Source organism: Camelus dromedarius, chromosome 1, assembly GCF_036321535.1.
Source record: "Camelus dromedarius isolate mCamDro1 chromosome 1, mCamDro1.pat, whole genome shotgun sequence".
Lineage (NCBI taxonomy): Eukaryota > Metazoa > Chordata > Mammalia > Artiodactyla > Camelidae > Camelus > Camelus dromedarius.
In genome coordinates, this window is record NC_087436.1 from 108,064,245 (window position 1) to 108,988,306 (window position 924,062).

Consider the following 924,062-nt stretch of genomic DNA (forward strand, 5'->3'; position numbering starts at 1 on the left):
AGGTAGGACCTTTAAAGAGATAATAAGGGAAAATGAGGTCATATGGATGGGCCTTAATTCAGTATGACTGGAGCCCTTATGCAAAGAGATTCAGACACAGACAACAGAAAGACCAAGAGAGAATCATGTGAGGACTTGGGAAGAAGGCGGCCTTCTGTAAGCAAAGGAGAGGGGTCGCAGGAGAAACCAAACCTGCTAGCACTTTGGTCTCAGGCTTCTGGCTTCCGGGACTGGGAGACAGTACATTTCTGCTCCTTAAGCCATCCAGTCTTCAGTGTTTTGTTATGGCACCTCTAGCAAGATAATACAATAAATTGGCAAAATATTGCCAATTTATTTATTAGGGTATTAGAACTTTTCTTAGTAATTTGTACAAGCTCTTTTTATGGTGAACATACTTGATGTTTCCTTTTTTGCATTTTTACACAGTGATTATTTACCTTTGTCACATTTTCTTTCTTTCTTTTTTTTTTTTTTTTTGCAACACAAGTATATTTACTGTTTTCCCACAATTATTCATCTTTTTCTTTGTGCTTTTCTTCCTTGTACTTCAAAGCTTAGAAAGTCCTTCTCCCTTAGGAGATTTGATGCTCTGTCAGTTCTATTTTTTGTGAGTCTTTCTGTTGACCTGTATAATAAAACTGTTCTCCATGTTTGAGAATGCAGACTCACAAAAGTAGGTGAATTTCAAATCTACAGAGCAAAGCTTTCTTTACGATTTTTATGCCCTGCCCAGTAGCCAGTCATTTTTATTTAAAATGACCCATTTAAGATAGCAGTTATTTTCAGTGGCTTTTACTTCATTTTGAAAACCTGCATTATCCAATGGAACAATAACCTCATTTTTTTTTAAATCTTCAATTTTGTGAAGATCAACAGTTATAAAGACAAAGAACCTCAGAGTGGAGAATGGCTACAGCTCCCTGAAATCTGCCCACTGTCCTTGAAATTCTACTGATATCTTATTTCAAGGGAAGAACTTGTCTCGTAAGATGAAAGAAACAATCCCTTCTATTTTTCCTTGTTTTTACTTGTGATTCTTGTGCTATGACAAAATTTAAAGTCTTCTTTTATGAATCATATTATTCAAAATTTCTGCTTTTTCTTTTCTTTTTTTTCCTCAGAAGATCCTTCTAGAACTTATTTAAAAATCTGTCTCTTTTCTGTAGCTCTATGTTTATTTCATTTAGTTTTGCTCTCGGGCCCATTAAAAAAGCCATCTCTTAAAGGCACTGTTTGTCTTCTCTTTGTTGGTGACGTTCCTTTCAAAATGTAAAACTGTTTTGACTTGTGAGATAGAATTTTCTGACCATTCTGGAATTTCTCCTAAGTTGAACTACCTTATGTTGATGCTAAATAGTAAAAAAAAATATAGTCTGCAAAATTACTTTAAATAAGGATTTGAATGGCCCTCTCTGAAGAGGGAAAAAATATATATTTCCTTTACTTGAAAAGAAATTCAGATATATTTGATATATAACATTGTGTAATTTAATGATCATAGTCATTATTAGATTTATCATCAACTTTAATGTGCATAGTTCTGCAAAATGTTTACTATTAAAGTCAGACCCTAACCTCACATGATTGGAGGTTTAGTGGTGTCTTATTAACAGCCTCTCTCTTGGGTTTGAAAACAACTTGAGAGGAGGAATTAAGCCTGGATGTATATTTGTGTGTCCCTCAGTGCTTTGAGGAATGATTTGTACACCATTATCTTGGCAAACCTACCAGTGTGTTTGTGTTTGGCCCTAAGTCTCACGTACCTTAGTTTCATCTTCTCAGCTGGACTTGGGGATTCTGATTCATATTCAGAAAACTCTCAGGAGACTAAGGAAGACAGGGTGGAATACCAATTTCTTACTTTACAGTGAGAAATATAGTTGTCAGATATCACAGTTTTCCATCAACCTGTCTCCTTTCTGCACGGTAGAACATACACATAGGGAGCCAACTCATACTCAAGAAATTTGCCCGGCAAACATGGAATCAGTCTGAGTGGAATTAACTGTTTGTTTTTCATGCTCAAGGGCCTGACCTAACTGTTTGGAACAACCATCTGCAACACAGGACGGTCCCAGTCAGGGGGTGCCCCCTCCTGTGTAGTGGTTGGTTGGACAACAAAGACACATTGAAACTATCATTTTTGTACGACTCTGCAAAATCATCTGCCTTTTCCTTAATATTTTTATTAGATACAATAATGGCATTTCAATATTCCACTTGAGCTCACAGCAAAAAGAAATGTGACAATGAATATATGTGTATTCATGTATAACCGAAAAATTGTGCTCTACACTGGAATTTGACACAACATTGTAAAATGACTATAACTCAATAAAAAATGTAAAAAAAAAAGTTTCTTATTTATGGAGAAAAAACATTAGTTTTCTCTAAGGTGCCTTTAAATTGGGGTTGATTTTACATTTTAACAACCAGAGTTTTCAAAGTGCTTTTCTTCTAACCAACAGATTGGTACCTATCCTTGTCCATTGCTTTTGTAAAATGGTCCATTTAAAACTAAGATAATAGGGTGACAGTCTGGATTGAGTTAGAGTTTCTAGAATTTTATAGCAAGCAGTGATGAGGCTTAAGAGGTAAAGAAGGCTGGATTCTGTTCTAGCTCACTGCTTTCAAATCTCACTTAGAATCATCCACTCCATCCCAGTGAGGAAGGATTTCTCAAGATGAGGGAGAAGCAGGGCATGCCGTGGATTTCTGGAATATTCAATGTGTCCCTGGGTAGTAATTTCCTGGTATGACAATCCATTCTGTTAATTGCTTCCATCATTCTACTGTAGCTGCAGACCTACTTCTGTCTCCAGCCCATCTACCTTTTCATGTATTAATTTATTTCATGGAAACAAAGAGTATTGCCCACCTTGGTTGGAGGCCTACTTGATATAGCTGCCTTCCCAGTGAATGAAAGCATCTCCTACATAAAAGTGGTGAAAATAAAATTGAGATTCAGAATGTTACAAAACTGTATTACAGAATGATCTTACTTGTGTGAACAAGAATGGATGTACTGGTCACCTTTTAAACTGTCACACTGATGCCCGCATGGGCTAATTTATTTTCTATGCTGCCTTTCTTTGTTGTTGCCACTCAAATCTCTCTCTCTCTTTGGTAATAGCCAACATAATTTTTCAGTCACTGTTCCTTATGTACCTCGTCTGATTAAAATGTTTATTTTAGAGCAATGTAAAACTCTGAGCATATTTTCTTTCCTTTTTTTTTTTTTTTTTGGCTATTTGCAAACCTGCAACAGTGAAGCTCGGATTTAATAGTAAATTACTGTTTAAATGTGTGTAAGGAAAACAGATATGTAACACTTGTTGAGTATCTGCTATATGTCAGATTCTCCACTCTATTCATTCCTTATTTTATTTAATCCACAAGATATATGATGAGTTTAACAGTGAACTTAAGTAATTTCCTGAAGGTGCATACGTGATATCATAATGATTTGAATGAAAGTCTATCTGGTTTCAAACCCTGTGATTTTTATCTTTAAACAAATGTACATCCAGTACAATGAAAGCTTCATGAAGGTAGGGTCCCTCTGTAATTATTCACCATTGGACCTCACATACGTACCAGTTCCCAGTGTATGTGATATGATTAATAATTTTTTGTGGAACGAAAGAAGGAAGAAATGGATAGAAAGTAGAGTGAAGGAAGATGGGAGAGAAGGAAGGAGTAAGGAAGGAAGAATGGTAGGTCTGTGAAAATACTTCTTTGCTTCAAGTAGCTCAAGCATCACTTCTATAGAATATAATGATTTTGTATAATTGCTTAGTGTATATATGTAAATATTTAATCATTTAAAAAGTATTACCATGTATGTGAAAACTTGTGTATATGAATGTGTATATATGTATGTGTGTATATGATGTATATATTATATATAACATGAGTGATATTATATACATATATAGCCTTGAGTATTTGAAAATTTGCTTAACTGTGGTTACTCAAGTGTATGCAATGTCATCTATAATTTTAGACACTCTTGGACTAAACCCATATGCAGAGATTAAAACTGTTTAATGACTGAATGACTATGAAAGCAAATTAAATCAGAAATCCCTGCTTCCTTGTAGATACCATTTTTGCTTTTGCTGTGAATCAACCATTGGATACTTTTGTTTGAGATTTTTGTCTGTTCTTTTTTTTTTTTTTTTTTCTCCTTTGTCATAATGCTAGTTAGATTTTAATGAGAGAAACAAAATTGGCTTTGACATAAAGGATCTACTTCAAAGGAGCCAGTCAAGACAAAAAGAAAAACATTTTTGGACACAACCGTATTTTAACAAGTATAGTTTTTTTCACAGGTCATAATGATGTGAGTAGCAGTGGGAGGTTTCCATGCAGATGTAATTCATTTATTTCATGGAAACGTTAGTTCTTTTATAATATAGAGATTCATTTGAAACAATTATAAGCTGTCATATATGTCTTTGGCAAGCAAATTTTTCCATATAAATTTTCCCTATACTTTCTTACAACTATTCTGTAAATAATTTTGTCTAAATTATTTTGAGAAAAATAGAGATGAAACAATCTGAAAGCTGTAAGTGTGAAAAATTGTCCTTTTTGAAACATTGATTCCATTTTCAAACCTTGAAGATAGCTTTTAAAGTTTATATTTTATATTAAAGGCAATTACAGAAAATTTTTATTGTAATATATATTTGACATAAATTTTAGGGCACTTTAAAATTTTGTGGAATCAAGAGGGGGTGAAAAAAAAATACATTGCAAACCCAAGCGTAAAGTAGTTTATTAAGAATGCCATTTTGATCCAGGCTAACATGGGTTCAAGTCCTTGCTCTGTCACTTCCTAACTAGGATTGTTTCCTTTGACAAGTTTGACTTAACTTCTTTCATTTCTTAATTCCATTCAGTCTCTAAAATACTATGAGAATGCACACTTTACATATACTGGATGTTAATCAGATTGTGATTATAAAAAGATCATTGTCAAAGAGCAATGATCACAAATTGGTGATAAAATTGACCCTCTTATAGTAAACACAACATATATCTTAAAATGAATTGATACAATTCTTTATACCAAACCTGAATTTTAGTTTGTTTTCCTATAACAAAGATTCATGGTCTTAGGGTTTATACATTAATAGTTCTTGGGAGACTATTTAAACAGACTTCTGAATATCACAGGAAAGCTCTTTTCTCAGTTTAGAAAACAGACTTAGACATTCGCTTTTCTATGATGAGCAAATTAAACTTAAGGTGTGTAACTTTGTGTATGTATTCTTACCCTGCCTTTCCTTTCTGAGCAAGGTGAGTCGTCTTGTGCTCTGTGTGTCTAAAGTACCTGGGTCAACAGTCTTCTACTGCCTCATCATTTCTTATTGAAATGCGTAGCCTAAGATTTCACTATGAGTTTAATCCAAGCTGAATCAAAGTTATTTGTACTTTTTAATTGTCTTATTCAATAACACCAAGGTAACATGATATTTCTATTCTCCAAGCCCCTTGACTCTTCCTTTTTTATTTAGTGATAGATCATCATATATGTCCACATTTCTAGAGCTGTTGACTACAAATTACTGTCCCAATTCAGCAACCTAGGTGATACATTCTTCTGGAAATTGAGGAGAAAGACAGGACGATGGGGAATCACCAGAGTACAGGGCTGATTTTGATATGTGGAAAACCATCATGACAGATAAATTGGATTTGACTAACCATGAAGAATGAGTGGGCGAGGGTTCCAGTTTCTGCACATCCTGACCAACATATTGTCTTTTGTTTTTTGATACTAGCCTTCCTAATAAATGTAAGGTGATATCTTATTGTGGTTTTGATTTAACTTCCTTGAGGATTACTGACATTGAGCATCTTTTCTTGTAACTATTAACCATTTGTGTGTCTTCCTTGGAGAAATGTCTGTTCAAGTCCTTAGCCCATATTTTACTTGGGTTATTTAAAACATAAGTTATAGGAGTTCCTTAGATATTTTTCAGATCAACCCCTTCCTTATTAGATATATGACTTGCAAATATTTTCTCCCACTCTGTATGTTGCCTTTTCACTCTGTTGCTGGTTTACTTTCTCAAAGAGGTAATAGCACTCATGTTCACTGCAGCACTATTCGCAATAGCCAAGACGCGGAAACAAACTAAATGTCCATTGACAGATAAGTGGATAAGGAAAATGTGATGTACACAAACAATGAAATATTACTGTCCTTTGAAAGAATGAAATATTGCAAGACATGACAGCATGGATGAACCTGGGAACTAAAAGAAGAAGCCAGTCACCTCATGATTCCTCTTACATGAGGCATCTAAAATACTCAGCCTTGTAGGGAGAGAGAGTAGAATGGTGGCTGTCAGTGGCTGGAGGGAGGGGAAATAGTCAGCAGGTATAAAGTTTCAATTATGCAAATGAGAAATTTCTAGAAATCTTCTTTACAACATTGTTATAATAATCTATAGTTAACAAGACTGTGCTGTACACTTAAAAATCTCACATTTAATGTTCTTACCACAATAAAAATAATTTTTAAAAGTATAAAAAGAAATAATAGAAGAGCATTTTTTGATCTAATAGAGTATCCACAGAAACAAATTTTTTAAAAAAATGGGTAGAGTTATTAGAGAAATAAAAATTAGAGACAACAGGGTCAAAGCTTGCATTAATTTGACCAGAACTACTTTGAAAAGCAGGGCATGTGTAAAGCTAAAATACATTCTTAATTGCTCAAACATCAGTGAAGCACAAATCCAGAGCAATGCTATTAAATCTGTACAGTGATGCCTCTTAGCAATTAAAAGATTTTGTTTGAAGGACTCCTTTTAGAAGTCTGAGAGCTGTTTTGTTTCGGTTAATTATTAAATCAGTAGTTTTCCATTTATTTCTAACATGTAGCTAACTAGAGACTTTTATTCTTACCTGTCGCCTAATTGCCTGGAGTGGATGGTCCATTTCATTTAGATAGCTTGAATTCCTCTGCCTCTCCTGTTTCATCTGAAGTGATCATGTTAATTGCATAAGGGTTTCTTTTAAAATCCTATGAGTGGGTTGTAGAAGGAAAAATAAAATCACAGATTTCAAATAACATAACATGTTTTTCTTCTCTCCTCTTTTTATATTCCTTAAATTATTTTTGTGAATATACTTACCTATGCCTTCTAAAATATTAATACAGTTGTTTGATTTAACTTTCAAACCCTTTTTAGCCTTTTATTAATTTTGATATTTAGATTTTATAGAGTAGTTTTCTTCATTTTCTTCCTTTTTATTTGTATTTACATAAGAAAACTTTATTTATGTCATTTGTATTATTTACTGTAAGCAACAGAAATGGGAACCTGAGCTGGAAGGTAACAATGATCACAAGTAACAGCAAAATAAAATCCTGCTTTTTATAGGAGGAAGAAACCTTGTCTTGGCGTTGAGAAATTTGAGCTTAATCTTGTGTTGGCTACTATGGCCTTAATTAAATGTTGGCTACGTGGCCTTAATTAAATCATATTGATTTTTCTGGTCTCTTCGGGTTCAGAAATTATAAAATTTACCTTAAATTGCTTTCCCTTTTCATTGGGTGACCACTTCAAGAAGTATTTTAGCTGAGATCAATGTATGGAAGCATGGATTATGAAAGCAAATTGAGAAATATTAGCAAAAGAATGACTATTTTTCTCAGGCGTGAAAGGTGAGAATGTGGACTTTCGATTTGTGCACATGAGGATAACCTCTTTACTATGACATGACACTCCAGGTAGGTAAATGCCAAGTCCTCAGCCTGAGAAACTCTTGGGATTTGTTACTGACTTGGCCACAGGTCACCAGACATCTGTGGACCTTGGTTTCTGTCCGTCAAGTGAAGGGATTGGAGTAAATGATTAAACTTTTTTTCCTACCTCTGGCAGGAGTCTGAGATACAATCTTAATTAAAATCAGCATCAAGAAAACCAAAAGGAAAGTTCTGCTCTAGTTCATGTTTAGTAAATCAAAGATTAGTTCCTCATACTTGTTTCTTGCAGGCTTTTAACAAGCGCTGTGCGTCAAGCCCTGGGGGTTCAAAACCCAGTCCCAGAAAGCAGAGTCTAGATAGAGAAATGTGCAGAATTGTTTAGAGTGTCATATCATTGCTATCATAGAAGTGTAAGCAAAGTGCCTTTGAAAAATACAGAAAACTCACCCAGTTTGCTTGAGGTTTCACACATGAAATGACATGATAACTAGTACTGGATGTATGAGCATCAGTTTGTCAAGAGGAGGAACTGAGACGAGCATGTCAAGGGCCAAGGTTTGAGTGTTCTGATGCCAGGAAGCTTGTCTGGGAATCTGATTAGCTTTGTGTGATCAGGACATGACTATCAGGATACAGATCATGAGGACTTTTTGAGTATACCATTTTCAACTGTTTAGGTTTCTCTTTTCTAAAATGAGACTATTTTAAAGATGTGTACATAGAACAGTGTTTGGGGCACCTAAGTCTCTGGGTCCAGGACAGACTGAAGGATGCTGAGACGGGCAGCAAGAAGGGAAGTTAGGTGGCTATTGTAGTGGTTCAGGTGAGAGATTAACCGCGGTGCGAACAGAGGCACAATCTGTGGAGGAACTATTTCAAAGAATCCATGATACTCGGCAGTGGTATGAGTCAGGATGATTTGAGTTATGCTGGAATGATGAATAACCTCCAAGTATTATCAGTGGTTTAAAGCAACAAAAGTTTATTTCTCATGCAATATATTCAATTATTTCAAGCGGGAATTTAGAGAGGGACATTCAGATATTCTTTGCTCCTCAAAGTCGTTCAGGGACTTAGAGTGACTGCTTCCATGTTTCCACATCAGTGTTAAACGAACAGGGCAGATCACACACTGTCTCTGAAAGCTTCGATCTGGAAAGCACCCATTTCACTTCTGTACACATCGTATTGGCAATGTCTAGTCGTTTGGCCGTGCCCAACTTCAAGGGGGCTGCAAAATGTAATCCTATAGGGGCTCTGGAAGTGAGAACTAGTGTTAGATGAACGACTCTTAATCACTATGGTAGCAAGTAATTAGGTTTGGGGAGATAGGAAGAGAGAAGCTAGGACAATTTCAAAGACGTTTCTAGCTTAGACCTTTATATGTGCGGGCTGGTCATCATTCTGTGTGTGATGAGTTTTACTTCACTTTCTCTTTCTCCAGGAATCTCCCCTTGACCATGACTAGGTAGGGGCCTATGTTAGATGTGCTCAGTGGTATCCATGTTTAATAACTGGCTATCTGTGGGCTGGAAAAAACAACAACAACAACAACTCTGGTACCATTTGTTGAATTCCCTGGTGTAAGTACTCCCACCATGGCCAACCTCACGCTACCAACCTGATGCCACTGCACAAAGTTGGTAATAGATGCCCAGGAGCACACCATCATATGGCGTCTCCATCACATGCGTGCTATGGAACTACGTGAGTTCAAGTGCCCAGATAATCATCAGATATAATAAAATAATTAGGAAGAGATTGAGTTTCAAGTATTTATAAACTTTGTTTTAAATATAATTTATTTAATTGAAAGTTTGTCTAATTTAATTTTTAATAATGGCTGGTTTTAGTGACTGGCTTACAAAATTCCTGAAAATCCTGTAGTTGGCTCTCACAAGCGCTCAGGGGCTGGTTCCAGCACACCCTTTGGTGCCTTCTTTTCCTCTGTACTCACACAACACTGTATACTTGTTCCCCTTACTGCTTTTATCAGCTTTATTTTAATTATTCATTTACCCATCTGTGTTCTCCGCTGGACAGTGAGCTCCTCAAGGCAAAGGGCCCTGTCTCACTCTGGAATGAATGCTCTGTGCTTGACATGGTGCTTGGAACACAGAAGAAAGTCTGTACATGCTAGTTGAGATAATGGATTCACCCAGACAGATTTTTCACGAAGTAAGCAGATCAGCGGTTTCTTTTCCACTGACCCTGATTTGCAGGGGCCAAGTCATTTCATTTTATTAAGAAAGAGCCACTCCACACAATTGCTCCGATGTTAAACTCTCCCTACCTGTACATCCTCAGCTGTTTAAAAGCAGTATCTTCAAGCCTGGCTTTGCTCCTTGGGTGAATGCCAGTTTCTCTAGAAAACATCTCAAGGTAAATGTGTGCTCAAGACCTAGACTGTAGCATTAGAAAATTCTGTTGTTCTTTTGGAGTTTTATTCTGACATTTTCTTATGTAAATAATCTGTATATAACCACTGTAAATTTTTGCATCTCCCCAATGAGGTGTTATTAAAAACAGCAATTGTGTCTTAAGCTTTATTCATATCCCTTTAACCTAACACATTACTGGTCATATCATAGTGACGAAAACATGTAAGTTTTGACTGTTTTACTTCTACCTCAAATACCAAGTAAAATGAACTCAAAATGACTTTCTGAAGCTCCGTACATATCTTCTACAGTTTCCATTTTAATGAGTTCGCTGTATCATTATTATAGGAAGGCCATTGTGTTCTATTTTGGAATTAGTAGGTGAAAACCTCATTGTCTTACTGCTTTTGTTTTTAACCTTGATTAACTCAGTACCTTTACGCTGGCTTCAAGTTGTCTTCCCAGTGTACATCCAGCTGGAATCATACTTCAAAGACACCAGGCTGTGACTCAGAGGGCACCGTGTGACAAATTGCAGATCCTTGGTATAGCTAGATTATTAGAATCTTTATCTAAATTGTTTACATGTCAAGCTTCTTTGGTAGCCCAGAATAATTTGGATAAATGAACCTCCCCGCTGATAATTACATTTCCTTAACAATATTTTGGCGTATATACATAAAAGGTAGTAATAGCTTCCACCAGCGCTCTGTCCTGCAGCATGTCAGAGCCCCGGATTCTGATAGCGTCTGACACATATTACGTAAGTCATACATTTCTAGAAGCAGAGCCCTCTGCCAGGTCTTCTCCCAAGTGATTCCGTCTCAAGCTGCAAGGAGTCAAAAATCTGATTATGTCTGCAACTTTCCATGGATGTCATACACATTTATGGGAAAGCCCAAACGTTCTGAATCAGGAATTATCAAATGGAGACTATGAAATAAAATCTCCCCCTTCTCTCCGTTCTCAAGATATTACTGCACCCCCGGAGAGGTTGTCCCGCCTCCACTCTCCTGACTGAGAATTCCTGCTCTCCTGGCTGTTGAGATACATGGATATTCATGAGCAGGTGTTGTCTCAGGTAGTCAAGGGCAGGAAAATGTGGAAAACAGTATTCTATAGCTCTTTGATAAAACTAATAAAAAGAAAAGTCGTTGACCTACCGGCATGTAAAAACTTATAAAAACTATACTTGCTGTTTGCCATGAACATGCGTTGGTTTCAGGTTCCTACCACTTAACATTCAGCTGTACTGTGGGTTCAAACCCACAGATGTGTTCCCAGAGATGCCCCACAGAATACTACCTTGTGTGTGTGTGTATGGTGGGGAGTGTCTGTACTAATAGAAGTTTGTGAAATTCTGTGCATAATTTATCATTTTAAAAATTTATAATGTATATTGATGTACTTTTAGAGTCTTTGGGAAATCCTCCAGTAAAAAACGTGTGTGTGTGTGTGTGTGTGTGTGTGTGTGTGTGTTTATTCGGACTACTGTTTCCCAAATTCAGTTTACTGTGTGTATCGATTAAGGTTCACTCAGGAAACAGAAACTACCCAGTAATTTGAACTGGGGAATTTATTTGTTATAACAAGATTGATGTAAAAATCAGGATTGGCTCATAAAAAAATAAAGAAAACTACAGAGAGTATGTGCATTGCAGTTATAAGGAGCGGCCGTTGTCCCTGGCAATAAGCGTACCCAAGGGAAGCTGCATCCTCCCTCTCAGGGCTGAGACCCCTGGATCACTGGAGAGGGCACAGCTGTTGGAAGTTAACCATTTTCTTTTGAAACATGTTATCGTTAATATCCATATAGTTTTTAGTATTTTTGGTTAAGTGAAATTGTGTAGAAATAGAATAGAAATAGAAGAGTGGTGTTTTGGGAGTATTTGGAGGTAGGTGTTTTAAAACTTTTTGTTTCAATTTGATTTCTCCCGTGTACTGTCATATGATTTGAACCCTGGTCATGCTCAGAGATTGGGCAGAATCCAGTGGATGAGCTATAACTTTTCAACACCGGTGTCCTCCTTGCCTTGACTTCACTTTGAGAGGTGACTACATTGAGGCAATAATCGCCAAGGCAGGAAGTCCCAGATCAATGCTGGAGTGAAACCAGGGAAACAGAGGAAGGAGCCTTCCTAGAGGTGAGCTCTGGGAGGTGCCACTGAGTGGGACCATGCTCCTGAGCTCTGGCTTTGGATGCAGTGCTGGCTTGACTCTAGCCTGCTGTTAAATAGCTAGGTTGACTTTGGGGAGGATTATATATTTTAGGGCTACTATGAGTATAAATTCAAAGATGCAGACCTTCAGAGTAGCCATAAAGAATACAATAGGTAACAATGAGTATTATTTCTCTTAATTCTCACTTCTCTGGAACTGAATTTAGTTACTAAGAAAAGATGAAACAATTACTTAGTATGTTTTGAAATGTATTTTAAAGTCTGAGGCTATTGTTTTAATACGTTTCGCATCATTTTCCCTGTAATACATCATTTCATCCTAGAATGTGGCATCGGAATGGTCTTCAGGCATAATCTAATTTATAAATAGAACTGAGTTAAAGTAGAAGAATTCTTTTTACTAGTAGATTTTCCAAGCAATCTCATATCCTACTTTATTATATTCATTGTGCATATGTTACAAAATAGTAAACCAAAGAAGAAAACCAACTTATGCTATAACTAAGAACTAAGCCAAGTTTATATAGCCAAACGTATTTAATTAAATTTATACATATAACATATATACATATGAGTATGGGTATATTAAATATATATAAAATTGGAATTATTGGAATACAATTATTGAGCAACACGGGTTTGAAAAACATATGCAGATTTCTTTTCAGTAGTAAATACTATAATCCTTGATGGTCCATAGTTGGTTGAATCTTCAGACATGGATTCGCAGATACAGAGGAACTACAGATATGGAGGGCTGACTATAAATTAAATATGGATTTTTGACTGCACAAGGCCTCAGGCGTTTAATCCCTACATTGTTCAAGGGTCAACTGTATATATAAGAAATAAAGAAAACTGGACAACTCCTGATTCTGGAGTTTCTTATTAAGTCTTAGGGTCTGCCTTGCCTCTGAAGTGTACTGGTTCAGGTCTGTCGGATCTATTCTTATGTCTGTGTTTATATTGTGACAGAATAAGATGATGATGTGGTGACAGTATTGAATCACATAATTAAGTTAATCATGACTTATGTCCTGGATATTCGAAGCATTGCTGGTTAGAGACTTGTTCCCATAAAGACCTAATAGTTCACATCTTTGGGTTCTGAATATCAGTTCATTTATACTTTTTAGCCTTTAGGATGTCAGGGATGAGGGACCAGTGTGGGGATCAAAAATGACTTGATTCAAGAATAACACAGAGATGAGAATGAGCGTGACATTGGTAGCACATTATTTTTGCCATATGTTCTTTGAACTTTCTAGTCCATCTGAAATGCCTGTGGTTGCAGTAACCTATTCTTCATATCCTTCCAACATTTTCCTTCCAACTCTTTTCATTCCCTTCCCTTTACCTCTTCCCTCATCTTCCACCATGTTGAAAGTATATTTTTGTGTCTACACATATGAACAGAGATCTGCTACATCTCTTGCAAATAGTAACTCTGTGTGTGTACCTTCTCTTAACGTGTGCAGAAGTTGGATTATACTAGAAGGAAGATTTATAACAAATAATATTGTCTAACAGTGGGACAGGCTCTCTCAGCAATAATGTGGGATTCAGGCATGAGTTTGACGTCCATCCTCGGGATGTATTTCTAAACTGAGTAGGAGAAAGGCCCAGCTGACATATGTTATTCCTTCCACTTACAAGTTTGTGATTCTGAACAGATGCTAATTTCAGAGCAAATCAGAATCAAAACAAGATTTCAGCCGAGCAGGTAACTAGACAATGTCTCCAGCTGTTCTGTGCCTCCCTTTTACCTCCTTGGCCCATACTGTCATCCCAATATCGTGTTTAATTTTTGATTGCCTATGATACTTATTTTCCTTGAGGTATCTTAATGTCTTCCCGTCTCACAGCCTTCATTGCAGAGACCTCAGGCACTGATAAATATGCTATCTTGCTGTCACTGGTGGGATGGAGGGCTCTACCTGAACCTATCTAAAAAGCTGCTTTTTCGCCTGTGTTCATTCATTACTAAACACACAGGAGTGTCAGCTGTGTCGCGACACTGTGCTATGTGGCCATGAAGTTACACACAACAAAGAATTCTTTTCTCCAAGGAATTTATAGTCCAGAGAAAAATATTTTAATTTGATAAATTGTGATACTAAACAGCAAATGTCAGCGGAGAGTTAAGAAGCAGCAGAGCACCCCAGTGTTTAAGAGCTCGGACCGACTCCCCCTTCCTCAGTGTGACAGCCCAGTGATCTTTAGGAGGGCACTTACTGTATTCATTCTGAAATAATCCTATGCCTGTATCTTTAGACTGGATGTTTTTGACATCTGCTCCCAGTAAAAAGGGAGTAACAGGGACTAGATTTACGTCCCAACTGAAACAAGAGAAAGACAAGTAAAACCATAAAATAACTGTTTTTGAGACGTGGGTGATCAGGCTATGAATGGCAGGGGTCCTGAGGGATGGGAAGCAAGCTAGCAGTATCAGCTTCATGGAAAGTTTTCTAAAATGGTTGTATCAATGAATCTTACACCATATATAATTTATGATTTATTAAACTTTATACATTAAATACTTCTCAAACAATACTTAACTTTTATAGCACACCACATATTATGCATATGTTTATATATTTTACAGTTTCATAAAATATTCAAATGAAAGAAGAAAATTACTAGTGTGTGAAATATGTATTTCATTTATAAATAAAACTACTGTCATTTAAAATAGTTTCTTGGTTAAGATCAAAGTTTGCAAAGCTTTCTGATTTCTCTGTATACTTCCAGCAGTTTTCAGTGGAAAGAGCCTTAGGTATACTTTTGCTTTAAAAATCTCTCCATTACTTATCTTTACTCACAGCAGTAAGTGTTTATTTAATTTATTAATTCATTAAAATAAATTAATTAATTTATATAAGGCTGTACTTGTGGCTTCATAGAACATAAAAATCTTTAATCTGCATTAATGTGAGGGGGCATGGTGAAATTCTTATCACAGAAGTCTTACACTTTGCCTGTAAGAATTGCTGGTGGAATAATTATATGCTTCCAACAAATTATATTCCCTAGATTAATAGTGGGATCAAAAAGTTTAAAGAAGCATCTCTTCTGAGGAGTCACTGGTGTGTTCCTTGTTCCTTTCTAATTTAGGTTAAGCCTGGCAAATTAAATGCAGAAGTGCCTCTAATAGTGAAATTAAAAGTTTGCGTAGCTATTAAGATGCTGCTGGTCGAAAGCGTGTGACTAATAAAAGGCAGCCAAGATCTCAGATAATTCCTATCCCAGATGCAGATCTACAATTGTTTATTTATTTAAAAAGTGTTTACTGAGGGCCTCACGTGGATTAGGCCCTGTACGAGGTGCTCAGCATATACCTCCAAGCACACAGATAAAAGTCTGTGGGCTCACAGAGCTTAGGTTCCAGAGGGGAGAGGCTGGCAACAAATAAATAAATGCAAGAACCAAGCATGTGTGTTTGTGTGTGTATGTGTGTGTGTGTGTGTGCACGCGTGCATGGTGTCATATTGCAATATACCATGGAATAAAAGAAAGCAACAAGGAGGATGAGAGTTTGCAGTGCAAGGATTCATTATTAATAGGATTGGGAAAGCCTTGTTGAAAAGTTGACTCCTAGTTGAGATCCGAGGGAGGCAAGACAATAAAACCTAGACATATCCTTAAGAAAGGATTCCAGGCAGAGGGAGCAGCAGAGGCAAGATCCCTGAAACAAGGATCTTGTTTGTTTGTTGTCGTTGTTGTTGTTGTTGTTTTTAAAGGGGCATCACCTCTGTGTGAACCAGAGTGAGCAGGGAGCCAGTAAGCAAGATGTAGTCAGAGAGGAATTGGAAGCAAATGGTTTGGGTGGTTTAAGGATTTTGCCTTTACTATGAATGTGATGGGTAGTCATGGGAGAGACTTGAGTAGAGATGTGGCTTGATCTGGATTTTGTTTTAAAAGAATCACTGTGGCTGGTGGTTTAAGAGTAGACTATAAGTGTTAAAGACAGATGCAGAGACACCAGTTAAGATGCTACTGTAATAAATTTGGAATAAAACATGGCAGTTAGGAGCAAGTGGTAGGAAGGTCTTTACTTTTGAATGTTGAATCAACATCATTTGCTGAAGGATTAGATATGGAATAAGACGAAAAAAGTTTTGTTTTGTTTTAACCTGAGCACCTAGAAAAATGATGTTGGCATGCACAGAGATAGGAAGGACTCTGTGAAACAGCTTTGAGGCAAGAGAAGATTGGGAGTTTGGTTTTAGTTACTTTTGAGATGCCCACTACATATATACTTAGCTATGCTGATGTGTAAGCCTAGAGTTCAGGGAGGAGACTCAGCCTTCAGATTTATATTTGGAATTTGTCAGCATTGTCTGGGATGAGCTGACCTGGGTGGTGAGTATAGACAGAGGAGAGAAGTTCCGAGACTACGACTTGAAAGACTGGAATCTAGGAGACTGAGAGGGTGTGGCCATCAAGTAGGAGCAAAACCAGGAGCAGAGAATCATAGACACCAAAGCATTGGGAAGGAAATGCCTTGGCTCTATTTTGGTTATGTTCAGGATGTGTAGGCTGCCATTTTGCAAAGCATGCTGAACCAAGGCAAATGACCACTAAAAAGAAAAACATTTTTTTAATTGAAGTATAGTCAGTTACAATGTGTCAATATCTGGTATACAGCATAATATCCCAGTTATGCATATATATGTATATATTCATTTTCATACTCTTTTTCAAAAAAGGGTATTACAAGATACTGAATATAGTTCCCTGTGCTATACAGAAGAAATTTGTTTTTTATCTACTTTTATATATAGTGGTTAACATTTGCAAATCTGACTCCCAAATTTATCCCTTCCCCTCCTTTCCTCCAGTAACCATAAGATTGTTTACTATGTCTGTGAGCCTGCATTTGTTTTGTAGATGAGTTCATTAATGTTCTCTTTTCTTTTCTTTTTTTAGATTCCACATATGAGTGATATATGATATTTTTCTTTCTCTTTCTGTCTTACTTCACTTAGAATGATGATCTCCAGGTCCATCCATGTTGCTGCAAATGGCGTTATTTTATTCTTTTTATTGCTAAGTAGTATTCCATTGTATAAATATACCACAATTTCTTTATCCAGTCATCTGTTGATGGACATTTAAATTGCTTCCATGTCTTGGCTATTGTATATAGTGCTGCTATGAGCATTTTTAATACAGCGTATGCCTCATTTTTTGTGTGTGCTACAGGAGTAGAGTGTTGACAAAAACAAATTTGAGAAATAACAGTTATCAGCTTATCATATTCTTGGCACCATGTAGCACCAAACCCAGTGTATAGATAGATCCTTCTTCCTTAGACATATTGAAAGTGTGGCTTGAGGGAATTAGATTTTACTTCTGGGTAATGAAGGAATGGACTTTCCCCAGCCTTGCCAAAGAGAACATAGAGTTTTATAGCAGTGTTTTAATATATGATTAACAAAATCAGGATTCTCTCATTGATTGATTATCAACGTTGTGTCCCGCAATGTGCTTGCCACCAAATGAACCATGGTGAATAGGATGATTTCTCAGTGTGCAGGCAATTGGGGAGGGAAAAAAACAACTGAACAAGCAATCGCAGTGTAGTGTGATAAGTGATTTATTTGTAAAAGCATAAGGAACAAAGGACGTTGATATCAGGGACGTTGAATCTAATCTTAGGGTCTGAGCAAAAACTTCCCTGAAATAGCACTCAAACACTGGCATTAAGTGTCAGTGTTCCCCGGGACCATTTGGATGTATATATTCCTGCTTTCTGAATTCCTGTCTCATGATTTTCCTAAATTTTGCTCTCGGCCATTCCATTGTTTGGCAAAAATATCATTCAGCCTCTTCTGCCTTCTCCGAAGAAAGTCATCTTTCTGCCTAGACACTTCCACATTTGATGTCTCATATGCTGATTTTTTTCAGCTCCTTAAAATGCAGTTTATTAGTAATCATAAGACGGGCTTCTTTGAGACAATGTGAAGGCTGTTTAGCCTGGCTATTGAGGGAACAACTGCTTCATTGCTTGCCCCAAAAGCAAGTCATTTCAGTAATACCATCATATTATTTATCCATGAGGAGTCTGAAAGGAGAAGTAAACATCTCCAGGCTAATGGTATAATGATGTCCTAGCTGCTTTGGATCTAAGCATCAAAATTAATGAAGTTATGGGACAATAATGTTGTTATCCATAGACTTCTTCTTGTATAGTTTGCAGATTTTATGCAAATGAACTTGATAGGAATCAGGCTATTTCCATTTGTGTGCTTTTAACCTGAGTATCGCTTTTGTTTGCTCTAAAGTAAGAGAACACATATTGCCAAAGCAGGACCAGTGTTAGACTTCCTTTTGTTTTATTATTCCTAAAAATGTTCAGACTAGAATTTATTTTCTTCCTTTTAAAGTATGATTCCCCCTTTAAGTACAGAAGATCCCTGAATTAATTAGTAATTTAATTTCATATATTTTATTATGCACTGACTGCATGTCAGATGCTTTGCTAATAAATGGAGATCAACAGGCTAGGAAAAACATAATGTCAGAATTTAATGATGAATATTTGACAGTTTTAAGGGGGAAAGATAATTATGAAGAAGGAAAATATTGCAAAAGAAAGTACTTTTTGGTGTCTTCTACTTTTACTTATAGAGAAGATAAGATAAAATATCAACATGGGAAGGTTGTTTGTTTTGGCTATACGTATAATCTGTTTACTTCTGATATGCAAAGATTACTGGGTCTTGTCCCAAAGTGGTAACCCTCCACATTTGTCAGTAGGTGGAAGGCTTGTGTCTCCCATTCTGCCAGAGGAAGACATGTCAGAGATGGCAATTCCATCTTTGAATGTCTCCTGTCTCTTCAAGTGGTCTACTGGTAATTGCTGATTCCATTTTGCCAGCTTTGTAGCTGGTGTTTTTCCTTGCCCTTTTTTACATTGGCTATTTTACGGACGAGTTCTAAGTGTGAATCTGAGATATCCAATTTTTCAGCCAGACTTTAAAACACCAGCTCCAGATTATTATTCATAAACAGTGTGAATATTATGACAAGAAGCCTAAGAAAAAAAGGGAGTTGGAGATTTTTTTCAGATATAGTTCTGAAATATTTACTAAGAAGTCTGATTTTCTGGATCTATGTTTTGATGGAAAATGACTGACTTAAAAGAAACCTACAGTTCCTTAACAATAATATTAGGAAGGAAGGCAGAGGTGTCAAACAAATGCCCAAGATTTAACAGGTTTGGATGCTGAATCAGGTTACATAAATACAGAGATGGAATATTTTGACACCTTGTAGGAACTTTTATGAAGCTAAAATGTGTACAAAGCAGATCCAAAAAGGAAGAAGTAATGACTGAGAAGAGGAAGCTCAAAAGATACTATAGGGAAAGAACACTAAGTCAGAAATACAAAGACCTTCCTCTGGCTTCTGGTTGTGATGTGGTTGATACCCCACCTGTATGTTGAGGTCTCTTGTAAAGCAGGCTGTGCCACACCCTCTTTGGATCTCTTTACTGAGGCTAAGGTGCTGTCTTATTCTTCACTGAGCAGCAGATATTTAATGTCTACCTTGAAGTCTCCATTGTCTCTTCATTCTGGAGTAAAAATACTGGGAAAATTTATGTGTAAGGTACATACATTTACTAACATAAACCTGAATGCTAAATCCAATAATTTAATAGCAGTTCTTAGACCAAGAGAAGAAAATACTGTATGTTTTCCTAGAACTTTCAAGGTTTGAAGATAACTGAAGACATAAAATGACCCTCACAGAGTTTACACAGGGGAGGCACTGTACAGTGATGAGTTGTTCCACTATATGCAGAAAGGCAGCACTACATTTTATAGTTAAGTTTACCTAAATTCTTTATGTAGTGATACTTCATACCCACTGAATGTCAAGCATGCACCAGAGATCTCACATGCATTATTTATAACTCTTCACAGCACTTTAGGGTTATCTGGGTGATCCTGAGACTGAGAAAGGCCAAGAACATGTTCATAAGGTAAATAATTAGTAAGTTGGAAAGCTGAATTCAAACTCTGACTTCCATGATTCCAAAACCCATTTTCGTATTCCTACATCTCATTGTCTCTCAGGAACCACTTGTAGGATGGAGGTCTGTTACTACCTGGGCTCTGTGATTGTTGGTTCAGGTGTGTCTGATCCAAGAGAAGAGATGCATGGATCCTGAATTCTCAAAGCCATTTACCATCATTTATGTAGGACCTCCTTTGAGTCTTCTCTCCAACGCGTAAGGCACTCACCCTAATGATCTGCCCTAGATCCTGTGTGAAGTTGCATCATTATTCTGGCCCTTCCAGTGTTAGACCTGCCTGTAAAACTTGTTGAACGATACCCTTGGCTCTTTTCCTAAAGATCATAATGCTGTCCCAGCACATTGAGGCCTTAACACTACCACAGAGAAAAGGTCTTAAAAAAGTAAACTCAGGGGAAACTGTGAGTTTTTCATAGTCCAGACTCATTTATATCAAAAGGACCACAGCCCAGTAATTTCCCTGGGGAGTCTGTTACATCAAAGTTGATAGAAAGGTTAGGAAGAAAACCCTGCACTTACCTTAGAGAGTAGATTGTGTGTGGCCAATAGTTGATATGTGTAAATTCTCTAACTATGTATGATTGAGATATAGGACACTAAACTTTCTGTATGTTGTGAGTTCTTTGTTTTTTTAAACCTTGTCTTCTCCATTTCCCAATACACTGCTTCTCCATTAGCTATACCAACCTCCACACTTCTCTACAGCATTTCAGGTGGGTTATGAATTACTCGAAAGAGATGATGCATAAATTTACCGGGTAAAAACCTCCCACCTGATTTAACGAGCCATGGACTTGAAACCTTGTTGGAAGTGAGATTACTACACAGAAAAGGAGAGGCAGCAGTGATCATTAGCATGACCTTCTCCAGCAACTCTTGTTCCCTAATTTGGGTCCTGTGGGCCCTGCCTGAGGAGTTTAGGAATTTGAGAAATGGATGAATTTCAGCAATGTGGAAAAAACATTTTCATTGTTGTTTGTTTTTTAGTAAGTGGATCCTGAAGAACTTACACCATCTATGTGAAGTCATGTCCCCTGGAAAATAAATGGGATTGAGGACTAAGGCAGCAAATGACTTGTTAGATCTTTCTATATTGTTTACCTTTGCTATATGAAATATATATAAAGTAAATAAGTAGGTAAATGGGTAGGTATGTGGGTAGGTAGATACTTATATGGATAGATACCTAGGTAGTAATGATCCTTATGGAGCTGCTTTTTGTCTGAAGACACCCCTTTTCTTACATATCACTAACACTGGGAATCCTTACATGGCCTTGTCTCTTGAACATTAAACATACTGACTGCAGATGTATGTGTGGTTCCAATCACTAAAATTATGTTTAATTATTAGTGGCACAAAAATATTACCATAGAATGTGGAAATATCAAAATGTAATACGCACAGTGAAATGGCAACGATATCACATTTTCAGGAGGCGTCACTGAGATACAACAGGCGACATGGGGAGCAAGCGGCGAGAGAGCCACAAACGTGGGGGGCAAGCGGTGGAAAAGCCAAAGTCCATCGTCCTCTCCAGAGTTGGGAAACAGCAGAGCAGCCGCCATGTGATCTTGCCAAATTTGCTTTTATAATTTGAGCTTTTGCTTTTTGTTGTTGGTGGGGATTAGGTATTTATTTATTTGTTTATTTACCTTTAATGGGGATTGAACCCAGGACCTTGTGCACACTAGGCAAGCGCTCTACCACTAAGCTATCCTGTTCCCTCAACTGTAATTTGAGCTGACTTGTGATTTCTCTATTCTCAATTGAAAATTCTGGTGGTTGCCCACATAAGTGTCTGGAATTAAATCTGCATAAATTAACTAAAAGCAAAAACACTTTTGGCATCGAAGGAGCACTTGTCATTCAGTCCCCTTCCCTTTGCAGGCACATTTGTGTCTCTTTGTTGAGGCGCTGCTTTTTCTCGCCTCAGAATGTGGGGTTTCCTTGTTTTCTAGCCACTTGCAAAATCCTCCTCATTTCCTGAACTTCAGTGCAAACTCCTTTTAGTAAAGCCTGACCTGAACTTATGTTCCCTCCTCCCCTCCCCCGACCTCCCATGCCCCAGACTTGGAGATAATCACCCTGTGATACACTGGGGTGGTTTTCACATCTCTTTTCTCAACTGGGCAATGAGAGCCAAAAATTCAGAGCTGGCTTAGATTCATTTTTACAGCTTTTCCAGCGCCTAGCTGTAGAAGGAATAAGTGAATGGTTTTTCATAAAATACCTCTTGTTTTTACTGGTGAAAAACTGAATAATGAGCTCAGTGGAATAGTAATTTGGATATGACATTTACGATCTTAAGAACTCTAAGGTTTTAAGTGCAGATCAGAAAATGGATACCTTTGGAATAAAATAATCTGCCTCTCTCCACACCTGTGTTGTACTCGCATAAATAAAACACACGGGCAGTGCCTGGAGCATCTGAAAAGATAAGGACTGTCTAAATGCAAAGTCGTGTCTTATGAATATGATTGTAATTCGGAGGAAATTAACTTTAATATGGTCATGTGTATGACTTTATGTTGGTTTATTATTATGGAAGAAGGAAAGAATCGTGTAGACCATGTAAATAATAGTGCTGAGTTTACAACCACGCTTTATCAGTCTAAGAGAAAAAGTGTTATTGGATGTATTCGAGTGATATATGAAGGCCAGAGCTCCACATCATAATGATGAAAACGAAAAGTGTTTGATAATGAGAGGGTGGGTGAATTTTTATGATATTTTTGTTAGTTGATGAAGAACTTCAACTCTGCTGTATACTTGCCCCATGACATTTCTTGTTTGCAAAATCTAAGTGGCTTGTTTATACTTTTTTTTTAACTGATTAAAATATGCAAACTGTTTTGTTGTTGTTGTTGTTGGGGGGGGTAATTAGGTTTGTTTATTTTTAGAGGAGGTACTGGGGATTGAACCCAGGACCTCATGCATGCTGAGCACAGTTTCTACCACTTGAGCTATACCCTCTCCCTGTAAACTGGTTTTTTTTTTTTAAATTACATTTCTTTTTTTTTTAATTGAGTTATAGTCAGTTTACAATGTTGTGTCAATTTCTGGTGTACAGCACAATTTTTCAGTCATACATGAATGTAGCTGACACTGAACTTTGTAAAGTCTGTCACTAAAGGCAATGCCTAATCTAAAGCTTCCTTTTTACTTGAGGCCTTGTCAATACTTAGTTTCTTTTTGAAAATGTGTTCATTGTTGGAATCTTAGAAAACATGGAAAAACACAAAAAAGAAAATATAAATTATCACAGATCCCCCAAATGCAGAAATAATAATACATAATCTGTTGATGCAGAGAAGGTAAGTAACTTGGCCAATGATACACAGCCAGTAAAAGCAGAGATAAGATGCGAACCCAGGCATCTATACTGTAAATCATTATACTATGCTACCTTCATTGAAAAATTATTTTGTACATAAACGTTGGCGTTAGCTCACTGAACAGTTTAACAAAACATTGAATTTAGGTTCTAAAGTTACATAACAGTTTGAATCATTCCCTTTTACTGTGAAGCATGGTCATTTAAATCTGTGAGAGCACTTTGATAATCGTGGAAAGATTCTGCAAGCTAAAATGAAAAACAAAAGAAAAAAAAAGAGAGAGGGAGAGAGAAAGAAGGAAGGAGAAGGAAGAAAAGAAAGAAAGAAGGAAGGAAGGAAGAAAGGAAAGAAGGAAGGAAGGAACATTCCAGTGTTTGGATATGAAAATCAAGACAGTGGAGTCTGGTTTAAATTTTCTTGACATCTTTTAGCTGTGAGGCTCTACTTGTCTTTGGAAGTTTGAATATTATCTTTTGTTCTCTTAATCATTTTATTCTACTTATATTCTACACGGAGACACTGGGGAAATATATACTGTACTTACTATGGAGAACATGAGCTATTTAAAGTAGCTGATCTAAGGCACGTTTCTTGAGCATAAAAGATGGAGCCCGATTTAAACAGAGCCCCGAAGATTAGAAGGGGACTCTCATCACAGGATCACCGGTTGGTGGATAAGTTGGTGAACAGATGCAGAAAAGGTATCAAGTAGCTGGTCCTCCCACTATTGTTTCTCCTTTTACCTGTCACGTAAGTTTCCTTTCTCCAGTGCACATAGGAGGTCACGGTCCAGTGCTATCTTCTATTGGAACATGGATCTCTAGATGGCTTAGGAAAAGTCACATTCATTGATTTATTCAACAAATGTTTGTTGAACTTTTGCTCTACTAGCTCCATTGAGCTGGTAACACAGAACTTGGCCCTGAGGAAGGACCATATTTTCCCATTTTTATACATCCATTCTCAGCACCATCGCTCCAGGTTCCTACAAGGAGAATGTATAGGTTCTCTATGGAGCATCTTTTAACAGCAGCTGAAGCAGCTGCAGGCAGATAATAAATTTAAATGGACTCCCTTATATTTCTTTACGTTCCTCTGAGATGAATGGAGTTCATTTCAGAGTTCCTGGGTATCCAGTATAATTAGGTTTCCCTCTGTCTCCTTTCCTTCTCCTCTCTGACTTCCCCTCTTACGTTCTAGCTCATGTATTGAAGATGTATATCTCTTATTGATTTCCAACATTAGGTATAATCAGTAATGATGGGGCTTTCACTACCAAAAAAATTACTTCTTTATTGATCCCTTTCAGGGTAGCAATTGCGAAACTTAATATGTGTCTTTGGCATGTTTTGCTTGTTCAGTTCTTGCCTCTGAGTGCTGTCATCTTGAAAATAACAAACGCAACGCTCAGCACTGATTATGCTCCAAGAGATGAGAGCCTGAAAAATGCAGATTCTGACATCTAAAATTAAAATTCACTCACCTTGGCGAAGCAGAAGATCCAGGAGGGGTTCCTTGCAAATAGGTTTGCTCATTAAAATAACCACATAATTTTATTTATCCCTTGGTTATATAGTCTTGCCTTTAGAGTGATTCCTCACACTGTTTCAGTTTATCATTCAGAGTTAATGCTCTTGGGTTCCTGTGATCATAAGGATATCTGTGTTTGAAGGAAAAACTTCAAATATTAGCCAAGTAGAAATAACTTTTTAAACGAAATTTTAAATGTGCTTGCTTTGGAAGGGGAGCCCTCCTGGTTTGTATTAAGTATTTTCTTGTGTAGGAACTTCTTAGTATTACCTGGGTTGAAAATGTAATTGTCAGTATTTGCCTTTAAAAACAGTAGTTTTATATGATTCAGTCTAATAGATATAAATATAAATAAATTAATAAATGCACTGTTTAGGGAAGATGATGTTTTAAGGAAGTGTATTTTCCAGATAACTGAAGCTCCCTTCAAGTGTTATAACTTCTCTGTTAGCCAGAGGAGATGGAACTCTTTCTTTCCACAGTACCTTACTCTTTCCACAGTACCTACTCTCCTCTCTTCTCAAGTAGAGCATCCCTGCTCCTTTCCTGAAGGCTCAAAGTCATTACTGCAAATACTCTGTTCATATTCTAGTGTGATGATGCGGCATTTTCAAAAGTTATGAAGTCTGCAGGGGTATTTCTGTGAATGTGTGCTTGACTTTTATAGATTTTTTTTTTTTCTTTTTGCGCCACTGGTAAACTGCTGTGTCTTACTTCTTTATGTTCCCTCTGTCATGTTGCAATATGGGCAGATTCAGGACAAAAAGGCAAGAAGATGCCAGGACTAGGAGACAACTTGAATTGATCCCAAGTAATGTTGGCGCTACATTACAAGACAAAGAAGCAAACTGATAATCATAGATTCAGAATATAAAACAGAACTTGAAGTGGGAACTGTATTACAGAAGGAATTTTAAGCAGAAATAGGGGACTGGTGTAAGTGAACAGTGATCAAGGGTCTCGAAGTCAAAAAACAAAGGAAGTAAAGATTTAGGTTAATGTGTTAATATGTACTTTCTAATCATCTCAACCCAGTCATAAAAATAAGCAAAGGTAAAATTAGGGACTATTGGCGGCTGCCTCTTTGTCCCAGTCTTAAGCTTCTGATAGAATGTAGGCGCCCCAAAACTTGCAAGATGGGTTTTCCATTGGGAAAAGAGTTCTGACATACCTTAATTCTTGCAAAGAAAAATACTCAGGTTTTCTAGAGGGCCACACAGGGCTCAGAATATTTAACTTACTACTTATAACCTATTAGAACTCAGGAGCTATTTAGTTAACGGGTAGTAAGTTATGATTATGTAATTAATTTTGTCAAAATTATACGTAAAATCTGAGTCACTAGGGGAATCCACAGAGATTTCATTTATCAAGTCATAGTCATAAAACACTGGTCCTCAATGCAGGACAGGGGGTGGGTAGTGATGTTTCTTCTAGGAGACATTAGGAAATATCTGGAGATACTTTTGCTTGTCACAGCTGGGGGAGTATTTCTGACATTTAGCAGGTAGAGATCAGAGATTCTGCTCAGTAGCCTACAGTGCACAGCGAAGTCCCCAACAAAAATTATCTGACCCAAAACAAGGTCAATGTTGAGAAACACTGGCTCAGGAAAACTGAGTATAAGAGAAGAACGTGGGATCAGCAGGCTTCCTTTGATGGCGTTAGAAATACAGGGTGATAGAAACTAAGTAACTCCTGCGTGGTAGTTTTACCTTTGGAGGGACAGTAGGCAAATTGGCCCAGCACAAAACCTTGCTTCACCACCGTTACTGGGGTTTGGAGAGAAGGGATTTCTTAGAAGATATTCGTACACTTACTTGTTCTGAGCTCTTAACAGTCAGTTACCCACGAAGGAGGAATGGCTGTAGTAACTGAGTGAAGGCGGTACCTGCTCACCGCCCTTTACTCCTATCAGCAAGTCATCTCAGGAGGCAGGGATGAGTCAGGACCAGCCTTGGAGGTCAGGAAAGTTGAATGGGCTAATCAGACTAGAAGATGGAGGATGTGATGCCAGCTGGCTCTCTTGATGGGATAAGCATGTCTAGCAGAACATCTTATAATTAAGTTCCTTAAATTTACCTAATAATGACTCCTTAGTATAGGATTTCAAGAAATCAGAAGTTTCTGCCTTTCATCAGAACCTCAAGACCATTCCATATTGCCCTCATATGTAGACTGAACTATCTGGCTAGTAGAGTTGGGGTACCCTAGACAGCTGTCTGAACCTCAGAGCTGACCAACAATGATGTGGTTTATTCTTAGCCTTAGCTGCTCCCCATAAAATTTGAGCTCATTATAAAAGAGGTTTCACATGGCTATATTAATAAATTTTGCACACTAAGTCCCTCCTTAGATACCTTAGATAGATCCAGACACCTTAGATAGATCCCAGGTGTCTCCACTTTAATGCTGATCTTAAAAAAATCAGAATTATATCAAAGTAACCTGATTTTACAGTTCCTTCCTTAATAAATGTTTGAATGAATAAGTGAATGAATAATGTAAGAGTCAAGGGAAATATTTTGCCATGATGGCACCAGAACACAAAGAAAATATTAAAAGCCATATTATGAAAACTGTAGATCTTTTTAAGAGGAAAGGAGATTAATTTTTATAAAATAACTTTTCCCAGTTAGTACTTTTTTGACTGATAGAGCTCACCCCCGACATTTGTAGTCCTATCCAGTTTCTAGAGCAGATACAATTCATCTCCTTTTTGGGCTTGATACACAGAAAGCCATAAGATCCAATTCACTTTTGTTAAACTGAATTGAAAATAATTTATCTTGTAGCAGAAATGGCAACAGTACACCATCTAAACAAGGCAAAGGAGCAAAAATGGAGTAGAAGGGATTTTGTTCCATTCACTGAGGAGAATGCTGTCCTCTCATTCATTCTGCAACAAATAAATAGTTTGGCAGTAGATGAAGAAGCATACATCGGTGTGTAGTAACCTGATACTATAAAATATAATACTTTGAAAAGGAAGATGACTAAAAGATGCTATATCAATCATAGGTAATTTTAAAATGTCACTCATAGGTAATTTAAAAAGCTATGGATCAGAAAGTCCTCAAATGCTGCTCCTTTATCTCAGAGAAAATGTGCTGAGTGGTTAATGAAGTTGAGGGGTTTGGGAGAGGTGTCTTAGAAACCTACGCAGTAACATGCCCGAAGCTACCAAGTCATAATCTCTCTTCCGTTTCTTTCTCTCGCCCTCTCCTTTCCTCCCCTCCCCCCTCCAACCCCCTTTTTTGCTTCCCTCCTACCTCTTTTTCTCCTTCTCTCCTCCCTCTTTCTTCTCCATCCTTGCATATGACCCTGTTATCTCTGTCCCATCTTCCTTCCTTCCTTTTCTTGTTCTCTCTTTCCTTCCCTATCCATGCCCAAGATTGCCAGTGGTAAAGAAGGCTCATTGTTATGTTCCTCTCACAAAGACGAGGGAGGTGGGGGGCAGATGAATGAATACCAGGGGAGATGGTAAAGTAGTCAGTATACCCAGAAAGGAAGAAGGGACCATTTTTAGCCTCTGTGAGTGAGAGATTTCCACTAGGAACCATTGAAGGTACAGTCATTTTGACTACAAAATGACTCAGTGACTCATTAATCTCAAGAGAAAGCTTATAATTTTCAGACAGTTATCAAAGGGGACAGTCATATCAAAAAGATGACTAAACATGGCACTAGAATATTTTTTTAGAGCATAATTTGTTATATTCCTCAGATTTCTAGAGGGAAGATTCTGATGAGATAAATTATTTACCCCAATATATCTAGTGTAGAATCACATCTTATTTCTAAACTGGTAGAAACTTTCTAGCATTCAGTGGAAGCTCTGAACTCTTTTGTCAAAAATGTATACATACTCATACCATTTTCCTTTTATAATCTTTTGAAGCCCATCCGTGGATCTGTCCATGCTCTTGGAGTGTGAGGTACAATTATTTTGGTAAGTTTTTCCCATGACTACACAGCCAATGTTTACATGATAAAAGAAAGGATGCAGATATATTCCCGTATTGCTTATAAAATGGTACTAACTCCTATTGTCCAAATAATCACAACAGTATTTAAGAAGATGCTCCTAAGGTATGTAGAGGGATTTCAGATGCTTCCCCCGACTCTGTTTGATATTTGCTTTAAAAGATTTCCTTCTCAATTCTGGATCTAGTAAGACCAGTAGCAGCAGCAACTTCCACTGATGAGCTACCTCCTGTCCACCAGATATTTTCCAGTGTGTTTTATATACATTATGTCATTTAATTCTCATGAGGATTTTATTGGGTAGGTCTACTAGGCATCATTATTTTCCTTACACATGATTAAAATGAAGCATAGACATTTTTTTAATGATCTGGCCAAAATCATGGACAGTAAGTCAGGAGCTGGTCAAAGAAGCTCAGATGGCCCAAGTCCTTGGTTCTCGTTCTTTCCAAGGTGTCCAGTGATAAAGTGAATGCCCAGGTGACCTTATCTTCTGAATAAGAATACTAAGAAATAAAAGAAGAGGAGAATGAAGACTAAGTTGGCTGATTGCTGCTATGGCCAGATTTTTTCAGGTCTTTAAATGGAAAAAAAAAAAAGCCCTTAAGTCTCACACAGCAGCAGCAGTCCATGGCACCGTCTACACTATGTGTGTGAGGGCAAACGCTTATGGAAATGAATCTATGTTTCAGCAGGAAAATAAAATGGAGATTCTAGGCTTATCTCTGAAGAAGGGTGTGGAGCGAGTTTATCTGGGGAGGAGGCTACACAAGAAAATTCTCAGCAATCAATATTGTATTAAAAAAATCCATCTGCACTCATAGACTGTGGGTAAATCTTCAAAATGTGCCCAGATGCTTATGAGAGAAACAGTTCTTTGCTAAAGGCAAAATTATGAAAACATTGAGAACATGCTTCTCAGACTGATGAAAGATTGGGAAGAATAGGTGTTTCCCCCAAACCTGTTCCGCTTACACACAGGAGTTATTATTCTATAAGCGTGATAATATTATTTTCACCTCAGTTGAAAATAAATCCTGCTCAGTTTGCTAAACTCTATATTATAAAATTCCTTAAGTTAAATATGGTATCTAGGTCCCTCTATGAAATTATTTTTCCATCAAAAATTTTCAGAATGGTAAAGATGGTATTGTTCAATAATATGTATTATTTTTATAAGCAATTATATTTCCTTTTGCTTTGAGTGCTTCTCAAACTTAGGGTTTATCTGTTATGGTTTTAATGGCTCCCATGGTAGAAAAGTGGGGTGGAATTCAATGCTCTGACCCAAAGGGGTGACTTACGTGGGTTTTCCGGAGTCCATGGGAAGCAGAGACGTGGGCTATGACGTTCCATAATGCTTCAGAGCATGGATTTGGGCATCAGGCAAATTGTGGAACATATTCAGGATATGATACTTAATATCACAGGAAATTTAGGAGAGTCAGTTATTCTTTCTTATCCTTCATTCACCCATCCTTTTGTGGGGGGAATAAGAAGACCTACCTCAAAATTTCTTGTGAAGATTGGATAACCCAACAAAATTGTTCACCATGGTGCCCTGCCCATAAAGAATGTTCAGTAAATACATATTATTGGTATTTTGCAAGTCTAGAATGTCTAAAGGGAGTTCATATCACAGACTCATTATCTTCCTTTTTGTCTATATGTTACTTTTCTGCAAAAATAATATAAAAACAGCAGAAGGGATTCACGTAAAAAAAACTGCCTACGTTTCCCATCACTTAATGAAATGAATGTTTTCTTCTAACCTATATGTCTTTCTCATAGATGTATATTAAAATATTTCATATTTTCATACATTTTATAGCTGTATATTCTAGATGTTAGCACTATATCACAAGAGCATTTATTTTGTGGCAGTCTCCTTTTTTCTTATGTTATCTGTGCCCTCCTTCCGATGAAATAGGTCACCATTCTTTGCAAATGAGACACACATACATAGAGAATGTAGTTTTATTTCACAAAAATAGGGTCATACCATATACATATGCATGTCTTTGTAACTTGTTTTCTCACATAACAATATGTCGTGGGCATGTGTCTAAGTAAATGACACAATCTTACAGCAATAAAAGCTCAATATCAGATCATAAGGATGTGTTTATAAGGTTATTTATTGTAGTACTATTTGTGGTAGCAGGACAACTGAAAAATCTTGAATATCTGCCAGTAGGAGTATGGGGAATAGACTGAATTACATCCGTGTTATGGAACATTGTGTGGCTATTTAAAAACATATTTAAAAAATAAATTAAAATAAAGTATAACCTCAAATATATATAGAGAGAGAGCTTCTTGTGTAGACATTTGTTAATTAATTAATTAATTAATTGGACTGGATTGGAAAAGAAGGCAAGGGTTACTTAATCCAGTGCCATCATTTTTCAGAAGAGGCAACTGAGACCTGAAGCAACTTGCTCAACTTTGGGCTTGGAGAGATGCAGAATGCCTGCTTGATTCTCGGTCCAGGGCTCACCTTGGTTCAGGGCTCACCTCACAGCCCCCCAACTCCTGCCACATTGGCTGTGAGGTTTTACATGGAGCAGAGGGTCAGCTATGGACAGCTCCGAATATGAATTTGCATCCTGCCTTTAAAAGGCTTTTAGTGTGACTACCGCAGTGAGAGTTTAATAGTGCATTTACTATGCTGGAGAGCGTGTAACATGAAAACTGCATTAGGTGGTTTTCGGTTACAGCACGTAGTTAGTGTCACCCATTGCCACGCATTTGTTCCCTGACTGATTTTCCTGGAGAAGGTCACAGCCCTGTGTTACTTTGCTCTGCACCACCGTGCCAGGATCCTGCATATGTAATCGTGCTGCTCTGATGAGAAGGGGGCGTGGCAGCAAGTTCCCGGGGAGTGTGTGCAGTGTGATCGTCCTCAGACTGCTGTTTGGAAATGAATCCTCAGAGCACACCCAAGGACACTGAAAAGGCACCGAGGATTCTGAGGCATTATTTTCCTTCCACTAGTCAGAACTGAATTTAGGATTGTGAAACAAAGTCCAAGACAAGGCTTTGTTTTCAGCCTAATTTAATATTTTGCTTTATGTGAGTCAAAGCAAGAATTTATAATTTTGGGAGAATGGCAGCAGTTGCGTGTTGTTGTTACATTGCTTCGTTTTCCGTAGTGACGCGCCAATGTGTGCTGTCCTGTCAGTTTCATCTGAAAGTCGCATGTGCTGGCGGCTCCGGTGGTTTCATAATATGTTGGAGGTAATTATTAGCTGCAGGACTAGAGTATGTGCTGATTTTTTGGCATTTGGCCTGTGGCATTAGTGTAGTTATAAAAGCATCAATGGAAACTTTAGTGGGAACTTTGCAAAAGAGAATCATAACCATGTTTATTATATTAATGAGGGAATATTTTTTGGTGATTATCTAAGGCCATTACATCTAATATTTCTGGCTATTTACCTAAGTGAGAAAGATCCTTTTTTTGCTGAACAAATCAAGAAAATTTCCATTTTAATATCACTGTTATTTCTCATAATCTTTAGTTCTTTGTTTTTGTTTTCAGCTCCGATTTTTTTTTTTAATTTGCATCTTCTCTTTAAAAAATGTTTTATGGTAAATAAATAGTGGAAGGCAGTTCAATTTTGAATGGAAAATAGGGCAAAGCCATTTATAACTGAGACAGTGTGACAGCAGCCTTGTAGATCACCTCTGTCTCCTCCAGGAGTTCCATCCATAGTCAGCCTTAACTGTCACTTCTATACGGATGGCTTCCACATGTGACCTTCAGCCTTGACCTTTCTTCTGACTGCTAGATTAACATTTCTAAATGCTCAGTATGTATCTTAACAGTATTGAGAGTTAATTACTGACCTCTGCCTGGTAAGTAGTAGAAACTCAATTAAAATTTTTCTGAATCAACTCTTTCTATGTGTTAGTTGGGATTTAGGGGGAGGCTGGTACATTCATTACTTCTTTCATTTTTTAAAATTATATACTGCCCTTCAATTAGTTACCTCAGACTCAAAATTGTCTTTCCAGGGGTCTCACCTCCCCAGAGGATGAAACAGAAAGTCCTGTGCCTCTTCCTTAAGAAACAAAAACAAGCAAACATTGGTTGAGTTCAGCTTACTCGTAATTATATTAACCAAATTGTACATAGTATGTGATAATTGAAAAAGAAAGACTAATCTTCAAAAACTATACTAGTGGAAGGGAAGAGTATTAGCATGCTGGATCCTAGTTCAGATCATCTGTGCGGCTTCATTGTTTTAAGTACATTGGCTATTCTAGTAAAATATTTTGTCAAGGCACTATCACCATGCCTGTGTGCGCTCATCAGATTTGAACAGACACCACATGGCTGCTTGTAACTGATGACTTCTGCTGGAGCCAAATGAGTAACCTGATTGTTTCAAACCAGCCTGTGGGTTGCCTTTGATATAAGTGAAAATGAAGCTTCCTTCTGCCACTTGTGATTTGTTTCGACATGGAAAGCAGGGGATACATCACCAAGACCACATCCCAGCCTCTCAGCCGCTGCCGGTCGCAGTAGGCTGAAGTACCTGGTGGGTTAGTGAAACATTCATGGACTCTTAACTGTATCATCTTCAAGCTGCAATTGATTTTTCATTACAAGATGGAGGTTGGCTTAGGTTGCTTTGATTATCAAAATTCTGTGTTTTTGAGAACTCAGGAAATACTAAATTTGTTAGATTTCTTGCCCTAAACCCAAGGATTCTGTGACTGTGTGTTGAAGGTAGGGCCCCCAAAATCTGTCTTTTAAACAGGCATTCCAGGTAGTTCTGTTGACAATTGACCAAAGACCATACTTTGAGAAAAACTGGGGAAGAGTTTGGATAAAATTGAAGTGAGTAAGTTCCAGGGATCTCAATTAAAGTTAAAAAAAAAAGTATATAAACACTTTAAAATTGCTAGATCCTTGTGCGATATTGTTTTTATGCTCCCAATAATCACACGTGTTTTTTCAGGCAGGGGATTGCAAGGCTGCTGAAGAGTAAAATGAGTTTGAGTAAAGACAAATAGCTTGGTGTTTAATTCCAGCGCTAGATTAGAACCCAGTTCCTTACTCTGTATAGCCCATCAGAAAGTGGAGGAAAATCTGTCACAAAGAAAATAAGCTAATATAAATTGTTTTCAGCCTAATTTGGTGGAAACATGGGCCCTGGGACACATCAGGCCCTCCTTTTAATAATCTGGGGGTAAGTCTGTGACTGGGAAGGGGGCAGCTTTCTTCCTGCTGGTACCTCTCAGTCTACCCTCTTCGCAAGTTCTTCATGCTGTCGTGGAAGGAAATCCATGTCCATGTCCGTGATCTGAGCCCTGTCTCTGCTTGTCAGACTCTTTAATGTGTTTTTATTTTCTTCTAAGTATAGCACATGCATCTGACTCTGACTTTCAGGGCTCTCCTTCAGCAAAACACATCTGTTTCCAGCTACCATAACAATAATGATTAGGCTTTTGGATGGGGCTCCCAGTGGGTGGGGCCCCATTATCGGGGTTCTCAGCTCTTGGTGACACGTGTTTTCAATGGACAGTTTCCCTGTGACATACACTGTATCGTAAACAAGTTCTACTTACCCCTGAATTCTTATATATGAGTAACTATGGCTCTCCCTGTTAAAAACAAAGCAAAAAATAGGTAGAACTTCATCTTTTAGGAAAATGTTCACTTTTTCTGCTCTCTAGTTTTCTTTTTCCTCATAATTTGTATTAAATACATACTTGTATGGATCTATTTGCTTGTGAGTGTATTATCTCACCTCCTTGATGCCAATAGGAATACAGAATTCTCATATCTATCAATAGTTTTGGTCTCATTGTTTGATATTAAATTATGGATGATTTAATGAATCATTGCATTATATAGGTGTTACTTAGAATACTAATTGTTTGTTTTTTTGGTTGATTTAGACATAGACACATGGAATGGGGACTTCTCGCACCTTGCTTTGTATCCCCAAGGGTGTTTCCAAAGTTGATGCAAAAGTTATTAATGTGTTGGTATGCTCTTTATTCATTGAAGTAGGCAAATGGTGGTGTTTCTGGAATAATAATGGACATGGCATTGGGACATTCCTCTCTAATGGACACCAGCTAGTCTGATATTTTATCAAGACCCACTTTCAAAACCTGTGACTTTGCCGCAAGGCTCTGCTCTGCTTCTCTCTGCAGCCCCATGGTGAGCTATTTTTAAGCTGCACATGTTTAATTTTGCAACTTGTGACAATTTGAAAAGCATAACAGTGTCTGTTTCCACTGAGACACACTGAATACAGGAAAATGTATTGAGAGGAGCAGCATTTGGGGGAAAGCTCCATTGTGGCAAGAGCCTTCTTGGGAAATCACTGGGTTCTTTCTTCCTTGAAGGAAAGCCAACATTCTTCCCTTAATTGATAAGTCATGTTTATTTTTCTATTCTAAGGAACAATGAGGGTGACTCAAGTGTGTTTAAGAACTGCTTTACCTGGACTTGGACTTCTCAAGAAGAGCTGATCAGAAAAAAAATAAAATAAAATTCCAAAAGAGAAATACACCTGGAAATGAGCCTGCACTTTTCACATTCCCCTGTAACTTACTTAACAAGACCAGTGGTTTCCTGTGGAGTCACCCCCATCATGGGACCTTTGGTTCTTACTGATGTGCAAGTTTGCCTTTAAATTAAATTTAGCTATCACTGTACTGCAGGAAACTTTAGTAGTTTCATGCACTAAAAGTGCTAACACTAGTCTGTGGATAAAGAAGAAGTGGTATATTTATACAATGGAATACTATTCAGCCACAAATACCGACAACATAACACTGTTTGCAGCAACATGGATGTTCCTGGAGAATGTCATTCTAAGTGAAGTAAGCCAGAAAGAGAAAGAAAAATACCATATGAGATCGCTCATATGTGGAATCTAAAAAAAACCCAAAAAACAAAACATAAATACAAAACAGAAACAGACTCATAGACATAGAATACAAACTTGTGTATTTTGCCCAAGGGGGCAGGGGTTGGGAAGGGACAGACCAGGATTTCAAAATGTAAAACAGATGAACAAGATTATACTATATAGCACAGGGAAGTGTATACAAGATTTTGTGGTAGCTCACAGCGAAAAAAAAGATGTGACAGTGAATATATGTATGTTCACGTATAACTGAAAAATTGTGCTCTACAATGGAATTTGACACAACATTGTAAAATGACTAAAACTCAATTGAAAAATTTTTAAAAATACAATATAAAATAAATCCTAGATCTAGGAGAGAATTTAAAAAAAACTGCTAACTAGTCTGTTCATCTAGAAAACCCTTGAGCTCTGGAGAGCTATTGTAAAGCTCACTCACATTTCTTTGTGAATGGCAGTAACTTTTACTCAAGCACTTCTGAAACGTTGAGGACATCTGTTATTTTTGAACACGCAACCTTGATTGTTGATATTATGGGAGTTAATGGTTATATTAATGCAAATTAGCTGATAATTAAGAGCTTTTTCCTTCTCTAATGCTCTGTGACATTTTATATTTATCTTCCTATTTATGTTTTGTATGTTCCTGAGGATAACATTAAGCAACAATATTTTCCCCTACACATCCCCCAGCAGTAAATAGATACAGGCAATGGGTTCACCAACACAACTGGTGATTTGTAGTTGCTTTTCCTAGAGAAAAGATTAGTCAGATTGATGCTCTGGGCTTCAGCATCAAAAATGAGCCTTTACAGAGGGCTGACTTCAAGAAAGTTCTCCAGTAGAATGATTTATAGTCTTGACCGACCATTCAGAGACTACAGAAAGATGCACGTACTGAGAATGTTCCCATGTGTGTACTCTAGGTCTCCTCGTGGCTCGCTCCTGCGTCCCCTTCAAATCTTTGCTTACATATCACCTCAGTGAGGACTTCTCTGATCACCCCATTTTACTTGCATCATCATCCCCTCCCATCCATTTAGCATATTCACTTCTCCTGGCCCCGTTCTATTGTCTTTGTCCTCCCTTTATATTATAAGCTCCATGAATCACTGGTTTTTGTCTGTTTGGTTCACTTGTGTATATTCAGAACCTAAAGTTATAATACATAGTAGGTGCTAAAAAGTACTTAATTTTTCTATTTCTTTAATTTTTAAGTAAACTTTTTATTTTGAGATAATTGTAGATTCACATGCAATTGTAAGAAATGATACAAAGAGATTCATGGTAAAGTATTTGGTTTTCCCCAGTGGTAACATCTTACAAAAATACTGCTGTATATAAAATAGATTAACAACAAGGTCTTACTGTATAGCATAGGGAACTATATTCAATACTCTGTAATGGCCTATAATGAAAAAGAATATGAAAAGGAATAGACACACACACACACACACACACACACACACACACACACACACACGTGAATCACTATGCTATACACCAAAAATTAACACAACACCATAAATCAACTATACTTCAATTGAAAGAAAAACTAGTAGTATCACAACTAGGGTATTGACACCAATATAGTCAATGTCAGTTGACAACCAAGGATCTAGCATGCTGCACTTTTGTAGCTACATTTACTTCCCTCTGGCCCCACCCTTTCCTTAATCTTAGGCATCCATTAATCTGTTGTCTATTTTTATAATTTTGTCATTTCAAGAATGTTATATAGGTGAAATCATGCAATATGTGACCTTTTTCAGTTGGCTTTTTTTCACTCCAAATAATCCCCTTGAGATTCATCCAGGTTGTGGATATCAATAGTCTGTTCCTTTTTTCTTGCTAGTATGGATGTCCCACTGTTTGCTTAACTATTCACTCCTTCAAGAATGTCTAGGTTGTTTCCAGTTTGGGGCTGTTACAGGCAAAAATACTATAAATGCTGGACATGTATTTTCATTTCTCTGGGATAACAGCTCAGGAGTACAACTGCTGGGTTAAATGGTTGATGTATGTTTAGAATTCGTTTAAAAAGTTCCCACGCTATTTTTTCAAAGTGGCTGTACCATTTTACACTTCCACCAGCAATATACGAATGGTCCAGTTTCTCTGCATCCTCACCAACCTTTGGTCTGAACACTAATTTTTCATTTTAGCCATTCTAATAGATGTATAGTGATACCTTATTGTAGTTTTATTTTGTACTTCAATAATGATTAATGGTATCAAGTATCTTTGATATGCTTTGTTGCCATTTGCATATCTTATTTTGTGAAATGTCTTCGTGTCTTTTGTTCATGTTCTAATTGGATTGTGTGCTTTTTACTATTTTTTGTAAGTTCTTTACATATTCTGGATACTAGTCTTTTGTCAGATATGTGGTTTGTAAATATTTCCTTCCACTCTATAGCTTGTTTTCATCCTCTTAACAGGGTCTTTGATGAGTGAGAGTTTTTAAATTTGATGACATCCAACTTAGCAATTTCTCTTTTGTAAGTAATGCTTTTGGTGTCAAGTCTGAAAAATCTTTACCTACCCTCAAATGGTAGAGATTTTCTCCTATTTTTTAAAGCTTTTATAATTTTACATTTAATTCTATGATCCATTGTGAACTAATAATATATGTATAAGGTATGAGATCTTGGTGAAGGTTGTTTTTGACTATAAATGTCCAATAGCCCAAGAACCACCTGCTGAAAGACTCTGTTTTCTCCATTGAATTTCTCTTGGCATCTTTTGTCAAAAATCAGTTGTGATAATTGTGTGGATCTCTTTTTAGGTTTTCTGTTCTGTCCCACTGAACTATGCACCCATCTTTCTACCAATGCCACAGTCTTGAAACCACGTAACTCTCGAAATCAGGTAGAATTATTTCAAGACTTAATCTTCTTTTCAAAATCGTTTCAGCTATTCTAGTTCCTTTGTCTCTCCCTATAATCCACATAATCTTTTCTATATTTAAAAAATAATCTTGGTCAGATTTAGATTGGAATTGTGTTAAACCTGTATATCAATTTAGGGACCATTGGCATCTTTACTATGCTGAGTATTCCGATATATGAACACAGAGTATCTCCATTGACTTAAATCTTCTTTTATTTCCTTCATCAGAGGTTTTTGTCATTTTCAGCATACAAATTTCATATATATTTTATTAGATTTAAACCTAGGTATTCAGTTTTTGAGCAATTGTGAATGATACTGTGTTTTAATTTTCAGTGTCCTGTTTATTGCTAGCACAGCGGACTCTTAGTAGTACAAGTGAAGTCAGTTTAGCTAGTATCATCGGTGACCTTGCTGAACTCACCATTAATTCTAGGAGGTTTTGTTTTTTGTTTTTTGTTTTAGTTTTTTTGAATTTTCTACATAGACAACCATGTCATCCTCAAATAGGATAATTTTATTTTCTTTTTTACAATCTGTATGTTGTTAACTTCCTTTCTTACCTATTGCACTGATAATACTTCCAACACTAGATTGAATAATACTGGTCAAAGCAGGCGTTCTTTCTTGCCTTGTTACTGATCTTTGGGTGAAACCATTCAGTTTCTCACCACTAAGTATAATATTACCAGTAGGTTTTTGTAGATATGCTTTATTGAGCTGAGAAAGTTGCCCTCTATTCCTATCTCACTGATTTTTTTTAATATGACTGCATGTTGAATTTGTCATATATTTTTTTCTGAATCAATAGATATTATTATGTGATTCTTTTTCTTCAGCTGTTAATATGGTAGATTACTTTGATTGGGTTTTCCATATCAAGTCAGTCTTACAGCCTTATGGCCTTCAACTGAACCCCACCTGGTTGTGGTACATAATCCTTTTTATATATTGCTGAATTTTTTGTTAATGTTTGTTAAGGATTTTTTGAGTCTCTATTATATAGTGAGAGATCTTTGTTCATAGTTTAGTTTTTTGGTGTTGTCTTTATTAGGGTAATACCGTGTTCACAAAAGGAGTGTGGAAGTGTTACCTCCCTTCTGTTTTCTTGAAGGTATTGTGAGGGATTGATATAAATTTGTCTTCATGTATTTGGTAGACTTCTCCAATGAAATCATATAGCCTGAAGATTTCTTCTTTTGAGAAGTTTTAAAATCGTAAATTCAATTTATTTAACAATTATAAAGATGTCCAAATTATCTATTTCATGTTTGGTAGAGTTTTTAAAGAATTGATCCATTTCATCTAAATTGTCAAATTTATGTCTATAGAGTTCTCTATCATATTGTCTTATTATCCTTTGATATCTGCAGCTTCTATAATGATATCATCCTTTTAAATAGGTATTTTTAAATGAATTACTTAAAATATATATATCTTGAATTTGAATACATTAAAATATCTTAATTCTAGTATGTCCAAAGTAGAATTTTTAATTTTCTTAACTCCCATAGTCTACCCATAGTGTTGCTATTTTACCAATTCATTCATCTAATTGTTCAAGCCCTAAACTAAGTTATTCTTAATTCTTCTCTTTCCCTCATTCCGAACTCTACAAATTCTGTTTCAAAATATATCCAGAAATCCAACCACATCTCCTTCCACTCCAAGCCATGCCACCATCATTTCTCTTCTGGATCACTGTGATGTTCCTCATATGTGTTCCTTCTTCCAGTCTTACTCCCCTCCACTTCATCCTTTATATAGCTGACAGATCATATAACTTTCTCGTTTCCTGGAGTAACTTTCCAGTACACATAGACTAAATCCAAATTCCTCACCCTGGCTATAAAGCCCTATATACTAGTAGATCCTGGCTCGTAGCCCCCATCTTCCTCTATGAAATCATCTCCTTAAGCTCTCCTGACTCAGTACACTTCTGCAGCCATACCTTTCTTTCTGTTTCTTGAGGATGCCAAGCTCTTTTCCATCTTGGAGTGTTGGCACAAGCTTTTCACTCTGCCCGACATGCTCTTTCTCAGACATCTCATAGTTGATGGTTGGCTCCTTCTTGTAATTTATATCCCAGATTAACTGTCTTTTTAAGAAATCTTTTCACTAGCTGTTCAACCTGTTCATTTTCTATTCTATCAACCTGGTTTTAGTAGTCTCCATAGCACTTATTCAAAGTGATATTTTCTTATTTACTCTGCTAATTTATTGTTTTCAAATCCGAGACGTAGGCTCCATGAACACAGGGGCTTTACCTTTCTTGGTTACTGCTGTATCTCCAGGGACCTGGAACCCTGAATGGAACACAACAAATGCTAAGTACATAATTTTTTGCATAAATGAATGGAATTGCTGTACTTAATGTCAGCTACATCATATCTTATTTTACTTTCCATCAAAGGAACAAAATGTCCTGTTACCTTTTTATAGATAAGAAAGTAGGGCTTTCAAATAATCAGTCCCAACTATTCTAGTGTATTTCTGCCTATTTTGAACTGAGTCAGAGTTGTCATCACTCACAGCAAATGCATGGGAGCAAGAACTTTAAAACATATATTGCTAACCTTTATGTATAAACCTTTTCTGTTTGTTTGTTTTAATCTCAGAGACTTTCAGCTAAAGCTCTGAAAAATTCCTGGAAAGCATGCTCCATTATCCCATTCAGATGATTATACCAGTGAGTCTGGTGAGAATCTGGGAGGGTTAGAGAGAAGAGTGAGTTGCTGCTAAATCTGTTTGTCCACGATTCCAGGAGTGCTTCTTTCTTTATTGTAAAAGAACATCATTCCACGCATAGTGTTGTTGAGAAATATTCGTTCCAACCAGAATTGTTATAATTGTCAGAAAAAAAAAAAAGATCTGTCTAGGTATTTAAAATATGGAGGACGTACATCAATATATACTAAATCTCTGGGAGGTAATGTTTATATATATATGCAAAACAGGCAAAAACAAATACATAAACAAACACTCTGAATATAAATTAGAGGGAGACAAATCCTTGAAACTGCCCAAGGCACTCAAGAATGGAAAAAAATAAATAAATAAAATAAACCTAAAAGTGCACCTTCCAAGAAGGCAAGCCTGTATTTTCCTAGCTTTTATAGCAACTGCCTACCTCTGTAACTCTGTCTTTAATAGAAAAGCACTTTGTGAGAATTGCAAACTCTCTCAGTTGTTCACTATTAACTTAAAATAAGTCAACTGGTAAGGAGCTACAGGTTGCACTTTGCCTTTTAGAAATACGAAGAAACTGAGGCAGCTCTTTCTCTTAGGATAATGCAGTTAAGTTAGTTTGGAGCTCTGTTGCCTGGAGGCAAATTATAGGGGCTTAAGAGTTGTGGTTTTTCAGGCTACTGTATTTTAAAGGAGACAGTAATTTTTCCCCCCTACTTTCCAAACACCTGCGCCTGGACAGTGCAGAAAAACACAGCCAAATTTGGAGAACAGCTTATTTTCCACTTCTGTGCCCATGAAGTGGAATATATTTATCTGTGACAAAAGAGCATTGCCTGTGTTTGGTGGTAAATCTCCAGCTCTGTTTGTCTACAAGCAGGGTCCGCTTCTCAAATGAGCCTTTTCACCATTTAGGCTTCCTGAGTCTGATTAACACCACCAGGGAGTTGTCTGGTGTCTGACCTTGAACAGCATGCTTTCCTACTTGCCTTTTTTGGCAGTGGAGTGGGGAAATCATTTTGTGCAGCCTTGGCTCCTGAGATTCCTCCCCAGCAGGCTTGATTGCATTAGCAGGCTCCTTTTATTGGTATCCAAAAGGTTCCAGCCCCAGTGACCTGTCATCTGTCCCCTCACCTGCTTACATGCTGATTCATTGATGAGCTGGCATTGCAGGCCCCGCCTCCCTCTGAATGGTCTGTGAGGTTGAGATCGCTCCTGGAGAGGGATGCTGAGCTGAACCACAGTGGGTTACTACAAGTGTGAAGCAGCAGCCTATCTGTTGCCACAGAAGAACTTGGTGACCGTACCGAGCCGCAGCCCTTTCTCGGCACCCTGTTACTATTCTGTCTGTATCCGGCTTGTCTAGCTTTTTAAAGGAATTTCTGATTCAGGCACTAACAGCTAATTCCACAGGAGTTGTAAGGCAGCCTGTGACACAAACTGAGAAAGAACTTTCCCCTCAGAGACTGTCTTTTTTTTTTTTTTTTTTACTGGCAAAGACTTCTGGCTCTCCTCAGAGGAATACCTTGTTGCTTAAGATGAGTGGCTGTAGAAAACGGTGTAAACGTGAAATATTGAAATTTGCCCAGTACCTTCTCAGACTATTAACAGGTTCTCTTCATACAGGTAATGAATTTTTTTTTTTAAATAGAGGCTGGTGGAGTATAGTACCGAAGTTGAAATGGAATAGGAAAGGCTCACTATTTCTGTGTCGTGTTTATTTTTAATGTTGTCAATAAAATACAGTAGTGTGTGCTGAGATCCACGTTTCTAAAAATGTGTGCAGTGCAGCTGTAATTTGGGGAGAGAACTGGATTCTGTGGATGTATCTTTTATGTCTTTTTGGCAGTGCCGTTGTTAAATGTGCCTCAATCGAAGGAGGCAGTGTCTGCAGAGTAGAAAGATTTTTTAAAAATGCATGATTGTGTGAGGGTTTTTTTTCCCCTCTCTCCCGCTTGCTGCAGTTTGCTGGAAAATCACAAAGCTGTTCTTCCTGCAGGTATTTAGAAATTCTCTAGAACTCTTTGATCATTATAATCCATAGATTATTTCCGGTATTTGATTCTAGAACTTAACAGTGAAAGAGTTAAGAACATTTCTTTTGGATTTCTGAATTCCTTGCAGAATGTGAGCAAAATATGAAAACAGCTGAAGAGTATAATGTCCATGAGAGCTTTGATATTTGTTTCATTGCAGTGGATTTTAATGTTTAACAATTTGCATGATTGAAATAGAAACTCTATTTAAATCTAAGTGTTGATAGAAAGAAAATATTTTTAAGACGTTCCAAAATTATGAGGCTGCCCTCATAATTATTATTTTGCTGCCCGTGAAATTCCTAGGCAATGCAGTCTTTAAGATAGTGACAGGTGGGACCAAAACTACTTTGACTCTGATAATAGGCATTTTTAATGGACTATCAAACTTCTGAGAGGCAAATCTTGGTTGATATAATACTACACTTTGATTCTGACCGACGAATTATTGATAGCTTTATTTTTTTCAACTTAAATTTGTCTTCTTCAATCTAAATTATGAGAAAGAAGAGTTAGAAGAGAAACCTCTACACTATGATGCAAGGTTGAGAGATGAATTTGAGGGACATTTTCTTTAGGAAGTAAACTCTTGATGGTGAAGAGCAGAACTGCATATATGATTATGTTGACAAGCAGATTAGGAAAAACAGCTTCAAGGGAATAACTGTAAAAATCAAATGATTTATTAGAGCATTATTAAGTATTAATAAAGACATTAATAGGACTGTTATCGGATGCTAATCTTTAAGCAGTGCAAATTGTGGTGGCTTTTGATGCTTTTAAGAATAATCATTGAGAATCCGTATCTGACTTTTGTTAACCTGGAGCTCCATTGTATTTTTCACCCAGTTTTTACACTTCTAAACTTAGTCCCAATATGACTTTGCTGTATCATGTCAATTGTGATCAATAATACCAGTATGATATTTGCATGAAACATTCAATTAAGGATGGTGTGTCATTTATAATATCATATTTTATTGGGCAACTCTCAGTAGATGATCTTTTATCTTGCTATGAAATTAGAGAAATATTTTTAAAAGAAAGCTTTCTATGAGGTTTCCATGGTAGTCTGTATTTTTCTCTTTAATAAGGCAATTTTAAGATTCTATCTATTTCTTACTGGATTTGGGTTCAGTGCTCTGCCCTTTTTTTTGCTCAGTCTATTTGTGTATAGGTTTCAGAAACTTCTGATTTCAAAGAATTTTATGGGGATGATAAACAGTTTCGAAGTCATAAACCATAAGCATTGACTCCAAAATGTGATGGTTTGCTAATAATGACTGCAAGATAATTTATAATATGAAATTTACGGAAAGCTAGGATAGCAGAAATATTTTAAGCCTTATTTAATGCATATTTAGAAATCAATATAGGTAGGATTCCTTCTTTTCATGTTGAACCACAGGAGAGAAAAATAAGGGCTTTGAGAAATAGGACAGAGTATTATAAAGTAGTAGATAGATTTATAACTTGGGAAATGTGATTACAGCAACTTGTTTCTTGTAAAAATTCTTTTCGGCTCAGTCTCTAATGCTAAATGTTGTAAAAATCCAGCCGGAATCTTTACAACTGCTCAAAATGCAACTTGGAAAAGCCAGCTTGTGCACTTACTAGGTGCTGTGATAGTATAGACTGTTCATATTGCAGAATCTAATGTAAAATTCATTAGAGCACTTTCAAGTCCCTTAGCTAGTAATTAATGAAGAAGTAGGAAGCAGAGTTGAATTAGTTTAAAAAATTTGCTTTAAGGTTGGATATATGCAAGCAGCTGCTAATTGAATCCTGAACAATCAGCGTATGTCTTTGTAGTTATCAAAAATTTAAAACAATATGAATATGCCTTGGATGATGTTTTTTGTTTTATCATTTTACCAACAAGCCCTTTATCTTCACTTTTTCAATGAAACATGTGATCTAAGGAAATAGTGATTTTGTTTTACACTTGAAAACAAGTTATTTCTGAAACACATAATCTGTATGGCTGGCAGTTCCCTTTCATTTGATACCAGAATGCCCATGGCTTTACACAAACAGAAGATTTGAAGTGCAAAGAAATTTTCATGGGCACAAACTCCCCTTTGATGTGTCTTATTAGTGTTATCACACATTAGAGGAAAGCAGTTTTCTTTCCTGGGAGCTTTTCATACAAGTTTTGGCAATGACTAGGATTGCTTATAAATAAATAATTTAAAATCAGTGATTTTTCTAAAATAATCTTTATGTTTGAGAGTGCAAATTCAGTGGTAAAGATTTGTCCAGATAAAACAAGATACCTTCATTTTACCAGGAACTTTTTATATATTTTTCTCATGGCAAATCATTTTTCAAAGAGTGGATTTTACGAACACATATATTGGCCTTATGTATCATGAAAATATATCAGCATTTTAAAAGATTCTTTGGTAATAATAAACCTCAGAAATCCATATGCAAACATAATAAGTCAGTGGCAACCACGTGCAATATGTGGTGTCATGCGACACAGGATCAGTTATCCTAATTCCTTCTCAATTTGAGACCTACATCTTCTTGTGCCACATTCTAGTCAAATCTAGATGGGGCTCATGGTAACCAATATATTCTTGTACATTTGAAACAATGGAGATGCTTTATGGGAATTGTAATATGACGTTAGTAGTATGAGACTTATTCTATTGATGGACAATTTGTGAACTATAGGAACTTACAGGACACGCTGTCGTATAAATCACTGACCCATTTAAAAGGCTCAAAGCTGTGACAGATACCAAATTTTAAACTGTTTCTTCTTTACGTGTGAAATTTAGTATTGGAATGTTTTGTGGTACTTTTTGAGAGGTTGTTTAGACATTTATCAATTCTCTGTTCATAGTTTTCTTGAAACATCAAGACCTGAACATTTTCCTGTTAGTCCCAAAACATATGTCTGAGGGGCTGTTGCCTGGAGCTCAGTTGCAGACTTCAAGACTGCAAGCCACAGGTGTGGCGAAGTTCAGCGCTCCACCTGGGAAACGGAAGCAATTCAAAGCAGAACATTCTGTTAAGCATTGAATTGGTGTTTAACTAGTGGGTTGGAGTACTTCAGATTTAATAAAATTGTATTATTAAAAGCATGACATTAGCATTCATCGTTTCATCGAGTAGAATTTTAGAGAGAGAGAGAGAGAGAGAGCATTTGTTTCCCAAATTTGCATTGAGTTAACTTCCAGTGTTATCAGTATTGAAGTGAGTGTAGATCAAGCCATTCACGAGCTGGTGATATAAAGATTTAGATATTTCTTTTTATGTTGCATTTTTAAAGTGTGAATAGAAAATAAAGGGGGATGCTTAGCAAAATAAGAGACTTAAGAAAGCTTGTTTCTCACGCCATGCAGTTCTTTTTTCTGCCTCTTCTTTCCCCCCTGATTACACATCCCACCACGTTTTCTATTCCCTCTGACATCCTCTTCTGTCCCTCATCTCTGCCACATCTAAATACAGGGCAGATACACCTCATGCAAAAGATGTGTTCCTGAAGACCTCACATCATTAAAAATCCACAAAACTCAGGTTTCATCCTAGCAAAAGATGACCAGAGTTTTTATTTCCCAGTTCACGTGGCCCTGCCATGTGAAATGGAATAAACAGTTTATCATCACTTGGCCTGCCAGCTCTGAAATGATGCTCTTCTTGATTACATTTTTATTTTTTAATTCATTCAGACTTGGCTGATAAAGGGAGATCGTATTTCTTACAGCACTGTGTAAAATGCGCATTATTGAAATGCGCATAAGATGCCACCAGGTTATGCTCAGTTTTCTTGTGCTTCTCCCGTTGAAACCTGCCCTCAGATAAGAGAGCAAAAGATGTTGTTTATTCTTGACTACCAAGGAATATGTAATTGCGTTGGTTTTCCCAGAAGAGTTTACATTTTAAACTTTCTCAGAAAAATGATTTTGGCCTCGATGAATGAACTTGACTTTGCATTCAGGAGTGAAGGGCTATTTTGAGAGATTCAGCATCTTGCCTAATCTCAGCTGCCAGTGCTGCCCAGTTTGGTTAGAGGGTCCCTAGGCTCACTGGGCAAAACACCCGTGTGTGTGGATTCCTGGTTGCCTCTTTCATTTCAGAAGAAAATCTGCACATTAATGTTTAATAGCCTTGTACTTTGTGTTCTTTACCACATAATTCATATATTAGGTGAACATGTAGGGCTTAAAGACTCTTCCAGAGAGGAGATTGTTTTGATCATTGTGAGAACTTCAAAGTAGTGGCAATCTGATTTCATGTCTTCGTCATGTTAAACTCTTAAAACTCATTTCTTGACTAATTGACAAAATTAATCATGTGGTCTCGAAGGAAGAGCTAATATTCATTGGAGAGGCTGTGTTTGCCCCATTTGGTTAAGGTAATCAGCGATTTCTTAGCAGAAACTTCAACAGTTACACATCAGTGCTTCATTTAAATATGCAAAGAAATATTAACATTTCACCATACAGCACAGAAGTAGCGGAGGATATTATACATTGATTGCGATATGTATCAGTTATGTTCCTGGCAGGAAGGAGATCTCAGGAAAATCATTTAATAAAGGGACTGTACATGGGAAAGGGTAAGGAAATCAAGAGGAGGTAAGGTAAGGTCTAGTAACAGGAGAGCGCCGAAGGAGCCAGGGGTGAGAACCATTTCTGAAGCCTGGAGAGGGAACCTGTATGCAGAAGGCTGCTTGACAGGCAAGGTGGCCTTTAGTCCAGGGACACAGCCAACCCATGGGGACCTGACAAGAAGGAAGCTCAGGCAAAAAAAAAAAAAAAAAAAAAGGAAATTGCTGGCCTCTCCTTCCCAACCTCAGATTTTTTGCTAGTGTTTCCACGCGCTGACCCTATCCTAGAAGCCAGTGGGAAAGCTACTCTAAGTAAGAGAAGGATGGTCATGACCCTATTTATTATTTTATATTCACCCCCTCCCACTCACAAGGCTTTCTTTGTTTAAAATTACTGGCGTTGGTCACGTTGCTTGCCCTCAAAAGATACTGAAAGCGGCACAAGCAGGCTACTCATAGCCCTGGGGTGACTCCTAGGGCGCCTGTCATTCTACCCCATCTTTCAACATCGTTGTTTATCTTTTACTTTGACCACATAGCTTCTGTTCAGAATTTCTCTGTGATTCTTAAACTTTATAAGGAAAAGAAACCTACACCTTCAAACAAATGGACTCTGTTTTTGAGGCGATGTCACTGTCACATTAAATGGCACGTGGAAACAAGGTGATGCTTGTTGTAGAGGTAGGTGGCATTGCCACCCAGGATGATCTGGTTGTGGCCTGTGCTTGCTGAGTCTGGTGATGGACTGCTTTTGAAAAATTACATTTTCTCTTCAAGCTACTTTTTCCAGCATTGGGATACAATGTGGTTTGGGGGGAAGGAGCCAGGATCGGAGGAGCTGCCCTTTACTTGTGGGAAAAAAGCAAAATCCATCTGGCCATGATTGAAATCAGCATTAATATATGTCTTTTGCAGTGTATGGCAAACAGTTTGACAAACAAACGAGTTTTGATCAAGTCTCTGCAAACCGTAGGTCTGTGCCTAACAGTCTCCATTTCTTCTGCCTGACAGAGGTGCTGCCGTGCCATCAGAACATCTCAGGATGTTCTTCCCAGGGGGCTCATGTTCACTCTTTTTTTTTTAAAAAGGTGAAAGGACTCTATAGCAGATCAACATATAATACTGGCTAAGGAGGGCTAACGAATTGTTATTTTCAGGGAGAATGAGTCGGAGAACTGAATGAGTGGCCGGGATGGGAGGAGGAGGACTGTGCCGAGTTTTGTGTGGAGGAGCAAACTTGTGAAAGGCGTTCCATCATTTGACATCCTTCTTTATGCGTCTCATGTCTGGCTCACTATCTAGCTCTGTTTTGCTTCCTGTAGTGTCCTTTCGTCACAGTCTTAATGCCCGTAATATAAATATATGACATTAAAAACAAAGGCAAACAATTCTGAGAATGTGTTCCAGGAGAGCTGCTCTTTCTGCTCAGCCTCCAGCTATGCTTCCAGAGAGCAACGCCTTGCACAGAAAAAGAGTTAGGAGCCTTGTGTTGGAATTCTAGCTCTGTCCTTAATTCTACAATTGTGAAAATCACCCAGGCGCTCTGAGCAAAATGGGGGTTTTCTTCCACATATTTCTGTGCCTGGCAAACATTCAACAAATGAGTAACTTCTGTCATTATGACTGAGCTAATATCTGTAGGATGTTCTGGTTTTTTTTTTTAAATACATTTTCCCTAAAGCTAATTGGATACCTAATCATTATATGCTTCCTGGTAATTAGGAATAGTTAGAAAGTAACATATATAAATGACTGCAATTTTCAAACTCTTTTGTCTTTTATTATGTTAGTTTTCAATAACAATAATTGCCATTTATTCATTGAACTAAAGTGTATTAAGTGGTTGTTAAAGGCTGAACTTGTGGTTTTGTAAGCTATTTCTTCATGATCCCTTCCTGCCCCACGTTCCTCTGCCTGGAGCAAATAAATGCAAAATAGTCAACTCAACAAGCCAACATGTGCTAAGTTTTCCAAAAGCAGAGGGTAGCTTTCTCTTGTGGTTTTAGCCAAAGAGAGGTGAGGACAATGGGCAACCCAGATGAGGCAATAAGCCTTTAAAATATGTGCCTCTGAAAAAAATTAGGGAGAGAGAATCTGGCAAGAGGGAAGGAAGGTGAGAACGTGGCTGGGAGACAGAGGATCAGTGGGATTATTTGTAGGAGAAGGAAATTTTGCTAAAACGCTGAATTGCTGCAGAAACTACCAGCAAAGCCCACCAGAAGGTCCTGTTCCTTGTCCAGAAAAGTGCTTCTGTGGCTTACTGAGCAGTCACATAGTGACTGTTACAGTTAAGCACCTGTCTTCACTTTCTGATGTGCTTTTATTTCATTCCTTTTTGAACTCTCACACTCCAAGTTGCCTGTCTCCTATTGTTCAGCATTCAATTACTCATCAACTCTGTATTATTTAACAGATTCAGGTTTTAAGACTTGTATCTCAGATAGATCGGAATCTTCTAAGCGCATAAAAGTATTTAATTCTCCAGTTTTACCTAGCACAGTGTTTACTGTGTATCTGTTCAAAAATATAGATTTGTGGGAGGATATTATAAGTAAGGATCAGTTTCTTTCTCCATATAATTTAGTGTGTTCCTTTCTGACTCACGTTACCAGTCTTAGATTATACCGCTTGAGCATCCCATGGGGAAGCCATCCTAAGGTGCCAAATCTCGGGTGTGGCGAGACTAAGATATAAAACTAGATTAGTCAGAATCCAAGCTGTGTGTTTGTTTCACGACACAGTTCTCCCTCCTCAAACTCAGACTAAGTCTGAAGAGCTTGTGATAACTTTAATTCTCAGCTCAAACATCATTTTATGAAGCTGCTTGCTGACCATCCAATCCAAAATAGCCCCTCTCATAATGACTTTCTTTTAATCAGCTTTCTGAAATGTCTTTTATAGATAAGGTGGCCAAAACTGGGGCACTTTTGAGACTACAAGGAGGTAATCTTAATAATCACAGCAGAAATACAGGCATAAACCAAGACTGTCCCAGACATACTAAGATATATGGTCACCTTATCCACAGAAATTACCACGATCTGAAATAATTTAGTGGGGAGGGTATATAGCTCAGTGGTAGAGCACATGCTTAGCATGTGCAAGGTCCTGGGTTCAATCCCCAGCACCTCCATTAAAAAATAAATAAATGAACCAAATTACCACCCCCGAATTTGGAAAAATAATTTAGATTATTTATAGGTGTCTATAAAACTGGGATGTGAACTTCTTTTTAAGGATCATGTTTGTTTTGTTCATTATTGTACTCCAGTGTTTAGACCATGCCTAGTGCACAGTAAATGTTTACTAAGTAGTTATTGGATGTTTGACTAAATTGCACAGCAGTGCTTTTTAAAGGACAGAGCTACATCTCCTGCCTCTGTTTCACTACATGTCTCCCCCAAAGTCGGTAGCCTTGTGACTGTTTGCCTGTATCATTCCTTCTGATCTTGGCCGCGTCAGCTACTCACTGGTTCTAATCTCTGCTGTGGTTCTGCTGCTGTCTTATCTCTGCCCAGTACTTCTTGCCATTATAGAAACTGTGTAGATAATCCGGAGCCCTGGAAGTCTGAATTCTCTCTAATTGTGCACAGAGGAATTGTAACTATCCATTTTAAAATAGAGGTAGGTGTGGTATATTTTCTCATTTGTTTCAAAAGGCACATATCCGGTGAATGATTTACATGTAAAGTTCTATGTGTTTGTATTTTCTCATTTTTCTACAATGAACATCATACATGTATAATGATTACATTTTCATGTTTTTAAGATGATAGTGTAGACAGGTATAGGTTCTTTCAGTCTTTAACTATGGTAAACCTGCTGGAAAAAGATACCACCTTGGCTGTACTGTAATTTTAAGTATGTATAATATATACAATCAGGATTTAAATTGATATATCCGCAGTTCTCTTCCCCAGCTTGCATACCCCTTTGAGAAAGTTTTAAGTTCCCCTAGCTCAGTATTATCACCTTTACACTGGGAAGATTTCCATTTTGCAAGGTAACCAGGTTAGGATGAGAAGTTTAAAGCCTGCCAAAGAGTCATGTTCCTCTTCTATGATGCACCCTTAAAATACTGGAGCCTGTTTTATTACTTATATGTGAGTTCTCTAACCATTTTATAATTCTCTGAGCCAAACAAAAGTCAAAAGTCTTCAAAGAGCCATGAAGCCAGTTCTATAAACGGCTTTTAGAACGTTAAAGATCAGTTTTATGCTGTGTCTGCTAAAGATCCCCAAGGGAAACCAGACAGCCAACTGCTGGGCATATACCCAGATACATGCAAATGTGTCTTTCAGTGATGCCCTCCTCGCTCATGTCCAAGGAAAGGCATAGTCTGTGGTCTTGGAAGGTTGAGAAGCTTGTTCATCATCAAAATAGTGAAAATACACAGCATAACGACAATAATGAAAGCAAGGCTACGTAGATTATGTTATTTATATAAATAGTTGTGTTGGGTATGCCATTGTATCATAGACATGCAAAATCTCAATGGATCATAGCAATTATTTGGTCTGACTTCTTTATTTTCAGAAGAGAATATTGAAGACTGAGTTACTCACGTGATTTTATCAAGATCATGAGAGGTGGTTAGTCCTATTACTAGTCCATTACGCTACCATTCCAGAAGACGTTGTTCTCACAACCTTACATTGTAGTAAGTGCCTGTGGTGGTGGCTTGGTCTGACAAAAATACCTGGTCTTGGCAACCAAGAAGACCTGAACTTAAATCTTAGCACCATTGTATTTTAGCCAGTGACCTTGGGCAAGTTTACATTCTTCCCATACCTGTTTCTTCATCAGAAAAATGAACTGATCCCAATTAAAAATTAAAAAATACTTTTTCAAGCCAGTATGTTTAATGATAGCAGTTGGGATCAGTACTCATTCGGGTAGTCCTAAGCCCTGTTTTGGGCACTGATAAATCAGTGCTAAGTGTAGCCAACACCATTCAGTTGTTTTGGAGTCCTCAGGAAAGGTCACAGTGTGTTCAATTCATATCAATTTAAAATTTTCAAACAGCAAATAGAATATGTAACTCAAAAATATCCTTCAAAAATGGTGAAATTTAAAATCTGTATACTTGAAGGATTGTACTTAATTATGCTTTAATGCTCTCTTATTAAAAAAAACCTTCTACCTAAAAATGTCATTTTACTTATATATTGCTCCAATACTTGGAGCAAGGATATTTTTGCTAAAAATTTATGAGTCTAAAGCCCTTACATTTTTAAAAATCAGTAGTTAAATAAAGGGTTTTTTTTCCCCCTCACCAAAGGATAAAGTTAATAACTGTTCTGTCTTACCTATTTCCTGGAGAACAAAGTATAATAGAATTAAACAACAACAATGCAAAGTAGAAATGATCTATTTCAGAAGTCAATATTAAGAACCTGCTAATTTCTTAAATTCTTTATGAAATATCATAGGAGATGAGAGGTATGCATAGATTAAAATCCTATCTTTAGGAAGGTCAGATTTATTTAATGTAATTCATTAATTTATGCTTTGAGACTTCAGTTATTACTGATAAAATATGCTCAACCTGGAGAAGTATTTTATTGTGAAATATGAATTTTAAAAATTTCAGTCATTATGTAAATTTGAAGAATACACAATGACTACATTCTCAAGAGTTTAGAATAAGAAAAGCATTCATTGGAAATATGAAGTCAGCCCATTCAAGCCTCTAAGAGTTTAGGTAAATTGTATGTCTTTCTCTTTGTTTCATTTAATGTGGTACTGAAGTTTTTATATCAAAGTAAGCTTTTTGTTTTCCTTTTTACTTGTGCAACTGTATGTTTCAGACCTTGACCTCTAGTAATAGACCCGTGTATGAAACCTGGCTTCATCACTGATTAGCAGTATGACCTTGGGCAAGTCTGTGCCTCTCTTAGGCAGTGGTGGTAGTTGAGCTGGGTTTTAGTAGCTGTAGGTTTAGAGATGCTGCACTGGCGATCGAACCATCCAGAAAGAACACAGACACAGAGGAGGAGATGTGTAGAGGTAATGCATTGTTAGGTTCCATCTGTTTAGCAGGTATTTGTGGAGTACCTACCCTCTTGATAGGCACTGTTCTGGAGACATGGAGCACATCAGTAAGCAAAAGGTCACTGCACACATGCAGTGGGGGATTGGATAATCGTCATGCTAAGTTGGTTAATTAAGTAGTATGTTAGTGGCTGATAAGTGCTCTGGGTCAAATAGAACAGGGTACGTGGGTTTGGGAGGGCTTTGGGAGTTGGGGTATGTGTCAGCTTACTGGAGCTTCTATAACAAAATACCACAGATCTGATGCCTTAAACAACAAATTTATTTTCTCACAGCTCTGGAGGTTGGAAGGCGATAAGATCAAGGTGTTGGCACATTTGGTTTCTTTTGAGGATGCTCTCCTTGGCTTATAGATAGCCACCTTCTCACTGTGTCCTCACATGGCTGTTTTTGCTCTGTGAAGACATGCCTCTGAGATCTTCCCATGTGTCCAAATTTCCTCTTTTTATAAAGATACTAGTCAGACTGTATTAGGCACCCCACCACCACCACTGTAATGGCCTTGTTTAACTGGATCACCTCTTTGAAGACCTTATCTACAAATGCAGTCACGTTCTGAAGTGCTGGGGGCTAGGGTTCCAGTGTATCAATTTTAGGAGAACATAGCCAGCCCCTAACAGGTGGTTAAAATTTAAATAAAGGGATCATGATAGACTTCTTGAGAGAATTATGTTAGATCAAAGTCTTGATGCAAGCAAGAGGGTGAGGAAACATATGGGTAAACAAGTTCCAGACAGAGAGACCAGCCAGTGCAAAGACACCACCCCGCTCCAGGCAGGCTTGTGTTCAGTGTGTTCAGGGAACAGAAAACAGGTTAGTTAGCTGGAGCAGAGCAAAACCAAAGGGAGTCATTGGAGTCATGGGAGATAAAGGCAGAGAACAAAAAAGACCAGAATGTATAAGGCTTTATTAGGCCATGGTGAAGGCCTGAACATTTGCTCTGAGTGAAACTGAGAGTCGTTGCAAGGGTCTACGCAGGAGTTAAATGCAATCATGCTAATCACTGGCTGCTCTTTTGGGATGTACGGTAGAGTAGGAGTCTGCAAACTATAGCCCATGGACCAAGTCCAGCCCCTTGCCTGTTCTTGTATGGTCCATTAACTAAGAATTGTTTCTACATTGTCAAGTGATTGAAAAAACATCACAAGAAGAATAGTATTTCATGACCCAGGAAAACTAAATGAAATTCAAATTTAGTGTCCAAAATCTTGCTTATTCATCATGTGACACCTACGGCTGTTTTTGCTTTTCAACGGCAGAGCTGAGTAGTTGTCGGGGAAACTTCTAGGCCTGCAAAACCTAAGATGTTTACCATCTGAGCCTTCTGCAATAAGTCTCTGACCCCTGCAAGAGAGGGTCAGAGGCAGAAACAGGAGGGAAGTGGTCAGGGATGGAAACAGGGTGGCGGCTCCACTTAGGATTGTGGCATTGGGGGCCACAGTGGGAGTTAGACAGCAGTGGAGCAGATTGTATGGGAGAAATGATTGGGAGTGTGGACTGGGGAGAATTTGTAGGGCTGGAGTGCACTGCAGTGAAACAGGGTATCCTGCAGGCCTCGGAACAGGGATGTGCCACCACTCCAGCAATGTTTTAGGAAGCCTGATTGGCAGGAGATGGTGACAGGGAACTGACTGCAATGCTAAAGTCAAGAGGGCCTGGTGGGTCTGGAAATGGAGAGACAAGGACAATAAAAAGGTAGATTCAAGTGCACACTGAACACATTGAGCAGCTTTTCCATTTTCTGTGCCAGAGAGGAACCTTCTGTGATAATATAGCAGTTTTCAAACAACTTTAAAAATATCCTGAAGTGCAAGAATACTAGTATTCTAATTATATGCACTTTGAGTTAAAATAGAGTTCTTCAACGGAATCAGGCCAGATGCCTTTTACAATTTAGGGCTTTGGGTGTGTGATATTGGAAATATGAAGACCATCAGTCATCCATGAGTGGCCCGAGGAACTCCCAATCTGGATTTCCAGCTGATTTGATTAGCATTTATTGGTCAAATGCAAAAATCTTTAACTTGGCATTTCTGTTCTGCTCTGTGAGCTACTTTTATAATCTATATCCTCAGCCTTAGTTTTAAAGTACTTCTATAGATATCCGTTATCTTTGCAAAGATACTTGAGTCATGTTTTTTCCAATATGTATTTTGGAAGACTGGTGGATGGAAAAGACATTTAACTCAATTTTATGATTTCCTTAAATCATCTCAATTGTTTACATTCACAGAGAATTTTGCTTTTTCCTTAAAAAATAACCCTTTATTGTTAAAAAGTGTGATTGCAGTATTAATTACATAATCATAGCTGGAATATTTAAAGAAATACTCAGTATCTCACATATCAGATCCCAAGTTATACAAGTTTGCTTGGTAACGTGTATTTTCCAACTTTAAAACAGTCCTGTCTTTCCAAATGCAAGTGAACATAAGTAAGGCTAAAACGCAAAACACTCCAAATATAGGAAGGACAGAGTGGACTAAAATCTTATAAATCTTTAAGAAAGAAAGAGTCACATAGCATAAAATAGACCTCAGACTCAGAGATGATTTATTTATGTATGAAGGAGTACAACGCTCCTTGAATGAATATATTTCTGTTGACAGAGTCTTTCAGATATAGCTGTGTTCTGAATTCGGACCAGTTAAAAGAAGCATGAAATATCTCTGCTGCAATGAGGAGGGGAAAGCAGGATCTCTTGCTTATCTAAAAATAATCATGCTTTACCAAGAACAGAGAGGAGATTGAGTGTCCTCACTAAGATTTCCAATAGAAAAGTCATTTCTGGACAAGGTTTAAGGATAACTTATGATGTGACTTTGGAAATGCCACTCCTACATTTACAGACAGATAATTGAGTTAGGGAGATGATAAAACTCATTTTATATTCTCTGGCTTATCTTTGTTAAAAGGAGGATTCTTACTATGTCTCAGAAGTTCCCTAACTATGAGAACTAAAAGCTGAAATTGTCACAAACGTTGATAATGAAAAGAGATGGTGAAGACAGTGAGCTCAGAGCCTAGAAATGAGAGGCAATGCCTTTTCAACCCACTCCTATCATTTTGCAAAGGAACCCAAGTCCTCAGGAGGCCAAGTTCATTGAGTGCCATGATGCTTGGCATGGTCATCTCAGTATATCTTTGTTCTTGGACTAGATTTACCTGACAATTTGGTGGCCATGCTCAGGCTAGAACCCAGTTCTCAGGCTAATAATGCCTTTCTCCTTCTGTGGAGTCCAGATTACAAGCCCTCCGGTGTGTGATGCTCACATTGGTAGAGGTAAGCTGACTTTATGTGACGCTCAAACTTGGCATTAAAGAGCAGTTGGATCCCATACTGAGGAAGTAGCCCTTTTATGTTTTCTTTTGGCCTTTTGATGGCATCAGTGGACGTCCTTCATTTACTGTAAATATATCTTTATCACCACACAATACCCTGTAACTGTCCAGTTTTGACACAAGAGCAAGACAAGAGGATAAATCTAAACTTTGAGAACATACCCTCATTTTGTTTAGAATGTATTTTTATGATTTTCTTCCATTTATGGCAAAATAATAAATGTTTATGAGAATCAAATTTGTATTTTAAAATACATTTATTTAACCAAAACTGATTTATTTTTAAAACTTCAATGCAGAGGCTACACAGATATAATAGAACTTGTGAAGGAGGTGGTAGGTGGGACACAGATGCTGCATAACCCTGAGTGGGGTCCACAGACGACCGAGTTTCAGAGACATTTCTCTAGACCTGACCAAGGCTATCGTATCTGGAGATGCAAGTGGTACCGTATAGGATGGAAGCCCCTGGAATAAGAGCCAGAAGACATGTTCTAGTTTTTGATTTATTAGGTGGGGGTACTCAATCCAAGCTTCATTTCTCAAAGGAACGATAAAGAAGATTACATTTGGAAACAGCTAAGTGTACTGCGGCTCTAGCTCTAAAATAATTTGCAAAAGTGATAATACTGCTGTCTTTAAGATGTAATATTCAAAACAATTAAGGAACATTACCCACTCATCATAACCATTAGGGACTAAATTGCCCCAATAATCACAGTGCACTATTACTACTTCAAAGTTGCCTTTACTCAGAAGTATACAGATCAGTTTAACCTTCCAGAAAGCTCATTTGAATTAGATACAGAGAAAGCCCACACCCATGACCCTGTAGAAGAGGGAGAGAAGTGCCTGGGTTTGCAAACACAGACCCACGCACACATACACTGGTTCTTGCCTGCTCCGTGAACTTCCATGTCCGCCAGCGCCACGTTTCTGGTTTTTACTCTAAGAAAAGATTTAACAAAAAGCTGTTAAGCATTACATTAACTTTGCTGACAAGTCGTTACTATCCTTCACTCTAAATCTGATTTTTTGGTAGAATTTTTAATGCTAGAGTGTTTAAAAGATTGAGTCTGCAGATAGGACACAATTTTATCTTCATTTCTGCTTTCAAACAATCCCTGCAAGACATAAGAATATGCTGGTGTCTTTGAGTCTGAAAATGAGTTGGGATTTTTAAAACCATGTATAAAAGCATGTGTACAGTAATTTGTCAGTTAACTTCCATGAAAACTTCAACTAGTTCTTCAGTAACATTGACTACAAGTCAGTCAAGCAGAAATGATGGGCTAAATAATGATTAGATGGTGTTTAATACTTATGCTGAAATCAGCTGTTTAAAAATAAAACTAAAATTGGCTATTTACTTGGAATAACATAGGGATGTAGTTCATTACCCATTATCATTAGCTTGTTCAGTATGTACAGTTCATCAGTATTATACTAATTGCTAACTCAAGATTAGAATGATGGTTTTAAAGATAGTAAATTGAATAACACTTCTCAAATAGGAAATGTTTACATGTTTTAAAATTTTTTCCCGGATGTATAAGCTAAATTTTTAGAATGTAGAGTTTGGAATAAAGTCCAATTATATTGTTATATTAAATAGAGAGTTTTCTCTCTCTCTCTTTTTTTTTTTTTTTTTGGATCTTCTGTTTTTAAAAAGATTCTTATTATTACAATCTATTTGAATTAACTTTATGTCATTATTAAGCACTGTATTTTATTTATATTTTTGTTATTAAAAATAAATTCTGTAACTATTACAATTTATTCAAGATTAAGCTAGTTGGTGTCAGAATGGAAGTTGGTGATCTTAATCAACTAAGGGAACCAAGAGGATTAAAGAAAATAAAGTGGAATAACATGCATTTCTGAGTCATATGAGTATATACTCAGTAATTGTGGCCATAGGCAGGCAGTTTAAACTCTGTTATTTCCTACTTCATAGACTGGTTTTATTTGTGAAAAGCATTTTACCACTTGAGAGGTGCTGTGTAAATGCTACTGGCCTCCAGTGATTCCCCACCTCAAGTCGTCCCCTCCCATCATGTACCAGGGTTGATCTGTGTGACCATTAAAATACAGAAGACATGATGGTATGTCACAAGATTAGGTTATAAAAGATACTGTGCCTTTCATTGACATCACTCTCAGGCTCTGTTGGATCACTCCGGGAAGCCAGTGGCCATGCAATGAGGCCAGTCTGTGGAAAAATACATGCGGTGAGGAGGTGAGGCCTCCTGTCGGTAACCATGTTATTGCACCGTCGTGGAAGCAGGGCCTTTGGCTTCGTCAGAACTTCAAATGCCTGCAGCCCTATGTCTTGACTGCAACCTTGTGAAAGACCCTAGGCCAGAACCACCCAATGACTCTACTTCCAAACTCCTGACCCACTAGAAATTGCGCAATAAATGTTTACTGTTTTAATCCACTAAATTTAAGGGCAGTTCGTCACATAGTGATAGATAGCTGGGACATTGTTGTTGTCCCAAAAGTCACCTACCCCTCCCTCTAACCTTTAAAGGATCCTTGCGGTATAAGAACAAGACAGAAATAAATTACAAAACAAATGTACTTACCAACAAATATATGCTAGGCACTTAAAAACAAAACATGTATTTAATATACACTGACCTTTTTTTTTCTCCTCAAGTGATAAGTAAAATGTGATCAGAAGCTTACGGACTTCTGGTTAAAGTCCCCAGCAGTTCTAGGAATGGGTGCTTTCAGTCTTCTTCTCAAGGGAGGAAACCACAATTGGCAGAGGTTAAGGAGGGATCACAGGGCAGATGTGCTACAGAGAAAGTGTCTTAAATCAGATCTCTCGTATCGTATCCCTGCTTTGCATGCCAAGTAAGTGTCAATCAAGCTCTTAGAGAAAGTCTGTGAAGTACAGGGCTGTACTGCAGGGTTCTTAGTACATCCAGGAGAATGTATTTTATTTACTTCAAATTCAGAACTGGGCTCCAAGGGAATGTGTTTGCTTGAAGTCTGATCTTAGTAAGAGGGGCATTACTAGGGCATCATTCAATTTCATAAGTATCTAACTTTTTCCCTGGGAATCATTAGACGTTTAAAATGAATGCTTACCCTTGTAAGCTATTTGGGTTTTTTCCTGCCCCTCCCACCCAAAATGTGCGTTGCAGCATAGGTACCAGGCTGGTACTTTGTGTAGAGCTCAAAGCATGGTAACACCCCTGCTCCTGAGCTATGTTAGCAGAAGGGGATCCATAAATCATATAAATCCATTGATAGCAAGAGAAAAATGATGAAGTATATAGCCAAGAGGAAAACTAGATTCTGCTGACAGTTGAAATGTGCTGAAGATTCTGTGAAGCTGAGAAAATATAGGAATATAGAAAATAACTCTAAATGAGCCAATGGTGGGAACTGTCTACAAAGCTACTTGGCCTCCATTGTAATTCTAAAGCAGGCCCAAATCACCTTGTGAAGGGAATTGTATCAGGCACCCATGCGAGAGGAACAGTCCTCCAAAAAACAGGCTATAGGTTTCTGAAAAATTGGCCTGGTATCGCTCATGGCAGTTCAGAGTCGGCTAGATTCTCCTCAGACGTGGCTGGCTGTACTTGAAAAATATTTGCTTGTCTTCACAGCCAGCCATTCTTTTTAGATTTGGGAAATTCAGTAAGCTCTGACTGTTCATATTTCTGTATCTTTGTGACACATTTTGTGGTTTCTAAATTAGTTTTATGAGGCATGTGACAAAAATAAAATCAAAGTCTGTTGAACACTTATGGTGCTCAGTCAACTCTGAATATGACCTGTAAGAAGCAGAGTAGAAACAAAATGGCACTGAGTAACCCATTTTTATTAAAAGAAAACAAATGATTAAAACAGTGGCAAACGTAACAAGCTACTAAATTAAAAAAAAAAAAAAACTTTTCATTCATAAGAATCTGTCTACTTATCATTTGATCAGATGGGGTTGAGGTGCAAAAATTTAAGTTAAGTGTGATTGATTTTATTCTTCAAGTTTAATGGAAGTTCTATTTCAGCATTAACTAATATATACGATGTGTTACAGTTTCATCATTTCAGATGTATGCCTTGTTCAGCTTGGTTGCAAATCCTAAGTGAAGATAATTTATTTTACTATCAATGAAAAAAATTGGAGTCTTTATCAGTCATGCATATTTTCTACAGAAAACTAACAAATATTTCAGCATAGACAGATCCTGTCATGGAAGATTAGAAGACATATTTGAAATAAAAATTATTTAAAGTAAGATTGTCATGAAAAGTTTAGTATCTTCTGAGTTATAATAAATTATCCCTAAAAAGAAACCCTGGATTACAGACAACACTGGCAGTGCACGCCCTGGACAAGAACAGGCAGAGGTGACTCTTCTGCTCATAGGTTTTACTTTGAAAATCTCCGTCTTTACCCAAATAGATCCTTTTTCCATAGTATAGAACAAAAAAGGGCAAGAGATTGCACCCTGAATGCTTTTCAACTTGGGGTTCATGTTTATGAAAAGGTCCATATTTAGCAAAAGAATAGTGGTGAGATTAGGGTAATGGAGTGAAAATAAGTCCCATAAAAATGTAACAATGTTAACCTCTCTTGGACTTGGTTTCTTCCTCAGTAAACAGCATAATGGGCAGGAATATGGACCCTGGGCCAGACTGCCTAAATTCAAAATCTGTTTTTGTAACCAGTTACAAAATTTAATGTCTCTGTGCCTCAGTTTCTTCATCTGTAAAATGGGAACAGTAATAGCCTTTATCTCATAATGCTATTATGAGAATTAAGTGGCTAATAATAGAAAATGCCTTAAACCATGCTTGCTTCATAGTAAGCATTACATGAGTGTTTGTTAAGGGATTCATGTGGGATGATGACATAAAAAGAAAAAAAAAACTCTTGACATAAAGCAGGTGCTTAAGCAAAATGGGTCTCTCTCTCCTTCCCTCCCCCCACCACTCTTTCCCTCTCTCTATCTCTCCGTGTGTGTGTGTGTGTGTGTGTGTGTGTGTGTGTGTGTGTGTTTGTGTGTGTGGGTGTGTGTGTGTGTTTGTGGGGGGGGGAGAGAAATATATATGTATGTGTGTGAAAAAAAAAAAGAGTTTATTAGTCTAGACTTGAAATTAGCTCCCAAATCAAACCAGATTAGCAGACTTTCTAAAGCTCCCCCTCTGCTATCGGCTCACTGTATTGGTCAGAAACACGTTCTTCTTCGGCTGTCAGAGGTTAGTAGGCCCAGACAGATTCCTCAGAAAAGGGTGTTATTTCAACCATGCTTTTGCTTAATATTTTAGAACCAGCACTGCGCACCTTGAAAGGTGATATCTTTAGTTACATTGTCCTTTGATTCATTTTAGGTGTGTTTTGACAAAAATGACCATGTAACCACCTGGCCTTTCAAAATAGGTTATTTATTATTATATTTTTCCAGGCTCATTCTTCTTTCACCATATGGAAACAGTGGGACGCCCACTGACTCATGTCTGAAGTGGTTCACTGTGGTCAACCATAGTGGTACTGTTGATTATCTGCCTTACAAGTTAACAAAAAAAGTGTAGAAATAGATACAAAACATACTCCTGAATTTGTGTGTTTGTTTATTATACATATAACTAATCTACTAAAACATTGTGTATATTATAAAACATATAAAAATTAAAATGTAAAATATTGAGATGATATTAAATATTTTAATATTTTAATTAACAAAACTCAACTTTCTTGCTCTTATTAAAATGTTAGAATAATATGTATATCATTATGGTATTTCTTCAGATATTATAATAGCAGGATATTTATAATAACTTTAGTGAGAATAATATAATTATACCTTCTTAATTATTTTTGAAAATCTTGATGTTGTTTTGTTGTTTTTCCTATATTTTAGTTACAAGCTTAGTTTTAAGTTCACTATATTGTATGCTTGCTTTTAACAATTAAAAAATTTCTCACATCAAAATGAAAGCACATCATAGCTTCCATTTACTGAATCATAATATGTATTTTCCCTTTCCCCCCGCCATCACACAGCAGTTATTCAAAGTCCACATAATGTATTTAAGGTGCAGTTCATTTTTAAGAAACAGAATGTAACTCTGATATCCACTGCATCTTGACAATTTCACATTACTAGGCACTCATGTCTGATCTGAGTATGTCATCTCCTTGACCTGCTATCTGATTGAAATCGAGGTCTCGCCAAGGAGCAGAAGAGTCACCTCTGCCATGTTCGTGTCTTGGATGTGCGTTATGAGTATTGTTTGCAACCCAAGCCTTCTTTTTACGAATCATTTATTTCTGTTATCTCTTTTGTGAGTGGGAATTGGAATGGAGTAACGCCCAGTAGTGTGCTATATAAAGCTACCTAACCAGACATAGACGAACTAGAAGACCTTGCAGTATGTTGAGTGTGAATTTCTGTGTGATGGTGCCTGACTGCCCATTCTGTGCCACTATCGAATTTTCTCTCCTGTCGGGTACTTCTGCATTTTAGTGACATGCAGTCAATGTGCCCACTAAGAGTTAGTGCAGCTTAATTCTCTCTTAAAAATAAATATAAGCTTTATTGATAATATTTAATAATGTTTTCTTCCCACACCCATCGTGGAGACTATCAATTTATGGAATAAGGAAGCAGTAATTGTCATCTCATCTTTTGGTGGAATAGCACTTACCTGTGCTGTGCACATAGGCAATCATCATGGATTTGAAATTTTAGTACAGAAACATAAAATCTACTCTTTTCATAGTGCTGTTGTGGTATTCTAGCTTGGCTCTTTCTCCAGGGTCCTCCCTCATGCACCTCAGCCCCAAGACCAGGACCAGAAGCCCAGCAAGGCTAGTGATTACAAACTATGTCTTTAGTCCTAGCAGAGCATACAGGAGATTTCCAATAGGTGGTTTCTGAGTTATGGAATATGTGCAATCAAGAGTAGAGATGGTTAAGGCTGCAGAGAAATGCGTAGTGTCCCCACGGACAAGTGTGAAAAGTGAGATGAGCAAGAATTTCATGAAGGGCTTGCTAAGGTCTGAATGTTTGTGTCTCTGCCTAATTTATGTTCAAACCCTAATGACCAATGTGATGGCATTAAGAGGTGGAGCCTTGGAAGATGTCTAGATCTTGAGGGTGTGAAATTAACACCCTCATAAAGGAGACCATGCAGAGCTCCTAACCCTTTCCATGTGAAGCACTGTCTGTGAACCAGGAAGTGAGCCCTTGCTGGTCGCCACACCGAATCTGCCAACACCAAATCTCGGATTTCCCAGCCTCCAGAACTGAGAAATAAAATGTTTATGGTTTATCAGCCACCCATTCTGTGGTATTTTGTTGTAGCATCTCAGATTGGCTAAGACAGGTCCATGAAACCATGCAAACTTTCTGCAGCTTTTCCTTTTCATGTCCTACCATCTCTTCATTCCATGGGACATTGGAAGGAAGGTCTCATTATTGTTTTTTTTATATAAAAGACAGCTTCAGCATTTTCAAGTAATGTCTGTAAAACTGCTCTGAGGAAGTGCCATGTGAAACACAGAGATTAGTATGGTTAATTTAATGCAGTAAGCTTAGAGTCTTTATAAGATACCATCTCCTTTTGAACTTTATGTTCAAATCAGTAGAGACCAGAGCAGTTTTTCTGAAGAATATTAACTTTGCTACTTCATATGTTAAGCAAATAGAAAAGCCAGAGAAAATACAAATACTTAGGCTCTAACATTGGCATAAATTACACTGATATATGGGAAAGTAGGCCTTCTTTTATTTGTTTTTCTCATAAACTGCTGGGGAAATTGGATGAACCTGCTCTACAGATAATGGATAGAATAATGTGGAGAGATGATCCGTTGCAGTGATGCATTTGCAAATGTTCTAATGAGGTAAAGATCCAGCTCAATTGATGACACAGAGAAGACAAAAGTTATCATGGACAAAGTACCATCTATCTCGTCATCAAGCTGTTCCTCTGAATCAGAGAAAGGCAGTGTTACCTCAGCACATTATGCTCTCATCTTAAAAAAAGTAACAAAGCTGAGACATTCCAATTTTATTTTTATGCATTCCCTTTGAAAAGTAATCTCTTATTTTGGCTCCAATAGAATATTTGAGAAGACTGTAGTATTCTTCTATTGACAGGAACAAAAGCAGCGCAGTTAGAGAAATGCTTGGAGCAAAATGGCGGTCAGAGAAAATAAAGAGGTTTTTGTCAATGATTTTTTTTGATAGTATTTAAGTCTTTTACTATGTAAATTTTAATAAACTTATCTTTTATCTGTGTTTTACTACAGCTAATATTAAAATTGGTTTTTACCCTCCTCGATCTACAACAATTGAAAATGACAAAAGACCAAAAGGAACTCCATGTATGGTCCAGGGATGGATGAGGACCTCGAGGGATATATATAGTTTGCTGCAGCTGAGCCTGCAAGCGGGAAATAAAGACCTGGGTAACTGAGGGTCTTCTGCATCCGTCATAGTTTGGCATCCTTGCACAGGTTTTGCTAAATGGCTGATATGCCTTTATGAGTTACCTCCTTGCCCACTGCAAACAACACCTCATATTGCTCTTAAAAGAATTTCCATTGTATGAAGGGCCATCTGGCCATGTGCCTGTTTTCCTAGTGGATGCTCCCTTTTAAATTTCCATATCTGCAATTCTTCTTTGAGCCACGACATGTTTTTGGCTTTCATGTCAATAAGCTTCTACAAAAAATGCATGTATGTTTGTTTAAAACATGGGGAGCAGGGGGTTGATGGAAAAAGGAGTAGTGACCATTCCTCAGCTTTTCCTTACTTCTTTCCAAGTTTGTAGTTTTATTTGAGAGTTAGGTTCATAACTACGTACCACTTACTACAATATTTTCACCTACACATTTGTCTTCTATGAATTCTCTGCCCACTATCCCTGACTTTTGAGTGAAAAGGAGGGTTAACGAGAGCAAATCTTCTATCTTACCCAGAGAGGTTCTGGACATGAGAGAGTACTACAGAAGTTCATAAAAATTTCACTTAAGATCTCTTACCTGAATTTTGACAGTACACTGGCTAATCAGAGAACCAGTAGTAAGTTTTTCAGAATGATTTTCCCTTTCTGAAAAATAACAATAATGGTAATTGACTGAGGGCTCACTGTGTGCCAGTCACTGTGCTGGTCCTTTATATATACTATTTTATTTCATCTTCACCAAAAATTACTATATGGGAGCCATTAATAGCCAGCTATAGAAGAAGGAATTTAGCATCAGTGTGTTTAAGTCAGGACCTTCCAAAGTCTGGAAGGCTAAGTCATGTTTACTTTTTTTTGGACTCTTGGAATATTAAAAATTAAAGTACCAAATAAGGTCACAAAAATTATTGTGATAATTTTGAAACCACATATGGAACGAAATAAAATTTTTAACACAAAAACGATGCAATAAAGTTGGTCTAATGCACAAAATCTTCACAGCCTGTATATTTTAAAAATTAATCCACAGTGTGTTATAGACGGCATAGCTAGATGAAGGAACACGACTTACATTTATGGTATGAATGCCATTCTTTAGTCTCTTGCGTGTATCTCTGGGAAGCAGCGGAGACACAGGGGATTACGCAACCTGCCCATCACCACACAGCTAGGAGATAACAAGGCCAAGAGATGAACTTAGGTGTCTGACCCCAGCATCTATGCTTTAAAAGGGCTATTTCCCTAGGTAAGCCTACACTTGAACTTTTTTACTCACCATAAGCCACTTCTAGCTTTGAAATAGCGGGAAGATGAGAAGAAATATTTATTTGGCTGAAATATATTATGAGAGCAAGTACATTCTCAGGTTCCTACTGTCCTCGTCCCTGTTTGAATGGTACCAGGTCACAGGGTGTGTTCCTTTTGGCGGGCTCTGCTTTCATGCACAGGTGCGCCTCCTGAGGGTGACCGGCGCACATAGTGGCAGTGGGGGCTAGGAGAACCAACAGTGGGCTTGGGTTCCAATCTCAGCACTGATGTTTTTACCTACAAAATAGTGGTGTTGTGGGAAGGACATTTCAGAAGCCGTATAAATGTTTCTAACACGGGGACTTCTGTGTATTAGACGTCAGACTTTTCTGGAATGGATTCAGTCCGAGGAGGTCCCAAAGTATGTGTAGAAGTACCTGAAGGGAGGTTAGTGGGTTCTAAAGGACCTTTTGGAAATAAGCAGTCTTGTAGTCAACTCTAAGGTATTAGGCCTTAGCACAGGCAAGGTCATGATCACAGGTTCAAGGTCCTTTTGAGTCAATTAGCAACACCTAGAAGCTACTTGCAGGGCTAGTCCTGTGCGGTCAAAGGCATGCAGAAAGGAGGTACAACAGCCGTTACTGAATCCTGGCTGGTCTCTGCGCCGAGAGTAGACATCTGCCATCACAGTGCCCCCAAACTCTTACACCTTCCCTTCCCCACCCACCACTGTGGGCCAGGGTCCGACTTTCGTAGTTGAGAGACTATCATAAAATTCCACCTTATGCTTTGGAAAAAGGGGTTTTAAAAAAAAAAGGAAGGTGGCAGTCACCTTGAAATGATATACGTTTTAATGTCATCCATGTATACTGCCTGTTCCTAAAAGGATCGAGAATGAAAGTAAGTTAGAAACGAGTATTGGCAAGGACTACATTAACAGTTTAAAAGCTCATTTAAAATCATTTTATAAGTCTTGTTGAGAAGAATTGCTTTTTTTTCCCCCTGATAGTTCTAAAATAGCCCTCACTTTGGGGTCTTGACCTTTTCCTACTTGCCTGCCCCAAATAAGATTGTTTTGAAACATCTTCTGAGTAAATAGCTGTTACAGCAACATTTTAAAAATAGTCAATATTTCTATTTTCCATAGAGTGTAAGTTATCAATGGAAAATATATCAATTTTGTGTTTGATTTCCTTTTTCAAGTAACCCTTGGACCAAATTATTAGAGCTGCTGTCGAAGTTTCCCTTTGGAAAATAGAAAATACTGGGGGATGTTGGAGTAACTTTCTTTCCTATTTCTCCTGCTATTTTTTTCAGATGTAACAAACACTTATTTTTAATAACAGCTTGAGTTTTTTCCTTGGTTAATATTTTAGTCCTTCTATTGGCTCCGTGTATGGGATCTGTGGTTTTTAAGAGTGAACACTTATAACTGCCAAGCTGTTACAATCTTTTTTATATAGAAACAATTACTTTAGACCACAAACCAAAATTATATGAAGATAATGTTACATGGGAGGCTCAAGTAGCAAGAAATAGGGTCCTAATTAATGCTGCTTTTGTGCTATTATTTTTCTGGGTAGATTACATAATGCTACATTTATAACAGGAGATGAGTTCCCAATGTGGTTTAGCAAGTCAGTTTATGGGCAGATGTTATGGTGTGCCATCTTTCAGGCCAGCGGGAGACATTTATTTTATTCCGTGGTGTTAGTGGTCAGGGAAGGATATCTGTTGTGGATTTTGACAAGAGAAACACTACATACTCAGATAGTAAACCGTATAACTTTGGAAAATTTTTATGATTAAAATAAAAAACAAAAAAATGACCATGTAGAAGAAATAAAGAGAAATTGTATTTTCCATTACTGGAAAAGGTTTTAACAAAAATATGAAGCCTGTGAAGCCAGAAATACCTCAGGGCACTCCCACCTCTGCTTTCTGTCCCTTAAAACTTCAGGATGAAGGTGACAGGGTGTTTAAGATACCAGAAATGGTCACACTCTGGCTCATATCCATCGGTCCAAGAGGTGAGAGGAAGGCCCATCACACTTCTGAAAAAAGAGCTTTGGACTCAGCCCTGTCTCTGAAGTGCCTGCAGACTACTTGGGTTGGACTGTACACCCCCTACCCGGGGCTGAGAGTTCTCCTTCACAGCTAGAACGTTCTCCTTACTCAGTTCAGATCTAAGACATTTTTTTTCCCTTGAGAAATAAAGGCTTTTAGTAATTTCTTACAGCAAAATTGTTTGATATTTTTTCCTTTGCCTTTTGGCACTGGTTTAAGGTCACTGCATGTCTGCTGTTTTATTTTTTATTTGTTACTTGCCTCAACATTTCATGGATATCAGTTGGAAAATAAGGAAAAAAGAATCTATTAGGTGAGGGTACTAGAAAAGGGTGGTGGTTGCAGTCAGAGAGTAACTTTTTTGTTTGGAATCTTCTATCTTGTGGATATATTAGTTATGATGTGTCAATTTGGTGAGTCACTCTGAGCCACAGGACTCCCATGGGAAAGACAGATTTGATAACAATTATCTCCCAGAATTGGGTTGCAACACAATTTAGAAAGTGAGAATGCTATGTAAATGAGAACTTAAGTATCATTGTTATGTTTTCATCACTACAACCACTACTGGAAAATTGAACGAGATTATAAGAATAGCCCGTATTTGGACCCCTGGTTAGGGATAGCTCTCACAAGTTAGGATAGTGGGTGGAAAGCCCCAAGCCCCCTGAGCCGATTCTGACCTCCATGTCGGAGCTGGCCATGCTAGCCTCTTTCCTTCTGCTGAGTTGTTTTGTTCTGTTTTTAACTGCAGAAGCAAGGCACACCAATTCACTATTGAAATTCCTCTGAGCTACACTTCCTCTAATCTTCTCCAGCTGTCCTCTGTGACCCACAATCCCACATCTTCAGGGAAAATTCGAAAAGATGTGTTGGTAAATCAGTAGAAAGTTAAATATGTTATGTATTCTGCTTGATGTGAAATGCTCCTTAATATAGAACTTACTTTTGATGGGAGGTGAGGAGTTATATAAAAGTCTAAAAGATGCAGAAAAATCATAACACAGTTCATTTAACCAAAGTTTATTGAATGTTTCTTATGTGCAGGGCATTTGAAGTAGGTAATTTAAGAGACATGCAGAAAATAACATGTCTGTCCCTGCCTTCCATAGCCTTGCGTCTAGATGAGGGAAGTAAGAGGTGTATATAAAGGTATGTACAAGTATTGTATTTAGTATGATGTAGAGGGGTAGTGAGGATATTTCTTAGTGAAAAAATTAGAGGACTTTTACTAAACGATCCATTTTAGATGAGCCTTATATGATGAGTAAAGTATTGAAAGGTAGAGCTACAGGAGTACTAGTTAAGGGACTGGCCCAAGAAAAAAATCTGCTGGCAGGAAAGGAGATACAGGAAATGGCTGTTAGCCTGAAGCTAGCATAGGGAGTACATATAGGGTGAAAGGGAATGAAAAATCTCTCCTTGGTTTTTTTTTTTTCTTAAACTAGATTACCCTCATTAATTTTGTAATTGAATACTACCTCTTATTAGTCAGTTATCTATTATCACTGGTTTACCAATATAGAAACCAGGGCCCAAGGAGATAATTAACTCTTTGGAAACAAAGAGCTAGCAAGTAACAGGACTTGAAACCAGGTTTTCTTCTGTTAAGGGTAATCATACTCTTTCTACCATAGAGTGTCAACAGTAACAATAATGAATTTTGTGATTTACTGAGTACCTACTGTGTGCCACAGTTTTCATTTTTCTTAATCCTAGGAAGTACCTAAACTGTAGCAATTATTATCTGAACAGTCATATGAGGAAATTAGTTTGGGAAATTTATTTGGTGTATAAAAATAATGGAAGTTAAGGTTGAGAAAGAGTAATAGAGATAGAAATGGGTTGAGTTGCGATACCAGGCAAAAGAGTCCATTTTACATAAAAACTAATAAGGTGACCGTTAAATATATTAGTCTAAAAATGCATGATTTGGATCATGCTTAAAGAAGATTCATCTGCCAGCTCTATCAGGACTAAATGAAGAAATGAGACATCCTGAGTAACATTTTTTAAATGGATTAATATTCAAAGTATGCAAATAGCTTTTTTTTAAAAAAAAAAAACACCTTTATTGTGGTATGGTTGCTGTACAGTAAACTACACATATTTCAGGTGTACAAGTTGATGAATTTTGATAGGTGTCTACACCAATGAAACCACTACCACAATCAAGATAGTTAACATTTCTATCACTCCCCAAAAGGTGCAATTTTCAAATTCCCAAAGAACTTTTAAAACTCAACAATAAGAAAACAAACAACCTGATTAAAAAATGGACCAAAGATCATAACAGATACCTCACCAAAGAAAATACATAGATGGCAAATAAGCATGTGAAAAAATACCCTGTATCTTATGTCGGGGAAATGCAAATTAACACTACAGGGTGATAGATACCACTACACACCTATTAGAATGGCCAAAATCTGGAACACTGACCGTATCAAGTGCTGATGAGAATGTAGAGCAACGCTGATTTGTCGCTGGTGGGAATGCAAAATGGTACAGCCACTGTGCAAGACAGTTTGGTAGTTTCTTACAAAACTAAACGTACTCTTACCACACTAGTCAGCAGTCGTGCTCCTTGGTATCTACCCAAAGGAATTAAAAACTTATGTCTATACAAAACGCTTAACTTGGACGTTTTTAGCTGCTGCTTTATAAATGCCAAAACTTGGAAGCAATCCAAGTATCCTCCAGTAGATGAATGGATACACAAACTGTGGCACACCCAGATAATGGAGCACTATTCAGAACTAAAAGTAAATGAGCTATCAAGTAATGAAAAGACATGGAGGAATTGAAAATGTGTATTACTAAGTGAAAGAAGCCAATCTAAAAAGGCTATATACTGTATGATTTTAACTATATGACCTTCTGGAAAAGGCAAAACTGTGGAATCAGTAGAAAGGTCAGTATTGCCAGGGTTTGGGGAATAAGGGAGGGATGAAGAGGCAAAGCACAGAGAATTTTTAGGGCAGTTGAAATGCTTTGTATGGCACCATAATGATAGATATGTGTGCATCTGTCCAAACACACAGAATGTACAACACCAGAAGTAAACTGTAATGTAAATTATGGACTTTGGGTGATTATGATGTATCATTATAGGTTCATCAAATGCACCACAACAAATGGACCACTCTGGTGAGGGCTGTTGATAATGAGGGAGGCCATGCATATGGGGGTGGGGAGTATATGGGAAATCTATGTATTTTCCCCTCAATTTTGCTGTAAACCAAAAATTGTTCTAAAATTTATTTTGATTTTAAAAAATTGGAATAAAAAAGTGATGATTGAATGTTGGATGGAGCCAAATTTCAGTCACTACTCAGGTTTTTAATATGTTTAAGAAAAACCATCATTTTTAACATGGTTAGACAATGAAATGCTCCAGTAAAGTAAATACATGCACTAAAATGCCGATCATACACAGATCACCAGATTGTAAAGAAAATATAGTGCCTAATTTCCTCTATAACCAGTTTTTGAGTGCAAATTACACGCAAATTACTCTGAGTTTAGAGTGTGATAAGATACCTGGCCTCCTGAGAATGTACGATCTTAGCATTCCCAAAAATTTGACTTGTTGTTTTTGTTTTTACTTTGTAGTTTTTTTAATTTTTGGTGAAGTATGGTCAGTTACAATGTGTCAATTTCTGGTTATAGCATAATATTTCCATAATACATATATATGTGTATATGTGTGTATATATATTCACATACACATATATTCATTTTCATATTCTTTTCCATTAGAGGTTACTATAAGATACTGAATATAGTTCCCTGTGCTATAGAAGAAATTTGGTTTTTTAATCTATTTTTTATATAGTAGTTAATATTTACAAATCTCGAACTCTCAATTTATCCCTTCCCACCCCTTTCCCCTTCCCTCGGGTAACCATAAGTTTGTTTACTATGTCTGCAAGTCTGTTTCTGTTTTGTAGATAAGTTCTTAGTTCATTAGTGTCTTCTTATTTATTTTCTTTCTTTTTTTTTAGATTCTACATATGAGTGATATCATATGGTATTTTTCTTTTTCTTTCTGGCTTACTTCAGTTAAAATGACAATCTCCAGATCCATCCATGTTGCTACAAATGGCATTATTTTATTCATTTATGGCTGAATAGTATTCCATTTATATATATACCAAAGCTTCTTTATCCCGTCATCTATTGATGGACATTTAGATTGCTTCCATGTTTTGACTATTGTAAATAGTGCTGCTGTGAACATTGGGGTACATGTATCTTTTTGAATTAGAGTTCCCTCCAGATATATGCCCAGGAGTTGGATTGCTGGATATAGTAAGTCTATTTTTAGTTTTCTGAGGAATCTCCAAACTGTTTTCCATAATGGTTGCACCAAACTACATTTCCACCAAGAGTGTGGGAGGTTCCCTTTTCTCTACCCCACCTCCAGCATTTATTGTTCGTGGAATTTTGAAAGATGGCCATTCTGACTGGTGTGAAAAGTTTGACTTGTGATATCCATTTCTTTATTTCAAGTATATGGTAGGCTCTCAATAAAAGTCATTGTTTGAATAAATCAATGAGTGAGTGTATCAGTCAATCACTGATTCTTATGATTATCATTTGCTGAATAGCCATGTTTTATTGTCAATGGTATTATCAGCTTATGATGATGAGGTATCACCATACCTTGGAACATAAATATATTATTATCATTCCAATTCATGACAATTATATTTTAGACAATTTTGTTTTATATTTCTTTAGTTATCAAACTAATTAAATGTATTCATAAAATATTCAATGGTGGATTTTTAAAAAATTATTTTTCACTATAAGAAATGTTATTATAATGAGTTTCTAGTGTATTATACCAATGAAATAAATGGTCAAGCTTCATAAAGTCTTAAATTTGACTTAACGTTAAGTCAGCAGTATTTTTAAACTATTTAAAAAAGTAAACCACCATATAGATCAGTAGTTCAGGCCAAAATGTCAAGCCGATTCCTTTTTTACTTATGTTCATATGAAAAATTAATATTAAACATTCATATTAAATGCAGCATCCAAAACATTTTTTATCATATCTTAGTTACTTTTCTCAGTGAAAAGTGAAGAGTTCACCTATATAGGTTTTATTCCATTTCTTAAACCCACTCTTTATTATATTAAACCACCCAATTGATTGCCGAGCAGCTAGAACTAAATTTTTCTCAAATAGATTTTCAGGTGAAATATGTGAGGCTAATCTAATAATCAATGGAGTACTTTGTGAACTGCATATAAATTATACATATTATTTCAAGAGGCTTTGAACTGGTTTGTGTACTAATTCAGCTTTGTCAGTAGGATACATTTGCAAACTGAGAGTTGCAATTCTGTTACATTACCAACCTCTTATTGGAGAACACTTACAGAATCATCAAAGTCCTACAACTGAAGGTTTAGACCGTTGTCATTTCCCAAGGGAGACAGAGGTCATGGTGCAAGACAGAAGGAACGTGGGACTTTTACCCTCAGTCTAGTGCTCATGACACTCTGCTGCTCACCCCTCCCGCTTCCCCGCCAAGACTAAAGTATGTCACATTAAGAATATACATTATGCGATACTCTGGAGCTCTGTTGTGTCTGCCTGTCTCTAATACAGCACTGGTCACATTATTTAAGACAAAATGGTGAATTCTTCAAGTTAAATATGCAGTCAAGTTACCTCCCATAAAAGTAAGTGCATTTAATGAGACCTTTAAACATTTGCTTCTGGAAAGCTTATATGGTAGTTAGAGGATTTTCCTTGTTTTCAATATTTATCTGTATGCTTGTGTATCTTAAGTAAGATGATATTTAAAGAATATGAAAAGGAATATATGTGTGTATATGGATGACTGAAACATCATGCCGTACATCAGAAATTGATGCAGTACTGTAAACTGACTGTACTTGAATTTAAAAAGATATTTGGTTCATTGATAATACTGAGTTGTGGATTTATCAAACTTCAGATTATAGGCAAATGCAAGCCAAGAGAGTTTCCAGTAGATCTCAGTAGATTTCACAGGCTTCTGCACCAAAGCTCACATATTGACTCATAGAAAGAGCCCCACTCAGAGTCCAGTTATCCTCTTGTTACAGATAGGTCTTAAAGATATATTTCTCTACTTCTGATCCTGTAGACCAGAAAAAAAATTACAGAGTAAAAGAACATTAATAATACTAATTTTACATAATAGGGATAATTCTAATTATAATAATTATCCAATAGTGAGTATCTGCATACCAGTCATAAGCCAAGCACTATCCCAGGTGTATTTCTAGTCCTCACATCAACTTTACAGCCTGAGAATTGTATCTTGATTTTAGAGATAAGGAGGCAAGGCTTAGATATCTTTTGCCTTGCTTGAGATTAATCACAAAGTGTGGAGTGTGGAAAGGGAGTTTATCTGGCACCAGACCTGTAGATCTGTTATTACAGCAAAGTAGGTACCAGAAAATACTAAACCAACAGAGGTAGCAACCTAGTGCTCAGGAGCTGCCTTGATTTTCTTTAATTAAAAAAATATTATTGTAAGAGAACTAAAAAGCAAATGGTCACAGAGCAGGACTGGGAAGACAGTATTGCTTTCTGCCACTGCTACATGTCTGCTCAGTGTGGTTCATATTTATCTGCTATTATTCATATTATTATTCATAATACGAGCTGACACTCGTTGAGCTAGATCAGGGAAGGCTTCCTGAAGGAACGGAAATAGTAGCAGTGACCTGAGTGATTAATCGGTCAATTGTAAAGGGCAGGGGAGACAGGAGACAGGGAAACAGTGATTGGGGCAGTGTTCTGAGTGCAGAGAACAGCTTGAGCAAGGGCACAGATACAAGAGACTGCCATGAGTTAAACTGTGTCTCCCTCAAATCCTACGTTGAAGTCCTAACTCTCAGTTCCTCAGAACGTGACCATATTTGGAAAGAGGTTTGTTACAGATATGATTTAGCTAAGCTGAGGTCATACCAGAGTAGGGAGGGCCACTTATCTAATATGACTGGTATCCTTATAAAAAGGAGCACTTTGGACAGAGACTTGAGAACGCCATGTGAAGGCAAGGATAAAGGCGATGCGTCTACACGCCAAGTAACGCGAAAGGTTGCCAGCCAACCACCAGAAGGTGGGGGGAAACATGGAACAGACTCTCACTCACAGCCCTCAGAAGGCATCAGATCTGCTGATGTCTTGATCTTGGACTTGTAGCTTCCAGAATTGTGAGACTACAAATTTCTGTTCTTTAAGCCACACTGTTGGTTATGGTAACTCCAGCAAACTCATAGAGAGGCTAAGGCATGACTCTCAGTCATTAGTAAAAGGCAAACTATCCTCTAAGCACATCATGGAGCTGCAAGTTTTTCACTATGAGCTGTTAAGTTCAGTTAATAACGAACGATTTCACTGTGTCATTTCGTTGTTCAATAAATAAGTGTTTAGTATCTATGATGTTTCAGTTTCTGTAGGCTAGTGGTCCAAAGCTTGGGGCTGTCCACAAAATTATGAGTTAAGACCCCATTTTAGGATGTAGATTTTGGAAAATATTCTGCCCTCTAGCATATCAGTGTCCTCATCAACTTCCCCAGGGAGAGGGGATTCAATAAGGTTACAGTATAACATGTTTAATGGATTGTATGTTTCATAGCAAGCACCCTGTAATAGAGCTGTATTATTGTTATTGCTGTTTTTGTTACTTTGTTATTGGTATTAGGGGAAATGCTCATTTTTCAACCCCTCCCTTTAGACTCCCGGCCTCTTCCTGCCTGTGAGATACGTTGGCAGTTTCTGGCTCTGTTCCCTGGCTCCTCATTTCTGGGTTTTGATGGGGCATGATGATCAGATGGCCATGATTAGTTCTTTGGCGTGCATTTCAGATTATCTATTAAGTAGCCATCTCCTCAGCCACTGAGGCATATGGTCAGCACTTCCAGGGCTTAAAATAAATCTGCATCTTAACATGTGGGATTTTATTATGCAAAAGAGAGCCCACATGGGGTCTAATCTTGTTATTTGTTATGCTGGGCACGTCCATGTGTGCATTCTGGAGAGAATCACGCATTAGGTCCTGGGCCTTCCATTTCACAACATTGCTTAGAAATTCTGGGTGAGAACCTCCTAGCAAGTAGCATCAGCCCTGAACCGTGCAAGGTGCAGGACAGGAGAGAAGGGTGAGGAGCAATTTTCCCTTCCTTCTTTTGCATACTAATCATTCAGCTTTTGTTTTTTCAATCAGGCATTTATTTGGCACCTACTATGCATTAGCTGTTTCCCTGGGTACATGGGTGGTGGTAAACAAGATGGCACAGCCCTGGATGCAAGGTGCTTGTTAGAAGAGATTACTCTTTAATTCTGATTAGAAAAAAAATACCCCCTTTCTCTGTCCCAGGATGCCCACCATTGCAAGTAGAGGGTGGAATGGATTTCAGATTGCATCCTCTTGACTAAGTGCCACTGGACGGGGCACATCATCAAGACAATTGACAATTACTAAAGAGCATCCTCAGCAGATAACAAACAAGGTGACTAACAATGTAATGCTCTGAGGCTGCTTGGTTTGGGGGGTGGGGTGGGGACACGTGTATGTGCTGGAGGAGTTTATTAAATTTCAGTCTGTACCCTCTAACTATAAATCGACTGTTTCTTTTGTGAATAGGTAGAAACTAGTGATTTATCCAGCATTTGGTTGAGCAGATATTCTAGGTTTTACATTTTAAAACTAGCTCTTCTTTATTCTAAGATCTTTTTCCAGCATTACTGTTCTAGAATATTAGTAGAAGAGATTAATGGCAAATAAGAGATTTGTTTGTAGAAATTAGCTCGAGTGTTTTCCTATATTAATAGAAACATATACGAGTCTCCAAAATGGAATTTGCATTTTTTTTTCAGGTGTGGCATGTCATCTAAGCTCATAAATAGTGCAAAAGGTAAAAAATAACAGCACCAAAAATTCAGACTCTGGAGACAGAGAATTGGATTTGGATTCTAATTGCAGTTCCTCCACCTACTTGTTTTGTTAACTTTGGGCAAGTTACTAATCCTTTAGAGGGCTTGTAATAATACTTCATTCTTCAGGCGTTGGGAGGATTAAAGGAGATAATGCAAGTGAAGTGTTAAGCACAGCCCACACACGTAGTAAATATTCAGTAAGTGGTAGCTGTTGTAGTTGATGCTCCTGGTACTTTTTAAAATTCAAAAGGATATGCAACGTGTAAACTAGCATTACGTCTATCAGGACAGTGGATTCTCCACTTATCTACATAGAAATAGATGTGTTTATAAACCCGTTATTTTGCACCTGCACAATTAAACACATGTTTATTTCTATGGCATTGTAAAAATAATTTTGGCTAACACACAGATGACTGCTCCACCCTATCCTGTGTGCTCCCTGTTAAGTAACTCACAGCATCCTCATAACAATCCTGTGGGTAGATTCTATTATAAACATTTGGCAGATGAGAAAACTGAGGGTTGAAGGTGAGAACACATAGCTAGTAAGCTGCAGAGGTGGAATTTCAACCCAGACAATCTACTCCAGCTCTGTTCTTAACAGCATTGGTATTCTGAATTTCAATGGTAAACAGGTTAATGTATATATACACAAACACACGCATTACAATATACAAATGCGTGTGTACTTCCTAAAGAAGTGAATGCATCATGATTTTGTAGACTGTATCTTCCTCTGTGATGCTCTTGAGGTCTATAGCCACACTCACACTTTTCTGTTTGTGGTTCCCTTTTCCCTCGCAGGCTGATTGAATTATACCGCACATCGTATGCAAAATAAGATGCTAAATCGAAACTCTCTGTGTTGCCCAGCAATGGATGATTACTCCACAGTGCTTGACATTGTGCTTAAGCATATCCTTAGGCGTTATTCTCCTTGTTTACTTCCTCTCACCCTGACTCAAGTCACTTGTACAGTGGTTCTATATCCAATTATGTGTCATCGAGTGGCAGAAGGAGGGCATTAATATGGATTAGCTATATTCTGCAAGCTCTTTGGTGATCTTTGCCCTTCAGTGCTGAGTAAACTGATGTGTCCATTAGAAACTTGTGCCTGGCTGCCTTCATCAGAAATCCCACTATTGTAGCTTAACCAAAGAGGCATCTCCTTTTCTCACAATTCAGGAAGAACAGGAGCACGCTGTCCAGTATTAGTGCAGCAGATTCTCAGGTTCTCAGTGTCCCAGGCTCCTTATGTCCTCCATACTGCCATCCTTAGTTTGTGTCTTTTCTCTTCTAGCTTATGCCTCAAAGTCACAAAGTAGCTGTTCCACCTCCTACCTCACATCCCCATGCCACACGGGGAAATCCCAGGTACTTACCTCTACATCTCTGGGACAGAACTATACCACACGGGATGGTGGATCTATGAAGATAGCACATTGTTCCCCCAGACAAAATCCACAGACAAAAGTTCTGTTGGTCAGCAGCATAAATTGGGCAGCTGGCGGTGTCTGCCGTACTGAAAATTCACACTGCAAAAATGATTCACTGCCAAGGCAGATGTGATATTTAAGGAATTCATATTTCCAAAGTGCCTACTGTGGCCTTAGAGGCATGGAGTAATGAGGAGCACAATTCTCTTTCTGTAAGAAAACTTAACACCCAGAAGATTAGACGGGTGTGCAAGCAAATAACTACAAAGTGCTGGAGCTTTGAGATATCAGTGGTAGGGCCAAGACGTACCAGCTGAAGTTCTAGATAGCATTAAGAGGAATCTGAACAATTAATGGTCGTAATAATGACCGATTTTTTTTTACATGTTAACGAAGCCAGGCATTTAAAATATTTGTGTATATATAATCTCACATACATATATAAATACATGCAAAACATAATAGATAGAAATTATGTATGTATATATACATTTGGATATCTCACATCAACCTGATATGTTCTTATCCTTCTATTTACAGTGAAAGTCATGTGTGGCAAATGAAGTTGAATAGCTTTCCCAAGGTCATATAGCTAGTAAGCTAGAGAGCTGGGATTCAAACCCAGGTAGTCTGCAACCGGAGTCCTTTTAATTTACAATCTATGGTGAGGGCACTGAGGATGCTCCATTTGCCTATTTGTTGTTGTTGTTGTTGTTGTTGTTGTTGTTGTTGTTGTTGTTATTGCTGTGCTTTGTTTTGGTTTTGCAAGAAAAAAGATCCAAAATTCCTTTAGATACTGCTGATGGTGTTGAACCTCGGACTCATTCAGCATTCATACGTTGGCCATACCCATGATTGTCAGGCTTTAGGTTGTTCACCCAGTTGCACAGATGGACACATACTGGAATCTTTTCATTTAGGGAATGTTAAATTACAAATATTAACATTTCTCTGTAATGAGATTGAACACTTTTTTTTAACCATGTCATTCCTTGGTCAAAATATCTTGTTTTAACCCTGACTTTTAGCTCAGATCCTGTCTTCAGTCATGTGAATATTCATATTTCCAGAGATTCTCTCTCCCTGCCTTTTCTGGACAGCCCTCCTGGAGATAACAGCTTACTTGCCTTGGCTCATGCCTTAGTTTCTTGATGCTCCCTTCAATGCCTTACGAAGTAGACATAATTCTAAGATGACCTCCCCAAAGACCCACACCCTCATATAATATCCTCCCCTTGATTGTGAGAGCAACCTGTGCTCAAGATATGGTATCACAATATCAGTCTCATAATTAGGTTTTGTTATTTGGCACAGTTACCTTTAAGAAAAATTAGGTTTGGTGGACTTGACCTAATTGAGCTAACCTTTAAAGATCAAAGCTCTTTCTGGCCACAGAGATTCAAATGTGAGAGCAAATCAACAGAAGGGAGATTCTTCATTGCTGGCTTTAAAGATGGACGGGGCACATGGCAAGGAACCATGGATGGCTTCACGTTGCTGAGAGTGGCCCCATGCTGACAGCCAGCAATGAAATAGAGACCTCAGTATGCAAGGAATCCAGTTCTGCTACAACTGCCTGAGCTTACATAAGGACCCCAGCCTACAGATGGGAAGACAGTCTGGCTGACACTATGATTTTGGCCCTGTGAGACGATCAGCAGAGAACTCAGTTATTCTGTGCCTGGACCCCTGACCCACGAAGATGGAGAGATAACAAATTCATGTTTTTTTAAGCTACTAAGGTTTACATAATTTGTTACGCAGCAAAAGGTAGCTAGTACACCCTGACCTTGGTTTCAGATGTTTAACTCTTCTGCCCTGACTGCAGCTGTGCACAAGTAGAGTAACTCGCCCAGGTCGTTCATACTAGACACATTACCATCAATGTGAGAAATAAGGGCCCAAATGGTAAATATTTTTATTTTTGTTATCCTACTGTGTACTAGAAAGATTTTATCAGTGTTTTCCCATATCACATACCTTTTAAAACCCCCTACTATGACTACCAAAAGATAAAAACTAAACACCATATGATACACTGATTAAAAGTCACAGTTCAGTGGAGCAATGACAAAGTCAAAGGTGAAGGAAAATTTTTTAAATGCAAAATTGGTTAGACCATGCGCTGAGGGTGTTCTACACAGTGAGCAACACAAACTGATGCTCTTTTTCTTGCTGGGTGAAGTACAGACCCGGGGAGTGGGTTAGGACAGAAAATGCTTTTTCTGTTGGTTTCTGCTGCAAGTCCAGTACTCTAGCAATCTATTTTAGTCTTCATTAACATACGAAGATTGAGTTCAGGGTTAAAACATGGTAGGCATCATTTGTCTGGAACACACAATGGTTCTGTATGGGGATGGAAAGGCTAAAGACTTGTGGTTGTGTGCATTTTTGGTAACTGTTTGCAAACTTGGAATAAGGCACCTGCCTGCAATAAAATATGACCCTCACTCACTCTTGTAAATTGCTTTTGCCCATTCACATTTAGAGGTCATTAATCTTGTTTCCCTGTATGGATGGACATTCAGCACATTTTCCACAATTGATTCAGCTCTATAGTTCAGAGTGGTATAAAAAATTCACAAAGTGCAGTTGGAGAAAAATGTCACAAGGGTACAAATAAGAAGGGCTATTCTTTATCTTACTTACAGAAAAACATAGGCATTTGCAAAAGGTGCTGTGAAAAGGATCAAAGGAACAAGACATAAATAGCCAATGGGTGATCAGAAATTCTTAGCCTTGAAGGGACTTGTTAAGGCCTACACAGCATAGGAACTCCTTTTTACCCTAAAATTAAGGAAACAGTCCTATAGAATATGCTTGAAAACATCCTGAATGTGGGGGAACTGATGAGCTTATAGGACATCCCATTCTTTCCATGGTTTCTTTATCACAGAGAGAGATGCTAACTTTGAACATACTTACATTGTAGTTGTCATACTTTGTTATATTTCTTTCTGATTTTTATCTCTTTCTTGAATCTTCACTAAATAGCATTATATGTTGAATGTTTGTAGGCACTTAGCGTATTTTTATTGAATGTCAGTTTCAATGAAGTCATGGCTCCGTTGATGAGAATTCTAGGTACGGACTCCTTATCACTCACATGACTGTGAGAATGATGATAAGAAGTTAGTTCTGTGTGCATGGCTCAGGTACTAATATTCTTTGCATGATCCTTCCTTTCTGATGCTTTTCCTCCAAGTCATTCCAATACAGTTTGACGATTATTTCTCCAATATACCTGACTGCCAATCAGAAATAAATGTGAGTTATGATATCTGATCACTTAGAAGCAAAAAGTGTTTCACCCTTAAATCTAAGCCATAAAGCCAGAGGGACTTAACCTCCTGCTCTTCTTTATTGTCCATCTACATTGATTGAGAATGTTAAGCCATTACTGAGTCAATATTGAACAAAAGCTAGAGTATATTAATTACAACTAAAGTAGCATTTCATAAAGTGTTTAATCAGGAGGAAGGAAATACATGTCATTGAGCAAACGCAAGGGAATCTGAAATCACATCATAATCAAATGAGTAAATATTTGACTTTCTGTGACATCCAGGGCCTGTCTTTGCTGACGTACATGGAAAATAAATGTGATAAATACGCAGAATCCCCTCCTCTAGGCGGCCTTAGTTTGCTGCTGCAGAGTTAGGACAGTTCATGATTACCATGATTTTCTCTTGAAATGGTCTATGTGTAAACTGAAATGTTGGCAAATGATTTTCAGCCAGTTTTTATTTTCTGTTGAATCTGTCTCTAATCGCTGAAATTGACATGAACGATAAGCTTGACACATTTGTATTTCAGAACCTGGAAATATGGAGGTGTGCCTGGTAGCCCCTTCCACTTCAGGTAGGGTGTAACCATGTCTGTAAACAGCATCTCCCCTATGATTTACAAAGTAGAAAACTTGCTAAACACTTTCTAAAGCACCTCACATAGCCTCAGAATCTGTAGCATGTTCAATACAAGTTCTAACCACCTCTCTACATGTTTACATTCTCATTTTGGATAATAAATTAGGACGTGAGGTGCATACAAAAACTGTGGCATTGCAGCCTAATGGAATGGCTTGAAGAATTAATCATTTGGAATATATTTTTATATAGTAGTCTTCAATTTTCAGGGATTTTTCAAGGATGGGGGATAAGGAGTTCAATGTATTCAGCTGTTGTTTGAAAGTAGTTATTGGTGTGGCAGGATATCAGCCGAGGGAGAGGCCTGAGGAACAGAGATGACACTTTTCTGTTAGCCCGGGTATGGCTGAGTGGGGTACACAACTGAGGGCCAGCGCGCAAATGCTGAGAACAATAGAGAGCTTTTTAGTCTATGTGCAGGGGAAGATGGGGACTAACAGGGAGACGAAGGACCAACAGGAAGATGGGGACACTGATCACTAGAACTGAGATCTTAAAGAGGAATTTGACTAATTGTTCTTTTCTGTGGTATGTAATGTCGAATTAATTTTCTTCATAAGTTTTTCAGTTAACTGTCCACTTCATGATAGTAATTTGTAAGACTAATCTTTTTGAGGAAATAGACTGAAATGAGGATTATGGTCTCAGGTAGGTACAGAGTAAAGGTCTATGGGAAGTGCCCACCCTTACTTACCCCACCACCCCACCCAAATCAGGCTCACGTGTGGGCCTCATATTTGGAGAAGGATAGGAAAAACATATGGAAATTTAAAAAAAAATAGTTATGAACATTTTATTCTTATGGGAAAAAATTATGGGAAGCTGTTTTCCTGGAGAATTCTGGAAACATTTGCATGTGTTAGTATTCTTCAAAGAGAAGTATGTGTGTATGTGTGTATTGTGCTTTCCAGGAGATTAGTAAATATGGTATGATCGTTAAAACTAGGATATGATTAAGGTATAAACTAATTCTAATAGCACCTTAGAAATAAATTGAAAGAGTTAATATTAGATGTATATTTTTAAAAAGCAAAATTTAATTTATGTTTTAGAATATACTGTACATTTCTGGAGCATCTGTAAATCACTCTTCTTTTCATTTTTTTTGTTTTATTTTCCTCAAAACTTGTTAGTACTTTTGACTCTAAACAAAGAAGAGTGGGAAGAAGAAGTTGGGGGGAAAATAAAATTGCAAATTTAACCTTGACCATCTCATGTGAGGTTGTGCCTTTTGAAGAATGTTTCCCAAATTTGCTGATTAGTGAGAGAATAAAATTGTTTACGTTTAATGAAATGGGTTATAGAATGATGATTGATTTATCACAATTATAATCAGTGGCTTGTGGTAGGTAACCTTGTGGTAGTGGTGGAGGGAGTACCATACAAAAAGAGAGCGAGTGGGGCCGCGTGTGGACATTGGAGATTATGTCCCATATCCTATCACCACGTCCTCTGCTCTTGCATTTACTGTGTTGCTAGGACAGGGCTGCATACCTGGGTTCTTCAACGGCTATTAAATTGAAAATGTTAGTACAAAAACATTTAAGAACTATTTTATTAAAGTAGTGTCAGAAGAAAAAAGAACATCTAATTGGAAATCTAAAGTTCTGTTTGTGGATTATTCCTGCAGTATTCAACGTAGGGATTCAATACCTCTACTGTAATAATGCTACAGATCTACTAAGTGTTTCTTCTTCCTTCTTACTTATGCCAAGCAGCGCAGCAACATCCACTCATTAATGAGATGGACAGGACTTTAGAAGAGATGGACTTAGCTGGAGTAGGAGGGCACGTTTAATAAGAGAGCAGGGAAGAAATGTGATTGGGTAGGATGCTATTCTGGGCAGTTGGAACTGGATTAGCAGCTCATCAGACTGGAGTTCAGTTCAGTATGGGTAGTATTTTAGAGTCTACTGTGTCTTTGGAGTCTATTATGCACAAGTCCCATTAGGGGATTACAACGTGGTCTTTACTCTGTAATAGATTACCACCTTGATGGAGAAATCAAGGAAAACAGTAGATTAGGGTGACAAAGCACATGAAATGCACACTGCTTACTAGAATTCAAACAAGGTTATTTTATAAGGCTACAAGAATGAGAAAAGGCTTCATGGAGTGAAGTGAGATATGGCAAATTCTTAGAGATTGAATGATGTTGCAACAGATAGTGATTAAGAAAGGGCATTTGAAGTAATGTGGACATGGACTGCAAAGCCACAGAAGAAGGGTTTTCATGCAAAATGTGTGACCAAATTATCTGAATTAATCCTCTAACCGTGGAGTCTTCTGTTCTTAGCACTCAGTGGCAAAGTAATTCGTAGCTGTGATCTTTACTACCCATGGCAGGAGGAGGCAGTCTCTGTTTTTGAAGAAGGCATGTTGGCGCACATAAGTCCCAACTGAACGGATCATCCCAGGCAGAAGTGAAATTGTAACGGACAGGCTTGGGCGTTTGTTCTGGAGTTGAGAACAGCATGGGGTAAAAGGGCAGATTTAAGTTCTCAGACTGGAATCTGTCTCACAGAAGAGCACAGCCAGAATAGGTCTGCTGATCCCAACCTGGGAGCTGTTGGGCTCTGTTTTGATTCCAGCTAGCCTTCCTGTGGACACAACAGCATTTCAGGGGTTTTGTAACAAGAACAAAGTGCACTAGTATCCTCAGAACTCCATTTTTTTTTTTTCAGGTGGTTGTTTGTTTTTTGCCTTTAGAATAGCAGGTAGTGTTGTATGCTGGTAAAAATCATAGGTTTTGGTACCAGGCTGTTCTGGGTATGAGTTTGGCCTCGACTTTTCAGAATCCATATGACTTTGGCAAGGTACTAAGTGAATTTGATGGCCAAAATTTCATGACTTAAATGAGGATAATATGGTGTATGCCTAATTAGGAAACTTTATTAACAAGCTAATACAATGGTTAAAGCCACAGGATTGAGAACTAGTCTCTGGTTTGAATTTCAGTTCTACTGCTTAATAAGTGTGTGTGACTTAGGCAGTTTATTTAACCTCTTTGTCTCTTTATCTCCAAGATGGGGGCAATAATGCTACAACCTCATACGGCTATCTTGAAGATTAAATTTATTGGTATTTTTAATATACTTAGAAAACTGCCTGGCTTATTGTAAATATCATATGCATGCTTATCATGCAAAAGATTATTTAATAATTATTAATTATTATGACTTTAAGGATTGTTTTTGGTGGTTAAATAAGGTAATATTAATATAATGTCTGGCATATAGTAACATTCAATGAAAATTACCTCTGATACTCCAGGAAAACTTTAATATTTAACTCAAATATTCTCTGAGTCCACGGCCTCAGGAAGCTATTAGTAAATAATTACAAATTGAGGTACTTAGCAAAATGAATTGTCTCAACCAATTTATATCTGGTCATTGTATTCTTATTCCTAGTAGAATCTTTAGATGTTTAAGGAAAATATAATGAATCGCAGAGAGTTCAGAAATCAAAAAAAAATTTCACAAACTGCAGATTATCATTCCATTTTAAAAACCAAAAAATAAAAACAAAACAAAACAAAACAAAACCAAAAGAACAACACCCTAACACCCAGATAGATTATTAAATCTACTAAAACAACCCTGGTGGGCTCTGCTTAAGCGTTCAGTCTCTATTAAGGCCCAGTAATAAGCCAAAGGCTGTTTATCCAAAGAAGAGGCATTATCTGTGGAGGAGAGCTGACTCTGCTCCAAAATCCTAAGGGCCTGTGCTACAGCTCACCTATAGGTCCTGCCAAAAGCTCCAGGCAGCATCCCTGTCTGCAGTGACACTTTATGCACCACTGAATCTGCTGGGTCATATAGCCCTAGTGGCAGAGCAGCTTATGCGTATGCCTGGACCTATTGTAAAACCTTCTCTTGCTCTGGGCCCCAGTCAGAACTAGCAGGTCGTTCAGTAAATGAGCCAGAGTAACACACACAAAGCAGGACTACGCTACCTCCATAATGCAAAAAGGCTCCCTAGGCAGAGATTCTAAATTTAGTGTTGCAGTTCAGGGAATTAGAAAGAGCTCTGTTTGGTTGGGTGATTAAAACATGGATCAAAAAGTGGCCACAATGAATTAACTTAAAATGCTGGGCCTGCTCTGATATATTATGGAGGAGGGGATTCAAAGGTTCAGGAAGGTAGAAATGTTAAAGTGGATTTATAAGCGAGGTCTGTGCACGCATCCCAGGAGGGTGCAGAGGACACAGCTTTCACCATGCCTGTGAGAATTAATTTGTGAGGGGAGCACCAACAGCCTTGTAGAGCTCTCTGACCACTTTTCTCTGTGGGATAGAAAACAACGGGAACTTCTGCCACTGAATTGGGAAACCACAATCCAGCGGGTGTAACTGGATCCCAGAGTGATAGAGGCAAATGGTAGCACTCAGTGGCCCAAGGCAGGGTATGGGTAGCGTAATGGCAATTGGAGTCAAAGCAGCAATCGGCATAGTCAGACTCACACAGATCCATACGGCATTGGCTAATTGATCTCGGTGTTCGTACAAGTTAGAAGGTGGGAAGCCTACTAAATTCTTACTTGATCTCTATACGTGGAAGAGTTCTAGGACAAGTGAACAAGAGTCTAACCTGAACCATAACAGAGTCATGGCCCCTCCATCAACTCCCAGACTTGAGCCAGTTTACAGACTCAGAACCCCTTGAATGAAGGGGAGACTGGGTCCTCTTGAGAAAGCACTCAGGGGTGCTACCCAAAATGTAAGCTGTTGATCTTTCTCCCATCCTTTCCCATAGTGGCCTGTGGCCTTTTACCAGGGTGACTATGCAGTGGGGAAAGGAAGCAATCTTTCAGGGATTACTGGCTGCTGGCTAAGAGCTGAAACTAGTTCTGGGAGACCCAAAATGTCTCTGTGGTCCACCAGTCAGAAGAGGGGCTTGTGATGAATGCAGTTCTCACTGAGGTCCATCTCACAGTGGGTCCAGTTGGCCCTGGAACCCATCTTGTGCTTATTTCCCCGGGTCCAGAATATATAATTGGCATAGGCATACTCAGCAACTGGCAAAATCCCCAGATTTGAATAAAATGCTCTGTTTAATCCTCAAAGAACCCACAAACTAAGAAATGAGACAGGCATCTTTCCATCTATATATAATAGGACACACAGTGTTTCAAAGTATATTGAATTCTCAAATTTCTTATAAAATTTCCTAAAATTTGGTTATGTTATCTTTGAAACAAGGAATTTTATTTGTGATTTATCGATATTCATGTCAGATTGATATTTCATTGTTTGAAGTTCTGCTAGTTTATGAAGGAGAGTTCTAGAGTTTTGAGATACAGTGTAAAAACATTTGATGGGAAGGTAATTAATTATCTTCAACATTATTTAATGACACAGATTGACTCTTTTCACTGACAATTACATATATTTGTTGATTCTCAATTTCTTAGGAGTTTCCTGTCCTATTGTTGTGCTTCAGTTTTATCATTGCTGTCTTGCAGCTCTGTAATTAGTTTTGCTGGTAGTTTTCTTCAATTGAACAGTTAAATGTGATTTGAAGTTAATGTGATTAAGTCTAATGGATTGCATTTCCTGCCGTCTTTGATTGGCAGTGTAGAGAAGTCGGAGCAAATGCAGTTGAAAGAATTCAATCATTTCATACCCTGGAGAATCTTGAACATCTAAGTCTTCTTATTTCCTCATTTCTTGGCAGTAGTTCCATCAAGCACTTTAAATTCATGTCCAGATTTATATCATTTTTAAACCAAATTAATCAGCAAAATAATTTATATTACTGGTCTAACAAGTCCCATATAATTATTTTTCCTTTTCTTAAAGATAATTCTTCACTCACAATTAACCAGTACATCAGTGAGTTTAGGTTCTTCTGTTTTTTTTTTTTTTTTAAGGTTATCAGAACACACCTGGAATACCCTATAAGCTCTTGCTTTGCTACATTATCAAGTGACTTATTTTTGTTGGGCCAAAAAGAGTTTCCCTGGAGGATCCTTCTTTCAAGACTAGTTAAACTGTCTCTCTGTCTCACGTGTTCACACAATCAGACATCCAGGCTAGAGCAGAGAAAATATGTGTAGATGTGTGTCTAGATGGAACGTTTTTATGAAATGTACATCATTCCTTGCAGCAGATTTGTTGGTCTGTCAAAACCTCAATTACAACAAACTAGAATGGAGTTTCCAAAAAAACAGAGTGCGAAAATTGAAATCTCTGGTGCCCAGGGAATGTCAGTTGTCTGGAACCATGCTTGTATTTGTAGACGAGGTTGCCAAGATCATGTTGCAGTTTGCCTTGTAGGTTGAGCTTTCACTAGTGTAGTAAGAATATGGAAACATTAGAAATGGCGGGATGTTACCACACTCGCTCTCTTTTTCATGGTTACATGATTTTTATTTCCAAAGGATGCCTAAAAAATAGAACAGCTTGCACCAGCTACAGCCAGAAAAAAAAAAAAAATCTTTGAACCTGGGCAGTGCATTGAATGCCATCTGAAGCTGACCCAAATCTAGAACACATGCAGAGTTGCTTTTAAATTGCCTTTAACTCCATGCTGACTGTCCCTTGGGTTGCTGATGAACATCCTTGGTCTTAATTTGATCCTGATTAGGAAATTTATTGTACAAGTATCCATCAAGACGAATGCAGTTCTGCTCTCTATAAAACGTTTATTCTTTAGACAGCAGTTCCTTTGGCAATTGAAATGGACCTCTTAGTTCAGCTAAATTATCATTAGCATCTTTTGAACCTTCACAGGCCTTGGTGTGTTATATTGTCTTACTGTTTGGGGAATTGAATCGGATGAAGAGAAGAAAATGAAAAATGTGAATTTCACTGTCTTGTTTTAACCCCTGATTGGTGGAGAGGAAAGAATATGGGCATTAAAATGAACAGACACTGTGGAATGGTAGTTAACAAGCTTGGAATTCTGGCATGAGAGTCACGGTTTGAATCACTGTTCAACCATTTACTATCTGTGTGATAAGGCAACTTCCTAAACAACTCTAAATTTGTGTTTTATCATTTTTTAAGTGAGTAAAATATCAAGACCTATTTTGTAGAGTTGCGGGGCATATTTAGTGACACAGTCCATGTAAGCTGCTTAGCACAGTGTTTGTCATGTCTCAAATCCATGTGAGCGATTATTTATGCTTTTTGAATCTCAGTTCTAGCAGTTACTAGCAGAGTTACCTTTCCCAAAGTATTTACTCTTTCACACCTTTTTCCTCAGTTTTAAAATGAAAATAAGGATGTCCAACCTAGAAAACTATGGAGGATTAAAACTAGTATAAACTGCCATGTGTTTGACATTTAGTTGCTGACTGATACATACAAGCTTGCCCCCCTCTTACTGCCACTCCCAGGGACAACAACAAAATACTAATGACAGCAACTCTTATTAGATGCTTCCCATGTGTCAGTCACTGTGTATCGTACACAAAGATAGTTACTGATTATTGTGTTTGTACTAAAGTGATGTCATAAATCAGTGACTGGCCTGGATTCACAACTTTATCAAATATCTTGATTGCTATTGCTTTGTGTTAAACAGTTTGTAGCTTTTGCTTTGGACCCATGTATAATGGTCCCCATTATATATTTTCTTATTGGCCCGCCATGAAGAAATTAGTTTTCTCTTTGCTATCCAGCTTCTGCTGGAAGAAAAAGTAAGATCTTTTCTAAAGACATGACTGAGGTTATGCACCTTTTGGGGTTCTTAGGTAAACTTTCTACCTGCACAGAGGGAGCTCTTAAGCAGACCCTGGAGAGTTTCAAAGAGAATGTTAGTGTTGCATCTCATTGTCTGCTGCTCAGCAGGAGAAAGTGTGGACCCCACACCAGGTGTCTAAGTAAAATCTACATGTTTCACTTTCTAGTGCTTTCTGGGTCCTTACAGCTTTTTAAGTAGGAAAAATACTCATATATTAAATCCTTATGGATAAGTCATTTTTTTGAAGATTTTCAAGTAATAGTTTTAGGAAAATATTACTTTCTCATTTCTTGACAATACTTCTTTCAAGGACTTGGAATTCAAGTCCAAATTTATATCAGATTATTTTAAAACCCAATTAACCAACAGCATAATGTGTTGAAAAGAAGCACAGTCCAGTGATTGATTTCCTTTCAGCCTTCATTCTTTTCCAGAACTCTGGGCTGTCTGTGTGGATGGAAAACAATGGATTGATTTAATGTATCTGGGCACTTAACACAGAACTTTAATAAGAATGTCGAGAATTGCCATTAGAGGAGATGCTGCCATTCATTTGCTCATTTCCTATGAGCGGAAAATCTATTACAGTGATTTGAGTAAGTTTTGATGAAGTATGAAGAGGCACTGGATTCTGTGACCTCCTTGTTGGGTCAAGGTACCCATTTGCCAGAACAATTTATTTTAAAATAACTTTATATGTGTGTCATGTTGCTTTGACAAAAGAAGGTGGAATTTTAGATTACTAATTTTCTCAGCCTTAGCTTTCTAAGGTTTTAGAGAAGCGGGATAAAAGTGAATAAAATCTGTAACCTGGACTATTGTATATTCTGAAGTTTTGCTTTTTATTTTTGGATATAGCACACTGGTTGCTGTTCTTACCAATGTGCTTCAAAATGGAAATCATTAATTTATTACAAGGTGTGCATTACTTTAAAGGTAGTATGATATAGTGGTAATGACACTTGATTCAGAGTTGGTAAACCACGTCTTTACCACTTTGTGAATTTAGAGAAGTAATTTTCTCCCTCTGAGATCCTATAGCTTTTTCTTACAAATGAGATAATTTAGGTAGATCACCTCTGTGTCTCCTGAAGTTCTAGAATTCTAAAAATCTATTTGTCTTTTTTTATCTTTTTGAAGGCATAGCTTTATATCACAAGGCTTTTAAATAACTCTCACCCGAATAAATGATGAGTGATAACTCTGAAGACTGTATCTTTATTTCTACGTTGTTTATGTATCAACGTTCATGGTGGCCTTAGGGGAGTCACTTACCTTTCCCAGGTTTGCACAATCTGAAGGTAAAAATGAGGAATTTGAATAATGTGGTATCCAAAGATCCTTCTAGTCTAACATTTTCTGTTTCTAGAGTATATTTATTGCAATCATATAATGTGTGTGGTTCTCAGTATTGTAGGAGATACAAAGTAGAAAAGATATGACATCTGCCCTGGAGAAAGTTTTAACTCCCGTTGAATGAGGCTTGTGATGTTTCAGTCTACTGGGTCGGCTGGGATAAAAATACCATAGACTGAGTGGCCTATAAACAACTGGAATTTATTTCTCACAGTCCTGGAGCCTGGAAATTCAAGATCGATGCACTCACAGGTTTCATGTCTGGCTGAGAGCCCTTCCAGGTTCATGGAACCTGTCTTCTCGCTGTATCCTCAAGTGGTGAAGGTGAAGCAATCTCTTGATGGTCTCTTTTTTGAGGGCACTAATCCCATTCATAAGGGCTTTACTCTCATGACCTAATCATCTCCCAAAGACTGAATCTCCAAATACAATCACTTTGGGGGAGTAGGTTTTGACATGAATGGGGGGCAGGGCACAAACATTCAGTCTATAGTCCATGGGGTTTGTGAAACCATTAAAATTATGTGTAAAGTGTTTGCTTGTGCTCACTTTTTTTGGAGAAAAGTGTCTGTAGCTTTCATAAAATTGTTGAGTAATACATAATGAATAAAATTGGAGATGCTAGTATCAGAAATCTAGTGCAGTGAATCTTAGAATGTGATCAGTGAGGGGCGTGCAGCCCCCTGAGATGCTTTCAGGTGGTTCAAGAAGTGAAACCTACTTTTAAAGTAACACTCAAGTGATATTTTCCCTTTTCATTTCCATTCATTAATGAGTGCACACATTTCTCTAGAAGCTCCATGATGTGTGGTATCATAACAGATTAAATGTAGAAGCGTACGAGAATCCAGTTATCTTCCATTAAGCCAGACACTAGTTGCAAAAATGTGAAACAATGTCATTCTTCTCACAATTTTTTTTAATTTTGAAAAATACAGTTACGTTTTCAAAAAGATACTTACATGAACACAGAATAAGCTTATTATTATTATTTTGAAATTAATATGTATCCTTTAAAATTCTCAGTTTAAATTTTAATACACTAAATGTCAACTGATAAAGCCCACATAAACAAAAGCTCTTTAAAGTCCTCAATAACTTCTAAGGCAGAGTCAGGGGCTCCTGTGACTAAAATGTGTGAGAAATGCTGACCTAGTGCCTCATTAAAGTAAATTAATCTTTAGTAGTAAACAGAGCCTTCCTTGTTGTTATGTTTACCCAAAGAGATTTATGTCTCCCTCTCCTAATTATCAAAGTAGGTGTTCATGTCAGCAGGGTAACACTCTAACACGTGGTTATTCTAGGACTCAAGCAAATAATGTGATTTTGCCATCTTCAATACTTGCCTCTCAAATTGGTCCAGGAAGAGTCTAATCTCCCAGTCATTCTGGAAAAGGGAATGGTTACAGAGGAATAGAAGTGGGAAATTGTTACCACAGAGAGACCCAACAGTGACACTTACTGTGTTCACTCGTATACCGTTGGCTAGAACTCAGTTTCGTAGCCAAAGCCAACTGCCTGAAGGCTGGGAAGTGTAGCCCAGCCATGTGTCCAGGAAGGAAAAAAAAAATCTTCAGGAAGAGTTAGAAATATCTTCCATACCTTAATTTTAATCTAGATCCTCCATGTACTCGCTGGGTAGACATGGGCCAATTACATGGCTACTCAGTCTTAGTTTTCTCATATGTCAAGTAGGTATAATAAACTTCCGACTTCAGAAGGTTTTCGTGAGGGAGCTTGTACGAAAGAGCTTTAAAAATGAGAGGTATAAAGTTATCAAATAACTATCTGTAAGATTTTTTTAAAAGGTCTGTAACCCCCAGAATGTTAAATCAGTCTGCTGGAGGAATGTAGTCTTTAGAAATTGACATAAAAGTTGTGCTAACAATAACCACAGTAAAGGATCATGTGTGCCATGAGGGCAGTTTTTAGGGCTTTCATGGAAGCTCTTGAGTTAGATGTTCTTTAAGGATGCTCGCAAAATATCTAACTGATATCTCTTTGCTCTGGAACTCTGGCGCCTTTTCTAGATAACCTTCTTATGGCACTTGCCTGACCTTCATGTACTGGAGAATCTTCTTATCTGCCTCTCTCCTTAGCTTTTAGCTCCCATTAGCTCCATGAAAACAGAATTTCTGTCTTACTCTACTTGTACGTCTTGGATTTCGCGTGATGCCTGGCCCATTTAAAGCCCTTGGGTGGATATTTATTGAATGGATAGCACTTTGTGTCAATAAGAGAAATTGCTTGAAAGGAAAAGAGAAGGTTATTATAAGAGGAGAGTTAAGAGTCTGTGATAAAAGAGCCTTTGTGAAGTTTGAAGTATAGGCTGGTAGGTAACTAAAGCGTAGCGATGGCATACAGGGAGTACATAACATAGGAACAGAGTTGAATTGATCTGGTCTGACCCGGATTGAGGAGACATTATGAGAGGAAGTAGCAAAGGGTTTTGCACACAGTGGAATTGTGAAAACTGTTTAAAGAAATACTAGCATTAGGAGAATAGAAAAAGTCAGTTTATGAGGAGTTTCTAGAACAAACTACGTCCAGTTTTCCATTTGGAGTACTTGTATGATGGTATAGACATGTCCAAGTTTGCATCTTAAATCTTCAGTTACTTTTGATTTACCTCTTGAATCTAAGAAAACAATTTCTTTGCAAAGTCTCTATTTGATAGGTCATCTTAGCTAATGTTTACATAACTACTCTATTTTTAATAAAATATTATTATTTAAATAAACAGAGAATAAATAGATAATGCTCTCCTAGGCATAATAAAAGTGAATCAGGGGATTCTAATATATAAAATTGAAAGGAAATGGCGTCATCAGACATGCTTGTGGGGTTTTTGTTGTTGTTAAAAATACCAGTAATCCAATGGCTTATATTTGAATTGTTAACTTGTCTCTTATTCAATCTATGCATACTTATTGAGTGTTTACTATAAGGCAGATTTTATACTGAATTATAGAGCTATGAAGATAAATACAATAAAGCTCGTACCTTTAGGAAGGTCATGTTTTGGTAGGAGAGACAGATATGTGACAGACGAACGCATACCTTGTATTGTAAGCAGTAAGGGAAGAATTCATGAGCCACAGAAATAGTACATTTACCTTCCTGAAGACAGCGAGGGTGACTTCACAGGGTAATATTACAGCACACTTTGAAGGCTGGGTAGAGAGTCACCAGGTGAACTAGGGACTGAAGACATTTCAGAATGAACAGGCTGCATGGAAAAAGACATGTGAGTGTGAAACAGCACACTGTGTTCAGGGCACCATAGGGATTTGTTATTTCTGAAAGGTAGAAGCCACGCCAAGAAATTTGGGCTCCTTCTTGCAGGTACATGAAGCCTAGTAAGGAAGCAGATGTTTACTGGATGAATGAAGAGGGTATAACTGAAGGATTTTAAATAGGAAAGGTTTACAGTCATATTTGTTTGTTTCTTAATCACTGAGTCTGCCATGAGGGATGTTTTTAAAAAAAATTTTTTTAATTGAAGTACAGTCAGTTATAATGTGTCAATTTTTGGTGTACAGCACAATGTCAAAGAGGGAGGTTTGAGGGACCTCAGTAAGGAAATGATCGCAATGATCCAGAAACTTGAAAATTTGAAACTAAACCAACAGAGTTAGGGGAAGGAGAAGTAAGTCCAGTGCTTGGCACAGGGTAAGCAATCAGTACAAGTTATAATGAAGATTCAGCAGTGGGAAGATGGATATGGTGATGTTAGAGAAGAAGATGGGAGCTTGAAAGGTATTTAAAATATGTATATTTTTCTGACATCACAACATTAGTAACCTTCGTGTAGTAACTGCCCACAAGTATAGTGTGTGCTCTGCCAGACAGGACTCAGAACAGAAATGTTTTTCTCTAAATTGTCTGTAAGTATCCAGTTGTTTCCAAATTTAAAGGAGTTTTTTTTTTAAGTTTCTCATGATACCACTACTCCCATTCAATTTTATTGTCTCCTAAAAGGACACCTTAGCATTTTCTGCTAATTATGATGTGGTTGCAAAACCCTATAGTGTCCCTGGTTTATTTAGACTAATATTACTGGCAATGAATTGGACTCTAGCAAGACATCAAATAAGACCAATTCACATTAAATTGCCTACAACTGACAGCCTCTTGTTGCTTTGAAGGTTGTTAGTATTATTGCTTCCTTAAAGAGCCATGAAACAAGACTAGTTAATTCCCCCAGATAATTTTCTTGTATATTACCCTTGGTGATGCAGTACAATCAGTTACATCTGATAGAGCTGATCATTGATTTATTATTCTGGGGTGCTTAAACTCAAAAGTCACATTGTGACAACTATTGATACAATATACCTTCCTTGAAAATAAATTCTCTATTTCTAGCCCAGGCTTCTCTTTTGCACCACTCCGGGGGCCGGCTCTCCTGATAAATCCCTCTAGCATCTTAGCTCTCCTGAGTCACTTAGTTTTCTGATCTGTAACCTGCTTAACATGTTGGGGAAGCATTGAGGAAGTGAAATTTTATTCCCTCAGGTCAAGTGGAACTCGAATCTTTTAATTTTTATAAGTCTGTACTTCAGGTTTTCTCAAAGAGCACATATTCCTGCAATGCTTGTATAACTAAAAACTGTGTACCCTTTTAAATAAGATAGTTTATATGAAAATGTACTGTGAGTTTGCAAGTGCTAGTCAAATGTAAGTGGGTAATAATGTAATTATTACAGCATCAAGTTCAGTGGTGATTTGGTATAGTAGAATTTTCTGTTTACTTAAAGATGTTACTCTTGTGTGACTCATTATGTTGGTAGGGAGACATTTGCTTCTGTTCTATTGTACTAGAAATTACCTTAAACACAGGAGCACAGTGAATATTAGTAAAAGGGATAAATATAACTATTGTTAGCCTACGAGGATATCAGCTGCCAGGCACTTACAAAATTTGCAAGATGATATTTCTTTACAGGGAATGGAATGTTTTTGATGGAAATTTAAAAACCTGTCTGCAGAGATTCTTTTGCTCTCAACCACTTTACTGCCTCTATTCTTGTGGGTGCCTGGGCTTCCATGCTTATTTTAAAGTTCCTACTCATTTCTTGGTTTGTATATTGGGCCGTGTATCATTCTGGGACTCAGACACATTGAGGAACACCAACCAGGCCATGTTTTTGAGACACTCGTGATTTTGCAGGGGATATAGCCAAGCAAAGTGATGATTGCAACTGAACAGGACAGCAGTATGCACAGGACATTGGATAATCACAGACCAGGAACACACCTACTCTCAGCTCATTGAATTGTGGTTGACAGTCAGAATTTAGAATTTTGGAGATGAAGAAGCAGGCTGAAAGGAAGTAAAGTGCATCCATTGGGGAACTATCTTTTTCTTAAAAAGCACGAAGAAGCCATGCATTTAATAATGAATTTGAAATGAAGTAAAGTGAGCAATACTTACAGAGGAAACCAGGCCCATGCAACTTATAATAAACCAATATATAGCATCCTTATGTAAAATATATCTATTTTGGGTGGAAAAGCTCAGCCCAAGTCAGTTAAACAAGCATTACTGCATACATATTCTTTCCCGTCGGATCTTTGAAAGTTGAGTAAATTTCATTCTTTGCATAATTCTGAAAGCTTTTCCTCCCAAGAACCATTTCCTCTCAACTTTTACTATATAAATGTACTTTTCCTAAGCCATTATCATGTTCTGAAAAGGTTTTATTAACGACCAACGTTTATTAGACTCAACAGTAATCCAGGCAAGCAAATTATCCTGTTCTTAAAGCTAAGGGCCGAAATGAAATAAGCTTTGGAGTGAAAAGATCAACATACAGGAGGCCTAAAGTAAATTCCATAAACCACAATTCTTTTTATATTATGTTTTTGCAAATATTTTATAGGAAATTCCTTGAGAGTAATTGCATTTTTTTCCAGGCAGACTCTTTCTCTTGTTTTCCTCTCAGATTAATAAGGGTAAAACTCAGAAATAATTTCACAAAATCAGAAATAACTGAGCATAACTCAGATTAATGTTGTCAGAAAACAATCAACAGCTGATACATTGAGTAACTGCTACATATTTAGCACTGACTTAATTATGCTTAAAGATAAATGAAAAGTAAGAGTCAGTGTGTGTGTGTGTGTGTGTGTGTGTGTGTGTGTGTGTGTGTGTGTATGTATGAGAGATGGGGGAAAAGAAGGGGGAAAGGAGGAACCGTGAGTTTGGGACTGAGGGAAAAAAGAGGTCAGGTATGGGAGGCAAAAATAAAAAACAAAAACAAGAACAACTTCAGTTTCTAAGCAAGAGCCAGACTGCCTAGTGATGATTGAAGCATAAAAATACTGAAAGGTCTAGGTGAATAGGTGTGGGCTAAAGCAACTGGAAAAGTTTATTTCACGAAGGTGGAGATTTTGGAGGTTGCACACAAAACTGGTTGAGAAATGTGAAAATCTAGGATGCGTTTTCCAACAGTTCTATAACAAACCTTTTCTGAAGTGGAAAATAAAATTGGAATTCAGCCTTCAGTCGCCAGCTTAGGGTAATAGCATTCAGTCCTGCCTGAATCCCTGAACCCATTGTGGGGTTAAAAATAACATTCGAGGGGCAATAGAGAAGGGAGCTGACGATGGGTAGGAAAGGGCTTTATATAGTTAATGCAGTATTGGTGGGACTTAAAAGTGAAGACCGTTTGTAAGACACTATACAATAGTGTCTAGAACCTGGAAGAGTGTGGTCTGGGGAAAAGGAAAAGAGAACCCAGTTTTGGAAAGGCACGGGAAAAATATGGAAGCTGTGGAAAGGCTTTGAATGAGGCAGGAAAATGGAGCATGCATGAATCCCCTTGTGCAGGTCCTAGTTCCTGTAAGGTCGTCAATTCTGAAGACCCAAGAAGTTTAGGCAGAGAAAGGTTATCTGCACAGCTTGGTACCACCATTGGTGAAGACTTTGACTGAGATGAGATTAGCTAGCTAGACCAAGTACTTAGTACTTCTCTTTTAGTCTGCTCAGTAGTTGTAACGAAATACCATAGACTGGGTGAATTAAACGCAGACATCTATTTCTCACAGTTTGGGAGGCTTGGAAGTTCAAAATCAAGGTGCTGGAGGAAAGTTTCTTCTCTTGAAGTGTCTTCTCTTGGCTTGCAGGAGGCCACCCTCCCGCTGTGTGCTCACATGGCCTCTTCTCTGTGTTTGCAGGAGGAAAGCTAGCTCTCTGCTGTCTCCTCTTATCAGGGCACTAATATCCTCATGAGGCTCTCACCCCTGACATCATCTAACCCTAATCATTTCCCAAAGGCTTCATCTCCTTACACCACAATATCAGGGTTTAGAGCCTCAGTATGTGACTTTTTATGGGGACACAAATATTCAGTCCATAACGATTTCCTTCCTTAGGTAATCGACCCTGGAAAGGACCTTTTGAAAGTGGGCCTTCCTGAGGTTGCCAGGTAAAATACAGAACACCTGGTTAAATTTGAATGTCACATCATTCGTAAATGATGTTTTAGTATAAATATGCCCCATGCAATCTTCGGAACACACTTGTGTTAAAAAAGCATTTGTTGTTTATCTGAAAATAGAATTTAACTAGGCAGCTTATTTTTTTTGTTTGCTATATCTGTCAACCTTAGCCCCTCATTTATGGGTCAAAGGCTTTTGCTGGCCTCATCAATCAATTATTCATTCCAGACAGACAGGGCTGAGTGAACAGACTGACAGCGATGATCTCTCGGCTTTCTACACTGATGTTTGGATATTGTGATGATTGGCTGTGTCACAGGGACAGTAATTTTTCAGTGTCGGGTATTGACTGTCAATGATACCCATTATTTCCTCTGTCAATTTAGACTTTGGAGTGCTTGAAGGTTTTGCTTTAAGGACATCTCACTGAAAGGCATGTCAAAGCTACTGATCTGTCTTACACTTAAACTGACCAAAGGAGAGTCCAAGCCTTTGTTTAGAGCCTCCTTTGTCAAGGTCACTGGTAGTTCATGCCCTGGGTGGATGGCTCAGGTAGCTTCTCACATTTCCCTGAGAGAAGGCTCTGAATTAGGGCAAGAGCACATGGGGTTTTAAGAGGACGGGGTTTTAAATCCAGGTTCCAGGATGGCTGTCTTTCTGCATGAACTTGGGAGCATTATTAACCTTACCAAGCTTCAGCTTCTACAATTCCCCAAATGGGATAAAATCCCTAGATTTTAGTAATGGGTTAACAGTAATAACTGACATCCTGGTAGCCCCTACTATGTGACAACCTTGGCAATTTATTAACTTACTTAACACCCCGTGGAGACTGGTACTATAATTATCCGAATTTTATGGGTGTGGAAGGTACAGAGCAGGTAAGTAGTAGTACAGTTTCATAGATATTGTTTAATGTATATTATTTTTATCTTTATCATCATCATGATTTTAAGTGCTTAGCAAAGGAGAACCAACAAAGCCACGATCATTAAAACTCATTTTGTCCCTGAAAACACTGTTGATTTGCTGCAATAATAATTTGGAGCCTCAAATCATTTTGGTTAAAAAAAAATATATTGAGCCCTGTCTAATGTGAGCATGACTTAATTGCCACATTCTGTCAGTTACTTTGTCACAAAGTTAGGAAACTTTGGAATAAGCGGGAGGGAAATTCTAGTCTCAGTCAGTTTCAGTACATTCAAGTTTTAATGAAGTAATTGGCATGTTAGTCATTTGAAGCCTGTAAGAGAACATATTAAGTGGGATGAATAAGAGGTGAAAAAGAAAGTTGACATTCAATTTACAACGTGAGAAGGCCTTCTACTTTAGCATTCCTCTTCAGTTATTGAAACACAATGCTTGTTTTCAGCGTTTACGCTTTTAGTTATAAACAGAGGAAAAAACCTATTCATTATTTTCTAAGAATCTAATGAAACATGATTTTATTTCCAAAGATTTGGGTACTGAAATTTTAAGATTAAATTTTATGGCTGTTAAAATATGAAATGTAACTATTTGGTCATGTCAGATGATGTATGTTCAACTGACAATTTTAGCAAAATCCTATAGCAAATTAAAGATAGGTGAATGTCTTAGACCATCAGGATACGATTTTTTAAAAACACCATAGATTGGGTGGCTTAAATGACAAACAGTTCCAGGGGCTGGGAAGTCCAAGATCAAGGTGCTGGTAGATTCAGTGTCTGGTGAGAATGTGCTTTCTGGTTCATAGAAGGCCATTTTCTCACCGACCACACATGATGGATAGGGCAGGAGAGCTCCCTGGGGTCTCTTTTACAAGGGCACTGATCCCATTTGTGAGGGCTCCACTCTCATGACCTAATCACTCCCCAAAGTCCTGCCACCTAACACCATCATGTTGTGGTTTAGGTTTTAACATTCGAATATTTGCGGGGAGGACACAAACATTCAGTCTGTAGCAGTAAATAAATCAACGTGAGTCATAGAATCATCCAATCCCAGATTAAGAATGAATGTTAAAGATCATCTGTTTGGCACCACTTATTTTTTGGAGGGGGGAGAGCAAGAAACGGAATTACAAAAGTCCACAAGTGATAAATGCTGGAGAGGATGAGGAGAAAAGGGAACCCTCATACACTGCTGGTGGGAATGTAGTTTGGTGTAGCCATTATGGAAAACAGTATGGAGATTTTTCAAAAACTAAAAATAGACTTACCATATGCTCCAGCAATCCCACTCCTGGATATATATCCAGAGGGAACTCTAATTCTAAAAGATACATGTACCCCAATGTTCATAGCAGCACTGTATACACTAGTCAAGGCATGAAACCAACCTAAATATCCATCAACAGATGATTGGATAAAGAAGTTGTAGTATATTTGTACAATGGAATACTACTCAGCCATAAAAAGAATAAAATAATGCCATTTGCAGCAACATGGATGGACCTAGAGATCGTCATTCTAAGTCAAGTAAACCAGAAAGAGAAAGAAAAATACCATATGATGTCACCCATATGTGGAATCTAAAAAAAAAAGAAAAAGAAAAAGACACTATGAACTCATCTATAAAACAGAAACAGACTTGCAGACATAGTAAACAATCTTATGGTTACTGGGGAAAGGGGGTGGGAAGAGATAAATTTGGGAGTTTGAGATTTACAAATGTTGGCTACTATGTATAAAAATAGATCTTTAAAAAAGTTTTGGCTGTATAGCACAGGGAACTATGTTCAATATCTTATAATAACCTTTAATAAAAAAATGAAAATGAACACATGCATGTATGTGCATGACTGGGACATTGTACTGTACATCAGAAATTGACACATTGTAACTGATAGTACTTCAATTAAAAAAACAAAAGGAAGTGAATTATATTAGAGTGGAAATTTAAAGTGCTATTCCATTTAATCTTTGTTGAGTATTTACTATTTGTAAAATATTGAACTTTATAGATCACAAATATGAAAGGTGAACAGGTCATTTTCTTTTCCCCCAAAGGTATATTCTCCTTTCATATAAAGCATGTCTTTCGTTTAATACCTTTTCTAACCCACTGAGTGATGCCATTCACTGTCTTACTTTTTCACTTGGTATATGTTGTAATTCATCATCTGTAAGCCACTCACAATTTCTGAATCCGTTTTCCTAATCTTTAAAACAAAGACCCATGCTGTCTAATTTAGAATGTTTATGATTTTGTGATTTCAAACAAATCACTAGAAATATCTAGCTGAAAATGTGCTGGGAACCGTAGTACTGCATACAACATAATGGAGCATTTACTGCTAGTATTATATTCGGCTAACCTCAAAGCTTCCTTAATCCATTTGAATTATTATAGACAACCTATCATATTGAATGTTAAATATTTGTATAAAAATGTGAAGGGTTCCATATTTTCAATTATTGTATTTGAAAATTTCCTAAATGAGGGCAACAGAAATATAAAATACAAGTCACATTCAGAAATTGATTTGAATTTTCTAAGTGGAACCTGTCCTGACAATTCAGGTGTTAACTCAGCAAGTCTCCAGTAGGGATATTCAGGTCACTCCTTCCTTGACACAGATTATTTTCAAGCTGCTTTTTGAACTTGATGCCTCCTAGCCAGGCTTTTACTGGTATCTTAAAAATTATAAAAAGGCAGAATTAGGTACTTTCATAAATAATGTCTCTTTTTTCCCACTATAAACCCTGTGTTCCTTTATATGCAGGAGTCATGCTCTGGTCATATAATAAACATAAAAATCAACAGACATTATGAAAACATTTTTTATTTCATAAGAAGCTCTGCACAGTGACTCAAAGGCATAGCTCTCCCTCACTAATGACTGGAAAATAAGGGATATGTTCCCTTTTTGTAATAATACTTTAGTGACTCAGAGATTTTACTAGGAAAAGAAAACTCATATATTTAATAAACTTGCTTTTTTTTTAAGGTGGAGTTGTGGGAAAGGGGGGCAAGATGTTGAGAAACACATGGAAGACCTGATTGAAAATATCGATCAATAATGGCCTCAATTAACTTATTTGTAAGGTGCTTTTTTTCTTACCCCAGAGATAAAAATGAGGAGCAGTTTTGCTCAAGTCATTAAGAGATGAATAGCAGGCAGTTTTTAATTATACACAATTTGTACATCTGCAAATAATTGCTTGGAAATTGCTACCTGGGTGATAGTAGTTGACAGAAAGCTACCAGGCAGGGAACACATCTTTAATACGAGTAATGGATACAAGACCTTCTTGACCTGCGTGAAGACAGCAAAACAGAGCAAGAAATGCAGCAACACTCACAGCAGAGGGGCATGATTTCCTGGCTTCCAAATCTTTGGGGTGCTGGTTGCCACCGACAGCCCGTAATTAAGATGAGAAACCCTTCAGGGTCTTCTTAGATGTGTGCCTTTTGCCGTTTTTATGGGGGTTTATATCCTTTTACTTCTTTCTAACTAATTTTTATGCCTGTTTCCCAGTAGAAGAAAAGTACTTGCATTAACCTCAGAACATTCCTTAGTATTGACAGTGGCTCAGGGCAAATCAAGCAGCAATTTCCTTGGCATGATGTGACCCTAGGGGGCCAGCTTTAGGCCTCTGTGCCCTGGAGGATTGGATCTTATGGAAAACTAGCTTAGGCCTTGTTGTCTGTTGTGAAAACCAGCTTAAGCCTTTTAGTCTGTTAGTAAAAGTTTTAGGATGGCAAAATTATGGCACATTCTCATATGAAAAGTTCCCTCCAGGGTTGGAAGCGGCTGCAGACTTACCTGGAGAGTCTGGACCGCATGAAGTGTTTCTGTAGCGGATGCAGACTGATCTCCCAGGCCTGCGGACATCTATTGTTTGTCTGGAATGGTGTTTTGCCTTTTTAAGTTGAATCTGAATGCTTTGGTTGGAACATGACTGCTGTCTGCCACAGCTCTGAAACGCCCCATGCACTGCTTTTCCCTGGGCCCATTTCACATCCCCTGTATTTCCAATTTTATACTGTGAGTCTTGGTCAGATTTTCTGTTTAGAGCCTGGAATATCTGCATAAATAGAGAAAATTAGAAGTTTCTTAGTTAAACCACTCGAGTTAGGCTCTCAGGGAAGCAGTGTTCAGCAGCCAGAGAGTTGGCAGATCATCAGAGGAGTTACGGAGAGCATTGATGGTATGGGTCATAAGCTGGCCCTGAAAGATAAGGGGTCAAGGTTTTATATCCAGGCCATTAAGGACTCCGAGCCCAAAACCTTGGCCGAGTGAGTGGACAATAAATATAGGGACTAGAGGAACTAGATCTAGGGACTAGTTGGAACACCTGATTAGGGCTAGTTAGCCAAGCAAATCTTTATAACTATTAGTCATTAACGCTAGTTTTCACTGTTTTTTTCTTCTGTTCAAATAAAAGCATTTGAGCGTAGCTTCAGAAAGAAGGTCAAAGGTTCTAAAAACCTTTTTTTCTATAGCCTACCTTGTTTTTCACTTACCTGTCCTTTATGTATGATTTCTTACTTACTTCTGCTTTTTACACTTTTAATCTTCACAGTATTTTTTTTTAAACCCACTTCTGATTCCTTCTACTGGTTTCTTCCCCTGATCTTTGGAAATGATTATTGATACGCCCAGCACGCTGCCCCTCCAGCCTAGAATGCATATTGCCTGCCTTTCGTTACTCAAAAAACCCCAAGCACTACACTCTTTATATCACTGCATTTCATTCCTGCCATAGTCTCAGGAAGTAGGTGCTGTCATACCCATTTTACAGATGACAAGAATGAATCTCACAGAACTGTAATTTTATAAATGTGCTGTAAACAAATTTTATAATTCATGGTAAAGGGCCCAAAGTGACACACCTGATTTGAACTCTCACCTTCCGGCCCCAAAGTTGTCATCTTTTTCGGGTGCTGCCTCCTGATTCTACTCAGCCTCTTCAAGACCAAATCAGTCATTCTGAACTCCTAAAGCGTGAATATGTCTGTCTATTATGGCACTTACTATTTCACGGTATCGTTGATGTATTGCAGGCTGCATCCTCCACCAGACTGTGAAACGCTTGAGACAGTGGCTGTGACTTACTCATTTTAGTATCCTCTGTACTGGGTGAAGTCCTCATTCCTGAGTCCAGGCTTAATTCTTGAATAGATATTGAATGATATGAATCTATGTATTTGATTAAAATAATCAACAGAAAGAGGACTTGGGACCCAGGCCTTATTTGGTTTATTTCAGGCATAAGTCACCTGGGGTGGTTACTTTCCTTCTCTGAGTGTTCATGATCTGAACAAATCCAGACAGAAGTAATCAGCAGAGCTGCCGTTAGAATTTGGACTGTCTGGTCACGTGTCTTGTGAAGTGTGCAATACAGGTTAACAACTCGGCTATGATCAAAGCATACGTAAATAATAAACACTGATTACTGTTTTTCCTACTCCGCTTGCTCTAAATCAATGGTACTGCCATATTTAATATCTGTTTAATCAAGCACTAATTTTTTGAAAAACTACTTTTACATTGAAATATTTAATTGGATGCTAATTTGCAATTTTTTTCTCCTTGTTTTTAAAATGTAGAGTGCATCAATATTACCTTTTTTAATTTCTGACTTAAGAAATGAATATCCAAGCATTAAACGTAGGATGCCTGGTGCAGTGGATCTAGTCCTAGACTAGGTGGATGGGGAACAGGAGACTTAGTGATGGAGAGTTGAGGCCTGAGGGCTTGGTCCCAACTCTGCTCTCTGGTCTGCTTACCTGCTAGATCAATGTTTCCTAAATGTCAGTAATTTTTGTACCATCTTCATATCCTGGATAGATCTAAGGACTGCTTTTATACTAGTTGTTTCCTTTAAACAGACATGAAATCAATCAACCTTTTTTTTTTTTTTTAAACGTACATTCTCTTAAACAACAGTATCTGTGAAATCACAGGCTGGAATTGCTATTTCTTCATGACACATCTGTATGGAATTTGGTGAAACTACCCACCCAGACTAGGAGTAGTAACTTTTTGAGTCTTTTGCTTACCTCCTGAATTACTTACAAACTGCTTTTGTAAGTAATTACAAATTACTTACTGCTTACAAACTGAATTAACACACATGTAAAACAAATACATTCCTATTAAAATCAACTTTTAACAGAGTACGTTACTCCCTGGAAACATCCAGTGGACCCCCAGTGTCACCCAGTCCATCATGATTTGGAAAATTCTGGACAAGTTGTCTCTTCTGAAGTCCCTTCTGTATTTTAACGTCTATAAAAGTTTTGTTGTTTAAAATATATATATATATCTTCTTACTGATCATCGGGTAATCCAAGCTCACAGAGGCCTGAAGGGCCAGATGACCTTTTGAGTTTGGATTAGTAAAACTTTGCTAATGACAAAAAGTTTGAAACAAATGATCAGAAGTCAAGGTGGGGGCTCCTCTTCTTGCCTGGAGAAGTTTGGAATAGTGCCCACCTAGGAAGAAGAGGATATCAGTTTCTGAACAAGTTTATTCAGACAAAGGAGGGTGAAATAAAATATTACCTAATCCTAACATCACAGAAGTTTGTTTTTTTTTTAATGGAAAACCTGTCATAAATACAAATACTCAATTAAAGAGGAATAAGAGACATTAAAGTGAAAAGCCGGAAAATCATAGTGAGCTTTGGAGAAGAATAATTATTCCACAATTTGCTTATTTATGATACAATGATAGTTTATTATTTAAGCTTCCAAAAAGAAATTATGGTGGCATGTGATTTAGAAATAAGGCTATAGCCCACTAGGGAAATTAAAGGAAAGTATATTTCTACCAAGGAAAAATGCAGCAATAATTGTCGTATTTATAATAGCATGTTGATTTTTCCCTCACTGACATAGAGTTTAAACTCATTTTTGTTGCCATCTTATTTTCTGAAACTAAGGCTCATTTCATTGCGATTTTCATAGCAGAGGGAATACAGAGTGATGTGTATTTAAGAACATATTCAATATTATAGTTGAAGATTATATTAAAGAATAACTATTCCTATTTTGTAATGTAAAGCCATATTAAAAAAAGAAATAATGCACATTTTTTTATGTTTATCATAAAAAAGGTACATGATATAAACGTATAAACTCGAAAGTAACTATGAATGCAGCTTCATTTGCCTTTCTAATGGGTCTGTTCATGCAGAGATAACATAAACCGTCGTTACGGGCATCCCACATCATCCTCAGCCCAAGAATATTTCTAAGAGCCTGTGTCACTTTCATACTTCAGTTGATTTATTTAAAAATATATCGGGACGCTGTTAGGGGATGAATTTTATCCCCCAGAAAGATATGTTGAAGTCCTGACTGCCAGGACCTCAGAATGTGATCTTATTTGAAATAGGGTCATTAATTACTTAGGCTAACTAATTCGATGTAACTAAGGTGTTAAGATGAGCTCATTTTGAAGTAGGATGGGCCCTTAATCCAATGTGACTGGTGTCCTTATAAGAAGAGAAGAGACACAGACAGAGACGCACAGGAAGGACATCACGTGATGATGGAGATGGAGACTGAAGGGCCGGAAAGCACGGAACAGCACAGGTTGTCAGAAACCCACCAGAATCTAGGAAGAGGCCAGGAAGGATTCTCCCCTACAGGTTTCAGAGGGAGCATGGCCCTGCTAACACCTTGATCTCAGACCTCTAGCCTCCAGAAAATACATTTCTGTTCTTTTAAGCCACCGTTTTGCCCTAATTTGTTAGTTCAGCCTGAGGAAACTGATACAGGCAGGGACAACATATCCAGGAACGACTGTAGACATTTGACGTACATCAGTAAACCATACAGACTAAGATTTCTGCCTTGATATGGTTTATATTCTCAAGAGGGAAGGAAAACAAGTAAATTGGACAGTATGTTCAATGGTAATGAGTATCAGTATTGCAAAAGGACAGGTGGATGGAAGGGGAAGGATAGAAGGTTACAGTGGAAAATGTGCCCAGATAAAAGTAACATTTGGGCAAAATTTGAAGATGGGGAAAGTGTAAAATACTTGGGAAAAACATTCCCAGGAGCAGGAAGCCCCAAGTGCAAAGCCTTAGGGCTGGAACCTGCCCGGTCTGTTGGAGGAACAGCCAGAAGTCACGATGGCCCTAGTGAGCCCCTAGTAAGCCAGAGGGAGAATAAAAGGAGCCGAGTTTAGGGGAGTAATAGAGGAACCAGTCTTCCAGGGCCTTGCATGGTTTTATTGTTAAATGAAATGAGGAGCCACTGAAGGTTAAAAAAGCAAGGACATGACATGTCTTGACCTACTTTGTTTTTTTTAATCGGCAAGGAAATAAGAAAGCTTTCTTTAGTTACAAGTAGAATGGTTGTCTGCATAAAAAATCCTAAGGCATGTTCAAAGTTACTACAGAAAAATCTATTTTATTTCTATTTACAAACCAGAAATATATGAAAAATTAAGTCTAAAATATGTTGCAATAACAACAAAACATAGTCTAAAAATACATTTCAAGATTCAAGATTACCATGTTTAATACTTATATAATATTGCAGAAAGAAATTAAATGAGACCAAAATAAATAGAGATATATCATGGGTTGAAAGCTGTCCATTATCCTTCATTTATAAGTTCAACACATTCTGAACAAAAATGTCACCCGGCATTTTTATAGAAATTGAAAAACTGATTAAAAAGAGAATTAAATTTGGAAGACTTTCACTATCTCATTTTAGGACTTAATATAAAGGTATATGAAGATATTACGGTACTGAAAAAAGTACAGGTAATTTATTCAGTGGCACAGAGTTCTGAAATAGACTTACACAAATACTGTTGATTTCTCTTTACAAAGATATGAAATCAATTCAAATGTGGAAAACTGCATTTTCAACAAATGGCATTAAAATTACTGGATACATTTAAAGACTAAAAAAGGAAAAATGTGGAGTTTTTTAAACTTTTTTATTGAAGTATTGTCAGTTGCAATGTGTCAATTTCTAGTGTACAGCATAATGTTTCAGTCGTACATATATATACACATATTTGTTTTCATATTCTTTTTCGTTATAGGTTACTACAAGATATTGAATATAGTTCCCTGTGCTATACAGAAGAAACTGGTTGTTTGTCTATTTTTAAAAGAATCACATTTGGCCTGTGTTCACAATTGACTGTAAAGGGTACGGGCAGGAGCCAGAAAACCAATTCCTAGGCTATTTCAACAGTTCAGACAAGAGACCGTGCTTAGACCAGGGTGATGGCATTGGAGGGGTAAACAGTGGTTGGGTTATAGAGAGAGCTAACAAGATTTCCTGGCACATGGGATATGGGGTAGGAACAAAAGAAGGGGGTTAAAGATAACGCCTAGATTTCTGTCCTCTAGAAGAATGGAATTGTTGTCATCTAAAATGTGCAGGCAGACTGGGGGGTCGGGGCCAGGGACACCTTGCCTTTTGGAGATGTACTTTATCTACTTCATTTCCTAATTCTTACTCCTCAGTTCCTTTTTGTGTTTAAAATATAGTCTGTTTCAATGTTTAGTATCTAGATTTGTTACTTTCATATGATGTCTGTTTTTTTAAATGAGACTTTATGTTTTTAGAGTAATTTTAAGTTTACAGAAAAATTGAGATGAAGGTACAGAGAATTCCCATGTATCCCCTATATCCACTCAAGCATAGCCTCCCTCCTCCATTTTCAACATCCCTCACCAGAGTGGTACACTTGTTATAAGTGATGAACATACACTGACATATCATAATCACCCAAAGCCCACAGTTTACATTATGGCTTCCTCTTGGTGTTGTATATTCTATAGGTTTAGACAAATGTGTAATAACATAAACCCATCATTATGGTATCATATAGTATATTTTCACTGCCCTAAAAATCCTCTGTGCTTTATGTATTCATTCCGCCACCTACTCCCTATCTGCAACCCTAGAAACCTCTGATTTTTTTTTACTGTCATCATCGTTTGCCTTTCCCAGAATGTCGTGTAGTTGGAATCATACAGTTTGTAGTCTTTTCAGATTGGCTTCTTTCACTTAGTCACATGCATTTAAGGTTCCTCCACGTCTTCATGATTTGATGGTAGCCCGTTTCTTTTCAGCACTGAATGACAGTCCATTGTCTGAATGTATCACAGTTTGCTTATCCTGTCACCTCCTGAAGTGCATCCTGGTTGCTTCCAAGTTTTGGCGATTATGAGTAAAGTTATAAGCATCTGCATTCAAGTTTTTGTGTGGACTTGTGTTTTTAACATAATTGCTGGATCTATGACAAGAAAATGTATTGGAAGAAACGTTTTTCTCATTTTATAAGAAACCACCAAACTGCCTTCCACACTGGCTGTGACATTTTGCATACTTACTCCCAATGAATGGGAGTTTCTGCTAGGACTGGGGGTTATCTGTGTTCCAGATTTTGGCCTTTTTAATTTGTGTGTGTGGTATCTCACTGTTTAAACTTACATTTCCCTGATGACATGTAATGTGTAGAATATTTTCAAATGCTTATTTGCCAGTTATAGATCTTCTTTGATGAGATGTGTGTTTAGGGTCTTTGTCCTGTTTTTTAATCAGGTTGCTTTCTTATTGTTGAGTTTAAGAAATTTTGTACATTTTGAACAGTTCTTTATCAGATGTGTCTTTGGCAAATGTCCTCTCACTGTGTGGTTTGTCTTTTAATTCTCTTGACATTGTCTTTCAAAGAGCCAAGTTTCTAGTTGAATGAATTCTAGCTTGTCAATTATTTTTTTCATGAATCTTGCTTTCGGTGTTGTACTAAAAATTCATCACCATACCAAGAGTCATCTAGGTTTTGTCCTGTGTTATCTTCTAGGAGCTCTGTAGTTTGCCATTTTACATTTAGGGTTTTTTTTTTTTTTTTATCCCTTTTGAGTGAAGAGTATAAGGTCTGTTTCTAGATTCATTTTTTGAATGTGGTTGTTAAGTTGTTCCATCACCATTTGTTGAAAAGACTGCTGCTCCATTGTGTTGATTTAGCTCCTTTGTCAAAGATCAATTGGCTTTATTTATGTGGGTCTATTTCTGGGCTCTCTACTCTGTTCCAATGATCCATTTGTCTGTCCGTTGACTAATACAACACTGTCTCAATGACTGTAGCTGTACATTAAGTCTTGAAGTTGATAGTGTCACTCCTCCAACTTTGTTCTTCTCCTTCAATGTTGCATTGGTTGTTTGGAGTCTTTCACACCTTCATATAAACTTTAGAATCAATTTGTTGATACACAGAAAATGACTTGCTGGGATTTTTATTGTGATTGCATTGAATCTATAGATTAAATAGGGAAGAACTGAAATCTTGATAATATTGAGTCTTCTTGTTCACATTGAATAACTCTTCATTTATTTAGTTCTTCTTTGATTTCAATCCTCAGAATTTTGTAGTTTTCTTCATATAGATCTTGTACACATTTTGTTGGAGTTATACTAAGTATTTCTTTGGTCGGGGTGCTGAATGTAGACAGTATTGTGCTTTTAATTTCAAATTCTACGTATTCACTGGTGGTGTATAGAAAAGTGATAGACTTTTGTATATTAATCTTGTATCCTGAAAGCTTTCTATAATTGTTTATTAGTTCCAGTAATTTTTTTTTGTTTTTTTTTGTTCTTAATTTATTAGGATTTTCTATATACATGATAATGCCAACTGTGAACAAAAGAAAGACTTACCTCTTCATTTGCAATCTGTATACCTTTTATTTCTTTTTATCATTTGATTGCACTAGCTACAATTTTCAGTATGATGTTGAAAGAACTGGTGCGAGGGGACATTCTTTTCTTGTACATAATCTTAGACGGAAAATTTCAAGTTTCTCATCATTAAGTATGATGTGAGCTATAGGTTTTTTGTAGATAATCTTTGTCAATTTGAGAAAGTCTCCGTCTATCCCTGGTTACTGGGAATATTGTCCTGGGTATTGGATTTTGTCATATGCTTTTTCTGCATTTATTGATATGATCCTGTGGGTTTCTTTTTAGGGTTTTGATGTGATGGGTTGTATTAATTGATGTTTAAGTATTGAAGTAGCCTTGCATGCCTCAGATAAATCCCACTTGGGCTTGGTGTATAATTCTTTTTATAAATTGATTTGATTTGCTGACATTTTGTTGAGGATTTTGTACCAATGTTCATGAGAGAGATTGGTCTGTAGTTTGCTTTTCTTGTAATACATTTGTCTGGTTTTGATCCTTAGGGTAATGTTGGCCTCATGGAATGAGTTAGGAAGTATTCCCTCTGTTTCTAAGATGGCTATCTTTAATGTCATTACTTTTACTTTATCTTACTCTGGTCATTCTTTTTTTTTCTTTTTCCTTTTCCTTCCTTTTTTTTTTCCATAATTTCAATTTTCAAATATTTTTCCTCCCTCCATCTTTTTCTCCTTCCTTTTTTCATTCCTTCTTTCTACCTACATTACTCTTAAGTTCCTAGTTTTAAAGTAACTAGTTGATAACAAGGGAACCCCGTCCCATGGAGGTGGCCACACTCAGGAGACAACAGCCTAATTCTCTCTATTTCTATGAACAATACAGGTGTGCTCCACTTCAGAGAGATGTAGGCTGGTTTTTCAGTCTGCCAGATGTATATTAAAATCAATAGTTATATCTCTTTAAGACCAATTGGCTCCATGGCATTTGCTTCTCAGTGATTTAGACTCCTTACCCTCAATATGCCCATAGCTATCCATCCTAAGAATGACTCTAACATGTGAGCTTTTTTGATGAGGTTTAGTAATACATATCTGTATGTATAATGGATTTAGATTTCACACAGTTAAGTGTTTTCGCCCCTTTATGTCTGTAGCTGGGAGGGTAAAAATAGTCACTAAAGAAGGTGGGAGTACATCCATTTTCTGTCAACAGTAGTAAGAGTTGCTTGTAAGCTGGTGAGCTTGTCTGACCAGAACACGTTCTGCCGGCGTGGTTTTATACCCTGGCAGGTTGTGTATCATATGCCTCAACAGTTGCATCCCTCATGTCAAGGAGAGTTCTGCCTGCATGGATACAAAGTCACACTCTAATAATCTTTTTAGTTTGTGTTTATTCTATTCAGCTCAAGGCTGAATTAATTTTCTCTGAACAGCAGGAGAAATGAAAGTGTCAATGGGGCCCTAGCTGGATCCACTGACAAATGGATGAATTGGTTTTCATAGAACGTTCCTCCAGAGACAGATGTAAATATGTCCATGAATGTTCCTCACTATGTACATTTATGAAAACACCCAGGTCATATTTAATGGTAGTACTTGGGCAACACTAAGGGATTTCAAGAGATTATTTCAGAGTTAGAGTATATTAGCTTATTAGTTATCTATTACTATGTAACAAATTACCTCAAAATTTAGGGTCTCAAAGCAGCATAAGCATTTATTATCTCATAGCTTCTGTGGATGAGGAATCCTGGAGCTTAGCTGTTTTCTGGCCTGGGATTCCTCAGGTTATGACCATTTCAAGGTTTGACAGAGTCTGGAACATCCTCCATCAATGTAGCTCATTCATATGGTAAGTGAGTGACGCTGGTTGTTGGCAGGGGGCCTCAGTTCCTCTCCTGTGTGACACTCTCCACAGAGCTGCTTGAGGGTCCTCAGGAATGGTTACTGGCTCCACCCACAGAGGATGATCCAAGATGAAAAGCAAGGCTGAAGCTGCAAGGTCTTGCATGGCCTTGCCTCTGAAGCGCACACTCATGTCTACAACATACTGTTGGTTAGCATACCTCAGCCCTATCCAAGACGGCAGACGCCTGTGAGTATTGGGAGGCTGACGCACTGGGTGCCCTGACTGCACCTGTCTACCTATACGGATATAGGATATACTCGATTGAGAAAGAAATCTTAATTAGTCCTCATTTTACAGCCTGGTGGAGTAGTCCCTGAGCCCATAGGCACTCAAGATGAAAGTGATGAAAACAAGGTCTGGGAACATTAAAATGAGCCTTATTCCCCCTAAAGATCCTTGAATAGGTAACTTAAGTGTTCTTTGCTGGCCATTTTTTTAAAACTGAGGACAATATTACCTCTGCTAGGAGGCTTTCGTGATACTGCCAAAGCAAGACACACTGCTTCTGTTTTTCTTAATATCCTTTACATGGTGCTCATTCTGATTTGCACTTACCATTTATTATGATTTGTATTGTGATTACTCTTTCCTCTATCAAGCTGTGGGGCTTGGAGCCATTGGCTTTGATAAAAAGTGATGGTAATACTGAATGCTTTGCTGAGTTAATCAGCTTTGATGTTGCATGTCCCTTTCTGCCCCGTCTGTACAATGAATAATTGATCTGTCAAACATAATACTCAGCTTTTCATTAAACAGCCATAGCGTACTAGATGTCTATTTAAAATATGCCGATATGGCTTAATTGTTTCCATCAGATACTTTTTATCTCTTTAGTTAAATTAAGTGTTCACCACAGACAATCCAAAAAGTCAGCCTCCAGCTTTGAAATTTTATGATTCAGTGACAACAGAGTTCAGTCCAAATCTGTGCATCATCAATATGCTAGTTTTCTGCACAAAAACTGTTTGTTGTGTTTTCACTTTTAGGGCATATTATGGAATACAATGCAGTTCCATTCATTTAGTGCACATAATATTTCAACCAGGCTCAATCCTGACAACCAATTTCAGCCTAAAACAAAACAAAACAGAGAAAAGTGTTAGTTTTAAAAAAATGAATCTTTTTTTTTTTTCTCTCACCAAATAAATAGAAGGCCAGTGGAATGTTTACTTCTAACTTTGAGTTGGCAGGCCTGTATCATACATTTGGAAGAGTTATTTTTTAAAAGTAATAATATCACCGCTCTCCTCAGTGAATGGCAGTTCCAAAGGCTCTCTAATGACTAAGCAAAGGTTAAAGCACTGAGCAAAGGCAAAGCATGCAGTTTCTCCAAGTTTCTTTTTCTAAGAAAGCAAACAGTGGTCCTGATCTTCATGTTACATGTAATGCTTGGAGGCATTAGATTCTTCAGTTCTTGTTCTTCCATCTCCCTAACAATATGCTGAGGCATGAAGCGGTCCACCCAAAGCCCAGTGACATTGAGGAATGTTATTTCCCAAGAAAAATATGTGGTGCATCTACATGGCTGTTCTTGAGATTACAGAAGGAAGAGTTAGAGCACCTCCTGATATGGAAAATAAAAAAAAGCTTAAACCAGGTAAAGATATAGAGAGTGATATTAGGGACTATATATTTATCTTGGTCAATAATGCTAAGAGGCCACAGCGGTACCCTGTTCATTCCTTCATTGTTCATTTACATAAATGACTTCATATTCCTATTGGTATTTCATGTATTCTTAATATACATATTTGATGTCACATGGATAAAATCCCTCATGTGATGATTTTCCCCTCTGTGTCGTAGACTGGATTGTGTTCTCCCCTCCAAACTTCATATGTTGAAGTTCCAATCCCGCTCCCCCATACTGCAGAGTAGAACCACATTTGGAGACAGGATCTTTACAGAAGTCATTAAAGGGTTGTTAGAGTATTGTCACTGGTGTCCTTATAAGAAAAGGAAATTTGGACACAGATATGTCCAGAGGGAAGATGATGGGAAGACTCAGGGAGAAGACAGACCTCTAGAGCCAGGGAGAAGTCTGGAACAGATCCTTCCTTCATGGTCCTCAGAAGGAACTAATTCTACTGTTCCCTTGATCCTGGAACTTCTAGCCTCGAGAACTGTGGGGAAATAAATTTCTGGTGGTGAAGCCACTCAATTTGTGGCACTTTGTTACGGCAGCCCTAACCAGCTACTAATACACTGTGCTTTTAAATCGCTACATTCTCTCAGACAAAATCTCCAATGGATGTAATACACTTTTCACATTCATTTCCCTCCTCATGCAGCCATCTTATACCAATCTTTGTCTCACATCCTTTTACTATCCTTGTATCTGCAGTGTTAAGACAGGAACCCCATTCTACAAAAACTTGCAGATTTCCCTAAGAGTATGACTCATCATAACTTGTAACAAAAAAGCAGTTTGCAGTCCAAGTGTTTTTATAATCTAGAGGAAATCCATAGTTTAGCCATGGTGGTATCTATTCATTATATTTTACGTGCAGGGTTTAACAGGTACTGCCTGGTTCCTGCACACCACGCACAATGCATGCCAACACTCTTGGCGTGATGTGAGGACTCGTAAGCATGGGATAATCTTTCAGGTTGGATAGTTTTGGATTTAAAGTCCACCTCCAGGAGCACCAAGATGTTTACCTAACTCCTATGAATCTCCGTCTCTTCATATTTACAATAAGCATGATAAAATCTATATTACAGAGATTTTTCAAGTATTAGGTATCATGACCGCAAGATTCCTTAGATGAGTGCAGTTTGGGCACATAGTAGGGCGCTCACTGCATGTCTTCCTCGTCCTTGCTTCAGTTTGTAGGCCAGCATAACTCACTGATTACTTTTCTACAGTTACCATCCCTAACTGGCCAGTGTCCATATTTTGATTAGATAATGTTCCCCCTTCCCTATTTTACCCTGAGGATATCTTGTTAAGAAATCTCCTTGTCCCTTTGAGTGTATATTGCTCTAGTTTTTCCAGATCACTTTAAAATCTAGTCCTGTTTCATTTACTATTAACATATTTTCCTATCTTCAGAGAACCCTGAATTAATAAGTCTGTCTTCTCCTTGTTATTCTAATCTTTGATTAAAAACAGATGTACAGATATTCTTTATTTTGTACAGAACCATGCTAACTGAGACTTGTGCAAAATTAGGAATTGGTCGAAATGAATGTTTCAATCAATACAGTGTTGATGCTGTGCAGAGAGACAGCTACCTGTAACTCTGTGGGGAAAATCAAAGAGCTACGCCTCTGTTTATTTCACCCTGTTGGGGCTGACCAATTGATAATATAGGTGTGCCTGATTTAAATGTAAACACCCATACATGTTTTTAAGTATATTTTTGTCCAAAATATATTTTCTCAACACTCGTAACCATATATTTCTCTTTTATTTAATTAAAATGATTTCCCTTACCCATTCCCCTTTATCCTGCTAAATTGCCTGCATATCTCAAAGCTCAAATTAAATGTAATCTTGTGGATGTCTTTTCTTTAATTCACCCAGGAAAGCCAGTTTATCTCTCATCACTTCTCCCCGTACTTTGTGTACTTCTTAATATGGATTAAACAGATGGCCTTTGGCTAGGTCAGTGATGAGGCCAGGCTTTGGCTGTCAGAAAGCACCACCAGTCCCAGTCTGTGTGCTCTGCAGTGAACTGACTTCAATTGCTACATTCTTGGGGTATAACTTAGCTGTCAAAGGCTATTCAGGGATGTGGAAAGAGATGCCAAGACATATGCTATGGTTTTCATTGAGAACTTGGGTCTCTGTGGGGAAGAATTAGAACCAAAAAGATGAGACATATGCAGACCTAATGCACTGGGTGGGGGAGTGGGGGCAATGCTTGACTGAATAATGGTCCCCAGCAATATCTATTCTTTAATCTCTAGATTTTGTGAATATGTTACATTACTGTTCAAAGGACTTTGCAATTGTGAGTAAGGTTATGGACCTTGATGTGTAAAGATTGTCCTGAATTATACTGGCAGGTCCAGTGCAATCACACAAATCCTTAGAAGTGGAAGAGGAAGGCAGAAGAGTCAGAGATGTGAGATGGACTCAACTTGCCACTTCTGCCTTTGAAGATGGAAGAAGTAGCCATATATCAAGGAATGAAGGCAGTTTCTAGACTCTGAGAATGGCCCTCAGCTTTCAGCCAGCAAGAAAACAGGACCTCAGTCCTACAACCATGAGGAACCACAAGGCAACAGCCTGAATGAGCAAGGAAAAGGATTTTTCTCTAGAGCCTCTAGAAAGTCATGCAGCCTCACTGACACCTTGATTTCAGCCTTGTGAGATTGTCAATAGACTCAGCTGAGCCTCCTGGACTTGTGACCTATGGAAAATGTGAGACAGTAAATTAGCGTCTCTTTAAGCTGCCAAGTTTGGGGTAATCTGTAATGGTGATGATAGAAAACTGATACAGGAGCAGAGCAGGGAAAGCACATAATGAAGACCACCGTGGGAAAAAACATAATTTCCTTATGAGAAGCGTACCTGCAATGTAAAAGCCTGGCAGAGTGGGCTACTTGGAGCATCCAAGCTTGAATTAGAACCTGGAAAGGGCTTTGGGCACCTTGCAAAACTGTGTACAGCGTCTCCACTTCCAAGTTCTCAGAAGCCTGTTTATCATGTGAGGAGGATGTCCGTAGGGCAGTGGAGATCATTGTTATCAGCTCTGCTGTGGGGATACTCTGAAAAATCCAGGACCAGCACAGGATTTCTTATGCCTTAGAGGACAGGCAGGCAGCTGCTTGGTTGAGAGGCTGGCAGCTGCTTGTGCAGTACCCTGGGGGCAGCTGGGTGCCAACTTCTCAATGGAGAAGAAGGACTAAGAAAACCAGCTGAGCTTGAGCTGCACAAGGCAATCTGCTTGTCTGTGTGAAGCCCTCTGTGCGCAGGAGTTCCCAGAGTGAATGGATGGCTCAGGGGGTCCTGGGAACAAATCAGGTCTTTGCTAATTATGTCCACAGATGCTTAGAATGTTGACGTGCGAGAAAGCACTATAAATGTCTCTTCTCTCCGCTTATGATCAAGTCCCCTTTCTAGGTCTGAAGACTTTAGACATTCACTATATGTAATGATTCTGCCCATTTTTTGGAGAAGTAAATGGACATAAGAGGTGTTAAGTTTAACAGAGCACTTATTTTGTAATGGTCTAAGCACATTTCATCGATGAGCTCATTTCATCCTTACAAGAACCGTCTTAGATAGACACTGTTAGTTGCATTTTATAAATGAAGAAACTGAGGCATGGAGAGGCTGTTCTTTAACTCACAGTTGCACACCTAGTTATGTGGTGGCATCAGGATTGAATCTAGACCAGACGACTCCAGACATCATGTTTCTCACAGCTGCTATGGCAGACTAAAGACATCTTCAAATGTCCGCATTCTAAGCCCTGGAACCTATGAATGTATTATGTTACATGGCAAAAAATAACTGAGGTTGTTGATCAGCTGACCTTAAAATAGGGAGATTTCCCTGGAATATCTATGTGGGCCCAATGTTATGATAAGAGTCCTAAAAAGTAGAAGAGGAAGACAGAGGAGAAGTTTGGAGTAAAGTGATGGGGGAAGAACTCACTCCGCCATTTCTGGCTTTAAAGGTCAAGGCAGAGAGCAAGTCAAAGAATATAGCTAGTGGCTAAAGAAAATCAAAGAAAGGGGTTCTCCTCTAGAAAAGAACGCAGCCCTGTTGACACTTCTACTTCAGTCCAGTGAAACCCACATTAGGCCTGATCTGTAGAATCCTAAGGTAATAAATTTGTGTTGGTTGAAGCCACTGAGTTTGTGGTAATTTGTTACAGCAGCAATGGAAAACTAATACACTTGCTAACTGCTGCTCTCAAGTCATTTGTTTCTGAAAAAGAAAACTCCCCTAACCTCCACCAATATCAAGGCTTGTTCAATGTGTCATGCTTGGTGCACGTATGGAGTCTCAAGATTTCTACTGCACCCCCCAATCAAATATCATGATTTAGAAATCAGTTATGAAGTTGCCACATCTCGGGTTATCCCCACTCCGAGTCCCCACATCTGGATGACCATGGCCAATCCACCATCCAGATAATATTTTCTTTGGCTATTCATGCATGATTTTAATTCCCCCATAAACTTGCCCAAAGTACTGGTTTTAATGTGTGAGGCATATCTCATTCTTTTCTATGTATTTTGTTGCCCAAAGAGGAGGTAATGGAAGATAAAGGAAACAGACTGGGCAGCATTTCTAGGACATCAGAGAGGTAGCTTCCTCTGGCTGGGAGAAGACTCACTCACCTTCCACCCACTCGTAGCCACCGCCTTCCCACCATTGTTACTTGGTGGTAATGGTGGCAGGGGTTAGGTAACTATCTTTGTTACATTTTTGATGGGGAAGTGAGCATCTTTGTTTTCAAGTGAAAACAAATTTGTACTGGTTTTTGTTTTGTTTTTTGTTTGTTTGAGGGGGGAGATAATTAGGTAATTAATTCATTAATTTTTTTAATGGAGGTACTGGGGCTTGAACCCAGGACCTTGTGCATGCTAAGCATGTGCTTTACCATTAAGCTATACTGGCTTTTAAAGTCAGTAAAGTAAGCATTTTAAAAGGTAGTATTATAAATAGAGTGTATTGATCATATCCTGGAAGCTTTTGTCCATGGCCCATGGCAGAGTAGGGCACGGGACTGAATCGCGTTAAGACCCTCCATGAGAACTCAGTTCTAAAATTCACTTGCCTCATTTACTGCCTTTGACTGACTTACTCTAGGGAAGAGCCTCTAGCATCCGAGGAAAGCTTACTGACCCTCTGAGCCTTATTGCTTGCCTCTCCCAGCCTGCCATTTTAAACACAGCACAGACCAACAGAGTAAATGAGGACCCGACAAATCCGTTATTTCTGACAAATGTGTCTGCAGTGAACCAGATGGCATCGTCCCTTGGAGGGGTTGGTGTTTCTGTTTATGATGTACCTGGTCTCTTGGTCTCAACTTCTGAGCCCTAGGCAGATAGTTTTTCCTCATTTCAATCAAAACTACATTTACCTTCCAGTGTTCAGCCCACCTAAAAGCCCACCAAGGGAGACTTAATATTCTGTCCCCAGAAACATTCTTGTGTCCTTTAAAATTCAGAGAATGCCACAGGCACAACACTTAGGCTAAGCTAACTGGATTACAGTATCTGTTTGCACTGGAAATGTTCTGACACAATTGGAGATCTGGAGTAAAGTAATTTGACCGCTTTGAGGCTTCTGAAATAATTGATCAAAGTGAAAGCTGTTTCCACTCAGCTTCTTTGCTTTTCTGAGTTTATCTTCCAATCTCTTTGTCCCACAGTGACTTTCAAAGGAGCTGCATGAATTTGTCTAAATTTAGGGCAGCAGAAGGAATATCAAAATGCATCTTAATTTCTTGAGACAAAAATAGCATCCAGTTTCTATTTTTCAAAGGTATTCCTTGTGAAAGTTAGGTTTGCTTTAAATCTAGCCAGTGTATGAAAATCTACATTGGAATAAGAGATAAAAGAGCGTCATTATTTACTGTTGAAAAAGGAGTCCAATAACAAATAGACCTTCAGTTTAATTTGGTTTGCTAAATTCCAGTTGTACCTGATATTTGAAGAGAAACATTTTTGTGATAAACAAGATAAAGTTGGTATTGCTGCTTATTGCTGGATTGCAAAGTTTTTGCATTTTACTCTGAAATCACACAACTCTTGAGTAAAAATTCTGGTTCCCAGAACGATTCGATGTGTAAACTTGAGCACGTTACTTGAACTCTTTTTTTTCCCCTCTTGTTTCTACATTTATAAGTAAAGGGAGTAAGAAAACTGTCTTATTAAATTATATATTTATATTTATATATACTATATTTTTATATTATGTATACACACACACACACACACACACACACACACACACACACACACAGCACTTGGCCCACTATCTAGCACAGAATGAGAACAATAAGTAACAGCTACAATCAACGTAGTTGTTATTTAAAATAACGGAGAGTAGAAAGGCACTTAGCGCTCTTAAGGTTCTGGGCAGGTTAACTGACTCGAGGCAAAGACTCCCCTTCTGTACCATAGCGATAGATAATATTATTTCATTAGCCTCAATTATGTGCAGTAATAGAAGCTATCTAATTTTAAAAGTGATATATTTTACTTCATTTTTTAGATAAGTGACTCAGCCTAACTTTTCTGTGCTCTAAATAATTATTGTGAAGCCAAAAAACTAAACCTTGGTAATCAGTGAACAACAACAACAACAAAAAATGCACTTAGGTTTCCGTCTATTGCAATAAGTCTACTAAAGTTTCAACCTAAAAGCACGTATTTTTGTAAATTACTTAATTTCACATTTTAAGTTTTAATACAAGACTATCACTTCAATAGACCAAATTCTTTTCACCATTTCAAGGAGATAAGTTTATCTAAATGTGCAAAATTATTAGACATAAAGATCAATTGTATAATTTTAAGTACTATAATCTTGATTTTAAATCCTTTTACTTTTGTATCTTCTTCGAGATTGAAAAATATATTCCTAGTCAGAGAGACAATTATCATTTCTCTTCTCTGGAGTTATTTTCTATCACTGCTATTTAATTCTAATTCTCTTAGGGTTGGACAATGAGTGTCTACTCAAGCAGTTGCCTTCCCAATTATACTGTGGTTGAATCCAGTGATTTTAGCTCAGCTGGCAGGGTACTGGAGCTGCAGACGTCATGGGCTTCAAAATGTTTAAAAAGAGGTTGACTTCTTAGTTCACATAATGTACTTCTCCACCTGCTCTCAGCCTCTAATTAGGTAAGTCATTTGATTGGATTTTATAGTTTCTTCTTTCTTTTCATTTTGGGTCTTGCATTTTACTTTCTTTCTCCCTCCCTCTCTCCCTTCCTCCCCACCACCTCCTTCCCTTCCCCTTTCCTCCTTCCTACCTTCCTTCCTTCCTTTCTTCCTTCCTTGTCTTTCCTATTTCTATCACACATTCTTATAGATATTGAAAATATCTGAATAAATTTCAGTTATCTCTATGGCTTTATCTAACTTGCAGATATAACTCCAAGGTCATTTTGCTGACACAGTGGCATGATTCAAACCACAGAATTTAGAAAACTAAAGAAACTGCAGAAGTTAGTAAATAAATGCCCAAATAAGCTTACCCATCCATTTAATGAGGGGTGATAAAGGATTTTTTAAAGCTCTTTGGCAGTACCAACAGAAGAGAGACTTGATCATGAGTCTCTTAAGAGTTGTTAAAGTTGTTTTTTCCTGAAAATAAATATATTAAATGCAGCTGCCAAAAAGAAAAGATAATTGAAAATGAATAGATATGTAGATGCAAGAGTACACTTAACATTTGTAGGAATGCACATAAACATAGACATTATGTCTCGCCCAGTAATGGGTTTCATGAAATTTTAGGTGGAAGAGTTGAAATCCAGTGTTTAGTCCCCCACTGAATCTTTTTCTTAATTTATTCAATTAAGAAGTATTGTAAAGTCCCTTCTATGGACTAAGTATTATATATCAATTGATTCTTACTTTTCCTTCTTCCTCCTAAACTTACCAATTTAGAAAAGTATATACATTTGTAAATCAGAAGGATGCGTAAGCTACAACCAATTGTAGAATCAGTAGCAAATGATCAAATATGTTTGAAAATATATTTTAAATAATATAATGAGGATCAGTTATATATAATTTCCTTAAGTGAGTGTACTTGAGGGTGAGCCATGCTTTACATGTCTGTGTATCTTTATAATAAAAGCAGACACACACCTCAACACACACACACACACACAGAGACATTAAATTCAGCTTATTTATTAATTTTAGGAGTGTACCGCTCTGATCATCACCGTTGTCACAACATCTGACCTGCCCTGTGGTATAGATCATGGCAGCAAATTTGTTGTGCTATGCAGAGGAGACTGCATGAGAGGATGAGAGATGAACAAGACACAATCTTTACTACAGGGTGTTCTAGTTCGGAAGAAGGGCATGCAAACAATTATGAAACAGTGTGATGCCATTACAAGGACAGGGACCACATACAGCAGAGCCAAAGTTGGGTGTGATCAACTGTTTGGGGTTAAGAGTGGATATCCCAGCAGAAGGGCTGTTGAAACCAAGAACCGAGGTGTGACCAAGAGCCAGTCAAGTCATCAGTGGCCAGGTTGGAGAACCATATTCCGAACAGAACATATACGAAGTCATTGAGACGTTCAACAAAAGCTTATAGAGCGAGTATTTGTGTGTGGTAAGCTTACAATCAAGTGCATAAATAAATTAGTAAACTAATTAATTAAGGGTGTTTTTCCATAGTGAGAAATGCCAAAAGAAAAATAAAATAATGTAATATAAAGTTACTTTGAGTACAGCTCACATTTGCTGGTGCGGCCAAGGAAAGCTTCTCTGATAAAGTGACAGCTGAAACCTGCTTAAGTGGAAACCAGCCATGCCTATGTGTGGAGGAAAAGCTACGGGAAGGTTCCAAGTGCAAAGTCCCTAAAGCAGAAATGAACTTGGCTTACTTGAGGATCAGAAAGAAGGTCGGTTCGGTTGGAGTGATTTGAATGAGTGGGAGAATGGGAAGAGGAGGGCAGAGAGTAGGCAGGAGTCAGGTCATTGAGGGCCTTATAGACCAAATGATGGAGTATGGATTTTTTTTAATCCAGGTGCAGCCACTGGTGAACCAAGCAAAGGACTGGCATAATCTAATTATGTTTTTAAAATTCACTTTGGGGGTTGAGTGGTAAATATATTTAGGCGGTGAGAAGGAAGAAAGTAAAGGGTCCTGTCGAGGGTCAAAGAAACATGATGGTGGTTTGAATTGGAATAGTAGAGGCCAGAAGCATTTGGGCCACTTCAAGTATTTTTTATGGCTGGATTTTTGTATATTTAATATATATATATAAGGAACAAAATGGATATTGGTTTGGAAAACAAGTTGGCAGGGTCTCAGTTATAAATTCATTTTTTAATGGTATGGATGTTGAAATGTGTTCTTTTGGCAATATGGAAACATTCAGGTGTCTTAAGGAGGAAAGGAGAGTCCAGCGTCATGAGACGTGGGTTTTATAACACCATTCAGGCTGCACTATGGAGAAGGAATTTGGAGGGGGAAGATGGGAGCCAGGAAGACCAGAGAGAACCCCATGGCACTGCTGCTTGAGAAATCCTGAGGGTTTAAATTAAGGAATGTGTGCAAGCATAAAGTAGAAGGGATGGATTTAAAACCGTACAGAATCAACGTCAGTTTGGTGAGTGAGTGGATGCTGGGCATAAGGAAAAGTAAGAACTCCACAACGGCACCTGGGTTTTGTTCTGTTTGTTTGGCATTAGTGATTGGATGCGCAATGGCACAATTAAATAAGATTTTAAAATCTCAGGAAGGGAGTCAGGTTTGAGGTGCTGATATGCTGAGTGTAGAAACTGAGTGGACGGCAGGAATTCCAAGGGGGGATGAGATGTCCACTAGCCAATAGACGTGCAAGGAGACACAATGCACACCTGGGAATACAGGACGTTGGTGGATCTGAGCAGGAACTTGGAAGCAAGGGCTGATGGTGGGAACGGAGTGGAGCATGTGCTAGTCCGGAGGGAGTCTATTCAGATACCACACTATGAAGAGTAGCTCACAACCTCGTAGAAATAAAAAAGTGTTATTTGGACGTGCAGGGCCTGAGTGTTTTTCCAGTACTTGGGCAAGAATCTACACAAGGCTGGAAAGCCAGACGAACCTTCAAAGTTAATAATTCAGAAGGTTTGGGAAGCACTGGTCAAAACTTACATTGTTCCGGTCGAGAATCCAAGTACAAAATGCATAAGGTTGCCGTAAGCTGGTTTTGAGTCAACACCTTTTCTCTGCCTGAATTCTTTTGTATTCTTTTCCTGCATCAGGGAGGAAGCATGACCAGGCCAAGCTCTCCCAGTGGACTGAATGGGAGAACAGGGTTAGCAGACAGAGCAAAGGAATGAATACATGTAGTTTCACCAGTTCTGTTTAGATCAATATCTTTTTGAATGTCATCTCAGGGCCACCTAAAACAGAATCACTAGGAATTTGGGTTAAAAAAAAAATTAGTAGACTCCTAAATCCTACTCAGATCTACTCAAAATCTCTAGGAATGGAGATATTTTTCTTTTCTAATCAAGTCATATATTTAGTAATCTCTAGACCCTCCTTTGAGTTTGCTCCCTTTTGTGTTGTTTAGCTCAAAATCCTGACTTCTTAAAGCCAGGTCTCCTGGCATCTGGAACAGTTCACCTTTGGTAGGTAAATGAGGTCAGTGAGCATAGCAATCAGCTTGGCCAGAGCAAGTCTGCTCAGAATACTGAACTCATATCTAAAAGCCAGAACCGCACTAATGAAATCTAAACCCTAGATCACATTTTTATAGAAGCAGCACCCGAGGGAGGTTGTGGAAATGTCTGCTGTTTCTGTTCTTCAGCTCTGCCACCCTAGCTGGTTGTTGTGATTGTGTTTTGTTCATGAGTTTTTCTCTGCTCTTGTTTGCATATTAAAAAAAATCAATATACTGTGGTACTAAGTTTAGTCTATGACACCTATTAAGTACTTAATACATGGTTGCCGCAATCATTTCTTCTTTCCTATTATTGTTATTATTTGCATTTTTTTTTCCTCAGGGGAAGTTGTAAAATTGGAAAGTAATTTTAAAAACTTCTGAAATTAAAGTACCATACAAATAATAAATCATAATTACAATAGAAACTTTATTTAAAAAGCCCTCTTGACTACTCTCCCTTTCTAAGAAAGGAAATTATAGATAAAAGATTGTACAGAACTGAAACATAATTTTAAAAAAAAGGTGTATTAATTTCTAATTGTATTATTTGTCTTAACATGTGAACAGGGAATGCATATCCAAAACAGGACCTAGGAGGTATCAGAACAATCCCTAAAGGGTCCCTATCCTCACGTAGAAGCTGATTGAAAAGAGGGGCAATTATATTACAAGGATGCTAAAATCAAGATTTGAAGAATGTTGACAGAGAAACAAAATTCCAGGCCTGGGGCTGCAGGGCTGGTGTAGTTAATCAAATACATCAGCCTCATAAATTCTGATGTGTTCTGAGATCGCTGTCCCCTGAAGAGAAGTCTAATAAACCCAATGTAATGTGTCTTCCAGGAGCCATAATGTGGCTCTGTTTGATAGAAAATCAGCTAGGAGGATGTTTGCACTTGGGTGGAGGAACTATGGGAAGTGACGAGAGGAAGTGAAAAATCCATAAACTGGATGACTTACGGGGTCCCACTGGTGTATGAATGAAGAAGAACAAGGGCACCGATGGGTAGATCTCGCAAATATTTAATGTGCTCAGTTAAACCTTTTTAACTAAAAATGTCTCCGATCTGCCTTTTGGGTGGTGGTGAGACAGTGTCTAAACAAAGGAGATAAAAGCAAAAACAGCACCTTTAGAATTAGAGAGGCTCCATACTAACTATTGTATGTAAAATAGATTAACAGCAGGCTCATACTATACAGCACAGGGAACTATATTCAGTGTCTTGTAGTCACCTACGGTGGAAAAGAATATGAAAGCAAATATGTGTATGTTCATGCATGACTGAAGCACTATGCTGTACACTAGAAATTGACACAACATTGTAAACTGACTATACTTATACACACACACACACACACACACACACACACACACATAGAGCATTAGAGAGGCTCCATGACATATTAGAGAGGTGATTTTCTCACCATCGTGTCCCCATCATTCCAGTACATTGATAAACCCCAGGTCAGATCTGGCCTGCCACCTGCCTTTGTAAATAAAGTTTTATTGGCACCAGTCACTCTTTCTTTGACATATTGGCTACAGAACCCTGACCCTACAACTGCAAAGTTGAGTCCTTGCAACAGAAACAGTATGGCTTGCTAAGGTGAACATACTTGTTATCTGGCACCTCACAGCAAAAGTTTCCAGCCCCTGATCTTGTAGACAGCCTGGCATGGAATAAGAGTTCAGTACGTCTTTAATGGACTTGGAATTTATACCATCTATATAACCTTGGGCAAGCTGGTTAATCTCCCCCAGACTCAGCTTTCCCCAGTGCTAAAATGGATACAATCATACCAATCTTGGAAAATTCCAGCATACTGTTTAGAATCTGGTTTACCGTTAAAAATAGTATTTCATTCTTCCTCCTCCTATCTCTTTCACTTAATGTTAGCAGGTGCTGCTTTAATCCAGAATAGTCAGTGCCATGCTAACTGGTAATTTTACAGCTTTCTACTTTTTTGGATGTACAGGCATAATTTACTCTCCCAACTGAATCAGTGGTTTATAATTATGACTGTCCTGAATCAAGCTACGTTTTTCTCCTTTTCTCTTTACTTGTCCTCTTTCTCTCCTCTTTTAGCTAAATGTTTGTTTTCACATACATCAAATAAGTCTTTTTTTTTTTAATTTTTATATTTACCACATGGAGTCTAATTCATTTCATTTCTTCTGAAAGACATAATATCATAAAAGCCTCTAATGTCTGGTTGCCTTGCTGTTGAAGCAACAGAAGTAATAAAGGGTATTTTTTTTTTAAGAAAAGTCCTTCAACTTTTTATTTTTGAGTAGTAACAGAGATTAATTTTTTTTTTTAAGAACATCTCCTCAGCCCCCTCTAATCTGCTGGGAGAAAGGAAACTCTAACTGGGTGAATACAGTAGACCCACGCCGAGCCCCAAGTGAGGTGTGGACACTGAAGGGACCAGTCAAATTTTTTACCCTTTGAGAAAGTCTGTGGACTAACGGGAAGTGCCCTCTGATGGCAGACGTGGCCCTCACTTCATCTCTCTGAGAGAAGCCCAGTGTTCCCCCGTGCCAATCGGAAGCAGGCCCTCTCCCTAGAGGGTTGCCCTGAGTCATTCATGAGCAATATTTTATCAACGGTGGTGTAGGTGGAATGGCTTTGCATTCACCCCCCCTCCCCAATCATGTTTCACTTGGCACAATGTTTCTTTAGACACTTCTTTTCTTCTTAGCTCCTCAGACCCAGTCCCACAGGCTCCCTGTTGCTAGTGAGCCTTCCCCCATCCACTGTCTCTCCACCTCTTCAGCTGCTGTTTTCTCCTCTCCAATCAGCCTGGAACTCCGTTGTTCATTGCTTTACAATATCTTGGTCCATCCTCAGCCTCCAGCTCCATACCTGGTACCTCCCGTTTCTTTTTGGTACTGTCTTAAATAAGGGTTTTACTGAGGGTGAAGATGCAGTTTTGCTAAGCAAACAAAAGACTGTCCCCTGATTAGGCTCCATCTCTCTAACACAGAGTAATTCAGGGTTATAAATAGCAGCGATACAAAAGCTTTGTTCTTCTTTCCTGGCTCAGAGCCAGGTCGAGGCAGCTTTGTTTGGCTTTTATTTATTTATTTTTTTCTTTTTCCTTCCCAGAGGGGTGGATGGGGCTGGAGGATTTCAAAACCATCACACATATTTGATATGGCTAAGACTTTAGCAACATTTCAAGTTAAATGAGACAGTCTTTATCCCAGGAAAGCAGGACAGCTCTTAAAAGCAATAGAATGTAATAATGTAATTTTGTAAAAATGTAATTTTAACAGGTGTCACCATTTATTGAGTCAATAGATTCCTGGTATTACACATAGGAAGTGTTAGTAAAATTGCTTTCAAAAGACACTTATGGTTTACTTAAATATTTGCCCATTAAGAATTCATCCAAACACTTGGAAGATTTTAGTGTAATATTGCAAAATGTAAATATTAATTGAACTACTATGATTATGATTTACAGTATAACAGAACCAGCCTGTTTTCATTTGAAACTCTGTGAGATATAAACCTTAAACAATGAGCAGAAAATGAGAGCTGGGCAATTAGGAAAGTTGGGCCAATGAAACATGTCGGCAGTACCAAAACCAATTAGCTATCTCCTAGTAACAGTTTTGTATTTGGGGCTTTGTTGAGCCAGCGGTCTGGGGTACCTCCTCAGTGCTTCAGCACAAGTTCTTCTGGAAAGCTGGAGATTTCAAGTGGACCCCGCAGCTGCCTCATTCCCTAGAGGCTCCTGAGGATTCTGTTATGGACCACCTGGGACAGGGTTGAGACCCATTGCTGAGTGCAGTGGCCAGCACGTAGTGGGTTCTCAATATTTTCTGGGAGAATAGATGATACAAATATTCCACATTGAAACCTTAAGGTCTTCTACTTCCATTGTGCAATTGTACACACCTTTAAATTTTAAAATTGCATAGTCATTAAAGTCATGAACCTTGAAGCCAGATGACCTGGGCTTAACTCCCAACTCCAACATTTTCAGTTATTTTTTTGTGGGAAAGTTGATTACCTACTCATGTCTCAGTTTATCCACCTATAAAATGGTAACAATAATAGTATCTACTTCATTGGATTGTTGTGAGGGTGCAGTGAAGTAATATGTGGTGAGTGCTTAGAAGAGTTCCAGGCCCACAGTAAGACCATAAATGCTGTCATTATGTTCTGTGTTCTCTAACCCACGTTATGAAGGTATTAATCAGAATAGGATAGACCGTACTATATCCCAAATTAGCCCTGAAGTTCTTCAAAGCAACAGAAGTTTAATTCTCACTCGTGGCCCATATTCTGTGGTGGTCAGTTGGGAGCTGAATCCCATACAATCATCTGTCAACCCGGGCTGATGACTCTTTGTCCACTTTGAAACAGCACAGTCTAGAACATGTGGCTTCTTCAGTCATCTGGACAAGAAAGAATTTGCTGGAAAGTCTCCCACCCGTAATTTAAATACATTTGCCTGGAAATTAGCAAGTCCTATTTCTGCTCATAGCTTGATGGGCACAGTTAGTTGCGTGCCCCCTCCTCCTTGTCCAGGGTACCTTATGAATACTCAGTGAGCCGACTGGTCGATATCATTGCTCCAGTGAATAAACTCCCTCCGTGAATTGTGTGTAGCTCTACTGCTGATCTCTTAAGAATTGTGGCTTATTCATCTTTACATCATCTACAAAGCCTAAATACTGTTCACAGTAGGTGCCCAATAAATGTTTGTGAAAGAAAGAAGGGAGGAGGAAAACGAGGGGGTTAAGTTGAATCTTTGAGAACTCAGCAGCTGGAGGAAGTTCTGTGCAAGCATCAGAACATTGAAAAACAAAACAAAATAGCAGCAACAAAACCCTGAGCCTTAGAAAACAGTTAACTGTGTTTAAAAGATGGACTGACCTTATCTGAACAGAAAACTCAGAGGGTGAGTATTGTCAGCCCACATTTGACGTACTTGACTCAGGAATGAATCTGTTGCGTAAACCAAAACGCATCTATGAGCAGATGAGAAGAGCAGTGATATTTTTTTCTGTAATTGAAGCTAAAGATCGTCCTCTGAACATTCATTACTTTCAGATTAATGTTGTGTTATTTTTCTTTCTGTTCTTGTTCAGTTTCACTTAAGACTCTTTTGTTCCATAAATGGATTATCCTTCAAAACCTAAAATTGTCTCATACCAAAAGCCTGAATTAGGCATTATTTTTACTCTTCCCTTCTTCTGTAAGAGAAGATGAGCAGAGACGTGGAGTTGGGAAGAATTAAGGAGGAACTGAAATAGTGGTTAATATCAATCTAAACTATGTTCACTGAGCTAGATATCGCCTTAGTCAAAACCCAAAATCTATTCAAAGTTAAAATCCAATGAAAATAAAACTATTTAGAATCTAGAATTCCTCATTCAGCCTTATTTTTCCTCCCTTATTTGTAAACTTAGAAAACTGCCATATAGTTAGTGGAACACCTATTATCCAATCGCAATTAGATACAAGGGAAAAAAAGGAAATTAAGAGGTGTAAGCTCTACTCCGTGAATATGGTACATGAAGGCTGTTTAGCATAGTGGTAAAAGCAAAGCTTCTAGATCTAAATTATCTGAGTTCACGTTGGAACTTTCGTGCTTATTAGCTATGTTACCTTTTGCGGCTTGCCTAACCTCTTTCTGCCTCAGTTTATTTATCTCTAAAACAGGGAAGCAGTAATGCTTACCTCAGTGTTACGTGATGGTTAAATGGGTTATTATATAAAGTGCTTATTCCAGTTTCTGGTACACAGTGATCAGTAAGTGTTTGCTATGATTACTGGATGCTTAACCATGTGGTTGACACAGATTATCACATTTTATCCCAGATTTTGGAGGGTAGGCATTTTACTCAAGGTCAAACAGATAGGAAAATGTGCCTGGCAAAATTAAAGCCCAGCATTGTCCATTCCAGAGCCTTGTGGTGAGCCAGGGACCTTGGTGCTAATGAGAAGGGCGAGAAAGAAGTCAGGAGTATTGACCTCTGGGACTATCTTTTTTTTTAAAATAAACTTGATTTTTAGAGCATCTTTAGGTTCACAGCAAAGTTGAGGGGACCTTACAGAGAGTTCCCATAGATCCTTTACCCCCCCCCCAACGTGCAACCTCTCCTCCTATCAACATCCCCCACCAGCGTAGTACAGTTGTTACAATTGGTGAACCTACATTGATGCATCCTTATCACTAAGTCCATCGTTTACATTAGGATTCACTCTTGGTGCTGTACATTGCCTGGGCTTGGACCAATATTATGACATGCATCCATCACTATGGTATCATACAGAGTATTTTCACTGCCCTAAAAATCCTCTGTGCTCTACCTATTCATCCACCACCCAAGCAGCCCCTGGCAACCACTCATCTTTTTACTGTCTCCATAATTTCACATTTTCCAGAATGTCATATAGTTGGAATCACATACAGTAGTAGCCTTTTCAGGTTGGCTTCTTTCACTTAGTAATATGCATTTTCATTTCTTTCATGGCTTTTTGTGGCATAATAACTCATTTTCTTTTAGCACTGAAAATATTCCATTGTCTAAATGTATCAGTCTATTTATCCATTCATCTACTGAAGGGCATCTTGATTGCTTCCAAGTTTCGGCAACCATGAATAAAGCTGCTCTAAACATCCATGTGCAGGTGGGCAAAAGTTTTCAATGTACTGGGTCATATGGTGAGAGTATGTTTAGTTTTGTAAGAAATCATCAGGAATGAATGTGAGTTCCTGTTGCTCCACATCCTTGCCGGTATTTGTTGTTGTCAGTGTTTTGGATTTTGACCATTCTAAGTGGTGTGTAGTAATATCTCATTTTTGTTTTAATTAATGACATATGATATTGAACATCCTTTTATATGGTCATTTGCCCTTCATTATCTTTAAATTCTATTTCCAAACCTATGTGGAGACTATCTTTTGTGGGACAACGCACGTTTGTTTTGTGGCTTCCTAGCATTTATGTGCTTTTTTTTGTGACAGTACGCTGAAAACATCCCTTCTCAATGTGCAGACCCTAGGTTTCAGGTGGAGGTGATTAGGTCCCTCCCCTTATCCTGGGAGCGGAGCAAAGAAGAGAAGCCTGGCCAGAGGATTGAATCCTCTGGTCACAGTAGTTGCTTCAGGAATGGACACTTGATTCTTGCGGCCAATGACATGAATGTTGTCAGGAGAACAGGTTCGCTTTCTTGCTGAACTTGAACTGGGAGAATATAAGTTTAGAGCTGCAACAGTCAACTTTCCCTTAAGAGATGAGAGGGAGGAAATACTTGGAGCTCATTTAGTCCAGCTGTGGCATCTGACAAGTTTATCGAGTGGTTTATGCTACTTCCACTCTCATTATTGCCTTGATTCTTACCTTTTGTTTACAAGCCGACCTTCCCATCAAACCAGGGTACTATACAAATTCCAATTTATTTTCTATTAGCTAGCCAGTCTGTTACTATGGTGGGCAACTAAAGACACCTGATAAAGTGCATGTGAAATATCACATTTCAACTGGTCTCTATTTTAGATGAGAACTAGTCTTTTAGAAGAGATCTGACAATTGCCACACTTGCTGAGTAGAAAAATATTCAATGCGGAGTTCTTGACCAAAAACAATGGATTTCAATTTTGCATGACTACAGATACTTTTCTGCATTCAGACTTTGATTGTATTGCAGTTGCCCCATTGGTGAGGTAGTTTTAAAAGTGATAAGCCCTGAAGGAGATAGCCAATGAGTGTTTCATTAGTAGAATACTAGGCAAAAATAAGCATCCTTACTAATGCTATAGTTCTTGAAACTGAAAAAAAAAATGTCCTTAGTTTAAAACTTTATTAACATGAACTTTTGCAGAAGACATTCTGTCTGGACAGTTTCCTCCAGGATATTCTCTTGGCTAAGAGGCAGCAAGCCTGGCTGGGGATGGAGGAGACAGACAGTTCTCATTTCATTAGGTATTTATGCAGTGGTTATCATGGTAGCAGCCAACTCATTACAAAACAGGGCACATCAAATTAGTCTGAGTCAATGAGGCTCCAGTGACAAGATACTCCAGGGGGGAAATCAGGCATCAGGGAAGAACTTTTAGATGACAGCTTTTATTGTTACTCCAAGGAAGAGGGAAGCGAAGAAACACCTTTTCATCATCCCCAAAACACAACCTGTACCCTATCTGAGTTCCCCAAAGATTCCATAATCTGCTGCCAGGTGAATTGAAGGGGTAAAATGAGCCTCTTCTTTCTTAGTAGTAAAATGTGCGCCAAGTGTATGGGATACTCATCAGAGAATGAAGTATTGACATAGAGATCGTGATCATGCTGTATAAGAGAATTTTGCCCACGTGTCCATTTGGACTCAGCATTTCAGTTTCCAAGGACACAAATTCACCATTTCCATTGCAACTTCCTTCCTTTCAGTCAAAGACAATCTCATGGCTTTTACCATGTTATTCTTGCCAAAGCCATTTGTGAGTAGTGGTGAAGTCAGAGTGGTAAGGATATGTCACATTTAGCTCCTCAAACTGGCCCTTTCCCTTTCATTTATCAGGTTAGTGGTTCTCAACACTAGCCACTGGTTAGAAGTGGTTTGCAACTGGGACGTTGGTATCATGATAAAAGCTCCCCAAAGGATGCTATTAGCATCCAACATTGAGCACCACTAATCTATAGTTACTCTACCTGTAGCACTAGTCCGTATTATTAAACATTTACTATTAATTTTACTAAGGGATTTTCAAAAGTTATCAGTGCAATCATTATATTATGGGCAACTTCCTACAACTATGATTTATGCTCCAAGTCAAGATTAAGATGATGTTTTACCACTCACTGGCTGATCTCAATGAGATGTGAAAACCACGTGGCAGGTTCATGATCATGCACATCCTTATTCTGAAACTGTACTTGTAATACATACACTGAAAGATGAGCTGTGTGGAAGCTTTATAGCTCACCGTCTGCAGCATGCTTGAGTCTGAATATTATTGCTAACAAAATTCTCTTAATTACACAAAGCATTGAGAGAGATATATTCTTAAAATAGTAAACCTGTCCAAATATGAGAGCTTGCTTCATAAGTCAGAGCTAGGGAACAAAAACAAATTTGGAATGGGAACGTAATGAAGACTTAGATATGAATATAATTCCAGTGAGGAATCACAAGACCGTAAATTGTTTACCATTTATGAGAACTTTCAGGTAGATCAGACTATAAATTTAGAAACTTAGTTTAAAAAGCACAAAGTGTTGTATAGGCAAAAATGCGTTGAAGAGTTTTTTAAAGTATATTCATGAAAGCAATCTACTTTATTACAAATATTGTCTTGCCCTAGAGACACTTAGAATTGTGCGTGTGTGTTCTAATACACTATAACCTCTGAATGTGAAAAGAAGAGATCAGGTGTAATTTTACGCCTGTGACCTTAGGCATTTTCAAGCCCAAATCTTCATAAAATATAGGTACGTCTTTTATAGCATTCAAAACGGGCCAATAAACCTCTGAATAGAAGAGAGGAGGAAGAAGAACTCCAAATATAAAACCTTACTGTGACCTTATAAAGCCCAGTCAGGTGGGACAAATAAGGAATTCTGTGCAATATATACATGGATCCGGAACCTACAAGGTTCCTCGCACTTAACTGGATGTCATAATGTACGTACTCAGCTCCAGCAAGCCACCCAGCATTGGTCCCATCTGGGTAGCTTGTTTCTTTACCAATAGTTGGTCAGACTTATATTCATAATTCATTCCCTCTAATATTTCCATATGTATGATGTTCTATAAATAGAAATTATTTTAAGTGAATGTAGTCCTAATTTCCAATTAAATGCTAAGCACCACAGGAGCAGAAATGGTACAGTCTCTTGTTCTAATTACTTTCCTCTTCTCCAAATAATTGGTGCCTATAATTGTGATTGACTTGCCTTTTGATTCTGTTTATGGTTAGTTCTTATAGGCAGAAATATTAAATTTTTACATAGACACTTCTATTATCTTTTTTAAAAAAAAACCTCTTGTGATTTCTTTCATTCCTTTTAAGCTTAGGGAGCATTTTTTTCCCTTCCTGAGATCAAATTAAATATTCACCCATATTTTTCTGTTTTGACTGGTTGGTTGATTGATTGATTGATTGCATTTTACTGTTCCTCTTTCTCTTTTTTTTTTTTTTTTTGATTGAAGTATAGTCAGTTTACAATGTGTCAATTTCTGGTGTACAGCATAATGTTTCAGTCATATATATACATATATATATATTCCTTTTCATATTCTTTTTCATTATAGGTTACTATAAGATATTGAATATAGTTCCCTGTGCTATACAGTATAAACTTGTTGTTTGTCTGTTTTATTTATAGTAGTTTTCTTTCCAGATCACATAAATCTTTCGCCTTTTACTCTTTCTCCTTTTTCATTCTCCTGCCCTCCCCATCATAATTTCCAGCCCTGGTTTGCATTGACTAAAGCCTCACTCTCTGCCAGATATGGCCCTAAGCATCTTGCATTCAGTCTAGTCTTCTCAGCAACCCTGAGGGTTGATACTAGTATTGTTCTAATAAAGGTTAAGCTTTGCCCAAGGTTATGGAGTAATTAATCATATGTTTTCCAACCCAAAGCTTTTGCTCAGAACCATTATGCATCTTTTCTTGTTGTTGTTGTTTTTTTTTTCCCCGTCTATTGAATTGAATCATCTTGCAACCTTGACTGATAGCTCATTTAAAAGGTATTGAATTGTTTTTTCTCATATCTCTAAAATAGTATCATAACATGGTGTAGCTCTGAGGATTCAGGGAGGCAGTGCAACCTACAGCCCAGAACACAGCTTCACTCACAGAACAAATAGAGCTGCCTCTGTTCCTTCACATTGTTCCTGTGGAGTTCCTCTGGGTCCCAAGAAACCTGACATCATGTTTTTCAAGTTACTGGTGTTATTTCCCTTTCAGCTGGTCCACAAGCCTCATTCCTTATCCTCCAACAGAGCACACACATATACTAAGTAAGCAAATTGTTGGCTAATAGATTTTTAAAGTGTTTTTGAACACAAATGCTTCCTGTTTTACGTTGATAACACTAGAAACAAGGATTCTTTAGCTAGAAAGAACAGTCTCAATCATGGCTTACTCAGTGATGGTTCCTTGCCTTATTTCTCTTTTGGTTGACATGGTTTTAGTACTGCTGTGGAACAACAATTTTCAAAACCTCCATGACTCAGAGAATTGGACAAAATGCCCTGTTTCAGGTCTTAGCATAGTTCCACTGAAGGGCATGTGTCTGTCTTGAGGTTTCAAAAAAATGTCCTCTTCAGTAAGACTTGGAAACTTTCCCCAGCTGGTTCGAGTGTGCTATGGAGCAGAGGGGAGGGTGGGAGAAACAACCTGGCGTGGAGACTGATGCAGATCTGCAGTGCTGAAGGGGACCAGCAGGGATGTGATGAATCACTTGATGAGGACGAGGTTAGCCATGTTTATGCCAGTTCTGGACACCAGAGTGGCAAGAGTGATACAGACAGCAAGCTCTGAATAGAGAATTCTAATTAAGGGTAAGAAAGGAACGGAACACTGACAGATTGTCAGCGCACAAGCCTGGTGCCCAGACTGCAAAACCACCAGAGGCTCCTACTCTGCCTTTGCCCTTTCCTGGATAACAAATGTGTCTCATTTTTAATTCCTGCAATTTTAGGGTAAGCAGCATCGGCATTCAGCCTAGTCGTGGCTGCTTAAGTAAAAGATTCCATTCTTGAATTTATAGTGCCAGTGTGTTTATACAAGCACTCGCTTTGTTCTTTGCCCCAGTAGCTGTGGAATAGAGGGACATTTTTTTTCCACTTTATAAAAACAGCAAAAATTATTTAAATTGCAAGCTGAATATATGCAACGTGGCATTTTAGAGAGGGGTAAAAAGGTGTTGGAAAGTGATGGGATATGATTGCTGAGACTCTTCGGAGGTTATAATATGGAGATTTCAATAAACTCATGTGTTTTTCCTTCCTACTCATCTCATTTCATTGGACGTCCCATGCAGCTGTGAGATCGTCTCTTTGAAGAGGAACTACGAAGCTTCCTAATCATGGATTGTTATTTTTTCCTTCCCCCGTCGAAACAGCAAAACAATTTTGTGAAGTCAACTCTTTCAATAATTTCTTTCTTGCCAGATCCTAAACAGAGTTGAAAATTATTAATTGTGCCTGCATGGTTGCATTTCTGGCAGAATTATAATTATACCTTTTTCAATGAGATAGAAGATTGAGGTGCAACTTTGTTATAAGCATGTGCATTATAATGAGGATGAACTCAAGGGTGTGGTTGGATTCAGGAATTCCTAGAATACAAACAACCATAAATGACATTATTGCGTGCTCCATTCCAAAGATGCCATAATATCTAAGTTCTTCTTTTTGCCTAATCATGATTATCAACCCTAACACAGCTATCTGGGCCTTTTCAAACTCCAGTCAGTCAATCAATCATTATCACCCTTTGTCTAAGGAAAACCAGGTGAAAAATTAAATGAAAAAGTCAACATCTTTTGCAGTAGAATACAGTACATGGCCACAGTGGTTCTGAGCTGAGCAATATCCAGTAGGATAGTGGGGTTACTTTCCTTAATTGAATTACTTTCCAGTATTGAATACTATTTTTCTTTATATAGCTTAAAATGTAATGATCTCACGTTGAGGTGAGGTTATTTCCTTTGTAAGTATAACCTTACTGATACAATAGTCTAAATGTTAGGTAGTTCCCTTCTCGACAAAATGATAAACTAATACCATCTAGTGTGCACTGAGGACAGCAATAATCCATTAGGCTTACATATTAGTGGAACTTAAGAGCTATGGCAGACCATGGAATTTAAGGTTGTTTTGAATTTGTGTGTTTCTGTGTGATACAACTTGAGTATATGGTCAAATACATTCTCTAAACCTTTTGTCTTCTACCCTTCTTTTTATTTCTTCTTTTCTTTTTTCTTTCTTTCCTTCCTTCCTTCCTTCCTTCATACAGAATATTTGCCAACAGAGCCAGCCTCATGGGTGTGCAGTCTGTCCACGCTCAGAAGGGCCTGGTATTTGTTTTAATGCACTGGTGTCACTGTCTTGGAATTATCAATGCTTTTTAAACAAGGTAGCCTGCCATTTCATTCTGCCGAGGGCCCAGCAAGTTCGGTAGCTATTTCTGCTTACCAAATCAAGTCCAAGTCCTCTTACTGACAAACAGTTGTTTGCTGATAGCCATGCCTTTCCTCCCTCTCCACCCATCTCTGAAATGCTTTAGAACAGGGCTTCATCCTTTTCCAGCTAGACTGAGGAGGGCCCCAGCTGTCTTGCTCTCCTACCTGACGGCCATCACCCCCTGCCCCTACCTTTAACTCATTTGGCACATGGGACCTGACCAAACCCTAAATACTTCTTTTTCTACCACATTACTTTCATACTCAAAAAATCTCAACAGCATTGGGTTTAAATTTTGCCTGATCTGCAAACAGTAATCTGTCCCTATGTTCTGATTAACCCTTTCTTAATTCCTCCTGCTCCCCAAAGCTTTATTTGTAATCTATGTAACATTAGCAATTCACTAGAACATACGTATTTTATAAAATGTCTTACTATTTTTAGCATCTTTGGGAAATCAATTTGTTAATTCAACCCTTCACCTATTTAACCACTGTTTATTAGACATGCCCTCTTTGACAACCACTGTGCTAGGAATGGCAGCAATAGAATGGAGACTAGACCATCCTTGGCCCCTGTCCTCATGTAACTCACAGTACAAAAGAAGATGGACTGGGGAGTCCAGTGACCCCCTCCTTGGGTTTAACTGATTTTCTAGAGCATCTCACAGAACCCAGAGAAACATTTTACTTACTGGACCACCAGTTTATTATAAATGGACATAACTCAGGAAGAGCCAGAGAAGAGATGTATAAGGAAAAGTATGTGAGAAAGAGTGTGGAACCCCTCTGCTCATCCAGAGAGCCACTCTGCCGTGTCTTCACCAGCCCAGAGGCTCTCTGAACCTCGTCCTTTGGGTTTTTATGAAAACTTCACTACATTGTCATGATAGATGGAATCGGTGGCCATTGGTGGTTAAGTCAGCTTCTATCTCCTCACCCCTCTTCAAGGTCAGAGGGATGAAACAGAAATTTCTAACTTTCTAGTTAGGAGGTTGGTTCTCCTGGCAACCAGCCCCCATCTTTAGGTGTAGTTTCCAAGTAACATCATTAATATAACAAAAAAACACCTTTACTGCTCTCACCATTTAAAGAGAATTCCAAGGGTTTTCAGAGCTCTGTGCCAGAAATGGGGACAAAGACCAAATATATATATTTCTTACTATAAGTCACAATATCATAGTAGGTAGTAATTTCAAGTTGAGAACAAGGATAATTTTGTTGATGAGTGAACATCGTTTGACTCCTGACTAGTATGAATAATACTACAGCTTTTGCTTTGCATTGTAAATAATGATGGAAAACATACCTCATGGGAACTACTACTTTAAAACAATAAGGCTGAGACCTGATGGCTTATACCAATTAAAAATAGCTTGAGTTCTGAATACCACATGCGTAAATGATGGTTACTTGTTTTCTTTTTCGATATTAAGGAATAATCCAAGGATTATTTTAACATCAGAAGAACCATATGTTTATAAATGTACTTGAAAGCTAAATATATTTTCTCTTCAGTTGTAAAGAAATGTTATCAAAGTGGCTAATGCTTTAGGCTCCATATTATTAGGGGTTTTTTTGAGCCTTCTCTCTGTTCTTTGTTAACAGTCTCCAATAAGTTGATCACTATCAAAGGGGAGAGCTCATGTCTTGAAGCTTTTCTTCTTAGAGGCCATTTAATTAGTTCCTGTCACACCTTCTTTCGACTTTTTTTTCTCCATCTCCCTATCAGTTTCATGATCTCAGTGCTGTTTCTAACTCTTATCACCTTCGTGCTCACATACTCACGCAAAGTGAGGCTCCTGGAGGGGCAACTGCATGGAATGGTTTATGCACTTACGTTTTGGAACTCCTGCTTCACCTCTTTTATTCATTTATTTATTCAACACTTATTTTCTGAGCACCTGTCAGGAGCCAGACACAGGGTATAGAGAGATAAATAAAATCCACCATTTCTCTTCTCATGGAACATGTGTTCTTACACGAATAAAAACAGGTCTTGGGGATTAACAACACATTACTATATATAAAAATCGATTAAAAAAACAAGGTCCCAATGTATAGCACAGGGAACTATATTCAATTTCTTGAGATAAATAATGGAAAAGAATCTGGAAAGAAAAAATTCATATTATGTATGCGTAACTGAATCACTTTGCTGTGCACATGAAACTAACATTGTAAATCAACTACACGTTAATAAAATTTTTGAAAAGAATATGGACTGTTTGAATTAAAATTATACAGATAAATATTAACAATTGGAAATGTGCTGCAAATGAAAACTACAAGATGCTGCTAGAACAGGTCAAGTTCTTAATTTCCCCACCTCAGTCCCATCGTTCATGCAAGGGAGACACTGATACTTACCTCATTGCAGACATAACTAAATGACACGATGTGGGTGAAGGTTTAGTACAGTTTCACAAATGTGCATTATCTTTAATCAATGTTATTGTTCTTCATAAAAGTGATTTCTTCATCAAAAAGCTGGAGACTCTCTTTTTAGGTAAATGTTAATTTAATCAATAATTATTCAATGGTAAACATTCAATTAAGTCATAATCATGATCCATTGCAGCCTTTCAAACTGACATTCATAAGCAATATTTCTTTCTTATGTGTCTGTGTTCCATTATCTCAAAGTTTTGCTTTCCCTCCAGCACCTTCATTTCATAAAAATAATAGTCAATAAATTAAGCTTCTTGGAAGTTCCTTTTATAATTTCTGGAATAATGGGCTTTATACACTAGTACTTTTATTACATGTTCAAGCACCATTGTTTTTATGAGAAAGGCTTCCTATAATATATGTGTACTGATGAGTTTTCAAGTATATTTTCCACTTTTCCTGACAACCTACCAGCGTGGTGTTTAAAGAGCAAAGAGGAAGCATCACACCTGCCAGAATCAACAGTTCTTCCTTATGATACAGTGAAATACAGTGCGGTTCCTTTCAGTTGTTTGTACTTCATTTCCGTTGTGTAAGTGCTGTTTGTTTTACTTTATGAAAGCAATTTATGACTTGATAATACACTTTTAAGGTAAAATTTTCTTTTATACGTAATTGGAATCAGCTAAGAAAGCCCTGATGATTCCATTCATTCAGTGAAGCCCAGTGGGTAAGATCTGCTCCACTGACTTGGAGGTGAGCATGTAGCGTGCCTTCTGTGAGTGTCGGCTTCCTCACCCCTCGTGGAGAATGGAGGTGAGACTAGCAACTGCCTTGCAGCGTTGTCATGAGAAATTTGCCAGTTGATACATGTGGAATACTTGAGCAGGGCCTGGCACGTGGTAGGCACTCAGTGCACATTTGCTATTATGTTGTGTACTCCAGGAATATTCATGAAGCACCTGGGTTTGCTGAGTCCTGTGCCAAGTGTAAGGATTCAGTATGTGAAGCTTCTGTGCAAGAGCTGTTTCGACCCTTGAGCCACTTGCCTTCTCCAGCCTGGTTTGTTTTCTTCTTAAAGATGAAATAAAATGAAACTCAGTCAATCATGGGAAACGGTCAGTCTTGCTTGGGGGAGGTGATGCAGCTTGCTTTCTACCGAAGTTCCAACGCATTCAATACATCATTTCATCTTTCCTTCAAATTCCTACCTCACTGTCTCATCACTAGCAGTCTTCCTCCCTTCCTCACTCCCTCCCTCCTTCTTTCCCTCTTCCTTTCCTTTCCTTTCTTTCTTTCCTTTTTCCCTTTTCTTTTCTTTTTTTCAGTTTTGTTCCTTCCAGTTTGTTATCCCTGCAGCAAAGTGTAGTGGAAAGAAACAAAACTTTGAAGGCTGACAGACCTTGGATGGAATCTAGGATCTGCCCCTACTAGCTGTGTGACCTGGAACAAGGTGGTCTCTGAACCTAAGCCTTGTTCTGTCTGAATTGGGCAGGAGGTCAGCTAATTGTTTATTTTTGAGGATCAGTAATAATTGTAGGTGCTCAATAAATGGTATTTATTGTTAATTCAGGCCATTTACTGTCTAAATTATGCAAATTGTCATTTAATCATGTTCTGCCTTGTTATTTGATTACATCTCTTATGTGGGTATATTGATTTGGATTTTAAGTTTCTTGAAAGCAGATTCTGTTATGGCATGTGAGTTCTTCATGACCACAGTAACTTGGAGCTAATGCACGGTATACTTCAAGTTGATGTGAGTAGCCCTCTATAAACTAAACAAACATTTACAAACCAATTACATGTTTGAAAACAGATTTTATTTTTTAAAGGTAAACACACTTTTTAGGTGTAACATCTAAATATCCTAAGAGGAGGAGTATACTCATTTAACCTTATTCTCACTAAAGTCTAAGTGGTAGTGGGGGAAAAGAAAATGAAAAGTGAGAGTAATGAATTATCCTCCAGCCGCCGGCTAACCAAGGGGTATGTAGCTTGCTCGGCAGTAAACCCCTGTTTAATTGTTTGTATAAATCGTATGTCAGTATCATTCATGATAAGTCCAGTGACTGGCCGGGTGTCTACCAGGCATCGTGGAGACCCCGGTGATATGAGGACGAGTGAAATATATTTTGGGTTTATAAATGGACAAATGCAGAAAAAGAATAGAAATTTAACTCCACAAAAATCATCTTACTGTGAAGAACTTAAGGAACTCTTCAGTGTCATGATAGCACAATCTCTGTCTTTCTTAAGTTCGTAAAATCAAATCATCCACTCATTCTATTTCTTCTTCATTTCTTCCCTGTTTGGAACTCAGAAGAAATGAGGGGGGAAAAAAAAGCATTTTTTATAATGGTCTTTGTTCATTATTTCAGCTGTGAACATTTGTCTTTTATGTATAAGTTCATGTTAAAATTGCATTAAAATAATACATCATAATTTTAATTGCTGATGTTAAAATGGTTTCTTTAATATAATTTATTTTACGGAAGGCTATGCATATATTCCTAGCGTTGTACCAAGTAGCTAGTCCCTAAGTTTATGACTGTTTTCACCCTTAACAGCTACTGGTTATTGGGTAGTTATTCTATGCCAGGTCCTGGCATAACTGTTTTATATGTGCTGCCTTATTTATGGCATCTCTTCTACCTGTTAAGTAGATATTGTTGTCCTTATTTTACGCATGAGGATCCTGACGCACAGAAAGCCTAATTTTCCAAAATCTCAAAGCTAGAAAATAATTGTGTTGGCATTTGAACTCAGACTTTCAAACTTCAGGTTTATCACATTCTAAAATCCGTGGCTCCTAATTCTGCAGTACTATCTTTAATGAATGTGCTTATAAATTGTTCACAGTGTTTGATTTGTAAACTCAGTTTTTAAAGATGATGGAGATGCCTTAGAATTCACTCTTGGTTATTCTGAGGGCAGCTTTTCTTCAAAGGGAAATATCTTCAAAGGAGAAAAGAAAACGCCACAGGTGTGTGCACGTGTCTGATTTTGTGGACGAATTCTCTCTCACTGGGTGGAATTAGGGAGTTACAGATTTCTAGTTAAGTGCCCGATTTAGGACAATTCCTAGTATTTTGTGAGTAATTCTCAAGGGTACCCTGGTTTCTCTGAAATGACAGAGAAGGAAGGACAATGAGGTTCTCTGAAACAAAGAACACCGTGATCTGGGGAGGGATATTTACATCCCTTTTAACGTAACTGATCCTCTTTCTTCTCCTCCTTCCCCAAAGACCACACTCATCATGGTTGAATGACTCTCTAAATGTAAAGTGGAAACTTCGCAGCTCCCTCAGGAGTGTTATATTTTTATACCAGGTGCCCTATTTGCATTCTTTGCATCTTGTATTCATAGATTATTTACAAAATGGAGACATGGATTTGTGTTGGAAATGTTTTCCTTTGAAAATGTATCTCTGTGGAGAAATATTTTCATCCAGCAAATGGAAAATCATTATCCTAATATTTATACAAAAATTCCTGGCAACAGAAATTTTCAAACTCGTATTTTTGTGCTGTTCTTGGTGCATAATATATTCAGCAATGATAAATGAAATTCCTCTTTCTGTGAGGATGGAGCACTCCTCATTTAAATGGATGTACTATGACCTTTTAAAGTCTAAATTATATACATTTCCACTAGTGAATTAGTAAATTTAGGTAACAAAATCACCAACTTATGCAGTCCTGAGTCTTATTACACTCCAGTTCCCACCATATTAAACTATTTACCTCATTTCAAAAGTGAAAATGAGGCAAAATACGTGGTTTTCTTTCTGGTCACTGAGTCCTAAACAGAGTCACCAAGTCTAGTGGCCACATGGGGCCTAGAGCTCTGAGGTTTGGGTGTCATCCTGTCCAGTGCTTCTCTAGACATTTTTGATTCTCACCTAGTAATAAATTTCACATTATAATCCAGTGTACAAATGCACACACAGACACGGGTAGACACACACAAGTACACACTAACTGTAATGAGAGGTTTCGAAAATAACCTTTATCTTTACTATATGTGATGTGCTCTGCTGTTATCTGGTCTGTTCCGTTCCCTTCCATTCTATTCTTTCTTCTTTTATTTTTAAGTCTCATCCTGACTCATCATTAAATTAATTTCATGACCCATTAGTGGATCAGGGCCTAAAGCTTGAAAAACACTCTGTGTAAATAGTGGGTAATCCTGAGATGTGAATAAACAGAATGACATGATCACAAAATTTTGATCTCAAGTGTTTAAGATGTTCAGATTGAAGGATGTTCAGATCCAAGAGAGATGAGGAGGGTCTGAACCAACCAAATAATGATGAAAGTCAACATTAATTGAATAATTTCTTGCTGAATGCCCTATGAAAAACTTAGCTTTAACTGCATTCTATCATTTAAGCCCCTAAACAGTTGTGTATGTAATAAGTGTTATTTCTTATCCCTGTTTTATAAGTGTAAGAGCTGAGGCTTTGGAAATACTTTTCTTAAGTTCATATAGTTTATATTTGGCAAAGCCAGAATTTGAACGTAAATTTACATGACTAGGCCCAAGTTCTCATACATTCTGTTCCTATATCCTTTCTCCTCAAAAATATTGTGTCTTTTATTGTGCATAGCTCAGTACATTTTGTCACGGATCAGTAACATACATCTGAAGAAATGTCTGTCATCTCTCCCAGATTTCTCAGGGAAAGGGACCATGGACTTTTTCTAACAAGAAAGATATTTTGAATCTAGAATTGTGAATGAGTCAAGTCGTCAGTTCCCTTGAAAAATCACAAAATAAACTTTCTTCAGGTCTTTTATTATGCCGTTCTTGTACCAAGGTGCTTGTTTTTATTTGTTAGGGAGATAATGATGTTTCATGTAAACATTTCAGAAACAGGTATCATTTTCTCTGCAGGTCTGTTCTTAATGTCATCATTCAGGATCACAAAGTGAAGCACAGAAAATAAAATAAATTGAACGTGCACTAGGGTTTCTAAATTGAGCTCCAGTTGAGTGTCAGTTCTCGTGGATAAACTCTTCGCACACTCATTGAACTTGGTCATTTGCCCTCAGAAGGGGTGACACATCCTTATAAAAGCACAGATGTTACCTGCTTGCCTTTTCTCTCTCTCTGTCTTCACTGTGATTCTCAGGAAAGGAAATCCAATTTCTGTACCATATCTTTAATGGCTCCTCCTGACAGTGTGTAAAGTACTTGCTGACACAATGGCCAAGTTGATTTTCTAGAGGAAAGAAAGGCAGGTTGGGAGCTCACCATCCTTTATGGAGTGATATTCTTTAAATGTGTTCTCGACAACTGCAAGAGGACAAGTGTGGGGAACTGCTGAAAATGAGCGCTTGTAAACATTTGTTTACTTTGCATGAGGCATTTTACATAATTCCATAGAGGAGTGTCTGTTCCACGCCACCCTAGGGTAAAGATAGTTTTTATTCAGTAATATGTATTAGCTTATCTTTTAAAAATAATTTCTAGCTAATATTAAACAATCCCATCAAGACATAATTCTTCATTTCATAGAGAACTACTTTAAAAAATATCTTAAACAGAACTTTCTGATACCAAAAAAGGCTGGTTTTAAAACAAGACTTCTAGAGTTAAATGTAGTTTTTGTTGCCTTTTAAGAGTATAACCTTGGATGTGGTGTTTAAATTTTCTGAGCTGAGGTGTCTTTCTGTGCAACATAGGGCAATAATACTTAAAGGCAGTACTGTGGGTGTTAAGTGAGATAAATAAGACCAAAAAGAGTTCCTGGCTCAAGGTCAAGGCTCAATAAAGATTTATTCTCTTTTGTTTCCAAACATTGTGAACTCATATATTGAAAACTCCTGCACTTTTTAAGTTACCTAGAAAAAATTCAGTGGTAAAAAAGATATTGCTACTCTATCACACCAATAAAAATATTTTATTACAGCATATATCTGGGTGCTTATTATTATAATTGGAAACGATATATTTAGTTGTATTTAGGGGTCAGTTGATAGTTCTTATTGTAAAACATAATGATTCTCAGCCTATCTAAGAGTTCCTGTATCAAAAACTACAAGGGTTATTGTATTGTGTCCAAGTTAACTAAAAAAATTATTTTTCAAAAGTAATTTTCCTGGGGCTATATATTCTGGTTCTGCTACATGAGTCAGGATAGATGGAAACATTTAGTCAAATTAAGTTTTTATCTCTAGGCTGAAAGGCAGTTTATGGAGAATAATAACCAGAATGGCATTGTATTCAACGTGTATTGAATTATCCATTGACTTTGAGAACATAGTAAGTACCAGTAGAGTTTGCCTGCGGTATAGTTTGAGGGCCTTCAGCAGTGAAAAGCAAGGTGGTTGAGTGTAGTTGATTCTAGTGGGTAACTGCATGCAAAATTCTGAGCTTGGAATTATGATAACAAATATTCCATGGGAATTCAGGATATGTAGATACTAACTACTATATATAGAATAGATAAACAACAAGGTCCTACTGTCTAGCACAGGGAACTATATTCAATACCTTGTAATGGCCTATAATAAAAAAGAATATGAAAAGGAATATATATATATATATGTAAATCACTATGCTGTACACCAGAAATTAATACAACATTGTAAATCGACTGTCCTTTAATTAAGAAATAGAAATCCATGGGAGGATAAACAAGTACATGAAGGAATATATGTAAGTCAATTAAAACAAATTAATAGGCTGCATAGCAAGTAAGATATGAATAAATAAGATGAAATCAATATTTAACATGGCACAAAGGACTCTGAATGGGAGCAAGGCACGCAGAAGAATGCAAATGATATTCTTCACATATTCTTCCGGGATGAAATCAATTTAATGTGTCAACTTTCCTCCCAAGTAGTCTTCTTCCTTTTGGACACACTCACAGGCTCATCTTGTACTTCTGCTGTGTTCAGACAGCACTGTGGCTTTTAGTCTGTTTTTCTGCATTCCCAGAAAATCTAAGCCCCTGTGTTCTGGCATAGTGCTGCTGTGACCATGGCTGATGGTGTGCCTAGGGAAGCTGTCATAAGCAGCGAAGCAGAGCGCTGGATTTCCATGCTTCTTGAGTTTCCACCTCATAAAAGATATTTTACATGAAACAGCCTTAAATCAGTTGATCCTTTAGAATCTCTGATGTAGAACATTTTAAGTTGGAGAAGGAAGAAACATAAAACCGTAGGCTTCTATATGCAGAAACAAACGTTCGTGAGTAGTAGCATTTATTTATTGACTCAGTAAGTCATTCTATGGATATTTATTGAGCACCTGCAATATGCAAAACAGTGATATCCTCAAGTCAATGTGCAAGGTAAACATACTTCAAGAAGGTGCAACATTACAGACAGAGAAATGCCTCTGAATTAGGCCAGTGTGGGATGTATCACCTCCGTGCTAGAAAAAGATCCCTGTTTCTTTGGTTGACTAAAAGGTGAAGTCATTGGCTTGTCCTTGGTTGCCAAGAGGTAGGAAAAATACACAACATTAAAGACTGGAATCATACTCTGGACTGGAAGATGCGCACATCTGTGAGGTCACAGAAGTTGAGATGACACGGGCAAACCACAGAGTCACCTCCCTCTCTCTCATTTATTTACTCGTGGTCATTCACTTAATGAGTAGAATGGTGTGTTGAAGAATTTGCCATATTTAAAGACTTTCATTTGCTCTCTTACTTTCTGTCTCTTCCTTTTTTCTTTTTCTTTCTTTCCTCTTTGACTCTCTCCCTCTGTCATATATACATATAAAATTGCATGACCCCAGATCATTAAAGCTCTTAAAATCTACGCATTCTTTATGAATTGACATTTGAAAGAGATTCCTGTGGCTCTCTTTCTTGGAGTCAGGGGTTTTCCAGACATGGTTAACTGCTTGGACTGAAGTCCCATGGTAGCATCCAGAGAAGCATATTCAAGGCACAAGGAAACACCTTTTAGCTAACGGGGTTGTGTTAGTTTGTAACGCAGGTTACGACTAGACGGATAAGTTGGCATGAGTTTTAGGGTGGAATTTATTAAACCAAAGAAAAAATAGGCAAAACCACAGTAGGTATGCAGCTGATTTTTTATTGAAGTTAGCCATAAAACTAATGTTTTAGAAAAAAAGTATGCTCGATAAATTCTAAATTCTATTGCTATTATCAAAATCATTAAATGATAATGGGGCAATCGTAAACTAAAAATAAAATACAATAGTATTTTAATTAACCTAATTAAATCTGCAGTGGTTAAGATTTTAAGTGTTTCAATTGAGTATAATCTCTGAAGAAATTAGCATATTAATGTAAGATAATTATAATCATAGCACTTCAAGTGTTATTAATTCAAAGGTTAGAGAAAAACGCATTATTAAAGAAAGTAGTAATTCGATAAAATGAATAATCAAAATTAAATAAAAACTTTGAAGTGTTCTAAAAATTTTTTAATTTTGATAAATTACTAGTCAGAGACTTATAATTCATCTCTGAGATATATTTCCAGAAACAACTTTGGGCAGAATTTCAAATAATTCTGAGTGCATTAAGCAATTTTAGGACTTTGATTTTTAGTCCGTGTCCATGCAGTTTCTACTTTGGTATTCAAAATTTTTCAAGGATTTTGGATTATTTTCAGTCAGGAGACATCCATAGCCTAAGAAAATTGGCCAGTCCCTGTGAACGATAAACGCAAAAATTTCAGTGATTTAACCAAGTAGAAGTTTATTCTCTTGCTTATCTATAGACCAAAGATATACCTAATTAAAATGCTCTCCTCCAAGCAGTGGCCGAGGGATCCCAGCTCCTTCTCTCTTGTGGCTTCATCATCTTCAAAAAATGATGGCCAAGGCCATTCTGGAGTTCACTTGCATTGGAAGATCACTTCTAGATTTTTATGAGCCTTTCTGAAAGTGGCATACGTCATATCCACTCACATTCCCTTGGCCAGAATTCAGTAATGTGGCCACTTCTAGAAGTCTGGTAAATGTACGCTAGCTCCATGCACAGAAGGAAGAAAAGACAGGCCTGGTGCAGAGCTTGCCAGGGTCATCTGCTCATTCTGAGGAAGGAAGGGAACTCAAGTACATGAAACCTACACATTCCAAGTAGGTGGGGCTCATCGACACGTTCACTCTCATTATGTCATTTAATCTTCACTACTAACATACAAAGTGGGCAACAGCCCAAGAAATTCTTTTGTGGCACTTATTTAAACATTTAAAAACAAGAATTTAGTTTGAGGTCTATCATATTTCCTCTTGAGGTCTAGGAGCCGCATGGGCTTTACAGCCCGACAGTCTCGATTTGCAACCCCAGTTCTGCTGTATACTACTTGTATGAATATATTAACTGAAAATACAATTAACCTATTTAAGTTTTAATATTTTCACTGACAAACTAACAATATTTACATTCATTTTCCATTTTTCCTGGTACAGACTAAGTGTTCAATAAATAGAAACTAGCATTTTTAAAAAATTATATAATTTGTGATATATTTCATACTATCAAAGCCACGTATACCTATTCTATGATTGATTAATGAAATAAATTTGGCTTGCTATAAACTATGACATGAAGATTGTAATATAAAATGTGCTTTAAATATTTGACAATAGGTATCAGTATAAGACAATGACTCTAGGGACTGTTTGAATGTAGTCCCTTTTGGAAATGGCAATTAAATTGTGTACATAATAGAAAACTTAATGTATGTTATGCCTGAATAACTGCTTAGAAGTTAAGCTGCAGGGAAAAAAGGAAAGAAAAAAGAAAGCAAGGCATTGGACATTATTGTCTTTCAATAACCAGATTGTTTTTTGGGTATAAGAAAGCATAGGGAGATATATTTTCCTTCTTAGGTTCTTGAAAATCTGACCTCTAATGTAGAAATTATTGAGTTTAGTTCAAAACACAGTAAGTGATTTTTGCCCTTAACTTTCCTATCTCAAGAATTCCAAGCGATCTCTGACTCTTAATTCAATAAACATTAAATCTGTAACCTCTCATCTACTTGTTCAGGTGACTCCTAATTCAAGCCCCATGGCTGGCAAACGATCACCTCCATGACTTACCTCCCTGCAGTTAGCTTGAGGGCAATGCCAGCTCTACCACAGGTGCCAGACTAAATGTAAAATACTTACTGATTATGCAGTGTTTATCAAAGTCTTTTGTACAAAGGATAAGGGAAATTATTCTAGAAGATTCAAAGACAAGCTTTCTTAACGATCGTATTTAATACAATACATGGATGGTATCATTCCATTAGTTCATGGATATTGTTACATAAGGCAATGCTATATAAAGAGTGAACTGATATAAAATAGATCTAAAGTTATTCAGTTAAAAATAGTAGAGCTAATTCACAGAATTCTCAGAATTGTCAAAAGTTTAAAGCAGTACTAAAAATGCTGAAGTAAGGTAAACACAAGAAGAAGAGAGTGGATAGACAGGGTGTTAAGGCTTCATTCTTCAAAGAAGAGACATTTCTTTCTGTTTCCATCTGCAAATCCAGTCTTATCTTCTGTTATTCTCCAGCTATTTTGTTCAGTTTCTCAAGTACGTATTCAGCCTTAGGCTCCTGGTTTGAGTGTTCACCTTCAATAACTAAAGATGATCACTCTCCTTCAAATCTTGTTGCTTCTTTCTCTAATTTTTTTAACTCCTACTAGGACTTCAGAATTTTATTTTATTTGTAGTCCCATTTAAATTAAATTCTACCGAGTATATAAGGGTTCTGTGTTCTCTAAAGAAAAGGAGAACCACCTTCTTTTCAAATGCCTGTGAAACATTTATAAGACTGACCATTTTGAGGCCTACAGAAAAAACCTAGGTAGATTATTAAACATATAAATAATGTAGACAACATTTTCTGGTCTTTATATAGTAAAGTTGAAAATTAAAGCAAAACTGAAAAGCAAAAGTCAGTATAACCTGGAGACTTCAAAATCCTTTCTTAAACTCACATTGATCAAAATGGAAATGAAAACAAAATTGTAAATTTCTAGTGAATCATAATTTGAAAGACACCAAATGAGATTTTTCCTAAAATCTAGGGTATCAGTTGTGGGTTGCAGGGTTACTTTATGTCCATTAAGTAGAAGGTTTCTGCCAATAAACTATGGTAACTCTTTTTTTTTTTTTTTAATTCCTTATTTCTTCCACTGTGCCGCCAAGTGCATCACTTAAGAGAGTGGTCCTCTGTTATCTCTGAAATTTTCTTCCAAGCCATTGACACTTATTTGAAAGTGTTGTTTTCTTAATCTTCTTAGAAGGTGTCTATAGAATATTTTCAGTTGGCAACATGAAGGTATTCAAAACGGGAACTAAACTCAGCTCTTCAGCACCAGTCATGCACGTAGCTCAGCTGGAGTGGTGCCAGTAGGAACAGCCTGTCCGAGGCTCTGCATCCTCTGAGACTGACGACTGTGTCAGGGCTGCAGCCTGGCTGATATCCCTGGAGTCTGATCCAAGTGGAGCTTAGTGTGCTAGGAGATGCGTATGTTCACCCTTTGATGAAGGCGTCTCTTGATTCTAAGAAGTGCTACTAGTTGAAGTGACCTTAAAAAGTGTGTCTCAGAATTGATGAGACATGGATTTAGATAGTAGGGGGCCCAACTAAGGCATTGCACTAGGGAAGTGTAAGCACAGGCTTAAATACTTGCATTCATAAAATGTGAATAATTAAATGAATCTATCCAGGATCCAAATGTTAAAAAAAAAAAAAAGAAATAAAATGAACCTAAGAAAAGAAAGATGGAATTTAATAGGAAAAAACTCAAAAATCAATGATTTAGAAATCAGAAAAATAGAAGACCTAACATAAATACAAAACATAGTTCTTTGGGAAAAATAAATGTAAATATATATCTAAGCTACTTAATAAGGGGAGAAAAGGGGGTGGCATGAAGACAGAAAATGAGAAATAATAAGGGAGAAGTAGCAACAGATAAAGAGAAATGAAGAGAAGTTGTTTCCCTCAGTCGTAAAGGGGGATAATTAATTCATGCTTATCCACGGGACTTCAGTGGATTAGAGTTAATACATTTAAAGGCTTCGATCCTGTCCCTGGCACGTAGGAGGCATGCAGATCATGGCAAACACTGCGGCTGCTGGTGTTGTTTGTATTCCTGTTATGCTGCTGCCAGCACCACCACTGGTACCAGGACTCCTGCTGACTTCCTACTATTATTGCCACAGCTAAACAGTGATGATGATGACAACTTGTCCAGGATGCTCCTGGGACATCTGAGATGGACACCTAACCCAATGGAGAGGTCAGGGAAGACTTGCTGAAGAGAAGAGGACCAAATTGAATCTTGAAGTACAGCTAAGAAATGGAGGAAAGGAAAGGAAAGGAGAGAAAAGAGTGCACAAAGGCACAGCAGGATGAGAAATCTCGGTGCACCCATCCATTTTTCAATACTGTTGTTATATAAATTATGTATGGGAGTTAAAGGGAAAGTTGTAAGAAATGAAGTGTATGTATGAATTCGGATGCATTTATTAAGTCGTTAAGACCCATTTTGGCAAAATTGTTTTATTGTGGTTTTCTTGGCTTAGCTACATGATATCCTATACTGAGTTTTAAAATAATTTGTCCTGAGTGCATGCTTTAAATATCTTTTTGCCCTAGAGTTTGAATACATTGCAGAGTAAATAAAAGAAACCATGGTGAATTTACTTTAAAGTCTTCATGCAGAACAAACCAAGGTTTGCTGATGTATCTAAAAATAGAAAAATACAGGCATCAAATTTTGCTAAAATAAGAGATTCATTCTGGATATAACACATCATACTTCCAGAACCCACATTTGCCAGAAAATTTGACAATTAGCAGGCTCCTTTAGCAATAGGTGAAGTTGTTTTAGAGTATGAGTGTGTGCTTAGAAATAATCTAGCTATTTCAAATAGAAGGATTTCCAGCAATCAAGATGGGAGTTACAGCAGTTTGTTATAGTAATTACTAATTTAGGCAGTTCTAGATTAAAATTCTCTTTCTACATCTTATTTATTACATCTATAATATCAATGTCTCTATACATCTAAAATACCTATATTTTAGGAAAGTTACTTTATATCTCTAAGATTCAGTTTCTGTATCAATAAAATAGTGCACCATACACATTCCATAAGTTTGAGGTGATAATGGGGTGTTAAGCAAAACCCTCAGCACAGTGCTAGATGGGTGTTATTAGGATTATTATGGTAGCTTCCCTTTTTCTAAATCATTTTGCATTTGTATGCAAACTCCCCATTGAGCCTTAAACATTCCAAAATTCACAAGCTCTGGATTTTCTCTTAGTCAGTGCAATTAGACCTCTTGAGTGCCCCTGGGCACCTTCCAACTCTGGGCAATAAGTGGCCCTTCTGTAAGCCAGATGAGTTTTAATTTACCCGCCTGCTCAGCGCTCCCTTCCTCCTCCCACATTCTGCAGTGAAACCAGTGGATGTGTGCCTCTGCTGATCGGCTTGGCTTAACACTTGCATAATATCTTGGCGAGAAAAGACGGTGCACCTGCTGCTTATTGATGTGGTGGTTTTGTCTACTGTGTTTGTATGTGTAAGATGAAGCGCCAAGCCATTAAGGCTTAGGAAATAGAGCAACTGTAGCCCATACGTTTGCATTTCTGAGTTTAATCATCCTTTCTTCAGAACAACTGTGATCGGGTCTATGTGGGTGTGCGGGCAGACCGGTAATCTGCACATATGTTAAAACAGCTGGGGCTCCCTCGCTCAGACGTGTCCTCTGGGAACCTCTTCTTGCCCTCTCCTGTTTATGGGCTTTATATTACCACATTCTCATCACCATCACTCAGCCTGTCATCTCAGAGGACTGCGACCAACCTTAAAAAGTGAGAGGGAGGGGAAGTACTACTCAGAGGGGACTGTAAATGAGCTGAGCAGAGAACTTGGAGAGATGGCTCAAGCTGCCAGTACTTACGTGGTACTTACGTCTTGAAATGACCTTGCTGACTAGAATATTTTGAAAGAATGTGTGAGTCCATATGACTTTTCTGAAATGTCATAGAGTGCAGTGGCTAAGAGAAAGGGATCTGGAGTCGGACTGGTTTTGAATCCGGGGTCAGCCACTTATAATCAACGTGACCTTGACCAAATAACTTATCATCTCTGATCTTCAGTTTCTTCCCATGTAAAGGAGGGGTCATTATACATACTCCATAGTGTTGTCTGGAGGATTTGATGTGATTTAAGGAAAGTGCTCAATTCTTGCAACATAGTTAAGTACTAAACAAACAGTGTAACAATGGTAATGGAAATGATGGTGACGATGATGTTAGTGACAATAAAATTGTAAGTATGACTATTAGGAAAAGTAAGTCTATCCTATGAAGTTTTCTAAATTAATTCTGCTAACCCACTGACAGATTTATATGCAGACCCATTTTCAAAAACGCTGAAGATTAACCACGTTTTGTTGGGTCATATGTACTTACCTCTTATCGGTGTCCCAGGCTGTCTAGAATACAGTTCTAGGCTTCTATCCTCCCTTTTTAGTCTGATTTCCGACTGTTCCCTCATGCACACTTGTTACTCAAATTAAATAGTCCACAAGTAACTATTATCTATTTTGCTCACTTTGCTATCTCCAGCACTGAGACCCATTCCTGACACACATCAGAGGATCAGAATTGACTGCCCCCTTCCTTAGCTTCTGATGGTTTACTTGCAGTTTTTGACATTTCTTGACTAATGGGAGCATCACCCAGTTCTCAGCCTTTCTCCTCTATGTTCTCCCCGCGTGTGCATTTCTGTCCACATTTCTCCTTTTTACAAGGATGCCAGTTGTATTGGATTAGGGGCTCACTTTACTCCAGTATAACCTCATCTTAACTAATTATGTCTGCAATGAGCCTATTTCCAAAGAAGATCATATTCTAAGAAGCTGAAGGTGAGGACTTCAACATATGAATTTGATGGGGGGGGGGGGACAACACAAATTCAACTCATAAAAAGTTACTTCTAAAAAATTGAAACCATGACTATTAAATTCACACAAGTCTACCATATTATGATACCACGTGAATTGTCTCTCCTCCCCAGGGAGCTAGGCTTTAAAGTATTGTAACATTATTTCTCACTCACGCCTGCCCTCTCAGGGCATCTCACCCTGGGAGAGCATTTGTTGAGTTGAAAGCTGCTTAGCAGTACTTGCTGTGGCTGTGATGTATGCCATTCATTGTCAAGAACTAGCCTGTGTCCCCTTCTAGTTTATAAACTGTTTGAAAATAAGGATCATATCTTTCTTCCCTACTGGTACCTAGAAAAATATAGGGTTTTAAGATACCCCATGACTGATCACTCGAGTTTATGTGATAGTGGCTCATTCCTCATGCTACTCAAGATTATCATGACCACAAATGTAACTTTTTCCCTCATCCATTCTTCAATGTATGTTAGACTGTTGAGGGCAGGGAATAAAAAAGTACTGATTTTACGGTTATATTCTCCTCCAGTCTTTTATACTACTTACGCATTTTATTTAGCTTTACTTTCCCAAGCTCTAAACATATGGCTATCTATACTATATATTAATTAGTTTTGGTTGCACACATCAGCAAATCCAAGTGACGTTAGCTGACTTAAATTAGTGTTATATTTTTATTGTGCACACTAAGGTCTGCAGTAGGCTGACTCAGGCTGATGTGGAAGAGGCAAGCCCATTCTTTTTGTCCTACAAGGATTAGTATGTCTTTCCCTTCTTGAGCTACGGTCCGTACAGATACAAGCCAAAAAAACAAGAAGGAATAGGGAGAGGGGAAAAGGGCTCAATTTCCACAAAGTCTAGCCTCCTTTAAAGTGTTTCCCCAGATGCCCCGCCCAGTTACTTCCGTTTATATCTCACTGACTACTCCTAGTTTCATTAGAGAATGGAAAAAAATCAGCTACCTTCCAGTCTTAATAAAATCAAGGTTCTCTTCTTAAAGTGGAAATAAGGATAGGTATTGTGTAGGTAATTAACTATTTATGTTGCAGCGATTATAGGAGATAATTAATAAATGTTTGTTGTTCACAATTGAATTTTTAAGTTTTGATTTTTAAAAACTATAACAGGAGATGCCAGTTTTCTATACTGATAGTCATCATGATATTAAGGGGGTAGTTGGTAAGTCTGGCAGTTCCTGATTGATTTGCACAAATCTGACATTACATAATTTGGAGGCATTTTTGATACATTATCTTTTGCAGTTTTTCTTCACATTTCTATGTCTGCGAGGCTACGTTTGTGGATTCCTTGATGTTGCAGTCATAAAATCTGACTCTACTCTAGCAACCAGTGTCTGCCTGTTTTCTCAGTAGGCTTAAGTCTCTTAATCCACCTAAAAAAGGAGGCTCTAGGTCTATTTATGCAGCTTACTGGGTTATTTGAAGGGTCAGCAAGAAAAAGGATTTGAGGGTTTTTTGAATAAGTTTTATTATACAAATCTTGCTAACCATGACTTAATACCACTATACGTGGATGACTGTATGAATCTAGAGTTGGGCTGTAAAAGTTATCACATATTTAATTGTAGAACATTAATTAAGTGCTAAAATAACTCATAATTCTTAAAAATGGTAGAAAAACAGTTTGAGTTAAACAGGCATATTTTACATTCAAGAAATGTATATAACAAACAGTCCAGCTTTTTGCTAATATGTATTGGGCTAGGGGTCAAGGAAGAGTGGGAAGAAGGCTAATAGAACTGCAGATAATCACACCTTCTCTGTATAATTCTTGGTTCCCCTCTATTTCATTACATGCATACTTTTTTGGGGGGGGGCAATTGGGTTTTTATTTATTTAGTTAGTTAGTTAATGAAGGAACTGGGGATCGAACCCAGGACCTTGTGCGTGCTAAGCACTCATTGTACCACTGAGCTATACCTCCCCCTAGACTTTTTTTTTTTTTTTTTTTTTTGGAGGTGGGTAGGTAATTAGGGTTTTTTTTTTTAAGTTTTTTTTTTTTTAATGGAGGTACTGGGGATTAAACCCAAGATCATGGACATGCCAAGAACACACTCTACTACTGAGTTATACCCTTCCCCCATGCCAACTTTTTAGGACTAGAAATCTTAACATTCTCTTCTTTCTCTTGCCTCATATCCAGTCACCAATCTGTGTTGATTCTTTCCCCAAATACCTCTCAGTGTTGCTTCTTCCTTTTTACCACTGTCTTGGATCAGTCCGTCCATCATCTTTCGTCTGGAGACTGTGACACTGGTGCCCTAACTGGGCTCTTTGCTGCCAGTCTCTCCCTAGACCAATCCATCCCTCATGCTGTTGCCAACATAACTTAAAAATACTTTTTGTTTTGTTTTTTTCCAGTCTATTTTTCTGGCACAGGAGTCCTCTCACAGTCTAAAGATCAATTATATCTATCATTTCATCTCTTTACCCTTCCCTCTATGTGACTGCTGCTCCAGTGATTCCTAATGTCTTTTAATCCTTAAAATCTTTTGCTTGCTCCCACATCAGATACTAACCTCTCTCCTAGAGCATCCTAGTCTCCTTCATGCTGTCCGATAGAGAATTCTACTTGGATACCCAGATTCACCTGAAATGTCACTCTTCTGTGAAGCTTTTATTAATTTGCTTGGACAGGATTAGTTACAAGTTTTCCCCATGTTCTTAGCCTATTTTATATTCTAGGAATCTCTTTAGAGTTCTGTCTACACCTCATTATCTTGTGGGCTTCTCAAGAGTAGGGACTTTACCTTACACACACTGTGTTTCCTTTTTTCTCCCCAGTACACAATACAGTGCCTGACACATGGAGCATGCTAAATGATTACTGAATAGCTATGAACCTGTAGCGAATGGTATTGATTGCAAATCAATGCCTTTAGTGTGTATTGTAGGAGATGATACTGATGTGGACATAAAACATGATAGTCTATACATCACAAAGTTTTTGGAGTGCTGATATTCCAGGTTCAAGGCTAGGCAGTTCACATGTTTATATTTATGAAAGCTTCAAACTATTCTATGATATTTTTATCTCCACTTTATGCTGCTTGCTTCAGGTCACATGACTAGCAAGTAGAGTTATGAGTTTCCCCTATGTTTGTCTGAATTAAAGCTCATGCTTTTAATAAATACACTCTGGTGCCTCCCTTATAAAACTGTGGGCAGGTGTGGGAATGGGCAGGAAGCTGAGGGTGAGAAGGGCAGATGGAGGACTCCCCAAATACCTATGATTCAAGGGGCATGTGGACAGGGAGCCATATGCTCATCCTCCTCCAAGACGTGTGTTTTTCCAACTAAATTAAATATGTAGTCTTTTGAGCAGTAGGTCACTGGAGAGCTGAGCAGGTGCAGATGAGTACTCATTTCTGAACCCTGATTTCTGATTAAATCCACTGAGTAGGGTCACTCTTGCAGCTTGCTACTTCTCATTTGGGAGCAAGCACCCTATCTCTGCACCCATCAATCGGCCATATGAAATAGGAGTGTAAAAATATTTTAAATTATGAAATAAAATGAACCACAGTCCTCTTCCCAGAGAGTATCATGGGGCAGGATGTAGTGGAAAGGCTGCCATGTTTTTGTTACTCAGTTGGTTCCTATTTCTTTTCTTTCTTTTTTTTAAGAAGAAATGAAACAGATCGAATTGCAAAAAAAAAAATGATCTTAGATCCAAGTAATTCTTGATTTCCTTTCAATTTTCCAAACTATCAGTGAACATAATTGCAATAATAGTCATATCACAACATTGAGATCCTGGATGGAAAAACAGTGTCTTAGATATATCAGCTGTTCAGTAAAGGGTATTTGATTGTTCTTATCCTCCTCCTTCCCCTCCTCCTCTTCTTTCAAAAGCTTTAGGTGATCCCCACTGTTGACTAAAGGGGTGCCATGTATGTTGTGTTATCAAAACAGGTGATAGATAATCCTGTTCTTTCAAACCATTGACCTCCTCCCCCACCTGCCTTGTGTCTTCTCATCTGAAATCCAGGTCCTAGTATTTCCCAAGACCCATTTCACATACTGTCACTTTATTTTCTCTTCTTATCCCTCATTTTAGTCAAAATCATCTTTCTCCCCATCTGAACTCCCATAGCATTTGAACTAAACTCTTCTTATAGCAGTTGGTATAATTTATATATTTCTCCCATTGTCCACTTTGGGGTTTTTTTCTTTTCCAAATCATCTCTATGTTTGGTAGTTTCTCATTAAATATTTGATTAGTCAGTGATGGACAGGTCCAGACATTAATTTGGCATTTTGTCATTTTCATTGCCTTTCTTATTTATTATCCCATTTGGGTCTCATATTGATTGAGGGGAGATCTGTAAAGCAGTTTGGATATAGTAAGGCACAGAGAGGTTAAGCAGTATGTCAGAAGTCACACAGCAAAGTAGTTACAGACCTTTAATAAAATTTGGTTTTTCAGATTCTCTTTCCAGTGCATATTCCATTATCCTGTCTGTCCTATCTGGAGAAATACTTCAAACACAAAGTACAAAGCATTAGGTTGGTGGAAGACATCTTGAGTTTGGATCAGTATTTAATATATTGATTTCTTCTACCAACATATACTAAAATGTTGGTGACAAAATAGATCTGCCTTTAAAAGAATCTGTTAATTATTAGCATTGCAAAATTATGGCCCTACAGAAACTGATCCTTTGAAGTGAAAACTGGTTATTTTAACATCTCTATTCATTGACTCAAATATATTTAAGATATCAGACTGACCAACAAAGAAGTAATATTTTTAAAATCCAGTAAAATCTAGCAGATATTAATAAGAAGTTACAATTTCAAATGCATTACCCTTGTAAGATAAATCAAAGGTAACAGTAATTAAGATAATTGCAAGAGATATTTTGGGTTCTGTGTATTTGCGCAAGGGTTGAGAGGTGGAATATAAATGTGAAAGTATTTTTGTTCACTTTGGTATCTTGAGTTTGGGATAATTTTTAGACTACAACATTTTTTCCTGCTGAGTTAAAATCTGAAATTCGGTGCAACCTTATCTCTGTACATGCACATAGTCTCAGATTTTAAAACAAAATACTGAAAACTGGATTTGTTATTGTTGTCAGCCTTGTATAAAATATGAAGTTCACAATATGATTTTGTGTATTTTTCTGTGTTGGTTAGGAAAAGTTGTCTCATTTCTATTCGATACACAATAAACGTGATTCATTATTTGGGTCTGATATTAAAAGTTATCAAGTCATCATTAAATCCTCAAATATTACATGTCATTTTCTTGGAGAAATTTAGGCACAAATGTTTACTAAAAGTAAACAATTAATATTCCTCTAGTTAGAAGTGATCCCAAGCCATCCCAAGAGGTGGAGGAACCATTTAAATGTAATGTGCACATACATTCATTCTTGGTAATGGCTCTCTAATATCAGTGGTGAAAGGCTTATCCACCTCTGTAAATTAAATCTTATGATAGCCACTTAAATTCTAATCATTCATTCTGACTCTCCTAAAATCGCTTATATGCTTCAGTAATACTTTGACAGTCTTACATATCCCAGGGTTCAGCAACTTTTCAACAAGAGTATATTAAAGATTCACTTTATTTCTTTTGCATACAAAAATGACTTTTCCACAGTAGTTTCCATGGTGAATGAACTGGCTAATTTTGTGTGGTTAGAAGAGCAGGAGAGGACATATAGGGAGAAAGAAAGAAAGGGAAAGACTTTACAGTAGGTGACCAGAGGGGTTTTCACAAAATTGGATAGTTTCAGGAAAAGTCCTTGGATTCCATCAGACTGGTCAGACACTAGTCAGCGTGTGTTCACTGCTAAACTAACCACCCCCTTGGAGTTCTCATCCACCAGTCATACGTTTGCCCCTCCAGCCAAGGGATGGGACCTTCCTTATACATGAGCCGTGTGGAAGGCAGCATGATACTCCTTTAAAAAGCAGGGATGGGCTCTGTTACCAAAAACGTGACGTGAGGCAGGCTGACATAAAAGATTAAATTATGTGCTGTGTGTGACACGCTTTATACCACTCCTAGTTAGTGGTGAGTGCTCAGTTATTGGCACCCATTAGAATCCTTTCCTTAGTGATGGTGGTAAATTATACAGTCGCCTTTATCTTTGTTTTGTTAACGGTTTTGGTGCTGATGTTTTGGCCGCGATACATAGCGTGCATCAAACTGGCACAGTCTGATGAGGAAACCCAGTGGAGTCACTGATGTTCACCAGAGTTTAAGTGATCAGGATTAGAAGGACACGTCCCATGAGTTGTTTCTGAGATCACTTTTGAGGGATAAGTTCTTTTTAGTCTTTGGTCTAAGGAATTGGTCAAGCAGACTTTCCCATCTCAGTGGTTCTAAGGAAGTTGTGGTTCTCTCCCTTCTCTGTTTAATCTTCAGTGGATTCTCCCTTTCACTCTCTTGTTTTTTCCTTCCTATCAGGAAAGGATGCAGAAACAGAAACCTTTTCCTAGTGCTTGTTGTTCGCTTTGGACAATGGGTGACAAACGGATACTTCACTCTTCTTTCTGTCCCCACGGATCATCCAGGAGGTCCTGAGGACACTGAAACTCCCCTAATGCGAAACTCCCCTAATCTGTATTTCCCCATTTGCTCCAGTGCACATAACTAGTAAGTGTGCAATCCAGACTCCAGCTGTGGCAAAGTAGAACACTCCATGTAATGAGTTCTATTATTTTTCCCCATGCAATTTAATAGACCAGTAACTTTAATAACAACAACAAAAAATGTTTCCAAGACAAATCAAAATGTGGTTCTAATTGTATTGCTTGTTTTTCTTTTTCCAGCATTGATTTTTTTTCCCTTTTAATTCTGTAGTATAATCTATTTATTATCAGTAAGAACAAGGCTTCATTGTTCATTTGTGGAGGCATCAACCTAAACATGCCACAGTAACACCCAGTTTTGTCCTTGTTGGCCGAACCTTCCTAGAGGGTTACAAATTTAATGCTTGGTATCGTCTGTGAATAATCATAAAAAGAAATAGCTAAAATTTATCAACCTCTTCAAAGGGCCAGAATCAAGTCAATCAGTGAAGTAAATAAGCCTAAAATGGTATCCTTGCCCATGCATTAAATAATATTAAATGATACCTTATCATTTTCTAGACATTAACATTGCTATAGTATCCCATGAATGAGAGCTGTATTTGCTGAGTTCCTCAAATAAAATAAAATGCCTTCTCAAGCTATAAAAGAAGTTGCTTTACATTAATGCAGTATACTTACTGCAGACTTAACTAAGGTTATTTGGTACTAAGTGGTACTGTTATTTGGCTTTCAGTAATTTTGAGTCTGTGGTTTTGTAAAATGAGCTGTATTTGTGCATATTTAATCTTTAGAACTTTGATCTATAATAGGCACTTATGTATTTATGGATATATTTTAAATTTTAATAATTCTCAATTGCAAAACAGCTACGGTCCATTTGCTGCAACAGCCTCTAATCAGAGTTACAGTAAACATGACAAGCCAGTGGTCAGAAAATCAAATGCAGAGTTCATTTTACAATTGGAATAGCCCAATGGGACATGGCCTTAAGGTCAGGACATTGTACATCAGGCCACACCAAGTGAAACAAAGTTCAGCTTAGGCCCTTGGGAAGTATCATTGGAAGCCTATTTGCATTTACATTATTTGCTTATGTTTAGAATATGCATAAATTAACTCCCAAAGGGGAGGAAACAAATTGCTATACACAAAGTGAGAATGAAATATTCTCAAAGGAGCAGCATCTGATTAAGAAGGAAAAAGTCAAAGTAAAGTGAAATAAAGCAAGTGATGGGATAAATCAAGTAAGAGAAAAAAAATTCCATGATACATGAAGAAATGAAATAAAAAGTTATCCCCCAATGGAACTAAACTGCTGAAATTATTTCCTTCTGCAAACTTAGGTATTACTAGTTTGGGAAAATAAGAGAAAGAGTGGATTATTAAGAGTGGACACTAATGAACTCATCTAGAAAACAGAAACAGACTCGCAGACATAATAAACAATCTTATGGTTACTGGGGGAAAAGGGGTGGGAAGGGATAAACTTGAGAGTTTGAGATTTGCAAAGGTTAACCACTATATATAAAAGTATTTTTAAAACACCAGATTTCTTCTGTATAGCACTGGGAACTATATTCTACATTTTGTAATAACCTTTAATGAAAAAGAATATGAAAACAAATGTATGTATGTATATGCATGACTGGGACATTATGCTGTACGCCAGAAATTGACAACTGACATTGTAACTGACTATACTTCAATACAAATAAACAAATAATTTTTTTTAAATGCAAGGCGTGGAAGAGATTTCCCAACCTATGTGTGCAAAAAGAAGAGTAGAAGTAAATATAGGTCATAGGATCTGAATTTCAGATCCATCTCTGCCCCTGATCTTTTATGTAACCATGGATGATTTAAGTGTTTTTCTTTTTCATGTTCTTGGTTTTTTCATTAGTAAGGTGGAGTTGATACTCCCTCTGTCTACCCTACAAGGATATGGTCCGCTCTGCTCCTTCTCTTCTTACAGGACCCAGTAAGTTACCACCTTCTCTGTGAAGTGACTTTCTTGGCAGAGTCATTGTTTCTTTTCTTTCATCAACACTGATGAGATTTCCATCACACCATGGGATCAGTCACGTGCCTCGTTCCCCTCTTGTGTGCTTTGAGCTCGAGGGGCAGCTGCCATCAGTTATTTCTTGAATAAATCTGGGTATGAGTAATTAGTATATACACATACACAGTGAATAAATATATACTTTGAATTTCCAGTGCCTACCAAAGACCTTGACAAATGGTGGGTCTACAATATATTGCCAAATACATTTTAAAAAGAGTGCTTGGAAATCATTTAGAACTAAACAATTCAGTGTCCTCATTCAAATAGTGAAAGATTTGGATTGAATGACCGACCTCTGAGTTCCCTTTTATCATTCTTCAAAAGTAGTTGCTAATTATTTTTATAATTATTTCTCACCATTAATTTGCTAATGATTAGGACTACATACTGTTCTAAGGCTTTATATTCATTCCATTTTGCCATAAATAGACCTATTTAGGTAGCTTTTATTACCCCACTTTTTACAGGTGAGAAAACAGAGGCTTAGAAAACTTGATTGTCTTACTCAAAGCAGATGGCAGGGCTTCTGTGTAAATTAAGGTCCCCCTGATTCCAAAGCCAGTTCTCTCATCCACTAGGTAAAAAGGGTCAGAGAAAGATCCTTACAGGTGTGGATTGAGAGTAATTTGATTGACTCAGTGAAATCCGTTGCACAGAGTGAGTAGGACTAGGAAGTCACATCAAAGAATAAATGGCCAAAGTAAGAACTACTCATGCCACTCGCAAGCTGTTTACTTCTTTTTAATCGCCACAGTCTTAACATTGTAACATCCAGTGAAGCATGATCTGTAAAGTCTTTACTCCGTGTTCTGATTAATTTATTATGATGGCCTGTCTCTAAATTTATTATGATCGCCACAGTCTTAACATTGTAACATCCAGTGAAGCATGATCTGTAAAGTCTTTACTCCGTGTTCTGATTAATTTATTATGATGGCCTGTCTCTAATTTATTATGATGGCCTGTCTATAAAAATAACAATGGAGATCATTGTTTTCCTTTAATCATCACTTTTGGTTTTGGTATCTAAATAAATGGTGTTGATGTCCCTAGTTTTTGCACCTGGGTATCTCTTTTTAATGTCACCTCGTAAGGCAGCGCTCCCTAATGAGGCTAGCAATGTTTGGTTTGTATTACTTTGGTAAATTGATGTCCTGAAAAACACAGACCGCATCTCATTTAAGGTAACAGGCTCAGTGCCTGTGAAAGCTGATCTGTAGCACAGCCCTTGGATGCAGTTATGCGAAGTTTCTGGCCACAGATACTTCTTTAGCTACATTTAAATTAAGAAAGCATCAGAGCCACCTCCCCCGCATAGTAGCTTCTATTCTGACTCTCAGCCAGGAACTTCAGCATTAGCGTTCACACCCTTTCCCCTGTCTTCTCACCCACGAGCCCCGTGTGCACTTCTTTATTGCTGGACCAGCACCTGACCGCTGTGGGGGAAGAATCCTCGTTCCTTCCTTGGTCCCTTGGTTTTTTCCATATGGTCCCTAGTTTTATTAATATGTAATTGGCATATAATACTGCATTAGTTTAAGGTGTACATCATAATGATCAGATGTATGTATATAATGCAAAATAATTACCAGATACGTTTAGGTTACATCCATCACTCACACCGTTAACAACGTTCTTTTTTTCTTGTGATGAGGATTCAAGATTTGCTCTCTTAGCAACGTTCAAGTATACAACACAGTACTATTAACTATAGCAGGCTGGGCATTACATCTTCAGAACTTATAATTACACCTTTGTATCTTTTGTCAACATTTATTCATATCCCCCCACTGCATTTTCTATAGTTACAAAACCAGGAAGGAAAGCAGACTCACTATGGCCTAAATTTGATCATTTATTTGGGAAACATTTGACTTTGGATTCAAAATTGGAAACTAGTATGTTCCACCACCTGAAGAATGTCCTCACAGCACAACCAAGTAGTACTATGGGCCAGTGGTGCTAATGGGACCTGACTGGTGGATTTGAACCCACTTGGAACCAGTTTTCTACTTTCCGTTCTAGGTCACCAGGACACATTGCTCTCTCTAGTTTTCTGACTTTCCAATGCAAAGCATTGATTATCAGGGAGCTTCAAAGTGGAGATTTTTCATAAAATCACCAGTGAAATATTATTGGAGTCATAAGTTTTATCTTTGTACAGGATATTTTTCTATAACCATATTAAAGACTAAGTATATGTAGTGGTGATTTTCTTTTTTCTTTTTTTTTTTTTTCTATTTTTTCCCAATATTGCATTTTAGTGTCCTGATCTTTCTTGACATCTTAATGGCTGTGAAATAATGCAATTCTGGTAATATCCGTGGTAAAGCTAGCCAAGGTAATTACATCAATGTTGTCACAGTATAATTTACACTGTGTGCCTTTTCTATGGTGTGTATTAAGTCTAGGAAGGTCTATTACTATAGAGCGCTAAAATTTCCATCAGCAGAGCATTCCCAAATATTTATCCAGGGGAAAAATAATAAAGCATTCGTGTGGTCAAACATATGCAGGAAGTGTTGTGTACTCCACTCGCTTCCAGAAGATATGTAATGCATATCTTTCTGTCTAGATGCTCAGGCTAACTGGATCTAGTCAATATTTATATAAAGGAAGGCATTTTTCAAACATGAAAGAGAAGTCCATCTGGAACGTGTCTTATTCTCACCAATAACTGAGAATGCATGTTGTCTGCAATGGTTCAGGTGTCTTTTTCCTTTGGGACAATACACCCATTTGGGTTCTGTGTTCATTTCCACAACCACCATGCTTTAACACAATTGCACATACTCAGCTTTAGAGTTTTCATGAGACAAAGTTTGATCAGGAGAATCTGAGAATTCATCAAAAAATAGAATGTTTCCAAAGACCCCATTTCCCTGGAAGTACCACTGAAGGCCACAGCTGGTGCGTCCATTCATACCAGGGTAACTGAAGGGAGCAGAGTCTGTTCACTGCTTTTGTATGTGTGGGTGGCGGGGGAGGTGTATGGTTCACAGATTTTACTGATTATTTGGAACTCATGTGCATGAAAATACAGCACAGCTCAGTGAGCTCAGTACAGGACAGGGATGGAAGACAGCAGCTCCCTGCGATGCAGATTCAGCTGCTCTGTTACAATGATTTGGTGGGTGTCCCCGGACAGGTTAATGCAGCTTACTTTGGCTTTGTTATCTCAAACTTAATGTAGGGAAAACACCTACCACTCGTCTGCTTTTTGAGGCATTTGCAATTTCAGAACAACAGGCTCATACCTCAGAGCAATTCTAGTGAATTATTGGAAAATGTTTAGATTGTATCCTGGTACCAACCTTCTACAAATTCACTAAACACCAGAAGAGAGTCTATGTTTAATTAAATAATGGGATGGAATAAATAAATACAGGCAAAATCAGATTAAATAAGACCAAGATTCACTCACACATTTACCAGACATTTATTCGGCACCCATTGTGCATTGTGCTAGTTTCTAGGACTCCATAGATGAGTAAGACACTGATGTGGGGAGGCAGGCTTGTAGACAGACGCTGATGGGGCAGTGAAGGAAGTGCTCAGGGGAATAGGTGCCCTGGAGCGTGGAGGGAGGGTGAGTGGCCTTTGACCAACCACCGCAGAGGGAGGAGACACACAGGGGAAGGGCATGCAGACAGAAGGAATCGTTTATGCAAACGCATGACATGTTCAGTGAAGCACAAGATGATGAAAAGACATTGTAGGAAATCCTGAATTTAGTTTTAATATTGGCAAAGAATTGCTCCTGGAGTGTTATCTTATTATTAGAGCTAATTATTTGAGAACGTAACTATTGAAATGTTTAGACCTATTTCTAGGGTTTGGTTTAAAATAGAATGTCTGCCTTAAAGATGAAGAGTCTCTGCTGCTCTCAGTCTTGTCTTGCTCCCCATCAAACTTGTGCAAAATCCTCCTCATGACCTGTATGGTTTTTAGCTTAGGCTGCTGTAACAAAAATATCACAGACTGGGTGGCTTATCAACAACAGAAACTTATTTCTCATAGCTCTGGAGGCTAGAAGTCGAAGATCAGGGTGCCAGCATGGCCAGGTTCTGGTGAGAGTCCTCTTCTGTGTTGCAGATGACTGTCTTCTCGTTGTGACCTCTTGTGGTGGGGGGCAGGGACAAGAAGGAAGCTCTCTCATGTCTCTTCTCATAAGGCCACTAATCCCACTCCTGAGGGCTCCACCCTGATGAACTAATTACCTCCCCAAAGCCCTACCTCCTAATAGCATCACATTGGGGATTAGGATTTTGACATACCAGTTTGGGGAGGACACAAACGTTCAATTCATAGTAACCCCCTCATCTGTTTCCCTACTGCCCTGCTCCCTCACTGTGCCTCCAGCCACCCCAACTCTGGGTTTTCCTGTCTGTTTGCATTTGCTGCTTGCTCTGCCTAGAACACATGTCCTCCATTTCTTTTCTTGTCTTATTCTCTCCTGGTGTCATTTAGCTCTTGACTCAGATGTCACCTTTGGAAGACCTTTACTCAAAAAGCATCCCCTATTCATCCTTAACTCTCATTCTTGTAGCCCTGTCACTACCTGGCATTACGTAATACATTCATTTCTATTCTTCACATCTGGGTTGTATTGTGATTCCCCCAAAGATGTGCCAATCTCCTAGCCCCGGGGAACCTATGAGTATAACCTTATTTGGAAAAGGGGTCTTTGCAGATGTAATTGAGGTTAGGATTTTGGGATGGAATCATCCTGGACTTAGGGTGGGCCCTAAATCCAATGACAAGTGTCTTTATACATAAAGAAGAAAGAGGGAGAAGGGAGAGTGAGTGGACTAGTATTAGTATAGTGGACTCTTGGGCCCTATACTAATGATGATGGTAATAATAATGAAGGCTCATATTAACACACAAAGACATTTCCTTTCATTCTCTGCTTTAACAACCACAGATAGTCAATTATTATGACCCCATTTTATAAGTGACTAAACTGAAGCTCAGAAACATCTCAACAACATGCCCTGAGATCAGATAACTCCTATGGTCCTTCCTCAGGCAGAATAGGGGTCTCAGGTGGAACCCCTGCATCTCTGAAGTCCCCACTCTGTCTCGGTGCTGTGCCCTCAGGCATCATTGACATCAGTCGGAGGAAAAATGAACTTCCAGGGGGACGTAAGATATGCAGATATTACAGTAGGTGTTTTCATACACACTATCTTAGTTCTCTCCATGTGTCTGCAAGGCTGCTGTTGTCGGCTTCAGTTTACAGATATGCAAGTGGAGGGGAACACAAAACCAGAGAGGGATGACAGCATTTCGAAGTTGCCGTGATTGACTCAAGTTCCCGATCTTTCCACATGAAACAACTGTCAGACTACACAGCTCTGCGCTCACAATAAGTTATTTCAACTCTTTTATGCCCCATCTTGAGCTTCCAAGGGTTATTTCCGACAGTTCTGCAACTACGCGGCACTGACTGGCCCTTTGCATCAGTGCTCTCTGCCCTGGTAAGAAAGGCTTTATTTTCCCCGCATCACCACCTAGTATTTATTCCCCAGGAGGCTGAGCCCCTTGCTGCTTTCTTTTCTCAGGACAGCGGAGGGGGATGTGAGCTGGGAAGCTGAAAAGCCACCTTTGGCATCTAGAGGCTCGTCCACATCCTACTCTAACTCGGCAGAAACTTTATTTTGATTGTGTGTTTTGCTCCCAGATCCCCTTTATTTTCTGACTCTGCTTCTTCATAGATTTGTGAACCCCAGGAGGCCTGGGAATGGTGTTCCACAGCCAGATAAGCTACTATAAGGAAAGGTCAGTCTGCCAAGAGAAGCCTGAAAAATGAGGTATTTAAAAAACAGGCTTCGCTGCGGCAAGTTCAGCCAGCACTCTGTCCTCTGCATCGTCCTCAGCCTCGCCTCACTTTGAACATAAAAGTGTTCACAGTCCTAGAGACATGCAAATTGTGTGGCTGTATCTGATCAGAGTGTGGGCAAGAGATATTCCACAGGCAGGGATTTCCTATGCTTTGTAATAACAGAAGAAAATAGCGCAGTGATCCCTGCCCACTATTTATTCAGTTTTGGAATGATCAATTTTTAGATGCTTAAAATAGTTCCTCTAATGCAAGATTGGTAAACGACCTCAATCCACTAAGTTAACTTTTAAAGAGAAAAGACTCATGTCGTTTATCATTATTACTTGGCAAATTCATTTTTTACCTGTATTTCTGTTGTATCCAGTCATGTCCTAACTGAATAAATTTAATCAGCACGTGCAGGGGAGGATCTTGTGTGTGTGTGTGTGTGTGTGTGTGTGTGTGTTGAAGAAATTGTCACTAAATGGTAAAATTGGAGGCTTATTCTTCTGAGTGGAATTTTGGAAACCAAATATTGAATTGACCTTTCCTGATCACACAATTCACTAACAATTTTACCAACATGAATTCCGTACCTACTAGCTGTAAAAATAAGAATACCTATTTTGTAATATATAGGCTTTTAAAAAAATCTCTCCCCTGTCTTTCTCAGTGTACACAATAACCCAGTGAACAGACAGAACTGGACAAGTTTAAGCCACTTGAACTAGCCTGGAGTACCTGAGTGCTTTGACTGCATCTGAAGTATCTCTTAACCGTCATCTTTTCTCAGAGCCCAGTATTTCTTCCATTCCTTCATTCTGATTGCTACCTCTGGTCTTTAAGGATGCAGTTGCCATTTAGGGAGGAAAGAAGACAAAAAATTCTCAGGCCAGTGAAAGGAACTAAGGTGTAAATATCCAGCGTGTGCCAGGCAAGGCTAGATATTTTGTATATGCTACTTAATCCTCATGAAAAATCCTACTGCTGTGCCCTCTCCGAGAGAGGAACTGAGAACTCTAAAAGCTCCACAATTAACAGCTTTTGGCAGAGTTGTATCCTTTCCATTGAATGAATAATAATTAATTTTTTATCAGGCTGTCAAGGGTGTTTAGTCTTTTGGTTACAGTTCACAGCACTAAGACACATTGGGCTGTCACATTTCTATGAGCTGTAGCCAACTCCTGAGATCATTTAATAATTCAGTGTGGAAAGTTCTTAGCATCATAACGGCAAGGCGATGTGAGCCTGGCTATGGATTTGGTACAGGTAGAAGTGATGATTATTCAGTGTGGGAAAATCTATCATTAAAAGCTGGAAGGACCAAAGAGTTCTAATTAGACATCTGTCAACTGTATCATTTGCCTCATTGCATTCCTCTTGAATAATCTAAGTATGTTTATATGTTTTCCTAATATAACCATGTCCTCGTAAAAAATTTTTAGGATTTGAAGAGAAGAAGTAAAAAATAATTTTTCAGTTTTGTATAGCAATTAAGGGAAACATTTCTATACATAGCAATTTATTTATAAATATCACACATTTATTCATATATGTCATGTATATGTAAAAACTATGGCTCACATTTGCCGTGGTTTTTCAGGATTTTTTGCTTCTGGTTTTTAATGTTTTCAGGAGTGTATTTGGGTTGTAACACTGGCTGAATATGCAGTGAGTGACCATAAGTGACCCTCTAAAGCACTTTAAAGTGTGGTAATGCATCTGCTTGTGGAAAGGGACAGGGGAGGGTGTCTTTGGGACTTGACATAGCACTGTGGGTTTCTGGCTCAGAAAGATTGAGAACTGTATTTTCTTTTTAATAATTTTGTTTCTGGTGTAACTTTGGAAATTTCTCTGTCAAAAATCATACTAATTAAATAAATACAGGACATAGTTCTCCTGGACTTCCCTGTTGTGCCCAAGGTAGTTTACCATGTAGGTAACCACATACAACTTTACTTTTCCATTGGAATTTGTAAGAATACATGTCTGAGATCAGGTCTGTGAGTAGGGGAATTAAGTGGTCAAGAGTGTTGACCCATTGGAAACAGATGTAATGACGGACTTTAAGGAATTGTGTGAAATAAGCAGTATCTGTAACAGAAAAGTGGTTTTCACAGCAGCTGAACAGGTTCATTGAAGGCAGAGTGAGGTTAGGGACAGATGAACTAGTGAAGACAAATTTTCAGTGAGGTCAGGAATGGAATTCAGCATATTCTCATGCACTCAAGTCTTATTTTTTGTGAGAATGGGATTTACAGTAGTCATCTCAGATGCGGAAACTGGCTCCTTCCCGTGTTCATTAGTAATTTAATTAACGTTAGGCTGATCACATTTTCTGGCACTTACTTCAAAGGGTAATTTTACAGTCATCTGGCCAGCAGTTAACTCCTTTCTCCTATCGGCTATGCAAGAAGGGAGAACGTATGTGTTCTCTCCAACCATGTCTATGATTGACCTCGAAGACCTTGTGAAGAAATCCACGGAGAAATTTGCAAGACTGTTTTGTGAGCAGCCTCTCTTCCCTGCAGAGTTTTCTCATAGCAGACGGGTTTAAGGAAACGTATGCTCTAAAACACTGTGAATTTCAATCAGTGAAGATGGATGGCTGCCATTAGGAACTGAGCTGCTGTTGCTGGACACTATCTAATGTGTGGTTAGCTTGCCTTTATTGAAATAAATACAGCCAAGTAGATCTGCCTCTAATGTAGGGACCTACAGATTGTCAGCAGTGGAAAGGTCCTCTGAAGTCATCTAGCTCAGCTTCCAGATACAACCGATGGGCAAAGATAGCTCCCTGGGGACGCTGCTCGTGTGTCCAAGGTCACTCTGGAATCCTGATGTCTTCAAGTCTATTTCATTTAGGACTTTCTTTCCAAAAAGGGAGAAATTCTAGTGTTCAAATCCAGGCTCATTTACTGCTGGAGCAAGTCCCTTAACTTCTTTATGTTTCAGTTTTTCATCAATAATAGAAGATACTAATAATATATAAGGCATTTCACTTTTGTAAGGAGTAAAATGAGTTACTATGTGTCTGGCAAAGAGTAAACATCATAAAATTATGACTGTTTTGGTGTTTGTGATTAGCATCTGGTGTTGGAAGAATGAATGTTATTGCATTACATTTTTCTAGATCATTGGTTTTCAACTGGGGGTGATTTTGTCCCTAGGGGATATTTGGCCAAGTATGGAGACATTTTGGGTTGTCATAGCTCCAGGTTAGAGGGTGCTTCTGACATCTAATATGTAGAAGTCAGGGATGCTGCTGAACATCTTACAATGAGCAGGTCAGCCCCCTACAACAAAGAATTACGCAGCCCAAAATGTACACAGTGCTGAGGGTGAGAAGCCCTTCTCTAGATTGAAAAGTAAACCATTTGAATCTAGAATATGAATTAAAATTGAGTTTAAAAAGAAAAACGATGGTGCCTAAATAATAATTTTATAAAATTATGGGAGAGGTTTTCTTAGTTTCAGTCACATGTCGTTGCCTGCATACTGTTGCTATTTGTGAAAGACTGTATGGGGGCTGTATTCACTCATTACACCACCCCCTCATTCTGCTCAGTAGTTGGTTGTTATGATTTCCACAGCTTGAAACCATCCAAGTTTTTATCACCCAAAAGTTTGTAAGAATGTATATCTTTTCAGCACTTTATGTATTGATTATTCATGTGGATTATATCATGTTGCCAGTCACTGTTTTTGATTTCATAGTGAGTAGGAGAAGAAATCTTATGGTCAGAAGTCTTTATAGACAGTGATGTGCTTTTACAACTGTGAAAGTAGAAGAAGGCTTTCCCATCCATTTAAATTTATTTTAGTAGTGTTTTTAAGTGTTCTTTCTGCCTTGGTATTTCTCTTTTTCTTTTGATGCTATTTTGATGCAAGGGGACCGATGTGACCTTGATGTAATCTGCAAGTATTTTTCTCTTATTTATAAAAATCAAACATCTCACAAAATCAGATGTAATATAGATCTAGAATATTTAGAAGGTTATAGCCTTCTCAAAAGGCAGTTTTCTACATATGCCTGTTTAGAGAGTTATAAGATCCTTTTAAAATTATGAATAAGCAGGCAACTACAGTGGCTGCTAGTCCAACAAGGAGAAATAACATTTCTGGCTGCACTGTTGTTACATTTTACTGTGAACAAAATTATCATGTAAGGACTTCTTTAAATATAAATTTTAGCATAAAATTATCTACCAAAGAGAGCAGTTTTTTAAGTGTGATACACTGTTGAAAAAACACTACATATACACACAGGCATGTGCTATACACACACACACACACACAGACATACATTATATATATATAGAGAGAATATAAATATGTATATATTTAACTGAATCTGATTTAAATCAAAATCTGTATCTCTAGATTTTTTCCTCCCTTTCTCATTTCTATTAGTCAACTATTGCTGGAACAATGCTGTGTAACAAAGCATCCTCTACTCAATAGGCTTGCAACAACACACAGGCGGGTCTGCAGTTAATTGGTTTGGCTGATTGAGACGAGGTTCAGTGGGGAGACTTAGCTGATCAGCAAGTCATGTCAGTTCTGCTCCATATTGATGTGTCCTAATTTGCAGTTTGAAGGGGCTTGGTCTTGTCATAGCAGGTCACCAGAGCATGAGAGGGAAGCCAAACCTCAAATCCATTTACACCCCATTGTCATACCATATTCGCTAGAGTCCTGTCGACCAAATGCAGACACATGACCAAGGAACTAAAAATGTATTTTTCCCATCTTGAGAAAGGAAGGAGGATTAGAGTAGATATTTGTTCAAAAATATTTCCAACTCTCACACTGTCGCCTTATTTTAAGGTAAGGGTAAATTATGTCTTTTTCCTGGAGTTATATTTTCAGTCTCCTCCCACCCCCAGAATTGAGGCAAGTTACCAGAAAAGCAAGCCCAGATCTGTGCAGCATCATTCAGCGAGATACTCTATAGCACACATCTCTGTTTTTCCACTCTTATAATGATATGTTAATATATGCACGGATATGGTTAATTTGTTTGAGACAATAATTTAATTATAGACTCAAACATTCCACAGCATAAACAACTTAACAGGGAAGGAAGACATAAGAATGGCTCAAAACTTCAGATTTGGTACCAGAGTGTAATTATGAAATGACATGCCAATTAGGAGATGCAAATAACTTTTAAGAAAAACAAACATTTTAGAAGTTTCATGTCTTCCGTAGAGAGCATACATTAGCAAACCAGAGGGGAGAAAGAATATGCAGAGTATGTGGGGTCATGACAGACTTGTTTTTCTTTTTCTCCCTCTCTTCTGCTCTATCAAATTATCTCTCTTCGTCTCTTGGTCTCTCTCTGATTTATTTCCTTAGCTTTATATGGACCAGGGTTCAAGCTCCCTGTGAAAGAGTCATCTTTGATTCCCCTTGACTTGGATTGCACGTGCAATATGAAGTCATGTTACTCCAATAGAAAGTGGTAGGCAGAATTCTAAGAATGGCCCTCAATGACCTTCACCCTTATATAATCCCCTCCTCTTTGAGCGTGGATAGAATCTTTGAATATGTTGAAATATCATTCCTGTGATTATATTCTGTTGCATATCAGAGTTGACGTTTTGGGAGATTATCTGTGTGTGCTTAATCTAATCACTTAATTCCTTAAAAGTGTAGAGCTGCCTCCAACTGGTGGCAGAAGAACAAGCCAGAGAGATTAGAAGCATGAAAAATATTGTGTACTGTTGACAATTTGAAAAAGGGAGGGGGTGTTATGTGAGAAGACAGTTTCTAGGAGAAGACCAGCCTGAGAAGAAACTGACAGCCAGGAAAAAGGTGGGGACCTCAGACCTGTAACCACAAGGAACTGGATTCTTTCAACAATTTGAATGAACTTGGATGTGGGTTAGTCCCTAGAACTTCTAGGAGTCCAGCCTACTGATACTTAGATTCTAGCCTTGTGAGATCCTCAGTAGAAAACCCAGCCAAGCCTGCTTAGACTTCTTACTTGCAGAACTGTGAAATAATAAATGGATAATGCTATCAGTTGCTAAGTTTTTGGTAATTGATTATGCAATGATATAAATTAAATACAGTGTCTCAAATTGTTTGTGTGTGTGTGTGTGTGTGTGCATTTCTCACAAGGCTGACTCTAAGTTAGTGGTACCCTCTTTATATGTCAAAGCTGACACATTAGCTCTGAGAATTCAAATTACATAAACTTTGATAGATCTCTGTTTTTGAAATGGCCTTGGAGTTTACTTAAGTCATTTAATCTTACTATCATGCAGAAGCAGATTTAGGTTTTGTGGGGTCTTGAGTTTATATAGTTTGGTGATACCCTTTAAGAGAAAGGTTATATGATTAAAATAAAAACTAAGTGTAAAGTGAATATTTATTTAGGAAGAGAAATTATACATTTCAAAATTATGAATTTTAGGAAGATGACAAATGACATAAATATGAAAAAATTAAAATAGTAACATACTTTAAAATATATTCAGTGCTTTATAAACCTGTGTAATACTTTTCCAAATTCTGGCTTTTATGCCATTTTTTGTATCATTTTATAGACAGGAAAGAAGGATAATTCAGGCTTATAGCAGAATTGACTGAAGTTAACTTTTTATTACAGGTAGGAAAGCTTGCTTTCACTTAACAACTCGTTATTTGCAATATTATATGTATTTTTATGGTTATTATCAGACAGAAAAATGTCTTTTGATTTTCTTTCATAAAATAAGTTTTAACATTTTGTGATTTTTCAAACTTTATTGTTCAGTAATCTTGAGTCACCATTGAATTGACAGTATTCATTACCAGTTTATCATTGATATCATTTTACTATTATATTAAAAGCTTGTTATTTTCATCAATATCGATGTTTTCTGATCATTTCACATTATTTCAACATGAAACTTAAATCTTTTTTCCAATGTATTTATTTGATCCATTACTCATTCCTTTTTACTACTTGGTTATCAATCCAAGAGCTTACTCATTATTTCACATCAAATCTCTTCTTCTAAAGATTAGTCCTTTTGATGTAATTTGAGTATTTTGGTTTTTTTTTCTTGGTGTTGTTACAATTTGCTTCTTCATGTCAAAGTAATTTCTAAGTTGATAGTTTCATTTTTCACTTCTGTCACTTTTGTTTTATATTGCATTTTTTTATCTAAATTTCCTCTCATTTTTAATGTCATTTTATAAATGACAATAAGGTAATTTCACATATATCTAAACAGAAGTCTATATTTCTGTTTTATTGAAATGTGCTATAACATGTTTTTAGTTGCAATTAAAATGGCATATTTTGACTTTCTCAAGCTTTTGAATATTTTACAAGCGTTTTTTTATTCAAGTTTTTCTTGCAACTCATTGGAAATATATTTTTGATGCCTAAAATATCTTTGACTTCAGGTTGCAAATTTCAGGGCCTGAACAGCTATGTAATGAGCAGTCCACCCACTGTCCTCAGACTGTCAGGGTTGGGGACTGCCAGAGATATTCACGGGTCGCTTCTGGGTCACCTTTGGGTCATGACATCCGGTGAGTTCATGTATTAGGTAGTATTCCCATCTGTGGAAGCCATTCCTACCCGAGGAAAGCCATCCGTAACTTGACTGTACATAAAAAGGTTCCTTAACTACATAAATAAAGCTAAACTTTCCCTTAGCTAGAGCCTAAAAATTCTAGTCTGAGAGTCATGAGAGAAAGTGGGCCATAGAAAAGTTGGAGTGGAGAGGGACAGAAGTGCTAACTAATTGCATTTAAACTATCCTACTTTTTAAATATTAGGAAAGAATGTGACTATGAACATGTTTGCAGACCTCTGGATGGAAGAAACGTCCAAAGATGGGGCCTAAGCCCTAAGCTTCCTTGGCCTCATTGTAAATCAGACTCTGCAGGTGGCTGTAACATTTGTTAAATGTTACCTTTGGATTTTTTTTTTTTTTTTTTTTTTTTTTTGCAGTGAACCCTTTACCACTCCCATGAACACCCTCTACATAGTCAGGTTACAGGTAGAGCCTGAGTAACAAGCTGAAGTGCAGGAAGAGAACAAATGTTCCTTCAGGGAAAAGAAAGACTAGGAAAGAAAGAAAGAAAGGGTTATCAGCCCAGGAATTCTAATAATTAGAATAAGACTAAAGCACAATTAATCAGATCACAGGGTGGGGACCCTAACAGACTGTGGCACCAAGTCAGGTTGGTATTGATGCCTCAAGTGGTTTTGAAATGTCTGAGTCTTGGACTGAAATCCTTTCATCTCTTTGTCTATGGTCATAAGTGATAATTAAAAAATTTCTGGTCTACCCAGGCAATAGAAATAAAAGCAAAAATAAACAAATGGGACCTAACTAAACTTATAAGCTCTTGCACAACAAAGGAAACCATAAGCAAAACAAAAAAACAACCTATCAAATGGGAGAAAATATTTGCAAATTATGTGACTGACAAAGGTTTAATTTCCAGAATATATAAACAGCTCATAAAACTTAGTAACAAAAAAACAAATAACCTGATCCAAAAATGGGCAGCGGACCTAAACAAGCAATTCTCTAATGAAGACATACAAATGGCCAGTGGGCACATGGAAAAATGCTCAATATCACTAATTATCAGAGAAATGAAAATCAAAACTACAATGAGATATCACCTCACACCAGTCAGAATGGCCATCGTTAAAAATTCACAAAAGATAAATGCTGGAAAGGCTGTGGAGAAGAGGGAACCCTCCTATACTGCTAGCAGGAATGTATTTGGGTGCAGCCACTATGGAAAACAGTATGGAGATTCCTCAAAAAACTAAAAATAGACTTAGCATATGATCCAGCAATCCTACTCCTGAGCATATATCTGGAGGGAACTCTAATTTGAAAAGACACCTGTACCCCAGTGTTCATAGCAGCACTATTTACAATAGCCAAGACATGGAAACAACCTAAATGTCCATCGATAGATGACTGGATTAAGAAGCTGTGGTATATTTATACAATGGAATACTACTCAGCCATAAAAAAGAATAAAATAATGTCATTTGCAGCAACATGGATGGACCTGGAGATTGTCATTCTAAGTGAAGTAAGCCAGAAAGAGAATGAAAAATAGCATATGATATCACTTATATGCAGAATCTATAAAAAGAAAAAAAGAGGACAGTAATGAACTCATCCACAAAACAAACAGACTTGCATTCATAGTAAACAATCTTATGGTTACTGAGGGAAACAGGATGGAGAGGGATAAATTTGGGAGTTTGAGATTTGCAAATATTAGCTACTATATATAAAAATAGATTTAAAAAAAGTTTTCTTCCGTAGCACAGGGAATTCAGTATCTTGTAATAACCTATAATGAAAAAGAACATGAAAACGAATATATGTATGTATATGTATGACTGAAACGTTATGCTGTACACCAGAGATTAACACAACATTGTAAACTGACTATATTTCAATAAAAAAGAATGCCAAAAAAGAAGAAAAAACTAGGCATCAAAAGATTTGTACCCATGCTCATATAGAATTTTTGTTTTCATTGTTTTAAAAAAATTATCAAAACGCAAAGTATGTTAAAACATTATGAGACTCCAAAAACAAAAACAAAAACAAAAACAAAAGCAAGAACAAAAACAAAAAACCCCTGAAACCTAGGCCAAGTGGCCTCTATAGAAAGATTGCAAAGACCTCTTAACACTTAACACGCACTGTAGAGCCATTCCACTGATTGAATGTGTCCTATGGGACGATAATACATATTGTATTCTTTAAACGTTAGATCTGTAGTCATAAACATTTGGTAAGCAATGGATTAAACAAGGTTAAACTAGTTTTTCTTCCTATAAGACTTAAACCTTTAATACGCTATTAAGATTTGTAGATGTCTGAGAGCAGTCAATTCTCATTATCTGTGGCAGTTGTGTTCTGTAGAATCATTGTGAATACTGAATTAACAAGTATTGGGCCATTGTTCCTAGAGAAAATCTGGGGTTAGGTTCCTGTGAGCCTCTGGTCATATTTTCACCAACTAATCCATCAGTATCTTAGTATTATGTGTACTTCTGTTTAAAGACCTCCTCTTTTTAATATACAGTTGACCTTTGAACAACACAGTGGTTAAGAATGCTGAACCCCACGTAGTCAAAAATCCTAGTACCTTATAGTTGACCCAATCAATATCAGTGATTTTTCTGTATCTGCAGTTCCATGTGTGTGATTCAACCAACCTTGGATCATGTAGCCCTCTAGTATTTACTATTGAAAAAAATTGCATATAAGTGGACCTGCACAGTTCAAACCTGTGTTGTTCAAGGGTTAACTGTATGTTGTTGGTTTTTTAACATTGAACTCACAGGCAACAACCCTATGCCTCATGTTTGAATGAAGCTTATCTAATGCTCCCTTTTTCTCCATAAGGCACAGTGTCTTGTGCTTAGGTCGCTAGACAGCACTTCAGTACTGTGTATGGGGCTGCTTTAAACAGCAAAATCACCAACATAAATGACAAAATATGGAAAACATGGCCCTAAAAACTGTGAAAAGGACACGTTTACAGTTTGAGAGCTGAATTGAAACAAGAAGGCAGAATGTCACCTTTCTCCAAGTCAGCTAGGAATGTGCACATCAGGTGACTCAGATTTTTTGGTGCTTACACATGTACAAATCTGTGAATGACCTCATAGCACCATAAGTATCAATATGGAGATTACAGCTAAATTTTAGCAAGTGGTTTCATTTACAAGTACAGAACCTGTGAATAATGAGAACCAACAGTATAACTTAATGACATTTATGTATTTACTTAATCATTCATTCAACATTCAATGAATATTTATCGGGAGCCTCCTGTGTGTTGGGAATTGTCCATTTCCTAAGAGTCAGGAGTTAGGGAAAAAACATCATCCTTGCCTCCATGAAATGGACAATTTAGTATGGATTAGAACCAGCATTAGATAAAATCCTCTCCTGTTCTCTTGTGCCGACTGAAATAAATGCGCAGCCTGAAAGCCAAGAGTTATGTTTTATTTGGCGGGAGGACTTGAGCCAGGATGACAGCCTCTCAGATCACTCTGAGGGACTGCTCTGAAGAGGTAGGGGAGGAGCTAGGATATATAGGAGCTTTACAACAAAGACCAGGTAGTTGGAACGTTAAAAGATTACTTGTTATCTAAAGAAAACCATGCATCTCAAGTTGAAGAATTTAGTGCTTTTGTATGTATAGGAGGAAGCAAACATTTGGGCTCACTGAATTCATTCCTTTGACAAGCACCTAGCTATCTAGGGCCAGTGTCCTGTCCTTTCTTATTCTGAGTCCCCTCAGAGGGCACCATTGTGAGTGGCTGCAGAGGCCGGGCTGCAGGCCTGTCCTCACTGAGGGGGTGGCGGCAGCCGCTGATGACTTGGTTTCAGCATTTTTTGTTTACTGATACGGTTGCAGTTATTTTCGTTCACACTTGACAAAGTACATTTTGAACCCACATGCAAATAATTTTGTACTTGGGAGCTTGGTGGATCTAGGATGCAAAAACATTTCCTTGATAACTTTGAGGACAATGGTCGCTCTAAGCTAAGCTTGCCACTATGGGCAAGAGCTATCTAATGTTCTGCAGTATGAGATGGTTTTGCCTTACATCAGGGTTACCCAAATCTGTCTCTTTCCATCAGAGATACTAATCAGTTTTAACTTTAAAAAATAAAACAGAATCTCTGACTCACTTACTTTTGGAAACTCTGATTTAAGTTTCCTTTAATGCAGGGCTTTTCAACGCTTTCATATGCTAAAGAACATCATGAATTTTCTGGTGGGTGATAGAGAATGCAGTTTCTGAAATTTATTTGACCACAATCTGTTTTGGGGGGAGGGTGGCAGTTGGATGTGCAAAAACCAGCTCCTCAAGACACTGACACCCAAAGTTTCCCTGGAGCACTCTCAGAGGCGGTCAGATCTGTGGCTGTCATCCAGGAGCTTCTCTTGTATCCTGTTCTGGAACATACTACCTTCAGGGTCTCCAAGTTTTCTTCTTCCTGTGCTCCAAGCTTCTCTTGATGGTTAATGCTTTGTTTACATCATGTTTATATCAGAAGGGCCTTGATTTCTGGAAGGCACCTCTGGTGGACGCCAAAACTTCTTTCCTTGAGTTTAGACTTCTGATTATCCCTAATAAGAGAGCAGCCTCTTTCTTGTTCATACTCACCTGATGTGAGCCTCGATGTCAGAGTGTCCGAAGCATCCACGTGCAGCAACTCTAGCTGTGGCTCAGTGTTGGAAAACTGCTGCTTGAACGCTGTGTACCTGTGATGTTGTCTATTTTTGTTATTAAAGGTCATCATGTGGCAGTGTGATTTTAACTACAAAATGTAAGACTTCTTCTTATCTTATTTGGCCATGTGTCTGTTCTATAAAAGCAAAAAAAAAAAAAAGAAAGAAAGAAAAAAGATTCCTCTCGTGATAACACATGCCCTTGGATTTGTGTGAAAATATATTTGGGAAGGCAAGGTGGTTTAGCAGAAGAAGCACTGAGATTTTCAAATCTGATGACCTAATTAAGTCAAAGGCCCAGCATTTCTATTTGTTATAATAGTGTATTATTATGTACACAAATTATTGAAACTCTGTGCACCTCGATTTTATCATATGTAAATTGGCAAAATTGCCAATAGGATTCTTAAAAAGCATGTAGAAAGGTGTCTGGTAGAACTTCTGAAAAAGAATAGGCGCTCAGTGCATGTTAGCTCAATTCAGACATTAAAATTTCAGTGAAACTCTTTCCATTTTCTGTAAGGTCTCATATAAATGTATAAACAAAGTCATGGAGCATTATGCACAAGTAAAATTTTTTCTTAATTTACAGCACCAAGGAAATCAATATTAAGAATATGAAGAACCCCTGAATCCATTCATTATTTTTGTCCTTCCTTCCTTCCTTCCTTCCTTCCTTCCTTCCTTCCTCCCTCCCTCCCTCCCTCTTTCTTTCTCTCTTTCCTCCCCTCTCCCTTCCTTTCTCTCAATGGAGCATTTTCTGCTGATTCTTGTAATTTAGGAAGAATGAAATTTTATAAAGACCACCTTATAAAATGGGATCCCCAAGTTTGACAAAAGACACTTCAGCTGCTGTGATGGAAGACGTGGAACTGTAAAGTGTGGGAGGCCCGCTGCATTAGCGGGAGTCCAGGTAGTTTTTCTATGCACTGGATGGATTTGGAAAGCTATTTGTTTAAAAGCTATTTGTTTTTATGCATTGGATGGATTTTAAAAGCTATAGTTTTACGATAATGGTTTTGTGGTTTTAGTCTTGCCACGTTCGCATAGGGCACACACACTGGCATTGTAGAAGCTTGAGTGAGACTGTGAGTAATGAGGAAGATGGAAAGAAAGAACAGCCTGTGGCTCTTTAGGAGAGAAGTAATAGGCTAGAGCTAAAAGGAAGTGGGCCTCGTTTGCCCTCCTGCTCCACACCTACCCGCGAGGATATGGGCCTCGAAAGCCAGGCTCATATTCCCACTGGTCCCTACTCTCAACACAGAGCGTGGTGCCTTGTATGCTGTAGGTGCATATTTATGGATGAAGTTATTAGTTTCCTAGGGCTGCTGTAACAAAGTACCATAAACTGTGTGACTTAAAACAACAGAAATGAATTATCTCACCATTCTGGAAGCTAGACATCCAAAATCAAGGTGTTGGCAGGGCCATACTGCCCCTGAAGGCTCTGAGGAAGATCCTTCCCTTGACTCTTCAAGCTTCAGGTGGTTGAGGACAATCCTTGGCATTCTTTGGTTTATAAACGCATCACTCCATTGTCTGTCTCCTCATGGCCTTCTTTTTTGTGTGTCTGTTTCTGTGTCCAAATTTCCCTCTTCCTCTAAGGACTCCAGTCTTACTGGATTTAGGATCCATTCTAACCCAGCATGACCTTGTCCTAACTTCATTATATCTATAAAGACCCTATTTACAAATAAGATCACGTTCACAGGTTCCAGGTGGACATGAATTTTTTAGGCAATACTATTAAACCCTGTACAGATAGTGATTTTTGTTTGTTTGGTTTTGGCTTCTGCAGTGTGCCAAGAGCTATACCAGACACACAAAAATTGATAAGCTTATGTGCTTTAGAATACAAATGTTTAAAAGTTTCCTACTGCTCTTTTGGTATCATGAACTTTAAAGCATAAGCGATATTCAGTGTGTTCTGTTCTATGGTGTAGCACATTTACCCACCATTACTGTCCAGAAGCTGCCGTTAGGCACCACATTAAAAGCAACCTTCAACAGTATACTGTCCAGTGAACGTTGACGTCTAAAATACAAGTTTGAAAATGACAGCAAAAGTTTTGAGTAGTTTTTACACTGGCAAGAACCTTGATCTACCACACAGTTTGGGAAATAAAAGAGTATCTGAAATATCTATGCCAATTTAATCCTCAGTGAGTAGTGCCCAGAGAGCAGACTCTGGTTTTTCACTAAATGGACAGGAAGTGTGATCATGAGGAAATGAAACTGTTGTGTGGATGTACAGAAATTCTCTCTCATTGCTATATCGCCTCAGTGTAATTTCACAGTTGTTTCTTTAAGTGGTACATATTTGAGGGGAAGAAATGGACATAAGATGGTGCAGTGGAAGAAAACATAGATTTTGCATTAGGGCTTCCTGTCCAGTGCTGAGACTTACTAACTTTGAATAAATTACTTATCTAGTTTTTGTTTCGTTTGCTTTATTTTTAATATAGAGAAGCAGTAGTCTCTTCTTGGACTGTTATACAGATTAAATGAGGTAATAACATAGCAGCTACATAGAGAGTCTTCTTTCTTTTACCTTTTGGTTATTTGTTATCATTTGTTGCAATCAAACTTAAAATACAAGGTAAAACAAAACAATACTGAGAACGTAGAATTAGCAGATGCAGCAATACATCAGAATTTGTACACCATGTGAACTTGTAACATTGCCTAGCTTGCAAAATCTCAAATATTCAGCTTCAGCAAGGCATCAGCAGCTGGGCCCATGGGTTTTAGCACTTATGCTCTTCTGGCCCAGTTTTCTCTTCTTGACTTCCTGGAATTAAATGAAGCATCTGGAAGCCAATGACATCTCCCCACCTGAGCCTCCTTTGCTCTCCCAGTGCCTAATTCGTGTGAGCTTGTTTGAGTGAGAGTGCCCAGGAATCGCTATCAGGCAGGTGAAGGAAAGCCCCTGGCACCATCATTGGGCATAATGACTAGTCCAGCAGCTTGAAAAAGACAGAGGCTAAGAGTCACTGAGGGAGAGTATTTGGAAACTGGTGTACCAGCTCCAAAGAGCCAGGGTTTTAGGGATGAGGTAGCATCCAGGAGCAGACATTTTAAAAATGATACAAATGAATTTATTTACAAGCCAGAGATAAACTCATAGACATAGAAAACAAACTATGATTACCAAAAGGGGAAAGAGTGAGGAGAAGGGGTAAATAGAAGTTTGAGATTAACATATACACACTACTATATATAAAATAGATAAACAACAAGGACCTACCTTATAGCACAGGGAACTCTATTCAATATCTTATAATAAGCTATAATGGAGAAGACTGCAAAACAATAGATGTATGTATATGTATAATTGAATCACGTTGCTGTACACCTGGAGCTAACACAATATTGTAAATCAACTATACTTAAATTAAAAAAAAAAACACACGAAGCAAAAATGGATGGAAACTTAAAAAAAACACCCCAGGGATTGTTAATTTAGATAATATATATGCTTATCTTTGAGAAACTCTAGAATAAAAGCAAAAATAATGTATAGTCAGAGAATGAGGAACCCAGAGACTGGAATATATTCCCCAAAGTAACAGCATGAAGTGTTGAGCACATTTTGTTTCTCCAATCAATTCATATGGAAATATAGATTTTAAATACAGAATTAATGAAAATAGAGTCTTTTCAAACTCTACAGAAATTAAGCAGGGTGTTTCAGAAAAGTAGAGTCTAGAATTCCTACAACTAAAATGATACTTGCATTCTGTTTTTCCTAGCTATCATGGTACTTTACAGAAAGGAGGGGTTGGCAAAAATGACAGAGAAACATGACTGGTATAAAATCTAACAGTGATGGCTTAGCACTTTCAGAGGAAAAGAGAGCTTTGATTTAAGACTGTAGACTCTGAGTCTTAATTTTATAGTTTATTGGAAATATATCTTGAAAAATGTCTTATTGTACCCTCACAAATGAAGTTCCCAAGAATGAAATCTTCTAAGTAGTCTTGTCTAGCAATAGGAAGACTCTTCTAGCCAAATCTTGTTTTAGAGCCAGGGGTATTCATGTTATTTTATGATGCATTCCAGTTCACAGATTGAGATATGTTGTAAACTACTTTGTTTTGTAAACAAAGATTAATTTATCTATTATCTATTGAATGAAGCTTGGTCAGCCTGAGAGCTCCTTGAGAGCAAAACCGAATCATTTTCATCTTTGTAGCAACAACTGCGTCTTTCTTAGAGACTAAATTGGGATAAGTAATCAATACATTTGAATGGAATACATTTGAATGGAATGGACTGGAATATAAAGGAATAGAGTGGAATGGAAAGGGATGAAATGGATGGAATGTGGAGTAGAAAAAGATGGAATGAAGTGAGTGGATGCACCAGAGTTTTGACTCAGATCAGTTCTGGATGAATTGATGGCATATGCCTCAGGGCCATAAAGATGAGGAGGACCAGACTATGCTCAAGGATACTTCACTCAACTTCTGCCCTCATTTTCAACTCTGCCTGCAGTACAGCACCATACTCTGCTGGTCCTGGTCTGCCTCTGAGGTCCCAGATAGGAAGTTGCTCAGTTGGCTCCATGGTTCTCTTGTCAGGAAATGTGCTCTGGGACAGTAATGTCCTGCAGGCAGGCATCTAGCAGTCACTTTAACAGTCAGGGTACATTATGAAGCACTGTAAGAGCTAAAAATGAAGAGGGAAGCTGTAGTTACCAATGTCACCATTCTGTCCCCATCTCACATTATTCCTTTAAAAAGCACCATTGTGCAGTTGTCAGGAGTATGTGCTTAACATCAGAATATCTCGTTTTTAATGTAGGCTCTACCACCATCACTGTGAACTCAGGTAAGTTATTCAAGTTCATCCAACCTTTATTTCCTCACCTGTAAAATGAGGATAACAGTACCTACAGCAAAACATTGTTAAAATTAAATGAAAATAAAATCCATATAAAGCCCTTTGCAAAATCCCTTTTCATGTTACATGTTATATTAATGTTAGTAATTATTTAAAGGTCAAGATGTTACTGATATGATATTTCAGTGCAGTTTAGTGTTTCTAAAGATAACATGGAACTCTTTATATTCCAAAACCACAAGGTATCTGTCTTCACAGAAATAATTCAAGGTAATATTCTGTACATGATTACTATAAACACTGCTTGCACAGTGACTCCTCTTCCTTTTTCCCCCTCAACCACTGGGGTTTAAAAGAAAATTTAACATCAATTTTTTAAAAAGGGTTTGGTTTCAATTTAAGCCAGAACTTTTGTGATTATGGAAAATCTAGGAAATGCTGTCCACAGGACTGTGCGAAGTGCTTATAAGCCTTCAGCCATTAATTTTCATAGACTATCCAGTAGGTACTATTCCTATTTTATAGATGAGGAGACTGAGTCACAGAGATGGTAAATAATTTACCTAGATTCACATATTTAGTTAGTGATAAAGCCGTAATTCAAACTCAGCAGTTTCGACTCAAAGATCATACTCGACTACTATTCTGTACCACTGTTGTCATCATTTAAGGAGCTTTAGGCTTTCTTTGGTTTTCATAAAGCTTTCTAAAGGAGTCATCTTCTTATGTCTGATGTGTCCACTTTCATGACTTTCCAAAGCTCAGTGGCTATCCAGAGCATCTGTTTCACTATGTCTTTTTCTTGTAACTTCTCAACACTTTGTGAAAATTGTTCCAGCTTTTATTTATTTTACATCACTTTTGTCTGTCCAACATCAATTTTTTAAATAAGTAAGTTTTCTAGGATTCACTGAGGAAGAATAAATGAAATACCTAGTTAACATTGTACCTATAATAAATGAGGCACTTATTAAAATATTTATCTGGTTTATCTTTATTGTCTATCCATACTAAACTCCAACTTAATTTCAGTACATTTGACAGATATGCACTACTATATACAAAATAGATTAAAAAAACAAGGACCTACTGTATAGCACAGAGAACTTTATTCAATATCTTATAATAATTTATAAAAGAAAAGAATCTGAAAAAGAACGTGTGTGTGTGTGTGTGTGTAACTGAATCCCTTTGTTATATACCTGAAACTAACACAATGTTGTAAATACTTCAAGTAAAAAAAATTTTTTAAAACATGGCTTTTCTCCAGAAAGTCGTTATTGATCATCTTATCTTCCCATTGGATATTAAATTTGGGCTTGAATATAACAGATGAAAATGGTCTAAAACAGGATAGGGCAATTAAGCCAGTTAGCAGTCAGGACAAGCTGGACCACATTTTGATGTCATCCTGTATTTGCCTGTTTCATCCTTTAAAAATCAGTTAATCCATAAAGCAAAACAAGCAATTTGCTTTTAGCCCTATTAACAATACATTCATAAAAGAGGAAGACTTTGGACAACAAACAAAGCTGGAATGAGTGGTGCAAACATTTGGTAGCCACCTGGTGAGTTGGAACAAGCATAATCTTTGGAGACAGACACACTTGAGTTGGGATCCTGGATCTCACCTATGTTGCTTTGAGACTTTGCACGTTATCTACCTTTGCTAGCTATAGTTTATCAGAAAGAGGAGAGGCTTGGATAGGGTGACAAATATTTTCTAATTTGCTTGAGTCTTTTCTGGTTTTACTACTGAAAGTCCTACATCCCAGGAAACCCCTCTGTACCAAATAGTGATGGTTGATCACCCTGCAAAAATGTGAGGATTTAGTCAGATGATAGTTGTGAAATGCCTGTAAACTGGGCTTTGAATGAATTGTAGGTATTATATTAATGATGTTGGTCTTGGAAACATTCTGTTTTAGGTTAGGTTCCACAGAATCAGACTCTTGTGCAGGTGGCTTATTGTTAGGGTGCTCAGGTAGACACAGGAGGGAGTGAGGAGGCAGAGTAGGATAAGGCTAGATTAAGGTGTCAGCCCAGCTGAAGTTTAGCCTCAGCCTGATTCTATGGAAAATTCTGGCTTGTATGTGGCATGGCAGATGGCACCACAGAGTTGCCTCACTTTGGGGGAAGGGGGCTGGCCATTTGTTTGTTGCATCATTTAGCCACTGGCCGTAGGCTACGACAGTTGGGCGTTTCCAAGCAAAGGCGGTTCTTGGGAGAGACTCACAGCTGTGCACTGCTAAGAGCAACACTGTGCACTAAGAATGGGCGCCCCAGACTGTGGAGGGGGTCTGAGCAGGTGCCACCAGCGTCTTCTACAACTGCTCAAGAGTTTCCTGAAAGATCATTCTAGCAGTCAGTTTAAATGAGGGAGCCTGCATTCATAATATGTCACTACTAAATGGCTTTTGTTTTGATACATAGCTGTCCAGCTATCTTCCTGATTTACAGAACTTTAACAGAACATTTATGGAACATTATTGATTAGTCATCTAGAGGGGATTTTAAACTCCTTCGGAAGATGGTACTATATAGTTATAAATATTGTTGGTTCTCTCTGGCAGGTGTAGAGGAGAATTCTTCTCTTTTCCCTTAATTTATTAGCTTTCAATAGGACATCTAACACTTGAGATACAAAATAGAAAAGCAATAAAGTTGATTTTTAAATCTTGGATGATATAATATGTTAAAGTCCTGTAATTTAAAACAAATGTCAAGGTTAAGTAGAATGCATCTTCTCCAGAGATCCATATAATTTAGAAAATGTTTTAATTAGTCAGCAGGCTTAACACTGCTGATTGCCCATCAGCAACTAGGAAAAAAAAGAAACAAAAACACTTACAGACAAAGTGCTAAATTACCTCTTTCACAAGTTGATACACAGGGACTGATTTTAACCTCCTCAGATTTAGAGATTTTTCCAAAAAGACAGTCATATTAATTATTGAAAATTTCAGTAGAGAACGTATCTACTGACTTGTAAGAACGGAGATATCCAGTTTATGTTTCTAATATTACCTTCCATCTTATGTGTTTCCTAATTTCATTTTTGACATGCACAAAAAAGGAGTGCATTCAACTCGAAATGATTTTATATTTTTATTAAAATAGTATTTCATTATAAGAGAAAGTCATGTGTTTTAAGTATGGGAAAAAAAATCACATAAGTATAAACGTTGTGAACCTCACCACAAAATGAGATGGTTGCATGGATTTGTTTTTAAAGTGCAGTTACAAAAAACCACCTGGTACTGCGGCACTCATGACAGAGAAATATTTTTGTTATTGGTCTTGTATAAAATAATTATCCTAAAAAATTCCTTTGCAGTAGGGGAAAAAATCTATTTTTTTCTTTTTTTTTTTAATAAATGCACATCTGTCTCTTTGTACCTACATATTTATATAAACATATTCCTATTTCAATATCACAGTGATTTCATATTGCAGTTGAATGTTCCAGAACTCAAAGTCTATCAACACGTTAGAAATACTCAAAGGATACTTATGCGCTAAACACCAAGAGGGTTGCTGAAAATAGAGGTGTACCCTTCATTTTTAACTTACCTCGTATAATAATTGTCTATATCAAGTTTTGAAAAAAAGTAAGAATTTCTCATACTATGACTTGTACGTTATATTATTGCTGACTATTAACTACTTGATATATTTCTATCTAAAATAGAATAAAATCATGTATTTAATAATATATTTTAATACAACATTTAGAAAATAAAGAGACAGAGAAAAATCCCACCTCACACCATACGTGTCTTTTAATTTTTTACCCCATTGCCATCATTATTTTTTCCATATGCAAGATTCTTGCCCTCTTCTGACTTTACAGTAATAGCAAGTTAAAAACAAAAAGCAAAAAACAGTGGTCTTCAAGACCACTTTCTAATTTCCCTTCTCTTTATCCTCTAATTCTAGATGAGGCAAGGCAAGCAGGTTGGTATTCACTTGGGAGCCTCGGATAACAAGCTAGAAGAGCAGGTTGTCTCCAGACTCTGTCAAAAACCATAAAACCAGCTTCTTTCTTCTGCCAGTGGTTATTGCAGCTCAGAGGGAACATGCTTTGACAGGAACCTTCAGAAATCACATTTTTAAGGATTTCAACCTCAACTTTTAGACTTTAGACCTGAACGCATACCTACCTTGTAGCCTCTGGGAAACCATCTCTGGGGTCTTTGCTTATACCCAGGGCACATGGCCCAGTTTCTTCTCAATGAGTGTAACTCATGACTTACCCTCTGGTGACCTGTCCTGCTGTCTTCAATCTGCAGAGACTTGGTTTCTGTCATGTTTAGCCTGGTCCTTAAAAATTATCCAAACGTATTTACTGAATGAATAAACAAATTGATGAATCTACTTATCTTATTGTGACATTTTAATTACCTTAGAATCTTTTGATAACCCTTTATTTCATGATCTAGAATTAGCCTACCCAATGAGTCCTATGTAGCTTTTAAGACATTTGTAAAGAAATGAGAGGTCCTGTGTTCCGTGTATCCCCCATGCATTAATTCATTATACCAACAATTACCGGGCCTCTCTAGTTCCTCCCTTTACTTCATGTCAGCACTATATAGTAGGTATGCCAAGTGGTTTTGAAATTTAGAGTTTCTTTTTCAGATGTTATTGGAAAAAACATGTAATTTATAACCATGTGTTAGGAGTATGCAATGTTCATGTTCCACTGCCAATTTTTCCTTTATAAAGTTAATAAAATTTTCATAAAACACTTTTAAAAAATCAACAATTATTTTACCAAATTGTCACCAAATTGTTGCTAATATCTGAAAATATTATTGTGCTAAGTTGTACTATATTCATTCAGACTAAAGTACCTGATCCTAGATATTGATATATCACAATATGTAAAGAAAAGGCAAAGGCAAATATTTAAAGAATGAAAACCTTAAAAATAGTTACTAACCAAAGGTGAATTATAAACAAAATACCATAATTAAATAATGCAATCATGTTTGTGACATTGCGGTCAGTTTCAGGTCTGTGTAGGACTCAGACCTGCACGTAGGATGTATGACCTCAGAGCCCAAGGTGCATTATGTATTTACCAGGAGATTTTTTTATACCAAAGATTACAATGAGAAAAATGATGGCTCCAGAATACTCTTTGAGGTATCTCAGTGCCTCATCCAAACTGAGTCTTAGAGAGGTCAAGGAACTTGGCCTTTGCCACATACGATTTATTCGTCTGAAAAATGAAGATGGTAATAACACCTCATCTTGGAGCTGGGAGAATTAAATGAGCTCAGCTGTAGACAGGGCATTGCACATTGTCTGATATCTAGTAAGTGATCGATATGTGCTGGTTATTAATTATTGCATAGTGGAATGATTAAATAAAAGCCTTTGGAGTTTCCTGACAATTGTGAATTGTGAATTCAGCGAAAGCTCAGTCGTCTCTGCTCACTGAACATGATCAAAGTGTAAGTTTCCAGGACATGCCATGATTCATTTAATGTCTAGAAAGACCAGACACCCTCAGATTCACAAAGCAATAACAGTCTTGTCTTTTATCTCGTAACACCTGGGATCATGCATCAGAGACCATAATGTTGATGATAATACCTCTCTTGGCAGTTGTTTCCAAATCTTTCCACTTAGAACCCTACAAAGGAATCTAAGGATTTACTACTTCCCAGGGTAACATTAAAAAGTGTAACAAGCCTGGAAGGAGATCTGAGAATATTTCATTATAACAAACCTCATTCAAGAGACTATAAGAAAATGAAAAGACCAGGAAGATTGATTCCTATGAAATTAAAGAGCTCATGCCATTAGTCCCAGCTTTCAGTCACCCCTCTCATCTCAAACTGAGTTCTCTCAGTTATGGTGTAGACTTTTTTAGTTCCTGAACTAATCTTAAAGACACGTGCTTTAACCACTGTCTCAAACTTGTATTCTTGATGCTCTATGTCCCATCTTCAGGTGACCTGTGGACACTGGAATTTTAAGGAGCTTTAGCGTATTTTGCACCGTTTCCCCCTCCACTGTGTTTGCAGTGATAGGTTTTATCACTTCTCTTCCCATCCCAAGACAGACTATGACCTAAACCTAGTCCATTTGTCTGCAGTAAGGGTCAGCAATCAATGATTGTGGACTTTTGATTCTTCCTTCTGTCCCAGCCTGTTTGGTTTTCATCAAAGCAATCTCCAAATAGTTACTGCAGTGTATCTTCCTTCCAATTCTAGGCAGGAGGAAAGAATAAAAGCCATATGAAGTAAAACCTATGAAAATACAGCCTAATTTTTGCAGAAATCCTAAGCAGAGTCTACTTCTCATTGGCCAGAGCAGTGCCACATGACCACTTGTGAGGGCAGCTGGAACAGACACCTAGTGTAGCTGGCATCTTTCCCACATTCCCAAAACTGAGCTCTGGTTTCTAGGGAGGAGAACCAAAAATGCATTCTGAGTTGCCAACAAAGACTATATAATCATTCAAAAAAATTTTTTTTATTTGAGCTACAGATGAGTTTCTAAGTGAAGACCAGGAGAAATGCAGAGTTGATGGTTTAATCTGAAGAACCACTGATCTGGGATCAGTGAGAGCAATGGCCTGTAATCACTGGGGACAGCAGAGAGTGCCGTTCAATTAAGCACTTCCATTAGTCATTTATAAAATTAATCCTTAGTACTTGATGATAATGTATTAAAATTAAGTGCTGATTAGGGCTGACCCCATAGCAGTTTCTTCAGAAAATTAAAAAGAAAAGTTATTTTTTGGGCAATGTTTTGGCTTCTATTGATGAGATTTGAACCTAGGAAGATACTTTCAGGGAACAGCAGACGTAAATAGGAGCAGGAAGTGGCTGGCCCCTGGGGGTACAGGAGTTAAAGGCAATGTAAACCTCACTAACTGTGACTAATTAGAAATGCAGATTGATTTCGAGAAGTCTGATTTTACAATATTTGATGTGATTGTCCTGCTTTCCCATTTTTTGAGTATACAGATTTGGTTTTAAAATCTGACAGAGCAGAAATTTTCAAGGCAGTATGAACGATTTCTATTTTATGCATTACAATTTTCCTCTAAAACTGATAAGATAACATGTTGAGCACCTACTATGTGCCAGCTACTGTGGTAGGTTCTTTCTATCCATCACATATTTCTCTTTCATAGTAGTCCTGTAGGATAGGTTTTATCTCAATTTCACCAGTTAAAAGCCTGAACATCATAGGGTCACCCTACTGGAACTATCAGGGCTAGGATTTTAACCAGTTCTCTGCTGCCCAAGCCCACACCTGCTCCATGACACTGCATCACCTTCTATGAGCTGCAGTGTAATATATGCCAAGAAGTCCATTACTCCATGTGGTAGGAAGCATTGATTCTTCTGTCTTTTTCTTATCTCTCTCTCTCTCTCTCTTTTTTTCTTTTTAATTAATACTACATAGAGTAAGGAGGTGAGGATAGAGGAATATCAGAATAAGTGAGGCACTATCTTAGAAAGTTCTTTTCTGTTTTGTGTTTATTTTTAGTATGCTCAGCATATTACCTTACACACGTTTATCATTACCTTGGGAAGTATATATTCATTTACTACCATTGACGGAAATTTTACTTAGAAGGAAACTGCAGCCTAGGCATTTTCTGAATGCCACAATCCTCTAAAGAATGGCATCTTAATGAGGTTCAAAATTCTGTAGACCAAATTCTGTCATCTAAGTTATACAAATGCATGTAGGAAAAGCATAAAGCAGCTTTGTCCTGTCCCCTGAAAATACATTAAAAAGAACCCCTTTGTGATTTGGTGTGGGTTATACACAATAAGAAAAAAGCATCTCTCAAAGGTGCTAGATCATTTTGCTTAAATGCATCTGATAATAGAAGAGTGAGTTGCTAACATTTTGTGGGCAGCTTGGGGTCCTCTGTGCATCCTTTGATAGCATTTCTTTGAAAAGTGTTGATGTTTGTAGAAAATCCATAGAGTTGAAAACCAGATTGTAAGTTTAGTCTCTGTAAATAGGACCTCCATCATACTAGAATATGATCTAGCCCTAGATCTCATAGAAATCTTATTCATATTTTTGTTCCATGTGGTATGATGCTTGGGATAATAAGCAATTAAGAATTGTTAAAATGAACTAAAGTTATATGTTCAAATCCCAGAAAGGCACATAACTTCAATTTTATTATATACAGATACTTATTTATATATTTGTCTATGTCTTCATCCTTCCACACTCACATTTATTGACCTATATATCCATCAATCCAAGAAATGTGCCATTAAAGAAAATTCTGGTTAATTTCTTGATTTTGTAATATAAGAAGGCCTTATTTTTCTTTGTAGCAATACCATTTATAAAATTAATATAATTTAATTTTCAAATCAAGAACAACCCCTTTCTGATTAGTTATGATTATAAAGATTAAACAGGAAATAATTACTGCTGATTTACTAAAATATGTCACAATGACTTGAAGATTGAATTGCTGTTAATTAATTCAATTGTATAGAGTTTCCTCACTCAAGAAGCAGAGAGTCATGTTTTCCGATTCTTTGCTACACTTCTAAATCCCTGATTTAGGGCAACCACAAGCATAGGAACATGCTTTTCACAACAATAATCATTATTCTAGTGATAATGTGAACATTTGTATTCTAAATTGTTTTAAGGAAAAAAGGACAACCTTCTAAGTCCTGGGAAATGAGGTGATTTTACATCAATGAGTAACTATCTAGGGTATTAGTTATTTTGTGAGGCATTTTTCATTTTTTAGAAAATGTTACAGAGATTTGGGAAGTGGTTGGATATTTTCCTTTAAGTTAAAAATGTAAGCCTCTCTGCTCTTCCTTCACATTTGAGTTCATGAGTAGTAGAACATACATATTTTATTTCTCCAGTATCTATGATAATATTGGACATAATATAATAACTCAAAAGTTAATTCAGCACTTATCTATGGAACACCTAAAAGGTGTCCAACTATTATTAGGCATTTTAAAGAATACAGAGCTAAAGTTAGGACTTTCGAATCCTAGAATCTTTCTGTATCATTGGAAAAACAAGATACACAAAACAAATTGATGTAATGGCATGAATATTTTTCCATATACTCTGTAAGATTTATATGTAGTTATACAATTAGGAAGAGAAGTTTCCTTCGAGATATTTTTGGGGGTTAAGTTACTCCTTCTTTTGATAAGTAGTTCTATGTTGATGTTCTCTTTGCTGGTGATGATTTGTCAGCTGGGGCATGGAAATCCACAAAGCTAGCAGAAGGGAAAGATGGATATTTGATGGTTTCTAGATGGATTGCTACTGCTTTTTTGGAAAACAGTCTTCCAGAGGGCAAGGACATATCGCTAACTTAGTAAAGTGCCTTTCTGCACACATATGATGAATTCATGGTTGTTTAGTTCAGTTAAGATAGAAGTCATTTATGGATTCAACAAGTATGTATTGACTTTGTTATGTGTTGGGCTTGTGCTTGGTACCAAGGAATCCATGGACAGGCAAACCAACATCTTTGTTTCCATGGAGCGTACAATCTGGTGATGGAGACAGACAGCAAGTAGTTCAAGAAATAAGTGATAGAAAAATATGGGATGCTATGAGACTGACGGGGGGCTTACTTAGAAGGTTTCTCTGAAAAGGTGATATTTAAAATGAAGCCCAGGAAATGTAAAAGTGTTAAGCATGTGAAGAATGGGAAGACAGAGGAATAACAGGTATAAAAGCCAAAAAATGGAAAAGAACTTGAGATGTTCACAGAATTGGAAGAAGGAGAAAAAAGTCACAGTGGCTATAGCATAAGTCAGAAAGTATCACACAAAGTTTGAGGAAAAGTCAGGTGCATGGTGCATTTTACAGTTGTGTGAAGATCTTGGGGTGTGTGTCCAAAAGGGCTATCAGTAAATAGCTCTTATCCCTTATCTGAACCTGAACAAAGAGATGACATGTTAGGGTGAACGGGGAAGCCAAACCATCTGCTCAGTGTGGGAGCAAAATGGTCCCAGCTCGGGAACACAAAAAGATGGACACTACCAATCCATTCACAAGAAGAACGGGACCAAGGCAGGCCTAGCTGAGGGGCAGGTGAGACGAGGACCAAGCACAGCACAGCCTGCCAACTAGGTCTTCCAAGCTCGCCATCAGATGTGTTTCACACCTTTTCAGTTAAGGAGCGGGGAAGGACCAGACTCACACCACACCTGAGTCTCTCACGGGAAGGAAACATTCTGATGGTAAAGAAACGTGGCAGGAATAATATAAAATTTGGATGTTGTCTAAATCCACCTTAAGGTTTTAAGGGAGATATACATGATCCAATGCATATCTGTTGTGAAAAGAGTACATTTGATCCTTGAGTAATGCAGGGGTTGGTGGCCCTGACACTCCCACTGTCAAAAATCTGAGTGTAACTTGTAGTTGGCCCTCTGTATCCGTGGTTCCTCCATATCATGACAGATTGTGTAGTATTGTATTCTTTACTATGGAAAAAAATCTGCATATAAGTGGACCCATGCAGTTCAAACTAGTGTTGTTCAAGGGTCAGCTGTACTTCAGGGGCTCAATATAATTATGCCGGAAAGAGGAAGATCCTAAATATTATTTAGAACTAAATCATATCAAATCACCATTATCAATGCAATTTTATATTTAATATAGCATATGACAGTGAAAAGAGTAAAAAAGAAAACTTATAGAATTAGAGAATTAATCACTTCTAGCAACAGAGGCACTGACATATTAAAAAAAAAAAGACCACAGAAGTAAAGATCAAAAGCAAAATACCTTGTACTATGTGCATTGCCTGATGTTCTGGGTGTTTAACAAATATTAATTCACTTAATGCACTTATAACCTACTGAGGTTAGAATTATGATTTTTCACCCCCACTTTAGAGATGAAGAGCTCAAACATTAGAAGATTTGAGAGTTTCGTCTGAGGTCAAACAGGTAGTAACGAGCAGAGGTAGGATATTTGGTTTTAACTGCTCTGCTACAGGTGAATAGGTTGGGGATGAGGATGTAAGGATGAGATTGCATTTTCTTTGTCTTAATTTTTGTTTTGCTGCTTTGGGTAGAAAGAACTAGTCATAACAAGAATATACTGTGATGGAGGAGCATGAATTTTGCTATATTCATAATTGCTTAATAACATTGTCTCATCATACTGTTCATTAGAAAAAAATTGTGAAGAGGTTTTAAAACAATGCCTACTGTGACTTTTTTCTGGAGTTTCTGAAGAGTTAAATGTAACTCCTTAGTCAGTTGGCTTGGGGGCATGACAATGTGTAGACTGAAGTAAAATATCCTAATGCCTATTATATTAAAATAGTCTTTTATTTTACAATCACCTGTCAACTCATTTGCCTCTGTTAATGTAGCTTTAACTATGACAGACACGGGTTGAAGTAATTAGTGTTTAAAATGTCTCTGGAAATTGTGCTATGTTTTCCCCATCACCCCCTAGAGAAGGTAGATGAGTTGATACACTGTCTTGAAAGACAGCAGGCTTCTAAGAGCTATTTGATGGCCCACTGTTTTTTATTGTAATGTTCTCTACAGGTGTGTGGGTTTTTTTTTTTGTTTTTTTGTTTTTTTTTTTGCAATTCACATGTGCTTTCCAGATTGTCTGGAACCTCTAAAAAAGACACATCATTGAGACAACTTCCGTCCACTTCATGGGTGGAAATTACGCTGGCTGCTAGGAAGAGAATGCTGGAAGGTGGTGAAGAGTGAAAGTGGTGGGAGCACTTGATAAACTATTTCAGTAGCCCAGACAAGAAATGATGGTGCCTCAAATAGTAGAATCAAGATATTTTTGATAAGCACGCTAAGACTTGTCTATAGATTGAGCAATGCAAGAAAGGACCAAATCCAGAATTTGGCCACTTAGAATTATTGGCTGGTCTGTTCTAACCACATGGACACCTTACAGGGGGTTCTATTGTGTAATTTCAGATACAAGCCTATTAGAACCTCATTTCTGATATAGACAAAAGACCAGTACACTTTCTGAAAAAAATCTTTGTAGCCCCTATAAGGATATTTAGAATCTCTTCTTGAAGGCAAATAAACACTGTCTTTAGCTGGTACTTTGCCAAGCTTAACTCCTAAGGACCAATGCTCCAGCAAAAGAAACAGTGTTTATCTCATCAGACATAGGACCACTCCCAAGCATTATTGGACCTGGTCAAGCACCCTGCTGGTGGAGCCATTGGAAATGCTGTCTACTAACAGGTTCCTTTCATAGCCTGTCTTTCCACCCTCTGCAGTGAGGGTACATTTTGTCAGGTCCTTTCTGCATCAGAGGCCTCAAGGAGTAGAGAGACTGAGAGCTGATCGTGAACTAAGGGCCATGGGGACTGATTCCTCTGCTCTTACCTCCTCTGCTCACCCTCGCCTGCTACCCCCACTGCTGTGTCCCTGCCACAGAGGTGCTGTTCAGTCTATTTGTGTTTTCTTGATGACTAGAGAGGGTTAAGTTCTCCTCGTGCTACACAGAAAACGCAGTGGTTCATCTTAATGTCTTAGAACTGATTGCAGAGAAAAAGAAAGAATAAATGGAGGAAAGCACTTTCCTTTAACTTACTCCTCGGAGCATTGTTGGGCTTGAATCCTAAGTGCTCACGCTTGTTTATGCATTTGCCCAAGCCACTTAACTGGTTCCGTGGAAAGTCAATGAATATTTGATGGAGTGAGTGGGTGTGCTGTATTTGATTGTAATGAAAATGCAGAGAAGAGGCACTGTGGAAACGTGTGGGAGAGTGGAATAGGCACAGGATTTGGAATAAAAAAAGACCTGATTTGGGAAGTCCCATTTTTATATCTTACGAGCTATATGACCTTGGGCCAGGCTCTAAACTTCCCAAAGCTTTAGTTGTCCTGTGTGTGAGATGGGACTAGTAATGCCTAGTCATTGAATCTTGAGTGGAATAAATAGAATATGTCTGTGTTGAGCGTATAGCAGACCCCACAATAAATGGTAGGAGTTGTAACAGAAGTCTCATATTTTGAATCTTCTCTAGTGGGTCACAGAAGCCTATGGAAGCAGAGTGTAACTATAAAGTGATGTATACTAGTGGTGACATTGCATTCACATCACTGGGTGTTTCTTCAACCTTTGTTGAGGGAAACTTGAACTTACCTACAGTGTTCTTCATTTCAGCGAATACTCACTGAATGTCCATCAGTATGGCAGCAACAGGGTTAAGTACTATAGGTGAAAAAATAGTAAGACAAGATTCTTGACCCTGAAGGAGGGTAGGAACAAAACCCATATCCTGTAAGATAAAAATCAGTGAAAAATAGAAACTTAACCAGTTTATTGAAAAGCCTCAATTCTTTGGAGCATAAATGTGAAATGACCTTTTTTTTTCAGCAACCACCTCATTTTAATATGCCCCACGTCTTGCCCCTTAATGACATCTTGGGAATCTTCTAGAACTTTTTTGATCAATTTCAGCTATTAAAGTTTAGTACTTTGAAACTTCTTTTCACATGTTTGGTTCAAAACTCTCTACCTCCCCTCCCCTTTCTTTTATGACCTAGCTCCTCCAGTATGTGAGGCAGCATGAGGGGGAGAGAAAAAGGCTTCACTCCTGTGGTTTATTTGGAGAGAAAGTCCCTAATTCCACTGGGATGTAGCTGTTTCTGAGTGTGTGGCGCTCATGGTCTTCCTCGGTGTTGATATTCAGCTTCCGTGGCCCTGTGTCCCGTGAGAACTCGTCACCTCTGGGAGACTAGTCCACTGGCCAGGCAGCCCTGGAACCTTCATTACGCTTCACGTGGAGTCATGGACATCCTGTGAGTGTCCCATGGACTTAGGATAAGCTGCACCCACTTTCCCCTAGACACACTGCACCACATTATTTGTACACGCAGGCTGCTCTACCGATTCTTCAGTTTTCGTCATTCTCCAGACTTCAACCAGGCATCAGTCTCTATCATCATGTCTCTTCCTAAACTCCAGCTCTTCCCAGGCACAGATCACCAGGCTCTTCTCTGATTTGCTGGCAGTACCAAGGTGGGCCTGGGGGTTCCGCACCCAAGCAGCCTGAAGCAGGAGAAACAGATGTAAGTCTTCCCTTCTTATGGCCACCCCAGATATTGCCTAGTGACTCATGGTGTCACCTACCAATTTAGTTTGAAGGGTTGTGGGAGATAAGAGGGAAGAAACCCTACCAATCTTGCCTCTTCTGTCTTTCCCCCCAGGTCCTCTCATCAGTTTTCAGTGGGTAGAAGTAGAGGAGGCATTGCTGTTGGTGGGACCTGTTCTGCTCTTTTGGAATGCACACGTGGTGCCATCTGACCCGTTGGAGTTGAGTTACTTAACACTCTGACTCAGCTTTGGGCTATAAGAAGAGACTCAACATCATAGAGCAGATACCAGTATCATTCTCTACGGCAATGAAGGGGGAAATGACTCATTTTTCAGAAGCTACTTAGGAAGGTTCCTCAGTTCCTCTCATACCTACTCCCTTGCTTCACATAGCACCTTGGCAAAAGTTAGAGCTCATCGTAGGTTTCTTTGATTGACACTTTTCATTTATAGCTGCTCTCTTGATTTGTTTCTTTACATCTCACACGACAGTCATGTGTTGAGCTGCTGCTCTGTGCAGCTGGTCTGCAAGAAGATGGCAGCACAGCACACTGGAGAGCAGGACTGATGCCACCCAGCAGAAGCACCTGCCACCCAGACCAAACCAAGTCAAGGAGTTTACAGGGATCTCCTTTAAGGCAGTGATGGTGAAGCGGGGACCCAGAGGACAAGCGAAAGCTAGTGAGACGCAGAAGGGAAATAACAGCTTCTAGACAAAAGAAGGGGCATGTTCAAGCCACTGAAAGAGATTTAGGATGGGTGGAATAGTCCAGAGAGTGAGTTATACTAGGTAATACTGGAAAAACAGGTACTGGATAAAGAAAATAAGACCTCATAAATCATGTTTAGAATGGAGGTAAGAATGAATGAATGAGTAAAAAAGGAATGAACAATCTTACTTCAGGCACAAAGCTCTCGCAAAAGGACAGACAGGTCAGGCTTGGATAGTGATGCTTCCAATGGGAAGGGGTAATCAGCCTACTTCCTCTACCTTCTCCATGTAGGATGTGAGGATGGACATTTGGGAATAAATAAATGAAAAGGGGCTGATGGGCAGATAGCCTTTCCTTTATTTATTGTTTTTAAACTTTTTAGCTATAATTTAATGGTCATTCCTATTATCTATCCCTCCTTTTACTTTAATATTTCTTCCTGTTTCTTTGTGTCTCACCCCTTCTTTACCCCTCCAGTGACCCTGTGCTAATTGGGTTTGCTTATCCACAAATGTAATTTTAATTCTTTTGAGGAAAGAAAAGCCATAGTCATTTAGTGACTATTTTTCCCATTAGGGCTGTCTTTGTAGGCTCCACATTCTCCATGGAAACACACACTTGGCTTGAAGTGCTGATGTTTTATTGTGTGGATATCAATAATCTGATGATGTCTTTTCTGAAATATCTGGCCTTTTCCTCTGTGTGCCATGGAGGAAAACATTAGGCTTGTAGCAATCCAACTGCCTTGAATTAGTGACAACGTGCTTTTCTCTGCTGAACTGAAAATGTTTATACCTTGGGAAATATAACTGAAGACATCATGTCACTGTCATTTTTGAAGACACGAATACAGCTTAGGGACAATATCAAATGGACCCATGCAAATCACTCACGTGGTTTGTTCTCAGGTTATGCCAGGGAAATGGCATTATACATAGGATGCGTCTTACAGTTGAGATTTTTCTGGCTTCACAGGTCGGACAGTCTCGCATTAGAAATATTGAGTGACAGCACATGGCTAATACCTTCACTTTTCTCAGGGACTTTATTATCCCCTGTGATTTATGAAGCTTCTTTGTTGAGAGGACCTATGTCTCTTTCCTGAAAGGAAACCAGACTTGGATCTGTTTGCAATTCTTAACCTTTTATTTTCTCAGTTATGGGGTGCCCCTTTTGCATCTTTACTAAACTTGTTAGTCAATCAAGCTTTCCTAAATCTTTCTCCTACCTTCATGTCTCACAGATAGATAGACCTGGCAGAATGGACTAAAGTTTTTCTGTACTATTGTTCAAGCCAAAGATTTGGCTTCATTTTATTCCTTTTCTGAATATCTCAGTGGGCCCTAACTAAAAACAGCCGAGTGGCAAAGTTGAGTAAGTCGTTAACAGAGTGAAATGATTAAGACGATCATAAAAATGTCCTGGGCACTTAGTGAATGCCATGTAAAAGCTAAATGGTTTGCCTATGTTATGCTCTTCAATTTGATGCAGGAAAATGGATGTGGGTTGTGAGCAGGGCTGTGTCCCAGATCCCTGGAACATGCCCCGCCAGGTGTGGGTCCTTGGCTTTCGCAGGAAAGAATTCAAGTGTGAGCCACAGTTGAGTAAAGGTAGATTTATTTAGAGAGATACACACCGCATAGAGTGTAAGGGAAGAGAAAGGCAAGGAAACAGGTGTGGGAATTGGGTGCTCAGGTTAAGGTAAAAGTAGGTGCAAACTCCACAGACAGAGTGAGGGCCGTCTCTGGAGAGGAGGGAGCAAAAAAGGGCACCAGGCGTGGTGTCGCCAGTTTTTATGGGCTCAGTAGCTTCATACACCTACAGGTGGGACCATTCCAACTGCCCTGGGGAAGGGGCTGGGATTCCCAGGAATTGGGCCACCTCCCATTCTTTGGCCTTTTGCGGTTATCCTTGGGGCTGTCATGGTGCCTGTGATCATGTTATCTATCACGCTGTTATAATGAGCATATAATGACACTCAAGGTCTACTAGAAGTCAAACCTCTTAATCCTCAAGGCCAACTGGGAGTTGAATCTTCCACCATTTTGGTGAATCTTCCACCATTTTGGTGTTAAATTGCTGTATCATTCCTTGAATGGCTGTCCCCTGCCCCCTTCCCTCCTGTCTCAAATTCTCACAACAACCATTGGGATAAATACTATTGGTGGATGAAGAAGTGGGCTCAAATTTGTTAAATAAATTGAACAAAATCCCGTAGATATTAAGAAACAGATCTAGGATTCAAACCTGTGTTTTTCTGATTCCATTATCCCAGTGATAAAGGATTCATCAGTGTATTATATAGGCCCCTCAATATTGTTTTCATTTAAAATAGGTCTGTAAGTTTGAAAAAATGCTTTATCCTATACTACTTTTTACAAAACAAGATTGTAGCCCTGATCTTTCTCCTATTCGCTGTGTGGTACTGGATGTAGCACCGAAACTCTCTGGATCTCACTTCCTTGGCAGAAAGCATCAAAGATTTGATGCCTCTTTTAAAAATAAATGACTCTTTAAATAATAACATTAGTAATTGATGATTATATTTATACACTTTATTTCATTAGTATGAGATTGATAGCTTTTGTAATTACAAAGTGCTGTCATTTATCTTATTACAGGATTTGAGTATGAGACAGACACATAATATTCTAATGAGAAAGACACAAAATATGAAAATGCCTCCATATATCTGAAAATATGGACATTCCAAGGAAAGTTAATTCCTCCTTATTTTATATTTATGCTGTTTTGTGGTACTTATTTATCCATCGCTGTCACCAAGGCAAACTCTTGATAAGGCAAAGATGAGTTTGTTGTGTCCCCTAGTGTGGGAGAAGTCCACTTTGGAATATCTGGGTCAGTGTCTCTGAAGACAGACAAGGTCAGATTTCATTGAGAATTTTAAGTTTGATGTAAGGTGGCTCTTTCAATGAGAGGCTTTGGTTACGGTTGAGTAAGGATCACTACACATCTGTCCAGGACTGATGGAAACAGCAAACCAAGATGTTGAGGTAAGGGTTTGTATGGTCTCAGGGTGCAAACTGTCAGTTAATGCCTCCTGGTGAAGAGCTGATGGGAACTTCAGGAAGTTCCTGTAATGAGCTATCAAGTTGTTTGCCTGAACAAGAGTCTCCTGGAAGAGTAAAGGGATGCTAATGAAGACAGAACAGTCATGTTAATGCAGGCAGTATTCATCCCCAGTGCTAAAGAATGAGCTCGCCCACTGCGGGGCTGCCTCCTGGCCATCTGTGTTTCTCCACCTGGAGCAGAGTAGTGCCACGGTAGTGGAGGTGGGGAGGTGATGGCGGCAGTGGGATAAATGGGAACACTAGAATGGCTTTTATCTACTCCCCACTTGCCAGATGCACTCCTGCACACTTCCTGGTGAATTATCTCATCTGCTGTTTGTAACAACCTTACTTTCCTTTCACTGATTTGTCATAAAGAGAGATTGTTTTCATTGTTTGAGAAAAAGTTTGTTACAATTAATTGGACTGTCTTTCAATCGATTTATATCATGTAAATCAGCCTACTGTGTTTACCTTTATTCATTCCAACACAAATATTAACATTTCCAACAGATTTTGCCAACTAAAAGCTAAGGGGAACTTCAGCCCTCAGTGAAGTTGGTGGGTGAGTTAGAGTAAACTCAAGAAGCTCGTTAACCAATATTTTCTTCTGTCAGAGTTTTAAGCACAGAAAAATCGATTGTGACTTGATCCCCATCCATATCCCTGCTGAGAGCAACTCTGTGACCTTGGGTCTCCCTGAATCAGACTCTTGAATGAATTTTCTCCCCAACACTGATGGCTTTTCCAACTTTTAAGTCTCTGCTGCCACACTGTGGGGAAACAGAATAATACATTAGCGTAGATGAGTTTTGACATCTTTTGTCATTCACAGCGCCTCAAATTCAATTTTAAAAATAGCATAAAAGTAAGAAAGCTTTCAGACGAAGGATGATGTTAAGTGACGTCATTACAGACTGAGGGAGCGATGGCACTATTATTAATAAGGTTGCTTTACTGACTACTTGGGTAATGAGCTCAGTTCAAAATGTAGTCACTTTAAGAGAGGCAGCCCTGTGTAGCGAAACAAATGTGAGCTTCCAGTTCCAACTGTACCAAGGGTACAGACTTTCTTCCTCATTCCCTTGCAATTTTTCTTCTTCCCATCCTTCTTTTTTTTTTTCTTTCCTCCTTGCACTAAAATTGATTGAGAATCTACTACCCCGTTTCAGATAGTATAATGAATGTTATTAATACAGAATCAAATTAGGTATTCTCTCAAAATTTCAATGGGGATGCTCTTTAGTGATAAAGAAAGGTATATGCAATGAAAATTAGAATATAAAGAAGGTTTGAGAGAGTTAAGCACAAGAAGTCATGAGACTATAAAAAAGCAGCTTTCAAAGCCAGGTTTTGAATTATTTGCAGCAAAATTCTGACACGTTATTTTCTGGGAGTCAGAAATCCCATATTCCCATGACTGTGGCGGCTACTGTCTGCAGATACTCTGAGCTCCCACTGTTCTCCTTATAGTGAGAGCGCTCTTCTGCCATCTTTGTTGGAAGGCAATTGGAACGGATAGAGAGTAAGTCAAGTTATGATCAAACAGAGCCTTCCTCTACAGCTTAGTCAATCCCATTTCAAAGGAGTTGAAAGAGCTTTAGACAGAAAGGTGGAGATCTTTTCAATCTTCTTTAGAAATACGCTTTTTTATATGCGTACATTTTATCATCTATATAATGCAATGTTGATATTCATCTAGTTTTAAGCATCTCTAGGAAACAACACCCAAGAATGGGGACATCCACCAACGTTTAAAAATAGAATGTAAATAAATAAAATATTACCTCAAGGAACATACAAAATGGCCTTAACATATTGAACCTCAGCTCTTCCTTTAGGTCATAAAAGTGGTAGCTATACCCTAAAAATGACTGTTACTTATTGTTTCTTTAATATACTGTTTCCTAGAAATACCCACATCGAATTTAAGGCTTAACAAACCTGGGAAGCAAGCGTTTAGTGTCCATATTAGTTGGGGAGATTGAAGGAAGAGTGTGAATTAATATTTGTTAAGTGGATATTATGTGCAGCCATGTGCCAGACAGTTTATATCCACTCGTTTACTTAAACACTCAAAAAAAAAGAAGGTTGATAATTAGCTCCATTTCAGAGATGAGGAAACTGAGGTTCAGGGAGTGTAAGCAAATTGTTTCAGGTCTCATGACTAGTAAATGGCAGGACCTGGATAAAACCAGACCCATGTTGTTCCATTCGACCATCAGAACCAAAAGGAAGCATTTAAAAATCTACATCCAAATGAGAATGTGTGTTATCTAAATCTACCTAAGTTTATTTTTTTAAGAGTAATATGGTGTCAGTAATAAGAGGAGGATAAGTATGAAGGCTTTGCTTTAAATCACATGAAAATGTATTTGCTTATCTTTGAAATGCACAATTTTTTATTAAGTACATTTTAAATTAAGCCTTCTTCTTGGAAGTGAAAGAAAACTGTTAGCTAATTTAAAAGTCAGGAATGCAAGGAGTTCTTTTGAAGTACAGGTTTTCAGAGCCAAAATTCATAAACATCAGTTCAACGGGAAAATCAAGTCAAGTCATTTAAATGCTGAGTCTTTTCATAATGTGAGCCAGACTGTTGCCATTTTTAAATACAAGTGAAATTTACAGTCCAGTGGAAATAGAAACAAACAAACAAAGAAAGAAAAAAAAACAGAAGGAGGGGAGAGTCTAACTTAGCAGCTTGATTTGGGCTTAAAGACAAAATCCAGCCTCCTTGGATAAAAAGGTAGGAATGTGCTACGCGGTTGTTAGGGCGAGGATGTGAGGTTGAGCTGGATGAGGATGAGGCTGGTGGATGGTCCCTGGACAGAACCTCACTTTCCTCATCTGTTCTTGGGATAGTAATAGTGCCAGGATGTAACACTACTGTGAGCATTCAGCAAAGTTATATATATGTAAAACTCTCAATCCACCGAATGCCCTTAGCACATAGAACCTACCTGGTAAAGGTTCATCTTTATTATCATCCCTACAGACAATAATGGTATTGAGTAGACATGGTGCAAGTTATGGTACTATCATACCAAGTCTCCAGGAGCAGGTTTATATCATAATAGGTGTGTGACCTTCGAGAGTAACTTAATCATTTAAGGTTCAGTTTCCATATCTGTAAAAGGGGAAATATTAATCATATCTAAGCACAAGCTGCTTTGGTTGTCATATGAAAGAATGTTTGTGAAAGGCCTTCTTGAAAGACTACTAAAATGCTGGTAATCATCATCATCTCTGTCTATTTCTTCTAGTTTTCATAGAAGTCTCATCTTAAATCCATTCATGAGTCAGATTAATGGTAATAATAATCTCAACAATATCACAGTAACATAAAATATACTTACTCGCTGACTATCTTTTCTAGCTCTCTTCCAGGAATACTGAGCTAAGAGGGGGAAAACTCTGATCAGATGATAACTCGGGCTCTGAGGGAAGGACATCCAGATTTATATTGACTGGAGAGAAGGAAGATGAGGGTTAGCTTCCCTGCTGTGTATATTAGGAACCTATTTAGCTGCAAGTAATAGCATTCAACTAACAGTGACTTAAGTTAACGAGCTAATATTTTCTTATATAACAGGTTTAGAGGGAGATAGTTTCTGACTCCTGAATCAGCTCACAGCAGTGAGACTGAGAATTTCTCTAGTCCTCTGCCCACAGTTCTCATGCCCATGATTGTTGCCTCGTGGTGGCAGACAGCTGCAGCAGCCCGTTATCCATGTTCAAGGATGGAAGAAGGGGAAATAAATGGTACCAGCCCATACCTGTCCCTTAGGAAGAGAGAGAAAGCTTTCCCAGAATCTCCCGGCAAACTTTCTATTATATCTCAAAGGCCAGAGTGTGTCAGATGGCTACTGCTGGCTGCAATCAACACTGGGAAAATGTATACTTAATTAGGTACAAGACTACTCCTAGTAACAGGGAATATGGAACAATGACTGGATGCAGCTAGCAGTACCTGTCACAGTGCCATTCTCAGAGCTGGCAGAGGAGGGACCATTCCCAATTAGAGGTGTAGGAACTCTGCGGCATAGTAAGCATGATGGTGTTTCCAATAACCTTATGTTATTTGTGAGTGTGTTTTTGGGATGAGATAGAAAGGACATAATAGAATAGATAGAGTTTGAAAGAATTTTGAATTAGTTAGAGGAATGGAGAGAGAAATTTGCTTTAAGTAAAAGTTACCTTGTAAACTATTTCTGTTGTAATAGGAAAAAATAATACATCTAATTTTCAAGTGCCTAGTGAAAATATCACATTATTCCTAATTCAAGTTTTTTGCTAGAGAAATAAACGCTATCTACTCTGCTCTCCTGGGCAGCTGTTATAATGTTCAGATACTGTGTTAAGTGTTCAAATTGTAAGTGAAAAAGAAATTTGGCTAAGAAACTATAGTTCTGAACAAGTGATTTAAACATCCTTAACTTTTAGGAAGAAAAGGAGATACAATTAGATGTAATCTATCAGGTGAAATGAAACACATTATAGAAAGTAGTTCCTCAGAAATTTTAAAACTTGATAGCCTTGTACATAAACTGGGCCTGATAAACTTCAAAATATCTGTTCGAAGAGAACTGGGATTTACCTGATTTTTAGTATCGCTGGTTTCTTATAAGAGGAGGCTTTTTATCCCATTAGCTCATCATAACTATCTTTGTAGAATTTGAAATCCTCATAACAATGGAACATTGTGCTGTAAGATTAAACTGCATCGTTTTAAGAACTTTTAGTTTATTCAAGAACAGTATTTGGCTCCAGCGCCACCCAGTGACAAATCTAAAAATTGCATGCTATTGAGTCGACCTCTTAGACTTAACATTTTTCTAATACACAGGCCATTGACCATGTGCTTAAAACATGGCTAGTTCTAATTGAGATTTGCTGTAAGTGTAAATACACATTGGATGACATTAATGCATGTTAAAATGTTCATATTTAGACATATTTGGTTAAAGAAAATATATCGTTCATTTGTATATTTTTTATTATTTTTCATGTGATTATTAGAAAATTTAAGATTTACTCATAGTTTGCATTATATTTCTGTGACACAGTGCTCACTTAGAGACTTAATTGGGTAGTTTTGCCCAGAGAGGTCATTTGGCAAAAGTATAGAGGTAAACCATCTAAATTTATTCAAAAGAACGTGTTGGATCATGAATAGAAGAGACGGTGATAAATATATCCAGGTTTCCTTCATATGTACAATTCTGGTCATGGTAAATGAATTATATTATTATGCTTAATTACTCTTAAGGTGCCTGTATTGAGAATTCACTGGGTTTGGACATTGTTTTAAGGACTCTGCATGCATTTACTCACGGAATCTGCACAAAAATTCTGTAATGCAATTACTGTTATTTTCCTGGCTTTACACACAACCGAGTGAAGTCCTGAGAGCTGAATGCCTTGGCCAAGGTCACATGGCGTGAGATCTGAAGACAGTCTGGCTCTGGAGTCTACATTTCCTGTCCTCCTCCTGAAGACAAAATGTGGATGAAAAAATAAAAACCACATTGGCCACAGGGAAACTGCTTTAAGCACATGTTCACCCCAATGATAGAAAGTAGTCCCAGATTGTTGCCAACTTTCTAGATATTGCCTGTTCTTATTAATAACATTCACATATGTTTATTAGCAATAGAGTCATTTTTAAATGCTATATTTCAGGTAATCCAGAGGTCATTTAGCATCCCCTGCAATCGGGAGATGCCATGAGGATCCTAAGATGAATAAGACCAACGATTTGCCTCTCAGGTGCTCAGAGTTGGGGCAAATTGGATCCATGAACACATAATATAGATAAAGCACACAGAAGGAAAGCCTCCAAAGGAGATAGAATTTAAGCAGAATTTGTAGGAAAACTAGGATTTGTCAGGCAGAAAAGAGAGGGAATCCAGAGGTCCCATGCAGAGGGGACAGCTTGGGCAAAGTTTCATAATCATGAAACAGCATGACCTGCAGAAAACTAGAAACAGATCAGTAGTGCATGAGTTTACAGTTGTGGGGAGAGGTCAGGGTGTCAGTCTCACGGGCCAGTCACGAAGATCTTTTTCATCCCCAGGCTCAACTCAGAAATGTGCCAGCTTGCCAACCTGAGTATGAGAAAATGATTTTGTAGGGGAGTTGATAAGTTCTAAGTTTGATTTGATCTAATTTTTTTTCACTTTAATATTGCAATTTTATGTGATAAGATGAGTGCCCTGGGTTAAAAAAATCTATGAAACTAAAGTCACAGAAGTAGTTTAAGAACACGTCTTTCTAAACTTGGAAAGCTCTCCAGGCCCTGTGAAGATCAAATGAACTCATATATATGACATTGCTTTGAAAACAGCCCAGTGCCATGTAGATGTGAGTTTTATGATTATTGTCACCTGGGAGTTGAATCAATCAGGCCATTTAAAGATCTAGGGTACCATTATTTTAAAGACAAACCTTTTGGATACCCTTTTGATTAGTTCTTTAGTGAATATTTTTTAAAAAATCTTATGGGCTGCATCACTACAAGGCTGATAGATTTTCTTTGAGGATTTTTGAGGTCATGACAAACTGGTACATTGATTTTGACTAAAATGCAAAGTCAATTGGTAAAACGGTCAAAATGCATATATGTGTGTGCAGACCGAGACTAATTAAAAAATAATTTCAGTTTGGTCTTGTTCATGTTATTTTTTAAAGATCTTAATAAGTATCAGGACTATGACATGACAGTATCCAATGTGAGCCTCCACAGTCATTTTAATTTCACCTTGAGGAACTAGGGAGACTCAGTATATACTTTCCTCAAACTGAGTGAGGGATAGATTGCCTCCCTAAATAGAGAAAGGCCCCTCATGTAGACCAGCAACATAGAGACAGGTCTCCAGTTCTGTCTGTCGTCCCAACGGCACTGGCCCAGTGCTGAGTACAAACACGTGCAAAATATGATGGTGGGTGAATTGAATCACCCCAGTGATGTTTAAAACGCAGATCTTTGAATCCTTAGAACCAGATAATGAGAATCTGTGGGGTTGGGGCATGGGACTTAGTATTTTAAACAAACGTCCTAGATGATTTTAACGTGTTCTAAATTTTGAGAGGCTTAGGACCTGGAGATTGTTATTCTAAGTGAAATAAGCCAGAAAGAGAAAGAAGAAAACCATATGATATCACTTATATGGGGAATCTAAAAAAAAGACAAACAAACTTATTTACAGAACAGAAACAGACTCACAGACATTGAAAACAAACTTATGGTTACCATGGGGGGAAAGGTGTAGGAAGGGATAAATTGGGAGTTCAAGATTTGCAGGTACTAATATATTTGAAATAGATAAACAAGTTCATACTGTATAGCACAGGGAACTATATTCAATATCTTACAGTAACTTATGGTAAGAAAGAATATGAAAATGAATGTATATATGTTCATGTGTGACTGAAGCATTATGCTGTACACCAGAAATTGACACAGCATAGTAAACTGACTCTCTCTCTCTCTATGTGTGTGTGTGTGTGTATATATATATATGTATAATGAAATATAGAAGCAGTATACTTTTTAAAATGTTGTCATAAACCCAAGGTAAGTCAGGAGGCTGGAATTTTATCATATTAAAGTCCCAGTTTTCCAGACCACATCAATTTCATGCCTGCATAATGAGACAACTGGTATATGTGACTGTAAAATCACTCTCAATAATAAAGAACAGGTGTTTATCCAGTAGAACTGGTAAATATAAGTTCCACAAACTGTGGATATACATTTCCTGTGAAAAATTAGGATGTGTTAGCAGCTCTGTGATTTTACATGGAGTCCTGATGTTCCTCTCAGGGTCAGCTAAGGGTTACAGTGAGCCCTTTGTTAAGTGCAAAATGTGGTCAGGTTTGTGCCTTCTAGTCTAAATTATGCCAACTTGCAAGGCTTTTTAATAAGAAAAATGAATTTTCTCATTAAAGATAAAGGTCTCATTTCTGATTTCATAATTTATTCCTGAAAGAGACAGTATTGGAGAAAAGAAGCAGTGAAATAAAGAGAGAAACTTTTGGCAGAAGGAAAGAGTATCTTGGACTCAGGGAACATTGAAGAGGAAATCATGTATAAATCAGAAGATCTGAGGTTTTTTTTTTTTTTTAAGTTGTAAAATTTGAAAAAAAAAATTTCTTCTCACTGAAAAACTGAGATCCTGGTATTTATATGTTTTGGGGGGAAAATACTGGCAATGGCAAAGAACTGCCTGATAATTTCTCATTTGTGATAATTGTTCAGCTTCAATTCATTTAGGGAAGATCTAACCTATTTTATGTCTGGCGATTAATTCTTTCATAAAAAGATAACTGCCCCCTCACTCCAATTTTCTCATTCTAGAGCAGGCTGTTAATTAGGGGGAAAATGCCAATTTCCATTTTCCTATTACCATTTTGAACATGTATCAGACCTTGAAATAGGGATGAATGTGCCCTGTTTTCAGCTTCATTTTGACAGTAAAGGGATCTGGGCTACTACAGTGTTATCATTTTCATAAAGAAAATGTCTCTTTTATGCTGCCTTCCTAATTTTGAACCTCAGTTTGGGAATCCAGGGAGAACTGGGTAGATACCATACTTAAGAGTTATAATCTTCAGCAAGTGATCTGCCTAAGACTATTGTGTGTGTGTGTGTGTGTGTGTGTGTGTTATACAGAATGCTCTCATTTATCTGTGTATCTATCTAGAGAGACAAAGTGACAGAGAGAGACAAAGACAGTTATTTTTAAAATTCAGCAAGGGAAAATCTGAACCTAATATAAAGAAAGGAGGAAGCTGCAAATACTGCGGCAGTGCTGATAGCAGTATTTAAGCTTATTTAATCTAGATGTTCACGGAAAATAGGTCTACATGGTAGGTAATTGTGTGTAGGCTGCCTCTCCCAGAGCAGCACATTTTTGCATTTCCAAAACATGAAATATGAAGATCAGAGCACTTAGTTGCAGCAGAGTTGAAGACCATTGCCATCTAGGACTAGGGGGACTGCTGAAGACCTCTGAGAGGTGCAAAACTTTTCAGTTCATTTCGCCAGACTGTTTTTCATTCCTTTTTTTAATTCCCAAACGGGAAATTGAGGAATGTTTAACATGTAAGGCTCACGGGAGAAATTGAGACGTCTGAATCATGAATGAGAACTTTGTGGATATGATGGTGACTGTCTTCTTTCAAATAAAACCAAGGAGACGAATTAAAGGTAAGGACATAGTACTATGTTCTTTTTCAACTGTGATTTCTGTAACTTTTTTTTTACATGTGTAAAGTCGTGAGAAGTTACTTGTTTAAAGATTCTTTAAATTGTGATTTGCTCAAGTTAGGGCAAGGGGCATGCATGTGGTGTGTGTGCTAGGGTGACAGGGATCTAATAATAAATTCTGTAGTCAGTATCCACGGATACTAATTTAAGGCAGTAAGGCAGTTGTCAAACTAAATATTTTTTCACACTTAAATATTGTCACTGACTCAGGCATAATTTCATGATTAACTATAAAGCCTTAACATCTTGGGAAGGCAAGAGAACATGAAGTTGTGTGGCAAGAATGTAAAGAATGCAAAATACCTTGACTTATAAGAAATTCAGAAGTTCGAGATTAGAGGTCTCACCTAAATGTTATGCTACTATCCTCGTTTGTGCCTTAAAGACTTTTCTTTACTTGGAACTATATCAACAAAGATTTGAACATGGAGTGTCTTCAAAGTGAAAAAGATGAAGCTAAGAAAAATGAGAATCACCTTACACATTGAGATGGGACAAAAGGTGTGACTAGTGTCATCGTCATTTGGGAGTCATGATATAATTTTCAACTCTGCATAGTCAATGGTTTTAACCTGAGTTCCATAAATTTAATCAGTTTTAATTTGACAAGGTCTCCAATAAAATTTTAAGCCTGAATAATGAGCTCAAATGAGACTTACAGGCATTTTCCATGGGATTCATTAGAGTAATTTTATGGTTGAGTTTGAACAAAAATAAACACAAATACATTCATTTCCTCAGTTCCTTTTTCATACATTAAAACAGGATTTAATACTGGGATAAACTTATACATTTCTAATAAGTCAATGCCCTTAAACTTCCATGCACTTTTCAGTAAAAAAAGAGTAATGATTTAATTCTATATTTATTCCATATCCTATGTCTAATTTAAGCCCTCTGGGGCAAAGATAATTTTTAATGTTTTTTGATTGGTTTGTTTTGGTTTTTGTTGACTGCATATTGAATGTTGAGTTTATTGCCTTTTTTATTTTAAAAATGCACATCACTGCAAATCTGTGAGGCTACAGGGGTTTGATAAAAGGCAACTCACATGTCAGTTGACAGCCCTTTTGCCCACTGAGCTGACATCCTCCTGACTCTGAATTCTGGCTGCTTCTCGAAAATGTGCAGGTCAGGTCAGATCAACAACAGGTCAATCTCTTGATGACCCATGGAGTTCCAGATGCTGCTCTGCCTTTGAGCTAAGTCAGGGGTATTGATCGTCATTGCTCCTCCAGTTAGGTGGTCCCTTTTGCTGGTTGAGTTGAGTGTCTTATTTAAGCCACTGAACTCTCAAAGCGCACCGAGGACTGTGAGACTGTGTGCAGGCTGCCCTGCAGAGGGCGATCTACAGTGGAGCCCCTTCTCTCTGCGAGGGATAAGGGATGTCTCTCTCTTTTTATTTTTATTTTTTTTTTAATAAATAAGTAAGCCTCCAGGAAGTAGTTTAAGTTGAAGTTGCTAAACATCAAATAAACCGATGAGTGGTAACTTCAGAAAATAGCACCAGGTCACTTGGCTCCTGACTCAGTTCTATCACCTGGGCACACCTCAAATTAAGGTGACAAGTCAAATTGTGCCCTGGTAGTTTCCATGATGGTCTCTGAGACACACGCATGTCCAAGATGAACACAAAGACATGAGCCCTTTAGAAATAGTGGGACTATAGAGATTGATGCTTAAGCGCCTCTTAGTCGGTTTTATTTGCTGTCGTTGGAGTTGTGGCAGCCCTTTTATTTTACTCCCTACATGCTGGGGTTTATAAAGGAATCCAGTATTATCAACTTTGTATATGAATTTGAATTTCTGAGTATGTCAAATACATTTTACCAAGTCATAAATTACTGTCTGTGTTCCTGGATACTTCATTTTCCAAAATTATAAGGATAAAACCTGCTTTGTGAATATTCATTTTGTGTGTGTGTGTGTGTGTGTGTGTGTGTGTATGTGTGTGTGTGAGAAAGAGAGAGAGACTGGAAGTCAAGAACCAGCCTAATATATTGTATAGTACTTGGAAGATAAATCAGCTTTTTAAAGTAATGGTTACATCCATCAACTCTGAAATCAAAGTGTCTATGCATAAATTATAATGTTCTATTTCAAAGTGACTGTTTAATCATCAGTTTTAATATGTTTTTTGAAAGTGAAATACTTTCATCACACTGTACATCTGCTGGTAGAATCCCTCTGTGTCCTCAAAGACACGAGATTCCTTATGCTATAGCCAAATTACTCCGCACTTTACATAAACTTACATGTCATGTATTTGTCAAATAGGTATACTCCTGAGAGATTTCTATGAAGGAAAAAAAGGAAACTACTTTATTCAACTTTTTTGCCAATAATTTCTTAGATCTTTTAAGTACATCCTTTATGCTATCATATAGTTCCATTAGTTTTGAGTTGTTATCAATGCTTATGTTGTATTTTTCACAACTTCTTAAATTAAAAGAGTTGATTCACAATATTCTACTTGTTTTAGGTGTACAATATAGTGATTCAATATTTTTATAGATTATACTCCAAAGTTATCATAAAATATTGGCTGTTTTCCCTGCACTGTACAATATATCCTTGACTTTAAATGATATATGTGGAAGATATTTTAATAAAGAACATTATAATATCGTTTAGCCTTGTAAGTAAGCCAGTTCATCATGGGAACAGTGATTGTATCGCTCAAGCAGCAAAGAAAATCAGTTGCCCTTTTCCTGGTTGTGAGTTTTCCAGCTGGGTTAGGTTTCTCATTTCCTTGTGAATCAGAGTCACTGTTCACTCTTCCATAATGTAATGTACTTTGTGCTTCGTTATGAGACAGAGGTGTGTGATCCACTTTACTAGCACACCCACCACTCATCTCTAGCACCTCTCATCAGCACAGTTCTTTTTCCTTGATTGATGTCAACAGTCTGTGTCCTCAAGTTGTTGTAACAAGAGACTAAGTGTGGAAAAAAAAAAAAAAAACAACTGTCCAATGAGAGGTATTTACATTTACCTCTTGTCCAACTGCCTGTCTCTTTACTATTCCCACCCCCACCAACCAGTTAAATTGGTTAAATGTATCAGTGTATCTCTCTGCTGATCATGATCTTGCTTAGTTATCCAACAATCCATTCATCCATTGATTTATTTGATGATTTATTTAATTAATGCAATTATTCATCTGGTTCAATAGAAATGTTAAATTATAAGAAAAACATAAATTAAAATAATAAAGCAAAACCTGAAAAAGGGACAAGAAAAATATTCAAAAGTGAAGTAACACTAACAGAAAAAGAGTGATAAGTAGCACAGAGTAAGGTCTTGAGCTGTTCTTAGGGCTGATGTCCATATTTGTCTCTGAAGTATCTTCTGGCCAAAGACAATTGCATAGTTGTTAGTATCCCAAAGGAAAAAGTAGTAGTTCTTTGGGGGCAACCAAAATTTCTCACAACAGTTAATTCAAGGAATTAAAAAAATTTTTTACCTGCATATAGACAGCCTGTACCTTCAGTTGCAGATTTGAAAATTCTGTTTCCATCAACGAATGATATTCAGGTGAATTTATTCCTGCAGTATCTCACTCTGCTAGTAAAGTTTTAAATTTGTAAAAATCTGTAGTCCCTACCCCCTCTTTTAAAGTCAAGATTTGAAGTGAGGGCTTTCTGAAAGATTGTGGCAATTCAAGAATCATTTGCTTAGATACTACTACTTAACCAACATTATAGTAGACACTGGGGACGTAAAGACAGAGCTTGCCACGTCCAGAGAATTTTTATATACTATGCAGAATTTTCCACCAGAGTGCTGTGATCAGATGGATTAGCTATAGATGTGTCATCCACTCTTTTGAGTCAGGCCCCAATAAGGGTCCTTCTGCTCGTGTCGCTTGTGCCAATAAAACGAGACTGAGTTCGGTTTAGAAGTAAAGGGAAACTTTGTTCTTGGATCACAGAATGGAGAGATGCCAGCTTGGGCTCCAGAGCACAGGCTCTCCTCTCCCCTTAGTCCCGGGGCGGGGCTGCTTGACAGGGATCTGTCTCCGGGGAGGGGGCGGGGCTTCTCCCGGGCTGGCGCAGGCGCAGCGCAGCGCTCCAGGTCACGGTGCCCCGCGCAGTCTCTGTGCACACTGTCCGCCGCCGCCATCTTGGATTGCGGCGTCTGGTACCCCGGGCGCTTTTGTCCCCGGCCCCGCGGAGCCGAGGTGTCCGTGAGGCCCCAGTGCACCAGGAACTCTGATCTGAAAGGCCAGGGGCAAGGCTTCCTCCCTCCGTACCCTACGAGCAAGTGACACGAGACTGAGCACAACGGAAAAGGGGGAAAAAAAGGTTAGACTTTATTCTACTACCCAGATTACATTTTTAATTCCTGTGAATTGTTAATGGACTTTGCTGTTGACAGATGGACGACAAGCTTTTGTTGTTGCAATTATTTATTTTAGAATAACTTGTGTCGTAACTTACCAATTCAGGATAGTTGTATAAAGTTTCCTTTGAAATGTATGTAAGCGAAATTGTGAGTTGATTTAGAGAAAGGTATCCAATACAGAAAAGGTTTAAGAGGCAGCGGCGTTGGTTTTGGAGGTGGTGTGACTAATGGCATCGTTTGGGGCATATTCTTGTAGAAGGCTGTGAAAGACTTATAACAGTGGAAAGGATTTACTGTAACAATGGAGGTGTGGACTTGATGTGGCTTTAATGAAAAGGTGAGAGTGAAAACTGGGTGGAGTGAGGGAAGTTCCCAGAAAGACACTCTAAGCCAGGGCTTGACAGGTGTGGGAGTTCATCCTTTGGACAGGGGGATGCATTTGAGCTGAAAGGTAGTGGTACTAAAGCCTGAGGTGTGAAGCTGCATGATTAACAATCTGTAAGTAATTTGATAAGGACAGAAAACAAGAGTCACGTGGAAATGTCAGAGGGATAATTACTGAGACAGCTCTTACTGAAGGCTGCCTATGAGCCTAGCACTATTCTGCAGACTTTCTGTTTACAGATCCTTTCATCTTACAGCAGTCATTCGAGGTGTGCATTTTCAGGCAATTTCATTGCCCTGCTCCAGGGGGTGCTGTTTGCATCATACTTCATGTGAGTGGCGCTCCATATAATTTTACATATGTTTTATAGATGAGAAAACTTCAGCACAAGGCAGTTAAATAACTTGTCCAATATCACAGAGTTGTGCATATGAAGGCTAGATTTTTAACTCGACTAGTTTACTTTAGCTAAAGGAGAGATGACCCCTTCTACATGCCCATGAGATGGAGACTGGACATTATCCTCCAGACACTGGGATCTGAAATATTATGATAGGGGTTGCAATGATCAGATTGGTACTTAGAAATCTATTGCTGGCTGCAGCATGTTGAGAAGATTGAATGAGGTTGAGCCTGGAAGCAGGGAGGCCAGTCATGTTGGATCAGTCAAGAGCTGATAAAGGTCAAACCAAGATCAAGATGGCGATACTGGTTTGGAGTGTGTCAGGTGCCTGTCCCCTTGCTAGAGTTGGGCTAGACACTTTTTTACTCTCAGGGCTTAAGAAGCCAAACTTTCTGAATCTATGTCCCCAGGCTGAGCTGTCCCACTGGACCCTGCAACAAAGGAAGAAAGTAGTTGACACACTCTTGTCACACGTCCCTGGTTTGGTCCCATGATTTTTCTTTGTTGATTCTCAGCAACATTGGTCAGCCTATCTCCAGTAACGAGACACCTCTTCCTTCCCTGTTTCTCTGATAAGCTGTGGTCTCACTCCCAATCTCCTGAGCTCCTTCTACAGAGGTAAACTTTCATTTGAAGTGGGATCCAAAGTTAATGGATGGTGTGATAGCATAAAAAACAAACAAAGCAACTTTTCTTGCTTGTTCATTTTTATTTTGGCTTGTAATATCTTTTTGTATTACCTTGTAACATATGAAAACATTAATTTATCTTAGAAGTATCTCTCAAAGAGTGGCCCTAGGACACCTGCATCAAAATCAGCCCCTGGGTTTAAACCATGCAGATTACTGGGCCCCACCCACAGACCTCTGGAATGAGAATCTGAGGATGTGAGCTAGAATTTGCTATTTAACTGGCGCCCCCAGTTATTTCTGATGTCGACAGTCAACAGACTCCACTTTGAGAAAGACTACTCTAGGACCTAGCAGTACTGAAACAATATTTTGACTGAATTAACTCCCTTTCTTTTAACTCTAATTTTGTGTAGCTCGTGCTATCTCTTGTGGAAGATATAGGAAATAAATTAGGTCAATTTGTTTAAGTGGCCTCAGTACTAATCATCAGAACTGGTGGAGAATGAGGTCTCTCTACAGGGGAAAATGCAAAGGGTGCGTTGAGTTCTGGATTGTTTAGGGATCCAGACTGTACCACCACCAGCAACAAAAAAACTCAGTGTTTAAAAATGTTGCCACTCTTATAAATTAGATGATGGATTTCTTGAATATGTGTAAGCACATTTGACTGTCCTTTATGATTGGATTACCACATTCTTTTGATTCTTGTTTTGTGGTTGGCTTTATTCCTTTGATAACTGTGTAAGTTTAAAAAGCAAAAGCTCTAATCTGTTCTTAGAAAAACAATGATCAGTACATGTAAACTAAAAAAAGTGCAGAATATTGTGTATATATATGTATTTACATGCAATATAATGTATATGTGCAAACTATAAAAAGTCTACCTAATAAAACTGAAAAAGGAAAAAAATTACAATTAAAAAAGCAAAGAAGAGAAAACATTTCCAAGTAAAATAAAAATAGTTCCTCATCTACCTTTAACCTCCCCCACTCACTGGTCTTAGCAACCAACTGTAAACATTGAAAATCACCCATCAAAATGCATGTTCAATTTGAAATCAGACAGCCTTACTAGTTGCCTATATGTGGAAGTCTGTCTGCCTTTGTAATGAAATTAATTCCTTATGAGAAAAAAAAATGTTACCACTCAAAATACTCACCACAAAATCCTAAACCTCCTCATCATTCAACTTCATCTGGAGTCTTAACCTAGTATTCTGGGGTTGTTTCCATATTCTTATTTAATCTAATCTCCTACTTTCCCCCAGCCTCACAGAGTCTTCCACAGCAACCACTGGACTGCAGTCTGTCCTTGGCAAAGTCCCTTAAGTCCACGCTTCTTAATGTTCCTTTGAGCTTCTCCCCCAGTCTTGTCAGATAGTGTTGTCCTTCACCCCTCTCCACTGATACCACAGAACCAGTAGAGGGAGTTAAGTGTCTTCTTTCACTTTGATTGCTGCTTTGGAATTCTGTCCCTTTCTCCTTCCAGAAAAACTCCAGTTGCAGTGAAACACTTATAAGTTGAGCCCCTCTTCTCCAAGTATGGGATCCTGACCTTGTTGGAGAGGGCACTGTGGTGATTCTAGGGAAAACCATAATGAGGAGGTGTCTAATATTAGAGGCACTCTACTATAAAACTGCCTGAGAGAGGCGCTCGAGGGAGCTGCTGGCTGCTGTGCCCAAAAGGAGATGGTTCTGGAGAAATCATGTGCACTGTGGAATTCTGCCGAGTACGCACACCACAACCAAGAAGGAAAACCCCTTCTTGTAATGCCTACTCAGTGCCCTCTGCTAACTGAGCTTAACATCCAGCCAGCTGGCAAAGAAATACTGTTTACAGGGATTAGCTTCATTTTCAAATATCACTAAAGAAGGATAAATAAAGAGTTGAAAGTCAATAAATCAGTAACCAGCATACACACACACACACACACACATTGCGGTTTTAAAAGCATATTGAAGATTTACAGCTTGCTCTAGTATCTTTTGCTAATGTCTCTCCTTGGCTACTTTTTAATTTTTTTTTTAACTCAACTTTTCTTCCAGAATACATTACTGTGTCAGGCTCAAAATTATATTCCTCTGGGAAATTTTAATTTTGAATTGTGTCGCACCTATAAGTTAATTTGGAAAAATTTGTTAACTTTGCCATATTCACTTTCCAAACAAGTACATAACATGCTGTTTTTTTAAATTAAAAAAAATGTTTTGTGTCTTACTAAACTTTTATTGAAATTTATTTCCTATAGAAGACTTTTGGATTTCTAGTTAGGCCTAGTCCTAAATGTTATTTTAAATGTTAATTAATTAACATTATTATTGACTAATTTTAAATGTTATGATTGATATTGGTGGTAATGCAGTTTTGCATTAGATGTTCCCCGCATTGTATTTTCTATCTTGTTGTCATTGGTGTTTAGAAGATTATTCATTTTTAAAGTCAGTCCCTTATGACTTCTAATAGATTTCCAGTTAATTCTCCTCAATTTTTAAGGCCAGCACTCAAATTAATTAAAAATAATTGCATCTCCTATTTGTCATCCCATGAATATTTAACACTGAGGTAGTTGAATTGGCATCACCCAGCTATGGGGCAGAGTCTCATCCCAGCTCGGTCACTTACAAGATGTTTGATGATCTGGACCAATTTATTGAGTTGCTATTTCATCATCTGTGACACTGGGGAGTAGTTCTCTCTACCTCATATAATCGTTATAAGGATTAAAGGAGATAACGATTGTAAAATCCTTCATACAAAGCATATGATAAATGTCCTCTTTAAATATTTAATAGAGAGTAGAATGAACCTTTTTCTGTTATCTTTATATCTGGGCTCTAGCTGTAGTGCCAGGCACCAGCTTGCTGAGAGGCTGCCTCCGTGGTCATTTGAACTCCCATATACCCTATTAAAAAAAAAAAGCCAAAAGTCTTTGGTAGATGGAATTTGTTACTGTGGTAGTGAGTCTTAGATCTACTCAGACAGGCCCTTGTCTTTTCTCCTACCCTTTATAAATGGAAAAGGTGTGCTCCATTCAAGTGAAAGAAGGAATTTTCAGGAGATCATTTCAGAGATAACTGTGTGGTGTGCTGGATGGGTGGACAGGGCACTTATTGCCCAGCCAGAAACTTGCTGAGTAGCAGAAACTTAAGGGCCGACCTAGTATGCTCGAATGGAGTGCAAGGATACAGTTCTTAGGAGACCTTAAACATTTCCTCAGTAGTTAGTGGTGTGCACACACCTGAGCATAGGCTGGCCCTTCTTTCTTCCTGGAAAATTCTGAAGGTAGATGATTTCTGGAGCTCCTGGAGGTGGGAGAACAGGATAGACAGGGGATGTCGTAGCTGAAGCTTCCACCAGGATGTAGTGATTTCCCATTGGCCTAGTGGATGTTTTAGGAGATAATCACAACCCATCTAGTGGGACCTTAACTAAGAGGGCTATCTACTAGACAAAGGGGCCCCGCGTTTAGAGTCTGTGGGGTAGACTGGAGTGAATAGGAGGCTCAGGAGCTGTGACTTCAGGTCAGCCAGTGAGTGGTCCCCCTGTGTCAGAGAAGAGTGCACCACAGATGGCCTAGCAGGGACTCCATTTATGTCCCAGTAGGAAGCCAGTATTTGGAATCCAAAGGTAAAATCCAAAGCCAAAGGAGAACTCTAACCAGCGCCATGTAACTAAAACACCTGTTGCCTATTCATTCTCCTCTCAACTCCTCTCACTCAGACTTTGGAGGGCTCTGAAGCAGCAGACTGAGTGGCATGAAGAGCTGAAAGGCAGAGAGGAGTAAAGGGAGCTGTTTACTCCACTATAGCTCCTCGAGGCTGGGCTGTAGCCTGGGTGGGGGCTGCAGGGGAGAGGTTTGCACTGGAGGATAAAGTGTTAATTAGACTGGATTGAATAGGTTCATACAGGAAGTTGAGTCTTAGATTTCAAAGTGGGAGTCTTCCTTAAAACATAAATGACGTAGAGCATGGGGTGATTCCCCAGATGTTATGCAGAGATGGGGAAGAGATAGCCTGAAGGCAGTGGTTGAAGACAGATCAATTTATTTCCTGATGTACCTCCTGAAGTTAAGACCGTTCAAGTAACCAGTCCACGTGTATCTGCTTAATGCCCTGAGCTCACAAAATGGGCTCTTGGCAGAAGAACCAGTGACATATAATCAATAATGTTTTTTTATGTCTGTTCATGGAAATCCTAGAGAAATGAATTAATAAAATGACTTATATCAATGGATATATTTACAGATCTTCCTCGACTTATGGAGTTGCCTCCTGGTAAATCCATTGTAAGTTGAAAATATTCTAAATTGGAAATGCATTTAATGCACCTGACCTACCAAAGATCATAGTTCAGTCTAGCCTGCATTAAGCATACTCAGAATACTTACATTAGCCTACAGTTGGGCAGAATCACCTGACACAAAGACTGTTCTACAATCAGGTATTGAATGTCTTATTTAATTTATTGGATACTGTACTGAAAGTGAAAAGCAGATTGGTTGTCTGGGTGCGGCGTGGTTGTAAGCATGTTGGTTGTTTACTCTCCTGATTGTGTGGCTGATTGGAAACTCTGTCTCGCTACCGCTGCCTATCAAAAGGGAGTGTTGCTAGCCCCACCAAAAAAATCAACATTCAGAACTCAAAGTATGATTCCTACTGAATACTTAAATGCTTTTGCACCATCGTGAAGTTAAAAAAGTTTAGTAGAACTATCATAAGTTGGAGACTGTACTGATATTTCCATTTCAGTCTTTTTTTTTTATGATCATCCACTTAAGTTGGAAATTATAGTAATTACATTTCAACTGTAAAGCAAACTATCACACTCTTGTTCAAAATCACAATTAACTGTCCTTAGTTATAGCAGGTAATCTGTCCTTGGAGGTAAAATGGCCACTTCTAAGATTGTGTGCCAGAGAGTTAGAAAAAAGTAACTTTTATCCAGTGATTCTGTGATTCTGTGATTTTTCCCAAGGTATATGATCTTTATTCTTTTCATCTAATCAATATTTCCTTGCATCTAATATTCCTCCCTGAGTTTTTGATTTCAGAGTTGCTGGTGGTTTAACTCTGAATATGTTATTTAAAATAGCACCCAAACTTATAGCAAATGAATCTTAGCATATTAATCAAGGTAACACTAACACATTAGCTGAAGCAACATTGTTTTAACAAGCAAATCCCAAAACAAATGAAGGTGGCTTGTCAGAACAAAAGTTTATTTCTAGCCCTTTATAAAGTCACAGTAGGTATTTCTGATAAGCATAGAGCTCTGTATTGAATGCCATTTCAGGGACACAGTTTTCTTTCATCCTGTGGCTCTGTAGTCTTTAACACATGGCTTCCAAAATTGTTGCCAAAGGAGGAAAAGCATGGAGGATCATGCTGGGAAGTTTTTATGGTCCAGACCTGGCTTCCATTACTTCCACCAGAGCCCACTGGTCACCATTTATTCACAAGGCCCGACCTGACCCCAGGAGTGCCTGAGATGCATTGTCTTGTCTTGACACGTGCCAAGAGGAAGAACAGGAGACCTTGGTCAATAGCTAGGCTGCCTCTGCCACACTTGGCTTATTCTATCTCCATTCAAGCCATCCTTCCTGTAATCATGCTTTTTATTTTATAAGCCTCACTTTACTTTAAATTGGAGAGTAATGGGGAGATTTTTTTTCCCCCATTTTAAGGCCTTTGCACCTGCTGTTCTTTTTGCTTTGAGTACGCTTTCTGTGGAACTCTAGGTCTTAATTCAGTTGTTACCATTTCAGAGTGGGCTTTTCTTAAAATTCCAAATTGAGCAAACTTCCCACTCACTCAGACATACACTAACACACACCCTACTTTCCCTTCATCGTTAATGTATATATAAAGCACCCAGGACATGAGAAGCCATGATAAATGCCAGGTCTTTCTGTTTGCCTCGGCCTGTAAGCTGGCACTTGTTTCTGGCCAAAACTAAAACCACTATGTTTTAGGTGAAGTAAAAACAAAGAATGTTTCAAATATTAAATGATAATGTGCACATTATTGACTTCCGTCGTTTTTCTAAATGGCTCTTCAAATGAATTAATCTGTTAGGAATTCTGTTTCCTAAATGAGATTTATGAGTATTGGCTAATTCGTGTTTCTAATATTCCCAACTACGTTCATAGCTGTTTTGTTTTTATTTTTGTTTTTTCCTTCGGCCTTACTGTGTTTAGTATTTTAAAGTCTCTTAAGAGAGAAAAGTCTTTATGTGTATGAATTTTGGAGGTGGGGATGGAGTAAGGTTGGGAGACTGTCAGCACAGAGATATTTGTACTCTAGGAAATTAAATGAATATTGCATTAGCTGATTTCTCTCCTACCAAATTCAAGTCCTCAAAGAGATCTCAGCTGCTATTCAAACCTTTCTTTCTTCAAATAAGGAATATAGTCAAGTTAATACTACCCACTTTTCACAGATGAGCTGGCAAAAGCCCAGGGAGCTAAATGACTTTCCATGTCACCACCCCAAAACCCTAAGTTTATGAGAATGGACGTACTTCAAAAGTTCTCTCTTAAGTACATTACCTACCGACACAAAATAAAAAATAACTATCAGAGCAAAAAGACCATTTTACATGTATTCTGTACCCTCAAATATATCATATAAGGTCACACAAGCTAGAATAACTGTTTGAAAAATAAACTAGTCAGCCAAGAAATGGCAGGTCTCACAAAACTTATCAAAGTTCACTTTTTCTCCCAATCAAAGAACTTTGGGATGTCATATTTTTCTTCATCCAGTCTGGGAGGATGTGTCAAAATCTTGTTGTTTATACAGTTTAGCTCATCCGATGGGAAGTTTGGGAATAAAAGCTCCCAGTGATGAAAGCTGCCTGTGTTCTGAGTGTAGAGAAAAGTAGTGACATCTTTTTAATTAGAGGACAAACTCAGAATATCTACCCTCCAGGCCTTTGCATCACCAAAGCAATTTCCAAAGTTGGAATTGTCTGCAGAAAAAGAATAATGCAATTAAATGTATTCTCAATGCATCAGGCAGAAATTAGAGTACAACTGAAATGCTTAATAGTATAATCCCCTAGCTACACCTCCCTGAGAAATGAAGATGTAAGATTCTAGTGAGCTACTCATTAAAGGGACTGCAGAATAATAGGATTAATGAAATGCACTAATATAATTTATTTTCATCATAAATTTTAGTCATTTCAGACGTTACTGAATTACCTACATTGCAATAATAAAGGTTTTTTTTTTTTAAGTCATTGGAAAAAAATCATCATGCCAGGGGCCCACCTTCTTAATCAGCTGGAAGGACATTGATTTAGTGCTGGAGGGAGTCTTTTTGAACTCATTGTTCATGAACCATCAGTGTCTGGGACTCTCATTTTCTCTTTGTTCTATTTATTCAGCGTGTACTGAGTTACTGCTTGTTGCCAAGCACAGTGCCAGGTGCTGCTGATCAAAGGGAACTAAGGCTTCGTCCTTGCCCTCACAGACTTCACTCTCTAGCTCACAAACATACAAACAAATAATGACAATATGTGATGAGAACTACAAGGGTATGAACATTCTGCTGTGAGATACAGATGAGAAACCTTATCCATGAGCCTCAGAAGGCTTCTTGGGAGACAGCTTTCTGTTGGGTCCTGAAGGACATTATTTAAGTTGAGCCAAGCAATGCTCTTCATATCTTTTCCTATAAACTTTAATTCATCCATACTTAGACTTTTCTTCACAGGACCCATGTAAAATCCCTGAAATAAAATAATGATGAGATCCTATGCCCAGATATCATCAGTTCTTCCTTTGCCATCGAAGTCTGGATTCTGAGATCCCAGCCCTCTAGCCCTGCTTCCTTACTTTCAATACATCTCCTAACCTCTGGCTGCTTAACTGATCATTAGGGTTTTACTTTTCTCTGTTCTCTGGAATCTGTCTTCTCCTCATATGAGTTCATTTGCCCACTGCCAACACACAGGCTCTTTGTGTACATCTTAATCTCTGCTTCCTATATGACTGTGATTTATTGGTTTTATTTACTATTAAAATTTACCTAGTTAAAAGTAATTCAGATACCTTCTTCCATATTTTTAGCATGTTTCCTGGATCTACAACTCCCTTAGTACAGAGCTTCTTTACCAGACTCAGATCCTTTATTTTTGCCTCATTTAACTTGTCTTGACATTTATCTCCCCTTTTTTCTTACACAATTTCTTCCAAGTTCAAGAAGAATCCAAAATTAGAAATGAAATGTAGATGGGCTGTTTTTCATAAGTGTATGGGTTAACAATAATAGGCTTTAACAATTGCATAAATAAGAGAGGCTAGAAAAATCCATGTGGCAAAGGATTACAGTCAGACATAACAGCATGAACTCATAATATAGGTATAGGTACAGGAAACTAAATATAGAAATATCTATAGATGTGGGTATATACATGCATTAATATTCAGATGTATATATATTCTGTCAGCTGAGTGGGCCTGGAAGCAACGACACCCCAGTAGCAATGAGCATACCTATTGCCCAGATTTTGATAATCAATAACCATTCTTCAGTAAAAGGAACCAGGGCTCCTTGGAGAAATGGTTGATGCTAGTACTGAACAGATATATACAAGATGAGCCTGGATTATCTTGTCTTGCCAAAAAGTAAGAAAATGCTAAATTAAAAAAAAAACTATGTTGATGTCAAAGAGACACAAGCCCACTGAATTATCTCTCAATGTCCAAAGCTGGAATAATTTGAGCAACAAAATTATGTGGTGTTTTATTACAGTTCAACATTAAAAATAAATGTCCATGCTGAAGTAAATAAATGATTAGGAAATAAATTAATGGAGGAGAATAGACAAATCTCCATGCAGAAAAATCCCAGATAAATTTTGTAGATACTGTGCCCTCCCAGTGATGGACTGTAACTCCCCATTCCTTAAGTGTCGGCTGTACATAATGACTTCCTTCTAAAGGGAACAGTATAGGAAAGGAATAAAAGCATCATTTTACAGTGAAGAAACCTGACAAATGGTACCTCAGCCAGGTAATCAGAGCTAACATCGATCGTGAAGAAGTCATGTTGACAGTATCCATCTTAGATATGATGTGATGAAAATTGCAGTCCTCCTTCAGAGGGAAATACATAGCCCCAGTCTATCTGATGAGAAAAATATATGATGAATTTTAATAGAGAGTCATTGTATAAATACCTGACCAGGACTCCTCAAAACAGACAATGTATCGAAAATAGAGAAAGTCTGAAAAACTGTCACAGCCAAGAGGAACCTAAGTAGACATGACAAGTAAATGTGATTTGGTATCCTGGATGGGATCCTGGAACAGAAAAAGACTTTAGAGAAGAACTAAGGAAATTTGAATAAAATATGGACTTTAGTTAATAAATATATATAAATATTGTAACAAGTATGCCAAAGAAATGTAAGATGTTAATAATAAGGTGAATTGAGTGTAATGTCTATGGGAACTCTCTGTACTACCTTCATAATTTTTACATAAATGTAAAACTGCTCTAAAAATTTAAAAGAAACTTTATTTAAAATTTTAAAAATGGTACAGTTGATGTAAAATGACATAATGGGAGGAAGGTAAAGTTTGGGGAGAATATTTAGAATGAGAGTTAGGCTGACACAAATGAGAAGTATTGTCCTAAGTGAAGTAGACTTTTAGAAAGGAAAGAAAAGGCTTTTACTATTTTCTATGAATAATTTTCCAGTCAATAAATTAGGAAGAGCTAGAATTGCACAAAATGCAAATCTAAGGAGAGCTTCCAGTTCCACTGGTGGTTCTTGAGATGAATCTTTCCATTTCCTTTGATCTTGGGGGATAGAGAGATAAAACATGAAAACCACCTAAAATACGTAAGTTATTTCTTATCTCCTGTGTTCAGAGCATCTTTCAATTTATAAATTCAGCTTTTATCTTGGAGGTTGCTTTTGAGTCATGGAATTATTAAGTCTGTGTCCTAATCCAAGCCCAAAGCATATTTCTAAGTCTCTGCACTGCCTGCAGCTCCCATCCACAGCAGTGAGAAAGCAACTGAATAAGTCACTGTGAGAAAGAGTAGGAGACACACATCGGGTCATTCCAGTGCTGTACTGCCCAAAAGATTCTTGTAATGATTAAAAAGCACCAGAGCTAGTAGAAAAGAAAGCAAATAAATGCAGCTTATTTCTGCTGCTCTGGTACCAGGAAGCTGTCCAGAGGTGGCCGGCTGTGTGAGGAACAGGCATGGAGAAAATAGAGAAAGGTTGATTTTCCTGCAACTCTTCCTGTGAGTTTCCCTCCTATGCCACAGGAGGAAAAATAAATAATGTGAAAACCAAATTCCAGGCTTGGTGCAGCTATGGAAGGCAGTAGTGAGCTTTTTCTAAGGTGAACTTTTCACAAAACTAGTGACTGGGGACAGACCTAAATCAGACTCTCCAGTTTGCTCCTTCATCACTTGCTTGTTAAGTTACTGTTATGGGACTGCCATCGCTATTTGTCTTGGCTACTAGGGATTCATGAATAAGCAAGACAGTTCTTGCTTTCAAAGAGGTGAAAGATAATGAGAAATATGACAAATAAACAACTACAAATACTGAGATAAACACCATGGAGTTTTATACCCTGGACCAGGACAGTTGCAGGGAAGGAGCCCATGATTCTGCTGGGGCTGGAGGATGAGGTTTCACAGAAAAGGTGATGTAGCTTTGAAGAAGAAACTATGTCAGGAATAACAGCTTGAAGTCCAACAAGAGTAGGAAGGATATTCTTGGCTGAGGTGACAGAATATGCCAAAGCATGAAGTTGAGGGATGATTTAAGGAACTGAGATTGGATCAGGGCAATTTCAAATTGCAGTTTCAAGTTGGGGAGTGTCTGACTATGTGGCTTATGTACGGTGTGGCGTACCTGAACGTGGGGAGTGGGAGGGGCTGGGGGAGGGAAAACTTGGAGAGATAGACTGAGGCCAGGTTACAAACAGCATTCTAGGCCACATTAAGAATTTTGGACTTTGGGCAAGGAGGAGTATTTGAATGGTTTAAATAGAGTAAGTGTTAGCACTTAATAATTCTAAAAAAACGCAGTGGTAATTATGTTACTAACACTTTTATTTGCACTGCCACAAAACTTAATATTGCAGTATTTGTCTATAATGTTTAATAGTAAATGCTGATAGGAGTGTTTTGCTAACTGTAAAGATTTTATAGCTGAAAACTGCCTCCTTGCTAATTAATGTGTGATAAGACGACTTCAAATGCTTTCAATTCTATGCCCTCAAGTAAATAATTGATAATATCACTGAACAGGAACAAAGAAGTGATACCTTGCAGATTGTTATCCAGTAGAATATCTCTGGATCTTGTTATTTATTCAACAAATATTTATTAAATACTCACCATGTACCAATCCTGGTGCCAGGAACCATTTATGCAAAGATACATAAGAATTCCTGAGCTCAAGCAGCTTGCAATCTGGTAGGGGAGCCAAATGTGCATATAAGTGAGCAGGATGTAAATTAACGTTGTGGTAAGAGTTGTGTGTGGAAGAACCATGGGAGGATGGAAAAGACAGAGGTCAGTTTTATCTTGTTGTAGGTGCCAGGATTGGGACAGGAAGGACCTTTTGGAGATAATGATCTTTGGATTGACTGTTGAATGCTAAGCACATGTTCATGAGATAGATGGGGGAGGGCAGTTCTGTAGGGACTGTAGCTTATTAGGTATGGAGGTAGGGAAGACCTTAATGAATATAGAAACTCTAGAAAACTGCCAAGTTCAGTTATGTGGCTTGTATGCAGTACCACCCTAGAGGGTACAATTCACATCAGAGTCTGTGAAGATGCCATCCCCTCCATCCCTAAAAAAACACACACACCAGTGAAGTTGTGCAGTATGCAATGTATATGACTTTACATGGCAGTCCTACATGTCAACTCAGTGTTCGTGTGTTATATAATTAGTTATTTAATTAACTGTAAAATAGGACTCATGCTGTAGCTAGCTCATAAATTGGAATGAAAATTAAATAAGTCAGTGTACATTAGCATTATTATAAATGCTATATAAACATTAGCTATTATTATTAATCTTCATATACAACTTTAAAGATTTTATGTGGTAAATTCAACCTCATTTAAAAAAATATGACTTCTAGGTTTAGGCTTTATTCACCCTAATATTATAAATTTATTCTCCTATATTTCTAATAATATTTTTTCATAGTTAATTGACTCTAAGATGTATGCCTAAATATATAATATGAAAAAAAGTGAGGTAGAGGTGGTTTCTGTATGTCGGCCCTAAGTTTTTTTTCACTTCAGAAGCAGGGTGGGATCCATTAGTTTAAAAGCTCACCAGCACCAAACTCCAATTTTTACACATCCAATTGTTTTAAATATAACCCTAATAAGCATATTTTTAGCCATTTAGAGACTGTCTGCTTTGCATTCCCCACAAAACTGTACCCACCTCTATAAGACATAAATAAGACAAACTCCAGTGCTATAAAAGACACTATTACCTGCTGCCCTTCAGAGTACTCAGACCCCCAGGGCTGCTGAGTGACCTCACTTAGGCAAACCCCTCTCCCATCTTCTCTCCCAGGGAGTTCCCTACCCTCCACAATGTTGTGTCAATTTCTGGTGTACAGCATCATGTTTCAGTCACACATATACATACATATATTCCTTTTCATGTTCTTTTTCATTATAGGTTACTACAAGATACTGAATATAGTTCCCTGTGCTATACGGTAGAAACTTCTTGTTGTTATCTATTTTATATTTAGTAGTTAGTATTTGCAAATCTCAAAATCCCAATTTATCCCTTCCCACCCCCTTTCCCCACTAGTAACCATATGTTTGTTTTTTATGTCTGTGAGTCTGTTTCTGTTTTGTAAATAAGTTCACTTGTGTCTTTTTTTAAATTTAAGATTCCACATGTAAGTGATATTATATGGAATTTTTTTCTTTCTCTTTCTGGCTCACTTTACATAAATGATGATTTCCAGGTTCATCCATATTGCTATTTATTATTTTAGTCTTTTTGTGATTGAGTAGTATTCCATTGTATAAAGACACTACAGCTTCTTAATCTAGTCATCTGTCAGTGGACATTTAGATTGTTTCCATCTCTTGATGATTGTAAATAGTGCTGCTGTGAACATTGGGGTACATGTATCTTTTTGAATTAGAGTTTCCTCTGGATATATGCCCAGGAGTGGAATTGCTGGATCATATGGTAAATATTTTTAGTTTTTTTAAAGATATCTCCATACTGTTTTCCACAATGGCTGCACCAAACTACATTCCCATCAACATTGTAGGAAGGTTCCCTTTTCTCCAAAGCCTCTCCAGCATTTATCATTTGTGGTTTTTTTAAATGACGGCCATTCTGACTGGTGTGAGGTGATACCTCATTGTAGTTTTGACTTGTGTTTCTCTGATAATTAGTGATATTGAGCATTTTTTCATGTGCCTGTTGGCCATTTGTATGTCTTCATTGGAGAATTGCTTGTTTAGGTCTTCTGCTCACTTTTGGATGGTTTTTTTGGTTGTTGATAGTAAGTTGTATGAGCTGTTTGTATATTCTGGAAATTAAGCCCTTGTCAGTCACATCATTTGCAAATATTTTCTCCCATTCCATAGGTTGTCTTTTTGTTTTGCTTATGGTTTCCCTTGCCTTGCAAAAGCTTATAGATTTAATTAGGTCCCATTTGTTTATTTTGCTTTTATTTCTGTTGCCTGAGTAGACTGCTCCAGGAGAACATTGCTAAGATATATGTCAGAAAATGTTTTGCCTATGTTTTCTTTTAGGGAGTTTATCATATCTTGTCTTATGTTTAAGTATTTAAGCCATTTTGAGTTTATTTTTGTGTATGGTTTGAGGGAGTGTTCTAACTTCATTGACTTACATGTCCAACTTTCCCAACACCACTTGCTGAAGAGACTATCTTTTCTCCATTGTATATTCTTGCCTCCCTTGTCAAATATTAATTGACTGTAAGTGTGTCGATTTATTTCTGGTCTCTCTCTTCTGTTGCATTGATCCATATTTCTGTTTTTGTGCCAATATCATGCTGTTTTGGTTATTGTAGCTCCATAGTATAGTCTGAAGTCTGACAGGGCTATTCCTCCAGTTTCATTCTTTTTCTTCAGTGTTGCTTTGGCAATTCTGTGTCTTTTGTGATTCCATATAAATTTTAGGATTATTTGTTCTAGTTCTGTGAAAAATGTCCTCGGTAATTTGATGAGGATCACATTAAATCTGTAGATTGCTTTGGGTAGTGTGACCATTTTAACAATATTAATCTTCCAATCCAAGAGCATGAGGTATCTTTCCATTTCCTTAAATTATCTTTAATTTCCTTAATCAATGTTTTGAAACTCTGCTTGGAAGTCTTCCACCTCCTTGGTCAAGTTTATTCCTAAGTTTTTTTTTTTTTTTGATGTAATTTTAAAAAGGATTGCTTCTTTCTGTTTCTGATGCTTCATTGTTAGTGTAAAGAAATGCAGCTGATTTCTGAGTGTAAATTTTGTATACTGCTACCTTTCCAAATACTTTTATCAGCTCTAGTAGTTTTTGTGTGGAACCTTTAGGGTTTTCTGTATATAGTATCACATCATCCACATATAGTGACAATTTTACCTCTTCTCTTCCAGTTTGGATCCCTTTTATTTCTTTTCTGATCTGATTGCTATGGTTAAGACTTCCAAAACTATGTTGAATAGAAGTGGTGAGAATGAGCATCCTTGTCTTGTTCCAGATTTTAGCAAGAAGGCTTTTGACTTTTCACCACTGAGTATTATGTTGTATCAGCCCATTTTTAAGAGGGGATGGCTTATGCAATAAAACAGATCCCTTGGGATTTTTTCAGGATTGTGAAAAATTTATGAATTACTAGGGAGGTAGGTAACTCACATCTCTACAACACTGAGTGTCCCCAGTAGGAATATTATATGTCTTTCCATTATTTAGGCCTTCTTTTATGTTCTCCATTTATGTTCTATAGATTTCTGCATGTGGGTCTTTAATTATTTTAATTAGGCTTATTCCTACATGTTTTATAGATTTTGTATTGCATTCTGGATATTTTTATATATTCTCTATTTGATTATTGCTGAGTTATACAAAATTAGAGCTTTTGGAATGATTATTTTTTACCTTACTACCTTATTCAACCTTATTAATTCTAAGTTTTTCATTGGCCTAGTTTGATGTGAACAACTATTCTTGCCACTTTAGTGAAACTGACTGCTTCTAGTGACTTATCATTGTTAAGTATGATGTTTTGATGAGGTTCTTTTAATTACTCTTTTATCAAGTTAAGGAAGATTCTTTGTTTTATAACCCTACTAAGATTTTTGTTTTCTATTTTACATAGAATTTTTTTAATCTACAGGTAAAAAATTTGGTTTTCTACTTTTTTGTTTTTGTTTTAGCTACCGCTGTCTGTTTTGTTTGGGTTTATTTTGTTTATTTATTTTTGGTATCAGAGTTAGACTTCGTTTGTGGGAGTAAATGAACTGGGAATTTGTCCATCTCTCCTATTTATTAACTTAGGAAATTGTTGATTTTTGAAAATTTGACTCCACTTTTCTCTTGAAAACATTTTACTCAAGTGTTTTTTAAAGATGCAGTAGGATATGACTATATGACTTTGAAAAGATTTCTTACATAATTCTTAGTCTATTGAGATTTTCTAAAGTTTTGGGTCATTTTGTTTCCAATAAAACCATTTATTTCACCTGTTTCAAAATTTGACCACTTAAGTTTATATATTGTTATAAAGTGTGAAAGTCTCTTTGTGTTCAAATTCTGTACTATTTCTTATTCCTAATATCGTTTATGTTTTTGTTTGTTATTGATAATTTCAAATAACTGACTCTTTACGTAATTCAGCTTTTCTAAGTTTATTTTATTTTCTGTTTTATGATTTTAAATAGTTTTCTTATTTTGTAAATATTTTCTCTGTCATTAATTCAATACTTATTTTCAATGTTTTTTTCTACAAATATATGTGAAACTGTATCTTCACTTTGAGTTAATTGTTTTACTCAATGCTCTATTTAATGCTTTTATTTTTATATGATTTTCACCTTATATGATAAACATATTGAGGTTACATAATTATATATGTAGATATATGCATGTGTGTTTATGTTTTAAAGACAAACCTTTATGCTTATAAACTGGCACAAGTGCTGTCTTCCTTCATGATGTCAGTCCTGGTTCATGTGGTCTTCTTTTAAATTCTGTAGCTTTAGAATCTTAGCCTCACTGTTCACACTCAATCATATGTCCCCTTTAGCATCCATTACTGATTCCATGTGAGTTTTTCTTTTTGAGAACAAGAACCATGTCAGACACATGTGCCCTTCCATAGACTTAAATATTCGACCAATGCTGAGCAAATTATTTTTAATTTATTGTCATGACTTACTACATTCCATCCTACAAGGCTTGCCTTTAGGTACTTTATATTTTGCTTCATCTTTTGTTATTTTTGGGTGGTGGCAGGATGAGATTGACTGGATAATACAAAGAACAGGAGTTGGTAAGAGTGAATGTCTTCTGGTTGACGCATGTCCTGTGGAAACTGGGCTTGTCCATGTTTCTGTTCCTTTTAAATCACAGAAGCTTATGTAAAGGTTCAGAGGTCTGGTTCGACAGTCTCTAAAGGGAAATGCCAAAAGGCCTTACAGGTCATCCGCTGCACCAAAATATCATCTGCACCTAAAAAAGTGACTGGCATATTGTAGTCATTATGTATTTTTGGAAGTACGGTAATAATTATTTTAAAATTAATTTTTAAATAATGTAATTAATTAACGAGTTTTATTTTAAAATTAGAAAACTGAGCAAGGTAGGTGGAAATGTTGAAACTTGAACTCAAAGTACCTAACTCTGAAGTCCAGTTATCTTTTCCCTGTAAGATATCACCATCTAGATAATCTAATTCTGCTGAACATACTAACAAAAGGCTCTCCTTCAGAAATGTATCAGGGATTCAGATTGAATTGAGAGACCCTATGATCAAGGTAGAAAGATCGGAAACCTGTATTGAAAGCCACATTGCTTATCATTATTACATTCACTGTCTTGCTTTCTCTTGGACATTCCTATCCTAAGAGGGAATGAGAGATGACAAAATTCAAGATTATTCTGTGTCAAAGTTTTAGGAGAAAGCAGCGTTTGTGTTTAGAATCTGAGTGGTAGCCACCTGGGGAGCCAGCTGATCTTTATGTCTTCACTCCTTCATTGCCTTGGAAAACATCCTTTTATTGCTAAACCTTTGATGTGTTTTTGTTTTGTTCTGCTTCGTTAGTTTCCCTTCCATTAAGGAGAATTGTACTCCTTTACAGATGATAGTTTTTCTACACAATATAGATTTTGTGATACTACACTGTAGACGACACCAAGGAAAATTGTACTTTCAGGCATTAGAGAGTTGGCTTTATCACCCTATTTTATCATGGAGCAGCAAGCAGGAAGTTGTTATTTAGGTCTTAGCTGGGATGGTGAAACAAAGGTAACATGTGCCAGACGTGGGGACGTCAAGCAGAACAGCCTTGAAAATTTCTGAAGGCTCAAGTCCTAGGTAGAAAAAGGACATGGACTTTCTTTTGAGACACAGACTACCTAAGAAATAACAGAGGACCCAATAAATAAACAAACACACAATGAAAATAACCAAAAACTCTGAGTCTTTTGATATTAATTTGAAATGTTTCATAAATGGAAAGTTAGTCAGATCATGGGGTTAAAAAAAGACATATCAAATAGAAACAGCAGAAAGAGAAAAAATAGAAAACTGAATGCCATTTACAAAAAGAAGAATAGCAAATGTTTTTCTAAGAAGTCATATTTTGATATATTTTGGATGTATTCAGCTCTACACAGTGCACTTAGAGGAAATTAATTATTACACACATTTACTAATATTTCTCAGATATCCTGGTAAGAACTAACATAATAATTTTTCAAATAGCACAGTGTCTTCCTGTCGTGAATGAACAGGATTGGAGCGTCAAGGAGAGCTACATAAACGCTCGCCTTCCTTCACAGCTAGGCTGCTGGTTTTGCCCCATGACATGCTTTGTTAAGCTGTGGAGGGATATATGTATTGGTTGATATGTTGTTGACTGGGATGTTCTACCTAGAGAGTGGCTGCTTTTAACTTCAGAATGTAAGAAAAGTCAGTGGCATTCAATGAGATTTGGTCTTCGTCCCTAGATTTAATATTTTTATCAACACCCAGAGGAGAGACTGTAATATGAGCTCATTACCTTTGCTTCAGACACTAAGCCAGGGGTGTCAGGCACAGTAGTGAGAAATAGCTTGGCAATGCGAAGTTGCCCTAGGGAGCTGGGGAAAGTTTAGCGAAGACAGTTGTTTGCAAAAGGAGAAGAAACCTGAACAGACAAACTAAAGAGTAATTGGCTCCAGGAATACAGTCAAGATAAATCACAGGACTCTAATTCATTATATCCCAGCCATGGATCAGAGCTGTAGCACTGATATTTTAAAAACACACATTGATTTTTAAAAATTTTATTCAACAAATATTATTCAAGTGAGAAACTCCTGGCGACAAGGACTCTGCTGGTACATCTCTTGGGGTCAGGGGCTATGTTCAGGCCGCTGTTGCACCCTGAGCCCCTAGAGCAATGCCTGGTGCAGAGTCCTGCCTGGCTTTGTTAGGGGAGGCAAGGAAAGCGGGGGCGTGACCACAAAGAAGAATAAGGCGGTGGGGGCAGTTTGTTTAGGGAGAGGGACACACACACTCACTTTGTCCTGGACTCTAATGGCAAACACAAGAGGCTGACAGCTAAAGTTTGACCTTCAAGTTTTCAGGTTCTAACATGCAGGCTATGAAAACTCATCTCTGTGCTTCAGTCTTATTATTTAAAACAAGGCTAATAAATTCTACTTTCAACAATGTTACAAAAACTCAGATAGATAGATGACAGGTAGGTAGGTAGGTAGACAGATAGATAGATATTAATTACTTTTTCTCTCATTTTACCTCTGTGAAATATAGAATGTAGTTGTCTCTCAAGTGAAGATGGAAACACCTGAAGTGAACCTTTCCTTTTGCTTTTGGGCTGGGATGTTTATTAAATACCAGGTTCGAACCAAACTCCATTAATCTAGAAGACAGGATCCTAGGTTTTCATATGAAAAGCAATAAGATTATATATATATATTTTTTTTCTCCTTTAGAGAACTAGTCTGTGAAAAGATGCTGTAGGAATAATAAAAATTTAATAGCATAGTATTGAAGAGAAATATGTTTTCCATGACAAAATGGTTTATGCATTTTAAATTGAGTTTATGGAAATTAAAAATTAAATAACATGGCTTATATCATCTAGGTTTTAATCTACAACTGGGTAAAAAATGTGAATGTAATTTTTACATGTCAAAATCAGAAATCACCAGTGAAGTGGAAGTTAATAATTCCTTAACTATAGTGTCAGAGTTTCACAAGGTTTTCACCTGTGCATCTGCAGTATAGCTCAATTTGCATTTCATGGAATGCACCTGAGTACAGTTTGCAAGCCCTGGAACTGAGAACTTGTTTTTCATCACCCAAAAATCCTCTTTGAAAAATATACCAGCAGTGGTCAGTATTAAATATATACTCTAAGTGTCTCTTGAGTTTTGGAACATTAGTTAAATCATGGTTTGTTTTTAAACCATTTTAACACATAACTTGCAGTTGTGAGGAAATGTTAGTTATCAACCCATCAAGCTCTCAGCACTGGTCCCACAGGTAGGTGATGACATTTCCCATGCGGTGTGGGCCGTGGGTGTGATAGCCCGAGTTCCATGTCACTTCTGTCACGTCTTCAAGCTCCTTTTCATCTGCAAGATGAGGATGAGCATCAGCCTGAGGCTTGATTAAGTGGATGCTTGATCAACACTGAATACAGCTCAGCGTTGACTTGGGGGAAAGTGCAATCTGATGTGTAAACGCTTGGCACGTTATAAAGCACGTTTAAATAAAAATAGAGAAGTATGTATTCTTCACAGTGTTCCTTTTAGCAATGTTTTGGAGAGAATAGATTGGCATGGCATCAGTTAAGCCTCTAACGAAAAATATGTTATGATTCGGCATGAAAGGAAAGCTGTGAAAAACATAAGAAAGGCAGCACAGGGCAGCTCTTTTTCAGAATGTGCTTGTCACCTCCTCTTTCCCTGTCCTGCCCCTTCCTTTAGCCCTGCCTGGCCCAGGCCAGCCTCTGCATGAAGATGTGATCTTTATAGATGATGTTATTTGGAAAAAGCATCCTTTTTAAGGAATAAGCAACTGTGGGAGAGAGAAGAGTGAGATGATCTCATTATAGTTTTGAATTAACTCTTTGGTTTTCTGAAGAATGTGCCATAAAGTAAGAACACGGCCTGTGCCTGCATTGCCCACAGGACTTCAGCGAATTTACCTTGTGTCTTACTATGAGGAGTAAAATCATCATTAAAACGTTGTTTTTTTTTCCATCTGCAGACTCTGAGTTAATAGGACGATGGAGTAGCAGATTTCTAGGTATATGGTGGTAGTTCCCTGCCCCCCCCCAAAAGAATAACAATGAAATTAATGAGAAAGTTACAGTTATTGACAAAATTCTCATTGACTCATTGCTTTAATCTTACCTACTGCTTAGAATTTCAGACAAATATTTCTCATCAATATAACTCATAATGGAAGATAATTAAAGGCAATATTTTTTACCCTGGGCCTCTGCCATTTGCCTGAGAAGTATAGAATTATTCTACAGAGATGTCAGTTTCTGTCAAGTTCTGTTATTTTGTAGCCTGATTAAGAATTCTGAGTCTTTTGCGTTATTTCTCAAGTACTGCCTTTGCCTCACTGTAAAGTATGGCGCTCTTATAAACCTTCCATTTGTACTCCCTAAAGTTATATAGTCTAATAAAATAATGTAAATTGAATTTCTGTAAAGCCCTAATTTCTGTTTATTAAATGTGAACTTCTAAAGGACGGCATGGAAATCAGATCACATCTTCATTTTTTTTAAAACGCCTTTCAACTACTGTCAGAAAATACTTCATTCTCCGTAAGTCTTACCACCTCTTTTGAAAGTGCGGCGGGACGGAGCCCACTACTTTTAATGTAAAGTGGTCATTCACAGGAGGCAAGGAAGGAGGGACAGGGAAAGTGCTAGATATCCTGGTTCTTGGTGGAGAGTTAGACAATTTAAAGAATTTTTTCCCCATATTCTCTGGTTGAGAAATATATATTTGATGCGTTTGTCATTAAAGCTGAGGTTTCTATAGTAACAAATGGCCCCCTCATCCCCATGTCTTACAACAATACAAGTTTGTCATTGGTCATTGTGGAGCAACTGTGGTTTTTCTCCATGTCATCTTTATTTCAGGATCCAGAGTCATGCAGCAATTTCTGATTAGAAGAGTGTCAGTCATCATGTCAGAAAGAAATGAGGTCAGGCTTCAACTTGCAAGTGACACATCTTTTCCACTTGTATTTCATTACCCAAAGCAAGTCACATAGTCAAACCCACTGATAACAGGGCAGTAAAGTACAGTTCTCCCCTGGGAAGTAGCAGCCCATATTTTTGAAAGTCTACCACCAACTGCTACTACTAGCTATGAACTAGACATTATACTAGGCATTTACAAATATTAGTTCTAATATTCCTAAGAATCCTATATAGCATAGGGATTTGTAATCCTTACTTTGCCAGAAGAGGAGAAAAGCTCGTAAGTTTGCCTGTGTTCACACATCTATCAATGGAAGAGCCTAGGATTAGATCCAGGTCTCTCTGAGCTGTATCTCAAATAGTGAAGTCTCCTTGAAGAGGAACAAAAAGGGGGAAAACACATCAGGCTCCTCAAAACCATTGGGCAAAGAATCCAGCTCATGAAAGTCTATAGAATTCATACTTTTCCAAACATGGAAATTATCCTCAATAAAATTATCATATAAAAGAGGAAATTAAATGCATTAAGATATTGATATTTACAGTATATACAAACCCCCGAATTTCAGCAGATTAACACAACAAAGTTGGTTTTCTTACTCATGTAACTCTTTGGTGTATATATTCCATTTTCCTTCTCCAGATGTAAACTATAATATTAAATAAACATGTTTTTGTCAAGAAATCTATTAAATGACCTTCCAGATCATTTAATCAGATGTTTTACTAGACATTGTTAGGGATGTAAAATCATGTATGATACATTTTCTGCCTTCAGAGGGACCTCATGGGCTTTTCCCATTTGAATGTCAAAAATCTAGGGACAGAAGAAATTCTCTTTGAATCTCATCCACAGCTGAGCCAGTAGCGGCAGGAGCCTGTGTCTTAACCTGTGAAATTGAAAAAGTAACATATCTGTCTGGCAAATATGATATGGGATTAAAATTAGATAGAGGTTATAAAGCTCTTGTGAAAAAGGAAATTAAGTGGACTGAATGTTTACTGTCTCACTCTCCCTTCCACAACCCATAGAGCTAATATATACAAATATTAGCAGAGCCTGGCCTCTGAGCACAGAATGCAAATATAAGAAAAGTCATCCAGCTCCATTTATATAATCATGGAAAGGTATAAAATGCTCACCTTTTAGAATTGAAGTGTAGAGATAAAGACCATCAGTAATTTTCTCATCATTCCTACCTAGTTCCCTAACTTTGTAACTCACCAGATTTCCTTCCTCTACCTCGAGTCAGGAAATCAAATCTAACAGGACTCTGAGAATTGGCAGTAATTTCAGTCACTTCACAGCTAAAATGAGGGAGGAGAATCTGAATTACTATACCCTTCTCGAGGAAAAAGGAGCACTTTTATTAGTCTGTGGGAAAAGTTCCCCCTCAATACCTACAGCAGGACCCCTCAAACTCACCTGACAGTGAAAGGAGTCCAGAGCACATGCTAAACAAAGTAAAGACTTCCCAAACCTAGTTGTCAAACTTGAGCATGCCTCTAAATCCCCTGCAGAGCCTACTAAAACATACATATGTGGTCCCTGCCTTACAGATTCTTGTTTACTGGGTCCTGGAGTCGGGGAGTGTTGAAAATTTATGACAATTCCCAGGTGATGCTGACACTGCTGGTCCAGGGACCACATTTTGAGAATCACAGAACTGGAAGCCTTGATGCCCAGCCCTGGCTGCTCATCCCAATCACCCACTGATGGACGGCTAGAGTTAAATCACCATCCTGATGATTATAGGCTTCCAGGGATGACAACTTATGTACTTATTTATTTTTAATGAATACCTGGGCCTTGAATCAGGAATTTGGCCAAGGATTCTCTTGTAAAGAACCGCCTCCCTGTAGCTTCTCAGTGTATCCCCAAAGGAAGGCTCGGAGATTGTAATTGCTCTTGCTGCCTCTTTCTGGTCTGTGACTGCTTGCTCCTCCTTCCCCCTTTTATGCTTTCATTTCTCCTGCTAGTTGCCTCTCTGGGACCCAGGAAGTTACTTGGTCAAAGCATTGAGAGATGCAAAACAAGCAACGTCTAATGCAGTTGCCTTTCCTTTCTGCAATTGGTTCTGCCAACTATCACCTGTATGACTAGATCAAATAAAGTTTTTTTTTTTTGAGATTCAATTTTCTTATCTGTTAAAATAGAGATAACACCTTACATGTTTATGTGAACAAATAAAATTATGGAGTGCAAAGTAGGGGCTCAATAATATTCTATATTGCTTTTTCGTTCCTGACTTCTTGCTTTCCCATTTTTCTTCTTCTATTCCTATCTTTTCTCCTTTACTCCCTGCCCCACCCTCATTAAAGAACAGACAAGAGATAACTTCTCCCCATTTGCTACCTCTGACAAATGGTTCCACAAGGCCTACTTTTTGCCCATGTCTTTCTCCCTTCTCTAAAACAGTGCTGTCTATCCTCAAATTCTAAGAATCTGACTGCATTTAAAGACCCCATATCTCACTGTGTTCTAATATATACTATTAAAATGAGCCCATGAAGCAACAGACAACACTTTCTGAAGCATAGTTGATTTTTTTTTTTAATTGAAGTACCATCAGTTACAGTGTGTCAATTTCTGGTATACAGCACAGTGTCTCAGTCATGCATACACAAACATATATTAGCGTTCATATTTTTTGAAACATAGTTTTTTTTTATGTACTGTTTCTTAGAAGGCATTCTCATTATTACCTATACTGTAATCCATTGTTTTCTTGTAATGTATCTCTGTCATAATTATGGCATAGGTAATATTAAAACATAAAACATAGTTTATGAACATCCCAAAAAGGTTGGATGTTTTAAAATTCAAATCTCTGGCTACTGGTGTGATCAGGTCATATATTAAAATGTGAGTAATAGGGACCCGCTTAACTCTGGCATCGGGGATAAAATCACCTACTTTCTGGGTTCTCTATTCTGTCTCAGGTCTTGTCTTAACTGTAGACCTTGCATTTAAGCAGATGTGCCTGGCCACACTGCATTGAGACCAGGACCTAATGAGTCTGATTCTCTTTGGGGTGTTAATAATTCTAGTACTTTAAGTGAATAAATTACTGTCTTCAAAGTGGAGTTGTTATGTTGCTCTTGAGCTTTAGAGGGCAGTAGAGGAGCTGTCTGAAAAATCCCTAACTGACCAGGAAAAACGTTTTTCTTTCCTGAGTTAATTTACTACAAAGTTTTATCATTGGAAGGAAAGCAAGGATTATATTTTTAAAGGTGCTTGTAATATTCTTTTTTTTTTAATGAAGAGAGTACCTTTTCGAATATGTCATATATAAAAGATATTTTTTCTTCTGCGAAAAAAATTTACTCTCTACTGATTATTAACTTGTGAAGAAGTCCAAAATAATTTTTAAAAAGGAATTATTGGCTATAACAAAATGATGTAGATTTTATTTTTAAAATGTTCTATTCTGTTTGTGTGTGTTTTACAATATAAGTTTAGAAGGACCAACATAGTTTTTGGAGAACTATGTCTTTCTGTGTGTAAAGAATTAATAGATGATATTGAGCAATTTGTATGAAAGTACAAATTTCAAAGGTAATAAGGAAGCTGTTTTGATTTAAGAATTTAAACACACACACACACACAAAAGGGTTAAACAGGATTTACTTTGTTTTAGTTAAGTGAAAGTGAGAGTTCACTTAAACTAAATCAAATTTTGTCCAACCTTTAAATTTAGCCATCATACAACTGAAGAGAAAATTACTCAGAAAGCACTTTCCAAGATCTTACTAAGACTGCAATGAGAAACGTTCATCCTGGATTTCCTTTTACTCTCTGGGTGACCCCAAAACCAGAGGCACACAGCCGCCGCTGTGATTCCAGCCCCCATAAAGTGGGATGCCGTTAGATTTGAAGAGGTACCTGCACAACATACACAGTTGTATGTATGGATTACTGTGAGCCTACAGTGCAGGAGAACAAGAGTGCACTGCATAGCATGTGTGATCAAAGCAGAACCCACCAAGCTTTTTCTTGGTCTGCAATGTTTCCCTTTGGGATTGGGTCTTCCTTGCCTGCTCTGCCATGGTGACAGGTGTTGCTCAGAGCTAGCATTCTTGCAGCGGAAGCCCAGAGCTTACACTTTGAGGAGATGCTCCCTTGCTTGCCTTGCCCGGCTTCTGCTCTGCCACGCAAGAGCATGAGCTCAGGACTTTCTCCAAACTTGGCCGCCTCTTCTTCCTTCCTAATGTGTATCGTCTCTGCTAGTGCATTTTTAGTTCTTCTAGTTATTATCTGATCGTCCTAGTCTCTCTTGTCACTTTTGACTCTGCATCTGGGAATATTATCTTCTCCACTCTTTAGAACCTGGTTTGTAAAAGAAGTCAGGCACGTGATTATGTAGCCCTATATTTTCTCCAGTAAACTTATTAGAGGGTGGTTAGTCTGTCCTGCTCATAACTCTCACAGGAGATTTCTCGGGACAGATCTTCCAGGTTTGTTACCATCAGTACCAGCTTTACATGTAACAGGATCTTTCAGGGTCTGCTGATGCTACCCAAGGTTCTCTGCCCACACAGATGAGATGTAAGGAGGTTTCCTAAAGTTTCATGTGTCTCCTTTGTCAGTATGGCCACATCCTCAGTGACCCTGAGTCATCTGGCATTAAGAATTTAACCTGACCAATATAGCATGCCCATTTGATGAAATAAAGTGGGGAAGGGCCTCAGAAACTCCAGAAATGGGTCACGATGACCTTCAGACTTTCAATAAATACCATGCTCCCTTTACTCGAAAGTTAGATTCAGTATGACAACAAGATTCTGGGAGTCTCAAAATCCCAATTCCGAAATTCTCATCATATGTTCATATATCCACTGGGCATATCTCATGTGAATTCTCTGAGCATGTGGCATCTGTTCATAGAAATGTACGTATTTTGTTGCTTCTTTTCATTTATTATTTCGGAGAGGGAGATTGCGTTGGTTTTGAGGCCAGTCCATTCTAATGTAGTAACTCTCAAGTGGTTCTACCATCACTGAGAAGGGGGCACCAGCTCCCAGGGGAAGCTGCACATATTGAGGTGTTGTGTCCATGAACAGATAAACTTCCATAGCAAATCCAAATACAGAGAAACTCTTCAAGTTGGAAAGACATTTCATTCAGGCATTTATCACATTTCCTCACTTATCCTTCTTAAACCAAAATGCCTTGAATGCCTACTGTGTACTCAACAGGACACCATTTCTGTTGTGGAATTAGTAATCCTTAAGCAATACAAATAATGTAAAACCCAGATGAAAAGTTACTGTATCAGCTTTGTTTTAATTTTTTTTTCCACTTAGGTTCTTGCCGTGCTATATGTCAGAAAAGATTTCTGACTATTATGAAAAGCCTTAGGGTCAGGGAAAGAGAGATTGTTTCTTTTTAAAGTGTAGGGTGGTAAATATAATAAAGGGCACTGATGTATTATTTCTTTCAGGATTAGATGAGTTTGCTCCACCTCTACTGACCAGTGCTCTGAAAGGGTCACATTATGGCTTTAGGGTGAGGGGAGTGGAATGCATTTTGGAAAAGATCCAGCCAACTCTAAAGTATGTTGATTTTCCTGATAGGAGCTCCATTAGGGGATGTTATGTGGGGTATTTTTGTAGGCTGGATGGAGTTTTGAGGACATCACAAAAATGATGTGTTGTATCTTTAATATTAAAACATGCTGAGCATTATTTGACCTGTCTATTTCATTGTCTCTAATTCTCTATTTTACTCTTACTTTCCCTCACTCTCTGTATTCTAAATGATTTCTGAATCTTTTAGTGCCACAGGTTATCACTATGAAAATTAATTATCATTGAACTGGCAGTGTAAATGTTAGTTAGTAGATGCTATTTGTTGATAAAATGTCAGATAACAGATAATTAATTATAATAGCTCATTTGGGGGAAAAACAAGTCCATCAGAGTGAAGTTAATGATCAGTTTGCCATCTGGCCTAGATTAAGGGATTGTCTGGGCCCATGTTGAGTAACTGTAAGTTCCCTGAAGTGTCGGCTGTATCTACTGTATAGTATGAACATTCTCAGTATGACCCTGGAATTCAGTGTTTACTGTCCATAATTTGGCTCAGCCAAGTCCTAAGGATTTTTGGATTTTAACCTGAATAAATAGAAAAATATGGAAGCAACAGAACTATGCAGGAAGGTGATTCTGGTCTCAGGTAGCAGTACCTGCAAAGGTGGTGCTTAGAATATAAAGAATCATGGTGAACTCGAGTGTTGTAGGAGAAGGATGCTAATTTCTAACAGCTCTGTGGGACCAGGTGGTCAGTTCATTCACAGAAGAATTCCAGCTGAAAGCTGGAGATACAGGATGAGAGGACACTTGATTCTTACCGTCCTTGCCCCCTAAAAGAAAATCATTTATTCGCAGGTACTGGACAGAATGTGAAAATAGGTCAGAAGTTTTGGCTTCAGATTGAGCTCAACTTCTAGCTGAGATTGTGAGGATAAGGCCAGAAAACAGGGTGGGAAGCTAAGAATGGTTATTTGTATGTTGAGGAGAGTGCTATTATGTGCTATGTGCTATAATGATTTTATCGTATTTTAACATTTATTACAATCCTGTAAAATAGATGTTTTTATGTCTAATATCCTGATTAGAAGACAGAGGAAGAGAAGTTGGGCAAATGCCTCTTTTATCTACTAAGTTCTAGAGTCATTTTATACTTAGATCCATCTGTATCCACAGATCTTTCTGCTTCAAGACAGCAAGCAAGCCAGTATAATGGGAATGAGGGGAAAGCTTGCAACTGGGGGTCCTCCAGGACACTGGACATTACCCTAGACAACTGATGAGAGTTAAGTAAACCCAGTTTTTACTCCCCCTGACTTATAAGCTGTCATATTAGGTAAAATAATCTTTTTGTTCAGATTTAGAATTGATTGAGACAAGGAAAAGGGTGTGTAGTGAATCCTGTGAGTAGAAAGCAGCCATAAGTCCAACTTTAATCTGGAAAAGGGAAGCTCATCCATCTGTTGATCATGCTAGATTATTATTCATTTTAATACTTTTATGAGACATGGGAGAACAAAATGAGCATTTTAAAATATATTTATTAAAATAAAAAATAAATTCTGAACTAGTCAGAATCTCAAGAAAATAGAAGACTTGAACAACACTATGAACAGTGGAAACTAATAAATATAAGAACACTCCAACGCCAAACAGGAGAATACATATTGTTTCAAGTGTACGTGGAACATTCTCTAAAACAAACCATATATTAGGACATAAAACAAGCCACAATAAATTTTAAAGGATTGACATTATACAAAGTTATGTTCTTAGACTACAATAGAACGAAATTAGAAATTTATAACAAAAAGATTTAGAAATTTACAATTATGGGAAAATTAAGCACCAAACTCCTAAGTAACCAATGGGTCAAAAAAATCACAAACAAAATTAGAAAATACTTTGAGGCAAATAAAAATGAAGACAGACATACCAAAACTTACTGGATGCAGCTAAACAGTGCTTAGAGAGAAATGTGTAACTATAAATATCTATATTATAAAAAGAAAAATGATCAAATCAATGACCTAACTTGCCAACTTAAGGAGAAAAACACTTTTAAAAAAGAGCAAGCTAAACCCCCCAAAGCTGAAGAAAGTAAATAATAAATTTAGAATAAATAAATCAGATTGACAATATAAAACAGTAAAAATCAGTGGAACATAACTGGTTCTTTGAAAAAAATCAACAGATTTGACAAATATTTATCTAAATTGATTAAGAAAAAAAGAAAAAGGCTCAAATTAATAAAATCAGGAGAGAGGAGACATCACTACTACCTTACAGAAATAAAAAGAATCACAAGGGAATGCTATAAACATCTGTATGAGGGTCAACAAATTAGGTAACTTAGATAACATAAATTTTTAGAGAAACAAACTACCAAAACTCACTTAAAGTGAAATAGAAAATCTAAGTAGGCCTGTAACAAGTAATGAGGTAGAACTAGAGATTTAATAATTTCCCACAAATTAAAGCTCAGGCCCAGATGACTTCCTTGGTGAATTCTTTGAAACATTTATAATTACTATTCTTTATAAACTATTCCAAAAAAAAAAAAAAAAAGAAGAAGAAGAAGATGAAGAAACAATCTCCAGCCCATTCTAGGAGGCAAGTATTATCCTTATACCAAAATCTGACATAGACATTACATGAAACCAAAATCTCTTATAAATATGAAAAAGGGTTATACACTATGAAAAAAATGGGATTTATCCTAGGAATACAGTTATTTTAACATACAAAAATTAATTAATATAATACCATATCCATAGAATAAAGGATAAAAACTAGAAAATCATCTCAATAAATTCAGAAAAAGCATTTGACAAAACCGAACATCCTTTTATTATAAAAGCCCTCAACCTGATAGACAGCATATACAAAAAACCTACAGTTAAAATCATATTTAATGGTGAATGACAGAATATTTTCCCTATAGGATCAGAAAAAACAAGGATGTCTACTGTTGCTATTTTAATGTGACATTTTAAAGAAGTTCTAGCAGGGGCAATTAGGTAAGGAAAAAATAAAAATAAATCAGACTGGACAGGAAGAAATAAAAGTATCTCTATTTGCAGATAACATCATCTTGTATTTTGAAACATGAGGACTCCACCTACTCACACTAAACAATTAGAGCAAGTAAGTCCAGAAAAATTACAGTATATGATGTCAGTATACAAATATCAATGGTATTTTTATGTGCTAGCAATGAATAATCTGAAAAATGAAATTAAGAAGACAGTTCCATTTATGACAGCATCAAAAAGAATATATTACTTAGGAATAAATTGAACAAAAGAAGGTTAAAAATTATACTCTGAAACTACAAAATATTGTGAAAAAATAAAGATATAAATAAATCAAATGACATTCCATGTTCTTGGATCAGAAGAGTTAATATTATTAAAAATGACATACTTCTCAAAGTAATCTGTAGATTTATCAGAATTCCTATCAAAATCTCAGCTGGAAGTTTTTGCAGAAATTGACAAGCTGGCCTTAAAAGTCATATGTGAATTAAAGAGACTCATAATAGCCAGAGCAATCTTGTAAGAAAAAAAAAGTTAGAGAGCTCACATTCCTCAGTTTCAAAGCTTACGAAAATGCTGTAGTAATCAAGAAAATATGTGATAAGAAAGTATGCAACTGAGATAAGGATAAACATAGATACATGGAAAGAACTAAAAGTCCAGTCATAGATCTTCAGATTTATGATTGATGATTTTTGACAAGGGGGCCAAAACAATTAAAAAAGAAGAAAAAATAGCCTTTTCAACCAATAATTCTAGACAACTGAAAAAGAATCCACATGAAAAAGAATAAAAAAGAATCCATGTGAAAAAGAATAAAATTGGATCCCTTCCTCATAATGCACATAAAAATGAAGTATATATCTTCAAGACCTTGGTTAGGTGAAAGGTTCTTAGATATGAGGCCAGAAGCTCAAGTGGCAAAAGAAAATAAAGATAAATTGCATTAAAATTAAAAGCTTTTTTGCTCCAAAAAACAACATCAAGAAAATGAAAACACAACCTATAGAATGGGAGAAAATATTTGCAAATCATATATAAAATCAGGAACATTTACCTAGATAACAAAGTAATCATAAATTAATAATAAAAACAAAAAATCCAATTTTAAAATGAGCAAAAATCTGAATAGACACATCTCCAAAGATACATAAATAGCCAATAAGCACATGAAAAAAATGGTAAACATGATTAACCATCAAGTGGATGCGAATCAAAACTAAATAAATAACAAGTGTTAGTGAGGATGTAGAGAAAAGGGACCCCTTGTGCACTGTTCATGGTATTGTAAATTGGTGTAGCCACTATGGAAACTAGTACGGAGTTCCTCAAAAAATTAAAAATAGAATTGCCATGTAATCCAGCAGTTTTACTTCCGGAAATTTATCTGAATAAAACATAAACACTAATTCAAAAAGATATATACACATCAATATTTATTATAGAATTATTTACCACAGCTAAAATATGGAAGCAACCTAAGTGTCCATTGATGATGAATAGATAAAGAAAGATGTGGTATTTATGTACAATGGAATATTACTGAGTCATAAAAAATGAAAATGAAATCTTGCCATTTACGACACCATGGATGGATCTAGAGGGTATTATGCTAAGTGAACTTAGTCAGAGGAATACAAATACTGTATGATCTCACTTATATGTGGAATCTAAAATACAAAACAAACAATCAAAGCAAAATGAAAGCAGACTCTTAGATACAGAGAACAGACAAATGGCTGCCAGAGAGGAAGGGGGGTCAAAATAGGTGAAGGAGCTTAAGAGGTACAACCTCCAGTTGTAAAATGAGCCATGGGGATATAATATACAGCATAAGGATTATAGTCAGTAATATTGTAATAAGTTTATATGGGGATAGATGGTTACTACACTTACCATAGTGATTACTTCATAATATATGCAAATGTAAAATCACAATGTACAACTTAAACTGACATAATATTATGTCACCTATATTTCAATTAAAAATAAAATACATTGAGGTACTACTTCACATTCGCTATTATAGTTTTGAACAAAAAAGATAATAACAAGTGTTGACAAGGATGTGGAGAAACTAGAACTCCATACATTGCTAGTAGGAATGTAAAATGGCACAAACTGCTTTGGAAACACAGTCTGGTAGTTCCTCAAAACATTAAACATAGCCTTACCATAAATAATAGTTTTATAGGGCTGTCATAATAAACGACTACAAACTTGGTAGCACAAAAGAAATCAGAAATGTATTCTTTCACAGTTCTGGAGGCCAGAAGTCTAAAATAAAAATGTGATCAGGATATACTCCCTCTTAAGTCTCTAGGTGAGGCTTCTTCCTTGCCTCCCTAATTTTGGTGGCTCCAAGTATCCCTTGGTTTGTGGCTGCGTAACTCCAATATCTGCTTTTATCTTCACATGGCCTTTTCCTCTTTTTTTTTTTTTTTTCCTGTTTTTTATAAAGACACTTGTCATTGGATTTAGGGCCCATTCAGGTAATACAAGATGATCTCAAGATCCTTAACTTAATTACATCTGCAGTAATTTCCTATTCAGTGATTCTAGGGGTTAAATGTGGATATATCTTTTTATCGGGGAGACCGTTTAACCTACTGTATCATTTGACCCAGAAATTCCCCAACTAGGTATATACTTAAGAGAAATGAGAATATATTTCCATGCAAAATCTTATGTATGAATGTTCATAGCAGTATTATTTCTAATAGCTAAAGGCTGGAAACAAATTAAGTATCCATCAACTGATGATGAATAAATAAAATATGGCATACCCATGTGTTGGAGTATTATTTGTTAATAAAAAGGACTAAAGTACTGATACATGCTACAATGTGGCTGAATCTTGAAAATACTCTTCTAAGTGAAAGAAGCCAGCACAAAAGACCATATATTGTATAATTCAGTTTATATAGGAAAGTCCAGAACAGGCAAATCTGTAGAGACAGAGACTAGATTAGTGGCTCCTCAGGGATAAGGGAAACAGAGGGAAAGGAATTGACTGAAAGTTGGTACAGGTTTGGGAGGATGATGAAAATGCTCTAAAATTGATTGTGGTGATGGTTATACAAGTCTGTGAATATAATAAAAACCATTGAATTATACAGGTGAATTGTATGGTATGTGACTTATATCTTAATAGAAATGTTAAACAATCAATTCTGAATAAGTACTTTACTGGGTGATGTTGTGTTTGCTAGAGAGAGAGCTCCCAAGGGCAAGAATTTGGACTTATTTATATCTTCCAGTGAGACCATAGATCCTTAAACACTGCAGGTGGTTAATATATATTTATGGTAAAGAAAATGATTCAGGAGAGGGGAATCAATTTTGGGATAAGGTTACCAGAGAGCTGTGGAAGCACAGAGAGGCCACCCACATCTGTGTAGAGGAATCTGAGGATTTGTCATAGAACCAGCCTTGGGAGCTGCACTTGGAAGGACAAAGAAAAGTGCACCAGGTAGGTAAGGATGCCAAAGGCTTATCAGGCAGATGAAGAGCGTAGATAAATTAAATGTTGACTGAGTAGGCATATAAGGTTCAACCGAAGAAATGGCCAAAAAAAAAAAAAAAAAAAAAAAAAAGAGTAGCCTAGAAACAAAAGTGGCAGCTGGATCTCAAAGTGCTTCTTTATACTTTTGTACTTACGCTTCCCAGCATGTGCTTTAAGGAACTGCTTCCCAAATTATCTACAGTAAGGGCCAGATATTTTATTATTATTTTTAATCTGTCATGAACTGATACTTTTAAAAAACATAATAATGATGAATTACTAGAAAAATGAGAAAAGATCAAAACACAAGCCCACTGATAATGCTCTTGGCAGAAATGTATTTTTCTCATTGCAGATAAGTAATAAATAATTTGTGAACCAGCACTGGTCCACAAACTACACTTTGAGTGGCACAGGTCTAAAGAACACATCTCAAAAGATACCTCGAGAGCCTCCCTCAGGAGATGGATAAACTGCATTATCAAATTTAAAAAGCCTTTAGAAATATTGCAGTAAATAAATTGGTTTAAATTTCCTTAAATTGGCATTCAGAAATTTTTCTTGTCTTCATTTATTCATGAATGTATTCATTTCATCTTTCATTAATCATATGTTTGTTGTGTACCTACTATTGGCCCAGCAGCATTCCAGGCACTGAGGATACAGACTTAAGTCCCTGCATTCATTTATCTTATGTTCCAGTGGAGGAGACCGGCAATAAACTAAGTAACTAAAGAATATTAGAGTGGATTTGGTACTGATAAGTGCTGGGGTGACAAGTGAAAGGGACAAGAGATGTTGTTAAATATTGTGGTTAAATATGTTCTTCCTGGAAAGATGACATCTGAATAAGAACCAAAGGTGAAAAAGCAAACAATGCAGATGTGGGTTGGGAAGGAAAATGATTAAGCTGAGACAGCATTATGTGCAAATGCCCTAATGCAGAAGAATGCCTGTAACTTTGAGTAAGAGAACAGGATGGATGAGTGGGAGGGGAGAGGTGAGAAAGAGACTCAGAGGGGTAAGAAGGGGCCAGGTCATGCAAGGCCTTATAGGCCTTTCTAAGAAACTGGCTACTCTAAGTAGGACTGGAAGCCATTGGAGGGTTGGATCAGAGACATGGTATCATCCAGCTTGTGTTTTCCCAGGACCACTTGGGCTCCTCTGTAGAGAAGGGATTAAAGGGAACAAAGCTTTAAGCAGGGAGACCAGCTGGTAAGTTACTGCAGTAATTCAAGCTTGAGATGGACAAGGTTTAAAGTGTAAGTAAAGGGGCCGTGAAAGTGGTTAGATTATGAATATACCTCTAAGGTGGTTCTGACAAAGTTAGTTCATAGATTGGATATGGAGTGTGAGAGAAGACAAGAAAATAATGCTGCCTAAGTATTTGTTTGACCCCAGCAATTAGATAAATTCACCTGTACTGAAGTGGGGAAAGACTGAACGAGGAGATTTGGGATTGGGAATATCAGGAGCTCAATTTTGAACTTGGTAAGTTTGAGACGTCTAGTAGACAGTCAAGCAGAGAGACCAAGTAGACAGACATATGAGTCAGGAGGACAAGGGAGAGGTCTCAGGTAGAGATGTACTCTTGGGAGTTGTCAGCATTTTACATGGTATTTAAAGCCATGAAACTGGATAAGACCAGCAAGGATGTGAGTATAGACAGAACAGAGAAGTACAGAGTCTACACTGCCTCGTTACGAGCTTATAGAGGTGAGGAGGAAGAGCAAGTCAGAAAGGAAGAGCAGCTGGGGAGGAAATAGGAAAACTAATATAGTTTGATGCCTTAGAAACCAAATAAAGAACATGCTTCTAGGACAAAGGAGTGTTCAACCCTGTCAAATACTGCTGATGGTCAGGTGAGCCTAAGACTGAGAAGCGGCCTTGGGTTTAGCACGGTGGACATCACTGATGACTTTAACAAGAGAAATTTTGGTGAGTTCAGAGGCGAAAGCCTGACTGAAGTATGTTCAAGAGGGATTTGGAGTAAAGGATTTGAAGAGACATCACAGAAACTCTCTTGAGGAATTTGGGGCAGTTGCTGGATGGGAAATGAGAATAAGGGGCATTTTAATGATGATAATGATGATGATGGTGGTGGTGGTTATAAAAAATAACATATTCATATGTTGATGAAAAAAGCGACAATGCAGGGGGAAGAGGAATAATGTCTTTGAGCAGGTGAGAGGAAACAGAGTCTTGCATATAAGTGGAGTGATTGGTCTTACCTGGGAGAAGTTTCGGAAAGGAAGGAGGTTTATGAACATAGATTAAGGTAGATGAGTAGCTATACTAGTGGAAGCTAGAGGAATTTCTTTTCTAATTGCTTCTATTTTCCTCAGTGGGTTTTAAGCTGAGAATGGGGATAGGGCAGGTACAAGAAACGTAAGAGACACCATGAACCAGTTGTCTTGGAGAGGGGGAAGTAATGGTCTACAGCAATGTAGTCTGATGGCCAGGCAGCATTGAGGGCTCTCAGTTTAGTGACCATGAACTTAACGTAAGACCTGTCAGCATGGCTGGGTACTTTGAGGACACTACCCTTTTTCTTGTGATGCTTCTTGACAATCAGCTGAAATTCTTTGTGAAATACTCACTGTTCTAGATCATAGGTGAACAGTTTTAAGCAGGGCATGAATTTAAATTTATCAAATTTACATAGTAAGAGGGTCACCATGCATCAGCAAGCAGGATAGATTCATATGGAATAAGATAATAGGGTAAGAATTTAGGTAATAAGCTACTGAGACAGTCAGGCAAAAATTGAGGATGAGTAGAGATTCTTTTATCTTTATGTGTGTGTACATGTGGTTCAGAGAATGTCATAGTTGAGAAGGTGTCTTTTTTTCCATAGAGCAATGAAGGAGTAACTCCCCAGTAGTCCTCTATATAAGATGGTTTTGGCATTTGCTTTTGATTAATCTAGTTCTGGGACTGCCATATGCCAACTCTGCATACCCCAGTGTCTTCCATCTGCTTTTACTCCCTGCAAGGAGCAGGTCTACAGGAAAAAGGGATGCTGGCCAGGTTGCGTGATTGTTGTTTGCGTGAATGAACCAGTCTTGCATTGCTTACATTCTACTAATTTCTAGCCCCATAACTCCTTAATACCAGGAGAACTTTCTTGTTAACATGAAGTCATTTCTGGTTGTTTTATGGGGTTCTTTTTATGGAGGGAGAAGCTCAGAAGATGGAGAATTGTGATAGTAAATGATGCTGAAGTATTATCTGAAAAAAATGCTCACTGATAATTGGGAGCTGGAGATTTTATTTTTTATCTCATTTTGGAAAAATTCTGAAAAACATAGCTGGCATGCTGAAAGGCATTAAACCTGGCAGGAAGGTAAAGAGAAAAGGCCAGCATGCCGCCAACAAGGAATTAAAAGAGATCATGGAAGACAGCCCAGAGCTCTGTCAGGCGGCTAGGGGCGGTCCAGGAGAAGCAGCGTCAGGTAGCAAATGATCATAAGCTGAGACCTGATTCATTCAGTGGGAAATGAAGATGGAAGCAAAGGAAGTAACCTCGACTCCACTAAATGAAAGATTTCTTTTATAAAGCAGCCTTACTTAGTAGCATGGAAGGAGAGTGAGAATGGAAAAGTTAGATACAATAGATATGATGGTTTTTTTCACACAGCTGAAGAGGAAATGTGCAAAGCCCACAAAAAAGATCACCAGATTTCAGAATTTTACTCATTTGAAATGTTCCATCAGAAGAGAAGAGGCATAAAAAGCTCAGGACAGCCAGGAACCCCTGGGTAAGCAAGGAGGGTCATATGAAGAAGTGTCCCTTGGAGTTCTTAAACAGCACGACTTAAGCTCTTTGGGAATCTGAAAACTCATGAATAGCATCATAGTCTATAACTCATCCTGTAAAATGAACTAAACATAACTTTGAAACAGGATAACTGCCCCAGCTATGTGGGCACAATGAGGGCTCCTCAAGAATAACCAAAGAGCAGCAAACCTACCTGGAGCTGGAGAGGATGGATCAGGCTAGCTAACCCCACAAACAAGCTTACTGAGCTTACCTGCTTCTCTTGGAAACTGATTCAGACATATCCTAAGAGTGACTTAAAAACAAAGGCGACAAATGTAAAGTTTCCCTAGACCAAGAGAAATCCCTTGTTTAAATTACTTGGATTAACAAAATGATACACCCGGCCCAAGCCTAGTCCAATTTGTAGAATGACAAAGAATAGGAACAACTGAATCAGATTCACATTAGTTGCTACATAGAAAGCCTAATGCAGGGTCGCCAGTAGGGTGACCAATTGTCACCCTGGAACTGAGGGAATTCCCCAGAACTTGGGCCTCTCAGTGCTAAAACTGGACCAGTCCTGGGTGAAATAGGGGGGTTGGTCACCCGATGAGCAGCCCTGGTCAGTACCCTACTCAGAGTACTTTGTTCAAATCTCCCTTGAATTTCTACCCCTGAATCATTTCTGTGAACTTCATTTTATGCTTAAACTATCCAGAATTGAACCAAACAAATCTTTAAAAAATGGTGCTATATGCAAAAAAAAAAAATTTATATATATATATATATAAACACAGACATATATATAGAAGGAACAGGAAAATGAAGGGAACATCAATATAAAATAAAAACTGTTAACTCAAAACTGTCGACCTTGAACAAAATTCTTTATTGCTCCTAATATTTGTGCTAGAAAACTGCTGCTTAGTTGAGCTTGCAAAAAGGATGCCTTTTCTAATGCTCCTTAATATTTGGGGAATTATGTTAGTAAATTGAGAAGGATTATCTACTTACTCTGTTTGGAAAATTGACTCATTACCTCTGTTACAGAAGGGGATGAGGATGTCTTAGAATCAGAAGCATTTTACCCTGAAGTCGTGATGATGAATCAGGAATTCGATCAGGCTGTGTCTCCAGTGAATTGCACTGTCAAAAAATGTTAATAGAACCAACCGAAGCCTTGTTCACGGCCTTCTCAAGCTTTAGTGTGCCTTAGAATCCCTGAGAGCAAGTTAAACACTTGTCTCTTGGGCTTCCTCCCCAGAGTCTGAGTCAGGGGCCCTGAACCTGCTGTTAATAACGAGCTCTAGTTCTCTGCTCCTCAAAAGTGTGACCTGATCCAACAGCACTGGCACCACCTGGGAGACTGTAGGATCTCAAATCCTACCCTAGACCTCAGTCCCCTCACCCATGGCCTATGGATGCCACTTCTTACCTCTTAGCACTGTTGAGAGGCTTAAATGAGCCGCCTGAAGCAAAGGGCAGGGCCAAGGGCAGGACTGAAATAGATGAGGGCTCTGAGAAGTTTCACAATGTGGAAAGAGTGAAGCTCTTTGTAGTTTGAGAAGCCTGGATGAGACTTGCTCATCATCAAATTGTGCCTCAGTTTCCTCACCTGTAAAATGAGGTTAATAAAACCCACCTTCTAAGGCTTGCTGGAGGAATTAAATGAGGTTATGTTCATTAGATATCAAACCTGCTGTTTTTCATATGAAGGATTTAATAAATGATATTGCTTTTATTTTCCTATCATAATCATTGTTACCCTGAATTTTAAGCCATTATTCTCCACCATAGTTACGAAGTCTCAACATGCGAAGGAATCTTAGAAGTTGTAAATCTTTCTCCTGCTTGCTTGTTCACTTCCAGCCGGCATGCTCTATCAAGACGGCTAACTCACACATTGCCAAGAAATGAGCCTCTGCTTCCTAAACAAGAGAACCTTCTCTCTGAGTCTAAAATGACTGCCACAAGGCAGTAGAAAAATAACTTATTGACGGTTAAAAGTGACCTGAAGTACAGGTAGCCCCAGGTGTCTCATCTATGAAAATAATTTTTCTTTTGAATAAGCACATATCAAGGATGAAACAGGCCTATTAGTATTAATTAAAATACGAACAAAAGTGTACATTCCCTTTGTTAGGGAATACAGCCTCTCTTCACACTGAACAGTCTTATGGTATTAACTATTTTTAAAAGGCTTTGCAGAAAGATCCCTTTTTCCCCCAGAGATAGTAGAAGTGTTGGCTTTCTTCCTATGCTGTGACTCCTCCAAAGAAACACAATTCCACGTGCAGGACAAATGATGGTACTAATGATGACAGTGATAATGGTCATCATAGTACCTGTTGTCATGGTAGTAGTCACAGTAATGGTGACTGATTTGATACCCTATGAGGGAGGTTTTACTACTGTTATCCCTGTTCGGGTTAAATAAGTCACCCAGTACCATGTAGTTGGTAAATGTGGAGTCCAGGGTCGGAGGCTAGACAGCGTGATGACAGAGCCCAAATACCCAATCGCAGAGCAATGCCAGCCCAGGTAAGAGAGGCTCATTACCTGTGCAGAAATGTCTCCCCTTTGCTTTCCAGGATTCTTCTCTCTCGGCAGATTCTGACTTCCTCCTTCCCCTTCCATGTAGACTGGATCTCGGATGTAAGGACTCCTAGCTGCATATTAGAGAATTTAAAATACGGGATTTCCAATGCAGTGGCATTAATTAATAGAATTCTGCTTTTTTATTTTCTTCTTATAAAATGCTAAATTTTGAAATTCTCTTGCTTATTTCCAACATGTGCAATGATCAGATTGGCTCAGTGCCTAATTCTCCAGTGGTTTAAATCAAGTAGTTAAGGAGGCAGATTCTCCCTGCTAGCTTCTAGAAAGTTAGAAAAAGGAGAATCATATTTTGTTTTGTTTTGTTTTGTTTTTTCTTTTTGTTTAGCTGTCAACGTCATAAAATAATTTTTAAGTTAGCTTAGTTTCTGTAAGGAATCATTATATTTTCTTTTAAGTGAATAACTGTCCTCAACCATCTTGAATATTTAGATGTTCAGGTGCCCTAAAGATTACTCTCTTACAGTTTCCTTTTCCTTCAATCTTCACTTGGCTTTGGGCCAGAGAATGGACTTGAAACTTTGGTACACTGTCACCAGCAAAGATATTTTCACATTTTCTCACATGTCTTTTAGTGAAAATTCCTGAGACCACCTTAAGATCATTTTGATTACTGTTAACCAAACCACTGATATATTCGGTAACCTTGTGACTGTGTGTGTGACTTCATTAAGGAATGTTTCATTTGTCATTGTAGGGGAAAAATAATCATTTTTGAATTATCTTCTCTGCAACAAAAACAGCAGTAACCATTAACTTCTGTATAGTATACTACAATTTAAAGGGCATTCACATGCTTTTGATTTTGAATAATCTTGCAAAATTGGGATTATTACTGTTTTTGTTTTACAAATAAGTAAAATCAGGAACCAAGAGGGTAAGGGATATGTCTGTAGTGGAACCAGGATTCAAAACCATTTTTCTGACTTTAATCTCTTTCTATCCCCATAGACTTGGATTCACTTGCATTAGAATATTTTCTGGGATTTTATGCCACCATTGATGTTTGGGTCTGTGGGCATATTTTACAAATGACATAAACCACTGTTTGTTACCACTGACATTTTACCTTATGCTACTGCTATTCTCAGCCACAAAATGCCAGATGGGAAAGTGATCTTGTTACTCATTACTCAGGAACAGCAATAACCATGAAGTGAAAACTAGCTTCAGATTACAAACAACCAGTAGCTCTTATTACAGGTCTAAGAAATTTATCCCACTGCCCATGAATAGGACATTGAACTTCCATTATCAAAAAAAAAAAAAAAAAAAAGAATATTCTTTTCAATGTATGAAATGCCTCTCATTCCATTTACATTCACTCTTAATGTGACTGTCATTTTTGCTGTTTAAACCTACCCATTTGTCCTCATGTCTGTAAGTAGGATATCTAAAGTTGAATGCCCTGAATTCTCACTTTTGCAAATTCCAGATTATTTTGTGACTTTGAATTACCATAAATAGTGATTGGCACATGGTAGAATTGCAATAAAATATCTTCATGACAAATAACTTACGTATGTAAAGCCATTAAAATTTTCAAAGTATCCTCACATGCTTTTATTTAATCCCTATAATAATCCTATGAATAGGCAAGGGAAATATTATTATTAAACTCATTTTATAGGTGCTGAACAGACAACCAGATATGGGAAGTGACTTATCCAAATCCATTCAGTCATCAGGTGTCAGATTGGGAAAATCAAATGTAAAGTTGATTTAGAGGAAAAATCAAGAATTTGGCAGTGGTCCTGTAAAGTTGTAGGTGCCTATTAGATATCTAAGAGGAGTCTGATATGAATCCTGAGATGTCCAGAGTACTGAGCTGAAATTGGGAGTTGTTAGCTATACACCTAAATCCATATTGATGGGTTTAAAGGATTTGAAGCTATGCGCCTGGAGGAGGTCATCCAGAGGATAAATAAAGATAGAAAAAGAATGAGATATGAACTGAACCCTGAGGCACTCCAGCATTCTGAGATGGGAAAATAACAAAGAAGCAGCAAAGAAGAATAAGAGGAGATATCAGTGAGAATGGAAGAAATTAGATGATTGTGTCCTGAAAGATTAGAAAACTTTTACAAGGAAAGAAAGGGGTCAACTGATAAAATAATGCTGAGTAAGATAAGGACTGAAAATTACCTCTTATATTTAGCAGTGGAGAGTTTCAGATTAGAATACATTAAGAGAGCCTGGGAGGAGAGGAATTGGACACAACAAATATGAACAACTCTATTGTGAAACAAAGGGTGGAGACTAAGGGTTTTCACTCTTTACATGAAGCATAGCTGATTTGTTAGTACTTAGTGGGTAAAATCAGTCAGGGCTTTTGGTATCACTGGTGACATTATGAACCACAAGTGCCAGGAAGGGAGAACTAGGCCTCACTCTTTTCCCTCCTGGGAATCTCTGCAAGCCTTGGAAAACAGGATGTCCATGGTTGCCTCTAACTTAATTTGTCAATTATAATCTCTCACTGGCAGGGCCTGGAGTTGAAGACAGTATTACTGACAGCAATTTCCTGATCTCAGTAATAATGGGGGGAAAAAAGTGGGGAGAGGGGGTCAAGTTGAAAAACTGAAAATAAAGTACAAAAGTAAAACATAAATCAGTAAGCAATGAAAAGTGGGCTGTCTTGAGTATCTTACTTTTTTTTTAGAAGTTACATGCAGGTACTTCTTTTTTTTTTTTTAACATTTTTTATTGATTTATAATCATTTTACAATGTGTCAAATTCCAGTGTTCAGCACAATTTTTCAGTTATTCATGGACATATACACACTCATTGTCACATTTTTTCTCTGTGAGTTATCATAACATTTTGTGTGTATTTCCCTGTGCTATACAGTGTAGTCTATTCTACAATTTTGAAATCCCAGTCTATCCCTTCCCACCCTCTACCCCCCTGGTAACCACAAGTCTGTATTCTCTGTCTGTGAGTCTATTTCTGTCCTTTATTTACGCTTTGTTTTTGTTTGTTTGTTTTTGTTTTTGTTTTTGTTTTTTAGATTCCACATATGAGCGATCTCATATGGTATTTTTCTTTCTCTTTCTGGCTTACTTCACTTAGAATGACATTCTCCAGGAGCATCCATGTTGCTGCAAATGGCATTATGTTGTTGGTTTTTATGGCTGAGTAGTATTCCATTGTATAAATATACCACTTCTTCTTTATCCAGTCACCTGTTGATGGACATTTAGGCTGTTTCCATGTTTTGGCTATTGTAAATAGTGCTGCTATGAACATTGGGGTGCAGGTGTCATCCTGAAGTAGGGTTCCTTCTGGATACAAGCCCAGGAATGGGATTCCTGGGTCATATGGTAAGTCTATTCCTAGTCTTTTGAGGAATCTCCACACTGTTTTCCATAGTGGCTGCACCAAACTGCATTCCCACCAGCAGTGTAGGAGGGTTCCCCTTTCTCCACAGCCTCTCCAGCATTTGTCATTTGTGGATTTTTGAATGACGGCCATTCTGACTGGTGTGAGGTGATACCTCATTGTAGTTTTGATTTGCATTTCTCTGATAATTAGTGATATTGAGCATTTTTTCATGTGCTTTTTGATCATTTGTATGTCTTCCTTGGAGAATTGCTTGTTTAGGTCTTCTGCCCATTTTTGGATTGGGTTGTTTATTTTTTTCTTATTGAGTCATATGAGCTGCTTATATATTCTGGAGATCAAGCCTTTGTCGGTTTCACTTGCAAAAATTTTCTCCCATTCCGTAGGTTTTCCTTCTTGTTTTATTTCTGGTTTCCTTTGCTGTGCAGAAGCTTGTAAGTTTCATTAGGTCCCATTTGTTTATTCTTGCTTTTATTTCTTCTAGGAGAAAGTTTTTTAAATGTATGTCAGATAATGTTTTGCCTATGTTTTCCTCTAGGAGGTTTATTGTATCTTGTCTTATGTTTAAGTCTTTGATCCATTTTGAGTTGATTTTTGTATATGGTGTAAGGGAGTGTTCTAGCTTCATTGCTTTACATGCTGCTGTCCAGTTTTCCCAACACCATTTGCTGAAGAGACTGTCTTTATTCCAATGTATATTCTTGCCTCCTTTGTCAAAGATGAGTTGACCAAAAGTTTGTGGGTTCATTTCTGGGCTCTCTATTCTGTTCCATTGGTCTATATGTCTGTTTTGGTACCAATACCATGCTGTCTTGATGACTGTAGCTCTATAGTATTGTCTGAAGTCTGGGAGAGTTATTCCTCCAGCCTCTTTCTTTCTCTTCAGTAATGCTTTGGCAATTCTAGGTCTTTGATGGTTCCATATGAATTTTATTATGATTTTTTCTAGTTCTGTGAAATATGTCCTGGGTAATTGGATAGGGATTGCATTAAATCTGTAGATTGCCTTGGGCAGTGTGACCATTTTAACACTATTGATTCTTCCAATCCAAGAGCATGGGATATCTTTCCATTTTTTAAAGTCTTCTTTAATTTCCTTCATCAATGGTTTATAGTTTTCTGTGTATAATTCTTTCACCTCCTTGGTTAGATTTATTCCCAGATATTTTATTACTTTGGGTGCTATTTTAAAGGGGATTGTTTCTTTACTTTCTTCTTCTGTTGATTTATCGTTAGTGTAAAGAAATGCAACTGATTTTTGAACTTTAATTTTGTGACCTGCTACCTTGCTGCAGGTACTTCTTAAATGAAGTAATGAAGTAAAATTGTCAGTAGCTTCGATGTTCAATAAATATGAAATATTTTTCCAGGTTCTCCAGACCTACCTTGCCATTCTCCCTCAGATTCTCTGTCCCCAGTATATCTGACGAAGTATTTGAAATGAAGAGGACTATGCAGTAGATTTGAAAGTAATCATAGAAGGATGAGTGATTATAACAGAAAGAAAGAGAAGGGAAAAAAAAATCTGTCAGTAGTCCTGGATTTTTTTTCCTGTTGGGGGAGAAAAACAGTTTCAGGGAGGTTATATAATTTATTTGCTCAAGTTCTGTGCTTTCTGACTCTTAGTGTGTCATTCTTTCAATCAGTTATACTGCAGTATGAGAAGTCCTGTGAATTAGGTTGACTCTAGTGAGTGGACAATGGGGAAGGAGAAACTGAGAAAGGCATGATAAATAAGGGCTAGTGGAAGCCCCTGAAGCACTGAGAATAATTTAAATTTGATAGAGAAGGTGACAGGCAGCCCTGGAGGTTTAAGAAAGGGAAACACACACTCAAAACTATGAGCAAGAAAGATTCTTTGACAGCCTGTGGTACTGATTGGACATTTCATAGTATAAAACTGGTAAAAACACTTTATGTCCCTTGATTAAAAAAATATTTACAATGTAAATTGCTGTGTATTCTAGGAATTAGGCTCTTTGTTTCGATTTGTTTTGCTTCGTTTCAGGAGGTCATGCAATTGAGTTATGTGACTGATACTTACTAGCTCAAACCCAATCATTTCATTTGGCTTAGCACGATTTTCACAACATAGAAATGATTCTGATATTTATTCAAGTTGAATAGAGATGTATGATTCCATCAAGTTAATTATTAGCAAAAAAGAAAAAAATGAAAGTGTGATATTGTTTAAATAGCAGATGTGTAATGCAGAGTAATTATGTTGACTGAAAATGAGCAGTTCCATCAGGCAGACGCCCAATTTTTTCCCCTACCAGTGTCAACAGTGAATGTCTTTTAATACACTGGAAAATTACTATGCAGATTTGAAATAACAAAGCAATCACTGCAGGCTTTGTTTAAAATTTCTGTAGAGAATAGGACAAATAAAATGATTACAGTGATTTGAGTAGGTGGAATTTTATAGCCATTCACTTAGGAAAACAGTCTCCCAATTAGCTGACAACTGATAGCTTCTGATATTTCCTGAAATGGTTTCAGCATTAAGAGTATTGATCTGCACTCCTTTTCAGTAGGTTACCTGAGAGAAGGTTATTCTCATTATAATGAACACATGCAAAGGCTGTACTTAAAAATATACATATTTTACTATTTCAAATTTATAGTCTAAATGTATTACCTGTATAGGAACTTACACTGATTATACTATTAACACTATTGCAACAATATTATGTTGAGTATTAGTGAGTTTGGAAGCTTTATTTTCTTCCACTCTAGTTGCCTTGACTGGGGTTCTGAATTTTATGCTTTCATTTTTCTTCATAATTTTGGTAGACAATAAGCAAGTTCACTGGATTTTCCAGCCTGAATATTTGACAAGTCTGAGTGTGGATTGCGATTTTCTAAGGTCAAACATGTTTAGAGTTAGAAGTATTCAAGATATTTGCTTATAAAGTAGACTGGATGGACTGTGAAATGAATGCCTTACCACCAAGTCTATTAGATATATGTTTCCTCTGTAACCCAAAAACCAAAAATCAAAACAAGACAACCCCCTCTCCCCAATTCTGCCTTAAACAAGTGCAGCTTAAATTCCTCACATACCAAGAAGTTTGGAAGTAATTACTTATTTTGGTTTTGTGGATCAACCATGTTGTGCTGTGATTTGATATCTCTTGTGACTTGTCTTTCATTCATGCTCACAAGGCAGCTGCCTCAGTTCCAGGCATAACATCCATGCTCAAGGCAAGAAGAAGGGAGAAGGGCAGTGTGAGCTCTGAGCATGGCAGTCCCATTTATCAGAAAGCACTAACTTTGCCAGCAGGCTGGCAGACTTGTCTTTACATCCCATTGGCTGGACTGTATCACATGACCATTCCAACATGCAAGGGACTCTGGGAAGATGTGGTTTTTACAGTCTTTCTAGTGGAGGCAGGTGAGGGAGAGAGATTGGGAATGAGCATCGCTTAATTAGCCAGCCAGCCTGGCCTGCAACAGTAAGGGAGTTATATGAAAGAGTTCCCATTCCCAGAGTTTCTAGATTAATTCTGTTCAAGATTCCACTGGAAGTTAGGAAGGGATTTCCTAATGCAGATATCCAGGAATATGCATGAACATGGCCTTCAAATAGTCACATACTCCCCGACATATGTGGAGCGAGCACCAGAAGGTCTAGGTCAGGTCAGGGTGCAGACTTCCTTCTTTTTGGTTCCTTTCTCCTCTTTTTGATTATTTCTAATATTTAACATAACTTGGCTGTATCTCTGGAATTCTCCTGAAGCCATATTTTTGTTCAGGTTTCAAAAAACAATGTTCTCTAAGTTATAACCTCAAATGCATATTTAAATTAGCAGAAACGTGAAATATCTATAATTGATAAAATTATTATGTAAATAAACTTCAATTTGAGTTTATTTACACGTCCACATTAGTTTAAATATCTACTTTATGATATTTCACTAATAGTTTATAATTCCCTTTCTATTTTTTCATATAACCATTGAAGTCCTTTATGAAAATCCCCTGATTTTTTAATATATGGTATTGGTAACTCATTTGTACATAGACCAGCTTACTCACATTTACTAGTCACTCTAGGGGGAAAAAAAAGGCCTACTAAAAGACATATTTGAATCATATTTTTGCACAGAAATAAATTATTACTATGTGTATTTCTTATGGTAAACATTTTATAGAAATGACAAAAATTCTACCTTGACTGAAGTTTAAAAAAAGACCAGATATCTCTATGCAACACACTGCATAAAGCTGTCTAGCTTTATATATATTTATTAAACAGCAGCAAATTGTATAAAATTACGTTCAGAATACTTAGAGAACTTTAGCTCTAGAAAAGAGGTGTTACCTTCGCCAATACCAAAACGGCCTATGTCTCCCTCCTGGGCCTCATTTAAGCTTTGAGGTGTGTGTAACCTGTAATTGGCAGGTCGTCTGCAATTGGAAGCCTAAACAGATGTGTAAGATTGAGAAGCTTTGCTTTTAGGTGAACACAGGCTTTGAAAATATCAGGTAGGGAGTACTGTCTAATAATTCCAAGAACAGAATGTTTCATCATCATAAAAAGACTCAAGAAATCTATTGCCAGAGAACAGCATTAACAAGTATGAACTAAAATAACAAGAGCATAAAAATTTAATTAGTGCTCTCCTTCAGACCACTAACCAACCACACACACACACACACACACACACAGCCATTTGTAAAATAAAAAGACATAAAAGCTTAAAGTCTATTGACTTCATGTTGACTAATCACGTTAGCCACAGCAGCTTTAATTTAAAGAAGATTGAAAGTAATGAAAGCTTTATCAGCCCTTTTTGTTACAGAGGAGTTAGGGTTTCTTTACTATCTCGCTTAGCAACCCTATCACTGAGTATTGTTAAGCCACTCTGGAAGATCCACAATACCTCATTTATATATTTCAATTTACCCTCTTTGCAAACTGGAAACAGTTCTGTAACACATGGAAGGAAGTTAGGTTAACAGGAGCTGGGGCATCCAGAATTTCTGGGCCCAAGGCAGCTGGTTTAGATGGTGTTCCCTCAAATCCTAAAGGTTCAGGAAAACTGCCTCTGGGGCTTAGGAGAAGAAAGGAGTGGGAAACTGGGAGGAGGAGCAGCTGCCTGGTTAAGTCCAAGGTTCCAGAATTCTTGCTTTTGAATTCCCTGGAGATACCCCAGAACTGTGTTTTACTTGTCTAATTTGGTTTCTGTAAAAAGATTTTGTTTGAAGAAAGTATGTTTTGTTTTAAATTTTTTTGTCTTTGTTCTTGAAAACAATTGTGCCAAAGGAATACAGATATATGAAGGGGGAAAAAAAAAAACAACAGAATGGCCTGAGAAACAGTGCTGTGAGTGAGACATGGTAAAACTGCCTGTTATCCTCTGCTTTATTTTCAAACACAAGAAAATAGAACCCAAAGAGAAAATTCCATCCAGCAGGTAATGAGTGAGCATCCCCATTGCCTAGCACTCTAATATGTGCAGGGGATGAGACAAAGTAAGTGACTTATGGGGGCACAGAGCTAAGTTAGGAAGATCATTGCACTTAAATTGGAAATTTGGTTTCCTGTCCTGACTCCACCAGAAGGATTGAAGGCCACCATTACTTGTCCTCTTAGAAGTAACTTGTCAGTTTGTAAAACGGTGGCACAGTTCTTTGTTAAGCACCTGCTATGCTCCAGGCGCTGTGCTGGGTACTGAGGATCCAAACACAAGTGTGATCTGCTGCCGAGCCCTAAAAGAACTCACAGAGTAGTAACAGTTATCTGGACAGTAAACCAGGCAACACTTTATCAGGTAATTGTTCTGGGCTGAGCAGTGTTCTAAGCACTTTTACAAGAATTAGTTTTTAAATCTTCATGGCAATCCCACTAGGTATATGATATATATGTTTTTTTCTCCCATTTTATAGGTATGGAAATAAGGCATAGGTATGTTTGATAACTTGTCCCAAAAGTGCAGGGATGTCTCTGAGCTTAGTTCTTAGATTTCCAGATCCTGTGCCCTAGGCGATTCCATTCTATTGCCTTTTCTTAATCAAGGAGACGGGATAAGAAGGAAATAGGCAGTGGTTTGGGAATGCATTTTGGAAGCAAGGTGTTCTGTGCAAGTGTTAATTATCATTAAACCAAGGAAAGACAAATAAATCAAAAGTTAAATAAGTCACAATTGGAAATGCAGTCCCTGCCCGCAAAAAATGTAAATATGAAAGCAAATATAGGGGTGTTGAGAGGAACCGCCTCAGGTTTCTGGAGTATAAGTAATATTTTATAAAGTATTCCAGTGCCTTCATTCATAGTCCCTTCTGGATTAACTATTAGTAGGAAGGAGGGAAAGGACCAGGTGTATCTCAGGTGCTGACTGTGTATGGCTCATCCTCAGCGGCTAGCAAAACAATCCAAATGTAGCTCCCTATGATTTTCATGACACTGAGTTCACCTATGCCTTGGAAGACTGGGTTTGGATGTCAGGAATGAAACAACGAAACCCTTTGAGCTAGAGGAGTGTGAAAAATGTACTATCCAAATGGCTGCACTTGTGTTCTAGAAATAAACCACCCAGCATTGTCAAGACATAGTAGTAAGGAGATGCTCGAGGGGTGCGCCTTTCCCTTCTCTCTTGAGCCTGGATTTTTCTTGCTATTACATCTAAAATCTGTTCTAGTCAAAATCTATTTGTAGAAATTGCATTTGTAAATAGAAGCAGATTAGAATAACTTAAAGGTCAATGACCAAGCTGAAATATTACAAGTGTGAAGCACATCATTTAGTAGAAGACATTCTCCATAACAAGGTGCCTGCAAACAATTGAGGTTAGAATTTGGTTTTAATTCAGCTAGTGGGGAAAAAAAATCCTGTCCACATTTGTGATTTTGATACAGCTCCTAGCATCTAGAAACTGTGCCCTTTATTAAGAGCGTGAAAATAGACATTTTAGAAATTTGCTATCCAGTGTCACTCTTCAATTAACTTCTATTCATTCAGCCAGCAAGAATCAGTGTTCAGCCCATTAAAAATAAGAGGCTTCCTTTTCTATCCCCTTTGCTGTTATTGATATTGTTAATCATTTTAATTAGTGGCTTCCCACGATTCCAATCAAGCCCAATTAGTCTCAAACCCGATAAACAAGGAAGAGGTGAAAGCAGCAGCTCAAAACATGGATTAATCTCACTAGTACAAAGTGAAAGCAGCTGCATTTTAAATCGCTTCTGTTCACCTCTCAACAATAGCGTTTCCTGGTCCCACTGACTATACTGGCATTTGGTTCTTATGAGAAATGTAATCCATAATCATACCCTTCAAAGACTTGTCCTCTGTGCCCCATCGTGTGTATATTTGCTTGTCCAGATGCTCTCCATCATGCCCTGGTTTACATTTCTCTACACCAGCGACCAAACAGTTTAAATTTCTTGCACTTTCCTTTTCCTCCTCCCTTTCTATGTGCACGTCTCCCTGCCTTTCTCTTCCCTTACAAAAGTCCCTTCTGCGTTAGAAAAGAGTAATTGCCATTCTCAGTGATTTTGTAGAAGTTCAGTACATCGCTTTTCAGGCGACCACAATATATGTATCTGGATAGAGTGTTAAATTATTTTATAAGACAATTTTCATTTAATTCCCTCAATAACTCTATGAAGTAGTTATTACTGTTGGCCCTGTTTTATGGATGAGAAAACTGAGGTTTCAGGACTGTAAGTTAACTTCATCAAGCCAGAAAAAGTTAGACTCAGAATGTGAACTCAGTTTTATATAGTTCCAGAGCCCAAGCACTGATCTCTTATGTTCAGACTTATGCTGGTCTGTCCCTTAAGAACAGAATCAAGACAGTCTCCCAGCTGGAAAATATCCAGACACTAAACTTCACCATTAATCTTTCTTAGAATGGCTGCAATGAATAATGTTACTTCTTTATGAAAATTGTATCACTTTATCCAACCCATCCTCACTTCTCTGACCATACTTGCCAAATGCCATGGTACTTATTATCTTTCAGACGAGCCAAAGACATTTTATCAGTATTTGCAGGTCTACACAGGAGACAATTTTTATCTCTTGGAAACTATTCAATCATAACAGGGACATCTATCTTATTACTTCAAAGCCTCGTGATTCTTCCATTTTAAATATGTGACATGGAACAGCCTAAAAAGCAACAGTTGAGTTTGGATCATGGTTCTAGTATTAACGGTCCAGGGTATCTTGAGCAGGTTCCTCTCCTGAGCCGAAGGCCTTCAGAATATAGACATGATAAAGAATGAAAGAATTTAACTCAGAAAATGGCAATTATAAAATTTGCTTTGCAATTTTTTTTTAATTTTAAAGAATTAACTGAAATATGTTTTCAAATGTGCCTGGCCTATAACTGTTTCTTAATAATTGGTGGTATGGATTATTACCGTTTATTTATCTTACATCTTATATCAAGCATATGATGATATTTATATATAAAAGCAGGTGGACCATGGGTTTCAGTTAGGCAGAATAACAAAAGTGTGACAGTCTATAGCAAAAATCCAACCAAAGGGACTCAAATTAGAAAGAAAATTGGGTGTAGTGGAGCATTAATCTGGTTATGGGCTCAACTATATCTCTGCTTCATGCTGTAGGTCAGTTAGCCTTGGTTAAAGGCTGTTGCGTGAAGTTTTGTTCTGAAGCTCAGGCTGAAAAGGCAGCAGTTTTTAAAGAATGTTTTTCTCATGGCAGATCATTAAATCAGCAGAGAAAGCTTAATTATATATGTACAGTCTTCAGCTTGCATCAGGTCTTCTAATATCCAATTGGCCAAAGCAAATTACATGGCTTCACACAGTGAATTATTCTCTGCCCACTCTCAGACAATAATATGGACATACAATTTTTTTACAAGAGAATGAAGAATTGTGATCAGTAAATTAATCTAACACACAAAACTTAGAGATTGCTGAACCTTTTAGCTATATTGATCTAGAGATTTTTCTGCCTCCTTTGTAGATTTGCTCTGGAATTTAGACCTGAATATCAGCTTGGGTTGAGAGACATCAGTTCTGGAAATGGGTTGAAAATTATACTAATAAAAGAACAAGTCAGCCTGATTATGACTATGGTTCAATTATTTGACCCGGTCCATGTAACCTTCTGTTTGTCGTATGCCACCTTTAAACGCATTTGCTTTGGTTCTTGGGGCTTCTTTTTTTTTTTTTTTTTTTTGCTTTTACCAAGGTTGCTGGTACACATTGATGAAGCTATTGATTACACATCCATTTGCTTTTCTAAATTTTTTTCTCTGGGGACTTCATCTCTTACTTTTCATTTTCCATTTTTGGAGCTGTGTTTGTTAGCAGAATGCAGAAAAATCAGTAGCTTCACCATTAGTCCTGGGTTTTTTCCCAAATGACTAATTTGAACAGTGATCGTGAAGACTGAATACGATTTTATCTCTCCGTTTTGTACTTAGGAATAGATGCACTCTTTAGAGCTGTTAAACAGCATCACTTCTGTTACACATTCGCATTGCATATATTCACGCAAAATCAATATATGTGGAATCAATTCTGATTTCAGTGCTTTGCAGGTACCATTATGCTTTGCTAAATTGAGGTGATTTCTTATGGCCAAAGAATGAGAAGCAACTAAGACTAAGTTTTATTGGAAACTTCTGCTGGCTCTTGGGAGAAATGACTGTGATTATTCATTGAGCAGTTTGAACCTAGACTCTTTCTGACTTTGCGTAGAGTTACGCAGTCTCACCTGGCATAACTCACCTGCCTTCTTAAGGTAGTTTTTCTCCAGTAGAAATTGAGGACACCCTCCTTGCCTTCAGATCTCTGTGTTCCTATAAGATTGTATGTACATACTTCCATTATACCGCTTTGAATGAATTATGAATATTCTTATATCTCTGTTCCCTAATGAGTTTATGAGAACAATGTGGCAGTACAGAGTATTTGTTCATGTGTGTGTCCAGCACCTAAAATAAAATAACCTTTTATTTAATGACTACTCATTGTGATTTTGGGTGCACCATACCAAACATTATAATGAAGACTTCAAATATTAGTTACTTTTTTTTTTTGAATCTATAAGTTTTCCTATTTGTGTTTCTTATTCCATCTGAGAAATAGTGGTTTGTGGGCACTAATCTGTCCTAGCAGCTTATAGTTCAGTTTTTAATCATTTTAATCGAATGACGATATGCTCATCCACAACATTAATCTATCTTGAGATATGATCCCTAGTTGAATCAGCACCCTATATTTTCTTGAACATTTTTGTTCTGTACCATCTTAGTACTAATTCTGGTTTCATACCTCTCTGGGAATGTATCACTCTTATCTGGATGTTACCTGAGATACATACAGCACAATCTATAACAAAATAACCTTTGAGGGCTGGTTCTGAATTCATACAGGTCTGAGTATCATTTACTGACACCTTATGAATTCATTTCAGTGTTGTTATATAGTATATGTACATTAATAACCTTTAGTCTGGGAAAAGTCAAAGTCAAAGCAAACCAGAGGATGGTGGTTGGTACTATGGGGTTGTAAGGATCAGTATTTCATCTGTGTCCTTTTGTATTTATTATTTGTTCCTGGTTTCACTTTTTTGTGATTGTAATGTTCTGAGCTAGATCTTTCTTTCATTTATTTATATAGATCTTTTGTGCTGCAGACTCTTCACTTTCTCCTGAATTTTTCATAATTCTCTTTGATATTCTATTGCATTTTCTTACACACAGTTCTGTATTCCCTACCCTTCTTTTCTTTGAATTTATTGGGTATCTTGATCCTTTTCCTCAGTTCTTCGTTAACTCATTATGTTTTATTAAAGATATGCTCGTGGTGAGTTAACAACAATCCACCTCATCCATCATATTTCCTCATATCTAATGAGGTTGTTCTTGTAAGAAGTGCAAACCAGAAGCACATTCCATTCCATTTTTTAACTTCGCTTTGATGCTTTGTTTGAATTTCTTCTGTAAATAATATCTTAAATCAGTGCCTTTCTTTTGAAGGTCTTTGAATCTATTTGGAATAGTGTGACTATTTTTATCTTTGGCTCCACTTGTATTTCATGATCCAATTTAGAAGCGGTATAGTGGAGTATAAAGAGCTAGATTTACTCAGTCTAAGGTTTCAAATCCTAGGTCAGCCACTTAACTGCCTATGTGACCTTGGGTAAATTACTGAGCCTCTCTGAGCCTCAGATTTTCACCTGTTAGCCTTCTGGTTTCATCTGTAGTTTAACCCTCACAGGCCATTTTGAGGTTAAAGAAAAATATCTGGCACGTAGTATACCTTTTGTAAATGATGGTTAAGTGATGCTGACATCTACTTGAGAGATATTCAGAAAATTACCTTTGAGTTATTACCCATAGAATGAATCTGGAGTAAATTGATTTAATTGATGCTTCTTCACTCTCTGTAACATCATTGCACTATGTTGATAATGGGCATATGGCAAGCTTCCCTGAAGGTAATTGCACAACCTCCCTCATAGTGTGCTGATCTCTTCCATTGTCAGAATGTTACTGATAACCTTTCCCCTCTCAAGCTCTTCTGTTACCTTCCCTTTGAAGAAAAGCTATTCATAAGAGCCTTTACCATTTTGAAATATTTGTGCAAGCCATTAAAATAAATGCTAGTTAGTGTATAATGTGATGCAAGAATAGGCTACTGTAGAGTTATTTTTACCTCGGTTCATTAGGATAAAAGATATATCAATAGGGAAATAAATTGTACTAAATAAAAAAGCAAGCCTGACAGAAGAGAAGAAAAGAGAAAAGCAGAAAAAGGAGGAAAAAATTAACTCTACCAAGTCTCACTGAGAACATATTATGTGCAAGATACTGTTTTAGGTTTGTCAGTGATACCGAAGTGTTTCAGGCCTGTCAAGAATGGTGATTTTGTCAGTTGAAAACTTGTTGAAATAGAAGTTCCTTTCTTAACCCTCACAGTGACTGAAAAAGGATGGGTGCTGAGTGCATTTTGGGTTGAATGAAGGAAAGATCAAAAATGAAAAGGCTTAATTAACGTTACTTTGGAGGTAGCTGGATTGGAAGGCAAGTTAGAAACATTGCTTTGATAAGAATGAATGCTCAAATAAGAGATATGGGTTTTTTAAATATTTTGCTTTCCAGTTTGTGGGTTAAGAAAAAAAAAAACTTGGAGAATTATAAATGACCAGAACTTAAAAAAGGGATTTTAGAGATGATTGGTCTACTTCCCTCATTTTAGAGGTTTAGCTGAGTTTAAATTCATACTAGAAAACGTATACCTTAATTCTCACTATTTCTAACATGGGGTACCACCTTTTATCTTGGCCAGTTAGCCAATAGGCATACTACCTTAAATGACACTTAGATGTTGTCAATTTGAATTATTTCACTAGATATCCCACCTGTAAGTTGTCTAAAAAATACTGTGGATTCCCCAATAGCTTCCCCTCAGCTCTAAGCATAGTTCATCGTCTCATGTCAGCTACAGTGTTTTTTGAGGCTTCAGGCTGATTTTAATGCTGACCAAAGTAAGCATAAGTTACATGAATTCTCCTGATGAAAGAGTATCTACTTTTCTCTTATTTCAGTAAACTTTCATGTCTCTCATTGTGGCCTCCTGTCAGTCATAGTGGCCTAATGTTCCTACTGGACAATTGTGTTGCTGGCAAACAGGATATTAATATTTAAAAAGGAATGCATACAAATAAAATTGGACCCTGTCAGTGTGTCTACTTTAAAAATGGCAATACAGTGCCCTTCTCTGATTCAGAAGTAACAGCATGAGAAAATAATAGAGAGGGCCCTTTGCTTGTAATAATTGCTTTACTTGCCATCCTTTGCCCACTCAGACACTTCCTAGCATCTGTTCCTCCCTTTAGGTTACCATATCCCTCACTACTCAAACATGTTATCCAATTTTCCCTGAAAATGAAGACAGCAATCAATTATTTCCCATACCTTAGTTTCCTTTATGCTTATCTTAGAAGGAGAATTCATATTGCTATGGTTAGTGTCTGGCAGTAAGTTTCCTAAGGAACTTTGAAAAAAAAGACGGGCTAACTCTTTTTGAAAGTCCTTTTCTGTTTCGGCCCTACCTGGTTCTTACCCATATAATGCTGTGACTTAGCTCCCACCCACGCCTAGTGAGTCCATCTTCCTCTAGTTCCTCATTCCCCCAGCCATGTGCCTCGGGATTTCTGAGCATCTTTATTTCATTGAGCCTACAGGTGATTGTTATAAGGCTCAGGTTTGAGAACCATTGCTCCTCAGTCAGACTACACTTGGAGTTACCCCTATTCAAAGCCTAGGCCCCAGCTAAAGACTAAGCCTCTTGCCCTGCAGAGAATCCCCAGGAAATACTGACTACTGGACTCACCACTGGACTACTACTTCTGCTTCTGAGCTGACCACAGAGGAGGCACACTGCAGTGAAGGCTGCACTTTGCTTCACTGGCCTTCCCCAAGCATACGTACTATTCCTTTCCTAATTGCCCACGCCATTTAAAAAGACGTTAACAATACTGTGTTATATATGAGACTGACGCGCTACCTACTGCGCTAATGAGGCACCTGATACTGTGTTATATATTTGAAAGTAGCAAAGAGAGATCTTAAAAGTTCTCATCACAAAAAAACCTTTTTTTCTAACTATACGTGGGGATGGATGTTAACTAAATTTATTGTGGTAATCATTTTGCAGTGTACCCATATATCAAATCATTATGTTGTACATTGAAAGCTAATACAGTGTTACCTGCCAATTTTATCTCAGTTTTTTCCAAAGCCATTAAATAATACTTTACTGAAGGTTGGAAATAATGGTTTGAAAATGAAAATCCTAAAATTGAATTTTTACGGGATTTAATCCCACGTGCCTAACACTGCCTGACCCATAAATACCAAGTGTGACTGTTCCAGGGAAATATATTATATCTTTACCTAAGATTTCCTCCTGGACATACCATTTCCTAGCCTAAAGTCCCTGTATTAAGGTCCACTTTTCTTGGTCTAGCTTGTACTAAGCAGAACATTTTCTTAGTCATGCATTGGAAATTTCAACTCCAGTTTGGGAAAACCCTACACCCTGCACAAAAACAGTTGGTCTTGCCCTCAGATTGAATTAGACTGCATTTATAAGAATAGAAAGGTAATGATGGATGTGAAAGGTACTGAGGATGTAACTTGATATAAAGCACCTTGAGCAAAGGAGGGGGAAGAAAAGAATTTAAATGCTTAATTAAAATGTTTCTTTAAAAAATAGTTTGGATTTTATAGAAAATACATATGTCTCCAGTACCTATCCCTTTATATTTTAATTTTGCATCTCTCTCATCTAACCTGAATAAATTTCTTCTTCTTTGTGTTTTGCCAACAAAACAAAATGAAAAATTTTGTTATGAGGGGCGGGGTATTTATAAAAAGTGGTTAGAAAAATATCAATAAACTAAAATACCCTGCGTACTTTTGGGGGCAGAATCTGTTCTACCCAGGTTCTGTACCTCCCAGCATACGGCCCTGGGTATCCTATCTGGAAGACAGTTAATTAATGCTTACTAATTAATAGTGATACAATAAGAGAGAAATGGAAAACTCTAGAATATCCTAAAGTTCTATTTTTTAATGCTTAAGTTTTCCTCTCTCTTAGATTTTAGAAATCTTAAATTTGGCAGGAGTGTTGTGAGATGGTCCTGAAAAAAAGAAAGGAAATTCTCTTCAATATTTTACTGTATCTATTATAGATAGATTAAAGAGTCCAAATGTAGAGACCTGTCCCTTTAGTGATGAAAAAGGTAAAAGTGCTTTTACACATCCCTTTCTTTACCTGTATTCCATCCGGCCTTTGCAAAGCAAGGAACCACTGAATTAAAAAAAAAAAAAAATCTCCTAAATCACATGGCTCAAATATAGAATGCTGCACATTTAAATGAAGTGCAAAGCCAGTAGCATGGTTTTTGTCTGTGAATTTTAGTGAAAACACATCACCTCTGATATCAGAAACTCTGTGAAATTAAAAAAAAAAATCCATTAGATGGAACAGTGTGATGTGGACATGGAGTGCAAGGATGGGAAGGGGTGCTTTGAAGAGTGATGTGGGAAACAGTTAAGGAAACATGTTAGAAATTAATCACTAAACTTTTGTCTCTCCTAAATTAGCACTACTAAGTTACTTTGTCATTCAACAAATGTTTATAAAGGATCTTTTTTGTGCTAGGTGCATTCTTACATATGCAAAAAATGAGCCATAGCAACAAAGCTTCTATAAGTAGAGCACAATGAAATAACTACATCTCAGAAAAGTGAACTCATACTGTTTTCATCTGGAGCATCACCCCCAAGAGGGAAAAGTGAACATTTAATCTCCCATATCTCTTCTACTTATCTTTCTCTTTTGATAGCAGAAGACTCTCTAATTCCTCTTTTTGCCTTATGGGACCTTCCCTTAAATAAATCTTGTCAGTTCTTTCCAACCAATGGTTTATAATAAAACACTATTATACTAGTTATATAGAGATATGGATATAGATATACAGATATATAGATATACTGGAGAAAATTTAGAATTAAAAAAATCTCTTTTTATAATTTCAGTACCTTGGATTTCATGATTGTGTGGCTCAGAGCTTCAAAGTAGTGTTTATGAAGCCAAAAGCTTTATTTAATTCCTTCTAATTTTACCTGTAGCAAAAGGATACCTCTTATTGAATAGAGGGGGAGGCTAGGTGCAAAACATTGGTACTATTACTCTATTGGAGACTACTGATGCTACACGTATAACATGATACAAAGAGTGATATAGTAGAGGAAAGATAGATTCCACTAAAGGAAATGGAATGCATTTAGTTTGGTAGGACCCACATTGGTCTAGAATAAAGAATAACTTCTCAGAGAAAAAGACATTCTTAAGCTTTAAGTTCTTAAAAGTTGAATAGCAGTAATTCTCGTTAGAGAGAATTGCCTATTGCAGAGGAGAAACAATGAAGGATGAAGGATGTGTGGGCTAGGTGGAGAGTAGAGGTCAGGGGCAGTGAAGAAGACACTGGAGAGAAACCAGTCCAGGAACTGGAAGATCTCCTAAGCCATTTTAAGGATTTTGGATCTCCCTAATGGGAGGTGACTGAAGGCTTTTCAGCAGGATGTTGACATTATCTGACGTATATGTCACATACATTGCTGTGGAGAACAGACTGGAGGCACGGAACAGAACAAGACAGTAAAGAGGAAGACCTGCAGGCAGCTATTATAGCAGTTTGGGAACAAGATGATGGCAGTTTCAACTGGAGTGAAGAAGAGCAGAGCCAGTGGGGAAGGGGAGAGAGGCAGGGATGCAAACAAGATATATTTTGTCCTTTTAATTTTATATTTTTAAGCAGTTGAATTGAAAAAAAATAAAACCCACGATATTGATGGCAATACATTCCTCAATTATGATAATATTTTGGTATGTTTCTTTTAGTGGAACTTGGGGCATTTCACTGACCTTGGCAGTTAGGTAGACAGTCAGTGACACCGTCAACTTCACGAGGCCACATGGGGCAGCTTTTACAAACAGAGAATAGTGAGTCTGTAGCACTTGTGTGAGGTCTGACCCAGCTCGTGCATAATGTCAAAGCTACAACTGAAGTCTCTTTGCTTGTAATTATTTTTGACATCAGAATAACTCCTGTGCAAATTCAGAAGGAAAATCAAAGTTACAGCTCCATTGTAATTATTCATCTGTCACTGCCCAAATCTAACTGCTGCAGGCAGTGTAATTTCTGCATGGACTGAGATTCATTTGGAGGATTTGGTCTCTTCTGCACAACCTATCTCCTCTTTTTTTGAACCGGTTATAACAATGACTTAGCAAAGCCAAAGCAGAGCCAAATAGAATCAAATAACAACAAAAAAAAATTCAATTGTTTACTTTGCTTGCTCGTCCTCCTGTGCTTTATTTACCTTTTTTAAAAACAAAAATCAAAAACGATAAGTAACAATAGCTAATGATTTTTGAGCCCTGCTAAGTTGCTACCATGCTAAGTACTGTGCATGTATCATTTCATTTAGGTATTCTAAGATAGATATTATTTTATTAGATACAGTAGATATTGTTATTCTTATCATTATTTCTACTATGTGGATATGCAATGGCTTCTAAAATTAAAAAAAAAAAACTTGTGGTTAAAGTGGTAGTAAACTCAGTCCTCTCTGACTCAGTATAACCAAAATAATCATCTGGTTGTACACTTAATGCTCTCCATGCTCTTCCACCAAAATTACCAGCATCACCAGCATCATCACCACCATACTGTATATATCATACCCTGGAATCAGGAATATGCTCTAGGAAACTATTTAGAAAGCTATTACTTGGGGTGGAAACAGATAATTAATACTCTAGATCATTAATTTTTCAACACTTTTCACACTCCAGATACTGTGTTTGGTACTAGACCTAGGACTACCATTGTGAACGGTTTCTGTTTCTCATTATAAAATTGTGTGGAAAAGAGGAGAACAACCCTGGCAGAATGGCAGTTGCAGCAGGAGGCATCCGCCTAGGTTCACGTTCTAGGAGGGGTGCGGTGTGGGGTACAGGTGCAGACCCCCTAGCGGAAGGCCCTGCCCGGGCTTGGCTGCTGCCTCAGGAGCTGGAGGAGGTTCACCTTGACTTCATCTCTTTCCTGGCTTGAGCTTCTTATCTCCATCTCTGAATGAACTCATTCTAGCTTCAAACCATACTCACAAGAAGATAGTTCTTATCATCCCTGCTTTTGTGAGGAACCAACTACCCATGAATATTTTCATGTTTCTGCACAAGTAGGGCTTTCTGAACAAAGAACCTTGGCACCTGGGTTAAAGGCTGATTGACTAGCAGCTGTCAAGGTGGAGAGCTCCAGAGAGAAATAAATTGTCTGATCTCTCCCCGAGAGACACTTGGTTACATCCCAGGATGTTGTAATCAAGACTTTTCCCCCTTCCATCCACCCAATGTGAGTTTTTACATTGCAGAGCAAAAGTTGCCTTTCTCTCTCCAGAGGGGCAGAGGGCCAGATGGCAGAGCCACCCTGTGTAAGTTCCCAGTTTCATAATTCTGGGGTTCATTTCCTATGGTACTAACCCCAGTGTCTGCACTGGGCACATCTGGCTCCTACAGCATCATGTTTGGGTATGAAGAACTGATGCAGGCTGCTCTGTGAGTAAACAGTCTGTTCCCTCACCCAAAGGTCCCCTGTTCCTATTTGTATGTATGTGTGTGTACATGTACATATGTGTATGTAGAGAGATAGATTATAACATCACAGACCCATCACAGTTTTAAACTTAACAGTTATCCAGATAAATAAAGCAAGGGTAGAAACATGTTCTCATTACCTCTTTCTAGAGGAATTCCTTTGTTCTACTCCTCTTTGAGTTTCTGTATAGAGGTCCAGAAGCGTAGACAACTGTGCCATTAAGGAGTATGGGTTCCTGCCTCTGCCTTCCTTTAAATGCTCATTTCCATCAGCTGTTCTAATGTGTAACTTAGGTGAGACAATCTCAAAAAATGTATGCCCTGGACCAATGGCTCCAACTCTAACTGAAAGCTTGGCATCTACTATAAAAAGTGGAATTCTGTATGTTTCTGTATGGCCCTGCTATTATCTGTGAACAGATGTATAAAGGCCCTACTTGCCTCCCCACAGAAAGAAAAAAAATCAAAAAGCTGCTTCATGACCTCCCTTGCTAGGGAAGAACTTTGCTGTTTGGAAGCGTTCTCTGTTGGTACATCACATGGGCTGGGCTAGGGCAACCTGCAGACCAGATCCTGCTCTGGTTGAGTCCCTCCAGGAGATCATGAGCTCTTCTGTCCTCTTTTCTACACAAAAGAAAGGAAAAGGACTTGGGAATGCTACTACATTTAACTAATTTATTCTTTCATACCATAAAACCGGGAAAGAAAGTCACACATTTTAGACCCTTAGAGATTATCCCACATGGACTTCCACTTTCTTTTGCTTTTCTTTTATCTTCCCACAGTCTCTTTTCAAGTCCCTTGTCTGGCATCCCTTCCTTTTGTTACATGTCAAGGAATTCTAACTTTCCTACATGTGGTGGAAAGGCACGTCTTCAACCTCTCAACTTCCTTGTGCTTTTTGTAAGCTCTTCCCTAATGTTTGGACAGGATGTTAAATATGGCTTCCTTGCATGCAGACTTTGTGGGCATGGGGGCCCCGATCTCATGAGGGACAGAGTAATGATGGGTGTTACAGTTTCAGTTCAGTCTTTCAAAGAGTGGAGACTGCCATCTGTGTCCTTATGAAACACCAAAGGTAAACATACTTTGCTGCAGCAAATATGATTCATTTTTTTTTTTTCTAAAGAAAACACAATTTCACATGGGGAAAGAATATTCCTCCTCTTAGCATGACTTTGACCTACTCGTTTCAAAGTAGTAACCTTGGCATCACTGTTTGAGGACCATGTGATTCTGCCCTCTGCCTGGTATACTGGACAAGTGGAATTCTTCCCAAATCATTTCTCCCCAAGTAGGACTGACATACTTTCCCCTGACGTGGTGGGAAACAGGACTATAATGCAGATCACTCCCGATGAACTTAAATGTTCCACAGGATTCCTCCCCTGCTTCTGCGTTTGAATTTAGTTCTGTTAAGAAATATATGCAGGTACTGTCGTATATTTGTGAATTTGGGGAGCTTTAAACGTGTTTAATGCTCAGTGCCCTTCATTCATTTTCCTTTTGTCCTGTCTTCAAGCCATTTTCCTTTGCATGTTTAAATGATGGTTAACTATGAAGAAGACCAAAATAGACAAAGTAATTGCCACTTGTTCCTTTGTCTCTCGGTGGCTTGCTGTGCTATAAATGTATTGAATCTAGACCAAGCTGGGGAGGTAAAACCTAATTTAATAGCTATCAGTCACAGGCAGCAGGCCTGCAAGAGGAGAAAATAGAAAGGTGGTTCTGTTGTGCAGTCCTCTCCCAGGAAAAACAAAGTGAAACATTAGACACTCCGTATCTTTACAAGATGCCTTCTAGTCCCTCTACCAAGTTACTCATAATTTGAAACTCTGTGTATGTTATTTCCACTTATATGCCTTTCTCCTTGTATTAAAAAGTGTGTGACTGACATGTTAACTAAAATATTTAATAAGAATTAAATACATTGGGCTTCATTAGAAGGAAACAGAGCAACTTGATATGAAATTCAAATACTAATTAGATAAAGCCTCCCTGTGTGGAGCTAGGCAGATGCTTTTCTGAGCCCCAGAATAATGCACATGGCTCTGCCTTCCAGACTTCTAATGGTGAGTCTGTCATCCTGTGTTGTCTGTTAAATCCTTCCAGAAGCTTCTTAATTTACTCTGATTAAAAAGCCAGTCAGACAAGTTCAGGGGCCTGAAGATCTACGTTACCTCCTGGTATTATCCTTCTCTGCCCTCCTTACTGACTTCCTCCTCACTCACTCTGCTCCAGCCTCCCTGGCCTTCTGGTGTTTCCTCTCATACACCTGGTGCTCCTGCACTAGAATCTTCGCACTTCACGTTTCCTCTCCCTGAAGACTTTTCTGTAAGATGTGCGTAGATCTTGTCGCCTCCTTCAGTTGTCCCCATCTCAGTGAGGCTATCCCGATCACTCTGTTTATAATTGCAGTCCTGCCACCTCCAGCACACCCTGTACCATCGCCTGGCTTTTTCTTTATAAACCTTATCACCATACTCTAACATACTCTATACTTTGCTTATACATTTGGTTTATAGTTTGACTCCCCCTACTAAAATTGTAAGGGAAAGAATCTTGTTTACTATTATACCCCAAGACCAGTGACTCACAGAAGGTAAGCATACAACAAATACTTGCTGAAAAAAATGAATGAGTGAATATGAAAGTGGTCTATTCTGCAGAAGCTGTAGATCATTTTGAAAGGAAACGGAGCTTAATGGAGTTGGTATAAAGGTTACTTGGGGCAGAAACTAATAACCCTGCAATAAATAGGTTGAGCCACTGCAGACTGCATTACACGAGTCCAAACACTTCCCTTAGACTCTAACTTTCCCCAGCTATTGAACATACTGGTTCTTGTCAGCGGCTGAAATAAGGAACAAGGAAAAGGAGCTGAAGATGCGCTCATTCACATATTGATAGGTTCTGAGGGAAATGGGCAGTGTGCAAGGCTCTGGGGATATAAGGCTGAATAGGATGTGGTCTCTGTCCTTAATGAGCTCATGGTGTACCAGGGAAACTGATAATAAAATAGTTCGTTACAATTCAACACTTTCAATAGTCTGAGTGCTGTATAAGCAAAGTTCTGGGGAAGAAAAGAAGGGTCAGTAAGCTGACCTGCCTATAGAGATTTGGGGAAGCCTTACAAAGGAAGTTAAGTTTTATCTGGATTTTTGTTTAAGATGCTTTTAATTACAAGTAATGGGAAACTCAACTCAATTAGGCCCAAGTGATTAAGGAAAATGCCTTGGCTCAGGTAGCTAAAAAATAGCCAGAAGTAGAAAGGACTTCAGAGCTAGAGATCAAAGCTCCATGCCCCTGTCGCTGTGAGTTTCTCGGGTCTGGTCTCTTCCATGTGGCAGCTGATCCTCAGGCTAGCTTCTCTCACAGCTTGGAAGTGGCTCCACCAGGACCACATCTCATATCTGCCTACCCTACTCCCATAACATCCGTATCAAGAGTTGGTTTTCCCCAACCACTAAATAAAAATACAAGAGTTAGTCTACCTGGACCACCTAAAGCCACTGCCCACTCTTTCACCAGTTATTGTACCCAGGAAATGCCATGGATTAATTGGCATATGTCTGGGTTACCTGCCCAGCCCTACACCCACTGTTAGAGCAAGGGTGATGGAACTAGGATCTCTGGCTTTTGATGATGAAGGTCCATCTTTGAAGCAGAGTGCTGTGGTCACTCCTACCCGAACACAGAGCAGCCACACAAATGGGAAAGGAGCAGGCGAATGCTTGCGTGGCAACTTCAATATGCCCTGTAATCTTAAAGGATGAGTAAGGACTTTCCAGGGAGATGATGGAGAAAAGTAACATTAAAGCTAGAAGAAACACCACCACCACACAAAAAAAATCACAAAAATGGAAAATGCCATACACCACTGTGGGAAAATTGTGTTGGACTTGGGGAATGATGAAGTGTCTGGAAATTTTGGAAAAACCAAAAATGAAACTATACACAAATTTTAATGGTTCCTTTGGGTTTTTATAAGTCAAATAAACGTATGAAAACAGTTGATTAACAATAATCAGTGAGATAAGGAGGAAGTCACAGGAGCAGAAGTTACGGTCCCTATTCTCCAAAAGCTGTGGCAATCAAATTGGTTAACTGACGTAGCCGCTGGTTGTGTGTATAATGAGCAGTCATCCGAGAGTGTGAAATGGCAAGACCATGGGCTTTAGTGTCTTCACCCCAGGCTCTGGATGATTAATCTACTTTGCTTACAAAGTTTTCTCCTTTGTACATGAGATCTAGCATCTCTTTCTTAAGCAGTTGTGCATTTAAGAGCTAAGAGAAGTTGATATGTAAAGTGCTCTGTACGTGGAGGTAATTTGTGATCTATACATGTAGCTCCTCCACTTTCTTCTCTGACGAAGATGATAAGAAAGAGGAGGCCTGTGATGATGATGAATGAATAGAAGGCTAGATTGTAACTACTCAATAAGACCAAAATGGAAAAGAAAAAGAAAATAGAGAAAGAGATGGTAAGATAATCCTGACTTCTCATTAACAAGAACTGAGGAAGGACACTTTCTTTGACCTTCGCTGTACTTTGATAATACCGGCGGTGTTGGTCTTTATGTACAGTTTGTAATGTCAATAAGAACAATCAGGCAAAGATCCATCAATAGATTTTTCCATCAGGATTGATCCAGATACATCATAAGTGAACCAAATGATTGGCCAAATATTGATAAATTTTCCTCACTATCCAAAAGTTAACCTGCTACTTTTTAAAAATTGACAATCACATTAAAGTTTACTTTTCACTAACATAAACTCTACTCTTATCCATCCTCAAGGCGTCTGTTACCCTAAATTTTACTCTATTCAAAACCGAAGCCCTCTTCCTAAACCCGGAAGGATTTTACCCGAGGCAGCATCAACCATTAAGATACTCCTGGCTCAGAAATGTGGTGTCATCTTTGAATGAAAAACTCCTGACATTTGTACGTTTCATCTTTTTCATTTCTCAGTCTCCTCTACCACTGCCCTTCTCCAAGTCACCTCTACTCTGGGAGACTAAAATAGACCCAGTCACCTTTCAGTGCTGTCTGCCTTTCGGCCATCTGATCCCTTTGTCAATGTTGCCAGACTGTTGCTGCCACGATGGCACCATCATCTTGACATTCCCCATTTCAGGTACCTCCAGAGTATCTGAAAGGTCAGAAAATATAGGATACATTTATTTTAAGCAGTATATTTGTATCAGTTATTTGTTTCTGCATAACTAAGTACCACACAAATTATTGGTTTAAAATTATCATCTTTAATTATACTTCAGTTTCCTGCGGGTCCAGAATTTGGAAGTAGTGTGGCTGGGGTGGTTCTGGCTCCATATTTCATGAGGTTGCAATCAAAATGTTGGTCCAGGCTTTTGTCATCTGAAGGCTTAACTGTGGCTGAGTGATCCACTTTGAAGATGGTTTTACCTTCCTGGCTGGCAAAGTGGTGCCAGCTTTTGTCAGGAGGCCTCAATTAGTCTCCACGTGGGCTTCTCCATGGGACAGTTTTCAAAACGTGAAAGCTTGCTTCCCCCAGAGAGAAGTATGCAAAAGAGAGAGCCAGGCAGAAGCTGTATCTTTTTGATGACCTTGTAAGTCTCATAGCTCGTCACTTCTGCTACATTCTGTGGTTAGAAAGGAATCATTAAGTCCGACCTACATTTCCAGGAAGGGGAAGTAAGCATCGCCTTTGGAAGGGAGAACTGTCAAAGAATTCACAGACCTATTTTAAAACCACTACAACCTTAATTACATTTTCCAGGAATATGTTCAATATAATTTCCTTCAATCTCCAGCACCTCTTTAGGTAAAATACCTCTAAATCTAACTCAATTAAGTTCCACTGTTACTGAACGGGGTATAGTAAGTATACTATTTTGACTGCTTTCTCTGTGTTTCCTGGCTTTCTGAACACTCTGGTGTGTTCACTGTACTCCAGTAAAAGGAGTCGCATCAACTGCATTTATTACAACTGTGCTGTTTTACTTTTTCTTTCACTCTCTTGGAATGTATTCCAGTTCCACCAGGCTGGTCTTCCCACTCTTCCAGTGCTTGTTTTTATCGCTGCCCCCGACTTTACTGAGACCCTTCTTCCTTCCTTTGTTCTGTCTTTTAAACCCTTGGCACTTATAGGTGAGACAGGCAAATTCAAGTCTCATTTTTCCGTGAAGAGTTGACTGTCTTTGCCATCTCTGTTTCTATAATAATGCCTGTTCATAGCAAATACTCATTATGTATTTGTTGAATGAGCAAATCAATATTAAAAGGTTAAAAGATTTTATTTTATCCAATTATCCAATGTATTATTTCAACACATAATCAATATAAAAATTAATAATATATTTTACATTCTTTTTTGTACTAAGTTTTCAACATCGTGTGTATCTTTTATATATCTCACTTTATATGGTTAATTTTCATTAGGACTATCTGATCTGTATTTAGATTTCATAAAATATATAGGCCAAAAAGAGTAGATTCACATACATGCTGTTACAAAAATTCTTAAGTTTTCCAGTAACTAAATTTAATATGCACCTTAAAATCTAAATAAAATGACATAAAAATTAAATTTTTCAATCTCATTTGCCACATTTAAAATTTAAATAAAATAACATAAAAATTAAGTTTCTCAATCTCACTTGCCACGTTTAAAGTGCCACATTCATAGTATGTGAGTGATGACTGTCATATTGGACAGCGCAACTCTAAAATCACAGAAGAAACAAATTTGGGATGTCAGTGGGCTGTAAACCAACCCATACCTAAAGCAATGTTTATAAGTGAAAAAGTGAAAAGAAATATAGCTCATATCGATACTATATATGATCAAACTCCACAATCACTACAGCAAGAATTATACCAAGCCTGTTATGACAAGGATCCATAGAAAATAAAATAAATGTAGTTGCAAATGCAATCCAGCATAGCAAAGTAATTAGGCTTTCATAACATTGCTCAAAAAGGTTCTAAAGGAATAATTAAGCTACATTGCATTGAAACAGTTGAATTGAAACAATCTGCACCAAAAACAATTACGTTGCAACGAACACAGCAGATACCTTCAAGATACCTTCCAGATACCTTCAAGAATCTTTCTCCCCAAACCCTCACAAAATAAGAACTGCACTCAATGTCTCCTCCTCAAACCCTCCTCAAAAAGCTCCTCCTTCTCCTCTCTGCTCTCTTCTAGAAGCTTTATAATGTAAATCAATCCAAATTTCATTCTTGTAATTTGCCTCTTCACACATTCTCATGTGCAAAACAGAGTGTTCCCCAAAACCTGAGCATCAACATTGAACTGCTTGAGTGAGGAAGAGAGAAAATTAAGACAAAGGATTTGGGAAGTCTCTGAATGCCAATGTTTTTATACTATCATATTAGTCAATAAGATACTCTTGTGTTGTTCTTTGATCTAAATGACACTCATTGCCCTTTGATTAAAAAATTTGTGTAAAAATAGTGTAAGATTTTGAAATGGACCAAAATGATTCCTGGGTATCTTTGATATCTATAGGCATTTTCTTGGTTTTTTTTTTTTTTTTAGTCTATCGGGTTTCTGTGTCTGTGTGTTCTGAGTTATTTTATAAGCCTATGAATGATCCATAGACACTCAAAATTGTATCCTGTGGAGATTCTGTTGTTTTTTTGCCCTGTGAGTATTGGTCAATTCTGTAAGTTTGTATCTATTGAACCACTTTATTCCAGCATTCTGGTTGGCCTATGCTTGGTTGTATAGTCTGTAAGTGTTCTTACAACTTACTATACACCTTACTCTTTGTCTCCTTAATTAAAATATTTGCAGTGAAAGAGGAACAACTTACCTCACAACAGCAAAAAACAAACAAACAAACCCCAAGTCTTTTAAAATTAATTATATTTTGTATGGCCAGAAATAAAAGCTCCAAGGAAAATGAAGAGATGGGTACTTATTTTTGGAGAACTCAGAATGTAGAAAACTGTACTAGTTAAAGAGTTTAGACTCTCGCATTAAGTTGATGTCAATTCTAGCTTTGCCACCAAAACACCGTGTGGGTTTTTTCAAGTATTTAGCTCTTTTGACCTTGAGAGTACTAAACTTTAAATGTTTATTCATTCATTGATCCATTTATTCAACCACCATTTATTTAGTACATAATATACCCCAGACATTGTTCAAAGCTCTAGTAAACACTGGTGAACAAGACAGACAAAATCAACAAATTCCGTGCTTCATGGAGCTAGCTTACATCCCTTTGGACAAGACTGGCAACACTTAACAGATTTCTTAGGGAATGGCCAGTAATTATTAGTAGAGTGAGGAAAACTGAATAGAGCTGTCAGAAGTGGTTTCTCTATGAAGGGGCATTTGTGGATAGATCTGAATAAAGTTAAGACCTGCTGTGTAACTCCGTCCTCCAGGCAGAGGAAGTACCATGAGCAGAGTCCAGAGGCACATTAACCAAAACAAAGCAAAACATAAGGAGTCCAGTCTTGTTGGAAGGCAGTGAGCAAAGAGGAGGTGAGCGGAGAGACTTGTCACAACCATATTGAATTTGCAGTTACTCTAAAAATTTGTTGGGTCCATCTTGAACCATTGATCTTTTATTCATGCGTGGTATTATAACATCTATTGGTCATTTGGGAAACACTGAGTCACTAAGTTATGCATGTTTTCCAAAAGTTGTGCATTTTATTATACAATGTCAAAAAATCACATTCATTAATATCACTACAGATTTCATCAGAAAAGACTGAAGTATTGCAGAACTGCCAAGCCCAGGGTGGCCGATCAGAGTTTTCCAAAATTCTGACTTTTGCTTGAAACCTCAAATGTCATCATTAGCTGCAAATACTGTCTGTTGTTTCCTTGAAGGATCAGGTCACTGTTCATTCTCAAGAATAACTGTAGTTGGGCAGTTGTTCCTCCAAGTAAAAATGTTGGCCCTTGAAAAAGGTCACAATTCAGCTCACATTTCAAACAATCATACAAGTGTCATTTCTTGAGACAAATATACTTAAGTAGGCAAGAGAAATACCATTTATATACCTCCTATTTTGTCACAAAGAATATTAAAAAGACATGTGCAAAAGAGTTGAGATTTAATAAAGGTAATGCTTTTTATTGCTCTTTAAATACATCATTAACTGAGTCTGGCCTACTTATTTTCTGTCTGTCTGTAATGGTGAAGAACACAGTGGCGGCTCATACTGCTTGACTGATGCCACGGCTGAGACACTGGCTGGGTTACCTACCTCTGACTTTGTACCATTAGTACAAATATCAATGCAATAGAAAAAAAGCCAGTAACATTTAGTATAACTATGAAAACTTATGTCTGTTTTGTTGATGATAATATTTATATTCTCTGTGTTATTGGTTTAGGAGGAAAAGGCAGAAGAAAAGTCCCAATGTGCCTTTTTATAGAAGTTTCTTTTTAGCCAAATAAAATATCTTCAGAAAGTCCTCTAACTTTCCATCTTCTCAGCCAGTACACTAAACACTTATCTGCAAAAGAGGCTGAGAAATGTTGACTTTTTAATGGAGAGCAAAGCCTTCAGTCTTTAAGTCTTAATAGATGACAGGCCACTAGCTGTGATGGACTGAGACTCCCCTGATGGTTAAGGAACTGATCTCAGGCTGGTCCAACAAACTATAAGCAGTTTGCATATTTGCAGTTAATACTTGGACTAATAGCAATAACAGTGATAGTGACTGACATTTTCTGGGTACTTCCATGTACTACTACCTACACACGATGTTTGGTGCTTTACAGACATTATCCCACTAATTCTTTTGAAGTATAGAGAAGATAAGCAAGTTGCTGAGCTGGTAGGTGGCAGAGTAAATGTTTCAGTTCACATCTGTGCAGCTTCAAAGACTGATTCCTTTACCCTATGACCCTTATACTTCCTTGCCTAATACACTGGACTCCAATAGTAGAAAGAAATATCTGCTGGGGTGTTTCATTGAAAGGTTCTAGTTTAGAGAATATAATATTAGCAGTTTCTATTTTTATTTATGAAATTATTACAGAAATTTAGATATCTTAAAGCCATGTCATAGTTTAGTCCATTGATTTCTGATGCATAACAAATCAACTGCAACTACCATATGCCCCAAGCTAATGTTTTCCACTAAATCTAATTTTTTTTTTCTCATTTGAACAGTGTATATAATTCACTTATTGTTTGGTTCATACACAGTAGCTAGAAATTGGTCTAAGATTTTCAGAATATGTCTGTAACACCTTTTCATATTAAATGTTGGCTAGATCATTTGAAAATTCTTCATGTTTTGTGTATGTGTGTGCTTGTGTCACATGTGTATGTTTGTAAATTAATATTTAATGTGCACAATTGTGCATAAAATTAGGATACTTGGAAACAGAAAAATTACTCAAAATCTGAATGAGATTCAGAGGTATCTTGGGTCAGTAAGTAAGATAGATACAGATGATGTTTTTATAGCAGAGATAGAAATTCATTCAACCACAGATATTTACTAAATAGCTGCTAAGTGACTAGCACTGTTTTAGACTCTGGGGGAACACAAGAGAATAAAACAGATCCCTGCTATCATGGAGCTTCTAATCTAATGGAGGCAGGAAGCAATAACAAACAAATAATTATTTTTGTTGTAGTAAGTACTTTAAAAAATAAAGCAGGTTGAGGGGATGGAGAGTGATGGGGATGGGAGGTATATATTCATTGGGTGAGATCTGAGTTATTTGGAGGAGCAAGGTGCTCAGATATCTGCTGGGAGAGCTCTCCAGACAGAGGAACATGTGAGAATAAGGCCCGCAGATGGGAGTGTCCTTGGCATATTTGAGGAAGAGTAAGAAACCAAACACATTGTTTGGCTGTTGGGGAGTAAGTGAAAGACAGGGGAATCATTCTATCAGGGCAGAGGCATAAAGGAGAGTAGATCTTGTTGAAGTTTTAAATTTTATTCTAAAGGGAAAGTTGGAGGAATGAGTTTACAGTGGGTTTTGAGCAGAAGAGTGACATGATCTGACTTACATTTTAAAAGGATGACACTGGTTGCTGGGGTCCCTGAGGAGAAAACGAACTGTAGGTGTTGAAAGTGGCAGCTCCGTGACTTCAATGGTAGGACATTTCAATTGTACGGAGGTGAGAAGATGATATGGACCAAAGTGATAGCAGTGGAAATCTTGAGTCATAGTCAGCTCCTGGATATATTTTAAATTCAGAGCCAATATAATTCCAGTTGAGTGTAGGTAGACAGTAACTAACAGAGCTTGGAGAACAGAACCCTGGGGCCTTCTAGTGTATAAAGATCGATAAACTGTTAATAAAAAATGGAGACTGAGAAAGAGCAGCCTGGAGGTAGAGAGTCAAGAGCATCTTACTGAAGCCAAGTGAGGAAAATGTTTCAAGGAGAAGAAAGTTATCAAGTGTGTCAAATGCTGTCAATCAGTCCAATAAGATGAGAACTAGACAAGACCACTGGATTCGACAAAGAGGTGTCATGCATGACCACAGCAATGGAGAGGTATGGCCTCAATTCTGACTGGAGTGGGTTTATGGGTTCGTGAATGAGTAAGAGGGGATATCGAAGCAGAGGGATTTAATTTCAGAGGGGTACAGGAGATCTCCAAGAGGGACGAGGGGCCCAAGAAGGCTTTACTAACAGCAGGATTTGTCACAGTGTGCTTGTACAATAATAATCCCAGTGAAGAGGGAAAATGCTGATGTAAGACATGTCCATCCTGGAGGGATCATGGGACCCACAGAATGAGCCAAGGAGTAGCTCTAAGATCCCAGCCTGGCTGTGTGCATCTATAACTAGAAAGAGAAGACTGCACAAGGACGTGCAGGTGAGAGATTGGCAGGTGACAATGTGTGGACATCCCGTTCTGACATTTTTGGGTGGGGGTATAGCTCAGTTGGTAGAGTGCATGCTGAGCATGCATGAGGTACTTGGTTTGATTCCCAGTACCTCCATTTGAAAAAGGAAAGGAAAAAAGAAAGAAAGAAAGAAAGAAAGAAAGAAAGAAAGAAAGAAAGAAAGAAAGAAAGAAAGAAAGAAAGAAAGGAAGGAAGGAAGGAAGGAAGGAAGGAAGGAAGGAAGGAAAGGAAAGGAAGGAAGGAAGGAAGGAAGGAAGGAAGGAAGGAAGGAAGAAGGAAAGAAGGAAGGAAGGAAGGAAGGAAGAAGGAAAGAAGGAAAGAAAGAAAGAATTCTGAAGTTTTCATTGTAAGGCTGAAGACTTCTAGAAACAGCAGCAAAGGAAAGAGTTTTGTCTCTGCCTGAAATGAGTTTTGTTAGGAAAGCAGCATAATAATGGAGTTACCCACACCTACAAGGAGGCATTGGGGGATTGACGAGGCCTATTAGCCATTCAACGCTTTGTCTTTCTCTATGAACAGAATTCCGTGATGAGATATGCTTATGTGGTGTGACCGCACCACATCCATGATGATGATAATATGAAGAGACAGAGTAGTAGATGGGAATTTGCTGTGATTCATTTACTCTTTAGCCATGTATGCTTCCATTGAAGAAATATGAATTTTCAACCATGAGAAAGCTATCTTTTTTGAATAACTCCAGTTTCTTAAAAACATGTAAGCTTCAGTTTTGGGGAAATTGAAGTAAATTCAGAGAATCCATCTAGCCAGTGAATATGAAGAAGACATTTTTTTTCTCACTCAGTATTCCAAAGCAGTTAAGAATATATCCACTGTAAGTAACCTGGAGGATAAAGAGTATGCTTTTAAAAGATGAATTACATCAAACACCTTTTAAAGCCTCATTTTAAATTACTTTCTTTTTCATCCATAACATGCTAAAGGACCCTTTCCATGCATGTAGAAATGTATACTTTGGGGCAAGTAAAACTCTGCACCATTCTTTCATTATTAAGATACCAGAGGCTGGAGGTATAAATAAGATGGGCTTCTGAAAATCAGAGCCCTGAAATGTCCCTTCATCAAAGGACTACCCTAATGCTTGTCTAGTACCTCTGTTTTCTAGAACTTGCCCTCCCTTGGGAAAGGTCCCAGAATCTTGCTAACTTATATAATGAGCCCATGACATAAGTATAGAGAATGAGCTATGAATTAGCACATCAGACTCATTTTCACCGGTAACCTGATTTTACAGGGTACATCTCATTGCCGTAAGTAAACGCAGGCAGGATCCTGTGCTCCGTAATTCTCTGTTGCCCCTTTCTTAAGTGCATTAGTCCAAGTTTTTTTTAAGAAACTCAAAGTGATTCCTTTTCTTGCTACATTCACATCTGAAACAGGAAAATGATTTGTCTCAAGTTCAGCAGACCCACATCCAACACAAGCAAGTTCACTTGCTGCTGGGTTTTTTGAACAGTGACACCTTAATAGGTCTGCCCCAGAAAAAGAGAAATGGAAGTGTTTGGGGAGCCCCTTGGGTTTCCCTTTGAGCAGAGGCATAGGAGATTTGTAAAATGGGACAGTCCTCACACATCTTCATTCCTTAAAGAGAAAGTCCATGCTTTTCCTTATTTGAGAAAGACACATCTAAATGAGATCACTCTAGGCTGATGGAGAGTGAAATGAAAGTAAAACTCAGCTGTTTATTTTCACCAGGTAATCTTTAAGAGGGAATAGTATTAGGGCATAAAAAGCCTGCTAGTTAAAAGCCCCTGAGTAAGGCAGAACAAGCCTGAATTTTAGAGTCAGTCTCACTGAGTTCTAGTCCCAGATCTACAGCTATCATCAATTATCTGATATCCCTTTTGTTCTCTCACTGATAAAATTAGAGTTTGGTAAAAGCCTTTTCCAGCTCTAAAATTCTACACATTTGAGGAATGCAGGTCTAATAGTTTTTGAATTCTAAATTCGTGAGCCTTAGCCAAGCCTAATTCATGGCATCACTTTAGCCCCCAAGGCTCCGCCCTACCATTAGCTTTGCCCTTGACAATGCTAGCTTGTTAAATAATATGATTATTATTAGTAAGGAAAGAGGAAGAGAGAAGAAAGGAGGGGCAAGTGGGGAAAGAGAAGAGAAGGAACAGGAAGAAAATAGGAATTGGTTGGAGACCATTTGTTCTTATTGAGATGAGCAGTCTGGCCCACACACACCAAGTCTCTCCACCAAGGTCCAGCTCAAATGCCATCTCCTCCAAGATTGACCTTCTTGTCTCTCTCTGTACCAATGCAACAGGCATTACAGGTCTTGTTTCCACCTGTATTTGTTTCTCTGGACAGATTAGGGCCATTGAAGTGGAGGAATTGAGCCCTCCTTACCCATGCTCCCCTGCAGTGCCCTGCATATCTGAGGCACAGGCAGTCCTCTGTGAGTGCCTGGCGAAACAAAGAGAGTTAGGCTGAACTCCCAGAAGCATAGTGGCTGTTACTGCCTCCTTCCTTAGTGGGTGAATTCCAGGACCTTGCGGTTGAAACCAATGTAGAAATGAGATGGAAAAGGAAGAAGGGATTTGGAACATCAGCTTGATAAAAGCCTTGTCTTTTCTGTTCTCTGTTTTTATAATAACTAGTTCATATTCCTCTAAAGAGAAGTGTGCACTTCATGCTGTGGTATTATTTGTCTCTATGCTATGGTCACAGGTGTCTTTTCTTTCTCCCCTGGCCTTGCTCTACATCTGGAAATAGTTTGCTGTAGGAGGTAGGATTAAAATTGCCCAATTTCCTACATTTTGCATGGGACATACTTACACTGAAAAGTTATTTGCCGTTTTCTGAAACTTAACACTTAGTGAGACATCCTGTATTTTATCTAGCGACCTTAGATAAGACTCAAGTGGCTTGAAACCTAGCTCAAAATGGCTTCAGCAACAATAATGACAACAGTGTATTGGTCCACATAACTAAAAGGCCCAGGTGGTAATTCTGGGCTTCAGGTGGCACTTAATTTAATATGTCATTAGAAATTCACTTAATCTCTTAGCTTTGGCTTCCACCCTAATGGCTTTATTTTTGGCTTCCCGTGGTGCTAGGTGATTGCAAACAATGCCTGCCTCACATCCTGCTAGGGTCAATCTAAGTGGTAGGAGCAGCTGCTTCCTGCCCGCTGGGCAGGCCCAGAAGAAGATTCCTCCTGCCCCACGGCCGTCTCTGGGCCACATGCCCTGTTCTGAGTCCACACTCTGGCGAGGGCAACACCATACTCTGACTGCTCAGAACTGGGCCATGTGCTCCATGTTTAAGTCCTACTGGAGGTACCTGGGCTGATGGTGGAAGAGGAGTAGTTCCTTAAACTAAACTGCAGTGCCTAAGTTTTTTCAGGTGGAAAATGGATGCTGGGTAGCAGAAGCAAAAGGGAAAAAAACAAAAAGAAAAAGAAAACCCACAAACCCACTCACCACACTTGTTATAGATTCCTAAAGTTTCTTTTAAAAGACATTTTGAAAGAAGAGAAAGCAGCAGAAACTCTGAGCATTAATTCTGGTTAACTTGAACTAACCTGTTCAAGTTGCTTTAACTTTAATTTCCACACGTGTAAAAGGAGGAACTGGGTAATAGGTGATTTCTGAAGTCCTTTCTAGTCTAACATTTTCCCAGTACCACGATTGGTAGCAAGAGGAAGATTATGAGAGAAAGATACGTATAGAGAGGAATTCCAGTGCATTTTATGTGTTCTGGATCAAAATGCTGGTGCTAGAAGATAGTCTTCGTGTAAATAGGTTATGAGTTTTATTTTTACTAACTACTTACTCAGGTTAGTTTGTTCTCTGCTTCTTATAGGTTCTTTGTGGCTATTTTAAAAAAATTAATTTAACTCTGTGCAGATTTGCGTATGTGATGCGTATGCATTAAAATTACTGCTCAGTCACTAACACCAAGTTGGTTTTTCTCTCCAAATTAATTTATTAGAGAGGAAAAAGAAACTGAAATCTCAGAGGAATGATCAAACTCTTATGATTTTATTTCAACATAGCATGCCATTAAAATGACATAGATCATCTTTGTGCCATGGGATTAATAGTAATTTGTGAGCTTTTGAAACCCCTTTGAAATGTTCAGATTAAAAGAATTAAGTTACATTTTAAAAAACAAATCTAATTACTGGTTTTTCTGAACAGTCAAATGAAGAAGAAAGTCAGTTTCCCTTCTTCCTGTCTTCAGATGTCTTTTAATTTGTTCTCTTACCACAGAGCCTTTAGGTTCAAAGGCAGTTTTCATCATTTTCTTTTAAACTCTGGGAAAACAGACCTGAATAGATTTGGCCAGACTTAACCTTGATAAAAAAATCGAGTCCAACAGGCCCAGGCCCCGGTTAAAATTGCAGCTGTCCATAATAAACTTGTGAGATCTGTTTTTTCAGCCTCCTTCCGCCAACTCCCCAAATCATCCCTGTGGGGAGTGACCCCATGGTGTGTGTGGTTGTGTTTGCTTTCAGTTTTTGGAAAATGGCTTAAATAAGAGCCCACTTGGGCTTTCTGTACCCAGCCATCTTGGAATAACATGTTATTTTTATGATTTTAAATTAGGTAGTCCATCACCCCGCTTCAGTTTACAGGTGCAAAGCAGAGCCACCCTTTAGGGGAGAATGACATGCCCAAGAGCAGAGAGCCATGGATAACAGGAGCTCCTGCCTCCAGTTTGACTGACAGCCTCCATCCTTTAAGAACTAAAGTGAACTTTGATCTGCTGCCATCTTTAGCTTCCTAACAAGATCATCAAATTCGTTAAAGTAATTCTACATCATTGAGTAAGGCAGAGGCAATGGTGTATTTTTAAAATATTTATTAACACTGATTATTAAATATTTTAAATATCTTATTTGGAGAAATAAAATCAGTGATTTAGGATGTTATTGATAAATGTGATGATATAATTTCATGGATAGAAATAGAAATCTCAGTGTTTCTCTCATTCCAGGTATTCCCAAGATCCTTTGTAATAACTGAAATGCCAAGGGAGAGTTTGCAGTAGGTACTACAGAGCCAGATAGGTTGATATTTTCCAGAAGTTGTCCCCGAGCTATTCGTATATGATTTAATAATTTAGAGCATCAAGTCTAAAATTTTTTGTTTCAGATTTAATTTTTAATGAGATCTGAATATGTGGCCTTGTCTTCTCAATTTCTTTTGTATACATATATAACATATACATATATATGTATATTTTTTCTTTTTTTTTTTTTTTTGCCTCAGGTGCAGGTTCGGAAGGAACGCCCTCAGAGGCCGAGGCAGACGCCATGTAACTGTTGCATTTTATTTCCATCACTGGGAAACTCGTAAAGCTTTATTAGTTACCTATTGTTATGGTAATAAATTACCACAAACTGAGTGGCTTAAAACAACGCAAATTTACTCTTTATAGTTCTGCACATCAGAATTTCAAATTTGTTTCACTGAGCTAAAATCAAATTGTCAGCAGGGGTAGGTTCCTTCTGAAATCTTCAGGGAAGGATCTGTTACCTTGCCTTTTTTCAGCTTCTCATGACATCCCGTATCCCTTAGCTCACACTCCTCATTACTCCAAACCCTGCTTCCGCCATACTAGCTCCTTCTCTGACCCTAACCCACCTGCCTCGCTCCTGTAAGAATCACTGTGATTACCTTGAGCCCACTCAGATAATACGTACAAGGTCTTTGGTGACTTTGACAAGACTTGGCTCTGCACTTCATTATCAGTGTAACATCTGATGGTTTGCCAAATCAACTTTGTGTCGGAATCATTTTTGAGATGAGGCTAATAAGAATGCCTACTTCATACGGTTTGAGAAAGAATTAAATTAGATCACATATGTATGGTCTTTAGCACAAGTCCTTTCCACAAAGGGAATGTGGAATATATACATCAGTCATCAATGTAAAGGAGAAAATCAAAATGTAAAAGCATGTTTCCATTTTGAGAAGTTCTTGGATGAGATGGAACCAAAGGGAAAGTTGTGGCAAATAAATTTCGTTTAGACCAAATACGTAGTTTAGAACTTTGAAATGACTTGAGGTGTCAAATTAAGATTCTTTGAAGATTACTTTTCCCCGCATCATTTACAATGGAATGCTTTGATGATGACAATGGCTGGTGACAACATATGTGTATATGACTGTCTCTATAGTCATTTTTCTCTCCATGCAGTTTCTAATATTCACAGATTAAAAATATAAAAAATTCTCCATGTTCACAGAGCATACTGTACACATTTTAATAGAACATACAGGTTTTTATTATAGTTAATAGTTTTTGTATAAGTTTCCCATAGAGTGAGAGCTTCCTTAAATATAAGGATTGTGGCTTGGTTTTTGTGAGGCTAGTGCTTGGCTTTTAGTAGATGTTCAGTAAGTGTCATTTTAATGAGTGTCAAAGTATACAAACCAACTTATTCAGTAACATTGAAGGAGAAGTGTAAGCCAAGACTTTTTTTTTTTTTTTTTTCAGTTATAGGGGAAAAGTCACTGAATCAGAAAGGATATTTTTTGGCATATATTACCAGGAAGCACACTGTGGCTAGTTCAAGTCCAAGGATGACTTGCAGAGACCAGGAATCTGGACATTAGAATTGAAACTCAGAGATAGTAAGGCTCTTTCCTTCACTTATCTTTTGTTTTTTCTGCTTTCCATTATATGCTGTTGTCATGCTAGCCCACTGTAATGAGCCTTCTTAAGTGGTATGGAACATAAGAGTCTCATACTCCCAGGTTAGCAACCTTGTAGTATAAGAAAACATACTTACCCCAGGGTCCTTATGGGTAATCCCACTGATGGAACATGATTTTTAAATAGCACTTTTTTTTTTATTAGTCACTGATACCAGAAAAATGGAGTCCGCTGGTCAGTTCTGGGTGATGTGCCTTCTTCTGTGGTTGTGTGTATTAGGGTAGGGGGAAATTAAAGAAGCAGAGGTGGAACTGTCCCCAGAAGGAAGGGGGAAATTGAAAAGATTGTCAGTACACTAGGTATTATGGTCTCCCATAAGAGCTGGGGAGTAGCAGATTTTTAAATTTTAAATATATTTTTCCGTTTGATATAGTAAAAGAGACATTGCTTTTATAAAAATGGTGGTAATACTGTAAGAAGCCATTATCATCATGGAGCCATGAATTTTTATTTTGTTTTTCCTAAATGTGTTCAAAGAATCTGAGACTTTCTGTAAGTTCATAATTATTCCTCCAAAGGCTGCTCAGTAGATAAACAAAGAGTGAAATTTGTTTAAAGAGAAATTAATAATACTTCACACAGTAGGCACATAAGAATTCAGTTATCACTTGGTAAATAAATGGATTATCCAGGCATTTTGATCAGTGGATTTGGGATCATAAGTCTTCTTATAGATTCTGTAGATTCTGTATATCTGCATGACTCATTATTGGACTGTCAATCAACACTTTGCTAAGGTGTCTTTAAAATTATGCACCTAACTATAAAATGGCTTATGCATTACTTCAGTGGAAAAATTCAATTATGATAGTAGGGGACATGATAATCACAACTAGAGAAAAAAATCATGAAATATTCTCAAGATAACATCAAAGAATAATTCAAATAGTTAGAAAAGTGAAGACAATATTTTGATGAAAATATCAGTGCTTAATAACTTGAACTTCTTGGGGTTGAAATCAATAGTTACCATTGGTCTATAGGACAGCTTTCTTTTGTGCACCAATGAACAAATGAATATCAGGTCAGGAATACAGGACACCTTGCAGCATAGAATTCAGGGGCTCATTGGATAAAGGGACTTCTTCCTTACTCTTTGTGATGGACATTTTAAAAACAAGTAGAGCCCCTCTGTATTGTTACAGCGTGACTCTGCCCATTGGTGGCCCTTCCTGCCTTTGCCTCTCTAAACTCAGATTTTCTTCCATAATGTGAACATTGTTATACATCTTGAAGATAAGGCTTCAGAGTTAAATTAATTATAAAAATATCTTCTGAATCTTCTTTTAAGGGGAAAGAAGAAATTAAAAATGCAACACCCAAGCATTAAACTACTATTTACTTGACTTTTGATTGTGTTATGTGCCCTGCTAATGGTAAGTATCTATTCTGATGGACATTTGAAAGAAGTTTTCTAATAATTATCTCACAATCTTCTTTAACAAACACATCTCAGGTACAGTCACATGTCCACCTACTGATTAAATTTTTCCAGGAAAGAGATAAATCTTTGAACAATAGATCATCACAACAAATTTGATTCTCCTTTACGTTTATATTTCAATGGCAGGCCTAATACCTAAATCAATGTGTTTAAAAAGAAACCCCCTTAGGATTCTTTAAATGATTTATTGCCTTAGTTACATTACTGCTTCAGGTGTAATCGGGAATATTTGTCTTCATGTCATTTCATCGGAGATATGGGATAGAATATGCTAATGTGCCTGTCTTTGTATATAATGTTTTATTAGTCTTTTGTTTGTTTCAGTCTCTTAATTAGTGACAGTCATTTAAAGCCATCCATCTTTGTTCAGACTTATGCAAATATTATAAGTTAATAATGAGAGTTTGAAAGGACCCTGTTTATCAGCCTTTATCTTGAGTTTATTAGTCAATTAGTTTGTTCAGCTCAATAAAATGTCATTTTTTAAAGCTATAAAGCTAGAATTCATCAATCAAATAATTATTAAAAATTCTTAAGGATAATTGTGTGTTTCACATCAGAGTACAAATACCACTTGTGAAATCCAATAGCTCTTCAATATCCCATTATTTCTTCTGCCTCAGTGCAGCCCCCATCCATGTCTTCAGTGACTGCTCAGGAAAATGATAAGGCTTTGTTAACATTTACTCCCAAAACGCCATCTTGAATTTATTGACTCACTGCAGTTTAAAACAGAACCCTCATAGTTTACTAATGGTAATTGGAGTTAATGCTTTAGAGGTTGATTAAAATGCTTGTTGGTACTATGAGAAATGCACCCTTAATTATAATCTTCTTAATAGTTAGCTCACACAATCAAGACAAAAATTATCACTTAGTTTACAGCTTTGCATATTCATTGTGCACTCACACCTTCACATTTGGGTTACATTGTTTTGTTCCAAAACTCATGTGGCAGATAGCTTGGAAGTGCTGATGTGCAACTCTCATCAGTATATTGCTGGGTTCTCTCCCCTTTTATTGTTATTGGTGGTCTGTCTTCCTGTGTATGAGGATCCGTAGTTCTAGTAAAATATCAGAATTGTTCTCCTTAAAGTCCAGATTTTTCCAAGGACTGTGCTTGGGGGTGAGATTAATGATACAATCCCTGGGCTCAGATCATTTACAGGATAGTGGTGAAAACAGACACGGACTAGACTTCAAGCTTCCTAGGGTCAGGGACCGGACCATGTCTACTTTTATGTCCCCACTGCCTTGCATGCATCAGTGACAAACTAGTTACACAGTGTAGTTGGATTAAGAAGAGGTATATACACAGAGGGAAAGAATGTGACTGTAGGGGTCAAAGTGAATGACAAATTTTGAGCAGATGCCCAGGGAATAGAATTTTTCCAGGAGAAGGAAGTGCAGATTTCCTTTAGGAAACTGGGAATACTTGTGGTTTTCCAGACGTATGATGTGCAAGGTTAGGTGGTGGAATAGCATGAAGCTGGGATGATGGGGTGTGCTAAGAGTGGGAAGGCTTTGAGTGGCATGCTGAGGAATTTGAATATTATTCACTGTGTTGAAGAAGCCGTCAAAGATGTGCATTCAGTACACATTCCTGATAGAAATTGAAGGATCAGAGAAGGTAGCAGAAGAGAGGATGAGCTAATGTACTCCAATATGCTCATGTGGCCACCTAGCATCAGAAAAATCAGCATGCAGGCTAAATCTTAGCATGCTAGCTACATCTGAATCTGCTCCATTTTAGCTAGATAGATTACTCCGTTCTCTGGTCTTCAGAGCCCTAATCTATAATTAGGATTATAATACTAATTAGGATTAGTTTTTTAAATATTAGAGATTGTAAGTATAAAGTACTTGAAACAAAGTAAATGCTCTTTAAGTACTGAGAGGTTATAGAAATGAATTCATGTTAATATTTACAGAAATAATCCAATTAAAAAGGGTAAAGGATCTGAATGAATAGACATTTCTCCAAAGAAGTTATAAAAATGGCCAATATGCACATGAAAAGATGCTCAACATCACTAGCCATCAGGAAAATGAAAATCAAAACCACATTGAGATAACCACTTTAAACCTGTAAAGATGGTTATAATAAAAAACACATAAAAATAAATGTTGTCAAGGAAGTGGAGAAATTAGAGCCCTCATGAACTGCTACAAGAATATAAAATGGTACATTCACTTTGGGAAAAAAATTCTGGCAATTCCTCAAAAGGTTAAACGTAGAATTACCATAGGACCCAGCCATTTTATCCCTAGGAATATTCCTGAGAAAAATGAGAATTTAAGTCCATACAAAAGTTGCACTAGAACTTTCATAGAAGCATTATTCATAATAGCTAAGAAGTGGAGACAACCCAGATGCCATTACGTGATGGACAGATCAAGTAAATGCAGTACATGATGAAATATGGTTCAGCAATTAAAAAAGGAATGAATCAGTGATAGATGGTACAACAAGGCTACACCTGGAAAACATTTTGCCAAGTGAATGAAGCCACTCACAAAAGACAGTATGATTGTATGATTCCAAAAGGACTTTATGATTTTATTTATATGAAGTTCATATGTGGTTTCTAGGATAGGCAATTCTATAAAGTGCCCGCCTAAGGCTGTGGTGTTGGGGGAAGATGGAGGGTGACTGCTAAGGGGTACAGGGGGTTTTAGGTTGGGGCAAAGAAGATGTTCTAAAATTGATTCTGGTAATTGTGGTACAACTGTGACTATACTAAGCACTGCTGATACTCACTTAATACCATTCAAAGAGTGAATTTTATGGTATTTAAATTTTATCTCTTATATTATAAAACTGTTACAAAAAAAGTGGGTAAGTAATTGATACATTGAGTACTTCATGAAAGAAAAATTATATACATATAATGTATCTCTATTATATATGTATATATCTCTTTTACTCATTGAAGCAACCCTCCCTATGAAACAGTGACATTTTTAACACAATCTTATAGGCAAGAAAACTGAAACTTCTGGAAATGAGGTACAATTTCTGGGTGGGATAGTTGTGAAATCTATTATTATATATACATTTTGCATGTATTATGACATAATTATGCAGTACATATAATATGCTATTATGCTATAAAGTAAATATATTTTAAAGTATTTTTGAATAATGGTAATTAGTGTAGTTTAGTTACCTGTAGCTAACCTGCTAGCTTCCCTCATTCTTGCTCAGGAACCTATTCTCAGGCAACAAGTGGCCCTCTCTAACCCTCCCTGCTAATGCAGTTTTGTGTGTAAACGGCCCCATCTCCACCCCAGAGAAAGGGGAGAATCTGGTCATCTACTCTTTCACCTTTCTGAGCTGTCCCTGACATCAGTTATGCAAGATGAGATATTCAGGAGCAGAGAAGCTTCATGCAAAAATAACTGCTTAGCATAGCAGATGTTATGCCCCTAGTAAGTCCTTTAACAATAGCTGAATTTTTGAATGCTTATAAGTACTAAGCATTTTTATGACATGCCTTTAACAAGCATTATTGTATTGTCATAACAACAAATCTCTAAAGAGAGGTAAGGTGACCAACTCATCCTGGTTTGCTGGGGACTTTCCCATTTTAGCACTGAAAATCCATGTCCCCAAAATCACCTTAGTCTCAGGCAAACCTAAATGGCTGGTCAGCCTGGAGAGAAGACTTATATTGACTCACCTTCTCAACAAGGAATTTAACAGTGTGTATTGTTCTTTTTTTTTTTTTCAAAAATGAAAAAAAAAACCCAACATGCAATTTCTAATTCTTACCCCCTTTTACAAGTTATTTTTGATGGCATATCATTTGTTGATTGAGCACCAAGCTTCATGAAGAGAGACTAAAGACATTCTCAGAATAGTAACAAAGTGTATTTTAGGATACATCAACAAAAGAGTTGATACAGTAATTAAGCACACCTGAAATCTGGTGTGACCTATAATTACACGTTGCATGGAAACTTTTATACTGAACCAAAGAAAAACACATCTTCTGTTTAAAATGTCAAACTGATCATTGTTCCTTATTTTTCTCTTGGATATAGAGTGACATTTCCATGAACACTCATTTCTGGTTTAGTGATACAGAAAAACACAATAGCTATTACCAATTATTTAGTTCCTACTGAGCTGTCCATAAGGGACTTGTAAAAGTGGTGGCATCAATTGATACTCCGTCCCTTTCTCTCTTGCCTGCTCTATTTAAAGATAGCATAGTCTGAGTCTTGGTGTGAAATTAATCTATCTTCAGGTTCTTGTCTCCAAAATGCAGTTCCTACATCTCATACCAAAAGGAAGTTAGTTCTTTCTGGGGTTGTCCTCTAAAAGGAGAATTCAAAGTTTAGGCTGTGCAAGAGAGGGGTAGTGTTTAGGAAATGAGCTTTCTGAATATTCTGTTTCTCTTAAAGTTTGTGGAAATTCTTTCTCTGAAAATAATGAGACCGGATAGACAGCAGCAGTGGTGAGCTAGTTGCCTAGATGTACCTGTCAGAAGGTAAGCTGTCCCTCTGAAGATCTGTAGTGCCTAGCATGGTGCCTGGCACAGTAAGCACTCAGGAAGTGATGATCTTTCCTTCCTCACCTGAGGGCTGAAATACGAAGTACATGGAATTCAGTGCTCTGTGTATGTTGAAGCTATTAAAGAAGTCAGATTCATGAAGGTAGGGACAAATATTTCTATTCCCTGAAGCCTTGGCATTGCCTCACAGTGTGTAGCTAATAGTGATGCTTACAAGTATTTTATAAATTAAGGAGTAAATGAATGAGTTTCTATGTCAAGGTGTAACTCACCAGGAGGAAATTGGGTGGTTTGCCTACAGGTAGTATAGAGAATATGGAGAGTACTTCTCATAAATCATTACCATGTCTGCTTGGAGTATAAACAGCAGTCAATTTGTAGCCCTAAGTGTTGGTCAATGTAGAGGCAAGGTGACTCACAGCAAACACAGTCGAACAGAGATCCTCTCTTTCATGCACTCTTTGAGGAGCTTCATGTCTATTATTGGGGGAAATTCATTGTCTCCTTAGTAGTTCAGTTTCCCATTAATGTCTAAGAGCAGAGTTGATTCTGCTTCAAGAAAGAACAAGGATACAGGAACATAAAGAAAAGTTCAATTACATACAAACCACCAGATTCTGAAAAGTAATAGTCAGCTTCTTTATGGTTTCTAGAGTATCTACTATTAAAAAGTCACTTCCCAGAATTTATACCATCCATTATAGATTAACATATAGTCTTAGAAAGATAGTAGAGTAATATTCTTTCCCTGGTTGATGAGTGTTAGGTCATCAAGATCCCAAGGTATGGTTTGTTCCAGTTCTCCCTAACGTGTAGCTACTCATTCCCTTATTTGAGCCAGCTTTGATATGTCCAGTGAGATGATAAAGAAATAGACACGATTGTTTGGTGGTATGTGGAATCAAGTCATTTTTCCAGTAGATTTTTAAATCTGACATTCCACGTATAATGGAATGTGACATCTGGTTTGCAACAGTTCTGGTTGGCTTCTTCTAGCACTTGACCAACTAAGAACCCTCTCTAAGCCGAACAGTGTCAATCCAGTACTTGAAGGTGATGATGATGATGATGATGGTGATGGTGATGGTGATGGTGATGAAAAATAACACTTACCGAGCACTTACTTGGAGGTCAGAATCTATCTAGATGCTTTAAATATCTGAATCCTTTTAATCTTCACAACCATTCTGTAAGTTTCTAGCATTGGTCCCTGATGGAGAAGAAGAAACTGAGTCTCAAAGGGATCAGTAGCTTGAGATCACCCAATTTGGAAGTGGAAATTCACATACAAGCATCTGGTACAGGTGCCCATACTTCTAACCACTGAACTATATGCTTTTCATTCTGATGCTCTCATTTCCTGCTAGACTCAGTATCCTTCAAGGAGCTGCAGACACTTACGTGGAACCCTCTCTACTTAACTCCTATCCCACCTCTATCCAGTTGTTCCCACTACTGTCTTTAAAACTTGAGGATCTGTATCAATGAAGTCCCAGGTCTGCTTTATTATGGTGTTGAAAATATATGGAGGAAGATTATCTTCAGGAAGGAGCCAAAGCAGCCCTCCCAGTGCCAGGAATAACTCAGTAAATCAGTGTAAATTATGTTACAAACATATAGAGTTAATGATATTTGGCTGCAATTTGTTTTCTCTCCCCTTCCAACCTTCTACCCAGAGAGCTCAGCAACTTAAAGCAAAAATGCCATTACCTCCCAAACTATTTCTATGATAGTGACACGGCCAGTTATTGTCATCTATAATTCACAGAATACTTTATATCGTTGTGTCTTTCTCAGAGTCAAATGACAATGCCAGTTGGCAAATCCTTTGGATCAATTCCTGTCTCTTTTTGATCACTGTGATTTGTGAGCACACGAGAAATGGTCAGTGCATTCTAATAGGCATGGACTTAACAACACACCATATATTATTACATGTCAATCTGGGGTGGCATTTTACTGCTACATCTATCTGCTTGTACCCTGGAATTAAATGTGTCTCTACTTGCTAGGCATGGTTCAAAATCATCCCATTGTTCACTGTTTCATGGTAAAGATAGATGATGTGAATTTATAATCAGAGTCAGCTTGAATGATTTAACATTATTCCTTCAACAGGTATTTATTTGATAGTTACAGTGTGCCAGTAACAAAGCTGAGGAAAGTAGGGGAAAAACAGACGAGTCTCCTATTCCCATGGAGCTTAAATTATAGTGTGGGTGAGTCAGAGGAAGCCCTGAACTAAGGAATATGGTTTAATATAGATTCTATGAAAAAAAAAAAACTATGGTCATATAATAGATATCACTATGGAAGAGTAGGAGGGAGGTACAGTTAGATAAATAAGTTAGAGATGTCTTTTCTGAGGTAGTGAGGCTTCTGGTGAGACCTGAAAGATAAGAAGGAGATAGACAGGCAAAAACTTGGTGAACGAGTATTCCGGAGAGAGCAAGTGCAAAGTCCCTGAGGCAGGAGTGAACTTGGTAAGCTCTTGTGGAGCAGCAAGAAGCCAGTGTGCTCTGGGATGGGTGAGGTAAGGGAATGGAGAGTGGAATTAAAGGAGGTATGAGAGGTAGGCATGTGATAGGTCACATGGAGCTTTGCAGGTAGAAGTTGTTTATTTTTATTTATTTATCTTCTTATTTGTAAGTAGTGTGAGAAGTCTCCAAGGCCCTTTGAGAAGGGCAGTGACATTATCTAATTTAGGTTTTTGAAGACTCTTCTGGCTCTTGCAGTGAGACAGGGTCATAAAGAGCAAGAATGAAATCATGGAAAACAATCTGTAGGAATTTACATCAATGCAGATGAAATCTGAGATGTTTTAACCATAGTATAATAGATAAGCCTATAAAAGAATCATCAAATATGCATCGAGGGGCTTGTCTGTGCCAGGTGTTCAAGTTCTTCCCCTTGTCACACTGTCCTCTGGGCTTTTGCACACATTCTTTTTCTCAAATGCTCCTCCACCCTCTTCTTTGCCTTGTTGCTTCTATGTAGCCTCCAACCTAGATAACAGTTTCTCCAGGGAGCCTTCCCTGACCCCCAAATTAAGATGAGTTACTTCATAGCAACTTACATCTCCCTTATCATGGAACTTTTTTTCTCTCTTTCTGTCTTTGCTTATCTGTGTTTCCCATTAGACTATAAACTGCTTGAAGAAAGACTTACAACTCGGTCACTGTATTAGTTTGCTCAGGCTGCTGTAACAAGGTACCACAGACTGGGTAGTCTGAACAACAGAGATTTGTTTCATCCCAGTTCTTGAGGCTGGGAGTCTAAGATCAGTTTGTCAGCAGGGTTGATTTCTTCTGAGGCCTCTCTCCTTAGCTTGCAGATGGCAGCCTTCTTACTGTGTCCTCACATGGTTATCCTCTTGTCAGACACACTTCTGTGGTCTCTTTATTCAGGTGTCCAAATTTCCTCTTCATGTAAGGACATCTGTCATTGGATTAGAGCCCACCTATGTGACCTCCTTTTACCTTAGTTTCCTCTTTAAAGGCCGTACCTGTCTCCAAATTCAGTCACATTCTGAGGTACTGGGAGTTAGGATTTCAATCTGTGAATTTTGAGGAGACACAGTTCAGCCCAATATAGTCACTTTTGTATACCCAGTATTTGGAAGATTGTAGGTGTTCAATAAATATGCGTTGATTAATTTTATCTTGTTTTATAATTATTATCTTAGTAATAATTATACCGTAGGGAATAGGGTGAGATCTCATTACAACTCCAGGTATTTTGATTCCTAGTTGATCCAGGATTTTAGCCCTGGGTTCAGCTTGCTTTTCAATAAATAAAACATTAAATATCAATAAGCTTCTTTATTACCAAGATTCAGAGATTACTACAGGTGAAGATGTTACTAAATCTTGAAATTTTCCATTAATGCTCCATTTTTAGAGCAGGGTTCTAAAGTTTGAGCATTGTTCTATGTTCTGAATAATGGATGGAACTATATACTCTCATAGTTAAAGTTATACCCCAAGAGTGGTTTCATTAACTCTACTAGAGTCTTCATAATTTTAATTTTTACTTTGAATTTATTTGAACTTTTTAATATTGCCCTCTTTGGTCATTATACTGATCCTTCAAAGTGGTCAATACAAGCTATACTTATCCTCAATTTTCAGTTGGGTGATCTCTTTTTAACATAAACCTGGTCGGATCACTGCCTTGCTTAAAAGTCATCTCTGTTTCTCATCGATCTTAGAGTGAAAGCTATAAATCTCACTCTGTAGTCTGTGAACCCCTGAATACTCTCATTTACCTCACTGGGCTCTTGGCCTACCATCCTCTCTCCTGTCCCTTGATTATTCTAAGTGTTTCAGACTTTAGTATGTGCTGTTATAACTGTCAGGAAATCTGCCCATTCATACCTTATCTAATGTTGCACAACAGTGTCTTAAGACAACTTTTTGAGACATGTCCCCTTCGCTCAAACTGGTAGCTATGTTCCATTAGGTCTGGGTTGCTTAGCTCCTGTTAATTCTCCTGAATCCTTTACAACAGTTTGATACTTTCAGTTATTAACTTAAATATGCCTGTTTGACTAATGCATACCTCCATGGTAGACTGTCAGCACCACATGGGAATTACTGGGTCTCTTTCTGTTCACTACTGTATCTCCAGGTCTATCTATTTCAACATTTAGTTGGTGCTCAGTGAATAGCTGTTGACAGAAAATAAAGCTGGTAGTCATGGAAACATTAATTTACTCACTAAGTAGTTCCAAAGTGGTAAGAAGATCGAAACCCCCATCTCCCAATTCCATTGCACCCTCTGACATGGTTATAAATAGATAATTGAGGGGGCAGGGAGGAATATGATACCAAAAACTAAAATTTTAAAACTAAGAATAAATCAACCATAGTAAATTCAAAATTTTAATGTACCTGCACAATCATCAACTCAGTGGGAAAGTTCTATTACACATGACACACGATTTTCCCCAAAGTTTATGTTTTACCTCTATATCTTTATCTTGTGGAAGCAGGGGTGGGACATAAGATGAATGAAATTAAAATGCTTAGTCTCAGTAATTTCAGTGGCAAAACTGAACATAACCCCTAAAAAGTTTTAGTGAGACTAACAATAAATTTATTTTCTATGCACATGAATTACTCAAGAATGCCAAGTACTTTTAGAAGCTAAGTAGAAATCCTACTTGCAGTGTAGATGCATGTGAATGACAAATCTAGCCCCAAAATAGCATGTGCCATTGCTAATCGTTACAAATCTACTATCTGCCTGCAGTGCTGTGGAAACAGCATTTCATGTGTCTTTCCTCCTGAATAGACATAGAGGTCTTGAAAAAGTAAAATAAAAGCTTCAGGCTTAATTGAGTGACAGTGAAAAAGTAGAGAATTATTATTTAAACCTGAGTTTTCAATAAAGGCGGTGGGAAAGCTGAGGGAAATGACATCTTATACCTTCCCTCAAGCTGACATTTAGTTATTAATGAAGGTTCAGAACACCTCTTAGTTGTTTTCTTAAACTCATTGCCAAATCTGTGGACACTGACACTGCAGATCTCACCCACAGTTGCATTTCACCACCAGTAAACAAGGGCTTGGGCCCTATAGACTTAAAAAGCTAAAAAGTAAACATACTTGTGTTTGCATCCAACACTTAACAGGGCTGAGCTTAGAACAGGCACCTTTTGCCAGGCTTATCAAATGCCTGTTTTGGCGTTGTAATAATCAGCGGGCTGTTCGTCAACTCAGTCCATGTATCTGTGTATCAGTGACACTGATGAGACTGTGGTATACATGTGAGTGGTGAGGAAAGATACTGCACCATGGAGAACAGTGGGCTTTAGAGATTAGGTATGAATGAAAGAGATCTATCCAGTATGGTAAACTATATGTAATCTATACCTAAAACATGGTTGTTGATTAAAGTTGAAAATGTCTGACTTTCTTCACCTACAGCAACTTGCTTGGAGTAAGTTTTAAGATACTCCATCTTTCTTAGCATTTTAATGAGCGATTCTTGGAAACCAGTCCATCAGTAATCATCAAAAATTCCTCAAAAAGTGATCCATACTTTACCTTGGAAATAGAAGGAATGTATAGAATCCCTCAATAAAACAATCTCTCTCTCTCTCTCTCTCTCTCTCTCTCTCTCTCTCTCTCTCTCTTTCTCTCACACACACGCACACACGCACACCCCAACACCCGCCCCCGCCCCCACCCCCTAAGGGTGAAGGACAGATGAGCTGTATTTTTTTCCGGTTGCTGAGGCCACCTGTGCTTAAGAATCTGATCAAAGTAAATAAAACATTAATGAAATTTGATACTGGCTAAACAGAATAAAATCCAGCAATATTTCTAAAATATCATCTAAGGCAGTTATTCAACTGTATACGAGGCACCTCTTGTACACCAGACAGATACAAGAAGCACATGGTATGGTAGGATGAGCTTAGGTTCTAGAGTCTAGAAATTTTACAACACAGGCTCTGCCTTTTCCTAGTTCCAAAACAGTGAGAAAATTATGGCCCTCTATTTTCTGATCTGTGAAATGGGAATAATAACAATACCACCAGTAACAACTGTGAACATGAAAAGGTTGTATGTGTAATTGCCCTGTGCTTGGTCGTAGGTGATCCACAATTAGAAAATTTTCTTTTTTTCTTCTTAGATACTAGAATTCAGTGAAGACCCAGTCCCTGAGGTCAAGTAGGTCTATAGGTGGGTGGTGAGAGGAGGAAGCAGAAATACATATTACAACATGAAATGCAGGTGTACAACATGAAATGCAGGTGCAATAGTAAGAGTATTTACAGAATTTCCACAGAGAAAGGCCAAGCATGAATCTTTCTGAGTGGGATACGTAAGAAGAGTTGACATGGGTGGGTGTTGAAGAACTGTCCCTTGAAGGATGAAGGAGTTAAATAAATAATTATTTTCCATCTATTATCTACAAAGCCATATGGCAGGGTAGTATAATAGCATGAAAATGGTTTATACACTGCTGTTGTGGTCATAAATTAGTATCAACACCTGAGAAAGTAGTATGGAAGAATGTAGGAATATTGAAAAATGTGTGATTCAGTGTTTAAGGAACAATTTCATCCATTGGAGTTTACTCTGGTGAAACTCTCCCACCTAGAAGTAAAAGGAGATTCAGCACAATGTTGTTTGAAATATTGAGTGAGAGGCAAGGTTACTTGAGGACTTTGAATAGGTTAGTGACACGATATGACTTACGTTTTAAAAGGATCCCTCTGACTGCTGTATTGAGAATACAGTTGGGGAGTGTCCAAGGAGGACACATTTAGACCAGCTGGAAGACTGGTAATCCAGATGAGACATGATGGTGCTTCGGTCCAGGGTGATGACAGCACTAGAAATGGCAAGAAATAGATGGATTCTGGGTGTGTTTTGAAGATAGAGCCAGTGGTATGCAAACTGTGGGAAATTCATATGATGAGGTACTATTCAGCAGTTGAAAGAGTAAACTAGTTGGTAATCTAAGCATTCTAGAACTCTCAAAAATAATGTTGAACACTGAAAATAATATATACATTTCTAGGGCAAAATTTATATGAATGAAAAAACCTCACAGTGCTATATAGACATTGATACTTATACAGTTTAAAAATGGATTGTAAGGACACATAATAAATTCATTGGTGTTCTTACCTATGGGCAGAGTAGTAAGGAGGAAGAAATTAGACTGGAAAGGAGGAAAAAAGTGATTTCAACTATATTTTATGTTTTATATTTTGAAAAAAAAATGTTAAATATCATGCGGACAGCTATGTAGTGTGTTTATAAGTAGCTTGCCACATTTCTCTTCTGCATTTTAATTTAAACAGAAATTTAAAAAGAGTATGGTAATAAATAAGGCAAATCCTTATAATCACTTAAGGGTCTGTAAATACATGGCAATTCATCTTAAGGGAATCTGGAAACTATTTTTAAAATGCTTTGAGATTTGCAAATGGGACCTGATCGAACATGATTGGGAGGAAAAAGGGCAAAAAGTCTCAGGTGGTTCATAAATATTTGGTAATATTTCAACAGGAGAAAACGCAAGAGAGTAATGCTGTCAGAACAAAAGCAAGAGGAAAGTCAGGCCAGCTTTTGGGAAGAGCCTTGACTTTCAGTTTATAGAATTTAGATCCAACTGATGAGGCCCTCCTCCCCACATCCCACCCCTAAGAAGAGCTGATTTCCATCACTGCCACTGTGAGAAAATTTTGGGTGGCATCTTCTCTTTTAAAAAGCATCTACTGGAGCATTTCTAAAAGGAATTTATTATAGCTGTAGTTACCGAGAGATATTGGAAAAAAAAGACATTATAAGTAGGTACCAGTAACTTTTAGTTAACCAAGGAAAAAGATATATGAAAGTTTGAAATCTTAAGATTTTCAGAAAACAAAATTGAGCTAAAAGAGCTCAATCTGAGTGTTCACCAAGTTTAAGCAAGAAGAATTATGTGATAATTCGTCAGTCATCTCAGAAACTGACTTCTAAATCTGTAGGCTATTAAGTGTAATCCAGATGGCTATTCAGAAGAAAGTTTAAAGTATGTGAACTTGGAGTGAAGTAAATGTTTGAACAAACTGGTTAAACCAGGATATTGATGCAAGTGGTTCCCTGCCTGAACAGCAAACACAACCTGTGCACCCGCCACCCCTACCGCCGCATACAAACAGCCAGCTCTCAGTGAAACACCGATCGATCAGCCTTGGGTGCTGCTGGAAGTTCAGTGGTCAAACTGAATGTAGGAAGGTGAAGCGCTATCATTTAGAAGTCTGGTTTTCAGAAATTAATGGATGATGCACAACTCACTTCTCTCTCTCACCAGTATCCCAACCGGAGGGGTTGTAATATGCTTTAAGGGGCATGAAAAACGATTGTGCTACTGATGTTTTTTCTCAGTTTCTGAATCTTTATCTCCATATGGCATTAGTTTATCACTTCCTTTTATGTGTGCTTAATATTCTGATAAATTGCTTGATAAACTCGAATGCTAACAACCAGCAATAAGGCAGAATGAGGTACCAATATTGTGCAATGATGTGGTGCCTGTAACATCAGACTGGAGTTTTTAGTTTTCTCTCCCTTTTTCTCCTAAGCATATCCTTTGTACAAAAAGATCTGATATAAATATTCTATTTTATTTCAGTAAATTACCCTTATGTTTACTATATAGTTATTTAAACTGGTTGATAATCAATGGCTAAGGAAGGTGGAAAGCAGGAGTATTTTTATTATTCTTTTTAGTAATTGTCTCTGTATGCGCATCACCATTTACTTGTCACAGCTGGACTTAGTCTATAAATAGCTCCGTGAGATGATGGACAGTTTTCAAGGCTTGCTGGTGTGGAATCAATACGTGGCAAAAGGGACCATATGAGTCAATTACATTGTCTCTGGCAGGGTTACCATGGAAGCTTTAGCTTTTCATACCACCTTACATCTCCTGTCTGGGCAGTATTCTTGCCTATCTTTAATTAGAATGGATGCAATTTATTTAGTAATGGAAAGCTTACTTGAGCGAGTTCTGGGAGGTGTCAGACAGAATTCAGCCAGCCATGCATATTCAAGAAGACTAATGTGAAAATGCAAATGCTTCTTCTAATTTAATTCCTTACTTAAAAAAAGGGGGGGGGCTCTCCTATCTTGGAAGTAAGCTTCCTTTGATTGTAAAGAAATTTTGTTTGATATTCCCTCTTTCCTCAGACATAAAACAAACAGTTGTTTTTAAAATAACCTCTTCTGCTGTGAATGTAATAATCTGTTCTATGCATGTATTCAGTTACTCTGGCATTTCTTAGCATTAATGTTGCCTACAACAGCTTCCTGTTGGGCACGAACTACAGGGCCAAAGAGGAATGATTGCTGGATCCCACTGTGTGCCTGGCCCTGTGGGAAGATAAAAACACACACCTGTTCTCCAGGCGTGAATGAACCAGCTGGGGAGATAGACAGGCAAGCAGGCAAATCCAACACAGAATAAGCTTCACAGTGCAGGGCTGTAGGGAGTGCTGTAACTAAATGGAGGAAGGGCCAGAAGCTGAGAGAAACCTGGAGGATGGGGGCATCCAGCACACACTCTACTGAGGTAGGTGTGCTTGAGATGAATTCTGAAGGATAGGTGGTGACTGACTAGCCGGATGAGGTGGGGGAAGGACAAAGGGCCAGAAGGAAAAGTATATGAAAAGACACGGAATACTGAAAGACCAGGCTGTGTTTGAGAAACTACAGATGGGCTGTCTGGGGTGGAAAAATGCTTTGTAGGGTCTAGCGTTGAAGGTGGACACAGATCCTGAAAGAACTTGCATAACACTGTCCCCAGATTCTCAGGCTTATTTTGAAGGCAGTGGTTGGGAAACATTACATTAAGGAAAAGTAACATGTTTCCGTGTGGAAAGGAGTATACTAGTTTTAGCAAAACTTTGCAAGTGGTAAATTTTGGGCAATGTTACTATTTCAAACTGCATTAAATTTAAAATTTTTATCTATAACAAAGTCTTGAAGGAAGAAAAATAAGTTGTACAGTGATAATTTGGGCAGAAGGCATAGCTGTACTTTTAGTGAAAAGTACACAAAAATTTCCTCAGGGATTAAGATCTTCCTGAGCAGAAGCTGGAAGCCAAAGGATCAGACTGATTCCCCGGAGATGAGACACCCAGGCTAACTGTTGGCTTGTTTGTTTTGGGGATCCCTCCTCCCTCGGGCTTGGGAGGAGACTGGCTTGGCAGATCAGATACCTTGTTTGCTCCCCGACACTCTATTGAAAAAGCTAATAGTAATCAGTGTAATTATTTAGTATATTCTTAATAAAACGCCCTACAGTGGACCTGAGCTCTTTACGCGCATTTCCCGTGTTTTCTTTACCACTGCACCGTGAGGGCATTATTAGTCCCGCAGTTCACAGATGAAGAAACTGAGACGCAGAAAATAGAAGTAAATGACCCAAGATCAGTGAGCCCCCCAGCTGAGAAAACGGGAACCGGTATTTGAGCCTGGATTATTTTTACTTCAGTGCTCTATTCTTAGTCCACTTTGGAAGGCCTCGGCTTCCACAGACATCCTTGGATGCAGTCAAGCACCCATGTACCACCCTGGTAGACTGTATGAGTCAGGATGGGACAGAATATAAAAGAAAACAAGAAGCATAAAAAGCTACATTCTGTGGTCTTTATGACTAATGTACCTCCAGAAACTGCTTTTTTGAATTCTTGAGTAACCCATTTGCAAGCTGTTGGGAAATTTAAATCTGCATGAAGTTTATGCACACTCCTTAAATTAACACTCAAGTGCTTTTTGTTCCCCATTACCTCTGAATTCTGTACCACTTCTTTTCTGTGTACGATGTTTAAGGGAAAAAAGTGAATCTAAAATAAGCTGTACATCGTCTGTCATTAGGGTACTGTACAGCCCTGAGGTAACATGCCATGGGCAAGTGGTTCTGTCTCATTTACAAAAGGGAAACGAAATTGGCCTTGATGGTATAAAATAATGGCAAGAAATGCCTTCCCTGGCAGCGCCCACCAGACGTGAATGGTAAGCAGGCTTAGGGCTCTCTTCCCAAGCCCCTCACCAGGCTGCACTCCATTCTCAGGAAGCCAAAGCCAGTCTATCTGGGGTATTCAGTGTCTCCCTAATGTCAGCCTGGTTCATGGGGGATGTCAAATGGGCATTACTTTGATCCCTTATTTTACGTAAGATACATTTATTATCCTCATATCAATAATGGAAAGGCCACTCATTAGTAAAAATAAACCGCCATCATCATTTACAACAGTCTATCAAAGTGTCATCTACATACCATACAATTCACTCATTGTTGTCTTCATCTTTTTATTTTTTTCCCACCTTGTAATAAGCTTTCCACTCAAGGTTGGTCCTGCTGGTCTACATCAGCAAGCAACCCCTAGGTATTCTTAATATCCGTGTAGCAGTGCTTTCTCATGCATTACTTATGTCGTCCTCAGAACAGCCCTGCGAGGTATTTGTATTTGTACTGGCATTGGTTTTATCCTAACAATGAGAAATCAAATCTTTGCAAAGATTACATGACATAGCCAAGGTTACACTGAGCCAGAGCCTGGCCATGGATCTCTCAGTCTTCTGGCCGTATGTCCCTTAATCTTCCTCTTAAGTCACACTGATACCAAGATAACATGACAATGTGCAATTGGAGAGAGACAGTTCCCCAAAAGAAACCCAGCTTCTGTTGTCAAAAGAAAAGAAAATAGATGCTGAGAAGGACCAAACACTCGATGTCCGTCTTACAGACCTCAGTAGGTGCCCCAGATCATCTTGATTGCACGTTGTATTAAACTGGCAACCCTTTCTTTCTCTGCTTTCTAAATTTCATCAAAAATTTCTTATATCACAGCCTTGTATTTTAAGGATATTCTCATAGACTCATTTGCCACTAGGAAACTTGCTCTTCAATACAATCTATTTAATGAGCCATTTTATCTGATACATTAAGACCAATTAATGGAGAAATTATGTTTAACTTACATGTTATGCCCAATAATCTGGTAGGCTTGCATCCATTTCAGTTGAATTCTTGCAACACAACCATACAAAGTACATTTTCAGAAATTGTGTCCTTTTTACCCAGGAACCTGTCAACTTGGGGATGAAATTTGACTTGTAAGCTGATTAAAGCTGTTGTATTCACTCCTTAACATTTTGGGATAGCCAGTAGTTTAAGAACTGAAAACAAAACCTGATATCTGCTTGAAAACTACTATCTAGTTGCTCCTATGGTAGCCTCTTAAGATTTATTTTTGTTCATGCTCCTTGTAGTTTTTGTGATCAAAGAATGACATTTCATGAATTTACTACCATTCAACGTCCCCTTTGACAAAACTTCTTAACGCTGAGAGTTAAATCTGTTATCTTAAAACCAAATCAGTGTCATTTTCTTACTTCTAGTTGCAGATATTAACTGAGTAGCCAGAAACAGAGCAGAACCTTATGATTACATTTTAAAACCCTACCTGCTGTGATCTTTAATGCATAAAACAGAACTGAGTGATAACTGAGGCTGCTTCTCAGAGGAAAATGATAAATATATTGCTACTGAACTGGAAAACTTAGAAAAGAACTCTCTAACCAGTTTGATTCATTGAGCAGATGTTAACATTAAAGATAAGTAATTTTAAGATAAAATGAAGAAACATATAGATAGTGATCTATTCTTGATAAGTGAGACAAGATTCTGTTTGTAATTTGGGTTTCTGGCAAGTGTGAAGAGCCCTTCCGCAGGAGGCTGCAGTGCGACATGGTATGTCATTCTTTCTTCAACGTGTTGATGCTGGCTGTCACGTTCAAATAATTCTCATTACAGAGAAATGACCATCAGTCAAACATTCTTCTGAAGCATTACATTTTGTTCCTAGCCTATTTGAATTCATAAAAAGTGAAAATTTAGCAGCAGCATGGAGACAGGCATTGTGTATATTTAAAATGACACCTTTTTTTTAGTTTTAAGAGCTAGTCATATATCCTTTCATTTTCAAAGCTCAAACCTCCTAATTATTAATTTTTAGAGCTATTCTGACCTTTGTATTATCTCAAGGGTTAGTCTACATAAATTCTGCTATAAGCCTTGGCCTTTTAAATTATGAATTTGGATATTAGGGGTCAATATTTAGATTTATGTAATGTAATCAGCCTCCTGAAATCCTAGTGCTGGCAATCATATTTCCTTCTATTATAATCCATAAACCTGGGGCCAGTCTCTCCTGTTCTCCCAACTCCTGAGATACTACATATAGTAGTGGCTAACATTTTGTGAAAATTTACTGTGTGCCAGGCACAGGGTAATACTTTTTACATATTATTTAATGTAATTCTCCTTATGGGGGAGCTAGTATCATTACCCCTATTTTTCTATAAAGAGTGATTAGATAAAGGGAAATTAGGTAAATTCCCAATATTACAATATACTCTGGCGGAGTCAGAACCTAATAAGCTAATTCTGAGCCTTCCTTATATAATTCCTATTTCCTAGTCCTTCCCCAGAAGGACCTGTTCTCTACCAGTTTCCCATGCACCAAACTCATTCTCATTCTGGGTCATCACTGTTGTTGACTTTTTGGTTAAATCTTTCCTTTACCCTCTCATTTTTTTCTAACTCCATAAATGCCTCAAAGCTCAGCACAAGTCTCACCTTCATGTTGAAGCTCATTCCAACATTTCATTCCCATCCCTGAAATTTTTTAAGACCCTAGTTTCAAAAGGACAAATTCCAAACCTCTGAGCCTGGCATGGAAGGTCCTTCATAATTTGGTCCCTACAAAACTCTCATCAAATCTCTACCGAACTGCCTTATTTGGTTTCCATCCCTCTCTCCATCAATACATGTGTATACAGCTTATACTCCAGCCAACTTGTGGCTGTGATTCCTGCCCCTCCCACTAGTCAAGACTTTTGCTCTAGAATCTCCCCTTTCTCTGCTTCATCACCATTTTTTTTCTCTCTATGTTCAGGTGGAAAAGCTTTTCTTCACCTCACTTCTGTCCTGTTTTGTTGCTTCCTCCAAAAAAGGATGCTTACCTAAGTTCATAGTCTCTAGTTTTTCTCTCCCATCTATCTTTCAAGCTCTCTCTGATCAGAATTTTGCTCAGACCAATCTCTTTGAGATGCTCCTATCAAGATCACCAGTGTTCTCCATGTTGCCAAATCCAGTGACTTCCTGTCTGTTCCACAGTCACGCCTGTCACACTTCCTTGTTGGACTTTTTCAGGTGCTGTCTCCTCGACCTGGCAAACTTTTCCCAGAGGTATCTTGAATGGCTCACTCTCACACCTTCAGAGCTTGATTCTTAGGTCATCTACTTCACTAAGTCTTCCCTGACTATTTAAAATCAGAAAATTTCCCTGCTCTCAGCATACTCTGACTTCCTTCCTGCTTCATTTTTCTCAATAGCACTTAGAACATAGGTTTTATATTTTACTGGTTTTCTTTGTATTTTACTTTATACAGGACTTTTTAGTGTGTGTGTGTGTGTGTGTGTGTGTGTGTGTGTGTGTGTTTGTATGTGCTACTTCGGGTGTCTCTTTCCAAGAGAATAAATTCCACCCAGGTAGGAATTTCAGTCTATGTCTCTTATAGGTTCATATGTCCACTATCTAAAAAAGCCCCTGGCACATCATGGACCCTAAGTAAGTAGTCCTTGAATGAATACTGAGTTACCCAGAGTTCCTAAATGTATCACACGGTTTGATTTTCTTTTGTCATTTTTCTTACTGATTTCTGAGTCCTGAATACCTTTTCCTACCTGTCTGCTTAAGAATGCCTGGTCATCATTTAAGATACAGCTTAAAGGCTGCCTTGTTCATTTTTCAGTTTTACGGATAACTTGGGGTAAGATCTGCACTCTTCTATCCCTGAGCATATGACTCTGGGCAGATAACTTCATTTCTCTAAACCTATTTTTTTTTTCATTTTAGAATAGAAATAACATTAGTTCTTACTTTGTGGGGTCATAATGAAAATTAAATGAGATAGCAAGTGAGAGGCCTAAGCACTTATCTCAGTGCCTGGTATTTCAGAAAATTTCAACAAATTATCATCATTATTTTTCCATTCCTGATTCTTTTTTACCTAAACCCTGGTAGAATTAACCATTCCACATTTATCACACTTATGCCATATCCCTACTAGACCACTGGATCTCAGAGAGAGCAAGACGTGTGTCTTACCCATATTTGTATCTTCAGAACATAATTCAGTGCCTGACATATGAAAGCCTGAATATTAATGTTGATATCCATCATTTATTGAGTTTAATTTTGTAGATATTGTGCTTAGGAGAAGTCTACAAACATCATGCTATTTAATTCTCATATTATCCCATTGAAAAATACTTTATAAAAAAGATTTGTACTTTAGGAGATTCAATCAGATAATCTTTCTCAAGATCACACAATTAGTGAGTGATAAAGCTGGAACTAGAATTGAGGTTTACCTAACTCTAAAAGTTTGCTCTGCATCACTTTACTACAGTCAGAAAGGATGGATGGGTGGATGGGTGGATGGGTGGATGGGTGGACGGATGGATGGATGGGTGGGCAAATGAATGAAGACTGTTCTTGACCACTCCAAATTTACTCTCTCTTCTTATCTGACCCGTATGATCTGGAGCACATACTGACTCTACTGCAGTGTTCTACCAGTTAACCTCACAGACACTTGAAGTATTATATCAGTTTTTCTTTCTTTTTTTTCTTTTCATCTTAAAACTCTGGGGCAAGGATCTTAGTTAAACTGACACTGTATGGGGCTCCTTTCTTCTCTAACAAAAACTGTTGACTGTTCAGCAGTGGTCCAGGAAGTACAGTTCCATAAGTAAATGCATGGTCTCTACTACCAGGCTGTCTGAGTCTCCTTAGCCACAGCACTGACTCCCTGTGCGATGATGGGTGAATTACTTTACTTTACTGCGTCTTAGTTACCACAACTGTAAAGTAAATATAGTATTTAAATAACAATTGGACTTAGTAAAAAATGGATACCTTAAAACGTATAAATTATTTAGAACAGGTCCTGGCATACAGTATACATCTTATTATCTATTTTAGCTATTTTTCCTTGGAACATGTTTCTCTTATGCATGTATATGTGACGTGCTTTACTTAATTACACATAATTTTAGATATCACTAGGAGAATAAGCTTTATCCACAAATACGAGCTTTATTCTTATGTATTGTTTAATCATCATATATTTTCTTTAGTGAAAATTTCTTAAATTCTAAGTCACACCAATAATACTTTTCCATTCATCACACTCACCTCATTAGCTATCACTACCCCAATCAAAGTGCACCTTACAAAGTCTCAGACTGACAGTAAAGGAGCCTGGATTCAAACTCACATCTTTCTGAATTCAAATCTGACCTTCTTTCCAATACCCAGGCTGACCAATTTGAAATAGCACTTTATCTCAGCCTGGAGGAAGTGTTGAGAGTTAAAAATATTTTTATTTCAGCATCTCTGCCAGTTACAAACAAATGCTATAGTCCTGTTTGTATAGAGAGTCTTTGGGGAATCACTTGCATATTTTCTATCTTGGATCAAACACAGCAGACATGGGAAGATGTCAGCTTGTGAATGTTCCCAGCAGACTCTGTGTTTACAGGCTTGTAACAGCCTTGACTTTGCATATGTAGACTTAAAAATTTCCTGACAGGTAAAATGTATTTCTGTGTCTTCCTTTAATAAGAATTCCTATACAGATGCATTTCCACTACTGCAGGCTCCCCATGGAGCCATGGATTTCCATCATGTGTCTGGTTTTGACACAGCCACACCGGTCAGGAGACATTCTTATCAAAACCTTTTGGAAATGTTAAATATTCTCCAAGTTATAAAATGCTTCTGAATATAAAATGTCTGACTTTGCCAGAAATGAGTATCCTGACCCAGTCTTGATTTTGATCACCACCATCTTTTGTCACCACCGTCTTTTGAGTTCTTGAAAGGCAATGAGTATGTCCAATTTTGTGGGGTCTCTAGCTTGTAGAGGAATGCTTGGCTAAGACCCTGATAAAGAGAATAAAACAAAAGCAGATAAAGAAAAAGTAAGCAAAGTAATACAAAGTAGGATAGAAGGGAGTGGGAATAGAAAGTGCAGACAGGGCAAAAGAGGTATAAGGACCCAGGTGATGAATTTACTTCCCCAGCCTACTTCCGGGTAACTTGGCCAAAGGTAAGGCTAGATGTTTTTTGTTTTTGTGTTTGTTTATTTGAGATGTGGTTGAGATACTGTAAACTGGAACCATCTCTCTCTCTCTCTCTCTGATTCTTCGTTTTCCCCTGAATAAAGACCAGGGACCGTGGAGTTGGGGCTGATTTTTCTCCTTCCTCATCCCTAGCGTTAAGCAGAGAGGTACTGGAGGGCAAAAATGGGATTTTCCTCAATCTTAGGATAAAAGCTGTCTCGGAGTTCAAGGGCTAGCTATGTGGCATGCCGTCATCACTTTCCTGAGCTACGCCGCCCAAGTACGTGTTGTGTTCTCATGCTTACTGCCCTGGCTCTTCTACCCTGGCCGTGGCCCTCTGAGCACCGAAGCAAGAATCTTGAGCTCTCAAACCTCGGGGATCCCCTTCTTGTTTTCCCTCTGGCTTTGCTCTTCTTCTAAAGACAAGGCTACAAGGGAGATTTCCATATGAGGTAGACACAATTGCTTGAGTGGCTGAAATTTGGAAGGATTCATGATAGTCTCATTGCAGTGCAGCATCCCCTGCAGGTTGTGGGCCAGAGAGCTTTACAATGTTTCAGAAGAGGTGGCTTCTTGTCTGCCAACCAGCCATGGAAGAGTTTCTTTTTTGTCGCCCCTGGGTTAGCTGACTGAGCACAATGTATTCAGGAATAGCATTCAAGCCGTGTATATTTGAGGGTGCACTTAACCATTAAGAGAATAGTAGCTGCATTTCTCTTAACAGATATGTGTGGAAAATTCAGTTCCTAGACCTCAAATCTATTGCTTACATCAAAGGACTGTCTATGCAATGATAGGATGCTCAAGCAGCCTTTAAGAACATATACATGGTTAGGTATTTTACACCAGCCAATCACTTATTTATAGTCTAGAGTCAGCCAGAATGGTCACCATGAGAGAAATAACAACAGAATAAGCTGCATAAAAGTTAACATTTCTAATTTCAGATATTTTAGAATATGAGTATTCTTGAGTTTGACGGATGGATAGGAGCTATTTAAAATTGAGATATGAATGTTTCCTTAATGGACACAAATACATTATCCAGATCTCAGGCTTTGAATTATTGCTAATCTGAATAATTTCTGTTCCAAAGTTGTTTTAGATAAATACTAAACACTGCCAAGGTTAATAACAACAACAGAGACAGAATAAATAGCTATTGGGTGAAAGAATAAAATAGAGTAGGAAACGAATTGCAGATCATTTCAGAACAGTCAGTCTAAATGTGATGATAAAAATAACAACTATTTCAGGAATGGGAAAGGTTCAATTTTTTAAAATTATAATCTGGAAAATAAAGAGTATTGTTTGACATCTTCAGACTTTAGAGATAATCATGGTAGTCCTTGGCCCAAAACACTGTAACATGTTGCTGTTGTTCACTGTAGAATCTAAACCCTTGAAAAATTCTTCTCTCCTTCAGCACAAACCTGCATTTCCAGCTTTCCCTTCCATCCTGGAACCCCTGCCTAAATGACAGATCCCATAATTACCCACCTCCTTGCCTTTATTGTGCTATTTTGCATTCACTTGCAATGTCCTTTCCTGACTTTGCCCTTTGCAAAAATCGCACACCTTCAAGGTCCAATGCATGCATTTTTTTCCTCCCAAGATGAATGGCCCTGACCAATAGTGCTCTTCATGCTATGAAATCATCCACCTCTTCCTTATATGACTTTAATTGTTCTTATCCCGTGTGATCTTTAATTACAGTTAATTTATTTGATTTACTTGCTTTTGTGGTGGTTGAGATTTTCTTTATTTTTCTGACATCTTCCCCTCCCATAACATAGATGTATTTGCTTGTTATCCATGCATTAATTTGTTTCAATCATATGAAATGCATATCTTATATTGTAAAAACTCAAGTTTAAAATGAGGTTCTATCTTAATTAAGATTCTTCCATCTACGACCTACGGATACGTGTTCTTGCATCCAACACATTTATTGATGTCTCCTGTGTATGAGTACTCTGTCCAAATGTCTTTTCTCAGAACAGTTTCTACACACCACTGTTATAGCTCTCATCACATTGTATAATAGAATTCTGCCTTTCATAAATTCCTAATGGGTATCCCTCTTGCCAGAAACCATGCCACTTAGTTTTAAACTCCTAGCACCTTGCACTTATTGGGCTGTTGACAAATGTCTGTTTAATAAACATATTTGTTTGGCTGCATTGATAGGTAGAAGAATCAATACATAAATGATTTTAAGATTTTATTTTTAAGTAACATGGTTGTTGTGGGTGTAATGTGTTTGAAGATAAAAAGTCTAATTGAGGGTACAATACTTATAACGTTACTTAAATGAAGTGTTAATGAGAATTGCAAAAGAAGGGTTATTAAGATACAGAGATCTAATTGGGCTCACATTTTCTTGGTCTAAAGATGAATAACTGCTGCTCTGTAAGCTTAGCCCCACTTTATCCTCCCAGCCACCACAACCAAAAACTCTCACATTTTATCAGGTATCTAGTCTCTGAAATCAAAATGGTAGCTAACAGGAGAGCACTTTCTGAGCCCTGAGTATTTACTTTCTGATTTTGGAAATTAGTGTACCAGCCTTTATGGTCTCTGTCCCTACGTCCTTAGGCTACAACCTTACAGATTCCTAAATGCTATGGAAAAGGAGTGCAGACAATTCCTAAGTATGCACTTCAAATCCCAAAGAAAGCATTTTACCTCACCCTTCAGGTGAGGGATGCAGCTGCCTCAAGCTTTGGTCTCTCTTTTGTGCTCCTGCTGTTCAGAATGATAGTGGTGATAGTCAAAACCATCATCTTTGAATTACAAAGACCAGAAAGTGCATGTCAAAAAATCAGTAATGATGTTTTACAGCACAGCTTGCAACCAAAAATTTGAAAAGTTCAATTTTCTCATTTCCAGAAGAGCTATATAACTTGTAAGCATACTGCAGATTTTTATTTTACAGATGAAAAATGTAGGCACCTGGTGATTTTCCTAATGCTAGTGCTGTTGGTGATAAAAGCAGAGGGACAAGCACTCCTAGTTCACTGTAGACACATTTATGCAGAAAGGTCAGGCCCCGCAGGGCTAGGGCAAGGTTTGAGAAACATCTTTTATCCACAGTTGTGGGGACCTGGGACCAGAAAGCAAGCCTGAAATCATGCTCAAGAGAGGGGCTCAGGGCTACAGCTTGAGAAGCATATCCAACTTGGTAGTGATTGGATCAAGGAGGGCTGCAAGCATGGGACAGTCTTCAGAGTACAACACCCAAGGATTTGAGGGACTGGAAGGATGAGGGTAAGAGGATGGAACATAGAATCAGATGAACAAGCATCTAAATCATGACTTCACCACTCACTGACTACTCTTGAGCAAGTTCTCACCAACTGCTGTGTGGTCTGGAACAAGTTACTTAACTTCTCTGAGCCTGTTTCCTCATTTGCAAAAAGGAGGTTAAAAAAAAAAGAACCTATCTTAAAGAGCAACTGAGAGGATTCAGTGAGATTTCATGTATAAAGTGTTTAGCACTTTAGCTCAATAAATGTTAGTTGTTACTACTGTCATCATTATAAAATAGGTGAACTAGAGATCTGGCTGAATAACAGATACAGGAACTATTTCTTACACTTTCTTACGTATTTTATTTGTTCCCTGAGATGTGTTTCATGAACAGATGCGACCCAAATAAAGGGCTGGATAAGAGCAGCCTAGTCCACTGTTTGTTTTTTTTTTTAATATTTTTTATTGATTTATAATCATTTTACAATGTTGTGTCAAATTCCAGTGTTCAGCACAATTTTTCAGTCATACATGGACATATACACACTCATTGTCACATTTTTTTCTCTGTGAGCTACCATAACATTTCGTGTATATTTCCCTGTGCTATACAGTATAATCTTGTTTATCCATTCTACAATTCTGAAATCCCAGTCTATCCCTTCCCACCCTCCGCCCCCCTGGCAACCACAAGTCTGTATTCTCTGTCTGTGAGTCTATTTCTGTCCTATATTTACTCTTTGTTTTTGTTTATTTGTTTGTTTGTTTTTGTTTTTTAGATTCCACATATGAGTGATCTCATATGGTATTTTTCTTTCTCTTTCTGGCTTACTTCACTTAGAATGACATTCTCCAGGAGCATCCATGTTGCTGCAAATGGCATTATGTTGTTGGTTTTTATGGCTGAGTAGTATTCCATTGTATAAATATACCACTTCTTCTTTATCAAGTCATCTGTTGATGGACATTTAGGCTGTTTCCATGTTTTGGCTATTGTAAACAGTACTGCTATGAACATTGGGGTGCAGGTGTCATCCTGAAGTAGGGTTCCTTCTGGATACAAGCCCAGGAGTGGGATTCCTGGGTCATATGGTAAGTCTATTCCTAGTCTTTTGAGGAATCTCCACACTGTTTTCCATAGTGGCTGCACCAAACTGCATTCCCACCAGCAATGTAGGAGGGTTCCTCTTCCTCCACAGCCTCTCCAGCATTTGCCATTTGTGGATTTTTGAATGACGGCCATTCTGAGTGGTGTGAGGTGATACCTCGTTGTAGTTTTGATTTGCATTTCTCTGATAATTAGTGATATTGAGCATTTTTTTCATGTGCCTTTTGATCATTTGTGTGTCTTCCTTGGAGAATTGCTTGTTTAGGTCTTCTGCCTATTTTTGGATTGGGTTGTTTATTTTCTTGTTGTTGAGTTGTATGAGCTGCTTATATATTCTGGAGATCAATTTTCTCCCATTCCATAGGTTATCTTTTTGTTTTACTTCTGGTTTCTTTTGCTGTGCAGAAGCTTGTAAGTTTCATTAGGTCCCATTTGTTTATTCTTGCTTTTATTTCTTCTAGGAGAAAATTTTTGAGATGTATGTCAGATAATGTTTTGCCTATGTTTTCCTCTAGAAGGTTTATTGTATCTTGTCTTATGTTTAAGTCTTTGATCCATTTTGAGTTGATTTTTGTATATGGTGTAAGAGAGTGTTCTAGCTTCATTGTTTTACATGCTGCTGTCCAGTTTTCCGAACACCATTTGCTAAAGAGACTGTCTTTATTCCATTGTATATTCTTGCCTCCTTTGTCGAAGATGAGTTGACCAAAAGTTTGTGGGTTCATTTCTGGGCTCTCTATTCTGTTCCATTGGTCTACATGTCTGTTTTGGTACCAATACCATGCTGTCTTGATGACTGTAGCTCTATAGTATTGTCTGAAGTCTGGGAGAGTTATTCCTCCAGCCTCTTTCTTTCTCTTCAGTAATGCTTTGGCAATTCTAGGTCTTTGATGGTTCCATATGAATTTTATTATGATTTTTTCTAGTTCTGTGAAATATGTCCTGGGTAATTGGATGGGGATTGCATTAAATCTGTAGATTGCCTTGGGCAGTGTGACCATTTTAACAATATTGATTCTTCCAATCCAAGAGCATGGGATATCTTTCCATTTTTTAAAGTCTTCTTTAATTTCCTTCATCAATGGTTTATAGTTTTCTGTGTATAATTCTTTCACCTCCTTGGTTAGATTTATTCCCAGATATTTTATTACTTTGGGTGCTATTTTAAAGGGGATTGTTTCTTTACTTTCTTTTTCTGTTGATTCATCGTTAGTGTAAAGAAATGCAACTGATTTTTGAACGTTAATCTTGTAACCTGCTACCTTGCTGAATTCTTCGATCAGCTCTAGTAGTTTTTGTGTGGACCTTTTAGGGTTTTCTATATATGGTAACATGTTGTTGGCATATAGTGACACTTTTACCTCTCCTTTTCCAATTTGGATCCCTTTTATTTCTCTCTCTTGCCTGATTGCTGTGGCTAGGACTTCCAGGACTATGTTGAATAGGAGTGGTGATAGTGGGCATCCTTGTCTTGTCCCAGATTTTAGTGGGAAGCTTTTGAGTTTTTCACCATTGAGTACTATGCTAGCTGTAGGTTTGTCATATATAGCTTTTATGATGTTGAGATATGTTCCCTCTATACCCACTTTGGTGAGAGTTTTTATCATAAACGGGTGTTGAATTTTATCAAATGCTTTTTCTGCATCGATTGAGATGATCATGTGGTTTTTGTCCTTTCTCTTGTTGATGTGATGTATTACATTGATTGATTTGCATATGTTGAACCACCCTTGTGTCCCTGGGATGAACCCCACTTGGTCATGATGTATAATCTTTTTTATGTGTTATTGGATTCTATTTGCTAAAATTTTGGTGAGGATTTTGGTGTCTATGTTCATCAGTGATATTGGCCTATAATTCTCTTTTTTTGTAGTGTCTTTGCCTGGTTTTGGTATCACGGTTATGGTGGCTTCATAGAATGAGTTTGGGAGTATTCCCTCCTTTGCAGTCGAGTCCACTGTTTTTAACTTCAGTTTCACCTGTAGATTTTTTTTTCCTTCTCTATCCATCTTAGATTCATTAACTGGTTAACTGGGGCTCTGTAAATTAAACTGACAAAAAGATTAACAAGAGAAAAACAAACAAATTTATTAACATTTGCATTGTGCTTACACATGGGGATACTCAGAGATGAGTAACACAAAACGGTGGTTAGAACTTGGACTCACACAGCATCTTAACAAAAGAACAATAATTTTGTAGAGAAATGACAAGACAAAGAAGAAGAGCTCTGAATCCCTGGGGTGGCACGTTGTCAGAAGGCAAATATATATGGCAATTAATGGTAGATAAGGGATAGTTTTAGCAAGGTTTGTTAGGTAGATTCCTCTGGTTAGTGCCTGGGATGATAAAAATCTTGAGTGGTCTCCAGTGATTAACTTCTGTCCTTTCCCACGTAGAGAGGGGAAGCTATGACATCTTTGCTAACTTAGGTCCTACGTTTTGGCACATTGGGAAAGGGCAGAAAGCTTGTCTTGTATCTGCTTCTTCTCAATTGTCTGCCTTCAGCTCAAGATAATCTTTATGCCAAAGCAGCATATCTCAGGGTAGCATATTTTGCTAACCTTCACACCCGTCAGTTAAACAATTCATGAGGTCATTTCCTCCTGTTCACATGCGCTGGACATCTGCATTGCTTCCACCCAGGGATCTGGTTGTCCTGTGGCATTGCGAGCACTTGCAGAGGAGCAGGTGGCGGCTGTAGATGAGGAGGAGAATGGACTGTGCCTTACTTTGGGCTGGGAATGTTTACCCTTATCTTTATTTCAACCTCAAGAAGTAAGTATTAGTAATTTCATTTTCCACATAACAAAACTAAAGCTGAGCTATGAAGCAGTCTACCCTAGATCACCTAGCTAGGAACTGTCAGATCTGGAATCAAATAGTGTGATTAGGCTCCAAAGCCCGTGCTTCTTCTAATGCCACTAATTTTACAAAATCAGTAAGTTTTAGTGGCTTTTTTTTTTTTTTTTTTTTTTGTCTTCAATTCTCATCAGCAACAATTGCCACAACTGCAAATTCTAGGTCAGGAGAGGAGGTTCATTGCTCTGTCTCCTGTGAGGTCCATCGGCATCTGGAGCCAGCCCCTTGGCTATTCTGTGGCACCCTCTCTGATTGTGTGGTACCTTGTCTGCGTAGTTTCCTGACAGCTGATGTCACTCCATTCCAAAGTTGTGTATAAACTGGGGTTTACAATATCTCAGGTTGAATTAATAACGTTTTATTTCCTTCTGTAGACAAACCAGCAGTTGAACCTATAGTCTGTTTCTTCTGAATCATGCAGGTTATCACCTCATACTCCAGCCTTGGCCCCTTCTCCTCTCCACTCTCCCGTATGTACTGCCTTCTTTACCCCAACAATTATGTAATTCATGAATTATTATGCAAGCGTCCTTCTTGGACTTTGCTGTGTGAGGTTATTCCCTGGGAAGGGGGAAAATAGGAGGGAGAGGGAGGAGAATTGTGAAGAAAGAGAGTTTGGGACTAAAACCTCCCCTCCTTCTGGGAAGAAAGTATAAAATAATATGATTTCTGGTTATAAATATGAATTACATATGGTTACGAACAAGTGTGACACAGAATTTGTATCCATATTATTAAGTATGTTTGTTTATAACTTTTGTATGATTATCACACTCAGTTTTCATGTAGTTCATTCTTTAATCCTTTTGTGATTTTTAAAACATGGCTCAGTTTTTGCAAATGGAACCAAAGGAAAGAAAAGTAGAGTAACATAATCTGAGAGACCTCAGGGTTTGAGATCATAGCTCGCTTAAGTTCTCTAGACAGAGTAAACTTGAGCAGCAGTTACAACTTAGATCCTTTTGGAAGCCAGACCATAAAAACAGTTAACATTTTTGAGTACTAGCTGTCCTAGATAATGTCCTCTCTAGGTAAAGTCCACTGTAGGAAGGGTTGTAAATGCAAATTCCAGGGAGTGGACAACAGTAATGGCTAACATTTCTTGAGCATCTTTATGTGCTAGATAATGTTTGAGGCATTTTTAAGCAGTATGCACTTAGTCCTCACTACATGAAATGGAAGCCAGGGCCATCACACTAATTTTATACGTGGAGAAACTGAAGCAATGAAAAGTGAGTGAAACAGCCAACAGGTGGTAGAGCAAGGCTGCAAACTAAGGCATCTGACCCAAGAGTCTTTGTCTTCAGCGTAAGCTTTTCCCTTCTAACTGTGCAAAGTATCCAGGTGTGAGATGGGATAAGTAATTCAGGGAATGGAAACTGCAGAGTGTATTTCTGCCTGAAGCAGGCAAATAAAATAATGATGCTGACAAAGAAGGAGAAGCAGCAGCAGGAACAGCAGCAGTGGAAATGGAAGGGGGAGGGGGGCAGGGGGAGGAGGAGGGTGTGCGGGCCAAGAAAACGCATCTCTAAGCCCGTCTCCACCTCTGGGCTGTTGGGGTCCAGCAGTGGATACTGATTTAAAGCAAAATCAAAAAGACTTACGGGCTTGAAACTTGAGAATGGTTCTTGGGGCACATTGATACTTGGCCCCTGACTTGAGAGAATTTGAGGATAATTGCTTTTTTGTCTAAACCTGATCTTATTGGCAGAGACTCATAATTTCAGTCCAAACATTCTGATTTATTTTTAGACTGCTTCACCTACATTTATGTGATTAACAATATTGTTTTGAATATTTTTTAACATATAAAAGAAATGGGGGTTTACTGTGAGGGGTTTTTAGAAACACAATGTCTTCTTCCCATTAAAGGCTGTTATAAAAAACAATACAATAGAAGGAGAGGGTTCATTGTTAGTTTAAAGAAATCCATTAATTTAGATTGTATGCTCGTACTTTTGAAAGATAATGCCGCACTGGCTAAGAGTATTTCCAGGAAAACAAAACACAGAAAACAACAAAAATACCAATTTAAACGTAAAGTTTTCTTCACAGCTTGTCAGTTCTTCAAAATGAAGTCCTCAAGAAACCGAAAACCAAAATCAATATTCCCTTTTAAACCTCTGAATGACTTTTACTTGGATATATAAGCGAGCCTCTTTATATTCTTCTCTGGAACTAAGTGAGACATAAACAAAATATTATGAGATTGTTCTAATTTTCAAATATACTCACAAATAGGATGTAAAGGCTTGTTTATCAAATCATTTTTCTTGCTCATATGTTTTCTACTGAACTGGAATAAGTGTAAGGTCATATCATCCACCAATCAGTAAAGTTTAGCTATGTTTTAATTCTAAATTCTGAAAAAATAATTTAAAAAATTTGAGACAGAGGTTACCCATGTTAGGGCTCAATAAATATTTTTGAGTAAATGGACGTATGACTAAGTAAGTGAATGGATCTATAATGCAAACTATTTGCAAATTCTTGTTCCTGCATAAATTAGGTTATGAATTAAATCGGAATCTCCTTTTCAGATTTAAATCTCATTTTCTCTATTTTCTTGGTAACTCAGTGTTGATGGCTCTAGTAGAATGACCAGCTTTCCAAATTTTATCACTTCATCCAACATAAATTACAATAAATGTGGAAAAGAAGTGATTAAGTCATTCATCTAATTTTCTTCATGGGACCCTCCAGGAAATGTTTGAACCCCAGGGCCAATCTGATTGCAAAGAACTCTGTTTCATAGTGTAGTTATAACTGTGTGATGAGCTGGTGAAGTTGTTAAAAGTCAACAGAAGAGACTTATACCACCAGGAACAGTCACCGCAGGTGTTTCATAGGCTAATCTCCTTCAAGGAAGGATCTCAAGATCTTTACATGATATTGAATGTTTACAGTGGTATTTTATATGCTTTCCTGATTCACTTTTAATATCCAAAGAGAGAGCCAGAGCGCAGTGTTTGCGGAGTAATACTTATCCTGTGAAATTTATAAACTCTTCTGGCCTCTTTGACCTTCAGTTGGATCATTGTATCTGTAGTGATTAAGAAGAATGTCACGTGCTCATCCTTAAAAAAATAGAATTAAAAAAATAATGATTTTCAAACTTGCCCCTAAAGGAAAAACTTTTGTGTTAGTTTGTTAGGGCTGCTATAGCAAAGCACCACACACACTAGGGGCCTCAGACAACAAAAGTGCGTTGTCTCACAGTTTTGAAGGCTGACAGTCTGAGATCCAGGTGCCAGCAGGAATTGGCTCCTTCAGAGGGCTGTGAGCGAGAATCTCCCATGCCTCTCCCCTAGCTTCTGGGGGTTTGCTGGCCATCTTTGACATTTCTTGGCTTATAGTGCATGACCTCAATTTCTGCTTTCATCTTCCCATAGACAGCACTCCCTGTGTGCGTGTCTCTGTGTCCAGATTTCATCTTTTTATGAGGACACCAGTCATAATAGATTAAAGCTCACCCTAATAACCTCGTTCTAACTTGATGACTTCTGTAAAGTTCCTATCTTCAAATAGGGTCGCATTCTGAGGTACTAGAAGTTAGGACTGCAACACATTTTTTTGAGGAAAGACACAGTTCAAATCATTATACCCTCAAAAGGGAAATGTGTCAGGGTATTACAAAAAAGAACAGTGCTCACCCTATACCAGGCACTTTAGATTTTATTCAACCCTTTGACCACACTGTGAGATAGGAGTCATCTCCATTTCGACAAAAGAGAAATGTGGAGTTCAGAGAGATCAATAATTAGAGCCAACACACCCACTAGTGAAGAGGTGAACCAAGATTCAAATCCATGTGCCTTCATTCTACGCTGCCTTCCAGGATGGAGCCCACATGGGCAAGGCTCTTCACGTAACTCACTATTACATCTCCAGTACCTAAAACAGTACCTGGCACAGAGTTCTCACTCAAATATATATTTATTGAGCAAATAAATGAGAAAATTTAACTGACTTATTCACAAGTGGTTCTCCTCACTGTAAGGTGAAAGGAAAGTGGGGGGTCTGGTGTGTGGACATGAATGGAAACCTGTCTACTTTGTGGCCTTCCCACAAAATGACAAGTGTCATCATGCACCATCATCAGCCAATTCGAGATGTGGAGAGCCTCTTTGTATTTTCTGCAGAACTCTCAATCACCAGCTCCTATCGGAAAAGGTGCATACCATACACTGTATTTTAAAATACACACTCATATTTACACACACAATATTTATGATGGAAATGTAGCCTTTACCAGGTACTTAGTCCCCACACGCTATAAAAATACAGCCAGAAAATTATGGCTTCAATGGTTAGACTATTTCAGAGATCTTGCATACCACCTACATGAATATTATCTGCAAATAGAGAACTGCTGTTAAGTGCCTGCTCTTGATTTTAGCTGGAATGATTTCCCTGTCAAGTGATGAGTAGACTGGAAACACTGCAAAACAAGATCAGGCTCACCTTGAAGATGGTAGGAATTGCTGTGGATATGAAAAGAACAAAACATTTGCTACACTGAGTTTCATTTGAATCATATTAAAATTAAAGATATTAATCATATTGGAAAACCGAAGTCAATACCTGGTAGATTTTAAAGAGAAGCATTTTAAGAGAAATCATTGGGTCAAAGAGCTGTCGGTGATGTAAAGGTTTTGCATATGTCTGTAGACGTACTTCATAGCACTAAAAATGAAGTTGAGAGTGAATGAATGGATATGTGAAGGCAGGAGTTACTTTTCTTGATGATCCTAGTGGATGTCATGTCTGGTATTACTTTTGCTCCTGCACTTTATTCAGATACGCAATTACTTGAATGCCTTCCGTATAGGAAGCCTCCTTTTAAGAAAATAATAATATCTAACAACATAGACCACTTTGCAGTTTGCGTATCACTGTTTTGATCATGTTTGATGTATAGTAACTCTCTGAGTCCTTTGGGTTAGTATTACTCAGTGGTACTTACAAATCATGTGAGATTCAGGGGATTTATCTGATAAAGCACAACTGAGCATGTGCTTAACAAACGGGTCAGAGACAGGAACTGACCTGATCTTAATTTTGTTTCAGGACCATCCTGTTAGCTGTTGTTGGGCAATTGAACAAAGCGGGAGGGACGTTGCACGGTGGTAGGCAGGTAGGGCAAAGCTGCAAACAATCTACCAACTCGTCAACCAAGCAGCCTCATGACCGACTACTTTTACTCAGAGACATGTATTACGAGGGGATTAGATTCAAGGCTGATATTTAGATGAAAATCATTCTAGTTAGTATACTAGTTAGTAGGGCTGACATACGAAAATACCACAGACTGGGTGGCTTAACCACTTTATTATGTCACAGTTCTGGAGGCTAGAAAAGTTCGGGGTCAGAATGTCAGGTGTGAGCAAATGTAGTTTCCTCTGAGGCCTCTCTCCTTGGCTTGCAGACGACCGTCTTCTTGCTGTGTCCTCACACGGTCTTTCCTCTGTGCCTGCACTTGTCTGCGTCCTAATCTCCTTTTCTTACAAGGTCATCAGTCGTACTGGATTAGGGCTCACCGTGTGACCTCATTTAATGAAGGTAAAATTACCTCTGTAAAGGCCCTGCTTCCAAATGCAGTCACATTCTGAGTTACTGGGGGTTAGGACTTCAACATAGGGATTTGAGGGGGGACAAAATTCAGCCATAGCAAGGTGACATGACATTCTGATTTGTCAGGACAGTTGTCTCAGTGTAATTATCATTAGTTTTCTGTTTTACTCAAAAGCTTTCCAATTTGTGTGACAAATTGTATGGTTATTTCACCCACAGTCAAAATAATCTTTGAAAATCCTTTCGAACCACCCATAAAGCATAGCATAGATGTGCTGTTTCTCATTAACTCCTCCACGGCCAGGTGCTCTTCCATTATAATATGTCACTGTTTCTTCATTAGGGTCATGTTGTATGAAAATGCATATTTTAAACACTAGACTTGTATGCAGTATGGCAATATGCTCTCACTCTAAAAGGCATGTGGAAACTGAAACTGACAGAGAAAGTGTGAATTCACTTCTCCCCTGTTACACACATTTAGGGCCGAGCATTCACTCAGTGTAATGAGATGGTTTTGCCTGAGCTGGAGGGTTTAGAAATCCTCATCTCAAAGAGGAAGGCACTTTAATCCCTGCATCCAGGGAAAGTAACTGACTAAGGCTGTCCTGTTGTTCCAGGAGGGCTGCCCCTCTTCCACCAGTGGGCAGAGTTTCTCATCTATGCTGGTTCTGATAATCATTCCACAACTCTGAATTTCCCTGGCACCTTAAATTATGTTCACGATTTATACTTGCAGCGTCCAAACAGGGCAGAGTTTAAAAGTCTGTTCTATTACTTACACTTTTACCCAGTAAACTACTGGCTGGGAGCATAGGGAAAGGATTTCTGTGGAAGGAATGGCATGTAGATAAGTGAGAAGAAATGATAGATGACTCAAGTAGCCTTTGATGTATAATTCTTAACTAAAATGTTAGTGATAACCTGGTGTATCCATATCAGTTTTCTGAGGTTTCCCCAATAATTGTTTAGTAATGATTAAGTGCCAACATTGATGAATAGTTTACTTTATTGAATAAATTAGAGTGGTTACTCCTCTAATTACAACACTCTTTTATTTTGATACACACTGTTGAGAGAAGAAGGAGGTGGAAGTATAGGCAGCTGGCTGGGGATTGCACGTAACCTTGGTGCACCCACGGGAGTGTTTCCTAGGCTAGGAACTCTTTCATTATGTAAATCAGCACAGAAACATAAGGTTGAGAATGCTGTTCTAGCTCCTTAGATCAAAGTTAATGTCCCTGAGAACTCCATCCCTCGTGCTTGCTTCCCCCATACTTTATGACCCTGGAGAGCTGATAGAAACATTTCCTGTGACATCAGCTACTTGTTATTGCAATCTGTCATCCACACCATGTGAGTCATGGGAGAGCTGTGGGTAAACTGTCCCTTCACCCTCCACCCTTAGGAACCCAGAAGTCCTCAGAGACTGGTGGCTGGCCATGTTAGCAGTCCATACATGTCACAAGGTGCTGTCAGTCATTGATGAGAGTCTCTGTTCCTTGTAAGGACCCCCAGATTTCTTACTGGGGTCTAAGTGTATTTTCTGGTGCCAGGGGAATCCTCATTGCACGTTAACTACTGCCTCATTAAAGGTTTATAAAACAAGTTGCTAGATGACACGTTGCATGTACTATACCACTAGTTTAATCCTTAAAAACAGCCCTTGTTGTGCCCCTGCCTGACAGCAGTGCCTCCAACAACTCCCCTATTTCGGCCAGAGCATGTCTGGACCTTGGCCTACCATGAAAGCATTTTGTAAACTGACTCCATGTACTCTTCTGCATTCCATATAGCAGACATTCAATATATACAGGAGGAATAAGTGCATTTGTTCTTCACTGATAAAATAATAATAGCAAATATTGACTGAGTGTTTATAATGTATTAGTTTATCTGTTTCTTTGAGACTTGCAATAACCCCATGAGTCAGATACTAGTATTATTCCTATTTTGCACTTAAGGAAACAGGTTAAGTGACTTGGCCAATGTTATTATTAAATTACCAAGTGGCCAAGGCTCTGACTTGGCCAGACTGGCTGTGGAATCCAGCCTCCTGAACACTGTCTTGTACTTACTGTCCAGAGGCTCAGCCAACTCCTCCATTCCCACCACAGTGCCTTGGTGGAAACCATTCTCCCAGCAGGGAGCACCCTGCCCACTCATTCCGCCTGGCCAGCTCCCACCAGCCTATCAGAACCCAGCTTTATCCCTGTTCTGCCATGCAGACATCTCAAATGCTCCAATCCACAGCTAACCCTCCTTCCCCAGAACTCACAGGATTCATTTTCTGCACCAGTTCTTTTGGCTCCCAGCATATGCCAGATGGTAAAGTCTTTAGATTGTTGCTTTGTATTATTTTGTAACTCAATAAATGTGGAATGAATAAATAAAATATTACAAAGCAGCATTGAAGTATCTCAGAGTGATATATTCTGGCTCCTTGTTTACAAATCCCTTAATGTGCTTCTCCATATAGTCTTTGCTGTTCAGACAGATCTGTCTTCAGGTGAATTGGTTCAAGGTTGGAATGAATTGGCTAAGGCAGTGTCGGTCATTTGCAGGGAGAGACTGTTATGTTAGGTATGGGCTTTGCTATCTGACTCCCAAACAAGATGAACCAGAATGGAACCACAAGATAGAATGCTGCATTTTCTGTGCGGTAAGAACACAGGCTAGAATATAAATGGGGCTGGTTACGTTTTACTTCCACAGAGGAGTGGTTCGCTAGAACTCTGGTTTCTGTGCGGTATAACCTAGCAGAGACATCGGTGTCTGTTTTGTAAGCTTTTGATAACTTAACTTGGGGAACGGGTCTACTGAGGAAAGCTGTTCTTTTCATCACTGAGGATTGTTAGGGCCTTGGTAGTAATGTAAATTCTCGGTTAGGGCCACAGCACCTGGAAAGGCAGGCAGGGATGGCCCTAGTCAAGAGACGCAGCAACCTAATTACCAGTCAACATCGATGCTCCTGAAATCCAGATAAGGTCATGTGTGTTTCTGGGTTCCACTGGGTAACCCCTCTGTCCCTCACAGTCGACCTTCCTGGGTGGATGAGAATACCTTTCCTCTTTCATCTCCTTCTCCTTCCTTCTCCTCTAAACCCTTCATATCTTTTTCAGACCCATGCCCCGTGTCTCAAGCACAGTCCTCAAAAGGCCTGCAGGTTCTAATGCTGCTCTTGAGTCCACTTCATTGAGAAGTTTGGGGTCCTTACAGTATGCCTGGTAGAAGACTTTAAAGCTTTTCTGATTCTATCATGTGAATGAAACAAACTGATGTTTCTGCACTTAATACAATTTATCATAGCATAATTTTGATATATTAGGACATTGATAATATTCTGTTTCTAATCTCTCTATGACTCCACATACCAATGGGGAAATGAGTGTTAGGAGAGAAAGGGATGAAGAGAAATTGTCATCAGACCACAAAAAAGATGATGATGTTGATGGTAAAAAATTAAGTACCAAGCTTCTACTAAGGGCTTTGTATGTAATGTATCTCATTTAAATAACACAACACCCATGTTTTACCGACGTGTGTTTGAGCATTAGATGCAGTAAGATTATCAGTAACCTGCTGTGGTCCTTGGCTAGTTTGTTCTCAGGTCCATTTCCTGCTCTTCCCTTGCTCAGATCTACATCATAAGGAACTACATTTCAGATTGTTTTGCTGGCAGCCTTGTGGCTAGGTTCAACCTTGTGGAATATCCTGGAGGGGACTGGAGGGTGGGAGGGAGGAGCCAGGGTATCTCCCATCTCTTGCCTCAGCAGTGTCTCTGGCAGTAGCATCTCCTCTGTGGCTCCAGCTCCCTCTGGATAATCCCATCCCCTGGGATGCCAGCTGCCACCAGGCTCCTATAACATCACCTCCTCCTTTTGATCCTCTGGCCATGGGGAGGATTGTGTTTTCCTCCATCTGGCTGTGGCTGTCCTCTCCCTAGCCCCGTTGCTCACTGTTTGGCTTCTAACATTAGTAATATTAATTGCTACTTAGTATTATTAATTAACATATGTAGTATTCCTTATATTAAATCTTTTTGGTTTAAAATACCTAAAGTGTTTTTTTTTTCTTTACCGGGCTCTGTCTGACTCACTCACCACAGGTCACACAGCTAGAAGATTACAAGACTAGACTGTAACCCATGTGTGTCTAACCTCAGACATATGTTCTTAGCCACTGTACTTATCTCTTGGAACTTAAATTTAAAAATAAGTAAAACAATACTTAATTTTATGCCTAGATGTATGAATTTTACTATTAAATGTCATCTTGATTTGGTGACATTTGATTGTAGCTAAAACCTGAAGCCAGGAGGTGCAGTGTTAAGTCATCTTTTGCATCACAGAAAATCTACAGTTGCTTGCTTAAATTGTGTGGCGTAAAGTTTTGCTCCTCAAAGTATGGTCTTAGTTCCAGCAGGATTAATATCACCTGGGAGCTTTTTAGAACAATGCAGAACCCTGAGTCTCATCACAAAATGTGTTTTAACAAGATCCCCAGGTGATTTATATACACAGTAAAGTTTGAGAAATACTGTACTAAAAGAATGTGATTTGAGTAAACAATAAAGCAAAAGCATCCTTAAAATTTAAAGGCTAGGACCGTTAAAAAGTTTGTAACTCTGTGTTTTTCCAAATTTAACAGCCACTATGTTCCAGCCTTCATCCCAGCTTACAAATGAGTTATGTTCAACATTCTAGTTGTTGGTACAATTTTGGAATTCATTTTCTCATAAGAACTGTGTTATGGATCTGGTAGGTTTAAAGGCTGGCCCATTAGAACTTAGGTTAAATCATGTTGTGATGAATATCAGGTTAATTTCAAAGGAGAAGAAAAATCTCTCTTTTCTTGGATACAAAGTTTTTTATTTGTTTGTTCTGCACACTTTGGCATCATGCTACTTCACTGAGGGTCCCTCTCTCCCACTTGATCATTACTTTCCTAATTGTCAGCTCTCTGTGGCCCAGTCCCACTGTGTCCCTAGAGTGCTCCAAATGGAGCTACTGCCATGCTGCCTTCATTAATTCCTGCATTTCTTAGCACAGGTCATTTTAGCAAGGAGTTATTATGAAAGTAATGAACTTTAATTGAAACTAATGAGTGGATAACTATCATTTAAACATCCTTAGAGGAATTTACATATTTATAACGGAGTAGTTGTTAGCACAATTAAATCTCTAATTTATGGAAATTCACATAGTGTAATAAATGGAACAGGAGCAAGTTCAAGAACACGGAGGCGACTTGGTGAGAAGGCCAGCTCTCCTTGGGAGCACACCCGTGAGGACTCCCCAGTCACTTTCCTTGGCAGTCACAGCTTCTTTCCTTCAGCTGCTCTCAACTTGTTGATGTCATTGTTCTTTTTACAGTGGTTCCACTGACATAGGACAGATTTCCTGTTTGAATATGTGATTCTCTTATAATTCAGGGTTACCTGTAATGTAAAAATCAATCGACTGTTTCCTTACTATATTAGTTATCTATCATTATGTAACAGATTACCCCAAACTTAGTGGCTTAAAACAGCAAAACTTTCTCATCTCCTGATTTTCTGAGTTATCTGGGTGGTACTGACTCCGTGTCTGTCATGAAGTTACAGTCAAGCTGGTGCCTGAGTCAGCGGTTCCTTTAATTTTTGACTGAAGGAACATCCACTTTCAAGTTCACTCTAAGTTGCTGGTGGGACTCAGCTCCTTGCCACGTGGGCCTCTCCAGCAGCTGTCTGAATGTTCTTACACATGGTACCAGCCTTCTGTCTTCCAAGGGCTACTTCATGACATGGTAGCTGGCTTCTCTCAGAACCTGGAGAGACAGAGAGAGAGAGAGTGCACCCAAGATGGAGGCCACAATCTTTTTATAACCTAATCTCCAAAGTGATACCTTCCCACTTTCTGCAGTAACCTGCTTTCTGGAAGCAAGTCACTAAGTGAAGCCCACATTCAAGAGAAGAGGGTTACACTGTACCTAAGGAGAAGAGTATCAAAAAATGTGTGGACATATGTTTAAAACCAACATACCTACATAATAAGTGGGTGCAGTGACCAGGTCGTTCTATCAGATTTGAATTCTTTAGCATTTGTGCCTCTAGCGTGTCAGTATTCAGTTAGAGCACTGTCATAGGAGTCAAGATCTGTTGTTAGTCCTAGATCCTACTTTTGCTAGCAGTGTGATCTTTTGTGGGAGGAGGTGAGCTCCACATCCTTCTAGTCTGCCATCTTGAAGCCCTTCCAAGATAAGATCTAGCAATGTGACCTGAAGAATAACCTAATTCTTTGTGGAGGTGGGAGAGAGGTTCTTATTTCCCTTCCTGGAAACTGGACATATTGATGCCTGTTCTGCCTAAATGTCAGGAACGTTGTGAAGCTCTAATGAGATAATGGATTTGAACATACTCTGGAATATGCCAGGCCAGCAGCAGTGCTGGGGTTGATTTACTCCATCTTCTCTACTTCTTGCATCATAACTACTGTCTGGGGATTAGAGGGGCTTAGTAAATCCCCTGTTTTCTCCTTTGGATTAGTGGCTGCTTCTTTTAGGTTCAATAAATAAAGCTTTTCTATCCTACTGTTTTATTTTTCCAAAGACCCTTTGTATTTTCTATTTTTAGAGTAGTTCAAGTTTTGCAACAGAATTGAGAGAAAGGTGTAGAGATTTCCCATATACCCTCCTACCCTCACACATGCCTAATATCATTTACCAGGATGGTGCGTTTGTTACCAAGGATAATCTTACAATGACATAATCACCCAAATCCATAGTTTACCTTAGGGTTCACTCTGGTGCTGTACAGTCTATGAGTTTGGGCAAATGTGTAATATTTATGCCCATCATTATAGTGTCAGAGTATTTTCACTCTCAAAATTCTCTGTTCTCTGCCTATTATTTCTCACATTCCAACCCTGGTGACCGCTGATAGGTTTATTAGCCCCATAATTTTGCTCTCCCACTAGATTTTAAAGTCTCTATCAATCTTCACAATTTGATCTGTAAGAACTTTGGCTACTGAAAACCCTACTAAGGAATGTGTTCATGGATCTAATGCCATGTACTCAGATGGCCTCAGGGCTAATTTTATTCCTTATCCTTCTACATAGTTCTCTTGACCTTTCTTTTTCCATAGTGAAAAAGCCATACCAAGTCTTCTCTTCCTGGCAACTCAGTGTCCCTTTCAATAGTCCATATTTGAAGGATTCTAATAATCAGGCTCCTTACCCAACACCTTAATTCGATTTGTAAATTGCTCTGCTAGACTTGCCAGGTCCTGTGGTTACAGGAAAGTTTTCTTCTTATTCTTATTGACTGAACTTCTGGTCCTTTGTCAATAAATGTTCTCTCAAATGATTGTATGCTAAATTCTTTGCCTATTGCTAACCTGTTTCTCTAAGCAACCATACTCCTATGTGATGAAGTGGAAATGGCAGGGCAATGGGATGGATAGACAAAAAACTGGTAATTTACTAATTGCAATGTTTACTGGTGTTCCCATTGGTAAAATGGAGTTTATAGCATTTGCCTTAGAGTGTCATGAAAATTTAATGAGTTAAAAACAATAATTTTCTTCCTCCCTTTAAGTTTCAGGTGTGGCAGGGAGGATTGGCCTGAACCAGAATTAGCTAGGGAGATTTTAAAATGCACATGTTGAAGCTTCTCCTAAGAAAAATTCTGGTGGTGAAGTTAGAGAATGTGCATTTTGTACCCTCTGGTGATTCTCATGGACAATAAAGTTTGAGAATTATTGCTCCTAGGGAAATGCCCTGGGCTCACAGGTCCTGGAAAAAAGATTCATCGACAAGTAGCCTTTTTATTCTATGGGTTGAATTGTATCAGGGTTAATAAAGAACAGGCTTAGTCTGATACAAGCCATTTTACTGACTGACAGGGGAGAATATACTTGGAAGTAGGGGTTGTGTGACTCCCTGAAGAGCCGCCTTCCCTGTCTAAAGTAGAAATCTCCCAAGTACATGGATTTCTTTCTTTCTGGAATTTCACTGACGTCTCTTCTGACCTTTTCTAGGAGAACCTACCTAATACATCCTTGACTTTTCAATACTTCGGCTTTCAGTGCATTTGTGACCTCATTTACCACCTTAACTCCAAGTACATAATGTACATTTTTATTGACTTTGGACCTGCAGAACACATTTATTTAAGTCTATTTATCATAGACTTAAAAGCAGCTTCTCAACTTCCCTGCTGTCACCAGTATTACGAGAAAATGCAGACTGCTATAATTGGGTCCATCTTTCACAAACTTTTTCTTTCTCTTATTCACATATTGCTCGTTCCAAGCAGCTGAAAGAATCACTTTATGGAAGTGGATGGCAAGAAGTTGACCTTAAGAGGAAAATTCAAGGCTCAAAGAAGATGAGTATTTTTGTGTGTGTGTGTGGAATCTGGCAACATGATTAGATGCTTCATACATGCAATTGTGGAGAAGAGGGAAGAATAGCATTTTTAGGTGATATAATTCCTTGAGTGGCTGGTAAGGTATTTGTAATTTTACTCAAATGCTTCAAGGGCAGGAGGAAAAAACCCAGATAAATCAAGAATTATTTGTAAAAGCAAATTAGAAAGAGGACAATGGATTTATAGTTAGAGGAAGTGTGTTCTAGTTCTAATGCTAGCAGTTAGTAGTTATGTGTCCTTGGAAATATTGTTTAAGCTTTCAGTTTCCTTAAGTGAGAAGTAATGGCAATGTTCTATTCTTGGGTAGTTTAGAGGATTCAGTGAAGTGGTGTGAAGACTACTGTGCATACTTTAAAATAATGGTTTTCCCTACATTTATTAAAAAATATAAAGCATTAAATTTGTTAATCCCTAGGTGATGAATCAGTCTCCTGACTGTTTCCCATCTTACCCCTCACACTTGAGATAGAACATTCCTGTCTTACTTACCAAAGACCCCAGCCTCTTAGGTCTGTCCCTCTGGTTGGTCCTTCTTCTGCTCTTTGGAGTCACCACACTTCTTTCCTTTCCTCCTTCCCTTTCTAGTCTTAGCTAGTTTTTTGTAAAGGAAAAAAGTCAGTTTCAGGTGTGCATCCAAGACTCCACTTAGGTCTGTGGCTTCTCTGAACCCTTGTTTTGGATGGGTGTGGGGCAGGGGAGAACAGTGACAGGGAACAAAAGCACACTGGAAACCATCCGATTCAGTGCTGCCAAACAGCACCTTTCTGAGTGCAGATCTTGCATCCTTCCTAGTGTTGAGTTTGCACTGACAAGTCAGCCAACTACTGAAAGCAGGTGATGGTAGCAGGCTACAGACCAGGTCAGCGATCAAAGAAGAGTGTGGATTTGGTGCCCCCAGAACTGTGGTGATAGTGGAAGCCACGTGGGAGGACAAGCCCACCCAGGAAGCCCCGAAGAACTGAGGGCCCAGAGCTGAACCAGAGAGGTTTCTGCTCCAGAGGTGGCAGGAGCTCGAAGCCCTGAGGAAGCAGAGTGGAGAGAAAGAGGGGGAAGAGTCTGCTTCCTTAGCGCTAAGCGTTTCAAGAAGGGAATATTGTCACCATGCCTTCTCTCCTTACTGATTCTCTGGGTTCCAATAGTTTGCACATCTTGGGATGCAATAAGAATTGTTAATTAAAATAAACTGTTTAAAATGGCATTTTAAACATGATTACGATTTCCCTTAAATTATTTTTGATCTGGAAATACTTTTGCCTAAATATATCAAAATACATGTGATTTATCCATGTCTTATACAATTACTTATCAAGTATATGGGAGGGGGAGTGTCATATTATATCTCATATATCAGTGTGGAAGTGGTGTAACTCTGAGTCTCTGCCTATGTAAGGGACGCAAATGAATGAAAGTTGTAATGTGTCATTGAGAGCCTGTATCAGTTTCTCAGGATGCTCTACCATGTTGGGTAGCTTAAAAAAAACAGAAATTTATTCTCTCTCAGTTCTGGAAGCTAGAAGTCTGAAATCAGCGTGTCTTCAGGATCATGTTCCTTCTGAGGGCTATAGGGACGAGTATTTTCTTGCCTCTTTCTAGCTTTTAGTAGTTTCCTGCAATCCTTGGTGTTCCTTGACTTATCACTACATTGTTCCAAACCACTTCTATTGTCATATTTCTTCCCTCTTTGTGTCTTCACAAGTTCTTATAATGTTGTCAGCCATTGGATGTTGGGCCCACCCTAATCCAGATGACTTCTTAACAAATTACATATGCAAACACCCTGTTTCTAAATAAGGTTACATTCTGAGGTTCTGGGTAGACATGGATTTTGGGGGTAAATTATCCAACCCAGTACACAGACTTTATCTGCCTTATGTACATGTAATGTAGACAGTGTAATGTGTGGATCTGGCCATGTTGAGGCAAACCTGATGACTCCACTTAATGATTTTTCTACTGATCCTTCAGTTCCCACACACTTGGCTACTGACTCTCATGCCGGATTGGACCCTTGTCTGTATATTTGAGACATTGCATGAAAAACGGAGATACATACTTTTTTTCCCTAAGAACGGGATGTTTTTCTGGTTGTCTATCAGCAGGGTGTGTACTGATTATAGACAGAATTCTGACACGTTGATGCCGTTTAGGTGCCCTTAGTAGATGTGTGTGATCTTGACTCTCTGTGGCAGCTATCTTGTAGACTTGCACCTACTATAGCTGCTGCGTGTGAGATCCTGCCGAGGTATTATTCTATACGTACTAGAACTAAGCAGAGATAATATAAATCAAATTCTGCTCTTTCATGTGCAGCAAGTTTGAATTTAAAAGACAGATGGCTTCAAATAGTTTTCTGAAATCAGACCTACAAGAATAATTAGAAGGAATAATCTGGTTAATACTGATAAGATTTTTGAAATGTAAATGGACTGTTTTTAAATGAGAAGGAATTCATTTAAAAAAAACCTGCCAACAGGTGAGACAATAGATCTTGGAAAGTTTTAGCAGGTCATAAATCTGTAAAGAAGAATTACAGGTAAAAAAATTTAATGACTTTGCATGGGCCCAAAATCTTATCCACAGCTCATTGAATAAGGGAGGGGGAAAGAAAAAGAAGTCTTTCTTTTGATTCATCAGTAAAGAAAAAATTAGGAAAGAATATAGGCTTTGAGACTCAGTTTCCTTTTCAAAAATGGGAAAAATACTACCTGAAGTATAGAGTGATTACAGGGGTCATGTGAGATAATATTATCCAGAAGGGCATAGAAACTTTACAGAATTAGACAAAAGCAAAGTAATTGAGTGACTGATGAAGATGATAACATGGCAAGACTAGAGGAAAACATAGAACATCATGGAAAAAATGACAAAGGACTTTCTATACCATCAGCTCTGTTCTCTCATTGGCACCAGTTATGTAATTTCAAATTCTGTATCTACCCTAAGAGATATTCTATCGAAATATCAAACTCAACATTCATAAATGCAACGTCTTATCTTCCTTCCTATGGCTTCCTGTGTTTTGCCTTGTATTATCTCATTTCTTTTCATGGAAGCAATAATTCAGCCAAGGTTGAATTCATAGGGGATCTTGAATGCTTCTGTCTTTACTTTCTAAAAATAATTTCAATTGATATTTCCTCTCTACTATGCCTCCCTAATTCTCTCATCTATTCCCTTTCTGTCCATCTCCACTTAGATCCAGTATTTAGATCTATTACCCACATTCAGGAAACCATTGTTTCTGTTTTCCTAGTCATTCAGCTTACCAGACTGGGGCCTCCAAACGCCGGGTTTGACTTTGTCATGTCACTACTTAAGTATATTCAGTTTCTTGATAATGTTGCTTAGTTTTCTGCTTCCTGAGCTGCTCGTCATTGCCTTTCTGTATCCTGTGTTCAGACTAAAGCATTCTACCTGGCATTCCATGAATTAGAACTACGTATCACTGCTCCTATGTTGATTGACACCATTTACTCTGAAATAATTTTGCTGTCGCTCTTACTGTAGAGACTCAGCAGTATTAAGGTGAACAATATCTATTTTTGTAATTGGGTAACACTGAGCTATCACACTGTCACTTGGTCAAAGTCGACTACGTACGTGCCTCCGACTCTGTAGTGCCCAGAAATCACACTTTGTCTGTCTGTCTGTCTGTCTGTCTGTCTGTCTATCTGTCTGTCTGCCTGTCTATCTATCTATCTATCTATCTATCCATCCAGCAGCAAAATACTTCACCTGTTTAGGGGCAATCCCAAAGGGCTTCCTGGTGGGAAGCAGGGGATAACTCCCTCCCATAGTAGCTCATGGAGTCAAAATATACCCTCAGTGTTTTTTACTCCCAGGAAGCTGCCTTGAGTTCCTGAGTTTTGCAGTGGCTAGCTCTCTAGCTCTCTTCTCGATTCTACAATTCTGTATACTTCCAATACACTCCTTTTCTGCTTGTTTGTCAGATTAATTTGTGTTTAATCAAGTATAATGAAAAACATCTGAGTAGCAGAATCAGAGATGACTCTTAGTAGGTACAGCATTTGATCTGGGCTATGAAGGATTAACGTGTCCTTGCAGGAATAGATATAACATTACTGATCATACATTAATATAATGATTTTGGGGCAAAAGTTACTGAATGGTTACTGTATGTTAAGACTTTCATTCATTTTGTTTTTAACTTTCAAAGTAACTCTTTAGTAATGGTATATAGCAGGCACTGTTAGTTGCCTATCAAAATTTTATTTTGACATCTTTCTTGGTAAGAGAATCCTGACTTTCTTTGGGGTAGCAATGTACTCAACAAAAGTATTGGTCTTCCAGTTTTCCATGCCAAAAGCGATGGTCATGTTTCTTAGTTTTGGCTAGTGGGACTTAAGCGACAGTCCATTGAATAGAACACCCTTCTAAATAAAAATACAAACTATTGCAAAGGGAAATATTTTGGCCCCTTCTCCCTTGTTTCTACTTCAACTCAAAGCTACATATCAAGAATGACAGAAAAATATCTATTCAGATTCTTTGTCCACTTTTTTTTTTCGCTATTGAGTTGTATGAGTTCTTTGTATATTTTTAAGAGTCTTAGGCTCTACCGACAGAGCTAGCCAGGTGTCTGAGTTCCTTGTATATTTTTGATATTAACCTCCTATTGGATGTGTGGCTTAGAAATATTTTCTCCCATTCCATATGTTCCCTTTTCATTTTGTTCATGGTTTCCTTTGTTGTGAAGAAGTCTTTTAGTTTGAGGTAGCCAAATTTATTTAAATTTGTTACAGACAGTTTTCCAAAGAAGATGTACAAATGGTCAACAGGTATATGAAAAGATGTTTAATGTCACTAATCATGAGGAAAATTGCAAATCAAAACCACAATGAGAGATCACCTTATCTGTTAAGATGCTTACTATCAAAAAGATAAAGAGATAACACATGCAGGCGAGAATGTGAATAAAAGGGTACCCCTGTACACCTGTTGGTGGGAATATAAACTCTACCATTTCTATGAAAAACAGTATGAAGGATCCTCCAGAAACTAAAAATAGAACGACTATATGCTCTAGCAATCCACTTCTGGATATATATCCAAAGAAAATGAAATAATTATCTCGAAGAAATATCTGTACTCCTGTGTTCACTGCAGCATTATTCACTATAGCCAAGGTACAGAAATAACCTAGGTGTCTATACGTGGATGAATGGATAAAGAAAGTGGTATACAATGGAATGCTATTCCGCCTTAAAGGACATCCTGCCATTTGTGACAGCTTTAATTAATCTGGAGAGCAGTATGCTAAGTGAAATAAGCCAGCCAGAGAAAAACAAACACTGTGTGGTGTCACATAACATGAATCTAAAGAAAAAGGAGAGCTCACAGAAACAGAGTAGAATGGTGGTTGCCAGTGGCTAGAGGGGTGGAGGAAATGGGGAGAGGCTGGTAAAGGGGTACAAACTTGCAGTTATAAGAAGAATGGCTGAGAATCTAAGTATAACATAGTGACCATAGTTGCTAATACTCTATTGTATAATTGAAACTTACTAAGAAAGTATAACTATTGTTCTCACCAAAGAGAGAGAGAGAAGATCTACAGATGGTAAACAAGCACATGAAAAGAATCTTCACATCTTATGCCATCAGGGAAATACAAATTAAAACAGCAATGAGACACCACTACAATTCTACTACAATGGCCAAAATTTAGAACACTGGTAACACCAAATCCTCGTGAGGATGTGGAACGAAAGGAACTCCCGTACGTTGCTGGGAGGAATTCAAAATGGCATAGCCACTCTGAGACTGTCATTTCTTACAAAACTAAATATACTCTTACCATACCATCCAGCAATGATGCTCTCTGGGATTTAAGTTGAAACTGATGTCGACACAAAAACCTGCATAGTGATATTTATAGCAGCTTTATTCAAAATTGCTAAAACTTGGAGCAACAAGATATCCCTTAGTAGGTAAATGAATAAACATACTGTGTTGCATCTAAACAATGAAATCTTATCTAATATTAAAAAATGAGCTTTCAAGCCATGAAAAGACATGGAGGAAACTTGAATGCATATAGCTCAGAGAGAGAAGTCAATCTGAAAAGGTTTACATACTGTATGATTCCAACTATATGACATTCTGGAAAAAACAAAACCATGGACATGGTGAAAAGATCACAGTGGTTTTTGGGGTGGGGGAGGGATAAATGGGCAGAGCACATAGGGTTTTTAAGACAGTGAAAATAATATGATATTAAAATGATGAGTATATATCACTATACATTTGTCTAAACCTGTAGATTTACAACACCAAGAGTGAACCCTAAGGTAAACTGTGGAGTTTGGGTGATTATTATGTGTCTGTGTAGTTGCATTCTTGGTAACAAATGGACCACTCTGGCAAGCACTGTTGATAGTGGAGGACGCCGTGTGTGTGTGTGGATGCAAGAGGTATATGGGAAATCACTGTACTGTCTTTCAGTTTTGCTGTGAACATAAAATTGCCCTAAAAATATTTTCTTTAAAATGGTGAGTCAGAAAGATAGAGAAGGGCATTGGATCATCTGTGACAGCATGAAGCTGCTGTACCAGCCTTGAGCTGCCAGCCTCTGATTTCTTATTATGTGGGAAAAATAGTAGTGACTTAAATGTGTGGAGATTATTTTAGGTATTTTGCTACATGTAGCTAAATGCAATTATAATACTGGCAAACTGGGCATAAGTACATAAACTTGCCTAAAAAAAAATCTCAGTATATAGTGGGAGAATCAAGATTTGTACCCATGTATTTCGCCTGCTCTGTCCATGTTCTTAACCAATGATAACTTAGTTTATTCAAAATCAGGTACATTAATGATTTTTTAAAGTGAAATTCTCAGTCATTGTAGTATTAAAAAGTTAGAACTTCCTAGAAGGCATTTTTTTCCTTCCAGGAATAAAATTTATTTTGTACTTTAAACATTTTGTCTTGGAATTCTAAGATTCCATCAGTTTCTGAGAGTTTTCTGTACAAGGTATAACTCTAAGTAATGAGCTCTTTTAAACCAACCTACCTGAATTCAAAAATCCAAAAGGGCATGTTTACTCAAAATAGTAAGCTGAGGAGGCTACAGTCTTATTTCTACAATGTTTCTTCCTGTTTTCCAAACCCCCTGGGCAATCTTGTTTGAGAAGTGACTATCCAGTTCGCTCTATGAGCCTCACAGAAATTAGTTTTATGGCTTCATTCTAAAGTGAAAATAAATTGACCATCTGCCTTAGTTACAGATTTGATTCCAAATAGCTTCAGGGGGGTTTAAAAATAAAATCATCAACAAAATAATGAAGATTTATTACACTTCGGCGTAATAAAATTGCCACGTAGCTGGCCTCACTGCCTGCAGCACCTACTTCGCACCTCGTGTGGCAGCCACACCGCCCCTACCTCTGTTCCCTTCATGCTCCAGTCTCTGGAACTCCACCCAGGCTCTTTCCTCTCCCCGCATTTCCTTTCCTTCACTCATTCCTGAGAGTGTCATCCATGCCGCCCTGGATGCAGCTCACCCAAACCTCCCTGATGAAATCTTCCCAGTCCCTCCTGCGTATTTGGATCCTATCTTGTATGCTCTCCTAATGCCATACCTGTATATTTGGTTGGTGTTACATTTACTTATATGTATGCTGTTTCTCCTGCTGGTTGGTGAGCTCCTGGGGAGCATGGAGACCAGAGGGGAAAGAGGCCTGAGAAGTGTTCTTGTCCAGCCCTTCACATTACAGATGAAGAAACGGAGGCCTGAGGAGGTGAAGTGACTCCTCCTGGTTCTCACAGGCGGCAGGAGTAAGGGCTGGATATTAGGTTCGTCCAATTCCATTGCATCTTGCCTTGCTTTCCATACAGAACTGAGCACAGAGGTGTATCCAGAGTAGATACTTAATGATGGTTAAATTTGATTTTTAAAAATGACATTGGCAACTGGTAAAAATTGAAATGTGTAACAGTACCAACTTTTGGGTGGTTATGGAGAAATGATAATTTTATACCTTTATGGGTAGAATGAGAGCTGGTGCAAACATTTTGGAGAAAATTAAGCAATAAATACTAGAAGTGAAGATATCCCTTTGCAACAATATGGAAATTCCATTCCTAGGTATATGCCCTGGAGAAATCCTTTGATATGTACACGAAGAGATAAACCCCAAAATGCTTATAGATAAAGTGTTTGTAGTGGCAAAGTATTGGATATCACCTAAATGTATCTCAATAGGAAATGGAATAAATAATCGAGGCTTATTTAAAACAATGTAATGTTCTACACTGTGAATATTAATGAAAAAGAACTCACATATCATTATTAATAAATCTAACAAACATATAGTGAAAATAGAACATTGCTAAGGAACACATATAGTGTGATACCATCTATATAAATATTCAAAACCCAAAAAAACCCCAACATCATACATTACTTAGGACAAAATATATATGTAGAAAAGTATAAATATATACATGGGAATAGTCATGATCAAATGCAGAAACGTGTTTGGGTTAAGGACAAGGGAGCCTTGACAAAAGCAGATGTGATTAGTAGGGGTACAAGGCATCGCCAAAGGGCTGGATATCGTTTTCTTTAAAGCTTTGTGATTGGTACATTCATGTGCACTTTGTTATTCTTTAAACTTTTTGCTGTGTGTTAAATATTTAATAATAAGTTTTTTAAATGAATTTTGAGAATTGTCTCTGCCACCACTTGGAGAGCAATTTCAAAGTGAAAACTATCACAGTAGGCTCTGAGAAATGTCAGAATAAATGAAAAAATGTCTAATCATTGAGATGACTGCTTTGGAAGTAATGGTCATTCTTGGATTTATACTTTTTTAAAGTGTTTGATAAAATAAGCCACCCTATCTGTTGTAGCGATGTTTGTTTTATGCCCAGTTAACTTTGAATGAAATGACTGCCTTAGAAGATACAGTCAGAGAAATACAGTGATACGCAAGAACCTCAAAAGCAAAACAGACATATTTAGAGTGGCAACGTGTACATTCTGGATTCTACGAGCCTTAGCAGTGTATGCAAAGACTTTCTGTGTCATTCGCTTTCTGTATCATTCTTTTGTAACTGGTGCTGGCCTCCCACAGAGTGCCAGCCTGGAAAATGCCAGAGGCAAGGGACATGATTCATTGATTGTCTTTTTGGTTTGTTTTTAAATTCTTTAGTAACTGAAAGTATTATAAGCTTCTAAAGGTAGAGGACAATTCAGAGAATGTCGAGTTCCTGCCTTTGGCTCCCAAATGGAGATACCTGGGTGCTGAGAGATGCTTTCCTTCTCTCCCAAGGTCACAAGGAGATTTAGCAGGGCAAGGGCAGGAACAAGAACTGATACGCTTTCTCCACTTCAGTGTACTTGCCGACTACTCAGTACTTACAAGTGAGCTGGAGTCAGAACTCCACTCCTCTCCCCAGCACGTTGCACTGGAGTCTGTCAGGGGCAGATCCTTCACTTAAAATGGGAAAGGGAGATTCTTAGGAATATCCCCAAAAGAAATGAAAATAAGTGTTTAGAAAAAGACTTGTAAGCAAATGTTTGTGGTAGTATTATTGGTAGTAGTAAAAAACTGGAAACAACTCAAATGTCAGTCAGCCGGCAAAAAGAACAACACTGTATATTCATAGAATGGAACACTATTTAGCAATAAAAAAGAACTGCGTATTGATACATGCTGTCACCGGCTGGCACTCATCTTATGTGACATGATAAAGCCAGACACTTAAGACCACATACTGTATAATTCCATTTATATGAAATATCTGGAAAAGGCAAATCTACAAAGACAGAAAGTAAGCTAGAGGTTGCCTGGGGCTGGGAGTGTGAAGAGGAGTGATTACAAATGTGCATGAGGGATCTTTTAGGGGGTGATAAAAATGTTCCAGTGTTGGAATTTGGCAGTGTTTGTGCAATGCGGTAAATTAGCTAGAAGTCATCCTAGTTGTACACTCAAATGGGAGGATTTTATGCTATGCAAATTATACAACAATAAAACTGTTTTTAAATAGGGGAGGGACATGGTTTATTTTTAAAAGACCTGGGGTTATCCAACTCCAGACACTCCACAGCTGTCATTTCATCCTCTCCTAAAGCGTACATTCTCAATATGCAGGGTATGTCAAACAGATGCCCCTCAGGGTACACTGTTCCATCGCAAAAAACTAACTTTTTTTTTTTCAGGTCTTCTTATGTAGTGGCCATTTTACTCAGTTTGTCTTCTTATTCTTACCATAATCTTATGAGATAGATACTACATTAACCTTATTTTAAGGATAAAGACACTGAGTAATTTGTTCAATGCCACAGGCTTATACAGAGGTGAGGAGAGCCTGGAACCCTTGTTTGCCAGATCGCACACTCTCCGCACAATGCTTCAGCTTGCCTATTAGGGACTCTATGAATGCTTATTGGATGAAGTAAGGATGTGTCTTTGTGGCTGCCTTCCTGAACTGGCTTTGCAGCAGACAGTGGGCACTCGTATTATGAACTCTTTCTGTTACAGTTTTTAGTATTTTTAGAAAAGTCATGCCTTTATTGTTTCCTACAGTTTATTTCTGAAGTGATACGATGAAGTAGCGGTATAAAAATCCCCAAGGTTTTAGACTGAGTTATTAAAAAACAAGCAGACAGTTGACTTTTGGCCTCCAGTCATTAGCCTTATCACCAGAAGGATCCATTCTCTCTTTAACACATCTCTGATTTAATGTGTCAGGTTCATGTAGGAGATTTTCACTGATGAGTGTTCTATTTTGTTTTTGTTTTTAGAGAGAGAAAGCCAGAAAGGCAGTGTGTGTTGTCATTTTTTTTCTTCAATTTTTATTTTTTAACAATTTGCCTGGTGGAACAAAATTTCATGGTGAAATGTCAGCAAGAAGTAAAAATTGTTTTTAAATTAAACATTGGTTTTGATAATGTAGATTATGGAAAAAGCAAAGCACTGGGATTAGATTCAGGAACTTAGGTTAAAATGTGAAAGCGATACTAACACTTTGAGAAACTTACTTTCCTTCTTGGTTAAGTAGGAATAAGCCTCTGCACGTTACAGTGCTGCTGTGCATGTTAAAGGTGTATGACTGTGTGTATACCCGTGTTCAGTGTGTCAGTGCACAGAGAGTAGATGCTTTATCAGGGCCTGTTGAGTTTGTTTACTTCTAATTATTTTATTGTACTCACTGTTTAACACATAGTAAGTATTTTGTCCCATACTGGTCCCTGGAGGTAAAATGTCATGTCGGAGAGTCGGAGTTCTTGCCTAAAAGATTTTATATTCTAAGGAAGAAGGCAAATAAGACCCAGACAAAGAGAAGTAATTATTAAAGAAAAGTTATCAATTGTGTTGAGAGATAAGAAGCAATCAAATAAGATGATGAGAATATGATGTTTCAATACTTAAGTGAAGAAGTAATAGGAATCATTACTAATGTAGTACATTACAGGAGATGGAGAGAAGAATTTGCTGTATTTTGGATAACGACTCAGGCTTGTGAAGGGTTGGATGAGAGTGGAGAGAGAAGAGGTGGAGTCAAGACCACATAAAGGTTACTGTGCCTGAACTTCTTACTTGTGTTATTGGACAGTGCCATTTACAGTGATGGAGAGGAGTGAGGGTAGAACTGAGTGTTCTCTTTTGGACAAATCATGCTTTATATGTCTCTGAGATGCTCCAGTGGAGGTGACTCGTACTGAGATGGAAAAGAAACTTGGAGTGCAGGGACTTCTGAGCTGGAGATATAAATCAGGAGTCATTACCATAAAAACGGTAAAATTAAATGATTGTAAGGTAAATGGTGAAGGAAGTTCTGTTCTAATAATAAACAACCAGAATCCTTAGATTTGGCTTCTCACAGTATACCAGGAATAATTAACATCATACTCCCTATGTCTGGGTGACAACAGAAAGGTTAGTATAAATTCCCCATGGGTGTTGTAATGCAGTGCATTTTAGAAGATAGGATAATTAAATGTATTGTTTACGATTCTATTAAAAAATAAACTGGTCTGAATTAACACTAAAAAGTTTTTTAAATTTTAGAGGTCTCTGGAATTACTTGGTTTGAACTTGCTTATGGGTAATACTATTAAACTGCAGTATGTTGACTTTATACTAAATACCATATATACAGATGCTCTTATTATCATACTATTTACTGTTGACTGAGGATCTATCATGTGCCATGCATAGTAGACACAAGTACTGAAGAGGCAGAGATCAGATGTCTCCCCATAGAATAAATCTAACTGGGAGGAGACAGAGACATGAGCAAGTAATTACTATGAAATTTGGTAAAATGCCATATTCTGGGATGATATTAAAGAGAAGGGACTGATAAACTTCTAAAGGTTAGAAAGTATTTCATGAAAAATTTGGTATTTAAATTAAATCGTGAAGGAGGAATAGAGATTTTTAAGAAGACAAGAGAGGAGAGAGTACTCATAAAAAAGATATGTGCAAGGTAGAGAAAGTGAAGCAGTCTGAGAAATGTCATGTGAATAAATCTGTTGTGATTGTAGCACTCAGTATGCCTGACATATCAGGCACTCAATAAATATCTGCTGAATGAATAAATGAATGAATACACCCCCAAATTTTGCTCACTCAATACAATTTACTGGGCTCCAATTTCCAGGCAAAGGAGATAGGAGAAGGACTCCTTGTGTTTAGATTTTATATATTACTATGAGATACAAACTATATAACTGCATGTGAAATTCGTAGATACAATGTAAACAGGTATTTGATAGTGTAGTAATAAAATAATGCCATTTGCAGCAACATAGATGGACCTGGAGATTGTTATTCTAAGTGAAGTAAGCCAGAAAGAGAAAGAAAAATAACATGATATAGCTTATATGTGGAATCTAAAAAATAGACACAAATGAAAAATACGATCTTATCTGTAAAACAGGAACAGACTCAGGACATAGAGAATAAGCTTATGGTTACCTGGGGGTAAAGATGGTGGGAAGAGATAAATTGGGGATTCGAAATTTGCACCCCTTGAGGAGTGATGGTAATATTAGCTATTCTGATTGTGATGGTGGTTACATTGGTGTATACATCTATCAAAATTCGTCAAATTGTACATCTGAAATATGTGTAATTTACTGTACAGAAATCATACCACAATAAGGTGTTTAAAAAAAGTGTACGTATGTGTGTTAAGAGAGAGAGGAAAAGGAAGGGAGAATAAAACATAATTTTTAAAAAGCATATTGAGGGAAATGAGCGTGCAAGAAATTGTTCCAAGTTGACCCACCAGGGTATAGCCTGTGAAACAGAAACCATGAACTGTTGGGTCTGGACAGGGAAAAGCATACCTGAGTGGTGGTTTTAACCCAAAGAGCAAGAAACAGTCAAGGACTACAGTCAAAGTTTGTGATAGGAGGTCAAAATGAGAGACTCTGTCAGCCAAGGAAGAGCAGGATGTAGTCTTCTATGTGAATCAGGACAGATGATCAGGAGCTGGGAAAACAGAGGTCAAAAGAGGAATGGAGTTTGGACCAAATCGGGAGTAAATCCAATTTAATTCAGTGCTGATTCAGGTTTGACTTTGAGGAGACAGGTCTTAGCTTTCTGAACCAGCTGCTCAATGTCTTAAACGCGCAGTTGAGCCCTGCCAGAAGTGATGGGCAAGGCACGGCTTAGAAAACAGTGGTTACTCTTCAAGAAGCAATTAAAAAAAAAAAAATAGAGGTAAAGACACTGATGAGAATGGAGTGGGGAGATTCTGCTAAAATTCATTTGCAAAAGGCAATCATTCACAGGAGGTGGGAGTGACCAAGTTCAATGACAATGCTGATTATGTTTGAAGAGGAAGCTCTAAAGCCCTTTACTCTGTAAGGACATCGCATTTTTTGTTGAAAACCACTCATGTGGAATGTTTTACGAGGTTTCAGTTAAATTTGTCCAGGATTAAATGTGAACTTATTCCTTGATTTCACTTTGAGAGAATTAATACATAAAGCTTTTCCTAACCTAGAAATGGGCAAGGTGAATGTCATCTCTCAGTCTTCTAGTTTATTTTTGTGTGAAAGTGGAGAGTGCAGCTGTTTAATTTCTAGAATTCTTACAATCAGAATTCTGTGGTCGCAAGTTTTATTGTCTGTATTTCCTATAACTTTGATTCCACTGTGTTCCTTATACCCAATTCTTCGACAGAATGCTTCGCAGCAATTTTCATGAGATTCTAAGAGTTATTCAGAGTCAGAAATTTCTGTAGCATATCCATGCTGATCAGTGTATACAACTTTTATAATTGTGCGTTTGAAAGGAATGATTCCCACTTCATTTTCCTAATCAGATGTTTCATGATGCCTCTGCTGCACTTATGATTACTTTCCAAAAAGTAGATATGCTCTTGAACACTGTTGAATATTTAAATGATAAAATAGGTGATTTATACAAAGTTAGTGATGGTCCTCATACATTAGACATGCTAAACAGGAAGGATGCTTTAGCTTATGGCATCTGAACGTATTGCTTTTAATGAACTGTCCTGCAGCGAAGAATGGAAACTTGCCAATACGCTGGTCAGGATGTTAAGATCCTACCTGAGATGGCCTTGAACTCATCACAGTATTTATTGACATTCAAGTGGACCTGGAAAAAAAAAAAAAAGAACCTGAAATTGAACTTTTTAAAGTCATATTTATACCATCCTCTCCATCAAGTATTAGTGATTTTGCTAAGAAGGCTTCCTTATCACTATCTGCCACATTCTTCCATTATTTTAGAAGCATAGACTGGTACATGATGTTTCCTGTTCTTGGAGTGTTCTTGTTGGCCTGGAAAATTCCTACTTAATCTTCAAGAAGCCCCTTGGGCCTCACTTCCTTTGCGAAGACTTCCTTGATAAAATCTTCAGGCCCATTTTCAGCAGAATTAACCTTTTCTCATCTACATTCCGTAGCACCATATATCTTTCTCTAACTTGCTAATCATTTTGCTTTGAAACTGTATGTTTACAAGTTTTCCCTCCCACTAGACTGTAGGGTTCTTGAGGAAAATGAACTCGTCTTATTCTTATGCTGATGCCTAACACAATTTCTGGTGCATAGCAGGCCTTCCCTAAATATTAGTTGAATGACATCTGTGGGAAAGAAAATCTCAAGTGGCTGTTTAAACTTTGATTTATTTACCTTCCCTTTCATTTGTATCTTGCCTTCCAGTGGAGCTATAAGTTTTGTAAATATAAAGCCTGAGTCTCCTATTTCTCTGTATCTTCTTGGGAGCACATAAACAGTATTTTTTTATATTTAGGCAATCGAATACTACATATTGATTGTCAGTCTTATTTCTCAGTCAGCCTGATATCCTACGAGACATAAAATGATCATATATATTGTTTTACGCAGTTTAGCATTTATTGAAGTAATCCAAACGTGAGGCTTATTTTCTGTTTATATGAGACCGAGGAAATCTAGTATATTATGTGGTAACATAGTACCAAAGAGAGCAAGAGATACTTTGTCCTTGAAAGGTGCCACTTTATAGATGTGGCTGTAATTGGCTTATACATAATTCAACAGTTGGTGAAAATTTGGCAGTACTTCATCAAGTTATGGCCAAAGTTGTTGGAGATTCTCTTCACATTTCAATTATACCATCAGTTTCTTTCAAATCAATTCATTCTGAGTAATTGAGTGCCTGCTGTGTGTTACGCTTTGGGCAACTTGCTGAGTGTTAGATATAATGGGAATACTTTGAAGATAAGCAGACTGGAATTCTATTCATTCCTGGCTCTTTCTCTTACTATCTAAGTGATTTAGGGCAAATTACTTAACTTCTCTGACCTCGGATTTTTAATCTCTGAAATGGAGGATATGATCTCAGTGGCATAGGAGGTTATAAGAGAGACAGGGCTGGCACAATGTTTGGAACCTGGTTGGTGCTCAACCCATGTTAACCTTGTGATTCACCTAAAAGGAGCACCTTTTTTTTTTTTTTTTTTTGCCACTTTGCCATTTTATAGTAGAAGAAAGAAACACGAAGGACTCCCTAAGAAGGCGGGTGTCAGCTACAAAGAGACAATGGGACTATATGTTATTTCCAGTTGACTTTATTTTAATAGCATTATTATGTGTTGGATTTTCAAAGTAGGATGTATGCCAGGGAACTCTTATACTTCATTTTCAATTACAATAACTCTTATGTGTAGCAGGCTAGCCAAAGGTTGGTAAATTCCCTGTGCCCAGGCCCTGAATTTAATAGCAGCAGTGGCTTTGCACAGCTACATCAGCTCCCCATTACTGTCTCTTTTTGATTTAGTGTCAGCCTTCTCCCCTGAGGTAGGGTGTTGATGCCAACTCTGACTGGCTCTGACTGGGGAGATGTTTTCTCCACCTGAGCCCTGCCAGAAACGTGTTTCTTATATTTCCTATTACTAGGTATGGTGGAATAAGACAGTTTCCTGACTCATTTCCCCCACCTCTTCTTTTTTTGGTAACTTCTTTTGTTAAACTGAGCAGTTTTACAGAAACATTCCTTGCATTCTATGGAATCCTATCTTTTGTAAGTCACCAAAGAACATTTATTTATTAAAATGATGGTAATTATTTAAGTCTTTTAAATTTGAAAAAGAAAATTCTATCCAGAAGCCAATGTCAATATTGCTGGTATATTTTATGGAGAAATATGAACGAGGAGGTTGGGGGAATTGAAATTTCCTTCATCCCTTCCTTCCTTCCTCCCCACCTCCTTCCCTCCCTCCTCCCCTCCCTCCCTTTCTGTCTCTCTTCTTCCTTCTCTCCCTCCTTCCTTTTTCCTTCCTTGCTTGCTTTCTTCTTCTTTATACTCCTGATCTTATTTTTTTCTTCTCCTCTCTCCCCTTTCTCTTCCTCCTTCTTTTATATTTTACTACTCAACAATTACTCTTTCCAAAACTCCTCTTCTTTTTTCTTTCTTCTTTTTATTGAAGTAGAGTTGATTTACAGTGTTGTGTAGTTTCTGGTGTACAGCATAGTGATTCAGTTATATATTTATATATATATATATATATATTCCTTCCATATTATTTTTCATTATAGGCTATTACAAAATATTGAGTGTAGTTCCTTGTGCTCTACAGCAGGACCTTGTTGTTTATATATTTTATACACAGTACTTAGTATCTATAAATCCCAACCTCTAATTTAGCCCTCTTCTTATTGTCTACAACTTCACATTTTATTCTGTTCCATTCCGTTAGTTCTATCTTGTAGCGCACATAAAAGTCCTCTGTGTTACCCATATTTACATTATTCCAATATTTGTAGATTCTTACCATTTCCCTTGGTTGTCACTTAGCCAAGTAATAGGCATTTATCTCCTTTAATCTGGCCTCATAAATCAAACTTTTCTATCCTCTAATCATATTTTTGTCATTCTGTAAATGGTTTTCAGTTTGTCTGTGTCTTTCTGAAATGGAAGTGCCTCACACATAATGCCAATCCAAGGCTAAAATCTTGCTGGCTGCAGTTTCCCATTCTTTCTTTCCAGAAAAAACAAAACAACAACAACAAAAACCACTTCACAGTAAATAAGTGTAGTAGGGTTCTTTATGGGTGCCAATTTTTTGTTTTGCCAATTAATGCAGTGTAAGTCCTGACTGAGATTGTCTGAACTAAATAAACATTACATTTTTCCCAAGAGTCAGGGGGACAAGTGTTTAAACCCAGATTCAACACTATTAGTGACACTGCACTTAAATTCTGTGTACCTAACTTTCCTAATATCTAACAGAATTAATGCTTTCTCTGGGCATGACAGCAGCCCAGACTAGGGTGCCGTGAGCGAAGTGCGTGAGACACCTGCAGGACCTCAGCAACAGCCCCACCTTGAAGTTTGCATCCTTGGTGCCTCACTTGCTTCCTCTTAGTTCTAGCCCTTCTCATGAAGATAAAATAACATGAGAACTGTGAAAAATGCTCTGAAAACTGTGAAGATGTGGACAGATATCAGGTCTGGCCATCATTGTTCTTCACCAGTTCAGCTCCACATAACCCGTTAACCGTGGAATAATTACACATGAGGCAGTCCCTTGTCCATGGTCTTCTCTCCAGTCTCATGAGTTCACTCTTCCAAGCTCCTGGGGGTGCCCTGACCGTGCTATTCCTGCCAACCCAGGCATCTCCAGGCCGGACTCACCCACTGTACTGTTCAGGTGTGGGCCTTATTATTTCTTTATCATGCCATCAAAATTTGTTCACCTAGATTCCCAGTCAGTTCCATTTAAAAAATTTTACCCTGGATCCATTAATTTGTGTCTGCTATCCATTAATATGACACAATCATTAAAAAATCTCTCACAAGGAATGTTTTTCAGTGGAACTGAGCGGATTGCTGTGGAACAGACTTTTCACTGATTGTATGTATGATTGTGTGCATATGTGTATCTGTGTATGCCTGTGTAGGGTGGTAGAAAACAAAGCTTACCTGACACCACCATGGGTAGAAGGGCATTAATCTTGATGGGCCATAACTATTTCATGTGTACTGATACTTAACAGGTTACTAGGTAACTCAAGGATAGACAAATTCTGCAAGAGTCAGTAGTAGGCTCATATTGGGTGGATAGCTAGATTACCACAGTGGGACACTGAAGAGAAGGCAACTTCCAGGGATCCAGGGAGGTAGCCAACATTTGGGGACTTTCTAAGCAAAAAGAAGAATCCTGGTAATTGGTAGGCAGGTTTTAGAGGTAGACTATGGATTTAAACATAAAGGAATAACTAATTACACACTGACTCCCAAGATCACAGCAGGGCTTCAGGCAAGGTTCATTCCACGCTACATCATGGAATCTGTTGGTTTGTTGCTCCATAAGTCTATTCTTACTTCAGATGTGATTGATCCAACCACATGCAAATACGACCAGATGAGCACAGCTGTTAGCAAACCTGTCTGAAGGTGCAGAGAATCAACAGTACCTGGTTGATCTTGGAAAGGAGACAGGCCTTGGCCCCTTTTAAGCTTAGCTTTGGCATTTTCCTCTTTTTGCCTGTGAAGAGAGCAGGCAGGCCCTGAGTACCACATTAGAATTTGTACTCCCTGAATGTATTTTAATGTGTTTTTTTCTGAGTGACTTAAGTTCTCTTTAAATCTCTGGTGTGTCATCTGCTTAGAGTTGCACCTCATTCTTTCCAGGTGTGCACAGCCATTATCAAATTAGTAATATTCCAGAGTTCATTTTATTTTTAACAGGAAAAGTTACATTGAGCTTTCTCCATAGCTTGTTTAAGGCTTAAATATACTTTTTCCCCCCTAAACAATTCCTGATTGAATGAATCTTCATGTTTCTGATGTCTGGGAAAAATATAAACTCAGGAGGATTTTTACTAACCTTCTAAAGTTACACAATTAAATCCATGAAGAGAGAAATAAACTTCTCTTTACGTCCAGAGTCTTCAACAAAACAAATTCCAAGTTCATGTATAAACTTGCAGTTATTAGGGATACATATCAGTGAGCAGGACAAAGTAACAGGGTTTTAGAATGAAAAGAAAACAGGTAGTAGTGTATTAGTGTCTTTTCTACTGTGTGGTGGTACAGTAGTAACAAAGTACTTTGATACACAGTACGTAAGTCTCAAAAATAAAAAGTAAATAACTGATATAATATATAGAAAAAATGACCTTTTCAAAATCCCGTTTCAGACTTCAAGGTCAAGAGCTTAAGGGAATGGTGAATCCAAGATGCTTTTTCCAAATCAAATAGAATTGTAGAGGCTTATTTCTACCCTGGGTAGCAAGAAATTAATTATTAGGGTTTCTGTGACTAACAGTGATGCTGTGAACTTCTAATTATCCCAGGTAATGTAGGCAGGGATAGTACATAATTGAAGTTCAATGATAACACAAAAGGCTTATTCTAACCATGGATTTTGACTTACTTCCCTAGCAAAACATTGCGTAAGTTAATGAAAAATAGCCAAGTTGCTTACGCGTTTTACCTCCCTTCCTTGCACATCTCCCCTTTTGGTGACACTGTTTACAAGACATAAAGTAGTCTAAATATGATGAGAAGGGGCTGTGCCTTTTCTGTGAGTTGGATAAAGCTCGAGTTATTTTTCATGATAATGTCAGTGAGGACACATGTGGGCTTCAGGCAGACTTTAGGTTCTGTTGACTTCATGCACTTGGAAACAATATGCAAGTGGAATCTTGGCCAACCACTCCTGGCTTCAGGAGCCCACGTTTGCTGCTAAGCCAGATGGGACACTCCTGGTGAGGTGAGAGAGAGAAGCGGCCATGTGAAACTCGAGCCATTACCACGGTTCTCATCACGTCACCAGGGCCCACAAGGCATTTTCAAAAATGCTTACTAATAAGAATGTGGCTCTAAAAATCCCATTCATTCTCATTCTCACTGATGCAGAGGATTGGTAGCTTGATGGTAGCCAGAATTTAAAGGGAATTCCCAATAGGGGAGCTCCAAAATGTGTGAACAAAGGCAGCGTCATCGGAACCACTGCATAACCTCCTCACACAGCTTCTTTGAAAGGTAAAAGATCCATTTAAATACACACGTTCTGACAGTAAATACTCACATAGACACACGCTTTCCGTTCTTTCTAGTCAAACCTTGTCACTTTATGTGTATAATAGGAATGAATGTTTTTATTTACCATTTTGTTGAAATGATCTAATTGTTTAAAAAAAAAAGTTGATATAAATACATACTTGCCCATCTGATTTCCTCCATGAATTTTATTGTATCCCCTCCCCAAAAGGAAAGAGAGTCATAGAAAAATGATTAAAACTGTTTTTTGGACACTGAGTAACAAACACATTTTTATGATTTTATATTAAGTAATCAAAGTGATTTATATGTTCATTAATGAAAATATGTTGATTAGCTTTATGTTAAAATCATTAGGGCTTAAAAATTATGAAAATGGAACAGTTGGCATGTGAATTGAGAGTGTGATCAAATCCAAGATATTGTAAAAACAGTTTGCAATATGTGGTACCCCAGACCAGATGTCAGTTTTTCCCTCTTGCTAGTAACAAGCATTTCCATCTCACAAGAACACTGAATACCTTTCCAGTGTCTCCTGAGTAGCTGACCATTCAAGAAATATGAAGGCTAGAGCGGCTCATGAGAACAAAGTGATGTTACCTGTGAAAATACAGTGCCAGGCAGTTTGGGTCCCTAAAGAAAGGGAGTATGTGAAACCCTAAGCCAGTTGTTCCCAGTGCAGAAGGTGGCCACTGAAAACCTGGCTTAATAATTTAGAAGCCTGCATTCATCAGTGTGCATCAATCACCAATTGATTGCTTGCATCACTCACAATCAGGGTGGTAGCTATTAAACTCTATTTTCAAAAATATAAAATTGGATGTTCAATACAGTAAAAACTTAATAGAAAATAGGAAGAAAGACACAATTTTGCAGATTACTGATTGTCTTAGAACCACTGGATTGTCTTAAAATGTTCTGGATTGTCCTGGAATCACTCCAGATTTTCCAGTTCAACTAGCTATTCTGTTGGGTACTAACAAACTGGCTCTCAAAATATGTCCTTCTTTATGCATTGGTATCATCAGGCTTCAAATCACCAGGTTGCCAGTGGTCTCACTTTTCCTGCAGACAAGTGATGGACAAACCTCTTTCACACCAAGGTGTTACTGATGCCATTTAAGTTATTTTCAGGACACCTGAAGTGCTTAATGTGAAAAATGAAATCACTGATGGTGGGATTCTAGGCATGGTGATTCGTTGTTGGAGGATTGTACATCTGACTTAAATCCTCCTTGTGTCCTACAGATTGCAGGCCATTAGCATCTTCCTTTCCCCCTCCTCTCTTCCTTCACTCCTTCACTTACTGCAACACTTACTGATCAACTAATGTATTCCAGGCACGTGGATAAGTACTGAGGCTAGAACAATAAATAAGTTATGATTCCTCCTCTCTAGAACTCATAGTTTCATAAAGGAGATAGGCCAACAAGTTCATAAATCTTGAAAGGGTAATAATTGAGATAAGTACAAAGCAGAAAGAAGAAGGGGATCAGCCTTCTCTGGTTGGAAGAAAGGGGCTTGTGAAAGACTCCACCCAAGTGAAAACATTTAAGCCGACTCTTAAATAATGGGTAAGAATTTCTCAGAAGGAAAAAGAAGCAGCTGGAGGAATAAACCTGGTATTTTGGCTCCAGCAATAGTTCAGCATGACTTGAAGACAGATTATTGGAAGATGAGGCTGGAGATCTCAGAGGGTTGGGAGGAACCTTGTAAATCTTGCTATGGTTTGGGAATTTCATTCAGGAGTCAGTGAGATACCACTGAAAACTGCAGGTGGAGAAAGTCATGTTCCTGTCACTCTAACGACAGCATAGACTGAGGGTACATCAGAAGGGGGAAGACAGGCTTAACAGAGTTTTAACAGGCACATATTGAGTGGATCCCATAGGCAAGATATGGCACTAGATTGTGTGTAAACCTCGGGAGCAAAGGAATCATGACACCCTCCTCATTCTAATTATAACAATAAAAACAATAACTTTTCTTTACTTCTTACTTGATGGTGATATGGATTGCTCCACTTGTTTTTAAGTATTTCAGCTCACAAACTCAGCAGCAGCTCAGTGTGTTTTATACACGAGGTAACTAAGGTTAAGAGACGGTATCTGCCCAAAGTTGTGTAGCTGATAAAGTGTCAAATTAGGATTTGCACCGAGGCAGTGATTTCACTGTGATCTATTGTGATGAGAGTAAAAAAGATATTGATAAAATTGGCCATAACCGTAGTGGGAACAGAGCTAGGTCACTGTTGCTATTGCAATAAGAAGCAGGAAAAAAATCTATAAATAATCCACTCTATAGTGAATGCAATCTGGAAGCCATGGTGTTAGGGCACCAAGCGTGCTACTCCTCACCCATTCCTAGATCGTGCTCTCTACTTTCTGTACTGCAGTGGATGATGCCAGCTGGTCAATGTGCAGTCTAGTGCCGGAGGGGCAACCACAGTGCAGCTCTGGCTTCTTCTAACCATTTTCTCCTCTTGCTGCCGTGAGTGACTGATGGACTGCGTCCACTCCAGGATTTCAAATCTGTTGACTCCTGTGCATTCAGCAACCAAATGCCTAGTAGCTCTTTGCTGAGCCTCCTCTCAAATTTAGTTTGAAAAAAAATCATAAAATAAAAATTATCTTTCAACCTCTCATAACCACAGGACACCTGGCATGCTACTCAGCAGCTAGAGCGGAAATATACTGTGGAAAGCAGAATTCTGAGATGGCCCCAAGATTCCACAGCCTGATGTATATGTCCTGTCAACTCCCTTTTCCTTGAGTGTTTTAAGTAGAATCTGTAACTACGATAGCTATGGATCTGAGTAGGGTGTGTAACTATGGTAGGGGTATGGGTACCACTACCGTAATTATGGGACTGAATATAGCAGAAGTGATTTTGTAGATGTAATTAAGTTTCCTAATCAGGTGACTTTGAGTTCATCAAAGGAGACTATCCTGGGTGAGCCTGACCTAATCAAGTAATCCCTGAAAAGAGGTCAGAGAGATTTGAAACATGAGAGAGATTTTCCTACTGGCATTGAAGGAGCAAATTAACATGTTCTAGAGAGGGCAAGGAACTAAAAACAGCTTCTAGGAACTGAGAATGGTCCCCGTGCAAGAGCTAACAAGAAAATAGGGACGTCATTTATACAACCAAGAAGGAAATGAGTTCTGTGAGCAACTGGTGATCACAGAAGCAGACCCAGTGCTTCAGATGTGGTTGCAGCCCCAGCCTGCACTGTGATTTCTGCTAACCCCAAACCAGACTCTCCATCCAAGGAAACTACAAAATATTAAATTTCTGTTTTTGTAAGCCCTTCAGGTTGTGATAATTTGCTATGCAGCAACAGAAAACTACTACATATACTAATGCCACAGTTCAGATTGGTGCCATCCTCAGTTATCAACCAGCAGGTCATGTTGGACTGGCTTGTTTTGATGACCTTTCAAAAACTTTGTAAGCTATTCATGGCTGTCTCTATAAATTTAACATAGCATGCCCTCAATTATGTATAAAAGTTAATCTTTTTAACTCTTTGAGGCCACATTGTGTTACTTAATTAGTTACATTTCCATTGTGTTGATGACCACTTTTCTTTTCAGTGTGGTCCTACTAAAAAGTCTTAATGTGTGCTTCGTATAAAACGTAAGCCTAATTAGTATGCAAAATTGATTCTAGCATGATGTAAATATCATGGCTATTATAGTTGATATATTCCTGTTGAAAAGCAAGGTTATTAAAAAGTGATTAAGTTAGAGTTGTTAGTAATTAAACTACAACATATAAGTTGAATGAGTAATTGCCAAGGGGATTGCTGTGTATTACTTTTCATATCTTGTATTTCTTTGGTGCAATAAAATAAAAGAATAAACAATTTTTATACTCTGTTACAGTGAGGAAGTACAACAGCATGTCAACTGTGATGAGGAGTAATTGGTTGGAAGAAACAATATGTGTAATGAAATCTGGCTAAATATATATCTGGAACTGAGATTTCCCTTAAGCAGGCCTAAAAATCTGTAGAAATTACCCTGGGTCTAATGATCACATAAATAATCGTGTTTCAATTATTTGAGTCTTACATAACTTCATAATAAATGAATTATGCTTCAGACAACTTTGTGTCTTTTGTTACTTTTATAGTATTGATTTAGATAAAGATTATCCCCAGCAGAGTAATGGGAAAAGTCTCCTTGTGGCTGCTGTTTTGTTTTTTATTAGATCTCAAACTGAAATGTCCACTTTATCTAAATCAGCTTCACACTTCCAAACATTGACATCCATCAGTTGCTATTTATTTCACTTTGCTTGCTTATTGAGATGGCTGCCTATTAGCATCGTCCCTCACTTAAGTGATTACATTTGGAGCCAAAAGGAGGATGCTGGAGATTCACAATCGGAGCCAGGACGTGTAGCGATGCAGAGACATGTGGGGTGGTTTACAATCTTGCCTCCATTTAGGTTTGCATCTGGAGCTCCCTGGTGAAAGAAAGTTGTGATGCATGCAGGGAATGAATCATCAAAAATACTTTGACAACATGGAATGGAAACTTGTATCTATTCACAAATGACTTAAAAATACCTTACTCCTAGTAGAAGAAAAAAACTTTCTAGAGAAGTTTGAGAAACTGATGAAGCCCTGATCTATTCATAAACCTGTTGAGTTTGTAAAATGTGTGACTCTTGGCTAGTTTTTAATAAGCTGGGGAAATGTCTCCCTGGAGGCCATGCTACTTACTGGGTGAGAGTGCTGGAGCAGATTAATGCAGTGTTTCTTATGGTGTGGTCCAGAGAAGTCCTGCGTTAGAATCATTCGAATGTTTGGTAAAAATAGAGATTCATGAGCTCTACCCAAGACCTACTAAATCAGAATCTCTAGGGAAAGTCTGAGAACTCACTTTGAAGATCTGAAGGTAATTCTGATACTGTCTAAAGTTTGAGCACCAGCAGTTAATATATATGTATAACAATTCTCTGTTCTCTCTTGCCAGTGCTGGATAATATTGCTACTTACAATTCTTCCCATTTATCTTCAATCCTGTAAGGATGCACTAAAATACAATTTCAAAGTATGTCTGAGTCACTGTCTGTTATTCTTCTGTTTAACTACCTTCGCCCACTGAGCACTTGCCTTTGCTGTTTATTCTGAGGACAAGGTTGCCTGGTGAAGCCTGGTGCAGTGTTGGTCCTTACCATCCAGGGAATTGTCTAGTCATGGAATGTGAGTGTGATGCATAGGTGAGGCTGATGAGGCTGATGGAGCCATGGAATATGTCCTTGAAGATGAACTTCCTCAGCAGATAACAGGACTCAGAAAACCCAGTGGAACCTGGGTAGAACGTGCATTCTGTTGCTACACCAACACCTCATTGTATCTGTTCATTCTGTGGAGTGTTCCAGAATGGAAAGTGACTATGATGTTCTTGAAAACCAGTGCTCAGGAAGGTTACATTTTTTTTCCTTTGCAACAGGGATATCTAGATTTCCATTTTTCGTAAGAACAGCAATTTAAAAGTTGTCATTATGAATAAATTATTCTCACATCACTTGTATTGATGATGGTGGTAAACTTGGTGGATGGGTATGAGCAATGTGTTTCTTTAGATCCAAACTCAACTGCAGATACCCTACTCCTTTCTATCCGCATGGTGGCTGGGAGTAATAATAGTGTTTGGCTAATTGAGTTGTTCTTTGAATTTATTGAGATAATTCATGTAAAGCAATTAGAACAGCCTTGATGTATAGCAATGGGCTCAAGAAGTAATTACAATAATATATACCCTTTACTGAGCATTTACAATGTGACAGTCTCTGCTCTTAAGTGCTTTGCATGAATCATCTCCGCAACTTGCCCAAAGTCAGGAAGCTCTAATGCAGCCGAACGGGGATTTGAACGAGAAGCTTGCTCCTCACTTCTGCATTATCCTGGTGCTTCTTTGAGTGTGGGTCATTCTTTCTTCACATTATTGAAATACATTTCTCATTTGAGGCCTTGCTGCTTAATTTTGCTTCAGGTCATTTTAAAGGGACAGATATCCTACTTAGTCATAGGATTTAGCCAGGCTTCTCTTCTTTGAGTAGCTGCCGAAAGAGAGGAAGGAGTTAGATGAGGCAGGCAACTGATGCTCAGTTGGCGTATCACAGTGGATATGGCCTGAGAACTGAGGGAAGGGACTTCATGGGAGCATCAGGGCAAGTAGCTTGGCTGGCTTTGAGTATTTTTCAGGCTCTGGTTGAATTCTCTGGCAAGACTAGTTTAATTCCTCACCGGTCATGTAATGCAGACTGCCCTTGCTATGAAAAAAAGCCACCAAAGATTTGCGTTGGACAAGCCCAGCGCGCTGAAGTTGATCTTAGTTCCATTCCCCTCCCTCCCACTGCCACTCAAGCCTAAGCGGGGTCTCCTGCTCTCCTGGTCCTTTCCATACTTCCTTCAAGGCTTTCATCAGGGCTGCTGTGCACGGTGGTAGTTTGCAACTGCATTTTGCAGTTGCTCTAAACACTCTCTAATCTTGATTTCTGGAATCAGACCTGGGTTTAAATCCTGGGTTGGATATTTCCTGATGTAATCTGCCAAGCCCTCTGTTCCTCAATTTTACCTTGTACAGTGGAGATAATGATCCCTACCTCACAGGGTTTATGTGAGGATGCGGTAAAAGAATCCATATAAAGTGCTTAGTTCACTAATCTGTCAAATAATGATTAGGCTGAAAATATTAGCTACTGTCATCTAAATTTTGTTTTTGTAGATTTTAAGCTTTTCAAAGAATGGAAATAGGAATGTTATTACCCATACTACCTTGTATTCTACCTGAACCATAAATCTAACAAGTAAATAAATGATGAATAATCAGAAATAAATGGAATGAAGTTTAATTTTTGACCAGACCAACTAAATGAGGCTCTAAGACTAGGCTGTAGAGACAGCTCTTCCCCTGTCCCAACCCCATTTAATACCATCCCCAAATTGGAACCAAAAGACACAGACAGGAATGACTACAGCCCCTTTGTTCCCTGCCTCGGCCTTCGAAGGGTGGCTCATCTCTCATTTGGGAGGGGAACATTGTTTTCCTTCCAAAAGCCACATTGCTGAACATGAAGCCGAAATGATGATGATTTTGGATAAACAGCACTTTAGGGATACGCTCTGAAGTGCGAGGGTAAGAGAGTCTCTAATTAAGTGTGCTCCTTTTCCTGGGGACGGGCCAGGGAAGCCTTCCAGCTGCAGCAGAAGCTGAGTGACTACTCAGCGTTGCTTTGTTGATCCTCCTTTTAAACAGAGACTTGGATCTGCCACTGTCCCCCCTCATTAGCTTCTTGAGAGAACGCTTTTGGCAAACAATTACAGCAACAAGCCCTTTCTTTCACCGCCACCTCATGCTCTTCCCTTCCCCCACCCCCAACCCCAGGGCAGGGGCACAGAACTTTCCTGTGTCTAAAATAGCATCATCAATCCAGAATGAGTAAACAGTCTTTTAAAAAATCACAATAAAGTGTGGGTCAGTTATCCCTATGGAGTTTATATGTTAGTGAAGGAAAGCATTTATCAAGTGCTGAGTGTATACTTGGCCACTGTCAAGCCCAGTACACAGGACTGTCCTGACAGTCAGTGTACAGCTGTCAGCCTGGCTGGCTTCTGATGCTTTGGGACTTGGGGCAGTTTACTAACTCCTCCCAAGCCTCCACTTCTTCATCTGTAGGATGAGAATGAACATCTTTTTTTTTTTTTTTTTAACATTTTTTATTGATTTATAATCATTTTACAATGTTGTGTCAAATTCCAGTGTTCAGCACAATTTTTCAGTTATACATGGACATATATATATTCATTGTCACATTTTTTTCTCTGTGAGCTACCATAAGATCTTGTGTATATTTCCCTGTGCTATACAGTATAATCTTGTTTATCTATTCTACAATTTTGAAATCCCGTCTATCCCTTCCCACCCTCTGCCCCCTTGGCAACCACAAGTTTGTATTCTATGTCTATGAGTCTATTTCTGTTTTGTATTTACGCTTTTTTGTTGTTGTTGTTGTTGTTGTTTTTCTTTTTTAGATTCCACATATGAGTGATCTCATATGGTATTTTTCTTTCTCTTTCTGACTTACTTCACTTAGAATGACATTCTCCAGGGACATCCATGTTGCTGCAAATGGCGTTATGTTGTCGGTTTTTATGGCTGAGTAGTATTCCATTGTATAAATATACCACTTCTTCTTTATCCAGTCACCTGTTGATGGACATTTAGGCTGTTTCCATGTTTTGGCTATTGTAAATAGTGCTGCTATGAACATTGGGATGCAGGTGTCATCCTGAAGTAGGGTTCCTTCTGGATATATGCCCAGGAGTGGGATTCCTGGGTCATACGGTAAGTCTATTCCTAGTCTTTTGAGGAATCTCCGCACTGTTTTCCATAGTGGCTGCACCAAACTGCATTCCCACCAGCAGTGTAGGAGGGTTCCCCTTTCTCCACAGCCTCTCCAGCATTTGTCATTTATGGTTTTTTGAATGACAGCCATTCTGACTGGTGTGAGGTGATACCTCATTGTAGTTTTGATTTGCATTTCTCTGATAATTAGTGATATTGAGCATTTTTTCATGTGCCTTTTGATCATTTGTATGTCTTCCTTGGAGAATTGCTTGTTTAGGTCTTCTGCCCCTTTTTGGATTGGGTTGTTTATTTTCTTGTTATTGAGTTGTATGAGCTGCTTAAATATTCTGGAGATCAAGCCTTTGTCGGTTTCATTTGCAAAAATTTTCTCCCATTCTGTAGGTTGTCTTTTTGTTTTACTTATGGTTTCCTTTGCTGTGCAGAAGCTTATAAGTTTCATTAGGTCCCATTTGTTTATTCTTGCTTTTATTTCGTCTAGGAGAAAATTTTTGAGATACATGTCATGTAATGTTTTGCCTATGTTTTCCTCTAGGAGGTTTATTGTATCTTGTCTTATGTTTAAGTCTTTGATCCATTTTGAGTTGATTTTTGTATATGAATTACACACAGAAAACTATAAACCATTGATGAAGGAAATAAAGAAGACTTTAAAAAATGGAAAGATATCCCATGCTCTTGGACTGGAAGAATCAATATTGTTACAATGGTCGCACTGCCCAAGGCAATCTACAGATTTAATGCAATCCCTATCAAATTACCCAGGACATATTTCACAGAACTAGAACAAATCATAATAAAATTTATATGGAACCATCAAAGACCTAGAATTGCCAAAGCATTACTGAAGAGAAAGAAAGAGGCTGGAGGAATAACTCTCCCAGACTTCAGACAGTACTATAGAGCTACAGTCATCAAGACAGCATGGTATTGGTACCAAAACAGACATGTAGACCAATGGAACAGAATAGAGAGCCCAGAAATGAACCCACAAACTTTTGGTCAACTCATCTTTGACAAAGGAGGCAAGAATATACAATGGAATAAAGACAGTCTCTTCAGCAAATGGTGTTCGGGAAAACTGGACAGCAGCATGTAAAGCAATGAAGCTAGAACATTCCCTTACACCATATACGAGAATGAACATCTTCATCTTCTTCAGAAGTGATTGTGAGGATGGGACAGTCAGTGTGCTTAGCCCGGTGTTTGGCAAATTATGTGCTCCCTGGGACTAAGTATCGTTTAGAAACATTATTGTACAGAATCCTCATAACAGCCCCCAGGGAGGTATACTGGCCCCATTTTGGAGACTAGTAAACTGAGGTTTAGAGAGGTGAAGTCACTTGAATGAGGTCAAAGATCTGGAGTCAATGTCCAGGTCATGTCTTTCTATTGGTTACTCTAGACTTTCTTTTTTGAAAGGAAAGGCCAGGCTCTATAGGAGAAAAGGACATTGGAGCAATGCTTTAGTCTGAGTTCAAGCTCTGACTCAAAGCTCACGGTTATTGACAGGGCCACGCTCCCTGTCTAGACTGCATCAGTGCTCTTCCAGCTGACATCAAAGGGTGCGAGTGGACCCCTTACCAGGGAATTCTCACCGTCCACACTGGTGGTGCTCAGGTACGTTGGACGGGGAACCTCCTGGTATGCCTTCCTTGTATTGCTTTCCATGGTCACTCATCAGGAACTGCAGATCTTACATTAAACAGTGAGAAAAGGACATGGCCAAGACAGTTCAGTGTGCAGGCTCGTGGCTCCTCTTAATAAAGTTACTAGGAACACTGGCACTGTGCAGTGGTAACATCCTGAGAGAGTGTACAGAAACCTCACAGGGCTCTGCAGGCAGACTTGGCCTCTGGATTACAGGGAATGGGGCCTTGGAAGATCAGTGAGGGAGCAGGTGGCTTTTAGGGAAGTGAGAAAATCAGTTACATTATTCATTCAACAGCTTGTCACTGCCTCTTATGTGCCAGGCACTATTCTAAGTTCAAGGCTATCCCAGCAAGCAAGATGGATAAAAATCTCTGCCTTCACAGGCAGGAGGTTATATCTGAGAAGGAAGAGATATTATATTAATAAGCAAACAAATATACATATCAAGTGGTGGCAGTGCTTTGGAGGAAAAATAGCACTCATTCAGAAAGCAGTGAGTCTAGGGCCAGGGGGACAGCGTGCTGGTTTTCCCATGTGGTGCAGTCAGCGAGGGCCTCTCTGTGATGGGGCTCGAGAGCCAAAGCCTGAATCAAGTCGCTTATTCATGAGCACTCTGGGAATAAGCATTCCAGTAGACAGAACCGCCGGCAAAGGCCTGAGCTTATGGGGTGACCAGTCTGAGAGGAAACCCCACAGGCACTTGGAAGGACAATTCGGCTCCAAACGAACCCATAACTGTGAAACCGTGGCATCCAGATCGAGTAGAAAGATCCTTATTCTGGCACTTTTCACTAGCAAGCTGCCTACATGCAGCTCTCAGTCCAAGAGCATCTAGTTCATTTTATTTATTCTAATAAAAATTGTATATATTTATGGTGTACAATACAATATTTTGATATATATGTACATAGTGAAATGATGACTATAGTCAAGCTAATTAACATATTTATCTCCTTACAGAGTTACCACCTTTTTTTGTCCTGAGAGCACCAGCAATCTAATCTCTTAGCAAATTTCAAGTATACAGTACCGTATTACTAACTATAGTCATCATGATGTATATCAAGTTTTTAAATTGCTAGAATTTATTCATCCTATGTAACTGCAGCTTTGTACCCTTTGACCAGTATCTACTCATTTGCCCCACCTCCCCACCCCTGATAACCACCATTCTACTCTCTGCTTCTATGAATTCAGTGTTTTTAGATTCCACTTATATAAGTGAGATCATGTAGTATTTTTCTTTCTGTGTCTGACTCTTTTCACTAAGTATAATGTCCTCCAGATTCATCCATGTTGTCACTAATGGCAGGATAACTTATTTTTCAAGGCAGGATAATGTTCATGTGTGTGTGTGTGTGTGTGTGTGTATAACAATTTCTTTATCCATTTTCCCATTGACAGACACTTAGGTTGTTTCTATGTCTTGGCTATTGTAAATAATAATGCAACGAACATGAGAGAGCAGGTATCTCTTCAAAGTACTGATTTCATTTCCTTTGAATATATACCAAGAAGAGAGGTTGATGAATTACGTGGTAATTCTTTTTTAATTTTTTGAGATATCTTATGTTTCCCCTAATGATGGTCCCAATTACATTCCCACCACCAACAGTGCACAAAATTCCCCTTTCTCATCATTCTTGCCAATACTCATCTTTTATCTTTTTCAGTATAGCAATGTTAACAAGTGTGAAGTGATACCTCGTTGAGGTTTCAATTTGCATTTCCCTGATGATTAATGATATTGAGCAACTTCCATAATATGTTGGCCCTGTATGTCTTTTTTGGGAAAGTGTCTATTCGGGACCTTTGGCCATTTTAAAATCAAGTTATTTGTCTTTTTTTACTACTCAGTTGTATGAGTTCCTTATATATTTTGAATATTACCCCCTTATCAGATACATGGTTTGCAAATATTTTCTCCCATTCCACAGATTGCCTTTTTTATTTTGTTGATTTTTTTTTGGCTGTGCAGAAGCTTTTTAAATTGTGTAGTCCCACTTGTTTATCTTTGCTTTTGTTACCAGGACATCAATTTTAAATGTGAACACAAAAACCCTAATCACTGACTTTCATTTATGGGGCAAATCAAAGGGCTATATTGAGTTCCCAGGGGTAGAAAAATCCTATCTAGGGACCACAGGCTATGTGTGTTTAAATTATAATAATCCTGTGAATGAGCAGGAAGGAAGATCCATGAATTTAGTTAACTACTAGTTTGGAAACTTCTCATGTTGCAAAGTTACAAGGAGTTAATGGATTAATTAGAATGTTGCAAAACAGTTTGTGAAGCTCGTTTTGGGTGTAGCCTTCATTCCTGGCTGACAAGTACTTGTGCCAGTGCTTGAATTTTTAATTCATTGAAAGTTGTGTGGAATAATGGACAGAAATAATGGGCTTTGTGTTGAACAAATCAGAGTTTGAATCTTGGTCCCATCACTCAACAGTGGTGTGATCTTGAGCCTGCTATTTAAGCTCTCTGAGGCTTAGTGTTTCTCTGTAAATCTTATGTAGTTATACATATTTTCAGAGTGACTAAGAGGGAAAAGCAAGGAATGTAAAGCATGCAGTATGTGGCAATTACATAATTAATGCTGACTATTGTTATCCAACAAATATCTATTCCATACATCTATGAAGCATGATGTGCCCTCCATGGAGGCATGTGGGGAGCTTAAATGTAAGAAAGATATGATTTCTTCCCTCTGGAAACATACCCTTAAGTTGTAAAGATGTGCTCCCAAGTGGCTGTAAGATAATATATTCTAAGTTTTTTTTTTAAAGTCCTCTAAAATCACCCAAAATGGGAGAGATTTCCTCTAATTCTGCTTGGAGAAGTTTCATGGAAGAGTTTTAGGAGTTTGAAAGGCAGAATTGGTGTGGAAAGAGTTTTCCAAATACATGCAATGTTTTTGAACAGAACTTGGAGATGGAGAAGCTCAGGATGAGTTTGGAAGGACTGTGAGCTGTCAGGTAGAGTGGATGAACAGATGTAGGGCTGATGTGCAGTCCTCAAGCTGGTACCAGATCATGTTGAGACCACGATGCTATTCCAAGGATCTTGGGCTGTATTCATTGGGCAGATAGGGAGCCATGGAAGCTTTTTCCATTAAGGGTATGATAAGATAAGGGTTGCATCTCAAAATGATTGCCCTGGCAACTCTGTGTGGTATGCATAGAGCATGGAGGGACTTGTGACAGAGACAGGAGCTGGTAGCAACTGAGCACTTACTCTGTTCTGAAAGTACTGTTCATGAATTCCCTCAACAGTCCACTGAGCTCAGGGGTATTACCATGCCTCCTTTCACAGATGAGGACATTAAGGCATGGAGATGTTAAATAACTTACCCAAGGTCACACAGCTAGTAAGAGGTCAGACTTGAATCCCAGCAGTCAGGCTCTAGAGTCCATCCTCCAAACCACTGCTCAGTATTGCTTTGAAAGCCACCAAGAGTTAAGAATGCCTGCATACTATCCTGTTCTGCCTTTGCCTGATCGTTCTTCCTCTTCCTTGAGCCTCAGTTTGCTTGTCTCTGAAATAGGTGACTTGATTTGGGTTTCTGAGATGCTTTCTAACTCTTGTGTTTTTTAAACCCTATATTTTAACATGGGTCTGAGCTACTTGGTCAGTAATGGGGGAAACATAAACATGGATTGGTTGTGCAAGTTAGAGACAGAAACTCCAAACAGGTTTTGTTTCTGATTGACTTTTCTTCCTTTTCTCAAACTTTCTCTGGCTCCAAATTTACTCAAATCAATTGAAAACAAACAAGCACAGGAGGTACACAATGAAATACACACACACACGCATGCACGCACGCACTGAAGGGCATTGACCTAATGCATAAGGTAACTGCTCAACTCTAAAATTTACAAATATTAAGAGTACTTACTAGTTTATCATACCCATGCTTTGAAACAGTGTGATAGTTACTATGCAAACCAGAGTATTAGTTCACAGTGACTCACACAGAGCCCTAGGATAAAGCAACTCATTGAAAAACGAAAGTCAATATTGAATGACTCCCTTAAGCCTCATTTCTCTCTGCACTCAGCTAGTTGGGACAAAACACACACTGCTTTCCCTGACTAGTAAACAGGGTTTCTGAAGCAGCTGATTCTAAGCTGTCACTTTGCCTCTCGGCATTTTCAGGTTTTTCTTCTTGTTTCAAGATGCAGTGCTCTGGTGTCTGTCTGCAGCGGGAGTCCAGCCCCTGGTTAGTTTCCGTTTCCAAGGCAACTGACCAGCCCAACAAAGCCACTGGCTGCGCGGGCTCGCTGGTCCCGGGGCGACCGACGAGCCATCACTGCCGTGAGTCCTGTTTCCTCAGGACCTTCCTGGTGACCTCCCGGGTCTTCGGGCGATCTGCGTGTTACTTCAAGCGTGGCTGTCTCTGTGTGAGAGTGATAACGAGGAAGCCGATAATTCCGACAGGCCCGACTTTATCCGGCTGCCACTTCTGGCCTCCGCTACAGTAGACAGGATGGATGCATTTTCTCTCATTCACGCCCTCTCTCTCAGCCTCTCCATCTCGTCTCCTTTCTCTTTCTCTCTCTCTCCCTCTCTCCTCTCTCTCTCCGTCTCTCTCCTCTCTCTCTCCTCTCTCTCTCTAGCTCTCCTCCTCCCCTTCTCCTCTGGCAGTAGCCTTCTTAATGTAGTTTAATGGCTTTACAAAGAAAGCCAGGCAGAGGAGCACTTCTCAGTAGCTGTGGTCGGACCATGACCTAGCTGACCATGAACTTGGAAGGGCTTGAAATGATAGCAGTTCTGATCGTCATTGTGCTTTTTGTTAAATTATTGGAACAGTTTGGGCTGATTGAAGCAGGTTTAGAAGGTAAGGGAGTGCTTTTTAGTGACTTCTAAAAATTATCTGCTTTGCAATAAAAATTTCTTAAGCGAGTATAAGAGGCACCTGAAATGAGATCAGAGAAATGTTACTCTGGGGTGGACATGAAGAGAGGCAGGTTTTTCAGGGTAGGAAAGATTAATTAAATAAACTTTTTGTAAGTTTCAGTAATGTTTTCAGAGCAAAAGAATGTTAAAACTATGAGAAACACTTTGAATCAAAATGTTAGCACCTAAACTGAGGAGATAGAAGGTTTATAATTGCTTTATCTGCTTATATTGAGAGAGTTTAGTCCATATGATGTCAGATTATTTTATCTAATGTCCCCTTTTATTGTATCAGCAAATTTTATTTGGATATATTGTGAGGTCCACTTGTTTCTTGCTATGTAAATGCATTCATCACATGGAATTGCTTATACATTGATTATTATTTCTTATTAGAATTGGAGCCTGTGAATGACAAGCTTTTTATAAGGTTTTCACAATAAGTATCTATATTACCTATTTTACATCCCATCGGAGACTCTAAGGGACAGAGTCCCAACTCATATGATAGACTTTAACATAGATTCCAAATAGCCAATTGTTTTTCAAGTGTTGCTGTTTACATTCATCAGTCTCATTCCCCTATTCTCCTTAAAAATCATCTTTCTTTAAAAAATAAGGTGTGTACTTGCCTGTATCTCTTCCTGAATTCAGTGTTTCTTTAGAATCTGAGTACATTATTATTGTTTTCTTACTGTGCAGAACATATATGAGAGTATTTTTGCATACAGCCAGTTATTGTTTCTGTAAAGTTGTCAGAGCAGTTTTTGAAAGCATCCCTAGGAGATATTTGATGTAGTTATGCTTTGATATTCTTCTTGCCTCAAATTTTAAACCTGGGTGAAAATGCAAATATATTATAAATGTATTTACATCACAACTAATCCAGTCCTCCAGAGAATGATTGCCACATGTGACATAAATAAGACTGCTTTTACAAATAGCAAACGTCAAATTACAGTAAGTGTGTCACTCTGATGTAGGTTATAGAAACCTACATTTGTAACTGGTTGCGTGGGGGGATGGTGGAAAGCAGGGTTTGTTAAAGTAATCTTAAAATAAGTTTGCAAAATGCTTTTTGCAGCCATCTCTGATGGCAATATTTGTAGTTCTACAAAGAGGATAAAATTCTAAATTCTAGAAGTAGTGACTGATCATTAAAATTGATGTTATCTTATGCATTGTTATGACACCAATAACTTGGTTTAGCGTCTCTGCTCTTTAGTGTGTGTTATTTTTCTGGCAAATGTGATTGGCACCTCCCATTTTAATGCCCTGGTTTTTATTCTCTTTGAGACTGACAGTTCCTTGGAGTAGTGTTGGTATTTCTAGCTATGCTGAGGGACTGTTTTTTCACCTGATTTCATGGATGATGTGCAGTCATTTTTAAAATTCTTTTGTTGAGAGCTTTACTCTGCATTTTTTGATGAAACCACCGCTAATATTGGCTTTGTTTCAGAAGCACCAGCATTTACTCCCCCAAATGAGAGCATGTGTTTCCTTCCTCTAAGGTCTGCTAACCTTTATGAAGCTATTTTTTCTAATTATTTATTACTTACATTTCAAACTGTACTGGTTTGTATGAACAGTGTCTATCTCATAATTTATATTTTACAATATCAGCATTTTCCAGACCAACATTGTACTAATACTGTGGAGAGACTGTACGTTCTCATAAACTTCAAGATAAACGCATGTCTTATTTCCGGGTTTTAGAAGTATTTTGAAGTGGTAAAATGTTAATGACCACATTAAGGAGGAATTAATACTCAGTATGTAAAAGTTGATAAAGAAGGGGAACAATAGAGCGTTCCATTTTGGAGTTTGTGTAAGACTTATCCCCAAAGTCAATGCTAGAGTCAGAAACCCTGCAAAACACCATTTAAGTTGGCCACGTACTTTGTTTACTGGAGATACAAAACAAATAGACTGATATGCTATATTTCATTGTATATGGTTTGAATCTATAGATAAGAATGTGTATACTTTAAAGTTACAGCCTAATTTTAATGAATGAAAAGGATAACAGCATTTAATATCAAAATAGCATCTTCATATATTTTCTGAAGCTTCCTTAAAAATAAACTGATGCTCATTTCATCCAGATTTATTTTCAAATAAGAGTTCTTGTCCCCCTCCATCATTTTACATATCTAAGTTGGGGGTAGTTATTTCTTTCACCTTTCCTATTTCTGTCTGCTCAAGTGACCTAGTAAAGAAAATCTGACTATTAAGTACAAAAATTTGAACCTAGGTTAAAGCCTTATGAGGATAATTTTGAGTTTTTTTCCCCTTAAATAATTAAACCTTTTCATCTAGACTTCTAACTGTCTTACACTTAGTCATCATTCCGAATGTAAGGGTTTCTTGTATTATTACAATGCATTATGCTCTCAAGGGCATATTATAATACTATGTCTGCATAATGTAGTTATTATCTTGCTTTAAATATGTATAGAAAATGAACTCAAAATAAATCGGTAACAGTAAAATTTGAAATACTTGTATTTGTTTATCTTTGAGTACTTTGAGCTCCAATTCTTTGTAAAAGACTGTGGAGTGTGTCCTGGATGTCCTGAGTCCGTCTCTTCCAGTCTATATATGATATGCATAAACACACAGTGCTATACCTAGATCCACAGCATGTTTTTATAAACAAAAAAATTTGCATTTAGTAGTAACATTCTTCAACATGAGAAAATAAAACAATAGTAGGAGTACAAATTCTTACTCCTTCTCTGCCCTTCTCTTGCTTTCTAACCTTGGATAAGTCACTTCGCCTCTTCAGTTGTCTAAAGTGAGAAAACTGAGCTCGGTAATCTCCCTGGAACTTTCCATTTTGAGAGTTCTGTGAATCTATCAGGTAATTAAAATTTGATCATTTATATAAAATGTATCATTTCTTATGAAATAGGTATCAACGGCCTACTTTGGGATTCTTATGCAGTGTTACTGCTAGGCTCATCTTTCCTCCTCTTCCGTACTGGGATAGTTCATCATACCTCAGGGAGATTTCCATTGTATTTCAGGAGAATAAAGAAATGTCCTTTCTTGTAGTGCGAGAATTTGACATTTGGGGCTGCTATTTCAGGCAGCCTTGTGATAGAGTTTCTCAAAACTTACATGGGGTTTCAACAACAAATAAGCACCTCATGTTATAATTTATTAAATTTTTAAAGTTCAGTTCTTTTCTTTTTCTTCTTTTTGTAATTCAAACTTCAATGTTTTCTTTTTAAGAAAAGAAATCTTAATATCAGGTCAGTGTGCGTGCAAATAATAGTTTTGACTTCAGCAAAGTTTTGAGAATAATGCACAATATCAGTGTTTTGAATTCACAGGCTCTCTCTACTCAGTGAGTCTTTTAGGAAGTTCCAGAGTTATGCCGGTCTGGAATACTCCTAAAACCTCACAAGAGTAAATTACTTCTTTTCCAGCTATAAAAATGAAAGTGGTTTTCTGTTAACACATTCCAGGGATAAATTGAATCAAATTTTAATGGCAAAGCTATTTCATTATCTTCATATGCAACACTGGACTGTGAAAAGATCTACTTTTCATCCAAATATGTATTAAATCATGCTGAAGTAGTTACTGAATTAAGAAAGGACCATCCTTCCCCCAGCTACTAACCTTGATAAGAGGCAAAATTTTACAAAAATGCAATAACACGCATGACTTGGGAAAAAAAATCTTATATTGGTAATGGTCTTCAGTAAAAAGACAAAAAGAAACCAACTAATAATCTAAGTCCTTTGAAGAATACACATTAGAATTTCTTTTCTATTTATTGAACTTACTTTATTTAGCAGATATCTATAATACTGTAATACAAGCTTTCTCAAGAGGTCTAAACAAGGCACTAGCCGTACACACAGAGATGGATTTTCAGAACTCAAGTTCTCAATTGTCTTGCGCTATTGTCAGACGCACAAGATGTGTTGAGTCTTTCAGTAAATTGGGCCAACTGGAAAACAGTACGAGTGTGTGACCATTCCATGATGTTTAGTGAGAACTGAGAGGCTGGAGATGGCTGGGAAGGGGCAGTTATTTCTATCTCAGATAGCTTAGTTGACATTTACAAAACAGACTCTTTTTAAATTCTCCTAGCATTCAGCTTCTCCAGATGCTGTGGAGTGCCAAAGCTGATGTGTATCTGGACTAACAGAGAAGTCTTTCTAAACTGAAGTTCTTAAGGAAGATAAAATAACTTATAGAGATATTAAAAAACTTTAACATATTTTTTACACTATTTAGGAGTGGACTTAAGGGAATACTTATACCATTTGATTTTGTTTATAATCTTTTTTAGTTATATTTCAAGAATATTAATGTCTGCAAAGGGAGTATTGGAAGAAGAGGATTTAGTATGTTCAGAGATTACACTCAGAGGATCCAGAATTATTTTGCTTGGATTTTAATTACTGCTTCACCTCTTAATAGTCATATGATTTTGGGCTGTTACCTGACTTCTGAAATCCTCACTTTTTTATCCATAAAATGACATAATAATAAATAATATTAACACCTTGCTTTTATTGAGGGTTACCAATAGACAAGGCAAGTGTTGGACACAGTGTAGTATTAAACTATGTATTAAAGTGTTAAACAAGTATAGTGTAGTGTAGAATTAATATTAGTAGTAATATGCTAATCTCTAATCTTCACCCTGGCCTTCTGAGGTAGATAGTACCGTTCTCAATTTAGAGATGAGAAAACTTAGGGCTTTGGAGGCAAAGTAACTTGGCTCAAGGCTGCTCAACCTGTAAGTAAGTCATAAAGATGGAATTCCAACTCAGGCTATCAGTTTCTAGATCCTACTCTATAATTTTAATTTTCCAGACATTATAGCGTGTTGGCAGTGGCAAATAATTTGGTGAAGGGGAGAAAGTGTTAAGTATCCTTAAGTCTCTCTACAAGCCTTTCTTGAATATATTTTATGTGTGAAACGCTCTTAGTCACTAACATTTTTTAATAAGCAAAAATGTTCATACTGACAGACATACTGACTGTACTAATACATCATAGAGAACATTATAAAGCCCCTATCTTATAAATTAGACAAAATCTTGCAGCATAAATGAATCTGCATTAAATTTCAGTCAAATGAAAGACAGTCTTCAGTTGGGCCCTGGGGTAAAATTTGAGAAGAAAGTAGATAATGTGTTCATTCTCAAACTGAGCCCAATTTCTGTCTGGTTTGTCTATGGGTGACAGGTGGAACTGCTGGGAAAAGATGGGACAGAGAAGAGCTGGTGAAGGAGAAAACTGTACATACAATATTATGGTGTAAAGATGAGACCCTGAATCCAGAAGAGGGGTTATTTGCAAGAGGGTCTGAGATTTATGGGAGGGTCTGATTAGAGCATGGACAAGGGTAATAAGATGATCTATACTGGAGTAGGATTTTGGATCAAGTGCATCCAGCGTTAATTTATAGTAAAACACAAGCCTCAGTTGGGTTTTTAGCCTTGTTAAGGATGGTCATCAGGTCATCAACAGAAAACACATACTCCAGCCATTACCTGCAGGTATTAAACCATGGAGGAACACAGATAATTCTAGTTATGGGGGACAGAGTCCAAGGGAGTTAAGAAAGCTTACCTTAGCTGAGCACTCACTATAAAACAAACGGGGTGAAAAAAGTGTTACATATGCCAGGACCTGGAATTATCTTATCAGCCAAGCGAGACTGTAGGTGTTATCCAGAGAGACTAATGAGTTGCTCAAGGTCACAGGGGACTAAGTGAAGGATTCTGGGTTAGTTCCAATGCCCTCATAGTGCCACTGATCCAGATGACATTCACTATGGCTACAGAAGGTAAGTATTCAGAAATAAGAGAAAGTTTTCACAGATAAATAAAAGCCATATTTAACATAAACTTTTCTACAGACTATGCCTACAAATTAAAGAAAATAGTTGCTTTTTAAAAATTTGACTTTTTTATTTTTGCTTCTGCTTTTATGTAGAGGCTTTTTTTTTTTTTTGTAAAAACACAGGTATGATAATGAACAAAAAGAGAATGAGGAAGAGGAAAAAAGAAGGAAAGATACATTTATAAATCACATAATCAAAGCTCTGATTTATCAAGTCTTCATAAAAGGGAAAATCCTTCAGAAATCACCAATTCCAAATCAATCATTTCATAAATCAAGAAATAGAGTCCCAGAAAGAGTAAATAATTTCCTGAGTGGCTTGATTTTGACAGGCTCTTCTCTGCAGAGAAAAAAATCTAATGGATTATAGTCAGACAGTAAACTTTAAACATAATCTAATCTCTACCAATTAGTTATCCAAATTACAGCTCTCTTTAATTATTCTGCTAGTGGACCAGGCACTGTGGTCCTAAGATGTGGGTGATGGAAAGTTGTTCTGTGGCTTAGCGTTATCATTAGAGAGAGTTGCTACCACAGAGAATCCTTAGGTTGAGGGACTTGGCCATAAATGGGGGTGTTTTCCACCTTGATGACTTGTCTGAATAAGTTAGTGATAGAGAGTCATTACACCCTGACAGTCGTTTAGTGGGCCCAGTGGATGAGTTTCTGGGAGGCCCAGGCTTAATAACCAATAGGCATACATATACAGATCACAAGGGTGCTCATCCTAATTGTTCATCACTGATTGTTAAAAGCAGGAAGCACCTCTCTCACTGCTTGCACCATCTCACAGAGTCCTGTCTTGACCTCTCTGCTTGAGATTTACCCCCACCGCCCAGGCTGTTGGAGGCAGTTATTTGAAAAGTGTTTAACATTATCAAGATGAATCTTACTGCTAAAAATGTACCAATTATATGGTTCAGTTCTTACAGAGAGGCCATGGCATATAGATGCTAAGAACACACTCTGAAGCCAAAATAATTGGATTTAATAATAATTAAACCCCATCTCTAACATTTATTAGTTTTATGACCTTGCATAAGCACCTCAACCCTGGGTACATCAGATTCTTTATATCTTAAATGGGAATAATCATAGCACCTCCCTCTACTGTTTGTTGTATGGATTGAAATGAGTTAGTATTTGTTTGTGCTTAGAGACAGCTCTCAGATATTATAAATGATTTGTGTGTTTTGCCATTATGGCTAGGCACCATCGTCTTTCTTTCCAAAAAAAGGAGGCCACCACTCAATATCTGAAACCAAAACCTGAATTCATTACTTGCTAAGCAACTGAGAGCTGCACTTATAGGATATAGTTGCTCAGAGCAAAGCACTGCTAATGTTGTATAGAGTTTTAGGCTTTCCCAAGAGTGGTTATTATTAATGGGAAGTTGTCATTGATCGACTGGGTTGGGTTTAAAACTGGTTCTGGTGCTACTTGTTACTATAATCAAAAACCAATCACTCATTTCCTTTCTTGAAACTACAGTACAGGAACTTTTTATTTCCACAGTAAACAACAGTTAAGATTATTTACTGAGCAGCTCCCAAGGGTCAGCCAGTGTTCTAGACACTGGGGATGCAGCCTTAAGGAGAGAGACCAAACCTGTGTTCTTGCAAGCTGATCTGCTAAAGTTTGAGATATGAACTATAAATGCTACAAAAATTATGGGAGACAGAATAGTTATAGTAGAATTCATTCATTCACTTGTTCATTCATTAAATGTGTGTGTCTCTACCACACACTCCACACACGATTCTAAGCACAGTAATGAGCACAATCCAAGGCCTTATGAAATGTGTGTACTATTGGGGAAGCAAGACAAAAGGAACAAAGGAATATATAATCTGATACTTAATAAAGCAAAAAATATAGCAGGTGTTAGAGTGGTCAGGAAAGGTCTTTCTGAAGAACTGACTTCCCTGCCAGTAATGAAAAGAAATGAGAGTGTGTGAGACAGTCGAGTCTGGAACAAGAGGATTCCATGCAGACTTGACCAAGTACAATAGCCTTTGGCTAGAAGTGTGTTTCTTGTGTCCAAGGAATGCGGTAGGGGTAGTGGAACTGGAGCAGAGTGTGCTGGAAGTGGCGGTAGTAATGGTGGAGGGGTGGCCAAGGGCACACCATACCCAGCCATGGCAGGGACTCTGGGTTTTCTTCTGTTTTCACCGGGAAGCCACTGAAAGATTAGGTTAAGACATCTCTACAAGTGCCCGATTCCAGCCCTGATACCAGTTTCCACACCACATCTGCCTGCCCCGGTCTCGGCACGGGGTGGGCAGATACCTCTTTGCCCCGCCCCACACGACTGCCAGGACCTTTTGTCAGACCTCTCTTATCTGGGAAAACTTCCTGTACCTCTCATGACCGACCCTTAGCCTAGGCTCAGGCTGAAATACTGATTTCTCTTTGTTAAGCTGTATCTGCCCTTCTGCCGGCCACGTGAGGTTGGTGAGCAGCTCTAGTCTTCATTTCTCCTTAGCTGCTTCAAGATCCTAGGATATAAACCCCACTCTTAACTGCATCTCCAGGGATGATGTAAATTGTCTTAATACGGCTTTACTAAAGCAGACATTTGAAAAAATCAAATGGTATTCCTTGAGCACCTGCCATAGTGACGGTATAACACCAGTGGAGGTGAAGAGACAGATTCCACCAGGAGGTGGAATTCCAGCCATGCTGTTATCCTTTGAGTAACTGGTCCTTCCTCCACATATTGGCTTCAAAGATAAATATTCAAATTGGGCATATTCCAGATTGAGATATGAATAATACCCCAGATTATTTGTACTAATAACAGTTTTTGGAACTAGCAAGAATCATAGAGAGTGTAGTCCACCTCCCCTCATTGTCTGAGTAAACTGAGGCCCAGGAAGGTTAATTGACTTTTTATAAATGACAGAACTAACTGATAACATTAGAAGCCATAATAAGTACACCATCTATGATAGAGTGATATATTCTAGGTGAGAAGCTAATAATTTTGCATATTTATTTTATCTTTTTTTTTTACAAAGCCCTGTAAGAATGATGTTATTAGCCATAGTTACAGGGATTCTGGCTCTTTATTTATTTTCTTAGGAATATATGATGAACTTTTTTTTCATTATATTGCTATTTTCTAGTGTTTTGGCTTATACTCAGGTAATTCAGGGAGGGAGGAGATTTCTGGTACACAGGCGGAAGCAAGGCTTCTGAAAAAAAACTGATGAGGTATGCCAAAATATGATCCACATTGGAGAAGACCCAGGGTCATATCCCAAATGCCAGGTGCTTAGGCATTCAGGCAGGCATCAAATGAATATATAGGAGTGGGGCCTTGAGTAGGGAGGTCCCAGAGCTGGTGAGCAGACAGATAGCATCAGATGCTAATAATACCAATAACACCTGAATGAGAAATTTGTGGAGCCTATGCCAGGGACCATGGCCAGCACTGTCAATGCATTATTCATGTTGACAGCAGTTTTTATGAACCAGTTATATAATTGAAGATTAAAGAAATGAGAAAATATATGCTCTGGAAGTTTCAATCACCTGGCTAAGATCACGCACCTGGAAGTGGTCCAGCAGGGATTAAAAGCTATGCTGTCAAACTGGAGAACACAGGTTCTCAGCCATCATGTACCTGCCTCACAGGTAGGGCAAGGTCATGGTCAGAGACAGAATTACCTTGAGTAAATGAAGGTCAAGCTGCAGAGTTCCTCAAGTGTGGAGGCCCCTTCCCCTTCTCATTCTCAGTAAATATTAACTTCCGCACCAGATTTTGTATATGTGACTTTTTCCCCTCTTTTCTCATAGACTCTTCTCCTCCACATTAAATAAGATTCAGGCCTGACCTAACCAAGATCTACCCCTACCGTGAGCTTAGAAAATCTTGCCTTTTCTGGCATCATAAAACTTATGGCTGGGGACACAGGGAGCAAGGTCCATCCTCCAGGACAGGAAGCTGGATAGGAAGTTCCCACCAGGGTCCCCGTGTCTCTCTGCAAATCTCCATGGCTACAGGGTGTCACAGCTGGTGCAGGGAGGAAGAGATCATTTGGCAGTACAGCGTTTCCAAGCGTTGCTGGCTGGAGGGGGAGTGCAGTTCACTTCCCCACAGAGTTGACTCGGGAGCTAGATGAGCTTGTACCTGCAGGAAGGTCCCAGGAGCTGACTAGCGGCATGGCTGAGTGGAGAGAGCATGGACTTTCACATCCGACAGATACGGATTGAATCCCACCTCCTTCACGGACTAGTTGACCTTGGGCGACTTACTGGATCTCTTTTAGCCTCGGTTTCATCATTGGTAAATTGGTCATTGCTGTGAAGACTAAAGACATGAATGGACAGTGCCTCGCTCTGTTGTGGTGCTCTACAAATGTGGCTGTTAATCGTACATACTGTGTAAAATCTAGGTAGGGCAAAGACTGAGGGAATGAGGCAAGAGTCAATGTCATCTGTTATTTACTTATGATTTGTTTTATAGGTGATTATCTACCTGTATGCTACAGATTTGGAGTACTGCTCTAGAAATCTTTCTTTGCCCTGTCCTCCTCTTCATCTAAGACAAAGAAACCCTTTCATCTTCATAGGGATTCATTCATTCATGCATACATTCATTTAACCTGTATTTACCAACCTCCTATTGGGTGCTGTTCTGGGGGCTGGGGGTACAAGAGGGACCAAAACACTGAGGTCCCTGCTGTTGTAGAGGAGTTGGCCCTGGTTGCAGCAGAGCCTTTCCTCCCTGTGTTATGTGCTAGGAAGGCAGAGGATGTGGACGTAAATGTTGATACATTCATAATGGGAAGTTGAGAGACATTGTGTCTGATTGCTTTCCTCTTCTGTTAATATGAAGCAGAATGAGGTGAAAAGCATTTGTGGCATGGGGAGTAATGGAAGTTTTCAAGAGGGAGAGTACAGTGTAGTCTCTTCAGAGCCTGGGGAGGTGAATTTGCTGAGCAAGTGTGAGATGATGGCTGGGCAGTGCTTAGTGCTCATTTGAAATCCTAGTTGTAATTTTAAAAGAAGACTCTCCCTGCCTCGGATAGAGTAAGCACCTTCTTGGGTCCCTTACTGCAAGATCATTCTTTCCAGACATGTCCCAGGAGAGGGTGGAAGTGGGGAGCAAGTGAAAGGAGAGAAGAACAGCAAAGGAACTAGAGGGAGTATGCTTAACACTACCTCCAAGTATGTACAACAGATACAGCGACGCGAGACTGTGGAGGTACAAGTACGGAAGAGTTAAAGTGGAACCACACGGGAACTGTGTTCTCCAGTTGTGTGATGAGGTGCAGGCCGAAGACTGAAAATTTTACTTCTCAATTTTGTGGCCACAGTGGTGCACTGTAAATCAAAATAACTAGTAAACTTGCTTGGGGAGAGGATCCAACGAAGTGTTTACAAATTTTAGCTTATGTGTTATGGTGAAAATGCTTGAGAAAGTACTCTCAGACCACTCTTCCAACAGCAGATGAATTTCTTAAAGCTGTGTATGTAGTGTTCCTTCATAAACGGAGTAAAATTCAAACAAGCCGAGAGGAATTTTCTGCTTAGATTCTGAGTTTCAGAATCAAAGATATTTTCATCAGATTTTTTTTGATGGTGATGCCATTGTACTTTTCTGTTTTCTACAACCTTTAGTCACCAATCTCTTATTAGCTTTTGAAAAGTTTGATATCTAACAGTTAGTAATCTGATGTCCTACCTGCAAAAATGTGTGTTCAATGACTATTAAAATCAATGAGGTATGTAAGTGCGTATGTTCATGTATACATACATTTGTGCACAAAAATGTGTCTGTGTAAACATACATTAGACCCATGAGTGCACACACTTAGAAACTTCACACACACACACACCCCATACACATTCCAAGAACATAAGCCATGAAGTTTATCAGTTAATATGATAAGTTGTTGAGCTCTTTGAAGAACCCAATTCTTGATTCTTTTGCACCAAGACCTGTGAAGATTCCTTGGGAGATGGATTTAGATTTAACCATATGTACAAGAACGAAGGAGAAGGGGAGCACGGTGAAAAAGAGCACAGGCGAGAGAACGAAGCCTGACTGTGGGTTGAAGTGGAATATGCCACATGCCTTTGAAGTGAAAACACTCTGACTGCAATCTCTACTCCAGCTGTGTGATCTCAGACAAGTTATTTAACCTTCCTGATCCTCTCTTTCTTCTATAAAATCCTCTACTGGATCTAGCTTACAGACAATTATCTGCAAGCAGTACATATTTAATGGCATAAAATGTTTGGGATGACTAGTTCTGGTCCCTAGTAAGTGCCCAGTAAGTGCTCTTACCTCCTCCTGGTTCTTACTCACCAGGTTCTACATTGCCCTACTTGGATTTGGAAAGGCCCCATCTTGTGGTTTCCTGGCTGCCCCTTCTGGGTCCAAATTGCTGCCCTCCCTAAGTGTGGGTTCCTCCCTCACCTGATGATCAGTGCCATCTCGCCTGGCCTTGCTTCAGTTCTGAGTTCATTCAGTTTGGGAAAGAGCCCTATTGCATTTGCTTGTTGATAAATTCTCCCATTTGCCTAGCGTGTGTCCTATGAGACTGTCAAATACCCCTGTGTGGAAAAGATGTTCAGAATATATTTCTTAAATTTAAAGAATAAATTTCAAAACAATGTACAAAATGATGTTCTCATTTTAAAAAAATACACACGGGATGTGGAGAGAACAGACACTGGCGTTTTTCATTTCTCCTTTGAATTTGTCCATTTTTTGGCATGTGTCTATATAACATTCTAGAGGTTACTTTTAAAAGGAAAAGAACATTAATATGAAATGCACATTATTTTTTTTTCCAATAGGAGAAACGCAGTGCCCATTGGAACATAGTCATGTATCAATTGAAAATGAAAAACTTTTTTTTGACCCAGAAAACATATTTAAAATCGAAGAGTTCTGTGTTTGTTTCTCTGTAAAAATAAGATCATTCAGACGAAAGTTCTTGGAACTTGAAGGGCAGATTTTCATACCGTGAAGTCATTTTTCAACTTCGAATTCCTAGAGTGGTTGATCAAGGGTGTCTCCTTAAATATTCCTGTGTCAAGGAAGTGATCACAGGCCTGGGATAGTGATACTTTTCCTTAGAGCCTCACTTACCTAGAAGAAGAGCTCGTTTTCTGAGCCTTTTACAAGGATCTGTAGTTTTACGACTCTCAGGAATAAACCATTTCACTCCATTTATGTGTTTTGCTTCATTTCCTCTGAAAGGGAAAATTGGACCCGGTGTGTGATATGTGATACATGAGAAAGGGCGGGGCGAGGGAGGAGGGTGCAGGGGGAGTTGGCTGCTTCTTGGCAGTTCTTGGCTTCCCTCACTTCTGAGCTCCAGTAATTTTCTTTCTTAAGCAGCAGCTTGCTTGTGTGTGAGTGGGCACCATTCATGTGAAAACCTAGATACAAATTATTTAGTATGGGGAACAGATTGACAGGAAAGGAGTGATAGAGGCTTCAAGAAATAGAAGAAAGCCTTTAAGACTTTCTCAAAGATTTCATTGAACAGCTCCCCAAAGAATTTTAAATACCACTCATACGCTTTTTTTTTCTTTTAAAAGTACTTTATAAAATTTGGCCACAGGGAAAATCCATATAATTTTCCTTTTTCGTTACCAGATTTTTTTTTCTTGAATAATGAATTTGAAGAAGACTGGGTTGGCCTTGATTCAAGTCGATGCAATTTGGGGTAGAAAGAAACTCTACATTGAGGCTCTAGGCTGTGATCTGGGAATACAAAGTAAGGAACATAGCTGCGTGTTGACAGAACTTAAGTCCAAAAATGACTCCTCTGAAATGGTAGCTTTGTGGGAAGAACCCAGCATTGGTTTCCAGCGATCTCGTGTTTTCATCTTGACTCAGCCACTAGCTAGTCATTGGATCTTAGTTTTCCTTCTCTGACACGAGGGGATAAGGCCAACCTCCTAGCCTTCCTGTGGAGAGTAATGAGCTAAAACAGGACAACATCGGGGCAGCAGCCAGCAGAGAGGACTCCTCCAGTCAGTGCCGGTTACACGTTGTATCAGAGACGGCCTGGTGGTGTCGGGAGCCTGCACTCTGAAGTCTGACAACTTGAGTGTGAACTCTAGCCTGGGCACTTACCTGCTTTGTAATCTTGGGCACGCTGCTTAGCCTTTTTGTCCTCATCAGTAAAAAGGAGATAATAATAGTATTGATACCATAGGGTTTTGAGGACAAACAAAATATGTGAAACATCTGTAGTGCCTGGCCCAAGGGGAGCACTATGTGACCATTTGCTCTTACTACTTTTAAGAATTATTGAGACTTTTTTTTTTCAAAATCAAATCTAAGTGGTTAGTCCACTTTTTCTCTTTTTTGTGATAGTGACAGTGGCTTCTACTTTAACGTAAGTCTCTTTCACTTTACTTTGTTTTGGATGTGTTTTGCCTGTAGCCTACGCACACACCTGTGCATGGTTAAAGCTTCACGGAAAAACAGGCAGGTTACAGGTACAGATAGCACCTTGCGGTGGTGGGGGGGGGCAGCTGTGTTGTGAGCCAGTACTGAGTTCACAGCTCCTCCCGACTAGACATCATACAAAGGACCACGTGCCCCTGGGGACAAGGAAGACCTCCCAAGAGGCTGTGCGTGAATCAACACAAATCCTCTCCCTGGAGGAACAAACCCAGCTTCTGGCAGTTAAACATCTTGCCTACTCGGCACAGCTGGGCACCTTTTTCCAGGCAGAGGGAGTCTGCGACTCACGCTCCTCTCCCTGCAGCAGGGCTTACTCGGTGCTCAGCACGTGGCTCTGAGGAAGGGAGTCAGGCCAATGACTGTGAAGTAATGCTACTTTTACATTGCTGAGTCAAATTTTATAGTTTTTTTTATTTTAAAATATTTTTGATATTGTATACATAATTATATTTCCCAGTAACAAAAGCTCAAGAAGAGGGGTGGAAAGTTAAAAGGGGAAATAAAATAGTGGGAGCCCTTACATAGCTTTACATAGGCTGCAGGAACCCTCCCAAGGCTTCTGGACTCCTTTGCAAAACACGCTGAAGTGAGGGACATAAGCAGTATGGAATTAATAAAATAAATAAAAAAAAATCTGGCACCAGATTCTGCCATACACTTACTTAGGCACTGGTAGGACTTTGAGAAGCAAAGTAACTTATCTTTGTTCCAGGTTCCTCATCTATCACATGGAGATAATAATATTTATCTCAGGGGGTGGTTATGATGGTTAAATGAGCTAGCATTGTGTATCAGGCACTTAGACAATGCCTGGCCGTACATAACTCTGTTTATTATTGACTTACTATTATGCCGTCACCCCCTTAGTAGCCATCGGGGTTGGTTCTAGGACCCCTGCGGTTATCGAAATCTGAGGCTACACAAGTCCTTATGTAAAACGGCAATATTACAGCTGGCGCTCTGTATCCGTGGGTCCTGCTTCCGAGGACTCAGCCAGATTCCATCAGCAGCTGGCTGAACCCACAGGTGCTGAACCCACGGTGTGGGGGCCGACTGCAATACTCATCAGACGTTACGTGAATACGTTCTCACGTTTGCCTTTACCTAGTGCTAATAAGAGTCACGGGACTTTGTTTAGCACATATTTATTTTCACGTATTTTTAAATACATTCTAATAGAAAAATACATGATATTATTGATATTATTGGTATTATTATAGTAGTATTACCCTCATTCATATAAATGATACTTTGTTTTTTCTTTCCCAAATTAATGCAAGTTCGTAAAACTTCAGACAATGCAAAAGTCTAAAAAGTAAATTAAAAAAAAAAAAAAAGTAGGCCCTTTAGCTTGCTAGTTAGTCTCTCTTGTCTTCTGCCGTAGAGTACTACCAGAGGAATGGTAGTTTCTAAAATGTTTTCAGTAGAGTTGAGGGCCATGCAGGAAAAGGCCTCTGTGGTCATGGACTTTGGGAAACACTGTGCTGTAGGCCCCACTTGGAGGCTCAGAACATACTTGGATGTATTAGAAGTGCTGAGAAGTCTTATAAACAAACTAGCCTGCTTTTACTAAACTTTAAGCAAAGCTTGGCTCCTATTAACATCCAGCAGAACACATTTGGGAGATGTTATGTTGAGCTGTAGGCAGCACGAGTGCGTGCAAGGGGTGTGGTCATCTGGGTCAAAACGGTCTGGACTTGAATCCAAGCTCTGTCTTTTAGTGAATCTGTGTTACTATTTTTCTTTTCTTTTCTTTTTGTTTTGTTTTTAATTTCTTTGATTCTCAGTTTTCTTGTCTTCAAAAGAAGGATAATATTTTATCCACAAATAAATACTCTTTGTGAAAATTAAGTAACAGATGAAAAGCATAAACATATGTCATGAATATTTCCTCCCTTCCCTTCTCTCCAATGAATGGAAAAAAATTTACAGAGAGGTTTTCTGACAGACATCCGGAATCCCTGGGGAAGTGTCTTGCAAATTGCTCATTGAGGAGAAATGTTTCTGGCTCTGGTTTAAAATAGGATATAAGATGCCTCACTCTATGAGATTTCCTTTTCAGAGAAAATGCATCCAGGGACTTGGTCTCTGACTCATGCTTCCTTTACCCCAAAGCAATATACCTTATCTCCCCCTTTTGTCACTTCCCAGGCTTAAAGTGCAGCCAGGTTGGGATGCCATTTATCACATAATATTTTCACCTGCTCAACCAATTATTGTGTCATTGTCACGGCATGGCGGCCTTTTCACAGGCAGCTATCCAGGGTAGCACTTTATTTTCTACGTGAAATGCACACACAACGTCATCTAATCAAACATTCTGTTTATTCCAAATGTCCTGACCTCGTGGCTATATATTCTGAAGTTGAGAGCTCTGAGACTGACTTTAAAAATAGGCAAAATAAGAGAGAGAAGAGGAAAAGAGAGGGGTGCAAGATGAGTGGGGGACACAGAATCCCCTGTATGTCTGCATTTAAATGGAAAGGATACTGAATTAGAGGAAGGACAGAAATGGATGAACATAGATAGGCTCCTGGGGCTCGGGCAAGCGATGTTCGCTGAGGGTTTGTCGTTTCTCGTGAACAGTCTCTGTGTTACTGCAGCAAGTCCTGCCATCGTCGGAACGAAGCCAGCTCCTTTGTGCGTTGCTGGATGGTAGGCATCGTGTTGTGCTTTGGTTTGTTTGCTTGGTTTTCAGATTGTAATTTCTAACATCAAATTCCACTTGCCTTCATGATTTTATCGCTGATAAAGAGAAAATTAAAGATACATAGTAATTTCTCCAAAATTCAGACTGACTCATTTGGAACGTGTAGTGATGGGAGCACTGTCTGAACTGAGGCTCTGAACGAATCTTTATTCACGGAGAATGTAAATGTGTTAGTCTAACAATGATTTGGCATGGGGAATACTTAAAATGCTGGAAGAAGTCAGCTGCTTTCATGCAACCTCCAGGCTCCTCAGACACTTTAAATAATGCATGTAATTAAAATTTATTTTTATCTATTCATTAAAAGCAAGATTAAAGAAGGGTGTCAGATAGGCTTGACTGTATTATCCTAGTTTGAATTAATATTTAATTTAAAAATAGATGCTAATGGATCAACCTAGGTCATCACAGAGGCGTGTGTGCAGTTGTGTCTGTGTGTTTGTGTGTGCTTTAAGGGCATGACATAACAAAATGTGATACTGAAGAGAAAAGGTAGAGGGTTAAAAGCACTGATGTAGAAGTTAGGTTTATTGGGGCTTGAATTCGAGATACTCTCTTCACCAGGGGTGTGATTTGGATCAGGAGCTGTAGCAGCTGGTGTCTGCCTAGGTCTCTTGGAACCCCTTTTCCTGGTGGGCGTGTCCACCCCCAACTGTGGGCATTCACTAAGGGCTCCCACCTGTGACCTTCTCTGGAGGATAATCCTTGGGTGAATGCAGCCAAGCTGCCTGGGACACGGACATACACACACACATGGACACACACACACACACACAAACACACACACACTAGCTGGGACAGTAGGTATATTTAAGCCTTACCTCCTAGGCTCAAGACAGGACAGACTCTGCTCTCCTATTTATCCTCCTGAGTGCCCCTTGGATTAGCCTGTAACCATCTCTTTCCCCTAGAGATATCCTGGCTCCTTCCTCTTTCCTTTCTTGCTTCCTGCATCTCATTTCTAGTTTCTCTTAAAGGCAGTCCCTCTGTAAGCCAAGGCATGGGAAATCTGCCTTAGACTCTGCTTCCCAGGCCCCCAACCTAAAACAAGTGACTTAACTTCACTGTGCCTAGTTTCTTTTTCTGGAATAATAGCCACAGAATGCGAAGCACCCAGCACCGTCACCAGCCGAAGTGGGTGTCCAGTAAAGGCAGTTGCGCCTGATGTTTCTGCCTTTGCTGCTGCTAGTTTTATTATTCCTTGAAATAGTAGCAGATGTGTTGAGGTATTAAACTTCTATTTAAAGTTAAGTAACAAAGGGTAAATTTCAGATTTCAGAGCAGCCAATTTAAGAATGCCCACTACTGAGCATTTCTGTACATGCTTTTATTATGGTTAACCTGCCTTAAATAGAAATGCTTCTTACACTTAGGTTCAGCAGTATTCATTTTTACATGGAATAGTCTGAGGTCATTTGTGTTTGCCATTCAGTCCAGTGAGGATATTAGACAAATAATCAAATGATTATAATACAAGGAAGGGTGGAAAGGCAAATGACAAGGGTTCAAGATGTATATAAACAAAATAGTGTGTGCTTTCCAAACAAGGACAGGCCTCATTCAGATTGAAGCAGGAGAGAAAGACTCTTAACAGAAGGAAGAATGGGTGAGTGGGTGGATGAATGGCTGGCCGGCTGGCTGGCTGAAATTTTTAATAACTTTATTGAGACACAATTTATATTCCACAAAATTTACCCATTTTAAGCATACAAATCAGTGAATTTTAGTAAATTCACCATGTTGTGTAACAATTATACACATCCAGTGTTAGAACACTTCCATTGTCCCAACAGGATCCCTCCTGCCCATTTACAGTTACTCTCCACTCCCATCCACAGCTCCAGGCAACCACGATTCTACTGTCTGTCTTGATAGGTTTTCCCTTGGTGATAACTTCATACAAATGTGTTCATAGACTATGTGACTTTTTGTATTTGGCTTTTTTACTTAATGTTTGAGATCTATTGATGTAACCTGTATCAATAATTCATTCTTTTAATTGCTGAATAGTATTCTGTTGTATGGATGTCATGCATTTTGTTTAACCATCCTCTTATTGAAGGATATTTGGATTGTTTCTATGTTTTATCTATTTTGTGTGCAAATATTTATGTGGAGATAAATGCATTTTAACAGTTGAATATGAGCTAGCTGTGAAATACTATGAGTAAGGAATGCAGATGAAAAGTTTGTGCTGTGGTCAAGAAGGCGCAATTACTCATTTTGCAGAAGCAAAGAGCATCGTGGAGGCATGGAGGAATATGAAAAGCCATAGAAGCAACAACTTACCAATACACATCAAGAGAAATATGTAACCTCCAACGTATTCTACCCAGAAAATATTTCGTACTGAAAACATTTTGAAAAACGTTGGATAGCATATGATCCGCTGGGAAAACAACAATGCTCATTAGCATTTTAAAGGTTCTGAGAAGTTCTGTAGTAAAAATATCAATTTTTAAAATATATTTTAAAATCTAAATTTCATTTATCCTGGCATTTCACATACACAGACACACAAGTAAGCATGGATTCTGTTTTTATTAATTAACATTATTAATATTTTGTGAGTCCAGTTTTCTATGAACATACTTCGATTAATGCATGTAAAACAGTTACAAGTTTCTGCCTTGAAGGCTGGGATAGGAATTATGAAAAAAAATTACTGTATATAAAAGACAATGTAGACATTTCTAAAATTAATGTAGCTCTTTGTTTTCTCATCAACGTGTAATTCATACTTTTATTAGGGCAAATTGCATTATGTTAGCATTTCAGATACTAAAATGAGAATAACACCACTCTATCCCATTTATCCAAGTTGGTGTTTTACAGACTAATGGTCATATGCCATTACTGGGTTGAGAAGTCATTTTTGTGGGGTCTTATCATATTTAATGAGAGAGAAAAAATATCAGATATGATTTAAGGTAAATATTGTTTCATAAAACTTTTGTTTCAGTTATGTGTATTTATGTGCGTGTCTGTGTGTTGTCCGCATATGTGGGTAGTTAAATAAAAAATGAGTATCATTGCTCTAAATCAAAATTTCCCAAAGTTTAAAGACAATATCACGATGGTGCAAGGTGCTTCTAGGTGATATATGGATAATCATTACAAACACTGTATTTAGTAGGGAGTTTGTAGTTACCTCTTTATGGCAAATGATATTTATTTGGAATTTGGTTATGATAAAATATTTCATTTAAAAATAGTATATTTAAGTGTAAATCGAGTGAATTACTTTAAGAAAAATAACAATAGTATAAATGAAATGTGGATTTTGGTAGAGATATTAAAGGTGGTTGTGAATAACTGAAATTTGGGAAACACATTTTTAACCTTTACCTATCCTGAGAATATCTTTTGCTTATGAGAACTCCTCTGATATTTAAAACATTTTTAGTCATTTCATGGTTTTTTTTTTTTTTTTTTTTGGTGATCATATTGTTACCTGGGAATCAGCCAGTCTATTTTAGAAGTTAGCCAAGCAAACAATATGCAGTGGTCTTGAACTGAAGGTTTGCTGGTGAAAGGGGCAGACATGGCTTGAAGACCACTCTTGTACAGAATTTGTTTTCCTTCTTCCTTTGCCAAGGAATCTGCTGAAAGACTGCAGCCTGTGATGAAGGGCCCAGAGCTGTTTCCACATTTCTAGCTCATTAGATGTAATCAACTCAGTTGGCAATGCCAGGGTGTTTCACTTAATCCAATATTCAGATCAGGGGGGAAGTTGCCATATGTACACAGATTACCAATTTTCAAATAATTAGAATTAGAAACCCAGTACTCTCCTGACGCTGTATCTAATTTAATCTCTCCTTGTTGAATCACAATTGAATCCAGGCTCTCAGAGACTACGGAGAATATCAGTTGGATTTGTACCATATATGTGCAAAAACACCACTTAATCAAGTTGCAATTTATTGGATGCCAGAGAAGAATTTACTTGAGCTTAAGCGTGTCTACCACCTTTAAGATGGACCTGTCACTGTTCTGAATTTGACACATTAAGTCAGTGTCTTACATCGGTGCCATGTGTGTCTCCTTTATGTCTGTCTGTGTCAGGGTACTTTGACTACATCAGCAGAAGTAACTGGTTTGTACTTAGTTTGATAGTTTAAGCTATCCCAGAGGATATAAATTGGATCTTATAGAATCAGAGAGGTGGTAGGTACGGATTTAGAATTATAGGTGTATTTTCTGTCCTGTGTTTAACTAGATAACAACATAATTACCAGGGCATTCTTGTCCCCAACTCATATTTAAGTGTCTGTTGTACAAGAAATCCAGACCACTATGGCCAGCATGAACTTCTCCTCCTAACTTCTCCAGAAGTCCTTGTTCACACCATTTGTTGGGGATCCCAGGAATAGATTGTTTTACAACGTTCTGATTGCTTTTTGTGTCGATTTTAACACCCAACAAATCACCGAGGGCAAAGATTGAGTCTTATGTGTGACCTAAGTCTAACTGGTGATTGAGAAGTTGATTCTCCCATTCAACAAGTACTTTGTGTAGTTTATTGCAGAGAATTTGGCTTTTTGGGGAAGACGATAAAGGTTTGGGGCAGATGTTATGATATAGCTTATATTTTCAGTGAGTTACTCTAACTGATGTCTTCATGGGGTAGGAGGCAAAGCAGAAGTAAGCAAAATCAGTTTGGAGGCTTTTGCAGTTACCACGGTAAGAAGTGATGGTGGCAGAAACCAGGGTGGCGGAAATCACAGGTGCTTGTTTTATACTTTGCAACATGCCTGGTATGTTTCTGTCTTCAATATATTATTTAATAAATATGTGGTACTGTATTCCTGTCTGCCTTATACCTCCATACTTCCCAAACTCTTGACCTTCCAATAAGTATAAAAAGGCTTGTCTCTGCATATTTAGAAAGTAGTCTCAATATCCAAGCTGATGGGCAGGGAATGGGGTGCATTAAGTAGTTGCTGAGTTCAGCAGAGTTATTCTTTTGCATCACATGCAGTTGAGTGCATTTTTATTTTGAATAGTTTCATTATATTTTTATCATAGGCAGAGGAAAAAATAGGATGGATATGGGCTTCATTTTCTGCTAATAACAACATCAAAAAGCCTGCTATATTTTGACAAAACTGAGTGACTAGATGCAGAATTTGGCAATCTGCCTGTTAGCACTAGAGACAAACGTGGCAGTGGTTTTGTGCCTTCAATTGCTTTATGCCTATGAGTTCAGTTTGTTGGTGCTAGAAATAATTGTGGAATCAACGCTTTGAAAATTAAAATGCTGCTTTTGTCTTTAACATGGACAAACTTTTAATCTGGACGTGTCCTCAAAATTCACTTTTGAAAGAATGGGCAAGTAATATTTTACCCATTTTAAAGATGAGGAATCCAAAGCACAAATAGATTACATGACTTGGCCAAGGTCACAGTGTCCTGACACACTCAAAATAAAAGCTTGATGTCAGCAGAATTTTGTCTGTTATGTCCTCTGCTGTATCCCCAGTGCCTAGACTGGTGCTGCCTGGATAAATATTTGAAGAGCAAATGACTGAATGTGTGGATAAATGAGTCACAGAACCTAGAGTATAATAAGGACATAAAATAGAAGGGACATAATCTGATAAAGGTGTAGAAAGTATGTTCTGCACACCCATAGTGGTGAAAAACTAGAATTAGCCTCTGATACATGTGACATTTAAAAAATTATATATGATGAAACAGTAGGCCAATACCACATGATTATTTTTCAAAAGGTAAATCCAAAGTCAAATAGTTTTATTTCATATTCACTTTCATCAAAACGGTCAATGAAGTAAAATATAATAAAATAGAAGTGTGCCTTAAAGTCTGTGACCCTCCCTTGTAACAGAAGAGCACACAGATAAGCTGAAAAACCAAAAACCAGCCACTCAAGACACTCCTTTTGAATTCTTCTCCCTAGATGCAACGTCTTTGAACCTTTGCACTGTTTCTTCTACTATGGACTTTTGTAATAAATATGTTCTTACTCATATTTCTTGACTGTTGAACTTCAGATATTACCGATGGTCTTCCTAGTATAGAACATGAGGCTGGAACTCTCTTGCAACACCCCTTTGTCTACATTCAAGTCCTCTCCTCCATTCTTCCAATGTTTTCGCTCAACATTCAAGCAAGGGTTATGTAATACTGTTCAGGGTGCTTCAAGATAGTAGACAACAGTTGCTTTACTTTCTCATTTTCCTTGGAGTTAGTAATGGCTTCTTTCTTTTTTAGTTTGCTAAATACTCTATGCAGGTGTAACTTCCCAATCCCAATCTCAGTCTCAAACTGTAATTCTCCTCTCAGTATAGATGACATATTCAGCATTCCCTTGAGTCCATTTTTCCTCCTTAACCCTCTCCTCTTGTTCCGATGTACAGCTTTTATTCTCTCCATCTGCTGTATAAGCCTTTGCTCTAGAGTCTAATGAAGAATTCCCTTGCCTGGAATTCCTTTTGCTTTTTCTTGGGTTGTAGCTCAGGGCCTCTTCTTATTTGCTACTTCATCTAGTTAATGGAGTGAGTCCTCCATCACTTTCTAAGAAAGAAAGAGATATTTTTAAAGAGATTTTTCTTTCTTAATTAAAAAAAAAAGAATGCCATTTTATGTGACCTATTGCTTGGAATTCTAGGGTGGAGAATTTCCCTTAGAATTTTTAAAGCTTTACTTTTTCACTTTTCCAGTATCTTATTTAAAAGTCCACTGTCATTCTTTAAACAGTTTCTTTTTTCCCCCTCTAGATGCTGTTAGCATTTTATCCTTATCCCTGGCATTCTGAAATTCCAAATCATGTGTCCCTCTGTGGGTTTGTTACCTCTCACTGTTTTGTGCCTTTGGTGGGTCTTTGCAAGCTGAACACCTAAGCTTTCAACTCTGGGGGTTATTTTTATTTGGTTGAAATGTACTTATCCACCATTGATTCCCCTTTTTCTTTCTGCAACTTCTCTTAGCCAGATACTGGGTCTTCTGAATTGATCTTGTAATTTTTTAATTGTTTCTCTCCTATTTTCCAGCACTTCTTTTATATCTCTTTATGCAAGAATCTCTCAAATTTATTTTTGTCTTTTTTAGTGGGTTTCTTTTTATGTCTGCTAACACATTTTCTAAAAATTTCCCACCATTTCATTATTCGTCTATTTATTGCTTCTTTTACAATGGCTACTTGTTCTTGTTCCATTTTTGTGACCTTTTTAAAAATTTTATCTGAAGCTATCAAGTATATTTTTAAAATTTATTTTCCTTTGCTCCCTGTACTGTTTCCTCTGAATCCCTTTTATTGCTTGTTTGGCCTCTGCCTGTCCATCCTGGGCTGTCTATGAATATTTCAGACGAGATAATAACATGCGGATTGCATCACCTGTGGCTGAGCAGACCTTGTGTATCAGTGGTTTTCACTTTAGGCTGCTCAGTTAAAAATTCAGCCATTTCATCAGAAGATCCTGAAATGTTCCTGTCTTTTCTCTGGGGCTAGAACTGATTTCCTATCATTCATCAGTTGGATAATTGGATTAGGCTGTGGGAAACAGAAATCTAACTCTAGTTGCTTAATCCTATGGGACCTTTTTCCTTCCCTCTCAGTTAAAAAGGGTGAAGGTCTGATCAAGTTCTCTCTTTACCAACACCACACTTAGCGTATGGTTTTTATCACCCACATTTATGACTCATAGTCCCAACATGGGTGCTCCAACTACAATCCCATGTCCAGTTGCAGACAGGAAGGAGAAGAAATATTGAAGGAGGAAAGGATACATTAAAATAAATGAATGAATGAATAAATGAATAAACATGCTAGAAGTCCCTAGAAGACTTCTTTGGCCAAAACCATATCATAAAACCATTTCTAGTTGCAAGGGAGTCTGAGAAGCTAAGGTTTATAGCTGGGCCATTGTCATTCTGAACAAAACCAGGCTTCTGTTAGAAAGGAAGAAAGGGGGAAGGATATTGAATAAGAAAACTAGCAGTGTTCACTACAAGGAATAAAATGGATAAAATGCAGTGTCCAAGGTCAGGTTGAAGAGCTTCAAACCCAATACACTGTGTGCACTACTATTAGGATCAAATGATGCCGAATCTCACTGAAAGGACATGAGCGCATTCATGTGCTTGCTCTATTACTAAGGTTGGGAAGCAGTTATCTGGGCAAGATGCTTCCCTGTGCTCCCCAGCTCTCCCTAGGCTTAGCAAACTCTGCTGTAACTAAACTGTAGTTTCCTTAAGTATGGTGGCTGAAACTTACTCATAATTTTAAATTTAGCACCTAATATTTTTTCCTAGCCAAGAGTAAGTATTTGAGAAGTATCTAAGTGAACACATCACAATATGGCATTTCCATATTCAAAGTTTGTAACTAAATTTCTTATTGTGTAAATGATAATTTTTTTTTCTTTTTATACTGAGCACTTAAAGAGGAAGGAAGGAAGGAAGGAAGAAAAGAAGGAAGGAGAAAATGAGAAAAGGGTGGGGATGGGAGGAAAGAAAGAAGCAGGAAGGAGGAGAATTCTGACCACCAGCAGCCAGCGTGGTTTTATTTAAAAAAGGAAAGCTTAGCATCCCACAACCTTTTGTTGAAAGGCTGATAGAATTGAAGTTGAGGGAAATGCAGGAAAAGTTTATTTAATTCCTGCTAAGGCAGCATTCCCTCCAGTGTGTGAGTATGCACACTCTGGCATCAGTCTGCCCAGGTACAACTGCAGTTATGCCACTTCCTAGCCTGCGTCCTTAGGCAAATTGCTTAATGTTCTTACCTCTCAGTTTTCTCATCTGTAAAATGGGGATAATAATAATTCCTGACTCATAACAATTGAATGGAGGATTAAATGGCCCATATACATAAAGATCTTTGATCAGTAAGTATTTGATAAAAATTAGCTTTTTAAAAAATGTATGGATACATGAATATTGCAATGAGATTACTCAATAAGAAATCTAGCAACTGTGCTCAAAAAGGGATAATTCAAGTGATTGATTAGCTGTAATTAAGATTCCCAGTGGGCACTATCTTCCCTCAGGCATTGTATTAGTTTTCTAGATCTGCATAACCAAGTACCACAAACTGGGTGACTCAAACAGCAGGAATTTATTGTCTCACAGTTCTGGAGGCTAGCCGTCTGAAATTACGGTGCTAAAGAGTTGATTTGCTTCTGCGGCCTATGAGGCAGAATCTGTTTCTTGCCTCTTTCCTAGCTTCTGTCAGCTTCAGGCCTTCCTTGGCTTGTAGTTGATGTTCTCCACGTGTCTTCACATCATGTTCCCTCCACATGTGTCTATCTCTGTGCCCAAATGTCTTCTCCATAGAAGGACTGTTTTGTTGGATTAGGGTCCACCCTAATGACTTCATCTTAACTTGATCATCAGCAGACTCTATTTCCAAATAGATCACATTCACAAGTACTGGGGGTTAGGACTTCAACATATTGGTGGCCAGGAGGCAATTCAACTCATAACCAGCATGACTCAGATGAGGCCATAGCTAATGTTTCAACATGCAACCCAAGTGTCACTGGGACCTCTGTGGCCTTTGAGAAATGGATGGGGTTGGTAAACCCTAGGCCTCAGGATGATGCCTGTGGGCTCCTTGTGACTTCTGCTCTCCTGACTCTGTGGATCTCAGGCTATTGTGTCCTTGTGGGCTTTCTTTCCCGACCCAAGATACTGTGGGTTTATGCAATAAACTTCACATTTGCTTATAAAAGACTGTTGAGATCTTTTTTCAAAAAATAAAACCACTGGCACATTTTATATTTGAAATCTTAATTCATATATTAATATAAAAGAAGTATTTTCATAGACTATAATTAACTGATTGTTGATTTCAGATACGTAATAATTGTAACTTGATAATGAAAGGAATACTAATGACTTTCAGGAAGTAAATACATACCAAGCTCTTGACATTTTATTTAATCCTTACAACAACCCTATGGTACAGATTCTAGGGACGTGCCGAAGGCTGTTAAGGACTGAGATCCAGGCCCATGTGGCTGCAGACCATGAAGCCTCCCAGAGCAGGTGTGGAAGGGGGAGCAGAGGGATGGGAGAAGCTGCTTCCCCTCAGAGCCTTCCCCAAGGCCATCAAACTCAAGGTCTCATCATTACCCAGGGCAAGCTCAGCTCCCAGCCTCTGTTCTGTGCTTCTTCCAGGGCCCCTTTCAGATCTGTTTATTCTTACATGAAATGACACTTGGAAAAGAAACATAAACATCTTGGACTTTCCCTGGAAAGGAAAAATTATTTTTCACTCCCAGGATTGTTGGCTTAGGATGAAGACCTATGTATGTTCACTTGTAAGTGACGTGCTCATTCTGTTTTATAATCCCAGCTTGGAGAGAATTCTTCCCTGGCACCATAGCTATCACAGCCTTGTGTACTCCTCACCCTTCCTTCACTGCTGGTCTCCAGAAGAGCTAAGGGACAGATGGGAGGCAGTTGTACCAACCCTCTCCAGCTTCCTGAGGATCTTGGCGGAGGGTGGCTGTGTGCTGTTAATGGTGATTACTACTTTCCTGGGGTAGTGGGCTGTCCCATTTGGGTTGTGTGTAGTGGCACTGTTCACAAATGATGTGGGGAGAGGGTCAACAGCCATTAAAGTCATTCTGCTCCCTTGTGCATCAAGCGGAGATTAAGGCACTTAGCATTCTCAAAGTTTATGAAAAATGCACACCCCTGAATTATCTTTCCTCACAACAGGACGGAGAAGGAGACAAGTTGGATGGTGGAAATATCAGAGAGGCTGGAGTCTTAATCTTGTCCCAGCCATATATTACTTGTCAAGTTGTACTAGAGTTACCTTCTCTTAGCGCCTCTTATCTTTAAAGAGAGTAACAACTTGTGACCTCCCATAAGATTATTGAGAGGATTGCATGACCTCTCCTGTGTTTCACTTGGACTTGGCCTATACTAGGATTACTAATAAATGGGAGTTATTTTAACAGCTTTTATAACTCTAAGTATGAATGCTTGTGATATTTTGAGTGCCCATTTGTTCACTCTATTCCACTAGGCTGCATCTGTGAGTTCAGATTTCCTGCTTTGTACGTTTGTTTATCATTATGATCTAAGATGGCCAGTGGGGTTAATAAGAGCTCAAAAACACGTATGTTGAGTATGGATGCCCAGGAGCGTGACCACCTAGAACACAGCGTCTCATAGTGTAAGGAGCACTAAACTGGAAGTTGGAAGACTTGGACTATGATCATGGCTTTGTCATAAGACAGCTGTGAGACTCTGGGGAGCCCGGGGAAAGCATTTGTCCTCCTAGGATCACAATTGTTCTCCTATATAAAATTAAAATGCTGAACTAGAAATCCATAAACACAAATGCTGACCCAGAAGTCTGCATATCAGAATCAATCTGTGCCAGCTCAACATACAGAATCCTGGGCTTCATCCTAGACAGCAGGCTCTGAGTATTAATTGCAGGGCAGTTTTCTTTTAGGAACTGCCCCAGGGTTGAGTACAATGAGATTTGATGATCAGTTTCTTTGAATTTGGGCATCCTGTGGATCTAGATTCTCATATTTAATTTTTCCAAAGTTTATTTTAAAATCTCTTGTTAAAAGAAGGCAAAAAATCAGATTAGCGATCTTCATAGTGATTTTGAAGCAAAATCCTCTTCCTCTTTTCTAGAAATCAAACAGAAATGGGACATCCAAGAGCAGAAACTTCAGCTGAGGGAGCTTGCTGGGGTCAACAAATTTAAAACTCATGCTGTGACGTGGAGTATTTGGACTTTGGGCTCCTGAGTTCTGCAGATGTTGAGATACTGTGCTTAGAGAGACTCTGTGTATTTACCAAGTCATTCACAGCACTTGAGGAAGTACAGTGATTTTCATTAGAACTGAAGACATCATAGTTCTGTGCTATTTTAAGTAAAGCCCATTAGGAGTCCTTAGTAATTGATTTTTTCCATTGTAGTAACCTTTTACATATATAACCTTCTACACTGAAGTTGGAAGTGATTAGTACAAGTGTTCTCAATTTCATCTTAGCTCTGTTGGTTTTAAAGGATTCGAAATTAATTTGTTAAATGTCATATCCCAAAGGGAGAAATAAAGATTCTTCCCTCTGTGATGAGACTCCTAAACTTTTCCTCAAATGTTGATTGTTACCTGACACATGGTTTCTCAGAAGTACACATCTTGGAAAGTTTTCAAGGGTAGTTTTCCTTCCTTATTCCTCCTTAATTATATCTACAATATTTAACCTTTCATCCACTGGTATGGTGCTTCACGGCATTTAGAAGGTTTTTACACATATTCTCTAGTTTGATTTTTACAAAAATATCTGTTTTTTAGAGCATGCATTATCATAAGTTTTTGTTAAATGAAAGAGTACATTTAAGCAGAGAGAAGAAGTTAGATGATTTCTCCAAATTTACCCATCATCTATTTACTCTGCAAAAATTTATTGATCACTCCCTGTCCTACCATGTGCTAGGAACTGTGCTATACACTTGCAATTCAGATATAAATTAAGACTTTGCCTGTGGAGAGCTCCAGTCTAACAGAAACACATACACACACGTGCACATGGACAGACATACATGCATATGTACATACAGTGTGAGAAGTGCAACAGAAGTACTTACATGGTGCAGCTGTAAAATACTGAAACAGTAATCATCTCTCCAGAGGGGTTTGGTGTAGTGAGAGAAAATGCTGGAGGAACTGTAGCAGCCTTAGCTTTTCAGTAAAGGTGGAGCTTAGTTGGTCTACAATTTGGGTAGAAATGGATGTTACGTGGTTTGTCTTAAATCTGTTAGAGTAGAATTCTGTCTAAGATTGAAGAAATGTCAGTTATCCAAATCACAGAATACAGGAAGTATGGGCATCTGTCACTGTCGAAAGATGACTCTCAGATTCTTGGCTTGAGTGACGGGTTGGATGGAAATGACTTTCACCGAGATGGGGTAATGGAGGAAGGAAGTCAGGCTTTCTTTGGGAGGTAATTCAGCAGGAGTCTCTCCATTGCATCATGTTGCTTCCACCCAACATGCTTTTCATTAGTAACAATCCACAGTAGAAAGGAACTTCTCTAAAATTAGGTCTATAAATGGACTGATTATTTGGGCACTTGGGGTGTAGTGAGGCAGATACTTGCATTATATGGGTGGAGTCAAAGGAATCATGTACTTCTTAGGGGAGGTCAAATCAAGAGGGAAATATTTATTCAATTATCCTTTTCAGCTTTTGGTGTACTATCAGTAATAATTAAGAGTAAAAATAAATAGTGGCAACTGTATTGTCAACAAAGCAGCATCTTAAGAATCTTCCTGTATTGTCCTTGGCAATGACACAGTGAAATGAGACACTGTTATCTAGGCATGTTATTCATAATGCTGTTGCCACTAAAATGCTTCTTCTAAACAAAGGTGATATTGTTAGGAAAATATGCAAGTGAGATTTGCTTAGTCTTATAATAACTGTGCTGTAGATAATTGATAATTGGCCCTAAAGGAAAAATCAGAGGACCTCAGAATTCCATTAGCATATATATGCTTCATCATTCTAATGGCACAAAAGAAGAATCTGTATAAAATATTTATATTCACAAGTCACCTGGTAGAATAATGACATTAAAGCGAAATACAATGAGAACAGTGTCAGGGCTTATGGAGGTATGAATTGTTGAGCTGAATTAAATAAGAATAGCCTGCCTTAATTCTTCTTTCCTTGGTTTAGCCCTTTTTTTACATGCATAAAGTACATTCATTTCTTTAATCGTTCTATAGGATGAAGGGAATATTGTGAATTATTAGGAAAGGGAGTATAAAAATTCATATTGAAGAGGTGATAAAGAGCTTCCAGCTTGGGTTTTGTTGCTGAATTTCTTAATCTGGAAAATGGGGATGATAATAATTCTATCTAATAGGTTGCCGTGAGAATCTGACGATATACTTGCATACAGAATGCTCAGCAAGATATCTAGCTCACAGAGAGCACTCAAAAATATTAGTTATTATCATAATTTAGTGTTGCTTTTACATATGAACAAATGATAATAGCCAACTCCAATACAGCATTTATAATATGCCACATTCTATTCTCCGTGCTTTTCATGTAATAACTCATTTTCTCTTCCAACAGCCTGTGCAGCGAGTATTACTATTATCCTGAATTATGGATGATGAAACAAAGGCACAGAGACGTTAAGAAAAATGTCAAAAAGTATCTAGTTAGGAATGGAACGTAGCAGTCCGCCTCTGAGACTGTGTGCCTGACCACTGTAGAACTGCCTCAAGATAAACAGCTAGTGATTTAATAATGCCGCTTGACTGAGAAGAGGCGTTCTTATTTTACAGTTTCTGGGTAATGCTGGTTCTTTAAACAACAGTAAAATAAGGGAAATGTTTGGGATGCTGATGGAGAAAGAGCATAAACACTCTTTGTTTGCTTCTGATGGTTTTACCTCTCTGCCTTGCTGTATCCTAGAGGCTTTTGTTGGTTGCTAAATGATTTACTTTCCCATTCTCAATAAATTACTGGCAGTCTACTTGATAATTTTTTTCCTTTCCTCTTTTCACCAATAGTTTCTGTCCTATTTTCTTTCGCTGTGGGCCTTTTAGCAACCTGCTGCTTTATTTACAGAAAGATTTTATTTCTCCCATTGATCCTAGGCTTCTAGAGACACTGTTTAAAAGCACCACACAATGATGATGAGGCCAAGACCACTTTCATGTTTATACCTCCTCTCCCCCCACCCCTGTAATCAAAGACAAAAAGTCCTGGTCCAGGCCCCTCCTTCTGACTCCATCAGTCCTCCAGACAGTGTTAGTGTAGCTGCTTCCAAGAACTATTTATAAGCACGGGCGCCCTGAAAATCGTAAATAATGCATGTTAAGAATGCAGATGAACACAAGTTGCACGAGTAACGCCACATCCCCCTCAGATTCTGTGCCTCAAAGCATGAATCAGTGTTTTTGACCGACTACCAACAGCTTTTGCTTTGCCTAGACCGCGAGCTCGATATTTTAAAAGAAAAAGCAATTCTTTTTTATCTGATTGTCTCCATTCTAACCTGGAAAAATAAGAGCAGAATAGGAGCACACCAAATGTCTCAGATTCATCTGATTGCTCAAAGCAAGAATGAAATGCTATGTCACGGATCTTCCAGACTGAACACTCTGAATCATTAGTGTCTGACCGTAACCTGCATGTACTGTTGCATGTATGCATGCATAAATAAATAAATAAATAAATAGGTGGTTAATGACCTCATAGAAGGACCTTCTATATGTCTCAACTTTCATATATTAAAATAAGATGACCAGATTTAAAAATTGGTTCCCAAACCATATTACTGGGAACTACCAGTATTTCACGCTAAGCCACCTGATTTAGTTATTGAGTGATATTGAGTGAGGCACCCAACATGATAGTCTCAAACATGCTCTGCTCAAAACTGATAAAGGGTAACAGGACAGAACTAAGGTGCATTCAATTTAGGATCTCTTGCCAAACTGTTTCTTCTTAGGTCCCATGCCAAATCAAGGACAATATGGCTGCTGCGGGCGGTGCCTAATTTGAGCTTTTGACCGCTCTCCGCCCTGAGTCCCAGTTCTTTCCGTGCAGCCTCCTTTTCTTTCTTCCTCTATCTTTTGAGCCATCTGTTTTCTCTTTCCTTATTGAAAATTTCTAATTTGGTTTATATGAGCCATGGCAGTTTTCACCCAGGCCAGTCTTAAAAAAAAAAAAAAAAAGGGAATGAAGGAGTCAGTGAAACACTTAAAGATGGATTCACTAAATTTGTTCAGGTTGAGGCAGTCTTCCTACTTGTGCTAGCTATAATACCTAGTCAGTCATCAAACTCTGTTAGTTATCTCAGTGATCTTTTTTTTTAAATCTTTTATTTTGAGGGGGAAGGTAATTAGGTTTATTGGTTTATTTTTCTTAATGGAGGTACTGAGGATTGAACCCAGGACCTAATACATGCTAGGCATGCACTCTATCACTGAGCTATCTACCCTCTCCATTCCATAGATGTCCCAATTATCTTTTGACCCAATACATCTTCTGTGTCTTCTATCACTAGAAAACCATGTTTCACTTAGATCATTCAAGCAACCTTCTAAGATATTTCCCCATCTTTTTAGCAGCTTTCTAATCTTCCTTCCTCACCATAGCCAAGTTGTGATTATACCACCCCCCTCTAGAAAACTGTGGCCAGGCTCTTTAACAAGGGGTACAAGGCTCCTGCTCCTTGTTCTGATTTACTCTCTTGACACAGCATCTCGTAAACTCTATGTTCCAGTTATACTGAACTACTTGCAGGTTCCTAACCAAGACAAATCCTGCTGGTATGAGGATGTTTGCATACACTGTTTCTCCTACCTGGTAGATATTCCTCATCACCCCCTCCCCCCATCCCCTAGGTCTACCCTCCTCATTTTTCCCGTCTTAGCACTACCCATGACTTTTGCCCAGGAAGCTCTCCTTGACTACAAATCCCAAGCCTAGACTAGGTGATTCTTGGTTGTCATCCCATGACTCCCAAACTTGTCTCTGACATAACCCTTAGCACACTGGACTTTAATCACTTGCTTTTTATTCATACTGCCCAACCGGACTGTAAACCCCTTCAGGACAAGGACTGCTGTAACTCGTGCATTCTTTTATTTCCTGCCTTCCCATCCCCACCCCATGCCTAAAACATTGCTTGATGTAAAATTGTTGTTCAGAAAGTATCGATGAGTCAGTCAGTCCTTGGTTCAAAGATCCCACAGGCTCAAAGGCGATGTATGAAAGAAATGCTCTTCTCCTTAATTGAAGCAGAGGCCAACACATGTCTATAACTTCCTGTTCTCCCCTACCTCCCTCAAGACCAAGTCAAGCTCATTAATTTAGAACTCTGTCAGTGATCTATGTCTTCCAAATTAATTTTGTGGAACATTAATGGCTAATTAGTGAAAGAAAACATAGTAGTATTTGTATTAAAGTAAGAAAAGATTAGAATGGGAAATGGCATCCCTACACAGACATTCATAAAAAAGGAGAGTGCTGTTTGATGTTAAAGGCCTCTGTGTTTCAGTTGGTCCCATTAAAAGATCAGTAGAACCTGTTTATATGCAGCCAGAGACTCTGTTTTCCTCTGAAAACATTATTATGCAAATAGTCATTTCAAAATACACACTGAGACTTGAATATTTATTCAGTTAGCTTAAGAAAACTCTGCTGTTGAAGTTCCAGAAAATGTAAATGTAGAAAGATTGATACATGAAAAGCCCAATTCATTAAAAGTGACCTTTTAAAATGTGTTGTAAAATTTAGCTGCAGGATTGTTATGTTGTACATGGGATAGATGGTATAAAAATAGCTCTAGAAGAGATTTTAAAAATTCACCTTTCCCGTTCAGGGTCTGAGATTAGTCAAAGATGGGATATGACATTATCCTTATGAGAGAATTAAAAGGCAGCTTAATGCATTCTTCAGTGAAAAACAAATTCAATTAAAGGTACACAAAAACAGTGGGAAACTGCCACCCTGACTATTATTCTACCTAGGTAAATCCTATAATACAAAAATTTTAAGTTTATTATATTTGGGAAAAAAATTAGCTAAACTTGAGCCAATATCCATCATTGTCATCATCACCATGTTATCCTTTCTATAGTATTTAGCTGAACTAGGCACTTTTCCTCTATCATCTCATAGCCTACATTATAGTAGCTAACATCTGCATTTTACGGATAAGGAAACTGAGGCTTAGAGACGGTATGTGACTTGCTCAGTATCTCACCAGTAGTAAATGGTGGAGGTAGGATTTGAATTCCATCCTGGCTGATTCCACGTCATCCAAGTTGTCATCACTGCATTATATTCTTTCTATTGACAAGGAACTGTTATCAAATGGTCCGGCTGGGTTGCCCTCAATGTTTTCTTTCTTTTCTTTTCTTCTTCTTTTTTTTTTTTTTTTTTTTGGTTGACATCTTGTTTTTACACATTAAATTGCTAATGTAAATGAGATGCTGAGCCTTAATGAAAAAAAAATCATTATTATGAAAACCGAGGAATAATGTGCACAAAAACAGACTGAAATAGGAAAAACAATATCTTTCCTGTCCACAGCAAGTGTTGTGAAGCTGTACGTTTATTTCCCAAAAAAGATGCCTGAATTCAGATACACATATGACAGGAGTTGACCCCAAAGATGTAATCAGTTGGAACTCCCTAACGTTTGAAAAGACTTGAATTCTCTGCTCTGCCGTTTGATGTCCCTGTGACTCTAAACAAATATTTAAGTCTCTTTAAACCTCTATTTCTCATCTGTGAGATGGTATTGATAATACCTTCCTCTCTGGATTATTGAGAGGACTAACTGAGATAATATGTGTTATTTGCTAGCATAGTGGAAATGAGCAAGTGCTCAAGAAATTCTAACAATTATTACAGTCTTACTGAATTAATTCACCAATAATTATCTTATTTATGACACTTTACACAGTTCTTTAGCCCTTTGAAATATAAAATTATTTGTTCTGTGTTCCAGGCAACATAAAAATTAATGGCTTATTCCATGTATTCAAAAGTCAGAAACAAATGGCTTGTATTTATCTGCCCTTCCACTTATCAAATGGGTGAAGACCGTTGACTTTTAGTCTGCAGCATCCATTTCTGATTGTGAAGGTTATTTTTGCTTGTGCTTCTATCTCTTTGCCTCAGAGGTCAGTATCTACACTCAAAATAAGCTACTACAGACTTGACCTTTGCAAGCAAAATCGGTTTATCTTTTGCTGTTACTTCCCAGAAATCTCCTTCCCTATATAATTTATTATTTTTGGCTCTTGCTCGTCTCACTCCTGCAGCCCATTAAGTGGTTTGCATGTTTCCAGCTCCACTCAACAAAATCCATTCTCCACATTGTGGTCAGAGTGATCTTTGCAGATTGCAAATCTGATCATGAAATTCTTGCTTAACATTCTCTAAAGGTACTTCATTGATGACGTAAAGTCAAAATTCCCTTTTTACCCTACGAGGCCCTTGATGGCCTGACTTCTTCTAACCCACACCCTTACATCTCAGCACTCTTCTCTTCTTCCTGCACACTCAGGCATATAACAAGCAGCTTCTTATCTCCCAGTCTTTGCCTCCACCCTTCCTTCTGCCTGCCCCCACTCTACTTTGCTTTCCTTTACTGCCTTCACTGGTGAATTCCAGATCATCTCATAAGACTCATCTCAAATCTTCCATCTCTGTGATCCTTTTCCGGTCCTTGTAGTGTCACTCCAGGCTGACTTAAGTCTTCCCTTCTGTGTGCCTGTAATATCTTGTGTCTATTTTATTCTAGCTCTAATCTCTTTGCTTTATTTATTGAACAAACTTCTGTGGTGCTCATTACGTGTCAGGCATTGTTCAAAGAAATGTATAAATACTAACTCATTTAATTTCCAAGACAACTCTGAGATGGGTGTAGTATTTTTATCTTCATTTTCTACACAAAGAAGGTCAGGCACAGAGAGATTAAGAAACACAGCTAAGGAAGACATAAAGCCAGCGTTTGAATTCAGCAGTAAGCCTCCTGAGCGTAAGCAGCTAACATCAAGGTTGCATCCTTAACCGCTGTGTTAACCGTCTTTCTTCCCACACTAGGGATGGAAGGGCTCATTGTGATTCTTATCTTGGAGTGTCTTTCTCATATCAAGTGCACACTTGCTGTATATACATGTTGGATACATATAAGGAGTTGAATATATTAATAATTCAGTCTTATTTCTAAATCATTCCCTTGACTTTTCAAGCCTACCGTATTATTGTCTCCTTGGATCTCAACACCAAAATTTATTTTTGAAGTGGTTGGGCATCACAACAGCTCTTCTAAAAATCTCTCCACCCATACTCTTCCTCCCTAACCTCAGAGTCTTTGGTATGTTTCTTGGGGCATAGAAAGCAAACACGTTCTCTTATCCTTAGCATCCCTTATCTTTGGCAGACAATGGGCTATAATTTTGGGGTCAGTTGAGCCTGTGCTGCAGTACTGGCTCTGGCGAGGGCAGAAAGTGGTGGTTGCATTTGGCACATTAAGGCCAGCGAGGGCTGAGTGATTGCTTGAATAAGTCATGACATTCTAGGGCTTGCCCGTCTGCTTTGAAGGCCCAGAAGCTCACTCTTCTCACTTGATTAATCCCCAAAGAGGATGACTGAAGCTAAGCAAACCTCACCCAGGACAGAGGCAACATGATTAGAGTTAAGAGAATGTGTTTTGCGGTCAGTCCTGGGTTCTAATAGAGCCCTCACCACTGATGAGCTAGGTGACCTCGGGCACATCCTTTAGTTCTAGAAATTTTGGATTTCTCTTCTGAAAAACATAGGGAATACATCTTCCTCACAAAGGTGTTTGCTAACATTTAATAAAATAGTGTGTCTCTACCTTAGTTCTACCTGGCACATAGTAAACTCTCAAAAGATAATGATATGTTATAACAACTAGGATTGTCACATGGACAGAATACTCATGGCAGCATGATGTATGTATTGACTTGACTGTAAGTCCAGATCCATGAAAACCTGGAGCCTAATCAAAGCTACTAGATGGATGCCATGCAAACCAGACAAGGGACAGGTAATTCAGCCTGGATGAGGAGGAGCATTGGGAAAGGTTTTGTTATTTATTCTTCATTAACTAGATATTAATTATGCAACTACTATGGGCCAAGCACTGGCTAGGTGCTGAGGATATGCTAGTGAAAGAGAAAGATACAGTCCCTGCCCTCAATTTGTTCACAGTCCATGGGAGATAAAGATAATAAATGAATAAGCAACCCGATCTATAATAACAGCTTTGACACATGCTAGAAAGAAAATGAATGCGGTGCATCGATGAAGAATAAATAAGTAAAAGTTAGGGTAGTGTTTTAGCTTGCTTTCCCCAAAGCAGATCCTCAGATGAGATTTTGTGTCAATATGATAGATTAGAGGTGCTCCCAGGGAAATGTGGTTGGGAAATGGGAATAAGTCCTGGAAAGGAAGGCAGGCAATATCAAGCAGAGACTCTCAGAGGGCAACGTTGGCTCAGTCCTGCAGAAGAGCTGTAAGGGAATTGCAGTGACAGCTTCAGAGTTGGACCCATCACAAATCGAGGGAGCTGGAGCATTTATACTCCTCATCCATCAGGCATTGGTTAAGGCTAAACTCCCATGTAGAGAGGAATATAAATCAATAGGCACTTCTAGCTCTCCAGCTATAGTCAAAGCCATTTGGGAAGCCTGACATTCATCCTCTGACAAAGAGACACAGATGTCAGCAGTTGGGAGTGGAAGCACACTTGGGAGTTCGTATTTATGAAGATAAAAGGGAGACCCAAGGTGATACGGGCAGAGTACTGACAGCATTTGCTATGGGAGGAGGTGGTGGGGGGAGTGTCATGTGGTAAGATGATGTTAAAACCAAGACCTGAAAGATAAGAAGAATCTAGCCTTGTGAAGAACAGGGAAATGTATTTTCCAGAAAAGAGGAATGGTTTGTGGGAAGACAAGATAGGAAGGAGCACAGTGTGTTTAGTAAATTGAAAGGAACTGTATGCCCGAACACAATGAGTGAGAGGAAATTTATTAGATAAGAATGAGGACGTATGCAGGGTCCAGAAATTTGTAGGCTATGTAGAGGAGTTAGGATTTATTCTGATTGCGATGATTTCCATTTGAAGCCTTCAAGCCTTGGAGTGAAGTTTTCAAGCCTTGAAGTTCTGGTAGTAGGAAAATCTCACTGACCATTGTATGGAGTATAGATTGAAACAGGAGAAGAAGAGCAGAAGCAGGGCTACCATTTTGTAGTTTATTGTTGTAGTTGAGGAAAGAGGGGATAATAGCATTAACCAGGGTGGGGGAGTCATGAAGACAAAGAGAGATGGATGGAGGTAGTGTATTTTGTGAAAGTGAAGCCAGTAGGACTTGCCAGTGAATTGGGTGTGCAGGTGAGAGAATGGAAGGGGCTGAACATAATTCTTGGGTTTCTGGGTGTGGTAACTGGAAGGATGGACTAAAAACCATTAAGACAAGTCAGATAGCGATAATGCTAAGATAGATGAATAACCTTAAAGCTAAGTTACAATGCTATGTTAAAACTAGGATTCTTGGTCATGTTCATGACTCAGGAGTGTAATTGGCTTAGCGGAAGATGGCGAGTTTAACACAGGGGATTCCTTCTTGGTGTCTACTCTAATCTGGCTCTGAAATAGCACTGTAGAAACCATTCTGATTCTCTCTGTGATGTGTAAGTGGATCCATATCAAACATCATCTTGAACAAATCCTTTCTGATTCCTTTTTCTCTCAGCAATGGGTCATATGTCAGTTTCTCTCTTTATGCAGTATCATTTGATTCCCATTTAAAAATAAGCATTGATTCAAAGCCAGAGTCCCTACAGTGTATTCACTGAAGCTTTTTTATACATTTCTTTTCCTTGGTGTTTGATATTATAATCAAGTTTTATATGGAAATAGAAAGAATAGTCCCTGCAAAAAAAAAAAAAAAGAAGAAGAAGAAGAAGAAGAAAGGAGCAGACAATTTTAAACATAGGGAACTGCACAGTTGGCACTTAAATTCCAGAATCCCTGTGAGGATGGGAAGAAGCTGCCAGTGGAAACCTGTTGATGTTAATGTGGATGAGAAAGCAGCTGAGAACTCAATCAAATATCAACCCCTTGCTTAACACCATCTCCCTGTACCAAGCAGCTGGTCTAATGAGTAGAGTCAGTGTGTAATCCTGGCAGTTAGTGGCAACCTCACTATTGACCTGCTTGACCTTGGGTAAGTCACAGCACCATTCTGAGAATCAGTCTTGTCTTCTGTGAATGAAAGAGTTTGACTTACAGTGGTATTGACAGATAGATCCAATGTCGTGGGCTCACTGGTATCCATCATCAGTGAATGCTTGAAGCACAAGGTAGAGGAAGATTCTAAGACCATTTCTGGATTCCACAAAGTAACGTACCCTTGTAGACAAGCTCTGTCTACCATGGGCATCAGAAGGGGGTGTGACAGCTGGAAGAGTCTGAAGTTCATTTCAATCTTCACATCTAATAGTTTGCCTTTTCTCAGAAACTGAATATTGTACATGCTATTCAGAAATACTAAGCAACATTAAATATGTAACTACTAAAATGCCTGGCTTCAGTCAAGGTGCTATAGCATAAAGCAGCCCACACTGTCTGCTTTATTATTAGCTATATGTGGTCTCCTAGAGAAGAGCTCGCCTCTCCAGATTGTCCAAAACTATGTATATACAATCTTGACCTCAGGATAGGGAATTTTTTTATTATAATTCAGTGGCACTTTAAAACCCAGAATATTTCAAATAGACCTTCTAAGAAAGTACATTTAAGCATAGCTTCTTAAAGCAAACAGTTGTGTCTAGGGCATTCTAAACTAAGCTAAGTCAAACAATGTGTTTGCAAAGCACATTGAAAATTCTACAGCTTTATGCAAATATAGGAAGGTTTCTTTATCATCACATGTCTGATAGGCTGAAAGCATTCCAGTAGGAGAAGGAATGTGTTTTAGGTTTAAAATAAAGAGAGACAGATGATGTTGGCAAGAAGCAATCTCAGCGTGATGGAGATGTTGCCAGATTTTGCATTACTCAGGTAATTCAAAACAGAGGTCAAAATACAGGAACATTGAAACACTTTCAAGTGCACAATTAATTTACAGTATGAGAAAAATGAAGCATCAAGAATTCTAGAAGGCTATATCAATTATTGTCTTAAAGAGATAACGGAGGAAACTGATAGTCGTAATTTCAGATTATAATTTATGTCTTGCCCCCAGATTCCCTTGTTGCTGGACAGTGAGTCCAGATCGTGTTTCTGGATGTGATGAGCTGGTTAGTGGGTCTCTGATTAAATGGAAGATCAGGATTCTGCATTATTCTGATATCTCTGTCTGTCTCTGTCCCTCTCTCTCTCATCCTCTCTTTTTTTTTTCTTTCTAAGGTTGTCTATATTTTCTTGCAACCTGCAGAATCTACTTCAGGAATTATTCATTTAGTCAATGAATATTTATTGAGCATCTATGATATTCTAGATAGTACCAGAGTGTTATGAGAAGAACTTGAAATAGAGACTTATTCCCATATTTACCAACAGTAGATTTTTGTCTCAGATCTGTCTAACCTTGCCATGTGAACATCAATAAATTATCTAACAGGACTTTGACTAAATAAATTCATATGTGATGTGAACTCTCATCTCTGCTATTTCATAGCTCCTTTGTAACTAAAATTAAATGCCAGATCAGAAAGTGTTTTGAAACACTGAAAATATTTTTGGAAAGTTCTGTGGTTACCACTGCTGGATATAACTTTTTAAAATAGGAAAACATTGGATTCTACGGTCAAACTAATTAAAGCAGTTAAAAAAGTCTGACTGATAAAGGGAGATTTGACAAGAGGCCAGAAAAAGAGTCAGAAGTGTGCTAATTTGAAGTCACTCCAAACAATCCATTTTCTGTTCAACTCTTTCTGATGACTATACCTAACAGTGTTTTAGATCAATGTTCCTCAGACTTGAGTGCATCAGAATTGTGAGGAAGGCTTGTTAAGACACAGATCACTGGACCCCTCCTGTAGAGTTTCTAATTCAGTTGGTGTGGGGTAAGGCCTGAGAATTTGCATTTCTAACAAGTTCCAGGTTAAGTTGCAACTGCTGGTCTGGGGAGCACCCTTGGAGTATTAAAGGGGGCACCTGCTCTTGCTGAGCTCGCAAACCAAATGGAGGGAACAAAACTTGAAAAGATAAAAAAAGATTAAAAAATCCTAGCCCTGAGCTCTGGACACATGAATAAAAGTGTCCACTCTCTGAGACATGCCAAATCTAGCATGTCTAAATTGGAACTCTTGCTTTCCACCCACAAACCTTGTCTTTCTCCTAGTCCTCAGCTGAGGACACACTCTCAGCCCAAGTGCTCAAATTAAAAACTTAGGGGTTTATCTCAGCACCCATCCAAGCCATTTATTCATTTTCTCTTCAAATGCTTACTTATTTAGCACCTACTGTATGTCAGACATTGTTCTAGAGACTGGGGGATAGAGCAGTGACCAAAACGACATCCAAGTGCTCAGAGAACTGAAATTGTGGTGTGTAAAATACAAAATACCGAGTAAATACATCAGTATTAGCATATACCAAATACTAGAGCCAAATCACGTGCGTGTCACGCCATCTCCATTGCCTCTACCCCCATTCCAGCCATCTCTTGCCTGGTCTCCTGAGATGGACTCAAAATTAGTTCTCCAACTTCCACCGTTCCCCAAGCACAATCAGTTAGCCACCCAGTTTTCAGAGTCTCCCTCAAAGTATTTATCAGCTAGCATTCTCCTACCAAAAACCTCTTGGTGACTTTCCTCCGCATTTAGTCTCAGAAATAGACTCCTTAGTGTGGCATCCAAGACCTCGCCAAACTCTTTTACTTGTCTCTTCACCATTTGAAAAGCTCCTGTGGCCTCCTCTCTGCCCCTCTGACACACTAAGTTCATTCAAACCTCAGGGCCTTTGCACTTGCAGCACCTGCTTCATGTAATACTCTTTGTGAATATCTCATTCTCCTCATCATCATTTAGGCCTTAGACCAGATGTCACCTCCTCAAAGAAGTAGTTTCTGACCCCATTCCTACCACACCTCACTGCCACAACTCTGTTTATAACTCATTTTTTTTCCCCTTTATAGCATTTCCTGCTCTCTGATACTAGCTAGCTGGCTAGATGGGTGTTATCACTAAGCTTCATGAGGACAGTGCCTATTCAGACTTGTTCTGTTTGGTCTTCAGTGCCTAGATAACATATCAGATACTCGAAATTAATTGAATAAATAAATAAATGAATGGGGAGCTATGATGAGTTGTCAGGATCAACAGATCACTTTGAAGCCCTCAACATCATGAGCACATCAGTTTCATCTTTACACTCCAGTGTTTAGTCTAGTACTGTACATACAGCAGACGCTTAACAAATGTTTGTTCAGTAAGTGAATAAAATAGACGTTTTACTCCCTTGTACTTCTATAATAACATCTTGAGTTTGATACTGTTTTTCCTGTTTTAGAGGTAAAGATTCTGAGGTTCAAAGAAATTTTAAGAGACTTGTTTAATCAGAGGCAAAGAACAAGACAAAACAAACAAACAAAAACAAAAGCTGATCATCCCAGGGGCGGAGGGCGGGAGAGTTTAAGAAGATTAAATGTCAGATGAGCAGATGCTGAAGAGGAAGGGAACATTGACAAATGGATTTGGCCTGAAGATGGATTTTGATAACTTTGATGAGGGCTGTATCAGGAGGAGAGTGGGTTTTGAGGAGGGAAGTTGTAATGAGAAAATAGAGGATGGGTATACGATAGACTATTTGAGAAAACAGAACGAAAACTCTTTTCAAACCCAGATAATTTTATTTCTTGGAAATGGTGGAATTTAAACCTATTTAAACAAGGGTGAGATTAGAGCTGGTGGAGAGGGAGAGAGTCAAGGGTGGGCATGAGTGCTCAGGCAGTGAGAAGGGGCGGGCTGCCTCTCCCTCTGTAGTCCTGGCAGAGATGGAGAGGGCCCAGGCGCGAGGACATGGTGCAGCAGCCAGGGCTGTGTGAGGAGCTCATGCATGACTGACTTGGTCTCAGTAAGAGATGATGGGCAAAGGTGAAGGGTCAGCTTTGCCTGAGGTCAGAAACTTCAGGAAAAGATGATTGAAAACAGTGGTTCATTTGTTGAAGAGCCCAGGAACAGCTGAAGGTGATGACCTGGTGAGTGTGGACTCACGGCTGTGGGGCGTGGAGGTAAGCGTGCTTGGCATTCCAAGGACCTTGTTAGAAGGCAGAGCAATGGCATGTGGGAGGCCAGGATCCGGCGCTGGAGGGAGTACGTGCCAAGGACTAAAGTGTGAAAGAGGTTTTGGGAAAGATAAGCATCAGTTTGGTGACTGTTTTTACCCTTTTCTAAGTGTGTAATTTTGACCGAGTCATTTCTCTCCTCTTAGCCTTAATTTCCTCTTCTGTGAAAAAGGATTGCTAGCATTTGTGAGGACTAAAAAAAATGTACTGTGCCCTAAACACTTAGCAGAGGCTCTGAGTCCTGAGAAAGCTCAAAAAATGATAGATAGGTAGGCAAAGACCCAGAGAGGGTCTCAGACATTGTTTTACATCTTAATACCTAAGAACCATTTGAGAAAATGATTTTAAATGCCTAAGCCTGCCCTGAGGTTCTGAGTCTGTAGATCTGTAACTGGGCCTGGGAATATGCATTTTAACAAGCCATTGCTCTTGTGATGCTCTTATAAGCATCCATGCATCACTCTGAGAAGAGCCTTGAGAAATGCAGTGATTGATGGGGTTGCTGAGAACGGAGCCAGCACTTTATAGTTACAGTGGTACTGGTATCATCACCGTGTTTGACCCTCTAGAGTCAGGGTTCTTAATTTGTAAATACCTGGAAAGTTGTTTATTCCTCCATTCATTAATTTACATTTACAATGTTGTATATTCACTGCTCCTAAAACATCTCTCTGCAGGAGCATCAGCCTCAGAGATTCTAATTTAACTCATCTTGTTAAAATCATCCAGGTAGTTTTAATGTGGGGCCAGTACTGCAAACTTCTGCTCAAGGTGTTGATTTGAAGAAAGATGTAAATTGCTATGTAATTTCGGCACTGTTTGGCATGCAAATTCCTTTTCTAGGACTGATGTACCATTTGTCTCTAGGGCTGAGTGCACAAGTGGTACTCAATAATGCAGGCTGGGTGTCTGGAGAAAGAGCTACGATTCTAGAACAGGTCGGCATGAACAATTGGTGTGAGTGAATTATCTCTGTCCTGCCTCAAATGTGGCCATAGCACGTGGAGGCATAAATAACCTCCTGGAATGTATTCTACTTTTTTCTCCCCAGAAGATTGCTTTCTAGCAATGCCTAAAGAGAGAGGTAGAGGGTAACACATTTTATACCTGTCGGCTGGATAACACAGCTGAATGAGCCAAAAATGAGCCTCAGAGACCCCTCACAGTGATCTGAGAAGGGACGTCAGGCTTTGTCGAGGCTGCACGTGAACAATGTCCAGGTGAAAAAGAAAAGAACTTGCTACGTCAATTATTTTAATGAAAAGGAACACTCAGTGTCAAGCCTATACCTTAGCCTACCCATGATGTGTCAGAAAGGTAAGAGCGTACCCTTTGATGTGAGGCTTTGTACTTCTGTGAAAGCTTACTTCTGAGACGTTCAAAGTGCTTCCCACGGACTTTCTCAGTCTCTTTCAACTCCTTTATGGGGTTGATGGCAAGTGTTACTCTCATCTCGCAGATGATTGGAAAGCTGAAACGCAGAGAGGTTAAGTGGTGTGTTCAAGGTTTATCCTTCCGTCTTACAGGATGAGACTCAAGGCTCCAAACTTCCAGAGTCCTCACAGCTGGCCCTGTCACCTCTTTGCCTTTTCATCACAAGGTTAATGCATAATAGATACTAAAAGAAAAGAAAATGTATCTGCCAACGTGGAAGATGGATATTTTCAATTTAGTACCATCAATTGCCTGAATTGAGTTTTCTGCCAGGGTCACAATATCATTATTGATTCACAGCATGGGCAAATTTTTCACATTCATTTTTTTATTATTATCATTTTTGTTGGAAATCACACAGTTGTGTTAACATCATCAGTATTTCATCAGGTCTCCGTAAGGTGCTATCTTTAAGTGGTGGTGTGAAATGGTACAGTTTCTTATCACATTTCATTTCAATGTCAGAGAAAGGGTATTATTACAAAGCAACCTCTAACGCGTAGTCTACTTAAAAGATAACTGAGGTGTAATTATTTTTGAGTACAAGATAAATATTTTCCCCCTGGGCAAAATTTTAAATCAGAATAGTGGTTTGATTGTTCAGCACTCAAGTCGTTAAACCTTGCTCTAGGAAACCAACATCATATGAGGCTCACAGTGCCTTTAATTCAGGACTAACATCAGGACATCAGAGTTACTGTATGCATTTTAACTTGTGTTATCTGTTAAATTATGGGAACAATGCATGCAAATATAAAGTGAAAAGAATAAAATTTAGCTCATAGAGAAGGATTTAAGATGAAAAATAAACACCCTCTTCTCTGTATCATTTTGTTAACTTTCTGCAGTGTACTACAATATACCAGATTCTAACAATATAGCTTGGATAGTTTTTCTTTAATTAGTTTCAACTGTATAAATCTAACGTTTTATTTCTGTTAGTTACATGGTATTCCATTGTGTGGCTATATAAAATTTATTTAATCAAATTCCCTTGTGTAGGGCATTCAGGTTGTCTCTAGTTCTTTAAGAATTAAAAAAAAAAAGCTGTAATGACTGAACAACTCTGAATGTGAAGCAATTTTATATGTCAAAACAGGATACATTTGTATATAAGGAATTTCTAGAATACAGGGTAGCTAGAGTTTGTATATGTACCTTTTAAAATATGTATACATTCATAACATACATAGGTACATATGACTAAAATATATATTTATGATACATATTACATATATTCACATATTTTAACATGCACTGGATATATATCGCTATTTTTTCCTGAGGAGATTTAAAACAAAAAAACACACCTCTTAAGCTCCAGCATAAAGTAGCTACTAGATCAGAATCTCCTAGGGTGTTAGCTGAATATATATTTTTTTCTTTTTAAAGCCAAACAATTAATTCTGAATCACAGCTTAGTTAAACTCTTCATCCCATAGGATTGCCAGACAAAACTGTAAAGATCTGTTTCCAGTCTATAATAGATGCAAAAAAATCTAGCTTTTAAAAATCATAAAGAACAGATTTATCTTTTGCACATATTTGACACAGTAGAGAGGTCAGTATGAAATGTTGTGTCCTGTGCATTGCTTCTGAAAAACCAGCAGTACAATTCAGCATAATAGTAGGTTTCTGCTTCATGGGGCAGGTATTTTTTAGTGACTGGCACTTACTGGAAGGATTAAGGTACCCACTCAAGCGGAACACTTGCTGTCACTATTCTGATGGAGGTTTCAGAGCTAAATAGAAAAGAACTGTGCAAAATCTATAGGAAAGAATTTTCATAGAACTTTCTAATTCTGTAGAATTTCTGTCTGTTGTTATTATTATTACGATCCACAATTTTGTGCAGATATTAATACCTTAACAGTTCTGGAATTTTGAGCAGTAGTATAGTTGTCTGGATTCTTTTATGCCCACCTGTGGTCTTGCAGAGAACTATTCCTAGAAAATAAAAATGTAAGAACAGAATGAGATGCTTCAGCCTTTCTGAACAGTTCACTGCTCCCTTTACGCTTTTAGAAAATGTATTACTTGGATAAGATCTCGCCTAAAAGGTCTTAAGGGATATCAAGAAATCACCACTCTGAACCCTTCTTATTAAAAAAAAAATGTAGAAACCAGCTTTGTCACAAGACAGTTCCCTTGGTTATCAGGAAGCTATTGTGCTTGCATAGAATAACTAAACTGCTATCTACTATAGCTTATTAATGCTTCGAAGGAAAAAATTCTTTCATAGAAAAATGTTGCACAAGCCTTAATCTGGCATATTCAGTTTTTCATTCCCAAAATGTTGGTACATTTTGGAGTACCATGCTGATTTGAAGAGCAATCACATTTAAATAAAAATATTTTTGCATATTCTAAATGAACACTTTCATATAATCCTATTATATTAATGTATTTAACTCAGAGAAGAACACAATGTTGTTGGGGGGTGCAATATTGGAACCAAAGGGGAAAGTAACTAACACCTGAGAATAAATCCTAGATTGTTTCATGTTTCACTGTCAAAAGTGATGACACAAATTTGAGAATTTATGGTGCCTGTAGTGACCTTGACTGGGGCTAAGTGGGCAGCAACTGGTGTCCTTTACTGCTGAGCCCAGATTTAAGCTTCTTACCACAGAAACAAGTTCATATTCAGACACTACAATTTATTAGACAAGTTAATGTGGGACAAATCATGTAATCTCTCTGTAGTTCAATTTCACTGTCTGTGAAATGGTTAAAATTACAGCAACTCTCTCACAAAATTGCTAGAAGGGTTATTTATTATTGGACATGCAAGTCCATTCTTGGACTTGGCACAGGGTCTAATACATAAGAAGCATTCACCATTATCCTCTTCAACTGGATACATCTCTGGGGCCGCTGTGGTTAGTTAACCATAGGAGAATTGTCCCCAGTCCCCATTCTTGGGAAATCTTCTATGAGCAGAGAAACGATAAAGGGAAGAGTAAAGGGAAGAAGTATTTGTGGGAACCTACTCTGTTCTTAACACATTTCATTTAATGTTTTCACCCATCTTTACAAGGTCAAGAAAATAAAGCTTGAAAAGATTATTATTTGTCACAGTTCACAAAGTTAGCAGGATATGGAGCAAGTGTTTGAAACTTAGTCTGCTTGCAAGGTTGGAAGGAGACACTCAGCACTGACATACATACTTCATCCTACTCCAACCCAAGGCATCTCCAACGCCGTCCCTAATTCATAATGAAAGGAACTGCTGCTTTGAACTTCGATACTTCCATTTCAAATTAAAGGCTTCTATTCCTGTTAGTTTTCTGTTTTCCAGATCTGCTATATATATATATATGCATATATTACCACACATACACACATATATATGTATATATTATCACAATGGTGGGATACCCAGTAAAATAACATAATTACCCCAAGGACTGAAAGTTAGCCTCTTCCTATTGGTTGGCCTCTGAATACAAGATATCAGGAAATCTAGACATTTCTACTCTAGACTCAAAAGAAAATATGATTTTATGGTCTAAATTGAAGATAAAATGTGTGCTTCGATTTGTTCAACTATTGTAGAGGGAAAGTATGTGGTACTTGCTAAATTTTTCACTAGTTGACCATTTGTGTTGGCATCATAGGGAAATACGATAGCAAAAGTATTGCCTTTAAGATTATTATAACCATCTTCCAATCATACTCAGCTACCTAATGGATGTGTGACTTTAAAAGTTGTTTAACCTGTTTGAACCTCAGTTTTCCAGGTGAATCTGAACAGTAATAGTACCTATCCCACAGAGTGACTATTTGGATAAATGAGATACTGTATTTGAAGCCCGTGTGCTGTGCCTGACCTGCATTAAGCTTGTCAGAATGGTACATGATATCAAGAACTGCTGAGCACCCCGCTTGTAGAAATGGGCTCCTTTACCACTGTAATAAGGATAGATTAATCCCAGATGGTAAATTGAATACTCAAACCCTTCTCTAAAAGCGAGAAGGACATAAATTCACATATAACCTTACCATGCCACTTGGCTGGATACAAAAACGCAGCATTTGGAAAGTCCTCATTTATTAAGGCTTTGGGCTGTGTTGGCAATCACTAGCGAACAACCAGGTATTTGGGGGAAAAAAAATCCAATTAATGAGTCTATGCAGAGATCTCCAGGGATGAGGAGTGAATTTAAGCACAAATCATTTTAAAGATGTTCTTCATATACTGTGTTTGCTAATTGGCTAGACTGAACTTGTTCTAGCTCTGCTCCTATGAGGGCAGCAGCGAAGTTAAGAGCTTCAGGAAATTTCACAACATTTCAGCAGCTCTGGGCTCACGGACACAAGGGAATATTAAGGCAGGTCCGAGGAGGGCTGCCCGCTTTTAAGTGGGGCACGCAGCCTCTGGCGACCAGTCACCACCCTTGTCATCACAGCATTACATAGGCACTCTCACCATGCAGGGCTCACCCTTTTGTCTGAACTTCTCAGCCCCTGCAGGCATGTGAGTGTCTGGGCCACTTCAGAGTTTCTGCGTGTATCATCCTGCTGTCAGTGTCCTTTGGCTGCACCTTTCCTCTCCATGCTATTGGGACTGACTTCTAGAGGAAAACACCAGGATGACACCTAACCTCTTCCAGCTCCTGTCGGTCCCTGCAGTTCTGTCCCAACATTTTTAACTCTTTATTGCACCCTCCAATAGACTGAAGAGTTCTAATGAGCAAGAACCATATTTCTGGCTCACAAAATCACAGCATCTTGCACAGAACTTAGTTCTGCACAGTTAGGGAATAATTGGTAAGGAATGGCTGACTGGGGAAATAGGAAATAGAATGTGGGATGGTTTAGAAACTGGACCTGTCGGTGATAGCTGTGTGACTTTATAGCAAGTCATTCATCCTCCTGGTCTTATTTAATATATAATATAAAGGTTGGATTAGGGCTCTTCCAATTTTAAAGTTCTTGGAGCCAATGAAATACCTAATCTCTCTTGTTCATTTTATCCCTATTTTAAGCTCAACTTCACTGACTTGGAGTAAGCTCCTGAAGTCTGTATAACCAGAATACTAGTAATATCATCCTTATCTCCTGGGGTCCCTGCAAGAACTAATTTATAAATAATGTGGAGAAACTTAGATGAAAGATAAAAAGAAATGGGAAATTACTTGTTATATATTTTCATAATTGCATTTTAAATGGTAATTGTTGTGGGTCTGTGTTTCACTTAAGAATAGAACTTCAGCTATTCGTGATTGTATAAAAAAATTAGTTCTAATTTTACATTCCTTTTTCCCTAAAGAATTAATTTTCTTTTCATTTTTCAACTTTTACAATATATATTTTTAAAACCCAATGGATCTGTTGCAATAAACCTGTGGACCCTGCATTATTATTTTATGAGAATAAAGTGTTTGCAATATGCTTCTCCCCACCAATCTCCCAAAGGCTAACACGGTGCCCATCAAGAAGTAGGTGCATCATAGCTGTCTGCCACTTGAGTAAAAGAAGGAAAGCAAAAATAGCATCAATAGGAAAACAAAACAAAACAAAAAAACTCTTGACAACTGTGTGGCCTAAACAGTTGATGGAGCTCCAATGATGTTAAGCATTATGTCTTCAAACATTTTGTTTTAGCACTCGCATGTATTTTGCAGGATGCCTCAAGTGACAAATGTTCTGAAACGAAACTCTAATTAACAAAATCAGCTTAGGCTTGGAAGTATTTGGAGAGAGGGGTCTTCATCTCTTCCACTTTGGAATGAGGTGGGGGCAGCTAAGATCAACGTTGCCAAGCATCCTGCCTTCTGGGCCCTTTGGGAGAGAGGGGACTAGGATGTTTGAAAGCAGAGAACTTCCAGCAAGCCAGGGCTACGAGCTTCTGTCACTTGTGTGTAGAAAAGGGCCTCCCTTGAGTTGACGCTCTATGCGTGTGCACATCCCTGGATGACAGACATCAGCAAGGGTGACTGTGGCCCACACGCAGACTGGGAGAATCTGAATCCCCAGTCTTCCTCATGTGCAGCAGAATTAACTATGGTGTCCCACAGAGCTGTAACTTCCTTAGCTGGAATAAATCCTTCTACTTTATTTATATGATACTTCTATCTAGTTATGAGATTTCTGCCACATACAGCAACACTTCCTCTTCAGTAAGGAACCTCCTCAGGATATTTGGAAAACTTCTATCCTTGTGTTCCCTTTGCTGGTTTTTATGTAATAATTCACAATATCAGTAGATAAAATATTACTACTTGTGAGTGACATCTCAGCTGTGTGTTATTTTTGGATCTCAAAGTGATGCATACTATAGCTTTTGTCATTAGTGATAAAAGATTTACACTAATCTTTGTTCATCTCTTACGATCAAGCCACATATTTTAATACATTTGTTTGAGGCAGAGAGTACAAGGTTGTGACTGTGAAACAGAATTGTGTAATGCAGTTCACAGGAAAATTGCAACTAATGTTGCATTAGTGTCCCCCATGGCCCCAAGGTCTGGCCTCTTGGAGACAGGTTGCATCTGATCTTATGAAGGTATCATTTCATGAACACTTCACAGCTTTAGAAAAATCTTATATGAACACTCTTTTCTGTACCTGCACATCTTCGAACCTTTTGTTTTGTCTCTTCTTTGCTTCTATATCTTAAGATTGATTGCTTAGTATTAGTTTTCTATTGCTGTGTAACAAAGTAAGACAAATTTGGTGGCTTAAACCACTGCATTTATTATGTCACAGTTGTTGTGGGTCTGCACACAGCTTGGAGGTGTCCTGTGGTTAGGGTCTCACAAGGTGGGAATCCAGATGTTGGCCAGGAGTGGGCTCTCATCTGGTGGTTTGATGAAGGAGGGATCTGTTTCACTGCTTATATGTTTGTTGGCTGCATTCAATTCCTTGTGACTGTAGAATTCATGGCAGCTTGCTTCTTCAAAATCAGTAAGAGAGAAAGAGAGAGAGAAACTTGCAACCCAGACACTGCAGTGTTAAATAATGTAATCAAGCACATTGCATCACCTTTGCCAAATTCCCTTGGTTAGAATCAAGTCACAGGTGCTGCCCAAGCTCAGGGGAGACGATTACACAAAGATACGAAATTCAGCAGGTGGGAGGCATGGAGGGCCACCTGACGCACCTGTCTGCCACGTGGTTCCCTCAGGTGCTCTCATTCTTGGTGTGGTCTCAGTTGTGCCTCTTGGATTTCCAGTTCCAAGTCTGACTGACTACTCTTTCTTATCTGACCCTGACTATTAGTCTTAGATATGATTCCTCCCACATAAGCTTATCACACGTGATTTACAGGGATTTTGTGTGTTTGTTCACTCCACAGATGTTTGTTAAGCTCCTGCTCTGTGAAAGTCATTGTGAAAACATGGAATATATAAAAATGAGCAAAAATAATGAACCAAAACAAAGACAAAAGCAAAGTGAAATACTGCGTTCATAGAGCTTATAGGCATAGCTCCTTGAATCTGAGGTTCCTATCTGCTCACCCAAATTAGAAGTGAATAGAGACAAACGTGCAATTATAATTCTTCCAAGTGCCATGATAAGGAGTGTACAGGGGGCGGATGCGATGTGGTCAGGGCAGTCAGCGATGGCCGGAAAGTGGAGTAAGCCTCCAGAAACCCATCTACTCCTCATTGCCTAGAAAACGCATCTGCTTTCTCATTTTAACCTCGTAGAAATCTAATAAGACAGTATTAGTAGCTACATTTAATAAAAAAGAAAACTGAGGTGAATAAAGCAGTCATAGGTCAAGTGGTTTGTAAGTCCTAAAGGTAAGATTTGAGACTGACTGTCATCCCACCAATGGCAGTACCCTGGATTTTTATTCATATTGAATATAAAGGAATTTGTTTCTCTTTCTATCTATTTTATCTGTATGTTGGAAATAGATGTATTAGGTTTGAGCAAATTATCAATCTGTGTTGACTTCTGATTCAGTAAAATTCAAGATTTTTTTCTAAAATGAATTTTAATTTTAGTAGCACATAAACGATATTCAATTTGTCATTTTATTAGTAATGAGATGGAAGCTTTAATTATTGTTATTGAGGACTTAGCAACTTAAGGAATCAGGTCTCAGAGATGCGTCTCATTTAAATGTGCATTTTAATAAAGCATTTGTTATAAAAGTTGAAAAATATTCTAATAGTTTCAGCTAACCTCAAACTTAAGTATTTGGTGATGCATTAAAAGGAATATTTTTAGAATCAGAACTCATCAACACTGGTGCAGAATTAACATTCTAGGTCTCAGTTTGATAGAGAATTCAACTGGAAAGACATTTTCCTCTCTGTAGGATTTGTGTGTTTGTATTAAATATTATAAATAGAATAGATCCATAGCCAATTGCAAATGGCTTCTTCCAAAATTCCTTTTTTTCTACTGGTATAAACGTAGGATTTCTGTCATTGTGAAACAGCATTATGGCTGGTAAACATTCATCTATCCAAAAAGCAAAAATAAAGTATTCAAATTATCAAACAGTTTACAGAGAAGCTATTTTAGGAATGACTTTGATCTTTAGCCATCTACAGCCTGGTTTTGGTGAAAAATGGTATGAAAGTAAAGTATTTGTGAGTATTTGTTAATCTTCCACAATTAAGGAAAATGAATGAAAAATGAAAATGACCTTTTTATTAAAATTTTGAGCTAACTAAATGGGCCAATGCAAAGTTTCTTCCTCCTCTGGAAAGCCATTTTGGCTAGTGGTTGTCTCACTGACAATTTACCCATGTTTGCTACAACTTGCTAAAGCTCTCCCAATCTCAGTGAATTTAGTAATTCTGCAGGAAAACCTACACTTCTTGCCTATGAGTCTTGGCACATGTAATTTTCTCAATAAACTGACTAGTGATTTTCTCCAACCAGCAAGACTTCCAGCAATTCATGCAATAAGCATTCTAAAGAACAGGGTTTTTGTTTTGATTTTGATTCTGTAATCGTCAGTAATACTATGTTCAACAATGAAAAAAAGATATGAACTGGTTTATTAAACCAGTTACTGAAGGGCCAGAGTAAGTAAGGGATTTATTGTTTTGGCTTGTTTGTTGTTTCCTGCAGTGCAGAAACTATTTAAGTCACCTGATAATTACAGGTGGAGAGTTTCTAGTTCCTGGAGTTATTCATGCAAAGCTCATATAAGCTTACAGATGACTTCCATGGCCCCCTCGAACTCTGAGACTTCCAGGTTCCTAACACTCTGTGATGCATTGGGATGAGACCCTGTTATGAGGGCACCAACCTACATTCTTAGGATCCTTTGCAGCTTTAATGCATAATGTCATTTGCTTAATAATTGTGAGTAAAGATATTTGCACAGAAACAAAAATTTCTTTCATCATTTCTATCTCTAAACATTAATAATAACTTTTTGGTCCAAATGCAGAGCTATTCTATGAAAGGTCTTGAAATGACTAAAGGCTGTTTTTAAATCATCATTGTACTTTTAATGATCACCAAAAATTAGCAAAGCTATCTTATAAAGAAGAGTCTCTATTATGAAGCAGTTATTTTTGTTCAGAGATTAAATACATATGAAGGAAGTACCAGCTACTTCCATGAATCACCCTGAGAAGAGTGTCAAATTCATGGAGAGTAATGGCTATGACATTGATGTTGACAACAGTAATAGTAATAATAATAATAACTAACAATAAGTACTAACGTATGTTAGACACTCTGCTTAGTATTTTAGATACATGGACACATTCAGTCACTGTACCAATCTGGGTACAATTATTATCCCATTTACAGATGATACCACAGAGACAGAGTCTCAAGAACAATATAATATTTGCTCATGTTCTCACCCAAGTGAAATGTTCACAAATTGCAAAGCTTTTTATTACACAGGATCATTTGGTTAGTCATTTGGAACTAAAAGATATAGTGTTTAGAGATATAAAATATGTTAAAAATGAAATTGAAGCTATAAAGAAGAGCCGAGTAGAATTGGTAAACTCATTGGCTGAGATGAGAACAGATCTAAAGGCTGTGCAAAGCAGAATAGATAATGCAGAGAAACAAATTAGTGACCTAGAAGACAGGACAACAGAAAAGCACCCTATCAGAACAACTGCAAGATAAACAAATAAAAATAAATGAAAGCAACATAAGGGACCTATGGGATAGTATAAAGCGTGCCAATCTTCACATAATAGGGGTCCCAGAAGGGGAAGAAAGATCAAAGGGGATTGTGATGTATAATATATATTCAGAAAAGCACTTCCCCTTTCTCTGGCCCTTCCAACAATCCCAAGAGGTGGTAGGGAAGCCACCCCTCCACCCTGCCATGGCACCCAGGGCCATACTGCAGTCTGAGTGGCTGAATTGAGCCCTCTCTTGTAAGGAATCCATGGTGGGAAGCCTAGAGCTCAGCCAGCAGACTCTAGTCAGTACCTCAAGGCCTGCTGTGGAGCTTAAAACAAAACCAGATGATGCAAAGCAGACATAGAGCCTCAGCACCACTCGGAGAGTGACACATGCTGCCCAGTGAATCTCCTCACAATGTGAGACAGGCCCCATCGGCTGATTCCCAAGGCCTCTGTGATCTATTCCTGTTGTTTTTTAGCAGAGCTCCTCGCACCCCATCTGGCTCATTTGTCTGCGAAGACCAAAGCTTGTAACAAGCTCCACTCTGTGCTCTGCTGTTAGTCTGCACCTTTTTTAACCCAGAGACCCAGCTACAAGCCCCACTAAGTTGTCAAAGATGAACCTGTTGCCTCTTCAAGATGTGTTCACCACTCAAAAGGAGGGTCTTCGACCAAATAACAAATTTTTCTGATCATGAAAGCTAACTCATGTTGGCTGTAGAAAATTTTGAAAAATCTTTGGAAAAGCATAACTAAAGAGGTTTTTTTTTTTTTTTTAACTACCCAAATTACCACTATTAACTTTCAGTGATACATATGCTAAGTAATTTTTCTGTGAACACATGCACAATCTGGATTGCACTGCATATGTTGTATATAAACTGCTTTTTTTCACCTCTTTTTTAATCAACAATACATCCTCGTTAAATATTCTGCGATATCATTTGTAAAAGCTCTGTAGAAATCCACATACATAAGCAAGTAAGGATATGCATTAATGTATCTAACCAGTTCCTTATGTTGGCCTATTTAGGTTCTTATTTTTAATTTTTAAAAAAAATTTTATTGAAGTGTAGTTGATTTACACTGTTAGTTACAGGTGCACAGCAAAGTGATTCAGTTATACATATACATACATATATATTTTATTTTCAGATTCTTTTCCATTATATGTTATTACAAGAAATTGAATATAGTTCTCTGTGCTATACAGTAGATCCTTGCTGGTTATCTTCAATTTTTCAATCATATAACAATGAGCTGAACATCCTTATGGATAAATACTCGATTGCATCTCTTGTTATTTCCTTCAGGTTGTCTTTGACAAGAAAAATTGTGACATTAAAGCAAATGTGCAATTTTAAGGGAAAAATGTCTCAATAATATTCCAAGGGATGGCTAGCTATAAGGAATAGTGGGGGAGGTATTTTGGAAGTGGCAACCCCCTCAGGGAGTGATTTCTCACTCACTCTCTAGCCTTTGATTCCCCAGTTGCTTTCCTTCCAGCTGTCCCTGTTCTCCGGTTCAATCGCCTTTCAGACTTACATGGAAGCTAGGAAGCCTTTCCCTAGTGGATCTTATCACACGGGATTTCTCAGGCAAATCAACAGGGCTTGAGGCTAAGGATTGGGAAGCAATAGAAACAGACAAGAAGGGGTGAATGACATTTGGGAAATCCTACTGGTGAAGAATTTTATTGGAATGAGTAACTTGCTGGAAGAGATTGGATAAAAAAAATAGTGTTTGCTCCCATGGGATCTGTTGTCTGCTACAGATGGCCTGAAAATGTAAAGGAGTGTAGGAGTTCTCCTTGCTTCTAGAGGAAGCTACTGTTGAATTATGAGGGCTTGGTAGGACCAATAATTAAATTAGATTGCCTTTACTCAAAGGGACTTTGAAAATTTATGTGGACCAAATCCTATTATCTGTTTTATTGTCTTCATAACACTTGCAGGTACCTGAACTCACTAACTTTGTGCTTATTTATTATCTACTCCCTTGTTAGAAGGTGAACTCCATGAGACAGGTACCTTAGCTAACGAGTTCCCTTTATATCTCCAGCACCAAACACAGCACACAGCATTATTTTGATCTCAACATCAGTAGAATAAATGAGTGAAAGAATTGTTACCTTTTCCTGACCCTTTGAATGTCCATGTTTTTAGTACATAATAAGTGGTGCACTAATGAGGTTTTTGTGTTGTACATGGCATCAGGTAGTTTCACTGCATACGTACCTCTCTGTGGTATTATGTGTGCTCTTGACAGACAAAAGGACGTAACTTAGAGGAGAATTTGCACCAACTGAATGCCTATCTTGAAGGGAAAACTGAACGACCGTTTATTGAATATTTGCTCACTAACTGGAAGCTAATTAAAATTACATCAATTCCTGATTTTAGTATCAGATACAACTTACTGGATTTCACATTTTCAGATAAGACTCGCTGACATTTTATCTTGAAATGCTCAATCGGCATAAAACCACGCCTGTCTCAAGTCTGGTTAATACAAAAATTTGAATGAGGAGAAAAGCCTTTTGAATACGGAATATGTCAATAGAATCCATGATTTGCAGGTTAAGCAAACGTTACATTTCCCTCTTGATGGATTTAAATCGTTGTAATGTGTTTTAATGAAAAAATGAATCTAGTTTACCTTATGAAAAGTAATGTGGTTGTATCAATACAAATGCTATACCAACCCTACCTGCCCAGTTCTTTGTTAATGGAATTCTTCTTTCCAAACCTTTACGTGATATTTACATTGCCATCTGTTACTTATACACGCCTGCTTTGGGTTGCTTCCTCCGTAAGTCCGTAATTCACGCAGAGCTGAAAGAGTAGAGATAAAATGCAAAATCAAGGCCATTAAGGTACAACTGAAAAAGCCATTTATCTTCATTAAACGTGATTTTAGACTATCTAGATTGAAATCGAAACGTCTCTTCCATTGAAGTGATTCATTTTCTCCTTTCCTCCAGTCTCTGATGATATGAAGACTGTACCCAGTCAGTATCTCCTCCTAGGAGCTGTCCTTCCTCTCTGAGCCCCCAGCACGTTGGATATACCCCACATTTAAGCACCTATCATAGCCTGTTGCAATGATCTGTTTTAACAGATATTAACTGACCACTCTCAACATGGCAATCACTGTGATGTAGTAAAACCAAAGAAATCCCTACCTCAGAGAACTTACACAGGGGAATCACTAACCAAATAAGCAAATAGTGCTATGATGCACTGCTCGTTAAATGAATGCTGTAAAGAAACACAAAGCAGTGTAAAGGAACAGAGAGTGATGGGGGGGGCGCTCTTCTAAGGCTGTCAGTCAGGGTGGGATCTCTGATGAGGGACATTTGATCAGAGACCTGAATGCACTGAAGAAGCAAGCCACAAATACCTGTGGAAAAGAGGATAGACAGAGGAGGGTGTAGCAAATGCAAAGGCCCCGAGGTAGAGGCATGCCCCGAGGGTTTGATGAAAGGCAAGAAGACTGAAATGACTAAGAGTAGGATGTGAGGATAAGAGTCTAGGAAATGAGAGAGAGCCAGGAGCCAGTTTGCAAACTGCCATTAGCACAAGGACCTTAACCTGGGATAGGTGGGCCAGAACATTCAGAGGGTCCATGAACCTGGATGCATTCCATCTTTGTTTCTATTAACCCTAACAGAAAGTTAGCATTTTGTTTAATTATAAATGTAGACAGCAGAAGCCACATTATCAATAGTAGTTCTGTAACTTCATGAGCAACAGACTTTAAAATATTTTCATGTCATGTTACAATTATAGATATCTCACATACTCTCCATGTTCTTCATGCTTCAAAATTATAGTCGTTATTAGGCCTGTTGCTAATGTGTCATTTTAATTTTTGATAACTGCATTGTAACAGAGTTGATTTTCTTTGTAACCTCATGTCTTATATTTTATATATCAAAAACACATTCTTCTGAGGTGTCCACAGGCTCCACCAGGCCACCAAGGGTGCCCGTAGTACAAAAAAAAATTAAAATTCCCCTGCAGAATCTTGTATATTGAAATACCTATTGTAGGTCTTAGCTAGCATTTTTTAATAAAATGGAATAAAACACAAGCTGTCACAATGCATGACACATAGTAAGTTAAGTACATGCCAGGAATAAGTTCTGTGAAACTTTTGTATAAGGTGTCTGTGTTTGAGAGTGTTTTGCGGGTCATGGCATAAGGTATGTTTCTGTGGATCACACTTTTAAAAAAGTTGAAGGTCAGTGAATTAAGATGAAAGAATGTTGACAAGAGGTAGGATGATTCTGGATACGTCTCTGAAACTCTGTAGGGAATCTTACAGTCCCCAGAACATAGAAGGTGTTCCATACACGTTTCCTGATCAACTGACTGACCTAAGAAGCAGTATGTTCTTTCTGCTTCAAGGCTCATTCCTCTCCAGTGGTTCTGATTTCTTCCCTTCCCATCTCCCTCCCCGACTGCCCACACCTCTCCTGGGCTCTTGTTCTCTGGTATTAACCTCTCTCTCTTCTGAATCCTGAGTCTCTACTTCCCTGACAATGAATCTATAAATATACTTATGAGTCTCTCTCAGATCATGACCCTCTCTCCTGAAGCCTTGTACTCTCTCTTTTCTTGTATTTACATTAAAATGTGATGAATGTATCCATTCAATAGTTAGGAAATATTTACTGGGCACCATCTATGTTCAGACATGAAGAGTTAAGCCCTGACCTCCTGGGACGTACAGTCTTAGGACTAATTATGACCCAGCTGTGTTGTCCCCAGTCCACTGAAACCGCTTTTTCTCGTGTCACCAGCGACCTTCTAAATCCCAGACTCAGTGGACACTTTTCAGTCTTCAATTAACTTGACTCTTGTCTCTCTCTCTCTGTTTCTGTTTTCCACACCTGTTTGGCTCATAAGTTCCTATCAGTGATATCAGACTGCTGCAATTTTCTCTTTCCTTTTTCTGTTTAACAGCATACATTTTGCCCTTCTCACTGGATGTCTTTTGTCTTCAATGTTCTTTAGCAAATTTCTAACCAATCATCTTTCAAATTCCAACTTCTCAGTGAACTCTGTCTACCTCACCTGCCCCTTTTACTCATTCCTACATTCCTCCCAAGCTAAACACCTCTTTATCTCTATGACCAAACCTCATGTATTTTTTATAAATATACATATATATCATGTTGCATTTTAAGCAATTATTTTCTTTCCAAATTTCTGCACTGGACTTGACAGAGTTTCCATGAAGACAAGGAATAACTCTTAACATAATGCTTTGCAGAGGATGTGTACTCATAAGAATGCTTTGGAGTGAATATATGAATGAGTGAATATATAAATGAATGAATGATTGAATGAGTGAATGATACTATTCTACTGATCCATCAGCAATGAATTAAACTCCAGATCTACAGCAGTGCCTAACATGTAGTAGGTTCTCAATAATAATTTATTTAATAAGTTATATTTCAATTATAGTTAATAGGTATAAAAGCTATTGAATGATATATAAGAAATAATTCTTAGGTTTGTATATGTTTTGCCTATTAGACATTCCCAGAAGCCAATAGTCATAACCAATTGTTATCCAATTCTTTTTATTCAGTTCCTTCCTTCCTTGTCTATCATGTAGTCATTGATAAAGAACTATTTGATAAATAGGTTAAAATATGCTGTCTTCATTGAATCATTATGCATAAGTCCAACTTTATAATTCAACAACCCTGTCACATTGCTCTTCTGTGTCCACAGCACTTTCTTCAGAGAAACATTGATGCTTCACACCCCTGAGATTAAAGCCTTTGCAGGGGAATTTGTACCTGTGCTTACCAGGGGCAAGAACAGAAACAGTATCTCCAACATATGACAGGGTCTGATCACAGAGGTATTCATTCTACCCAGCAATTTATCAGCAGCGGTGAATCAGGGCCCCTTTGTCAAGCACAGGCATTGGGGTAAAGAACAGATAGTTTCACGTCATTGAGGAAAGCGTTATTAACCTGCTCATATTCTTTATGTGTGCCCTTGTCTATCAGGCGGCTTCCCTCCTTCCTCTGATTGAGTGCGTGTGCTTATCTGTGTCTTGACATTGACCACGATCGGGAAAGTCAGGCCTCTGTGCTCAAGGTTTGAAAGTAAGAGATAAATAGGCCTAGCATCCACGAATTATCGGTGTTATTGCAGCTCCAAGTGCCGTGCCGCCCGTCCCCTCACCTCCTGACAAATGGTTTCCCATCTTTGTCGAATGAGATGAATACTAAAGTGGTATTCTCAAGAGTGGGCAGAAACCTCTGAAGAGAGGTGTAATCACCTTGGATCCTCCTGTAATGCGTGTGGTTAGCCCTGCGAGGAGAGCTCAGTGGCTTCCTATCACTATCAGAGAGAGGAGTGATAACAATCTGTTTTTTACCAAAAGAGCCAACTCAGTACTGAGGCATACTTCCAAGATGTCGGAACCTCAGAACCTTCATCTTTATCAAAGTTGATACACTAGTAAAACGGATACCAGATATATTTGCAGACTCGGATATTTTTGCTACATAAGTAATATTTCTTGATTAGTTAGGCAATAGGCCTTGGGAAATAGCACTTTGGGCAAAATTTAACAAATATGCACTGAACCTGAAACAACCTTATGTGAGGAAGATATATCTATACAAAGACCGTAAGAGTTTTGTATTTGGAAAATGTGATGAAGCTCAAATTTATTTAAGATTAAATGAGATTCATTTACCTAATTTTAGTGCATTAAGAGAACAAGAGTAAATTCATCAGCCTTTGAGAGAATCTGGTCATGCTTCCAATTTGTGAGCTTCTGCAGAGCACTCTGTGGAAATGAAGTTGTGTAGGACAGGAAGGGAGAAGACGCTTCTGAGATTATCAGGCCAAATTGAGAAACAGGGTGTCTGTGCCTGATCTAGTTAAGTTGTTATATTAGTTTCCCAAGGCTTTTGTAACAAATTACCACAAACTGCGTGGCCTAACACTATAAAAATACATTCTTTCACAGTTTTGGAAGCTAGAAGTCTGAAATCAAGATGTCAGCAGGGTCGTGGTCTCTCTGAAGGCCCCAGGGGAGAGTCCTCCCATGGCTTCCAAGCTTCTGGCGGTTGCTGGAACTCCTTGGCATTTCTGGACTTGCTGCTGCTTTGCCCCGCTTTCTCCCCCCATCCTTACATGGCCCCCTTCTCTCTCTTGTGTCCATCTCTCTGTCTTCAAATCTTCTCCTTGTAAGGACACCAGATGGATTTGGGGCCCACTGCAGTCGAACATGAGCTTATCTTAACTAACGTCATCTGCAAAGACCCTGCGTCCAAATAAGCTCACATTCTGCCAGATGGACATGAATTGGGGGAGGGGTTGCAATTCAGCCCAGTACAGCGGTTAGACTGCTTTATTTGAAATAATTGTTGGCTAAGTGACTCTTAACCGTACACAATAAGTAGTCTATAGCTTCCTGTGAGTATACAAAGACATCTCAGAGAGGAAGCCACAGTTAAGACTCTCAGAGCTGTGTCAGGGAGCAGAATCAAAAACCAGGCATAAAGGTGCAAAGTACCAGGGCCGATGTTGGCCTTTTGCATGTTAGCATTATAGATCAGTCCTCATTTACTCTTTAATATTGTTAGTGTTTATGTTTGCTTATCAAACTGTTTTATTTGTTTACAAAAAGCATTTTGCCTCTTTCCATTTGTAAATTATGTGTTCCCCCTTCCTGAGTAGCCACTCGTCTCCCTCCCACTTTGTTCTCTATCTGTTTGACCTGCCTGTACTTCCTGTGTATACCATGCAGCTGTTTCCTGCCTTGGAACCTTTGTCCAGGCTGTCCACTCAGCCTGGACACTTTGCTCTGGTCCTCCTCCTGCACGCTGCCCTTGGATTACTTATCTTTTTATTTGCATCTCGGTTGGCACTTCCTGAAGAATGACTCCCTGAACACTGTGCTTACCTTTACTCTGAGCTAGACATCCTCTCTATCTTCTGTATTGCTCAGTGCAGGACACTCTTCGTACTTACCAAGCTTGGTACTTCCTTGTTATTATATCTGCTTCCCCCCAATAAACTCTGAGTTCATGGAAGGCTGGGACAATATGAGCAGCACATAATACATTCAGAAAATTCTGTGTAAGTAAATGAATAAGTACATAATTTACAAAGGGGCAAACCAAGGCACAGTGGTAGGTGCCTACTGGAGAGCGAACAAAACGTCAATTCTGACCTCAGAGAGTGCATGGGTGATGGGTGATGTGCCTACAAATTGCCATATTTTGAGGCAGATAGTCTCCAGTGCCAGAAGAGAGGCAAAGTGGACTACACTGAGAAATGAGCAGATTCCAGCTGTGGCACAGCCTCTAGAGATGTCATGACAGGCATAGCATTCAAGCTCAGCACTGAGGACTAGCATTTGTGTGTGTGTGTGTGTGTGTGTGTGGAGAGGTCTGCTGGGGCAGGCAGGGCTGCTGGGGAGAAGTGAAGAGTGGGGAGCACTCGTAAGACAGAAGGGGAGAAAAAGCATGATTGAAGGCATGAAGATGTATGATTCTAGGATCCACTGAAAAACAGTAAATAATTCAGCTTTGGTGCAGGATTGCAAACATGATTAGATATTTGTGATGAAAACAACCGGATAGATGGGAATTAGATCACAAAGGCCTTGAGCTGCAGCAGCAAGAGGAGACATTATAGAAACGAAACAGAAGAAAGGTGTGTTCAGAGCTCTTGTCTGCCTTTGCGTGGTGAGCCCTGACTGCCCAGTCAAGACAGGTGCTGAAGAAGCATGTGAAGGGGCCGATGGAGAGCAGAAGGAGAGCACACTGATGAGGAGCAGTCTGTTACTGGGTAAGGGGCAGGAGGAAAAATGAGAAATGAAAGAACAGAAGTGTGATTCTGAAGAGTGGAGGTGAACAGATCTAGTGCAATCTGATGGAAGTGAAGGAAAACAACCTGTAAGATGGAGGTAGTTGTTGGCCTCCAAAGATGCAAAGATGGAGGAAGAAGAGAACTAAATAGTCGATCCCAGTGTGATTCCATGAGGCCACTCTCTGCGCCTCAGCCAGTAGGAGCTGCACACTTATTTGTGTTCTAATGGCGTTTTATTTTAGCTTTTTAAACTAAGTGCTACTCATATTATAGTCTGCAGGAGAGGACTGTTTGCAAACTGTTAGCTGCCCATTTGCAAGGATAAAATGCAGGAATTGAGCGTAAGCATTTAGAAACTATGGTGGCAAATTGATATTGTCACAACATCCATAAGTACTAGTTGTATGTTACAAATGTGTCTGTGTACATGGATTGGGAAAACAACAAAACAAAACAAATTAATCCTTCACCACAGATGATTTGAGAAGCTCTGTTCTGTAAAACCAGTAAGTTTCACTGAAGTAAAGCATAATTTATCTGTCTATTCCTCCAGGAGCTTGTGAATTCTATGGAGTAGATGGAAGGATGTGTTGGAATCCTCAGCTTCAAGCATGAGTCAGAGCATAACACATAACACAATTATCAATAAATAATTAGAATGGAATTGATCTTGATAACTGGTTGGTCATTTTTGACTGTTGAGAGAGTAGTTTCAAGTTGACTGTTTGGGGTAGAAGTCATAGAACTGGAACTTAAGAGTCAGTTTTAGACACAAGTGTGGATAAACCCAAATATGTAAGCATAAGCAGGTGAGAGACAATCTCATAAGATGCCACAGAAGAGAAAAGAGCAGTGAAAGGGAGCTAGAAAAGGTAGACCAGTTGTATGTTTCAAACGTTGGGGAAGAAACCCTTACAGAAGAATGGGCTCAAGAAGGGGACAGAGAGGAGAAGCTAAAACTGGAACTGTCTTGAAAATGTCAGGGCACAGTGAGCTGTGACTGATGAACACACTTCCTTAGAAGAAACTATTGCTTCTGCTCTGGACCAAGTTAAATATCTATTAGCGCAGAATTGGGAAAGTGATTCCAGTTACCAAGGTCCTGAGCATGATCCATCCCCAAATAAGCAACTTGGTGCCCTTGACCCAACAAAACTGTTCTCGGTGATGACTTTCCCTAAGAAAGACAGATGATTACTGATTTCACTGCAAGATGCTCAGTGCTGTTGACAGACTGAAACTGTTCTGGGCTAAGGGTCTGCTACAGGCCTGTGCAAGCTTCTGTTGTTACACTTGATCTACCCACAGAATTTCAATTAGTTTCCATCTGTGAAATACAAAACTGAATTCTCCTGAATACCCTGAGCTCTTTCTAAGCACCAGGCTGTGTTGCCAAAGTGACAATTTGCATGGAATCTAGGCCATATTTCAGAGAATCTGGTTCAACCAAAGGGTCTGGCCAACTTGAAAGGATGTTAGTGACAATCTAGCCAAGCTTCCATTTTACAGAAGGGTAACTAAGTCACAAAGTAGTAAAATAATTAGTTCAAGCTCACATAACGAACAAGCATGAAGTTTTTCTCTCTGCCAAACTCTGAACACTTTCCACTTCACTTCAGTGCTTCTCTGTCAACTGTTCAGTCATTGCATATGGATTATTCATTGGTTAATTAACAAAAAAATTCTCCCAGACCTTAAAACCAATTGTTTGCTCTGGGAAAAAAAAAAATCTAATGTGTGATTTTTGTCATTGCCCAGTAAGTACAGAGGACCTCTCTGTGTTTCAAGGTATCGTAGCAGTCCGTGGTGATTAAGAACTACTTACAAATAGGAATTAAGATTTGCAGAATAAAGTCCATAAAAATATAGCAGTCTTTACAATGAAGAAACTCCTGTAAATTATCTAAAAATTTTAAGGGCATTTTGAACTCTCTGCTCCCAAAATATAAATTTTAGGTTTTCAGTGGTTTCACCAAAATCCCATGTGGCCACTGAAAGGTCATTAGGAGACAAGAGACTGGATTCTGACTATATGAACTTGCAAATCTCACCTTCACGGTGACGTTCATAGTACTTACCTTCTAGAGTTCTTATAAAGGTAATTTAAGGTAATAAGTCCAAGGCTGTTGGCATGATGTTCTGGACAATGTATACACTCTATAAATATTAACAACTGATATTAATAATTAACATATGGTCCTGCCAGGGGTGTTGCAAGGAGGTTTCAGTATTTGATGGGGGAGATCAGACTTGATGATGAGTAAGATCTTTTCTGTTTCTGAGGTTTTTATGACTTTGGTGGTCCTTCCCAGCTTTAGGCCATTGGCAGGCTGACTAAGCCTGTGTCTCCATCTCCAGCAAAATACTACTTTTAAATACCTTCTTCCAAATATAATTAGTCAGTGGACCCCAGTGTGATTGCATTTCTTGTCTTGGTTTTAAGGTGCTCAGTCATGATTGAAAAGGAAGGAAACTAACCCAGAGTGAGCATCGACTGTATACCAAGATCATTGTTCATGTTACTTGCTCCCTCCAGCATCCATGAGAGGGAGAGTGTTGTTGCATTTTAGAGATGAGGAATAAACCCTCAGACATACTGACTCATCAAAAGTCCAAAGTAGAGGACAGAGTGATCATATAATTTACTGTACAAACCAGGATGCTTTCAGGAGTAAAGGAGGGCATTATTAGTAATTATTCTGGGCCAATAGTTACAAATCAGGGCTGTCCCAGGTAAAGTGGGGCATAAGGTCATTCTCCCTATGGATAAAAAGAAGCTACAGAGCCAGAACCCAAACACAAGACAACCTCTAAATCCTGTGCTTAACTACAATGATATTGAAAAGATCTTCCCTATTACAGTTTTATTATACTGGGCTGAGAGCCAGAGCCCCACTACAAGTGAAAACTGAGATGCTAATGTGGAAACCTGATAACCTGAGGTAGATACAGGGCATCAGTAGCCTCTGGAGTCAGGATACAGAGGAAAAATGTCACGTGCTGAGTGTTGTTCGTATCCCCACCAAATGCATACATAAGGCCCTAGCTTGCACTCATTGGAATGGTATTTGGAAGTGGTGCTCTGGGAAGGTAATTGGGTTTAGATTAAATTGTGAGGACAGGATCCTCATGGCGGGATTAATGTCCTTATAAAAAGAGGAGGCATGAGATGCCTCCCTCTCTCTTCCTGCAAGCACCAAAAACAGGTCACGTGAGCCACAGCAAGAAGGTGGCGATGTACAGGAAGCAAGCTCTTACCAGACACTCAATCTTTCTGTTCCTTGATCTTGGACTTCCTAACCTCCAGGACTGTTAGAAATAAATTTCTTTTGATGAATCCACCCGATGTATGGTATTTGGTTATAGCAGCCCAGACTAAGACATGAACAATTATGAAGGATCACCTTAAAGCACTTGGAAGATCTTTAAAACTGAGGACAAGACAACTGGTGGTCAAGTCAGAGCGAGAGAGAGAGAGAGACCAGATGTAGATATGGGGCACCTAAAGATAAATCAGAGACTAAAGATGACTGAGGACTGTCCCTCCTCCCAGCAGATAAGCTAACCAGACAGTCAAACTGAAGATTGTTATACAAAGAAAGAGACACACACTCATACCAGATTTTGGTCGACTAAGTCATTTTGGGAAATGTATCACCAGTAGATTGCATTTGCAAATTGAAGAATAAGAAAGGGATCATTAATACTCATTGCATTTGCTTGGTCATTTGTCCTTTACCAACAGTTAATATTTATTGAAACCATGGGACATTCCAAGCACTGCTCTACATGTTTTGTATGTATTTACAGATTTAAACTATGCTGTGAGGCAGGTACTGCTTTGTTTTCCATTTTACAGGCAAGGAAAGTGAGGCATAGGGCCAGTTGATGACTAACTTGCCTGAGACTTCACATGCACAGCGGGCAGGCGAGTTTCCCACAGCTGCTGGAACAAATGGCCATGAACAGAGTGACTTAAAGCAACAGAAATTTAGTCTCTTATACAGAGTTCTGGAGGTCAGGGGTCTAAAATGGGTTGGCAGGGCTGGTTCCTTCTGGAGGCTCCAGGGAGAATGTTTCCTTGTCTTTTCTAGATTCTAGAGGCTGGTAGCATAGCATCTTCCTTCTCTTTCTCTCTCTCAGCTTGTCATCACATCCTCTCTTGCTCACTTTGACCCTCTTGCATCCTTCTTATGAGGACTTTAACCTTTGTTATTCCATTGGGCCCACGGGATAATCTGGGATAATTTTCCATCTCAATGTACCTAGTTTAGCCCTACCTGTGAGTTTCCTTTTACTGTGTAAAGTAACATACAGTGTTCTGCCTTCCTCAGCAGGGTTCTAGCCCAAGCCTGGCTGTAGAACACGCTGCCACAAACCACTGCACCACAGTACCTGAAAACATTTCCACAAATATTTATCCTGAGTGTGTGTTATATGCCAAGGACTTGCCTCATGTTGAGCATGTGATACTGAAGAAGACAACCAGTATCCTGACCTCACGTGCAATACTGGTATCAAAATATACACAATCACAAAGCAAAGAACTGTGCGCTATGGAAAAGAATAGAGGAGACAGGGAAGAGACAAAATTACAAATTATAGGCCAAGGAAGATTTGTCTAAGGAAGTGGCATTTAAGCAAAAACCACAAAGATGAAAAAATTTACGTAGGATGTTCATATAAATAATACTCGAAATAATTTTTAAATAGTATCTATAGTAAAGTTAAGAGATTAAATCATGGGTGATTCCATCCTTCTTTCCGTGTTATATCTTAATTTTCCAAAAATTTTTAAATGATGGAATATTACCTTTAAATTAGAAAGATGGAAGAAACTTTATTTTATAAAAGGGGTGGGATGTATGTTGCCCTTTAAGATTGAATCTGTAGAAAACTTCCTTACTCAGTTGTGAAAATGGATAGCGGACCTGTTTCCAAAGTTTGCTCTAGGAGACAGTCTTTCTCATTCAAATGCATCAAAGTTTTTTTTTTTTTTTCAACCAGTGCTTTTTCCTTAGATTGTGAATTCCTCTTTATACCCAACATCATGCTACCATGAGAGAAAGTGGAAAGTCAACACTCTAAAATACAACAGAAATTGGAAAATACTTGAGGTGTTTTAAACATTTAGCTTTTTCAAATTATACTATTTTTAATTTCAAGCTTGCTTATATTTTGGGTATGGGAAGAACACTGCCTTCCTGGAATCCAGTTCTATTCACTTCTGTTGCTTTGAGAGACCTGTGCAGTCTATATTTAGAATAATTGACTCAGTAGAAAAAGGAAACAGGCTCTTTGATCAATGCTTGATCTGATAGATGCCTCCAAATGCTTGTCAGCTTTCCACTGAATGTTTCCATGGGCAACGGTTTTAAGAACTTCATATGAATAAAAGAGAACAGGATAAAGAAATTCTGTATGAACATTTTGTCTGTGAGGCCATGTCCATTTTATTCATGTGGCTGTCTAGATTTAGATCTTAACATTTTGCTGATTTACTTCTCTGAGCTCTTACACGTTCTGCCTTGGAATACTGAGATGCATTCCTAATTGGCCTCCCTCTCCATTCCTCCTTATCCCATTCCAGTCTTTCAACCCGCTGCGGCCAAAATAATCTGCCAGATGAGGCCCTCACCACATCTCTCCCTGCTGCTCAAGAAGTCAGTGTAATGTTACAGCTATTTACTATGTGACCGGCATTACACAAGTGATGAGCGGCAGGCTGGAGGGTTCATTTACAATCTAGTGAAAAAAAGAAACATTTGAACAATGAGCTCTAATGCAGGAGTGGGTGACCTCAGTGTCAACTGGAGTCTAGGGGGCAGGCTTCTAGAGCATAGAGCAGTGAGCATTGTATTATCTAAAAGCCCAAGCTGTCTGAAGGGCCTTTGTTTCTGATTTCGATCCTTCTAGATTTAGCCCATTCTTTGCCTTCATGAACTTGAGTCTCTACCTTTTTTATAAGCTACCGAAGACTTTAAAAAATTTACAAAATTTTATTAAATTGTTAAGTTAATAAAATTCAGATCATACCAGTTTATACAGTAAAGGGATATTGGCTCATATACCTGAAAAGCTTAGAGATACTTTTAAACTTTTAGAAATTATCTAAGAGTGAGCTTCAGATGAGGGGTGAATCCAGCATCATACCACACCTGAGTCCCGGTTTCCTTCTTCTTTCCTATGCCTTCCAGACTGAGGACCGCTGGTTATTCTAGGTTTTCTAGGCTTGGCCTCAAGTAGCAGCAAAAGGCCTTAGTCCTGGACCCTAAACTTCTACCAGATGCAAAAAAAGAAAACTATTCCCTAGGCGTCTGACATGATTCCTGAACCGTATTCTCATTGACCTGAATTGAGCCACGACCCCGTTCATCAATCAATTAACGTCACCGGGACATTAAATCAATTGTTTTTAACCCAGTTTGGGCCCATCCCTAGAGTTGATGGTGGTGTCATCTATTAGCTAACAGTGAAAATAGGGGAAGAGTGCTTACCTAAAAGGAGAACTTGGTACCATTGTACCAAAGGAAGGGTGAATAAACTGGATGGTAAAATAAATAAAAGAGGAATAAATGAATTAAAGACCAAATAAATAATTAATAGCTATTTTTATCTTCACCATTCTTGGACAGTATTTTTTGTAATATCTTCTTAGGCTGTTTAAGGAATCTTCAACTCAAACTCAAACTCAACTCAAAATTGTTTAAATTCAGAAAGTCTGCCTCATATAATGTGTTTTTGCGACAAAACCTTGAGTAGAATTTTGCATAAAATAGGCACTCAGTAAGTTTTTCATCACTCCTTATTCCAAAAATTTTTGCTCCACTGTTCTACTAAATTTTTTCTAGAAAATGACCAATGTTCTAATTTTAAAACCAAAATTTCTTCTGTATCTTTATTTCTTTTTAGTGCGTATCTTTTCAGCACTGAATAACATTCCATTGTGTAGCTGGACTGTGGTGTGTTTATCTGCTCGCCTACTGAAGGACATCTTGGTTGTTTCCAAGGTTTGACAATTATGAATAAAGCTACTATATACATCTGTGTGCAGGTTTTTGTGTGCACATAAATCTTCAGCTCCTTTGGGTAAATACCAGGGAACATGACTGCTGGATCACATGGAAAGAGCATGTTTAATTTTGTAGGAAATGGCCAGACTGTCTTCCAAAGTGGCTGACCATTTTGTATTTCCACCAGCGACAAAAGGAAGTTCCTTTTTACTCCATATTCTCACTAGCATGTGGTGGTGTCAATCCAACTACATTTTTTGAAATTGATTTATCAATGGAAAAATATTTCTAGAAATCCTGAAAGTATTGTTAATATTTGCAGTAGCCATCTCTGGAAGTTAAACTCCTAACTTGGGTACTTCAAATACTAACTAGGATATAAATTAGAGTTAGCTGTCACACACATATGAGACATTTTATTGAGACATTTTAAAATCAATTATAAAAAATAAAGCAGAAATCCTAAATTTAGGTCCTTCTCAAGGTTTGCAGTGAGAGAAACACTGACTGAGCCCACAGATTTTTATCCCAAATTCCATGGAGACTAATCCATGAGCCTCAGGATCTATGAATTCTTCATAATGGTATGAGAAATTGTGGTGTGCATGCCTCTTTCAAAGCAGATAGTTCATAGGTTTCCTCATCTACCCAGAAGTGTCAATACCCTATTAGAAATAAAGAGCAAGTTCTTCATTATCGATATAAAAGCCCCTTTTTTTCATTCACTGATTCATTTATGAGAAGCTGAGTGCCTTCTGTATGCCAAGCATTACTCCAAAACCTAGGAATATAGTAGTCAACCAGTTGAATGTAGTCCCTATAATCATGGAGTGAAGAATACAGGTAATAAAAATAAAGGTAATTGTACACAGCATACATAATTTCAGGTACTGAAAATTCTACCATCAATCAACCTATCAATCTATCATCTATGCAAGGAGTTAGTAACCAGAAGCTACCTTTAGATACAGTGAGTAAACATTAACCAATCTAATAGTACACAGTTCTAGATAATTCCAAAATCTGCACTATTTATTAATCCTGTGTTTTTCTCTTATGGGTTATACTCAGTCACACGAAGTTCTAACAGCCTGCTGGACACTGTCAGGTGTATGTCACGTTGGCTCCTATAAGTCAAAGTTTCCCAAAACCTGGTTGGTATTTTCCTCTTCTTACCCCTTCAATGCCTTTGTCCCATTCCCAGTCTCACCCTGTTTTTTACTCCTTTTTACTCAGTTTTATTTAGGTTATCACCAAATCCCTCTCACCCACTTAAGCTCAGTTTCTCAAAACTTATTTTTTATTGTTTCTTTCCCCCTCGCAGCTCATGTCTGATCACTTTCCGAGTCTAGCTCATTGATCTTTCACTTCAAATGTGAATTTTAAATGTGCATTTAAAAAGTTGGGTTCTAACTAGATTATTGTTCTGCTACAAAAGCTTATTGTTTGATGATAACTTCTTAAATCAAGGTCGGACTCCTGCTGACCTTGACATACCTGCATTTTGTGCTCCCAACTTGCCTTTGCACGCATACCTCCAGCCACTCCCTACGCTAAGCCCTCGCGGAGGCTCGCCACCAACACTTCTCTGAAGTCCATTTTGTTAGTCTCACTTTTGTGCCTTTGGAAGTAATATGACTGATAAGTGATAGCAGACTTTATAATTATTATCAAGCATTTATTGTGGATCTGACACTGGGCTAAAGTTATTTTGCAGTTATGAATGGCAGGTCATGGAACACAGTACTAGAAATGTGGGTTTTTGAAAGTCAGCTCTACATCCTATTTAACTGTGAAACTTGGGCAAGTTACTGAAATTCTACACCTCAGTTTTCTGGGATATTGAATGAGATATAGTAACATCTACTTCCTGGGTCATGGTGAAAAGTGGATATGATAGTGTAGCTTCTCACCCTGCCTGGTGTTTAGTAGTCACTCTCAGTGAGTGTTGGTTGTTAGTATTATCATTAAAATTCATAATAGGTATGCAGAGTAGCTATTATCATCTGTATTTCTGTATGAGGCTTACTAGAAGGATAGACACTGAATATTCTGTTAGTCTCATTCTCACTTTAGCATCAGAAATATTTGCAAATTTCTTGCAACCTTCTCCATGAAGACTTAGTTAATTTTCCTCCTTTGAATACCATTCTTTGTTTATACTTGATCTAGGATATTCTTCACACAATAGGGATATTTGCATATTTGCTCTAGCTCCCTAAATTGTGTAGTATTTCATTTTGGAGGCCGTGTACCAAGATAGAAAGAAGCAAGGCTTGGGGTAAAAGGAGCTGGTTTTGAATTCTGGCTCTGCCACTTCTCAGCTGTATGACACTGAAAAAGTTACTCAACCTCACTGGTCCTCAGTTCTCTAATCTCTAAAATGAGAACAATAATACCTTCCTTCTGGGCTGTTCATGAAAATTAAATAATCTGGTATAGGGAGACCACCCAGTACAGTGCCTGGCATATAGGCAGGGTCTAGTTCAGAATAAATTCTCCTCTTACGTTCTTCTCAGCACAGCAGATTTACTCAGCCTCCTGTTCTTCATTGAGGTTAATACATGGTCTTACAAATATTTGGTGCTTAGAAAATACTGAATCAAACTAAATTATTGTTACATTCAGTGATAGCCAATGGCCACATAAACAGCAAGGACACACTGCAATACAAAGGTATTAGCTGCATTTTCTGATTGCTCTACTGTTATCTTTTTTATTGTGATTTAATAACTGCATATCAGAATTATCCCTGGGGTTATCTCTTACAACATCTCTTACAAATGGCTAGTCTGGAGAATTGATCTTTGTGAAATCTTCACCACTGTGAAGTGATTTCTCACTAGTCTGCATTCATCGCACTTTGGATACCCTGATCATAGTCTAACCCTTCAGTTGTAATTGTTAGTTTACATTTCCACGTTTCCTACTTAACTGAATCCCCTCAAAGGGAGGTGCCCTTCTTCATCTTCCATCCCTAGTCTCTGACACAGCATTTCACTTGCAGAATATGCCGGGCAGCAGGCCTTGGTCCCCAAGACACTGAGGATATGGAAGACCACGATGAAGTGTAATGATGATTCTGGCATGGGTGGGGTTCCAGGTGGGCACAGAGAACGAGCCTCCCCCAGATGTAAGGAGCCCGGCAGGCTTTCTGAGGACGTGATGCGTGCGCTTAGTTTCAAAGGATAAAGGAGAAGAAAGTGTTACTGAGAAAAGAACACTCATTTGGTTGCGTCAATGAGTGTCTCTTTTAGTTAAATCTCAAAGAAATGTAGATTATAGCATTGGCTATTGAGCTTCGCCATAAAAAGGCTTACATCTTTCATTACAACAAAGCTGCACCACTTGCTAATTGAAGTATGTACATTAATTGAAAAAAAATGCACCAAGGGAATGAAGATGCTTTATAAGCTAAGCCATGCTTTATAAATCAGATCCTTTTAAACTACTCCAAGATGTTCCGTTGTTTCAATCTCATCCTTGAAATGATCACATAGGTCTCCCTGAAGACCTCAAAAATCATGTCAGAGTGGAGATAATATATTCTGTTATCACTCCAGTTAATTTGTGAACATGAGTAATTAGATTAGTTGGCTGTCAATATGTACCTGTAGGACTAAGCACTGTTACAGAAAGTTCTGTAGAGAAGGGCCACCGGCGCGCACTGCATGGATATCAGTGCGTACTTTTGTCACTGATATTTGGATGCTGGTGCTTTTGGGGCTCATAATGCAAGGTTACAAGACAAGTACTATGAATCTTTTCAGAAAGTCCATCCAGGGTATTTGCAAAAAAATTAGCCCTGGAGCACTGGAAAGACTAAGCAAGTGAATCACCTTGTGCTTGTCTGCTCCTAGCGTTCAATCTCCATGTGTGAAAAGGGCTGATAATAAATGAGAAAACAGCATGAAAAAATGTGACTTGTGTTAACTGTGGAAAATAGGGGCTGGGGTAGGTTTTTCAGTTTTAAGGTAGATTTGATATATATACCTACATATATCAAAATGTTTACATGATGTTCAAGTTTTAAATTAATAAGAGAGAAATTTGAGTAAAATGGAAGGATTTATGTCTTATCTTTAAGATATGTGGATAAAATATCCTATCTCTTTTTTAATATATAAATGGGAAGATGGACTATATTCAAACTTGTGGAAATTATCTATATTCCTCATTTAACAAAAATTTGTCAAAAATCTTCATATACACAGCACAACAAAAGAAGCATGGACCAGGGACAGAGTAAGACAAGGAGAGGCAAGGATGCATACAGGTGGGACTTTTTGCAGGAGCTGACATCTGAGCTGTGATGCATGGTCTTTAATGTGTTATTCCAGATCTGAGAAGACATTAAGGTATAGAGTAAGTAATAAGATTCTATCAGGTAAACCCTTCTACCAGCCAGCATAGTGCTAAGTGTTTTACATATTTTCTCCTCCTGGCTGTAAGGTGAGGATACATCAGTAGTCCCATTTTACAGATGGAAAAACTGAGGCACAAGAAGACGATAAATCAGTTTCACCCAATCATAAGTTGCAGGGTCAGGATTCAAATCCAGGTCTTTGTAAATGCAATGTCTGGGTTGTAAGGTACTCTGTACAGGGACATTAGACCATCCCTGAGGAGAAGGAAGATGTAACCTGGATTAAGTCAAAGATTTCCTGGAAGAGTGGAGCTAGGGCTGACTCCTGGGAGGTGGGTGGAGGGAAGAATGGCAGAGAATGATGTTAGGACATTTTTTGTGGTGAGGTGAGCACATTGAAGACATGGTTTGTGCTCATGCCTCCCTCTAATTCTCTTGTTATCTAGAACCATGGTGGTTTGATCTTGCTGATTCTTCTGGACTTCCATTGTGTAGCTGGAATTCAAATCCAGTTTCTCTGATTCTTAATCTAGAGCTAAAACTCCACTATTGCTTAATACTACATACAGATCTTCACTTTTCAAGCATAACATCAAGTGAATTTTTTAAGGTTCTTAAAAATCTATTAGTGGGCTTAATTTTCCTTCATTTTTATTAATTTTCCATTGGTAAAGCTTAAATTTTTGTGCATATTACTTCTGTGATTCCTATCCCTAACTTTCATTGAGATCTTCTTAGGTTTTTGAATAATGCTTGAAGTTCAGTTTAATTCTCCATTAAAGAAGGGGTTTGAGAAAATTGTATTTCTTTTCATGGGCTTAAGGTGGAAGAATTGAAAATTGCAGCCCTTTTGGCAGGTCCTTGGAAGAAATACTAAGAGAAACTTTTTTAATAATACAAAGTTTTGCACATTAAGTGCAATATTGGGCGATAATGATAAAACTGATTTCTCTGTTTTTATAACCTAAGTTATTAGATAAAGCCTACCTCTAGCCATTTTTCTGCAAATGCCTTTTAAAAATAATTTTACTTTTAAAGGACAATGGCAATCAGAATGTAAGTGGTAATTATTTTATATAGAGTGTCTTTTTTTTTCTATGCCTGAATCTCTGCAAATAATAGACTTCTAGCTTTCAGTGGCACTCAGAGGTTATTTTTAATCTGCATATTAATTCTCTAGGCTGTTTTGATGATAGAAAATCTCACGACGGGAGGATCAGAATACTAAATTACCAAAGCACAACCCCTCCTTCCATATTGGATCTGGCAGTTTAATAAGAACAACAGCTAAGTACAAAACCTTCTCAGAAATATTTAGAGCAGTAAGAGAGACAACAGTTCTTCATGAGCCCACAATCTTTACCAGGCAGTTAGTCTACTTAAGATAACTTTCCCATTATTCACGAGTCTTCGAGGACACCACAGTATAGGTTCCTTTATTAATAGCTCCCCTGTCATCCATTATTTAGACATCGCTCCATGTTAAATCACCAGTGTGTCAGTCTCCTAAAGCAATACACCTCAGAGTTTTAAATAACCTCTTGACAGGAAGTTGTCAGAGGAAGAGCTTATTTCAACCAGTTAAGCAGTTGAGCATGAACAATGCTCTGTTTGGAGATAAAAACATAAAATAGATGAAAAATTAATTATTAAAGTTCATTTAATTAGAAAAATCCGGTACTTAAAATTTGATTTACAGATGATGGAATTACATTTATCTGGTGGAGGATTCAATTCAGTTGGTTATCATGAACCTAAATACAATTTCAGGAAATTTTGTCAAGCATCTACTATATACTCAGCACTGTACAAGAGACTGATAGGGATATAAAGGAAATACACAGATTTCTTTCTTTTCAAAAGCTTACAGTCCTGTTGGGGAGCCAGAGTTCCATATATATATATATATACACACATACACACACACACAATATATATAGCGATATATAGAGAGATGTAATATATAATGTGTGTGTATATATATAGATATATATATCTCCTAGAGAACAATTTTAAAGTCTTATTAAATGCAAAATCGGTGCTGAGGATTTGCATTACTAAAGGATAATTTAAAAGAGTGAGTTTAATGAGCATGGTAATTGGAGAAGGCTTTGGGAAGAGAGCCCACTAGAAAGAAGATAAGCAGAAGAGAAGAAAAAGATTGTCATAGACCAGAAGAAAAAAAAAATAAGGATCAATGTACAAGAGCAGAAACTGAGCAAAGCATGAACACGGGGCAGAAAGGCTGGGAAGGTAAGAGTCCAGGGAAATGTGGTTTGCGTGAAAATAAGAGAATCAGATTATGAAGAGATTATTTTGTACCACCTTGGAAAGGCCATATAAGTAATGGGAAAATTACTGTATGTACTCAAAACTGCACTGAGTTACTCTTAGACAGAGTAGTCTGGTGGCATTGCGTCTGTGGTTAATGATCATGAGAAGAAGGAAGGGCAGTTGAGATACTGTGCAATAGACCAGGAACTTGGAGAAGAGGTCTAGGCATCCTGAACGGAGGACAAAGTAAGAATAAATAAAGGAGGATGCATTTCAGAAACTGCGTGCTTTTCAATTGATCCATTTCAATTGATAGAAAGTAAATACAGTTTTTCAAATGGGATAATTAACTGATTGAAATAGGCTCTTCCCCAAAGACTTGCTGTCATACAGTTATTTAGGAGTTACATTACTTTAGTAGAAAATCACTCTGATGATTTAATATGGAATGAGGCTAAAATTAATGCATGACATCAGAGATACTAACAAAGGGACATATATTTTTTGATGCCACCATTGCCTAGGAAGTTAGTCTAGTCTAGAAATTTGCCACAAAGTAAATTACTGTCTGAGATGTTAGCTAGCCCAGGATTGCTTGATGATTTGTGATTTGCCTTCTACATGTGTGTATACGTTTATGTATTCATTTTTAGTACACAAATAATGCATATTTATTTTTAAAAAGCCAACGAAGTTTAAAAAGAGGAAAAGAGTGAGAAATTCTGCATTCCCACCATTCATGAATAAATATTGTTAACATTTTGGAATATTTTGTTCTTGTAGCTCCTCTAGGTATGTAATTACTTCTAAGAAGCATTTGTAAGAGTAATCTTCCTTCTGCCATATCTCTTTCCCCTGGCTTATCTTTACCTCTTGTTTTCTCTTTTTCTCTCTTTTATTTTTAAATATATCTATTCTAATACATTGTAACATATAAAAATAGCATCATGACATTTCTTTTAGTCCCTCTGTTTGGAAACACATAGAATTCCCTACTTTCTCTAAATTCAAGAGACCTTTAAGGACACAGCTAGACAATCTGGCTAACCAGGAATATGTCTAATTTCCAGAGCCTGAGAAAGCAAGTGTTGTCAGAGAAACGGTCACTCAGGTTGCAGTGGGCTGCCAAAAACTGTGAACATTTGACATTTTTAGGAGATAAATGGGAAGAAGAGGCAACAACAAAATGCACTAGGTCAAAAGGAACAGTGAGTACAGTTACTAAAATGCAGAGCTGAACAGCACCGGACGGGGTGTTGTGATGTTAAGAGCACGGCTTTCCCAGCTGGACAGCCGTGAATGTGATTTCCTGGCTCCACGTCGCTTACTAGCTGTGTTGTGAGCTTGAGCATATTCCTTAGCTCTCTGAGGATCAGTTTTCTCTTCTGTAAAGTGTGAATAAAAACATAACACTTGATAGGTTTGTCTGAGGAATAAATCAGCTAATGTATGTTAAATGCTTGCACAACATCATCCTTCAGTTATGTCAGAATAATGCGGCAATGCTGATGCACTGCCACCACTAAAGCCATACAGCAACTAAGCTTCTAGGAAGAGACTTGCTCAAGATCGCCTTATACGTCAGTGGCAAAAATGAGACTTGAATCGAGGCCTTATTCTCAGCCCAGTAGTCCTCTTGCTTTAGCAAGAAGCTATTCCATTCCCAATAAATGGAGTGTTCACGTAAACATTCAGAAACCTCCTTATACCATCCCCCCAAATCAGTGAACTGTACACCTCTGATGGCCAACCAAGACCCCTCTGCATAACGTTCTCACATCCATTTAAAGCAGAAACAAACAAACAAACAAAAAACACCTCTCAACACAGCTTGCTTGACTCTGAAGAAGGGTCACAGCCACTTAGTATGATCAATTTGGACCAGAACCTTTTCACTACCGCAGTATTCAGAAATAATTTATTATCCTGACATTACATAAAAGAAGTAAGTACGAAATAAATATTCAAACTACCATTTTAAAATACGTTAGGGGAGTGGATCAGAGTCCCCATTCTTTACTTTATATCATGATGAACTTGTGCGGTACCTGTCACTGAGAGAAGCTTATCTGGATGCGACAGGAAGCAAAGGTTATCTTCAACACGATGGAAAAGGGCAAATGAATGTTAACATTTAATTAAAGACACAGGAAAAGAATGGCAAAGTGCAGGCTAGTGGTGGAAAGAATGGTGTGTCTGTGCTGTAAGGAGGTAGGCTGGCTGAGCACAAGGCAAAGCCTGTACACAGGCATTTGAATTAGCAGCTCTCTCGGTGTCCCGGAAGTTGTGTTGTAGTTGGGTTTCTTCAGAAGACAGCGTACAGAGGAAGAGGCCATTCAGTGCACCGGTAACTATCAGGGCTCTGAGATTAGATCCAGCTGGATTTGAGAAGCAGGGCACGGACTCTTCACCAGCAAGGGCGGGGAACAAGACCCCCTGGCTTCAGACACCAGCTGTGCACCATTTACTAAACATGTGACCTCAGGCAAGTCATTGAGTCTCTGTCCCTTATTTTCCTTTTCTCTAAAGTGGGGATGATACTGGTGTTGACTCACACAGTAGTTAGGAAGGTTAAACAAAGGCGTTACTATTTGGGAAACACATGGTCAGTGATATATGAGTATTTGTCAAATGTAGTTTTGAGTCCTAGTCATACCACTGACTTACTACATTCCTAATAGATGTTGCTTAGCCTTTTCAGCCTCAGGCTCCTCATCTGGGAAGTGGATCTAATCGCAGGCCTGCCTTACGCAGTTGTGAGAAGTAAATGGGCTATGCATGTACAGCACTCGGTAGATGCCAGTCAAAGGACTATTATCTCGTTTTTACTTCACCAACTAGACCAGAAGCTCCCTGGAGTTTCTGTCATGTTCTTTGGGTCTACCTCAGGACTTTCTGTATTAATGTTTGTAGAAAGAACAAAAAGATATAAAGACACTGATAAAATGCTCTGCATATATGCAACACAGACCATTCATGCCCAAACTTAGAATGTGCCCTCAGAAAAGAGTCACATGGACACCCACTGAAACATACACGATACACATGGAATTAGACTCAGAAGATTGTGCAACATAGTTCAATATAGTAGTTACCCAACACAGTAGTGTTCCCTCTTGCATCCTTGGTAGATGGTCACCAGCTTCTCACTGAAACTTCCAACAACCCACAATTAAGTCTTTCTTGGAGTAAATATATTCCTTTTGCTCTTACATTCCAGTGAGATTTTTAAGACTAGATCTCTTTGGTAACAGTGAAAAAGTCTGACTAATTTTAGTCATTCTTGAGCCTGTCTTCATGACTGAATGTTAAATCCTTTGAGATGAAGGATAAAGGATCACTGACTTACCTACCTTTGCGTCTCCCAATTTCATATGAAATAGTACTATGTCCCTAGTAGATGATCAGTAAATATTTATTGAACAGATGAATTAAATGATTAGGGATCCCATATGAGGTTGCCCTTTCTAAGAATGTGGCTTATTTTAAGTAAAGCATCTCCTGTCTTCAATCTCTTCTTCTGTTTGCATATATTATTATATTTAAAATCTTGAAATCTAGAAAGATCAGTTTTCATTTCCTGACTCAGGGTTGAATTTAGATTGTTTTTTAATACTTGACATTTTCACATAATGGATTATTAGGCCTCTAAGGAAAGTTAAGATTGCCTAGTTATTTTATGTATGGGGAATCCAAAACCAGCCATTAGCAGAGCCTGGGCTTAAGGCTGGGTCTCCTGACTCTTAATCCCATGTTATTTCCACAGCCCCATTCTGCAAGCACTTTACAATTTACAAAGCTCTTTTAACCTACAGAAAGATATAACTTGTTGATCCTTAAATCTATGTTTTAAGAAGAATAAATAATATTGTCATGTTTCAGAGAGAAAAACAAAGTATGAAGAGGTCCAAGGAATCCTACATCAGGGGAATAGTAAAGATGAGAGAGAACTCAGATCTTCAGATTCAATACAGTTCTTTTTTCCTTCCAATTGACCAAACTAAGAAAATGTACATAAAAATGGAGATATCTTTAAAAAATGGAAAAAGTGGAAGAATGTAAAGTAAACATGTATCTTAAGTGGGTGGTGATGGTCAAAGTCAACAAGATTTCCTGCCGACTTCCCTCAACCAATACCACCTGGACAATTCTGAGAATTAGAACAACTGAGCGCTGCAAACGAAGCCAACCCAAAGATGAGCACAAAGCAAGTTACCCCCTCACTTAATTCATGACAAAAATATTTCCCTCTACCTAGGGGGCATTTGGGGTGAAAACCAGGAAAAGGAGAGCCTGCCCTTGCAAAAATTATTTTGGATAATTTTTCTCACCAAAAAGAGAAAGCTGAGATCTAATTATAACACTTAAATCAGTACACCATCCCTCATCTCCTGTTATTTTCATCTCACTTGTGTTATTGAAATACACAAAAATTCTTTAAGAAATTCAGAAGAAATATATTTGAGGTTGACTCGTGGGATATAATATCCGACATAAGGTTCTTGGAAGGATGCATGATTACTTACCGTGCTTCCCTGCAGAAATAGTGTGGGCTCCCCACAGAGTGAGAGCCAGCAGGGGTGTGAACAGGGCAGAATCTGCCTCTCAGAGGCAGGAACTCTAGGGCTAGCACGCAGGCTCACAAGCTGGGGAAGTATGTCTACACAGGCAGAAGGGAATCACAACATTCTTAATGAGGCATTGCAACTTGGCTGTTCTCAGCTGGAATCCAAGTAGAGTAAGCTGAAGTTGTCTTGTAGGTGGTGAATAATTAGCAACTCTAAGGAGAAAAATAAAAGTGATGATTATGGCTCTTTTCTTTGATTCCTGGAATAATCCCATTAATGGCAATGCTCCTCATTCCTGCCAATCATCCAGTCAATAAACACCTTCTGGAGATGCATGGTACTGTGATTTCAAGGGGTTTTTATGAATCTCTTTCAGTCATGCCCCTTCACACAGGGCTAAGGAGACCTAACCACCTGGAGCCCACACTCTGCCTTCTGGTCCACATTCTGAGCACCCAGGGTCTCAGAATCTCTTATCCAAGTGGCCCAATTCAGTTTTCAGGGCCTACATGAGCCACTTTCCTGAGTCTATCTTCTGAATGGTGGACTGCACAAAAGTATGTGTAATTCTAGCCTGGAGGAACAGCCAAGTGCTATTTGTGGAGGGTATGGAGTGAGCTTGGACCTACAGCCCTGAGGGTCCATACAGATGCACTCAAGGCTGCATACTGTGCAGAACTGAGCTAGGAATGAGAAGAGAGAACAGGCCATCTGCCAAGAGCTTCCATGGACATTCTTGTCATGGTCCACGAATGTGAGGAGTGGGCCCAGAGGCTTTTTTTAGATTCTACCCCTTTGTTTTCTGTTTAGTGAAGTAGCAAGCAGGGCACCTCCCTAGCCCGTTACAGGATTTATGAGTAAATGCATAGGAATTGATTAAAGTCCTAGGAGCATGAACAGATATGATGGAAGAATCTCTATAAACAAGTGGGAAGAGCGGGGTTCAAATGGGACAGATTTGAGCAGCAGGCCCTGACCTGACACTTGTTCGATCTTGGAACTCATGCAAATTGAACCTCTCTAAATCATGTCTCTGAAATGAGGCTTAAATTTTTACCTACCTTACAGAATTATAGTGGAGGGTATAGATGCGAGGACCATGCACAAGATACTTCACCCACACAGTAAGCATTTTATAAAGGTGGTTATTTTACAGCTGTGAAGGGTAATGAGGAAGCAGATCTTAACAACACAGGAAAGACCTAGGATGAAGCGGGGACTACTGACCTCAGAAAAGGCAAGATTAGTGGGAAGGTGACATCGACTGAATGACAGAGTAGATATTTATGATTTGAGAAGATTAATTTGCCTAATTTCTTAACGCAATTAAAAAGCATTTTGCTCTTTTTAAAAAGAGTATAATAAGTAGGCAGCAGCTGCTCACAGTTCATAGTACTGGGCAACTGTATCATTAATAAAATTTGTGAGCACTTAGGAGTCCTGTAGGTACCATTTCTGAATTCTTCCCTGACATTTAATCAAGTTTTCAGTTCCTTCTTTGTTATCTTTCTCTTTTACTATCCTTCACTTACTGTCCTTTTAACTTGAATGTCTTCAAAGCATGTCAACCTCTGTACTGCAGTAATTAAGAGACTTGATTTCACTTTACACTTCATTAGTGCCTCAGTTTAAAAGCGTATTGTGATACTGCTTGAACAGAGGGCTGATGAAGCTTACACTGGAGACTATTACATAGACATCTGCAGTCTTCAAGTAAATCCTCAAAACACATCCTCTAGTAAAATGACGCTACGTAATAAAAGTTTATAGGGAGATGTTACATAATAAAAGTTTATTTGGAATGAGAATGATCTGACCCATTGCATTTCAGTCCCTCTCTCTCTGGGCGACCTTGGGCAAGTTACTTAACCATTCTTTGACTCCACTTCCTCTCTTGTGAAGTGGACACGTTATACCGCCTATCTCATAGATGTGAAGATTAACTTTTTAAATGTTGGTCAAGTACTAAACATTGTGCCTGGCACTGTGAAAAAGTCCTCAGTATGGTCACCCTAAATAAACAAACCTTCGTATGTCCCTGAATGTTACTCTTCACTTCCGCTTGCCTGTATCCTTCTGACTAAGCTGTGTTTCTGTGTTTTCATCATCAGTTGTGGACAGAAGGGAGTGTTGATAGCAGTGGCTCTTCAGATTAAAACCCTCAGGAGTGAATTCCTTCTGACAGTGTTGACCACTTGCAGGAGGACTCCGGGGGTGGTTAAGGAAACATACCAACCTGGAGTTATTTTGAGAAGTAAGAATTATCTGATTGGAAAATTTTATTCTTGGAATGCCAAATGTCTGCTTTATGCAGTAATTTGGGCTTAATATCCTTACCTGGATTTTCTGAAATGTATAGATATATATATATTTCAAATATTATATATATATTTATGATAGTATACATGTAGGATATAGAGGTCTCCATAGAATTTCACATAACATTTTTAATACTTCTCTTAATACTTCTTTTAAAAAAGGGGGTGGGGATGGATAAATTTGGGAGTTTGAGATTTGCAAATGTTAGCCACTATGTATAAAAATAGATAAAAACAAATTTCTTCTGTATAGCACAGAGAACATATTTAATATCTTGTAATAACCTTTAATAAAACAGAATATGAAAATGAATGTATGTATGTATATGCATGACTGGGACATTATACTGTACACCAGAAACTGACACATTGTAACTGATTGTACTTCAATTTTAAAAAATGTCTTGAAAGAATATCTTGACTCTAAATGAAGTTACTATAGTTGCAATTCCTTGCTCTTAAGATTTGAAGCAATATGTTAATAGTTAGGTTTTCTTTACTTGTGAGTGAGACTCAAGCATATTTGTGCTCCTGGGATGATGGTTCTAATTGAATCCAAAACTGTTCTTAGAACTACAAATAATAAGTAACTTCAAGAAAAATGTTCAGAAAACTACAGATTACTTATATAGGTTTTTGTTTCTAACTGGTAGGATACTCACAGTTCCATATGTATTTATGGAATATTTATTAAGCATTTAATATGCACCAGGCATTTGGATTGGTGCTCTGCTGTGCCTGCCTATGAATTCCATTCTATGACTCCTCATTAATACATAAATTCAATAAATTCAGATAAGTTGCATAACAATAGAAACTAAACTAGTATCAGAACTATATTTGATGCCGTGTATTAACTCTGAGATCTTGGTCTCATTGTAAATTCTCTAAATTGCAATATGGAAAAATATCTGTAAAAATTGAGAGGTTTTTCTATCTCAAATGGTTGTGAGGTTTAAAAGATGTAAAATATATGAAGGAATTCAACACGTTGTGTTAGAAACAAAATAAATTTTAAATGATGAAGGTGTGGCTCTAGCACTACAAAAAGTTATCACCACAGGCATTCAGAGCCAATACTGATATTCACTAATGTGAAACATAAGTAAACACTAAGAAGCAGCAATTCTGCTTCAGTATATACCCAGAAGAAAAGAGTGCATATATCCACTAAAAGACATCCGAAAGGATGTTCATAACAGCTTTATTCATAATAAAGAAGTATTAGAAATAACCCAGATACAGCAGTAGAATGGATAAATTGTGAGGTATTCAGAAAATGGAACACTCTACAGCAATAAAAAATAACACACTACTGTTAGACCATAAATAGATTGCATATATATAATGACAAAAGACAAACAAAAACAAACAAAAAAACAAGCACAATAAACTACATTGTGTATGATTCCATTAACATGAAGTTCAAAAACAAGCAAAACTAATCTTTGGTGATATGTCACAAAACTGGTTACCCTTGATATATGCAGATATTAACTAGGAAGGAGTGAACAGTAGTCATATGATGCATTGAAAATGTTTGCTATCTTTCAATGGGTGGTAGTTACAAGTGTGTGTGTTTATGTGCATATAAAAATTCATCAAGGTATATACTCAAGATTTCTGTTCTTTACAAAATTTCCACCTCAGTATTAAAATGAATAGAGGCAAGACTATACCTATTTTCTGTATCTTTGCTTGCTTGAAGTATTTGCGTAGAGATAGGGCTCGGTGTAAAATGAAAATACAATCCCCCTGTTCAAATAGTATTAAGAATTTCATGATGACAAGAGCAGAACATTAAACCAAGTGTAGGAATCTTCTAAGCCCGAGTCCTTATGCATGCCCATGAGGCCAGTCCTGCACAGCAGTAACTCCAAAAATATCCTCAAAAGCGAGAAAGACCTGCAAATATTGGGCATCTGCATGGTGTATAATGAATATTGGAAATTCTTGTTTTTCTCCAGGAAAGCACAGTTTTAAATTAAAAGCATTATGTTCTATTGGGCTGGATGACTAAAGGCATGGTTCTACTCTATTGAAAAGGCAACAGGATAAATACTTATTATAGGAAAATGCACTAAAACTGAGATTACATAGAATGCCTTAATTAAGAGGGGAAAATTTACATGAGGGTTCTGAATAGAAAACATTTGTTCTATTGAAATGAGACATGCAGTGCTCTCCAGGCCAAGGAAGAAACAGTGACATGGTACAGTGATAATAAGCTAGAATAGCATGTGTGCTAGTGATAACTGTTGTTTCCTTGATTGAGAATTTTGAATACTGTATTTATATTACTTCAGTCATTAAATATACTGAAATTCTTTGGGAAAGCCATGCCTCCAAGTCAAAGTATTTGACATAAGAGAGTCAGATTAAGAGGTCATGAAAACAAAATATAAGTAATATACATGGAAGCTGGGAGGCTTGGGGATGACCAGATAGCCAGTCGCTGACTTTGTTTCCTTACAGAAGTGATGCTTACTCCTTACTAAGTGAGAGCCAACCAGCAGTGCTGGGGTTGGATGGAGGGTAATGAGGCAGTTCCCTGTCCTTTAGAGACAGGGTTCCCAGAAATATGAAAGGTTGAGCACACTGGATAATGAGCATTTACCTGAGCAGAAAAAAAATCATATCATTCTTTTTTTTTTTAATAACTTGAAGTATAATCAGTTTCAATGTTGTGTTAATTTCTGGTATACAGCATAGTGGTTCATTTATACATATATATAAATACTCCTTTTCATATTCTTTTTTATTATAGGCCATTAAAAGGTATTGAATATAGTTCCCTGTGCTATACAGTAGGACCCTGTTTATCTATTTTGTATATAGTAGTTAGTATCTATGAATCTCAAGCTCCCAATTTATCCCTCCCCACCCCCTTTCCTCCCTTAATGAGACATTGCAACCTGGTTGTTCTCAGTTGAAATCCAGGTGAAGAAATTTGTCTTGTAGATGACGAATAACTATTAATCTTGAGAAGTAAAGCATAACAAAACAAAGCTAAACTAAACTAATCTAATCTAAACTAAAATAAATCTTGTTAGTTTCTTCCTTTGGATTCTTGAATGGCAGCTAATGTCCCCATTTATATCAATGCCTCTGTTTCCTGCACTGCTGATCAGTGAGAACCTTTTGAAGATCCAGTAGCATAAAGCAAAACACTATTAAAATTAAAGTGTGGTGGCTCTGAGCTGCTTGGATTCACAAGTGAATGTGGACCTTAAGGCTTTTTGTAAAACTTTTCACCGTTTCTTAGAGGATGGCTCTACTGACATTAAGTCTTTCATTCAGCAAACATTCGTAGCATGAACTTTCCAAACCATCAGAATGAGGCTTTGTTTGTATTAACATTTGAATTTCTCCCCACCTACACTGCACTGGCAGTCACCTCCCTCAGTTATCTCTGGGTGTCCTAAGGCATATTTTACATGCACTCACCTGCACTTCTGCCCTGGCTTCCTGGTGGATGCCCACAGCTCCTGAAGCCACTTTGAAGTCTGCCTCACTGACGACCTTGGGGAGGGAGACGCTGTGGCATTGAAGAGTCCCTGGATGAGTGCTCAAAGGAAGAGGCATATGACGCTGAGGAGAATATAGAAGAGACGTGACCTAGACAGGAAGGAAGAAAAGTTTCCCCTTAAGACGTGACACTTGTACTGATAGGTGGGATATGTGGGAATTTCAGGGCACCATCACTACAGGAGGGACAAAACCCTTTGGTGGGAGGGAGCTTGGTGTGGACAGGGCGGAATGTGTTAAAGAAAAATGGCTGCTATGACAACAACAAAACAAAAGCTCCTGAAATATCTGTGTCTTAACATAATAGCTGTATATTTTTCGTTTTCATAGTCCAAAATTGCAGCAGGGAGCACTGCATCATAAATTCAGGAATCCTGGCTGACAGGTTCCACCATCTTCAGTGCTTGACTGTCAACATCCATTCATGCTTTGACAGTCCAGTTGCAGAAGGCAAGGGAGGGAGCATGGGGGTTAGTGTGGGGAGTTCTTGGGCGCCAACTCTGGAAACAGAATATAACCCTTCCACTCATATTCTAATCATCCTGTCTCAGCAATGTGGCCACAGAGACAGTCAAACCTATGGAGGAATTGTAATTTTAAGAAAATAATTCAAACTCCAGAAACTTTTTATAGGTTATGACTGAGACCGTTAGCATCTGAGATTGATTATCACTTGTGGCTGACTTAAAATATATGCTCATTTCTTATTTATTCACTCTTCTACTTATTTATTCTTTGAACATTTGTCAGGTACCCACACTGTGCTATGTCAGTAGTCAATAAACCATATTTTCATGCAGAGATCAATAGGGTGAGCAAGGTTACAAAAAGAAATATTGCAGGGGGTGGGGGTGGAATGGCTATAGCTCAGTGGTGGAGCATGTGCTTGATATGCACAAGGTCCTGGGTTCAATCCCCCCATACTTGCATCAAAAAGAAGTATCCAAAGGACATGGAGAACAATTTTTTTTTAATTTCAAATTTTCAGTAATCATTTAAGGAGAAAAATGTAATTGCTCATTGGTGCTTAAATTCTTATTAATATATAACAGGTAGAATTAGGGAGACAGTTTTAAAGTAGGGAATTCATTATTTTTCTTGAAGAAAACCACTTGATACACTAAAATTTGTAGACAGTATCTTTAGTGCAGTCCCATAGTTCCATTCTGTCAAATTGCTCTGTGCGTCTAGATGTCCCAGGCATAGTCGTTCAAATTATTGCACAAAAGCCACCCCTTTTCTGCACTGAGAATCTCAAGAGTTTGAATTGCTTCACTAAGTGCCAAGGAAGATGTTAAGAAACATGTAATGACTTTGCCATTCCCCTCTTGTGGTTTTAAAATAAATGTTTAAATTGCAATATGTGATCAATACTGAATGACAACTAGAGAGATTTGCAGATTCAGAAATTACCCAAGTAGAGGGAAATGTGAGATTTTTTTTTTACATAGCCTTGAGTATTTGGTGTCAGTTGGCTGATGAAACATTTTTCTAAGCATGAGCAGGACCCTATTTAAACACCAGGCCAATCATCAAATAAATCCATTAGCTTAGTTTACAGCCACATTTGAAGAATTTCTCTGTGAGTTTTCCTTTCTTCTTGGCTCAACTATGACACATAAAGACAGCTTTTAAAAGAGTGTGAGTAATTAAAGCAACAAGCAATTAACCAATGGGTTCTAAAAAAAAAAAAAAAAAAAAAACAGCTTACCTGACACCAGTACATAATTGCAGCCTAGGCTATGATCATGTATGGGTCTTTATTGTCACTCTTTTGTAACAAACAACTAGGCAAAAAAGAAAAACAGTATTGCAAACAGGTTTTGACCTTCTGCCAATTGTTATCTCTTAATCTGCGTCCCTTTTCCTTGTTCCATCTGGCCGGATCTGCTCCTCTCTGCAGTCTTCCCATGTCAGTTAACAGATTATCCATTACTTATGGTGAGAAATCTTTCCTTACCACCTCTTCTACCTTTCAAAGAATTCATTTAGACACTTGTTTGGGGCTTCCATAGCCTTCCATTCTGCCCCTATCAAAGCTAGGATCAGTTAAATAACTTGCACACCCATTGAAAAATGAAAATATAGGACCCATGTTAAAGAAAACTATTAAGAATCAAAAAATGGCAACACTGGAGCATTAAATTAAGCCTGGAGGCCTCCTGAACATGGGATCGTGTGCGAACAGATTGCCTGCCCGTGAATCCAGCCCTGATCACAGCCCTGGCATGTGATTGCTGTGGTCTTTCCCCACACAGTTACCGCTGTACAAATCAGGAACCACATGTAACTTCCTCTCCATACTGTCCCCAGCACAAGTGCTGTCTGGCCATGGTAGCGTCAACTATCAGGATCTACAAGACATTATGCAACCTGGATTCTTTGGCTTCTGTGATTACACCACCTCTCTCTCTCTCTAGCCCACTGTCCTGGAGCCACACCTGCCTTCCTGAATATTCACTGTTTTTCTCTGCCTCAGGGCCTTTGCATGTGCTTTGGTCTTTCCCATCAGAACCATAGGGTTCTGCAGATCTTGTAGGTCTTTACTCAGATGTTTCCTCCTAGAGAGATCTTCTCTGGCTACTGCTAGCTCAAGTAGCCCCCAACAGGCACTCTTTCATTGCCATAGTCTATATTCTAGCACTGACTATTGTTTGAATTTATATATGTTGGATTTCTATTTTCTATCTCCTATCTCAGAAGGTAAGATCCGTATGGCAAGGGCTTTGTCTGTCTTGATTTCCACTGTTTCCCCAGAAGGAAAATGAAATAATGCCAGATACCTACTAGGCACTTGCTGAATAAATGAACAGATAAATGAATGAACATTTCCAAAACTTCTTCTTTCCTAATCTTCTTTATTTGGAAAAAAAATATGCATAAAAACTGATTTCCTACCCCCAAATGTAAGAGGTCCATCAACTACATCCCAAAGGTCAAATCCAGCCCACCTGGTTTTGGTAAATAAAAATTGACTGCAACACAGCTATGGCCATCCACTTCTGTCATATTAGTGTCTGCTTTTGTGAAACTGGCAGACATGAATAGATGTAGCAGGGACTGTATGGCCTACAAAGCTTATTTACTCTATGGCTTTTAGGGGAAAAGTTTGCCAGCCTCTGGTTAGAGTACATAGCACTTGAGAAGGTAAGAACAAATCACCTGTCAAATAAAATCAGTTCAGAGTCATCTGCATTAACAAAACAAACAAAAAGTAAACCAACTGCAAAAAGCTGTTTAGTTTTCTTCTTAAGGAATTCTCATATTTATCTGCCTTTTAATGAGCAAAAACACCATGTGAATCTGTTCAATGAATATGATGAACACACTGGATGCTGTAACTAATGATTGTTTAAGAATGGAAAGGGCAGGAGAGGGGAAAGAAAACAGTAAAAAAAAAGAGAGAGAAGGCAAGACAGAAAAAGATAAAGCTGTGCAAAGAGCAAGAAAGATGGAGACTGAAAGGACCTTTTAAAAAAAGAGCAGAGAGGAAAACAGTTTGGTGGTTCCCCAAAAACTTGAACATAGAATTACCTTATGATCCAGTAATTCCACTCCTAGGTATATACCTAATGAATTGAAAGCAGGACTCAGATGCTTGTACACCAGTGTTCATGGCATCATTCTTCACAATAGGCCCAAAGGGGGGAAAATCCAAGTGTCCTTCAACAGATGAACGGATAAACAAAATGTGACAGTATGTACACACAATGGAATCTCAATCGGCCATAAAAAGGAATAACATTCTGATACAAGCTACAACATGGATAAACCATGAGTTGTATTTTGGGAGGATGAAAAATTTCTGGAAATAGATCGCAGTGATGGTTACACAACATTATGAATGTACTTAATGCCGTTGAATTGTACACATAAGAATGGTTAAAATGATAAATTTTATGTCATGTATATTTTACCACAATAAAATATTTTTAAAGAAGAAGGAGGAGAGAGAGTGAGATTGGCAAGAGATTCCAGGCTGCTCTATGTCATGAAAGCCATGGACAATTCCAGAAAAAAGTATGGAGACTGAGACAATGGCTTATGAAGAAGCAGAGGTCACATTCAATGGAATCAGATATTTAGCTGGGAAGATTTCTAAGGAAAGTGTTGAAGGAGTGGCTTGGTTCCTCCTAACTGCTTATAGCAAAATCCAAGATGAGAGAAACAAATTGAAGGCAAAATTGTTAAGCAAAAAAGGAACCAGAACTGTCCATATTATAAGAAACTGAGAAGGCCTGTTCAGAAGACAAGACCCAAAGTGTGGAAGGCTGACCATTTGATGAGGAGATTAACGTGAGTGTGAACCGCAGAACTAATCAGCCACCCCAGCAGGAAGCTGCCGGTGTGAACTGAGGAGGAAGGAGACTGGACCTGATGAAGGACAGCTGCGAACGTGTGCTATCCCTGAATGGAAGGGCAGAGAGACCCTGAAGGCAATCCAGAGATCACCAGGGTCATAGCCTCGGTCAGACAGGCTCCGACAGAAGTGACGAGGGTAGAGCCAGTCAGAGCTGTCAGGGCACCAGCCCCACCAGGGCAGAGAGCTGCAGTAGGGGCAGCATCCTTCCAAGTTGTGGGGGTGACATTGCCACCCCAGTGAGTCTGGAAGGTAGAGCGTTGAGCCCAAGAGGATTATTTTCCAACATTAAGATCTCATGGAGTTTGCCTTGCCAGGTTTTAGAGTTTTCTTGGAACCTGTCACTCTTTTCTTCTAATTCCTGTTTCTCTCTTTTGGAATGGGATCTCTATCCTGCGCCAGCCCATCATTGCATTTTGGGAGCACATAACTTCTTTGGTTTCACAGGCTCACAGCTGGAGAGGAATTTTGCTTGAGATAAATTGTACCTGGGATCTCACCCATATTTGATTTAGATGACATTTAGATAAGACTTTGAACTTTACGCTTGGAGCTGACGCTAGAGCAACTTAAGATTTTGGGGCTATGAGGATAGAATGAATGTATCTTGCATGTGATAAAGACATGGGTTTTGGGGTGCTGGGAGGGATACAAACATTGGCTCCACAGCATTTCACCAGATTAGTTCATATGTTGAAGTGCTAATATGATGGCAATCGGAGGTGGAACTTTGGAGAGGTAATTAGGTCAAGGGGGTGGAGCCCCCATCGTAGAATTAGTGACCTTTAAAAAAAATAAGAGTGCTAGCCCCCTTTCTCTCTCTTTGCAATGTGAGAAAATGAGAAGACCACCATTGTAAACCAGAAAGAGGGCCTCCAACAAGAACCCAACAATACCAGCACCCTGATTTTGGACTTCTAGTCTCTAGAACTATGGAAAAGAAATGTTTGTTGTTTATGGCACTCAGGGTATGTTATTCTGTTACAGCAGCCTGAACAGACTAAGACAAGAGTGAACTGGAAATTAGGATGAGAGCTCACAAGTTACTATCTGTTTCCTCAACAACAACAAAAACCCATAGTTTATTATCTTAGAAAGTTTCTAAAATTGTGATGTGGTTTATAATTAATCCGTACATTCAATGGAGTGTTTTTCTCAGGAGAGAAAAAAGTTGAGAGTAGACTGATAATGTGACCAAAATTTATGTCATCGTAGAATTAAAGCAATTATAGCATTTTGATGAAACTATTTACCTGTAAGAAAACACTGACATTACCCACTGGTGGGACACCCTACTGTTAAATTTCTCTCCCAAACTATAATAAATTTTCCTTCTGAGTTTAATTGGATGGCTGCTTGTAAGTTATAAGTCTAGAGAAAAGGATTCAAAATCAATTCATGCCCTTAAGAGTAATACAAAACAATGTGAAATTGTTGACTATTGGGAAGAGTTATAATTAAGATCTCTATTTGGAAGCATAAAAATGAATCATGTGTCGAGGTCATGTTATTCTAGTAAGAAAAAGAATCATAATAGTAACACAAATAAGAATTTCTACCATTCATTTCTTCCTACTATGTGCCAGGCTGTGGATGCTCTGCCTTACAAATGTCCAGATAGTCATGGAGGAGGGTATGGTGGAACTGACGAGTCAGGAATAAAAACACTGCTTCCTTTTAAGTATTTTAAGCCATATTATTTGAGAGTAACCCTGCCACCCTTCAATTGGTTTCATCCGTCATTTAAAAGCTTAAACTGATCTCTGGAAAAATCTGTCTCATGAGAGATTGTTCATCTTCCAAGAGTGATGCAGCTGTGTTTCATTATTGGGTGCACTGGCCGTGGTAAATGTGGATCCCTGGTCCTCATTTCCGAGTTAACTAGCATTCTGTTGTCGCACACGTGACCACCATCTTTCAGCACTAGGAAGTATCCCTGACGTGCTCAGAAAGGGATTACATGGCACCAGTAAAACAAACTGGCCTATGGCAGCGCCCATTACCTGGTTTCCTTGTAGCTTAAAAGTCTTCAAAAGACCTATGTCCACCTTGATCATTTGTGAATTCTTTCCAGGCTTCCTATGTAGCAGCATAAGCTCCTGGTCTCATATTCCTTTAAAATATCATGTGCACCTTATCACACATTTTAACATTCAATAAACATGATTTCTTCTCTCTCTGCTGTCAGATACACAAAGTTCTCAGATGAGGACGTGCCTCGGATTACCAGATAAACAATGTGTTGTTTGTTCCCCCATGTATGTGCACTCTATCAAATTCTGTCTTTGTTCAGAATATCTCTTTTGGACCATTTTGCTTCTTACTGTAATAAATGATAAAGAAATTGAATGCATAGAGTGGTTGCTTGGAAAAATGATACTAGCAGATTGAATTTCAGGGTAATGCTATTATTTTTGAAAGCCACAATTCTCTGATTTACTAGGATTTGCCTTTCTCTCCCTATCCAGGGAAGGATTACTGCTGACAAATTGTAACTCCTTTTCAAAATATTTACATTTTTCTTTCAAGGTTTCCTTATGAAACCTTTGAAACTCACAAATAAACTCTGTGAGGAAGGAGTTCCAGAGCAGCTGTGCCATCTAAATGTAATTACACATTTAATTTGCATGGGGCTTGGTAGGTGGAAGAATATGTAAACAGATTCTCATCTCCATTGGCCATTAGGATTTCTTTTTTCTAGTCTTTTTTTTTTTTTTTTTTTTTTTTTAAGGATAGCAAATAAGGTACAGATGTCCCTAGGTTTACTTTTAAAGCCTGTGGAGTTTAGGATGTTGGTTGTAACTATTTGCTAACCTTTATCTTTCGGTTACTGTTCATCTTGCCTGGTGTATCATCACATCTCCAGCACCTGCTCCCGTTTTAGGAACATAAGAATTGCCTACCCACCCCCAAGACCCCCCAAAAAGCAAGGAGAAATTGTGCTCAGTTTGAAATGGTAAGATGAACGCCACACAGGCTGCACTCTGGTTACTCTGGGTGGGCCGTGTCCTCCTGTAGACCTGAAATCACGTCATCCAGTACTGCCAGGGGCTAAAGAGAGATTAGCTCCATGTCTGGCACAGTTAGTTAGATAGGGCATGAGGTCGGTGGTTTGCAGGCCCCAAGATTGTTTAGCAGGTGGTCCCAAGGTAAAAGAAGCAACAATATAACCAGTTAACAGTACTAAGAAAAAGCCAAAAGCCCTCCCTGTTGTGTCTTCTTTCTGGGAGAATTGCAATTTTAGGATGAGCAAGATTAGTACTGAGAAGTGTGAAATGGTCAAAGCCATTAACACTGGCACCAAAATTTTGAAAGCTTCTTTGACACGCTTTTCTCGTATTTCTTAAGAATCGTGTTTCCTCACAAAGATCACATTAGATTTTTTTCTTCTTCTTCTTCAATATTTAACAATAGGAATGGATTTGAACTACAAAGTTGTAGGTACTCAGGCACATTTGAATTGTCATTGATGTAGCTGAGGGCATAAAAAGGCGAAAAGAAATGCAAATTTTACAAATACCATGAAGTGGAAAGTGAAATTCCTAAATTTAGTGTTTTACTAGACCTCTGGCATTTGAATAAACTTTTTATAAACCTAAATAATTACTAAAAAGATTAACTTCTGTGAACATAATCTTTCTCAAGTGGTTTAAAAAATAAACCAAAGAGAGTAGAAGAGTTGAATTAACTGACTTTCAGAAGGAGAATTTTCACTTTGCATGGCAAGCATTTGTGTGTTTTGCTTTCCTATATACCTATCAGATGGCAACCTCATGTTGAAGAAAGTGCTTCCTTCAGTGAATTATCATTGCGCTTTTCAAACATAAGTAGGTTTTTCATACAGTATTATGAAAAGCATTCTTATATTACTGATGGACGTGAACTGCTTCTAGCAACAATGTATTTTGTTCTTCAAAATATTAATTGATAACACGGGTGGCATCTTAGACAACACTTATATTTCACTGACGTTCTGTTTGATGGTGTAAGCTGCTTTCTGTTGAAGTTTAAAAGTGACAGGGAAGCTGGATGTACATTTCAAAAAGACATGGATGGAGTTATGAAGTAGGGGTGGTGGGAGGGGTTGATGCCTTTGAAAGCCTTGTTATCATCATTACGTTCAACAATTAATTGTACGTGTATTCGCTATGTAATAATCGTGATACTGACAGCAATTCTTCATGAAACCCTTGGCATGTATCAGGTATAATCCTATGTGTTTGGTATTTTTTTTTCTTTTACTCTTTACAATAGCTCTACAATGTAAGTATTATTCTCCTCATTTTATCGAAGAGGAAACCAATTAGGGAATTTAGCAGTTTTTCGCAAATATGTGTTTGCGTGTAGAGTCTGGTTTTATCCAGATTCAAATCCAGGTCTTTCTGAGTCTAAAGCTGACTTGGCTCCTCACCATGGCCCATTCTGCCTCCCCACTTTTCTTGAGGGTTTACCATGTGCTCAACTTCTTTCCAGAGTCTAAGGGTGGAATAGTGAACAGGCATGACTCCTGATTTTAGAGATATTGCTCTTTAGTTAGTGAGTTAGATCTTGAACAAATAGCTATATTAGTAACTAATCCATTACCATGATGGTTAATGCATGAAGGAAAAGTCCAGGCTGCTACTGTGGGAAGGGTGATAACACTCAATAGAGACAGAAAGTCCTAACATACATTTGGAGGGATGGGCATTACCTATGTCAGGAAGCTTTTTTTAACGTAATTGCAAAAATCATCAATTCACGATACTCTTTCAACAGTGTGTGTTTAATTTGCTAAAGACTGAACTGAGTTTCTTAGCAATTCTCTATACATAATATAGTCATAATTTTTAAAAACAGTAACATAAGAAATGTTACAGTAAATTATTGTTATTATCACCTTCAACATATTTTCATGCTAATTGGGAAGAGAGAAAAAGCCACACTTTGATTTAATGTCTTACTTGGGTCAAGTGCTTGTTAGGGATCTCTGGCTTGTGGTGGCTTGCCGCTGTGGATTTCGCAGTTTAAGTGATTAAAAGCAGGATACAGTTAGCCACAGGTTTTGCTTTGAAGATTTGTTTTTCCTCTGCTAATTTTTTCTTCAATCCAACAAGAAGCTGTCCCCTTTTATAAAACTGCATCTATAAGGCAATTGCAAAAGGAATTCTTTGGAACAGTGTTGTCACCACTCAAAATTCATCAGGAAGATAATTCCGTGACAAAACTGTTAGGTATGACGAGCCTTTCCTCCACCTAAAGAGGTGGTATTCTTGGCTGCCCACCAAGTGCCAGTTGCTGCATGATTCATAAAGGTTTCCTCATTTTACTGTCACACCAACCTGATGAACTGAGAGTTGCTGCTGCAGTTACTGCTGTTGGTACTGTTAGACCCATTTGACAGATGAGAACATTGAGACTTAGAAACATTGAGTGAAATTCCTAAAGTCAAAGGCTAGTAAAGTACACAGTCAAGTTTCACTACCAGGGCTGCTGGCTACAGAGCCTGTCTCCTGCCACCCTAGCCAGGAGCTTATTCTGTATTTGCTGTCATTTTGTCTCAGTCCAGTTAGAATGGGAGCAGTAGATTGTCAGGATGTATCAAGCATAGAGAGTGAATGATCTGCAGGTAGAATTAAAAACTTGCAGAAGAAGGAAATGCTGGACAAAGAGTAAGGAACATCTACCTGTCCTAGTGCCAGAGTCATCAGATTGCTGGTACAGACGGACCTGCAGGCAATATGTTCCTGGAAAATGATTCTCCTCTGTTCTTTTGAATAATAAAAACCCTATTACATTTCTCACCCAGCTTCCTCTGTTCCTAGCAGAGGACAAACAAGCACACTTAAAATAAGCAAAAATGAATTTCGATAAAATAAGTAGACATCTTCTCAGTGAGACTGAATGAGCAGGTGTTGCCCTTAGAGGTTATGCCCTTTGCAGTTTGCCACAGTCTCTTGTATGTTCCTCTGCCTTTAATAAATATCAATGATCTTATTATCTATTACTTCTGCCATTAGATAACCCTTGAATTCTGCTGTCTCTAGTCATACACAGTGAGCTTCCTTGGAATTTCATATTTGCTTAGTTGGAATGAGAAACTTAAATGTGCATGTAAAATCACTGTTTGAAAAATAAATTTGCTGTGGTCTTGAGGATTGTCCGTAGTGGACCATACACCCATGTAAATGGTAACATTGATGTTTATTGGTTTCAGCTGAGCTATCCCTTAGCGGTAACAAAAGAAATGAATTACTTATCACCATAGTGCCCAGAAGAAGATGAAATGAGAAAATACCCATGTTGCCTTAAGCCAAACATATGGAGTCTAGAAAAATGTTAAAATCAATGCCACCATAAAATACGATGATTGGTGGCCATCTTTTCCTCAAAACCTGAGTTTGGCTATTAAAAAAAAAAAAAAGAATTGAGAAAGGCAGGAAGGAAAATTGTATGTCTTACCCAAGTGTACAAAGTGCTGCTTGCTTGACTGCTATCTAAATCCTACTTTAATAAGTGAATTTTTAAATAAGATTAGGAATTCGAACTAATTTCATTTAGAGATGCTTGATAAGGTGATATGTATACTTCAGGAGAATGTATTTATCTGTATTCTCTCTCTCTTACTTTACCCTGGGCCCAGTACTTGCTTCCCCAGAGTATATGGACTTTAAATATCTTCTGATATACTTCAGTGGTTCTGTGACCACAGCAGGGGCCTTTGCTGGAAATATCTGTGGACATTGCTAGGTGTGTTTCAGTGTGAATTAGGCTAGATACATACTTCCCTCAGAAAATCATTGACTCCTTATGATAACTTGGCTGTCATCTTTAGGATAATAAAAGTTTGGTGTAGAAAACTATTAAAGTAATAAGAGAATAGCAGAGAGAAAGGAAAGAGGGAATAAATATTTTTCAAAAGGTATTATAGATATACTTGATAAAGTGTACATGTGAGCAGGAAGGCAAATAGAGGTAGTTATTTACTTGGGAATAAGAGTTAGGCTGTTTGTTGATAAATGCTGCAGAGGGTGTGTAGAATAGGGAGCCCTCCTACACTGTTGGTGGGAATGTAGTTTGGTGCATCCAGTGGAAAACAGTGTGGCGATTTCTTTAAAAATTGAAAATAGACTTACCCTATAATCCAGCAATCCCACTCGTGGGCATATATTCAGAGGAAATTCTAATTCGAAAAGGTACATGCACCCCACTATTCATAGCAGCAATATTTACAATAACAAAGGCATGGAAGCAACCTAAATGTCCATCGACTGATGACTGGGTAAAGAAGATGTGGTATATCTATACAATGACATACTACTCAGCCATAAAATATAATGCCATTTGCAGCAACATGAATGGACCTAGAGATTATCATATTAAGTGAAGAAAGTCAGAAAGAGAAAGACAAATACCACATGGTATCATGATGTGGAATCTAAAAATAAAAAAAGGACACAAATGAACTTATTTACAAAACAACAGACTCACAGACATAGAAAACAAACTTATGGTTACCAGGGGGAAAGGATGTGGGGAGGGATAAATTGGAGTTTGAGATTTGTAGATACTAACTACTCTATATAAAATAGACAAACAAGAAGGTCCTGCTATATAGCTCAGGGAACTATACTCAATACTTTGCAATGGCCTATATTGAAAAAGAATATGAAAAGGAATATATCTATATATAAAACTGAATCACTATACTGTACACCAGAAGTTAACACAACTAACTCAACATTGTAAATCGACAATACTTAAAAAAAAAAAAGACTTCAGCTATTTATGATTGAAATCAAGAAAGGAAGGCATCTCTTAATACTGTAGACAAGAGAGAAAGTCTGTGTTTTGAGCCAGCCTTGTAAGATGTACCGAACTTTGAGCAATGAGCAGTGCAGTTAAAGGGTCAGAAATGAAGAGGACAGTGGAAAAAAAAGTGGCAAAGAGCTTGTGTTCAGCCAGTAGAAATTATTCTTTCTGATGGTCTTCTCATTGCTGTTTGCTGGGGTAGCAGGTGGCTAGTGTGGACCCATTTGCCATTTGTGGAAATGAATGAAAAAAAAAAGAGTTAAACTTCTCTCTCAGATAGGGAAAATGAACTGGAAGTATTTTGCCCCTAAGTATTAGCTGGAAAGATCCGGAAAGATGTTAATGATAACGATCAGCTACCTTTTACTCAGAGATTTGACAAGCTTTCACATTCGCAGAACCTGGTAGGGCATGTATTTCTATCCCCTTTTCACAGGTGAGTAAACTGAGGCAGGCAAAAGAATGAAGCTATGGATCAGGGAGGAAAATTAGAATAAGAAAAGCTCCTGGCAAAGTGTGAGGTAAATGTCCAAGGAGGGAAATATAAAGACTTTCTCTGGAGCCTGGAAATCTGTGTAACTTACTGAGAAAAACAAAAACTTCCCTAAAATAAAAATCTGAGTCATAAGAAGATGAAATTTTCTCCGAAATCTGAGCACAATTTGAACTTTAGAGAAAACCGAACTTTTTTTTAAAGTCCAAATCAAGAGTGATGTGTACTCTGAGTTACACAAGATACGTGTTTCTAGACATTATACTAAAGGAGAACAACTTTTTGCAACTCTTGGCAATTTCGTATATAATAAAATTGTGTTTTCCTATTTGGATGTGCTTACCTAGTACCACCTGGTGGCAGCTAAAAATATTTCAGGAAAGGAGAAGACTAAACATTCCCAATTTCTCAAATTTCAACTTCAGTCTCGGGAGGGAGACGTTAAGCACCAGAAATCTCACTGCTATGGGGTCCTGTGTGTTAGGCGGTTTGCACTCAGCGGAGAGCTAGCACTGAAGTCTCTTGCTGTGTTCCCAGTGCCGAGAAGCACCCCCACTGTTTATAAGGAACACGTTTTTGGGTGAATTTTCCTTAGTCATAATTGGTAGATGTTTATTTCTTCATTCGCTTTCTCCCTGCTTCCAGGCGTTCGTGAATAAGACAGGCTTACTAGCAGTAGGAAAGCCGAGTAAGTGATCACAGGAGAGAGCAAACCGAGGTGGAACATACAGAGGTGTCAAACCTAACGCCCTGGCCTCATTAATCTCAGGTTACAGCTAATTGTGCTAACACTTCCCCGTCTCTCCCCCATCATTATGTAACAATGACTTTCCTTTCATCACTGGTTTAAACTGCTTTTTTAGATCTAGTCCCCTGAACATTTCTTATCTTCCTCAGGGAATTCTCCTGTAAAACATTTACTCAACCAGTATTGATTGAGTATCCACTATAGCCAGATGCTGTGCCAGATTCCAGGGATTTGACACTGACCTAGAGGGTTCAATGTCTACTCCTGTCGTTCTAACGGATGGAGAGGACAATTGCTACTGCTGCTACCGCTACCACCACTGATCTACTTAGTGCTGCTGCTACTACTATTACCATTACTCTCACTACCACTATTACTACTACTATTACTACTACTAATTACTACTACTACTACCACTACTACCACTGATTTACTTAGTGCTGCTGCTACTATTATTACTATTACTCTTACTACCACTATTACTATTATTATTACTACTATTACTACCACTGCTACTACTGATTTACTTAGTGCCGCTCTGTGCCAAGCTCTATTCCAGGTGATTTCTTTTGATTAGTTTATTTAATTCTCATAACATCCCTATTAGGTAGGTACTATTTCTATCCCAATTTTGTTCATGAAGAAATTGAAGCGCAGGGAAGTTAAGTAACTTGCCTGTGGTCATCCAAACAATGAGTGGTAGAGATGAGATTCAAAACCCAAGCTGACTCCAGCGTCTGTTCTTAACCTCTGCTCTCTACTACCTCTCAATAAACAAGAAAACAGTAGACAAGCCTGCTAACCAGCAGATCAACAGTAATTTACAGTAACAAGTAATTACTTTACAATTATTGTGAAATAGGTTACAAAATAAGCCATAAGGAAAGTCAAATGTAACAGTAGGCATAGGGTGTGGCGGTCTGGGAGGAGCGATGGGAGGATGATAGAGGAGTTGGGCTCCTCCTGACTGGGTAGCCAGAGAGGTCTCTGAGGAGATAACACTAGAGCTGAGATCTGAATATGAAGAGAGAATCCATTCTGCAGAGATCGAGGTGTAAGAGCCACCCAGGCAGAAGGCACAGCGAGTGCAGAGGCAAGAGGAATGTTAGAGAAGGTTCAGGGAGCAGAACGACGGCTCCTGCCATTGGAGTGTGGAGAAAAAGATGTGGAGGGGATGATGTATAAGAGGTAGCAGGGCTGTGATCCTGCAGAGCCTTAAATAGGAAGGCAAAGAATGAGAAAATGTCTTATCTGGTGCTGCAAACACTCTGCCTGTCCCTCTGAAGAGCCTCATTCTAATTGCGGTAAGCAGTCACTGGATGGCTTTGAGCAAGGAAATGAGGCAAACCCTTCCATCATCCAGGCTGTGTGTGCTAAAAAGTTTTCCTTATTCATAACTTCTACAGCATTTCTCAAGATATTTCACCGTGTACATAGGTGACCTGCATCTAATATTCCAAATATCCTTGCCTTATTCTGTCATTGAAAGGCCAACGGCTTTCTTTCTCTTGAGCATTCTTTTCCAGACATTCTTCTTTCTAATTGGTCTGAATGTCCACTTACAGCATCCAGTATCAGTGAAGGTATAGCCATAATTATATTTCCTCTGACTAAAAGCTACCATAGAGGCATTCTAACAGTGCTGAAGGCGAATGAAATCATGTTTTATTGCTAGAAACTGGAGACTCTTTGGCATTTAGTAAAGCAAATGTTTGACCCAAGGGCACAATTGTACCAGTGTTAGTCATAAATCTCTTCTATGTTTGTTTTATTAAGTTTCAAGATTTTACTATCTGATAAATAATGTTCCCACAATGAATGCTAAAGGCCCAAAGAAAAGAATTATGGTGTCTGTAGTAATGGTATATGCAGTGAATGCAGTGAGGGCAGAAGAAAAGCTGCATAGTTGTCAAAAAAGGAGGCAGGGCTCACGCTTATTCAAATACATGGAGTCTCTGAACTTTCTTAGCATTCTGCCTGTACCGACCACTGGTGCTTGACTTAAGCTGTCTATTAGATTGAAAACTCCCTAAGTAGAGTAGTTTTACAATTTTTTATGATCACAATATCAAGCATGACACCATGTAGTTTATAAGGTACATATGGTTAGTTTGAATGGATGGTTGGATGAATGGATGAACAGATGGATAGATGGATGGAGGAACGGATGGATGAGTGGATGGATGGGTGAATGAACAGATAAATAAGAATTCAGAGGCCTTGAGAGTCAGAGTGTGGTCTAAGTAATGCCCCCTCCTCCAGGGGAAACTTCGTGATGAGCAAACCAGAAGATCTAACATGTGATCTGAAATACCACTGATAATCAGTCTTAAGAGAAGTTTCAACTTTAGTGTCTAGAGAGTGGCTGATTTTTCCTCTCCTCTTTTCAGGTGTGGAGCCAGGCAAGTCAAGGACATTTAATCAAATAATATTAATTGACAAAGCTTGTCAGTCTACCCTGACCCCTTCTTAGACTAACTCTTTAGTTCTTAGCTGCCTGTCACTTCCTTAAGGAATGTATTCCTAACCCCCAAGTCAGGTTGAGTGCCCATCTCAGGTGCCACTACTGCACAAGAATATACTGTAATTGCTATGTAAATGTCACATCACGTTGTTTCAAGTTATATCCTCAGTGTTTGAAACCTAGTATATACTAAAATTAGCAAAGAGTTTGCCTTAGTGGAAGAAGTCACTCTACCTGGAGTCTAAATTTAAAACAGATCCTTCTTTCTAATATAAGCCTTTAAGTATATCCCTGTAATCAGAAGATTAGGATGTTACTATATAAACACGTTGTGGTCAGTGTTGTATTTACTACATGAAGATACTGTAGATTGATAGATTGATAAATAGATAGATAGATAGATAGATAATTTGCATTTTTAATTGAGATGTGCTATCTGTGAAGGCCTAATTTAGTCATTCTTATGTATATTTGCCTAGAAGTATTCAAAGTAGGAGGGGCGTGGGGGAGCACATGGAGGAGAGAAACCATTGCAACTCACCAACATTAAAAAAAAATTATATTTTAATATTTCTAAAGTAGAACTCTAAACACACAGTTATTTTAGTATTTGTTATTGTAAATCAATCTTTTTTCTTGTTTGTAAACAACATAAATAAAAAAGCATTATTGGAATTCTAGTCATAAACTCTGGAACTGGAAGTCTGATTCACGTAATTAATCTGGAGTTACTTTAAGAGCATTTTAAGTATTTATTTATGGATTCTGGAAGGACACAGAAGTCAGATTTATGAGAGTCTGGGCAATTGTGTTTTTAGGCATTTATTAAAAATGGTGTCATCATAAACATTTCAGTGTATTTGTGTTCTTTGTGGACTTCCTACTTGAATAATTAGATGCAATGGAAAGATTACTTGATTTCTTAGCAGCCTGTTACAAGTCCTTGATGGAAAAAAAAAATTTATTATCTGAACAATCTCCTCAGCCACCACCATCACTGTTACCTCAGTGACCTGCTCTGTACTTTGCACAGCGCATGACCCATAGAGGGGGCTCCATGAGTTGGCATTGGGGTCAAGATTAAATGGCAGATGATGTAGACTGTATTTTAAGGAGACGGATAGCTAAAAGAAAAAAATAAATAAGATGTCATTTGGAAGAGGACAGGGTACAAAAAAAGCATTGTTTTCTTATCTAGTATAAAATTAGCATAAATTTGTTGTAAGAAATTTAGAAAATTCAGAGAAAATTAAAGCACCCTGATCTCACGAGCCAAAAATGACATTCTAATCTTTTTTCATTGTATCGACCCACACACATACTAATTTATATGATTTTTAAAACAAATCTGAGATATTTGCTCATGACTAACATTTTTCCCATGTCATTTGTTAATTTTCCAAAACATTCCAGCATCTCTCTCTCTCTCTCTCTCTCCACGTATATATATCTTAATGTATTTAACCAATCTATATTCTTGGCCATTTGGGCATTTTCCAATGTTTGCTACTATGTTTCCACAATGGCCATCCTTGAGCAAAAATATTTAGAGACATCTCTATTATTTTCTTAGCATAGATTTAAGGGAAGTATAATTTGTGGATTGAATATGGCTAAAACTACTTTCAGGGTTAAGGGAAGTGAACCAAAGTAAGCAGAAAGTCAGAAGCTTCACTGAAAGGACAGAGGATGATGGAGCAAGGCCTGATGGAAGAGCAAGTGGAATGGGTAAACCTTGTCCTGAGAAATGGGCCTTTTAAAGGATCTAGGCTCTACTTCCTCTAAGATCGAAAGGAAGAGAGAAAGACGGTAGAAGACACAGGAGTTTGGTGTTAGAAGAGGAGAAGTAGAGGGAGTCCTCTTCTGATAATCCGTCTTTCCGGTAGCACAGGAGATGTAGTCATCTGATGAGACTGAGAACTTAGAACGCAGTTAAAGGCCTGAGGAGATAGACTTTTACCGTAATGCACTTTTAAGGGAAAGCAAGCAAAGTAGTATGAATACTAACACTTCTGAATGCCAATCACATGCCGGGAATGAGGCTCAGACTTTAATTGTATTATGTTATTTAATTCCCTCACCAAGCCCCCCAAACAGGACTACAAATTAAGAAATTAAGCTCATGGAGCTTGAGGAACTGTTAAGGACACGTGGTTACTATAGCTGGAACTAAACTTAGATCTGTAAATCCGCAGCCTTCATATGAACTCCAGTAGTAATAATGGAACTGGCACCAGATGAAGCTAGGTGACACCTGGATGCACTATCATCAAGTCTGAAAAACACCGCTTTGGAAAAGAAGTGAAACGGAAACAATAAAATCTCTATTCTGTCACATTTATGTTTTTCAACTAGAGAAAAAGGTATAAGAACTTACATTGACTTTCACGCATATTTTCTAACTTACAATTGCATATATAATCAAGAGTAAGTCTTGAAACTGCCTTATGCCCTTTGGATCCCCCAGACTAACCACTTTCATTAAGAGGTGGGACCTTATTTCTGAGGCAGATAATTAAAATATGTTGTAATGAAGATGGAAATGATAGTATCTTATACTAAGTAAGTCCACAGGGATTTGTAGCTGAACTAAGTTGAGGCTTTAATAGTGAAAAGATGTTTTTGATAAACCTACCAGGGGCATGCTAATAGATAGGGCTTGTTCAAGCTAAGGTTAACGCTTGAATGCTGAATTTAATTTGGAAAAATATAATAGCTTGTGGAAAGTGGCAAAATAATTGGAAACTTTGTTTAAAGTTTGCTTTTTATATGTGCTGTAATGTTAATGCAGCAAGTAATTTTTAAATATTCACTGATGCATTTAATATCCATGTTTTAACCCTTAATATGTGCAAGGTGCATGCAAGGTGGAGGGTCAGAGAGAAAAGATACAAGCTTTTCTGCCCTTGGGAATTGCATAATCACCTGTTACCCATAATGTATGATCTAAGACATCATGCGCATACTTTATATTTAAAGCATTCTTACTGAACTGAAATGGCAAAGAACCCAATCAGCAGTTCTACTTTTTAAAATTTAGAATTCTAGGAGTGCTTTGGCGTAGTGCTCTTAGAATGGAAGAAATTTCTTATACTAGATTGTATTCTTGTGAGGTCAAGGGCCACTTTATTTTTACTCCACTGAAATGCCTAAGCAATGTCTGCTTACAGTAGGCACTCAATAACTTGAATAATTAAGTTAATTGCACCAGTTATCCTGATCTGGAGATCTGGAATTCTCACTACTGAAGTGATTTTTTTAATGGATTTGGAAATTATGTCCAAAGTTAGAGCCTGTCAAAATGCAAATATGTATTATCTTGAGAGTATCTACTCACTGGATACCTGTTTCCAGCAACAGTATTGTATTAGCATATGAGATAGCTGACGTTTTGAAAGCAGACCCTGAGGGAAGGAGAGAAGTGCTGTATATGTTTTCGTAGCCTAGGATGGGGTTTGAAGTTTGGAAAGAGCCTCAAAATATTAGAATTAAAAAATCCCATAAAAATGTCAGAATGCAATAGTTACATTTTCTTCAGCTGCAACAGTACCTATTTCTTTGTAATGAAGTCAGAACCTGACCCCAGTTAATTTTACTTATTAAATATAGATGATCTTGGAGCCCCCATGTAGACTCCTCTTGGTCCCCTATTCCCTTGTCTATGGTGGCTTGTAGGGGGATGCCAGATTCAGCTATGAAGCCAGGAATGTAGTCCAACTTTCTCACTTTTCAGAAGTAAAAAAATCAAAGCCATCTGAATTAAATTATGCTTGCAGGATAATACCCTTCTAAGGGTAAGAATTCAGGCTACCATCTTGTACTTAAATCCCCTCTCAAGTCCATATGAAAGGAGCACAAATGATCTGACACATAATCTCAGCTTTGCCTTGTCTAATTGGGTAACTTTGGGCCAGTGTAAAAGAAAAATTTCACTGGACAAATTTAACAGGCAAGGAAAGCTTTATTCAAGAGTATTGCAACCAGAGTCAAGACTACTGCAATAGAGAAGAGAGATTAAACTCAACTCCTCTGCGATAAAAGGTGAGAGGATTTTTAAATGTTGGAGTGAGCTAATGGAGAAGTACTGGAGCATTAGGGGGAGTGGTTGGTCAATGTTATTAGGGCCATCTGTGTCTGGTGATTGTTGCTTCTGGAAGTCAGGCTCCTACTCTCCCCAGGGATTGGAAATAGAAGGCCTATCTCTGTTGATGATTACATTTCAGATGAAACATAATCAGGTTCTTGAGAAAGACATTTCTAGGTTATAGAAGATTTACATCTCAAAGAGGCATAGAAAAAATTTACAATCTTAAGGTTTGTAAAGTACTTGCTCTAAGAAAAGGGAGGTCAGGAGCCTGGGGTCAGGAATAAACTTGCCTGAAGCTTAGTACAGCTGAGGGAATGCTCATTGTCCCTATCTTTCAAGAGGAGGTTAACAAAATTATATCTTCAGGAAATTTCTGAAAATTACGTGCATTAATATTACTAATGCATTTTTATGCATAGCACTTATCATGTAAACATCAAATGCTGGAAAGCTGATGAAAGCTTATCAGATGAGACCAGTTTTGGTTAAAGGAGTAAGTAAAATAAAGGGTAAAACTGATCATTTCTCATGCATAACAAATCACTAATAAATGTCAAGTACTGACATTATTTCTAATCTTGCAGAGAATCAAATTGTGTCTCAGACAGTCTAAATCTTTAGTCCAAGGTCACACATCAGGAGCGGTAGAGCTGTGATTTAACCGCAGGACTGTCTAACCTCCAAGCCTTTGATTTTCCTAAAATAGCAAACTTCTTCTCAGAAACTTCATCATGCCTAAGGCCAAAGAAGACACACCTGTATAGTCACCCTGTCCATAAAACAGAGAGGTTAGCCTTTCCATTATTTTGTGCCCAAGTTTGTTGACTGTGTGTGTGTTAAAAAGAGAAGCAAAAGTTGAGTGGACCTATTGACTGGACAATAGAGCCATTCAACTAACAGCCAACTAAGAGTTACAAGGGGGCAATCTGACATTTTCTGGGACAGGCCATGTGAGCACTTAAGGACTCAGTGACCCATTAAGCAGAAGGCAGCCGCCGACCTTTTTTTTCCCTGCCTTTTATACTTGGCATTAGCAGAAAATGAGTGGAGTGTACAGAGACAAGAAAAGCTCTTTGTCATAAGCAAGAACTTTTACCTCCTTGGGCGCAGCTGGGCAAGAAATATTCGATGAGAAACCACATACAAAATAGAAGTCTTTCTTCTTTGTTCAGATTGCAGCATTGTGAGTTTCTTTTCTCTCCTACTCTGCTTATCAATTCGAAGAAAGTCCAGTCACAGTTCTGCTGGAGATACGATTTAGGAAATGAACTCACCCAGCTGAGGTCAGCAGCTCTCTGCACATAGTACTGGACCTACTGTCACATGCTTGGGTTTTAAGCTACATTCACTAAGAGGCTATAATCATGGACAAAACAGTTTTTTTCTTTGAGCTTCAGTTTTCCTCCTCCATAGAAGGATGTGAACTAAATCATTCCTAAAATTGATTTCTTATTGTCTTGTCGTTAGAATTCTAGAAAGCTGTCCAAATGATGTTTCTTCCCAAGGGCCTTTTGGGATCATCCCAGAGAAGAGAGCCTTCCTTCTCTGAACTTCCATCGTTGCTGACTGTTTGCACCACTCAGATACACAGTCCTGTTCTTTGTTTGTGTGGGAGACAACCTCGAGTGGTGTAACAACAGCCAGAGACAGTCAGATCTACGCCTATATGCCCAGTATGCTGCTTGCTACACGTGCGATGTGGAATAGAGGATCTAACCTCTGAGCCACACTCTCCTCCTCATCTGTAAAATGGAGGCACAGTGGATATGTTCCAAGTGTGGTTTTATTTTTTTTTTCTTGCCTAGAACTTTTAAAAATACCTTTCCTGTAATTGGAGAATCCCCGTCTTATGAGGATCCCTCTCCAAATTTAAACTACACACTCACTTTTCAGCTTCCCTTGCAGCTAGGGCTCAGACATCTGACCTAATCCTCCGTCAATCGTGCACCATCACAAGACTTTGATTTGAATGTGAGGAAACAGGTGCCGCTAAGAATGCACTTCTGTCGAGGGTGATGGTAGAGTCACTCAGGCTCCAAGGAGGGATGTGCTGGGTATTTAGGTGGCCAGCGTTAGCTGTGCAAGTCTCCATGCTGCTCCCGGCAGCAGTCCTGGGGGTGCGGTCGGGCACTGAATCGGAGTCACCCAAGAGTCACTCAAGAATGGTGCTACCACTCTCTCAGTAATACTCAGAGCTAATGAATATCCTTTTATGAAATCTGTTTTTGCTCTAACTCACTACAAGTGGAGTCTGTATTTACAACTGGAACCACTGAGTGTTACCTGTGAGTAAGCTCACCTACGGTGTGAAGTCAGTTTGAGGATTAAACGAGGTCAAAAATGCACTGAATCCAATACCTGGAACAGAGCAGGGTTTTATAAATGGTATTGTGTTTTATTATCTTTGCACATTCAATCTCCTTAAGTAAATGGAGAGCTTCTTGAAGACCAATATGTATGTGATACCAGGACACCATGTTGAGTGCTTACAGGGCTTCAAAGAAGCATTCATAATTATCTTTCCTATAAAGGCATTACATCCCAGTAGGAGAGGCAATAGAATATGTGCTCATGTGTTAGATTTTCTGCATTCTGAGCCTATCTTTTGCAGCTCTGAGATCTCCCACTAATTTTGCAATGCAAGGCAATCCTCCAACTGTGTTATGTTTCTCTGTAAAATAACATATTAGTTCCTACCTTATATAGTTAATGTGAATATTAAATAAATTAATTCAATTAAAACATTCTGAGTAGAGCCTGGTACATAGTAAGTTATCACTAGATGTTGGCTCTTAGGAAATTTAGATAGCTATTCTAAATTAAGTTATATTGATTCAATGATCAGAGTTTGCAGGGCATACGTTCCCAGTTGCCCAAAGAAAGGAGAAAAGCTCTTGTAGAAATGTCAGCTCGCTACCAGTATTCGGAATCTTGGAAGAGCCACCATTAACTGAGCAGATACTGAGAGCCAAGTGCTCTAAGCCCCTCTGCGTGCATTATCACATTTATTCTGCCCGGGAAGCATGGAGCTAATGATGACTGTCCCTACTCTACAAATAAGCAATTGTTTGGTGACCTGGCAAAGGGCCCCAAGCTAGAAGAAGGGTCAGGCTCAAGTCCAGACTTTCTGACCCTAAATCCGTGTTCTTAATCCCTACCCTTTTTTGTGCAATTTTGTGAGTCCTGGATTCTCCTGACCCGGTGATTCTGCATGACTTTTGATCTTCTCAACTCTTCAAAAAATGCATTCAGCTTTTATATAGTATGTGGACACATCTTCATGCCAATTACAAGTATGATGGTTTAAAAACTGCCCACTAAGGACTGATGCTTGGCTGTAGCTGCCCAAGAGCAGCCCTACTTTGGGAACTCTTTAATGTCTCTAGCAAGGAGAAGGAATCCTTTGTCAGTACAGGGCACTGTTTTGTTCTGCAAAATTTGCTCTTATTGAGTCTACATAGGTGACTGTGTAGGGGCTTGTTAACAGTTGTTTTAGGAAAACGTTGTTCACTATTTCGTACTAGATAAGACTCCTTTATCCCAATGATTTAGATAAATTCACTTTGCAGTGGTTGCAGTTGGATTTGGCCACCTGAAAGCATAATTAGAAGTTTGCAAAAAGAATCAATAAAGAAAACGGAAGCATTTGTGTAGATTTATTTGTAACTCAAACCTGGACCAGTTGACACCTTACTTATTGAGGGCAATTGAACTGAAAAATATTGCCATCCTCAGGATTACAAGTTAAAGCTCAGGAAAGAAAAATAGTTGGCATATTAAGGCAAAGCTTGTTTCTACCTCATAAGCCATTTTTCCACTTAAAAATTAAGTCTACTCTTGGTTAAATACAGCTGTTGGAGGTTTAGGAAATATCTGACCATGAATTAAAGATTAGAAATATGACTCAAACTTTTATATCCATAAAAGGAGAGATTTACCTTTTACATGTGGAAAATGTATTTCAGCTGATACATAAGCCATAGACGCATTATAAACATTATAAATATATTTTAAAGTTAATTTTGGTGTTTTGTTTTCCACATGTCCAATAAAATTCTGGCAATTAAATTTAAAACACACAACTACAATATATACCACGTATCATCTGCAGTTAAGTTCAGGTTCCACTAGGTCCAAACTACATTTATTAGTGTTGATTTTTGTGGCCTCTTTATTCTTTGAAACCGATGATCTTCCTTTCCCCTGCTCCTACTCTGCCTCAATCCCAGGGATTAATGTTTTAAAATTAAAATATAAAAAAATTCATATTTGAGTAAAAAAGCTTTTATGTCTATTAACAGTCCCAAGTGTGATATTTTTAATATTTATCTAAATTTTCCAGAGAGGTTTGGGGGCTTGAACTAGTGGCTGACCACACATGCAAAATTTCTTCAAAGACTTCTGTTAGAAACCCAAGCCAACTATGCACTCTGATCCATAGTATACTTATGGTTATATTTATTAAAAATAAAACAAAACCTATTCTTCATCCTGCCAAAAATAGCTTGATAAAATTGATGCTAAAGAAAGATCTACCATATTTAACGTATGATTTTAAGTTTCTTCACACAGAACTCCATGAATGGGGGAGTCAGGGCAATTTACAAAAATAAGTCTCAGTGGTAAAGCTCTACTAAATATAATTTGATATTTCCTTGAAGATACTTTTAATTTCAAGATTCCTTCTTTTCCTACATTCTGTTTATTTGAACCCCTAGTCACTTAGACTCTGAATATATAGAAAAAATTCCATTTCTCTCTGTGGAAGTAAGGTAGGGGTGTTCCTCCCTGCTATGTGGGGGATGCTTGCAGGCATCATAGCACAGGCCTAACAGGGGTCTAATTGCTTAAGAGAACCAGGGTTCTTCCCGAAAATAACTTTTAAAGTAAGAAAGTGTAGAGATGTCCAAAAGACTTTGAATCTAAAAAATCAGGGCCAGAGGATGAGAGAGTGTTTGAGTATCACGTGGGGCCAGCCGCTCTGGTCTTTCAGTTTAGAACTAAGTTCATATATCTTAGGACTATGGAGAGAGGACTGCACTGAAAAAGCAAATATAAAATCTAACACCACAAAAATAAATAGAACCAAACAAAAAACTTCTTAGTCTGTGCCCAAATTTGGTAGCATTGAGCCTGCATTTATTCAAAGAGACTTTTTTTTCCCTACTATTTTGCCAACAAACCATCTGGTGTAGAGTTTAATAACATCATTCAAAGTGCTTAAGCAATCATCTCTGGAGTTCTAATTCCTGGTTAGAGTGCCGTGTGTGTTCTAAGCTGTAGGTATAGGCTGACTTGACACACTCATACATCAGCTTTAAGTAAAGAAGGTTTTTTACATAAATTTACCTGTGTGTCCAACATTCCTGATGCTGTAGGCAAAACAGAAGTGGTTTAGCTGTATTTTATGACTGTCAGCAGCTCTAATAACAGTCATAGTTGAAAGAGAGACTGAGCAAAGAGTAGGAAGCCATCAGGTGTTTCTCAGCAGCTAAGATGATTGTATTTGTGAACATACATGACATACACCAGAAAACTCGCAGGATACTTGCAAGTCACGTTTAAAAGAGGTGGTGTAGATATCCTGCCAGAGACAATGAGGGCCAAGGCAGATATGCTGTTTGATAATTCTTGTCTTGACCCCACTGTCCTTTTTCAGGATAATGTGGTCTTGAGATATAATGTTTACAAATACAAAATTACTAATTGTGTTGGAACTAGGGATGTAGATAATGGGAACTCCATAAACACTGTTATCGTGTCTCTCTTTTTTTTTTTTTTATTCTTTACGTTCTTTTTTTCTTTTTTTTTTACATTTTTATTGAGTTATAGTCATTTTACAATGTTGTGTCAAATTCCAATGTAAAGCACAATTTTTCAGTTATACATGAACATGCATATATTCATTGTTGCATTCTTTTTTTTCACTGTGAGCTGTTATCTTCTTAATCTAAGAAGTTGTTTGATTATTCTTTGAGAATGTTGGAAAATAAGCCTCCATCTACCTTAAGATAATAGGTCTCTGGATGGAGAAGAAAAATCAATTAAGATGACTTCTAAAACTGTCTTTCCTCTATTTGCATATCCATTTCTGGAGGCTCTCTAGCCTGGGAGTAGAGACCCAGGGTGCCTTTGCACAGAGTCTTTTCTAGGTATGGGCACCTCTCTCTGGTGTACCTGAGGCCGAGGGCCCACCACAGCCATCATGGTACAGGAGGTGTGTTAGACAGAGTTCAGTACTCTTCATGGAGGGCTGCTAGGGTCAGAAAATTGATTCCCTGACACCACCTCTAAGACTGTCTCTGTGGCCATTGTCCCCAAAGATAAAGGATTCCCGGAGGGTGGGAAGGGATAGACGGGATTTCAAAATTGTAGAATAAATAAACAAGATTATACTATATAGCACAGAGAAATATACACAAGATCTTATGGTAGCTCACAGAGAAAAAAAATGTGACAATGAATATATATATGTTCATGTATAACTGAAAAATTGTGCTCTACACTGGAATTTGACACAACATTGTAAAATGATTATAAATCAATAAAAAAATGTTAAAAAAAATATATAAATAAATAAATAAATGGGAAAAAAAAAAAAAAAGAATTCCCAGTCAGTAACATCTCATCACCAAACATGGCTGGGATAAAGGCAATGATTAAAAGCAAACTGCTCTAATATAGGAAACTAGCCTACCTGCCTGCCTACCTTCTTTCCCTCCTTCCTTCCTTCCCTCCCTCCTTCCTTCCTTCTTTCCTTCCTTCCTTCCTTCCTTCCTTCTTTCCTTCCCTCCTTCCCTCCTTTCTTCCTTCCTCTTTCTTTTTCTGATTTTTTTTTAAATTACGTTCCCCTGATCAAGCAAATGGCCAAAGACTCCCTTTAGAAGATAACCTTTATTAAAAAAAAAAAAATTTACGACCTAAAAGGCAAAGCGGTTTAAAGCAGTCCAGCTTTGTGATGATAATAGCTAGGAGTGACAGGACACTGATTTTCTGAGGACGTTGACGTGGCTTCATCAAGGTACCAGCAGTCTTCCCCATGACCATGAATCACTGCATAATTTCCACCTAAGTGCTTTCCTATTCACAAAAGAAAATAAGTGAATGCAATTGTTGGTAAGAACTGGAAATGGCAGTTCATCATCTTTGTCATCTCAGCTTCATTGTTAAAGATGTATTTAGAAGTAAGAGGTGAACAGGAGGACTTGTACTTTGCATTCTGCACTGGAGTATAATTTGAATTTTTCTTAGTCATGAACGTATGATCAATTTATAATTTTGTAAATAAGTGTTAAATAAAAGTGACTACTGATGGCCAGTGACTCACTAATCTTTGAGGGGCAGTAATTCTTTGAATGTCAGTGTTGGAGAAAATATCAGCAAATAAACATTAAGCATAATCTGTTTACGTTCTCACAATTTTTTAAGAAGTGAATTTTTAGCACTGGAAAGTAGAGGGACACTCATTGTTGCCACACACCAAAGCGATCTCCAGCCCTCATGCAAATGCTGGAGTGAATGGTGGGAAGCAGGGAATTTGATGGATCTATAATATATTTAAAAAATCCTAAATGATAATTCTTTTTGTTTTGTATTTTTACATTAAAGAATACTGACATTCAATGAACTGAACATCTTTAAAGTGTTTAATATGATGTTTTGTTGTATGCAAATACCCATGAAATAATTTCAGTCAAAGCGGTGAACCTATACATCCATCACTCTCAAAAGTTTCTTCGTATCTCTGTGTAATCTCTCACTCCTGGCCTCCCCACCACTTCCTGCAAGCAATCTTGGGTCTGTTTTCTATATGAACTACATTAATTCATTTTTGTAGTGTTAATTAGTAGGGGTTATACAGTGTATACTTTTTTACCTGGTTTCTTACATTCTGCATGATTATTTTGGGATTCCTTGTTGTGTGTATCAGTAGATCATTCATTTTAATGCTGAGTGGTATTCCATTGTGCAGGTATGCAACAGTTTATCCATTCACTTCTTCTTGAATATTTGAGGTTGTTCCAATTCAGGGCTATTAGGAATCATGCTGATACGAACATTTGTGCACCAGCCTTTGTACGCCTGTATGTTTTCTTTCTCCCAGGTAAATCCCTAGGAGTGGGATGGACCATATGATGGGTGTATGTTTAATCTTTTAAAAGCAATTAAACTGTTTTTCAACAGTTTTTCTAGCAGCTTATGAGAATTCTAGTTGCTCTACCTCCTCATCAACACTTGGTATGATCACAATTTAATTTTAGCCAACTTGCTAGGAGTGTAAAGGTATCTAATTACGGTGTGAATTTGCATTTTCCTACTAACTAATGATACTGAGCAGTTTACATGTGCTAATATGCCACCTGTGTATCTCTTTGGTAAACTATCTGCTCAAAGCTTTTGCCCATTCTTTTTTTTCCCTGTATATATATATTTTTTATTGAATTATAGTCAGTTTACAATGTTGTGTCAATTTCTGGTGCACAGCACAGTGCTTCAGTCATACATGAGCATACATATAGTCATTTTCATATTCTTTGCCCATTCTTAAAATGGGTTGTTTTATTACTACTGTTTTAAGAGTTCTTTACTTATTGTGGGTACAAGTTATTTTCCCCCTATGTATGTTTTCTAAGTATTTTCTTCTCTTAGTGTCTTTCAAAGAACAGAAGTTTTAGATTTGATGAAGTCAAACTTAACGTATTTCTTTCTATAATAGATTATGCTTTTGTTTTTATATCTAGGAAATCTTTTCCAAATCTATGATCACTAAGACTTCTTCTAGAAATTTTATAGTTTTAGATTTTACCTTGAAATCTATGACCCATTTTGAGGTAATTTTTGTATATCGTGTGGGGTAAGGATTGAAGGTATTGTTTTTCTTATGGATATCTCATTGTTTAGTATAATTTGTCAAAAAGACTATCTTTTCTTAATTGACTTGCCTGCAGTGTTATTAAAAATCAATTTTCCACTTATTTGGTGATCTGTTGCTATCCCATTGATCTGTGTGTGTGGTCTTACTGACATACCACACTGTATTGATGATTTTAGCTATATAGTAAGTTTTGAAATTAGGTAGTGTTATTCCTCCAGCTTTGTTCTTTTCAAATATCCTTGGCTATTATAGATTCTTTGAATTTCCATAGGAATTTGGAATCAGCTTGTTGCTTTCTACCAGAAAATAAAAGCCTTCTGTGAATTTGATTTTGATTGTGTTGAATTTATGTCATCTTGGGGAAAATTAACCTTAGCATTATTTAGCTTTCAATTTGTGATGCTATTATAAATAATATTGTTTTATTTCAATTTCTTATTGTTTAACATCAGTATAAAGAAATGCAAGTGATTTTTATATTGATATGTTTTTGCATTACACTAAGTTGTTATTATTTCTGTTTGCTTTTTATGCAGTTTTTTTGAGATTATTCATAGATAGTTATATTATCATTAAGTAAAGACAGGCTTACTTCTTTATTTTTAATCATAATACCTTCCCTCCTTGTTTCCTACCTTCCTTCCTTTCTTTCTTTTCTTCTTTTTTTTTTTTTTTCTGACTGCACTGACTAGAAGCTGCACTATAATGTTGAATAGAAGAAATGAGAGCAGATATCCTTTTATTGCTGATGTTAGAAGGAAAGCATTCAGTTTTTCATCATTAAGTTGCAGTAGGTTTTTCAAAGATTCTTTTGATCAGGCTGAGGAAGTTTCCTTTTGTTCTTGTTTTCTGAGAGTCTTCATTAGGAATGGATGTTGGAGTTTTAGCAAGTGCTCTGCTCTCTCAGTATCTATTAAAAAATTTATATATATATATACTTATTGAAATATAGTCAGTTTACTGTGTCAATTTCTGGTGTTATTCCATCTTTGTCAGAATTGAATTGCTAAATGGTAATTTATTTTATTATGGACTGCTAGAAAAATATAATGAAATGCAATATATTTAGTGCAAATAGGCAGATATTTTGGTCTGTTTTGTTAGTTGTTGTATTCTTAGTGTCTTAAATGGTGTCTTGCATATAATCAGCATTCAAAAATAGTTCTTGCTCAAATTAAGTAATCATCTACTCTATCCAGAGTAACTCATTAGGATTTTCATCATTATTTCTAATATTCAGAATAATCCTAAGAAGCTGATGATTTGACCTGTTGTTTGCAGAGAAAAAACTAAGGCTCACAGAGGTTCTGTGTCTTGCTGAAAGTTGTATAGATCATGTTCTGGTCCAGGTAGTTCTGAGAACTCAGTTCTTATGCTTTCCCCCCAAGTCATATTACACCATCAATGAGAAAAACTGAGATGGCAATTATGAGTTAAACTTGGAGCAAAATATCAAATCCCAGATCATTTGATCCCTTAAAGCAAATGTTACTTTTTTTTAAATTTCAGGTTTTTTATTTTTTATTTTTGGTTGACGCATAGTCAGTTTACTATGTTGTGTCAGTTTCTGGCGTACAGCATAATGCTCAGTCATACACATACATACATACATTACTTTTTAAGTGAAATGCACGTTACCCACTAGGAATGCATATGACCATATTATCTGGCTGTGGGGCTTTGTGAACATGGACTACACACCTTAAAATGCAGCATTTTAGAATTTACTTCTAGCTTATAGAAACAATAGCACCAAATGGTCATAAAATGGGGGTGAATTTGAGCAATGGTTAGGAGTATGGACTCTGAAATGATATAATCCATGATCTAATCCCAGTTTGGCCACTTAATATTTTAGGAAAGTTACTTAATCTTCCAAATTCTTATTTCCATGTGTATAAAAGGTAATATTAGTAACACCCTGTATGCCAGTTGGAGCAGGTCACATTTGATTCAGAAGTATCAATGGCTTAAGAAAGTTGATGTGTAGTTCTCATTCATATCACAGTTTGGACGTGTCAGGCGGCTCTCCTAGTAGCGCTCAGTGTTTCTCCAACTCATGGCTTCATCTTCCCCTACGGTCTCTTTGGAGTCTACCTCTAGAGCTGCTATATTCAGCTGGTGATCAAAAAAAAATTATTTTTGAAGAATATCTTTCCTGATTTTTTGACCCAGAAGTGATAAACAACACTCTTGCTCACATTCACTGGTAAAATCCAGTGACAAGGCTTCATTTAAGTGCCGTAGACACAGAGAAATGCAGTTCCTAGCTAGCTTTTCCCCAGTAATGATTCTACACCATCGAAGGTGACCTTTTGCAGGCAGCTGACCTTCTCTGCCACACATTTTTCATGGGATTGTCATGAGGACTAAAAGGAGTATATGTAGAGCCCTTAGCATTTGGCACATACTGTCTTCTTTAAAATGTGGGAGAGGTTGTTGAGTCAGCCTATTGATCTGGATACAATAAAGAATTTGTAGCTAGGAATTGAATTTTCTTATCTATTCATTGAAAGAGATTAGGAAATTCAACTAAATGATATAAAATTATGTCAGATCACAGATGACTTTTTGGTTTTGGAACATTAATTATTCTGCTGAAATAACTACAATATAGAAAAAACACACGTAGGTGAGTAAGGCAGCTACAAATTGTTGTGGGAGTTGTGAGATCGGAGGTTTTAATACCTGTAGCTACACTGGGCTTCGCCCTCCTCTCCTAATGCTCATATACGTTTATTTAACAAATGCCTGTCTGCATATCCTGCCCCTACCTGTGTTACGTCTCTCAAAATTAGCTTTGTCTTCCCATTGTCATGTCAAACTTTCAAGTGTTAAACCTCCAGGATTATCAGCACGGGGCTTCCGTGTTCCAGTCCAGCATACATCACTAACCAGTGACTGCTTCTGAACCATGGCTTTCTTCTGTCCTACAAGTATTCTTTATTACCTGTTGAATCAAGTTTAAACTGTTCAACCTGACTTCCAGGCCTACAAACAACGTATCTCTGCCTGATATTATCAATGAAATAATATGTATCAAAATGTCTTTCTGTGACCGCCACCACAAGTTCTTCATGTCAGCCTTCTCTCCTAAATGTGTCCTTGAAATTTGCCCCCAACTACATACTTTTGCGTAAAGAATTCCTCCTCAGAAGAATGTCTTATAAGGTTCTCAGGCAGAGGCAATAAGAACATTTTCTTTGAGGAAGATTTATCAGTTAGGATTTGTTTAGCTGAATGTAACTGAAAACTCAAAGAAATAGTAAACACAAACCATTGGATGTTAGTTTATCTCTCATGTAAAGGAAATTTTGAGGCAGGCTGATAAAGGGGTGGCATGGCAGCTCTACCATCGAGAGGAGCCCTTCGCTCTTTCTCCGCCACCAGCCTAGAGCAGGGCTCAGCAAATCACAGCCCGCAAGTAGATCTAGCCCACAGACTATTTTAGCATGGCCTTCAAACTAAAAATGGTCATTACATTTTTAAAGGATTATAAAACAGAAGCCACACAGATAATAAAGAATATGCAATGAAGGCACGATGTACCCCATAAAGCCTAAAAAATAATTCCTCTTGCCAATTTACAAAGAGTATAGTAGCTCCTGCCCTACAGCATGGTTTTCATTCATAAGCTCCTTCATGGTCAAACATAGCTGTTGGAGTTCCAGCCATCATTCTCTCATCCCAAGCAGCAGAAAAGATAAGAGAGGAGATGGCAAGCAGGGCATGCCTTCCAGCTGATGTAGTTCTTCTTAGGGAATGGAGCATTCCTGAAGTCTTACATATCACTTCTTTTTTCTACACATGGGATTGAACTTTACCACGTGGTTAGATCAAGCTGCATCGAATCTGGAAACATGGAGTCATTTAGCTGGGAACATTATCACTCCTAATAAAATTGGCATTCTGTTATTGACAAAGACATCTGTTGGATTGGCAAGCATCCATCTCTGTTGCAGGTCTGATAATGACTCATTTAAGCTCTCTAGGTTGCTGTTCCAACATTAATGAGTCATAGTAGTAATGAATCACACAAGGCTTGTGCCATTAATGTGAATTGTAACATATGGGTTGATCACAATTCTGAAATGAATTGAAAGCACAGCCATTAATGACTGTTTAGCATATACATTGAGGTCCATCTTACTTTGAATTTCTGTGGTGTATAAGTATGCATTCACTCTTGCTGAACACACCCACTGTACTCTGAGCTCCTTTAAGTACAAGGCCTTGTCTTATCCATCTTTGTATCTCCATTGCCCTACAACTGTTGTGGAAACAAAACTGAGATTTAGATTTGTGTTTTAAAGTAAATCCACTGAGTCACCTTATTTTACTTTAACATCTATAGCAAAAGGAAGAGAGTACCTTTTCAATAACAAATAATTACTGAGCGCATACTGCTAGACTTGCAATGTACCAGGGGATACAACAGGAAATAAAACAGACAAAAACCCCCACTCTCATGGAACTTACATCCTAGTAGGACAAGAGAAACAATAAATATATAAATAATAACAATATATATTGTGTGAGATGAGAAATGTTATCCCAAAACTAAACCAGAATAAACTAATACAGGATAGGGAGTATTGGCTGGGGTTGGGTGGGGGGGTAGGGGATTAACAATTTTAAAGAGGTATTCAGGGAAGGCCTCGAGGACGAGGTGTGAGATGAGCAAAGGGGCAGAGGAGGAAGGGAGGAAGCCAGGTGGATAGCTGGAGGAGGAGTCCTCAAGACAGCGAAGACTTCCAGTGTGAGGCTCTGAACAGACTCGTGATGGACATGTTTGAGGAATATCAAGGAAACTTCTAGCATGTTTAGAGCAGAAGTGGGGAAGAAGAAAGTGAAAAATTATTAGCAGCTGATGTGAAACTCTGTAAGCTATTATTAGGACTTTGAATTATAGTCTGAGTGTCAAGGGAAGACACTGGAAGATTTTGCACAGAAGGATGTGACAAGGCTGATGTTCCAGAAGAATCACTGGTTGTTATGTTGAGAATATAGAGCAAGTGTGCTGAGCCGAACCAGGGAGATCAGTTAGGAGCTGAGGAGAGTCCCTAGTGTCTGGGGCAAGGCGGTGGCGATGCAGGTGGTAAGGAAGGTCAGATTGTAGATTCAGAACTTCCTATATTGTTTGAATTTTGAATCACAGAGTTATTTTTTAAAGGAGAGAAGAGAAGGAGAGGAGCTAGAGACAGTCAGTGTCAACATACTACTTAGGATGATTTGCTGTAATGGGGACTAAAGAAATAAAGCAGTGATCTTGAAGAAGATGTATGGTCAAAAAGTCTTGAAATTTTATTTTATTTTCATGTTTACTTTAAAGAAAGGAGCACTCACAGTATTATGTAGACTGATCCAGCCGAGAGGGGAAAATTAAGGATGGAGAAGAGAAAGGAGTGAATCCTTGGAGTGATGTCCCTGTGCAGGAAGAACTCCTGAGAGTCACAGTGGGTGGCCTTAGATAGGAGCCCAGACCTTTCATAGGCAGGAGGGGAAGGGAAGGCTGTCACTGGAACACAGAGGGACTGCTGTGGGCTGAACTGTGTTCCTCCCAAATTTCTATAGTTGAAGCTCTAACCCCCAATGTGAAGGTATTTGTAGGTGGGGCCTTTTGGAGGTAATTAGGTTGAGTTGAGGTCATGAGGATGGTGCCTTCATGATAGAATTTGAGCCCTTATAAAAAGAGACAGGAGAGAACTTGCTATCTCTCCATGACGTGAGGACACTAGAAGGCAGCCATCTGCAAGCCGGAAAGAGAGCCCTCACCAGAACCCAACCATGCTGGCACCCCGATCTCAGACTTCCCAGCCTCCGGAACCGTGAAAAGTAAGTCTCTGTTGTTCAACCTGCCCAGTCTGTGTTATTTTCTTGTGGCAGCCTGAGTAGACTAAGAGAGAGCTAAAGGCCAGATGTGAAGTCAATAATTATAGCTATAATTTTAATAAAATCCTCCTAGTTCTTTTATACAAATTGAGTTACTTAGAATTTGATCAATGATGTCAGTGTCACTAGGATTCATAGTTAAAATCAATCTCCTATGACAACCTGTAGGTAAGTCTTTACAGAGCAAAGGTTTCTATTGCAGTTTTTCTAACAAAGGACCTTTAACACACATTACTGGTCTCAAGTTTATAGCCTACAGTCCTTGCAACTATTAAAAAAGAGACTTTTCCATATTGCAGAAAGGCTCTCTGTCCTTTTTAGCAAGTACATTGTTGGATAAAAACGTGACTCTATGATGACAAGATACAGAATGAGAGTAGAGATGTGACTTAAATGTTACAGTAATACGGATATAAATTTTAAACTCATTAGCTTCTGTGTCAATTAACAAGACGTAATGGCTAGCTCAGGGCTTGTCTTTTCAAAGCCCCAATTCAACAGATTTCCTTTATTTCAAGCTCCTTCATTAACTGCTTATTAAGACTGATAGTCTCTGGATTCAGGTCTAATTTTCTACCAGGGCAGAATTACATAATATGGGGCTTATAAATTTCTGATATGATTCAACTGAACTCTCAACAATTTTATGATTGAATGAGTAAACACACACTATTTTATACTCACAAATTATCTTAGCAGAATAACCAGTTAAATCATGTTGTTATTTCTTGCTCTATAATTATTCCCTCTCCAATGCACAAATGCACACACACACACACACACACACACACAATCATACAACTGTATTGCACAGTCCTCCAAGACAAGGGGTGGTTCTTCTACCAAGGTCTAAATATCTGATCTGAGTCCCCATGTTGGAACCAGACTAGTTGAGATCACAGTCAGGGAGCCCTCCCAGAGTATCAAAAGTCAGGAGTGGCTTTGTGAGTGACCCAGTATAGATGCTTCCCTAACTGGCCTCCCTTCTTTCAGTCATTCCTCCCCACAAGCCCAATTTCTCATTGTGTGCAGAGCACAAATGAACTCAAGCACCATGCCACTTAAATAAATCCCAAACTTCCGTGAGTTCTGAGCATCGGCTGGAACTCGATCCTACTTGAAATGTACAAGGTTCGCTCCACCTCTGCTGCATGGAAAGTCTCATGCCTCCTGCAAGGTTTCTGTGGGTCCCAGAGTCAGCTCATGCTCCAGCATTCTCCCTCCACTGAAATACTGCTTACTCTACATATTGATTCTAGCAGGCAGTTCTGTCAGTCTGTCTCTTCTCTGATAGCACAACAGATGTGGAACTTGGATTCCTTCTTTATTAAACAGTGTCTTCTTTCAAAACTTCTTTTACATTTCTATTCCTGCCAAACTCAACTTCTTGAGGTTTCTGGAATGGTCCAGGGCCCTCCTATCTCTAGTCTTTTGAAGATGTTGCTACCTCTCCTTGGAGACTCCTTCATTTGTGACTTTGTTCACCTAGAGCATTCCTTCTCATTTTTCAGGTCTCAACTTAGAATTCACTTCCAAGGCTCCTCAAGAATAAGGTAGAGCTGTATTTCTGAAACAGCCGCTTAGAGAATGGTCAAATACATGGTAATTCCAGTTACCAGATGGAATACTCTGAACATTTTTCTCTTCTTTAAAGACAGGGAGGTTTCAATATCTAATACTCGCTTCTTTGAAAAAACTTTGCACGAAAGTGTATTTCAATAAATAGTAAAATGCATAAATGCATGAAGAAGGAGACAAATTCAGAATTTTGGTAAATTGTTTAGTCTGAAACTATAAAACCCTTTGTAATTCACTGGCAATGTCTTTGATCAAACTGGATCTTTCTCTTTTTAAAAATAACAACTGGATCTTTCTCTTTGTATAATCTCCTTAGCCTTTTACTGCGTTTAGAATTTCAAGAACATTTCAGATGTAGGGACTGAGACGTAATCAATTACCATTTTAGTTTGCACACTTATGTAATTCCTCTTAAGTAAAGTATTTTGGTTCAAATAAAACTACTGGAAAGATTTCTAAACTAACAATTCATCTTTTAATGCAGCATACTCAAAGCCAATTTAATTCACATCTTCTTTTATTATATCCAAATTTGACATACTAGAAGCAGTGCAATTTTCCATTCAGCAAAGTTTGAGTGTTCATCAAAACAGATAGATCATTCATATTACTGCTCAGAGATAAATAAAATAATTGAGCAAATTGAATTGTGCTGTCTTTCTCAGTAGGGAGAAATTGTCTGTTACTTGCTGTGATTTGTCATTTTACTTGGCCTTTCTTAATGTTGTTTATTTCAGCTACTTTTTTTTTTTTTTGAGTATTACATTTTGAATTTTGTCCAGTTCTCTTTTAGGAACAAGACTTTTCACTGAAAAAAGAAAAACCAATGAACAGTGCATCTTGACAGCAGAAGTTTACTGTCTATATTTAAATATGTTAAAAATTAGTAAATAAGTAACATTTGGTAAAAGTACTATATAGAGGAATGGTATAAGCATGCCTTGATATTAAATAAAATACAGTTAGCATCACTGAATGCATGCATGTTATACAGGTGGGTGAAAAGTATGACATTAATCGTCCAAATGTGGTTTTGGTGACCTCAAAAGTCCATGTTTCTAGATTATTAGCTCCACTGCTCACCTTCTTGTCCAGTATCTTGGCAATTGTTGATGGACGCATGCTCTATTTTCACTCTTTGAAAGCTGTTTTAGGATAGATTTTCCTTTTATAATAACAGTGTTTAAGGGCACATGGTTTCTTAGCCTAAGGGCAAAACAATACAATACAACAAATATGAAGACTTTCTTAGATTTAAGATACTGAGCAAAAGGTATTACATCAAAAGTTAAGGCATTAGGCAGCAGGTTCCCAACTTTTATCCTATGAAGAAATTAATGATTTAGTCTATGATTTGGAAGAAAAAGTTGCCAATAATTGGTATAGGCATAAAACTTACTTAAAGTGCCAAAATTCATAGAAATATTACTTGATTTTCCCTTTTTTTTGATCGTCTAATCTATGACCTCAAAAAAATTCCTTCCATATATCTATTTTTGAAGCAAATTAGGAATAAGTACATCTTTAACAAACTTAGAAGATAAATGTTACGTTAGTAGCTAAACAACTTTCAGGCAGTTCATGAGCAAAAGGCTTCCCAGTGGTAGTAACATTCAGTAAGTGTATCTGTCAGGGAGTAAATACATCAATCAACCAAGTCAGGAAGGGATGGGACACAGGCACTGGGTAATTTGAGAGGAGCTGAACCACTTACAAAGGGTGCAGGGAAGTAATAGTTTAGTAAGAAATAGTTTAGTCTCTCAGGCTTGTGACAGCAGAACCAAGTGGGGAAACTTGAGACGTGGGGCAATGAAGGAGCAGCGGCTGCCGGAAGCTGGCGGGTGTTGAGGTGGGGGTGTGCACGGAGGGCCAGCAGATGGCACAGTGACCTCTAGTCACGAAGTACACCCAACTGCAGCCGGGCTTCAGGGAAGGAGCCTAAGCACCCCGTCTCCCTCTCCTCCTCCCTGTCACCTCAGGCCAGGGCACCCCGCGGGCTGACCAGAAGCTAGAGGATGTGAGAGCCTTCAGCACGTCTGTCCACCTCCGGAGACAGAGAGCAGGGCGGGCAGACAGAGACGCACCGCCCAGGAACCGCGAGAAACAGCGGAACGTGTTCTGATAGAGCAAATGAGCAAAAAGTGTTTCTTTATGACAATATCCATCTTGCTTCATATTAAACCACTGCCTGGTTTGTTTTGCATATATTCAATACCTTTGTCTTTATTCTGCTCTATTTTAAAATCCTGTATTAGTTTTTGGAAGGGAAAACATTCTTTTCACTGACAATATTTTCTTCTCAGAGACTTGCCATGTGTAAACATATACCTCTGGTAATAAATTTGCTTGGGATTCTACCTGTGGGTAGTCATTTGGGGACTGTGTGACTGTGACATAAAGTGGCAGGGAGATTTATTCTTGTCGTTGTAGAAATACAGAGGACTCTAACCTGCATTTCATTTGGGGTGGGCATGTGTGGTGGGAACATAAGTACAATGCTGGTAACGGACAGCCCCTCTCTCGACGACAGATTCCTGATCTTCATTTCAGTGTCCCACCTTTAAGGAATTTTCTCTCTCCATGTACCTGAAACAATCCCTTTGATAATGGATTTTAGAAAGCCAGTGTATAACTGAGAATGACAGAATTCACACTTCCAGATGGATCGCATTTACTGAATTAAACAGTATAATTTAAGTGTAATGATACTAGCAGTAAACTGCAAATAATATTTGGTCGTATTCTCAGTGTGGTCCTGATGTTTATGCCCAATCCCATCTAGCTAAGGGCCCGAGAAAACCTTCAGTTGGGTGTGGCTGTTGGAAACACCTTTTCCAGTTCCTGCCTGACTCCTCCTATACTTGAGACTTGTTGCTCGTCTCCTCTGAGAGCACCAGGCCGATTTCTGTGCTGGGCCTCATCAGGCTCGCTGCTTTACTTGAATTGGGGTCAATGAAGTCGCTTCAGAGAGAGAAAAGCAGTTGCTTCAGTTTCGGATTTTAATCAGAGCCCTTTTCACCTGCGTTTTTTATGGCTTCTGCACTCCCTGCCATGCAGACCCCAGTGCCCAGGAAGCACTGGAGGACTCCACTGCCCTTTGGGAGTTTAACCCTGGGGGGCGTCGGATCAGGTCCCTTTTGGGGTACTGGAGCTAAGGCAGTAGTTTTCAAGCTCTTAATTCACAGGCCCGCTGCATCCTTTTCACCTGCAGAGCTTTTTAAAACCACAAATGCCCTGAAGTTTTATTTAGAATATTGGGCTACAGTTCACAAATCTGAGTATTTAAAAATCTCCTGGGTTTGTAACCTCTCCCCACCTCCATGAAGAACCAAGTAATTCTCTGGGCCTCTCAATGCATAGCTTATTTCCTTTACTAAAGATGGGGAAGGATTGACGGTGGGCTGGATGGTAGTATACATTTTAGGGACCCTCATTTGCACAGCTCCGTGTGAGTTCTCCGGTTACGGGAAGTTTAGTGGGGAGGGGGCCAGGTTATAATCAGGAATCATTCCTGTGTGTGTAAACGTCACTGGTAAATTGCTGTCAGTGATCTCAAAGTAAAAGGACACGAAGCTCTGAGACTCTGTTAGTCTGTTACAATTCCTTTTCTCATTCTAAAGAAATATCCAGCTTTGCATTTATAACACAGTACTGATTTTTCCCTAAAGATGGCCATCCAAATAGTGGAAGTGTCAGGCACGCATTGTGTGGGTCTGGCCCTGTTTGGGCTGCTGTTAGTGTGAGAGAGAAGGCAGATGATTGGGAGCAGCCACAGAAAGAGGAGATGGCTACAGAAGAGACGGTAGTTGTTGAATTCACAGCATTTGATAACCACTGGATATGGGAGAAAGGGAAATGAAAGGACAAGACTGTTCTATGTTGTGAAGCTCGAGTGATTAAGAAAATGCTGTCATTAAGAATGGACTAGAGAAATAGGGAGGAGGTATTGGATCAGGTGAAAGGAGATGAACACTGGTTGACACTGGAAAACTGAGAATGGGAAAAGAGGAGCCTGAAGTTACATTAGGTTAAAATCTCAGCTTCAAGATCGCCAAACTTTGTGCCCTTCAGTGAGTTTTGTGATATGTCTGAGTCTCCGTTTCCTTATTTTAATTGAGAATGCCTTTTACCAGGATCAGGGGTTGGGTGTGAGGAATAGATGTGAATTTAAGCATGATATTTAGCTCTCTTCTTGATCTACATTATGAGATGAATAGATGTTTGTCCCTGCCCTGTAAATATGGGGTATCTCTGAATGGATCTCTGTTAAATGATACTGTTTGAAAGAGGGTAAAAACATGACTTTTATACAGATATAAAATGAACACATGTCAAGTATGTTATGTAACTAATTAATGAATAAGAAAACCAGCAGGATGTTACAACTGGATCAAAAGAGAATGTTAAGTAGCACACATATATGGACAGATATAGAATGCTGTAGTAAATTTACAAACAGATGCAACACTGGCTTATTCTATGACGGTAGAGGGAGATTACGTTTCTGATGAATACAATTCATTCAGATGCCTATAGACAGAAAATCATCTGAATTAGAATCACGTAATCTATGATTTACAGAGCTGTGTGATAGTTCAAGGAAAATGAAAGGCACAGGCACTCTATGGAATTAAAAAAAAAACCCAGAAGATAAACATGTAGTATATTAGTTTTCTATTACCATGTAACAAATTACCATGAACTTTGTGGCTTAAAACATAGCCATTTATAGCTCATAGTTCTAACAGTCCGAAGTCCAGCATGGCTCAACCAGTTTCCCTGCTTAGGGTTTTACAAAGAAAATTCAACCTAGGCTAGGCTCTTATCTGGAAGCTCTAAAGAACAATGTCCTTCCAAGCTCATTCAAATCACTGGCAGAATTCAGTTCCATTGATTGTAGGACTGAGGTCCTGTATTCTTGCTGGCTGTTGGCCAAGGGCCAATCTCTGCTCCTACATCCCACCAGTCCTCACGTGGTCCTCTCCATCTTCAAACCAGCAATGGGCCTTTGAGTTCTTCTCTGCGTAGAATCTTTCTGCCTCCTTCTTGTGCCACCAACTGGAGAAAGTTTTATGCTTCTAAGGAATTGTGTGATTAGATTAGGCCCATATGGATAATCTCCATGTTTTAAGGTCAGTGGATTTTGGACTTTAATTACACCTGCAAAATCTCTACATAGCAATCCCTAAGTTAGTGTTTGATTGAATAACCAGGAAACCAGAATCTGGGGAGAATAATCTTTAGGATTCTGCCCACTACCCAGTAATACTTTTGGTTCATTTCAATGTAGTTCATAATTTTTTTCTTACATACAAGTATAAAGAAATTGCTCTCTATGGTTTAATTTTCAGAATCCACTCTTGCGTGTTTTAGGTAGATATGAACAAAACATAGTAAGAATATAGTAAAACAGATGTTACCTTCTCACTCATAGTTTTCATCTCCATGTATAGCACCAATTTTCAATATACTTTTAGATGTCATCCATAATTTTCACAGTTTAATCCCTTAATCCTCAAATTATCACATGGTGTTAGAGTTATTGTCACTTTCGAAATAGCTGTGACACATTTCCCAGGTGTCTGCACATCGCATTTATGTCGGCAGCTGCTCAGAAAGCTTGACAGAGGAGTAGGATGCTGGCAACACAGCAAGGCTAGGAGGTGGACAAGAGACCCAGCACCTCTGACCTCAGATCTTTCCTCCTTTCCTACAGCAGAACTTCCAGGAGCCAGCAGGGCCCTAGGAACACTGGTGCGAAGTTGCATTTTTGAGGCAGCAAGTCAGAGATGCTTAGAGGTAATCTTCCTAATCTAATCTTCCTACCTAATCTCCAAAATGAGGTGGCTAAAGCCGAACACCTACCATAAGCCAGGAATATAAAAGTCCTAGAACTTCTATAGGTAACTAACCTCTCCCATTTTTACAATGCTCATTGCTAATTATTCCCAAAGCCAGTCAATTCATCATCCCTCTCTTAACTCTCATGTGCCCAAACTTCTTTTCACTTAAGACCGAACTATTCCCTGAGCAAATACAGAAGTACAGAAGCCCGTTGTCTCCAGCAGACCCTTTTCTCCTATCAAAGTGTATTCTAGTATCCCTCAGCCCTTGGCAGCCCTTTATTTTCCTTCTGTTGTTCTCTTGTCCTGAAACACCCTATATAGACTTACATACCAGCTCGTTTTATACCATTTATATTTTTTAATGCCCTAAAATAAAATGTTCTTGTCAAATCAATCCAGATTTATTAAAATCACTTACTTTCCATTGAAATGCCTTCACAGAATAAAGTGTGCATGCCATTAAAAGATGGGGCATGCTTTTCCTACATTTTCACTACCTGATTCTTCTATGATACGTATATATTCAAACACTGAGCCAACACAGTAGACAACACAAATACTATATAAAAACAGGGAGTTTGTATCCTACAACGAAGAGGCAAAAATTCTCCTTATACATATTTTCCTTCAAATCATCGCTGATAATTTTCCTCAACTAAGACAATAAAAATTATGTAAATACCACCATTCAATGAAATCTAACATCTAGTTATTGAGTATCTACGATATGATAAGAATAATTATTATACTCCTTGCTATGGAAAAGGGGCAAAAACCGGACTCCTTGTCCCTAAGACACTCACAGACTAGTTTACATACATGCCACACTTGACCAGAAAGACGAATAGCAATATGCAGTTATTAAAAGCAACAAACAAATGATTGTTCCAAATAATATATGCCGGTGGGGCTGGAGAGGAGGTAGGAAAGGCTTCATGGAGGAAACTGGGGTGCTGAGGGCCTTGAAAGTGATGGAGTGTGGAGAGGGACTTTCCAGTCATGGAAACTAACTTGAGTTAATGCCCTCTTGCAGAAAGGAAGGAGCGCCAGGGGTATGCTAGTTCGGCTAGATGAGTGGATATTGCTGGGAGAAAGGTCAGAAAGAAGACTGGACAAGTGGGTGTGTGTCAAGTCTTTCTCATGCTGCGTCACTCTGACACTCACCTTCCTGCCTCCCTCTAACACTTGTGACCCTTATGAATGCAGTGAGCCCACCCGCACGATCCAGCATCATCTCCCAATTCAAGATTCTCAACTTAACTACATGTGCAAAGTCCCCGTTGCTGTGTTAGGTAACATATTCCCACGTCTGGAGATGAGGACTTGGATGTCTCTAGGAGGCAGTTATTCTACCTACCACGGGGTGCAAACCAATTGTGAGAGAACAAAAGAGAAGTGCTTTGCCTCTGCCCAGGGAGGTATTGGGAAAGACTTCAGAATTTGAGATTTTAGGATCAGTAAGTGATTCCTAGGGGGAATAAAAATGAGGACAGAATTTCTCAACAGAAAACCACAGCATGAAAAACATATGTGTGCCTGAAGAAATACAGAAATAATAATTTTGTCATCCAAGGCAAGATGTAAGTATAATAAGAAAAAAAATAAGATGGAAGAATCAAGTGGAAAATAGAGCATTTGAACTGGGTTTTGAGGAAACAATAATATTTAAACAGTTTGAATGGGATCCAAAGAAGGCAGGAGTGAGAGGAAACTGGAAAAGGGAAGAGGATTCCAGGTGGCAGAAACGGCACCAGGAAAGGCATAGCAACAGGAATGGCTGGGCACATTCACTTTGACTCCAGCCTGGGGTGCAAAGGATGTGTTGGGAAATGTTGTCATCAAAAGTTTCTTTTAAATTCAAAACTGATGCTTCAGGATTCAAAACCAAACCAAAACAAAAAGATAAGGCATAGGAAAAAGAACTCATTTGGGGAAAATACATTTTTCAAGAAGCAATATTTCTAAACATGTTCATACCAACATCTAAAGTTTTCCATTACTATGGAAATTTTTCCTGTTACTAAGTTCTCCACTGCTTTTTCCATTACTATGTCAGTAGCCTAATCATAATTATCCTTTATCAAGTTCTTATGCACTGACACAGTGGTTAGTGCTGAGTTAAGAATTGTTAGCCCTATTGACCAGATGAAGAACAGAGGGTCTGACAAGATAAAGCATTGCTTTAAGTTACCCAGAGGCAGATCCAGGATATTTCTTTAAAAATACTTTACAATAAAACTATAAGAAGCTAAAATAGTTTGCCAATTTGATAAAGTGCAGAATTAAAAGAAACCTCTTTTTTTCCCCTAAAGGTATGGTATCTTCAAATTTGTAAAGGATTACATAAAAAAGAAATGAAAAAAGGAAAAAATGGAAGAGGGAAGATAAAGAATTCCTCCTGACTTCCCTGATTAGAAAACTTGAAGACTCACCTATTGAGAATTGAGAGATGCCTCTTACAGGCATTAAGTGCTTAGACTATTTACCATCTCTGGAAATGCCACTCACTGCTGCTCTCTTTTGGCTGAAAGGGTTACTTTTTCTCCATGAAGTTACAGCGATTTGCAGTGGGATGGGCGACTCTTCTAGGACACCAGTGAGCAGACAGGTACCAGAATTTCAAAGGGGCTCTGAGGTCTTTCTGCCCTTGAAAATTAACCATGAGAGTTACTCCTTTATCTTGTTCCACCTTGATCCTTATTGCTAAAACATTTCACCATAAGGATAGGATAGAAAAAGTAGATGTTAACGTGATGTATTTGTTAGTTTAGTAGGATGTTCAATGGAATGGAACACAGACGTCAGTCTTGAGAAAGGGCTAGACGTTCACAGGATCTAAGCATAATACAGACATACCTGAGGTTGTGTAGATCAACGGTGTGAAGTCAGGAGAGGTCTCAGAGAAGGTTCTCAAGGAGAAGGAATAGTGGCCTCTGAAGGCAAATTTTGCCAAATCAGTAGTCTGGCCTGAAACTCAGGAGTCTGACTGAAGCCTGCATTCTCTACCTTGCTGGAAACCTGCAGCAATGGTACTGAACTTGACAAGTTGGCTTGGATTGGAAGATGACTGCCTATCATGTCTCTTAAATGTATAGGTCACTGAACTGCGTCCCAGGAGAATTGTAATCAACTTAGGTTTCCAAGATGCTCTCAAAGGAAGAAATGGAGGAGAGGAGAGAAACCATCTGGAACTTCCTGGTTAGAACCCAGCTCTAGCGGTTGGGCAGTTTCCTCAAGATTCAGCACACTAGGCTTCTAGCTAATCTAATTAGGCCCCTTGTTGGCCTACTCCCTGTGACTGGCGTAATCACACGTTTCAGTGCGGCGATGCTTGGAAGAAGGTTGCACGCTTGAGTCTGTGTATTTTGCTGCTTCCGTTGTTCCTTCTAAAAAGTATCCTTTGCTAATTTTCCCAAAAGATTACTAGATTCCTCCAGTGGTTATTTGTTCTTCAGGCAAGTCATTAGGTGGGGAACAGAAAGTCAGAAAACAAAACACTTTGTACCATAGGCCATTAAACAGTTGTAAATAAAATTAAAACCCAGAGATATGTTGGGACCTTGGGGCAAGGCAAGCATCTGGAAACATTTTCAAGGCTCGGAAAATTTAAGGCATTATTTTAAATTACACAGTTAGTGTCAGAGCTAAGGCTGTGCTCTAAAAACAACTTTCTCCAGGTACCTGCAGAGTTTATTTCAAGCCTGTGGTAACATAACTTTGTTTTGGAAAGTACACATTCTGCTACTTAGGTTGGATTAAAAAACTAATGGCAACAGTTAGGATTTACTGATCATTTACTTTGTACCAAGGACTATTAAGCACTTAATATGGGATATTTCAATGACTATTTGTAAAAACATTATTGCTGCGTCCAGCGCAGCTCGGGACGGTGTCTGAGGATGGGCGACGCAAGACTTAAGAAACAAAGAGACAAAGTAAAGAGCAAAGATGGGACCAGGGGACTCAAGATCTCGTGGATCTAGAGCGCCAAAAGCCTGGTCGACATTGTGTTTGTTAGGAGTATACAGCTCAGAAAAAAATGCGATCAAAGAGGTGGGGCTTTAGATATTTCAAGCGACAAGCACTAAGTTCTGTTTGTTGGTTAACTGATTAATTTCAGGCCTGTCCCTCCCAGGAACAATCACCCTCCTCGGGGTATGCAGAATTTCTGAGTCTATCCTGTTATTGCCTCCGGGACATCTCAAGATAGCAAATATTTCCCCTGGGCTTAACCGCATGCTTTCATTGCCAGAACAAAGTTCTGTTAATGGATGATCTGGCTTTCTAGGACCAGCTATTATTTTACCCTAAGGAAATATCTGCCCTCCTTCTTGCCCTTATGGTCGATCTCAGGATTTCTCCTTACAAATTTTCTTTAGCATAATACATGCTATAGGTCATCTACTATGTAAAACATTAAAACAAAGCAAGCATGTGCATTTTAAGCAAGTGTGACTGTAATATTTTAAGCTCATGGAAATCTAGATGTGGCTTGTTTTCTAGCTGCTTGTTGTCCAGTGGCCTGTTTTCCAGCAGCTTGTTTCCCAGCCCGTTATGAGGTGGGTATAATTACTTACCCCATTTGACAAAAGAGGAAGGGGGAGCTCAGTGACATTCGGTAATTGACCCAAGGCAATTTGGCTAATAGGTGGCAGAACCCCAAGTAAAACCTGTTGTGTTAGGGCTTCTGAGCCCAAGTTTGTCCTCACTGTGCAATTCTAGGAGTACTCACAGCATGCAAATACTCATGCTGATTAGTGAAATTAGCCAGTCACAGGACAAATACTGCATGATTCTTCTTATATGAGGAATCTAAAATAGCCACACTCATAGGAACAGAGAATAGACTGGTGGTTACCCTTCTGTGGGGAGGGAGAAGTGGAGAGTTGCTGTTCAACGGATGTGCAGTTTGTTACGCAAGATGAGTAAGTTCCAGAGATCTGTGGTGCAATATTGTGCCCGTGGTCAACAATACTCTACCGTACACTTCAACATTTGTCAAGAGGGTAAATCTCATGTGAAGTGTTCTTACCGCTATAAGAAAGTGATGATTAATTGCACATCCTTGAGTTAGGGGTCCAGTAGCTCCTCATTCAAATTAAGTTTTTCTGCATAAGAATATGTATCATAGCCTATGAAGTCATTTTAACAACTGCAGTTATCTAGTACCAGTCCCTATCGTTTCGAAAGCACTGTTTCTTTCCTCTTTGACCCATCCTACATCTCTGCTAATCTTAATGGAAGAGAATAATGCTTTTGACCAGCAGAGAGCAGCAATGATATATTTTATAAGAGCAACTCTGGCGAACCCGACCATCTTTTCTAAAATGTCTATTTTGCAAGACTTTCTTGAGGACCCCAGTCTCTGAGTGGTTTATTGTTAAAAGATCCTGGAGATTCCTTGAACTCAGCTTACGAGGTTGTTGCTGCTGGCCTGGGTCTCCATCCCATGGAATAGTCCCACTGGTGCCAAGGGAAGCATCAGCCCCTGCTTACAGCTTTGCCTCCTGGTGCTGCCAGCAGGGGCCAGCTGCCTGGGTCAAGAACTCTCTCTCCATCATGGTGGTTTCTGTCTTTATTGCCCAGCACTGTTCAAGGCCAGAGGTTGTGGGTGCTTTTTGGAGTTTGTATGGTATTCTACGTTGACCCATAGCATAGCCTTGTGTGAAAGACTATTAAGGATCTTTGGGAATAATGGAAGGGATCACATTGATGAAGGAGTAGACAGAGAACATACGTTTGGGGGATGTATGTTTTCAGAAAACAGGAGTGTAGAAGATAGAATTGGAACCTACCAAAGAACACAGAGAAGGAAGAATCTGTGAGTAGAAGCCAAGAGAAATTTTAAGAATAGGATATCCAGTTTGTAAAGCCCCTTGGTGATGGAATGTGAACTTAGAAAAGTTACTGACTTTGGAAACGGATGGTTTGGAGGGGGACGTCAAACAACTTTGGTCTCATTTTGTGGACTCAGGCTAGATTATTACATGGAGTCGGAGGCAAGCAGTTAAGAAAGAATCACACAGAAGCAAGTTGGTGTCAAAGCAACTTGGGAAAGAGGAAAGACCCTTTTTTGCTTCGATACAGAAGGGAAGTGGAAAGGTGTGAATAATGACACAGGGAGACTTGAAATTGGAACAGAAATGAATGGCCTCAGTCTGCTCAGTAAAGCAAAAGGCCTTGGCTTTCTGGTGTAGGTGTGCTTGTTTCTCTGAGGGTTGGTGGCTTGAGAGTAGGAAATAGAAAATGAAATATAGTTTAATAAAAAGAATGATATAAAGTCTTCTGAATTTAAGCTGAGATCATATAAAAAGAGATTGTGGTAGAATAAAAAAAACTGTAATATTTTTATCTTAATTACTTGAGACTTTCAGTGTTCAGAAGAGAGTGAGTAGTAAGATTTACTGGGTCGGTGGCAAAGATTAGGATGGTGGAAGATCAAGGTGGTTGATGATTCCAGGGGAAGGATGGTTGCATTGTCTGATCTTGGAGTCTAGACAGAATACAAGACAAGAACAGGTCAGGCACCGTGGTGCACTGGGGAATATGAGTTTGAGAAAATGAGAGTCCCGGAGGGTCCTTAAGAATACAGGATGCAGAAGGACTGGTTTTCCAGTTGCCTCACTAATCTACCTTGATCCTTTTTAGTTCTGGGCACATAAAAGATAATATATATTGCTCAATAAGTTGACAATGGTTGTTAAACCCAGACCATTTTCAAAATATTCAACTTGTATATGCCAGGAAATGAGCACCTTTTGCTATAAATAGAAAAAAACCTAGAGACATTTAAAGTAGGAATATCTTAACTACCTGTTCCTCTGCCCCACTCCCAGCCATCACCCTAAGAGAGAAGACTTAGTATCATGTAATAATTACCAGTGAGGCAATTAAGGAATTCCCATCCCTAAAAAAAGGGTTATTTTGACATTTTCCAGACCTCCTTATTCTAACATCCTATCAGTTGTATCTGCTGCACAGCCGCACACCCATAAATAGGCCTTTGCCCTTCACCTGCGCTGGCCTGTGGACTCCAGGCTCACATCTTCAGAGCTCTTGAGGTCTAGAAAGCTAAAGCTGGAAGATTCCTTGGGAGCGGTGAGCAGTGAGACCATATAATTTACTTTCCAAACCAACACACCTTTGAGAGAGAAAGAGGGCACTTTTAATAATTAGCCAGAGCACAAGTAAAAACTGAGGGTGTCGCCTAATGGAGCCCCTTGTTCCACAGATGAGGAATGAAGGCTTTAAGGAGGGAAAGAGCTTTCTCCTAATCCAGTGTCTCCATTCAACAAAGATTTGGATAAATATTGGAAGCCTCGGATGATTTGCTGGGTGCTAGGTTATAAAAGCCAGTGGCAAATCCAATTCTGCCAAATGTACAAACACCTAGTAGCAAGTGGCATAAGGTATGCAGATGACACAAGCTGTCCTTAGCCCCTCGGTGAGTCTCCTGCTCTTGGCCCTTTTATGCACCTTGATAAACATTTTATGTGAAAGATCCTGAAGCATATGTAACATAGTCCTTTCTCTTTACATTTTAAATGATTTATTTTGAACTATTTTTGAACCAGAGAAAGCCTACCAGAACAGCACAATATCCTGTCCTTCATTTCACCCAGATTCCCCACGTGCCTCTCTCTTTCTTGCTCTCTCTCCCAGTTCATGCTTTCTGAATCAAGAATCAACAGCAATACCAGTCAGCACTACCATACAATCCAGTGACCCCATCTGAGAAACTGTATCTGGAAGGTAGTTTTTCTCATGTGAACTAATTGTCCCTGAGCTTTAGATTGAAGTTATTTTATACACAAGTATACATCATATCATTTATACCAAAGTACCTTTTAACTTTTTTATCAAAGTGTCATGTATGTTCAGAAACATACACATGTCCTAAACTTACATCTTGATGGATTTTTACAAACTGGACACACTTGTGTAACCACTGACTAGATCAGGAACATACCCAGCCTCCCCGAAACCATCCTCATGCTCCTTCCAGTCAGTATGCCCTCCCTCTACGGTCACCACCATCCTGATTTCTAACAGCAGAGATGAATTTTTGCTTTTGGTTCTCCATGTAAATGTGAAATATACAGGGTGTGCTTTTTGTTGTTGACATCATCTGCTCGGAGTTATCTTCCCAGCATTCATCCACGTTGCTGTTGTGTGTGTTTATAGGGTTCTTTTTGCTGCATGGTGTTCTATGTGTGACTAGGCCGTAATCATTGTCTCTATTCTGTTGTCTATGCTGTTTAATTTTTCTATTATTGATGGTCACTTTGGTCACTTCTGAGTTGTGGCTTTTAAAAAAATGTGCTGCTGTGAACAGTCAGCTACATATTCTGGTGAGCATCTATACACCTTTCTGTTGGATATATAGAGGGGTGACGTTAGTGAGTCATGACATACGCAGATGTTCGACTTTATACTGTAGTATTGTTAAGCTACTTACAGTTGACATAACATCAGTTATTTTGCAAATCTGTAAATAACAGAACCAGGACAAAACCCCAGAGCTATTAATCCTACTCTACTAACCCTATTATCACTCATTCACCCCTTAGCATACTTATATACAGCTACTGTGCAGACAGTCCTGGGCGCTATAGTACAAATAACTAGCCACTTCCATCCCCTCTCTTCACCTTCAAGGAATTAACAGTAAGGTGGAATCTATTAAGGATTAGGATGAACCATAGAGCAATTTTTTAATACAAAGGAGGAGGATCAACATTACCCAGTGGAGAAGCTTCTTGGAACTGATGCTTCTGAATTGCATTTTGAAGAATGGCTAGGAATTAGGCAGATGATAAAGGAAGAGAAAGGAATTTTATCTTGTGCAGTGGTTCAGTGGCAGAAAAACAGTGCAGTGACTCTCAAGCCCAGTTATGCATTAGAATTATCCAGAAAATTTTTAGAAATATGCCTGGCGTCCATCTCAGACCAATTGTTAAGAATCTTGCACAGGTGAGGCCAAAGTGTCTATAAGTTTTACAGTATTGTCAGGGGATTCAAATGTAAGGACATGATTGAGAATCACTGGTTTAGTGGATTTACAGAACTGCAGGTTGTTCAGTATGGTTTACGCATGTGGTAGGAGGGAGGAAGTGATAATAAAAACTGTAAAACTGAAGGTCAATGAGCAGGATATCCAAGGCTTCCTCCTTGGTCAAATGTTTTGACAAGGGAAATAAATAAATAAAACATTGACATTTTACGTAATTCAGGGTAAGTAGGGAGTGGTGGTTACAAAGTCCCCAAGTCAGTAATGCACAAAACATCATTTACATTCACACTGGTTTAATTAGCATTTCTGCTTCAACACCAGTTGCCTTATCTCACATTTTTTTGACACGTTGGTCCCAAGAACATCAATTTATGCCCAACAAATATGTTTTAAATAGCAAGCTTAGAGAATCTGCCCCTGAATAGTTTATATTTATAATAATGCCAGGTCTGTGTCTCTCTATACCGTGAGGTAGGAAACATTCCCCAGTGCTGAGAACTTTGTAAATTCCAAGGTCAACAACAGCCGTTCACTGCTTTGGAAGTGGGGGTTTTGGATGCCAGCAGCAGCTGTGTGTGAGTGAAGCCAGAGCAAGAATATGTGACGTTTATACTTGAATTATACTCCCTACCCAAGAAACAGTAGAGTGTGGAGAAAGACCATGGTTTCTGTGATCAGAGAGCCCTGAATCCCTGTTTCCTGAAATCCCAGTTTCATCAATTCCCAGTAGGGTAATCCTGGAGACAGTCATTTAATCTCTCTGAACCAATCCTTTCTCATTTGTAAAATGGATGGATAACAAATACTTTATTGAGTGTGAACTCTCTCCCAAGCATTGCATGTTTGCTTTTAACAAGTACAACCTTATTTAATCCCCCAGTGAATGAACTACTATAAAGTAATTAGCATTAATAGCCCATTTTGTGTGTCAGGAAAAAGAAGCTTAGAACTTAAGTGACTGACTTCAAACCCTGATCTTTTACTTATTGTATAACATTCACTTCTTAACACAAAACGTATCAAGAAATAGCATATTCTCTCTTTGTTTGGAAACAATTAGATATGTTAAAAAAAAAAAAAAAACAGCCCCCTGTTGATGTGCCCCTTAGCTGATCATAATATAAGCAAAAGATGGGCAGTGTATAAGCATGCACTGGTTCCAGTATGTTACTAGGGAGAATCACTTCTCCCAGAAAAATGCCAAGAATTGTGCCTCATATCTTAAATGAAGTATTTACTGAGCATCTACTTTATGCCAGGTCCTCTTCTAGGCATTGTGTATGAGAAGGGGTTGGAAAATCTCCACATTCAGTACTCTTTAGTCTCTTACGAAGGCAGGACATCTCAGGAACTGCATTCTTCATCCTCAATTCAAGGAGCCTCCTATATGGCTTAGTAGAGGGGTGAAAAAAAAAAACTGCTACAAATGTGCTTTTTTTGTTGTTGAGTGGTGTTTATTTATCTAAGAAACTGTTAACAGAAGTATAACTCCTGTGTTACATTCTGAAATATTGCTACTTCCTGAACAAGTACTAAGTTGATCTTTGCTTTGACAGTTTTTCAGTTGTGCGGGTGGTGGGAGGGGGTGGATGCTGAAAGCTCCAGGCTCCTTTTCTCTTCATTCTATGTGAGCATCTCTAAGCCTGGGCTTTTTTTCCTCTACTTTCCCTCCATATCTGTGTGACAGATGTTGATACTCCCTGTGTTTTTATGCTGTTCTAGCTTCTTGCAGCTCTTTGTAATACAGATGATTGAACAAGCCAATATGATTTATTCTAACTCCCCAGCTTATTAAATCAAGCACTTGAAGGTCAGTGTTAAACAGAAACAGACCAGGAGTTCTTTTAATAAACGTAGATGGTTATACAAGGCAAATGTGACGGGAGCCAAGAGAACAGAGACTTCTGTTGTATGTTGTCTTCCATATACTCTTATAAATATAGATTTAAGCAGACAATGAATTTCTTGGCCCCAAAAGCCTGGAATGATTTTTTTATTCCTTTATAAACTTTTGTTTATGTGGGACATCACATTTAACAAAAAGTGATTGATCAAGGGGAGGCTTTAAAAATGGAAGCGTAATGGCATCTAAATAGGAATAAAGCAAAAGGAGAATGCTGATGATTTCATAATTGAAGAGTATAATATTCTAGCCAAGATTTCTCTACGTTGACATGTTGGAGAGTTTCTGATATTCAGCATCTTAATTTATTCATTTTATTTCTTCAACAAATGTATGTTGAGCATCTATTTTCTGCTGGGTGATATTCTAAGTTCTGGGAATACCACAGGGAACAGAACAGGTAGAGTCATGCCACCATGGGGTTTACATTCCTCTGGGCACCTGTGGGATGCAGAATGTTGGGGATGGGGTGGAGGGCCAGATAAGATGGCAGTGCAGATGATAAACAAGTAAACAAATTATGAATGAGATAATTTTAGATAGAAAAGTGCTATGAAAAACAGAGTCATGAGTGACAGGGTGAAATATATCTTTATTTTTGGGTTGATGCAAAAGCAGTCCTTGAGATAAAGAATTGGAGGCAAGTGACTTATTTGAGAGTTGATCCCAAGAAGTATAGTGAGAAATCTCAGAGAACTGAAAGAATATTATGGAGGAAATCCTGCTGAGACCAGAGAACACCCTTTTGCTGACAGTGGGATGCAGAGAAAAAGTGCCCTTTTGTGGGACAGGACAGGTTGGTAAAGCCATGTTTGCAGATACCAGGGGGAGGGAAGACCTTTTGGAGGGTGTCCTCTTGACTCGAGAACTGAACGGTGAGGAAGACTTGGGCTTGTGAAGCTCTGAGCGCAGAATATTCCAGGTAGAGGGAGTAGCATGTGCAAGGGCCCAGAGGTGAAAACAAGCTTGCCTATTGTGGGAACAGAAAGACCAGTTCTGGGCCTGACTATGAAGTACCTCTGAGCTCAAGGTGAGGATTTTGGATGTGACATTCATGCTTGACCTTGGCTGAGAGCTCATGGGAAAGCCTAGAGACCAGTCTTCTTTCCACCTTGATGGTTTGCCTTGGCAAGAAATAAACCTACTTTTAAAACTGTATCTTTTGATTTAAAGGCATCAGGGCACCATTGTTACGTGCTTTGTGTCTATAAAGAAACCATTTGGCTTCTCTGGACCACGGTTTTCTCTTGTGTGAGATGGGACTGTAGACTTGATCCCTTCCAGAAGTATGCTTATTCCTCTTCGCTAAATTGGAAGCACCAGGAGGGTAGAACTTTTTAAACCAGCTTCTCTTCCTCTTGCACAAAGTTGGTGCTTAATACATATCCTTTGACCCAGTGTTGAATTTTGTGTTTCCCAATGGCTGTGGGCTTTGGAGTCAGATATACAATAGCTCAAAACTTCATAGCTGTCCTCCCTAGGACAAATGCTTTCATTCCTCAGAAACTCAGTTTCCCTGTGTGTTCAGAAGGGGTTTTCTTTGTAGTGCTGCTCTTAACAGAGAATCACCAGGATTACACGAGATACTGTGTGCGAAACCACCTTGTCCTACACCAAGTACTTACCTGATTTATTAGCATCCCATCTTTTGGCCCTACAAGGCCAGTGGGAGCTGATTCCTTGGCCATGATGGTCTCTAGGAAATGCTGACTGCAGTCCTGGGCTTCCAAAGAAAGATCATCGTTTGGATAACACAGCAGACCACATTTATTTTAGTCATTAGAGTCTTTGATGTTGTGTTTATACTTCATAAAAGGTCATGGAAAACTGAAGCCAAACCTAGATTGGAAAGGTTGCAGGCTCGTCTGCTCCAGATGATTGCAGAGAATTTATAACCTCAGGGGTCAGAATCATGAACTGAAGTCCCATTTTCACTCCTAATACTTTACATCTCAACCCTAATAACTGAAAGGGAATTGTTCAAATGAAGGAATCAGCTGTACAGTATAACCTCTGCCATCTGTCTGGGAAACCCTCCCTTTCCTCAAACCAAGAAAAATTAAAATAGCAAATAAGTTTTCAAAAAAAAGCTATGATTAGTATGCCCCTTATGGAATCTCTCCTCAGAATAGCTGTGCTAAAATATATAAAGAATGATGTGACCCTCTTACTTCACCTTTACCAATAAGAGGTTAGAATGGAATAGACCATTGTGTTGAGGAGTGGAAAGTGTAGTTGTTTTGTAACCTGATTGCAGAGACATTTAGCATTCAAAAACCTTGTTATTCTCTTTTAGCTTCAAATCACCTGTAATTTATGGTATTCCAGTGGTTCTCAAGTGTGGTCTGAGCTAACTAGGCCATATGATCACCTGGGAACTTGTTGAAAATGCAGATTATCAGCCTTGCCCCAGACCTATTGAATTAGAAGCTCTGGGGGTGGGCCTAGAAATCTGTTTTAACAAGTTCTCCTGGAGGCTCTGATACACATTTCAGTTTAAGAACCTCTGCTTTATTCACCTTTCAAAGAGTGGGGGAGGGGAGCTTCTCTGGAGGAAAAGGCAAGAACAGGAGCATCATTTGGTACTTGGGAGCCCATCCTCTCCAGGTCGGGCAGACCTCCCTGGGAACTCCTGTTTGCCTCCATTCTTTGGTGCCTTGGGTATCTGGAAACCACTTCCTACTTCACTATCCCCAAACCTCAAACCTCACCACTTCCCTTAAGCCTTGGGCTTGAATGACTAATGTCAGTTATCAGGGTTTTCCAGGGTAACAGTCCTAAGGGACTGAGATCATGTGGATGAGATCATGCTGATGAGGGAGGGGACAAATAAAAGTGTAAATAAAAGCTGCTCTTACCAGTCCATCCTGGAGCCAAATATCTGTTGTCAATACTAAGTCAGCCTCACTGTCAAGGCAATGTCATAGAATAACCTTGGCCTTTACTTTGCTAAGAGCCTGTCTGTAGCTTTTTCATCTCTAAGTGTCACAGACTCCCTTCCTTTCTCCTAGTGCAGTTAGTGCCAGGCCCAGAAAGAGAGGGATCGGGGGAAAGCTGAAGAAGAAGAAAATGTCCTTCCATTAAAATATTTAACAAGCAACTCAGAGAGGGCAGACAGCAGGGAATGTCACAGTTGGAAAAGATTCTGGCCATAATTTAATCCAAACCACTTGTTTTCAGATGGAGGAAGCAGAGGCTATAAGAGGTGAACTAGCTTCTGAAGATCGCAGGTTAGAACTCAGGGCCCCCAAATGTGTGTTTTTCCCATGATCCCAGTAGTTTTCAAAATGGAGGCCCTGACCTGCACTCCAGGGGTCCCTGAGACCCTCTTAGAGGTCCAGAAAGTAAAAAATATTTTTGTAAAAATACTAAAACCTTTTCACTCTCTGACTTTCAAATACAGAGTTTTCCAAAGACTACATGCTGCTGATACCACAAATTAAAGAAGCAGATGTGAAAATCCAGCTAACCTATGAAACCAGACAGAAAACAGATTTGTAAAGACACAAACCAATGTCACTCTTCTCACTATTTCTTTGTTTTAGAAAATTTAGTTCTTTTTCACAAAATATGTTATTTAGGGCATATAATGGATTCAGTTTCATTTTCATTAATTAATCAATAACATTTAAAAAAATCTTCCGTTTTAATGTTTAATATAGTAAATGCTGATAGATAAAACCTACATAAACAAAAGTTCTTTGTGGGCCTTAAAATTTTTTGAGTATAAAGAAGTCCTGAGATCATAAAGCTTCAAGATAGCTACTGTCTACCATGACGTTAAAAACAAATGATTGAATCTCAACACAGTTAGAGAAGGATCATTTTGAAATAATAAGCTTCAAGTGGGTGGAGATATTTGCCTTTGCTCAGAATTATTTCCCAAGTTCTTAGACCGGTGCCTGGCATATAATAGGCATTTAATAAATATGAATTGAGTAAATAAAAGAATATACATTTTATACAAAAGCCAACAGTAAGTATTCAACATAGTGTTAAAATAATCCAAAGAGAAAAATTCTTTCACCCAAAGTGCCCCATCTCTAAAGCTCTGGAGGTAGAAACTGGAATCAGTGGCAGGTAGCCCCAGCTTCCATTGTCATCCTGATTTCCCGAAGTCAGCATAATGTAAGAAGGACCCAGATGATGTGCTGTAGCTTCTCTTCACCTGTGTTCCCTTCTCCTTCCTCCCCATCTTCCACATAGCTCTGTTTTGAGTACCAGGTTTATCTCAAGATGCAGACAAGTGACCTGGAAGAAAGCCTTCACTAGACCCCAACAGCGCTGGGATCCTGATCTCAGGTCTCCAGCCTCCAGAACTGTGAGAAATACATTTCTGTTGTATATAAGCCACCTTCTATTTTGTATTTTGTTCTAGAGCCCAAACAGACTAAGATAGCCTCTTATAGCCTCTTATACTGGATATTGGCATCTCAGGCTCCCATGCACAGATTTGCCAAAGTCTAGAAATGGGACGAACTCCCACCCTATGGCCACCTAGGTGCCTTCTCTCAAGGAAAGCAATCGGGAAGGCTGGAGGGATCCCAGAGATGGCTGCTGCTTCCTCCCTCCTGCAGGGTTCACACCCCACTCAACACCTTCCCATTCTGCTCCCCTCGGTGTCAGCCTTTCCTCCTCTGTGTTTCTAAACCACACAAAGTGTTGGGTTGTCAGTGCTGACACACTGAATATCAACACTTAATTAACAAGCATACACTACTCTAGCACCTTTTACTAATTAATTTACCCCAAATTTAATTTCGTTTGCCTCTCAGTTTCTAAATTCTAACTAAACCTGCTAATTACTTTGTGCTAATTTTGCTACATTCTTCTAGAAAAAAGAAAAAAAAATCTTAAAGATATCAATTTTGGAAATAAAGAGGGACAGTGAATTCAATAAAAGACCTAGTTTCTGTTTAAGAAATGTAGGTTAGCTAGTAGGAAAAGACATTTTTAAAATTAAATATTCAGCCTTAATAAGAAATAGTTTCTCTTGGTGTGTGGTTATGCCTTTTTTTAACCACTCAGACACTTATTTACAAATTGTAGAAATTCAAAAGAACCTCATTCTCACATCTAGGAAGTGATGAGTGAATTGATGTCTGGTTGGTTGGTGAGATGGTTCATGTGAAATGACTGGGGGGTGCACGACAGCATCTTCCCACCCACCCAGCTGGTTCAGCCAGGGGAGGGATGGGCATATGGTCGCTGTGCCGACTTCTGTGTTGCCTATATCTTATCCTATGTGTTTAATCTCAGTAAGGCATTTGTGCCAACGGCTCTGGGGCTTATAGGGAGACTAAAGTTCTCAAATCAAAATACTTCTCACCATTGTCATGCTGCCTCTTCCATGAGTGAGGCTCAGAGATCCTCCCTCAATCAGAGCAAATGCGCTCTCTCCTCCAAACTTCCGAGTAGCCAACTCAAGTTAGCACCAGTCAGATACTGAACTGGACCAAAATATAACTTTATTTTCCCTTAACTGAACCTGATTCCTGTCTTGAACCCTCATTCTGTCTGTTGTTAAAAACAAAAACATAATTTCCAGGTAAATTCCGTTGATGGTGTGATTTTTCTTATTTTCACAAAGGTGATTAAATTCATGATTTCATTCCTCTTTTGAGACTGAGGCTGAGGTCTAAGATTCTTACTCAAACACCACTGTGACACAGGCAGGTCATGTCTTTGCTTCCGTGGGTTGATCTTTCTGGGATGAATGCAGGTTCCAGTCACCCTCTCTGTCATTGTGCCTGCCACCTCCCTGAAGGCATCTTAAGGGGGAGGCAAGGGGACTTTAAGGAAACACATACAAGGAGGCTCACAAAATTCCAAAATTCCAAAACAGCCCTCCCCACCCTTACTCTGGAAACAAAGACTAAGAACAAATAGAGGTCATTTATTCAGACCTTGCTGTATCAAAAGAGTCACCCATCACTACTTGTGTTTGACGGTCACTCAACAGCAGGCAAACGAGTGGGAAAGCTTTGTAGTAAAAAGGGGAAAGCTTCAAATGTGCTCTGGTTGGAGGCTATCGGCATGGGAAAGTTAGAACTGGGCTAACTAGAAGCAAGGTATCCTCTACAACTGGTTCAAGAAGCATGTTTAGCTTCATTCTGGTTGGTTTTGAGTTGGAAACAAAGACAGTAGTTAGGGAAGCTGACAGTAATTGTCCAAGTCCTGTCTGTTCTAGGTTGATTTCTGCAGAGGTTGTTTTTTGGCTGCCTGTATTGGTTGCTGCATTATCTGAGGGACAGAGCTTCATTGTCATGCATGGTCTAGCCATCGTCTGTTTATGTATTCAGTTTCGCAGCCTTATGAGGAACACGTCGAACTATGTGAAGAAGGCAGTGGTCCTCAAGCTTTAGCACAATCAGATTGAATCACACACATTGAGAGAGCCACACATACACATTAATAAGCAAGTTAAAACTTCACAACTCATCCTGCCCCATTTGTCTGCATGTCCTCTCTCCAAGGTTATTAGCTCTTGGGAAATTTCTCTTAGTCATTTTATACTGTCAGTTTAGTGACTAATACATAGCAAATTGGTAGTTGACTGGTATTTATAGCTTTGTCTAGGGTCTTTTATCTGTATCTTTGAGTTGACTGTGACTAATAGAAAATATTTGGCTCCAGAGATGGCAATAAACCTCCTGTTGCTTAATCTGAGTGCTAACTGCTTAAAGTGCAGTGGTTGCCCACTCTGCAGCAAACACAAGGCAAGCAGGGACGACACATTAAGGAGAATAGGGTGAGGGAACTGGAGAACACAAAACAAAGAAATGGACAAAGGAGCCCGTGTGAACAGCTTAAGTTGGTTGGATGCGCTCCATAGCTTCCCGAGTGCGGTCTCTGTCCACGTGAAAGGGTACGTCGGACGGAGATGGTCATTTACGGAATCCATTCACTGCCTCTCTCTGGGAAATCGCATTAACTCTTTGGCAAGTGGTCTCATCAGGGTAAATCAATTTTGACAAAATCGGTATCATTATTTTCTCTGAGTGGCCAATTAAATGTTATTGTTATTTTTATGTAAATTGAACTTTCAGTCCATATGTTAAAAAATGGATCCTAAGGAGATAATGCATTAGATTGCCCATTAACTCATTTATTACCTAATTATGGTTAATAACTTGGTCTGTAAAGTGGTACTTATATGCTCAGGGGCATATTAGAGTCACCTAGGGAGATGAAAAAAAAATCTTTCTGCCTCAGCTACACCTCCGATCAATAAATCGGAAACTCTGGGAGAGGGGCCCAGGGCAGTTAAAACTCCTCAGGTGATTCCAGGGTCTAGCCAAAGTTGAAAGTTGCTGCTCTAGAATGAGGCTTCCTAGTTTAAATCCCAGCAATGCTACCAATAGCTGAGCAAGTTGCTTAATATGCCTGAGCCTCCATTTTCTCATCTGTGAAGTGGTGAAGGGAATAGAATCTACCTCAAAGGATTTAGAGAGGGTTAAGGGAGATAATACATGAAAATTCTTGTCCTGTTCTTGACACATAATAAGTGTGTATTAGCTTTACTATTATTTTAATCAATCATAATGATATTATTATTCTATTATCATTAAGCCTTATGAAAATACAGAGCTAATAAAATATAAGGGAATACTTAGCTAATTATAATACTGAGCAGGATTATATTTTATGCAGCTATGAAGATAAAATCATGTGCTATGAGAAAAAGAAAGAAAGATGTAAAAGTAAGCCTATGGAAGGCATCATTGATGTAGGAACAATTTAATTGGGTCTCAGATCTTCTAATGATTTGATCTAGGAAGATGAAAATTTTATTTGTTAATAATTCAGTTGAAAACTTTATTTTAAACTGACCAAAAATAACTGATTGATTTTATTTGTGAATTCATTTTTGTTCTTGGTGGGGTGGGCATGCATGGGGCAGATGAGGATAGATTTAAATGTTGGGTCATAGTACACTTTTGGAAAATCCCAGAGGAGAAAAGCAAAATTGGTTAAGTTCTTAATGTACCTGGTTTCCTGGGTAAATAGGGACAAAAAACCACACTGAAAAGCCAAAATACTGCCATGTCCAGTTTTTTTCCTAAGGGAAACCCTTCTTACCCACAATCCCTGCCAAGAGAGATGTAATTGCCAATGACATTTTCTGCATAGTAGGTTGGTTCTGTCCATATATCTTTGTGATCAGACATCCGTTTGACCAAAGCAGAGCAAATTATTCATGGGCAACAAATCTATGGCTGGAAAATAATCTTCCAGGTGATTAACTCTGAAAGCTTTGACCCACCAGGAATGACATTGGTTGTAACAGAACCAAACACTTGCCTATCTTGGGAATGGGAAACCCAAGATAGGATGAACTACCTATAGCAAAAATTGTAAGATGAATGGAGGGAGTGGCAAAGATGGGTGAAAGCAGAAGCCGTGATGGATGGGAAAGCTACCCAGGGGAAAGGGTGATAGCTTCAGTTATCAGCGCAGCACAGGAGATAGGAAGTCACAGTCATTCTACAGATGTAAGATCAGTGATTTCTACCTGCCAAGGAGGAGATGAAATATCTTGATGCCTAAAGATTCCCTTTTCAGTCTTTTCCAGTTCTGGAACGAGGTTGCTAGCCCTGCAAAATCTAGAGATGTTCCAGTGCAATCTGAAACCTGACTGCTTGAGATTTTCTTGCTTATTTCCATGTTTCCACAAATGTCATTCCTTGTCCCCATGTGACAGGAGACAATGAGAATGCATCTCTGTTTTCTGTTTCGAAAATGAATGAATGAACCTCAGAAAACTAAAATAAGGAAAACCTTTGTCAAATGGAACCATAAAGGTTTCTTGGATTCCAAGAGTGGATGCTTATGGTCCAGGGGCTAACCAAGGTTTGTGGAATCTGACGTTTAAACAGTTTGGAGGACCCTCTTCAAGAAAAGGGATTTAAGTAATATTACCTGCTATATAAAAACACAGAGAATTAGATAGGGCCAGAGTAAGCAGGAAGACCTGAAGTTTCAGCTCCGTTAGCTTCATGATGACACTGGTCCGAAGTAGAGGGAGTAAGTGTAAAAAGGAAAATGAAGTATTCCAAACGTCATCTCGTTCACTGTTCAGCCAGGCCTGACCCTGGCCACAACTTTGGAAATTCTTGTTATTTATTGGCAGTAGTTCCTAAATGACTTTATGACTTCAGCAGTTGAATTGCACCCCCCCCCACACACACACTTTAAAGACTTTTGGTCACATGTGTGTCCTTTAAAAACTTCTATCTGTTAGAGTTATTATTAGACATCAAGGATTTGTTTATCTTGCAGAGGCTCTAATACATCTTATTTCATTCCAATGAAATATAACACTGATTGTAAAATGATTTTTTCCACTCACTAGTGGTAGCCCAGAATATCTTTACTAAGGTTTGTTTTTCTTTTTGGTACCCATTTATTCCCAAAGGCTAAAAATCCCATTTATTATTATTGATCTGTCTTTCAGAATAGTGCAGAAAATTTTTAGATTAGATTGTTTCATCTTTACTTACTTTAGTTTTATAATTAAACTCCTACTGAAGCTGAATTGCCAAACATTTTAATAAGTACTGGAAAAATGTGTGTTTAGTCCCTTTTCTAGTATTGTGAAGCGACTTAAATGAATAAAAAATTTCTAAGTAGGGTTCCTTCTAGATAGAAAATTCATGTGTCTTTATTAGAAATTTCTAATAAATTCATTTTATTATGTTTAAAGCTTGTTCTCATTTATTCACTTAAAGAACAAGAATTTATTCAGAGCTTTCTATGAGTTTAATATTCTATTTTCAGGTAAAAAGACAAATTGTGTATACACATGAAGGGGAAATGAAGAAATTAAACAATTGGCAGAGTAATCTTGGTCCTGATTTGTACTTTTGCTTGCAACTTAGAAAACACTGATGAGTTGTGCTTGTTTATTTAAAATTAGTCATTTGGATAATTGCATTGGCTCAGAGAAGAGTAGAATCCATGCTGGGAAAGGCAAGGAGGGGGTTCTATGTTGGTCACAAGAGCTTCTGTCCAATTACTTTATCATATTCTGAAGCTGGGAAGATAGTTTTACAGATTATGAGAGAGAGCTGATAAGATTTAATTGCAGATAGTGAACAGGCTACAGATGACTCTGGCCCATCTCAAACTCCTGGTTTCTCCACTGTAGCCTAATCAATGTGACCAACCTAAAGAAAGGGAGAAAAACGCAATTCTAGACTTAGATCAAAATGGACTAACTGTTTTTTTTATGGAAGAAGGAACTAATTATGAAATATTAAAGTTAAGTCAAATGTCCCATTTCTTGATATGGTTCAGATGTGTGTGTGTGTGTGTGTGTGTGTGTGTGTGTGTGTGTGTGTGTGTGTGTGTGTGTGTGTGTGTTAATGGATGTTGGGTAGGATAGGAGGAACGCTATTAGAATAACCAAAGTAGAGTCAAGAACAAGCCACAGTGTTGTAGCCTAGCTGAAGAGGTTCTTATTAGAAAAGTCTGCCAGTATAAAACTAAAAAAACCCTGAGGATTAGAATTTTGAAATCATGTAAGTTTTCAGAATAGGGGAGTAGTAATATAAGAATGATTTTTAAAAGGATGTTGATTTGATTGAATGAGTTGTAAAGCTAGAAAGCCAATTAAGGTTGAGAATGCCACCTTGCATATTTGTTTTTGTCCCATCTTTACTTAAAAAAAAAAAAACAAACAAACACTAATTTGGATGTTACCTGTTCAATATTGAGCTTTGGTAAAAATTCTCCTGTCTTACACATGCTTGAATTCAATCCCAGCAGAGTTCCATATGCCCACACATATGCTGGAACCATGTAATTGTTTTCAGCACTTAAAGGAGACATGTTGATCAATTTCTCCCCCAAAAGTAGAGCAAACTGTGATCATAGATCCTTGAGTCCAGCTTAGGCCCCAGAGAAGCTAACTGAAGTGTTTCTTCCAGTCTCTTCCATTGAGAACATCTTCCCCTTTCTTCCAAAATAGATTGAATCTGCCCTTTATATTTCACTCAGCCTTCAAAAGAGAAAAGTCAAACCATAAACAAGAAAAGAGGAATCATTTTGTCAGCTGAAGCAGGCAAGGAAATGACTTTCCCTGCTGTTTGCCTCGGCTGAATTACAGCCCCGCGTCTGTGTGAAATCCAGCTTGATGAGATTTTCTTTGTCACTGTTGCTGAAAGGGCCTGTTTCTTGGGGGTCCTACGTGGAACTATATTGTGCTGTTGTCACCTGCAACACTTCTCCTCTCCGCGTGTGGTCAGCAAGCCTCATTTCCCACCATCCTTTTGCAACTCCTCTGTACATGATCAGATACGTATTTCCCTTGAGTTTGGACTCAGTGGAATAGATATTGTCAAACTTGTCAAAAATCTTATTTGTATGTTTTAAGTATTGGTAGCATTTACAGAATAGCATAAAGTATAGAAGGGCTTACAACCTGGGACACATTAGAAAGAAGACACACTCAGATCTCAAAAATGGTAGCAGAGCGACTATTTTGGTATCAGTGGGATGAGACTGTTTTTCTTCCATGGCTGTTAGAGCAAAAGGAAAAAAGAGGAAGAAAATTTATACCACCCCCTCGGGGCCAGATGAATGTGGAGATGAGCTTCCCTTTCCTGTTTTCCTAATTAATCTGAGGCCAATAGTCACAGGTTGTGTTTAGGGGACTGGGAGGCAGTCTTAGTTTCTCTCGATGACTGAGAAGGAGACGCAGGCCTGGTGAAGTTCAGGTGGCTGTGATTCAAACCTCAGCGATTCAGGAACCATTCGCCAGCAGACAGTCAGAATCAAGAATCACAACATTGATTTGTAACTTGAGATCTCTTGATTATAAACAAAACCTTCTCTCCCGTCTTCGTCATGTGGCAGGCAGTCTGTCTTCATGTATTGCTGCTTCTAAAGTGGCACAAATGCTTCTCCTTACTCAGAAGATGTTGGAAGTCTGGACCTCCCATTCCTGGCCCACTGTGTATCACCTCCACCTTTGCCCACAGGCAAAGTGGGGAGCAGTGGACTCGTGTACCCAGTCTTGCTTCTGCATTGGAATGCCAACGTGATGTTGTCAGGATTAAAACCCCAAAGTCCAACAGTGTAGAAAGTTCACAGGTAGTCAGGGCAAGATTTTAAAGGATGTGGATCTTCAGATCCCTCTAGTACCTGCTTTTCTCCTAGTTCATTTTATACTTTCCACTCCCATCCTAAAAGATAGCTAGTATCTTAAACTCTACTACAAGCTTAATTTCCTCATGATTCTCAGTCCATCACGACTGCAGACAGATGGGTGGATAGAAAGAAAGAAAGAGAGAGAGAGCTTTGTTGTTGTTTGTTTTTACTTTGTTTTATGTAGGAAACTTTATTTCTGTTTCAATCCTTCATTCCACTATGTATCAGAAATGTGATTCCATTGAATTGGCATGTTCCCTCCTCCCTTTCCTTTCTCATGGACCTTATATAGTGCAAGGACCTGGTGGGGGCTTATGGGCATAGGGTGGGCATGTGGATCCTGTCTGGGTCTTCACCACCTGTCTGCACTGTCTGCACTGTGTTCTGCCTCACTTCTGCCTATAAGACCTCTTCTTGTCTGTGGTTCTCTGAGCCACCCCACCCCACCCCATAACTGCATGTACACAGGAAGTAGTCTGCTGCTCCTGAACCCCTGGCGGGCTATCATAAACCCATTCTCAGTCCCTTTTAGGCTTCATGTAACTCCTCTGGTGCCACAGAATCTGGAAGCTGAGAGACTGATTCTGACCAGTCCATAGGTAACCCCTGGCAGGAGATTTTTCTGTCCCCACTTGTGCCAAGCGAGGAGAACCCCAGGGGAGTGCTGATTCCCTGAATTTTACTTGAAGGTGAGGTCACATCCCCCCATACCTCATTCCTTAGACCTGTCTGGGATTTATACTGTCCCGCTTACCTCCCCACCTTTGAATTCAGTCCTATGGAATCTTGACCTTGTAGGCGAATGGGAGTGGAGTGCAGGTAAACATTCCTCTAATCACATATTCTGCTAAATCTTTTGTCTATGCTGCAGACTAGCTATTTGAAACTCAAAACCAAGGATCATTTCTTTTGTTCTCTCTTTCTCCTATGTTGTCTCTTCTCTGGCTGCTGCTGAAAGCAGGGAAACATCTAGGGATAATGAAATGCTGGGAATGAAAATCAGAATTGATTAATAAATCAAGATACTACCTCTCTGTAGCAGTTACTAAGATACTAGCAAATTAGAGCCATTTGAAAATTCTGATGGTTGGAATCATTTTAACACAAAAAGCCCATCAGACTCAAAGGGGCAAAAAAAGGTAACATTTCATTGTAATTACTTTGTTCTATGATGTGCATTGTGTAAAGAAATGAAAATATGTTAATAATTCCCCTTAAGTTTCAAAACAAACTTGCAAGGTATATAACTATTGTTCCTAATTTAGAGATGACATACTTGAGGCTCAGAACAGGGAGGAGTTAGCTTCAGGTCACACAATTAAAATGTGTTACATATGAATTAAATGTCAGATCTGTCCACTGGGCTTCACAGTGTGAGCTCCTTCCCCGGTGCCACAACGAGTAAATGACTAAGTTACATCCATTTCAACGGGGCAAGTTATATTGGAAGCAGTAGCAAATAACTTTTTAAGATGAGGTTGTATTTCATTTTGTGAACTAATATTTATTGGACATTATTGTGTGCATAACATTGTCAGATAACGGAAGGAAGATAGTTATAGGACACCGTCCTTGCCATGAGGAGTCTCATAAAAAAGTGACAGAGACAATATGGAAAGGACACAGGTAACATGCTATGATAGGTGCTGCTATGATGATACAAGTTTGTGAAGCAAAGAGAAACTGATCCTGAGTTTTACGTGGGTGGCGGTGGCGCACAAAGACGTCTTTGCAGAAAAGGTTACTATTGAGCTCTCTTGAACAAGAGAGCTCACTACGCAGAAAGAGGGAAGGGTGTGTGTGAAGCCTAAGAGCTGTGAAGCCATGGGGTATTAAACGCATTGTCAGGAGTATCTAGTATGTATTTAATAATATTAATTAATAATATTAATAAATGTTCTTAATTATATTCTTAGCATCTTGTAACATTTTTTCTGGCATTTTCTAACATTTGCCCTGTATTTTTAAGTCAATGCCGGTATCTACAGTGGCACCAACATGGTACAAGGCAGTGGGCACAAGAGAACAAGCTCATGTGGTTCCCAAGGGTCTTCTGTGAGTTACTGAGAAAAAGGCAAGAAAATCAGTCCCCTCATAGGGAACTGCTACTTAGAGATGAAAGGGATCTTAGAAAATTTTTAGTTCAGTGTTTCTGAAACTTCAGTAAAGTACAAGCCTACTTGTAAAGGAGAAAATTCTCTAGAATATCATCTATGAAACTATATTTGTTAAAATCTTGTTTAAATTTGTACAGAGAGAAAACAAAACTCTTTATGTTTACAGATCTTAAGCAACCAAAAGCCTGAAACTCATTTATAGATGAAATGCTTTAAGCAAAACTACAAGGCCAGAGAAATCTGAAATAACTGGCATTAATGTGACAGAAGGTTATAGTACTGACTGCCAAGAGTAGGTTCAAGTCTGACATGTTTGTTGCCATAGGTCGTGTATTAACTCAATTCTTCTGTCATTTTCTCCTCCCAAACTCCAGTCAGCCTTCAGTGGTACAGTGAGCTGTGATGATGTTTAAGCTTCCTTGTTATGGACGCATTATTTATATATGTCTGCTTCTCTCCAGCCTACCAGCCCGCAAGTAAAGTGGCATTACCAAGGTGATCATAAAGATTGAAATCAGATGACCAAATTCAAGTGGTCATCCTGATGATGCAGATTACGATTTTATTTATTTTTTGGCACAATCATCAAAATAAAAGCCCCAAATCTGAAATTCTCATTTAAAAACAGCAAAACCAACAAAACTCCTGGAGACCTAAATTCTAATCTGATTACTTTATTTCAGAGATGGAGCTATAATAATAGATGTCAAATTTTTTTATTTATTTTTTATTGAGGTAGCGTTGGTTTATAATATTATGTAGGTTTCATGTGTATAACATTATGTATCTAGTTCCATGTACCGTTCAGTGTGCTACCCCTTGGCCCTTCTCCTCTGATGACCACTGCTCTGTTCTCTACATCTGTTTCTTTTGGTTTTGTTTGATTTGTTTACTTATTTTGTTTTGTTTGTTTTTTGTATTCTACAAATTAGTGAAATCATACTCTCTTCTTCTGACCCATATCTCTTGGCATAATACCCTCAAAGTCTACCCATGTTGTTGCACATGGCAAAATTCCAACTGTTTTTATAGCCATATAGCTCTTTGGGTATGTATCCAAAGAGCATAGAGCATATATCTTTTGAAAAGATGCACCCCTGTGTTCATCACAGCGTTCTTTACAGTAGCCAAGATATGGAAGCAACCTAAATGCCCACTAATGGATGAATGGATAAAGAAGATGTGACATATATATAATATGATTCAGTATTTGACCCCAAACTGCATACTTAATAGTAGACCTGGAACTACATCTGGAAGACCTCATTAGGTTACAGGATGTTTGGTGTCTTCCATAATTGATGAATTTGTATATTTTACACAACAATATAGAGATATGAACACTATCATCTGTTTTCCTTACATATTGTCCCTTAAAAAATATAACTGCTTGCTTACTTCAGAAAAAAGTAGTTTCAAAGAAGTAAGCAGTGAGTTTCTAAAAGCAGCTGAGATCAAAAGGAGGGAAGACTGGAGGGAAACAACACAGAGAGGACAGTAGGGAAAAAACACATTTCAAGCTGCTCCAGAAAAACTTGGCTACATTGAAATTTTGTGGGAAATACATCTGAATTATGTCTTATCTGATTTAAGACCTCGTTAGATATGAAAAACAGTGGGGTAATTAAGAGAAACCCCCATAATTATCCTGTCCGCTATCTACTGAGGATAAAGTCAGCAACCAGTTTGCTTGGGTTTGTATGTATTACCTCATGCAGCTCTCACCAAATCCCTCTGGGAACATAAATGTATCTACATTTTATGGATGAAGGAACTGAATCTCAGAGAAATTATGTAATTTGCTCAAGATCATAAAGCTAGTAAAATGGAAAAGCTGTTATTTAAGTCAAAGTTCACTTGACTCCAAACCATCGTTCTGTTTCCTCATAATCTATCTACAACTGTTTGATAATATTTCAGTAGCCCTACAAATAAAATGAGTCTTCAAATGCTATATTGCAGCAATGAGCAAATTTATACTGAATAAAAATAAATATTTAATAAAGGAAAGTTGTTACACTATTTTTCTTTTTTCCTATTAGTTCATCTGTGGATTGATTGACTCAGGTTTTTCAGATTGCTGGTACCTTACAAGGAATATATTGTAGAAAGATAACAAAGTGAGATTAAAAAGAGAAATTAATAACTGCAGGGTGAGTCTCTGTCTCAGAGGGACTTTCGCATGGTTGAAGGTAATTGGAGAGAACAGCAAATATTCTGTGAGCCAACAAAGGCAGCTTTGTTTACAGCCCCTATTGTTCTCAAAGAAAGTGCATTATGCTTGAAGATTTTAGTAGGCTTTTATTCAGATTTAAAATCAGAGCCAAAAATTGAACTAAGGACTCGGGAATATTTTATGTATCACTTAAAAGAAATTGATTTATTATTGATTAGGAAGTCACAGAACCCCCTTGAGTTAAACTACACTGAAAACTTCCAAATGTGTATTGTCAGTCCAGAATCCTATATTGAGTTGCATGCTGGACAACTCCAGTTCAGGTGGGTGAGGTCCTCTTAAATTCAGTATGTCCAAGACTGACCTCATTAGCTCCCACTCCATACTCCAAACCTGCTTTTCCTCTAAACTTTCTCTCACACATAGTCCATGCCCTATTGCCCTTAGATGATAATAGATCATGGATACTTAATATTTCAGTTTATAGATAATACAATAGTTCTTTTATTCCTCCATCTATACAACAGATGTTTATTGAACATCTATTATCTGTCAATCAGCAGAGCCAATTCAAATTTCTGCCTTAGCAAATGCAGCATGTGAAATAATGAGATACAGGTGAACATTTCTTTCTTATATTCTACAAAGGCTACACATATTAGTTTTAAAAATCAAATGCCAAAAACTCTATATTGTATTACATTATCCTTTGTCAACCTCTCTTCTGGAGGGATTTTCTAATTCCAATCCATGAGGGTATATAAAGGCAATGGTCTGCAAACGATGGTCTGCAACAGGCTCGTTTTTGTGAATTAGGTCCACTTGAACCCCCTGGCCCTGGCCTTCTTTTGCACTCCCATCTTTCTACTTCCCTTAGCTTTCTTCTATCTCTTTTTCATTTTAATTGGAGACACTGATGATTGAACCCAAGACCTCATGCATGCTAAGCATGTGCTCTACCACTGAGCTATACTCTCCTGCTTAGTTTTGGATACATCTTCTTTTATCAAACATCGTTAAAAAGGAACAAACTTTGGTCACTTAAAGATGAGCATAAACTTAAACCACAGTTTCTGTTTCTAAGCCACCTCTCTCTGTGATCGGAGTCATAAACAGATTACAGATTTTCAATAACCATAGTAATGTTAGTTTAATGATTGTTTATACTATATGCTTTCAGTAGATTTCCTGAGATATAATTTGTATACTATAAAATTCACACATTTAAGTGTATAATTCAATAAATTTTATTAAATTTACCTAGTTATCACTACAGACTAATATTAGAACTTTTTATCAGCTACAAAAGAAACCTCGTGTGTATTTGGTTCCTGTCCATTCCTCCACCTTCCTCAGCTCTAAGCAACCAGGAATCTACTTTCTGTCTCTATATATTTGCTCTTTTGATGGACATTTCATATAAATGGAATCATATAAATATGCGGTCTTTTCTTCTGCCTTCTTTCGTTGAACATAATGTTCTTGAGGTTCATTTGTGTTGTAACATGTATCAAGATTTTGCTCTTTTTATTGTTAAGTAATGTTTCCTTGTGTAGATATAAGGCATTTTTGTCTGCTCACCTGCTGATGGGTATTTGGGTGTTTCCACTTTTTGGTCATTATGAAAAAGCTTCTGTGAATATTTGCATACAAGTCTTGCTGTGGGCATGTGTCTTCATTTCTTTAGAGAAGATACCCAGGAGTGAAATTGTTGAGTCATAGTGGTCATATGTTAAATCCATGCTTAGCTTTTTAAGACATGCTCTTTGTTTTTTGGTAGAATTGTGTGTTGTTTTGTTAACACACAGTGACAAAGAATATAAAATGCAGAAGAACCTAAAATGAATATAGCTTGTTTAATAGCCTGTGACCTGCAGAGTGAGCGTTAGGGGCCACTTAGAAATAAAACGTGTCTATTAATACAATACGGAAAGGGTAAACAGCTGTGAGTAAAGATGAATTCGGAATTCAACCACATATTGATTTTTAGAATCTTAATTTTATTCTATACAAGTAGAATAGGAACAAAAATGGCATGGCACCAAGAAATGAGGGTAAGTCATGAGACTGGCAGCAAATCAAGACAGGATGGTTGAACAAGAGTATCCATTCATTACCAAAAGTTTGGTAACTTGCATTTTTTTGGCTATTGGTTAATATATTTTGTCCCTCTATCATAAAAGGAATTCAACCTTCCCTGGAGCGTTTTTGTATATGGTAAGTTTAAATCTCTCCAGAAAGTTTGTGGGTTTTTTATTCTGTTTTAGTAAAATACAAAGATAAGCCAAGTGACATATTCAGATTTGCAAACACATGCAGTAGGATATTGTGGTGTATACATTATGTATTAGGATTCGTCCAATTTCACTTTTGCTGGTTGCTTGGGAATTTTTGTTTTAGCATCTGTGCTGAATTTTCTTGGCTATTACATGCAGCAGTGCCTTACAAGTAAACAGCTATGAATACAAACAGAACTCTTCCAAAATAACACCTGTGACATCTACCTTTTCATAGCTCCCGGTAGAGAGAATCTTATTTATTAACATGACTGACATATTAAAATAAAATAAAGTCACATACATTGGTGGAGCAGAAGACAAAATATAAAAAAACTGACACTTCTTAGTGGTTATTAGCCATGAGAGGAAAATGGAGAAAACATTAATTCTCAAACTAGAATTTTTTTTCACACACTACTGAAGCACAGGGTATATGATTAGAGCTGTAGTTTGTATTCCAGTTATTGCAAAGCAGTCAGTCTATTTTTTATTTCATTGATGTTAAACTGACCTAATTTGATTGGATTTTACTTACTATTTGTTTTTAAAGAGTCAGGTTTTTTTTTTTAATTTTAGATTATGTACATACCTAGACTGATTGATAAAGATATGGTGAAAAAGAAGTTAAACGGACTGAGGAAATTTCTAATCTCCAGAAGGAGGGTAGTATAAATATTTTCATTCGATAGAAGCCATCTTTTAACCACATGTTAGTGGAGTGAAACCCCTCTGGAATTCTCCTTGCCTGGGAAAACTCAAATCAGGGATTTCCCGAACTAGTCCTCTCGCTGTATTTCCTACGTATCTACTTTCCTCTCTGGACTTCACTCTGTGAGTGATCACACGTGCATACATCTGTGGACACACACCACTTCCTAAGCCGCTAGTGTCTGATGCCCATCTTAACCAATAACCCTACTACCCTCCCTGTTACGCATATTTGAAAAATTAGATCCATTTTTAACCCTCTGCTTTCCCTCTCTAGTGCCCCTGTGTGCAGTTGGTTTCTCAAGTTCAGCATTCCTGTTGTTGTTGTTGTTGTTGTTGTTGTTGTTGTTGTGTTGCATACGTTGCTAGTACTTTTCCATCCTATTTCTTCTGTCAAGAGTCAGAGTCATGTAGTGGATAAGGACGCAGACTCTGTGTTTGTAAGTCTCAGTCTGGCACTTCCTAGTTGTGTAGGCTTGGGCAGCTCTCGTACCCTGTGTGTCCCCGTTTCGTCTTCCGTACACCAGCGAGTAAATTAATGCTGGCTGTTGGCGGGGAGTTTCCGTTCTCCTCCACGTGGACCTTTCCATAGAACCACTTGAGTTTTCCCACAACGTGGCAGCTGACTTCTCCCAGAGCAAGTCATCAAAAGAGTACAAGGCAGAAGCCACCAGGTGTTTTATAACCTAGCCTCAGAGGTCAGACGATGTCATTTGTGTAACGACCTATTGGTTGTACAGGACAGGGTGGGACGCCTTCCACAAAGGTGTGGATGTCAGAAGGTGGGGCTCATTGGAGCCCGTGTGGAGCCCAGCTAGCTGTTCTTACTGACAATGCTTTTTCTTTGAACCTGCCTTTCCTTTCCTCTTCTCTTGAAGTATGCTCCCGGTGGAGTTTTCCCTCACACCTCCCACATCACCTACAATCTTCTAGCTGTTACTAGAGCTTTTCCTTATCATTTTTGATGTACCTCTTAACAACTCAGGTATTAACTCCTGTCATATTAGATGTTAATATCTTCTTTGATCATATCCTTTTGCCTCAGATAACAATTTGCATTGTATGAGGAGGTTTTAATCTTTCTGTAGTTAAATCTGTCAGAACTTCTATTATGCAACAAGAGTATTCATTTAAAACGCTCATAAATATTTAGTTCTAGTTTGGATTAGAATATTATTGATTATTTTTATATAAATGTTTGACTTATTTGGAATTTGTTTTGCCATTTGCTAGAAGGTATAGATCTAAATTAGTTTATTTAAAAAGCTTTTTCTTTTAATTTTTGTGACATCTATTCTATTTTCATTCCATATGTTCCACTGGTCTCTATTTTTTAAATGTTTATAAATATAACATTTGTTATCCTTTATTTTAGAAAAACTTTGTCATTTTTTATTTTGAATTTATTAATAATTTTGAATTTATTCACATATTGGGATAAATGAATGTATTTCTTTTCCAGCATATGTTGGAGTTTTTAAAAATTATTGAACCATAATTGATTCACAATATTATATTAGCTTAAAGTATAGCACATTACTGATTTGATATTTTTATACATTATAAAACAATCACCACAAGAAGTCTAGTTACCACCTGTCACCGTATAAAGTTATTACAGTGTTATTGGCTGTATTCCCTGTGCTGTACATTATATGCTCCTGACATTTATTTTATAACTGGAAGTTGGTACCTCTTAATCCCTTTCACCTATTTTGCCCATCCCCTTTGGGAAGCACCAGATTGTTCTCTGTATTTATGAGTCTGTTTCTGTTTTGTTATGTTTGTTGATTTGTTTTGCCTTTCAGATTCCACATGTAAGTGAAATCATGCTGTGTTTGTTTTTCTCTGTCTGACTTACTTCACTGAACGTAATACTCTCTAGGTCTGTGTTGTCACAAATGGCAAGCTTTCATTCTTTTTATGGCTGAGTAATATTCCAGTGGGGTGTATGTGTTTGTGCATGTGTGTGTGTGTGTATGCGTGCATGCGCGTGTGCTTGCATGTATACTCCATCTTTTTTATCCATTCATCTATCAGTGGATACTTAGGTTGCTTTCATATCTTAGCTACTGTAAATAGTGCTGCAGTGAACATTGAGCTGCATATGTCTTTTCAAATTAATGTTTTCATTTTCTTTGCATAAATACTCAGAAATGAAATTTCTAGGTTGTTTTATTTTTTAATTTTTTGAGGAACCTCCACACTGTTTTCCATAGTGGCTGCACCACTGTACATTCCCACCAACAGTGCATGAGTTCCCTTTTCTCCACATCCTCACCAACATTTCATTTTTTTTGTCTTTTTGACAGTAGCCATTCTGTGGTGTGTGAGGTGATATATCATCGTAGTTTAAAAAAATTTTTTTAATTTATGTATTTATTTTACAGTATCATATTTTTAAAATTGAAATATAGTTGATGTACAATATTATATGTTACAGGTATACAATATAGTGATTCACAATTTTTTTCTTTTTTTTAATCGAAGTACAGTCAATTATAATGTGTCAGTCTCTGGTGTATAGCACAATATCCCAGTCATGCATATACATACATATATTCATTTTCAAATTTTTTTCCATTAAAGGTTATTACAAGATATTGAACATAGTTCCCTGTGCTATACAAAGGAAACTTTTTTAAAATCTATTTTTATATATACTGGACAACATTTGTAAACATTTCCTTGATTGTTAGAGATGTTGAGCATCTTTTAATGTGCCTATTGGCCACCTGTGTGTCTTCTTTGGAAAAACGTCTCTTTAGGCCCTCTGCCCATTTTTAATCATGCAGGGTTTTTTTTTTTTACATTGAATTGTATAAGTTTTTTTTTTTTAATATTTTGGATATTAACCCCTTGTCAGAGATATCTTTTGCAAATATTTTCTCCCTTTAGTAGGTGGATTTTATTTTGTTGATCTGATTTTTTTTCACTGTGTAAAAGCTTTTTAGTTTGATATAATCCCATTTGTTTACTTTTGCTTTTGTTGTCCTTTCTTGATGAGACAGATCCAGAAAATTAGTATGAATACCAATATCAAGTAGTGTACTCCCTATGTTTTCTTCTAGGGATGTTGTTGTTTCAGGTCTTACACGTAAGTATTTAATGCATTTTGAGCATATTTTATATGGTATGAAAAAATGCTCAAACTTTCATTCTTTTACATGTAGCTCTCCAGTTTTCCCAACACCACTTATTGAAAATACTATCTTTTCCCCATTACATTTTCTTGCCTCCTTTGCTGAGGATTAATTGATCATTGTACTTGGGTTTATTTCCAAGATCTCTGTTCTGTTCCATTGATCTTTGTGATCTTTGTGTCTGATTTTGTGCCAGTACCAAACTGTTTCGATTACTATAGCTTTATAGAATAGTTTGCTGTCAGGAAGCATGATACTTCCATCTTTGTTCTGTTATCTTCTTTCTAATTAGCCCTTAGTGTCTCTAACTCAGTGTCTCTGGAAAATAGAAACTAGGTTTATATATATATGCATTTGATTGAGGTTGGCCAAATTATTGAATTCTTTTTTTTTTTTTTTTGTATCTCCCTCACTCAGATCATAAATCTTGAAGTTGAAAGGATTCTGTTGGATACTCTGATGTTTTGGTTGTGGTGGAATGTCCTACTTGTTATCCTGAGGCACAGCATTACTGCTTGTTCAATTGCTTTTCCATTTTTAGAAGGCATTATGTATTCAGATTATGTTTTCTTTTAAATAAGGAGAAAAATGAAAGTCAAAATGTTTATTATTGGAATACAAGTTAAGTCACATTGTGATTGTAATTAAAGCCCATTAGGAAGGTAACTCATTTACCTGAAAATTTGATGTCAGTTATATCTGGACTTGGAGACGCCATAGTATCACCCACTAATTATGTAATGTCCCTTCTTATGAAGTGTCATATACAACACAAAATTGTTTTTCTTAAACAATGCTGTCTGCTCAGTCTTAAAGATTCTTCTATTGAAGAAAGTCTCAAAAGCAGCCTTTGTAGTAGAAAGCAAATGATTTGTGCAGGGATCAACTTTTGTTCATATGTATATATAGCCTTTGTAATTGTTTATCTTTATGTGTAACATTGTCTTAAAATGTTTACATTTTTTGAGGTGTTGCCTGGTGGCAAGGTGCTTTTATGCCTTTAACTGGTCTTGAAACTCTATTTTACACTTCTGTATAATATGTTCTTTCTTAGTGCTTTCAGATGATTTCAACCCATATATCTGTAATGGTTCTTGTCAAATTGTATTATATTTAGTCATTTGTATTGCAGTTTCCAAACTAGGTTACAAGTTGGTGCTTATTTGAGAAGTTTTCAGGGACCTGGTTAGTCCTTGCTTGAGTGACTTGGCTAATTATTTCTATCGTGAAGCCATGCTCTCTGCTACTACTTACAATTTCCTTCATCCAGAACCCTGAGGCTTAAAGCCAAGGGAAAAGGAACCACACTGCTTCCTTCCCCATTGGCTCTTTCTCCTTCTGCCAGAAAGCTCTACATGAAGTTGAGAATATCAGTGGGAGGGGAGGAGTCACAACAGAAATTTAAATAGATAGATCTGATTCCATATATTCATTCAAGTTCATTCTTTAGCCATTAGAAATATGTGCCAAACAGAGTGGATAGGAAAAAAAAAAAAAGATTGACTACTCTGGGTTTGGAGCTTGTAATGAATTATATATGTAATTTGAAAATGGCGTGTTTTCTGTCTAGTGCATAATTAAGTGGATGACTATACTTTTTCGACTGGCCTCTGCTGAGGAATATAGACATTAGTCCTTTAATTCTCCATTTTTGAAAGAGCAGATAGTGCTCAGGACGCTAGCAGGATAGTTGTACCTACCTGTTATTTTTGTGAGAATTAAGTAAGTTGATTGATGGGAAAGAAAGACCTTTAAGTTGATTCATAGAAAATACCTGTAAGGAGTGCCTGGTACATATCAAATGCTCAGTAAATGGTAGTTGTTTATAATGATTAAATTATTCCACAGACCCATGGGATTGAGTGAACTGCAATAGATGGGAAGCTAGCGATTACAGGCGCGGCATAGATTTCAGGATCGGACAAACCAGAGTTTCAATTCTGGCTCTGCCATTCACTAACTCCAACTTGGGCCGTTGCTGAGACCATCTGAATCTCAGTTTCCTCGGCAGGATAATGAAAAGAGCAATTGCTTGTTTCCACGGTTATGAGGATTAAATTAAGTTTATGTAAACTGTTGCACATCTGTATAAAATGGATGGCCTGGTACCTGAGAGCACTCAACAAAGGGGATTTCTTGTTGTGGGAATTGCAAGACCTGAATTTAAGCCTCAGTCTTTCCATTCATTAGCTATGAGATCTTCATGAAATTGCTTTATTCTTTTAAGCCTCAGTGTCCTTTCCTGGAAACTGAAAAGCAAAATGAAATGGAATTCAATATTTGTATATATGTTGACTCTGCCACTTACTCCTTTTTTATTGTCACTTACCTTTAAAAATTTAATTACCTGTTAAGGTGGTTTTTTCCTTACCATATTTTAAGCCTTAGAGTTATTTATCTTTGCATATCCAAAGCCTCGCACAGTGCCTGCCATATACAGTTTGCTCAATAAATGCCAAATGAATAAAGGAAAGAATGAATGCATGGGTGGAAGTGTACATATTTTTGTAAGAATGATGCATTAGCAGTGTTCAAGGACAGAGCAACGGTGACTGATCTCATTTTACACAGCTACAGCTCAGCATTAGAGAATTGGAAGTTGGTTGAGCAAAATGTCCCCAAGGATATTAAAGATGAATAGCATTTTCCTCTATATGAAATTATTCTTAACACAATTACATGTGTCAAAATCAAGTTTACTTTCACTGCCACTGAAGCACAGGATGTAATTGCCACTGATTCTATTAAAATGAGTCTGTTTTTGCTCTGCAATTTTTGTAAATTTAGCATAGTAATATTTTCTCATTAGTTGTTCACCCAATTTTTTCACATAGTTGAAAAAAATTTGTATGTGATGTTTTAACCTTGTCATTCACATTTTATTTCAGATCTGATTACTTTTCACAATAAAAGATAACAAAGGATACTGAGGTCCCTACATGCATTTCTGAGGGTTTTTAAAATTTTAATTGGTTAAACAAAGTTATTACTACAAAATTGTCTATGATTAAAAATAATTTTAAAATACCTGGGAGAAAAATTAAACAATAAAATAAAACTTTTCTTTAAAAACAAAAAAGCCTAAGTCGTCTGAAATAGTATATCAATGTGCCTTGTCCTGGAACAAAGCCTTTGGAAGGCAGGTGTATTTCTGTCCCTGACTTAACTTTTGGGGATGTATATTTATCTTTTTCAGCATCATGCAATGCCTCAGAACTACACATTGGGTTTTCTATTGTCCTTGCTTTGGCAAAATGTGTCTGTGCTGTTGCCTCATTCATTCAATAAATAATCATATAGCACCTTGATTTGCATTGTGTTCTGGTGTATGATGCCATGGCATCTTGATGGCTCTCCTTATGGAGCTCAACTGTCAGTGAGAGAGACAGGCATCATCCACATGAAAACACAAACGAGTAGAGACGCACACTTGAGATGAGAACCACGAAGGAAGGGAAGAGGGTGTGGGTTTGAAAAAGAACAACGGCAGGAGTGGAGGGAGGGGGGCTGCTGATTAACAATGGCAGGATCACAGAGCATCTTTCTGGGGAGGTAGTTTATACCGAAACCTTTAAGACAAGGAGTTGGAGAAGGAATGAGGACAGTCAGTTGAAGAAAAGTCCAGGTGAATGAAAGAGGTAGGCATATTTTAGAAACCATATCAGAAGAATATAAAGTGAGAGGCAGTGGGAGTGGTGTGAGCAGGGATGAGGTCATGCAGGGGTTTGTGTGGTGGAACCAAGTTTGCATTTTGAAATGATCACTCTGGATGAAATGTAGGGAAAAAACTGGGGGGTGGGTGAAGAATACAAGGGAAGATACCAGTCAGGAAACGACAGCTTCCGTAGCTCCAGGATGAGGTGATGGCTCCATGGACCGAGGAGGGAGTGGGGAGTGTGGAGAGCAGTGTGCAGATTTGAGATGTATTTTGGTTCTTGTTGTCTTGTGACCTTCCCCATTTTTTCACTTCTTAACATCTGAAAACTGGATGGTCTTTTAGTCAATGGCATTTCATGGTTTATTTTCTGGCATTATTTTTCTTTCATAGGAGCTGTACTTAAAATAATGACACCTGTTAACAATCATTGAAATCTTATTCGACAGAATATGGTAAAACTTGCTAAAATTTTACAAGGGATAATGACCTTTATTTCCTTCCTTTATGTAGTTTCATTGTTAACTGAGATATCTATTACAATAGGTTGGGACAATGTACAAAGAAATACTCTATTTTCAAGTATTTATTCATTCATTTCACAAATATTTATTGCATTTCCAGCACCTAGAGGGGTCCTGGGGATACAGTGGAGAGTAAGAGGATAAAACAAGAACACAGTCCTCTTGGAGCATCTAGTTTGGCTGGAAAGATAGACATTGAACAAATAACAAATGCTGTTGAGTTCTGTGGAAGTATAGCTTGCAACAACAGGGAGAAAAATATGTGCCCGATCGTGTCTGGACAAAAAGGAAAAATGTCTTGCGGAAATGACGTTGAATCTGAGACCTGGAAGATGAGGCATTGATGTGGGAAAAGGAGGAGGGAGATGTCATTCTAGGCCTATTTCCGGACACAGTTGAGTAATGGAAAAATTAGGAATTCTGGAACACAGAGAGGGAGAGAGAGAGAGTGATAAAAGATGAGACTGGTATTTACGTGGGACCAGATATTACTGGGTCTTATCCTATGGGTAATAAGAAGGGATGGAAGAGTTGTATATCATAATCTTGTTTTTCACTAAGATCTTGTGGTCACAGTGTGCGGAAAGTTCTTGGAAGGTAGGAGATGGAGGGCCAGCATGGATTCGTGTAGCTTTGTAGAGAGACAATAGTGATAATCGTGGTAATGGAAATAATAGGACAGATATAAGACATATTTAGGTGGTAGAGTCCACAGGATTTGGCACCAAAAACGAGGGTCACCCACCATCATGATTTCATAAGGACCATCACAACTTTTTTTATTGAAAGTTCCATATCCCTGAAAACCCCTTAGTTCCAGGAAAATCATGATGTTTGGCCATTCTAGGTGGGAGAGTGGGAAATAATATAACTTCTACCTTTCTGGCTTGAAAAATGAGGTAAATGATAATACCACTTCCTGTGTCAGACTCCTGAGGGAGGCCAGTTTTTGAGTAGCGATGACTTGTAGATTTGAGTTGCCAGTGAGACAACTAAGTACATATTTGAATGAAAATGTCTGGAACTCAGAAGTAAGATCTGATACAGTGATAGGCATTTAAGATTTTGGATTTCAGTGGCCAGTAAAACCATGGTACTCAAATTATGAACTAGTGAGATTATGTTGAGTGAGAAGAAAAGTATGGGACCTGAGGATTTTCAACTTTAAATATCTGATAAGGAAAAGGTGGAAAAATACCTAGAGAAGAAGCGGCTAAAAAGAGAGAAAGAATAAAAGGAGACCAAGACACAGTGACCATTTCAAGGGGGTACTGAAGTGTGTTGAATGCTGTTGACACAAATATATGATGATAATTGAAATTTGTTATATTTTGAGACCTTTTAGCAAGAGTAGTGTTTGTAGATTGATGGAAATGAAGCCTGATTGTGTGGGGACTGTGTTGTGAAGTCACAGCTGTGAAGGCTGTCTTGAAAACTTTAACTAAAACAGTTGTAAAGAGACTGTCACCTGAAGGCAGGTAGAGAGCATTCTTTAGCTGTATGAGAGAGGCTTGAGCCAACAGAGACAAAGAATTTGAAGGAATTTAAAAGAGAAGGTATAGGGTCTTAATAAAAAAAAAAAAAAGACAAGATCTAGAGAATGTTAGAGGAATTTCTCTTAGCTACTCTCCTACTTGTAACAGGTGGAAAGGAGGAAAGGAAAGGTGCAGGGATGCATCTCAGAGTTGCATTATACATGGCAGTGTGCTTCATAGGAAGCATTTCATTAAGCATTATGTGTAAAATTATACTTCATAAGAAAAAGTACAGTAAGCAGCCCATTGAATGATTATGTATCATATATTCATAATTGCATTTATTATAGCTTTACTATCTGAACAATTATTTTTAAAAATGTTAATCACATTTCTTGTAAGCAAATTTATTGTGACTCTAATAATTGCCAGGCACTCATGGTGCAGAGATGGCACTGTCACCGCCATCAAGGACTTGCAGTGTAGTGGTGGAGATAAGCATTTAAACAGATAAGCTCAATACAGTCTGACAGAAGGTGGGACTAGAGTGGTGGAAGGAGAGAGAAGGAAACAACTTTATAAGAGAATTGCATGCATTAGGATAGAGGTTCGGCCACCTGAATAAGACTCAAATAAATCTGACTTTATTATATAGACTCATTATGCATCTCAAGGGTGGGTGGGTGGAAAGAATAGGACTTCTCTGCTCCACAAAGTCATGCAGGGATCTAGATTTCATAAATTTGTTGCTCCTTTACATCTAAATGATGGAAGCTGGCTCCCCACCATGATATCCATGCTTTAGTGCACAGGAGGGCAGCAGAGGTGATGGATGTTGAGCACATAATATGTGCTCAAATCCCATGAGCCCAGCTCACACTATTATCAGGAGATGGAGAGAATCCCTACGAGAGGCAAACCAGTCATGTGTCACAGGCGGTGACATTGATTTAAATCTTCAAGGATATGAGGAGTTTTCAAAAAGAGTAAGAGATTCCTGGGATAAAGGACTAACATATATCATGGCAAATGTAACGTTTTAAAATTTTAACAATCATTATGGCACCAGTTTTACAGTAGACTCCTCCAGTGCCTACATCACCTCTCTCAGACCATCTCTCACCTTAGCAAAGGTCTGGTGGGCAATTCCACAGGAGCTCAGACTCACCTTGTAAGCTCAGGGTTTTACCTCATTGCTCACTGTGTATCTTTCTGAGTCAGCTTCCTGGCCTAGGGTTACGTCACTGGAGCTCCCTCAGCCTGACTGTACAAGTATTGCCTGGAAGTGGAGAGAAGTCAACAAACTCAGTCATTGATGGGAGGATCAAAGCTTTATCTTTCTGGATAAATCTGGTAGCATTTCATAGGCATCTCAGAGATCTTAGCATATTTGAGCTTCTGATCCCTCAGCAAATACCTTGTCAAGGCACATTTGTGCTATTTTTTATCCATCCCTGTATCACTCTCACTGCTTCCTCACTCCTGCTTCCCGTGATCACCTCCTTAATAAACTACTTGTATCCAATTCCTTATCTCAGACTCTGACTTTTGCAAGCCCAAACCAACCACTCAAATAAGAGCAGATGGTCTGATTAACCAGAATAGATGTCTGCTGGCTTGGCCTCACCAGTGTGTCCCTACTGGACACACTCTATAGATGGACGAGGGAGAAGTTATTCCAAGCCTGCTTCCTGACACATTTGAGTGTTGGAAAGGTTAGTAGTGCTGGAACACAGAGAGAGAGAGAGAGAGTGATGAAAGATAGGGCTCTGAGATAGATGAGGCCAGAGAGTACTGGGTCTTATCTTATGGACAATGAGAAGGGATGGAAGAGATTTATATAATAATCTTATTATAGAGCCAGGAAGTTGGTGATTTCAAAAAGCCATGAGAAATGTAATGACTGCAAGTAGACTCTGAAGGAGAAGCAGAGGAAACTGTAGATGTAGATGGGGTTAAAATTAAAATAGAGAACATACAGTTTACTACTGATATCATTATTTCTATACTATAGTTATTATGTAGTATAGGTTTAATATATTTAAATGTGTATATGCATATGTGTACTATAATCATATATATATTATTTTACATATATATATATATATATATATATGTAAAAATATAAAATGAGATCTATATTTAATCCTGCAGGTGACAGGAAGCCACTCGTGGTAAATTTTTCTGTATGTTTTCTTTATGTATTTTAATAAAGGAGTTATATACTTGGATTGAGTTTCCAGAAATTTTATGTTGAGAATAAGTGGCAGGGGACATTTTTGTAGAAAGAGAGGCCTCTGAAGAGGCTACTTTGGACACCCAACTGGGAAACAAGGATCCAAACAGGGGCAGGGATGGAGACAGAAAGAAGGGAATCTCTATTCTAGAGAAAATGGATGAATTGAAATGATGTTAAAATACTTGATAGCTGGTCCTGCCAGACACCCACTAGTGAACACCCCAGCATAATGGACCTGGTGCATTCGGGCCAGTTAGCTGCCTGGGCATGGAGGATCCACACAGAAAATCACCCAATCTATTCTTAGATCTGTTTTGATTTCTGCTAACTTTCTAACTAATATGGGAGAATGTTCCAATGCCATGCCATTTAGATTTATGTATGCCCTGCCATCCCCATTTCTCTCACACTTTAAAGATTTCTGAAAAAAATCTATTTTAATATAATAAAATATGTATGAGTTCACCTTTGAAGACTAAGTCATGATCGACACCCACCCCGAGACTCTCCACACTCACCATAACATCTCTCACCTCTTCTTTTCTTCTTCCTGCAAAGGCTGGCTAGTTCTGACATGCTGATGGACGGAAAGTGCGTGTGAGAGCAGGTGTTAGCATGTCCAAGAGAATTCGGGCAAGAATTAACACTTCTCTCAGGATAAATGACCTTTTACTCCTTCCCGAAATGTTCCAGTTCTGCTGGAGCGACTGCAAAGCCAGGTTGATTTGCTCAACTAATATCTATTGATTGCAGACAGTGTTCCAGCAATCAGACGATTACCTTGGGGGACAGGAAGATGGAAAAGACAGACTGTGTAACCATCAGGAGCTTTATAGGCTTATGCAGAGGTAAAATGTGCCCATATTTCCTGAAGTGTATCTGTATTTCCTATTATTTCACAGGCTAGAAGTCAGCATTGTGCTGCGTTTACATTGCGATTTCCCCTGCCACCAATTTCAGAATTTAAAAGAGGGGAGTTATATTAGTTTCTGTGGCTGCTGTAACAAATTACTATAAACTAGCTGGCTCACAACAACAGAAACTTATTCTCTCACCAATATGGAAACCAGAAGCCTGAAATTAAGGAGTCAGCAGGGCCACACGCCCACCAGAGGCTCAGGGGACAATCGGTTTCTTGTCCCTTCCGGCTTCTAGTGGCTCCAGATGCTGCTTGGCTAATGACTGCCTTACTCCAGGCTCTGGCTCTGTGGTTGCATCGCCTCCCCCGCTCCTGTGTATCTGTGTCCCTCTGGACTAAGAAACCCAGAGGGACACAGTTACCTCCTTCAGTCTTACAGGAGTACATATGATTGCGTTTAGGGCCCATTGGGATACTTCACAATCAGCTCCTCCTCTTAAGATCCTTAACTTACTCACATATGCCAAGACCCATTTTCTGAATAAGGTACCAGTCCCAGCTTCTGGGGTTGGGACCCGGGCATATCTTTTGGGGGAGGGGGCAGGACATGATTCAGTCAAAGGCTAGCTGTTTGAGGGGAGAAGGAAGGAGAGAGAGAGAGTGAGTATGATCCTCCTTAAGGATAAAAAGATCTGCTGGGGCTAAGAAGAGTCTTCACCTGCAATCAATTCCTACCTTTGCTTGAGTAAGAAACAGAGAGAGAAGTAAAGAAGAGAACAAAGGGATGACCAATGGGATGTAGAATGAAGACCACAGACTTTGAAATCAATGAGACCTGTATTCAAATGCCACTTAGATGACTTACTGGCTATGCTATTCTGGGAGTATCTTTAAAGTGGCAGTGACGATGTCTAAAATGCAGAGTTACTTTAGCACTTACATGAAATCATTTCTTTCTTCCTATCTATCTATCTATCTATCTATCTATCTATCTATCTGTATCTATCTATATTGCAGCACAGAGTATGGCACACAGGAACTCCACAGTCATTTCTCTCAAAAATGTTTAGTTCACATTAGTTATAAACACAATTTTTTTTAAAGGGAAGACCAGATTTAGAGCCATCTTCTTCAGCTCTAATTGAATCAGTAATCTTGGCTTAATTTATTTCTCATCATTTCTTTATTTCTAATAATGACCTTATATAACAATTTAAATTTTTTTTTTCTGTAAGGCATTATTACTTACGCTTCTCGCCCCAGACATTGTAAATCTCAGTGGTGTCCAAGAGAAGAGGATGTAAGAATGCTCTTTAAGACAGACTTCTGTGATATTGCTATAATAAAGCAAGTTGTTGGGTTAGAATATCAGAGGCTTGCATCATAATTCATAATAGTCCAAATGATCTGTTAATGGGGTTGCTCTTTGAGTGATATATCACGTTAAAATATAGGGCAAAGAGTACAACAAAGTCTTTACAGAAAAATCTCTGGGGCATTTTTGCTCTTAGTAGCTGTCTTTGCTTAAGTGCCCCTAATAACATCCTCCAGTGGAAATGGAAGTGTTTGGCTAATGCAATCTCAAAATGGGAGTTGGCAACTCTTAGGGGAGTCTCCCGTGCCTTGATGAGCCATCAACTCTCGTTTCCTTTAAACACTTAAAAATCAGCATGAGAAAAAAAAATCATTACAGTTACTTCAAAACAACAAATGAGAAATTTTTAAAGTTCACTCACACCAAAGGCTAAAATCTGAGAAGGTCAGTTTCTGCACTAGCAGGTCAATTCAGACCCACTAAAATGAGTAGACGTAAAGAACAAGTCACACGGATAGATGCGATGTACCGCACAGGAAATGCAGTCAGTATCGTGGCACAGTGACATATGAAACTAGATCATTTTGTAATGTATAAGAATATTGAATCACTCTGTTGTACATTTGAAATTAATAAAATAAGTCAATTGTACTTCAATAACATCCTCAAAAAAGAGTAGACTGCATATCTATGATAGCATCTACCTTTTCAAAGGAGAATTCATTTTTTTGAGACCACATTATTTTTTTCTTTTTAAACACCTTTATTATGGTATGGTTCCTCTACAGTAAACTACATATAATGCCATTTGCAGCAAGAAGGAGAATTAATTTTTGAGTGTGAAATTAGTGGCATCAGAAGGGAAAATTTATCTCTTCATTTGACATAGAACTTTGAAAAGTTTGCAAACTGAAACCGTGGCTCCTTCATTTATAAAGTATGCTATTTTCAAAGATTGTCTTCAGTATCTTAATGTATGAGGCACTGTGTTTTTCTGTTTTATATTAAAAAATCCCTAATTACCCTCTCAAAGTCAGTGATCTCTTCATTAGAATGAATTGCTCTCCTCAGTATAGCATATGATGTTAAGTAAAGACTTGTTTTTGTCTTTTGTATGTCTGTAATATTTTGTCAAATATTATACTGGAATTTCAAAGTAGTGTCACAAAAACAGAACCATGTGAACTGGCATTCTTATTAGAGCTTCTAAATAAGAGTTTGCATTGTTCAGAAGATTTAATTTTCCCTCCCTCAATAAGTAACTTTTTCTTCCACAGTTTTAACAAAATTTGTGACTGTTGAGAGAGTAATTACAAAAAATACCACCAAAGTTAATGGCAATTGTATTGGATTTTGTTTCTTATGCCATGCCAAAATATAATAACCCAACAATAATTACCAATGTTTTGACATTAACTATAGATATATCTAAAAAATGAACATAACTGCTAATGGGAATTTTAATTTTAGAACGTAAAATATTGATTCCTGTGGCAATTACATTTGTATTTGTTTTCATTCTATTTGTGAAACACTAATGATTTGACCATTGCCATCAGAAAACTCTTTGTAGTCAACTTTATAACAACAGACTACAGTCTGGATGGAGAGGTCCTAGAAGCTCAGAAATGCTAACGCCATGCAAGTCTTTGCACTGAACTAAATTCAGCCCTCACAGTGCGTCATGCTTCCCTATCAAAGTAATAATCTTCAGATTATTCTTCAGAGTAGACTGGAGAAAACAGGCTTTATGGGCTAGTAATTTTAAAAAGCATACTTGATCCGACATGGGATTTAAATTAAAGTTGAACATATAGAGCAGCTGTATTAACAAGTGTTGAACCCCCCCATAAATACTTTCAGAGAATATATTTTATTAATTTAGTGACACTCTTTCAGGCTTTGACTAATACTTTGTAGGGGTGTTGCTTGGCTAAATGGTGGGTGATTCAGTTTGTTTCTTGAAACTGGTACAAATGGATCCTACTGATAGCTCAAAGGATGTTTATTATGTACCTATAATATGCAAGACACTGGTTTAGAAACAATGGAAATAACAAGATTAAAATAAATACAGTAAAATAAACAAACAAAACACATATCAATGACTTTTTGTAGGATCTTATATCTTAGAAGAGACAATTCAACATGTACAAAAGTGATTAAATAAAATTTAAAGTACCGTAGTGATATAAAACATTGTAAAGATAAAGCCTTCTGTGAATTTAAGGAAGAGAGATCTTATTATCCAAAAAAGGAAGAGACGGGATAGATACTTTTAATGGAAGACGTGAGATTTGAATTGGTTATGAAAAAATTTGTAGAAGTAGGTATAATACTGTATAATAGCATGTTATAGTGCTTACTATGTGCCTGCTATTCTAAATGCCTTCCCATGTAATAACTCATTTATTCCATTCAACAGCCCTATAAACCTCATTTTACAGATAAGGGAATAGTGGCACCAAAGTTACATAACTTGCCTGTGGTCACAGAGTGAGCAGGTGGAGAGGTGGAGAAGCCAAGGTTCATCTCTGGCAGTCTGGGTGGGAGTCGGTCCATTTACAAATTGCTACTCAGAGAAGAGAGGGAGAACTGGTGGGGTGAGTTACTGAGTGCATTAGTTTTCTGTTGCTGCTATGACACATCACCACCATCAGTTTAGCAGCTTAAAACAACACACAGTAATTATCTTAGAGTTCTGCAGTTCAGAATTCTGAAATGGGTCTCATGGGCTAAAATCAGATGTCATCAGGGCACATTCCTTTCTGAAGTCTCTATGGAAGAATCTGTTTTTGCTGGTTTTCCCAGTTTCCAGAGGCTGTCCACATCACCAGACTTGTGTCTTCCTTCTATGTTCCAAGTCAATTGCATCGTTTTCCCCTTTGCTTCTGTTGTCTCATTTTCTTCTCTGACTCTGACTCTTCCTTTCCTGCCTCCCCCTTTCACTTATAAGGACTCTTGTGATTACAGTGGAGCCATCCAGATAGTCCAGAATAATCTTCTTAATTTATAGTCAGCTGATTAGCAACATTAATTTCATCTTCAACTTTAATTCCCCCATGCCATGCAACAATATATTCACAGGGTTTGGGAATTAAGGTGTGGTAAAGGTTAGAGGTTTATTATTCTGCCTACCACATAGAACATGAGCTTAAGTTCACTGGTAACAAAGAGAAAGATCTATTAAGGGAAAGGCAATCCACTTTGGCAGAATTTGAGAGGGGGCAGTTCACAAACTACTAAAGAGGAGTTCAATAAATTAATATCTCTCCATCTCTCTAAAGTAATCTTTTAAGTCAGGCTAATTATTTCCCCTCCTAATTTGAAATATGCAAACTCCATAGATACCTATTAAGCATTTATTATGTACTGTGGAGGGATATAAAAACATACGGCATGCTTATATTATAATTGGCTCAATATTTAAACATTTAAATGAGTCAGTTGTATGAGATGCCAAAAAAGGATCTTAAATGTGTTGTTGAAACCATGGAAATTTTCAGGAAGATGGCCTTGTCATGGTCTTTGAAGAGTCTCCAATAAGGTACACTTCTTTTTCCTGCTTTAGCGCTAAGAGATCTGAGACACATGGAGTAAAGATGAAAGCCAAACCATGATTAGGTTGGGGCATGTGACTTACAAATATGGGTAAGTGGGACTGCTAATACAAACCACAGATTAGTCTGGACTGGGGAAGTTTGTTCTCCAAAGGGCAGGCTCCTAGATAACCTTAGAAGTCTACAGAATGGAGTAATCGAGAAGAGACCATGTTCTACACAGACAAGTTCCTTCCTAATGGAGGAGTAACTCAGTACATGTTACTTTTCCCAGTTTTACCAATCAAAACTATCATTCATCTCCCCAGGGACAGAGTAAAGGGAGAGAGAGAAGCCAGAAGTATTACATTAGAGGAATTTTCTCTTCCTGGCAGGACATGTGAGAAGTAGGAAGAAGTATTTCCCCATAACACATCTCAAGTTCACCCTAGCCCAAAGTAACCTCGTCATTTCCCTGTCTACTTAGTTACCCAAACTAAACACTTGAGAATCATCCTTCCCTCTTTTTCCTCTGTAATTGACTCATTCCAGTTAATCATAAAGCGTGACTTTTTTCAAATGAATTCCATCTGCCCTCTCTCTCTCCTAACACGCATCGTTATTTTACTGAAATAACTTTCACTGATGTCCTAATGTCATATTCTCCACTCAGCTATATTCCCTCCTGATAAATGTATCTATAATTTAAATATATCCGAACATCTTATCTCCATGGGTGACTCTCTTTTAATCTTTAAGACTCATAATAAGAATCATCTCCTCTAAGCATGCTTTCTGATACTTAGGTTTTATGATGTGTCGTCTTCTGGGCTACTATGGCATCTTGGTCTGGTTCTAAAATCTCTAAAATAAAATGAATTTTATTACATTTTAATCAATAATATGTGTCCTACTCTAAAGATGAGGTTAACAAGAATGATGGTTACAATATTATTACATTATGATAAAGAAGAATGGCTCCCACAGAGTAACTTATTCTTTATAATCTTATGTATTTTTCTGAGTAGTGCTAAGCACATTTCTTATGAGATAATTAATTCTGAAAAGGAATCCTGAGAAATAAATATCACTTTATCCATTTTACCCATGAGGAAACTGAAGGCATTAGATTTACTTAGAGTCACATAATTACTAAGTAACAAATCCAGAGTTTAAACGCCTAACACTCTGATTATAAAACATGTCAATTTTGGCTTTAAGGTGCTTATCTAAATACTAGCAGATAAAAGAGAAAAGTAGTAAAAAAGACAATGTTTTTTGAACTTTCTATGAATTTGTAAAGGGACCCTTGTGACACTAAGCATTGTTATGTAACTTCCAGGGCTTCTGGTCTATAAATGAAATGGCTAGACTAGATGATTTCCAAAATCCCAGTGGTGACTTCCTCAAAGATGTGCACTTTTTTTTTTAATGAGATAAAAAGAACTTTATAGAATTTTCCAAGAATCAAAAACTTCCTAAATCAAATCCTCTTGTCTTTGCCTGTGGGATCCAATGCATGTGTGAAATAACATTCCTTCACAAATTAACTCTTCTGATCCTCTTGATTTACTTTGAGGCAATGGATACCAAAAGGTTGATGCCAGCACAACTTAAGTGAATGGTGGAATAAAACTCAAATACTTTTTTAAAACTAGTTTACTTATTAGATAGTGATAACTAACTCTCAAATTCAAAATGTATGGGAGCTGTTTTGGATAGCCCTTTAATTTACCACTACTGTTTACTCTGTCAACAAGATGTCTCAATAGCTGTCGGAGTCTAGATACATTGAATGACTTCGTCATTTGGGGGTCATAATAAGGTCATCTTTGGTCTTGTTTTCTGTGCTTCTTTCATATTGTAGAGTGAAAGAGTTATAATGAGCCTAGAAAAGTCACTTAGTCAATTAACAATTATTCTGTGAGCACCTATTACATGCCTGTATTTTCTAAATGCTAAAGGAGAAACAGAAACACGTGAGACTTAGTCCTTGGCTGAGAAATTACAAGCTAGCATGGGAGAGAAGATGGCCATGACACAATTAGAAAACAGTACAGGGCAATATGTAATTAAGTACCTGATTTTGTGGTACAGGCCATAAGAGCATTAAGATTTCAGAGAAGGATGAGAGTAGAGTGGGCTGGAGTTGTCGGAGAAAGTTCAGAGGAGAGGTGAGGATGCTGGTACAGTCCTGAAGACTGGGTAGGAGGGAATGAAGGGGAATGATGGCATGGGGAGCTCAGTGTGTGTTTCGGAGATCGGCTGATAGTTACAGCTGTCTCTTGTCGGAATGAAATGGGAATTGAAGTGGACTCTAGTCCTCTTTCTCCATGTTGTGTCTTTAAACTTCACTGGATAACAAATCTAATCTTTAATTTCTGGAAACATAAATCTCATCACTAATTTCCTTTTTTTATATAACATGCAATTCTTTATCACATCACAACTTTATGTATGTAATATCACAGACTTACAAAATAAATCCTGAATTTATTCAGTCTATTATATTTGCATTGCCTGCTCTTATGACTGCTGTTATTTCCCTCCTTAAGCATGTAATTTTTTTTATTTTATTGCTTTCCATTCTGCTGAATGAGGAGAATATTTGCAACTATTTGAGTGTTAATGATGGAGATGAAAATAACATTTTACACCAATAAATAGCTTAACAGTTTATAAAATATTTGTACATATGCTATCTCATTTGATCCTTATTTACAGTAGCTCTCAGAAATTGGCAAAGTGGGTGTTATCACCACTCTTTTACAGTTTTGGAAATGGACATCCAGAAAAGTTAAGTGCCTGGTTCTTAAGAAAAATAACAAGACATTAGAAGAACCAGGACTCTTAAATCTTCTGTCAGAACTCAGGAACATGTCTCCAACTGGCATATTTCCATGTAGTATTGAGATATGGACAGTAAACCCAAAGTTAGTGTATTTTCTAACTTCTACTTGGATTCAGAATAGCCCAGGCATTATATGATTTTTTAAATAACATAATGACCATTGTATTCAAATGAAGAGAGATTAATCTTTAAAAATCTGCACATTTGGTACAAAGATTAGTACCATACACAAACTGACCAGATACAGTTGGATAAGGCACTGATTTGTCCTATTTTCTCATAAGTGCAATGAGGTTAATACCAGCCTTTTGTATTCCCCCTCTGATAAAGCAGGGAGTAGAAACACACATTGAAAAGAGGTAACTTCCAACTTCTGCTTCCAGAAAGATGGAGTACATGTACTTTCCCCCATTCCTCTTGTTTGGTACAGCTCAAAATCCTGGACTATGTATGTAACAAACCGAAGCAGATTCTAATAGAGGTAGAGTAGAAAGCAGACTAGTTAGCAGGACCATAGGACTCAAGAAATGACACAGTGAGGAACCCAGCAACTTGGAGCTACCAATAGCTGCAGACAAAAGAAGCCCGAAGCAAACTTGCTCTCTTTAGCCGAAGAAGCAGGTCAGGGGCACCCAAGCAAAACAGAAGCATTTCAGGCAACAGTTCCACTCCAGCCAAACACCACCAAAAACACTTTGGCCCCATTCGCAACCATACCAGCAGAAGACTAGTGGACAGTCTAGACTTCTACTGTCAGTAGGCTGTAATAAGTTACCCCAGCACACCAGGGTGATGTTAGAGAAGGCCCAGCGGGGAACCCCAACCCTTACAGTGACAGTGGGGACAACGTGGGGAGCCTGGACATCCAGTGACATCTGACCGACAACTAAGATACACTGATGAAAGAAACTGAAGAAGATCTAAATACATGCAGAGGCATGCAGGCTATGAGGACACAGCATAGCAAAAATGTCAGTTCTCCCTAAATTGATATATAGGCTTAACACAATTTCTATTAAAATCCCAGCAAGAGATTTGTACACATAGGCACTATCATCCTAAAATTTATATAGGAAGTTCAGGGAAACTACAGTGGTTAAGATCCTTTTGCAAAGGAAGAAAAAAGTGGGTGGGATCATTCTACCTGACTTCAAGACTTATTTTATAGCAACAGTAATCAAGGCTCTGTGGTATTGGCAGAAAGATAGACACACAAATCAATGGAACAGAACAGAGAACCCAAAAATAGACCCACACAAGTATGCTCAAGTGATTTTTCACAAAGGCGCAAAAGCAATTTTTATAGAGGAAGAATCATCTTTTCAGAATATATTGGAGAAATTGGACTCTAAGAAAAAAAAGAGAGAAAGGAAAAAAGAAAGAGCTTCAGCCTAAACTTTACACATTATATAAAGATTAATTTAAAATAGAGCATATATTTAAATGTAAAACATAAAACTATAAAACTCTTAGGAGTAAGCATAGGAGAAAATCTTCAGAACCTAGGCATTCTTAGACATGATCCTTAAAATTAGAAAAAAGTGAGTAAATAAACTTCAACAAAATTAAATAAATTTGCTCTGTGAAAGTCCCTATTAAGAGGAACAGAAGGCAAGCAACAGTCTGGGAGAAGATATTTGATATATATCTGATACATATCTGATAAATCATTTATGTGTAGAATATAGAAATCTCAAAATTTAACAGTAAAAGCAAACAATGCAATTATAAAATGGGCAAAAGACACATAGAAACATTTTACCAAAAATAATATATGGATGGTAAAGAAGCACATGAAAATATGATGAATATCACCAGCCATTAGGAAATTATAAGTTAAGATGACAACATGCCACTACACACCTATTAGAACAGCTAAAGTAAAAAATAGTGACAATGAGGATGAAAACTAGTGCAGCCACCCCGAAACCTAGCTGGGGCAGTTTCCTGAAAAAGTTAACATTCAGTTACTATTCAACTCAGCAGTTACACTCCTAAATCTATCCCAGAGGAAAAAAAAAAACCACTTGTGTCCACACGAGTTTGTACATGATTGTTTGTAACAGCTTTATTTTTAATAACCCCAAACTGGAAGTGATCGAAATATGCTTCTTTAGGTGAGTGGGCAAACAAACTGTGCTGTGTCCATACCGTGGAATTCTGCTCAGCAGTAAGAGGAACAAACTACTGATACACACCACAACTAGGGTGAATCTCAAAAGCATTATGTGGAATGAAAACACAATCTCACAGGGTCACATACTGCATGATTTCATTTATATAACATTCTCTAAATGACGAATTACACAGATGGAAAAGGGTTGGTGATTTTTCAGAGTTAAAGATGGTGGAAGGGAGGAGGGTGGTGACTATGAAAGGGTAATACCAGGGAAATCTTTGTGGTAATAAAGTATTTCTGTACTTTAATGGTAGGGTTACATGAGTCTCCATACGTGCTAAAATGACACACAACTACACACATGTTAATGCCAATGTCAAATCCCTGTCTTGGCTTTAAGGACTCTGTGAGATGTAACTACTGGGGAAAAATGGCAAAGAGTCCTCAGGACCTCTTTGCAACTTCCTTTGAATTTACAGTTATTTCAAAATGAAAAGTTTAAAAAATAAAGTTGCACTATAACGACATTCCTTTTTCCCATATCTCCTTCCCGTAAGCCTGCGCTTTGCCAGCTGAGCGTCCATATTGCTTCACTTGTGCTCTTCTGTCCTTCTTGTCTGTAGCCCTTGTCCTTCCTCCAGTGTGGTACATGCTTTGCAGACCCAGGTTTGGCATCTCCAGGCCTCCGCTGAGGGCAAGAGAAAGGAAACTGTGAGAGGATGGCACGGCCCCATGAGTCTTCTCAGAGGCCTCTAGGCTGAGCTCGCTTGAGTTGAGTACTTCAGATTTTAGATGAAGGCCCTGGTTCCAAATATACATAATGACATTTAATGAATAACAAAATTGAGATCTTCAGCATTTTCAACAGGTTCAGGTGACATACTAAATATGACAAAATAAAGCTATATAAAATCCCACAGTTGGCTCCCAAAAAGCAACAGCAAGAGCACAAAAAGGTAGAGATGACAGCACACAGCATTACACATGAAAAAAGACTTGGAGACTTTGATATCATACTTGACGTATAATGTGAGTCAGCAGTAGTGCTGCCCAACACTAAAAATTACTATTAATTAATGCATTACCATTAATTGCAGGATTCATACAGCAGTTATCTATTCATTTCACACAAAGTAAGTTATTTAAATTATTTAACCTTTATAATCATCTTGAGAGGAAAGCCACACTTTATCCCCATTTTTTTGGATGTATAACTTCAGGCATGGAGATGTAAAGTTACTTGTTCTAAATCTCAACTCTGGTGAGAACAGATCAGCAATTCAAACTCAGGCTCAGACTCTTAGATTTTAATCATTTGATATACTCACAGCCAAAAATCTGCTATTTTTCAACAATACTTATGTGCCAAGAATTGTTCTGAAAAAAATGATTAAGATTACTGTTCTCATGGGCTTTATCTCATTAGATAAATAGTTAACAAGAATGAAATTATGTTATTAGTGGCAAATATTATAGTATTAAAATAGGGTGACAGATAGAAAGTAATGAGAGAAGCTCCTTTGTATTCAGTGTCCCCCAGGGAGGCTGATGAGGAGGAAACACATGAGAAGGAGGCAGCTGGGCAAATATGTGGGGAAAGGGATTCCACACAAGAACAGGCAGTGCACATGCCCTGATGTAGAAACCCTTGGCCTCACTGAAGCATAAGAAAAGGATAACTCAGGCCAGAGCGCTAGTAGGGGTGTGAGGGAGGCTGAGGGAGGTAAGATTAAATCAAGGAGTTGGGATTTCATTCTCATCATAATAGAAGTCTCTGGAGTGTTGCGAGCAGATGATGACTTGGTCTGCTTTATGCTTTCAAAAGAGCCCTTTGGCTACTAGTGGAGAATAGATTGTAAGGATGTATGAGGGGAGGAGATGGCCAGTTAAGAGCCTGTTGGGGCTGTCCAGGTGAGAGATGACTGTGATGTGGATATGAGTGGTGCCAGAGGAAATGGAGAGAAATTGTGTGTGAAATGATTCTGCTCAGTTCTCTGCTGGTCAGACCACACTCAAGTGTGTTGTGTTCCATTCTTAGCATCATTTACTGGAAGGACAGTGACCAGATAAGGCAGGAGTGAGTGCCTATTAGAAAATCCAAAGAACTTTCTGTATGTATACTATCACATTTTAAATATTTTAACAAATAATTTATATTTTCATATAACATTTTAACATTTTGATAATTTCAACCTTTTAATTTTTCTTTTTTACGGGAGCAACAAGCAAAACCTCTTTCATAATAAAAAACTACAGGAAATAAAGCTTGATAAATAATGTTGATAAGACATATTATGAAAAAAGTTTGAAAAACCTCAAACTATGCCATGTTCAAAGGACTTCCACCTAGATGATGAGTCAGAACCATCTCCTGTGAAGAAAAGTCGATGAAACTGAGTGTTTAGGCTGATGAGCAGAAAATTGGGATGAAATGTCTGCCCGCCAGTGATGAAAGGGCTAAGGAGTATAAGGAAAACAGAATTCTTTGATTTAGCACTAAAATGAAGACTAAAATTTAATAAATAGAAGCTAGAGATAAGTAAGCTTCTGCTCAACACAAAGAACCTTGGGACTATCAGAGTTGTCCACAACAAGATGGGTTCTTGGATATTACCCATCAGTATATTTTACCCTATAAGCAACCCACAAAAGCAAAAAATGAAGCAGTGGATGGGATTATTTTAAACTTTAGATCCCATAAAAAATAGAAGGGGATATTAATTATTAGCTTTTCATGTATTTTTCCTAAACCATACTATTCTCCTTACATACTCTTAAGAGGAATTTCACATGTAAGCATCTTGACAAGTAAGTACTGTCTAAATGCTAAAATCACAAATATTAAAATATACTATTATTATTTCAGAGTCATGCTGAAAAGATCTAATCTATATTTCCATTTTAATTTGATTTAAGAACAGTAAATTATAAGGTTTGTTTTAACTCATTTGATGTTTCCATTTAGTGTTTTTAAAAATAGTAATCTTGAGTTGTATAGATTTTGACAAATAAAACAGACTTATACTTCTCATTGCAGTAGAAACAGTAAACTACTCTATTACTGTAGTTTTAACTCACATGATACTGTGCAGACAGCAAGTTGGAAAGATAATATAGTCCTGTTAATCACTCTTGTGGAACTTGAAAATAATTATTCTTTATTGGTGCATTAAAAATTGATTAACAGTGAATTAAAGCAATTAAATAATTATTTTAGCACTTGAGACAGTGGAAGCTGTGTTATCTTGAGCTGTAAGTCAAGATAATTTTAGCAGAGGATGGGTGTTGTCATGTGTATAAAATCTTTGAATGCAATTCCAATAGATCTTCATACTATTGTCTGCCAAAATGTAGGCTCTCAAATTTTTGTTTCCCCAAGCCCAGCCAAAGCTGTGTCAGGTATTCATCTTCATGGCAGCCTCTTCAGCTCGATTTGGTGCCTTTATGATTTAGGGATGCTTAATCTTTTTTGAGGTGTTTGTGAGTTACACACAAACCAATCTTCTCAGAGGGCCTCATAAAACCTTCCTAGAAGGTCAAACATAAAATAAGGACTAAGTTGACATTAAGTGGGAAGAAACGTGTGACCATGTGCTTGAGAAACAGGACACAAGGCTGCTGTAAAGGCTGGGCAGTCAGTCCCAGAACAGCTTGTACACGTTTGTTGAGTGCATGAGTTGAATGCATGATTGAGTTAATTAATGAGCAGGTGTTTAATGTTTAAGATTAAACCAAACTAGCAGTGTGGTTTTTAAATAAAAGCCAAAACATTCTGAAGTGAGGTGCTGACCCACATTTTGGCATTAAATTATTTCTGAGGGTATTGGTGATCACTCGTATTGACAAATCATTCTTTTATTTAAGTCGAGTTTCTATTTTTCAAAACGCTTTCACATATACCCGCTCCTTTGTGCTTCATAACGCAGTTTGTGAGGGTCTCGGGGAAGTGTGACTTTTTCATTTTTATATCCTCACACTCTAGCCTGAGTAGTTCCCAATAAGTAATGATTTTAACAACCTCCAATAACAATTGTCGAGCCCTTATTTGATGGTCCCTTCAGCTTAGTTTCCTCTGGATTGAGTTATTCTTTCTAAACACCTTCAAGGATCCCACTTTATAGCTGAGACAACTATGGCATAAGAAGGAAAACCACTTACCCAAACCACAGAACTAGTTAACAGAAAACCCAAGACTCACACCCCAGTCTACTAGTTTCAAATTCACATTCTGTTTATCGCTGTAACCTAGTACTGTAGCATTTTCTTTCTTCTTTCTGTGGGGAGAAGGATATAAAAATGTCAAAGCACTATTTTTATTGATCAGAAACCATAAAGCACTCCGTTTGAATGCTTCCAAACAAAAAGTTTGGAAGCCACTCGACAGTATGATATACTTAAGAGAAGAGGTTTTTTCCCAAAGCAGAAACATAAATCATTAACTAAAAGCCATACTTCTTGTCAGTGTATCTAATTTCAGCTGGGAAATGTTTGTATATGTGGGTAAAGCCTTAATGTGATAGTAAATTCCCGTGATGACAGGCTGTCAGTATGAAATTGTTGGATTAGCAAGAGGAGAAAAAAATTACTACTTTAATGACAATCCTTGAAATGGAAAGTGAAAAATCATGCAGCTTAAGAATTAATTGTGTCCAAGCTTCCACTCAATTACAGTTTTCTAACTCTGAGATGTTAGCATGAATCTTTAAACGTGTAGAAATTTAGACACAAAGTTGTTTCTTTGACACTGACACTTGGACACAGGTGTTCAGTTTGTGTGAAGATTAAGAGTACTTCATATTCCTGTAGACCCAAGAGTCATTTGACTATGAGCATCATACGGGAATAATGCAATTTCATACTTCCTTTCCCCAAAACTATTATATATTTTAGAAGTTCTCTCAAAATACTTGAAATGTTTATTGGTTCCCTTCTTTTAAGTATCCCTAGGTATCTTGTGTCCCAAAGTCAGATCTTCTTAAAATCCTGAGATTTAGGGTAAGAGTGTACTGGAACAATACCTTGTACTCTGACAGTTTCTACCAATACTCAATAAACAGCTGAATTTCCTTTACATCTCTTCTTTTATGGTAATCAGAACACATAACAACATTAAGAATGATGATGATAATGATGCTGATGGTAAATTTATCCTTTTTAGCCATTAAATGTCCTAGAATAAAGTTAAAAAAAAAAGAATATATACTAGCTATCAGATGTTAGATTTTTTTTTTTTTGGCACAATCTTTTCTCTAATCCTTGGAATTTAAGTACTATCTTATTTTATGCTTTTCTCATAAAGATTGCATTATGTTGTTTTGTAATTGAATAGAATAGAATATTTTTCTTATTAAAGAATTCCACCCCTTCACACACACATATACATATTACCATGAAAAACAAAGAGATTTTTAATGCTATTTAGTCCATGGCTCTATCTTACCTTCTTTCATACTCAAAATATATATTTTCCTGCATCCTGGCCTCACCAACAATAACCAGGCACTGAGATTTGAAGAAGCAGTTATCTAGGTTTTCCTTACAGATGGTGCTGGTTGCTAGGGGGGGATCTGGAAACAACCATGTTTCCTAAAGCAGTTATTTGGGATGAACAGAAGGAACAGAGAGGAAGCCACTCTAACTTATTCCAACACGGCAGTCAGAGAACTGTGAGATGGCTAAGGTATTAGATGTTTGCAAGTTGAGCGTAGTCTTCTGTCTGGTCTCGTATGCTATACATACCAAATGGAGGCACTTTCTAAATCTAGACAGGTGTCTTTGCAAGTGTAGAGAGGAAAAAAGAGGAGAGAAAAATAAGACAAGTAGTTTTTGTTTTTAGTTTAAGAGCAGTCAAATATTTACCTGGTATTTACCTGGATATGGAGGGGGGAGGGGTGGCTTATTCTTAATATGCAACAAAATACCATGAAAGTTTTGTGGCTGTGTCTTTTTCTGTCATTGTTTTTCACGCATCCAGGAATTGTTCAGTGAAAACGGGACCAAACGAAACAGTAGGAACAATTTTTCTGCATTCTGTCTTCTTATTTTACCAAACTCTTTCAAATAACCAGCAACTAGGGATCTTCTATGTTCCTCTCCCACGGATGGTTACATTATTTTGTGATTTAAGTTAACATAGCCTATCTGGCCTCTTTGGTCTTTTCGTCCCTCAGTGTATACTTAAAGGTGATATTATTACTGCCAGGATTTGGGTTTTTGTTTTGTTTTGTTTTGTTTTGTTTATTTGTTTGTTTGGCTGGTGGAATAGACAAAATTTCATTTGGGAAAATAAATCCATTTCAGGTCATGGTTCCATGTTTCCCAAAGAATGACAACATGTTGAAATGTGAGGTTGGCATCTCCTGCTCAGTGGTATTTATCCCACTTTCTGTGGCACAATATAAAAGATGTAGACAAAGATACTCAGTAAGTATTGGTTGAAAGAATAGGGATTTATCAGTAAGTGGTAGATGGAAAAAAAAATAGTGTAAGACTGGCGTGACTTACTCCCCTGGCTCTAAATGTCAAGTAGTGGAATTTGTTTACTCATTCCAGATTTGAAATACTTAACCTTTACTGTGGAGCAGATGATGCATTACTTTGCTAGAGCTGCCATCACAAATTTCCAAGGTTCCACAAGCTAGGTGGCTTACATGACAGAAATTTATCATCTCACAGTTCTGGGGCAGGTTGGTCCATCAGCAGGTTGCTTCTTCTGAGAGCTGTGAGGGAGAATCTGTTTCATGCCACTCTCCTGGCTCCTGGTAGCCTCAGGTCCTCCTTAGAGGCGGAGTTCCCCATGTGTCTTTCCTCTATGCTTGTCTGTCTCTCTGTCCAAATGTCCTCTCTTTATAAGGATGCCAATCATACTGAATTTGGGGTCCACCCCTAATCCAGTATAACCTCATCTTAACTAATTAGGTTTACAACAACCATATTTCCAAATACAATCACTTTCTGAGACACTGGGGGCTAATTTGAGGGGAACAAAACACAACCTGTAGCTGATGGAATATATTTTATTTACATAACATATTCCCTAAAAAGCAATAAATTATAATGGAAGGAGGTATTTCTTATCCATTGTGTGTGATTTACCTGAGGACATAGGATGATTTTATTTACCTTGTCATCTGCATCGGAGCTTGTTGCAAAAAAAAAGTGCCAAGTAAAAGCTGAATGAATGGAAGGATGGATGGATGGTGTATTCCTCATTGTATTAGTTTACTAGGGCTGCCACAACACAAAACAACAGATTGGGTGACTTAAAGAACAGAAACTTATTTTCTCACAGTTCTGGAAGCTGGGAGTCCAAGATCAAGGTATCCATAGGTTTGTTTTTTTCTGAGGCCTCTCTTGTTGACTTGCAGATGGCTGCCTTCTTCCTGCGTTCTCTGTCTACATTGTCTGTGTCTATCTCCTCTTCTTAGAAAGACACCAGTCACAGTGAATTAAATCCCAACCTAAAGACTCCATTTTAACTTAATCACCTCTTTAAAAGCCCTAGCTCCCAAATACAGTCACATTCTGAGGTTGGAGTCTCAGAATGAATTTTAGGAGGACAGAATTCAGCTCATAACACTTGTGAATAGGTTAAACTCCTGTAACAACAAAAACAAAATCCTAAAATGCAGTTGAATCAGAAGAAAATAAAAGTTTATTTCTCTCTCATGTGACAATAATTCAAAAGCAGGCCAAGGTACTGAGTGATTAATAGCCTGTTACATAAGGTCATCTAAACATCTAGGTTCCATCTATTCCGTTGCTTCTCTGTCCCTGAAGGCATGATTCTCATTGGTATGACTGAGAATGAGAAAGCTCATCACCTTGCTTTCAATTTGCCAGACCCAGGATTAAGCACTTTTGCATATATTATATGATTACAATTGTATTTTTAAAATACTGTCATAAAAAAATTATGAATGCATAGTGTAAGTCCATAAACTATTTGTTTTACTTATTCAGATGAGTCATTACTTAACACACTAAGTAAATACAATGCTCTTTCCCTTAACAATTCTTGACAGAACCCCACAACACATGTTTAAGACTCTGAACATATTTTCTGATGATCATTTGTTGAATGCTGATGCAGATGTGGAAAGCCAAATTCAAAATTAAAAAATGTTCATCTTTAAGAGAATGAAGATTGAGCAGTTTATACTCATCTGTCCACTTGAACAGTAGAAGATCTAGCCACAAGTGCATCATTCTTTTAGAAATGTAATTTGACCTACTGGGAAAATGTCACAGTGTTAAACTGTATGTAATCATTTAAAAATATGGACACATTTTAATAGACTTGTGATATTGGACCCAAGTTGTCATTAACATATGTTTGTCCACTTTTCCATAAGATAATCTTACATTCAACCCCAAGTCTGCAATATAGTTAAGGTAAATACACAAATAGAAAGAGATTTCTTAGTCTTGTAAAGTCTAAACAGGTATTTCTAATTAATGAGCATTCTTTCAAGCAATATTTCAGGGACTCAGTCTCCTTCCATCTCTTGTTTTATCATCTCCCCTGGATTCAGAGTTGTTAGCGTATCCTTGCACCTGAGGGAAAAGGCAGTGGAAATGGTCCCCATGTTTCTTAACCACTTTTGCTCATGAGCTAGTATTTGCAGAAACTAGTCACAGATGCCTTTATAAGCAAGAGGTACAGGTAACGTAGTTCTTGACTGGACAGCTACTTCCTAGCATTACTCTGCAGTAGACAAAGAAGCGTAGTGTTTGGTGGAAGGCTGATTGTCTCTGCAACAAACATTTCCTTTAAATGAGCAATGCAATGACCTTATGTCTTATTGGAGATGTTTCTTAGCATCCAGTAAGACGTACATGATTTCTGTGAAACTAAAATAGTAGGTTGTGTCCCTAATTTTGCCTAGAGGAACAATTCTGTGTTAAGCCATGAAATATTACCTACCAAAAAATTTTTAATGATCAGTCTATTACTCTGTTATTATATATTATGCATCTAATTGTTTTAAGGCTGTCATCAATCAGCTCAAATCTATAGGTAAGCCAACTGTCAGAATATTTATCCAAAGCCTCTGGGAATGTATTTAGCCAGTCTTCTTATTTGTTATTGTAAAAAATTTAGCAGGTACCTGTAATACCTGAACAGAACACTAAAAAAAAACTTCCAAGATATAGCTGTAAAAAATGAAACAGCATTTTTATAGTTTTCGGTGACACAATCTTAAATCTTTAGAGTTACAAATTGTCTCTATAAGACAAAATTGGTTAGGATATAAAAAATGGATCTGGCATATATATATGTGTGTGTATATAATATATGTGTGTGTGTGTATATATATATATATATATATATATAATATTTATGTTGTAAGATAAGGAGATATAAGTGTGAGGGTTTTTTTTAAGAGCAAGGACCAGGTTTTAATCAACTCTCTGTCCAAATATTTAACACAGTGTCTGGTATTGTATAATTTTTCAGTTAAGTCATATTGAATGACTAAAAGAATAAATGAATTCAGTAGAAAGAGGGTCATATAGATGGATTATTATAATTCATTTTATTAGGTAAACATACTTTAGTAGTTTTTATTTTTCAGTTATTTCTCTAGTTCCTTAGAATCTATAATTTATATCATAATTTATAATTTTCTTTCTCCTCTATTTCATGAATCCACTCTCATTAAAATCACATGTTCCCCATCAGTAATCCAGCCCTCATCCTTGGTGTTCTTTTGCCCAAGACTTAGGAACCGCCACTGCCCTCCTTTTCTTGTATGGTCCCAGACTTCTCTTCCCCAAATGGTCCTGGAACAGAATGTCAGGGGGTTCCTACCTGGCCCAGGAGGATCCTAGGTACTGAGGGGCTTCAGACAGCAGGACATTTAAGCTGTGTAACTTTGTGAATATGAGAAAAAAAGGAAAGCACTAGATTCCTGGAAGAGTTTGAGTGGCTGAAGCCAACCGAGGAGACTGGGTTCTTGAGCAGTTTGGTCTGGGGATTGGACGGGAGGGCAGAATTAGCATTACTTAGAGGAGGAAGTCTAGTTATTGCAAAACCACAAAGTCTCAGCCAACCTCATAGGGCGCTCTGGGGTGTCGGAGTTATCCTGTGATGGCCCAGAATACTTGGGACTTTCTGTGTTCCACAATTGGTCCTTGGACTAGGCAGCTCTGGGCAGCTGAATCAAATCCTGAGGCAGCTGACAGCCTGACGCACTCAGTGCAGGGGCAAAAGAGCCTGTCTTAAAGGAGGATCTGGTCTGTGGAACTCCATGTCTATCGCAGGATCAAAAATAGAATAAAAGAGACCATTCCTTTGATTCATCTGTCTCTAATTCAATCATATGTATCTGTGACTATCAACATGTTCTGGGATAATAGTCAAAATACCAAACAACTGCTGCTTTCCACCTCCAGCCGTCAGAGCCAACACCGACCATCAAAAGCCCATTTGGCCTTGTCAGTGCAAGCTGCCTGAATACCAGCACCATGCAACTGTGAGAGTAAATTTCTCCTAATCCCCAGCAGTAGGAAGAGTTTGTTATGGGGGGAAAAAAAGTTTGGGTAACTTGAGTGTTTCAAAGTATGGATTAAAACCCCTTATATATTTTTAATATAATTGAGCATTATGATTGGACTCCATGAAGGCTTGGTAAATGCCAGGCATTATGCCCAACCCTTCAGTTATTTCGTTTAATACCCCTGGTGCTATGAGGCAGGTACCAATATTATCCCACTTACAGGAGGTGAAATGAATAGGGAAGGAATAAGTGATGGGCTCATGGACAAAATAATGTCCTGTTGAGCAGGGTCAGGGGCCTGTCTGTGTCCACTCTGGAGCTTGACCCTCCTGGCCCTGCTGTGCTCACCATTTAATTTCTGAACATTCATAGATTTACCTTCCTTTGTGTGCATCACTTGTAAAAGAGACGGGGCTGTGAACAATGAAGATGCATTTCCTTCTTGTTCAGTTTGGTCTCTTCTTTCTCTGTTGGTCTGGGCCACCAGTCATTAGACTCGCCACTGACTTCTCCAAATGATGTTTCTTGATTGGCCACTGAAAGTTTGCGTCTTTCCTCTTTACTGCCTTGCCAACCCCTAATTAGTCTGAGACAAAAATTACAGATGATGTAGGGGGGTTTACTTTTTTAACTCAGGTCATTGCCGTAAGATAGATACCTACCAGGCACTGACTGTCTTCATGCATACTTTTATCTCTTTTCTGTTCTTTAGCTTATCTTTTCAATGTCTTTGAATATAAAATATTATCACAATAAGTTTAAATAGCCTGCAATGCCTGAAACTCTGTAAATTGTTCTTTCTTGTTAGAATGTCAATGTGACACTTTTAAAATATGCTGTTGAATGAGATACAGATAAGCAACATGCTACAATAATGAGAACCTCAGTTTCCAACGTCTCCATATATTTTAGCTGTTATCACCACAATTCTTATCCAGTGCTTTCCAAACAATGGATTGAAACACATTAGTGAGTCATGAGAGTTTTTCTGTGAAATACAGCCTAAGAGAGATAATAAAACAGATAATTCTCACCTCCAAGATAACCACTATGCTGCAAGTTATTCCTGAGCCATTTAAAAAGAAGTTAAAGTTAATTTCAACCTTGTAGCAAAAATCTCTTTCAAATGGAGATGCCATTGTCCCAGTCTCATTGACTAGGATCACAAGGAACAATGGTTAATCCTTTTTTTTTTTTTTTTTTAATGAAAAATGGATTTAAGTCCATATTCACTCTTTGGGAAAAATTTTGAGGTAATCAAATAAGGTTTAAAAGTATTGTGTTAAGGTTTTGTTTTTTGTTTTGTTTTGTTTTGAGAAGTAATTGTTACAGCTACATTTTAGGCTAACAAAGGCCTCTTTCACAAATGAACTGTGAAAGGCATTGTAAGTGCTTTCTCCAATAAAAGCAAATTTAAAAAATGATTGAAAATCTCCTTCACAGCCGAACTGTGTGCTTCTTTTGAATCACTAAAAATAGTCTACATGGATGGCGGCAATGTAGACAAATATTATACAAATCATTGCTAGTCCCTAGATGGTTCCCTACACAGATGCCCAGTGGCAACAACATCCACATTGTGAAATGTAGGCGTTTACTGTTAATGAGTTATAACTGAGTACATGTGAAAATGAGAAGCCAAACAATGAATATTTCTGAATATCCACCATGTATGAATTACTGTCTAGATACTGTCTGTTTTAGTCAGCCCAGACTGTCACAATAAAATATTGTAGACTGGGTGGCTTCAACAGGAGACATCCATTTCTGACAGTTCTAGGGCTAGGAAGTCTGAGAGCAAGGTGCCAACGTGAAGGCTTCTTCCTGCCTCCAGGTGACTGCCTTCTTGCTGTGTTCTAGAATGGTGGACAGAGAGACAGATAGAGACAGAGATAACAGTCTGTGGTCTTTTCCAGGAGCAATAATCCCATCATAAGGGCCCTACCCTCATGTCCTCATCGTGGCCTGATTACTTCCCAAAGATTCCACCTCCTGATACCATTATATCTTGGGGAGACACAAACATTCAGTCCATGACAATGTGTCAGTTCAGAAAGCCTTCTGAGAATTTCAGCCGTCTCTCGACAGTTTATAGTAACCCTCTGGTGAATCAGAGGTGTATTAGGTGTGCACTTGCGGTGAGCTCCAGAAGGACAGGAAGCTTATTATTCCCTGGCGTCGTCTTCGGTGCCTTGTGTATAATACAGAGGATGGATTAGCTGTTTGTATGGTGAATGAATGAATAATGAAGAGAGATGAGACAGACACCTGAGCATTCAAAAATAACAGGAACATCACAAAGAATATCTCACGGGCCAATACAGGACACTTTGTCATGTATGTGGTGAAGTCAGTGTATTTACTGGTTTTAAAAGGAGAAGGCTTCATCATGGAGGCAAATAACTTGGACTCAGTTGAGTAAAGAAGTGGGAGAGTGAAGAGAGGGAGTTATTAACGGAGGAGATTTCATGAGACTAAGCCACAAGACAGGGAATTTCAAGCTGTTTCCTGGGGACACTAAGCAGTCCAAATTTATTACAAATATGATAGAAGAAAATAATTGAGGGGATTAAGCTCTACAGGCGATTTGGCAAACTTAGGTCTCTAGACCCTGTATCAGCTATGGGATGTTTTATCTTTGTTCTGTATGCTTTAAAATGTTCCAATTTAGTTATCAACACATACACCTTGGAAAATTTCACACGCAAATCCAGATTCTCAGCTTTTCACAAAAATTCTGTGATTTAACAACATTACCCTCTAGTCCAATCAGTGCTATCAGTGGGAATGAAGAAGCAGCAGCCTAGGCCCCCCTCCTCTTGTTTACCTTTGACCCCACTGGATCCTTTCACTCAGTTATGTTGATCTGTCTGGCCCCTGGCAGTTGGAGAGGTCTGATGAGGATATAATTTGAGATCAGATCTCTCCCCACCTCTGTCTCTGGCACACGCACCTTGAATCACCACGAGCCTTAACTCTTCCAGCCCCAGAAGTTTGCAGCTGTCCCAGCAACTCACAATGCCAAGTCAGAAATCATCGCAGCTCTGCATGTGACTCTGATTTAAGTCAACAAAAGATCCTGTTAAGCCTGAGAGAGACAGAGGAGGTGCAGGAAGCGTCACCATGTGGAGAAGTTAGACTTTTCACTCCATGCTGAAGATCCGCCAAGGGATGAGGAGTTGTTCAGTAATGAATGCCTTGTACAAGGAGTGATTCTGTGGTCCCTCTTCTGGGTGACCAACTACCTCCAGGAAATTCTTCTGAGTAGTTTACAAATCTTAAGTGCTGCGACTTCACAGTATTTTAAAAAACATATTCTCCTTGGCCTATACGCAACAGAAGTTCTCAAATGCAGAGGGCCAGGGACTCCGTCTGAGCATTTTACACAAGTCATGGACCCTAATCGTAGAAAAATTTATATGCAATTTTGCATACAATTTCAGAAAGTTCAGGGGGTTCTTGGAAAGACCCTTCCTTGGTAGTTTGCTTGTATATACAAATTGTAGATTAAAGTCATTTTGTTCAAGGATATGAGCAAAAGATTTAAAGGGTAAGCTGAGGGCATTTGGAATTCTCAGCAAGGCGTACAAGCAAGACTCTCAATTCCAAACACTTGGAAAATAGAAGATTTCTCTAAAATGTAAGGGCTATGGGTGGGAGGAGATATGATGACAATTTTAATTTTAGAAAGGAGAAATTTGTGATACGAGATATGGAGGAATAGAGTCTGACTGATGTTCCCTCTATTTTCAAACTCCAATGTACTGAAGTTGTACCTCTGTCATGGAATATCCAAGATAGTCTGAAATCCCAGCAATGCTGCATTGCCAATCTATGCTCCAGAGTGAGTCTTCCCTACAGCAGAAATTTATTTCCTGTTTGAAACTTGCTTCTGTTTTGTGACCTAAATCTTAGCTTATCACATTGTCAAGCAGTGGTAGTGTACCTTTGTCAAACCCCTTACCACTGATATTAAACTGGAAGATTTTTGGAGCCAAATTAGTCTTAATCTTCCACGCATCTCCTGCAATATGCTGCACTCTCAAATTTTAGTAGGAACTCAATAATTTCTTTAATAATTTTAAAATTGTAATTAAAGTCACATTTTAGGGTCAAAAGGATTTCAAAACTCAGTGGAAGTATTGCTTTGTTCTTACTGCTATTCTGAGAATTATCAAACATTTCCATTACGTGTAGAATAAAAAACAAGGAACTAAATAGTATCTGGACAACATCTATACTTGTATTTTGTGATTGAAAGCAATGAGTTTTTTCTTTCTACAATCTGATTTCTCAGCTCTATCACCTAGTGACAAGCATGTAGTAACATGTATTGAAGGAAAATTAATCACCATTTTTAGTTTAAAAAAAATCTGTCAATCATTAAAAAAAGGAGCTGAAAATTCAAATAAATGAAAGATACAACAGATATGACAGGAGAAAAGATTTTTTTCTCCTATTTATTCATGGACTTCTCATTTATCTCACTTACCTATCAGAATTTAAACATATTCTCTTTAACACAATTAATGTCTTGCAAACAGCTAGAAAAGAAGATGGATGTGAAAAATAAGTGAAAGAAAAATGACACTTTTTGCATTTGGTGTTCAAAGAAGTGCGGTCCAAGAACTGTGCCCCACAGAGGAGCCAGCGTGAATAAAACATGTGCTCTGTTCCTTGAGGAGCTTCCAGGCTGGCAGAGGTGCTAACGTCTGGAAATAATTGCAATTCACAGGGGAAACCCCAGAATTCCTCATGCGTGCTATGTATGGCAGCTTTAGGAGAAGAGTTGTTCTAGAAAGGAACTTCAGGAGCCATTTTCGAAATAGGTGGCATTCGAGCAGATCTTAGAGAATCAACTGAGTTTGCACATAACTCTCTTCAATGAGGTGCTGAATGTGAACTAAATTACAGAAAACAGAAGAGGCCAGCAGATGAAAAACACTCAATGACATTCTTAATTGGATGCATGCTTCTGATCTCCAACTGCTCAATTTACCAAGTAGCTTTGCCTAATCAGGATGTCTTGAGATAAATTTGGTATTTTTGAACCTGAGTGATCAACCAAAGGAAAATATCTGATAATGCTGTCATCACTCCTAATTCTTATTCAGTGTTTACTTGGCTGGTTGAACTACCGTATTTGCCTTAATGCCATATTGCCACATTTTTGTAAAGGGATTATAGAAGTATGCAACAATGTATGTTTTGTTTAGTTTGTAAGATAGATTTCTATTTTAAGAATATTCCAGGAAATACATGGTTCTTGCTTGATATGATCTCTTTGTTTCAGTCTCTTCCGAAGAGAATTTTGTTTTGATACAATTTTTCCAAACTTACTTAACATCTTAATATCTAACATACTAGATAAGTATTTACCTTTTTTGACCTTGTAACCAAAGAGCCATAGAACCATTGACTTGGGACAGAGAGGTGAAATTTTTCCCTAATTATTTCATGTTAATTTAAATCAAATTGCAATTATGACCACATTTTGCAATATCTGATTATTCTTTAAACCTTCTTAAAGAAGGTTTAAAACAGTACCACCATAATTTGATCCTTTTATATTGCCAGTATAATTTTATTACAATTGTACCACACACACAATTGTACTTACCCACAAATGATCTGAAAGTGAAAAAAGAGAGACAGAGAGATTTAGGAATATTTCCTAAATATTTATTTTCAGCTTTAGATGGCATTTCAATTTTGTTTTCATTTATTCACTTTTATGCATAAATATGAATATTTGCTGGTTACCTCAACTGATAATTTTGACTCAGGGTGTCCTTAAGGGTTTACAACTATTAGGAACAGAAATGCTTTAAATATATGCGTATATTAAATCAGCTACTGTCACCTCTGGTTGCTGGACGAGTGGGGAAGTCAAGATGACCTGTGAGATGAACGGTGTTCAGTTACAAAGCGTGCCCACAAGTAAATCTTAACTAATAATAGTTAATGTGAATGACAGGCTTTTAAAAGTGTTTCTAATACATGGAAATGGATTTAAAAGTATCCTTTAAAGAGTATCACTCTCATTCACTTGTGTTTCAAATTGTTTCCTTGAGTGGAAGATAAAGGATGAGGAATAACTAGATGCCCTGAGAACGTGCACTGCATACTGCCATGCAGATCACAGCAAATAAAGAATAAATATACAGAAATGATCAGGTGTCCTGTGCTATGGGAGATGCACACATATAGAGCCAGATTACATCAAAAGAAGACAGTCCTCAAAATCAGACCAGAGAGAAGGTAAAGGCTTCTCAGAAAAGAATCATTTGTACACTAACATGAAAGAGTTAACATCTCTGTAAAGTATTGGGCCCTGGGCCCTGAGAGATAATGCATGCGTTAGGACTGACTGTAGGCATGGGGATTGACCAGGCAAAAGTCAGTCACCGAGAAGGATGAGTCCAGCTACCTATTACTGTATAGCAAACCAACCCCAAACGTAGCGCTTCAAAGAACAATTCATCGTTATTACACACTATTTCATAAACCAAAGACTTGGACAGGGTTGATGTGTCTCTGTTTCACAATGTTTGTGACCTCAGCTGGATAACCAAAAGGTGCTGGAAGAGCTGGGGGGCTGCTTGGACATCTCTCTCTCTTCCTCTGTGCAGCCTCTGCAAATGGCTAGCTTGTGCCTCCTCAAGCTTGGCTGCCTCAGGAAGGTCAGACACCTTACACAGTGTTGTAGGGCTCTGCTAGGAAGACAGTGAAAACCGCCAGCTCTCTTACAGGCTAGCCCTGAGCTCACAGTATTATTTCCACCATAAAGTACTGGTCAAAGTTATCATAGGCCAGCCCAGATTCAAGGGCAGAGGACATAGACTCCACTTCTCAACAAAAGAAGCATCCAGCAATTTGTGGTCTTTAATCAATCATGAGTATTCTTTAATTTGACAATTGCTTATTGAGTGCCCACTGTACACCACCCACTGTTCTACTTGATCTGGTTACCATGGCAAATAAAACAAAACTGATGACCATATGACAGGATTTTCTATAAGAGAGGAGAGAGAGGAGAACCGGAAATAACTATAAACGTGGCTGTCAGGTAGTGTGGCAATGATAGTGTGCACAAGACACACAGGAGCTCCTCTGCATTTCCCAGAACAAAAGCGGTGTGTGTCCCTTTCAGGCCAAGCCAGTTAAAAGGTCACGTGCCTCTTTCATCTCTTCTAGTCCTTCTGTCTTGAGCGTTGACATGTGCCAGGTCATACAGCAACAAGGTGGAGAAGAGACAGCTGAGCCGCATCACACTTGGTGGGAGCAAACAAAACCCTTTGTTGTGATAACCCACTGAGATGTAGGGTTTGCTTATTAGCACAGAATAATGCAGCATTACTTAACCTGACTGATGCATGTACGTAATGCTATGAAGGAAAGTAACTAAGGTAAAGGAGTACAGAATGACAGTGGACCTAGGACTACAGTTGTGGACGTTTTGGTTAGGGCAAGAATTAAGAAATGTTGCTATTAAAATGTTCTAGAATTTTCAAACCCAGTCCTAGACTTTTCCCACCGCACCACATTGCCTCTTGTATATACTGGAGAGTTTCAGATGTCCTTCATATTTGAATACATTTTATATTAGCATTTTTAAAAGGTGGTCTGTTGGGCTTTAAAGGAGAATAGGAAATGATGGTGTTGGAATTAGCTGATGAGTAGGATCTTAAAAGCCAGACTATGTAGGCTAGAATTTTTTTAGCAAATACATTTGGAAACTGCTCCCACACTTTTCGATATGGGGGTGGCTTTACAGTAACATTTGGCAATTATTTTGGCATGTGGAATTAAAGTGAATTGACAGAAGAGCAGACTGAAAACAGCAGGTAGTCAGCACTATGACTTGTCAAATACTGTTTTCTTAGATAGATGCTTGTTCAGCACTGATGGTGATGGTGGGTATGTTTGGAGCCAGAGAAAACCAGGCTCTTTTGTTTACTATTTCTGTGATATGAGACTCGCTGTTAAGCTCTCCGAGATTCTATTTCCTCATGTGTCCAAAAGGGAATAATGATACTGCCTTAGATGGGTTGTGGTAAGAAGTATCAATTATACATCAGAATGTCTGTCCTATAGGGGATTCTCAATAAAATGGTAACTATCATTTTATTATAATTAATGATGTAGCCTGGCACTCATGAGACTACGCCAATCATTGTGTGATGAGCACTGTGGAGGAGTCCAAGAATCTCATACCATCGCCCTCATCGTTATGCTCAAAGTCTTGTAGTAGATGATAAGAGAAAATAAAATCATGATGAGATAAGTTAATGTATTGGCAAGGAAAGCCTTGGAAAAAGACATGCCACAAAGCACTAAATAAATTTTAATATAATGATGGAGACAATATGCATTTCATCAGTGAGAAGAGAAACTATTCTAAAACCATTGGAGCTTTATGTTATTAAGTTTTATAATATAATAATATTAATAAGAACCCATGCAGATACTTCCACAGGTGGAGAAAGCGACAGTCCTAAGATTGTGCCTTTTATGCTTTGTTCTTTAGTGCTCATGTCCTTACAGTGGCAGAATACAGTAGATCTCATCTTAGAACAGGTTTCAATAAAAATAGATATATAAATTTTATCTTTAATAAATCAGCCAGTAGCTCTCTCCCTCAAAGATCTCTCACTTTTCAAACAGAATATCCTGACTTAATTTGAAAGTCTAGATCCTACCTTCTGCTCTGTTTACCACTCTGCATTTGAAACTCAAAACAGAAATGTCAATGCATAAAGAACTTACATCTTCAAAGCCAGGACAAAAATTGAGTAAGAAGTGAAGATCCACATTTTATTATATATTTCTGCAAAACAGTAAGAACTTTAAGAGATTTCGGTGGTTCAGCCCTTCTCTGTCCTGGTGTTCAGGGCTTTGTTCTTTTGCTCTACTAGGTCCACTTGGGATCTTCTAAATACGCCCGATCATTTTCTATTCGTGATTCTCCTCATTCCTCAGCACAGATTGAACAACAGTTTTCTTACTAGGAATCCTGGCAATTCCTTGTCGTATTATGTTTTTTCCTCTGCATTGCATTCAGAATAGGTCAGTGTGAATGAAACCTTTCTGACCCCCTTTTGAATTTCAGTCAGCACAGGTACTCCCAATAAATGCTTTGAAAATTTGCTGTCATTGTGACAGTCTCATCAAACATCTTGTCAAACATATCAAATTAAAATTCCGCGTTCTTCTATTTAAATGCCTACCACTTTACAGTCATTGAAAAAAATCCAGCGATGTCATATAGCACAAAACAAAGGCAATAACTGTCTGAGTTTATCCAATTACTCAAATAACCAATCACTCATTCCTAGAGTATTTCATTACTCATGTAATGATATGCCTAGCACATGGGAAGTGCTTAATAAATGGCAGATATTATTTCTATTTGAAAGGCAAATGGTGTTTTTAATTCATTGTTTATATGATTTTTCTATTCAGGTTTCTCCATTCTTCCACAATTGCATTTCCCTAATAATTGAAATATGCATTCAAGAGCTATGACTTCACGTCAGCTATATTATCTAAGCATAGGTCTTAAATGTGCCATTCATCTAAACGTATATACAGTCCATGCTCAGTGGAACCAAAAGGAGAGTAGCATAGAGAAACCAAAAGTATTGCCAGCAATTTTGGGCTATGATTCTCCCTTTAATTGCGTGGGGCTTGTTATACTTGAGAATCAGAGCTTTGGCCAGTAAGTAAAACTAGTGAAAAATAGAAGAAGTGAAATATTTTGAGACAAAGCAGATGATGGAGTTTAGAAGTCATCTGAAATGTTCTAGGGTTTTGCTAATTAAAGTATGGTCCATGAATCAGCGGCATCTGAGAGCTTGTTAGAAATGCAGAATCTGAGGCCCCACCCAGACCTGCTGAATCAGTCTGCATTTTATCATGATCCCCACGGGACTTGTGTGCCATTGAAACTGGAGAAGCACTGTGCTAGGACACGCAGACATGAACTTCAAAAACCCTTCAGTAAAGAGAAGAAATGCAATGCATTGAGGGACAATTCCAAGAGGGAAAGACCTCACACGAAGTTAAGGAAACTAGAACTCAGCTAGCTGTGTGGCTTGTCAAAAGCTGTATGGTTGTAGGTGGTGGAAGCATAATGTGACCAGAGGTCTGAGTCCACTTCTGACCTTTTCCCTACATCACCTGGAAAAAGAACTTTATTGGTAATCTCTGAGAGCAGGATTTTCCCTCCCTGCTTTTGAAATTTAGATGACAAAACTAACGTGGCTGACTTAAACTTTTAAAACATGTATTCCTTCTGTGTGTATTAAAGTAGTGTATTCAATAATAACAATTTAAAAGACAGCAAAAGTTATTTTTAAAAAAATTAAAATCCCTTCCATTTTTTTCTTTATACATGTAACCAGTGCTCAGTCTTCACCTATTCCGTATTTGCAAACTCATTTACTTGGTAAATTGTATTTGTAACCCCAGCGTCAAGACTCATGGCACTTCCATGGTCATTGTGGACATCCGCAAAGTGTGGGAAACTTGGAGTCTGGTGCACACATTCCCAGCTAAGACTGAACAAGGTGATGCTCTGACTTCTTGTTTCCATGCTCACATTGTAAACCAGTGTCCTTTTCTCCATCTGTTTACCTTCACATTTTTCATATTTTTGTGCTTTTTGTTGGTGATTCCACTCTTTAAGGTGGTCCCCATGCACAGTGCTGGGGTGCTGTCTAGTCTCCCTGTGCTTTAGAAGATTGTGAGGTCCCTTACGGAGAAAATACATGTGTTAGGTAAACTTTATTTAGATATGAGTTACAGTGTTGTTGGCTATGAACTCAATGTCAGTGAGTTAACCGCATATATTAAATAAGGTAACTTAAAATAGAAATGCACATAAAACAAGGTTATGTATTGATTGGTTGATGAAAATCTTGTGACTAGAGGCTCACAGGACCCCATCCCTCTATTTCCCTTAGAGCTGTGGTTCAATATTTGCTAATTCAGTGTTCATAACAATTTTATAGAACATAACTATGACAAATAGTGAGAATTGACATTTTCTATTTCTTGCTGTTGTTAGAAATACACAATGTCATATTATCTTTTAGTCACCTTTCTGTGCCATTTTCACCTGGGCACCTACCATGTCTATGTGCTTTCTATAGTTGAACACATTATTTTTCTCGTGAGCCATTCGATCTATCAAGAACATTTTCAGGCATTAATTTTCCCTAGGCAATGACAATTCAGTGTGATGATGTTGTGTGTATACGATACTTAATTATGTAATACAGGCAATTAGAGTCCAGGATGGACTAATGAATAATCCTGTTGAGTTGCTTGATCAGTGATGACTGGAGTTATCATAAAAGGCTCCCCAGTGGAGGTGGGGTTTACACCAGACACTGATGAGGAAATACAATTGTCTTAACTTCCTCATTAACTAAGGAAGAGGTCCAAAAATCTATACACGGGGAACAGGAAGAGGTGCCAAGGCCAAGGCTGCCAGGCTGTGGAGTTGTACAGAGGACATGGAGAGGGACAATTAGATAGGATGTCCGTTCATAGGAGACATTAGTGGAAGTGAGATACAGACAGACATGGTGAACACACATTCCTGGAAGCCTGGAAAACTCCACTGAGAGACAAAAAGAGAGGCTTGTGTAGGAGAGGAAAGCATAATTTCCCCTCTAACCTTCTGAGTTCTTAGCTGAAATCCCTGTGATAAAAGATGGGTCAACCAGAGGAGAGCAAGCGGAAGTTTATTAACATTTACTTCATGCATACATGGGAGATAACCAGGGAAAAATGAGAAATTCGAAGAGGTCGCTTAGCTTATACAGCATCCTTAACAAAGAACAATATACTTGTGGAGAGAGAACAGGGCAGAGGGAAGCAGTTTTAGGCTCCCAAGGGCAGAGACAAGCTAGTTAGTAAAGTTTGTTTTATACATACCTCTGGTGCAGTCTCCTGGCTGGTAGGGTAAAAATTTGTCTCCAATGATTAACTTTCATTCTCCCTAGTAGAGAGGGAAGGAGGAACACTTTTGACAATGTATGTCCTGCTTTTAGGTAAATAGGAAAAGGGCAAAGAGCTTTACTTGTATCTGCTTCTTCTCAGTTGCCTTCAGCTCAAAAAAAAATCCTTATGCCAAAGTGCTGTATTTTGGGGTGGCACGTTCTGCTACGCTTCACTTCCTTCTTTACAGCTAAATCTAGAACTTACCAATTTGCAAAAATAAAAGAGGGAAGGATGCACTATAGGTCTCTTATTCATAGAGGAGCATGAAATAAAATAAAGTGCTCTTCTCAGAATAAAAGTGAAAGCAAAAAATATGCATCCCCTTTGTTGGAAAATACACAAATCCCATAAGGAACAACGAGGATGTCTTAGATCTGTGTACCTGTTCAAACTCCCTTCCTCATCACAAACCCAGGAAGTGTGCTTTGTGATGATTACCCCAATGTTTTAAAGGTGAATACCAGTCAGGTGAAAGAACAGATGGTCCCAGATCTAATCCCTAACTGTGTAAGGATCATTCAGCAGTGTCAAGGAGAGGGAAGAGATTACCCAGGACGTGAGAAACCCACAGACTCATCAAAGCGACTTAAGTAATAGAGAAAGGAGTGAACAAGAAGGCAGAGGAAAGGTCCCAGAAGGAGAACAGGATGTGTCCTGGCAAGTGGATTTGGAGGTCAATATTGGCAGTTTAGAGGGTTAGAGTTCTTGCCGTGGGGACATCTGGGGGCAAGCCTGCATTTCTTTCAACAGAAGATGGGATGAAATACAGGTGCAGTTTATTTAGGAAGTAATTACTGGTGAGAAGATTGAAGCAATGAGATCATTTACTGGAGAATTCCAATAAGAAGCTTACAGCAATGATGGGAGACAGATTTTTGGGGAGACAAGAGAGCTAAGTGAGCAGGAAGCTGGCAACTGCCCCTTCCAGGAGATGCTGTGGGTTCCATGAGAGTCTCTGCTAAAATCATACAGCTGTGGACAGGGCTGTCATAACATTTTCAGCAGATGTTTATGGAGGTCATATCTGCCAGGATCCTGGAGAAGAATTTCTGCTCCTGAATTATAAGACATGTAATTGATCTAACTCAGCTATAATCTTAATCCATCCAATGGAAACCAGTGACATTTTGTTGGAAGTTTTAATAAGTGTTCTGGACGACATAGTACAGCAGTGATGGATTTTGTGCCCACTGGATTTGAGTTTTGGCCATCTTCAGCAAGTTACCCTTTCTGTGCCTCCGTTTCCTCCTACGAGTATGAGAATTAAAGGAAACGGTGCATGCAAAACACTTGGCACAATCCTTGACACATAAATGGTTATTTTTGATATAATCATTTACCTGAAAAAATCTAGCAATGCCTGGCACATATCAGGCTTCCAAAAAACATTGGCTCTACTTTCTTATTCTACTCTGTATTAAAAAAACAAGTACAAAATAAAACATACTTTTAAAAAACATTGCTTATCTCTATGTAACAATCCACTGTATTATTTTATTTTAATGGAATTAGTTAAATAAGAATCTCTTCCCACATTAGGTAAATCTGAGGATGACAGAGACTGCTGTGCTGTTACAGGTCAAGATAACTTTCTTTCCTGACAATCTGGCTCATTCTTGGTGCTTAGAACACCTCCAGTAAGTGCTTACTAATCTCTACAATGTAAACAGAATACAGAAATACATTGACTGTTCCTCCAGGTAGCCTAATAAAGCCTTTAAACATGGGGCATGAGCTGAATCAATTTGTCTAGATAGTACATTCTCCATGGTTATTATACACTTATGTCATTTAGAACTCCGATTTCTCCTCTTAGGGAAAATTCTTGCCCTCTCTCCTTTCTAGGGCCATGATATATATATATATATCTTTTTTATTTTCTCCCCAACAAAATTGTAGCATTGTGAGGTCACATTCTGACCCTTCTTTTAGAATCAAAGGGAAACCTTTGAGGCTGTTCCCATCTCACAGGTGTGGAAACTGAGACCTAGAACAGTCCAAAGATACGTCCAGAGGAGGGAGGCAGAGAATGGAGATTGATGTTGACTGAGCATGCGGCCTGACCCAGCGTTGTGCTGGTTGCTTGTACTTGGGTCATCTCATCTGATCCTTTCACCTGCATCCCCAGAAAGTTAGGTATTTGTGTGTATTTTATAGATAAGGGCATAGCAGCTACCAGGCAGGTCTAACACCAAACCCAGTTCTCCTGATGCGCACTTCCTCTGCTTCATGCTGATTTCATCATGGAAGCTGTTGGCCGCCAAATTCGCAGTGTTTCATTTAGATAAATTTTATTTGCCTCCCAGATATGTATACATGCTGTCTCCTTATGTTCCCATGTTTTCTCTTAAGTTGTTTTCCTGTAAGTTACTGTGCAGACCAAAAAGCTAGTTTCTTGTCGTCATCAAAAGATCATTTCTGGCTTCTTTGCATTTCCCTAGGATGAGTTCCTAACTGATTGCAACACAACTGTGGTCAGCAGCAAATAGAGTACAGGGAGTGAAATTATATTTGTGTATTTGTGTTTGTAATTCCTGGATGTGGGGTTTTTGACATATGAACAGTTGCTTATTTGAGAAGGCCCTTCTTCTGGCTTGCTTGCTCCATAATCCAAATTCAATTACTTTAATTTGAAATTGCTTTGCATGGTTAGTCTTTGGAAATATGAAGTTAATCTTTTAAGTCTGAGCCTGCCTCAGGAATCTGTGGTAGAATACATCCTTGAGCGAGGAAAGTGGAGAGGGTGCATATCATGATTGCTGAGTCCAGCTAATGAGCCAGTTTTTCATGAAATTTACAGACCAAAAGAGAAGGCCAATAAAACCATTTACTTTCACCAAGAGCCAACAGTCTATCTGGAACATGCCAGATACTCATTTACAGTATCTGAAATCCTCACTAGACAATATCCATCCCACTATTTTATATCCATCCCACTATTTTATATCCATAGACATTCATATACATCATCAGAAATCTTTGCTAAAAAATTATAGGGTTGAAGCTAAAAGAGTATTGAGGATTAAAGGTTGAAGAGAAGAGCTGAGAAAATAAAGATATGTAGAACTTTGGTCCAGTTTTATATGGTGGTTTTTATGTTCTTCAAAACTCATGTCCACTTCGAGTAAAAAATCGCATTTGTCTTATCACATAAGGAAACTTAATCATAATAAGACAGGTGAAAGGGAAATATATGTTATTTGCAAAAAAGTCCATATGTTTTTGGACAAGGCATTTGAAAAGCTCTCTAGTCATTTCCATCCACACCCTTGTAGTCCTCTTTTTGAATTTTCAGATGTCTGAGGTCTCATTCATTAGTCCTCAGTCCCTTCAAATTTTGATTTGGTCAAGGCTAAGCTGAAGTGCAGATTGTATGCTGTTTTTTTTTTAACTTGTTTTTCATATATGTCCTGCCTAAAGCAGCATTACAGTAAAGAAGGGTATGGTTATACTGTGAAAATACTGCTTTGATTTTAGGTCTGAGACAATTTTTAAAAGCTCAATGGTAGGTAGAAACCAAGATACACTTTTAAAATGTGACTATTTTCCCTCCTGTAAGAGGATCAGCTGCAATGTTTTGATAGTGAATTTGTCTTCAAAACCCAACAAAGAAACCCAAATCCCCTAAGTCCTGAAGCCCCACATCAATATTCGTTTTTAATTAATTTTAATCCTTGCTGGAAGATAGCCAGTTTGACCTTGTTCCCCTTAAAGTGTTCATGGCAAGTGGCCACTAGAGGAAAGTGTGACAGAGGAAAGTCTGCCTCTTATTATGGGAACACCAAATGTTTCAAAATCAGAAAATGGGAAAGCATGTGACTTCAGTGTCAGTGGAGAAAATCGGCCTTCCTTTGAGTGGCTCACCTTCGCTTTTCCAGCAAGCCTTCAGAACACTGCGCTGACAGGCTGCTTCCTGTGCTCATCAGTCTATTCATTCATTAAATGGGCGCTTATTGAGTATCCAAAATCATGCTAAACATCAGGCATATAAAGATGAATAACAAACGGAAGTACCACTCCCAGGAGTTCACAGTCTGCTAGTGAAAGCAGTCATGGAAATAAGAGCCATGAAATGTTCCTCTCCATTGTATCAACTATTACCTTAAGACTTGCTGGGGTGTTTTTTTCCCCCCTTTTTTTGGGGGGGTGTTAATTAGGTTTGTTTGTTTGTTTATTTATTTATTTTTATTGATTTTTTTTAATGGAGGTCCTGGGGATTGAACCTAGGATGTGCATGATAAGCATGTGCTCTATCACTATCCCCTCCCCACCCGTTTCCTTAAAAGAGAAGTTATAATAACCTGAAATTGTCCAGTTTATTTTGTCTCTCCTTTTAGAATGTGGGTTCTTTGAAGGCAGGGATCTGACATACAGTAGGCACTCAAAAGAAAGGGTTTAAAAACTGAATAGTGTAGAACAGAGTACTGGGTTCTTATAGGGGATTCCAGGGCCCAGAAGTGATGTCTGTTTATGGCTACAAAAGATTTTCTGCCTCTCTCTCCTGAAGCCCGTTTCTGCAGATATGTCTGCCCCATGTCTGCCACTTTTGGCTTCCCTCTCAGTCTTGTACAGTCGGCAAAACTGCGTCCATTCACCCACGCAAACTCGGGGATGATAGCCCGGGGAATTCACGGGGGCCTCTGCATGCTGCAGCCTTTCCCATTTTGGACCACTGAGCCCATGGGTACATTGTAAATGAGCTGGGACACTGAGCTCAAACTGGAGATTTATGATTTTGAATCTCAGCTTTTCTGCTTACTGGAGTGAGCAAGTTGGCAATCTCCGACTCAGACTTCTAGGCAAATTGAAGAGTTAATAGCACTTGCCTTGCAAAGCTGATGTTTGTAAAATGCTTGCCATTTAATGTGCATTGGTTGATCTGCATTTGTGCAGCAAATGTTTATAGATTATCAACCCATTTTCCGAGAGTTTCATGCCTGATAAGTCATTCTTCCAACTGTGTGGTAGGACTCTGACTTTAGAAATTTTACTTCCCACTTTGCCATCACCTAATATTAGTGAAGGCGTTCAAAGCCCTTCAGTGGATGGTGAAGTGAGCAGTATTTGTGTCTCTGACTTGGATGCTCTGGGAAAGCAGGAGAAGGAGGCCCGTCTAAAAGTCCCGGCCCTGAGGGACTGTTGGCAGTGCTTCCTGCGTGAGTCATCGATAGCCCTGCAGCTGTGGCATCTCTGAATTCCCCAAGCACCAAAGGTGAAAAAGAAAAAAAGCAAAGGATAATGGAATCTTTGGGGTAAATTTAATGACAATCTAAGAAGAGTCTTTTATCGTGGCAGATGTGGGAAGCATTTCTTTTGTTTGCTTTCAGGGCTGCTTTGTAAAACTAATTGTGGCAGAAGCACAGTGGAAGTAATTAATGAGAAAGAGCAAGCTAAATGGGGACTCTAATTCTATCCATTTGAGGCCATTAATTTGAACTAATTTGTTATAAAAAATCCAAACTGAAGGCTTTCTGGGTCTTCATCATTTCCTGCCAAGCTTGTTAACTTCCTCGGGAGGCAGTGAAGGGCGACTTTATTGATCTACTATTTGCAAAGATTTGTCTCAAGCAAAGACCATGTTACAGTGAATCTAGCAACTTCTCAGTTAAGTATTTTATTTTTAAAAGTAGACATGAAACAACTCACGTAGCAGTTTTTAAGACTCCTTTTGCTTCCAGTGCCAAGAGATATGCTTGATGCTTTATACATTTTTCAACAAACATAGAACACAAACCTGGGCTTATCTTTTCCTTCTCAACTTATATCCTGTTGTTAAGAAGTTAGTATTTTCATCTGGCCCAGTTTGTGAAGGTCATCTATCTCCAAGTGCATTTATTCCCAACGTAGCATTTATGCTTTCCATATCCTTTGCCAGGCTGAGGATAAAATACAATAAAGAAAGAAATAAGACTAAGGTTCAAGAGGCCCGTACCTCCAACACCTGCTCTAGGATATTGGGCAGGTTAATTAAAATCTCTGATCCTCAATTTCCTCCTAGAATTGTGCAAATTAAATATACAGTATATATAAAAAGGCATAGCATATGTAAGATAATATATGCAAAAAGCATAGCATATGTAACAGAGTACAAGTGAAAGGTCCAGCCCAGTGTATCCCAAGCAGATCCTGAGACAAGGATTCTGGGCAAGTGGTTTACTCAGGGAGTGCTCCCAGGAGAAGGGAGGAAGGGAGGAGAGGAGAGGAAGAACCAAGCAAAGGCATGGTTTCAGGCAAAGTCCCAACCTTAGCACGATCCTGCAGAGAGGATCTCTGTTGTGCAAATCGTTCTTCAGGGTTTGCCATGACTTATGGCCAAAATGCTGGGCCTTCTTCCTCCCTCACTAACCAATTTGGCTTAGGGTAACAGTGGGGCCATAGACCTAAGGCATTTCCCATTCTCTGCCCCTGTGGACACAGGGACTTCAGCAACCCAAGGGCCATCCAGCCAAGCTGAGTCACAGATGCAGGCCGTTAGAGGGAGCAAAAGCTGACTGAAGCAGCCAAAGGCTGTAAAAGCTGGTGACGGGGACCCCAGGGGATGCAGGCAGAGCATCAGTGGTGTCCACTGCAATAATACATTGGGGAGTCTCAGTAACCGCTCGTTCTCCTCTCTTCCTTTTCCTAAAGTTTCCACTTCTGCCGTCTATACCAGCCTCCCAGTTAACGGAGGCTTGAGGTCAGAGATTGTATTTTTTTTTTTTTTTGGTTTTCCAATGACTGTGCATCACCACCAATGAGAATTTGCTGGGCCCACAGAATCTGAACATGACTCATAACTTGTGAAACTCAGGTCATTATGCATTTCTGGTTGCTGTAAATCTCAGAGCCGCAGAGATAGAAGGCAGAGATTGCTATTGCTCATTGGTAGTTGCTACAGAGCACATGGCAGTTTCAACCACTCTGCTTTTTTATTTGAATGATTAGTGAAATGTCATATTTCAACCTCAAAATGGTTTTTGATACATATTAAAATTAGCTTCGACAACTGCAGGCAAAGTAAAGGGTTCACTATTTAAGAAACCAGACAAATTCAACAGAGAGGCAACTATTCTTCTGTGTATTAAAGATGAGAACAGGAACCAACTAACCACTGAGATAAGAAAGGAAGCTTGATGCTGTCACACAAAACATTGTATCTGAGAAACTTCCAGAAACCATCAGCCCGGATTCATGTCCATTAAAAGCAAAATTAATTGAGAGCCAGGATAAGAGAAGGGACTTGCTTTGGGCCGTTGTGGGGTTGTCCTATTGATCATGCTGGACTGTAATGTGCTGTTCCTGGATCTCATGGAGGCTTCCCCTTTCAGGCTCTGCAACTGATAGTGAGAAAGAACCGTTCACTGATCCTTACCACAGGGTGCGGGGCAGCTGTGAGGCTCTCCAGATGTGACCCGGGTCTGAGGCGCCATTTTGCCTGACTCCAATAGCTGTAACTCGGGGGGAAAGGAAATATTTCCCCAAGCTGTGTTTACTAGGCTGAGTTTTAGAAAGTGACATTTACTTTTAATTCATTCAGTAACTCTTTTGTCTGGCATGTAATCTCCCTAAATGCTGAGGATAACAGATGGAACTTACGCTGTGCCTTGAAAACTAATGTGTCCCCTCCACGGGGGATGGAGAGAGGAAAACCAGCACTGTAACAAAAGATGTCCAAGGCTGCCCCAGCCACCCAGAACTCAACTTTGAGAAGCATCACAGGCTACCATGCTCAGGAAACCCAGGGTAAAGACAGAGAGACCCCTTGGTCTTAGGGCATTAGAGACAGTGGCTGAAGCTTAAGGCCATTCTAATTTTACTCACTCTGCATTTGCAGCATAGAGTGCACAGAGAGCCCAGAGAGAACGTCCTCCACACAGCTTGTGTTATCAAAGAGCCAAATTGTATCCATCCAGGACAGCTAAAGCCTCCAGGCTGATCTGGTTTTAATACTGATCGTTAAACGAATACAAGTGAGTCTCCTGATGAAGCTTTAGGGTGATACGTAATTGGGTTTGGTTCTGTTCCGTGCCAGAACTCTAGGGTTCGGGAAAGGACTCTTTTTATAAGTGTGAATTGGATCGTAGGGATGATCTGGGGAAGAATTTTCCTCTTTCTCGCCTGCCAACTGGTTAGATTTTATATGGAAGACATAGATTCCTTTTTTTTTTTTTTTTTTTTTTGCTATGGCCCTCTGCAAATATTTAAAATATCAATTACCTGGAAAAACAAATGGAATTATATTTATCAGATAATTATGTGTTTATGACACTTGCCATACAAGGCAAATTTATTTTTGCCATAAATTCATTAGCTTTTGCCAGAAAAACCGTATATCGTTTCCTTCAGAGCCTACACAACTGAATAAATCAATATTTTTCATCTGTAGTAGTTTCTGCATAAGCTGAATGCCTGCCTATTGCTTTAAAGTTTGCCACCAGAAGCAGTTTTCCCAAATTACTATAAAATTCCACATTGACCCAGTATTTAAATCAGATGTTTGTTTCAAGATGTTTTTCTTTTTGTAGAAGGATTCCATATAGAACGTCTATAATAATGACCCCCAATGATTTATTCATTCAGTACATTTTTATTGAGTACATACCATACCTGATACATGTTTGATGCTAATATTTTGGGGGTTTTCTCTATTCTATACTAATGCCTCCCCATGTTTCATTCTCTTTTCTATTTCAATTTTTACTTAGAAGAATCTCAGCTTTAAAGATGGAGAAAAATCTAAAAGTCAGGTGGGGAAATAGCACAAAGACTGTGCCTCTAGAGCCAAGATATTGTCTGCCAATGGATATTAACTAAAGGTTTTCTTTTGTTCCTAAAGGAATGAGTTCTCAGTGAACACAGCTCTGCTAGATTTTTGAAGAGTTTACTTATTAATGATGGTCAAAACCTTAAACCCAGTGGCTATTCCCTGTGAATGGAAAAACCTATGGGGAACTTTCTACACTTGCATCAGAAGTCAACTGTAAAATTTACCAAGAATAAACAGGTTTCATACTTGCTGAGTGGAGGTCAGGAGACACTTCAGAAGAAGACGGAAAGGGAGGAGTTCGCATTAAGAATGTGTCAAAGCCTACTTGTAGGAAATTTAAGATCTTAAGAGTTAGAAGAAATGGAAATCTCTTCTGGGTTAACATTTATTTTCTTTATTTTTAAAAATTATTATTAGTACAACACTTTCTTTAAAGGAAGCATCCTAAATGTTCAGTATGTAAATCAGGTAAAAAAAAAAAAAAAGCGAGCTTCCCCAATTCAAGGAGGAGAGGTTAGGGAAGGAAGGTGTGCAGTCCAGGCAGCCTTTCTAATCGGCCTCAGTTCTCCCTAACAGGTGGGTAAGTGGGGCTCTGGGAACCTGTTTGCTCAAAGCCTCACCTAAAGCAAAATCTCTAAGCAGCATCATTGGTGAGTTGTTATTCAACTTCCGTCTGATTACATCTAATGACAAGGAACTCATTGCTTCACAAGGAAGCCTATTTCATCTTTCCACAGCTCTAAGATACTTACATAGGTTTCCTGAACTATCATTAATTACAGATCATGAGTCCAGGAGAGATTTTCAATACAAATTGGATCAGAAATCATTTTAGACTATGTTTATTCATTGTCGGCTCAGAGAGCTGACGAAAATTTCAAGCATGAGGCAGCAATTTCCTTTTCAGGATCTTTTGGGCTCCCTAAAAGAGGCTCAGGGCGTTCTCCATGGAGAGTCTCTGCAAAGAAATGTACCCCTTGAATAGCATCAAGTATGCCAGATTCAAACTCAAGGAAATGTTTATTCTGAGTCATAAGTCCTTTGAAAAAGCTTAGTGTTAGAGGAGTTATAATGAAAATGCCAATAATAGACCCTTAGCAAGCAAACCTGGTCAGAAACTTTGTTCAAAAGGAGAGAACATCCAAATGCAATGTTTGTATGTCCTCCCGCTCTCCAGACAACAGCACCGTTGAGTATTGACTGTTCTCAGCCCTTAAGCCCAGCACAAACACAAACACAAAACACTCCCTGTCAAACAGAAGCCACTCTGATAGGCTCAGATAAGAAAGACACAGGAAAAGCTTTCTTTTTTCTTTGTTTCTTTGAGAAGCTCTATGGGAAGGAGCTCCGAAGTGCCTAGAAGACCAGGGAGACACAGAATAGAAGGACTGTTTGGAATTTTCCTGCTGTCTCTCGTCTGCCACATCTTGACATGAGGGCTTTGGGAAAGTGTTTTCTGTGTGCTACGTGGAGAAGGTCCAGTGGCTTTGCTGCCTGTTTCAGTAAACAGTTTCTTTGGAACACAACCACATCATTCTTTTATGTATTATCTTTTGCTGCTTTCCAGCTACAATGGCATGATTGAGTAATTGCAGCTGACACCTTACAGACCAGAATGCCTAAGATATTTTGTCTGGCGCTTTATAGAAAAAGTTTGCTGATCTCTGCTTTAGAAGTGTTTATAAAGAGAATTCGACATAAGACAAAAAACTAGAGTAGTAGAATCCGCCAGAGGGACTAGACTACCCACCATTTAGGTCTGTGTAACATTAACTCGTTAAGTGATCCTAAAGATGGTTTAGATCAAGGCTTTTCATCTAAGGAAAATGAAGCCAAGAGCAGGGATCGCATGAGCTGTAGAGTCAATGGGAGGTAGATTGCCCAGCAGAGAAGAGCCTTCTTTGCCTGAATCACAGCAAAAAGACACAACTTCGTATCCCATAGGTCAAAACTCAGTCAGAAATTTGAATTTTAGAGAATATAACTCTGTAACAGCAGTTAGTCTATGTTCAGTTTATTGATTAGAACTCACAGCAGAAAAGCAAAGGATGGTAATAGAACGACAGAAGCAACAGAAAAGTAGAAATTGATTCTGAGCTTTGCCACTTGCTATGATTTATAAATTATGTTCTCTATAAGCTTCAATTCATCATCTGTAAAATGAGTATTATAATAATAGACCTACTGTTGCTGAGGATTCAGACATAATAAATGAAAGATGTCTGGCACAGAGAAAGGATTCAATAAATCTCAAAAATTTAACAAATACATGTCTTAGTTAAGGCTCCCCTCTCCCTCCTGCTGAAATCAGTTGCCAAGACAAGCATTTTGGTGCAAGGAGTTCGTTTGGGAAGTGACCCCAGGAATCCATCTGAATGAGAAAGCCAGGCAAGAATAGAAGGAAAGGTTAAAAAAGGGCAAATCAAATCAGCTGTGTGGGGGGCTCAGTCTCATGGAGAACCTTTTAGAGACCCTTAGAGACCATGTGGAACTGCCCAGTGGGACCAGGGCTGCTGCTTGGTTGTTGGGTGAAGGTTGCTGCCATGCCATTACCTCCCTGGTAGGCATATTTCTGGGCTCAGGGAGCACCCTCAGGCAGCTATAGTGTCCTCCAAGATAGGTCAAGCGGATATGGCTAAGACAGCCACTGTGTTTGCTACAGTAAACAAACAAATAATACTGGAGTCCCTTTTATCCTACTTCAATTACACAAATTCTAATCAATAAACACTTCAATCTAGTAACAATTATTAACTATGCATTTTATTGTGCTTCTGAAGTAGTCACATTTATTATTACACAAATGTATGTAAATTATATAATATATAATTTATTATTAATGTTATTGTAAGTAAAAATGATCTTGATAAAAGCAAACTATCAAAGTCCTGAAATCTTCCAGTAGACAAACCATTTGTTAAGTCAGTCAATTCATGTGTGGCTCGACTAAGAATGAGAAACAAGACTGTTAAATGCTTTGTGTATTAGATGAAGTCTCCCACTGAAACATTAAAAAATAAAGTTCAAGTTTTACTTCTATGGAAAGAACTCAGTAATGAGTGTTTTGGACACAGAAGTTGTGTAAACTATTGAAACTAAAATCTTTTATGTAATAGGAATTCAAGTAAAACAACAATAAGAGAATTCAAAGAAAGTCATTGTTTTGACATTACATCCAGTTTGAGGCCTCTATGTGTTTAAAGGTTCCCACATCAGCGTAAAAGCATGAAGACCAACCTGGGGAGGGGTCGGCCACTCGTGTTCCCTAAGGATGCTCACCAACCAGCGCAATTAGGTACACTTCTGACAGCAACCTCCCTGAAGGAGTCCAGGGGCCTCTAACGGTGGAGACCCAGGGAGCAGGAACTAGATTCAAGAGTTTCTCTCCAATGTGCTTGTCCATGGTTAGTCTACCTCCGCCTTTACAGGGCAGGAAAGCGTTTCAACCCACCCAACTAGCCATAAAAACCTCTCTCTCTCTCCCCTTCAGAACCCTAAGATGATTTTCAAGTGCAACTTTAGCCTCGTCCTATTTTGACTGGGTTATCTAAGAGTCTGTAACTTAGAATTTAGAGCAAAATGGAACAGATGGGCAGTGGGACATGGGAGAAACTCGCACTAGTGCATTGTGGAAAGTGTCCTACGTGTTCCAGATATTATCACATTTAGTTCTCAAAACAATCCTCGGAGGTAGGAAGTGATCTAATAAATTTACCCTCAGTAAGCCGATCATTTAAAAAAAGTTACGTGAGAGTCCCTCACCGTCTGTGTGCCCCAGGGCAGACTCCTTAAGATCCCTCCACTGTCTTCACTTCAACATAAAACTTATCCTCATCTTAGAGAGAAGACAATCTAATAGAATAATTTAACTAAAACCTGGGCTTCTCTTGGAAAGGCATTTTACATTTTAAAGGTATAGGTAATTAAGTCAAATCTATTCTTGGAAGAATGTCTGTGACTTAAGGTGGGAGCATGTTTTAAAACCAAGAACTAAAAAGGGCAGAACCATTTCAGAAAGGCCGTCAACCCCTCTATTAGCTCAGCTCATTGTTACTACCTGTAAAGCTTCTCTGGGCATATGATTATTTTTCTAGTATCTAATTTCATTTATAGCCATTTACTTATTTTTTAACATTTGGCAGAACTGGAGACCTCTGAGTCTATGCTTCACTAACCCTCTGGATTGGTTAATACCTCTGCCATACAGGGTACTAACATCTTCTGTATCACCCATTAATTAACACAGGAGACGCTTCTGCACATTCGTAAGAGAAATGTATACTGAGAAATGGTGACTGCTGTAGCAGCACGGAGGAAGCCATGGCCTGAAAAAAGATTTTTCTAACTTCTTTTACCTCAAGTCATAGTAATAAGTACATTTTACAAGGAGATGCATAAATCTACGTATTTGTCTATGTTTTCATATAACTAACACAAGTTTTAAAAACCAATATTTACCCTTGCTATGTGCAAGACACTCTCATATTTTCTCCCTTTATCTATCATTGTGATTAAGTTATAATTGACAAAAGTGTAACATATTTAAAGTGTACATTGGGATGATTTGACATACATGTACATTGTGAAAGGATTTCCCCCTATAGTTCATTAACATATGTCCATCACCTCACAAATTTATCTTTTTTCTTTTTTTGAGAACATTTAAGTTCTATTCTCTTTGAAAATTTCAATTATACAATATAGTGATATTGCATATAGTCACCATGTTATACATTAGATCATCAGACTTTATTCATCTTTTAGCTGAAAGTTTTTACATTTTTACCAACCCTTCCCTATTTCCTCCATCCCTAGCCCCTTGCAAACACTTTTCTACTGTTTCTATGAATTTGACTCTTTTTAAAGATCCCTTGTGTAAGCAATACCATGCAGTATTGTCTTTCTGTCTAGCTTATTTCACTTAGCGTAACACCTTCAAGTCCATCCATGTTTCCGCAAGAGGCAGAATTTTCTTCTTTGTAATAAATAGCTAAGTAAGATTCCATTGTGTGTGTGTGTCTAAATATATATATATATATATATGAACATGGCAGTGCAAATATCTCTTTGATAGCCTGTTTTCATTTCTTTTGATAAATACCCAGAAGTAGGATTGCTTCTCTGCACTGCTTTCCATAGTTGGTTGCACCAATGTACAACCCCACCAACAATACACAAGATTTTGCTTTTCTCCACATCCTCACCAACACTTTTTATCTCTTGTCTTTTTGATGATAACCATTCTAACAGGCATGAGGTGAATCTCACTGTAGTTGTGATTTTCATTTCCATGGTGATTAGTGATGTTAAGCACCTTTCCATGTGCCTTTTAGCCATCTGTATATCATCTTTGGAAAAATGTCTGTTTGGTTTGTCTACTCAATTTTTAATCAGAATGTTTGACTTTTTTGACTATATAGTTTGGATATTAACTTCTTACCAGATATACAGTTTGCAAATATTTTCTCTTACTCCATAGGTTGCCTTTTCATTTTGTTGATGGTTTCCTTTGCTGTGCAAAAGCTTTTAACTTTGATGTAGTCCCACTTGTTCATTTTTGCTTTTGTTGCCTTTGATTTTGTTTTTGAATCAAAAGAATTATCGCCAAGACTGATGTCAAGGAGCTTACTCCTTATGTTTTCTTCAAGAGGTTTTACAGTTGCAGATTTTAAATTTAAGTCTTTGATCAACTTTGAGTTGATTTTTTATATGATGTGAAATAGGGGTCCAGTTTCAATCTTTTACATGTGGCTGTCCAATTTTCCTGGCATCATTTATTGAAGAGGCTGTCCTTTCCCTGTGTATATTCTTGGCTTCTTGGTCAAAAATTAATTGACCATATATGCATGAGTTTATTTCTAGGCTATGTATTCTGTTCATTGATTTATGTGTCTGTTCCTAATCTTAGAAGAAATGCTTTCAGCTTTTCACCATTGAGCACGGTGTTATCTGTGAGCTTGTCATGTATGAGCTCTGTTACGTTGAGGAGCACTCTGTTTATACTCACTTAGTTGAGTTTTTATCATGAGTGGATGTTGAATTTTGTCAAATGCTTTTTCTGCTTCTATTGCAATGGTCATGTGATTTTCTTCTTTCATTTTCTTTATTTAGTGTATCACATTAATTGATTTGTGGATGTTCAACAATTCTTTTATCCCTGGAATAAATCCCTTGATAATGGTGTATGATCTTTTCAATGTACTGTTGAATTCAGTTTGCTAATACTATGTTGAGGACTGTTGAATCAATGTTCATTAGGAATAATGGCTGATGATTTTATTTTTTTGTAGTGCCCTTGTCTAGTTTTGGTAACAGGGAAATGCCAGCCTCATAAGATGAGTTTGGAAATATTCCCTCCTCTTCTATTTTTTGGGGAAGAATTTGAGAAAAATTGGTATTAATTCTTTAAATGTTTGGTAGAATTCACCAATGAAGCCATCTGGTTTTGTACTTTCTTTGTTGGGAGGTTTTTGATTAAATCTCAGTAATGGTCTGTTCAGATTTTCTATTTCTTCATGATGTAGTCTTAGAGATTGTATATTTCTAGGAATTTATCCATTTCTTCTAAATTTTCTAATTTGTTGATGTATAATTTCTTAAAACAATCTCTAATAATCCTTTGTATGTCTGTGGTATCAGTTACATTGTCTCCTCTTTCATTCATAATTCCATTTGAATTTTCTCTTTTTTTGATTTTTGTCTAAGGTTTTGTCTGTTTTGTTTATCTTTTCAAAAAACCACCTCTTAATTTTGCTGATCTTTTCTATTCTTTTAGTCTCCATTTTCTTTATTTCTGCTCTGATCTTTATTGTTTTCTTCCTCCTAATAATTTTGGGCTTAGTTTTCTTCTTCTTTTTTTTCTATTCTCTATGATTTCAATCTTTTTAAATGTATTGAGTTTTTAATGGTCTCATCTGTAGTCTGTTTTGGAGACTGTTTCATGTGTACCCAGTGTGTATTCTGCAGCGTTTGGTAGGATGCTCTATAGATGTCCATTAGGTCTAACTGACTAATAGCATTCAGGCCTTCATTTTCCTTGTTGATCTTCTGGCTAGTTTTTCTGTGCATTATTTAAAGTGATATATTGAATTCACCAACTATTTTCATTGGGTAGGTATTAAAAAAAGATTTAAAAATTTATTTCACCAATCTCTACCTTTTGTTTGTGGTGTTAAAACTATTTACATATAATGTAATCTGAATTACTGGTAAGGTGTGAATTAAGTCTGCCATTTTGATATTTGTTTTCTATATATCTTATGTCTCTTTGTTCCTCTGTCCTTCAATTACTGCTTTAGTTACGGTAATGAGTATTAGGCAGAATAATGAGCCCTCGAAGATATGTAAGTTCTAATCCCCTGAAATCTTTGCCATACTAACTTACATGATAAAAGGCACTATGCAGTTATGATTAAAGTTAACTTGTGAATAATGAAATGGACATTTAACTGTGGAAATTTCCAAGCAAAATGTTGAAGGTACAGTCTGGCATCTGCTTGCTGCTTATAGTAAAATATGAGGAAGAAATAAATTGTTAGACAAAAAGGAAACAAGCCTTGATGGCTTAGGAAATTCTCAACATATTGAGGTTGCAAAAAATTCTAAAATTAATAATTTACTGTTAGAAAAGCTCTAGAGAAAAAGTCAAGTGTGTGGCTGTATAATTTTTTTTTTTGCTAATATCTTATATTTTAGAATGATCTAAACCTTTTTTCTTTGCATGTCTTTTGGTCTTTTGTTAGCAACAATATATTTTCAATCATATAATATGGCAACTTCGGAAAACTAGGTTTTTTGTTGTTGTTCTTTAATGACTATCTTCAATTTATAAAGTCTGTATTTTCCATCATTTATGGCCATGTAAGTTTCTGCTTGGTTAGGTTAGTGGTCATCTAATGATTATAAGGACATTTGCTTAAATTCTTGGAACCAAAAAGTGCCCCAGACTGAACCAAAGGTCTATGCGTACATTCTGGGTCATTCCTGTATAACTCAAGCAAGTAGTTTACAATGCTGCCTTAACCGTCACTTCCTGTTTGTCTAGAAATTCAGAGTCAGCCAGAAGTGAGATTTTGGTCCTTCTCAGGCCTTTCCTTGACATGTACGTAGTCCTTGACATGTGATTGGACTTTTATATTCCCAGAAATATGTCAGAGCTTCCCAAAGCCCCCAGTGGACATATTCCCCAGATTTTCTTATTCTTTTGTTCAGCTTCTTGTTTCCCCAATTCTTATTGCTTCCTTAGGCAGCTTTGCTATTAAACAACTGCCACTAATTGTTTCTGAACAATCAATACTCCTAGAGAAAATATTGTTTGCTCTGAGCAGTTCTGAATGCAGTCAAATAATGGCATATGCTGGTAATGCAACTTTCCAGGGATGGCCAGAAAAGTCAAATAGTGACAATTCTGAAAATACTGCTTTTGGAGGGGTTCCAAACAAGTTTTTCCCCTCCAGTGACTGAGAGGCTGCTGGCTTTCACTGTGTTTGCAGAACTGGTGGTTTTCAAGGCTGCCACCATGCTGGGAAGAAGGGGGATGGGAGAATTTAAAAGATCCACCAAGTCAAAATGCCACAAGACTCACTGTTGTTATTGAAATTCAGCTGTTCTTCTTGAATAAATATTCCTTGAATTGTTGCAAGCCCTTAGATATTTTCAGAGTTATGAAAAATTTGACACTTTCTGACATTGTTCTTATTGTTCTTAAGGAGAAATAAATTTTTGGAGGTACTTATTTTCTTCTTTTTATAGCTCCTTGAGGTATAAAGTTAGATTGTTGATAGAATTGCTTTTGCTTCATTTCATAAGTTTCAGTATTTTGTATTTCTATTTTTATTTGTCTCAAGATATATATTTGACTTCTAAATTTTTGTTTGACCCACTGGTTGTTCAGGAGCATGTTGTTTCATCTCCACATAGTTGTGAATTTTTCAGTTTTCTTCTTGTAATTGATATGTAGGTTGTGGTCAGAAAAGATGCTATATAATTTCAATTTTCTCAAACTTATAGTATCTACTTTTATTAATTGTTTGTCTGCATGCACCAAATCTTTAGTTATTACCCTGAAATAGGTGTAAGGCCAATTATTTAAGGATGAATTTTGCTGCAAAGAGCATTAAAAAAAGATTTTTTTTTGGAAATATACATAAAACTGTTCAGAATTTGATTGAAGCTTGTTTTTAGAAGAGATTTACAAAATATTCAGATTCTTCTGTAGAATATTAAACATAGATTTTCTAGAAAGATAAAATGTTTAACAGTCTTTCATCATTGATGCTAAGGGCAAATGAAACCTCTTATTTTGAGTGAAGGGAATATGCTGTATATGTGCCTTTGGTTTTCTATTTTCTTGGACACTTTGCCTTATTAGATAAACTCACCAAACTTTGATTACAATTTGGTTCTCAAGCTATCTTTTACTCTGCAAAGCATTTTAGAGAGGTGTTGATTACAGCAAGTGTTCTCAAACTTCAAGACTCGAGGCATCATTTCAGGATGACAGTGTTCACTATAATCATCATTTTCCCTAGCTCATGAACAGAAAAAAAAATAATGATATGAACTTACAATGTTCTAGGGCTGTGACAAAAGGAACACAATTCAGGGGTTAACTCATGCCACATTGGGGAGCACTGGAATGGTTACTATGGAAATACTTTTACCATGTAGAGCTACCTGCAGGTTACTAGATACTGTAAAATACCTGGGCCCTTCCAGACTACACTGGTTGGAATGATCTTACATGATAAAGAATTATTGTCCGCAGCTTTGACATGGTGCTCTTTTACTGCATCCTACGATTCTGTGCCTGCATTTATTATGTTGTTTTGCATTGGTTGGTTTCCATATCAGTTTTCCCTACTGAATTGTGAAATCCTATGTTTTATTGATTTTCCTGTCACGAACATGCATCCGTTACATAACATGTATGAGAATGTATTCAGTGTTTTACCAAATGAATTATGTAAGAAAGAGAGGAAGGAAGGAAGGAAGGAAGGAAAGAAGGAAGGAGGGAGGGAGGGAAGAGAGACACCTCCAGCCATCTCACTAGTTCCTGTCTGGGAATTATGTGTACTTTCTGCTCCTGTCTTGCAGTGTGCCTGGAGGCATATTACCACATAAGGCTTATGCTACAGTGGAGTAAATCATTAGAAGGACAAGTGGAAGCCTTGTGGACAATTTTAAGGACTTTGGCTGAGTAACTGAAATTGGAGGCTCTTGCATGGTTTTAAAGAGATAAGTGACAGAATCTGATTCCATGTTAGAAGGCTTACCCTGCTGCTTTGAAAACAGAATGTGGGGAAGCAAGGACAGAAGCCAGTAGACCTATTAGAAAGCTATTGCAGGAATATGGGCTGGAGAAGATGGCATCTCTGATCAGAGTGGCAGCAGTGGAGGTGGTGACAGTGGTAAAACTCTGACCTGAAGGTAGAGACGTCTGGGTTCCTGATGGAGGACTCCAGTGTTGCAGACTTGAATGACTGAAAGCATGGTATTTTCATTAATGGACATAGAATCTTATGAGTAGAGCTGGTGAGGAGGGAGGTCAGGAATTCAGTTCAGCACATGTTAATTATGAGATGTCTATTAGACATCCAGGTGGGGATGTCAATGGTCAATTAGTTATGAATCTGGAGTTTAAGAGGTTCAGGCTAGAAATATAAATTGTGAGTCATGGATATATATGCAAATTATTTTAAGCCATACGATTGGAGATAATCAAAAGGAATAAGTATATATAAAGGCCTGAGGTCTGATACACTCCAACAGAATTAGAATAGTGGTCCATTCTATCTTAAGTTAAACTTTTCTCCACTTTTGTTCTTCAAAGGAGAAGCTGGATTTATTAAGAAAAAATTTCCCATGCAATTAAAACAAAAGAGTAATGGGGTCTTATTTGGTACTGGAATGATTTGGCGCCAAATTCAAGAAGATTAGAGCTCAAAATGATGAAGGAGCCTGTCTGAAATAGCAGCACAACTGTCAAAACCAACTCTGAATAAATGTGACTGTATCAACAGGACAATTTTTTTTAAAAGTCTATCCTACACACCAACACTCTTCCAATTAAAGCAGGTCTTTGGCATACCATCCCCATTACTGGAAATTATCTTGGTGCCCCTTACTGCCCACAAGCCAGTGATTCCTGTATTAACTTGTTACCATAACCAATTGCCACCAACTCCTCCCACTGTCTGTTCTAGGACTAGTTCCTCCCATTGGTTGACTCCAACTAGAAACCAGAAGACAACGCAGCCTAACAGAAGCAATATACAGAAGTCAGGTCTCCTCCTTCCATGTTCCTATAACAACTTTTTCCTTTATAGCACCCTTTATAATTGTAATTTGTTTTTATTTTCAGGAATATTAGATTAGTATTTTTCTCTTTCTCTTAGAATCTACATCACATGATGTCAAAGATTGTGCCAGTGTTGCTTACGATTGTATCACCCAACTCTGCCCTAAGCCTGGCATATTGAAGGTGCTCAATAAATAGTTATGAAATATTTCGAAGGAAAAAAAGTCAATCAATCAGTACTTTTTTCAGTTTACCCTCCCCCTCAGTTGTTCTCACTCCATGCACTATACTGGTATCCACTTGGCTTCTGGCAGCAGTCCTGTCTCTGTCTCTCTCAGTCCGTTGCTAAATGCTTGACTTACGAACAAAACTTGACTCCAACTGCTTTGACACTTGGCCCATCCTAGGACAAAATTTCCAACTCCTCTGGCCACTCACTTCTGCCTTCACCTCCTAAGTTCTGACCACCAAGGCAGACACCAGAGATGCACCTGCCTCCTCTCTATGGGGATCAGATAAACCCTACAAATGATGAATTTTGACAATTGACAGCATTTTAAATGATGGTGACTATATGACATTAACATGCTAAATTCTCATACTTTTCTTTCCATAGGAAGTTGTCCATAATCATAACTCGAAATAAAAGCTCTTTTGGCTTTTCCAGTAGGTCTTGTCTCAGGCTCTACGTGATCCTGTCTCACGTTTCATTCTATTTTAGGGTAGTTCACTGAGCTCTGAATATTTAAGAAAATAATATTTCATATGCAGAGTCATCACTTTTCTTTTTACTCTTAAAATTTTGAAAAAAAAGAATAAAAAGGTCCCATGAAGGATGTGTCATTTTAAGAAAATAACACACTTACTGGATCCAGAAATATATTTTCTAAGATTTGAAGTAAAATGTTTTTATCAGGGTAAAATCAATAACAATAGAATCTCATTGTAAAAACCAAAAGTGCACTCCTGAATTAAGTATCTTGACATTCACTAAATGCCAGCAGTAAGGTTGAAATTTTGAAGGGCCCATTAAAGAAAACTTTCCACTCAGCCTAAGTATGGCCAATTAGTACTGATAATAATGGACTTACTGTTTGATATTTAGTGAAAACTTTAGAAAAGGTATCAATACAAAGGGCTTTCTTTGGAAGTATATGCAGATGAAAATGCAAGCTTTAAAAATCCTACTGTAAACTCTACTGTCAGGCTTAATCAGATATTTTAGTTGTCAGAGAATGACTATACATGCTATTTCATGGTTTGCCAATTTCCCGAGAATAAAATGACTTAACAAAAACATGGTACTGAATATAATTCAGTGTTCAGAAGAAAACTCAAAATCATGCCTAGCTCTCATATCAACCTAATCAGCAGTAATCATCTTGCCAGAGAATTTGTTAAGGAGAGGACTGTTGATGAGTGGTACCAATTGATATTGAAAGACTCATTACACCAGCTAATGATGTTACAGGGAAAAAAAACAGTAACTTACTTGATTTCAAACCATATTAAATTGAAAAAAAAATGTAGGTATGATTTTATCAGCAAAATAAATTAAATCTTATCAGTAAAATAAATGAATTAAAAGTGGAAAACAGAAATCATGATATACAATTGCACTTACTTGCTCAATCCTGAGGTAACGCTGTTTAACTAAGGAAATCATCGGACTGCTTTGTAAAGAGGCTGCATGATTTTACCTTCTACCGTCACTGAATGAAGGTTCCAATTTCTCCACGTCCTCACCAGAACTTATTCTTATCTGTCTTTACGATTATAGCCATACTAGTGGGTGTGAAACAGTATTTTACTGTGATTTTGATTATCATTTCCTTAGACTTAAAAATGTTGAGCTTCTTTTCATATGCTTGTTGGTCATTTGACTAGCATCTGGAGAGGCAAACAAAATTCTCTGTGCACTCTGAATATTATGTCCTTTTGGGTGGGTCAGTCATGAATAGTTTGGAAATCTGGAGTGCAGTGGGGGCCTGTCACCCTACAGACAGAAGAGAGAGCATCATTCCAAATATGCTGTGGTTCAGATTGAGTGTGTATGTTGATAAAAAGGCTTAGCGCATCACTCTCTTTGTCACTTTCTTAATTAATGTGTGTTGGTGGCATAAGCCAGTGACTTTTTTATATTATTGTACTTAATTTGAGCAAAACCATATGGTAAATATTATCTCTTCCTATTTTTCAACGTAAGGCTCAGAGGAGTCAAGTGATGGGCTCAGAGTTATTGGCTAGTGTTATTTTTTTTAACATTTTTTTATTGAGTAATAGTCATTTTACAATGCTGTGTCAAATTCCAGTGTAGAGCACAATTTTTCAGTTGTACATGAATATACATATATTCATTGTCACATTTTTTTTTGCTGTCAGCTACCACAATATCTTGTATATATTTCTCTGTGCTATGCAATATAATCCTGTTTATCGATTCTACATTTTAAAATCCTAGTCTGTCCCTTCCCACACCTCGCCCCCTTGGCAACCACAAGTTTGTGTTCTATGTCTATGAATCTGTTTCTGGTTTGTTTTTTTTTTTTTAGATTCCACATATGAGTGATCGCATATGGTATTTTTCTTTCTCTTTCTGGCTTACTTCACTCAGAATGACGTTCTCCAGGAGCATCCATGTTGCTGCAAATGGCATTATGTTGTCAGTTTTTGTGGCCGAATAGTATTCCATTGTATAAATATACCACGTCTTCTTTATCCAGTCATCTGTTGATGGACATTTAGGCTGTTTCCATGTCTTGGCTATTGTAAATAGTGCTGCTATGAACATTGGGGTGCAGGTGTCATTTTGAAGTAGGGTTCCTTCTGGATATATGCCCAGGAGTGGAATTCCTGGGTCATATGGTAAGTCTATTCCTAGTCTTTTTTTATTTTTTTTTTATTCCTAGTCTTTTTGAGGAATCTCCATACTGTTTTCCACAGTGGCTTTCCTTGCTTCCCTCTCCCACTCTTAATGATTTAGATGTCTTCTTTTACAATTTTGTGTTTATCCTATTTGTAATTCATGGTAGTTATCACCTTCCCAGTTATGGGTTTCTCATTTTTGTAGCATCTTACTTTTCTGTTTAGTGTAGAGCTGTCAATATTTCTTTTAGCATGGGTTTAGTGTTGCTAAACTCTTTTAACTAAAAGTTTTTGCTTGTCTGTGAAGTTCTTTATCTCTCCTTCTAGTCTAAAGGATAGCCTTGCTGGATAGAGTATCCTAGGCTGCATCTTTTTTTCATTGAGGACTTTGAATATATCTTGCCACCCCCTTCTGGCCTGTAGCGTTTGTGTAGAGAAATCAGCTGAGAGCCTTATGGGGGTTCCCTTGTAACTCACTCTTTGTTTTTCTCTTGCTGCCTTTAGGATCATTTCTTTATCCTTGACTCTGGCCATCTTGATTATGATATGTCTTGGTGTGGGTCTGTTTGGGTTCTTCCTGTTTGGGACCCTCTGACCCTCCTGTACTTGGATGTCTGATTCCTTCTTTAGGTTTGGGAAGTTTTCAGTCATGATTTCTTCAAATACCTTTTCAATCCCCTTTGTTCTTTCTTCCCCTTTTGGAACCCCTATTATGCATAGATTGGCACCCTTTATATTATCCCATAGGTCCCTTATATTGTTTTCATTGTTTTTTATTTGTTTTTCTCTCAGCTGTTCTGATTGGGTGCTTTCTGTTGTCCTGTCATCTAGGTCACTTATTCGTTCTTCTGCATTATCTAGCCTGCTTTGTACAGCCTTTAGGTCAGCTCTCATCTCAGTCAATGAGTTTACTAATTCTACTTGGTTCTTCTTTACAGCTTCTGTTTCATTTTTGACATATTTTATATCTCTAAACACTATTTCTTTTAGTTCCTTCAGTACTTTGATCAGTCCTTTTTTGAAATCTTGATCTAGTAGCCCATCAATCTTATTTCCTTGATTGTGCTTTCCAGGGATTTTTCTTGATCTTTTAATTGGGAGTGGTTCCTCTGATTCTTCATATTGCTCATATCTCTCTGGCACTGTGGCCGGTGGGTGGGCGGGTCACTCCCCCTCCCAATGCCGCAGTCAGATGCTGTGCTCGGGTGAGGCAGATGGGCCAATAGCGCCCCCTCCAAGCACCGTGGTCAGGTGCTGCGTTCCTGCCGGAAAGGCGGGGGGTCACCCGCCCTCTCCCGGCGTGAGTCGCTCTGCTGCTCTGTTCAGCTGCCTGCTGCACCTCGGGTTGGTGCTCCGTAGGTAGGCTCGGGGAAGACCGAAGAACAGCCCCGCCCCTACTCTGTGCCAAATCTCAGCTCCTTGTTTGTCTTGGCATGTGAGTTCTCTGAAGAGCCAGGGAAGAAAGATTCTATCTGCCTCTGTCTGTAAACAAGTCTCAATCCTGCCTAGGAGGTTTCAGAGCCCCTGGGTGTGGATTCAGGGCTCGGCCCCATCTCTGCCCGTGTACTGTGCACAGGAGGCGATGGAGGCTTTGGCTGCCCCCTGCCTCTCTTCTTGCAAGAAGCGCCAGTAATGGCGCCACAGGTCTGAGGAGACAAAGGTTACGGTGCCCCTACCCCCAGGGCACATCAGCCATGTTGCTTTGCTTTTTTCACAATTTATGGGGGACTGAGGTTGTTTTGCTCGTATCCCCTCCTAGCCATGGTGCACAGCCCCCCTGCAGTCCCCCAGGGCTGCCTCAGTGCAGCCACCACAGTCCTCCGCCCAGCTCGGGGAGCCTGGCCTGGCCCCAGCTGCTGGCTAGCCTCTCGGGCTGGGTGTCACGGGGACCCTTTGTGCCCGTTTAACTTAGTTCTGTCAGTCAAGGGGTGCTCGGGGAAGATCTGAGCCTTGGAGGCTCCCCCTCCATCTCACTGGCCTCTCCGTTGGAGAGAGGAGACCCAGCGAACGAGCGCCAGTCCTCCTTTGCTGCTCCCTCCCCGTGGTACCAGTCCCGCACTGTTCTGCTTTTTCTTCTTTCCTTTTTCCTTTTCTCCTACCAGATTTTGGCATCTTTGTCTTTCTAAGAGAGTGATGTTCTGTCGGAGTTCGGCAGTTGCTCTGGTTGGCTGAGTGGGTCTGTAGATGTGAGTTTTGGTGTATTTGTGGGAGAGGGTGAGCTATGAGCATCCTTCTATTCTACCATCTTATCCAGCTGCTATTGGCTAGTGTTATGAGCCAGATTATGTTCCCCCAAATTCATTTACTGACATCTTAACTTTCAGTATTTCAGAATGTAACTGTATTTGGAGATAGGACCTTTAAAGAGGTGATTAAATTCAAGTGAGCCTTAATCCAATATAGCTGGTCTCCTTATGTAAAGAGGAGCTTAGCACAGACACACATAGAGGGAAGATGATGTGAAGAAACAAGGAGAAGATGGACACCTACAAGTCAAGGAGTGAGGACTCAGGCAAAGCCAACCCTGCCAACACCTTGATCTTGGACTTATAGCCTCCGGAACTATGAGAAAATACATTTCTATTGTTTAACCCACTTGGTTTGTGGTACTATATTATGGCAGCCCCCCAGCAAACTAAAAAAGTTAGTAATTCATAAACTCAACCCAGCATTGTCAGAGTTCAGAATTAACTATACCCCAAACTCCCATAAACAAATTCATCTTACAATACTACTGGCATTTATGTTGTTCTTGTTAATATCTCCTGTGTTAGTCCAGGTCTTCCAAGAAGTAGCTCTCAGTAAAATTTTAAATGTACAAAAATTGTATTAAGAGAAATGCCTGTGAGAGAAAATGGAGAGAGAAAGGCTGACAGAGTCATCAAACTATGATGCAAGTCTGACCCCAAGTGAAGGAGACAGGGAAGGAAAGTTAGAGGAACCATCTAGACTGCTATGCAGTGTATATAGAGTTTAACAATCCTTCAGGGCATCCTGAAACCAAAGTTAGCTATGAGAGGAGTCCCGTGTCTTCCAGAGATAAGCCTAATTTAGTATCCCCAATAAGCTCAGTCACTGGATGGAAGAGTCTGTGGAATGTGTGGCTTTGGTGCAAATGTGCAAAAGAGTGTAGCAACTGTGACCCTTAGTCAACTACTGCCTTGTATTTGGTTGTCTAAAGATACATCCTCATGGACATTGTTAAAGAAAAAATAATATTCTGTTATAGAAAAAATATTCAATGACATTTGTTATAGCACAGTAAGATAGCCTTTATTCTATCTTACTGGAGGGGCGGGCATGGTGAGAGGTGTAGGGACCACTGAAATGGGATTTTGCAGTTCGGTGGAAAGATTGAACTCAACTCTGAATGATGAGCAAGTGAGAATTTCTAGCCAAGAGGAAGGGTGGTGATCAGTGGATAGAACATGACAAGGAGGAAATATCAGAGGGAAGGGGGGATTTTGGCTAAATCAATCTAGCAGGATATTTGCTGAAGACAGGCCAGGGTTATCACCTGGAAGATGGTGGAGGATGAGAAATCCAATTCAATGTAGAGAGTGATCAGATGTGAAGGACTGGGGATTCTCGCTAAGCCAACTTAGCAGAATTCTTGCTAAAATTGGACAATGCAGAGATGAACACAGAAGTTCATAAGTCAAAGTCTGGTTGAAACTTTCAGGGGAGCCTGAATAGGATTTGGTCAAGAGTGGAATCTTTATCAACACCTCACGTCCAAATTTCTTAACCTTATGGAATGGCTTTGATTTTATAAGGGCAGATCATATGTACCATCTCTGAAATAACAGATATATTTAGTCAACTTACTTGCTGAGTATGTAATGAAAGCTTGACAGCCATCAAAGGAGCTAAGGAATTTTCAGGGAGTCTTAAAATTTGTTGAGGAATCAAGAGTTTTGCATGCGGTACCCTGGATTCAAAAAAGCAGTCAATCATACAATTCAGATTGATTTCCGAAAGCATGATTTACATACCACGTTGTGCAAAAAGATGATTTAGATAGCATATGGGTGAGTTTTTATTTTCATAGTTAATTATCTGTTTTAACTTAGTAGGACAAAGAAACAACACTTAAAAACTGATTTAATTGACAATATTGCTTAAGCGAAAGATCAACTTAATTGAACATTAGGACAACTGGTCCATGGGTAGAGCAAACACTATGAAGATGTTATAAGGCTCATTAAAGTTTGAAAAAAATTGACATGATGAATGTATGACTCAAATATGAGTCAAATGATAAGATCAATGGCAAAAGTTAAAAATGGCTGCTACTGAATTTCAAGTGGAAATTAGACCTTTGGAAGGCAACATTTTAGCTACTATGTCAAATTAGCATTTAATTATTTTCTTAAGAAGTTTAGACTAAATAACCTCTAAGATTCCTTCCAATCTTGATTTTTTTTAATTAGCTGCTTTCTCCTTCTCTCAGTATCTATTGACAACCTGCCACATATCGAGTTGATTACTCAAAAAATAAAGGATGTAAAACACTCAGTTCTTTCCATTAACAAGTTTCCTATCTTATGAGACCAGATCATTACTGTGCAGGACCTTTAGGGTAAAGGATATGTGTGTTGCATTACTGGTTTCTGCAGCCCAGCCCCTCATCCAGTTTGTGAGAGAGCAGGCAAGGAGGAGTCCTGGAGACGTGGTCAAGTGTCAGGTTGGTGTAGACAGGGTGTGTGGTGTGGATGAAGACATGTCACTAACTATAGAGATGCTTGAGGTAAAAAGGTGAGGCAGGAAGTTGCCTGTAATTAGTTATATTTTTATTCTGGTAAAATATATATATAACATAAAATTTACCATTTTCTCCATTTTAAGTGTAAAATTCAGTGGCATTAACTACATGTTTTGCAACCATCACCACTATCCATTTCCAGAACATATTTATCATCTCAAACTGAAACTCTATACCCATTAAACAGTGATTTCCTGTTAGCCCCTCCCCATGGTCACTGGTAACCACTATTCTAGTTTCTCTCTCTCTGAATTTCCCTACTCTCGACAGCTCAGATAAGTGGACTCATACATTTGTCTTTTATATCTGACATTTCACTTAGTATAGTATTTTTAAGGTTTATCCACGTTGTAGCATGTACCCAAATTTCATTTATTTTTAAATCTGGATAATGTCCCACTATATGAATACTATGACACATTTTGTGTATCCGTTCATCTTTTGATGGACATTGGATTGTTTCCACATTTTGGCTATCATGTAAATAACACTGCTGGGAAAACTGGCCTCCAAATATCATTTTAGTACTTGCTTTGACTTCTTTGGGGTATATGTTTAAGTGTAGAATTACTGGATCATATAATAATTATGTGTAACTTTTTGGGGAACCACCATGTTGTTTTCCACAGTGGCTGCAACATTCTAAATTCTTACCAACAATTCACAAGTGTTTTGATTTCTCTGCGTCCTCTCCAACACTTGTTATTTTTCATTTTTAAAAATAATAGCCATCCTAATGAACATGAAGTAATAGCTCATTGTGGTTTTGTTTTGCGTTTCCCTAATGAATGTCACACGGTTTTGAACATTATTCTTTGAGTGATGTGCAGACATTGATTGGATGTAATCATTGTTTTCCTGTGATTCAAGGGTAGGAGTTCTTTTAAAAGAACACTCTGGCTACAATATGGATATTGGATTTATGGAGAGGTCTGGGGCAGGAAGAGCAGGAGAAAGGTCAATTCAACAGTCCAGGAGAGAAGACAGAAGACCTAAGACCCAGTCTGTAAATAGTGTGGGAGTAATGAGTGCAGGACTTGAGAGATTAGATGTGATGAATTTGAGGGAAAATGAGAAGTCAAGACATTGCCCTGGACCACTCTACCCACAAATTGCTGTAATTCCCAGGATTAGAATGAGTCACACCTTCAGATTAAAGTATTCTGTTCCAAGTTAAATGTGTTGCCTAGAAGAGCTAGCATATTAAGCTGTCATTATCTATTAACAGCACACCATGTATCAAACTGGTCATTACCCATCACCAAGGAAGATCTTGAGGAATACAGAACAGAAGTGCTTTCAAAGACCGATCCATTTTAAATTTTGACAGTAGACATAATTTAGTCCTGCTCCCTATGTGATACCCAAGCTCCTACTTTATAACCCTAATCTGGTTCTCCAGGCCCTTGTTCTATGACATGGAATGCCAGATGTACAAAGAACATACGTATTTGGAGAGCATAGTAGTTCGATTCTTTACCGTGAACTTCATTTTTTTTCCTTCCTAAAAGAGCTTAGACTAAGTTGTACTCAATTACCATTTATTCGGTTCCTACTATATGCCAATCACAATACTAAATGCTTCACACACCAAGAGCTACAAGGCTTGATCTCTGCCCTCAACAAGCTCATGTTCTGATGAAATGTTGGAATTATGTGTAGAAACAGTATTGAGACCCTTGTTCAGTTGTGCCACTGTTGCTTCACTTACAAATTAGCTTAGAAAATTTTATTATGCTTCTGTTTGATTATCCTTCTCTCTCTTTCCTTCTGAAAGGCTCCAAACATCAGAACTATTTTGAGACCAGTTTGGGCTTTTTTTCATGATGAAATAGTTAGGAGATAATTCATCCAGCTTGTATCTATTATGCCACAGAAGCTAAGTGATGAAATTAGATTCTAAAAAGAATAAACAGAAACATTAAGTACAACCAAAAAGACATCTGTTGAATCTGGGGACAGTGAGAAAGTAAGGGACTTCTTCAAAGGCACTTTGGAAATAGGATTTTAATGGGATTGGTATACTTCATTACGACCAAAGTTGAGAGAGTCATCTATACAGCCAGTATCAAAGAGCCTTAACTTTTGCTGACTTGAAGACAAAGTGAGGAAGAGCTTTTTATTATAAATGTGCTTCTCTAGTTGGAAACTAAGAAAAAGAAGCACTCAGTAGGCACATAGATGCACAGAGATCTGGTTACCATGAACATTTTCTGTAAGTTTAGACTATAAATAATCATTTATAATGCAGAAACAGGTGCAGTGTAAGTATGCAAAACTGTTACAATGATAGGTGTTATTTTTCCAAAGTCGGCTGTAAATAATACCATACCCAAGACAATGAAAAAATACTGACTGAAATAATAGCTTTGTCCAAAAATCCGAGACCCTTAAAATATCAGAACAATGACAACTTGAGAATAGTTAACCTTATGACTCAATGATCAGCAGAGATTTCAGAAACAAAGATTGTATGAAATCTTGAGTTAGCCATACAGAGTGCGGACAGATCTCCTGCAGTGCAACCAGGAAGTTCGTAGAATAAGACAGAAGCATCTCTTCTTCAGTTAATGAGGAAGCATCATGATGCTGGGCTAGTGGGTATTTCACAAGAAGGCAAAGATGCCAATTATTTCCAGGGTTTTTTTTTTTTAAGTGACTGTATTTCATTCCCTCTCTCTTGCTTCCTCTAGTTATAAGCAAAATTATTAGTCATCTCTTGCCCAGTTATTCCCCTGTTATGCATATGGTGCTGCTACAGTATCTGAGATATTTAGTATGAGGTCTATGCCCAGATTATGTTTTTTGACAGGTAGATCTTGGACAGACTGATCCAATCCAAAGCAACTTCTGAAGCTGTGTGGTTTCATCAGTCCTTGACCTGCTAGCATCAAATTACCTAGTATCAATTGAAATTAATCTTATTTCAAATAAAAATCAAAGTTTGCAATGAAAACCTTGAAAAAAAATACAAGGAAAAAAATCATAGTTTACATTTTCAAATGTATCTTGTCCTACAAAATTTTCACTGCATCTGCACACTTAACACACTATGCTATTATTTCTAAAAATCAGCAGGAAAATATCCATACTATAGTTGGTCTCCGAACCAGTTTTGCCAGCCTGGTAGTGAAGGCCTTCCTGTTTGTCAATGATCTGTCCCCGTTTTGTCTTTAAAGCAGAATTCCCTGGTGTGGTCACTTAACCTGATTGCAGAACTTGTCTCCAAATAAGTTTTGCTATTTCCAAAGATCAAATCCATAGCATAAAGGTCAAGGATTTTCCTGGCAGTGGACATTCAAAGAACATGCCACAAACTCTGCAGGCATTTTTCATGGGGAATTCAAAAAGGTGTTCGAGCCTCAGTCACGCCGTTAAACTAAGCATGTGGCTCCCCAAGGCACTTCTTGGGAAGGCACTGTATTTCATTTAGATGTATAAATTCTGTTTTTAAATGTTTTCCAGCTTAATTGAGGTATAATTGGTGTATAAAAAAAATCTGCACATGATAAATGTATACTGTTTGGTGAGTTTGGACTTTTGTGTACACTTACGTTAACATCATCACAATCAAGATCATAAATATATCCATCACCTTCAAAAGTTTCCTTGTGCTCCCTTTGTTGTGGTGGTTGTTTTAATTTTAAAATTAAATACATAACTTTTTTAGTCACATCTAGCATTCTTTCAGTGAACAGGGGGAAAAAACGTGTGGGCATATTTCTGTAAGAAGGAATCATAGAAAAACACCTGGTGCTTTTTCATGGCTGTTGTCGGTGGTGATGTCTGTGTCTCCTATGGCTTCTAGTATCTTTAGAATCCTCTGTACTCAATAAGTGACAGAGACATGTCTAAGAAACAGTAGGCATGTGACTATAATTACCCCTCACAGACAATGTTTGCAGTTGGTGTGTGCTGGTAACTTCCCAGGAAGCCAGGGATGAGCCCTGAAATGACGTCTATCTTAGGACATCAGAGATCACTGTCACACTTGAAAGGCAACCTCGGAAGTTACTAACCATAGGAAGGAGTGGTTTGAGGTGCCGTGGTTTCTAAACAGGCCGTGGGTCAGAAACTCCTGTGGAAGTGACCTGATCTCCAGTCTGGCTGAATCTTTCAAATGGTTGGTGGGTCCTAGATGCTGAAGATCCCCATATGTGAGACTAGCACATCCAGTCCTCAGACCAGTATTTGCAGCCACCCGAGGGTGGGGTAAGGAGGCCTAGGTGAAGGTCCCTATGTTACTGCTTCCTCACTAGGACCAGGCACAAGTTACTTAATTTCTCTGAACCTCAGTGTCCTCATTTCTAAAATGGAATTTTCTATCGCTACCCCTTAATCTTGTTACAATTTAATAAACCACATATGAGATGTATCTACACAGTAGGCTCTCAAAAGAATTCTTGTTTTCTCTTCCTTCAACACCACTCCTCTCCCCAGTCAGTTGGTATTATGGACTGAATGTTGATTAAATGTAAGATTAAATTTATGTTGAAGCCTTAACCCCAATGTGACAGTATTTGAAGATGGGGCCTTTGAAGGTAATTAGGAGTAAGTTAGGTCATGAGGGTGGGGCCCTTGTGTTGGGCTTAGTGGCTTTATAAGAAGATTTGAAGACGTGTGTGTGTGTGTGTGTGTGTGTGTGTGTGTGTGTGTGTGAGTGTACGTACACATACTTAGAAAAGTCCATGTCAGAACTTAGTAAGAAGTCAGCCATCTGCAAGCTAGGAGGAGAGCTCTCACCAGAAACCAAATCAGCCAGCACCTTGATTTTGGACTTCCCAGCTCCAAAATTGGGAGAACATTTCTGTCGTTTAAGCCACCCAGTCCATGGCAGCCAGAACAGACTAAGATGTAGGCAAACAAGACTTCTAAAATTGCATAAATAGAGTCAGAATAGCTGGGTGGGAAGGGGGAGTGGACAGAACTTTTTGCCTGTAAATAGACCCTTCTCAGACCATGTGTCTGGAGGAGCTCAGAGCAGGCAGCCTGTCTCTGCCACAGAGAGGAACCTGAGCCAGTGTTTTCCAGCTGCCTTTGTCAGGACATGAACTAAGATGCCCTAGGAACTTGGAAACAGGGAGAAATAAGATCTCCTGAGAATAAAGATAAATTAAATGCATTATAATAGATATTCATGAGAAATCCAAGAGATGGTAATTAAATGCATTATAGAGGACTTTAGGAATGACCAAATATTCCATCAAGGAAATTTGGGTTAATCTCTATGAGAGAGTCTGGAAGTGATTCTATTCTCTACCTGGAAACCTAATCAAACATGTGTGCCCTGTCTAGATTTAAACAGTGCGGGAGGAAGGAGATGGCCAACCCTTAACACAGAAAAGAAAGGGAAGACTCCAGGGCCAGAAGGAATTTGGAGAACTCAAGTTTCATAACGCTTTTCATTCATGGCGGAGGCTCTGAATCCAGAGCTGATTGAAACTAGCCTTTAGAGCCATCCAAACTCACCCTGAAATTTCATTCACTCATTTATTCTTTTACTCACTGAACAAATATTTACTGAGTATCCACCGTGTGCCTCACTGAGCAGGTGCAGGTGTCCTCTTCACGGAACCCACTGCTTGTGTTCATCGTGTGTGTAATAGGGTGTGTCCATTTGCCTTTTCTAAGGAGTTTCTTAGAAAACACCTTTAATCAGATTTCAGATGGTTAAGAACCATAGGTCAATGGGCTAATTAGCTCACTGTGTTTGATTATTATGATCCAGGAAACATGTGTCCCTGTACTATTTGTGAACATTTTTTCTGTGCACTAGTTCAACAGTCTGCGAAATGAACAAGGCAGACAGCAGAAATCCTGAGATCCCAGTCTTGGGAGAAGGGTGAAAGGGATGTATGAAGCTGAGAACAAAGGTTCTTAGCATTAAATTATTTAAATGTTTCTCCTAAAGAAACACCCAGTGATTAGCACCTTGCATTTTCCTAAAAGGAAAACGCCCATAGCTACAAGATGTAGTTGCCTTTATTCTAACTCATGAATATCGTTAATTCCATAAATAAGAGATTTATTTTTAGCAAAGGCATTTTATAGCATAGAGCAGCTCTTTGGCAAGAAGAATAGACAGCGAAATGTTAGCCATAGATACTGATAAGACTTAATGGCATGGACTCCCCAAAATTGTTTATCATACTCTCCAAGTGAAAAGCCAACTGGAAAACCAAAAGAGGATGGGGTTGGGGAGAATGTGGTAGCAAACCTTAGGAACCGAATACAATTCTAAGGTGATTTTTAAACAATAAAAACTAGGGATAATTGGATGTGATTTTTTTTTTTTAAGCTTGAGCAATCAACAGTTTTTCTCTACTCCCATCCTGCCTGCAGGCCTCAGTTCTGAGCAGCATTGTTTGGTGGAAATATTTTGGCAGCTACCGTATATTGTAGGCTTAAAAGGGTTTTTAATCATCCCAGACGGGGGACATTCTATTTCAAACTAGGAGCAGGGTATGAAATGGGAGACTCACTAGGAACAAAAACAGATGAGCTCCAATTAAACTAGCTGTTCTCTGGCAAACCCCTGGTGTCTTAGAGGGTAACTTTGCTTAAGTAAGGTTTACAGAACAAACAAACGTGCTTCAGGTGTCATTATGGAAGAGCAAGTCAAGGCATGACTCACAACTGCTTTCTCAGTGAGATTACTTCTCATTTACTGTCGCCTGGTACTGTTCAAAATCAGGGCCTCCCTTTGGCACCATTGTTTTCTTCTGAGATAATTACTGAGGAGTGTTCAGGGCACCATTAAGTTCAGATCTCTCCATTAGATTTCAGAGCCTGGTTGCATAATAATTACACTCCTTTCACTTGCTTTATTTTCAAAATGACTTTTTCTAAACCCTGAACAGTGTCAGTCTTCAGATCATTCACTTCTGGTTTCTTCTCCTTGTGTGGGTAGCTTTTCTCCTATACAGGTTCTGCAATACACGTGATGGCCCACGTCTTCAGGAGAACTCAGTTTCTCTGCCAGTCCTTCTGGAAAGAGTGAATCCCAACACTGATTGCCTATTAGATTCACCCGGAGAGCTTAGACAACCACCCACGTCTAAGCTCTACTCCCATATCTTCCAGTTTGAATTGTTCAGGGATTTACTTTTTTTTTTTAATTTTATATTTACTGTAAATTCTTCCCATGGTTCTAATAGGCAGCCAGGGCTGAGAACTACTGACTTAAACAGTATACCTTCTACCTCATTCATTAAGAGAACTTGGAAAGCCACATGCTAGCACTATTCACAACAGCCAAGACATGGAGACAACCTAAATGTCCACCAACAGATAACCAGATAAAGAAGCTGCAGTATATTTATACAATGGAATAGATCTTAGACATCAAAAAGAATAAAATAATGCCATTTGCAGCAACACGGATAGACCTGAGGATCATCACTCTAAGTGAAGTAAGACAGAAACAGAAAGAAAAATACCATCACTTACATGCAGAATCTTAAAAAAAATGATGCAAATGAACTTATTTACCAAAGAGAAACAGACTCACATACATAGGAAACAAACTTCTGGTTACCAACAAGGAAGAGAGTGGAAAGAGATAAATTAAGAGTTCAAGATTTGCAGATACTAACCACTACATATAAAATAAACAACAAATTTCTACTGTATAGCACAGGGAACTATATTCAATATCTTGTAGTAGCCTATAATGAAAAAGAATATGAAGTGGAATATATGTATGTATACAAATGACTGAAACATGCTGTACACTGGAAATTGGTACAGCATTGTGAACTAAGTATAGTTCAATTAAAAAATAATAATAATTTAAAAAGAGAACTCAGGAAGCCAGACAGGCAGTGTCAAGAAATTCACGTAGAGCATTTTCAGTGACCGTATCCTTAAAAACTGAGAGAAGAACTTGTTGCAAGACCTTGCCAAACTAAATCACTTCCAGATGCTGCATTTCGTTGAACCATCCCCTGCCACTCTCCATTCTGAACCCCAGGTTAGCTCAGCCATGACAATGTACCGAATATCCTGCGTTCCTTCATCCTTCCACACCATTCGTATGCTGTTCTTTCCAGGCACATTGCTTACCCACCCACGCCCTGCCCCACGTCCCAGGCAAAATCCTAATTCTCCTTCCAAACCTGTCTCAACTTGCACCCCCTTCCCTGGCACACTCATTCGACCCACAGCATTTCCATTCCTCCATGCTTCTGTGGAATCTTGAACATGTCTCCATCATAGCTCTTGATACATAACACCCTCATTTATCATTTGACCTATCTGCTTTCCCCTTTAGATCATGGGTCCTTGCAGGGAGACACTTAGGGCTCATAGTAGGGAGTGTCTGATTTGAAAGCTGGTCAAGGGCAAGCTCCTTCCTATCTCAGGGCCACTGCAGCTGCTCTTCCTTCACACAGTATACGTTGTTGCCAAGCAAGGGTAGGAGGAGATCAAATGTCACCTCCTGGAAGAAACCTGCAATAGCTAACTCCCCAGTGGGACTCTGTCACGTTGCTCTATATGATTTGCTCTAAGGCACTTACGGAGCATCTAAATTTCCTTTATATACTTGTCTTCTTTAGTGTCCATCTCTCTCCTCTGGAATGCAAGCTTCTTGAGGGCAGAAGTCCCTCTATTCCATCTGCTGTTATATGCCAGGGCCTAGAATAGTGTCTCAATCAACATAGTAGATGGTAAATTAAGATTTGTCTTAACCAACTTTCAAATCAAATAGACTTAGGTTTAATCCCTGGCTGTATTGATCCCAATTGGTATTCATGGGCAAGATAGATAACCTCTCTATGCCTCAATTTCCTCCATTCTGAGGCTGTTTATTGCTACCCTATTGATACAACCATTTTTAAGGGGGAAAAAATAAACACTGTATTCAATGAGCAGATCAACCAAAAGTTGCATGCAATTTTCAGGAAAATTAAAATCTCAAGGGAAATAATGTTTTAGAACCACACTGATTCACAACAATTGTTCACAATAAATGGATAATACTTCCCTAGAAGGGTGGCTTCTATGTTTAAATAAGAAGGTGTCTGGGGCACCTGGCAAGGACCTGGTCCCGCTTTTCCACTGTATCCAAAGTCACTCTATATTCAAACCATGCAAAAATGCTGGGTACCGGCTCCCTCAAATTTGATCACTCTATTTTCAAATAAAGTTGTGCCAAACTATATTCATAGTGAAATTCATCAAACTTGTCCCACTGTTCAGCATAATTTGGAAGCCTGTATAGTCTAAGCTCTCAGGCAAGGTAAATATTGGAAAAAACATTCATATGCAGATCTAATACATAAATATTTACTTATACACACACTATGTTTTAAGGCAGTTTATTTAATAGATAAGTATTAAATATAAATTCTCTTAACCATCTGTTGTCAGAGCTGAAACAATTAAAACCTTTTACAATTAGGCCCTTTGGTATTTTTTTCAGAAAATATTTCAATAAATGAGGGAAAGTGGGAAAGGCCCAATGATTACTAATTAGTATTATCTGCCATACCTGTATTGACAAGGTATATTCTCCTAGTTATTAGAGAAATATGTAATGTGCTTGCCAATTCAGAAGATGCCAGTGACTAGCTTTGCCTCTGGGGTGAGGCACTCAGTGTTACCAGATGAGTCAGAAAAAACTCATTAAATCTTTCCAGACATCTGATCTTCAGTTAACAATAATCTTGGAACCCCTGGTGTTTTACAAGGAGCCTCCAGCTGTAGCATAGAATTTCCTCCCGTGAAAGTGACATTTGATATGAAAAGGTCTGTAGTTTTCCACATGAGTTAGGATTTCTCTAAGCCATTTCCAAGTAACACCTTGTTGATTCCTCAGAGATGCTCCATCAACTGTCCCATCTCTCTCTGCTTTAACTTCTTTTTCTCTTATGAAAAATCAATAGGTTTATATGTTATGCCTAAATCATCCCGTTCCCACTTTCTCCCTCTCCTCTGACATTTATTTGAAACCCTTAAAACAGAAACACTCCTGTTCTTAATCCAACATCCCCATTCCATTGAGTTTCCATTCATGTTGCTCTTCTGGACCAAGGACACTCATCTTGTAAAAATGAATGAAATTAGGTTTCACTTTAATGACTCTATGCATTTAAAATGAATTATCATTCACTAAGTATGAAACCCCCTTTTTTTCCCTTTTGACACAGGCTTTCCCTCACCCATTCCAACTTTTCTATTCTCTCTCATAGCAATTGTTGAGGCTTCTCTTCTGTAATGTTCTCCAGGACTCTGACCTTGACCGTGCTACCCTCTTGCCTTAAGCAGAATTGTATATTACAGTGGTTATGGCCACAGACCAAGTGTGTTGACTACCTCTCCAGGATACCTATGCAGTAATGATCCAATGACACTGTGACCTCGTTGTGGATTTACTACTTCCACATGGCCAAATGTATTCCTTCTTGTTCTCCATCTCATCACTATCCATTAGTTACCCAAACTAGAAATCTGGGAGTCACTCTTAAACCATCTCCTTTCTTACTTAATCACTAAATCATGATCATTTATACCTCTCAGAAAGTCATTTGAATCTTCCCTCTCTGCTTTATTTCTACTAGAATTGAACTTGAATAAGCTTTACCCTTTTTTAAATTTAATTTTTGTATTGATGCATTGTCAGTTTACAATGCTGTGTTAATTTATGGTGTACATCATAGTAATTCAGTTGTACATATATATATATGTATATATATATACATATATATATATTCCTTCTCATATTATTTTTCATTATAGGCTATTACACGGTATTGAATATAGTTCCCTGTGCTATACAGTAGGATGTTGTTTCTTAACTATTTTATATAAAGCAGTTAGTGTCTGCCAATCCCAGACTCCCAATTTATTCCTCCCCATCCCCTTTCCCCGCTGGTAACCATATGTTCATTTTCTATGTCTGTGAGTCTGTTTCTCTTTGGTAAATAAGTTCATCTTTATCTTTTTTTTTAGATTCCACATATAAGTAATATATCTTATTTTTCTTTCTCTTTCTGGCTAACTTCAGTTAGAATGACCATCACCAGGTCCATCCATGTTGCTGCAAATGGCATTATTTTATTCTTTTTTATGGCTGAGTAGTATTCCATTGTATAAATATACCACAACTTCTTTATCCAGTCATCTGTTGATAAGCATTTACGTTGCTTCCGTGTTTTGACTATTGTAAATATTGCTACTGTGAACATTGAGGTGCATGTATCTTTTCAAATTAAACTTTCTTCTGGATATATGCCCAGGAGTGGTATTGCTAGATCATATGGTAACTCTACTTCTAGTTTCTTAAGGAACCTCAGTACTGTTTCCATAGTGGCTGCACCAATTTACATTCCCACCAACAGTGTAGGAGAGTTATCTTTTCTCCACCCTCTCCAGCATTTATTATTTGTGGACTTTTTGATGATAGCCATTCTGACTGGTGTGAGGTGATACCTCATTGTAATTTTGATTTGCATTTCTCTCATAATTAGTGATATTGAGCATTTTTTCATGTGCCTATTGGCCATTTGTATGTCTTCATTGAAGAAATGTTTGTTTAGGTCCTCTACTTATTTGTTTGATTGAGTTGTTATGTTGTTATTGTTGTTATTGAGTTGTATGAGCTGTTTATATATTCTGGAAATTAAGCCCTTGTCAGTTGCATTGTTTGCAAATATTCTCCCATTCCATAGGTTATCTTTTCGTTTTTCTTATAGTTTCCTTTGCTGTTGAAAAGCTTATATGTTTAATTAGGTCCCATTTGTTTATTTCTGCTTTTATTTCTAGTGCCTTGGTAGACTGCCCTAGGAGAACTTCACTACAATTATATCAGAGAATGTTTTGCCTATGTTCTCTTTCAGGAGATTTATAGTATCTTGTCTTATGTTTAAGTCTTTAAGCCATTTTGAGTCTATTTTTGTGTATGATGTGAGGGAGTGTTCTTACTTCACTGATTTACAGGCGACTGTCCAGCTTTCCCAACACCACTTGTCTAGGAGACTGTCTCTTCTCCATTGTACATTCTTGCCTCCTTTGTTGAAGATCAATTGACTGTAGGTATGTGGGTTTATTTCTGGGCTCTCTGTTCTGTTCCATTGATCCATATGTCTGTTTTTCCCAATACCACACTGTTTTGATTACTGTAGCCTAGAATTTTATACATATAACCAGCTTCACTATTGTCGGATTTCCCTTCCTGCCTCCTTTCCCCACCCCTTACACAGATGTTTCATAGTCCACACTGCAGCCGGAGAGAGCTAAGATACAAATCTGATGACGTCATTCTCCTGCATAAAGTCTTTATGAATTTCACATGCCTTAGAATGACATAGTCAATCCTTCATGACCTGGCCGCTTTAAGACTCCCCAGCCTCGCTTCCAACTGCTTCCTAATTTTCACTTTTTAATTTTTAGTACTATGGAATCTTCTAATAGTACCAATAGTTTCTCTGACAGTCCAAACACATCATTTGGTTCCAGAGCCACATACCTTTGCTTATGTGGTTGTCCCTGCCCAGAATTATCGTTCTAGCTTTATTAGCTTTAATAATCCTTGCTTATCATTTAAGACAGTTGTACGCCATCTTTCTTATAAACCTGCCTTGAACATGGATGCATGGTATGTGGCTCCTCCTAAAATAAGAGATATTCAGTTTGATTTAATAAAACACTGTCAGCAAAAGCACCAGCTAAGGTAGACAATAAGATATATTCTGGTCACATCCCTGCCACTAACCAGCTATGTGACCTTGGATAAATCTTTTAATTGCTTTGGTTCTAAATTTCCTTTTGCCTGTGATGACCTTTTTAAGCTAGAAGCTTTCCAAAGTTCTCTCCACCCTCCACTTTCTGTATCTATTCACCAGAGACAAAACGTCTCAGAGTGTCAATAAACCAGCAGCTTAACACGACTACAGCCTTGTTTATTGATCACTCTGAGGTAAAGTGGCTTTTATACAAAGTCAATCTATGTGTCAAATATATTCAAAGTCATTGCCTTCTAAACTTAAAGGAAACAAACTGTCTGCTGTGTGTAGCCCCATCTTGTGGACTGTAGTGGATTTTTGGTTTTCCTTCTGCTAATGAAAAATCCCAGATCTGGGAAGATAGACATTGACAGGGTGTATACAGCTTGGATTTTTAAAGTTAGATCTGGATTCAAATCCTGGCACTGTCATGTACTTTCTTTGTGACCTTAGAGGGTCACAGGTTTTCAGTGCTAAATTTGGAAGAATTACTACTAGAGGACATTGGTCAAACAAGTTGTACCCTTCAGAGTGCATGACACACAGGAGGCACAAAGATATTATTACTGCTTTATCATCATCCTCATCACACTAGTTAGGAGAGAGAAGATTAGGCAGGTAATGACAGCCCAATCTTTTATTAATGTGGGAGTCATTGATATCAGCATCCAGTCACCACAGGATGCCCTCATGTTAGGGACATCACATCAATGATGTTAGTTCAACTCCATATTTCACAGATAAGGAAGAGGGAACTCAGAGTGGTTACATGACTCATCCCCAAATAATCCTCCATCATGTGAGGCTACAAGGACTTGAACCCCATTCTCTGGGTCCCAGCTAAGTCCTTCCCTTTAGTTCATGCTTCTCAAAACTTCGCTGCATCACAATCACCCAGAGAGCCTGTAAAGCAAGATTGCTGCACGCCCTCCTCAGAGATCCTGATTCAGTGAATCTGGGGTGGGCTGGAGAATTTGCATTTTACCAGGCTCCTAGATGTTGCTGGTGCTTTGAGTAGCATTGCAATAGATGACTCTGTTCTGAATTGCCTACGAGGAGTTCTTGGCTTTCTTAAACACCTCGCTCCCAGGAAGTGACAAAGAGAGAAAGATGAGGCCATTTGTCCTGATTATTCTCTGCCAGGTTTTGTATGGGATGCAGCACTGCCAATGAATGGAGTATGAGCTCTGCTTCCAACCTCGCCTTTTCCTACTACACTCTCAGTCAAGAAGCCTTAGGTTTCAGAAAAACATACTCCCCAGATTTATTTTATAAAAATTACAGTTTGTTTTGGCTGGCGTGTTTATAGTCATATTTGGAGCTTGCAGATGCACATGGAAATCTGCAGTGTCTGAAATGAGAAATTGGCTCTGGGGCTCAGCGTTTACTCCTGTGTGGCAGAAAACCTTGCAGCTTTTTATACTCCGGAGGTGGGAGAAAATACATCACAGCCAAACGCTATCTGGAAAGATGATACCCAGAATGCGTTGAGGAATTAAACAGCACCACCTATTTATCTCCTCTGAGAAAAGGGAAACAGATTACATCCCCAAAGTTCATTTGTTAAGTTGGCAGTTTAGCACTCGGGGCTCATATTTCCATAGAAACAATCCTGATCTAACGGCTGCATTATGCATTGCAAAGGGTTTTAATGAACTTACCTGGAAACCAAATCACTGTTTGTAAAATAATTTCTAAGGAAAAAATGTCTCCTACTTTGCAGCAAGGAGGAAAGAGTGGTTCAAAGCACAAACAAGCAGTGTTCCTTGGATAAAGAGGGTAAATTATAGCAGATTAGGTTCCATCTCAGCACCAACAAATTCTGCGCAAAAGTGAAAGTTCTTTAGCCCTCTCTCAGTTTCCTTATCTGCTTAGAGCTGATAATATACAGCTTACAGGGCCCTTGTGAAAATCAAACAGGAAAATAGATGTGCAGCCTCTCTGCTACCATATCTTGAACAAAGGAGGCATTCAATAAATTACTCTTGTCATTTCTTAGGGAGCATGCATCCTCTGACTTAATTCCACTTCTTCACTTCCATCCCTTTATTTTTACACACATAACTACAGGCACTAAAGAGTTAGGAAGCAGGGGGAGGATGGCACTTCAAATCCTGCCTCCCTCAGTTAAGCAGAGCAATTCTGCTCAACCAGTTCAAATCCAAAACTTTATAAGCCGAATCTATCTCGGCATTCACATAAAAACAACAACAAAAAGTGTTAGGCGCTCTCCATTTCAGGACTCGCCAGCCTCAAAAGGCAGGTAAGTGGCCTTTTTAATATCACTCAAACAGTTTTTGAACTTTAGTTACCTGTTACATTTTCAATTTCTTCATAAGCAATGTATCAAATAGTTTCATAGTGTTTTCTTCTAGAGGAAACTTGGAATTTTTTCTCTATGTTTACTTGTATGTTACCCTTAAATGTGAAATGTTTCAGGGTGATATATTATTATCAATTTATGTTAATTAAAGGGAAAACTATGTGTACATATGAATGAATGCTTGTTGGTTTGAGTCGAGATTTCAGCAACATTCATCAGCTCATTACCTAGCACCTATGACATGTCAGCTCTGTTCTCAGTGCTGGGGATTGTGAATGAAGCTGACAAAAACCCTGTATGGCATTTAGAGTCATGGGAAAAACAAGATGAAGAAAGAAACTATACAGTCTATTTGATACTGGTAATTTCTAAGAAGAATAAAAGGGTTTGGAAGAGGTAAGGGAGAACTGAGAGTGGAAGGGTGCCATTTTGGATAAGGCAGCCTTCTGGGCTTATGAAGGTGATCATGCAGTATGGACCTGATATTGCCAAGGGAAAGTGTCATGTAGAAATCTAGGTAGAGATTGGTCCAGGGAGGGGAAACCACAAGTGCAAAGGCCCTGAGGCAGGAGCATGCCTGGGATGATCAAAGCACATTGAAGAGACCAAAGTGGTTGGAGTGAGTGAGTAAGGGCAATGTAATGAGAGATGAAATCAGGAACTTATTATAAGAGACTCAATACCCATTTAAAATGGGTTTTTACTTTTAGAAAAAAGAGAGCTGTTCAGAGATTTTGAGCAAGAGTTGTCACATGATTTGACCTGTTTTAAAAGGTTTACTCTGGCTGCTCTTCTTACAGAACAGTCTATGGGAAAGCAAGGGCATGAGCTGAGAGATGACCCAGAAGACAAAAGTCAAGAAGGAGAGGATGGTGGCTTGCCTCAGGTGTTTGGCAGTCAGTTACTGAGAATTGGTTAGATTCTGGATACTCTTTAAGAAAGAGTCAAATACGTTTGCTAATAGTTTGTATGGTAACCAGAGAGCCTCCTACTTGGCATTACAAGAATAAATATATATTCATATATCTGCCTGGAGAATTTATCATTCTGAGACAGGTGGAAGTGAGGAGAGTCCGCTCAGCAAAAGCACTGGACATGAAATGGCCGTGAACAAATGTTCACATGCCCCTTACTGTCACTTCTCTTCTGCTGGGCTCCTTGGCAATGACTGGCAGTTGCAAAGGTGGAGATGATTGCTCTGGGAACGTGAGGCTGCTGGTACTGGCAAACTCAACGTTGTAATGTGCATGCCCTTTCTCTATCTTACCTCTGACTAGTTAGTGTACTGTTCAGTCCCTAAACTTAATGATTCTTGTTTCAAACCTACATGCGTCCATTTGTTAGTCCTTTACAACATAATTAATTTTGCAGATAGTCTCAGCTGTCAACTAAAGAGGGTAAACGTTTTTTGTTTGTTTGTTTGCTTGTTTTCTTTCTGGAAACTTGAACATCATTCAGGACTCTCTCTCCTCGTTCTCGTGGTTAATCAGCTCCTGGTATCAGGAGATCCATCACCTCTGTAAACTTTGTATCCATCCAAATCGGCTACATTCCTAATTCATTTCTCACTTGGATTTCTAGAATAGCTTCCTAATTAGTCTCCTTGCCTAAAGTTCAGCCACATTACCTCCCAATCAATTCTCTAACACAGCAACCACAGTGATCTTTCTAAAATATGAATTTGATGCTGTCTTGCCTCTGCTTACAAATTTTCATTGGTCCTAGTGCTTTCAGGATAAAAAAGCAGACTCCATTAGCATGCTCAAAGAGCCTTTGTGATCTGGGTCCTGCTTGCCTTAGCAGTCTCATCTCGTGAAATACAATTTATTCCCATCCAAAATGTCCTCTCTGTGTTTCTCCTGCTCAAATATGTGAGCCACTAAGTTCTTACCCATGTCTAAGAACCTACTTTTCCCTCCACCGGCAACACATTTTCTCCATCTTTGACCCTGCTCATCCTTAAAATCTCTCAGCTCAGATAGTATCTTTTTTTTTTTTTTTCAGCAAACCTGTTCAAATTCAAATATGGGTTAAGTGTCTGTCTAAGGAGCTCCCATGCTGAACCACCATTGCTCTCATTACAATATTATAGCCATCTGCCTACTTCCCTAAAAATTGCCATTGGACTGGAGGCTTCATGAGAGCAGGGGCTAACTCACTTGTGTGGATGGTACCCCCAGCTCCTGCATCCAAGTTAGGCACAGACTGAATGGTCAGTAATACTTGTAGAATTATCTTGGATTCAATGGAAAAACAGAAGCATCATAGTTGAAAATCATTTTAAGCATTACCTTCCCCTTTCAGGAGTGCACTCCAGTCCTCTGTACATACATCTACAAACCACCTCCCCATGCACATACATATGCACATTTTGACCAACCTCAGACTAATTTGTACTAGGACCACATTTTAACTTGGAGAATGATTGGGTTTCTCCATTTAACACAATGGTCCATCCTTTCCTTGAAGCTCAATTGTTTCTTGGCTCTCGTGAGAATATTACTTTCTGAAATCTCCTGAGATCTCTCTCACCACTCTTGCTCTGGCACATTTGGCTCCTCTTTCACATAGACTGTTGATTCCTTGCTCTTATTCACTCTTGTCACTTTATCTCCCTACTTGTTCCTGTTTCTGTTTTCACCTAGAGATGATGACTTGGAGTGGCTGTCCAAACCCTCAAGAATTTCCTTTCTCCTAAAAGGACCACCAACCTTAGGAGTGAGTCCCCGGTGCTCTTCTGCACTCAGTGATCTGCCATAACTGATTGATGCAGGCGTATCTGCAGGTGGACTTTCCTATTTGAAATTTGGAGTTGGATAGATGCCATGCTCGAGAGTGCCAGAGATAAGTTAAGTGCAGCCCTCTCAACTAGAGGTCTAGAAACTACTACTGCAGGCCACCCAGAGCTGCCTTCCTTCTGCCCCTTCCTCAGTGTGGGCTATTCAGTTCTGACTTCAAGTTTATGAGTTATCCTTGCATCCTTTCAGTATATTTCCACCACCTTTTTTATTTTTTCACTAGTCAGTTCCAGTAGTATGTTGATGAATGAATCCGCCATGATCCACAGTCAGTTCAGATCACCTTTGATACCTCCTTCACACTGTTCTGCTTCACCCTGTTCTGCCACGTTCATCTCTGCACCTGTGCTAGTCTCTGTGCTCATCCCTGTTCCTTTCTGCCCACCGAGAGGACCTCTGACTTAGACTCTTGCAGTAGCCAACTCGCGGCCTTCTTGTCTTCAGTTTTTCTCTTTTCTCTCATTGCTGTGGTTGCTTTTGTTTTTATTATGAGCAGATGAAGCAAACAGGACACTGTTGTGATTATGCCACTCTACTGTCCAGAAACATTTATTAGAGAATCATTATTCAACTCTCTTATAGGTACTTGTAATTCTTCATAATCTGACCTCCTCCACATGTCTGATGAATTCTCTCGTGAACCCAGTGTCCCATAAAATTAGGTTAGTTGCCAATCTCTGATCGTGACTATTGCTGAGGCAATTTATGTGATTTCAAATGCCTGCATGAGTGAGGAACACTGTCTTATGCCATTCATCCTTTCATTCATTGATTCATTCAACAAATAGTTATGAAAAACCTGTGGTCACCAAGCACTCTTCTAGCAGCTGGACATAATGTGACAAAGTATTCCATACGAATGGAAAGAGATAGGCAATGCGTGAGCTAACAAACATGTGAAAAAATACTCCAGGGAAAGTGGTGAGTGCTCTGGAGAAAAAACACGGCAATTTGATAGAGACTGACTGGCAGTGGGGACAGGAGACACAGTATTTCTGGTCAAGGAGACTCCCTCTTAACAGACAGCATTTGAGCCTAGCAGGGCTGAGTGATGAGAAAGAGCGAGAAATAAGGAGACAGCCTTGGGGTAGTGAGTATTCCACACAGAGGGATCATGAAGCACAAAAGCCTTAGGCAGGAATAATCTTGGTTTATTCAGAGAATTGAAAGACTGTGTGAAGAGAGAACTGTGGTTGGGGATGGGGAGGAGGGGGTGAAATTGGTCTCAGTTGAGATCAGAGGGAGGCCAAGACATGGTGAGAGCTTGACTGTTATCCCAATGTCATGGACAGCTATTGGAAGGGCATGAGCAGGGAAGTTACATGAAAAATATACTCTTTATCCAGGTACTGTGTGAAAAATACACTGTAGAGATGTGGGAGTGAAAGCAGGAAGGTCAGAGGGAATGTGTCAATGGTGGCTTGGATCTAGGGCTATATTAGCAGATTTAGTAAGAGATAGTCAGAGAAAGGTTGTATTTTTATGGTGGAGCCAACCGGATTTGTTGATTGGATTATATTGAGGGGTTTTGCATGTTTAGCGTATAGTAGATGATAAATGTTGTTGATTGACTCATTGAAAAAAATGATTGAACAACTATGAAGGTCAAACTCAGACTCTATAAAATCCCTGATGGACCTCAACCCTCCCTTCCCTGTTCCTCTTCCTCCTGTAAATCCCCGCTGCACTTAAAACATACTTTCTCATGAACACTAATATTCTTCCTTGGATGTAGTGACACACATGCATTCCTTGCCTCCTCCTGAACTGTAAGCTTCTTCGTAGTATTTATCCCCCATAGTCCCCTACATATTTTGCATGGCATACAGTCAGTGTCAACTGTTCTAAAGAATGAATAAATAAATACATGAATGACATGAGATAGAAATGATGTGAAGGTCAGATTTCTCAAGTGAAGAAATGATCACTGAGCTATGGCACCTGAAATCTGAGGATCTTTCCAGACAGATTGAACAGTTTGGCAGTTCAGTTAGCTTAGGCTCTGCCTCGCTTGGAAGCTCAGGACTAGCTGAGGGACTAAGAGTGGCTCTGTTTTAAAGAACCAAGCCCGGAGGGCCAACATGAGGCTGGCTTGTGGGAATGAGGACGGAGTCTCATGGCTCACTTGGTCTCGTACCAGAAAAAGTGGTTAAGGGTCTTAACCATTTTGACTTGCAATTTCTTCATTTGTCAAATAGGTGTAATAATAGAAACACCTCAGAGATGGCTTGTGAAGAAATTCTAATGACTCTTATAAATAGAGCACTTGCCATATGCTCTGCAATGGCCTGAATGCTTTAGCTGTACTGTGCACTAACCCATTTATTGCTCCTGACAGCACCAGGAGGTATGCAATTTTATTACTCCCATTTCATAAATCACTGAAATAAAGCACTTCCTTATTACAGCACCCAATATGGAGAAACCACTCTGTAAATACTAGAGCAGAAAACAAAAAAACAACAACAAACCCCAAACTGGATATGGAGCCAAACACCTAGTTTTAAAACCCAATTTTGCTGCTTGTTTCTGGATTAAAAAAACTCTCATGTCCTCAATGCTCTCATTTTTTTTTTATTTAGCAAACAGGTATGAAGAATAAGTGAGACAAAGTCTGGAAAAGTGAAAATACACATAAAATTACAACAAAACCCTGGATAAATGTAGATTTTTGGAAAGGGCTAGGGTTGTTTTTTAACTCAGGTGTGTGAGAACCAGCCCATCTGAGTGCACATTCCTTAGGGGACAGCATCAGAGGGTCTCTGCAGGGGAAATCCCCTCATTTACCACAGCTTTGTTATTGCAGTGAAAAGTCTTTCTGAAAGTCATGGTCTATGACTCGTTCATGTCCAGAGGACTGACAACTTTAAGTAAAAATGAAAACCTCTGTAGCTGAAGATCGTGGTTCATTTCTAGTCTTATCCATCCTGGGGTGTCTGGGCGAGTTAATTGGAGTGTTACGTGTGAGTGCCTTTTCCCAGTTAAGAAGTGCCTTTACCGCCATTATGTTTTGTGATCCTCCTAGAAATTCTGTAAAGGAACGTTATCCCAGTTCTGTCTACTTTGAGGTTCTGTCTCCTGTAACTCCTAGGTTAGTTTTGGGCTCACAGGAAATACCTTCTCTGCATCTAATTGCTTCTGACCACTAAAATGAAAGCAGAATGTCCCTTGGTTTGATCATTAGCTTTTATCTTCCAAACTGTTTGCTGTTCCTTTTTAATACTTTGAAACGTACTTTCTTCAGTCCTTTCTTAGTGAAAATTGGAAGTTCAAAGATAGAAATGCTAATTAAATCTGCCCTTTGCTTCTCAAAGACAAGGTTCTTTTTATGTATATTAAACACACACACACACACACACACACACACACATACACACACATCTCTTAATTGGCTTGCTCCTGATGAAGTCGAGTCTATTTTTGTGGGTTTCAATTTAAGGTAGCTTTTCTTTTCTTATTTAAAAGGGTGTTTTCTGTTCAAAGTAATTTGTATATTATGAACTGAGTGATAGGCAGAATGATGGTCCCTCAAAGACAACCACATTCTAATTTCCAAAACCCATGGATATGCTAGGTTGCATGGCAAGGGTAATTAAAGATGCAGATGGAATTAAGGTTGCTAATTATCTGACCTTAACGTAGGAAGATTATCCTTGATTATCCAGACAGGCCTGATGGATTCACAGGGATAAATGGAAGAAAGAGGCAAAAGAATGCAGTTCAGAATGATGTTGTCTGAGAGAGACTTAATTGTCCATTGTTGGCATTGAAGATGGAGGTGGCCACTAGCCAAGGAACAAGAGCAGACTCTAGAACCTGGAAAACCCGAGGGAACAGATTCTTTCCTAGAGCCTCCTGGAGGAGTGCAACCCTGCCAGCACCTTGAATTTAGCCCAATGAGACCCATTTCAGACTTTCAACCTCCAGTGCTGAAAGATGGCATTGTTTTAAGCCACCAACTTTGTGTTTGTCACAGCAGCAGTAGGAAATTAGTACAGACTGATTTTAGCACTATTGACAACGTGAGCATAATGATAGGAAACAAGCGATCTCCAGCAGCGATAAGCTGCAACACTGATTGACTAGAAGTTCTGAAAGACATGTAATTCTCAGAGGAGAAATGATTCCATTTCCAGCTTTTTAAGCCTCTGTTTTTGGAGCTAAGTTAGAAAGAAAATTTATCCTTTGCCTCTTTCAAAAAAAAAAAATAAAGTTTAGTACTTCTTGCCAAAGAGATTTGCTGAGATGCGGGCCCCAGTTTCACCGGCTGCTAGCCTGAAGCAGATCTTGGCAGCTAGACATAAATGTGTCTGATTTGGAGGTACCAACAACAGCTAGCACTCATGATCAGCATCCGAACATATGTAACATTAGGCCTGACCTTCATCAAGCTGAATGATGCTCTATCCTTGTTGACCTGCCAATCCCCGGAAGAAGCTGCTCTTTAGTGTGGAGTTTTCTGATCTCCTCACTAGGAGGACTCCCTCTCTTCTGTATGCATGGTCCTGCCTTGCTTATATCTTAGCTATTACATAGACACCTTAAATTCCTGTTATAGTGGAAAGAGCACTGAACTGAGGTTCCAGAGACCTGGCCATGAATCCTGGCTGTCAGATCCTGCCCAGTCACTTCAGAGAACTAGCATTTAGGGACGAATGCCTACCATGGCCCATACCCTGCATCCTAAACATCTTTTGTATAGACATTCACTAAGCCTTGTTCATCACGCAGCACACCAAGGTCAGTGCAAAGGGGGCTTCTCTAGTCACTGGGGCCTCACCTATTCTAGCCTGGCAGATGAGGGAAGTGATCCCAGTGATAATTGTGTGTGTGTGTGAGAGAGAGAGAGAGAGAGAGGAATTAAAGAAGGAAGGAAGGAAAAAAGGAAAGAAGGAAGGAAGGAAAGAAGAAAGAAAAAAAGAAGAAAAAATTAAGTGAATAAACAAACAAATAAGAAGGAGTTAGAAGTGTTCTCAGAAAAGGAAGTATTCTCAGAGTTGTACACAACTCTACACAACAAAACCTGGTCAAGATAATCATTCAGTGTCTCCTGAGATTTGGAATGGATTTAGGTCTAAATCAGTTGGGCTTGCTTTCCCAAAGTGCTGCCGTGGGACAGGAAAGGAGCCAATGCAGCTGAGAGCACAGGAGTCAATCTATAGGAATCTTGTGCCTAAGAACTGAACCGAGCTGACGAAGTGATAAATCTAAGGCAGCAGAGTCCTTCCCCAGGTGAAAGAGAAGGCAGCTTAGGGCCAAGAAACAGACACTGAGCGCGGGGCCCGAGGCCCAGCTATGGCCAGTGCAGTACCCACGGAGATGCAATTTGTCACACTTTTAAAACCACCTGCTTTCCAAGGTCATTTGAAGCTTACAACTGAGAAAGTGGGGCCAAAAGGATGTTCTGCATGTCTAGGTACAGAGACCCCCGAGACCAGTGGACGAGGGAGGTGGGACTAATTTAGGCAGGAATAACCCTTTGCTCATCCCTTTCCCATAGCCTCATTTACTTCTGTTTCAGATCCCACCTCCCTGGATGTCTCTGAGAATCTAGCAAACAGAAAACAGGCCACGTTCAGCTTCTGAATCTCTCATGGTGGCTGGCATAGAGGATTGCTCATCTTTCCTCACTCTCATTTCTCCCTCCCCCTTTTCTTCCTCTCTTCTCTCTCCCCTTTAACTTTCCCCCTTCCCCCCCCCTCCAATCCTGAGCCCCTTCCCTTACCTCATTTCTCTTTTCCTTGCTTCCAGGAAAGAACTTGATAGTAAGCATTTATACTTCAGTATGAAATTAAGGCCACAACACATCTTTATGGATACTATTTGCTTTTTAAATCTTACTTCTCTTTGTTTAATGGGGCTACAATGAGAACAAAACAAAAATAGTGGTGTTTACATATACCTCCCCAGGGGTATAAAAGCACTGGCTTTAAAGTGAAAATTCCTGTGGTTAAATCCCAACTCCCTGACTTCTAGCATGTTATTGTTAGGGAGGAAAATCTTTTTCTCTACCATCTTATGTTTAGTAACTGAAGGCCTTCAAATTATACTGACAAAGGACAGATTAACAGAAATAAGGCATTCAATTTTTATTAATATTTATGTGCATATACATTCAGAGAAAAGAAGCAAAACTCAAAAGAAGCAGCTAGATTCTGGGGCTTAGGTACCATTTTAGCAAAAGAAAGGGAGTTGGGGCTTTAAGGGATGATAAATTGTTGGGAAGTATATGAGGGGCATTAATAGAGGATAAGATTTCTATGCAGTTAGGTTTGTTTATGCAGACTGATCACGGTGATGACTTTCTGTCTCCCATGATAAGAGTTGCTCTCTGATTCTTGGCGCAGAAGAGTGAGAGGGCAGCTTCACAAAATAAAATGCATGTATGCCCTGCCTTTAGGTAGGTAACAGGAGGGCAGAGAACTTTTCTTGCTCTGCTGACTCTCAGTTACCTTCAGCTCAACATAATCCTTATGCCAAAGTGGCATATTTTTAAGTGGCATATTCTGATCCCTTTCATAATCTTGTGCAAGTTACTGTTAATGAAAAATCAATAAATGGTCTATAGCAAAGAATAAGAAAGAGTTTTATTCAAGCCAAGCTGAAGACGATCGCCCAGGAGACAGCCTCTCAGATAGCACTGAGAAACTGCTCCACTGAGGCGTGGTTTTCAGCATAGTGTTGTACAAAGAAGGTACATCAAGTATAGCAGGCAGGACATTCTTTCCAAATTCCGGGGAAGAAGTGTAGTTACGGATTAGCATATGCACAGCAGTTCAGCATGACCCTGGCATCTGGAAAGGGGATATGGACTATTAATGTTGAGGTCACCAGAAGAGAGGCAATGATCTGTATCTTCATTGTGAGCCTTCTTTATCAGAGGATAATGCATTCTTTTTTTAACAAGTGAAGCAAATATACAATGTATGCTTGATAGGCCATAAATCAGGCCCTCTAAGTTCACATAGTTCAAATAAAGTTCAAGCTGAATCATGTAAAACCAAAATGACTTTCTTTATACCTAGGTAAGTGAAAATTTGAAAAATTTCTCCATCATTTCCCCCTTTTGATAGCAAAATTTTAGATAGAAAGTATTAATGATCAAAATTTTGTCCTTTGATGCCAGTGGGTCCATCATGTCCATGGATATGAAGCCTCTTTTATCTCTGGATTTGCATAGTCATCTATGTTGGGGGTTAATTATATACAGTGAACAGGATTAAAGGTATGTGCTGACAGGGAAACATCTTATAGATGCTACATTTTATCAACTACGTCAGATTATCTCACAGACATCGTATGTGTGATTTTTAAGAATAATTTTAAAGGAATATTAATACATGTTACATGAATGATAATTATTTATGTAGAGTTATATATATGATCAAGATATGTGGTCATCATTAATTTTTTCTGAGGCTTGGTTACACAGTAGGTAATTATCCAAGAAACAACAATCCTATAAAACAGACAGGCTATAAATAATATAGTTAATAACATTAATAAAGTTATAAGTAGAGATTTAAGTCATGAGCTTCTAAAACCAAACTGGTTTTTTTAAAAGTTCACCAAGACTGGAAAGTGGTTCACCTAAGGCAGAAGTCTGATTTTTCATGTAGGTCATTAAATGTGTTATATTAGAGGAGGCATCTGGTAGAAAACAGCAGAAAAACACAGCACTCAGTTTGAATTACGGTACAGGTGACTTCTTGGGACACTGTAGGGATGTCAAGAGCCATGTGGTGTCATTATACTGCTTTTCTGATCATGGATATCTCAAGAATTTAGTAGGCCAATGGCCTGATTACCATTGTTCAAGGCTTGTTGAATGAATTTTATTAGGGCCTTGATGTGAGTGTTTATGTCTTCCAATCCTGTGAAAGGCACAAAAGTAGCTGCCAAATGGTCATGCCAATGGAATGTCAATTTTTTTCTTTTTTTTTGTCCACTGGGCATGCATTAAGGGTAAATATGCTGGAGTTACATCTAAATTGGTATGCATGTTCCCTTAAACGGAAGGAAATCCTAGGATACATCTTCCTATGCATCCTGGCAGAAGCCAGGGCCACAGATTGGCACCACAGAGTCACCGAGTTCCATTAGGTGAAACGTAGTATATTCCTGGTTGTGTAACCCAATCTGACCCAAACCAATCACTGTCTTTAAGGGAAGTGATATTGTTAGCATTTTTGTGAGGCACACAGCTTAATATTCTAGTGTCATTAGGCTGATTATCCTTAGTATGATTTAGTTGTTCCCAACATAGGGAAGCTCTTAAAATTAAACAGTGATAGCCTGGTGTTAGCCATATAAATCCATCCCAAAGCTGAGAGAGGATCCCTCCTAATAACTGGGAAGTTATGTTCTTTGACCAAACTTTAGCTCATTGTTCAGACTAAGCTTGGGTAACATTAAGAGAGAATTCATATTTATCGCCAAAGTCAGAACAATTATGACTGATTGACCACATGAGAAAATCCCATCTAGTAATAGCAATAGTAGCCTGAACAGAATTATAACTTCTTTCTTCTAAGGTAAGTTTTCTAAGGGCCATCCAATCAGAGACTTGGAGACGAAAAATCCACCAAGTAAGCTAGAAGTGCTGTACATCAGTAATTGAGTACAAACCTAACAACTCAGTTGGTTCTTAAAATCAGCGTAAGACTGTACCTATGATAGAAAAAACATTTAATTCATGGGCAAAATCCTCCCCAAATAAGAAACTATTATAATTAAGCATATGGGTCGGGTCTGGCATCTTAGGTTAGCTGTGTGCCTCTGCTGTTGTCTTCTTCTCATCCTGGTTTGTGGATACCTGTCTTGGTCAGTTGAATACATGTATCAGAAACCAATGCCAGAGTCCAATCAGGTGGAGGAACCTTTTTTAAATGAGACATGTGAATCCATGAATGGATGCCTTTCAGTTTGCCTGTGCATGGACTAATTAATAATACCCGATAAGGTCCTTTCTATTGTGGCTGCAAATAATCTTTTATCTGATGGGTTTTTTTTTTTCCAGTAAACAAAATCTCCAGGTTATAATCCACAGTCCTTAAGGCTTCTGTCTCCTGAGAACTCACTAAAACTAGAGTTAGCTACCAATTTTTTTTATTTCTTTTAAGTGCCTTAATGAGACCCTGAAAATAATGTAGTATGTCTCCCTTGAAACAGGTATGGGTGAAGATTTCCAAAATATTGTTTTCTCATAAAACCATTTTTTTCAGATGCCAAATGAGTTAAAGGATGTATGTGTTGGAGTAACAGCAATTGTTCTCCAACAGACACCATAAGCTTTTTATCAAGTCCAAATTATATTTGTGTGATGAGGCAAAAAATTCCCCCTTTTTGTTGCCACATATTTTTCTCTTCTTTAATGGCAATTTCTTGAGCCTGTAGAAGGAAATCTTTTACTGGGTTAGCAAGGTTAACAGAGACATTCTCTAGGCTGGACAGGATGAGTATTTAAAGCTGCCTGTTAGGCTGCAGCATCACCAAACTAATTTCCTTTAGCTTCCAGAGTGTCAGATTTGGAATGCCCTGGTGTTTTAGTAATTGCTAACTGTTTCAGCAGTGATAACAATTAACAACCTTGGCAATCTGTTTTCCATTTTTAGGTTTTCTTGAAGAGGTTAAAAATCTCATTGTTTCCATAGCATTCCAAAGTCATGTACCACTCCAAAAGGATAATGATTGCCAGTATAAACATTCACTATCTGGTCTTCAGCTAGTTTACAAGCTTGGGTTAAGATAAGATAATTAATTCAGCTTGTTGTGCTGACTTTGTTTCTGGTAAATAAAAGCCTTTGATTATATTCACTGTGGACATTATCACATTTCCAGCTCGGTAATGTCCCTGGTCATCCTTTAAGTAGGACCCATCTATAAATAAAACTAGTTCAGCATTATCAATAGGAACTTCTTGTAAATTATTCCTAGAAGAAAGAAAATAAACTGTTAATAAAAATACAGTCCTGGTTGTTTTCTTCCTGTGGTACTGGAAGCAAACTGAGTAAAGGGCATAAGCAGTTAAAGGAGACCGCATTACTATTTCTTCAGTAGCTTTACATGAGAGCCACTGCTGAAACAGTCCTCATACATGGTGGAAATCTTTTGCTACCTAGTCTAATTTAGTTTTGGAACATAAAAGCAAGTCATCTATAAGCATTTTATAGAGTAAGACAATGACTATAAATTACAAAATCTTAAAATGCATGGTTAAAGACCTGCCTACAATGCAGTTATTTAGGAAATCTGGCTATTTCTGTGACATACACCATTTTAATATAATAACTAGAATTATGACTGATAACATACCAAGACATTTCAAATTTTAGGAACTTTATATAATTTATAGAACATTTATATTAATAACATTCATCCATATAGTATAACCTAAGAAGATGCATCACCACTCATTTGACAATGTTTCCCATATAATGTAACCTTCCAAATAAGCCTAATTAGTTTAATATCTCTCTTTGAGTTGTGTAGCGGCCCTCTGAAGCATCCCAAAGTTAGCTAGAGGTCAAAAGAACTTCATTTAGAATGTGATTTGCAGAATTTTGTCAAAGATATCAAAGCAATGAGGTCTGGATATCAGAAGAATTCACCAAAGCACAAGGAGAAATCTGAGAAGCCAGGAGCCTGTGTTGGTACCACGTGCTAGTCCAAAGTAGATTCCAGGTGACCTCAGGTGGATTTCTCTGACATCCTGTCTACTCTGCCAAGCAGTGTTGATGGAAACTCAATAACCAGTTTATAGCTAAGATTAAGAAAGTTTTATTCAAGCCAAGCTGAAGACTGTAGCACAGGAGACAGCCTCAGCACTCTGAGAAATTGCTCCATTGAAGCATGGTTTTTAGCAGTCTTACACCTGGCTAGAACAAAGAACACACATCAAGCATGGAAGGGGTTATTCTTCCAAAAATTCAACGGAGAGGTTCAGTTACAGATTAGCAATACATAATGGGGCAGAATGATCCTGGTGTCTGGGAAGGGGACAAGAAGCATTAATATTGGCATCGCAGGAAGAGAAGCAATGATCTGTATCTTCAACGTGAGCATTCTTTACCTTGGGGTTTGACTATCTTTCCTTTAATGAGTAAAGCAGATGTACAGTGTATGTCTGATAGGCCATAAATCAGGCCCTGCAAACTCACATGGCTCACATAAAGTTCAGGCTGAACCACATAAAACCAAAATGGCTTCTCCTGTACTCAGTATGTGAAAATTTGAAAATTTTCTCCACCGTTACTTAAGCTTTTGCATTTCGATGTCCTGTTTAAAATGGTGTTAACCATATTACCTATCCTATCAGGATATTGTGATGATTTGATGACATAGTTTATGTAATACACATATAACAAGGATTCAAAATTATTTTGGTCCTAATTATAAGATGATAAAGAAAGGGTCATCATTATATCATCCTTGATAATCACTGCCCTAAAGCCAGCTCATGGTAGTGGTATGTGGCAGACACCTTCTAGAGAGAGAGCACATGGAAAGGATTGTGACATCAAAGATGAAGTTGTATGTCCTATTAAACTGGGGAACCCAGGAACCCACTCAGTGTAAGTCAGAAAGGCCAGGAAAAGGAAATTAGAGCAGGCAATAAAAATCGTAAATCACAAGGAAAGATTGTATTCTTATGAAAATTTTCTAGTTGCATTTCCAAATAATCTGTCAATTTGCTTATATGAAGATTATATACTCCACGTGCTTTGATCATAAGACACGTGAGACCTCTCATCAAGACATTGGTGCAATGTTGCTGGAAGTTTCTTAAAGTGGAAGGTACTCCCTTACCACTATCTTATGGATTCAATGGGGCACTCAACCCAGAAGGCTGGATGTTTAATTGTTTAATGGACAACTGTATACATATTTTAAAGAAATGCATGCCAGGTGCACTTACTAACCTTTCAGAATGAGCCCCACGGCTAAGTGAAATAGCTTGAATCCTGACATGTTTGAGAGGAAAGTTTGTCTGGAGAACATACAGGGATATTTCCAAGTAATTGAGGAGCCCAAGATGGAGGTATGTGGTACACTTTGGTTGGAGATGAAGGTTGGGGGTAGAAAAGAGGGCACCAGAGGTGAGTAGCTTTCATCATTTTGGTGAGAAAGAGTTAAGTCAGTTAATATACATATAAAAATTTTAGAGTAGTGCCTGACATAAGTTCTCCGTAAATGCTACCGGCTATTATTGTGGAGTAAATCAGATATAAATTCTGATTGTGCCCCTTGTTGAATGGGACTTTGTGGAAATAATGTAATCTCAAAAGCCCTTGGTTTTTATTTTTCTTTAAACAAGGAATAGCAGCATCCAAGTCTGGTTTGCGGTAAGTTTAAATGAATTTGTACATGTAAAGCACATAGCATGGTGCCTGGCTTAGAGTGAGCAGGAGTGAAGGGGTAGCTTATACCTTTGATATTTCTTTCCTTTTGCTGGACACCCCTTAACATGTAAAGAAGGGGGTGAGCCTGGGAATGAGGAGAAAATCAGAGCATATTTTAATTTAACAAACTGGGTTGGGGCTAGCGAATGACTGCAAAAAATGATAGAGCCTAAACAGAAAGTTTTTTTAAAAAAAATAATATTCAGCCAATTATTCTTTCCCAAAACGCCCCTAGGAAAACACTCTTGTCCAGGTGTTCCCCATTCCCCTAGACTTCTCAGATGAAGTATGAATTTCTTTGATGGTGTTATTACCTTACAAAATCCTACTCTGGGGTCTGCACATGAGAGAGCCCATGTTGTTCTTTGAGAGCTGGAAGATCTTATAGCAGGAGCCACCAGGAGGAGCTCAGAAAACCAAGTGGTAAAGGTAGCTAATGTAGACAGGAAAGGGCTCGTCTCAGGACTCTTCAGCTGGTGGATCCTACACTGAGAATCCCATTGTTCTGCCTGGAATCAATAAAATCATATCCTTGGGTCTTTATGTGATTTTCAAGGATGGTCGGGATTTCTTTCCTGGAAAATGGGATGTGGCAATTTTAAAATACTTTGCCTTAACTCTATAAATCAGAAGTTCAGTTTACAAATATTTGCTGAAATCTGCTGAGAAGCATAAAGGGAGAAGAATAAATCTGGGAGTCAGACAAAGGGATGTTTGAAATCTGGATCTATTTATTACTTTCTCACTGCATGACCTTGGCCAGGTCACTTAACCTCTCTGTACCATAGTTGTTTTCAATAATATGGTATTGTGTAGGATTAAAAAAAGACAGTCACAGTAGACCTGACCTAATTCATTTCTGTAACTTTTTTTTTTTAACTTTTGACTTCCTATAGTTATATGTTGATGGGGATTTCAGAGAATGGTTACTTGAAACATTTATTTCCCCATGAACTACTGAGAACTGCTTCCTCATCGTTGGCTAGGTAACACAGCTGAAAACAACATGTTTAGATGGATAGATGCATGGGCAGATTGATAGAAAGATGTTTCCCATAAACATATTATCCAAAATGAAAAGCACCATTTTAAGAGCCAACTTGATGACCTAAGTATATTCCTGGTGTCCAGAGGAGAAAAATAGCCCTGTGGGCTTGGGTATTAAGGAAATCTTCATGGGGAGAAGACTGGAATGAGATCTGGGAGCAGGGAGGAGTAGCAGGACTAGAGAAGAGCAAAGTCACATCATCCTTCTAGACTCAGCAGAGCCTCTGTCATGATCCCAAAACTACCCTGTGCCGAGCAGGGCAACACCCGGGACTGGGCTCGGCCCTCCACAATCTCAGTTACCTCTCACATCTACCGTGAGAAGAAGGCAGCTGCATTCTCATCTTGAGTTTAGAAAAATGAGAATCAGAGATGGAGTGGTTTCCCTAGCTCACAAAACAAGCAATTGACAGAACCAGGACTTACCCCAAGTCTACCTGCCCTGAAACCTGTGTATGACATAGTAGTCCTACTGACAATGCCAGCTACCATTACTGATGGTCACCTCTATGAGGTCTCCTTCCCGTTGCCACCACCCACCTTTCCCCAGGTGGAGCTGACTTTCCCTTCTTGTGCTTCCACTGTACCCTCAAAGACATCTACTCAAGTGCTGGTGCATTTATTGGTCACATTCGAATTCATGCCTGCCTCCTTTATTAACCTATAACTCCCTAAAGGATAGGTTTGAACACTATTTCCCATTTTATCATAATAAATGTTAGAGGATAACTGAATGAAAGAATGAATTTTCAATGCCTACCAAGCACTGTGGCAGCAGCTTTGACAAATTGACCTCTTTGTGCTTCAGTTTCCTCTCTTGTAAAATGAAGATGACCATAATTCCTATCACACAGAGCTGTGGGAGTAAGTTAATTGTTGATAAATCACTCTAACATTGATGAGCACTTGGTAAGTGCTCAGAAAATGTTAACTATTGTGACAACCACTCTTAGTTCCCAGAATTCCCTTCAGATGGAGACCTTTAATTAAAGCATTGAAGCATAATCACAATTTCACAAAGGAAGAACTGTTTTCAGAACGGTTAACTGTCTCTCAAAAAAGAAAAACAAAGAAAAATAGCACAGCAAGGAAGTAGCAGAACCAGGAAGTACCCAGTGGGGTCTCAGACATTACTCGTAAGCCCTTATGTTTTTTAGTGAATTCCAGAGACTAAAAATCCCTTTGCATACAGGGTCCTAGTTGATGGTTTTCAGTGCCACTCTTGGGTTGGGCTTCAGCACAGCAGAGACAACTGGCAGAGTAATTAAGCCAGCGTGATCCTGGCATAGCCCAGAATCCGTGACCGTTCCAGCAAGGCGGCCCAGGCTGCTCCATTTGGTTCTGAACTGAACGCCCCCTGCGATCTTTCAGAACAGCGCCATCCATGCTTTCCTGATAAGAACCTTCTAGTTTAAGAATAAAAACTCCAGAACCTCTGAATCAGACTGTCCACAAAAGAGTGTTTTTAACAGGCACCCCGGGTGATTTTTATCATCAGGGAAGTTTGTGAAACTTTGTTTTGAGACAGGCTGAAGCAAGAATTTAAGGGTATTAGTACCGCTCACCCTGCAGGGGGCAGTTACTGAACAGCAATGTTCTTACAAGGACTGGCTCTGCCCCACCCTCCTTCCATGTTTGTAAATATAAGGACTAAATCAATCTCCCTAATAATGCTCTCAATCATGTACCAGTGGGGACCAGAACAGCCCCAGTGGAGCGGCAGGTGGGCGATGGCTTGGATGCTCCCGCTTGAAAAAGCCATTGCATCACGGATATTTTGCTTCTGCACTTTTCTCCCTAGAAAAGCTGCCTATGGGCTTCCACAGAGGCGTTTTTAAAGGCGCGATAGGCACCAGCCACCAAAATTGATTTTTCCCTAGCATCCCGAGAGCGAGCAGGTTGAGCTGTTTCGCGGAGCAGGCTCTGGGAGGAGAGAGCGGCTGCTGTGGCAAAAAGGGGACATTCGCGAGCTTCCCAGGCTTTAAACTAGCCCGCAGACCGCACTGCCGAGCCCGGGGTTGCGTTGTCAGCGCGCCGAGCGCCGCTGTGCTCTCCAGGGCAAGTTTCCTGGGAGTGTCCCTTCTCTCCACGGACACAGCAAAGTCTCCAGTTCTCCAACAGATGTTTCCCCCGCAGCTCTAAGTCCGAGTACTCGCTGGCTGCAGCGCAGAGTGCCGAGGTCGGCGCGCTGCGGTTGAGGGACCCCCACCGGGCAAATGGCAGCATCAGTATGAGAGCCTGGACTTCAGCCCGGGTCGGTCCTCGCCCCGGGGAGCCACTGCTTTGCCCGGTACATCTTCGAGGAGCTGCTCACTTTTCCCCCTCGCGAGTCTTTGTTCCAAGCCAGATATTGCTCGGATTCTAATTAACTCCCTCCACTCCGAAGGGGTTCGGAGGCTGGGATGCGCTACCAGCCTGAAGGATGTTGACTCTCGAGTGGGAGTCGGAAGGACTGCAGACAGTGGGTATTGTTGTGATTATATGTGCGTCTCTGAAGCTGCTTCATTTGCTGGGACTGATTGATTTTTCGGAAGGTAAAGTGGTCGCTCCCATCTGTGCCGTTGGTCAGGTCTGGTTCAGAACCGGATACAGACGCTGTAGAAGTTGAGGAGGCTTAACACGCAAAGTAAAAGTTTTAAAATATGCATGCTTGACGTGGAGCCGTCTAGCACGGGGCAGTTCATTGCTGTTTACTCAGATATTTGACATTGGGAAGGAAGGGATATTGTGCTTTTCTCTTTCTATTTGAAGCCTGTTTGAGGTGATATGGGTTAAACACATTTTCAAGGCGGGAAGTTAGGTTTCTATGCCATGGAGGGATATTACAGAGTGCTGTTTTGCTTGTCAAGTTTCATGTTGGCTACCACGCCTTAGTGCCATTAGTAATTCCATCCTCTGGAGGGGGACCCTGACTTGTAAGGGGAATATGTGCCTGCCTCATTAGTTAGGAGGTGCGGGGGTGGAGCTGGGTTATTGATTATGACATATAATGGATAAACTTTTGATTTAAAATTGAGTTGATGAATGCTTAGCAAAAATGTGCTTTGAACACTTAATTTGCAAAAGTGTTTAATTTACATTTCCCAATGAGCCACTCTGTTCATTTATCTTGAGTGGAAACCCATATAAGCATAAGACAGCATTACTGTTACCAGTATTTTATCTGTCTAATATAAATTTTACTACCCAAATCAATTCTATTATTCAAAGATTAGAGAGTTTTAAAAAATTGATTAAATTTCCTTTAATAGCTTGATATATATGTGTATACACACATAATGAAATATTTTTTCTACTGAAATAGCATGCTTTGAATTATTTAAACCCTAATTATTTGATCAATTCTATATCCAAGCTCTCCTTTCTTCTCAAGTGAAAGAATGGATTTCCTGAGACACTTGCTAGTATTCATTCTGGATAAGGATATGATCTCTTACTGCCAAGTTCTTTATGAATATTTACTTCTCACTTTGTGTGTAATGTAGAAAGATGATGAAAATATTTAAGCCTGCCTACCCGTGCTTCTAATCTTTCTAACAGAGTTAAGGGGCTAGGACCTGATAGCTATGACATGACCCCAAACTACATCCAATATACAGGTTGTTTCTGTTAATACGTTAATAATGGTCAGTGTATCTTACTTCCAGTAAGTTCTGGTTTCTAAAAGTGAGTTCATTATGTTCTACTGTTTAGACCAGTATGAGAACATAAGAAGTCCTCATCCAATCTTTGTATCTTTTTTAAAAGTATCCTCAATCTGTGACAAGTTCTGCTGAGGCACACGTAAGAATAATATTGTAATAGGATTAAGTAAAATCTCAGAAGATAGTTTCTTCTTTTTCTCATATCACACAGTAATTTTATTTAACTGTGGGAGTAATTTCATTTAACCCTACATTTTTCCTGGAAGGAAAACAATATATAAACAAATTTCTTCAACTTCTACACAATTTTACATTGTTTTGAAATTTCTGCCTTCATGCACCATTGGTGTCTTAACAAAACACAGATAAGATCATTTTGGTTTCTCTTGAATAGTTTGCCTGTTTCATTTTTTCTCCAAATTAGTTTTTATTCTCTGGACTTGGTTGAACCATAGCCCCCCACTTTAGTGCACTATCTTCAAGATGGCTTGATTTCAAAGCTAGCTGAAGCAGTCTCTAAAGAATAACCACCATGGGGATATTTGAGAAAGTCAACCTTCATGGCCCTAGGAGAGCACATGATTCTTTTATTGCCAGTGTTGGTAATGTTTAAAGTCAAATGTCCCAAGTTTGCCAAAGACCTCTGCAAATGACTCAGCTTTTATTCTCTAAGTTCTATCTTATGTCAGTTAAAGTTGAAGATTTTCAGACACCTTCAAATTTGAGTTCCAACAATACAAAAAGTAGAATTGTAAACCTAATTGCCCCAACTCAAATCACAGAATTTTCAGCTAGTCTGAAATGTCTTTCTTGGGACAGGTATCCATGTTCATATCCAGATAATCTCCATGACCATATATGAACCTCTGTCTCCATACACACACATATACAGGTGGTGTGCCTTGTGCCTGTACGTTTAGAGAAGTTATGTAAAATGTCCAATGAGCTTGTCTTGGAGTAGATGAAGATGAGTCCAGAGGTAAGAAATTGGAAGCAGAGTTACCAAGTTTGATTCAGTGTGTAAGCCTTGGTTGTGCTAAAATACAAAGATACAGGTTACCACCATGCATGTGGTATAAATACTTGACAAGTAGAAAAATGGGGAAAAACACATTTTTGTTCTGAAGTATATGTTTAAAAAAGCTGATCTAGTCCAACTGTCTCATTTTACATAGGAGACAACTGCAACCCAGAGATGGTAACTGACTTATCAGAACAGCACTAACTGGGAGCAGAGACAGCACCAAATGCAAAGACTGTGAATCCCATAAGTGCTTTTCCTATCGCAACACACTTTTCATTTATTTCTCGTCCCTAATATTGGGAAAGAGAGTTAATGAAAACATAGATGGGGAACTTCCTGAATTCCTGAACTGTCTACTAACATCCTATGAGATAGCTGAGGGAAATACATTCATAGGAAATAAGATTACACAGTATCCTACACAGCTTCTGGAAGGCTTTGATCCCAACCCAAGTGTAGGACCCAAGCATGGCATGTGAGCAAGCTAAGCCAGACTACCAGCTTTATCACACGTGAGACTCAGGGTTAGAACAAAAGCAAAACAAGTGGTCTCCTGAGCCCCTTTCCTTCTCAGATTTGCACCAAGTTTTGACCATCTGTAACATATTCAATGTCCATGAATAGCTAGTCTGAGTAGAATCCAACAATGGGACCCGATAAAATCATGGGAATTCTAGCCTCGGCCTCCTATCTATGTTTTCTCAGACTGTGACAGTGTCCAAGCAGAAACAGAACTTAGACTTTTTGATCACCAGCCAAGTGGAAGTATAAGAAAAAAATCATTTACAGAGCAAGCCATAAAATATCAGATCACAAGTCCTTCATCCTTTGTACCTGCAAATGATAAAAAGGCCAAAAAGGGCTATTCCAATGTAGATTGCAAAACATTTCCCTGAAATGGCACCACTTAGAAAATATGGCCGAGAGAAAGGCCAGAGAATTAGCCTTTCTTTTTGGTAAAGAAGTAAAGATGAGGCCCAGAGCAGAATTGTGAGCTTCTTTTAGGCAACACTGAACTTTTATACTGTCTTCAGAGGGCAGTGATTCTTCACTGGTGCCACTGTAGAGCACTTTCTTTAATATGACTCTCTGCATTGATTAACTTAGAAAGTAGTCTGAGTCTGTTTGAATGAGCGTGTCTGTATTAGGGTCAGGGCAAAGCAGTGTTACCTTATTATTACCGTCTACAAGGGCCATTGAGAATTAGCCACAGATAGAAAAGGGTAAAGAGAAACATTTCTGCTCTCACTTAGATTAGATTCTGATTTTGATAAAGCCTTATTTTAAAAAATAATTCTCTTTTAGTTGAAATTCAAGGTTCGGGAAGCAAAAGCAATTTGTAAAGAGGATTAAAATGACTAATGGGATTTTAATATAATGATTTGAGGTTTTACAAATACCCACTCATTAATAAAGGGAATGAGGAAGAACACGCACAAGATTAATCTCATCATTTCACAGTTTTGCATGTAATCTGTGTCTTACTGGATTCAAAATGTGTGCGGGGTCCTCTGTTAGGCATTGACCGGGATGGTGGGAAGGGACAAGATGAACATTAAAGGAATGTACCCTCAGGAAGCTTACATTCTAGAAATGGAAACTAATTACCAAGTGAGACAGATTAACCACTGAGCATAAGCCCAGAAATGGCCTGTAGAGGCACAGATGGTGTGGAACATTCTGGAAAGGGCTCGAGGGAAGGCTTCATGGAGAAAAAAAAAACAAACAGTTGTACAGGACTTAACGGTGTAAGGAGTTCCCAGATGGCAGAATGGGGAAATAATATTCTAGGCTGAGCAAAGAGCTTGAATTGTGACTCTGAGCCCTGACAGAGGGTACTTTTCATGGAGAAGTGCAGCGGCTTGTAGCACATGGGCATCAGAATGTTGAAATGAATGTGGCTGAAGGGGCCCCTGGGGTGCAATGCTGAGAGGAGGTACTTGTTCCATCACCCATGAAGAGCCATTGACACGAAGTCTTCAACTTTGGGGGAGCAATGAACAGTATGGCAGCCCAGTGTTTTGGGTGGGCCAGTCTTGGAGTAAGGTGAAGATGAGTCCAGAGGTAAGAGAGTGGAAGCAGAGGTACCAGTTATACTTCTGGAACAATTCAGCTGAGAGACAAGGGCAAAAATCCACAGATGGCCCTTCTTGACAAAATCTTTACTGTAAGCTGTCAATTTCCAGTTTTTCCAGAAACTCATGTTTAGTATATTATCCTTGACCTGCACCTGTTCTGAAGTGGCATTTTTTTTTTCAATTTCAGGGCAATGTTGTTTGGCTTTAAATAGAGTTCTTATGAGAAAAGAAAGATATCTGGGGCACACAGAGGTTGTAGCTACAGATATAGTAGCTTTGTTTATGGTGGGGACTTTAAAATTCTGAAAATATATCTGACATCTTGCAAGGTGTTCAATTATTTCGAACTTTTTAATTTTGGAAAAGTTTACGCACAAAAAGTACAGGGAATAGTATAATGAGCTTTTACGTACCCATCATCCAGCTGCAATGATTACCAATACTTTGTTATTTGTTAAACCCACGTGGAAGAGACAGAAGTGATCAGAGATGACTCCCCAGAGGAGGTGGCTTCTAAGATGGGATTTTATGGATGAAGAGAAGTTTATCAATTTCATATGTCAGAAAGATGCTTGCACAAGTTCTATATGCAGGGCTCTAGGTGAGGTAATATCGACATAGGGACTTGGTATAAAATGTGGAAGTCCTGGAGCAACAAATAAAATGTGAAGGGGAAGTAATATAGTTCTGTTCCCTCTCCTTGATTATATAATGAACCTTGCCAGCTAGCGCAGTGCTTGGTATGTAGAACACACTAAAAGAATTACGGCCTGAGTGTAATTTACTCCTGTGGAGTAGTCGTGCCAGTGCACGCTGGTGCTGCAGAACTGAGAACCTCTAGTGCCTCTTTCAAGTTCCCAAAGTAGCCTGGAAACTGTTGATTAGTTGATTATGATTTGTTTTTACTCTTTCTTTTTTTTTTTTTTTTTTTTCTGCTAGTAAGATTTCACATCAAAATTCCCCTGCAAAGCAGAGATACCCACACACCAAAGGCATCTGAGACAGCTGTTCGTTAGAACCTTTTGGCCTTGGGCCATAATTTCAAATGAGACCTCCAGCAGTGAGCTGAAAAAGCCCAGCTTAGATGGACTTTAATTTGGCTGGGAAAGTAGACCTTTCAACTCCACAACTAGAAAAAAAAAAACTTAGATGTCTAAGTGAAACTGAACAAATATGCACTAAGTACCTACTGTGTGAAGGGGAATAGAGGACATGGGGTATTTTACCGTCCTTAGGGCATTTGCAAATTAGGTAAAGACCAAACAGCTCATGAATAACTAATCCAAGATTGAAAAGTGTCTGGTGAGAGGGATCAAGGCCTTTAGAAAACACAAAGAGAAGAGCCATCCCATCCAGTTGGAAGATTTCGGGGAAGGCTGCACGAAGGTGGTGGCATTTGAAGTCTGATGAGTTGAGGGATCAAAAGACTTTGATAAGTAAAGACTAGAAGCTAAAAGAAGGAATTTTTAAGAAAAGCAGTTTCCTAAAGTCATTATTTGTGATCACATTTGTTCTAAAAAATTCCATTAAATTAAGACATCATTAGTCCGTTTAAGTGTCTGTAATTAACTTGATAACGTACTTGGAACTGACTAGTTTGGGGACTATTATTTTTCAGTTTTGCTTACTTTGGGAACCCACTTCCTACCACAGCCTGGAGCAGAAAGCTGGAATCTTAGTGAGGAAGAATGAGGGTGGAGGGGTTGTACATGTCAATGATATCCAGCCAAAGATCATAAGGAACACACCTGTGGTCAAACAATTTGGCTTCTTTCCTTTTTGCAGAAAGGGAGGACACACACGATGGAGAACTGTGGGGCGTTTGGTAATGGAGTGTTAGAAAGGACTTACGGGATTTAGGAAGCTGTGCTTTGTTCTGGGTTGAGTGAAGTCAAGAAGCCAGGGTAATTGGCTTAATAAATCTGATACAGACTTAAAAGACTGGACAGAGGCTAAAGCAGTAATTGGCAAAGAACAAGCTACATTAATGAGAATGGCGGATATTTGGTTGTTTTTGTGGTTTAAACAAAGTTCATGTTTTGCCTTCTCTTAATGTGATTATGGTGTAATCTTGCTGTTATCTTGCTCAGTTGTAGGTATGGAGTGGTCTTGTCTGGTGTTGACATTCTGTGCCATTGTTTATATTCAACAAGAGAATGCTGAAGCCTCTCTGACAGAGTAGGGCAGCTCCCTCAGAGTCTCTGGGCTGCTCTCCCTCCTCACAGGACAAGGAGGAGGGCAGAGTCAAGTGAGGGGCAAGTTATCTCTGAGGTTAAGTCCTGACTCAGTAACTTTGAGCAAATCACTTAACCTTCCTGATCTTGAGTTTCTTTTCCTGTAAAGTCAGGCTAACCAATCCCACCTTTCAAGATTATTGTAGGGAATAATGTAAGTGAGAGAGCTAGCTCAGGACTTGGAATACAAACAGAAGCCAATCAGTGCGTTTCTTGTAATTATGATGGGCTAAGATAACACGTTCAAAGTTCTTGTGTTATGTCAGTGGTTCTCAAGCTTTCTGTGTATCAGAATCACCTGGATGCATGTTAAAACACAGGTTGCTAGTTCCTGCTCTAAGCATTTCAGATTCAACAGATCTAGGTTAGGGTCTGAGAATTTGCATTTCAAGTGATTTCTCACCGTGGCTTGGTGCTGCTGGTCCGGAGCACGTTTCAAGAACCACTGACTTACACCACAAGTCTGAAAGGCCACACTCACGATGTTCGTGGATGTTTGGCACCTGTTGAGCTTTATTCTAGAACCATTGCCAGTCAGCTTGTTCTATCGTATTTTAGCCTTTGTGGGTCATGCAGTCTAACTCCTCAACTTTGTTGTTGTGACACAAGGCATGTGAAAACGAACGGATGTGACTGTGTTTCAATAAATATTTATAGAGACTCAAACCTGAATTTCATAGTTTTCTTCTTTCACAAAATATTATCTTTTTTAATCTTGAATCTTTTAATCTTGAAAAAATATCATTTTTTCAAACCATTGTATATGTCATACAGCACAGCTGAAAGGTCATACAAAAACAGGTAGCAGAGTGGATTTGACCTTTTGCTGAAATTTACCAACCCCCCGGACTAGAGTTGGCAACAAAGAACCAGTTGAGAAGGGGTCTCAGGCCGGTGAGATGCTGCCTCTGGGAAACTCGTGCAGGTTTGTTGAGCCCTTAGTCTCACTGAGTGGATGGGGGGGTCTAGTCCTTCTTTGGGGTTGATGGAATTATCTGCCAAATTAGCAAGTGAGCTGAATTAGGATGTAGGTGTCTGTGCAATAAAATGTCTTCCCTTCCCCTAATTTCACAATTTCTAGGCCAATTTAGAGGGTTGCTATGTAGCGTAAGCCATTCATGTGATTGTGTTATGCAGTGAGTCTATACTGGAGCTAGACAGTTAGGGTCTCCCTTTCTTATTGATTTTTGTCTGGGTTTCATTGTCGCTTGCCTTTTTCATTGAGTTTATAAACTCTTGTGGGCTTATTAAAGACACATTTCAAATCTTCAAAGTAAACTGGTCTTTAGAGTATTGTGTTACATTGAGTCTTTTGGGTCAAGGACAAATACATTGGATCAATGAACTTTTTTTAAAAAAGGTAAAATCACCTTAAGTCTAAATTCTCTTGAAAATGAAGAATATGTAAATAGTGGGTAAGTTCATATTCTTTGAAATGAGGCAGACCTGAAGTCAGTTCTTAGCTCTGTTTTTGATGGTCTACATTGTCTTGGAAAAAGTTTATAACTACCTTGAATGTCAGTTCTCTCAAAAATGGGGAGAATAACAATAATCCTACCTCATAGGATTATTGTGAGACATAAATTCAATGATATTTGTTAAAATCATGCTTAGCACAGTGCCTGGAACCCCAAGCTTACCAAGTATTTTATATTACTTATAGCATTAGTATCATTGCTGTCTTTGTTTTTCACTTCCATCATACGTCTTACTAAATATGGCCATTCATTCAATTATCCATGAAATAACGATTTTTAAAAGTGATCTGTGTACCAGGCGCTGTGCTTAGGGACTTAAAGGCACAGTTTTGGCTAAGAGGGATTTACATGCAGACAAATTGGTTTAGTAAATTTCCCTGGTTTCAAATCTGTGCAGGGAGTATTGGGACATAAGAAACTGACTATTTAGAAGATGGGGAACTTCAGAAAGGACTCATAGAGGTGACCTTTGAGCTGAATCTAAGTGACCCTTCTAGCACTCAGCATCACACATCCTTGGGAACTACAGACAATTGATAAAACCTAGTTTTGCATTTTCATGCAAAATGCTTGTTGATCCCAGTTTCTAAGTCCTCACTCACATTCCTTTCTTTTCTCCCACAATGCCTTCTCCTACCCAAATGCCACCCATATTTCCCCATTTCAACCCAGATCAAAATCTACCCTCTCTCTAATCCCACATTCCGTCCTTAATCTGAATTCAGTCAATCCTGATGTATGTCAGACAGCATGTAATGGATAATAATAGGCCTTTGTGCACTGTTCTTCAAGCCATGTAATTTGTGTCCATTCATTTTCCCCTCACCTAGAGGAAAGGGACCACTCTACCTCTGCACAGGGTGAATTTTCCCCAGGTTTCCACAGGGTCCAAAGCAGTGCAAAGTATATCATGGAGGCTCAATAAATACATATCAGTGAGTGTCTCACTTCATCTTTGATGGCTTGTCCCTTTAAATCAATATACTTGTCTCATCTTAACCCCATCCCCTTCCCACGTTCTTCCAATCTGACTTCATAGTCTCAAAAGAGAAAACTTTTAAAACATAGCAACTGAGCTGATGCTCAAGGTTCTTCTGTTTCACTTATAAAATAAAATCTCCATGTCCTTGCCTATGATACAGAGGTCAGGATCAGACCAGTGCCTCCTTGTCCATCATCATCTCTGGTCATTTATCCTTCTATTTCCTTTTATTCCCAAATTCATGTTCCAGCAACACTCTACTGAATTTCCCTGAGCATTTTGTGTCGTCTCCAGCTACCCAAATTTTGCACATACTGCTCTCTCTCTTAGAATGCCCTTCCCTCCTCATATTCCTGGAGACATCATTTCAATTTTAAGCTCTAAGTTCATATTCTTCCTTCTCTGGGAAGCATTTTTTGACTTCCTGAAGCAGAAAAAAGGTACTCTGGCCCTGAGGCCTCTCTGCCTCTTCCCCACCCTCACCTGTGCCCATTTTATGTCCCATGGGTGACAAACTCATCATTTCCCAAGCACCTCGTGCTATTTCATGTGTCATGGCTTTGCCTGTACTGTCACTGTCCTTCCTTTAGAGTAAAATTCTCACTGGTCTTCACCTGATTAACTCCTTCTTATCCTTTAAGCTCAGATCAGGAGCCATCTGTCCCAGAAAGCCTCCCTTGAACCACCTGGCTGGCTGAAGTGCCCATTGCTGTTATCCCAAAGCACTCTATCTTAGCACCTCAGGCGACATTAAACTCTTGATTTCTGTCTTTTTCTCTTTCACTAAACTTCAAGCATCACATAGGTGGAGCACTTATCTCTGCATCCTCAATGTCTTGTGGGTGAGTAGATGGATGGATAGATAATCGATAGGAAAGTATATTAAGAGGTTCTGGTAATAGAGTTCCCATTACAGTCTTGAATTACTATAATGTTTAGACAATATAATGTTTTTCTAAGGCAGGGTTTCTCAGCTTCAGCACTACTGGCATTTTCGGCTGGGTAATTTTTTGTTGTGGGTGCTGTCCTATGCATGATAGGGCCATTGGGAGAATCCCAGGCTTCTACCTACTAAATGCTGGTAGTACCTTTCTCCAAACTGAGACAACCAAGTGTCCCCAGGCCCTGCTGAATCTCCCAGGGGGAAGGAGAACAGGCAAAATCACCTCCCACCACTTTGAGAACCACTGGGTTGAGGAATGATCAAACACAATTTGTAAATCTCTTTATAAACATATATTTATAAGTCATTAAACTGCATTTAAATGTGAAAAGTTGATAGCATTGGAAACATGAGTTTCCAATTGCAAACATGAGTGGTAGGAAAAGGTATGCTTTTCCATTATTTAAGTAATAAACAATCATTGTAAGAAGTTTATAAATATACAAAAAGAAAGAAATATAAATAAAACGCCCATAGTCCCACCATTCAAAGAATAACCACCGGTAATATTTTTACTTATTTCCTTTCAGTTTTTTTCTACATGCAGATTTGTTCCTTTAAATTTCATAATATTACTGTATGTATAAAATTTTATGTAGGTTTAAATTCAACAGTAGAGCAGAAATCTTTTTATATTAGATTGTAGATCCTTCATAAATATTTTAATGCCTATATTAGATTCTATAAATTTATGTGATATAAGTCACTTATCCTGATTGTAGAGCATGTAAGTTATTTGCATTTTGTCTAGCATTTGAAAAATCCTATAATAAAACCTTTGTATGTGAAGTTGCTTATATATTTAGAATTATATTCTTAGGATAGAGCTTTAGAAGAAAAGTGAGTGGAACAAGAGAATGGACCGTATCAAGTATCCTGATGTATATTTGAGATAAGATTGCTTTTCAAAGCAGTGGCACAAATTTTCTTGCCCTGCTGTGATGTAGAGTCCAGTGGTTTGTCCTCACTGCTCTACCGCCATGTCCTGTTGATTAGGGGACATTTTTGAAGGTGGACCTTTTGAAGGTGGACACGAAAGACCATATTGGCAAACTTAGTGGTAATTTTAAAACTGTGTCTTAGGGATGAGTTGCTAATGCCTTTTAAACCAACATGAAGAATCATAATTTTGTGCAGATGCAACGTTCACGTTGTAGCTTGAAGATGCTCTTCCTGTTCAGCTCTCTTGTCAATCAGGATGCACTCCATTTGTGCAGTGATCTTCACCTCTTGTGAATCATCATGCCCATCTCAGCCATCAGGGCTGACATTTAGTAGACATCAGCTTTTTTATTGAAAAGAAAAAGACAGTTTTTCCCTAGATGAAGCAATTCCTGGGCCCGTATGGATTTAGGAGGAAAGTTGGAATACATAAAATTATTGCTATTATTAAGAACTATTTCCTGAGCCTTACTTACATATGCATTTGACTGAGATAAATTTAAATGGCAGGAAGGGAGAGTACTGCCTCTTTTTAGAGGTATGCCTGTGTTCATCTCAAGTGAAACTGTCAGGCATGTTGCTCCTGTGACAAAGTCTGGAACTAAGGATCAGAGATGCTTTGAGGAGGAAGGTGTGAAAGCCCGTCCAGTCAGACTCCCTCCTCTTACCTGCCATGAGGAAGTACTGAGTTACACTGAGCCCCTCTGTGAACTAAGGGTAGTACTTGGCTGTAGGGACAGGACAGTACTGAGGTTGGGAGACGCTGAACCTTGAAAATAGACAGACATCGGGCAAACCCTACCCCTGAAATACGCTGACTGTGGGTCCTAGGCAAATCACCAAACCTCTTGTACCTCAGTTTCCTCGAACATTAGATGGAGATCATCAAAATGCCAAACTCATAGGTCTTCAAACTTGTAGAGTGATTTTTGAGACATAGAATAATTTTGAGACAAGGCAACACACCATATTGTAACTCAAATTTTCTAATGATTACTTCTGTCTCCTCTTCTTGCATAAGTGCCAGTAGGAAGATCCCAGGCATTGTGAACAGAGCTGCTGAAAACGTAATTTTCTTTATGCCGACTCTGAACACTTTGTGTTGCAGCTCACACTAGGCTGGGTTCTGCACGTGTCAGATAGCCCATAGGTATTTTGTACACCCACTTCTATTGATGAAGAAATGTGTGCAAAGGGGCTAAGGAACTTGTTTCACTTTTAGGTAACCAGACAGCAGAATTAAAATCGACCACAGACTTCAGAAGCTAGAACTCATGTTTTCTTCACTCTAACCTTCCTTAAAGTTCTACTGTTTGTTTGTTTTCTAAATCTCTACACGTGAAGAAATACTGGAAGGCTCCTGGATTAGTAAGGTCAAGGTAATATATTGGGGGCAGGTACTTTCCCAGACATCCATTTGAATACAATTAAGTACATGAGCGACTTTATATCTCAGTAAACTCTTGGTTATTAATGAGTTGGTCACAGAAAGTCTCTATTATGAATAAACAGGAGAATATTGAAGGACTGGCAACAATGAAGTAAATTGGTGACGTGATTCCAAATTTAAACAAATTACAGGGGAAAATGGATAATGATAAAATAATTAGAAGCCAGAAGCACCTGAACAAACACCCAAATCCCACATCTGTCTTCACTATATTCAGCAAGTCCTAAATATCACTGATGCATTGAAGAGAAATTAGCGGACGCTGTTAAACATCACCTGAGTGAAAAGCAGAATTAACTCCTTCCTGTTATTTATTGCAAATGTTCAAGGAGACACAGAGGGAATTGATTAGCCAAATGCATTCCTCCATGACAACAGAGGTTGTAGAGCGAAAACTCTTGGAGAATGGACCTCATTACAAGTTTACACATAAGCTGTGTGTCCCTAACAAGATTTTATACTAAAAATACAATGCTCGAAATAGTAAACTGGCTTCTGCGTTGCTGTATATTTCTTCCAGAATACACAACAATAAAACTAACATATAGGTTAGCATTTTGTAGGTGTATTCAAGGGAAATGCAAAATCAGCAGGGAAATTCTGTAGTTGCAAAATCTTTGTAAAGTTCCAAGTTGACCTGCCTACCTATTTCAAATACACATATTTTCCAATAATAAGAACTGTTCTTTCCAATGGCTGACTAAGGTGAGTCCAGAAATTTTTCCGTGAAGATGAGCCTCCTCACCCTACCACATTCCAGAGGGACCTGAATATGTCTTTTATTTAGGGAACAATTTAAACCCTGGAATAATTATTTAAGGAAAGCCTGTCAGCTCCTTTAAATACATCTTCTCAGGCTGGGAAGGGAGGACAGGTTTTCAAGTGGACAAGGGTTACTGGAGACCATGTGCCATGACATCTATGCCATGTCACCTCCTCTTTGAGAACTGTCACTCATTTCATTATAAATGGTGCCGTTAGTGGTACTTCCTTATAGTGCCACATTCTTCACCTGGGACTTGGCTTATGTTCTGCACAGTAAGGCACAGACAGCCTTCTGATGCATCAAGTGCATTATGGTTCTGAGGCCAGTGCCAGATATAGGCAGGGGTGTAGGCTAGGAACTGACTAACTCTGGCCATCCTTTCCTTGCTTTGCTTCTTTGTGTACCTTCTCCTAAATATGATTGAGTGCTGACCATATTCAGAACTATGCTGGAGAAGGGTAGATGCAAACCCCAGGTAGAGAGGTAAAACTTAATGACATTCCAACTTCCTTCTCTCTACCTTCTCTTTGGTTATAGGATTATTTTCAATTGATCTTTGAAACAGAGTAAAGAAATGAGAGATTTCCTCCTCCAGAATCCATATGCCGCTAGAGAATACTGATGTAATGTGCCTTCTAATTAAAATCATCTTCCCCAGACATTTTCTAATATAATGATAAATGCCTTACCCCATAATATACTACTTGCTCCATATTAGCTCTGTTTGTCCTTCAAAGGCTAGAAAAGTTGGTTAAAAGAAAAAATCCAAAGGGATATTTTTATGGAGACTTTAAAAAAACGTATTTCTGCCACATTCCTACCAAAAAACACATTTAAAAAGCTGGCGTGCATTTTGTTTACGTTAAAGAAACAGGATGATGCTTAGTGAGCTGCTTACCAAAGGGCAGGAAATCATCTTGCCCGACTTCCCCAGCACTCACGGCATGTGCACCCCTGGCAGATTCTGCCTCCCTGAAATTACCTGCCTGCTCCCTTCCATCCAGGTGAGTCGAGGCTGTCTTTAAAGTCGAGCCCATTCTCTTTTCATTTCTTTAATCTCCTCTTTCCTTGTGACTTTTACCGTACAGCATTCCACTCTCCTATTCCCTTCTTTTAAGTAACAGTTTCTTGAGCGCAGGAAGCATGTGCTCATATTTATTATCCACAGCACATACAGCACCTTTCCTAGTGCATGCAGGCTTTCCTCAATGCATCATTGCTGTTTAATGTGGAGAAATACATACAGCAGAGTTACGTATTTCCTTGGAAAAAATCAAATTCTTGAGTAATGGGGATACTAATTCATAAAAGAAACAATTCATAATGGTACTTTCTTACTTATAAATCACTATGCTATGTATGCCCATTTTGTTTTTGCCTCAAATTTACAAAGAGATCATTTCCTTTATCATTTTATCATTTACAGATGAATAAACTGAAGGTTATAGAAATGAAATGACTCCCCAGTATTGTTCTGTCAGCATATTCTAACTAAATGTTTATGCTTTATTGTAAGTCTAGATCAGGTGGATAATAGATGAGTTCAGCGACACTTTAGAGATTTGAGTAAACATCCTAATGCTGAGATTGGGAGTCAGTCATATATCATAATTTATCTATACATTTTTAAGTAATTTTCAACAGTTCAACATGTGATTTGGATAGTATGAATTTTTACTTTTAGTTTCCTTTTGTTTGTACTGAATGAATAAAATGATAAAAGAAATAAAACTTTTTAGGTTTATTTTTAAATAAAATGGTACAAATGTATCTTGTCGGTTTCAATGTTTGGATCGATGACCACCATTGCTACTCTGAAGCCTACATATATATCTAACAGTAGCCCTTATTCTGACTCTGAAGGTTTTGAAAGGAGCCAGACAGCATCCCTTTTTTACCCCCACTTTGTTCTGAAGGAATAAGAACTAAGATGAAATAGTGGGAGACGGAGGATGCAGTGTGTTAATATGATCTGTTAATGAAAGAAATCAGGTCAGAGGCTGAGCCCAGTGTGAGAGCCACGTGGTCCTGCTGACTGGTCCAGAATTAGGCAGACTCGGGACTCTCAGTCGGAGGTGATGCTGCCCTGGATGGACCCCCAGCACACAGCATGGGTAGGATGGTGCTGCCTGGGGAGAGTCAGGTTTGCAAGAGCACAGGAGAGTCCTGCTTCTTGTTGGCAGTTTGCTTTCAGAATGACAAAAGAGAGAAATTAAGTGGAGGGGGGAAGTTATCCTTTTCAAATTTACTAATCAGTTAAGTCATTTCTCCCTAAGGAGGGAGAAAATGAGGGTCAAGTGATGCCAGGGTGGTTTAGGGAGGATGCGTTGTCATAGAAACCGAAAGGTGGGGAAAGGATACTTTTGCCTAACGCTGACCTTTGATAATCTCCAAATAAAAGTGCTAGCTGTGTGGGTTAAAGCTCACATGGACTGTTAATTATAAAGCCACTGCTATTCAAAGCGTGTGAAAATATCCGTGAGCTTGTGTGCAGTGCATTAATATTTCCTCAGTAGAAGTGGATTTTTTTGTTTCTTTGTTTTCATTGTGTTCCAGGGACCATTGTTTTCCATCTGGGGACCCCTAGGGTCCGAATATCCGGGGTGCTCGATTCTCATGCAGATTCCCTGGTTCTATTTTCACATTCACATCTTGCGACTGGACCTAGCATTTTGCATTTTTTAACAAGCACCCAAGTGATTACAAGGCAATTTAAGTTTATGTAACAGTAATGGAAATCTGAATTACTGAAGTCAATTTCCATTAAAAAAACAAAACAAAACTCTGCGTATGTTCCCAATGTACACTGTTCGTTCATTTTCAGCAGTAGTTTGAATTGTTGTCTCTGATGAGTTTTGGGACTCTTTCATTTTTCACTGGAGATGAATTTATTTCTCAAAACCATAATGTCTTTCAAACTCTCAGAAATTGAGCCTTTATGCACAAAGAGGATTTTGTGTAGTCTGGTGGAACACGGGGGCAGAGGCTTGATGAAATTGAATACTTCTTTAGTTTAGGAATATTTTCTTTATTTGAGCTATCAGAGATTTTTCTAAACATTCCCTTTGCTTATTAAATGATCCCAAATGTAAAAATAATTTGTTCCCTTGAATTTTAGATTGGCCTTGGGAATTATCATTGAAAAGCTAGTAAATATAAACTCAATTTTTACTGAATTCTTAAGTTCTATTTTATTTTTTCTTGAGCCCTAATATTTTTTGGCCTGAGAAATACATTGCTATTTATAGAGTAGAAAAGCAATGAAAAATATTCCTCAATACTCAACATTTATTACATAGGCCAATGTTTAAGGACATTTCTTTCCCATGACATAAGTTAAACAAAAGAAGAGCAGTCTGTTTTCAGAAATACAAAAAGTCTTTGATACATATGTTTCATAAACATTGTCTTGGTCCTTTAGCTGCTATGACAAATGACCATAGGCTGGGTGGCTGAAACAAGAAATGTTACTCTTATAGTTCTGGAGGCTGGAAGTCTGAGATTAGGGCACCAGCATGGTCAGTTTCTGGTAAGAACCCTCTTCCTGGTGGCAGACTGACGACTTCTCATTGTATCCTCTCATGGTGGGAAAATAGCTGCCTAGCTGTCTGCCCTCTTCTTATAAGTGCACCAGCCCCACTCATGAGGGTTCCACCCTCATGACCTAACTACTTCCCAAAGGCCCATATGCAAATACCATCAAGTTGGGGTTACAGTTTCAACCTATAAATTTAGGGGACTACAAACATTCAGTCACATGTGATCAAAAATCTCAGAAGTCTCCATGGGACCTTCCCTGATCTTGCCATTTAAAACTGCATGCCTCCTACCATTTCTTCCAGGACATCTGACCCCTCTTCTGTTTCATGTGTCCCCAAAGTATGTCTTTATTTTCTAATAGACTTTAATTTGCTTATGGTCTGTTTGGTTGTTTATACTTCTGGGTAGTTCACTAGTGGATTCCTAGCCCTGAAAATAGTGCCAGAACTTTGTAGTGCTCAGTCCTAGTTGAATGAACAAATCCATTCCGGTCAGAGTTTTCAGTGGGTTGTAGCCCCTGCTAGATGGGGTCCTTCTCAGGAAGAGGGGGTTGCTTTGCATGAGTCCCCATTCCCTGCACATATATCTGGGTTCGCACACCCTGTGCATATAATGAAATCTTTTCTGGGTAAAAAATTCACTACCAAACAGGTGTACATAGGAGACAGAACAGAGACCAGTACCTAGTGTCTCTAGGACCAGCAGAACACAGGAGAGTCAGCTAATGAAGTTTTCAGTGAATGAGAAGAACAGATTCTTTATTGCTTCCCAGGCTGTACCTAATTTTGTCAAAATGTTTCTGAAGAAAGTCATTTAATACAAACCTAGCCAACTGTAGCCACTATTCCTTGCCTGAATTCTGTTTTAGAACTCTGTAGGGTATAAATGTGTTTACAAATGCTCTTGACTTCTTATAAAATATTTTAGGGAAATTAAGTGGAAGCTCGTTGAAGAAACTCTGATTTGGAATAAGGGAGCATTCAAGCTCAGTCTCTGCACACATGCTTTCATTATATGTGCACTTATTTCATCAGAATTATTTGAAGAGCTGACAAAGAACCTTGCAATAGTAAAAGTAAACACTTTAGACGTGGATATTTGTTATGGAATTTCTTCTCCTTTTTTATGCACAATCACAATGAATGTACTATATGCCTGACATTAAGCAAGACATTTAATCCTTGCAATAACACAACAGAGTAGATATTCCTATTTTCCTCACTTTACAGATGTTTTTAAGGATTATACCCAAAGTTGGACAGCTGTGGAACCTGTGTTTGAGCACAGGCTGTCTGGTTGAATAGCCCATTAACAACCATGTACTTCCATTAATGATACAGTTTCCTTCCTTTCAGAGTTCAATTTGGGAAGAGATACATAAAGAGAAACATCATAAAGTGTGATGGAAGTGGTGTGATAAAAACAAAGACAAAGCAACAAACTGTTTACTGGGGCTGGAGAAAGCTTCAAAGAGAGATAGCATCATGGGCTTTGAGGGATGACTAGGAGTTTTTCAGGTGGAGGAGGAAGATAAAGACTGAAGATAGAAGGAGGAAGAACTTTAATAAATCAGTCTTCTTTATGAATTAGCTTATACTGGTTTTCAACAATTCTCATCCAAACTCTTTCTTGCAGATACAATTTGAACATTGTAGAACTAAACCTTAACCTATGTCCATTTGTATATAAGCCTATAAGTCACTGCCTAAAACCACAAGTTAAATGCTAAGTGTATATCATTATAGGGTAGCCATTGTGAAAACAGAAGACAGTGAACACATACTGCTAAAGATAATTAACTTAAAATTACAGAAGTTACTTTGGCCACCTATTGTCAGAAGCCAAGATATGAACCATGACATCCATTTGCTCTTGTGACTATCCTCTTATGCTGTTCTTGAATAATGGCCTTAGTGTACATGAAAAATATCTTATTTTAAACCTTTCTTCCCTCTTCAGTGCTATCAGTTAAACTCCCTACGGCAGGCAGTAAATGGAACCTTTTCCCTCTGGCCAAAGTCATCATTTAGAGATTTCTATAGACCTGCTGATTTTGACATGTTCCGTGGTGGTTGGATTTCAGTTTTGCCTGGCATCCCACAGCTGTGAAGGATTAATCCCCAGCACTGTGCCCAAGCAATGTTAATCTTTTCATAGGCTGTGCTTGTCCATCACTTTCCTCCTCTAATAAGAAGGTGTCTGCAACTGCTGATAGTCATGCTGGTGAAAATCAACGTACCTCGTCCAGACGCTGTTTGATGTCAAAGACACAGAGCAGGACTGAGTGCTCTGATGCTTCTTGTCAGCCACAGATACTGGGCTAATTTAGCTTACATTATTTTAGAGGTATGCCTGGCTCCCAAATAGCTCTATTGAAGTGGTCCTGTAATAAACCTCTAAGAAAGATACCACTGCTTACTTCTGCAAGTAAGTGGCATTTAGGAAATGATCGGTCCAAAGTCTTCCTTTCTCTCTCAATTTAGTTGATACAGCCACTGAAATCTGCTTAAAGGAAAACCACACTGCCTGTGTCTCCTTCATCAGTTTTTATTAATAGAGTAATACGAAAACAGTCTGCACTTATTCTTGCCTCCAGAGGAACTTGTAACTTCCCTGCTTACTCAATAGTGCCAAGTTGTTATGAAGGGCAGGGGATCTCTAATGCCCTTTGAATTTAGTAGAAATCTTCCTTTTCCATGCATTTCTTCATTAAGCACCTTCTTTTCCACAGGAATGAGTGCAGTGGTAGGTTTCACAGGTGTCACACTGGATCTGTGTTCTGGGGAAAAAGTTCAGTGGCCATTAGGAACCCCGCCTACCATATCCTCTGGACCGTAAAAGTGACTCTCCTCAATCTGGTAAATGCCACATGGACCTTTCCTACAACACATCCATTAGGACACTTCCCTTAAACGCCTGCTGAGAAAGGTTAGTTACTAAGGAAACCAGAGGCCCAGAGAGTAGCAATTTGTGATAGGCTGATGAAATGTACAAATATAATTCTTGCCTGGCTCAGGGATTAAGAATCCTAGTTTTCTCAGAAGATAAAACTGAGACACATTGTGCAAGCATTCTCTTAAGATAATCTCTGGCAAACACCGGCCTCCCTTCTTTCATCCTGTGCAGGCTACACCCTGAAATGATTTGAAGCCAGAAATCAGAGAATACCATGAGAATTTGAGAATAGCCAGCAATATCTCCTAGGCCATATGCAAATCCCACCATTACTTTTAGATAATTCTATATCCTGTTTGGTGATTTAATTATAGTTATTAATATTATTGATATACAGGGTAAGTAGTGGATTTTCAATGACTACAATCATACCCCAAAGGGCTTCCATATACATCTCATTATGTCTCCAAAACCCTTTATGGCAGGAAAGGCATGGATCATTATTCCATATTTGAAGATCAAGGGCACTGAAGGTCATGGGCAAGAGTGTACAAAACCTGCTCTGGGTCATGTAGTTGGTTGGTGAGAAGACAACCAGCCCAGCAGCAAAGCATGGGCTTTGAATCCAGACAAACCTAATTCATTCTCACTCTCATTCTTGCTCGCTCTCTGTCGCTGTCTCTTTCTTTCTCTCTCTCTCTCCCTTCCTTCCTTCCTTTCTTTCTTTCTTTCTTTCTTTCTTTCTTTCTTTCTTTCTTTCTTTCTTTCTTTCTTTCTTTCTTTCTTTCTTTCTTTCTTTCTTTCTCTTTCTCTTCCTTTCTTTTAAAAATTGAAACACTGTTAATAAACATAAACATACATCAGAATTATTGTGCGGCTTAGGTGAATGCTAATATATATAAAATGGTTTTTATATTATAGGTGCTATGCAAATGTTAGTAATTATTTCTGTTATTCTGACTCCTCTTAAGTGCTTTTTTCACCATATCATTCATTCTACTCAGTTCTAGGAAAAACTGTCTTCTCAAGTGCCATATAAATTTATATGTAGCAGGCACTGTTTTTTTAACAGGTGCAATGGTTTACTTCTTGTTTTTGCTGCTAGGAAGCTCAGTGTCAAATTTAAAACCCATTCATATGACTAGACTAAAAGCATTATAATACATTTCTTTATATTTTTGACTCATCTCTCAATTTTAATCTGTTACTTTATTCTCCTACAGTGAATATACATTTTTGAACATCACCTCCAAGGAGGTGGGGAAAAATAACAAAACAATAACCACATAACAATAATGATGAAGTCAGAGCAAACTTTAAAAGAAAAGTACTCTGAATTTTTATCCATTTGACTCCTTATGGAGGTAAAAGTTTATTTGCTTTTAAACGTAGTTTAAGTAAATAATAGCCAACACTTACTGAATTCCTGTGTAATAGACGGCACCTCAAGGTTCACTGAGAATGTGAAAGCAGATCCTTAACAAAAAGTTTATCATTAAATTTAGACCTGTATAAACATGTGTAGACATGTACAGAAATGAAGCGTTAGATGTCTGAAGCTGAACAAGTACCAAAAGACGAAGAAACATGGCACAGGAGCTGGTCATGTATGAAAGGAATTTTGCTGAGAAATAAAAATGTAAACCCTTATTAATTTACCTCCTTCATTCCATTCAGAGTGTAAGCACCCAAGTTTGTACTATATTCTTCCTCTGTTCTCTCTGGTAAGATTGGAGTAATGAAAGGAGGATGTAACTGTATTTAGAATAAGAAATGAATGTCCTTTCATAGATGTATGAATTTAGGCAATCTCTCCTTAATGGTCCTCAGTTTCTGTATTTGTAAAAGGAAATTAGGAACCCTAAAATTTCCTTAAGCCATGAGGTGCCTATCTCAGAAGTAGCTTCAAGTCACCTCTCTCTCTCTCAAGTGATCAATATATTTACTCAAAAATATATATATATGATTTCACTTTATGCAAAAAGAAAGCTGCAGAGTAGATGCTAAGCAGATTTTTTAAAATTTCTTGGATGACTAGCTATTTAAAGAGACGTGGTGGAAAATCATTTCCCCAAGTGTAAAGATTGTTAGAGATGGAAGTGGCCTGGCATTTTCCTCATTTTACAGATGAGGGACCTGGGGCTCAGAGGGATGGAGGGAACTGTGCAAAGGCAGACTCTTAGCTGAAGATCTGGTGGCTGAAGTCTTTCAATGCTTATCATTATACTAGTATCTGTTCAAAAAAAATCTATTTTCTAGATAAGGGGGAAGTAGAAACCTGTTCCTGGTTTTGGGCGGACTTCACATTAAAAGCTATTTTAAGGGACAAAGGCAGTAAAATTAGGGTTCAATTACAGACAACAGGAACATTGTATCAGATTTAAGAAGAAAGGATTTTAGTACCCGGTGTTACATGGCTTACAAACTAGTTAGAAAGGCTCAAGGAGCAAGCTGTAAGAGGAGTTTCTAGAAACAACTCTCAGCTCCCAGACTCACCCCACCTCTGCCATGGTCAGCATAGCTGACCAGTGCAACATGGGACCCCATATCCAGGAGCTGTGATCACAGAGCCATGCTGTTTCTGCCCCAGCCCTGCATCTCTCCTCTCTGTTCCTAATTCAAGTGGAGCTGAAATACAGATCTCTAGCTGCAAGGGAGTCTGGAGAAGATACTGTTTAACTTGCCTGTCTCTGCAACAAAGAGTGACTGACTCTACAGAAGGAGCTTGAAGTTGATGTTAAATGAGGCAATCTACACCATCTGCCAAGAATCCAAGAAAGTGGTAAGCGATAGGATTAGTGGACCCAAACCATATCATGTGAGGAATAATGTAAGACAGGGGTGACAAGTAGATTTCATCTTACCAGCCAACTCTAGCTAATTGGCTGCCAAAGACATAGAACTGAGAAAGATTTGAGGGCTGCATCTTGGCCCAGCAGCATAAAGCCTGATGGCTGATTAGTGATGTCTGCCAGAAGGATGGGCATGAGGCAGTCAGAGTCCTATGAATGCCACATACATCCCATAAGTCGGTTGCTGCTTGACTAGCGTGGTTGACCAATTACTCCACAATGCCTGTGGTACTCTCGATGTTTCTGTCATCACTATTTAATTTTATCTTGATTGACTTCTTTGCATTGTCATGATGATCATGCCATATGGAATAAAAGCAAACTATAAATTATTTGAGGATTTAATCATCTCTACACCCTGCACAGTACTTGAATATACATTAAATTAGTATCTATTGGTTTTAAAACCTCAATCATTCCATCAAAAAACATTAATTCAGTGTTCGGTTTGCACAAAATATCATATGTCATGCTCTCAGGCTTAGTGAAACGCAAGTTTTTAAGAGATCTTCCCCACTGAGCCTCCTTTAGAGAAAGAGTGTGTTTTGTCCATGTGTACAGAATCCTAAGTCAATTTGGAGCAACTTAGACAGTGGACTTGTTTATGGACTGTGGACTCAGTTTATTATTTGGAGCTTATCAGATTTTTATGTTCTTTTTACCATTTTTTATCTTGAGCACTTGTGTTCACTTGAGCTGAAATTTGTTCATAAATATAGCTTTGCTCTGAGAGTATGCAGACACACATCACTTAGAACGGATGTGCATAGACCTTTGAAATGGGGATGTCGAGTTATGATTTCTGCATGTTTTCCTTAAATCCTGCACAAAAGGTTGTCTGTTTCTTAAGAAAAACACAGGGAAATGTTCCATGTGACTCTACCTGCTGACCTGCATGACCCACTCTATACAAAGGGAAGACTAAATCACACTTCCAGGAGAAAAAGAATCTGGGCTGACCCATTTTTGGTGACATAATGACTTACTCTCTTTTGATGACTCTTCATGAAGAAGACCAGATTTGGGGGTTCACTGATAAGATTAGATTGAGCATGTGTGGATGTGGTTATTAGAGCTGGATCCTCATTAACACCACCCATTCGTTCTGTCAATTACACTATATTTATTGTTACATAATGTGTTTATTATTTTCTATATGCTTTGCGAAGTTCCTGTGACATGGAGGTCTAACGTCACTTCTGGTCATTAGGGGTCAAACAGAGAAGGGGGAAGTGCAGTAAGTTCTGCACAAGCCATTATGAGGATCCCTGAGGAGAGACACTGAAGCCCTGGGGGTGGATAACAGGAGGAAGGTAACTCACGCTTCATTGGCTGAAAAGAAAGACCGTTGAGTCAAACAGACAAAGATTCAAATCCATACCTCATCATTTGACAACTTTGTAACCTTGGCAAGTTACACAAGTTCAGGGTCCTCATCCCTTAGGATTGCTGTGATATTAAATGAGTAATTAATTTTTTGATCTAATATAAAATTATTAGGACAGAGCAAAAGATATGCCTTCTATTATAAATTAATTCTAAGTGGGAAAACAATCTCAGTATTTCTGAACTTCATATGATTTCTTATAGCTGTTGAATATACGGGCTCTGATTTACTTAAATTTACCAGAATTTACGTCTTGTCAAGGCTGTTATTACTAGATAGTAAAATTCTATATTTTTAAGGTGGTGGCCAGGAAAGAATAAATAATAACTTTAGTACTTTATATTGTGATAATTGAATTCTTAAGTAATGACATCACTGCCACTGTATAAAGGAGTTTTGAGATGACAATGAGGATGTAGTTCTAAATTTGAATAATAAAAGTAAATGCACTTTGTTCCTTGAATCCATGAAAATGCTTAGTCATAATCTCCCTTTGTTTTTGTTTTTTTTGTTCTTTGTGAATCACTGTCATTTTGAGGGAAAAAAAAAAACACCTTGAAATAACTTATGACTGAAACACTTAAGTTTATAATTTCAGTCTCTTCTACTGTGAAATTTGTCATAGATAAATAATAAAAGCGTATGTTTTTCCTTTTTTCTTATTAAGAAGTATGTTTATAGTACAGCCAGATTGTTCATTAATAATCATTCATTTACACCTATTTATAAAATGTGCACTCTGTGCCAGGTACCGTACCTATCACCTACAGGAATGTAACAGTGAGCAAAGCTTGTGTTTATTACTGTTGCTGTAGGAGAGCCAAATTTGCTTTTTAACACATTTCATTTATATTTTAATACAGGAAGGAAAGAAAGAAAGAAACCTGGGTCCTTCTGAGTATACACTTTTGATTGCTCAGTTTCCAAGTCCATTGTCCTATCTTCAACCACTTAAGTAAGCCCAGATTTTTCTCCTCCCGTGTTCTTGCTTCTTCCATCAGGAAAGTAAATTCATTAACTCAGTAAAACACAGTATTGCAGGCCCAACACTCAGATGAATAGAATGTGTTGTTAATCTGGTTTCAATTACATTGAAACTTTATTACCTTTAAACAGTGGTAAGTGATGCCTCTTCAAGAAGGTGTATGAGTGAGTTTGTGGCAAAGAGGAGAGAAGAGAGCGTTAGTATTTAGTCTTCTGTTTGGAAGGAAACTGCTTGACCAGAAGCTGCTAGTTCTCATTTGAGACTTAAAAAAAAAATCATATCCTTAATCATTTCTAGATAATCAAAGTTCTCTCCTCAATATTAATGAAATATTAATTCTAATCACCTTTGCCAAGATTTTGGAATCATTCATCTAACACTTCTACCAAATTGATTCAGATATTTAGAATTTCCCAGATCAACTGTGTATCAGTCAGCTCAGGTTACTATAACAAAACCACACACTGGGTTGCTTCAACAACAGACATTTATTTTCTTACAGCTCTGGAGGCTGAAGTCCAACATCAGAGTGCCAGTGTGGTCGAGTTCTGGTGAGGGATCTCTTTATGGCACATAGATGGCTGCCTTCTCACTGCATCCTCTGTGTACACAAGGCGAAAAGAGGGAGAGTGCTTTCTGCTGCCTCTTCTTATAAGGACACTAACCCTATCAGATCAGGGCCCCATCCTTACGAGCTCACTGAACCTTAATTACTTCCTTTAAGGCTCCATCTCCAAATACACACTGGGGTTAGAGGGCTTCAATGTGTAAGTTTTAGAGGACACAAATATTCAATCCATAGCAAACAGAGCCCCATATCACTGTAGAACCATATTCCATAAAGGAGTGTGAGTACTTTGAAGTGAAGAACAGAAAGGAAGTAGAGCAAACACAGCAGAGAGTGCGGCAGCGATGCTGTGCATCTTGCGTTTGATGCTAGTTTTCTCCGTGGGCCTTCTGGCATCCAGTCAGTCTGGGGAAGTCAGGCGGTTTTGTAAGCACTCTGGAGCAGAAGGCTATGATTGCATTAATAACCGCACTATTTGATTCAGGGGCTATAACCTCATTGGCTTCCACCTCACATGCCTCTCCACTGCTTAGAGAAGCTAAATCTGTGAACTTACAAAGGGGAAAAGCTTCTAATGGCATCACACTCGCTTGTACAGAGTATTGATTGCATCAACTTGGAGTTAAATTGCCACTGAAAATACAGTTAGATCTCTCCTCAATGGACTGGGGATCTTGATTGCAGAATGGCTATGAGTGGAATGTTTTCCAGTGTCAAAGAACAGCCATGCAGATTCAAATCAGCTCAGGCTTATTCATTCTAGCCAGGAAATATGGGCAAAATAAGACATCCACGGGAAAGGAATCAAATGAAACTTTGGGCAAGCTTTTCACTTTCTCCTCAGCATCATAGCTCAAAAACAAGAGAAAAGGCAAAAGGTAAGAAGACAGGGAGCTAAGATAATAGGGAGTCACACCAGCTAATGGCTACGGACCTTCCAGATAAAGAAGGTATTTCCCTAGAAATCTCCTTCCCCAGTGGAGGAAGAATCAGTACTTCAGTTGGTGGTGGTTGAAATCTGCTTCACTCTGTTAGTGAAATATGTGGGCAGAAAGCCCGATGGGAAGACCCCACGGCCAGTCCTACCACACAGTCTGTCAGAGTAACATGTAGGGGGGTTGGTTCTTTTTTTTAACAAGAGCAATCATACTTTCTTCGGGACGTCTGGGTGCTACAAAAGACATTGGGATGGGTCACTTCAGGATTTCCAAAAGATTACTTTCAAAGTGGCCTAAATCTATCTCATCCTCGCCCTCTCTTCCGAGAAATCATAATTATCATACTCTCCTTATTTGAGACAGCTGTGAAGAGTAGTAGGGAAAAAAAAGGAGGGGCCACATTTATATGAAGATGTGCTCAAAGCATCACTGCCATCTGCCAACTGGGTGACCCGTGGGGAGATACTGTCCCCCTCTGCCCTTCAGCTCTTACCATGCAGAGGTGTGACAGAGAGTCAAAGAGATGGTGCAGTTAAAGGGCCTTACACACAGCCTGGGGTGTGTTCTATAAAGCCCGGAACTTCCTGCCTGTCAGAAAAGGGATCTCAGAGACAAGCTGATACGAAGGTATTGATACTTTAAAGATTACCATTCTCAGGAATATGATCATTGCTAAAAACAAAACAAAACAAAAAAGTGAGTCATCTCCAGTGATGGGATTTCAAATGGCAGCGGTGCTGATGTTATTAAGAAGAAGACAAAAGGGTTTTCCTGTTTACACTCAAATCATATGCCCCCACGTCGTCTTGGGGGACCCCCCCAGGCCTATCTGCCAGAGCCACATCCCTCATTGTGCGTTTCGGCAAAGCTGCACGAGGCAGAAAGGCTGCTTTTCTGGGACTGTAGTTCTTTTCCTGGTAGACGCCATGCTGGGGAAGCCTGGTAAAAATTCTCCCTCCAGCCAGGTGGGGTGGGTGGCATCTCGCACTCCAGGATGGAAGAGCCCACTCAGAGCCAGCGTGGACAAGAGGAGCAGAGGTGACAGCCAAGCTCTGGGCTCTGCCAAGTCTAGCCTGTTATTTGAGTCCGGGAAACGCTGGCTTAATTAATTGAAAAATAAAGGTTATTGTCAAAGCAAACTAGAAATGAAGGACCTTGGTCAATACTTACTGAATTTTGCTTCCCTGGGCTTTTCAGCCTTCCAATATTACATGGACTCAAACTCTCTTTCACTTATGACCTGTTTCTGGATAAGTCCAGGTTGAATCATTAACGTGGCAATATTGCGAATAAATAAGATCTAATTCTGGAACAGGAAAGTGAACCATCGGTTGCTTTTGGAATTCTGGTGTTGCCCCAGAAACAGGAACTATTTTTCTTCTCCTTCATTTTTATGTCTAGATTTCTTTAGTGTGTTTGCGCAGCACTTGCTGTGTCACCTCATTTGATCCTCACACCAACCTGGGAAAAGAGAAGAGTCAAGGATTTATCATCCTGTTTTTCCAAATGTGTCAACTGAGGCACAGAGAGCTTGAAAAGGACCACTCTAGTAAATCAGTGCTTCAACTGCAACTGTGATCCAAGTTTCTGAGAGCCTTTCCCACCAGCCTGGGCCTTTTCAGAATCAATTCAAGGTCTTGCTGGTAGAGATTAGATGGGGAACAAATTAGATTATGAGATGGTGCATGCCGTTGGCCCAGTATCTGGCAGAAAATAAGTGTCCAGTACAAATGAACCCTTATCAGTGTCATTGCTTCATTGTTACTGTTGTGATTTTTTTTCTTCCCATCCTAAAATAAAGTTGAGACACCCTTGCCTCTCGATGCTTCACTGTATTGAAGTTATTTTTATCATCAGCAGTAACCATTTCTTAAGTTTCTGTTGCATATAGAGCAGGAGACGAGATTCTGGGAGGATGAAATGATAAAGGATCAACTCAAGTCCTCAAGACAGGATCCTTTAGCTGAACAGGGCAACCAGTGAGGACTTCAGATCCAGAAATAGCACTCAGAGTAGTTTGAGTTAGAGATGCTGATGGAGACTTGACGTCAGAGAAGACTAAGGGTAGCTGAGGAAGCAGAGATGAGATGTTGGTACCCCAGAGAAAGGACCAGAGAAGAGGCTTGCATGGTTCTCAGCATCTCTTGTCACCCATGGGCAGGCCCACCCCTAAAGATTCTTATTCAGTACAGCTGGATAAAAATCCTAGTTTTATGTGTACAGGTTCTGTAGTACAACAAACCAAAGTTGCTCTTGGCAATGGGGGACAACTGATTGCTCTGGGTTAGGTATCTGGTGCTAATTCACAGAGATGAACTTAATAAGAAAGTTAGCCAAATGCTGGTGCTCAGAGACACAGTAACTGCCATGAACACGTGTTTAATAAACATCTGAGAGGAAGAAGGGATGAAAGGTAGGGGATAAAAGTGAAGAAAGGTGCTATTATTCCCCTGCTTTGAGTCTGTTAACCTGTGCTGCTGTGCTGGGATTCTGAGACTGTAATTTCCGCTCTCAGGTGTATCACTAGTTGCACTGGCAGTAACATCCTACTGCACTCAGACTGATGTCCACACTCTGATCATGACCCAGGAGGTGCCGTGTGAACTAACTTAGATCAACCTTTTTGACCTCATCTTCTACCTCCTTTGCTCGCTCACCACACTTTCTCTGTTCCTTGGAGCACTGGCATTGCCTGGGAAGCCCTTTCCCCTTGTCTGCACACAGCTTCTTGTCCTTAAGGTTGAATTTTCATCTCAGACAGGCCACCTTGACCATCCAGTCATAAGTAGAACCCCACCACCCATCCATATGTCCCTCAAAGCACTTTTTATGACTCCGAGTTGTCCAGGTCATTTGTTTGCTTTTTCTCGTGCCTCCCTCTCCACCATCACCACTGGACCATCTCAGGGCGGGATCCTTGCCGGCTTTGATCATGGCTGTTCCCTGAACAATAAGATAGCTCAGTAAATACTCATGTAGTGAATAAATGGATACTGTCAACAGAACCTTCCTCCCTCCTTTTGTCTTCTTCCTCTTCCCCAGTCTTTTTCTTTTCCTGTCTCTTTCTCTCTCCCCACTAAATCACACTTGATTGAGTGGCTCTTAGGAATTAAAAAAATGAAAGGCTGCCCACCTGTCCCCTGTAGCCTGTCTACCTGAGCTCATGCCCCCAAATCTAACACCATTTGACATAAAGCCCCGTGATCTCAGGCTGCTTTGACTCTGTGGTGGTGGAAACACATCGGTGAGTCCCTGAGGGCCCAACCATTTTAAGAGCCCTTTGGAGATTTAGAGGAGAAAGAGTTCTTTTTTTGGCAACTAGTCTGAGAATTAGGTTACATTCTGAATTAAGTAGGGCAGAATTTGTCATATATGGCCCAGTTCTGCACCTGAAACTTACGCACACACCCACACACACACACACACACACAATCTCTGGGTGAGTTTGGTTTGCTATAATGGCGTGCACGTTAGTTTGCATAAGGCTTCAACATGAATCAGGTGCTTTCTCAGGCATCACCACTTTTTATACCAAGAAGGAGGCAGGCAGCTGTGAGTATCCTCACTTGACTGATGTGGAAACAGGCCCAGAGAGGTTCATGATACTGGCAGAGGTTACACTGCTGAGCTGGAATTCTGGAATCTAAACTGGATTCTGCTGTGGGGTGATCTTGAAAGTCACTCGATTGAAGCTCAGGTTCCCTCCCTGGAAAATGAGGGAGTTGAATGATCTCCAAAGCTGGACTTTCAATCTTCGTTGTGCCAATGTGTCAAGGCCTGGGGTTCTTGTTGAATTGCTGCCCTGAATCAGCAGGTCCGCATAGGGCTTGCCTCTCTGCATTTTTAACAATTATCAACACCTCCCAAGTGATGCCTGAGCTGTTTCATAGACTACGCCTCAAAGAAGGAGGCATTAGAGCTAAATGGGCTTTTGGTGGATGGAGATGCCCTGAGATGTACAGGCATGTGGTAAAACTGGAGAAGCATGCTCTACTGAACAGGGTCTGAGACCGAGATTCTCTGCAGTGCATCCCTGTTTGAGCTGTGATCTTTGGAGAAGTCGTTTAGCTTGGTTGAGCTGGTTCATGGGGATCTAACTGTATCTGAGAGAGGCAATATATAATTTAAGTTTAGCAAGGAAGGTGGTATCTAGCAAACAAAGCCTTTGAACACAGAATTTTGAGTTCTTCAGAAGTAGGAGTTGTTTTTACATATGATAAATGACGAGATATTGTCCCCACACCTTCCTGGCTTATCTTTATCTTGGTTTATCTCGGGAGGAAGTCAGGGGAAGGGTTGTCTGGCAATAGATGAGTAAGCTGAGGCTTAGACAGGCTCCTGGTTCTCCTGGAGCCACACAAAGGCTGGGGGAAGCATCCCCCAGGCTAACCTGCAGCCTTTTTGGTCTCTGCCAGGATGAGGATGGGGCATTGTTAAGGAAACTGGCCTTTGTGGATTTGCATTGGAAAAGAAGATATCTGGGCTGATAAAAAGAAGATAAGTCACTGAGGTTTTTCATTGTCTAGTGAAGCTAAAGTAGAGGTTCCATGATGCCTTGTTAGGACCAGCTCCTCAGTCATTGAGGGGGCTGTAATCCCCTCTCAGGCCCACTAGTCACAGTGAGTGATATGGACGTGGTTGCTTTTGAGAAGCAGATAAGTTCTCTGTCTGTGGAAATGCAGCGGCCATCACGTTCAAGGTGTGTCTGTCGTCCTCCATGACACCATGGCCTGGTGGAAGTCATGTCTCCTGGAATGCTGAGAGAGTGCTGGAGAGTGTTAGAAGGAGGGTAGGGCTGGGGGCTGCGGGGAGTCTGTGCACACAGGAAGGGAGCTGAGAGGGTACATATTTTCACACATTTGGTCACAACCACCCCGTGAGTTAGGTATGATTATTCCCATTTTATAGAACAGGGAGGAAGCTTAGTCTCAGGTGATGCAACCAGCTAAGGCATCCTGTGATTACCTTGACTCACTTACTAATTCAGTCCTCATTCCAGCCATCAGAATCAGGGTTCCCATCCTTCTCTCTGTCTAGAGTCTGCCTAACACTCCTCAGAATATGTCCTCACACATGTGATTCTAGACTGGACTACTAATCAAAATCACCGGTAATTCGACAGGACTGAGGAAACAATGCCTTGTTGAGCTTGGACAGCATCTGCCTGCCTGGCCCTTCCGACAGAGCTATGCTATGCTGTTTCCCACACAGCCACGTTACCACCTCTCTTTAGTCCCACAGTGTCACGTAGTGAGTGAAACATGGGCTGTTAATCAGAGACCCAGGGTTCAAATGCGAGCTTTGAAGCTTATTAATTGTATGGCTATTCTCAATTTATTTTTCCTCTCTGAGCTCACTCAGTGTTCTCCTCCGTAGAACGGGATTAATCATCCATCTTGGGACCGCTAAAGGGATTAATGTAAAGTGCATGGAATAGTCCTTGGCCCACGAGGAGCATTCAGCAACATAATGAGCCTTTAACAAAGGTAGCTGCAGGAGGCTGCAAATAAGCTGTAGTGAATTGCAGAGCCGGGATTGGAACCTTATCTCTTAATCACTAACATGTTGCCTCGGCCGCAAATGGTAGCTTAGACTATTAATAGATGCTCAATATCCATAAGAAGAGACTAAGGCACTGGAGGGTGAGCACTGGTTGGCAAGCACACCCCGGCTTTCTAAGAGCATTTGTAGCTGAGGTTCCCACAAACCAATGTCTTGGCAGCCTCTTGTCTTCTGAAGAACAGAGACCAGTATAACGCCACCGAATTTCTCAGCAAATTTATTCGGTTGGTTCTATTAAAAAGGAAATGTAATAATAAATGTCAGCCTAAAATGATTGAGCAAAACATTATAAGGTGAATAAAAAAATAATGCAATGCCTGTAGTTATATATTCTACATCTGTGCTTTGGGATTTTACTATTTTCATAAATGCATTTCTTCATCAAGCATAGTGACTCTGATTTATGGTTGAAAGCAACAATCTGAGGCAAAATATATAAACTCCTTGAAGAGAATGAAATAGCAGGGATTGGCTTTTATTATGGACCCATCATCCCTTTGAACAAGTTACTTAAGCCTCCCCAGCCGCAGTTTCCTGGTTGAGCACTGCGGATCACAGCCCTGCCTCACAGCTCTGTGGTGGGGACCGAAGGAGAGAGTGCCGTCTGCCACTGCATTAGCTTCAGGGATCCTCAGGGATGCAACATTGCTTAGGCTTTGAGTTGGGGACTGGAAGATTAAGATTTTCCCAGCTGAGAGAACACACGCGTTCCTTCAGTTTCATAAAGCCCAGTTGCTTCATCTGGGGGATGGAGGTAGTTCAGCCTGGCTTACAGGTTGGTTCTCATGGGGAAATGTCACGGCATTTCTCTGGTTTGCCCAGTGCCCAGAACGTTGCTCTTAATCCTCTCTCCACAAACCCCCCCGCAGCAGCAGTGGCTGAAGATTGCAGTGAGGGGAAGCAAGACAGGCAGCCACAACCCTGTTTCTCACCTGCGCATGCCAGGCTCTTGCCTGAGACAGCCACGTGTTTGCTCCCTCTGTTCATTGAGGTTTCTTCTTAAATACCACCTCTTCAAAGAAATTTTAACCACCCATTATGACTCCAGTGGGTAGACAGGGAAATAGCAACGTCCAGCCCTACTTTCTTTCTTCATAGCATCTTTACTCTAGGACATCACATTAGATGATGATGTCCCTACTGTAAGCCACTCTGCCCCCACTAAAATGTAACCTCCCTGGGGCCAGGAACCTTCCCTGTTTTGTTCATTCTCCTTCCTCAGTGTCTGGATTCCTCCTTGGCACATAATAGGCCTTCCACATGTACATTTTGTTGTTCTTTGCAAATCTACCTGGGGTCAGAGCTGCATAAACCAAAATAATTCTGGGCCCAAGTCACTATAGAAATGGTCAAAGGTGAATGTTTCAAATGAAAGATATAAGCTCAATATGATACAATATTTTTTTCTCATATTTTTATATGCTGGACAGATAATAAAATACTTCTGCCTCCCTCTCTAGATCATATATTTGTTCCTGTTTTATCAGTGAGCTCTGTTTCGAAACTAATAACCGTGACATTTTAAATACAAGAATACATAACATTCTTTAAAATAGTTAACCTTTCCATGTGACATTTCATTGGATGTCTAATTAGCAGTAACGTTTTGTTGTTTGCCATTTTAAACATAACAGGCCAATAAGCCTCAAAAAACTAACCTTGCTTAAATAATCAATCTTCATAACCAGAGAATTTCTATCTTTAAAAGTTCTTCTCCTTTTGTCCTTCTTTCTCCATCCCTTTGACAACAAAATATTCCATTTGCAACTTTCTATCTGTGCTAAGCTTTCTATTAAGAATATCTCTCTTTTATAACTTTTGCTCTAAGGTAGGTTTGGTGTTTTTTTTTTTTGCCAGTTAAGAAAAATTCATCCAATTTCTCTTTTCATATAGTCAAGGACAAAGCTTTGGCAACCAGCAAAGCAAAGCAGAAATAAGTTCATTATCCACATAGGGAAAAAAATCTTACCACCCTTGCTTTTATTTTACTGAGCAGCTTACTTTTCAGAAGCCTTATTTTCATTATGTGTGTTACTATGAATTAGAGAGCATGCAAAGAGTTAGAATAGTCAAACATTTATTTCGTTCTCTTAGGCTTTTGTATCTGGTCAAATTATTGTTTGGGGTATTTTAAAGGCATTAGCTCATGTAATCTCACAAAATTTCAGTAGAGTAGCATTGTTACTCCTCTTTTCAAAGGAGATGAAATGAAAACCAAATGGTTGAGAAACTTGCTCAATATTACCAAGTCACTGAATGCTTGATATTAGAATCCAGTGTGCCCATCTCTAAGCCCGTGTTCTTTCCAGAATCTTGTCCTGCCTTCGTACAACAGGGATTCGGTCCATACCCATATTTCCTCCTCATGTTCAGTGTTTGGTGGAAGCAGGACAAGGACAAAGCTAGGTCAAAGGAGGAGGAAAGAAGTAATGATAAGAGGAATCCCTGCATGGCCCGGAGAAGATACTTGGTTAAAAGGAAGTCTCGATTAGGTGAAAGTCTAAAGTTATTTTCTAAGAAATTGGACTTTCCTGAGAAATGAGCAACAATCTGAACATCTTTTACAGGAAATGACTACATAAGAAATTTATTTTGTAAGTTTTGTAGCCTAGATGCTTCAAAATAAAGATCTGAAGGAAGTACTTACCCCAATTATTTCAGCAACCTCTGAACGTGAAAACCACATCTTATCCCGTTTTTCATGAGAAAAATAAAAGGTGAAGTCATCTCCTGAATCGTCAATTTAATTTTTTTTTTTTAATGTCGGGCTTTTGTCTGGCACCTTGTAGGATGCTGGGAGCATCCCAGATGAATGAGATACAGATACTTCCCTCAGAGACCTCATAGACTTTTGGGGAGACAGTTATAAGAATAGATAATTACAAAAAAGTTAAATGACTGCTGTACTAATCAATTAGTCATTGTAGAACAGCTGAGAGATGGCATCTAATTGAACCTGAACAGACAAGGAGGCTTCTTAGAGGAAATGATAACTGAGCTGTATTTTAATGGACACATGAAAAATGTTTGACTGAAAGTAGAGATAGAATGGCATTTCAGGTAGAGAACATTGTACAACCAGAGACACATCATTGTGAAATAGTTGGTGAATACGGGGATCTGCATCAAGTGTTAAGTCATGCAGTTATAGGAAGTAAGTCTAGAACTGAAATGACATAATCATTTTTGCATTTTCGGACTCCAGATTTGCATGATGGGTGATTGGATGAGACGGTAGTACATTCAATCCAGATAAGAAGAAAAGATGTGTATGCTGTTTAGTGGAGAAGATCAGAGGTTCACATTTTGACATCTGGCACTGAAGGAAACATGGAAATCTAGGAGGATCTGCCTTGCAGGCTGTTAGATGAACAGGTCTCAGCATGGCGATGGCAAAGGAGGACATAAAAGTTGAAAGCAATCACTCTTAGAAATGTGTAGAGTGAGGTCAAAGATGATGTAATGCAGTAAGGCAATATTTAAGGATGAGGACGGGTAAGAAGGAATGGTGAGAGATTTAGAGTGAGATATCAGGAAACTTTAAAGATTCCAGAATGTCCACAGTGTCAAATACAACAGAAAAGTTTAGTAAGTGATCTTAAAATGATTCACTGAATTTGAATATAGGAGGATAGTAGATGAGGTTGTCAAACAGTTTTGCTAAAGGGGTAGGGGTGAAATCATTTCTAGTTGATCAAACAGAAAATGAGCAATGAGAAATCGGAGACGTAAGCATAAAATAATATTCCAACAAATTTCCAAACGAAGATGGGGAGAAAGAGGTGAAAGTTCAGCTCTGAGGATAGGAGTCATTGAGGCATGGGCGCCATCTGTCAGTAAAGAAAGGCAATAGAGAGAATCTGGAGAATATGGAAGGGGAATCTTATCTTTGTTTTATTTTTTTCCTATAATGAGATGTATGTCCCAGAAATCTTTTTTTTCAGTTGAAGTATAGTCAGTTACAGTGTGTCAGTTTCTGGTGTACAGTATAGTGTTCCAGTCATGCATATATTCATGCATATACATATACTCATTTTCATATTCTTTCTCATTAAAAGTTATGAAAAGATATTGAATATAGTTCCCTGTGATATACAGAAGAAGGGAGGGGCTAGTTCTGTGTGCAGAGACCAAGGACAGTAGGGAGGAGAGAGACAGTCAGAAAAGTCTGCTCTTAAATATCTTCACTTAAAGCCTGGTCATTCTGGGGCCTCAGTGATTGAGAACTGTAGCCATCACATAACAGTGGCAAAGTCTGATAAAACTTAAAAAGGATCATTGGTGACTGGATATTTAGTGGTGACAAACACAACAAACACTGGCCAGACTGGATTTGGCTTCATGGTGTATGGTTAATCTCTGAGCCCATCAATGCTAAAGGTAAACATACGAGCTTTCATGGGCTACAACTTATGTTGCTTCTCCTGATTCAGTGTCCACCTTTCATTGAGCAGTGAATTTATATTGAAAAATAATAAAATCCTTTGTATGAGAAGAACCTAGGGAAGACTCAGTGTAATTACATCAAAAGCTCCATTTAATATTCAAGATGATATTTGCATGAGCTCTGTCTCTTCAGAACTTAAAGATGTGTGTTTATGAGAAAGTCTGTCCATCCTTGGTTAGCGGTTTCTTTTGTTGTGATTTAAAATTGAAAACCACTAAACAGGATATAGTTACCTGTTCTAGCTTTTTGAAAATCTTTGTGTGGTATCTTTGGGGAAAAAAAAACAGAATTATTTATCTTAAAAAAAAATTATGGTTAAGATTGTGAGCTGAAGAAAGATTAAACCTATGGCTTGACTTTATTAATTTGTATAAATAATTGTGGCCTAAGTATTTGCTTATGAAATACCCTGGACAGACGGAAGTGTGGTCTGTAAACAGGAAAGAGTCTCATTATGTGAATGGCAGTGGCCTTGTCCAAGAAAGGTCCTAACTTTTATTCCATCAAGACCATGTGAAAGCTTTCTGATGTCTTAAAAATGGAAAAGGCTTTGGTAATTCTCTTTTATGTATTGAAAACCAATTCTAAATGATAAAACAAAGGCAAGGAAATCAAACTGAATTCCGATTTTCCTAGGGTGATTTCATAAGTGCTTTTTTGCCCCAATTTGAAATATCAGATTCTTTAAAAAAAAAAAAACCCTTTGGTGTCACCTTTTGCTAGTGCCCTCAGCATGTGCTTGTGAGTGAAGAAGCTCCCTACACGTCGTGCAAGTGGCCCCACACTCGGGGTGGGTGTTGAGTGTTTCAGCACCAAGCCAGCCCTTACCCTCAAGGAGACTTTTACCCCTCCTGCCTCGTGGCAGCAGAGCTCTGGAGGAGGGCAGAACAGACACCGAGAAAAGAGCATCTTTTTCCTTCAGCCAACAGATTAGTCCACTGACCTGCCTGCCCAAGTCCGGGCCCTGGACAGTGCCAGAGCCCCAGAGTACCCACCGGGAATGCTCGGAGGGGTAACTATTATTCATGTTTGTGATCTGCACTCTGTTTTAATAACTGTGGTTTTATTACTAGCCATTTTTCAGGTACCAGCCTTGGGCTAAATTTTAACTATTTTGCTTTGCACTGGGTAGGAAGTGATGAGAGATTGAAAAATAAATGAGACACACTTTTTTCTCCCATTGCTTATGAACTAGTTCATGATAGAGAATATGCAAATAATATAGGAGAATAAAGAGATGAGTGGATATAGGTGGGATGTGGGCGGTGTTTTATGTAGTCTGAGTACTGTGTGCAGTGACCAAGGACAGTAGGGAGGAGAGAGACAGTCGGAAAAGTCTGCTCTTAAATATCTTCACTTAAAGCCTAGTCATTCTGGGGCCTCAGTGATTGAGAACTCTAGCCATCACACAACAGTGGCAAAACCTGATGAAACTTAAAAAGGATTATTGGTGACTGGTTATTTAGTGGTGACAAACACAACAAACACTGGCCAGAGTGAAGACAGTAGAGAACGTGGGCATCGATAGTACTAACATTTTAAACCTCTGCCTTGTAGACTGGAACATTGGGATATTTTTCATACCTATTAGAGCACAGAGTATAGAGTAAGTGTTCAATAAATCATTGTTGAGGAATGAAAATTAGTATTGATTTGTATATATTGATATATACATATGTCAGTGTCTTTTTTGAGTGATGAAATCTTTAGGACAGGGTGTTTTTTTTAAAATAAATCTATGTAATCTCAGAAGCTGGCACATAAAAGATACTGAAAGAATGTTAACTGAATGAGTGATTGTAACAGTCTTCTCTAAACCTATTCCTATCCTGTGGTTGTGTTAGGTAATCCTACCTGAGTCTAAGGGGTAGGTATCTGTCTGGATGGAAAGAGTAGCTCTTCAGTGCTGTTAAGGGCTCAGGGCTGACTTTATCTCGGGCAGAACCTTTCCCTTGAGCACCTTCTTTTCTTCTGTCAGAAGATTATATGGCGTGATGAACTTTGTCACCGTTGTCATTGCTTGAAGTCTTGCTAGGTGCCAGTGTCTGTACTAAATATCTCTTTAAATGAAGTTCATTCTTAGATCAACACTTCTATGAGGTGAAAAGTATCAGTTCTAGTTTATACCTAACAAAACTGTATCTTGGGTATGATCTAGGATCTGCAGGCAAGAAAAGCTCTTGTGTTCCAGCTTTCTAGTTTATATTATGGGAATCCTAACACCTACCTCATTGACGTTCTTATGTAAATTAAAACTTCTACATACAGTAGGCATGTACGACCACAGACAAGGTCAGATACATTGTCGCTGCTCATTAAGTGGCAGGCATGATGATGGTGATAGCCATGGCTGATTAGCAAGGAGCTACTGGTTGAGGATGACTGGTCTACAGGAAGACCTGGGAATATTGGTTGATACAGAGGTCTTTGGGAACCACAGAAAGGGTTTCTGAGTCTTGGGAGCTTCTTTAGGAGTGTCTGCTAAGAAAAATTGTATGGAATTTCTATGTACTCATAGGAGACAGCATAGTTTATCTCAAATATTGGAGAGCTGTTGAAGAATGTCATGCACACACGTGACATGATAAGGTTGTTCTTGTCGAAATTCCCCCAAAGGCAGTGTAGACAATGTGAATGGGGAACTTGAACAGAAATAAAAATGGCCTAAATAAAGGCAGAAGAGTAGGGCTAGAGATACCTTAGTAGATTTTTAGGAGGTAAGATGAACAGGAGTTAGAGACTGTTAGGACATGGAGGTAGGCTGAGTGGGACTTAAGAGTCTAGGATGGTTTCTAGTTTTCCAGCTGAGGAACAGGGCATTTGCAAGACTTCAGAAGCTGGTTTTAAGAGATAATTATTATGACTTCCATGTTGGACATGTTGCACTTGAGGTCCTGTGAGCTCTCCATGTAACTCAATGACTTCCTCATCTTCTTCATCTATCTCTGCAATCAATATTCCTTAGACTTGGTGGTGGTTGGAATAGTGTCTCCCCAGAATCGGTGTTTACCTGGAACCTGTGAGAGTGACCTTATTTGGAAATAGGATATTTGACAAGTAATCAAGTTAAGATGAAATTATGTTGGGTATGGATGGGCCCTAAATCCAACCACTGGTATCTTTATAAGGAGAGGGAGATGCAGAGAGATGGAAGAGACAGAACGCAGGGAAAAGTCATGTGAGTACAAAGACAGAGATTGGAGTTATGGTACCACAAACCAGTGAATGCCCAGACACTCTAAAAGAGGCAGAAAATGATCCTCTCCTAGAGCTTTTGAAGGGAATAGAGCCTTACAGACACCTTGATTTTAGACTTGTGGCCTCCAGAACCATGATGGAATTAATTTCTGTTGTTTTAAGCCACTGAGTTTGAAGTAATTTGTTACGGTAACCCTAGAAAAGTAATAAGGCCCTCTTGCCAGCTTTAATTTTCTCTGTAGCACTTGGGGCCATCTGATAATCTATTTATATTTTCTTAATGTGGATATTGTCCATTCCTCCTCATTACAATTTAAGCACCATGATGGTAGAGATTTTTATCTTTTTTTTTTTAAATCCACTGTAACATCAGCAATGCCTACACGGTCGGCCCTTGAACAATGGGGGTTGGGGTCCCCAACCTTCCAAGCAGTAAAAAATTCCACGTACAATATATGGTTGGTGCTCTGTATCCTCGGTTCCTCCATATCATCAGGTGGTTCATGTAGATGGATTCTGCCCACCACAGACTGTGTAGTACTTATCTACTGAAAAGAATCCACCTCTACGGGGACCCACCAGTTCAAACTTGTGTTGTTCAACGGTTAAATGGGCAAGTGTGGATTAAAGACAGAAGCAAACCAATGACAGAACTCCAAGGAGCATGAATATTCAAATTTAAGGGCAATGGAAATAAGAGAAGTGCATAATGGGAAAGAATGACCAAAGCCTTTGTGAGAGGAAAACCAGGAGGATGTGGTGTCAATAAAGCAGAAGAGGAGAGACACTTCAGGAAAGGAGTAGTCCCGAGTAGTGCATGATGCAAAATGATCTCATAAATTAAGAAGAGCTGTGGAAAGTCTTGATGAAGTTTAGAAGAGAAGTTCAGGGTGTGATGGCCTGAACTTCTGATATTAGATGGCAGCTCTTTGAGGAATAAATTGCTTTATTTTGCTAAAATATGAGAGGCCTAACTGTGTGTGTACACGAGGGCAGCGGGGAGGGCAGGGACAGATGGACGGGGAGAAATTAGAGGAAGAGGAAACCAAGTTGATCCATCTTCTGAACTCTGCTCCATTTACATCATAACTTCTTAGATTTGCCTTCTAAATTTTTCATCATTTAGACAGGAAGAGTCTTCGTTTTGTATGTTTTCCATACATTCTTCAAACAAGTGCTTGTTTCTGATCCTTTAGATGACGTTCAGCTTTACCAAACCTTTTTTCACCTAAATGCATATATACAAATAGAAGGGTAGGAGTGTATCCCATTGGCTGGGAGAAACCCATGATCAGTGTAACCAATCATTTGCTTTGCCCGGTACTGAGGGGTTTCCTGAGACGTGAGACTTTGAGTGCTAGAATCCCGAGATACCCTTGATGGACCAGGATGGGTGGCCACTCTACCCATGCACACTGTTAAGTAATTTTAATTCAGAGCTGGCTAAACTGCTTTCTGGTTTTCTGCCTTTTTAGCTAGACACGGTATCTAAAGTTTTGTGGAAAGAAAGGACTGGAGAGTCAAAATCAATACAGTTTTCACCTAAGGCAACAATTGTTTGGGTTAACATTGTGAATGTTCACTAATATTGGGTCTGCCAGATCTTATCTTGAAATTGTTTTAAAATATCATGAACCATGGATAATCCTACTAGAATCCAAGTAATGATCCAACTTCTGTGTCATTACTTTGGAAAAGCTTTCATTAAGTTATCCCCTTCAGTTGGTAGAGCCGGGTGCTCCTTCTGTGGATTTCCACAATGTTCTTATTAACTTGGAACATTGTACTTATCAAGTTGTATTATAAATACCTATTTACTTGTATTCATCTCCCACTAGAGCATCAGAGTTGATGAGAGAATTAGGTTCTATGTTTATGAGGCATTTAATAAATACTGGTAGAATTAGCTAGGTTCCACTCTGTACTTTTATAAATAATAGTTCCAAACGTGGCAAGGAATACATAAGTTATGAGGATTTCTCTAAATTTCAATGATGCAAAAACATGATTTTTATAAGCAGTGTTTCTGTTTTGCAATATTAATCAAACGTAATAACCTGGAATTTTTTTTCTAATTTGTTTATTTACAGTAATGTATGCCATAGCAAAACTTTAAAACTTCATTTATATGAAGAACTTTAAAAGCTGAAAATTAAATCTTCACTTATGCACATTTTGACAAGTCAGTTTTGATTTTGAAAAAGAATAAAATTGGAACTATCTTTGAAATTCTGTATTTGCTAAACATAAGTTAATGTAATGTATAGCTTTTACATAGTTTTAAAAGTGACACCAAAATGCCATATATTAGAGCTAACATTGAGAAAATGCATTTCTTTGAACATATTTTAATACTCTTATTATTGTTCTCTGTGTCCAGTTGCACACACACACACACACACACACACACACAAAGTTCTTAGTTTTTGTTCTAATGTTTCTATTGTTCCTCTCAGAATTGAATTAGGTAGTCCCCTGGAAATAAATCATGTCTTCAATTATTAAAAAGCCCTAGAAACAGTAGACATTTTAATATAACACTGCTTTGACAAATAATAGCTTAAAAATGTATGCTGGTGTGTTGTTTTCTAGCTTTAAAAATACCCTTTTAAAAATATAGATAAACATGGCATTTTTCTAAGGCACTGCACTTGCTCAGCTGCATACAACTGAAATGGCATTGGGACGTTATAACTAAATTCCACACATTTTAATTTAAACTGTAATGAATACTGAAAACAAACAGCTAGAATTCAGTCTCAAATCCTCCTCCAAAAATCAAAATGCTAGCAAGAAAGAAATATTTTTGTCTTCACTTTTTTTTCTTTATTTAGTAAAGCTGTTCCATGAAGGGATTAATATTGTATCAAGGAAAAGACTTTTTTTACTTTTAATCAATTTTTATCATATTTCAAAGAACTGCGATTTAAAAATATTATGGTCCTCAGAATATTTTAAGATAGGAATAAATACCCGTGAGTTCTAAATATTGTAATCCCATCAGTTACAGGCACTATTACAGCTGCAAAGAAAGCAGCAATTTAAATATTTTATTCCCACACACTTCTTTCTCCTTTTCTGCTCACTAAAATCATCATTCACTTTCTTGGAAAAAGGCCATCTAGCCACAGTCCCAAAATAAAACCAGCAAAAATATCTTAAGAAAAATACAAAAAGGTTGTATTTTGATACTAATTGTTGGTTTCATAATTTCTTGCTTTGTTTAGAGAGGTGTAAGAATTTATTTTGGGCTATGCAATTATTCCCAGTGGCCAACAGCTAAATTATTTGAGCAGAAGAAACTAAGGTGAAAGCACAAATACTGCACCATAGCAAGAAATCCAGGAGATGCTTTTCTAAGTTCAGTAATTTCCAGGAAGTTCAATATGTTGGAGTGAATCGTGTACAAACTCACTGATGGCGGGGAAAATGTCCCATAACTGTGCCTTACTTTACAAAATCTCAAAACACTAAACTTTGAACTTACAGGATGAATGACTTAAGAAGTAAGTTTTATAAATGAATGTCTCAGTTTTCCGAAGAGTTCTGCAGAGGTTGACTTTAAATTGCAAGCTCCAATACATGCAAAACACAGGAACACGATATATGAGTACTTCTCAGGAAGTAGCTAAAGATGTGTTGCAGGGTACAATGCATTGAAAATCACCTCTGTTTCCTTTGTGATGAACAGTAAAATCAAGTAGGAAGACAGGCAGATGGTCGAATTAATCCAGACATTGCCCAAGCTTTCATCTCCTTCTGCCAGAAGGAGGGGGGGGTGGGACAGAACCAGCTGTATTCCTGCCTTTCTCTCTGCACTGCTCACCTCTCACGCTTCCCTTTAGTCAAGCTTTGCTAAGACCCCAAAAGGCCAGATATCTTGTCAACCAAATACCCTTAGGCATTGTGTAGAAAAGTTGACGTACGGGCCTGAGTCCGATCTCCATAGCCTGAGTCTGAAAGGCTGCCTGCCAGGTTGACCCTTGTCTGGCATCTGTGCACTTGGATTTCCTGAGGGTTCCCATTACTTCCTAACTGGTAAGACTGGCTCACAGTTCCTAAACTATTTGTTCAAAAAAATGCAGTTTATAATAAACCCCTGATTTCCTTCTGGGAGTCTGAAATTGTGGTACATCCTAAGCAGAGTGTCTACGTGACCTGACCCCAGTAGAAACCTTGGACACTGTGTCTTTAATGAGCTTTCCTGATAGGCAACAATTCAACATGTTGTCATGACTCTTGCAGGGGAAATTAAGTGGGTCCCACATGACTCCACTGGAAGAGGGTTCTTGGATGCTTGCACCTGCGTCCCTCTGAACTTTGCCCAACATGCCTTTCCCCTGGGCTGATTTTGTTTTGTACGCTTCTGTTGCAATAAACCGTAGCCATGAGTAGGACTGTATGCTGAGTCCTGTGTGTCCTTCTGGTGACTCACCAAACCTTTGAGACTTTCCAACACAAGCACGTGTGATGTAAAATGTGATTATATAATATATAATGAATTAGTCTCTCTCCTGTGCATGTGCATGGTACTAGCTCTGTTCTATTATAGGAAGAACTGAGAAAATAGTCACTCAGATCATATTTTGTGTTCTGTGGTTCTGATGCGGAATCCATGACTCTACTTCCCTTACGCTAATACTTTCCCTTACTGTTTAGCACTTTCACATATGCCTTTACTGATGAGGAGACGATAGTATAGAGACTTAGAAACTGGCCCAAAGTCATTCATCCATTCACTCAATATTATTTTGACCCATTATGTGCCAGGATTGTGCTAGGTCATGGGATATAGATTGAAAAAAGAAAACAAAGAGAAAAAAAGTGTTATTTTTCAATACAGTGAAATAAATCCCAATTTAAAAGTATATAAAGAGGTAGTGCAGCTGGACGATTCTCTTACTGCCTAATCACATAACTAATATTTAGAAGAAATAACAGGCAAGCCAAAGTTTGTCTGACACAGAGTTTGTCCTCAGACCCTTGGTACAATCATTCAGAGGAGTTCTACTCAAGCTCACCAATCCAAGGTGCTTTGGTTGTGAAAATAGTATGCAGGTTTTCCACACTCAAGCAATGGCCTAGAAATATGAAATCATAACACGTTTTTTAGTTTCAGCTTTTAAAGAAAACAAAAACTGATTAGAAAAGATACATGCACCCCAATGTTCATAGCAGTGTTATTTACAATTACCAAGATATGGAAGTGATCTAAGTGTCCATCAACAGATAAATAGATAGACATGATGTGAGCTACACACACACACACACACACACACACAGGAATACTACTCAGCCATAACAAAGAATGAAATTTTGCCATTTGCAGCAATATGGATGGACTTGGAGGACATCATGCTAAGTGAAATATATCAGACAGAGAAAGACAAATGCTATATAACATAATATATGTGGAAGCTAAAAAACACAACAAACTAGTGAATAAAACAAGAAAGAAGCAGACACAGCTATAGAGAACAAACTAGTGGTTACCCATAGAGAGAGGGAAGGGGGAGGGCAATAAAGGGGTGGTGGGGGGAAAGGGTTATTGTGGGTTTATATGAAATCATTTATATAAAACTTCTGAAAATTGTAAAGCACTATAGAATTTAAAGAATCTTTCATTCAATAAAAAAAAACAACATGGACTATCTCATGCTCTCAATCAAATCAAGATAATTAGGCTCAAAGTACAGAAGCTTCAAGACTGTTTAACTAGTGGTCAGTGCTTAATATGCCAATAATTCAAGCCATTATGTACTCAGAACTCATTAGGAATGTATTAGGTATTTTAATATATCCCAGAGTTGGAATGATACAAACCTAATATGAGAAAAGAATAAATCATGAATAACTGCCCACTATGTACTGGTAGCTACATAATGAAGAATAAGATACAATATTTGATCCTGAGAAGGGACATGCAGTTAAGTACATGACAAGATGCCACAAAACTACAAATATATTGAATATATTGGAGTTTAATTGGAGTGCATTTGTGAATCTTTAAAAGAAATTTTTAAAAAATGCATTGCTAAAGCTGAGTGAATTAGACAGGGCTAGACGCTGCTTTTATCCATTCTCATTTCTTTGTCACTTACAGAACACCAATTTTAATTGGGGCAGCAATGAGCCTAGATAATACAATCAACCAGGCTTTCTTGCTGTTAGAAATAATCATTTAATGCAGTTCGAACAATGAGCTACAAGTGGAAGTCTGTTGGTCCACTGGGTAGAATTTCCAGACAAACTTTTGATTTCTCAATTCAGAAGAAGAGAAGGAGGGGAAGGAGGAGGAGGGGGAGGAGAGGGAATAGACTCAGTTGGCACCTGCCTTTGCCCTTCAAACTTCCCCTTCTTTTTGACTGTAATGTTGGTAGGATGACTGGAGGTATCTATAGTAGCCATCTTTGAGCAAGAGAAAGAAAGCCACGGATTACCATGAACCAATCTAGAAAGGGCTTAGCTTAATTAAAGTGGTTGACTTGCATTCAATTGATGTAGGATAGAGTCTTGCAGTCCTTACTGGACAGGAATTAAGTATTTTGTACTTGCTTAGAGCTTTGAAGGTTCTTGGTCTGGTCTAACCTAAATTCCTAGTATAATACTGATAGTATTGCGGTTAGGTTTAGAAGGTTTCAATGGAAGTTCCTACTTCTACACTTCTGTTTTGTAGAAATGAACACTTATTTGGTTATGCCACTATGGTCCACGTGGAGCTGAAAATCGATACTAATTCATACAATGACAGTTCCTTTGTGTGTAATCCTTTCATTTATTCACTTTGCTATTCAGGGACTGAGAGAGTTACTCTTACAAATTATGAGCTAAGTATCTGCACATTTTTTTGTGATGCTCTGTCCAATGAAGAATGTAGACAACATGCCATTGAGAAGATACTAATGATTCACTATCCACTGCAAAGATCCTATTTCCAAAATAGAAAAAAATGACAATAAAATAATAGGGGTGGTGTGGAAATTCACAGAGTGACACAAGAGTTGAGTTTCTTGAGTGAATTTCTAATTTTTTTCAAACATCACCGTGTAGCTGGTCTGCTCATGGTGTTAGTTTTGTACCAGGTGTGACTTGGGGTGTTTTCTCCTACAAGTAAATGAGAAAATAAAAATGCAACTTGTGACTGTAATGCAGAGACAGTTTTTTAGCAAAAACTCCAGGATTTATAGATGTAAAGGCTTCTTAGCTTTTAATGAAATGCCTTAAAAATTTTTTTCTCTGATTCTGATGATACTGACAGAATCTTTTGGTGAATTACCCTTTTGAAATTGTCTACAGAGCCAGTTTACAATCCAAGGAGGAAAATCCATCTCCTAACTTTGCAGTCACACTTAAAAAAACAAAAACAAAAACAAAAACCCTCACAAGTTCAACTGTGGACCATAAGCAGTTAGATATATTTAAGTTTTCAGAGACAACTTCAGACTCATTTTGTACACCAGGAGAACAAAACTTGTAAAATAAATTCTATAAATAATAATTTTAAAGAACATTTAACACATTTGAAAGAATTCCACATCTTGGGCTGTAAGAATCTTGCAAGAAACATTTTCGGGTACTTTTCTTGGTTGGTTATTCTGTACTTTCATACTTAAAGAGTACTTCAGAGTTTTTAGCAAATTTTCGTATATTTTTAAGTTTAAATTTAATAACGAATCCCATTTTACAGGTAAAAAATTGAAGTTCAGAGACATTAAGTCAATTTCCCAAGTCCCTAAAAGTAGTAACAGTCACTAAAGTAGGCCTGAAAAGTGAGTCTTCTGCATCCAAGTCTACTGTTCTTTAAACAGTATTTCTTTTTTTTGCTCATATTCCTAAAATAACTTTGAGCAACTATACACACTCACACATTTTTAATTGAAATTGGAATGTTTTCATCATAAGTTTAATTAATTAATATAGTTCTGGATGTTATAATTCCCAGCATACTGCAAATACAGACTTTTAAAATGTTTCATCCATCTTTTAAATGTATTTATTATGTTGCATCTAACTGCTATAGAAAATTGATACCATCATACATTCATTATTTTTCTTGAGGCCAAAATGTTCAACTTTTATTCTACTTTTTCCACAGAAATGTATCTAAATATAATATATATATTTTTATGGTTGAAAGCCTTTTCTTCATCATGGTATCATATTTCTCTGCAAGAAAAGTACCTATATAAATTCAATTCTGTTTAATTTTTCAGTTGAGATGAATAACAATCATTAATAGTTGATCAAAATAACTTATTTCAAATTTTGAAAAAAAATTTTTAAGAGGACATAATTTCATTGAAATGTGTTTTGGTTCACATTTCCATGGAAGACTTGTGTTAACTGTCAGAATATGAATGGGCTAAACATCAATTATATTTCTCCTTTACATTCTTATGGATATAAGTGCTGAAAATTTTTGTTCACAGAAATAGTAACAACAGCTAAACTCACAGAGTATTTGTTGGGTGCTAAGCGTGGGTCCGAATGTTTGCTGCTCTACTGAACTTGTTTGATCCTCGCTATGAGGCCCTATTAGTGAAGTAGTATTCTTTTTCCCTTTGGATAATTTTTAAATTTTGCCACTTTAAAATATTTGCATTTATATTTACCATTTTTATCTCCCTGAACTTCAGTTTCTTTATGTAAAATAAAATGATAACATTACCCACCCCACAGAGTTATTGTGAGGGTAGTATAGATTAATACGTCTGAAGTGCCTGCCTATAGTGCTGGCTAATGGAATTTGAAATGTAGGCATAGAGAAGTTGATATATTCCTGTGGTCACACAGGTAAGTAAGCAACGGAGTCTGAATTCAGCCAGAATCTGGCTCTATATGGCCCTCTGAAGTTCAGCAAGTAGATTGGAGAAGAGTGAGTTTTGTTAAGTGTGTTATAATTCTTTGAACTCCTTCCAATTTATTTGTCAAAAATCACCTAGTGAATGAAAAATAATTTTTGACAGTCTCTCAGCTGACAAGTTGACTTTGTCCCCTATCAATTTTGTTGAAAGCCAAGAATTAGAAATTGGCTTTGAAAATGATTCGTTCCTCTAGGGCTGGCATCCAGCTGGTGACAGTGTTTAGTATTGTCCCTGTGCTTGACACTCGGGAGGGATTTAAGCCCCAGGGCCCTCCACCGTAAGCAGTTTCTAGAATGGGCATGAGATATGTTTTCTGTTTTCCAATGGGAAAGTGTTTTATGAAAGGGAAAGTATGTCAGGAAAATCTGAAAAATAAATTATTTTAACACGGCCATGTTAGCACCTACCTCCTTGCTCTACAGCGAGGACGTTTTCTGTGAGTGGAAATCAGTGAGATAGAACAGAACATGAACTGGTTGTCTGCTCCTTACTTATTCCAGGTTGTGTCTCTTAACTGGAAAAAGTAACTGAATAGCTAATACTGCATTTCCAGAGGCCATCTGTCCTTGCACAGACAGAAGTACCTTAGGATTAAATGTGACATCCTCGCTTGGCCTATGTTATACACAGATCATTAAATAGTTTGAGAGGCCCTAAAGGGGAGTTAACTATTTTCCTAGTATATTTCTGATAGAATGTATTGGGAAAAAAGAAGAAACTCTCATTTCTCTCTAGATTAAAAATAATCAGAATCATCATTAAGTAATAAAACAAAAAAGTCTCTTAAATATGGTAATAAAACCAGATTTTTTTCCTAAAAGGAAGTACAATATTTATTAGTGACAGAAGGCATAGGGTGATGGTCTGTGCTTCATCATTTATCTCTAAAAGGAATATCTACTCCAGCTTCTCTGTGTACTGATGGGTATTTATCTGTTCCTTAAAATGACCACCTGGAATCAAGACATCTGATGAATGCATAACAATGTTTAAAAGACAGATTTTTTTTGCAGATAATCCATAATATAGGCAATTAATTTGGTTTACTGAGAATTCTAGTGGGTTAACTCACAAGGGTCTCTTCCATTTTCAATAAATTGATTATCTTACTACTGCACTCTTGTAAACTTAGAAAGTATTCAAACAAAAAGCCATACTTTCAGATAGCATCCTGAGCATGCCAAAAGAGTGATTTTGGGAGAATATGAGAATATTATCCAGATACACAGTCCAACATTCCGGGAAAATCAGTTATATATCAAAACAAAGGCACAGCAAAATATACTTCATCTTGACTAAATCAACTGGTTTGGGTTTCACCATGAAATTCTAATTTAATAATTAAGACATCAATAAACTATTATTCTAATAGTTGACAATTAAAGAGATAGAATAAGTTGTGTCTTTCAGTAATTTCTCTTCTAACAGATACATGTCAAATATGTGGTTTGTATATAAAAAGAAAGATAAACTTGTTAGCAGAACTATTCACTGATGACTCAGGAGACATATGGTAATTGTCTTTGGGATTCTGATGCCTGTTTATTGAGACCATAATTCTTGGCCCCAAAAGATACCAAAAGTCCCATGAGCAAATACGGTAGAGATAGCCATTCATAAATATTCAACTGTTAACGTAAACTACACAGACCCTTCAACAATTGCTTCTAGCAATTCAATAAAACTTATTCATTGTTGCTCTTATTTCAAAAGGATAACATATTCCATAAAAAATCTGTATACATAAAAATAATATTGTGCAGTTAACAACTGAATTTATTTATAATTACAGTACTTCATAATTTCAATTCTATAATTTTACTTTTTAAAATAAAAATCAGATATGAAGCATCCAAATATGTCCTAAGTTTGATCATTCCAAATGGTTTATTTCTAAATATACCTTTCTGTATGTTACTTGATGTATTTCATAAAAAATAATGTGACATGATAAGCAAATAAGAATCTTCGCCTTATTACCAGGTGATCTTACTGACTAAATCCTTCTCTGAGCCTTTGTTTCCTTATCTATATAGCCACCTATTTCACAGGGTTATTGTGTGGCTCTAATAAGAAAATGTATTTGAAAATACTATAAACAACTTAAGGCGCTATAGAAATCTAAACATTTTACTAGTGGTCATTGTAAATCCATGGTGCATCTCTTTTGATTCAAAAATTGCAAATGGCAACCAAAGCAACCTTCTTTATATCATTCTCTGCTTTCACTGCACTCTCATCAGCCATGTCTTTCAACCACGTCCTACCTTAGATTCCTCTCCCTCCAGTCTTGTCAATTTTGCCTCAGGGAACACCTCTTGAATCTGGTATCTTTGTATTTTCCCAATGCTAATACCTTTGTTCAGCTTTTCGTCTGCTCTTGCCTGGACTATGGAATCAATACCTTGTCTGATATTTCTGTTTCAATGTTTTCTCTTATTCAAATCCATCAAAAAGATTACCCCTCTGCAAGGGTTATCTTTCTGAAAATACAAGTAGATCATTCTCTGTAACTCTCCGTTTTCCAGTGACTATGACCTGGCCCCTCAGTGTAATGTGTGTCCCATCAAAATCTGCCAGACCTAATTCCAGCTACACCCTGCCTCTCCCCACTGTGCATCCTTTGTTCCAGCCACTTTGAATTTCACACTGTTCCACAAATATGCCTTTCCATGATGTTAAACCTATGCTGGGTTATCCTTTCCACATAGAATGTTCTCAACCTGATAAGATTGTATAAAGATAGAAATGAAAGCATTTAAAGTTGAGAAGTACTACACTATGAAATTATTATTAATGTTATTGTACAAATCTTAAAAATATCAAACATCTTAGCCTGGACATACAATGACAAATGCTTTTTTTTAGTCTCTATTTATAGGACTGTCAGGGGGACAATTGACAGACTATTTAGCCCACCAGAATTAAAATATCTTACACAACAAGTGGCTTTAAAACTGAATAACTTTGGTAAAATAGAAAAATCAAAGTGGCTTCTCTCTCATTTCTCTTGAAAATTGCATATAATTGCATACAGTTTGATATTATAAATTTCAGTGTGTGAAAATTACATTCTTAATTAATTTAATTAGTTAAGAATGGCATAGTAATGCTGTAATTTTCATTTTTATAATTCCTTTATTTGAAATGCCTAAAGCCATTTAATAAACATTTCGGTGATAGAAAAAGGTAGAGACCAGTTCCTCTTCAGACGTTAAAGCAAGGTCCTTGAAAGTGGAGAAGATCTTTTTACATAGAGTGATGTGAAAGCCTGAAACCGGTTTCTGAGGCCGGTTTTAATATTGTGCAGTTAACAACTGAATTAAAGTTTGGTGATAGAGGAAGGCAGTCAGAGATAATGATAATACTTTAAAAAGAAAACATTTATTAAACTAAGTGCTTTCTCACTTGACCTTCAAAATAACACTCCTATTTGTATGAAGGTGAGAAAAGAGCAGGGACTGCTCCATGGACACTCAGCCCGGAGGCAGCAGAGCAATAGGCCACCCGTTCATTCACAGCCATCCACTGAACGCCCGCCGTGCTCTAGGTCGGGGCTGGGTAGCTGGAATGCCAATGGTGAGTACAACAGAGACCCTGCTCTGCAAGAGCTAATGTTGGTGGGTTGACGCTCAGGACTGCCTGGCTCCTTTCTCTCATAAAACACGGAATGAGGCAGGTCAGAGTGTAAAACATGGTAGACCAGTTATCAGTATTGTTGCTACCATTGTGATCTTTTTCTCTCACATCTGCCCTGCTGTTAATCCTGATGGCCACAACTTTCTTGATCATTATCTGTAATAGAGAAAAGAACAAAGTGGATGGAAAGTAGGACCTCCCACCATTGGGCCTTTACCCCGGATGTCTGAGCACCTCTGTGCGTTTGTGCCTTGGCAGAAGAGAGCTTTAGCCTGCAGTACCTGGGCTCCAGATCAGATCTTACTTATACTTGGCTTACTTGCCATGGACCCTTTTTCTTACAGATTCAGTTTTCCCAACTCTTTAGACTTCCCTTGTGGGTTTTTGGGTTGAGTCTAGGCTTAATTATATAACCCCTGATTTTGACGTAGGATGCATTCTTGGGTATAATTGTGGAAGATGGGTTGACTTTAGGGCGGTGATCTGTTGAGCATAGCACTCCTAAATTTCTTTGCTGGACATTGTGAGCTTCCTCATGCCTGATAGAAGGCAAAGATGGCTAAGAGAGTGCCTCCTCCAATGCTAAACCGTGACATCTCAAGGAGGAAGAGCCAAGTCAGTGAAAGGGAGAAGAGAAGAAAGAGAAGGAGTCAAGGTGAGACCACCGTGGCTAGTCTGCAGGCTCCGAGGGGACAGAGAACATGGCTGTCTTATGTGCTGCTGAATTCCCAGGACCTCGCACAACACCTGGAATACAGTAGAAATCCAGTAAATGTACTGAAAAACTAGGGCAGGGTAGTGAGGCCCATGATGGGTTCAGGATTATAGTGTGATTTTCATGTTCTCAGAGGAAATACTATAAAAATGGCTCCCCCAAAAAATTAAAGAAAGAGAAAGAAGGGTAGACTTGGTTCAGCATCAGTCCAGGCTGTGCACAGCTTGAGCTAATGCTGTATCAGGTACCCATTAATCCTTTTCATACCAGAGAAACCAATTAGTCCTAAGTATGTGGAGCGTTCTTCATCTGTACCTAGAGGAGACTATGTAGACTTACAGTGCAAAATAGATGTTGCCCAGTTTTCCAGTAGAGAGGCTGTGATGCCCTGGAATATTTCACAGAGGAAGCCTCTGTCAGATCAGCACGCCTCTGTCTGACAGCGGAGCAGAGGAGCAGGCAACAGCAGAGATGAGCTTGTGTAACATCCCTTTCAGTTCATCCAAAAATAAATAATTCACAAAGAAGAAAACACGCACCACAAGTGTCTCCATGCTTTTGCCTTTAATAATGCCTGAGAACTTTTTTCGAAAGAAGGAAAACTAAAAAATGTCTTATTGCAGAAAATATCTATGTCATGTGAGAATTATCCCCAATCGGAAGGACAGGCCACATTGGTTATGTTAAGACAAAAGGGCTCCAACCTGATCGTCTTTACCACATATCTATAGTTTATTAGATTTTACTCAAATGAATTGGCTGGCTAAAACAGATTTCCAAGGAAGAATTGCACTTTAACTGTGTTCCTCCCCACCCCCTTTCAGTTTTATTATGTAGAATTATTACAGTTTGACTGCACATACACATGATATTCCATGTAAATACATATCTACAGTATACTGCACATTTTTTTAATTTTCATATATGTACAGATTATTGTTTCTAAGAACAGATTAGATCTTCAGCTTTTTAAACTTACATAGTTATCAAAGGAATAAAGCCAACTACAATATAAGAATCAACAGAATGTGGTAATCCAATCATAAAGGACAGTCAATACGCTTACACAAATTCAAGAAATCAAAATAATAATTAGCTCATTTATTTGTTTTCTTGAAGGAGAGTATTTATACTTTGTGTAAGATTATTTGAATTCAGATTATTTGATCTGTTGAGCAGAGCATTCCCAAATTTCTTCATCAGACATTGCAAATTTTCTTGTACCTAAAAAAAGACAAAGATGGACTTCTACATTAATTCATTTTTTATGCAACCATCAAATATTTCTGAGATCTTACAACTACATGTACTATGCTAGATACTCAGGGGGAAAAAAAAAACCAAAACATGGTTTCTGCCCTCCAGGAACAACTAGTCTGGGAAAGGAGATGCCCAAATAGACAAATATTGGTGTATTCTGAGAAAAAATCTCTGTCTGGCTCCTGGAAGAGAATGATTATAAGATTGTCTTCATTCCTGGAGGCTGCAGATAAAGCATGTAGAATTAATGTTCTGAAACATTTTTGGTGATTTCAAATGAAAGCTAGTGTTCCTCCCTACAAACTTTCCACCTAGGAATCTTCTTGTGTCACTCAAGTGGTTGGAAGATTGGTATCCAATGTTAGGTTATTATCTGTAGAATTTCTAGTACTTTATAAACTTTAAAATAATATTTAAAAAAAAAATTCTTCTGTCATCACCATCAACAGCAGCAATCATATTTACTTAGCATCTACTATATACCAGGCATTGTGCTTGATATTTTCCAAGTACTGTCTCAAATTGTCACAACAGACCTACAAAACGGGCATTCTTCTTGGCTGAAAAACTAACACTGAGAGAGATTATGTATCTATCTTCTCTAAAGTCATGTACCTGAAACGTATCAGTTCCAACTTAGAATGTGCCCACTCTCCACTGGACCCTCCTGCCTTTCCAGAACCTTTACGAGACTAGTCAGACCCCTCACTAACCCTCAAGTGTTCTCTGTTAGTCTGCCACGGTGTATAACAAAGTACTGCAGACTGGGTGGCTTAAACAACAGAAATTTATTGTCACAGTTCCAGAGGCTGGAAGTCCAAGATCAAGGTGTCAGCAAGCTTAGTTCCTTCTGAGGACTGTGAGGGAAGGACCTGTTCCAGGCCTTCCTCACTGAGTTATTGGTAGACATTTTCTCTCCATCTGTCTACATCATCCTCCCTCTATGCGGGACTCTGTGTCTGAATGTCTCCTTTTTATCAGGACACCAGTCATACTGGATTAGGACCCACCCTAATGACCTCACTTTAACTTGCTTACCTCTGGAAAGGCTCTATCTCCAAATAAGGTCACTCTCTGAGCTACTGGAGGTCAGGACTTTAACATCTGAACCTAGGAGGGCACGGGGAGTGGACACGATTTAGCCCATAACATGTGCATTCTGAAATCTAGCAACTAACATCTCTTTCTCTATCTCATCTGTCGTGGGTGCGACTATCAGAGTGAGCATTTTAAACCATATATCTAATCACAACCTGGCTCTCTTTAAAATCTTCAAGAGTTGCTCATTGCTAGCAATTAAGGTCTAAATGACAGGCATGAGAAATAAAGGTTTCCACAATGAGGTCAGTAAGTAATTTTCCACCTTCATCTGCCATCACTCCTCTGCCGAAGACGCTATGCAAATACCTGGTAAAAGAACAGAGCTTTTAATTTTCCAGATGTTTTTGTATTTTGTCACGTTACCTGAAAATGAATTTTATAATGTGATTTTACCCACTTTTTAGAGATGAAACTAGTGAGATACAGAGAGGTAGTGCTTTGCCTGAAGTGGTTCTCCTTCCTTAAGATCATATGGTCAATTATACCAAAGACCCAGGAGGGCCTGGCATTTATCTCTATTAAAAATTTTGGCAGCATTTGTCAGTTTTTCTTTTTACCAAACAGTGACTTTCCTGCCAAACCTTCTCACCAGTGCTTGGCACAGTGCCTGGACTGTAAGAGATGTTCTATACATGTTTGTTGAATTAAAATAAGTCAAATGTTCTAACAACCAAATCCTAAGATATTTTGTAACAACACAGATTCAGATGTTGTCATCTAAATGTCTGGGTATAATTGGAGAGACAGATCTTTTTTGATTCATTCATTTGTTGCCAGACACTGTCCCAAGTGTTAACAGAGTAATAAGACCCCACAGCATGCCCTCTCTTGGAGCTCATATTCCAGTGGGGGAGAGACTTAAATAAGTAAGCCAAAGAAAAGCATAATTTTAGATAGAAATAAGTGCTATGAAGAAAGCAAGCCAGGGCAATATAATAAAGAAGGAGGCATTCTTCTGGAGCAGTGCAGCTCTATAAAGGTACCCAGTAAGGCCACTTTAAGAAAGGGGGGCATGAATAGAAAGAAGAAAACCAGAGATAGAAGAGCAGGTGCAATGCCCTGTGTCAGGAGGGTAGATAAAGCATCCAATAGCTTAAAAGAATACCAGGAAGACCAGTATATCAGAGAAGGAGGTACTGCCACAGGAGAACCTTTAACAATAAACGGAGCTTGTGACTATTATCTTGAGAGCGATTGGAAGCCACTAAAAGAGTTAGACTGAATCTGGGGTGAGGGTGGAACTGAATTAGATTTGTGTTCCAAACAAAATCTACTCATCCCTGAGAGGTCATCAGAGGCTGTCCTTAGATCCTTTTCCCAGCATCCCAATCCTGATTCACTTCTTTCTTATTCATTCTCAGAAACTCAGTTTCTTTTCTTTCAGGACACTGTCTCACTGCTCAGAAACAGTTTCTTTTCTTTCAGGACACTGTCTCACTTGTGTTATAGAAACATTAACGTGAATAAGTCACCCACTCCTACTCAATGGGGAGCTTGATGAGGGCAGGACCAGGTCTGGCCTTGGCTCACCACTGCTTTCTGGGCGAGGCACAGTCGGGTACAGAAGATGCTTGATGGACATTTATTAAGACAGTGAGGAGACACTTAAATAATTACATCATGCTCTCTCTAGAGAAAAGAGTAGGGGCGAGAGTTCTGCAACAAATATAAATCATAAATATAAAATTGTCAATGATAGAAGAACAACCACCACCAAAAAAAAGGTGGGGGAGAAAGAGAAGGGAAGAGAAAAGGGAAGAGAAGGTTGACTGAGGTTAAACAAAAACAGTGTAGCTTAGGACCTCAGAGAAACATCATATCAGAGATAATTAGGAAGAGGTTGGTCCACTATGGAGCTGGCTTAACTGCTGCTGCAGGACAGTTAAGGTTCAAAACAAATGGCCCTGAAAGCCAATCAGCCATCATTTCTGTGAGAAAGACTCTGCTCCAGGGAGCAAGGGAGCAGAAAGAAATTTTGAACTAGATTTCCATTTAGCTAACATAAGCTGCATCCAGAACATGCTGTGATTATAAGTAATAATCTTTCTGATTTTTTGAGTGGATGCTAAGGGCTACCAATTAAAATGAATGTCTAAAATCTCTGGAACTCATCCGTTCATGGAAAATTCATTTTCCCTTCCCGCTGTTCCTCTCTGCTGTTTTGTCACACTCCCAGGCTGCACGTGGAGACCACATACATATTTTCTATTAGTGAGTAAATCTACAGAAATCTTCATGAGAGAAATAGGCAATTTCACTACTATTTTATGGGATGAACCAAGTGTATCATGACAACCACAAAAAGGTAAATATTTCTAGAAAGCCACTCTAGGGTCACGTAGACAGGAAATGTTAGTATGCATCAGAGAAGAGAGCTCTTTGGGTCAGGAATTGTCAAGAGAGGCCTGAGGGGGTGAAGAGGACATCTTATGAGAGGTGATTCTGAGCCAAGGCGGGAAGAGCTGACTGTACTGTGACCACAGAGCAAACTGATGGATGGTTGGGCTGGGGAGACACTGAAAAGTGAACCCATTTATCCTTTCCTCTAACCTTTCTCCCTCAGGAATGAACTCAGGAATATATATTTTGGGGCATAACAAAATTTTTTCACCTTATCCAGCCATATGACAGAAGAATCCAAAAAGGGAAACTTATAAATTCAGTTTGAAAAGGCTTTTCAACTCCAACATGCCCAGAGGGAATAATTTTTTCTTTGGCATTAAAGAAACCTTCAGTCTTGCTCATCTCTTGGAATGTTAAACTGAGGGAAAACACTTTATCATGCTTCTGCTGAAAGACAAGAGTAGAGTGGTGTTGGCAGTGACAAGTCTGTGCTAAATATCGCATCTGAAATCATAAAATAATTACTTCATCACCAGCTAGTAGATTAAGTACTATTCTTTTTCAAACCCATTATATGTTTGTGTGTGTACACTTATATACATATAAATGTATGCATCTATTTTATTTTTTTGTTCTACAGTAGACAACATCAAATCCTTTACTGAACAAAAAAGAGAATTTATTGTTTTCCAGACTGGCTTGAAGCTAATTTTAATGGAATGCTATTTCAGAAAAAAAACTACTCCTATATACATATTTTCTCCATTTTGCAAAAAGAAGAATTAACTTGTATCAATTGATATATATTAATATGCTGCCTGTAAAGCATACATAAATAAAGCTTTATCCTTTTGCTCTTTTGCCCACTCTGAAAATATGTACCACATGGCAGATATCTTCATGGTTTTAATTTTCTTTCTGGAACTCATCCTTCCTAAAAATTAGTAATGAACCATTTTCTTATCTTGCTTTGCACTCCTGCTGAGTAGAGCTGAGGATGAACTTCAGAAAGCACTGCTTATGGCTCGGTTGCAAGGGCTGATGTATAGGACAAGCAACTGAACTCATTTGAGTATAATATTTTTTGTTCCCTGGGGTAGATGAGAGAAATATTCATGTAGAGAATAAACAACATTTGCTAGCACTTTAAAAAGTCTATATCATGTTGGAAGATTATAAACTGATGAGTAGAGTAGTCATCTGGAGGGAGAAGACTCCTGGATGGGGAATACAAGCTACCACAGAACTAATTTTTTCTTCTTAGACTCTCTCCAGAATGTGTAAGCAGTCTCTCAGGGAACCCAGGACTTCTCAGGGAATTATTATCTCTCAGAGCTTTCTCTTAATTCCCAAAGACTCTAGTAAAGAGGCAGGTTTCTTTCTTTCTGTGGTCGAATAGGCAAACACAGTTTTTAGAAGAAGCAGATTAAAATACGCCTAGTACATCATCCAACTAACTAGGCTGGCCACCGTCTTGACGATTTTTATCCTATTTGGCCAAAGATATTGTTACCAGACTGCATTTGACCTGTTGACTCTGAAGAGGCATGGTGTGACTCCAAATAGACCAGAAAACCAGTTACTGGGAAACAAGAAATATCTAAGTGTCTACAGTGATACAGAGTTGGGTAAAATGTTGAAGAGACATCACCACTACTAATAATCACAATAAAAATAACAGATATAATATAACAATTGCTTTAATATTAATAGTAAATTTATTACTTATTGAATGCCTGGTACTGCTACAAGTGTTTTGCAATGTAATTCAGATAATCGTTTCAATAACCTTATGAGCTAAGTATATTATTATCACCATTTTACAGATGAGGAAATTGAGGCTCAGTGAGATTATACAGTTAGAGAAGAATTTTAAGAAATCATACAATTAGAGAAGAATTTTAAGATATCATACAATTAGACAAGAATTTTAAGAAAGGCACTATCTTTTCAGCCCAATTGCTTAACCACTACACTTCATGACCTGTAATTGCAAACTGCACTTGTGTGATTGGAATTGGCCTTAGGAGTTAGAAGGTTTGCATAGAGAAGTTAGTAGCTAAGCTGAGTTTCTTTAATTGCGATGTAATTTCCATATCATAAATTTCACCATTTAAAAATGTACAAAAATCAGTGGGTTTTGGTATATAGACAGGGTTGTGCAATCATCACCGCTTACTAACCCCAGAACATTTTCATCACCCCAAAATGAAACCCAATACCCAGTAGCATTCATGCCGCCATCTCCCCTCCCCTCAGCTCCTGTTAGCAATTAACCTACTTTCTGTCTATACATTTGTCTATTCTGGATATTTCATATAAATGGAATCATACAATTATGTGGCATTTTGTGTCCGGCTTCTTTCACATAGTATGATATTTTCAAGATTCATTCATGCTGTTTCATGTAGCTCTGTTTTATTCTTTCTTATGGCTGAATAATATCCCATTGAATGAATATACTACATTTTGTTTACCCATTTATTATTTGTATTCATTAACTGATTCCACTTTTTGGCAATTGTGAATAATGCTGCTTGGAACATTTGTGTACAAATTTTTTGTGTAAACATACGTTTTCAATTCTCTTGGAATATATACCTAGGGTTGGAATTGCTGGGCCATTTGGTAATTCTGTGTTTAACTTTTTGAGGAATTTCTAAACTGTTTTCCAAATTTGCTTCACCATTCTACATTCCCACCAGCAGGAAGAAGTGTTCAAATAACTCCACGTCTTCTCCAACAATCATTACTGTCCACCTTTTTGATTATAGCCATCCTCGTAGGTATAAAATGGCATATCATTATGGTTTTTATTTGGATTTCCCTAAAAACTAAAGATTTAAGCATCTTTTTCATGTGTGTAGTGGCCATTATGTATCTTCTTTGGGCAAACGTTTATTGAAATCCCTTTCCAATTTTAGAAATTAGGCTTTTTAAAAAAATTTTATTATTTAGATATAGGAGTTCTTTATACATTCTGGATACTAGATCCTTACCAGATATACAGTTTGGAAAAATATTCTCTCATTCTGTGGGGGGGGGTTTTTCCACTTTTTTATGATTGTATCTTTAGAAACACAAAAGTTTTTAGTTTTGATGGTGTTCAATTTATTTATTTTTTGTTTGGTTGCCTGTGCTTAGGTGTTGCATGTAAGACACCTAATTCAAGTTCAGGAAGATTTATAGCTATGCTTTCTTCTAAAAATTTTATCATTTTAGCTCTGACATTTATGTTTCTGACCAATTTTGAGTTAATTTTTACATATGATATGAGTCATGTACCCAAGTTTATTCTTTAATAATATGGGTATCCATTTGTCCCAGGACCATTTATTGAAAAGATTGTTCTTTCCCCATTGAATTGTCTTGGCAACCTTGTAAACAAAGGGAAAAGTTGAACATAAATGTATAGGTTTACTTCTGGACTCTCCTGTTTCCTTTACCTATATGTCTGTCCTCAGGCCAGCACCATACAGCCTTGATTTATATAACTTAACAAAGTTTTGAGTCAAGAAATGTATCTTCCAAATTTTTTTCAAGATTTCTGGTAGGCATTCTGAGTCTCCCATATGTCCATTTGAATTATATAATTAATCTGTCAACATCTGAAATAAAAAACAGCTGGGATTTTGATAGGGCTTGCATTGACTCTGCCAATCAGTTTGGAGTCATTACTATCTTAAAAATATTGTTTTCCAGTCCATAAACATGGGGTATTATTTCAGTTCTTTAGGTCTTCAATTTTTTTTAACGTTTCATAGTTTTCAGTGCAAAAGTCTTACACTTTTTTTGTTAAACTCATTTCTAAGCGTGATATTCTTTTTGATTTTGTAAAAGGAATTCTTCTCTTAATTTCGTTTTGATTTGTCCATTGCCACTCCAGAGAAATACAATTGGATTTTGTATGTTGATCTTATATACTGTGACCTTGCTGAACTCATTTATTAACTCTGGTTTTTTTGGTGGATTCCTTTGGATTTTCTATATACAAGATCATGTCATCTGAAAATAGACAGTTTTACTTCTTCCTTCCCAGAATGGATTAGTCTGAGTTTTGAAATCTATGTAGGACTTTACCTGGAGGGTAGGCAGAGGGGTGATGCTAATTACAGTCCCCAAATATAAAATATTCTGCCTTCTTGTAACCATAGTGCTAACTATGAAGGCTCATTTTGAACAAGTGTTTGGCAGTGGATGAGACTTAATAAGTAACCACGGGGCAGAACTGGGGAGGCCTTTGTTACCAAGAAGAGGGGTACTAAGGAGGCACTGATGCATTGTGATCTGGGTTAGAAACTGCTCAGATTATTGCTTCAGAAAATTCAATCTGGTGTCTACCTGGACAGTTAATTGAAAGCAAAAGCTCTCTATAATGATTCCATTTTCTGGCTTCTGCAACTAGGCAGGTAATAGAGTCATTCACAAATCTCTTTGGTAGACTTATAAACTTGTTTATAAATACTGGAAACTAAAAGAATGTTAGAATTTATTTTCTAAGTCAAAGAAGACTGCGAATCCAATACACGAAGGCCGTTTCTACACTGATTTATTTTTAATAGAGAGAAAGAAAAATCTTAGGAGCAAAGCCACAGTTAATCACTGCCAGCCTAGGTCATTAAGACGTCAGGGGGATGGCAGAACAGTGTGATTCAACCTCACTGCACTCATCTTTTAAAATGAGTCATGGGATCAGAAAGCACTGAAGTTATGAACTATTACCAGAAATTTATCACTCTCCTCTCCTTTGTACCTAATCTTTTAAAACTAATTAAACCCACTTCAAAGCAGCAGGCATAATAAAATAAATAAAGTCACCCTATTTCTGCTCATGCTCTGAGAGTTCCCTCTATTCTATAAAACTTTTAAGCCAAAAGTGCACGGCCCTTGAATGATGAACCATGAAAACTTAACACCATGAGCAGAGTTAGGGCTGTAAGCAATTAAAACTTATATTAAATGTATTTTATTGACTTAATAATAAGTAAGTATCAGACACTTATTTAATAATATTCATAATGACCATTGTGCTGTACTGTAACCTTGGTCATAAAATGAGGTCAATTTCATCAACAAGAATAATTTGTAATTTTCAGAGTTGAACAAAGTCATTTCTTTGCTTAGTAAGAGAAAAGGAGAAATGGACAGAACACTCCTGATACAACAAATCTAGACTTCTGTTTCACTCTTTCTTGTAATCTATCTGATGTGGCTTTCTTTTAAGTTAGAAATACAGTTTGCACTGTAATTCGTTTTTTCTTCTCTTTTTGAGTATAAGTCTCCATTATGAGATTCCCACAATATTAAGGATTCAGGCACCTCTTATTTAATTCTCTAGGAAAAAAAAATTACATTCTCAGCTAAAGTAAGAGGCAATGCTTCCCTTCATAATGATGTGCAAAGGCTGCCCCTGGGAGCTGTGTCACACTTGGAAGGGTCTGGCCCAGGCAAGAGGCTCGAGACAAGAACTGGAACAACTGTGTCTTCAGTCCCATGTCATCAGATCCCTTCCCAAGTAGAAGAGGAGGGGACTTTTACTGGAGAGATCAGATCAGAAGAGATCTTTATATTGGAATGAAGAGTTACACCATGGACAGGAAGATACTCTAGGGTTTAGTAAATCAGAGGCCGCTATTAGATGACTGAACTTCTAGAGGAAAGGAGCAGGGCGATGTCACAATATGGGAGTGGGAAAAAGAAGCAAAAAACCTTTCTACTGAAATTTCCTTTTGATCTGCTCTACATCAGCTCTTCTTTGAGACCTAGATTATGGTAACAGTTCTTGCCAAATTTAGCACCATGTCTTACTTTCTTAACCCTGGCATGATTTTGAAGGAGGCTGGGCAGAAAAGGAGGAGGGAGTGAATGAGGCATAGGGGGGTGGGTCAGAAAGGTGATGATGCTTGAAAGGGGCTATTTGTACATGGCCACATGCTTCTGCCAAAAGGCGTATGTGATGATCAAAAGCCCCTCCCTTCACATACTACACACACACACACAATCACACACAGGCACACAATCACACATAGACACACAATCACACATACACACATACACTCTCTCTGTTTCTCTCTCTCTCGAAATGGGAAATGAGTCTTTGGAGAGGCTAAGTTTACTACTCTAAAGTGAAAGTGAATTATCCAAGTAAATTAAAAAGAAAGAAAAATGATTATAACAAAATGATGAAAGAAGAGAAACCCAATAGGATCTGGACCCCAGTGGGATTAGGTAGGAACAATGTATTGATTAGGCGTATTTTGAGGTTACAATGACTGAAAACCTGCCTGGTGGCAGCGTAAACCTGTAAGAGTTTATTTTCTTGGCTTCGTGAGAAGACTGGACATGCGGAGTTTCTGTTGGCATTGGTTTGGTGTCTCAGTGAGGTCAGGGCTGGCATCTGTGGGAATCGTTTGACCTTTCATTCATGGCTGTGAAATAACTACAACGGCTCGATGGCACCTCCTCCCAGGCAGGTGGGAGGGAAGGATGCACTCGTCATAGCTGTCATTTTATCGTGAAGCACAAACTGCCACCCACCCATGAAGACAGCACAATAGACATTGGCAAACATCTTATTGCCCACATTGTGCTTCCTTACCAACCTGAATGGAAAGAAGACAAAGGCAGTGAGTAACTTGTTTTCAGTCTTTATAGTCGGGGTGGGCAGGGGAAAAGAAGGCTGGAACAAGTGGGAGTAAATGTGGCCAAATCAGTGTGTCCCAAATGACAGAATGACTGAGAGGAGCATGGGAGAATGTTTGTTTCTGACATTCATGGGCCCCAGCCCGCTAGTGGGAGTGCCTGTTGGGCTGCTGACGGGGATGACAGTCTGTGTCCCGTGTGGTTGTGCAGAAGCAACTTAGTGGAGAGTTGGGTGTGTTATAAAATCTCGGGCTGCTGGGGTAGTGAGCTAAGGGTGATCTGCACAGCCAGTTATCACTGTATGAGTATCTAATAATGCAAAGTCTTACACACTGAGTCGCAAGGACTATGCATTTCTTGTAAGCAGTTTTCCTTAATAACATAAATAAGCACTCTATGAAAAACAGTAAAAAAAAAAAAACAGAAAAACACAAAAATACAATAAAACAAACAGAAAATAAAAGTCCCACAATCCAAAGGTAACCACTGGTTGGGAAGGATATAGCTCAGTGGTAGAGTGTAAGCCTGGCACGCACAAGGTCCCGGGTTCAATCCCCAGTACTTCCATTAACAAACAAACAAACAAACAAATAAATAAAACCTAATTACCTTCCCCCACAAAAAAATAAAAAGAAGACAACATCTCCAAGCTTAACTTAAATATAAAGTGAAATAATAAAGGCATACAAAACTTTAAATAAAGAATATTTGTGAGCTATTTGCTAAATAGCAGGCACTGTACTAAACACTTTGTATTAATGATATCATTCAAGCTCTCAAAGAACTGAATGAGGCAAGCACTTTTAACATCTCTGCCTGTGAGGTGCTGTTATCTCTACTATGAGGACACTGAGCCTTAGCAGTTCGAGTAACCTGCCCAAGCAGCGCAGCCCTCCGCGCCCCGCACGTGTTTGCTGAGAGACCCACAAGCAGCAGCCGTCAGTTCTCCACAGGGAAGAGGGGCGTCGGGAAGAACCTCACTGAGGAGACGCCCCTAGGACCTCGTCACAATTGCAAAATTACCCCGATCTGTTCTCTGTTGAAAATGGCAGCACGTAAGTGGCTCAATATGAATCGTAATCCAGCCATTCGAGGGGAATTCTCACCAGCTTTACAGCGAATAAGTCGTAGAAGGCAGCTCCCAACCAGGGGAGGAAGCAAACTTGAATCGATTTTAAGCACAATGAGCAGGCTGGGAAGGTTGTAAGGACAATAGATAGCATTCCAACTGTCAGACTTTCAGAAAAAATGACAACAGGACGCCCGACAGAGATAAGGAAACAATTATATCTAATTCAGTTAATTAGATTAGTTCCCTGCAGCTGGTGCTCAGGGCTATTACATAAATGTCCAATATTCTAGGTTAGGAACCTCTTTTATCAGAACAAGTTGTTGTGAGTAAATATATGTGAGGAACTAGCTTAAAAATGTTGAGAACTTGATAACAGTCACTTGTTCAAGGCAATTTGATTGTTTTGAATTCCTTACATTCTAACAAAGGCACAAAGAGAAAAGCCAAAGTAAATAGTCATATTTCTTAATTATCAAACTAATAATCTCTCTTAAATTCTTAATGACTGTGCTTTTAAATAAATAATGTCTTCCCTACTTGAATTTGTCAATAACAGAGTTTACTCAGCAAAACGATGTCTGTTCTCATGGCCATCATGGCTGTATATAAGATATCCAATGATGTTTTTAGTGTTTAATGAGTTTTAGTATTTACTACTTCATTTGATTTTTCATAATCAATAATCACATGAAGTACATGTATATCTGTCCACATTTTATATAGATTTAAGGAGATCTGTTTAGTAACTTAACCAAAGTTGCAAATCTGGTAGATCAAAAGAGCCAGACTTAGGGCTTCCAAAATTTTAGTCAAAATTCTTGGACTATATATTATATATATATTATATTACAATATTACAATATAATATATAAATATAATATATTAATTGACCCCCAAATTATATTAAGGATTCTTTTAATTTACATAATGACATAATATATCACCTCAGGTCTAACCTATGTTAGCATTTACAAGCCAGCCTTCATTATAATGAATCTCAATGACTAGATAAAGGAGCTGTGGTGTATTTATACCATGGAATAATACTCAGCCATAAAAAAGAATAAAATAATGCCATTTGCAGCAACATGGATGGACCTAAAGATCATCATTCTAAGTGAAGTTAGCCAGAAAGAGAAAGAAAAATACTATATGATATCACACATATGTGGAATCTAATAAAAAGAAAAAAACAAGACACTAATGAACTCATCTATAAAACAAGAAACAGACTCACAGACATAGTAAACAATCTTACGGTTACCAGGGGAAAGCAGGTGGGAAGGCATACATTTGGGAGTTCGAGATTTGCAAATGTTAGCCACTAAATATAAAGATAGATTTAAAAAAACACATTTCTTCTGTATAGCATAGGGAACTAGATTCAATATCTTTAAATGACCTTTAATGAAAAATAATATGAAAATGAATATATGTATGTATATGCATGACTGGGACACTGTGCTGTACACCAGAAACTGACACATTGTAACTGACTGCACTTCAACAACAACAAAAAAACAAGAGTGAATCTCCGAAGTAAACATCCCTTCTGTGGTGCTGGTATTTTGTTATATTGGAATAATGGGTTCTAACTAGATCATGATTTCTAAGGTAGCATCGTATCGTGTCTTGCCAAAGTCTACAAACTATACTCATTAAACTTAATGAGTATTTCTGTGGGGCAGAAACTCTTCTAGGCACTGAAGATTCAACAAACAAATCAGATCAATATGTTTCCATGGAGCTCCCAAAGCTGAGCTCAACATCCCCAGTGTCACAAATGGAGACATTCATTCCTCCTAGGCATTCAATGTAAAAGCACTTAAATTATCCTTCTCCTTCAACCTATTAGATCCACAAAGCCTCACAACAGTGTGCAGTGGTAAAGGTCTAGAGCTCGAATAAAGGGACATGTAGGTTTCCTACAGGTGAGGGAGCAGATGGAAACCTAGAGAGAGTATGCAAAATACATTTAGAAGATGAAAAAATGGCCCTATGTGAATACAGTAAGAAGGACATTTAAGGACAGGACACTGAAAAGTGGGTAAGATCTAAATACTGAGTGACCTTGAATGCCATTTTAGGGGATTTGGATTTTATCTGGTAGGCAGTGGGGAGCAATGGACAGTTTTGACTGCTCTGTCTTACATCTCCTGTTCCTGATGGAGTCCCTGGCACAGCAGGCACTCTGAAGCATGTATTTTCTGAATTAGTGAATGAATATGTTCCTGTTATGTTGGAATTCTGCTTTAGAAAGACTGGTCTCATGGAGGTGTGAGATATAGATGAGTCTGGGTCATCAGTTATAATATTATAGTAATAATTTACCCAAGAGGAGATAAAGCAGTGACTGGGAAGGGGGGACATGGACCTTCAGATGACCAGAACATTGACATGTTCCACTTGCCACCACCTCAGTGGATAATGTCCAACAGCAGCCCTCATAATCACTTTCATTTCCCAGTTGATACTCATTTTCCCCTCAGCCATCAGCAAACATTTATTGAAGTCCTGTTGAAGGCTGAACTAGGTCCCCTGCAAAATTCATAGACTGAAGCCTTAACTACACTCCCCAACCTTTCTTCAGAATCTGACTGTGTTTGTATTTGGAAATGAGGTATTTTAAAGGGTGATTAAGTTAAAAGTGAAGCTATAGGGTGGGGTCCTAATCCAATATGATCGGGTCCTTGTAAGAAGCGAAAGAGACACCAAGGATCTGCAGGTACAGAGGAAAGGCCATGCAGCCAAGGAGAAACTCCAAGAAAAAAAACAAACATTCTAACACTTTGATCTTGGACTTCAAGCCTCTAGAATTGTGAGAGAATACATTTCTATTCTTTAAGCCACCCAGTCCATAGTATTTTGTTATAACAGCCCTAACAAACAAATGCACCTCCTATGTGCAGAATGCCATGTCAGCCAAGGAAATATTTTTACTTTCAAATTCTAATAGCATCACCTGATGTCTTAAGCTGGGCTGGAAAATGCCTTCCTTAAACACCTTCTTCCAAAAACAACTCCTTCGTCCTCCTTCTTCTCCTCCTCCTCCTCTTCCTTCTTTCTAAATCATCTTCTGCCTGCTGTCTCTCTCATTGCTAACTCCTCAAATGCCTGAGGATAAACATGAGTAGAATTACAACCTCTTAGATTTGTTTAGACGGAAATGAAATTAAATTTGAAGGAAGAGTTCTTGCATAAAATTTATACATTTTAAAATTTGGTATTTAAGATTATATTATTACTTGAACATTTGCTAATCAAGATGTAAGAAAAACAGTTAAGTCTTAATTAAACAAGCTTTTTGTTAAGGACTCTCTAATCAAGAGTGCTAGAAAAATAGATGAGTTGTTTCAATGCTGTGCCTTAGCGAGATGTTTTGTATTAATTTTGGAAATCTATCATAAACCTTTTGTCTGCTATGTTTAAACACTCACCTTAAAAAAGATAATATGAAAACCACAATGTTGTTTAAGTATTTCGTTCAGAAAATTCCATGTGACTTCTGAGTCATCAATGCATAATTGACAAATAGTTTCAAAATGAAGGCTTTGACAGCTGTTAAGACTTGGCTAGGATTTCAAATCGTATATAGTTTTAAACCACGAACACTCTAGAAAATCAGCCACTAAATCAGTGACATCCTATGAAATTAAGCATATTTGAAAACTTTCTCAAGTCTGGGAGAACAGCTTGACTTCATGGGAGCCGGGAGTTCTGCTACTAAAGAAGAGGAATATGTCACATACAGAAATGTAGAAAGTTCTGTACATAGTTGATTCAGTTCTTCATTCACTTTTTGCTCTCAGGGCTAAAGAATGATGGAATTCTAACTGAGAAGAAAATTAGCTCATTGGGTAAATGCAATTCTTTAAAAGACTGCTTCCATAAATCTCTGGCAAACTAAGAGCCTCTCATCAAGGAGAGCCAGGCACCACCTGCTGTGTTTGGTTTAAAACTGATCATCTAATCGAGTGTGACTGCCGGGACTGCCTCAGAGCGGGGAGGGGTTGATGAGAACCTGCTCCCAGCAATCTTCTCAGGCAATTAAAATATTGCCAGTGTGTCATGAATTTGCCAGATAAGCTCCAGGCTTTCCTTTTTCTATTTAGCTAGCCTGCATTGATTTATGAGCGGCCACATGCCTTAGCTGTGTGTTAGGTAGGAATTGCATAAAAGTCTGTTTAAAGAGATCCCTTCCCTATTGTACCTGCCTCTTACTGACCAGTTAGCACATAATGGGCCAGACACTGGGTAACTGATTTTGAAGGGCCTTGAGCTGGCAATAGATTACAAGTGCAAGTCTTGGCTGCACTCCTAACTAATGGGTAACCAGGGCAGGCCACCTCGTAGCTCTGCAGGTCTCAATGTCCTCATGTAGGGAGTAGGGTGATAGTAAGGCCTTCCTCGTAGGGTTGTGAAGCTTAAGAGTTAACGCGTGGAGAGTTCTCAATAGATTCATTCAATCCTTAGTAATTCTTATGAATCATTATTACTCTTAACAGGTTTTCATTACACGCCTCTGATAAGCCAGACAAGGGAGAAACAACAACACAAAACAGGCATGGGCCAGGGCTCTCGTGGAGTTTATATTCTGAAAGGAAAACAAACCAAAGAGGGAGGGAATGTTGCCCCATTATAAGCTCCACTGTTTAGATCACAGATTCTGTGGCCAGATGCTTTCTCTGCCCACTATTGTAAATGAAGAGTTAAAAGTGAATACTACACTCTGCAAGACAAAATTAGCTTAACGTCTTTTAAGGTGATGAAAATTGAGTTAAAGCTAGAAACAAGCCAAAACGAAATAATGGGAGTAATTTAAGCGGCTAAAAGCCTGGTCTTAACTAGAAGAGTAAATATAAGGTAGAAATAATCAATATTGTTGTTTGTAAGTTATAAAAACTGAAAAAGTAATCAAATCATGAGGCAAAACTTAACATAGAATGAAATATGTTGAAAAATTATGCGAAACTAGGCAAAGAAATAGACCCTAATGGAACAATAAAAAGAAAGAATAAAATACAATATGAGATGATAAAGTAAAAGCAATCATCGGTAAAAAATAAAGACCCACAGGACAAAATTTAAAGGAAAAAACCCTCAAAGCATTAAAGAGAGAAATAAATTTTTAAAAGGTAACAACAACAAAAAATAGAGGCAGATATTTCAAATTTCGCTTAAAAAAGAAGCCACCAGTGAAAGATCATGTGGGTGAAACTAGGCATCAACTAATTTATAATAATTTGAAGATGACCCTCAGCTCCTTCAAAACATGGAAACATTTAAAGATTGAAACAGATTTACTTCAACAACAACAAAAAAACTACTTTCCATCTGAAAATAAAAATTGTATCTTTTGTAAAACCCGTGGCCTATCATTTTTTATTTGTATCTTTAAAGTCTACAAGGAAGAAGAAAAGTTACTTCTTTCCTTGACTGAAACACGGGGCCCTACAACAGGAGTAGGAAGAGGTGGAATGAACGACCCTGGCAGATGAGGAAGGCCAGCTCTAAATCCCTGCCACGGCCCCGGTCTCTGTGGAAATCAGTGGAGAGTTAGCAGTATCAAATCAAGGAATGGTGCAAAATGAAGAGGAACAGAAAGAGATATGATTGCTGTTAAGTAGGAAAAGCAAGAAGAAGAATGAAAATACACCTCTTAGACTTTGTTTTGCATAGTTAAGTGTATTGTCTGCCTTTAACAGTTCGCAGTGTTTTTAGATCCTTGCTCTTAACCTGCCTTGTAAGGACTGGCTCGCTCCATAAAGAATAATGATTCTGTATCCACAAATAGCATCGTGGTATCGGCCTCATATACCTTAACCCTAGTGGTCTGTGATACTTAATTTTAACTTGCACACCACTCATATTGAAGCTAGGAAATTTTTCCCATATGAGAAACTATGGTACAATATTAACTAATAATAACTCATTTCTCTCAAATTTTGATAAAGCATTTTACATGTTCATTGTCTCATTAGAATAAAAGTTTGATGTTCATGCTACCTCTGTGCATACCAAGATGACACATCCAATTAATCTATTTTCAGTTCCTTTCTTTAAAATAGCCCAGTGCACCAGCAGGGTGGGGCTGCGGGGCTGAGTTGAGGACCTCATGGTTCCTTATTTTCATCTGACTCTGCTGTGATCAGCTCCTTTTCCTGAAGGGCAGTTTCAGTGGTTTTCCTGTGGCTTCCTGCAACCTGGCACAGACTCCCCAGCTCCCCACCTTATCTCCAGACCCTGCGAGAAGAGAACTTATCTGAAGTTTTTCTCAGTTGTTCCACTGATTATGAGAATAATTTTTTAAAGTTTATCAAGCCCCAGCAGGGCCAGACTTGCAGGTCCCCAAAAGGGAGGACTTGTGTCACTCCATTACCTAATGATTTGGGCATCTTAGAATCAGTGTGAACAAAATGAATGACCCCTCAGAGGAGAAGTCTAGAAGATGTGTCAAGGGTTCCTTCTAGGATCATTTATTGAAACCCGCCATTGACCTTGTGTCACTGGGCAGAATTCTATAGGTCAGAGTTAACATGAAATGAGTCTCTGTGGAAGAGTTAAAAGGATTGACTGAATGAAGAACCAAGAGAACCTCTTTGAAAGATTTTCCCTTGGTAGTGTGGACAGCTAGAGTGAATCTCTGCTGTTAATCATGCTTAAAATAGTGAGCATCTCTGCATACTCCCCATGTGCCAGCTCACTTGACCTTCACAACAACCTCATGAGGTTGGTATGCTTCTTATCCTCATTTCCAGATGAAAAACGGAAGCCTCGAGAGTTAGGGCGTGTTCCCAAAGCCACACAGTAAATGGCAAAACAGGATTCACCATCTATAGTCCTAACCTATGTTACACTGCCATCACTAGGGCCATCAATATTTAAACCTGATTACGTTTTGAGAAGATTCAGAGATCGACAGCTTATTAATGATAGTGCCCCCCCAACCCTCATTCATACCGAATTGAGATAAGATTTTCAAAGCAGAGGCATCTAGATGACTAATGTGACATGATGTATACTGTGCTTTCAACAATTTAATGTGCATACAAATCACCTGAAGATCTTATTAAAATGCAAATTGTGATTCAGTAGCTCAGGGGTGGTTCCAAAGATTCTGAATTCCTAACAAGCTCACAGATGAGGCTGCTGGCCTGAGAACCATTTTAAGTGGCAAGAACAGAAAGGAAATGGGTAACTTTACAGAGTGAGAAATGTTGGAATAGCGTCTCAGCTAGACAGCAATTGAGCTGTACGTTTCCTTAGCTTTCTGAATCTTCTCATTTGCAAAACGTGGGCTGTAATACCAAACATGTATATTTCAGGACTGTTTGTTTGACTTTTCAAGCTTTTTTTTTTTGATTGAGGTATAGTTGATGTACGATATTATATAAGTTTCAGGTGCACAAAATGGTGGTTCACCATTTTTAAAGGTTATGCTCCATTTATAGTCATGATAAAATATTGGCTATGTTCCCTGTTCTACCGTATATCCTTGTAGCTTATTTTATGAGGATTGTTTTTGATAATCATATTGGATAATGCTTTGTAAATGCTCAAAAAAAGGCATTTATTACTATCATGATTAACATGAAGCTCAAACTTGTTCAGCTCAATGTCCCCAGAAGCCTCCATGAACCTCAGATATTTATCAGATTGTCCTGCTCGGTTCTATGCACATGCGATCCTGAGGTCACATTGAATTCAGTGGTTTTGCTCATCCAGAGAATAAGATAGGATCCGTAATTTTCCTTACTCACAAAGCCATTTTCACAAGCTTCTTATGAAATTTTAGCCTAAGAGCACAATATTGCTTTTTCTCTGCAAGGATGTCTTATCTCAGTTTCATAATTCTGATCTGTTCCTTTTTATGATCCAAAGGTGTTTTAACAGCCTTGTTGTCTTAAACTATTAAAGTTTGTTGACAATGCTGGGTTTCCTACCACCACCACCCCTTCCCCCGCCCCAGTTCCATTAACCAGCAGCCTAACATTGAAGGCCACCAAATATGGGCTGGCTCTGCATGCTTTCAAGGGTCAGTTTTCTGAATGCCCTTGTCTCCGATTGACAGATAGGTTTGCCAGGATCTGGCCTTTCAGAATTATCCCAATGAAATGCTAATTGTTTTTTGGAAACCTTGAAAAAGTCATGATTTATTCATATACAAGGAGCCTTCCATTCCTCCTTTGGAATTCAAATGACATTGATTCATTCAACAAATACGTATTGAACAGCCAATGTTGGCATCATGCATGATGCTGAGGGGACAGAGATGAATGAAACATAAACAGTGTATGTGTGGCCTTAATGCTCAGACCGACCAGGCATTTCATTAGTTTTTAGACGTCTGATCTTGGACAAGCTAAAACATGACTGAGTTCAGTTTCTTCCTGGATAAATGATTTTATGAGGCTTATACAAGACAGTATTTATTATGTGCCCTTTATAATATTTAGTCATAGCAGATTTCTGAACTGTTATAGTTTGGGGTTTCCCAAACAGCCCTCTATTTCATTTCATGGAGATGTGGAAGAGCCAGAGAATTGAATGGATTCAACACTGTGTAAGGAAGGAGTTCTGAATGACAGAGGATGGCAAGAATCAGCCTCTAGAATAAAGTGATTTTGTTTTCTAAATTATTTCACTTTCATCTCAAAAGGTTACCCTCTCTCCAATAAATCTCTAAGATCCCTGGGAGAGAAGGCTGCAAGGAGCATTTAATGAGACTAAAGCATCAACAGACATTTGTGGAATTGAAATGAGTGATTCTAGGATGTTCAGGGTTAAGCTTTTAGTCCCAATGTGTTTGAGGTGAAGCCTGGTTAGTGTGAATTATAGAGGGATTATGTTTTACTTGAAGAACATGTTCTTGATGATCTCCAGAATTTAAGGTCTTAATTGGATATTTCTGTAAGGCTTACAAAGATGGCCAGAGTTTTTGTTACAGGCTGTAAGGAATATTGTCTTAAAGCAAGACCATATATAGCTCACCATTCATTCAGTCCGCCAGCTTTGAAGCTACGAAATTCTTGACAAATGTAACAAAAATTTGCGTATTGCATTGGTTTCAAATTTGCACATAATGTGAGACTTTATTATTTATATGTTATTCTTTCAAATTTGCATTCAAAATGTGACTTCAATTTATGCAACTCAAAGAATTCTCTTAGACAACATTTTGATGTGGTCAAGATTGTTACTTATGGAAAGGTATCAGACAACATCTACCAAGTTGGCATGAAATTAATTTTCTGCAGCAGGACCTAGCCCCCACCCCCTGCTGTGATAAAATTTTAGCATCAGGTTTTTCTGACTCAGTTTCTAATAAATAAAAATGTTGAGAGGCAGACAGAGCTGCCTGTCTTCAACGACAGTATTTCACTTTGTGGGTCAGCCCAAAGCATCAGTTACCAAAAGTCAAATTAGTAGGAAGAGCCATCTTAGGGATATTGATTTGTTGTCCTTGATTTTTCTGTAGCACTGATAGAGAATTTAGGGTTAAAATATTAGGGATCTTTCCAACTGTACCGTTTAATTGAATATGACTTAGTCTGAACCAATACTGTTGTCCTCTGTCAGTATCACTTTTACCTCAACATGTACGATACTGTGACTAGTAAGTGGTGATCATTTCAATTGACTTAATGAGTTAGAAATCTGCATTTATGTTCTTCTCTAACTGCTGAAAGTGTGCAAGCATCTTTTTTTGCATTAAGAGATACATACTGGAGTTTAAATCCTTAGCTACTTGCTGAGGGATATGGGAGAAGTGACTTAAAATCTCTGAGCTATTTAGGTTTTTGAGTATAAAACAGGGACCAAGTTTACAAAGTTGTTGTAAGAATGAGTGATAACATATATAAGATGCCTAGTACCCTGCTTAGCATGCAGCAGGTGCAAAATGACTGGTGGTCACGTTGAGATAGCTGTTCTTTATGTAAAGATCAGTGAACATCAACCACTTGATAGATTTTACATTTATTATTCAATGCACTTTTTGTTGAGAAGCTACTATGTGCCAGACACTAAGACTCTGAGTATAAAGCAATAAAAATACAGAAATTCCCTGCTCTCAGGGAATTTACTATCCCGTGGAAATAGGCAAGTAATAAACATATAACTAAAGCACATTTTAGGCTTTACAGATAGAGCTACTAAAAGTAGTTGATGACAATTGTCCTAGCATCATTATTACTAGTGTCCCTTTTCCATTCTAAGTGGTGTTCCAGGTTGGACAATAAATTTTGTGGTTGACTGTGTTAGTTTTCTAGGGCTGCTATCACAAGCCTGGGTGGTTTAAATAGGAATTTATTTCTTCACGGTGCTGGAGGCTGGAAGTTCAAGGTGTTAGCAGTTTGATTTCTCCTGAGGCCTCTCTCCTTGCTGGCAGACAGCCTCCTCAGTGTCCTCACATGGGATGCAGGCATCCCTAGTGTCTCTCCTCCTCTTTTTATACAGACATCAGTCAGATGGAATTAGGAGCCATCCTAAAGGCATCATTTTCATTTAATTGCCTCTTTAAAGGCTCTGTCTCCAAATATTGTCAACTATTCTGAGGTCCTGAGGGCCAGGGCTTCTACCTGCAAATCTGGGAGGGACACAGTCCAGCTAACAGCATAGAGCCATGTAGTAAAATAAAGCAGGAAAGAAATATAGTGAATCATTATGCGAGGGTCCAGGTTTAAATAGGATGATCAGAGAAGGACTCACTGAGATGCTAATGTTGGAGTAAAGACCCGAAGGAGGTGAGGCAGTGACCTTGATGACACTTGAGATAAGGCACTTCAGGCACAGGGACCAGTAAGTAGCAAGGACAGAATGAGAAGAGTGAACTAGGACATGAAACAGACAGATGAGTTTTGGTGGGAGGACTGTAAACACTTTGTAGACCATTGAAGGGAACCTGGCTACTAGTCTCAGTGATATGGAAAGTCATCTGATACTCAGTAAATAACTGATTAATTAATTAGAAGCAAAGATGGCAAGATCCTCACGTCTGGTTTAGTTCTTTGTGAATGCTTGTCTTCAACAGAGATTTACCCAGCCCTAGCTACAGAATCTTTATGCGACTCCACACAGCTAGACATCCACTCAGGTGCAGTGTGCAGTGGATTAATTCACCTACGATGAATATGCTTAGTAGCAATTTGAAAAAACTACCAGTCCCACTAAGAAGGCATCACAAGGTCGCACCATGTCTCATATTTTGAGGGACTTCATAGATAAAGCTGAGAATGAATCTGTGGCTACGGTATAATTTGACTTTTTCTGGCGTTCTTAAAAATCTGTTAATTAATGTCTGTATTTGTTTCCTAGAGCTTCTGTGGATAAATTGTTGCAAAGTAGATGGTTTAAAACAACAGAAATTTATTCTTTCAGAGTTTAGAAGGCCAGAAGTCTGAAATTAAGGTGTCAGCATGGTTGGTTTCTTCTGAAGGCTCTGAAGGAGACTCTTGTGCCTTGTTTAGTTCTGAGGGTTGACGGCAATCACTGGCCTTCCTTGGCTAGCAGCTGCATCACTCCAGTGTCTGCCTCCATCTGTACACAGTCCTCTTCCCCGTGAGTGTGTGTGTCCTTTCTCTTATAAGGACACTAGTCATTCAATTTAGGGCCCACCCTCATTCAGTATGACCTCATCTTGACTAATTACATCTGCAAAACCTCTCTTTCCAAATAAGATCACATTCTGAGGTTCAGTGTGAACTTCAGTTTTTGAGAGACATCTCTCAACACAGTACAATGTCCATGTAGAAACGACTAGATATCAGTTTGCAATATCAAACCCATGAAACTACAGCTCTTTGGAAAAACCTATCCAAATATGGGTATGGGATTGGTACCAAACAGAACAATGGGTCTCAAATGTGGCTTCACGTTTGAGTTACCTGATTCAGTTAGTCTGATCAGGCATGGCTAATTTTTCTAAGCCACCCTCTTGATTCTAACAAGAAGCCAAAACCGAGTAATTGGTATTCACAAAATTGTGAACAGGAGCTTCTCTGCATATCTTATTTGATTTTTATCCCAAGTGCCTAGCACAGGGTCTGTGTTATACCCAATAAATATTATTTGTTAGATTAATGAACAAATAGTTTTATAGAATAAATACCCTGTTGAAAGATAAAGATTGAATATAGTGACCCAAAAGGATAGAAAAGTAGTGTTTCACACTGGAAGTTATAATGGATTATATGTTATTTCTTCTACATTTAAAAGATTTTGCAGAAACAGTTACTTCATTCATCTCCTAACTTCCTTGAGATTAGTAAGTGCCACATATTATTACCCCTATTTTTCCGATGAAGAAATTGGATCTCCTAGTGCAGATTTCTCTTCAACTGCATTATTATTTTTTAATACCACCAGAATTTGATGGATGTCCTGCAGAAAATGGAATTAGAGGCAGTATTTCTAGTAAAGGAACGAGTGTCACCAAGTCTTCAGTACAATATTCAAGATAGGATGAGTTTTAAGAAAGCCTAACCGAGGGGACAGGGAAGGAAATAAAAATTACTCCACAGAGTGAGACAAATACCCTGTAGCTGAAGGTTGCACCGTGAAACACAACCCATCAGTGAACTAATCTAGTTATTTACTGGGGCCGTTGTTAGTGCAGCATAGAAGACAGAACGTCGGACCCAGGAGGCAGACAGATGGACATCCACTTACGTCCTGGTGCTGCCTCTTATAAGCTGCGTGCATCTCCCTACGCTCAACTTCCTCACCTGTGATTCGGCCATTGTGATATCACCCGCCACATGGAGTTCTTGTAAAGGTTAAATGATAGAAGGCTTGTAAAGTACTTGGCACACAGAAAGTTCTTGCTACTGTTGTTAGAGTCCTGAGTTTTAGGCATTATTTATCTCCACATTTCCTTAGGGGCAAGATCATGTTCAAGTGAAATTTAGAGGACCTGTCTGTTTTGTTTAATTCTTTTTTTCATATTTACCTTCTTCATTAGTTGGTAAATTTTATGAGAGTAGAGACTAGTTCGTTTTTGCTAGTGCTTAGTAGGTGCACACTGAATATTTCTAGAATGAAATTTAAATTACCTTACCTCATTCCTTTGCTCAAAATCGTTCACTTTCTGCCTGTTTCATTGAAGTAAAAGCCAGAGTTCTTATAATGGAGTATGAGACCCTATAGGGTTTTATACCAAGAGAAGCTGAATAGAATGAACAAAAGAAAACAAGCTTTTAATTCTTTTTTTTAAAAAAGCCTTTCAAGCATGTTATTAAAGGGCAGTAGTCAGGTAACTGACCAATCGTGAAATGAACAGGAAAGCCTACACTGTACTAAGATGAATGGTACTTGGGTAGTGGAGGGGTAGAAAGATTCATTATATAATAAACATTCTGACAAGAAAATAAACTTTATAATCCCAAATCTTATTAAAACTCAATTTATAAATTACATTTGTGGTTTCTTTTCATCAGAAGACTCGACTTCACTCAATTATAACTAGCTTTCTAATTTTAAATACATGGTTGACTAATCCCAAAGGAAAATTTGAAGGTACGATGCTTAATCATTAAAATCACTTAAGACCACATATATATCCATATATATATATGGATATATATATATATATGGGTTATTTGTGTTAGCTTGAAGACAAGAAATAGTGCAATTGGATTTAGGTTTAATTTGTATTTATAATAAAATTATTATTAAAGAGTCAACGGTCAAGATAGAGATTTGGGGGATACTTTGCTGCTATATCAAAAAAAAAAAAAAAAAGAAAAAGCAGCACTACTGTCCTTTTTGAAATATTCCTTCTTAAGCTGGGCGCTGAGCCTTAAACATATTTTTCCCTCTCCTAGCCACTAGGCAGGGGAGGAGAACGTTCTTTAGCCAGGAGCTGCGTGCATGTAACCCCACCTGAACCTCCTATCCGCCCCAGGACACAGCAAAGGCCGGCATCAGCGCTATTTCTGTGATACAGGCGAGATCAAAGAGGCTCAGTGAGTTTAAGTTACTTTTCAAAGTCTCACGAACAAAAAGTGGCAGAACTTACTCCCGCTCGTTCTTCCTGACGCCAAAGCTGCACGTCTTTCTGCTACAAATGTTGCTCAAATTACTTACATTTTCCGTTACATTTCTTTTACGTTGGTCTAATTTTTATGTTGTTTTGTCTCACAAGTTGAGCATCCACCCCCTTAAGTTTTTAAGTGCGCAAGAGAGCATAGTTAACTAGAGGCACTGCGCTGCAGAGAAGATCTTTAAGTCTAACTCAGCCAGCCTAACTGGAGCTTCATTACCAGCTGAACAACATCGCCCCACTTCCCTTGCCCCCGTGCCCTGGCACCCCGCATTCTAGTCTCTGCTTCTATGAGTTTGACGACTTTGGATGCCTCCTGTGGGTGGACTCATGTACTTGTCCTTCTGTGACTGGCTTATTTCACTTAGCCTAATGCCCTCAGTGTTCATCCACGTGGTCACATATGGCAGGAGTTCCTTCTTTTTTTTTTTTTTAAAGCTGAATAATATTCCATCATATGCAAATACTTATATTTTAGCTCCATTCTTCATCTTTCCTACCCATTATATCTATTTTTTCAAAATACCCTTTTTAAATGAGGTTGCACAAATTGCACTGTTGACAGTGCAGTGAAGTCAACGACCGCACATCACCCTGCGGGCACGGAACTTACCAGCTGCTAGTACAGCGTGACCAGGTCATTTGGCATCTAAACCCGAACAAAAAGGGGGCGCTAACAAATAGGATGTTAGGACAACTCATAAACTGGCACTGTCCTGGGCAAACCAGGGAGTCTTGTCATCCTACTGACAGGGACTCCAAATGAGCTCCAACTCCCACCGAAAAGATGTCACCAGATGAGCAGTTTTGGCCACCTGTGCAGAGAACAAAGGAAAATTGGGCTTCAAGGGTGAATCTTAAAGGATCCCAGAGAAAACGGATGCTTTTAACATGTTTCCCGCTAACCTCCTCTGGCTGGCTGTGCCCAGAGAACTGGGCAGAAATGTGTACAAATGAGCACTTTGTACTGGTTTGGCAAGCACTGGCACTTTCGACAATCTAGTTGTCTACTGAGACCTGCCTAGCAATAACTTACGATGATCATCCCCTGCTCACCTGAGTGTTTCACGAGGCACACAAGCAACACAAAGGTAAAGAAGACCAAATGGGGGAGACGGAGACAGGCCTTTTTTGAGAGAGAGACTGAGTCAGAGGCAGCGAGGCGGACAGGGGCAGAGCAGAGAAAGACGGAGAAAGGAGGAATGCGGGTAGTTACCTAGAAGGAGAAAGACAGAGAGACGTGGAGCCAGAGAAAGACAGAGAGAGGGAGACAGAGCTAAGGAAGTGAGAAAGACTGCAGAAAATGAGAGAGAAAGCTGGAGAAGACAGACAGGCTGAGAGAAACCCGGGATACAGACGGAGAGGCTGACGGACAGACCGGCACGCATTTTAAGAGAAGAAAGCATCTTCAAGTAGCAGCTCTCAGTGGAGTCAAATTTACTCTATTTGCATTTCTATTCTGTAGATTGGTTCCAGCAAACTCAAGCACTTTCTGTCTCCTTCTGGATTAGAGGAGGAAGGTAACTGGTTTCACAATCAGGCAAAAAAAAAACAGGTCAGTTAGAAAGGTCAGAGTGACACCTCTAACATTCATAGTTACAAAATGAAAAGTAGGTATTTCCCCCTGATTTTCAGTCCTGAGCCCTGCTCCTAACCTTCTTAAATGTGGACGGTTTCAGCTGGGGGCTGACTGCAGCATCCACTATCAGCTGGTGTGGTTCGGCAGCAATTTTCAGCAAGAATCAAGAATCATCACCGGAGTACAAACTCCAAATAATCTGGGGCCCTGTTTCTTCAGAAATAAATCTGAAAAGGCAACATCAACTCTATGCGTGTGTGTGTGTCTATGAGCCCCAAGTCCATTTGAAAACTAGGCATGCCGCTGTTAAGTTCACATCGGCAGCTCGTGAAGAAAGCTCTTCTTGTCTCAGCGCCGGGTCACTGCTCGTGAATGAGCTTGTCACCGGTTCAAAGAAGATGCAGGCGGGGTCACAGTGCCACTGAAATGCCTGGCGGTTTTGTCATGGTCATTGATTCATGGAAGCCACCGTGTCTGTGGAAACATTATTAGCCATCTTCCTCCACCAGACGCCTCCGTGGGCTTAGGATCCAGGAAGAAAAACATCGTCCATAATTCAAAAGCACGAGATGCAAGCTTGAACGGGGCTGTGAATTACGGAGCAGGAGCCTTCATCCCTATGCAAAGCCACGGGAAATGCTCGTTTTTGCGATCAGCTATACTAGAAAAAGGAGGAAGACAGGCATAGTCCTCATTATGGTGAAATTACCACTTCTATTACCATCATCATTACTTGTTGAATTCATAATTCATGGCCCATCACTCACCCCTGAAGCTTGACATTTACACATAATAGCATTTTTTGTGTAACTTGAAAAGCAGTCTGTGAAAAATGACCACTCACATAGACACCGTGTGAGATGCGGAAGGTCAGAAATACGGAGCAACCAAGATGACGGTCAGCTGATTTGTTCCCAGTAACGTCAGGCTTTGTAAGATGAAACCGTTCCTGTTGCTAAAAATGAGGGCGTTTCCATTCGATGACATCACAATTTAAAGTGGCCTATTTATTTGCACACTTACCTTTTACTCTCTTTTTTGTGCTACTTTGTTTCATGATTTTTGAAGTGCCTTTATCCTAGTAGACGGGGTTAATGCCTAGATGCAGGACTTAGGGAGTTGACTCCGTTCTGGTTTCTACGGCAATAAATGTGTGATAGGTTATTGGATTGGATGGGTAGTTGGATTAGTGGTGTATGTAACCAATTAATTTAAGGTATGAACTTGTCCATTGTAGGTGTCAATAAATGTTAATTGAATAAATTAATAAATAAGACTAATCACTCAGTAAATATATATTAGTGCCTAATAGGTATAATATACTGTACTAATTGCTAATAATCAAAATATGGTAAGAAACTCTCATTTCATTAGGTGTTTTTGCTCAACTGTATCTCCAGCAAAGCCTTCCCTGGCCACCACATTTAAAATTATAGGTCTTCCTCAACCCCCTCTGTTTACCTGTTTACCAACAGAAGTCTCTAGCTTTCTATCTGGCAAATTTTATATTTTGTTATATATTTTTATCTACTACTTTTTCCACCCTGATAATAGTGTAAGATGTATCAAAGCAGGAATTTTTGTCTGGTTTATTCACTGCATTATTCCCAGCACCTGGGCCGGTGCAAAGCACACTGAAGGCATTCAATAAGTGTTTTCTGAGTAAACGAATTAATGACCAAGCAGTCCTTCCATCAAGAATTCGGGTTTAATAAAAGAAACTGACAAGTCAGCCTTGTAATGTAACAGATATTACCATCAATGTAGATGGTTAGACCCTGGAGAGCAGGGACTTTTTCTTTTAGGACCACTGTGTATCAACAACAAACATTTTTTTAAAATCTGCATTATAATAAATGTGTTTTAAATAAATGAGTACATAAATATTTATGTGATATAATTAATTTATCAAAGAGTATTTGGTTTCTATGGGGGTGAAATGCCCTCCGTACGAAGGCACTTTGCTGGTTGACCTACCTTCACCATCACTTTTCTTTTAGTGTTAGCGGCTGGGGAATGCAGTCAGCGTCGTCCCTAGCAGAGTGCCCTCACCCCAGCTGTCCTGTCAGAGTGTGGGGCGGGGACCGCTTCACCTACCATGCAGACTCTAAATGCAGCCACCAATCACAGACCTTTAGCCAATCTATACATTTTGAGGCCATCATATGATATATACTCTGATGTCATGCTTTTGTTATATATTGATCGAACACTTCTTATATATTAGGCACTGTGCAAAGTAATGGAGTTCCAATAGTGAATAAGAAAGGTTTGGTTCCTGGTTTCATGATGCAGTTGAGCACGAGTCTTCTGTCTTATGTATTCTCTTGATTTCTCTATTTCTCTGTCCCTGACTTCTTTCATAAAGTTAATCAAATGTTTTTGATACTACATTTTAATTCCTTAACTGGAGTTTTGACTGCATCTCCTCTTATTATTTTCATCTGTTTTCCTAGAAGTCTCCTTCACTTATTCAGACAAATTAAGTTAATATTGTACCACTCTGTGTAAAATGAACAACGGTAAAATTTCATTTACCGGCCCCCATGCTTTAATGCTGCTACTGTCAGAATTGTTGTATCTACAAATGTAATAAACCCCACAATACTTTTTTGTTTGTATTAAAGGAAATAAGAGGAAGTTGAGATAATATTTTATATTTATTCAAGTATTTTCAATTTCCAGTGTTCTTTATTTCTACCTATAGGTCTAAGTTTCCATATCATGTAATTTCCTTTCAGCCTGAAGAAATTCCTTTAGTATTGCTTGTAATTCAGGCCTAGTAGCTATGATTTCTCTTAGCTTTGCTTTTTTCTGAAAATATCGTTATTTCATCTTTATTCTCAAAAAACTATTTTCACTGAAGATAGAATTCTGGGTTGCAAGTCTTCTTATTTCCCCCAGCGCTTGTTCCATTGTTTTCTGTCATCTGTTGTTTGTGATGAAAAAGCCATTGTCATATTTTTACCACTATATATAATATGTTCTTTTATTCTAGTTTTTTTTTTTTTAGGATTTTTCTAATTTTTTCCAACAATTAGGCTATCACACACCTATATGTGATTCATCTTGTATTTATCTTGATTATGGTTCAGTAAGATTCTTGGATATATCTATTGATGTTTGTGAACAAATTTGGAATGTTTTGGCCATTTATTTTTCTCATTTTCCTCTCCCATCTCATTTGATTCTCTAATTACATTCATGTTAGCCTATTTGATATTGTCTCACAAATCACTAAGGATTTGTTTATTTTTTAATATCCTTTCCTCTCTGTTATTATTCACATTGGATGATTTGTCTCTTTCCATCTCTATTCAAGCTCTTAACTCTTTCTTCGGTAGTTCCCAATCTGCCATTAAACCCATCTAAAAAGTTTTTTTTTCATTTTAGGTATTTTACTTTTCACGTCTAAAATTTTCATTTGGTTCCTTTTGTAACTTTAATTTCATTGCTAATTTTTTTTTTACCTGTTTACATATTATGACTGTCTTGACTATCTTTTTCTTTAAAGCCCAACATCTATGTCATCCTAGGATCTGCTTTTACTGCCTGCTTTTTAAAAATTCTTGATTATGGGTGACATTTTCCTGCTCCATTACATGTCTGCTGATGTTTGATAGCATGTAAGACATTGTCATAATATGCTGTAGGATGTTTGGATTATGTTGTCTTCCTTTAAATGGTGTTGAGTACTGCTCTGGAAGGCATTCCATAGTCACTATGGAATACTTCTGGTCTTGCCAACTTCAATCCTATTATTTGCTAGGGTAGATCAATTTTGATTTTATACTTAGTTATACGGTATGGCTCTTACTCTGGGAAATGATCCTTACTTGAAACACATAGTCCTTCTAAGCTCTCTAGTGAATGCCAGAGATACTCAGTGCAGCAGTGTTAATTTCTTTCTTTCCTTTTCCTTTTTATTTATTTATTTATTTTTTTTTTTGGAGGGGGGATGGTGCTGGGCCTGAACTCCGACATCTCACAGCACTGCACAACTTCTGACATCTCCATTTAGTTCTCAGTCCTGCAGCAGCATTTGCTTGCTGAGTATTATGAAGTCTGAGCCTGAGCATGCGTCACCCAGCCCTTGGTCAGTAACTATGTTGGTCAGCGTTCTCCAGAGAAACAGAACCAGCAGGACATAGAGAGCTTTACATAAAGGCACTTATTATGAGTGATTGCCTCACACAATTAAGAGGCTGAGAAGTCCCACAACCTACTGTCTGCAAGCTAGAGGCCCAGGAAAGCTGATGGCATAGTTCCAGTCCAAACTCAAAGGCCTGAGAACCGGGGGAGCCAATGATGTAAGTGGCAGTCAGGGACCAAAGACCTGAGAACCAGAAGCAGCAATGTGTGAAGGCAGGAGAAGATGGATGTCTGGACTGAGGCAGAGAACAAATCCACCCTTCCTCTGCTTTTGGGTTCTACTCAAGCCCTCAGCTTACTGGACTATGCCCACCAGCACGGATGCATGTGATCTTCTTTACTCAGTCTGCCAATTAAACCCCTCACCTCTTCCAGAAGGACCCTCACAGACGTACACAGAGACGATGTTTTGCCAGCTATCTGGACATCCCTTAGCCCAGTCATGCTCACGCATAGAACTAATCATCACGACGACCCACATTTAATTCTCACACAGGTCCTCCCTTCTGGCACACATAACAGGTCTCTCTTCTCCAGCACCTCCCCCTGCGAATTCCAGTCTCTGCCACCTCAGCTCTGTGAGCATGAGTGAGCGCCGCCTTTGTGAACAATGGAAAGAACCTGCCCGCAGACAGCAAGCCGGGGCAGTGGTGGCTCTTGCCTCTTGGGTTTCTTTTCCCTCCAGTGCCACAGCTCTACAATGCTCATTGCTCGGTGCTTAGAAACGGTTGCCTCATATACAGGCATACCTCATTTCAATGAATTTATCCTCTTTTTTTTTTTTTTTTTAACAAATTTGTGGCAACTCTGTGTTGTCTGATGATGGTTAGCATTTCTTAGCACTAAAGTATTTTTAAATTAAGGCTTGGACATTGTTTTTTAAGACATAATGCCATTGCACACTTCATAGACTATAGTATGGGTGAGACGTAACTTTTATATGCACTGGGAAACCAAACATTCATGTGACTCGTGTTATTGCAATAGCTGCTTCATTGCAGTGGTCTGGAACGGAACCTGCAGTGTCTCTGAGGTCTGCCTGCAGCTTGTCCCGTTACATGGTTGCTACTCCCGTTAGCATCTATTCCCTAAAGGCTGGATGTAGACATCTTCAGTCTTACACTGCGGCAGGGAAGACACGTCAGATACATACCTGTATCATCAGTTACTTTAATTCCTGTGATAACGCTGTGAGGAGAAATACAGGAAACCAGGAACGTGTACTAACGCTGTTCATTATCGCGTTTGCTCTGCCGCGGAACGTCTTCCTCAGAGTGATGGTTGAACTCTAATCTCAAGGACGACAGAACAGAAATGAACTAGGCCACAGTGAGGTGAAACAAAATTTCAGATAAAGATGATGGCATGTGGAAATGGCCTGAGGGTAAACTCAAAGGACTGAAAAAAAATTAGTATTTAATGTTTCTTGAGAGTACATTATGAACAGTCAGTGTGTAATGCTTTGTATAATATCTTATTAGATTCTAATAATGTTATTAAGGAGATACCATTACTAATCCATTTTATTGATGAGGAAACTGAGATTCAGAGAGATTAAGTAAACTTACCCAAGATCATGTGGTGCTGGGGTCTATCTGGGCTGTTTTATTCCTACGCCTGAACACTCAAACACTATACACTCGGGAAAAGAACAGGATGTTACGATACTGGGGGTGGGGGGTGGGGGAGTGGGAGGGAGAGAAACAGAGAAACAGGATTGTATGGTGTCTACATCCTGCCTTAGGAAGCTAAAGCTCTCATTGAGGAGAAAACATGATAAAAACATGTACACTTTACATTTAAATATACTCCTAAAAGGGACTTTAAAACTGTGTTTTGACAACCAAGATATTTTAGTATAAACCCTTTTGTTTTGCAAAGAAAAGACAGAGACCCTGAGACGTTTAATAGCCTGCTCAAGGTCACTTAGCTTGAAGTAGTAAAACAGGGGCGAAAATCTAAGACTTTTAACTCCTGATTGAAAACAGCAACCTGTATACTTTGTAGTCAAGTGCAGTTCAAAAGATACTTCATTAATTAAGGAAGAACATCATTAATTACCAGATTGGGCCCGGGCGCAGGGAGTGTAAGATTAATACCTGTAGGTACTCGGGAAACAGGAAGACCCCTCCCCTACACCCCGCCCGGAGGGCCCAGGAAGCTGTCATAGAGAGAGTGAGCTTGGCAGATACCAGAATTTAAGGGACAAGGAGGAAATCAATCAACCAACAAATATTTCTTGAGTGTCTGCCACGCACCAGTTTCAGGGATGATTTTAGAGTTTGGCTAGATATCAAGAAAACAAATCTGAAACAAAGTAGCTGAGTAAGAGGTAACACCAGTCTGTCTCCTACTGCAGATGTCGAGTAAAACCAACTCCTTGTCAGAATAGGGTCTCACCCTGCAAGAGAGGGTGATACCCAGAAGAATAGGGTGTGATGAGAAGATAGAGCAGGGGAGGGAGGGGGTCCCCCTTCCCTCAGGAAGGTTGCAAACACAGCAGGGAACATTTGTCAAGGAGTGGAGTCTGGGAGGCTGCGTGGGCATTAGAGGTTGATAATTGATGAAGGACCCACCAGACTTTGCACGCAACGGCATGGAAGTTTGAAAGGGCACAAACGGAGGAAGCAGACTGTTCCCTTGGGAAGCAAAAGCAAAATTGTCGCATCCCAGGCAGGTTTACAAAGGAGAGGACACTTAGATGGACGTGTCCCTTTAGAAATGTAGTACGACGAAAAAGCCAACTAGAGAGCCTGTTTTATGTAAATAGGATTCATTTTACAAGTTTAAAAGCTTGCTTAGATACCAATCTAGGAAATGAAATCGTGTCTTCTTTTGCTATCAAATGCGAATCTGTTCACGCATTTGTCAGACGTTCATTGATCTCTTCCTTTGTGCCAGGCTCAGCCAGTACTTGGCATATCAAGTAAGCAAGACGTTTCACACCATGTAAGTGCCAAGGGCAGGGACGGAGGAGGGGCCTGCTGTGTGAGTTCCAACAAAGGCGAGAAGGGTGGTGTGCGGCGAGTGGCTGACCGTCTAGGGCAATAGGGAGGGTGGTGGCAAATGCTGTCAGAGTGAGGCAGGGCCAGATCATGCAGGCACTGGGCTGCAGTGTAAAAGGTGTGGATTTTTTTCAAAGAACAATGTGAAGGTTTTAGGGGGCTTTTAAGCAGGGAAATGATCTGATGTGATGTATGTATCTACTAGTTCGCTGTCATCCCCCACACAAGAGATCTATCAGGTTTTTCAGCCAACTGACACTGATGATAAGATGAACAGCTCCATAAGGAAACAGATCAGTAGCCTTGCAGTCAAGACTTTATAATCCCAAGATGGGAATTATAAAGCAGATAAGCAATGAGATACATTTGCCAGGTCCGTATTATAAGCACGGTCTAACCTTGATCTAGACTGGTCCTTTTGCTATTGCTTTGTATTCTTTGTATTCAACACGTGCTGAATAGATCTGGGGAGGAGATATCTCAACATGCAAAAGCAGGCTTCTGGTCACTCAGAGTGGGCAAGCTGATGCTGGGCTGGACAGATGTGGCTCTTGACGTCAATAGTCTTTCAAGCACTCGCTGGCTTGCCCACCGGGTCACTACGGATTTTCCTTGAGTCCCCCCCAACCATCTGAAGCCCCAGACACTGCTCCATCTACTCCTGGACTAATACTCTGCGAACACATCTTGTTTCTTTTGAAATCACTCTGCTTGAATAAGCCCCATCCATTATTGTCCGTATGTGGCAATGTGAAGGACTGTCCCATCTCTGGGCATGTCAGCTTATGCTAATAAAGCTGCATATCAGGGACATCTATTTTCTCACTTTCAGGGAAGGCAAAGGTACGAACAGGTGATCGTGGTGTGAATGACTCATGCAGAGGACTCACTCCCTGGAATCCAAGATGGGGAGCAATGAGTACAGAAAATTGTGTGGTCCCTTAACGCTGGTTTAAATACTGAAAATTCAATCCTGTTTACTTTTAGTGATATCTGTTGTGTTCTCAGTTTAAGGCCGAAAAAAATAGCAAGATTGATTGATTGATTGATTGCCACTCGAGATCTGTTTGCGTGATTCTTTTTTCACTGGGTGATCATTAATGCAACATAAAGAAAACCTTAAAAATGAGGAAAGCAGAGGGGAAAGAAGGATTATTTTTCTTCTTCTTCTTCCCTTCCGGGGCCCCAGCCCTCTGCCTGTGACCGCCTGGGCGAGTGAGTGGCCGCCTGCCGCGCGTCCCTGCCCTCCGCCCCCGCCGCCCCGCGCGCGTGCCCGCGAGCGTCCGCGCCGCGGCGCTAACGGAAGCGATCCGTGTCTTCCAGGTTTCCTCTACGCGCAGAACAGCGCCAAGCGCAGCATTAAAGAGCGGCTCATGAAGCTCTTGCCCTGCTCCGCTGCCAAAACGTCGTCTCCTGCTGTTCAAAGCAAGTTTCTTTGTTTTGGTTTTTATTTTTTCCCTCCCCCAAACTGTTTGTTTGTGTTGTGTGTAGGGGTCTGCATGCGTCGTAGGCCTCTGCTTCTAAAAGGAATCCATGTATTATGTTCCGCCAAACCAGCTCGATTGATGTGCTCGTGTGGACCTCAGTACCCGGGCGAACTTCTGTGCAATTGGGAAGCACTTCCCATCTGGCAGACTGACGGCACAGTATTAGTGAGGGGAGCCTGGGCTTCAAAACATGTGGAATTTTTGTTTGATCTGAGGCTCGGGTGACGCGGATTCCCGCCGCCTGAATTGTTAGCGGAGCGGCTGTGCACTTGAAACTGCGTTATTTACCTTGTAAAGTTCCTGTCTCACGTGCATGTGTTTGCTGTGTAATTTAGATACTGCCAAGCTTCAGAAGTATTGCCAGGTTCGCAAAACTGCCGTAAAGTGGAACAACACCTTTAGACAAATGTGACTTTCCTTCTTTGCCGACTCTTAACCTTTATCATCGGGGTCTCTAAGAAAACGGACCAATATGTATATATACCTACAGAGCTTTCTCAGATTACAGTGGGGTTACATCCTGATAAACCCTTCTTAAGTTGAAAACATTGTAAGTGAAAGTGCATTTGATACACATGACCCACGACATTGTAGCCTAGCCTACTTCAGATGTGCTCAGAACACTTACATTAGCCTACAGTTGGGCAAAATCATCTAACACAAAGCCTATTATATGATAAAGTGTTGAATATCTCATGGAATTTAGTGATTGCTGGACTGAAAGTGAAAAACAGAATGACTGTACCAGTTGCATGCTCTTGGACCTCGTGGCTGTCTGGGAGCTACGGGTCGCTGCCACCGACCACCCTGCATTACAACAGCATTTTGTACTTCATATCGCCTCCTCGCCCAGAAAAAAGATCAAAATTCAAAGTACAGTTTCTACTGAATAGGTATCGCTTTCACACCATTTGTAAAGTCAAAAATTCATAGTTGAAACTTCATTAAGCCTGGGACAGTCTGTATATGTATACCCATACATGTATATATACCTATGATATGCAGACACACATACATATATGTATATATATGCATGCACACATATATATGTGTGTATATATATAAATAAAGGGAATTACTTTAAGGAATTGGCTCACCTGACTGTAGGAGCTGGCATGTCCAAAATTCACAGAGCGGGGCGATGGGCCGGAAACTCAGACAGGCTTGGATGCTGCAGTCTTGAAGCAGAATTCCCTGTTCAGGAGATCTCAGTTTTTGCTTAAGGCCTTTCAGCTGATTACATGAAGCCCACCCACACTATCCTGAGTAATCTCCTTAACTTAAAGTCCACTGTTAGTAGATCTCAACCAGGTCTTCAAAATACTTTCAGAGCGACAATTAGATTAGTGTTTATACCTGGGTACTGTAGCCTCACCAAGTTGACACATCACACTAATCACACACTCCCCCCACTTTCTCTCCAATTCTGCGGCATTCTGAAGGAACAGAAATAGAGGATAACTAAAGGGAAACCCTCTATGTATTGTATAAAGACGCCACGTGTAATTTAAAATGAACGTTGACACATGTTCTATGTTTACAAACATTGTTTCATACACAATTTTCTTTTTCAAGCATCTAACAAGTGTCAGAATCAGACTGAGAAGGTAGAGTGCTCTCTGCCAGTGAGGAGACAAAAGATTAAGGAGCTAGGTGAGATACTCTGGTTGTGGGGCCGTAACCCATTTCTTCACCTACTCTCTTTTCTACCACAGCATTTTGTAGGAACTGATGAACTCAGTGAGTGATTTAAAAATGTGGCTGCTCTAAAATTTCACTAGTCTCCACAGTACAAATAAAGAAAATACAGAAAGTACCTTAAACAACCCAATATGTCCAGTCAAAAGTCCCAGAATAGAATAATGATTTATTTCAGTGGTATTGACCAAAGGTAACATATCACAATAATATGATTTAATTAATTCACCTATTCATTCAACATATATTTATAGGCAGTTTTTAGTTTGTTTTTTGTGGGGGAGGTAATTAGATTATTTTTTAAATGGAGGTACTGGAGATTGAACCCAGGACCCTGTGCATGCTGAGCTATACCCTCCCCACTTATTCAACATATATTTATCATATGTCAGTTCCTGTTCCTGTGCTAGGAGATAGAGCAGTAAATAAAACAGCCTTTAAAAGGCCCGTTCTTCTAGAACCTTCTGTAGGGAAAGGAGACAGGACGGAATTGCTTTTATCAGTAATAATCCTATGGACAAAACAATTTTTAAATTATAGTTAAAATGCATTGCTTTGATTTTTTTCCCTTCATTGCACATACACCCACAGCATCTCACAAACAAAACATAATATGCCCTCAGCAACCTGGAAAGCTACAGTCCAGAATGATGCAAAATCTTAATCCTACATGATACTGAGACTGTAGACGTTTTTATTGCTACAGTTTGTCAGCGAATGTTGGTTATTAGAGCCGTTGCTTTTCTCCTTTCAAGTGGAAATCAAAATTGCCAATTTACCAGATATTTACCAAAAACATAGTCATTTGTACAAAGCAGACAGGTAAAATATAACTTTCAAATGGATCTGTCTATTCATTTTGCAAAGGACAAAATCATCATGCCTCCATTAGTGCTTTTCCTGAATCAGTATCTCGGAAAGTCATCGCTCCGTATAAATGTTCACAGAGCATGCAACATAATTTTCAACTTAGTGTGAGGAAAAAGTCAGGACGTTTCTTGAAGGGGGAAAAAAAATAATAGAAGATACTAAAAAAATTTTAGCGGACTGACTCTAAAAACTGATATATGTATATATATATATATATTTTTTTTTTTATTGAAGTACAGTCGATTACAATGTGTCAGTTTCTGGTGTACGGCACAATGTCCCAGTCACACATATACATACATATATTCATTTTCATTAAAGGTTATTATAAAATATTGAATATAGTTCCCTGTGCTATACAGAAGAAAAATTTTTAATCTACTTTATATACAGTGGCTAACATTTGCAAATCTTAGACTCCCAAATTTATCCCTTCCCACCCCTTTTCCTCTGGTAAACATAAGATTGTTTACTATGTCTGTGAGTCTGTAAAATTGGGATATCATAGCTGATATTGAACCCACACTAGACGTGGCCTGTGATTTGTGAATCCCCAAAGGTCTGCAGATATAAAACTCCCTCCCCCACTAACCACCATTTTCCATAGTAGCTGCAAATCATAAGAAAAACCCAGCAGGTCAAAGCAGATTACTTGAAAAGGAGACCACATTAACTCCATTGCTGTGTTAGAAAGGTGTTTCTATTAGATCCCTCTCCATAATCTGGACCCTAAGCATCTGGGCACAGGACTGAAAAGATGATACGAGAACATGAGGCAGGAGGCGGGTGGTTAGAGACAGGTACCAGAATGGCAGAGGCCACCAGGAGGAAGAGTGTGGGCACCGAATGTGTCCATGCAGAGAGCCCTTGGCGGGGCTAGTTCTGGGTTGGACTGACCTGCGTAGTGGCTGTGGAAATTTCTCCACCAGATCCCATGAAGCTGAAAAGCTGAAAAGCTGAAAGTTGGTTTACTAAGAGGCCAGTAGTCATCCTAAACTCCATTTCCTTTTTTCAAGAAGGCAGATAAGAAAGAGTTTTTTCATCTTGGACTTCCCAGTCTCCAGAACTGTAAGAAATAAATAAATGAAAAGGGGGGAGGGATCAATCATTCCTCTTGGCAGAAACATGAGATTTACCAATCTTATGCAAATAACAAAAGAAATACCTCTTTCGTGTAGAAACCCCCAAATTTCTGCTGAGTAATGGAGCACTTAGATTCCCCAAATCACAGAACCCAAGAATTTGAAGGGAGCCTCACGTCACACCCAGTTCCCCCACGGACTCCTTCTGTCGGCACTGGGAGCAGCACTGCTTCTTCAGGAAAATACCCATTTCAATACATTCTTCCTCATGCTGAGCCCAGATCGGCCTTCCTTTAACTTCCTAGGATACTGGTACTCGTCCTACCCCAGAGAGGAATCTTCAGTGTCCATTCCTTCTTCCCGGGGACAGCCTTCCTCGTCCTCCTCCTCCTCCTCCTCCCCCTTCAAGCTGGGAAGGTGAATAGTTTATTTATAAAAGTAACTCACGTTCATAGCAGTACATTGGAAAGTACAAAAAAAAAAAAAAAAAGATAAGAAGTGATACACACACATGCCACACAACACACAGCACACAACACACAATCCTTCTGTGCTCCTGTACTTTGAAGTAACTACAAAGAATCAGTGACATCTTTTTTCATCAATGTGTGTACCTTAATAATTGCATCCATACCAAAAATTTATCCTTTTCTTACCTTGCATACTTTCATAAATATTAACCTTGTTATTAAAATGGAAATGTCATTTTAATGCCAAGCATAACATTACATGTATACAGTATGTTGTATTTAACTGCATTCCCTGGCTTTTGAATATTTAGATTTTTTTCCCCTTTTTTTCTTTTTACCCCAAAACATAAAGAGCTCTGAGATAAACATCTCTCTGTATATATCTGTGTGCCTTTAAGATTATTTTCTCCCAGATGAAAGAATTAAATTATGTGAGTACAAGCTTCCTCATATATACTAGAATATTGTTTTTTGAGTTGATCTTTCAAATATTTAAACACATCACACATATTACGTCTTGAGTGTTTTTTTTACATAGACTTAATATCCTCAATATTTGGAAACTGTATATGTTTTATAGCCATTTATTAAATACAGACTTGAAATATTAGTTCTGCCACTTGTGACTCAAATGAAAGCATTAAAAGAAGTAGCATAGAACAAAGATTTTCTGCATGAAAAACCATTGGCATTATTAAATTTTTGAAAATCAAATTTTCCCATTTTTAATAAAAGGTAAAAATAGTAAGTCCCAAACCTCTTATATTAGAGCACATGTCTTGACTTTGATGTTTGATAAGACTGTCAGACAAATATTCAAGTCCGGCTGCCTTCGAGAGGTGTTGGGAACAACAAACAAGGCTTCAAGGAGGAAGTGACAGAACCAGCAGTGGCCCCTCCTGGGTGGCCCGCCTGGATAGGTGTGAGCCAGTGAGAATTCACTTAGAACCTGGAATGTCTTCTGCCTGGTTAATAACTCCCAAACAAGAGTGAGAAGTGAGTAAGAACTGAGGCTGGCGACACCTGGGCGATCTGTTAAGGACCAGCTGTTCAAGCTGCTGGCCTGCATCCCCTCAGCTGGCCAGGTGCCCACTGCTCTTTGAGCACCAAGCCAGGACACAGACGAGACCACCTGCCAGATGTAGTGGCCTGATCACCACCGCCCAGCACCACAGTTGAGTTCTTATTCACCGGCATCACTAGCTGCCCAGTTGCTGAAGCTGGATTCATGGTTCCTCTGCTTTATGCCCCCACACCCCACCACCATCTTACTGGCCGCTAAACTCTGGTCAGTTTCTCTCTGAAATATCTTTTAAATGAATATATTTTTATCTCTTGTGCTAGGACTCTCGCACCAACCCTCATTTTCTCTTCCAAGAAAGACTGAAAGAGGCCAGTGGAGGCAGCGTTGGCTTAGGGGCATTCATGCACTTGAATTCCTATTGTGCCTCATATTAAACAAAATGCCTGCAACTATTTACTTAAATCCTCTGGCCCCTTAGTCTCCTTATTTAGTTACTCATCCCACAGTATTTTTTGAGGGACTGTATGTGGCAAGCATGACTCTGGACATTGGCTTTATAGGGAGGAATAGGGTGTATCAGTTCACTGCCTTCATGGAGCTTACATGGGAGGAGAGGCTAAAACATGAAAACCAAGATAATCTCAGGAACTGATGAGCATTATGAAGGCAGAAAGCCTATGGTAATACGATGGAAGCTGAATGCAAGCAGGGGAGATACTTTGCTTCATTGATGAGTGACATTTGAGACCCTAAAACCAGAGAAGGCTGGTCGCTAGAGGGTCTGAAGTGGTCCAAGGAAGAGGTAACGGCAACTGCAAAGGTTCTAAGGAGCAAAGCAGTATAATTTATTCACATACAGAGAGAAAGGCCACTGTGATCTTCAGAAAAATGGGTGGTTGTCGGGATTAAACAAGATAACTCATGCAAAGTACTTAGTGCATGAAACATCACGAGTCTGTATATATGACAAGTGTTAACTCAGCTGATACTCCCCACCACCTTCTGAGGCAAGTGTAGGAATTCCCCCCCATATAATTGCTGGTAAAACTGAGGCACAGACAAGCAAAGCGAGTGTCCCTGTTGGCAGAGCTGGGAGTCGGACTCCAGAAACTCCTGTCTTCATCGCTTTGTCAGACTGAGCTGCATCGGCTACCTCTGATATTGACTGAGGAAGCCTGGGTTTCATTCCAGCTTCTGAGCTGTGTGATTCTGCACAAATCATTACAGTCTTTTCACACAGCTGTCTCAGTTGTGAAATGGGGATGTAAGTCCCAGCTTCCTGGAGGCAGAGAGCCAGACCTAATGCTTTCCCTTGGTCCAGTGGTACAAATATACTTCTTGAATAATTTATCAAATGATTGTATGATATGAGACTGTCACCTCAGTAGATGAAGTCTTACTGGAAAAACTCAAGGGAGGAGTGAAGGGCACTTTTTCGAGATTGGCATATGGGAAAGTCCATGTGCCAACTGAGCCAGAGTCTGTCTAAGGATGTGGTCATTATACTTTAAATATTATTATATATCCTATAATGGTAATAGCCTATTAGTATAAGAGTATAGCTTATTTTATATGTGAGGAAACAGATCTGGAGAAGGGAGATCATTTGCTTGCTCAAAATCACAAAGCTATAAAAAAAAAAATCAGGAATGAGAGGCTTGACTCCAAATCCAGTACTTTCTAACACTGACATTCTATGATTAGGTATTGGTCAGGGTCTAGGCAGAAAACACAAGGCACACATAATGGGGCAATGCATGGGAGTTTAATGAAGGGACTGTTTGCAAAGATGTGGGCAGGGTTTCTGGACCCAACAAGGCTGATGATGTACCCAGGGCTAGGGGACCTATAGGATCAGTGACAGTTCTCAGAGTCAGTCACACTGCTCTTCTTCTTGTAAGATTTGTTCTCAACTCCGTGATATCTTGGAGGCTGACAACTGGCTTATAGATGTATGTTGATATTGAATAGATAATTGTAGGATTAAGGAATTTAGCTATTTCATGAATGGCTTAAAAAACTAAAAATAGAACTACGATATGATTCAGCAACTCCACTCCTGGGTATATATCCAAAGAAAACAAAAACACTAATTTGAGAAGACACATGCACCCCAAAGTTCATAGCAGCATTATTTACAACAGCCAAGATATGGAAGCAGCCTGTGCCCATCAACAGATATATGGATAAAGAAGATGTGTTGTGTGTATATATATAATGGAATATTACTCGACTGTAAAAAAGAATGAAATCTTGCCATTGACAACAACATGGACAGACTTGGAGGGTCTTATACTTAGTGAAACAAGTCAGACAGAAGAAGAAAAATACTGTGTGTTTTCACTTATATGTGGAATCTAAAAATTAAAACAAATGAACAAATACAGCAAAACAGAAATAGACTCACAGATACTGAGAACAAACAAGTTGTTACCAGCAGGGAGAGAGGTGGAGGATAGGACACAATAGGGGAAGGGGATTAAGAGATACAAACTACTAGGTTTAAAATAAATAAGACACAAGGATGTAATGTACAACACAGGGAAAATAGTCAATATCGCATAATAATTTATATGGAATATAATCTATAAAAATATCGAAGCACTCTGTTGTATACCTGAAACTGATATAATGTTGTAAGTCAACTACACTTCAATTTCAAAAAAAAAGAAGGAAGTCCCTAACTTCTATACTCTATGTAAGCACAAATACTTTTTCTTTGAAAAATAAATGCCATCAAGTCTGTGGCTGTGTCTCCTCACTGGATGATTCTGAGTCACTCACTTTATCTCTCCACGCCCCAGTTAATTTTTTCTAAAGTAATTGTTTCCCTATTTATTCAAAGGATATTATGGAGACAAAAAGCTTACTAAATAATAGTCAGGAGCTAATGCAAAAGATAAAATATAGAACACTTGATTATATGTATGCTTATATTTATATGCATGTTTTATCTAAATTTACTTCATAATAACATCTACCCAATAAAAGCTCAGTGGCCTCATTCAATCAAAAGAATTGATTCACTAAATTAAAGCTTCATCCAGGGGTTTTTGTTGTTGATCTGAACAGACACAAGAGGGCAAATGCGACAAGGTTATTGTGAGGCCAGACGACTCAAAACTAACTGATAAGTTACCATCAATATTTGCCTTGTGTTATTGCAAAGCACAGTTTCCTAACTTGCTTTCAGATTTTTGGTGTCAAACACGGCATAACATTTCAGTGTGTTCTGTTTTTCCTGGTGGCATATTGATCGTGGAAAGTTTTTGATGCCTCTCTTGGCACAGAAAGCATCAGCATTTGGCTGTTGGAGTACTTGTTTTTCAAAAGTGAGTTGAACTGCCAACATGCTGCCAATTAAAAATACAACAGTAACCTCCAGGAAAATTTTTTAAAGTTTTAACCTTCTGAAAATTAATTAATCTCATACTAGCTCCTTAGTGACTTTAGCTGAAAGCTCTAACCTGGGCATGTAGTCAAGAAGAATCTTTGGAGGAACAGATGCATAACCTGTGAAGGTCTGTAAGCTTAATTTGCAAGTAGCATGGCCCTTCAATGTCACCATACGTATGAATTCCAAAAAAATGTAATTTTCAGATTCTCAGATGTTGTTTTTATTTATTTAACAAGTTTCTAGCACTTACTATGTGGTTGGTGCCATTCTAAGAGTTTTGGACAGTTCTAAGTCATTACATCCTAAAAATTACCCTATAAAATGGACACAATTATTTCAGTCGTACAGGATAGAAGACTGAGGGATGAGAGGTTAAGGAATTCACCTGAATTACATCATCAGTTAGAGGGGGAGGGGGAGGGAGAGCGGTGACCCTGGAAATGGAAATCCAGAGTTTTTGTTCTTTACCATTTCTCTAGTTGTGTGTATCGTATTGGTCATTTTTACATGAAAACAAGGCTGAGTCTTTTTTTCCACTTATCTGCTTAACATAGGACACCCTTGTACAGCTCATATTGTCCAGAAAGGTTGTGGTAGCCCCTTGAATGACTTATTTCCCCTCTCTGGACCCCAGTCTCACCACCTACAAATGAGAAGCAGAGCCTGGGCTTCAGCCTTGCGTTGTGGGAGCCAATGAGATGATATTTCTTATTTCTGGCTCTGACAATGACAGCTGTTTCAAAGCTAGTGCAAAACTTACTCCTTTCGTAGGACTTCACCACCCATGAGAAGGAGGGAGTAGGGAAATTTAGACATGCTGCTTAACCCAGATTTAATATTAATTGACACCCTCATTTACTTATCGTAAACAATGTGTTTTCCTAATCAGAATATTTGTCCATCCCTTCGTATAGGCGTCTACAAGTCTTAGAATCTTTCCTATTGCTTATCTCATTTCATCCTCACAAAACTCCTGGGAGAATGACAGAGCAGAGGGGTTGAAGTCTCTGTTTAGCAAACTAAAAAATGGAGAGATTAAATGGCTTGTCCAAAGTTACACAGGTATTCAGTGACAAAACAGAAAGATAGACGTTCTTTGTTCTGGCCCATCATTTTTCTGCTAGACATCCTCATTAAATCATGAATGAGTCTTAGTACAGGAAGGCTGGAGGCAGGGGGTCCCAGGACAGCTGGTTTCTATTGGCAGGTTTAGTATGTTGGCACTTTGATGCAGCATACACTTACAGAGCATCCACTATTTGAAAAGTAATAGTGCCAGGAACAGGGAAACACTATAAATCACTGTGTCTGAAGGCTGACATCGTATAGAAATAAACAAACATGTACAAAAATCATTCGGACGCAATGAATACAAGTAAAGTGCTGTGAGAGGCAGCACTGGAGATGTATTAGGGTTAAGAAGAGTGATAACTCTAGGAACAGCTTATTTGGTTAAAATCCTGGTTCCGTGACTGACTAGCTATAGAAAAGTTTGCTTACCCTTTCTGAGCTTCATTTTCCCACCTTCAAGGTGAAGATAATAGTAGCAAAAATTATATGTTTGTGTAGAAGATTAAGTGAGCGTGTGAAGTGTTTACAGCAGTGACTGGCTAGTAAGTGCTGGCTGCTGGTGCTATGTTTCTCCCCCTACTTGTGATGATCATGGAGCTACAGCCACAGGGATGAGGTCGAATCTCACCAGGCACATTTCACAAAAAGGTAGTATTTCAGCAGGGCCCTTTGGAGAAGAATTATTTCACAAGAGGGAGAAAAAGCCGAAGGAGCAGGCTAAATCAAGAGTAAGATGGTCAGAGTGAGAAGTAAGAGAGAGAAGCAGTCAGAAAAGGTGAGCTGGGACCAGAGTTTGAAGGTTCTTACAGCCAACACAAGGCTGGTTCTCTGCAGTAAAGTGAGGCAGTGGGGAGTCAGCCAAGGTTTTTATTTATTTTTCTTTATTTCAGTTTCACTGAGTTATAATTGTACATATCAAATTTCAAGATATTTAAAGTGTACATTGTGGGGATTTGATATTCGTATCCATTGTAATAGGAATCCTCCCATGTAATTAATCAGTACATCCATCACCTCACATATTTATCTTCTTTTTGCTGAGAATATTTAAGTTCTACTTTCTTCAAAAATTTCATTTATACAATACAGAGTTATCAGCTATAATCACCAAGTTCCACATTAGATCCTCAGATCTGATTCATCTTATAGCTGAAAGACTGTACACTTTTACCAACCTCTCCCTACTTCCCCCACACCCCAGACCCTGGCAACCACCTTTCTCCTCTCTGTCTGTGAGTTTGACTTTTTTCATATTCCACATTTAAGTGGTGCCAGGCAGTATTTGTCTTTCTCTGTCTGGCTTATTTCACTTAGCACAGTCCCTCAAAGTCCATCCCTATTGTCACAAATGGCAGGATTTCCTTTTTTCTGATGGCTGAAGAATATTTCATTGGATGTATATAACCACATCTTCTTTATCCATCCATCCACTGATGGACACTTAGGTCGTTTCCATTTCTTGGCTATTGTGAATAATGCCTCATTAAACATGGGAGTGCAGGTGTCTCTTTGAGACCCTGTTTTCATTCCTTTTGGATGTAGACCCACCCAGAGGTGGGATTGCTAGATCAAAATGAAAACTGATTCTTTGTCTTGATTAGGTTTTGAGATGACTAGAGCCAGCCAGTAGGCAAGGGAGCTGGGACACAAGTTCAACTTTAGCAGGGTCGGTGGTGAACTTGAAGTCAGAGGAAAGAACAGCAAGAGCTCAAAAGCAACGTTTGAAGAGAAGACACAGACAAGTTCTCCACAATGTCAGCAAAAGCTAGTTTCTGAATCAAGGAACAACTAAACCTCAGGGTGAGAAAATATTACAAAAATAAATCAGGAACAGGTAAATTGCTGAAGGAGAGAAAAGAGAAAACAGGGAACTCAGTTGGGAAACTGCCTAAAAATCTTATGCAAGAAACAATATAAGCAGCTAGCTCTTACTGAGCACAACACGATTCTAAGCCTTCACAATTATTGTAAATATGTCATACAAGCTTATAAAGAAAGCACAGTTATAATCGCCGTTTAGGTGAGACAACCAAAAGACATTAAATCTCTAACCCAAGGTCTCACCGTTACTTAGTGTCTCAGGAGGGATTTGACCTTGAACAGTGTGATGCCAGAGCTTAGGGTCTTCACCACTAGACTCCCCTCCCTATAGGAGAGGACAGAGACCTGCACGTAAGGCAACAGTGGCGAGAGGGAAAGGACTGATTTGAAACCCAGGGTGAAGTTGTGACTGGAAACACTGGGAAACAGTTTTGGTACTAAGTCAAAGATAGGAAAAGGACGCAGCCATTCCACCGAAAGGACAATGGTGACATTAAGCAGGATAAGAAGCAGAGACGGCCATGAAAGCGAGCTAAGAAAAGATGGCAGTAGTTTTATTTCAGACACATTCGCTTAAAGTGTCCAAAGAAAACGAGCCATTCTTGAGAAAAGCTTTATTGTGGATGTGTTTTTTTCAGGTTACCTGTGTGATGAAGTCTTTTGTTTCTCATTTGATTTTTCCACTATTTTCTTTACTGTTAATTTGGGGCAAAAGAGGGTAGAGTGACGACTACCTATAAGACTACATCAAAATTTAGACAAACAGAAGTTTTCTTTTTTTATTAATGATTTTATGATTGGTCACTCATGCCATTTCTAATAGGAGTCATAAATACCTATTTTCCATTTGCGTTGACCTTGAAGTAATGCACACAGTGCTGGTTTCTGTTGGTTTCCTGTAGACACTGAAATGGGAACCTAACGCTTCAAGCAGACTTAATTTTACACTCCACCAGGTCTATAAAATACAGAGCATTGCTATGTTATCTGCTTAGATTGCAAGGTTAAAGTTTAACTTTCTTAGTTGCAAATTGCCTTCTTGCCAGGGGATACTATAGAGCAGCAAGTGTGATGGGCAAAAGTTTTGTTTTGTTTTGTATTTGTTTGTTTTTAGAAGCACTGACCCATCTCTGCTTGCAAGCTTTCAGAAAAGAAAAAAAAAAAAGAAAGAAAGAAAAACAGGTAGACAAGTTCTAGAGATGAACTGAAAGAGGAAGCTTTCATCTTTCTGCAAAACACTCTCATTGGAGACTTGGGTAGAACAGTTCCAAGTAGCTTGTAGTGTTCTCTGAATCTGCTTGGAGGTAGACATATTCTCCAGTAAGTGTTCTTGGAGGTAATAAAAATCACACTTAATTCATCTCAATGTCAGTGTAAAATTAACTCATGCTTTAGGTGAGCCAGTGTCAGAGGGATCGATGGCAAGACCATCATCATCCTCGTGGCAGAAAGCATGCACTGTGGGTTTTTGTGATGCGCCAGACCTTATTCCACTTAATCTTCAGAGTTTTTGTTAGAATGCTATTATTATCTCCATTTCACAGCTGAGAGGACTGAGGATTTGAGGTTTCCAGTGACTTGAACTGAGGCAGGGAGTGACTAAACACCTTGCCTAAGGCTGTACAAGCATCAGAAAAGGAATTCAAACTCCAGAAAGGTAGTGACAGAGCCCTACTCCTGAAGATTCTAGAACAAAGCCTTGCTAGGAAGCATGAAATGACCATTCATAACCATAAGTGTTGTCTTTTACTGATCGGTTACTGCATATCAGTAAGTGATTCAAGCAATCTCTCAAAACAATTTTATGAACTTGAAACAAATATTATCTCTAGTCAGAGATGTTTAAATTAAAGCTTTGGTGAGGTAAAACCCATTGTCCAGTGTCAGAACTGGGACATAGACCCAGAAAAAAAAAAATGGAGATACTGAATAATTTCCTGGAATGAGTGACTCTAGGCACTGTTCTGCTTTATCATGTTAAGAGTGACAGTAGACAATACTGTAGTTAATACTGGTACAAATAATGACCATAACACTATGATTGAGTGTTTACTGCGTGCCAGACACGTGCCATCTCATTTCATGCCCAGTCACCCTATGCCACAATACTGGGTACAATTTCATACTCATTTTTATAGCAGTGAACATAGGGAGCACACAGGCAGAGAACGTTTTACTGACTTATCCTAGTCACACAGTAGATGTCCAACCGACATTTGGACAATGCAATCTAACTTTCCCTGAACCAAGAAAGTAGCTTAAACCCAGAAGGAACATAACAAAACCCAGATCGCTGCTCAGTTTTCCTAATACCCTGTTTTAAACATGGTCAGGATGGATAAATGTTCCACAGCAGAATATTAGTCCATCTCTGCTTTTAGCTCAAAAACACCCCCCTCCCAATATACCACCAAGAATTTATTATCACTAAATTCACACAGATTACTTTTAATTCCCTAGGTAATGGATTCTATTTATTTACTGTCCACCTTCTAAAGCAACACATAATGTGGTGATATCTTATGAATCAGGCATTGTATTTAGCGTAAATAAAGGTTCCAAATGTTTATTCCCAATAGACTTTAGATGTAACACTTTAAAATTAAGAATCTTTTAGAAATGTATCACCTCTGTGTTAACATCTGAAGCAAAGTAAAATGATGAAAGCTTCTCCCTTAAAGATTAAAGAGCGACATTTGGTCACTGGCTCTTTTATTGTTATTATTAATTTGCTGTAATACGCTTCTGCTCCTTTTCAGCTTTATGTTCCCTCCTTTGTTCTCAGGTAATCAGCCATCACTTCTAGACTTTACAGTCAGTGAACTTGGGTTTAAGTCCTAAATCTGTATCTTCCTATTTATTTGTCCTTCGTAATTTACAGCCTCCCTTCCAACACGGATTTCCTGGTCTGTAAAAGCAAGGTGACAGTGTCCGATCACAGAGTGATCGTGATGGTTAGCTCTAATAACAAACGTGAAAGTAACTTTGTTTACTACAAGGGGCGGCCAGCAGACGTCAGGTGCTAGTCCTGCGGCTCATTGGCTACTCCTAGTGTGCGTCCCTCCTCCCCCGGCCCACCTGCTCCCAGTGTGGAGTCAGAAGCTTATTAAAATGTGAATGCCATGAGGGTAGGGACACTCTTACTGATAAAGGACATTTTGCTACTAATTTTCGGCTTCTTGGTTGGGTCTATCATTTTTGGACATTTTGGGCCATCATTCTCCCTTATTTTCTATGGGAGACAGAACAGGAGAACAGTTAATTTCGTAAACCCAGGAACCAGACTTCCCAGAGTTCATACCCTGGCTTTGCTGCTTTGTGACCGACCACGGGGAAGTCACTTAATCTCTCTGTGCCAGCATCTGCACCCACAGAACAAGACAGAGCATCCACAGGACACGAGTCGGGATTTTACCAGTTAGTGTATGTGAAGTGCTTGCATAGAACAAATGCTATAGAAAGTGGCTTGCTATTATATTAGATTTTTAGGGCAAACAGGAGACAGTCTATCGAAGTTCAAGAAAAACTCTTGTTAGAACATTTGGAATTGCATCAGCTATGACCGGCTATCTTCATCTCTGTCCATGTTTCACTGCTTTTTTATCTTCTCTTTGATCATTGTCCTTCTCAGCCGTTGACTTTCCTGACTAGAATGTCAACCTTTTTGGTCTGCCTTTATGTGAAAGTTCGATCATATTCCTTGTTCCTTCTCCCCTTACCCTGGCATTTCTATTGTAGATTTTCTCTTTGTGTTTAATGGCCGGCAATTTAATTTTTATTTCCCTCATTTACCGAAAAGCAAGCTATACCCTACCACGTATGAAATAATAGCTTCTATCATAAGAGGCTATTCATGGCTTGCTGTAGTAATAATATAGTTCATGCTAACAACAAGCATTCCAATTAGGTGATTATATTTTAAAATCTCAGCTTGTGTGAAGAGTTATTTATGTTTATAAATAAGGCAGAGACAATCTACTCACAAGTGGTGCGAGAAATAGCTTCAGCAATTTTTCTCTGAGTAGTTATGTTTTATAAGTGATTGAATTCAATCATGAAATTGCAAAGCAATTCAAGTTCTGGAATGGAAATTGCACTGTCATTGCCAACAACCACCTCTAACAGAAGACATTCAAAGTAATTGTCCGTTTTCAAGGTACTTTTCATTTTCCTGCTGCTATATGTACAATAAATAGGATAAAGTACTACCAATAAAGGGCTTTGGGGTCCTAACATGATTTCAGGGCCAGAGTTGAAGAAAGACGTCTGACTAACAAACATTTGGAGGCTCCAGTGGTTCAGAGTGGTCTGGGAAGAGCTGGGACTCCCGCAAGGCTTCAGATGGGTTGACTGCTTTCTGTTCGTGGGCTGTGCGTGATCAGCTTGGAGTTAATAGTTCACATACTCTCCTTGTGCACCTGAGAACAGCTCCTGGTGGACGGTGGGTGGGTGGGTGGTTGTGAAGACAGGAGGCGTCAACAGGGCTCCCAGGACTTCGCATTCTTGGACTGAACATTTAAATTTGGCAAAATTTGAAAAGTTGCTTGCAGGGCTTGGCCCAAGTTTCAACTCTCCACCCAGAGAAGTCAAATGATAAAGCAAGAAGGAAGACAGGTTGGTGTCAGCTCCCGGCTCCCCCATGATCCACTGTGCAGTTGTGCAAACTTGAGCAAATTCCTTAACCCTAAAAACCAGTTTCCTCAGCTGGTTATAATTCCAACCACTTTGAGCATCGGGAAGGGTGGGACTAAGAAACAGAGTTTTCTGAGTAGATGGTGTCTTAGCCAGGCCTGTCCAAGCTTTCAGAAAAGAGAAGGAAAGGGGAAGAAGAAATTCCATAGGTGTCATGAAAAATAGCTTTGGAAATCTCCTTCCAGGCAGCTTTATCTTTGTCATGATGTGTTACACTTAAGTATTAAACAGACAGTAGCATCTCCTCCTTGTTGCAGAAGTTCTCAGGAGTAATTTCCAACACTATAGCCGAGAGTCTTCCATCATCACTTAGTGTAAAGCTAAAACCTGGAGCAAAATTTGTCAGCTCCTCTTCTAATACCTGTCACTGGGCTAAGCTTCTACATATTTAACCATGTGTGTCATTAGAAGGTAATCATCCTCATCGTGATGTTATTGCCATGCAGATCAAGTCACTAGTAATCCAACTGAATTTGGGGTAAACATTAGAAGTCAAGACACAGAAAGTATTTTTATAAATGAGATAAAGCAATATAAGTCAAGCCAGCTGAATCTTTGGCTAGACAAATCAATTTCAGCTCCAACAGAATTTTTAAGTCATAGGATTTATGATTTTTTATGAAGAAAATGTATAATATTTTTAAAGAACGATCACGCTGTACTGAGACATGGACCTCTTGTAGACAGACCCAAGACGACGGGGATGCTTCCATTAGTTAGTCACTGATTTCACATCTTTTTTAATTGAGCACATTTAGTGTGCCAAATTCAATGCTGTTGGGCCGAGCTAGCCAGTAGTCTGGCAGGCCCCAGGCAGAAGAACGTGGCTGCAGTCTCACAATGTCCCCTGCTATGATAAGGCAGGGACTCATCTCTGAACCCGCTTCCTGAAAAGAGTGACAGTATTCTTCAGAAAACAGTTGTATTGCAGTATTACAGGCCTTGTTTCCAAGTTTGCGTCTTAGGAAGGCAGGCCTCACTCTCATCTGTGTAAAGCAAGGTGTTCTGCACTTCTGTTCTAGGGGATATGATTTGACCTCAGACAGAGTTCAATTTGCATTATTTTGAGTTAGGCTGTAATAAGCTTCTACTGTATTTTAAGAGAAGTTGGGAGATGTGAGAGAAAGGTGCCTATTTTTAAAACGCATTCTGTCATTCCCAGGTGATTTGAATTCCAATTTCTAGCCCAACTGTGTCATGGCCTGAGGGGACTGTTGACTCAGACAGAGGACATCCTTGGCCCTGAGAGACTGAGATCTAAGGAACAAAGAATAAAAAGAGACAGTCAGGAAGCTCAAGGGTGTCTGGGTTTTGCAATTTGTCATCTGATTAAAATGAAATCTGTTAGAAGACACATGAATTAAAATACTAGTTGTATTTAGTTTGTCTCAGAATGCAAAAAAAGTAGCATTGGATGAGCAGTGCTATTCCAGGAGCAGGACACCTGCGTAGTTAGTTGCATGTGGACAGAGCCCTGAAGATGATCCAGGAGGTCAGAGTGCCACCTGGTTCTGTTTTTAATCCTACTTAGCCTTGAGGAACCCAAATTTCTCAGTGGTGAAAGGCAGAAAAGCCAACAACTCCAGCAACTTTTCGTGTTCTCTCCAGCTCTGTGAACCCATCACTTCCAAACCTTATTCTGCATATTTCTAATCAGTACCTCGTTGACCGCCACCATAGCGATCTCAAAGCCCCCAGGCACATTTCTCCAGAGCAGGGGCGTATTCAATGGCTGCCTGGTTTGTGATTTAAAATATTTTGTCTCCCAAATCTCTTAAAACATCCTATTGATTAAGCTCATGATTTTTGATATTAAAAAACCAGAAATCAAATTCCAGCTCTGTCACTTACTAGCTTTGTGACCTTGAGTAAGTTATTTACACTCTGTGAGTCCCAGTTTATTCCTTGTAAAATAAAGGCAATAATACATATCTCACAGGATTTTTGTCAGTATTAGAATGAGATAATATACAGTCAGGCTTAGAGCAAAATCTCTGTAGAGGTTGGAGGGTTTTATTAACAATTTCAGCAGGATGTTTAGAAAGTTGGGTTTTAGGGTGCCAGAGAGAGCTGCCTGCTTCATTACTAACTAGTCATCTGAGCTTGAACAAGTTACTTGGATTCTCCAAGTCTCAGTTTTCTCATCTTTGAAAGGGGATGATAACCGCTGTCTTGAAAGGCATTGTGAAGATGAAAGGATGTGATTGGCTAGCAGGCTTCTCAGCGCTTGCTGGGCCAACTGTGAATAGCGAGACCTGCTTTTACTGGTGTTACACGTCTTTTGAATATAGGTGCAAGGATTAGTCAGCTCAGGCTGCCATAAAAAATGCCACAGACTGGATGGCTGAAACAATAGAAATTTATTTCTCACAATTCTGGAGGCTGGAAGTCCAAGCTCAGGGTTCCGTCTGAGTTGGTTTCTCATAAGACCTCTTTCCTTGGTTTGCAGATGATTGCCTTCTTGCGGTGTCCTCACATGGCCTCTCCTCTGCCCCTGTGTGTCCCAGGGGCCTCTCTCTCTTCTTATAAAGACACCATTTGTATTGGATTAGGATCCCACCCTTACAACCTTATTTAACTTTAATTGTCTTCTTAAAGGTCACATCTCCAAATTCAGTCATATTGGGAGTTAGGCCTTCAACAAAAAAATTTTAGGGGGACATAATTCAACTTATAACAAGGCCAGAAGTCAGATTGCAGTAGATTAAAAAGAGAACAGGAGGTAGGAAATGGACCCAGCAGATATAGTCAGCTTCTCTGAGACGTTTGACAGTGCAAGAGAAGAGAGGAGATAAAAATGTTATTTTCAATCTTTGTTATTTCTGTTAGTACTGAGAGTTTGGCAGAGTAGGAAAACACATGAAGTTTGGCATCAAAGACTCGAGTATAAATTCAGCCTCTGTTTTCTCCGCTATGTGACACCTGGCCACTCATTCCTTCACCTCTGTAAGATACTCAGTATCCATATATGAAAAAAATGGACAATTACATCTCATTGTAGATTTATTGTGAAGATTAGAATTATATCAGTAGTGCACCCAGCCTATCTCCTGGCATATTGCAGGAATTTAATAAATGTTAAGCACTGTATTAAAAGAAAAAAAAAAACACCCCAAAGTGCACACTTTTAAGTGGTGGCGGAGTCCCATCATGAATTTCGCATCCTCTGCAGAATCCTGCTGTGCTCTCAGGCTTTCCCTCCAGGATCGGAGTCCTGATTGCGTTAGGTGGTGTTTCTTTTTTAAACTTATATGCTGGTGATTGCTGATGATTTCAGGTATGTTTTTAGAGCTTGTCAGCCTTCTAGAAATAGAAACAGCCCTTGGAAAGGTAGGAATCATTAAGAAGTAAGATACCAGTCAGCTAGGAAAACAAGAGAGTCCCCAGGCAGACACTTGAAGGATGGTGCTTTGAAAATCGCATGTGATGCTCATTCTATCGCACATTCTTGATACAATCACACTGACCCTCCGGCCCTGGGTCTTTTGTCTCAGTCTTAGCGTCTGCAAGTCTGCAGTAGTTGGAGGGGGAAACTGGGTTGGTAGGTTCAGGCTGCTGTGTGGTTACAAAGGCTGAGCAATTCAGATGCTGTTTTGTTTCTTAGCAGTGGACGGGTCATTAGGTCTAGTGGAGGTTATGCTGTGATTGAAAAAATGCTCAGAAAATCTCACTAAAATTCCCTTTACTTTTGTCTATGCTGTGTTTCTCGGAACAAGGCATAGAGAACACTGTGATACCAAAGACGGCGTTATTCAAGGTCCATCAATGGTCCACAAACCTCAGTTTGAGAAATAATTTTCTATTCTGCAGCTAAGGTTTCCGGGGCTCCAGAGGCAGGGGGACTTCGGCAGCAACGTCGCTTGTTTATTGACTCATGTCTTCATTCATTCCCCAGTTAATTCTTGAGCAACTGTGGGGTATGAGGCGCTATGTTAGGTCCAGAGGACGTACAGACCTGTAGGACTTTGCCCATCTTCATGGAACTCACAATGGGGAAGACAGGCCTGAACAGATCATAACATAATTAATGATTTACAGGCTAGCTGAGAAGTAGGGGGGGTGTGAGAACTCTGACTGGGGGCCCATCAGTAGCTCTGCATGGTGGGGCAACTGGAAAGGCTTCAGACAGAAGGCAGGAGTATTTGAATCAGATCATAAAAGACAGGTGTATTTCAACAAGAGGAAAAAAGGAAAGAGAATATTTTAAGTTGAGGAAATTATACTGTAACTGATTCAAAAAGAAGCTCAATCAAGATGCTCTGCAAGAAAGTAGTCTTTCCCTCCATCGTAGTCTATTTCTATCAGGTCAGTCCCATGGCATTTATTTCTGCACCAGCAACTACAACAAATAACTTCAACACAGCCCAGTGCACTGGATCGACAGAAATCTTAGGGACGCCATTTTCCTTCATCCTCTCAAGCTCAGGACCCATTGAATAGAGTCAACCCATTCATTCCAGTGAACAAAAAATAAAATGGGTGAAACTCCATTTTAGCTTTTTCAATTCTCCCCGTGAAGCGCAGCCCGAGGTCAGTTTGTTAACGCCAAGCTGCCTTTTCTCGGCTACTTCCAGCCCTTTGCACGTCCTTTAGATACAGACCCCACTTAGTTCCTTGTCGCTTTTATCCTTGTCAGCTCTGAGCTCATCCTTGGCCTGCCCGTCTTCTCATGGCCCTTTTATTATCCTTATCCGCCCATCACTATTCTGCAGCTTTTCTGGATCACTGTTCCAAAATAAACTATTATAATATGAAAAGTACAAAACAAATGTTTGCTTTTATATCCTCTTCCTCACTTTGACAAATACAACCTTTCCCAGTATTTATTTCATCGTCATTAGTGGTCTTTTATAAACTCCTGAGGGAATTAAGACACACCGAAATCAGGATTCCACTGACCTTTCTTCTCTGCAAAGCCAGCGCTCGGGCCCCTCCCTGCACTCAGTGTGTCAGGGCAGTAAGTAGGTACCGATGTTAGCGAGAGGCAGCATTATTAAATATCAAAAAGGATGTGACTTTTGTGGTCCAAAAAGACTACATTTCCACTGACATCTGAGACGTGGAATGGAGAGTGCATGACCCTGGGGCCAGAGTCGATGAGAAGATGTTCTCATGAGTCTTACCCATCTGAGTTGGGATGTAGTGGAGGGAAGCCAAGGTTTTAGTACTGAGCCTGGATGTTTCTGTTCCTGATAAGTTCCTTGGCTGAAGTGTGGACTGGACTGTGGCAGGAAGATTCCCTTAGGCCTCCATTGGGTCCCCGTGCAAAGCAGCTGAAATTAGCAGCTGAAATTACAAAAGCAGCTTAAGGATGCTGTTCTTTGAGATCTGGGCACCCAGAACCTCATATATCCCAATACATCCCAAGCTGCATTCTGCAGGGCCCTGGGGCATATATGAAGATGTTACCTGATGTTACTTCTGGGGAGAAAGGGTTCTGTGGACAAATCTCCTTTGGGGCCAGTTAGGTTGGACAGAATTCTTTGTTGCAAATCCTGTCAAAACCTTTATATTCCAGTGTTTTGCTCCCAAACTACATTGAACTCTCAGTATTTCTCAAATTTACATGGACACAAAATTCTTTTTTATTTTTATTTTTTTTGCATAGAGCATCTTTGAGAAATTATAGCATAAATATAATTCACAAAGCAAGTACAATATTTTAGCATTTATCCGTAGTTGTGGATTCCCTTATCTGCAAAATAGGTTCTATCCGGAAGTCCCTTCAGGCCCCAGTCCATGCGATGTGCACCCCTGAAGCCTGGATTTATGCCGAACGGGCAGCCGATGACTTCAGGCATTTCAGCACCTGGTGTGATTGCTTTATTTGTAGCTCCAGGTGAAAGATTTGATTTCAGTGGAATCTCTAGAGTGTATTAGAGGAGTCCTATCTCATAGGTGCGTGATACAAGAGTGATACTGATCACAATTAAACTAAAATTCCACTTTTATAACTAGTCCTTGATACATACACACATTTGAGGTTTTAAGATTGTTCATGATTTTTATGCTTTCAAACTGTACTGTAAAATGTTCATATGGTTAATGTCTAAGACTAGAGCATATGAAAAAATATTATGTAGAATTAGCTTAATACTGTAAACTCTGGGAAATGTAAAGACTGTTATTGGCAGTGTGAGAATCCTTCCTCTGGAGAAAGCACAGGCCTTCAGTAAACATTCCCTTCCGTTTTCTGTGTTACTGTGTATCTGGATTGGTGAGTGGTGACTGTCCTTAAGACTTTGCCTTCCCTCCGCAGACAGCGTGGAAGATGAACTGGAGATGGCCACCGTCAGGCATCGGCCCGAGGCTCTCGAGCTGCTGGAAGCCCAGAGCAAATTCACCAAGAAGGAGCTCCAGATTCTTTACAGAGGATTTAAGAATGTAAGAACTTTCTTTTTGATTTTACCTTCACACAGTTCTCAGAGGAGCACTGAGAAGTGAGGGGGAAAAGGGAAACAGTGCAGTTCCGTGAGAGCCTCAGCATGAGTCCCCTTCGCACCCCTCTTCCCTAGATGGGAGCAGTGTCGATATCCACTTGGACTTCGATTCACTTGGGCGCACCGTTGCTCATACAGTGTAGGCGTGCGCTAAGTAATGATGGGGACAGAAGGAAGGTTTACTCAGTTCCTAGTGGGAATTCTTTTTCTTTTTCAGCTACATTGACGTCATTCCAATAAGCTCCTATTGTCTCTTCCTCTGTGAACTGTAGTCTGGTGCTTGACTTGAGTCTTGGCTATAGATCGGGGCCCATCAAGGGACTCCATTCTGATCATTGGAGAAAAGTCCAATTTATGGAAGTTTGATAGTTAATGAAAAACCATGTCACCACTGGCTCTGAGTGACAGGTCCGTAGGCAGTCCCTGCTCTCCATTCTCTGTGATCCAGGTGCACCTATCATGCACCTTCCCAAGTGGATCACCTTCAAAAGGAGTGATAGTCCTTGCACACCAGAGGGTGACGGTGGGGGACAAGGGGTGGGCTGGGCACCACCAGGCACACACTCTTATTGACTCCTTGGTGTGTACTCAGTATTAAGCTACGTACTACAGGGCATTCAAAAGCCGGAGAAGATAAGCTTCTGCTGGAGCTTACAGTCCAAATGGGGAGAAAATGCTTACTGTCATGAATTTATTTAAAAGTAATTTATCCTTGAAAGTATTAAATAGTCATATTTTAAATGGCATACACATCCCCAGAGGTATTGTATTCTTACATATATGTAAACCATGGTTACATATACTATAGGTAGTCCTTGAGAGCCAAATGAAATTGCTTTGATTCCTCCTCAGATCCCCCTCCTTCCAACCCCAATTCCATGGCCTGTAGAAGTCTATGGTGTCCAAAGATTTCTGCTGACTCCAGCCTCTTCAAATCTGTCCACCTTGGTTGCTACCTCTGTCCAACCTCATGCAGATGAGAAACTCATCTTTTGGTATCCACAAAAAAACTTTACTCAGAGAATTGTAACTCTAGTTGCCTTTTCAGAATATTTTTTATAGGGTTCTGGCATGCATACTGCACAAAAACTTCCACCATCTCTCTGACTCCATGGGGCCTCTCTCTATCCCATCTCTGCTCCTCACCACTCCCCTTACCTGGGCTTCCAAAATTTTTCCTTCCATTGCTCCTCTGAAGCCTGGTCCTCTGCTGACACCCAGGCCTTTGTAGGGGTGGACTGGATGGGGAGGGAGGCGATATAAGGGAGATGGGTGCTTACCATCTCGCATCATACATCGTGATGTGTCATCAACCAAGATAACACAAATAAACAAGAATAAAGAGAAAGGGGCTTTGAATATTAGGCCAGAAAATTATTAGTTAAGCCATAGGTGCAGCAGTTTGCAGGCTGCAGAGGGGGAAGCACTTACAGTGAAGTAGCTGCCCTGACCACCAACAGCAGCAAACCACTGAGCAGTGAGGACGGGAAGGGAGAAGAGGTGAAAAAGACCAAGTTTTGGCTGAAAGTAAGTGCTAGGAGAAGGCTCATCATGGAAGAGAACTTCCAGCGCATTCCTGGGAACACCCAAACTTCCTTGCTCTGGTTCAGAGATCTTGTAATAAGCAGACCTTTTCCTGTGTAACACTGGATTACGCATCAGATACAAAACAGCTGTCAAACAAAGAACTTAACCAACCTCTTAGCATCCCTGCGCTCCTCCGCTGTTGCTATATTGTCCCTCCACTGCCTTCACTGTAGGTCTCTCCACTTGGGGTCCAGCTGCCTTTCATGCCATTTGTTGCAAACTGGAGTAATGATCACCACCATCCTTAACCCTCGGGGCCAGCATCTCTGCAGCCTGTCTTCCACAAGCAGCACTTCGTGACAAATTGCCCAGGCTCCAAAATCTGCATTCATGGCTTTGTTTGATTTTTTTTTCCCCTTTTCCTACTTGTCCTCTTTTCTTCCTTTGCTTGTTTTCCCTCTCTTTTCCCAACCCCTTTCCCACCCTTTTGACCTCTTGTCTATTTCTTCGTTCCTCCATCCTCTCCCTCTTCCTTTACTTCCTTTGTCTCTTCTCCTTGTCAGTTCTAGTCTTTCGCTTCTTCCCCTGCCTTCCTTTCCCTATTTTTTTCTCTTCTCTCTGCATTGTTATTCTACCCCATCCCATGAGATAAATTTCCATCAGAACCGAATGTGCCCAAAGCATATTTTATATACTTCTTTAAATGAAATGACTTCACAGTTTGCTCAGAAAATATTAATCAATGTCTCTGATAAATAAAACAAGAGTGGCCCTTTAATTTTTATTGATTTTCCTGTAGTCCCTCTAATAAATATGCCCTAAAATATAGCAAGAAAGGCCCTAGAGCAGGGCAGCAGTGCCCTTATTTTACAGGATGACAGCAATCTGAACCCGCTTAGCATCGAAGAAAGCAAACCAACCACCCTTGGTTTCCTGAACACCAATTATCTCAAGCCCTTAAGATCAAAAAATCATTTTCAGGCAACCAATTGAGATATTCATCTTTAATGAAACCTTTTAAAACTCTCCATATTTTGATTAAATGGATAAACTATTCATCAACATCTTACAAGAAAGTCACACTTACGTGAAATTAGTTGAACTTGGCAAGGCACCCCTTCAAGTAAAGCTTCCCGGAGCCGCCCAGTCTTTTTCCAGTGTTATGTCTCTGACAACATTTCTCCCACATAGACTGTTAATATAAACGGGAAATGGGAGAAGAAGGGGAGAGAGGGTTTCTCAGTCGCTCGCCCTGTCTCACCCACTGAGTCATCCCCACATCTTTATTTCACTTACCACACGCTGACTGAGTTTTCAAACGTAGGCAGCTGATAGAAATGGAGAATGTAACACTGTGTTCCTCGGCCTTTACTGCGCCCCAGAACCACCCGAAGGGCTTGTTGAAGCAGATGGATTGCTGGGTCCCAACCTGAAAGATTATGATTTAGTAGGTCTGCAATTGGGGTGGAGAATTCACCTGCTCATCTGTTCCCGTGACGCTGGTGCTGCCTGGCTGGGAACCACGCTCTGAGAATCACCGACAGAGCGCAGGCACCGCAAACACTGGTGTCCCTCAGACCCCAAATCTTACTCGTTTAGGCAGATTCCGTGGCCTGTGCATCCTTATCTCTACAAATTGGGATGATGATGACTACATTGCATGGGTTTTGTCTTTATTTTGTTCTGTTTCTGTTTTTGTTTAAATAAATGGAGGCAATAAACACGAAGTTCAACAAAAAAGAGTTATTATTAGTGTGGTCCTACATAATCAGCCTCAGCTTGGGTTCCATCCAAGTGCAGTCGTCGTGGTTGGCCTATTCTGTTCCTCCCAGCAGTGTTTCGGGTTTTGAGCCACATAACTATGTATTAAAAAAGATGCAGAAAGATGGAAGATACTAGCTACACATCGGCAGTCTCATGTTACAGTCATCTGGGGAGCTTTAAAAACTACGAATAGCTGGGCACCATGCTTGACCGTTCTGATGTCACTGCTCCCAGAAGAGGCTTGAGCATCAGGATTTATAAAGCCCTCCAGAAATTACTGTGTACAGCCAAGATTGAGAGCCACTGAACTAGATGCGTAAAATCCCAGCCATAAAGGCGCTTCCATCACAAACAGAATCGACCTGCTTGTGATGAGCCCTAAAATGTCAAGTATCAATAGTTCATCTGGCTACACTGGAAACTTAGGAAATCCTCAGTGAGTGGGATGTGTGTGCAGATGGGCAGCCCAGGTCTTACCTGTGATGGTTCTGATTCAGTTAAATCGGTGATGATGCTTAATGATCTTTTTTTTTAAACTTCTTAATTTTAAAAATTCTCATTTTAATAGACCACTAACAGAAGGTCATTTTGAAAAACACGGACCTAGAAGGTCGGCCGAGTGTCTATACAGATGATTCATAAATCTGCTTTGCTGCTCTCTTTCAAAATCCGGCGTAACTTCAGTCAGTGTTAGGTGATAATGACTGCTCTACTGGGATGTTAAGTTTTTATATGGACATTCCTCTGTGATATTTCCTCTCATCAATTAATAATTTACAGCATATTCTTCCCATTTTTTAAGGCACAGGATGAAAGATAGTTGGAAGAGTTAGACCTAGTATGTTTTGGACACCTGGCTGCTTCCAGTCCCAAATCTTTCCCTGTCTCCTTTTCTTTCACTATTTTGAATTACAATAGGTCAGAATATCCTTTGGATTCAAATACATCTTTAAGATATGACTTTATTACTTGTTAATGTCATTCTTCCCCGAAAATGTTAAGTGTTAACATTCTTTTTTACCTAAAAGTGCAAGATGCTTGTATTAGTTTTCTTTTGGATGTAGCAAATTACCACATATTTAATGATGTAAAAAAAGCACGCACATTCATTATCTCACAGTTTGGAAGCTCAGGAGTCCAGAAATGACTTAAATGGGTCCTCTGCATGGGGCCTCGTAAGGCTACAATCCAGGGATTGGTTAGGCTGCGTTTCTTTCTGGATTCTGGGGTCCTCTTCCAAGCTCAAGGGGGTGTTGGCAGACTTCATTTCCTTGTGGTTATATTTCTGAGATCCCCATTCATTTGCTAGCTGTCAACCTGGGGCCACTCATCTCCCAGAGGCTGCCCATTGTCCCTTACCAATGGCCTTCTTACAGACACTTAACATGGAAGCTCACTTCTTGCAAAGTCAGCAAGAGAGGGTGTCTCTACTCTGCAGAACAGAGACTTACATAGTGTAACTTAATCTTGTGTCTAACACCTCCCATCACCCTTGTGTTGCTGAAGAACTGGCCTCTGTACCCTAATAATTGAATTGCGACTTGGAGGCAGAGTTTGGGGAGAATTAGAAAAGAACAGCTTTATTGCTTTGCCAGGCAAAGGGGAGTCACACAGGCAAATGCCTTAGGGGCTGTGAATCCATCTTGGGGTTGGAGTCTAGAGATTTTATAGAAAAATGGGTTAGAACAAAAAGGCGACAGCAATCAGGGCATTTTCAGGGGTGCTGTTTTCTTCTTAATCTTTGTGAATCCACCTGGCATCCCAGAGAAACTCTGGAGGGTCTGTTCATTCTTCTGAAGCTATCAGCCCATGACCACCTTCCCGGAGCCCAGCTTCTGGGTTAAAAGATAAGCTGTTCTGGATAAAGAATGTATAGGGAGTGAGGAGTGTAATGGGAAGGTTGGGGGCTGTTTAGCACAAAAGCAGTTGAGCAGGTGAAGCAGTGATGGGGGTTTGTCAGAGAAAAGAGAAAAACAAGTTGTAAACATTTTGAGTCAGAATGAATCAGCAAACAGCTTTAGCATCAGGGAAGTCATTTCATTAGTTAGTTTCTTATTCTTTCACTTGCTCATCCCCGCACTCAAGGCAAAGGGATTAAGAAGGGTGTGAGGTACCGGGCATCACCACAGGTGTCCATCACAGCGGCTGTTCGTGAGGAGGCAGCCACCTCTATGGAGTAAAGCTGCTAAATTTGGTCTGAAGTCATATTTCAAGCACATGATCCCACCCTTAGGGCTGTGCCTGCAATCCAGACATCTCCTTAGGGATTTTACCAAAAGTGGCACCAACCTTTTCCTTGATTTCTGCAAGAGATTTGATGTTATGGCCAAAGGAATCAGCCTGAGATGAGAGTTCTTTGATAAGGCTTCTCTATCCTACTCAAAGTGCTTGAGAACTTCTCTACTTTAAAAATAGACGAAGGGAACTGAGGTTGAAATTATAGGGATCTACATTTTTGACAAAACACGTGTACATAGAAAGCTCTAAATCTCACTTACGGTGGGGAGGGAGAGGAGGGGAGTTTAGCACATGCATGGGAAAGAGTGGATAAGGTGGTTAGGATCGAGAAATAAGCTGCTAATTGTAGAAGGCAATTTCTCTTTTGTCATGAGCCTTCCAAGTTACTCTTGAGGCTTTTATAGACTGATTGTGTGACCTTCAGTAAATCACTTCACCCCAGGCAGCTTCTGTTTCCCTGTCAGCAAATTAGGGATTAAGATCTTCCTTTCCAACCTTCCTTTCCAAAACCAATAATTGGTTTTGTTCCACTCTTGAAAGACTCAGATAAAAGATCTTCCTTAAGTGCGAAGTATTACCTATGTACTTTAGAATCAAGGTATAAGAACGGAGTTAAAATGTTATTTCCTATGCCCTAGCAGAGTTCTCTGTCAGATTTCCAAGAAGCAGGACTCTCTGAAGAGAAGGTTGTCTACAGGTCTAAGCAGATAAACATGGCTGCCCTTCTGACTCCCAAGTTCTGGGAAATCGCAGGTGCTCTCCTGGGCTCAGACCTCTCAAATGCCATTCTTGTACCTTGAGCAGGTAGTTTAGCCTTGCAGGACATCATATTCTCTTTTGAAGATTCAGATATTACTACTGGTGTGGATGAGAAGATGATGAGAAACGCTTTGCACAATCCCTTTCATTCAGGGTGTGAAAACAGACGTGACTGCCCTTTGGTTTTCTCCTCCCATTCTTCTAAGTGCAAAGGTAACTAAAATGCATTAGGAAGACCCGTGATGCCATCTTGAACTATATTGCCTTAAGCATGAATTTATGCTACATGTATTCTGTGGCAATCGGATGCTTCTTGGTTTATCTATTTCTTATTTATTTCAAACCAAGTACGATGCTAAACATTTGAAGTAATACTGGGGGTATAAATGGAGATATGTAAGTGTCATATCTACAATCAACTCCCCATTCCACCTCGCTGGAGGTAACCACTTTTAACTTTCTTCTTTATTCTCATAGGTATTTTTACAGGCATGTATTCATATGTATGTGGCAGGGGCAGGGGGAGATTCTTTTGACACATATCCTACAGATTAAGTATTTTTAGTTAACAGTGAGCAATTAATCATGAACGTTTAATTCTATTTTGCAATAACTATTATACCCATGTTGGTCCAGAAGTCCCTATTTTGGGACACTTTGGTCTGATGGGATGACACACCAACTCTCGGCATCCTCTTTGTTTGCTTGGGAATCCCACTAGGGAAGGCAGGGGTGTAAACCCTGCCCTCTACTCCACCCTTATTCCAAGAGGGATTTGCCCTTGAAGGGCTAACTCTTCCCCACACCACTAGCCATCACTCCTCCTCTCCCTCTACCAAAAACAAACAAACAAACAAACAAACAAACAAACAAAACAAAACAAAACAAAACCCTCAAGGGGAAAAAAAAAAAAAAAAAAAGAAAGAAAAGTGGCCTGAAGACCCTCATTTCTGTTGAATTTATGAGCTCCCTAAAAACCATGTCCTGGGCCTCATTCACCTTGACATTCCCCACTCCTAACTCCGGGTGTCTGGCTCATTGTATCGCTCTCCGTACTTGATTTTGGAATTAAAGTACTAGACCCTGATCACAGATAAAAGTCATCCTGCATCATCTCCATAGTGCCTAAATTTTAAAATAAATTTTACTTTCTTTAAGTAAAATGTGTATGCAGGATATTTAACTCAGCTTTGCCTATTAAACCTGTTTGTTTTTTTCTCAATGAGTGTAATAAATTCTTCTTATGAATTATCTAAATGCAACAAATTTGGAGGAAACTGAATTTTATTTTATTCTTAAGTATATAGGAAGGCTATTCTCTCAGCCTCTCCTGAAGCCACACAGGGCTGTCACACTGAGTTCTGAACAATGGATGTGGGCATAAGGGCTGTTGCTACTCCAGGACAGGCTGGACATTCTTCTTTGCTCCACCAAACTAGAGAATGGCAAGGAGGAAAGTTACGTCGGAAGTCCCACGTCACTCCCCAGGTGATTTGCTAGCAAGACTCACAGGACACCGTGTGTAGTCATGTTCACAGCTCTGATCTATTACAGCAGAAGGGTACACGGCAAAATCAGCAAAGGGAAAGGGTGCACGGGGCCACGCTTGGAGGACGCCAGATGCAAACTTACGAGTCCTTTCCTAGTGGAGTCATGCAGGATATGTTCAGTTTCCCCAGCAGAAACGTTGTCTACTAAGGAAGATCGTTAGGCACTCAGCTTTTATTGGGGCTAGTCTTGTAGGCACCCTCTGTCTAGCACGGACCAAAATTCAGACCTCCAGGAGGTTCAGTGGGGTCAGAAAGGGGAGGTCCAATCCAACAGGAGTAGAGTCCTTATAAGAAGAAGGAGGGACACCAGGGATGTGTGTGCACAGAGGAGAGGCCTTGTGAGGATGAAGTGAGAAGGCAGCCAAAGCTGCAAACCAAGGGGAGAGGCCCCAGGAGGAACCAGCCCTGGCTCCTAGATGGCCAGCCTCCAGACCTGTAAGAAAATAAATTTCCATTGTTTAAACCACCCAGTCTGTGGCATTTTGTTACAACCTCCCTAGTAGACTAGTAGATCAGTCAAGGGCCCACCTTGCAAGCAGACCTTTCCAAGGACAGGAGTCTCACTCCTGCAGTGGTAACTCATCTCTACACAAACCTGTACCTATTCTGGAGTAAAATGTTCTGTTTACCACTTGGCAAGATACAGGAACTTCACTTATGTCATCTGCAAAGTTGGAGACACAGCATCTCATGGATGCTTTGCAAAGATAATGAATGTGAAGCACAGAGCTCAGAACCCATCTCATGATAGCGCTCCGAGTGTAGCTGTTATTATTCTTCCATCACCATTATTATCATTAGCACCATTGTCATCCTGTTCCTCTGACTCATGTTACTGTCTAGAAGCGCTTTCTTAAATTGTCTTTGCCCACACCCTTCCCCAAAGACACACTGGGAAATAGCGCACTTTATTTTGGTTTTATTTTACTCTGCCTTTTGAATTCTTGGAGAAACTGACATAGTATTTCTCATAATGATTTCCTTACTGAGATTTTGTGAAAATCAAAAGCAGTAACATAGTTGGTGATGTTTTAAACATAAAATGCAACCTAGAGATGTAGGTGGATTTAAAAAACAACTTACATAAAAGCAATCCTTACAGAAAGCAAAAATTCCCCGGAAGTGCTTCTAAAATCTTCTAGATTTTTTTTTATCCATTTATCCACAACAATCCTGTAAGTAAGATCAAATTTTATTTTTCTCTCAAATCACAGGTGGGTTGGCCCAGTCTGATGGAGCAGTTTTGCTCCATCAGGACACTCAGGGATCCAGATTCCTTCCAGCCCGTTGCCCACGTCCCCTGGCTGGGCTGCTGGCCCCATCCGCGTTGTGCAAACCAGATCACTCTCACGCTCATGTCCTGAGGGAAGGTGAAAGAACTATAGAGCGGGGCAGGCGGCTTGTCTTAATTTAGAGAGAACACAGAAGTTACGTGTGTCACTCACTTACATCTCATGGGCTCACTAGTCACATGAGCTGCCCGGGGAAGCGAGGAAATGTAGTCTGGACAGCAGGGTATGTTCACAGAAGGAGACTCTGGGTTAGGGCAACAACCAGCACTCTGCAGAAGTCAGTAAAGCCTCCTGCTACTGAATTTTTCTGGAGAATCCTATTGGTTTCTTATGTTAGTTCAATTAATCCTCCTAAGACTTTTTTTTTTTTTTTTTTAGTCTGAGAACAATATGTCTGCTGACTTCAAACTCACATATCCCTTGAAGGATCAAGATTTTTAAAAATAATAATATTAATGTCTCTGTCTTCTGAATACTTCGGGACTTCCTACTTCCCTTAGCACTGTGTAAGAAATGAATACAGAACAAGGTCAAAAGCTGCTTCATCTAAAGGTTTGTTGATACAAATTGCTTACTTGGAACCCAGTCTTTACATTCCAGGACCCAGGCACAGGGTGGCGGTAAGACCGCTGTGTGAATCAACTTTACCAGCATTACTCCCCCTCATTCTTTGTGGAAGAACTAATTGGTTCACATAAATAGATCACTGGGAGCCCAATAAATACATTTTCAAATGCACTACATGTTCCTTAAAGAGGCTGCTGTGCAACTTTGGATGTTTTGTGGCTGAAACTAACAACAAATCTGGGGCACCATCCGTCACCGCAAGCTGCTGGCAGTGAACCTGTCCCATAAAGTCAGATCCGTTTCCATCTTGTCACAACCCCACTTCAGCGTGTTCATTAATAGGAGCCTAACTGGCAGTCATTCCCGTGACCCTGGCAGGCAGTCAAATCTTCATTAAAATAAAATAAGTTGCCAAAACTTTGTCTTTTCAATGCTACATTTGAGTTAAGTTGTGTTAGACTATAAATCCTCTTAAATCTGTGCTGAATAATTTAACTGGAGGGAAATACAAAGAAATGTGTCAAAAAGAAAATGAGATAGAATCAGTAATTTCCTTTTCTATGCACATTCTAATGAGTTATGCTTAATGTATGACATTCCAACTCCCATAGAATGTTAGGAGGTTGAGTCAAAACCACTCATGTCAAGCTCCCCTTGGTTGTGAATTCTTCCCACAAACATGTACGGGGCACCGATCATGTACTGAATGCTTGTCATATGCCAGGAACTTTGCTAATTTTGGATATAGATTTATGAATCTGAGAGAACTGTCCTCTACTCAGAGATACTAGAGTTTGGCATAGAAAGTACATAATTAATAAGAAAGGGAAAAAAATTAAGTGCACAGTGTGGTACATTCAGTAAAGGAAAGGACAGCTCTGTGAGCAAGGCCCATGTGGGCACAGAGGAAGTAGAAGTCGTGATGGTTGAAGTTTACCTGTTGACGGGGGTTAGGCCATGGTGCCCAGTTGCTCATTCAAGCACCAGTCTAGATGCGGCCGTGAACCTATTCTGTAGGTGTGATTAACATCTACAGTCAGTTGAGTTTAAGTAAAGAAGATGACCCTTGATAATCTGGTTTGCCTCGTCCAATCCATTGAAGGCCTTAAGAACAAATTTTGAGGTTTCCCTGAAAAGAAAGAATTGTGCCTCAATACTGTAACAGAGTTTCCAGCCTACCAGCACCCCCTGAAGATTTTAGACTTGCCAGTCTCACAATCCAATGAACCAATTCCTTAAAATCCTCAATCTCTCTCCCTCTCTCTCTCCCTCTCTCTCTCTCTCTCTCTCTCTCTCACACGCGCACACACACACACACACACAGTTCTGTTTCTCTGTAGGCCAGCCCTAACTGATACTCAAAGCCTGTCATAATAAGTCTGGGTATTTTATGCCAGACCTAAAGAGAGAAGCACTCATGAAACAAGCAAGGAAAAAGTTATTTCCAGTTGAAGAAACAGCAAATGTGAAAGTCCCAAGCCAAGAAATGGGAGAGAGTGAGAGAGATTTATAAGGTGACATCCTCCAGGAGGGAGCATGGAGCAGGTCACACAGAGCCATGTGAGCTCGATTTGGCTCAAAGTGTGGCAAGAAGCCAGTGATAATTTAAGTAGGGGAGTGACATGGCCTGTGTTTTTAAGACACTATTTGACAGATAATGGGTTTGGTCAAGGAGGAAGAATGAAGAAGAGAAAAGCAGTAAGGAAGATATTGCAGGAGTCTGGCCAAAATGCGATGGTAAATTGGACTGAAAATTGTGGTAGTTGAGATGTAAAGGAATGAAATGATTTGATCTGTATTTTGAAAATTTTTTAAATGACCAAATTTGATGATGGATTGAAAGTGACCAGGAGAGGAAGAGAAACAATACAGATGATTCCAAGTTTTCTGACTTAAGCAAATAAACAGATATGGAAGCCTTTTCACAGAAAAGCAGGGGGGAAAACGTTGAGTGAAGTGTTAAGACTCAGGGATCAGAAGTTCAGATTTAGTTTTATAAAGTTTTTCTGTTTTGTTTTATTTTTATTTTTTATTGAGGTGTTGATTTACAATGTTAGTTTCAGGTGTACAGCAAAGTGATCCAGTTATACACATACATACACATATTACACACACACACACACAAACACACACACACACACACATATATTTTCAGATTCTTTTCCATTTTAGCTTATTACAAGAAAATGAATATAGTTCCCTGTACTAGTCTTGTGAAGTTTCATAAATTACGGTAGTTAGATATATGATTACAGAGCTAAGAGGGGTATTTTGGGCTTAAGATATAAACTTAAGGGTCATCAGCATATAAGTGGTATGTAGGGTCATGAACATGGATGATTACTAAAAATTAGAGTAAAAATAACATGTATTGAGTACATATAGTGAAACAAGCTCTGTTCAACACACTTTAGAGGTAATTCTCTCAGCAGCCCTATTAAGTAAGCTTTTTAAATGAAGAAATTGAAGCACAGAATGGTTAAGTGACCTTCTCAAGGTCACACAGCTAGGAAGTTACAAGTTTGGAATATGAACCAACATATACTGGCTTCAGAATCCATGGTCTTAACCACTGAGAATGACTGAAAAGAGAAAAAGGAGGAGGATTCAGCCTTGGGATGTGAGGAATTTTGACATTTAGAAGATCAGTAAAGGAAATGAGGCAGAGACAGCAAAAAAGACCCTGAAAAGAAGCACAGAGATATGAGAATAAAGCCACAAGAATATGGGTCCACATAAGCCTAAAGACCATAATCCTCCAGGAAGTAGGAAATGTGTTGAATGATGCTAAACGGGCAAGTCAGAAAGCAAGATAAGGACAGAGGAGTGTCTGTTTCCATTAGGGCTCTTAGATGGTAAGCAACAGAACCCTAGCCTGGCTAATGGGAGAATTAAAAAAAAGTCTTTGGAAGGATCTAGGGCAGCTCACAGAATTGAATAAAGGCCTCAGCATCCAAACCATGCTGGAAAGAAGCACCTGGTTAGGTCCAGGGACGCAGTTAGGAGTCGACACAGTATTCACTGAACAACAACTACGTCAGACACCACTCGTTCTCTGTGTTGTAGCCATGTTGGGCTCCTTTCAGTTTCCTAAGCACAAGTTCTTTCCAGAGAAATGACCAGATGCTGACCCTGCAGGAGGGAATGTGGAGGTGGGACCTCAGCTTGGCTGGGAGAGTTTGGAGCTCAAAACATACCCTGCCTTGGGGCTGCCTTCTCCTCTCCTCCCCAATGTCTTGTCTACAAGTTACTTTTTTTTTTTTTACATCATTGAAAAAAATAATTACTTGTGGCAAAGAGCTTCTGGCTCTTTCTGCTGTTACAGCCTTTTCGCGTATTGTTTCCTGGGACACACTTTCCCTACTATTTGGTATGTGTGGTTCCTCCTGATGCTTCCAATAACATCTCAAATCTTGCCTCCTTGATCACATGTCTGTGCATCACGTGGCTATGTAGGTCAGATTGCTACTCCCAAATGCACTCTACCACTGCACCTGGTTTATTCCTTTCTCAGCACTTACCATCATCTGTAATAATAAATTAACTCACTTGTTTTCTGAATACCTATAGGATGGGATATTAATGAAGGCAGGGCCACTGATGGTTGGGTCACCAACTTATTCTAGTACCCAGTACTTTTCCTGGGAAAGCATAGGTTTTAAATAGGTACTTGTTGCTTGAATAGATTAATATGTTCAAGACACCTCAGATAGCTCCCTCCTTAACCTTGAGCAGGGTTGTGGGCACTCTGCAAGTGGCCCTAGAGCTAAATCTCAGCCTCAAGGAATTCCTGGCTAATTCTTCCCTTTAGAACCCTCTTATCTCTGGCCTCCACTCCTAGGTTCTGAGCTCTGTTCTCCTCTTTCAGGTGAAATCTCTATGGAGATCTAGTTTCTGGATCCCCTTACAAGCTATCGTCCAGGTGTTCTTGGATCCCAGGGCCGGTAGCCCTGCCCAGGACACACCCTACCTTCACCAAACACCTAGTTTAAGGGTGCTTCCCTGGCTCTATGTGCCTGCAATAAAATTTGGAACAAGGAGATGCAAAGATTAAGGAAGCCATTCTCTGTCTTCAAATACTTTACAAGTTAATTACAAAATAAATATCAAGTCTAAAAATTTGTCTGCAAAGTCCTAAGAAATAATTTTAAAACACCATTTGTGAGCGTGTTAACCTCAGTGTAAGTGAGGCTGGCAACTTTGAGAAAAGAGTTAATATTTGAGCCAATCTGAGGAAGTTAATCACCATATAAATTAATTTACATAAATGACCAATTGACATGATACCAAATATCATGTTAGAGGAATGGGTAGAAATATAGCAGAGTTAATAGGTTATAGAAAACTTCAGGAATGTAAGGGCAAAGCTGGAGCATTGTCAGGGCACAAATATGACCCATAAAGCTTTTGAGAATCATCATTGAAATACCATAAAGGGAGAAGAGCGAGTCGTGCCACCAAGTGAGGTGTGTTATTAATATGTTAATAAAGCTTGATGGACAGTGTGCATTAAACATTACCTTAAAATGCTTTCACATGCGTTAGGTCATGTCATTTCAAAGCCACATCAAGAGAAATATTAACATTTTCTGAAATGAGGAAACAAGGGGCAGCACATTTGTAAGAATGACCCAGAATCACAAGCTATTTGGTGACAGAACCAGGACTCAGACATAGTTTTGAATTTTTGTCAGTGTCATTTTGTCATAGCAGCAGCTACTCACCATGCAGAAAACTTTAAACAATATAATCTATAAATAATAAAAGAAAGTGTGCCTTAAAAAAAACCCACTGAGCAACATGGCAAGACCATTTTACTAGAATAGATAATGCTGCTCTGGAAAATTAACTCATTGTCCTCTGAACCCCTTCCTTCTATTGTTCAAAGATCCTTGATTGAAAAACAGAAATGTATAGAGTGAGCTAAAACATCACCAACAAATCATTCAAACTAAGGGACTTTACTTTTTAAGCACACAAATAGGTCAACAAGGAAATAAGCAAAACCATTTTTTTCCAGTGTGAATTTTAAACCCCTGTAGGGGTAAGCCTATGTGCAAACAAATTTCTATTTTCATTTTTAATGTATCACCTATTAGTCTTCACAAAATTCTGAAGGAATATACATGTTTCTTATGCAAATGTATAATATGTATAATATGACCAATATAATATATATTATAGGTTCCATGTTAAGGAAAAGAGAAAACTTATTTTTTCAAAAATATCGGCCAAAAGAGGTACTGCTTTTTGGCATCACATTTAGTTCTTAACTTCTCAGACGCAAAGTATTCAGCAATTTTTTTCACAGTAGCTTTGCATAAATGGGCAATGACGCTTTCTCCTATTTTGGTTTTTTTTTTTTTTAGGACCTCTCAGCATAGTTCCTGGTTATATCACTTCAACTTTCTGCAGTTATCTAGGTATTTAGTTTTCCATAGCTTTCTAAAGAGTAGGCCCTTTCTTGTCCCAAAACAGTGATCATAAAGAATATTTGTTGAAATATCCAGAGAAAGGAAGAACATAAAACATTCCAGGCAGTAATTTAGTGCCCTGTCACCAAGAAAGTAAATAGCACTAGCTCCTACAGTTAAAAACCATTTTGGGTCATTTTACCAAAAATGTGGTCCAATACAGAGCTCTTCATGGGGAAAAAAAAACTCACTAAACATTATTTGAAATAAACAAATTGCAGGAAAAGATGTGATTAGTCTCTTTGTGGTTCACTCTTACAGCTTGTGGTCTGTAATTATTTTAGGTCCCCCTATTGTTGCCCATGGTGATGAGAAGTAGGGTGAGCAATACAGTTTTTCATGGAACTAATAGTAGATTAAACACATTTTAATCCACCATACATAACTGAGCAATTTACTGCTTGTCAGCAGCGGAATCAAGGCAGCATGTAATCTGTGCAGTGAAGCGAATGCTAATAATGCCGACGTGGTTTCTCCTGGAGCGCCACGTGAAGCCCCATATTACTTCCTTAATGGAAGGCAAGCCTGTTGCTGATCACACTTTGTATTACCATGAATAAGTGCTACTGATTTATTAGATAGATTACATTTATTGAAAACAGAATGGGAGCATGCAGTTCATTGCCAGATTTTCCTAATTAAATAGAGTTTTATGTGAGTAGAATATTCTTCAGCTGATCATAGCGCGCTCTGCTAGAGTTGGATGAAGGTGGTGTTGAAGTGTGGCCTCTCAGGCAGCGTCCTGCACTGCCCTCTTCTGAGCATCACTATACTGGAGATGGGGGGAGGATGTGTGTTTCAGTGCATAGGTGAAGGACTGAGAGCCATCTCATCCTGGATTCCAATCCCAGCTGTGACACTTACTAGGTAATTTACCTCCCCGAACTTCATCTTTCTTATTTGTCAATGGGGATAATGTTATCTGCTCACAATATTGGGGAGAGGTCTAAAAGAAAGCATGTGTAATGGAGGTGTTAACGTGGTAGGTACTGACACTGAGTTCCTGAGCCCTTCTACCCAAAAGGTCCAATGCAAACAAAAATGTCCCATGTCGACACTTTGGATTTTGTGGTGAAGGTAAATTATATAGTCAGAGCTCTGTCAATACACCTTTGAGAACAATTAATCCCACTTTCTCCAAATTTTGCAGAGACAAACACTGAAGACTTGACCTAGGTGATGGTTGGTTGTACCAAAGTCAAATAATCAGTGAAATAGCCAATGAAATAATGAAATCTCTGCCTTCTTTGCCTTCAGACCTTGTCTTCTGCCTCTCAAGTCAAGGTTCTTTCTACTACACCAAACTGCCTGTGGAATTTTAAGTCACTTTGTCCATACCACATACCAAATCATGAAATCCTCAATCAACAATTCACACATATTAAGTTTCTGCAGAAAATGGAACTGCTCTAAACTCCTGAAAAGTGAATAGTAAGGAAATAGATGTGACTTTTGCCCTCGGGCAGTAAAAGGACACTGTAACTTGTTATTTATTTTTCTACCTTTTTACTACAGAGCCTGGACCATCTATTGCGTGTATGGCATTTTTTGGAGCAGAATGATCATAACATCAAGAGCTTTAGGATCTTCCTAAGGTTATACAGCTAATTAGTAGCTGAGACAAAATTATTACAGACACATTTGAGTTTCCATCTCAAAAATCCCAGCCTAATATCCCAGTAAGAACACAAAAAATTTCTTTTAAAAAAACAAGGAGATTGAAAATAAATTTTAAAAAAAATCTTGGCCCTGAACAAAGGGAATTTTCAGCTCTTTTGTATCACAACCAGGTAGAACCAGAATTTATAATTCTAATTTGATCTAGCAAGCCTGCCCTAGGGTGAGCAGTTGATATTTGTCATACTGGTGCCATGTGAAATTCCAGATTCCATGCAGAGGGGTTTATAAGATAGAGAAGCAGCCTAGTGTAAAGGTGTAGAATATAGATTCTGGGGTCAGACTGCCTGGGTTCACATCTTGACTCTACTACACACTTACTCGTGAACTTTAAGATGTCACTTAGCCTCTCTGTATCTCAGTCCCTGTTCAAAGGTGACTGTGACCTATTTGTTTAAGCAATCAGGAGAATAAATTGGCATTTTTAAAAAATTGAAGGAGGACCACCTTTGGAGAGGAAGATCAGGACCACCTTTGGACAGGAAGATTCCCCACCTTGTGTGGGGATTTAGGATGCCTTGTAGCCATCCAGGGACTTAGGGAAGAGGCAGTAGCGTATTATGTGTCTGGAGTTCAGGGAGAGAGGGCTAGGCTGGGAAATAAGTATCAGTGACCTCAAAATCTAAATCATATTTATCTCCATGAGGCTAGATGAGATCATCACGGGAACATGCACTGGATAGGTCAGATTTATGTTTTAGAAATATCACCCTGACAGAGCAGAGAAAGAAGAATGAGAAACAGAAGCTGTTAGACCAGCCTGAAACCTACTGCAGTAGTTCAAGCTTGAGACTCGCAAGGACGATAAACAGAGGCAATACCATGGCAATAACAAAAGTGAATTGTGATGCGCTGTTATTGTAATGAGAAATGAGTATGGTAGCAGTCACAATAAAAATACAGCAAAACGTGTGGCAAGGGCCAGGCCCCTCCCCTTGTTTCTGTGATCTAAAGGCAAAGAAGACAGAGCTTAGTTTGTGTCTCGGAATTTGTGCCACTGGCCCAATGCATGAAGACTCAACTCTCACCTTTAACTCAGAAAAGATAAATTTCACAATGCTTTGAAGATGAACTCTCACACATTTTAAAAATACTTACTCTAATCTCGTCTTGATTTTTGCCTTCTCTCTACCCCTGTCCTCACCAGCACAACCAACCTAGAGACAATAACAAGAGACAGTCAGGGAGGGTTCTAATATCTATTTTCTTTGGGATATTGTCTCCTTCCCAGCAAGTCTGGTAATTAAAAAAACCCATTTCTCTTATTTCTCAACTCTCTCCAAGTGCCTAATTATAATTCTTTATTCCTCGTATGCAGCATTCGTACATCACAAATCTATCTGTGTGGGGAGGTAGGTGAAGGGGTGGGTGTGTTTGTGGGTGTGTATTAAAGGTGCCTAAGAAAATAAAGAATCAAGTAGAGGAAGCGGGAGCACATATTGCTTAGAAAACAAAAGAGATAAAAAGAGAACAAGTGATTCGTCTCTGGGAAATGTGCTGGAGCTTCTATTAGGATGCAGAGAAACGGGTAAACTGGACAGTTCCAAGTCTTCTACCCTTTGATGTAGAAGGTCCTGATTTTACTAGAATATTGGGCCTCTGTACATTACTTAATGTTAATCCCTACAATAATATGGCTCTTCTCACAGAATTACTTAAACTGACACCATTGGACTTTCTGTAGATTTTAAAGTTTCAGATTCATGTATTTTCCAAGAGACATGCAGAATGTTATAAGGGCAGGGGGAAATTGTAGTTTCCAATTCTCTCTGTTTCACAAATTACGTAAGGTAAATCCAGAGAGAAACAAATATGCTCAGTCAGCTCTGCTTGTATCTTACATGCCTCAACTATACCAGAGGCCAGTGGTGGTAGCAGGTTATTTTATTACTGTAATATGAACAGCAGTCCCACAAGCTAGGTGGGTTTTTTAAAAATTATTTCGCATGTCCAATTTAGTTCCATCAAGAGATGTAGATGTCTGGGTGTTGTGTGTGAATTCCAAACAGAAGGGCATGCCTACAGCATGAAATTGGTCACAGAGTTGGCACTGCTTTACTCTATATGTGGCAATGGCCTTATGTAAAGGGTGATTCTATTTGTATTTTACAAAGTTCTGATTAATGACTGATAGATAGATCATCACACTGTCTACCAGTCCTGTGACTTATTCTTAGTCAACCCCTGTTAGCTTTGGTATTTGTTTTAGTTAGCTATAGCTGCATAACAAACTGCCCTAAAATTTAGTGGTTAAAACCACAAGGAAGCATAGAGTTTAAGATTACGATGCTCTAGATTGAGACTTTGGATTCTCACCATTCTTAAAACTGGGTAGGGCTCAGGTATGAAGTTCTTCCTTGTACATAGCGTCTAGACTCCAAGATAGCTTCTTGACTCACAAATTGATTCTCCAGCAGGGAAGGTTGGAACAAATGAGGACTGGTTGAGAATCTCTCTCCCTCCCAAGATCTATGTGTTGAATTGGTTCACCACACCTACCCCACCACAAAATTTATATATTGAAGTTCCAACATGCAGTATCTCAGAATGTGATCCTATTCATACATAAGGTATTTTTTTTAACTGAAGTACAGTTAGTTATAATGTGTCGATTTCAGGTGTACAGCATAGTGTCCCAGTCATGCATATGCATACATATAGTTGTTTTCATATTCTTTTTCATTAAAAGTTACTACAAGATATTGACTATATTTCCCTGTACTATACAGAGGAAATTTGTTTTTTTTTTATCTATTTTTATATATAGTGATTAACATTTGCAAATCTCAAACTCCCAGATTTATCCCTTCCCACCCCCTTCCCTGGTAACCATAAGATTGTTAATTATGTCTGTTTCTGTTTTGTAGATGAGTTCATTAGTGTCTTTAAAGAGGCGATTAGGTTAAATGAGGGCATTAGGATGGAGCCGTAATCCAATATAATTAATGTCCTTATAAGAAGAGGAAGAGGAAGAGACAACAGGGGTGCACATGCACAGGAAAATAGCCATGTGCAAAGGCAGCAAGAGGGCAGCTATCTGCAAGTCAAGGAGAGATAGCTGATGGCTATCAGGTAGAGATGGCTTCAGAGGAAACCACCCTGTGAGCACCTTGAACCTGGACCCCTAGCTGCCAGAATTGTGAGAAAATAAATTTCTCTTGCTTCAATCACCCAGTTGGTATTTTATTATTGCAGATCGGATCTAACAAAGTAATACAGCCAGTTTGGGTTTTCTCACAATATGATAATTTCAGAGCTGTTGAACCTCTTACATGGTAGCTGGCTTCCAAGAGAGGACACAGAATCTACCAGTGCTTGTAAAAGCTAAATCAATAGTTGGCATAACATCATTTCTGTTGTGTCCTGTTGACCAAAACAAGTCATACGGTCTTCCCAAATTCCAGAGAATGGGAAATAATTTCTACTTCTTGCTGTGTGGAGTAGCACGTGCTCACAGGAAGAGGAGAAACTGATGGTGGCCATCGATGGAGATCTACCACAGCCTCTACCAACATTTCCCACTTCTCTTCAGCCCCTCATCTAAACATCTCCACTGTTTGACTTTAGATTCTGTTTGTTGCTTCAGTTAGAACATTGACACCATCCGGTGTTAAAACTCATAGTTTTCTACCCCCCTACTAAAGCTGCACAGTACTATCCTTTATTTCTCTGGTTCCTTTCCTCCAGGCTCTGATAGGAAAGAATTTTCTTCCTGTTCAAAGTTAATTCATATACCTGGGCCCTAAGCATTCATTCCAAGACATTTTCCTGCAGTCACCACTTTCTCTTTTGACTCTGAAACTGCCCACTCTCTGTCAACTTCTTCTTTTTAGGCAAATAGCCTTCCTGATCCCAAAGTATCTCCCCCCATGGTCCAGAGTTTTCCAAAGTGGGCCCGACCACGCTGTCACTCTTTTCCTCTTCTCATCAGAAGCTCTGGGGGTTGGATTTACTCTCCCTGTCTTCACATCATTACCTATGGGTAGTTTCTCAGCACTCTACGATGTGGCTTCTATCCCTAACATCGCACTGAAACTACCCTGAATAAAATACTTTTTAAATAGCTTGCTATTTTAAAAATATAATGGAAGCATTTCATTATTTATCTTATTGGACATGTCACATGATAGAAGAGAGATTCTCCCCCACCCCCTTGAAAATATTTTCTACTCTCTTGATTTTTCTTGTGTTCTTTCTGTCTAATCCAGAATTCTTTCATCTTCAAGGATTTCTTTCTCCTACACACATCTTTTAAACACTGTTTTTCCTTGGGGTTTTGTCCTTGACCAATTGTTCTTTTTAATTTGCATTCTCCTAAGAGGAGCACATCCATGTTCATAGAACCATTACCACCTATGTCAGTAAATCTCAAATCCATACCTCCAGCCCATGTCTCACTTAAGCTGTCCCATTATCTGCTTGGCACGTCTACCTAACTCTGGCATAGACCCTCTGAATTCAATATATTCAAAACTAAATATACCATTTTTCATAACAACCCAAAGCTGCATTTTCTCCTGCATTTTATATTTTTTAGGTCCATGTTTATCCATGCAATTACTCAGCCTAGAAATCTGGGATCATCTTTGCCCCTTTGTTTTCCTTAATGACCCTTATCCAATCAGCCATCAGGTTTTGTCAATTTTTTCCTCGAATTTATCCCCTTCTCTTCAGTTTGGTCCTGTATATCATAGCTCAAGTCTGTATCATCTGTCTTATGAAGTAGTCAAAAATGTTCTAATCAGTCTACAGGCTTCTATCTTCTACTCAGAATTTAGTCTCCATCCCAACACCAGATCTTACAAGTAAAAAACCAACAAAGGTAATTCATTGCTGAAATGAATGCTTTCCTGACTCTGTTTTCTGTCAGTGAGACCAAATTTCTCAAGTTCTTGAGTCAAGGCATTCTGTCTGCTTCTGAAGTTTACCCTGAGGAATGAGATAAGATACTAATGAAAGTCTGAGTCCAACACACAGTTACAAGGAAAATATTCTTTAGTTCATGTTCTTATATTTTGCTTTAAGACAAATTGAAATTCTCAGAGCATATGAAATGCAGAAGTCAAATATTTCAAATACAGGCTCTAACCAAGTGAAAGCTAATGATATATTTAATTAAGTGTCAGTAATTCTTGAGAACTGGATGATCTGTGGTTATACATCACTTTTATCTGCATTGGTAGTAGTAAGAAGAAAAAAAACAATTATGAAAGCCAGTAACACGTGACAAGGCTCCTTATTCTGGAATGCTCTACCTCCAAAGTCATCACACCATGCCACGACAAGACCTCAAAAGGACTGCAAAAAATTAAACTATTATCGTATCCCATTTTCACTTTCTATGCAAATTTGCAATTCTACACCAGGCTAATTTTTGTGCTTTCTTAGTCTGAATTTCATTTCAAGCAAATTAAATTTGCTTCAGGATGCCGTTTTACAACAAGAAAAGTAGCTAATTTTGCCCACTGTGAAGATTAGGAAAAAGTATATATACTTTTCAGTTTCCACATATCTCTTGCATAACCTTTTCTTTGTGCCCAGCACTGTTTTAAGCACTTTGCATTAACTGTACAATAATGTTGTACAATAATGTTCAACAATAATGTGTCTTATAATAAATACAAAGTGTCTTTTTATTAATAGGCACAACACAACCGTGAAATACATATCATTATTATCTCAATGTTACAGATGAGGAAACTCCAGCACAGAGATTGTGGGGTTACCTAAGAACATCGTTAAGAAGTGCCAGAGCTAGATTCATGCTTAAGCAGTCAGCCTAGGATATGTGCTCTTAACCACCATCTGTGTTTTCTGTGCTCTCAAATTTTTATTTGCTTTCCACTGCCACTCCCCCTGCTCAACCTTAAGGATTTAACTTTGCAATATCTTAATTAACTTCCTTATTTCTAGTCTCACCTTCAGCAATCCATCCACTATGCTTTTGTTAAAGTAATTTTTATAGATAACAAATCTATTGATGCTAATTCTGCTTAAGGCCTTCAATGACTCTCTAGTCTTTTATTTACATAGAATTTAAATCCCTTTGCATGGCATTCAAAGTCCTTCAAGATTTGACCTTTTCCTGTATTTCCACTCTCATTCCCTGTCGCTCTCTGCCTCATATTTTATGCTCTAGTCCTACAGAACTAGACATCCTTCTCAGAGCGTGAGACATGTTCTCTTACCAACTTTGTAATTTGATTCTTTTAACTCAGGCACTCCATTGATTACTCCAAGTCTCAGATGCTGGTGAAGTCTCCTCTGTCCTCCCCCAACCTCCCAGACCATCCTGGCACCTCTCTTATGACACGGTTACACTGTGTAGACGGTTTATGTGTCCATTTCTTTTCCATATGTGAGGGCAGGTGCTGTGTCCCCTCATCTTTGAGTCTTCAGTCCTCAATGAATTTAAAGTGATAAGGAAATAGATCAGCGTAGTGTAGTCTGAGTGCCAGCTTTGTCAGTTTCTGTGTAACGTTGTTGCCTCAACTGTAAAATGAGATAATGATAGAGCCCAGAGGTATCATAAATTCTTTGTGAGGATTAAATGAGACAGTAGATACATAAGGATTAGCCAGTTACCTGACACGTGGTAAATATCCAAAAATAATAGACTGTTAAGGTAGGAGGAAGTGAGAACGATTAAGCTTGCCAGGCAGGGCGAGAAGCGTGGAAAGGGGGTCTGGGGAATGTGACATCTGAATCAAGACTTGAAAGATCACAGAGCATTTCCTAGACAGGAAGGGACATTGCAGCCGTTGGAAGGACACGTGACCAGACATGGTAGGATCATGGAGTCGGGTTTATGTCAAGTGTAGGACTCATGGCAAAGAGGCATCAATTGGCAGTTAAAGAGGATATTTAATACCATGGGGTTTATATTCACAATAAGAGTTTAGGAATTTTTCTTACAGGCAGAATTTGAAATCCGCCTAGAAACCTGACTTGAGGTAAACGACTCTTTTTAGAAAGAAAAGGCTTAGGATAGTTCCATAGGCTCCGCGAAGGCTCGGAATGTACCACCATTAAAATTCTGACCGACACGTGTAAACTCTGCAGTCTCTTATGAACCCTCCTTCCTCTTCTAGTGACTGGTTGAGCCTCTGTGACAGTATTTTCTCAGCAGAAAGATTTCTTGGCCTAATGTGGGTTGGTTCATATTTGGAATGAATAAAATATTGACTGTTTCCTTCTTCGTTAAAACTACTTTAATGCCTGTAAATTACTACTCTCCGTAAAATCCGCCTGAATGTCAAAGCATGAATTTCTGCTTCCGCATAGAATTATTTAGACAGCCCAATGTTTAAGTCTCCCTGGCCAACACGAATTCAGTTTCCAAAAGAAATGGAGAGTGGCTGACCGAGCGCTGGAGCTGACCCTGTCTGGAGAAGATGCACAGGTCATTCTAGGGTCCCTGTCGGTAGCTCTGTGCCAACTTGTGAGGAATCCAAATGGTTCATGCAACCTCCACAATGTTTTCAGTTTTACTTAAAACTTTCAAGTGGCGAAAACTCCAGTTATTTTCAAAATAAAAATCTGCCCTTGCTTGAAGGCAAAATGGCTGAGTTACTAAGTCCTCCAGATGAGAGGACAGCTAAAGGGTCCTCCATCTGAGGACTAGTCTCCTTTGGAAACATCCCCTCAGTTCAGTATACCAGAAGGTCATAATAACGCTGAGTCGTGCTTGGAAGCAAGGCGCCTACCAGGGGTGGGAAATTTGATTTCTTGTTCCATGGCAACCGGAATCGTCTGACCCTGGACCTGCTCCTTTACAGAGCTAGCTTTGTTGGGAAGTGGCCTTGATGCCCTCCACTTCTTGCCAGAAACAGCTCTGAATAAGAGGCAGCTTCTCCTGAAAGCATTCTCCCCACCTTCTAGGAAAGCATTCTTCTAGGAGCGTGTGAAATTTCAGTCAGACAGCGTCTTGGGAATGTCTCTGCCTTCTACCCGGTGATCTTTAAGAGCATTTCCAAGTGCGTTCGCTGAGCAGAACTATCCGTATTTGCCACAACAGTGTGATTGTAGAGGGCAAGCTAGAAACCTCGGGGAATGTATTGCACCTCTTAAAGTGTCACACATCTCAGTGCTGAAACATAGGAAATGATGCTTAACAGAACGCTGTGTTTTGAAAAGTGGCTTGGTGAGTCTTGCCATCCAAATGTGGGTTATTATTTTTTAGCATTCACACTAAGGATAATAAAACATCTTCCACTAGACAACGTTGAGTATTTTATACATTCAGTGCTCAGTCTTTTGATGAAAATAGTTTGAGGTTTTCAGTAAGTCAGTATCTCAGGAAGAGATTCAGATTAGTGTAACAGATAGGTTTCTGGGGTTGGCTGCCAGCTGAGATAAGGTTCTGCTGGCTTGGACCTAAGCTGTTATATAAGCACCATGGTAGCAAGTGGGACCTAGACTCCTTCATTTTATAACTTGCTAGTTTTGTTCCCTAGGTCACTGTGTTTACGTTCCTGACTTTAGTTCGGGCTTCTGTGAAATCTGAGATAATCTGGCACTTTATGAGATGGAGTTGTCTCAGTCCTGAAGGCTGAGACAACTCGTCTCTCCCCAGTAAACGTATAAAATGTGCTCTTGAACTTCAGCTGCCGTCATGCTCAGTGATGGTCGGCATCCTTACTTTTTAGTTAATTCTTTGAACATCAGTACATCCGTAAATATGTAAACATATGTGAAGACAGTATTTTATTTTTCCCTGTATTCAGATGGTTGGTTTTCTTATCGTTCCGAAGATTAATTATCAACTACTACATTTGAATGAAAGGATAGGCTGGTGTAGGAGTTATTCTCATAATAATAATGATGCCAATAATCTAATAGTGGTAATAATAATAATTACAACTGCCATTTACTCATTTGGCCAGTACTTTGGGGATTTAAAAAATTTAAGCTAGTGTAGGGAAAGAGAGAAAGAGAGAGAAGAAGAGATCATGAGAGGGAGAGATTGGTTACTGGATACATACAAGGTATCTCAAGGAACCCAAAAGCAGAAAGTACACGTGAATTACAGTAGAGACGGGGATCCAAAGTTGGAAAACTATACAGAAATTCAGGTTCATTTTTCTAGAGTCATATTGTTTTGGCTTTTTCTGCACCTCTGAGCCCATAGCTGAGAAAATGTCCCCAGGTGTTCCTACAGCTCCTCTTGGCTTAAAGACTGCAGACACAGCTAGTGTCTCTGATTTCCCAATCCAGATGTTCCAGGGAGCAAAGCTAACTGGCCAGTCTTCTTCTAGGTGCCCTCCCCTAATGCCCCTTAGTGTCCTCCTCTGTCCCAGTCAGTGCCGGCCATCAGGAGTTAATGGCTGGAAATAGGGCTCCCAAGACTCCTGTCTGTGAACTGGGGTGGGGGATGCCCAGTCATGGCATTGAGTTCATTTGTCCCGGGTCAAATAACGAACACGAGGCAGAGCCTGGAATAAACGCAAGCTTGTCTGGCACCCAAGTTCATGCAAGTTCCTTGAGCCTTGTTGCTCTTTAATCAAAGTGGTGGAAAGCAAGGCTCACTGGCGACTGAGGGTTACTTCAGTGGGACCCAGCAGTGAGGGGTTTTGTGAAGCTGAGCCTCACTTGGGCACCCACATCCAACATCATGAAGAGATGGAAGGAAGTGAAAGGGCCTCTGAGTGATTCTGTGTCTATCACACAAGGTGGCTTCAGACAAGTCCTTAAGATCAGTGCCTCTCAGACAATATACAAACCACCTGGAGGTCTTATTAAAAGGCAAGTCTTCTTCCATCCTCCCATGGTGGGGCCTGAAAGTCTGCATTTTTAGTAAATTCTCAGGTGACGCGAAGCTGTGGATCCTGTCCCAGAAACACACTATGTGGTGGAGGCTTTAGAGAAGAGAATTAAGAAAATCAAGCTGCGGAAGTTCTGCATTTCCCTGGTCCTGCCCTGCAGTTCCCTGGACCTGCCCGGCAGTTACATGGAGAGCTGGATCCTTGATGAGCTCTCTCCTCTGAGTTTGCTTTCCACCCAGACCAGTGACAAGATGACTGACACACCCACAGCAGCTCGCTGGCCCAGCTAAATCAAGAGCATGTGCAGGCTGAAAAAAATTATTGGCAAATAATCAGTGGATGATGCAGCAGCCAATTTATTTGGAGTTTGTCTTGTTAAGGTACCTAAGTTGTTTTGTGCCAGAAATATTTTCCTTCTTCCTTAATTCAACTTTGGAGAAACTTACTAACATGCATGGTGCGTGGAGTTTTTATACAGCTTGCTGATTAAAACCTATGTGTAATGCACTCAGAAGTTATTATTTGACATTATTTCTGATGTGTGGGGGGCTTTTGGTGCTCTCCTGGCTTTGATGGGAGCTCAGAGCTTAATTACTAGCACATAAGTATTGGGTACTTAAAATATGTTAGATACAAGATGAAATCAGTTACACATACTGTCTCACTTTGTCCTCACCAAAACCTAAGAGCTAGGTGCTGTTTTTATTTCCATTTTAGTGATGATGAAACTGAAGCCGAAACATGTTCTATGATGTGATCCAGCACCGACTCAGACTGATTTGACTCCTTCATGGGATGTTTCCACATTGCCTTTGCTCCCCTATCGACCCCTTTAACTCATCCTCAATACAGACTTTCTCCTCTTTTGCCCCTTCCTGGGGAGGCTGGAAATGTTGCAAAGCCATTTTGACTACACCCAGTTTCCCTTTATTGTGGGTATGCTTTTTTTTGCTTCCTTCCTTTGGTTTATTTCATTAGCTACCAGTCTTCTCAACGGTAGCTCCAGATAAGTTTCATGTTTCCCAAATCCAACCCCAGATGTGCCTCCAACCCTCTTAGCAGATGACTTCCTCTTTTACTTTAATGCAAAGATAGAGACAAATTTTCCTAAAGTTGCTTACGTGTAATTTTGACTGAAAGTATCAGAAAACTCAAATGATTGTGATTTAAACAATGAAAAATAGAAATATCTCTCCAAGCAGGAAATTGGAGGTACAGAGCTCCAGAGGTAATACAGTTGCTCGGTATTATCATCAGACTCAGATTTCTCCTCCTCCACCCTGAGCATTTAACTCATGGTTAACTTTTGGTCCTCGGGTTCTACTCGTGGTGATAAGATGGCTCCCTCATCCCAAGCATCATGTCTTCACACTCCAAGCTCCAGGAAGGAAACCTATCTATCATAGAGCAAAGCAATTTCCAAAAGTATCATCAGCAGAGACCTTCTTGATATATATTTGACCCAAACTTGCTCATTTGCACTCCCCCCCAAATCAATCTTGAACAGAAGGCAATGGGATCGCCATGCTGAGTTTAGATCAATCATGGATCCTCCTCTGGGATTTAGGGGTGGGACAAACCGTCCCTAAGCACATTGCCACATGAACTAAATTTACACATTTGGTCCCTACAAACCAAGGAAGAAGGTGTAGTATGGCTACTGGGTGGCACCTACAGTGTGGAACTCCTTTTCCTCATCCTTGCTTCTCTTTCTCCTGCTGCTCCCTCCCCACCTCAAAAGTGCCTTGTGCAGTCACTGGTCCTCTTCAGTTTTCTGATCTCTTCCTTGCCGAGGCCAGATTCTCCACCTGCCCACCCCTCTTGATCCCATTTCTTCTTTCTTTCTCTTTACCCCATCAATGATCACTTCAGCTTTCAACTTCTCTATCTCCTTTTCCTTCAAATATATTCCAGTATCCTATATAAGAATCAATCAAAACAAAAGCAAAACCAAGCCTTTCCTTAGCCCTGTCACGGCATTAAGCTGCTCTCCTAGCTCTGACTGTCTTTTCATGAACAAAGTCTCCAAAACAGAATCAGTAATCTCTGTTTTCATTTTCTCACCACTCACTCACTCAAGTCTGCGGAGTCTGGATTCTAGTCCGACCAGTGAAAAGGACGCAGCATCACCCAACTCTGATCCAATTCAACGACCTTTCACTCGGTCTGTCCTCATCTGGGAACTTAATCTTCCCTTGGTCCCTATAGCTCTGCCAAGTTCAGTATCTGTTTATCCCCAGCCCGTGCACTCGGCTAGCCACTTCTTTAACTTCTCCACCTCTGTATGATTTATTGGATCTTCATTCACCAGATTGCAAGCATCTTGAGGAAGGGACCACGCCTTACTCATCAGTATTACCTGCACCATGCCCAGGGCCGGATTCTGGATCAAGCCCTCATCTGTTACAAAACGTTAACTGCTTTCCTTAATTCTCTCCACTGTCTCTAAGCCATCCTGTTACCAGAGTTATACTTTCAAAACTACAAATTTGATAGCATTAATTCCTTGTTTAAAAACATAAACTTAGCCTGTCAGCCAAGTTCCTTCACAAAACAACCCAAATTAATTTTTTTACTTGAAGTTCTTCCAGTATATCTTCCCTCTACACACACACGCACACACAAACACACACACACACCATGCATATATTATAAGATACCATTTCTCAAAGAATAGTCCATGAACTACCATCATTAGAATCACCTAGGAAACTTGTTTAAAATGAAATTCCTGGGCTGCACCCAAGACCAACTTAATCAGAATCATTAGGATTGGCCTAGGCTGGATATGTATAATTTCTTTGTTGTTAATTTACTTATTTTATTTATTTAAAGGAGTAATTAGGTTTATTTATTTTTAATGGAGGTACTGGGGTTTGAAACCAGGACCTCATGCATGCTAAGTATGTGCGCTACCACTGAGCTATAACCATCCCCATATTTTTCTGTTAATTTACTCATTTTATTTATTTATTTGGGCATGTGTATTTTTAACATATATCCAAGGCAATCCTAAATCCAGACTGAAGTCTGAAGCCATGGCCTTATATCACACTTAATAAGCAAAACTGATTTCCATTAAGTGCTAATACCCTCATTTTTTCTAATTTTTAAGCATTGATTATATCCATTTAATTGTTTTTCATTTTTTATGGGGATGGGAAGAGAAAGTCTCTAAAGGAGAGTTGAAAACTGAACCAAGTGTCACTAAATCAACAAGCTTGCTAAAAATGTTCCCTATTTACAATTTAATTCACCTGAAGGAGAATTCTGCCTCTTTGCTTTGATTATCTTTGAACAAAATTCACTGGATCATTTGTTTTCCCATTTGGACATTTTGGAAATGGTAGAGTTTGGGTGTCTAATCCTTGAAAAGAACTTATAGCCTGTGCGTTACTTTTCCTCTCTAACTTAAGGGAAGTTTCCATCCTCCTGATTTGGCATCAGTGGTGGCACCAGCCACGGGGAGCCACTCAGCATACTCCTCAGTAATGTTAAGTTCACTTCCTTCACCCACTTCATGTGCATCGGCCATCTCTATCGATGCCCCAGGGCCAACATGCCAGCTCCCCATTTCCCTGGAAGCACCAAATGGTGCTGGCTTTGACAAGCACACAGCTGCATTTAATGAAAGCCTGCCAAGGCTCCCCTGGAGATATGATTTGAAAGTTTTATGATATTTTACAAAAGGCAAATCCAGAATATTTGTGAAAACAATTTGTTATCTCAAATGCTCATGACAAAAATTCGCTATTTCAATGGCAAAAATAATATGTTGTGTTGATTTTTGCCGCTGGTTATCTCCCCGTTAACCCTTCCCAGCTCCAGCCCTTTCCATTCATCTTGGTGACCAGGCAGATGGGATAAAGCATTAATGGAGGGTGAAACTGTAACAGTGTTGAAGCTTTCAGCTGCTTGTTACATTGTAAACAGCGTCAGGGTTCATCAGAGTTCCAGATCCAACTAGTCGTTTTTCCCTTTCATACAGATGTAGCTTTAGTCTCAGTTGGAGCCGAACTCTCTCTCTCTCTCTCTCAACCTCTCTCACTCTCTCTTCTGTTCCATTTTTGTTCCCTCTCTCTTCTTCCATTGACTCAGATGAATTAACCCACAAAAACACATTGCTTTTGATATTGTCTCTGACCTAAGGTCACAGAGAAAAGACTCAAAATGAAAACAGAAATCAAATCAGATCCATAAACGGATGCCAGAGGGGACGATAAAATAAAGGACAGAAAGACTGGTCCACGTGTCTCATTTTCTCCACGAAATGAATTTTGGCTTGAACAATGGTTTGCTTTTGCAGCCTTTGTTCTCCAAGGACAACCAAAATGGGGAAAATTGTTTCAAGTGATGAACTGTCCATGCTGGGAGCCAGAGAGCAGCAGATTGGCCCCAGTTGCCAAAGAGAGGTGAATACTCCTGAGGGCTGTGGGTGGTTGTACACATCAGAGTATTCACCTTGGCCTGAGTGAGTCAGATCAGGTTCACGCGGGTTCCTGTCCAGAGCAGCGCTGCTGAAGAAATCAGAATTCTCCAATTTTGCCTCTGAGTATCTGCCGCAAATAGCTGGCTTGTCAGCACTCCCACAGGCAGTAACCTCTGGACATCTCATGTTGGAGCAGGGCTGGGTTTCAACCTGCCATGGAGGAGGAAGTTTTGAACAAACAGTGTGTATACGAGCAGACACCTGAGATGAGCTGCAGCTGCTTGCCACCCCTGTGGAACAACCACCAGTCTCTAAAATTTCATGTTTGTAAATGTCTGTTGAAAGAAAAATTCATATGAAATTGCAAGATAGTAAGTGTATTATCTGGGCATCGCTGATAATAGGAAAGTAGATACTGTCCCCTAGGACTTCCAGGCTGACAGCAATTGAAACTCATCCTGATAATACAATTGGTGGCCAGGAAATATGCAGCCAGGTTGTTGAGGATTTCTACATTCATTTCAGGAGTGAAGAGAGAAAGCAGCAACCTGAGTCCAAATCTAGGCAGAGAGGTGCCAGGATGCAAGTCCCTCCTTGCACTTTATAGCACGTTATGGCTTGTGTGGTGGCTGTGCTATACAAAGAAACTTCTTTTTTTTTTTAATCTATTTTTATATATAGGGGGAAGGGATTTAAGTAAGTACAACAACAAGAACACAGGCTCCTAGTGTTCCTCCATCCCAACCCTAACTCCCTCTAACCTCACAGTGCACCCACTGGGGGGCAGGAAGACACGCGTGTTGGAAGGAAACGTGTGTGTTCCGGTTCTTGTTTTCTTCTTAAAACTCCTGGGCCACAGTCTGTCTGAGTGGCTCCCACGTCCCACTGATTTGTGGAGTATGGACTCTCACTGTCACTGCAGAGATTAGACAGCTAAATAGCAAATGTGAGGTTGCCACCCCCAGAGGACTCTGATACGAGAGACATAAGCTGTTTATGCTCAAGGGGTCCCAAGTGTAGAAGGTGCAGGGTGACAAATGCACCTTCACTCCATCCCTGGGCTGAGCTGGAAATCCGACCAGCAGCCCTTGATTCTAAAGGGCTCATCAACTTTGCTGAGGGGGAGAGAGGACAAGGCAGTAAACAGCTGGTGGTCGGTAAATCACTGAGATCTGGTTTTAAAGTCTAAGTTGAATAGAGCTTCCAGAAAAAAGTGTGCACGTAGAGGTGGAGACGGGGGTAGGTGGCTCCTCATGGTGACCTGAAGTCCTCTCATAAGTAGCTCTCCCTTATTAACTCCAGGTGTGGACTCCTCTGACCCGGAGGAGTGGCTGACCGTCAATCAGTTACAGCAGAATTGTCAGCCCATCCAGCGTATGTGACTGCCACTCCTTTACTGAAGAGCCAGTTGGGGTTTCTCAAAAGGAGCACCTGGGCTGTGTGCGCTCCGATCATTCCACATTGGCTGAACCAGCACAAAGCGTGATGAGCCAGGCAACTCAACAGTTACTAATAAAATATAAATGATTGTGTTTAGAAACAGATGTGAAGAATTATATCCTTTAAAGTATAAAATTTAATAAATACAGTGATTGGTCTCTTGAGAGAGCTGCATATAGTTGCTTCTAACCAAATCGAGACAAGAGATTTCTTCTCAGTGCCTACTGACATGGATGCTATTGCAGGGTTGTGACCGCTCACGTACCCTCTGTCATTTTTGCAACGTGAAGAGAGAAGCTGTCTAAAGCAGCAGATCTGTTGCTTCAGTGGCATCATTAAGTGTTTTGCACTGTGTTCTTTCATAGTGAACACGAAATAGGTATGAGTTCAGCTGGCAACACACACAAGTTGTGTCAAGGTGTTTCCCTCAGTTAGTCACACAGCAACTCCAAGAGAGAAGATACTGAGGGAGATTTGCATCCAAATCTCCAAGACACCCAAGTCTCCTGGATTCAAGGGCATCCAGTCTGCATACTCCCTGAGTCTATAACTTAGTCTTACATTGAGCTAGATCCATAGAAACCCAAATACCTGGCCCATAGTCCAAGGTCCCTTGAAAACTGCCTTTACTCAACCACATTGGTATGATGTCATTGGCTCTGTGAAGGATGGTTATATGAAACTTGCTGTTACATCTATTGAAGGCACGCCAGAGAGGACGTCCTTCCATTCCATAGTGTCCCCCTCATGATAATCCTGGGAGTAACTTCTGTTTGGTCTTTGTACCAAAAATGGTTGTGCTTCTCCTGGGCAGTGGTCCGTTTGTGATTTTATCTCACAAATACCGGACGATGAGTAACGGACCACATTGTCTAGTAGGTAGAAATGTGTTTTCCTTCTGGCTTTCTGAAAATCTCTTCCCAGGGGTCCTTCATCTTTCTTGAAAAATGTTGTCCAGTTTGTGTTTTTACTTCATGATAATCTTTTTATTTAAATGACATAAGGATATTTAAGGACAGGGATCAGAAAACTTTTTACAAAAAGGCTAGATAGTAAATATTTTAGGTTTTGTGGGCCACGTGCATCTCTATCATATATTGTTTTTTCTCTCTCTCTCTTTTATTCAGCTGTTTAAAACTATAAGGACCAAGAAATAAAAAAAATAAAAATAAATACATAAAACCGTAAGGACCCTTCTTAGCCCACGGACCTTACAAAAACAGCAGTATACCAGAGTTGGCCCACAGGTCACAGTTTACCGACCCCTGTTGGAGGATCCCTGAATGACCTCATTTCTGAAAACTGCCATGTGATTGCAGGGTCTTCGAACGGTGTTTGCACTAATTTTTGTGCTGGTGCCAAGTCGTACTGTTTGCACTGACATGAGGGAATGAGGAAATAAGAAGGTTAACATTAACTGTAATTAGCCGTAAATGACATGTTTGGTCTAAGAGAAGACCGAATGTCATAAAGGCAATTCTACAAATAAAGATTTCCAGTTGCTCAAAAGATGATGAGAGAATTAGCCCAGCACACAGCCCACCGCCATGGCAGAACCGTGCAGGCTGGCGAGGAGGGGAATTTGTTCCACGTGGCGTGGAATTCTGCTCCGTGTTCACGCTGGGAGGGGCAATTCTGTTTCAGCAAAACAGCGGCACTTATCTTATTAAATCAATGTTGTTAGTTTAAAATCAACTGGCTTTTTAATGTGTTTAATTTAGTTTAACTCGTTCATTTAATTTAGTTTCATAGCTGTATAAGAACATTGCACAGTCTACAATCAGATACTTTGTTTCAAAACCCAGTGCTACCACTTTCTTTCTAGATTTATTAAAATTAACAATAAATTATATATATATATACACACATATATATAGAGGGAGTGTGTGTATATATATATATATGTGTGTGTGTATATATATATAAAATATCCTTTATCCTTTAATGTATAAAATTTAATAAATTAATTAATTTACTTAATAAATAAAAATTATAAAAATTAGGATGGATTATGCTACCATCAACACACATTTTGTTCATTTATACAAGTTTGAATAAGAAGTAATAAAAATAATTTGAAAACACAAGGAAGAAACTCAAGGGACAATTATACATTTTAAAAGGCTGCCATACATTTCTCAAGGTTGAGAAAAACTAGAATAGTGATTAGGACATGCATTTTTCCTCATTCCCCAGTTCTTACTGATTTCAAGCCTTGCTTTTATTCTTTTCTGCCCAATTTCTTACCCTTTAACATTGCTTCCCCCTGTGACACACACAACCATGCACCCTGTGACAAATGTGTTTTAATGTTTAAGCTGATTGTTAGGGAACAAAAATAAAGCAGGATCATGGTAACCAATCAAAAGTGCAGGTGGTAGAACTACCCCCCACCCTAACCCCACTTTTCGGCCTCCTCCCCAGAGGAAAACTCAATAAATGTTTTCTTGTGTTTCCTTCCAGAGACCTTGAATTTTGCTCCCTTTGCAAAAATATTATGTTTTTGCATTTTAAAAGAACTTCACATCTTTCAAGGACCCAAGTGGGCTAATTAAGAAAAAAAAAAACCCACGGTGATTTTTGGTGTGATACAGAGGACGGAGAACCCTAAGAAGAAACCCCAGCCTGATGCAGGGTGGCAAGGAGGAAAGAAGGAGAGGAAATTGCTTTCTGAAAGGCTCCTGTAGATTCCAGAGAGCGGGGCCACTCAGGGAATACACATCTTTATTCACTGCCAGACTGTGGGATGAGCTTGTGACCTGAGAGGTGGGAGAAAGAAGGGCTGAGAGAAGATAAAGTTAGAGGTGGAAGCAGGAGCCAGATGTCTGACGGTCTGGAAGTCATGCCTTTTTTATTTTACGCGAAAGACGCTGGACAGCCAATATCAAATTTTCAGCAGGAGAATGGTACGATTAGAACCACAGTCTAAGCGAAGGTAATTTAGAGCCCATTGCCAGGTCTAAGTGAGATCTCAGATGATGGGGCCAGGGCTTACAGCCCCACCTCCAGAGTGTCTGACTCAAGTCTGGCATGAAGCCCAAGAATTTGCATTTCTAAGTTCCAGGGACTTGTGGATGCTACTTGTCTGGGGACCACACTTCGAGAAACTTTGGATTAGAAAAATGATAGGAAAAATGACAAAACAAAACAAAACAAAAAACCAGTTTGGGTGTCAAATAGGGAGAACAAGAGAGGATGCTGGGGAAGGATTCAGGGCTGGGGCCCAGGATCTGACTGTAATATGCAATCCCTGAGGTCAGGGATGTAATTAGTTAGAATGAGGTTACATTAGAATAGAGTGGGACCCAATTCACTATGACTGGTGTCCTTATAAAAAGGGGAAATTGGACACAGAGAGGGACAGACACACAGGGAACGCCCCATGTGACAACAGGAAAAAGACAGCCATCTCCAGGCCAAGGAATGCCTAAGGCTGCCAAAAGCTAAGAGAGAGGCAATACATTTCTGTTATTTGAAGCCACCTTGTTGTGGCACTTTGTTATCAGAGCGGTAGGAAATTAATAGATGTGTAAAGCAGTTCATTCATTTTCAATGACATATGATATTCTATTAACTGAGTATACCACAACTGTTTATTCACCTTTCTCTCAATGCACATGACAGAAAGTTTCCAGTATTTTGCTCCTGTGATGTACATCTTTCTTGGTGCACATCAGTAAGACTGCATCTAGAATATCTGCCCAGGAAGAAAGATATGCTGGTTTATAGGGTTTGCAAATTTTACTTGGTAAGTTGGAGTGGTTTCCACAGAGCTAGTGGCAGCAAACAATCCAGCAGCAGAATCTAAATGTCCCTGTTGGGCCACATCCTCGCCAACACTGTTATTGTCCCCAAGACTTTATATTTTCTACAGGAATGTATAAATTAAAATTATAAAATTAGTGGTCTGGAAGGACACACAGCAAACACAAAATGTTGGTTACCTCCTAAGAAGGGAAGAGAGGACCATAAATGGACTTTGGGATAATGAAAGGTGATTAAAGACATGAGAAAGGAAGAGATGGAGAAACAGAGAGGTAGTCCAGGAGGGAGGGAGGGGCAGAGGGAGAGGGGAAGGAGAAGGAAACGGACAGAAGGGAGGAGGGGAGGAAGGGAGCAGGCAGGGAGGGGAGGAGGGAGGAGAGAGAATGAGAGAGGGAAGATGAGGGGAAGAAAGAGAAAGAGAGGAAGAGAAGACAGTCCATGGTTCTCAGAAGAGACAGGGTACAAACTGATCAGCAATTGATCAGACCAGGAATCAGTTTGTACTCAGTCTCCTCAGCCACCTGCAGGGGCCATGAAATGTCTGGCCACCCGATTTTTTCTCTCGTTCAGGAAGAAAGCTCTATGTTGGGCAGAGGTATGTTAATTCACTCTCTCCTGGTCTAATAAGCAAAACCCAGAGGAGGCCAGGAATTTCATTTCCCCAAAGGCATGAGATTTGTATAATGGATGGAGTGGACATCAGCGCAGCTGGGAAGGATTCTCTGACGGCAAACCCTAGTCAGCTTCCTGTTTCCTTCCCCATCTCTGTAAAAAAAAAAATTGTATATTAATTAAAGTGGCCTGGGACACTGTGTGTGGAACTTGTAGGATGAGCATCATTGGCTATCTGGAAAGCTATGGGGAAATTTCTGTAAGCCTGTGAGACAGCCAAAATAGTTAGGTGACGTGCTGTCATCTACAGCCTTCATTTTTCAAAATATGGGCAGTATCTACAGCTTTTCACAATGCCCACCATGCTTTCTAAATGAGCCACAAAATGACTTATTGAATCGTTAGTTCTCCAACTTGCAGAGTGTCTACGTCATCTGTATTTGATCATGTTTAGAGAGAGTGGGTGATATTACATTCCTGTATCCTGATAACATAGTCTTCAGGCTTTGGGCCATGAAACTGCCTCAGAGTTAAAAACTCCTGAGAAAGCTTGGAGCCTGGCACACAGGATGTACTTAATGAATGCATTCAGAAATTAATGGCTGAATAAGTAAATTAATGAATATAAAGTAATGAACAAAAACTCTTTGGGTAGGATCCAAACCATGTGTATTAGTTTTCTACAGCTGCGTAACAAATTATCATAAATGTAAGGGTTAAAAAATACCCACTTACTAATTGATGGTTGGGAGTTAAAAGTCCAGCACAGCACCACTGGGTTCTCTACCAAGGGAATCACAGAGCCAAAACCCAGATGTCTGCCTAGCTGGGTTATTTTCTGGAGACCCTGTGGGAAAATTCACTTCCAAGCTCATTCTTGCTTTTGTCAGATTGCAGTCCCTCAGGGCTGTATTACTGATTTCCTGTCTCCTTGCTGATGGACAAGCTAGGACTACTTTAAGTTCTTAGAAGACCGCATACATTCCTTGCCATCAAATCCCATCTGTCTTTAAGCCAGCAGTGGTGATTCAGATTTTTCTGCTTCCTATTTCAGGCTTATTCCTATTCGGTCAGCCAGAGAAAGCTCTCTGCTTTTATGTGATGCTCATGTGATTAGGTCAGGCCCACTGCCTACTTTACAGGTTACAGGTCAACTGCACTGTATTGCATGTCCGAACCACAGAGTGAAGTCTATCAATTTCCCACGGTGTGTACACAAAGGGGTCACCTTAGAATTCTTTCTACCAAACCATGATGACTGCTTCAGTGGACTTCAGGGTGCACTTCTCTGAAGACACAACTTGATATTCCAAGTATGCTTGATTATTATGTTGGAAGACCTTAGGGTTCAAAACCAATCAATCATCTTGTTTTCCCTTTTTGGTTTTTTAAAATATAGTTTCTAACCTTGCACCTGTGTACTTCTGAAATTGCTTCTATAGCAGAGAGAAAAATTCTATTACTTCCCTCCATTAAATGAGTGGAATACAAATGTAGACAAAAACAGAAAATACCCACTTGGAAAAATCCAGTGACACTTGAGCCCTTTTCAGTTGTGGCACTAAAACTGGATTTTTACATTCGTTGTAAGGGTTGGCAAAGGGAAACATTATCGCAAAACAGAGACAACTAGGGTCAAAGGGCCTGCCCTCATTTCTTCTAAATTAGAACAATAGAACGTATCAAATGTCTTATTCAAGAGACACGGAAAATATAGATGGGCTGTTTATTTCAGAATTTTGCACCTGCACAAACTGCTGGGTTTTTGAACACCTATGTTATTAAAATAGCTATTTATTGAAAATTTTGGTATGTAGGAAATCAACTTATGATGCAATATGGATTATTTTCATCTATTATTAGTCACTGTACCTGTTTTATGCATATTATATATTCATAGAAAACCATTTTTATTTGGGATCCTAAACTTCTGGGGGATTTATTTCTTAATTATTTCCATCTTTCTTGTTTACTCTACATCAAAAACTTCTCTCAAATTTGAGAAAAGAGGCATGCTGGCTTGAGTCACTGGATCAAGAATATATAAGCTCTGACTCAGAAAGACTGCATTATTGAGAATTATAATAGGAAATGAGTAAATTAAAAAATTAAAATGGAAACCAGGACATAATTACTGACAGTAATGAAGCAAATCTTTTTAAGAATTGCTACACTATTTAGTGCTCAGGATTTTACACATATTTTCACAGATCGATAGCCCCTTGATTGTCATCACCACACTATGAGTAATTATTGATGTCCATTTCACAGAAGATATAAGAACTTCTCTCATTTAATGATTCTTGTGTATTAATTTAGTAATTTTTTATTATTTAATTCTGTTTCCTTTTTTGTCTTCTTAGTGTATTAGTCAGGGTCCACCAGAAACAAGAACCAGTTGGATATGCATATATAGAGAGAGAGATTTATCTCAGGGAATTGGCTTATATGACTGTGAGGTTAGCAAGTCCAAATCTACAGGGTGGGCTGGCAGGCTGGAGATTCAGGGAAGAACCCAGAGGTAGTTTCCTGGCCCAATTCCCCCTTTGCTCAAGGGCAGTCGGTCTATTTCTTAAGGCTTTTAATTGATTGGATGACATCCTCTCATATTATGTAAGAAAATCTTTACTCAAAGTTTACTGATTTAAAAATTAACCCCATTTTAAAGATACCTTCAAAGAAACATCTAGAATAGTGTTTATCAAGTATCTGGGTTCTGTGGCCTAGCTAAGTTAAGACATAAAATTAACCATGACAAGTTACAAAATTTTATGATGTTGTTAGTAGTTCTGTGGTTTAGTGTTTGCTTTAGGATTTAAAGCCTGTATCTTTAACCCATCACAGTCTATCATCAAGTGATATTATTTTTCTTCACACATAATAAAAAAGATCTTACAACAGTAAACTTTCATTTCTCTGCTTTTGGCTTCTGTGCTGTTGTTTCTATACATTGTATTTTACATATAATATAACTTTAAAACATGGTTACTGATTTTGCTTCAAGCAATTGATTATCTTTTAAAGATATTTAAAATAAAGAAGTTTTTTTATTTATCCATATAGTTACCACTCTCATTACTCTTCATTCTTTATGTAGAACCAAATTTCTATTGATTTCATTTTTCTTCTGTTTGACTGACGTCCCTCAACAGTTCTTACAGCGCAGGTATACTGCTGCTCATGTCTTTCCACACTTACTGTCTAAAAATGTCTTTATTTTGCCTGTGTTTTTGAAAGAGACTTTCACTGGGTAAAAAACTCTAAGTTGACATTTTTTCTTCTTTCGGGAGTTTAAGGATTTTGCTCTATTGTTTTCTACCTTGCATTGTTTATGATGAGATGTCTGCTGCCATTCTTGCAGTCATTCCTGCGAATATAACATGACTTTTTCCCTCTGGCTCCAAATCTTTCTTCATTTTAAGAATCTTTTACAAACAGAAGAGTTGAGAATGAGGTAGATTTAGTTTGCCATCCAGTAAGTTCTGGCCTCTCTTTCCTCTCTCTCTGAATTCTGCTTGCAAAATAAATTATGTTTATTTGGCTGATCTCTCTCTCTTTCCTTTCCTTTTTTTTTTTTTTTTTTTGTGTTAAGCAGCTAAAAGCATCTAAATGGCACTTATAATATGTTTCCTGTAAACCAGCTTACCAAGCTGCATGTTCATTAGAGCACTGCCTGTCCTCCAAGGTACTGCAGGTGACATTTCTCTCATTTTTTCATCAGCTAAAGTGGTTTTCTTATTACTTTTCAGCTCCTGTTAACAGTTTGTTCACTATATTTCCAAATTCTTCTATTTCTTCATGGCTTTCCCACCTTCCACCTTTAACCTAATCCAAAAGAAAATGTCGTATAATTTGTTCTGTTGCAGCAGCTCCCCACTTCTAGGTGCCACTTCGTACATGCTAGTTTTTGCTGGGTAACATGCAGATCTCCTAAGAGCAAACCTCAGTGCATGAGTGCTTTTCAAGCAGAAAAGTACAGCAACTTTGTGACTGGCCAAACCAAGGCACATGGCCAAGTCAACACAGATGTGAAAGGGACTTCTAAAAGGCATGGATTTAGGAAGAAGAGGGATTCGTGGTCATTTTTTAAAATCTAATTACTTATGGTTAATGCAGCTTTGAAGTCATACAGATGTTTTTCTGCATCACCTTAAAAATTTGTTTTGCTTTTATCTTTAATATATTTCTTTAATGTAAAGGTGTTTGTTTCTTTGTTTCTCTTATAGTTGTTGCCTAAGACAGATTTTAAATACATGAACTCTGGATCAATTAGAGATTTCTTAGACTATAGCAATGGTACAAACATAACAAAATGTTGGTAATATTTACTGACAAATGTGATTCCTGAGCTACTGTAGTACTGTTTTAGCAAAAGAGTTTTATTTTTTAATTGATAGAACAGTTTATAATTATATAAGTTTCAGGCACACAACATTGTATCTCTAGCTCTGTATACACTACAGCATGCTCACCACCAAAAACTTAGTTTCCATCCATCACCATACAGTTGATCTCTTTACTCATTTTGCTCTGCCCCCATCTTTCCACTCTGGTAACCACTACTCTGTTCTCTGCATCTATAAGTTTGTTTTTATTTGGTTTGCTTTGTTCATTTTTTGTTTGTGTTTTTTTATATTCCATGTATGAGTGAAAACATACGGTATTTACCTTTCTCTGCCTGACTTATTTCATTTAGCATAATACCCTCAGGGTCCATTTATGGTGTCGCAGATGGCAATATGTTTAATATGAGGAAAGAAATCTTGTTATGCATTCTCAGAGAGATGGGAGTGAGAGGAAGGGAGGCCCCTTTCCTCTTTTTTTCACCCTGGGCAACAGCTTTACAATTGGAATAGACAAAATCTGCCTACTTAGTCTAGGCAGATAACATATGTGGAAGTTTTGCTTGCTTGTTTGTTTAACTTAGAAATTTAATATGAAAACAAATGGATTCTTTGAGAAGGACTAAATGCACACTAGGGAAGGAGGCCTTAATGAATGGCTTTTTATCCATTAACTGAAGTCTTTATAGAAACAAAGTATTTTACTCAATGATCAGAGTATTCTCACATCAACTCCCTCTTCCTCCTCACTATGGAACTCATAATTTAAACTCTTAGAAATGCATTTTGTGTGGCTGAGGAAATATATTTTTCCATTTGTTTGCTCTGAGTTCACCAAGTGCTTACTGGATTTATCTTCTGGTATCTCCTTCTCCTCTTTTTGATAGTGACACTGGGATATTTCTTTTTTTTTTTTTTTTTTAAATCAGAGCCTTATGCCATTTGCTAAAGATTCATAGCCTTTGCTTATGCACTTATTCAAAGTCCTCTGTGAGTCTAGACTACGTATAACTACATTGTTTCGGAGCCTTTGCTTTCCCTTAACCTCTTCTATGAGATGTTGAACTCCAGCGTGATCTCCTGTGCTGGCACTGTCTTCTCTGTCTGTTTTCTCAGAGCTGAGCTTCCACCAGAGGACATAAGTCCCATGTGTTCTGTGCTCATCTCCCACCGTGTACTACAGCAATAGATTGAGTGCAAATCTGATCCTTTTGGTGGAAAGACTAGTTTGTTGAGACCCAAGATAGTCCTCATTACACAGAAAAATAGCAATTGTAACATGTATTGGGTAATTTTTTTTAAGTATTTTGTCTGATATATTTCAGGGTTTTATTTTTAATATAACAAGTCCATTGTCATGTGGATTATATCTTCATGCACTTATATGTACATCTCTTCTCTTGTCTCTTGTAGTTTATGACTCCTTCATTAATTCATTCAAAATATGTACTAGTCTGTTGCTTGTTAAGGACTATATACCTCTAGGAAGACAGAGTTAACATGATTCAAAAAAGTTCCTTTCCCTACAGAGCTTACAATCTAGTGAGCTATACATATACAAGTAAATGAGCTATCACAATGCCAAGTGAGAGTGTTTAAGGGAAAAAATAAATCCTATGGAAGGAAGTATGTAGTAAAATCCTTACAGTTAAGGGAGAAAAACCATTACAGAGTAGCCCATTTTAATATTTAATCAGATACTAAAATCTTAAGTAAGAAAGTATGATACTCAGACAGTTATCTCAAAGCCACTTTTAAAAGAAAAGAAATACAACCCAAGTGAGAATTTCTATTAAAAACAAACTATGTTGGGAACAAAAGTAAATGATTTTTAAACAATTTTAACATTGTAAACTTAAAGTCATCAAACTACTGATGGCCGAAATGCTCAAAAAGCAATAAAATGTTCTCATTGATTCAACAGGGTTAAAATTTGGTTAGCAAATTAATCAGTACATAATTGCCTTACACTAATAATAAGTGCACTGAGAAATGCCTGTACATCTCAATATATAGTTATCTACCTTCATTTCAAAAGGGGTTTTCACTGGACACTTCTTAAATGGTTCTATAAATAAAATCAATACAGTCCAAGCAGGAGAAAAATTCTAAAAAGAAAATTAAATTGCAGGCAGAAAAGAAAATCTTTAAAAACATCAGAAATATAATACAGTATTCAATACTTGTATATAGTCTTTTAAGACAGCAACTCCAAATTGCTCAAATAAACTATTGTCATCTGAATAAAACTGTCTAAAATATAAGTTGCTAGTAGCAATAGATTGGGAGATGTAAGCATTTGAAATGGAATTTATAGATGTAAATTCCATTTTTAGTATGAACATGAAAACTTCCTCTCCAGATACAAAATGGGAGAGGGGGCTAGATACTACAGTTTGACCATTTCCAGTACATACCTCTAAACTGCCTCCCTATATATGTTAACATTTCCAAAGGACCTCTTTGCCAACTGCACAATAGGCAATCTCTAGAACAGAGCCCCTTAACAGTTGAGTCCTAAGCAGAATTTATGACTATGAATAACTCTTCATAAAAACAACTCACGTGGGCATAGCATCTTACATCTTGCAAAATTTTTCTACTTCTTTTCGGCCACCCTGTCTGGTAAATAGTGGGTGTATTATTAGACCCACCTTAGCTTGAGAAAACAGATGCCACAAAATAAAGGAATTGTCCAATGACATGTAATAGGTAGAAAAAGATAAAGGACTATAATTTAGGTCCCCTGACTTCTAGCCCAAAATTGTTGCTTTCCACCCCATGGTACCTCTTCTTGCAACCCGTTCATAACTTCCAGTCTAAAAAAAAGAACACTTGCAAGAAATTGCCAATGACCAGACATTAGAAACCCACGGTGTAAATTCTAAAGGAACAAGAAATAATCTTTTTTGTGACTTTCATAAGGGAACATGATGGAAACTTACCAACATAAGTTTGTTGATAGTGAAGATGATTTTATTCTTTTTATAATAACATATTTATCCGTTTCTAACTTTAAAAAACTAATTCATGTTCATTATAGAAAGATTGAAAAATATAAAAAACTACAATGAAGAAAATTAGAAATCACTAATTACATTCTATCTTTTATTGTGATTTTCTTTGAAAGACCAGCCAAAGTCTTGGCATTTTTATCAAACTCACATTAAATAAATAAAATCGTATTATCCTCATTGTGCTCTGAAATTATCTCACTCAACTTCAGATCAAGGTATCTTGAGAATTGTTCATATTATCAAATCAACTTCCAATGACCTGAGTGAATTGCCAGATGTATCAGCAGAGATCATTTCAGATAATTGTTCTTGGACAGTGTTGCCTTTCATCTGGGAAAGCAAATACCAGCTTCCTAAGTGGTTTCCACACAACTCTGATAAGTGAGTGTATCATAAATCCATTCCCAAGGTTGACATCAATGGTCCAAGAAGCCTGGTATCAGAAAGCAAAGTAGGAAAGTGCTGGCCGTTATCTGTAGAGGAATCAGTATGCATTTATCCAGCTAAGAGCTGGTCTCGCCTGTGTCTCCAACTTCATGAACTGATACCAGCCTTGCTCATGCTCCCTGCCTTACTTCATCCTCTTCCCCCATCCTAGTCCTTTTCTGGTGTAAGACACTTTTCTAGCTCTGCCTTACAGTTGAAAAAAGGATTAGGAGAGGAGTCCAGCGGTGCTTCCTCTCTACCAAGCCTATCTCTTCCTAATGATACACATTTCCAGAGGCCGCGGGGCAAGAGGTGGGAAACTTGCAAGAAACACTGTTTGCCTTTTTGGTGGTAGTTCTCCATCCCTGAATGCCCTTCCCTTATTCAAAATCTGGTGAATTCCTAACAAACCTTAAGGCATTTTTTCCCCTACAAACCCTTCTCAACCTTCCAGCTCTTAATCCTCTCCTCCCCATTAAAGTGATCGTTCCTTCTATGATGAACCATAACACACACGTTTTTATAATCATTTATCACACTGTTTTATAATCATTTACTTGTGCATCTTTCCTCTCCACTGGATTACGAGTCCATTAAGAGAAGAGTGTGTCTTTACTCATTTTTATATCCCAGCATAGGCACCCTACACATTGAATAACTTTGTGTGGGATAAATGATTGTGTAACAAAAGAATCAGAGAAAGAAGGGAAGAAAGTAGGAAAAATAAAGGAGAGAAGAAAGGAAGAAGAAAAGGAAAGAGGACTTTTTCCTTAATAATTCAAAGTACTTCTACAGTGAGAGTTCCAACCTTGCAGAACAAGTCATTCTAAATTTGACTACTCAGTCTAATAACCATAGACATAAAAGAATATTATTTCCCATCGTGACTTGTTCAGCTGAAGAAGAATATAAGAGGATTTTAAACCTGACAGCCTTGTATTTCTCCATTGATTTCTTTTACAGGCATGCATGGTTTAGTGGAACCATCATAGGCTGAGAATGATAATAAGAGGGTTTTATTCCTACTCTGTCAAAATATATGACCCTGAATAGATCATTTGGCATCCCAAGTCTCAGGTTGCCCAGATGAAAAAGAAGACACTTGAACACAATGAGCCCTTCTAACTCCAGCAAACTAATGTTCTGGAAATAATTATCAGTTATTTAGACATCACCTGGACAGGAATTAGGAATTCTATTTCGGGGTGACTGAAATAAAAATAATGAAAACATTTAAGAGAGAGACTTTTGTACTGTTTTAGGACACAAGTGTTTGAATGGGAGATTTATCACTTACTAAATGCAAAGAGTGAAGAGATAATTACTATGATGATGACGAAGTCTTGGAGTGTCCCCTGAAATGCACGACAGGATGAGAAGTGGGAGCTCAGCCTGTCCTTTTCACATCTGTGTCACCCCAGTGCCTAGCCCAGTGCCAGATAAATGGCAGTGACTCAAAAAAAAAAAAAAAGTGTCAATGGAATAGATTATTTCTGGCTTCCAAATAGTAACACTCAGACTCTTTTAATAATGTAAGGAATTAAGGAGTATCTAAATTTCAGTTACTGCAGAATATTATTTTTATATAATCTTCAGTGTTTATTCATGTTGACACACTGGACTTCTGTATGCCCAATTCATGGTAGACCTGGAGCTTTCAGTTCAGTGTTCTACCACACTGCTTCTCAAAGAAGTTCATCATATAATGTAATTATTAGGTCACAACAGGAAGTCAATTCCAATTGTTTGCATTATTCATTTCTATGTGCCGGGCTTAAAGTAGGGGTTACAGTAGAAATTTGTGAATAGATTTGATTTGAATGAAAAAGAACAACTGTGATACTGAAATTTAAATTTTCCAGTGTTCTTGTAGATTAGTTTTGTTTTACTGTGTTTTTGTTTTTGTTTTTTGGCACTGTCTCAGCATCCTGCTGGTTTTTGAAATAATTCTCTGAAGCTCAAACCCTTCTGTTAGAGAAAATAAAGTTCATAAAATAAACTAATATATCATTTCTAGTGCCTGGGGTCAGAGATTGAAATAATAACTGAGAAAAATATGAACTCTCCCTCACTCATCTGATTGTTATCTCCTGAAGCACCGAAATACACTAACAAGAGAAACAGGGGACTACAATTATTCCTTCGTAGCCATCCTATAAAGAACAAAAAGCAGGGAGAGAAATACCATCCTGGTATAGATTAGGATAATTTGGAGTGTATGTAATAAAAACTAATTCTGCATAATTTTTACGACAGTATTTTTAGAACAGTTTAAGGTTCACAACAAAATTGAAAGGAAGGTACAGAAATTCCCCATATATCCTGACCCTACACCTGCACGCAGCCTCCTCCATTACCAGCATCGTTCACAAAAGTGGTACATTTGTTACAAAGGATGAACCTGCATTAACACATCACAATCACCCAAAGTCCACTGTTTATTTCAGGGTTCACTTTTGGTATTATATATTCTATAGGTTTGGTCAAACATGTAATAACATATATCCATTGTTATAATATCATACAGAATATTTTCGCAGCCCTAAAAATTCTGTGTTCTGCCTATATATCCACTACCCACCCTCACCTCTGGCATCACTGATTATTAATTTGCATTTCCCTGGTGACACATAGTGTGGGCTTTGTTTATATGCTCATTTGCCGTCTGTATATCTTCTTCAGTGAAGTGTCTGTTAAGGTATTTGGTCCATTTTTTAATCAGACTGTTTTCTTATTGTTGAGTTTTAAAGATTCTTGGTATATTTTAGGTAACTGTCCTTTTACAAACGTACATTTCACAATTTTTTCTCCCAGCTGGTGGTTTGTCTTCTAATGCTTTTGACATTGTCTTTTATTTTACTGAAGTCCAGCTTATCAATTATTTCTTGTATAGATTATGTCTTTGGTGTTGCATCTAAAAAGACTTCACCATACTCAAGGTCTTCTAGGTTTTGGCCAATATTTTTCAGTTTTGTGTTTCACATTTAGGTCTATAATCCATTTTGAATTAGCTTTTGTGAAGGGTTTAATGTCTGTGTCTAGATTCATTTTTTTAAGTGTATGTCCAGTTTTCACAGTAATATTTGTTGAAGAGATTATCTTTGCTCCATTGTCATTCAGCGATTGTGTTTCTTGGTATTTACCCAATGGAGCTGAATAGTGGTGTCTGCACAAAGGCCTGCATACAATGTTTATAGTAGCCTTATTCATAATTGCCAAAACTTGGAAGCAACAGAGACGTCCTTCAGTAGGTGAACAGATAAATAAACTGGGGTATTTCCAGACAATGGGATATCATTCAACACTAAAAATAAATCATCTGTCAAGCCATGAAAAGACATGAGGGAAACTTAAATGCAAATTACTAAGTGAAAGAAGCCAATCTAAGAAGGCTACACATTGTGTGGCTTGAGCTATATGACATTTTGAAAAAGGCAAAACTACAGAGATAGTAAAATAATCAGTGATGCCAGAGGTGAGGGTGGGTAGTGGATATATAGGCAGAACACAGAATTTTCTCTTATATTGTCAAGATGTCAATTCTTTCTAACTTTGCTTCTTGTCAAAGATCAGTGGACTGTATTACGTGGGCCTATTTCTGGGCTAACAATTCTATTCTGTTGGTCTATTTGTTTTTTCCTTCACCAACCCAACACTGCTTTGATAACTGTAGCTTCATACCAAGTTCTTGAGGTAGGGTGGTAGCAGTCCTCCAACTTCGTTCTTTTCCTTCCTGTTGGTTGTTCTGGGTCTTCTGTCTTTCCATCTAAACTTTTGAATCAATTTGTCAATATTCATAAAATAACCTTGCTGGGATTTTGATTGGGATTACATTCAATCTATAGATCAAGTTAGAAAGAATTGACATCTTGACAATATTGAATTTTCCTACCCATGAACAAGGAATGTCTCCTCATTTATTTATTCTTTGATTTCATTCATCAGAGTTTTATATTTTTCCCATTTAGATTTTGTACATATTTTGCTAGATTTATACCTAAATATTTCATTTTAGGGAGGTACCAATGTAAATAACAATGTGTTTTTAATTTCAATTTTTGCTTTTTTATCATTGGTACAAAGAAAAGCATTGGCTTTCATATATTAACCTTTCATCCTGCAGCCTTGGAGCTAACTGCTTATTAGTTCTGGGAATTTTTTGGTTGATTCTTTCAGATTTTGTATAAAGATGATTATGTCATCTGAGAACAAGGACAGTTTTATGCCTTCCTTCCAAGTCTGTATTTTCTTTTCTCTTCTTATTGAACAATTTCTCATCCTTATGGTACAATTTAAAGTATCTTGAATCAAAATTTTGAAAGTTTTATTGGCTCACATAACTGGGATAGTGAAACGATTATAGCACCAGACACAGCTGGATAAGATGTCCAACAATATCATTAGGATTCTGTCTTCCTTCTGCTCCCTCTTTCTCAGTCTTGATAGCTCCTTCAAGGAAGGATCTGGCTTTAGTCATATGACATATCTTAACTAATCATTGTGACCCAGGGGATGGAGAATTGTCCCTGGACAAGCTTGCCATGCTGACCTAGCCCTGTGGCCGGGGAAAATGGTGCGTACTGAGACTGAGAGCCCCATGGGTATCATGTGAAATGGGGGGTTGACACTTTCTAAAGCAAATAAGAGAGTAGAACAGAACAAAGCCACAGAAAGCCAAAGTCAGAGTGTCTCAGGCTGTCACTTTTGTAATCACTGTATCCTATTCATTCAGGACTTTGACACCTGCATTAAAAATCTTCTTGATTCACTGGCCTGCAAGCAACATCCAAGAAGATGACCTAAGAAGCACCTACCTGAGCATCAGTGTTTTTTGACTTTTTAAATGCCATCCTGTCCCTTTCCACTCCACTTTTCACTTTAACAGATGTAGCCTTATCAATCCTGAAAACATGTATCTCCTGAAATCTTAAATTAGTTTCACCTTTTTGACCAAGACTTACCCCCTGTCCAGTGGTCTTGGGCCCTCTCTTTTACTACGCCCGGCGCAGTGACTTCACAAGCCAGAGCCTTGTTATCACCAGGCCTTCCTTAGTCTCCCCAGTTCCATATTAACCCAGGCTGCATGGCTTTGATCGTTCAGCACGCTCCTCTTGAACATCCCTGCTCTCGCTCTTGTTCTGTGATCAGATTTGCATTCCTTTCCTAGGGCTGCTGTGACAAAATACCACGGCACAGGTGACTCAAAACAGCAGACATTTCACTCTCACAGCCTGAGGCTGAAAGTCTGAGATCAGTAATACTGAGGGCTGGCAGGGCTGTGCTCTCTCCGGGAGCTCTAGGGGGAAACACGTTGCCTCTTCCAGTTTCTGGTGGGTGCCAGCATTCTTTGGCTTGTGACTGCATCACTCTGATTTTTAAGACCAGCATATTCGAAGCTCTCTGGGCCCCATCTTCACACTGCCTCCTCCTCTACACATATGTCAAATCTCTCTGCCTTTCTTTTGTAAGGACACTAGTAACAGCATTTAGGGCCCACTTGGGTAATCCAGGATAAGCTTCCTCTCTCAGTGTCCTTAAATTAGCCACATTTTCAAAATATAAGGAAATATTCAGTTTCCAGGAATTCTGATGTGGATATCTTTGGGGGGGGGGAGGGGGAAAGTTTTAGCTCTCACACTACCCGTGTGGCAAGAAGCCAAATCTGGGGTCATCCAATAATCTCTCTCCATTCCTCTGCTGCTTGCTGAAAGGAGAAACCCAGATGCATAATAGTCACTACTGATTTACAATTTTCATACACAATTTGACAGTCCTATTCCTTTTCCATGATCAAATATCTCTTCGTCTATACTTACAGTTAGCTACCTCTACATCCTGCGAAGCTCTCCTGATTCCATCAACAAATGCATCTGCAGAAGCATGTTTTCTCTACAGATAGATTTTGTCTCTCTTCATCCATCACCACATCCTGAAACTCCTGAACAGGGTCTAGAGCATAGCTGGCACTTGATTCGTACTTCTTTGCTGCTTTATTCTTTCCAGTATAAAAGAAGAAGCTGTTCCATTTCCCCTGTGTTCTTAATCCCATTCCCCCTCATATCGCACTCCCCCTTTACCCTGTAGCTGTAATTTCTCCCCGTCCTCTCTCTCCCAGCTGCGTCTTTATATCCTCTAAACCTATTCAAGACTCTCACTCTTAAAAAAAGGCAGAAGATTTCTGGAATATTTTCAGAAAGTCAGATAAGGGCCAAACCACTCCTGACTCCTCATCTCCCAATGAAAATTTTTTAAAAAACAGAGAAAACATGAGGTAAAGCTATCGTAATTAAGTCCAAACATGAATCTCTTTCTGGGAAGCACTAAGGTTAACAGCTGATGAACCAGAAAATGAAAATATCTGTGCGATACTGAAGAAAACACACAGCGTTTTTCCTTCACTGTGTGACAAGGACATAAAGCCTGTCGCTTTATGCCTCCCTGGAGAGAGTAAAAATTGTTATCACAAACTCATATAACATGAATTTCAAGGAGGCTCTCTTGCTGGTTGGAATAATGCCTTCACCATATTTGTAAATAAATGTCTCGAATATCCATGAGCTCTAAAAATGAAAACATGCGGATGTAAAAGAATAAAGGTGGTAGGGTTTTTGTGATTTAGTGGTTCTTTTCTATGCCTGGAATATTTTTGAGAAGTCAAGATTTTTATCTGTTAAATAAATAAATATATATGTACTGTTTAGTATATTAAAACAGGTAAGTGGAGAAGAGTGAGGGTTAGGGTACTTTGATTTCAGAGTAAACGTATCCATGCGGGCATTAGCTACATTAAGAGCTTGCCCGTCTTCCAGCCCTCCAGAAGGAGGCCAGCGCTCAAATAATATCACGGAGGCCTTATTAGCTGTTGAATCGTCTGGAGATCCCTCCTAATCCACTGCACCACGCACAGGTGTGCATCGTAGAAATTACCATCATCATTACTATCAGCCATCAGCTACAGCAAAGAAAGATGCCGAAACAGCTCCTACTTACACATGAGTAATCCCAGGTCATTTACCTTGTAATCCACAGCGATGTGAGTTTACTCCGTGTGTTTGATTTTTTTTCCATTTGGGGAGGTGGGAGCCAGCTATGTTGAAACTCTTGTTCAGCTGAAATACAGTTACACAACACAAAGGACATCGTAGCTGACCAGGGAAAGACTGATCAAGTTAAGGGCAAGACCATGTCCGTTTTTCCCCTTCTGTTTGTTCTGTTTATGGCAGAAAGCCTGGTGCAGAGTACGTGCCGGAGGATTATGTGTTGAATACGTACTGTAGCAGAGTTAGACGTTCAGCTCCAGTAGGACAGAAGAGAGAGAGACTGAGAGAGAGCAATACGGATCACGTAGAATGTGACTGGGACATTTTGCCAGGCACTTTATGTAAATTATGCTAATTCTCTCCAGAGCCCTGTACAACAGGTGTATTCTCCCACCATATGAATGGTAAAGACCTTGACCCTTCGCATGTCTAGCAGGCCTTGAATTAACTTTGTCTGAGGCCATCACTTCTGGGCACACTGGCCATCACTTTAGTCCTTGAACGTGTTCCAGGCTACGTACGTGCCCTTGGCTTCTCCCCCAGCCCTTGCTAACTTCTACTCATCTTTCATGTCTCTGCATGAAAGCCACTTAAATGGGACGTCCTCAGGTAGGTCTTCCTTATAACCCCTTCTTGAGTACTCCAGGTCCCCTGCACTTCCTCTGTAGCGTTTATCACAACCCTAAATGACTGTCTGTGTAGATCTTTGCTTTCTGTGTGCCTTCTCCAAATGACTCTAATGCCTCTGGGGGGTTTCATCCATCTTGTTCATTGTTTTACCCCCAACACTTATTACACTTTCTGACATATACTATAGTCTTAAAAATATCTGATGAATAAATGAACGAAAACTCAGGCTCACAGAAGTTAAGTAACTTATTTAAGATGCCACCACTAAAAGTGATAGGAGTGGACTCTAAGCCAGGGACATCAGATCCCAAAAGCCACATCTTACAGCAACGAAGAAAATGGAAGATTGGCTTGGGATTATAAAACCCCTTTGAGCTTAAATACGCAGATGGGACTTAATAAAGATAAGTTTAATATCCTTGATTAAGTGAAAAAAACAGTAAAAACTAAAAGGGTTGGTAACGAGTATCCCCACCATTACAGAAGTTATCCCGTCACAGTTAATGCCAGGCTTCACACTGAACACTGTAGATGTGTTTTTAAGCCTCATAATAACCCCAAGATAGGTATTATCATTATTCCTGTTTTACCGGGGATTTAAAACTTTCCCCAAAGCAGTCTGATCGCAGAGCCCACACGAAGTTAAAAGGCTCAGACTCACACTTGACACGTTTTGTTGTTGTCTTGTTTACTTGTTTCCTTAGACCTACAACCTACAGATTTTGAGTGACTAAAACTGAAGATGGCCCAGCTGCCAAAAAAAAAGAGATTGCAATTTTAGGCTGACTTACTCCAACTATAATATCCAGAAAGGAGATGGTCTCTGGGTTCCTTTCCCTGAAATGGTTAATTCTTATCTACTTAATTTGGGAACAGGAGCCCTCCTGTCACCTTTCATAAAGAGAAAAAAAGCTTTCTGGAAAGAAATCAACTCGGACTTGGCCAAGCTTAGGGAAAGAACTCCCCAAGTGTTTGAACTAGAAATCGAGTTTTTAGCTTTGGTGGAGGACACTGCTGCCCCCTTGTGTCTCAACACAGTAATACAAGACTCAGAATTTTTAAGGCTGCTCGTTGCATGGGTTCCCCGGGTTCCAGAGGGCCCCGTGAAGTGCTCTCCAACAGAGAGTAACCAGGCCACTCTGCCTGCCTGGGGAGACTGGAAACCTTGTGAGCTGAGGCACACTGTCTTCTCAGGCAGCTTTTGTGACCCTGGCTAATTGTCTCCTTTGGAGGAGAACCTCCGAAGAATCACTGGAAGACAAAGTGTAGAAAGTCCCTGGTATTTGCAATGAAGGGAACTTAATTAAAGAGAATCAACATTCCTTTGACCTCCAGCCAAGCTTCAGGGACTCAGGGCTGCCTCTGGAAACTGTAGCTGGATGAGAGGCAACGCTGTGAGAGAGAGACAAAGCTTTTCTTTCTCAGAACTGAGAATAAGAAACTGGAGGTAAAGAAATACGTAATGAAATGAGTTTGGGCGGCTTTGACCGTGCCCTTCCCCTTCCTCATGAAAGCGAGTGACCAGAGAACTTGAGCTCCTGTCCTGCGTCTCCTCACCTGTGGCACCTGAATCTGTTTATGAAAAGCTGATCGATTTTTCGTGCAGTTTTACCCTCATGGGTTTTAACGGGATGTGCATTTGTGTGAATGTGTAAATAATGGCCGTCTCCCCTGTTGGGCTGTAAGCTCCAAATAGATGGGGGTGGGCTTAGGAAAATCTGTCGTATCGATGATTAATGATTTTTCTGTGTGTGTGAATCAATTGGGGTTGAAAAATACTGAGATAATTAGTTCTCTGTTAGTTTGTTTTTCTTTTTTATAGTTACACTTGCCTTTCACAGAAGCAGCTTTGTAAGATACAAAGGCTTTATGGTCAAACTCAGGTTCAAATCCCTCCTACTGCTTAATATCTGTCTGATCTTGGGGAAGTTTCTTAAACTTCTCTGAGCTCATTTCTTATGTATCCGGCGAGCAACTACCTTCCCTACTTGTTAAGAGGATGTGATGATAACATCTCTCTCCTACATGACCTGGCTCAGTGCCCAGCGGACCACCAGTGAGCATTAAACATGACTTTTGTTCTAGGCTCCTTCAGAGCTTCTTTGGATTTACCTGAGCATGGGCAAATAGTGGACCTAGACAAATCAAGTCAACTGCTTACACACATGTCACTAATCTCCAGCTGATTCCTCTGGGGCCAGCAGAACTTCCACCAAATTTATCAGCAAACAATAAAAAGAACTCACTTTCATCTTCCCATCCTGTAGGGCAGTGTAATAAAGGTATATTATTATAAAGTTATAAATAACTTATTGCTTATGTTAAAGTGACTTTGACTATAAGGCACTGAAAGCCAGTATATAGACAGGGCTTACAGAATGAGGACCGTGTATATTCTCACATAAGAAGTCCAGAGACAACAGACACAATGAAGTCATCAAAGAGCCAGAATCTAGCCAGTTTGGTAGGTGAGGGAAATTAGACTGAGAGAGAATAAGATTGTTGCAAAACTCCAGAAAATATATTCTCTTATAGTTATGTTTATGTCTGTACATCAAAATCTTAGTGTTTTCTTCTTTCTAACTGAAAAATTGCCTGATTCTTTTAAGGAGTTTTTTATTCTTTTTTTTTCCCCCAATATTATTAGGCCAATTTGAAAGTGATCTAATCAATTCATATAATCTATGTAATGACCTTGGTGATATAGAACAGAAGTAAATAAGGACAGGGCACACCTCCACATGGGGAATACTATTTATAGCTTTCATAAAAAGAATATTCAGGTTTGCAATCTCAGCCGGTCCTGTACACTGCTGAGCGTGACAGGATATATTCCTTCCAAATCTAGTTCAACTAAGGCTCCAAGTAGTGTAGTTGCTGCTTGTGGTGAAAATAGGGCAGTATTTGTACAAGTCTGAAGAGCTCCTACTGTTTGATGTACCCTGGATGTAATTACAGAAAAGAGTGTTGTACAGGAACTGCTGTGGAAACCAGAGTCGGCCCAGACTGAGAAGAAGCAGACGTGGTAGGCAGGTGTCTGAGGATGGCCCACCCAGGAGTCCTGGCTCCCAGCTCTTCAGCCAAACACCAATTGAGGTATTGATGGAGAGAGATTTTGCAGATGTAACTGAAGTCCCAAATCAGTTGAACTTAAAATACAGAGATCCTTGTGGGCCTAATTTATTCACATGAGCCCTTTAACTGACAAGGGAAGGGGAAGTCAGAGAGAATCAGACTGTGAGAAGGACTCACCGCACCTTTGCTGATCTGACGATGGAGGGACTTACACGAGAAGAAAGCTGGCAGAGGCCACTGGCTAACAGCCTGCAAGGTAACAGGGACCTCAGTCCTACAGCCAAAAGGAGCTGAAATCTGCCAACAACCTGAATGAGCCTGGAAGAGGACTGCAAGGTCCAGGTGAGGACCAGACCAGCCAGCATTCTGAGTGTGAGACCCCCAGACAGAGAACACAGCTAAGCCATGGCAGACTCTTGACCTACAGAACTGTGGGGTAATAAGCTTATGTTGTTTTAAGTCACTAAGTTCACAGTAATCTGTTATGTGGCAGGAGAAAACTGACACACAGGCCTTCCCTTTGGGCTCCGTTATCTTTTTTCCATCCAAATGGCTTTGAATAACTGTAGAACTTTGCTGTAATCCACAAAATGAGTCCACCAAGTGAACCCTCCTTTGGGGTCTGAGAAAATCCTTTTCTGAAGGCTAAGTCAAATAACTACATTCATTCTAATAAAAGCTCAGGACTTGGGCCAGGTCCCCAGGGAAGCTTTCATACCTGCAAAATTGGGGCAACTTCATTTTGCAAAATCAATGTAAGTGACTTGAAAAGAGAAAGTTAGAAGAAATCAACATTTGTGGAATTCTCAGACTAGTGCTATGATCTTCATATACACAACGTCCATGAGTCACATTTCTTCACTGTCAAATGCTGCTTTCACATTTTATAGACTGAGACTCAGAATCCTGGGACACGTCAATGATTTCTTTGTTAGCAGAGCTGAAACTTAAGCCTGCTTTTTTGTTTTTGGAGGGGTTTTTTTGGCTGTAAATCTCACATACTATTTCCCTCTTCCATGTCGTGGGAGAGCAGAGCTGGTGGGGGGAGGAGAAAATCAGCCTCGTATCTTCTATTTCTCCTGCAGCCTGGGTGACTGTGGGACCTCATGGGCCTGGGAATGTGCCTGCATCTCCACACTCAGGCAGCTGAGTTGAATTTTATCACCCAGCCTCATCTCTTTTCCAATACCGTGTAGGAAAGTTTTTCTCCATGTTTTTTGTTGTTTTTCCAACCTGAAATTCATATGTAACCACTCTGGCCCCAGGGAGTATCCTCAGGGAATACAGAAGTTTCTTAATGCAAAGTTTTGAAACAGCAAAATGCCCAGCATGTGGGTTGTATCCAGTTTTTTATTTTTTTTTCCTTTATCATACATTATCTATTTTAATTTTCATTTGTTTTACTTACCCATGATGTCAGTATTTCTTAGAGATTATTTTACAGATGAGGAAACAGACTAAGAGAATAAATGACTTGCTAAGGCTTCTAACACCTGGGAATACTAGAACAGAAATTTCAAGCTAGGTTTAGTTCTTAGTGATCAGCTTGTACGTTCTAAAAACTGAAGGACTAATCTTGCTATTTTTAAATGAGATTTTAGCAGCCCAGTTGTTGAATACAGCAAGGGTTTTAAAATTTGTGTTGAAATAAGTATTTTCTCTTGACCCTTGTGGTCTCTCCTTAATTTCTGTGATTATATTTATGATAAGCAGTCATGAGGGTTGGGAGGTGGAACCAAGATTTTGTCCTCGAAAGTTCTTCATAACCATTCAATGGTCCCAGGTGTGGCTGTGGCCAGAGATGTACTTAAGAGAAAGTGTTGACCTTGGATAGTTTAGCACAAGGTATCAAAAATCTTCCTTCAGCACAACTGGATAGAGAAGAACAGAAGAATTACAGGGGAACAAATGTTTTGGAGTGCATGGAATTCTGAAAACACGCCGCACAGGTTTTAGAGGAAACTGCCAAAGCACTTTTGTTTTCTAATTTCTTAAAAGCTAAGAGCTGTCTAAGTATTTATCCATTCAGGATAAATGTTTTTAATACTCTGTTCTAAACACTGCTGGGCTCTATGAAACTCGGTCCTTGCCTTCAAGGTTTTTACCAAGTCTAATGGGCGCAGAGAAGTCCACAAACAGAATCTAGCAATGAGAGCCATACAAGTCATAGCATTGCACCATGTAAATTTTGAAAATTCTTCCACAGTGGTAGGATGCCAAGTCATCCTTAAATTGTCCTGCTACTAAGAGAATGACTTTTCAGAGCAACCCCAGACTCAAACGAGGGAAGTAGGGAGTAGGAATTTAATTTTTTAAAAAAATCTATGTTTTCCCAATTGGATTAGGTATTAAAAGGATGGGATAGTATGTAAAGACAGCCATGCTTTCCAATTTTAGGTCTCTGAGAATGAAATTGTCCATCCATCATCTTCTTTGAATCAATAAATTCATTTCATCTATCTTTTCAAAATCATCCATGCTGGAAATGTTGAGGTGTTTTGTTTTCACAATTTAATCAACTAATTAAAAGGAACTAAAAAAAACAAAAAAACAAAAAAACCTCAAAGGGTTAAAAAATTGTCCTGGCTGTGAAATAATCATACTATTACTCAGCTTGATATGTTCACATCTTGAAAACTAAGACAATAAAACCCACTTTCCCAAATGTTAAATATATACAAACTGTCATGATACATCTGTAGCATATAACACAATCAGACAAAAATACAACTTGTTTAAGCATCCTTTTCTTAAAGAGACTTTTTGTCTGATCTGGGAGCACTCCAGACACCAGAATCTTAAACATAATAATCAGATGAAGTCCATGAAGTAACTTGAAAGTAGTTTTGAGTTATGACTTTGTAAAATGGTAAATAATAAATAGTTGGATTCATACTCAAAATAAGAACTTCATGGTTTAATGATTAAATTCACCTAGCTATAAACAAATATATACATATGTTATATACACAGTTACGTGTTCAGATGAATTTCAAATATGTCTTCTAGTGCACCACTCTCCCCAGATCTCAGTGTATTCACCAACCTAGAAACTCCCTGAACTTGTCCTTTTGGGGTCTTTTGGAGGCTTCATGACATAGGTATGGTTGATAAAATTGTTAGCCGTTGGTGATTGAGTTCGGTCTCCAGCCCCTCTTCCTTTCCTGGAGCTCAGGGGGTGGGACTGAAAATTCCAACCCTCTAATCAGTGCGTTAGCTCCCCTGGCAACCAGCCCCCATCCTTGGGTGGGGTCCAGAAGTCACCTCATTAGTGTAACAAGAGATAGCTTTATCTCTCTCATCATTTATGAAATTCCAGTTAGCTTTAGAAGCTCCGTGCTAGACATGGGGACTCAGACCAAGCATATACTTCTGATTATAAATCACAATATTAACTGTGTCACCTATGCTTTCCATTCATTGGACAGTTCATCACGTGGTCCCAGCAAACCATTAGGGACCCATGAAATACGATCTTCCCATGGATTCAGAAGCAGGGAGAACTTGTTGATACACAGCCCTAGGCTACCGCACTTGAAATCTGTTCTCTCTGCCTTGTCCCATTCATGGGTTCCCTGCTGGTGCATCTCAAGGGTTACTGATGCACGTTCTTCCAGGCATCCAAGATGCTTTCTGGTCTCTGCTGATGAACTCACACACTGCTCACTCTAAGTGTGGTCTCTAGCCTAAGGAAGTAACTTCCTCTAAGAGGTGCCAACTTACCTGCCACCTACTCTTGCCAGAAGAATGGGTGTTGTCCTCACTTGGGCAGTGACTTGTCTCCTTTTTCTTCTCTGATCTGAGAGCCCAGTGTCCAGCCTTTGTGTTCCCTTTGTGTCCTGCTCACAATCTGCTGTGCTCCTCATCAAAGAGATGTCAGTCTCCTTCCATTGTCATGAAGAATAACTGGATGCTGGAAGGAAACATGGACACTGTGACATGCCTGTTGGTAGAAAGCCAAGGTCTTCCATTTAAGCACCTCACAACCACAGCCATGTGTGCCTTCCCTGGTGGCAGAAGTAGGTGTGAGAGTTGATGAGAAACATGCATGCTTCAAAGCTGTGACATGATACATATCATAAAAGGGTCCCCCAGGAATCATTTATTTCACAAGGACTTTGTTTTTTCCCTATGATAGTTTTGCACCATAAATCTTTTTGGATTCCTGAAGAGGTATCTCTAAATCTTTAACACTTGTTCTGAACCTGAGGAGATGATATACACCAGAACAGAAGCATTTATGGGAAGAGGAGAGTTCAGCCCGTGGAGCAGACAAGCATCATTGAGAAAGCACATCTGCTTGGTGTGTCACTGCAGCCATTTCTAGAGCATTCCCCCAGAGTTCTGACAACTTTCAAGGAAATGCTAAAAGACTTTCTTCACAGGTAGAAGTATAGGGACTCACAATGCACCTCACAAAATCGCGTCTTTAGCAATTTCCTATTCCTACATGGATCTCTCTTCAAAGCACCATTCCCAGCACTTTTCATGGACGACTGTATTTCTAATGTACTCATCTAAGCTTTAGAAGGGGCATTTTTCTTTAAATTGATGACTGAAAAAGGGCTCTTGGGTTTCTAGACATTGATTTCCAGTATGGTGGCCTTTATTCTTCTCAGCTGTCATTTACAATTGCACTATTCCCCTAACTTTGAGGGTAAACTTGACGATATTAGAGAGAGCAGATTCAATTTATAAAGCTAGAGGAGGAGGCATAACTCATATCTGCTTCATAGGCTCATTGCATTATATCAGACTGGCTCTATGCTGGGTTCAACTGCTTGGATGAATACCATTTAACCCTGGTGTAGCCATGCTGATGTGACATTCACTTTAATATTGTCCTAATGTCTCATAGTTAATGAACAAATATGATGTGCTAAGAGAGCAAAGATAATAACATAATGTACATTATTAATTCTCATAAAAGCCCTCTGATGTCAATAGTTACCCCTATGTTACTGTCGACTGAAATAAATGCTCAGCCTAAAAGTTGAGAGTTACGTTTTATTTGGCGGGCATTTCTGAGGACTCGAACCCCTTCGAGCCCGGGATGACAGCCTCTCAGATGGCTCTGAGGGACTGCTCCGCAGAGGTAGGGGAGGAGCCAGGATATATAGGAGCTTTACAACAAAGACCAGGTAGTTGGAACAATAAAAGATTACTTGTTACCTAAGGAAAACCAGGCATCTCAAGTTAAAGAATTTGGTGCTTTTCTTTGTATGGGGGGAAGCCAACACTTGGGCTCATTGAATTCATTCCTTTGACAAGCACCTAATGATCTAGGGCCAGTATCCTGTCCTTTCTTATTCTGAGTCCCCTCACAGTGCACCCTGGTGAGTGGCTGCAGAGGCCGGACTGCAGGCTTGTCTGCACTGGGGGAGGGGGAGGCAGCCGCTGATGACTTGATGGCTTCAGCATTGTTTACTGCTGTGGTTTGCAGTATTATTCATTCACATTACGGAGGAGAACAATGAGACTTAGATTAAACAATTTATCTGAAGCTAAACAGCTTTTAAGGAGCAAAGGTTCAATGCGGACCTTCTACTTAACTCCAGAATCAAGGACCGTATGCATTTCTCTAGATTATCCTAAAGGCTTTCTGGCAGAACAATAGCAGCTGTTGTATGGACAGGAAGGTGTTTGTGATGCCCTGGGGTCTGGAAACCCAGACACGAAGTAAGACTCAGCAGCCCGTGTGTAATTTATGGGCAATTCCTGTAACCTCAACTTCAGTCTCCTTGACTTTAAGATGAAGCCATTGAGTGGATTACAGGTATCCCCACTTTTCAGAAATTCTCTTTACAACATTTTGCTTTTGCAAAAGACCTACATGAGTGCCTGTTTTCACTAATGGAAAGAAATCTGAAGAGGATTTTCACTTGTATGTAAAAAGACAAAAATAGCATTCAGTTCATTTTGCAGCAGCTGACAGGGAGGCCGCAGACCTCGGGCACGACAAACCCACCAAGATCCTCCCCCAAGAACTACATGCTGCATCTCAGCATCCAGCCTCCATAGCCTTGAACGGTGTCTCTGAGCATCTTGCTGTATCTCAATTTATTCTGTGCATCCCTTAGTAAGATGTGCCCTAAGGTAACTGCTTCTGTTTTCTGCCATTTCAGCTTTTGGAAGGTTTTATAGGAGCACTTTATTTCAGAGCGCAGGGGAAACCGCTATCTCTAAAGTTGCTTAAACACAGCAGTTCCCTGACCCTGAGATCAGCAGATTAGGCTCTGCCATTTTCTGATTCTGAGAACCCGGCTAGTTTCTCTCTGAGCAGTCTGCTCTTCTGTAAAGTGCAGGTAATGCCGGTGTCTATCCCATTCCCGTGAGAAGATCCACGGAGAGCATCTAACACAACGCATTAACTCATCATCACCATCATCATGGTCACCATCATGGTTGGGGGCACAGCCGGCCAGTGTCGAGGATGGTAAAAGAGTTTACCAGAGACAAAGGAAAGTTTAATAGGCATTCAGCTGTAGGCGTCAGAGGACCACACAGAAGGGCGTGAGCACTGGGGTGAATGTGTAGGTCTTTTACTGGGGGGAAGGGACTGTGAACACCAGGCGTAGGGGGCTGCACGGCCAAATCGTGTACAGCCACCTGAGTGGCTATAAGTGAGGTAAGACTTGCAGGGGCTTCTCTGAGTAATGGGATTTAGGATTCTGCTAAGGGGAGGATAAGCAGTGACGCCTGCCCGCCTAGCCATTTCCTGGGGGCGTTTAGTTTTGTTAGGGTTAACGCACAGCCAAGGAAGATGTTTTTATCTTAAAGAAATGCAGCCATGCAGAGGGTCCAGAAGTGGGGAGTGGAGGTTCAATGTGTCAGTCAACTCCAGGAGAGCCCTGGCGTGGGGGTTTTCTGGCTTTAGAGTGGCTTCACAGAGCACCAGCCGGCTCCACAATCATCACCATCATCATCGTGCTAATTATCATTATTAAAAAATCACTCTTTTAATAATATTGATATCAGTATCAGCAAAGCAGTCATAGTACACTTACAACTGATCTCAACACATGTCTCACAACAGTGCCTAAGGGAAGGATCTTCAGGGAACACATGCAAGGCCCCAGAAGGCAAGTGTCTCTTCACTAACCGACAAAAGTGTGGTGGTTATGGCCTAAGAAAATCTCATTGCACATGCATTGTATCCTGATCAGATCGTTGTGAAGGGTTTAAGAAACACTGAAGGAAACTCGCTGGTCCCATTCTACTGCATGCATCTGTGATTGCATCTGTACAAATGCTTTAATGTCTTCTGGTAATTTTCAGAATGATGATTAGATTCATTAAGCAAATTAGTGTTGTTTGTTCATGAGACTGAGTGAGTGTCACATCCCCATGTGATTCTGGTCAGCAGCCCCGCTATGTGTGAAATGTTCTTTTAAACCAGTCATGGTAGCACATATGGGTACATGTGGGTACAGCCTTTCTGGAAATCAGTGTGACCTTGCACATGAAAAGCCTTGAAATGGTTTAAACCCTTTGGTCTTGTGAGTCTCCTGGGATTAGTCATGAAGAAAGAACCACAGGTGCAATCACAGATGCATGCACTAGATTATTAATTACATTGTTATTTCTATATAGTTCAAAAATGCTGAAGTCCAACAATATGGTAAATTCAGTGGACACACTATTATGCAGCCATTAATAATAATGATACGGGAAATGTTCAAGATATTTTGTTACTGTTAAAAAAAAAGATGTAACACTATTATATTCTTGTATTATTCTAATTTTATTTGTACAGCATACTGATATATACTTAGATAAAAGACCAAAATAGTCTTACAATAGTATAATTTTTGGTGATTTTTTACTTATTTTTTCTATAGACAATGTATTTTCACAAAATGATCATTTGTTAATAATCAGATAAAATGTCTCTAGAAAATACAATATGCAAGGCATAAAGCTTATGGAAGGTTATAGTTATGTCTCAGAGTGTAGATGGGTGAGGTGTTCCTCACCTTCCCTAAAGCTGGGAACTCTGCTCCTTCTTAGATCCTTCCTCTTAGAGTGAAAAAAGCCTACTTAACAAATCCATACTTCGATGTTTAGGTGTTCCTGAACTTGTTTGTTTGAAAATATCATCCTTTAAAGACAACACCAGGAGAAATGAAAAGAAATGAAAATGATGTGATGATGGTCCTGCTAAAGCATCAGTCAGAGAACTGTCTCAGAGGCTTCTTTGAGAGATGCTCCAAATGCCTGTGCTCTTGTCTTCTTCCTGGGTGCATGAGACATCTCTTGTGGTTTGGGGTAGACATGTTAAGTGATTTCTAACCAATGAAATGAGAGTGGAAAGGATGTGTACCACCTTAAGATTTGGTCCATAGATAACTCCTGTGCTCACTCCTCAATGATCTTTTTCTCCTTTGGATGAAATGGTCACATAGACAACACATGGCAATGGCTAATCTCTCATTAGCCTCCATCCCTTGATAACTCTGATCTGTACACCCACTCAAGGCTGTTGGATGAACAAGAAATATACTAAATTCTTTTAAATTTGTTACATATTTAGGAGCTTGTTTGTTCCAGCACAAGAGTTAACCTAACTAACACAGCCACGTTGACTGACATACACTTAGCTGTATGCACAGCCTGCTCAAAGGCATTCTTGATGGAGAGGTGGAGATAACACTTTAGTGCAGAAATGACTCCACAAAACTGGTGAGGGGAGTTAGAGAATAGGCCATTGGTACCGTTTTGTAAATCACTAGAGTCCTAAAAGATTTTATTTTTATTTTGTTTACCTGAAGGTAGTGAAATGCATTGCTTTCCCATAAGAACTCCAGAATAAATAAAAGATCACCACTCTCTGGATTGTTACTTTTATCATCTTTTATCTTGTTTTTGACCTTTCTTCTTCTGTTTGGATGTAGGCCCCACGAGGGTGAGATATTTAACTTGTTTATTGCTGCTGCCCTGGTTCCGAGAAAAGTTCTTAGAATCATCAGCATACATTATACATTGGCTAAAGATGTAAGTTAATATAATAATATAAGCTGGATACAGATAAATTCACTTGGTGAGACTTACAGCTCTAAAACTTGACCAGGAGTTCTCAGTTGGCAGAGAAAGAATTTCATCTGACACACTCGTGTGATTGCACATACAGCAAACACACATGAGACCGTCAGTTTCCGAATTTCATTTTGCATTAGAATATGTATCTATCAGATGCACCTAGAGACGAGAGACGGCTGACAAGTTTACTGAGTGCACCTGTCCCTTCAGTTCCCATCTCTGTCTCTTGCTGGAGTCATTTTAACTCCAAGGCAGGTTTCCAGCTCTGACCGGCACAGATTCACCACCTGATGACAGAGAGCCATCTATTTGCTCTCATCTTACTATCCCCAGCAGATGGCTCAGAGATAAATAGCTAATAAGTCACAATTTCCACGTGTGAGAGGGTCCAGCTACAAAGTGCTTATTTGCTCTTAAAATTGCTCCTTTTGCTGCTGACCTATGGTGTCATTTCATTCACACTTTTGCGTGATTAGCTATCGAATTCCATCTTCTTTCCTTTTGGAGCTTTAGCTGTTGCTTGTTCATGTGTTTACGTATTAGTCAGGATTCTCCAGTGAAGCGAAACTAATAGATGTGTATATATATACACAGACAGTGATTTAATTTAAGCAGTTGGCTCACATGATTGTGAAGGCTTAGCCAGTCCCAAATCTGATGGTGGAGGGAGACAGACTGAAGAACTCAGGAAGGAATTGAAGTTCAAGTCCAAATTTAGTCAGTAGATGCAACTTGTAGAACTAAGAAGAACAGATGTTACTGATCAGCCCCAAAGGCACTGTGCTGGAGAATTCCCTTTTGCTCTGGGGAGATTAATCTTTTGTTCTAGTTAGATCTTCAACTGATTGGATGAGGCCCACCCATGTTATGGAGAACAATCTGTTTTACTCAAAATCTACCAAATTTAAATGCAAATCTCATTTTAAAACACCCTCATAGAAAGATCCAGAATAATATTTAACCAAATAATTGGGCATCATGGCCCAGACAAGTTGACATATAAAATTAATCATCATAATTTGCTTGCTTGCTTGCTTTTTTTTTTTTTCCTAATTTGTTTTTGGCTATGTTTTCTTTCTTCCAATCCTCTTGGGAGCTTGGGGTCATTCAATCCAAAACCTTGTGATGATCTGGAAAGTTCCAAGATCACATTCCAGCTCTCCCACTGGATAGCTGAGTAACAAGACAACTTACCATTGAACCTTCAGTTCTTCTTCATTGAATGGAAATGCCATAAGTCATAGATTTATTATAATAATCAAATGAGAAAAATATACATTGGCAAGCTCTGTAAAACACAAGTTCACATTGGAACTATTATTTGAAATTGTGTTTTTATATCAAAGATACTACCTTTCAAACCAACAAAGGAGAATATAGAAAATTCCTCATTTGAAGCACATTACAGTTGTAAGTAACTGGTTCCTGGGAATAAAGAAAGATCAAATCAGTTTATCAAATTTCCTCATGAAGGGACAGTGATTTTAAGAGTTAAGAAAAGCTTCAAAGACCACAAATGATTTTTGAAGATCCCAGGAACAGTGTCAAATTTAAAGTGTACAAAGTATTCATGTCTAAAGTCAGGGGAGTTAGCACACCCCTCATTCTCCCCCAGTGAATCCTGGAGATGCTGGGTAGAATGGGAGTCCTGTGACAACTGAGGCATGGGGGCGCAGGGGAGATGGGCCTGGTCACGAGAAGCTGCTCAGAAGGACCAGATAGGGCTAGCTCATCACTTCCCCACTCTTGACGTACAGTTAACATCCCACATGTGGTTTGATGTTGGGTGACTTTGTGATGGTCTGTTTCCGCTGCTCCAGCGGTCTCTCTGCTTCAGATTCCTGACCAGACTGTTCTCCCAGCTCCAAAGAGGGGAGGCATTTTCGCCCTCACCTCGGTCTCAAGTCCACTTGCTGAGTCCTCTTTCCGGCACCAAGGCAGACCTTTTCTAACATTTTAGGTTTCAGTTCCTTTTATAGAAAATATCCAGTCTCAGAGGGGAGCCCTTGCCCTCTGGTCCCACCATGTCAGAAGTCCAACATGAGTAGAGTTCCCAAGATCAGCATCCATCAGCCTTAAGTAACTCCACCCATGGGGCAAAGGTGAGAATTCATTATGTCCAGGCCTGTTTCTTTTCAAAGTCTCCACTCCAGAAATTCAGAAAATCTGGGGATCCTGTCTCACTCAATGTCGCTTATTACTGGCCGTGTTATTGAGTATTCCTGGACAATCTGTTATCAGAAATTAGTGCCTATTCCTGCTTGAAACTTCTTGGGCCACCTTAGACCCAAATGGAGCACAGCATTTTCCCCTTGAACAAAAGATAATGTGGGTCTAGCACATCTCCAGAGAACACAGCATTAAGATCCAGCAAAGACCGTATCACAAGCATCTTGCAATGTCCTTGTGGTGTGAAAAACAAAGTAATTTCCTCATACTTCATTGGCAACATGCATGCGTGTTCTTAAAAGCAGGAGTGTGTCTTTAATGTGTCAGACCAGCTTTGATATCGATAATATGCAGAGGTTTTTACATCAACATTTTTTTTTCATTCTGTAAGAACTGGAACAAAGAGACGTTTATCGCGTGATTTTATTCTTTTTGTGGTAATGGTAACTTGGTGCAGCTTTGCATGGTAGACAGTTCTATTTCAAAATGTGCAAAAAAATCAGATTTATGAACACTTTGCTCATAGTGCTTCTCTGTGCTTTCTCTAGGAATGCCCCAGCGGTGTTGTTAATGAAGAGACCTTCAAAGAGATTTACTCGCAGTTCTTCCCGCAGGGAGGTAAGTACCAGTGGGGACCAGTGAACGTGCTCTCGGTTAGAATTATGCTTCCAGTCGAGTTTGGTTTAATCTTTCATGGCGTGGCTCTCGATTTTTCATCTTTATGTAAAATAATGAATACACAGCTTGCAAGTGCATATGATTTCCAATACATCATAAAAGCGATCTACTTACAAATTATCAAATATCCTAGAGTTCACTCTTCAGTTTAATGCAAGTAGTATTCTTGTGTGACTGGTACTACATCTCTCAGATGCACAGCGCTCTCTGACTCTGATGGTCCTGAATGTGCCACAGAGCTTTCGCCTGCATTTTAGGTCTCATTCTCCTGACTCTCAAAATTAGGACAAATGTAATTATCCTCAATGTTCAGATGTGAAATCTGGGGCTTAGAGAAGCTAAGTGTTTTGCTCAGGGTCACACATCCACTAAGTGGCAGATCTAGGTTAGAGCCCAGATTTTTTTCTGTAGCTTCATCTAGTGTTCACTCTGCTGGTCCTCTCTCTTTCAGTAACTCTTTACTATCACCCCTCTCCCTGCATCTAAGAAAATGAGTACCACTCTAGACATCATTTTAACCAAAAAGAAAACAAGGAGAACATAGTGATAACACAGACATGTTAGAGGTGAGTGAAGAGATGTGCTTGCCACTGGACCTTAGAGGCTCTCCGTCAATCCCCTGACGGGATGCCCAGCTCAAACTTGTCCCACGACCTCCTGGGTGCCCAGCTATGTGTTAGGTGCTGATGATGTAGGAAGAATGAGATGTGGTACCTGCTCAAAAGAATGCTAGTGTCTAATGTAGCAGGTGGACAATGTCAACATAAAGTGTAAGCATGAAGACAGGGGTTGAAAGAATAGTATTATGAGCCTGATGCAGGCACAACTAGACAGCTGAATGACAGGGAGGAAGTGAAAAAGAGTCTGCCCAGATAAATGGAACCTGAGCTGAAGTAGCTACCATCCACCAGGCGTCCACTACGCGCCTGGCCCTGCATGTGTTACCCATCACCTTTCAATAACCATAGCTCGGAATCTGCCTTTCTAATAAATGTGGACGCTAAGGTACAAAGACATTCACCCATTTCCTCACCATCATCTTTCTACTTCTTTTCCACTTAAAAGAGCCCCCATCATCTCATTCCAAAATACTGCAATGGTCTCTAAACTAGTCTCTCTTGATTCTGACCCTTTTCCGCACTCTTCCCAGCCATGGTCCATTCTCAACATGAGCCGGAGTAATCCTGTAAAAATATAAGCCAGTTCATGTCACTTGCTCTGCTCAGAGGCTTCTATCCCATCAGAGCATGAGCCACGACCTATATGACGGTCGTGACAAGGTGTGGTCTCTTGTCCTTCTCTGCCTCCTCCTACACTGTTCCTTCCCTCATCTCCTTGCAGCCGCCGTGGCCCCTTGCCCTTCCTCCAACACACCATTCCTGTTGCCACCTCTGGTCCTTTGAACTTGTCATTCCCTCTGCCTGGATTTTCTTCTCCCAATTACCCATCCCAATATCTCAGCACCTCTGTTTTATTCAAAGGCCGCCTTCTCCATGAGGCTTTCTCTGGCCACCCTGTCTTAAACAGCAGCTTCTTAAACGTTCCCCGTGTGTTTTATATTTCTCTCCAGCACTCAAGAACATCTAAGAATATATATTTGACTTTATTTTTGTAGTTGCTTCCTGTCTCTTTTCCCATCAGAACGTCACCTCCAAGGGAACATAAGGTTTTGTCTGTTCTGTTCACAGCTGTATCCGCAGGTCGTGGACTGGGGACTGACAAACAGTCACACTGGATAGATACTACTGCATAAGTGAGGGAATGTGTGCCGAGTGACGGCCACTGCAAGATGGAATAATGCCTAGGAAAGGCATTTTGAATGTATACGACATTTAAATATTGTTTCATATAAAAATTAGATTCTCTTTTGGTTTTAGATTTGTCAGTAGGTTGAAGACAGTTTCATGCTTGGATTATTGAAAGAGAAAATTCACTTACCAGGGCCTTTTCAAAGCCTTAGATTAGGATTCTGAGAAAACACAGGGTGACCCATTATTGCATGAATTTGGATATATCACGGCTGACAACCCCCCCCCCACATCTCATTACTAACAGCCCCGCAGACAGATATTGGTCATAGGACCTGAAGCCAGGATTGTAATGGGTCCATTGTCTGCATTAATAGAGAATTTAGAATGTCAGTTGATTAACACATATTTCGAAATTATTTTAAAAAACACAGAATTTTTAAAATGGTATTTACTATAAACTAAATGTCTGCCAACCCACTGATAGGCATTAATATCAAAGCACTTAGCACAAATGGAAATCTTTTAGTTATTTTTTGATGAGCTCAAATGAAATGAAAGTCATTACATGCTACAAATTGGATACAACTCCACATTAAAATTTTATCTTTATTTGAAAAATAACGTGTCAACATTAGAGAACATCCACTGAGGCGCAGTCCTTTGCAAAGGATTCTTGTTACAAAGTCCAAAGGGATTTGAAGAAAAATCACTTTTGCACCCTTAAAAAGTCTTTGATTATTCATGTTAATTGAATGCATCAATCTAAAAGCACCCGGCATCACTGAAGGAAATGAAATATTTTAAAGAATGATGACTTGCAATTTTAAAAATTAATATCCTGCATGCAAATTGTATCTTGCAGCGCTGCTAGAAAAGACAAAATGTCCCAAGGAAGAGCACGGTCTGGGACGGCAGGCAGACCCGTGTGAGGGCCGTCCTCAGGCTTCTGTGGAGTCATTTATTTAGGCTGATGGTGTGAAAGCAACAGATTTCTCTCGTTATGAGTCATAACAATGATGGGTCCATAAATCACAATGTCTCACCATTTCCTCCAGAAAGACGCTTTGTCTCAGCGCCGGGCTCTCCTGCAGTTTGCACCGTCAGGCTCTTTAGTTTTCCCCGCTGCTTAGCGAGATGGTTTCCCAAGCACAGCTTGTTCGGTGTTCGGGACGCCAGCACAGCTGGACTGAGCAGAAGCTTCCTGTCTGGCGGGGATGAAGCGCACCCTGTTATAAAACAAGGCAGGAGGAAATGCGCCTTACCTGTATCATTACAGCCACGCTCTTCAAAGCCACGTTCAGGGGAAGCCTTAGCGTAGACGCACTTAGCTCACTAGGCATTTAAAGCTCATGACAATTGCAGTTCCCTGGGCTACTCATGCTTGTGTTGTAGGAATTTTGCACTTACTTTGACTCTACAAGGCACCTGATACAGCTATTGAAGGAATGAATGAATGAGCTTCAGTCTGAAGAATCTAGGTCAACAAATATTAATTGAACAGCTACTGAGTGCAAGGCATTTGAGGCTCTTAGATGAGCTCTGTGGAAATGATGGTTTACATTTTTTTTTTTTCCCAAGTAACTCTGTTCACTGAATGTCCTTCTCATCCTCAGACAACATTTTCAGGGTGATTTATAGAGGACACACTGAACAGAAACTACTACTCATGTACATGGCCCGTCTTACTGTAGCAACAGTGCCACGAATTGTACACTCAGATGCATTAAGCTAATTCTGTACCTCGTGCTTGAATTCAAGTGAGAGTAGGGGATCCGTGGTGGGAAGAAAGAAATCAACCACATTGATTTCAGTCCACACACTTGGAACATGATAATCAAGTATATTTGTTCAAATATTCTGAAATGTATGTGTATCAATGGGCTTTTAAACCAAGGGGTTAGTTGGTATCATCACTGTGGTCTGGAAATAATTGGGTTAAGGACACTGGACTGAGTCAGGAGCCCTGACTTTATGGATAGACTCTGCCACCACCAAGGTCTGTGACTCAAATGGTTTATTTCTCTGGGCCTCAGGTTGTTCCTTTGTAAAATGTGGAACAAAAGAATTCTCACGTTTTCTTTCTAGTGTAACATCCTTTATTTCTGAGAGTTAATGTTAGAATGTCTTCATTTCATTCACTACCCTACCAGTAACTAACTAGGTGACCTTGGCTGTGTCATTAACAGTACCTACATCCATTTTCCACCTTTCTTAAATGTATAAGTAAATAGCTAAATGGTATCCAAGATCCTTTCTTATCCTAAGACTCTATAAATTTTGTCCCCCAAATGTAAAATTTCAACATTTAATTTTCAGCTTCACAAGTAAAATGATAAAAAACTGAAAAAAAAAAATCATGTGCAACTCAGCAACTATTTTTGTTATATGTATGGAATTGTGGTCAAAGAAGACTGTCAGGTCATATGGGGAGAAAAGTCATTGCTATGTCATTTGTGCCCTGAACTGTACTGAAATCTAGAATCCAGGATGTCAGTTATTCATCCTTCTCACAAATATTTACTGAGTAAGAGGAGCGCAGTCAGATGAAATCAGACCATAGACATTTGTGTGGGCGGTTTCCCGTCCCCTCGTTCACCTCTGTGCCCAGTCGGGCGCTTCCAGTGCCTTAGCTCCCTCCTCTCCCCCCAGCAAAGCTAGCAGCATCATTCCCCTTCTTTAAAACGCTTTTACTGTCTCCAAATCCAAACTCCATCAGAACCTCGATGCCACTTGTGCCATAATTATACCAGTCTTCACTAGGCCAGAAGTGCCATTAAATCAGAACTTCAGTCACTTAGATACACAATAGAAGTTTTACACAAAACTGAAACATTTTCAGGTGAAATATATTAAGTCTGTGAAAAATTCAGTCCCATTTCTTTAAGGTGGTTGAGATAAGAGTGGCTTGTCTCTGAAAGAATCGTAATGATAGTTAATTTAGTGAACATCTGGGGTGTGCCTAGGACTATTCAAGGAACTTTATATAAATTAGCTCATTTAATCTCTTTATGGTGACTCTATGAAATACGTATTCTCATCGTTTTGTAGATGGGGACATTGAGTCACAGGGAGGTGACCCAGCTTGCCCAAGGTCACACAGTTAGTGTTTGGTGGAGCTGAGACTCAAATTCAGGCGGTCTGACTCCACCGCACTGTTAGCAGCCTCTCTCTGGCGGGTACATCTAGGCTGGAAAACTGACTTCACGGTCCAGGGAAACTGCCGAGGTACAACTTAAAGAGGAACGAGAAGTCCTCAGTGCCGTATTCGGGCAAATCTTGAGAGTGTGCGTCCCGAGTGTCAAGCTTGAGAGCAGCCCCGCCTGAGAAGAATGGTAATTATTGTATGCCCACGTTATCCTGTGTTTTCAGTTTTTAAAAATTTGTCAACATCATTTGTTCTGAGCCATCACTCGTGGTGAGTTCTGCTTGCTAAGGTAAAGGCACTTACCCTGCTTGTATAAATAAAGTAACAAGGGGCCTGCTTAATGAAGCTTGTTTTAAAATAAGCAAAGTCCTTTTATTTTTCTCCCCCGAAAATAAGTTCAACATGCCATCTGTCAACTCATTTCTTCCTAGGGCACTAAGCAGTTCAAGAAGTCTGTGTTAAAGTACTGTTGAGAGCAAACCAACTTTGTAAATAAAAAAATAGGCTGACAGTTCTTGATAATTCTATCATGGAACTTCCCAACAACCGCAGTAAGTGGATCGCAATTAAAATCCTGGTTCCATCCTTCAGAGGGCTACGCAACCCACAACACTAGATGGACATCCACTCTGCATGCGATGTTTTTACATATTATTTGGGCCCAACTGTGGTGCCCGTTTGGTTCATTGACAACAATGATATTAATTCATACGTTTTAAAAATAAGTTGGTTCCTCATAGCATATTTAAAGGTAAGAGGTGAAAGAAAACGCTACCGCCATTTTGAAAAACTGAGTGTACAGTTTACCCCGTGAAGCTTATAGCATCAATGGTGTTAACCATTGGGGTTCACCCCATGCAGGAGCAACCGTCCACACATAGGCCGCGGATGCTCGAGAGCTGGGAGAGAAGTTTGTATGACCTCTGACCTCCCTTATTTGGGGAGAGCAGTTCTCTACTCCCACTGCTATGACCTAGCTTCTTGACAGCCTTCAAAAAGGAATTCAAGAAGTAAAAGGCGAACAGAAGTTTTGTTAAATCCCAGTAAAAACAAAGGTTAAAAGTTATAAAATAGAAACAGGCGAGATTTTAAACAGAAGATAAAAGTCTGGAGCCAATAAATGAAAAGGTTACAATTCTTTTCAATATAAAAAAGGTTAAGGTAAAAGGCTAAAACCCGTGAGATGAAACATTTAAAATAATCAAATTTGCTCAAGGGTCAAGCAAAGGAGCTCTTAAAAATTAAAACCACGCGGTAAGAAAACAATAAGAACAAATATATGCTTTTGAACTAAAGGGCAGAAAGCTCAGAGATTAGGGAGACAAAGGAGAAAAAAGAAAAGAGGAAGGAAAGAAAAATTAGAGGGAAACTGAAGCAAACTCAGAGGAAGTGTAGGACTTCAGGGAGCTTCAGTGGCATTAGGCAGGACCGTGAGCTGTGGAACAAGAGTGCTGTCCAAAACCGCCCCATTGCTCAGAGACTTGAATCCCACCCAGGACCCAGGCAAAGCACGACTTCCCCGCTACTTGCAACTAGGAAACTTTAGGACTACACAGTCCTCTACTAACATGGCCTCAGAAACTTGCCAAGTCACCCACCTCTGGCCCCATTTCATCAGACAATCCTACTGGCTATGGGCTAACCTGCCTTTTTGGTCAGGAAGACCCAAGTTTTGTCCCACTCTACCCCTTATGGACTGTGTGATTTTAGGCGAGTTTCTCAACCTCTCTGAGTCCCAATATCCTTATCTGAGTTGCAAAAGTAATGAACAAATTAATAATAATACCACCAATAAAGCTAATAATAGCAATACCAATAATAGCAATTTATCAGTATTGCATTATTCATATTTTTATTATTTTCTTTCTCCTAGAGATAGTCCCTGCAAAGTACCAAGCAATTTCCAGATGTGTGTCCCTTAATCCCCACACCCACCTATAGTAACATTGCTCATCCCTGTGTCAGTAACAGCACCCAAGACTCCCACGTGTTCAGAGCATTTCCAGCTAGACTCAGCGAATAGCTGTCACCAGTGGCCTCTGTAGGCAGCTCACACCTGTGACCCTCAGGTGACAGTCCCCTGCTGAGAGCAGGTGGGCAGCGGGGAGGAAAGCACAAGTCAGGGGAGACAGAGTGCCTTTCCCTGGGTAGAAAGAGGCTTGGACATGCTATACACGTCTTCTGTAGGATGTTGAAATGCTAACCTACCATTATTTCCTTTTCAACATTTCAGACTCTACAACATACGCACATTTTCTGTTCAATGCATTTGATACGGACCACAATGGAGCTGTGAGTTTTGAGGTAAGTCTTAGCCTTTTTTTTTTTTAAATATGCTTTGATTTTAGACATGCTGAAAGGGATTTAGCACTTCGATTCTATAAATTAACTATTTTAGATACCTCATATAAGTGGAATAATCCAGAATTTGTCTTTTTGTGATGGCTTATTTCATTTAGCATAACATCCTCAAGGTTCATCCTTATCAAATATTGCAGAATTTGATTTTTTTAAGGCTGAAAAGCATCCCACTATATGTATATATCACATTTTCCTTACCCATTCATCTATTCACGAACATTCAGGTTGTTTTCACATCTTGGCTATTGCAAATAGAGCTGCGATGAACAGGGGACGATTAATATCTCCTCGAGAGCCTGACTGCAATTCTTTTGGACAGATATCCTGATGTGGCATTGTTGGATCATATAATAGACCTATTTTTAATTTTTTGAAGAGCCTCTATATTGTTTTCCTTGGCGGTTGCACCATTTTACATTCTCACCAGCTGTGTGCAAGTGTTGCAATTTCTCTACATTCTCATTAACACTTGTTATCTTTTGTCTTTTTGAGAATAGCCATCCTGAAAATTGTGAGGCAGTATCTTCTTGTGGTTTTGATTTGCACTGACCTGATGATCAGTGATGCTGAGCATTTTTCATATACATTTTGGTTATTTGTATATCTTCTTCAAAGAAATGTCTCTTCAAGTCCTCAGCCCATTTTTTTTTTTATTAAGGTTGTTTTGGTTTTTTTAAAGTATTGAATTATAGGAGTTTCTTATATATATTTTGGAGATAACCTTTTATCAGATACACAGTTTCCAAATATTTTCTCCCATTCTATAGGTTCTTTTTACTGTGTCGATTGTTTCTTTTGCTGTACAGAAGCTTTTTGGTTGGTTGTAATTCCACTTACTTTGATGTAATTCCGCTTGTTTATGTTTTTGTTATTGTTTTTGCTGTCAACGTTTTTGGTGTTGTATCTGTGAAATCTTTGCCAAGATTAATGTCATGAAGTTTTTCCCCTGTTTACTTCTAGGAGTTTTATGGTTTCAGGCCTCATGTTTAAGTCTTTAACCCATTTTTAATTTATAATTGTGTATGTTATGATGCAGGGATCCGATTTCATTCTTTTGTGGTAGATAGGCAGTTTTCTCTTCCCCATTGTGTGTCTGTGGCACCCTTCTTGAAGACCAGTTGACTGTATATGCATGGATATATTTCTGAACTCCCTATTCTAGTCTATTGGCGTATATGTCTCTTTATGCCAGTGCCACACTGTTTTGATTACTATAGCTTTGTAATATATTTTGAAATTTAATGCCTCCAACTTTGTTCTTTTTTCTCTAGGTTAATTTGGGTATTTGTAGTCTTTTGTGGTTCCACATGCATTGTAGAATTGTTTTTTTCTACTTCTGTGAAGAATTCCATTGAGATTTTGATAGGAATTCCATTGAATCTGCAAATAGCTTTGGGTAGTATGGACGTTTTAACAATAGTAAGGTTTCCAGCCCATGAACTTTCCGCTTGTTTGTGTCTTCCTTAATCTTTTTATCAGTGTTTTCTAGTTTTATATAAGAAATTGTATGTACAAGTCTTTCACCTCCTAGTTAAGTTTATTCCTAAGTATATCATTCTGTTCTTTTTGGTGCTATTGCAACTGGGATTGCTTTTCTCATTTCCTTTTCAGATAGCTCATTGTTGGTGTAAAAATGTGCACTGACTTTTGTATATTGATTTTGTGTCTTGCAACTTTGCTGAATTTGTTCATTAGTTCTAGGAGCCTTTGGGGGGAGTTGTTTTTTTTTTTATTTTCTATATATAAGATGATGTCATTTGATTTATTTTACTTGTCTAATTTTTCTGTCTAAGACTTCCAGGACTATGATGAATGGAAGAGGCAAGAGTGGGCATTCTTGTCTTGCTCCTAAAGTGAAAGAGGGAAAGCTTTCAGTTTTTGTCCAGTGAGCATGATGTTAGCTGTGACCTTTCATACATGGCCTTTATTATGCTGAGGTGCTTTCCTTCTATTCCTAGTCTGTTGACAGTATTTATCATGAAGGGATATTGAACTTTGTCATGTACTTTTTCTGCATCTTTTGAGATGATCATGTGATTTGCATCCTTACTTCCATCAGTGTGGTATATCGCATTTCATCTGTTGATCCAGCTTTTCATCTTAGGGATACATTCACTTGGTCACGGCGTATGATCCTCGTAACGTGCTGTTGGATTTGGTTTGCGAGTGTTTTATTGAGGACATTTGCATTTGTGTTTATCAGGAATATTGGCCTATAGTTTTCTTTTCTTGTGATGTCTTTGGCTGGCTTTGGCACCAGGGTAATGCTGGCCTCATCTGGAAGTATTCCTGCCTCTTCAATTTTTTGGAAGAGTTTGAAAAGGATAGTGTTAGTGTTAGTTCCTTAAACATTTGGCAGAATTCACCGGTGAAGCCATCGGGTGCTGGGATTTTCTTTGTTAGGAGTTTTTTGATGACTGATTCAATCTCCTTGTTATTGGTCTGTTCAGACTTCATATTTCTTCATGATTCAGTCTTGGTAAGTTGTGTGTATCTAGGAATTTATCTAATTTTTTTAGGTTATCCTAAAAATTCTGTCTGTCTGTATCTATCTGTATATCTCTATATACATCATATATAGATAGATAGATAGATAGATAGATAGATAGATAGATAGTTATCTAAAAATTTATCTATATCTATCTGTTGGTACAGAATTTTTCCTAATAGTCTCTTATATTTTTGTGTCATCAGTTACAAGATCTCTTTCAGTTCTGATTTATTTCATTATTTGAGTCTTCTCTCTTTTTCTCTTAGTCTAGCTAAGGATTTGTTAGCTTTGTTTTATCTTTTCAAAACACTAACTTCTAGCTTCATTGATCTTTTCCTGTTGTTTTCCTATTCTCTGTTTTATTTCTGTGCTAGTCTTTATTATTCCCTTTCTTCTTCTAAGTTTTGTTTGTAATTTTTCTGTCTCTTTGAGGTGTGAAGCTACACTGTTTATTTGAGATATTTCTTCATTTTAAGTGCAGACATTTATTATTATAGACTTCTCTTTCAGGACTGCTTGATAATTTTTGAGGAGGGAAAATGAAAAGCCTGAGTATGGTTCCTTTCCCTCATTGTATTGTCAAGAAGCTGCTTTTATCTTTCAAAAGATGTGCAAATTACAACACACATTTAGTTTGCTTTCTAGTTCTTCAAATCTGTTTATACAAGGAAATTACAGTTTCCCAACTTCAGAACAGCAATCCCAGAAGGCAAACAACTTAATTAATATTTACTGGCAGCTACTGTGGGCCTGTTAGTGTGGTAGGCCCTGGAAATACCAAGCTAAGAAAGTAAAAACCCTGCCCTTGAAGGCCCAGGAAGTGAGAGAGACAAGAAATTAAATATAATAAAATGCTATATTCACCACTCTGACAATTTTATAAGGAAATCCCTTTTCAAATTATGTCCTTTAAGTGATTTGCATTTAATTTTATTCGTAAACTACTAAATATGAGCATCAATGGGAAAAAAGTGTCCTGAATATTCCTGTAGCTCAATATATTATTTATAATAAAATAACATTTTTAAAGTATTTTATATACATTATATTTATTTGCATGTTATATATTATTTTATATGCATTATATGTACTTTATTTATATTATATGGGTAGAATATATAACTCATCCATTTGCTTATATTCTGAATGGCAGTGCTTGGTTTCTATGGAATAGAATTGTCCATTATTTTACTCTGTAATTAATTCTGGTTTGTCTCATTAATATATGTGTTATTTTGTGATTTATAATAAGAAATATATGTTTTTAAAAGTGGGTATCTATTTGGTTTTAGTCCCCAGTTTCTGACAAAGAGCTCCTAAAACCCTGGGTTTTAAGAAGAGAGCACCACGGTGTCTTTTATGTTAATGAGGTGACTTTTGAACCTCCACTTGAGCTGGGGGCTGGTTGCTAGGAGAACCCACCCCTTGATTAGAGGGTTGGTACTTTCAGTCCCACCTCCCTGATCACCTGGGAAGGGAGAGCAGCTGGAGATTGAGTTCAATCACCAATGACCGATTATTTAATTAATCATGCCTGTGGGATGAAGCTTCCTTAAAAGCCCAAAAGTACAGGCGTTCCCAGTTGGTGAACACCTGGAGATCTGCGGAGAGCAGTGTGTTCAGAGAGGGTGTGGAAGTTCAAGCCCTTTCCTCAAGCCTTGCCAAATGCATCTCTTCCACCCAGAAGCTCCTAAAGTATATCCTTTTATAAAAAACCAGCGATCTAGTAAGTAAATGTTTCTCTGAGTTCTGTGAGCTGCTCTAGCAAATAGAACCCAAGAAGGGTGAATTATCTTTTCCTTTGAAATAACACACACAGGCAGGGAGGTGGTGGAAGCCTGGGGGGAGGGAGTCCTCCAGACCCCTAAACACGCCAGTTCCTCTTTTGCAGTCCTTTCACGGGGTTCCCCAAGGACTCGGAAGGAGTAGAGAGGGGGGTCCCACAATTATCCTAAGCTCAGAATCCAACTACAAAGTGCAGAACGTACAGGGTGGGAGTGCTGGATGCTTGGGTCAGTTGGGATGGATGGCTGTCTGCTCCTCCCGGTAGAAGCAGGTTTGTCAGGAACCTCTAATCTGTAGCCCATTGGTCAGAAGCACAGGTGACAACCTAAAATTGCAATTATTATCTGAAGTTGGGGGCTGGGTGGGGGTGCAGTCATGTAGGGCTGAGCCCTTAACCTGTAGGATCCAGCTCTATCTCCAGGTAGAAAGTATCAGAATTAAGTTAAATTGTAAGACATACATCTAGTGTCGGAGATTACTTGGTGGTGTGAGGAAATTCACCCCCTCCACACACACTGAAATTGGATGCAGAATCGTTGCTATGTATAACAGAAACCAAGTAATTTAGGGGAAATGCGTTTGGGGATTAGGAGAGGGTGCGGCTTACACATGAGCAGGAATTTCAGGGAGGGCCATGATAAAGGAAAGCAGATGATGGAATGGGATCAACAAAGAAGGTACTGGCGGGGCTGGCAGCCTGCCTGTGGTCTTGATGAACTAGGTCTGAAGGACAAGCAGGAGCTGGTCAAGAGAATACGGCTCAGGATGCGAAGCAGTGGGGAGTGAGGCAGGGGCCTGGGAATGAACAGAAAGCATTTGTAAATCACGTAGAAGATGAAACACAGAAGGGGAGGGTGGCAGGCAGGCTGGGTCAGGAGGCCAAGGGTAGATCCTGACACACCTGGGGCAGGAGGCTGAGGAGGCTGGGTTATCTTGCAGGAGGTGAGGAGTCCTTGAATTTTCAGCAGGAAGGTAAGGTATCAGGGCTGTTTCTAGAACAAGAAGTCCGACAGGCAGCTCTTTATTCCAAGAGCCCAGATGGGAGCCGATGTCGGCCTGAGCCACAGGTAAGGCCCTGGAGGGGAGATGGAGGAGACAAGTTCAAGGGATATTAAAATTAAATTGGTTGATTTACATTTCAATGCTTCCCCGAGTCAGGATGACAAAAGGGACCTGCAGCCTTCTGAGAGGTCACTCAGTCAGTGTGCCTGGGGTAGAGTGCCCAGGGCAGCGAAGTGCCTCCTCACACGTACTAGGTGCTCACTAAAATGAAGGCTACCAAAAATGCAGATTCTGGGCCAGCAAACTCAACGTGTCATCTCATAACTTAACCAAGAAATACCACCGAGAAGAGTAGCAGCTGGCAGGGGCTGACAGAAGGTGAGGACCAAGATGCTGGCAGTGGTGAAGGCAAGGTTTTCCCCGATGTGGGAGCAGCAGTGAGTCGGGGAAGACGTGAGGTTGTCAGGGGTACCAGCCTCCTGTAACGTTTCTTCCGCTTTGGCTGCCAATGATCACCCCCAGGCAGCATCGTATTAGCGTTTGCCGCACTTTACCAGCAAGACTAATTCCAGCACAGCCTTAGTTTAGCTGTAACATAGAAGTCAGAAGTTCCAGTTCATCTGATGAAATCTTTCACAGCTAGTTTGCTGAGAATGAGTAAGGCAAGGATTTACTAGTGATTTCATGACTTGAAATTACTCACATATCAGAAATGTACCATCAGTTACCTATAGCACATTGTATTCAATTTCACATGTAAATTTAGTCTGATGTCAATGATATGGGGCCATGCATAATGTTGCTATTATAATATTTATGTTAAATTCCAGTAATTGTGATGAATGCTGATTATAATTTGGGAAATGAATTGTAATGGCTACGTACTATAAGCATGTGTTAGTAACATGTCTTTTTCTTTAAAAGACAAACTAATGGCTAAATTAATAAATGTTAAATCAAAATTTAAAACTAGGCTGTCGTAGTTATTGTTCTAAATTGATTAGTTACCTGAAAAGTCTCTAGAAAATAGAAATTGGATAACGAACATATTTTGAGTGGCGATAGCACCCTGGGAGAGACCCTCCTGATTCTAAGATAAAGGGAAATAGAAATTTCCCACTTAATTTGCTGAAGCCCAAAAGATAGAATGGATAAGACAGGAGGGGCCCTGGACACAGATGTGTCTAGATCTGAATCCTCTTTGCCACCAAGTGGCTGTGAGATCCTGGGCTGAGCATTTCAACCCTCTGGGCTTGGTGTTTGTCTCTGTAAAACATCAGCCTGCAAAGCTCCTTCCCGGGGTAACGGAAGGATGGAAAAACGTGTCAGTTAAGGGCTTGGCTGAGCACCCGGCACCAAATGTGTGCTTAATACTTGTTCGATGTTAACCATAGTAGTTACTGCAAGGGAGATTTTTCTAATGAGTCCAATTAATAATGACATGATCTTATTACACAGTGATCTCATAACATTGAACACATTCAAGCACAGGCCAGATGTTTGCTTTGTCTGCAAGGCTGTGAAAGACAGTTCTGCATATGATTATTAAACAAGCGCTTATTATGTAGTTACACAATAAGTCACTGTACTCAGGGTGTGAAAATAACATTGACAATTGTAATAACTGTGCACACTAATACCAGCTGACCCTTGTTCGGCACTCATTATGAATCCAACATCGTGCTGAGTGAATTACAGATAGTAACTTATTTAAATTTCCACAAGTATGATTGTCATCTTTTTAGCAGATGAGGAAAGAGATTCACAGAGAAGTTAAGCAACCTACCAAAAGTCACACAGCTAGAAAGTAGGAGAGCCAGGCTTCAAACCCCACACAGCCTGGTGCAGGATTCATCTCTTAGCAACTGTGTCATTCTGCCTATAAGGCACATGTAGGTCCCCAGTCCTTCATTTGAAATCCTCTGAGCAAACTGAGTTTGTCATTGAGAGTCTTGCAGATTTTAGAAACACAATGCTGTGCATAGGCTGTGCATACTTAATGTCTCCAGCCGGGTCTGCAGTACGCTGTCATCAAGTGTGTAACGTGTGCAGCAAAGCCATGATAAACAGTGAACATGGCAGAGAGAGCTGCTGACCTGTGTCCCTGCACTCTGCTTTGTGATCACATGACGAGGTCGTGTTCCCAGCCTCTCCGGCAGCTCAGTGGGGCCAGGACTGAGTTTTTACCAAGGGTGATGAGCAGAAGTGACCACACCTCCTTCCATTTTCTTCCCGCCACTGGAGGCTGTGAGTTACATATTTCAGTCTGCCTCACAGCGTAGTGGGAGGAGCCGGGTCTCTGAACGACTGCATGGAACAGGGCCCCACCCCTACTCGTATTTCACCACGTGTGAGTGATAAATGCACTGACACTGTGTCAAGCTACTGTGATTTGGAAGTATTAATATAGCTTTTAATGTCTTCTGACTAATATGATTGATAGATAGCGTATAATAGGTGATCAATGATAGTGATGGTAGGCTCCAGCTATCTTACTCTATAGATAGGATTATCTATCACAGAGGTGATAGAGATTCCAACAGTTTCATGCCAGTTCAGTTCAGGTTTTGGCATCTAGTGAGTTTTGGCTCCACAATTCGCCACCTCCCCTGGCTTTCCAGTAAAGGGTTTTCTCCTTCAGTTTACAAAAGTGTTTCTGGATGGGGGTGGTGCGTTGCAGATAAGAAATAAAGGACCTGTATCACTTGCCACGTGTCAGAGATGAGGAATCCCAAACCTAGAGTGGCTACGTGACTTGGCCAGTCATCCAGTTAGTAAATGGCAGACCCAGCTCCACCTAAGTCTCTAAACTTACGTTTTTTGTTTTTTTTAATAGACAACTTTTTAGAGCACTTTCAGGTTTACAGCAGAATTAAGCAGAAAATACAGAGTTCACACACAGCCCTCCCCACCCACACATATACACTCCCCTACTGTCAACATCCCTCCTCAGTGTGGCATATTTGGTACAATCAATGAACCAACATGGGCACATTATTATCAACCAAAGTCCATAGTTTATGCTAGGGTTCACTCTTGATGTTGTACATTCTGTGGGTTTCGACAAATGCATAATTCCATGTAGCCGCCACTGTAGTATCATTCAGAATAATTTCATTGCCCTAAACATCCCTTGTGCTCCATCTATTCATTCCTCCCTCCCTCTCCCCAAACCCCTGGAAACCACGATCTTTTTATTGTTTCTGTAGCTGTGTCTTTTCCAGAATGTCATTTGGTTGGAATCATATGGTTTGTAGCCTTTTCAAACTGGCTTCTTTCATTTAGTAATATGTCTTTTTTGGCAATTATAAATAATGGTGCTGTTAATAGCAAGGTGTATGTATCTTTGAATTAATTTTTATTTTGTGGTTGGCTTTATTCTTTCGATCATTGTGAAAATTTAAAAACCTAAAGCTCAAAACGTTCTTAGAAACAATGAACAGTACATATATGTAAATTTAAAAATATATGTGCAGTGAAAAAAAAATGAACTATCAAGCCATGAAAGACATGGAAGAAACTTAAAACTTACAGTTTTAACCAGAGGGCATCAGACTTTTCTGTAAAGGACCAAACCATAAATATTTTTGGCTTTGCATGCCATACAGTCTTTGTTCTACCAACTCAGTTCTGCCGTTGTAGACAGAAGCTACCACAGACAAATCCTAAGTAAATGAGCATGGCTGTGTTCCAATGCATCTTTATTAACAAAAGCAGGCAGTGGGCCACATTTCACCCTGGACCATAGTTTTCCAGCTCCTATTCTTAAGCCTCACAGCAGACTACCTCCTGCAGAGGGAGACACTGAGGCATAGTGTCTGTTGGAAGGTGTCTTAAGATGGCTTTCTATGATTTGATGACAGTATTATCACCAATGGTTACAATTACCACTCAGTAATTCATCTCACCCACTGATTAAACACAGTTGTTGGCAGCAAGAGCAACCCTGAGCCTTTACCACCATTCCAACGGTTACCTTTTCTAGAATATTACCACCATCAGGGCAACGCTTACCTCTGAGTGTGTCCCAAGTGGCAAGTTTGTTTGAATTATTGAGGCTGAGTTAGAATGTGTTTTTCCTTGGGAACAACTCTGGAATAGCTGTCCCCGCTTACTACAGCTAACTGATGACTTGACACCCGGGCTACCGCAGTCCAGAGTTTCAAGAAAACTCCATTCCCTGACAACTCAGTCATTACAGAATGAAATGTGAGTGGCATCCCCTGGAGGCATTATGAAAACCCCAAATAATCTCTTTGTCATTCACAGTAATGAGAAAAAAATGTTTTTTCTCCCTAAATATCAGTTACAGTTATGGGAAAACTTTCTTTCTAGGCTGTCATTTTAGCACGTTAGAGAGAGATTTTCTTTTGAGCTGTTAGACAGCAAGGGAGCTGTTTAGGCAATGTCACCAATAGTATAGAATTCCCATCTTGTCAGATTTATTAAATCATTAAGTTTTATTTTTATATCCCTCAACACACACACACACACACACACACACACACACACACATCCAGTACACGTAATTCTGTTCTTCTTGTCTAGTGCCCGTTCTAGGGAGCTTTTCTCTTTTTGGAAATAAAGGGGAAAGTAGCTTAGATGTCTTTTCATTCCATTCGTTCATTGAACAAATATTTTTTGAGCACTACTCCCTGCCAAACACTCTTCAAGTTGCAGGGGGGTACAACAGTGAACAAAAGACACACATTTTGGTCCTCATGGAGCTGACATTCATTCTCCCATTTTCATTACTAACTTTTTAGAATCCAGCAATTCTCCCCATAAAGGTTCTTGAACCTGTGCCTCACCCATGCATTTCTGTTGATTCCCAAGGTACAGGGCCACGATGCGTGGTGTCCCGGGTTTCGCTCGGCACCCTGTCATTCTGGCCTGCTCCCTCCCTGTAGTCTTGCTATTGGGTATCCAGCTCCTCCAGCCACAGATGCCCTTGCCTACAGTCCTGTGGCCCCAGGGGAAACAGACTTTCAGTCTTCCATAGCATACACTGAAATATTTAATGAAAGTTGCAGAAGGTTATTACAAAACAGACAAGAGAAACAGACAAGAGAAAAAGCATCCAATCAACTGCTCCAACAGTCTAAAGGTCAGGTCCCTCTTTTTTTTTTTTTTAATAAACCTTTTATTTTAGACCAGTTTTACATTTACAGAAAAATTGCAAAGAGACTACTGAAAGTTCCCATATACGTCACACCCAGTTTCTACTATGAGCACCATGCATTCACATGGTAAACACGTTACAATTAACGAACTAATGTTGATACACTGTGATTAACTGAAGCCCATGCTTTATTCAGATTTTCTTAGCTTTTACCTGATTCCTTTTCTCTGTCCTAGGACTCTGTGTAGGACACTACATTACATTTATTCATATCTCCTTAGGCTCCTCTTGGCTATGACAGTTTCTCAAATTGTCCTTGTGTTTGATGACCTTTGCAGTTTTAAGGAGTTTTGGTCAGGTGTTTTGTAGAAAGTTGCACAGTTGGGAATTGTCTGATGTTTTTTTCTCATGATTAGACTGGGGATATGTGTTTTGAGGAGGAAGACCACTGGGGTAAGGTACCAGAGTTTATCACATACCAAGATGATTTATGACGGCTGACGTAGACCTTGATCACCTGGCTGAAGTAGTCCTGGGCATTTCTTTACTGTCAAGTTTCTCTTTCTTTTCCTTCTTTCCAAACCATACTCTTTGGAAGGAAGTTATGCACAGACCACGTGTACAGATTGGGAGTTATGCTCTACCTGCACTGAGGGTGGAGGATCCACATAGTTGATTGGATCTGTCTCTTCTCCTCCATTTATGGATGTATTCCATCAGTTATTTATATCAGTGTGGACTAACTGACATCTATTTTATATTTTGAGTTACAGTTCAACATCTTACCTTGTTGCTCAAATTGTTCCAGCTTGGCCATTGGAAGCTCTTCCGGTTGGCGTCAACACAACTACATCATTGGCGTTGTTTTTTGTTTATTTCTTTGTTTCTTTGATCACTTCCTTACTTTTGGGCACTACAAGACGTTCCAGTCTTTTCTTATACCCTTCTTGCCCCTGGTCCTAGAACTAGTCAGTCTCCTCTTGTAACACTGCAGTCTCCACAGGAGCACTGGCAATCTCTCCTCGTCTGAAAGAACACATGCTTGTGAGTCAGACTGTTCAGTCCAGACTCTGCCACTCCTCGCTGGGACAGCTGGGGGCAAGTTCCCAATCTCTCTGCGCTTGAGTTTCCTCAGTGTAAAATGGAAATAATAATGATAAGATACCTCACAAGCCTGCTATAAGATTAAATGATGGATCTAAAGAGTTCAGAAGATTATCTGGCACATTTAATATGCTCGATAATTTTAGTGATCCTGGTTCACATCTGGTCAGTCTCAGAGAACTGACATCAGTATCTCTCTGTCTCTGTCTCTCGCTCCTTTCTCTCTGTTTCAGTGTTCCAGGTTAGCTAACTGTTGGGGTTCTCCTTCAGCTGATCTTTTATTGTCATGTTCATAGTCGCACGTATATTCACATACTGACTCACTTTCTCTTCTTAAAAGCTAAGGCTACTTTCTAGTTCATTTATGCAGTCATTTCACAGCAAGAATTATGAATTCCTGGCACCTCCAAATGTTCTACAAGTGTTATTAGTAAGTTATTGAATCGCAATCACTAAGAGTCACTGTTTCATTTCACCTTACAGTTGTGTCCTGTGGGATCAGAAAAGAGGTGTAGCGTGTGTTTGTATCAGGCTGTTCTGTGTAACCACAGCCCAGTGCTTCAGTTCTAGGTAAAATGAGAGCCCAGGCTTTGAGCCAGAGATCTGGGCTGTTTCCAGCTCTGATGCTTACTGGCTGTATCCCTTAGCTCAATCAAATATTTTCTCTGAGCCTCCATCTTTAATATAAAGATGACAATACCTGTTCCCTATGGTTGTGTGAGACTGACATAAAATAATGCCTAGAAATTGCCTAATACTGGGCCCTACACACTTCTCAATAAACTGTCATCATTACTACTATTAAATGAAGTTAAAGGAAATGGTTTGATCTCACTGAAGGCCATTAAAAATTAACGAATTTTAAAATAAAAATCACAAATATAAATACCCAGAGGGTAAGGAGAGACAGAAGAAAAAGGTGGGTCACTCCAGATAGGTAGGCAGCAGGTTTAATAAACCAGGGAACTCCCATAGGAGGCTTGTCTTGGGCAGCCCTGAGATGAGTATACCTCCACCCGCCCACCAAAATCTTAAAAGTGTGCACAGAGGCCTGACCTGGGTTCAGTCATGCACGCTGTCAGATGGTCTCGATAACACATGCTCTCGCAAGGCTGGGTCCTCGATGCAGCTCCTAGGGTGGGAATGGTGGGTAGGATGGATGATCCAAGGTCGGGGGAAGGGGTAAGACCCTCCGATTGCCTGGGTCCTGCCTGAGGTCATGTCCTCTCGATGACCGCCTCCCACACAGGAGAACAGATGTTCCCGGCACAGTACCCAGCACTAAGGCACCAGGTAAAGGTTTGGTAGATAGATAAAGCTCACTACAGAACAGGGCTGGGTTATTATCAAGTTAAATCTCTATGCCTTTTTCCTTCTTTTGCCTTTATCATAAGACATTAGAAACCAGAATTCAGTATGGGTCCCCACTTACCATTTTTGTACATTGGGGAACAGTTGTAACCCTTCATAGACAAAAGTAAGGTAATGATGCAAAGTATTCTTTAGAGCTGTTTATTTTTATTTTAAGCCTTGTAACTCCCGCCTGACATACTTCAATTACCATTCAGAAAAATGTAGAGCAGAAACTTGAACAAGATACCTGGCATCTTTCATTCTCCTTTCACACAGATAAGGGATTGTTTCTGTTTTGAAATAACTATTTATTCACATCATCTTGCAGGATGGTATATTAAAAGAGAGGGGTGTGCTCAAGGTTCATAGCTATCTTTCAGTGTATGTAGTTTCAGGATATACAGTGTTTAAGAGGAAGATGTGAATCGGATGTCAGCTTGTGAATCAGGGTACTTTTGTTCACAAATAATAGATAATCATATGCTAACTAACAAAAACAATATGATAACTGTATTGGCTCAGAGGAACAGGAAGTCCAGAGATAGGGCTGGCTCCAGGCCAGGGTGGCTAAGGGTGCGCTCCCTCCTGGTTGCAAGATGCCAGCACCTGACTGTTCCAGGCTTGATCGTTCATGTCAGCAAGGAAGGAAGAGAATCCCTGTCACACGGTTCCTAGCAGAAGTCCTGAAAAATCACTCAGGTGGCCTGCGTGCAGTTAGGGGCCGACCACGGATGCAACCGCCTTGACCAAAGGGACAAAACTGGCTTCCTGACTTTGCCCCAGTCACAGCTCTGTCACTGGAGCACAGATGGAGTGGGCTTCACAGAACTGGATGAAGCACCAGATGGAAACTAGGGGCCTACTAGGGAGGCAAACGACAAAAAGTCCACACGTGAGTTTACAAGTGCGGTCTTCTAAACGTCTCATTCTTGCACTGGTCTGTTCTGCTTGGTGATGGGGCCAAAGCCAGTGATGATTCTTGTAGGTCAGTGGCTCTCAAAGTGGGATCCCTGGACCAGCAGTGTCAGCATCTCCTTGGAATTTGTAAATTCTTGGGCCCCACCCCAGACCTAATGAATCAGAAGCGCTGGGGGTGGTGCCCAGCAAGCTGTTTTAGCAAGCCCTCCAGGTGATTCTGCGGCAAGCTAAATTTTGAGAACCGAGGCTGTAAGCGTGCCTTCAAAGATCTTGTATCCAGTCCCCCTTTTCAGCTAAGGGCATGTAACTATGACTTTGTGGTTTGAAGCAACAAGTCAGGTTTATATCAATAACCATCAGCCTCATCTGGCCTTTCAGAATTGCCTATCAATCTTTCTCTGATATGCCTAGTTTCCCATGTTCTGCAGGGATTATTTTATTCATGCCTTCCTAAAAAGCCAAAGCTTATAGTTTGCAAGTTTAGTATTGCACAACTCCAAAGAGTGTCATTACGTCTTTTTTTTTTTTCAATTGAAGTATAGTTCATTTACAATGTTGTGTTAGTTTCTGGTGTACAGCATAGTGATTCAGATATATATATATATATATATATATACACACAAATACATATACATTTTTTTCTTAGCTACAATGAGGCATCACCTCACACCAGTAAGAATAAGCATCATTAAAAAGTCCACAAATGATAAATTCCAGTGTGGGTGTAGAAGGATCATAAACTGACTTTTCCATTGTCTTAGAGTTATATATATAACTCTCTCTCTATATAATTTTTATATTCTTTTTCACTGTATGTTATTAAAAACCATTGAATATAATTTCCTGTGCTATACAGTAGGACCTTGTTACTTATCTATCATATAATAGTTTGTATTTGCTAATCTCAACTCCTAATTTATCCTGACCCACTGCCCTTTCCCCTTTGGTAACCATAAGTTTGTTTTCCATGTCTGTGAGTCTGTTTCTGTTTTGTAAAAAAGTTCATTTGTGTCATTTTTTTATATTCCACATATAAGTGATAAGTTGTATTTGTCTTTGTCTGACTTCACTTAGTATGATAATCTCTAGGTCCATCCATGTTGCTGCAAATGGGATTATTCTTTTTTATGGCGAAGTAGTATTCCATTGTATATATAGCACAACTTCTTTATCCAGTTATCTGTCGATGGGCATTTATGCTGTTTCCATGTTTTGGCTATTGTAACTAGTGCTGCTATGAACAATGGGGTGCATGTATCTTTTCAAATTAGCGTTCCCTCCAGATATATGCCCAGGAGTGGGGTTGCTGGATCATATGGTAACTCTATTTTTAGTTTTTTAAGGAATCTCCATACTGGAGATTTCATAGTGGTTGCACCAAATTACATTCCCACCACCAACATAGGAGGGTTCCCTTTCCTCCACACCCTCTCCAGCTTTATCATTTGTGGAATTTTTGATGGACATTCTGACTGGTGTGAGGTGATACTTCGTTGTAGTTTTGATTTGCATTTCTGATAATTAGCAATATTGAGCATCTTTTCATGTGCCTATTGGCCATTTGTATGTCTTCACTGGCGAATTGTCTGTTTAGGTCTTCTGCCCATCTTTTGACTGAGTTGCTCAGGGATTTTTTGGTGATTGAGTTGTGTGAGCTGTTTGTATATCCTTGCAATTAGGCTTTTGTCAGTCACACTGTTTGCAAATATTTTCTCCCAGTCCACAGGTTGTCTTCCCATTTTGTTTATAGTTTCCTTTGCTGTGCAAAAAACACATATGTTTAATCAGTCCCCATTTGTTTATTTTTGTTTTTATTTCTATTGCCTTGGTAGACATTGCCTAGGAAAACATTGCTATGATTTATGTCAGCAAATGTCTTGCCTATGTTTTCTTCTAGGAAATTTATGATGTCCAGAAGGTTATAACCTTTGCTTCCATCATCTGAGAGAGAATTTCATTAGAGTGTGTGTTTTACTTCTTTTTAGAAATGCCATATCAAATTGTATTTTTATTTCTTTTTAGGATTTCATCAAGGGTCTTTCTATTTTGCTTCGGGGGACAGTACAAGAAAAACTCAACTGGGCATTTAATTTGTATGACATAAATAAAGACGGCTACATCACTAAAGAAGTAAGAAATGCCTCACCAACACAGCTATCCTCCAGACCATTCCCAGTTTTTAACTTCAAAGTGTCAAACAATTGCAACTATGTTTAAAAATCACTGGGGAAGTCTGAAGTATTTTGTGTGGTGGTGGAGAAAGTCTGATGAAAATTTTGGAATGGGTAGAAATAGTTTATGGCTAATCTGCAAAATAAATATAAAACATGGAAGGATTACATCCGGATTTCCTAATAGCATTTTAACAAACACTGTACATGGAATAAAGCACTCAGAATCAGATAGGAAGAAAATATATCCAAACCGTGTTTGGATGTAGAATATTTGGCCTGTAACCCTTTTTTTCTCCCATGTAACATGGTCCATATGGAAACAGACACAATTTTTAAATCGTGTGGATTAAGTAGTGACTTGTGTTGTGTGGGAACTGGCCTGATGCAATGGTGGGGCCCCAAATGCACTTCCAGACAAGCTGTCTAAGAAAGAAGGCTCACAGACCAAATTCAGATGTTCATATCAAATGGTTAATTAAACTAATTTAAAACACACCAATAAGCAGGGTGGGGAGGGACGAGGTAAGATAACCACTTTAGGACGGAGTGAAGGTAGGGCTGCAGGACCACACTACCTGAACCCAGATGTGGTTCAGTGTCCATGTGTCCTCTCTTTCTCTCTGCTTTCTCACTTTCTCCAGAGTTGAGTTTTGGGCAAGAGGCTCCTCAAATAAAACGTATCTTCGGCCAATGACATAAACTTGCTCTATTGAAGACACGGGGACAAGTGTACCTGACTGCAGCTTTACTGTGACAATTAACCTGATCAGTGGCCATGGGTTTTATCTGTGTTTCTTAATCAGAGGACACATGGGGCCAGAATGGGTCTCACCAGTGGGTGGCCAAGTTAAGACTTGATGGGTATTAAGTCTTCATGTATCCTGAGCATATCCTGGGTAGTCAGTGCCTCTTATATATTTGGTAAATAATAGACACTTAGTACTCAGGTGCCTCTAGAATATTAGGTGCCTCTTGGTCCTTTCATTGTTTTCTATCCCTTTCTGTGTTTAACATAAACTTGCTGTTCTAATCATTTTTACCCAGTTCAGTTCATGAATTCTATGTCAAAAAAACTTCTATACTTCTATTCTTACTCAAAACGTCTTAAAAGATTTCACCTATAATTTACAAACTACAAACAGCTTGATCATTTAAAATGAAACTGAATACTCTCAGAAGTAATGTATATTACATCCATATTACCATCTTAATCCAGACTCTTATGTAGGAACTTCAATATGAAGAAAACAAGTGTAAACAATATATCTGAATGTCTAAGTAACTAGGCAGTATTTTCACTAAGATTGAAAATTACAAATCAAAATTAGATTTTGTTTTAATAAAAAAATTAAAATTTCAGAGTGTTTCCAGGGTCATAATATTTTGACTAATCTACATGTGTGACATTAAAGAAGCCATGGTAGGAAAAAAAAACAATGAAAATCCTAATGAGCTTTGAGACTTAGTTTTAGCATAAGTCTTATGATGTGGCATTTATTCTCAATACATGGAAATTGATCAACTTATAAAGTATGTAATAACTCAATAAACCAAAGCTAGCCTATGTGAAGTCTGTGGAAGTCCAAATATTAAACCAGAGTGTTTCTTTCCTGATCATGTTAATATGTGGGAATTTATTTAATTCTGAAACCAAAATTAGAAGTGATTCTTACATTCTGATTCTGCTGCTTTTAAGGTATAAGGCCATTGGCTTTTCCTCTGGGAAGACCAAAAGGCATTTAATGAAGAATCAAAGAAAAAATTAAAAATTTGAAATTAAGTCAGAATAATCTGTCAAAGTATCTCAGAGTGGTTTCTTCACACGTTCCATGTGCCTCACGTGAGTGCCTTTTGCTTTTCAGGAAATGCTTGACATAATGAAAGCAATCTATGATATGATGGGTAAATGCACCTATCCTGTCCTCAAAGAAGATGCTCCCAGACAACATGTGGAAACATTTTTCCAGGTAGAAACGCAACAGACATCAGAGAGGGAGTGAAATTGAGATCGAATTTCCCGATGTTTCAGAGCATCATGAGAATTCAAAAGAATGGAAAGGAAAATAATTTTTACTAAAAGAGGCAAAACTATAGAACATACACTATCATACTAATTTAGCAATTTTGGGTTTGAATTTATCATAATATTGATAACTCCACTTATTGAATGTTACTCATGTCCTGGATACACCACCAAGCAATTCTGTGTCTCACGTGTTTTTTGGTGTTTTCATTCATTTCTCACAAGACCCTATGAGGTTATTTATAAATCCTCATTAGCCCCATCTTACAGATGAGAAAACCAAGGCTCTGAAAGTTTCAGTAAGTTGCCTGAACTCTGTTGTAGCTGGAGGGCAGGATTGTACCCAAGGCTGAGTGACCCTCAACCTGCATCCTATTCTGTTGAAAAGGCAACAGCTTCCAATCAGTCAGCCACAGTTCTTGTCACTGAGAAACTACCAGTTTGTTTTTTTTTTGTGCTCTGAAGCAGGTCCTCCCCATAAAACAAGCAGCCGGGCTTTCTTTCCCTCAGCTTCAGCTTGCTCAGGTCAGGTGCGAGGGTATCAAGGGGTAAGTCTGAGGAAAGGTTTTTGTTCTTTTCTTCCTGAACAGAAAATGGACAAGAATAAAGATGGAGTGGTCACCATAGATGAATTCATCGAAAGCTGCCAAAAAGTAAGTAATGACAATAAAGGAGCCATCCCTTTGCTTTCTTAACGACTCAACTTGAGTCCTGCCAGCCAGCCACCATGAACTGAGCGAAGGGCAGAGATCACCTGCCTAAGATCACCACTCTGGAAACAGTTCATTCAATTAATTCACATTTACAGGGTGCCCCCCCAGATGAAGGCAGGCAAGGAGGCAAGCCCTGGAGAAACGAAGGTTGCACGTGTGTTTTAGCTCCCCAGATCTTTTAGAGAGTATTCATCACTGAGGATAAAACATGAGCGATTCGTATTGTTCTGTCCTCAAAACTAGCACATAACATGTATCGTGTCTGTTATATCCTCCAGAGATTGAGAATTTCAGTACAGCCAAGTGTGCATCACTGGCCACACATACCCGACTTTTAAGAGAAACATCATTACTTCAACGTTTGTGGACAGGATGTATTTTTTGGCTGAACCAGTAACAGTCTTCAGTCACAAAATTAAAAAGCAGAAAATTCTCCCGGGGAAAAATCCACGTAGTTCTCCACCCTCCGGTGGGAGGCCAGTACTCGCACACCTAGAAGTGGTGGACTTGATGTGTGGGTGGAACCACAATTAAGCATTTTCAAAGTCATTACGGGGACTAAGAAGCTTGCCGGTGTTTAGCTTTTCTCATCATTTTCACATTGATGTATTTTTCCTTTCCTGATGCCTGCTGATTTCTCAACTCACGTTTCAGTGTGACAGTCTTCGAATTAACTTGGTGACATCAAGTGCTTAATGTTGTTGTTACTTGGCTTCTAGCAGTGGAAGCCACCATCAGTTCTGCCACCCTCTTCCATTACCATAAACAGTCACAACCTCCACGTGCCCCGATAGTGCCCAGAGTCTGTCCCCTTAAGTTTCCCAGGAGCATGCTAAACTGAGCACAGCCACTGGGCAGTTGTTTCTGTCAAGTGATCCTTTCTCTAGGTGTTGAGAGATCATTCTTTTTTTTTTCCTTCTCGTTTCCCTGACTTTATTCACAGCGGAGATGGGGGTGGACACAGGTGGGGCCTGACCTGTCCTGGAGCCCCGAGGGCACCATGCGCCATGCACTACAGATGGGAGGGGGCACAGGGGAGCTCTGGGGCGCCAGCGGAAGCCTGTGTACCAGGGAGGAGGCGGTGAGGGACAGACTATTCATTTTTAAAGGTTCCCAAAGGCTGCAGAGTTATCCCTAACGGACCCAGAGAGATGTGATGTCTGCGAACACGTCTCCTAAATCCCAACCTCCAATCTTCATGATGTTGGCTCCACGCTCACACACAAACCCTGTTTCCTCTCCTGTGTACCAGCTCCCCGTGATTGCCCGAAGTGCGGTCTGCGTCGCTCACCGCCTCTGTGCCCCTCAGTTCCCATCCTTGCATTCTAACTTGAGAAATAGCCCCTCTTCACACCAAGTAAGATTTAAACAGTGCTTAAAGCCCAGTAGACTCCACAGAACATAAAATGGGCTCTCCACAGTTATCTACCTCCACAGAAGGTCTTGATGTTCACAGGCACCTCGTGCTGCAGCTTTGTGCACAGGTGGTTTCGGCGGGGGAGGCAGGACTCGGAGGGCTCTCTCCTTTGCAGAAATGCTGAATTGAATCCCGCCCTTTTCCCCTTACAGGATGAAAACATCATGCGCTCCATGCAGCTCTTTGAAAATGTGATTTAACTTGTTGAACGTGTCCTTGATCCAACAGACAAACGTGAACTATTCTACACACGAAGTTGGAGCTACCACTCTTAGCATAGATTGCTCAGCTTTACACTGAGGCATATTATGCAAACTAGCTTTGTTTTAATATAAAGCAACCCTCAAGAGATTTGAGTTTTCCATTTATAAATCTGCATCCTTTTCATGATGCCGCTGAGTTCACGGGATGTTCTAAGTCATTTCATACCCTGTGAATATTCAAAGGGAGCAGAACCTGGCATATGGGTTTACTGATTCTGTAGCCATGGGATTATTGAGGCTTTCACATTATCAGTGATTTTAACACATCAGTGGTTTTTGCTACTCATTTGTATGTATTCATCCCCAGGATTTTTAATTGTTTTCTAAAATACTGGCATCTGCATTTAATTTCCAGAAATTAATTTCCATGTTTGTATGCCATAATTCCATTTATACTTTAAGGAAACAAGACAAGATTACGACAACTGAGAAAAACAAACAAACCCAAGTCCCAGTTTCTATGGATTTGCTGTCTTCTGTTAAAGACATTCATTTACCTGGCATTTTTTATAACATGAACCAAATCAGTTTATCACCAGATGTCCGCATATGCCTAATAAAGCTTATTTAATAAGCATTTCCAAATTTTTCATAATGCATATTATAGCCAAGGCCTACATGATGTCTGTAATTTTGGATTTGTTCAATCCGACAGGTTGACTATTTCCTATTGTGTCATTAAGTGGAGGTCCAAGAGGGTTTGAGACAAAGCGAGGATGTCCACAGGCTCATGCAAAGGGCCAGGAGATCTGCCCTCTGTACACAGTGACGCTTAGCAACAAGTAACCCTTCACCGCAGTAAAGGCCTGGTGCGTCCTCCTTCCCAACCCCCTCCCGGCACCATTAGATTACATGCCATCAGGGACAAAGAAACCCTGGCTGCCCCAACGCCTACTAGGAACAAACAGCAAGCAGAATTCACTCTGAAAGCACCAGTGATTCCATTATCTTGAGAACTATAATACTGAAATCTAGTAGAAGATGAATGTAAGTGCTAAGCAGCTCCCCTGGGCTGTATTATGATTTAGCTCATCATAAAACTCCAGTCATTCCGATTATTTTTAATGATCTTAGGCCAACATTGTGAAGTTGCCACAACGTTACTAATGATACACACCCCCTCCTGTTTTGCAGAAATATCAAAGACCAAGAGGCTAGAGTAGGAGGAGACCTGCAACTGTCTTTACAACAATAAATCAGGTACCTATTCTGGTGTAGAGAGAGGATGTTGACAGCTGCCCTGCTAGCACCAGTGTAGAAGTTCAGAGTAGTACAATACATGTACACTGAGATCTGCCATCGCGTGTTTGTGTAAACTCAATGTGCACATTTTGTATTTCAAAAAGAAAAAATAAAAGCAAATAAAATGTTTATAACTCTACTGTCTGTGCTACAGGTCTTTATTTCAACACATTTTATAATTACTAGATTGAAAATATTACCTTTTTCTTAATGGCTTTTCTGAACTGTGGAGATCTCTGTCTGGGTGGCGCTAAGTGCAACGAAAGGGAGTGAGAGCAAGGCGGAGGGCAGGCAGGCTGATATGATGTGAGAGAGGATGTGACCAGAGAGCAGAGACCCGAGGAGAGGGTGGAGCAGACAGGCCACCCGGAAGGACACCTGCTCTGGGGGAGAACGAGGACCTGTGAGAAATTCCTTGTATTTTAAATTACCTGAAAGAAGACTTACAAAGAGGTGACTCCAGGTGTCTGAGGGATGAGCAGAGAAAGGCTGCTCTCCAATGCCGCAGGACAGAACACTGCTGCTCAAATTTCCATCCCGTCAGCCTCCGTCCAGGGACGTGGTGTGGCTGCTCAGGTCCCCAGGGGCTCTCTTCCTGCCCAGAGTTGGAAGGCCTCCTCCTTGTCTTCCATCTCTCTCCCTCTGCTCCTCTGTGGAATGATCCAGAATCGCCTGCTACTACATCAACACTCAGAACTCTGCCTGTAAGTTATGTGTGAAAAGCTTTTAAAATTGAATCCACTGTTAAACATAAGTAAGCAAGCACAACAAAATCACTGAATACATATGAGTTTTAAGGTTTTAATTTCTGAGTATCTTCATGTACTGAATACCAGTATTTTCAGAATATGAAATACAAAAATAACATGTATGTAAATACAATTAACACCTAAACTTTAGGTAGTTTTAATAAGTTGTAATAAACAACATATTCATAAGAAAATTTACACATGAAAAATTTTTTTCTTAAACTAGAATACTTTGGAAAGAAAATTCCCCAAGCATTCTACATTGTAAAATACGTATTTACAAAATAATTCACAGTGAATTCACAAACGTTTGCCCACTATTTTAAATTTCCATAGACTTGATAAATTTAAAACCCAGGAAATGGAAAAGTGTCTAAAAATAAGTGCACAGCTACAAACTGATTATAAATAATTTGTACAAAAATGGCACTAGAAAGTCCATACAAACACATTCACCATAAACCCCAATAATGGCTGTTCACGCAAACCATAAAAATATGAAAAAATAAACCCCACAAGATAGTACTATTGTAGAATTTTTTTTTAATAGTTTTCCATCATTAACCATTCTTTTTTTTTTTGATGAATAACTTGTACTGTGATTCAGTGGAACTGTGTATACTCATCTGAAGCCAGTAAATAATGAATGGCGTGTGTGATTTACAAAAGAATAAACTGAAGTGACTCTGAAAAGGTTCCAGAGATACCCACAGTCAGCACTCAACACCTGCCACCCGGGAGTAAGAAGACTTTTGTTGGCTTCCTTCTTCAGCAGCATATGGAGCAGTATGTTGGAATTTTAGATTTGATGATCATAAGGCTTCCCTGTCAAGAGAAAACAATGTAGCCTCATGAGGACCAAGCAGGGTTCCCCGAATAGGTGTGACATTTGCAGAAGCATGCCTTAAAAAGTGTTCCAAACTCCAAAGAAGCAAAATGGAATGAGAGCAGAAAGATGGAACGTGAAGCAGAACCTTTTCCTGAGTTAAATAAAATATAGGTTCTCTCTTAGTGTGTTTTAAAAATATTTAACCAGAGAAGTAGTCAGGAAGCAGAAACGGGTACTTGCACCCAGCTCCGCCAGTCACATCACTGCCAGATCTTGGGCTAATCACTTCTCTGCACCTCAATTGTTAGATCTTTAAAGGAGGTAACAGTAAAGTCTACCTCTGAAGGCTGCAGTGATGATTAAATGAGTTTAATGTCTAAAATGTACTCAGTAGAGTACCTGTCATGTAAGAAGTTCCCACCGGCTCAATAAAGATTGGGATGTGTGTGAGTATGTGTCTTTTCCAAGACAAATGTACATATCATTTAGAAAGAAAATTAAATCAGATTAAGAGTGAACCAATTTCAAGTTAAGCAGATAGTAAACTGATTAGCTCTAAGAAAATGACACTGTGTCTGTCTGGAACTGATATTTTGGTGTCCCCAGAAGTTGAGTCTTTTTATCATTGTGACACACCCAAGCCCCAAGAAATGAGAAACTATAATATTAAGGAGAATCTATTACAAAAGACTCATCTCCAATATTTAAAGGAAAAGATATGAACATTTAAGTTTTTAGAAAGGAAAGCATATTAATTTCATGATGGATTATCAAGTACCAAAAGCAAGCACAATAATAATAAAAATAATAATTTAAAAAATAATAAAAATAATAATTATTATTAAGGGAAAGTCTTTGACTTTTGCAATTACATCAATTATTATTAAAATATTATGTAAGACATTAGAAGGAGAGAATAAGAAGAGAAAAAGCCTGATGGAATAAACAATACTTAATAGCCCTTTTAACTTCAAAATCTGTTTAAAATTCTCTATTAGCATGATTAAAAACTAATGAGACTGAGTGGCAATAAGAGGACCCTCGTGCTAGCTGTCACTGGGACCCTCGGATTGGTCAGCTACATCCTGTGATCCCCTCCAAGTGCTAGTGCGCTATGTCTAACTTGTAGTTACTCACAAACTATCCCTTCTACACACACACACACACACACACACAAACACACACACACACACACACACACACACACACACACACACACACGAATCCAACCCGCTGGGCCTGCCCCTCCGGCTTGCCCATCCCCCACACCGGGCCGCAGAACTTGTGAAAACATCGGGAGAGAGTTTCAGACTGCAAGCCTTACATCGTTATTTAACATGTTAACTTGCATTTCACCAGGAGGAACGGGCAAATTATTCTGCATTCCAATTTTCAGAACAGGAACCACATTTGTAAGCAAGAAGAACTTCCTTTCTGCTGGGAAGGGACACTGGATTGACAGTGGGATGATTCTGGGCATCTCAATAAGGTGTTGGGAGTGCTAACCCTTGCCCGAGACCCACGCACCAAAAAGAAATCCGTTATTTAGTAGACGAGGGACTGACTTTCTCCTCATAAACTTTATTCTAGGCATTCATCATGAAAACATAATCAATTTAAAAAGTCACTGAAATTGGCCAAATTAGGTAATTCAGGCAACGCTTAAACTAAAACGCCTGCCATTTAAAAATTTTCTCAGTCACGCAATTTTTTAATGTAATTAATTCCTTTAGAAAGTACCTAGAATGTAAGTCCTGCAATGGTAAGATTATCACGGGCGACTCCCATTAAGATCTGATTGAAAGCAATCCCCAAAACACGATGAGATCACTGCTTTATGGAAATATTTCCAAGAAAAATTCAATTAACCTAGTTATTGACAATACACAGACAGTAATGAAATCCCCCACAACCCTGCATCTTCTTGCAAGTTAGAACAGTTAGCTGAATCCCTCCTCTGCGTGTGCACGTGGGCGAGTTCCAGATCCGTGCTTCTAGACATGACAATGCAGCCACCTGGAAACCTCATCTCAGTCTCTGATGATGCGCAGATTGTAAATGATTTAGACAGAAAAGGTGGCAAATGAAAGGAAAAAAAAAAAAAAACCACTTGTTCTTTAATGAGCTAAGTCAATCCCTTTGTCTTCTGAACTTCCCAAAGGTCAAAGCAAAAATACCTAAAATACTTCAAAGAAAAAATCCTGCAGCGCTGTACCACACGTGGGCCGCGCGGTCAGCACAGGGCAGGGGCACAGGCCCTGCACTCATACAACCTGGGTCTGAGTCCCAGCGCTGAAAAACTGACCTCACCAAGACAGAAGCCCTGAGCTCTGAAATGAGGATAACAGCATCAGCTCCACATGGCTGCCTGTGTATGAAGCGCGGTAACACACGTTACCCAGTCAGTTCTGTGACATGACTAAGAGTGAACCATTGCGGCTTACAGAATAACGTTCTACTCACACTTCCGCCGTGCTGCTCCAGCTTCTGCAACGCACTGCTGATTGGCTCTCTGAATTTCTTGTCCCTTAGTCTCTTGGAGAGCTATTAAAATAAGATTAAGGGAATAAATGATTTGAAAAGGGAACATTATTCTCCATAAACGTAAGTAAAACTTCACTAAAAAGCATTACGTCTCGACTGTATAGGAAGTACATAAACCCCACTTGATCTTAGATTTCAAGGCTTCTTTTATGAAGCATCTCGTTAAAATTTGTATATAATAAACACCACTGTTTTTGTTTAAAAAATTTAGATTATTTGAAATAATGCCAATCCTACAAAATCTGCTACAGTGTTACCATACTGTAAGTTTTGCAGAGTGAGTTTTCTAAGAAACTGCATGCTTCCCCATTTCGTAATTTGCAAGAGCATCTGGAAGACTAGGACGGAAAGCTAAGCCTCTAAACACGTTTCCTATAATCAAAAAAGGAAGAGACAACACAAAACAGCATGTTTACAGGAATAATTAATTCAACAACAGTGACAGGTATAAGAATCAGACTAAAACCCGCAAGACTGCCTATCACCCCCAGCTACGTCCTGAAGGGGCCTCCTTGGATGAGTGGACCCCTGAGATGGGGGAGCACAGGTGAGAAGAACAGGAGCCAAGAGGGCAATTCAGGTCCTCAGGTACAACTTGTAACTGTGTTCTCCCGATGTCTGCAGAGCTCACCCGAAGACCTGAACGTTCCAGCTAGAGCAGGACTTGCTCATGACTCCACTTTCTGGGGATACAAATGGAGCCCAGGCAAGAATCACTCAGTGATCAAACACAGAGAAAGCCCCCGCCCTAGACTTGGTTTCCGGTTCTTCCTCTTCCCAGACCCGGAAGTTACCCAGGAGGGCTTCTCACCATTGAGCACTGAGCAACAGGTCCTTCCAGCCAGGTCATCAAAGGTTAGGGAGGTCAGAAGAGACTCCCAGAAAGATTTTAAATATGTGAGAAAAGCAACTCTAAAGGAGGGGACAGGCAGGGCTTATCAATGTCCTGGGGATGGACAAGTAAAAGCACCCCTTACAGGTTTTATGTTTGCTTTCTTCAGACCATGTTCCCCTCGGGCAGGGGACCACGAACCACCACCATCAGAATCACGGGAGATACTCTCTGAAAAAGTAGATTCTTGGTCCCATCCCATAATTATTTTACCAGAATCTCAGGAGAAAGGCCCAGGTTCTGCATTTTTAGCAAGATTCCCAGGTGATTCATTTATTTCCTCTTTTAAGTTTGAGGATCCCCATCCTAGGGTCAGACTCTCAGAGCCGAAGCTCAGAAAGGCTATGACTTATTTTGCATATGAAGAAAATAGTTGTCTATAGGTTCAGTAACTGGTTTTGAAATTACTTTTCTAGAAGATGAATCATTTCTTCAAATAAACATCTACTGTAGGAGTGAGGCAGGGGGAAGGGAGCAGGGCACAACCGCTAAGAGAATGACATCACCATCAAGGGTAGGATACAAACTGGTTAGAACCAACTAGGCCCCAGATGGTGGACGATTCCACTTGCAGGGGAATTTGAGCCTCATTATACACTCATGGTAAGACATTAGCTGCTAAATGATGCACCACAGGTGCCAAGACAGTTCCCAGGCTGATCATGAAAGGCCGAAAAAATGGGTAGGGGCCCAATTCCTGGAAATCCCTGTCCCTTCCCCCAAACAGAACAGAATAATCCTCCCACTTGTTAGCATAGGAAATTACCCAGCCCATAAAAACTAGCAACCCCCACAACCCAGGGCCGCTCACCCTGCTGAGAAAGACCATAATCTGTCTAGGGAGGGTGTATCTTGCTAAATAAGCTTGCTTTCACTTTCCTGTGGGAGACAAGGGCCTACTCTCTGGTAACAGAGATCTATGAGGTGTGAAAATGGAGCTCCCAGGCTGACGGGGGAGGGGTGGGGCGGGGTGGGTGAGGGAGGGAGGGAGCCCTCCAGAGCCTCAATGGAGCCTCAGGGCACAGGGCACGCAGCTAACAGACCAGGGGCGAATCCCCACAGGTCCTGTTCCCAAGGCCTCTCCTCTGTGGAATACCACCAGGGCCTCCCCCAGGTGAAGGGAAGAGGCCCGTTCAGTCAGTCCGTGTCAGTCCGTGTCTCGGGAAAAGCAGAGCTCGGGGGAAGAAAGTGAGTGAACAAAGATTAACTCTACTGTCCCAGAAAGGCTTCAAAAAACTAGTTCTACCGTTAATTGCTGATCTGGCCTTTTCTCTGTCACGGTGCGCAGGAAGCGAAGGCTCTGGTCCTCACCAGCCCCCAGTCTGGGGAGGAGCCTTCTCCTCACGCGTGGCTTCCTCTTCACCCCACCCAGCTCTCTCGGTGCCTGTCCTTCTACTTATTTCTCCCCAGAAACAAAAACCAGTCTCCATGGGGGCAGGGGGCATACCTGTTTTTGTTGAGCGCCATGTTCCCATGCCTTACACAGTACCTGCCACAGCATGGGCGGGCAGAGAACAACAGATTTAGGTTAAACTGCTGAACGTCTGACCGAAGCAATCAATCTAAAATGAGTCATTTTATGTATTGGTGTGAAATTCCTGTCATCAGTCAGCCACGACCCAACTCGCTGACCCAACGGTAATAAGCAAGTACCTGCCAGGATTCTCCTCCTTCTCTCCTCCGACTTCCTGTATGTTGAGGTGTGAGAGTCTGTTCTCACTGTGTCTTCTCCCCACCAGACCCAAGGTGAGACTTTGAGACAGGAGGGAAGGGGGCAGGGCACAGCCATTCAGGGAGGGACAGCAATTAACACCAAAATGGTGGAAGATTCAACTCCCAGGAGGCCTTGAGGATTAAGATGGTGGTAAGTTTGATTTCTAGCAGGCCTTGTGCTTCATTATATGCTCATTGTAACACATCAGCGTGCTAAATAACATGCCCACAGGCGCCATGACAGTCCCAAGGCTAACCACAAAAGGTCAAAGAGTGGGTGGTGGCCCACTTCCTGGGAACCCCAGCCCCTTCCCCAGGGTAGTTGGAAGAGCCCTCCCCCTTGTAGGCGGGTGAAGCTACTGAGCCCATAAAAACTGGCAACACCACGCCTCATGGCCTTTCTCTTGCCTTATGAAACAGCCTACACTCTATGCAGTATGTATCTCTCTAAATAAACCTACCTTTACTCAGCTGTGGCTCACTCCTGAATTCTCTCCTGCATGAAGCCAAGGACCTACACTTGGTCTCAATGGAGACCTAGGACATGGCCCTCCTCACGTCCCACATCCATTTTTTCCTGCAGCAGCTTTATCTCCTACCACTTCTAACCTCAGCACACCAACTTTCACCACACCTCCCTCCCACTTCCGATGGGCTTAGCCAGATGGTTCCTGGGGTGTCTTAGCCCATCTGTAGAAGAAATTAAAAATACAGTTCTAGGATCTCTCAGGTGGATGGGTCCAAGAAAAAAGTGGAACTATTACCAACATACACATCTCGGTTCTGAAGTACAGAGCATCCACAGGGAGAAGTCCCAGCTTCAGGTATCCCAGCCAGGACCTTAATCTTTACATCAGCATGTGCAGGAAAGGAGTAACTTTGCATAAAGAAAGGTTTGGACCTTGCTCCTGGATGGAAACTGCTAAGCTCTTGGAATATCCTGCCAGATGAGAGTGTTGTTTACCTGGGGCCTTGGGCCACACAGACAGTCAATGCCAACAGTGTGACTTACAGTGGGGCCTTGGGCCACAAGGAATCAGTTCAATTCCAGAGAGACTGGAGACTAAGGTCAACAGGGGGACAGGCAGTGATGCCATGACAAACTGCAGTGAGAACCCTGGACACCCAGGCTTAAGCGAGCTTCTGCGCACCTCCTCCCTTTGCCGATTTTAATCTGTCCTTTCATTGTGATAAAATGTAACAGTGAATAATAGCTTTTCTGAGTTTCATAAGTCCTTTCAGCAAATTGTTCAGCCTAAGGGTGGTCTTGGTGACCTCCTGAACTGCACAGTGCCCCCAATACATGTTTGTGATAGTGTTAAACTACCCCTAACGGGAAAACGTCTCATCCTGAATGTTACTTACAGACTCACTAAAACTTACAATGTAAAACAAAGAAAAAGGAAAAAAAAAGGTGAAAAACAGCTTTGGCAATATCCAATTACACACGAATACGTATAAGCTCTGCTTACAATTCACAGCTAATCAGCTCGGGTATGGTATCATTACACTGTTCATTAATTTTTGTCCATTCAACTCTTCCTTACTTTTATTTTTACTTCTGCTTATTATTATTACAACTCTAAATTTTGCTCATGTACATGAGTTCATTTAAAAAAAAAGTAAAGAGAATACTGTCCACTAGTAAAAATGTTCTATGAACAACTAGGTCTGACATCTATATTTTTTGGTTAGGATGATGAGGTTTTTTTTTTTTTATTTTGAATCATTTTAATGATTAACTGGAAGCCATTACAGCACGAAGAAATACATATACACACTCACTCTCTAATCTTTTCAGTACTTACACTTGTAAGCAGATGTTTCAGATGGTCATTTAGAGAAGGACCAACGACGACACTTAACTGCACCAGAGCATTCAGTCCTCTTTCAAACACTTCATCATCCAAATGGACCTGTGGAGGTTGGTTGGTTAGGGGAGCATGGGTGTCATGGGCAGAGAGGGAAAGAGAAAAAGAAGGGATTGGTAAGGAGAAAGGACAAGCAGGTGGAGAAAAAAAGACTGAACATTCAAAATTAGAAGATAATCAACCAAACACAGAATTTTAGAAATAACCTTTAGCACAGGTCACCCAGAAGCAAATAACCAATTTTCAGCTTGACCGAAACATTAATTAAAATACATTGCAGCATACAGAAAGGCTGATTTGAAGTTCATTATTTTCTCTAATTACTCAAGATGTCCCTTTTTATCTTTAGTACATCCTCTAAAGGTGTCTTCCAGTAAGTAATCACCTGACCCTGAGTAACAGTGGCCTAATTCTGCACACACATCAAAATCACAAGCAAAGAACAAATTTGCATATAATTTGGAGGAAAAAAAGACATATTATATTCTAAATGTACCATAAAAAGTCTAAAGGAATAAAGGACACACCAGGGCCGCCTTCAGCACAGGAATCAGTCTAGGAAGCAAAGGCACAGCTTTCTCAGGAGCACCTGCCACCAAAAGTAACTCTCTAAACCCCTCCTTTGACACAAAGGTGTATGGATGTTTAGTCTCTCGCAGACCCTGCCAAAACAAAAACAAAAACATGACTTACTACCCGTTTAGTGATGCTAATGGCAAAAAAAAAAAAAAATCACTCCTTACTAGTGTAAGTGAGAATCAAGTTTTATTATCATTGTTTTCCTATTAGTGAAATGTAATTTCAGGAATTACAATTTCAGTTAAACTAAGAAATTGTGGAACATAGGACAAACGTGACAGGAAGGATCTCTAACCAAAGAAAGAAGGAAAGGCAAAGAGTAACAAAAAAACGAAAGGAACAGGAAAAAACAGAGGAGAAGCAAAGAAAAATAAAAGAAATAAAGAAAAAGAAACTAAATGAAAAAAGAGAAGAGAGAAAAAGAAGTGGGATGGGAGGGAGAAGAAAGGTAAACAAAAAGAAATAAAGAGAAGAAAAGGGAAAAAAACTCACCAGGGCACCAAAAACATGCCGTATATACTCCCAAACACTGCCTGAAATCACAGCAAATTAGTCTAAAATGTATGTTCATAAACTCCACTTTATGAATGCATAATTACTGGACCCCCTACTTTTGGTGATTTTGCAACCTGCTTAATGAGTTTCTAAAATACTACATTTCCCTCATATTTAAATACTAATAAGATATTTAGAAGACATATCTTATACTATGTTTAAAATGCATAGTAAAATTTCAAATGTCATTTTTAACATCAGAAGGTCAAAAATACTAAAAAACCCCCAAACCTGGGTAACCCACTTCTCACTATGCCTTTCACCCTAAATGCATTAGGAACAATTAGACAGTACTCTTTCGATTTAACCGATCGCTTTGAATCAGGATAAAAGACCCATCATGTTTTGTGCGTGAAAAGATAAAAACAAAGAAAGCAACAGCAATATTCCCTCAGCCTGACTAATTATTATCCGTGAACAAGGATAACCAGCCCCAGGCTCATGCCTAAAAATACTGCTTTTCAACCAATTTGTCCTTTAAACCAAACTATCTGCTTCCAAATGGGGATCAAACACTTCCTTTCCTAGATGCCATCATGCTTTTGAAAACTACGCTGCCAAGCACACTGGCACCACCTTGGAACATGGGCTCTGTGGTCTTAGGAGTGTCCCTATCCTGCTGATTTTAGAGATGAGGAATCTCAGGTCAAGAGGTGAAATGGATTTCAGCAGTGGTGGCTCTGTCACTACTTCCCCATTATTAAATGAGCAGGGGGGAAGGCTAAAACTTTACCCAGTACTGAAATAAAAGCACAGGAGTTTAGAAAATAGGTATTTAAAATAAACTAAGCTGAGAGCCCCAAATTAAAGCACTCCCCCTATTCTGTGATTAGCTAGAATATGCTTTCAAAGGTATCATAGTTTTGATTCATCTAAAAAACCGTATGTAAAAAGTTTAAAGTTTAAAAAAGAACTAGTGAAACATTAGAACATCTTTAGTTTTTAATACCAAGTTTAAAAGATTTTGATTCAAATTTAATTTCAAAATAGATTACCCATAAAGACACACTGCTTATTATACCAAAATAATTCTGCAAGCTGAGGTATAAATTAGGAAAAGCTAAGACCTAAAATAACTTGGCAGTCTTCAGTAGTAACTACTGTGTCCATTTAAAAGATTAAATACACTTGGAAAACTAAAGGAGGAATTAGATATTCTAAGGATTAACTACAAATATGAAAATCTCAATCAGCAAAAGTATCTACTTTTTCTGCTCTGTTGCCACCTGGCCTCCCCACTGTTCTACAAGAAAAGCAAATGTTTTTTGTCTGAGTTTTTTCGCTGTCACATTTTTATTTAGATTACTTACTACTATATGACTTAACCTAGAGGCATTGCCTATTTAAATTAATAAATTTAAGCACGAATTGAAGGACTAGTTTAATAGCAACAACAACGAAAATGATTCTTAACTCTTAAAGAAGTATCTAAAAGTTTAACTATAAGACAACTGGTTAATTCATTTCTCAACTTCTGACTCTATAAAGTTACAAATAATGAAATTCACAGAAGATATCATTGACTCACTACAAGCTAGTATTCTGCCACCTTTTTTCCTGACACAAGTGTTAAACAATATAAAGGAATCTATCAGAGGTTTTCCTAAAATCCTCTACAAAAACCATCTCCATGATATTCTACTTCAAATGTACAAGTAGGCAAAAGTCCAGAGAATTCTCCGAAAGAATGTTTAGGTAGTTAACATCAGTTCCCTAAGAAGCATATCATGTTAAACGTGGCTGGTTCTATAAAAAGGGACCACTAGTCATTGTTATCTGATGCAGTATAAGTTTAAACACCGGATGTTCTCTTGATTTAACTAGTTCAATAGGATTCCAAGCACTTTTTAAGTAATTAAATATGAATATTTCATCCACTTATCTACAAATCCCCATGCAGACTCATTTCATGTTTATAAAGCTGGTTAATCAGTTTCGAATAAACATATAACAATCATAATTAGTTCCTAAGGGAGCATGGTGTTTTAATATCTGTTGTTTGGCTTTTATTTCAAAAGTAAAGAATGAGATTTACTAATGAGTTACAAGATAACACTTAATGCAATTAAAAAAATTTCCCCCATAAACATTCAGAAAGGATAGAGTGTTTATTTACCTCAGCTAAAGTAATAAGAAGAGGATCAAATGGAAGATTTTCAGGAGGACACTCCCACTGTAATCTGTGTTTTACTGAACCATGGACCAATCTAAAATATAAAAGCGAATGTAACAAAAGCAATATAATTATTATATATTAAGCAGTGATTATCTAAAATATACATATTCTTTCTAGAACATAACCATATTAGAATTATTTTGTAATACGTAAAATACCATGACCTTAAATATTACAAAAGCATCCTATAAAGCAATAATATATACTTGTATTTATAATCCTGCAAATTCATACTCTCTCAACAAAATTATTTGGTGGCAAAACTAAACAATTCCACATTTGTTAAGTCTACAGTTTTGGAGTTCAAGCATGTTGCTATTTGCATCTTAATGCAAACGTTACATTTGATATGTTACAGTCATAATTATAACAAAATAGGTGAACTGTAGACAAACATATAGCAAGCATATCACAAAATACACAAACAAAATGTAATAATTAGAATTAATTTTTTAATAAGTAACATTATTTTTCAGATATAGATCATTTCACTCTAACGTGAATAATCTAAAGGCAAGCCAGGTTTTGTCCCTGTTAAAGAGAACACAGAGGCCAGGAAGGTGAGACGGCCATGCAGGGTGACTGAAGTGCTACCCCCTTGAATTAGAGCCACTGCTGCTGCTTCTTTTTTAATGGCCTTTATTGAGGCATAACTAACATGCAATAAAAGGACGTCGTTGTGAAGTGAAAAGGTTGGTAAGCTTTGATGTATGAATACATCCGTGGAACCATCATCACACTCGTGGCCATGAACTTATTCATCCCCCTCAGCTGTCACTTCACACTCCTTCTCCAATGTTCTCAATTTGACACCCTCTTTTGTGTAATTTTCATAATATCAAGAAGCCTCAGTAACATTGTTTTTTAGCAATAATAAATTGCTCAGAGGGAAGGAGGTATAAAAACCTTAAAAGAGTTTCAAGTACAAAATGGTAACAACAAGAAATTAAAGAATGCTTCCTGAGCTTATTTTTCACCCATAGTCCTTCAAATCTGAAAATAGCATTAAAAACTACATTCCTTGAATTTTAGAACAACAGCAATAACAACAAAAAGAACGTTGTGATTCCACAACATCTACAATGAAAACAAAATTTTCTATTACCCAGAACAGGATAAAACTGGATACACTTAGAAGATGTTAACGTTTCTCAGTAGTGAAATCTTAAAATGATATCACTCTATTAGTAACCTGTATTGTTTTCTTTAAAATAGTTTTGATGTCTGTCCAGAAAGGTCGCAAGAACTATATCAAAACTAAACAAAACAGCTATATACATTCATTAAGAAATATAATTTCAATAAATATAAATTTGCGATTTTTGAAATTTTGAACTTTTAAAATATAATTTCAAAAAATAATGAAGCAATTTCATTAAATGGTCAAATTCCAGTTCACAAACAAAAGAAAATTATTTATTTGAAACTTGCCCAAGTCCATAAAGGCTAAAATCATTTCAGAAACTGGTTCATTCAATTTCTTAAATTATTTGTTGGTTTACGTGGATTTATCAGTAATCCTACGTTGGAATTAAGATGATTTTCTTCAACAATGTCCCAGGATCTATACCAATCCAACAGCCAAAGTATGAGTAAGTCACCTTCATTCCAACCTCCCTAGTAAATAAAACTTTCAGTACATTTAAACTGAAGACTGTATTAATTTTACTCAATTTTTTTGAATAATATAGTCAGTTACGACTTGTATTGATTTTTACCTGCAAGGAATGCCTCCCTTAGAGTAAATAGCTGCAAATGCAGACGGGGCTCGTGACTGTTCACCAAACTGAAACAAAAAATGACAAGAATACAGTAAACATTACTATCACCTCCACTTTGTGATATCTTACCAATTTTAATTCTGCTGAGGCTGGAGGCAAACGGACACCCTGACTTCCAAGCCACAGCGCTTGTATCCAGTGCATCATTCTACTCAGAAAGGTGGTGGAGAAACACGCTCAGTCCTCTCAATACTGAAACCACAACCACAGCAGCATTTTGTATATTCCCTTTTATCCTTGTTTCAGAAGACTTGAAGGTAGCAGAAACCATGTATAAAATAAACATGCTGTAGACAAATATTATTAAATATAAATACTATAAACAAACACAGCGAAGGTAACACACTCTTCCACCCCTCCCCATCTGTGACGTTTCAGGTGAGGGCTAAGTGGAGACAAGGTGTCACGTACAGAGCAAGGATGTTTGCTTTCACCCTCTAGCACATCTCTTACTTGTGCTCCACTCAAACATGAATAGTTGGATGGTCAGAGAACCTGTAGTTTCTCCAATCTGGTTTTAAGCTTCTATAAAAATCAAAGGCTGAGGATGAGCAGGGGTGATAGAGCAGAAGACAGAGCAAGACTCTCACCAACACATGCCCTGATGTGTCTGCCCGGATATGTAACTTCCCAACTGCCAGCTTTTCTATCTATTATTTTAAGAATAAATTAATTCTGTATGCACTCTCAAAGACAATTTAAAAGATGATCAATCATAGTAGCTATGCAAATCACAGCTTACATAACTTCAATATAACTGAATTGAGGCACAAAAAATTAAGTATTTTACTACATGGTTCTTTGAACATAATCAAATGAAACAGTTGTCTAAATTACAAAATATAAACTTACTAACCTCTTTTAAAGATATAACTAGCTAAGAAAATTTTTTTAAGTCACATTCAGTAATTGAAAAATGTATTTAAATGTTTAAGTTTAACCCTTTTCCCTCTGGAAAAACACTTATGTTTTAAGTAAAGATACATATATGACATCTCGTTAAAATATGGTATTCTAATAGAAGATTAATGTATCTTAGCTCAATCCATGTTCTGGGTGACAAGTGACAGCAATACTAATGTTTCATTTATCTAATTATAATTTGTGCTGAGAAAAACGTAAGTTTTAAAAATTATGTTTAAGTAAGATACTTAAAATTTAGGCACATTAAAGCACAAAAATTTTAAGTGTATAAATCAGTGAGTTCTCAAAAAGTGAACACATCTGTGTAACAACACTGAGGCGGAAACCCTGAACGTCACCAGTGCCCTAGAAGCCTCCGCAGCGTCTCCCCCCAGCGCCTACCCACCCCTCCCTGAAAGCTAACCACCATCCCGACTTCCAACGGATTCGTCCTGGATTGGGAGCTTCTATATCTCTTTTCTAATATACCCTATTCTCAGGTCAAATCATTATTTCCCAAAGGCTTTCCTTAATTTTTAATAAAATTTAAGAGTAGGGCCGCTCAATCCTACTACTTAAAGTTTTTTCTTAAAGAGAGGAAGAAAATTGAAGCGTCACCATAAATGCTCTCAACTAAGTATGAGACAAGGAAGCACCGACAAGGAGGTATCAGGACATTCTTCAGGTGTTCGAGTTCCTTGACACTGAAACATACAGAAAGAAGCAAAGGAACATACACGCTTAAACTATTTTCTAGTTTTCTTTTATAAAGTTAGACAATCTCCTTCCGCCTTTGGATAGTTCACTGCATCCTTTCCTAAGGAACTGCCAGATTTTACCTGCCCTCAAAGTCCGCATCTCAGCCACTCTCATAGTCCCCTTTAAAGGCTGACACCATTATCATCTTACCCTCTGTAAGGCTGGTTACCATCTGGTGTTGCCACCCAAGTGTGTTCACTTTTTGGATAATCCACTGACCTAGAAACTCACAATTATGCACTTCTATGTTTGTTAAATGTGATTAAACTGCTGTGAGAAGGCAAAAGAAAGTGAGTACTGTGGTTAGGAATTCTGCTGGAGCTACTTTATACATCACAGAGAAATGGTCAGAGATCTTTATGCAACTATGAAAGCATGTAATTCATCCTATGGCAATTGAATACAAGTTTATTCATTGATATTAGGAAGAATAATAACCATAGTGAATAAAAAAAAGAAAATGAATACATAATTGACTTTAGACTCCACAAGAGTCATCTATGAATATGCTAGGATGTACCCAAACTGGTAATTTCTACTTTACCCCTCACTTCCACACTCACAACACTATCTCCATTCTTCACCATGGTCATCATATGCCTTCCTTCACCACTAGCTTAAAACTGACAAACAAAAGGAACTTGGGAGAACACGCAGAATGGCTCAATAGAGTGTAAGTACCTATTACTCTGGAAAATCTACTGAGTCAGGAATCTCTTCTGTACCTACCGGGTTAATTGTTTTAGGGTTCAGTTTATCACTTGGCCGAGGATGAAGTTTTCTTGCAGGTTCTGGAGAACTGGTTGACACTAACGATTTGCTTTGTGGAACTGTAGTCCTTTGTTTTATTTGTGCACTTGATGATGTTCTCTGATCACAGTTATCTGGAAAAAAAAAACAGAACATCAACAAAAAAGAGGTGAAAGCTCTCCGTGCATCCGCTGTATAAAATAACATGTCGTTAACAAAATTCACCTCTTCGTTTAAAAACCAACATTCTGTACCTGTCACTCTGTTCCTCAGCTGCACGCCTCTCTGGCACTCTGATTTCTGCATGGCTTCCCTTTCACTCCTGCAGTTCAATGAAACTTGATTTCACCATTTTTGGGGAGGAGGATTCACTGACAATATAAAGACCAAACAGGACAGAGTAGGAAATACAGTAAAAGAACCACTACAAAGGTACGGTATGGAGCAAAATATCTGAAAAGCCAATAAGAAAATATGAAATTGCATCAACTCCAATAATAATAAAAATATCAGAAATTAAAAACCATCTGTAAGAAAGTGAGATGTATAAAAATATGCACTTTCCCATCCAAATTGTCAAAATACACATTTAGAAACTCACTGTAATCCTCTGGCTCTATTCAGAAAATACAGACTGATTTCTGGAAAAAGTGGTTGGCACATCCCCTACTGTCTCTGTCTTCTGTGGCCTCCATATTCCTAAAGCTCTAAATGCTAACATCAAGCCCTACTTTTCCAGTGACATAATGAACTCTCCACTAAATGCACCGTAAGTTTCTTAAACTGAACATAACCAAAACTGAGGTTACCACACTGAGGTTATGAACCCCTTGTCACTCCAAGGTACCACCAGTTTTCTGGTCCCTTAGGCTGAAAAATTTGGGAACACTGATGTCTCCTTTTCCTCCACTTTCTATACTCAATGCTACAGATGTGATCAGTGTGTGATGAGGCAGAAGGAGCTTCAGGCTCAGATCTGGGTCTACATCTCATCTCTATCAATTACAGCTTTATGAGTTTAGGCAGATTATTTAAATCTCCCTAAGCCTCGATTCCTTGACCTATTAAAAAGGGGGAGATAACACAAGCCTATCAAAGCTGTTACTGAAGAGTAAATAAGATAATATATTAAGTTGCTCACCCAGTAAATGGTGGTTCACTTCTTCCTCTTTCACAATTTCCTCTTTTCTGCTAACGGGAGGGCTCTGGTTCATGGTGATTTCCAGCCTAATCAAATTATTTCAAGGAATCTTCCACCACACATACCCCAACTCACACACTCAAATGCCTGCTGGCATTTCTAGGTCTAGCTCCCATCCCAAGTTCCACGCAGCCTTTTCTGATCTTGTTTCTAAAGTGTACACTCTGATTTCTGTACTGCTTCCTTCTTTTTCTACTTGATTACTCCGTTCCCCCACTTATCTGACACTCCAATTATTCTTCCACTAGAGCACTTCCCACTTTAAGTCTTTAATATAGTCATTCTATACACACACACACACACACAAACTACCCATTAACTACACTGCAAGATCTTCTCTTAAGGAAACACAGGTAAAGTCCAAGTCCTCTTCCACTTCCAAATGACAGCTTTTCAAATATTTGAGGACATGACTCTCAACTGCTCGGCTTTCTCTTCTTCAGGATAAACACTGATGCTTTCTTAAATGATTCCTCACATGAGATGATTTTAATTTACTTGACAAATTAGAAATCTTCACAAGGAGGACAAAGTTCCATGCAGTAACACTCAGCCCCAAAATATTTCAAATAGGCTGTGACCAGATCAAAGTACCTTGTAAAGATACACTAAATGTAAGATTATTTCTGTACACAGAATAATTTTAAATTTCAATTTTCTTGATTTAATACGTTGACCTAATTTCCTCATCTTCCTTCCAGCAGAGGAATTAACTCCTCAGTATCACACATCACATTCATCCCAAAGGCATTGTCTAGAAATATGGTAATTAATAGCTCACTAAATTTGTCAGATAATATTCTCAGAGAAGCTAAGGCAGGCTTTAATTATGTCGACCTAATATTGCATTTCAGTGATTATTCAACAAGTACTTACTATTGTACTTAGTTTCTGTTTTGAGAAGCTCCTGATGGGGAACAGTATGATCTAAGTTTCTGTTTAAAAAAACAAAAAAACAAAAAACCTATGTCAAGGAAATTTGAGTTTCCTCAAGTCTGGGGATAGAGTAACAATCTACTCTAAAAGCTGATGAAAACTAGTAAGTTAATATATGTAAAACATTTAGAGAAGCGCTTGGCACACAGTTTTAGCTATTAGCATATTCTTTATAATCGTACAAAGTGGTTTTTTTTAGTATTACTATTACTAACAATAGTGTAACTAATGTAACTTAATGTTTCCTACTTTTCGAAAATTTTAACAGTTGTGCTGTCAATTTGAAGATCTGATTTAAGTTCAGCTTCTTGTGGTTGTCAATTGTCATAGCTGTCAAGATGCATCACAAAGATGCCTACACACAAACATAGAAAGAGGACAGTTCACCACACCAAACCTTGATGCACATTTTTCAACACTACCTACCAATTCTGCAGAAGTTGTTGTTGGAACAACTCAGTTTCTATCTTCCTTTATGTCAAATAGCTGTTCTTGTAAGGTACTAATGGGAAAGTGCTGCGTTATATTTTTGAATAAGTTCAAGAAGCCACTGAAACTCTTCCTTTGAAAAACCTGTTAGAAAATTGAGCTTCCAAAGGAAGTCTACAGGATAGTTTTTATGTGTAATATAATTATGTAATTTTCAGCAACAGTATCAAAACATACACACACAAGGATGCAAACAATTCTATGTCCATTTTCAAAACACCCTATGTTAAAGAGATTCTTTCCAAATCAGTTAGTTTTTTATTGTTAAAAGTACCACCCTTTACCTTAAAGACAACTTAAGTGTGCTCAACTTTGAAAAATAACATACATCTGGGAACATGCCACTGACAGCAAACCTGGAGCATGAGTTGTTTGTAAAGGAAAAAAGCTTAATTCATTTTACACTCAACTCTTTTGAGTGCTTTTTCATTAAATAACACGTGGAGGGTGGTGTAAAGGGATAATGGTGGAAGGAAGTGAAAAAGTAAGAATTATTCTGTATTATACATACTATGAAGGTCACCCCTCATTCTTTTATAAAACAATATGGATTCTAAAAAGACACGAGAAGCCGTAAAACTACTTAACCCCAACACCTAAACTATGTCACAACACCAGAGAGCAAACCAACCAAGCAGGGCCCCATTGCTGCGGGTCATCTACAAGGGGTTATAGGCATCTGCGTCAATGCTAGGAAAGCACACTTCTCTTTCATTGCTTTGGACAGCTCATATAACCTCTTTTTCCCACTTGCATTTTCTTCCCGCATCTGGCTTTGAGACCACTGCACTGAACTACTTGCTAAACTACTTGCTAAATGCTCAGAGGCAGGGTCCACATTTTTTTTCCCTACTCTCTAATCTGGTGTTTGGAAAGTTCCAAAAAGTGTAATAGGACCCCCTCTAAAGAAGCTGTGTTCCATCTCTAAAGCTCCTTCGAATTCCAAAGAACGGAGAAACAGCCCAATATCCACCTACCCAATCCCTTTTCACCAAAAAGTAATTCCAAAGAGCCAGTATTAAGGGTCTTCTATCTGCCTTCCATTTTCCTAGCCCTCCCCCTCCAACACCATACATTTCCAAATACCTAAGACCATTCAGGGCCAAGTTGTCGTCAAAGTTAGAAAATGAGGAGGTAGTGGAGGGAGGAAAAAATGGAGATGGTTGGGGAGAGTGGGGTAAAGGCGGCCAGTTTCAATTAAGGCCGACAAAAGCAACTCTTGGCCAAAGCCCGACCAGGAAGGAAGCGCTCTTGAAGTTCAGCATCTCCAGGCTCCTTAGCAACGGGGTCCGCCGGCCCTAGCAACAGGCCAGCAAGGAAGCCGCCTGCGCCGAGAGTGCGGGGGGCACCGCGGCTCCCCGCACCTGCGCGCGGCTCACGGCTCCAGACACCCGTTCCTACCGCTTCTCTCCCGCCGGGATCTGCGCACCAGCTGCCACCCCACGTGGGGATTTTGCCCGGTACGCTCTCGGCCAACAGCCACCAGTCACGCTACCGGCCTCCGGGGAACTCGGAACGTGAGACTTCACAGGGTCCCCGGATCTGGCGGCGCCGCCAGTGACGTCAGACGCACGCTGCGTCCTCTAAGCCAATAGCAGGGAATTCTCAGGCGCGCCCCGCGGAGAAGCGTTGCCCTGGCAACGAGGCGCCAGGTGTTAAAAGGGCAGCCGGAGAGCTTTAGAAGTGCTTTCTCCGGTGACAAAGGGGCAGTTGGTGGAGGGTCTTTTCAGAAAGAGAGGGCTGAGGAGCAGAGAGCACAGGCTCGGAGTACCTGCGCCGCAGCCTCTTCCCAGTCCGCGTGCTTAACTCTTAACAGTTCCCTTGCACACTTACCATAACTCAGTGGTCTCCGAGTATCTTGCCCTAAATCCTCTGAGGGCTGAGGACCACGAACTCCCTCCCCAAAGTCTTCTGCAGAGAGGACCAGCGCCGCCTGCCTGCCTAGCTGTGGAATTTCGTTTCCTGTTTTACTAGCTCATAGGCTGTTGCAGTCAACTACATAATACATCCGTATTTTAATTTAAAAACGTGTGTTTTTCTACGCCGGATTGTTTCAATAATAAAACATGCTGCGGGGAAATGCCTGTCTCCTCGCGATGCCACCAAAGCAGTTTGGGTTGTCATAGTGAAAAACCCAAGCCCTTTCAGACCTGTCCACTGCATTCCTTTCTAGCGCCCTCTCCTGTAAGCCATGGTTTTCACTTTTTGCTCAGGTAATGGCTAACTACATACAGTTGTCAGTCTGAACACAGCCGACCGTGTAATCCATCCCTGGCCTCGTGGCTCCTGTCTTCCTACCTGAATTGCTGCTCCAAATGCATATTCACTAAGCTGTGAATTTCTTCAGGACAAGGAATATACCTTTTTTCCTTTCTGTTTCTCTAGCTGCCAGCACAATACACTGGATATTCAGGAAATTCTCTTTAAATATGTATATCTAATTTCTCTAATGTTCTGTGAACCAGGCGTACAAGTCTATTTTAACTTTTAAAATTCTTCTCCACTAGACTGAAATTAAGTAATGTTTAAAAAGAGAGAGAGAGAGAAAATCCTATTTCTTCCCTATTTTCACCGTATAATCTCTCTTCTCCAGATTCTTCAAGACTTACTATATCACCTTGCCCCCTTTCTCACTCCTGGCATCTCCAGTGGCAGACTTAACAGGACCTAACTCGAACTTTTATCCCCTCTGCCTGGAGGGTAAGAATCATCTGTGTTCAGTATTGCAGAGATGTGAAGTGCACATGTTCTGAAGTTAGGCTGTGTAGTTTGGAAACCCAGCTCCTTCGTTTATCAGCTGTGAGGTCTTGTGCAAGTCATTTTAACCCTTTTCAGCCTTGATTTCCTCATCATAATAAGGTTGTTACCAAACTCAGTTCTGGCTGCTCGCCTTTCAAAAATCAATACTGGAGTGGGGTGGGGAGCGGCAAACGTTGGTAGAAAGTAAAGTTGCTTTTAATCAGAATGCTGGCAATCTGGGGAGATGAAGGACTCGGTGTCCCCCCAAAACCATCTCTGAAGATTCTGCTCGGCTATGAAAGTTTTTTAAGGGAAAGAGGGAAATAATCTCAGTTAATCTTTGAGATAGAGAGTCAGAGTCATCGCCATCCCCCACTGCATGCAGTGACAAGGTTAGTGACAAGACAAAAGGGGCCACCTGTGGAGAGCTCTCTCTTTACAAAGGCAGAGAGCGCTTTTCTGCCAAAAGCCGCATACAGGGATCTTGTAAGACTTAAGAGCACCAGTAAAGTTCCTGTTCCTGGTGTAATGGAGCCAATCAGTCCTTGCTGGAGTTTTTCAGTCCCTGTATGGGCTTTTCCAGTTGCTGTCATGGCAATCGTCAGCTGTCGTGGAACTGGTGGCTGTGTCATTTAGCAGCTAATATATTACAATGAGGATAAAATGAGACCCAAGATCCAGGGCTGAAGTCAGATCCTTCACTATCTTTGACTCCATCAGGTTCTAACCAGTTCTTGTTTCTTCTCTGCAGCTACCTTCTGAGACTTAGACAAGAGTAATAGGTTTCTAGTAGAGGGAGGGACAAGGATATGATCCTGGGGGCAAAAGCCTTGGTAACAAGAAGGAAAGTTGCTTTTAACCAGAATGGCTGCAATCTGGTGGACCCAGCATGTCACCTCCAAAAAATCTCCAAAGTTTCTGTTCAGTCCTGAAAGTTCTAAAGGGCAATGGGGGAGTAATCTCAGTTAATTGTGGAGATAGGTGGTCAGAGTCGTGGCCATCACCCAATTCCTGCAGGCTTGCCCTAATCAGCTGCTTGAGCCTGCTCTTCTATGACTCAGGGAGGCCTGGGAGACTTCAGCTTTCCTATAAAAGAGAGGCAGGAGTTGGGGGTGCGGAGGTGGGGTGGGGTGGACAGGGTCCTGCTCCCTTTTACAGGGACAGCATGCAGTGTGTGAGAAATGGAGAGCTGATTGTGAGTGAATTTTTGTTTCCTAATCCTGTTCTGGTTTCAAGGTTTAATTTTAAAAGTTTCTTTATTTGGAAAGAGAGGGAGGAGGGGAGCAAGGATGACCAATGTTTCTAGCAATATGACAAATGATCTAAAAAGACAGACGATGCTGTGTATCTCCCATAGGTCCCTACAGATGTCCTCTCCACCTATCTCCACTATATACTCTGGGAAGCTGATCAGTGTGGACTGGCATCATCCCCATGCCCTCTGGGTTACATTTGGGTTTGGCCAGTGGAGAACCCCAGCAGGAAACTGGAGGACAGGGAGTGAAATCAGAGCATTCATTCTCCTGCTTCCACCCCTAGGAGGATCTCTACAACCATCTGGATCCCTAAATGAAGGCTACAGTTCCTTTCTACATGGCCAGCTCAGGACTAAAGGTGAAAAAATCTCAGGTGCTACTGGTGCTTGATGAATGCACTGTCCCTTTACATCCCCAATACTTTAATAAATTGTCCTTTTGTAAAGAATGCCTTGCCAAATTATCCTATTTTAATGCATTAGGTAAGATTATGACTTAGCTAATAAATCTCATCAAAGATAAAAAGTCAGAATCTTTTTTTCCTCATTGTTTGGATTCCTCTGTCACCTGAGAAAGTTTCTTAATTATATGTATTTAGTCACCAAGCATTTTAAAGAAAATATCACAGGCATGATTGGCTTGCCCTTAATTACTTAAAAGAAAATCTGTTCCTTTTTGTACAAATTACTGACCAGCTGAGCATTCCCAACCATCAGGAAGTGAGATGTAAGACATTTTCTATGTAATTTCCAGTACACCCTGTCAGGAAATGTTCGACTTCATCATTATCTAATCATTGAGTGTCCATATTTAAAAAATTAACTTTTAATTAAAAAATTTTTTTCCACATGGAAAATATTAAGCAGTGATATATCTTCAGGTGAAAGAAAAGGAGATTGACATGAGTGAGCAATGTCATCCAATAAAAATATAATGTGAGTCACATAGGAAATTGTAAATTTCCTAGCAGGCACATTTAAAAAAAAAAATAAAAATAAGCAAGTGAAATTAAATTTAATAATGTCTTTTTATTTATATAAAAATTAAAATGTCCAAGTATGTCAGAAATATTATCAATGGGCAATGATTATAACAAATATCAGTGTGATCATTTACATTCTTGTTATGCTAAATGCTTCAAATTCTGGTGCAATTTTAACATTTATAGCACCGCTCTATGCAGACCAGCCACGTTTCAAGTCCTCGATGGCCACATATGGCTCGGGGCAACCATCCCGGAGAGTGTGAAGGGATGAATGAGAGTGTGAATGTCAGGGCTGTGACATTGCCCTGAGACCTGTATGGTGGGACAGGCAGATAATGATTGGGAATGATCAGTTGGTCTGTAATTTGTACAAAAAGTAATAGATTTTCTTAAAGTAATTAATCCCAGCCAACAATAATACTTCTGATATTTTCTTAAAAATACTTGGTGATTAAATACATGTAATTAAGAAATGTTCACAAGCAAAATAGGAATCCAAAGACACTGTGTCTTTGCACTCACATTTGGACCTTGACTCTGAATTATGGCTTATTCTTCCAAATCTCCCAAGTAATGACTAATCCTTGAACTTGGTTTTTGAAACTTCAAAGCCAAAAATTTGACTCTGGTCAGTTTCCTTTTATGAGACATCCCCTCTCCCCCACTGAGGGCATAAGCATAAAATACTCCAGCTGCAGTCTGCATGGAGGAGGTGGCATGGAGCAGCAGAAAATATTATTTTTACAGAATCATTTTTATTATATTAGTTTATAACCTATTTTAGGATCTTTTATGGGGTATTTTTTACTCTGTGGTGTCAGTCAGAATAACATACCATTTAAAGAATTTTTCATCCCACTCAGTCCAAATATAGACTGTTAAGTTGAGGGTTAGAGGTAGAACAAAATAGGTTTCTCATGGCTATTAACCACAATTAAATCAACTCATTAAGTCCTAGGTAATTGATTCTTGTTCTGCTGATCTTGAGTGAATGAGTCCTCTTTCACAGAGTCATTTGCAACAGGGCTGAAAGAAATGGAAAGACGCGACTTTGTCTCCCTGTGCCCTCTGACAGGTGTCTGCGGCTACGACATGGGGTTACAATGAAACACTTGTTCACATGAGTCCATTCCCTACGATGTCAATAGTTAAGACTACCTGGTACCGTCTCCTGCTGAGGCAACTGGTTTGTTTGTTTATTTATTTGCTTTTTCTTGAAAATTTTCCCAGGTGACTTAATTTCTGACCCATGGCTTGTGGAGTCACCTTTATGTCCTTGCTACTCATGGTGTGAGTCTCAGATCACCATTGTTATCGACATCCTCCTCCTCATCATCTAGGAGCTTGTTAGAAAAACAGACTCTTAGGCTTCACCTCAGGTCTGCTGTCAGACGCTGCCTTTTACCAAGATTCCCCAGATGAGGAAATGTACTCTGCAGCTTAAGAAGTGCTGATTTGGGCATACTTGAGGGAGAAGCAGACACTACCTCTAGATGATAAAAAGTGTTTCCTCCTTTAATGGAAAAGAATATGAAAATGAATATATGTGTGTATATGCACGACTGGGACATTATGTGTACACCAGAAACTGACACATTGTAACTGACTATAGTTCAATAAAAAATAAATAGATAAAAAATAAAGAGTGTTTCCTGTTCAAGTATTCCAGATCCCACAATATTAGAGTGAAGGAGAATGGAATTCTCCACTGTGGTATATAATGCATAACAGTTTTATAGGATTTAGTCAAAGATTACACTGAGGGTAAGAACGTATTATGAACATGAAGGCTGTCATGGATTGATCTTTATCCCCCCCAGATTTATATGTTGAAATACTAACCCCCAGGGCCTCAGAATGTGACATTATTTAGAAATAGGTTTGTTGAAGATGTAATTGTTTAAGATGAGGTCATACTGGAGTAAGGTCAGCTCCTAATCCAATATGTCTGGAGTCCTTACATGAAGGGGGAAATGTAGACACAGACACACAGGGAAGACATGTGAAGATAAAGGCAGAGATGAGAATGATTCAGCAGAAGCCAAGGAACACCAAAGATTTCCAGCAAACCACTAGAAGCTAGGAGAAATGCATGGAACGGATTCTCCCTCACAGCCCTCAGAAAGAACCAAGACGCCTCACACCTTGACTTCAGACCTCCCTCCTCCAGAGGCATGAGACAATACTGCTTTGAGCCACCAGGTTTGTTATGACAGTAATACAAGAGCATGGAAATGTCCTCAGAGTCCTCTAATCTATCCTATAATGTGTGTTATGATTGTCTTCTGCTGAAAAGTTATATCAAACCTAGAAACAAAATATTTCTTTTGGAAAAAAATGAATCAATTTGTTGACGAGTATGCCAGTCTTTGAACATATGAATTTAAGTTGGCTTCTATGCAATCCAAGAGTAATACAGTTGCTGAAACTTATTTATATTGACAACATTTTGGAATTACATATGCATAATTAACCCAGGAGGAGTTGAGACTCTCTTTTTGTTTGAATTCTCTTTATATGGTGGTATTGACCCAATTAAATCTAGAAATGCTAATTATTTCCTAGTATCTTCCTTACTAACATGAGAGAGCAAATATTTGGTATTTCCCAGAGCTGTCAAGAAAACCCCCAAAATAGTTTAGGTATAAAAGACATACTAACACTTATATTCTGACTCTGGGACCTGAATTTGGCAAAGGAAATATTAAAAAAGAATTGTCAACAGAGACAAGATGTGAATAGAATGTAAATATACATAATGATTGTAGGTTTGGATCAGAGTTATAACACTTAAAATCACAGCAGCAAATAACAATTAAGAACTCTAAACTTTTCAAAAGTAAGCTTTTTATTGAAATAGATTTCAGATCATGAAACAAATACACAAAAGACAACAAGATCTTGAGTAAAAATATTATGTGATATAAAAATCTTATGATCCAGACAAAACACACAGAAGGCACAGAATAATTTGTGCTGTTTCTTCCTAAAAGCAGACTGTATGTTCAAAGTACACATTTAATTACCCAATACATGATTGTTGGATTAACTAATTAATAGTTTCACTGGGAAAGAAAATAAACACATTACTCACTTAACTGTGGGGTTATTTCTTGACTCTGAGCATCTAGAAAGGCCTCTGAATTGTGTGGTTGGTTGAAACATGGACCAAAAGGTGGCCCACAGGAGATGCAGTTGGAATGGCAGAACTGCCTTATTATACAGTAGAGGAAGGGATCCACAGTCTTAGGGATGCTGGAATGTTAGAGTGGATTTATCATGTGAGACCTACTCACCCACCCGGAGGGTGGTGGAAGCCACGAGGCATTTTCACCTTGACTGGGAGAAATATATTTGTGAGGGGGAGTCCCAGCGTCCTTGAAGAGCTGTGTGGCCACTCTTTGTAGGTCAGAAATTACAGTGGAAGCTTCTACTGCTAACGTTGGGTTCCTGCATCCAACGGGGATAAATGGATCCCAGGGCAGCAGAGACGGGGCGGCTGCACTAGGATCAAGAGAGATAAGGAGGGTGCGGTTACCTCATGGGCAGCGGAGTGAAGGCAGGAACGAGAGCAGTCTGGCTCACAGAGGGTGATGGCGTCCCTGGCAGAAAACAGACGGGCAGTTTAATTCTTACCATCTCTGTCAGTGGAGGAAGTGTTTACAGGTCAGCTGAACAGAGGCCTCATGAGTCACCAATAACAAGTAACAGCCCCTCAATCAATTTCCAAACTTGAGGAAGTTTACAGACCCAGAGCCCCTTGAATGAAAGGGTGGATGAGTCCTCTTGGGGAAAGACCCCACCACACTTGCAAAAATCTAAACTGTTCATCTTTCTCCAAGTCTTCTCCCAAAGATACCCATGGCCTTTTACTAGGGTGACCTCACGGGAAAAAGAAATGATCATCCTTCTCAAAGACTACTGGACATTGGCTCTCAATTGAATTGATTCCAGGAGATCCCAATGTCACTGTGGTCCACCAAGTCAGAGCAGGGGCTTACAGAGGTCAGGTGATCAATGGAGTTTTAGCTCAGATCTGCCCATAGTGGTCCCAGTGAGTCTCCCAAACCATCATTGATTATTTCTCCAGTTCTGGAATGTGCCATTGGAACAGGCATACTCAGACACTGTCAGAATTTCCACGTTGGTTTTCTGACTTGTGAAGTGAGGGCTGTTACAGTAGAAAAGGCCAGGTGGAAGCCACTAGGAAAGCCTCGGAAACCTAGGAAAATAGTAAAGCACAATCAGGAGACTAGCAGAGATTAACGCCCTATGGAGGATTTCAATTATGTAGCAGTGATGGTTCCCACCATATCCTCATTCAGTTCACCTGTTTGGCCCCTGTGGAAAACAGATGGACTTCAGAGAAAGACAGTGGATTATCAAATACTGAGCCAGGTGGCGACTCCTCTGGCAGCTGTTGTACCAGAAATGGTTTCATTGCTTGAGGAAATAAATACATCCCCGGGTTTGCAACTATTGACCTGGCAAATGCCCATTCCCCATTCCCATCCATCAGGCCCACCAGGAGCAGTCTACTTTCAGCTGGCCGGGCTAAAATATCAATGCTCCAGCCCTCCGTCATCGTGTAGTCCACAAGGACCTTGATCACCTTTCCCTCCCACAGGACATCACCCTGGTCTGTTACATCAACATTATGCTGATTGGACCTAATGAACAGAAAGTAGCAACTACTTTAGACTTATTGCTGACATTTGCTTGTCAGAGTATGGGAAATTAACCTAAATAAAATTCAGGGGCCTCCACCTTGGTGAAATTTCTAGGGGTCCAGTAGCATGGGGCATGTTGAAATAGTCCTTCAAAGGAGAAGGCTAAGTTGTATCTGACCCCTCCTACAACCAAAAAAATAGGCACATTTTGGAGGCAACATATCTGGGTGTGTTACTCTAACACCTTTGCTGAGTAAACTGAGAAGCTGCTAGTTTTGAGTGGGGCCCAGAACAAGAGGAGGCTCTGCAATGGTCCAGAGGGCCAGAGAGTTGATATGTCCCTGATGTACAGTGAAGCTGCATAGCTGGCCTGGCCAGCACAGAGCAAACTGCTTCTTGTGGGTCTGATGGACAAGCATGGAGAACAACTATTTGCAGGCCATCCTGCCCCTGGGGCCACCTTACCCAGTAGATCCAACTGTGCTGGAAGTGTCAGTGGCAAACAAAGATGCTGCTTAGAATCTCTGACCTACAGCAATCATTTTATTGAGGTAGATAATAAGCAGGTTTTAAAACTTCCCCAAATTCTCCATTATTCTTTATTTTTCCTTCTGCACACTTCACCTGATGTGAAGGTTCATTTTATCTGTCAACTTGGCTGGGCCACAATACCTATATATGTGTTCAAACAGTCTTCTGGATATTTCTGTAAGGGTGTTTTTGGATGAGATGAACATTTATATTGGTGGACTTTGAGTAAAGCAGATTGCTCTCCATAATGTGGGTGGGCCTCATCCAATCAGTTGAAGGCCCAAGTAGACTAGAAGATTACCTCCCCTGAGTAAGAGGAGACTCTGCGTTAGAAACATTCTTTGTACTTGAACTGCAACGTGGCTCGCTCCTGGTCTCCAGCCTGCTGGTCCACCCTGAAGATTTTAATCTTGCTAGTCTCCAAGACTGCATCAGCCAATTTCTTAAAAGGAATATTTCTATCTGTTAACACACCCTGCTTGTTCTGTTTCTTTGGACAATAATACACCAGATTTCTCCATGCCGAGGAGTAATTTCTGGTTGTCCAACAAAGCAGCCTGTAAAAAGGTTACTCTGTGATCTGAATCTCTAACTCTCAACCCCACAGTCTCTAAAATACTCGTTGTGTGTTGAGAGGAACTGGCTGAATTTGGTCTTTGGCTCCTACATTGGTTTCAAGAGATTGGTGCTGGAATACATCTGAGTAGGTTCATAGAACAGAATGAAGGCAAATGACCGAGTTAGCTTCATCAGGGATGTCTGTATATTTTCTAATTAAAATCAAATACAGTTAAGATGGAACATTCTTGATTAGCTGTCCTCACTGGGAAGATTACCAGGTAATTGCTAATTCTTGCTTTTGCAGTTTGCTGTGCATAATCTTACCTGATTTGTGGTTGAGCTATGAATAGCGGAGTTAAAATGAATTTAAATTTAATGTATTTCCTAGTCATTAGAACTTTTAATTAAGTTTTTTAAATAATCAAAATTATTTAATACATTAGATAAAATAATTTATTCTCATATGCTGGTGGAAAAGGAAAATCCAAAAACTCTGCCCAAATTTTAAGTTTTAGACACTAGATGGCGCTGACTAACTATTTCTGGCTTGCTTTCTCTCTGCTCCCTCTTTTTTTTTTTTTTTTGCTTTGCAGACTTCAACCCCAGTTAATGTTTTCTATTGCCAGCTGGTAAATTGAAAAGTGGAAAAATATAAAGGCTATTTACTGATGATGTTGAACAAGATAGAGGTTTTATTAATGGAGAACTGAACACATTTTGTAATTCAATTGCTAGCAAAATTATTTTCTTTATTGTCACATATCTGTATGGTTAAAAGCAGGAAATAGGATCAGCATTGAAATGTGGACAAAAAATCTGGTCAGGCTAAATGCAATCAGCATTGACTGGGAGTGCTTATCTTTGACCAAATAATAAGTGGAGGGAAATGACTATAACATAATACATCTGCTGAGCTGCTTTGAAAAATTGGTTTTGACCACATATAATAGACCATTTGCATTTTCATCATTCTTGCACCCAAGAACACTAGTAGGGCTTGCAAATGTCAAGAGAGATTCTTTCTGCTGGAGAATTTTGCCTCAAAGTAAAGAAAAAAAATCTCTGTAAGAAATTTTCTTGGGGACCCAGTATTTAAATTTTATCACAGCTTGTCCCTTTGCATTATATTTACCACTAGACTTGTCTAGCCCGTATAAAACATTCAGGGTGGCCTCTAATGGTCTTGCAGCGATGGTCTGATTGCAAAGTAGAGCTAAGATTAGGAATCACGTGAAGCACGAATAATACTACACTACTAGTTTTTAAAACCATTTTAGAGGCAAAATTCTGAATTTAAAATACATCAGGATCTTTGATCAGTAGTGAGGATTTGGCAAATATGAATAAAGAAGCAATCCAAAGACCGTGTAGGCCTCCCCCCCCCCCCGAAAGCCTAGACTAGGGAATGTTAAAAATCACAGATGCTGAACAAGTATTATTAGGGGGCCTTGAAAACACGTTGACGCAACAGGGGAAGAAAGTAGTAATGTTCAAGAGAGAGCATCTCCAAAGGGAAAGAGGCAAGATATGAGGTTACATTTAACAGCATCTGAAGTATTTATCGGTGTTTTTGGAGGCTGGCCAAGGAAGATGACTTTTAACACCCAAGTTAGCATAGTAGCCCTACTCAGGGCAGCCCCCAGCCTCCAGCCTTCTCCCTGCTTCCTTTCAGTGCTGGAGTCAAACTCGGGTTATCTGAGGAGCCAAACTTTCAAAATATGTTGGGGACTCTAACCCCTGCGCCCACAGTCCCATCCTGTTCTTAGTTATGAATAAGCATCTCTGAGGCTTCCTTTTCTTCTCAGTGAAGAACTCAAGCCCCTCTTTGAGATCACAAGGGAGGAAATAAGTGTATGCATCTTGGGTGCTGTTCTCCAGATGCCAAGTCTCTCTCCAGATAGTAATTAGGGAGAAGTTTAACAGAACATTTAGCAATGGTGCCCTGGGGGTCTGAAAGAGTTAATTTCTCTCTTTAAACAATTACCACCAAAGTGTTACTTCTGGGAGGAAATCTATTCTATTCTGTTCATGAAAGAGAGGGACCTGGAGGCTGAAGTGCACTGGGGGTAGATGTGCATTGTTAATATCCTTAAAAATAGCAAAGAATAGAATTCAAAGGACTTCAATAAATCGAAGAAAAGACCTTTTAAAAATAGTGATAAGTGCCAGATGGCACACATAGAAATCAATATTCTGAGTCCTTTAGGGACTGGCTTAATTCTTTCAGGTCCCATGTAGCATCTGACACAGAGATTTGCACTTAGTGGGTGCCTAATTAATATTTTTTGAATCAGGTTGAATTGAGCATAAGTACAAACACACACACACACACACACATCAGTAGAACACAAGCTGAAAAAGTAGCTAATCCTAGAATCTTACCAGGTGTGGACAAGTAATATTTGAGCTTAATTATTATTATATTATTTATTAGTTGCTTAGTTTCTGGGACATTTATGTTCAGTTTTAAACATAATTTAAAACTCAGGTTGGAGATTAAAAGAAGCAATTCAGGAAAAATAACAATAACATCATGTTAAAAGGCATCAACTCATTCCTTCATTCCCTCAATACACATTTCGTGATAAGACAGGTCACAAGCTGCCTCTGCCTTGGATGATTCTTGAATGAAAGCACATCCATGCACGAGGCATCCTCTGAAGCCGGATGGAGTAGGCTCCGAGGATCTCCTGTGTGGAATAACAGCCTCTCCTCTGGCTCTGTGGCTCTGAGGCTCTGACCCAGCCTCAGCCTTCCCTTCCACACCCTCCTCTGCGGTGCAGGGGCTGGGTCTCTGCGGACTGCTTTCCCTGCGCTGGCTCCTTTTTACAGTCTGCCAATAGGTGGCGCTAGAGAGAAAGAGCGCGTCCCAAGTAAGGCGGCCACTTGCCCCTTGCTGTTGGCTCGCTGTTTCCGTCAGTGTCAGGACAGCTTAGCAGCTGGTTTCACTGAACAGACTTGTTCCATATTTTCAGAAGCATACTTAACACATCCCTCAGAGATACTATCCCCAGTGGGCCGGTCACCCCTAGTTCCCCCAAACTTAATCCCAGCCCCACAGGTATCAGCCACAGCCAGCAGGGCCACTTCCTCAGTGGCCTGGATCCACATCCACCAACATCTTTTCTAAGTCTCCAGGTTCTAGTCACTGTAACCTGTTCCCTTTGTTCCCCGAGCCCTCGGGGTAGCAGCAGCTTCCTAAAATTCTATCTCTGTGTAACATGTGTCCTCTTTTCACTCTTGTAGCTTTTGTTGTCCTCTGATACCTTGTCAACCCGTTCCCTACAGGATATACAGTTACAACTGCTGGTGTTTCCTGTTTTCTAACCCGAAGCAGACTAACATCCTCGCCCATCACTTATTAACTCCTGATACATGAGCGATCTTCTTGTTCACTGTCCCCTGCATTCCATTTGAACAGAAGCTCCTTCAGGGCATGGAATTTGTATTTGCTTTCCTGCTGAATCCCCAGCCCTTGGAACTGCCTTCTGCTTAGAATGCCCTCAATGCACATTTGTTGAATGAACAAATAAATGAATGAAGGATGCTGGATGCATGAATGAATGATGTAGCTGTGGCGGTTACCCTTCCCTCCTACCCCCTAACCCTATCGCATTCCCACACCTTTCACTCTACCAACATTTCCTAGACCAAACTCGGCTTTTACTGCCACCCCTCATGCTAATTGGTACAGAATAAAACTAGCAATATTGGAACGTTTAGGTCAGTGTTTCTCAACTATCCTCTCCAAGGGACATCTGGCAATGTCTGGAGACCTTTCAGGTTATCACGACTGGCAGGTGAAGGGCCTTCTGGCATACAGGGGGCAGAGGCCAAGGATGCTACTACACACTGAACAATGTGCAAGACAATGCCCCAAAACAAACAATTATCAGGTCCAGAATGTCATTGGTGTTGCTGTTTAGAAACCCTGGTTTAGGCTTTTAACCTGTTTAGAAGCAAGGGATTCCTTAGCTAACCTTTTAAGGCAACTTTTAGTCTTGCGAATTTATTTCTTCATCTATACAAGGCCAAATATTCACAATGAAAAAAAGATACAATTTGCTTGATCTTGGCCAAAGATTTTTTTTAATGGTATCTCAAATTCTGCAGACAGGATATTCCCATGACTGGCTCTTTGGCTGGGCACTTTTTAGTTATAGATACAGTGCCTACGATTAAAAAGGGGGTAGTGATGTGATAGCTGGAGGGCTGCGATGGGGCAGCAGGCTGTTTATGAAGGTGCATAAGAAATGTTTAAAAGAACAGAGCATGTTCTTCATATCGATTCAAATCCCGTAATAATAATTACAAGAGCCAGCTGTTTTTTCCCCAAATAATCCAGAGAGTAGCCATTAACTGGAGACAGAGAGTTTAAAAATGACATAAATCACTTGGGTATTTGCACTTTGAAGGTCATTTGGATAAACCAGGTGGTTTCCTCCTAGACTTCAATTATCAAAATCTATTTGCTTAAAAAAAAAAAAACTGACCCACTTGGGTAATTGCTATTCTGATGAACTCCAAACCTAAGCCGCTTCCTCTGCTCCCACACTTCCTTGAACAAGTTTATTCTATCATCTTAGCTACCCCAATATCCAAGAGGTATATTTTTCTTCTCCGTGCGTGGCAGTAATCCCATCTCATATATCAAATGAAATACAAATACAATGAGACTGTCATACATTTCCCAGCGCAATTCCCAGAGTCATTACTTTGTGACATCCTCTTTCCAAACTAGACTGACTAACTTTTTAGTAAACACGTTTGAGCCTTCATCCTTATTTATCATCCTTTCAATTATAACTCCACTAATCTGATAATTAAAGATGGTCATTAAAAAGACATTTAGTTGGATTCATATACATGCTGCAAAAATTGTAGTTGCTTAAAGCCATTAAAGACAGCTTATTCCAGAGAGTACCTGTGAAGCCTGCCAGATAAAATAGATATTCAGTTAGATATCAGATAAACAGCCATTTTTTTAACACAAGTATGTCCCATGTAATATGTGAGACAGACTTGTACTAACATTTTTGTGATTTATAGAAAATGCAAATTCAACTGGATGTCCTGTGTTTTCATTTGCTAATCTGACAATCTTAGTGCTTGTCTGCCAAGGACCTACATCTTTGTAAGCTCCTCTAATACAGAATTCATTTTAAGTGACATGAGTAAGAATACTTTCTTTTTATGTGATTCACGGACTCTTCTTCTAATGAAGAGATGCTCATAAAATAACTAAAATCCATAGGACTATTCACATCATTGAAAATAATGCAGTCATGAACTCCAGTTTCAAATTATGGACCCACAATGTCCCGAAACCAGGTTCAGTGATAATGACCATTTGTAAAGTACACAGTTGCTGTTTCCTTTATGCTCGAATGCAAGTAAAACTCAGTCCTTCTCTCCCTCCTTAATCACAACTCCGTGGGGAAAACTCAGTGATTCCCCTCTTGGTTGACGATCAGTGGACATGGCGTGTGAAGAAAATAAGTCCTTAGCCATGTCACATATGGTCATCGAACCAGACTCAGGCTCTGCTGATCTGATTACCTGCATTTTCTCCTGATTAATTCTGAATGACACAGAGAAATCAATCATGAGGACAGCCAAAATAATCATCAAGGCACTTGATTCAGTTACGTAAACTTGACCTTAACCTCCTCCTCTCAACCCATGCTCATTTCAAAGAGATTTCAACAGAGGAGAAAAAAATGAAAGTTATAGAGGTAATGTTTTTCTCAGAACCTGCCATCTTACAAGCCAATAATTTTAATAGATTCCATTAGACACAATTTACTAGCTTTAGGAATCCTTTTGTTTCTCCTCTGACTTTTCTTTACACTGAGAACACACACTACAAAATCTTCATCATATAAAACGTCTGCTCTGAATTGAATACCATACACTAAGTAACTCAGCACCAACTTCACAACCCAAAATACTTAAACAGAATTCCTTGTAATAATACACTGGTGTTTGTATTCGTGAAAAAAATATACTATTAAAAAAATAAAGTTAAATGGTCTGCCTTCCTAAATCTGAGGACACAATAATAGAAGTTTCTTCTCTCCTGGATGAAAATTCTGTCTATTCTTCATAATATAGATGTAAATATCTTCTTACTTTAAAGTTTCAAAGGTTAAATTTCTAACTACAGCATGTTCATTAACTCCTTGCGTAGTGACTGAAAGCCTACTTTCAAGGTGTGAAAGACGCTGGTGCTGAACATGAGGTCGTCGACACCAAAATGAAGGGAAAATAAAGGAGGAGGCCAAGTTTTACAGTAAAAACCAAGTGCATCAGTAGCTTTAGTGAAGAAGTTTAAAAGCAGAGCCCACAGGAAGATTCAAATACTTCTATCTAAGGGGTCAGAGAAATCTCCTGGAGGGACTGTACGATGTAATTTTGGAAGGACAAATATGAGTTTGTCACCTGAACCAAGAGAACAAGGATATACTTATCACAAAAACAAAACACAACAAAACGAAACAAGACAAAACAAAAAAACAGCACCTGCATCACGAAGGTATGAAGTAAGTTGTGCGCTGGGAGACTCCGGGTGTTTTAAGAGGTTTGAGCACCTATGTGAAGAAAAGAGTAGGGATGAAGCCACAGAAGTGAGAAAGGCATTGACGCTTCCCTTTGAAGTAATGATGGATCATCTAAGAAAATCCACGGGCAGCGGCTGGGCTGTCAAAGGGAGCAGATTGGCTCACTGTAGCCCAAGGAATGGGCCCCAACTAGTGCACCCATGAAAGGGGAACTAGAAGCAATCTTAGAGAGGAACTAAGGGCACCCCAGAGGGATCAGTGACTTTGAAAGAGAGGACGTTTGCTTTGTGACATCTGGACATCATTCATTCACCCAGCATTTATTAAGGAGCTGCTGTGTGCCAGCACTGGGCTGGGTGTGCAAAGTGGAGGACAATTAAAACGTGTCTCCTTTTATTATTTTCCTATTGATGCTTTAAAATTATCTGGAACAGAGGTGTAAAACAACACAAATTTCTTATCTCACAGTTCTGGAGGTTGGAAGTCCACGTGTGTCCCGCTGGACTACAATCAAGGTGTTGGCAGAGCTGCGTTTCCTTCTGAAGGCTTGAGGAAAGAAAACATTTTCTTGCCTTTTCTAGCTTCTAGAGGCCACTGGCTTTCCTTGGCTTATGGCTGCCATATCCCTCTTCAAAGTCAGCACTGGCCAGTCAGATCACTCTCCTGCGACATCACTCTAAGCAGAGAATCCTGCCTCCTTCTTCCGTTTTTAAGGACCCTTGGAATTACATTGGGCCCACCTGGATAATCCAAGACCTTCTTCCCATTTCAATGTCAGCTGACTGGCAAACTCACATTTATCTACAACCTGAATTCCCCCTTGCCATAAAACATAACATGTTCACCTGGTCTGTGGGCAGGGCAGAATGCAAAGCCCAGTCCACTCAAGGTCAAATGAGGTCAAAGCTGAGCATTGGCTCCTTGGAGATTTACTGGAATCCAGAAGCAGACTTTTAGCTTTATTTAGGTTATCCCCTGTTAGAGATGGAATAGCCTGGTGAAACTACAGGAGAAAATCAGTAAATAGAATAGGAATAAAAGACCAGGCAAGTATGATGATCTTTTCCAGGTGGGATAAACAGTGAACTCTCAGCGGACAATGTTTTTCTGTTGCTGGGCCGACTAGCTGTGGTGGCCGAGTTGTTTATCTTTAAGAAAACATACCTATATCTTTTAACTTGACAACTACAATATAATCTGTCTGGGAGCTGTTCATCATTTAAGAAAGGGTGAAAAAGTCCTCTCCCAGAAAGTGTTGGAATCCATGAGCTGAAATGATGATAACATCATGAAAGGCATCATAATTTATCTGGAGCATGTAAATCACCAGGGGCCCCTGCGAGGATGCTCGCTAAAATGATGAATAACTCTGCGAGCTGGAAGATCAGCCCCAAGGAATTCACCAGCAAGCTTTTGACAGGAGAGCTGCCTCCCAGTCTCTCCCGGTTGGGAGGAGGCAATGACTTAACAGATTTGAAAATTCAGTTTTGTAACCACTTGTTAAAATGTTCACTTTACGATTTTGCCCACAAAGGCACAGTCTGGAAAGGACAGAACCGCTATTCCAGGATGCTGATCAATATTTAAGCTGGTATGGGTATGGCTGGCCTGCCAAACTTTTTTTTTTTTCCAACTGCTATATTCTGCTAGGTCTCAGCTGACTCCCTCCTTGCCAGTATCACTAGTCTTACAGCCAAATAATCCTGCTTTTCCCAAGACAGGAGGTCTCTGGTGTGTCTACATACCACTGCAGCTGCCTCCAACACAAAGTGCAAGTGGAAATGTTGGAAAAGGGGAATATAGTTTTGTGTGTTCTATTTTAGAAAGTCTAACATTTATAGTAAAAGATCAATAGATGACAGTATATTGCAGTTTTCTCTTTAGATGGATGTAGATGATAAAATTCTTTTCAGTTTTGGTAATTCTTTTTGTGTTGTTTTGGGGGTTTGGGGTTGGGGAGGTAATTAGGTTAGTTTATTTATTTATTTATTTATTCATTCATTCATTCATTCATTTTAGTGGAGGTACTAGGGATTGAACCCAGGACCTTGTGCATGCTAAGCACATACTCTACCCCTGAGCTATACTCTCCCTTCTAGTTTTGGAAACTCTTATGGGCTGAATGTTTGTGTCCCTCCAAATTCCCGTATTGAAGCTCTAACCCCCAATGTGATAGTATTTGCATGCGGGGCCTCTGGGTGGTAATTAGGATTAGATAAGGTTATGTAGATGGGGTTTCCTCATGATGGGGATTAGTGCCTTTATAAAAATAAGAAGAACAAGAACTCTCTTTCTCTCAACAGGCATGCAGAGAGGAATAGCCGTGAGAGTGCACAGCGAGAAGGTGGCTGTCTACAAGCCAGGAAATGAGCCCTCATCGTGGACCAGATCTTCTGGCACCTTGATCCTGGATTTCCAGGCTCCAGAACTATGAGAAATAAATGTCTGTGGTTTAAGCCATCCAGTCAATGGTGTTTTTGTTATAGTAGCCTGAGCTGACAGACAGTGATTTAAGAGCAAAACTTTCTTGTTAATTTTCATATTGCCTGCATCATCTATCACAGTCCTTTGAATATTGAGAGCACTTTTATTAAAAATAATGAATGATAGTAGTGATCATAAGAGACATGGTTTGGGTGCTTACTCTGTTTCAGTTGCCATGTTAAACACATGGCATATTTTATCTCATTTAATTCTCACAGAAGCCATATGTCGTAGTAGGTATTATTTTTTTTTATCAATATTACAGCTAAGGAATTAAAGTTTGAAGAATTAAAATTAACGTGTTCAGAGTCTCCAAGCTAGGGAACTGCAGAGCTGAGATATGACCCAGGTGTGCTTGACTCCAGAGTGTGAATCTTAATCTGTGTTAACCTAGCAATACTGGTTTCTAAGTTTCCGTAATAAACTACCTCAAACTGGTGACTTAGAATAAGAAGTTATTCCGTCACAGTTCTGGAGACATAATCAAGTTGTCAGGAGGGCCATGATCCTTCTGAAGGCTCTAAAGAAGAAAATCTTCTTTCCTCTTCCTACCTTCTGGTGGGTCCCATCAATCTTTGGCCTTCCTGGTCTTGCAGACCCATCACCCAACCTCTGCCTCCATCTTTACATGGCCTATTTATCTATGTCTCTCTGTACGTCCTCTCTTCTTTGTATAAGGTCACCACTCATTGGATTAAAGGTCCACCCTAGTCCACTATGTCCTTATTTTAGCTAATTAAGTCTGCAGAGATTCTCCTTCTCAACAAGGTTACATTCTGAATTCTGGGTGCACGTGAATTGTGGAGGAATACTGTTCAATTCACTACACTTTTTTTTTCTTTCCCCTCCATCTCATCTTCCTCCACTCCTGGATCTGAGCATCTTCCTTTCTTGACAGGACTGTTAGTGATCTCCCTTACTCAGTATGCACATTTCTCCTTTTATCCTGTATTCACCCTATTATCCCGGCTAAAAATGTCCCTTCTGCTCATTCATACAGACATATCCTCAGGCAGCAGCTTTAAACCTAATCCTATCGTGAAATATTTTTTCCTTGTCTTATCTATGTCACTTACTTGGCGCAGAATCCTAAGCTGCATCTAGAGATTTATGTTTCTGATATTTCATTGCTGTCGAAGCTCCACATTACTATTTATAATTTCAGGTCTCCACCACTGGCTTGTTTGCTCCTTGGGTTCTAGATCTGTTGGACTTTACTCCTTGGTGTTTGCCCTGTTGCTTAGCATGGTGCCCAGCTGAGCCAACAGTACGTGCGCAATGAACGTTTGTTGATGGCTAGATGCAGGGGCGGGTGGATGGTACTTGTGATGTCTCATCGATAGTACACCATGTCCCAGTTGTCTTTCTACTAACAAAGAAGGATGAGCTACAATGCACTGGGTTGAGCCCAGCATGAAAGGAGCACTGCAAACCTGTACATTCCCTTCCTTGGTGGGTTCCGGGAAAATACAGAAGAAAGCACCCTTCCAGTGCACAGTCCAAAAGTTCTGGTTTGAGTGACTAAGGGAAGAGAGCTGAATAAGAAAGAACAGTGTCTGAAGAGCTATGCCATGATCTCACGCATAGATTTACTGACCATCCATCTAATGACATCCCTTAGTTAGCCGACAGCCCTGCTCCTTCCTCAGACAGCTATTCAGAGCTTGTGACTCTGATCTTTAAGAGTCATAAAACACAACAGGGTAATTTTTTATGAAGACAAAACACAAGATGCTGTAGTTTTTAGAAAAGTGGGACAAGCTGGGTTGTGGCTGTAGAAAAAGCAAGCCCACAACTTTCCCGTTTGGCGGGGTCTCCTAGTCCTCCTCCAGTACCCGCATCAGCATTCCACCCAACCAGCTCAAAAGGCCACCTGCGCTTTCATTTTTGAACGTGAGTCCCTCTTTTCTGTCTCTGTTCCTAACTCCAGGAGTCTCTAGATCGCAGTACCTGCCAAGGTAATCATAGTGGAGGGTGGCCTCCTTGAGGTGTGTCTGTCTGTCTTACTTGATTCATTCCACTATCCTGAATAAAGCCTTTTCCTTGGTCTTGACAACATAAAGTTGAATAAGACAAATTCAAGATCTCAAGGCATTTGCAGTGTAGGATGCAGAGTTACAGAGGAGGATGCTAAACGCTAAGAAGGAGGCATGCACCAGGTCTTTGGTACCAAAAAATAGATTTATTGAAACTGTTCTGGAGGTGTAGGGTTATGGGAAGCTTCTCAGAGGATGTAAAAATCTTCACTTATTACCTTCTGTACTATGATGGGAACTTCAGCACACAAGAACCAATGTTCTTTCAGCAGGACTTACACTAAAGTACCTTAAAAAACAGCAACCCCCATAATGTCATTGCCCATCTCTTACACAGAGCCGCCTGGAGGGGTGTGTCTCCAGCACCTGCCTCCCTGGGTTGTTCCTACGGGAAATCAGACAAAGTCTAGGAACATGTACTAATTTGCTAGAACCACCATAACAAAGTCCCAGCCTGGGGGGGTTAAATCACAAAAATACACTTTCTCGCAGTTCCAAGGTCAAGATGTCTGCAGGTCTGGTTTCTTCTGAGGCCTTTCTCCTTGGCTTGTTGATGATTGTCTTCCCCTCGTGTCTTCACATGGTCCTCCTTCTGTAACAGTCTGTGTCCCAACTTCCCCTGTCTATCAGGACCCCAGCCATATTCATTTAGGGCCCACCCACATGAATTCATTTGAACTCAATTCCTCCTTTAAAGACCTCATCCCCGAGTACAGTCACATTCTGAGGTTAAGGCTCCACCATTTGAATCTTGCATGGACACAGTTTACACCCTCATGGGCTGGTTGAGGGGCTGTGGACTTCAGAGCCGGACCAACATGGGTTCAAGTCTCAGCTCCAGCTGTGCGATCTCGGGGGCGTCACCTCCACAAAGAGGCCTCAAACATGTCTATTTGTGAAGCAGGACACGTGAGACTGCAAGGAACGTGCTGGTGCCCGGCAAGGAGCAGCTCCTTGATAAACAAAGCTCCTTCAGTGCTCAGGCTCCGTGTCACCAAAGATAGCTGACGATGTTTCTCATCCGTCTCCCACAACTTCTTCCTCCTCTGCTATGTTTCCTGTAACTGGAGGACCTTTATAAAAATGTCTGCCCCACAGATTCTTGCTCCTTCTATCAGGACAGTTGGGACAATGGGAAGTTTTCTGGTCTCCCTTTCGGCTCGGCTCCAGGGACTGACCCCGTACTTTGTGAACCTCTCCTTGACGCTTACTGGAAACAAGAAAAAAAAAAAAAAAAGGAGAGAGAGAGAGAAGACTGTGGTCTTTGCCTTCCAGTAACATAATGGAGTCTGTTTCCTTGGGGTTTGGCAGACAGAGGTGCTGGTGGCAACATGACAAGGTCATGCCCTCTTGTCTGTGGTTGCTGTTCCAGTTGAAGCCCCCCGTTAAACACAGACTGGGGCCACGGGGAGCCCACAATGCAGCCTGCCACCAGGCAGTCCTGGGAAGCACAATTCTCATTTTGGAATAAAACAAACAAACACCAGTCTTTGAATACTTTCACGCTCAGGGTCATCTGTGTCACCGGCATGGCCTGCAGGACCCCGGAGAGATATAAAATCAGCAAGTGGCCCTTTGATCTCGCACCTTCTATGGAACGTTTTAATCAATTAACCATGAAGTCCCTCCACTTCACTCAAGCAAGCCTAGATACAAGCTGACTTTGGTCTGGCTGACTCCTGCGTCTGAGATCAAAGATTGAATCAAATGCCAAATTCAGCCAGGATTATTCTGAGGCTTTTCCCCAGCGAGTTCCTCCCCCAGCTCTGAGAAGCACTTTTCTCTCAAGGACAGAGAGGGGAGATTTTGGAGGCTGATGGACACATAAAAAACGCTTCACGACAACTTAGGGAACCCATCAGGATAAGAGGCAAGGTAGTGGCCAGTGGGGGTTGTCGGGATAAACTCAGTTAGACAAAGTCCATTTTGGAAGTTAAAAAATATGGTGAGAGAAAAAAAATGAAATATGTTTTCTGAGGGAATTTTGAGAGTGGTCTCCTGTTGAGGGAATGAAGATGTAGCTGTGAGATTAATTAGATGTATGCGATCAGGCCCTGAATCTCCTAGTCTCAGGGCTGCAGTCTAACCTGATCACCTGCTAGTAATGATGTACGGTGCTGTCATTCTCAGGAATAAAACGCCTTCCCAGCCGTGCGTGCGTTGGTGAGCGGATGTGGGGATAAAACAGTGGTTCTTACCATGTTGCCACAAAGGAAGAGTTGAAAGTGATCATTTGCGGGGCACCTGCTGTCTTGGCCCAGTGCTAGGAACTTGACGTAGTATCTCAATTTTCACCCTTACAGGAACCCTGGGGAAGGCACATATATTAACATTCTCAGAGGATGAACCCAAATCTCAGAGCAGTTCGAAAACTTGCTTGTGGTCAGACAGAGACTCCAAGACCCCAGCTCTTTAATAACATCCACTTGTCATCATTCATTTGTGCCATTTTTCACCTATGGGCTGCATCGTGTGAAAAATTCGCTCCACTCTACACCCCCAAATAATTTATTGTCTTGATTTCAAGTACAGATGTCTATAACTGCTGATCATAGCTTTTGGTCAGCATGAACTAATCAGTGTCAGGACACTGGGCTCGTAAATTCCCAGTCCAAAGGGAAGAAAGGGCAGACTCATCACTGGAAAATAAAACACACTGTCCTGAAAGACTGAAAATAATCGTAACTCTTCATTAAGCACCTTTCATATACCAGTCATCGTACTGGCCATCTTCTTTATCTTACCGTTCCTCTGTCCCAGAGCCTGTGACATAGACATTTTTATCCCCATTTTACAGATACTGACCAAAGATTCAAAACGGGGAAGAAACTTCCTTAGTCTTCCTTGGCTAGGAACTTGGATTTGAATCTCAAGCCCCTTTCACACAGCTTCTGGGTCTGTATTAATCATCTTGTTAGAATATTGGAGTTTGAGAATCCAGACAGGGAAGACTTTGCTGTATCAATTAAAGCACATGGTATTTTTAAAAAGTTACATTTTTAAAAGGGTCTTCTAAAATTTGGAAGATGAAGAGACGTCACTGAATACTGTGGTCTTGGCCTGCGTGTGAATGCCCAGTGGGTTTCCAATGTGGGAAGCACCAACGAAGCCCACAGCAGCACACTTAATGGGTTCAGTTTAATTCTTATTTCGTATTGAAAGTATTTCCCAATGCTGGTCCCAATAGAAAAAGGCGAAGGGTTACTGAGAAGATTTTTAAAAATAACTGGCTCTAAATACTGTCAAACAAAGCAAAAAAAAAATTTACAAAAGAGTGAAGTGAAAGAAGATTTCGGTCCAATTTGAAGAAGAATCAAGACGCTAAAGACGTACACAGAGTCCAAATGGGCAGAGTTGAGTCACCATTGTCATGTGAAGCAAAGTAGAGAGTTTGGGGTGAGGTTTGGAAAGGAAGAGAGTGTGCCTATGTGGCTTGGGGCCTGTGGTCCAGAGAGCTGGACAGAGGAAGAGACCCCTGCACCATGTCATCCTTGACAGCACATGTGGTAGGGACTAGGATTAGAAGCACTGAATGGACTAGAAGATGTCTATGTGGTCAGTGGGACCACTTAGCTAACCAGGAATTCTGAAAAACAGGAGAGTGGTTTGGGTTATGATTCAGGAGGAAACCACTGAGTGGAGGTGGTTCCAATATAGTAACCACAGCACTGGATGCAGATGCTCTCACATGTCCTGGTTGGGTTTGGAATCTCCCTTCTGTGCAGTTGCCTCCAAAAAAAATAGGAGTTTGGGATTAGTAGATACCCATTACTGTATATAAAATAGATAAACAACAAGGACCTACTGTATAGCACAGGGAACCACATTTATTTCCTTGTAATGAGATGCAATGGAAAAGAATCTGAAAAAAAATGTATATGTATAACTGAATCACTTCGCTGTTCACATGAAACTAACTTTGTAAATAAACTACTCTTCAATAAAAAAAATAACTAAATATAAAAAAAAAAATAGGCAGAAGACCTGAGTAGACATTTTCCAAGGAAGAAACATGCCACACAGATGGCCAACAGCCACATGAAAAGATGTTCACGAACAGTAATCATCTGGGAAATGCACATCAAACCCACAATGAGATATCACCTCACACCTGTCAGAACGGCTGTCGTGGAAGACCAAATGTCAGGGAGGGTGTGGAGAAAAGGGAGCCCTAGCACACTGCTGGTGGTCGTATAAATTGGTGCTGCTCTTACAGAAAATAGTACGGAGGTTCCTCAAAAAGCCAACAGTAGAACTGCCATATGAGCTAGCAATTGCACTGCTGGGTGTATGTCCAAAGAAAATGAAAACACTAATTTGAAGAGCTACGTGCACCCCAGTGCTCATAGCAGCATTATTTACAATAGTCAGGATATGAGGGTGATCTAGGTGCCCATGGAGAGCTGAAAGGATAAAGAAGATGTGGCATATACATGCAATGGAATGTCACTCACCCCACAGAAAAGAATAAAATCTTGCCATTTGCAACAACGTGGATGGACCTGGAGGGTATTGTGCTTGGTGAAATAACTCAGAGAAAAAAACAATGCATGTTTTTATTGACATGTGGAATCTAAAAATTAAAACAAATTAACAATTTTAATAAAACAGAAACAGACTCAAAAGTACAGAGAACAAAGTAGTGGTAAGAGAGGGGAGAAGGGGAGAGGGAGGAGCAAGACAGATGAAGGGGAATAAGATGTACAAACTGCTAGTTACAATGTAAATAAGTCAGAAGGATGCAATGTACAGCGCAGAGAATATAGTGAGTATTTCATGATAACTTTGAATGTGTGTAATCTGTAGAAATATTGAGTCACTGTGTTGTATGCCTGAAACTAATAATGTAAATCAACTATACTTCAATAAATTTAAAAAGTCTTTTATAAGAAAAAAATTTCGGTAGAAATACCCCGCATAGGGAATGAGAGAGAAGCGCTGATAATAATGGCTAATACTTGTTGAGTGCTTAGTAAGCGCTTATTTTAAGTACTTCAAATAGCGTAAGTCATTTTCCCCTCATGACAACCCTTTAAGGTGCGTGCTATTCACAGATGAGGAAACTGAGGCACTGAGGGGGAAATTGACTTGCCCAAGTTCACACAGTGGGTGCCTACAGGAGTGGGGGTTGAAAACCGGACACTGTCTGTGAGGTCACGCACCCACCAGCCACTGTATTACCATGGCCTGCACGGGATGTTAGAGCAGAGATACATTCGAACTGTTTTCTGTTCAGTCAGCTCACCCCAGGGTGAGGAAGGGAAGTGAGTATTCCCTTATCATAATGTTTAATTTTTCTCTGGTGTGGACTCTCTTTTTAAAAACATAAACTTCAGAGACCTTAGCGTAGTCCCAATATCATGATTACATGATTACCTTAAGGGAGCCATGGTAGGTGAATTTGACCGAATATTTGATCTCTCTGGGGAGACGCTGCCCCAGGGATGAACAAACTGAAGTCTCTGTGGCTGGGACAGAGCCTCTGAGCCTGTAAGGAGAACTCTTAAGGAGAAGCAAATAACCGACCCCAAGGACCTACTGTGCGTCAAGCACCCAGGTGAGGGCGCTGCCCACATTACTAGAAATGCCACCTGTTTCTTCACCTATCCCCCCCACTGAGGAAAACAGAACTGGGATGGCATCATCATTCCCTACAGCTCAGCTGTATTTGACCTTGGTGGTATTTGAACACGAACACTGCAATTTGCTCAATTATTGGTGTTTTTTCCACTTATCATGGTGTCTCCCAAAGGCAAGAGAAACTCAGAAGATGAAAACCTTACAGGCACTGGTCAGGGTACATAACCTTAATCGCCCTCCTTGCAGTTAGCATCAAAAGAAGGACTGTGACAAAAAAATTAATTCAGTATTCATGGATGATCAGCTAAAACAGAGGCTTTATTGATCATATAAGTTAAAAAACATTTTGAGCATATTCGACCAATGTAAGTATATTCATTTATTAAATGATTTTCTATACATGTAGCACTAGGAAAATATATACTTTTTGAAACAAATAAAAACACAATCGGACAGGGTAAAAATAAATGTAGCTGAATATTGAGATATTTTCTTCCCTTGCCCCTTGGAATGTTTTTGCACACATCATGGGGTGTTTGTACCCCTTTTGAGGGGGCCAAGTCACAAAGGATGTGTTCATTCATTCCTGTGGATCTTTGCATGTTGTTCCTGGGTCAAGTTAATTAATCAGAATACTTGGATTTTATTTTGTTGATCCTGATGGAATTGGGCATTTTGGGGTTTTTTCCCCAAAATTTGGATTTGGCAGTATGCCCCTGAGGGAAATTATGACAATAAGAGATGGCTTTAGAACATTTGTTAGTCATTTGAGGTCTTTGGTTGAGAATGTGACCCACTTCCTAAACCACTGTCCTTTTCCTAAAATTTCTCTCAAGCTTCAGGGTCAGGAAATTCTGGGTTTCTCCACAGACAACTGATTCACTTTCTGCACATGGGCTGGGATCACGTTTCCCACTGTTTTGGCCACTAGGTTTCTCAGAATTGAATGTACCAGCCTCTTTACCATTTTTCAAAACTTTAAGATAGTCATGTATTAGATACTTTGATTCTCTTGTTAGCCAAACCTCATTTCACCTTTATTTATGTAGCTTGTTAGAAAAATCACATCAAAAGAGCTACTATTCATTGAGTTTGTGCTATTTCCCAGGCAAATTTGTGGGGACTTTGCATGTGTTATGTATTTGTAACAATTATGCAGTAAAGCAAATACTGTTACAGTGTACAGGCGAGGAAAATCAGATTTGTTTGCTCCAAAGTTAATGTTCTCTTCCCACTTTAGTTGTGGGTGTCATTCGGTAACTTACCTCAAGTCCATTTTAGAAACTGAGGCTTATACATCCACAAATCAGTGAGGATGAACTGAACAACTCTCTAATCTTAAACCAAAAAAATCTTGTTTCAAATCCCTTTGACATTCCTAGATCAGCTGCGAGGATGATTGGCTGATGTGGGAGACACTGGCTACTTGTTTCCCAAACTCACTTCCTCTTTTTCCTGAGGAAACAGCTAGTCTTCCTTCCCCAGCCCCACTGAAGTCAGGTGTGGCCACACCTGTGTTCTGGCCAATGAGAGGTCATCAGAAGTGATGAGCGCTGCTTCCCGAGCGGGTGCATAAACTCTCCATAGACAGTGCTCACTTCCGTTCTTCCAGGGAGGCGCAGATTATCATCACAGTCTTTTTCATCATGGCAGAGCCACAAGGTGGAAAGAGTCTGGGTCCTTGACTGTCCTCTAGAGGAGCAGAACTTCATGCTTATGAAGAATGCTCTTTTTCATTTTTACTTGAGTGAAAAATTAACTTCTATTTTGGAAAGCTTCTGAGATTTGGGGTTATTTGTTATAGTGGCCAATTTCCTTTTCTATAAATAGAGGTATCGATATTTATTCCCCAGGGTTATTGTGGAGGCTAAATGAGACAATGGATGTAAATACGGTGTCTGGGATATGACAGGTGTTCCATTAGTTATTGTAATTATTGGGATAATTAGTAGGTAACTCAAGTGTTGTCAAGTTACAGATCTTTCTGAGTAGCCCTCCATCTTTCAGGAATTCTAGCCTCCTCTCAAGATTGCAAAGTGTCCGTAGGAGAAACACATTTTTCTGATAATTGTCTATCCTAGATTTCTTCCTGATTACCTCTGGTTAGATCCTTACTTCACTCCCTGGTGCTTTAGCCTCCTTAGTTTTCCTCACCCCACATTTTATTCAAAAGACAGAGCTAACAAAGAGCTGATGGCTATTGCTAAAGACTTTAGAACAGAGTAAGTAAAGGAATCACAGCACAGGAGGACAACTTTAAGATGGCTGTTGAATTTCATTTCCCTGAAAATTTCTCAGCCAGGTTTTCTTTGGGCTATTTCTTTCTCTAGAACCCTGTGAGCCTTTGAGTAGCCCTACTGAAATCAGAGTACCCTCTCCCTCCAGTTCCCTCCAAGACCTCCACAGAAAAATCTAAAATATCAAAAATCTCTCAGAACAGAAAACTCCACAATAACCAGAACCACTACTACCTTGGTCTGCCCTCCCAGCCATTCAAATGATTAAGTAATGTATATATATATATATGTGTACACATATATATACACACACACACACAAACACAATGGAAGGAATACTACTCAGCCATAAAAAAGAATAAAGTAATGTCATTTGCAGCAACATGGACGGACCTGGAGATCGTCATTCTAAGTGAAGTAAACCAGAAAAAGAAAGAAAAATAACATATGATATCACTTATATTTGGAGTCTAAAAAAAGGGCACAAATGAAGTAATTTACAAAACAGAAACAGACTCTCACAGGAAACAAACTCATGGGCACCAGGAGGGAAGGGGTTGGGGAGGGATAAAATGAGTGTTCGAGATTTGCAGATACTAACTACTATATATAAAATAAACAAGTTTCTTCTGTATAGCTCAGGGAGCTATATTCAATACCTTGTAGTAACCTATAATGAAAAAGAATATGAAAAGGAATATATGCATGTATATGTATGAGCGAAACATTATGCTGTGCACCAGAAATTGACACAACGTTGTAAACTGACTATACTTCAATGAAAAAAAATGCTCCTCCTTGGAAATATGTCACCCTTAAATCGGGGCAGTTGTAATAAATGCTTACAACATTCTGAAGTCAACACAGGAAGTGACAGGGACTTGAAGTGAATCCCAAGTATCACATTATCTAATTGAACCAGCACCTGAATAGGCATCAAGTGGTAATTATCACTCTTTGTTTTTCTTTTTAAGCAAAAGGCTTCTATACATATATACGAAGTGTCTATAAAGGGATATAAAAGGAAATAAAAGTGAGACTTCTCTCGCTAGAGTTCAGAGGGTGGGGCAGTGTGCTGCAGGTCGGATTTTTCAGCCTCTTTCTCATGCTACCTCCTCCCCCTTTGCTACTTTAAATATTCTAACATCCAGTTCCAACGTGTGTGTGGGCAGGGTTGGGGAAGAAGAAGGGGAAAGACGGGCTAGAAGGGGAGAAGGATTCCACACCACCAAGCAATTCTGCAAGACCAGCTAAGCATCCTACACTTCAATTCAATTCTGCCACTGTCTACCTAGAGATAGCACCAAATCCCACAGGTTAAGGGCTCAGTCCCACAAGACTGCCCCCACCCACCCACCTTGCTGCGGATGCCAGTAACAATTCCAGGCTGTCACTGACGCTTCTGACCAAATGGCTATGAATCAGAGGTTCCCATGACCCCCTCCTTGGGTTTGATTAATTTGCTAGAGTGGCACACAGAACTCAGGAACCCATTTATTCACCAGACTACTGGTTTATTACAAAAGATACTAAAGGATAACATCAATGGTCAGATGAAGTAAAGCAAAGGGCAAGGTATGGGGGATGGTGTAGAGTTTCCGTGCCCTCTCCCCAGTCTCCACGTGGCCACCAACCCAGAAACTCTCCGAATATCACCCTTTTGGGTTTTTATGGAGGCTTCATTACATAAGCATGATTGATAAAACCATTGGCCATTGGCAATTCATTCAACCTCCAGCCTCACTCCCCTCCCTGGAAATCAGGGGGGTGGAACTGAAAGTTTCAACCCTCAAATGACATGGTTGGCTCTCCTGGTAACCAGCCCCATCCTTAGCTGGGGTTCTAAAGTTATCTCACTAACGTAAGAAAAGACAGCATTATGGCTCTCATAACTCAGGAAATTCCAGGGGTTTTAGAAGCTCTACGCCGGGAACAAAAGAGGAAGACCAAATACATATATACACACACATGATCACAATCACAGTATCGCACACCTCCACAGCTGCGGTTTAAAAACTGCTGACCTGTGTCAACCCCTGGTTCCCTACTCGGAATCTCCCACCCACATTCCTAATCTACTTCTACCTTTGCTTGCATTCCCAGATCAGCCCCGTCATTGGCACTTCCCTCATTTACACACAGCCTTGAGAATCTAGTCTGCGTGAAGCGCTGAGCTAAATGTTTCCGGCAACATAAATAGAAATCAGAGGTAACACCTGCCCCCAAGGCATCAATCGTCTAGCAGAGGAGGTGATGTCGTACATTAATTAGAGCACTGGAAAGGAAGCGTGGTTGAAGCTGCTGGGAAATTATGTACTATTCTTGTATTTCCCTTCTATGTCTTTGTTTTCTGCAGAAGCCTTGTAGGCTAGGAATGGGAGGGAGCTGGCAAGGGTGTGTCTGAGCTTCTGGGTCTCTGATCTAGGAAAGTGCGAGAATCCTAAATACAATCATAAAATAAAAGCCACCATTTAATGAAAACTTACTTGGGTGTCAAGAACTTTTCTAAGCCCCTTTGGGTGTTTTAACCAATAATCTTACAATAATGTGTGTGGTTGGCAGTGGATACCCGTTTCTTCATTTGTAAACAGCAGGGAAAGGCCTGGGATTTGAACCCTGGCTGGGCAGCTTCTGACCAGTTTCACGATCCCCTTTCTCACTAAGGCATTGATTCTATGTTTAAATTTCCACTTTTCATCAAAGATGTTGATTCCTACAGCTGACAAATATTTTGAACACTTACCCCATGTCAGACACTGAGCGTATCACCGGGAAGAAAATACCCTTGGCTCTTATGTGATCTGGTTCAGGAGAAAGACAAGCTTGCAACTCTAACTAATGCAGTAGAACACGAACTACAATAAGAGTTCCCGAGAATTATGAGAAAGCTGATTTTCATTTCCATGGTGATTTGTAGCTTACCAAGTGCTTTCACACGTTAGATCCCTTTTAGTGCAAAACAGACAGCAATGAGGTGGCGGGGGATGGGGGGGAGGTGTGGACTAAAATCCCTGTATAATGAGTTGAAGAATGATTTATTCCACAGAATTCATCTCTTGAAGGACATTGGATTTTGGAAAGGGAAGAAACTGATTTAGAAGATTAGCCAGAGAAAGGGCCTGGGTGTGGGGAAAACAGTTCTGCTTCAGACAGAGAGACATTTGCTTTCTCTTCTGGGACTGGAGCAAGGGAGTGAGAGAGAGGCAGTGAGGAAAAGGAGAGAAAGGGTTGGAAAGGCTGTGGGGAGAGGTTCTGTAATGCAGCCTTCCCTTTGGAGACCTGGTATCCATGGCAAAACGTCCCTCAAACAGGTTTTCCAACTATGGACTCTAATTCATTTATTTTTTTTCAATAGACTCTATTTTTTTAGAGCAGTTTCAGGTTTACAACAGAACTGAGCAGAAAATGCAGAGTTTGCACATAGCCCTCCCCACCCACACGTATATACTCCCCTCCCTGCAACATCCCTCATCAGTGTGGCATTTTTGGTACAACTGATGAACCAAAATGGACACATTATTATCAACCAAATTCCATAGTTTACATTAGGGTTATGAACCCTTATTTTTAATTTTTTAAAATTATTTTATTTTATTTTAAAATTTTAAATGTATAAGTGGTCAGTGAACAAAATATGGAAAATGCATGCTGGTATAAAAGAGGCCTGTTAGCCAAAGAATCACTTTCTACATTTTACTGTTTTTTATTTCCTACCTTTATCATCACACGTCATAGTTCAAAATTAGGAGAATACTGCTTATGTTATTCTGTTGTTCACTTCATATATTGTTAGCATTTCTCTAAATGTCTCAGTATCATCTGAATATTTATTTCCCTCCACAGTACAGCGTCCCTTTGTAGACCTTTTCCAAAGCATCCTCACTCGGTTTCCTCGCTGAGCTTCAGGACGACCACTTTGAATGGGGAGGGGCAGTTATCTAGCCTAGGTGATGGAGAAATGTGGGTCTATTATTGAGAGTTTAGCTCTGTACTCCATGCTACTGCTGCCTGGGCACCCTTTTTTTTTTTTTTTTTTTGGCCAAGCCTCCCTCAGGGGCTTTAAACTGACACTAGCCACTCTATGCAAGTGTGTGCTCCAGGTGACAGCCCCGGGAGTCATAAACAAAAAAAGTTTCTGATGTAACTTTCCCAACAGCCCTTGTGAGCAACAGTTTTCCCTTTATACATCCCTTAGATGAGAACCCGCTGGAGCATACCCAAACCCACTCTTTTTTGGTTTGAATCAACCCATCTGGCCTTAGCCCTGGAACCCCAGTGCCCTTCACCCATGAACCCTGATAAAGGTATGTGTCCCGGGTCCTGCCTCCTTCTTTGCATCCTGCTTTGACCTCCCCAGGGAGCCCCTGGAGCGTGCTGTGTGCTTTCTCCCCGGGACCTATGAGTAATGTACTTCTCTATTTCAGTTTCTATGTGACCTGTTGTTGAATGCAGGTAGCAGTCATCACCGTGTGTCCCACTTAGCAAATGTTAATTTAACAAAGTCCTAACACCTGTTCAAGTTGGACTTGCCTTGGGTAACAGAAGGTCAATAAGAGAGAACAAGGAAGCTCAAGTTGTTTGAAAACCTGCCTACGAGAGCATCCATCCAGGATACAGATAGTTTATACAAAATCCACAGCTCACTATGGTAGTATTAAATAGATATTCCCAGCCTGACTTGCCAAGGCTGTAAAAGAAACATTTTGCCTGGACACATTAAAAATGGTAAGGAAGGCTCTATTCAAGACTATTGCAATAGGGGAGAGAGATGGAAATCAACTCCAAACGCAACAGGAACAAGTAGGGATTTATAGCCAATGGAGAGGGAAGAAGTGAATGGAAAATTACTAAGAAGAATTTTGTTGGGCATTAAGAGGGCCTGATTAGAGATCAAGGATTTGGGAAGAGAAACTTGATTAACCAATATACGTAGGGAAATTCTTGATAAACTGGCTTAACAAGATTCTTTGCTAACAGCGAGATTCGCAGGAAAAGGACACGACAGAGGTAAGAAGACCCAAAGGAGCCTGACTGAAGTTTGGTTAAAGAAGGAGTCTTTGTCACGGCCACTGCCACGAGGTCCTCATGGTTCCTGGACTCAGTTTTTCTCCAACTGAGACTTTGGCTTTTCTTCCTTTTCACACGTTTTCTTCTTGGAAACTGAGAAGTCTGCAATCAGGAGAGATCACTCCCTTTGGTAGCTGCTCCATTGTACTGGGCTGGTAGAAGGCCAGAGGAAAGAGGTTTAGTGGAAGGAGAGTGGGCTGGGAGTGGTTAATGGAGGCTGGAGAGAGGCGAGGATTAACTGGAAATATACCCATGTGGTAGAATTTTTTTTTCCCTGAGGAAATACTTCCTGAGGTCGAAGTAACAGGGAATTTTCTCCACAGAATGGAGAGCTGCCTTCCTGCTCCCAGGATATTCCCTTAATGAAAATGCAGAGTCTGTGCAGTGATTCTGTGAAACTTTTCCCATGAAAAGTCCCATTATGTTTGCATGCATATTTATATAAAGTCATAACCCAGGAGAGAAGACTGCTACTGTCCTGTAGGTCTAGACACGATGATTGTGTGGGTAATGCTAAAAATCAGTTCTCTGGTCTCACTTGGGGACCATTACTGTGACTTTAAAATTCAAGATATATCACTTTCCCAGCAGCCTGAGTGTAGACACAAAAGTCTTTGGGTGATTAATGATTACGATCTCTTAAGAGTGAGCTGTGGAGGAGCCAGACAAAATAGAATTAGAATGTTGCATGTTACCTAAACTTCCCTCAGGTGGCTCAGAAACTCCCTGCACATTTGTCATTTGTTGTGTCCTCTTAAAAGTCAGTTGAATTTCCAAATATCTGAAAGTTTAGTGAGAATCTTGACTAAAGTAGGGTTTTTTTTTTTCTTTCTTTTTCCCAAATGATGACTGCCTTTAAGATGATGTTCCATCATTTCCAAGGGTCTTTGTTTCTCAACAGGAAAATATGGGTACCAATGCTTTTACCATAAGGAGGCTGTAAGAATGAATAAAATTAGATGAATGCCTAGTGAAGGGCCCGGCATCTAGTAGACCCTCAATAATAGCAGCTATTGTTATCATTATTACGCGTGATGGACATTAGTTTTGGTCTATCCAGAATCTAGATCCTGTAGTTGAATCCAGTTCCTTTAATTTTCTTTGGGGTTCCATTCATCCCCCACTCCGAGTTTAAGTGATTCAGAGCATGCCAAGAAGATCATACCTTAGCAAGCAGGAATAATAATAACAACTAATTATTTACAAGAGCTTTACCAGGTGCCAGGCATTGTTCTAAGCAGTTTGTATGAATTGTCTCAGTAATTTCCACAGCCACTCCATGAGGGGATGCACTGGCGGAGACGAGGAAAGCGCTTTTACCTAGGACCCCAGGACACCCTGGCTAATTCTCCCTCCTGTAATAGTCCTGATGGGAGGCATCCGAGCCGGCTGGCGTAGCTCTGCTCTATGTGGCCATTCAAAGATTTGCTTCCTTGCATCTGGGCTTCTCAGTCATTCTCAGGGCACTGTTCTCATCTGCGTGGTCAAAGCTGGCTCTCTGCCATGTTTATGTGTCTAGATGGGAACAAAGAACACGGAGAAGATATGCCTAGGACCTTAATTCCCAGGCCTCAAAGAGGCTCACATTTTCCCACTACATTCCACTGGTCAGAACTTAGTCACATGGCATGCCTAGGGAAGCTGGGAAATGCAGTCTAGCTGGGCACAAGTCTCTTTTATGGGTGAAGAAAAAATTTTATTCCAATAGGTACCAGGAGGTATATGTATTAGAGGAAATATAGGAGACACAGGTAAACAGTTATTCACTCAGTTTTATGTGGTGGGACAGACTTAGAGATGAAGCCACCACAGGGCATTCTGTCTGTACTACTCCTACAGAATGAATTCTACCAGACAGTTCCTGTACCACTTGCCTGGAATCTCTGTCTGAGATATGGGAATAGATCTACAAAGCTTGTAAAGTTAAAGGTCTTAGAGTGAGCCTCCAGCAGTGAGGGGCAAGAGCAATCGGATAACTGACCCAGTACCCTCTGTCCCTCCATGGCGCCGTTCCTGAGATGTGGCCCACACAGTCAGAGGGACCCCAGTGTGACTCTCAACTGTCCCAGCAGTAACCTGCTCGTGAATACGTCCTTTAGTATCTTTCTGTCATTCTTCCCCTCCCTCCCCTCTTTCCTCATATGCTTCATGGGATTACCTCCTTAAATGAGCTGCTTGCATCGAAATCTCTGTCTCAACTTTTATGTTTGGGCACTGAGATGAATACATTCACACAGTTTGCAAATGGTGGAACCAGGATTTGAACTTGGCTGGCTTTATCCAGACCTGCCCTCTTAGCCATGTCTCAAAACTTTCCCCAAGTCCTGAGCAGGAGACCTGCTTCTCCCTCATCGTTTTATCTGCTGATAGTGGGTACAATGCCTGATGCACAGGTAGGGAAAGGAAAACAGGTGGTTCGGTCTGGAATGTGAGCTTTCTGTGTGACAGGCACGGTGCTGGTCACTTTACCTACCTTACTTCATTTAATTCTACCCTGTACCTGTGGGCTGTCAACTCACTTAATCATCTTTGGATCTCCCGAACCCAGTGTAGTGCTGGTCATAAAGTATGTGCTCAGCAACTGAGTACTGAATGACTAAACTGAATGGATTAATCAATGGTTCCTATGAAGTTGGTGCTATCATTACCTCAGTTGTTTTCAGATGAAGAAACTTACACTTACAGAAATCAACAGCATTTCAAGATATGCTTTTCCCATATTTTATATCTGATAATTCAAATACATGAATGCTATGAACACTAGGGTGCATGCGTCTTTTCGAATTAGAGGTTCCCTCCAGATATCCGCCCAGCAGTGGGATTGCTGGATCACATGGTAAGTCTGTTTTTAGCTTTTTAAGGAATCTCTGTACTGTTTTCCATAACAGCTGCATCAAACTAAGACACCTGCACCCCAATGTTCACAGCAGCACTATTTACAACAGCCAAGACAAGGAAGCAACCTAAATGCCCATTGACAGATGACTGGATAAAGAAGATGTGGTATATATATATATATGTATGTGTGTATTCATATATGTGTGTGTATATATACATAATGGAATACTACTCAGAAATGAAAAAGAGTAAAATAATGCCATTTGCCACAACATGAATGGATCTGGAGATTGTCATCTTAAGTGAAGTAAGCCAGAAAGAGAAAGAAGAATAAGTATGATATCACTTATATGTGGAATCTAAAAAAAAGACATAAATAAACTTATTTAGAAAACAGAAACAGACTCACAGAGAAAACAAACTTATGGTTACTGGGGGGAAAGGGGGTGGGAAGGGATAAATTGGGAGTTCGAGATTTGCAGATACTAACTACTATATATAAAATAGATGAACAACATGTTTCTACTGTAGAGCACAGGGAACTATACTCAATATCTTGTAGTAACCTGTAATGAAAAAGACTGTGAAAAGGAATATATATGTATATGTATGATTGAGACATTATACTGTACACCAGAAATTGACACAACATTGTAAACTGATTATAAATAAGAAAGGAAAAAAGTAAATTGTGGAAATGAATGCTAAATGGATTTAATTCTCCTGATTAACCCCATTTAGGGCGGCTTACTTCCTCTCGTGTTTTATATTCTATCATTCTGGCTTTTCAGAGAATGTTTAAGTTGTTGGTATTCATCTTACAAAGAGTAATTATGTTTCTTTCTGCCAGGTCCCCCAAAAGCTAGCAAGTTAAGACCTCTTTAAATTAATTTATTTAGAGGTAATGCAAATTTAAAACTCAGCCCTCCTGAAGGCAGGCCTATGGTTACAGATTCTCCCAGATTCCTCTTTTGTTTTGGCCCTTGGTGATTTCTCTACTTTCTTACAACTCAGCTATAAATTTTTTTAAAATTTAAAAAATCATAGCTAGGTATTTTGTGGGAAAAGGGATGTAACAGATATATTTTCTGATATATTGTTGGAAACATAACTGAATTAAACTCCACCTTCAAGCTATCAATTTTTCACTCTTTTATAAGGATACTGAGTGCTGTCAGCAACTTCAGACTGCATTTCCAGACCCCAACTTGGCCTCAGGGACCAGGCATACGGTTAAGAGCTTGGGATGGGATGAAGTCAATAGAAATATCACAGCCCTCTTGTCAGTCACTTTTATTTTGTAAATGTGGCCACCAATTAGCTCTAGAAGCCCAGCCTGGGGTATGCCCAGCTGTCTTCACATTTGGCATCCCCATGTGGACAGCCTTTCTGGCAGCCCTGCAGAGGGCATCTGTCTTCTCTAAGCTTCAACTTCAACCTCAGCTGCCTGTGACCTTTTCTTTTTCTCAGTGCCAAAATAGAACAATGACTTCTATCCTCGTTTCTCCGTTATTTCTGCCAGACTAAATGCCACCTCTTCCAGGAAGCCTCTTTCAACTCTCTTTGATCCCGTTGACTGTTACCACTCCTTTCTCTCTGTCACTGCTAATTATTTTCCTTACACCTATGAAGGAAACAGAATGTGTCAGCCCTTTTGACATACACCGTTTTGACATAAAAATTATTTTGAGCTGAAGGCAACTGAGAAAGAGCAAACCCATGAAAATCAAAATTGTATGAAATATAAAATTTTGTTCACCAAGTTTTATTGGAATATAGCCACTCATTCATTTATGTAGTATCTGTGGCTATCATTACAGACTACATAATAATGACAGAATTCAGTACATGCAAAAGAAATCTTATGGCACAAAGCTAGAGTGATTTACTCTCTTGCTATCTGCAGGGAAAAAAAAAAAAAAAAACGTAGACCGGCCATCTACCACATTGATTGTTTTGAACAAATTAGCCACCTTGGACTCCAAGGGCAGGTAAGGTCTGGGCTAGGAGGAGAGAGGAGGAAGAAATCTGTTATAATATTGTGATAAATAAACGTCACCCTTTGGAAGCCCTGTAGTTGGTGGTACTAATGGAGCTTTCTCTAGAGGAACGGGAAATCCTGCACTAAGACCTGGGTCTGACTCTCCCTGTTCCTCAGGAAGGTTGGTTTTATTCCGTGACAATCTCTAGATCATTCCAGAGTAGAAGGAAGAACGGGTGACTTCATCACAGAATACTAGTCGCCAAGGGGAGGAAACTGGGCTCTACTGAGTGGAGGGAAAAGAAAGGGTGGGATTATTGAAGAGAGAGGAAGAGGAAGGGCAAGACTGAACGGGGAGCAGAGTGGGGACGGAGAGGAAGTGAAAGTCTCCGATAACCTCTCTTAAAATGTGAATACTCAGAGAGTGCTTACACTTTGAGTTAATATCCAATCTCTCTTTTAAAAAATATTCAATGACTTCCTATCTGACTTCGAATAACATTTCAAATTTGGCCCCTTACAAAGCCCTTCATGATCAGCAGGCTGGCCCGGGTGGCCCTCAGCAATCCCACCTGGCACCACTTCCCTTCTGCCTGTGTCTTAGTCTCAACCACCCTTTCGGTCTCTCAGGTACACTCTTCTCACCCCAGGCTCTGCAGCTCGAGTCTCCTTCTTCCCGGGATGCGCATCGTCCTCTGTCAGGACCCAGCTCGATCACCGCCTCCACACTGAAGCCTTTTCTGACCACCTTGCATAAAACAGGCTCCCTTCTGTAACTATTTTCCATTTCACAAGGCCTCACTGAACATCTGATAATTTTCAAGAAAGTAATTCTTTGTTCGTTTATTTGATTTTTTTGGCTTCCCTACTAGAATGGATGCTCCATAAGGGTAGAGGCCACATCTCTTTCAGTATTTTATACCCAGCACTTAGCACAATTTATTAAGCAACTATGTATTGGGAGTTCCTCTAATCTTTGTGGATGCAGTAATACATAGATATTGAGTAGCGCAGTCTCCTAGGAAGACTAGTATTTGTTTAGTTAAGAATAAGGAAAGGACTTGGATTAAGCAGCAATGTTCTGGAATTACATGTATATACGTTCTGGGAAGATACTAGATGCAGGTTTCTTTACTTCAGAGTTTGATTCAGAATTAGTCACTAACCAGTGCTTCCATTGGCGTTTTCCATGCAAATGGCTAACTCTTAGACACGGTTTCTGGGAGGCAGGCTCCAAGATGGCCCCAGTGACCCTCACCTCTAGTGTTCATGTCCTTATGTAATCTCTTCATAGATTCAATAAAAGCTGAACCCTGTTCTGAATACTATAGGAGTGAGAGTGTGTGCCATTCAAGGTTAGGTCTTAAAAGGCAGCTTGCACTGTGATGTCTTGGACTGGTTACTCCGGGGGGAGCCAGGCACCATGCAAGGAAGACATTCAAGCAGCTCTGTGAAAGGTCCTAATGGAGAAAACGGAGGCTTCTGGCCCTCAGCTGGCCCCAGTCAAGCCTTCAGGTGATGGCAGCCCCAGCCCACAAGGAGGAACTGTCTAGCCCTTCCCCAAATCTTGTCCAATAGAAACTGTGAGAGTTTGAAAATGATTATTAATTTTTTAAGTTACTAAGTTCCAGGATGATCTGTTATACAGCAACTGATAACCACAGCACCATTTCTTCTTCTGACTCTCTGGTTGGCCAGAGTGATAAGCACACAGCATCTTCTTCATGTCATGCTCTACTTGGGGCCAAAACAATCTACTGCCGGCTGCACCAGGCCAGAGAGAACCTGGCTGCCACCTAGATCTTGGATTTGCCAGCCTCTAGAAATAAATTTCTGTTCCTTAAGCCATCCAGTTTTTGGTATCTTGTTAGAGCAGCCTGAGCTGACTGAGACACCAGATAGTTCTTCACTTGCTCCTGGAAGAGTGAAACTGAGTCATAAGGGGCCTTTGGGTTGCTAAGGTCAGGTCCTTTGGGGGAGATGACACTCTATTCTCCACTGAAGCAGTAGAAATCTTTTTTTTTTTTTTTTTTTTTTTATGTTTTAGAGGCTAAATGAGGAAACTGCAGGAACTTGAAGGACCATGGGAGGGAATGCATTAGGGTTCTGAGTCTGTAAGACAGCAGCCTGGACCCCTTGTTGAGGGGTAAGTGTGAGACCTGTGGCCAAGGTAAAGGACAGACAAGAAGGAACCTTCTGCCGGTTTCTAGAGGACCGCCTACGTTGGGGGTCAGGCGGTGACGACTGGCTCACTCAGGCAGGCAGCCACTCTGCCACTGCATCTCAGTTTAGCCCCATTCCCTCCCTGAGTTCCCTAAGGTAGAAGCTCGCCACTTTCTATACCTCTCCGGGCTCATCTCACTGCCGCATGCCAGCTCCCTGTTTGCTACTTGACTTGGAGACTGGAGGATTTCAGGCTGCACTCCCCGGGAAGCTGACGGCACAGGCATAAGGTTTCTAAGGTTTCTGAGGGAGTGCTCTTGGAATTACCACCCGTAGAAAGGAAGGCGAGGAAGCAGGCTTGGGCAGAGGGAGGAGTTGCATCATGATGCAGACTTAAAGAAGGTTCTGGCCAATCCCATGAGGAGGTCTGAAGCTGGGGTGGCCCTTCATCAAGGCCCCAGACTGAAGAGAGGGAATCCGGCATTTATCTGTCAGTATCATCTAGTCATTGCATGTAGACCACCCTGGAACGAGTGTGTGACCCCGGAAAAGAGCTTTCTCTTAAGCCAGGCAAATCCAAAGTGGTCTGATGGGTAAGGGCTGCCCACTGGCTGAGGGCCCAGCATCCGGCAGAGTAAGTCCTTTGTTTCTGAACTGTCCCTGGCAGAAGTGTCACGGTGTCCACATGAGAGTCACCAGGTCATGCTAATAGACCTTGAGGACAAGGGTTGGACGCACACTCCCATTACTGGAATGTGAATGGAAGCACTAAAGCTGAGGTGAAGAAAAGGAATCTGGAAGAGTACACCCCTTGATATTCTTAGGACAAGGATGTCTTTCCAGCTGTGGTGGTTTTGTTAACAATGGTCCCACTGGGCAGGTTCCATATTGTACTGCGACAGCCATAACTGAAATTGGGAGATTCTGCTTTTAAAAAGAATAGGATTCAGGTTGAAAAAAAAATGGGAGCACACAGATCTTCAACTATCATTCTTTTAGATTTGGATCTCTGACAATTCCTTGAGTAGCTTAAATTTTACCTTTTTTTCCTGCATGAAGGAAGGTTAGATTTCTGGAATCCCATTTGTCTCCCTCAGCTGGTGAGCTCACATGTCGTCTGGCCTCTGAGTTGGGTGCTCCAAGATGTCTGCAAGTGTAGGTTCTTTAGCTGGGGCTCAATGCTCAGATGACGAGATATCACGGGATTTCCCCTAATTAATTCTGACTTTGAAGTCAGTGAGTTTGTGAGTGGAATTTTGTTCTGGGAAACCACATGGGGGTGTGTGTGTTTATGTCTGTGTGTGTGTGTGTGTGTGTATGTATGTCTGTGTGTGTGTGTGTATATGTCTGTGTGTGTGTGTGTGTGTGTGTCTGTGTGTGTGTGTGTGTATGTCTGTGTGTGTGTGTGGACCTGCATATCAGGGCTGAGAGGAGCCACTCTAGGTCCCACCAAGCTGCACTGCTTGGGTCTCCTCCTGCCGGCACGCTTGGCCCTTGCGTGTGCCGGGCCGCGATGACAGCTGTGCTGTGATGTGGGTCACTACATTCGTGCTCTTCATTCTCAGACCACCTGTCCTATTTGGTACAGTCCTGTGTTAATGTTCCAAAATATGGAAGCATTTAGAAAAAAGGAAATTTGAGGTTAAATGAGGAGAGAAAGATACAGGGGTTTCCACTTCATTCTCTGAGCTGTGAGACCACCACACTTTTTTTTTTCTGTCAAATGATGAGATGTATTTCCTAATCAAACAGAGTATGGTGCCTGTCATTCAGAAATGTGTTCCTTCTCATTTCACAGCTCCAGAGAGGCGCTGACAGGCATCAGAAGAGAAGAACTGTAGCGAACATAGGAATAATAGGAATGAAAAAAAAAATCAATGTGGAGATGTAATTGAAAGTAAGAACCGGTGGTGGAGGTAACTGAATGGGAATATTGTGAGCAGAAACCAAGCGGGTCAAGTAACCGCAAGATCAGGTAATTCACAGACGTGCATCCTGCTCCTTGCTGCCACAACGTGGGCCTTTGAAACCATGGACAGGGATGTTATCAGACATGCTTATACAAAGAGGAGTTTCTGCCTAGTTCTTTCCCCCTTACAGAGAATGCCTTGAGACCTGGAATGAGTCCAAGGCTGCGTCTGCAGCTGATATCACCGGACCAGGGCATGTTCGATCCTGTCCTTGTGACTATCTTAGCAACAGAATTCAATTGCTCTCGGTTGGCCCCACTCAATCAGGGCACACCTGACCTGACCAGAAGGACGACCAGAAATACTTAAGCAGCCACGCAAACAGGACTTTTCAGTTCCTGAAAGAAAATTCCTGTTAAAAAGTGTCTCATTAATTTTTCTGTACCAAATGAGAGGTATAAAGATTTTAATGTGTTTTTATTGGGGAAGTGAGTGCTATTCATGGGCATTCAAAAGAAACACAATAACTCCCCTTGAGAAATACTCATTCCTCCAGCATTACCTCATGAGGACAGTCACAGACTGCATCAATTCCAGTGAAATCAATACCGTATTACGGTTGGAGTCAGGAGATCTGGGCTGTGTGACCTTGGGCAAGTCACTTAATCTCTCTGCCACAATCTATGTGAACAAACTGAAAATAAATCTAGCCATTTCAAGAAGGGAAAGTAAGATTAATGAGAGCAAGTATTTTAGATGATTGTCTCTGTGGCTGTTTCTCCCACTCTCTCATTTTGTGTCTGTGTTTCAATATTTGATTTTCTTTAGCATCCAAATTCAGCCACCCACCTATTGACACAAAGACAAAGGTAGTTCCAAATGCAAGATGGCAATGCCGCCCCTGGGCTGAATCTTGTGTTCTTTGGATGCAGTTGGCACTTGCAAGTGTCCTCTGTTTCCCCTTTGTGGGAGGAAGAGGCAACTGAAAAGTGCATTTGGAACAGAACTGTTGTGTATACATTATTCTCCCCACTCTGGGCCATTCTGTGGCTTCTTGTTCTCAGGAACCCTGTTTCTTTAACCCCACTGTAACTGGGCCCCAATTTTTACCTTCCACTGTTCAATCAGCTCATGTAGTTGATGACCTGGTGTGCCCTTGGACCTCAGTATTACCTTGGGTATATACCCCAAGTGTTTGCCCCACACTTTCACAAACTGTGACAGCTGGGAATGAACCGAATAGTTGCTGACTCATTCAGCGGCAGCCCCATGACCTCACCTACTCTTCCACTTGCCATCCTGACTCCCCTCTTCTTTTGCTAACAGATTTATTAAGAGGGGAGTCTATTACTCATGATTACTCGTAACTTCCATTCCTCGCCATGGCTATCCAGCTTCTGTGTCATCACTCTATTAAAACTGCTCCTTCTTCATCTCCATTCTGGGACCATTTCCTTCTAGAAACTTGAGCATTATCTAAAGTTGGGTCTTATGCTTCTGGTCAAGTCCATTCTATAGTGAATCTAAATAAGCTCATCCATCTTCTTGGCTTCAACTACCACTTCTATGTGGATGATTCTTATACCTATGGTTTCAGGCATCCCAGCCTATAATTTGTTTTAGAATATCCTTTCCTACAATTTGTCAACTTAACAGTAAGGGGGTGGTGGTAGAGGGATAAACTGGGAGTTTGGGATTTGTAGATACAAACTACTATATATAAAATAGATAAACAACAAGGTTCTACTGTATAGCACAGGGAACTCTATTCAATGTCTTGTAATAACCTATAATGAAAAAGAATATGAAAAGGAATATATACATATATGTGTAACTGAAACATTATGCTGCACACCAGGAATTAACACAATATTGTATACTGACTATACTTCACTAAAAAAGAATTTTTAAAAAAGAGCATATATTTAAAGCTTGAGGAGTTCACTTTGTGAGGAATCTGGAATACCACACTAAATTGGATTTTATCCCACAGAAGGAGTTGATTAAAGACATTTAATTAAAGATACTGAAAGATATAAAAGACATGATCTAGAAAAACGTACTGTTTTCATTCAGTGGAGTGAAAGATGGGTTGAGAGCAGAAGGCTGGGGCTTCTCAGGTCAGCGACTCTGACCCTCAGGCTGTTTCCAGCCCTAGGCAGTCAACATGCTGCATTTGAAACCCACATTTCAACTTTCATGCTTTAGAAACAGCAGAGACAAACAGGAGCTAAACTTGATTTCCCCTTCATCCTTGCCAAACATACCCAAGGTCGTCATGAATTATTAATTATTCCACTGTAAAAATGCAGTCTGTACAGTCTCTTCTAATTCATTTTCCATTTTTCCCCTTTTTCATGCCTCGCTTTTAACTTTTTTTATATACTTACAAAACAGCCACCTGCTCAATAGATTTTACATTCTGCTACTCATCTAAAGTTCCCATATTTCTGGTCTCGACAAACCATTCTTTTACTCAATCTTAATAAACTTTAATTCCAAGAAGAATTCTGAAGGTCTTAGCCTTCATCCCTCACCCCCAAATATAGCCTGTGTGTTTCCACTGCCATGCTTTTGTTCAAACCATTTTATTTGCTTAACAGTGAGTCCATATAATGCATCTGATCTCCAGTTTTCTGAATTGATAAAGTACTTCCCTCTTCCCATGATTCTAAGCAAGCATCTCTACCATGGCTCTTCCAGGCTCAATTCATATCCACAGTGGTTTGTTTATAGAGACTACATCTCTCAAGAGTCAGTTTAACATTACCGGTCTTCTTTAGCATTTCTTGCACTGTTTCACTGCCTTTAATGAAAACTGGAGCATCCTAGCAGATGAAGAACGTTACCTCATTGTCTGGAAAAACAGCCCTCTGACATCCTCACAGGTGGCCCCCTAATGCACAAATATTTTTTTTCCTGGTTTACCAGTTGACTCCTTTCCTGAATCTCTGGCCTTGGTGTCCAGAGTGAGGAATGCTCACGAGTGTCAAACCATGGGGTGGCCAGCAGTTGTTTCTTTTAATCCTGCCTCATCAGCTTTTGAGTTCATTAAACTTCCTTTGAGATTCCAGAAATATTACTCTTAGTTTTCAGTGATATTGTAAGTGTTCATATATTCTGGGTCTTCAGAGGTATTTCGTTTGGAACTGCATTAAACACAATGAACTGGTTGCTATTTTAAAACAGAAATCCATTTTTGTTGGCATTTTAAAAGCTTACTGTAAACAGATGCTCAAAAGAAAAAAATAGACTAGATGAAGTGAGTTAATAGAGAGAAAATGGTCACTGCCGTATCACACATGTGAAATAAATATATCCCTCACTCTGGCTGCAGGAACTCGTTTGTTTCCTTCACCATATAAGAGCTTTCCCCCCTCCTCAGACCTCTAAACAGGCTGTTCTCTCTGCATGGACCTCCCCAGCCTTGACCCTCACATTTATTTCCATCTGTCTCCATCTAGAACCTACTTTATCTTTCATGACTTGGCTCGAGTGTCACTTCCTCACAGAGGCATGCCCTAACCTCCCAATATGTATTTGATCGGATCCTTCTGCTTCACTTTGTTCTAGTACCACATAACTTCCTTCAGGGAGCTTATCACAATGTGAAATTATATGTCTATTTTAGTCATTTGTATAATACTATTACCCATTTTAACCTCAACTCCAAATGCACACAGTGTATACTCTAAAATGGCAGAAGTGATGTCTGTTGCATTTAAACCTACATATCAAAAGTTTAGCATAACTTCCTGCACATAATGGGAGACAGGAAATAAAAATCTGCTAAGTCACTTGAGTACACAAGAGTGGATTAAGAATGAAAATAGCTTATGTATTTTATATCGCTTTATATACTTTATCTAAAGCTTTATCTAAAGCTTCATATACTTTTATAGCTTATATACTTTTACAAACATTACTTTTGAAATAATGGTCACTATATGAAGCAGATGACACCATAACACTCAAGATCTTTAAGTCCTGAATCGATTCCCACAGTCTTTTAATCATTTCTCCAGGAAGAATTGCTGCTGACAAAGCAAGTCATCCAAAAAGAAAACGCTCAGAGCAATTCTAAAACCAGGGTTAGTCTATTATTGCTTAGAAATAATTTCAGGAAATCTGTGGTGAAAACAAATTGCGAAGATTGAGATAGTTATTATTCAATGAACACATCTTAAATCGAACACATGTCAAATCTCCGCGGCATTTCCTGTAGGTACCTCATCACTGGCGTGAAAACTTAAATATATTAAGGATGTTTAATGACCTTATCTTTTCAGATTACAAATGTACATTATCCTATGTAGCATCCTTGATTCTGAAATATGCAAAATATTTTTTTTTAACATGTTGAATTCTGTTGGAAATGCTCCAGTCTTCCATCAAAGAAATCCTATGGTCAAGGCTTTATAAGTAAACAGCCTTTTAGAACATGAATAACTGTCCTTAATTTGTCTCATTTACTAGTAATTATTTGATTATTGAATTTTTTCAAAGAAGGGCTCTTGCAGAAAGTAGTCCCATCACAAGGTGAGTAATCCCCTAAGAAACTTGCTAAATCAGCCCAAATTCCAGGCAAACATAATTCTATTTTGTGCCTTTATAAGCAGGAAGGAGAAAGAATAACATTCTGCAAACTACTAATATTTCCTTAAAAAACGAAGGCAAAATAAAGTCTCTAATGTAGATTACTTACGTTGACATGACCAGCACAGACAATAGCTGTGCTGTGGAAATAAGGCTGCAAGGCTTGAAGGCCCCTTAGAAGAGGGAGATAATTACCAGGCCGCTGCCTTTATCTCTGAACAGGGACCATGTGGTGTGCAGGGCCTGAGCTGGAGCGTCTAAGCTGGAGCGTCTGAGCTGTTGACGCCTGTGTAAGACAGGGAGCAGAGTACTCCCATAGGTTTGTAGTGGGAAACGAACAAGGTATTTCATATGAAGCCCTTGGCACAGTGCCCACCGTATAATGAGCCCTCAAAAAACAGTGACTATTAA

The 924,062-nt window shown here is 38.9% G+C and overlaps 2 protein-coding genes across 10 annotated transcripts; one reads left to right on the top strand and one right to left on the bottom strand.

Annotated features, from left to right (window-relative positions):
* Positions 1–42,411: 42,411 nt before the first annotated feature.
* On the top strand, positions 42,412–856,836 carry KCNIP4 (potassium voltage-gated channel interacting protein 4). 3 transcript variants are annotated; one of them, XM_031436708.2, is made up of 8 exons: positions 42,412–43,294; positions 760,411–760,535; positions 827,737–827,806; positions 834,996–835,066; positions 850,921–851,028; positions 852,935–853,039; positions 853,686–853,748; positions 855,378–856,834. In XM_031436708.2, exons 1-8 carry the CDS (start codon positions 43,207–43,209, stop codon positions 855,423–855,425), a joined length of 678 nt encoding a protein of 225 aa, XP_031292568.1. In that variant the 5' UTR covers positions 42,412–43,206; the 3' UTR covers positions 855,426–856,834. The 3 variants fall into 3 exon arrangements, with proteins under 3 accessions (XP_031292568.1, XP_010989344.1, XP_031292555.1); XM_010991042.3 differs by lacking the exon at positions 42,412–43,294 and adding an exon at positions 382,062–382,207 and having other exon boundaries at positions 855,378–856,836; XM_031436695.2 differs by lacking the exon at positions 42,412–43,294 and adding an exon at positions 647,897–648,747 and having other exon boundaries at positions 855,378–856,836.
* A 2-nt stretch (positions 856,837–856,838) lies between these two features.
* PACRGL (parkin coregulated like) lies at positions 856,839–877,017 on the bottom strand. Of its 7 annotated transcripts, none has more exons than XM_010991034.3 (11): positions 876,859–877,017; positions 874,909–874,967; positions 873,973–874,058; positions 873,086–873,153; positions 872,811–872,965; positions 870,357–870,424; positions 868,579–868,669; positions 865,856–865,990; positions 865,266–865,373; positions 860,772–860,852; positions 856,839–858,304 (listed from the first exon to the last, which is right to left on the bottom strand). In XM_010991034.3, exons 4-11 carry the CDS (start codon positions 873,135–873,137, stop codon positions 858,248–858,250), a joined length of 747 nt encoding a protein of 248 aa, XP_010989336.1. In that variant the 5' UTR covers positions 873,138–873,153; positions 873,973–874,058; positions 874,909–874,967; positions 876,859–877,017; the 3' UTR covers positions 856,839–858,247. The 7 variants fall into 7 exon arrangements, with proteins under 7 accessions (XP_010989336.1, XP_064343858.1, XP_064343855.1 ...); XM_064487788.1 differs by lacking the exon at positions 876,859–877,017 and adding an exon at positions 875,742–876,852; XM_064487785.1 differs by lacking the exon at positions 876,859–877,017 and adding an exon at positions 875,218–875,720.
* Between the last annotated feature and the right edge of the window lie 47,045 nt (positions 877,018–924,062).

Bases quoted from the DNA above. Each gene is read 5' to 3' on its own strand.
- PACRGL (XM_010991037.3), bottom strand. From the start codon at position 873,137: ATGCAGAAATCAGAGTGCCAGAGAGGCGTGCAGCTGAGGAACAGAGTG. The intron at 868,670-870,356 runs GTAAAAATCAAT...TTTATATTTTAG, and splicing joins AAGGGAGGCATTCCTTGCAG to ATTGGTCCATGGTTCAGTAA. The intron at 865,374-865,855 runs GTGTGTCCTTTA...CAACCTCCACAG, and splicing joins CTGTGCTGAAGGCGGCCCTG to GTCCATTTGGATGATGAAGT.
- KCNIP4 (XM_031436695.2), top strand. From the start codon at position 648,636: ATGTTGACTCTCGAGTGGGAGTCGGAAGGACTGCAGACAGTGGGTATT. The intron at 835,067-850,920 runs GTAAGTCTTAGC...ATTTCTTTTTAG, and splicing joins ATGGAGCTGTGAGTTTTGAG to GATTTCATCAAGGGTCTTTC. The intron at 851,029-852,934 runs GTAAGAAATGCC...TTTGCTTTTCAG, and splicing joins ACGGCTACATCACTAAAGAA to GAAATGCTTGACATAATGAA.